This window comes from Natator depressus, chromosome 1 (assembly GCF_965152275.1).
Source record: "Natator depressus isolate rNatDep1 chromosome 1, rNatDep2.hap1, whole genome shotgun sequence".
NCBI lineage: Eukaryota > Metazoa > Chordata > Testudines > Cheloniidae > Natator > Natator depressus.
In genome coordinates this window covers 26017770-27139631 of record NC_134234.1, presented here as the reverse complement: position 1 = coordinate 27139631, position 1121862 = coordinate 26017770, and the positions used below count along the sequence as shown (strand labels likewise).

At 42.9% G+C, this 1121862-nt stretch overlaps 2 protein-coding genes and 1 long non-coding RNA gene across 8 annotated transcripts; 1 reads left to right on the top strand and 2 right to left on the bottom strand.

Moving 5' to 3' along the window:
• Positions 1–184716: 184716 nt before the first annotated feature.
• MTNR1B (melatonin receptor 1B) lies at positions 184717–240241 on the bottom strand. Its single transcript, XM_074943171.1, has 2 exons — positions 240025–240241; positions 184717–185585 (listed from the first exon to the last, which is right to left on the bottom strand). The coding sequence occupies exons 1-2, from the start codon at positions 240239–240241 to the stop codon at positions 184717–184719; spliced, it is 1086 nt and encodes a 361-aa protein (XP_074799272.1).
• Positions 240242–389760: 149519 nt separating this feature from the next.
• FAT3 (FAT atypical cadherin 3) lies at positions 389761–947961 on the bottom strand. 6 transcript variants are annotated; one of them, XM_074956538.1, is made up of 29 exons: positions 947615–947961; positions 827712–831020; positions 699328–699642; positions 589326–589387; positions 545062–545376; positions 540632–540842; positions 540149–540217; positions 530716–530855; positions 513795–514070; positions 511843–512053; positions 498481–502554; positions 489345–489541; positions 488392–488545; positions 486767–487000; positions 460634–461023; positions 458132–458346; positions 456352–456489; positions 454136–454279; positions 452695–452892; positions 449676–450474; positions 437742–437876; positions 436611–436768; positions 427504–427972; positions 411790–411943; positions 409754–410409; positions 407611–407724; positions 399155–399214; positions 395773–395808; positions 389761–395144 (listed from the first exon to the last, which is right to left on the bottom strand). In XM_074956538.1, exons 2-29 carry the CDS (start codon positions 831001–831003, stop codon positions 394525–394527), a joined length of 13836 nt encoding a protein of 4611 aa, XP_074812639.1. In that variant the 5' UTR covers positions 831004–831020; positions 947615–947961; the 3' UTR covers positions 389761–394524. The 6 variants fall into 6 exon arrangements, with proteins under 6 accessions (XP_074812639.1, XP_074812655.1, XP_074812648.1 ...); XM_074956554.1 differs by lacking the exon at positions 947615–947961 and adding an exon at positions 947306–947457; XM_074956547.1 differs by lacking the exon at positions 947615–947961 and adding an exon at positions 856628–856918.
• Positions 945015–1119356, top strand: LOC141989656 (uncharacterized). Its single transcript, XR_012640023.1, has 6 exons — positions 945015–945730; positions 1020425–1020615; positions 1062766–1062932; positions 1066869–1067065; positions 1117138–1117406; positions 1118420–1119356. It is a non-coding gene; the product is annotated as an uncharacterized LOC141989656 (long non-coding RNA).
• Positions 1119357–1121862: the final 2506 nt, after the last annotated feature.

Sequence of the window (1121862 nt, the reverse complement as noted above, 5' to 3'; positions counted from 1 at the left end):
GCTCCATTATCTTTCTGGGTACAGAAGTTAAGCTGACTGGTCTGTAAATCTCTGCGTTGTCCCTATTTCCCTTTTTATAGATGGGCACCATATTTGCCCTTTTCCAGTCTTCCCATCTTCCATGATTTTTCAAAGATAATTGCTAATGGCTTAGATATCTCCTCTGTCAGCTCCTTGAGTATTCTAGGATGCATGTCATCAGGCCCTGGTGGCTTGAAGACATCTAATTTGTCCAAGTAATTTTTAACTTGTTCTTTCCCTATTTTAACCTCTTCTGATACTACCTCATTTTCCCTGGTATTCACTATGTTTGATGCCCAATCACCACCAACCTTCTTGGTGAAAACTGAAACAAAGAAGTCATTAAGCATCTCTGCCATTTCCACATTTTCTGTTTATTTTCCCCCATCATTGAGTAATGGGCCTACCCTGTCCTTGGTCTTCCTCTTGCTTCTAATGTATTGGTAGAATGTTTTCTTCTTACCTTTTACGTCTCTAGCTAGTTTGATCTCATTTTGTGCTTTGGCCTTTCTAATTTTGTCCCTACATACTTGTGGTGTTTGTTTATATTCATCCTCTGTGATTTGACCTAGTTTCCACTTTTTGTAGGACTTTTTTTTTTTTTTTTTTAGTTTCAGATAATTGAAGATCTCCTGGTTAAGCCAGGGTGGTCTCTTGCCATACTTCCTATCTTTCCTATGCAGTGGGATAGTTTGCTCTCATGCCCTTAATAATGTCTCTTTGAAAAACTGCCAACTGTCTTCAATTGTTTTTCCCCTTAGACTTGCTTCCCATGGGATCTTACCTACAAACTCCCTGAGTTTGCTAAAGTCTGTCTTGAAATCCATTGTCTTTATTTTGTTGTTCTCTCTCCTACCATTCCTTAGAATCATGAACTCTTATCATTTCATTATCACTTTCACCCAAGCTGCATTCCACTTTCAAAATCTCAGCCAGTTCCTCCCTATTTGTCAAAATCAAATCTAGAACAGCCTCTCCATTAGTAGCTTTCTCCACCTTCTGAAATAAAAAATTGTCTCCAGTAAATTCCAAGAATTTATTGGAAAATCTGTACCTGCTGTATTGTTTCCCCAACAGATTTCTGAGTAGCTGAATCCCTCATCACCATCAAGCCCTGTGCTTTGAATGATGGTGATAGTTGTTTAAAAGAAGTCTCACCTACCTCTTCTTCCTGGTTAGGTGGTCTATAGTAGACCCCTACCAGGACATCACCCTTATTTTATGCCCCTTTTATCCTTACTCAGAGACTTTCAACAAGTCTGTCTCCTATTTCCATCTCAATCTCACTCCAAGTGTATACATCTTTCATATATAAGGCAACACCTCCTCCCTTTTTTTTTTTAATCCTAGAATATCAGAGTTCGAAGGGACCTCAGGAGGTCATCTAGTCCAACCCCCTGCTCAAAGCAGGACCAGTCCCCAACTAAATCATCCCAGCCAGGGCTTTGTCAAGCCGGGCCTTAAAAACCTCTAAGGATGGAGATTCCGCCACCTCCCTAGGTAACACATTCCAGTGCTTCACCACCCTCCTAGTGAAATAGTGTTTCCTAATATCCAACCTAGACCTCCTCCACTGCAACTTGAGACCATTGCTCCTTGTTCTGTCACCTGCCACCACTGAGAACAGCCTAGCTCCATCCTTTTTTTTTCTACTCCCCGCCCCCCAGCTTGTCCTTCCTGAGCAAGCTGTACCCTTCTGTACCAATATTCCAGTCATATGTATTATCCCACCAAGTCTCTGTGATGCCAACTATGTCATAGTTGTGTTTGTTTACTAGCATTTTGAGTTCTTCCTTCTTATTCCCCATACTTCTCGCATTAGTATACAAACATCTAAGATACTGATTTGATTCCCCACCCCCCAGTTCTGTCTTATCTCTCCTTTATCCCTGCTATAATAGCCCATGCTTCCCCCAAATTCCAAACCTTCTCCCAGTCTCCATGTTCTTGACTTACCTATGGGTTTTGGTCACCTGCCCCCTTCAAACCTAGTTTAAAGCCCTCCTCACTAGGATAGCCAGTCAGTATCCAAATATGCTCTTCCCCTTCCTCGATAGGGGGACCCCATCTCTGCGTACGTTCCAAGGAAACATTGCCAAAGATTTTAAATGATAGGAAATCTGACAAACTCCTTTTTTAAAAAAAATAAGATGGTTATTTTGTTTTAAAGTACTGTAACAAGTGTAACCAGTTAAGATGCAAGTAGACAAACTGCAGACTAAGTGAAGATCATTTGCTTTAATATGTATTTAAGATGGGCATAGAAGTACTTTATCATCAACTCATTAATTTAAATTGAAAAATGTATGCCATTGGAATTATTTTCTTCCTAATAAGGAATAGAAAAGTATGTTTATGTACTGTGTGTACACTTATATTTAACAGGATTGTATTAACTGTTTTAATGTAACTTAATCATTGGCTGCACTACAAATAACTGGACCATTTTCTTGTCTGTAAATGATCTATCCTCAGACATTGGGCAAGAAAGAGGGTGACTTTGTCTAGTTTCTGTAACTGACGTTTTCTGTATCTAAATAAAGATTACAAAACATCTTATTTACTGGTTTCAGAGTAACAGCTGTGTTAGTCTGTGTTCGCAAAAAGATAAGGAGTACTTGTGGCACCTTAGAGACAAACCAATTTATTTGAGCATAAGCTTTCGTGAGCTACAGCTCACTTCATCGGATGCATCCGATGAAGTGAGCTGTAGCTCACGAAAGCTTATGCTCAAATAAATTGGTTAGTCTCTAAGGTGCCACAAGTACTCCTTATCTTATTTACTGTCCAGCTTTCACCACATAACGTCTCAGATAAATATGCAATAATGGAGAATTCATCCATATTTATATGGTGAGGTAGCCCATAGATTGGCATGGAATTTTCACATTCTTAAGTGTCTTAAGAACATGTCTGTGACTTTCTATGGAACTTGTGTTCCTAAGTCACATAGGCACATCTGGAAAATCCCACTCTTGAGCTCAGATTTTCTATGATTGGGTGCCTAAAGTTAAATCCATATGTAGACACCTCAATTAATGACCTAATTTGCAAAAGTATAGAGTACCTAGCAGATCCCACTGAAGTCTGAGTGGTTAGGTGCTCAGCACTTCTGAAAATCAGGATATTTATATATGGAATTAGAAGCATACCTTTGTGCCCTTTTTTTGGAAAATCTTGGCTGTGGAGGCCAGTTAATGCAGAAATTAACATTAAATTTCAGACCCTCGATCTGAAACCTAAAAGCCTGTGCTAGTAACTAGTAATTTTAGGTGCTTAATTTTTTCATAAACTTCACAGATTTACCCTATGAAAATCAGGCCTCTTTAAGGTGTCTTAAGTAGGGCATCCAAAATCACAAGGGGGTAAAACCTAGGTGTTTTTCAAGGTGCCATTTTCAAAAGTGACTTAGGCCCAGATTTTTAAAGAATTTAGGTGTTGCTCCACTCAGCGTTGCAGCACCTAAGTGACTTTTGAAAATGAGACTTGGGTTCCTAAATGTAGGCATTAGTCTCATTGAAATTCAAATACCTTTAAAAATCTGGCCAAGTGCCTAAGTCACTTTTGAAAATGGCTCTGAAGTTCCTACATCACTTATATCCTTTTGAACATTTTACCCTGTCATTTTTTAACTTTTTTTTTTTTTTAAAGAATCTTGGATCCAGTAATTGAAACTCCCTTGTTCTCTTCCAATATCCAGAGAGCAAGTACTTGGATGGATGTAAATGTGCATTGTGGCCATTACTTAGACATACATATATAAATTCATCTAAAATGTTTGGATATCTGAGACAAATTAAACTGGTATTCCACAAATATAAAACATGAAGTGAAGCCAAAGGTACTGGTTCCTCTTTTCAAATGGTAGTTTTCATCCTGACAAATATGACTAATATCCATGAATTATAATATGGGGGAGGGAAGTTAAATTAACTTCAAAGATATGAAAAAACTAATTGAGAATATTGTTTGCACATGAATGAAACAGCATTTTTTTAAAAAAAACAAAACATGCTGCTGAATAACTTTTCACACATGTACAATTTCAGATCCTGCTCCTACAAGGAGTTTCACATGGGTGAACACCTGGGGGCAGGAGGAACTCCATTGACTTCAATGGGGTTTTATGTGAACGCAGGAAAACAGATGTCAGCATATAAGCCTGTTTGTCAGCCTGAGATCAAACCCAAAATTCTATCTTTTTATACGCTTATACTAATTGTGTGTGCGTGTTGCTTGTTCACACACAATGTCTTTCTGCCTGGTCAGATGGGTTTGTTAGTATACTAGGAAGAGCTAAGGGATAGAACAGTTAAAGTGTTACGGGGCATGGTGGGAGTATAATATATGAGCATACACTAGAAGGCTGCCTGGCTCTTCTCTCAAGCCACCAGTTAGGAGGGGCAAGGTGGGATGGGAGGGCAGGCATAAGAAACACTAAAAGCCCCCTCCAAAAAAAGCCTAGCCTTGGCCAGAACACAACCGTGAATCACTCCTTACCCCTCTCATGGGATACAAAAATGGTGGGATAAAGACCTCAGCACATGATCGTAAGGGGTGGGACTAGGGGCGTGCATTGCAGGTATATTTGGGCTTGTTAAGAAGGAGGTGGGAAATGGGAATGGGGACACAGGCAAGGCGCTGTGGCATCAGAGCTGGGAAGGGGGACATGGGGTAACAGCCTCTGGGACATCTGGGAACCAGACTCTGCTGGTGTGTAGAACTATGGATATGCTTGCTTGGAACTAACCCCAATAAACATCGCATTGCCTGCACTTCGGACTTCTGGTCTTCTGCTTTCTGTGTGTATGACAAGAACCAGGGGAGAGAGAGTGAAGGGAAAGCCCTCCAACAACAGCCCCATCCATTCTGTGAAGCTACAAAACATGACCCCAATCCTGAGGTCTTTGCTCCTAGAAAAGACTGATTAAGGACCTCAAGGTTTTGAACCAATGACATTTTAAAAAATATATATTTTTGCTAACTGTATTTTGCTATTCTATTTTTCGTATTTTTACCCCAGACTGTAAGGTTTCTGTGATGGGGTACATAGCTCATCCTGGCTCTGAAAGGATTAATGTGGGCCTGAGAGGCCAATGAACATACTTGGCTGTACCTGAAAGGTGGACCTGGCCCAATTATAGATAAGTCCTAACTGAAAAAGAAATTGCATTGTTAGTTTAAAGAGAGGAAGTCTGGAGCAGAAGGGGAATACAGAGAGAAACTTTGCAATCACTCTCTGGGACTAGAGCTGAGAGACCAGGAAGGTCAAGAAAGAAGAGTTGGAAGGGGAGAGTTGGCCATGGGATCCACTGGGTAGAGCAAGCTCCAGTGATGGGGAGCCCTTATAATAGGGCAGGATCTAGACTTTTGGGAGGACAGCCCAGGAGGCATTCAACTGAGGAACCGATAGGAAAGACAAATCAAGCTAGAGGCAGTCAAAAGTGGATTTACGTTTGTATGCTTAATTTGGGATTTTGTTGGGGGATTTCAGGAGAGAGCTCTGGGAGTCCTAGCATGGAGAGAAGGGTGAACGTAGAGCGGCCATGGGAGAGACCTGCTGATGGGCTATAGTAGGAAAGTCCAAGGAGGCAGAAGCAAGGAGTCTGAGATTGGCTGCTGGTTATAGGGGCCCTGGACTGGACCCAGTGTAGTGGGAGGGCCTAGGCCCTCCCATCAGCCACTGGGAGGGTGGTGTGAGGCCCCTGAAAAGGGGACAAGAATGACTGAGAGACCATGAGAGAAGGGCGTGTGGGCATTGGGGCCCAGAGGCAGGGCTGAAGATTTTTCGTAAGGACAGTGGATTGTTTTTTTGTTGGACTTTGTTACTAAAGCATGACCTGGCTGGAGGGCTGAGTTGCGAGAAGAGGCAGACCATCTCAGGACCAGAGCAACTGCCAGCAGGCAGCACTAACCTAGGAGAACCTGTGACACCTGCCCAACCACCAAGGGAGCTTGGGCGGTGAGTCAGCCTTTCTACAAATTCATTTTTTCTTTGTATTTTTTCTAGACCTAGTTCCATTTTGAAATATTCAATTTAAGAGTTTCCAAAAAGTATAAAATAATCTCACTCTAACACTTCCTTAAAATCTTCCATTCTGCCTTCAGTTAGAAGTATACCAAAACTTACATATTGTTTCTTTTTTAAATGCTGCGCAGCTTACATGATAAGTGGAAATAAAATTGGTGCTTCATGAGCATGCTGGCTGAGGTGGAATAAGATATGACTGGAAAACTACTAGCTAGAAATGAGATTACAGAGGATCTGATGGTTACAAGAACCCAGCCAGCTAATGCTGGTTAAGTTAATGGGCAGTCAGAGACAGATGATTTTATTCATTTGTACAGAGATTTAAACATCCTGAGCTATCAAGTTGTGCACATAAATAGCATTTTGTGACAATTTGTCTTTATTATTATTATTACCCTCATCCATTTTATTATTACCCCTCTATTCGGTTCCCTCCCGTTCCATTCTATATAGGTTTTTATATCCCATTCACCACCACAGAATCTGAGCACCTTCCAGCATTGCATTAAGCAATGTGACTAACATCTGTCATGTAGTGTTCTCTCATCCACTCTGCAGGAAGAGAAGTGTGTGCAATAGAGTGTCTTGTTTTGGTAGAGCTTGGGGGGTTAATACACATTGCTATATATTTATGTTAGAGAAGGCAAGGTCAAAGAAATCCTTGCAGTTGGAGCAGAAGGTGGTTTGGTTTGTGCGGATGATTAGGTCCTGGAGGAGTTCATTCCACAGTCTCTGATCAGCCCCCAAGAAAGTTCAGTCTCCCACACAGATGAGCTTTATCCTTATTGTAGAAAGTTCTACTGTGCCACGGGAGTGAAATTGTTCACCGTGGTTTTCATCACAGAGCTGTAGGTGGTCTTTTAGATATCATGGGCTCAGAAAATGAAGTGTCTTGGGATAAGCTTCTTGGGAAGCTCTCATGGGATAAGAGGGAAGGTCCTCTCATGAACTGGTAACTGGTTCAAAGATAGGAAACAAAGGGTAGGTATAAATGGTCAGTTTTCAGAATGAAGAGACGTAAATAGTGGTGTCCCCCAGGGGTCTGGTCTGGGCCCAGTGCTATTTAACATATTCATAAGTGATCTGGAAAAAGGGATAAACAGTGAGGTGGCAAAATCTGCAGATGATACAAAACTACTCAAGATAGTTAAGTCCCAGGCAGACTGCAAAGAGCTACAAAAGGATCTCTCAAAACTGGGTGACTGGACAACAAAATGGCAGATGAAATTGAATGTTGATAAATGCAAAATAATGCACATTGGCAAACATAATCCTAACTGTACATATAAAATGATGGGGTTTAAATTAGCTGTTACCACTCAAGAAAGAGATCTTGGAGTTATTGTGGATAGTTCTCTGAAAACATCCACTCAGTGTGCAGTGGCAGTCAAAGTGAACAGAATGTTGGGAATCACTAAGAAAGGGATAGAAAATATCATAATGCCTCTATATAAATCCATGGTAGGCCCATATCTTGAATACCACTTACATATGTGGTCGCCCCATCTCAAAAAAGATATATTGGAAAAGGTTCAGAAAAGGGCAACAAAAATGATTAGGGGTATGGAAAGGCTTCCGTATGAGGAGAGATTAATAAGACTGGGGCATTTCATCTTGGAAAAGAGATGACTTAAGTGGGGATATGATTGAGGTCTATAAAATCATGACTGGTGTAGAGAAAGTAGATAAGGAAGTGCTATTTACTCCTTCTCATAACACAAGAACTAGGGGTCACCAAATGAAGTTAAAAGACAGCAGGTTTAAAATAAACAAAAGGAAGTATGTCTTCACACAACGCACAGTCAACCTGTGGAACTCTTTGCCAGAGGATGTTGTGAAGGCCAAGACTATAACAGGGTTCAAAAAAGAACTAGATAAATTCATGGAGGATAGGTCCATCAATGGCTATTAGCCAGGATGGGCAGTGATGGTGTTCCTAGCCTCTGTTTGCCAGAGGCTGGGAATGAGCAACAGGTAATGGATCACTTGATGATTACCTGTTCTGTTCATTCCCTCTGGGGCACCTGGCATTAGCCACTGTCGGAAGACAGGATACTGGGCTAGACGGACCTTTGATCTGACCCAGTATGGCCACTCTTTTATGTTCTTATGTCTTGAAGATAAGGACAAAAGCCTTAACTTGATTTGAAACGCTCTGGGAAGCCAGTGTAGGGAGTGGAGAACAGGTTTTATGTGCTCACAGTAGCCTGTGTGGCTGAGGAGATGGGCTGCAGTGTGTTGTATTAGTTGCAGTTTCCTAAGCACTGAAGGCTACATGCTCAAGTTTGTCATTTTGCTATAGACCAGCTCAGAGTTGATGAAAGCATAAATAACTGAGGCCCGATCAACGTGCACCAGGATGGGACAGAGTCTCCTATCCAACCAGGGATGATAGAAAGGGTTAGTTGTGGATGCTGCTATGTGAAAGCTTTGAATCAGTGAGGGATCCAAGAGCACTGGAAATGAGAAGAAGGTTTCTAAGCCTCAGAGGGGTGAGGTTCTGAAACAGCCTTCCAATAGAAGTTGTGGGGGACAAACAATTAGTTTTGAGAGCGAGCTGGTTACATTCATGCATCTGATTGTTTGACGGGATTGCTTGTGATGGGGGGAAGGGGGGGTTCCAGCAGCCCTGGTGCTCAGTTCCGGTTTATGTCTTATGTTCCTAAAAGCCCATGCTTCAGGGTTTCAGCCAGCCACCAACAGGGGTCAGGAAGGGATTTTTCTCCCAATGTATGCAGGTATTTTCTCCCTCTAAAGCATCAAAGATGGCAATGGCTGCAGATGGGACATTGGGCAGGGAGTGTCAGGGCTCTGGGGTATCACTGAGCATTCTTACTCTCAGGAACTTGGCTGGCATGTTCTTGCTCACATGCTCAGGGTCTACCCGATTGCCATCTATTGGGGGAAGGAATTTTCCCCCAGGTCCAATTAGCAGTGACCTTGTGGGGTTTTGCCTTCCTCTGCAGCATGTGAATGTGGGTCACTTGCCAGGATTATCTGGGTATATCTCACTTAATCATTACCCTGCCACTGCTGTAGCCCGTAGGCTTGCATTTACTATATTCACTGCCTTGCCGCATTATATTCAGTTGTAACGCAAGAAACCTACAGTATCTTGTATCCTGTAAGACATTAGCTGAAGCATAAGTTAGTGTAAGTGTTGTTAAGTAGGCCATAACCCTTGGCACAGATCAACAGTTACCTTTAGATTTTAGGAACTAAGAAGAACTTGCTCTATGGTAGGAGGTTCCAGTAAATGCTATCGCAAGGAACATGGAAGTAATAACCGCAAATCTGCTTAAGAAGGGATGACAGGTGTGATCATGAACAGTACACATATCAATATACTAACCTATGGGAGAAGGACACCTCAACGTTAGTAGGATGAGGAAATACAAATAAGGAAAAGGGGGAGAAACCCCTACTGAATATGCATTAGATATAGTGGTGCCAGGGTAACATATTATAAAAATTGCATCCCAGCCTGTGTGGTTAGGAGAGAAAGATGTAGCCCTTGGAAAGGGCCAGAATGATGGCCACTGCTGATGAGGAGAAAGGTGATGATGATGGTTAACGTCTCAGGTCGTCCTGCAGGGGTTGGTGTGAGTATATGGATGTGCAGACGTACATTCTGTAATCTCTCTATCTATCTCACTGAGTTAGAGCATTTGTGACTTTGCTAAATGTATTAATAACCTATGTGGAAATATAGAAGAGTTCCTATAGTGAGAGTGTTGCCGCGGAGCAAATCGGGGTTCCCAACCACATAGTAGTTTTAATAGTACTGGGTCTGATCTTGGGACAAGAACCTGTCAACCCTCAAAGTGATAACTGGGCAGTGTCTGTGTTTTTCTGTACAGCGCCTAGAATAATGGGACCTTGGTCCTGATTGGGAGGACCTGAGAATGTAACCCAAACTGATTTGTTTATTGTGCAGTTCTACTCTTGAAAAACAGCCATGTAAAATGATACCTTCTTACCCCATTCTCCCTTGTGACCAGCTATCCATACCACAAGTTCCAGAGTGGGGGCGAGAACAGAGTCAACTAAGTCCTGCCTCCCCAAACAGATGGATGGAGAGTGGTTGGAGCCTTGGTTCTATTCCCAGTATCATGCACCAGCTAGTGTAGGTAAACACTTCAAGTCACAATCTGCTTCCTGGTCTGCATCAGCAGCAGTGCAATAACATGCTGCCCTCTCTTAAGCCGCACTTCAACCCTGTATATTTGGAGTCTTATTTTCTGAAATATATGGCAGAATGCTGGTAAAACAGAGCAGGGGACATACAATTCTCCTCCAAGGAGTTCAATCACAAATTTAATTAACACATTTTATTTTAATGAGCGTCATCAGCATGGAAGCATGTTCTGTGGAATTGTGGCCAAAGCATGAAGGGGCATATGAATTTTTAGCATATCTGGCACATAACTACCTTGCAATGCCAGCTACAAAAGTGCCATGCAAATGCCTGTTCTCACTCTCTGGTGACATTGTAAATAAGAAGAGGGCAGCATTATCTCCTATAACTATAAACAAACATGTTTGTCTTAACGATTGGCTGAACAAGAAGTAGGACTGAGTGGACTTGTAGGCGCTGAAGTTTTGAACTGTTTTGTTTTTGAGTGCAATTATGTAACAAAAAAAATCTACATTTGTAAGCTGCACATTCACAACAAAGAGATTGTATTACAATACTTGTATGAGGTGAATTGAAAAATACTGTTTCTTTTGTTTATAATTTTTACAATGCAAATATTTATAATAAAAAATGTATGCTTTGATTTCAGTTACAACACAGAATACAATATATATGAAAATGTAGAAAAACATCCAAAATATTTAATAAATTTCAATTGGTATTCTAGTGTTTAACAGTGCAATTAAAACTGTGATTAATTTTTTTAATCACGATTAATTTTTTGAGTTAATCGCGTGAGTTTACTGTGATTAATCGACAGCTCTAGTTTTTACTCTAATTAGCTGAGCAGAAACAAAACAGCTGAGAGTGAACTGGAGTTCATTCTGACTTTGCATCATCAATACAATTGTAAGCCAAGGTCCAAGTACGGGACCAGCTACTATCCTCATTTACACTTGTTTACTCGATGGAACAGGTATAAATGAGGCAGAACTTGGCTTCTGGAATATTTATTACTGGTGATGCTGTGCATGCCAGTGGGAAACCAACTTGATCCCATGTTTGCGACTAGGAAAAAAAACGTAATTTTACTTGTACTCTGAGCAAATTTGATATTGGTTTTTTGAAGAGCAATAAAAATGGAACCCCACAATGTTAATTTTAGAATCCCTTTTCAAAGCAGAACTGCAGTTGAAGGTAGATCAAATATACCCTCATTCCACTCGGTTGGAAACTTCAGCATCATGTTGCATAGGGACATTTTTTATCTATTATACCACATTCAACAACTAGTCAATTCTATCAGAACAACAGTAACCAAAAAGGGGGAGCCCTTCTCATAATATATAATCACAGAACACAGCCTCTGTACTGTCCTAGCCAGTATTTTATTTTTAGGAGAAATGTAGCAGATTAGGAACCTAAACATACAGCTGAAAAATTGGTGCAGACAGACTGAGTCTTATACAGGTGGGACAGGTGATAATTAAACAGAAGTGGCTCCAATGAACAGGCTCAGAGAACCGGAAGAGCTGTTTAAACTAGTGGAGGCGGTTACAGCAAGCAGCTGGGTCTCCATCCAAAGAGAAGCCATCAGAGAGGATGGAAGAAGCAGATCAAATAGCCTGATGGAAAAGGAGCGAGGAAATAACTTTAGCAAAATAGTCTAGAGATTAAAAAAGAAAATAGGAAAGAGAAAGAGAAGAATGAAAAAAGTAAAGGGAGAGTCATCCCAAAACATTTCTAAGATACCTGTCTACAGCTGCAAGAAATAGATAAAAACAAAAAAAAGGCACAACCAAAAGTGTATTTTTGTATGAAAACGGAATGCATCAAAGTCTCATTCGCCTAAAATTCTACCCTATTCCCTTTATATCTTTAATTTGTCAATATCATTTGCTCTTTAATGGGCATTTGTCATGGCTGTGGGGCTACCTGCACTCTGTCTCCTTTCTGGGCTCTGAGAGCAGTCACCTCAGGTCTCGGGCCTTTAGCCCTTGGCTGCATTGGGGTGGAATCTTGCCATTCTTCCACTTTTAGACCAGCGCCTGAGTGCTTATTACCATGTGTGCTTGGCTCAGTTTGGGCACCTGATTGATCCTCCTTTTGAACCATTGATCCTGTGACCCACAACCTTCTTAAAACAAAGCTCTTTTATAGAGCAGTTGGAACAAAGCATTTCAAAACAAAAGGTTTCCAAAACAGCACCCTACATACATATTTAGTCTCATCTAACCTGACACCTCAGTGCAAGCTAAATTAGATCTGCTTTCCTCTTAAGTTACAGGACAAACTCTCACTCTTAGTGCTTGTCTACACTGCAGGTTATGTCAGCATAGCTTATGTTGCTCAAGGGTGTGAATAGTCCACCACCCTAAGCACTGGAGTGGACAGCGCTATGTTGGCAGGGAGAGCTTCTCCCACTGACATAGCTACTGCCTCTCGCAGAGGTGGTTGTATGATGCTGATGGGAGAGCTCTCTCCCGTCAGCACAGTGTCTTCAGCCCCTCACCAGGCCGAGCTCCAGTCTGAACCCACAGCGTGGCAGTGCTGTCTAGACAGCTATTTTTAGAGTGCCAGCACAAGCCCAAGTCTCTCGACCCAGGCTGGGAGGCTCACTTCTGTGGGCTGTATAGAAGTACTCTCAGTCTCGGTCACCTTCTGACTCATCCAGGTAAGCCCTCACCTTCCCTGTAGGGGGTTGGGCCCTGTTACCATGTTGCTCAGTGGTATCTATGTTTCAGCATCCAGGTGCGTGGTCTGATGGTGACTGCTCCCTATGGTTGGGCAAACTATGGCCCGCAGGCCAGATCCGGCATAGGAGAATTAAACCTCTCCTAGGTATAAAGATATAAACCAAAGATGTTTATGACTGCTCTACCGTATATAAAGGCCAACATCAGGACAATTATACAGTAGCTAAAAAGTTTGTTTAATCTGACAAAATAAGACCAGAGACTGAAAACATCTTTGATGTTGAATTATGTTTTGTTTTGTTTTTTAAAGTATCTGCCTCTCTGAAAATCATGTACACATGAATGGAAAAATCCTTGGAGCATTGTGCTGGCTGGCTGCCATTCTCCAAATGGAGATCTGTGACTCCAGGGAAGTTTTGCTGGGGGAGTACAGCAAAAACCTCTTCTGGTTGAATGATCAGTGATGCTGCTTTGGCTCTGATATATCTCTGTCTTGGGGGCCTCTAAATTTCCCAGGTGGAATCTCATCTCTTCTAGCCTTCTGGATGACTTCATCATTCCCATCTGCTACTGAGACATCTCTTTTGGAGTGTAGTTATCAGTTTCTCTAAACATTGCAAGCCAGATCCTCAAACTGGAGTAAAGAGGCAGTAACTTCAGTGGAGCTATGACTATTTACACCAGCTAAAAATCTGGTCCTGTGAGTTTAGAAGTTGATTGTGCTATATGGGGATTTCCCTGCAACATTTCAAGAGGGTTTTACGAATGGACCTTCCCCCACTCCCCTAAAAAGCCCTGTGTCTTTAAAATGTGATTTCTTTTGCAGAGTGACTCTATAAAAATGCCACTGTGAGGTTCTGTGCTTATTGAGTTTTGATGATTTTCACCACAAATGTGCTCACTTAACAATAAAAAAACTGCTCTCGTTTAAACTGCCAGCCCTGCAAACAGTCTCTCTGTTCTGAGAATCAAGCCTGATTCTTGCCTTTAATTGCATCCCCATGAATGATACAGGTCCTACAATGTGAACTTAGCCTCTCAGTTTGTGCAGACACATTCTCTTCAAAATAGTCCACTGGTGATACCATTTCCCTTAGTGGTTTCACGCTGGTGTGAATGATTGGAACGATTCTATTCTGATCCACAAGAAGAAGTAGAATCCAGCTTGTTTTCTCTGAGCGGTGCTGGCTCAAGTGAGGCCAACAGAGGTAAAGGGCAGTGAAACCTATTTTTGTTGTCAATGAAGTGATTAGATACAACTCAGTTATGTACATCGAATAGATCTGAGTAAGAAGGTGTCTTTTTTTTCATATAATCGCTGTTAGTAGCCTCACTTTAAAGAACACTTGATGCCACTTTCTCCATGTTGCTTTCCTGCATAGCTGTTAGATTTAACATACCACAGCTACTACTTCATTTACAATCTCTGTAACCACGGTGAGGCACTGAAAATCTTGGTATGAGTAGTTTAGTCCTTGTCAGCGACTTGCTTTCGTATCTCAATTGATGGCACTTTATTCTCTTGAATTTCAGATGTCTTTGTCAGAGCCTGCGGTGCATAGAGTGTCACTATAGAATTATTGCATAACGTCGGCTCTCATTCCTGATTTTGAGGAGTCTACAGATATTTTTACTCTTTAGAGTCCTAATGTTTCTTCCTAACTATCAATTAGTGATTTTTTTTTTTTACTTTGCTAATTTTTAGTTTCTCTGCCATCCAGGGTTCTTTTCTGCTATTGTAATTGCGGAATGTCAGCTTTGATGACAATCTGGGTATGACTATTCCCCCCATATATTTAACTATATCAAAGAATCTATTTCCATTTTCTCCCTGTTCCAGCAACTCTTTCCTGACTCAAAATACATTCCTGGTTATTATACAGAAATTGCTGTATTCCTAGAACTGGATTTTAGGCTGTCCTGTCTTGCTTTTCATAGCATCTTAAGCTCTGATTTGTGATCTTTTCTGCACATTCAAACACCCATATGTCATCAATATACGATTAGAACCTCCAGTCTTCCAGACCCTCAAATACCTGCTTCTTTGGTTCATCTAGCTTTGCGTTGTGCACAGCTGATTTAAAAAGATGGTTGCAGTCTGAAAGGTTCTAAGGAATTAGTTGATGGTGGCGCTAACAGAGAATTTGTCAGGATTCTCAGCTGTCATCTAAAGGACCATGTGTTTTCCACCTGCCAGTTATCTAAATGTTCCAAGTCTGGTTGTTGTGGATTTAGGGAGATCCTTAGGCCCAGTTTTGGGCATGTGTCACTGTGATGTCATGTCATTTAATAATTCTCATTATTACAATTTACTAGGTCAATAGTTGGACTGTCATACCTACAGACTAGCTCATGGTACGTCACAAAAATGATTCCCACTTGACTGGCATTTGGGTCTGCATGTTAGAACCCAGTTACTTCTGTTGATATTCTAGAGCTACTGTACTCCATGAAGAATGTGTGGTACAAGGTTTCACTAATGTTTGTCTCAATCACCCTTACCCACTGTCTTTGTTGGCTGATTTATGAAGATGCACCATTATGTATTTCAGAATTTTCAGTGTGATTTATTTCTAGCTAGGCCCTCATCCCCTGCCCTGTGTGATATCAAGCCTTATCTCTCCCCATGCCAATCAAAATGTCCTCCAATTTACCCTTACTTTTTGTGGGCCCTTTCCCCTTTTTACAAACTTTTCCAAAATCTGCTTTGTCACATTATGTTTATCCAGAGAATGTCCTGGAGGTGTCTCTGACTCTAGAACTGCCATCTCACTCTTGGTCCTGAAGATACTACAAAGCTCACCGTCATATCATATGAGATGGTGGGTGGTTTAGGAATGTTTGGCAGCTGGATGAAGGGGGATTCTTATTCTAATTCGTTTGAACATGTATTTTTCTGGTCTGGATAGTTTGGCGGGGGCAATTTGCTGTGTATCTGGTGGATTCTCCATTGAGTAGGCATGCCCACTGACCCTTGTTCATGAGCATGTCCCTGCCCCGTAGTCTCTGGAGGCAGCTGGAGCCATTACTCAGGGTTGAATAGGTATTTAAGGCCTGTCCTTTCACTTTCTGGCCAGAAGAAATTTTTTCACAGCTTAAAATTACGGCTCACACTTTTTAGTATCTGCATGATCTGACCAAGAACTAAATATATGTCCAATGAGCCCAGAAAGAGGTTGAAAATTGATCAAACAGTATAATTGTTTAATGTTGCTTGGGTTATGTTTTAAATTATTTGGGTGTTAGGGCATTTAGACCAGTGGTTTTCAAACTTTTTTCTGGCGACCCAGTTGAAGAAAATTATTGATGCCTGTGACCCAACAGAGCTGGAGATAAGGGGTTTGGGGTGCTGGGGTGGAGCTCAGGGCTGGGGCAGAGGGTTGGGGTGAAGGCTGCAGGATTGGGCCAGGAATGAGGGGTTCAGGGTGTTGGAGAAGGCTCTGGGCTGGGGCAGAGGGTTGGGGTGCAGGAGAGGGTCAGGGCTCTGGGCTGGGGGTGCAGCCTCTGGGGTGGGGCTGGGGATGAGGTGTTTAGGGTGAAGGAGGAGCTCTGGGTTGGGGGGGCTCGGGGCAGGGGATTGGGGCACGGGCTTCCCTCAGGCGGCTCCCAGTCAGCAGCGCGGCGGGGGTGCTAAGGCAGGCTTTCGGTCTATCCTGGCACTGCGGACTGCGCTGCGCCTCAGAAGCAGCCAGGAGTAAGTCCAGCTCCTAGGCAGAGGCACGCAAGAGGCTCCGCATGGCTCTTGCCCGCAGGCACCACCACCCCAACCCAATTGGCTGGTTCCTGGCCAATGGACATGCAGAGCCAGTGCTCGGGGTGGGGGTAGCACGTGGAGCCCTGTGGTCCCCTTGCCTAGGAGCCGGACCTGCTGCTGTCCACTTCCGGGGCACAGCGCGGTGTCAGAATAATTAGGAACTGGCCTGCCTTAGCCGGGCAGCACCACCAACGGGACTTTTAATGGCCTAGTCAGTGGTGCTGACCAGAACCGCTTCAACCCAGTGCCTTACATTCCACGACCCATTACTGGGTCGCGACCCACAGTTTGAAAACTACTGATCTAGACCCTTGTATCTTTACTATTTAAATCTAAATAAATAAATGAATAGTTTGTTTGGCTCTTGTAAGAGACCATCCAATGACTTGTATCTCCAGAATACCTAGTGAGGATTGTCCCATTGGGCAAGCTCTTCTCTGAGAAGAAAAATTGACAGATGTTTAGATATAGGATTGTAGCGGATATGTATTTGAACTGCAACAAACTCATTCTCTTTTTTGTTTGGCATTTTGGATTTTTCACTATCCACATAACAGTGTGTTATAAAACCATGCTTTTGTTTTTCTGTTGATTTCTCGTTGCTTCCCCACTCAACACAGATTTTGTTTTCATCAGTTTTAGCAGTCTCAGCTGCTTTTGCAGATATTAATACATTTCTGCCATGTTACATATCACATTCCCTTCCTAGTACTATCACATGCAGTGCCAACTGGTATTTATGTTTCTTATGTGTTTATCCAACAAATGTTCCTGCTTTCATATTGCTGGGGGGGAATTTACCGTTTGTAAGAAGCTTGTCAAAAGTTTTATTAGGTCTCTGGATCTATATGCTGGAATGGATCTACTCATGGTGTGCAGCTCTTGGTAAGAAGTAATCTTTAAATAACTTAATTAAAATACATCAGTGTTACCCTTCTCAACTTTGCAGAATTCAAAAGCTGTATATTTCTAAGGCCATATGGAGGTGTGAAGCACAGGAGTGTCTGGGGTTAACTCCTAAAACCTCAGTTCCTGTTTTTCAAGAGACAGATATCTAGGTAGCTATAGAAATGCCATGTTTCTTCATTATGTACCACTCCGTGGTGCTCCTTTCTTTAGGTGACTGACTGACTCTTCCAGCAGCTACTCTTTTCTGCTCAGTGTTTGTATTCACCACAGAGGTGAGGCATGAAAAGGGACAGCACTTAATAGAGATGTAATAGTTTAATGGTCAAAAATAAAAAAAGCCAGCCTGATGTTCTTGGGAGTCACTGAGGAAGTAAAATAAAGCCCTAACACCTGATATAAGCACTGGAGACAAGATATTGGATTTGATGGACTATTGGTCTAATTTGGTATGCTAAATCTTGTGTTTCTGTTTGCCCCCAAGAGCATGGCAAACCAGAAATCATAAGACTGAAGGAACCCTTAAAGTAGCATCTTTTGAAATAGAAAGTCTCTGGCCCAGGCCTTGGTGAAGTACTCTGGGTCACCTATCTATTCCCATGAGGATGTAGTCCACTGTGGGTATTGAGAAGAACTGTGGGTATATGGTAATGGGGGGCCATTTAAGTACAGTAGATCATTCAATGAATACTACATTGATTTATTGAGAGCACAGTTTCTTATTTGTAAAGCTGTTTAGACTTAAAATGCCAGTACAGAGCAGGCTGTATTATACACGCAGAACATACGGTTCTGTTCTCTGCGTGGTCTGGGCTGGAGAAGGTGGATGTTTGCTGGTTTGCTTAGTGCAGCAGAACCCCTAGAACTATTTGTATAATATGTCCTCTTTTAAATCTGCTTTCGCAGTGACTAGAAATGCTTCAACTTATACTGCCCTTTAAAAACTAAATACTACCCTGGGTTTAAAGATCAAATGTGGCTGGCTCTCTGGCCAGGGTAGTGCCCTGTAATGTCCTCCGTGTCCTTTCAGTTCTCTTCTCTTTGATGTGGAAACCACATGGCAGATGCAAACTCATGCATCAGGAGAAAAAAAAGTCATCTTGACAGATTATCTTCAGGAACTGCCTCCTGGTGTTTGCTGCCTTGGGCATTCTTTCCCTCTGGCTCTATTTGTCTTATTAATCCTAGTTAAAGCGATCATAAGCTTTTTCCCCTGTGTGTGTGTGTTTTTTTTTTTTTTGCAGTGGATAGTGACTATGGGGAAAAAGGTTAAATTAGGAACTTTTGCTCAGAGACATGTATTCTACAGTAGGCTTCATTTCTCCAACAGCTGACAATTTCAAATTGTCAGTCTTATCTGTTCTTGTATTTTTGGAAGTAACTTGCTTCCTCATAGCTAACCAGGGTGTCCTGCTACACTGGTAAGTAGATTTCGTATTTAAGCCCACTTGTGCTTCAAAAGATCTTAAATCAAAAAGTTCTTCTGTGGCTTATTGGAAGACACCGTAGACATTGAAATATTGGTTGTGTGTGGAGCATTGAAAAAGCTTCCAAGAGTTTATCATGTACCATTTCTTGGCCATAGTGGAGGCTTCACCTCCGAGGGAGACAGGGCATGAAAGCCTCTAGAGCTGAATAATAACATGTAAAGGGGAAAACGGTGGGTAAAATCCACTACTAATTAGTTAAAACCATTTTGATTCTTATCCTGAATCTACTCTACGGAAGAACAAACCATGAGCTTTACCTAATACAGTCTATTTTTTTCTCCTCCCTTTCTGTAGTAACTATTTAAATTGCTGCTATTCATTTTAAGCAAGGTGCACTTATTACCTAGAGGTGAGTTTAATTTTAATTTATTTTGCAATTATGTACAGACGACAGTTTGTTTAAATCCATTCACTATGTTCTCAGAAGATGATTTTGCATGAGTTCGTCAATGAAAGTTGAATGGAATAGTTCGGCAAGAATTTTGAACTTTTTTTTTTTCTCTTTCTGTAGCCATTTAGGACCTAAGAATAAGAGCCACAAATTTAGCATTTTCAAAATGTAATCAGTGTAAAGAAAATGTAAAGCTTTATATTTTCTTCACGAAAACATTACAACCAAGTAATGTCATCATTTCTGTTGCGTTGAGGTGCTCCCGACCAAGGCCCTGCTCTGTTAAGCCCTGTCCAAACGCATAGAGAGAGCTCCTGCCCTGTAGGATTCATAAAGGTTTATGCGCTTGGCAACATTCAGGGCACACCCGGAGTGTTGTGTAGGAGTAGTGCGCACACAGCTCCTTTCAAGGGCATCAACCTTGGAATCTCGCCAAGATGATATGAACCATGGGAAGCCTCTCAGGACTGGGCTCAAGGCCCGAGAGCAAGGAATGCGGTAGACAGAAATTGGTAAATAAGAATGTTAAACAAAGCCAGTGTATTCCTTTTATCTGTTGGAGAATGTAATGCGCGGGGGGAGAGAGAGAGAATAAAGGGGAAGGTGAAAAGCTGACAGGAGAAGCCCGTTAGCAGAGACCAGCCTGCTTGCTTGCTAAAAGCTGTGTTCTGTCTCACCATTGAACCGCCACAACTGGCGCCCAAACGTGGGGCCCTCAGCACTCACCTCGCCCGGCAAGGGTTTCAGACGCGTCACTCATCCGCTTCGTGGATCCCGGTGAGTATTTTTCGTTGTGGTAAGTATGGGAAGCTCCCTCTCTGCTTTGCAAGTGCAACACCGCAATGAGCTACAGTATTTGCTGCGTAAGGCTCAGCATGACTGCCCCACTCGAGAACTCACTCTCCTGCTACAGGAGGTGAGTGCCCAATGCCCATGGTACCCTGAAGCCGGAACCCTTAAGCTAGCGGACTGGGAGCGATTGGGCCAGACATTGCACAAAGAGCCTCGGGCGTCCGTGCAGGCTTTACATGCCTGGCACCTCTGCCGCGACGCGATACAGTGTGTCGCCTCGGACAGGCCCTCCCTCGCGAGGCTGGTGATCTCGCCACGCCCGTCCGCTCCTGCAGCCACCCCCCCTCCTACCGATGCGACACAGTGTGTCACCTCAGAAAGACCCTCTCCCGCGCCAACAGAGGGGCTGCCGATCCCGCCACCCCTGTCCGCTCCTGCAACCATCCCTCCCCCTGCTTCGCCCCCAGTGCCTCTATTACCACTGCCTCCCTGGCCTTCCCCACCGGAGCCGGTGTGTGATCGCCCTCCGCCCGTGGGGCCCCATGCTCCGGGGCCCCCCGGGGGGTCGTCTGCGTCTGCTCAGAGGCTTTCGCTGGTGCAACAAATGGTTCACGCAGCGAAGACTCGCTCAGATCTTACAGCAGAGGAGCTGGCTGATCTGGTCTCAGTTTGTCCGGTGACCTGGCAGGATGATGGCCAGGGCAACCAGGTTGCAGACTGGGTCAGTTTGCCTTACTCGGTGATCAGAGAGGTAAAGAAAGCAATTCGCGAGTTCGGCCTGACTAGCACGTATGTGCGTGGTCTCATTGAAGGGCTAGGTAGTGGGTACTTCCTGATCCCTGAAGACTGGAAGGCGCTGTTGCGCATGATGCTGACACCCAGTCAGTATGTTATTTGGCTTAGTGAGTATCGGCAGATGGCGGAACGCCAAGCCCAGGTATATAGAGAGCAAGGTGTCATTTATGAGCAGTTGGCAGGGGAGGGCCAGTTTGCTACCGTGCAGCTGCAGTCTCAACTCCCTCAGGCCGTCTTCCCCATTATTTCCGCCTGCGCCCAGCATGCTTTCCGGAAGGTCCCGGATTCGGGCAGGCCTACTAAAAGCTTTGCCAGTATCCGTCAGGGTGCATCAGAGTCCTTTATGGATTTTACCAACAGATTGCAGGAGGCTATCCTCCGACAGGTGGATAACCCTGCGGCAGCTCAGGAGATCCTGTTAAAAATGGCGGTTGAAAATGCGAACGAGGATTGCCGCCGTGCTCTCCAGGCTGCACAAGCCTCTGGAATTCTAGAGCTGTCGGACATGCTGCGGGCGTGCCAAAACATCGGAACCCAAGCACATAAGGCTGGAGTTCTGGCTGCCGCCCTGCGAAAAACCGGGAAGGAGGGGAAGCGTTGTTACCGCTGTGGTAAGGAGGGTCACTTTCAGCGGGAGTGCCGCTCATCGACGGCGCCCGCCCGCCCCTCAAAGAAGTGCCCCAAGTGTCGGAAGGGCTATCACTGGGCTAATCAGTGTCGTAGCGGGTCGGGAAACCGCACAACGGGTCCCCCCCGAACCCAGGGCCAAACGGGGGTGTTTCCCACTCAGACAACTGTTCCTCTGCCTTACAATCCATAGATTCCATGAGGGCGGCGACTGCCGGAAGTGCAGGGCTTGATTTGATTATGCAGGAGGATGCTGATTTTCAGTTGCCAGGGGAGGTTTGCGCCATACCTACACAGGTGACGGGACCTCTCCCTGCCGGATTTGTGGGTCTGGTTCTCCCTCGCTCACACGCTGGGAAACAGGGTTTTTTTGTCATCCCAGGAGTCATTGACGCTGATTACACCGGCGTTATTAAGGTTCAGGTATGGACCCATCTTCCGCAGTCGCTCCCACGTGGACGGTCAATTGCACAATTGATTTTAGTCCCCTATCAGGTGCCAGCCGCAGAGGATCGAGCCCGGGGCGGAGGCGGCTTTGGATCGACGCTGTCTCAGTCGCCGTCTCACAATACGTCCTCTCCACTTGTTGCTCTGACAATGTCGGTCCGCCCCTCAAAACCTCAGTTAACACTTCTCTTAAATAATGTTCCTTTTACAGGGTTGGTGGACACTGGAGCTGACGTTACGGTGATTCGTGATCCGGAGTGGCCGGTCGGTTGGCCAACAGTTCCTTCTAAAGAGTTGTGGGGGATCGTGGGTAGCAAACCCGGGCGCCAAAGTTTGTCTTGGGTCACGGTCTCTAAACCAGGAGGCTGTGCCCTTGCTACAATCCGCCCTTTTGTACTCCCTGTCCACCTCAATATTTGGGGCCATGATTTACTTACAAAGCTGGACACCACCCTCGATATTAATATATAATGGCCCAAAATCCTCCCTCACCCACCTTGCCATCTGCATTACCATTGGTATGGCAATCCTTAGAGCCCGTATGGATTGACTAGTGGCCCCTCCCTCTAGAAAAGCTGAAAGCGCTTCATTCACTTGTACAACAATATTTGCATGCACAGCGCTTGGAGAGCTTTACTAGTCCTTGGAATTAGCTGCTGTTATTTTGGCCTTTCAATTTTTTGCTGATTGTTCCTTTAATTTGATCATGGACACGCATTATGTTTATCAGGTAATTGATCATTTACCCCTTGCCCTCATTACCCCTCAGGTCGATGCGGACCTCCTTCGCCTGTTTTTGTCTTTACAGTATCTCCTCACCACTCGTAATTTCCCTTATTTTGTTGCTCATATTCGCAGTCATACCCCTCTGCTTGGGCTACTCATTGAAGGCAATGCGCGCGCCGATCGCGCGTTACGTGGTCAGGTAAATTCCCTTTTTTCTGACCCCACTGAAAGCCATTCCTTTTTTCATCAGTCTGCCTCTGTTTTGGCGCGACAGTTTCATATTCCTGCTGATCATGCACGTTCTATTGTTCATTCCTGCCCCCACTGTGCCGCTGCTGCCCCTACCTTTTTTTATGCCGTTAACCCTAGAGGTACCGCAGCGAATCAGCTGTGGCAAATGGACGTCACTCACGTGCCACAATTCCACCCCTATTCGTTTTTACATGTTTTCATTGATACCTATTTGGGATTCCTTTGGGCGACCCCACAGCGTGGGGAAGCCACTCCCAAAGTTATTCACCATTTGCTAGCCTGTTTTGCTGTTATGGGTCACCCGAGCCAGATAAAAATGGATAATGCCCCAGCCTATTGCTCCACAGCACTTTTCATCTTTTGTGCCCAATGGGACATCCGTCTCAAACACGGGATCCCTTATAATTCCACAGGCCAAGCTATTGTTGAACGTGCAAATCGCATGCTAAAAATCTTGCTCGACAAACAATTAAAACAAGGGGAGCTGCGTCTCCGAATCTTAGGAGACATTCAGCAACAATTGCATATCCTTTTGTTTACTTTAAATAATTTAACGATGAACGCAGATCAGCAGACCCCCGCGGATCGGCATTTTCACAAATGGAAAGACCGCGTGTCTATTACCATCAGCTCCCCGATCCGCAATGGTTGGGCCCAGTGCCTTTAATCACTTGGGGTCGGGGATATGCTGCTGTGTTTCTCCCTGCAGGACCGTTGTGGGCTCCGGCCTGGTGTGTGCGACCGGCACTGAAACAGCATGGCGTGGCACCAGGGCTGTCGAACCCCATACCGGATTTTCAGCTGACCTTGGAGGAGACCGCGGTGCCTCCCGGGTCGACAACGGCGGGACGGAAACAGAAGAGGCGTAGCGTCCCAAGCCAGCCCGTGACATGGGGAGCAGTAAAAGCATTGGTCGCCGCAGCTCAACGAAGACTGGCAGCAAACCAACAGCCAGAGACTCTTGAGACTTTGTTTGTGGCAATTTTCGCCCAAATTACTGCTAATTCTGTACTGATTGTATGCCTTTTGTGCCTGCTATTTCCTGGAGGGGTTGATTCGGGAGCGCTTTCTCCGTTACAGGCCCGAATGACATATAACCTATGGGAAAGATTGGCTTCAATAGCAAATGTTACCCACTTTTGTTTATTTGATTTTGTAGCAGCTGAAGAATTGTTAGGTACATGCCTTATTTCAGTATGTCATCACCCTGAGGAAATTGGGAATGAGATGATGCTCGCCGCTTACTCGAACCTCTCTTCCCAGTACTCTAGCATGGCTAATCGGGGCCAGGCCAATCACACTTTACCTTTTTAAGCTTATTTTTTGCTGCTGCTGTGTACAATGTATTCCTTTTTGTTAAGGCTTTGTCGAGACCCGCCCTGGCAGGCTCCACGAGTTATGACCTTGTCTGTCCGGGAGTTAATTGGCTTGCAAATGCAAATTGATGGCTACCATGAGATGGCCGAGCACAAATAAACAAAAAAGGAGGGGATGTAGGATTCATAAAGGTTTATGCGCTTGGCAACATTCAGGGCACACCCGGAGTGTTGTGTAGGAGTAGTGCACACACAGCTCCTTTCAAGGGCATCAACCTTGGAATCTCGCCAAGATGATATGAACCATGGGAAGCCTCTCAGGACTGGGCTCAAGGCCCGAGAGCAAGGAATGCGGTAGACAGAAATTGGTAAATAAGAATGTTAAACAAAGCCAGTGTATTCCTTTTATCTGTTGGAGAATGTAATGCGCGGGGGGAGAGAGAGAGAATAAAGGGGAAGGTGAAAAGCTGACAGGAGAAGCCCGTTAGCAGAGACCAGCCTGCTTGCTTGCTAAAAGCTATGTTCTGTCTCATCATTGAACCGCCACACTGCCCCAAGGAGTTTTACAGTGTAAATGGATAATAAAGACACACAGTGAAAGATACAGAGAAGTACAGTGACTTGCCCTATATTGCTTAGCAGATCAGTGCTTCTGATTCTAATCTAGTGCTCTTCTGATTGACCATGCTGCTTCCCATGTATTCTTCAGAATATCAACCTATCCTATCTCTTTCTCCATATGGGTGAAATTCACCCTTGTGCAAAGTCTGTGCATCAATGAAATCCTATTTTTAGGGTTTATTAAATGGTACTTAACTGGAACCTGGGCGTTGTGCTGGCCCTCTGCACAGGATGAATTTCACTCTGGCAGAATATTACCCTGTGTTTCTCCCCAGCCACAGAAAATTCTTTCATCTGCAGCATGGCCTTTTCCCCCGAAGCTACAGATGGGATCTGGGTGTGGAATTGGGGCGGAGGGGTATTTTTTTTATAGCTAAGATCATTTTGTGGCTTCCCAAAACATTTAGAATGCTCCTAAAACTTATGCACCCCAAATATCACCAAGTTCATCCCTTCCAAGTGAAATCTCAAAAGTTCTGTTCCCAGGCTGGAGGAGCTTCTCCCTTTCCAGTTACCTCTTCTGTCCTTTCACAAATATGGTACTTACTGCACTTACCTATCAAACATTCCCAGCAAACGTCAAGATCTGTGGAACACTAGCTCGAGCAGGAACATTACGCTGTTTTTTCCAGCAGTATTTGAGTTAGTTTTTCCACTTGGATGAATTACTTGGCCTTAACATTTGTAACCCAACTACACCAAACTAGTTTGATGATCCTATTGTTGTGTAGTCAAATATAGTCAGGAAAATCAGAGATGGAAAAAACCTGAGACATTTATCTAGCTTATCCTTCTGCTAGCAATGTATTGTTGCCTGAGAATATGTTTACCCGCGCTTTGTCCAGTTTAGTTTTAAATATCATAAGTGATGAAACTCCCAATTTCCTTGGGAGACTTAGAAAGATGTATTTGACTGTGTGTATTGATCTGGATTAAGGCTGGCAGAATTACTCATTGCAAATATTTTTTTCCTGATGAATTGAACCTTCCCTGCGCTGCCTCCTTCTGAATTATCCACAGCCCCTGTGAACAATGTTTCTATCAGTAATATTCTAGGTGGCATGTTCATTTGTCTAATGCAAGCAGAATTACTATGTTAAAACTCTCCTGTAAGAATAATTTTTGTATTAAGTTGCATTACCTACAGTTTACGAATCTACAGTGAATTTTAAACTTTTCTATTAAACCAGTTTAGATTAAATTTACAATCTGTACAGGGACAAAATACATACCACCTGTAGGAAATATTATGGCTCAGCATGTCAGCATGGTGCTTCACAAAAGCTTCCAGACAATAGGGAAATAAACCTCTTTGGACTATATTTGGGGAAAATGCTATGTAAATATCTAGCAAATATTCTTCTGCTTAGCTGCTTTCAGATCATACCTTGGGGAGCTCAAAGGATATCATCAGGAAGTTGTGGAAATGTTACCCATAAAGCACGATTGAGATTCTCTTATTTATTGGTAGCTTTATGCCAACTGCTGAAGCAGAATTGTATTGGATAACTAAAACATGCCCTGTTTGTAGTAAAGCTAGGTAAAAACTTTGCATTCCTTCTAAGCTTAGCTAGAGAACGAAGCAAGTAAGGGAATGGCTTTAAAAGCTTAAAAACAGAAAGGAGTCATAGATTCACAGAGCTTAAAGTCAGAAGGGACCATTGGATCATCAAGTCTGACGTCCTGTATATCACAAGCCATGAAATTTCACCCAGTTACTCCTGCATTGAGTCCAATAAATTGTATTTGACTAAAGTATATCTTCCAGAAAGGCATCTCGTCTTGATGTGAAGACATCAAAAGCCAGAGCATCTAACACTTCCTGTTGCAGTTGTTTCCAATGGTTAATCACCCTCACCATTAAAAAATAATGCCTTATTTCTAATTTGAATTTGCCTGGCTTCAGCTTCCAGGTTCTTGTTAGATTTAAGAGCCTTTTATTGCCTGGTATTTTCTCCACCTTATGGTACACTGTAACCAGATCACCTCAATCTTCTTTTGGACAAACTAAATAGATTGAGCTCTTTAAGTCTCTCATTGTAAGGCATTTTTTCCAGTCCTTGAATCATTTTTGTGGCTCTTCTCTGTACCATCCCCAACTTTTCAACATCCCTTTAAAAATGTGGACGCTATTCCAGAATCAGTCTAACCAATGCCATAGACAGGTAAAATCACCTCCCTACCCTCATGTATGCATCCAAGGGTCACATTAGCCCTTTTTGCCACAGCATCATACTTGAAGCTCATGTTGAATTGCTTGTCCACTGTGGTCCCTAAATTTTTTTCAGAATTTCTGCTTTCCATTTTTTTTAAGGTCTGGTCTGCAGTGCTTCTTCCTTAACTTACAAGTTGAAGCGATCCAGTTTGCTCTGATTGCCTGTCACTGACTGTCCTCATCATTATTTGACATTCCACCGATCATTGTTCGTCTGCAAATTTTATCAGCACTGGTTTTATATTTGTTTCCAGATCTTTGATGTAAACGTTGAATAACATCGAGCCCCGTGCCGATCTTCAGAAGTGATGACTAGGAGAAGATGAGGTAATAGTAGCAAGGACTAAAATGTTCCAACATTCCCATCAGCAGTGCCTACTGGTTTTTGGGGAAGGGTAAAGGTAACAGGACCATGTAACAATCTCAGGAGGCCTGAGAAGACCCCCGTTGTCATCAGCAAAATCATACATGTGGAATCAAGAGGAAACATTTCAAACTTACTTGGCAGCTCTATTCAGTAGCCCTCTCCTGAGTTAGCTGAAGAAGCAGGTCCATTAGCTATTTTAACACACTCATTCAACTCCACTAGGGCCTCAGGGTTTCCATTGCTATGAAACGCAGCAATATAGAGATTAGAGGCAGGGTATCCCAGCAATAGGGCACCAGACTGGGAATCAGGAGAACAGGGTTCTATTCTCAGCTCTGCTACAGACTTTTGTAACCGTGGACAAGTCTCTTCATTTCCCCACGACCGCATTTCCACAGTGGTAGAAATGGGATGGTAAATCTGACCCACACTTGTAAAGTGCTTTGTGATCATAAGGACAGTCTACTGTGGGGATTTTTGCACCGGTATAGCAAAAGCCAGGATAAATGACACTGGTGCAAGCCCCACTTTACACCTGTGCAGCACATCTACCCTGGGGATTTGCACTGGTATACAAGGTATACAAGCCCTTAGAGGGAAGGGCTAAGTATTAGCGCACTAGTATCAGCTGCTGCTGCTGCATGTGAAGAGGCAACCTGCCTTTCTCCAGAAAGATCCTTTCATAATATGCCAAGGGCCTAGTCCTCACTTCCCTTTGTGCCCCGTGTTCAGTCCGTGCTAGATGATGCAAATGCACGGATCATGGTGGCGAAGTCCAAATTCAACACGAGAGGACGCCATGTTTGTTGTGTGATAATAGAGAATTACAGGGCAGTGGCACTGGAACACTTTTAAGACTGGGGGTGCTGAAAGCAGTTATTACTTTTTACCTCATGCCCCCCTTACCCCTCTCTGTGCCCCCCCTTCCCCCAGAGCTGGGGCCAGGAGTAGGGCCATGTCTCTGGGGGGGGGGTACCCGGACGGGGTAAGGGGGCTGGGGCCACAGCTGGGGCAGGCACAGGGCCAGGAGCAGGGTGCTGGGTGAGGAGCCCCAGGCAATGGGCCAGCGGCCAGGGAGCGGGCTGCGGGGATGGCGGCCGGGATCCGAGCGTGGGGCTGGAGAATGGAGCTCCAGGTGTGGGGCTGGTGGTTGGGGCCCCGTGTAAAACCTGGGGGTGCTGCAGCCCCTCCTCCCCTGCACCACTTATGTTACAGTCTCTTTTTTCTAATGCTGAATGAGGAGTTTTAGTAGAACAAGGACAACAGTATTGTCCCCGACCCTAGGTGCAGCCTAGAACTTTTCCCTAGCCCTTCCTGCTACCGTTTTAAAGAAACAGAAGACTTAGCCTCAGAGTCTTCAAGTGAATGCTTTTCACAGATATGGCCATTTGGGTGTGCAGAAGTAGCGAGGAAGAAGTTCAGCCTAACACCAAAACTGCAGGCTGTTTAACAATCTGAGAGCAGACACCCTCAGCAAAATGTGAGGTTAGAGAGAGAGTGAGTGCTTGGGAAGTTCTGCCTTGTCCTCACTAGCATCACCTCAGCCTTTCCACTATTCAGCTGCTGCCTTGGGAGATAATACTTTGTGTGTCTGATGTATATAAATGCAGGATCAACACTTCACAATATAGTACAAAATGGCCATGTGACATGCACCGCCACAGCATTAATAGATTTTAAGTCCAGGAAGTACCAATGTGATGATCAAATCAAACATTCTGCATAACAGAGGCCATAGAATTTCACCCAGAAATTGCTGCAGTCAGCCCATATCTGTTGAGTGAGCTAGAGCAGTGGTTCTCAAACTAGGGCCGCCGCTTGTTCAGGGTAAGCCCCTGATGGGCTGGGCTGGTTTGTTTACCGGCTGTGTCTGCAGGTTCTGCCGATTGCGGCTCCCACTGGCCGCGGTTTGCCGCTCCAGGCCAATGGGGGCTGCAGGAAGGGCGGCCAGCACGTCCCTCGGCCCGCGCTGCTTCTCGCAGCCCCCATTGGCCTGGAGCAGTGAACCATGGCCAGTGGGAGCCGCGATCGGCCGAACCTGTGAACGCGGCAGGTAAACAAAATGGCCCGGTGAGCCAGGGGCTTTCCCTGAACAAGCAGCGGCCCTAGTTTGAGAACCACTGCTCTAGACTGAAGAGCCCTTCATTTTCAGAAATTCTCTCTCCATGTAGGTGCCGATAGACCACAATCAAGTCATCCTTTAAACTTCTCTTGGCTAAGCTAAATAAATTGAACATATTTAGTCTCTCACTATAAGGCAGATTTTATATGTGATGTAATATTTTCTTGTTACTGGTGGTTTCTTCCAGAACTTTCTGATTTTTTAAAAGTGGATTTCAGCATTGCAAATTAGGGTGGGGTTCAGTTATTTTACTTTGTGCATTTGACTGCACTTTGTAAATAGTCAGTTTCACAGCTCTCTTCCCCCAGCCATGTCCCTGATGTACTGTCAGTTTTTCCTGTTATCATATGAAAGACCTACACCAATGAAAGAGACAGGAACACTTAAAAATACGAAAAGGTGTTTGTAAAGCCACAAAAATTGGCCGGGGGGCTAGGAACAAGTGGTCATGGTACCTGAAAGTACTTATACCTCCGTTTTAAAAAGAATGGACTCGATATGCTGATGATGTCCCTTCAGCCAGACCTTTTATCTTCTGATTGCAAAATCTGAAGTCAAACTTGCACAGTTTTGAGGGAGATTTTTCTGAGTTGCAGGTGTGAAGTAAATGAATAATTTTACTCCATTCAGTTTCACACAATCAGAAGAGAGAGTTTATAGGTTTCTTCTACTGATTAATATAGAATTTGGAAAACATTCCTATCAGAGCAATGATGACTGCAACACAAAGTTCTGGAGTATCTTTGAAGTGTTCCCTTAGCATTAGAGTCAAAGGTCTTGGAGCTTTTGGAAGGCTTACAGTTATTTCATTACAACGCAGACAATGTGTTAATTGATTTGTTTTCAGAGAACTACATAATTCAAATACTGTGTGGGCAGTCAGAGAGCAAATATATTCAACGCAATGACCTGCCAAGAAGTGTCATCTCATAGATTTAAACTCTGTGATGCTATTATTAAATTTTTAGAAAGAACCAGAATTTCACATGGGTTTTTATTACAGCTATCTACTTAGCAGCATAAGGCGGGGAGGAGAGGTGGGGAGAGAGTCAGCAATTCATAAATGTGTTGTTGCTTAGAAGTCTTTCATGCATAGATGACATTCTTTCCTTAATTTTCTGAAATTGGAACTGTCATTCTCAGATAGGGGTAGGAGTGCTCAGTATGGTTTGCTCCATCTGAGTACAGGTCAACTCTGCAGTTGTTTACCAAACTACTTAAGCAAACATCTCATACAAAAAACAAAAACACAGAGCTTTTCTGCTGGGATTAATATACAACAGAAGATGCATTGCATGAGATTTAATTTATTGATTTAATTTTTATTTTATTTGCAGAGGCTGAAGCTGGCTTGCATTATAATAAACACTGAAACACTCTTTGGCTGGATAAAGAGGAAAACAAAGAAATGGAGATAAGTTGGTGCCAGGGTATTCAACATTCACTCAGTTGCTCATTTTCTTTGTCCTTCTCTTCTCCAGTCAAGATGTTGGTTACACCTCTTGGTCCTGCAGTGTATTCTCCAAAGCTGCAGCTATAGTTGAATTCACCCTTTCCTAACTGTTACTCGAGCATTTACTGTAGGCAACATTCCTGCACTGGCCACATGGGGTTGGGCAACCTGTGGCTCTTCAGAAGTTAATATGTGGCTCCTTGTATAGACACTGACTGGGGCTGAAGCTACAGGCCCCTAACTTTCCAATGTGCTAGGGGGTGCTCACAGGCCCTGACCCCTCTCCACCCCTTTCCACCTCCTCCCCTGAGCCTGCCGTGCACTTGCCCCCCCCCCCCCCACAGAGCCTCCTGCACACCATGAAACAGCTGATCAGGAAATGCGGGAGGGAGGGGGAGGCACTGATCGGAAGCACTGCTGATGGGTGGGAGGCTCTGGGGGTGGGGGGCTTATGGGGGGCTGCTGACTTATTACTGTGGTTCTTTGGCAATGTACATTGGTAAATTCTGGCTCCTTTTCAGGCTCAGGTTGGCCACCCCTGGGCTAGGTAAAATAACTGATCTTTTCCATCTCAAAAATATCTGATTCTTGGACAATCCCATTTGTGTGGCAAATATGATTGCATGGAATATGGGGTAACACACATGTTAATTCCCCTTAAATAAAGAGGGTGACACTATCCCATGCTCAATACCTGTTTCAGTTACTCCTGAGTTTCATGACTCCTCCATTGAAAAAGAATAAGAAAAAAACAAACCTTGACACATGCAATAAACTGTTTCTGAACTAGCTGGTGGTATCGTTAAAGGACAAGACTGGAAAGGCAGTAAGTTCTTTCCCTCATTGTTCATAAAAAATGCTGGAGGGTTATGTCCTAGATGCTGGGAACAATTTGTTTAAAAGTGGAAGGGTAATAAAAAATTTCTGATTGTACCAAAGCAGAAAAAGTTGGGAAAAGGAAAGCTTAACAAAGCAGCAAGCACAGACGAATTATTGAACGTATTTCAAGGTCATCTCTACTTTCTCCCATGCTCCCCACTACACCTGGATTAAAGTCCCCAATCTTATTTATTATTAATCGTATTTATTAGGGTAGTGCATAAGGACCAATTGAGAATGGGGTCCCATTTTGATAGACACTTACAACTATATAATGAGAGACAGTCTTTACCCAGAAGAACTTGCCATCTAAATAAACAAGACAAAGTTTAGAGGTATAACTAGATGTTGAAGAATTAGATTTTTATTGGTAAATATCAATTTCACCAACACACATGGGAAAAAATTTCAAATAGTTCCATCAATACTGATCAAAATGTACAGTAGTCAAAGAAGAAATGCAGCTTGAGAACTTAGAGGTTGATTTAAGAAAATTTACTTTGTATATTTGACATATGATGTTGATAGTTTGTTTTAATGAATATAAAGCTTTAACTTTGACTCTTGACCTCTGTTATTACCCCCCGCACACAATAATTTCCTGCAACTGTGAAAATATAAATTGATAAAATTGAAAAAATTCTTAAAAATAAACCAATATTATCTGTCAAATGATATGCATTTGAATTCTACCATGCCTACGTATAACATACACGTAGAGTGAACAATGTGATGGTGTCATATTAGCTCAGATTGTTTTGTTATTTAGGTCCTTTCTGTGAGGTTATGTTAGAAGACAGTTAGCTAGCTGGAAAGACGAAGGAGCAGGTGGGAAGCCCTGGGAAAGGAGGTAGGAGGGGGTTACAGCAAACAGCAATCAGCATAGGGCAGAGAATGTTCAGAGTGAAATTCTGCTGACAGCCTCTCTTGTTCCTTGCTTCTCCAGCACCTGGGCTGCCTTCACTCTGGCTTGCTCCTCCCTGCAGTTTCTTCTTAAAGGCCACATGGCTGCAGAAGGGGAGATACTGCATGGCTCCTAGTGTCCCCAGAGAAGGGGCACAGTTCTGGGGTCTGGAGGTGCAAGGTGAGAGGGGTGATCCCAGCTCGACCCCATTTTACCTTCTTCATCCCCAGTACCTCCTTTAACTGCTCTCTGCAGCTGCTCTTTTGTCATGCAGCCTCTCTCCTCCTAAATCCCCTTTCAGGCAGTCTTCCAGTAGTGAAACCTTTCCTGTGTCCACCCCTGAAAAGAAAAAGAAAAACAAAAAATACAAGGTTTAGACTAACTATTTACGAAGCACAAGAGCTAACACTATGCTTATGTTACATACCCAGTAACCTCACAATCATATAGGGCCTGTGTTTAGAGCCCTTTGAAATCAATGGAAAGATTCCTATTGACTTCAGTCAGGCTGTTACCCAGGTTTGTCTGAACCCGCAACAGGGGCAACTTAACTATTGTGTAAGGAATAAACCAACAGGAACACAGCAATTCTGTCTGATAAGATTCATGCAAATAAGTGTGCTCTATCTAAAACAGCAGTTTATTAGATTTAAGCACACACAAACATCAGCAATAGGTTTAGAACATCCCAGATATTTACCTAACATCTGGACCAGCAGGTTCGCGGTGGCCAGTTGCTCACCCACCTGGGAGAAAGGGTGTCAGGAAAAACGTCTCAAAGTGGCTTCAGAGGACTGCTCCAAAGTACACTCCATTAGCTAATCTTTTATAACTAATTTCTACAAAACACAGAGGTCATAATGACTCTACTCTATCATCTCTCTTCTAACTTTCAATAAACTTTTAATATCAGAGGCGTCTAGACAAAGTTTACCAACCACCAAGGTTTTCAGTTTCAGTTGTTTACATGTCTGTCCCCTCCTCCCATTCTGATTAGCAAAAGGAGAGACAGTCTTTACCCAGAAGAACTTGCCATCTAAATAAACAAGACAAAGTTTAGACATATAACTAGATGTTGAAGAATTAGATTAGCAAAAACTGCCAGCTAGATATGACCTTGCTCCTAAAAGCCTATCTCCAAATTAACCTTCAATTACATGGTATTCTATTTCATTACTTCAGGGTGGCTGAAGACACATAATATGGTTGCAATTAACTTAATCACATTCTGGCGTACACACTCCTCAAAACCAGGCAACGAGGCCCATACTGGGTATAACTTTATCTTTCTCCTACCTCTTTTCATTGCTTGTCATCCTCTCATGCCATCTGCTTGTCCAGGGGCAGCGACCCATCTCTTGTCTGTAAAGGGCAAAGCCTACTCATGGCACTGCAGAAATAAATAGTCTCATAACCCACAATTTCCAAGGAGGTGTTAAGAATTTTGATAGCTCACACAAGATAGAAAGGAAGAGCGAGTGGGTTCTATCCATGTGCTTATATTGCCCTGTTACCAGAGTAGTTGAGCCTCGCAAACATTACAGGGTTTATCTCCAGTGATGTAAAAAAAAAATCTCCATTTCGCAGATGGGAGACAGGGGCTCAGAAAGCCTATGACCAACATTGTCAAAATTGGCCACTGATTATAGCTGCCGAAGCAGAGGCTCCTGGGGCCTGATTTTCAGATGCACTGAGTATGTGAAGCTTCAGTTGACTTCTTTGGGAATTATGGGTGCTCAGTGCTTCTGAAAATGCAGTCCAAGGTGCCTCTGTATGTGCAGCCAAAAACCAAAACAGCTAAGATGAGGAAGCAATCCAGCTGGAGAAGAGGACACAGCTCTGTCACACCAGCAGGCGAGGAGGACACAGCTCTGTCACAGGGAGGACACTGGCTGCTGGTTACTTCTGATGGCAGGCAGTGCTCCATCCCTACTCCCAACGCACCCATCATAGTGATAAAGAACCATTACGCCACGGAGGAATCACCCACAAAGGTGGAGGAAGAGACGCTCTGGAACCCCAAGGCTGGGAGGATCATAGCCACCACTCCGAAGAGGAACCATAGGGTAGTGGTGGTCTGTGACTCCCTTCTGAGGGGGACAGAGGCACCCATCTGTCAGCTTGACATGGCATCCTGGGAACTATGCTGCCTGTCAGAGGTCTGTATCCGAGATGTTATGGAGGGATTATCGAGGATCATCTGGCCCTGACTACTACCCCATGCTGCTCACCCATGTGGGCACTAATGATACTGTGAGGTATGAGCCTGAGCAAATCAGAAGTGACTACAGGGCTCTTGGAGCAAAGGGGTGAAGAAGCTGGGGCTCAGGTGGTGTTCACTTTGATCCTTCCGGGCAAGGGGAGGGGCTCAGGCAGAGAGAAAGATGCATCCTGGAGGTGAATGCCTGGCTGCGAGGGATAGTGTCGCCAGATGGACTTTGGCTTCCTTGACAGCAGGAAGCTAGTCTGTTGAAGAAGGACTGCTAAGCAGCAATGGGGTCCACCTATCGAGGAAGGGGAAGAGTATCTTCAAGTGCAGACTGTCTAACCTAGTGAGGAGGGCTTTAAAACTAGGTTCAATGGGGGCAGGAGACAAAAGCCCATGATTAAATCAAAAAACATGGAGAACTGGGAGAAGGGTTGGAATCGGGGTGGGGAGCATGGGCTTTTATAGCAGGGACAAAGGAGAGACAAGAGGGAACAGAAAAATCAAATCAGTAGCTTAAATGTCTGTATACTAATAGAAGAAATATGGGGAATAAACAGGAAGAACTAGAAATACTAGTGAATAATCAAACTATGACATAGTTGGCATCAGAGAGACTTGGTGGGATAATACATGACTGGAATATTGAGATAGAAAGGTACAACTTGTTCAGAAAGAACAGGAAGGGGGGAAAGGGAGGAGTTATTGCCTTGTATATTAAAGCTGTATACACTTGCACTGAGGTAGAGATGGAAATAGGAGACAGACTTGTTGGAAGTCTCTGGGTAAGGATAAAAGGGATAAAAAATAAGGGTGATGTCATGGTAGGGGGTCTACTATAGATCACCTAGCCAGAAAGAAGAGGTGGATGAGGCTTAAAAAAAAACACCCCTAAATCATCCAAAGCACAGGACTTGGTGGTGATGGGGAACTTCAACTACCCAGACATCTGCTGGGAAAATACAGCAGGGCACAAGTTATCAAAAAATTTTTTGGGGTGCATCAGAGGCAATTTTCTATTTCAGAAGGTGGAGAAAGCTACTAAGGGAGAGGCTGTTCTAAATTTGATTTTGACAAATAGGGAGAAACTGGTTTAGAATTTGAAAGTGGAAGGCAGCTTGGGTGAAAGTGATCAAGAAATGAGAGAGTTCATGATTCTAAGGAATGATAGCAAGGAAAACAGCACAATAAATATAATGACTTTCAAGAAGGCAGACTTTAGCAAACTCAGGGAGTTGGCAGGTAAGATCTATGGGAAGCAAGTCTAAGGGGGAAAACAGTTTGAGAGATAGTTGGCAAATTTTTCAAGCGGATATTATTTAAGGGCACAAGAGCAAACTATCCCACTGTGTAAAATATGGCAAGAGGTCACCCTGGCTTAACCATGAGATCTTCAATGATCTGAAACTCAAAAAAAGAGTCCTAGAAAAAGTGAAAAAAAAATAGGTCAAATTACAAAGGATGAAGATAAAGGAACAAGCATGTAGGGACAAGATTAGAAAGGCCAAGGCACAAAATGAGATTAAATTAGGTAGAGACATAAAAGATAACATATTCTACAAATACATTAGAAGCAAAATGAAGACCCATTACTCAATGCGGGAGGAAAGACAACAGAAAATGTGGAATTGGCAGAAGTGTTAAATGAGTGTTTTCACCAAAAATGTTTGTAGTGATTGGACATCTAACCTAGTCAATGCCAATGAAAATGAGGTAAGATCCGAGGCTAAAATAAGTAATTTTTAACTTGATCTTTCCCTTGACAAGGTAGATGTCTTCAAGTTGGCACGGGGTGATGAAATACGTCCTACAATACTCAAGGAACTGACTGAGGAGATATCTAAGCCATTAGCAGTTATCTTTGAAAAGTCATGGAAGATGGGAAACATTCCAGAGGACAGGAAGAGGGCAACTATAGTGCCAATCTATAAAAAGGGAAATAAGGACAACCCATGGAATTACAGACCAGTCAGCTTAACTTCAGTACCCCAAAAGATAGTGGAGCAAATAATTAAGTAATCATTTCGCAAACACCTAGAAGGTAAGGTGATTAGTCAGTCACCATGGATTTGTCAAGAACAAATCATGTCAAGCCAACCTAATAGCTTTCTCTGACAAAGCCTTGGGAATGAGGGGGAAGCAGTAGATGTGGTATATCTGACTTTAGTAGGGTTTTGATACTGTCTTGCATGACTTTTTCATAAACAAACTAGGGAAATATAGCCTAGATGGAGCTACTATAATGTGGGTGCAAAACTGGTCGGAAAACTGTTCCCAGAGAGTAGTCACCTTGGTTCACAGTCAAGCTGGAATGGCATATTGAGTGAGGTCCCACAGGGATTAATCTTGGGTCTGGTTTTGTTCAACATCTTCATCAATGATTTAGATGATGGTATGGAGAGTACACTTACGTTGCAGACGATACCAAGCTGGAAGGGATTTCAAGTGCCTTGGAGGATAGGATTAAAATTCAAAATGAGCTGGACAAACTGGAGAAATGGTCTGAACGAAATAGAATGAAATTCAATAAGGACAAATGCCAAGTACCCCACTTAGAAAGGAACAGGATATGACTGCAGCTGGTGTAGACATATCCTATGCTACCTTTATCTAGCTACCTTGGGTACTGGAGCTGTGAAATGGCAGCACAGTATAGCCACCCAGAGTAATTACCCAGGGTCCTGAGCAGGTTAGTACAGCCCATGCTACCATGGCTTCACTGCTCAGGTACCCAAACTAACCAAATGAGCTTTAATCTAGTTATGTCTACAAGAGCCGCACTCTCAGCTGATGACTGCAATACAGATGTAGCCCGAGTCTACAGGGTCTGACACAATAGCTCCAAAAGATGTGAAATGTCCAATTCATCCTAGTTACCTGCTGTCACTCCTAAGCAAGGCAGGGGAGCGGGGCCATGAGGTACACCATCTGGGTTGGTTCTAGAGCTTTATATTGCCTTATTTCAGCCCAGGTGGGTCCTGAGCTTGGTTGGGGCACTCAGCGTGCAAGGCACTGTACGTAAACATAGCAGCAGTCCCTGCTCTGAAGAGATTACAGGCTAAGACCCCTTTGTCTTGCAAGATGTGAAAGGGGCTCTGTGCAGGTGCAGCAGTCCATCTACATGCAACAAACTACAAGATCAGGGCCTAAATAGACAGGGCAGGAAAGGAAATATTATTCCTATCTTACAGATGGGGATCTGAGACAGAAATTATGGCCCTGGTCCTGCAAAGACCTTAAGCACATGAGTAGCCCCCTTGGCTTCAGTGCAACTACTCATATGCTTGAAGTTAAGCACATTTTTGTGCTTTCCTGGATCTGAGCCTAAGTGACTTGCTAGAGGTCACAGAGTAGTCTGAGGCTGAGCTGAGACCTGACTGAGGTCTTCAGACTCTCGTTCTTGTGCATTATTCACAAAATCACCTTTCCTCTAAAGGCTGGTCACACATGTAGATTTGGCTAAATACTAATAGGTGTTTGGATTGGCCTGTGTTCCAAACCTCATTAATAAGGGGTTATCCACATTTTGCCTGCAACTGGCTGGTTTCTATTGACTCAAATCTCATGCAACAGCCACGTTTCATAATTATAATAGAACAGGTTATGGTTCCTTCAGATACAGTGGTGGGAGATAAGTAACTGAATGGGACTGCCTGTTTCTGGAGTCAGGCTGTGACTGTGGCAGATATTAGAGGAGTTTTCTCCCCACATCTGACTACAGACAAGGCAGGAACTTCAGAATGTATAGAAGTGGATGGGGACTGTGATCACACAGTATGGAGCTGTGAAAAGGCAGCAAGGAAAGTGTTAAATAAAAAAAATTGTAAGACAAACTTTAAAAATAAAATTCTACTCTCATTGTACATGTAGAGTAACTCCATTTACTTGGATCCTGTCAGGATAACAGAAGCATAAGCAATAAACTGCATGAGACTATAAAGGCTAAATCTTGCCAGATAAATTTGACCTTTTTAAAAAGAAATACTAAATTAATCATCGAAAGCAAAGCAATAGCTGTAGTATCTTTGGAAAATAGCAAATCATTTAGTTAAGCACCAAGCATGAGATGTGTCACAAAATTTTACACTCAAAATTAATAAGCAATGATGCGATTGAAAACTGAATGAAGGACATAAAAGGTTAAGACAAAAGGTAGCATAATCAAGGAGAGGGAGGTGTAGAACCAGGATTTTTGTACCTTCTAATGTCATTTAATGTCTTCATTTGTGACCTCGAAGAGAAAGGAGCATGCACATTAAATGAGATTGACAAACGCTAGTAAATTGAGAGCAGTTGTGCATGCTGTAAAGACAAAGTAGTGCAAAGGGCCAGCAAGAGATCTCAAAATAAAATCATTCACCTTGGACGTTCATACATCTGGAGAAAAGCAAGGGGGGTGGGGAAGGATATTTAGTGGGAAGGGAAATACCTGTAAAACACTGAATCCTCACTCCCAGTTAGGGCTTTCAGATTTAGTTTGATGTAGTAGACACAAGGCCAGCGCCATTTTGGGCTGTACACAGTGACGTCACACAACAGAGCAGAGAGACAACAATTCTCTATCTAGCTCTTGTGCAACCACACCTGGAATACAGAGTTAATTTCTGGGCACCTTATTACCTGAAAGATGTTGAAAAGTTCAGAAAAGAGCAACAACAATGATTATAAGAGTCTGGAGGGGGTTAGGGTTCTGAGCCCTGATATTTGAAAAGTGCAAACCCTGAGCGAGGAGAGGAAGGATGAGTTTGTGGTTAATGCACTGGCCTGACGCTTGAGACCTAGGTTCTGGCTTTACTACAGTCTTTACTACAGTCTGCTTTACTACAGTCTGTGTGACCTTGGGCAAATCACTTCTTAACTGTGTACCTCAGCTTCCTCCTCTGAGAGCTGGAAATAATTGTACTTAACTACCACACAGTGGTGTGAGACTAAACTCATACTCTGAAACATAGTCAATAGATTGGGGCCCCATTACCCTAGCCACAATGTAAAGTTACAGAACCAGTGATGAACAGCCCCCACTCCATTGAGTTTATAATCTAAATACTTTGGTCTAATTTCAGTTGTTAGGTTTAGTGCTGCATGGTGCTGGTGGCCTGTAAGATGCAGGAGCTTGGACTGGCTGGTCTGGTCCTCCCTTCTGGCCTTACACTCTAAATACACAAGATAGGCAAAGGATGAAAGAGGAAAGAGCACAGAGACGTGAAATAACTTGCCCAAAGTTGTAAAGCAAGTCAAAGGCCAAGCTGGGAATCTCCTGATTTCTAGTCAGGTCCTATTCACTAAATCACAGTACTGCTTGAACCCTTTTGAGGCACCACCACATGGACCCCACTCTTAGAAAATCCCACTGGGAAAATGGACCTCCTTGAAAAAAAGTTCAACAGAAGGAGAGGGAACTGGTGGGTTTTTCTGAGAGCCCTGGTGAATCAAAGGGGAAGGTCTCCAAGGATTTAAAGTGTCAGCTAAGATCTGGATGGCTATTAAGATAAGAATGGCTGTTAAGTACATCACTTAGCTGTATTAGAGATCAATGCACAGTAGACATTTTGTTCTGGATTTATGGGAGTTTCCATTTGACTGTGTTTGTAATTCTTCCCTGATTGTGTTCCACGGCCCTTTGATGAGTTAAACTCTTATAGTGAATACTTGCAGAATGGAATGAGTAGTTCCCACAAACTCAGAGATTTCATAAACTCAGGACTATCCTGAGGTATGCTCTGGTGTTTTGATGATGGGGAAGCCCCAGAGGTAGTTAGAGCCGAGGGGACTAACCCAGAGAAAAATTTATGGATCACTGTGCAGAAAACCAGGTGGGAGGAGTGATCCAGTCAATATATGTTTCAGAGTGGTAGCCGTGTTAGTCTGCATCAGTAAAAACAATGAGGAGTCCTTGTGGCACCTTAGAGACTAACACATTTATTTGGGCATAAGTTTGATGGTGGGGTGGAAATTGTTGAAATCCAGGTGGAATTCCTCAACGGCCTCCTTCTCATGGGTCCAGATGATGAAGATGTCATCAATGTAGTGCAAGTAGAGTGGGGATGCTAGGGGACAAGAGCTGAGGAAGTGTTGTTCTAAGTCAGCCATAAAAATGTTGGCATACTGTGGGGCCATGCGCGTACCCATAGCAGTGCTGCTGACTTGAAGGTATAAATCGTCCCCAAATCTGAAACAGTGGGTGAGAACAAAGTCGCAAAGCTCAGCCACCAGGTTTGCTATGACATTATCGGTGGATACTGTTCCTGACACACCACACAACAGAAACACTAACCCAGGAACCAACCCCTGCAACAAACCCCCATTGCCAACTCTGTCCGCATATCTATTCAAGGGACACCATCATAGGAACTAACCACATCAGCCACACCATCAAGGGTCATTCACCTGCACATCTACCAATGTTATATATGCCATCATGTGCCAGCAATACCCCTCTGTCATGTACATTGGCCAAACCGGACAGTCTCTTTGCAAAAGAATAAATTGACACAAATCAGACATCAAGAATTGTAACATTCAAAAACCCATAGGAGAGCACTTCAGTCTCCCTGGACACTCAATAACAGACTAAAAAGTGGCCATTTTTCAACAAAAAAACTTCAGAACCAGATTTCAATGAGAAACTGCAGAACTGGAATTAATTTACAAACTTGACACCATCAAATTAGGCCTGAATAAAGACTGGGAGTGACTGGATCACTACAAAAAATAATTTTCCCTCTGTTGATACTCACACCTTCTTGTCAACTTCTGGGAATGGGCCACATTCACCTTGACTGAATTGGCTTCATTAGCACTACAAAAAGTAATTTTCCCTCTGTCGATATTCACCCCTTCTTGTCAACTGTTGGGAATGGGCACCATCCACCCTAATTGAATTGGCCTCATTAGCACTGACCCCCCCACTTGATAAGGAAACTCCCATCTTTTCATGTACTGTGTACATATACCTGCCTACTGTATTTTCCACTCCATGCATCTGATGAAGTGGGTTTTAGCCCACGAAAGCTTATGCCCAAATAAATTTGTTAGTCTATAAGGTGCTACAAGGACTCCCAGTCAATATAGTGCCCTGAAGATGAGACCAACAGTGCAGGCAGAGGGAACTAAGCCTGTTACAGGAGGATGGCAGGACATGGTGAAATGAAGCTGGCCAAATTTTCCATTAGCTTTCGGTAAGCAGCCCTCCCAAATGTGTAGTTAGTGCATCCATCACCAAATGGAACCAGGAAAGAAAAGATTTTGCACAAAAAAATATTCCCATTAGATTTTTATCCTAATATTTATGCTAAGAAGTTTGGACAAGTTTTGCTATCTAAAGCAAAGCTCCAAGCTATTAAAAATCCATCCACCACTGAACAAGAGTTGCTTTGGATATACAGAATCGTGCAACCTACATTGTCTAGCTTGCTGAATTGAGTGAATATCTTAGTATTGTGATCCAGAAAGGTGCAACCATTCATGAGACTGAGAGAAAGTTCACAAAGTTCTGTTGGAGTTAGCGACACTCCATGCAACTTAATCTATTAAAAACAATTAGTGTGTAAAACAGCTTTTTAAAATATATTTCTATTGTTTTAGAAAAGAATGGGGGAGAGGCCTAACTAAGGGAGTATTGAGAGCTCGTATTCATGTTCACTATGATGGAAGTGGCTGTCAAAGAAGCCTAGGAAAGCTAACAATCGTAACAAGCCAAACCAGAAACTTCTGAGGCTAAAGTAAAGGTTCCAGGAAAAACTGGATACTGCAAGTGAGTAGAGTCAGTTGTCTAAGAACATAAGAATGGCCATACTGGGTCAGACAAATGGCCCATCTAGCCCAGTATCCTGTCTTCTGACACTGACCCATGCCAGATGCTTCAGAGGGAATGAACAGAACAGGACAATTAGTAAGTGACCCATCCCCTGTCATCCAGTCCCAGCATCTGGCAGTCAGAGGCTTAAGGATACCCAGAGCATGGGGTTGCATCCCTGACCATCTTGGCTAATAGCCGTTGTGGACCTATTTTCCATGAATGTATCTAATTCTTTTTTGAACCCAGTTATACTTTTGACCCTGGCAACCAGTTCCAAAGGTTCACTGTGCATTGTATGAAGAAGAACTTCCTTTTGTTTGTTTTAAACCTGCTGCCTATTCATTTCATTGGGTGACCCCTGTTTCTTGTGCTGTGTGAAGGGGTAAATAACACTTCCCTGTTCACTTTTGCCACACCATTCATGGTTTTATAGACCTCTATCATTCCCTCCGCCCCTCCCAGTCAGTTCTTTTCCAAGCTGAACTGTCCCAGATTTTTGAATCTCTCTTCGTAGGGAAGCTGTTCCATAACTTTAATCATTTTTGTTGCCCTTCTCTGTACCTTTTCCTTTTCTAGTATATCTTTTTGGTGATCTGGAGCCCAGAACTGCATGCAGTATTCAAGGTGTGGGCATACGATGGACTTAGATAGAGGCACTATGATATTTGCTGTCTTATTATCCATCCTTTTCCTAACAATTCATAAAATTCATAACAATTCATAAAATTTTTGACTGCTGCTGCACACTGAGTGGATGTTTTCCTGAGAACTATCCACAATGACTCCAAGATCTCTTTCTTGAGTGGGAACAGCTAATTGAGACCCCATCATTTTGTATGTATAGTTGGGATTACATTTTCCAGTGCACTTTACTTTGCATTTTTCAGTGTTGAATTTCATCTGCCATTTTGTTGCCCAGTCACCTAGTTTTGTGAGATCCCTTTGGAACTCTTCTCAGTCTGGTTTTGGCTTAACTATCTTGAGTAATTTAATATCATCTGCAAACTTTGCCACCTCACTGTTTATCCCTTTTTTCCAGTTCATTGATGAATACGTTAAACAGCACTGATCCAACTACAGATCATTGGGGGAACCCGCTATTCGCCCTCTCCATTCTGAAAACTGACCATTTATTCCTAACCTTTGTTTTCTGTCTTTTAACCAGTTACTCATCCATGAGAGGACCTTCCCTCTTCACCCATGACTGCTTACTTTGCTTAAGGGCCTTCAGTGAGGGACCTTGTCAAAGGTTTTCTGAAAGTTCAAGTACACTATATCTGCTAAATCACCCTTATGCATGTTTGTTGACCCCTCAAAGAATTATAAGAGATTTCTGAGGCATGATCTCCCCTTACAAAAGCCGTGTTGATACTTCCCCAACAAATTGTGTTCATCTATGTGTCTGATAATTCTGTTCTTTACTATAGTTTCAACCAGTCTGCCTGGTACTGAAGTTAGGCCTGTAATTGCCAGCATCGCCTCTGGAGCCTTTTTAAAAAAATCAGCTTTACATTTGCTATCCTCTAGTCATCTGGTACAGAGGCTGACATAAGTGATAGGTCATAGGTGCAGACTCTCTGGGTGCTCCAGGGCTGGGGGGTGAGGGCTGGGGGGAAAGGGGGTGCGGAGTGGGGCCAGGGGTGGAGTTGGGGGTTGAGCCCCCCCCCGGGGTCTGGAGGAAGCCGATGCCTGTGTAATAGGTTACATACCACAGTTAGTAGTTCTGCAATTTGATATTTGAGTTCCTTCAGAACTCTGGGGTGAACATCATCTGGTGCTGATGACTATTGGCTGGTTGAGCCTTAGCATTAGCTTCTGTGGTACAGTGCTAAACAGAAGCTTTGCTGCAGTTTTGTGGTGAATGGACAGAATAAATATAGAGGTTTTAAACTTTGCCGGTAGAATAAGCACTCTCTCTAGTGGGAGTGAGATAGGAAGTAATCCTGCCAAGGTGCGGGAGGTGAGATTGAGTGACCCAAGCTGTCTTTTCTGCCCCTCTGATATGAGTCTATATTAGTCTAACACAACCCTTGTTACTGTATAATGTGCACAACCAAGTAGCCACTATAATCCAGAGATAGGCTGCTTCTTACTTCACGATGAGTTACATTTGAGTAACAAAAGACGAATATAACTGAAGTGGAAACAGTTGGTTGCTGACAATGTTTGTTTTAAAACCAGATGCAGCTGGATAATATAATCACATGACTGAAAATAATTAGAGAAAAATAAATACCCTTAATTAATTGTAATCATAATTAAAGGATAGATTGTATTTTCATTCAAAAGTCCTATTCATAATCCCCAGAGGCCACATGCAGAGGAACAGTAACCCACGTGCCTAATAGGGAGATATCTCTTAAAGAGATCTAGAGAGAAGAGGGGGAGAGGAATGAGCCGTGTTTGGGTCACTGTTGCTAGGCAGATACACAATTCACATGCCACACCCAGAAGTTTCTGGAATTGGGTGTTGTGATAGTTTTGGACATGCTCAGTAGGTTCCTTGTACCTAGACTCATAGACTCCATTGTGGGCAAGTAGTCAGGGCAATTTACGAAAGGACACATGAGCTGCATGGGTTGGATGAAGCTCAGTCACAGTGGTAGAAAGGAACTGGTTTCCCCTAACTCTGAAGCACTGTGCAGCAGGTTCGTGCTGTTGTTAACTTTCTGAGGTGGGGGTTAATTATAGAAAGAGGAAATTGAGGGGGAGGAGGGGCTAATTTCTTTCATTTTGTCTAATTTCAAATGGTCTTATCCAGTCTGGTTCACTAGCTCTCTTCTTGTTTAAATGGGATCCTGGGGAAAGAGCCATCTGTATTTTGCTATTTTTAGCCTTGTATTTTTCTTATCAGAGGGTTTTTCATGTATGTACTTAATACTGATTGGTAGGTTAATTAGTTGAACTTCCACTTGTATTATTTCCATGTGTTATTTCCAACCAAGCAGGGGTTAATGATATACTGCTGATATGGCAAATTAAAATAATTCACTCTCTGTTGATGACACAGCATATTCAAAAAGCTTCCCCCCCCCTTTCCATTTTTCCCATTCTGCCATTATAATTCACCCTCCTACATCTTTTTCACATTGTTCCATGAATAATTTCTCTTTGTCTGCCTCAACTGAATTTAATGCTTTGTAAAAGCTGGAAACTGGTTCTTTTGTACTGTAGCTACTATTCACAAACCTTGCTATGGTTGACAGTTCTCTGTTCAATGTGTCCTAATTTTCCCCTTGTGCAATGTAATGCTTAATTTGTAGAAATTGGAAAAGAGACAAATCAGTGCATTTATACTTTTCCTTAACTTGAGGTAGATCTCAGATATACCCTTGTACATGTTTTGGCAGTTGTTGGGAGGAGCAGATTCTATCCACATGTCCATTCTTGACGTGAACGTTATTTTCCCCTAGGTTGAGATTTTCAATTTCAACGACTGACCCCAGCTTCTGGGAATGAATCCCCAGATCTTGAGAGAGAAAGTTTTACCCTCTCACTTTTCTGCAGCAAAATATATTTTCTAAATTGCAGGTTGGGGAGGCTCATTTCCATGCTATGTTTATTTGACTAAATTTGTGCGCCTAACCTGAAATAGCTTGCTTAAAACACGGTTAGTAGTGTTGAATATTGGGGATGGCCAGTGTTGTCTTTTGCCTTATACACAACACTTAGGTGTTTGTGCTGCCATACCCCATGGCTTGATGTGGTTTCCATCATATACAGGGTTTACAGTTTGGTTTAGTGGCACCCCCACTATACAAATTGTTCCAGCACCCTGCAACAATATTACCATGGAGAAACCACACAGGCACCGTGGGGCCCAAATAGCAATATTCAATACATAGATGCAACATGTAAGGTGTAGCTACATATACACAGTTCTGCTCTGTCTGGCTTCCAAAAGATAGAACACAGTGAGTATTGGAGGGCTCACTAATTCATTAAAGGGATTTCACCTAATTCCTATTTCTCACCGTGAGGCAACCCCCTGCTGAAATAAACCGTGTTCCTCCTATCCACTTGTTTCTCTTTTGTCCTAGGAAAACGCTTAGGGCTCTCACAGTTTCCTCTGCATTTTTCCATCAAAGGAATATGGCTTGCTTCTTTCTCACTCCCTGGAAGAAACTGACAAACTCCTCAGTTCTTCCGAGAGCTGTGTAGATTGTGGAGAACTTCCGAGGGTGCAGAGCCTCTGTCTTGGCCACAGGCCTCCTTCCACTGTGCTCCCACACCCTGTTAGACATCTCAACTTGTTTCCACTCCAGTACGGAATGATAATACAGACTGTACTAACTTTCCTTTGGATTGTCTGCTGGTGATGGGGAATTCTGCACATTCCCCTTCCTCTGGGCCATAGCCTCATTTCACCCCATGCACTGATCCCCCCAAATCCATGAGGTCCTGGGCAAAGGGGAAATACTGCCATGGAGATGGCTGATACTTCTTACTGCAGGTGGAGGATATCTGCATAAATCACAACTGTATGATCCAAGCATTAGTTAACTTGCTCTGGGGTCTTTTAGGATGGTGGCAAATCTCCATTAATCTTATTTGTTAACCTTAAATGGTACAAACAGATTGGAAGTTCCCTATAACTTACAGTTGTAGCTGGGTACACATCCAAACATTTCAAGGGACTAGAAAACTCTACAGAAAATTAAGGGCCAAATCATGAAAATCAGTATAAAGCCTGAACAGATAGGCTGTACTTTAGTGCTCTCTGGGCAGGAGCCATCCTCCCTTCTGAGGCTATATAACCATTATGTGTCTGCAACCAGGGCCAGATTAACTCTCCTATGGGCCCAGAGCTATTAGATTTTGTGGGACCCTCTGTATACAACTTGTTTTCCTAATTTAAATCAAAATGATCACAATTATGGCATCGAGGCTATTAACGCTATACTAAACTTATCTTTTAATTAACATAAAGCCATTCTGTGGTTACATTTCAGTCTTAAAACATGTAGAAAATAGTTAAGTTAATTCAAAATAGCCTAATTCTTATTTTAGAACAGCTGTTATATTAGTTTCTTTCTGGGAGGGAGTTTGGGTGCAGGAGGGGGCCCCATGCTGGGGCACAGTGTTGGGGTACAGGAGAGGGTGAGGGGTGTTGACTCTGGGAGGGAGCTTGGTGCAGGTGGGGATTCTGACCTGGGGCAGCGGGTTGGGGTGCAGGAGGGGGTGCGGGTTCTGGGAGGGAGTTTGGATGCAGAAGGGGATTCTGACCTGGCCTTTTTGCTATAGGGGAACGTTTATTTTAAATTGGATACTCCTGAAAATATATTTTCATCATAAAATTGTTGTAAAGTAAGTTATGTCTGATAATCTTAAATCATTTATAGAGTGTGTGGTCACCAACTTGCAACACCGCCTTTAAATATTAATGTCAGATATTTGTTAATAAATGTAAAATATGCGCAAGGACCAAACTGATGTACCCTTAAAAAAAACTGCTGAACCCTCATGGAAAAACTTTGAAGACTATTGAAGATATAAGGATTGTATTTTGTTTCAGGGGATTCTGAGGATATGGCAGACTTCCTGTGTGACTGTGGGCCAGCCACTTCTTAATCTCCGTGTCTCAGTTCATTATCTGTAATATGGGGATACTAATAACTACAGCTCAGCTACATCGTATTTTCTGTATGTCTTATCCCTTTTATTTTTAATATGTGGGATATCTGTAGAAAAAAGAGGATGTTCACTTCTAAGAACTCTGTTGTAATTAGTGGGGTGATGTTGCAGATGGAGTGTTATGTCAACTGATCAAGGATCAGCAGTAGGAGAGAACAGAATCTTAAACAGAGGTCTGATGGCCTGGAGGTTCAGCAATGGAATACCTCTCATTTGCTGATTGAGTGTGGTTCCCAGATCATGACTGGTTGGTGTCCTTTGAAAATGGCTGGCAGTCAATATCTAGATACTGATGGACAAGTGTCCATAAAACGAAACTACCACTGCAATCAACTCTGATTAGCATCCTTCTACGCACTCATGAAATGAATGGACGTAAACTGAGGTGGTTCCTCCAGAATGAGGTTGAGTAACAGTATCTCTCCAATCTAACTCTTCTTCTTTGTCCTTTTGGCTACAGTGCTTAGCCAGGCCTTGGTTACCTGCAGACTCAGCTGCTGGAATCTCCTGTCTGGCCTCCCCATCCCCATTTTGCTGCCCTCTATTCCACTGCAGTTAAAACCACTTCCCTCACCCATCATATACTACATCACTTCCCTCCCCTAGTCCCTTTGTTGGCTTCCTTTCCCTTCTCCCAGCTCTCTAGGCTCTTTCAAATCCCTCCCAAAACTTCACAGATCTGCAAAGCCAGTACAATGCTAAACCACCTCCCATTAAAAAAATTCTGCCCAACACAGCCTACAAGTGAGCTGAGAGAAAGACAATGGGGAATAAATAAAGAGGAAGACAGAAGCTCTAAAAACTTTCCTCTGAGTCTCCCAGATGCTGTCTATTTAGATTATAGGACAGAGACTTTAGGCTTGAATCCAAAGCCCAGTTGTGGCCCCTTTGTGCCAGTCAGGTGCATGAGGGCCATAATCCAACCACAGCCACGTCTGAGAATTCCTGTGATGTAGGTTGCTGGCCCAAGAGTGCTACTGTTGGACACTGTGCCTCCCCTTCCCCCCGCTCCTCCCTTCCTCCTACCCCCTCGCCCAGCTTAGAGGGTATGTTGTAGAAAGAGGCATGGCAGGACTGTGCTCAGCACTGATCGGGCCTCACTGCACTTTGGGAAAGATGTGGACAAACTGGAGAGAGCCCAGAGGAGAGCAACAAAAATGATTCAATGTCTAGAAAACATGACCTATGAGGAAAAGTTGAAAAAAAATTGAGTTTCGGTTTGGAGAAGAGAAGACTGAAGAGGAACTTGATAACAAACTTCAAGTACATAAAAAGTGGTTATAAAGAGGAAAGTGATAAATTGTTCGCCTTATTCACTGAGGACAGGACAAGAAGCAATGAGCTTAAATTACAGCAAAGGCGGTTCAGGTTGGACATTAGGAAAAACTTCCTAACTGTAGGGGTAGTTAAGCGCTAGAACCTATTACCTAGGGAGGTTGTAAAGAACAGATTAGTCAAATACCTGTCGGGGATGATCTAGGTAATATTTAGCCCTGCCTCAGTGCAGGGGACTGGACTATATGACCTACTGAAGTCCCTTCCAGTCCTACATTTCTAAGATTCTGCTTCTTCTTATCTGTCTTAGATATTTTATATGGCCTTTGTTACCATAGTGTCTAAGCACCTCAAAGTCTATATCCCCACAGTACCCCTTTAAAGTAGGGAAGTGTTGTCCCCATGTTACAGATGGGGAATTAAGACACAGAACTAAATTACTTGCTCAAGATCAAGTGTTGGTGGAGCAGGGATTTGAACTTACATCTCCTGAGTCCCAGGCTAACATGCTAAATACTAGGCTGTTCTTCCTCAATTAGCCCAAGTAGTGCACACAGCTGCGGCCCAGTTCAGCTGTGTGCTAAAGGTCACGGGCTCCCTGCCACACAGCAGGCTCTGGGCTCCCGGCCGCCCCGCGGACTCCTGGCTGCCGCCCGGCCCCGCACCACGGGGCTCAGGGTCTGGGCAGCCAGCTGCCGCCTGGCCCCGCAGGGCTCGGGGTCTGAGCAGCTGGCTGCCACCCAGCCCCATGCAGCAGGGTACGGGGTTGGGGTCCTGGCTGCCCCCCAGCCCTGCACAGCAGGGGTGGGGGTCGGGGGTCCCTGTGCAGCAGGGTCTGGGGTCAGGTCCCTGCCCAGGTCTCCGCTTCTGGCCCCACTCTGTGGAGGGGTCTCTGGGCGGAGGGTGCGGGGCTTAGAGTTTTTTTGGGGGGGTGGTAAATGGGGGGGCACTGTGGTTCTCAACCTGTGGCCCAGGTAACACTTTGTGGGCCGCATATGTGGCCCACAATGATAAATAGGTTGAGAACCACTGGCACAGAGCCTAGAGTGACTGCAGAGAAGTAGTTACTGTTTCAGCACACGAGAGGGAGCGCAGGAAGCTGTTAACCATACTCAGCCGCTGTTTGAAGCTGGTGGGGAAGGCTTCATTAAGGGCAGCTATCCCTTCATGTACACACGTACTGCCAGCATGGACACACACAGCCCCTTAGTTAGAAGCTGGAAGCTCCTGGCCAAGCAGTAGTGAGTTCCATCAGGTGTACAGCACTGGCAGCCATGTTGAGCACCCCTCAGATCCAGCCCAGCCCTGCAGGGAGGAGATTGAGCTGCCAGGAGTAACTCAGACTGAATCTGTGGATTGGAGCTCAATGTAGTCTCCTGTAACTTTACAGAAATCAGTGGAATTGAGCCTGGGAAATAGTACAAAGGAGGAATTGCAGACTGGAGGCCAAATGTCTTTGTGAGGTATTACGTCATTGATCTGAAGACACTGTGTGAGCCTAATTGTCCGGTTTTTCTTACTTAAAATAGTTTATGTGCTCAATATTGTGCTTGCTGAAGCAATTGGTTGTGGTAAAACTAAATGTAGTATTTTGTTGTCAATATAATACGCAGGGTGAATATAATATGCAGGGTGAACCTTTGTGAAAGCAGAAGATCTCTGATAGTTTATCAGAAATCCCAGTCCCTTTACTTGAGTGGGTGGGTGTCTCTCTCTCTCTCTCTCTCTCTCTGTGCGTGTGTATAAAAAAAGTAAAATATAAGGTTTAGGCCCTGTGTTGTATTCTCCGTGTTAAAGGAAAATAAATCTCTAGTTACTGACATTAGTCTAGCTAGGTTGCACTGTAACTGCTGAGCTGCAACAATGTATCTTTGGAGTGTTAGTCACTAAAAGGGAATCCTATTAACTTCCACTTTTAGTATTTACAGAGCTCCTTTAAAAAAATCCAGCTGTAGTTTCTCTAAGGTATTTGCACAGATCATGAATTCATGTCCTTAAGTCAAACAGAGTTCTGTTGCACTGAACTGGTAAATCACTTGACTTACCTCCCCTGTGCATGGGTAGCATAGTGTCCATTAAGGGCTGTATTCCAATGGCATAATTTAGAGTTGCCATTAGTAGTACCACAGCTGAATGTGTCAGCAGCTCTCTCCGCTCAGCGAAGCAGAGCAGTGTGCTTACTGGGAAAGGCATTTTGACTGAATGAGACCATCTCTGGTTTTTAAAAAAACAAACTCTATTACAGAAATTGATTACAGTTCCCTTCGTGGGGCACATCAAGTGAGAAAAATGTGCTGATCTCACACAGTACAAGCCATTCAGCAGTTGCTTACACAGGCAGGCTTCCTAAGGGGAAAGCGGCAGAGTCCTGTGGCACCTTACAGATTAACAGACGTATTGGAGCATAAGCGTTCGTGGGTGAATGCCCACTTCGTCAGATGCACGTAGTGGAAATTTCCAGAGGCAGGTATAAATATGCAAGCAAGAATCAGGCTAGGGATAATGAGGTTAGTTCAATCAGGGAGGATGAGGCCTCTTCTAGCAGTTGAGGTGTGAACACCAAGGGAGGAGAAACTGCTTTTGTAGTTGGCGAGCCATTCACAGTCTTTGTTTAATCCTGAGCTGATGGTGTCAAATTTGCAAATGAACTGAAGCTCAGCAGTTTCTATTTGAAGTCTGGTCCTGACGTTTTTTTGCTGCAGGATGGCTACCTTTGAATCTGCTATTGTGTGTCCAGCGAGGTTGAAGTAGTGTTCTACAGGTTTTTGTATATTGCCATTCCTAATATCTGATTTGTGTCCATTTATCCTTTTACGTAGGGACTGTCCAGTTTGGCTGATGTACATAGCAGAGGGGCATTGCTGGCATGTGATGGCATATATTACATTGGTGGACATTCAGGTGAATGAACCGGTGATGGTGTGACTGATCTGGTGAGGTCCTGTGATGGTGTCACTGGTGTAGATATGTGGGCAGAGTTGGCATCGAGGTTTGTTGCATGGATTGGTTCCTGAGTTAGAGTTACTATGGTGCGGTGTGTAGTTGCTGGTGAGAATATGCTTCAGGTTGGCAGGTTGTCTGTGGGTGAGGACTGTCCTGCCTCCCAAGCCTGTGAAAGTGAGGGATTATTGTCCAGGATGGGTTGTAGATCACTGATGATGTGTTGGAGAGGTTTTAGCTGAGGACTGTATGTGATGGCCAGTGGAGTTCTGTTGGTTTCTTTCTTGGGCTTGTCTTGCAGCAGGAGGCTTCTGGGTACATGTCTGGCTCTGTTGATCTGTTTCCTTATTTCCTCATGTGGGTATTGTAGTTTTGAAAATGCTTCGTGAAGATCTTGTAAGTGTTGGTCTCTGTCTGAGGGGTTGGAGCAAATGAAGTTGTACCTCAGTGCTTGGCTGTAGACAATGGATCGTGTGGTGTGCCTGGGATGGAAGCTGGAGGCATGAAGGTAGGCATAGCAGTCAATAGGTTTTTGGTATAGGGTGGTTTTAACGTGACCGTCACTTATTTGCACCGTGGTGTCTAGGAAGTGGACCTCCTGTGTAGACTGGTCCAGGCTAAGGTTGATGGTGGGGTGGAAGCTGTCTTGAAATCATGGTGGAATTCTTCCAGGGTTTCCTTCTCAAGGGTCCAGATGATAAAGATGTCATCAATGTAGCATAGGTAGAGAAGGGGCATGAGTGGATGAGAGCTGAGGAAGCGTTGTTCCAGGTCAGCCATAAAAATGTTGGCATATTGTGGGCCATGCGGGTGCCCATAGTGGTGCCACTGGTCTCGAGGAATATATTGTCAACAAATTTGAAATAATTGTGCATGAGGATAAAGTTACAGAGCTCAGCAACCAGTTGTGCTGTCGCATCATCAGGGATACTGTTCCTTACAGCTTGTATTCCATCTGTGTGTGGGATGTTTGTGTAGAGAGCCTCTACATCCATGGTAGCTAGGATGGTGTTTTCTGGAAGATCAGGGGTTTTAGTGTGCATTAATGATGACACCTAAATATTAACTGAAGGCTCACTTGGAATGGTGCTGTACAGATTGTGAACTGATGATAGTTCTGAAGTAAGATGTCACATTTTGGGGGTCAGCCCAGACCAGTGAGAGGTTGTCGTCACTTGTCCTGTAACCGTGGGTGTCTTAAGTGCCCTGCTGGCGTGGCTCATGTATGCTGGCTGTTGGTGTCTGGGGTAAGCATTTCCCTGACTCTGGTTCACTACTCTGACCTCTGCAGCTGGTCTACAACACAGCAGCCCCAAACTGGTCTCCACCAACCTCAGTTACTATTTGCAGGGTGACTCCAGCACACTCCCAGTCCTGAATTTTCCCAGACCCTCTGCCCTGAAGTGTCCAGACCTCTTCTGGAGCACTCAGAAGTAAAGGAGTGAAGAACCTTATTACAGAGACAGAAGCACAGCTTATTGCTTTAACTGGAGTAAACAATCACTTCAGTTCAAACACAGCACTGGGTTGGTTTAGATTGAAAGTAGAACAAAACCTATCTGTTTTTGATTAAATAAACTTAAATGAGTTCAAGTATAAAGGATAAAGACGAAATGGTTACAAACAAATAAAAGTAAAATATGTTTTCTAGTTGCTAAGATTTACCAAGCTACACCCCTGGTTCACGGTAGATTTCTTACCAATCTTTTTCTTCCAGCCATGGCTGACTTTCTCTGTCAGGACTTTCCAGAGAAATACTAGGTGTTCATTTCCCTTATCTTCTTTTGTGAAAGGGCTTTGCCTAAGCAGGTTTTTCATTTGTATTCAGTTTTCTGGGAGACTTCAACCCCTTTGGTTGAAGGACCCATCCTTCTCAGATTGCAAGAGCTCTGTCCAGTGATAGATTCCCAGATGGCTTCTTTTCTCTCCTTATATCTTCCCAAACTCACTCTTTTGTCCCCAGACTCAGGATGACCTGATGTTGTTCTTTCCTTCCTGTGGATTTCCCATATCCATGCTGATTCATATGTAAATGGGGCTTTCACTGTTTTTGGTCACACCTTGCTTAATTTCAGTGGTGGTCAATAGCCGCCTTCCTTCCAGTTTGGGTAGAACCTATTGCTTCCTTTGTTTGGTCACAGACATTAAAGCGTCATATCAGTGAGTATTCATAATCCTTCATATAGCATTAATACATACATTTTTACTATGATATTAATCAGCAGTGTGTCATTAGCTTTCCTAAAAGACCTTACGTGATTCATTTTTATAATACAGTAATATCGTATACAATTGATTCAATTGCTTAGCCTCTTGCATGGGATCTGAACTTCAAATGATATCTCCCCCACTCCATAGGTTGATGGCTTTGTTCACCTTTTTCGTAAATGTGCCTTTATTGTCTGTGCCTGACAACAAGCAAATACACATTCCTTTGTGTCGTGCAGACGAGGCTGCTGCACTCCTTGCCAAAAACATTTTAAGAACATAATTCTAGCACATATCCATAACTCTTTGTACACAACTCATATATCATGTAAGAATGTTAATGGTCAGTGAGTTATTAGTTGTCCAATGATTTATCACATGCCCAATTTGGGTATGTATCATGACAAGGTGTAGTGAGTATATCAGACCTCACAAGAGTTGCTGACACAGAATAGTGAACCACCAGTGACACTCTAGGAGGATGTGTCGGTTCTCAGAGTGCCCAGGACTGAGTCACCTTGTTGCCTCTTCTGCCTCCAGCAAGAGAGAGACTTATTCGTGCTTAATGGTAGCTCCCTGACACCACCAACCTGTTAGCCACCCAAACAATCTCCTCAGGGCTATAGCTAGCCCTCACTTTGCTGTGCATGTTAACAATAGGTGCACCCAAGCCCCTCTGAAAACATCCCCCTGTAGTATCCAGCCCCTGTCACTGGCTACTTGCAATAATACCAGGTAAACTGTTCCCAAAGGAAGAGCATACACATTGTTTGATTCTGCTGCAGATTAGGTTCTATATAACATCACAGCTCTGAGACATTAGAGAGTGAGTAAAGATAATAGGCACAACAGGTTACATATAAAACAAAGTAACATGCATTTGAGAAATTAAAATTATCTAAACAAGCTAAACCTTTGTCTAAAGTAGCTTATCTCAGTGAAGCAATCTCTGAGTCTCCAACCGACATGGCTGGAATTTCCCTTTTATAAATGCAAAAAGCACTGTCCTTTTTTCTTCTCCCTATAGCCCCCAAACTCATTGTTTTGTCCCCAGTGTCAAGAGGACCCCAGGTGGTTCATTTCCAGGTGTGCTGGCTCCATGTTGCCTTCATATCCTCATGTTGACTCTGTATGTGAAACGGGGCTTCCATTGTGTTGTCCTACAATGCTTAATCTACATGTGAACCAAGGCGGGCAGGTGGCTATACACCCCTTTGTCTGGCAAAACCTTTTTGTCACCCCTGCCATAGACACAACTTAAATATCATCAGCACATACATCTTACAGTGATTGAGGATCAGTACACCAGAAGCTTTTATTAGAGACCTCACGTGACCCTTTTTGCATATATACTATGAAAGCAGTGTGCTAGGTGTGATGAGTTTGTCAGGCCTGATAGGAGTTGCTGTTTGAGGCACTCTGTATCTCAAAGCAGCACCTTGGAACCCCCATATTCACCCATGTCATATAATTATGATATATTTCATACAAAGCATGCCATGTAAGATATAACATGAGAAGTCACGATCTGCTGTAACCCATTGTTCTGTCAAAATATGTGTATCATTAGTGCGTATGAAGCTATGAGATTTTGCTGTAGGGTTATTACTGAAATATGTTGTAAATTTGAGAGTCTCTACTGCTAGCTCTCCATGATTAGCAGATGTGTTAAACAACCATTAATCAGCAGAAGACTTGCAACTAAGGGGTTTACAATGCTGTAAGAGAGCTGGGCAAGCATCACAGCTCTCACCTTTCTCCCATACAGGAGATCAAATGAGGCAAACCCTGTGGACTCTTGGGGTATCTTCTTATAAACCAGTAACAGGTAGTTTAACATTTCATCCCAGTCACTCGCCCACCTGGTTGCATACATTCCCAGCATAGATTTTAGAGTCCCATTGAACCTTTCAATTAAAGGGTTTGTTTGTGTGTTTTCCTTAGTTGAGTCCTTGGGATAGTGTGTCCACCCCTACACAAGGCAGAGCAGGTTAATTTAGGTCAATTAACCTGATAGACTGCGTTTAGGGGAGAGCCAGAGATTGAAAGACTGATTGATGAAGTCCATCTGGCCTGGGACAGGCTAAGCAAGCTGGGAACAGAAATAGGGAGGGGCTGGGGTGGAGATAGAGGGGTTTTTAACCGCCCAATGAAGTCACTCTTGAAGCTGAAGAAGAGTCTATCAGAGAGGGAGAATGGATACAAAGTAGGGAGAAAAGAGTAGAAGAATCAGATAATACCTGCAAAAAAACAAAGTTGAGGAAGAAAATAAAACCAAAATATTAACAGTAAGATCTCTAGTCAAAGAAATAAGATTAGGTGATATTAACCCTGTGAAAGTACCTGACTGTATTTAAAATAACATAGGAGGGCTTGTAAGAGCTAGGAGGCTGTGAGCTGGTGATCCTTCAGTACCAAGTAAAAACAAAGACCAAGCTGATAAACTGCTTATAAACTAAAATGCTAGGGAAAGTTAAAATAAATTGCCAGCTACCAAAATATTTGACTGAAATAAAGGGGGTAATATATGGAGTGCCATTAGGGCTGACCAATGATGAGAGAGACCCAAAAGGATAAGAGAAGATAAAGTGTTAGTAAGTAAGCAACTAACTAGTAAACAAGGAGGAGGAAAGCAAGTCATCAACAGCTGTACTGATTACATTTCAGGTATTCAGAACCAACCCATATATCCCCCCTCTCCCTTAAGGTGTTATAAGTGCCAATGGTATGGGCACGTAGCAGCTGTTTGTAAAGGGAAAACAAGATGCAGCAAAAAGGGTGGCTCAGTATGTAGGAGTGACTTAATGAAATTATATTTGTAATAACACAGTTAATACAGATGGGGATACCTGTAGCAGTAGCTTCGATCCCAGTACATATTGGGATAACAGGGAATGAAATGGCAGACAAAGCAGCTAAAAATGCTGAAAGAAATGGAGGATTGATATGGATATACCCTTGAGTAAACAGGAATTCAAAAGTCTACTACAGGAAAAATTTAAAATTAATGAAAAAGAGTGGAAGGAGATTATTTTGAATTATGCCCTAGAATTGAGGATTACAACATACTTAAGGCCTGGATAGGACTAATGAAGTGCTTTTGTGTGGAGTACTAACTGGCCATGGTGGCTTAAACAATAATAGTTTTTTAATAAAAGACACAAAAATGGACTATGTGTACTCTCTAAAGTGGAAAAAACAGTTGGTCACCTTTTATACATTAAAATGAGCAGGTTGATGTAAAAGATCCCTTTGAATAAACAGGACTTCAAACCTTTGGTTAAGAGAGAACTTAAGAAGGAATGGGAAGAGCTATGGACCAAAGAGGGAGAAAAAGGATAAAGATAAAAAAAAGGATAAAGGATAAATATGTCTCCAACTTGAGAATAATGATATACTTAATAGCTATGATAGAAGTGAAGTAACTATATTTAGAGGGCTAGCAAGTTACTGCGATTTAATGGTAATTCATATTTACTAAACCAGCACAAAGATGGGTTGTATGACACATGCAAAGTCCAAGAAACAGTTGAGCATCTGCTGTGGCAATGCAGGGAGAATTACACAGAAAGAAAGATCCTTTATGATGAACAGAGACTCCTCAAAGTGAAAGAATATAGTCGAAAGGATAGGTGAGACTACTGGAAAAGTGGGGTAGCATTAAAAAAGCATTACTTTGCTTTTTTTAAGGCTACGGATTGGGTGAGTGGATACAGGTTTTTGCTTATGTGAAAACTGGGAGATAGCAGTTATAGCCTCACATGCCAAGGCTGCTACATCATAAAACTATGCTAAAAGAAAAATTAAGATGGAAAGGGACTTCGGGGGAAGTAGTCATCAGTCACTCCCTGGGAAAAGGAAGTTTGAGCTGGTAAATCCAAAGGTGTGGGGTGTGGGACCGGAAGATAAAGTAAAGAATTAGGAAGAAGTCCAGGGAAATTGCAGCTGGGTCTAGGACAAAGCAGGCCACGCTTACCTGGCTTTTGCTAGCAGTGAGAGAGCAGTCTCAGGTCTGCGAGGGGTGACTCCTCCCACCCCCTTCTCCTAGAGACACATTGCTACTTTCTGCCGAACAGGGGCTAAACATGTTCTCTTCCCCATCAGCTGCTTTTCCGTCCTCACAGATCACTTGTGGGAGCTCAAAGCCATATTCCTTTTTACTATGGGTACCATATTAACACTTTGGACAGACAGTATATCATTACCAATGAACACATCATCTGGAATGCTATCCAGCATGCCAACATTTAAAGTACCTTTTTAGACCTGCCCATTCCAACTCTGTCTGAACTAAAGGGCACAGTGGTTTCCAACATTACCAAGGCACAGAGTTTTACATCTTCACCAGGGACCATATCAGCTTCCCTCGCCATGTGTTTTCTGACCACAGAAATCGAGACACCATTATCTCTCCAACCTTGGAATACCTTGCAATTCACCTTGGCAACTTTAATAAACTCTTTATCAATCTCCAATGGGTCAGACCCTACAAATTCACCAAGGTACCATCAGGCATCCCTGTGGGTTCTGAGTCCAAGGTAGTCTCATTAAACTGGACTGACCTAGGTTTGTATTTGGATTTCCGTTGTTTAGGGCAATTGCTTCTCATGGCTCAGTGGAGCCAGATGAGTAACACTTTCTTGGGTGTGTGATAGAGGCCCATAATTATGATTAACAGGAGGGGATCAGTTCTGGGATGGTGGGTGTCTGGACTCACCACTGCCTTCTCATCCCTTAACTCACAAACTTAAAGTAACTTTGGACTGAAAGGATAGGATCATATCTTTATTCTCTGTATAACGCCTATTAAATAAAAGGTTTTTAGTATATATTCATAAAAATATGTACACACACAGCCGGTGCTAGGCATAAGGAGACTAAGCAATTGCTTAGGGCGCCGAGCAGCTCAAGGGAGCCCACTATTCACTTTTTATTAGAACTTGCCTCTTTTAGTATTGTGTGTTGGAGGGACCGCCATAAATATTCCTGGTTAAGACCCCCAGTGGGCTAGCACTGGCTCTGTGTACACACATAACATATGGTAAAGGTGTAAATCCAGACCTATCCCATGTGTAAAGGTGAAACCTCTGAAGCGGATACTGAAACGTCTTTAAGGGAAACTAAATAACCAACAGTTAAGAAAGCTTGTACCAGCTTTACATGCAGCATTTTTCTTCATTTTATTGTTGTGATACATCCTGGATCAAGAACTCTGAGGACTGTGAGACACACTGTTAATCTTTTATTCTTTGGAGAACAGTCCATCTACAGTCCAGCTTCTTTGTTCATGTAAAGACCAATACAGTCAAATCATTCACTGATGCTAAAGTTTAGGAAGTAGACTATTTTAATGAAAAATTCTACTAAAATCCAGCTTCTGCTGATCTCTTTCCCATTTCTGTTTTCCTGTTACTTTGTTTGTTCCTCCTCCTTCTAACCATCTTGCAGAGAAAAATACTTGAATTTTATTGAATTTTCATTGTTTTAGAACAGTTTACCCACTAGAAAGTGCTCCAGTCTATTGATATAAATTGCTAGCTGCCGTAGTGTATCCTCATCTCTTACACACACAGATATTAACTGGCACTTCTGAAAGCTACAACTCCTTTTATCACACTTCTTATCTATGACTGGGTGACCATTTTTTGTTAACACTGTTTTTCAATGGAAAATTGTTGTTGTTTTTTTGACGATAGGAAAATGTGCTCATTAAGTGTCATGAAAAAACAGAGAAGTTTTTGGCCAAAAAGTCAAAATTTTCTAGGAAAAAAAGTTTGACTAGCTCTACTCGTAATCCTCAGATATAAATCAAGGAATATGATCAAAAAAGCCTGCAACACAACATGATTCTGGATGAGGCTTTTTTAAAGCGACTAACAAAGTCATCCAAAGCACAGGACTTTGTGGCGATGGGGGACTTCAACTACCCAGACATCTGTTGGGAAAATAACCCAGCAGAGCACAGATCATTCAACAAGTTCTTGGAGACAATTTTTTATTTCAGAAGGTGGAGAAAGCTACTAAGGGAGAGGCTGTTCTAGATTTGATTTTGACAAATAGGGAGGAACTGGCTGAGATTTTTGGAAGTGGAAGGCAGCTTGGGTGAAAGTGATAATGAAATGTTAAGAATTCATGCTTTTAAGGAATGGTAGGAGAGAGAACAACAAAATAAAGACAATGGATTTCAAGACAGACTTTAGCAAACTCAGGGAGTTTGTAGGTAAGATCCCATGGGAAGCAAGTCTAAGGGGAAAAACAATTGAAGACAGTTGGCAGTTTTTCAAAGAGACATAATTAAGGGCGCAAGAGCAAACTATCCCACTACATAGGAAAGATAGGAAGTATAGCAAGGGACCACCCTGCCTTAACCAGGAGATCTTCAATTATCTGAAACTCAAAAAAGAGTCCTACAAAAAGTGGAAACTAGGTCAAATTACAAAGGATGGATATAAACAAATAACACAAGTATGCAGGGACAAAATTAGAAAGGTCAAGGCAAAAAAACAAGATCAAACTAGCTACAGACATAAAAGGTAACAAGAAAACATTCTATAAATACATTAGAAGCAAGAGGAAGACCAAGGACAGGGTAGGCCCATTACTCAATGGGGGGGGGAGGGGAGAATAATAACAGAAAATGTGGAAGTGGCAGAGGTGCTTAATGACTTATTTGTTTTGATTTTCACCAAGAAGGTTAGTGGTGATTGGACGTCTAACATAGTGAATGTTAGTGAAAATGAGGTAGGATCAGAGGCTAAAACAGGGAAAGAACAAATTAAAAATTACTTAGACAAGTTAGATGTCTTCAAGTCACCAGGACCTGATGAAATGCATCCTAGAATACTCAAGGAGCTGACTGAGGAGATATCTGAGCCATTAGCAATTATCTTTGAAAAGTCATGGAAGATGGGAGAGATTCCAGAAGACTGGAAAAGGGCAAATATAGTGACAATCTATAAAAAGGGAAATAAGGGCAACCCAGGAAATTACAGACCAGTCAGATTAATTTCTGTACCTGGAAAGATAATGGATCAAAAAATAAAGCAATCAATTTGCAAACATCTAGAAGATAATAATGTGATAAATAACAGTTAGCATGGATTTGTCAAGAACAAATCATATCAAACCAACCTGATAGCTTTCTTTCACTGGTTAACAATCCTTGTGGATGGGGGAAAGTGGTAGATGTGGTACATCTTGACTTTAGTAAAGCTTTTGATACTGTCTTGGATGACCTTCTCATAAACAAACTAGGGAAATGCAACCTAGATTGAGCTACTGTAAGGTGGGTGCATAACTACTCTCTGGGAACGGTTATCCAACCAGTTATCAGTGGTTCACAGTCATGCTGGAAGGGCATAACAAGTGGGGTCCCGCAGGAATCAGTTCTGGGTCCAGTTCTGTTCAATATCTTCATTAATGATTTAGATAATGGCATAAAGTTTGCGGACGATACCAAACTGAAAGGGGTTACAAGTGCTTTGGAGGATCGGATTATTATAATTCAAAATGATCTAGACAAACTGTAGAAATGGTCTGAAGTAAATTAGATGAAATTCAATAAGGACAAATCCAAAGTACTCCATTTAGGAAGGAACAATCAGTTGCACACATACAAAATGGAAAATGACTGCCTATGATGGAGTACTGTGGAAAGGGATCAGGGGGTCATAGGGTACCATAAGCTAAATATGAGTCAACAGTGTAACGCTATTGCAAAAAAAGCGAACATCATTCTGGGATGTATGAGGAGTGTTGTAAACAAGACACGAGAAGTAATTCTCTGCTCTACTCCACGCTGATTAGGCCTCAACTGGAGTACTATGTCCAGTTCTGGGTTCTACATTTCAGGAAAGATGTGGACAATTTGGAGGAAGTCCAGAGAAGAGCAACAAAAATGGTTAAAGATTTAGAAAATATGATGTATGAGGGAAGATTGAAAAAATTGGATTTCTTTAGTCTGAAAAGAGAAGACTGAGAGGGGCCAGGATAGTTTTCTAGTACATAAAAGGTAGTTACACGGAGGAGGGAGAAAAATTGCTCTCCTCTGAGGATAGGACAAGAAGCAATGGGTTTCAATTGCAGCAAGGGAGGTTTAGGTTGGACATTAGGAAAAACTTCCAAACTATCAGAGTGGTTAAGCCCTGGAATAAATTGCCTAATGAGGCTGTGGAATCTCCATCATTGGAGATTTTTAAGAGCAGGTTAGACAAACACCTGTCCTGCCCTGAGTGCAGGGGACTGGACTAGATGACCTCTCGAGGTCCCTTCGAGTCCTATGATTCTGTGATTCAGTCATACTTGATTAGCAATAGATCCCATGACTAGAGACCTACAAATCCATGGATATACACAGACCATTTTTGCAGATCATGGATCGGATGCAGATGCACATTTTGTATCCGCCCAGGGTTCTACCCATGAACACTCTTCAATCTGCAGAGAGCCACTGATATCCGTCAGATAGTTCTATTGCAAAATACTATTAACCAAAGGACTGAAAAATCTTGTATTGGGCTCCCATTGAAATCAATTGAAAAATTCATGTTGATTTGAATGGGACTGAGATTTGCCCCATGAAATCATTGTACATTATAGATTCTGCAAATAAGCTCGTAGGCCAAGATTTAAAAAAATAGGAGTCTAAAATTAGCTCTGAAGTCCTCATCAGACAACAAATAATAGGTCTGATTTTTTGAAAGTCCTGAACACCCACGAGCTCCAGTGAGTTCAGGAACCTACTCTCCGGCACCTACTTTGGATACCCTTGGACCCACAATTTTCAACAAATGCCTATTTATTATTTTTTTACAATGGATTCAAATGGCCCAGCAAAGATCAGCATTGTATCCCTGCGCGGATACAAAATTTTGGGATCCCTGCCATATTAAATTGACTTCAAAACAGTTTCCTCTCCCCCAGACATTCAAACACTTGTACTAGTGAATTGCCTAGAAAGGATCCACTCCAGAGTCTGGTACTTTAATTATCATGCCATTTATCTTGCTCAGTGTGTCTCGGATACCCTGTATAGTATCTGGTGGCAATAACATTAGCTTGCTGTGTAAATCATTTTTCATTATGCAATAAGAAATATACTGATCCTGATACATTTGCATTGTAACAGGCCAGAAAAGCTGCTTGCTTCACTTTCCCACATTTATTTTATAAATGTAAGCAATCTACACAGTCCAGTACTGCATAACAGTTTAATTTAGCATCTCTTTATTTTAGTACAGGAGAGTCTGACCTCTCCAATATCCCGCATTCTGAAGGCCATCACTCATTTTAGTCCTAGAATTACCCATGTTCCACTCATCTGGTGTTCCCTCACTACTGCTGTAGAAAACTTGACATCAGGTAATGTATAGGAATGGGATAGTATCCCTTTAAACAGGAGAGTCCTCTAGCGGTGCTCACTTGGCTCTAAATTTTAGAAGCCATCAGAAACCAGTGCATATGTTGCTAGGCTTTACAGGTGGGTACATTTAGTAAACATGGTTCTTTAGGACCAACTGTGCCCATGTGGGGTTTTTTCAGATAATTTTTGTTGTGCAAAGAGCAAAAGACATGACAATCAGAAATAAAGAAACATTGCACTGAGATTACAGCTCTATTTATACTGAAGGAAAAATTAACATGGCTGTGACTTGGCTTCCCATATTTGTCATAGTAATATTATGATATGATTGTGTCATAATCATAATGTATTTTGTTCAGTATAGGTCATGTGAGGTGTTATTGGAAAGGTTATGATTTACTGGATATGATTATCCTATTTGTATACATGTATCATTTTTGTATCTGAAGCTGGGAATATTGACTATACATCTGTACTACAAAAGTGTTTGCACCTGGGGAATGCCCACCAGGCAGAATGCAGTCAGTCTGGCTGGCTAGTTGGGAACAAGTCAATGGACCATTAGGGAGAAAAATAGGTCTTTGCAGATGCTAATCTCCCACCTTCCTGAGAAGCTTTCCTGGGATGCTACAAACAGCCTCTGACTCTTGACTGCAGGGTCATGTGATCCAGTCACCTGGTACTGGACTCCATGATAGAATACCAGTATTCTTCCACTGCAGTGGGGGGAACCACACTGGAAAACAAAGGATTCCCACCGTCTGTAAAACCTATTTAATGCGGGGGGGGGGGACGGGAGGGGGGGACATAATCAGTGTTCATTCTTCACTGAATCCCCGCCCAGGATGACTTCTGAAAACATCTAAGAAACAAAGACGGGGGGAGGACTGAACTCAGCGTACACTGTATAGTTCTCTGTGCAGCACAAGATGGTACAATTTTGGCTTTACGCTCCACTTAAGTGCTAGGCAATTCCCTAGCTGAAGCCTTCCCATGCAGTGCTGATTTCAGTGTCTTTGTCTTTCTGCAGCTGGGTGTGTTCCTACCTGTGTGCGTGCTGGAGGAGGCTTGAAGGCCTGGCTCAGCAGGAGAGTGTAAGGGAGCCCAGGCTGGTGGAACAGCCAGGCTCAGTGGTACCCCAGTTTCAAGTGGCTCCCTGGGGGAACCTGTCACAATGGCATTTTAGTTTTCCTGCATAAATCATTTTTTGTGTCCATCATTTTGTGTCCTTGTCACACACTGTCCAATTTGGGCTTTGGCAGCATGAAAGATATGGATTTTGGCCACAGACACATTATATTCTTTAAAACTCTCTAGCTACCTAGATAGATATTTGGCTGTCCTCTGTTTCCACAGTATCTGAGTGACTCCCAAGTATTTAAACATAGAAATAACAATATATCACTCACTTGCTTCCTCTGTAGCCTGCAGGACATTTTATAGAAAACATTCTGTTCCTTTTAAAAAACATGGGGGATGTTGGTAGTGATGTTTGGAGGGGCAGACAAATACCACAAAACCCGAAAGCCTTCCAACTTTAGAAAACCTAAAAACTTTTTTTCTTTGGGGGGTTTTCATTTAAAGCGCGCGTACACACACACACACACACACACACACCCCCGTGAAAAACTTTTTGGGGGATTGGGGTGGGGAATACGTATATTCTGGCCAGTTCTGACAAAATATGTGGCTTAAGAGATGAAGTTTTCAGAAGTTCCTTGAAATTCAGTAGATTGAGTTTTTAATTTCATACAGCTCTAATAAGGATGCTCCTTCCATATTTTGAGTGGTAGAGAGATTCAGTATCAACTATACAGTTGCATAGTTTTATCACAGAATCATAGAATATCAGGGTTGGAAGGGACCTCAGGAGGTCATCTAGTCCAACCCCCTGCTCAAAGCAGGACCAATCCCCAACTGAATCTATGAATTTATGCTGTGTGTTCAGTTAAAAATCAGAGTTGTCTAAGATGTTTGCAGTACTTGCCACAGCAAATGCGTGCTCTGAAGATCAGAGAGTTGCAAAGCCTGCTCTGAATGAGGAATCATCAGTTTTGTAATATTAAGATGTATTTTTCATATTCTATGACATTACATAAAAGTAAAACTACTTCCCCCTTGCATATACTACAGCTGGTTAATTTTCAAAGGTAAAATAAAAGTAAGCCTGTTTGAATTGAATAAGTAACAAAGCTTATTAGAGATACCTGATTTATATATCTGTGTCAGTTAGAAACATAACTTATTCCAATATTAGTTCAAAATAGTTATGGTCTTGGACAGCACTAACTTTTCATGACATACTTTACAATCTAGTCAATACACATACAGATGAAAGTGCCCGTTCTTCGTTTGAAGGCAGCAGCTGTGATTCAGGTCAGGAAAATACTTGCTGGCCTAGGGAGACGATAAGACATTGGTCTACACAGCACTGTGCTTTGTAGCAAAACCAAAACAAGAGACAATTGAGGCAGAGAACTAAGCAGGATTCGCAAAAGACTTGGGTATTTATATAGGTGATGATAACATCCAATATTATCTTAGGACATTTATTTTAATTTGGAAGGGATATCTAGCCTCATCCTTTAGGAAGAAACTTCCCATATAGACAGATTACTTTACTTTATAATTACCCACTTCAGGTTTTTGACATCTTGCACTGAAACATCTGGTTCTGGTTATTGTCACAGACAGAATACTGGACAAGATTGACCCTTTGGTCTGATCCAGTCAGGCAGTTCCTTTGTTCAATGACTACATGTACCCAAAACTGAAGCTGGTTGGAAAATTTCTGTTAAAACAGTTTTCCATCAGGAAATTCTCTTTTGAGGAAACAGATTTTTTTGTGTGAAATCATATCAATTCTGATGAAATTTCCTGAAATAAAAAATTTCCTAAATGGGGGGAAAAATTGTTTTGGAAAATTCATGTTTCAGAAAAAATTCAAAATTTTTGTTTCAAAATATATTTTAATGTTTTTTCATTCTGTTTTATACTTCAACAAAAAAACTTCAAAAACAGACTCCAAGGAGAGACTGCTGAATTGGAATTAATTTGCAAACTGGATACAATTAACTTAGGCTTGAATAGAGACTGGGAGTGGATGGGTCATTACACAAAGTAAAACTATTTCCCCATGTTGATTCCCCCCCTCCAACCCCCACTGTTCCTCAGACGTTCTTGTCAACTGCTGGAAATGGCCCACCTTGATTATCACTACAAAAAGTCCCCCCCCCCGGCACCACTCTCCTGCTGGTAATAGCTCACCTTAAGTGATCACTCTCGTTACAGTGTGTATGGTAACACCCATTGTTTCATGTTCTCTATGTATATAAATCTCCCCACTGTATTTTCCACTGAAAGCATCCGATGAAGTGAGCTGTAGCTCATGAAAGCTTATGCTCAAATAAATTTGTTTGTCTCTAAGGTGCACAAGTACTCCTTTTTCTTTTTGTAGGGTAGTGATCTCAATTGGTAGCCTCAAACTTGAGAACCTCAGCCTTAGGTTAACAAAAACAAGTGGAAAAAAAAATTCTGGTTTCAAATGTCATCAATTGAATGCCAGCACGGAGCATCCAGCCACTGTGTCTCTCTTCATTCCCTGTCTCTGTGCTGAAAACACCCGTCTGTGTTTAGACACTGCTCTCTCTGCATCCACGGAGTTCGTTGGACGTGTCAGACAGCGCTGAGCTAGCCTTGAAAGATGGGGGATTCTGCCTCCAGCTGAGTTCCAAAACTGTAGCATAGGCAAACTACAGTCCGCTTCTTTTGCAATATTTTTGTAAGCAGGAATCTCCTGCCTACGATTCTTATCAAAGCCAGGAATTGCATTAAGTGAGGTTAAATCCACAATCAACAGATGCATTTGTGCAGGGTCAAAAATACACACTGCTTTTAGGAACCCTGCTGCAGGTTGTTGAAACTTTTGGGCCATTTTAGCTACATCACTTGACTCTTCCCCAAAGCAGTAACATTGTTTGAGCTTCTTTGCCATGCAAGAAAATATCTGCTGACCACTGGCATTTAACGCAGCATTGTCAGAGTGATTTTCGTTTGTGCTTCAGCCCAGAACGGTACATCCATTACTTTGTTGTACACTTGGTGGATTGTGACACGTTGAGATTCAAACCAAGTGATTAAGTCCATGAGTCCTATGGCATTCTTGGCAACAAACTGAACTTCCTTATTCAGCTGAGCATCGTGTAGACGGTTGACAGTTCTGTTAAAACCTGTGTTTTCGGTGTCGGTGTCAGCTCCGCTGAGACAAATTCAGAGTAGTATTTCAAGTGAGCTGCATGGTATTGTACAGCCCCAAACCAGGAATTCCAACGAGTAATTACTGGCTCTGGGGGAAGTGCAGTTTTTTGTTCCCCAATTTCAGTCATTTCAATTGTGTTTGCAATGTGTTGCCTGTATCAAAGTTTATGGCTAGAGCAGTGTTTAAAGATCTTTTTAATGTAGCTGACCAGTTTATCAACTTTACCAAACTCACATCTCCACAGCTCACTGACAAGAGAAATTATACGTGCATTACACATAAGATGGACAGCATTTGGCATTAGACCTTGGAGAACCAATTTGAAAGATTTCGTCATGTAAGTAGCATTGTCCCTTAGGGCTTGTCCACACTACCTGCCAAATCGACGGGCAGCGATCGATCTAGGGGGGGTCGATTTATCGCGTCTAGTATAGACACAATAAATTGATGGCTGAGCGCTCTCCCATCGACTCCTGTACTCCACCAGAACGAGAAGCGCAAGTGGAGTTGATGGGAAAGTGTCAGCTGTCGACTTACCACAGTGAAGACATGGCGGTAAGTAGATATAAGTACGTCAGCTTCAGCTACACTATTCACGTAGCTGAAGTTGCGTATCTTAGATCGACCCCACACAGTAGTGTAGACAAGCCCTTATGAAAGCAGATACTTTGTCAATGTTTGCACTGTTGTTAGCTTTCCTGTCTGTACATATTCAGCCTTGTCAGAAATAAAATCAAACAAATCAAGCAGTAAATAGTTATCTTGCTCATCTGTGGACTCATCCGAAATAATTGCAAAAGACTCTCATGAGTTAATTTGAGACTTCATCTCCTCACAATGTGTAGCAATAACCTTTGGAAGGTAGTCCTGCCATAGCTTATTTGCACTTGGTAAGCAACTGGCATTTTGTACATTCCACAATGAACTCACACAGCTTTGGGTGATCAAGCTTTTCCAATAGTATATTAGCACTTGCAAATGAATCCACACATTCTATTCTAGCTAAATAACGGGTCTCAGAGCTCTCTGTCTCCTTAAAAAGAGACAATTTTTTTTAAACTTTTCGTCTACTAACAATGCACTATCTGTAAGCCCCTTTCTGCTTTGATGGGTTTCCAAGTCTAAGTGGCGCTGAGTCGTTGCCCGATGTGTGTGTGATCCAGTGAAATATTGCAGCTTACACAAAATAGTTTGTCACCATTGGCATGTAGAATTTGGCTTCCAAATTCTTTCATGTGATCCACTGCAGTAATCATTTTTGAGGTTTTTGATTTATTTGGAACGCTCATTTTACAGTAATTGCATGTGTGTTTTGGTACGCAGTCAATTCAGATCACGACACTACAAAAGCTCCCCAATGTCCATATCTACCAATCAGTGAGTTGAGCCCTGAGTGAGATTTGCTGCTGTAAAGTGTCAATCAAAAAATTCGGTCACCTTTCTTTTTATTTTTATTGAAATGAGCTAATAATTGTATCTGGAAAGGGTGTGGGGGGGAGTTCTCAGTACAATGTCCCCTCCCCAGGCAGCTACAGAGGGAGGGGGACAGGAAGGAGCGAGGAGGACAGGGTCTAGAGCTATCTGAAGCCAGGAGAGATGCCCAAGAGCAGCTCTGCAGGGAAAGAGCAAGTCCTGTCCTGCCCCAGCCATGACTGGACTAGCAGCTAGGAGCCCCCTGCTGGGCACTCCCAGCAGCACAGGGAAAATTGTACCCAACTGCACAAGCCTCCTCCAGCTGCAGGAACCTCTGGGGCAGCTGCCCAGTCCCAGAGCGTCCTGCAGCAGGAGCAGGCACCTGGTGGTGGATCTGAGCTCCCCCTGAGAGTGGCTGTGCAGGGGATGGACAAGTCCTGTCCCTCCCCAGCCTAGCCAGAGCTAGGAGCCCCTTTTGCTGGGGCACCCCAGCACTGAGGGAGATCGGATTTCATGGGGAAAGGCTTATTTCACTGTCCGTGATGTCTTTTTCACAGCCGTGAAATTGGTAGGGCCCTAGCTATGAGACAGGTTTTCCATCCCTTTATTCATTCTCATGGCTCTTCTTTGAACCCTCTCGAATTTCTCAGCATCTTTTGTGAATTGTGGAGACCAGAGCTGGACACAGTATTCCAGCAGCTTTTCACACCAGTGCCAATACACAGATAAAATAACCTCTCTGCTCCTACTTGAGACTGACCTATTTATGCATCCAAGGATCACATTAGCTCTTTGAAGATGAGAGACTGCATAATAAATGGGGAGTGGAAGGTAAATCTCTGAGATGATGAATATGTGGTGATTAATGTGATAAGTATAGGTCACAGCAAACCAGCTGCCTAGCCTTTCTTAGTCCATCTTCAACATCTCTCCGGCTGACCTGTGGAATGTTGTTATTAGTATCATTCATTTGCATCTCCCAGTGACCTCAATCAAAATCAGGGCTCCATCATGCTGGGTGCAGAACCACAACAAAACAGAACTGTCAATAGTCCTCTCTGTATCTTTGGGCTGCAGCCTGTTTGTTTCCTCTCTGGGTAACTAACATTTGATTATTATCTACTTAACATGTGCAGAGACTTAACTAGTTCAGCTTAGTTTCTGATAAGCATCTTGGGCCAGATCCTCAGCTGGTTTAAGCCATGTAGTTCTATGAAGTCAATGGAACTGTGCTAACTTACACCACCTGTTTGCTAAGTTCTAACCACCACTAGTAAGAAAGAATTTTCCCTGTGGTAAGGACCTCTAGAGCATGGTGAAGTGGTGTTTCCTATCATTCCTTTCAATAACACTGTAAGTTTGGACATATTCTGTAGCACTCATAGCATTCTGTACACATTATTATATTGTTTCCTGGGTGATATTAATAACTCCATTTTGTAAATCATGGTAAATATTGTCTCTTAGAAAATGCAGCTTTTTCATTCAGATTGCCACCTTTTTCCCTTATGTGGGTGAAGTCATTATGATGACAATATGATTTTTACAGATCTTTTAACATACAATTTTGGTGATAAGGGTGCCTGCAATTAGAATCTAATGAGTTTCCTTCTGATAAATAATTCCCCTCTCTCAGCTAAATTAATTTACAATAAAATTTAATTTGTCTCCAACTAAAATTGGAAATTTTCACTTTAAATGGGAAATGAAAAAGGCAATTACCCATTTGATGGTGTTACTCTTATATTTTATCAGTTGTGATTATGAACCGCACACAGCATAATATTGCCCTGAACTGTTTTCAGATACATTTTCTGCATTGACTAGCTCAGATTTTTCTCTCCGCATGCCCCAGCTGTTACTACCTCTGCAACTGGCTTATAGCTGCTGCTGGCCATCACCTCTCTGCAATGTCACCTTCTGAGGTTCCACCACTTAACTTAGCTCTTAGTGATTTCAGCCGGTAGTGGAGAACCTCACTGCCAGTACAGTTTCTGTGTTTTTTCACTTCAACACTGTCCCCACACAAGGTCTAAGGCTTAGCCCCTAGATTGGCTCAGCAGGGGTGCCAATGCCAGGAATCATAAGTGCTGGAACTACGGGTGCGGGGCGTGCTGCCCCACCCCCTATCTTGAAGTGTTCTCCGCTATATACAGGGTTTACAGCTTTGTTCAATGGCTCTCAGCACCCCCCATTATACAAATTGTTCCAGCGCCCCTGCCAGGAATCACCAACCAGAAACAAGGACTCTTAACAGAGTCAGATCAGTTCTGTTTTTAAACACTATGGAGGAGCAGGACAAATGGTGTCTAGGATTCTTTAGGCGGAGTCCACACCACCACACAGAAACACCTGTCCCCACCCATTCTCAGCTCCACTGGGATTTGGCATCCCTACCCCCTGCATAACAAATCAGCGACTCCCTCAAACAAGGCAGGCTAAGTACTGTTCTGCTGCCTTTTACTCATACAGTCAGGATAACAGCATTTCATTACCCTTGCATTCAAATATTAGAGTGATTTGTAATCCAACATCAGCCCAAATTCATCATTTTGGCAAAGCAGCTCCGCCTGCTGCACACCTGGACAGAGTGGGCATGTCTATGCAAACAAGGTCTGCTCCTGAAGTCTTTTCCCCCAGCTCATCACTAGATATCAAGGGAGAGCTTACACAAACCCTGCTTACATCCAGAGCCAGTGGCGGCTCATGCCAAGGGGCCCAGCTAATTGGGGTGGGGGGCGGAAAAATGGGCACCTCCATGCCCCAACCCACTCTGCCAGCCAGGCACTCATGCCAGGGAGCAGAAGAACCCCACACCCTGACCCCGCTCCCCAGCAGGTTTGTGGAGGGGCCCCCACTTGCTCTGGCCCAGACCACAAAACGATAATCTGCCTCTGTCCAGAGCTTGTCCTCAGGATAGGGATCTGCTCTGAGGATAGAAAGCAGTAAAAATGAAGATGAACAGTGTATTGTCTAACTGGAGATAAACCTAACACACAAAAAGAGAGAGATAACACTGGCCTCTTTGTGCGTGAAGAAGCCAACACCAGCTTTGTGCCTCTTCTTCACTTGTAGACCCAAATTATTGTGTAATGTCATTGTGAGTTATTAAATGATTAACATTATCCACTCCAGGGGTGGCTGGATTTGAGGTCTCTATGGAGGTATCTATCCATCTGTCTTGCAGGCTACATGGTAGTTTATAGAGGTCTTTGGAATGGAAACAGTAAAATAAATTCCAAAATTTTCTATGAGCTTTAACTGTCTCTTTTCCTTTGCCTCATTTTTCCTACTCTTTCTCTAACTACCTCCCTCACTCCTGCCATTCCCCATTTTACCTCCACCTCCCAAAATACTCCAACCCAATCATAACAAAACTGTGTCAGCCCCATGTTCATTTGCTTGTACGTTATTCCCTCAACATCTCTATGCCTGTAGCATTTACTGGTGGTGTTGTGAGGCTTAAGCTCCAAAAAGCACTGTCAGATCTGTGAATAGCAGGTGCTATAAAGGTATAAAATGGGATTTTCAGAAGTGCTCCGTGTTGGTCTAAATGTTGCCACTGAAGTCAATGGGAATTTTGCCATCGGTATTAGTGGGAACCAATGCTGAAAATTTTTGAAAGTCTCTCCTATAATGTATTATTAAATCTCAACCAGAAATGTTAATTAGATCATCAGGGGTCTGGGTGCTGACACTGTGGGGTAAGAGGAGCTGCTCCAGGTCTGTTGGCAGCTTGTGGGGAGAAATGACTAACTTCCTCTTCCCAAATCCTACATTAATGCAGTAAGGGGGCAGGATTGGCATTGGCCAAGCCCCTCCCCTTTTCTCCCCGGAGATGCTTGTCTGGGAAAGAGAGGAGTTGTGCAGGAGAAAAGGGATATCCAAACTTACCATATCCGAATGGCAGGGAGGGAAATAGACGTCTGAGATGAATGGAGAAAAACAGGATGAAAAGGAGGCCCTGTGTTGTCTCATCTATTTCCTTTACTAACCGAAATGAGCAGCGAAAGGGGACTCAGCAAGCCAGTCTCAGACCTCCCATTTTCATAAGGGTAGGGATCAATAATCAAATAAAAATAACATTTGTAAAAAAATAATGTTTAAGGCACCTTGTCTCTGTGAAAAGCTAAACTTAGCTTGGTCTTCATTATCATCTATTTGTTTTGTTTTATTTTAGCCTTTGGTAAAAGCATCCTTTATTTATTAAGACGTGTAATGGTATCAATCATCAGGATAACGTGGATGCCTATTGGACCTTTTAAAATAAGTCCATTACAGAATAATAAAATATGAAGCTTTTCAGTTTAAAAGCTCAATAAGATCCAAACTTGATTAATAGTCCCCCAGCTGTGAAGAGTTTAACCCAAGGAGCGAAGCAACGAGAGCAATTCACCAGATTGTTATATGTGTGTTGGGTCACAGGGAGACAGGTGGCACTCAGGAAATGGGGTACTTGTAATGTATAGGCATGGGGTAATATCCCTGTTATAGAGGGTCCCTCATGGCCAGAGTTCCCTCTGCATCACCCTCCCCCCTGTTCTCTACCTTCAGGGTCCATATGAGATCTATACAGTCTCTCTTATGAGTAGTACCAGCCCTCCATTTGGGGCTGGTTTAATGACCACAGACTGTTCCACATAGTCCTTAATGTCTCAGAAATAACCTTCAGCATTGCAACCCAAGGCAGGGATCACACTTACCTCTGGCTCTTTGGCCACGCACACGGAGCTCTTCTGCCAGCATCAGTTCTTCGCAGAGTGGTTTCTATCTGGAGCTCAGCTGTCTGGCTCTAGCTTTCTTCTTCTGCCAGTGTATCTTCTGTTCTGTTCTTTTCTTTTTTTTATTTTTCTTTATTTTTGATGGCAAAGCAGACCTCGTTGGATAGTCTATAAAAGGGGTGGGCAAACTTTTTGGCCCGAGGGCCACATCTAGGTATAGAAATTGTATGGCAGGCCATGAATGCTCACAAAATTGAGGTTGGGGTGTGGGAAGGGGTGAGGGCTCTGGCTGGGGGTGCGGGCTACAGATTGGGACCAGAAATGAGGCGTTCAGGGAGTGGGAGGGGGCTCTGGGCTGGGACAGGGAGGTAGGGTGCAGGGAGGGTGAGGGCTCTGGCTGGGGGTGCGGGCTCTGAGATGGGGCTGGGAATTAGGAGTTTGGGGTGTAGGACGGTGCTCCAGTCTGGGACCGAGGGGTTCGGAGGGCAGGAGGGGGATCAGGGCTGGGACAGGGGATTGGGGCATGGAGGGTGAGGGATCTGGCTGGGGGTGCAGGCTCTGGGGTGGGGCTGGGGATGAGAAGTTTGGGGTGCAGGAGGGGGCTCTGGGTTGGGATCGAGGGATTTGGAGGGCGGGAGCGGGATCAGGGCTAGGGCAGGGGAATGAGGTATGAAGGGAGGCTCAGGGGTTCAGGCTCTGGGTGGCGCTCACCTCCCAGAACCGCGGCTCCCAGAACCAGCGGCATGTCCCCTCTCCGGCTCCTATGTGGAGGCACAGCCAGATGGCTCTGCTGCGCACTGCCCCGTCCGCAGGCACTGCCCCTGCAGCTCCCATTGGCTGCAGTTCCCGGCCAATGGGAGCTGTGGGGATGGTGCTTGGGGCGGGGGCAGCATTAAGAGCAGAGGCCCCTGGCTGCCCCTATGTACTGAAGCCGGAGGGGACCGATGCCTCTGCTTCTGAGAGCCATGTGGAGCAGCCCCCAACCCTGCTCCTAGGCTGGAGCAACAGAGCGGGACAAGCCCCAGACCCGAGGACTGGATTAAAATGGTTGGCGGGCCGTAGTTTGCCCACCCCTGGTCTATAGCCACCACCAGCTATAATTTCTAAATACCTAGTGGTTTGTATTCTCTCCTCCTACCCTGTGTCTTTCAGGTAATGTAACAACACCTTTCTAATACTACCCCATTTCCCTGATATTTTTACTAAATAACATAATGTAACTTTTGTTACCTTAAACCATTTAATTGCCTCAAAATCTTTTGCCTTTCTTTATCACAGCCCTTATATACCCATAACAGGTGATAAATGTTTTGTCTACCTTACAGCATGCACATAATCCATCTTTTTTGTGTGTGTGTGCAAAAATGATTTTTGTTTAAACCACTTCAGCCAGTTTGTACTCTAAACAAAAGCACGTCACTTTTCCTATCCGAGTCCTCAAGTATGTCATTATCCTCAACTGGAGGGCACAATTAAAATCTTCCTCTTTTTTTTGTTGTTGATCCAAATTTTTTGCTATTCCTCTTTTGAATTTTTCTGTGTTAGACTTTTGAATTCCTGTTTTGCACAAGGGTATTTCTCTGTCAGTCCTTCCATTACTTACAGCTCTTTTAGTGGCTTTGTCTGCTGTTTCATTCCTAGTCATCCCAATCTGCGCTCAGATCCAGTCCAATGCTTTATGTAGCCCCAGCTGTACTAACTCTGTGACTAGAAATATAATTTCACTGTTTAGATCACTTCTACATACAGACACCCTTTTTATTGGAATACCGCATGATGTTGAATAATAATAATAAAAAAAAGATTTCTGCTCAGCTTACATCCCAGATCTAGTGTAATGCTCCTATTATTGTTGCTAGTTTAGCTGTCATGCAAGTGACAACATCATTTTTGGATCCATCTGTATATATTTAACAAAAATGACTCCACTTTTCTTCTATACAATGGTACGCTTCATTTTTTATACCTCCTGCCTTCTTTTTACCCTTAAGTTGATACAGTAAATCTAAATCCATATTTGGATGTAACATTCCATCCATAAGTAATTTTCCCATGACTAAAAGTTTTGATTTGTTTATCTTTTCCGTGTCTTTCAACTTCTGCAGCCACATTCTAACTCCAACAGCGTGTGGAGTTCTAGAATTGTGCCCTATAGTTTGCCTATTGAATTGCAAATAATCTTCATGTTTGTCTGGGTCTTTTCATCATTGCAGTTTTCATTATCTTTGGTGCAGAGAGCTATAACCAGTAGTTTCATTCGTAGTGTAATTGGCAGTTCACTAGCAGTAATCTTTAGTGCACATAAGGGTGTTGTACTAAATGCACCACACGCAACTCGTAGTGCCTGTGCTTGTATTAAATCTAATATTTTAACTTTTGTGGTTTTGATGTTGACCCAGAACTTTGACAACCATAGTTGATAACGGGTCTGATTGATGCTCTGGGTACCATCAGCAGTGTTTTCTTATCTGCCCCCCAGTTAGTCCCAGCCATACTTTTAAACAGGTTGATCCTTCCTTGCATTTATCTTTAATATTGTCTATATGATCTTTCCAAAATAATTTAGTATCAAATATTTACCCTAGCAATTGAAACCTTTTTTACTATATCTGTTTGTTCTGCATACAGGTACAGTTTACATTCCCTCCCCTGTTCTGAGGGAGAAGACTGTCTATGTATCGCCCTCCTCCACAGAGCTCCTTTTGACTGGCTGGAAGAGAGGGGAGCTCTATGGGGCTCCTGGCCCGAGGCCCTAAGAGTGACAGTGTTCTGAGTTTTTTAACTCATCCAACTACTAATTCCACAGAACCACTTCCATTCTTCTACTATAAGGCCATTTCCTGAGTCTTTGTTCATTTCAGCTTTCTGGAACAGGGTCTTCTAACCCCCTCTACTCTTAAAGGGCTGCTGTACCCTATTATAATCCCTTTAAATAGTCTTCATTGTCTTCTGAATTTAAGAAGCCAGCACAACCCTGCAGCAGTGTGGTTCATATTGTGTTTGTTGCACAAAGACACAATAGTAGTAGACTATTAAAGCTTACATCTTTCACAGTTTAGCATGCCGAACTGCAGCCAGAATGCATCAGTGGCCGATGTAAAGCACAGAACACTGGTAGTATGAGCTCATGATTGCTTACTCAACCCAATAAAAGAGCCATCTTGTCTCCACTGGATGAAGCTTGCAGGTGCAAGGAAGCAAAGCCCATTGCAATAGTTGCGCCTTGAGGTTAAAATGGCATGAATCACTGTGCCAAGGTCCACTTCTGAGCCACAGCATCAAGTCCAACTGTAAACGGAAGAATGTACCACTGTGCTATAGCTGTCTGTGAGAATCCAGGAGTAACAATGGACCCCAAATCCCCCCGTGTCATGACTAGGGTGTGGGAGGCTCATGCTGGAGCCTGGGCTTTCGGACCCTCCCCCATGATGGGGTCCCAGAGCCCAGACTCCAGCCCAAACCTGAACACGTACACTGCAGTTGAACAGCCGTGTAGCCCGAGCCCCACAAACCCAAGTCAGCTGACACGGGCCAGCTGCAGGTGTTTGACTGCATGTAGACATACCCTTGAGGTCAACTTGATCTCATTGCCACCACTCCCCTTCTCCTTCCAGTGAGGATTGGGGGGATACAGAGCATCTCACCCTCAGCATAGACAGTGGAAGCCATGTTTTGGCTTTGGGATTGAACTAAGCTCAGAGACACAGTGGCATCATGGACCCTGGGGAAGTCATTGTGGATGCTACCTCAGCACACGGGGTGAATGGGCAACAAACAGTTTGAGAAGCCCCCTGCTCTAGAAATATGAGAAATATTGTACTAAAACTTGTAGTGCAATGGATACCATTTAAAAATTGGATGTTTATCCCCTTCAGCAGTTGCATTTCCCATTGTATGCATAGGGGAGTCTGCAAATACTGTGATAAGAGTAAAAACAATGGTCAATATTGTACTGTTTCCTCGTACTCTGCTGTCTGTCTGTATCCATCTCTTGTGTTCTGTCTTAAACTTACATTGTAAGCTCTCTTTGGAGTAGAGATTGTCTTTTTGTTCAGTGTTTGTACAGAGCCTAGCACAATGGGGACCTTGTCCAGGACAAGGGTTCCTTGGTGCTATAATAATAAATACAAATAATTAAATTTCAATGGTATTCTCTGTGAATGGACAGATATTTAAATATGCCAGTTTTTACAGAAACATTACTAAATAGTTGTGTAGATATGTCCTCTCATGTGAGATTTTATCCTGCCTATAGATGGGATAAATGCAATGATCGATTGTGTCTTTTTCATCTCTAACGTCTATGACCCTGCATAGTAACTAAAATCTCTTTTTACATTTCCTTGGCTTTTATTAATTGTTTGTTAATTCAGTTACCAGATGCTGCGTGCACAATAGGGCCAACAAATTGTTTTTAAGAAAGAAAACTTACAAAATCATTAGCCATGTTACAATCTTGTAACAGACTCAGTATTCACACATCCTCCATATACAGTCTGTTAGGTAGGAATAAGTCACCCAAAGCAAGGTTAAGGATGGCATTTTTCCAGCATAATTGTTTGGTGAAGTACATTAACAAGATAGGCAAATTGAGTAATCATCCTAAAACACAGGGGTCCCAAGGTAGCATCTATGTTTACAGGGACCTGAATCTTCCACAGGTAATTTGGACATGTTTCTATTGTGTATTTCTATTGAAAACAAAATGTGGCTTCTAATTTACTTTCCACAAATAAGTTGTTTAAAATATTGACAATGATTATAAATGCCATCTGCTTGGGATGTCCACTGTGTGTAGTGACAATATGGGAAAATTCTTTTTTTAAAAAAATATAAATATAAAGTTTTCAGCTTCTAAATATTAATCTCAACTCCACGGGGGTCCCTTAGCAAAAGTGATTTTTTCAAATATGTTATTGTGTCAAAACTTTTCTTAATTAAATAGTACTGGCAAGAATCCAATAATAACAAGAAAATTGGCACACAACCAAATGTGAGCAGGAGACTGGGGATTCAAGATGCCAAGCAGTCTATCACAATATTCTGTAAGTACTTAACATTAATTAAAAACCAATGAATTACATTCTAAGTTTTTGCTGCAAATCTTTCCTGTACTAAGCCTATATGCAAGAGGCCTAACATAATATTGCTGTGCTGCTGGAATTCAGCGAACACCACCAACATTAATTTCTGTTGACATGTAAGCCTGGACTTGGTACCAAGAGTAATGGGCCAGTCTTTATCTACATCGCCCTTGAGGGGGCCATTTGGGATCTGGGGCAAAAATTGGGGATTGGTCCTGCTTTGAGCAGGGGGTTGGACTAGTTGACCTCCTGAGGTCCCTTCCAACCCTGGTATTCTATGATTCTATGATTCCTGGCTGCCCCCCACGCCCACAAAAACTGTATAATTGCTAAGGCTGGAAAACTATTTGAGTACATATCCACTCTCTTCCAACCAACATGGGATCTTCAAATTCTATACCTTCCTTTGTTGGTGACGTTTTGATGTACTTCATTTGCTTCATTGTTCTACATTAATTCCGCACATTTGTAGCATTCAGTTTACATCCCTGCTTAAATTCTGTTGTAAGACATAAAACCTGAACTTAAAGATGTAAAAATGACCTGTATGAGATGACGACTACCTGGTGAATACATATAACTTATATCTACAGTGGGTTACACAGCAGGGTCAGCAGTGGAGCAGGGAATAGAAGCCACATCTTGAAACTCCTCATCCAGAGACCTAGTCATTTGTCCATGCTGCTCTATACCTACAAATGTCACAGCCATTAATATGCTGTCTCTAGTCCTGGGGGGGAGGGGTAAGATCCTGGACTTGGAAATCACGTCATTTTTATGTAAAGAATATCTGTCACTGACCCAAGACTGGATATTGCCCTTCTTGGACCTATGACCGGTGTAATTTCAGGTGGTAAATTCTACACTTAAGGGAAAGAATACAAAGGTGGTTTTGTTGCAAGTTGATTTTTAAAAAAATGATGTTGCCTATTTGAATCTGCTCAGGGGTTTGGAATTTTAAGACTAATCCCAGGTGAGAGGAATTAGTGGGCATTAGGCAGGTGAGGCAAATGAAGGGGCATACGAAATACAATTTACTATATCGTTTTGCAATGCCCTTTCAGCTTGACTGCGAACCCTGATAACTGGTTGGAAAACCATTCCCAGAGAGTAGTTATGCGTCCAGTTATAGTAGCTCCACCTAGATTGTATTTCCCTAGTTTGTTTATGAGAAGGCCATGAGAGACAGTATCAAAAGCCTTACTAAAGTCAAGACATGCCACAACTACCGCTTTCTCCCTTTGCACAAGGCTTGTTACCCTTCCAACCCTGATATTCTATGATTTAAGCATGTGTGAGGTCCCATTGACTTCAGCCTAACTGAGTGCTTAAGTGCTCTGCTGAATTGGGATTTGAGAGAGATTCCTTTGCCGTGTACTAAAGTGAGATATAGAGAGATTAAGTGACTGGCTCAAGATCACACACGGAGTCAGTAGTAGAGATGAAATAGAATTGATCTAAGAAAAGAGACTTACTCTTTCCTGGTCTTAGATGGTCATGGATAGTACATCATAAAAACCCTTCTCAAATTAATTTATTTATATAGCAGCTCAGGTCCAAAATGCTGAAGATTGTAAAATGAGAGGGGGGTATCACTGATTTTGCAGTTCCGCTGTTCTGAGAGAAGCACTCTTCATTTATTATCACATTGCTAAAGTAAAATACTGCTTTTATTGCCAAGTAGCTTCTGTTGTGAGTACTGCGGCGTGTTGTTAAGGCCACTAAGTGCTTCTGCTTCTGTAGCTCTGATGTCCACTTCAGTAGCAGAGAGTACAACTTGCCAATTCAGCAGTCCTCCATGTTGTTCTTAAAGAAAGACCACAGACTCAGTCGGGTGGCGAAGGCACTCGACCAGGTTTATTGTCAATAAAGCACGGTACTAGTGCCCCAGAGAAGCTACAAGTACACTCACACATGTATGCCTGCCACAAAGTACCAACTCAGTCAGGACACCAGGATCCCGTCCCCGCAGCCAGCAAAAAGATACCCCTCCTGTGACTTCTCCTTTAAACACTGATAGAAGCAAGTGATGTATTACTCTCCAGATGTTGTTAGTTATCAACCTTATCCTTGTACCCGCCAGTTCGAACAAAACATCCTCATCCATTATCCTGTCATCCCATCCTTACCTTAGAAGGGGTCAATGTGCTCTTTTACCACTTCTTAAGAAGGTGTTTATATAATTACTTGAGAGATCTGTGTGTCTTTGTACCGTCCTCTCCAGTCAGGAATGTGCTTACTTGGTTAGCTGATGCCTGGCGTGTTGCTATTTTGCCAAAGTCAGGCCTACTCTGGTTCACAGCCTTTTGTTCATACTGTTACGTACGCTTAGGGCTCCAGCAAGGCCTAAAGCTTCTATGGCAACTTTAATTACTTAACTGCAATTGGTAATTGCAAGAAACCACTGAAGAAAAAGAGAGGTTTTGCCATAGACAGAAGGGTATGGAGCATTTCCTTCAGCCAAGAGTTGAGATGGAACAGGGGCGTGCTTTTGTTCATCCTGTCCTATGATAGGTTATTGACTCCTTCCCTCTCCTCTTCTGCAGCTGGTGTGAAGCCTCCTTCTATGGCTGAGTTGCCTCCAGTGCTAAAGAAACCTAAAGAAAGGGCTTCAGAATAACGATAGAAATGATACCAGAAGCAAACTGGAGTCCATTATGGAAGGCTTAGAGGAGAAGAGTCAAAGTGTGGGTAGCTGGAGCCCAGTTTTCAAATCGAGTATTTTCCAGATGTACAAAGAGGCACTCAGCTCAGCACTTAGACAGATAAAATGGCAATTTGGATAGCTAAATTGCTGCTGTTTAAGGAGTGCCATAAATGACTAAGGCCCCCAACTGTAGAACTGAATGCTCTAAGGTGACGCTGAAATTGTTCAACATGCTTTAGTCTAAGAAAACGCTCATCTGCACTGAAATGTGAAATGCAGTGAAACCTTTCTTAAGTGACCCAAGGGACTAGCAGAAATTGTTTGCCTCCTAGAGGTTTGTCTTTAACTAGAGTTTGGACAAATTTGTTCTGGGAGCCCTGGGGATACTGAAGTGCTCAGGGAATGATTACATATTGGTGGAAGTCCAGTCCTTGGTTATTGCAGGTGACCCTTGGTACTGTGGTTACCAAAGGCTTGTCTGAATTAGTGCACAGCAGGCCAGGCTGTGAATCTGCAGTGCAGATCCACCATGGCACACACTACCGTTCCATGTAGGCACTACTGCAGTGCAGGGAAAGTCCTAGAGTCTGGCTAAGAGTAGATCTACATAGAAAAAAAAATACTGCAGCAGTGACTCTGAGAACCCGACCAGAACACTCTCAGAACACTGACTCAGGCTTGAGCTACGGGGCTAAAAATAACAGTTTAGACATTCGCACTCGGGCTGGAGCCTGGGCTGGGAGATCCACCCCCCAGTGCCAGGTCTCAGGGCTAGTCTCCAGACCCAGGCTGAATGTCTGCACAGCCACTTTTAGTCTTGTTAGCACGAGTCTATGTAAGTTGACCCTGGACTCTGAGACTTGCTGCCGTGGGGTATTTTTCTGCAGTATAGTCATCCCTTAGAGTACTGCACTTTCAATAATAGTATGTTAAACTGCACTCTGGGACTTTTGCATCTGAACGACTAATAAGTTTTTTTTAAAAAAAACCCTACTTCGAAAAATAACTATAGTGTATTTTACATTTTTGTCTCTTGGTTTGTTTAATTATGGAATAGGAACAACTTCCTAAGTAATATCTGATTTCTTGTTATCTTTTTCAGTACCCCAGGGAATTTATATGTGCTACTGCTAACAATGACCATCATGTGCTAAGTTGTTTTGGTGGGGCTGGTGGTTCATTTTTCAACTTGTGTTTCATTTACATGAAAACTGCAGGGTTTAGGGATGAGTGCACTATCCTCCATTCTTGCTGACTGCTCCATGCGTCCTGAATTTTCAGTGGACTGAAATTGATGGGGAACCTGCTCTGGGAGTTGATCAGCCTGAAAAGCCAAAAGGCTGAATCTTCACACTCCTGCCATTTGTATTTTCTGATCCCCCTACCCCTTGCTTCCAAGAAGCATGGGGACAGGGAGGGGTGAATAAGTATTTGAGCTCCAGATTAAGGACCGACCACCATGCCACAATTTTCCACTGAAAATATCCAAACAAAACCAGCTGTGATATGCATGCTGCTGTGTACCACATTGCCTTCTACTGATTAGAATCAGAATTGCTCTTTTGTCATCCATAGGCTCCGGTATTGTTTCTAGAACTGATTGGGAATTTTCTGTCGGAATGATTTTCTGATGGAAAATACAGATTCTGGGGGGAAAAATTAAAAAAAAGCAGGAGAACAAACAAAGCATGACTCAAAACAAAGAATTTCAGGTCACTTCAACAAACCAAAATGAATCATTTTGCTTTGGGGAATGTTGAACTGTCTTGTTCTAACTGAGACTTTTCCTTTCAAATTTCTTTTAGAATATCTTTTCCATCGAAAATTTTGAAAATTTCAACTTTGTCTTGTTTTGGGATAAAACAAAATCTTGAAATTCAGTTTTGTTCAGCTCTAATTATTACTATCCCAAATGGTGGCCACAGACACTACTGCATCAGGGGGATTGAATGATAGATCTTCCACACCAAAAACAAGGGCTCTACCTCTTGAGCTAAAGGACAACTTTTTTTAACTGTGACTAGATAGCTGTCATACTTACTGTGTACCTATAATAGAGGAAGACACAATCACATGCTCTAAGCAAGTATATTACATTAGTCATACAGGGAAGGATACTCTTTTGGTTCAAAAAGCCTTTTGAGACCTGTGCTTTTTGGAAGAGGAAGATCTGAGTTCTATTCATGCTCCTTCAGTGAAGTTCCAAGTGGCCAGGGTGTGTAGTGTAGCGACAAGTATGGCAACAGATTTTTATATTTATGGTAGGACCTTGATTTTAGGTACACCAGCCTTACTAATGACCAGTTAGATAAACTATTTCTTCCCAAGGAGGAAAAAAAAATGACATCATGGAAGAGATAACCATGAAGAACAAGTTGGCATCCCTTCACAATCTAATCTTCACAGCCTGATGTCTTCAATGCACTGGAAATCGGTTGGCATTGGTTTGAAAGACAAGAAGAAAGTGATGCAGTGCACCATAATGCAATTTATCCATCAGATCTACTGTTGTTTTATAAACTTTTTGATTTTTTATGAACTCAGTCCACAGGTAGTTCATAAAACAGTGGTTCTACTGGATGCATTTTAACAAAATCCTAGTTGGATTCTGTCAGTCTAGTATGTGGAAGGTTTTACAGGATTGGGATGTTAATAGTCATTTACTTTTGCTAAACTCCTTTCCCATATGACATAATTTTTTTTCTAACAGAATCTTTCTTTCTTTTATAACCAGCTTTCTCATTGCCGTTTGTTGTCAGTTGCTTTAATAATGCCCCAATCCACTGAATGAAATTTTAGAATTAAATACATGGAATGAGATGTCATCAATAATGGGATTGTGGTCTCACTCCAGGAGACAGGTAGTGGGAAGAGAAAAATTGATAATAAAGAAGAGAGATTGTGTTTACCAACCACTCCCAGAAGCCCAGATTGTGCAGTTCTCTTTGTGAGCACTTACTCACACTGCCGGGCACTTAGTCACAAGAGTCATGCCATTGAACTGCTCTTGTGAATAAGCGTTGTACAATCTAGCCCTTGATATGGTAATCAATAACGATGGAAAAAGAATGCAAGACAGAAGTATAAAAGTTGGATGGAGCTTGGTAAAATAGGTATGAGGGTTTTAAAATGGCTGGCAGTATGGCCAGTTCTCAAGATTTTGTCACACGTCTTATTTTATCACAGTATTTGGTGTTTTTCTTTAAGCCCCAGTTCCTAAAGGCATGTGATTACTTGAGAATCTGAGGTTTCATTTAGGAATAAAAGTAAGCTTCTAACCTGCATGGTTAAAGAGAAAAGCTGAAAAACATTAAAAACCAGGATGCAAAGAAAAACCCGCAAAGCATTTATTTAAGATCGTGATTTTTTTAAGCCAATTTCATTATTTTGGGGGGCTGGCTTATGATTTTTGAATGTGTGGGGGTTGGCAAGACTACTGAAGTGAGGAGCCCAATGTACAAAGACTAAGTGGCAATAGCTGAATGGCATTCATTTCCTGCTAGCCTAACGGTCCCCTAGTAACCTGTGTATAAAGTGGCTCTGAGAAGCCACAAATAACACTTCATGAATCAGTGGCTCATTTAAGTAAAGCACAAAAAGAGATGGGCAGAGTTGAAACCCTAGAAGAGGATAATGAATTCCCCACATGTATGTCATATAGAAAATACATCATCTCCAGGTATCTTCTGGTGAGACCTGAAATTGTTCCACAGGTTATCTTTGCTTGAAATTCGCTTTTTTGCCGCAATTATTCAACATGAGGGACGTGCCGTTGGGGTTGCCCCACCTTCTTTACTTGCCCTGCACTTTCCCTTGTTATTAACACTTGAAAACTCCCAAGGGCTTCTGAGAGCTACATACAATCAAATCAATATCAGTGCTTCCTGGGATGTTTTAGCTGATAAATCTCTCAACCACCCTTGTATTTTATGGGGATTGAGGCTCAATACCAGGCTTGTGTGCTAACAGCATCAGAACAATAATATTGCCTCCCGGTGGTAGCTTGATGTTCCTGTTTTTACTGATCTCTATGGTTTCACAAAGTCCCTTTGATCACACCATACTGGGATGATAATACCCAGGGCGGTAGCTGATGACTTCAAAATGCCACTGTTGGGTGTTGCCATATGCATGGCATATGTAAGACCACATTACTGAAGCACTATGGCCTCAAATGGCATCATGCAACATGGCATGGTATGTAACATTGTCTCACAGTAAGTGGAAACCTGTATTAACTGGAAATTACAAGTCACAGCCATGAAGCATCTGTCTTATCACATGTGGGAGATAACACATCAGCACTGTACCCCGTGGCATTTGAACTGTAATTGATTAAGAGATGACTTGACTCCACTATAATGTGATTCAGCAACATGCTGCTCTCATGCTGCTCAGGAACTAAAATATTATCTGTCTATAACTCATATGAATGATAGGATACAGAATTAATTTCATTATCAGTGACCATTTATACTGCATAACTAAACCTTGTTACATATTTTATATCCTGCAGGGTCCAGAAATCCCCAGATATAAACAACAACAATAATAATTTTGTTTTAGGTACTAGTGTATCAGGGATGTTCTTAGATGTCTCAAATAAAATGAAGTCAAAATAACACTTGGCAGTGTGGCCAAGTGGATAGAGCACTAGAAAGGCACTCAGGAGACCTGGATACAGTCCTGACTCAACATGCTTTTTGCAGGGTGACCTTGGGCAAATCACGTTCCTTCTTGGTGCCTCAGTTTCCCCATGTGTAAAATGGGGTTAATGATACGGCTCTCCTTTTTGAAAGCACTTTGAAATCTATGGATTTAAAAGTGCTATATAGGAGCTAGGTTATCATATTTGAGGGCCATGATGAAAGCCAAAATTTTTACAGATCAGTTTTAAAGATCTAAACCTGAGATGCTCTCAGTGTCAAGACAGAAGTGACTCCAACCATCCTTGATACAAACAGTACCCTTCCTGATGCTGAATGCCCTTGATGTTTAACATCTCATTTGTTCTAACATAATTGGATGGCAGTCAAAAGATCAGCAAAGTAATGAGCACAGTCCACTGAAGAGTTAAAGTGAAAAGGCATGTACCCATTTGCATGCAGCCAGTGCTGAGCGAAGCAGGATGGAGAAATCCCTTTGTGCATCGCTTTCTGCACTAACTGCAAGCAACAGATCAGCATTTTGGCTACCCAGCAATAAAAGTGGCATGCACTGCAGTAATCCATCCTTGATGTCACACAGTCATACATCACAGTCACTCTAGCGTGAGCAATTCTACTCTGAAGAGTGGCTTGGTAAAAATGGTAACAAATTTGTGTTCAATTTGTATTCAGAGTACTTTTTGGTGACCTTATTTCTGTTAGCTCGGCAGAGCCAACATAGCTAAAAAGGAGGAAGCTATGATCAAAGGCACATACTTTCTTGTACATCATACTTTCTTGTACATCATCAGCAGAATTGATTACTAATTCCAATCGCTTAGAGCTGTGCCAAACACATTGAGGAAAATGGAGTTGCAGATGTCTCTGAGGATCTAATTTGAAGATCATGGTATTCTACAATAAAGTTGAGGGTAGAAATGCTTGTGAAGGAAGAATGCAGCTTGACTGATTCATCCCACGTAGAGTTTGCAGGGCTGTCAGTCAGAAATAAACACATTTAATATGATGTCCGTGAGAGACAAAGGATATGAAAGGCCACAGTGCCATTCTTGTGGTGCCACTTTTCAGAGTGGAGTGGCACACAAGTTGCTCAAAAATTGCCTAAGGGGATGAGACCTTGCATCTGTAATGTCTGACATGATAACGGAGTGCTCCTACTGAAATACACAGCCAGAGAACTCTGACCTCAGTTTCTAGCAGATAATGGAGATAAGGGGCATCTGTATGTGGCTAATCAGTAGCGCTTTGGCCTCTGAACAGAATGCAGGCCACTGAATACACAATCTCACTGACTTTGCCTATGAAACACTATAATCTCCTCTCTGGACAAACTGTTGCACAATTGTGAAGTCATGAAATTATCCATTACATCCCTTGAGAGCAAAATGGAAATCCAGACAGGACAAATAGAGTAGGGAGAGACTGGTGGTGCTGAGCTGGAGAAGAAAAGAGATACATACTGTAAGGGAGAAGGAAGGCTTTATAGCTTGCATAGTGCAGAGCCACTGAGCATGGAGAGGATAGCTCATTGATGGGGAGCCACTTGCAAATGAAAAATGTAAAGGATAAAGGGATTCTGCCCGTAGAGAAGAGCACAGACTCCAGGGATGTCTGCCAGAGTCAACATTTGGATGAGGATGTACATTGACTCTTCCTGCATAATTCCATTGAGGAAGAGAAGCTGACAGGAGACAATGCAAAGCCTGTGATAGTGTTAGCTGGGTGCACGAATGAAAAAGTCAGGGTAAATGCTACCAGGAAAAGAGGGGCATTCTATGTAGTGGAAATAGGGTCCTGCTCTTTCTCTGACCTCTGCTGAGTACTAGGCAGAGGAAAGGAAAGGAACGAGATCAAACATATTTCCTGCGTGTAAGAGTCAATGCAGCTGCTTTATTCTCATGAAAACCAAGTGTCATCTATGAAGGAGAGAATCATCTGTTCTGGAACATTGACTCTGCAAAAGCCCCTTTACTAGGAACAGTTGGGGCAGATGAGAATAGAAGTAAGTCTGAAGGGAAGGCAGCTGAGAACTAAAGGCTGGAGATGATTAATCGTTATAATTCGGTCTATGACAAATGATTCCTTATAGTATGAGTTTGGTTTGCATTACCTCTAACATAAATTTTTCCCTTTAGAGGCTCAGTGTGATTTTCTTGTTATGTGATAAAACTAAGATTTTTATAATTATGAGCTAAAGAATAATGGGAAAAAATAGGTGGGTTGTTATAAAATAGGTTTTCTTATTGGACAAGTACAGACTATACATGGCATCTCTCCTCACACATCCCCAAATAGAGGACTAACAGTTTAAAAGATCGGTGTGCAAGTGTAACCTGGGGGGGAGGTGTGCTATAGGTCCATCTCTTCAGAGGATATGAGCTGTTACAGGCCCAAATTACAGTGATTTGGCACTCTAGCTCATGTGTTTAGCTCTCGAGGGTCCCGATTCTATCCCCAGTGTGTTCATCACGAGGGCAGTCACCACACAAGCATGTGTTGTTGAAAACGATGATATAAATATACACACATTTCTACGGTACTCATGACAATAGTATCTGTGCACCTCAGAAACATTAATGAATTTATCTTCACACTACTCTTGCGAGGAAGGGAAGGAAAAAAAAGCAGGAAATTAATGAGACAGGGTCTGTGGGAATAATATCATGTGATGATGTTATTAAATCCTGTAACACAATGCATATGCACAAGGGGATAGAGTTAAGGTTACGTAGGCACAGTGTTTAATTGCATGCTCAAAGTATTTTTTTCTTCAGAACCTCAGCCTCATTCAGATTCCAACTTAGCTAGCTTTAGACAAAGACACAGTACTAGTGGAGTCACTTGTGTTACTTTAACTATAGGCATTGTTCCGTGTGTGTGTGTGTGTGTGTGTGTAAGAGTAATAGTGCTGTATTAGAAGGGAAAGAAGCACAGATCACCATTAGTATTGTTTCTGTGTATTGCGGTAGTGACTAAGAGTCCCAGTCATATACCAGGACCCCACTGTGGTAGGCCCTGTACAGATACAGAACAAAAAAAATGGTTTCTGCCCCAGGAAGTTTACAATCTAAATTGGGTCAAAGCGAGAGGGGTACCCTTTATATTCCATCTGTCATCCTAAAGCAAGAATTTTAGTGAAACTGTCTTTGGCATTCATGAATAAGATGAAGCCTGGAAAGGCATTTCAAATTTTATGTCCCATGATGTTTCTGGTTACATTAACTATCTATCGTCACAAATAATTTCCTGTGATACTTTAATTTTCCTTATAAGATTTCCTACATCCCTCTGTTTATACATACCATATCTAAAAAGGCATTACCTGAGATCTGTAAATTGGACTAGCAGTCTCACTGGTAAAAAGCTGACGGAACACAGAAATTTATTGCATGATTCATTATAAAGATATGCCTCAGGTAAAGAGAACGTACTAAGGGATTAATTTTAGGCTTGGTATGATCACATAAACAGATATTTACTCCCTCCTGGTGCCATGAGTAACTAGGTATGAATTAAGCCATGGGAGGTTAATTTTAGGAGACCATGCAGTCAGTGTGATTTTTATTTTGATCATTGTTTCTAGTCCATCTCCAGATATAAACAGTATTGATACCCGCAGAGTTGTCTGTGCCTTAAAAAGAACTAGTTTTATTTTTTAGGTAAAATCATCAGAAAAAGTGTTTCAGAACAGACGCAATTATAATAAAGACAAACAATCTGAGCGAAGAGAAAAAAATCACATTGCTGTATTATAGTCAGGACATAGAAATGGACATTTCATACCGGAACAGCCATTCCTGCTGTTTTTTAATCTTGTTGCATTCATACAATTAGGAACAGGTATTAATCATCAGATACAGATACGAAAAACTGGTTAAAAAAAAAACCAACCAGTAATAAAAACATGTAATAATCTCCCTGATGTACCTTCAGAACTGATCTTTTGCCTGGAACAAATTGGAGCTGAAACTCCGTAAGTGACACTGTTTCTTCACCGAGTAGGTTCCCTTGCATATCAGAAGAATGGGGTGTAAGTAGATCTAACAGAGTCAAAGTTAATATAACAGGATCCAATTTACACCGTCTTATGCATCATCTCTGAATTTGGATATTTCTGGCATTTTTCCAGAGTCAAGTTTATAATCTTTATGGTACTTGAAAATAGCTATCAATCATTTTACATATTCTTCCTGAAACTTCCAGCAATCATGAGATGGTCTTAAATTCAGTCATGCAGTCACTGAAGCGTGCAGATTTTTTATTTGTATTTGCCAGGTTGCAGCATTTGTGAAATTGTGATCTATGGACCCCTGGGGATTTCATGGTGCTGATTGTGCTTCTTACAACCCATGCCCAGAGAGAGAATCAGAATAGATGGAAGAGAGCGACGAGATGAAGGGCACAAGTAGTGTGTGTGAGGCCGAAACACTTAGGGACAGATTTTTAAAGGTATTTTTGGCACCTACGGATAGGTGCCTAGTGGGACTTTCAAAAGCATGTAGACTCCCTAATTCCTACTGATTTCAGTGAGCATTAAGTATCTAGCCTCTTTTGAAAGTACCACTAGGAAACTATCTACATCTTTAGGAGTCTAAATACTTCAAAAATCTGCCCTCATTGCATTAAGGATAGTTAAAAATAATAAATGCTAATGTAAAGACCCATTTGCTGTAGTTTTTAGTAGTAGTTGTAGTTGTCACAGGTGTTAAGGGCTCATGAGTGGGAAGGAAGGATTGGGTTGACCCATATGATTGCTCATGAGAGACATTTTCCATGAGACAATCACTCTCAAAATATGTCCCAGACTATGAAAAAGTTTAGGAACTTCAGCTCTAGAAGAGTCTACAGGAACTTGTGAAAAATATTAGGCCTTGGCTAACTCTCCTCAGAGGCTGTCTGCATTAAGGGCCTGATTCAGTAAAGTGTTTGAGCACAATGCAATCTTTCATAGATTCGAAGTGACCCATTGTGATCGTCTAGTCTGATCTCCTGCATAACAAACCATAAGACTTCCTTGAATTAATCACTGCTTCAAGTCCTATAGCTGCACTTGCACTATAGCATCCACTCTTGATTTAAAAATTTCTAGTGATGGAGAATCCACCACAAGCCTTGGTAAATTGTTCTGATGGTTAATTACCTCAGTGTTAAACATTTGCACCTTATTTCTAATCAGAAATGGTCTCGCTTCAACTTTGGTATCTTTTCTCTGCTAGACGGAAGAGCCTTCTGTTATCAAATTTCTGTTCTGCATGTGGGTACTTATAGGCTGTGATCAAGTCACCCTTTAACCACCTTTCATTATAAGGCACGTGAGTAATGCCACTGACGTCTACTCATGCTTCAAGACCTTGCTGAATTGAGGCCTTCACAGCAGCAGTAACAGATTGCATAGGTAGTATTGCCCCAGTTTTAATCTCTAAAGGAGCAGCACACTCATGATTGAAGAACCTCAAAAACCCACAGGGAAAGAATAAGAACACATGTTAGTAAAGGGTAAAGGAACTCTTGCCACAGCTGACAGGCAAAGGGGCTAATTGCAGTGGTTAATGGGATGCAGGATAAGACAGCAACATGCAAACTATCCGTTCTATTCTTAGGCCAAATTAATTCAAAAACTGTTCTACAGAAACAAACAGTATACATGTTGTGAGGGCAGAGTGAGAACAGGCACCACCTCTCAGCAGACAGCTAGAGAATGACCTGCTACCTGCAAGTCATTTTATTAATTTCCCCATATGAGACATTTTGGTTCTCTCCAAGAACTCTTTGTGCTTGACTTAAGTCCACAAGTACGTATCGCATCATACAATGTACAAATTAATCAAATAAAGTTAAGGATCCATTGTAGCTGGGATATGGGCTACAAGATCAGGCTCTAAGGTACCAGGGGCCAGATTCTGATCTCAGTTACACAAGGAAAAATCCGGAGTAAATTCGTTGAAGTTAGCTGAGTTACTCTGGATTTACACAGGTTTACCTGACATCACTATCTCATCCTCTGACATAAAGTATTGAAACCCTGCTCTTAAAATGGTAATGTGGCTGTGGCAAGTTTCAGGTTACCCCATGAGTGAGGCTGACTGTTGTAGGAAAAATAGCAAATTCCCTTGAGATTGTGGAGTGCTGAAAAATCAGAAGTGGGATTGTCCTGGAACCATTCTGCACCTCATTTATCAAGAAAAGACACGGACAAGAGCTGAGTGACGTTCACAGTCATAGTGGACAAGCCACTCAGCATGAGCTCCCGGTGCAATACTGTGGCAAAAAGAGCTAATGTGATCCATGGATATATAAACAGGGGAGTAGTGACTAGGAATACAGAAATGATTTTACTTCTGTATATAGCATTGGTGAAAGTAGCTAATAGGGATAATAATTGAACGGGGTTGTTTCCAATGGGATTCTATCAGGATTGATACTAGACCTGACATTATTTCAATAGTTTCATCAGTGATCTGAAAATAAATATAAAATCGCTTCTGATAACATTTGTGGATGACACAAAGAAATAACAATGAGGACAGAGGAAGTCAGAGAGAATGACCTGGATCACTTTGTAAAACTGATCCTATCCAAATCAAATGCATTTAATACAGCCAAATGCAAAGTTCTACATCCAGGAACAAGGAATAGTGACCATACCGACAGAATGAGGCACGGTATCCTCAAAAGCAGAGACTCTGGAAAGGATTTAGGAGTTAGTGGACAAGCAACTCAGCACGTGCTCCCAGTGCAATGCTATGTTAAAAAAGGCTAGTGTGATCCTGGGAGGTATAGACAGAGAAGTAGGAGCAGAGGTGGTTTTACCTCCATCCGTGACATTGATAAGACCAGTACTACGTACAGTTCTGGGAGTCCGTATCTGTAAAAAGATGCTGCACAATTGGAGAGGGTGCAGAGAAGAGCCACATAAATTATTTGAGTTCTGGAGAAAATGCTGTACACAGAAAGATTCATAGAGCTCAATCTCTTTCGCGTATCAAAAAGAAGACTCAGAAGTGATTTGATTACCATATAAAAGTAACTTCAAAGGGAAAAATACCAGGTACTAAAAAGCTCGTTAAGCTACCAGAGAAAGGCATAACATGAACCAATGGCGGGAAGCTGAAGCAAGATAAATTCAAAGTAGAGACAGTGCACAAATTGTTTACACTGGCTCAAACTACCAAGGCAAGTGACAGAGTCTCTTGATGTCATCTGATCAAGGCTGGATGCTTTTCTGTAAAATACATTTTAGTCAAACAAGTTATGGAGCTCAATACAAGCTGGATGAAATTTAAATAGCCTGCAGTGTACAGGAGGACAAACTAGATGATCTAATGGTCCCATTCTGGCCTTAAACTGTATGAATTTATGAAATCAGAATTTCTGTCCCAAGGGAAACTTCATTATTTCAATGGTTATTCATTCCAAATCAGAATATTAGTATTCTGAAAATATTTTTTTAAATATCAATGTTCTGTCTGGATATTTTTGATTAAACTGAAACATTGTGACATTCCTAAAATAGAAACATTTGGTTTTGCATTGTTGAATTCACTTGAAAGGCTTTGTTTCAATTCACTTTGACATTAAACTATATTACCCTATTATGGCTCACTGCCTCCTGGGATTTGCAGTTTGGGAACTTGATTCCTCCCCCCCTCTTCTCCACTATAACCAGGTTCCATGGCCGGACTATGTTTCCCATGATGCACCGAAGGCCACAGTCATGATTCACCTTGCAGCTTGGTGAGGGGGAGTCCATGTTGCATCATGGGAAATGTAATACCCTAGGGAGCCCAGGCCATAGGAGAGAATGGTGGCATGAAGTATAACTCATGAGGAAATGCAACACAATAGGGAAATTAAGTTTAATATTGAACAGGCTCAGAAAGAAATGTTATGGGTCAATTCAACAAAAGGAAATACTCTGTTTTGGAATAAACCTACCCAAAATGGCATATTTTGCTTTGATTTTCTATTAGATAAAATTGAAAACCTTTGGCTATAATAAAAGTTTCCTGTGGAAAATTTTAATTTTATGGAAACTGAATTTTCTATCAAAATTATTCCAATAGAAAATTGCCATGGAAAATAATTCAGATGGATTATGACCTAACCAGTGGTCAGATGAAGACACAGATTTTTAAGGCTAGAAATAGGGCTGGTCAAAAATTTCCCATTAAAAAAAATTGACAGAAAATTTGGTTTTTGATTAGATGAAATATTTTGAAAAAATATTCAGTTTTTCATCAGAAAACTAATTTTTTCTAATGAAACCTAAAAAAAATTCAGTTTTTCTAGTTTTGTTTTTTGTTGAAAAGGCAACATATTCCATTGAAAATTTTAATAAAAATGATACTGTTTAGGTTATCAGAATTTTCTACAGAGGGAAAAAATAATTCTCACCAGCTCTAGCTAAAGGGAATTGCTCCAATCATCTGGTCTGACTTCCTGCATAATACAGGCTAGAGAATTTCAGCAGTAATTCCTAAGGGCATTTCCAAACTTCTTCCACCAATTTTTGCTTTGATGCCAAAGTGTCTAAAGAAATTTTAATGTGTTGAAATTATTAAGGGAGTAATTAGTCATGAAAAATACAGCTTCAAAAAGCAGATGAATGGCTGTTTTTTCTTAAAATTATGAAGAAAAGCACTCAAACCACAGTATATGTTCACAAAAGAAGATATATATAAAAAATCTTTAACTATAGTAGCATTGGAAGATGCTGCTATAATGTTCTTAATGTGCTCCCTACTGATCAGGGAGGAGGGACAGAAATTAATACTAGTTCCATGTTGCTAGAAACCAACAGGATTTTAAAAGGAGAAAATATTTGAAGGCTTATGTACTACTAGACTTACATTTCTCTGTACTTCGACTATATCACTGGTATGCTTAAGCTCAGAGCCTCACAGACGGTACTGTTTACTAAGAAAGCTGCAAGGGAGTTTGGTCCACATTCGGATTACACTTAAACCACTTTTAGACTAGTGTAACTCCATTAACTTTCATTTACCCTTAAGTAAGTGAGGTCAAATAGAGTCCTTAGAACTTGATATTTTACCCTAACATTGCAGCCTCTGGATTCATTTGGGCGGACAAGCTTAGTGTGTTTCCGTTGCAAGTCTTTTTTTATTTTGAATTGTCCCAGGCAGCTAAGGAGGGTGGAGAGAAGATGGAAACCATTAAGATCTATATGTTTTATACATTTCCTTTTTTGGGGTGAGGGGGTTGTTGAAGGAGATGTTATTGATAAAATAAAAATAGAGCGGGTCACACAGCAGAATGTTGTAAAGAAAGACGGCAGCTGTTGTTTTGAATCCATCCAATGTGTTTCATACACACAACCATCATAGTTAGCAGCAGGAATAGAAATCCTGCTCAGAATCTGAGGTTCACAAGAGAAAATTTTCAAATATTAAGGCTGGTGGCTTATAGACTGGGACTCAGGAGCTCTAGGTTCATTTCCCAGCTTTGTGTGGCCTTGGGCAAATTAATCAATCTCTCTAATGATACTTCCCTGTATCATAGGTACTGTGAGAATGAGTTCATTAATGTTTCTGAGGTACACTAGATTGAGTGCCATGAAAAAATACCTATAAAAATAAATCCAACATTTGGATGCTAGTCTGACAATTTTAATTTGTTGTTCCTTTAATGTATATATTATACTCATATGATTCTAATCTGTTTTTAAAAATCCTCCAGTGATGAGGATTCCACAACCTCTCTGGGTAACCTTTTCCACTACTTAACTAGCCTTATAGTTAGAAAGCTTTTCCTACTATCTAAACTAAATCTCATTTGCTGCAGATTAAGTCCATTAGTTCATGTCATACCTTCAGTGGCCATGGAAAACAATTGATCACTGTCTTCTTTGTAACAGCCCCTAACAGATCTGAAGAGAGTCATCAGCTCCCCGCTCAGTCTTCTTCTCTCAAGACTAAACAGGCCAACTGTTCCTCATTTTTTATTGCTGTCCTTTGGTCCCTATCCAATTTCTTCACATCTTTCTTAGAGTGTGGCACCCACAAATAGTACTCCAGCTGCGATCTCACCAGTGTCAAGTAAAGTGGAACAATTCCCTTCTGTGTCTTGTGTCTCAATACTAGGTGCATGTGATGGGGTGTACTAGCCCCACACTGGGCAAGAAGGGGTTAACCCCATATTGTGGGCAAAGGAAGCCAACTGGAGCTTCAGTATAAAAGGGAGCAGCCCAGCTTAGTGAGGGCTGACCACCAAGAAGAGAGGACACACGTTGCAAGCTCCCTCCCAGGAGTTGAGAGAGCCTCAGATCGCGGAGGCCAAGCACGTGAGACCTGGGTGGATACCCAACTGCCCGCAGAAGCCCAAGAGGGGACAGAGTAGCTGGGACTTTCACAAGCTGACTACCCCAGATGCCTGCGGACAGCATCGCAGGAAAGCAGGGTAGGCAGTAACCGAGGGGAACTAGACATGATCCAGTTATGAAACAGGCGGATCTCTGCTGACCTAGTGGTGAATCCATTCGCTGCTATCAGGGCCCTGGGTTGGGATCCAGTGGAACAGGGAGGACTCAGGTCCTCCTACCCTTGCCATTAGGCCACATAGCCCTGACTAGGAGGGTAGCCGTATTGACTCTGGCCATTAGGCCATGCAGCCCTGTATAGGAGGACCACCTATTTGACCCTGACCATTAGACCACACTGCCCTGAGGCTAAGGGCAGTCACTCAAGTTCAGCCATGGGGCTATACTGCCCCTCCAGCTACCCAGAGGGTGATGGGGGTACCAGCCCTATGACAGTATATTTACCATATACTGCACATCGTTGTTTTTGCCTTTTACCTTTCATGACAGGAAATTAACTTTGTCTTGTACATTAAAAAACATTTGCAACATCATACATATAAAATAGTTAAAAACCTCTCAATAACTTCTTTGCTTTGTTGGTTTTGTACTCTAGATGCTAATTCTGGCTGCAACACTTGCTCATGTAATAGATGCAGTACCTCTGCTGCTTGTTTCTTTTGAAATGCTTGGTCATGTTCCCCCAGCATCTCTGCCAGCTTGGTTTCAGAGCAACATACCAGTTTCAAACATGTCAAGCCCCCTCCAGTTTTGTGGGTGCCCCACCTTGGCAGGCACATGCATTTTAAAAGTTTACTTTTTTGTCCATAAAGTCCTTTCAATAGTGTTAAACACTTTTTGACCAAACCCCAGTGACTACAGATTGGTGAAATTCAATAACAATGGCAAATTAAACCAAACATTGTTAAACAATATTTCCTTAACAGAGTGAACCGTAAGCCATTAGTTGGATTTTTTCCAGTCGAGGGCATTTCAATCTTTTATATAATTACTTACTTGTAATATTTTTTTCCATTTACAAACCACCACCATATAGATTCTTAATTCCTAACAACATTTACTTTACAGTTAAACAGTACTTTTTTGATACGACTGTTCATGGGTGAGCTCCGTTTCTTATGATCACTGATCTTTTTTGGTACCACAAATGTCCATGAGTGATACAGCTGTCTCCATGGCAACAAACATTGCCAAATGAAACTGCTGCATTTCTTCACATACATAGTTTCCTAAAACTTTAACAAAATGTGTCTTGACCCTACCTTCCCCCTGGTTCTTCAAACGACCTGAGGGGAGCTGCCTAGAACCTCCCAATTTTGCTGCCTGCTCCATCGGCTGAGTGCTGTTGGGATTCCCTCCAAGTCCTTTTTCCATTCAGCTTCCCAAGAACTCAGTTCGACTCCAGGCTTTGTCACTCAGTTATCTGGCGAACAGCAGTGTTACGTTGAGTTGATCAGACTCAAACATGGGGGGACGGTGGGTGGATGCAGGGTACATCATAGTTCCAAAGTTACACAGAAACCCTCTGCCTTTAGATACAGCTCATTGCATTTACTATAGATGGCACCACACATTTTTGGATTGCCTTGGTTACTTGGTTACTAATCCCCGTGCTACATTCACCATCTATGCACTATCCATGGTTCAACTTTCTCTTTACCTCATCTCTGCATTCCTACCTTATTTTGTCCCTTGTTATCTAGTTCATAATAAATAGTTCCCTTGGTGTGTTCTCCCTCTTATCGTAGTTGGCTCAAACATTGTGTTCTTAGCCTACTGACCTGCTTACTTACCTTATTTAGCACAAGCATTCAGTTTTCAGCCGAATGATCTGTTCACCTTTCTGATTCTATCCTCCAAGAAATGAGGTCTCCCTCCAGGTTTTTCTACTCTTGTCAGGCCTGGCCTCAACTACAAGTGCTGCGTTAAAGGAGCATTCAGGTAGGATGTAAGATGACTAAATTCCTCCTGGATTTTGAATTCTTCGGGGCAGGGTCCATCTTTTGAATGTCTGGAAAGTGCCAAGCATATCATGGGGGCTGCCACTAACATGTCTGAATAATAAGACAAGTAAGGTCATTATTCTTGACCCTCTTAACTTGGTCCTCAAATGGCATAATGTGAATCCAAATTCCCCTGTCATAAGCACATTTTCCCCAGAGTATGTGACCCAGAGCATCACTGTTCCAACTTAAAAACCGGTGCTGTGCATTCCCAGCCTATGATTTGAATGAACTGCCGCAACCATTAGCAACAGGAAAATAATTTATATATGTATATCTTGGGAACCAACCAGTCCAATATTCAGTGCTTCTGAAACTATCCAAATCTCTTTCCCTCTTCTACCCCACCATGTAAAAGCAAATCATTGATGATGTAATCACTAAAAACTAATTACATATGTTCTAAAAATTGACTCATTATTGCAACAACACAGCCCTGGTAAGAGCTCCCACTTCATCTCAAAGCCCCAGCCTAAAGAAAAATAACCATAAGTAAAAAAAGTAAAATGTATTAAAACAAAAGGAGACCCTTTCACAAAGGGCTTGGCAATATTTACTGACCTCAGGGTCTCCAGGGATCCACACATTGTGGAAGGACAAAACAGGCATATTTGCCATGGAACCAGGCACATCAATACAGCGGGAAACAAACTTTTCCCAAAACACAATCCTTTTCCCCTTTCAAGTGAATTTCAGAACTCCCAAGGGGTTTCAATGGAAGCAGGGGAATTTGGATTCTTTCCTACAATAGTGAATATGCATTACTGAAGGATATTATAAGCCATGAGTTTGAAAAACATCACACACTTATGGATGTTAATGATAGGTATTGTATTGGAGAACTACATGACCACCTTATTCCGACAATGCCAGATGGAACATTCATTCCACCTTCCAAGTTAAATAACTTCATAGTCATGACCCTTAGCCTCTCAGCCTATGCACCCTTAGGCAGCAGAGCTGAATGTGCTATTTCCAATAGAATTCAAGCTTCCACTGCCTAGAGGGCATCTTTCAGACAGCAGTAATAATACTAATTAGTGCTGGCAAGCGATTAAAAAATTGCAAGATTAATCTCGCTGTTTAACAATAATAGAATACCATTTAAATATTTTTGGATGTTTTCTGTTTTCGAATATACTGATTTCAGTTACAACACAGAATACAAAGTGTACAGTGCTCACTTAATATTTATTTTTGATTACATTTGCACTGTAAAAAAAATAGTATTTTTCAATTCACCTAATACAAGTACTGTAGTGCAATCTCTATCATGCAAGTTGAACTTACAAATGTAGAATTATGTACAAAAAAACTTGCATAGAAAATACAACACAATGTCAAATTTTAGAGCCTGCAAGTCCACTCAGTCCTTGTTCAGCCAATCGCTCAGACAAACAAGTTTGTTTACATTTGCAGGAGACAGCGCTGCCCGCTTCTTGTTTACAATGTCTCCTGAAAGTGAGAACAGGCATTCACATACCACTGTTGTAGCTGGCGTTGCAAGATATTTACGTGCCAGATGTGCTAAAGATTCACATGTCCCTTCATGTTTCAACCACCATTCCAGAAGACATTCGTCCATGCTGAAGACGGGTTGTCATAAATATAAAAGGGAAGGGTAAACCCCTTTAAAATCCCTCCTGGCCAGAGGAAAAATCCTCTCGCCTGTAAAGGGTTAAGAAGCTAAAGGTAACCTCGCTGGCACCTGACCAAAATGACCAATGAGGAGACAAGATACTTTCAAAAGCTGGGAGGAGGGAAAGAAACAAAGGGTCTGTGTCTGTCTGTATGCTGCTTTTGCCGGGGATAGAACAGGAATGGAGTCTTAGAACTTTTAGTAAGTAATCTAGCTAGGTACGTGTTAGATTATGATTTCTTTAAATGGCTGAGAAAAGAATTGTGCTGAATAGAATGATTATTCCTGTCTGTGTACCTTTTTTGTAACTTAAGGTTTTGCCTAGAGGGATTCTCTATGTTTTGAATCTAATTACCCTGTAAGGTGTCTAACATCCTGATTTTACAGAGGTGATTCCTTTATTTCTATTAAAAGCCTTCTTGTAAGGAAACTGAATGCTTTTTCATTGTTCTCAGATCCAAGGGTTTGGGTCTGTGGTCACCTATGCAAATTGGTGAGGATTTTTACCAAACTTTCCCCAGGAAGTGGGGTGCAAGGGTTGGGAGGATTTTGGGAGGAAAGACATGTCCAAACTACGTTTCCCAGTAAACCCAGTTTTCACTAGGAGGGTGGTGAAACACTGGAATGCGTTACCTAGGGAGGTGGTAGAATCTCCTTCCTTAGAAGTTTTTAAGGTCAGGCTTGACAAAGCCCTGGCTGGGATGATTTAATTGGGGATTGGTCCTGCTTTGAGCAGGGGGTTGGACTAGATGACCTCCTGAGGTCCCTTCCAACCCTGATATTCTATGATTCTATGATTCTATACTCCTCTCTGAATCTAGCCCTGTCTCATCTTCTCCATAGCTCTAAACACAATAGTATTACCTCAATAACACCGCAATAATATGTTTAGAGAGACAGGAACAACGTGCTTGGACAACAGAGCCTGGCATAACACAGACAGGTGCTGCCTATTTTTACCCTCTGTCATAGTGCACACTCACCACAATGGCACCACCTCCTGGCCAATCCATGCATTAGCTCCTTCCAGGGGCTGCACCCTCCTTTGGCAGTCTCTCCACCCATCTTCTTCTCCCATCCTGTAGCCCCTCTTGCTCCAGGAGCTGCTACTGCCTCTTTGTGACTCAGTCCTCCAGTTAGGTCACTAAGTGATTTCCCCTCCGGGGTAGTCTTTCAAAGTCTCTTTCTACCCACACTATCAGGCAGCCCTCACCTCTGCTGCCCTGACTTAGCCCCTCCTGCAGTGACCCAGGCAGTCTTCCAGTTCACTGCCCCACCGGTGACATCTCTTCTCCCTCCCCATCCATGGTAATGTACAACAATATCTTTTGCAGCCACTGCTAGTGCCATCAAGCACCACCGCAACTGCTCTCTTCTAGGGTAAAAACATCAGAGAAAAGCTTCCTTTGCAGATACTCTAGACATGGAGACTCAGCATCTTAGCCCACACAGCTGGCTTGTGAGAGTGGGGTAAAACGATTCTGGGGTTTAAGGAAAAAATTGCCACCCAGCCTACCTCCAAAAGGTGTTAGTTGAGGAAGTGGTTTGTTAGGATTTGTGCGAAGGCAGTTGTCAAGGCTGATTCCCCACTCTGGCACTTCGAGTGCAGAAGGTGGGGGCCTGCAAGGTTTCTAAAAATTAATACTGGCCACTCCAGGCTTGTATTAAACTCCCAAGGTTACAGCTTCTCTCTGACCTTGGATGGCTAGATGCTGCCACCAGCAAAATGCAAAAAAATCCTTTGAACCCAGGAAGGCACACTTGGGAATTCCTCCCTGTGGGGTACCCTCAAGTCCTACCCCCCCCACCAGCCCCCGGGGGGAAGAGCTGAGAAAGAAAACAAAGGAAATCAGCTGTTGCCACCAGCTAATGAAACAACATGTGCACAAACCTCTTAGGACACAAAAAGCCCAATCCTGTTCTTAAAAAAGGTAAATGTTATTAAAAACAAAAAGAAAGAAAATACATCTGGAACTTAGGCTATTGCTAGATTTTTAAAAAGCAAATATAATAATTAAGCATCAAGAATGGTTTTCTTGAGGTCCAGCTTAATGGTTACCAGCAAAACAAAAGCATTTGGGGGTTAACACAGAGGAGTCCACAAGCCTTACAGAAATAAAAGAAATAACCTAATTGTGTCTTTCTAGACATTTCCTGCTCTACTTACATATCTTGGGTTTCAAACTGAGTAGTTCTAGGTATGATCTGGCCAGGCCAGTTTGTTTACCTGCCATGTCCGCAGGTTCAACCGATCGCAGCTCCCAGTGGCCATGGTTCGCCGTTCTGGGCCAATGGTGGCTGCGGGAATTGATGCAGGCCAGGAGACATGCTGGCCACCCTTCCCGCAGCCCCCATTGGCCTGGAGTGGTGAATAGCGGCCAGTGGGAGCCACGATCGCCAAACCTGCGGGCCCGGCAGGTAAACAAACAGGCCCGGCCCGCCAGGGGCTTTCCCTGAACAAGTGACACCCCAAGTCTGGGAACCACTGGGTTGGGATTAACCTAATACTTGATGTACCAACAGCAGAGGCAAGGATATTGCAGGATTAGAGCGTGTTCAGAGAAGAGAGACAAGAATGATTCAGGGGCATGGAAAAATTCTCTTATATTAGTTAGTTTAGAAATAAGATGTTCCAAAGGAGACTAGACCTGGGTGAATAACTGATTTTTCAATTTGCGGGCTAGTTCTGAAAAAAATAGAAAAAATAACTGTTTGGGTCAACCAACCATGAAAATTCAAAAAAACAAAAATAAAAATTCACAATTGTAAAAGTTGACAAAAATTTCATTTGGGTCAGCAGAACTTGGGCCTCCCTAATGTCCTAATCACTGGCCTATACAATCATTCTAATCTGTGCTGGAATAATGACTATTTAAGCATTTCAGTCAAAATGGAACAGATTCGCCAGAGGACCGTGCACACGCGCACAGACACACAACTCCTATAATCCACTGAACATCAAGCAGAAGGGGAAACTAGAACCTGGGTCTCCTACATCCCTGTTGCGTGCTCTAATTACTGGCATTTGGGGGCTTGGGCTCCTGCATAGTTTCTTCTTCTTAGGCACTCTAGGAGCAGGGTGGATAAAAACCGATAATAAAAATTGATTTTTTAAAATTTACATTGGATTTTTTTTGTTTTGTTATTTGAATTATGTTTTTCTTTTGAAAAATAAACCTCTTTACAATGAAATCTGAATTTAATACAATATATGTGAAGGCCTAAACTTATTATAATCTCTTAAAATAAAACATAGTTATAGTGTACCCTCCTAGGTAGCAAAAAGATAAACCAGATCTACTGTAAAGGGTCTATTTAGTTGTAAATCAACATTTTAATGGTTATATCAAACAATGAGAATGCACCTTCCTTTAGAAAATAACTGAAGTACAAATGGGAAAGGTGTTTAAAATTGATGATTTAAACAGAGGCTTTCCACTTGGTGATTTAAATCACTGATTTAAATTGCCTTGGTTTACATTAGTTCACCCTGTCTAGGAGAGGGTTCATGGCTGTGAATCCTAAATCAAGTCAGGTGCCTCCCTCTGGTCTTTACTCCCTCTGAAGCTCAGACAGGGGCAGCAGAAGCTTCCTAAGAGTGGGGGGGCCACCGGTGCCCAACCCATGGCCCCACCCTGCACTCCACCCCTTCCCCTGGAGCCCCCGCCTTTGCACCACCCCATCCCCTGAGACCCTGCCCCCACATCCCCCTTCTCCCTGCGGCCCTGTTCCCACGCCGCCTCTTCCCCCCAAGACCCAGCCCTCTCCCCGCCCCCATCTGTCATCCTTACAGCCGGTAAAAAGTGGGAGGGCCCTGGCCCCCCAACCCCCCTGTCCCGCCTCCCCTGAGCTCAGGCCCTGTACCTCTCCACTCTCCTCAGCATCTCCCCACTTCTTGCTCAACATGCTGGCTTTTGTGAATCCCATTCTTAGGCCTTTAACTCTGCCTATGCCTTGTATATGGAGTTTGGGCCCTTAACTGGGCCTCTGCTGTTGGTTTAGGATTCCACTGAGTAGCAGGGTGCCTAAACATTAGGCATGGTAATGCTGAGCCTAAGTCCCCTGAGTGTCACAGCTAAATACAAGGTAGAACAGATTGATTAGTATAAGTAGTTTTCATATTTCAAGGGACCATTCAAGGTGAAGTGTCCGGTTAACACCGCTTCAGTCACAGGGGATAATGGGAAAAAAAGTTGGGGAAGAAGGGGAGTTAGTGGGTTAGATATTGTTGTAATAAGTCATAAATCCAGTGTCTCTATTCAGTCCATGATTTTTAGTGTCTAATACATTTATTAATTTCAGCTCCCTGGCTCGTCTTTTGAAGGTGTTGTGCAAGTTTTCTTTGAGGATGAGCACTGAGAGGTCAGATATAGAGAGATTACTTAGTGAAAAGTGTTCACCCATGAGTGAGATGGTGTTTTTGTCTTTCGTCATTTTTCTGTGAGTTCATTCCAGAGCATAGTGATTGTCTGGTTTCACCCACATAGTTGTTATTGGGGTATTTAGTGCACTGGATGAGGTACACCACATATTGTGATAGGCAGGTATAGGACTCATAGATCTTGAAAGGTGTGTTGTGGGGGGTGCTGATAATTGTAGCAATGGAGATATGGCCACTGGTTTTGCATCTGTTGTTCTGGGAGGGTCTGGTGCCACTTCGAGTTGGTGTGTCCTAGTGTGTGGGGAGCTTGCTTCTCATGATGAGCTTGGTGAGGTTGGGGTGCTGTTTGAAGGCCAGAAGAGGGGGCTCAGGAAAGATTTATTTCAGGCTGTGGTCCCAATTTAGTGTGGGTTGTTACTGTTTAATGATGCCCTGTATGGTTTCCAGTGTGGGATGGTAGGTGGCAACTAGGGAATTGCAGTCAGAGGGGTTTTATTTCTCTATTGAGGGAGGTTCTCTTGAGTTATTCGGGTGGCCCATTCCATGATGCAATCTATTTCTCTGGTGGAGTGTCCTTGTTTGGTGAAGGTGGTTTTAAGTGTGTTAGATTGTATATTCCATATTTTCTCCTTGGGGTATATTGTGTGGTATCTGACTGTAGATAACAGATTTTTTGGTGTGTTTGGGATGGTTACTCAATATGTGAAGGCAGCTGTGGTTATTGATTTAAAACACACAAAAGGAAAAGAATTAAAACAAAGCAAAAAGGATTGAAACTGAGGGGTGATGCAAAACATACAATTAACCTCCCTCCCTTAAATCTCTTTCTGAAGAAGGTGAATATTGGATAGAGTGTTTTATTCTACCAACCAGTCCTCCTGGTGGGTGTGACATTTTGGAGATCACCAGACCAGTAAGGGGTTCTGGCACCCCCTGCACTGTATTTTTGGGGTGCCTCAATGTGGTGCTACTATGGCTCAATCTCTGACAGCAGTAGGCTGCCCTCAAACACAAGGAGTCACCCTGGCTTCCACCAGCCCAGTTACTCCTTGGAGGATGATACCAAGAGTCTTTCCAGTCAGTCTTCCCCAGTCCTTCCTCCCTGAGTTCTTCACTACCAGACACTTGGACTTTTCCCCTCTGGGTCATCAATCCCAAAGGTATACCACCCCAAATACCAGCTCACTTTGGGATGCACACTCCATATGGTTTGCATGCCAAAGACCTGCTTGGGGGTAGAAATAAAGTTTGCTTAATAGAAAAACCACAGATTCAAAGATGGAAGTAGTAACAGAGAGCAAACATACTAGCTACTCAGAAAATGAACATAAAATGCAACCTCAGCTTTGTATTTTCATATGAGATAAAATCCCTTTTCTAATACAAGTCCTCTATTTGCCTTTAAATGGTTTCCCATCTTACCCCCTAGCCTTGGGGGAATCCACTGTTTCACAGACAGCTTCCCACTTAAAGGCTGCCCCTGAGTTTCTGGTTGAAAACTTCAGTTCCAAGCCTAAAAGGCTTCCCCCTTCCCCCCCGCTACCCCTTTCGCCCACTTCTTCTCAGAGTATGGTGACTCCTGGGTAATCAGAGCAGGGCACATTTGCTCTTGACTTAGCTAGGATGTCTCCATGTGTTCCCATTAACTGTAATAGTTCATCAGATTTTTTTCCTCGACTGGACAACAGGTCATTACCTGGAACTGGTTTTTGTTGTAAACACTTAGCTTGGGAGGTGCTACTCCCTGCTTAACTGCTCATACCCGGCAGTGAGGAATAGCTGAAGGTACCAGCACAAATTGAGGCCCACATACATATCTCATGATGCCCATCAAGTGCAGAACATACAAGCTTTATGAAAGACCTTACTTGATATATTTTACAGTTTACAGTTGGTTCAGCTGCTTATTCTTTGGGTGCAAACCCTTAGTGCGGTCTGGACCGTGGCTGTCATAGTGGGGAAGAAAGATTTGAACAACTGAACTAACCCTGAGTTGAAAATGATAGTTACTTTCCTGTGTTCGACGAAACAGACATTATGGGGGGAAAGAAGGGCGAAATATGGCTTTTGTTATCTTTAGGATATAAGGTAGCTGATCAGTCATAGATGGATGCTTTAGGCTAGCAAATTGACCACAACAGCTGTTGATCTGGACCCCAGCTTGCCTCCCTGGTCAGGGATGTCATCTGGTTGGTCCAGTCAGGTCCCACTCCTTCACTGGTCCTTAGCCCACCCAGCTCTGCTGGAGATCTCACCTCATCATGCTGGTGCAGTAGAAGTCGATTTGAGGCTCAGATGAAAAGCAGAGAGAGGACAGGAGCAAGGTAGTGGGGAATGGAAAGGGGCACACAAGGGAAGAAGCAATGACAGTTAAGCATCCCCATTGGCGTGTCAAGGTTGGTGTCATGGCATCAATCCATCTGCTACAGGCTCCCTCAAGTCTCTTTTTAAGGGCCCCAAAAAGAGTGGTAGGCAGAACGATCCACTGTCTCATTGGTTTGCCCATCAGTTTGGCCTAATTTCCAAGGCACCAGTTTTGCTCAATTGATTTTCAGTCCCCTATTCCTCTTGTTTACCAGTCACAATCTTAACACAGTCCTTGAGTTGTTGTATCAGTAAACCCTTTTGTTTTAAATCTATTCAGGCTCGGTCTCCTTCTAATACATTTTCTTAAACAATTTTACATAAGTCAGTTGCAGTTCATGAACCTCTCCCCACTTTCCACAGGTCAGACTGACAATTATTACAACAGCACTCATTGCTGGAGTGTCCCTGGCAGCCCTGTGTGTAACTGCAGTTCAGTGTATCCCTATCTCAGTTTCCCCCAATGGGCTTGCGGCAGTGTTAGTAGAAAGACCCCGGGTTAATTACCTTTTGTGACCATGCTCTTAGCTTCCTCCTGAGACTGAACATGCACCATTGTTGGATTGTGTGATAAGGTACGATATCATCTTTCCAGCTTTTGTGTATATTATTTATATTACGGAAAGTCTTAACTGAGATCAGGGCCCGGATGTGCTAGATGCTCTGCAAACACATAGTTTTGCTCTGAAGAGCTCACTACTCTAAACAGACACAGACCAACTTCATTCTTCTATTTCCCTTCCCAGGGAAGGGAAATAGAAGAATGAAGTTGTGACCTAGGGCGAATCACATGACATGTCAAGTCAGCAGCAAAGTTGGGAATAGAATCAAAATCTCTTGAGTTTCCAGTCCAGTGCATTGTTCACTGGACCATGCTCCCATGCAGATCATTTTAAAATGGAATAAAAGAGAAGGTAACAAATCATATGCTGTAAGATAATACATCAGATATAATATCTTCTAGAAGAATGTGGATAATCAAGTAAAAAGAACAGGAGTACTTGTGGCACCTTAGAGACTAACAAATTTGTTAGAGCATAAGCTTTCGTGGGCTACAGCCCACTTCATCAGATGCATAGAATGGAACATATAGTAAGAAGATATTATCACTTAAGCATTAAAGTCAATGGACTAAAGCACATGCTTAAAATTAATACTTTTTTGGCTAAATTGGAACAAAAATGCAATGAAAAGCAAACAAATATCCACAATTTTATGGAAAAACTGGTTTGTTCGAAAGATTACTTTTTGACCAAAAGACTTTTTGTCTGAAATATTTTGCTCAGCTCTGGTCTCTTAGTGGTGAATGTAGACAGTGGCAGATTCGCCGCTAGGCCAGTGGGGCCCGTGCTCAGGGGCCCTGGCCAATTGAGGGGGGGGAGAAAAATGGGCGCCCCTGTGCCCTGACCTGCTCTGTCTGCCTGGCGTGTCTCTTGGGGAGCGGGGTCAGCGCATGGGGGCTTGACCCGCTCTGCTTGCCCACCTGGCAGGAGCACCAGGTGGGTGGAGTGAGGCAAGTCCCTGTGCCCTGACTCCATTTCCCTGGCAGGAGCACTGGCTGAGGGGGGTGGGGACTGCAGGTGGAAGTGGGAGGGAGGGTCCCCCACTTCCTCTGGCCCACGGCCTCACAAAATCTTAACCCGCCTCTGGGTGTGGAGAAGTAAATTTCAGGTACTTGCAGTGATATTTCATGACATGCCACATTCCAACCAGTCCCAGGATTGCTTTGACTGTAATAAGGCCTATTAACTAGCTTGCTCAGTTAATCAATTTGTTGGACACCATGTGCATTCTTCAGTACATCTGTTCTGGGCCAAATATAGCCACCTTCTGGCATAAATGACCATTTCTAGATAACCAGAGCAAGAGCAGGAGAATGACCTGCAAACCAAGATGGTGCTTTCTCTTGTCATCTGGATCCATATTAGCAATACAGATTTATGAGTGACGTGGACCTGTAAGAAGAGCATGTCTCAGAGTTGCTACAGCCAAGACACATCACTTTGTGATATCACAAATTCTAGGCATTGCAATAGTCAGACCTCGTGGTTGCCTTGGCAGGTGAACAGCTGTTTGTGCATTTCAGGCCCGACACAATGCAGCCACAGCAGTTGGGTTCTCACAGTGAAGAGTGTGCCCTTAATCTGAATGGAGTTAGTGCTAACTGTAGCATCCTGTATCGATGAAGGTTCCCAACCTGGAGCCGTGAAAAAGGCATAGAGAGGCTTGTTACAAATGAACTCCAGTGCTTATTTTCTCATGCCACAACATGAAAGATATGCAGAAGAGGTGAAAAGACATCCAGGCAGCATTAATCAAATTATTGCTAAAAGTGACAAGACAACGTTAGCTACGTATTGATGTAGCCGTTAACACATGGGAGATGAGCCAGGATAACTGGAAGGCATGGAACTATCATCAGGTAAGTTGTTTCTTTAAACAGTAGTATGTGTACAATAATGCCGATGTATGTGGCTGACCTACTCAGTAGGTCAGCAAACACGTTTCTCACAAACATCCATACCCTGTCTTACCCTGTCTTAGCCCAGAAGAAAATGTAATGACAATCTGTGACACAGGGAAACTGACTCACTTCTCACACTGGTGCAAACCCCATGGCTTTTACTGAGTTACACCACATTTATACAAGTGGAAATGAGAAGTGAACCAGGTGTCAAGATGTCTGGATTCAGAGTAGCAGCTGTGTTAGTCTGTATCCACAAAAAGAACAGGAGTACTTGTGGCACCTTAGAGACTAACAAATTTATTTGTTAGTCTCTAAGGTGCCACAAGACGTCTGGAGTGGCTCACGACACAAAGGTGCCAACTTCAGGGCAGAGGGTTACAGACAAGGGCACAAACCCCAAACTGGTTGCTACTTCAATTTCACCAACACAGTATTAAGTGTTAACTCCTCTGGCACTGCAACAGCCTTAACATGGAGTCTGACGATCCCCTAGGGCACTCTAGTCTATCTTGTCACCCAGGCAAGCCTGCCTTCGTGATAGATGGTCCCTTACGCCAAAAATCACCACAATATTCATGTTAATCCCAGTCCTAAAAGACCAGTTACTTACCCCAGGTCAATTGTACTGGAGATCTCTTACCAGAGACAACTCATGTAGCCAGTCCTATAACACACAACTAAAGATTTATTAACTAAGAAAAAGAATTGATTTATTTACAACGTTAGAGCAGGTAAACATACAGATACGAATGAGTTACAGTTTTACATTTCTAAAAGTAGTAGAAGCTGCTGAAATGTGCAAGCTCTCTAAGTCCTTTAGGGCTAAGCTAAGCAGCTTGGGGATCTCTTGCTTATGCTTAGAAATATTGCCCTCTCCAAATTCCAAGCAGCACAGTGATACAGTTCCTTCTGGTCAGGGATATTTATTCCCTTCCCCCAGAGTTCAAACTGATACACCCTCGCCCCGTTCATGTTCCCTCTTCATTGGTGTGGGGGAACAATCAATAAAGTCGTCTGTCCACTGATGTTCCACTGATGTCTGGTGCCTATAGGCCTTCTTTTGTTGGATAGGAGATGACACCTCTTGTGGTAAACTAGTATTTCACACTTGGTAATGCTTCTCTCCTGATGTGTTTTTTCCCATTTCATAGCAAACACTTAAATATTCCCTTATAACATGGGATGCAGATATGTGAGATTAATGTATGCAGCAACACGCAAGCATTTCATAGAGTCCAAACATGAAACACCTTCTTATAAACTTTACATCTATTTTAAGAAAGCGCTAACACACACTTGAGCCAGACTGGTCTCCTGTTATGCCTTGGCATGAGCTGCCACCTGCTCTGACAGCATCACACCAGGCCAAAATTGTCTAAATATTGAGTGGCAGGATAAAGGTAGGAGATTATTCATAGGAACTGCTAGAAAGCTATTTTATCAGTGACTTTACATGTCAGTGTCATTTGTGGGTAGATACACTGCCTTCTGACAGCTCAGACCTCCATTCACATTAGCTTGTGTGTGGGGCTAGACTTTGAAAGTGGAATCTGTTAAACGGATCTTTAATGGCCCATAGCTAGGCAGTTTGGTACCAGTGAAAATATGGATTCACTTTGCTCAATGCACAGCAGTTTACTTGAGAGAGAATCACACAAGCAGTAAAAGGTTCTATAATATGTCTCCCTTTTAGTGTGGTGTTGTTCAAAAGGGTCATTTTGACCCGGGTCAGCCTGTGCCGAGCTCACTGATCCCATGTTTTTGCGTTTTCTTTACTTGGTGAGCTGGCCATTGTCTGATATATTTCAAAGTTCTATGTTGAAACACATACACAGATAGTGCCTCTGGTCACGCTCAGTAAATTTCCATACCAGCTGTCTGATGCCAAAAGACCCCTGCTCCCAGAGTCCTCTAGAAAATTGAGACGTACCAGGCCATACCAAACTTCTGCTCACCGCGCTTATTCATATCAATCACAGTCATCAATAATAATTTGGCACTGTCCCAACAGAAGCCTACTACTTAAATGACTTGTACTATTTGGTCAGCAATATGTCTGTAAGTCCTGATAGTGACTGTGTGCTGACAATCAGGTGGCAAGCACTGTGCCATTTCCAGGCATCCACCTCCCTGCAAAGAAGCCAATTAACAGCCACAGGAAACCATGATGTATCCAGCAGAAACCAATCAGGGAAACATCTGCCCTCAAGGTAATTGGGGATTTCACCTCTTTTTTCAATTATCCTTGTTTATGCTGCGTGCCTGCAGGACAGCCTGGTGGGCTAGTAGTAGATGTACAGCTTGCCGAGCCACGTTCTAGACTAGATGGTGTAGATTCAATTATTGTTTTTTCTTCTGGAAGATCATACAAGAAACATAAAATCATTTGTTAATAACTGACTTTTTAAAAAAATATATTTATTTAGCTTAAACTATGGGGTCCTCTCCTTGACTAGAGGCACATCATTTCCATTGATGCTGGTAGATATAGTAGGTGTGTACAGAACACATTTCTTCTGCTTAAAAGAGAGGAGTGGATGGCTCAGGGCTCCAGAGCTTTTCACCTCTCAGGGTCAGATTTTCAAAAGTGTTCACCAGCACCCATTTTGGCACCAAATTAAATGCCCATATTTTCAAAGAGATGTGCATATTGGGTGCTGAGCTCTTTTGAAAAGCTACCTCTTAGTGTAAAAATGGGAGTTGCTAAGTTTTGCACACCTTTGAAAATCTGGTCCTTATTTATGTGCCTAAATAGGAGCTGAGTTCTCCTGCAAATCAGGTTCATGTAGAGACTTGAAAATTTGGACCTAGTTACCAGTTCAAATCTAGCCCAGATCAATAGTGATTGAAAGTTATTGCCACCTGATTGGTGGCCTATTTAAAATGAGCTGATTCTGATTGAAGTCACTCCAATTAATCCTGCGCAAGTGCTAAATTAGCACAAACATGATATAGAAAATAAGATGGAGTCAAAGAATTTGGTTAGCATTTCTTTGTATTCTTTTTTGATCCACTCAACTCAGTTCCATTGGAAGGCTTTTCTCTGAGTGAGAGAACATCTCTATCTAGTCACTTTTGACTACTATTATTTATAATCATTGTTAGATGGCATTGTGTATGTATATAATATACATTTTTATAATGGTTACCATCTATTGTTATAATTATAATAGTAACCACAAGTGAGTTGTTAGAGCTGCCATTGTGGAGATGTTACATACTGAACTAGAAGCAATGTGACTGGATATTTTGTAATGCGATAAATTAAGCCTGTTTTTGTGCATTGTCTTTTTGATTTACTTGATATTTTGCTGATTATTAGGTAGGAATAAAGTTGAATCTGCACCAGCAGATTACTGAATAATGCAGCCTCTACCTTCATGGTACACAAATAAATCTGAACTTCAGAGGTAGAAAGACAGAGTCCTTATTTAAATTAAACAATCTCCAATCCCTCTAGATACGCTTGCGCTCTCTCTCCTGCTCTCTCTGAAATGCTCAACTCTGCCACTGTAAGGCCGCAATTCAGCAAAGTACTGAAACATGTGCTTAAGTCCCAGTGACTTTTTCCATTGATGTCCACAAGTGCTTTTGCTGAACTCGGGCATAAATAATAAGGAAAATCATTTGATGGGGAATAATCCTAATTTACCTTTAATATTTTTTGCAAAACTACATCAGTGAAGCTCCCCTACCCAACTAAAACAAGCAAATTAATTAGTAGCCCTTTGACAGAGCCCTTGCCAACCATTTTTGTGACAGATGCATTGTGCCGTTTCTTCTTTAAATTATCCTGCTCCTTGGTTTTGAATATTGAGAACAGCTGAAAAAATGATGGTACAGAATGGCCCCATGTGACTTACACAAAATGATTATCTATCGGAAAGTACTTTATTTCTTAGGAATATATATTTTCAGATGTGCTTGCTTGGAGCATTGTTTTGAAGCAGTGACTTTAACTTAAAGGGCAATTCCATTTGGAAAGAGCGCGCAGCTAAAGGACAGCCAAATTGCAAGGTCCCCCAAGTCACATTTATCAGATATTTCAAAAAGATTTGTAAAGTGTCATTTTCAAACCCACTTGGACTTGAATCTGAAAAGCACTCTGAAAATAAAAAGAAGTGTTCTAGACAGAAAGTCAAGGTCACGTTTTGAATAGGTGCAACCTGCATACCAAAGGCAGGTAGGGGACATGCAGATCCTCACACTGGTCGGGAAGTGATACAGGACACTAATTCTATTCCCCTCTCCAGTCCATGCAACAATGCTGCCTCCTTTTCTTATTGGGTATGGCCAGGCAGGTAGCTGGAGAAGGTGAAGTCTATTTGCCTAGTGGCTTGTACAGTCAAATGGCAACTTGGTACTTTTAGTGGGGAGGCAGTAATGGTGGTACTCCACAGTGAAAATGGAGCAACTTTGACTAATTTAGGGGCTTAACAGAAGTGGCTCCTAGAGGCTCCCATACACAGCAGAACAGAGGCAGGGACTGGAGCTGAAACTGAGGCTACCTGCCCCTCCTCTGCTTGAGACACATAAAGAGTGTATTGAGGACAGCCCAGGAGCCGGACAGATAAGCCAAGCAATCAACTGCTGTCCCTAAAGAGCCTGCATGCGGTTGGGACCACCCATGCATATGAACTAAGCCTGGGCAGACCCCAGAGGAGAAGGAGTTACTGTGCCAGGGTCTGAATGACCTGTATCAATGACCAACTACAGGCCCAGGAGAGGCTGCATGTGGCCAGGTTACCCCATTGTGTGGTGGGAATGAGAGGTTCTGCTGCCATTGGGGGTCAGTAGTAACCCAGGAGGGGGCTACAAACACTAACAAATTTTTGTTGGAGGGGATTAATATAAGGACCAGAATGGAAAATGCAAATGAACATCTCCTGTTAACACTATTATTGCATCTTAGCTTTGTGGTGCACAGGAGTGCAGGCTAAAGAAAGGGGTGAGCACAAATTGTGGGCTGGTGAGATCAAAAACATCCCAAATGCTGATAGAGCAGACTCTTCCCAGATGCTGCTGACAATGACACCCTCTGTTCTATCTGAGATTCCAGGTATCAAACTATGTTAGATGTCAATCCTGCAAAGGAGTCCTCAAGGGCAGACACCTCACCTGTGGGGTCAGTGGGACTCCAGCAAGCATAAAAGTTAGCCTGCGTGGATCTGACTGCAGGACTGCGGCTAAAATTGTACAGTAGGAAGAGGCTTCTTCAACCTACTGTGACATCTCGATGATGGCATAGGTTGAATCACTAAAGAGGGACACTGGGTGTCATCAGCATAGGGTGAGTCCATGGTATGAGAGGCACCATATTGCCCAACACAGAAGGGAGTGAAGTGGAGACTTCCAGATCTGTAAGCATTGGTCACTCACTACAGCTTTAACTGAAGACCCAAGCTCTGTGTTGGTGGGCTGTAATGGAGTCATATACTCCGTGGGTGGGGCACAGAGAGGAACATGCAACATACACTTCCTCTACATGCTCCCTCTGGACAGAAGAAGCTTGTGCTAAGCATCTGAAATCCACAGCAGTTTGAATCCCAGAGAGACCCTGCTAAGTGAGGGCTGCCCCCTGATGCTGATGGCTGACTCAGGGTATTAAATCAGGGATCTATAGATTTGTGTCTCTACAGCTGAAGTTAAAAAATCATGCTCTCTGTATTGCCCAGGCTGAAACAGACTCTGTGGATCAGGCATACAAGGCAATTTGTAACATACTGAACAGTGGGTTACCAGGGTGCATCACTATCTTGGTGATCGCCTCTATCCATTGAATCCAAGCATAATGTTGACCCACTTGCATATCTCTGTTATGACTCTTTTAGACGGAAAGGTTTGTGTGCAGCGTATGTCACAGAGATCAGGAGAGTGGATTAGAGATTGGTTTTGTGGGTCGGAAGACAGAATTTCCCCCTAAGATTGTATGCATTGGTACTGCTATATCATCAACTAGGTAAATAAACACTGGGGTAAATATATGGCCCAAGAAAGATAATTTAAATTAATTTGTTCATGTTTCATAATGCTTTGGTAATTCTGTGAGCACCCCACACATCCTCTGGGGAAGGTTAATATTCTCTGACATCTTATTTTTCTTGAATCCTAAAATATGTATTTCTTATTCAGTGTTTACATAAGAAAATATTTTCCAGCAGCCAGTGCTGCATTATATCCCACACAATGCAGTAGCTAAACATTTTAGGCCAAAGCACAACAAAACTATTACAAGCAATAGAAGACATGCAGTGTACTGGGAACAAATTTCAGGTACAGATTGTCTGGAGGTTTCCTTCCTGGGGCCCATTATTCTTCCCTTTCATTAAATATGGTTTGCATTCTGCCTGGAAAATGCAGTGACTCTACATTAAATCCTGTTGAACCTGATCTACAAGTTGGTCTTGGTAATATTAAAGTGTTGGATTGTGGCAGTATTGTAATTTAACTGCCAAACAAAGGGAGGAAACTCATTTTAATTAGCTTGATTTCTATATTATTATTATTTATTGTATTACCATAGCATCTAGGAGCCCCAGTAATAGACAAGGATCCTATTGTGCTAGGCACTATGCAAACACTGAACAAAAACGCATTCCCTGCCCCAAAGACCTTACAATCCAACTAAGTATTGCTGATTTGTAGTCCAGTCCTGCAAATACTTCTGTACCTGAGTAGCTTCACACACAGGAGTCGTTTTATGGATTCTAATGGGATCAGTCACATGGACAAGGCTGCTGTGGTGCAACTGTGCAGGATTGGGCCCTTGGTTTGGAATTTTCCCTAAAAAGCACAACCAAGCTAGGGCTGTGCTCCAGCAACATACACTAGCATGTGCTTCGGGCCATCGCTACCCAGAACAGCACATAAGCATGTGCTTAACTTTAAACACGTGACTTCCACAGGAGTTGCAATGGAAAATGATTAAAGTTTACTTCAATTAGACTTATGCACATGTTTACTTGCTACTCTCACTAAGGAGGCTTTTCAGTTTGGGCTATAACTGGGAGACCCAAATCTTCAAAAGCATGTGTGCGCTTTGGTGGGTGTCCAATTTAGGAAGTAGCAACTACCAATGTACATGAGCAGGTTGGTGTTTGCACATGCCCATGAGGGCACAGAGCAGCATTTTATTGATATTCCAACTATTCATTGTAGATGTTTATGATCTACGGGGTGGCAGATAATGTGTTATCTAATTTACCTGGTATGTTCACCAGCAGTTCAATGAAACTTCATATAACAACTTTTCCATATAATCCCATCAGTTTGTTTTTTTATTATTTATTATTATGAATTTATTGATTTATGTTCAATTTCTTAAAATGGACCCAGCAAAAACTCTAGGTTAATGTACAAGCAATTAAAAAGCCAAAACAAGCCTCAGAGCCAATGTTGGCATTAAAATCCTCCTTCTGTGCTCTTAGGGAATCTTTTCCCCAAATAGGACTCTTGTTCTGGTTCCTGCTCTGTTCCTACAGACTTTATAAACTTTGCAGGAGCCCTAAGTGTTTATAAGCCTTCGAGGATTCATGGACTTTTTTTTCCTCTACCCCTATGGACAGAACTTGTTCTGGCAGGCTGCAAAACCTGCTTCTTCCACAGGGCGGGAGATTAACTTAATTCTGAAGCCATGGTACAAATTGTTACAGCATACAGAAGTATAGCCATGAGGCCTCACACTGTGACTATTACTGTACAGGGCATGCTCAACTCCTCACACTAAGAGGAGTGAGCAGCTGAGCCTCTGGGTGCAGCTGAAGCCTTCGGATTTGTCAAGAGGTACGTTCTGAGCAAATGGAAGTAGTGCCATGAATGCCTCTCACCTTCTGATGGTGAGACATGAGGGGAAGGAGATTTGGAATAGGAATGTGTCTTAGTGAGGATGCTTCCTTGTAGTCTTTTCCTCAGTGGTGGCCCAGCTGGAGCTAGGGTGTTCCGGGGGCCTTTCCTCCTTTGCAGGTGACAGCCCTCCCAATGGTGGGTGGGGGCCATCCTCTGTCCTTCTATGTAATACTGTAACCAGTGATGAGCTGCCAAAATCTTAACAACGGGTTCCTTCCTCACCCCACGAGGGGGTCGTTGCACACCCCTGCCCCCCGGGACTCCTGCCCCATCCAACCCCCCCGCGTTCCTTGACACCCTCTCCCAGGACACCTGCCCCATCCACCCCTGTCCCCTGACTGCCCCCAGAACCGGGAAGGAGGGTCTCGTGGGCCACTGTAGTGGGTGTCCACCCCACCCCTAAGAGCCAGAGGCACCTGCCAGGGGGCGAGGTGGGGAGTCCCGGAGGTGCTTATCTGGGGCAGCTCCCAGGAAGCTTCCAGCAGGTCCCTCTGGTTCCTAGGGGTGGGGGAGCATAGCTGGGGGGGGGAGCAGAGGGAGTGGCCACTCCCCCACTGATCACATCAAAAGTGGCACCTTAGGCGCTGACTCTCTGCATGCTCCGGGGCTGGAGCACCCACGGGGAAAATTTGGTGGGTGCAGAGCACCCACCGGCAGCTCCCCACCCCGCACCCATCCCCAGCTCACCTCCGCTCCGCCTCCTCCCCTGAACGCGCCACCCCGCTCTGCTTATCTGCCTCCTCCCCCAGCTTCCCGCAAATCAGCTGTTCGGCGGGAAGCCGGGGAGGGCTGAGAAGCAGGCCGCGGCTTCCCGCTCAGGCCGAGGGTGGCGGAGGTGAGCTGGGGCGGGGAGCGGTTCCCCTGCACGTCCCGTTCCCCCCCTCGGTTACCTGCTGCGGCGCTGGCGGCCCTACTCGCGCCCCCCCTGCCCCAGCTCACCTCCGCCTCCCTGGGCCTGAGCGGGAAGCCGCGGTCTGCTTCTCAGCCCGCCCCGGCTTCCCGCGCGAACAGCTGATTTGCAGGAAGCCTGGGGGGCAGAGAAGCAGAGCGGGGCAGTGTGTTCAGGGGAGGAGGCGGAGGCGGAGGTGGAGCGGAGGTGGCCTGGGGGTGGGGCGGGGAGCTGTCGGTGGTTGCTCTGCACCCACCAAATTTTCCCCTTGGGTGCTCCACGGCTGGAGCACCCATGGAGTCGGCGTCTAAGGCGCCACTTTTGGCCGGTTAAATTTAGAAGCCCTTTTAGAACCAGTTGTCCCTCGCAGAACAACTGGTTCTAAAAGGGCTTCTAAATTTAACAACCGGTTCGCTAGAACCGGCTCCAGCTCACCACTGACTGTAACCCAAGTCCTTCATGCAGTATTTGACTTTTCCTCTGGGAGAGCAGGGGGAGAGAAGTCGTGGGGAGCAGACATGCATTTTAGCTAAATACTCTGTGTCACTGTGCAGGGAGCAGGGCAACTCAGCTAGAAGGACCCAGAAGAAACTTCCAGAACAGGTTGTGATAATTACCAGACATGTTCAGTAGCTGTTCTGAGATGGTATAGGAAGTTTTCATGGTTGGCAACCCACCTGGCAGGTCATACCCTAGTCATGCTCTGAGAGCTGACCTGCAGGAACAAGGGGAGTGTAATAGATTTATACAGAACATTGCCTGAACATTCCCTGCCCCCAGCACAGTATCAGATGGTGATGTCCAGTGAGGAGGCTTTTTATGAGTATATGTTACAAGAGTCAGGTGCACCCACAGTGAGTTCCCAGTGTGCTTAGACTCACCCTTACACAATGCTCAGGGTTATAATCTTTATGGACCCTTAGCATAGTGCACACAATTATTTTCTGTAGTGCAGGACTTTTCTATTATCCATTTAGCATGAGTACCACATATGAGCACTTTTCCTTGCAACTTTAAACCTCTTAATTTGACCAAGCCACTATTGCATGCTACCAAAGAAACAGCAGCAGACTTGCCCAAAAATGAAATACCTGGCTCTTTCTGAAGTTGCATATCGCATACACTTTGAACAGAAAATATCTCTTTTTGTGTAATTTAAAGCTGTGACTGAACTTGGCTTTATCATGGAAAGTTTCTTAAAGGTTTAACTATGGAATTGCTACTGAAGCTTCATAAATCAGGAAACTCTTCTTTGAGAAAGTATACACTGATGCCTCTGTACTCCCACATTACTATTTATTTCTGGTTCTTCTTTTGGAGAATGTCCTATCTGGGCAACATGCCCTGTTCTGTACAAGCCATCAGCACAAACGGCCTGCTGCTTCTTGACCCCTATTATTTTAGAGCATGACCATCTATGCTCCATTTCCACAGTCTGAATTTGGCCTTGGCTCAGCCCTTTTCAGAATTAATTGTATTGCTGGAATAAAGCAATAATTTAATTACAAAAAGTGTTTTAATGCCAATCAAATATATATTTGGAAGCAGTGCTGCTTAATTCAGAGTCTTGGAAGGAATGAGTTGTGGTGTATAAAACCCTAGAGCTTCATCATACGGAGGGAACCAAGAATGATTTGTGGGGACTGTGGTAGTGGGCTTCTCTTTGGGTGGATTTAGTAGCAGGGGCTTTCCCTGCACAAGCGGCGGAACAAGTTTGGGAACCACTGCTCTAAAGTGCTTTAAGATCTTTTGGTGGAAGTTGCTATATAAGTGCAAAGTTTTGGAAACGAAAAACGTAAGAACGGCCATACTGGGACAGACCAATGGTCTGCCTAGCCCAGTATCCTGTCTTCTGACAGTGGCCAATAGCAGGTGCCCCAGAGGGAATGAACAAAACAGGAAATCATCTAGTGATTCATCCCCTATCACCCGTCCCCAGCTTCTGGCAAACAGAGACTAGGGACACTTCAGAGCATGGTTTTGCATCCCTGCCCATTCTGGCTAATAGCCATTGATGGACCTCTCCTCCATGAATTTATCCATTTCTTTTTTGAACCCAGTTATAGTCTTGGCCTTCACATCATCCTCTGGCAAAAAGTTCCATAGCTTGACTGCACTGTGTGAAGAAATACTTCCTTTTATTTGTTTTAAACTTGCTGCCTAATAATTTCATTTTGTGACTCCTAGTTCTTTTGTTATGAGGAGTAAATAACACTTCCTTATTTACTTTCTTCACACCAGAAATGATTTTATAGACCTCTATCATATCCCCCCTTCGTCATCTCTTTTCCAAGCTGAAAAGTCCCAGTCTTCTTAATCTCTCCTCATATGGAAGCTGTTTCATACTCGTAATCATTTTTGTTGCCCTTTTCTGAACCTTTTCCAATTCCAATATATCTTTTTTGAGATGGGGTGACCACATTTGCATGCAGTATTCAATACGTGGCATACCATGGATTTAGATAGAAAATATCATATTGCCTCTATATTATTATCTGTCCTTTTCCTAATGATTCCCAGCATTCTGTTAGCCTTTTTGACCGCTGCTGAACATAGAGTGGATGTTGTCAGAGAACTATCCACAATGACTCCAAGATCCCTTTCTTGAGTGGCAACAGCTAATTTAGACCCCATCATTTTATATGTATAAATGGGATTATGTTTTCCAATGTGCATTACTTTGCATTTATCAACATTGAATTTCTTTTCCATTTTGTTGCCCAGTCACACAGTTTTGTGAGGTCCCTTTGTAACTCTTCACATTCTGCTTTGGACTTAACTATCTTGAGTAAATTAAGAAATACTTATTTGTTCCACGCAGTTTCATAGCTAGGCTTGGAAGGAAGAAACGTTTATTGGCAAATGGCAATAAAAATCAATGTCACCATATATACACAAACCGACAAAAAAGTATTTCTATTAATAATCATCAAAATTTGCAGATAGGCAAAATGAAAAAAATGCTGCTTGAGAACTAATTAGAGTTTGATTTAAGGATATTTATTGTCTATATTTTGACATGTGATGTGGACAATGTGTGTTTTAACGGTTATAAAGGTTTAACTTGTTGAATCTCAATGTCAACTGTCATTAAATAATTATTGTCTAATGCTCCCCTCAAAATTTCCCAGAACTGTGAAAATTTAAACAGATGACAATTGGAAAAATGCTTACAAGCCATAATTGTTCATAACTGTGAAAATTTATCAATAAAAACCTAAAAAAATGCTTAAAATAAACATCAACATCTGTTGAAATGATTAAAAAATGAAAATTGAATTCTGTCAAGCCCATTTATAGTTTATCAGGCCTGGCACAACTACATGCTGATATGGTCTATAATACTTCTCTCATTTTAATCTGACTGTTTCAGTAGTAATCTTAGCACTAGGTAGCACTAAGAACCCCAAAGCACTTAAACGACATTAATTGATAAGCCTCACAAAACCGTTGTGATGGTTATGTAGGTATATAAAATTTGTCTCTATTAAACCTATGGAGTAACGAAGGTACAGAGAGGTATAGTGACTTGCCCAAGGTCATACATCGAAGCAGTGGCAGAGCTGGCAGTAAACTCCAACAGTCTTGATTCTCATTCTCTCACTCTTGGCACTGGTAACACTCCCTCTCATGTATTAAAAAATCCAGAGTATTCTACAGTTTATTGTTACTTACATTGATTTCAATGAGAAAGTGAAGTAATGTACTACTTAAAATGGCTATGGGTGGCCGAATCTGATCCACAGTGTTTTTGGAGCATTGCTGTAGAGAATATTGTGGTATACTTACTTCTGTCGCCCCTTATTAAGTTTATCAGGAAAGCTGTGGACAATTCACAAGCAAAATAAGCTCCATGGCACAGGACAATTCAGGAAATCCAAAAGCTAGATATCTGTGGGGCACAGGCAGCTAATTATCTGAGGGTATGTCTACACTACGGAATAAGGTCGAATTTATAGAAGTCGGTTTTTTAGAAATCGGTTTTATATATTCGAGTGTGTGTGTCCCCACAGAAGTGCATTAAGTGCATTAACTTGGCGGAGTGCTTCCACAGTACCGAGGCTAGAGTCGACTTCCGGAGCGTTGCACTGTGGGTAGCTATCCCACAGTTCCCGCAGTCTCCGCTGCCCATTGGAATTCTGGGTTGAGATCCCAATGCCTGATGGGGCTGAAACATTGTCGCGGGTGGTTCTGGGTACATATCGTCAGTCCCCCCCTTCCCTCCCTCCCTCCGTGAAAGCAAGGGCAGACAATTGTTTCGCGCCTTTTTTCCTGAGTTACCTGTGCGGACGCCATACCACCGCAAGCATGGAGCCCGCTCAGGTAACCGTCACCGTATGTCTCCTGGGTGCTGGCAGACGCGGCACGGCATTGCTACACAGTAGCAGCAACCCATTGCCTTGTGGCAGCAGACGGTACAATACGACTGGTAGCCGTCCTCGTCATGTCCGAGGTACTCCTGGTCGCCTGTGTGAGGTCGATCAGGAGCGCCTGGGCAGACATGGGCGCAGGGACTAAATTTTTAGTGACTTGACCAGGTCATTCTCTTTAGTCCGGCAGTCAGTCCTATTGAACCGTCTTATGGTGAGCAGGCAGGCAATATGTCCTTCTGCACCGTCTGCTGCCAGCCAAAGATGTAAAAGATAGATGGAGTGGATCAAAACAAGAAATAGACCAGATTTGTTTTGTACTCATTTGCCTTCTCCCCTGTCTAGGGGACTCATTCCTCTAGGTCACACTGCAGTCACTCACAGAGAAGGTGCAGCGAGGTAGATCTAGCCATGTATCAATCAGAGGCCAGGCTAACCTCCTTGTTCCAATAAGAACAATAACTTAGGTGCACCATTTCTTATTGGAACCCTCCGTGAAGTCAACCCTGTAAGCCGTGTCCTCAGTCGCCCCTCCCTGCGTCAGAGCAACGGCAAACAATCGTGCATCTGAGTTGAGAGTGCTGTCCAGAGCAGCCCAATGGAGCACTCTGATTGGGCTAAAACATTGTCGCGGGTGGTTCTGGGTACATATTGTCCAGCCCCCGTTCCCTCCCTCCCTCTGTGAAGGCAAGGGCAGACAATCGTTTCGCACCTTTTTTCCTGAGTTACCTGTGCGGACGCCATACCACCGCAAGCATGGAGCCCGCTCAGGTAACCGTCACCGTATGTCTCCTGGGTGCTGGCAGACGCGGTACGGCATTGCTACACAGTAGCAGCAACCCATTGCCTTCTGGCAGCAGACGGTGCAGTATGACTGGTAGCCGTCCTTGTCATGTCCGAGGTGCTCCTGGCCACGTCGGCTGGGAGCGCCTGGGCAGACATGGGCGCAGGGACTAAATTTTTGGTGACTTGACCAGGTCATTCTCTTTAGTCCTGCAGTCAGTCGTATTGAACCGTCTAATGGTGAGCAGGCAGGCAATACGGATTGCTAGCAGTCATATTGTACCATCTTCTGCCGGGCAGGCAAGAGATGACGATGGCTAGCAATCGTATTGTACCATCTTCTGCCGGGCAGGCAAGAGATGACGATGGCTAGCAATCGTACTGTGCCATCTTCTGCCAGGCAGGCAAGAGATGAGGATGGCTAGCAGTCGTACTGTACCATCTTCTGCCGAGCAGCCATGAGATGTGGATGGCTTCCAGTCCTTCTGCACCGTCTGCTGCCAGCCAAAGATGTAAAAGATAGATGGAGTGGATCAAAACAAGAAATAGACCAGATTTGTTTTGTACTCATTTGCCTCCTCCCCTGTCTAGGGGACTCATTCCTCTAGGTCACACTGCAGTCACTCACAGAGAAGGTGCTGCGAGGTAGATCTAGCCATGTATCAATCAGAGGCCAGGCTAACCTCCTTGTTCCAATAAGAACAATAACTTAGGTGCACCATTTCTTATTGGAACCCTCCGTGAAGTCCTGCCTGAACTACTCCTTGATGTAAAGCCACCCCCTTTGTGGATTTTAGCCTCCTGAAGCCAACCCTGTAAGCCGTGTCGTCAGTCGCCCCTCCCTCCGTCAGAGCAACGGCAGACAATCATTCCGCGCCTTTTTTCTGTGCGGACGCCATACCAAGGCAAGCATGGAGTCCGCTCAGCTCACTTTGGCAATTAGGAGCACATTAAACACCACACACATTATCCAGCAGTATATGCAGCACCAGAACCTGGTAAAGCGCTACCGGGCGAGGAGGCGACGTCAGCGCGGTCACGTGAGTGATCAGGACATGGACACAGATTTCTCTGAAAGCATGGGCCCTGCCAATGCATGCATAATGGTGCTAAGGGGGCAGGTTCATGCTGTGGAACGCCGATTCTGGGCTCGGGAAACAAGTACAGACTGGTGGGACCGCATAGTGTTGCAGGTCTGGGACGATTCCCAGTGGCTGCGAAACTTTCGCATGCGTAAGGGCACTTTCATGGAACTTTGTGACTTGCTTTCCCCTGCCCTGAAGCGCATGAATACCAAGATGAGAGCAGCCCTCACAGTTGAGAAGCGAGTGGCGATAGCCCTGTGGAAGCTTGCAACGCCAGACAGCTACCGGTCAGTTGGGAATCAATTTGGAGTGGGCAAATCTACTGTGGGGGCTGCTGTGATGCAAGTAGCCCACGCAATCAAAGATCTGCTGATATCAAGGGTAGTGACCTTGGGAGATGTGCAGGTCATAGTGGATGGCTTTGCTGCAATGGGATTCCTTAACTGTGGTGGGGCCATAGACGGAACCCATATCCCTATCTTGGCACCGGAGCACCAAGCCGGCGAGTACATAAACCGCAAGGGGTACTTTTCAGTAGTGCTGCAAGCTCTGGTGGATCACAAGGGACGTTTCACCAACATCAACGTGGGATGGCCGGGAAAGGTACATGACGCTCGCATCTTCAGGAACTCTGGTCTGTTTCAAAAGCTTCAAGAAGGGACTTTATTCCCAGACCAGAAAATAACTGTTGGTGATGTTGAAATGCCTATATGTATCCTTGGGGACCCAGCCTACCCCTTAATGCCATGGCTCATGAAGCCGTACACAGGCAGCCTGGACAGCAGTCAGGAGCTGTTCAACTACAGGCTGAGCAAGTGCAGAATGGTGGTAGAATGTGCATTTGGATGTTTAAAGGTGCGCTGGCGCAGTTTACTGACTCGCTTAGACCTCAGCGAAACCAATATTCCCACTGTTATTACTGCTTCTGTTCAGCCGCAGGCAAACAGCCCAGCAGGAATGGGCTCCTCTGAGTGTCCCCTGAAGAAAAGCACCCTATTTCAACCAGGTGACCATGGATTATATCTCACTCTCCTGAGGATAACACACGAACGGATGTTGCTTGAACGCCAGCAAACATACACTGCAATGCTTTGTTGTACAATGATTCCCGAGTACGTGTTACTGGCCTGGAGTGGTAAAGTGTCCTACCATGAAGGACGCAATAAGTCTGCCCTCCCCAGAAACCTTTTGCAAAGGCTTTGGGAGTATATCCAGGAGAGCCGCGAATGCCAGGGCAAAGTAATCCTTTCACATGCTTGCTTTTAAACCATGTATAGTATTTTAAAAGGTACACTCACCGGAGGTCCCTTCTCCGCCTGCTGGGTCCAGGAGGCAGCCTTGGGTGGGTTCAGGGGGTACTGGCTCCAGGTCCAGGGTGAGAAACAGTTCCTGGCTGTCGGGAAAACCGGTTTCTCCGCTTGCTTGCTGTGAGCTATCTACAACCTCGTCATCATCATCATCTTCTTCGTCCCCAAAACCTGCTTCCGTATTGCCTCCATCTCCATTGAAGGAGTCAAACAACACGGCTGGGGTAGTGGTGGCTGAACCCCCTAAAATGGCATGCAGCTCATCATAGAAGCGGCATGTTTGGGGCTCTGACCCGGAGCGGCCGTTCGCCTCTCTGGTTTTCTGGTAGGCTTGCCTCAGCTCCTTCAGTTTCACGCAGCACTGCTTCGGGTCCCTGTTATGGCCTCTGTCCTTCATGCCCTGGGAGATCTTGACAAAGGTTTTGGCATTTCGAAAACTGGAACGGAGTTCTGATAGCACGGATTCCTCTCCCCATACAGCGATCAGATCCCGTACCTCCCGTTCGGTCCATGCTGGAGCTCTTTTGCGATTCTGAGACTCCATCATGGTCACCTCTGCTGATGAGCTCTGCATGGTCACCTGCAGCTTGCCACGCTGGCCAAACAGGAAATGAGATTAAAAAGTTCGTGGTTCTTTTCCTGTCTACCTGGCCAGTGCATCTGAGTTGAGAGTGCTGTCCAGAGCGGTCAAAATGGAGCACTCTGGGATAGCTCCCGGAGGCTAATACCGTCGAATTCTGTCCACAGTACCCCAAATTCGACCCGGCAAGGCCGATTTAAGCGCTAATCCACTTGTCAGGGGTGGAGTAAGGAAATCGATTTTAAGAGCCCTTTAAGTCGAAATAAAGGGCTTCATCGTGTGGACGGGTGCAGGTTTACATCGATTTAATGCTGCTAAATTCGACCTAAAGTCCTAGTGTAGACCAGGGCTTAGACTCGCTAGCAACTGAGAATGAGGAATCAGTGCAAGGAGCCAGAGGAAAAAGGGACTTGGAAGCTAAAGAAGACTTTGCAACAAAAAGAGTAATGATAGGCACAGCTTGAGGCAGCTTCAAGGCAGAAGTAGAGGTGGGAGGTTTGGAGCAAAGGAAGAGGCTTCCAGACTCTTAAAAGCAAAGGAAAGAGCCGTGCCTAGCCAAATACAGTCCAGATGGCAATTCAGGTAAATCTTCAGGACAAACATTGTGCAGGTACCTTTGTGATATCTTCCTCGAATAGACATAAATGGAGCAATGTCATTTGGGAGTCAAATTTGGGGTTGACCTTATTTATATGGTGCTATATGTTAGCAAGTGTGCATGGCACTGCCCTTAGGTGCCCAAGGCCTGATTCCCTACTGTCTTGCACCATGTGTCATCATTCACATCTGTGCAAGGTTTAAAATGCTGCAAAATCAGAATGGTAAATGATACACAAGGTGAAAGATTCTAATTGATACATTCTATAGGACAGAAGTGGAGACATCACTGAGATGGTATCTGTGTTGCGGGAGGCACAAATGGCATAATACCAGAGGGGAAAGGGCCAAAAGCGCACAGGATTCTGTTTTATATTTAGATTAGGGGTTTTTTCTCAGAGTTTGTAATCCTTTGCCTTATAATTATTGTATATGTCATAGTGTGTTAGCTACTGTGTTTTGGTAGGGTCTTTTTCTGTGTGTTTGTTTTTGATATAGAGATTTCAAAAAGGCCAGTAAGAATTAGACTCAGAAAAATGATGGATAGTCTTCTTCAGCCCAGATCTGTTCCTGGGCTGAGTTCAGTGTAGCTAGGGTGCAGTAAAAATAGCTGGTGGCTTTGTGACATGTAGCAAGATGGGCCTGTAGCAGGAGCCACTAGATCCAATGGACAGGGATCCCTGACATGAGGCAAATATTTATGTATTGTCATTTTTGGTGTTTTTCTTTAAAGCTGCCGCTTCTGGAATCAGGTGACTCAGGTGGAATCAGGTATGTTGGCAACAAGAAGAAAGCCAAGGAAAGTGTGGGCCCCTTACTGAATGAGGGAGGCAACCTAGTGACAGAGGATGTGGAAAAAGCTAATGTGCTCAATGCTTTTTTTGCCTCTGTCTTCACTAACAAGGACAGCTCCCAGACTGCTGCGCTGGGCATCGCAACATGGGGGGTAGATGGCCAGCCCTCTGTGGAGAAAGAGGTGGTTAGGGACTATTTAGAAAAGCTGGACGTGCACAAGTCCATGGGGCCGGACGAGTTGCATCCGAGAGTGCTAAAGGAATGGCGGATGTGATTGCAGAGCCATTGGCCATTATCTTTGAAAACTCGTGGCGAACGGGGGAAGTCCCAGATGACTGGAAAAAGGCTAATGTAGTGCCAATCTTTAAAAAAGGGAAGAAGGAGGATCCTGGGAACTACAGGCCAGTCAGCCTCACCTCAGTCCCTGGAAAAATCATGGAGCAGGTCCTCAAGGAATCAATCCTGAAGCACTTACACGAGAGGAAAGTGATCAGGAACAGTCAGCATGGATTCACCAAGGGAAGGTCATGCCTGACTAATCTAATCGCCTTCTATGATGAGATTACTGATTCTGTGGATGAAGGGAAAGCAGTGGATGTATTGTTTCTTGACTTTAGCAAAGCTTTTGACACGGTCTCCCACAGTATTCTTGTCAGCAAGTTAAAGAAGTATGGGCTGGATGAATGTACTATAAGGTGGGTAGAAAGTTGGCTAGATTGTCGGGCTCAACGGGTAGTGATCAATGGCTCCATGTCTAGTTGGCAGCCGGTGTCAAGTGGAGTGCCCCAGGGGTCGGTCCTGGGGCCGGTTTTGTTCAATATCTTCATAAATGATCTGGAGGATGGTGTGGATTGCACTCTCAGCAAATTTGCGGATGATACTAAACTGGGAGGAGTGGTAGATACTCTGGAAGGCAGAGATAGGATACAGAGGGACCTAGACAAATTGGAGGATTGGGCCAAAAGAAACCTGATGAGGTTCAATAAGGATAAGTGCAGGGTCCTGCACTTAGGACGGAAGAACCCAATGCACAGCTACAGACTAGGGACCGAATGGCTAGGCAGCAGTTCTGCGGAAAAGGACCTAGGGGTTACAGTGGACGAGAAGCTGGATATGAGTCAGCAGTGTGCCCTTGTTGCCAAGAAGGCCAATGGCATTTTGGAATGTATAAGTAGGGGCATAGCGAGCAGATCGAGGGACGTGATCGTTCCCCTCTATTCGACATTGGTGAGGCCTCATCTGGAGTATTGTGTCCAGTTTTGGGCCCCACACTACAAGAAGGATGTGGATAAATTGGAGAGAGTCCAGCGAAGGGCAACAAAAATGATTAGGGGTCTGGAACACATGAGTTATGAGGAGAGGCTGAGGGAACTGGGATTGTTTAGTCTGCAGAAGAGAAGAATGAGGGGGGATTTGATAGCTGCTTTCAACTACCTGAGAGGTGGTTCCAGAGAGGATGGTTCTAGACTATTCTCAGTGGTAGAAGAGGACAGGACAAGGAGTAATGGTCTCAAGTTGCAGTGGGGGAGGTTTAGGTTGGATATTAGGAAAAACTTTTTCACTAGGAGGGTGGTGAAACACTGGAATGCATTACCTAGGGAGGTGGTAGAATCTCCTTCCTTGGAAGTTTTTAAGGTCAGGCTTGACAAAGCCTTGGCTGGGATGATTTGATTGGGGATTGGTCCTGCTTTGAGCAGGGGGTTGGACTAGATGACCTCCTGAGGTCCCTTCCAACCCTGATATTCTATGATTCTATGATTCTATGACTAGAGCAGAATCTTGGCTTTCTTTTTTTTTTTTAAGTAAGTTTTAGTCCTTGTGGAGGAAAGCTTGAAAATATGAACCCTGAAGACTAAAAACCAAGAGGCAAATAAAAAGAACCCTAAATATCATGATTTTTAAGCCAAACTCATGAATTTTGGGACCTGATTTATGGTTTTTAATGCTTGAAGGCTGGCAATTCGAGCGTGACCTTTTGTAGCCCCAAAGCACATCATGTGGAGTCAGTAGCCACTGATGCCAATGACTACTGGCACCCTTCCCTTTCCTGACTGCAAGGGAAAGAGGAGGGAGCATTCCCTGGTGCCATGCTGATCCTAGTTTGCCTCTCCTCTTTTTTTGTCCGTAAAGAGTGGGAGTGGGCGGAGCTGGGATCCTGCCCGTGTTCCGCATGCAGCACAGAACAGGCAGCTATGTTTAGAGCACAGAGGTATCTGCTGCAGCGTGCTCCATGACCCACAGCTTCAGAACGGCTAGGTGAAAAGAGAACGTACAATTTACAAGATTTCACAGAGTTAGGGCAGACTAGATACTTCCCTCCTCGCCAGATCTTTGCCATGTCAGTGAGTTTGAAAGACAAAACTATCCTTATTTCCTTGATGCAATCTGTAATAATGATAGTGGTGAGTTCAAAGCTAGTAGTTCCTGGGTGAGTCAATGAAGGTTTTATTTCAATGTGAGGGGTGAATTGATGTGGAAGACTATTTGATCCTCTCAATTGCAGTGGGAGGGGAGCTCAGTTTTGTTGTCTATCTTGAAGATTCATGATGTGCGAGAGGATACCCTTATGGATAGAGTCAGGCAAGATAAGAGAAACAAACATAAAGTGACATTTTTGTTTTGAGGAATCTAGGCTGAATGTCCCCAAAGCCCGACATCCCCAGGAAATGGAATAATATGATGATACTTAATATCATTTCTAGTGGCAGAATTTCAGGCTGCTGACTCTTGGAATTGAATCAAATCCACTGTACATATGAGTTAGCAGTTGAGTGCCTAAAGCCTGCTTAAGTTCTCAGTAGTACCAATCACTGTGAAGGCACACATGATTGATTATGCTGCCTTTCTGTTCTTGTCCTGTTTGGGGGCCATCCAGGGCCTTTTGGAGGAAATAGAGAGAGGTGAGCTTTGGAGTCATGTAAATACACCAGAATCCCAGCTTTTATTGTTTTAAAGTAAGTTTCTAGCCCTTATTGTGGTTGATGATAAGCTTGAAAATGCCAACCCTAAAGGTTCAAAAGCCAGATGGCAAAAAAAACAGCCAAAGGTGTGATTTTAACAATCTCCTACTTTTTAAGGCAGTCTCATAATTTTGTGGGCCTTGACTCATTATTTTTGCACATTTGGGTTTGGCCATTGGTGCAGTTCCCTCTGAAGACTTCTGCTAACCCCAGCCTAGAAACAAAGAGCCAAATTCAGAGGTGAATCTAAGGGAGTCAAAGTTGCTGTATGCCCCCACTATGCTATGGCTCAGGAGGATTTAAATGCGTATAACTCACATGCAGTTATGGGGCCAGAAGAGACGGGCAGAAATAAAAGCAACTAATGAGGGTAGAAGAGGACATAAATTAAAATAGCTTCCACCCTACTTTATCTTGTAGCTTCTTGAATATTCTTCTTCAGCTCAGCTACTGCCCTCCTTACTTCCCCGAGCCCTGACTCATGGGGCAATGGCTAGCTGGGCTGTATTAGCCAGGCATCTTTCTGCATGGATGTCCCTCCTGATTAATTGTGGTCTGGCTTTGTGTTGCTCTGTGCCAAAGGTCACTCACTCCTCTGATTCTAAGGAGCTTCCTTCTTGGCTGGCAGGAAGAGAGCTCCACCCCCACCTTACTTTGGCCTGTGGGAGAATGAAAGGGCCAGTAACATTCACCATCTGCTGCAACAGGGTTTGCCCTCTCACCTTGCCATGTGCTATAGAGCAGGGTTTATCCAGGGGAGATTGTATTTGTGTGTAATGGATGTAGGGTGACCAGACAGCAAATGTGAAAAATCGGGACTGGGGTGTGGGGTAATAGGAGCCTATATAAGAAAAAGATCCAAAAATCGGGACTGTCCCTATAAAATCTGGACATCTGGTCACCCTAGATGAATGGATGGATGGTGCTGTGCTGGCTAACTATTGTGTTTCCCTGTCAGTTTGGATCAAACTAGAATCCCATCTGCGTATCCCCATTATTATTATTTGTTGTTTGTATCATATTTCAGTCTGTCACAACTTTGGGGCTGACGTAGGCTTTGCATAGGTAACTGTATTAGGCTCTTTGGTTCAGGGAGGAGAAGGCCTTACATCTCCCAGAATGGTGGGATTCAGAGTGCTGCTGGGACAGAGACCGTCTCAGTGGCAGCTCTAACCCGCTCTCTGCGTATGGAATGTGGCTATGGAACAAGCCACATCTGCAGGCCTGAGTGGGCTGGACACTATCATGTTGTAGCAACCAGGCCAGGTACTAACAAACGTCAACAGGACTTTATTTTTAAAGTGGAAACCTCTTTACCAAGCTGCTGCTACACCCTTGGTAGCTCTCACTCAGCCTCCTCAACTTGCCCCCCCTTTCCTGCTTCCTGTTCTTTCAGACTCCCACAGCTAGTGCTCCCAGTTCTACTAATTACAAGCAGCATCTAAACACCACATATCAGTAGCTAGGTAGCCATTTTGACCTTGATATCTGCCAACCAGGACAAAGAGCGTTGCACTCATGTGCTGACGGAGCAGCTCCAGCCACCCTTTGCTGCTATGTTCACCCTCCTCCTTCATTTGTTTACAGTTCTGTTCATTTAATAAAGTTGCAGCCATAAATGCCATTAACTTTTCCTTTGCTTGTGAGAGTCCCTTTGAGGATCCCCTGGGCAGTGGTTCTTCATGTGAGACTTCCTTATGCAGCAGAAAGTGGGTGTAAGTATGCTGTGTCAGGGAGTCTAGCTTCCACCACCTCACGCATGACCCTGAATTTGGCTCAGATGCTGCTGAGGGACATTCTGATATCAGGCAATGGAAGATATTTTGCAAGCTTTTATCTCTTAGCCTTTACCAGGGAATTGAGCTGTTTTATTTTTGTCAGTACATCTAAGCACCCCATCCCTCTTTGACTTTGTGACTCTATAAATATTAAGCATTACTAATTTAACCCTACTGTGATTGCCAATTTAGTATGTGCCTTTAGTTACCCAGGGCATCTGAGATTATTTGTAGTTTTGTAGATGAAACTTTAGGCAGAATTTTGCTTTGTGTTTTAGCATGTATTTAACCATGAAACTCCAACTGAAACTTGAGATTCATGAACACACATGAATTGGAACAAAAATTGCAGACACCTCTGAACTAAAGCTGCCAAATATTGCATGTCCCTCCAAATTCTCCTGCAGGAGTTCTATCCTGTGAGGTTCGGAGCACCTCACATGATCAGACCCCAAATGAATCCATTTGGGACAGAGCCTAGATTGGTGAGTTTTTTTAAACAGTTCTTGGGGAAATAATGATAATTTACTGAGTCTTTCACTGCAGAGAAAGTGAATGAGCTTTGGAATGATTTCAATCTGTTACAGTTAAGTAATTTAGGCTAACATTCTATATCTTTGTAAATTATTTGACTTTCAAAAGTTTAACAAGGAACTGCTTTTAATGTGGAATGAGTAGATTTCCTTTGGGAGTGAGGGACGTCAGGCAGATTGTTAACAAGTATTCTAAGTAGTGCAGCACCAAACAAACATCTTTTAAAATGATCTTTCTGATGACGTCTTTCAATACTGAAATTGCTGACACTGAGAAAAGAATGGTTTCAGAGTGGAAGCCATGTTAGTCTGTATCAGCAAAAAAAATGAGGAGTACTTGTGGCACCTTAGAGACAATGTACAATAACATTGACCAAACCGGAGAATCTCTACGCAAAAGAAAAAATGGAAACAAATCAGACATCCAGAATTATAACATTCAAATACCATCGGAGAACACTTCAACCTCCCTGGTCACTCAATTTCAGACCTAAAAGTTGCAGTTCTCCCACAAAAAAATTTCAAAAACAGACTCCAACGAGAAACTGCAGAATTGGAATTAATTTGCAAGCTGGACACCATTAAATTAGGCTTGAATAAAGACTGGGAGTGGATGGGTCATTCCACAAAGTAAAAACTATTTCCCCATGCTAATTTTTCCCCCTACTGTTACTCACACCTTCTTGTCAACTGTTTGAAATGGGCCATCCTGATTATCACTACAAAAGGTTTTTTTTTCTCCTGCTGATTATAGCCCACCTTAATTAATTGGTCTTGTTACAGTTACATTTTTTCATGTTCTCTGTGTATATATCTCTTCCTACTGTATTTTCCACTGCATGCATCCGACGAAGTGGGTTTTAGCCCACGAAAGCTTATGCCCAAATAAAGTTGCTAGTCTCTAAGGTGCCACAAGTACTCCTAGGTTTTTTTGAGAAAAGCATGTACCTCTCATAGGGACATCACCTTTTAGAGAGTGCTGATGGAATAAATAGTACATTGTAGCCATTGGAGAAGACAGATTAGGGAGTGAAGGGCAGGTGGTTGAATAAGAAATGTCCATTATGTACTTTCATTTAAGTCAGGGCCCAAAATAATAGCAGTCTTTCCCCACATTTGGCCTTTTAGGTAAATATAGCCTTTGCTTAGGGTGACCAGATGTCCCGATTTTATAGGGACAGTTCCGATTTTGGGGGCTTTTTCTTACATAGGCACGTGTTACCCCCCCCCCCAACCCCTGTCCTGATGTTTCACACTTGCTATCTGGTCACCTGACCTTTGTTCTTCAGATGGATTCATTCATAAACTCAAAGGCATCCTGCATTTCATCTGCTAGGTGAAGAATGTGCGAAAATAACCCTCAGTAAAAATGTGTGTTTAATATATGTTTTGATTTAAAAAAAAATAAGTCACTGGGTTTGACCGAGGAAGTCAACACATGTTGAGTCCATTTCAGACAGTTCCCCTTGCCCCACGAATAAGGTGCTGAATCTCCTTTGTTAAACTGAAAAATAGTTCATGAGTCATTCCGTAGATTGGACACGTGCATGCCCAGAACTCAGTGTTTTATTTAGCAGGAAAACTGGGATCAACAGTGTCCTTCTGCTTACAGAGAGTGCCTGCTACATATTATTTTTTAATTTTACAGGTTATTTTATTTTACTGCCTTTTATATGGTTGTCAACATATGAATGTGGATCTCATGCTTTGAAAAGCCATTCACAGTATTGGTACCCAAACTGCTTATCTCCCCTCTCTTTTTACTTCCTTTGAAAATTTTCCTCTAATGTTCTCAAGAGCCTAGCTTGCTATCGTCTACAGCTCCAGTTCTGCAAACACTTACATATGTGCTTAACTTTATGCATGCAAGTAGTCCAGTTGAAGTCAATGTGATTATTCATATGTGTAAAGGTAAGCACATGCATAAATGTTTGCAGGAATGGGGCTTAAAATATGCTCTATTTTTTGTATTGTGGTAGAATCTTTGAGCCCCTGTCACATAGCAAGACCCCATTGTGCTAGGAGCTGTACAAACAGAGAACAAAAAGAGCTTACAAACTAAGTTCTAACTTAGCCAGAAGTTACTGACTATGCTAAAGTCCCTCTGCTTTAGGATTTCACCGAGTAATTCCTAAGGCTTGTGTTATATAGGAGGTTAGACAAGTCTACCAAGTGGTCCCTGCAGCCCTTAAAATATATATGTACGTAGAGGGGAGGTAAGTCAGTATACTTACCAATTCTGTGCTACATAAAGGGATTGGGACTTCTGACAACCAGAGATCTTCTGCTTTAATGTATGTTCACACTGGGTATTATATTGACAATTAAATAAAAACATTTAGTTGTAGCACCTAACCAGTTGTTTCAGCATCCACACTATTGAGCACATAGACAACTTCAAATAAGAAAAAAACCCTTGACAATAACTGTAGCTGTTAGGCGCACACAGTGTCTTTGGTTCAATGACGTAATCCACCTCGCAAAGATATTTCGCCTCCAGTCTGTGATTCCTCCTTTATGGTGTTTCGAGTCTCAATCCCACTGACTTCTGAAAAATTACAGGAAACTGTGCTGAGATCCAGCCCACAGATTCAGCTTGGGTTATCTCTGGCAGTTCTATCTCCTCCCTGCAGATCTGACGGGTGCTCAACATGGCTGTCAGTGCTGTACCCCATGACGGAACTCACTACTGCTTAACCAGGAGCTTCCAGCTAAGGGGCTATGTGTGTACATGTGGAAGGTATGTGCTTAACGTACAAGGGATGTCTGCCCTTAAATGAAGTCTTCCACAGTAGCTTCAAACAGCTGCTGAGCTTGGTTAACAACTTCCTGCGCTCCCTCTCGTGTACTGAAACAGCAACTACTTTGCAGTCACTCGAGGCTCTATACTGCCACCTTGTCTGGGAATGTTTCCATATCAGCTCCGAGCAAGTAGAAACAGCCGCTCTAATTACAGCAATAAGTGTTTTTAGCTAAACACCATGAACTAAGAAAAAGAAAAGGGGGTTACATGTGGATCTGTTAATGCTTGGGGGAGGGGGCGGAGTTCTCCTCAGGCTTTTTGGACTTCTCCCATCAGGAGGCCCAACCAAAGCCTTTAGAAACAGTGAACGTGGGGATATGTGGTGCTGGGACCATATTGAAATTTGGTTGAGTTTCATTTAACTGGTGTGAGGACACTTCCTTTTGCTGCATTCTGGGTGCAGTAACCTTATTATGTTTATTCCATGAAAAATATTAGTTTTGGCCACTAAAAAGAAAAAGGAAGGCGGGCGAAAAAGAAATGTAGTTATTGCTGTGAGGGGAGCTTGGAGACTGGCCTCCTTTCTACAGCCAAAGTACATATGCTTAAGTTCATCCCTAATGTATCTCTACTGAAGTTAATGGGGTTACACCAGGCATGAATGTGCTCTATAGGGTCTGATGCTCTTCTCACTTACACCAGTGCAAATCAATTGATCTCTTTTGAGTTACTTCTGAGTTACACGTCTGTAAATGAGAGGAGAATCAGATCCAACCAGCATTTGCTCCTGTAGCTCAGGCTTCCCCCCTGTCTAATCAATGTCTTGCTACCCTGACCTGGAGGTTCCACCTTTAGTGATGAGTGTTTTACTAGTGAGTTCCATTCCCATTCCATTCAGTCCTTAGCCTCTTTTCTGAGGCTGCCAATGAGCTTGTTCATTAATGTAAATTGCGTGGGATTTATTGTGAAATGAACACTTCTCCACTAGGGACTTGACAAAAGACTACCATATTTCACCCCAGATGAGCCATCAGATGAAAAATAGCTTTAAGAGGAGGTAATTAGTACTTACTTAGTACCAAAGTAATGGACTTTAATTGCGCATTATACTGAAATAACCCTGAACTTCTCAGTTTCTATAATTTCATTCTGCTTGGGTTTAATTTATTACAGTCATATCAAATTTTCTCAATACAGGAAGGGGAAAAATACTTAAGTCTTTGTAAACACTGGCCTAATTTTATTTTTCCTTCTAAAAATTGAGTCTGCCAGTAGGGCTTCAATTGCCAGGAGAGCAATTAAAATAATTTGCCAACAGGCATCTTTGCCAGAGGACAGACATACATTTTCTTACCATAACAAAAATCTGTAACTTTCAGTGTTGCATATTATAATGCATTTAGACATATCTGTCCTCTAGTAATATGGCATAAATGGTTGCTCCATCTTTCTGTTTCTATATAGCGTGCAATTAATTACAGGGATTCAGAACATCAGTTTCTTCCCATCATCACTCTAATCTACAAGTCTTTGTGGAGTAGAAAGGGGTAATTTTAAGTTGTTGGCCACCAAGGAATTTTAAAAGTGACTATAAATATTAGGCCTGAATAAAGACTTTGAGTGGCTGGGTCACTACAAAAAAGAATTTCCCCTCTGTTAATACTCACACCTTCTTGTCAACTCTTGGAAATGGGCCACATCCACCCTAATTGAAATGGCCTTGTTAGCACTGACCCCCCACTCAGTAAGGATACTCCCATCTTTTCATGTGCTGTATATTTATCCCTGCTTACTGTATTTTCCACTCCATGCATCTGATGAAGTGGGTTATAGCTCACAAAAGCTTATCCCCAAATAAATTTGTTAGTCTCTATGGTGCCACAAGGACTCCGCGTTGTTTTTGCTGATACAGACTAACATGGCTACCCCCTGAAACCTACAAATATTTAGTGTAGAGAAACAAGAAATGGTAGCCCAGCTCTTACCAGTTGTTTCTCTGACTGCCAACTCAGGGGTGTGCTCCCACTGTTTTAGTCACAGGAGTTCTTTTACTACCATAATCAAAACCAAGCAAAAAATCATTTATTAACTGTGCTTGTTTTATTATTAAAGAAGGGAAAAGAAAACATTATGCAAAATAAGTCAAATGACAGAACACAAATGATAAACTGGTTACTTCCCTTCCAATCTCTTCTGTACTTCTCTCTGTGGAGAGCTTTTAACAGAGATTATGCCTTTTGAGAGTGGACTGCCTCTGGGGGCGTTCTTCGTTTGCTTTGGATGGATGTACTAGACAGACAGCTACTTCACAGAGATGTTGTAAGACTTAACTAAATAATTTTGAAAAGACATTATTACCTTTGGATGGGAAGATGGTGGATAGACCAAAGTAGATTGTTTCCCATATTATTGTGAGCTCAATTTAGTATCTTATTAGATACTTTAAAATGGTTTATGTATGATTCACATTCACAGTTGGGTCAATTCAGTCCATAGTCCAGCAGTACTCATGGGGTACGTCTACACTGCAGGAAAAAACCCATGGCTGGCCTGGGTCAGCTGACCCAGGCTCATGAGGCTTGGACGGCTGGGCTAGCTCAAGCTGCAATGAACTCTTCATTGAGATTGCACCTTGGATCCCTTTGGAAACTGCCTCTAGTGCAGAATGCAGTGGCTTGCTTCTCTGGTGGAATTTCTTGCTGTGAATACATAATACAAGTGCCATGGTCTGCACTGGCTGCAAGGCTGGTTAGTAGGTGGGGTTTCGCAGTTGGTATTGGTTAGAACTGGCTGAAAACTGGAAAAATAATTAAGCAGAAAACCCCCCAAATGTTAAAATTGTGTTTATTTTGTTGGGTTTAAAATGGATCTCTCTTTCTCTGTGTGTGTGTATATATATGTGTGTGTGTGTGTATATGTATATAAATTTATTATATATATTTTGGATTTTTTTAATTTTTCATTTCCCCCTTCTTTTTTGGGGGGGGGCGGTTTGTTTTGGGTTTTTTTGTTTTTGACTTGGCCATTGAGTACAATAAAATGAGAAATGTCCGGAACTTTTTTTCTCATATTTTCTTTTACTTCTTTCTACTCTGTAACTTTCCAAAACTTCTACTTTGGAAAAGTTTCAGAGTGGCAAAGTCACTGTTTCATTTTTTTCTTTTTGCCATTTTGTAATTTTATCAAACATGAGAAATTTTGAAAAATTAGAGTGGGAAAAAGGGAAAAAAAGGGGGAGACCCCACTCCCACCTCCACCCTGGATGTCATTCATTTTATTGCCATCAGTGGCAAGTTGTAGGGGAAAATACAAAATTTCTCTTTAAAAAATCAGTTTTTGAAAACAAAGCAAAACTTCAGTTCTTGGTCTGAAATAGCCCAAATCTGTTGACTATTAGGGCATGCTACAAAGCCCATCTCTCTTCCTAGTCTTTTGGGGAGGGGCTGTGTATGAGGATCTGTAGCTGCCGTTTTGTTGTTTTTGTTTTTGTTTTCAGGAGGCTCCTAGAGCTAGTTTAGTTGTATTAATTTATTGTATTTTTAATAAATGATAAAGGTGCCTAGAGCACAGGATAGGCAGGTTTCTTATGTTTATATAAATCAAAATAAACTAACTAAATAAAGCAACCAAGAAGACCAGAGGCAATTTTGGATTTAGTTACTGAGAAAATAAGAGCTATGATCAATTCACTAGAGGTTTGGGCATGTTTCATTATGAGACTGCACTGCACAGTAGTGTCACACATTTCTAGATATTTCATTCTGACTCCAAAGTACAATATCACTTTTATGTCAAATAACCGGAAATTGCTTCAGGCTCTCTCACTGATCGCAGGCCTGGGCAGATATTTTCAACTCTTTTTCATTCCTATAATAAGAAGAGATTTCATATCTCCATGAAGATAGGTTGTATTCTATTTTTTTAAGGGTCTGATTCTGATTTCCTTAATCCCATGTAACTCTACAGTGTATGCTGGTGTAAATTAGGAGAGAATGTCAGCTTCATTTATAAGAAAAGAGTTTGAGAGTTCTGTGTTCCATTCCTGGCTCTGTCCCTGACTTGCTGTGTGACCTTCAGCAAGTCACTTGACTTATCTTTGCCTCTGTTTACCCATCTATAAAATAGGTATAATAACAGAGAGGTGAAGGATTGTCTAGTGCTTAGGCTGCTGGTCTGAGGCTTTGGAGACTGGGATTCCATTCCTTATTTTACCATAGACTTCCTGTGTGACCTTGGCCAAGTCACCTAGTCTCTCTGGGCCTCAGTTCCCCATCTGTAAAAAGGGCAGTGCAATTATCCTTAATCTCACTTGGGCATTGTGAGGATAAACACATTAAAGATTGTGAGTCACTCAGGTACCATGATAATGTGGCTCATGCAGGTGCTTTGGATGGATGTACTAGACAGACAGCTACTTCACAGAGATGTTGTAAGACTTAACTAAATAATTTTGAAAAGACATTATTACCTTTGGATGGGAAGATGGTGAATAAATACCCTGTATTCTATTACCTAGCATTACATTACCACTTTATTTGCAAACGAGAGTTCCAGATATATCCTCTAGCTCGCATGTACATTTGTAAACTGTCTATATATTTTTATAGCAGACACATAATTGCTTAATTCTTTTGGTTGTCTTTAAGAAAATCTACAATATTTAAGGGATATTATTCTCTGTTAAATTCTGCATGGGGACTTGAGTAGTTTCTATAAAACCCTGTCTTAGAACACTGTTAATTTTATACCTATTAAATTCCACAGGACCCTTGCAGAGTTATAATTTTTCTTTTCTTAGCAAGCATTTTTATATACTTTTATATACAGGAGGTGTTCAAATACAACCTAGTGGGAGAAACATTAATCCTTAGATAGACAAGATAAAAGCCCTGCTTCCCAACCTCAATCAAAACTCTGTCCTTTCCTTCTTTGATTCAGTTCTCACATTCACAATATCCTACAAATTAATTATTTTAAAGACCCAATAAGTCATCTGGTGCCCCCTCTATAGGGAACAATCTGCACTGGCCTATGGTGTATTCACTAATGCTTTCTGTGTTTAGGTGATGGCACTTTACTATCTCAGGTCCTGCTCCTACAAAGGGATCTTTAAGTGTAAGGGTCCCTGCAGGTGAATCCTTTTGTAGGACTGAGACCATAGAGATCTCCATAGTGGCTGTGGGGTCTTCTGCTGCTCTTTGCAACCCCCTGTCAGCATGGGTAAAAACTACTATGGATTCAGGAAGAAGCATCCTGGTGGGGGATCTTTCTCTTTTGTGGTATTCACCTTTAAAGTGCCAGGCATAGCAAAGGGGACCTTGGGCCTGATCCACCTCCCATGTGAGGCAGTCGTTGAGTTAAAGTAGGCCCTATATAAATACAAAATTTGCATTTAGAGTAAAAAGCATTATTACTCTAAATGTAAATTTTGTATTTATATAGGGCCTACTTTAACTCAACAACTGCCTTGCATGGCATGCCTCACATGCCTTATAAATAAATAAAAAGGGCTATACTTTACTTTAATCCTGAATAATCTTTGCAGCCAAGTGGAACATGGAATTTGAGATTTTATAATTACATACTTTTTGTTAATAAAATGCATTTCTATGGACTTATAGTTCCCAACTGCCAGGCCTGGATATCATTCACCACCTCTGACAGAGACTGAACTCTATATGAATCGTGTCTGCTTCCGTAGAAAGCACAAGTTTCCATTAGTTCACTAAACTAAAGCCCTGACAGACCTGGAGACTAAAATCCTTGCTGCATGCTTCCCCACATTGCCCACCCCTGATGTGACAGGATCACTGCTAGCTGTGCAATAGGGCAGTTAAAGTCTTCATATCCATTCAGTCATTTTCCTCTTTCCGAAGTGTGCAATTGTCAGTGATCTGTCAGCAAATACCCAGAGATTTGTATTGTACTCCAAATAATTTCTTATGCACAAAATAGGTGTTGTCTATAGAGCAATCTCCTGGAGAGAAAGGTCATTTAGATAATCTGCTGTGTTAAAAATGAGTTTATTTTACCTATAGATGTCGCCCAGCAGGATAAGAGATTGATGTTTCAGCCAGTGGCTTTTGTCAAGCCGCTTGATGTTAGCAAACATCTCGACAAAGGCCCCTGCCAAATTGTTGCTCTTCTGTCCCCGTGGATGACACCTGTGAGTAAAATACACTCATTCTAATGGAACAGGTGGCCTCCATGCCCTCTTCTCCAAAAGACTGAGCTGCGGTGAATATTTATGGTTGGATTCAACATATTCCTAATCTAGAAGGATACCTTTCCTCACGTAATGGAGAACGTGTTCATTTACTTTTTTATGCTGCAAAGAAAGAGAATGAAGAAGAAAAATACTCTTAAATGGGTGTGCTAGAAATCACCAGTCTTTAACACTGCCTCATGTTAAAAGAAATGTTTGTTTTATTGTGAAACTTACTACTTTTAAAGACAAAAGGAAGTGGGATGTTTTTTGGCAGGGGTGGGGGGGAACTTTCAAGAAAAGGATGTAGGAATGGCCCCAATTTGCATGCACATTTCCCTAGATAAGTTCATGTAGGAGGTAGATTTAGAAAAGCATGCCTGGTATAAATGCCCAGTGCTGGTTTTTGCTAATCAGCATAGAAGCAGAGAGGATTTCAGAAAGTCTGCTTTTTTACACACATAATATGTTCAATGAGGAATCAAAAGGACTATAGTATATGCAGCCAAACCTTTCACTTTGTATAATGTCTCTAACAATGGTTCAAAAAAGACTTTCTGAAGATTTTTTTTTCCTTTTCCAGAGCACAGATAGCCATGGCTAAATCCTATAGTCCATAGTCTTTACTCACATTCCTTGGTCCCATATATTTATTATGGTAGATTATTGGCTTTGACTCCCTCCCCGCAACCAATGTTAATCTTAACAATTATTAATTCCATTTTAAATTAACTTTTTAGTTTAAGGTTTTTAATTTTTCAAAGTAAAAACAGCATAACATTAATTGAGTTTTTCACGATTGGGTTGAAGAATGGGTTTATTTATCAATTTTTCTTATTAATTGTATTTATTTTTTGTACCAATCCATAATGGGACACCATTGTGTTAAGTGCTGTATAAATTCCCGAGATCTTACAATTAAAATTGTAACAGGCCATGTTATGGAGTGTAACAAGTGATATCTTTGAACCAGCAAAATACTTCAATACATGCATGACTTTAGCCACAGGAGCTGATCTATAGATGTCAATGGGACTGCTAATGTGCTTAAAATTAAATAGATTTGTAAGTGCGTTGCTGGTCAGTTGAAATTGTTTGTTAGGCTAATATGAGGAAATAGAGGGGAAGGGTAACAGTAAGGAGATGCTACATAGCATAATTTTGTGAAATGCTGAGGGGTCTAAGTCATTATGTCTGTATCAAACAGCTGTCCAAGACTGCCACTCATCCTGATCATCACGGGTGGCTGTGACATTACCCAGGTTACAATCTGGACTGATGAACAGCTGTGTCCACCCCCAGGTTGGAGAACTGAGGGCCTTTTACACTGCTTCACTACCGCTCCTGGTCTGCTTACACACAACCTTCAGTATGACAGGTTTCAGAGTAGCAGCCATGTTAATCTGTATTCACAAAAAGAAAAGGAGTACTTGTGGCACCTTAGAGACTAACAAATTTATTTGAGCATAAGCTTTCATGAGCTACAGCTCACTTTATCGGATGCATTCAGTGGAAAATACAGTGGGGAGATTTATATACATAGACAACATGAAACAATGGGTGTTACCATACACACTGTATATAAATCTCCCCACTAACCTTCAGTATGTAAGTTATTCCCAGTTATACTATATGAGTGTTAAAAGATGTGTGTAGAAGTGGCTAAATTTTTTTAAATTAAACTTTCATTTTTTCATTCCTTACCTGAGGATCTGACCCCTAATTTCTTGGTGGCTCAGTTGCACTTAAAAAAGTGTGTATGTGTAAAATATTTTCCTTTCTCACATACATTTGTAAAGTGCTCAGATACTATGGTAATGGAGGCCATAACAGTACCAGATTTATAAGATTTGGCTCTTGGTGCTTTCAAAACCAGGAACTAAATTCTAATTTCAGACATGTGATGTGAATCACCAGGATCCTGAGAAGAATCCATAGATACAAAAGTCAACCCAATAGAGAAGTTTGAGGTGTAAAGGGTTATAAATCTAGGAACTGAGAATGTAGGCTACAAGGAGTAAGTAAAGGATGGTGGACTCTATCCTGGGAAGCAGTGACTGAAAAAGCTTTGGGGGCATGGTGGATAATCATCTGAATGTGAGCTCCCACTGTGTGCCAAAGGACTCATGCAATCCTTGGATGTATAAATGGAGGAATCTCAGGTAGGAGTGAGAGCTTATACTACCTCTGTATTTTTCAGTGATGCAACAACTAAATACTGTGTCCCAGAGATGGCTTGTACCAACTGATACTGGTGGGGCACAATTTGAGGATGGGGGTGGGGGCACGTGACCATCCCATGTGTTGCCTTTGGGAGGAACCTTCTAGCCCCATCTCCCTAGGCTAGGGCAACCAATCTGCTGGCTCCTCGGGGGCCGGGGCCACAGGAGCAGGGACCACGTGCCTGGGGCCAGGCTGGGCAGGCCCCAGCCTGGGGAGACTCTCAGCATCACAGTGTCTCTACATACTTCTTGCACCCTGACGGATGATTCAGCAGGGGGAGGGGCATGGACAATGCCCATAAATCAGGCCAAGCAGAGGGACCCTGTTCCCAGTGCCTTCCCCAGCCTGGGCCCAGCCTGGGGACAATTACCCGGGGGCTGTCCTTATCCCGCTGTGCCTCCCCCCACCCCAGCACATTTGTGGCTCACTCAGCCCCTGTCTCTGGCAGCCAGGCCCGGGTGGGGAGCCGAGGGGGTGGGACAGAGCCACTTCTCACGCCGGGTGAGGGTGGCTGCTCAGGGTCACTGCCTCTATGCACTGCTGCAGCGGCTGCCTGTGAGGGCCTGCCTGGGGAGGTGGCGGTGGTCCAGGCCCAGCTGTCAAGAACGGGGGCCAAGCAAGCTGGAGCCCTCCTCCTCCTCAGCACATTTCCAACTCGCTCCACCCCATTCCCTAGCAGCTGGGCCTGTGCAGGGAGCAGAGTGGGAGGCCCACCACTGCCTCCCCACCTGGGCTCTCTCAGGCAGCCACCATGCCGCAAGGAGGCAACGACCCTGCACAGAGTCAGCCAGCATGAGAAGCGGCTCCATCCCACCCCCTCCACTCCCTGCTCGGGCTCACCGGTGGGGGAGGAACCGAGCAAGCTGGAAGTGCTGGTGCGGAGGCACAGCAGGCAGCTTGGCACTCACAGAAATCTGGTTGGGGCACTTGACCCCGCATTTCCCTCCCATGCATCACCTCTGCTGTGTCCAGTTCTGATGTCCACACTTCCAAGGAAAAATTTGATAAGCTGAAGAGAGAAGAGAAGAGCCATGAGAATGATTATAGGACTGGGAAAAAAATATCTTATGGTGAGAAGCTCCAGGAGAGCAATCTATTTAGTTTATCAAAGAGAAGGTGAGAGGGTGATTTGATCACAGTCAAGTACGTAAATGGGGGACACGAATTTGATGATAAATGGCTCTTCAGTCTAGCAAACAAAGATACAAGATTGAATGTCTGGAAGTTGAAACAAATTCAGAGAAGAAATAAGGCAAACATTTTAAACAGTGAGGATAATTAACCATTGAAACAATTTACCAAGAGTTGTGGTGGAGATTTTTTTTTATCAATGGACATTTTTAAATCCATATTGGGTGTTTTCCTAACAAAGATCCTCTAGTTCAACCACAGGTATTGGTCTTGAAACAGGAATGAATAGTCTCATGGCACAATGGTCCCTTGTGTCTTTAAAATCTGTGAATCTGAAAATGGTGCCTTAGAAGCCATAACTTGGCCTAACCTTATACTTCTCCTCAGACATTGAAAACTAAGGCTGAATAAAGAAAATAGTGTAAAGGGGAGGGGTACAGGAGAAAAAGGAAAGTCACTCATTCATTCAAGCCTCTTCTGTTTCTGAAATATATAAATAATCCGAAAGGAATAACTTGGGATCACTTTGTTAAATGAAAAACATATCTTAATTATTTTATTAAGCAAAGTTATAATGATGAAAGGTCAAAATAATTAAGTATTATCTTTATTCTCAGTATGAGTTACCCATCCAGACAATAAGAGCTGAACTGTATGCAGCCTTCTTCTCCCAGCCCCCATTGTTAGAAATAAGGAAATTAGGCTGTTGTTTTGAACAAAAAGGAGTAACTGACATGCTCTGCGTGATTAAAAATACTGATTTATCTGGCTGCAAACAGAATTCAGCAGCATGCCAAGATATGTCATAGAGTATGACCTTATTTAGTTCAGAAACTTGAGGGCCTCATTCAGGTCTAGTCACAGTTGCCAACTTTCACGCAGTAAATAAGCACCCCGACTTTCACAATTAGCCAAAAATCAAGCTAATCCCATTTCAAAACAAGGCCAAAACAAGCCAATCCCTAAGAACCCCAACACTCTGTGACTAGATCCCCCCGGTATGCAGTCTGGGACTGTGGTGGGCCCGCTGGGCACCCCAGACTATCTCCCCTCTTGTCTCTGTTTGGCCCTTGCACCCCTCTTACCCCCCTTGCCCCTGCTTACCAGGAGCTGATTAAAAAAAAAAGAAGCAACAAGCTACAAGCCAAACAAACAACAAGTTACAAGCCAAAAACTAGCCAACAAGCGACTCACAAGCCAATTAAGTAAAAAAGAAGCCCAAATTCCACGTTTTTTTCATGGGTTTGGCATGTCTGGGTCTAGTAGTATCTTACTTTGCTAACAGCCCCAGGATTAAGATCTGATTCTGCACTGTCAGAGTGGCAAAATCTGAATAATTAGGAATTGTGGGATTTTTTGTAGACTGGAAAATCAAGAGTGGTGGCTTTGATGCAGGGAGCAGTCCTGTAGTACGTTCCAATCACATGATGCAGCCTGAATCCTGCGGTCTATACCGTGGGAAGCACTGAAAAGGTTTCTGCATCAAGGACTCAGTAGGATTAGAGCTGGGCAAATATTTTTCAGATGAAACTTTTTTTTGCCAAAAGGTTAAAAAAAAAGCCTCAAAAACTGAATATTTTGTTTCAGGTCAGACAACACATTTAGTTTGACCTGAAATAAACAAATTTCAGCTTCCTTTGGTATCAACCTTAACATTGGTGGTACGGCTGACAGGCTGAAGTTCAGTGACCTAGTTGCCTTGAAATCTGACCAAGTGATTTCAGAAAAGAAAATCTCTTTCTATCTCTCCTTTCTTCTTCATGTTCCCTTCCTTACTTTTAAAAGGTTCGCTCCTGCTCCTATTAAGTCTGTCAAAATTCTACTTAGCTAAACAGTAATATGGCTGCAAGAACTGGAGATCTATTAAAATGTTAGGTAGAAATCTAGATGCCTTTGAAAATACATGCCCATAAAAGATTCTGAGCTTTGGATGGAGAGACGTTATCACCGAGAAATTACCAACCAGAAGCAATTCTCCACTGGAATTAGAAGAAAATCCTGGACATATTTGCACCATGTTCTTGGATGCCAGCACACAGACTCCCGCATGAAGCTGTCAAGTAGAAACCAACCGGTTTGAGGAAATGAGGATGCCCTCGAGAAACCTTAACAAGAACCATTATCTGGGAGGACAGAAGCCTCAATCTCAACACTATAGAGCAAACGAAGCAGCGGGCTAATGACTGAAAGGGATGGTAGAGACTAGTTTCTTCCCTGTGTGCCAACATTGGTGTGAGAAGAATATGATGGTAATAATAATTAATAAAATAAGGTACTTAATAATCTTGGCTGGTTATATGAGAGATGGTTATTTCTTTGCTCACACATTCAGCACTGGTGTCTAGCTAAGTTCCCTGTAAGCTGCATGGCCATGCATCAGGCTATCAAGGGCCACACAGGTGGGAGAGGTGCCCCTCCCCCAGTCCCCCTGGAGCTGACGGGTAGAGAAGCCTCTTCACCGGCCTGGCCCAGCCCAGCCCCACCAGAGCTGCTGGGGAGAGGAGCCCCTCCCCCGGCCCAGCCCAGGCCTGTTGGAACTGCCGTGGCCGGGGAGAGGAGCCTCTCACCCGGCCCTGAGCTGCTGCAGCGAGAGAGGACTGGGGGGAGTCCTCTCTCCCTGCCGCAGCTCTGGAGCAGCCTGCACCCAAAACCCTTCATCCCTGGCCCCACCCCAGAGCCTGCACTCCCCTGCACGCCAACCCTCTGCCCTAGCCCTGAGCCTCCTCCCACACTCCGAACCCTCGGCCTCACCCCCACCACACATCACCTCCATATTGGTGCACATAACAAAATTCACTCCACACATGTAAAAAATTAGAGGGAACATTAGAGGTAAGTGGAGTTTTGAAGTGACTTGCTCACAAGCAAATACTGAGTCAATACTGGAACCATGAGTTCCAGCTCCCAATTCCTTTGCACTAACCATTAGATAAGGTTCCCTTTCTTCCACAGGAATTTGTGGAGGGCTCATCATTTGATATTTTTAAAAAGATGGTCTGGACAAAATATACTTTAAAGAATAATCTTTCCCAAGAGGATCTGATACCTTTAATATAGGTATTTTCCTTCTCAAAGTGTTATGAATCTGATTAATTGGTACTGATTAATTTTCAGTTTGGGGACTCTAAAGATAGTGTCAGAAAAGGGTTTTAGTAATAACAGTAATTCCACTGGATCTGTCAGGTAATTAACATAAAATGGAGAGATTTGTCTGAGCTGTAAAATCTTAGCTTGAACCTTCTTCTCCCTCCCCATCCAAACCAAATTTGGGAATGAAATCATGACCCACTGAATTCAAATGGGAGTTTTGCCATGGGACCAGGATTTCATCTTCAAACAGTTTGGATCTGGGATTTTTGTTTGGGCCATTATAGATATTGGGCCAAGTGTGAAATCTGGATCCAAACAGCCATGTTTAGATCTCAGGTCTTGGGACAGGGTCATCTCTAATGTGAACTTCAGAAACTGGAATATTGAGTGACATCTTGGGGAAGATCCTCAACTGACTTCACTGGACCTAAACTGATTTACAATAGAGGAAGATCTGATCTGTTGTATCCATGTATACAGTACAATTCTGACAATGATTGTAACATGATTGTATCTCATTTTACATATCATGCTGCTTTCAGCTGGGATCTTTTGCCAGAAAGCCACTTGCTACTTATTTGCTATTCTAATCAAACATCTTGTCTTGTTTAAGGATAAATATGCAAGTGCTGTATGACACATTTAATTGATGTCATGCAATTATATTTTTGTGACTGCTTTGAAATAACATCTGTCTGCCCCCTCTGGGTCCCTCTAGGAAATTCTGGTAAATATGATCATCTCAGTGAGTCTTTCCTGGACGTGGTTTAAATATTGATCCAGTTTTGATTCTAAAGTTAATGTGTACTAATGATGTCCCCAATGCCATACATTTAAATTAACACTTGGAGCTAACAGCCTGGAAGTAACCTCAGTTGCTTTCAATTATTGCCTTGATTGCCTTGACAAATCTGTTGCTAATATATTTAACATGTCCTTTTTGATTCATATTGAACCCGTATGTTCTTTAACTAAAAAAAAGTATCATCCAGAGTTGGGTGATTGTATTTAAAGCATTTTCCAGGTGACTTCTATTGTGTTCAACTCATATAAAGCATAAAGCCAAGAGTTTCAAAAGTGACTAATGATTTTAGGTGGCCAACTTGAGATACCTTAAAAGGGTCTGATTTTCAGAAGGCAGGTGCTTAGCACCTTCTGAAAGTCAGGCCCCGTTAAAGAGTGTCAAGTTGGGCATCCAAAATCACTGGTCACTTTTGAAACTCTTGGCCTATGTTACTTGGAGATCTTTTAGAATATAAGAAAATTTAATCTACAGGCACAATTCAACTTAGAATTTCACAATAATAATAATACAAATTCTTGGTAGTGATACAGGGCTAGATTGTGCCACCCTTTCTCACACAGTGGCTCCTCACACCATGAATAGTCCCAGTTTCTTCAACGGTAAAAAAAAACATGTAAACATTCACAAAACTAACATTGCTAGGCCCTGATATTTAATATTTCAGTGCAATGTACCTCTGACCACAACACTGATCAATCCATTTGTTCACCTAAAGCTAGCGTCCTCTTAAAGAAGAGAGAAAGGATGGTCCTGTAATTGACACTGGCCTGGGGCACAGGAGATCTGAATTCAGTTTCCAGCTCTGTCACAGGCTATCTGTATGACATAGAGCAACTCACCTATCTCTTTCTGTCTCAGTTCCCCATCTGTAAAAGGGGGATAACAACACTTCCTTTCTCCCAGTCAATTCACTGTGTAATCTCTTTGAGGCAGAGACTGTTTTACTATGTCTATGTATGGTGCTTAGCACAAAGGCGCTCTAATCTCATGGTCACTAGGTAATTATTTGTTAATATTATCCTGTGTGTCTTCATAAAGATGTATAATTTGCAACATAACTTTAATCATGTTGAACACTTTAGGAAATTGATAAGGGGATGAATGGCTAACAGAGTAGGAAACTTTGAATCAAGACTCTCTATTCGTTCCACATTTTGCCAAGGATTTGCTATATTAGCTTAATCACTGAACCATTCTCTGCCTCAGTTTCCCCAAATGGATACAGTAATTCTTACTAGATGGAAAACAAGTTTTCTTGTGATCAAGAGTGCTGGAGTAGTAGAGCACTTCTAAAGAACACGGTTCAGGAAAACATCAAGGAGGATGGAGAAACACCTTGTTTAGAACAGCACATAAGCCTGTGTTACATTTCAGTGCCCCTTGTGACAGATGAGGTGCTTTCAGTCCTAGAAAGGGTGGCTAGTGAGCAAATCCACCCCTAAATTACTCCATAGGGATAGGGTATCTTAGATGCTGCTACAAAGGTCTGCTGCTAAACTGGGAATGAAAGAAAAGACTAACAAAACTGAACTGAGAAGTTAGAAAACCCAGACAGTCCTCCATGGTTGATACTGAGGGCATCTGCAGACACTACACCAGTTTACACCTGGTAAACCAAACCCAGACTCCCAACCACAAATAACCATCCTGGGAAGAAGTTAGTATACTTCTTACTAGAGCTGATCAAATAGTTAAATTCATTGGTTTGTGTCTTCATGAATAAAAGTACTGACTGCTGCGATGGGAGGTTTACCGTTTGCTCAGATTCAAGAATCATATTATTCATTATTCATAAACATTTGGATAAATGCTTGTTGAGTAGTACCTTACTCTGTGAAACTCATTGTCTTCAACTGGTCCACATGCAGATTAAGGTGCTGCTCAACAGGAGTAAAGGTGGCATAATGTAAGCACTACTGTCTTGCATCAAAGTGCCAAATACTAACAAGTTTCACATCATCTCTGTGAGGTAGGTATGCTATTTGAACAGGTCAGAATTCTCTTTTCCAGTAATATTTGGTATGAATTTGGCCCCTCTTTTTGGTTAACACATTGTTTTCAAACCCTTCCTGATTTCCATAAATTCATTAATCAGTTCTTAACTTTCCACCTAATAGTTTTAACTGGTAATTTTCATTGTCTGGATTGATTGCTTTGACTATTTCACATTCATTATTCAGGTTTATGATTGGTCAGTTATGTCACATTCTACTGATTCTTCACCCTGATTGGAAGACTGGAACTTCTCAAACAGGAGAATAAATGAGAAATTAATTTCTAGGCCATACTTTTGGATACTTGTGCAAACACTTACAAAACTTTCAAGCTTGTGAACATTTCATGATTGCCCAGTGGTCATCCAAATATTTGTGAGGTGGGGAGAAGGGAGAGAGGGCAAGGAATGAGCAGAAGAATAGGGAGCTTGTAGTGAGACTTGTCAGACTTTGTTTTGATCCTACTGACATTTTTATAATAATGGTATTGAATTTCTCAATACCTGGAAAGAGACCCTTGATCTTATGGTATGGGATATACAATTAGAAATCTTGCCCACTCAGCTTGTGACAGTGTCTATCAAGTCTATCTATCAGTGTCTAAAGAAGTATGGGCTGGATGAATGTACTAAAGAAGTATGGACTGGATGAATGTACTATAAGGTGGGTAGAAAGTTGGCTAGATTGTCGGGCTCAACGGGTAGTGATCAATGGCTCAATGTCTAGTTGGCAGCCGGTGTCAAGTGGAGTGCCCCAGGGGTCGGTCCTGGGGCCGGTTTTGTTCAATATCTTCATAAATGATCTGGAGGATGGTGTGGATTGCACTCTCAGCAAATTTGCGGATGATACTAAACTGGGAGGAGTGGTAGATACGCTGGAGGGCAGAGATAGGATACAGAGGGACCTAGACAAATTGGAGGATTGGGCCAAAAGAAACCTGATGAGGTTCAATAAGGATAAGTGCAGGGTCCTGCACTTAGGACGGAAGAACCCAATGCACAGCTACAGACTAGGGACCGAATGGCTAGGCAGCAGTTCTGCGGAAAAGGACCTAGGGGTTACAGTGGACAAGAAGCTGGATATGAGTCAGCAGTGTGCCCTTGTTGCCAAGAAGGCCAATGGCATTTTGGGATGTATAAGTAGGGGCATAGCGAGCAGATCGAGGGACGTGATCGTTCCCCTCTATTCGACATTGGTGAGGCCTCATCTGGAGTACTGTGTCCAGTTTTGGGCCCCACGCTACAAGAAGGATGTGGATAAATTGGAGAGAGTCCAGTGAAGGGCAACAAAAATGATTAGGGGTCTGGAACACATGACTTATGAGGAGAGGCTGAGGGAACTGGGATTGTTTAGTCTGCGGAAGAGAAGAATGAGGGGGGATTTGATAGCTGCTTTCAACTACCTGAGAGGTGGTTCCAGAGAGGATGGTTCTAGACTATTCTCAGTGGTAGAAGAGGACAGGACAAGGAGTAATGGTCTCAAGTTGCAGTGGGGGAGGTTTAGGTTGGATATTAGGAAAAACTTTTTCACTAGGAGGGTGGTGAAACACTGGAATGCGTTACCTAGGGAGGTGGTAGAATCTCCTTCCTTGGAAGTTTTTAAGGTCAGGCTTGACAAAGCCTTGGCTGGGATGATTTGATTGGGGATTGGTCCTGCTTTGAGCAGGGGGTTGGACTAGATGACCTCCTGAGGTCCCTTCCAACCCTGATATTCTATGATTCTATGATTCTAAGCCTTCTATGCCTCCTGCTGAAGTCATTGGTGCTCTGATGCTTCCCTCCCAAGACAAATCCACTCAGACTGGGTGACGAACAAGACAGTTCTCCAGAGGCCTATATGGACCAGGAGGAAATACTGACCAATCGAGGACCATCATGCCAGTTAAGAAGGCTTGCCTGCCTTTGCTCAGGGGCAGAGCTGGGTTAGACTGGGACATAGGAGTTTCTCCTCAGGGCTAACCCAGGCCTGGGCCTTGCCCGAAGAACTGCAACTAAGTGCATTTGAAGGGGTTTTCTCCCCTTTGTTTAAAGGTGCAGACAAACAAATCCCGAGTTGCTACTTTGTTACTCGATTGTTTGACACCAAGCTTACAGCACAGGCTATCCTGCCCCCAGCAGGCTGCCAAACCTTGCAGACTCAGGCAAGGAATGCCTGCAGTACCACTCGTGGCCCTGAAGGGGGTACTGAAGAGCAGCACTGCCTACCACACTAATATTTACCCTTTCACATAGAATAAGATCACAGGCTGTGGCTTCAGCTGAGAGAGCTGTACTCACGTAATTTAAAAATATATATAATTAATTGTATTTTGAGAGTTGATGTAACTGATATTTTCTGTGAACAGTATTGCAGGATAGAGCCCCAGGTGAATAAATGGAGAAGCAGAAGTGTATGGGAAAATGGGGGAAGGACATGAAAATAGCAGAGACAGGATCATTTGTATAGGGTGCAGTGGTGTTGTAATCGTGGTTGCCAGCCAAATCATTGCCAGATAATAGGGGTTGTAGTCATCACAGCAAAGATAGTCTGTAAGAAGAGAATTCAAAGGGGGAAAAGGGCTTGTCTATACAGTGCGGCAACACGCACCAGATGGGTGTGATTTTTGGCCCATGTGACCCTGCTGGAGCACATTTCTAAAGTTCCCTTGTGCACGTTAATGTAGTACTGCTTGAAACAGGACTAGACTGTTGTGCACTAGCAGTTCGCGTGTAGCATGCCTACAGGGTCCACATGGGTCACTTAGTGCATGACATATTGATGCAGGTTCAAATTCACATCCCTGTGGTGAACATTGCTACACCATAGAGACAAGCTGGGAGGTGGTGGCTTTGTCAAGGGAGATCTGCACAAACATAAGGGGCAGCACAGGAGAAAGCATGAATGTGCCTGTGGGGGGGAAACGCTGTTTACATTCTCAGTGTCCCCACCCTTTCTAATTCAGAGACCCGAGGTGTGGGTTCATGAGACCTAGACGGGGGAATTAATTTAGCCCAAAATATATTTTATTTAACTTGCCTATTTAAATAGCAAAGAATTCTTCATGTGGCTATTTTATCAATATCCTAGTTTTACATAATTCAACTTTCCTTTCTCTTTTGTATATTTTTATATGTGAAATACTTTATTTTATTTTTAATTTTTTTGCTTTTGCGAAATATAGAATCATATTGACCGAAAAAAATTAATGGATGCTCTAAGCATAAACTCACGAAGTTATGCTGACTTCTGTTGTTGCTCATGGAAAGTTACAGGTATTAAATTAACTATAGGCGTTTACTGTAATTGCTTAAATACAAGAGAAACATACTGAGAATTACACCGTGTGAAAAGAATCATGTAACTGGGTGTCCTATTTGTTGAGACATTCATAACTACACTTAGGAAAATGTTTATTTGTCCTGCTTTTACTGAAATCACATGGGATGTATGCTACTGAAGTCAACTGGAACAAGATCAGATGTCCTTCTTTTTGCCCTTTCACTGAGGAGCCAAGACACATGCAATTTTTCATAAATGTAGTTCTGGGGTCAACCAGAGAACAGGAATTTTTGAACTCTAGAGTAGAGCTGGATGCAATTGTTTGATCAGCTAATAAATTTGCCAAAAATATATTTGCAGGCCAACCAAAATTATTTGCGAGTTCAGGTAGATTTGGCTAATAGTTTCAGGCAAACTATAAAAATGAGGGAAAAAAAATCTAAAAAATAGAAACAGTTACTTTTGACATTTTGAGAGTGAAATGTTTTGACATGTTGGTTTCCAAATGATGATGTTTTGTTTAGAAATTTAGGTAGATTTGTTTTAAAAATGTATTTTAAAAGGATAAAAACACCAAAAAAGTTACTAAAGGAAAAATCAAAAAATGTCATTTGGGGTTGAGCAAAATACTTTGTTTGACCCGAAAAAGTTTTTGTTTGTTTTTTTGCTTTGTTCATAAAAGGCAAAAACAAAAAATCTATTTTAGTTTGAAACAAACCAAATCTTTTTTTTTTCTGATTTTTTTTCTGTTTGGCCACTATGATGCTGTATGATTGAATATGACCATTTATATTATTGACATTACCTTCTTTGGCTATCCCTCAATGGGAGGATGACGTCTGCCAGAGGGTTCATTGGTGGGTTTTTAAGTGGCCGAGGAGCCCAGTTCATGTTCTGTGGATTTTCCCACAGAAGTGACAGATGTGATCTTGGACGAGACATAGTTGTTGGCTGGAGTGTTGTGCCCTTTCATAGATTCATAGATACTAAGGTCAGAAGGGACCATTATAATCATCTAGTCCGACCTCCTGCACAACGCAGGCCACAGAATCTCACCCACCCACTCCTGTGAAAAACCTCTCACCTATGTCTGAGCTATTGAAGTCCTCAAGTCGCTTCACTATCTCTTGAGCACGTCTGTTATCCTCAAAGTGAGCTGTGGCTTGGTGCATGGTGTGGCGCCGCTGTGTTCTGTTCTGAACCAAGTCCTCCCAGTTTGTTGGGTTGATGCCTCCCTTTTTAAGGCGTACTTTCAGTATCTATTTGAAGCACTTCCACTGCCCTCTGTGAGCCCTTCTTCCCTGACTTAACTGAGAGAAGAGTACTTGCTTCGGGAGGTAAGTCTTTAGACATATGTACACAGTGGCCAGCCCAGCGGAATTGGTGTTCATGACCTGTGCTTCTATACTGCTGATGCTGGCTGCAGAGAGAATGCTGATGTTAGTGCATTGGTCTTCCCAGTTGATCCTGAGAATGCTCCTGAGGCAGTGCTGCTGGAACCACTCCAGCCACTTGAGATGTTGAAAGAAAAGGAGTACTTGTGGCACCTTACAAGTCCTCCTGTTCTTTTTACGGATACAGACTAACACGGCTGCTACTCTGAAACTTGAGATGTTGAGATATTCTTGACTGTTATAGTCAGAGCCTGAGATTACACTGACGTCCATATAACACGAGCCATGAGAGGTACAGATCACTGTTGGACAGACCATTGATTAGCAAGATCAATCATGCTTGCTCCACCACACTGCAAACACCCAAAGACTAAGCGGTACAACGTCAAAGCACTTCAAGACCAAGCCAACTGTGAGACTTTCAAGTAACACCTGTCTGAGAAACTCTCTAACTTGCCTGACAACATAATTGATATTCAAGGTCACTGATATTACCACTGTTATATAATTACAACAAAGTATGTCATGTAAGGATCAATGGAAAAGTTATGATTTTGCTAAGTATGATTATCCTGTTTGTATGCATGTATCACCATTGTATCTAAAGTTATGAATATTGGCCATGAACTTGTATTGTATACATGTATTGTATTGTATTGTATTCCTGGGTAAAACCCACCAGATAAGATTTACATCAAGGCTAGACAGCTATATGTTGGTAGCCCATTAAGGACACTTCACTCTAACAATGGGCCATAGAAAAAACTCATCTCACCCAGTAAGCTGTCCTGTGGATGCCTCAGCAAAAATATGGGCAATGGCTGCCCCTGGGAGTCATCAAAGCATGTAAGGACATGTTATATGCTCATGTGACCCTGGATTTGATCTTGGGCTAGTAACTTTCCACAAACAGAGACTGTAAGGTTTGTTTGGTACAGTAAAATTCCATGCATCTGGCAGAGGATATAAAAGGACCCCTGAGATATCTTCATTTTGTCTTCATTTCCTGCTTCATTTCTCTGGACTGGATATCTAAGAGAGCTCTAAACAAGGACTCATGACCTCCAACCTGTTTGGGTAATTTCCAGAGCGACTTTTGCAAGCTAGCAGTTTATTCCATCACAGCTATGTCCCTGATCTATGAACACTAAAAAGTCACTTGTAGGTATATGATCTATTAACCATTTATAACTCTTCTTTTCTCTTATTATTAAACCTTTAGTTTTTAGTTACTAAAGGATTGGCATCAGCATGATTATTGGGTAAGATCTAAGTTATATATTGACCTGGCTAAGTAGTTGATCTCTTGGGATTGGAAGGATCCTATATCTGATTAAATTCGTTTTCAGTAACTATTCATCATTAAGCCCAGTGTCTTGGTGGTGAGTCAAGGGCTGGGATGCCTAATGTGTTTTTGGCTTCTTATTTAACCAGTGTGGTGACACAGAATTTCACTTTTGATACTGGCTTGGTATAATTTAATGATAGAATAACCACCAGTTTGGGGTGAGTCTGCCCTATTTCTCAGGAGTCTGTCCTGAATTTGGTATCCTCAGCTGTGAGCCACTGAGGCACTAAACCTAAAAATCAATTATTCACTCAGCTCTACCGTAGAGTAAGTAGGTATGTGCAACAAGTCACAAAACATAAGGAAGTGTTGATCACTGGTATTGTACCAATACCCCCAACCCCTTCTCTGTGCTGGACATAGGTGCTGATAGATGCCCTAAGGAGGCAAGCCTGCACCTATTTCTCTTCGGGTTGTGCATAGACTCCCTTTGCTTCTCTGGATCTGGAAGCTTCTGATGCAAAAACTGATTTGCACATAGAGGAGATCTGCGGCCATTCATATAAAATAATACTAGGCAGGGGAATGGGTACAGCCTAAGGAACCAAACAGGGATGGGGGACAGAAGGGAATTCAACAGCAACAGTGAAACAGTAAAAAACAAAACAAAACAAAAAAAAACATACACCACCACAATAGGACAATCCCTCCCCCCACTTCCAAAATAGGACAATCCCTCCCCCCACCTTCCTCGATATGTCTAATCCCTCCAGTGATTCACATAAAGATGAGATGTGGTAGCCTGGTGAGCTACTGACCTGCTGAGTGGCTGCTCAGTCTGGCCCTCCAGCCTGGCGGGGTGTGTCACTTGGCCTGGCCCTCCAGCCTGGCAGGGCACATTCCTCCTTAGCTACTCAGCCTTCACCTGCCCTTGGAACACAAATGAGCCTTGCTCACCACCCGTCCCAGTCTAGCAGGCTCCATCATATCCCTGTTCTCTGGACTCACTCACACCTGCATTTAAAGCAACACAGTCCTTCCTTCCTTCCTTTCACTGAGGTCCGGCATACACCTCCTGCCAAGATGGCGCCTGCACCTCAGTCCTCTCAACTGTCCTGGAATCCTCTGGTTTCTTGGCACTCTAGGCCATTCTTCCTCCAGGACTTGGCTGCTTGCACCTAAGCACTGTCTGCTGGCTTGTTACACATGGTTTCACCAATAACAATAATCATAATTGATCTATCTGCAGTGTGGTTTTTCACTTATGTATTTCTACATTCTTTCATTTGTGGGTATGACAACGCCGCAGCTGGGAATGTGCCCCCCAGCCTGGGGAGACAGACAGGCACTAAAAATAACATTGTGGATGTTGCAACATGGTCAGCAGCAGAGGCTACATTTACACTGCTAGTTACGTTATGTCACCCAGGGGTATAAATAAGCCACCCACCCGAGCGATATAAGTTACACCGACCAAAGCGCCGGTGTGGACAGTGCTATGTCAGTGGGAAAGTTTTTCCTGTCAACATAAATACTTCTGCTTGTTGGGGATAGATTACTTAAGTCGATAGGAGAGCTCTTTCCTGTTGGCTTAGACCAGCTACACTAGAGAGCTTACAGTGGTGCAGATGCATTGGTGTAAGCTCTCTACTGTAGCCAGAGCCTGAGGCTAGCCACCAGATCCAGGTGGGCTTGTATTTGGGCACCTAGCCCATGCCACTTTCCCTGCCTCAACATCCACACTGGTACTTTTAGTGCACTAGCTTGAATAGAGCTAGTACTTTTCTGGCTACCAGGCTGGGAGGTTTGCTGCCATCCACTGTGTGGACATACCCTGGGTGGCCTAAATGGTGAACTTTCAAACCTACATTGTTGTACCAGAAGTCAAGAAAAAAAAATCAGGGATACGCTGACCCAGCTAACTGCATTCTCATGATTTGTAGTAACCCTGTAGTAACCCTGTCTAATCAGGCGCTGATTCACCCAAAGGAAAATACTGGGAGTCTAATGAGGCAGGTCTGCTGCTGGTTTAAATAATGTGACTACAGAGTTAAACTAATACATAGAAAAGTGAGTGTGAGTAAGTGAAGAGTGGGGAATTTAATGCATAAATGGACAATGGAGAAGAGAGGTTTTCAGATCACAGACAAGGTTTTAAAATGTAGATATCTAAAGCTAGGCTACTAAATCCATTTTTATTTTTAAGACACCTAAATAAGAGGCCGCATGAGAACTACCGACTGCTCATCACTTTTGAGTCACACTGGTATGCAAATATTATGTTTTGAGTCATCAGGCGGCACAGTTACATACAGTCTTACAAAAAGAAAAGGAGGACTTGTGGCACCTTGGAGACTAACACATTTTTGAGCATAAAGTGATGAAGTGAGCTGTAGCTCATGAAAGCTTATGCTCAAATAAATGTGTTCGTCTCCAAGGTGCCACAAGTCCTCCTTTTCTTTTTGCGGATACAGACTAACACGGCTGCTACTCTGAATACAGTCTTACAAGTTCTTTGTCTTGTGCTAGCAGTGAACAGTCTTTGAAGAAATGCTATATTGTTGTTTTGTGGTGTAATTTTTTTTTTGGAGGCGGGGCAGTTGTTGCAAGCAGTTCGAGAGTTTTTTGTTTTCCTTTCTCTGAGTCAATTCCTGGAGTAAAGTTACTTCCTGAGAACTGAGCATTGGTGTTTGAGATGAGATTTTTGAAAGAGGGGATTGCCTGCATGCTGTTTGTAACCATCTCCGTTCAAAGACTGGAATACATAGTGTAAATAAACAAGTCATACTAAGAAAATACCCAGACTCCATTATTTCTCTTTCAATAGGAAACTGACTTGTGGGGCCCTGAAAGCTACTCCTGCACAGCAGAGGCAATACTATGAATTTTGGGTGGGATTTTCAAAAGTGCTTAAGTGACTTAGAAGCACAAATCCCATTGAGAGTCAATGGGACCTGTGCTCCTAAATCACATAGGGGCTTTTGAAAATCCCACCCTTAATCTAACTTTGGACACCCAGATTTAAAAATCTTTGCTTAGCAGGGAGAGTTAATGAGCCAAGGAGAGGTAAGGACTTCAGATAAGAAGGTTTTTGCACTGAATGTTGCAAGATCATGTGAAGGTTCAGAAAAGATGTTGATGCTAGATAAGGGGAGCAGAAGGAGTAAGAGGGAAGGTGTGCATGGCAGTCTGGAATGTCCAGGGATGTTTTAAAATACAAAAAGGGCCATTTTGAATTGGATTATGGAACATATGGGGAGCTAGTGGAAGTGGGAGGATGGAGGTGATGTGGTCAATCCTCTTTTGCAATGTAATAAATCAGGCTGCAGTTTAAATTGGATTAGATTCAAAGGCATGGGAACTGAATGATGCTGATGCAGGTCAGGATTGAGGGAGTGAACAGGTACTGTGCCCGCTGACTGTTCTGTACTTGTCCCCTGCATACAGGATTTTAGTCTGCAGGGCTGTCAATTCAGCAACTTATGAGCACTGAAATTCCCATAAAAACATAAATGAACAACTCCCTAGCAGCCTCTTACTGTAGCTTTCAGAGTCTCATCTCTTCTTACCCACAGCTTTTTAAAAAGCGTCAATAGCAATGAATTAAAAACAGTTATGATATTGATTAGCTCTCAATTAATTCCCTTTGTCTCTAGCTCTAGTTTCTCATGCATTCTATATTTAAAAATATTATTGTACCTAGTAGCTGTAATAAAAGTGTCAAAGTAAATCACATTATCCTGTCATTCTGAAGTATAAGCTGGTGATCTTGGTTTATTATTTCTTCTTTAGAATAATTAAATTACAATTTAACATAAAACCTCTCTAGTAATATTATGTGTGTTTTGAATATGTTGGAACTAGCATCTTGCTGTATTAATTTTTAACAGCCCTTTGATTTCCTTCTTAGAATTGTCATGGTCATGTGTAATTGTTAAGGGTGGATGAATCATGCAATTTAACTCCTCTGATATTCTGGGTCTATGCAAATGATCATAATCTTTTGGACCTAAATTCATAATAGTGACTAAACATCCCAGAGAGTGTCTAGACTGAAATCTAGTAGCCTGAGCAGGACAGGACAAAGGAGAATCTTAAATAAATCCTTTTCAGAACATCTGGCATTATACTGGCAGCCACTGATCAATTCTATAGCAGCTTTGATTCAGGTATCTCAAAGTGCTTCACAACCATTAGTGAAATGAGCAGCAACATTAATATTTACCAAAGGGCCAAAATGCTGCTAAATACCTATCTGATCTCTACAACATTTCAGGGAGTAAGATAAGCTTCCTCTGAATAAATCCCAGATTGTATTCTACTATATCGCTTTTACGATGTCAGATCTTCAGAACTGGAGAGGTATTTATTTGGGGAGATAACTAATGTATACAACTATGGTGCTATGTAAATAACAAGTATGTGTGTCCTGCAAATCCCCATGTGTTTTGAGCACCATATTGGGTCAGTGCAGAAGACACAGCTCACAGGGAGAGGCTGAACTCTTCCACCACCAGTGATAAGTGAATGACAACCTATGATGGACTAATTAAAGACAGTCTGGAATGACTAGCATTCACTATATATATATATATATATATATATATTTAATTCTATGCCACAGTGGAATTCAGAGCATAGAGACAACAGTGTTATTTTTGGCTATAAATTTCACTTTGGTAACCTATTCCAGAATGTCATTGAACCATTGGTTTCATACATTATAAAAATGGGTATACAATACAGATACATTGATCAGTTTAGCTGATATTGCCGCCTGTAGGTGCTGTCTTACTGAAATTGTAAACTGTAAATAGGCGTTACCCAAGCAGGTGCAGCCATTTATAATATGGCCATAGGCAGATGGAAACTTACATTATAACTTGTCAAAATGGGTTGGATTCAGAGAGAAACAATGGATGGTTATTTGAGGATAGATGGTAGAACATAGAAGAAAGACACAAAATTAATCTGAAATGAAATCAAGCAAAAATAAAAACACAGACACAGGAGGAATATGTCGTAAAGAACAAAAAGGCCAAAAAGTCCTAAGACAGACAAATGAGATTTTATAGACAAAAATGCAACAGATGTGCGGACAGCTGCAGCCTAAAATGGCATAAAGGCAATGTACACTATCATTAGACAGTTGTTAGGAAGAAAAGCAAATAAAAACCAGCTGGTTCAAGACAATGACGGCAACCTAACAACAGAGATAGCAGAATATATGGAGGTAGTGCTTTAATCAGCTACTGAATGGCATGCCAATGACCAATCCCCTGGATATAGAGGAAGAAGAAGATTTGAACATTGAACTGGGACCTATCACTAGAAGCAGAGAAGGCAGTCAATCAGTTAAAAAGTGGAAAGGCATCTGGCCTGGAAAATATCTCAACCGTGGTCCTTAAGGCACACTTGAAGAAAACAGTAGGCATTTTGATAGGTCTCTTACAAAAGATATGGGAAAAAGAAAAATACCAGACAAGTGGGGAAAGGGTCATATAATGAAGCTGCCAAAGACTTGAGTCCAAGCAAAAACTTGAGGGACGTTCAATTGCTGTCTATCCCAAGTAAGTATTTATGTGCATTATTCTAAACAGAATAAGGAATAGAGTAGATCAATGGTTACAACAAGAACAGGTAGGGTACAGACAGGAGAAATTATGTATAGCTCAAATAATAATTCTGCATATCATCATAAATTGTTGAATGGTGGTCACATTATAAAATTCATGTAGATTTCCAAAAAGCCTATGATACAGTGGATAAAACAGTTCTATGGAAGTTGGTATATTACTAGGGAATCCCTCAAAAAATTGTGAACATCAGTCAGAGTTTACATGGAAATATGACATGCAAGTAATACATAATAGTGAACTGACACAGCCATTTGCAGTTATTACTGGCATCATAGATTCTAAAGCCAGAATGGACCATTGTAATCATCTAGTCTGACCTCATGTATAAGACAGGCCATAGAACATCCCCAAAATAATTCCTAGAGTGTATCTTTTAGAAAAACATCCAATCTTGATTTAAAAATTGTTGTCGAATCCACCACAGCTCTTGGTAGATTGTCCCAATACTTAATTACACTCAGAGTTAAAAATTTATGCCTTAGTTCCAGTCTGAATTTGTCTTGCTTCAACTTCCAGCCATTGGATTATGTTATACTTTTCTCTGCTAGACTGAAGAGCCCATTACTGAATATTTGTTCTCCATGTAGATACAAGCATGTTTTATGTCACCCATGATCTTTTAGTGGTAGTGAATTGGGTAATGAGAAGGACCACAGAACAACCAAGGGACTGGAACCCCCAAGTTAAGAGGTGACAAGGTAGACCAAGAATAACATGAAGATGGGAGTTGTTATAACCAGAGGTCCTGGTTAGGTGATAAGATCCCTTGTGTCTTCTCAGACTCAGGCAACTGTGATGGGTTCCCTCTGGGGTGCCACTAGAAACTGAGGTACTACTGAGCCCAGCTGTCCCACCAGCCTGGGTTCCCTTTACACTGTATTGATGAGGCAACCCTCAGGGTTCAGATTGCACTTTACCAGCAAACATACAGGTAGGGACACACCCACCTGCAGCTTTACACACAGATGCTGAGATCAACTCTGCATGGAAAAGTTCAACTAAGGAATTGCCCAGCACTCAAGTGTACACCTCCTCTGGAGTGTCAACCCAAAACTGTATCGTCTTGCGCTGCTCAGAGAACTATACAGCGTAAGCACATTGAAATTCGCCCCTTCCCTCAATGTGGAGGAAGATATGTACAGCTTTTTGCCCCTCCCCCCAAGTTATAAATTCAACAAACAGGTTTTAGAGAAAACAAAACCAAGTTTATTAACTACAGAAAATAGATTTTAAGTGATCATAAAGGATAGTAAACAGATCAAAGCAGATTACTTAGCAAATCAAACAAACACACAATCTAAGCTTAAAATACTAAAGAAATTGGTTACAATTTGCACATTCTCACCCTGAATGTTGTTTTAGGCAGATTGCAGAGATTCTTGAAGGACAGCTGCACTGGCCTGCAGCTTAAAACTTCAGATATTTCATTCAGAGCCTAGACATCCTTCCAGCCTGGGCTCAGTCCTTCTCCCACCTTATCTTTGTTTCTTAGATGTTTACAGCCATCCTCCTGGGCAGGGATTCGGTGAAGAATGAACCACAATTATATCACTCCCCTGCCTTAAATAGGTTTTACATATGGCGGGAGTCCTTTGTCTTCCAATGTGATTCTCACCCCCACTCAGTGGAAAAGTACTAATTTTATCATGGAGTCCAGTATCAGGTGACTTGATCACTGACCCTGCAGCCATAACTCAAAGTCTATTTGCAGAGTCCACAGGAAGACTTTCCAGGAAGGTGGGAGATTAGCATCTTCAAAGACCTATTGTGTTTCCTAATGGCCCTTTCCAGCCAGCAGTCTAAACTGATTGCATTCTGTCTAGTGGGCTCTTCCCAGGTTTACACACATTTGCAATAGGTGCATAGACAATATTCCTAACTTCAGATACAAAAATGATACATGCATACAAATATGATGATCATATTCAGTAAATCATAACCTTTCCAGTGATAGCTCACATGACCCATGTTGCATAAAATATATCTCAGATATGCTATAATCATATCATAACATCTCCATGGGGAATGTGGGGCATAGTATCACAGCAACCCCTTAACGTCTCTTTGCTATCCCCCTTCCCAACGCCCTCACTGCAGGCCAGCCTCAGTCAGTTCTGGCACAACAGTCTCTGCTCTGGTTGCCATGAAGCCAACCAACAGCCTCTGAGGTTCCCTGCTTGGGCAGAGCCCCAGCAGACTATCAGCAGCAGCTTCTGACTTTCTGTCACTAGCTTAGTAGCAGCTCCTGGCTTGGACAGTGCTCCTTATAGCAGTCTCCAGGGATTTCAGCTCCTCATATACAAGTTGCAGTCCACCAACTGCTCTCCCTCTATCCCCTGGAAGTGGAATCTCTCTCTCTTCCTAAGGGCATCATGAGAGTTGTAGTCTCCAAGGCTGGATAGCAGCAGTCAGGACCTTCCCAACTGGAACAGTCCCAGTTAAGTTCAGAGGTCCATCTAGTACAGGGTGCCTAATTGCCTTCAGGGCCTGATCTGGTAAGTGGGCTCAGAACCCACCTACTGGATTAGGTCACTATCGACGAGTTTACACAAAACAGCTGGAGGAGAAGGAGGCAGTGCTTCCTAACAACTCATAGCCCAGAGATCAGAGTCATTATCTGGGATGTTGGAGATCCCCAGTTCAAGCCCCTTCTGCTTGGGCAGGAAGAGGGAAGGGATTTGGCAGGAATCTGCCACCTCTCAGGTGACGGGTCTAACCACTGGGCTATGGGGTATTCGCCCTCGATCTCTCCTGTTGAAGCTGTCCCACTCTGGATAATTAGTGAAAGGAACATTGGGTGAGAGAGAGAGAACGTGAGTGACTCTGTAGCCCAGTGATTAGAGCACTCACAGGAGCAGAATCCGGTCCCGCTGCTTAAATCAGAAATCAGTGACTTAATACTTTACAAACACTATGAAATTATGATTGTTTACATAGGAATGTATACACATTCTGAGAGATGTCCATGTTTCCAAAATTAAACTGGCTCTTCATTAAGAGAACTATTTACAGAGGTTCTGCAGCAGTAGCTCTCTAGCTACAGCATTCCAGCCATGTGCATGCAAACTGACTTCCCAGTGCCTCCTCCAAACTTGCGCTCCGACAGATAGGGTTGCCACCTCTGAAGTACCAGAAACCAGGACTTCTGGGATGATCCAGAGCCCATAAAATTGGCTGGCTGGCTTTGTGTACTGAGCAGCCCTAGATTTCTCAGGACAGCTACTTCTAAAAAGGGACAATCCTGGGAAAACCCGGACATGTGGCAACCTGGCCTGCAACCTGTTCTCCTCCCTCCAAGTTCCACGCAGGTTGCTTCAATGGTTTCTTAGACCCAAAGATCTGACAGAGCTGGAAAAAAACCAATTGGGTTCACTGGTTTCATTCTCTTGCCAATGCTGGATAGCTTCCTATAGTACATTTTCTTCTGCAGTGATTCTCACCCTTTTTTTACTTTTAACAACTAATCTGGCAGGAGAACCTTTTGTATTTACCACTTTTCTCAAGACTGAGACTATCCTGTGGGGAGTTAAAAAATAAGATGATTGTTCAAAATCATTCTTAAGAAGCCTTATATGTGTCTGATCATTTTAGCTAGTAGGTTACGTATCCAATATAAATTTCCTACTTGAGAACCAGATAAGGCATAGGCTATGGAAAAAGTCCAAAAAAGGAAGACTGCCCATTTTATGCTAGCTTTTTTTCTGATAAAGTATGAAATATAAAATTGCATATAATCATTCTTCAAAAAATTGATGTAGGACTGTCTCCACTTCAGATAACGTGTATAGTCTTGAACTTTGTAGCTGGATTCTTGAATCTATGATCAGTAAGATTCCCAAAGTGTAACCAGTTATGGTATCCAAAGATCAAAATCTACTATATCCATATCCCAGCGCACACGGCAGCTGTTGTATTACCAGCAAGCCAAGGGTTAACTCCTGGGTTAGATCTCTCACCAGTGTGTAGAAGAGAGTAATGGAGCAGAGCTGAGGGCTGATGATATACTCTGGCACTTAGCTAGTAGCTCCCTGCTAATCATAGAGGGAAGACATTCCCAAGGAGCTGAACTTCATATCTGGTTCATCTAGTCCAACCCCATGCTCAAAGCAGGACCAATCCCCAACTAAATCATCCCAGCCAGGGCTTTGTCAAGCCTGACCTTAAAAACCTCTAAGGAAGGAGATTTCACCACCTCCCTTGGGAACGCATTCCAGTACTTCACCACCCTCCTAGTGAAAATGTTTTTCCTAATATCCAATCTAAACCTCCCCCACTGCAACTTGAGACCATTGCTTCTTGTTCTGTCATCTAGATGAGAACAGTCTAGATGCATCCTCTTTGGAACCCCCTTTCAGGTAGTTGAAAGCAGCTATCAAATCCCGCCTCATTCTTCTCTTCTGCAGACTAAACAATCCCAGTTCCCTCAGCCTCTCCTCATAAGTCATGTGTTCTAGTCCCCTAATCATTTTTGTTGCCCTCCACTGGACACTTTCTAATTTTTCCACATCCTTCTTGTAGTGTGGGGCCCAAAACTGGACACAGTACTCCAGATGAGGCCTCACCAATGTTGAATAGAGGGGAATGATCACGTCCCTCAATCTGCTGGCAATGCCCCTACTTATACACTTCCTCTTTCTACTTTGGAATGCTGAGGGCCTGATTGAACCATTCCAGAGTCTGAAGCAAGTATTTAACGGAGCCTGCATATTTTGAACCTGATAGTTAGAGCACCCAGCTGCTTCTACTACTGGAAGGAGGCTTTATCACTGTGGAATTCATAATGCCTATAGAGATACCAAGTGAGTCTTGTTACCCCTCTGGAAACTGCTCTCATCCTTGCACTCCCTTGCTGGTGCTCAGAAGAGGACAGGGTTATGTTCATTAGCTCTCACCCACCTGGCACCTCCTAGAGCTTGTGGCGAATAATGGCTTCTTCTTGAATGGATGTGGGGTTTTTTTGCACCTTCTCTCCATAATCTACAAGTCCAGCCAGAATTTGGCCCATGCTGTATATTAGATTGCAAAATGACATAAATAATTTGCATATTGAATTTGAATTGCAAATACAAAACAATATATTGGTACAAATACACTACATACTAATTGCTGGTAGTAGTAGCAATCTGGTAGTGCCTAAAGGCCCCATCCAAAGCGAGTGCTTCCTAGTGCTAGGAACTGTACACACACTGAATAGAAGACCGCCTCTGCTCTGAAGAGCTTACAAGAGCTTATTAAAGCATGTGCTATGTACTAGACAGAGTTATTAGGCACCTGCCATAAAGCTGGCATTCCCCACTCAATGCTGGGGTATTGGGATCACATTTACATGAGTGGTCATGATGGAATGACATGTAGGGCCAAATCCTCAGCTGCTGTACGTTGGCATAGCTCTGTTGAAGTCCATGGAGCTACATCGATTTTTCACCAGCTGGGCAGCTGGACTCTGGGGTTCACAAGTATTGAGTTTCTTTCTGGATAAACAGGATAATACAAACAAACAATTCCATGATAATAAAATTGAGTGAGTGAGGTAATATCTTTTATTTATATTGATGAAAGAGACAAGCTTTTAAGCTACACAGAGCTCTTCTTCAGGTTTGGGAAAGGTACTCAGAGTGTCACAGCTAAATAGAAGGTGGAACAGATTGTTTAGTGTAAGTAGTTAACACACATTCTAAGAGACCATTGAAGGTGAAGTGGTCCATTAACACCTCTTCAATCATAGGACAAAAAAGGTTTCAGAGTAGCAGCCGTGTTAGTCTGTATCCGCAAAAAGAAAAGGAGAACTTGTGGCACCTTAGAGACTAACAAATTTATTTAAGCATAAGCTTTCGTGAGCTACAGCTCACTTCATCGGATGCAAAAAGGGAGGTTAGTGCATTACAGATTGTTGAAATAAGCCATAAATCCAGTGTCTTTATTCAGGCTTTGTCTACACTGGCAAGTGAAAGACAAAACTTGTCGTTCAGAGGTGTTAAAATAACACCTCCTTCCCTCCCCTCCCTCCCCCCGAAAGACAAAAGTTTTGTGAATGAGAAGTGCCGGTGTGGACAGCACTTTGTCGGAGCACTCTCCTGCCGACAATGCTAACGCCGCTCATTGGGGGTGGAATTTGTTTGTTGGCAGGAGAGCTCTCTCCTGCCAACAAACAGCGGCTACACTGCATGCCTTTTAGCGGCACAGCTGTAGCAGTACAGCCGTGTCACTAAAAGCTGCGTAGTGTAGACATAGCCTAAGACCACGATTTTAGTATTTAGCAAAGATATGAATTTATGTTCCCAGGCTCGTCTTTTGAAGGTGTTGTGAGGTCAGCACTGAGAAGTCAGAGATAGAGTGACTGCTTTGTGAAAAGTGTTCACCATGGTGATATGGAGTTTTGTCTTTTATCATTTTCCTGTATGAGTTCATTCGAGAGTGCAGTGATTGTCTGGTTTCATGCACATCGTTGTTGTTGGGGCATTTAGTGCAGTGGATGAGGTACAGCACATGTTGTGATAAGCATGGATCTTGAAAGGTGTGTTGTGGGGGGTATTGATCATTGTAGCTGTGGATATATGTTTGCAGGTTTTGCCTTACTTGTTCTGGCAGGGTATGGTGCTGCTTTCGGTTGGTGTGTCCTGGTCTGTGGGGAACCTTACTTTAGATGATGAGCTTTGCTAAGTTTGGGATTGTTTGAAAGCCAGAAGAAGGGGTTTGGGAAAGATTTCTTTCAGAATGTACTCCCCATCAAGTATGGGGGTGGTGCAGCTTAATGTTTAATGAAACCCCTGTGGGTTCCACTGTAGGGTGGGAAGTGACAACTAGGAATGAGCAGTCAGAGGGTTTTTTTTTTCCTGTAGTGAAGCAGGTTCTCGCGGGGTATTTGGGTGGCCCATTCCATAATGTGATCTTCTTCTCTGGTGGATTGTCCTTGAGGAAAAAACACTGTATCTTGTTATATCTTTGTCTGGAGATTGAAGAGCCCATTATCAAATTTTTGTTCCCCATGTAGGTACTTATACACTGTGATCATCATCCTCTGGATCACCATCCATCATCTCTTAGTTATATAGAATGAGCTCCTTGAGTCTCTCATTATAATGCATGTTTTCCAGTCCTTTAATCATTCTCATAGCTGTTTTCTGAACCCTTTCCAATTCACCAACATGCTTCCTCAATTGTGGACACCAGAACTGGACACAGTATTCCAGTAGCAGGCACACCAGTGCCAAATATAGAGGTAATATAACCTCTTTACTCCTACTCGAGATGCAGCCAGGGATCACATTAGCTTTTTTGGCCACAGCGTCACACTGAGAGCTTATGTTCAGCTGATTATTGATCATGACCCCCAAGTCATGGGGGAAAGTGTGAGACTCTTACTGAACGGGGGAGGCAACATAGTGACAGATGATGTGGAAAAAGCTGAAATACTCAATGTTTTTTTTTTGCCTCGGTCTTCACAGACAAGATCAGCTCCCAGACTGCTGCACTGGGCAACACAGTATGGGGAGGAGGTGAGCAGTCCTCAGTGGTGAAAGAACAGGTTAAGGACTATTTAGAAAAGCTGGACATGCACAAGTCCATGGGTCCAGAACTAATGCATCCAAGGATACTGAGGGAGTTGACTGATATGATTGCAGAGCCATTGGCCATTATCTTTGAAAATTCGTGGCGACTGGGGGAGGTCCCAGACGATTGGAAAAAGGCAAATATAGTGCCCATATTTTAAAAACGGAAGAAAGAGAACCCAGGGAACTACAGACTGGTCAGCCTCCCTTCAGTCCCCAGCAAAATCATGGAGCAGGTCCTCAAGGAATCCATTTCGAAGCACTTGGAGGAGAGGAAGGTGATCAGGAACAGTCTACATGGATTCACCAAGGGCAAGTCAGGCCTGGCCAACCTGATTGCCTTCTATGATGAGATAATTGGCTCTGTGGATATGGGGAAAGTGGTGGATGTGATATATCTTGACTTTACCAAAGCTTTTGATATGATCTCCCACAGTATTCTTGCCAGCAAGTTAAAGAAGCATGGACTGGATGAATGGACTATAAGGTGGATAGAAAGCTGCCTAGATTGTCAGGCTCAATGGGTAGTGATCAACAGCTCAATGTCTAGTTGGCAGCCGGTATTAAGTGGAGTGCCCCGGGGTCGGTCCTGGGCCCAGTTTTGTTCAAAATCTTTATTAATGATCTGGATGATGGGATGAATTGCACCCTCAGCAAGTTCATAGATGACACTAAGCTGAGGGGAAAGGTAGATATGCTGAAGAGTAGGGATAGGGTCCAGAGTGACCTAGACAAATTGGACGATTGGGCCAAAACAAAACTGATTAGGTTCAACAAGGACAAGAGCAGAGTCCTGCACTTAGGAGGAAGAATCCCATGCTCCGCTACAGGCTGGGGACCCACTGGCTAAGCAGCAGTTCTGCAGAAAAGAACCTAGGGGTTACAGAGGCCCTAGGTTTTTTTCGCCTTCCTCTGTAGCGTGGGGCACAGGTCACTTGCTGGAGGATTCTCTGCACCTTGAAGTCTTTAAGCCATGATTTGAGAACTTCAATAGCTCAGACATAGGTCAGGGGTTTGTTACAGGAGTGGGTGGGTGAGATTCTGTGGCTTGCGTGGTGCAGGAGGTCAGACTAGATGATCCTAAGGTCCCTTCTGACCTTAAAGTCTATGATTCTATGAGAAGCTGGATATGAGTCAGCAGTGTGCGCTCGTTGCCAAGAAGGCCAACCGCATATTGGGCTGCATTAATAGGAGCATTGCCAGCAGATCGAGGGAAGTGATTATTCACCTCTGTTCGGCACTGTTGAGGCCACACCTGGAGTACTGTGTCCAGTTTTGGTTCCCCCACTACGGAAGGGAGGTGGACAAATTGGAGAGAGTCTACCGGAGGGCAACGAAAATGATTAGGGGACTGGGGCACCTGACTTAGAAGGAGAGGCTGAGGGAAGTGGGGTTATTTAGTTTGGAGAACAGTGAGGGGGGATTTGATAGCAGCCTTCAACTACCTGAAGGGGGATTCCTAAGAGGATGGAGCTAGGCTGTTCTCAGTGGTGGCAGATGAAAGAACAAGAAGCAATGGTCTCAAGTTGCAGTGGGGGAGGTCTAGGTTGGATATTAGGAAACATGATTTCACTAGGAGGGTGGTGAAGCAATGGAATGGGTTACCTATGGGGAAATGGTGGATCTCCTTCCTTAGAGGTTTTTAAGGTCAGGCTTGACAAAGCCCTGGCTGAGATGATTTAGTTGGTGTTGGTCCTGCTTTGAGCAGGGGATTGGACTAGATGGCCTCCTAAAATCTCTTCCAACCCTAATATTCTCTGATTCTAAGTCTCTTTCAAAGTTACTGTTCTTCCTTGTGCATCATTACGGGAGTTGCAAGCAGTTACAGCTCTTCCACCCCATTTAAGGCAAAGGTGGTTGCAAAGCAGTCACTAAGTAGTGACACTAAAGCCTTGTTAACACTAGATTTTGAACCACTGCATTTCCACCCCCAGTAGCAATGGCAAGAGCAATAGTAGGCCAAGGCCCTGATGGTCATTGGTGATTTAACCACCATATTTTCTAGACCTGCTCTGAGCATTTTTAGGAGACTTAGTAGTTAAGATGCTGGCACTTTGTCTACACTACAGCTTTCCCTGTTGTTACTGCACCAATGATAGGAACAGTGGGAAAGTTCAGGGGGAAAAAGTCCAGGGTGGACACAGCTTGAGTGCATAATTTGTCCTTTGAAAACCTTTAATATCAGTGATGGTGCACAAGAAGGAAAGAACCCAGCCTGATTCTCAGATTCTAGGTTGAGCTTTTAGGGCTGGCAGTTGGGGGCGGGGGAGACATCCTTTTACTTGAAAACTGATTACACTTGATATGGAAATTACTGAGCCAATAAATACAAGTCACAAGGATTTCACTTTTACACAGCAAATTGTCAGAGCCGAACTGCACTTTCACTTGGAGTGTTCAAACTTTTTGTGGATTTAAATCAGGATCAAGATCTTAAATTCAAGATCATTTCAATCTTGGACCTTTTGTGTTCAGTATAACTCAGCCTACGGCATCATGTGCCATGTATGTTTCATCCAGTGTATTAAACCTCTATTTGTCTACTCACCCTTTTTTTTTCTTGGGGGGGGGGGGGGGGGAGAGGGGCAGAGAGGTCTGGGTTTTTTTGTTCAATTTCTCTCGTAATCTTGAAACTTAAAATCACTTCAATTAAGAAGAATATGAAGGACTTATCAATCCATGTTTATGATGCAGTTTTTAATTGTATTTAATAAGGAGAACAATGCTAAAGTTTAAAGTAAAATTGTTTCCTTGGACAAAGAGAATAAGCACACAAGGATAGAAACTGGCCAACATTACAGAAACAATTGACAGATATAACAAAACATTGAATGAAAGCAACATTGTAATAAAGTCTTGGTTTCTTATTTTTTTTTAAATGAAATGATTGCACTGAACTCTTACAAATAACACCATTGATAGGCTTCAGTTAAACCGAGGACACTTTAGTTGTGCAGGATTAATACATTGGATAGAACAAGTCATTCAACAAGTAAAAGTACTTTTTGAAAAATAGTTGGAGAAGGAGGTGCAGCATTTAATGAACTAACTCACTGAGCAAACTCCAGGATTGCTATATTTCCCCCCCCCATAAGTAATTTGGCACTTTTGGCAGTGTGATTGGTTATACATAATGTGTTTGAATGATGTCTTTACACATGCAAGATTGTCATGCTGTTTAAAAAAAAAATCTGTACCCAAATAAATCTCAAAAATGTAGGCACGATGTGTTTGAATGCAGATGGCTTCAATGCCACATCAGTTTATGATATACAGCAGAGAGGGCTACTAACATGTTTTTTATATCTCAAACTAAACACTGCTGGCAGTAACCAATGGCATTAGAGTATCCAGCTCACTAGTCTCAGTAGCTTTTCAATGGTTCATAGCTGCTAATTGTGCAAAATATTCTAAAGCAATAAAAGTCTACTTGAAATTCTGCAACATAATTGGCTTTCACTGTACTGCAAGAGTGACACATTATTTTAGATTAGTTCCACTTCAGATTGAAGGGGTGGGGGGAAGAATTTGATGCACTGTCTATTTTTAATGACATTCATAGATTCATAGATACTAAGGTCAGAAGAGACCATCATGATCATCTAGTCCGACCTCTTGCACAATGCAGGCCACAGAATCTCACCCACCCACTCCTGCAAAAAACCTCTCACCTAAGTCTTTCATGGTGTGCTGTTGTGTAAAGCATTGAGGAAACCTTAAGTATAACTAACCTTTCCTGTGGCAGACTCCTGCCTTGGGGCCTGATCCTGTCTTTATTCAGACAAAATACAGATGCCACAGTGATAAAGCCTGGCATAAATACCTGGATAGAGAAGAGAGGTTAGATAGATAGGATCATGGCTCCGATTTTAAAAAGCATCTGGATTATTACACTAGATCCCATATAATCATACGTTATCAGCTAGGGCATGTAAGACTGGTGAACACACTGCATTTTGGGAAACCTAACGTTATATCTAATATAATTAACAGAATATCTGATTCATTACATTTTAATCAAGGGGAAAAGCAGAAACAGTTAGAAAATAGATTTGCAACAAAGGCTTTAAGGGAAACTTTTAGCAGTGAGGCTTTGAGCTAAACAGGACACAAGATCCCCTGCTTGCACCAGAGTAGATGAAAGGGAAATTCTTCCTGGCCCTTTTTCATGGGGACCATTTGGAGCTGGATATAAAAAGCCTGGCTGAGAGAAGGGGGCCAGGAACAATTCCAGTCCCTAGACTCAGGAGTATAGGGACTGCTTCCTTCCTGCTCCTCCGGTGTGCATGATACCCTGAAGTGGGCAGATAATGAGGCTGGGCTATGGTTCCTCTCCACCATTGTACAACAGCCAGTTGGGGGAGGGGAGTGAGTTGTGCCCCTCAGAGATGCATAGTAGTACATATGCAGTCTCTGCCTACCCGAGAGCTCTGGGAATGCTCACCCTGTGGTGGGCAGCTGCATAACAAACTTTTCTATGGGTTGTGACTAAATGATATAATCTAGCCCAATGTGATTTGTGAACTGGAGCCAAGTTTGCAAACTCATACCACCACCCTGACATCAGTGGGAGTACTTGCTACTCCCACCAGTGAAAAGAAAAGGCGTACTTGTGGCACCTTAGAGACTAACCAATTTATTGAGCATGAGCTTTCGTGAGCTACAGCTCACTTCATCGGATGCATCCGATGCATCCGATGAAGTGAGCTGTAGCTCACGAAAGCTCATGCTCAAATAAATTGCTTAGTCTCTAAGGTGCCACAAGTACGCCTTTTCTTTTTGCGAATACAGCCTAACACGGCTGTTACTCTGAATCCCACCAGTGAGTGAGTTCAGGATCAAACTCTTGATTAGTTTACTACCCAAACCTAGTCACACATGGGGAAACATTTTTAAGTGCCTAAGTGACTTAGGAGTCTGTCCTGTTTTCAGAAGTGCTTTAGACACTTAGGAGCCTAACTCTCATTGAAAGCGGATGAGACTTAGGCTCCTAAGTGATTTGGGAAATTGTACCCTTGTCTTTGGGAGTTTTTTATTTGCCATTTCAAAAATAGGTGACTAAGGTTATGTTCCCAAACAAATGGTCTGATTTTCAAAACTGAAGAGTAGCCAGCAGTTCCCGTTAAAGTCAATGGGAGCTGCTGGATACTGAGCACTTGAAAATTTTCACTTTTTGGGAGCCTAAATGTGGATATAGGAGTGTCAGTTTAGGCACCTATTTTTGAAAATTAGAATTATTATTGCAGCACCTGGGATCCCTAGTCATGGATCAGGAACCGGTTGTGCTAGGTGCTGTTCAAACACAGTGAAAAGATGGTCCCTGTAAGAAAAAGATGGTCTAAGTAATCTTAGTTTAGGTAATCCTTATGGAGAACACATAATAATACATTTTCATGTGGTAGTGATGGCCATTAAGTTTTTTTAAGGCAATCAGAATATCTGAATAGGGTGTCATCCTAATTAACATTTTAAAAATGTCAGGAAAGGCTTTTTTAGGGGAGATCTGTAAATTGTGCAAGTGGCATCTAGTACAAGAAGAAAACTGAGCACTCTCCTTGATTGCATCACTCATTGAGGGTTTTACTCTTTGACAGGTTGTGGCATTTTATCAAACGGAGTTATTAGTAGAACACCACTCAAAATCACACTGCTTGTTAAATACAGAACCAATTCTGAAAAAGAATGATCATAGCAAAATTTCTGTCTAATTTTGATTGTTAGGGGCTAGTTTACGACATTTAGGCACAGCTCAAGTAAAACATGGTGCGAAGTACCACTGCTCTAGTGGTTGCACCAAGAGCCATTCTGTTCTGAACCACTTAGGGCTCCCAGGTACAATGATGGGGTGTGGCTTACTACCCTCCACCCCTTCTTGGGGCATCATGTGTCCATATAGCATATGGAGGTAGCAGTCCCTGTGTTCTCAGACTGGAATTCAACCTGGCTCTTATGTGGGCAAACCTGCTGGGGGAATGATCCCTCACCCACACTGTGCTTGCACTAAAGTCCAGGCATAATCTGTCTCTTTAAGAGAAAATGGGGGATTTTTTTCATGTTGAGCAGTAGTGCAAGTAGGGTGACCAGACAGCAAGTGTGAAAAATCGGGACAGGGTGGGGAGGTAATTGGCGCCTATACAAGACAAAGCTCCAAATATCAGGACTGTCCCTATAAAATCGGGACATCTGGTCACCCTAAGTGCAAGACACCTATTGGGTGATGCTATACAAATGAGCAGTTGGAAAGCCTGTCTCCTGGCGCTTTGGGTAGACATTATTTCTTCCTTAGGCTGACTTAAATTTTCATCTTTGTTTCTAATCATCCAGTTTCACATTGTTCAAACCATGTTTTCTACCTCTTCTGGACCCTTTTTAGCCTCCATTTTGAGTATTAATACAGTTAAATTAAAGATATCTCAGAACGTGGGAGAAGCACAAGGCTATTAAAAAGTGATTGTTACTGTATAGAGCTGCTTTTGTCAATGGGCCTGATTCTGCACTCCTTTTGTGTTCAGAGCTCCCACTGCAGTCAAGGGGCGTTTATGTTGTGGAAGAAGTAAAGGGTACAAAGGACTGATTCCTCATGTCTGGAACTGATTGTAAGTCCACAAGTATTCTTCCATATTCTACCCTCATGTTAGTCTGTCTGAGTCTTCAGCGACAAATTGAGTCTTTTGAACACACATCTTACATACAGATGTGCTCAGGAGTCAAATGGGGCATAGACCTGGTGCTGGCCACTGCATAGCAGATTTTCCCCTCACCAACCCCACAGAGTGGATAGTGGCAGTGGGGAGGGGAGGGAATGGATGTGTAAGAGAATTTTGCTAATTATTTTGTGCCATTTTGCAAGGCCTTTCATGCTTTTTTCTTTTTCAGTGATATACCGATGAAATGACAACATGGAACACATGCAACGAGGTGAATTGTCATGTGTTTTCATTGTGAAGCCATTTTGGCTCAAAAGCAAGGCAAGCAAATTGAACATATGAAAGAACAACAGCAAACAGAGCAAATATAGGCCATTCCTGATTTTGTACCTAAAAAGCACAGGCCAGCTGGTGTAAATTGGCATAGCTCATCATTCCTGCAGGTTTAGTACTTGTGATTACATCACATGTCTGTAACCAGAAGGCCAGCTCACCTGGATTACAGAAGAGTTCATGGGTTCTTTGATATCCATTTTAGATACAGTGAATAATTGTAAAACTGCATTACCATAGTCAACTCTTCATTGCACTGCTGAAAAATGATTTCCTATATTATCATAGATTTAAGATAAATAAATATGTAAAAATTAAAGGCAGCAACTTCAAGACTTCATCCCGCAATCCTTAGATTGAGTGGGCATTTTGCTTTCACAAGAACGTCAGATCAGATCTTTATTTTGGGCCTGATCATGCAGCATGCATGGAAGTCAATAGGAGTTCTTTGTGTGGTAGCCAGCATTTTAGCTATCACCAGGTATTGGACTGGGGACTTCTGGGACTGAACACATGAGACTCTGCAGAATGAGATAAAGAACAAGGGTCTCTGGCTAGGCACGGTGATACTCTTCCTCTGTGGATCCAGCCAGTGGGTTACAGTGGGAGTTCTTGCGGGATCAAGTTCTTTGTTACTGCAACTGTATCAACATGAAACATTCTTAATATTACATTCATATTATTAATTTTTACAATGCAATTAAAAGAGCTCTTGCCCTAGAGGTTATATGAAGGGAATTATTGCAAAATATTTACAAAAAGATCTTTTAAAAAAATTATAACACCAATGTTTAGTGGTGTTTTCTGGATGTTGCTGAAGGAGCAATTAACAAAGGATGAACCAGAATCAATAATGCTTTCTACAGTTTGACATTATTAACCGCATCCATATATGCTTGATAGAGGTTGAGGCAGTCTATGGATTTATTATTTAGTCTTAGGGTGTAGAATCCAGCCTGTGAAAATGGCCATTTATTCCAATGGATTAGTGAACAGGAATGCTGGGAGGGTGGGGGTGGGTTGTTTTTAAAATTTGTGGTAGAAGCTTAATTCAAGAAATGGTTACAAGGAAAAATATATACAAGATCCACAAATACTTACAATATATACAGATAGAGATTTATTTATTTAACTGTAAAATCTCCAGCCTCATACACTTCTTTTAAAATTAGAATTGGGGCAAAAACTAATAATTCTAAATCCAAATGTGCCATTAAAAGAAGGAAGAGAGAGATGTGCTTCTGACCCTGAGACTGGGGTACTCAGAATCCATCAGCTGAATCAGCACTTTTAGTGTGAAATCCTTGCCTCATTGAAGTCAATAGCTCCAGAATTCCATCCTTAATATTTTATGAAAATGCTCTTTGAGGGTGAAAGTCATCCCTGTCATCATGCCTGTGCAGAGGGCTAGCACATGGCCAATGCACCGCATAAATCTCACTTAAGCTCATTGGAAAAAGTAAAAGATCCATCCCTCTGTACTAAAGTGGGACTTACTGGGTAGAACCTCTGCAATAGACCCTCTGCAAAAGGTTGAATTTCATCTCTAAAGAAGAGTTTTGCTGTAAGGAACATTCTGGAATAGAATAATTTTATTATAAATCCAAAACACTAATAACATTTAAAATCAAATCAAGAAGAAACTAAATAGATGAAAAGATCCCAAATAGTCTTCCAAAAGCAGAATAATCACTAGCAACCTTCTGTCCCTGAAGCATCATTCTCATTCTGCTAGTGATCCATGTAGAAGACAGGATCTCCCTTTGCTTTTTTCCGACATTTTCTTAAAGTGTCAACATTTGATATGCTGGTATTGTAAATATTTTACAGTCTTCACAACTGAGATACTCTTTTCCTCAAAGATGCATAAATCTGTATGCAGCTTATTACACTCATCCTGACTATGTTTCAAATCATGCTATAAACATATAACCTGTATTGTAGACTAATAAAAGAGTTTCTTTTTTTCCCATATCAGGAATAATTGCATATTACATTTACAGTTTTTTTTTTCAAAATGTACAGTTGGAGGAAGGGATTTTCTAACTGTAACAAAGTAATGGATACTATTAATTTAAGGCTTTTTACATTGGTACGTGGGTATATTATTACATGGAAAAATAAACTATTGCTAAATGAAGAGAGAATTTACTATGGAAGAACTGTGTTAGTCATCTAGTTTAACTGGATTTATATAATTGATTTCAGGTTTAAATTAAAATTAACAGTTGTGCAGTAACATACTATATAAAAACTTGTTCTTTGTTTCCCAAGCACCCCCCACTGTCATTGCAAAAGTACTCAAGATGGAGAGTACCTTGTGCTGCAAATACCCCCACTGATTTCATGTAGATACCACAAGGAGCAAGATAACAAGGTACTAAGTGAGAGTAAGGATGGCAGAATCTGTCTCTTAGGATAAAGCATCTCTTCCGACATCTTTTAGCTAGTTGCAATGAAGGGCCAGATTTTGGAACCCTTATATATCTTAGTAAGCAGTTACTCACATGAGTAGTCTCATTAGCTTCATTTCAGATTACTGATGTAAGTGCTCACCAATGTGAGTAACAATTCCAAAATTTGACCCCTAATTTTTAAAGCACAAATGTAATTAGAAAAATGACTTTGTAAAAATGTCAATGTCCACGTCACATCTGCTTCCTATAAACATATAGAATATCTGCTTACTTGTATGAGAAAAGTTATTACTACTTTTCATTTAGCTCTGCAGCAATAACACAGCAATAGGACTGTGAGCTGGATGCTATTCTGGCTCATGCACCATCGAATGATAAACTGAGCTCCGTCTGAGTTATATTTAACACTCGTATTCATATACAAGTTAGAAAGGATAGCTTGACTTTCAAGTCCCAAGCTGAGTTTTCAGAGCTAGAAGTCTGAATAAACAATGTTGTGAAGTGAGCAAATTTGGTGCCACCTCTTGTGTTCCCTGAGCACTCAAAATTCCGATTGACTTTGGTGGGCATTTCACACACACACAGACACACACACAGCAATTCCATATTCAGGACCTTGGACAAAATGGAGGGTGGAAGTTTTATAGAGTCATTTTCAAAGTAGAACTATGTTTTAAGGATGGTTGCTTATATTTAAATTAATTTTATAGACACCATTGGGACAAATTTGTGCTGTTAAATCCATGGAGTAATAAAAGGAATTAATTTGGCCCTGATTCTTTAGCTATTTCTCTTGGGTCATCATTAAGTGTTCCTCTCTTTCACCATCCTATAGAAAATGGTTATATCTCTCCAAGATCTTTGTCCACTTAGTTTTCATCAAAGCAGTACTATATGCCAGTTAGGCTCCTGTGCTTCAGAGCACATTAGAAATACCAGGAAAATATGGAAGAAGCTAGAAAATCATCAGATTTGTCACTTTGCCATATAGTTTTGACTTTAGATGGTTTTCATTGCCTGCCATAAAATCTATTGAAGTGAGCTCATTCTTTGAAATTTGTCTCTAAAAATAGGGTCCTATGTTTAATGTGCTTTAGTGACTCCATATGCAATTTGCTTAGTGCACAAGTTTTAAAATATTTTTCCTAAAGGTCAGCACAGTAAATCCGATTTGGAGTGTGAAAATCAAGTTGAGTTCCTTCCTTCTTACTCAGCATCACCAATGACTGAAAGATAGCTAATGTAACGCCAATATTTAAAAAGGGCTCTAGAGGTGATCCTGGCAATTACAGACCGGTAAGTCTAACGTCAGTACCGGGCAAATAAGTTGAAACAACAGTAAAGAATAAAATTGTCAGACACATAGAAGAACATAAATTGTTGGGCAAAAGTCAACATGGTTTCTGTAAAAGGAAATCATGTCTTACTAATCTATTAGAGTTCTTTGAAGGGGTCAACAAACGTGGACAAGGGGGATCCAGTGGACATAATGTACTTAGATTTCCAGAAAGCCTCACCAAAGGCTCTTACGTAAATTAAGTTGTCATGGGATAAGAGGGAAGATCCTTTCATGGATTGAGAACTGGTTAAAAGACAGGGAACAAATCAATAAATGGTAAATTTTCAGAATCGAGAGGGATAACTAGTGGTGTTCCCCAAGGGTCAGTCCTAGGACCAATTCTATTCAACTTATTCATAAATGATCTGGAGAAAGGGGTAAACAGTGAGGTGGCAAAGTTTGCAGATGATACTAAACTGCTCAAGATAGTTAAGACCAAAGCAGACTGTGAAGAACTTCAAAAAGATCTCACAAAACTAAGTGATTGGGCAACAAAATGGCAAACGAAACGTAATGTGGATAAATGTAAAGTAATGCACATTGGAAAAAATAACCCCAACTATACATACAGTATGATGGGGACTAATTTAGCTACAACTAATCAGGAGAAAGATCTTGGAGTCATCGTGGATAGTTCTCTGAAGACATCCATGCAGTGTGCAGCGGCAGTCAAAAAAGCAAATAGGATGTTAGGAATCATTTAAAAAGGGATAGAGAATAAGATGGAGAATATCTTATTGCCCTTATACAAATCCATGGTGCACCCACACCTTGAATACTGCGCATAGATGTGGTCCCCTCATCTCAAAAAATATATACTGGCATTAGAAAAGGTTCAGAAAAAGGCAACTAAAATGATTAGGGGTTTGGAACGGGTCCCATATGAGGAGAGATTAAAGAGGCTAGGACTTTTCAGCTTGGAAAAGAGGAGACTAGGGGGGGATATGATAGAGGTCTATAAAATCATGAGTGGTGTGGAGAAAGTGAATAAGGAAAAGTTATTTACTTGTTCCCATAATATAAGAACTAGAGGCCACCAAATGAAATTAATGGGTAGCAGGTTTAAAACAAATAAAAAGAAGTTCTTCTTCACAAAGCACACAGTCAGCCTGTGGAATTCCTTGCCTGAGGAGGTTGTGAAGGCCAGGACTGTAACAGGGTTTAAAAGAGAACTGGATAAATTCATGGAGGCTAAATCCATTAATGGCTATTAGCCAGGATAGGTAAGAAATGGTGTCCCTAGCCTCTGTTTGTCAGAGGGTGGAGATGGATGGCAGGAGAGAGATCACTTGATCATTACCTGTTAGGGTCACTCCCTCTGGGGCACCTGGCATTGGCCACTGTCAGTAGACAGGATACTGGGCTGGATGGACCTTTGGTCTAACTCAGTATAGCCATTCTTAAGTTCTTATGTACTGTAGTAATAAAGATGATGCGAGCTAAATTATACAGGCCATAGTGGGGTGTGCAGGTGTAACCCATGTTGTAATTTGGCCTGCATGATTGCTGTTAGTGGAGAAGGAAAGAGAAGGCTGAGTTTGCAGAGCTGACCAAAAAAACCCCTCCCTTTTATCTTGTAAACTGTGCAGAGTTGAGCTGGAGTCACACTAAGAGACCACAAACATGGAACCTCATCCTGATATTTTTAGAGCAGAACCCCACTTGAAGCAGGCAACCACACCTGCCCCATGTACAAAAAACCTTTAAATATCTCAGGGGAGATTTTCTCAAAAGTGTTCAGTATTGGCCAAATGCTGCTCGCACCGAAGTCAGTGAGAGTCAATGAAGTAAATGAGCGTTTCACCACTGACTCCAATGGGAGCAGAGCTAGGTCAATGCTGAGTACTTTTGAAAAGTGACACCGTTAGTGACTCCCCTTCATTTTACATGATTCTGTTTGGAATTCATTGTTCCATATAGTTTTTGGAGCCTACAACTTCCAAATGAACTATATATACTATGTATAAAATTAAGAAGGCAATATTTATACTATATATTTTATATCTATTATTTCTAAACAGTTATTATGTGTCTATTGCCCTTCAATATACACACCACTCCACCAAGTACTAATGGGAATTCTGAGCACATATTAGAAGAAGAATCCTCAAAGTAATATAAATGTGTAAACAACTGACCAGTTACATTGTATCATCTGAAGGAAAAAAAGAGAAAGAAAGAATATATACAGAAGACAAATAGAATAAATAAACTGAGATGGATATATATGAAAATCCCTGCCAGGAAAGGCATTAGTGATAAAATATTCTTGTAGGACAAAATTCTCCTCTTCAGTACACAAGCAAAACTTGTTTCCCTACCAGTACATACACAGAAATGCCAAGTTTGACACATAGAGGGAAAGCACAGTATCTACGTCAATCTCCATGTGCAAATATGACAGGAAAAATTTGCCCTCAGCCTTGACTACTATACCTCTAAGCAAATGCATTCATTATATTTTCTAAGAGCCAAATTCTGACCTTGGATAAATGCATGACCCCCCACTGAAGTCAATGACTGCCTCATCCACATTTTGAGAGCAGAATTAGTCTCTCAGAAATAAAGCAGCTGGCATTCATGTTCTACTTTAATTCTGAAGCTGATTTCAAATTGGTATCTTGTATAAAATATGAATTTAGAAGAGCAGTGTGTTTTATCAAGACAACAGTATTCCAGTCACTATATGACATTAAAATTGAAAGAACAGAAAAGTCAGCAAGAATGAGTGTAATCTTACAATTACATCACTGGAGTTCTCAATGACACTTCTTTGCATTCACCATAACACATTTACAAGGTATCAGTTTTGATTTGGTCATTGTTGTTTAAAGCAGGAGAAGGCTTGGTCTTTGGAGCTTCAGTCCCCCCTTTGGATGTGTCCTGAAAGAAAAGCCTTGGCATCCACAGTGACATTAGGATTCGTTTATATTCTTTCCGAAAATTCTGGTTAAGAAGTCCGTATATTATTGCATTAAGGCAACTGTTGAAGTAGGCCATGAAATAGCTTACGACGAACAACCACTCAGGAATTTTTGGTGCCATTTCCAAAGGATTGATAGCTACAGCTAGTCCAATGAAGTTCAGTGGCGCCCAACAAAAGGCAAAGATCACGAAAACCACGAACATGGTGAGAAAGTTTCTGAAGTCACTTGGCTTCAGTCTTGGTTTTATTTCTGATTTGACTCTTCTTCTTACTTGAATCACTAAGATCCAAATCCGAAAGTAGCAGAAGCTCACAATAGTGATAGGTACTATGAAATGAATTATGACAACAGCGATGGTGTAATAGGAGCTAGCAGTCTGAACAAATGTGCATGAATAGATGCGCGGATCATACTCTAAAGAGCCAACGAAAAAATTTGGCACAGTTGCAACAACTGTTAACACCCAAATTAGGCAGACATATAGCATTGTGTTCCACCAGGTATACACTTTGTCATAAGCAAAGCTATGGCATATATAGCAGTATCTGTTTATTGCAATTGCAGCAATGTTGAAGATGGAGCCTATTACGCTTAGTCCCATCACAAAGCCACTCAGTTTACAGTGCATTTCACCCAAGGACCATCCATTGTGGAAAATGGCTAAGAGCACCAGTGGATATGGATACAAGGCCACCACCAGGTCTGCCAAAGCCAGGCTAACCACAAATGCATTACCTACGGAAGAAGAAAAGAGAGGCAAATAAATATACTCATATTTATGAAACAGAAGAAAACAGTTTCAAACATTTGTAACACGAACGTGTTCAGGGTACCAGCAAGAAGCAGCTATTTCAATAGCAACCTGTCTGTACATGAGATCTAGCTCTGTCATACAGAACAAGCTATCACATAAATATTAGCTGCTGCAGAGCAGCTGCTGAGTGGCTTATAGCTATTAGTGACTGCACTTAGGCCAGAGGATCTTCCCACGGTAAATACCCTACTGCCAGGATCACTTTACTATTCTACCACTGTTTATAAACTTAAATATCAATAATCCATTATATATAAACTAAGTCACTTTAGTGTAACCAACTCCAGCAGCCTTGTGCAAAAGTGTGATTGAAAAGGCAGCTGGGTAGGCAGATACTTGTGTAGAGGATCGTTATAGGCTGCCTCTGTAATACACCTTGGGATTCAACAAACTGCAAAGGGAAAAATGACACGAAGAGCAGGGATGATGGCACCAGGATGATGCATCATATGTTTATTTCAAATAGCTACACAATAAGCTGAACTACAGATATTTTCTTTGGCTTGTTGCCTACCCTTCTGCAACTAGTCTGCAATTGAATCAATTTAGGAGGAAGAGTGAAACACTTCCACCATCTTCTATACAAAAGCACACCAAACTATGTAAAAATCAAAAATACAGGAATGCAATGGAAAGAAAAAGTATTTAAATGCACAGAAGTCTAGATTCTTTTCTAGTTTTGATATTAAAAGAAACTTCAACAATAAAAGTGAGACTTATTGTCTCTCTCTAAATAATACCCTTTTCATCTATTTGAAGTTTCTGAACTGTATCTATAAAATCCTTCCTGTATAAAACAGTAAGACATCAAAATTTATATTTGAAATGTGAAATACGTTACACTAAATAGTGGTTCCATTGATTTTGTGGGAAGAATACCAAATACCTTCCTAGCAACTTCCCAAAGTAATATAATAGGAGAGTTACTAATATTAGGTTTCTGACATTCAGGAAACATAAAAGATGTTCTTAGCTTGGCTGTTTGTTTGCTTGTTTTTATTGAAATCCATATAGTACTAGTAAAAAAAAATCCTTTAAACTGTGAATGTAATTGTGAAAAAGACCAGTGTATTTTAAAATTACGTGTGGGCATAAATCTGGTGTTCATTTACAGTGAACAATTAAGGGCTCAATCCTGGAAGATGCAGAGCATTTTGTTCCTGATCCAGTGACACACCTATGCACATGCTTAATTTTAGGCATATAAATAAACCATATGCTTAAATACATTGCTGAGTCTGGTCCATAGTGCTTAGTCCTCTGCAGGATTCAACACTCAGAAATAATGGCAAGACCAGTGCCCATACAAATTTCTCCACACACTTTAGCAAATATACCTTAACCATACAGAAGGAATATGGAGCTCTGCTACTCCCCTCTACTCAAAGAGAGATCTTCTTCCATCAACACCTTCACATGAGGGAAGGGAGACTTACGATACTACCAAGAAGGACCTTGAACAGATCACTGCAGTCTACGTGGATCTGGGAAGAAGGATAAAAGAGTTTGGTGTTCTCGTCCAACACAAGTGGTGTTCTCGTCCATCCTCTCTGTTGAAGGAAAAGGCCTGGGCAGAAACCATCAAATCGCGGAAGTAAATGTGTGGTTACACCGGTGGTGTCGGCAAATGGGCTTTGGCTTCTTCAACAACAAGCTGATGTTCCAGAAAAGAGGATTACTGTGCTGGGATGGGCTCTATCTATCTAATACTAGGAAGAGCATCCTTGGACATTGTCTGGCTAACCTGATGAGAGTTTTAAACTAGGTCCAATGGTGGATGGTGACAAAAATACAGCCAATGTGTATCTATGGTCAAGTAACAAAGACAAGGGAAAGGGGCTAATTGCTGAAGAAGGGTCTAGAAATAACAACTGCATTCAAAAGGCAAAAAGAAAAGCAACAGGGTAATCTGCAAAGTATCTTCGATGCCTGTATGCGATTGCAAGGAGTATGGGGAAGAAGCAAGATGAACTGAAAGTCATAGTATATGAAGAAAATTGTAGTAAGATGAGGCCCTGAAACATAAACCCTTATATCAGAGGCCCGGTATGAAGCTTAAGGCCTGAACTAAAGTAATGGTCAAGACTTTGCTAACATAAAGCAAAGTTAAGCTGTGAGCCAGAGGCAGGCCCTGCTCACAGAAGCTGGCAAGGAAAGGGCTGATGTTGCAAAAACATACGTACCTAAAAGGTACTGGACACTAGATACCAGAACACTCCAATACTTGCACATTCCACACACATAACAAGGAACAGGCTGACCCATCCTAAAGACAGGGGCAAAAGGGTAATGTGATGGATAGAGTTGTTTTGTTCGAACCAACATGTATAAGGTGAGAGGCGGAACCTTGCTACGTAGAGGGGTTGCACCGCAATATGTCCAGAATGATGCGTAACTTGTTTGTACCTGTATATAAGAATGCATCCCTGAGTGGATGTCTTTGTCCGGCCTAGGGGGCAGTGGAATGTCCCACCACTGACTGAGCTGTGTCCATTGTCAGGGGGCACATATTTGTAGTATGTCCTGTAGAGTCTGCTGGAAGCTATTACTGTGCTTTGTTTGACAATAAACCTGGCCGGGTGCCTTCGTACCTTATGGGAGTCTGTTGACATGGGGGTTCTCTCAGGGTCTGCTGTGCCAGCGATCTGCAGAGCCGGGGCAGCACACAGAGGGAACACATGCACACGGACAACTGTTATCAACATTGAACAGAGCAGAGCACCACACTGGTGGCGTCTGACAACAAAAATTATGACTTAATTGGCATGACAGAGACTTGGTGGAACAACTCCCATGATTGGAGTACCTGCATTGAGTAATATAGCTTGTTCCAAAAGGATACGTATAAGAAAAAAGGAGGAGATGTTGTGCTGTATGTCAAGAATGAATACACTTATTCTGAGGTCCAAGGGCAAGTGAGTCACAGACCTACTAAGTCTGTGGGTGAGGATAACAAGGGAAAAGAACAGTAGTAAGGTTATGGTGGGAGTCTATTATAGACCACCAAATCAGAAAGAGAAAGTGGATGAGTAATTCTATAAACAGTTAATAAGATTAGCTAACACATGAGCTAGTATTAATGGGGGATATTAAATTCAATGATATATATTGGAAGACTATTGCAGCAAAATATAATATATCCTGCAAATTCTTAGCATGTGTAGGGGAAAGCTTTCTGATTCAGAAAGTTGAGGAAACAACTAGGGGGTCATCCATTTTGGATCTGGTTTTGACCAACAGGGATGAATTAGCTACAAACATGAAAGTTGTCAGGAACTTGGGAGGAAGTGATCATGATCTGATAGAATTCAAGATTCTATGGAAAGAAGGACATGAGAACAGCAAAACATGGACACAGGATTTCAGAAAGGTGGATTTCAACCAACTCAGAGAAATAGTAGGCAAGGTCCCAGGGGAAGACCAATTAAGAAGAAAAGGAGTCGAAGGGAGCTGTCAGTTCTTAAAATACGTAATACTAGAGGCTCAACATCAAGTTATTCCAATGCAGGGGAAAGATAAAAAGAGCCACAGGAGGCTAATGTGGCTGCTCAAGGAGCTTTTTAGCTATCCAAAACCAAAAGGGATACATACAGGAAATGGAAGGAGGGGCATGTGACCAAGGAGGTATACATGGGAATAGTGCAAGCACATAGGGACAAAATCAGGAAAGCTAAGGCAAAGAATGAGTTACAGCTGGCAAGAAATGTTAGAAACAACAGGAAGGGGTTCTTCAAATATGTCAGACAAAAAGCAAGATCTAGGATGGTATGGGTCCACTGCTCAATGGAGAAGGTGAGCTGGTAATGGAAGATGATAGAAAGGCAGAGCCGCTCAATGCCTACTTTGCTTCAGTCTTCTCACAAAAAATAATGTGACCAGATGACTAGTGAAGTTACCATAGACAATAAAGGGGAAGGGATGCAGATCAGAGTAAGTTAAGAATATGTCAGAGATCTTCTGACCCATTTGAATAAATTCAAATCAGCAGGGCCAGATGCTATTCACTCAACGGTACTGAAGGAATTAGCTGAAGAAATCTCGGAATCTCGGCAATAATACTTACAAACTCATGGATGACAGGCGAGGTCCCATAAGACCAGAGAAGGGCTACTAATATAGTGCCCATCTTTAAAAAGCGGGGAAAGGAGGAACTGGGGAACTATAGACCAGTCAGCCTGACTTTGATACCTGGGAAGCTACTCAAGCAACGTATAAAACATTCAATTTGCGAATAGCTGGAAAGTGGAGGGGTAATCACTAGCAGCCAGCATGGATTTACCAAGAACAAATCATGCCAGACTAGCTTGATTTCCTTCGTTGACAGGCTAACTGATTTGGTGGATAGGGCGAATGTAGTGGATATAATATACTTAGACTTCATCAGTGGTTTTGACACAGTCCCACATGACATTCAGATAAGTACGCTGGAGAAATGCGGGCTTGACAGAACTGCCAGTAAGTGGCTACATATTTGGTTAAACAACTGCAAAGAGTAACTATTAATGGAATGATGTCGGATTGGAGGGAGGTCTCAAATGGGGTTCAACAGGGATCTGTTCTGGGTCCAGTCTTGTTTAAATCTTTATTAATGACCTAATGTAGGTATAGAGAGCATACTGTTTAAATTGGCAGATGACACAAAGCTAGGACAGGCTGCAAACACTTTGGAGGATAGAGCTAAAATTCAGAGGGATCTCGAGAAATTGGAGACCTGGGCTATAGACAATGAAACAAAATTCAACAAAGACAAATGTAAGGTGCTACATTTGGGGAAGAAAAACCAAATGCACTAATACAGAATGGGGGATAACTGGCTTGACAGCAGCACTGCTGAGAAGGATCTGGGAGTTGTAGCGGAACACAATCTCAACATGAGTTAGCAATGCGAAACTATTGCAAAAAAATGCAATTTTAGGTTGCATTAACAGAGGCATAGCATGCAAGTCATGGGAAATGATAGTACTGCTCTACTCGGTACTACTTAGGCCTCTGCTGGAGTAGTGTATCCAATTTTGGTCACCAGTGTATAGAAAGGATATAGAGAAACTGGAATAGATCCAGAGGTGAGCGACACAGATGATCAAAGGGATGGAATGCAAGCCATCTGAGCAAAGGCTAAAGGAACTCGGCTTGTTTAGTTTGGAAAAGAGGAGATTAATGGGGGATATGATAGCAGTCTTCAGATACTGAAAGGCTGCCGTAAAAAAGATGGAGAAACGTTGTTCTCTTTTTACCACAGAGGACAGGAAAAGAGGCAATGGGTTCAAACTGGAGCATAGCAGATTTATATTAAATCTCAAGGATAACTTCTTAACTGTAAGAACAGTAGGACAATGGAACAGACTGCCTAAGGAGGTTGTGGAAGCTTCTTTTCTGGAGATTTTCAAAAGGAGGCTGGATAGCCATCTGTCATGGATGGTTTAGACAAAACAAATCCTGCATTTTGGCAGGTGGTTAGACTAGATGAGCCTTGCAGTCCCCTCTAACCCTATGATTCTACCTTCCCACCACAGCCAGCACAGGTGGTCTGCAATGAGAGGAGACCGGCTTACCTCAAGACTAATGCAGAGGGAGCTCCTTGCTATAAATTTGGCAGCACTTTGCAGGGCCAGGTCCTGCCTGCTTTATGATTCCCAGGATGCACAAACACCTTGATGTCCATTGTTCATTCCAAAACTCAGTAGAGTGTTGGAATAATTTTCTTTGAGACTGTTGGATCCCTTTTTCTGTACTGTATCTCTAAGAGGTAGAGTCCAGAACTCAAAATGAGGATGGGGGGGGCAGGGGTTAAAATGACTTTAAGATAGCTTCCTGCCCTCCCAATCCTGAGTTGCTCTCATGGCTGGAGAGCCCCTGGCATCATTTAGATAGCCCTAGGAGTCAAATCTATGGCAGCTTCCCAGAATCTCCTCAGACCCACCCCAAAACTCTCTTCCTGCCCCCAGCTCCATTCCTGGTATGCACCTTACAACGGGATTGTGAAGAGGTCCTCAAAAGGCAGCCTTATGGTTGTCTTCTGCAGTGCCTGGGCTGGGGGAATCCTCCACAAGTCAGATGTAGGGGGTTTACGGCCCCTTTACTCAGGGCTGATTACCCAATAGGGAGACTAAGCACATGCTTAGGGCACCAGCAAAGCAGGGGGCACCAAAAAAATGAGATTTTTTTTTAAATTTGATATTTCAGAAAAAAGCATCCAAGTAGTCATCATGGGAAAAATCAGAACGTTGTTAGACTTCCTTACACTCCACTACACACTCTTCCCCCATTTTTCTGTTCTCTTTGTATTACTTATCCCCACCTAAACCAGGGGGGTGTCCTAATAACGTAGATCAAAATAATGTGAGGAAATCAGATCCTGTCATGTATTTGCAATACATTTATGTTTTATTATTGATATATTCTTCTGAGTTATATGTACTTGATTCGCTTTTTCTCATATATATATTATATATATATATAAAAATAGTGTACGTTGTGTAATTTTTTTTTTAAGTTCAGATAACTGAGATAAGGGGCAGGATGAAACGTAAACAACTGAGTGGAGCACAGAAACATAAACTGGCAGAAGAAAAGAAACAAAAAACTAGTGAAATTTTCCAAAATCTTCCAAAGCTGACATCATTTTTCAAAGCGAATCCATCAGAAGCAACATCTTCTCTCAGTAGCACAGACAGCATTCCAAAATCTGTAGGTGTTTCAGAGACTGACCCTTCTTCTATTGGTGAAACAAACACCATTCCAGAATATGTGGATGTGTCAGAGACTGTAACTGATCATCCTACTGCTGGTGGTAAAACAGACATTGTTCTAGAAGGTGTGGATGTGTCAGAGACTGAACCTGCTCATGCTGTAAATAATAGGAGAAAAGATCCTGGTATGTGGGTTGATTTCAGTACCGATGATGTAGCTTACTGGATAGAATCATAGAATATCAGAGTTGGAAGGGACCTAAGGAGATCATCTAGTCCAACCTCCTGCTCAAAGCAGGACCAATCCCCAATTTTTCCCCCGATCCCTAAATGCCCTCCTCAAGGATTGAACTCACAACCCTGGCTTTAGCAGGCCAGTGCTCAAACCACTGAGCTATCATGGACCAAAGGACTATCAATACCACACTGGGCCATATGAGAAATCACGTTGGACTTTTACCAAAGTCCATATTACAAACAAATATGATATTGTCCACAAAAAGAAGCTTTTAGAACAGAACAAACATGCCATATTCATACCATGTGCTGCACACTCTCTCAATCTTGTTGGCCACAGTGCTGTTGATTGTTGTCCAGTGGCAGTACGATTTTTCTCAACAGTCCAGTTACTTTATACATTTTTCTCTGCCTCAACACACTGATGGGAAGTTCTTAAAACATATTTGGGCAATGATCGTGTGTTGAAATCTCTTTGTAATACTCGCTGGGAGGCACATGCAGTGGCAACAAGTGCAATTCTGGAGTCCTACTCAAAGATTGTGGATGCATTAGAAAGTATAGCTGAACACCAATCACAAAAGGGAGAAACTATACGAGAGGCAGAAAACATTGCAAACAAGATGCAAGAACTAGAGTTTGTATTCATGTTGACCATATGGAATGAAATTTTACAACACTTTTACCACACAAAACAAGCTCTCCAAGAAAAAGAATTGGATTTGAAAACATGTGCAGACCTCTGTCAATCATTAGCAGACCACTTACACACTTTGAGGAATGATTTCAAAAGATCTGAAGACATATCAAAAGATATCTTGCCTGATACTAATTACAAAGAAGCCCAGTCCCGCAAGCGAATCAGGAAACAACAAGCAAATGATAGCAGTGCAACAGAAACAGGATCAGCATTGAATCCTAGAGATAAATTTTGCATATCTACTTACTATGCTATAATTGATACACTTGAAGCTCGTATGAAGAGGAGAAGTGAAGTGTACAAAGAAGCATCAAGTAGATTTTCTTTTCTAAAGAATATGGATTTATCTTACAAACAATATTCACAAGGTTCCCAAAAGCTAGTTGACTCATACCCTGTTGACTTGAACATGAATCTCTGTGAAGAAGTATGGCACCTCCACTGTTATATGCGCGCAAAGTTTAATGAAACAGGAAAAATGAAATTCAGTCACATTGATCTTCATGACACAATATTGAAAGAGGGAATACAATGTGTATTTCCAAATGTAGAGATCGCACTATGTATTTTTCTAACATTGATGATTACTAACTGCTCCGCAGAACACTCTTTTCCTTAGCTGAAAAGAATAAAAAACCCTCAGAGAACAACGTGTCAGAACAGACTTGATTCACTTTCCCTATTGTGTATGGAAGCAGACATGCTTCGTTAAGTCAGCTTTGATGAACTCATCCAGAATTTTGCAATCAGAAAGAAGCTAGAAAGAAGCTATTTTAATTTCAGCATACATGTAAGTTTTATGTCATTTCAAAAAATAAAATTTTATTTTACGGTATAGTATTGTTTTTATTTTGAATTACATATGGGGGGGCACCATAATCTTTTCAGTGCTTAGGGCCTCTAAAGGTCTTAATCCGGCCCTGCCTTTACTCCACTCCACCCTTTTTACTTGGCATAGAGGGGACAGAGCGGGGTGGGGAGGATCTCACCATGGTGTGTGTGCTTCATGGTAGTAAGTAGCTTCACCACATTTTCCCCACATTGTGATATCTTTTGGGGAGAGAAAATTTAATCCATGACAACACAGATTAAATGTCCATAAATCCCCTTAAACATCAACCAGGCACATATCTCAATTCAGCTAAAGGAATCGCCTATTACTTTCAGAAAATTCTACCTGGCTTCTAGCCATCAAGAGATCTTCCCCATATAATTAAATCATTTATCTTTCACACACACTTACAGGTGCAGCTTTTTATTAAATGCTGTTTAAAGGTAATCCAGAAAAGCAGGTGGTGGTGCTGCTGCAGCAGTGGCATCAAGCCTTCTCTCCTTGTGAGAACATCTGTGAGATCCATGAACATTCTCAGTATTTGTCTTACTGACGTCTTTCAAGGGATCAGTCTGTCTCTAGTCCTGGAGGGGGCATGGACGGAGAAACCTGAGTAATAGCTAATTAAATGCAAGTCTGATTTCAGAGTTATCAGCTAAAGCCGCACTGTGGAGAGGGTGAGGCTAGTTTGAGATGTCTGGGAAATGATTTATCCCTATGAAACATTGTGATTAAAACAATTTTTTTTTTAATTTTCATCAAAATTTTTCTTCAAATATTTTCAGGTTTTTGTCAAAAAAATGGAAATGGTTCAGTTTAAAAGAAAAATTTCACCTTTCAGTGGCTGAAAAGTGAAGTTTTTATTCAAAAAAAGAAAACCTTTCAGGAAAGTGGAAAATATTTGGTAAATATTTCTGTTTAGTCAAGAAGCTATTTTCTGCTGAGGAAATATTTAGATGGGAAATTTTCGACAAGCTCTATACTGCATAAGCAGCATCCAAGAAAAACTAGTTTTTAGTCATAGCAAGGTGCACAGCGCTTACATGTAGGAATAGAAATCAGATATAAAAAGCTCCCTGAAAAGATGCAGAAAGTCAATGGGATTTATGCTCCTAAATGCATGTGGAGCTTTTGAAAATGCCACCTAGGATGAATAAGGCCATTCCAAACTGATCAAGAAAATAATGTGACATTAGTGCATAATGTGTACTGCATTTTAGGTGAGACAAAGTGTAAAAGCCTGACAGAATGCTTTCTGTGCTTTGTCAGACTACTCATTGCAGTATAAGGGCCAGAGTCTTGTCTCTTGTGGAGGTGAGTGCAGAATATGGTCCTAAATTGTTATATTATTGCAATGAGTAGTTTGAAAAAGCAAAGAAAACCTTTTCTAATGTATAAATAATCTAAACCAGGGGTCGGCAACCTTTCAGAAGTGGTGTGCCGAGTTTTCATTTATTCACTTTAATTTAAGGTTTCACGTGCCAGTAATACATTTTAACATTTTTTAGAAGGTCTCTCTGTATAAGTCTATATATTATATAACTAAACTATTGTCGTATGTAAAGTAAACAAGGTTTTCAAAATGTTTAAGAAGCTTCATTTAAAATTAAATTAAAATGCTGATTTTACACCGCCGACCCGCTCAGCCCGCTGCCAGCCTGGGGTTCCGTTCACCTAAGCCAGCAGCAGGGTGAGCGGGGCCTGCAGCCGGGACCCCGGCTGGCAAGGGGCCAGCAGTCAGAACCCCAGACCAGCAGCAGGCTGAGCGGGTTGGCGGCCAGGACCCCAGACCGGCAGTGGGCTGAGCGGCTCAGCCCGCTGCCACTCAGCCCGCTGACGGTCTGGGTTCCATCCACCGGCTCCTGCCAGCCAGGGTCCCAGCTGCCGGCCCCGCTCAGCCCACCGCCGGACTGGGATCCTGGCCCTGACCACATAGAGTGGGTACCTACCTTCTCCCTGGTTCTAGCTCATTCTCTTCCTCTCTCTCTCTCTCTGCACTGAGCTGAGGGTGGGAGTGCACTGACACAGGGCTGGGGGTGAAGGAGCAGGCTGGGGGTTGGGGTGTAGGATCTGGCCAGGACCTTGAATGAGGAAGGGGGCTCAGGGTTGGGGCAGGAGGTTTGGGTGTGGAGTTCTTACCTGGGCAGCTCCCATTTGGTGCAAGGGGTGCAGGTGGGAATGTGGAGGAGGGGGGTGCAGGAGCTTCCATTTGGTGCTCAGGGTGGGGGTGGGAATGTGGGGGTGCAAGAGTCAGGGCATGGGCTGTGGGGGTCTGGGTATGTGTGGGGGGTGCAGGAGTCAGGGCAGGGGGCATGTGAGGGAGTGCAGGAGTCAGGGCATAGGGTGTGGGGGGGCTAGGTATGTGTGTGGGGTGCTGGAGTCAGGGCTGGGGTCGTGGGAGGGTGCAGGGGTCAGGGCAGGAGGTTGGGGTGTGTGGGGGTGCAGGGATCAGGGCAGAGGGCTGTGAATGTGTGTGTGTGGGTGTAGGGGTCAGGGCAGAGGGCTGGGGGTGTGGGCTAGGGTCGTGGGGGTGCTCCCAGCCCCCTGCCCAGACCGGCTCATGGCAGGGGGCTGGAGGGGGTATGCCCTGATTCCACCCCCTTCCCCAAGACCCCGTCCCCACCTCTTCTCTGCCTCCTCCCCGGAGCAGGGAGCGTGCTGCGGCTCCGCTTCTCCCCGTCCCTTGCAAGGGCCATCAGCTGATCGGCAGCAGGGAGGGAGAGGAGGAGGCGGGGCAGGAACCCAGGAACCCAGCGCACTGGGGGAAGAGGCTGGGGAGGGGGGAGCTTGCCTGCCCTGCAGCAGCAGCCAGCAGGACCAAGCTTCTTCACCCTGCCCCCTCGGGGGGGAGCAGGCTGAGGTGGGCAGGATTTTTAATGGCACGCTGCTGCTTGCCAGGGTTCCGGCCGCCGGTCCCGCTCAGCCTGCCTCCGGCCTGGGTTCGGCAGCGGGCTGAGCCGGGCCAGCAGCTGAGACCCGGCAGGCAGCAGCGTGCCATTAAAAATCAGCTCGTGCGCCGTCTTTGGCACGTGTGCCATGGGTTGCCAACCCCTGATCTAAACTTTTGGAAATCAAAGGACTGTGATGTCTTTGAAGTTCTCTAAGCAAGCAAATGTTCCTTAATATGCCTATGATGCAGCCTCTAGCATGGGTCTTATCTATAAGAAAATTACCAATTTAGTGCAGGAACCACACTTTGCTCTCTCCAGCAAGTCTGAAGCCACACTATGCTCAGGTAGTTGGGATGATTATTTCATCCTTACAATGTACTCATGGTAATGGGTTCCTAGATTTCAGTTCCATCAGCTACATTTGCTAAAAGATAGTGCTTACTGATCAGAAACACAGCTGCCTCGTTGAAAGCTACATGATAAAATGACTTCATACTGAATAAAGCACATATGCACCAATCAGTGGTGAGTTACGGCTATTGAGAGCCAAATGATCAGCCCTGGGTGCAGCAATGTACATGCACCTATTGTGCATTAAAATCTAACATTTGCGTGTACAGAGAGGCAAATGAACATTTATTTACCAATCCGTGTGCACAATCATCCAGTTTGTACCCCAGATTTGATAGCATGACAGGAATGTATATGTTTTTTGGTATGAATGTCTGTGCATATTGTTTTTAATCCAACTTCGTAATCACAGTAGTTGGGATATCATTTAGGGTTTGTCTACAGTTGGACATACAGGAAAGTTTATCCAAAGTAACTAAAGGTGTGAATTTGAAGTGGATTATTTAAACCACATTAAATCCCTGTGTGAATGCTGTTATTCAGAATTAAAGTGGCCTTAATGTAGTATAGTTTAATTCACTTTGGAAGTGAATTAAGGCCCCTTTACTTCTTAATGAGAGGGTTCACACAGGGTTTTAATGTGATTTAACCAATACACTTCAAATTCACCCCTTTAGTTAATTCAGATTAATTTTCCTGGATGTTCCCACATAGACAAGTCCTTAATCTCTGACAGCATTTAAATGACTATGCTGAGAAATTAAAGAACAAACTTTTTATTAAAGCCAGGATTTTTAAATGCTAAGCACCCTCTGTGGGAAAAGTAGGTCCCATGAAGGTGTTTAAAGTTGGGCACCCCAAAATGGGAGTACTTAAAATCATTTGGTTTTTTTAAAAATCTTTTTCTATTTCTTTAGTTTCAAATTGACGTTATTTTATTGTTTTATATATTTTTATTATAGACTCATAGACTTTAAGGTCAGAAGGGACCAGCGTGATCATCTAGTCTGACCTCCTGCACATTGCAGGCCACAGAACCTCACCCACCTTTTCCTGAAATAGACCCCTAACCTCTGGCTGAATTACTGAAGTCCTGAAATCATGGTTTAAAGACTTCAAGTTACAGAGAATTCACCATTCACCATTTAAACCACTAGTTTAAACCTGCAAGTGACCCATGCCACATGCTTCAGAGGAAGGCAAAAAAAATCCCCCAGGGTCTCAGCCAATCTGAACAGGAGAAAATTCCTTCCTGACCCCAACTATGGCGATCAGTTAGACCCTGAGTATGTGGGCAAGACCCACCAGGCAGATACCTGGGAAAGAATTCTCTGTAGTAACTCAGAGCCCTCCCCATCAAGTGTCCTGTCTCCAGCTATTGGGGATTTTTGCTACTGGCAGTTGCCAATGGGCCACATGCCATCACAAGCAGTCCCATCATACCATCCCCTCCATAAACTCATCAAGCTTAGTCTTGAAGCCAGTTAGATTTTCTGCCCCCACTGCTCCCCTTGGAAAGCTGTTCTAAAACTTCAGTCCTCTGATAGTTAGAAACCCCTTCACCTAATTTCAAGCCTAAACTTGTTGATAGCCAGTTTATATCCATTTGTTCTTGTGTCCGGATTGGTGCTTAACTTAAATAACTCATCTTCCTCCCTGGTATTTATCCCTCTGATGTATTTAGAGAGAGCAATCATATCTCCCCTCAATCTTCTTTGGTTAGGCTAAGCAAGCCATGCTCTTTGAGTGTCCTTTAATAAGGTAGTTTTCTATTTCTTGGATCATCCAAGTAGCCCTTCTCTGCACCTGTTCAAGTTTGAATTAGGACTGTCCAGTGATTAAAAAAATTAATTGCAATTAAGAAAACTAATCGCCATTAATTGTGCGATTAATCCCACTGTTAAACAATAATAGAATGCCATTTAAATATTTTTGGATGTTTTCTACATTTTCAAATATATTGGTTTCAATTACAACACAGGATACAAAGTGTACAGTGCTCACTTTATATTTATTTTTGATTACAAGTATTTGCACTGTAAAAAATCAAAAGATATATTATTTTTCAATTCACTTAATACAAGTACTGTAGTGCAATCTCTTTATCATGAAAGTTGAACTTACAAATGTAGAATTATGTACAGAAAAACCTGCATTCAAAAATAAAATAATGTAAAATTTTAGAGTTTGCAAGTCCACTCAGTCCTACTTCTTGTTCAGCCAATCACTCAGACAAACAAGTTTGTTTACATTTGCAAAAGATAATTCTGCCCGCTTTTTTTTACAATGTCACCTGAAAGTGAGAACAGGCATTCGCATGGCACTGTTGTAGCTGGCATTGCAAGATATTTATGTGCCAGATGCGCTAAAGGTTCATGTGTCCCTTCATGCTTCCACCACTATTCCAGAGGACATGCGTCCATGCTGATGATGGGTTCTACTCAATAACAATCCAAAGGAGTGCAGACCAATGCATGCTCATTTTCATTAACTGAGTCAGATGCCACCAGCACAAGGTTGATTTTTTTTTTGGTGGTTCAGGTTCTGTAGTTTCCACATTGGACTGTTATTCTTTTAAGACTTCTGAAAGCATGCTCCACACCTCATCCCTCTCAGATTTTGGAAGGCACTTCAGATTCCTAAACCTTGGGTCAAGTGCTGTAGCTATCTTTAGAAATCTCACATTGGTACTTTCTTTGCGTTTTGTGAAATCTGCAGTGAAAGTGTTCTTAAAATGAAACAACATGTGCTGGGTCATCATCTGAGACTGCTATAACATGAAATACATGGCAGAATGCGGGTAAAAAAGAACAGGGGACATACAGTTCTCACCCAAAGAGTTCAGTCACAAATTGAATTAACGCATTATTTTTTTAATGAGCATCATCAGCATGGAAGCATGTCCTCTGGAATGGTGGCATATGAATGTTTAGCATATCTGGCACATAAATACTTTGCAATGCCAGCTACAAAAGGGCCATGCAAATACCTATTCTCACTTTCTGGTGACATTGTAAATAAGAAGAGGACAGCATTATCTCCTGTAAATGTAAACAAACTTGTTTGTCTTAGCAATTGGCTGAACAAGAAGTAGGACTGAGTGGACTTGTAGGCTCTGAAGTTTTACATTGTTTTGTAACAACACAATAAGCTACAATGAATGGCAACTACACAAAAATGAGGAGGTCAGTTAAACAGAAATTAAAGGGTACAATGCCAAAAGTGAAATCTCTGCAAGCTGTGTGGAAACTTTTTAAAGACACCATAATAGAGGCTCAACTTAAATGTATATCCCAAATTAAAAAACATAGTAAGAGAACCAAAATAGAGCCACCGTGGCTAAAAAACAAAGTAAAAGAAGCAATGAGAAGCAAAAAGGCATCCTTTAAAAAGTGGAAGTTAAATCCTAGTGAGGAAAATAGAAAGGAGCATAAACACTGGCAAATGAAGTTTAAAAATACAATTAGGAAGGCCAAAAAAGAATTTGATGAACAGTCAGCCAAAAACTCAAGAAGTAATAGCAATTTTTTTTTAAATTACATCAGAAGCAGGGAGCCTGCTAAACAACCAGTGGGGCCACTGGACATTCGAGGTGCTAAAGGAGCACTCAAGGATGATAAGGCCATTGCGGAGAAATTAAATGAATTCTTTGCATCAGTCTTCATGGCTGAGGATGTGAAGAAGATTCCCAACCCTGAGCCATTCTTTTTAGGTGACAGATCTGAGGAACTGTCCCAGATTGAGGTATCATAAGAGGAGGTTTTGGAACAAATTGATAAATTAAACAGCAATAAGTCACCAGTTCCAGATGGTATTCACCCAAGAGTTCTGAAGGAACTCAAATGTGAAATTGCAGAACTACCAACTGTAATTTGTAACCTATCATTTAAATCAGCTTTTGTATCAGATGACTGAGGCTAACTAATGTGATGCCAATTTTTAAAAAGGGCTCCAGAGGTAATCCCAGCAATTACAGGTCTGTAAGCCTGACTTCAGTATCGGGCAAACGGGTTGAAATACAGAACAATATTGTCAGACATACAGATGAACATAATTTGTTGAGGAAGAGTCAACATGATTTTAGAAAAGAGAAATCTACTAGAATTCTTTGAGGGGGTCAACAAGCATGTGGACCAAGGGGATCTAGTGGATATAGTGTACTTAGATTTTCAGAAAGCCTTTGACAAGGTCCCTCACCAAAGGCTCTTATGCAAAGTAAGCTGCCACGGGATAAGAGGGAAGGTGCTCTCATGGATTGGTAACTGGTTAAAAGATAGGAAACAATGGGTAGGTATAAATGGTCAGTTTTCAGAATTGAGAGAAGTAAATAGTGGTGTCCCCCAGGGGTCTGTTCTGTGACCAGTCCTATTCAACATATTCATAAATGATCTGGAAAAAGGGGTAAACAGTGAGGTGGCAAATTTGCAGATGATACAAAATTACTAAAGATAGTTAAGACCCAGGCAGACTGCGAAGAGCTACAAAAGGATCTCTCAAAACTGCATGACTGGGCAACAAAATGTCAGATGACATTTAATGTTGCTAAATGCAAAGTAATGCACATTGGAAAGCATAATCACAACTATACATATAAAATGATGGGGTCTAAATTAGTTGTTGCCACTCAAGAAAGAGATATTGGAGTCATTGTGGATAGTTCTCTGAAAACATCCACTCAATGTGCAGCAGCAATCAGAAAAGCGAACAGAACTATTAGGAAACAGATAAATAATAAGACAGTAAATATCATAATGCCACTATATAAATCCCTGTTATCCCAGGTTATGGACCTGAGTGACAGGGAGATAGTATTGTCCTCCGTGACAGAGAAAGGGGGGAGAGGAATGATAAAGGGTGAAATTCTGACCCTAATAAAGTAATTGGGAGTTTTGACATTGTCTTCAGTAGAACCAGGAATTCACTGAAGGTGTTAAATTGATAGGAAAACATCTTAGAAAATATGTCAAAATGGCAGACTGAGAGTGCCAGAGATGCTTACAATATGTTCACAGTTTGGTGTATCTAAGATACACTTAAACAAGGATTAGATATTATGGATGAGGGGTTTTCACCTGTTGTGAATGCTTTGTTTATTCTTCTACAAGATTGGTTTAAATCCTTTCACCCACAGTGTATAACAAGAGAGAATTCTGGAAGGACCCTACCAGGATTCTAGCTTTGGTTGATGTATCAAAACATATTCTGAGTTGATTTTCCAGCTAGCTAGACAAATGAGGGATGTATTTTGTCCGGGATGTAAAGTTTTATAGCTCCCATAAATTACCTGTGCAGCCACTAAGCATAGGAAATGATTTCTTGTTCTTCAACAAGTGGTAAATATATAACATACATACAACATGAATTTAAACTTTTATAGCCTTCCTGTATTCCAATAAAACAGGGAAAATAAAACATATATTTTATGGTCCCAATCATCCTGCAGGCTTCCTATGAGGTAAGCTGGTAAATCTGCACAAAACTCTTCTTTTGCTGAGACATCTTCCATCTTGAACAAAGATCAACAAGATGTGGGCTTTGGACTTAATGTGGAAGACCCTCTTGACAGTATTTGTTTCTGACTATTAAAATTGTGAGTGAGGAAAAATTATTTCCTTTTATCAACTTGGTTGCACTTAGCTGATTATATCAATCTAAATTTGGCCTAGTCCAATGTCTTTGAAAGTCAGTGGAAGAATTCCCATTGACTTCAATGGGCATTGGATCAGGCCATTAAATAACAGAAGTATAAGGAAATAAAAGCCACTTATCCTAAAGTGGAAATCCTGTGAGAAACTATTCTCACAGTACTTCCAACCTGACCTAAACCAGGTCTTACAGGAAATCTTACTAGCAAAATCTGGCAAGTTTTTCACCCAGATTTCTCAACTAATGAGGTCCAGAAAAGCATCTGAACTCCAGACCAGTGGAAAATTGAGAAGTACTAATTTAAGGGAACAAGATCTTCACCAATAAAAGATACAGTAATAAATGGGGGTATAGAGTTTTGACAGGTTCTTACTTCAGTAAAGACTGTTATATGTTTGTTTAAAAGAATGTGAAACACTGAAAACATATGGTATAGCTAACATGCACTAAATTGTGAAAGTTCAAGGCATGTGCATAAAATTTGGAAACAAACAAAGAAAAACCGCAACCCATAGTTTCTATCCATCCAACAGTTTCTACAACTTTTAAAAGAACAGACCTCTTCTCAAAATAGAACTAAGAAGTAACCCACTAGCAACCTCAGGTAGGAAAAAGCCTGAGAAAAGGTCTGACATGCCAAGGGAAGTGGCCAGGGCAATCTAGCTGCAGCCAGGAAGTAAAAGGCTAGTTAGTGATACCCAAAATGGAGACATTTCTTAAAGGAAACTTTTATTTATTAGAAAGGATCAAAGTTATTCTGCTACTCTGCTGAACTTCCCCAATAGCAAATGTAGCAAGTGGAATAAAAGCAGTTCACCCATGTTTTGATGTTTTTCTGAAATACTTATTACCTCATATAAAGGTGCCCTGCATCTAAAGAAGTATATGCTAGGTCTGGCATTGGTTTGCAAACATCTGCAGTGTGAGTCAAAGCTTATGATGGGTGGATCTCAGAATACTCATCCAAAGCTTACTCTGCTATTTTATAATGGGGTGTGCAAGTCCGTTAGCATCCCAAAAGGAGATTCTTATTGTCATGACATTTACCACTAAGCAGAAACATTGCCAAACTGGCCAGCAATGCAGGTGGGCTTGAGGAAACTGGAGTTGTTTAAATCTAGCATCTGTTAGCTTGGACACTGAGAGTGCCTGCTGCTCTAGGAGAAGCTGTGGGCTAGGGAGATTGGGGTTAAATCCCAACTGTAGATTCTAATCTGAGCTCATTGAAGCTGAAGGAAAGCAGCTGGATCCCCAGCTAAGCCTCGTGTTAACTAGGGCAGCTGAGCTTTGTTCTGTAATCAAAGGTTTATAAAAGATCAGGCATGTGCTTAGGGAGAAAGAAATCAAGGGAGAATTTCTGCTTTCTAACCAGAATTCAGCATGTAGCTGGGTTGTTATGTGTTGTAGATGATATCGCGCCACATGCCCTTTATCCTGTAGAAGCAAGATAATAAATGAAAGTCCCTACCAGAAGATGAAGACATCTTGTAGTCCCCTGACTAAAAACCCATGTGATTTGCAAGTGTGGACCCTGGCATAGCAATGAACTTCCTAGGCATAGCCAGTTCACTGATAAGGTAAGAGCTCCATTTTGTGTTCCTGGTTCTATTCCTGGCCAGAACTAAGAAGCATACCGATAGGTGGGAACAGGGTTAACTCCTGTAAACATGTAAAAACTAGTTTGAGGTTTTGAGACTAGGTTTGTGCAACCCCCAGACCTAGATAGTGTAGAGGGATGGAACTGTCTGCAACCTCTATACGGGGAAAGCTACCTCTGGCCACCCTCATTACACAAATTACACTATTTCTTACCATTAGTTCTACATATTGTGGGTTTTTTTGTGGGTTTTTTTAATTGGAATATGTCTGTGTTGTTGTTGTATACATGCTAATAGATTGTTACTGTGACTGATCTTAGGAAAAGGCATAGGAGTTGTGCAAAATATGCCCTAGAGTATATTGGTCACCCTGACCTTATAGATCGTGAACTCTGGTTTGGGAATGGGATTCAAGCTCCATAAGAGATCAGAGAGCTCTGTCTGAGATACCAGGAATTTTTTCTTCCAAGGAGTAGGGGCTTCATCAAAAAGGCTCATTTTGTAGGTTTCTATTAGAGATTCTGAATCTTGAGTGGAGTGATTTGATTTGACCAGACTGGACTACACTCCACTAACAGTCATGATGCAGAACTGACTTCACAGCGAAGCCTGACTGGGCAAGTGGTGGTGGAGAGCTGACTACGTGATAGGGCCCCACCAGAACAGCAGTGGCAGAGCTGACGTCACAGAACTAGATGAGGTAGCTATAAATCAGAATGTGATTGTGTGGTATGTAATTCATGGGAGTGGACAAGGAGAGCCACCTCCTGACGATCACCAAGTTTCTTTCAAAGAATGAATGAGTGGGTTTGTTTATGACCAAGAGTTCTGGACCACAACAAGCTGGACAGTTGATACAATGGAACTGAGGGGCTGGCCATTGTTTAGGGTTTCTTTCCCGCGTCACTTCTGAAGCAAATTCTGTGATACTGCACACCTTCAGAATTCATATCCCACACAGATCTTTGTTTTTGTTTCCCTGCAGAATAATAGTCTGATGGGAAAAGCAAAGGGAAGCCCCAAGAGGGGTCAGTGTTCCCAAGTGGGTGCAGCAGTTCTGGCACTGGGAAAAGCTGGGAGAGATGTAAATCACCACCTATGGTGGGACAAGGCTAGGCATGCAAGACTCTCTCTCCCTTGCTATCGCAGTGCACCTGGTACAGAGGGACAGAGCCCTGGGGTGTTGTTGGGGCAGGTCTGGCCCTTGCACGGTGTCGGGTGCAGCCTCGCTGCCAAATCCATGCCCCTAGGGAAGGGCTGCAGGGTAATTCTCCACCTCTGCAGCCAGTGGGGAGGCAGTGCGTACCCCTTGCTTCCGTTGATGCACCCACCCTGCAGAGGCATGGGGTTGACATAAGCAGCTATGGGGAAGTCACAGGGAACCTTGGCCAAGGGTGCCATTTAGCGAGAGCAGGGGGGTACCTACCCCCCATGAGTTTTGAACCAGAGGTCTGCTCATGGCTGCACCCCAGGCGGAGCTCTTACCTGCAGCACCACACAGGCGGATCCCCTCCTCCAGGAGTCGGGGTTTTCCGACTGACTCCCATGGTCAGTTTCCTCTGCTGCGCTACGCCTCTGGGGGTGGGGCAAGCAAGGAAGGGGTCAGTCAGGGTGGGAGGAGAGTGCGTAAGGGACTCTGTGGTGGGAGTGCATGGGGAGAAGCAGAGGGTCCCCAGTGGTTGGAGGGGAGAAGCAGAGGATCCTCAGTGGTGGGGAGATCTTGGAGCCTAGGGGTGGCCAGTGAGGTGGGAAAGGGGAGTCAATCTCCAGGGGACGGGAGAGGTGAGGGCAAAGGGCTGTGCCCTGAAGGAGGGGGCAGGGAGCGTGGGAGGAGCACCTGAAGGGGGACAGTTCCTGGAGCAAGGATCTGAGAGAGGGGGAGCTGAAGAAGGGTGGGGGGCTAGAAGCAGCAAGTGGATTTTGGGATCCATTTGCCCTCTGAGAAGCAGGGAGCACCCTCACCTGTCCTTGGAAGACACTGGGGACAGACTTCACTAAGCTAATGCATTCTCTCAACTGACTAATTTGCTCTCTGCCTTCCTCCCCAACTCCTACTCCAGGGTAACCTATACCTTGATCCTGCAGTGAGGATCCATGTGGATGCAGAGGTTTCTTTAACTCTCTACTCCTGGGGGAATCTTTTTTGTTGCCTGTATTGTTAGACATACTTGCTGGCAGGTATTTTGAAATAAATGACCAAAATAATAGAAACTGATGTGATTATATTGGGTTATTCTGACAAAATGTGCAGAACTTTGCAAATTTTTTAATTTTTTGGTGCAGAATTCTCCCAGGAGTAAAGCCTTGTGTGTAAATATATATAGTTACTGTGTTTTGCTTTTGTTTGCTCTTCTTTTTTCCCCAAATTATTTATGGTTTCATGTTTCCAAGGACTCCTGAATGCTTGCAAGTAGGGAAGACCCCCCTAGGAAGATGTGATTTAATTTCCCAGAGCCAGATGTACTGATACAGCTCTGGGTGGGGACTTTTCTCTTTTCAGAAAGAATCCCTCCACAGATCTAACCCTGGCCTTGTGGCAGTCATTGGCACCTGGCAGAAGGGTCACTCTTATTTTAGCTGAACAGATTCAATTTCCCTAGCCAACACTGGGCCACCAATACCCATAATCCTGATGGCTCAGCTAGACCCTAGGCTAATCCTGGTGCTGCTACAGGGCTCAGTCATGAGACAAGCTGTGCGAGTAAAGAGCTGCCTTGCACCTGTCTGCAGGCCTGACTTTCTTGTTTGGTATTGGCTTCTTCGAATTTGAGGGGGGGAAAAAATGGTAATTTCAAGATCCATTTGATGTTGGCTCTTGGTTTAAATCTGTAATGTTTGAGTCTAACCAAGCCACAATACATGGTCTCATTCTTCTTTTTTGTCAATGCATTAAAGAGGAGAAACTCTGCCAGCCGTATTCAGACAAAACTCTGTTCATTTGAGTAGGAAAAAAGCCAGCAGGATTGGCTCTGGTCTGCAGATGGAGCATAGGATTAGATCTCTCATAGTTTGAAATTTAGATTCTCTAGTACAAAGTAGATATACCATGGATCAATACCTAGGGTATTTTTTGAACTACTCTGGACATGAGTTAATCCTTATGTTAAGTAATGTACTGTGAACAGAAGTGTTCGCATAATTCTCCTAGAAAGTGTGGGTGGGTGGGTTTGTTTGTTTTACACACTAAAATTTAAAGGTAGCAATGCCTAATGGTGTTGCTACTTTCTCATGGCCAAAAATACTTTTTGGGTGAAACTGCAGAAGATTGATCTTATATAAAGTGACAGTCTAGATATTTTCACAGAGAATGCTGCATCACCCCTGAGCTTTTGTGGATCAATACCAAAAAATAAAAAAAGGTATCTCAAAGGTAAGGCAGAGGGCTTTGTCCTTGATCCATGGCCTATAGAGGGTATTTACTGTTAGTAGACACATCTTTAGAAGAAACTTTAAATACTTGGTGAGTAAAATTGTCCCCCGGATCTCTCAATTGAAATCCCTCTGATATGGCTGGAAGTTCTGTGTGCAGAACAACAGTAGGGAAGGCGGAAATATTTTTGAGAACTGATCCTGCATGTGTTATGCATGTTAATTGCTTCAATGGGAGTTTTGCATTCAGAAGAAGACTGGACCCTTCATGTTCTGAAAGTGTAGGTATGACAGAGGGAGGACTTTGTAGCATACTTTAATATGATTGGGTGGACAGAATTCCTGCTCATCCTTCTTAATTACAGAAAAAGAGTAAGGACAGTACTATAGGTGAGAGTTGTTTGTCTGTGCTGGTTCCCAAGTCTGAATTTTTTTATAATGTATCTCGGGTATAAAAGCAACTTCTGTGCTGCTCCATGGCTAAAAAGCTAATCAGGCACAAGATTTGTGACCCCCTAAACATGTAACATTGCCCAGATGCAATGTCCCATGGTGAAATCAGTCCGTATTAATAATGAATATGACTCTGTAGTGCCACCTTGTGTTTCAGCTAAAATTGACATAATAAATTGTACCAACTAACACTGGAAGGCAACATGTAAAAAGTGTGTGGTGGTTTGTGGTTTCCAGAACAGACAAACCATCTGATCTGGTCCTTAGAGGTACTAGGCTTCCTCAGCTCCCTGTGCTGCTGAAAACTTAGGACACACCTAAGAGGTACCCTGAATAAATTTATAAGCAGAGTTCAATGCAAGAATTTTTAACAATATATTTACTGTCACTACTGTTTTGTAAACATTCAGACTCTAATAGTGTGATAATTCTGGGCCCAATTCCACAGCCTTTACTTACATAGAGCAGCTGTTACACATATGAGTTGTCCCACTGTGCTCAGTAGGACCTCTTGTTGGAATAAATGCTACTGAACAAATAAGAGTGACAAAATTTGGCCTATAAAGACAAATTTTATGTCCATTTTTCTTTTTCCCCTATAAATAAAAGAATTCCTATAGAATCTGCTTATGTTGAGCTTAGATGTTGTTGTTATTATTATTATTATTCTCTATTATATAGCACTTTTCATCAGTAGATCTCCAAGCACAGGATCCTTTTCCCCATTTTATAGATGAGAAACTGAGGCACAGAAAGGTGAACTGACTTCCCCAAAATCACCCAGCAGGCCAGTGGTAGAGCCAGGAATTGTACTCTGGTCTCCTGAGTCCCAGTTTAGTACTCTAGCCATTAGGCAACACTGTCCTCCTGTGAAACTCCATGTAGGGCTAGCTCATGCCCTTAGGCACAGCCTTGAATAAAGGGCAGTACATAGGAACAACGCCCCAGAGGGAGCACCAAGAGGCACTATGCATCATTATTACTGCTCAGAGGCATTGGCACAGATCCTCAAAGATGTTTAGGCACTTAATTCCCATTGAAATCAATGGGAGTTAGGCTTCTAAATATGCTGCTGATCTGGGCTATGTTTCCTCCTGGGATTCACCTATTGCACTGGAGTGCACATCATTTTACAGCACTCTGTTTCAGACTACTGCATACTCCCCCTGCATAGCCAGCCAGCTCTGCTGACAGAAACCTGATGGGGAGGATGTATTCATAACTCCACTTACTCCTTGAGGGGAGAGATGATATTCAGCTCCTGCATTTCCAGCCCCAGCAGCACCGAGTTATAAAATCCCATTAGCAAGGGGAGGAACCCTTACTCTCCTGCCTCCACACTGAGGGCTAGTCACAATCTAGCCCTCAGTACAGCCCATATGGTTACAATGTGCATTCTCATTTCTAGAGAACTGCCACTTGTCATGAAGTTTTCTTCATAATTTTCTTCACTTGAAATAATCCATTACTTCAACCAACAAATAATAGGAAACCTATGTGACGTATCACAAATATGAAAAACTCATCTACTGCTGACAAAAGGGAAAATATAACCAATTTATAAAACACCACAGATGTATTCTAGTCCGATCCCACCAATAACCAACTAAGCTATTTTCATTCTTATGCTCTCCTGTCATTTGTATTATGTTCCTTGTATAAAAAGAGGAATGTATAGAATTTTGTGGTATGTTATTTTGTTAGCCTTAAAAATACCCACTGAAAACAAGTTTGGACCAACTATAACAGGCCTCAGTCTGGAAGCAAACAATCAAATTAAGAAGTTTTCAGTGATCGAAAAGTCTGGTCTATTCACAAAACTTTACTGTGCTGTTTAGGCCTCATAAATATGAATTTATTTTGTGTGACTGGGCTAGTTCTCCTCTGCTACATTCCCTGGTCTACACTATGACTTTAGGTTGAATTTAGCAGCGTTAAATCGATGTAAACCTGCACCTGTCCACATGATGAAGCCCTTTATTTCGACTTAAAGGGCTCTTAAAATCGATTTCTTTACTCCACCCCTGACAAGTGGATTAGCGCTTAAATCGGCCTTGCCGGGTCGAATTTGGGGTACTGTGGACACAATTCGACGGTATTGGCCTCCGGGAGCTATCCCAGAGTGCTCCATTGTGACCGCTCTGGACAGCACTCTCAACTCAGATGCACTGGCCAGGTAGATAGGAAAAGAACCACGAACTTTTTAATCTCATTTCCTGTTTGGCCAGCGTGGCAAGCTGCAGGTGACCATGCACAGCTCATCAGCAGAGGTGACCATGATGGAGTCCCAGAATCGCAAAAGAGCTCCAGCATGGACTGAATGGGAGGTACAGGATCTGATCGCTGTATGGGGAGAGGAATCCGTGCTATCAGAACTCCGTTCCAGTTTTCGAAATGCCAAAACCTTTGTCAAAATCTCCCAGGGCATGAAGGACAGAGGCCATAACAGGGACCCGAAGCAGTGCCGCGTGAAACTTAAGGAGCTGAGGCAAGCCTACCCGAAAACCAGAGAGGCGAATGGCTGCTCCGGGTCAGAGCCCCAAACATGCCACTTCTATGATGAGCTGCATGCCATTTTAGGGGGTTCAGCCACCACTACCCCAGCCGTGTTGTTTGACTCCTTCAATGGAGATGGAGGCAACACGGAAGCAGGTTTTGGGGATGAAGAAGATAGCTCACAGCAAGCAAGCGGAGAAACCGGTTTTCCTGACAGCCAGGAACTGTTTCTCACCCTGGACCTGGAGCCAGTACCCCCCGAACCCATCCAAGGCTGCTTCCTAGACCCGGCAGGCAGAGAAGGGACCTCCGGTGAGCATACCTTTTAAAATACTATACATGGTTTAAAAGCAAGCATGTGAAAGGATTACTTTGCCCTGGCATTCGCGGCTCTCCTGGATGTACTCCCAAAGCCTTTGCAAAAGGTTTCTGGGGAGGGCAGCCTTATTGCGTCCTCCATGGTAGGACACTTGACCACTCCAGGCCAGTAACACGTACTCGGGAATCATTGTTCAACAAAGCATTGCAGTGAATGTTTGCTGGCGTTCAAACAACATCCGTTCTTTATCTCTCTGTGTTATCCTCAGGAGAGTGAGATATCATTCATGGTCACCTGGTTGAAATAGGGTGCTTTTCTTCAGGGGACACTCAGAGGAGCCCATTCCTGCTGGGCTGTTTACCTGTGGCTGAACAGAAATGTTCCCCGCTGTTAGCCACGGGGAGGGTTGAGGGGGTAGCCACGCGGTAGGGGGAGGCAAAATGCGACCTTGTAACAAAAGCACATGTGCTATGTATGTAATGTTAACAGCAAGGTTTACCCTGAAAGAGTGTAGCCACTGTTTTATAAAATGTCTTTTTAAATACCGCTGTCCCTTTTTTTTTCTCCACCAGCTGCATGTGTTCCAATGATCACAGGATCTTCTCCTTCCCAGAGGCTAGTGAAGATTAGAAAGGAAAAAAAAACGCACTCGTGATGAAATGTTCTCTGAGCTCATGCTGTCCTCCCACACTGACAGAGCACAGACGAATGCGTGGAGGCAAATAATGTCAGAGTGCAGGAAAGCACAAAATGACCGGGAGGAGAGCTGGCGGGCTGAAGAGAGTAAGTGGCAGGCTGAAGACAAGGCTCAAGCTCAAATGTGGCAGCAGCGTGATGAGAGGAGGCAGGATTCAATGCTGAGGCTGCTGGAGGACCAAACCAGTATGCTCCAGTGTATGGTTGAGCTGCAGCAAAGGCAGCTGGAGCACAGACTGCCACTACAGCCCCTGTGTAACCAACCGCCCTCCTCCCCAAGTTCCATAGCCTCCACACCCAGATGCCCAAGAACGCAGTGGGGGGGCCACCGGCCAACCAGCCACTCTGCCACAGAGGACTGCCCAAAAAAAGAAGGCTGGCATTCAATAAATTTTAAAGTTGTAAACTTTTAAAGTGCTGTGTGGCATTTTCCTTCCCTCCTCCACCACCCCTCCTGGGCTACCTTGGTAGTCATCCCCCTGTTTGTGTGATGAATGAATAAAGAATGCATGAATGTGAAGCAACAATGACTTTATTGCCTCTGCAAGCGGTGATCGAAGGGAGGAGGAGAGGGTGGTTAGCTTACAGGGAAGTAGAGTGAACCAAGGGGCAGGGGGTTTCATCAAGGAGAAACAAAGAGAACTTTCACACCGTAGCCTGGCCAGTCTTGAAACTGGTTTTCAAAGCTTCTCTGATGCGTACCGCGCCCTCCTGTGCTCTCTAACTGCCCTGGTGTCTGGCTGCGTGTAACCAGCAGCCAGGCGATTTGCCTCAACCTCCCACCCTGCCATAAACATCTCCCCCTTACTCTCACAGATATTGTGGAGCACACAGCAAGCAGTAATAACAGTGGGAATATTGGTTTCGCTGAGGTCTAAGCGAGTCAGTAAACTGCGCCAGTGCACCTTTAAATGTCCAAATGCACATTCTACCACCATTCTGCACTTGCTCAGCTTGTAGTTAAACAGCTCCTGACTACTGTCCAGGCTGCCTGTGTACGGCTTCATGAGCCATGGCTTTAAGGGGTAGGCTGGGTCCCCAAGGATACATATAGGCATTTCAACATCCCCAACAGTTATTTTCTGGTCTGGGAATAAAGTCCCTTCCTGCAGCTTTTGAAACAGACCAGAGTTCCTGAAGATGTGAGCATCATGTACCTTTCCCGGCCATCCCATGTTGATGTTGGTGAAACGTCCCTTGTGATCCACCAGAGCTTGCAGCACTATTGAAAAGTACCCCTTGCGGTTTATGTACTTGCCGGCTTGGTGCTCCGGTGCCAAGATAGGGAGATGGGTTCCGTCTATGTCCCCACCACAGTTAGGGAATCCTATTGCAGCAAAGCCATCCACTATGACCTGCACATTTCCCAGGGTCACTACCCTTGATATCAGCAGATCTTTGATTGTGTGGGCTACTTGCATCACAGCAGCTCCAACAGTAGATTTGCCCACTCCAAATTGATTCCCAACTGACTGGTAGCTGTCTGGCGTTGCAAGCTTCCACAGGGCTATCGCCACTCGCTTCTCAACTGTGAGGGCTGCTCTCATCTTGGTATTCATGCGCTTCAGGGCAGGGGAAAGCAAGTCACAAAGTTCCATGAAAGTGCCCCTACGCATGCAAAAGTTTTGCAGCCACTGGGAATCGTCCCAGACCCGCAACACTATGCGGTCCCACTAGTCTGTGCTTGTTTCCCGAGCCCAGAATCGGCGTTCCACAGCGTGAACCTGCCCCATTAGCACCATGATGCATGCATTGGCAGGGCCCGTGCTTTCAGAGAAATCTGTCCCCATGGCCTGATCACTCACGTGACCGTGCTGATGTCGCCTCCTCACCTGGTATCGCTCTGCCAGGTTCTGGTGCTGCATATACTGCTGGATAATGCATGTGGTGTTTAATGTGCTCCTAATTGCCAAAGTGAGCTGAGCGGCCTCCATGCTTGCCTTGGTATGGTGTCCACACAGAAAAAAGGCATGGAACGATTGTCTGCCGTTGCTCTGACGGAGGGAGGGGCGACTGACGACATGGCTTACAGGGTTGGCTTCAGGGAGCTAAAATCAACAAAGGGGGTAGCTTTACATCAAGGAGTATTTCAGGCAGGACTTCATGGAGGGTTCCAATAAGAAATAGTGCACCTAAGTTATTGTTCTTATTGGAACAATGAGGTTAGTCTGGCCTCTGATTGATACATGGCTAGATTTACCTTGCTGCACCTTCTCTGTGAGTGACTGTAGTGTGACCTAGAGGAATGAGTCCCCTAGACGGGGCGGGGGAGCAAATGAGTACAAAACAAATCTGGTCTATTTCTTGTTTTGATCCACTCCATCTATCTTTTACATCTTTGGCTGGCAGCAGACGGTGCAGAAGGACTGCATGCCATCCACATCTCATGGCTGCCCGGCAGAAGATGATGCAATAGGACTGCTAACAATCTGTATCGCCTGCCTGCTCACCATAAGATGGTTCAATAGGACTGACTGCGGGACTAAAGAGAATGACCTGGTCAAGTCACTCCAAATTTAGTCCCTGAGCCCATGTCTGCCCAGGCGCTCCTGGCCGACGTGGCCGGGAGCACCTCGGACATGACGAGGACGGCTACCAGTCGTACTGTACCGTCTGCTGCCACAAGGCAAGGGGGTTGATGCTGCTGTGTAGCAATGCAGTACCACGTCTGCCAGCACCCAGGAGACATAGGGTGACGGTTACCTGAGCAGGCTCCATGCTTGCCGTGGTATGGCGTCTGCACAGGTAACTCAGGAAAAAAGGCACGAAACGATTGTCTGCCCTTGCTTTCACGGAGGGGGGGAGGGAATGGGGGCCTGACGATATGTACCCAGAACCACCCGCGACAATGTTTTAGCCCCATCAGGCATTGGGATCTCAACCCAGAATTCCAATGGGCAGCGGAGACTGCGGGAACTGTGGGATAGCTACCCACAGTGCAATACTCCAGAAGTCGACGCTAGTCTCGGTACTGTGGAAGCACTCTGCCGAGTTAATGCACCTAATGCACTTAGAGCATTTTCTGTGGGGACACACACACTCAAATATATAAAACCAATTTCTAAAAAAACAACTTCTATAAATTCAACCTGATTTCGTAGTGTAGACATACCCACAGAAACCCTTGAGTCTGATAATGCACCTCAGCTTTCTCTGCTCCCTTCCTTTAGTTTCTGGTTTTTGTCAAAGGAAATTATGCTTTTTACTGTACATTGGAATGCAATATTGCCCAAGTTTAGAAGACAATCTATATTCTGCCCTCTTTCAGAAAGGACAATCTCACACTCTGGAAGCATAGCTGGTTGAAGAGTAAAACTTTCTTTGTGCGTTAAAGCACTGAGTTGGTTTGATATGATTAGTGGGTTCATGTTTGCAAGTATTCAGACAGAGGAGAGGTTGGTATTTGTGAAAATGTTCACAAATGCCAAAAGTTGCACAAGACTTAACAAGAATATTCAGAGGTGCAGCAACCAAACTGTAAACCCTGTATTGGATGGAAACCACTTCAAACCAGGGGGTCCAGCAGCAGGCTCAGCACCCCTATTCCAGCACTAGCCTATGAGAATATTCAGCCAGGAATTATTTGCCGTTCATAATTTGCAATAAATAATTTGGCCAGAGATAATGAAGGGCAAATTCCTACTAGTCATCAGAGAAGATTGGGGGAAGCAAAGGATATGAGCAACAGTCCCTTTAGAACCCATCTTTCCAGCTCAGGACCAGCGAGGGCTAAGTACAGGGCTAATGTATGGGCTCAATCCAGGGGTAAGTGGCCTATGGCCTGAGGGATACAAGAAGTCAGTGGTGATTCTCTAATGGTCCCTTCTGGCTGTAGAATCTCTGAATCTATATGATTGGGGTGGGGGAACCTTACTGCTAGTCAAAAAAGTAGCCGCATGTAATCTCTAGCACATGCTGTCCGTTACGTGGGGCCTACCCAACTAAGCCAAAAAGTTCCCACCGATTGTTTTCTATGATTGTTGGGTGCTTAGCTTGAGAACCCTTGCACCTTGATTTGCAGAAGTTCTGAGTGCTCAGCTTCCATTCAATGTTATAGGAACTTTAGGTGCTTCTTATCTCTGAACATTAAATCCTATCTGTTTCAAGTTGGGCTCCCAACATCAGTGGCCACTTTTGTACATTTGGGTCATAGGCTTTTATAAATGGAGGCTAAGCTCCTTAGGGATGTTTAGAATAACAGTAGATCTAAGCAGCATTGGTAACACTCTGGATAGCTGTATAAAAGGCCTGGGTCTATCCTCTTAATTTACAAGACACCCCAGTGCATCTGCAGTAGAGTTGGATGAAAAATGGAGGGGGGAATCACAAAGATTTTCATAAAGTGTTTAAATTTTCATTCCTTGGATTTCAAAAGAGCAAATTTTGGCCAAAATTTGCATCAATTTATTGAAAATTATCATTTATTTTTTCTTTTCATTTTGTTCAGTTTTCCTCCCCTGCTCCTTTTCCCCCCTCCATTTTGCCACTGAAAAAGGAAGAAGACAGATGAAGGGAGGGAGGAGAAAAATGAGAAATTGAAGCTCTGTTTAAATTTTGTTTTCCAGTTTTATTAAAAAATGGAAATTAAAAAAAAAAGTTTGTGAAAATTGTTTTGGGGGGGGAGACCATTTTTGACCCACCCACCCCCACAGGCCAAAAAAAGTTTGAAAAATTTCCACCAGAGATATCTAAACCCTTCAGACAAAGCTGTCCAGGGAATAGTAATGTGTAGTGCATTTTGATGGTTATGGGAGACTGCCCAGCTCTGTTTAACTAGGTGTTTTAGGTAACCAAGATTTGGAATAAGAGTTGTAACAATACGTAGACCTTACATCAGTAGACTGCAAAGTGCTTTGAGGAAGGCAGTGTGGTTTAGTGGCTACAGCACTGAACTGGGCCTCAGGAGATCTGTTTTATTCCCACCTCTGCCACAGGCCTGCTGGGTGACCTTTGGTAAGTCACTTCCCCTCTCTGTACTTCCGTTTCCCTGTATGTAAAATGGGGATAATGATATCGACCTCTTGCAGTGTTTTGAAATCTATTGATAAGTGCTCTATAAGAGAGGTATCCTTTAAAAAGGAGGCGAGATCATTACCCTGATTTTTTTTTAAGATGGGAAAATGACTTGCCCAAGCTCACCCAGAAGTAGAGATGGCACTAGAACCTAGGTCCCCTGAGTCCTCATTTGGTGTGGTATACTCTAAACTTAAGTCACACTGCTTCCTTCTAGCTCTGAATTTCATTGATATTGTCTATGGCTTGACCTGAGGGCCAGGCTCATGCTTATGGTGCTACCTGAACATTTGATAATAGCAATAAACTTTAGTTGTAGACGAGTACTGTGCCTCAAACCCACCATTGTGCATATGGGATAAGAGCTCTTTATCTTAGTCTCTAGTGTACAGCCACTAAATCACTGCACCATAAGTAAGATATGAAAAATACTGAGGACTATTGGACTCTCGGCAAACTTCCCTCAGTGGACTGGCACACTGTTTATTGCAGCTGTGTCTGCAATGGTGGTCGTCCTTTCAGGTCAAAGATGACCATGACATCACTGATTGGTTTGGTTTCTGTGAACACGTGTGGCTGATCAGGCCAATGGGAGCTTTGAACGGTCTGTGGCACACTGAACAAGAGATGCTGTTATAGGTTATTTGATTAACAGCAGACATGCTGCTGCTCTCAATTGTAACACATTGAAAAATGTCATTGTACAATGGTCCTCTCCAGTTTTTTCCTTTCCTCTGTGCTCAAATCCTCACTTCACCTGCATAGAGCAGAAACTCTCTAATTTAAATCTGCACACCCCTTAATCTAACCACAAAAGGTAGTGATCCTAGTCCTCCTCCTACTGAAGTCAATGGCAGATTTGCAAATCTCCTTTGGTATAATAGCAAACTGCTGCAGTCAGGCCTGATAGGGTGTGTCTACACAGCCTGCAGCAGCAAGCGTCCCAGCCCTGGTTGACAGACATGGGCTCGTGGGACTCATGCTAAAAATAATTGTGTAGACAGCGCTTTTAAGTTGCAGCTTAGGCTTTGAAGCCCATCACCATTCATAGGCTTCAGACATGAAGATGTAACATCTGGTCAGCTATTTTTAGCACAGTAGCCTGAGCCTGGTGAGCCAAAGTCTGTCAACCTGGGCTAGGAGGCTCTGCTGCAGGCTATGTAGATGTACCAATATATTAAGACTTCATTATTTTCACAAACTCTACTACATTTAGTATGTGACAAAGTACTGTAATAAATAATTAAAACTAAAACACTTGTTCAGATACATGAACACAATACACATGATGCATTATCCATGTTTTCCTATTGTGTTGGTTTGCTTACTTGCTAATTCATAAAGCTGACTAATGCAGAATGGGTTTCCCTTTCCCACTTATTACTGTGAATCAGCAGGGTTCAGTTGTAGTGGAGAGTGCATAAATACTACCTACCTAATTCTTAAAGATTATTTTCTGAAACCATCTTCATAGCTACTACATTTTTTTTTAAAAGATACAAAATTCTGAAAATTGTAATAAAGATCACACCTGACACTTTCCCACTTTCCAAGCATTGTAGTCATTAAGTAACTCATCCTCATAACACTGTTTTGAGGAAGGGAAGTTTCATTAGCCTTATTTTACATATGAGAGAAACTATCCAAGGTCAGGGTTAGAGCTGGTATTAAAATCCATGGTATTCCTGGTTGCCAAGGCTGTACACAGTGGTTCTCAACCTCTTCCATATCATGATCCCATATTACAACAAAAAATTTTGGGACTCCTCCCCCCTAGTTTTAGGAAATGCCTGTACATAAAGAAATGGTTGCAATCTGCAGGTTGAGAACCCAGACTCTACACAGTGCTGCCTTGCTACATCATTCATAGGGCCAAATCCTATAGGCTTTAGACCAAAGGTGGGCAAATTTTATGGCCTGAGGGCCACATCTGGGTATGGAAATTGTATGGCAGGCCATTAATGCTCATGAAATTTGGGACTGGGATGTGGGAGGGGTTGGGGGCTGTGGCTGGAGGTGCAGGCTCTGGGGTGGGGCTGAGGATGAGGGGTTGGGGGGTACAGGAGGGTCCTCAGGGCTGGGACTGTAGGGGATCAGGGCTGGGGCAGAGGGTTGGGGCACAGGAGGAGGTCAGGGTGCAGGTTCCAGGGGGCACTTAACTCAAGCAGCTCCTAGAAGCAGTGGCATATCCCCTCTCTGGCTCCTACACAGAGGCACAGCCAGGCAGCTCTGCGCACTACCCCATTCACAGGCACCACCCTGCAGCTCCCATTGGCTGGGAACCGTGACCAATGAGAGCTGCAGGGGCTGCGCTTAGGGCGGGGACAGCATGTGGAGCCCCCTGGTTTCCCCTACGCATAGGAGCCGGAGGGGGGACATGTTGCTGCTTCCGGGAGCCATGCAGAGTAGGGCAAGCCCCGACCCTGCTCCCCAGTGGGAGCTTGAGGGCCGGATGTGGCCCTCAGGCCATAGTTTGCCCACCCCCGCTTTAGACAAAGCTCCCTTTGAACACAATGATGCTTTGCCTGCATAAGGACTTCCAAGATTTGGTTTGTGGGGGTAAAGTAATCAGGATAATTTTGGCCAGAGCAGAAAATATTACAAGTTTATGTTGTGATCAGGGAAATAAAGAAGTAAGTGGACATTTCCTTGCCTGTACCAAGTTATTTTCTCTTAAAATCCCAACAAATACTCCCCTAATGTCACAGTGTTCTAAATAAACTTGCCTGTGCCAGAAGAGAGACACTAACAGATACAAACACACACAAAACACCATATGTGGGAGGCAATAAAAGGCTTTGTTTTACATATCTAGGAATAGTGAGCTCCCAGCTCAATTCCCAGTCACATTCAGGTTTCCCAAGCCACATCCTGCTATCCCACAAATGACCTCTTCACATATTCCATTGAGTATCTGTGTGCACTAACTACAGGCTCAATAAAGTTCCAGTGTTACTTAGGAGCCTCTTTTATTGAAGCACCCTAACATCTTCCTGTTCTTTTCCACTGATTCTCTCCTGGTTCCTGCTTCTCGTCTGGATGAGAACAGCTGTTTTTGGTTAAAAAGATCCATTGCTAATAAACCAACAGAAGTCTCCAGAAAAGAGAATGTAGCCCTTTCTACTCCTAGCTTGTGGGATCCTCCATCTGTTTTATATTGCACGCACTTACGGAGTTGAATGTCTGTAGAAGCTGTTGCCAGTTTTTACCATCTGCTTCCTTTGAAAGAGGGCTTTAAACTATGATGCATTTACATGTATCATAATATGATACACAGTAGGTTTGTAAACAGATGAGTAAATTAATGCTGTGTTGGAAATCAATTAATGTATTCTCTTCTGAAGCAGTAGTAGTTTTATCACTCACCTCAATCTAGAGAAGTAGTGGGATGATGATTCTTGAATCCAGGTCTTACCAGACAGCTGGAAAAACACTCACTCACACATAGAGAAACTCTCTGTTATTGTTGGCCATAAAAGTCACAATACCAGTGCGGGAAACCATTTTTCCCCAACTGACTTGTTTTCTTAAATGTAAGTGGATCACATTCAGGGAGGAGATGCAAAGATATTTAAAATACTTCTACCTTAATTTTAATTAAGGTACCTGTGTATGTGGAACAGATGGGGAAGGCTACTGGTGATTCTGCCTTAGAATGGGGTTCTGTTTGCATGGGCTGCTCCATCAGAAAGCACTCCAAACGGGTGATCTCTGTGTTCTAGAACGTGAACCATAGGTGCACAGGGAAACTGAAAAAAATATTCTGACTGGTTAAGCAATAGAACTCTTCTAAGCCCTGATTCTCCATGAAGTCTGAGCTCAGCTCACTATGGGAGTAGTCGAAAAGGGCAGCTGCAAGGAAACAGCTGTAGTTCCCTGATTCAGGGCCACTTGGCACCAGTGCAAGTTAGAGCGACAAGGGTCCTGTTTGGCTTACATCATTACCATAAAGTTTCTTATGGCTGCGGGGTATCTGGTATAGTGGAGCTCAGCTCTCCTGGTCCCTCTCCCACCCTTGGCAACACAGAATGGCCTTAGCAGAATGGAGAATTGGGGCCATAATGTACTTACAGCACACCGCAGAGAGCTCTAGACCCTGGCAAGAATAGTTTGGAAACCAACTTCATTGGAGTCAAGATTTCACCCAATGTTTCTGTAAATTAGTGTTCAATGCTAAAGTCAATTCAGCCATTTGCAGAGTCCCTTTCCCACTATGTAGGTTTGTGGCACATTGTGTGGGCATCTTGAATCTCACTCAGGCCACGCTTCAAACTGGTCCCCTCTTGGGATTCATAAATATTACAAAGATGGGGCCCAAGTGGGTAACCGTTTTAGTTTTGGCTGTAGCAAAGTCAATGGGAGAAATTTTGCCTGAGTAAGACACTGTCCAGATCAAGTCACATCTGTAAGCTGCTGCTTTACCAGGTGCGTCAAATGGGAATTTCCCATGGACCAGACTAGTAATAGCTTTCCTAAATCAGTCGCATCGGGAAACCACTCTTTGCACATCTTACAAGAAATAAGGTTGTTTTTTAAAGGCCACCTTCTATAATATTTTGTTTGGTGTTTTTTTAAGTAGACTTCAAAAGTAACATACTTTATCTTTCCTGGGCATAGATATTTCTATTTCATGTCTAAATGTGAAGCTAACTTTATAATAAAGGCAGGAGAAGATATTTAAAATCTTCAGATCCCTTGTCTACTGGGTTTTGTGTAAGCGTTATTAAAGAGGATTAGGTACCTTTTAGATTATCTACCTAAAGACGACATAACAGGATTTGAAAGTAGTTAATTTTTGCTCAACTTTAAAGCAATAAGATGTCCAAGTGCTGAAATAAGATGCTGGACAGCTTAGTGAATGTTTCAAGTCTGGGACCATGGTCATTTTGGGTGATCTCTGCTCACAGAGGTAATATCCCACAAGATAAATCACCATGGCCAAGACTGTCATACCAAGGCCTATTTCTACATATGATAACAAGCTACCATTCTTCTGACTGCAAAAGGGAAACCTGGCCAACATGGCAATCAGTTCAGAAAAGAGTGTCTGGCAAGGAAAAACAGTGTTTTTCACCCTTCGTAAATTGCTATATGGGTGTTTTTGCAAAGACTCTAGAGTACACCGTGCTTAGTAGTGTGCCTTTCCTAGAGTGCTCTATAGTTTAGAATCACTACCAATCACTTTCTGTCACATGCGCGAACTACATTTTACTACAGCCCCCTGAGTGGAATATCTAAGTACCATTTGCCTTCAGATAACCATGCTGCTGGGTGTGCTTAGTTTTAAGTGATCCCCGACTTGAGAGAGATGCACAAAAGGATGCCAGGCCCCCATTAATCAGATAAGTGTTTCTTTATTTCGGTACAATAGTAGGCCTTTATACTTAACTAAGGCTCTGTCTCAGGTGACTGTGTTGAGAAGTTTCCTGGATTTCATTCAGTATATGATAGTGTGCTTTTTCTCCTTTTTTGAACTTATTTCTTTCAGTTAAGACTTGAACCTACCCACAGATACAAAATGCTCACCAGACTTTACCTCCCAGTCCCAGCTGCTTCTAGTAACATTGTAAATTTAAAGCAGTTACACAGACACAAAACATTCTCGTTATGCATATTTAAGCAAAAGGGCTCCATGTTTTTTTATGCAAGAAATAATGCCCCATGAAATGCACTGATCCTGTTGTAAGCATGTTGCCAGTGATAAGTTTATTTCACTGCTCCCACTTTTCAAGGATGCAAAATTCATTCCTGCGAAGTGAGAGCGGTAAAGAAGTAGAAAAGTAGGGAAGGATAACGTTAGCCTTAAAATGAAAGGTCACCATTCTTACCACCTCTACTCCCCCTGCCCAAATAGTTATTTTGCAACCTTCTATTTATATAACATTTAGGTTGCATTATTTAAAAACTCAGAAGTGAGGAAATGCAAATGCTAAGCTTGTATATGCAACTTTGGGCCAGCTCCTCAGCTGGTGTGGCTCATTTGGAGTTAGACCAATTTATACAAGCTGATAGTCTGTTCCCTTAACTCTTTCCCCCAGTCAATAAATTGTTTAATTACATGATAACATACTGTCTTTTAAACAATATAGGTTAGTACACTGTGGAAAAGGTATAGTGTTATGCTGGGACATTGGCTCAGTAGTGAATCAGAGGAAAGAGTGATACCTACTAGGTCACCAATAGCATATTTTACAGCATCTTGCATTTTCTTTGGATGTCTTCTATCAAAGCACTGATCAAGCCTAACCCTGGTTAGCTTATACCTGTAGAATCGAAGGGAATAAGACATTAAACTACTACTTAAAGTTTCTTCTAATCCCACAAATGCAGGAGTTAGAATTTACGCTAGCACTCCATCTTTAACACAGACCATCATGGTATTGTGAGACTGCCCACTGTGCTGTGACCATTTCCAATAAGTAAACCAAATGGGTTAGATTGTCAGGGCTAAAATGGTCTTTCAGTTAATTTTAGGCAGCCTTAGCAGCAGCTTTAAGTTATGGCAGTCCTCCCAGTGTGGCCTGTGTTTTGTGGCACAAGACACGATGGCCATAGCTAAATAAACTATGGCTCACCCACTTTAGCCACTGGCACTTGCAGGGTACATTGCAGGCCCACCCACAGTGGTTCAACACTATCTGCACCAAGGGAATTCTCCCTCAATCCACTGCAGGCTATTTATAGCGCCTATACTCTGCCTGAGCAACATATAGGAGCAGAATCCTTCCCAGTGCAACAGCATTGATTTAAATGGTATTACATTTAGAATGAAGTTGGCCCAACTGGATAAATTAAGGGAAAACAGTCTCCTTGACTCAGTGTACTTGCTTTCCTTGGTCTGAATCAGACCCTTACCCTCATCTTAGTGTGTTGACTATCCTACTTTTTCATCCTGAATGACAGCAGCAGTAATGGGAATAATGCCAATGCTGCCAGAGTCCCTAGCTGTGCTAGTTTTTTCATCAGCAGGTCTTAATTTTTTTGTGCTATGGGAAAGCGTTCATCTCCCTGCAATGGAACTCCTTTAGGGTGAAAAGCACATCTCCTTTTTCCTGCATTCTGTGTCTCTGGATAGTGGATCTCAACAAATTTGCTAATAGTTGGGTTGAAGCTGTGGGCGATATTTCCCAACCAGGCGCTCCTATGGAGAGTAAGAGTTGCCAAGCACTTTTGAAAATGTGGCCTCTTCATTTTGGTGCCTAAATGGGAACAGCTGGATGCAGACTGCTTCTGCAAATCTCACTCTCGTTGTTTTATATTCATTAAATGAGAGCAGTGTGCTTGGCAGTGCACAGATTGTAAAGAAAGACATGGTCATGTGCCATAGAATTCACATTCTCAGTAGACTGACTGTAGGTGTGCAGCAGCACTTACTATTTACATGGCTTCACTCTGTACCATTTGCTGAGCCATTTCAGTAAAGGAAAGTTAGTTGTCTTTCATACCAAGAGTGTAGGAGGGAGTACTTAGTTACAAGGGGAGCATGAAAGAAATCACAAACCTGTTTACCTTAGCTACAATAGTGCTTTGCAGGATCAGGTCCAGAGAGGAGTTCTAGGTAAAAATGCCAGCTCTGATTAAGGCAGAGGTCCCCAAACTGTGGGGCACGCCCCACAAAGGGGGTGTGGAGGAACATTCAGGGGAGAGTGGCAGAGCATGGGGCAGCCCCCATGGGGGCAGGAACACCACACCGCACCACTCTGACGCCAGCCTCGGCCCCTGGCTCCCAGCAACGGGTCCCAGCTGTGACCCCAGTCTCAAGCCCCTTACCCCTGTCTGCACCCCTCTCCCCCACCCAAGCCACAGTCCAGCTCCTGGCCTCTGCCCCCCCCCCCGGGTGGGGAGGGTGACACAAACAGGATTGTGGGGGGGGGGCATGACATGAAAAGTTTGGGCACCACAGGATTAAGCTATTTCAGTGAAGCATATACACTGTATTTTGCAGCCTCAGAGTAAGTTGCCAGAACTCTGTCTCTTAGGGTATGTCTACACTGCAGCTGGGTGTGTTATTTGGTGTTCATGTAGACATATCTATGCTAGTTGTAATCCAACTAGCTCGCTAAAAATATCCATGAGGCTGCAGTGGTATGGGCTTCAGTGCGGGCTGCACAAGTTCACTTGACACCCCACCCTGGGGACAGACTCACTTGTACAGTCTCTGCCAAATCCCTCACCGCCATGTCCTCAATGCCATGTTTAGTGAGTTAGAATACAGCTGGTGTGGGTACATCTACACAAGCTGCAAATCAGACTCCCAGCTACAGCATGGACATACCCTTGGCCTTCCCAGATATTTGCTCACAACGGCTTTGTGCACACAGCACACTGAAAAGGTTTTGTTGTATTTCATTAACAGCTTGTTCCTGAAGGGTGCTGTAACTCTCTCAGCAAGGTACATGATCTCTCCCTGGATCGAGTCCCAGAGGAGTGTTTTGTTCTGGCTGCTAATTGTATGGTGGTTTATTTTAACATTCCACTACGATACCAGGATGTCAGATCATTCTATTTAACAGAATTGCATGAATGAATGCAATAAAGTGTGACATATTATATGGTCATTAACATTTATAACAAAAGTCCTTTGCTTGTGATGGGCTTGTAGATTTACTTTGCCATAACGGGGGAGGGGGAGAATCAACACCTAGCTTGGCATTTCCTGTAGTGTAGGTACCAGGGTGTGTAATGAGATTTAAAAAAAAAAAAAAGGGGGGGGGGGAGGGGGGAAATGGACGAAAGCATTTGTAAAAAGTGGGGGGAGAGAAATAAAAATGCACATTGCAATGTGCGTAAGCTTTCACGCAAGCATAGAGGTGCTGGCTGCTGCATAGCAGCTGGCGTGCAAATCACATGGGCACAGAGTGTGCTGCTGATGCAGCACTGGGGCTCCCTTGATGGCTGAGGCTCCTGGAAAGGGATTGGTTGTGAGTGTAGGGGTTCGTGGTGGTGGTGGGAGGAGGAAAGCAGCAGTCAGAGGCTCGTGTGTCTAGGTGACCTCGGGGGGGCTCCCCTTTCCTTGAGGATTGAGGGAGGCTCCTGGGAGGGAGTGGGTATGGGGCTTATAGGTCAGGGGCATCAGGCTGCTGGTTTGGGAGGGGTGCCTAAAAGGGCAATAGAAGGGTTAGTATGGTGGAGCCAGTGGCCAGTTTTTCTGTGCCTTGGACGTTGGAGTTGTAACCCTATTTACAACATTAATATTAATGTAGGCTCACATTATTGCCATCTTTGGAGTAGGGGAGTGGTCTGAAAATTATTTTTGTGCTTTTGATTTTCAAAAAAAACACCTCAAACCCCTGGCGTCAAATTAACAGAGATGAGCCTAAAGGGTGTTGTGGCCTGAAAAAGTTTGGGAACCACTGATTTAGCTTAATGAAGTGTTGAAATCCTGCAGGCACTGGAATGTTTTTAGAGGATTATAATAAAATCGGGGTTTGTTATCTGTCAATTGAATGAACTTTGTGCTGTTGACAGGTTCCATCCTATTGGATGACTGGGACTGGTGGATAGGTTTCAGTCCAACACAGCTCTTGATTTACATGATAATCCACAGGCAACACTGCTGGAGACACTGGCAACTTTTCCCTGTTAGCCTGATGCTGCCCTGTTACTTTCATGTCAAGGTAGTGGGGAACAATAGGACCAATATAGCAAAACAAAAAATGCTGTAGGGGAAATACTGTATGCACTGCTCCCATAGAGTTATAAAATGTAGGGCTGGAAGAGACCTCAAGAAGTCATCAAGTCCAGCCCCCTGCACTGAGGCAGGACCAAGTAAACGCATGCTGGAGTCTCGGATACATGCAATGTTAGGCCATCGCATACAGAGGACCTGACTCTGAGAAGAGCCAATTTGAAAGGAGACTTGCAAGGAGCTCAACACCTCTGAGGTTTAGAGCTGGGCAGAATTTTTCGTATCCCAGGTTAAAAAATTGGCGTCTGAACTTTTTTCCTATCCTGAATTGGGACAAAGAGTCAAGATCTTAACCATTTTTGCAAACTGATAATATGGAAGGAAAAAAATCAGTTTGGATCAATCTAAATGCTTCACTTCAATCCTTTTGAAACATTTTGTTCTCACATTGACCTTTTTTTAAAAAAAAATTTCTAATTAACTTAAATTTCTTAACAGAAAGTCACTTTGAAATGAAAACCCAGAATTTTTAGTTTTGAAAATGTCAAATGGGGCTGTTGTGACAACTTTGAAGCTTTTTTCCCTAAAATATATTTAAATGAGAGATTCATTGACATCGATCCTTTCCTGCAAACAGATTTGTTTTCAAGGAACTGCCATTACATGACGAAAAAAGGTTTCCTTGAAAAATTCCCGACCAGCTTTACTGAAGATCCAGCCCAGAACATGATGAGCAAGGTACTGGGTGCTTGGGAGCACCTGCCTGCTTAACAGGAGTGTAGCAGCTAGACACATTCAGCATGAAGGCAGCTCAGAGAGGAGATACCTCTTACAAAGCTGTTTCCTACAATGCGAGCAAATGGACAACCCAAAATAAACACCACTTAGTTTCCTTTTTAAGCACACTGAGTTAGGAAAGGGCCACATATCTATTTAAGGTCAGCACATGAGATGGAAGACTGGATATGTGCACAGAGACAGATGCTTCCCTCATCAGCCAATGACGAGATACTGCAAGGATAGCCATTTTCCTCTGACCCCGGTCAAGGTGGGGCCTGGTGGGCAGAGGATGCTTCTTTGAAACCTGTCCCAGGTAGGTTGATGTGGGCCTGGACAAGCTGGTCTGGAGGTTGTTCTGCCTCTAGCCATGCTGATCCTGGCACCAGCTGGGCTTGCCTAGTCCTAGCAGCTCTGGTCAGCTGCTGGATCTGGGACCATCATTGCCCCATGTTGTGGCTGAGCTGGTGGGCCTGGAATTTCTTGTGCCCAGTGAAGGTGGTGGTGCATAGGTCACATGAAGGCACATGTGCTGCTCCAGGGACCACTGGTCCTCTATGGGAGCAACACTGGACAAACCTGGCTTCTCGGCACAGGACCTGGTCTTCATGCCTGTCTGACAGGGCTCCCCACCCAGCTGTTTCCCCTCATTTTGCAAGGAGCCTCCTTCCAGCCCACTTCCTTCCCCTTCCTCTTCCTCCTCCTCTCTAGCAATGTACTACTACTTCATCTGCTGGACACTGTAGGGCTTCTTTGAATCCTCTTTGTCCTGAGGGGTGCCTTCTGGCTGGGTCTGTGAGGACCATGGTTTGGGAATGGATGCTTTTGTCCTTCGTAATATCTGCCCTCTGAATTTAACTAACCCTGGTCTCTTGCTGCTTTTTATCTCTGCTCTGCCCAGCATCAGTTGCTTCCAGATCCTTCCTGTCCAACCTGGCTGGGGTGGGGTCTTCCCAGGTGTTCTTTTTCAGGTACATGCTGCTGACCTGGCACCACATACTGTTCAGCTGCACATAAGGGAATGTCCTCTGGCTTGTCCAGCTGCCAGAACTGCTCCTGGAGGTTGCTTTTGCTGTCTTGCAGCTCCAGAGCTGAGTGGGGAGCAGCTGGCTCCAGGGCTGAGCTGGAGGCCAATTGCAGAGTTAGGCCCTTTTCAGTCTCCAGGGCTATCAAACATGACTTCTTTCATCTAGAACAGTGGTTCTCAAAGCCAGTCCGCTGCTTGTTCAGGGAAAACCCCTGGCGGGCTGGACCGGTTTGTTTACCTACCGTGTCCGCAGGTTTGGCTGATCGCGGCTCCCACTGGCCGCGGTTTGCCGCTCCAGGCCAATGGGGGCTGCGGGAAGGGCAGCCAGCATGTTCCTTGGCCTGCGCTGCTTCCCGCAGCCATTGGCCTGGAGCAGCGAACCATGGCCAGTGGGAGCTGCGATTGGCCAAACCTGTGGACGCGGCAGGTAAACAAACTGGTCCGACACGCCAGGGGTTTTCCCTGAACAAGCAGCAGACCGGCTTTGAGAACCACTGATCTAGAAGATGCTACTTTAGGGCAGAGGGCCCATTTGCTCTTTCTCCCTGGCTCTGACGTAAGGCTGTTCCCAGACCTATCCCCACTTCAACATCGGTATCCACAGCTGAAGAGCCCACCCAGGAAGTTTGTGTAAGCTCCATGATCTAGACACTGCTGCAACCAGGATTTGGTCTGATATGATATGAAATGAGCAGCTACTTTGCCTGTAAATGTGAGAATGTGACACTGTTAGACAGCAGCATGATCTTCTCAGAAAGCCCAACTAAAAATGAGCCTCTGTGAAGACCTGTGATTATTATGCATTTAGGGCAAGATTTTCCAAAGCACCTAAGTGATTTAGGAGCACAATGTCCTGACTACTCCTAGGTCACATAGGCTATTTGAATATGCCACCCTTAATGCTGGTAGCACCCATGATATTAAGAGATTTCTACACAGAGAAGGCATGGCACTTGCCCTGAGAAATACACACTCTAAAGACAGAGTGATAGGAAGGGATGCAATATATATGTAGAGTGGTCAAGTTGATGATTCACCGCCTCTAAGTAATGGCTATATTGAGCCCTGGCTTGGAGGATTTAATAGGACTCATTGTTCTTCTAGTGTAGAAAACATTCCTTCTCCCCCAAGTTTGAAGTGTCATGGAAACAATGATTACAGTCTTTGTAAGACAAAGATGAGTGAAGCCAGCATTTTGCTCCATAAATATTGCTTATAGCCTCAGAATGTACAGTTTCAGCAACATGGTTCACTTGCATCATTCATTACAAAAGGTCTACAGACACAAAAGGTACGATTTATCCTGTCAGTTAAGAATGCTCAATAAAAATATTTTAAAATATTAAAAATATTTATCATAATTCTTCCTGAAACCATCTAAAGTTGCCCTGTTTGTTCAGTTTTGTATGTTTTTCTGACAATTATCTGACACTAGTAACAAGGAGAAGAGATGGACGAGTCAGACATCTAAATGCGCTTCTTTGAGATGACTTTGTAGCTACTAAATATGAATGGAGGGAGCAAGTGATAGGGTGGAATATATAAAGGGCCAGATCCTGGGCTGAGTCTGAGACACACTTGGTGCAGCTCAGGTGCTATTTTATGGTCCCTGATCTTGGAACCATCTAGCCATTGTCCAAGAGCTGTCCTGTGATGGCTTTTTTTTATACTAAGTAATATTTTCTGCCAGCTGGAAGAACATGAATAGGGCTTCTAGGTACTATTAATTACCAATATGACCCACATCCTCCTTTCCAGCTCATTTTGTTTTTCAAAACTTTTTGTGCTTCTGAAGTCTATGGACAATATTTTGCTTCTCAAATGCCTTTGTACTTGCAGGTCACAGTTGTACCCAGAGTGCTAAAATACTATGCAAGAGGTTATCCTCTGGGCCCAAAAGGAGAGGAATCTTTTTGAGAAATGTTGTTAATCTTATTTGGTTGTACGTCTCTGTTCTTCAAATTCCCTCTTCACGTTCTGATTTCCAGCCTGTGTTACCTGCTAGAGTTTATACACATTTCTGTTGGCTTCACTTGGGTTGGATTTCCACTCTGTTTCTTTCTTGCTCTCCTTTCAGTTTAAGAGTATGTATGCCTTCTATGACTCTACTCTGGCTATTTTAAATAACCTCTGTGAGTCTAAGGAGTTTATTGTCCTTATTTTCAATGTTAGGGTCTTTTTGACTAGCTTCCTCTTTAAAAAATATAAATGATCAGATCCTCAGCAGATGTAAATTGGCATAACTCTATTTATTGTAATGGAGCTATGCTGATTTATGCCAGCTGAGTATTTGGCACAAAATAAAGGAAGTTTGGTCAAAGTGTTAACTTTTGATACACACCCTTCTCCAGCAACATTGAAGTGGATTCTATTGTTATCACTGGGTGAAACAGTGGACATGTTGTTCCTTGACTTTAGCAAAGCTTTTGACACTGTCTCCCACAATATTCTTGCCAGCAAGTTAAAGAAGTATGGGCTGGATGAATGGACTATAAGGTGGATAGAAAGTTGGCTAGATTGTCGGGCTCAACATGGATCAATGGCTCCATGTCTAGTTGGCAGCCGGTATCAAGTGGAGTGCCCCAAGGGTCGGTCCTTGGGCCGGTTTTGTTCAATATCTTCATAAATGATCTGGAGGATGGTGTGGATTGCACCCTCAGCAATTTTGCAGATAACACTAAACTGGGAGGAGAGGTAGGGATAGGATACTGGAGGGTAGGGATAGGATACAGAGGGACCTAGACAAATTTGAGGATTGGGCCAAAAGAAATCTGAGGTTCAACAAGGACAAGTGCAGAGTCCTGCACTTAGGATGGAAGAATCCCATGCACCGCTACAGACTAGGGACCGAATGGCTCGGCAGCAGTTCTGCAGAAAAGGACCTAGGGGTTACAGTAGACGAGAAGCTGGATATGAGTCAACAGCGTGCCCTTGTTGCCAAGAAGGCCAATGGCATTTTGGGATGTATAAGTAGGTGCAGTGCCAGCAGATCGAGGGACGTGATCGTTCCCTTCTATTCGACATTGGTGAGGCCTCATCTGGAATACTGTGTCCAGTTTTGGGCCCCACACTACAAGAAGGATGTGGAAAAATTGGAAAGAGTCCAGTGGAGGGCAACAAAAATGATTAGGGGACTGCAACACATGACTTATGAGGAGAGGCTGAGAGAACTGGGATTGTTTAGTCTGCGGAAGAGAAGAATGAGGGGGGATTTGATAGCTGCTTTCAACTACCTGAAAGGGGGTTCCAAAGAGGATGGATCTAGACTGTTCTCAGTGGTAGCAGATGACAGAACAAGGAGTAATGGTCTCAAGTTGCAGTGGGGGAGGTTTAGGTTAGATATTAGGAAAAACTTTTTCACTAGGAGGGTGGTGAAACACTGGAATGCGTTACCTAGGGAGGTGGTGGAATCTCCTTCCTTAAAAGTTTTTAAGGTCAGGCTTGACAAAGCCCTGGCTGGGATGATTTAGTTGGGGATTAGTCCTGCTCTGAGCAGGTGGTTGGACTAGATGACCTCCTGAGGTCCCTTCCTACCCTGATATTTAGAATCATAGAATCTTGACCCTTTGAAGTTAATGGCAAAACTCCCATTGACTTCAATAGGGCAAAGATTTCAGTCCTTGTCAGTTAGGCCTAGATCTTAAAGTATTTAGGCACCTAATGGTCATTAAAACTCATGACTCAAAATCAGTGACTCAACTGTAATTACTTTTTGAACCAGCTCAAATGGAAGAGAACATGTCACTGGGAATCTTCTCCCCTCTCGGATGACAACAGAGATGTACTGTGTTTAGCTTACTAAGGATGGGTAGAAAGTGGGCTGGTGGAGGGAAAGAAGAGAGAGAAACAGAATGCTGTAAGGCTTCAGAGTTTTGGGGATGGAAAGGGGTGAATGAAGGAGATACATGGGGGGAATGTAGAGGTGAGATGACAGATTGATGTTGAAAATAGGGTGACCAGATGTCCTGATAAAATTGGGACTGTCCCGATTTTTAGTTCTTTGTCCCATGTCCCAACCGATGCACAGTCGAGACGCCATTTGTCCCGATATTCCGGCTTTGGCCACTCCGGACACTTTTTTTTTTTTTGCTTCCCCCATGTGTCCCGATATTTTGTCTGTTTCATCTGGTCACCCTAGTTGAAAAGAGGGGGTGGCTAGAAAAGAGTAGCAGTACAATTGAGTGGGTAGGGAAGGAGAGGCGCAGAGAGCCTTGGATGGGGAAAAGAGAGGAGATGCAAAGAGCAGAAATTAGATGTTAGAGAAAACATGGAAAACGAGGGAGAGAACACAATGCAGGGGGGAAAAGAAGAGAGATGAGGAAAAAGGAAAGGCTACAAATGGTTAATATACACCCAGATGTAAAGAAGGAAGGAATGTGGTGTGAATGATGAGAAAAGGGAATGTGAAGAACAAAAGCACAAGACACTTACATTTTTAAAAGTTTATTAAGTAGGAAGTTGAATGCCAGCATTGTTAAAATACCATGTGCAGGAATGTTTTATTTTATACAGGTGTGTACGTTTACACATAGAAATATCTATTTCTGTAGAGATAGACGTGTGTGTATAATTACATGACTGTATACATCAGTGTTCTGATGGCGGGGGGCAGGAAGAATGGAGGAAAGTGGAATTATTATTCATGTTATAGTAGCATCATACCCCAATCAAAATCAGAGTTCCATTGTGCTAGGTGCCGCTTATGAGCGTATGTATATATATATACAGAGAGAGAGAGAGAGGGGAGGGGGTAAGAATGGAGGGAGAAAAGAATGTTGAGTGGGTAACATTGCACTAGTATAATAACTAGCTCTTATACAGTACTTTTATCACTAGATCTCAACGCACTTTACAATCTGTTTATCCTTACAACATCTCTCTGAAGTAGTGAAGTATTATAATCCCCATTTTACAGATGGGGGAACTGAGGGTCTGAGGTCTGGGTCTACAATTAAAAGTTAGCTACGTTGCTCAATGTGTGAAAAAAGTCACATGATGAGTGACTTGTCTACAGTCACACAAGAAATCTATGGTGGAAGAGTGATCAGAAGCCAGATCTCCTAATTTTAGGCAAGTGCTTTAACCACTGGACCAAATGTCAATGCTCACTAATACAGCCTTTGGCAGTGCCCCAAGGCTAGAAAAAGGTTCCCTGCCAAAAGTCAGAGGGTACCACTGTCCTAAATTATCCTATGAGCTTACATTCCAGAAAAGGTTGGGCAACTTTACGGTAGAAGAGGACCATTAAAATCCTTTGAGCTGTCACAATCAGGGCAGCTCACCTGGCTGCTGGTGCAAGCACATGCACCAGAGCAGTGAGTCATGCACCAACACCACCCTGCCAGGCCACATCACATTATATGCATATATTGAACTCCATGATCTCATGGAAGGCAGATCAGCCCCTGCACACTCTCACCACTCCTGCCCTGGTCCCTACCAGTGGGGACATGCTAACCCCAGGCGCTGTCCACAAGCATCATCCCAGAGCTGCCACCTTCCTTCCCTTACTCCAGCAGGTGTCAGAGCAGCCTTCCCTCTTCCTGTGGACTGTGGAAAGAGCCACCTCTCACCCTTTTTCACTGTCCTCTGCTCCATGCCGGCAGAGCCTTTCCCCTTCTCTCACTCCAGGTGCTGGCAGATCTGCCTAGTCTCTTCTGGTTGACGGGGCCAAATAAAAAAGATTTGACAATGACCCATGGGCTACCAGTTGCCCATCCTTCTTCCAGATAACGGGCATGATTCTGATCTCTTCCCCATTATATGCTGGCATAACTCCATTGAATTTCTCTTGATTTGATCTGCCCCCCTCCAATATGGAGCTCCTTGTAGAGTTCCCTACCATAGGTTTTACTCTCTTGCCTATTGTTTGGTATTGGAATAGTAGAGTTATCTATGTCTATATAAATATGGACTGAAAGTCTCAGAAGTGACTTGTGATTTGGGGTAACTTGGGACATCTTAATGAGCCCTGATTTTTTTAGGGTGATCAGCTGAAAATGAGGCCCCTTCAAAGATCTCTCAAGTTTGGCACACAACAATTGAGGCACCCAAAATTGTTAGTCACTTCTGAAAGTACATTATGTCAAACAGATAGGACAAGTTAACTTATTTTATCATTCCCACATACGAAGTTTTGTTTAACTTTGCAACAGGTTGGATAAAATTATTTCCCCTCCAATATTAGACACTAAAGCACCAATTTCTGTAAATTAAATCATTTCTAGAAATCAGAACTTGCTCAGGATCGTACAAAAAGGCTGGTTAGAGTTGCATAACTGGATAAGTGGTGTGGAGTCATACCAATTAGGATATGAATTAGTAGAAAAAGCCTTCACAAATTCAATCCCTTTCCCCCAAGCACAATTCAGAAACGTCAAGCCTGCAATTGTAATGTATGTACAGTCAATATGTACAGTACATATGTAAAGTCAGTATGTACGTCAAGCCTGCAGTTGTAATGCTGCCCAAACTCCCAATGTAGCAGGACAAAGATCAGGCCCTAAAAGCATCAGTCCTACCAATGCCCCACAGTCTCTTCACTCTCCTCTTCTGCTGAACATGAATACCAACCTACACTTTTCTATATAAAGGCTAATGGGACATTTTATTTCACTCAGTTCTGCGAGCCTCACATTGTACAAAAGCTGCGAAACAGATTTGCTTTTGATCATTCCTTAATTGTATGGTGGATGATTCATAATTAAACACTTTGTAATTATCAGGATCTTAGTATAAAACCTAAGACAGAAGTGTCTAAATCTGGGGGAATATAACATAATGGTGTCCTGATTCCTGAAGAGAAAGTTATTAGTGATATTAGTTAAAGTAATTGAGCTTGGGTTCTTTATTCCCCAAATCCACACTTAGTTGCAACCTTCAGCTCACACCCTAAAACTCTCCCTCTGTCTCCACAGACAAGTTTACCAGCTTTTTCAGAGAGAAGGTAGTCAAGATCTGAAGTGGTCTCTCCGATTCATAGAACCATAGAGTTAGAAGGGACCGGAAGGGTCATCTAGTCTAACTCCCTGCCAAGATGCAGTATTTATGCCTAAGCCATCCAAGACAGATGGCTATCCAGCCTCCTTTTGAATTCCTCCAGTGAAGGAGCTTTCACAACTTCCTGAGGCAGTTTGTTCCATTGTCCTACTGTTCTTACAGTTAAGAAGTTTATCCTGAGATTTAATATAAATTTGCTATGCTGTAGTTTGAACCCATTGCCTCTTGTCCTGTCTTCTGTGGCAAGAAAACAATTTTTCTCCATCTGTTTTATGGCAGCCTTTCAAGTATTTGAAGACTAATATCATGTCTTTCTCCCCTCCCCCCATCTGCTCTTTTCCAAACTAAACATACCCATGCTTCTTTGCTCATAAAGCTTGCATTCCATCCCTTTGATCATCTTTGCTCACCTCTGGATCCTTTTCAGTTTCTCTACATCTTTCTATACAGTGGTGACCAAAATTCCTCCTATTTCCTCCCTCCCAGCACCCTCTCTTCCTTTTCCCCTGTCACCTACACCAAAGTTTTGGCCTGCTCTCTTCTTCTAACCCTTCCACTGTCTGTGATCCCATCCCCTCTTGTCTCTGACATCCACTGCCATCCACTCTTGCCGCCTCCTGATCCTCCTCAGTATCTGACTCGCCTTTGCTCCTTCCCTTCACAATTACAAAGATGCTTAAAATCAAAAAGATAAAATTCAATAAAGACAAGTGCAAAGTACTATGCTTAGGAAGAAAAATCAAATGCACAACTATAAAATGTGGTGGCTAGGTAGTAGTATTACTAAAAAAAGGATCTGGGAGTTGTAGTGGATCACAAATGAACGTGTTAATGTGACGCAGTTGTGAAAAAGGCTTATCATTCTGGGTTGTATTAACAGTAGAGTTTGTAAAACACAGGGTAATTGTCCCATTCTACTGACATTGAGGCTTCAGCTGGAGTATTGTGTCCACTTCTGGGCACCAGACTTTCAGAAAGATGGGGACAATTTGGAGAGAGTCCAGAGGAGAGCAACAAAAATGATAAAAAATTTTAGAAACCCTGACCTAGGATGAAAGGTTAAACAAACTGAGCATATTTAGACTTGAGAAAAGATGGGGGAATGTGATAAGTCTTCAAATATGTGAAGGGCTGTTACAAGGAGGATGGTGATCAATTGTTCCCCATCTCCACTGAAGGTCAGGTAAGAAATAATGGGCCTAATCTGCAGCAAGGGAGATTAATATATTAGGAAAATCTTTCTAACTATAAGGATAGGTAGGCTCCAACAGAGCCTTAACACAGAGGGCTGGACTAGATGATCTCTTGAGGTCCTATCCAGCCTTACATTTCTCTGATTCTATAATTCTATGCTCCAGTCTCCTCAAAAAGTCATCTCTTGACCCACCTATCTTTCCAGCTCCTGCCTCTTCTCTCTTCTTCCCTTCACCTCCAAAGTAATTGGTTCTTAGCATTCCTCACCTTCTCCACTACTCCATTAATGGTGTTAGTCTGGAATGTTCATTTCTCTGATTCTCCCCCAGCCATGTTCACTCCTTCTTTCACTCTGTATTCTATTCATGGAAATATGACTGAATTGACCCTTAAGCCACTACCTACCCCTACCTCTACCCCTTCTCCCTCCCCACCCCATCTATCCTCGAGTCATTTCTTCCATAATGCCTAAAAATGAGTTTGTGGGACAGTCATATGTAGAAAAATATTTAATTTTAAGAGAATATGTATATTCAAAATAAATATTTTGATGGTGTCCCTCTCCCTGATCCTCAGCATGTTGCTTGGCCTCATGAATTGTAAACTGTTGCTAGCACATTATGGGCACTACTGGACCTAATAATATGCATTAATAATTCTATTATGAAATAATGGTTGTCACTAGTGACAACTTATGATACCACTATGCACTTTGATACTTAAATGTAAGATGCTTCTCACTATCACATTCACCAGTAACTTCTTTGCACTGTAAAATGAATGAAGCAAACCGTATCTGCCTACCTAGACAGAAGTCCTTCCTGATCATGCTTCCTCCTCTGATTTGATGTTTCTGTCCATCTGAGCTTCTCAAAGATGAGTGAACAAAAATCTATTCATTTTCAACAACCAATGGGTACTAGTCAAAGCAAGGTACTCCCAGGGTTATTCAGAGCAGAACTGACACTTCTCTCAGTCTTTGGGTCATGCAAAGCTACAGTGATTCATATCTATGGACACTGATAAGTGATAGACCTATTTGTCTAAGGACTGGTAGGTTGCTGTGATTTTTTTTCCCCTCCCCATTTACAGTATTTGCTCATCAGCAGAGGTGCAGGTGCCCTCAGTGTAATAAGAGGAATTTTAAAATATGGAGGAATGTCATTATCTTCCTCCTAACTAATTAGACATCTACATGGAGTAAAGCTCAATAGAAGCATATTGTTTTAATCATACTATATTATATGGCTTTCTAAGCCACATCCTGCCCTTAGATATACATATAAACATGTTATCAAGTTACTAAGCAATTGATGCCTAACAGTCATTTGCTAAAAGAAAACTGCTTTTAGATTAAAACTCAGCATCCTCTATTTTTCAGTTCAATACCTTCCTGGTTCTGTTTCTATATTTTCATTTTTCTGTCCCTTTGGCTTATTTTTCCCACTGATAAAGGCTAGATTCCTTTTTTAAAAAATATAATAGTATTTAAGTATTGACCAAATGGTAACAGAATAGTAATGATTGCTGTGTATATTGTATTATTTCCAATTTCATGTATCTCCAGGTCCTAGAGAAGCATTTCTCTTTGAAAAGCAAAAGTAACCTAGTTCTTAGCTCCTCCTACTGTTCAATTCAAATCCAATTAGTATATCTTCAGCAGTTATTACTGTCAAGTTACATAAACCAGAGTTTCACACACATCTGAAGTGATGTTTGTAAAAGTCTTATGCTTCAGCTGAACTATGAGAATACCCTTTGTACCAGGTTAATTAATAAACAAGATAAAGAGCTATTTCAGCCTTTCTTATAGCAAATAAAATCTGTCTTAATGTATTGCATCCTCAATGGGGAGGAAGTAAAGGAAGTTTCATCTCTTTACACACTACTTTATCTTTTGTATTTAACAGGGGGACTGACTTTTCCTCAATTCCCCTCAGTTCCAGAACTATCCACAATGAATATGAAACAAGAAAACACTGAAAAAACCTTTGCAAAAGAAGTGAACCTCCCTGAAATAGCCCTCTATGCTTAAAGTACTTTAATAAGGGTATATTGCTAACTATATTTTACTAACAAAAGGAGGGTTTATAGCAAGGCTCTCGATACATGTGTCTAACTTAGAGCTGTTCTTGACAAAGTTTTGTTACTTAGGACTGAGTTCTGTCACACCATAAAATAATGCTATTGAAGATCTGAAGTACCAGTGCAATCCCGGAACTGCTTGTAAGGAGAACTTTAAGGAGCTCAGGCTTCAGAGTAGCAGCCGTGTTAGTCTATATCCACAAAAAGAAAAGGAGTACTTGTGGCACCTTAGAGACTAACAAATTTATTTGAGCATAAGCTTTTGTGAACTACAGCTCACTTCAGCGGATCCATGCAGTGGAAAACAGAGGGGGGAGATTTTATATACACAGAGAACATGAAACAATGGGTGTTACTATACTCAGTGTAATGAGAGTGAGCTATTACCAGCAAGAGTGAGGGAGGGGAAAAAAAAACCTTTTGGAGTGATAATGAAAGTGGACCATTCCCAGCAGTTGACAAGAACGTGTGAGGAACGGTGGGGTGGGGAAATAAACATGGGGAAATAGGGAGATGGATGTAATGAAAGAGTAGTAAACTAACAATCTAACTTTTTAGCACTTTATAAATGAACTCTAGTTCGGCTGAATGTAGGCAGCATAGTAGATGGTATAACAAAAGTCTATACACCAGGACATAACACACCACAACAATGGGAAGCAATTCTAAAAGATGCATGGCAGAGCAGTCCCAGCGGGGTACCCCTTATTTCCTCCCCCTGTCTAGTTCTATAGGGCAAACAAATCCCTAGCCACCTGCATCTTTAGCTAACCCCAAACTGAATAAAGTGGGAGAGAAACAGAAAGTTTATCAGTAACATCACCTCAAGAAATAAACACACAGGCAATTCATAAATCTCCTTTATTTTCTGTTTCCTGGTTTAAGGATGACCAGTCAGGAGGCAGAAAATGTTGTTTAATAAATATAAAGATGACCGTGATTTTGATAAAACTGGGGACCGTGAACCGAGTCAGTCTCTCTCGAACCGCCCCCCCCCCCCCCAAAAAAAAGTACACTTAGACAAGCCTGGATCTCTACAAAGAGATTTCCCTCTTGATCAGTTTTGGGAAAAGCTTTAAATTAAATCATTAAACGCTATATTATTAGCCTATATACTGGTGCCCAAAGAATTATACACGGCGCAAAGATTACACGACGCTTTGCCAGGAGATACTTGACGCCCCTTAGGCTCCAGGGCCGGGTTTAGCATCGCGTTCGGGCGGAGCCCAGGCGTGGGGCTGCTGGCGGAGCCCCCACGTGCGGGGCAGGGAAGGGCTACGCCGGAGCTCAGGTGTTGCTTTGAAAGCGCCCCCGAGGCGGCCCCGTCCAGCCTGCTCGCCCCCTCCCCTCCGCCCCTTACCGGAGTTCCGGAGCTTGCGGTTCTTGAAGACCGAGATGACGACCAGCAGGTTGCCCACGATGTCCACCACGGTGGTGAAGATCAGCACGCTGGACAGCGCCGGCCCCACCCAGGCCGGCCGCCGGGCCGCCGCCGCCGCCGCCTCCCGCCCGGCCAAGCCGAAGCCCCCTCGCCCGCCCAGCTCGCAGCAGTTCCTCAGCGAGCCATTCTCCAGCATCGCGGACGCCCCCGCCGCCCCCGCTTCTCCGGGCGTCCCCGGCCGCCGCCGCCGCCTCCCGCCCGGCCCGGCTGCTCCTAGCACGGGCTGGGGCGCTCCGGGCTCGGCATGGCAGCGCCGGCTGCCGCCTTGCCTCACGCCCCGGCTGACCCGGCTCAGGCGACTAGCCGTGCTCGGCGGCGGGCAGGGCTTTAATGGGCTGCGCCCCCCGCGCAGCCCCGCGCGCACTCCCCCGCTGCCTCCCCGGCAGAAGGCGCTGCGGGGCGGCGGCCGGGCGGGGCGGGAAGCAGCAAAACCCTCCCTCGCGCCCCCTCCCCTCTCTCGCCCGCCCCCTGGCCGGCAGCGCCGCCAGGAGCTGGGGCAGGCGGGGGAAGGGGTCGGCGCGGGCTAAGGAGGGGCGCGGGCTCAGAGCCGCTGGCCACTGTCTGTCCCCCGCCCGCCGCCCCCCGCGCGAGCGCAGCGTGACTGCAAACTTTCCCGCGCGCCGCTCGCTGCAGCTCGGCGGCGGCCGGGGGGCTCTGAGGGGAGCCCGCGCGCCGGAGCCGTTTGCTGCGAGGAGGCGCGCGCGGGGCGGCCCCGGAGCACGGGGCCTCGCGCACGGGGCGGCGGTGGGTAAGTTCGGTGCGCTCGGGCAGGAGGAGGACGCGGGGGAAGTACGCATGGGGAGGGAGCGTGCAGGAGAGAGACGGAGGAGCGTGCGTAAGGGAAGGGGATCCCCGACCGGGGGGGATCTGGGGAAGGGATAACACGCATGGGGGGGAGGGGAGCAGCCACAGGGGAGGGGATCATTGGCAGTGGAGCATGCATAGAAGAGGGGGAATCACACAGGGGAGACGGGAGGATGCATAGAGGAAGGAAGCTCACAGGGAGATGGGAGGATGCGTGGGGGGGGGGGCATGGTCAGGGCAGTGGCAGGCAACCTTTTTTCATTTGCGGACCCCTAAAATAGTTCAAATGGAGTTGCACACAGCCCCCTTTGGAAATCTTGGCCATAGTCTGCAGATCCCCTCCCCCCAGGGGTGCGCGGCCCCTACGTTGAAAAACCGCTGAGTTAAGGGAATGGGGAGGGGGGCGTTATGAACAGGGGGCAGAGAGCCCCAAGCAGAGGGAGTGTGGGTGAGGGAGGAGTCCCAGGCGGGCAGGCACCCTGTAAGCTAGGGACTGGCACACAGTAGAGTGGTAACAGGTGTGGGGCACTGCACACGCCCGGGCTGGCACGGGGGCTGTGGCCGAGTTGAGCGTGCAGGGGACGCTGCTGCTGTACGTGGGGCAGGCAGGGGCCATCGCACGCCGCAAGGGGCACGGTCCTGCGGCCGTGGATGTCCCGCGGCTGCTTGCAGCGGCCTCGCCAGGCACTGAGCCCAGCTGGGCCACGGGGCGGTGTGAGGGGCTGCTCTTGTGCTGCAGATCCAGGGCCCTTCCTGCGAAGAGGCAGCGAGGGGCCTGAGCCGTCGTGCTCGTCCCGGGCGCTGCGTGGGGGCAGAGGAGCCTCAGTGCTCCTTTCTGCGCGGGACAAGTCACAGCCACAGGGCGGGGCGGGGGGCAGGCTGAGGAAGGCCCGTGGTGGCTCACCTCACTGCCGGCAGGAGAGGAAAGGATTTAAAGACCAGGCTCATTAGCAATAAGCCTCGGAAGGGTCCAGCACCGTGCTGGAGCTGCATGGCAACTAGCCAGGAGTCTGAGCTCGGACAGCAGGAGCTTCCACGTGACTCATGAGACGAGGCTGGGCGAATAGCTGCCGAGGGAGCAGCTCCTCCTTGGTTTCTCTGCCTTTGGCTCACTGTTTGAATGGCCTGACTAACCAGGATAAGGTAATCAAGGGCAGCAAACAACCCTTCATCTCCTTTTTTTAAACAGGGCAGGGCTTCAGATTTAGAGTTTATCTTAATTATGAAGTCCATGTAATCCAGCTCTATCTAAACCATCTCTCTCTGGCTTGGAGTTTCAGAACTGATTTGGCAGGAGGCGATTTTTTAAAGCAGGGGTGGGCAAACTTTTTGGGCTGAGGGCCACATTTGGGTATGAAAATTGTAGGGCAGGCCATGAATGCTCATGAAATTGGGGGGTGGGGGCGGGCTCTGGGGTGGGGCCAGAAATAAAGAGTTCAGGGTGTGGGAGGGGGCTCTGGGCTGCAGGAGTAGGGGAGGAATGAGGGCTCCGGGCTGGGGATGAGGGGTTGGGGGTGCAGGAGGGTGCTCCAGGCTGGGACCGAGGAGTTTGGAGGCGGAGAGATCAGGGCAGGGGGCTGGGGCACGGGAGAAGATATGGGGTGCAGGCTCTGGACAGCGCTTACCTCAAGCAGCTCCCAGAAGCAGCAGCATGTCCCCCCTCCAGCTTCTATGTGGAGGCGTGGCCAGGCAGCTCTGCGCACTAGCCTGTCTGCAGGTGCTGGCCCTGCAGCTCCCATTGGCCCTGGTTCCCGGCCAATGGGAGCTGTGGGGGCAGCGCTTGGGGTGGGGGCAGCGTGTGGAGCCCCCCTGGCTGCCCCTAGGTGTAGGAGCCGGAGCAGGGACATGCTGCTACTTCCAGGAGCCGCGTGGAGTGGGGCAAGCCCTGGATCCCACTCCCTGGCGGCAGCTCGCCGGATGGATTAAAACATCTGGAGGGCCAGATGTGTCCCCTGGGACATAGTCTGCCCACCCCTGTTCTAAAGCAAGTCTCCCTACTATAAGTCAATAACTATACATGAGGCACCCAAGGAGGAGAACTTTATTTTCCTCAGGATCAGTCTAACAGCTACAGTGAGTTAGTTGTAATGAGAAATCCCTCCTCACTTTCCCCCTCTACACCATCTGTTGTCTGGCTCTAAATGTTCCACTGCTGTCCCACCAGTTAAAGCAATTTCAGTCACTTCCTATGGATTATGCCAGGGCTGCCCAACCTACAGCCCACCAGAGCATTTCATAAGGCCCGCAGCTGCTTCAACACAATATACTAACGTCCAATTCACTAGCATTTTGTCATCATGTTTACATCATTTTAGTTTACACAAGTGTGTAAATAAACAATACTGTACATAGAAACAACCTGTTTCAATACATATGAAACAACCTGAGCTTAAAATATAAATCAATACAGGTGACTTTAAATCTTATTAAAATTTGTGGAATCTGTTTGGCCCACACAAGATTGTGCTTAGGTATATGTGGACCTCCTGTGTAATAAGATTGGGCACCACTAAATGTAATCATTTACTAAATATAATACAATATACACTATGCATTATTATTTGTGTTACATTAATGCCAAGAGGCACCACCTGAGAACAGGGCCCCATTTTGCTCAGTGCTGCACAAACACTAGGGTGGTATACAGTCCCTGCCCCCAGAGAGCTTACAATCTAAATAGGCATGACCTACAGAAGTGGAGTGACTTGCACAAGGTTACACACATAGAATATCATTGGAACAGCTGGGATTAGAGGAACCCAGATCTCTTTACTGCTAATCTGATGCCCTATCTATTAGGCCACACTGCCTCCTAATACAACAATGAGATTATATACAAGATCTCCTAGACTTGTGTGCGACTTCTCTTCCTCTCCTACTCCCCAAAATTTCACAAATAAATTGATCAATGTATGATAAGTAACATCCAGTGTACCCTGTGAATTTCACAAGTCACCCAGATTTGACTATCCTGGCAGACTCCAGTTTAGGCCTAATCAGCGCAGAGTAGAGTGGAAGAATTACTTCTCATGTCTTGCTTACAACACTCCTGCTAATACATCCCAGAAGGATGTTTGCTTTTTTTGTAACAGCATTACACTGTTGACTCATATTTGACTTGTGGTCCACTATAACTCCCAGATCCCTTTCCTCAGTACTCCTTCCTAGGTAGTCATTTCCCATTTTGTATGTGTGCAACCGATAGTTCCTTCCTAAATGGAGTACTTTGCATTTGTCCTTGTTGAATTTCATCCTATTTACTTCAGACCATTTCTCCAGTTTGTCCAGATCATTTTGAATTTTAATCCTATCCTCCAAAGCACTTGCAACCCCTCCCAGCTTGGTATCATCCTCAAACTTTAGAAGTGTACTCTGTATGCCATTATCTAAATCACTGGTGAAGATATTGAATAGAACTATACTCAGAACTGATTCCAGTGGGACTGAACTTGTTATGCCCTTCCAGCATGACTGTGAACCACTGATAACTACTCTCTGGGAACTATTTTCCAACCAGTTTTGCACCCACCTTATAGTAGCGCCATCTAGGTTGCATTTCCCTAGTTTGTTTATGAAAAGGTCATGTGAGACAGTATCAAAAGCTTTACTAAAGTCAAGATATACCACATCTATCACTTCTCCCCTATCCACAAGGCTTGTTACCCTGTCAAAGAAAGCTATCAGGTTGGTTTGACATGATTTGTTTTTGACAAATCCATGCTGACTGTTACTTATCACCTTATTATCTTCTAGGTGTTTGCAAATTGATTGCATAATTATTTGCTCCATTATCTTTCCAGATACAGAAGTTAAGCTGACTGGTCTGTAATTCTCCGGGTTGTCCTTATTTCCCTTTTTATAGATTGGCACTATATTTGCCCTTTCCCAGTCTTCTGGAATCTCTCCCATCTTCCATGACTTTTCAAAGATAATCACTAATGCCTCAGATATCTCCTCAGTCAGCTCCTTGAGTATTCTAGGATGCATTTAGTCAGGCCCTGGTGACTTGAAGACATCTAATTTGTCCAAGTTGAATATTGTGCACCGGTATGGAGAAGATGCAGCCACATGCGACTTGTGGATACCCAGCTGAATACAGTGATGCAGTGCATCACAGGAATCCTTAAGTCAACTCCAACCCCATGGCCACCTGTTCTGTCTAACATCGCTCCCCCGCTGATACGCCACACTGCTGCGACATTCCATGAAGCTCAGTGAATCCAGGAAAATGGATGCCTTCCTATCCACCAAGACCTTGACAATGACCCCCTGCAACGTCGTAAGTCCCACAAGCCTTTCTGGGAACATTCGTTTAGCCTCAAGCAATCGGGCTATGATCAGAAGCAGGCTTGGAAAGCAGATTGGGCTAAACAAGACTTAAAAAATAAGCACCTTGTGCCGCATCCCATTCAGAAAGTTCCTAGGTTTAACCTTCACAGTCATCTTGGTCAACTCTGAACCGAATTTGAACCAACCATGGTAGATGCGCACATCTAATACACAAATGGAAAATCAAGGACTCCCCAGTCTGAGAGTTTGGTTCCCCACAACAGACCGTCGAACATATCACTATTACTTCCAAATTTATAAATATGAAGCAGGCATTAGTGCAGTAAATTCTGCGACTCCTGATGTAGCCATTTGGCTCGATCAACTTCAGGTGAAATTGTAGTTGCTGCTCTGCACCAGCCAGACAAAAGAAGAAGATTTAACTGAGAAGAATTTGGTCCAGAATCTTCAGCCACACCTTAAAAAATGAGCACCTAATGTGGAGCACCTAACCCTTACTTAGGCACCTAAGTAAGAAGGTCTGATTTTCAAAATTGCTGAGCACCAGCATCTTCCATTGATCCTAATAGGAGCTGCTGAATGCTGAACACTGTTGAGAATCAGCCAACTTATTAAGGAGTCCAAGAGCTCATTTTTGAAAGTCTTGACTATCAATCATTGCTCAGAATCAGTGGGACTTTTCCCAGTAATGCTTTTCTGTGTTATATCTGTGGATGCTCTCTCTAGGAAATGCTTCTTTTAGTTTTCTGAAAAAGATCACTCTTACCCTGATTTTTTTTCTTTTATTTGAAGCAAGATGTGGTACTTCATCTATGGGTGAATCTGGAAAACTGTACTGAGAACAGTCATGGGTAATTAAAAAGTGTTTGTTCAGGATAACTTCCACTGAGTCTATGAACAGATCAATTTTTGTGGTTAAAGGTACTCATATTGAGCTCTAATATAAAGAAATATTAAAAATCTTTTATTTTCTTTTGAAAAATTCTATGCCTCTGCCACTCATTTTATGTCTAAGGGAAGTAATTTTATTCTGTGATGTAAATCCAGGCAGATTTATTTTTTAAGCAATCTAAGGCTCTGTGTGTCTGCTGCAGGACAAAACCAAGGAATTGCCTGTATAGGGAGCAATCAAATATTCCACACATCACTCAGCTGCCCAAGGCTGTTCTCTGTGGATTGTTCCTTTTTTCCTGAAAACGTGTGGCTGCTTCCTGAAGATACATTCATGCTCCTGTTTTCTGTGTTTTATTGATTTTTTTAAAGGGACTTATCTTTAACCAGTTGTCAAAAGTGTAAACTTTTTATGAACATGAATGTAATTTCGGGAGACAGAAGTTGCTACTGCTGGCATCCCTTGAATTTTCAGTTTCCCAGTAGAACAGAAGAAAAAATTACCTCTCAGCACATTCATTATGTTATCACATGTCTCTGTAAGCTAACAGTGCAATTTCAACTAGAAGCACTATCTCTTTTAAAACGCCTTCATGCTTTCAGTGGTGTTAATTTCATGGCAATTTAAACTCTGCACATCCTGGTGGAAGCCAGAATCTAGGGTGCTCTCCTGCTTTCAATTTGATCCAAGTTTAGTTCTTTCAAAAACAGTTTGACTTACCTTTGAGTCAAATCAGGCCCAAGTTACAATGTTTAAAAGAAAGCCTCTTCTGCCCGTCACTGGTTTTCTACTGTTGAGAACCTGCGCAAAAAGCAGTATCTCCTTGCAGAAAGGAGAGACTGTGCCATCCCAGAAACAAAGTTGGTTGACTAACATATTGCTTTTTTGCTCCCACACTATGAGAAGGTACTTATCTAGAAATCAAAGCCAGTTTTGTTATCTTTGTTGTATATTTTTTGCAACTTTTAAAAATGGCTTTATTTTCCCCTAGAACTCTCCTTCGGCCCATGCCACTTCCTGCAGTCCCCACTGGCCTAGAATGGCCAGTGAGAGCTGCGATCAGCCAAACTTGTAGACGCTGCAGGTAAACGAACCGTCTCGGCCCACCAGCAGATTTCCCTGATGGGCCATGTGCAAAGGTTGCCAATCCCTGATTTAGTGGGTCTAGTGAAGACCCGCCAAATTGACTGCAGATCACACTCTGGTCAACCCTGGTACACTGCCCGGAACAAGAAGAGTAAGGTAAGTCGATGGGATACACTCTCCTGTCGACCCAGGTCGGTGTAGTCACCGCAGTAAGTCGACCTAAGCTACGTCGATTCCAGCTACATTATTCATGTAGCTGGAGTTGTGTAATTTAGATCAACTTACTGCGGTAGTGTAGACATAGCCTCAAAGTGTGACCTTCATGCTTGCAGGATGATTGTGAGGAGCCCATGTTGGCACCTACAGCAGCAAAGCATTGTGAGGCACCTCAGCTTGCAGGGCAAGTGGTAACACAGCCCCTCACTAGTATAGATTGCACCTGGAATGTCATACCGTGGCAGGAGTAAAATGTGTTCTTTTTTGAGCTATTAAAGGAGGCAGGGAGAAAGGAGTGGGAGAGAGTTAGGCTCCTAAATCCCATTGACAGTCAGCATGAATGCAACACCTAACTGTCCTTAGTGCCATTGAAAAATCTTTGTTACTGCTAGTATATTGTGAATTAGGAGTGAATTGAATGCTCTAAAAAGTGAAATAATGGTGGCTCGAGCACAGTGCATTGCCAGGTGACGGTTCCATGCACATCTCTGCTGATGCAACCCATCCCTAAACTTAGACCCTCCAGGCTAGGCCACTCTTGGGCCTCTGCTGCCGTTTTGTGTGTTACTTTTATGGCATTTATAAATGCAAGGCTGGAATGAAATAAACTAATTTTCACTCATGACCTAAGCTAATATTTGAGCATGCATTTCCACAGGTGAAAGGCAAATTCCATTGCCCCACATCACCCGTTAACTAATTGCATTTAAAATAGAAAGCAGAGTCACAGAGCTCATATCATTAGACTGAGCGACCATAATGCCCTGGTCAGGTAGCATTCAGGTGCTGTTATGTCTGCACATCAGCTTGTACTAAAAGCAGCTGCTAGTTTTATCATAGCTAGAAAGGCAGGATAGGCTGGGAGGACAGACCACTGGCTGGTAAGTCAGCTGTCCCCATTGACTCACCACACAGGCTTGGGTAAGTCACTTCACCTTTCTGTCTCGATTGCTCTGACCTTAAAACGGGGATAAGGAAACTTGCCCATTTACCTTATAGGTGTGAAGTGAGGATTAATTAGTTAATATGATTTAAAAGCTAGAATTTAATTTTACCTATGCCACCAAACTAATAATGTTTAGGTTCAGTGCACACAAAACACTCATGAATAGCCTAATGTCTATAAAACATTCTGTAATTCTCTGCCAGAACCTGCAAGAATAATTGATCTTACGACGATACTTTTACAGTGTCTCTGAAAAATTCTCTGCACTGAGCTCAGTGCAGTTGCCTATCTGTAACTGAGAGCAGAACTGGGTCCACGATGTGGAACAGGGCACAGGTGTGTGCTAGCTAATTGTTAAAACAATCTTTGAAATAAGGAAGGGGCTTGAATTTTCTCTTTCTCTTCCTACCCTGCAGTGCTGCTTTGATAATCCAGAGTGATCATCATTTGTGGGAGGCTTGATTCCTGTCATAGAGGAGTGGGATTGACTAGGCTTATGCCAAGAGAGTGGCATCTAACATTGGCCTCACTGGCTATGCCTGCCAGCTCATCTTGGGTTAGCAGACAGTGATCCTGCCTCCTCATTTCATGCAGTTGAATACAGGACAGGTGGCTAACATTATAATTAGCATACAAGATATAAAATATGGATGGGGACCCTTGCTTTCCATGTATAATTGAAACCCAGGTAGCCAACGCTGCAGGCTCAGATGACCCTGACGGAGAAGTCTGTTCAACATAAGCCATGAGAGAGATGCTGAGACAGTGCTGTTTGCACCTGGCTCTGAGTGCAGCCCCAACACCACCAGATTTGAAGGTGTGACCACCTTGTATTGGAATCTTAAGAAGGGTGAAGCAGGGGCACTATGTGCCACACCGATGTACAGTTCACTACACCACAGAGTCCCTACTTGAGTTGACAACATTTCTTTCTGCAGAACCACTGATGTGGCCTGAACTAATGGGTGACTTCAGTCTCCACACAGATGACAATCCCTGGGGGGGCAACTTAAACTCTCGTGGTCAGCAGGACAGCCATGTGACTGTCCTGTGTGGTTTTTGGATTCATATAGCTAGAGATACTCTGGATCTGATTTTTGAGGTGGGATTGGAGGCAAAAGGGATGGTTTGTCTTTTTCATGGACTGACAGGTTCTCTTGGAAGTACTATGTTCTGATGAAGTACTATGTTCTGCAGTACTTCATCAGTCCTTACTCAAGTAAAAGTCACTCTGACTACAATGGATGTTTTGGCTGAGAAAGGACTGTAGGATTTGGCTCTCAAGTTTCAATATAAACTAGATAGTTCTGATTGTTTCTTATATATAGTGTGTATATATGAATCCATGAAAATGTAAATGCATGAAATCCTGACTTTTCAATAGGGCCAGGATTCCCCCCATTAAGCACTGCAATATTTCAAACAGTGGTATACAGTAGAATCTCAAAGTTACAAACACCTCAGGAATGGAGGTTGTTTGCAACTCTGAAATGTTTGTAACTTCGAACAAAACATTATGGTTGTTCTTTCAAAAGGTTACAACTGAACATTGACTTAATACAGTTTTGAAACTTTACTATGCAAAAGAATAATGCTGCTTTTAACCATCTTAATTTAAATGAAACACGCACAGAAACAGTTTCCTTACCTTGTCAAATCTTTTTTTTTTTTACAGTTTCCCTTTTTTTTTTTAAGTAGTTTACTTTTAACACAGTATATGCTTTTTTCTTTTTTTTCTTTTCTTTTTTGGCGGGGGTGGGGGGGTGTCTGCTGCTGCCTGATTGCATAGTTCTGGTTCCAAATGAGGTGTGTGGTCAGTTTGTACCTCAGGTGTTCATAACTCTGAGATTCTCCTGTATTTCAATTGATTTATAACCATTGATAGAAGCAGCCAAAATGTACACTAGACATATTCATATAAATGCATATATATTTATATAAATCTTCTCTGATAAATGTAACAACAACAAAAATTCAGGAGGATGAAGAATTTATCCAGAAGTAGAATTTTTCATAAGGTTCTGTCAATAACAGGGGAAAAAATTACCCAGCTTCTGTTCAATGCTAAGGATTTATCCTCAAGAATCTAGACAGAGCATTGGCATTCAGGATTGCATATTGATGTGAGCAATAATGATAGAAGTGCAGGGCATTTCCTGGAGATTAATGGTCATCCGGGTATTGAGGGTCTAAACTGCACCAAGGGGCACTCACCCCAACTGGTTATTCATCCCCAGGAAATGCTGTGAATGTCAGTCATTATTGCATAAGTTAACATGCAGACTTGGATGCTCAGTCTGCATTCTTAAGGATAAAATGAAAAAACAAAACCATGATGTGTGGCTATTTTTTAAATGGGTGATGCTGTTTCAGCTGGTACCATGTGTACAGGGCATCTCTAGAGAACTACTGGCGTGGAGTTTACACAGTCAAATTCCTTAAATCATCTGTCAATATCATTGTATGAAACTCTACTATAGAATGTAATATTAGTTAAGAAATGTAGAAAGAGGGGAGCTGAAGGCCCAGTGTGATGAGTAGATACGCCACAAACTGCCCCTGGTGATTAAAGTGGAGTGAAACAGGAGTGGGAGGTTGCTTTGTACCAGCCAAGGGGGAATTTAGAGTGGTGGTCCCTCAAGACAGGGAAACGGGGGGAGCTCTCCCTCTGCTTTTAGGTTCACTACCTCCAGTTCCCCCTTAATATAACTGGTCTCCCCCTTTAATATAACCCCAGCCTCACTCAGTCAGTCAATAAAAGGTATCAGGCTCTTTAAGAGGCAAATTTTAAAAAAAATCTCATCAGATAAGGAGCTAACCACATAAAACTAGGATGGTAAACACATTAAAAACATGCTAACCAGCTTTGCATCTTATGAAGCCACTGAATAGTAAACAGTAGCTTATATAAGCACAAAATTTGCAGGCCTAATCTTGCTCCCACTGAAGCAAATGAGAATCTTGCCACTGACTTCACTGGGTAGACCAAAATGAAGAGCTCTGAGCACGAGAGAAGAGAAAATGCTCCAGTGATTACAGTGCTAGAATCTGATGGTGCTAGAGCAGTGGTTGTCAAACTTTTGTACTGGTGACCCCTTTCGCATAGCAAGCCTCTGAGGGCGACCCCCACCCTTATAAATTAAAAACATTTTTTTATATATTTAACACCATTATAAATGCTGGAGGCAAAGTGGGGTTTAGGATGGAGGATGACAGCTCACAACTCCCCATGTAATAACCTCGTGACCTCCTGAGGGGTCCTGACCTCCAGTTTGAGAACCCCTGTGCTAGATCCTCCTGACCCCTGCATGCCAGGAGCATAAGAATAGGGATTGAGCCTGCCCCCTATGCGAGGCACATAGCAGGGCTATAGGGCCCTATTGCACACCTACTAAGGCCTCAAGGTCTCTAAAATTAGCAAAGTCTGGTGCTTCATCAATGACTATATGGTTTTATTGACAAGTGACCCTGCATTGATCAGATAATAGCTGTCAGTTGGGGTTGTTTCCACTGTTGCATTCAGCCATGCGGTTCTGGCATTGGTCAGTGTGAAGGAAATTAAATGACTGCTATCCAGGGTACCGGCTTGCCAGATTCTCAATGGATCTAATGGGAATGGGTCACATCTACCATAGATGCTTGGTGAAATGGAAGGAAAATAAAGAGAAAAAAGTGGAGTGCAATTATGTCAGCCAGAGAGGATGGTACAGCACTGGAAGGGTTTGAAATTCCTAGATTCTGTAAGCCCTAAGATTTGAATCCCAGCAAGCTCAGCTAAGTCTTCCTCCCTTCTAAGTTAGATGGATTGAATAGTATGTAGTTTTCCTGTATGTATGAAGTCCTGTCTGCTCTATGTGAACATGTGAAAAGTAACTAGAGTTTGTCCTGGATGTTTTTCCATGGCCGAAATGCCATTTAATCCCATCCAGTTGTGCATTATCTACCTGCTGGAAGCTGCCCCTCAGCCCAGGGGATCTTCAGTGACATGTATGTAGAGGGAAAGTCATCTCTGGGAAGAAGGCTAACACAAGACCTATTCATCACTTAATAGTGCTTAAAAGTGAGAATTAAGTGGTGCATCGGTCTTGTACTGGTCCTTGGCCCAGGGTGAATTTCACCCACAGTTTGTAAGCCTTTGAGATGAAAGGCTAAATGTTAAACAATAAAATCTTTCTACTTAACCTGAGAGAGTTTCAATAGGCATTAAAATGAAGCTTGAAAAAGGGTGAAAACTATTTTTGCATCCTAGGCTCATGTAATAGTCTTTGTGTGCTCCAGGCACTTTCCCATAGGATAGGGGGTAAAATCATGTTAAAGAGCAAAATTGTATTTATTGTAGATGTTAATTATTCAAGCATTGACTGGAATTCATTAAGTAGAGGAAAAGGCATGAAAGTATGTTTGTGGCGGTGGTACAGAATTGCTTTTTAACTCAATATGAACATCAAGCAACAAGGAAAGGAATGTTGCTAGACGTGTTATTAAGTAACAGAGAGGATATGAAAACAGAAAGGCAAAGGGAGAATGCAGGAAGCCATTTGCTTCAAAGTGCCATTAGGATTTGTTTTAAACAAAAAGGGGAAAAGTTAAAGTAGCCAACTTTATAAAGACAAGTTTGGTTTGGAAGAGATAGGAGATGAATGGAATACAATTAAATGCTATAAGACGCCACAGTGGAAGTTAGAGAGTGAAAGGAAATGTGACAAAACAGTGTTTCTTTCTACCTTTTTCATTTCAAATGCTATATTACTAAAAAGCGTATAATGGAAAAAATGGACCCATTTGAATAAGTAAAAAGGTTTATAGCATCATTAGGAGGAGGAAAGAGACAATCAGAACTATTAGATGCTTACAGTTTCAGGGAAAGAAGATAGTGAACTAGTGAATAGACTAAAATTCTAAATGTAAAAACATAAGGAACATTACACTAGCAAATATATAGAAATGGTATTTAACTAGTATATTTCAGCCAAGGATCCCAGAGGACTGAACCTTTCAAAGCAGACTAGAAACTGTGGGTAATTGAACTATGCAGGTTTATACCAGCTGAGGATCCGGCCCTAAATTGTCATGGATTTACTGGTATGCAGCCCTTAAGCAGCACACAACAATACTATGCAACTGAAAAATACCACATCCCAACTCAACCCACATGGGAATTGAATTAGAATTGTAGAAGCTTGGTGCTAACTCTCTTTCTGTCAGCAAAGGTGTCACACATTTTTAATGATCAGTGCTTGAGTTGAAAGATGGCTCCTCCCAATGCCCATCATATTAGGCTATTGCCAGTAATAAATCAGGAGGAGGAGCACCACTTACTGAATTATCTCAACAGTTCCATTTCCTCCTGCAGCACCTTAGAGGATGGGATTTCCAAAATTCATCAGTGGGAGCAAAGTTCAGGCAATGAAAAAGTGGGTGGCTAACGTACAATAGTTCTCAGATTTAAGAAATTGCAAACAAAAACCTACAATAAAACAATATTATCAAGGGTACAAAGTCAAGCACCCAAAAGTTGGGGACATGCCAGAATTAGGTTGCATTAAGGTACCTTGTGTTAATAAGAAGCATAATTAAAGTTGGAATCTTGGTCATGCCTAGATTTCCCAGCAACACCAATGGCCCCAAATGCTCCCACTTCCTTCCCCCCTTCACTTAGGGACAGATTTTACAACACCTGTCCACACTGACTAGGGGATAACCTGAAATCAGTGGGAATACTCAATCAATAATGCACAACTCAGTGCAGGTGGCAGAGTCTGGCCCCTTGTCAAGTAGTTAAAGTGTTTTCTTAGCCAAGCTTAACAATGTGTGTCACTGTCACTCCAGCTAGAATTCAAAGGTTACAGCTACACTGCGATAAAAAACCCATGGCTTTGAGGTCAGTTGACTTGGGCTCATGGGGGTCATGCTGCACGGCTAAAATTTGCTGTGTAGACATTCAGGCTTGGGCTGGAGTCGGGACTCTGAGACTCCATGAGGGGGAGGGTCTCAAAGCCTGAGCTCTGACCCGATCCTGAACATCTACACTGCAATTTTATAACCCAACAGACCGAGCCCCCCAAGCGCAAGTAAGCTGACTCAAGCCAGATGCAGCCATACTGCAAGTCTTTTATTGCAGTGTAGATCTATCCATATTGATAGTAATCCTAAATATAACTGTGACATTCTATACCTTGGGGGAGCACCCTGTTACCCCCATATTCCTAATTTACATATATTTGTGATACTGCATATCAAGCATGGCTTGTAAAGTGTCATGGGAAAGGTTATGATCTGCTGAAACCCACTGTTCCATCTAAATATGTACATTATTAATGCATATGAAGTTATGAGAATTGTGTTGTAAAGTTGTCACTAAAATATGCTGTGGGTTTGGGAAGCACCCAGATATTAGCTCCCCAGAGACAACAGCAAGAAAAGTAACCAACACCTGGGCAGGTGTCAAACAACCATCAATAGCCATTGTCCAGCAAGGGAGTTACAATTCAGTGACTCACCTGGATTCATGTTCTCCAAGCACATTGACTAAGGGTATAAAACAAACACAGTGGCCACATGCTGGGGCTTTTCTCCCTCCCTCCACCTAGGCTGCAAGCAACAAGGACATTCAGAAGACTGAAGATTCCAACAGAGTGGCCCAAGTTTCAAGGGTGAAACCTGTGTACTCTGAACTGCAATATCCATTGGGGTGAGAAAAACTGTTTAATCTAGATATTGCCCAATCTAATAGGGTTGAGACTTTAGACTAGGGGAGCCAACTAGGGGGGGCGCTTTTCTTGACCTGCTGCTCACAAACCGGGTAGAATTAGTGGGGGAAGCAAAAGTGGATGGGAATCTGGGAGGCAGTGACCATGAGTTGGTTGAGTTCAGGATCCTGACGCAGGGAAGAAAGGTAAGCAGCAGGATACGGACCCTGGACTTCAGGAAAGCAGACTTCGACTCCCTCAGGGAACGGATGGGTAGGATCCCCTGGGGGACTATCATGAAGGGGAAGGGAGTCCAGGAGAGCTGGCTGTATTTCAAGGAATCCCTGTTGAGGTTACAGGGACAAACCATCCCGATGAGTCGAAAGAATAGTAAACATGGCAAGCGACCAGCTTGGCTTAATGGTGAAATCCTAGCGGATCTTAAACATAAAAAAGAAGCTTACAAGAAGTGGAAGGTTGGACATATGACCAGGGAAGAGTATAAAAATATTGCTCGGGCATGTAGGAAAGATATAAGGAGGGCCAAATCGCACCTGGAGCTGCAGCTAGCAAGAGATGTCAAGAGTAACAAGAAGGGTTTCTTCAGGTATGTTGGCAACAAGAAGAAAGCCAAGGAAAGTGTGGGCCCCTTACTGAATGAGGGAGGCAACCTAGTGACAGAGGATGTGGAAAAAGCTAATGTACTCAATGCTTTTTTTGCCTCTGTTTTCACTAACAAGGTCAGCTCCCAGACTGCTGCGCTGGGCATCACAGAATGGGGAAGAGATGGCCAGCCCTCTGTGGAGATAGAGGTGGTTAGGGACTATTTAGAAAAGCTGGACGTGCACAAGTCCATGGGGCCGGACGAGTTACATCCGAGAGTGCTGAAGGAATTGGCGGCTGTGATTGCAGAGCCCTTGGCCATTATCTTTGAAAACTCGTGGCGAACGGGGGAAGTCCCGGATGACTGGAAAAAGGCTAATGTAGTGCCAATCTTTAAAAAAGGGAAGAAGGAGGATCCTGGGAACTACAGGCCAGTCAGCCTCACCTCAGTCCCTGGAAAAATCATGGAGCAGGTCCTCAAAGAATCAATCCTGAAGCACTTACATGAGAGGAAAGTGATCAGGAACAGTCAGCATGGATTCACCAAGGGAAGGTCATGCCTGACTAATCTAATCGCCTTTTATGATGAGATTACTGGTTCTGTGGATGAAGGGAAAGCAGTGGATGTATTGTTTCTTGACTTTAGCAAAGCTTTTGACACGGTCTCCCACAGTATTCTTGTCAGCAAGTTAAGGAAGTATGGGCTAGATGAATGCACTATAAGGTGGGTAGAAAGCTGGCTAGATTGTTGGGCTCAACGGGTAGTGATAAATGGCTCCATGTCTAGTTGGCAGCCGGTGTCAAGTGGAGTGCCCCAGGGGTCGGTCCTGGGGCCGGTTTTGTTCAATATCTTCATAAATGATCTGGAGGATGGTGTGGATTGCACTCTCAGCAAATTTGCAGATGATACTAAACTGGGAGGAGTGGTAGATACGCTGGAGGGGAGGGATAGGATACAGAAGGACCTAGACAAATTGGAGGATTGGGCCAAAAGAAATCTGATGAGGTTCAATAAGGATAAGTGCAGGGTCCTGCACTTAGGATGGAAGAATCCAATGCACCGCTACAGACTAGGGACCGAATGGCTAGGCAGCAGTTCTGCGGAAAAGGACCTAGGGGTGACAGTGGACGAGAAGCTGGATATGAGTCAACAGTGTGCCCTTGTTGCCAAGAAGGCCAATGGCATTTTGGGATGTATAAGTAGGGGCATAGCGAGCAGATCGAGGGATGTGATCGTTCCCCTCTATTCGACACTGGTGAGGCCTCATCTGGAGTACTGTGTCCAGTTTTGGGCCCCACACTACAAGAAGGATGTGGATAAATTGGAGAGAGTCCAGCGAAGGGCAACAAAAATGATTAGGGGTCTAGAGCACATGACTTATGAGGAGAGGCTGAGGGAGCTGGGATTGTTTAGTCTGCAGAAGAGAAGAATGAGGGGGGATTTGATAGCTGCTTTCAACTACCTGAAAGGGGGTTCCAAAGAGGATGGCTCTAGACTGTTCTCAATGGTAGCAGATGACAGAACGAGGAGTAATGGTCTCAAGTTGCAATGGGGGAGGTTTAGATCGGATATTAGGAAAAACTTTTTCACTAAGAGGGTGGTGAAACACTGGAATGCGTTACCTAGGGAGGTGGTAGAATCTCCTTCCTTAGAGGTTTTTAAGGTCAGGCTTGACAAAGCCCTGGCTGGGATGATTTAACTGGGAATTGGTCCTGCTTCGAGCAGGGGGTTGGACTAGATGACCTTCTGGGGTCCCTTCCAACCCTGATATTCTATGATTCTATGACTACGTGCTGATATTTTCTTTTCTTTTGGTAACTAACTCTGACTTTTTGCCTATCACTTATAATCACTTCAAATCTATCTTTGTAGTCAATAAGTTTGTTTAACTGTTTATCTTTACCAGTGAGTTTGCCTGGAGTGTTTGGTAAACCTGCTCAGGTTTACAAAGTCTGGTGTATATCCACTTTCCATTGATGCAGTAGTGAATCAATTAATAAATTTGCACTGCTCATCTTGAGCGGTGCAAGACGGTATACTCCTGAGGTACAAGGCTGGGAGCTGGGGGAATTTGGCTGGTGCCTTTCTCTGTATGATTCATGAGTGGCTCTGTGAACATGCAATCTAGCTGGGTGTGGGGCTCCACATGAGGTTGTGCTGAATGATAACAGTGCCTGGAGGGGTTTGCTGCTTTTCACTAGCAAAGCACTGTGAGAGGCAGCCCAGGTTGGAGAGTGAAGGGGGCACAGCAGTCCCACAGACCCAGGCTGCACCCTGAGGACCCTGTCACAATAACATGATTGTAAGGATTGTCCTTCTTGCAGCATCTGAACTTCTAAAATGACTTGTAGGTGTAACAATGCAAGACGATTATCTTGCTATTGAAGGATGGGATGAGTGCAAAGTAGAGTGAAAAACCTTCTGAGGCTGCCTCTGGAGCAGAATAAAGGGGTTTGGGTTCTCCACTGCCTTGCATCCATTTACACCTTTGTTAAGTGTTTTGCACCCGCCTGACACAGGTGTAAAGTGACAACACAAGGTAGAAGGTGGTGGAGAATCAGGCATAAGGAGCCTGGGAAAGAGGCTCCTACCTGAAGCAGCGGAGTGCTGAAGTTTAGGAATTTTAGGGACAGTGCTGGGCAGTAAGTAGTTTAATCCATTGATATAAACTAAGATCTGACCCTGGGGAACTGGAGAATGAACCTTCAACTAGAGAGAGTGAAAGTATAAAAAGGAGAGGGGAAAATTAGCAAAAGTTGGGTGAGAATTCCATTGGAGACTGTGAAGAGATCCAAAGGGATCTCACAAAACTGGGTGACTGGGCAACAAAATGGCAGTTGAAATTCAATCTTGATAAATGCAAAGTCATGCATATTGGATAACATAATCCCAACTATACATTCAAAATGATGGGACCTAAATTAGCTGTTCCCACTCAAGAAAGAGATCTTGGAGTCATTATGGATTGTTCTCTGACAACATCTAGGGGAACAATTTGTATAGTGCGGGTGCTGAGAGCCATTGAACCAAACTGTAAACTCTGTATATAATAACAAGCCAGTAAATATCAATGCCACAAAGGAGAAACAGAAACATATAAAAGTGAAGTGACTTACCCAAAGTCACATACCAGGTCAGTGGCAGAGCCAGGCTTAAAACTCATTCTCACCATTCCTAGACCAGGGCTCTATTTGCTAAATAACACTTGTGAAGGGTTCCCCCCGGCTGGGGTATGATCTGGAACTCGGGTACCATAGGCGCCGACTTCCCCTGTACCTGGGGGAGGGGAGGTGATCGACCCCCCACTCTGCCCAAGTCCCACCCCCACTCCAGCCCGTCTCCCAACCCCCCACCTCTTCCCCGCCTCTTTCCGCTCCCTCCCCCAAGTGTGCTCCTGTCCCTGCTCCTCCTCCTCCTCACTTCTGGAGCCGACCTGCATGCTGCAAAACAGCTGTTCATGGCGGGCAGGAGGTGCTGAAGAGGGAGGGGGAGGAGTGATCAGCAAGGCGGCCAGCAGGAGAGAGGCGCTGGATGGAGGGCAGGAGCTTGGCTGCTGGTGGGTGCTGAGCACCCACAAATTTTTCTCCGGGGCTGGAGCACCCACAGAGTCAGCACCGATGGATACCACTGAGCCCCCCTGACCCACCAGCCTGCGCTCCCTTTACACTGTACTGCTGTGACCAGTCTACCAAACCCTCTCCCAGGTTCCAGCACACATACAGATAGGGACACACCCAGCTGCAGAACATACAGATGCTGTGATCAGTTCTGCATGGGGAGGCTACAGCTAAGGAATTGCACAGCTACTCAAGTGCACCCACCTCACCCTGGAGTGTAAACCCAAAATTATACTGTCTTATGCTGTACAGAGATCTGTACAGTGTAAGCTCATGAAATTCACCTCCTCCCTCCATGGGGAGAAGGATATGCAACAGCTTTCTGCTCCCAATTATGACTCTCACATACTACTTTTAGAGAAAGCAAAAATAAATTTATTTAACAAAAGATAGATTTTAAGTGATTATAAGGGGTACCAAACAGATCAAAGCAGATTACCTAGAAAACAAACAAAACACGCAAATGAAGCTTAATATACTAAAGAGATTGGATATGAGTAGCAAATTCTCACCCTAAATGATGATTCAAGCAGGCTGCAGAGATTCTTAAGGGGCCAGCTGCACTTGCTTACAGCTTAAAAACCCCAGGTGTTCCTTTCACAGGCTAAAATCCCTTTAGCCTGGGTCCAGCAATTCCCCCCATTTCAGTCTTTGTTCCTCAGATGTTTCCAAGAGTCTCTTTGGGGCACGGAGTCAGTGAAGAGCCACTATGATGTCACTCCCCTGCCTTAAATAGCTTTTGCATATGGCAGGAACCCTTTGTCTCAAAGCTTTCTGGCCTTAAACTTTATGAATAGACAGACAGCTCATGTAATTAACTATATGGACTCCCTCAGACCAAAACCACTCCCATCTTCATGCCTGTCCAGCTTAGGCAAAATCTGAGTGAACAGATGGGTCTCACACAGCACAAGGAAGATCAAACCTCATCCCAATCACTATGAAATAAAATTCAAACAGCCATTCATGAACATCTTTTTGAAGAGAACACTGCAGAGCTCAACACACCTATGAGGCAGTAGCCTTCCTACATCTCAAAAAGAGACAGGCATGTTTTCATGATCATGCTCCACCACCAGCAACACATGCCAGGGAGAGGATTAACTGTTAAGTGTGTTCTGATTACACTGCCACATGGGAGTTAACTACATTTCTTGCCCCTACCCTGTGGCAGGGTTATTCTGCTGGCCTACCCTCTTGCATTTGAGCCAGGATGGTCAAAAAATTCTTATCAACACCATTTTATGATGGGAAATTTGGTTTTCAACAAAATGGACATTTGTGTGGAAAGTATCTGCTTTCTGCAGAAAATTTTGAGCGTGGGGGCTTTTGACGAAAAGTTGAAATTTACCTCAGAACCTCCCTCCCATTTTCTAACAGCTCTAGTTAGAACCCTGCATAAAGCTGCTGAAGTTCTGCTGCCTCATAGAAGCAGGAGCAGCCAGGGAGGTAGCAGTAGCTCTCTAGGGACAGGGAATAAGAAATCTAGGACAGGGGAAGGCCCGGAGGCAAACCAAACCCAGGGCTGGTCTACACTACAACGGTAGGTCATCTTAGGCACTTTGCTCAGGGCTGTGAAAAATTTCACGCTCTGTGATGTAATTAAACTGACCTAAGCTCCAGTGCTGACACCACTATGTCACCGAGCTACCATCTCTCAGAGAGGTGGATTTACTACAGCAACAGAAGAAGACCTTCCATCGCTGTAGTAAGTGTCTATGCTGTGCTACTTTAGCATTTCTAGTGTAGAGGTACCCCCAGTGAGGAAGCTTAGGTTTAAATTACCAGTAAAGCTAAATCCCAGGAACACTGTGAGTTTGGACACTTAACTCAGGCTCTGGGTTGATTTACTGACGATAGGTCAGAGACATAGCCCATTCATATCCTGCCACAAATTTAAATGCCTTGCATGTCAAGGACTGCTAGCGTGGACTGTGAAAAGGAGCAAAAGTATGGTTCATTCACACACCAGATAATCCTATTTTTAAAAGGAGCAACTGCCAGAGAGATGAAGTAGTATGTGTCGCGGGGCAAGGCCCGATGGCTATAGGAAAGTAGTGAGAAACAGGTATATTAGCCCCAGGCTAAACAAATCCCTGTTACCATGGTAACCAAATGGCAGTTGCTCCAGGTCAATTAAGACACCTTGGGTCAATTAAGAGCCTTTTAGAAAGCAGTGGAGACAGCGAGGTTGATTGGGACACCTGAAGCCAATCAAGGGCTGGTTGAAACTAGTTAAAAGCCTCCCAGTTAGTCAGTTGGGGGGGGGGGGGTGTCAGGAGCTGTAGGAGGAAGCTGCACTGCTGGAAAAACTGGGCAATACAAACCCTATCAGGCACAAGGAAGGAGGCCCTGAGGTAAAAGTGAAGTAGATGTTGCACAAGTGGGGGCTGCTGTTGGGAAGTGGCCCAGGGAATTGTACTCGTCCTGTTTCAAAAAGTCAGCTACCAATAGCTGCTACTATTAGGGTCCCTGGGCTGTTGCTGGCGGGGGGTTTGCCCAGTGAGAGGTTGCTAGAGTGTGGGGAGAAGGAAAAGATCATTGTCAAAAGTGAACCCTGTGCGTGCTAGCACAGTAGTAAAATTTCCATCCAGGATGTTTGAATGACAACATATGCTAGTTTTTGTTGGGGGATAGGGAGGCATAAAGAAGCAAAGAGGGAGGAAATGGCCTGTTTGCTAGAGTCAGCTGGTTTTGGTGACAAGAGAACAGCACATGTTAGGAGAGATAATTAAGGTGTCAAGTTTAAATACTTTTCTATAAGGATGAATAATCGTATCAGAAAAACACCTCTGATATTCAGCAGCGAGCAGTTTAGTGCCTGAAAAGTCTACAGAAGCGTGAAATCTGACATAAAAGAAATCCAAGGGACAAAATGCCAATTAGCTCCAACTTTGATTTACATAATGGAGACTGTCATCCACTGAGAGTCAATGATTCTGATGTCCTGTGCAGACAAGGTACATGTGCCGATTGACGAATTGCCCACAATATCTCCTCATGAAAGCCTGTCATATTATATATATATATATATATATATATATATATATATATATATATATATATATATTCAAAAGGAAATTTCCTCCAGAATTTAAGCTGAAGGTATTATAGTTAAGGTTGCTGCACCACAACTTCTGTTTACAGGTTGAATTTTCTAAGTATTCTAAAATGGGCATGCTTAGTTAGATCCCTTTGAAGTTTGATGTGCATCAAGAAAGTGCAGGGGAGGGTTAGTAAACCAAATTTGGAGTCATTTGAGCTAGCAGTTGCTGAGATATAACCCACTGAAAAATAGTCAGTTTTCAAAAGTTTCAAGGTGGGTTGGGTTTTTAGTTTTGTTTTTGTTTTTTGCTCAGAACTAGAGATCAAACTATTGATGTGATGCAGGTCAAAATGGCCTCAAATATGTCAAGTTTTACCCAAAGTAGTACATGGAACCCATTAAATCACTAAATACAGAACAGTATTTAAGAAATTTTTACAACGCACATGCATCAATACAGAAAAAGGACTAGAGGGTTTCCATTCCCTCCATTTTGTATGTTTTAAAGCTCAACTCTTGTAAGTGCTCTAAACACCTTTTTCCCCTGGTTGTTCTTCAAGAGTGTTAGATGGAATCCTGTGGGTGGGAGCAAAATGGGCTGTAAAAGGAGGTGAAGAGCTTGTACATTTCAGCAGCTCTGGGGTTGATTCAATAACGGTATATGTGTTAATGGGCATAATGGGGTTTTGCTGAAAAAGGGAAGAGTTAAGGTTGCATGTGTAATTTAACTGTGAATTTCCTGGTTTTCAGAAGCTGAGTTCTGCTCAACTCAACATTCTGTATGAGGACGACATAACTCTGTGTTAGTATAGGTTTTTGCCATTGAAATATTTATATATATTTACAGTAAGTAACAAATGACCTTTTAATATCTGAACTGCTGCTGCTGTAAACGTGACTGACCACTGCTGCATATTGTGTTGCCTAACAATGTTGAGTAAGTATGATACAGTATTATCCAGAACCCAGCATGATGACTGAAGAGAGGAGATTGGGCTAATTAGAATGTTAATTAGAATCCAAAGATTAAACATCAGTTTTGATAACTGACGGAAAAGGTTGGTGAAGTAATATGTTCTGACAACTAACAGTTCCTCCTCTCTAGTGGTAAGTAATTTGTACAGAACATCACAAGCAGTGCATGCAGTAAGTACTATACTGTAAATCCTAGCAATTAAAAACTAAAAAATACCCCCAAATCAAACATGGAATTAAGGGGAATATGCTCCACCCTAACTGCATTGAACACTTCCCTAACTGAGCATAGGCTGACCTTAAATCTTGAGGCTAGCATCTTTACTTACTTAGTCATGTACTCCATCATGTGATCTTCCTGTCCCCTCAGTTTTATCACCTGGGTCAGCCTTGGAACAGGTACACAGGGCCTTGCACATGTTACATCTTTTATGCCAATTCTTAGCTTCCAAGGAGAACATAAATTATTTTTAGAATTCTAACCTTTCAGCTTCTTGCATGCTGAGGCCTCCCAGGCCCCAGCTACATATGGCACAGCAGCATACACACTGCTCACAGGCCCATACAAGAGCTCAGTCTGAGGGCTACCACCCTATTCTTAAAAAGGGAAGCTCACATTTCTTGATATTATTTATGTAGCTATTAACACAAACTATCAATACAAATAGAACCACACTTTGGAGGAAGAGGACTTGTAGAGCAGACCCTGTGTGATGGTATTAACAGAAGGAAGAAGAAGGCAACCACTACAAAGACAATCATCAAATAGTCACACAAAATTATTACTAAAAATAAACAATATGAACCCATTTGTAAAACAATGTATTTCAGGGGTCCTCACACCTGTGCACCGAGAGCAGTGCACTATTACACTAAAGCGGCGGTTCTTAACCGGTGGGTCATGATCCCTGTGGGAGGTCATAAAAAGGCATTGGGGAGGGAGGAGAAGGAGGCATCACAAGATGTTGAAAATTTTATTTCAATCTAAAGCCAAGAAAATTCGCTCCCCCACTCCCTGCAATACCCTTTCCCTTCAAAGTCAAATATTCCTTTTCAAGGTCTCAAAATGCACAGAGATAAATCCTATAGGCCTTGCATGGTTCTCAGTGATACATATTTTAAACACACCCAAACACATTCTGCCCGGCTTTTGTGAGCTATATAAATGACATCCTAAGATGAGGGGCAGAATTGGGGCCCTAGCTTTCCATGCTGTCACAGGATGTTACTGACCCTTTAAGAGGGAACAGGGCCAGTGCCCCTTTGCCTTCTAGTCTGGCCAATTAAGAAGGCAGCCGAGCACACAGGGGTTATAAGTGGGCCAGGAGAATCAGAGCCAGGAAGTGACCTGGTGAAGGGAAGAGAGATTTGGTAAGAAAAAGAGACACTCAGCCAGGGCTGCCTGGGTCAGTCAGGAGAGACACAGTGGGGGAGAGAGAGATAGAGAGCCAGTGAATCAGAGCAGACTGAGTCAGTCAGGAGAAGGGAAGGAGGCAAGAGCTGTCTGAGGTTGTTTCTGGGAGAAGGCTGAAGGCAGGAGAGCAGCAAGAGGGGGTTGCTGGCTGGCGTCCCCGAACCAGGGTTGGGGAAGGCTGAAGGCCAGGCAGCAACAGAGGGAGTTGTCTGCTGGCTCTCTGCCAGAGAGATGTAGCCAAGGGCTGGAGGCAGCGAAGCAGGGGCAGAGCCCAACCATTGACATCTCCAGGGCTAGAGAGGGGCCAGGGGCAATGAGAGGTGTTCACCTGGTAAAGATGATTTCCCAGCAGAGAAGCTGTGTGGTTTCCTGTTAGGAAGTCTGGGGCTGCATGCCAGCTGGAAGGGCTGGTGTGGCTATTCTAGCAGAGGAATAGCAGAGGACTGACAGAGTCTTGGCATGGCCAAAAGGTGCCAGTGTGTGGTATGTAGGGCATCAAGGGACGAGGTATCTTGAGTTTTAATGACTGCTTGCACTGGGTCAGGGAAATGGATTTTTGTTGGCAATTAAGGGAATTGTGTTTTGGTAATAAACAGTCCCCAAGGAGGGGGTTATTAAGTAAGAGAGCCAGACGTGAAGTTAGTGGATTACCTCAGGAGGGAAATTGAGGCAAGCACACCTGTTCTGTCATGACCTGCTGCAGGAGTGTGCTCCAGGTGGAACCACCCAGTGATACCTGGTAATTCTTTTAGATCTGTCAGCAATTCTTTGAAACCATTAGCCATGAGGTGGTGGTGATGCAGCTGAGGGCCATGAGGTGGATTAAGAAGTTGTATTTGAGTGGCTGTTCCTTCCACTTTCAAAGATCCTGAAGGTGAAATTGGGTATTTATCCATCTGCTCCAAGGGCTCTCTAGCACAGGGTCCCTATTCTGAGGTTACTCATGGGTCTGGTTAGCCTGCACTGCCATGAGTCATGCTGATGTCATTCAGCCAATGTCTCCTTTTGTTTAGACCCAGATGGTGCAATCTCTGCTTTCCCAATGTTGAGCCAAGGCTAGTCATATTATATAATATTTGTTAAGCACTGTGTGCGTGGTGCTATTCAAGATACAAAACACACACAGTCCCTCCCTCAAGGAGTTCAAACTCTAAACTAGACAGACACAAAGTGGACATGACTCACTGAAGCCCAGAAAAGGAACTGTTTGTTGTCCCTTTTCTTGTGGACATTACAAAAGTATTTTAATGAAAATAGTGTAGTGCTTAAGGGATCTGAATTATTCCACTTATCCAGGTTTTATAAGGTCACCCATCTACATGTTATCTAAGTGCCTTCCACGAAAAGGGGCCATGACATACCAGGGTACAATCCAGACTAATGAGTATCTGTGTCACTCCTGTCCTGTAACCTGGGGTGCCCTTTACAATGCTTTGCTGCTGTGGCCTCCAACCTGGACTGCTCACAAACAGCCTCCAGCATGTAAGTCACTCCCAAAGTTATGTCTGTTTGTGCTGCAGCCAGCCAGTCACACCTTGGCTCTTATCAGCCTTGATTATGCTACAGGGTGACCCCAACACACACCCCAGTCCTGGATCATCCCCAAGAAATGTATGTCCTTTGCTGCCCAGCCCTCTCCTGGTATGGTAAGGCCCTTATTCCTTTAAAATGGAATAATATGCATGCAACTTGTTACCCCGAATGGAGTTACTCAGCCACTTCAACTTGAACACATTTGATTAGACAAAACAATGAAACAAGTTTACGAACTATAAAGAATAGATTTTAAGTGCATACAAGTAATGAGGCATAAAAATCAAAAATGGTTACAAGAAAAATAAAGATGAAATGCAACAAGTGCCTAACTCAACAAAGTATATTAAATTCAAAGCAAGGTTTTCTCACCACAAGCTTTCAGCAGTCTTATTGACCAAACTTTTTTAGGTCAGGACCCCACGCCCAGAGTCCAACGGCTGCACCCTGTGTCTCTTTAGGTGCAGTGAATGCAGTGGGCAGGGAAAGAGAGACGGATGCCTTGGGGTGTTTGTTCCTCCTTTTTATAGTTTCAGTCCCCCTCTCTTGAAAACCATTTCCAGATGAGACTAAAGAGACACAGAGTCTATGTGGAAGAATATTCCCTGTTTTTTTCCCACCTGTTTGAACTTTCTTTGCTTGCCTTCCCTGCTTGAGGACTCTGTTTACAGCTTAAATGCAAATTAAGGCAAGCATACATTCCTTTCTTTGTTCTGCCTAGGCAGGGTGTGGGGTTTGGAAGATGTGCTATGAATAAGGGTACAAATCTGTCACAGATATTACAGATTCCGTGATTTTACGAGACCTCTGGGACTTTTTGAAAATTCCAGTAATTCAGCCCCTTCAGCTTCAGTGCCGGGCAGTGGGGTAGAGGCCCACTCCTTAGTTTCTGCTGTGAGCCCCATGAGTCTAATGCTGGCTCTGGTTGTTGCTTAGCCAATAAGATTTGTTGTAATTGAGCAGTCAAGCATGAGGAGCACATGTGTGTTTTAGTTGAGTGAAAGAAAAATTGGCAACTCCAAATACACCAAGAAGCAAAGTGGCAAACACCGCTGCAATGCAGAGAAGTAGTAAATTTCATGAAAGTGGCAATTGATGATTTGTACAGTATGTAATGTTCCTGTAGATTACAAGAGAAAAGCAAGCTGTGACAAACATATAGAAAGTGCTTTGCATAAACATAAGGCACAAGGCCTTGAATCAGGTCTGGGCAAGAAAGCTAAACTACAAAAAATGGTGAGCGAACTGTTTACTCTAAAGACCGAAGAACAGATGCATTGTAGGACAGATGTTTACTGACTTACAGAGGCTTTCTTCACTGCTAACATTCCACTACATGTCCTAGACAACCCTGCTATGAAAAGCTATCTGGGAAGCTCCCTGAAAAACATCAGTGTTATACCGACCTCAGATCATCTCTGAAAAACGTATTTGTGAAGACTTTCTGAAAGACATGTAAATGACCTGAAAGAACTGCTGAATCAATGCTTTGGAATTAGTCTCATAGCAGACAAAACTACGGATGCTATATAGTGAATATCCTGGCAGCGCCCTGTTTGTCTTTTACAGACATTTCAAACTGACAAGGAGAAGGTAGTTTGGAATTGAAGTCTTTACTAATATTGTGTGTCTGTTTGGAGACTGTTAACTTTAAAACTGAGAGTCACGCAGTGGTGGAAACAGTTCAGAAATACAGAATTCCTTTTGATAAAGTCACTGCTTTTGCCACTGACAATGCTGCAGATGAAAACAAAACCTGGGAATGATGTCTCAAAGTGCTTTTTCTGAAGGCACTGAACATCTTCTCAACTTAGTGGGCAATACCTGGAGAAAAACATTTGGAAAAGTAAATGAACTTGTCGTTGACGTAAAACGTACATTCACTACCTGCCCTGCCCACAAAGCATGGTTCTGTCAATCGTTGCAGGAAAGAGAGAAAGTGCCTGCAATTCCACCTTCTTCAGTAATCATATCGTGGAACAGCTGGTTTTTTTGAGGAGTGGGAGCAAAGCTGTAGTTCATCTGTTGAAGATGTGGTCACTTTAAGTAAATCAATGGAAATAAAAGCAGATATTGCAGCAACAGAAGCATTTGCACCAAGAATGATGGCAACTCTCGTTGCTTATGAAAAAACAGAAATCAGCTTGCATAAGGTGGCAAATAATTTAGCTGATCTTGCCATTTGGGCAAGCCCTTCAGTGGGACGACTGACAATCTGTTAGCTAAGAAAACCCTTTGTGAAAACAGCTATAAAATCGAAGCCTATATGACTGGTTCTGAACAATTTTTTCAAACTGCTGCCAGTTTTTTTTAAAGCCTGCTGAATGTTTGATCCCAGTCAGGCTAAACTTCTTGACCTTGTATCACTAAATGTATTTGAGTCTATTCCCCTGTTTGAAGACAATGAGTTGGCAATAGCCAAGTTTTGTAGCTATAGCAGTGCAGTTTCTGAAATGAAGTCCCTTGACACTGTGGAATTTTGGTGCAAACTTAAAAGATCGCTTTCCAAGTCTGGCCATAATAGCTTGGAGGTGTTTATTGGTGCACGTTAACAGTACATACTGCATGAGATCATTTTTGTCTTACAAGGATATCTTGCGAGATGATAGACGCTCAACCAAAGACAACAACCTGGCGATGTACAACATGCGGTTTCAGAAATAGTTGAAAATTCTGTTTGTAAATGACTCTAACAATTAATCTTGTCAGTAGTCAAAATTATATAAGGTTTAATAGGCAATTTAAAAGCTTCAGTACTGATATAGTGAAAACTGCTTTACTGTGTACATTTCCCTGATTTATAATTTATTGCCCAGGTCCTGTCCATGACTTTTAATAAAAATACCCATGCCAAAATCTTAGCCTCGTTAATGAGATCAGACAGGGGAATCTTATAACTTCACATACAATGTTGCCACCCATATTTTACCAGGACAAGATGGAGCAGCAAATTATGAGTTTTCAAATGATACCTTACAAGGCAAACTTTGTACAAATATTATTACTATAATGTGTAGGATATGATTATAGGGGTATATTCTGTCACATGGGTCATTTACAGATGACACAGAGCAGTTGCTCAAGGTCACGAGGCAGGTCAGAGACAGGAAGAGAGCCCAGATCCCTTATACGCTGGACCATGCTGCCTTCATGCATAGAGAGGTGCAGGGAAAAAGGAACAGACACGGTTAGCGGAGCAAATGAATGGGGTGGGAGAATAACCATTGTGGTAATGGGGCGGATGTCAGTACCTAAGATAGAAAAATTATTGGTAAGTATAGGCTCAGGGAGTGACATGCAAAGAGAACGTGTCAGAGATGTAAGCCTGCAAGACTGGGACCTGGATAAGAGCTTATTGTCTAACCCTCAGTCTGGGTAAGACAGAAATGATACTGGTGGGATGGAAGAAAAGCATCAGGAGAAGATGGCGATTGTGGAGGCAGCATCTTCCTCCTTCTTTGAGGTAATATGCTCACCAATGCTTAATTTGTGCTGGGGCTTGCAAGGGCTGAGCCCCGGCACCTCTAGGCTTGGCAGTTCATAGGCCCAGCACCTCTGGGCTTGCCGCATCACTTATGAATAGAACCTACCAAATTCATGGCCATGAAAAACACGTCATGGACCACAAAATTTGATCTCACCTATGAAATCTGGTCTCCCCTGTGAAATCTGGCTATTGTAGGGAAGACCAGATTTCATAGCGCTGGACAGCTGGAGAGCAGCAGCTGCTGGCTGTGAGCCCAGCTCTGAGGGCAGTTCTGCCACCAGCAGCAGCGCAGAAATCAGGGTAGCATGGTATGAGGGAGAGGTCACCACTTTGGGGCGGGCAGGGCTGGCCTTATAGGTGGGCAACTGGACAACCGCCCAGGGCCCTATAGTTGGGGGGGCACCATGGTCACCCCCACATACACACACAGCCAGCCCAAGGCCCCTTTAACTCCTGAGCACTGGGCCTGGAGCCAGGAAGGGCAGGGCTGGGGATGCCCCACCTGGATCTCCTAATGTGCACTGGGCTCCATCTGCTTGTCCTGGCAGGCTGGGGAGGGACAGGACTTCCTCTTCCTCTGCACGGGCCACTCCCAGCCCCAGGTCCAGACCCACCTCTGGGAATCTTCCCTGGCTTCAGGAAGCTTGCAGCTGCTGGCTGGGAGCCCAGCTCTGAAGGCAGTCCTGCCACCAGCAGCAGCACAAAAGGGAGGGTGGCCTTGTATGGTATTGCGATCCCTTACTTCTGAGCTGCTGTGAGTGGTGGCATTGTCTTCAGAGCTGGCTGCCTGGCCAGCAGCTGCCCTCCAGCCACCCACCTCTGAAGGCAGCAAGGAAGACGTGAGGGTGGCGTGGTATGGTATTGCCACCCTCACTTCTGCGCTGCTGCTGATAGCAGCACTTCCTTCCGAGCTGGCCACCCAGCAGCAGCTGCCCTCCGGTTGCCCAGCTCTCAAGGCAGCAGCACAGAAGTAAGGATGGCAATACCACGAACCCACCCCAACAACAGTCTTACCACCCCCTCCCACCACAACCCCATTTTGGGTTGAGAGCCTCATGGTTACAATGCTGTGAAATTTCAGATTTAGATATCTGAAAGCACAAAATTTACAATTTTAAAAATCTGATTACCATGATGGCTTGAAAGGGTTAAACATCCTGCAAAATAAATAACCCTCAGAAGACATGTGGGGAGTTAGAGTAGGGTCGACAATGTAATCAACAGTCCCTATCTATGCTGTATTCTGATATCATTTAAATGAATTGTGAACACGGGATATCTCGATATTCATTTCACTTTAAAATGTATAGCAAATCTGTGAATGGTGAAGGAACAAGCAAATGGCCTTATGTTAATTCATATAGCTAAGTACCAGTGATGGACCTCCTTCAGTCATCCTAATTACCTTTTGTTCCCCGAGGAACTCCCAACTTGTCAAAGAGGACATGAAGTTGTATAAAAGATCCCTGGGTCTGATTCTGTCATCTCAGAACTGCCTAGGCTTCATCAGGGGAAGTTTGAGTCGCAAGACTGAGGTCCCAGTTATGCTGGTACGCCTTGAATATGATATTTGGACACTGGACTATGACCTATGAACTGAATTCTAAAGGAACTCTTTGCAACTACAAAGCTCACCATCTCTGCTATGAATCTGAACCTCAATGGATTGAACTCATGTCTATATGTATATTGATCTTTTAAGCATACTCTCTCTTTTGTTTTTTAATAAATTTTAGTTCAGTTAATAAGAATTAGCTGTAGCATATATTTGGGTAAGATCTGGAATATTCAATAACCTGGGAGGTAATGTATCCGATCCTTTTTTCTTTTATATGATGAAATAAGGTTTACAGAAATTTTCATCATATTTGACATGGGTACCTAGATGGAGGCCTGAGGCTGGATCACTTTAAGGGAACTGTGTTATTTGGACTTCTGAGTAACCAGTAAGGTAATAAAGAAGCTGTTTTATGCTGGCTTAGTAAATCTAAGTATGGGAATATCCACCAGCTTTGGGGGGTTTGGCTGCCCCATTCTTTGCAGTTCACCCTAATTGAGTGACCATAGCTGGCCCCCACTGGGACCCCAGTCACACATGAAATTGACCAAAATGGAGCGTGAATTTGGTAGGGCCCTATTATGAAAGTAAAAAGATTGCTTGAGCCCCAGAACCTAATTGCTTGATCCTGGCACCACTTTCATTACAAATTAAGCACTGATGCTTGCCCTAGCCCTTGGCTAACAGAGCTCACAATCTGGTGGTCCTGCTAGAGCCTCACATGCTCCTGGGGATGCAAAGCAGCAGCAGCAGCCAAGACATTTTTTTTTCCAATCTGTGCTTGGCAATGAGGTGGCAGCCATTTCTGTCTGTCCCAGACCTTTCTCTAGATTTCTCACTGCCAGGACAATATTCTCACAAAGTGCTGCATATGAAACCACTCAGAAACTTCAGCCAGTGCCTGCCTGTATCTTAATGGGTGGTCTTCCACAGAACATAATGATAGCTGTGTTACACAGAAAGCGTTGGCTTCCCAGTTTAGTGTTCCCCAGTTGCAACAGAAGGTGCTGGTTTTGATCTATAAAGCCCTATATAGTATGGGTCCTGGCCCAATCTTAGAGCTCCCACTCTCTCCTATCCTGACAGCTGAGATCAGCAAGGTGACTGACATTGCCCAGATGGGAGCTGGAGGCAGGGAGTTCTCAACTCTGAAATGTCCCCACTCGTCTGCCAGAAACTGAGCTACCTTCCAGGGCATATTCCCTGTCTATTCACTCAAGGCTCATTAGTGCTGGCCCCTGCCCTATTCCTGAGCGTTTTGGGTGGGGAACCTCTCTATCATGTGCACTCCTACAAAGGATACAGTGCAGCTGAGGTCCTCTAAGTGCAAGGTGGTGAGAAGCATGTGCGATCACCTGCCAACAGGTGGGTTGCCATGGTGGGGGGAAGAAAGGGTCATAGCCTTGTAAAGTGCAGAGCAGGGGTTATGGCCCTTGGAGATCCACCAACCGTTTTGCCAGCTTCAGGCACAACACCTCCTAAATCTCCCTCTTGGCAGCTGTGTCATGGCCAGCTAGTTATGTTTTAACATGGGTTTGAAACAAAACAAAACTGTAAATGCACCTAAGGCGATGATGGGCCATTTGCAAACTGGAAAATAAATAAATATAGGCTCTACATCCATTTGACCCAAATCAGTTTATTTTATTAAATCACAGTAGCTAGATTAAAACCTGATACTTAAATGACTAACCCATACCCTCTGGCTGTCCACGTGACCCTCAACAATCCCAGCTCTAATAGCATTTAGACCCCAAAATGATGTTGAGCAAAATCCCTTACAAAAAGTGCATGTGATTTCCCCTATTCACTGTTTTTGCCACAAATAAGATTGAATTAGTGTCCATCCTTCTAATTATAATTCATGATTCACAGAGGCTGAAAAGTTATTTCCTTTCATGTCTTTCTAATTAAATATGCTTACAGATACATACCAAAGTCAAGAGGTACTATGGAACTAGCAGCTTGTTCTTGGCAAACATATGTTTCTCGCTCACTTTTTTTTCTTTTCATCTCTGAGCAGAAATGGTTGTTATAGCAGAAAAACTAACTAAACAATGTATTTCTCAGTGGATACTCCAGAAAAGTTCATGTAATGTCTTCACTTTGGTCTGATGATGCATTACAGGAGCTAATGATGAGCAAGATTAACTAGGGCTCTTACCTTGTGATCATTCAGTTATTGGTTCATTTATTCTGTTATCCAGAATAATGGTGGGAGTGTAACCGCAAACCATAGTCATTGCTCCTCATTACATCTAGAATTATTTCTCATTATAACCATATAATAGGCATGAATGTAATTTCACTGTCTTTACTGGACCACTGTTACTTGAACTTTCTTTTAGTTTAAGTAGTATTGACTGTTTTAAGTCATTCCAATGTTTCCTTAAGAAAAATTTAAGAAAATACTCTAATGTAGAGTATTTTAAAACACAAGGGCCCTAGATTAAGCAGGGCACTTAAATGCATGCCTAATTTTCAGCACCCAGGTTGTACTATTGAAGACAATGAGTGCTAAAAGTTAGGCACCTGCTTAAGTGCTAAGTTGAATCTGGGAGCCTTACGTGAGTGTGAAGTGGGTGTAAACACTGGCATTCTGCTCTGGTAACATTTGACACCCTCTTTGCACTGATGTAAATGACAACACAAGGTGCCAGGCAATGGAGCATCAAAACAGAGATATAATTTTTCTCATGACTGTTTATCTGTCACATGCATCCAATTTCTGAGGTCAAAATTTGAGAATAAAATCATACCGATCACTCTGAAGCCTGCGTGTCGTTAGTTTTATATTAGTGGTTAATGTTACCTAAGCCTAGCACATGTAAGCATTCCCATGACTAATAGACCTCAAAATAAGAATAATGGCCCTGATTATCCGCTCATTAATAGAATTTATCTGTATTAAAATAGCACCAAGATTAGAGTCCCATTTTGCTAGGCACTGTGCAAACACAGAGTTAAGAGACAGTCCATACCTCCAAGCAGCTTACAACCCCAGTGCTGCAAACAGCCATGCACATGCTTAACTTTAAGCACCTGATTTAAACTCCCATTGACTTCAATGGGGACTTCTTATGTGACTTGCAGGATTGGAGCCTAAATCTCACTTAGATACCAAGTTCACGCGAGTGTAATTCTACTGACTTCAGTGCAGTTACTCCTGATTTACATCAAAGTAAGAGGTGAATCCAGCCCAGTATCTGTACTGCACATGAACAGCATTAATCACCTGGGCTGGATCTAATACTGCTGTTGCTTTCCTTGTCCTTTTGTTGAAAATGTTGGATTTTTTTATATTCATTAAAGTAATGAACAGCTCTATTGCCTTTCAAATAACAAATATTTAAAAATAAATGAGCGAACGATATATTCTTAATTCATTGCATTCACATGCTTTTAAATGTTCCAGTGCTAAATAAAATCAATGGATACTAACCAGAGTTAATCCCTGAAATTGTTTTTAATGTAATCTTAATTGTGTCAGTGCTTTGAGATCATTAGAACAAAAGGCATATTTTTATTATTATTTTGAACATAAAAAGCTCAATAACCCAGATATTTAATGTTTAAAATAAACTGCTCTGCCTCACAATAATCTCTTTAAAGCAGAGCACATCTTTTAATCTAGGTTTGTAAAGCACTGTGGATGTTTGTAGCTCTATGTAAATGAATTATGATTCATAATATTACAAATTATAATCAAAATTATTAGCACACATTCCAAAATGCAGTGGCATTGGTATTCAGCTGTCAGAGGAAAGGAGCAGACTTACTTTTCAATCTACACCACAGTGTAAATCTTCTAAAAGAGCAATTATACTCTACTGGGTAAATAATGCTCATCTGATAAATTAAATCTATGTATTTAGTGACACAATGTACTGCAGTAGCCTCTTCAGAACCATTGGGATCCACAGGGTCAAGTTAATGTGGCAAGAATCTGTATGTCTCTGAGAGCCCAGTGGAGGGGATATCTAAAATGCTATGAACCTTCATGGTTTGGGGCATGAGCCAACCTCTGTCACCCTGACTTGGGAACCCCATCAGTGCACTGGGATTTCTTTGCTTTCCACTTTCCTCTAATTGGGAAACAGCAGGGCAGAAGGGGAGTCAGTCCCTGGAGCAAGGGGCTGGGGAAATCAGGCTACAGTGGGGCAGAGGGAGGGTTGGTCCCTGGAGTGAGGGGCTGGGGTGGAGAAATCAGGGCACAGCACAGGGGCGGACAGGATCCCCCTCCCCATTTTCCCCCCAGGTGGCACCAATACCCACCTCTCCACCAGGGAGACTGCAGCTGGGTCTGAGAGCCAGCCAGTTCTTTCCGTCAGCAGCTGAGCAACATCTCCAGGCTCCAGCAGCAGCTGTTGTTGCTGCTCTTCCCACCCTTTCGTCAGGGAGGCTGATTGTGGTTACTCTGGTAACCGGACTTTTTTGTCTCTGGTCAGCAGTGCGGACACTGCTGGGTTCCTTTTTTGACTGGACTTTCTGGTTGAAAACCGGACACCTGGCAACCCTATTACAACATCCCTGTGAGGTGGGTAGTGGTGTAATAATTGTGCTTACCAATTTACCCTAATTGTGAGCTCAACTGTAAAGTGTCTGTGAAAGTTCATAAAATGTCACAATAATGTATAATAACAAATGTGACGGGAAAAGATATGAAAGGGAGACACAGAGTGAATTAATCCACACAAAAAGGCTGCTGATATGACTCCAGGATGGTGTTAAGATCATGGCTGGTAAACAAGAAAAGTGTAGAACTAGAATTTGGTGAAACCAAGCCTAACTTATGGACAAAATGAGAGGACAAGCTATTCCACCCACACTCCCTTTGTGGGTCCGTAAAGAAAGTGGATGGGGGGAAAATGGGCTACTGGGGTGAGCATCACCATCATGGCTGTCACACCCACCATCTCCTTGTACCCTGGGCCTCTCTCATGCTGATCCTGAGAGATGGCCTGACCAGACTGGCCAGCAAGAAGGACTTAGATGACATCACCACCTCTACCAGCTCCAGCTGAATCCAAAATGCCACATGGGATGAAACGGGATTGGATTTCAACAGCAGCAGCAGCTCCAGTTCATCAAATATTACCATCCTTAACACCCATCTAAGAGACTGTCACGCATGAGGGTTTCTCCATCTAAAACCTCTCTCCAGCTAAAAGCAAAGGAACGAAGGGATGTTGTTGAAATGAAAGCCTTATTTAATACTTTACATTTCAAATGCTTTAAACTGTTTTTCCTTCTTTTCTTTATCTTTAATAAAAAGTTTATCTAACAGTGCGTTTGCTATGGTAGTGAGCAGGCTGAGGGCTCATTATTTAACCCTGTTTAATGTTGGACGGTGACTGGGTCATGTTAATATCTCTGACTCTTTGGGCCCGTATACTCCAACTAAATTAATATAACAGTGGTAAGGTCTGATCACCCCTATTTTACAGATGAGGCAGCTGATACTGCAAGATGATGTGACTGGTCCAAGACCACACAACATAGTAAGTCAGGATTAAAATGTGGGACCTTCCAATGCTGAGCTTTTGCCTCCAGACCACACTGCCACTTCCACCATCCCACCTCGGGGGACTATTCTACTACATAACACATCTCACTGTTCTCACCCCCAACCAAATTTTTGGCTGAAAAATCAGTCCCTCACCATTCTATTGAACCCAAGGTATTGTACAACAGATTGCATGTAAAAGCACTGAACAGAAATGACTGAGGGTGCCATAATTTTTGACAATACAAGAGAGTAAAGGACTCATAATGCAGACATCTCTGATCAATAGGTGATTTTAGGGACAATACATCCTACAGCACAACAAAGAAGAGGAAAAGCAAGAACAGCAGCAAAGACCCCAAATCTGTACATGATATTTACATATAGTAAATTATGTAATACTGCACAACAGGATGACTCACAGCTCCAAACTTCGCAACCTCAAAATTGTTTAAACACAGCTTTTCTGTGTGAAATTCCCTTTTAAGGTGTCTATAGTAGTGCCTGCTATTTGGCTATCACAGGTTCATCAGCAGATGCTCTTTAAAAGAAGGAGTACTTGTGGCACCTTAGAGACTAACCAATTTATTTGAGCATAAGCTTTCGTGAGCTACAGCTCACTTCATCGGATGGTATATTACACTGGTAAGCTTATGCTCAAATAAATTGGTTAGTCTCCAAGGTGCCACAAGTACTCCTTTTCTTTTTGCGAATACAGACTAACACGGCTGTTACTCTGAAAGATGCTCTTTAATAACCCATTATTTTGTAGCTGTAAAATTTCAACTCTGCTTGACAGAGAAGGTCTCAACCCTGGAGCATTAAAAAAAACCAAATCACCTCAAATGTCATTTTTCTTTTGACAAGCCAGCACAGTGCATTAATAATGGATCATTTCCAAGAGCAAGAGGCACATCATCGGCAAGGGAAGAGGCTGGAGAGAGGTGAGCAGGGAAGGAGAATGAGAGAAAGTAATAAATGGGATTAAGGAGCAAAACAAATTGTTCTTTGTTACTATTTTATAAATGGTAACGTGCTCCAGAACTGTGCATAGATGTAATTTCATCGCAAAGTTCTAGTGACACGGAGAAAAAACACACATACCGCTCCCATAATTTATGGTGTCGCTCTCTGCAAAATAGCAGCCTTACCATGTATGGTTAGGTGTACAGAATTTGGTATATTACACTGGTAAGCGGCATGACAAAGGGTCTGATTCTGCTCTCGCACAGTGCAAATCAGGAATAACTCCCCTGAAGTCAATGGAGTTATATTGGTGTAAAACTTACACATACCTGAGCTCAGTATCAGGACCAAAGTACTTTGGATCTTTACTTCTATGTTAAGGGTTGTTCAGTATTTGTTATTTTAATTCACTACAATTTAGTCTGGTAGGGTCTGACTGGTCAAGAACCAGGATCTAGCTGGATTTATTCACTGATATACTTAATTGACTCAAAAGGTGGTTGCACCTCATCCGTAAGTGAAGAGGTTGATTTTATATATGTATGTGCCCCATATCTATACATCTCTATCTCTAATCTCTGTATATCTCTATCATATATATATATGCCCCAGTCCTGCAAAAACATGCAATTGGACTACTTGCATGTATAAAGTAACATACCTGCTTAAGTCTTTGCAGGATCAGCCCCATAGTTTGTAAAATAAGTCTGGCATCTGAATGAAAGTTGCTTATTTAGACATATAGAACTGTATTATCGTACTTGGCAAGATTAATGAATTACAGTCACTGCATTCTAATGGTATGGTTTATTGACCTTCAGATTAAGTTACATAATATTTTCCATACCTGTTAAGGACCAGGAAGACTCTGCTAGGAGAAGACAGAGATCTTAAATGTGTTTTTGGCTGTCTGTTTACAACGTATGTTAATTATTGATCAAAAGGGTAGAGGCTGGAATAGTTACTGGAGTGGTCTATTTGTAATATACGTCAAGAATTGCCTACAGCTAAGGATGGGTGATCTTTTTTAAAATGAGTTTACAAATCTAAATAAATAAATGAAGGAATACATTATTAATGCAACTTATTACTCTATAAAAGCAAGAGTAACACAACATAGATATGCAGAATGAGTGCAGAGGAGGTGTAAAACACTACCATTCTGACATGGTAACATATTACACTTGCATTGCACTGGAGGAAATGACTATCCAAGGTCCAGGGGCTTAGATAAATGTGCCTTTTGTACATGACCTTGGGATTTTTATTTCAAAATTGAACATCCAAACATTTAGGGCTCAACTGATGTTTGGGCACAAAAGATAGGATAGGGAAGGCACAAAGAACATCTGTGCAGGGACCAGGCACAATGCAATCCTTGTTCTCCCCAGACCTCAAGGACCACTGCACCTGGCTAGTACTGAGGTCAGTAATGGCCTTCCCAGAGAAAGAGAGGCTGTGACTGTGGCCCTCATTCTCTGGAGCACACCAGACAGATAGCGAGTCCCATGCAGTCGGGACTGCTCGTTGCATGCTGTGAAAGAGAGGCACAACAACCACACTCCCATTTGTGCTCCTGGAGGCCTGATACCAGGATGAAGACCATGCTCGAGAATTTCACTCCTCTGGCACAATGGGACTTTCTGCAATAAGGGTGAAGCTCATCTGTGTAGCAGAGATGAGGGCCTGAACTCCACCAGGAACTAAGGACCATCACTGATCAAACCCCCTTCCACTCCAAGTACAAGGTGCATTTCTTTGACCTGGCCTTCTCCAGCACAAACATAGCAACATTATATAAATAAATAAACTCCAAAACAAACCCTGCACAGAGAAGCAATAATATGGAAAGGGAAGTCACAACAATGCCCTCAGTTTTCATTCCAAACCTGGTGTCACAGACACAGTCTTAACATAAAGTCCACCAACAATCTGCATCCACACACAAATACGCTATTAATCACTCGCTCAGCTGCAGGCAAATGAGGGGAGGTGGTAGCTCTGTGACTGGGAAGCAGCCTTCACACCTCAGAGAACTCTTACACTGAGCATTGGGATGGGAAGCTACCCACGAGTAGTGAGGCTGCCAACTTTCAGTCTCCATAACTCCTCTCTTCATGAAGCACTATCAGCCAAGGCACAGCCAGACTTGCTGGAGAGCACAGATCATGTGTGTAAGAGGGAATCACAGCCATGGACAGATATAACTCCAAACAAGTAGCAACCCAGAGAAAACTGATCACTTTCCCCACAAACAGTACCCTGAATTCACATGGCAATGTCTACACATAATAAATTGTTCTGAGGATTACCTGGTTTTATTGGTGCAGAATAGGCCAAGATGCAGCTACTCTCAAACTAGGACCTATTATACCTGGCAGCAAGGTGCTTCAGCATTTTGTCAGTCACCAGTACTTCAGGGGGACACTAAGGCTCCCTTGTCACTTTACTCCCTAAGGCCATGTTTCCTAAAATGTGGGATGGACCCCTTTTGGGTATTGCAAAGGACCAGTCAAAGAGTCTTGGCCAAACATCTGTTCTTCAGTCCCAGCTTTCATTTTGAAAGGAAGTTAGTCTCAAGCTGCAAGCACTGTGAGGAAAACCTTGAAAAATGTGCCCTGAGTGTACTGATGCAGTAATGTCTGCCTGAGTTTGAAGAGAGTCTAAAACAATAGCTCTGAATTTGAACTACCCCATTCATCTCAATGGATGCTAATAACACTACTTTAGGCATCTACATAATTAGCTATTTCACTGATTGTCACATGTAAGAAAGGAGAATCATCATGTTATGAAGCTTTATACAGTCTACTTTGAGAGCTTGTTTACCGTAGAGAAGGAGTTGAAGCAAGATCATTGTTAGCTTGGGGTATGTTAACTAACTTCAGCCTAACCACAACCATTTTCTTAGGACATGGCTACACTTGCAAATGTAGCGTGCTCTCATAGAATCAGAGAATATCAGGGTTGGAAGGGACCTCAGGAGGTCATCTAGTCCAACCCCCTACTCAAAGCAGGACCAATCCCCAACTAAATCATCCCAGCCAGGGCTTTGTCAAGACTGACCTTAAAAACTTCAAAGGAAGGAGATTCCACCACCTCCCTAGGTAACGCATTCCAGTGTTTCACCACCCTCCTAGTGAAAAAGTTTTTCCTAATATCCAACCTTAATCTCCCCCACTGCAACTTGAGACCATTACTCCTCGTTCTGTCATCTGCTACCACTGAGAACAGTCTAGATCCATCCTCTTTGGAACCCCTTTCAGGTAGTTGAAAGCAGCTATCAAATCCCCCCTCATTCTTCTCCTCCACAGACTAAACAATCCCAGTTCCCTCACCCTCTCCTCATAAGTCATGTGTTCCAGTCCCCTAATCATTTTTGTTGCCCTCTGCTGGATGCTTTCTAATTTTTCCACATCCTTCTTGTAGTGTGGAGCCCAAAACTGGACACAGTACTCCAGATGAGGCCTCACCAATGTCGAATAGAGGGGAACAATCACGTCCCTCAATCTGCTGGCAATGCCTCTCCTTATACAGCCCAAAATGCCATTGGCCTTTGTCATAAATATAAAGGGAAGGGTAAACCCCTTTAAAATCCCTCCTGGCCAGAGGAAATCTCCTCTCACCTGTAAAGGGTTAAGAAGCTAAAGATAACCTCGCTGGCACCTGACCAAAATGACCAATGAGGAGACAAGATACTTTCAAAAGCTGGGAGGAGGGAGAGAAACAAAGTTTTTGTGTGTCTGTCTACATTTTGTCTTTGCCGGAGATAGACCAGGAATGAAGCCTTAGAACTTTTAGTAAGTAATCTAGCTAGGTATGTGTTAGATTATGATTTCTTTAAATGGCTGAGAAAAGAATTGTGCTGAATAGAATAACTATTTCTGTCTGTGTATCTTTTTTGTAACTTAAGGTTTTTGCCTAGAGGGGTTCTCTATGTTTTGAATCTAATTACCCTGTAAGGTATTTACCATCCTGATTTTACAGGGGGGATTTCTTATTTCTAATTACTTCTATTTTTATTAAAAGTCTTCTGGTAAGAAAACTGAATGCTTTTTCATTGTTCTCAGATCCAGGGGTTTGGGTCTGTGGTCACCTATGCAAATTGGTGAGGCTTTTTATCCAACATTTCCCTGGAAAGGGGGGGGTGCAAGTGTTGGGAGGATTGTTCATTGTTCTTAAGATCCAAGGGTCTGGGTCTGTAGTCACCTAGGCAAATTGGTGAGGCTTTTTACCAAACCTTGTCCAGGAAGTGGGGTGCAAGGTTTTGGGAAGTATTTTGGGGGGAAAGACGTGTCCAAACAGCTCTTCCCCAGTAACCAGTATTTGTTTGGTGGTGGTAGCGGCCAATCCAAGGACAAAAGGGTGGAATATTTTGTACCTTGGGGAAGTTTTGACCTAAGCTGGTAAAGATAAGCTTAGGAGGTTTTTCATGCAGGTCCCCACATCTGTACCCTAGAGTTCAGAGTGGGGGAGGAACCTTGACAGCCTTCTTGGCAACAAGGGCACACTGTTGATTCATATCCAACTTCTCGTTCACCATAACCCATAGGTCCTTTTCTGCAGAACTGCTGCCTAGCCATTCGGTCCCTAGTCTGTGGCGGTGCATGGGATTCTTCCGTCCTAAGTGCAGGACTCTGCACTTGTCCTTGTTGAACCTCATCAGATTTCTTTTGGCCCAATCCTCTAATTTGTCTAGGTCCCTCTGTATCCTATCCCTGCCATCCAGCACATCTACCTCTCCTCACAGTTTAGTGTCATCTGCAAACTTGCTGAGGGTGCAATCCACGCCATCCTCCAGATCATTAATGAAGATATTGAACAAAACCAGCCCCAGGACCGATCCTTGGGGCACTCCACTTGATACCAGCTGCCAACTAGACATGGAGCCATTGATCACTACCCGTTGAGCCCGACAATCTAGCCAGCTTTCTATCCACCTTATAGCTCTGAGTTAAACCAGTCTTCGTAGAGCGCAGCAGGTAAGCGCTGCAGTCTGTCCACACTGACAGCTGCAAGCACGCTGGCGTGTCCACATTTGCGGCACTTGCAGCGGCATTGGGAGCGGTGCATTGTGGGCAGCTATCCCATAGAGCACCTCTTCCCATTCTGGCGCTGTGGCTTGTGGGAAGGGTGCGGGGGGTGCGGGGCATTCTGGGTCCTGTCCCAACACCCTGTGATGCATCGGTTCACATCCCAGCAATCCCTCTGCTTCTGTCCACAATTGGCGCCATCTTTCAATGTTTTTTGTACGCTCTGTCTTCCCTTTCAGTCTGCGTGAATGCAGCCCGAACTGCTGAGGAGTATGCTGACGGGTTTCGCCAGCATGTCACGTTTGGCAGTCGAGTTATTCGTTATGATCCAAAGTGACAGTGAGGACTCCAACGATATCGACACGAGTAACGCATACGACACAAGATTGCTTGTGGCATTCACAGACATGCTCACCACCATGGAACACTGCTTTTAGGCTCGGGAAACAAGCACTGAGTGGTGGGATCACATCGTCATGCAAGTCTGGGATGACGAGCAGTGGCTGCAGAACTTTCAGATGTGAAAAGCCACTTTCGTGGGACTGTGTGAGGAGCTCACCCCCACCCTACGGCGCAAGGAAATGAGATTGAGAGCTGCCCTGCCAGTGGAGAAGCGGGTGGCTATTGCATTCTGGAAGCTGGCAACTCCAGACAGCTACCGATCGATCGCTAACCAGTTTGGAGTGGGGAAGTCAACCATTGGAATCCTGTTGATGCAAGTTTGCAGGGCCATTAATCGCATCCTGCTCAGAAGAACCGTGACTCCGGGTAACGTGCATGACATTATGGCTGGCTTTGCATAGATGGGTTTCCCTAACTGCGGAGGGGTGATAGATGGGATGCATATTCCAATTCTGGCACCAGCCCACCTAGCCTCAGAGTACTTTAATTGGAAGGACTATTTCTCTATGGAACTGGAATAGGGGCCAGAAACCCACCCCCTGCAATGCAAAAGGGTAAATGGCTCAGCTCAGATTGTAGGTGATGAAAGGGAGGGATGTGGGCCTCACTCACAGAATACTTGACAGTGAGAGAACGTGTGTGTGAAGGAGAGAGAGCATGGCCAGAGGACAAGAGAATGTGCAGCAGAGAGTCAGCTAAGAGACAGAAAAACAAAAAGCACAGAAAAGCAGAGGGCAAGAAATACCTCTCAGTGCAGAAGAAAAAAAAATGAAGCCATCTATCCCGACCACAACAAAAGCTGAGCAAAGGGACAACAGGTAGACAGTGAAAGAAATAAACCAGCAAGAGGGAAATGCAGCTAAAGACCCAGGCTATAGCAACTGAGGAACATCTTTAGAGCAGCTATGAAAAGCGCAAGCTTCACAGGAACTGAACTGTGATACTGCAGACATTATAAAGAGAACGGAGAGAAAGAAAAAACTAACACAACTGGCACGGCATTCCCAGCAATAGCCCTGGAAAAGTTAAATTGCACAAACACAGGTTGGGCTGGAAGATTACAATGCCTCCAGATGGTGTGAGGTTTCAATGAGACAATAGATCCTTAAAGGTGCATATGAGTACTCCACTGTCTGAGGGGAATCCAGCATAGAGTGGGCATTCCTAGTTAGCTCAGGGATGGGGCCTTGTGTGGGAGGAGGTCTGTCCAGAGGGAGACTTTTCCAAAGAAGCATAAGTTAGAGAAGTCCTATGGCTGTTCTAAATTGCACTAGCTGACCCCAAGATTGTAGGGGCAGGGAAAGCCACCTTTCCTCCTCCTTCCCTGGCAGCTGCACTAAGCAGGAGCTTCATATAACTGGAGGATAGAGCCCAAGAATTCCCAGTAAGAGTTACTCAATGAAAGATGCCTCTGATGAGATCCAGGAAATGTTTCTGTTAATTGCAGAAGCAAAAAATAATGATGAGAAGTTTGATGCTCACTGTTGGGGGTCCATAAGGAGAGATACAAAGTGCAATTTAATCACAGTTCATAGATTCCAAGGCCAGAATGGACCATTGTGATCATCTAATCTGTCCTCCTGTATAATACAGGTCATAGAACTTCCCCAAAATATTTCCTAGAGCATATCTTTTAGAAAAACATCCAATCTTGGTTTAAAAATTGTCAGGGATGGAGACTCCACCACCAGCCATAGTAAACTGCTCCACTGGTTAGTTATTCTCACTCTTAAAAATTTACTCCTTATTTCCAGTCTAAGTTTGTCTAGCTTCAACTTCCAGCCATTGGGTCATGTAATATCTTTCTCTAACAGCATATCCTCAGCAAATGTGAGGAGCATGATTTGCTTATCACAAATACTATCTTTAGGCAGAGGGACAAATATAAGACCACTTGGAAATACCCACATTCCGAACACTGGCATCTTCTTGAGTATGTCAATGTCAGAGCTAGTGATTGTACTAATGTCCATATTACTCAAGTCATGAGAGGTACAGATGACTGCTGGACAGTCCATCATTTAGTCAAATCAATCATGAACATGCAGCTTGCACCACAACACCATAAACAACCAAAAGGAATGCAGAAGAGATTTAACATCAAGGCACTTCAGAATCACACTAGTCATGAGACTCTTCAGCCATGCCTCTTTGACAGGCTCTCTCACCTGCCTGACAACATCAATGACATCCAAAACACATTGGGAGCAGTTCAAGACCATTATTCACAAGGCATGGGCTGAATTGATTGGATACTCCACTCACCGCCATCAGGATTGGTTTGATGAGAACAACGAGGACATCCTAGCACTTATTCATCAGAAGAGAAGCACATTTTGCACTTGGCAAAATGAACTCTCTAACCAGCATTGCCCTCCTCTCCATTGCTGGAAAGTCCTTGCTCCCTTCCTTTGAACTGTCTCCTCCCTCTTCCCAAAGACATCCTTCCAGAATCTCAGTGTGGTTTCAGACCATCTCAGACATGATTTTTGTTTCACGACTGATCCAAGAGAAGTGTAGAGAATAACACCAGCTCTTGTTTATGGCATTTATTGACCTAGCTAAGGCCTTTGATTAATCTGTCATGACGTATTATGGAAGGTGCTGTCTAGGTTCGTCTGTCCATTGAAGTTCATTTGTGTTCTCAGGTTATGTCATGGTGGGATGACCACCATCATCCTCTGTAATGGTTTGGAGATGGACCCTTTCACCATCCATACTGTTGTCAAGCAGGGCTGTGTTAGTGCCCCAACACTTTTTCCCCCTCTACCTTGCCGCGATCTTGATTCTTATTTATGACCACCTTTCTTCGGAAATGGATTGAGTATCGCATGGACAGCCAACTCTTCAACTTCCGGTGTCTTCATTCTAAAACTAAGGTCACCAGGACTGTTATTACCAACCTTCAGGATGCTGATGACTGTGCTATCCTCGCACACACCAAGGCTGACTTGCAATCCACCCTATATCTTTCCTCAGGCTCCTATCATAGCCTGGAACTTTCCCTCAGTATTGGGAATATTAAGGTGCCCCACCAGCCTGTCCCAGCACAAGTTGCTACCTTTCTCCCACTAATTGTCATCAGTGATGAGCCCCTGAAAAAGGTTAAGCATTTCCCTTACCTTTGTAGCCACCTCTATCTTGATGAGGAGATGGAACATAGGATCCATTGTGCCAGCGTATCCTTTGGAAGGTTGCTTTGTCATGTCTTTATTGACAGAGATCTGCAGATGGAAACAAAGATCCTGGTATACAATGCAGTAGTCATCCCCATTCTTCTTTATGGGTGTGAGACATGGGTGATATACCAAAGTCAGCTTAAGTGTCTGGAGTGGTACCAACAGTGCTGCCTTAGGAAGATTCTCTATATCAGATGGGTAGACCATCACACCAATGACAGTGTTCTCTCTGCAATTAACATCACCAGTGTTGAGGCAGGTTTCAGAGTAACAGCCGTGTTAGTCTGTATTCGTAAAAAGAAAAAAGAAAAGGAGTACTTGTGGCACCATAGAGACTAACCAGTTTATTTGAGCATGAGCTTTCGTGAGCTACAGCTCACTTCATCGGATGCATAGCATATCGTGGAAACTGCAGAAGACATTATATACACACAGAGACCATGAAACAAAACTTCCTCCCACCCCACTGTCCTGCTGCTAACAGCTTATCTAAAGTGATCATCAAGGAAGGCCATTTCCAGCACAAATCCAGGTTTTCTCACCCTTCCCCCCCCCCCACAGACACACATACAAACTCACTCTCCTGCTGGTAATAGCCCATCCCTCTTTGAAACCTCTCTTTATAATGCGCATGATAATCAAGGTGGGTCATTTCCAGCACTAATCCAGGTTTTCTCACCACCACCCCCCACACACACACACCCCCCTCCAAAAACCACACACACAAACTCACTCTCCTGCTGGCAATAGCTCATCTTACAATGTGCACAGCAATAATCCAAGTTTAACCAGAACGTCTGGGGGGGGGGGGGGGGGTTTGTAGGAAAAAAACAAGGGGAGATAGGCTACCTTGCATAATGACTTAGCCACTCCCAGTCTCTATTCAAGCCCAAATTAATAGTATCCAATTTGCAAATGAATTCCAATTCAGCAGTTTCTCGCTGGAGTCTGGATTTGAAGTTTTTTTGCTTTAAGATAGCGACCCTCATGTCTGTGATTGCGTGACCAGAGAGATTGAAGTGTTCTCCGACTGGTTTATGAATGTTATAATTCTTAACATCTGATTTGTGTCCATTTATTCTTTTACGTAGAGACTGTCCAGTTTGACCAATGTACATGGCAGAGGGGCATTGCTGGCACATGATGGCATATATCACACTGGTGGATGTGCAGGTGAACGAGCCTCTGATAGTGTGGCTGATGTTGTTAGGCCCTGTGATGGTGTTCCCTGAATAGATATGTGGGCACAGTTGGCAACGGGCTTTGTTGCAAGGATAGGTTCCTGGATTAGTGGTTCTGTTGTGTGGTATGTGGTTGTTGGTGAGTATTCGCTTCAGGTTGGGGGGCTGTCTGTAGGCAAGGACTGGCCTTTCTCCCAAGATTTGTGAGAGTGTTGGGTCATCCTTCAGGATAGGTTGTAGATCCTTAATAATGCGTTGGAGGGGTTTTAGTTGGGGGCTGAAGGTGACGGCTAGTGGCGTTCTGTTATTTTCTTTGTTAGGCCTGTCCTGTAGTAGGTGACTTCTGGGAACTCTTCTGGCTCTATCAATCTGTTTCTTCACTTCCGCAGGTGGGTATTGTAGTTGTAAGAATGCTTGATAGAGATCTTGTAGGTGTTTGTCTCTGTCTGAGGGGTTGGAGCAAATGCGGTTGTATCGCAGAGCTTGGCTGTAGACGATGGATCGTGTGGTGTGGTCAGGGTGAAAGCTGGAGGCATGTAGGTAGGAATAGCGGTCAGTAGGTTTCCGGTATAGGATGGTGTTGATGTGACCATCGTTTATTAGCACTGTAGTGTCCAGGAAGTGGATCTCATGTGTGGACTGGACCAGGATGAGGTTGATGGTGGGATGGAAATTGTTGAAATCATGGTGGAATTCCTCAAGGGCTTCTTTTCCATGGGTCCAGATGATGAAGATGTCATCAATATAGCGCAAGTAAAGTAGGGGCGTTAGGGGACGAGAGCTGAGGAAGCGTTGTTCTAAATCAGCCATAAAAATGTTGGCATACTGTGGGGCCATGCGGGTACCCATAGCAGTGCCGCTGATCTGAAGGTATACATTGTCCCCAAATGTAAAATAGTTATGGGTAAGGACAAAGTCACAAAGTTCAGCCACCAGGTTAGCCGTGACATTATCGGGGATAGTGTTCTTGATGGCTTGTAGTCCATCTTTGTGTGGAATGTTGGTGTAGAGGGCTTCTACATCCATAGTGGCCAGGATGGTGTTATCAGGAAGATCACCAATGGATTGTAGTTTCCTCAGGAAGTCAGTGGTGTCTCGAAGGTAGCTGGGAGTGCTGGTAGTGTAGGGCCTGAGGAGTGAGTCTACATAGCCGGACAATCCTGCTGTCAGGGTGCCAATGCCTGAGATGATGGGGCGTCCAGGATTTCCAGGTTTATGGATCTTGGGTAGTAGATAGAATATCCCAGGTCGGGGTTCCAGGGGTGTGTCTGTGCGGATTTGATCTTGCGCTTTTTCAGGAAGTTTCTTGAGCAAATGCTGTAGATGCTTTTGGTAACTCTCAGTGGGATCAGAAGGTAATGGCTTGTAGAAAGTGGTGTTGGAGAGCTGCCGAGCAGCCTCTTGTTCATATTCCGACCTATTCATGATGACAACAGCACCTCCTTTGTCAGCCTTTTTGATTATGATGTCAGAGTTGTTTCTGAGGCTGTGGATGGCATTGTGTTCTGCACGGCTGAGGTTATGGGGCAAGTGATGCTGCTTTTCCACAATTTCAGCCCGTGCACGTCGGCGGAAGCACTCTATGTAGAAGTCCAGTCTGCTGTTTCGACCTTCAGGAGGAGTCCACCTAGAATCCTTCTTTTTGTAATGTTGGTAGGCAGGCCTCTGTGGATCATTATGTTGTTCAGAGGTATCTTGGAAATATTCCTTGAGTCGGAGACGTCGAAAATAGGATTCTAGGTCACCACAGAACTGTATCATGTTCGAGGGGGTGGAGGGGCAGAAGGAGAGACCCCGAGATAGGACAGCTGCTTCTGCTGGGCTGAGAGTATAGTTGGATAGGTTAACAATATTGCTGGGTGGGTTGAGGGAACCATTGCTGTGGCCCCTTGTAGCCTGTAGTAGTTTAGAAAGTTTAGTGTCCTTTTTCTTTTGTAGAGAAGTAAAGTGTGCGTTGTAAATGGCTTGTCTAGTTTTAGTAAAATCCAGCCACGAGGAAGTTTGTGTGGAAGGTTGGTTTTTTATGAGAGTATCCATTTTTGAGAGCTCATTCTTAATCTTTCCCTGTTTGCTGTAGAGGATGTTGATCAGGTGATTCCGCAGTTTCTTTGAGAGCGTGTGGCACAAGCTGTCAGCATAGTCTGTGTGGTATGTAGATTGTAATGGATTTTTTACCTTCAGTCCTTTTGGTACGATGTCCATCTGTTTGCATTTGGAAAGGAAGATGATGTCTGTCTGTATCTGTACAAGTTTTTTCATGCAGTTGATAGATTTCCACTCCATGCGGCTAAATGCAGTGCCTTGCATAATGACAGGTTTCAGAGTAACAGCCGTGTTAGTCTGTATTCGTAAAAAGAAAAAAGAAAAGGAGTACTTGTGGCACCTTAGAGACTAACCAGTTTATTTGAGCATGAGCTTTCGTGAGCTACAGCTCACTTCATCGGATGCATAGCATATCGTGGAAACTGCAGAAGACATTATATACACACAGAGACCATGAAACAAAACTTCCTCCCACCCCACTGTCCTGCTGCTAACAGCTTATCTAAAGTGATCATCAAGGAAGGCCATTTCCAGCACAAATCCAGGTTTTCTCACCCTTCCCCCCCCCCCACAGACACACATACAAACTCACTCTCCTGCTAGTAATAGCCCATCCCTCTTTGAAACCTCTCTTTATAATGCGCATTATAGTGTTGAGGCAAAGATTATGAAACAGCAGCTTCACACACTGGACTGGCCATTGTATGAGGACAGCTGATACTCATCTTCTAAAGCAAGTCCTCTTTTCTCAACTTAGTCATGGTAAGAGAACTTGCAGTGGACAGAGGAAACACTACAAGGACACCCTGAAAGTATATCTTAAGAAGGGAGGCATTGACCTCACAAACTGGGAAGAGCTTGCTGGCAACAGACTGCAATGGCATCACATCAGACATCAAGCCTCAGCCTGTTTTGAAGAGAATTGTCTTGCTTCAGAGGCTGAGAAACAACAGAGGAGGAACGAACGTGTACAGCATCCTGGCCAGCAGTTGTGCTCTCTCTAAGCAACCACCTGTCACATATGTGGAAAACCTATAGAGCATGGATTGGACTCCTCAACCATATTAAATTTCATCAATGACTTTTCCCCTGGCAGACATCAATCATCCTTGTATCGAGGTATAGCTGCTGCCGATGACCACCTTTCTTTGATAGATTGAAGAGCCCATTATCAAATATGTGTTCCTATGTACTTATTTAGATTGTAATCCAGTAATCCCTTAACCTTCTCTTTGTTAAACGAAATAGACTGAGCTCCTTGAGTCTATCACCTAAAGCATGTTTTCTAATCCTTTATTCATTATCATGGTTCTTCTCTGAATCCTCTCCAATTTCTCAACATCCTTCTTGAATTGTTGACACCAGAACTGGACACAATATTCCAGCAGTGGTCACAACAGTGCCAAATATTGAGGTAAAATCTCCTATTTGAGATTGCCCTGTTTATATATCCAAAGATCACATTAGTTCTTTTGGCCACAGTGTCACACTGGGAGCTCAAGTTCACCTGATTATTGACCACAACCCCTCAAAGCTTTTTCAGAGTCACTGCTTCTCAAGATAGAGTGCTCCATCCTGTAAGTGTGGCATACATTCTTTGTTCCTAGATGTATACATTTACAATTAACCATACTAAAACATATATTGTTTGCTCACACCAAGCAATGTAGACTGCTCTGCATCAGTGGCCTGTCCTCTTCATTATTTACGACTCCTCCAACTTTTGAGTCATCTGCAAACTCTATCAGTGATGATTTTATGTTTTTTTCCAGGTTACTGATAAAAACATTAAATAGTGTAAGGACAAGAACAGATCCCTGTGGGAGCCCACTAGAAACACACCTGTTCAATGATGATTGCCCATTTACAATTACATTTTGAGACCTATCAGTTAGCCAGGTTTTAATCCATTTAATGTGTGCCATATTAATTGTATATCGTCCTAGTTTTTTAATTAAAATATTGTGCAAATACCAAGTCAAATGTCTTACAGAAGTCTAAATATATTACAATCAACCCTATTATCTTTATCAACCAAATTTGTAATCTCATCAAAAAAAGATATCCAGTTAGTCTGACAGGATCTATTTCCCATAAACCTATGTTGCTTGGTATTAATTATATTATCATCATTTTATTCTTTATTAATCAAGTCCCATATCAGTCACTCCATTATCTTGCTTTGGATTAATGTCAAACTGACAGGCGTACAATTATCTAGGTCACCCTGTTTATCTTTTAAAAATATTAGCACAATATTAGTTTTCTTCCCATCTTCTGGAATGTTCCCAGTGTTCCAAGATTTAGTGAAAATCAACATATATGATCCAGTGAGCTCCTCAGCCAGCTCTTTTAAAACTCTTAGATGAAAGTTATCTGGGCCTCCTGATTTAAAAATGTCTAACTTTATTAGCTGCTGATTAACATCCTTCTGAGACACTAGTGGAATGGAAAGAATGTTATCATATGATGAGGTTACATCATCTGTTTTTCTCCCAAATGCAGAACAGATATATTTATTGAACACTTTTGCATATTCTACATTATTATTGCTAGTTCTACCATGTCCATCTATAAATGGACCAATGCCATTACAGGATTCTTTTTGTTCCTAATATACTTAAAAACAACCTATTGTCCTCAATTCTGCTGGCCATGGATTTCTCCTAATGTCCCTTTGCTTCCCTTATCAATTTTCTACAATTCATAGCTTCTAATTTATATTCATTACCAACTTCCCTTTTCTTCCATTTGTTATATATTATTTTGTATAGTTGCCTTCACTTCCCCTCTACCCCAAAGAAGAATGTGTAGTCCTTTAAAACAGCTGTATAGAACCTTGTCAAACTTTGCCAATTTTCTCAGTTACATGTAAGAAATAAGAAGATACAATGGCTGTAAATGGGACAAAAACCTGTCAAATACTTCTTGTGAAACCCCAAAACCAACACTTGAAAAAAGCAGCAAACACAAATAATTTACAAAGTTTATGGACTGTGTAAATAGACCTCAAGCTTTAGCTGGCCTTAATGGCTGAAAATGCTTTGATAACTTCCACCCAGAATCAAAAGATTTCACCTTGGATGCCTGTGAATTACCTACAAAAGTAACACATATGCAAACAAAGATACTAAAATTAGCAATGCCCCTCATAGGTATCCACTTAAACAATCTATCAGCTGAGTAACAGGACTTTGAGAAATATAACCAAGTGTGAGTGTCTCAGTGACAAAGACTATACCAGAATCACCACCCAACTTCAACACAACAAGGCAGTTCGAAAGGCAGACAACATCAACTTGTGACTGATCAGGCCTGGTATAGGAGGCTAGGGACATAAGACAGAATTGTCTGTGGACTTGATTGACAGGAATGTGACTGTGGTGATTATGCAACAAAAAAGAGTAATACCACAGATCTGACTAGCGAAGTTACAGCTGAAAGTTCACAAGGGACTCCAGTGCATAAAAAAGTACCACACAAGGGCTCTTTAGTCACTGTGGTGGATTGGTGTTGGTCACAATTAAAAAAGAAAGAATGCAAAACCTTAACATGTGGTAATAAATACAAAATTCAACAGTGAAGATCAGGGATGTGACCAGGGATGTGGAGGGGTCACTCACCAGCCAGGAGGATATAGCTCATTCTGTGAATAACATGACACATTAGAAACATTGATGTCAGCTGTTGACCTGTGATTGTCTTCAGCAACCAATTTGGCCAAAGACTTTTATTATAAACACATGACCAACTGTCCACGCTTGCCTCAAAGACAGAGGGACAGGAAAAGATTAGTGAGAAGAGGAAATGCAAAAAATATCTGAAAGTCAGGGGAACCCTAAAAGGCCTTGGCAATCAGCCAGCTCTGCCAGTATAAGCAATTTCACTAGCATCACTCGAAATTGAGAGAAGGCTTTCTACTCTATTATCTGTGGCTTTGAAACAGTTTCAGCCCAATGGCTAAATTTAGATGTGTAGCCACTACCATGTATGCAACAACCGTTTATAGGGAAAGCACAGGTATTCTAAGACTGTAACACAAAGACCTATAGGCCTCAAGCCTGTATGACATTTAGCTCAGCATAACTAAGGCCTAGGTATAAAATGGTATGGTAGTAATGAAGTAGGCAGTTACTAGGTAAGTTGTATTTAACTGATAATTTGCATGTAAGTCATAAGATAATTATTACAGTAAAAGAAAGTGATATGTGAAAAGAAAAGGTGAAGTGAGATACCACAAACGCATACTTTTAGAATTTTAGGGAGAGTTTAAAATAATGTTGAGCTTAACCGAAACTGACATGTACAAACTGCAAGTGTACCATTGTAACTAATTGGTATAAATGCTAACGAGTGTAATGTAAATGATTAGTTAAACCATGGAAGATAGGAACCCCAATATTACTGAGATATGGAATTATGTATAAGGAAAAGAGGCTAAAACCCCCATTGAATATGCATAAGATAGGGAGCATTAGAATAACCCTCTATAAAAGTTAAGACCCAGTGTAACCCATGCCTGTGTGGTTCTGTGCCCCTCTAGTGGCACCTAGCCCAGTTAGAGTCTGCTACAGCCTTGGCTAAGAGCCATGTGGATTATAGCTCATGCAGTAGGAAGGGGTGGCCAACCTGTGACTCCAGAGCCGCAAGCGGCTCTTCAGAAGTTGATATTCGGCTCCTTGTATAGGCACCAACTCCGGGGCTGGAGCTACAGGTGCCAACTTTCCAATGTGCTGGGGGGGGGAGGGGAAGGCTGCTCACTGCTCAACCCCTGACTCTGCCACAGGCCCTACCCCTACTTCACCCCTTCCCCCAAGGCTCCCGCTCCTTCCTGCCCCCTTCCCTGAGCCTGCCACGCCCTCACTCCTCCACCTACCCCCAGAGCCTCCTCCATGCCTCAGGAGGCATGGGGAAGGAAGGGGAGGCGCTGATCAGCAGGGCTGCTGGCAGGCCAGTGGGGAACTGATGGGGGGTTGCGGAGGTATTACTGTGGCTCTTTGGCAATGTACATATGTAAATTCTGGTTTTAGAGTAGCAGCCGTGTTAGTCTGTATCCACAAAAAGAACAGGAGTACTTGTGGCACCTTAGAGACTAACAAATTTATTAGAGAATAAGCTTTCGTGGGCTACAGCCCACTTCATCAGATGCATAGAATGGAACATATAGTAAGAAGATATATATAAATACAGAGAAGGTGGAAGTTGCCATACAAACTGTAAGAGGCTAATTAATTAAGATGAGCTATTATCAGCAGGAGAAAAAAACTTTTGTAGTGCTAATCAAGATGGCCCATTTAGACAGTTGACAAGAAGGTGTGAGGATACTTAACATAGGGAAATAGATTCAATATGTGTAATGACCCAGCCACTCCCAGTTCCATTCTATGCATCCTATGAAGTGGGCTGTAGCCCATGAAAGCTTATGCTCTAATAAATTTGTTAGTCTCTAAGGTGCCATAGGTAAATTCTGGCTCCTTCTCAGGCGCCGGCTGGCCACTCCTGCAGTAGAGGCTCATACACTAAGCTCCAGAAGTCCGAGATTTGATCCCGCCCACTGACAACCGGGGTCTGTCAGTGTTACACCAGTCTGAGGGCATTGGAACGCATTGGTCTGATGACAATCTGTGGCTCAACTCACCTATTCCATAGTTTCCTGCAAAGGATGATGCAAGTGCCGGACATTTTGTATTGGCTCTGTCTCCTTTGCTATTACAGTGTTTGTGATCCTGTTTGTTTTGCTAATAAATTTTATAACATTACTAGTCAGAAAACACGTAATGGATTGTTTCTCATGCAGTCCTCAAGGTCCTCATTTTACTGACAGCTTCACTACCCTAGCCAGTTCAGAGGCAGAACTCTCACAAACTACTGCATAGTAGACTAAATTAAATACCCCCTCCTGCCTTATAAATTAGGCTACAGATGCAAGAAAAAAGAGGCAACAATAAAATAGCAACATGGATCTGATGCCAATGTAATCTCCACAGAGCTAGCCATTGCCTGAATTAAACCAAGAACAGTGTCTGGTAGCTTAATTTTCAGCCTCATGGCAAGGTTGTTAGTCATACAGCGAGGAGGTATAATAACCATGCAGCTCTACAATTCCAGAGTATACTCAAACCTGATTGAAATTGCTGGAGGTTGGCATGATGAACACCACTAACAAAATTCATTATTTTCTATCTGGAGTATTTATTTCAGCAAGATTCCCCACAGCATTTCATTGGTATCAGTACATCTTCAGAAGAGAATGTATCACGGAGCAGCAAGACTGCAAAGCATGCTGTGCAAGGTGCTAATGTGTTGGACTCTAACGAATCTCACAAAGGACATGAAGAGAGCTTACCTGCTAAGACTCTTTCAGCAACTTGCTCTCATGCTAGGAAAAAAAATAATTCAAAAAATAAAATAAATCAGTGCTCAATACTTGTGAGTCCTACAGAAATCTCCAGCTAACAATGGTTAAATTGAGGGCGTGTTGAGTATAGTTTATGTTAATGTCATATATACACATGAAAAATTGCACAGATTTCAATTATATCTTCCTCCTACAACAAAAGGCTGAATTGACAAGATGCCTTTTATCACCATGACTGCTTTCTCGTATATTATATGCTGCTCACAATCCTTTCTCTATCCTTTTTAGATTGTAAGCTGCTGAAGGCAGAGATCCCATTAAGTCACCTGCCACAGAATCTTGCTCAGAACTGGGCCTCCCAGAACTATTACAATACCAATAAAAAAGTCTAAGCAAACTCAAATTGATCATAGACTTTCCAGCAAACAGAGATACCTCAGGTGTGATAAGGAGACTTCTGGTGATGAATATACATCGAAGGAAACTCAGGTCATGTCTTTTAGAGTTATAAAGACACTAAGAGAGCTAATGTTTCCATCTATGCTGCTGCACTTTAAAGTGCCAATGAGAGAAAGCTGGTAGTGGCAGATGCTGCATCAAATGCAGTATGTACATATTGAAAAGACAATCATTTCTGGGGACATATTTACACCTTTATGAACTCTCCCCCCCATGCAGTATCAAAACAGATCTTAAGCCTTTGCTGGCCATTCTTAAATAAAACTATTTGGCTGAACCTCTGCCTTAAAAAAGAAAGAGAAGAAAAGGTTCCCTTGTCAGAGAGAGAAAGGGACTTTGAGAAACGAGTCCAAGTGCATTTTGACTGTGACATAGAAGATCCCCAAATCCACCACCCAATCACAAACAGTATGGCAGTTCAAAAGATAGATAACGTCAACCCAGATCTTGCAAAAGAGGTGAGAGACATAGGACAGAACTGCTTTGTCATTTTCATACGTGATTGGCAATAACCCTGATAGAAAGAGGTTTGTTGCTGAAGCAACATCACAGAACAACACCACAGTCTCTCTCAGCAAAGCTGCTATTGAAAATTGACAAAGGATGCTAATGCATAATGCTAATGCAGTGCGATACAATGATTTACCATCTCACCTTGAATAAAAAAATGTGAGCTCATGAAAGAGAAATCAGATCTGAAGACCACACATCCTCAGTCTTACTAATGTGATTGAATCTGATCCACGTAAGATAGAATTAGACACACCAAGGTATTTAGGCTCCTAACTTCCATTGAAATCAACAGAAATCAAAAAGTTAGGAGCCTAAATACCACTGATGATCTGGGCCTGAGTTTCCAGCACATAAAAATACTTCAGAAATGATAATACTCCAGGGAATGAGCATACATCTCAAAAACTTCATACCCAATGTTGTACAAGTTACACAACCATTTAAAGAGTAACTCCAGCTGGTCTGGCATGATATAGTGAAAAGAAGCAGGAGATGGCAGTGGAAGATGCCCCATGATATGGCCAGTTGGCATCCCTTTTGCAGCTTCAATAAGATAGAGATTTGCTTTCATTTCCTGAGTATAACAGAAGCAGAGCAATGGTGTGTGCATATTGTGAAATAAGGCACTTATGGGCATTCTAATGTGTTTAGCCTTGCTGTGTGTATGTGGAGTTCATGATCAAAACAGCACAAGCCTTGCTTGGCCCTTCTTGGATCAAAATGCTTGAATGGAAAGACATTCTCATAAGTAAACAAAGGAAAGGTGGCCTACATGAAATTACTATAAGGTGGGTGCACAACTGGTTGAAAGAGTGTATTCAAAAAGAGTAGTTATCAATGGTTTGCTGTCAAACTGGGAGGGCGTATCTAATGGGATCCTGCATAGATCAGTCCTGAGTCTGGTATTATTCAGTATTTTCATTAATGACTTGGACAACGGAGTGGATAGTATGCTTATATAATTTGCAGAGGATGCCAAGCTGGGAGGGTTGCAAGCACTTTGGAGGACAGGATTAGAATTCAAAATGACCTTGACAAATTGGTCTGAATTCAACAAGATGAAATTCAATAAAGACAAGTACAAAATCCTTGACTTAGAAAGGGAAAAATAAAATGCACAATTACAAAATGGGGAACAACTGGCTAGTCGGGGGTACTGCTAAAAAGCATCTGGTTTACAAGGCATTCCAATGCATAATGAAGTGTGATGCATGGACTCTTCATCTCACCTGCATTAAAAAAAGTGAGAGAAATCAGATGTGAGGAACAAATGCTAAAATACTATAACTGGGCTTACCTCTTATTTTAAAAAAATAAAGAGAAAAATATTCACAGCCTTTTCAGCAAACAAAGATAGTTCAGAGTCATAAGACCAAAGGATGAGCATATGTGTGAGGAAATTCATACCCAACCTTGCATGTGTTTCATAGCCAATCCAAGAATCACCTTGTTCTAGCATGAAAGGGTGCTTAGATGTAGAACATGGCAGTGGCAAATGTCTCACTGTATGATCTGGAGACTTTTCTCATATAACATCAACAAGAAAGAGAAAGGCAACCAGTTGCCTTCATTTCCTGAGGCCTAATAGAAGCAAAGGAGTGATATGTGGATAGAAACCACCCCACATTTATTGGCATGTCAATGTATTTAGCGTTACTGGATGGGTATGGAGCTTACTATCAAAACCAGAGCAGATGACTTCCTTGGCCTTTCTTGGATTAGAAGCCCTGCTTTAGACACTAGCACTTTACTTACAGTAGCACACACAAATGCCAAAAAATGCTGGCAATAGTAATTTCTAAGGCTCCACTCACACAGGCTTTGCTGGAGGAGACACAGGAGGTTGAGAATTTGTCTGTGTGTATTTTGACTCTGTTACAGAGCATATTCCAAAATCCAGCAAGAAAAATCAATACCACAAACTTTGTGAGCACAGGTGATGTCAACAATTCACCAAGGACGCAGAAGCAGAAGCAAAGGCCATGCAATGGCCCTTCGGCCGGTGTGGCAGATTGGAGTCAGCCCACAAATGCAAGAAATAATGGGAAATCGCAACATATGCCACATATTGAAGTCTTATCTTCCAGAAGTAATGATACCGATTTCATTTTTAAAGAGACCTTCCAGCATGTGGCAAGAGACCTAGTCATCTTGAACAAGAACATTGTAACAGAGTTCTTCTCTTCATCTACCGAAGTGGTCAATTTGGAGAAAACAACGTGCTGTATAATTCATCGACTAAAGTCCATAAACAGTCATCAGTTGCCTGCTACAGCCCTTGATGGTTTTCCAATAGTCTGATTTTGAACACATGCCCAGCTTTCTTCAGAGAAACAGGGGAGTGGAAAGAGTCTGTGGAATTTTAAACCACCTAAAAAATGTCAGGAAAACGAAACAAAAACAAAAAATGATACAACTATACTTGCAACTCTTTGGTGCATGAAATTTGTGCAGCTGAACTCTTAATGAGAACATGAGTTCATGCCCTAGTGCCTGTAGTTTAATGGAACTAAAAATTGACTGATTCCTGAGACCATGGGTTGTGAATGCATCCAGTTATTACACAAACCACAGGGCTCTGGAGCCCCAGTCAAAAAGGTTTCCAGGGTGTCACATAAGAAGTTTCAAATTTCAGAAAAAAATGAAGGGCTTTCCAGCTGTGTGAACTCCTTTCTTAAATGACATGGCGGAACGTCCTCATGCACTGTGGAAGAGGAGAGAGGAATGGTCAGATGGACAACTTAAACTGATGCCAGACTAATTTTTTGTTCAATATTTTGGAACGAGTAAAGAACTGGTAAATGTCAGTGGAGTGATGCTGAGAGTTCGCCATCAGTTATTCTTTATTTGCATTGTGGTAGCACCAACAGGCCAGAGCACACTGTGTTAGGCGCTGTTCAAACAAATAACAAAAATGGCTCCTGCCTCAGAGAGCTTACAATTTCGATTGTATATTAAATAATATACCATACTGAAATGGACATTAAGATACAAAATACGTTTGGAATGCTATAGTTTTATTTTTTTCATATCAGGGCCCTGTTATTTGATCATGAGAACTCTGACAAATATGGATCAAGGATGCTATGTCAAAAAAACCAACAACCAGAAGTTCAAGGTGAATGCACAAATTGAATGTTATTGGACTAAGAAGATGCACAGCTAGGACTTCATTAATATCAAGGGCTCAGATGGTGGAGCAAGCAAGGTGCCTTCTTCCATGCCCCCCTCCGCTCCCCCGGTGGGAGGGGAACTCACACAGATGCACCTCTGAACCCTGGGTCCTCGCTGACCAAGGACAGCCACTGTGAGTGGGGTGTGGTGAGAGAGCAAAGAGGGGCACAGAAAAGGAACTTTTGGTTGTAGAACTCAAGAACCTGAGGCAGAAGACTCTGCCCCACGCACTCTGGGGTGGGTGCCCTGCTCACAGTTTTATGACTATGAATCCTGCTTGCAGCATTTTCCCTAATTAATGTCAGGTGACTTCCCTCCTTTCATTAAAAGTTTCTTTGCTACACGCAGACTCTATGCTTGCAAACGGGGAAGTATTGCCTCTCAGAGGCGCCCAGGAGGTGATGTGTAATTTTCCCAGGTTACTGGGTGGGGGCTTGAGCCAGTTCTGTGTTGTATTGTTGAAAAGGAACCCCTAGATATTGAACCTGGCCCTGGTTGCTGCCAGCTCCACCTGGCAGAAGAGTTACAAAAGGGAGGGGAAAGGTCCTTCTTAAATTCACCATCTGTATATAGAAGACCTGCCTGTCTGCATGGGCACATTTAAGAGGCTATCATAGATGTAGTTTGACTTCTATATTTGGGGGTAGGGCCCATGGCCAGTAGCCACCACTCTCCGGCCACCCAGCTGTGAAGGCAGCAGCAAGGCAGAACTTTAAAGCTGGGCAGCCAGCATTCATGTTGTTTGGACAATGGACATAGATTAGTAGATGGTTTCACTTTTGGTTTAGTCAGTTTCTCTTTCTTATGTTCCTCCACCAGAATGGTGCTATCATGTGATTAAAAGTGCATGATTTGGAGTGAGACCTGGGACAGCAATGGTTGCCCAAAGTCAGAGCTGCACTGTCCCATGGGGAGGTAGGTACAGGGCTGGTTCTAGGGGCAGATGAGCAGGGTGATTGCTGTGCCACTCGGCTAGGGGGTTTTTTGTGGGGGGGGGGAGTTGCCTTTTTCCCTCCTCCACTCTGGCTGTTTTGTTGGTTTTGCTTCACTGATTGGCTTTTGATTGGTCCTTTTTGTCCCTGTTGTTATTGCTTGGCTGTCTGGAGGGCAGTGGACACCACAAAGGGGGCACCAAAAACATTTTCTGTCCTACCCTACGAAACAGTGAGGCCACTCCTGGGTAAGGGAGGAATTGTGCCTCAGGAAAGCAGTCTTCTTTAGGGCTCTGTGCAGCTGAAGAGGGGTGGATGGGATTAAGATAAACACTAAAATTAAGGCACTCAAATCAGTGTTCAGTTTTGAAAATGTCAATGTATGGGCCTGATTTGTCAGAGTTACTGAGCTCCCACTGACTTCAGCAAAAGCCATAGGTGTTCAGTTCCTCTGAAAATCAGGCTCCAGGTTACTACTATTATGTTAAAGTTTCTGTGGGCTGTACCCTTAAGTCTCTAAGATAGTGTCTGCAGAGATAAGCAGCCATATTGAGAAACGGAGCTGCCTCATGGAGGAGTCTGTATTGAGATTACTGAGCACACAGAGGTAGACACCAACTCTGCCTGACTCTCTAGCTTGCAGGCTGAGGCAAACAGCCTATGCTGAACAGTGTTACTGCATGGCATCTGCCTAAATCATCTTGCTCTCAGAGATGGAAGGTATAAAGTTGCTCTTTGTTTGGAAGACTTAACACCACTGGTATAACTGAAAGCAGGATTTGGGCCACAATATTTTATGCTCAGCTTGGCTTTGTTTCTGAACAATGACTGTTTTATTGCAGAGTGAGGGGTCCACTTATATTTAAAGTTAACTTAAATGCCTGTTCATCAGTTGTCACTGTTAGGCTCTTTGGCACATGGATTGTGGTTGTAGATGTTTGTACCACACCTAACACAAGGAGGTTCTGTTTCTGACTGGGATCTCTGGATGCTACTTTAATCTAAATAGCAACCAACAATCTATTTGAGCATCTAACACTTTGTTGTGGAGTCATTTCGGTTTGCAGTAGCAACGACATAGTATTTGATTATCCTTTGCTGATTGGAGTCCAAGTCTAGACGAGCCAGTTAATCAGAATAAAAGTAACCTCACTGTGTTCGTGAACTGTTGGCATGGCACACAGTCAGCTTAACGCTGTGTCTCAACAAAATAAACTCAGTAAACTCAGTGACTAACTTTACTTTTTCTGGCATTCGAGCTGTACCCATTGGCTAGATGGATATGATGCATTTTGCTGTTGTGTGCTTCCATTGCCGATGAAGCGGAAGTGACTCACTGATGTGTGGGCTGACCAACGCAACCGAGTCTTCTAGCACTGAACCATTTCTTAATTGACTATGACAAGACCATCTCTCTCTTTTCCTATAATATTTTTAAAGGGCACAAGGCCAAAATGTAGGTTCTTTTCCTTTACACAACCTTCTATTACTATACTATAGAATAAAATAGCTTAGACTAGAAATCACTTAAGTCCAGAGTATTATAAGTAATATTTTATTCTATGCTGAATAGCTAACACTAGGACTAACCAAACAACTAGCATTGCTCCTTAATTAATTGTAAAGCTGGTCAAATATTATTCCTCAAATGTCTTATAGGGGTTTTATTATTGGCTAGAAAAGTCATCAGGCACATGAATGTGAAACAACCAGATTTTTGTGGGTCATTTTTCTGCCATGCATGTGTGCCCTCAACTTCATGGAATAATTTATCTGTGAAGAAAGTTAACACTGAATGACACTGGAACCAAGTACCAAAAATTAAACGATAATTTAAAAATGAAGTCTTCCTTATTATTAGAATATGCCCTTTTATGGGAGTTGGACATGCTAAATAGCCAGGAGCTTTGCTTACAACCAATATCTCTGATTTATGTGATGCCATCAACAGGAAAAAGCCAGTTAAGTGAAACTTTTAACCCTTTCTCTGCTTAAACACCTTCTGTTCTGGAGTGTGGTAAGCACTAAACCTGGTACATGGAGTAGCACACAAGTTTCAATCATTAACCACTGGGCACTTCAGACATCTATCTTCTTATGTCTTATTTAAGTCTCATATGCATCTTTTTGTTCTGTGTTTGTACAGCATCTATCACAACTGGGTTGTGATCCATGACTGGGGCTCCCAAGTGCTTGGCAATCTAAATAATAAATAATATCTCCCCCTTTTTGTGGGTTAGCTATTGTGACTCACTGATGTGTGGGCTGACCAACGCAACCAAGTCTTCTAGCACTGAACCATTTCTTAATGGTTCAGTTCTGTTGGCTGAATATTAAAATAATATCTTACACTAATTGATAATGTAGTTAGCTTGTGGAAAAGGAATCAGACAAGGTAGATAGACTTCTGAAGACTTGAATGAAGCTGGTAGATATGTACTATTTACTGTACCATTAAGTATATAAAAATGTATCCATGCTGAAGAATAGAAGAGGCAGAATTTGCATCAGTTGTCGCACCCATTTACATGCAGGAAATGTTCAGCCCCTGCAACTCAAGAAATTAAACCCACATCACGTATAAACATTTCATAAGAACCTATGAGGTTATCCCTCATGGAAACGAATGTAAAAGTTCAATGGGAACACACAGAGATTTGTAAGAAGGGAGAATTTAGCAGAGCTGAAAATAAAACCTTAGAAAAATACAATGGATGTTACAGAGTACTCTCCATTCACTTCTCATTTCCATAGAATCATGGTATAGAGTTTGGATATCAAAATGACAAGCATGGGAATAAACTGACAATTGAAGACTCCTTAGCAGTGATTCTTGAAAAATCACCTTCCTCCTTTAAAAGATAAGAAGGGTCATGAGAAATACATTAATCCAGTAAAGCATAGGGAAAGAGATGCTTTCTGGTAAGTTTACTGCCGAGTAATGTCAGTGTCATTAATATACACCACTATAATCGCCAAGGGATTAAAATGCGCTGTGCCTTTAAGTATGTTGTCTCGCAGGCTGAGAGAGGGGCACATTCTATCACTCTCATTCCAAATGACCCTTCTGCAAGATATCTCTTCAGGACAAGCAGCATATAACTGGACTAAGCTTTAGACTAAGTCGATGATTCGGAAAAGGGAAGGGGTAAGGAAAAATGCCTTCAGAGAAGAGGACCAGCTTGGATCCCTAGGTTATTAGTAATTCATACAGGACCATAGAAGTGTTGGCATTACAAATAAAAACAATGGTTCTCTGGACTGGAGCATTTTCAATTTAAGGCGCTGATCCTGCCCGGAGCTCTGTGCAGATGGACCCCTATGCCTACATGGAGCTTCTCATAGATTTGGGGCCTAAATTCCACATAATACAACAATGGCTAATGATAAAGGAAGGATGGGTGAAGGTAACAACAGTGAAACATCAGGAGACACATTTATAGCTGCAGAGACATCTTGTATCTCACCAGTTCCTATTTTTAGTTAATATAGCAAAATTAGGGGATGCAGTCAGGGAAAATGAGAAGGAGCAGAGGTCAGCACTAATCAGATGAAGTGAGTTCTGACGCATAATTTGTAGGAGGAGAGTGAAGACTCAGGCCATGCAGTGTCAAGGACAATGTTCCAGATAGAGGGGAAAGAAGGGGTGGCAGGCAGCATTCCCCTTGACTCTGCGTACCATGCATCCTTCAGTGGGAATTAGCTGCCTAAATACGTTGGGGATCTAGACCTTAGAGGATCTAGACTCCCTCCCCAATGCTGCAAGTGGCACCTGAGCCCCGATGACTTCACTGGGCTCCACGTCGGCACAAGAATCTCACCTCATGGAGACAATTCCAGGATCAAAACCTTAGATACCTCAGTGGTAGGCACTATATAAAAAGAGAGAGAGGAAGAGAGAATGTGTTAACAAACATTGATTTTTTAATAACTGCTTAGTACAGTGCCAGAGAATGATGGGTCATTGTGCTGACAGAGCCACTTTGAAGTGATCTTGACTACCCCAGACTCAACTTCCTGAGCCAAATTCTGCCCTCAGTAACACTCATGTAACCCTATGAACTTCAGCAGAGCTGTAGCTGATGGCAGAGTTTAGCACCCTGTCCATCAGGAATGGAGAGCAGAGAATGCTACTCCCTGGTAAAGGACACACAAGCTTTATTTTTGCCTGTAACTTGAATATTTGTCATTTTAATATTGACTCCAAAGGAATTTAAAAGATGAAGTTGATAGAAGAATCATCCTTCCTGCCTGGAGCCCAAGAGTGAGTAAGAGAGTTCACAGTTTAGGGGGGGAATTCAGACTTAAAAAACAAGACTTACACAGCATAAGTCAAGTAAACTTGTGTGGGCTGGCAGGTTTAAAGAGTATGATAGTATACATTTAGTGGGGGGTCTATGGCTTAAAGCACTTTCATTACAGTTATAAAAATTATTCAATACCCACAGCTATTTTGAAAACTGTATGTATTTCAATCTATTCATATCCATCTGAGTGTCCTCCACTTCTAAGTACTCTGGAAACTAGCATTTTAAAACACTTTTGTTGCTAAGGTCTTGTGAACTCAGCATTTCATCAACTTGACCCTGGCTACCTATGGTCTATTCATATCCTGAAAGGTGTCTCCATACCTGTCCCTAATTAGTTTGGATATTGTTTTCAAATGGCATTTTTAGCTATATCAGCTAAACAGGCCCAGGTAGATTAGAGGTCTTTCAATTACTAGAACAACGTCATCTGCAGTTTTCCACTGGCACTAAATAAGCTACTTCAGCCACATGAACTGCTATATAACAACTTATGAGCCAGGCCTTCAGCTGGATGGCATAACACTATAGAAGCATGACTTCAATATAGCTTACCAAGCTGAGGATTTTGCCATTCTTCTGTTGTGCACCTCGTATTTTACAGTCTGAACATTTATGATAAACATCTTTTTTTATAGCAAAAGAACTTTAAAGCGATGTGGCAATTTGCAGAATTCTTTGAACTGATGAAGCCAGTTTTCCTTTAAAACAAATCCGAGAGTTCTGTGTAAGCTCAAAAGCTTGTCTCTCTCGCTAACAGAAGTTGGTCCAATAGAAGATATTACCTCACCCGCCTTGTCTCTTTAATATCCTGAGACCAACATGGCTACAACAACACTGCATATATAAAGCACACAGACCTACACACAGTGCAGTAGAACCAAACTTATGTTAACATTTTCTTTGTACCTTAATGCAGCCCACAGGGGCTTCTATCAGGCTAGCCTTGCTCAGAAATGAAGGAAATAATTGTTATGATGATTTAAATAATGAAATTTCATTCAAACATGGTAATGTAAGAGTTTGGGGCTGTGTATCGTGTGATCAGCATGGCACTTTGCTATTTTGAGTCCACGTTGATTCTAGATTGCTTAATTGTGGTATTATAAACAGAGTCACTTTAAACACACTGCAAGCATGGTGCTAACCAGAGGGCCCTGCAGAGAAGTTTTACTTAAGCAGTTCATATTGATTTATGTCTATTTTAGTCATGATGAGGTGACCATGAAATACTTTACTTCTTTACCTTGTTATCTCTTTAAAAATATTGAATAGTTTAGGCCTAGATGAGCTAGAGAGGATTTTCTGGGCAATTGGCTGGTGAAAAACACAGCATGAACTAAAATGGAGACTTGATGGTCCCTTTGCCCTCCAGGAAATTCCCTTGGTATACATGGATTTCCTGGCTGGCACAAAGTCCAAGTAAAGGTTCTAGGCCACCCTTGCAGTATACCAGGTACGTCAGGACATTGCTTGGGGTAAGAGGATAGCCCCTAGGAAACAGCACATTTGGAGCTATTGGCAGGCAAACGTAAGTTATAGCAGCTCTAATTTAGGCCCTGAATCAGCCCAAGGGCTGAACTAGCTGGGTTGTAGAGATGTCAGTGAGGGCAGAATTTGGTGTTTCATCTCTAACTTTTTCATTGCTTACCTCCTTTCAGAGGTCAAGCTCCTGACCACTCACGGTCATTAGAAATCCTCTGGCCATGTAACAGGGCACTGCTCACTGCTAGGGCACCTCCTCCTGGATGCTCTGGGGATTAGCTCTTTCCAGGTCTGACACCCCCTTCTGCCAGTCATTGAGTGCCTTCCATCTCTCTCCCCCTGCGACTCAGGGTGCTCTCTTATCATGACTTGGCTGCTCCTTCTTTGTGGGTTGGCCCTCTAGCCAGGTCACTAGGTGTTTTTCCCCCTTCCAGGATATCTGTACTCAGGCAGTCTTCCCAGTCACTGACCAGATGGTGCCACTTCCCCACTGGCCGGTAGGGGAACCCAGGCCTGCCCTCGAGTCTGGGTTTTAGCTCAGAGGTCTGCACTATCATAAACCTTGCTTCCATTTCCTACACCCTCTCCCCTAGGTTTCCTGCCTTCCCTCCCTCTCTAATGTCTAGAGAATGGCTATAGGGCCCCTCAGTACAGCCCTTTCCTGCTGCCAACTTCATGGCTTTGTACTAGCCCCACCTGTTCCTTCTCAGCTAGGCTCAATCATCATTCAGGGGGTTACTAACTAATTCCCCTCAGCTGTGGCCTATCTGGTTAACTAGCCCCTTCTCAGCATCACTAACCTCTTTTAGGCTAGTGTATGGTGAACACCCCATCACAGTCAATTAACAGTAGAGATGTTATCCTGGTATCCTAACTCAGTTCCATGTGGGCAATTAAAATCTGTGAATTGTCCCCACAGCTTCAATTAGACACCATAGCCTTCACCTTTTCTCCTAAACTATCAGCTAGTGTTTCTACTGGCTGTTAAACTTTCCCCACTTTACACCCAAGGAAGCTGCATTTCCATGATGCCTTTATAAATTTGGCTCATACTGGTGTGAATCCTGAGTAACTCCACCAAACCCTGTGCAATGACTCAGGATTTACACGAGTGTGAATGAGAGGAGAATTTGACAGATATAAATAAAGATCATGGTTAAAAAAAAGAGTCTTTCAATGAAAGCTGCTGTAGAAACACCAGAAATTATTAAAAGTTATTATTATTTTCATTACTATTAATGCCAGAAGATCTGTCAGCCATACAAAAAAAATCCTAGGGTAGATCTACTGGAACTATGCCAGTTTATACCAACTGGTGGCCTGGCCCCAAGTTTCTTTTGAGTTATCTTTATTAAGGAAGCATTGCTTTTGAAGCACTCACATCTCCAAATTTTTGTTCGACCCTTGGAGGTGCAACTGAGAACCAAATTTGGCTAGTGTCCTTGTTACAATATTCAAAGCATGTGAATTCTCTGTGTGCGTGTGCGTACATGCAAACATTTCTCTGTTGTTTTTAATGACATCTATGAAACATACCATATTTTGACAAAGATTCCTTTAAAAATGAATTTCAGAAAGGGGTATGGCAATGAATAAAGCCTTTGAGATGTTGAAGCTGTTTCCCAACTCTGTTTACTTTTTCTCAGAATTCTTTGTTTTCACTAAAGTTTCAAGATAAATGATTATTAGGTGTTCACCTGGCTCTATCCTATTTCCTCAGTGCTGTGGTAGCTTCATGACCTAAACATGAGCCTGGAAAATCACTGTCCACTAGCTTGAATGATCACCTTACCCCTTCTTCAAAAGGAAGGTTAAATTCCTACTAACATCACATTCTGGTGGACTAGCAGAAGTGAACAGTGTGAAAGATGCCTGTTACTGACCTAATGCATCTGATGAAGTGAACTGTAGCTCACAAAAACTTATGCTCAAATAAATTGGTTAGTCTCTAAGGTGTCACTAGTACTCCTTTTCTTTTTACTTCCTTAAAGGTATGGAATCAGCATGTATATTGCAGATCTGTCTTTTTAAAAATGTTCACGTATTGCATTTGAGATTAAAACAGGAGTTTGAAAATATTTAAATATTTTTCCTATTTATGTATGCCTTTTATATGCACTTTCTTATTCAGATTGAAATAATTCCTGTAGCCCATGATAACACAATACCCTATACGTAAATACCACATCATAACACAAGCCAAGTAAGTCACTTCATGCCAAGTTCTATGGTCTACAGAATTTGGCCCTCCTTTTTATTCCCCTCTCTTGGAATATTTTCTATTCAAGTATATTCATTACTATGGTATCTGACTGGTCAGTATAACCCTTGTACCAATGTTCATGGCCACCTGATCCATGAAATAAGGCACAGCCTGCTAGCGGAAAATCCTGCCTTTCAACTAGATCTCCTTTGCTTTGCTTACAAGGAGTTAAGGAGCATGATTTGACTAATTTTGAAGATTGCCATTTGAAATTATTCTAAAAAGGATTAATAAAGTGCTGGCTGTGGTCTGTTGGAAGTTGTGCACCATCTGCTGGAAATCTTGAAGTTCTCTCAACTGTCTTAGGAGCCAACTGTCATTTTAAATGGTAAAAGGTGCTCATTTAAAAGGCAATTGGTTCTTTTTAAAATGTGCCTAAACACTTTCTCTAGTCAGACCCAGAGTATATATGTACATATACAATACATTTCATCCAAAATTTGAATAAATGAATGGTCAACTTGAGAGGGCTTGAGCCGGATTTCAGAAGCGCTAAGCACCCACAACACTTGATGAAGTCAGTGAGAGCTGCAGATGATCAGCATCTCTGGAAATCAGTCCCAAGGAGTCCAAGATTGGGCATCTAGAACTAGCGACCTCTTTTGAAAATGTTGGCCTGTATATACACATATGAGGTTGGCCTGAACCTGAACACCAGATCTGAACCCCTTCAAACAACTGGGGAAGTTTGGATCCATGGCCAGATCTCTCTCTCTGCCTAGCCTGAAACAGAACCTTGGATCCAAACCCCCCTGGAGCTCTGGGGAAATTTGGATTCAGATCTAACTCGATCTGAACTTGATAACTCAGTCCCACCTCTGGAATAAATTCAGATTTTCCTCATAAACTCTACCCTGCTTCCTGGCCTGAGCACCCAATCTTTTTTTTTTTTTTTAATTTTATTTTTTAACAGATTTTAGTGAGGATGCGCAATTTGACTGAAGACAGAAGACTATAGGTCACCCTTTCAAGATGAGGGATTGTATCATGGAAAGCAGTGCCTCTAAAAAAGAATTAGAGAACATGGTGGAGAACCCCTGAGCATGAGCTCCCAATGGCTGGAAAGACTAAGTGGGATTATGTGACCCTTAGCTGTATATACAGGGGAATATCAAGAAGGAGGTGCTATTATCTCTGTATATAGCATTAGTGAGACCACTACCGGAATGCTGTGTCAAGTTCTGGTGTCCATCCTTCACAAAGAATTTGAAAACTTGGAAAAGGTTCAGAAAAGATGTACAAGAATGATTCAAGGTCTGGAACATCTGCCTCATGGTGAGAAACTAAATAAATTCAATGTACATATGGAAAAGATATCTAACAGTAGAAGGCTATTTAATCTAGTAGACAAAGACATAACAAGAAAAGCTGGGAGCTGAAGCTAAATTCATTCTGGTTAGAAATAAGGTGCACATTTTTAACAGTGAGGATAATTAATCATTGGAACCACATGGATTCTCCATTACTTGAAAATTTTAAATCAAGATTGGTAGTCTTTCTGCTTCAGCCACAAGATACAGGCTTGATGCAGGAATTACTGAGCGGATTCCTATGGCCTTTGTTGTGCAGAAGGTCAGACTCAGTCTAGCCATGAGGTCTCTTCTCTCCCAAAGCAGCAACAGTCTTTGCAGGGCACGTGGGGGATGATGGTGCCTTCACTCATATTCTGAAGAAGATGCCTGAGAAGTTCGAGGACCTGTCTTTTCCTTATGAGAGAAGGCTGGAGCTCAAAACTTTTTCTAAAATAATTTGGCACCAATTCTTGCCACACTAGCATCATCCCAAACTAACATCCTGCGACTGAGGGTGAGCTCTGGGAACATGGAATTTCTTTCCTCTGGTGGGCCCTTCTCATGATGCTTGAGGTGGGGGGAGTGTCCCAGAAGCTAGGGCCCTATGCAGGGGCCCTATTCACTTCCCATGGTGGACAGAATAATGCCCGTTGGTGTCAATAATGCCCCTGGAGCCAGTTGTATCCTGCATCAGAAGACGGCAACCATGGGCATCCCCCTTAGAAATTATCACTGGCATCAGACAATAGACTATTTCCTTGTGTGCAATGTGGGTGCTCTCTGTGCATCAGCAAGTGGGCTATGCACGCCCATTATTCCACATTATATCGTTTGCTTAAAAATAAGTCTACAAGACAATAAAATAAGCTAATCAAGGTTACAGCAAAGATACATTTTGCACAAACATCCTTTCCGGTGTTTTAGCAATTCTTTATTTCTACACTTTTCCATTAAGAACATTACTAAATATGACACCTATCCCACATAGCAAAACACCAATTGTTCAGTACAGCATAATATCCATAGGGGCATAATGAATAACACTAATTAGAATGTTTCAGTGTCATCTTAATATAAAAACTAAGAGGAGAGAGATGAAATTACAGTGAATCTGTTTCCTAAAGACAAAAATGGGACAGAAATCTGCTGAAATATTACACTGGAGAAAAGGAAACAAATTGCAGCACCTGTAAAAGTGATGAAGTGGACACAGAGTGCATAAGCTGCATATCTATTTCAGTCATGTGTCCATTAAGCCTAGGTGAAAGATTAGACACAAGTGACAATTCAAAAATATTTCTTTTAACTTCAGTCCATTGAGATATCACTTGTCCCCTTTTCATAGGTCCTCTGAATGATAAAAATCAGACATAAGTGGCAAAGATTGTGGTTTAACTGCCTTTGTTCTTACAACAAGTGTATCCTAGCAGCATTTCTCTGCAGAACACCAATCCTTTACAGTCACCATATTAAATGAAATCTCCTTCACTTGTCTTCGGATTTGGATTCAGCTCCGAGTTATCCTCTCCCATCGTTCAGGCCCTTGTGTTTACCGCTCTGATGTTATCATCCAATTCTCCAGGCCTCAAGGTCGCTTGGCCAGATCCTCAGCTGGTGTAAACTGGTGCCGTCCCAGAGACTTCAAGGGAGTGACTTCCAATTTACAGAGTTGTGAACTCTCACAATTTGATCAGAAGTCTCAAGTTCCTTGGTGTTTTTCTTAAATCCCTAGACCCTGGAGTCATGTGAAGACACCAGAATCTCTCAGCTTTCGTTGCAAAAAAGTAAGTTTCTAGCCTTCATTGTTATGGAGGAATGCTTGAAAATGAAAGTCAAAAAGATTCAAATGTCAGAAGCTAAATAATTACAACCCCAAACATAATATTATTTTTAAGCCAACAGAGGGTTTTAGGGCCCTGACTCAGGAGTTCTGAATGCTTGGGGCTGGCAAGCACCAGCTGAAGAATTCCCCCATCTCCATGTTAATGTCCATTTCAGAGCGCATTGCCTCTGGTTTCTTTCCTCTTGGATGCAGAGAGTCTAATATATTCTTCCTCATCCTCAACTGTGCTGGAGCCACTTTATGCCACTCTCTTGGTGCAAAGTGACCATAGGGCAGGTGCATCCGATTATGGGAGGATCTCCCCAGCACAAGGAGATTGTTTTGGTGGCACAGAGCTCCTGTAATGTCTCCTATGCCACTCCATTCCTTGTGGCTGAGTAAAGGTAATGCCACTTTTTTCCACAGACCCTGCAGATCCTGGGCTGCTGAGGCCACTTTCAGCCAGTATAAATTAGAGCAGGCTTGAGGTGGTTTCAGTTACACTGGGTTGCTGGCCATACTCACAATTGGCACAGGACTGGGGAATGCAGATTTACAGCACTAACATATACGTCTGCCAGCTGAGAATTGCTGGAGCACTGCAGAGCTGCAGACGTGCCCCCACTCCCCAGCATACCTCCTTCACTGCAAGATTCAGTCCTAGGCCAGTGACAGCTTTCCTAGGTCATGACTTTAGTCTCAAGTCTCACAGCCCTGCAAGACTAGAAACAGGATCTTTACTGAATTGGAACAAGTAGAGTCCCGCCTTCCCAATGGGGGCACAGCCTTTGTTTTAGCCTTAGGAGGTCCCAAGCTATTTATCCTTGAAACACTGACATTTTTAGACACAAAAATGCTATTTAAAAATTGGTTTTAGAGGTTTTTGATGGCTCCCTCTGAGCCCTAGATTGTTGGATTCATGAGGCACCTGGCTGTATGGGCAAGGGGATGCAAAAATAATCTGAATCTTTTTGGTTTTTTAATTAAACAAACTCTCCAGAACATCCTAAACCTTTTTTCTTTAATATACATAGCATATCAGGCTATGTGATTGTGTGGTTTCTCAGAAAAGTTAGTTAGCAATCCAGGATTCAGTCCAGAGATTATAAACACATTAGAAATTTAGGAGACAAAGGACAGAATTCCAGTATGAGTAGTAGTCAGACAGAACTTTCAAAAACTTCAGCTGGAATCTTGCCTGAGAAAAGATTGCTGGATTTGGCTCATAGATTTTAAATTATTCCATACCCAAAGGAAAACAAAACAAAATAAAACAAGTAGGTCTCTTCAAATGTGGCAGTCTCTGCTAAATCATCAGTTTAGGTTAGATAAAGGAGGGTAATCTCTGGTTCAGCGCTTAACATAGACAGCTTATGTAAAATAGCAGTCAAGCATGCCAAGATCACATCTTCTCCAGGTCTATTCCATCAACATCCGGACACTCTTTTGAAACAGAGGAATTTGTGCATGTTTTGGTTTTAGTCATAAATACTGTTTAAATACAAGACAGGATTAATTTCACTGGACATTTTCTAAAGGAGAGTCACTCCAGCAGGCCTTGGGAAATTGGGTAAGAACAACTCCTGTCCAACCCCACTGTCAAGAAAGCAGGTACTTGCTGGAATTATAATTGAACAAGCTTTTGTAACTGTATGAATAACAGGGTTCAGAAGACTAGATAAGTCTGATTCCTATAAAGTTTCTAAAATATTCCTGTCCATCCACACATCACACAATATTGCTGTTGACACCACTCAACAAAAGCATAGTGACTTAATGGTTTTACTATAAGATCAAGGCATCTCTATAGCAAACAAGTGTCCCCATCTGCTCAACCATCCGTAATGAGTGTAAAACAGGGAGCTCTACAGTCAGACAACATGTTGCTAGGATTTCAATATCAGAAGCTGTCTGCATCTGTGAAGCCAGACAGGCTTCTGTCAGTTTAATTCATTGAGCCTGCAAAAGCATTTAAAGAGAAAAGAATATACAGCTGGGGCTATAACTGCTGCTTTCCTAAACGCTGAATACCTCCGTAGATAACTACCATGTTTTAGATCCCAAATCATTAGCAAAAAAGATACAATAAAATTTACAAGTAGCAGGTGGTAGAAGAAGTGGGTTTTTTACCCATGAAAGCTTATGCCCAAAAAAATCTGTTAGTCTTTAAGGTGCCACCGGATTCCTTGTTGTTTTAATAAAATTTACAAGCACAGTAGGACCCTGAAGAGTCTGGGGCACAGGTGAACCCACCTGAAAAACAAGGTGGGAGAAATATTGTGAGTTTAACGCTTAGCACAGAGGTTTGGGGGACAAGAGACCTTCATTCTAGCCCCAACTCTGGCAGATATGGCTGGCCTCCCTATCTTATGCCACATGGCTGGGAACCCGGGTTCAGGGAGTCTGAGTGCAAGCTGGCCTTGGGGAAACCGAGCAATGTGGTCCTCTTCAGCTAGTTGGTTTGGAAGCTAGCCAGGGGATATTGACTTCACTCTATGTGAGCGCAGGAAAGAGTACAATAGAGTCCCGAGGGGGGAAACTGATCCTTATTTAATCAAGACCTTTGATTAGCTGGATTTTGGTAAAACAGAGTGTAGTGTGACCCAACAATTTAGAAAGCACAATACTGGAGCTGAAACCTGGTTCCTCGGTCCTTGCCATGCTCTGCATTCAAGATTCTATGTTTCTCTGCCCCAGCTAGTGGAGAGGACCTGACCCACTGACTGCATTAGGAGTTGCAGGTGCACACTTCTGTGCAGAATTTGATGCAAGTCATGAAATGCATTTCCTACTACTGGTTTAGTTGTTAATTGTGCTATCAATGCCTCCAAAAGAAACCCAGCACACTGACCAAGTCCTCACAGCAGGTCAAATGCTCTTTAGTCCACCTTTGGTTTCCCCCCCTAAGTTATTTAAACTGTGTAAACCAGAACCTCAATAATAGGCCTGATTTTTAAAAATACTGGCATGCAGTTGCATACCTAATTTGTGTACACAATTACCATGACTGGACATGCAAATCAGGTAGTCAGAAATGCAAATTGCCCTCTATTCATCAAACTCGTGATCTGCATCCGTAAATTTGCTCAACATTATTTATTAAAAATAACATGGCTGCCCACATCCTTTGCCTTCTTTATGTGGATGACCTCTATGTTCAATCCTCTTTGCCACATGCTGCCTGCAATTACAGCTATGCAATCCTCTAGACTTCAGTTGAGGTTCACAATAGTAACTGCCAGCAAAATTTGACCCATAGTGCCAGTGTTTTCCTTCCTCCAATACAGAATTAGAACTCTCATTCAGCACTTAATTTCTTGTCATTGCATTTAGTCAGCAGCTCGGATGATAATGTATGTTCCACTTTCTTATTGCCCAGTAGCCTGTGCATGGGCAAATCTTCCCTGGTTCATGCCAAATAGTCTTAGATGAGTCTGGCAAATTGCCACCTTCATTTCCAGTCTCATTAGATTAACAAAGATCTCTTTGTTGTTTTTCTGATCGATTTTTGCTTTACAAAAATGGCATCAATTAATCGAAAGTCACAATGAAAGAAAAAGTTCAAAGAAAGTGCAGTATTGTTGGGATGAATTCTTCCCTCCGACATAACCACACCCCTGATCTCTGCTTCAGCCAAAGAGGGATGGGGCAGCTCAGCTGGGGCAGAGCCTTTAAACCACCTTTGTGTCATATCTCCCTTCAGATTCTGGACTGATTGGGCACTGGTCTATCCCGTCCCCGACTCCAGCATGACTTAGGCCAGCCAGAGGGCTGGTCACTGTGAGTGGTGTGGGAGCTGCAAGAGTGGCTCTAAGGCACAAGGGGTACTTCCGTGAATGGCTACATTGACTGTAGGGTTCCTGAACAGCCTGAAGTAGCACAAAGCAACTGCAGCTCAGGCAAGGGTCTGGCTTGTTGACTGCAATAGAAGTTGCACCTGCAGACAGAATTTGGCGTAGTAATAATTCAGTCTTAAATTTGAATACAGAATCTCTGAAACACATGAACACTTCAGCCATCAAAGTGACAGTTTCTTATTGAAACTTGAGGAATTAATAAGTGTTAATCAAGCTACAAAACAGCTCTTCAGTGGTTCCCCAAACACAGCAGAAACATAGTAAGAATGACAGCTCCAAAACTGAATAAAGGGATGAGACAGCTTGAACCAAGGGTGCATACAAATTTCAGGCAAATCAGACAGTTTACTTTTGCCTTTTAACCCTTCAATCAACCAGAGGGAAGCTGAGTGCAATGGGGTTCCCACTCATCACTTCGTGCTCCCCTTTGCATCTAGACCTGGGAAAGTAGCTCTCATTATATTGTGTACCCCAGTCCTGCTCTCAGCTCACTCGGTGATCGTCTCTCTTCTGCTCACTTGGCCCTCCAGCCAGGTCCCCATTAAAGCAGGGAAGGATGTAGAGGTGAGGAAGTCCAACAGTATCACTGTCCAAACACCTTATCCAGATGGCATTCAGCCCCAGCTTGGAGCTGTGTGCCACTATACCATTGACTGGAAGGGGAACCTGAGCCTGCTACTCTGGGTTTTGGTCCAGAGACCCTATAACTAGCAATCCAGGTCTGCTCTGTCCCCGTCGCTGTTTCCCTGGGCTCCTTCCTACCCAGCCTCTTGTTTCCCTTGGCTGTGTCTGGGTTTACCACAGTACTCTACTCCCCATACTTCACTCCTTCCTAGCCTCTTGCAAGACTTCTTACTCCAGGACAGGCTCTCAAGGCTCTCTCTCTTCCTGGACTTCCTCCTTAACCCTGACCACTACCCTCATCCCAGGAGTATCTGGAGCCTCCTTCCCTGGCAGCCCTTCTGCTTTTAGCATCAGTGCAGGCTTTATAGCGCTGGCCCAGCCCTTCCCCAGCTCGGCTTCACTCAACATTAACCCTGGCCCTCCCTTTTGCAGGTGATGCCCCACTGAGTCCCAGTAACAACTCAGACATGTGGCTAAAGGGAAGAGATATTTTACTGGAACTGTCAGAATGCAGAAGGTTGCAAATGCCATAGTTACGCTACTTAAACAATTGCAATTCAAAGTAAAACAGCGGCAGTTCCTATTTGGGCCCTGGGTGCAGTTCAATAGAGAGTTAGGGTTCCTCAAGTCTAATGCCTGTGGGTCTCTGTAGAGGCAAACAGGAGCTTCCAGATTTCCAGGCCAGGATCAGGAAGCAGTGATTAGGGCCCCTCTGAACTGGCTCCCTGCCTACCCTCTTCTGCTTCCCCACAGAGTCTGCACAGGTTTGACCACAGCTGCAATGTGCTCCAGGCACACCTCTTCACATGCAGTTCCCCAGCTCCAGCTGCAGCTTGCTTTGCATGCAGTTTCCTGGCAATCTCTGCAGCATTCAGCTTCCCTAATGCTCCCAATTTGTCATGTAGCCACTGCTTCCCCCAGAATGAGGTTACCTCCTGGCTCAGCGTCCCCATAACATTTCTGCCCCACCTTGTAGTAGCCAGACAAAGGGAATGTACTCACATATCCACCTGGAGGGTGATAGGTCAGAGGAGATGGTAGTTTTCTGCTTAGCAGATCATCCCACGATTCTTTCCTGTGTATCAACTGTAATGTTTAATAAGTTCCAACCAGTCACACCTGTACAACCACATTGAAGGCAACAGCTCTCACTGAGGGTAGTATCTGGCCCGTCAAACCTTTATTATTGGCAATGGTGCACGGGAAGGTAGGAACCCAGCTTGACCTTCACCTTCAGATCTTAAGGTGAATTTGCAGGGCTGACAGTTAAGAAAAATACATATCTGAATTCATAAAGTGAGCACACTTGAGACAAACTTGGAACCCAATAACCCCCTCTCAATTACTCCAATTAGCTAGCTATTATTATTAATCATTTGGATTGCAGTAGCATCTAGAGGCACCCACTTGCTCAGGTCCTGTTCTACTAGGTGCTTTACAAACATAGTAAATGATAGTCCCTATCCCAGAGATCTTACCAACTAAAGATAAGAAATCAGGGGGCAATGAGACAAACAAGCAAGATGAGGAGGGTGGAGACCTGCAGAGTAAGAAAACGTTTAGGATATTTTTGCATCAACCAATTGTGTGCATATTGCTTAGCCCATCAGTAGCAATAATCACAACAAGCTACCTGCTAAACTTCTGTACATCTGTCTGTCTGGATTTTTTCCTTCCATTTGCCTTCTCAAGTCCTGTCAATGAGTTTTCAGTTTCTTCCATACCTTGACTGCAATTCACTGCCAATTTTGTTGTGTTTTTCATTTCTACCTCCCGCCTCCTCTCAAATCCTTTCTGTTGTGTCAGGAGGGTTTTTTCCTGACTATTTCTTTCTGATGAGTAAAATGGATTTTTCCCCCTTGGACAGCAATGCATTCCCTTATTATACCCAGTAATATCCCCAGAATGCCACTTCAAACTGTACTTGAATGATTTAGCACATAAACTGCAAATGAATGAGCAAATTTGTGAATAACTTGAAATTTTCTGCCTTTAACTGTTGAACTTTATGATCTCAGCAACTCAAATAGCCTTTCTGAGATATAAGATACAAGAATAAAACAACAAATAGGAGGGAGGGTGTTTTGTAATTGCACAAGTCAAAGCCCATTTCATTTAAGGGCAGGTGTTAGCAGCTAATATTTACCATACAGGCAGAGAGATACAGTTTAAATGTCAGCTAGATAGATATTGCTATCTATATATAAAGGGCCAGATTCTGTGGTGCCTTCAGCATCTGCTGTGCAAAGCAGAGAAGCCAGGAAGCCAGTTACGGTTCCTCGATTCTATGCCCAACCCCAGATGCAGGTTGGAGCAGCCTGGGGGCTACTCTACCATGCCCCAGCAGGCAGCTAGTGCATAAGGGACTATCCACTAGTTGGGAATTGCACTCCAGATACTCTCCCCCTTCTGACCCTGGACAAGCTTCCTGCTCCAAGAGATGTTGTGGGCAGAGAACTGTTGGAACCACTATGCTGACTGTAAACCCTTGGCGGAGTCCCCATGTCAGGGCAACCCCCAACACTGGCCTTGAAGCCAGTCTCTGTCCCCAAATGGTTCGAAGGTAAAGAAGCACAGCAGAGACTCTACCCCCAAAATGTATGTATCAAAAAAATGTGAAAGTACCTTGTATTCCTAGGTCACTTAGACTATTATGTACACTGAAACTGGGAGGTGTGATTCCCAGCCTGGGTAGACAGACTGTGTAGATGTTGCAGCACAGGAAGTGGCTTGGGCTAGCCGCCTGAGTCCACGCCTGCCCAACCCCCGAGATCGCAGCGTGGGTGGCTAGCCTGAGCCACACCCCTGATGTTGCAAAGACCACACTGCTATTTTTTGGTGAATTAGCTTGAGCAGAGCTAGCATGAGTCTGTCTACCCACACTGGAACCACATCTCCCAGCTGCAGACTAGAGACATTCCTATCGGCCTTGCTGGAGCCCGAGGCATAACTAACAGCGTGAACCAAAGGTGGTGAACCAGAGTAGGCCTGGCCTTGGCGAAATAACAGCACACTACGTATTAGCTATCACCACGTAAGCACATTCCTGACTGGAGAGGAGGGTACAAAAACACACATCTCTCAAATAACTGTGTAAACACCTTCTTAGAGGAACACATCGATACATGGATAAAGATGTTTTGTTCGAACTAGCAGCTACAAGGATAAGGGTGGTAACTAGCCCTGTCTGGAGTGTAATACTTAACTTGTCGGCATCAGTGTATAAAAGGACAAGTCATCGGAGGGGCATCTTTGGCCACCAAGGGGAGAGCATCCTGTTGTGCTGAATGAGCTGGTACCATTGTTGCAGGCATATATGTGTCAGTGTACTTGAAGCTCCCATGGGGTGCTAGCACCATGCTTTGTCAACAGTAAACTTGGCCGAGCACCTTCTCCACCGAACTTTCTTAAGAATAACATTGAGATTTGCTGTATCAGCATGCTGAGTCCTCTGCTCATGCAGCTAACACCAGAGCTCTGAGAACAGCAGCGCTGAGCAGCCGTCACAACTTGGCAGCAGTAACAACATTCCTCAGCACTTAACAATTCTCAGTGGCCCGGGTGCCCCAAAATGGTACCTGTAGGTCTTTCTGCAGACTTGGCCAATGCTTCAACCCATGGGCAAGCTAACCCATTTGCCATACCCCTTCCGCACCCACCAGGATGGCTATGCGAAGAGGAAAGCTGGATATATCCGCCTCGCTCCCCAGCCATCCCAGAGACATTATGCTTCCTGCCACTAAAATGGCACACCTTCTTCTTCAGACCTCTGAGGCAGCGTAATATGGCCCACAGTCTCTTGAGAACCTAGGCTGAAAATTTCAAAGGGTCAATCGGAGTTGGACACCCAATGCCCTTAGGCCTGTATAAAAATCCCATCCCTAGAGAATAAAGCAAGCCACAATTATATCATGCACCTAAGAGTGGCAGAGGGAGGGTTATGGAAATCAGGGGCCCAGAAAACTATAGAGGGAAATAAATACTATAGCTAGATTTGTTGCTGCTGTTGTTTACAAAAGACTAGACAGTTCTGTGACTGATCATACTTATAGTGATGCAGGATAAGATTACAGAAACCCTGCCTAGCATGGGTTAGGAAGAGAAAAAACTATAAGGTGGCAGACGTGTCTTCCTTCGACCAGGCCTAGGGTTGGATCTCTCAGTGACAAGGCAATGGCAGACTGCGAGACCCTGAAATCTGGTTCATGCTGATGAGTGTAAATACTCTTGTTAATGAACCCAGCACCAACCACGATCTGACTGATGGTGGATCTGAACCTTCCTCATATCACTAAGACCTAGCTGCATTACCTAGCTGGCTGTGTGTTAGAACACAGCTCTGTGCTGATTAGAGCTGAGCATTAGCCTAGAGAAGGCCAGGGAGAAGGAGTGGCTGGGCTTTTAATTCTTATGTATGTCACGCCATAAGCATACACGTGGCTTTACAGAGCAGGAAAAAGACTGTCCCTGCCCCTGAGGAGGAACTTGGCATGACACATAAGAAGAACAAGGGCAAAATGGTGACAGATCAAGAGATGCTGCATAATACACAATGTCTTTTCAGCTTCTGGTTTGCTTTGGTTTTGTATGTTAATTCTGTTCTGAGGGGTAGAAGTAATAGGAAGGAGCAGTTCTCAAGGAGAGATGAGAAGGAGGGAGAGTAAGGTTGTCTGGTGTTACAGGTGCTGAGAGGACTTTTTGCATCAGAGCTCAGAGGCTGGAAACTTCCAGTTCCAAAGATGGACTGGTGTGAATATTTTCACTGTGTCTTTCAAAGCCAATGTGAGACTCCTCAGGGTGCACATGGGAACATGAATGGGGTGCTAAGAAGAGCAAGTCATCACCTTAGATTTCAGGGAGAGAAGAAGCCATTCACACACTGTCTCCAGGAGGGCTGTAGATAGCACTGCTGCGTTTGCTGAGGTAAACCAGGCTTCTCACACCTATAAAGTCATCTCACTGCCATTCAGGGAATGGCGCTTGTCATATGAATGCTCCTTTGTCCCAACATAAACTTGCAGCTGTCAGCACAGCCAGCGCTAACTGCTAGGAAATGATCAGTCTGAGAAGGAAACGTTGCAAGCTACCAAGTTTCCAAAATGTGCTAAAACTGCCATAGACGCAAGCTGCCAGCAGCTTTTTATAAACTGTGGCCTTGACTGGCATGCTGCTGAGTAAGGAAATATATCAAATAATCCCAAAAAGAGAGGAGACAACACCCTGACCAGGGTAACAGTCCTGAATGATATCTTATAGGGATCATTTCCTGCCACCTGCCTCCCCCACAAAACAGGAGTGCATGAGCTCAAAAGAATCTTTAAAAGGCATGTTATTAGTGAGGGAGTGAGAAGAATTACCCTAGCAAGGAATTCTATAGCTGTTATCAGGAAAACCTGAATGAGCTACTGCTCATACAAGCAACAATAACTGCCAGTGTATATGCCTGACTTGGATGCAGCCCTAACTTCATGGAGCACGAGGTGAAAGAGTCAGGGAGCACCAGGGCTAAAACTGAATCACCAGCTTGCTGAATCCAGGCCCTGCCTTGAAAAGTCTACTCTGTAACTCCAGCCATGGAGCACTTGTGGAGTATAAACTCCACTGGCTTTGACGGTCAGTGGAGTTTGGCAGAATATGGATACATGGAAGAGGCTGTTTGAATGTAGCTAGTCTTATACTATATCAAGACAGGTAACATTTCATGACATGCTGATGAGATCATAAGAGGAGCTGATAGCACTGTAATAGTTAAGGTTGCCTGACATTTTACATTATGAGACCCTGTGTTCAGAATGATGAATGTTAACTGTTTGGGTTGAAATTTGACATGTTGTGAGTCTGCCTCAAGCTAAATTTTCTGGGAGAATTTCAGAAAAAAATGCTTCAGCAATTTTTCAGAACAAGGTTAACAAAGAATACATTGTTTGGTCCAAGTTGAAAGGTTTTTACAACTTCTTCACTGAGAAGCTCTAGCACCTTCATACTTCGGAGCCGGGACTAAAAATTTGGTAGGGGACTTGTCAGCTGCCAAGTATGTGCCTTTTGTGGTCTCTTTGAAAATCCCCCTCAAAATTTCACCAAATTATGATTGTCTGAAAATCTCAGTTTGCATGTGCTCAGTAGAGAGCTGCTAGCATTTGCCAGCTAAATTCTCTGAAGATTCCATCTGCACTGTCCATCTTCCATCCCAGCACTGCGGGGTCTGAGCAGAACTTTCTCTGCAGTTGCTCTTCCCAGCTGCCATGGCTGCTGGGTACTGGAACAGAGAGCAGGATACTGTCTCTCCTGTGATCTCAATAATCGGACTGATAGTGCCCAGACAGCAAGGAGGAAGAAGTCTGACTGGAATGCAGAGGGGTGAGGAACTGGGGCAAGGTGGGAATGGCAAATGGGGTGACAGGGACAAGGGGCTGAGGTGGGTTAGGAAGACAGAGACTTAGACATGTGGGATGGTGGGGGGTACGAGACTAAGATGTGGAGCTAGAGGGAGGATTGGGACTAGGGCTGGAACATGGTGCTGAGGAGGGCCAGGGGACAACCAAGACTGGGACGGGTTGAGAGGAGACTGGGACTAGGAAAAGGACAAGCTGGAGGGGCCAAGTCTCTGTAACGAACAGCAGGCAGTCCCCTCAGTCCCCCTGGAACAAAGCTTAAGATTCCTGCATCTCCCCATTCCTCAGCTGTGAAGCCCACTGACAAAATGTGTGCCTCATTTCCTTCTAATGGTTGACTTACGTAGAGGATAACAACCTACTACCACTGTCAGTTGCTCTGTTAGCTGAAGTAGCAGAAGGCTGTGCTGTGGACCTAAAGATACCAACCCTGCTGAGGAACCATGTGGGAGTCAGTATGGGTCCACATGATAGAATAGCTACTTTTTCAGAGTCCTGCACTTAGGACGGAAGAATCCCATGCACTGCTACAGACTAGGGACCGAGTGGCTAGGCAGCAGTTCTGCAGAAAAGGACCTAAGGGTTACAGTGGACGAAAGCTGGATATGAGTCAACAGTTTGCCCTTGTTGCCAAGAAGGCTAACAGCATTTTGGGCTGTATAAGTAGGAGCATTGCCAGCAGATGGAGGGACGTGATCATTCCCCTCTATTTGGCATTGGTGAAGCGTCATCTGGAGTACTGTGTCCAGTTTTGGGCCCCACGCTACAAGAGGGATGTGGAAAAATTGGAAAGCGTCCAGCGGAGGGCAACAAAAATGATTAGGGGGCTGGAGCACATGGCTTATGAGGAGAGGCTGAGGGAACTGGGATTATTTAGTCTGCAGAAGAGAAAAATGAGGTGGGATTTGATAGCTGCTTTCAACTACCTGAAAGGGGGTTCCAAAGAGGATGGATCTAGACTTTTCTCAGTGGTAGCAGATGACAGAACAAGGAGTAATGGTCTCAAGTTGCAGTGAGGGAGGTTTAGGTTGGATATTAGGAAAAACTTTTTCACTAGGAGGGTGGTGAAACACTGGAATGGGTTACCTAGGGAAGTGGTGGAATCTGCTTCCTTAGAGGTTTTTAAGGCTAGACAAAGCCCTGGCTGGGATGATTTAGTTGGGGATTGGTCTTGCTTTGAGAAGGGGGATGGACTAGATGACCTCCTGAGGTCCCTTCCAACCCTGATATTCTATGATTAAAAGAATATCAAGGTTGCAAAGTCAAACACTCCAGAAATAGGAAACACCAGAATTAAGGTTTCCCCAGCTACAAATGCAAGAATTTGCAACACTGCAATGGAATATCCCAGACTTTCTTAAACTCATTTAATAACCACAAATCTGACATGGTTTGATGGGGTGTTTACCTCACACTTTCTGGGAAAGGGTTAATGGAGAGTGAGAAGGGGGCTAATTAACCCACCAAGCCACACCTGAGGGGAATCAGGTGGCCAAGTAATCCCCTGACTACATGAGAAAGCCCACCTGCAGAGGAATGAGCTGGGCTGGGACCATAAAGACAAGAAATTGGAAGCAGAAAGAGGGCTGCTGGGAAAGTCTGGAGTCACTCCTTTGGAGCAGGGAGATGTCTTTGGAGGCTATAGGGACAAATCATCAACAAAAATGATTAGGGGTCTGGAACACATGACTTATGAGGAGAGGCTGAGGGAACTGGGATTGTTTAGTCTGCAGAAGAGAAGAATGAGGGGGGATTTGATAGCTGCTTTCAGCTACTTGAGAGGTGGTTCCAAAGTGGATGGTTCTAGACTATTCCCAGTGGTAGAAGATGACAGGACAAGGAGCAATGGTCTCAAGTTGCAGTGGGGGAGGTTTAGGTTGGATATTAGGAAAAACTTTTTCACTAGGAGGGTGGTGAAACACTGGAATGCATTACCTAGGGAGGTGGTAGAATCTCCTTCCTTAGAAGTTTTTAAGGTCAGGCTTGACAAAGCCCTGGCTGGGATGATTTAATTGGGGATTGGTCCTGCTTTGAGCAGGGGGTTGGACTAGATGACCTCCTGAGGTCCCTTCCAACCCTGATATTCTATGATTCTATGATCAACAGTTACTTTCTGGAAGCACCAGATGATAAGGAAAGGGCTCAGTGAAAGGCAGTAAGGTCTCAAAGGGAATAGATCTTGACAGCTGGCTAGAGGTCCCTGAGCCAGAGTGGTGGGGCTGGGTTCCCCTGCCTGCCACAGAGGGAGTGGCACTATAAGGCAGTGAATGAGCAGACTGCCTAGGCCTACAGGAGAGGAATGACTTTGATACCCCGGAAGGGGACAAAGCAGATAGTGACCTGGCTGGATGGCTGAATCACAAAAAGGCTGCAGCAGCTCCTAGAGCAAGAGAGGGGTTAGAGACAGAGGTGGAGTGACAGCTTGCAACTCCGGGAGGGAGGAGTTGACCCTGGTGAGCTATTCCCCAAATGACCAGGAGGAGGCGCCATGCCTGCAGTGAGTGCAGCACTTCGTCACACAAGGAAATTTCACTCACCCTGAGGAAAGTGTATAATTTGAGGATATAAACAGGTGGAGTTAGGAAATCCTGTTCCTAACTGAGCTTGTGGACACACACGCGCGCACACACACACACACACACACACATACTGTATCTTTCATTTCAACCTTAAATAAGAATTATATATTTCCCTCTGAATTCCCAACTGAGCTTTGCTATTCCTAGGTTCCTTCCCTGTTCCTTGTACTCCGCCTCGGGAGACGTTCAAACCTTTTATACTTCTGAGTTGGAGCTAATAAAGACCACATGGTATGTCTATAAAGGGTCCTAGCACATGACAGCCTGTGACAGAGTGTCTCACACTTTTAAGTTAAAAGATTCCTAGGTTTCATTAACTTTTTCCTAAAAGGGAATTAAGATTATCTCAGAGGGAGAGTAGCACTAACTGGCTTCCATGGGAGTCAAGTAAGAGCTAATCTCGTAGGATAGTAAATGCAAACCTTATTTTGAGGAATATTTTATCCTTGAAATTTTGGTTGGGTTTTCCATGCTTCCTAGATAGAGTTTAGAAGTACCTGAACTGAAGTGTATAACGAGAACATCTGAGAAAGAAAATCATCCTGATAGCATTAAGGAAAAACAAGCTGAGGGAAATCTTGCTAACAAATGTATTTACCTTAAAGAGTTTTCCTCAGGTTTGAGAAAGGATATGTCACCTGGGAATCTGGTGGCTGATAGAGAAAAATTGTGGCCAACTTTAGAGTCTGATCCTGAATTTAGGCCCTTAAAGATTTAAGGGGGCCTGATGGAAGTGAGAATTATCATCCTTCTCATTTGCTAGAAAAGGGTAACTCGGTATTGGCTGAAGAAATCTGGGATGTCCTCCAGTCATGACACCAGGCTCCACAAAAGGACTTAGACACCTACTCCTACTTTAGGCACCTAAGTCCAAATTTTAGGTACCATTGTGATCCTCAAAACCCCTGCTCTGCTACCTTCGAAAACCTGGCGGCACCTAAAATCCCTTGGCACCTAAATTTCTGCCATTGAAGTTCCCAAGGCACCTAAGAGTATCTCTATACAGCAGCTGAGAGGGGTAATTCCCAGATCAGGTAGATGTACACAGGCTAGCCTGGCTCAAGCTAGTATCTAAAAATAGCATGTGGCCACTGTGGCATCCAAGTGCATAGCCAAGGTCTTGGGTGGGATTGTACTCAGGGGGCTAGCCTGAGGCACGGCAGCCTTACTGTTGTTTGTAGCACACTAGCTGGAGCAGGGCTAGTTAGGAAGCACACCTCCCAGCTGCTGTGTAGACTTACCCTAAATTTCTGCCTCTGGGCATCTGCATTCCCTGAGAGGGGTGGGGCTCAGGACACACTCCCTGTCTTTGGCATCTGCTATTGGATAGTTAGGTGTGCCCTCCCCCCCCATCTTGCTGGCTATTGTGGATCCCATACTTAGGCACCTAATTCTCCCCATGCATTGTATAGGGAGCCTAGCCCACTCCAAGGTTTGTGGATTTTGCTGGGCAGCAGCTGTCTAAAAATTAGGCTCTGTGTTACTGAGTGTTGCAATGTCTAAGTCCCTTTTTGGATTTGGGTCTAGGAGACCAGAGTTATTCAGGAGTTGGAGATAGCATAGCTTTGTTTTTATCAGTGATGCGTCATTTGTTAAGTGCCGGCAGTGTGCTCAGCATAGCTCTGCACACACGTCTGTGACCCAATTCTTGTTGAAATCAAGATGTATTTCTCAGACCATGAAGAACTGATGCAGTGCATTCTCTGATTGGAAGCTGAGTAGGATTCAAGGTAAAGACATTGGCTCTGTGTGTGGGAGGAAGGTGAGGTCACTGATACAGAATCACCTCCTACACTTGGCAGGCGTGTGTCACACTTTGAAAAGGGTACTAAACATTAGGCAAGGCAACACATAACCTTTTCGTCAGACTTTTATTCTGTTCTGTTTATTCTGTTCTGACTGTAGTCCCTCTGCATATCTGCGTGCTCTCTCCTAACTGCTCCTTTGGGGCAAAATTCCACTCTCCATTCAATCTACCATTGACTTCAGAGAAGTTACTGCAGCTTTACACTGGTGTAATTGAAAGCAAGATTTGGCCCCACATGTCTCCTTCCACTCTTATCTTTTAGCCATGTTTCATGCTTGAAACAGCCTGTCACTTCTCATGCACCAAGCATCCTCTCTCTCCTCTTTCAAACCTCTCCTTAACTCCCTTATTTCCTCAAGGCTTCCTACGTATCTTCCCCAAGAATGTCCATACATCTCCTTCTGCCTGAACCATTGTCCTGTGTAACTCTCCAGGGCATAGGCCTTGTCTCTTTATATGTTCTGTAAAGCAGCGGGCATATTTATGGTGCTCCATAATAACAGTATTATTCACAGCAGGTACGTTTTACTATCCCCACTTTATAGATGAGCAAACTGAAGCACGGAGAATTTAAGTGATTTGCCCAAGATCACATGGCAAGTCAGTGGCTGGGCTAGATGTTGAGAACAGGAATCCTATCTCCCAGTCACCTGTTCTAACTACTAGATAACTGCACCCTCTAAAGGAAAGAATTCTGGTGGTACTAGAAATCTATTACGTCCCTTTTCTTCAATTCCTAGATTTTTAACATCAGAAGTGTCCCTTACGGTCATCAAAACTGGCCAGCATAACACAGGCCACAGAATTTTACACAGTAGTTCCTACATAGAGTCCAATACCTTTAGCTCTGCAATATACAAACTTGATATCAAGATTATTTGACCCACTAGTTCTCTGCTGTGTCCCAAATCCCCTGAAAATGAATAATACCCTCTAACTGCACTGGGCAGAGATGTTAATAGTGACAATTCTCTTTGATTATTGTAATTCTAAACACTTTGAAGAAGTAGAATACACCATTTAAACTGGAATGATTGGATGAGTTCCAGCTTTTCCCATCTTTGCCTGCTAATACAAAATGTCACCCTGCACAAACAGTAATCTGGGCAGCTACTATACAAGGGGTCAAATCTTCAATTGGTGTAAATCAGCACATCTGTACTGAAGGTCTTGTCTACACTAACCCTATAAGTCGATTTAAGTTACACTAGTTAAGTTACGTAACTTAAGTCGATGTAACTTACATTGACTCATAGCACTGCCTACACCATACTGTGTTGACGGGAGATGCTCTCCCGTCAACACAGCTTCCACCTCTCGTTGAAGTGGAGTACTGAAGTCGACGGGAAAGCGCTCGGCCATTATTGCATCTTCACTGGACCGCTAAATCGATGCCCACTGCATCTATCGCAGCAGTGCCGATTTAGCCCAAAGTGCAGACAAGCCCGAAGTCACTGGAGCTGTGCAGATTGAAAGCAGCTAAGGATCTGGATCTAAGCCAGTGTTTCTCAAATGGGGCCACCATGGCCACATGAAGCCAGCAGGGGCTTTTCATGCAGCCACAGCCTCACCTGGGGTTGGGCCCTGCCATCCTCTTGAGCCACAAACACTGGAAGAGCAGGCAACCGGTGTGAGTTCCCCACCTTCCCAGGGGCAGTGAGGTTCAGGCTTCCACGGTGGGCAGCGGGCTCTGTCCCCTGGCCATGGAGCTTGGGCTTGGGCTCTGGTCCCAGGCTCACCACCACCCCCATCGCCTCTGTGCCCCACTGCCTCCTATGGCTCCAGGCTCTGGCTACAGAGCCAGGTGGCAGGCTGTATCTCCCAGCTGCAGGGTTTCGGGTTCTGGCTACAGGGCCATGGGATCCAGCCCTAGCTGTGCCACAGCAGTGGGTGCTGGCTCCAGGGTCACCCCCCACCATGCCTGGCCCCCACTGCATCCTCCAATACCGTGTTTTGGCTGTGTGCTCTGTCCTCTGGCCACATGGTGACGGGCAACAGGTGCTGGGCTTTGGGCTCCGGCCCTGGGCTCACCACCCCACCTCCATTGCCCTGCTGCCTCCTCCAGCCCCCATCCATTCCCCCAGGCACCAACTGCCTCCCTAAGCCCCCCTATCCATCCCCAATTGCCCCTGACCCCTGCTGCATCTACCCACCTCCCCATCCAGGGCTTAATTTGTCCCCCAGCTTGTCAGGGCTCAGTAAGTCTGTTATGAAAAGTGATATTTGTATGTTTGTTAATATCACTTTTCACTGCCTCCCAGTTAGCTAGCTGTGAAAAGTGTTATTAAGCATACAAATATCACTTTTCACAGAAGCAGACTTACTAGCTAGCAAGGCTAAAAAAAAAAGGCAACCAAAAAAGCAAAAGAAACGACAACAAATGACAAGAACATGCAAAACACCTTATTTGTGTTTCTATTCTGGTTAGGTCCAGTAAAGAATAGAAACGACAGTAAATTCTTTTTTATTATTGAGTCTGCAAAAGAAAACCCCACATAAATAAATGACAATGATTTGGACATGTGTATGTGCATATTTATTTGTTCTTCCTAAAGTGAATTAAATATTTTAGGAAAAATTGTCAGAGCAGCCACCTGCAAGAGTTGGTGGCTGCACTCTGAGGCCACCAAAAAATGTGTTGTGAGAACCAAGCACTTTAAAAAGACTGTAGAGTGGGGATTAAAACTCTGTGGGTCATTCGTTAGAATACACCCTCAGAATACTGTAGATCAATATATTTTAGGGCAACTTCAGTTTTACAAACCACACAGTTCATTTAATGTACACATGTAATAGGAATGCCCTATTGTCAGACACAGAAGATAATTCTCCAGCAAGGGAAAATCTCACATCCCCACTTTGTCTCACACTGACAGATAATCACACATGGTAAAGGGCACGTGGTATCCCCGTGTACTGGAGTGCAGCCAGAAGCAGGGTTATGTGGATGACGAACCTGAATTGCAGGGCAGGACATAGGACACTGTCATGAATATTTCCATGTTGAGCCAAAGGTCACCTTTCACTGAAACTCGGGGAGGCCAAAAATCACATGTTCTAATGAGCAAAATGCTGATTTTTGACGTTGCCTGACACTGCAATGCTGAACAGGACCAGTCAAGTTCTGTGCTTTCCATGGGGACACTGAGCAAAAGACAGATTCAATAAATCATTAACAAATTCACTCTCTGGGCAGGGCACATGGTAATTAATCTCATCTCTGTCACTGTTGCTTTGAGAGCTAACTCTGTAACTGACAAGCTTCTCCTCTTTGGTCCCATTTCTGCAAGTGGATAGAGAGCTGACATTGGTGGGGCAGCCCAGGAGATTATGGAGGCGCTTGTATGAGGAAGTAGCAACCCCATCTCCTGCCAATCCCAAGCCCTCCTTTCCCTTCCACCCTGATACTTCCAGCAGCATTAACTCTCGTGGATTTCTGATTAGGAATTGACAGGGTCCAGGGGGGCAAACGCAATGGAGCGCAGCTGCTCCCTGAAACCCCTATCCTCAAAATCTGTGGAAAATCGAACTCACTGTCTTTCTACAGTGGGCTCTCCACCCCAGTTCCAGCTGATTTTACTCCCTGTGCAGAGTAAGTGTAGAGGGGAGTTGGCTCTTATTGCCAACACTAATAGCCCTTCTACAACAAAGATGTACTAAATAAGACTTACTCGTTTACTTCTTTTCCAAGAAGTCAGAGGACTTTTGGACACCTTTATGAAAGGACATCACAGTATCAGGCCACAGCAACAAGTATAAAAAAGAAATTTTCAGAGAACTTAGTCCTTACTTTATTGTTGCACAGGGTAATAGTTTAACTATCAAAGTATTTAAGAACCACCTAGAAAAAGCTGTGGCAGGGGGCTTTTGTGTTCACTCTGTGCTTCTGCTCTGCATAAACAAAATAGTCCATAACGTCAGCGGGAAGAAATAGGATATCATACCTGTTGTTTGTAAAGTAGACAGGACTCACTTATTGCTCTGATTCCTGGAGACTTAGAAGAATGCTTGTGGGAATGCAAAATGCAATCTTTCAGAGCAGTGACTCTACCCAGGATGCTACTGTGACTCAAATGTTGTCACCTGACTTCTTTGCTTTCTTTCATTTTGCTTCACAGCAGTTGTTTTGGATTTTAAAGTGCACTACCCAGGGAAAGCAGAGATGGGGGGATGAAGATCCAAACGTAAGTATTAAAACCTGTAGGGTGTAAGAGTAAATACATAAAGCAGCAAGAAACCCAGATCACATGCCATATGGTGCAGCACCATATCAGGAGTCTCACTATTAGAGCGTCAAAAGCAGCTAACCAAAATTAGTATTGCACTTCCATCCAGGCCATTCTAAACAACCCTTGATCTCATTCGGAGTTAGGACAATCTTTACATTAAGAACAAACCTGTCATGTACAAAGCAGCCTAATTAGCCTGGGAGGCAGGATACCTTAGTTCTGCCTTCCAACCATGCCACTGATTACCTATGTGACTATGCCAATGAGAGAATGTCTCTCGCTGACATAGCATGGTGTGGATACCGCTTTAAGTCGATGTAACTTACGTCACTCAGGGAGGGGTCGTTTTCACACCCCTGAGTGACATAAATTACATCGACTTAAGCAGTAGTGTAGACCAGCCCATAATCTCAGGCGGGGCAGAGGGTTGTGTGTAGGGTGTGTGGGTGTAGAGAGAGAGAGACTTAGAGACTTATAAAAATGTCTGTCACTTTGGTATATTGTATGATGCACCATTAAAAACAACTATTAACAAAAACGAAGTCACAAACTAAAAGAATCTAGATCAAAATCTTAAACAGCTTTTATTAGACACTCGGGCAGATTTAGCTAACCCTGGTAAATACCATAAATGCTGCCAGACATCAGCTAATATGTCCCATAACACTTTTTCTTACCGAAAATTACAAAAATATTGGAGTAATGTTTCATTAGTCTTTCCATGGTTTTGAATTCAAAGTTCCTCCCCGCTCCAAAAGCCTGTCACCTGGCATTTATGGACAAATTTAAATAGTCCAGCAAATCCCAGAAATGGCAACTAATGTGTCTCGTAGCAAAATCTGTAATACTCAGAAAATAGAACACCCCCTCCAGTTTATTTATAATGGGCGGGAGAATTGTCAAACACAGCTTTGACAGAGAAAATAACTATATTGGCAACAAAGTGAGGAAAAATACATTGAAGTGTGATGTGAAATGAAGGCTTAAATTAGCTGTGGTGTAACACAGCTTGTACACTGGGGGCTAGGTCAGCTTACCTATGTCACTCAGGGGTGTGGATTTTTCAATGCCCTGAGCGAAGTAGCTGGGTCAACCTAGCTTTTTAGTGTAAACCAGGCCTGACACGGTGACCTGATGCCCACCACGTTCAGTTTGTGTTGAACTCCAAGAGGGGGCATACGTCCTCCTGGGAGAGCACGCTGCCTCCCATCCCGGAGGGTTCAATCCCAGGAACAGGTAGCAAGAGTCTAAACTGCTATGACAGGTCTGGAGATAGAAAGGTGATCTGCCAGGTGACTTGGTCTTGATTACTTAAGCCCAAAATGTATTAATAGATTTGTTCTGGATTCAGATCATAGTTTCATAGATTCTAAGGTCAGAAAGGATCACTGTGATCACCTAGTCTGACTTCCAGGATAACACAGGCCAAAAGATTTCCCTGAATTAATTCTTGTTTGGACTAGAGCATATTTATTCATTTGCCATGTGCTGGTGTCTTTGATGATAGCTCTTTTGTATCATTACCCTGTGCAATAATTTCCCCATAAAAGAAAGACCAACTCTTGGAATAGTTCACAGTGCTATTCAGTCATCGTTTCCAAAACCACCATACGTTGCCATTCATGCAGGGTCTCTAACAGGCATAACTTCGTAGTGATGTGAAAATGACAGCATGTGAGTGGCAGAGTTCCTGACCTGGGCTTCCAAACTTTCTTCATGTTAGGTAGCTGATTAGCGAGTGGGTCTGGCAAATATAAATATGCATGACAATGCATACACTCCTTAGTTTTCTCAACAAACTTTCTCAGTCTCCTCCAAGGCATTATAACACACAAAATTGGGTTTAAAACAGTCCAATGACACTAGACCGCATCACCCTACTTTGAGATTTGACGTACGGCCCAGTTTTTAGGTAAAATACAATAATCCTGTGCTGCAGATTTGTCTCAGCACATTTCACATAATTAGGGGAGCCAGTGAAGGAGCTGTTCAGAACCACAGAGAATCAGCAGGGTTCTCCCCAGTCACTTGTATTTGCCTTCTGTTCTACTGAACAAGAATACGAATGTTCTAAGGCCACCTACTGTTTATTTTAAGGACCTACATGTTAAACTTTAGGACACTATCCAAGAGATCTGACATTTCTTAATGACTGAAAAGTAGGCCTCATCATTTATTTAAAAAGTCAAAATAAGTTGACAACAGAACAGCATGAAACCCACCTGCTTTGCTTTATGTGAATCTTTATTTTAACAACAATCCCTAGCTCATATATAAGGCTCATAGGAGATAACTATTGTGATACCCAAATCTGTTTCTTTCACTTTATCATAATGAATGCAACAAGTGCTCTGGGAGCATGTAGAATCTTTATAAGAATGCAGTGAACAAAACTCAGACTCTCCCAAATGCTCCACTTTCAAATGCTCCTACAGCCCTGCTCTGGAGAATTCTCAAGACACGGGATGAAATCTGGGGGCCCATTGAAATTATTGGTTGATTCCAATGGGGCCAGGATTTCACCCATGCTGTTTCTCCCCCATCAGTTCAACAGAGCCTGAATTTGCTGACTTCCAGGTGATACTGCAATGCCCATTTGTTCTCCCAGGCTTTTGCAATTGGGAGAGATGAGTAGAGGGTGAAGAAATGATGGTTGCAGCAACTCACACCACTTCAGAAACTGTTCTTGACTGAAAGCCTCAGGCCACTCACAAGCCAACCCAAGCTGCACACCTGTCTTTGGACTGAGGCACAAATGGAATTTAACCAGAAGCTCCAGCCCAGCACAATCTAACCCTACTGCCAGGTGGACCAAGCGAGGGTGCCATGATGGTCTGTTGGACTGGTTAAAGACTGAGCCCAGGGAGGGCTGAAGAGGAGGGCACACCAACGGAGGGCACCGCTACAGGACCTGTTGGACAGTGAGAGGACTGAGCCCAGTAAGGGCTGCAGGACACTTTTGATTGTGTATCCTGGAAGAGGCTTTGTCAGTTTCACACACAGACTGAGTATGACTTGGCCAGAGGGCTGATTCACTGAAGACTGGCCTGACAAGCACAGCGGCTGACCGGGGGCACTGTGAGTGAAGGAAACTGAGAAAAAAACTGGAGGCCCACAAAAACAACGAGGAGTCCTTGTAGCACCTTAGAGACTAACAAATTTATTTGGGCATAAGCTTTTGTGGGCTAGAGCCCACTTCATCAGATGCATGTAGTGGAAAATACAGGAGCAGGTATAAAAATACATGAAAAGATGGGAGTTGCCTTACCACGTGTGAAGTCAGTCTAACGAGACAATTCAATTAACAGTAGGATACCAAGGGAAGAAATATCAGTTTTGTAGTGGTAATGAGAGTGGCCCATTTCAAACAGTTGACAAGAAGGTGTGAGTAACAGTAGGGGGAAATTAGGTTTAGGTTTTGTAATCACCCAACCACTCCCAGTCTTTAATCAGGCCAAATTTGATAGTGTCCAGTTTGCAAACTAATTCCAGTTCTGCAGTTTCACGTTGGAGTCTGTTTTTGAATTTTTTTTGTTGAAGAATTTCCACCTTTAGGTCTGTTATTGAGTGACCATAGAGATTGGAGTGTTCTCCAACTGATTTTTGATGTTATAATTCCTGATGTCAGATTTGTGTCCATTTATTCTTTTACGTAGAGACTGTCCGGTTTGGCCAACGTACATGGCAGAGGGGCATTGCTGGTACATGATGGCATATATCACATTCGTAGATGTGCAGGTGAACGAGCCCCTGATGGTGTGGCTGATGTGATTAGGTCCTATGATGGTGTCCCTTGAATAGATATGTGGACAGAGTTGGCACCGGGATTTGTTGCAGGGTTTGGTTCCTGGGTTGGTGTTTTTTGCTGTGTAGAGTGCACCCCATTACAGTCAGCCTAACTTCAATACCTGGAAAGATACCGGAACAAATTATTGAACAGTCAGTTTGTAAGCAGCCAGAGGTTAATAGGGTTGTAAGGCATTGCCAGTATGGATTTGTCAAAAACAAAATATGCCAAGCCAATTTATTTTCCTTCTTTGACAGGGTGAGTGGCTAGTGGATAGGAAGGAAGCAGTAAATATGATATATCCTGATTTTTAGTATGGCTTTTGATAAAGTCTCACATAACACTGTCATAAGCAAACTAGGGAATTGCAGTCTAGATTAAATTACTAAAGGTAGATACACAACTGATTGAAAGACTGAACTCTAAGAGCAGTTATCAATGGTTTGCTGTGAGGTTCCACAGAGGTCAGTGCTGGTCAATATTTTCATTAATGACATGGATAATGAAGTGGAGAGTAGGCTTATAAAATTTGCAGATGACAGTGAGCTGGAAGACATTGCAAGCATTTTGGAGGACTTAGAATTCAAAACCACCTTGACAAACTGGAGAATTGGCCTGAAATCAACAAGGTGAAAATTTTTAAAAAAATTGCAAAGTACTACATTTAGGAAGGAAAACTCAAATGCACAACTACAATATCGGGAATAACTGGCTAGGTGGTAGTATTGCTGAAAAGGATCTGGGGGTTAGAGTGGATCATAAATTGAATATGAGTCAACAGTGTGAAGCAGTTGTGGAAAAGGCTAATATAATTCTGAGGTGTATTAACAGGACTGTCATATGCAGGACATAGGAAATAATTTTCCCTCTCTACTAGGCACTGGTGAGGCCTCACCTGGAGCACAGTATCTAATTCTGGATGCCACACTTTAGGAAAGATGTGGACAAATTGCAGAGAGTCCAGAGGAGAGCAACAAAAATGCTAAACGGTTTAGAAAACCTGACCTATGAGGAACGGTTTAGAAAACTGGGTATGTTTAGTCTTGAGAAAAGAAGACTGAGGAGGGACCCGATAAGTTTTCAAATACATTAAAGGCTGTTATAAAGAAGAGGGTGATCAATTGTTCTCCGTGTCCATGGAAGGTAGGACAAGAAGTAAAGAATCTGCAGCAAGGGATATTTAGGTTAGATAGTAGGAAAAACTTTCTAACTATAAGGGTAGCTAACTCTGCAATAAGCGCCAAGGGAGGTTGTGGAATCCCCATCATTGGAGGTTTTTATAACAGATTAGACAAAGACCGGTCAGGGATGGTCTGGGTTTCTTAGTCCTGCATCAGTGCAGGGGGCTGGTCTTGATGACCTTTTGCGGTCCCTTCTAGACCTACATTTCTAGGATTCTAAGTTCTGGTTCAGTGAAGACAATTCTTCCAGGCTCCAGAATGCTAGGGAAAAAACTCAGAGCAAAGCAAGACCCCAACACAGTCTCTGCTCTCTCTCTCATTGATCGTCAAACTCAGTATGTCATGAATGAATTGAACTAAAGGGACAGAGAATGTGAAGAGAAGAAAATTTACAATCGTTTATATACGAGGAGACTGGGTAACAAGCAATAGGAATGGGGAACTCTCACTGATAAGAAATTTGATATAATTGGCATTACTGAAACCTGGCGGGATGATTCACGTGATTGGAATGTTAAAATAACTAGTTATACCCTGTTTAGGAAGGACAGAGAAGGTAAAAGAGGTAGAGGGGGATGTTCTAGAGTTATTGATACCTCAGAAAGACAGAATGTTGAACACATATGGAACAATGTGCTAACTAACAGAGCCCTCTCTAGGGCTTTGTTACAGACCATCAAATCAAACTAGACAACAGGATGCCTTACTTCTTAAGCACCTAACTGTAACGTCTGGAAAGAAAAAATGTGTTATGGGGTACTTAAATTTACAAGATCTCTTGTAGCCAGTAGGAAAAATCATTAGAGTTTCTAAAAACTATAAATTTAACACAAAAGGTATTGCAGCCAACATGAGGAAACTCTATTTTGGACCTCATTGTGATCAATCACTGAAGTGGAAGATGGTGATTTCCTAGGAATCAGTGATCATGACCTGATTACATTTAATATGGGCAACCAGAGGGCAATCCCAACCAGTAAAATAAATGTGTGTGTGTGTGTGTGTGTATAGAGAGTGAGAGTTCTAAAGGGCTAATTTCCCCAAGATGAGGAAAATTATGAGCAAAATTGATTGGGAGGAAAATTTTAGATAGAAGAATATGAATGAAAACAGGGAGTTCTTTAAGAGATTATTAGCTTGTCAAAAAGCCATGACTACACAATCAAAGACAACTTTGGCTAAATATTTCTGTTCTGTATTTGGAAACAAGTAAGCTGATGTACTCGTATCACATAAGGACGATAAAGTTCTCTCCAGTCCATTAGTAACCAAGGAAGATATTAAATATCTACTAGGGGTTAAACATTTTTAAATCTACAGGCCTGGGACACTTCCACTCAACAGCTGGGAAGAGTTGGCTGAGGAGATCTCTGACCCATTGATGTTAATTTTTAATAAATCTTAGAATACCAGGATAATTCCGGAAGAATGTAATAGCACTAATATTATGCCAATATTCAAAAAGGGCAGGTGGGATGACCTGAACAATTCTGTCCTTGAATCCTTATATATTTTAAGAACTTGTATCCTGAGTGCTTCATTGCATACTTTTAATGCTGCTCTTGAGTTGGATTAGAGAGGATTATTTATAAATATATCCTATCCAGTCCTTAACTTTTTTCAGGCTCAGTTTATACTAAAGCCACTACTTTCAGATCTGGATCTTCAGTTTCCCCAAGAGTGATGGAGTGTTCTTCTGAATTTGACAACAAATCTTAGTGTCTTCAGAATGAAATGTAAAATATACTTCTTCAGCATTGCTTTCCCATTAAACTTATACACACACATTTCCTCCAACTTGGTGATTGAAAGAGAGAAATATTGTATAAATTTGCTCAGATACAAAGCTGATGTGTTCAGGATGGGTAGATAGATGGATTTTATCCATTATCTCCAAATTTGGGGGTGCTTAGATGTAGTATTTTGGTCCAGACCCTCCTCATATTTCTTTACAAGTTTATTTTATATTGGATTCAACTGTTTATCCTTCAATTGAAGCAAAGCTCTCTCTGGGGTAAGTTAGCCCATTTGTATTTCATATTGATAATCTTTAGTAATTTGTTACCATAACTAATATTTTAATAGTGGAGGCCAAAAATCTGTGCTGATTTACCTTCTGTGGAACTGATTGACTTCAGTGGATTTGCACAAACTATGAGTCAGCATAGAAATTGGCCCAACGTATTTAGCCTTCAGATACATCATTAAAACTATTTGAGTTTAGCTGGTAGAAGAAGAACCACCTGGGATCCTTATTGATATACAATAAACCACTTGAAAAAAATGTCTTTGGGTTTTCTTCCACAATTGAATGTTCCATTTTAAGTAATATTTTTACATGAAGTAGGAATGTGAGTGTTTTAAAAAGTAGTTATTAGAATAATTACATTAATTAGCTGTGGTATGGAGGAAAGTTGTTTCTCTTGAATGCCTCATGCTGTAGTTCGTTAATTTTCCCATTTGCTCTTTTTTAACTCATTAATTTTAAATGTTGTAGATTGATGCTGAGGTGAAGACAAAGTTATTCATTCACTCTGCCATCAGCTTCAAGCCATCTTACAATTATCGGTATTGAGAGAGACAAGGTGGGTGAAATCTTTTATTGGACCAACTTCTGTTGGTGGAGGGCACACGTTTTCGAGCTTCATAGAGCTTTACTTCAGGTCTGGAGAAAGTAACCTTATGGCAAGTCTACAAAAGTAAGTCAACATAAGTTATGTCAACATACAGCAACCACAGTAATTTAATCGGTTTATGTCCACACTAGCGCCTTCTGTCGGCGGTGCACATCCTCACCAGGAGTGCTTGCACCAGCTGTCAGTGTGGGGCATTGTAGTGCACTGACAACTGGAGCCCCACCACCTGGTCAATAGAAGAATTCATCTGTTGATTGAGCTACCATCTCTCTGGGAAGTGAATTAACTACAGCAACAGGAGAACCCCTCCCATCACTGTAGCGAGCGTCTACACTGAAGCACTACAGCAGCACAGGATCGCCACTGGAGTGTTTTTAAGTGTAGCTATCCCTAAGGCCTGGTCTACACTAGGAAATTAGGTCAGTTAACTGTATTGCTCAGGGGTGTGAAAAATCCACACCCCTCCCCCTTAATTGACACAGTTCATAGAAGTTTAATGTTGGAAGAGACCTCAGGAGGTCATCATCCACTGTAATTCCCAGGTCCTTTTCTGCAGAACTGCTGCTTAGCCAGTCATTCCCCAGCCTGTAGCAGTGCATGGGATTCTTCTGTCCTTGTTGAACCTCATCAGATTTCTTTTGGCCCAATCCTCCAATTTGTCTAGGTCACTCTGGACCCTCTCCCTACCTTCTAGCATATCTACCTCTCCCCCCAGCTTAGTGTCATTCGTGAACTTGCTGAGGGTGCAATCCATCCCATCATCCAGATCATTAATGATGATGTTGAACAAAACAGGCCCCAGGACTGACCCCTGGGGCACTCCACTTGATACCAGCTGCCAACTAGACATTGAGCCATTGATCACTACCTGTTGAGCCCGACGATCTAGCCAGAAATGGATCTATCCATTCATCTAATCCGTACTTTTTAAACTTGCTGCCAAGAGTACTGTGGGAGACCGTATCAAAAGCTTTGCTAAAGTCAAGATATATCACGTCCACTGCTTTCTGCATATCCACAGGGCCAGTTATCTCATCATAGAAGGCAATCAGTTTGGTCAGGAATGACTTGCCCTTGGTGAATCCATGCTGACTGTTCCTGATCACCTTCCTCTCCTCCAAGTGCTTCAAAATGGATTCCTTGAGGACCTTCTCCATGATTTTTCCAGGGACTGAGGTGAGGCTGACCATCTGTAGTTCCCTGGATTTCCTTCTTCCCTTTTTCAAACTGACCTAATCCCCCGTGTAGACAACACTAGGTTGACTGGGGCATTCTCCCATCGACCTAGTTACCAACTTTCGGGGAGGTGGAGTACCTACTCTGAGGGGAGACCCCCGCTTCCATCGGCATAGGTTGTCTTCACTGAAGTGTGACAGCAGTACAGCTGCACCACTGCATCATTTTAAGTGTAGACAAGCCCTAAAATAAATACAAGGTGGGGCAGATTGTTAATCCTAACGAGTCAACACTTGGGGCTTGTCTACACTATGGAGCTTTTAGTGACAAGGCTGTGTCGACACAGCCTTGTCGCTAAAAGTCAGCAAGTGTGAACACTCTTTTGCGGTATTTTGTTAGCACTTTTGCCAACAAAATACTTCCATCCCCACGAGCGGCATAAGCTTTGTTGGCAGGAGAGTGCTTCTACCGACAAAACCGCATTCACACTTCTACTTGCATTGGCAAAACTTTTGTCTTTTGCAGGTACTTAAAAAAGCCCCCCCCCCCCCCCGCAAAAGACAAAAGTTTTGCCGACAACCATGCAGTGTAGACATACCCTTGGTGTAGGCAACCACTTAAAATGAAGTGAGCAATTAACACCTCTGCAGTTGGAACATGGTGGAGGGTTAGTAGGCAGCAGGGTGTGTTACAGATTGTTGTAATGAGTTATAAAACCAGGGTCTCTGCTAAGTCCATGGTTCTTAGGCCTGATCTACAGTAGAAAATTAGGTCAGCATAACTACATCGGTCAAGAGAAAAAGCCACATCTCTGAGCAGCATAGTTAAGCCAACCTAAGTCCCCATGTAGACAGCGTTAGGTGAACGGAAGAATTCTCCCATCAACCTACCTACTTGGAGAAGTGGTTACCTGTGCCAATGGGAGAATCCCTCCTATCCACATACATAGTGTCTATGCTGAAGTGGTGCAGTTTTAAGTGTAGATGAGCCCTTAGTGTCCAGCAGAATTGTGAATTTAAATTCCCAGGTTCCTCTTCTGAAGGTGTTACATGAACCCCCCCTTTTGCTTAACAATCTGTCCAGCTTGTATTTAGCCTAGACAGTCTGGTTCCATTTTCCAGGCCTGAGGAAGAGCCTTGTCTGTCTCATATCCTGGGGCCAACACAACTATAATGCCACTGCACAAGCAATTATGGTATTCTGATTTATTTATATTGCAGTAGCACCAACCAGGGGTTGGGGCTCTGTTGTGTGAGGTGCTAAATAAATGCATGTGGCCTATGCCCCCAAAAACTTACTATCTCTATCCACTCATCTCTCTAAAATGAGACAAGTGGATATGACAAGGGGATGAGGAAGTACAAGGTTGCAGTGAGATAAGACTTGGTGGATGGGAGGCAATGTGTTGGGTTGTCCTGTCCCATGGAACTTCAGAGTTGTGATACTTTTCCTCTAATTTCCTTCCAGCCATAATCCCTTCCTTATTGGGAAGTCTTAGGCACATCCATTGAGGTAGCATAGGAGGGCCTAGGAACAGCTCTGCCCCCAGGTGACATATATGAGACCCTTGGAACAACTGTAACTTATAGAGCTATTGGGAGTAAAATGTTGTTTTCTGCAATTCTAAGGAGCCATGTGTGTGCATGTGCACACACTCATGGTGATGCAGGTGTCATTAGTGAGAGCTGGAAAGTAAATAAGAGAATCTGAACAGCTGGTAATTGTTTCATTTCCTACATATTTCATCTCCCAAATGCAAACAGCACATAGAGTAGAAGAGAATTTTTCTGCTGATAAGCAATTAAACCAGGTGAGGCTATGGCCTACAAAGGTCCCTATTTGGGGATTATAGGGAAAACCTGGAAGGAATCCCCTCTCTCTGGGTAAAACCTTAGAACTCAAAGTACTCTCTTCCGGCAAAATTTGCTCCTGTGGAGAGGGCTAGCACAAGACATATGCACCACTTTAATCCTACTTACATCCATTAGTATATCTTGCTAAACACTCCAGGCTTGGTAAAAACATAATGAAAACATACAAGCTCAACTGCATCACATCAATTGCAAAAGCCAACTTGAGTTGTTAATTTCTTCAGGATGTCAAAGGTACTTTGTTCCTAGCTCTGTGCTGGAAAGAACAAGCTGCTTATCAACAGAGCTGTAACAAAATAGAGAGGGCGAGGTTAAACTGTGTTTGGAATAAAGGACCTGACACCTTGCGCATTTCCTCTGACAGCTCATTATTACAGCTAGAGCTGGAGGGTGAATATTTTGGCAAAAACTTTTTGTTCAAAAATGTAGATTTGGGTTGACTGAAACATTTCACAAATTCATGCTGATTTCAGCGAACTGTTTCTATTGTGGGGGGTGGGAGTGGGAGGGAATGGAAATGTCCAAACCGTTCATTCTGACAACAAAACACTTCAATTCTTCAGGCTAGATTCACAAAGGAGCCCAGGTGTCCAACTCCAACATTCTCCCACCATTTGAGGAACCCTGGAGTAGATGGTGCTGGCAGCCCCTTATACCTGACAGCTCAATGGTCGGGGTACTCCCTTGGAGAGGAGGGCCTGTTCCAGAGCAAGAATTCAAGCCTGGATCCCGCACATCCTAGGTGAGTTAGCTAAACACAGGGCTATTACCATTCCGCTGCCTCCTTGGTTTGTGAATGGTACCTCAGTCCGTCCTGTGAATCTAGCCTTTCACTTCCAAGTTGCCTTTATATTTAATTTTTTTTAAATAATCAAAAATGCATAAAATCACAATGAAACGTTTGGTTGTGGTCAACCCAAAATGAATTCGTTTAATTTCTGGCTTTTCAGTTTGCCAAAAAACTTCAGCTTTGGATTGACCCAGAATGAATTTTTACAATTTTTCAGAACTGCCAGTGGACCAAAAAATCCCAAACCAGTTATTCACACATTTCTAATTATAGCTTCAGGGCCTGGTATACCACCACCTGGAACCTTGTGTAGTCATTTATTCCCAGACAAAGTGGGTGTAAACTGTACCAGTCAAGATTTAGTGGAGCTTTACATCCAGTTTTGAACAGGGTTAAATACATGAGGGGCAAGGCTCTGAAAAGTCACACCTCCATTATCCAATTGTTGTTCTAGATGAAAAACAAGCATCAGCAGATAAAGCCAAGCTACTGCAGCCACATGCGCTTTGCAAAAGAAGGAAGGCTAGTGTCATAAATAGAAAGGGAAGGGTAAACCCCTTTAAAATCCCTCCTGGCCAGAGGAAATCTCCTCTCACCTGTAAAGGGTTAAGAAGCTAAAGGTAACCTCGCTGGCACCTGACCAAAATGACCAATGAGGAGACAAGATACTTTCAAAAGCTGGGAGGAGGGAGAGAAACAAAGGGTTTGTGTGTCTGTCTACATTTTGTCTTTGCCGGGGATAGACCAGGAAGGAAGCCTTAGAACTTTTAGTAAGTAATCTAGCTAGGTATGTGTTAGATTATGATTTCTTTAAATGGCTGAGAAAAGAATTGTGCTGAATAAAATAACTATTTCTGTCTGTGTATCTTTTTTGTAACTTAAGGTTTTTGCCTAGAGGGGTTCTCTATGTTTTGAATCTAATTACCCTGTAAGGTATTTACCATCCTGATTTTACAGGGGGGATTTCTTATTTCTAATTCTATTTTTATTAAAAGTCTTCTTGTAAGAAAACTGAATGCTTTTTCATTGTTCTCAGATCCAGGGGTTTGGGTCTGTGGTCACCTATGCAAATTGGTGAGGCTTTTTATCCAACATTTCCCAGGAAAGGGAGGGTGCAAGTGTTGGGAGGATTGTTCATTGTTCTTAAGATCCAAGGGTCTGGGTCTGTAGTCACCTAGGCAAATTGGTGAGGCTTTTTACCAAACCTTGTCCAGGAAGTAGGGTGCAAGGTTTTTGGGAAGTATTTTGGGGGGAAAGACGTGTCCAAACAGCTCTTCCCCAGTAACCAGTATTTGTTTGGTGGTGGTAGCGGCCAATCCAAGGACAAAAGGGTGGAATATTTTGTACCTTGGGGAAGTTTTGACCTAAGCTGGTAAAGATAAGCTTAGGAGGTTTTTCATGCAGGTCCCCACATCTGTACCCTAGAGTTCAGAGTGGGGGAGGAACCTTGACAGCTAGTGCTAAGACAAGCTTTACAGGACTAGTGAGGCAGGACTAATGCAGGAACCTGAGCTAGTGCACTGAGCACAAGCTTATGCTTCAGTAACTCCTCAGCCGTAGTCCCAACTTTGCTTGGTGGCATTGGGCAAGTCACCAAGAGTCAAGCATTCAAAAATGGCCTCTCACTTTGGTCACTTCAGTTTTTGGGATCCCAAATTTAAACATTCAGAGCTACTGAAATTCATGGAACCCACTGAGTTTAGTCAGTATTGTATACACTCAGCATCACTGAAAACTAAGTGTTACAGTAAGTATTCAAAGCTAGGCCCTCAAAAATGGAAGCACCCAAAACTATAAGCCTCTCTTGAAAAGCTAGGCCTCAACTTCTGTCTCTAGTTTCACTTTTAGTAAAATGGGGGTAATACTTACTTGTCTCCTGGGGGCATTGTGAGGGTTCATCAGTTAGTGTTTGTGCAACACTTTCAAAGGGTAACTCACCTTTAAAGCGAGAAACTCACCTATTATAGTGAGAAAATACTTTGCATTACAAACCTGATTTTAAATTCCTCCTTTAATGTCCCCAAAATCCAACCAATCTGACTGAAATTTCTCCTGAATGATGTCCTGCCAATGGAGACTTTATTGGGGTGAATCAGACAGGGCTTCTAGCATTAGCTAGTGTCCTAGGAGTGAAGACTTACCATAGGATCATGATCTCAGAGCAGAGTAGAAATTGTATTACAAGAGTTGTCTGCATTCCTGGAGCTGTTTGGAACACTTGAGGCAGGCTGCTGAAGTTCTGCCATTAGAAGACTGTTGGCCCTGGCCCTGTGTATATATCATGATTAGTCCCCACAAAGAAGTAGCAGGACAATAAGGAAACATTTTCAGGAAGGTAACACTTCTCCCACACTGAAAAACAAATTACTCACCTCATGCTAATCACATGGCATTTTTACTAGCAGTAAGTGAGAGCGACTTTTTCTGTTCTTGTCAGTAATATTTTCTTTTCTCAGATGAACTGGGAATCAGTCACACTGAAAGTCAGTGGAACCTACAATGTGATCCTAATGACAAATCTCTGCAGCTTTACATTCGTTCACATGTGTTATTTTGTTTTCAAATCCCTTTTAAAAAGCATTTGTTCCAATTCCTTTAATTCCTCTTTAACAGAACTCTCAGCAGGGCTTCTCCATCACTCCTTGTTCAGAATACACAGGGGGTCCAGCTATATGAAATGCACAAAAGTGGGAGCATCCCCCTCTTCCCAGGAGGTGGGAGAATACGCAACACAAAGGGGTTTTAATATCTGGGAGTTGCAGGGGTGGGAAAAGAGCTTGCTTCTTTTCTTCACCTGACTCCCTCCTCTCTTCCAGAGCCTGCCCACTCCACAACCATCGCAAGCTGCCCATCTATTCCTAACTCTTTTACCTTAACAACCTTTGCTTCTGCTGGGTGCTGACACTACTGCAGCCAGCTGCAGAATCAGTTATCTGCTGCTTTCTGAATAGGGATGGGCCTGATCCCAAACCTTGAAACTAGATCTGTATGTCACATCGCGATCACAGGTTGCAACAAAACTTGTGCTCTGAACAGTGCCAGTTTGGGGTTCAAACTCCAGTGTGGAATCCAGGCTTTCCTGAATAATTGGGGTGTTCAAATCTAGGCATTTGAGGGCCTGTGAATTTGGCTCCAAATCAAAGTTTGTACCTGGGGTTTTGGTTCACGCCCATCGATGCTTCTAAGGCTAGCATGGCCCAGAACGCTGTGAACATTTCTTGCAGGATCAGCCACTAAGTGCTGTTTCATAGCAGGTAAGTAAGTATCAGCCCCATTTTACAGAAAGTGAAACCTGAGATGGGGAAGCTAGGGCCTAGTTTTTCATAGCAGTGCTGATGTCCAGGTTCTGGGGGAAAAAACAAAAGATTGGGGTGTTCTTATATGCCTGAGTTTCTTTCCTACAGTAATGTAAACCAGTGGTTCTCATCCAGGTGTACACATACCCTCTGGGGGTATGCAGAGGTCTTCTGGGAATACATCAACTCATCTAGACATTTGCCTAGTTTTACAACAGGCTACATAAAAAGCACTAGTGAAGTCAGTGTAAATTAAAATTTCATATAGACAAATGAGAAAGGAAGTAATTTTACACTAACAGTGTGCTGTGACACTTTTGTATTTCTGTGTCTGATATTGTAAGTACATAGTTTTTAAGTGAGGTGAAACTTGGGGTATGCAAGACAAATCAGACTCTTGAAAGGAGAACAGTAGTCTGGAAAGAACCACAGATGTAAACTGTAGTTAGTGCATTGCTATATCTCCCTCTGGTGGTCGCTGAACCATACAGAGGGAGACATAATTTGCAAACTTGACACCATCAAATTAGGCCTGAATAGAGACAGGGAGTGGATGAGTCACTACAGAAACTAAATCAATTTGTTAGTCTCTAAGGTACCACAAGTACTCCTCGTTGTTTTTACAAAAACTAATTTCCCCTTGCTAAATACTCTCACCTTCTTGTCGACTGTTTGAAATGGGCCACCTTGTTTACATTGGCCTCATTAACACTACAAAAGTGATTTCCACTCCTACTTGTCAACTGTTGTGAATAGCCTACTTCCAACTTAAATTGAGTTGGCTCATTAGCACTGACCCTCCCACCTGGTAAGGCAACTCCCACCTTTTCATATGCTGTGTATTTATACCTCCCCACTGTATGTTCCACTCCATGCATCTGATGAAGTGGGTTTTAGCCCACGAAAACTTGTGCCCAGATAAATGTGTTAGTCTCTAAAGTGCCACAAGGACTCCTCGTTGTTTTTGCTGATACAGACTAACACGGCTACCACTCTGAAACCTGCAAAAAGAAAAGGAGGACTTGTGGCACTTTAGAGACTAACACATTTATTTGACCATAAGCTTTCGTGAGCGTTTATGGTCAAATTTGTTAGTCTCTAAGGTGCCACAAGTCCTCCTTTTCTTTTTGCGGATACAGACTAATACGGCTGCTACTCTGAACTCTGAAACCTGTTACCAAGCTAATGTTCCTCCCACCAAACATATCTTTTTTCATTTAACATGTGATGGAAGTGGTGGGGAAAACAGTCACATCTGAACTGTTGGATCATCACAGTACTTGATGCTGATGGCAACTTTTGGGCAGATGTTAATAAGGACCTTTTACCTGGCCCATTCATCTTGGGCTGCACTTTAAACTTTCACTGTCACCAACTGCCCCATGAAAGCAGGTTTTAAGATACATTCTACCCCCAAATGCATCGGTGCGGGTGTTCGGTAGATTTGTTGATATTGGCAATGGGCTCCAAATGAAGGATCATCAGACAATTATATGAGTCATTTTAGCTGCTGTTGCCTCCAAAATTGTGATTCCAGATGATAACAACAAGAACGATGATGAGGAAGCACTTGCCCACAGTAGATTAGGAAACATATCCGGGGCATCATCCTTTAGGGAAAAAATTGCACAGAGTAAAACCTGACAAGATTTCTATGGTTCAGGTCACAGCGGAGCATGAGGGATCTACCAGCAGCAAAGGACACTTGATTCTTTCCTTTTTAAAATATCACAACAGTGTCATTCTTATTGTTGCTGTAAGCTTCCTCGGAATTTAGGGCCAAATCCTTCAACCCTTACAGAGACTTGCATATTAATTTCAAGGGGCATTTTACCAGAATAACAACTGACTAAGGTCTGCAGGATTTGTCCCTTAAGAAATAAAAATTGTAAATACACATGACATCCTGCCCTCTGTCCTTTATGAGCTTTGCAAACATAAAAATATTTGGTTCACTGAGTGGTTACACTGTGTGGGGACCTGACCCTATTATCCCTCATGCCCAAAGCAACTAGGTTTTCCACAGCTGGGAAAGTGAGAGCAAGACTGACTTCTCTCTCATAGTTAAACTGAAATAAAGCCTAGACACATCAATCATTTCTCTCTCAGAACTGGAATTCTTTCAGACTGTTCTTTGAGTACAGTCTTCACTTGCAGTGCAGGTGTCTTGCAGTTCTCTGTGTGACAGGAAAACCTAGGATTGAGCTTGACAGGAAAAAATGGAGGAAATGTCCAGCCCAGAAAGACTTCACTGTTTTTTGGTAGGTGCAGACTCTGCAGCATTCTGTTCTAGAGAATGTTAATTATGAAGAAGTAACAGTTACCTGGGTTGCTTTCAGTACTCTTATTCTCCCCGCCCCTCAAAATTTCTGTGCTTCCAAACATTGCAACGCCAAGTATAAACAAGCCTGAGTGTTCCAATGCAGTCAAAGCAACAGTAAATGTAAGCTTTACATAATACAAAAATTGCTAATTTTATTCTTAAAAGTTGGGTGCAGATTGATTTCGCCATCAGTTCCAAAATGCTTCCCAACTGTCAGATTACAAAAAGCATTCCTACTCTAGTGGTTAATTTCCTTTGCTCCATTTCTTTTTTAGTTGTTGATATAAACTTTCCTTAAATTGGATCCAAAATCCCCCATCCCCAGTGCAAAGCCTGAGTGTACAGAGCATTGCGTGGCAAACAGCACCTACAGAATTAACTAGCTGACAATGCAATCCGCCACTCCGTCAGTCAGGGTATAAAATCCACTGTTACTGCAGTAGCAGCTGTAACATACTATTTGCTCTCTCATGTGAGTGTTTTGGCTGGAAGAGTGTAAGAAAAGGACTGAGACCAAATATTAATTTCACATAAACAAAATGGCAACAAGTACTTTCTGCCAGTGCAAACCTGAGCATAATTCAAACCTAGGATATATTCACATTGTTCATGTCTGCAAATGTACAAGTGAGATCTAAAGAGGTTTATTTTATGGCCTGGATCCATGTATATTTGCCCCTGCTATGAAATTTAGGTTTGTACCTCAGCAAAAACTCTTGTATTCTGCATGGCACAATAGCATTTGTTCTTGCAGAAGGCTTTGCATTTTTCAAAGTTAAATTGACTAATAAGGACTCCTGGTGATTTATAGGATATCACAGGGAGAGATAATGAGTTTACCTTACATCTATGAATTGGTAAGCATGTTTCTGATAGCACTCAATAATGAATCACCATCTAAGTATTAGGGTCAGCCTTCTGACAATAAGCTACTTGTCAGGTGCTTGGAAAGCACAGCATTTTGCCATCACAAGAACAAATCAAGTGATTATCTTTCTCATGATTTTTGGCACTAAGAGAGGAGATATTGTGAAAACACACACACACACCCCGCTCTCCTGCTGGTAATAGCTCACCTTACCAGATCACTCTCGTTACAGTGTGTATGGTAACACCCATTGTTTCATGTTCTCTGTGTATATAAAATCTCCCCACTGTATTTTCCACTGCATGCATCCGATGAAGTGAGCCGTAGCTCACGAAAGCTTATGCTCAAATAAATATTTTAGTCTCTAAGGTGCCACAAGTACTCCTGTTCTTTTTGCAGATACAGACTAACATGGCTGCTACTCTGAAACCTGTCATTATGGAAGGCACGGAATTTAGCCATATGGAGTGGAAATCTATCAACTTCATGAAAAAACTTGTACAGATACAGACAGACATCATCTTCCTTTCCAAATGCAAACAGATGGACATCGTACCAAAAGGACTGAAGATAAAAAATCCATTACAATCTACATACCACACAGACTATGCTGACAGCTTGTGCCACACGCTCTCAAAGAAACTGCGGAATCACCTGATCAACATCCTCTACAGCAAACAGGGGAAGATAAAGAATGAGCTCTCAAAAATGGATACGCTCATAAAAAACCAACCTTCCACACAAACTTCCTCGTGGCTGGATTTTACTAAAACTAGACAAGCCATTTACAACACACACTTTGCTTCTCTACAAAAGAAAAAGGACTCTAAACTATCTAAACTACTACATGCCACAAGGGGCCACAACAGTGGTTCCCTTCACCCACCCAGCAATATTGTTAATCTATCCAACTATACTCTCAGCCCAGCAGAAGAATCTGTCCTATCTCGGGGCCTCTCCTTCTGCCCTTCCATCCCCATGAACATGATACAGTTCTGTGGTGACCGAGAATCCTATTTTCAAAGTCTCCAACTCAAGGAATATTTCCAACACACCTCTGAACAACATCCTAATCCACAGAGACCTTCCTACCAAGACTGCAAAAAGAAGGATTCTGGGTGGACTCCTCCTGAAGGTCGAAACAACAGACTGGACTTCTACATAAGAGTGCTTCTGCCGATGTGCATGGGCTGAAATTGTGGAAAAGCAGCATCACTTACCCCATAACCTCAGCCGTGCAGAACACAATGCCATCCACAGCCTCAGAAACAACTCTGACATCATAATCAAAAAGGCTGACAAAGGAGGTGCTGCTGTCATCATGAATAGGTCGGAATATGAACAAGAGGCTGCTCGGCAGCTCTCCAACACCACTTTCTACAAGCGATTACCCTCTGATCCCACTGAGGGTTACCAAAAGAAACTACACCATCTGCTCAAGACACTCCCTGAAAAAGCACAAGAACAAATCCACACAGACACACCCCTAGAACCCCGACCAGGGGTATTCTATCTGCTACCCAAGATCCATAAACCTGGAAATCCTGGGCGCCCCATCATCTCAGGAATTGGCACTCTGATAGCAGGATTGTCTGGCTATGTAGACTCCCTCCTCAGGCCCTACGCTACCAGCACTCCCAGCTATCTTCGAGGCACCACTGACTTCCTGAGGAAACTACAATCCATCGGTGATCTTCCTGAAAACACCAGCCTAGCCACTATGGATGTAGAAGCCCTCTACACCAACACTCCACACAAAGATGGACTACAAGCCGTCAGGAACAGTATCCCCGATAATGTCATGGCAAACCTGGTGGCTGAACTTTGTGACTTTGTCCTCACCCATAACTATTTCACATCTGGGGACAACGTATACCTTCAAATCAGCGGCACTGCTATGGGTACCCGCATGGCCCCACAGTATGCCAACATTTTTATGGCTGACTTAGAACAACGCTTCCTCAGCTCTTATCCCCTAATGCCCCTACTCTACTTACGCTACATTGATGACATCTTCATCATCTGGACCCATGGAAAAGAAGCCCTTGAGGAATTCCACCATGATTTCTACAATTTCCATCCCACCATCAACCTCAGCCTGGACCAGTCCACACAAGAGATCCACTTCCTGGACACTACCGTGCTAATAAGCGATGGTCACATAAACACCACCCTATACTGGAAACCTACTGACTGCTATGCCTACCTACATGCCTCCAGCTTTCATCCAGACCACACCACACAATCCATTGTCTACAGCCAAGCTCTACAATACAACCACATTTGCTCCAACCCCTCAGACAGAGACCAACACCTACATGATCTCTATCAAGCATTCTTACAACTACAATACCCACCTGCTGAAGTGAAGAAACAGATTGACAGAGCCAGAAGAGTACCCAGAAGTTACCTACTACAGGACAGGCCCAACAAAGAAAATAACAGAACGCCACTAGCCATCACCTTCAGCCCCCAACTCAAACCTCTCCAACGCATCATCAAGGATCTACAACCTATCCTGAAGGACGACCCATCACTCTCACAGATCTTGGGAGACAGGCCAGTCCTTGCTTACAGACAGCCCCCCAACCTGAAGCAAATACTCACCAGCAACCACACACCATACAACAAAAGCACTAACCCAGGAACCTATCCTTGCAACAAAGCCCGTTGCCAACTGCATCCACATATCTATTCAGGGGACACCATCATAGGGCCTAATCACATCAGCCACACTATCAGAGGCTCGTTCATCTGCACATCAACCAATGTGATATATGCCATCATGTGCCAACAATGCCCCTCTGCCATGTACATTGGCCAAACTGGACAGTCTCTATGTAAAAGAATAAATGGACACAAATCAGACGTCAAGAATTATAACATTCAAAAACCAGTCGGAGAACACTTCAGTCTCTTTGGTCACTCGATTACAGACCTAAAACTGGCAATTCTTCAACAAAAAAAACTTCAAAAACAGATTCCCATGAGAGACTGCTGAATTGGAATTAATTTGCAAACTGGATACAATTAACTTAGGCTTGAATAAAGACTGGGAGTGGATGTGTCATGACACAAAGTAAAACTATTTCCCCGCCCCCCCACACACACACACTGTTCCTCACACGTTCTTGTCAACTATGGAAATGGCCCACCTTGATTATCAGTACAAAAGGTTTCCACTCCTCCCCCCACCACACACTCTCCTACTGGTAATAGCTCACCTTACCTGATCACTCTCGTTACAGTGTGTATGGTAATACCCATTGTTTCATGTTCTCTGTATATAAAATCTCCCCACTGTATTTTCCACTGCATGCATCCAATGAAGTGAGCTGTAGCTCACGAAAGCTTATGCTCAAATACATTTGTTAGTCTCTAAGGTGCCACAAGTCCTCCTTTTCTTTTTGCGGATACAGACTAACACGGGTGCTACTCTGAAACCTGTGAACACATTTGACACTTAAATGGAAATAACCACTTCACACTTGAACCCCTTTGGCAGGACAGATTTTAGTGAATGCCTCTACACAGAGATACATAGATGCTGCCACGCGGTAAAGGATCTCCATCATGAGCTATGCATTTAAAAGTGAACAAAGTTTAGGTATTGGCTTTATTTTTGCATATAGCTAAACTTTAAAAGAGCCACTTACCCTTAAATCTGTGCTTCCAAACATTGCAAAGCCCAGTGTAAACCAGCCTGAGTGTTCCAATGCAGCCAAGCAGGAACCAAACCTAGACAGCCAAGAAATAGATCATGAAAATGTTGTCTATAACAATCTGTAGTATGCTCGCCACAAAAAACTCAAAATAAAGGAGATGGACAAATTTGATATGAAAATTAGAGGAGACAGGTAAATAGCTGGGTCCCAAAAAGATCTGTAGTGGGACCAGTGCTGTTGAACATATTCATAAATGATCTAGAAAAAGGGGTACACAATGAGGTGGAAAAGTTTGCAGATACAAAATTACTCAAGTTAGTTAAGTCCAAAGCAGACTGCAAAGAGTTACAAAGTGATCTCACAAAACTGGGTGATTGGGCAACAAAATGGCAGATGAAATTCACTGTTGATAAATGCAATGTAATGCACATTGGAAAACATAATCCCAACTATACATATAAAACAATGGGGTCTAAATTAGCCATTATCACTCAAGAAAAAGATTTCGGAGTGACTGTGGATAGTTCTCTGAAAACATCTGCTCAATGTGCAGTGGCAGTCAAAAAAGCGAACAGACTGTTGGGAATCATTAGGAAAGGGATAGATAATAAAACAGAAAATATCATCAAATCATAGAATATCAGGGATGGAAGGGGCCTCAGAAGGTCATCTAGTCCAACGCCCTGCTCAAAGCAGGACTAATCCCCAATTAAATCATCCCAGCCAGGGCTTTGTCAAGCCTGACCTTAAAAACCTCTAAGGAAGGAGATTCCACCACTTCCCAAGGTAACCCAGTCCAGTGCTTCACCACACTCCGAGTGAAAAAGTTTTTCCTAATATCCAACCTAAACCTCCCCCACTGCAACTTGAGACCATTACTTCTTGTTCTGTCATAACATCACTATATAAATCCATGATAGACCCACACCTTGAATCCTGCACCCAGTTATGGTCACCTCATCTCATAAAAGGTATCTTAGAACTTGAAAAAGTACAGAGAAGGGCAACAAAAATGATTAAGGGTTTGGAACAGCTTCCGAACAGCTCCTTTTGAGGAGAAATTAAAAAGACTAGGATTGCTCAGCTTAGAAAAGAGACGACTAAGGGGGGATGTGATAGAGGTCTATACAATCATGACTGGTTTGAGAAAATGAATAAGGAAGAGTTATTTACCCCTTCACATAACACAAGAATCAGGGGTCACCCAATGAAATTAATAGGCAGCAGGTTTAAAATAAACAAAGGAAGTACTTCTTCACACAATGCAGTCAACTGGTGGAGTTCATTGGCAGGGGATGTTGTGAAGGCCAAAAGTATAACTGGGTTCAAAAAAGAATTAGATAAGTTCATGGAGGATAGGTACAGCAATGATTATTAGTAGGGCCCTACCAAATTCAAAGTCCATTTTTGTAAATTTCACGGTCATAGCATTTTTTAAATCTTGAATTTCACTGTTTCAGATATTTAAATCTTAAATTTCACGCGGTTGTAACAAACATGGCTATGTATTTTAAAATGACAAAATATAAACATGTAAAGCCCTCAAGACACAGCGTTTCTCAAACTGAGGGTCCTGACCCAAAAGGGGGTCACAAGGCTATTGTAGGGGGGTCATGGTATTGCCACCCTGACTTCTGCACTGCCTTCAGAGCTGGGTGGCTGGAGAGCAGCAGCTGCTGGCCGGATGCCCAGCTCTGAAAGCAGCACTGCCACCATCAGCAGCACTGAAGTAAGGGTGGCAATACTGTGGCCCCCTCCAATAGCCTTGTGACCCCCTTTTGGGTCATGATCCCCAGTTTGAGAAAAGCTGTTTACCTTTATACACTTTTACCCTGTAGTATAGGGCACTTTTATAGTATTGGGTAAAAGTACACAAAAGATCAGATTTCATGGGGGAGACCAGATTTCACGGTCTGTGATGTGTTTTTCATGGCTGTGAATTTGGTAGGGCCCTAGCTATTAGCCAAGATGGCTAAGCCTCTGACTGCCAGATACTAGAACTGGATGACAGGGGATGGATCACTCAATAATTTCCCTGTTCTGTTCATTCTCCCTGAACCATCTGGCACTGGCTGCTGTCAGAAGACAGGATACTGGGCTAGATGGATTATCAGTCTGACCCATTCTTACGTTGCTTAGAAAATAATTGCATGACCATAGCACATAGCACTTACACAGCTTACATTTTCAATGCACAACACAAACACTGACTAATTAAACTTAAGATTCAGTCGTAAATCTCCTAACATGCCCATGCAGGGGCGTAAAGGGGCATAAAATGCCCTCTTGTTTTTCTACTTGGGCTACCTATGTTGTTACTCGATGCACTTGGGAGAGAGCAGCTGTCACCAAGTTCCTGCTGTTATTTCCATGTGGCTGGGAGGGGAGTAAAGCTGGGCAGGAAAGGACTTTTCCCATTGTGGAAAAATATGAGATTTTGAAAAGTTTTCCCTTCCCAAATAGGAATAAAAAGTCAAAATTGCAAAAATTTTCATGAACCAACAATCCAGAAAAGGATTTGGTTCAAGCCAACCAAAATGTTTCATTTTGATCATTTCAAAATATTGTGTTTTGATTTGGACGTTTTTTATCTTTTTGAAATACAATTAGTTTAAATTTGTAAATGAAACAATTTCTACATTTTTCAAACAAAAAAAATGAACTTTTCATTTCAAAGATGTCAAAACAGGATGTTTTGACAATTTTTAAACTTATTTTTCCAAAATTTGTTGAAAGTGACCCTTTCCCCCAAAAATTGGTTTTGACAAATCAGCATTTTTGGACAAAAAGTCATTGTTGAAAAATTCCCAACCAACTGAGGGTGAGACAGCAGAACCCTGGCTCCATCCTGTTTTTCCCTCCCTCAATGCACCATGCCCTACTCCTGCAGCAGTGCAGCTGTCTGCTACCCCTTACATGGGGCAGGCTGTAAGATTATAATTCATTTAGTTTGTCAAATCTTTGGGGCAGGGATTGCCTTTTATTACAAGTTTGCACAGTGCCAAGCATATTGGAGTCCTGATCTCAGTTGGGGCCACTAGACCCTACTGACATACAAATAATAAACAACTGACAAACAACAAAGGCAGAAAAATCTATGGAGTCATTGGAGGTTTTCTGTCTGTTACAGTAGTCTGATGTTACCCTGGATGGATATTTTGAAAAAATGATACTTAGAACAAGAAATCCCAACCACATAGAATAACTAACCATTGCAACAAAACTCCTTGCATTGGCTATCGATGTCTACCAAAAAGCAGCAAATTCTGCTTGAAGATATGCCCATGAGAAGTATAAAATAGATTTACTATTAGCAGACTTGGTCAACATTTTTCTATACACAAATGGCTTCTGCCACCCCCACCATCAATCTTTTTGGTTTTGTGTGTGTGTGGAAACTTTCATGTTTTAACAACATTGAACGTGACAGGGAGACGAAGTGGGGAAGGAGACAATGGGTACGTCTACACTGTATAAAAGCCCACAAGGCAGCGAGTCGCAGATCCCCAGTCAACTGAATGGACTGAACAACTGAACTGATTGTTACCAAGCTAACAATCAACATTCCTGCCTGGACTGGAGCCCGGGATCTGAAACCCAGCAAGAGGGGAGGGTCTCAGAGCCCAGACTCCAGCCTGAGTGGGAACAGCTGCAACTGCTATCTTTAGCCAGATTCCAGGCCTGCTTCAGTTGACCTGAACTCTGAGACTTTTTTTTTCTTTTTGCAGTGTAGACGTACCCAAAGTGACAGTCATGGGAGAGGTGTGTGTAGAGTCAAAGAACGAGGATGAACCGTGGAGTGATTTAAAGACAAGTGGGAGAAGCTTCAGCTGTATGTAGAAGATGGCCCTGCAGAGAGTTAAAAATGGATTGGATCATGTAAAGCACTAAGCTCCCCTCACGTCCCACAGACTTCAGGAGGATGTGCAATGTCAAGCCTTTTGTAAAAATGATGGGAAGTGAAGCTCAGAGAGCTATGTACTAGGTGGATACTGGTACTGCTTTTCATGGGCGGAGAGTCAACCTCCCTGTTCGGGGAGGCTAGCCTACTGCCCTCTCCTTCTGCCTGAGGCCCCGCCCCTACCTTACCCTTCTGCCCCCAGCTTGCCCACCAGAGCCAGAGGAGTCCCCCTCCCCCACCATGGCCAGAGGAGCCCCAGCCTGCCTGCTGGCCCAAGACCCACCCGCCCTGAGCCCTGGCCAGCCAGTCCGAGATGCCCCAAGCCCTGATCCGAGCCCCAGCCCAACCACCCTGAGCCACCCTGAGGCGCAGCCCACCCACTGGCCCAAACCCCAGCTGCCCTGAGTCCCAGCCTGCTGGCTAGCCCAAGCTGCTGGCTAGCCCGAGCCCCATGCCCCGTTGGCCGGCCCCTGCTCTGGCCAACCCAAGCCATGCCAAGCACCGAGTCCTGGCCCACCGGCCAGCCTGAGTCGAGTCCAACCCTTGGCCTGAGCCACCCCACCTGCCCTGAGTCCCAGGCTGCCGGCTGGCCCAAGCCCCAGGCCGCCAGCTGCCCTGGCCCACTAACTGGCCTGAGCCCCAACCAGCCCACCCCTGGCCCGCCAAAGCTCCTGCAGGTGGGAAGAGGAGCCTTGGGATGGAGCATGGGTGGGGCCACCACCTGGCTGTTTGGGGAGGCTTAGCCTCCCCTGGCCTATTATACATGTCATCCATGCTTCTTTTGGGTCTTAGCAAAGCTTTCCTTAAAATTCACAACAGAATAAATTTAACATGGTATCTAAGGTTACTCTGTTTTATCTAAATCTCAAACTCTCTTCTCTTTAAAGTTCATTTCACCCCATATGAACTCTCTTGGTGAAGGTGAAAAAAAGCAGCTGAGAGCATCTTAGTCACATCATTATTATTGTTCTCACTAACGGTCTAAAAGGTGATTGCATTTCCATCACAGTACATTGGGCAATTTTTCTTTCCCACATCCTCATCCTGACCAGCTCCAAACCACACAGCATCAGGAAACACACAGTACAACACTGTGCTTGGAACAAAAACAAATGCTACTACAGAAGCTGCAGCACGTAGCTGGTTGTGGCTGACCTCTATTTTCTTAGGTGTGGGCTGCGCACAGCGTTGTCCCAATGTAACTAAAGGTGTGGTTTCATGCCAGTTCTATTAAATCCGTGCAACTTTCATGTGTGGGCTCTTATATCAGTTTAAAACTGGTTATACTGGTTTAGTTTGCACTTGTACAGTTTTAAACCAATATACAAGAGAGTCCACACACAAAAGTTAAGTAAACTGATGTAAGTTAAATCTGTGTAACTTTGGTGCACAGACAACTTCTTAGGGCTCGTCTACACAAGGAGTTATTCAGGAATAGCTGTTGCACTTTAAATTCACACCCTACCTTAAGCAGAATTAACTTTCAAGCATAAACACCACCTTAGTGTGAAATTTTTGTCCCTCATGCAAAGACTGAATTCAGAGTTGAGTGACAACGAGGGGCCCGTTAAATGGGACAAATCCTCCCCCAACTCAGAGCAAGGTGCGGGGCACCTTCTATTACCATAATGTCTGGCAGGGCCTCATTCCCAAAGATGTGTTGTGGAGAGTAAAACTGTGAAATTATTGCCAGGCCCTGCTCTTCAGCTAACCCATTCACAACACCTTGTCTGGGTAAATGAGGCCCCCTGCCTGACACTCCATGTTCATAGAATCATAGAATATCAGGGTTGGAAGGGACCTCAGGAGGTCATCTAGTCCAACCCCCTGCTCGAAGCAGGACCAATCCCCAACTAAATCATCCCAGCCAGGGCTTTGTCAAGCCTGACCTTAAAAACTTCTAAGGAAGGAGATTCCACCACCTCCCTAGGTAACGCATTCCAGTGTTTCACCACCCTCCTAGTGAAAAAGTTTTTCCTAATATCCAACCTAAACCTCCCCCACTGCAACTTGAGACCATTACTCCTTGTTCTGTCATCTGCTACCACTGAGAACAGTCTAGAGCCATCCTCTTTGGAACCCCCTTTCAGGTAGTTGAAAGCAGCTATCAAATCCCCCCTCATTCTTCTCTTCCGCAGACTAAACAATCCCAGTTCCCTCAGCCTCTCCTCATAAGTCATGTTTTGCAGTCCCCTAATCATTTTTGTTGCCCTCCGCTGGACTCTTTCCAATTTTTCCACATTCTTCTTGTAGTGTGGGGCCCAAAACTGGACACAGTACTCCAGATGAGGCCTCACCAATGTCGAATAGAGGGGAACGATCATGTCCCTCGATCTGCTGGCAATGCCTCTACTTATACATCCCAAAATGCCATTGGCCTTCTTGGCAACAACGGCACACTGTTGACTCATATCCAGCTTCTCATCCACTGTAACCCCTAGGTCCTTTTCTACAGAACTGCTGCCGAGCCATTCGGTCCCTAGTCTGTAGCGGTGCATGGGATTCTTCCATCCTAAGTACAGGACTCTGCACTTGTCCTTGTTGAACCTCATCAGATTTCTTTTGGCCCAATCCTCTAATTTGTCTAGGTTCCTCTGTATCCTATCCCTACCCTCCAGCATATCTACCTCTCCTCCCAGTTGTACCATTATGGATGTTCAACTATATTTTGGGGCTTTCGTAGCTCAGGGAACAATTCCCAGCCCCTTCCCCCAGTTTATGATGTCATCTCAGAGAGATGAGGCTCAAGCCTGATTTACACTAAAAAGTTAGATCAGTGTGAAAAAGCCACACCCCTGAGCGACGTAGTTAAGCTGACCTAAACCCTGGTGTAGACAGCACTAGGTCGCTGGGAGAATCCTTCCATTGATCTAGTTACCACTTCTCAGGGAGGTGGATTACCTACATTGAAGGGAGAACCCCTCCTCTCAGTGTAGATGGTATCTACACTGAAGCGCAGCTGTGCTGTTGAAGCATTTCAAGTGTAAACAATCCCTCAGAATTACTACAGAAAAATAAAGTACTCATGACGTGTGATGTATCCAGAATCCAGTGGAGCTAATACAAGATTGGGTGTCAGGAGAGTGTGCTTCTAATCCCAGTTTTGCCACTAGGTCACGGTGTGTCCTTGGGCAAGTCACCTAGGCCAGCATTTTCAACAATATCTGCCTAAAGTTAGGCACCTAACTAAAAGTATCCTTTTCAGAAGTACTGAGAACTTCAGACACTCGGTACATCTAGAAGTCAGTCCTCTGTGTATTTACGTACCTATGTATGGATCCAGGGGCCTAACTTCAGCCACACAAGTTTGAAAATGAGCTAGGGTAAATCCGCATAGCTCACATGCCTTAAATAGAACGCAGTCAGTTTGCACCAGCCCAAGATTTGGCCCATTGGTTTTAATCTGTCTGGCCTTAGTTTCACCATTTGTAAAATGAGGATGCGGATGAAACCCATCCTTTGCCATTATGCCTTAAGCTCACCCTTGCTTCTGAGACCTAGGGATGAAAAGCACTACAAAAATACAAAGCCTTATTTATTAAAGGTTATTCTATTATTACTGAGGAAAATTATAATATTTTTAATGTTCAGACCTTTGTTGTTTAGTATATTTTCTATTTTGTCTCAAAATGGGGCATTACAACTAAATGGTGCTATAATCTTGCAAATATACCAAACGGTATGATATTTAACATGTATTACTCAGTACTTATTAAAACAATAACAGTTGCAAAAGCTAACCACAGCCTGATTAATATATATAGACCAAATTCTGACATACTTACTCACACTAAGTCATATCTTAGTCTGTGAACAGTCCCTTTAAAGCCAATGGGACTAACTGTGGAGTAATGTGCTATTCATCAGGAGTAAGAATCTGTCCTTTGAGCGGGTGATAAGAAATAAAGGCTCACATTCTCCTGTATTGCAATGAAATGTGCAGTTAGCTATTATACCTTCTGGGAGGCAAGGAACAAACTGCTCTCCGCCTTTCCAGTCTGCTGCTCGACGGGTCTTCTGGGACTAGATCATTGGCTGCCATCTCCTCTTGCATTTATCACGGAGTGATCAGGCACTAGTATATTATTCAGATGCGTGAGAGTGGCGAAAGTATGCCTGGTGCTCAGGAGCGGGAAGAGAGAGCTGTGGAATCTTTATGAGTATAGGCTGTTGGCATGTAGGCACCCCACACCAGTGCCTTGATCTGAGAATAAAAGAACTGCAACTGGTAGCATATGCTACTTTTCTTTTCCTTTCAGCTACTAAAATGTTCATTTTTCAAAAAGGGAAGGTTTCCCCCCAGTGATGGGACAAGGCCTCAAATCAGAGGGATGGCAAGGAAGTGGACACATGAGTTTTTGTGGGTTAAGCCATACTCTCCGTGAGGCAGCTTACGCTGATCTAACTATGGAGGTGTACAATGCTCCTCCCACTGCTTTAACTCGCCTCTTAAACCAACCTAATAAAGCCACCTGGATGAGAGGCTTAGACCTTTAGGAGGTGTCCCACAATGTCCTCTGTCACCGTTTTGAACACTGCTGCCCTGCAGCCAGGTACTCAGGTTACTCCTGGGGGAACTGTGCGCGCCCATAGAATTCATGTCCCCCCACAGATTTCTTTGCTTCCCTGCAGAAAAATGATTTTCTGACTGGGAAGCAAAGGGAAACCTCAAGAGTGGTCATGCACCCCTCCACAGCAGTGCGGGTGCATTGTTTTGCTAGCCCGGAGCAGCCATCAGAGAAGTAAATGACCGCAGGGTGGGCAAGGTTGAGGTTGCCCCAGCCAGTGGTTCCTACCCTGTGCGGGGCTCAGCTGCTAGTCCTGGCTGGGATGGGGGCAGAAGAACACAGGACTTCCATTTCCCCTCCAAGGAGCAGCCGGGGACAGGGCAAGGGCCAGAGCCAGATCAGACCCAACCCCAGAAACCTCCCTCGGCTACAAGAAGCTCTGCACCCCCCGACACACTTCCTTCCCACATTGGTCCTTAGCCATGGGGGGGGTCACTGTGTGAAGAGCTGCTCCGCTGTCGACCCAACTGCCGTGTATCCAGACCCCCCCCATACCGGACCCCCCCCCCACCAAGCCTCACACACCCAGAACCGCCCCACACACGGAGCCTCCCACACGTGAACCCCCACCCTGCCAAGCTTCACCCCTGCTGCATCTGGACCCCCCCCCGCATCCAGACTCCCACCCCTACACCCAGACCACCCCTTGCTGAGCTCCTCACACTTGAACACCCACCAAATTAGCCACACCGCTCCTGCACCTGGACCACCCTGACCAGCTCCCCACACCCAGCCCCCCGACCCCACTGAGTCCCAACCAGGTGCACCCAGACCCCCATCCTACCCCCCTAAACCCCACTTCCCCAGCACCCAGACACCCCCACTGAGCTCCCCGCACCCAGACCTCTCCTGCTGAGCCCCAACCACTTCCACCTGGACCCCCCCCAGCAGAGTCCCATTGCCCCGCCTCCAGAACCTCCAAATAAGTCCCTGTGCATCCAGATCCTTCTGCTCCCAGACCCCCCACTGAGCTGCCCACACAGAACCCTCTCACGCCGCACCAAGCCCCTCCACACTTGGATCCGGCCAAGCTGAGCCTGCTTGCCCCACACCTGGTTGGGAGCCAGAGATGGGCATGCGTGCAAAACTCCCTCCCTCTCACTTGCTATCTTAGTGCCCCTGACGGGAAGGGGCAGGGCTCAGGGTGTTTCTGGGGCAAGCTCGGCCCTTGTGCTGTCTCAGAGTCGGGTGCAGCCTCACCACCGAGTCCACGTCCTGAGAGGGACTGCAGGGTAATCTCCCACCTGTGCTCCCCACTGCCATGCTGGAGCCTCCACATTTATTTATTGATAAAATTTGCAGAGTTTTGCAGAATTTGAAAACAATGTGCGCATAATTTTTATTTTATTTTTTTGGTGTAGAATTCCCTCCGGAGTAAAAGATGAATGCCCATCCCCCCTTAAAGACTCAAGAAGTTTTGAAATTGCTCTTCCTGTTTGCTCAGCATGGAGAGCAACTGCCCAGTGGACCGTGCTGGCTCCATGGAGCAAAAGCGCCCCCTGCCTGGAGTTCAGGGGAGGTGGTGGATCTCCTGGGTCTGTGAGGAGAATTGGCTGTGCAGGCACAACTCCGCTCCAGCCGCAGGCACGTTGATATCGATGGCCAGGTCGCTCAGGGCATGGTGGAGAAGGGCTATGACAGGGGCATGCTGCCGCACCGCGTACAAATCACGGCGTTGAGGAAGGTGTACCAGAAGCCAAGGGAGACAAATAGTCACTCCAGTGTGGAGCCGCAGACGTGCCGCTTCTCCATGGAGCTGCATGCCATCCTCAGTGGTGACCCCGTCTCCACCGCCAAGAGCCCCGGGGATACTTCTGGGCAGGGCGGGGCCGGAGTCACTGGCCACCGTAGTGAACCCAGAGGATGATGTGCTGGACAAGGAAATGGTGGCAGAGGAGGATGGAGGCAGGCAACAGGGAGATCCAGTGGCGTGGGGAGCCAGGACCTCTTTTTGTCTCCTGAGCATTCTAGCCAGTCCCAGCAGTCAAGCTCCAGTGAGCCAGGGATCCTCTGGTAAATACTCTACTTCACTACTGCAGGGACACATCTGGGCATCGACTGCCTTTTAATCAGGCTACAAGAGGTAGTGAAATAACCAACACAGGTACAGTTGCTATCTTCTTCTCACTTCCCTGTACAGCTAGGCAGAGGGGGCCCTGCAGAAAGGTTTGTTTACACACACCAGGCTGTCCCATGAATCCTCCATAAAGATCTCTAGGAAACTTTCTGGAGATAGTCTGCAATTCTCTGCTGAAGGTTTCTTGGGAGGGCTGCTTTGTTTTTCTCCCCGTGGTAGGAAACTTTGCCATGCCACTCAGCAGTTACTTCAGTGGGCACCATAGCAACACACAGGGCAGCAGCATATGGTCCTGGTCTGCAGCCACACGCATACAGGAGCTGGACCCTTGCTGCCATGGCTAACTTCAAGACTGAGATATCGGCTGCAATCCACCCCACCTGTGAAAAACAGTGCCAGGATTCAGTACAGTAGCCCTTTGCACTGGTACTGATACCCCATGGCTATGCCCCCTTTGTCCCAACTTACCCCCTCCTCCCTGGGGCTACCACTGCGCTGTGTGAGCACCAGGGGAAAGTGAGAAAGATGTGCTTGTGACTTGTTTGGATCAAGGGTGTAAGTGCACTGACAACACCACCTCCGTCTATTGTTTCTTTAGCAGTTGCAGATGTGACCTTAACGGTCTCTCGCACACCAGTGGAACGCCTCACTCAGATAAGGAAAAGGAACTGGAGGAGTAAGGCAGACATGTTCAAGGAGGTGCTGCAGTCGTCTGGTGCTTCGGATTGTGAGCACAGAGCATGGAGGGAAGGAATCAGTGAGAAATTGCAGAGGGGTAGTCAGGATAGGAACCAGGGGCAGGAACAGATGATAATGCTGCTCGGGGAGCAAACAGACATGTTGCAGTCCCTGATTGAACTTCAGGTTGAACACATCCATGCTGCCTCCCCCTGCAGCTCATACAGAACTGCCTTCCTACACCTCCACCGACATTCCTCGTTTTCTCAGGGGCCTCAGCAGTACCCCAAGCTCTCCACCCCGCGGGAATTTCGCACGACAGCTGGACATACACCCAACTCTGAGAACCTCACTGGCGAACGTGCTTGTGAATTTCCTGTTCCTCCCCCTTTAAAGATACTTTCCCCTGTATGTATGAAATGTAGGTTACCAATACATAAATATGTTTGCATGGGTGTGGAATAAAACTGAACTTATGGAACGTGAATGACTCTTTATTATTCTCCAACATATGGTGACTATTGCTAACATTCAGAGACAGTACCAATAGGTGCATTTGCAGTATTGTAGTAGCACGCACTCAACCCATGCGAAGAAGAGGAAGTAGCCACTCCAAGGAGCACACACCAGAGAGGAGATTTAAGCTGCTCCTTGGTGGAGGGGCGACAGACACACCTTCTTTTTGCAGCCCCATCCACAGCACGTATTTCACCTCAAGAATGGAAATTAGTTTAAGAACCACCTTTATCAGCTCATTATTTCATGTAGCGAGGCGGTGTGGTGCCCCACCACCCCGCAGAGGGAAGAACCTCCCCAGACACCAAAGTAGGCGGATCCAGTGGATCCTACGCCCGCCCCCCAGAGGTCAAGGCACAGGACAGGAAGTATAAAAGCCCAACCCCAGAGCTGCCGGAGAGGCCAGACGCCTGTAGCCTAGCTCCGCCTTGGGAGACCCTGGCAATCCACGGCCAACCTGGCCAATGCCTAATGCTGACCGGTGCATGGAGGAGCTGCCAAGCCTACCCCTCGCCAGCTACCCGGAGGAACCCATGGTGCCGGAATCCTCCGAGGACACCACCCTGACCCAGGTACCCAACGCGGGGGAGTCTGGAACTATTTGCTCAGTCCCTGCTTGAGGGCCTGAGCTTCTGACTTTTTCTTTGCTGCCCGCCCTGACCCAGGGCTGGGGCTTATGTTGTACTGCTTGCAGGGCCCTGCCTGAAGGTCTGGACCATAGACTGGGTATTCCCCAATCCAGCAGAGAGGGTGTAGCGAGGCGGTGTGGTGCCCCACCACCCCGCAGAGGGACGAGCCCGGGCCGGGTCCCCTCACTTTGTGACCTTTACAACCAATTGCAAATTTTCCATTCAATTTTTTTTTTTAAATACAAAATATCTTTTTCAACAAGACAGATATTTGGGAGGAAAAGCTTTCATTCTGGACCCAAAAAAAAAGGAACTTTTTTTGATTAAAACAATTGTTTAGTTTCCCGGGGAACCACAACCACACACACACACACACTTTTATATTTTTTCTCATGGGAATAAAGATGCAGGGGAGGAAAGGGAGTAAAAAAAATGAAAGTTTTATTTTGCCCCTCATCAAGGATCTAGTCCCTTTACAGCACCCCTTTGGGGGGTGAGAGGGTCATGCACTTAGGTTCTCATCTGATTTAGGGCAGTTGGTATCATCAGCCCAAGGACAGAAAACTCATCCCTCCAGTTGAATCCCTCTAGAGTTGACCACATCTAGGGTTCAGAGGAAACAAAAATAACAGTGAAGGTAGGGAAGAAAAGAAACAATCAGTTCCAAATGAGACACCAGCCCCTCTTCCTTCTGGTGGGCCTTGGGCAAGCTGCAGTCCAGCTCAATGTCACTTGATCAATCCCCATAAAGTGTTTCAAGGTGATTGTTTACAGTCCAGCCCAGCTTTCTGTCAGGCTGCTTAGACAGTCCGTAGACATGGGAGCAGGTTGTGCCTCCCATCAGGCCTCTCACTGGGAGCTGGAGGAACTAGAGATCTGTCCCCACCCTACAGCTGCCTCCTACTGAGCTGGGCTTCTCCCTGTTGGAACTCTTCCTCCAGTCCTGACATGCTGGGCAGGTGTGGCAGAGCAGGGCTACTCAAGCCTGTAGCAACTCCTTAACCTCTTCCCGTCTAGTGTGGGATCTGTGCACCCTGTCACGTTATCGCACTGAAACAATTGTTTTTGATTAAAAAACATAAAAAATTATGGAAAATTTCAAACCAAATGAACATTTTTTATTTTTTCAAAAATGTTCATTAAAAATACTTACTTTGTTTTTACCAGCTCCCAGTGGCCTTCTCTCTCTCCCCCCATCAGTTTGCCATGGACAGATATTGCTGGAGCCATGTCAAATTCATCTGTACTTATTGTTCATTTAGTGTGCAATGTCTGCTTTGTGTCTAAGCACACTTGGGCACTGTCATTTCAGACATGAAGGTTACCGGACCTGAAGATAGGAACTTCATCAAAAGACACTCCCTCAGCTGGAAGTTGAAACTAGACAAATTCACATTGGATATAAGGCTCCACGTTTTTAACAGTGAGGTTAAATAACCACTAGAACAACTTAACAAAGGACGTGGTAGATTCTGCATCACCTGGAGTCTTGAAATCAAGACTGGCTATTTTTCTAAAAGATATGCTATAGCTCAAACAGAGGTTGATGCAGGAATTATTGGGTGAGGCTCAAATAAATTGATTAGTCTCTAAGGTGCCACAAGTCCTCCTTTTCTTTTTGCGAATACAGACTAACACGGCTGTTACTCTGAAAGCTGTATGGCTTGTGGTTAACAGAGGTCAGACTAGATTATGAGTTCTCAAACTGTGGGTTGGGACCCCAAAGTGGATCGTGACACCATTTTAATGGGGTTACCAGGGCTGGTGTTAGATTTGATGGGGACCAGGGCTGAGGCCAAAGTCTGAGGGCTTGAACCCTGAGCAGGTAGGCCAATGTTACATGCTCCCTGCCCAAGGCAGAAGCTCTTGGGCTTCAGCTTTGGCTCCTCAGCCCAGGGTGGCGGGGCTATGGGCAGGCTCAGGCTCCAGTACCCTGACCTGGGGTCGTGCAGTAATTTTTATTGTCAGAAGGGGGTCACAGTGCAATGAAGTTTGAGAATCGCTGGACTAGATAATCATAATAACCCTTCTTATCTTAAAATCTATGAATCACAAGGTGTGGGGGGAATTGGCAGATTTTACACAGTACCTATGAAGCACACACATTATTCAATTTATAGAGATATTACTATAGCACAGGTGGATCTGAGAACAGAACTCCACCTTGGGAAAACAATATACACCAGACAGGTGCAGATGTGCCTGACTGTATGGGAGAGGCAAGGAGCCAACCAGGGTCTGCATGGGGGAGTCTCTCCAACTCCCTATCACCCCTCCCCCCCCCAAAAAAACAACCCTGTTCCATTCTTCTCCCACCCACACCCAACAACCCTCTAGGTTCACTCCCAGGCTTCTCCCCAGCAATTACTTCCCTCTCCTTTGGCTCCTCCATTACCCCTGACTCCCCCATGCATTTGCACTGCTTCTGAAGCATGCAGGAAATACTTTACTGCATTGTAGTTTAAATGAATTATTACTGATAAACTGTATTAATATGCCTAGTAAGGAATCTATTCGTCAAAAAACATTTCCTGAATCTTTTTTGTTGTCTGTATTGTTACAGACATACTTGCTGACTGGTATTTTGAAAGAAATCACCAAAATAATTGAAACTGGTGTGATTATACTGTGTTATTTGGACAAAATATACAGAATTTTGAAAATTTTGGCACAGAATTGCCCCAGGAGTATATATACATCTGCAACTTGCTGTGCTGATTTCAATGCAGTGCAATAGCTTCTTATTTGGGTTTATACATTATATGCAGAATAGACAAATCCCAGTTTAGAGAAGAAAATTACCACAGAGAGATATTTTTGTTGCAGGAAACAATCATTACATCAAAAGCAAAAGACACCGCTGGTACCCCTGTGACTAACCTCTTAAAATGAACTCTCTGAGGTAGACTCATACTGAGAAGCTATCTAATACCAGCTGTGCTTCCATGGTATTTTTCCCCCTTGCAGCAAAACTTCTTCAGTGTCCTGCTTTACTTGTAAAATTAACCACAGTAAATAATGCTTTCAGGTCTCTTTATACTGAGATTTTATTTTTAACAACAGAAACATCTTAATGGTTAAGACAGAGAATACTTTGTGCCTGGGATTTAGTACTCTTGAGGTTACTTGCTCTCAACACTGTGGGGCGGCACAGGGGGAGGGGGAAATCATCTCTGTCAGATAGTAGAGAAAATAAAAAGTTAGACTGCACGCACTGAAGAAGCCTACAAACAATAAGGAGCCTCTAGATGGCAATGTGATCTTCTGCTATTGCTGGAATGCTCGCTAAACAGGCGTAGCACCTCCATCAGCATTGGCTCGGTTTCGATGGCTTTCTTGTTATGGGCATATTAGACTGGAAGACCAATGAATTCCAAAGCACGCTGACCAAGGAATGCCACTGCTTGGCTGTCGATCATGCAAGTATCAAAAGCTTCAGCGGCATAGTGAGATTGCTACTGATAAACTGAACATCCAGCCAGGCCACCATAAGCACCTTGTCAGAGATCAATCCGGATGGCGCTTGATCTGCAAGGAGGCTATGTCCCTTTGGGATATGCCATGGTGGTGATGGGGTTGGTGATGATGTGGGCACAGAAGGGTGAATTCTTGTCTGCGTTCAATGAGAAAAGTCAACCCATTCTTGGAGCAAAGCTTTCAAACCATGCGCAGGAAGACAGGAAGAGAATTCCTTCAGGAAAGACCTTAATAAAAAGAGAGACTGTTCTCCTGGGAAGAGAAACAGAGATTTTTCTCTGTGGAAACAGACTATGCTTATTTCACCCCTCTGACCCCATAGAACTAAAGCTCTTTCCAGCTGCAGAATGTGTGTACAATCACAGTTCTGAATTGGCTGAAAAATGCAGATCAGCCTCAAGCTCTGAGTGAGCCAGGGAAGAACAGAAACACTCAGCAGAAAAACTCCTGAGCCATCAGTAGTGAACCTGAGCCCCAACTGGGGGAACATCCAAATTAACTGGAATTCTCCTGAAATGGAAAAGAACTATATCTACACCATCTGGGGATGTGACCCTACCTAATGAACTAGACTGGATTCTTGGACTACTGACATTGCTGAACTCTGCACCCTTAAGAAGTAAACTGTTATGCCTTTGCTCAAAACGGCAACCCATCACTTCTCTCCAGCACTGTCCAAATGGACATGTTCTAGAACAGGCGTTCTTAACCTTTTTCTTTCTGAGGCCCCCCCCCAGCATGCTATTAAAAACTCCACGGCCCACCTATGCCACAACAACTAGTTTTCTGCATATAAAAGCCAGGGACAGTGTTAGGGGGTAGCAAGCAGGGCAGTTGCTTCAGTCCCAGGTTGAAGGGTTCAGGCCCATGAGGTGGGACTTTAGATTTCTGCCCTGGGCCCCAGAGAGTCTAACACTGGTCCTGCTTGGCAGACCCCCTGAAACCTGCTTGTGGCCCGCAAAGGGTCCCTGGACCCCTGGTTGAGAACCACTGCTCTAGAGGACAGCACAACAAACACAACCTCTTCTGATTGTGCACTGGCAGACTGCTGTTTTTATCCTCTTGAGGCTCAGCCTCTCGAGACATCCACAGTGCTGTCCAACACTAAGGGGGGAAGTTTTCAAAGGAGCAGGTGATAATTCCCATTTATTTGCTCACTGCCATTTGTGCTTCTAGAATTCTCCACCGAAGTTCCTAGATCTGAAGTCAGGGTCACCAAGATAAGCAAAAGCCAATACACCAACTGCCAAGCCCAACCCACTTGCCCACCCTCAGCAATAATGTTCAGGGCAAAACTGCCTTGCACATAGTAATCCAGCCTGGGTGTCCGTATAGCTGCACGGATCTGTTGAAGGCTTTGAGGCCTAGAATGTAGTCCACAAGCTCAGTTCTGTGCATTCAGTGAACCTATGACCCATGCTCCCATTCTTGAAGGTGCTACCTTCGAAGCAATGCAACATGGTGCCCAACAAAGCAGACCTTACAAAGTCTTCAAGTGCAAAGCTCAAGGAGAGGAAATGGTACTGTGCCATCAGAACTCATTGCCATCATACTGGACTCATGACAGCACTGCCCCAGAGAGAGTCTGGAATACAGCCATGCACAGCCAGCCTTCCCCTTGCAGTGCCTGTACAAAAGAGGAGAATGTGTTGCAGTATCAAGGTGATAGCAAAGGGTGAGCTGTTAAGCCCCTAGATTTCCAAAATATTTCAGCTGTGAGAATAGTGGTCCCAGTTCTAAGGCAGGAGCTAGGAGATCCTGCCCTATCAAAGACACTTGTACCATGGCAGCCTCTCTCAGCCAGCTCCACAGACAATATTGCAGGGCTGCAAAAAGCCCAAAGTGTGAGAAGCTGTCCAGAAGCTACGATGCTGGTGTGATGGAAGTAGGAATTCTCTGTAATATTTTTATGAACAATGTGCATGTCAGTTGAACCATTTGGCTTGGTATTGCTCTTCAGTAGCGCAGAAGGTTTAAAGTGCTTCTCCTGGAAGAGAGGGAAGGCGTTTGGGTCACATGGCTGGCTGGGATGGTCTGAATGAGCCATCTACAGATGGAATCAACACCGGACCCAGAAAAGACAACTGGAACCTCAAATGACCTAACGATTATCACTTAAGAGGGAGGCTCAGGCAGGCTGAACATGTGAATTTAGCATGGTTTTGCAGCGGGACAATGGACTGGAGGTGTCAGGGACCTGTGATAAGAACAGGGTGCACAGACACTCGGCAGCTCTTGAGGAAGAGCTCTGTGTAGCTTGAAAGATTGTCTCTCACCACCAGCAGTTGGTCCAATAAAAGATATTCCCTTATCCACTTTGTCTCTCTAATATCCTGGGACCAACATGGCTACAACAACACTGCATAGCTAAGAGCTAGATATCATTATTATTATTATTATTTCCCTGGACTTTCCTTTTCTTCTCTCCTCTTTGTTTACATAGTCTTTTGGTTTTTTCAAACAGACAGGAGGGCTAGGGCTAGTAAAAGCATATGCACATGCAGCCAAGAATTAAAGTAGGGACTGACGCAGGCTCGATCCTCCCAGGCAAAGGAGATGGGAAAATTGAAGAGGGAATCAGGTGGGTAGGTTGATGTCTTTGCACTGGACAAAGCTGACAGTTCTTCTTGCCTCATTGCTTCCTGGTAGGTGGAGACATGCTGCTACCTGTCAGGGCGGCTTGCGATCCTGGGTGGGAGGAGAGGAGGTATCTGACAAAGAAAGAGAGGCTAGCACAGCCCAAGGATTCAATTCCCTCACAGTGACTAAGAGAAGGGAACCCCTTTCAGCATTCTTTGGGAGCCAAAAATCATCCACCTGTGCCTCCCTTGTGCAGACATCCCACCTAGGGCATTGCCCAGGCAGCCATCCTCTTCCCGAATATGGTCAATAGCTATGAGAACCCCTTCGGGGAGATCATGAATCAGCATGGAGTACAATGCTGCACAGATGAAGGTCAACTCTGTTCCTTTCACATCAGGCACCATAGAGGTAGGCACCCTGCAAGAATGAGTCAGACAGACAAAGATAAAGACAGATAGAAAAACTGTTCTTGTACTTGGAGGTAAATTAAAAATTCCAAACGGTAACACCTAGTCTAGCAGAGTGTAGTGCATGGGCCAGTGTGTATGCTACCACTGCCTTCTGCTGGAGAGGGCCAGACCTGCTCAAGTTGATAAGGGCGTGTTGATCTCTAAGGACATCTAGACATTCAATTTACTTGGAATAGCAACTGTAATGCTCACAATGGTCAAGTGGTGGTAAATGGCCTGTGATTTTGGACCACAGGCCCCAAGATCTGTCCTTACTTGCACGTACAATACTTTGGGCGGCTAACATTTTCTGAGTAAGATGATGCTGAAGTGCTTTGCAGTCATAGAGCCACTGTAAAATCCACTAGTCTTCCCTTGCAGCTGCATAGGACTATTACGACTGTCTGCAGCGTGATCATGTCCCCCTCACTTCATGGACCTGGGTGAGAAACTTGAAGGGCTCCTAATCAGCAGTACTGGCACATGGGACAAGCTTCTGATTAGCTTCTGCAACATTTAGCCATGAAATTCACTTCCATGGCTAAATGTTGCAGAAGCTAATGAGGAGTGTAGGTAGATGGCAAGTGTATCACCATCCTGTCTGGTGATCAAGGTGACTTATTATTATCTGTATTCTGGTAGTGCCCATAATATGCTAGGCACTGTCTGCATGCACTGGAAGATACAGCCCCTGCCTTGAAGAACTGGCAACCTAGGAAGCCCATCATGAAGCCAGGATATGTAAGACTCCATTGTTTGCCTGTAAGGCCTCAGCCAGATCAGACCCACGGGTGTTAAATGAGCAGCTTATGTTCTCCAGATATCTACACAGCATGCCTGAGATCACAACTTTAGGTAGGGTTCTTCATGGACACCTAGCACCAATGACAGGTTTCAGAGTAGCAGCCGAGTTAGTCTGTATTCGCAAAAAGAAAAGGAGTACTTGTGGCACCTTAGAGACTAGTCTCTAAGGTGTCACAAGTACTCCTTTTCTTTTCACCTAGCACCAAGTCTCACTGAAACTCAGTGGGACTGGTCTCCCCTAACTCCCTTTGTCTCTTTGTAAATTTCAGCCTTAGCCCTTTGCTGTTAAAGCAACTTAGATTGTGAGCTATCATAGAATCATAGAACCATAGGGTTTGATATACCACTCAGGGTGCCTAGTCTAACCCCCTGACGAGATGTGGGATTGTTGCATCTAAACCATCCAAAACAGATGGTTCCTCTGCCTCTTTTTGAAAACCTCCAGTGAAGACGCTTCCACGACTTCCCAAGGCAGTTTGTAGCTATTGAAGTCTCAGTGTGTGTTTGTACAGCATCTAACACAGTGAGACCCCTATCCTGACTAGGACCTCTGGGTACCACCATAGTACAAATAATACTAGTAATAGCAGATAGCAGAGTTTTAAATACAACCCATTTCAACACACCCGTATTACAACATTCAAATACGCACTCTGATTTTACAGATAAGTCTAAAACCACTACATTGAAACTCATCCGTTAACCTGTGTACTGCCAGGAGTCTAAATTTTATTTCCTCTTTGAGTGACTTATCTATGCCTGCAAATATGGCAAAGCAGTTTTCTGGGGTCAAAGCATGACAGGTAGGAGCTTCTATTGAGTCAATTCTTTTGACGATTCCAAGTTTTTGTTCTTTCCTCAGTTATGGTGAGTGGTGAGTAATTTTCCTCCAGCTGATGAATTCCATTACCTTCCCCCCTTTAAAATTAGTATCCTCTGCAGAAACCACATCAAAACAGTGATCTAATGTCAAAAACATCTCAGGCTCCAAAAAAAGAGTAAAAAAACAAAACACCTTCCCCAACAATTTAGAAAAGTTCCTGCTGCCAAGTAAATTCCTTTGTAAATGCTAACTCCACTCAAAAGACATTTTAGAGTAATGTTTTTGAAGGCTTATGCTTTCATTATCACAGCCGGGAAGGTGAAACTTCCTCACTAGAGTACACATTTGAATGCAAAATAAATAAATGGAGAGATGAAATAACATGGAAATATCACATGTTATGAACCAGCACTCACAACCAGAAGCAAAATTAGTGTCACTAGCGAACTCCAGAGTATTAAACTATCCTTTAAAAGTGCTCGCATGCAAAGGCAAAGTCCTTGGCAATGTATTGTGGGAATGGCCACAGTGTAGTCTGTGGGCCATAAACATACCACAGGGTTTTCACATTTGTGGCAGTCCTCATCATTAATAGTAATACGTTCGCCTCCATATTATATTAATAGATTCATAAATTTTAAGGCCAGATGGGACCATTATGATCATGTAGACTCACCTCCTACATAATACAGGCCAAACAACCTCATCCAGTAATTTCTGCATCAAACCCATAATTTCTGTTTGAACTAATGTATATATTTTAGGTATAAATCCAGGCTTAATTTAAAGACTTCAAGTGATGGAGCATCAATGGTTTCAATGGGTGATTATTCTCCTTGCTAAAAATTTGCACTTTAGTTCTAGTTTGAATTTGTCTAGTTTTCGCTTCCAATCACTGGCTCTTATGTCATGTCTTTTTTTGTCAAATTAAAGAGCTGTCTACTATCAGAAATCTCATCTCTGTGTAGTTACTTGTAGACTGCAATCAAGTCAAATATTACCGCTCTTTGAATAAAGTAAACAGATTGAAATTAAGTCTCTTACTATAGGGCATGTTTTCCAAATATCAAATTAGTCTTGTAGCTTGTTTCTGAATGCTTTCCAATTTTTCAATATCCTTTTCTGAAATGTGGACACCTGAACTGGACACATTATTCCAGTAATGGTCTCGCTGATGACACACACCAGGGGAATGCCACCCTCCATACCCCTACTTGGTATTCCTCTGCTTATACATCCAAGTATGCATCTGCCTTTTCACATACAGACTCACCCTTGGAGCTTGTGCTCAGCTGGTTACCTGCTATGACCCTAAATCCTTCAGTGTTGCTGCATTCCAGGATACAGTCCTGCATCTTGTTAAGTGTGGCCTACATTCCTTCCCCCCCAGACATACTACCTTGCATTTGGCTCTGTTAAAATGCATGTTGTTCAAATGAGTCCACCATGCTAAGCGATCCAGGTTGGTTTTTATAACTGATGTGTCTGACTCTTTATTTACCCCTGTGATGGGATACATAGAGCTCACACTGGGCAACAAGGGGGCTGAGGAATTGCTCTGGACTCATGCAGCTCCACCCCCCAGCTCCCCACACACCTGCAGGGCATGCGCAGGCTGGAGGAAGAGTTTAAAAGGGGGAGCAGAGCTCACCTGTTGGCAGACCAGGGAAGAAAATAGGACAGATCTTCAGCCCTCCGCTTCTGAGGAAAGGGCTGACTGAAGGAAGGAGCTTTCCACATGACCACTGCTTTACGGCCCTGGTGATTGCAGGTCACTGCAGAGGTTGAGCAGCCATCAGCAGGAGACCCAGCAAGGAGAGAGCTACTATGCCAGGCCTGGCCACAAGGAGGCACCAGCGGTGAGTCAACATCTTCACCCTTCCCATGCCTAGAGAGAAGGGAGGACTGACTGACCCAGACGGTCAAACACTCTAGACCTAAAGGCATGGGTTGGTAGGACAGACAACACGGATCTAGAGATGGGGTGGCCAAACTGTGGCTTGCGAGCCGCATGCAATTCTTTTACAGTTAATGTGCGGCTCATGGAGCCCCCCCCCAAGCCCCCATTCTCCACCTACCTGACTTCAGGGAGTGGTGGGGAAACGGGTCAGGACCTCTGCCTTGCAGCAGGGTGGTGGGGTGGGGGCTTCTGCTTGGTAGGGAGGTGCTCAGAGCTTCAGCAGGAGCGGGACTGAAGCCCTGAGCCCCGGTAGGTGCCTCCCATGTGGCAGAAGCCCCAAGCCCCAGCAGGCACATCCCAGCTCTCAGACGTCTGAAGATCGTCATATGTGGCTCGCAGGGTCAGTAAGTTTGGCCACCCCTGCTCTAGAGCATCTTGTCACGTGGATAACTGAGAACCAGCAGCAGGAACAGGCAGCCCAGCAGCAGCAGCAACAACGCTTGCAACGCATGGCTGCCCAGCAGCAACACTGGTCCAGGACTTGGGGGTGCAACAATAGGAACAGCAGCAAAGACTGGTCCAAGAGGCACTGTCCCAGGATCTCCCGGGGTTTCCCCTCAGGGGGCTATAGGCCCCATGGCCGAGCCTGTGCCAGTGAAACTCACAAAGATGGGCTCCAAGGCAGTAGCGCAGCCAGGGGGGGAAGCGGGGGGAGCGGCCACTCCCCCTCTGAGCACAAGTGGTGCCTTTTTAATTTATAGGATTAATTTTTTAATCTGTACTCAGCCGGCGGCGCGCCGGGTCTTTGGCGGAGGGGGCCGTCACGCGCTCCGGCTCCTCAGCGGCACTTCGGTGGCACGGGCCTTCACGTGCTCCGGCTCCTCGGTGGCACTTCAGTGGCATGGGCCTTCACGCGCTCCGGCTTGGCTGGGGCCTTCACTCGCTTCGGGTCGTTGTCGGTATTTTGGCGGCGGTGGCCTTCAGTGCCGCCGAGGACCTGGAGCGCCGCCCGGTGCGTACAAGCGGGTGGCACCTTTTTTTATGTCCGCTGCCCCTGTTCGCTCCACCTAGCTATGCCACTGCTCCAAGGATGACCTGCAGGCTTTCCTGCTAGTGTCTGAACGAGAGGCAACGGCAGCCCAGTGGCCACCTAACCAGTGCGTACATCCAACTGGGGATAGAGACTGGGCGCTCAAACACTGGCCAGAGTCCCTACCTAATGCTGTCTGATGGAAAATTATCTAGCTGCAGAAAAAGCTCTGGCAACATCACACAAGCAACTGCCTGAGCCAAGGGGGCCCCTTGACTCAAGGGAAAACCCACTCGGGCGAGTCAGCAATCACACAATATGGTCTCAGCAGCACCAGCTTTTAACGGGCCCAATGGATCGCTGGGTCCTGGTCTGGCCTCCGTTGGGAAATCCCAGCATCTCAAGCCCCAGCCCACACAGAGGCCCCTGGGACTTCTGCGGACATCTCCACAGGAATACAAGGGAATAGGAGCAGACCAGCCACACAGGGAAGGGCTACCTCAAACATTCGGCCCAGAGGCAGCACCCACTCAGCCAGCAATGGGGGTTTGCTTTTTATGTGGGTGCCCAGATCATCAGTATCATGATTGCCGCTATATGGAGTGTGGTTATGGAGAGGTGTGGCCTGCAGAAAGATGCCCCATAGGTAAACCCTAGCTAAAGTAATGGGCCCAGTTCAGATAAATGGAACAGAGGTAGATTCTAGATGAGGAAAGAGCCTGGTCTGGGACAACTTGGTCCCAAAGCCTAAGACTCCCCAGGGAGACACTATTTCTACAGTGTATTCCTGGAGACATTAAACCCTATCCCAGTACACACATGCACTTGGCTGTACGGGAAAACATGAAGTCCCTTGTAAATGGGGCTGGCCTGCACACTAGCCTGCCTCATTATCTTGAGTCAGGACTGATAAGATTACTCTGAGGTACTGAGGGAGGTTAAACCAGCCCCACAAGGATTAACTGACGACACTCTGGGAGATGGGCTCTCAAAACCTGTGATGTTGGCAGGTGTAGGTGGGGAGCTGAGCCCTGGAGACAGGGGATCCAGCCAAGGAGAAGTTCCCCCAGAAGGGCCACCTCATAACAAAGTGACATTGCCCCCCCTACAGGATAGGGACATCCTAACTAGAAGGACTGCCTTCATCAAGAATCAGAAGGAAGACAAACCCTTGAGGCAGGTCAACTGCTGGTGGTTAGCAGGGATCTAACAGACTCATAACAAACAGAGCAGTACCCCTGATTTGAGCTCTAGGCAGAGTGATTGTACCGACTAGAGAGAGACTGACCGATGGGTGAAATTCAATTGCAGCTCCTCGTTCCCTGACCTCATAGGCATGAGGTTATATGACCGGCTCACACTATTCCCTCTCCAGGTCTCCTCAGTCATGAGAAGACCCTGGCTAGGTTCTGGACTGATTTTTTGGGAGGCCAGGATTCACCAAGAACTTAAAGTCTTCTGAAGCTCCTGTCCCTAATGCCGACTCATAGGACCGAAAGAAGTGACAAAAACCCATCTGGTCCCACTCCCCATAGTAGGCATGATGTTTGAAAAGATTGGGATGGACCTCTTCAGACCCTTAGAAAAAAGTCCAGTTGGGTACAAACACGTATTAGTTGTAGTTGATTATGCTACCCGCTGTCCTGAGGCAAACCCACTGTAGGTCTCGAATGCAAAGACTATTGCAGCAGAATTGCTAAAAGTCTTTGCCAAAGTTGGGGAAAGGAGATCCTCACTGATCAAGGCACCAACTTTGTCACATCTGCTGAAGGAGGTGTTGTAATCTATATGTCTGTTAACAGCCTTTTCACGGTGTGACAAAGTTAATTGCTGAGGACCCTGTCACTGGGATCAGCTGATCTCTCCCCTGTTATTTGCTATTCAAGAAGTTCCCCAATCATCTACTGGATTCTCACTTTTTCAACTCTTACATGGGAGACAAGCCTGGGGAATTCTTGACCTGGCCTGTGAGATGTGGGAGGAACAGGCTCCAAGGACAAGAGTGTTGTACAGAATGCAGTGAAGCTTTGGGAGAGGCTCAAAACCCTAGGGACCTTTGCCAAAAAAACTTCCTTCATGCTCAACAGGCCCAGCAGCAAGCCTGCAACAAAGGTGACCATATGGGCATACTTAAGCCAGGGAATTGGGTACTACTTCTACTCCTGAGTGCAGAGCCCAAGTTACTTGCTAAATGGCCAGGGCCATACAAAATATTCTACCAGATCAGGCCAGTTAACCATGAAAGCAGCCAGCCCAATAAGAGAAAGCGAACCCAGATCTACCTTAATAAACTTCTGAAGCCCTGGAAGGAGAGAGAGAGAGCTTATTTATCATTCCTTATCCCCCTAAGTCTGAGCTGGGGCCCCAACGCCCACCCCACTGGACCCAGCTGCTATACAAATGGGAAGACATCTTCACCTGGAACAGAGAGCCCAGTGAGAAGCCTAGTAAAAGCCTTCTTGACAGTGTTTGTATCCCAGCCAGGATGGACTTATCTCGTGCAACACCACATCCAGACAGAAGCTGGGCAACTCCTGGGACAGCCCACAGCGACTCCCCCCAGAAATACAAGAGGCTGTGAGGCAAGAGGTCCATGTAATGTTGGAACTAGGGGTCATTGAAGAATCCTGCAGCAACTAGTAAAGTCCAGTTGTACTGGTCCCAAAGCTGGACAGCACTATCCAGTTTTACATAGACTTTAAAAATGCCTGTGCGATCTCCAAATTTGATGCGTATCCGCTGCCCGAGGGACAAACTACTTAACTGGCTAGGTGAGGCCCAATATATTAACACGTTAGGCCTAGCCATGGAATACTGGCAGATTGCACTCACAGCAGAATCATGGGAGAAAACTGCCTTTGCCACATGGTTTGGCCTCTATTAGTTTAGGACTATGCCCTTTGGCTTCCACAGTGCCCCAGTGATATTCCAATGGCTCATGGATCAAGTTCTTCAACCACATGGGTCTTATGCTGCAGTCTATTTAGATGATGTGGTTGTCTCCAGCTGAGACTGAGATAAATATTTAGCACAAGTTGCTGCTGTACATCAATCACTATGGGGCGGGGGAAGGGGGTGGGGCTGGGCTAACTGCAAACCCAGCAAAGTGTAAAATTTGGAAAGAAGAAAGCATCTGTCTGGGACATACTTTGGGGAACGGTGCTGTCCAGCCCCTTGTAGACAAAGTCCAGGCCCTCAAAGCACGCTCTACTCCAACCGTGAAGAAATAAGTCCAAAGATTTGTGCCAAGATTTTCAGTGATACCAGCTCCCCTAATTGAGCTAATTAAGGACAGTAGCCCCAAGAAGGTTCCCTGGCCTTAGACCTGTGAAAAAGGCCTTTCAGAAGTTGAAAGACCACTTGTGCAAAGAGCTTGTCCTGTTCAGTCCTGATTTCTCAAAAGAGTCCATTTTGCAAACCGATATCTCAGAAGTGGGCCTAGTCACAGGATTGTCCCAGGAAGCAAATGGAGAGGAACACTCTGTGCTTTATCTGAGCCTCAAAGTGTTCCCTCAGGAGCAGGCATATTCTGTGATAGAAAAGGAAGAACTGGCTGTGAAATGGGTCATGGACTCTTCTTGATATTACCTCCTGGAAAATGCATTCAAGCTCATCACCGACCATGCTCCCTTAAGCTGGTTAATCGCCATGAAAGATACGAGGCCTCAGCTTATGTTCTGATATCTGTCCCTCCAGCTATGCACCTTCCAAATTCAGCATAGAGTTGGAAATGCTCACTAAAATGTTGATTTTCTTTCCAACGGGTGGAGAAATCTGCTGGCCCTGGTTTCCTAGATACAATCTTGAAGGGGAGGGTGGGTGATGAGGTATACAAATCCCCCACTGGACAACAGGGAATTATGGAGCAGCTCAGGGCTCAGGCAGCTCCTCCTCAGGGGTCCTGATGATGGAAACCAGGTATTTGGTGTTTGTTATTACTACTTCAAGCCAGGAAGTGCAGGAGCACCCCATCACCCTTAGTTCCAGCACCACTGCTTCACCCTGCCACACCCGTAAGGCAGGCACAGGCTGGAGGAGGAGTTTAAAAGGGGGGCAGAGCGGCTCCCTTATTGGCAGACCACGGAAGAGAACAAACCTGCAGCTCCTGAGGAAAGGGTTGACTGGAGGCTGGAGCTTCTCAGATGACTGCTACCCAAAGACCCCCTTCCTGAGGGAAGGGAGGGCCAGATTCTGATGCACATTGAGAGGGAATCATTCTCCTCTACTTCTTAGTAGCTCAGTGTATTTGTGTTAGTTCCCTTTGCTTTTTTGTTAATAGACTACCCTAAAAAGAGAGAGACTTTAAAGTGACCTGGTCAGAAGGCCAAGTCACAGGAAAAGGCAGAGCACCACAAAGGTGTAGCAGCTGTCAGTAGGAGACACCCAGTGGGGAGAGAGCTGCAATGCCATGCCTGGCCACAAGGAGGAGCCAGCGGTGAGTCAACGCATTTCACAAGGACTAAGGTAAATGTCTTACAGAAGTCTATTATGTAAATAGTTACCATTATCAACCACATTTGTGATCTCATCAAAAAACAATATCCATTTTGTCTGACGAGAACTATTTTCCATGAAACCAAGTTGACTGGATTATTTTACCATCCTTTAATCCTTTTCTGAGTGCAGCTCATATCGGTGACTAAATGGATCAAATGCTGGGAGATGCTGTTACCAATTTGTTACCCATGAGGGTTTTAACAAGGTTCAAATTTATTTTTTATTCATAAATTTCCAGTACACTCTGAAAATCTGTGTATCTGGCATAACATACTAAATTCTGCTACCCTAAACGTCTATTACAATTTTTAGTACTTGTACAGTTCTGTAGCCATTAGTTTACCCTCTCTTTAATGTAGGGATCCATGTAGACTGTTATAAGAACATCAGTAGAAGGTGTTATAAATGGTTATAAGCAACCTGTCGACCTGTTAGGCTCTATAACAATTTATTATTGTTTATTAAAACATCTATTCATTATGTATTAACCCTTTGTAAGCTATGTATATATATATATTTAATATAGAATGTGTCCAAACCAAGATTTTTTTTTTAATTCAGCACAAATATACAAAAGAGCCATTCAGTTTAACTGCAAGTGGAGCTTTGTGGAAATCAAACCATAAATGCACAGGAATATAAAAAGTTAACAGTTCAGAATTATGTCCATAGGTAAAAGTTTTGTCCAGAGTATTTTATTTAAACGTGGAAGCCTTCTGTTCTTATGTATCAGTGTTTAGAGATGATATTTGCTATTGTTCCCTTCAAATGTTGTAAATTGCCTTACTTTCTAAATGGCAGAAGATTCATTTCTAAAGGTTAGGCTTGTTTATCAGGAACATGACTTTTCTGTGGAAATTTAATGATTAGATACGGCAGCTCCAAACACAGAACGGAACCAAATAATTTATATCAGAGGTTCTCAAGCATTTTGCATAAGACACTAGGAAAAAATAGATAGCCCCATAACAACTAGTCCATTGTAAAATCTTAGGGTGAAATCCGGGCCTGATTGAAACCAATGGCAAAACTCCCATTGACTACAGTGGGCTAGGATTTCACCCCGAGTAGAGACTTGATAGGTTTTTGTTTTACTGCATAGTAGCTGTTAAGGTAAACTTCAGGGGGAAGTCTAGAGTTGACCTTGACCAATTACATTGAGGTAGAACTACAGCTTGCCCCGTCAACACTACTCTGTTGTGTTGGTTATAAAATCACACCTTGTTATTCCCCCAAGTATAGACATGATCAGATTGTGGACTAAATCTTAACAGGTAGATTGTCTTGTGGACAGTCCCCTTCCTGGTAGTCCAGGCTATCTCCCCTCTCATTTGTGATCACATGACACCCCAACTGCTACATGATAGTGGCAACTACAGCAAATGCTGACTTGGGAAAGTAACGTCACGAAATTATTTAATGCATTTTTAGCTTCTTTGAATGAAATTTAGCAGATGGAGACAAGGAGGAGGAGCCAGTACCATGTGACCAGCACACACTTCATGATCCACCAACAAGTGCTCCACAGTTTAAGGACATCTGTTCTATATGATATTACGTTTAACAAAATCAAACCAAACTTATGTTAAAGGACTGTTTTTTAGATTGCAAAGTCAAACACTCAAAAGTTAGGAAATGCAGAATTTTGATTGTCCATGTAACCTTAACCTCTGCCCCACAATCGTTCATTACATGATCACATACTGTTTTTAACACAGGACCCCAGACTCTTTCAGTGCACAGGATGGGTGGTGTTCAAGGAAGGAGGCAGCTGTTCAATACCTTTAGCTTCATCATTTAATTAGTGGTTTCTGCCTTATTTGCTGCACACATTCCCAGACCTGCAGTGCATACATAATCATTTCCTCGTGGCCAGGACACTTATTACTGTCGTGTCTGAGTGGCTCACAAACAATGAATTCATTTACACTGAAACATAATAGGGCATTATTATCCTCATTTAAAAGATAAGGAAACTGAGACAACACAAATTCACTGTAACCACACAGTGAATCACTGGCAGAGCCAAGATTGAAACGAAGGCTGTTCTGACTCCCAGCACTGGGTTTACGCCTCCAGACCAGACAGCTGCAATAGTGTGCGGGCACAGCTTCCCTTGGCATCAGCTGGAGTTGTAAGCGTTCAGCCTTTCTGCACCAGGCACCCAGGAAATGAGGAACACACATTTCGTTCGTGGCCACCTGCCAAGAGTTTGGTTTAAGCGAATTGCTGAGCAAAATAAGGGAAGCCTGTGCCAGAGGCAGGAGGAGCACTGAGTTCTCCTCTATGGCATTCACATGCCTTAGCCATAAGAACACCCTTTTTCCTCCTGCAGCCTCTTGCCTTGGTCTCTTCCAGCTTCTAAAGCAACTGAGGCCGAGATCCTACAAACAGCCTCAGACACTACACAGCCCTGAATGATGGCCTGGGAACAGTCCAGTCTGTTTGCTGAATCATTATTAGTTCTCTTTATGTGGTGGTAGTGCCGCTGAGTGACCTCCCAGGGCATTAAGTCCTGAGCTGAATAAACCAAACAACGGGGGAAAGGACAAGGTAACAGGACAGAACTGAAACCAAGCAAACCCCCAAGCTGAGTTCGTCCCGCCAACTTCAGTGAACTCGTAAGCCTACAAGACGACTGCCCCCAGAAGGACATGGGTCCCTCTCTCCAGGAGGGGGCAAGGGCTGGTATCTCAGACATAGTTTTCTCTGAGCTGGCTTGGTTACTGAGAAGCACCCTGCTTTGTTGCTGCTTGTCATTTATTGTCTCTGTTGAATAAATAGCTGTGAGTTCTTTGCTTGTCTGAGTCATTACACCCCTTCACGTGTGAGAAGAGCCCACGGGCCAAATAGCGAGATTGCGACCCTGGTGCTTAGACAATGAGGCTCAGTTATTAGCAACTGCCTGCCAGCCCAGACTACACTTTTCAGTAATTTTCAGACAGCAATAACTTGGTGCTCAACAGACCCCTAAATCATGCCTAAAACACCTTGTTCCTGATTATACTCCGCAGCGCTAGCTCCCCCAGTTCCCTGAATGGCATCTCAGGAAAGACTGGGCTCCTGGCTGAAAGGAACATGCCCTGCTGCACAGAGGTGCTGTTGACAAAGGGCTAGATTGTCAGCATTGTTGTTCCCCGGTGTGGCTGAACAAGCAGGAGTAAAACCACCCTCCTTCCTCAGATGGATACTTTGGCTGCGGGGGGAGACAAAGGCTGCTTGCAAGTAGGCAAGGAGGGGCTAGGAAAAGCCCTGGCTCCCATCACCCTACCAAACAACCGGCATCGGTATCCTGGTGAACAGGGAAGGGGTATGCTGATCCATGAAGAACGTGAATAGTACACATAAGGGCAGATCAGAGATAGAGTGACCTGTGCCCTGACCCTTTAAGGATTGAAGGGCTGCTGAGAGGGGTTAAAGGGGACAGCTGTGGTTGCAGCAGCAGGGTAGTGTGCGCCTGCAAGGACTGGCCTGGGCCACTGTGTGTGTGTTTGTTTGGATACTAAGTTGAATAAAACTCCAGTTTTAAAATGGTCCCTGCTCTGGTAGCGTAACGTGTCATAACTGACTTCCTCTCCAGAGCGTGGGAGGAATGGTGGCTGTTTGTGAACGACATGACAAGCAAAGCTGTTCCTAAACCTACTGTGTCATACTTTACACCTCTCTTTAGGGGGGATGAATAATGAACATTGCTAGGAGCTGGGTCTAATTTAGGTGTTAGGAGAGAATTGTAAGAAAAATAACGAGATGATGGAAACACTGAAAGATCCATTGAGATGACAGCAGCACCCGCACTTCTGGGAGGCCTTCCTATTTTCTAATCCAAAATAAAGCAGAATTAAAACTTGCCATTATCTGAAGGGGGGTTTCATATTTGTGGTCTCTAAGAGCTCTGCTCCCATTGGAACCACATCAAAACTTACATTGACTTCCGGGAGACAGGCTCAAGCCTCAAGAAGCAGTAGGCGGTGTGCACTCCCATTGAAGATAAGGGGCCAGATTTACAAGCTACTTAGGTGCCTAAAGATGCCGATGGATGTGTAGGCCCAGATCCACAAAGGTACTTTGGAGCTTTGAAATGAATGGAAGGTACCTTTTAAGGTCTGGGCTCTAGCGGGATGTTTGACTTCAAAAGAGTTAGCTTAACTCACTGAAGTGCTTTCATAAATGCCAGTTGGTGCCCATGTGTATTGTTAGGAGCCAAAATTCCTTTGTGCATCAGGCCCCTAGAATAGGGCCTGGTCCACGGGACTACTTGTGTGATTGAAATTAGACACATCTCAACAACTTGAACCCCAGAGGCAAGCCACTGCAACAGTACAGGTGGGAATCCCTCATTGCAGCATGCAGAGAGCCTCTTAGCACTGCATACCTCTAGGGGTGGGGAGGGGCACAGCAATGGTCCCATCTACTTACTAGACACCCTAGCATCCGGTACTAGGTACTGGAGCTAGCTGCATTCTTTTAACGATGCAGTAAGTGCTACCAGTGAGTAAATTCTCCCCACACTCTGCCCTATGCTTGGGAACTTCACCTTTCCAGCCCAGTCCAGCTCTGGGTCTAACAGCTATAATTTAGCTCTTTCTTTCAAGCTCCATGGACTAGTGACTGTGCCTCCTGCTCTGTTCTGTACAGCACCAAGCACAGTAACTGTTCTCAGTTAATAATCAAATGCAGTAAGTTGCAATATTGCAATGAAATTTACATGGTTAAAGTTCCCTGAAGTCCAATACAGCAGAAGTCAGTCCTTCAACAATGATAGCTCACTTGCATCACAGATTTGTGATCATTATTACATTGGTAAAGCTGCCGTGCAATAACACTAACGGTGGCCAATAAAATTACAAATGCCCACGAGGTAGGATTTATGGTATTCATTTCAGTGCACAAGTAGTAACATATTAAACTGCATATTTAACCAGGTGAACGGGGACAGAAAAAAAATATGGTTGAAACATTGGCCCCAATGAAGTCAATGGGGGTTTTGCTTCAGCGGAGCCAGGATTTCACCCTATATATGTGTAATGAGGCTGCGTTAACATACCTGTTGTTATCTTCACGCCTGGTTTTGGAGACTAACACAGTACTGCCCTGTAATTGTATGAATAATTATCTATGCATTTAAATCTCTAGGTTCTTTTAAAGAAAATTTAGTGTGAAAGGTGACCTGCAAAGTAAAAACAAATGTTGAGTGTGCCTCTTTTTTGCTTCTTTCTGACGTATACACAAGGCACCCCACAGTGTGCCCAGCTAATTGATCATCACACAGAGATTGAGGGCCAAATTCTCTACGACGCCTGTTTACAGCAGCATTTGGCCCTGGGAAGCAAGCTCATGACACTTATGAGTTCAAACAACTAGTGACCAGATGGGAAAACCTGAATTTGGTTCTACACAATTCTGCACTGCTTTGGGCTCAACACAATTCTCTGCTCTCTGAAGAACCCAGGGCCATATTCTCACCTTCCACTGGCTTTACAGTGGTTCCCTCCATTGTTTTGAATGGAGTCATTCCTATTTTACACTGGTGTAAGGGAGAGCAGAAGCAAGCCCTAAAATATTGGAAACGAAAATCTAGTATCAAATTCTCTCAGGCAAACTGAAGAAGCTGATATTGGCAGGTGTGGGGCAACAAGTGTCGTCAGGGAAATAGAAAGCCAGAGAGAGAGGCCTTGTCATGTTAAGGGAGAAAATACCTCTGGTGAGAGCTAAACTACTGTAGAAACAAGTCATAACTGAAGCTGTTTCCTCCACCTGCTGTTCAACTGCTCTGTCCTCTCTTCCTGGCCCATGGATTCCGCTCCCTGCCGTTCATACCTCTTATTTACAAGTGAGGCACTGGGGCTCGGAAGTCTCTCTTCGTTGCAGCATCTAACTGCTGGTAGAAAGCAGGCAGGGGGTTTGTCAATTACTGTTCCCACACTGCAGAGAGAGTCCTAGTTACAGTGATGATTTATTTTTAACTGGGAGGGAGAGGGGAAGAGAAACAGGAAAAGATGCTACCAGGAGTTGCAAGTCTTCAATTTGAAAATTGCAACACTCATTGAAGTTTAATGACCCTGAAGCCTCTATCTCTTCACTGCCGTTTGATCCACACAGAGGACTGTGCAGTCTCTATCAGTGGGATGCTGAGATACTACAGCCATGGGGGCCAGAAGTGCCTTCGTTAAATAGATGGCTTCTTTTGCCGAAACATTTTCATTCAATTTTGCAAGTGCACCTTTTGTTTTATACTGGACGTCCCACTGTGAATATATAAGAAAAGTTTCCAGGTGAAAACCCAGTGCCATTGAAGTCAATAGCAAACTCTCACTGACTTCCATGAAGCTGGCATTTCATCCTCTGTACCTATTCATTTTTTCAATGCTTTATTATTTTTATATTCAATGGAAACACTGCTTATCACACTTATCACCACACGCGATGCTTCTTGGCACACAACGAGGGAGAATTCCCCTTCTTTAACCTCATCTCATTACTCATACTTATAACGATAGTTTTATTGTCCCACATCCCTTAGTAGTTTTGAATAAAATTGCTACCAAGTCCTAAGGCACCCATTCTGAGTGTCATGGGAACAAAGAACCAGGGGCTGATACCAGAAAACTGGGGAGAATCATTGAACTGTTTGCCGTGGAAGGGGAATAGAGTTTTACTTAAAGAGTGATTTTTAAAAAGCACTCTCTGTATTAGCACTTCTAAACTGGGTCAAAAGTAATTTGTTTTGCCTGAAAATGATGTTTGCTAGTGTCTCCCCACAGATCTTGCACTCCCTACCTCTCCAAACAGGCAGATGGATCCTCCAATGGCTGAATTTTTGACTCCTAGTCCTGACAGTCGCTTGCCCACATGTGGTCTCAGTTCCAGAGCATCCACATCTACTTACACTACTGTTTGGGGAAGCAGTGAAAAAACAGCCTTCTACTCCCAGAACAAGGGAGATGTGAACTGAAAAGAAATTAACATGGTTCAAATGAGGGCCCTGAAGTCTAAGAAAACCTTTGTCCCCTTGGAGGGAATAGATGCTTTTGCTTGGCATCCTGCTTTGTTTTACCACTATGCGACTTTAAATTCATGTTTCCAGGAGGCCAAAGAAAAGTATCTGAACTCTGATCAGTGGTTTAGTTTCAAAGACTGTTCGAAGTCTCATATGGTTTTAATGTGATACCGTCTTATGAAAAACATCACTCCTCCAATTTAGTGGTGTGAGTGCTCTAAATCCATTCTCCAGTTTTGTATGGGAGTCATTTTTTAAAAAATTATATGGTTGTGTTATGTAAACAGGATTAAAATGTGTTTGAAGGGCTCTGAAACGGTTTCCCTTCCTACTTGGAGCTGGTGTTTCTTCTCAGCACGTTGGAGCTGGGCGGTCGGAAGATCTGAGCAAACGTGTCTAGAGTTAACTGAATGTTGTGGGTGGGGGAATCCCTCTAATTCTGATGTGGTGAACCCCTGTACACAAAACTCTGAGTGGACTGAAAGATCTTTGAGACAGGGACTTTTTTAAAATAATTGTATATATCGTGCCTAGCACAATAGGGTCTCATTTTGTTACTGCGCTATAACAAGGAGGCGGATTTGAGGAATCTGAAAAGCGCAGTGCTTTCTGGATTACAACATACAGTAGGGAGAACTATACATTGCAATGTGAATTTCCCCTAGACTGCTGGCAGAATTTATATGCCTCATCTGAATCCCTCTTTTCAAAATGTGTCCTAATGAAAATGTCAATAAATAGTAAACACAAGTAGGTTTTTTTTTTTTGTTTGTTTTTTTACTTAAACTTGTTTTAACCATCAACTTTAGCAAATTTTGGCAGTTACAAACCTGTACACTTTTTTTCTTTTTTATAGCAAAAGAACACAAGACAACACTGCCAACAGCAATTATGAAGGAACATTTAATCTTCAGATGAGGGCCGAGATCCACTCGAAGTGATTACCTTCTCCTTTGCATAAGGTTGGTTTTTTTTTGTCAATGAAAAAATGATGTATCTTAACAGCTACTTGACATGGCATAAAAATCATGTCTCTAAGTCTTTGTGCAAAACACATTGATTTAAAAAAAGTCAATAAAAAACATCTTCTTAAAAACAGAAAAAGTTAAATGAAAAGAGCTGAACCAAAAGGAAAGTTACAGTACATTTGAAATGATTAAAAAGTACCATTTTTTCAAATCTAAACTTTTTTTTTGCCATTACCTTAAAAGTTTAAACCAACTTGGATGACTCTCTTTTAATTATATCAAACAAAAATTTAAAGCGACCCAATTGGCATCAAATATCTACAAAAGCCTGGTAATTTGAAACCATTATATACATTATTTTTATAAACTTCTTTTTAAACACCAAAACATACATCTTTTACAAACCAGCCTGCTTGCAACAGGTAAAATTTACAAGACAATCTTTCTGATACAGTGCTTTAAAGAGAACTGCTTCCATTTCCTAAATGCATTTGTCACTTCCTGAAAAGCAGTAGTATGGGCTCATAAAATTATTAAATAGTAGCAATTCAGGTATTCATATGACAGATGAATAATTACAGTACTGAGAGTTCCAATCTCATTCCCATAATACAATTCAAGTGCATCCTTAACACTGGTAACGACAAGTTATGGCCTTCGCATAATACTACGTATTTGTAATTATTGCTTTTTGTTATTACATAAAGAAATGAATTTCGTTTATTCTTTCCCCGCCCACCCGCCTGTTCCTCCCCCGTAAGATGTGGCTATAGGTAAATCAATGCCCCTTCTGTTAATGGGTGACTTTGTAGGTCAAGTTTACAGACTACAGGCTAAAGGCAATGGACAATAATGCGAATACTGTTAATTTCTAGGGATTGTTGTATCACTGATGTGTACTGAGAGGACAGAGATGCAAACTTGCAAAAAAGCAGAGAACTATACCATAGAACTATACCATAGAGCAGGTACCATCATGAACCTAAAGAAGTCTCTCTCCCCTTTAGAACCTTTTAACTTCCATAATTACTCCTGTAATAATTAAAAAAAAAAGGCTAAAATGGTAATATTGATCTAACAAAGATGCATTTCCTCTATTGGTTTAAAATAGCTATTTTCCTTAATTATGAATGACACCAGCCTTTTAAAGAAAGCATTGCAGTAATGAACAGTAACGGTCCACTGAACCTTGAGTCACTCCTGGGTTGTGGGGTTAAAATATCATGGCATGATTTTCAAACAGGAGTATGACTTGCTACACAAATATGTATTTACCATTCCTGCTAGACCTGCCTTTTCCATTGGAACTTGTATTGAGGCACAACAACAATTGTCATGTAACATATCAAAGGCTTTATAACAGGCTAGAATTTTTTTTGTTGAGGACCAAATTTAAACAACTGTGGTGAAATTCTGTGCTGTGCCTCTGAGAGGTGCAGCCCAGGTGGAGCTGGGATCTCTAAACCACCTTTGTGTCTTCTTGACCATGGGCTGCTCCTGTCTTCCAAACCTTGCCTTGAGAAAGGACCCTTGGAAGGGCAGCCCTATGGCTGTCTCCTGCAGCGCTTGTGCCAGGCAAATCCTCCCCCACCTGTATATGGGACTTTTAGGGTCCCTGTACACCACTTTGGCCCTTTTACCCAGTGTAAAGGAGCCAGATCAGGAGTACTAGTTTTTTTCCCCTCAGAAGCTCATAACTGAAGGCAAAATGTTAACGATAATTAAAAAAAAAAACCCATGCTTGCCAGATTCTCCTTTACACTAAGGCCACTTTAGAGGGTCTTGGCAGTGTAAATGGCATTGACACCCACTTTAAGGCCCTTAAAGGAGCATTGGTGTTAATGAGAATCTGACCCTTTGTCAAAAATAGAAAATATGCATCAGATAAGTAAGACCCACAAGCATCTTGGAAGTCTAAGAAATTCTGATAAAGATATGAATTTATTTTCTGAGCAGTTGCTGCCTTTTTTTTTTTAAAAATAAAAAGCGAAGAGTATATTTACCATAGAGGACTGTGGTTTTGCCGTGGAATATCATCATTTGATATTGTAGTAATTCTGTGAAAACAGAATCTGAAGGGAAATATCATGTAGTGGAGCCATCTACAGGAATGTGAATTGTGACACTGTACAGACACAATGATAGTTAGTCAAGACTAGCAGGGATTCTGAGCAAAGGCTGAACTAGGCAGCTGACAAGACGGCAACAGACAAAAAACCCATCATACGACAGAGTAATATACATCAGATGGAACAGTGTAAACTAACTACTCATGCACTCATTTGGTTCATATTGTCACCTCCCAGGTGAGAGAATCAGGGTTAATCATAGCACACCATTAATTAAAAAGGTAAATAAGATGCTGAGTTGTATTAACATGGAGACAGAAAGTAATGTGAGAATGTTATTGCACGCTGTAATGCTTGGAAAGGTTTTCACCTTGAGATCTGCATTCAAGTTTGGTCATTGAAAAGAACTAGAAGAGAACCAGAAAGGCAACAAAAGTGGGGACAGGCATTGAGGGGTTTCTGTCTGAGGAAAGACTGAATACAAGAGGCCTATTTAGTTTGGAGAGGAGGCGATATTGAGGTATATAAAATCATGAATGGTACGGAGAAGGTTTATCAGGTGCTCCCATATCCCCTTCCCCATAACACATTAACAAATTGGCGCTTGATTAAATGAAATGGCAACAAAATTTAAAAGACAGAAAAGGAAGTATATACTGAAGCTACGTGTATATTACCAGTGAAACTCACTGCCCACAAGATATTACTGAGGCAACAAGCTTAGTTAGAACCATTGGTATTTTCTGGTATGGCAATTGCTATGTTACCAATTGTGTTTCCCTTTGTGACACTTTTGATATGTCCCTATACGGAAAATAACTTAGATACCAGTGTCTCAGGGATCTATTACCCAAAGATGTTTTCTACAGATGAAGATGGTGAGAATATTTAATAACTAGTTGGGGGCAAAAAGAGAGTTCATTGCATAATAGCTCAAAGTGTAGTACAGAAGAGTTGACTTGAAGCAAACCCCATGTACATCACAGCCATGTGCTAAAAGAGTATTAAATTCATATCAGCATTAAAACTATTGCACAACAGCTAAAAGTGCAGCTTTTTTATTTTGTTTAAACTCAAATATTCCTATCCTTGAAGTAATACTAATCTATTCCTTGCAACCGCTTCTCTGTAATGTGAACTTTCTGAGCAGGGCATGGTCATGCTGCAGAACTGAATCGGTGCCTTGGCCCGAGCCAAACTATTTCATGGGTTGCAGGGAAATCCCTCATTTCCCTTGCAATCATGATATACTTGAAATCTGTATTTTTTTTCCTTTAAAATGGTGGGAGAGTGGGAGGGAAAGGGGATCAAAATGTACCATGAACACATTTAGAACATACCACTCTTACAGAAGCACTTTGAGGAGACCAAGTGACAGTCATAAATTCAATGAACAGGAACTATATGCAGGCAAGTACTTCATAATACTTGTAGGTGCAGTACATTCTCTTGCCTAAATTCCACTTTATTTATTTATGTACCTCTACATACTGTAACTGGATTGTTTTTTAATGAAGAATTGTTGTATGATCCAAAGTAAAACCAAACTTCTACTGATATATGATATACCGGAGGGAAGCACTGAAATATCAGGTTTACACTGCAAATTTTAGAGACCATGTTTTATTAAAAGTGTCACAAGCTACACAACTATTTAAGTAACATTCTCAATAACCTATTTTCTTTTGGGAAAACTTGTGAATAATCACCAGCAGTATGATAAGAAATAAGACTGACTTATGACAACCGAATGGGTAAAACTCAGTTCAGTCAAGAATCTCAAAAACGATCCAGTTAACTTATTTGACCAAGAAACAGGATAAGGCAGCAGCATGAAAAACCTGTTGGAGCATCCATTCATCTATAACTTCTATCTGTTCAACAAACTTTCAGAACGACTGAGTTCTGCCAGGGAAGGATGTGGATAGTAAACATGAATGCAAAGTGAAGACTTCCTCCTATTCAATGTACAACATACAGCTACAGAGATATATAAAGCTGTAGAACTACTCGTAACTGTAGTAAACACATTTTCACAGCACTGAGTAAAGGGCACATATATATTTTTACTGCAGTTGAGTGGAAAAAAAAAGATTTCCATATTGCATTTAACCTGCTCTGGATGATTAATGTGAAATGCCAAAATTAACCTGATGTGTTGTTTTTGCATTTTACGGTATTATACAAAAGTGCTTTTAACCCTGTGAATACTATTTGAGCGTTCTGAGGGAATACAGGGCCAGGTACTCAGCTGATGTTGATGTAAACAAAAATACCTCCACTGACTACCCCAGTCTACACCAGCAGAGGATTTGTTCCACAAACTCGAGGGCAGGCCTTTTTGAAACTGTAGTTGATCTAGCAATTTAAGATTATAGCAGAATGCGTATGCAAATTAATACAAACTAATTTAACCGGACTATGACAGCATTATGACTGCTGTTAAAAAGCTGCAAAGAAGCCCCAAATAAAAGCAGCAAAATGTGGTAGTTCAGGTTCAGTTCTGTTCTCAGATACGCATTCACATTCTGTACACAAATCACTGGGAGTTACATACGTGTATCTAAGGGCAGAATTTGGCCATTAGTGAGTCATACTCGCACGGGTTAAATGTCGCAATATTTGGAAAGTCTCATCATTCAATGTATACACAAACATCTGAAAGTAAGTTTGAATAATGGCAACCAACCTAGTCTAGTTTGGTGTACAATATATAATGTATATATTTGTCTTACTTGATGCACACAAGCTAGAATTAGATGTGATATATAAACAAAACCATAAATAAATAGTTATTTATGGACAGATATCCATGTCGATAAGTCGACTTTGAAATGCTTTTTAAATAAAACCAATGGAATTGTTTTACATATGATCAAATTCTTTAGTGGACCTAAAATTTCATGCAACAGTGCCTCTTGGAATCATCCTCCCGTTTCTTAATACTGCCGGGAGAGATTGTAACACTTTTAATAATACAATACCAAATAAAATAGGAGGTGAAGAAAGGGAACTTAAAAGGTGAAATTGTTTCCCCCCTCAGAAACTCTGTGAGTGTACTCTTGGGAATAAATAGATGGTACATACTCTCCAGATTGTCTGTAACAATTTTGTGGCATACAGCTTAACACAACTGGTCTCTTTGTGTCTGCACATACAGTATCATTTTTGAACGAGTTAATAGGTTATATTGGATTTCTGCCTTGCCCAATATACATAGATATATCTTTACCAAAATGTCTTCTCAGTATTTATACTGTTAATTGGACCAAATGACCACCAAAAAAAAAAAAGTCTCCTTTACACTTGTGTCTGATGCTGGGTCTCCACAAATGGAATGTGAATGTTATCTAGGATGAGCTCCTCCACACTTTCAAAGTCACTCATGGCTACTTCGGAGTCGTCAAAGCCGCAGCTAGCTGAGATGTCAGATGAGGAGGCATCCAGAGAGTTGTGTAAGGATAAGGGCATCTTACCTGCACTAACGTTTTCCACGCTTTGGCCTGGGACAACAGCAAAAGTACTAAATTCATTCACAGTCTGAGACCCAGCAGCGTCCATCTCATTGGGAAACTGATGAGGAGGGAGGTATTGGCTAGGGTGAAACTGTGGCCGCCGTCTGCAATCTGGGCTGAGTGTGCTAGCCATTGAGACTGGCTGTGATGGTGGAAGGGTTTCATATTGGTCTGGGTAATCCTCGGGTAGAGGTGGCGGTAACTGGTCCTGACTTAAAAACTCTTCTTCGTGAGGAGGAGGATAGTCGCTGTCAATGTCATAGCCACCAAGGTAGTAATCAGTTTCCAGCTCCCTGTTACTTCCATGATGCACCGAGCCTCCATCTGCTGTTTCATAATTGGGCACTTCCTCAATATCAGACAAACGAGCGCTTGGCATCCAGTCAGAGGTGTCCCAATGATAAGCTGTAAAGGGGAACAAACTCTTTAGGATGGACAGTAACTAATAAGAACAAAACCTATTGCATGCACCTGCTACAGAGAAAATATTCACAGCAAATTTCAGCCACAGATGCAAATATAATCAGCATGCTCCATAACCTGCTAAAACTGGTCAGCCATGCTCTCCCCAAAGGGGGGAAAAACAACTTTACATCACGATGCCAACACAAAGATTAAAAGAAACAAAACATAACCATCTGAAAGCATTTCACATTGAAGGATGCAAGTAAGTGTATTAGAAATTATGAGTCTAAAAAATCAAAATGCTAGAAATCTGTGAATTAATATTTTTCACGAGGCATTACAAAAAATCCAGCATGCTCAAAATAGCACGTCTGTCACCCCCAAACAACTTTGTTTCAGGAAAGAAAATACGCAGGACACACAAAGTGAACGGCTGAGAGGTCGAAAAGTATGGACGGCCCCTGAAGTAAACACTGGATGGCAAAATTCCCATGCATGCAGAATTTGCACATAATATAATCCGGAAGAGGGAAGAGAGATGAAGCATACTGATACTGAGAAAACAAAAACCAATGCCTTCCCCACCCTGACACAGTCCAATAGGCAGAAAGCATCTCAGAAAAGTCACCTCTGTTGTAGTTCTGTCCTTGATCCATAACAGACACTGTTAGATACAAAGTGAAAAGTAAAAGCTGGTAATTCAAAGCTTGCTACCAGCATAGAGTTACAAGTGAAAATACAACTCTTAGCACGCATATGTCTAAAATACAGCTGGCTGTACGTAGTTTTATTAGCATTTTTAATTGTGCCATAGTTTAACATATCAGGTAAGCCTTGCCCAGTCAAACATGGAAACATTCTGTCACTTGTATCAGTAAGTCATATTCCTTTCCTTTCATCCTCTTAATGATCTATCTTCCCTTAACAAATATGGAATTAAATTAAAGCTGGAATTCTTAGTATGAAAGGGCCACCCACAGTCTGTAAGGTTTATAACTGTATAATACATTTCTCTCTCTCTTGCTCACTTTGAAATGGAAAAATAAGAATCTACAATTCTCAGGGCCAGTTCAAACAAATCTGGGCCCACTCAAGTTCAGATACCATGGTGATGGGCATGGTATAAAAACCTGAATAGAACAGAAAGCCATTCCATGGGGTCATCAGCTATACTACCCAACATTGCGTGCTTCCCAATCCCACACCCTTGACCTCTAAACTGTTCTGCCATGCTAGCTGATGGGGGGGGGGGATTCCAATATGGGGTAGGAAAGAGAAGAGGAATGAAGGTTTTGCGTTAACTGGGAGGAGAGTAACCTGTGATCTTTTTTTAAAAAAGAAGCTCTAATAATTCAATCACTAGTTACTGGTCTCAATGCAGGAATCACTGAGCAAAAATCTATGGACTTTGTTATTGTAGGTGGTCAGATTAAATCATCATAAGGGTACTTTATGGCCTTAAAATTTATTAATCTATGTATCCCAGCCAGGGCCGAGATAAAAGTGTGTGTGGGGGCATGGGGAACCATCCCAGTTCCCTGGTGGCTCAATTTATTAACATCACACAGAGCTCTCATTCAGCACCAAGCCATTTGTCCAGTTTACATGGTAACATAGCATGGTTAGTAAACAACATGCTAGCCTTCCAACTGGTCTCTGATAATGCTGGGGTGGCTGGGGACATGCTTGCCTGGAGGCTGCAGGTTTGGCAGCACTGTCTGAACCACCCTTAGCCATCCAAATATTGTCCAAAAAGAGCCTAAAACAAATGATCACACCAGTGGTCCCCAAACTTTTACCTCGTGCCTCCCACCCTGAGATGCAGCTCTGGGAGGGGGGACAGGGACAGAGGTACAGGGGTAAGGAGGCCAAGGCTGGTGCCACAGCAGGGGGCGGAGCCGGAAACGGAGCCTTGGCCAGGGGCGAGGGCTGGCAGCCGGGGCCAGCGCTGGGGCCAGGAGCAGAACTGGGTGGCACTCCTTCCCCACCCCCCGTGGGGGCTGGCCCGGGCCCCAGCCTCACCCCCCGAATGTTCCTCTGTGCCCCCCTTGGGGGGTGCGCCACACAATTTGGGGACTTCTGGATTACACTGACAACACTCTTTGTTGGTAACCAGTATTGTGCTCTCCTCCCAGCTGTCTTCCGTCAGTGCAATTATACTGTACCCAAGGTGCATCAGGTACCTAAGCAGCTGCATCTTTTCACTACCCAGTAGAACCTCACTAATTTGCTGACCTGCACCACCCACAATTCCCACATGAAATAGTGCCCTCTGACCCCTGCCCCTGACTTCCCAGCAGGGGTTTGACAGCAGATGTTGTTGTGAGGTTTCATGTGACTAAGGGCTTGTCTACGCCACGCAGCTTTTAGCGACAAGGCTGTGTCGACACAGCCTTATCGCTAAAAGTCAGCACGTGTAAACACTCTTTGTCGGTACTTTGTCGGCACTTTTGCTGACAAAATACTTGCAGCCCCGCGAGCGGCGCTAGCTTTGTCGCGCTCCTGCCAACAAAGCCGCGTTCACACTGCCACTTGAGTCGGCAAAACTTTTGTCTTTCACGGGGGCGCTTTTTTATGTACCCGTGAAAGACAAACGTTTCATCGACAACTTCACAGCGTAGACACATCCTAAGAATCCATTGCTTTTACCCAACTCTACCTACTTCTCACATCAGGAGTTTGCAGGTGGGCACAACATTTTCAGTGGAGGCTTCTGAAATTTATTTCTATGTTTTCTTGAGTCCACTGACCTTAAGGCATGGTGTGCAGCCAATTTGTTTTTCAAGTTTTTGTCTTGAGACACTGAGGTATTGGCGTTGTTTCTTATTTGCTTAATTTGGGGTGGAGTCTATTTTATTAGTTAACATTGATTACCTCATTGTATTAGTTTTGTAACATTGTATATGTTAGACAACTGCTAAGGGTATATCCTTAGATCTCAGGAAATAAGCAAGTACATTCAAGTACTGTACCATAAACAATTCCGGCTACATGAACCTTTGAAAACTGCCATGAAAATATACTAGCCTGGGCACAAAATCAACTAGCTCACCATTTATTGTGATTATAATGATGACATCAGTATTTTATTTGCCCATCCTTAAACATTACTCAGCCTGGGCTAGCAGCACTCTGTAAGGCTGGACTAAACTATACTTGCTAAATAAGGGTGAAATCCTGAGCAAGCCAGACTCGATGGGCTTAGCAAATAAATAATAAAACCGAGCTCTTATATTGCACTTCTCACCAGTAGATCTCAAAGTGTTTTACAAAGAAGGAGAGTATAATTATCCACACTTTACGGGTGGGGAAACTGAGGCACAGTGAGGCGAAGAGACTTGCCCAGCAAGCTAAGTGTTCCAGGTGGGAACAGACCCAGTTGTCCTGAGTCCCAGTCCAGTGCTTTATTCACTAGGCAACACTGCCTCCAATGGGGGGCTATGGAACCCTCACTCTAACTGAGAACCAGGACATGTTTCTGTAGTAGCATCCAGAGCTTTCTGCACAACCTGTGTGTTGGCATTGTGGCATTTGGGACCATCTGGCTTTGCCCACGCCTACCTTCAGCCCCCACCTCCTCTCCATGTGGTCCTGTGGCATAAAGAGCTGCAGAACTTAGCTCCCCTGTGGTCAGGGGTTAAAGAGTCCCCATGCCTGGTCCCCCAGCATCCACCTTACGACAGCCACAGCAGTTTGGCTACGTCATGAGCTTAATCCTGCTCCCAATCAAGTCAACAGAAGAACTCCCATTGACTTGAATGGCACAGGATCAAGCCCTGTGTGCCTTTCTGTACCCTGGATGGCACCCACAATTACCAAAGTAGATTTTGTGATGCATCGTCCTAGATCTTATTCTGCTGTTTGTTTGTTTGTAACCTTGCTAATTTGTAAAGCTGTCATCTGTAGTGGGTTTGCCAGTCAGTGTAGATTAGTGAGGTTCTGCTGTAGTGTTTCAACAAAGAATACAGGAGGCAATGTTTGCAGAATAATAAAGAAAAAAAATTAAATACCTTCATTTTCTATAGTGTCAACTACATTGTTGACAAGCTGTATGACAGTCACTATGGAAGCTTGTGGAAAAGGGAGAGCAGAAAATAAAGGGAGGAGAAGGACAGCTTTAGGTTAGTATTTAAAAACACACACAATATGTTCCCACATTAAAATTTCTCAAACAGAACTGGCATGAAAAAGGCTGTCAAACAATTCATGAATTATGCAGTGGTTTCCAACACATTTCATTTCAGATAATCCTGTATATTTTTCAAATGGAAAAGGACATGATGATAAATTCCAAAGCATTACTTTCAAAAAGGCACATGCAATGATGAATATCAACTCCTAAATTCAAACAGGACTGTCCAGCTGATTCAATTAACCAAAGTAGTATCTGGTTTTACCAGATACTAATCTCTAATTAAATTCTTGCTCAAAGGCCACTAGAGACAGTGCGGTGCGTTCCAAGGAATCATTATCTCTGAGGCAATCACACAGATCTGAAATGGAGCTAAGCCTTCAACTTAATCTATTTCATAATAGAGATATTTTACTTATTTACTGTGCGTACCCTGCAGTATAGTACCTCAATGACATTAAGCAGTGCTGCTATAATTAGGACACTGTCAAATGGTTTCAGCCCAAATTCCGACCCATGTTAAATAAAATGCTATGTTGAATGTCCTGTGGGTTCGAAACGTGTTTTGCCAGTAATTAATTTAGACCAATCACAGTTAAATACAGGACCAAACTGCATTGTATGGCATAGACACCTTGATAGTAGCAATGATTGGACTCCAAAAGGTCCTGGTTACTGGATGAGCTACCCCAAGTTCAGATGCTTATCTAAACCTTCCCCTGATCTCACAGATTGGCAAACCAGGACTTGACATTTTTTGCAAATAAGCTTTCATAGGAGGCTTCTGAATGTGCAACATTATTCTGATTAATATCCCATTCTTCTCCTGATGAGAGGCTATGCCCCTTGCAATTGAGGCATGGTCCCAGGCCCACTGGAGTCAGTGGAAAGACTTGCATTAAATTGGTGCTGGCCCTTCATGAATGAATAGTCTTTCCCATCTCTAATTACCATGATCCAACTTAATGCTCCTGGGAAGGGGTCCCTTTTTTGATCCAGAAATAGCCTCTCTTCTCATGATATTTAAGCCCATCCCTTATTGACAGTCATTTAGCAGAGAGAGGCCTGGTTAACCAAATAAACCATATCCTTGAGCTGTGTTGACCTTATAGATGCCATCGTGATACTGATTATAATCATATAAATAAGTGAGTCCCAGATCTGTTAATGCACCATAAGTAACAGAGAGGGATAAAAAATCCTCCATTATATGGTTAGCTGCCGCATGACTGGGGAAAGAGGGTGAAGGGAACACTAAGTGGAGGTGCCTTTCCAGAGATGCAGTGAAGTGCCCCCCACCGCCGGGCCAGCAGGATTCCACCAGCATAAGATACAGAGTCACTGCTTAGCCTAGCAGTGCTGACTAGCTCAAGATTTGGCACGCACAATTTGGAGACACAAAAAAAATCTTGCCCACCCCTCTGCTAATGCAAATGCTTGGCAAATTAAAAAAAAAAAAAAAAAAAGGCAAAACCAGAAGGGAATGTGATGCTAGTGTGAAGCATCTGTGAGACAAGAAAGAGTTGAAAACAAAACATTAAAAACCAGGGTCAGCTTCACATGGTAATGGCAGTGGAAAAAGCAAACAGAATGTTGGGAATCATTAAGAAAGTGATAGATAATAAGACAGAAAATATCATACTGCCTCTATTTAAATCCATGGTATGCCCACAACTTGACTTCTGCGTGCATATGTGGCCGCACCATCTCAAAAAACGATATATTGGAATTGGAAAAGGTTCAGAAAAGGGCAACAAAAACTATTAGGGGTATGGAATGGCTTCCATCTGAGGAGAGATTAATAAGACTGGGACTTTTCAGCTTAGAAAAGAGACAACTAAGGGGGGATGTGATAGAGGTCTATAAAATCATGACTGGTGTGGAGAAAGTACATAAAAAAGTGTTATTTACTACTTCTCATAACACGAGAACTAGGGGTCACCAAATGAAATTAATAGGCAGCAGGTTTAAAACAAACAAAAGGAAGTATTTCTTCACACAATGCACAGTCAGCCTGTGAAACTCCTTGCCAGAGGACGTTGTGAAGGCCAAGACTATAACAGGGTTCAAAAAAGAACTAGATAAATTCATGGAGGATATGTCCATCAGTGGCTATTAGCCAGGATGGGCAGGGATGGTGTCCCTAGCCTCTGTTTGCCAGAAGCTGGGAATGGGCGATAGGGGATGCATCACTTGATGATTACCTGTTCTGTTCATTCCCTCTGGGGCACCTGGCATTGGCCACTGCTGGAAGACAGGACAGTGGGCGAGATGGATCTTTGGACTGACCCAGTATGGCCGCGCTTATGTTAAGGAGTTTCCCTTCCCCACGGGATCCGAGTTTGGGTTCTCAGACCAGTTGGAAGAGACAGCAGGGACTGGAACTACTTGCAGAGGCTGTGCACTCAGTCTCCTCATGCTGTTCTGGAGGGAATCCCTCGGGCTGATTCAATATGAAAGGGGTAGCATCCATGAACAGGGTCAGCTTTTGTGGAGAAAACTAGGGGTCTCAGTGAATGGTCCCTCTGATCCCTGAACCAACTCACCCACCCTAGACCCCCAATATAACAAGTAACCTGACAGTGTCCTTTTAAATTTGCTTCAGCCCATCCATTCAAAATTCCTTCTTACAGGAAACAGTAACTTGCCTTCAAAGTGCACTCTCAAAACCTTTGTGCTGAGAGCAGGCATTCTTTTCCCATTAAGGTGAATAAGGAATTTTAAGACATCGTTTGCCTTTTTTGATTATGAAAATTAATGCTAATTATTCTGAGCACAACAAACTGAGACAAGCAATTTAAACACATTCAAAATGACTTAAAGTCACCTTAACAAAAACCAGTCACAGTAAATGTTCACAATAAAAAGCATTCAAAAGAAATATTAGAGTTATGAGCTGAACCCATCAAAGCTATGGAAATCCACAGAGAAAGCCCCAAACCAACAACACTCGGGGGAACGTATGCTGCCTACCAATGTATTGACACAAACTGAATGAACAGTCTGACGTTTCTCTTAGGAGAAAGAAGCAATGCCTTTTGCTTGTAACGGCACTTTTACAGGAACTATTCCCAGCTACAGTAAGACGAGCTCTGTTGCTTCCATATATGGAACAGGCTTCCCGAGTCAGTGGAAGATGACAACCCAACCCAGTTTTGCTAATAATTTTTGCAACATGACACAACACTTTGCCCAGTCTCAGAAGAGGACAGTCAGTGTTGCAGGCAGGGTCATGCACAACCTTGATGGGAAGAAGTGTAATAATGACTCCGCCTTCGTGTCTCCTTGAGGATGTGGCTGGTGAGCAGCTATCCAGTTTCGGGGGCAAACACTGTGACCCTTGCAAGACGGATTCATTCACTAGCTTTAGAATGGAACGCCGGTGTGGGAATGTGAGGTGGTGAGTCATCCCTGAACTAGAGCCTGATTAAACCACTTGCAGTGATGGGTCATTCCTCACTAGGCTCCAGTCAATGCACAAGCCAGGAGCTGCTCTGGTGACTCTCAGGGCACCTATATAAGCCTCACAGGAGAAACAGTAGCTCAGTCTGCCCAACGTCACAGAATGACTTGGAATACTCCCCTGCTGGATAGTGGTGACGGGACCCACAGGCCCTGCTCTTGCTCCAGCCTTGTTTCCAGTCCTGCTCCTGGAGAAACACTTAACTGCTTTAAAAGGAGAGTGCTTCCTTACCCCCTGTGTGTGTGTGTCCATGTATGTCTGCCTCCTATTTGGGGGTCCTATGCTGAAAAAAATCAGAAAAAACAGGATATGCTATTCTGCACTGACTTCTGTGGGATGACGCCAATGACCTAAAAGGCCTTCCTATCCTCTCTGAACCTTGATTACAGTAGACACTGAACTAGAATTCTTATCTTAACTGACACATTTTAAATACTGCTTCCACAAAATGTGTGTGGACACAAAGGGTCCAATCCAGCTCCCCAGAGGAGTTTTGCCTAGGGTTGCCAACTTTGGTTGGAAGTATTCCTGGACGTTTCATCAGATGCCATAATCTTTTAAGATTAATATTTAATTCTTGGAGACTCCAGGACAATCCTGGAGCGTTTGCAACCCTAGTTTTGCCACTGACTTACAGGATCAGGTACCTGAAAAGCCTGCATTCACACTAATTTGAATTTGGTTGGCGTACAAGGTAATTGCATATACGTGCAAATGCGTGTTTTGCAAATGCAACAGAAGTGCAACAAATAATGCAGGATTACACAGCCAGTTTTGAAATCTGGTCTTGAACTGCACGGAAGCTTAACTGCAAGGAAACTGAGTCTTTGCTCTTTTTGTTTTAAATAAAAATGTGCATTTTTTTTCTTTTAATTATTTTGAAAGGGGAGAAAAAATAATCAATTAGACAAGAACATTTGAATGTGTTCAGTTTATTCAGACATAAAGGAAAAGGAAAACAGTCATTTGTTTGATAGCTACCATCCAGCTATAGTCAGCATTTTTTGTAGCCTATGAATTAAAAAGATAGCCAAATTGCTACCCTGTCTGTGAAAGAAAGAGTAAAATTCTCTCCTTCATTCCATGGGGCAGGCATCAATTATACACTCTGCACTCCTTCCACACGGGGTATGGATCCAAGAGGAGAATTTCAACCGAACACTGGTACAAGGTATGATTGGGACTGTTTACTTTTTATCACCAGGAACACATATTCTAAGCTTTTTATTGTGTTTATACTTTGGGGTTTGAAAACTCTGAACATCTTACAATGGAAGGAGGAAGGGTGATTCTTGTTAAAGGGCAGCACTGAGACTCAGGAGATCGTAGATTCACAGATTTGTTCCAGGCTATGCCAGGCTTTTTGTGCGATGCTTCATCTCCCTGTCCCTCAGTTTCCTCCTCTGAAAAATGGGGAGAATACCATTTTACAAGGGAGCAGAGTGGATAGATTCATTCCTGTGTGGGAGGTGCTCAGACTCTATGGGTATGAGTGCCACAGAAAAGGTCAAAATGTCTGAAATTTCTATTTTTAAAGGTATGGATGAAAAGATTGAGTCAAGTGAATAAGAGGAATTACTCACCTGTAACTGGAGGTCCTTTGAGATGCGTGGTCCCTATCTGTATTCCTCTGTGGGTTATGCATGTGCACCATGAGCCCAGAGCAGGAACATTTGAAAACAGTGTCTGTTGGTCCACGCATGCCCCCTGCCTCACACCTCATGCCTCACCTTATAAAGGGCAGGCTGGACTGACCGCTTCTCTGGTTGCTTTACTACGACAAATCAGATAAGATCTGAAGCGGAGGAGAAGGAGGGTGGGTAGTGGAATACAGATAGGGACCACACATCTTGAAGATCCTCCAGTTACAGGTAAGTAACCTCCTCTTCTTCTTCAAGTGATGGTATCCCTATGGTATTCCATTGTGGGTGACTGACAAGCAGTACCTAAGTAGGAGGGTGTAAGGATGTAGATTGTAGGGCTGAGCAGAGTAATCCTGTCCCAAAGGAGGCATCAACAGAAGAGTCCTGCACCTGGGCATAATGTCTTGCAAATGTGTGAATGGAGTCCCATGGGGCTGCTTTACAGATGTCCCGGAAGAGTACCTCCTGAGGAGATGCCAGAGTTGTTGCTTGTGTCTGGTAGAAGGCGCTCTTACCCCACGGAGGCTGGGGATTCAAAAGCGGATAGAGTAGAATGCAGCCAGAGATCCACTGGAGATTCTCTGAGAGGAGATGGTGCGTCCATTAACTTTTTCTGCTGTAGTGATGCACAGTCGCGGGACATCCTGATTGGTTTTGTAAAAAGCCAAGGCCCGCTGAACATCGAGGGAGTGGAATCTTTGTTCCTCTGTGGAAGTGTGTGGTTTTGGGAAGAACACAGGTAAGAGAATGGATTGGTTAAGGTGAAATACCAAAACTACTTTAGGGGTGAATTTGGGGTGTAGGTATAATATCCTTATGGAATATAGTGTATGGAGGATCTGCCATCATCACTCCAAGTTCACCAACCCTTCTCGCTGAGATGATGTCTACAAGGAAAGCGACCTTCCTAGAATGGAGGGACATGGAGCAAGTAGCTAAAGGCTCAAAGGTGCGGCCTTGTGTGTACTGAGAGAACACAGTTCAGGTCCCACTGGGGGGCAGGCTTTTGAGAAGGTGGGAAGGTTCTGATTTAGCCTTTCCAGAATGTATTGGTCCACGGCTGTGTGGAGACCGAGTAGCCCTGAGAAGGTGGATTGTATGCGCTCATCACCACCAAGTGTATTTGCAAGGAGCTGATGGACAAAGACAGGATACAGTCCAAGATGAGAAGAATATCTGTAGTCTCTGGGAGAACGCCTCTTTGGTTTGCCCAAGAGGAGAACATTTGAGAGCAAAAATGTCCTGTGGAGCAGCAACAGATTCAGATCTCCCTGGTGTGAGAGGGATTCTGTTTGTCTGGGCCATCAGAGCTGGCAAGCAGGGTGGTATCTGAAGTTGGCGGTGATTAGACTTCATCGGTGCAGACGGATCCTGGGGTTTGGGAGGAGCTAGGGATGACAGCGCCAATGGACCATGGTCCACTACCAATGGAGCCCAATGTTTCGGACTTTCTTGTTGTGCCTCTGGGACTTAGGATGTACTAAATCCTCATAGGCCAAGCTAGTGGACTTGCTTACAGCTGAGTCCAACTTCTTTCAAGTGGACTTAGAGGAAGACTTAGTCTCATGCTTATAAGAGTGCTTCCTAGCTTCCTGACAAGACCTCACCATAGGGTCCGTGCAGGCAGATTCTCTCACACCAGAGTCAGACTTCACAGCAGTAGGCGCACTCTTTGCTGAATCAGGCTGATGTACGGGGTGTGTGTGGGCGTGTTCCCGGGCCTGGGTCCAACTGGGGCCTCATGGCCTCCATGAGGATTTGCAGAGATGAAGTTCCCGCCCTTCTCAGGTATGGCTGGGGAACAATCAGCAGATACTGCACCTCGCTGCAATGTGAGTTTCCCCAAGGCAGCACTGGTGGTCATCACTGACTGGGAAGGATGGCGAGCACAGAGTTTGAAGCCTGGAGTTCTGGGCATAGTCCAGTACCCAAATGGGATGGAAGTGGGGTGCTAATAGTTTTAAAAGTTTTAAAAAAGATTAAAATGATTAAAACCTATTAGAACTTTTAAACTATTTACGGACTAGATGATTCATATTTTGTAGAAGGAAGCTGAAGCTGCGGACTCTGAAGTTTCCCACCTGGACCATGTGGCAGTGATAAAAGACACTGGAGGTGGTCAGTCTGCCCCACCCTTAATCCCCTGGTCTGGAAGCGCAAGGTGAGCCAGGGCGTATGCATGGTGCGCTTATGGAATATAATATGGGACCGTCACTTGAAGAAGAATCTGCGTAATCTGATGACGAGGCAATTCCCCCCCGCCCCCCCCGCCCCCCAGGAAACGCACTTGTGAGTGCAACAAAAACAATTGCTGTGCTGCTTGTGGGTAAAAGGCCACAGCTTAACCAAAAGGAGCTGTGAGTGCACTTCACTTTAAGTACTTTTTCTAATATTTAAGAGTAATTAAGGAAGAGCTGTACACAACGACTGGGGAAGTAGATCTCCAGAGGATTCATTAATTGATTGTTGAGGATTCTAAGAACAATTTCTTTGTGATACTCTTCTTGATGCATCTGAATTAGGCACCCACTTTCATGGCAGTAGCATCTAGCTTTATTTCAGACCATTGATCAACATATGCAGTCCTTAGGAATAGAGGTTTGATCGGCTGCTTAATTTTAGGCCGCATATATTCATCCCTTGTATAACCTTCTGTCAACCACCAAGGTAACAATCTAAGACATGAGAGCAGGCAACCAACTTTCTCTGAGTTGGGATGTAATGGTATTGATCATTCATCCAGCTGTGATTACTAGCGTGACAGTCATCACTGACTGTTCACTGAAAGGTAGTGGAGTTTTTTGTTGGGAATCCTAAATGAGACTTTGCAAACCTTACAGGATTTCCCTTTGAACTGACTCTTGAGACATGAAAAAGATATTGCTCCAAGGCTGAAAGACGCTGCTGCTTTTGAGTGATAGAAATTCTATATCCAGGTCCATTATATTCCTTGCGTTCTGGACCTTTGGGCGTGTTGTAAAGCTGGGTCTCCCATATGACAGCTCAGGGCACCAAGGTTTCAATGATCTTTCCTTTAATTGAAAAAAAGAATCACAGAGAGGTTTAGAACCCAGGAGCTCTGTGCTTGCAAGCCTGTGCTCAGACTGCACTAGATTTTCTACCAGATTCCAGCCCTCTCTCTATAACGGCTGTGGATGGGTTTACAAGATGTGGCAACCTCTGCTGATAACTCATCCCCGATACAATAATGCTGTAATCACTTCTTACCGTTATCGTCACCCGAGTCTGACTGGAAAGAGCTGAGGGACTGAACTTCAGAGTTGCTGCCTTTATTACTTCCTGCAAAACAGGTCACCTCTTCAGCGTCATCAACCTCTTTACCTTCATCGATAGCAAAAAACAAAGCAAAATGGTACTGTACAGGTATGCACATGTCTAAATATACCACTGCAGAGTGAGTTAAATGTTGCAAACGAGTAGTTCCCTCTTGCTTTTGTTGGAATAAAATTATTTACTTCAATGGCAGGAAATGACCTCATCTATTGGTCAAGTGGACAGCCAATCAAGAGATGTGAATTATGTTTTTGAAACACTTGACAAGTTTTGAAATGGCTGACGACAGCCGAAGCAATGAAGCAGCAGGTGTTTTAAATTTTCTCATTTGAATGCTGTGTGGGATCAGAACTAATTAAAATTATGAATCAAAAGGGTGCTATAAATATCTTATACAATAGATCATAATTACATTGATCTTTACTGTTCACTGTCCTGGGGCAGAATCTCACTCAGAGCCTACTACAAAGTCCATTGAAGTTAATGGGAGTCTTTCCATTGACTTCAGTGGCCTTTGAATTAGGCTCTACTTGCTCTGCCATTGGTGAATAGTCGCAGTGATTATACTTTGCACTTCCAGTGCCTTTCCTCTTCAAGCACCTGACAATTTATCCTAACTCCTGAACAGTTCAGAGAGGTACTTAATTTAACTGCCGTCTATGGTATATATCCTCTCTCCTTCACGTAAAGATACAAACACACCATATAAGACACGTAATTAAACACAGACAGATATATATTTCCAATCAAACAACTATCAAAGTGACATAATTACATTCTGTAATAAGGATATTTAGGTCTGTATTCTTCTTTAGATCAACGAAAGCATGTTTATAGGTAAGAAAAACATACCTATATCTGCAAATGCTGTTGTCTGCAATATAAGTGGCAAGTCAAAAATTACAACACTGCCAGAAAGCTTAAGAATTATATCCTCAGTAAATAAAGGTTATCCTTGTACTTCACAATGCTAGAAATATATTTGGTCTAAATTCTGACCTCATTTACACCACCCAATTGAAATTAAAAGGTTACGCTAGTTCTGCACTTGTCCCTTTGTTCTCAATAATTTCCAGAACAATGGGACTTCCCATATTAAGATAAAGGTTGTAGTATGGGCTCCTTCATTTGGAAGTTTTAAGTTTAATCTACAAAACAGTGGTTTCAAGATGCAACAGAATAAAAGAGGGATGAGGTTATTAAGAAGAAAAAAAAAAAAGATGAGCAAAAAAGAAAACTTTGAGGACCCATGCCCTAATACAAGGCATTTTATCAAGCACTGTCTTGCGATAAAGGCAGGAGGACAAACAGCCTAATATATGGCCCTTGGAAACTGCTATTTCCTGATGCAATAAACTGTATCATATCCCATGTGTGGATAGACTGTACAGAAATTGAAGATGTGCTTTGCTATCAGTGAAAAGGGAAGAGAAGCACTGGGAGCACAAATGGTTTAAATATGAAAATAACAGACGGTACAAGGTTTTAATATTTAGCACAGATGACAAATAGATTGAAAATGTGGTTATAAGAGCAGCCTACACTCGTCCGATGAGCAGCATAAATAAAAAGTACTTATTAATTCATTTCCTGCGTAAATTTTAAGTGCCTTATCTAGTCTAGTTCTAACTACCCCTTGCACGACTGATTGCTCAAGCTAAGAGAGCTCAGAGTCAGGAAACTTAGGCCAAAATTTTCCTTTTCAACAGAAAGACACTTGTGCTGCATCATGCGGCAGGAGTCCTCAGAGCAGTCTTCCTCAAATGTCCTGAACGAATATAAAAAGTAGGTTGGCCGCCATATTTTGATGACCTAAATAGGGCACTTCTCTACCTAGCCTCATCCTAATTACATCCTTTCAGTACTAAACCAGCACTTTCTCTGTGTACATTAGTCTGGGCTGCTTTCAATACGGTTCATTAAGTGTTCCCTGTCAAACTCACCTAGCGTTAACCAGACAGCACATCCTGGTTCACCCTGCCACCCTTGAGCTCCTAAAACTGCTGTACTCTGACAAGAGCTGCTATAACGTGTCAGAAAGGGAAAGTAACACCCGGCATCTAATGACGCGACTCACTTTCAGTACCGCCGTCCCAGGTACTCTTCCTGATGGAGTCACAGTCGGATCGACAGGGAGACACGGCTGGCAGGTTGGGAGCCACACTGCACACCACCACACCCCGCCTTGCTGTCAGTATCCGAGGAGACTCTGGATGAAACGTTGTCATCTCCTGATGCTCAACTCCAAGTCCATCCACTATCTTGTCTAAATTGTTCCGCGAGTCACTCTGGAAGCAAGGGGTGTAGGCCATGGGCCTCACAGGGACTTGTGGTGGCCCTACCTCTTGGTAGATATTGCGACTGTCCCCAGTGTTCCTTAGGTTCTTGAACTGGATCCCGTTGCTCTTGTTGAGCAGAGCAGCAGTAGCCGGGTCCTGGACCAGGGTGATATTGTTGCGTGAGTAATTTTTCCTGAACACTTTCTTGCGGAAAACTATAAACAGGATGATCAACACAAAGATGACAAAAAGGACGACTGCTATTCCTATTAGCTCTTCTTTGCCGACGTAGGAATGTCCGGCTTGTATGTTGGGTACCACCACAGGCCTGAGGCCACAATACTGGCCCACATATCCAGGAGTGCAGTTACACAGAAACGAGCCAAATACATTGATGCAGGAGCCGCCATTTTCACATTCCTCTCTTTCACATTCGTTGACATCATCTTCGCACCTTAAGAGAACAAGACATGGATACAGATCTTGGAGGAGAAACCTTAGCAATCAACACCACTTACAATAATTTATTTAGGCTGTCCAGGCAGCAATTGTGTTATGTACTCTGCCAGTGTCTGGCAAATGAACATATTATTATCCAGCCACATTACAACATTTAAAATCTTCTAAAGAGGGAAACAAGTTCTGCTGCTTTTTAAGTCAATGACAAGAAAACATACTGGAGAAAAGAACTGATTAATCCTACTCGTCAGGAAAAGGCTCCTAGGACTGATTCACCATTGCATTACTCCCAGGATTTATGCTGGTGCAACTCCATTGATTTCAGTGGAGTGAAATCGGTATAAAACTGGACCAATACAGTGATGAATCAGGCTCAGAGACTGTAATAAAAATGCTAACTTTTCTGTAGGTGTTTTGGACCATCCCACGAGATTCAATACAAATTGATATCCCTGCTGTACAATTCCACAGAATAGTTCAAATAACCTAACAAAAGGTTAGCATTGGCTATTAAATTCTATAGGATTTTAGATGGTTTGGGAAGAGAAAGGGAATGGAAATGAAAGAGAACGAATAGGGGGAAAAAGAGATATCAAAATTGTACTAATATGGGAAAGGAATGGGTGCTGGGGAGTATAAAAAGTTATTTAGGACTGGAGGTAGAATTAACAAATGTAAGAGAAAGCAGAAGAAAGGAGAACTAGAATCTGAAATATCGAGGGGAATTGGTAAGCAATGAAGCTGAAGGAATTATAACAGGAGAGTGGATAGATGACATGGGAAGCAAGTTGCGGAGCAGGTTAGGGGATTTTTCTGTTTCTGCAACAGATATTTGCTGGAGAACAAGATTTTTAAAAAATGGATGCACTGAGTTAGGCTCCCAAGTCAAGACTTAGGTGCCTAAATAAGTGAGCTAATTTTCAAAACTGATGAGCACCCAGCAGCTTCCATTGCCTTAATGGGACTTTCAAAGGAGCCTATGGGAGTTAGGTGCCCAATTTCCACTGAACTCCCAGAGCTAAACAACAACTTCAGAAACTAATTTTAAATACCCACTTTGGAAAACTTTGGCCTCATGAATTTCTTGGATCATGTTAATATGGCCTCTTGGTAAGCCACGTGATTTGGCTATACTTTGTAGGTAACTAGAGGCTTTGGGGTACAAGACGCCCTATGCAAAAAAGACCTCCTATTAAAATGATTCAAAGATGACAATTCCCCACTGGAATGCATCCGATGAACTGAACTGTAGCTCACGAAAGCTTATACTCAAATAAATTGGTTAGTCTCTAAGGTGCCACAAGTACTCCTTTTCTTTTTGCGAATACAGACTAACACGGCTGCTACTCTGAAACCCCACTGGTAGTTCACTTACGTTACTCCTGTCAGTCCATTTTTGCAATTGCAGATGAAGGCATTGCCTATCGGGTCACATGACCCTCCGTTCCGACACGGATTTGGAAAGCACACTGTGATCTCCGATTCACAATTTCTTCCTGTGAATTGAGAGAGGCAACTACACTGATAACCTGGGAAAATAAAAACAAAAGTAACAACAGGAGCCTATAAATACAACTGTCAACACATGCTACAATTGGGTTACTTTAGTAGCTGTCCGGTAAATTGAAACAGAGTCACTTGGGGTTGGGTGTCACATAGGAATTCTGGCATGCAAGTGTGACCCACATTAATAGCAATGTGAGAGTTTGTCCCCAGCTGGTGGCCAGACCTCATAAGAAGCTTATACATCTGCAAATGCCTGTGCCCTAATAGAGTTGATCTTTTTGTTCCAGGAGTACAGCCAAATGTTTTTACATCAAGAGTCCTGGGTTCAATCCCAACAGAGGACACCACCAAAGAAGCAGTTACAGTCAGTAACTTATCCTTCACCTTCCGATATCAGCAACTGTCCTTGAGAAAGCCTTTAAAAAAAGATTTTACATCATTGCAGCACTTCTTACTCAAAGACCTTGCACATGAAGAGAAGCCGCCCACACTTATCTTAGGGCTTCCGTGCAGAATAAATAAATGTGTCTAGACCAGGGGTATGCAAACTACAGCCTGCGGGCCGGATCTGGCCTGCCAGCCTTTTTAATCTGGCCCTTGAGCTCCAGCTGGGCTTGCCCTGCTACGGCACTCCAGGTGGGGAGCAGGGTTGGTGGCTGCTCTACATGGTTCCCGAAAGCAGCGGCATGGCCCCACTCTGGTTCCTGTGCATAGGGGCAGGCAGGGGGTTCCGCCCTGCATGCTGCCCCTGCCCCAAACACCGCCCCCGCAGCTCCCATTGGCCGGGAACTGCAGCCAATGGGAGCTGCAGGGATGGCACCTGCGGACACGGCAGTGCGCAGAGCCGCCTGGCTGTGGCTCCATGTAGGAGCTGGAGGGGGAACATGGCCAGTGCTTCCGGGAGTCGCTTGAGGTAAGCGCCGCCTTTAGCCTGCACCCCAGAGCCTCTCCCAGCGCCCCAACCCTGATCCCCCTCCTTACCTTTAAACCCCTCAGTCCCAGCCCAGAGCACCCTCCTACACCCCAAACTCCTCATCCCCAGCCCCACCCCAGAGCCCTCCCCCCGCACCCTGAGCTCCTCATTTCTGGCCCAACCCCAGCGCCCGCACCTCCAGCCAGAGCTCTCATCCCCTCCTGCATCCTAACCCCAATTTTGTGAACATTCATGGCCTGCCATACAATTTCTATTCCCAGATGTGGCCTTCGGGTCAAAAAGTTTGCCCACCCCTGGTCTAGACCCTTAGAAAATATTTCCAATTCAGACATTTACAAAGATGGTACACCAGAGTTTACTGATCTCATCACTAGAAAAGAAAATCGCATGACACTAAATTAAGAATAGGCATGATAACGATACTTAACATTTCTATATAATCTGTCATCTAAGAGACTGTGTGTGCTTTACAAACAGTAACTGACTCACCCAATGACTGAGTGAGGTGGGAAAGCAGTATGACATCCATACTGCTAGCTAACCTGGGGCAGCATATGATTAAGAAACTGATTAATCACGATTCAAGATCATACTGTTGGCCCCAAGTTTCCTGCTCAGTCTCACACTGAAGGTCAGTGGCAGTTAGAAATAGAACCCAACAGTTCCTAGAACTTCCAGTTTCCTTGCACACTCATTTTCGTAACGATGAGTAACATTAATGAACATTGTTTAAAATTAATAACCTGGAACAAATTTAGTGTTGTGGATGCTGTCACTGGGCCTATTAGACAACTGTAAGTATCACAAAACCACATATTTTCTGTGTTCCGGTGTCAGTACTGCATCTGCAAGATGAGGTGGTTTGTGGGGGTTTTTTTTTTCCCCAATTCAGACACATTCTGAACATTCAAAGATCTGGACAAAACACACAGAGTGGCCTAACGAGATGCGAAACTGACAATGCCATTGGCATTATATCATGATGCCAGCCTATTAGGAAGATTTCTTGTTACCTGGAAAACCATTTGCTTACAAACAGTTTGGAAAGGAATCACTGCATGAGTGAACAAGATTGTGTCAGTGTTCCATTATATGACTCAGTAGTGACATCTATAGACCAAAACACTACAGTATATCTGTTCTTATATAAAGCATTATAATCGCTCTGTGTATTTAATTTAAGCAAAATATTTAATTCAAATACAAAAGATTTTATGCAGAAAGTTGTCATGTGACAATGTAATAGCTGAACTAATATGTCTTCAGTAGATTCCTGACCTAATTGTAATCAGACAGTAGGAAACTAAATAAAACATTTGTGTAAATCAAATGTCTTTATCTAAGTTACTAATAATTACCAAGAATTATATTAAAATATAATTTTCTTGTCACTTTTTGCATTTCTCTGAGCTTGAAAACTGAAAATAGGTTAGTCAATTTTTCTTTCACGTTCTCATGCAATAAAGCATGATACCACAAAGTTTGGATTGCAAAAAGTAAACCTATTTCCACTGGAAATAAAAAAGCATACCATTTTTATTATTTTTTATATTATCTGCATGAGAGCAGCATTTAGAAAACCTGAACTCTCAGATGTTCAGAACAGATTAAGCTCCATTGTAGGAGTGTAGGCAGTGTATAAACAAAACAAAACAAAAAAGTCTCTGTTGTATAAATTTATACTTACAAAGCTGCATTTTAGACTGAATTTTACTCAACGATATGGCCTTTAAAATGCACTCAGATGCTAGCCTAGTACACTAAGCAGCACAGTATCTAAGTATAGCGATCCATTTCTTGGGTTAGGAAAAAACACTCATAAAACAAGGTAAATAGAGTCCACATTTATCACTGATTTAATCTCAGGGCCCTAATCCGGAACCTACTTATGCTTGTATCTTGGGACCGAAAGCAGCAGGGAAACAGTTTTCCGGTTGCACAGCTAGGCCAAGCCACAGAAAACACGTTCAGGAGGATTCTTCTCACTCCAGCACATTCATGGGTGGAGAACTATTCTCCACGGGGAACAACAGAAGTGAAGCACTGAGCACTGGAGGTATTGCCAGCAGGCCAGTGCACAAAGAAGATTCCCTGGGCCGAAAGACTGGCCATTCCCTTTACTCCTTCCTATCCCCCAGAAGTGGCTGTGTTCTTGTTGCGTGGCAGCGACTGCAGGTCAGGGCGGAGGATTCCATACCTCACCCTGTGACAAGGTTTGACCCTGAAGCAAATCCCTTTGGCTACTGTTTCTGATGTTGGGTTCAGATTTAGGCCCCCAGGGAAGAGGTATGATACATATTATATTTCATGGTACATACCATGTGATAAAGTTAGCTATTATCCCACTGGCACTATGAGAAGAAAAACATAAATCTGCTTCCCTAACAAAGGCAGGCAAAGTTAAAGGAAACACTAACGACCTCTAACTTTTCTGCATGGAAAAGAGCACATTTCAAACAGTCCAGGGCTTGATCCTGCTGCTATTGAAGCCAGTTGCGGGGCTGTGGATGTTCAGCACCTCTCCAATTCAGGTCATGTATTCCGGTCCATAAATATGGATTTAAATGCCTAACTTTATGCACCCACATTTGAAAACATTGGTCTATATACTTCAGTGCAGTATAAGTCACTGATGAACTGATGATGTTTCGAAAGGGAGCGGAGGAAGATGACAGATAAAAACGTGTTAATTTATTATTATAAATAATAACACAGATGCTAACACCGTCAAGTGTACTTTGTCTTCCTGACATTTTTAAAAGTGTGCATATTGTCTGCCAGAAGGCCACCCTGCAAACTTCAGGCCTGGTCTTCAGCTGGTGTGAATAGGAGTAGTGCCCACTGACACCAGCTGAGGAGCTGGTCCTTCAGCTTTTAATAAGGCTTTTACCACAACTCTACCAACTTGCCTCTCCTCAAGCCTCATCACTTTGACTTCAGCATCTTGCTTTCATCTAAGGTATTGCTCACCTCTCCCTTTTTGGTGATATACAGTGTCAAGAGGCACGAGGACACCGTGTGGTCCCAGAAGAGGAGCCTCCAGCAAACAATGACACTTGCAGTACTACGCAGGCTTCTCATCTATTCACATATGTTTGCTTGGCTCCCGTAGAGTTAAAGAAGTTGTAAGCAAGGAGGCACTGTGCCATTGTAGCAGATGGGATGACTCAATGCAGCTGTCATGCAGAGAGTGTGTCTGTTGTTGGTAGGATCTCCAGTCTGAACCTTTGAGCTGCTGCCTATCCGTAGATTCACTTGACTTTATTAAAGAGGATGTTCCAAACAGCTGCCAATTCTTTTTCACATACATATGCTCCTGTTTCCATCTATTACTTGGCCTTCTTTTGTGACATGCTTTGCTTTTACATCAGTTTCAGGCATGTTGTTTCCATGCTGTGCAGTTTTACTTCACCAATTCAGAGCTGGACCTATAGAAACACGTTTTGCCTCAAATCCAGTTATACCAGGAGCTGATTGGTACGAAGCATTGGAGCAAAAGGGGAGCTCCCCGTTTTGCATTTTGATATGATTCTGTAGACATCTGGTTGGTTTGGGGACCAGAGTATTCTTCATCCAAGCATATTCTTGCCACCTCTAGTTTGTTTTATATTTCTCACACAGACAGTGACTTCCTTGCAATTACAATGACGACTCTGGTGACACCTTAAAGACTAACAGATTTATCTGGGAATAAGCTTTTGTGGGTAAAAAAACCACTTCTTCAGATGCATGGGGTTTTTACCCACAAAAGCTTATGCCCAAATAAATCTGTTTTTGTGGCTACAGACTAACACGGCTACCCCTCGGTTCCTTGCAATTCAAATTGCAATTACAATGAATCTCTGTGTTTCACTCAAGACCCTTGGAACCAAATTTGTTTCTGTGAATTTATAGTCAGACTCTTTTACCTAATTTGAAACCATAAAATTCAATCAAGAAATCTGGAAGAGCTGATTAGCAGTCGCTTAAAGCTATACAAATAATAAAACGGTCCAACTCTTTTTAATTTTTTTTTTAAAATCCTAAAGTCTTTTAAAAATCAACATTAAATGGAGTTGTGATGTTAAGATTGCTTTTGTAAATCATGGTGTTTCGTTTGCGTCTCTCTGAAGGAGAAAGAAAAAGAGAGCCGGTCAGTTAATGACCATATGATTAAAGCAGCCTTTTGTTCTTTGCTTAACTCTCATGAGTGTTCTGAGAAATACCTAGTTCACATGTTAATATCTCTAAAATGCATCAAAATTTAAAAGTACCATATAAATGCTACAAAGGATCCCACCCCCGCCACTTGGGATTTTAATGGTATTTATGTAAAAAGCAAGAGCTCATAGAGTGAGGAGGAGGAAAGGAGTGTTGTTCTCTACTCATACTTCGCCCATGATCCCAGAGAAGCTAGATACCGCTGTTAAAATGATACATACTGAAATAGCTAATGTTGATATTTATGATGTCATTAGGATTCAGAGTTAGTTCCTCACTGGTTAATAATGGGGCAGCTGCATCTTTCTGGGAGCTAGTGTCTATCCATACAGATGGTAAAACAGCTTCTGTCAGCTCACGTTTGAAAGATTTTCTTCAAAGCTGTAAGGGTGTAAGGGTGCAAGGTAGAAACAACAGGATGGGCTTCTACACAGAGTGCTTCTGCCGACGTGCATGGGCTGAAATTGTGGAAAAGCAGCATCACTTGCCCCATAACCTCAGCCGTGCAGAACACAATGCCATCCACAGCCTCAGAAACAACTCTGACATCATAATCAAAAAGGCTGACAAAGGAGGTGCTATCGTCATCATGAATAGGTCGGAATATGAACAAGAGGCTGCTAGGCAGCTCTCCAACACCACTTTCTACAAACCATTACCCTCTGATCCCATTGAGGGTTACCAAAAGAAACGACACCATTTGCTCAAGACACTCCCTGAAAAGCACAAGAACAAAACTGCACACACACACCCCTGGAACCCCGACCTGGGGTATTCTATCTGTTACCCAAGATCCATAAACCTGGAAATCCCGGGTGCCCCATCATCTCAGGAATTGGCACCCTGATAGCAGGATTGTCTGGCTATGTAGACTCCCTCCTCAGGCCCTACGCTATCAGCACTCCCAGCTATCTTCGAGACACCACTGACTTCCTGAGGAAACTACAATCCATCGGTGATCTTCCTGAAAACACCATTCTAGCCACTATGGATGTAGAAGCCCTCTACACCAATATTCCACTCAAAGATGGACTACAAGCCGTCAGGAACAGTATCCCCGATAATGTCATGGCAAACCTGGTGGCTGAACTTTGTGACTTTGTCCTCACCCATAACTATTTCACATTTGGGGACAATGTATACCTTCAAATCAGCGGCACTGCTATGGGTACCCGCATGGCCCCACAGTATGCCAACGTTTTTATGGCTGACTTAGAACAACGCTTCCTCAGCTCTTGTCCCCTAATGCCCCTACTCTACTTGCGCTACATTGATGACACCTTCATCATCTGGACCCATGGAAAAGAAGCCCTTGAGGAATTCCACCATGATTTCAACAATTTCCATCCCACCATCAACCTCAGCCTGGACCAGTCCACACAAGAGATCCACTTCCTGGACACTACCGTGCTAATAAGCGGTGGTCACATAAACACCACCCTATACCAGAAACCTAATGACCGCTATTCCTACCTACATGCCTCCAGCTTTCATCCAGACCATACCATACAATCCATTGTCTACAACCAAGCTCTACGATACAACCGCATTTGCTCCAACCCCTCAGACAGAGACCAACACCTACAAGATCTCTATCAAGCATTCTTACAACTACAATACCCACCTGCGGAAGTGAAGAAACAGATTGACAGAGCCAGAAGAGTACCCAGAAGTCACCTACTACAGGACAGGCCCAACAAAAAAAATAACAGAACGCCACTAGCCATCACCTTCAGCCCCCAACTAAAACCTCTCCAACGCATCATCAAGGATCTGCAACCTATCCTGAAGGACGACCCATCACTCTCACAGATCTTGGGAGACAGGCCAGTCCTTGCTTACAGACAGCCCGCCAACCTGAAGCAAATACTCACCAGCAACCACACACCACACAACAGAACCACTAACCCAGGAACTCATCCTTGCAACAAAGCCCGTTGCCAACTGTGTCCACATATCTATTCAGGGGACACTATCATAGGGCCTAATCACATCAGCCACACTATCAGAGGCTCGTTCACCTACACATCTACCAATGTGATAGATGCCATCATGTGCCAGCAATGCCCCTCTGCCATGTACATTGGCCAAACTGGACAGTCTCTATGTAAAAGAATAAATGGACACAAATCAGATGTCAAGAATTATAACATTAATAAACCAGTCGGAGAACACTTCAGTCTCTCTGGTCACTCGACTACAGACCTAAAAGTTGCAATTCTTCAACAAAAAAACTTCAAAAACAGACTTCAAGGAAAGACTGCTGAATTGGAATTAATTTGCAAACTGGATATAATTAATTTAGGCTTGAATAGAGACTGGGAGTGGATGGGTCATTACACAAAGTAAAACTATTTCCCCATGTTTATTCCCCCCCTCTACCCCCCACTGTTCCTCAGACGTTCTTGTCAACTGCTGGAAATGGCTCACCTTGATTATCACTACAAAAGGCTTTTTCCCCCCTGTTCTCCTGCTGGTAATAGCTCACCTTAAGTGATCACTCTCTTTACAGTGTGTATGGTAACACCCATTGTTTCATGTTCTCTATGTATATAAATCTCCCCACTATATTTTCCACTGAATGCATCCAATGAAGTGAGCTGTTGCTCACGAAAGCTTATGCTCAAATAAATTGGTTAGTCTCTAAGGTGCCACAAGTACTCCTTTTCTTTTTGTTCATCTTGTTACAGGAGCGGCTATATTGCCATTTATTATAGGTGGGTCTGATAGCATGGCTTATTATTAAGGTTGCCCAACACTTCCCATTTTAAGACCTTGTTTTCAGTGGCTTATATTTTTTATCAAACTCCAACCGTTTGGGCTGATGTTTTCCATGCCTCAGGCTGATTGTTTGGGGAAACATTCAGCTGACACAGTGCATCCATCTCTATCTCTCCAAAAGGCTAAGGAAAAATACATTGTTTAGCCCATGTTAAACTTTTCCAACAACTATTCTTTGAACAGCCCTAGTGCTGTCACACTTTGGAGTAGAGACTTGAAATTTGGCAGCGGTGTGGCCTTTGTGTCAGGGATGTGCATTTTGTGATCCCTGTAAAAGTCCAACCTACTTTGGCCCAGTTTGAAAAATTGGGAGTTTGCACATTCTCAGTAGAAATGTCTTAGATGTTTAGAAGCTAAAATCTCATAAGATTTCATTTTTACTAGGTGTGTGCCATCTCCTCACTGCTTAGTGCTGACCAAACTGTGCATGCCCCATTCCCACAGACCATGGTCCTTCCAGCTCAAGGCTACAGGGGCTCATAAGGCCTGTAAGGGCTGCTCTGGGCCAGGGTCAGGCCAGGCACTGGAACTCAGAGCAGGGAGCCTGTCTCTCCTGTGCTCTCATATGATGTCCCCTGATGGCACCCAGGCAGCATGGAGGAGGAAGCCGTCTGATCTGAACGCAAAGTGGGACAAGCTGGTCTGGGGGAATGGAAAGGAGTAGACTGGGACAAGGAATCTGGTGAGACTGGGACTGGGGGGCGGATGACCAGACTATCAGGCAAGGAGATTGGAACTGAGAGGTCAGGGGAAGAGGCTGGGACGGTTGGGTGGAGAGGCTGGAACTGGGAACCGGAGAAAAGGGGAATCTGGGACTGGTTGAGCAAGAAGACTAGGAATTGGGAGGGGGTTAAAATACGAGGGAGCGCGGGAACTGGCAAGGGAAAGAGGGCGATGGGAGAACTGGGAGTCAGTTGTCCAGGAAGGGGAATGCTGAGATTGAATGAGCAGCTGGGGAGTGGGGAGAGGAAACTAAGTCTGGCTGGACAAGGAGACTGGAACTAGGAACCAATGGGGGGGAATGGAGACAGATCTGACAAGGAGCTATAGTGGGAAAACTGGGACTGGCTGGGCGAAGAAACTGGGACAAGGAGGCAGGGAGGGGGGCACTGAGGTAAGGAGCTAGAGAAGGAGGTTGGAGCGGAGCTCGGAGAGAGAGACTGGAACTGAGAGATGCTGGGGGGGAGGGGAGAGACATTCTGGATTAGGAGTTGGGAGTGGGGAACTTGGACACGATGTGGAAGGAGACTGGGGAAGAATCAGGACTGGGTCAGGGACAGGTTGGAGTGGATGGGACAGAAGGGTTCAACCCTGGGGGAAATGGGCAGAAGAGTCTGTGTCAACTAGACAACACTCCCCTCCAGAGCACGGACAGGAACTGAAGAGTCCTAAGTCTCACTGCATCTCTGTTGTCAGAAAACAGCTGTGAAACCCACTGGAAAAGTCTCCCATCCTCCGCTAGTGCCAGTCCACATAGCAGTGGTAGGTTGTCATCCACTATCAGCTACTCTATTAGCTCACGTGGCAGAGGTTTGTGTGATGGATCTAAGGGTCCCAAGCCTGCTGACGAGAATCTGGCTTATTAAAAAACCAACCAACCAACAAAAAAAACCACAATCTAGGAAATCACACTCCCCCACCCCAATCCGCTCTTGAAAGAACATTAAGATTGCAAAGTCAAGCACTCAAAAGTTAGGAAATGCCAGAATGAAGCTTTCCTTTTAATTCAGCCTTTTTGTTCATTTGCTTTATGACAGAATCTTTAATTAGATGATCACATACTATTTTTCCCCCACAGGATCCCTGCTTCATTCAGTACACAGGATGCCCCTGCTCTGGGAATGAATCAGAATTGTGTGAGTAGAGAAGACTGTTGTGTGCAGGATCCCTGCCTTTTCTGTTGCAGGAGTTGGAAGTAATGTGTAGTCATGAGGCAGGGGATTGCAGGAAAAGAAAGGCAGGTTTCATGGTTAAGGCAGCTAAATGATGCCCGGGAGAACTTGATTGCCTTCGCCACAGAGTTCCTGTGTGATTCTAGGCAAAGCACTTAAACCAAACTTTCCACAGGTAGTCCTTTTAATGTGTATTCCTCATTTTCTGGGTGACTGACTTGAGACCCTAGGGTCTAAACTGTGGAAATGTGGAGCTATATGCCAGCTGTGCCTTGAACATATAAAGTGATATATAATGCTTAGTGCTTCGACAAATCAGGTCCTGGGTGCTTCAGATCGGGCACTCAGAATTAGTGGAAACTTTTGACCTTAATCTCTCTGTGCCTCACTTCCCCATTTGTAAAATTGGGACAATACCACTTCTTCACCTCTCAGGGGTTTTGTGAAAATAAATTAATGTTTGTAGAGAACACAGATACTAACGATTCATAGATAAGGCCAGAGGGGACCTCTTGGATCGTCTGGTCTGATCTCCTGTATAACACAGGCCAGAGAACTTCTTTGAATTAATTCCTGTCTGAACAAGAAAAACATACAATATTGATTTAAAAATTGCCAGTGATGGAGAATCTACCAAGATCCTTGTTAAAGTTGTTCCAATGATTAGTTACCCTCGTTGTTAAAAATTAACATTTTATTTCCAATCTGAATTTGTCTTGCTTTGACTTCCAGGCACTGGATCTTCATTTACCTTTGTCTGCTAAATGTGATGTATGCCACAGAAAACCAATGAGGAAATTAGTAATTATGTATTTAGAACAGGACTTGAATAGAGTACAATAAATAAGGCATGCAGCCAGACACAGAACAAAGAGAAAACAAAATATTGAATAGATGTTAATTAAGTGTGCACTGAATAAGGCAGGAGTCCTGTGGAAAATATAGTATGTGATCACATATTTAAAGACTTACTATAATGCACACACACAAGGGGATCAAACTGAGGTTGCACGGGCAATCTTTTTGAGGGCTTGGTTTTGCAACCTTGATAGTGTTCTTTTGATATGTTTTTTTGGAGTATAAGCCAGCAGCATCACCACAGTCTCTCTGAAACATTAACGGAATTTACCCTCACAATGCCCCTGGAAAGTGTTATTACTCCCATTTATTTAAATAGTTGGGAAACTGAGGTTTTGGGAAATTAAGATACGTCTACACTGCAGCTGGGAGCAAGCCTCCCAGCCTAGCACACCACGCTAGCTTTGCTCAAGATACTGCACTAAAAATAGCAGTGTGGACACTGCAGCATGGCAGGCAGCATAGGCTAACCATCCCAGTACAATCCTACCCATACCCCTTAGGTCTATATTCAGGTAGCTACCCTACCTGTGCCACAATGTCCATTCCGCTACTTTCCCCATGCTCGCTTGAGCAAAGCTAGCGTGTGTCTGTTTACCCGGGCTGGGAGGCACACTCCCAACTGCAGTGTAGACATTCCCTAAACGGCTTGCCAAGAGGGCAGGCACCAAGTCTGTGGCAAAGCCAGGAATTTAACCTAGGTCTCCTGAGTCCCAGTTCAGCACTTTACCCACAAGCCATCCTTCCTCCTTGCCACGATCAATTTAGCTGATCATACTTCTGTGTAAGCCACTGCTTTGGCTCCTGGTACCTTATGTCAAGGACTTCATGTTCAGATTCTAGATTCTTTTGCACATGTAGCCCTTTCCTGGTTGACATCATCCTATGGACCATATGCTTATCCTCCTCCATTCATGAGCAGAATGCCCACACAGGTCAATCAGAAGCAGTTCTCTGTGTTGGTGGAAGTTCCCTACATGAACAGCATGCGGTCTTCAGCTTCTGAGCTGCTCACATTGTACAGTTCTACCTATAGGGTCCACCACTTTAATTTTGGAGAACCCCTTGCAGAAGGCCTCTGGTCCCAGCCCCTCTATATGTCTTAGCAATAAACTTTGATCTGTTGAGACTAGTCTTTTTTCCCTTCAGATATGTCATCTCTCTCTCTCTCGGGGTGCCCAAAGAATGGACTGAGATTCATTGTAGCTAGCCCTAAAATGCCTTGAAAGCTGTAATGGCAAGAGGAAACCAAAGTTGATCAAATGTAGGTTTTATTGCTGATGAACATAAACAACCAGCCATTTCTATTCAGGAAGGAAGGTATCACCTCGGGGATAGCATTATGGATGTCTGCATTCATTTTACATACTTTATGCAAATTATATGTAAATTAGACATGGCCCCCATGCCTCCTGCTACACCGCCAATGACTTTTTGACGTCACAGTGTTTGGTCGTAGATAGAACTCTGAGCTCTCTTTGTTTTCTCTTATTTTCACTGTAAATCATAGTAGGATTATTATAGGAAAAGGGAACTTACAATTGTATGCAGACTACTCTGGAACGTTCAAATTCAAAATTTATCAAACTAAATTCTGCATTTATGCTGAACACTGCTCACTTTGGGACAGATTCTGACACCCTTGTTCATAGTTAGTAGCACCTTGCTCCAGTGACTTCAATGACCCTACATGTAAAGTAAGGTGCTATGTAAAGAACTGGGCTGTAGGTGCTGCTGTGTTATCCCTATAGTCATTGACTTAACTGGACCAGAATCAAGCCCCTTTGGTAGCAAAATATATGTGTGCGCACTTTCCCCCCAATGAAAAGCTGCCATCTCCTTTCCTAAGATAAAAATGAAGCTTTGTATATTTTATTTTAAATCTACTGCGGGTGCTACCATTGGTGCCAGCAAGCACAATGTTCTGCCATCCTTAAAAGCATGCTACAATTTGTGGTTATATAACTAGCATTTGACATGGTGTAGGGTTCTCCTTTCAACCCAATTTCATTATATGCTCTTTTTATATACTGAGAATGGCTCACACTAACAGGATTGTTTTGCCTGGTGGAAAAAAATGGCCATGACTTGTCATAGCGGGCTGGTTTATAGAGCCACTCATGTATAGTTAGGGCCCACTGCTTTGAAATTATGGTACTATAACAATCCTTTATTTACATAAATTGCTGAAACAGTAAAAAGAGCAAACAGATTTCTTAACTAGAGACAGCTGAAATATCCCCTCTGGGCACTTGCCTCCTCATTGAGGCAATAACGTATGCAAGTCTAAATAACTTCAGTGCCTGGATTCCAGAAGTAAATTATCTTGACTTGAACCGTTTATTTTATTCTAATAATAAAATGGACTCAACATTTGGAGCTGCATGCATCCCCTGCACTGCCCTCCTGTAAATTGGCAATACATATGATGTTGGGAAAAAGAATTACCATGAAGTGATTTGTTAGAAAGGTCTCAATATACTCACCATGCAATTGCTAGACAATACAATAAATAGATTCAAGTTAAATTAATAAAAGGCACAGTTCCTACTCTCCCCAGCTTGCTAAGTTGGTGAATACTTGACCTAATTTATTATATATGGAATCTGAGTTAACGTTTCATCTTTACTTCCTGGGATTTCTATAATCTTGTTTAGCAGTTTCTCAAAAGCCACTACCTCTTTTTCACTCAGAAATATTTTCTTTCCCCTTTAATTGCCTGCTGCTTATTGTCTTTCCTTACATTCGCAGGTAAAGACCTTACACATACACATAAGCTGCAACATTTGTCTTCGTGCTGCACATTGAAGTCCCATTGCCATGCTTGGTGTTAATACTGAGATGCTTTGCTAATGTACGTGCTGTGGGTTCATTTCTTTTAACTATCTTTGCACTTTCTTCCATTGACCATACTTCTACAGCTTTCCTGACTCATCCTTGATCTTACCTGTTGTGAACCAAAGCAAAGTAGGAAGCACTGAGGTAAATACTGGGACGGCAACAGGGTGCTGTGGGCCAAATTAAACCTCCCACTAGCGGAGCTGTGAAGAAGGTACCTTGCACGAGCAAGGACAGCTGGAGGCCATTCAGTGAGCCCCTGCCATATGCTCAGGGAACACAGACAGACCAGTTATGACTTCCTTCTGCACAAGAGCACTAGGGAAAGTGCTTATAACTTCCTCCTGGTGAAAGCCAAAATTCAGCTTCTGTGTTTTCTTGCAATACTGCTGAAGAATAAGCTTGCTTTTACAGAGGGAAGGACACCAGAGTGTGCAAGTTTCCTGCAGATTTTCTTCCATTTCCAAAAGTGAATTTCAGTCCAGTTGAACTATTTAATGTCTGTGCAGGGCTGGGACTGAGAAACAATAAACAGATGCTAAGTAACATTATTACTAACAGGTGCTTGGAAAAGGTACCAGACTGTTTAATAACTGGAATCGGAGCCCACAAAGAGAAGGAAAGGCTCCACCCCTTCAGGTGAGGGAGGGGCCACTGAGCCCTGAAATCAATAGATTACAGGGGACAAAAAAATGAAAAAAGCAGGGATAGAAGTGCAGGTCACAGAGTCAAAACCAGGGCTCCGGAAGGTGCCGCCAAGCAGAGAACCCCAGACAACACCCACATTTCCAAGAAGGAGTCCAAGGAATCAGTGGTTGCTGCATTGAGGAACCCTACCTAGACAGGTGAATGTATGAAGGACTGGAAAAGGGGACCACAATCTCAGAGAACCAGGTATGGCTAGTGCCACGAGGTGGCTGATGAGTAGATCCTGGGACTTTGTAGGGCCACAGAAGAGGCATGCATAGTGGTGCCGACCTGACAGATATGGAAAATGAAGCACTGAATTGTGCATGGCAGAAAAAAAGCTTCCTCACTTCTGTGCTGCAAACTAGGACTGGGAGGGCCCAGCCTTAGCATCAAGCAGGTAAATTTGTCTCCACACCCATTCAACACTCTCACTGACAGGACTGTCAATGATACCAGTGTTTTTTGTGATTTGGGCACCTGCTCATTAGGAATTAGTTTGATGCTACGAAACCCACTTCACACAAGCTGTCAAACTGCCACTAGACAGGAACGGTCACCTCTAATACAGGTGTGAGTCAAAAGAATGACCTAATGGCTTTGCCCGTTACCAAGACCCTGAAGCGTTCAGTTCCCCCTGGGACTCCACTGCACATGGGTTTTATCTGCAGTTTTATAACGCTTTAGACTCACAATTTAATATATAGATATGTAAGCAAATTATATACTCAAAAATGGATGATGGTGTTGTGGAAGTCTAAGTAACAATCTGTGCCAGCTTATATAGAGAAGCACAACCGTACTGTTCAAGCTGTGATGGATATTAGGTATCACCAGTTTTGTTTGCAACCTCTGTTGCTGTAAATGGATTTTGAAAGCCTCAGCTGAGCACTTCAGTAATTGTTATGCTATTGGTGTCTATATAAATAGGATTATAGTAACCCTAGTAAAAGACAGTCTCCTCCTTGAATACTAATACAGTGAGAATGGGTGAGTGCCATTTAGTTGTTGTTTATGAAGCTGGCAGCTTTTATAAACTTTGCCAAACCTAAAAAGCTTTTATAGAGTTTATGAGATTTTTCCAACATGTTTCCGCATTGAAAGACTTGTGACAGACTGAATGAGAGACAAGGTGGGTGAGGTAAAATCTTTTATGGGACCTATTTCTGTTGGTGAAAGAGACAAGCTTTCGAGCTCTTCTTCAGCTCTGTGTCGCATGACAGCTTGTCTCTCTCACCAACAGAAGTTGGCCCAATAAAAGATATTACCTCACCCACCTTGTATCTCTAATATCCTGGGAACACCACAGATAGCACTGCAATTGACTGAATGAGACAGACATTGCCTTCTCTCCCCCCCAGCAAAAAAAGAAAATGTAATTAAAGATATTTACCACCAGATGGCAAACTAGTACAGCTCCCTCCGTTCTGGCAAGGATTCCTCTCACATGCATCAGGGTATAGAACGCAGCCAAGCTTTAATTCAGTCAGGCCAACCACTTCTGCAAAGCTGCTGCGCTTGTTTTGGAGCGGCAGTTCATTGTTATTCAGGATAACAGAATCCAGGCAGCCCTGAAAACCACTCAGGACCTGGGTTGTCCTCTTGTCAGTCAGGCTCCGGACATTATCCACTTGCACCTGGGCTCCAAAGTAGACAGAGCTATCTGTACTCAGAGTCTGAAAGTAGAGGGGGGCTTTGCGCCGCTCCACATAACTGTCATCAAGTGACAAGCTTGTGAAATTCCGATTGAGCTCCAGGAAGACCGAGTGCCAGTTCCCATCATTAACAGTCCTGCCAGAAATTCCCAGGATTCCTGGGCCACTTCCACAGTCCAACTGGAACCACAATTTGCCGTCCACGATCTGTGAGGGTAAAAGCAAAAACCAACCCACTTAAAACATTGGTCTTACAACACTTCTTTAATGTGTGCCCTTAAAATTGGTCTGATGCTTTACACGAATACTGTGGTATATTGTAGCAACCATTCACAACAACACACAGACACACGTTACTGTACATTAGCGGTAGAAGTATAAGTAAGTTTCACACTACGGGGGGGGGGGGGCAGAGAGAGAGAGTGATGGTGTAATCCAAGGGATAAGGCACTGGGCTGGGACACCTGGCTTCTATTCCCAACTCTTGTGTGACTTTGGGCAAGTCACTTCATCTCTCTGCACCTGTTTCCTCTCCCATCATGTTCCTCTCTTGTCTATTTAGACTGGAAGCTCTTTGGGGCAAGGACTGTCTTGCACTGTACATTTCCTGTGCTTAGGACAATGGAGCTCCGATCTCAGCAGGGGACTCCAGGTGCTAATAGAAACAAATAGGTTTAATGGAGTTTACATTAGTCGGGCTGCAGGATTCTGCATCCCTATAGCTTTCACAGAGGAGCAATTATTTTTGTTGTTTTTCCTAATGTCACAAGTTCACTCATCTCTATCAACAAACTGAAATCCTGATTAACCAGGGGCCAGTTATGACCTGTGGAGTTTACTTCACTGCACTCCAGCTTCCATTCAGAAAATGCAAGAACTGCCTGAGAGCTTCTACTTTCTCTCCTTCCCTCATATTTGTACTGAGCTCATCACTGTGGTGTCCGTGTCCTTAATTTAAACATCATCACCACAATGTAAAGGTCACACCTGGGTCTAGTTTCCTCCCTCTTCCCCTGGAGGCAGCTGGGGATTTATTGATGGTGGTTGTCATTATTTATTACTGTCCCTCTTGCTCCTTGTCTGGCTGGTGGCAGAGGAATGGAGGTGCTGGTTAATAAAGAGGGTCTAGAGGGGAGAGGAGACTGAACTAGAACGCAAGAGACCTAGGTTTGATTCCTGCCTCAGACTCCTTGTGTGATATTGGGGAAGTCATTTAATCCACCCTGTTCCTCAGTTCTCCATCTGTAAATCAGAGTTAACACTTCCCTACGTCAGAGGAGCTGTGAACATAGCACTGAAGATTGTGAGGGGGCCAGTGCACATACATAAATAGTGACAAGTGGAACCCTGTGCCTGGGTTTCCCTGAACTTGAAGCTTGCCAGCATTGTGGGGAAGGTGAAGTTCTTGGTCCCCCAAATGAAGAGCACAAACACCGGCTTCCCTGATTAGCTGTTTATCCAAAGGTTGCAAGTGTCACCAGAGGACCATGAGGAACTTGAAAATGGCTGACAGAATTGAGAAACATTTTCCTTGACGTGCTGACATTCATTGGACCCACACACTGTTCAAACCTTTGTGATTGTTTTACTTTTATTTCTTACTAAATGTTGTCCTTCAAAGGCACAATCTTTTTGCTGTGAGGACATGCCACCATCTCACCTGGAGCATGGTAATACAAGTGACAACCCAGCCTCTGATTTAACTGCTGCCATTACTACGTCTTCCCTTAAAAGTCATACAAAATGGGCACCTGTAATAGAGATGTCTCAGCTTTCAGCTCTAGTGTAGCACAATGAAAGGAAAACAGCCTTTAGGCCTTGACTGATGTAGCATCAGGGATGAAACAGACAGTTGGCAGAATGAGGCTGGTGCACTTACTCTTTTAACCCTAGAGACCAGTGTTCAGATCTAGATTAGGTTACTGGTAAAAATAAGTTTGGTGGTTTCTGCTGGTCCCTACTGTATGCATTGCCGTTTTATTTTGAATAGCCTCTGCACTGCGACCCAGAATGCTTTATCGCATTCTCTAAGCAGTATTTATCCTCATCAGCCCCATTTTGGGACAGCTCTGTCCCAGTGTTTATCCCCCACACTTGAGTTCTCACAAAAGTCCCATAAAATATTAAAGCTAATACACTCCTTGACGTTTCCCCATTCCTGACATTTTTTTCCCCACTTTGCTGGCTTTGGAAATCAAGGTAAAATATTTGGGACAAGGGCACAGGCTGAATTTTCAGCTACTGCCAACTTCCATATGTCGCACCACTTACAGCTTCTGATCCTGAGATTGGCCAGATTTGGACAGGCTGTAACTTTGAATGGGCCTGCTCCAATTCATGCTAGCAGATAATGGCTCTGAAGAGGCCGTTCCACTGTCCAGCACTCAGAGTGGGGGCACAGAGCTGGCTAAGCCGGCTCTATGCCACATAGGGACTCTCTTCAACTGCTTTACATGCAGGAGTGGTGCCTAGCAGATGAAATGGGGCAGAGGACGAGGGGAAGGATTTGGCCTTATGAGTTTATCATGAACAACCCTTTATTTAAAAGCCCTTGACTAGACAAACCTGTAGGAGTCTGATGGAACTATAGAGAATTGGAAATGTTTCTAACACAACAAATGTAACTGACAGAGTTAGAAATCTAAACTGTTGTCTTCTACTCCCAAAGCTCAATAAAGGAAAAGGCTGAAAGTTTTGTGTAAGAATAAGTCTGGATTCACCTTCCATTTCAAAGTCTTATCTCAGAGGGCTTAAAAATTGGCTGTCAACAATTACTTTAAATTAAAAGCTGGCCTATTAAGCTATCAACTGAAGAGGAATCTTTTGATCATCAAGATGGCCCCTCAAACTACAGTTGTTGTTTTTAAATTAAGAAGCGGCAGTTTATCTTCCCCCATGCAACAACTAAAACACCCCAATTTTGTAGGAGCAGTTTAGACAGGCAGTTTCAAATTTTGGCTTGACATGGTCTAAATACAAAATACAAAGGGGCGGGGGGGAGAAGGACGAGGAGGAGGAGAAGAGGTGCTTTGAAAAGTAGCCATCACAGGAGCAGTAAATACAGTTCTTTCCCTAAAGGCTTTTATTATGCTTACTATGGAGTCTATTCTCCTGCATATTATATACATATAACTCCCATAAGGCTCATTATACCCTGACAGGTCCATTATCGACATGCCTTTTACCGGTATCCACGTACCATGCTTTTCCAGTGATCTATCTAAATACAGCACCGTACACACACTCTTGGGACAAACATGACACAGTTTTTATCTGGGAGACAATGTTTTAAAGGATCTAGAGTTTAAAAATACTTTACATATCTTCTGTTGTAGCTTGATCTTCTCTTTCTTTTCTTTTTTCATCTGTTTTATTCCTTCCCATTCATATGTTTATTAAATATTACAGCTCCTCTGTATGCTCTGAAATTTCATGTCCATTTCATTAAATGAAAAACACACGCAAGGCAAGTCTTGGAGACAGCAAGGATGGTCCAGGGGTTACAGCTCTAACCTAGGACTTGGGAGACCTGCACTCATGTCACCAGTAACAAACTGATAACTTAAACAGTTATAAGTCATCAGGACCAGATGGTATTCACTCAAGAGTTCTGAAGGGACTCAAATATAATATTGCAGAACTGCTAACTGTGGTATGTAACCTGTCACTTATATCAGTCTCTGTACCAGATGACTGGAGAATAGCTAATAGGATGCCAATTTTTAAACAAGACTCCTGGCAATTAGAGGCCAGTAAGCCTAACTTCAGTACCAGGGAAACTGTTTGAAAGGTCAGAATTATCAGCACGCTTTGTTGGGGAAGAATCAATACATCTTTTGTAAAGGGAAATCATGCCTCGTCAATCTATTAGAATCTTTGAGAGGATCAAAAAACTTGTGGACAAGGGGGATCCAGTGGATATAGTTAGTTGGACTTTCACAAAATCTTTGACAAGGTCCCTCACCAAAGTAAGCTGTCCTGGGATAAGAGGGGATTAGGGATAGGGAACAGCTTCTATATGAGGAGAGATTAAAAAGAATGGGACTTTTCAGCTTGGAAAAGAGACAACTAAGGGGCCATATGATAGAGGTCTATAAAATCATGAATGGTGTGAAGAAAGAGTAAGGAAGTACTATTTACCCCTGCACATAACACAAGAACCAGGGGTCACCCAAATGAAAGTAATAGGCAACAGGTTTAAAACAAGCAAAAGAAAGAACTACTTCACACAATGCACAGTCACCAGGAACTCATTGGCAGGGGATGTTGTGAAGGCCAAAAGTTCAATTGAGTTAAAAAAAGAATTAGACAAGTTGATGGAGGACAGGTCCATCAACGGCTATTAGCCTAAATGATCAGGGATGCAACCCCATGCTCTGGGCCTCCTAAGTCTCTAACTGCCAGAAGCTGGGAATGGGTGACAGGGGATGGATCACTTGATGATTAGCTGTTCTGCTCATTCTCTCTGGGGCACCTGGCATTGGCCATTGTCAGAAGACAGGATACTGGGCTAGATGGACCATTGGTCTGACCTAGTATGGTTGCTCTTATGGCCCTGCTCTGCTACAGACTTCCTGTGTGACCGTGGTGCCTCTGTTTGCCATCTGGGAAATGGGGATAATAGCCCTACATTAAATACATTAAAGATTGTGAGTTGCTCAGATACAACAGGGATGGAGGCTATAAAGTACTTTAGGAAGACAAATGCGCAGACAGTTACAGCGCTTAATGTGGCCTGCAAGGGAAGAAGGTGTCCTGCTCAAATTGTGACTTCAGCTGCAGTAGGCAAAGCAGGACCTACGTGCTATAAGTAAGAGGGTTGGGAGGGGCTGAGAGCAGGAGGAGTCCTGGCCCCAGCCACCCCCTACTTGCTGGCTACAGAAGCTGGATAGACACACAGGGAGAAATAAACTGCTTCACAAAAACAGGTGAAGCAAGTTACTCCTTCCTCCAGAGCAGGCATTGAGTAAAGGAGAAATTGTTGCTCACTGAGTCACAATTCACCTCTCATCTCCCCCTGGGGTAGTGCAGCAAGGTGCTGCCCCTTCCTTAGGACAGGCTGTCCAATCTAATTTTTGGTGCTGCATTGAGAGATATGGGGAAACACAGAGCTAAAATTTTGTCTGAAGATGGTAAATGCTAGGAAGCGTTATGCAAATCAAATTAAAAGCTGATGCTCAAGTCCAGGGTCTGCAGATTCCCATGCAAATAGCTTTTACGCCTTTGGATCTAAATGGGATGACTAACAGTTTGCTGGTCCAGACCAGACTTCCACTCAGAACTGAGCCTCTGGTGTTATTTTTGCACATACAGCGAGGTGCAAGTTGCCCCATCCTGTGGTAGTACAGTCCGCAGGACCCCAGTGGAGACCCACTCTGATCAAATAAAAGAATGATGCTATAGCTTCACTGCAGGGCAGCCAGTGTTTCTTTAAAGTGGTAATTCCTGAACAGCTGAGTGCTTCCTACCTCAGAACACAACTTACCTTAAAGTCTCTCTCCTTACAGCTGCATGGCTGTAATGTCAATATATATTTGGATACACGTACGTGCTCTAGCATACAAATATATAAAACTCATGAAATATGTGAAATAGGCAGAGATGTGCAGAGGTGCTTCGTAAGGGTGATGCAATTTGGTACATTTTGATTGTTTCATTCAATAAGCAAAATGAATATTGTAAATTACATTAAAATATTAGCCTGGCAGAGGGGCTTGGATCTGTACATCAACACAGGTAATAAAATGATCAAATGGTTCTTCTCAAATCACCTTAGGCTTGCATAGTCCATCTGCAATTACATACCATGAATACAACATGATGCCTATTGATCTATCTAGGGAAATGTTTTGTTACATTTCAGGTTTATGTGTGTAAAATGGTATATTTAATATTGAAATATTACTTGCTTCAACTCTAGCAACACCTGGGATCACACCCAAGCTTCAATCTTATCCTGCATAAGGTGATGTTGTAATAATACGTTACAATGTATAAAATTCACTTAACTAAGCTGTGCAAAGTTTCACACTGACTGCCTGGACTAAAAAACATATGATCACCTTATACTACTCAACAGTTACATTTATTGCATGACAGGAAAGTCAGTCTTTATTTTTTTAATCTCTGATTTTATAAACCAAGCGGGACTTAAATGAGGATTCTCATCCAAAATGGCCTAATCTTGGTTAACCTTATTACTTTTTACTGATAGAATTACACGAGAGAAAGGAACGCGTGATGCAATTCTCTGCATGTGTAATCATTCCTAAGGAAAATGCAACTGAATGACATCTCATTTTGCTCCAACAGCTTAAAATCAGGAGGCATACATCTGAAAGAATTTACTTTTAGAATGGCTGACCTCTCTAAATCAATGGATAAATTGCTTCATCTGAAACAACAAAATAAATGACACCCTTATTATATCAACATACTATAACTAGTAAGCTTTGAACAAGATGGTAGACAAGCAGTTTGTTCAATTAAATTGATTATTCAGTGAAGAAGGACCCTGTGTTATGATTATGAAGCATTTCCATCCCTTGAGTTATCATAAACATATGAGCTTCCAAAATTAAGCTGGTCACTTAAACATTAAAGACCTTATTGTGCTATCAATTTTTAAGTAGATATCTGTGGTGGTGGTGGTGAAGGCCTATTTCAAAATCAATGGTACAATATGCCTTAAATATCTCTTTTGGCCTCAAGAGAGTTTCACACAAAGCCCTAAAATTGGTAGCATCAATATTGTTCCATTTTCTACCCTCATTTAGGGCTTGATTCTGTGAAGTGCTGAGCCATCCAGCTCTGATCCAGCAAAGCATCTAAGCATGTGCTTAAAACTTAGTATGTGTATAGTCTCAATGACTTCATGTGTATGAAAATAAACAAATGTTTCAGTGCTTTGTTGGATTGGGTCAGAGTGCTCTGCACACTGCGGGATCAATCCATTATCCCCTTTTTTGGAATAGCTCAGCAGATTTAACTTAATTGAAAGCAATACTCAAATCTTCTGAATAACAGTCTCACATTTAGAGACCTCTGTCTAGTCTATCAATCTTAGATACGCATATGACCGGCATTACCAGAGTATTTGAGTGGCTCACAATCTTTAATACTCACAACACCCATTTTACAGATAGCATCAATTTTTCAAAGGTGCCTAAGAGATTTAGGAGCCAAATCCCATTTTCACAATTGGCTTAGGAGTCTAATTCTCAAATGGGCTAAAGATGCTTTGAAAAATTTGGCCTAAGTGAATTGCCCAAGATGGCACAAAGTCCATGACAGAACAGCGAAAGGAATCCAAATCTGCATATCATACCCTAACCACTGGAGTATGCTTTCTCTCTATTTTAGGTTTTCTTAAGTGTCTGTCACCATAGTATCCAAGCCCCTGTTGGTAATGTTAACTAAATGTGTGATCCATTGAAATGATAGGCACCATACGAATGTGGGATTATCATTTGAGTATTGCATATGCATTACAGACAGGGCTAATTGAGCCATCTATTGTCAACATTGCCTGACACTTCTCATCATAAGATCCTATTTTCAGTTTCTTACAACTTTACCAAACTTTAATTATTCAGGATGAAGTTCTATTTATGAGTGTCTGCTTCAAGTTGAATTTTTTGGGGAAACTTCATCCAAAATAGTTCAGCCATTTCCAAGAACGAGATTAGGAAAAAGACAGAATTTTTGTCCATGTTAAACTCTTATTTGGAAACCACTAGCACCCTCATATTTGAAAGTTCAAGCAATGGCCTTTTTTACATCTCCAAACAATTAGGTCTCATACAAGCCTGAGCTGTGCTGATTTCCCTGCTCTCCTTGCCCCAGGTGAAAGGCACAATACTTGTACTCATGAAACATTTTTTGTATTTAAGCACAACAGCTAAAGAGATATTTGCTGTACACTAAAAATTGCTGTCACTGTTTTAAATTTACCTGAACATTCAAACAAAAAAAAATAATCCAAAAATTGCAAACACAAATACAAAATGCTTTGTACCATTTCTTCCACTGCTGATTTACAGTACATGGAAAAGATACAATCAGTCACATTGTCTTCATTCAGTGCCTTCGGGATTCCAGCAGAAGTATTATACATGGAGGCTGTTGGAACTGTTTATCCTTCTCTTTTAACCTGCTCAACAGAAATTTGGCCTTCCACAGAACCACATTTTAGGCAGTTCAGCAAAGAGTCAAAGTCATAGAGACTTCATTCAATACAGTAGGTATCTTCACCTACCCCCAGCCTTCTGGAAGAACAATCATAACTCTCTGATTCGATAAGCCACCTCATTCAAGCAGAGAAGCTTTTCTTAAAAAATAAAAAAAAAATTGTTTTTGAAATTAACTGTGATTCAGCGGTATGAAGGCTCATTTTCCAACCACACAGATGCAGAGGAAAAACAGCCTTTTCAACAAGTGTGGCTTAGAATACACAATCATCTGAATGGCCAGGTCTTACATCTCAAGTAGATCGGCTCTTGCGCCTAGTCACATAGAATCATAGAATATCAGGGTTGGAAGGGACCTCAGGAGGTCGTCTAGTCCAACCCCCTGCTCAAAGCAGAACCAATCCATACAATGGTCATATAAGATAAAGCACCCAATGGTCCATATTCAAAGAATACTACTACTGCAGTGCATATCAAGCTGCTTTTTTGTTTCTTGTTTTTGTTGAAATTGCTGCTTTTCCCTGTTACCATGAAACAGATCAATCTTCATCTTCTCAATCCACAGGTGAAATGAGAACAACATTCCCCAAAGCAAGAACCAATGAGAAAACACATAATCAAGAAAATAAGTGCAGGAAAGATAACATTTTAATTACCTTCAGAATTATACAGGGATTTGCTCTGGTGTACATTATAATCCCATTGCTTTGCAAGGTTCGCAGACGCAGAGCCAGCTTGAATTCTTCTTTCTTGCTATTTTCAGAAACCCGGTATTTGATGTAACTATTCCCAGCAAAACTAAGGGAAGTGTGCCCTGAAACAACCATTTTGAGAAGATACATATTCTTTTAATGTTCAGAAATGAGCAGAGACACATGAAATTATCCTACAATTGCAAATGAAGTTAGTTACAGAACACAGCTGGCTAACAAAGAAGAAACTTTTAAATAAAACCCACCTTTGACTGATTAAAAACTTGTCTCCATTGCAAACCACACACCACAGATTTGGGGAGAAATCTAATAATTTATAATTATAATTTCCTAATAAGGGGGAAAATCCAGCTCACCATTCTCAGACAAGAAGCCTTATTGACTTCATTGGAACTATTGGCAGGTGTAAGGTGAGAAGGATTTAGCTCTAGCAGAGCACCAGAAATCAGAATTTGCTGGGGAATCTGCACCCTCTGTTAGCATCAGGATATTTCTGACCCCGAGTCCTACTCAAAGCCCACTGAAGTCAATGGAAATGGTCTGCTTGACTTTGCATCAGGACCCTGGTGCCTTGGTGGTTAACATAAACTGAACAAAATGTACAAAGTTCCTGAAATGTTTTTTTCAAGATACCATGGTATTTTTATCACAAAAATTACAAACTTTATGAATGTTAATAACAAGTAAAACCTTGAATTAATATCTCCTAAAGGATCCCAAAGTGCTTTGCCGCTAGCAGGGCAGTATTCAATGACAGCAGTTCTCTAGAAAGAACTGTCTTCTCAAAAGTCCCATGTTTTACTGATTTGGGGCACCGTCCTGATCAGATTCAGTCAATGGGAGTTTTGTTTGTAGAAGCAGAATCAGGTATATATGCAGCACCAGGTTTGCACAACCAGTTTCTTTTACAACACTCATAAGTAAATGAGTGAGACCAGATCCTGAGAGGTGTGCATACACAACTCCCATTGACTTCAATAGCAACTCTCCCTATTATGATACAACGGCCGCACTTCTTATATAAAAATCACACTTTTAAGTATTTCCTGGTTACTCTTTTGGGGGAATCTGCACCTGAACATTCTCCGAGCTTCCCTGGTGGGCACTGGCAGATGAATGGCCTTCGACTAGCTTCGTACCCCACACACTGCATGTCCCCTGGACATGGCTTCTCCATACAGGGATCGCTGGACCCAGGACACAGCCCTCCTGTGACCAATTGAAACATGCTGTTAAGAATACAATGTCAAACATGCACCTTGGCAACAGGAAGCAGAAAGAGACTTAAAAATTGTAACAGAATTTAAATCTAGATTGTAAACTCTTTGGATCAGGGATGTCTTTTAAATAAGTGTGCGTACTGTGCCTAGCATAATGGAGTGCTGGTCCTTGAGTGGGTGCTTAGGTGCTGCTATAAGACAAATCAATAAATAATAATAATAAACAATTATGACCAATTCACTGTTGTCATGATGGCTTTGTCAGTGTTTTCGTTCCAAACCCCCTCTCTGAAGGGGATCTAGAGCTGACCCATGAAACACATTACTAGGGGCTACAACCTTCTTTTGCCTTGCCTTAAGTCGGGAGAATTCTGTGCAGGCAGGAAGGATAGCCACGCCCAGGCTGCACAGTGTAAGGAGCGCTCCTTGTGCAGGTGGTACTGCAGTATCCTCATGCTCCACAATGGCATGCTGATCCTTCCAGAAGGGGAAAGCAATCCCATAAAGCTGGACACCGGATACACTGCTAGGCACCACGAATCCTGCTCCCTCCCTCCCAAATCGGGCTGCATAAACTACACTGCATCTGGGATCCTGGACAAAAAAGGAGGAATGGACAGGATTTTTCTGTCTTTGAAGCTACATATTATCCTACAGAGGATTTAGGGTGGAGATTTTTTTTTTTAATTTAAAAAATAATCGGATGGGTTATTTTAAATGATATATTTTTAAGACAGGAGAAGTTTAACACTCTAAATAGCTAGCTTCAATTTACAGACTTAAATTGGGCAAAATAATCCTTAAAATACTCAAACTGTATTTAGTGGCATATGTAAATGGGTTAAAATTACTTAAACTTTGAAAAGCCCTGACAGCTGATGCACTGTCAGTACTTTCATAAGGATTTTGACTAGGTTTGCCAACCCGGGACACAATTTTGGTCTGACCTATATCATGAAGATCTCCCGCTGACTTCAAAGGGTAGTCTGGAGGAAGAATTGAGTCCCCGAGGTGTAAACCTTCATTAAAATCTTTCCTTACAACACAGGCACTGCAAGCACTTCAAAAAATCCCTAAATATGTTAACACCCAACAAATTCAGATGGCTGCTAAGGGCTTGATTTAAAGCTAATGGAAGTCAATGGAAAGTTCGCATTTAATTTAATGGATTCTGGATCAGGACCTTATTTTGTCTTTTTAAAAGCCCTTAAAATACATATATATTTAAATTACCTCAGTCTGGAAAGGCATGTAAACACTGTAAACCACAATACAAATGACCACACAGCCTCTGAGGGAGTCACTGAAGCTCAACATATCAATCCTCAAATGCTTCTAGAAAGAGAGACTTTCTTTTTAGACACCACAAAGAAATGTAAAGGAAATTAACATGCACTGGGCCAAGTTCTGCCCTTGGATGAGTTTGTGGGACTTCTAGTGAAATACATGTGGTTGTGCACAGACTTGGAAAATGGCACGCCTGCCTATGCTTGGGATTTATTTGCTTCTGTTGATTTGTATTTAGGGCTTGAACAGAGAGAGGGCCAGTGGTGGGGGATGGATAGGGTTAGCACTTCCTCATCTGTCAAACTTAAATTAATACATCTTAGAGCAGATTTAAGGACAGGAGAGTCCCCCCCTATTGAATATTTGCTGTTCCTGCTTTGTGTCACAACCTTAATGTAATTTGAATGTGGGGGTTTTTTTTTAGTACATGTATTTTATTTACAGTGTATAAAGAAAGTAATGAACTTGTAATAGAGCAATCCCCTCCGACCCCTTGCAGTTATGAAAGAGACAACGTTACTAACACACTTTTGTACAAGCCAAGCAGGGCTCAGACTAAGCATAGCTCAAGTTACCTGTCACTGTAGGTATTTTCTGGAAACAGGCAACTTATTACTGTAGGTTTCAAAGTGGAGATGGTCTGCCTATAAATATGGCAGAGACTATAAATGTCTATGCTTGGTGAGCAACACAGTCAGTTTAATCTTTTTACACCTCCCCTCCTTTGTCAAACATTTGTTTGAGATGTCTGTGCAGGAAATGAGCACTGATGTAAAATGATACATGGCAATCATTATTAATCAGTGTAATAGGGTATATTAACACGCATAATAATGAAGCAGAGCTCTGTGTAAGCACAAAAGCATGCCTCTTTCACCGTCAGAAATTGGTCCAATAAAAGATCTTATTTCGCCCACTTTGCCTCTCATGCATAATACTAGTAATATACTATCACATTTCAACTCCTATCGATACTAATAGGGATGAAATCAACAGGCTTCTATGGAAATTTAATTTAATAGGGTTCTATAGAACATATTATAAAACGACAGAATTTAACTGAGAATGAGATATTTTCCATAGGTGTTTTTGGGTGTCTGTTTTCTTTTTAAGTAACAACAATCCTATAGAATTCTATAGCAGGGACATAATTCTCTAGAGAATGGCAAAAATGTTCCATAGAAAGGTTATAAATTACTGTTTAATTCTATCAGCTATATCAATACATTCTTATTAGGTGTGTGCTCTATCTGCACAGTACATCTGTTCTTTCAACACACTTAAACCTTTTGTAAGGTAGTAATTTAAGTGAGCCTCTCTGTAGCTGACAAATGGACAAGTCACTTGGGCAAAAACCCCAGAGCTTGTGAATATGCTGAACTGCTGAGATTTCAGAATGTGGCATTGCACATTTTCACAACCCTTTAACCTTTGATTAAAATCTCTGACATTAAGCAATAAATCAATACTTGGCTTCTCTATTACTCTCTGCCACTTTTTAGCTGATTCTAACTCTTGATTTGTGGTTCAGATTCATCATTCCATGGTCCAAAAGTATATGGAAAGAATCTAGTATATTTATTATCACTCTGAAGATGTAAGCTTACCCTGGCAGACCACGAATGGTTTTTTTAGATAAACTACAAGAAAATCAACTTTGTATTCATCCTGTGGATTTCACAGCTGTGACAGAAGCTTTAAAATATTCAAACCTGGGAGAAGAAATGTTTTATGCCTATCTGTAAGATTACAAGTGCATAAGCTACAAATCATGCACTACTGTATTGCATTGTTTTGGCTAATGGGCATGTTCAGGCTGATTTCATAACTGCACTGAGTAAAATTGTAAAATAATTCACGGATATGTTATCCATTGTCAAAGATTTACAGCCAGAGTTGAAATACAATAATTTAGTTGTCACATTTCCACTCTGAAGTCCAGCATTTTTACCATTCTTTGTTCTTTCCAAAAGAGATTCAATGATATGGATTAGGATTGATTTTCTTTCCCCTAGGCAAGTCCTGAAAATCCATGGCATTCCCATATAACTCACATTACTATTAATAAATTTGTTTCCAAGAAGGTATTGCATAGAAACATGGGGTTAGGGTCAACCAGTAATGGACAGGAAATTTTGGGAGGGGTCTGCCTGATTTTGATAGATGATCTCTGTTTATTGCTCTAGAAAGAGGTGGAACTACTCCAAGGTCCCTGCCAGTATGATGAAGAGGAAAATACTTTCTCATTTCTAAATGTGGCAATTACTTCATCCCTGTACATATAAGCAGGAATCACCCAGAACCACGTAATCCCATTTGCAGTGTTGCCAAGTCTTGGTGATTTGTGTTTTTCTGAAAGCCCCAGCTCCTGGATACATGTGATTATCTAAAAAAATCTCAGATTTCATTTTAAAAAGTAAACGTTTAACTTTCTTGGTTGCAGAGAAAAAATTGAAAGTGACTCCTAAAGGCTAACAATACCAAGGCAAATAAAAAGAACCCCAAACTTATTATTGTAAAAAAAAAAAACAACTTAAAATTTTTAAGACAATCTTATGATTTTTTTGGGTGGGGGGGTCTGACTCATAATTTTTGAATGCTTGGGTTGGCAATACTGCAATTGTACTCTTGGACTAGGGTGACCAGGCATCTTAGTCTGTTCTAATGTAACTGGGAATTTGTCCCGGTGTTAGTGGAACTGGCTGGGATATCTGACCACCTCTGCTGGCTCCAAATTCTCCCCAGCTCCTTCCAGTCTGTAGCAATTCCCACTCTGCCTGTCTCTACTTGCCTCACACTCCTCTGGGCCTCATTCCTCATATTTTATACCAGCTCTCTGCAACATCCCCTACCTCAATGCTCTATCAACAGCAGCTTCTCCTCATTGATTGCATTATGTGGTACCATAAGGGAATCCCATCTCCTATACAACCCAGTGACAATTCTTTTCTTCCTCTTAAAAATCACACCCCTTTCACTCCAGGGCCAAGTCTCTCTCAAACCATAGCTCTTCTAAAATCTGAGCAACATGGATTCTGCTGATACCTTGTGGGGCACAGAATTCCAAAGGTTGATTACCCTGAAAAAAGTCTGACCTTGCAAGTAATCTATACTTCAGTGGCTCAAAAGCACTGTGGTTCAAAGATCAATGGACTACAGTCAACTTTACAGTCAACTTGGGTGATGCACTGGCTTCAACGGCAGCGTACATGTTTTAGGGGAGAGACCTCAGTATTAATGCAAAAATGATATTACTTATCTCATAACAACTTATTTTTTATTAGGTCATTACAAACGTTCATGGAGGATAAGTCCATCAATGGCTATTAGCCAGGGGTGAAAGCAACTTAAAGGACTTACCGGTACTCCGGAATCCTGATGAGGGGGCGGGGCCTCAACCAGAAGAGGCGGGGCCTTTAAATCCCCAGGCTCTTTAAATCAGGATTTAAAGGGCCTGGGGCTAGGGCTGTGGGAGCAGCAGCTGGGAGCCCCGGGCCCTTTAAATCACCCCCTGAGCTCCCAGCTGCAGAGGCAACTGAGAGCCCTAGGGTTCGGGGGTGATTTAAAGGGGGCTATTTAAAGGGCCTGGGGCCACCGCTACCGCCCCAGCCCTTTAACTTGCCACTGGAGCCCCGCTGCTGCTACCCCAGGGCTCTGGCAACAAGGCTCCAGGGACAATTTAAAGGGCCTGGGCCGGATTAACTTTTTGGGGGCCTGGCGCCAAACATATCTGAGGGCCCCCCTGGGGAAAGAAGAGAACAGGGGCAAGAACCACCTGGGCATGGTGGTGGTTTGGTGGGAAGGATTGGTCCCCAGCTGGAGCGAGGCAGGGACCGGGGCAAGATGAGCACAGTGAGGCATGGGGGAGAATTAGTCCCTGCTGACTGGAGCAAGGCAGGGGCTGGGGGCAAAAACACAGTGGGGCGGGAGCTAGGGTTGGTCCTTGGAGCAAGGGAGGGGCTGGGGGTAAACTGCAAGGGCAGCAGGGCTGGGGAGGGGGTAAATAGGATCCCCCACACATACCCCTGCCCACATAGAGTGGGTACCTAACTTCTCCCTGGTTCTAGCCCATTCTCTTTGTCTCTCTCTGCACCAAGCTGAGGGTGGGGGTGCACTGAGAACAGGGCTGGGGATGCAGGGTCTGGGAGGGAGTTAGGGTGCAGGAGCAGGCTGGGGGTTGCAGGGTCTGTCCTAGAATGAGGAAGGGGACTCAGGGTTGGGGCAGGAGGTTGGGGTGTGGCGCGCTTACCTGGGGCAGCTCCCATTCGGTGCGAGGGGTGCAGGTGGGTATGTGGGGTGGGGGAGGGTGCTGGAGCTCCCGTTTGGTGCTCAGGGTAGGGGTGGAGATGTGGAAGGGTGCAGGAGTCAGGGCATGGGGTGTGGGAGGGTGCAGAAGTCAGGGCAGAGGGCTGGGGGTGTGGGCTGGGGTCGTGAGGGGTGTGAGGGGGGTGCAGGAGTCAGGGCAGAGGGCTGGGGGTGTGGGCTGGGGTCGCTCGCAGCTCCCTGATTCCACCCCCATCCCCAAGGCCCTGCCCCCGCCTCTTCTCTGCTTCCTCATGCCAGCAAACAGCTGATCGGCAGCAGGGAGAGAGAGTGAGAGGGGGAGGGGGAATGCAGCACACTGGGGGAAGAGGGAGCTGGGCTGCCAGCGGAACCTGCCCTGCAGCAGCAGGACAGAGCCCCGGGAGAAGGCAGCACCAAGCTTCTGCCCCCATAGGAGAGAACAGGGGGCGGAGAAGAGCAGCCAGGGCCCCTTCCGAGCGTGGGCCCTTTAAATAGCTGCTGGAGCCCCACTGCCGCTACCCCAGGGCTCCGGCAGCGGGGCTCTGGTGGAAATTTAAAGGGCCCGGGGCTCCAGCCGCTGCTGGGAGCCCCAGGCCCTTTAAATTGTTGCCTGGGGAAGCCGGTCCGCCCCGGTACGGCACACCGACTCTTGCCGGTACGCCGTACCGGGGCGTACCGGCTTACTTGCACCTCTGCTATTAGCCAGGATGGACAGGGATGGTGTCCCTAACCTCTGCTTGCCAGAGGCTGGGAATGGGCGACGGGGTGGATCACTTGATGATCACCTGTTCCGTTCATTCCCTCTGGGGCACCTGGCATTGGTCATTGTTGGAAGACAGGATACTAGGCTAGACGGACCTTTGGTCTGACCCAGTGTGGCCGTTCTTATGTTCTTAAACTTGTTTACATGTTTACTGAATATTAAGATATAACTACAAATATGTTATAGCCAGGATGCTTGGAAATATAACAATACACATGTTTACCTAGTTATGTTACAAAATGTTAAAGCTAATCAAAGAAATTCAGGAAGATTTCTACTCCTATTTCCCAAGGACAAGCAAACATCAAGATGACAAACCATGTAAAACATTCATGTTTTAGGAAGAAACCTGAATATGACTGGAATGTAGGGTGTGTTACCAGAGTGATACATCTAGGTACCGTGGGTTCTACCAACCTCCACCCTCTTGCAAGAAAACTTATTTGTGTTCTTAAAACCTTCAGAGAAAAACATGTTGTTGGAGATGTTTTAAATTTTTGTTTATTTCTTAAATGTTGAAATGGCAAACACCTTTGGAGATGTATGTTTGCAAAGATATCTAAATGTAGGAATAGTAAGATGTTTAATATACAAATATAGCAAGGTCATTTGATGCTATAACTGTGTACTAATATAAGAAGCCATTTAAGTATAGAATATTCATATTAATAGGATGCTAATTAATTACTGGCAGTGTGCAAGCAAACCCTCATCCAACTCCAGAAGACAAGAATCATCTCTTCTAAAACTATGACAAGAATCAACACATTTTTATATTATTTAAGTTGTAAAAAAAAACTTTCTAAAGGTTATTTAATTTTAAAAGACTGTTTGGAGCACTGAAATCTTTTATATAAAGAACACGAGTGTTTGGACTGTTTCAAAACAGAATTTCATTTTCTAGTAAAGTTGAAAGAATATCTCAGAAGATGGATCAAATAAAAAGAAACAGTTAAAACTAGCTTTGACAGTTATCTGATGCTTTCGTCCACAAGAAGAACAAAGGCGATGAAAGAAACGTTGCATATTTATTAAACAGATTGTATATTCAGGAGCTGAAGGTGTCACCTAAGCCAAACCTGAAGGCATCAAGCCAATGAAAAGGTGACAGCAACCAACTTTGAATCTTCAACAAGCCTGTGTCTTTTCCTGTAAATTTCCTAAAAATCGGAAGGCGATGCATATAAAAGAGTCAAAGTGAGCACCTCTCATACACACACTCCCAGCTATTCTGCTTAGACAGCAAACACTCCACAACTTATGTTGTGTATCTCTACAAGCTAGCTGCCACAGACAATTGAGAAAAACAGAAAAGACTCAAGAAGAAACCAACCCAAGGAAGACCTCCCCAAACTTCAACATGCACAGGTGAGAGAAGTTAACTAAAACACTGACAATGGATTAGATTTCAATTCATATAATGATTTTATTGGGATACTGAAATGCTATTGTAACATAAAATATTAACAGTTTCTCCTGATAATCACCAGCTGGTTAGGCCATGTATTGCTGGAGAGGAGACGGGATAAACATTGGTAATCAGAGAAATAGTGGGATTTAATTACACTTAGGATTCTTAATATTTGTAATTGCCCTGTTTTAAGATAGCTTCTTTTAATTAACTAATTTAAATATTTCCTTTGATTTCAGAGGATTTAGTTAAGATTGCTTACTTTGCCCAACTACAAACTGCTTAGTTATTAACAACAACCAGACATGCTTCACTTGCCCTTAAACACATTATTTTGCCTGTTTATCCACAGTTTTAAGTATCTAATAAGATACTAAAACTGAATTTACAAGAATTTGGGATAATAGTATACTTTGTCTTAACTTACCAAAAAACAAAAAGCACCCCACCATCGCCCAGGGAATCCATTCTCAAAGGTGAAATCTCTGCTACAAGACCTCCATAGAACAATATAATATAGGAGAGATTGTAATGGAAGTATCAGTATTATTATATCTGTTCTCTCATTTGTGTTATTTAATTTAATACTTTCTCTTTCTTTTTTCACTAGTAAAATGACCACAATTAATAACTGTGATTATTTTGCTTGGTCTTAATCATGGTATCTCCTAAGATACATAAAAGAACCTCTGTGACTAAGTAGGGGGAGTCACACCCATAATATGGCAATAAAAGAAACAATTAGTAAGAGATGGCCTACCCTTTCTCTAAACTAAGTATTTTTAGTAACATTTAAAATAAAATTACATGGCGCCCAACAATTAAAATGACCCCCCTATACCACACAATGTGTTTGGCACCTTGGAAAAATCAGACCACTTTTCTTTAATGCCTAAGCGCAGACTGGATGGGAAGATACTATCCCCCTCTCTCACTCAGCCTTCTTAGCTGTACTACCATGATGGCTTACAAAGGGCAGGATCTGTGTGTAGGCTTTATGGGAGTCAGTTGGTCTTTTGGAGGAATTTGAATGAGCAGAGAGTGGGAGTCTGGCACATTGGTATTGGGACTTGAGTTCAATGGTCAGGACTGGACGCATCGGACCCAGTCATGAGAGGTATCGAGGACCTGTTAGCGGGTGCGGTACACTCTCAACTCCTACAATGGGACCTGAGGGGGCACAGCTCCTCTAAAAATTGGGCCCTTTTTTTTATTTATTAGTGGCAGAAGATCACAGTGCATTATATTCAGTTATTTCTGCCTTCCTGCAGAATGTACCGGGTATAGCTCCAAAAGACCCAAAGCTTAGATTCCTTCTTTCCTCCCATGAATTTAGATTTTGGTACAAGACAGAATAATCTATTCCTGTCACACTGTAGAAGAAGCCATATGCACTCTAATATAGATGTGTGAGTTTTCACTTCCACACAACACTTTTGGGGACAGTGTTCCCAAGGCTCCTGAATGATTACATTGGAACCATATTCGATCCTCTTCCCTAACACACACATTTTTGTAACCCATGTTTTCAAAAACTGTCTAGTGTAGTGCAAATTATGCTCCTCATAGAAGTTCCTTAACAGGGGCTAGAAATGGGACTGTGAGCAAGACTCTATGGACAAATCAGTTCCAACAAAACTAACCAACTTTCCCCCCCGTGAATCTTTGTCCTAAAACTAAACCCAGACCAAATCTTTACTTAGTTTTTTTTTTTTTAAAGGATAATGTAACATGAAGTATCATTTTTGCCTCTGAAACACCAAAATACCATGGGAATGGCTGTTTATTCCAGTACTTTTCACATGACTGGATGCAAAAATGCCAGAAATCTCAGGAGTTAGCCTGTTATTGCAAGATTTTTTAGTTATTGACTCTAAAGGTTCAGGCTGAGGCGTCTGAACTTTGGGGCGTTATCCTACCTGAAGTGAGCTGCTGAATCTTTAGAGGTTCACAAGTTACCTGCTTTAATAGTCTCTCAGCATTCTGGTGTTAGATAACTCCGTTTGCTCATAAAGGTAATCTAGGTTATGCACAGCTGGCATGCATAATTTGTGCATATTTGTGACATCTGGCAGTGGGAACTACGTTCCAAGTCTGATACATATTTCAAGAATGTGTGAATTAGCTCAAACTCAGGCTTCCTGGGTTATAACTGAATCTGATCAGTGAAAACATATGCAATATTTTAATAGGTTTGTCATTCTTCAATCTATCAATATTTATTTGGCTAGATCATTAAACTACTCTAGAAACAAATACAGTAGAACATTGATTCTGCTGAATGTGTCTTGCCAAAGCTATCATGTTAAAGGAACCATGAGGAAATCTATCCTAGTATTTTGTGTACTATTTTTCCACTTGCTATATTTATATGCACATAAATATGCAGATACACATTCATTATGGTTTATCATACAGAATACACACATACACACTTCTGAGGAAAGACTGATTAAAAGAACTATCTATGATTTGCTTTAACAAAAACTAAAGAGAGTGAGGCAGGTTAATTTTCTACAAGTATCTGAAGGGAGCAAATGCCACTGACCAAGGTTAACTGCTTTGGGTGGTAAACAAAGGGTATAATTAGCAACAATGGAATGAAAATAAGAATGGGAACATGTAACTGAATATCAGGAGAAAATTGCTGTCAGTGAGATCTATCAGTCTCCCAAGATAGGTATGGATTCCCCATTGATTGGTACATTTAAAACTAGACTGGACAAAGATACAGTTTCAAGACAGTACAGAATATACTGGACGTAATAGTCCTGCCCTGGCCTAGGGGCTTGGCTAGATGATACGATAGCACTGTCTATTCTATGAAAGTCTCTATTGCACAGCTTTTGTATAGCTGCTAATAGCAGGGACTGTAACATACATCTAAAGCTGTTTGAAACACTTAACACTATCATTTAACAATTAGCCCTTAAATGTGCATAAAAGATCTCGACTCCAATATTCTAATCTTCTCACGTTCGCTGAACTATCAGGGCCCTATTATCTCCCCTCTGCAGGACTCAAGTGACTCCAGCTGAAGTTCCATGCATTGGGGCCTGACCCAATCCCCTCTGAAGTCCATGGTAAGACATTTATTGACTTCAACAGGAGCAAGAGCAAACCCTTAAGGAGGCTAGGTTGTCACACTGAAGATCTGCCATACAGTTCTGAGAGCAAAATGTGGTGCACAGTCTTTATGGGCCGAATTCTTTGCTAAACTGTCACAGCCTCATTGACTTCACAGGAGTTTTGTCCATTGACACCAGCAGAAAACGAAGTCCTGTCTCTCTGTGTATGTTTACGAGAAGGGAGGTTTACATGTATTGATTTTACAGCAGCTTCTTATTTCTCTCTTGAGCAAAGTGGAATGAGGAACAGAAAACCGCGCAAACAGAAGGAACAGGTCTATTATTATAACTGCTTGAGGTTTTTTACCTAGTACACAGAAGCAGAAGGAAGATGGGCAACCTAGTGAATATGTTGGCCGTTCCCATATGAAATCCCTTCAAAACTGCGGAACAATTTCATGAACCAGTGCCACTGCTGGGAGCCCCAGGCGCTTTAAATTGCCACCTGGGGAAGCCGGGCTGTCCCAGTACGGTGCACCAGCTCTGGCCGGTATGCCATACCGGGGCGTACCGGCTTACTTTCACCTCTGGTTAAAGGTCATTCTCACTTTCAAAACGCTGGGTGCAGTCGCTAAATACTGACTGGCCAGTTTCTGACATGACCACACTTTATGTACTATTCAGTACTGTTACAGATTGGGTGGCAAACCACAGCAGAAGGTTTGTTGATGGCTCTGATTACCATGCCTCCAGCAAAGTGGCCTTTGGTCACAGAAGGTGAAAGTTCACCATCTTCCATTTACATCAGTAAACATGAACAATTCTTAACCACCCTCAGAAATCAATTTCCACCATACATTTGCCACATGCTCTTTAAATGAATTGAACTGCCCCTTCCAATCTGCATCAGAGAAATAAAAACTATCCTAACCCATAATGTGGAAAGATTGAAGGTGAAGAGGGAGTCACACTCACCATTACATGTGCAGCGTACATTTCTGTAGAAACGGGGACACACAAAACTAATTCGCGCTGTGCTATAGGTCATCAGGGAATGGGAATCAATAGACAGGCTTTGTTCGCAGTGCTGCTCCTGACAATCCAGTCCAGAACAATTCTTCTCCAAGATAGCTGAGATGTGAATCACATTTTCTAAGTGTCTCCTTGCATTGGTAAGCTTCTGAATCAAATAAGCAGGCTTATAGAATCCACTGTTGTGCATCTGAACTGCAAACAGCATGTCAAGCTGATTGGTGCCTGCCACAGGCTGAATGCTGATAATGTGCAGGCTATCTTGTTTCTGCGAGAGCACAGCATTTCGCAAGGTGCGCCTGAACCCATGCATGTGGAGCCCCACAAAATCTTCAGGGGAAACGTTCTCAAATCGGATGGTGACCGTGTTCTGCAGCATTTCTTGTATCAGCTGTTCCATGTGGACTATAACATCGATGGGCACTTGGAACCGACCATCGCTAACTGACACGTTCAGCGTGTACTTGCCGTTATCTAGCCCTCCCAGGGCAATGATCTTGCCATCATGGCTGTTAACCTTGAACAGACTTTTCTGCTCTGACTTCAGGGTATAAGTGAGAACGTCATACATATCTTGATCTGTGGCATGAATCTTTCCAATGACACCCCCTGGAAAGTCATCTTCCATAGTGACTATAAAAATCTCCAGTGGAATGGCTGTTGGTTTGTGAATGCTTTCTTCAATAACCCGCACTTGGATGTAACTGTGGGATACCTGTTGGGGCTTCCCAGAATCTTTAGCCTAATTTAATTTGGAAAGAACAAGCACACACATAAATCACAGTAAATAGTAACAAATCCTCACTCTTCCTCCTCCTCCCTACTACTATATTTATAAAGTCTGTCATCCTGACACTCTTTTCAAAACACTTTACTAACTATATTCATAAAGGAACTTGGCCCCACATTGCAATGCTGCCACCTCTGAAGTGGAATACAAAAACACCTTAGGGAAATGAAGAAAACTGTATCTAAATGAACTGCAGGGGGAAACATATAGGCAGACTGAAATGCGACCAGAATACCACAGACAGAACTTGTACTCCGGTATTACATGGGCTCTTCAATTACCACAAATGCTCAGGTTTTTTATTTTAGTCTCAAATTCCCATTTGAATGAGGGCCCCTCCTGCGCATCTGATGGAGCTTTGGTTCAGTACTGACTCAAAGAAGAGACTGCAACCTACTTAATCATCAAGACTGCTTTCTGTAGCAGCTGGGCATGCTTCAGAAGTTTCTGATCCACCTTGACCCTGCTTAGCTTATGAGGATCTTAGAAAGTTAGGGTTGGCGTTTTTAATACTGCTTTCTGTATTGCTTTACCTAAATCACTCAAGAAACATGCTTGAAATAAAGAAAATTTATCACCCTCCAAAGATGAAATAAGATGCATGTTCTATTACTAACAATAAAATATGAGACTAGAACTGAGGTTGGACAGCTGACTCTGTGACCCAGAGCACATATGATAGCATCATTTTCACTTTTTAGAGAGAGCAATAGAGCAGGTCTGACAAAAAACTCAAGGCCTTCCTGACAGAAGGCTATGCAAACTTGGATCAATGTCCTTTTTGTGCAGTAATAAAAATGCTCCATTCAGCTCACTATTAAGATTTACTACTCACTCTGAAGGAGAATAGAACAAAAGAACATAGACCTGCCACTTGATCCGAAGATCTTTATTGGAGAATTGAATGTGGTTATAAAAATCAACAAGGAAAAAGAAAAAAATATAGAATGCTAATAAGAATTAGGAGCAGTGTGTGCTGAGCACCTCTGAAAATCACTCCTCCTCACCCTGAAAAGGGCTGGAAAGCCAAAAAGGTCATTTTGTTGACCTGTCCCTCCTCCAAATTTAATTTTAATAAAAACTACAAAGGAGGACTGGTGGTAGAGTGGAGAGAGAGAGGCTCTTCCTTCAGCTGCCCTGAACTGTCAGGTATGCTGGGGGGGTCCAAACACTCCAAATAACATTAAAAATGTTTTAATTGTAGAAGCCCTTAAATAAGAAAGGAATGCGAAGGGTCCATTAAGCCTCCAAAAGTCAACCACAATATTTTTCTATATATTTTGATACATTTTAGACTATGATGTCTATCTTTTACTCCATTTATATCACAGTCACAGGTACATAGCTAAAATTGCAACCACATTTCCATTACATATGCTATTTATAGCCTCACCAGAACTTTGCTTAGGAAAATTAGTTTGGCCTAAAAATTGGCAGTTTTATAATAAAGGCTAGGGAAAGGGTTTTTTTATTCCTATAAGGCTTGAGAATAAAATTGGTTTCAGTGCTTATGAGTTTTAGGCTTGCTGCAGAATGACACCCAACTGTCTTCCCCCTGTAAATCATGAAGAGAAGCAGACAATGTACTTTTGAGTTCGACGGCACAAAAATTACTCTGGTTATGAAGCTCCTCGGTAGTGACTTCTATTAGCAGCTCTTTTTTCATCTCCTTTCTAAACTAAACAAACCTGGAAAATTTTCATGAGTTCTTGGTCTGTTTCGGAAAATGTATTACTACATTTATGGACTTAGGAACCAGTGTGATTTCCTTCCCTATAACAAGATTTTGTTGTGTGTTTATATGTGCAGAAGGTATTTTTTTCCTGGATATTCTATTCCCCTACTTTCCTTCCTGAGCTTTATAAAAAAATAAATGAAAATCTTAAATCATACGCTTGCTACTCACAAATCCCATTCCATACAAATAAAATTGGTAAGGTGGCTGGTTACCTATTTATATTTATATGAAATTGGGTTTGTGAGCAGTGAAGGAAATGTACTGTTTTGTGCACTGTACGTTGCAATGCACTATATTGACTAACTGAATAAAATCAATTAAAAACAAAACAAACAGGCAACATAAAAACATAAAACATAAAAATAGTGACAAAAATGACATGACACTAAGAGAATTTTCTTGGTTTGTGCTGATGTGCAATAATAAGGCCATACCTGCACACAGAGCATATATTCAGTTGCTACCATGTGCTTGAAGATAACGGCAGATCTCAAAACTCCATGTGGGTCCAACATAAATTCCTCCTCTTCATTGCCAGTCAGAATGGTAAAGGTAAACGGGGGGCCATTGTGAAAAGAATCGTTGTCTGTCACTACCAGCTGCAAAATGCTTGTGCCCACTGGCTTATTCTCCTTTATGCATATACACAGTGTATAAAGAGAAATTACAATGACGTATCTCACCATATTGTTAAAATAACATTCAGAATACACAGGAAAATGGTTTTTCCACAGCAGTTCCCCATAGTTTTTACACTCCACACCATTGTGCTCCAATTACACACATGGAACACGATTCACTTGGCGGGAAGCACAGAGGTGACTGAGAGCAGAATTTGACACAGCATCTCTAGTGAGGAGTCCAGATTTTGGGCCTTTTTTTTTTTTTTTTTAAACCACACTGTATCTATTACACATGACCATTATTATTAGTACACTGAATAAAGTGAAGAAAACTTTAACCTCTTGTCGGCTCATCACCTAGCTTAGGGTTGGGCAGCCATTGGTATATTTGGCGGGACCAACATGCATTTACCAGGGTGATGCAGTGCTTTGCCAGTCAGAACATTTAACTGTCCCCAGTACTATGAAGGTAATCATATCACAAAGCTGTTTCATAAAATTTTTCATGCCTGCATCCCATTGTGATGCAATGTTCATGGTTTTCCCACAGGATACACTGAAACAGATAACATGGGGTTGCCAGAGATTTAGATTCTCTCCCAACTCCACCCCCAAAAACCTACCCCAAAGAGAGCTCTGACCCTGTAAAGGGAGAAGTGCTAGAGACTCCATGAAGTCCCTAGGGACTTTGCAATTGCTCTTGATCTTATGGGGAAGGCACTGAGATACCACAGTGATTGGGGGGCAGTATAAAACTCTAAGATAGATAGATCCATCTTCACAGTACCAGACATGGAATATACTAGTCAAGAGTGCAGAAACTCTTCAGGAGAGGATGGGAAATGGAAATTCCAGAACTTCTTTCATTTTCTTCTCTCCTCTGATCAAGGAGGGCTTGAACCCTCTGTTTACAATTTGAGCTAATTCTTTATCTAGCTGTGGGACAGGCAGGAAAGACAAGAGAGCCCGACATGGCAACTGGAATGGCTACAATTGCGGAAGAAGAATAAAAAACATTTCTTAGACAAGGGGAAAGCTTCTTGAGTAGCTGGGATAAGTGGTAAAATCTGTGGCAGATTCTGAGGAATCTCGTAAACAGAGTCCTGTCAAAGAGTTCAGTAAAACATGCCTATCCTTTGCTTGCAATGAGACAATTTGATATACCTTGGGCTGATCAAAAGTAACTTAATGGTAACCAAATGCTTTCATGTTTAAAGGTCAGATCAGTTTTTGATGTGCAGAATACACTTACTTGAATTACAGCTGTATAGTTGGCTGGTGTAAATACAGGGCTATTATCGTTCACATCAGAAATGTCTATGTTGACCGTTACAGATGATGACATAGGAGGGATGCCACTGTCTCTTGCCTGAATAACTAGTGAATATCCAGACACCTGCGAAAAGGTGAAAACATTAAATCAATGCGAAAGGGGTCCTAAATTTCAGCAATCATTCCTTCCATCCTGTGTGCCACGTACCACATTGTGTGGAAAGCTGTCTCACCTCATTACTTGTCCTGCCCTTTGTATAACATTTCCCTGTTTAGTGCTTCACTGTGTCCCAAACTCTGTTTTATAAGGCTATCAATAATCTGAATGGCGCCACCATATTAAAATAACTGCACCAGACGATGCATACTATAGATAATGGTACACTTCAAAAACAAACTGCATGGTGCCTTGCGTATAATATGCAAAATCAGCCATTACAACTTTAACTTACAAGCAAACACAGAGAATACTTTGAGTTGGGTGTCTATTGCAACATTTTGGTCAGATTCCAGTCAAACCGGGATTTTAGGAATGGGTTCCAAGACTCTTTTGTACATGATTTCTGAGAGCATGTCTCATTATCTATCTAACATGAAACATTTCTAACATGGCATTTGCAAAGTACTAAGGTAAAGTTCATAGAGAGGTAGCCTAAATGATTTGAAAAACATTTTCAATGGCTAGTAACACCTGTGCCTCTGTACCCCCTGGCTTGGATAGGTAGTTTGCAGCTGGATATCATCTACCTGCCACTAAAAAGACAGATTTTTCTCGGTACTTATTAGAAACAGCCACACAATACATGTCATTAGGGGAGCAGTTGTCTTTATGCTTTTGGGACATGTCTTTACCTTTGACGATAGCACAAACCACAGGGTGCCTGTGGCATTAGGTTTAAAACATCACAACAGCACCTGGGGAATGGCTTTTCTTACTTCCCTCTCTCCTATGACAGGCTTTGGCTGGTTCAGAGTTGGCTGTTGTCTTGGGACTTCTTCCGACAATTTTTTTTGTTTGGTTTTGTCTTTCTGTGCCCTCTATCACTCACCTTGGATTTAAGAACTTAACCTGTCTGTATGTTTATCCCTTTGAAATGAGTACTGTTTCTCCTTCCGAAAGTTTAGCTTATACATTTTTTTTTTCTACAAGAATGAGGAAGCCCGACATTGATGTCCTAGAGTATATCCTATATTCTATGTATTTCAGAATTGGGCTTGCTGTATTGTCTCCGAAGAACATCAGAGACAATGGGCCAATTTCACTACTGATGTAAGCAGGTGCAACTCTGCTCACATCATGTAACTGCCCCTGTTTATACCTGTGGTGAATTTAGTCCTACATGCATGTTTATATAAAGCACCTGTGTGCGTGTGTACTTTGCAGCTATACTAACACAAAATTTAAATTAATGCAAATTAAAAAATTAAGGCTATACACTAAAAAATATATAGCACCTATCTAGCCTATAGACCACAGCACAGCAAAGAACAAACACATACACTGACCGCATGACGTCTGTGTCCTTAGCACCCCTAGTGCTACCTGCAGAGATTTCCCTATGTGTTGTAAGATTACTGAAGTCATGTAACTTTCTCCTGTGCTCACACTAACACTAGGCAAACCATCTTTGTTTGTCAAATGCTGTTATTTGAGAGGTGGGTGAAACGGTGATAAGTTGTCTTGGGTGAATGTTGTACTGGGGTAAACAAAGCAATGGGGTCTCTCAAATATAGCACCCTATCACTACCTCTATAGCTTGGCCACTTCACAACATAACCTTGCTAATAATATTTTACACACGTTGCCAATTCAAAGTTGAGGTCTTGGCTCTGTGCCTGGTGTTACTGTCTAGAATGTGTTACAATCACCATTGTGTATGTGTATGATAGAAACAGGGTGGCAGCTCATTAACACTACAGCTTTCTGCATTGTCACGGGTTTGTCTTCTTTAATCGTATCTGATACCAGTAGAGAGGGGAGCATTTGAAGCTCAGTTTGCTTGTAGATAGGACTGGGGTGAAAGGAGTGAATTGGGCAATAATAGAAATAGAGGATAGAATATTTTGTAGTGCCAACTGCAGACTATATAAACGACAAGCCTGCAGTCATGCAGAAAGCCAGCAGCACAGCTGAAGTCAATATACATATGCAATTTCTAGTAAGTTTAGAAGAAAGTCCAGCACATGTTATCTTACCCTTTCTCTGTCCAATTTCTTTTTAACCTTTATAAGTCCCAAAACAGGATCAACTGAAAATTCATTGTCCCGATCACCATTCACTATGGAAAAATGAATCTGGCCATTGGTAGGACTATCCTGGTCTTCTGCTATCAACTTTTTGAGAGAAGAATAAAATTAGCTATACAGATTAAGAAATATTTCTATGGTACAATAAGAAATCAAAACCCCAAAGGAATAACTTTACATTCCGTCAGGTTAGTAGATATAACTTACTAGACAGTGCATGTTTGTCTAAAAGTTCTCTCATCACAAATTTGGAATGGGAAGATTATTTGCAAGGGGCAAGCCAGTGTGCGTGTTATACAAGTCATATGAAACAAGTACCAACGAGCTCTTCATATCGCTGCATACAATCATACATTTTGTTTAGGCCACATAGAATCATAGGGTTAAAACGGACTGCAAGGATCATTTCGTCTAACTCCCTGCCAACACAGAATCATAGAAAATCATAGACTCATAGAACTGGAAGAGACCTCGAGAGGTCATCTAGTCCAGTCCCCTGCACTCAAGGCAGGACTAAGTATTGTCTAGACCATCCCTGACAGGTGTTTGTCCAACCTGCTCTTAAAAATCCCCAATGATGGAGATTCCACAACCTCCTTAGGCAATTTATTCCAGTGCTTGTGATCCACTATGACCCCCAGATCCCTTTCCACAGTACTCCTTCCTAGGCAGTCATTTCTCATTTTGTACGTGTGCAACTGTTTGTTCCTTCCTAAATGGAGTACTTTGCATTTGTCCTTATTGAATTTCATCCTGTTTACTTCAGACCATTTCTCCAGTTTGTCCAGATCATTTTGAATTTTAATCCTATCCTCCAAAGCACTTGCAACCCCTCCCAGCTTGGTATCATCTGCAAACTTTATAAGTATACTCTGTATGCCATTATCCAAATCACTGATGAAGATATTGAACAGAACCAGACCCAGAACCAATCCCTGCGGGACCCCACTCGTTATGCCCTTCCAGCATGACTGTGAACCACTGATAACTATATGCAGGATTTGTTATGTCTAAACCCTCCAAGACAGATGGCTATCCACATTTTAGAGAGAAGTTATTTTAGAAAATTTATTGACGCTCTAGAGTGGGATTTTCAAAGGCGTTAGGTGACTTTTAATGGCAGCTGGATGCCTAACTCCCTTAGGAGCCTTTGAAACTCTCAGCCTTAAAATCTTTTAATGCTTCTAGTTTTCACAACCTTTCCCTACTAAAGCCAGATGTCTCAGATACAGTAGAAGGTGTTGTGATTTGAGGTATGCTATGTTGTATTCCAGCAGGGCTAGATTCAAACACTTTTTATTTCACTGGAAAGCCATAAATGTTGCCTCTCCAATGAGAAACATTATGTGTTTCTACCTCTGATGAGCCATGAGACATCAGACATCACCTGTCATGGGTCCAGGGCAAAATTATGCCTAGGGTGGAGTGCAAAATTGAGAGGAAAAAAGAAAACATTTTATCTCACGGGTTCTTTTTTTGGAGGGGGGCGGAGGGGGGAAATGGCAGTTGCTTTGAAAGTTGATTGGCGGTTTGGAACATTAAAAGTAATTCTAGAAGAGACAGAATACTGCACAGATGGCAGATGAGGTGGTCAAAAGGTACAGTTGCTATTATAGTTTATCATCTGCACAGCCACAGAATGACTGTTTATTATATGCTTATGCAAACAGTTATTTATCGCAACACCTTGTATTGACTTTCTGTCTGAAATCATATACATTATACTCACCATAATAACGGAATCACCAACTGAAGCATCCTCACTGATAACTGCACTGTAGGCCTCTTGATTAAATTTTGGTGCATTGTCATTAACATCCGTTACATTTATGTTCACTGTAGTAACAGCACTTAGGGCTGGCGTACCTCCATCTTTTGCTTCCACTCTTAGGTAAAAGTCTTTACATATTTCATAGTCCAGAGCTTCAATTACAGAAATGGATCCTTTGAAAGAAGAGAGGGAATGTTAACAGATCTAAAGAAGCAAACTCTGTGAGCAGTAATATTATCAGCGTTAGTGATAGCCAAAAAATTATAGAATAGAATACATTATTTAGCACCATTGCAAAATACCACATGATGCCACTGAAACGATAATGCCAGCAAATCCAAGGAAAACGTACAATTAGACATCCACATTTCCTCTTGTATAAATTAAAGAAAGATATAATAACTTGAGCTTATATATCACTTCTCAGGACAGGAACTTCAAGTGGTTCAGAATGATTAATGGCACCACTAGAGGTAGCTTTTATTACACCAGTGCCATAGATGGGTAAACAGAGAAAGCACAGTTTAATGACTTGCCCCGGCTCACAGAGAGTCAGTGGCAGAACGGGAAATGGAATCCAGACATCTTGATTCACAGCTCAATGTTCTGAACCCAATAAACATTCTGGCCAAAATTTTCAAACCTACATGGCTAACGACACCTATATCTATCTTCAGCAGCCTAAATACAGGAGGTCTGATTTTTCCATAGCATTAAGTACCCACAACTCCACCTGAAGTGGGAGCTGTTGGGTAATCATCAGCTTTGAAAATCAGGTTATTTTTGTTTAGGGCCTAAATATGGACTTAGAAGCCTAACTTCAGGCAACCAGGTTTAACAATGTTGACCTCTATCTCACAACACTGCAGGAGCAGAATTTCTCTTGCTCCAATGATTTGAATACAGTTTCATCTTATTAACTTCATGTACCAATGCTACCTTTAGAAGATAATCACTTTACATACAAGTCATTAGCCAGAAGTTTTTTTGCACTGAGTAAAATGCATTGAGGGAAGTACCATTGGGCACTAAGGGGAAGGGCTGAGTAGCAACCCCAGCCAGACGAGCATTACTGCCCCTTTGGCATGACTTGCTGAGAGCAGGAGCACTGAAGAGGACCTCTGGAGAAGCCTGCACTTGCTAGCAGGAAATTCCCATTGATAAATGGCATGACTGAGGGGGATTATTTTTCAAGCCCTGATCAGGCATGTTACATCAGTATATGGCTGTCTGGAATCTCAGCTCCTGCATCTAAACTGACAATAATGAAGCTGTCACACATTAATGAATAATAAATGCTATTTTCTTCTTGTGCGATTAAACTTCACCTCTGTCTTTTATTGATTTATCTCCTTGGCTTCATTGTCAAATGCAAATTTAACAATATTTAAGTATCTCTTTCCATGGTGCTTATGTATAAATTCACCTACTCCTTGCTGAAATAAACTGAAGTTAAAGCACACTTCCATTAGTTATTTTAAAAAGCCCCTTAACGTAAGTGAAGAGTTTCCATAGAGAGAAGGGGAATTTTTTTACCCAGTATAGTGTATGTGAGATAACGTGTTATGCTGGGTATTTCTAGGCTAAGAGCTACATTTATAGCTGCCCATAAACAACTGTTACTTTCAGCTTTCACATTACAGATCAATCAGGTAAGAACCTCAGGTGGCAAGTCCATATGGCTCTTCCTGAATATTGTGGGATGAGGGAATCCTGACTGAGAGAGGTACAGAAAGAGATGACAGCTCACTGCTGTTACTTAACGGGGATAATGAATAGATCCCAATCAGGAAACTGAAACAGCAGTAACCTTTTGGAATACCCCGTGTTTCTGGGTATTTCTTTAAAGAAGCCAAGCAGTCTGTTTTTTTAAAAACTCATTATACATAATAAAAGCATAAAGGGTTTAAGCCTACTTTCACAATCCTGTAGATCACAAGCAACCTCACTGAAATCAGTGCAGTTCTACAGGGTTATAAACGTAAGGCCAGAGACAAGCCCTTAGTGCTCTGTCCATTGATCAATCTTCTCCCAATCTGCTGAGCACCAGCAGCGAGTCACATTTGGGTAGCACAGCCAGTTAGTTCTTAAGGGAAGGATCAGAGAGCCTTTGCTCACACTGGTGAGCACTTGAGTTGCTCCACTGGGCGTAAGTGCTCATGAGTGTGAGTAAGGGCTGCATAGTTGGGCCCCAAGGACTAGTTTCTGCTATCCATAGTGAGAGCCTATAACATCCCAGGCCACTGATTCATGGAGTAAGGTACTATCCACTTGAGTACCTGTGACTGTGACTGCATCTGGCCCTAAATCACACCACTCCTTTTCATGTGGAACTTGTCTAAAACTAATTCCACAATGAAAGGATCTACAGAGCTGTCTTTGGAACTCATTGAGTTCTACAGGTTTCCCCAAAGCACTATTAATTAGAGAGACGCTTTTTGTGGGTGTTGTATTACAAACCCGTCTTTGAGTTGATCCTGAATTTCCCTTTCTCATTTCCAGACCTGATGAGGTAGGTAATCTCTGCATTGGTACCAATGTCTTTGCTTGTTGCGAAAACAGCCAGTACTTTGGTGCCAGGTGAAGTATCTTCAGGCACTGTAACAAGGTAGTCTCTTCTCTCAAACACAGGAGGGTTGTCATTAACATCCAGCACTGTAATGGTAACTATGGCAAATGAAGACAGGGACAACACAATGCTCTGGTCTGATGCTTTTACGCTGATGTTATAGGAAGGCTGCAGCTCTCTATCAAGTGGATGCTCCAAAATAATGATCCCTGATGACCTATCCACAGAGAAGTAACCATCTGCGGAGTCCGCTAAGGAATAGACCACCTTTCTGTTCACACCTGAAAGAGAAGCAAAAATGAATTTTAAAAAATGCTTGAAAGTAAAACAGTTGCAATTTTGGTGTTCATTTCTCTAGCACGCCATGGGATGTGGTGGTGGTGGTGGGGGGGGGAGTTGAGTGGCCTTTCTTATACCAAAAATCCCCGGTGAGCAATCTGTGCAATCCTTTACACCTGACCATAGGGTGTTGATTGAAAAAGCACGGTAACCCTTTCGCAAAACCAACCAGCAATGCAGTCCAGAAGCAAGGCCCAGAACTGAGAACCAGTGACTACCGAGATCTAACCCATTCTCTGGTGCTGACTCTGTGGCCGTGAACAAGTAAACAACATTTCCATCTCATTTTCTCCAGTTGTATTATGGCAATATTAATACTCACTGACTTCACTGGGGTTTGAGGGATTAATTAGCTACTATTTGTAGCGAACCTTGAAATGTAAAGTGATGAGGAAAAAAAAGATTTGTTACAGAGCTGTGATAAATGCTTAGGGTCCAGACCTTACTACGGTCACTCCAACGTGAGTTTTGCTTGAGTAAGGATGGGCTCTTATGCTGGGCATAGAAGAATTCCCACGAATGACAACAGCAGCAGTTGTATATCTATTTCCCCTTCTATCCCATGTTGTTATTACAATATTCCAGTAGTGACTACTTAAATCAAGACTAGGGCCTCTGCTTTTGTGCTATATAGATTGTACAGACCCTGAGAGACACAGTTGCTGCCCTGAAGAGTTCATAATTTAAATAGATAAGAAACAGACAGAATATGCGGAAAATGCATTGCCTCAGAGAACATCTTGGAGAAATAGTAATGTACATATGGAAAAACAAATACAGCAGAACCCCTTTATCTTATCTAATTGGGAACAGGGCCGATGAGATAATCAAAAATTTGGGTAATGTAGAGAATGGGGAAGAGTGAGGCTGCATCGCCATCTAGTGGCCACAGGAGAGACCGCCAGCTCCTGGACCGGTGTGTGGCGGTTGTTCGGTTAATACAAAGAGCTGGATCACGGCGGTTCAGATAAATGGGGTTCTAGGGTATACCTCAGGTGGCAAACTGCATTCTTTCACTACCAACTTTGCCTTCATTCCATTGCACACACAGTATGAAAGTTAAAAATGTGTGTTGAGGAACAAAACATTGTCTCTATAGGTTGAAATTTGTCAGATGGGATAGTTACATCACCCAGTCCCAGCAATAATATGGACATTTTAGAAAGGAAAGTCTTTTTTCGGGTTGAGAACAGTAATGGAATTGGGCAATGAAGTCTTTTATTTTTCAAATCCCCGTTATAGTACCAGAAAGCCTAGGCTTACTTACCTTATAGTAACTGGAGTTCTTTGAGATGTGTGGTCCTTATGGGTATTCACTGTGTGTGCACATGTGCTCTTTGCACCTGGGACCACAACTTCTTCAGTAGCCTGGTCCACGCCTGCACCCTGCACCTCCTTGTGCTCCCAGCTGAGGGCATAAGAGTGACGCAGACTGATTGCCTCTCCAGCTCCAACTCTACCACGAATCAGAAGATGACACAAGCAGAGGGAAAGTAGGGCAGGCCATGATTATCCATAGGGCCTATGCATCTGGAAGAAATCCAGTTATTATAAGTTAAGTAACTTCATTTCTTCTTCAGGTGTGGGTCCCTATGGGTATTCACTGTGGGTGGGTCCCAAGCAGTGTTCGTTGCGGAGGAGGCTATGCTGTGCCACAGAGTGGAAGATCACCAAGCCAAATGATGCATCCATAGCAGAAGCTTGGACCAGTGAATAATGCCTGGTAAAAGTCTGTATGGAAGCCCAAGCAGCTGCTCTGCATATCTCCGAGAGGGGGATTCCCCTATTGATGCCACTTGGACTCTTGCAGAATGGCCCCTGAGGGGCTTTCATAACATCATGGGAAAGAATGGTGGAGAAAATCTACCTAGAGAGCCTTTGAGAGGAAACAGCTTTCTCCTTCATTCTTTCAGTAATAACAACAAAGAATTTAGGGGTGCTATTCTGTGCAGGTAGAAGGATAAAGCCCTGCACACATCCAGGGAATGGAGTATTGTCTTCTCCATGCTTTGGTGAGGCTTAGGGGACAACATTGGAAGGTGAACAGTCTGGTTAAGATGGAACTCAGAAGGCACTTTAGAGGTGAACATAGGATGTAGTTGCAACAAACCCCTCTCCTTGTGGAAAACTGTTCAAGGCAGATCTACCTTAAGGGCTCCAAGATTTCCAACCCTTCTAGCAGAGTTAATCATTGTTAAGAAGGCCACTTATATAGGTGCAGGAGGGAATGGGAGGCTAAAGATTCAAACAGTGTTCTCCTGTGAGCAGAAAGATCAGGCTGGATGTCTTCAGATCAAGCTGGATGTCTTGAGTGATAGAAGATACTCCAGCATGAGGGGGATTCCTGGTGTCCCAGCAGGTAACCGGTGGTGCTGGCACTAAAGGGAGAATTGTTTCCATGTAGCGGCGTAACATATCTGCATAAAAGGTCTCAAGCTGTAACTGAGGAACTATGTTGGCTGTCCATCCAAAACTCGTGCTGCCAGATGTAGGGATGCTGGGCTGGGCTGGTTCATCCTAGCCATGTTCTGGGACAGCAGGCCCAGGAATGGTTGTAGGTAGATGGATGGTGTGAGGCTAGCTATAGTGTGGTAGTGAACGAAATTTGCCTCAGCCACTAAGGTGCTATCAGGATCTCTGTTGTTCCATCAAGTTTGATCTTCTTGAGTATGCAAGGAAGCAGAGGGATGGGAAGGAAAGTGTACATCAGTGGTTCTGACCACTTGCCCAGGAAGGCATCCCCTCTGGAACTGAGGTCTTGAGGGATCCCAAGACAGGACACCCTGCCAGACTGTTGGAAGATGGGCGGAGTTCCCACTGGTGGTCTTTGTGTAAATGCCTGCTGAAACTGTCTGCCAGGAAATTCATCACCCTGGGATGTGTTGGGTAATTCTCATAGACTATCAGAGTTGGAAGGGACCTCAGGAGATCATCTAGTCCAACCCCCAGCTCAAAGCAGGCACACTCCCCAATTTTTTTTTTTTGTCCCAGATCCCTAAATGGCCCCCTCAAGGATTGAACTCACAACCCTGGGTTTAGCAGGCCAATGCTCAAACCACTGAGCTATCCCTCCCCCTGTGGCTGATGCCCCAGTTTCAGAGCTGGACTGTCTCTCTGCAGAGTCCAAACGATCTTGCTCCTCCCTGCTTGTTTATATAGTACAAGATGGTCATGTTGTCTGCTCTGACCTGGACGTGTGTGGACCAAACAATGGGTATAAATGACTTGCTCGTCTTGTGAACTGCCCGAAGCTCTAACACATTGATATGTAGTGTGGATTCCTGTGGGGACCAGGAGTCGTGGATTTTCTGGTTGTCAAGATGCACTCCCATCCCAGTAGGGAGGCGTCCATTGTGAGCGACTTTGTAGGGAGTGTGGGAACAAATGAGACTCCCACTCATACTGTGTCTCTGCTCTGCCATCAGGTGAGCGATGTCAACATCTCCTGAGCAAGAGAGACCTTCTTGTCCAAGGAATCCCTGTTTGGGGCATAGACTGTAACCATATTTGAAGGGATCATAGGTGCAGACATAGAAATGGTGAGACATAGGTGTACTCCACCATGTGACCTAACAAAGACCAAGCAGGACTGGACTGGAGTCTGAGGTCTGAGATGAAGCTGGTTGATCAGATCCCTAGTGGCGAGGAGCTGGTCTTGAGGCAGAGTAGGGCCTTGATGTGACTGAGTTTAGGCCCATCCCAGTGAAATCTATGGTTTGTGTGAGTGTCAATGTGTCTAAATTGACTTAGAGTCTGAGGGAATGAAAGAGTTGGAGTGAGGTGGTGACTATTGCTTGTACCTCCTGGCATGATTGACCTGTGAGCAGCCAATTGTCCAGGTAGGGAAATATTGATCTTCCCTGTCTGTGAAAGTATGTGGCCACGATTGCAAGTACTTGGGGCTGTGAGGAGGCCAAAGGGGAGCATCTTGTACAGAAAGTGCTCTTGGCCCACTGTAAAGCCCAGGAACCTTCTGAGAACAGGATGAATGTCCAAATGAAAGTATGCATCTTTTAAACGTAGGGCTGTAAATCAATCACCTGATTTGAGGAAAGGCATTATAGAGGTCAGAGTCGTCATTCTGAACTTTGAGTGTCAGATGAAGACATTCAACTGTCTGAGGTCCAGAATGGATCTCCAGCTCCCCTTTTTTTGAAGGGGGGGCGGGGGGTAAAAGAAGTACCTTGAGTAAAAGCCCTTACCTACATGAGGAGATGGTTTGGGCTCTATTGCCAGCAGCTAGAGAAGAGAGTCTGCTTCTTGTTAAGAATCCTCTGGTGAGAGGGGCCCCTGAAAAAGGGATGCGGGGAAGAAGCAACTTCCAGCATGCAGCCTTTTGACAGAAATGGCCAGTACCCATTTGTCTATCGTGATAATGTGCCACACTGGGAGAAAATGACACAGGTGGCCACTGAAGGTGTAGCAGGGGGTGTGGAATCTAGTTGTTGACAGTCAGGCATTGCATCAAAATGACTTTGGCTGAGACTGCAGAGTGGAGGATGATGGTGCAGACTGTCTATCCTGCTGGGTCCTTTGCCATTTCTTGGGAGGTTCATATGTCTGCTGTTGAAAGAAGGATGGAGACAGTAGTCAATGTTGAGGTGGAGGAGGCCAGGAATATTTTCTATGGGTTGCCGGAGTATATATCGCCAGAGAGTGGAGGATAACTTGAGAATTTTTGAGGGTACGTAGTGACTCGTCCGTTTCGTCATTAGAGGTTGCTACCTTCTAGGGGAAGTCCTCCACAGTAGTTGGACCTCTTTAGGGAACTCTGAGGTCTGTAGGCACAAAGCCCTTCTCAAGACTACCGAGGTAGCCAAGGAGCGTGACACTGTGTTTGCTACATCAGGGGATTTCTGGAGAGAAGATATTGAGACTAACTTTCCTTCATCCAGGATGGCCTGTGGAAACTTGATGTAATTCTGACAGCTTGTTGTAATTCAAGAAGTTGTATTTGGACATCAAAGCTTGGTGATTCGCCTGCAGGTCTGGACGAGTGGAAGGGGAGCAGAAGGTCCATAATCTGAATGGGGCCTCATGAGAATTGCATAAGATGTCTCTGGAGCCTGAATTCACGAGTCTGCCTGGTATGACGAGGGAAAGTGTGGCAAATACTGGACTTGGAAGGGATGTGAGCTTCCCAGAGGCAATACAGGCAGGTCTTATGCAGGTCATCAGGAAAACCAGGGGCAGGCACGGCAAGGCTTCAAGCCTGGAATTTTGGGCATAAAGGTGCCTGAAATAGTGGTGGAATTGGTGGGGGAAACCCCCCCAACTTCCAGCTCACTATCACTACAAGCCAAACTAACTAACTATTGAAACTAAAAGTCCTATCTACAATATTTACAAATTTGATTAAGTAAATCACCCAAGAGCAGAAATTGCCACAGAAATGGAGGTTCCATCCCAGACCATGAGTGGTAGAAAAGGAATTTCAGGTTTCAGAGTAACAGCCGTGTTAGTCTGTATTCGCAAAAAGAAAAGGCGTACTTGTAGCACCTTAGAGACTAACCAATTTATTTGAGCATAAGCTTTTGTGAGCTACAGCTCACTTCATCGGATGCATACTGTGGAAAGTATAGAAGATCTTTTTATACACACAAAGCATGAAAAAATGGATGTTTACCACTACAAAAGGTTCTCTCTCCCCCCACCCCACTCTCCTGCTGGTAATAGCTTATCTAAAGTGATCACTCTCCTTACAATGTGTATGATAATTAAGTTGGGCCATTTCCAGCACAAATCCAGGGTTTAACAAGAACCCTGAGGAGGGGGGTGGGGAGGTAGGAAAAAACAAGGGGAAATAGGTTACCTTGCATAATGACTTAGCCACTCCCAGTCTCTATTCAAGTCTAAGTTAATTGTATCCAATTTGCAAATGAATTCCAATTCAACAGTCTCTCGCTGGAGTCTGGTTTTGAAGTTCTTTTGTTGTAATATCGCAACTTTCATGTCTGTAATCGCGTGACCAGAGAGATTGAAGTGTTCTCCGACTGGTTTATGAATGTTATAATTCTTGACATCTGATTTGTGTCCATTTATTCTTTTACGTAGAGACTGTCCAGTTTGACCAATGTACATGGCAGAGGGGAGAGGCAGTCAGTCTGCATCATCTTTTGCTCTCAGTTGGGCTTACAACGGGGGACAGGATGCAGGTGTGGACGAGCAGACACTGCTATTAAAGAATTTCTGGTCCTGGGCACACTTGTGCACACACAATGATATCCTTAGGGAATAGCACTCAAAGATTGCATAGGTGCGTACGCTAAAGTTGTCTGCAGTAATGAGGCCTGAAGGGAAGGTACCATACGGTTGCTTGCTCTTCCTACACTTCAGTGAGATAGCTATTTCAAATCTTTGTAAAAGTGAATGCTGAAACAACCCCACACAAGTTTCCTGGTTGCTGGTTTATTTTATACCCAGGTCCTGGGAACTGCAATCAGAGATTATTATTAAAACACAAAGATCCACTAAGTTGTAGATTCCCCATTCTTAGCATCTATCAGCTGAGTATTTGCTGCCCTTATTGTCTGAGAACTTTACAAGCCTGACATTAATTGAACACACAAGAGCTACCAATCCCTTCTAGGCGTATTTTTTTAATGTAAAATTTGTGACAGTATTATTCTGCTTTACAGCAGTAGAAAAGCATTGTAAAAATGACTGATCAAAAGCCATACAAATCACATTTGTTTTCTGCTTGACATAGTACAAATAAAGTATTCACACCAGGGGGAGCTGAGGGACTCTCTTTTCTCCAACCGTGCTTACATAAAAGCAACACCAAGCACCAAGAAAAGACGCTATTTAAATTACATTAGGATTAGCTGGCTCTCCAGAGAATAATGCAGTCCTTGACACACCTATCTTGAGTTTTAAACATTCAAATGTAATTAAAAATAGACATATAATTGCCAGTATTCTAATTCATTGTTATTGGCGTTACGCTAGCACCTAGATGCACTGCCTGAGATCACAGCCCTGTTATGCAAGACAGTAGAAAAACAGTCCTTGCCCCATCTAAACAGGCAAATGGTGGAAGAAAGGAAGTATCTGCATTTTACAAATGGGGAATTGAGGTCAGCACAGAAAGACAGAGAATCACCTGCTCAAGGTCACACAGGATGCCTTTGCTGAACCTGGAACTGAAACCAGATCCCCTAAGACCGAGTCCAGTGCCTTATGCACAACATACATGGCTTAGACTGTAAGCTCCCTGGGGCAGGGACGGTCTTTTCGTTCTGTGTATGTACAGCACCTACCACAACAGGGTCCTGGTCTTAGGCACTATGGTAATACAAATAAATAAATACATATACAACAACAACGATTAGATGAACACAAAAAAACAATTCCCTGTACAGTAGGGTGCTAACACCCTGTGACCACGTGGGAACCACATTTTTAAGAGGACAGAAATAAGGAGGACATTGAGAGCACAGGGAAAATGAGCTCGTACTTATGAAAAAAGCCTAGAAAGAGAGATGAGTCTTAGGGGTTTTCTAAATGTGGCCAACCGTAGGCAAACCCCTGGGAGTAGTGGATTACAGAGGCAATGGCCTCTGTAGTTCCACCTCACTAAGTGGTCCAGATAAGAACAGGTTCTGTGATGGGTGAGAGACAGAAAGGTGGCCCCTAGAGTAGCTGGGCCAGAAGGCATTTAGAGATTTGCTGATTGTAACCAATACCTTGAATGTCACCAGGCAATTTGCAGGCAGCTATCTCAGAATATGAAGCACAGGTAGAATACACCCTCATCCTTCCATCCTACTCAGGAGATGGACAGCCTGGTTCTGCAGCACTTGCTGAAATTTCTGAGTGGCCTTTGTGACTTGCTCCAGCCTAGAAGCATTGTGCAAAGGCATGGAGGAGCAAGGCAAGGTCTCCAAGGAGTATATGCTGCAATCTTTTAGCAAGCTGAAGATGGAAAAGGGCATTTGTGGCCACTGTTGCTATGTGGGAGTCTAGAAGCAGAGATGCACCTAATGGGACCACAACTTCTTTGACAAAGGGAAGAGACAACCTCAGTTTATGAGGTGATCATACCCTCTCCAAGGCCCTCAGGAGGCTTCCCTGTACTGAACAGCATTCTCGCCACCCTTTTTAGATTGATCTTAAGCCAAATGGTTTTCATACAGGTCACTATTTCTTCCAGTCACTGAGAGATAAAGCTTTGAGTCTATATAACTGTGCGACACATCATCTAGAATATTAAAAGTAAGCCAGGCCTTTGGAGGACTTCACCTTAAGCTACTCATCCAGCGCACCATCAAACAGTCAACAAATCTGATGATATACAAGGCAGCAGTAATAGCATCCCTTGTATATGGGTGTGAAACATGGACAGATTTACACACACACACACAACCTCAAACAACTTGAAAATTTTCACATGCACTGTCTCCATTCTGTTCAGAAGCTCCACTAGTGAGACCAAGTCTCAACTTTTAACATCCTTGAAAGAGCAAAAACAACCAGTATTGAGGTGACAGGTTTCAGAGTGGTAGCCGTGTTAGTCTGTATCAGCAAAAACAACAAGGAGTCCTTGTGGCACCTTAGAGACTAACAAATTTATTTGGGCATAAGCTTTTGTGGGCTAAAACCCATTTTATCAGATGCATGGAGTGGAACATAGAGTAGGGAGGTATAAATACACAGCATATGAGAAAATGGGAGTTGCCTTACCACGTGGGGGATAAGTGCTAACAAGCCAATTCAATTAAGGTGGAAGTGGACTATTCTGAACTCCCTAAAGAGGTCCAACTCTTCTCAACAGTTGACAAGAAGGGGTGCAAGTATTATTATTCCTATAAGAGGATTCCACAGTATTCTTTTAATAAAGGAATAAGCCAGGAAATTTTATACTTAGATTTTGTACTAGCATGGGATGGACTATTGCCCTTTGCTATGTGAACACAAGCCAAGTCTCTAGAGTGGAGACTTTGTGTAATATACAGCCTTTTTGTACATCAAATGCCATCCTTCCAGTGGTTATTCCTTCCTTCTGTACAGCACTGAAATAAAGTGGCACGTAGCTGAATGCTGCTTATGTTGTTTGTCGCTAATCGCTATATTAAGGACAGTCACAAGAAATGTGTCTCTGTAAAACACAAGGGTTACAAGTGTAACTCCCGTGATTGGATACACTCCCATCCCCCGATTGAAAGGCTAACAAACATTCATGCACTCAGGCAGCACCAATTAGGTGCGCCTGCAGAACATGTTTCACCTGGAAAAGGGGAACTTAGAAAGGTGACGCTCGCCACAGAAATGGGGCAAAGTTTGCCCTGGAGGAGAGGCTGCCAGGGACTGCCAGTAGCAAAAGGAGCCCAGCCCGGGGCTAGCCTCCCTGCCCCACCCCCCACCTTGTTTGGGGGCAGACAGACAGTGAAAGCCTGATACAGGCAAGAGGCCCCATGTAAGGCTGCTCCAAGCCAATTACCTGTGGTGGGACCTGGGGAGCACCGCCAAGAACTAGAGGTAATTGGACTCAAAGAAGGATCGTGGGAGTGAGCTGAACTCCTGCCGGGAAATCTGAGATTGCCCAGGCCTGGAGGAATAGAGGACCAAGGACCAGAGACTGAAAGAGACTATGGCCAAACCCAGGCTGAGGGTTGGCCATCTACAACTGTGGGGCAATGCGGGCGATGAAGCCCTATGCCTGATACAAGGCCCTGAGACAGAAACAGGTTCCGCACCAGTCCGATGAGAGGGGCCTTCTGCCAAGATGGCCCCCGAGCACTGATGTAAGTTGATGGTGGAGTGGCAACAACAGCAGGCCAACCAGCACCAGCAATCCCAGCAGCAGATGTTGCAGCAGTGGAGAGTCCAGCAGCAGGCCCGAGCAATGCAGCAGCAGCAGCTGCTGAAAGAGATTGTGTCCAGCAGCACAACTCTGGACTTTCTGCAATAGTTAAGACCATCAGCCCCTGCCCAGAGAAGGCAGGCAGGGCCCAGTACAACAGGGGGAGCTCTGCCATCTGTGTCAGTGAAGTTAACTAAGATAGGCCTGGACAACAATCCAGAAGCATTCCTCACCACCTTCGAGGGGGAGCTGCTGGCCTCTCAATGCCCCCTGGAGTATTGGGTGTTAGTTTAGCTCCTTACCTGACAGGACAGGCTCAACTGGCTTGCCGTAATCTTGATCAATCGCTGGCTTGAGACTACAATCAGGCCAGGGTAGCTATTTAAATACCTGTACATGTGAGGAGACACACTGGCAGCACTTTAGAGCAGAGATATAACCCAGGTGGTAACCCAACAATTAAAAGAGCACTGTCGGTGATGACTTCGCTCCAGGGCCGAAGTTGCAGAGTTGGGCCTAATGGAGCAGTTTGTATCCATACTTCCAGTAAGGGGCCAGGAGTGTGTATTCTGGCATCACCCCAAGTCTTCGTCGGAGACGGTGTAGCTGATGGAGAAATTTCTCACAGCCAACTGGTTGCTAGAGATGGGACACGCGTAGCCTCTGCCCTCTTGCCAACCATGGCACCAGATGCCCACCAGCAGACACCATACCCTGGGCATGACAGAAAACAAGTGCAAACCCCACCCCAATGACTGAGCTACCCGCACAGAGAAGAGAAGACCTTGGCAAGACACGGGGCCAAGCTCAGTGAGGCATCACCCGGATTACTGTCTGGTGATGCAAACAACCAGGCTGGAGCCCTTGAGCTCAGACACAGGTCTCATTCATAGTTTAACAGCTGCTCCCCGCCAGGCAGGAGCCCGCAGAGATGAGCTTGGTAATATGCTACTCCTGTGGGCAACAGGGGCATATGAAGAAAGAGTGCCCATGGATGGAAAGGGAATAGGCAGGGAGTTGGACGGCAGATGACAGGAGGACTTCCTCTAAATTGACAGTCCCACTATGGGTCCAAGGGAAGGAGGTCCTAGGGCTTGTAGGTGTAGCCAAGTGGTTATGCAAGCCACCCTAGTGGGTTAGCCAATGAACCCAGAGGGGACAATTTGCTTGCAGTATATACATGGAGATGTGAAGCCTTGTCCCAGTGTACAACTGGAACTGACAGTGGGAACCCTCACCAATTCAGTTACAATAGAGCTAGCCAAAAAATTTGAATAGCCGGTGATAAATGGCCAAGATTGGCCCTACTTTTGGCAAATTGTTAATGAACTAACCAATGCTTCAGCTGAACACCTTGACAAGACCTGGCCTGTGAACACAGCAGACTCAGTGGGCTTGGGGGACTCGGAAAACCACAAGGAGGGTATGTCCCAGGACCAGAGCCAGCCAGGGAGATGCCTAAATAACTGGTACTTCCTGTGGACCTTGAGGCCCTAATGCGAGGGGAAAGCTTCGTCCAAGGTAGATTACTAAAGGAAGATCATGCCAGACCAACCTGATCTCTTTCCTTGAGAAGATAACCAAGATTCTAGACAAAGGAAATGCAGTAGATCTAATCTACTTGAATTTCAGTAAAGCCTTTGATACAGTTCCACATGGGAAATTAATAGTTAAACTGGTGAAGATGGGGATTAATATGAGAATCAAAAGGTGTGTAAGGAACTGGTTAAAGTGGAGACTACAATATGTCATGCTGAAAGGTGAACTGTCAGGCTGGAGGGAATTTACTACTGGAGTTCCTCAGGGATCTGTCTTTGGGACCAATCTTATTTAATATTTTCATTAATGAGCATGGCACAAAAAGTGAGAGTGGGTTAACAAAATTTGCAGATGGCACAAAGTTGGGAGGTATCACCAATATGGAGGAGGACCGGAATAGCATACTGGAAGATTTGGATGACCTTGAAAATTGCAAAGCGCAAGATCATTCATGTAGGAACTAACAACAAGAATTTTTGCTATAAGCTGGGGATGTAGCAGTTGGGAAGCGAGAAAGGAAGAAAAAGACTTGGGTGTACTGGTTGATCACAGGATGACTACAAGTCGCTAATGTGATGCAGCTGTGAAAAGAGCTAATGCAATCCTAGTATGCATTAGGTAAGGTATAAGCAGTAGAGATATGGAAGTGTTATTATCATTGTACAAGGCACTGGTGAGACCTCATTTAGAATACCATACGCAATTCTGGTCTCCTGTGTTTAAGAAAGATTAATTCAAATTGGCACAGGTAAAGAGATGGGCTACTAGGAAATGGAATGGAGAACCTATCTTATGAGAGGAGACTTAAGGAACTTTGAAGGTTGAGGGGAGATAGGATTGCTCTCTATAAATACATCAGAGAGATAAACACCAGGGTGGGAAAGGAGTTATTTAAATTAAAGGCCAGTGTTGGCACAAGAATAATATAAACTGGTCATCAACAAGTTTAGGCTTCAAATTAGATGAAGATTCCTAAACCTCAGAGAAGCCCTGGAACAGCCTTCCAAGGGAAACAGTGAGAGAAAATCCCTAACTTGTTTCAAGATCGAGCCTGTTAAGTTTATGGAGGGGATGGTATGATGAGGTTCCATATAGTAGTATGCTACAAATTCCATTACCAAATATCTCCAATGGCCACATCCGGGACACAAGATGGGGAGGGCTCTGAATTGGGGGAGATGGGTAGATGTCTGGCTGGTGGGTCTTGCTCACATACTCAGGGTCTAACTGATCACTATATTTGGATCAGGAAAGAATTTCCTCCCAGGTCAGACTGGCAGAGACCTTGCAGCAAGGGGCACAGATCACATCTGGTTTGAACTAGAGTAAATGGTGGATTCTCTGTAACTTCAAGTCTTTAAATCAGGATTTGAGGACTTCAGTAATGCAGCCAGAGGTTAGGGGTCCATTACAGGAGTGTGTGGGTGAGGCTCTGTGGCCTGCGATGTGCAGGAGGTCAAACTTCATGATCATGATGGTCCCTTATTGCCTTAAAGCCTCTGAATGAGAACAATATGATGATGCGACATTTAGCTACGGCTGTGAACAAGTGGCATACATGAATGAGGATGCAATGGACCTCCAGCACCTGAGACACTACCCCCCACTTTTTGTTAGAGAAAGAGCCACTGTATAGAGTGGAGCAAAACTTGTAGTTGGGGGTAGTAGGAACTCAGTTACTCGTCCCCCATAAGTATTGCCAAGCTGCAATGCAGCTAGCTCATTATATTCTCTGTACGGTGCATCTAGGTCAGAAGAAGACTCCGGAGTGGATACTGGCCCTGTTTTTCTGCTCAGGGTGCATCAGGGAGTATTGTTCTTTCTGCCCTCAGTGTACGTATTCAGCAGCTAAGAATGTCCCAAAGGTCCCCCTGGTCCCAATGCAATTAGTGGAAACCACATTTGAGAGAATATGGATGGATATGGTCATTGAGAAACCAATATATACTTAAAAAGAAAAGGAGTACTTGAGGCACCTTAGAGACTAATAAATTTATCTGAGCATAAGCTTTCGTGAGCTATAGCTCACTTCATCGGATGCATTCAGTGGAAAATACAGTGGGGAGATTTATATGCACAGAGAACATGAAACACTGGGTGTTACCATACTCACTTTAACGAGAGTGATCACTTAAGGTGAGCTATTACCAGCAGGAGAGCAGGGGCGGGGGGAGAAAACCTTTTGTAGTGATAATCAGGGTGGGCCATTTCCAGCAGTTGACAAGAACGTCTGAGGAAGAGTGGGGTGGGGATGTGGGGGGGAATAAACATGGGGAAATAGTTTTACTTTGTGTAATGACCCATCCACTCCCAGTCTTTATTCAAGCCTAAGTTAATTGTATCCAGTTTGCAAATTAATTCCAATTCAGCAGTCTCTCCTTGGAGTGTGTGTTTGAAGTTTTTTTTGTTGAAGAATTGCTACTTTTAGGTCTGTAATCGAGTGACAAAGAGATTGAGGTGTTCTCCGACTGGTTTTTGAATGTTATAATTCTTGACGTCTGATTTGTGTCCATTTATTCTTTTACGTAGAGAAATTTGTTAGTCTCTAAGGTGCCACAAGTACTCCTTTTCTTTTTGCAAATACAGACTAACACAGCTGCTACTCTGAAACCTGTCAATATATACTTGTAGTGGTGGACTATGCCACTCATTACCTGGAAGCCATACAGTTGTGTTCAGCTAAGGTGACAGTGATCACTCCTGAGTTTATGAGATTTTTTGCCCAGATACGTTTACCGCAAGAAATTTTGACTGATCAGGCTCCAAGTTCATACCTCAGGTGATGCAGAAACTATGCTCCTGCCTTAAAATCACGGCTCTGAGAACATCAGCGTACCATCTGCAAATGGACAGCCTCGTGGAAAGATTTAACAAAACATTGAAGGAGATGTCAAAATGGTTTGTTGGGATGAAGCCTACTCACTGGCACCATCTCCTCCTGCTGCTGCTATTTACCATGTGAGAGGAACCCCAAGCCTCCACGAGGTTCTTGCCCTATGAATTGCTCTATGGAGTCTAGCTCTGGGGAATCTTGGATGTGTTATGAGAAGGTTGGGAAGAAGCAAGAAGCAAACCCACTTGACACAACCCAGTATATTATACGCCTACAGAAGCACTTTAAGACATTGAGCACGTCTAAAAAAGAGAATCTCATCTGCGCTCAACAGAGGCAAGAACAAAGGTACAACTAAAAGAAATGTTTATGAACTTTCCACCTGGAGACAGAGTTCTGTTGCTATTACCATCCTTGAAGTTGAAATTGACGGCTCACAGGCAGGGCCCATTCAAGATGTTGAGATAAATGGGCCTGGTAGATTATGAGATCCAGCTATCTGGCAGGAGGAAGGAAACTAAGGTCTCCCATGTACATTTTCTCAAGCTATGGATGACATAGGAAACTACCTGGTGAGCCCGGAACTCGGGCGCAAGGTAGCTGCTTGCCCAGAACCTGGACCTCTACTATTAAGTGAGGCCCTTTCACTGGATCAAAACATCCAATTGGTGCAAATGATCTCAAACTTTGCTACAGAGTTCTCCCCAAGTCCGGAGAGAACATACACAATACAGTATCATCTGGAAACAGCACCAGGGCAACTGGTTAGGGAGAATCCCCGATCCTTACCAAAAAGGACAGGGGACACAGTAAGAAAAGAGGTGAAGGCCATACTGAAAATGGGATATTGAGGAGTCTCAGAGCAACTGGAGGGCCCCTATAGTCCTGGTCCCTAAAGCAGATGACACAGTCCGATTTTGCATAGACTTTTAGAAGGTCAATGCCTTTGTGAAATTTGATGCCTACCCAATGCCCAGGGTGGAAGAACTATTAGAGCAGTTGTGCCCAGCACAATACCTCAGTACCCTTGACTTTACAAAGGGCAGACTCCTCTGTCTCCATCCTTCCAGGAGATGCCTGTATAATCAATCCCCTTTGGCCATTTCCATTTTAAAACTATGCTGTTTGGGTTGCAAGGGTTGGCAGCAAGTTTCCAGCGTCTTATGAATCAAAACCTTAGACCCCACCAGCAGTAGGCCGTGGCTTACCTTGACAATACTGTCACCTATAGCTACATGTGGGAAGATCACTTACAGCACAGAAGGGCAATACTGACATCCCTACTGGAGGCTGCCCTCACAGCTAACCTGGCAAAGTGTAAGTTGGTCGCAACAGAAGTAATTTATTTAGGGTACTGGATAGGCGGAGGCACTGTGAAACCTGTGTTAGACAAAGTCTCTGTGTGTTAAAATCATATCCCATGTCCTGGACTAGGAGACAAATACGCTGCTTCTTGGGCCTTGTGGGATTCTATTGCCAGTTCATCTGCAATTCTGCACTCCAATTTAGCTCCCTTGCTAAAAGGCAAAGACACCAAGAACATCCGGTGGGAGGACTGGTCTGATGAAGCTTTTAATACCTTGAATACACTTCTAAGCCAAGAGCTGGTCCTCATCAACCCACACTTCACCCAAGAGTTTATTCTCTATACGGATGCTTCCAATGTCAGCCCAGGAGCGGTGCTCTCCCAGGACCCAATCCTATATGTAAGCAGGAAGTTGTTCCCCCTGGGGGGGAGGGGGGGGAACAGTATTCAGTTATTGAGAAAGGGAGCTCTGGCTATCCAGTAGGCTGTAGACTCACTCAGGTATTACCTCCTGGATAGGTCCCTTGTCCTTAGTCACTGACCACGTGCCCTTGCGGTGACTACCCTACATGAAGGGCTCGAACCCCCACATTATAAACTGATATCTAGCCCTCCAGCTTCTGGGAGCAGCACCATGCAGGGAAAGAGCATACAAATGTGGATTTTTTTCCCCAGACTTATTATCCCTGTTTCTTTCCGGACATGACAAGTTTCTTTCCGGACATGACATCCATTTGCTTTTCTGTAGCTGATAATGCCTGCTGATGACACCACATAACCATTTTCTTTTTAAATATTAAAAGTTTACAGCATGTTTCTCTTCTTGGATTTAATCCATCTCTATCAACTAATTAACAAAAATATTTTCTCCAGGAAAGTTAATTTACTCTATTTTAATTGATTTTTTAAAAGAATTCTTAGCTTGCTTTCTTTCTTTTTAAATAAATGCGATTGCAAAAGAAAACCAAAAAAGAGGGTTGAAATATTTTCTTTACCACAGAAAACAATGACACTGTTAAAGCTTGGCAAAAAGTCACGACAACCATAAGAAAAAATATTCTATGAATATGAAAGAAAAAAAAAGGAAGCTGTGCCATAAGATCTGTGAAATTAGTGGTTACTTTTCAAGTTACAAATTATTTGTAAGCAGACTATCTAATTGCAGTGCTTCCTCCCATTCCAATTTTCATGGTGTAATTATTAGCTTTAGGATGCTCCTATGGCAGTGGTTCTCAAACTGTGGGTTTACACACACAAACAACAGAGAATTATCCACATCCCTTGGCCTTTTTTGTTAGCAGTTGTTATAAACATACAGCTAAGGATAGCATAAAATCCCTCCTTTACCTGTAAAGGGTTAAGAAGCTTAGATAACCTGGCTGGCACCTTACCAAAAGGACCAATAAGGGGAGAAGATACTTTTAAAATCTGTGGGGGAAGGTTTTTGTTTTGTGTTCTTTCCCAGTCAGCGAGGAACCAGGGTAGGGAAAATACATCTCCTAAAGCCATACCTGAACTAAGCATTTAAGAGTACAAATTGTAAGTAATAGGAAGGAAATGCGTTAGATTATTTTTTGTTTTAGCTTGTGAATTTTCCCTGTGCTAAGAGGGAGGTTTATTCCTGTTTTTTGTAACTTTAAAGTTTTGCCTAGACGGTAATTCTCTATGTTTTAAATTTTATTACCCTGTAAAATTACCTTTCATCCTGATTTTACAGAGGTGGTTATTTTACTTTATATATATATATATATATAAAGTTCTATTTTTTAAGAATTTGATTGGTTTTTAGTGTTCTAAAAACCCAAGGGTCTGGTCTGTGCTCTCCCTGTTTACCTATTTGGGTTGGTACATTATTCTTAAGCCTCCCCAGCAAAGGGGGTGAAGTGGCTTGGGGGAGTATTTTGGGGAAACAGGAACTCCAAGTGGTCCTTTTCCTGAATCTTTGTCTAATTCACTTGGTGGTGTCAGCAGTACTCATCCAAGGACAGGGAAGGATTTGTGCCTTGGGGAAGTTTTTAATCTAAGCTGGTAGAAATAAGCTTAGGAGGTCTTTCATGTGGGTCCCCACATCTGTACCCCAGAGTACAGCATGAGGAGGGAACGCTGACAGTAGTATTTCATTTTTATTGGAGTTTCAGTAGCTCCCTCGGTACTCGCAAAGATTTAAACACTTCGGAAAGGAGCAGAACGTCAGACAGAATAGATATTAATCATAGTTACTGAGATCTTTGCTGAAAATGTTGTATCCTCCCTCACCCAACAGAGGGGAAAACTCAGAGAGAGGGCATTTAGAGATAACTGCAAGTACAAATTAACCATATATAGATACAGAAAACAATAGATAATGAACTTGATTCCTTCTCTTTGTAGCAGCTGGGAGGGCAGCTATCACTTACTACACACAAAGGTCTATAGGAGCCCCAACTAGCAGAGCCTGCATGACATGGGATATGCTGAATGCAATGCATCCTCTGAGCTACCTGGACCTAAAGAGCACCACCCACTTTTTGATGAGTGCAAGCTCACAATGCCGCTTTAATCAGACTTAGGCAAAAATTCCACTGCCGGGGCCTTCCGCTGCAGGCCATGACAATATCCAGCACAAATCCTGAAGGAATCAAGCCCAGGAAATAGACTCTTAATGGAAGTAAACCAAATAGCAGAGACATACTGAGCCATAGGAGTCATACAAGACCCAGAGCAACCAAGGTCATCATACAAAATATCCCACTGTGTGGATATATTTTTGAAACTGACAGATACATCTCAGAGCACTCTGTGTTCTGCTGTGAGGTTACAGCCTTTCAAAAGAGCAGGATACATCAGCAACTAAAAGCACCGCCTTCACAAAACTAAAGGGATGCTTTGGAAATGTACCACAGAACTTATTCATCGTATGTGTTGCTTTATGATGTATCCAAAACTTTTCTTTAGGTTTGTAGAAATCCTTCCCAAAATTGCACTCTTACATTATACCTGTGAAGTTTCACCCCTCCCAGCACAGACCATTCCTAGACTTGTTTTCACCTCAGGAGAGAGAGACGTGCTCTAATGGTATAATTTGCTCTGGATAGTCCCAGACAACATTACCCCTAAATCCTTTTCAGAGTCACTGTTTCCACATATGGTCTCCGACTCTGTAGTTCTGGCCTGCATTCCTTGTTCCTAGATGTAGAACTCTGCATTCAGGAATATTAAAACACATTTTGTTTGCATGGGTCCAGCTTACCAAATGGTTCAGATTACTCATATGACTGCCCTGTCATCATCATTATTACCACGCCACCAATCTTTGAGTCATCCACAAATTTTACAAATAGTGATTTTTCATTCTGTAAGCATGAAAAGCCAGACTACAGAGTGGCTCATCGGGAACACTGGCATGAAACAGGGCTTCATTTTATCTCTGCTGTTTGGCATTGCCATAAACTGCATAGTAAAGAAGTGCATTTGGAGCACAGGTGCCAACTTTTGTTGGCGCTGGTGGGTGCTTGTGCCCCCCCCCGGCCCCTGCCCCACCCCAACTCCGCCCCTCCCTGCCCCTATTGGATCCCTCCCCAAATCCCCGCCCTGGCCCCGCCTCCTCCCCCAAGGGCGCCACGCTCCCCCTCCTCCCCACTCCCTCCCAGGCTTGCTGTGCGAAACAGCTGTTTTGTGGCACAAGCGCTGGGAGGGAGTGGGGAGAAGCAGGACCCAGCGGCGCACTCAGGGGAGGAGGAGGAGCGGAGGCGAGCTGGGGCGGGGTGGGGAGCTGCCGGTGGGTGCAGAGCACCCACCAATTTTTCCCCGTGGGTGCTCCAGCCCTGGATCACCCACGGAGTCGGTGCCTATGATTTGGAGTACAAACACTGGTATAGAATCAGTAGGTAGCATATGATTAGAGGAGCTACACTTTACTGATGATAGTGGGAAACTAAGTGATACCCCCAAAAAGTAACAAAGAGAGTCAATCTGGCAAACACAGCAGTCCACGTAAGGCTCAAAATTAGTTATGCTAAAACAAACGTACTGGAAACCCAGACATCAAACAGTAACATCACGCTAGATGGCAAAAATATCAAGGAAGGAAAACAGCTTCCCTGCCTGGGCAGCACCATATTGGCCAGAGATCTCAAGAAGGAAAGGATATCAAAGATAGGAAAGGCTTCTTCAGTATTTACTAAACTCAACAACATATGGAAATCAATGATATACAGCACCAAACCAAAACTGAGAATTTTCAATTCGAACACAATATCAATGCTAACATATGGCTGCAAGAACTGAAGATCTTTTAGACTGAAAACTAGATGACTTTAGAAATATGTGCCTATGAAAGATTCTGGGCACTGACTGGAAAGACTTCATCACCAATGAAAAGATCCAAGAAATTACGAACCAGCAACTTGTTTCCACTAGAATCAGAAGAAAGCGCTGGACATATCTACTCCAGATACCAATTCTCAGACTCCCACATGAAGCTGTCAAGTGGAAACCAGCTGGTGTGCAGAAATGAGGGTACCCCAGAGAAACCTCAAGAAGAACTCTTAGGAGGAAGGGCAGAACAATCTATCTCAACACCATAGAACAGTGGAAGGAGCAGCAAATAACAGAGAGGAAAGGAAAAGACTAGATTCCGCCCTGTGCACCAACATTGGAAGATGCAATGTAATAATGATTTTATATTTATTTCCATAACATTGATGCAAATGTTGAATAGCTTCAGTCCTAGTACCAAACGCTGTGAAACCCCACTAGAAACATCCCCATTCAATGCTGATTCCCCATTGGCACCTATTTTTTGAGATCTATCAAAGAGCCAGTTCTTAATCCATTTAACTTGTGCTTTATTGATATTGTATAGTTTGAATTTTTTATCAGAATGCTGTGCAGTCACAAGTTAAATGCCTTACAGAAGTCCATGCAGTTCCCTTATCGACCAAACTTGTAATCTCATCAAAGAATGAAATCAGGTTTGACATGACCTATTTTTCATAAATCCATGTTGATTGGCATTAATTATATTCCTATCTTTTATTTCATAATCAATTAAATCACATATAATCTTTTCCATTATTTTGCCTGGGATTGATATCAGGTTAACCAGCCTATAGCTAACTAGGTCATTCTGCGTGCCCTTTTTGAATATTGGCACAACATTAGCACTCTTCCAGTCATCTGGCCTTTCCTTGGTATTCAAGATTTATTAAAAATTAACATCAGCAGGCCAGAGATCTTCTCAGAAAGCTCCTTTAGGGACCTTAGTTGCAAGTTATCCAGGTCTGCTGAGTTTAAAGTGTTTACCCCTAGTAGATGTTGTTTAGCATCTTCCTAAGTTATGAATGGACTGGAAAGTACTTCATGGTTCTCATGTGACATGAGCACATCATCTTCCTTCTTTCCAAATACGGAAGAGAAATATTTGTTGATCACTTTTGCCTTATCTGCATCATTAACAGTTAGCTATCTAGTAAATGGCCTACAACGTTATTAGGATTTCTTTTGTTCCTAATATATTTAAAAAATTCTCTCTATCCTTAGCCCTGGCAGCTATGGATATTTTCCTGATGACTTTAGTTTCCCTTATAAATTTTTTGCTGTTCATAACTTCTAATCTATATGATTTCTATTATCCTCCTTTTCTATTTTTTATATACTTTTTTTATTGCTAATTTTTGTCTTCATTTTGCCACTGAACTGGGATGGGTTTTTAGCCAAAGTTATCTTCTTTCTTGATTGTGGAAACACAGCTTTTTTGAACATTTAATACATTCTTTTAAAGAACTTTGATTTTTCATACACATTTTTCTATCTATATATTTTTTTATCTAATTTTGCTCAATTTTTGGAAATTACCCCTTTTGAAGTATCAAGTATTTATAGTACTGATTGGAACTGTCCTCTACTTGTCCATATTCAGTGTTCTCTGGTCATGATCACCAGTCACTCAGCAATTATCACCCTTATCTTTATTCATCATAAGGAGCTACCTTGGTGTTGGGTACAATAACTTTTGTGTTAGAAAATTATCATGTACAATTTTTAGAAACCGTAATGATGGCTGAATGGTACCTCGAGCATACGTCTCCCATGACAGACCGATCAGCTAAAAGACTGACTAGAAGGATCTTGTTAGACTTCAATAAATTGCCAAAACCACCAGTACTGGATGAGGGAAATGGAGAGCTGGATCTGCCAGCTGGTCACCACAAATGTTAACGCTCCAGGGACCAGATTTCTAGAGGTGTGTAGGCACCTGAAGATGAAGATAGGTGCTGGCCTAGTTGGAAGTAGTAGAATTTTTGAAAGCGTCAAGGCACCTAACTCCCATTAGATTTGTCCATCAAGTTTCCCTCTAGGGTAGACATTGCATAACAGATTCCACATACCAGATTGCTATGGTGTCTCTGCAAACCTCAGAGCCTCTCTGCCACACCGTACAACCAGTTGCAGCTCAGGTCCCAAAGCCTCTATACTCTATCTACAACGGCAGGATGGTGGGTTATTTCACTAGCTTGTATGGTATGGGTGAGCTCCGTGAAAAATCAGGAATTTCCAGTAAACGTAGGGCAGATAGCAATGCTATATGTTTATGTTTAAAAAAATCAATAATTTTAGTGTAACAAAGCGAGTTGTGTAGCCACTCCCCTTTCTTCCAGATGCCCACTTAATTCACAGTTTGGACCATCCACCTTTGTTTGAACTATGCACTGTATTGGAATATGCTCCTTGTTATCCAAAGCAGTTCTCTTCGACTGAAAGTTGTGAAATTGGAAAGCAGAGCCCTCCCATTCATGTCCCCCTCTAGCATGTGTTCGGGCTTGGCTACACTTACATTTTATAGCGCTCTAACTTCCTGGCTCAGGGGGGTGAAAAATCACCCCCCTGAGCGCAGCAAGTCAGAGCGCTTTAAAGCGCTAGTGTAAACAGGCTCCGAGCGCTGGGAGCTAATCCCCTCATGGAGAGCTCTCTCCCAGCGCTTGCGCGCGACCACACTCACACTTCAAAGCGCTGCCACGGAAGCGCTCCCACAACAGCGCTTTGAAGTTTCCAGTGTAGCCATGCCCTTAGTCAATTTAGGTTCAAATCCTGCATAGTGCTGAGTACACTCTGTGATGCTGTCAAGCAGGTTGCCAATACCCACCAAGGCAGCAGGCTAATTCACTCACATGCTAATAGAAATCAAAGGAGTGTCAAAAGGCATTGTAATGTGATCAGGCCAATTCACTTGTGGGTTGGCATAATTAAAAAGGAAATGTGATGGTACTGTCTTCATTTATCTGTAACCTGTTGAATGTTATTACATTATATTTTACATTATAGATTACTGTACTTAATTAACCTAGATCAAAGCATGTATTAGCGTTTAGATGAGAATTTACTTAACGTGTAAAACTGCATGAAAACTAATGAAGGATTGTTTCTGGCTATCACGTTGTTCATGAAAACTAATGAAAGACTGGCTGGATGGCTTAACGAAATGCATTATGTATGTCTCTGTAAAGTTCACCAGGATTGAAGCCTTAGAACTGTAAATGAGAAGCATGCAAACTTCAAAGCATGGGCTCTTGCGTTCAACAAAGGGAAATCTACAGAACCATGCTGTGATGCGAACACCTGCCAGATTGCTTTCTGGGGAAAACAGCTAAGAGAATGTACCTTGGGAGCGATCCTGTATCTCTGAGCTGTTTGGACACTTTCAGGGGGTGTTCCAGATACAAGACAGAGATCCCCAAAGCTGCTTTGGGTAACCCTGAGAGACCTATGGAAAATCAGGAGATTACTACACCTCTGCTAATCATTTGGACTTACAAACTCTGACTCACCTATAATGTATTTTACCTACATTAACCTCTCAGTAACTTTAATTTCTTTTTCTTAGCTAATAAATCTCTAGTTAGTTTACTAGAGAAATTGGCTACAGCATTGTTTTTGGTGTGAGATCAAGAGTATCCTTTGACCTGGGGTAAGTGACTGGCCCTTTGAGGTCAGGAGTGTCCTAATGTGAGGTGATTTTTGGTTTTAATAACTTTTCATCATTTAGACCAGTTTGTCTGGGTGGCAAGATGCACTAAAGAGCCTCAGGGGACTGTCTTTGGCTCCATGGTAAGATTAATATAGTAATCCAGCAGTGCACAGTTGTTACTGGCTTGGTGAAATCTAATTATAGAATCACCAGTTTGGGGTGTCAGAAAACAGGGCAGACAGTCTGAACGGAGATTGACACTCTCAGTTGTGAGCTACTCCAGACAGCATGACACCCTCACCTCTCATAGATTTCAAAAGGTCTCTTAGGAAATGCTCAGCACATTTCATGATCAAACCCTTAAGAAGAAAGCAAAGGCACATCCCTGTTTCAAATAATACGTTGAGCAGCAGGTACTGCACAGCAAAAACCTTCAATAACTTGAGCAGTGGCACTGAATCTTCCTACTGCCTGGAAATTGCCCTAATTATCCTAAGAATATGTGACCAAACATTCATTCTATATAATGCCATTCCCCCATATGCTGTATTATGTTTAGTGGGACGAGTTCCTGGAGCCCACCACATGGCTTGTCTTTCAAGTTTTCTCTCTATGTTCTCCATGCTGGCATTCCTTTCTTCATTCTTCTGAAAAGGGTGCGTGTTCTCTAAGTCACAACTCATCCTCCTTACAGGTAGAGTACATGGCGCTTCAAGGACCGAAATAGCAGAGGAGTCGGCAGATGCTGACACTGACTGTAAAATGCACCGTGGAAAATATGTTCCTTGGCTCATTACAAGCTACACAAATGTTTTCAAGGGGAGTGGGGGCTTTCAGTACTCTACAGAGATTTAACTACTGTATGTTATGAAAAAAACATCCTATCCTAATTCACTCATTTCCACAACAATGGGAATATGATTTTTTAGTGCTGACTAATAGAACACTGATTTGTATTAAAATCAGTTTCAAACCAGATTAACCCCTGCATCTTACACATCCCTCTATGATTTACAGCTCTAAATACGAAGTCTATATAACCTTTCATATTTGTCATCACATATCCACCTCTATAAAAATATGCAGTCTCAGAAAGAGAATGAATGTAGCAATTACCTCTGTTTTTAAATAGTTCATCATCTCTTTATGTAAAGTTGATTTAGCACAAACATTTATTTACAACTTTTATTTCAAATTCTTTGCTATCTTTTTTTGTTTTAAATGTCACTTCATACACATGAGAAAAATGCTAATTAAAACAGCAGTGGAAAATAAAAACACTGGGTTTGCAACACATGTATTGGCTAACTAACAGTAATTGTTTTGCACTATTGGGAAGTAGAATAAACTGTAATTGTGATTTTTCAACCAAGGAGCATAATGTGTTCTTTATAGATAAAGTAATAAATGTTTGCAGCTTATTATTTAACTTTACTGAATGCAGCAAATTTGAACTAGCAACCTTAACAACAGAGGACACTACCAGCATCTATTATAATTCAGAAAAATATGAACAAAAAGTATTTCCATTCAGTGGAAGATCCTGGTTTGTAGGTAACACCACTCATGCCATGATTTCATAAAACATCTCCCAAAAATAAAGCAGAGAAAAGAAAAAACTGTCAGACTCTATATTTATTTACCTGAAACAAATTAGATGAAAAAGAGCAAAGGCTTTTACAAATTAATACTTGTGTTACAAGACAAAAAAATTGTGCCTAGATTTCATGGTTAAGTTCTTCACATAACAAAAGACTGAAATTAAAAAAAACAAACCAGTAAGAAAATAACCAGAGTATCTCCAGTGTAAACAATAACAGACTAAAATTATAACAAAGCTGTGATGTATCAAGACCTATATTTCTCTACCCAGCAATAGATTTCTACTGGCATATAACTATACTACATGCCTAACACAAAAACAGGCATGGAGAACTTCAGCTCCAAAAGAACTTGAGACCTTTATAGCACAAGAGTTTAAACTTAACCCTAAATTCATCATAACTGCTACCAGTGATCTCTACAATAAGAATATGGGGATGACAGACTTCCCTGGCCACTGCAATACTTATACATCTATGACACCATGCCACACTCAACAATGGGCAGCAGCAAAGGGGATAACAAAGGGGAGAGGAAGGAAAAGCAGAAGAGGTGAATAAGGAGAGAAACAGGGAAGAGGAAGGTGCCATCTCTGTCGCAATTCCACCAACCCATGCATTTTTCCGAGTTATTCTTAGTAATATTGCTCACTTACCTACATCAGGATCCGTGGCCTGGACTCTTGTTAACAAAGCTTTAGTGGCTGTATTCTCATAGACACATGCAGTGTAATGATCAGTAGAAAACATTGGTGGATTATCATTGACATCTTCCAGAAAAAGGTGGATTTCTGACTGGCAGAACCTGCCACCGCCATCTGTTGCCCTGGCAATCAAGTTGTACACAGGGATTTTCTCTCTGTCTAAAAGGGCCGAGGTTTTCAACTCACCTAAAATTAGGTACAAGCAGTGATCATCATTATAATATTACAGAATATCCATTTTTAGATATTGTAAGTACCAGAAAGATCACATATTTTTCAGGAATTAAAAGAAAAAAAGAGGGGGAAAAAAAAGAAACAACAACAGTATCCATCACTGAAAAGAATATAAAATCCTGGAAGTTTCATTTTTACTTCTGTTTATCCACCATAGTTAACTGCCAGCACAAATGCAGTAGCGTAAGCCAATCTGGATGACCTTCAAAGCCCTACAATTTCACCCATGGCTGAGAGTATAATAAACAGTATTTTTCATGTCTGCCTTTTGGTTACTCTCATAATCTCCATGGCTCTCTAGATTTCTAAACACATAAATGCACTGTAAATCTACTGATGACAGCAGAGATAATCAAATGTAAAGGGCCATAATGCTGATCTTTGCCAAAAAACAACTCAAGCGTCTCAGTGGGTGCCTGCGCCTTCCAGTTTAGATCAGATCTCTCATTCTCAGATACACACACGTTATAGACCAATGAAAGGACACAGGTCTGACCATGGGCATTAAGAGCAACCATAAGGTAGATTGTTCATATTCCACAAGTTTTAAATATTATCTGCTTCTTATAAAACAAATAAATACTCTTCAACCATTTACGTATCAGCAAAGCATCTGGTACTAGCCAGCAGGACTGATTTAGTCTTTTATATGCCAGATCCCATATTTAAATGCATTACCCTTTATTCTGATAGGGGACAATAACCCACCTTTAAAATACTAAAAACCTCCCACTGCTTCAACCTCTGTCATTTATGGTAACAAAACAGTACCACCAGATGCAGTTGCCTCCGGTTATTAAACCACGTATCAAATCAACAATACCCCCACAACACTCCAACATGCTAACAAATACTATATCCATGGCCCTTCCTCCCCAAAAGCCTGGATGAAAAGATAGTCCTTGCCACATGTCCTGAAGATTGACACATTCAGGCTATTTTAGACACGGGTGGAAGAAATGATTGCCAAAGCTGAAGGCTTTTTGTAAACATTCTGCCAGCAGCTCCCTGTCTTTTATACCAAGTGGGCTCCAGCTCAAGGCCTCTGATGCCCACAACTGGTTTGAAGGTCTTGCTGGGAAACAGGAGGGTTAAATCCTCCCCAATGGATGGAATATCCAAGGTGGCTATCAAAGGGGTTCCTTCCCCTCTACTGTCCTATAACTGTCACCTTCAAAGTGGACATAAATGCCTGCAATATTATAAACTGACAGCAGAAGTTCAGATTTCCACATGTGACACTTTAATGGAAAATGCATTAGCAGTAATTGGCGAGAACTCTGGCCCCAACTGGTGGCCGGGGTTAGCAATGTCATTCAGAGACAAAAGTTTTGTCACCTTACCGCTTTCTGGATCTAAAAAAAATTTATTGTTCCCAGGCCCGAACAGCGAATAGCGAATTTCACCATTGGATCCGATGTCTGCATCCTTGGCGCTGATCTTAAGGATGACTTTGTTTGATGGAATGTCTTCAGGAAATAATGCTGTGTATGCAAACTAGGGACAAAAGCACAAAATACAGGGGACGCAAGAGCAGCAGTTAATATTATCTTTGCACAAACATCATTTTGCATGGTTACTCTCTATGGTGCATGCACTTACAAGTATCTTCAACATTTTTATACAAAAGAAACAACTTTTCTTAAGGAACCTTAACTCATTAGTATAAGTTCTTACGTTTTTTAAGTATCACAATAACAACAAAAATTAAAAGCATTAATAGGACTGCAAAGGTGTTAGGAATAAAAAGGCAGCCGCACCTTATACACTGTCTACCCTGACTTTTCCTTGAACATTCCCCTCATTTCACTACTGCAGCAGTACAACTGCACCCTTGACGGTGAATGTGGGAGCGCAAGGACAGGACACAGGTAATTTTACCACGGTATGATCTGTGCTCAGAGTAGGTTTAGATATCATGGTGGTTAAAATGCCAGAGGCTACCTGTGCCCGGTCTATACTAATCCTCTCACCATTGTTACCACTAGAGGAGCTGCACCAACAATAATCTAACCTTACTGCACAATAAGAAAACTACCAGTGTGGAGAAGGCCTAGCTCCTCTAGCTCCACTGCTATGTTCTCTAAAACACTCTACTCCCACCTGCTTTAGCGAAATTATCTACTCCCACCAGTGCCTCCCGGAACACGTCAGGCCACTGAACTAAGAACTTACCATGAATGCAGCTAAGAAATGAAAAGAAATGAAACTGGAAAGCAATGATAAATAATAATGAACTTTATAGGAAATCTTTATGTCCAGTAAAATATTACACAACTAAAATTTGCTGACTAACCTGATCACAGACAGGACTATTATCATTAACATCCGTGACCGTCACTTCCACAGCAGCTTGCGTTACAAAGAGGCCATCGGTAGCAGTGATGTTCAGAAAATAAATGTCTTGTTCTTCCCGATCTAGTGGTCTCTTCACGTAAACCTTCCATTCATTCTGAACCAGACCCAAGGCGAACTTCCCTTTGGGATTCCCTCCTACAAGAGGCAATGGAGGCCTATCAGAACTTTGCACTCATTCAAACATAAACACAAGATGCAGCTTAAAGGTGCCACAAGTAAGTAGCTATCTTTTCTCCTCATACAATGATAAGTGCTTTCAAACTGGCAAACTTTGGAAATCTGTAATAAGATTATGCTCCCGGGCATTTGTGGTCCCTTGTATGAAAGTAGAACACTAATATCGAAAGAAAACAAAATCCGTTTAGCAGAGCTCAAGATGATCTCGTTTAGTTCCCCTTAAGGGCAATCAAATTCAAACTGTGAACAATCAATAGTCTTCTCAGGATGGTACAATTGTCTTTCCACTTAGTCTCAAGAGAGGCTGTAATACACTATAGCTCTTGTTACCAAGACAATTTCATTAGCTGTTGATTATGCAATCAAGGAATGGCAGTAGGTTCTATTAAGGAATCCTTTAATGAAAGCTTTATCATACAGCTGTGCTGTTCTTATACTCATTAGGATTCTAGTTTTAAAAAAAAAGTTTACATGACCCAGGAAGACACATTAGTATTAAATAGCCCTAACGAGGGGTCATTTAAAGAGCAGTTGAAAGATAAGCATTGCAATTAGATCACATTTATCAGAAAGTGAAAGCTAGCGAAAGCCAGCTAGGAGTGAAGGAGGTGAAGCAGAACAGCTTTGCATTATGCTGAAACACTGACACCGAGCCTGGCACTAGTACTTTTCCACATCATTAAATTGCATGGAGAGAAAAGCAGCTTGTACAGAGAAAGACTCGTCCCCATCATCCTCAGAGAGGGAAATAATGTTATTTCACATATTGAAGGATACAAGGAATTAAAAGTGATGTGAAAAGGGGCATGGTTCTTTGTCAATAACATTTCTAATGCTTATTTACACCTGCATTTGAAGTGGTATAATCCCCTAACTCTTCTATAAGAAGATCACCTTCAATTACCGTCCTTTGATGTAGCCTATTCTCCAACCTTTGTCTTTAAATTGTCAGATTAGACTGGAAATTCTTCGGGTCGGGTTATCACGACTTCCTATCTGTGTGTACAGCTCCTAGAACATGCCTGGTCTGTAAAACTAGATGTATACTATTCACCATATTCAGGCAGAATGGCATCTGTTTATAATGAACTCAGATGCTGCATGAATTGAATGGGGAGACGGAAACGCCCCACATTGTTTCAGTGAGCAAATTACAACTCAGGCTAACCCGCTATTTAAGCTTTTCCCACTGGGCAAAGTTTGCTACTGTTCTCTTAAAGGGAGACTGCAAAGGTTAAAAAAAAAGGGGGGGGGCTTGTGCCCTCCTTCTTTGTGATGTATAAAGGCAGCCCAAATGGTGTCTTTTCATTAAATTTTTTTTTCTCCTTAGCAATATCAAGAACGTAAAGTCTGGTGTTCCTTGGCTTTGCTGGAGGGCTCACTCAGTGTCTTAGATGTGTGTTGTGAGATCTCTTGGCCCCTAATGGAAAAGGCAGGTTTTTAATCTTTTCTCCCAACTATTTATGTGAGTATGTTAGAAAATAGGCATTAACAAAAACATAGAAAAAAGTTATAAACGGTCGGAATAAAAAAAATCACTCTCCCCCTGTGATCACACCACTTAATTAGGTGTGACTACCTAGCATCTCAGATATCATAACTCTGCCAGTTCTCCATAAAGTCTCTCAGGGGCCTGTTCTACGTTATGAAATTAGGTTGGTATAACTACATCGCTCAGGGGTGTGAAAAATCCACACCCCTGAGTGACACACTTAAAATGATCTAACCCCCGGCGTAGACAGCACTAAGTGGATGACAGAAATCTCTCATTGATCTAGCTACTATCTCTTGGGGAGGTGAAATACCTATGCTTTCCCATCAGCATAGGTAGTGTCTTCATTGAAGTACTACAGTGGCACAGCAAACTTAAAACCGAACAGAAAGGTTGAATGCATATGTTAAGCCTTGTGTGTATATCAAACACCAGAAAATGAGGGCACACACTCGGTCCCGCCGCTCTTTTGCTTTAAATATTCAAGCTTTTTCAAACTGGCCTATCTCCATTAAAATTAATGGAGTGATGTCTGGCCCTAAGTCTTTATTGCTAGACAACACTATTTGTACCAACCTATAATTGATTTGAGAAATAATTTTGTGATTTAAAAGATGTTTAGCTTATTGATCAGCCATATATTTTATAGAACCTTTAGACTGAGTGTGTGCTTTTGTATTCAAGCATAAAATTAGTATATCAAACATTTAACCATTTTCTGTTTATAGCAAACCACTGGACACAGGTTTCAATCCTGAAAGGCCCTGAACTCCCAGTGACTTCTGTGAAAGCACAGAATGCTCAATGACATGCCAAATCAGGCCCTTGCTGAAGCTGTGTTGTGACAAAAAATGGATTTCCCCAAAAGAGGATCCATTGTATTTCATTATGCAACATGGGCTGGATCCAAAGACCAGTCAAGTCACTGTCCACTGACTTGACTGAACTATGAAGCACATCCTAATCAGGCTATCAAGAAAGGTTTAATGATTAATATTAAAATATCTCCATTTAAGTTCAGCATCCGGGTAAAGAAGCATAATTTTTCTCCACAGCTGGTGGCGAACCAGTCATAGCAAGAATTCTTTATAATATAAAAAAACAGCCTTAAATATATGTGTTTAACTTCATGGTGGCATTCAATACTTTTCTGCACTGTACATGAGAGTTACACGTACATGCTTTGGTTAAAGCAAATGATTAACAAGCTTCAGTTAACATGAAGCAGTATACCCACCTCATGTATATCCCATTGCAAAGTAAAGAGGAGACGTAAAATCTTTAATCAGTTGGGTGGTTGGTCCTGCTAATAGTAACACCAGCCTTGAACAACTCTATAGTCATTACTGCTGTGTTGTTCATGAAATAACTTTTATATCATATGCTGTGAATTATGGGAGCATGTATAAAATGTTTGGGTCTTTAAGATCCCGCATTTCTTTCCCTTATTCTATTAGAAGATTCATCTGACTGACCAAGAAACCTTAGTGATAAACAGAAAACATGTGAATCAAAGGATTGATTCATATGTCTCTTCCTTTTTGGTTATCATTATCCTTCCTTTCTCCATTGCTCAGCACTGGTGCTACATTTTGCTGATGAAAGACTGAAGGCATATGATAAAATGTCACAGAAATAATGAGCTGTAAACAGTAAAATACTGTCAGGGAAATATTCTTAAAAGGAAAGGATAAAAATAAGCTGTGGTTCATGGAACCATTTTCTAGCACTCATATGTAAGTCCTGCTGCAGATCTCATTCTGCAATGATTAATTAACTTTTCCACTAACATAGTTAAGCAGATTCTGTGTCCTCAGGGCATTCTAATTAATTAGTTTTTCACTCTGAATAATGTAGAATTTTTAAACGGACGCCTCCTGACTATAAGTATTAATGGATTCTTTAAAATCTGCTGGCAGTTTTCTTATGTTCTGCTTTGAATGTCACAACACTGAAGTGTTAGCTAAAAATAAAGGCAACTTTTTAGAATGGCTTTGAGGTTAAGGCCTGGTCTACATGGGGGGGGGGGTATCGATTTAAGATACGCAACTTCAGCTATGAGAATAGCGTAGCTGAAGTCGACGTATCTTAGATCGACTTAGAATCACTTACTTCGCGTCCTCGCGGTGTGGGATCGATGGCGGCCGCTCCCCCGTCGACTCCACTTCCGCCTCTTGCCATGGTGGAGTTCTGGAGTCGATGGCAGAGCGATCGGGGATCGATTTATCGCTTCTACACTAGACGTGATAAATCGATCCCCGATAGATCGATCACTACCTGCCGATCCGGCGGGTAGTACAGACATGGCCTAAGAGAATCTGCATAATCTTTCATCTTTTGTTACTTGAAGTTTGACTAATGGCCTGTTCCCCCATGCCCTACTCAGCACATGGTACAAAACCAACTTGGGCACAAGTTTAATGAAAGAAAAAACAGCTGGATACAATGAAATCCAGAAACATGTTGATCCCAAATAAACAGATCTTGATACACATCATTACTAAAGCGCACATATGTAAGTTATAACAACTAAAAGGGTAGCTGAAAACTAGATGCTGACCACATGAGTTTTCACTGCGAAAACTATTCCCTATTTGTAGTGCATACTAGAGTGGTTAATTTATTTTGTTTCTTTCTTTGGATTTCATATTTATTTATTTAGAAATGTCTAGTGCCTATCTGGAACTGTAGGTGATTTATGCGTATTAAAACCAATAGAGTTTACACAAAATTTAATACAGTGCACATGCTTATTGAGCTACCCAAATGATAAAGATAACCTGCCAAATTCTACCACCACTACACCTTAGCTTTTGAGGACAATATTCTTATATCTGCCAATATACCTCCTCCTGCAAATACCTGAGCTCTCAGGGCTCTCAGAAGTGGCTACCTGAATGACTCTAAGGGTATGTCTACACTGCAAGAAAACACCCACGGCTGGCCCATGTCAGCTGGCTTGGGCGGTGGGACTACAGAATTTCAGTATAGATGTTCAAGCTTGGGCTGGAGCTCCGGCTCTGGGACTCCACAAGGTGGGAGAATCCTAGAGCCTGGACTCCAGCCCAAGCCCAAACATCTACACCAGTGGTTCTCAACCTTTCCAGACTACAGTACCCCTTTCAGGAGTCTGATTTGTCTTGAGTACCCCAAGTTTCACTTAACTTAAAAACTACTTGCTTACAAAATCAAAAATAAAAATACGAAAGTGTCCCAACACACTATTACTGACAAATTACTTCCTTTCTCATTTTTACCATACAATTATAAAATAAATGAATTGGAATATAAATATTGTACTTACATTTCTGTGTGATAATTGAGCCTGTTTTTCCACTTGTGAGTCTTGTCTGAAGCCAGAGCCTCGGCGGTGAGGCTGAAGCCTGAGCCCCACCGCCTGGAGCTGAAGCATGTAACTTAGCTTCACAGGACCCACTGTGGTGTGGGGCCTCAGGCAATTGCCCTGCTTGCCCCCCCCAACCCTGCACTTGTGACCCCCCCCAAACCCATCCTGCAACCCCCACTGAGGATTGCAACCCCTAGGTTGAGAAACATTCATCTAGATTAGTTGAATAGCCCCTGGAAGACCTCTGTGTACCCCCAGGAGTATGCGTACCCCTGGCAGAGAACCACTGATCTACACTACACTTTTATAACCCTGCAGCCCAAGCCCCGTGAGCTCAAGTCAACTGACACGGGCAGCCGCAGGTGTTTTACATACCTTAAAGGACAGATCCTCAGCTCTGCTTTACTGTCTCCATTGACTTCAGCAGAGCTATGGCCATTTACACTAGCTGAGGATCTGCCCAGAGGTGTTTGAAATGCACACAAAGCAAAAATAAAAATGTGCCACCCACCCCAAAATTACTCAATAAATACCAATTGAGCTTCCCATGCAAAACAAACACAGACAAAAAGAAAATAATACTCACCACAAACAACACAAACTCTCCCTTCCAAAAAAAATACTGAGAAAGGAGATGAATAAGGGGTCCTCCTCTCTTAATCAGAAACACGGGCAAGGGCTCCAATGACTTGCTGGATCAAAGTTATAATCTCAGCCACATATTCTGGTTGCTTTCCCCTGATCTACCAGCATTACACCTCAGTCTCATCTGAGATGGGCATCAACCAGCTCACCCGTGCCCAGGGTCAGATGTCAGTCAGACACTGGGCTAGGCATACCGCCTCACCAGGTAGGTCAGCCACACTGAGGATGTCAGACTGAGTTCCACTGGCACACTTCGAAGCTGCTATAGCCCATGCCTCCTCACTAAGGGCCTGATCCTCTCAGCTGCTGAGCACCCTCCGTTCCCACTTACTTCAGTAGGAACTGTGGGTGCTCAGCAGCTTCAAGGACAGGGATGCAATCTTAACAGCCTCAAGCAGTGGTTACGTCCAGTTACCTTAGGCCATGTCTATACAGGGACACTCAGGAAAGTGAATGTAAATCAACTAGAGGTGTGAAGTCAATGCACATTGTGTGTGGATGCCCTCATTAAGAAGTAAAGTGGCCTTAATTTACAGTAACTTAATCTGCCTTGAATCAGGCCTCCCCCCGACCTTGAAGGTGACTTCACACCTTTTAGTTGATTTGCCTTAACTTTCCTGAGTTTCCCCGAGCAGACAAGCCCTCAGATATCTAAATACTTTTACAAAACCTGCAATATTTGCACTAACAAGGGCATTCCCCCCTACAGTAATTACAGGGTCCTGTAGGTAATACTGCAAACACCAAGAAAACCTTCTCTATTTGTCTAAAACAATACTGACAAGTCTTCGGTAACCCACATGAAAAGGCCCATGGTTTATTGCACGCAACTGGCCAAAACTGCGCTCTCACAAGAAAAGCAACAGTGTCCCTTCCATCTCCAGCTATCACTGCCAGGGATTTGCTGATATTTAACAGCCAGCTTTTATATCGTGCCTTTCATTGGTACAGATCCCAAATTGTTTTACAAGGACTGTCAATAAATGGACAAATAGGCATCACTCTTCCACCCGTGAAATGCAAATGGCTCTGGGCTAGAAAATGGCAGCTGTTTACCAGCACAGAGCAAGCCTGAAAAACAGGTTTGAACTGAAGAACTGTATCTATGTTAAACTAAAAGTGGGAGGGGCATGTTAGTCAAGGACAGTGTTGTTATCCATATTAGAAGTTGGCCAGAACACTGAGATTAATGATGTATTCTTGGGGAAAGTACTACGGGATCTTTAGTCATCACAAGTGGTTAGAGCTTTGATTTTATGCCTCATCTAAAAGGCGATTTTTCCACACCTTCTGTGTGTTACATGTCCTCAGGGACATGTATGAAAGGCTATTTTGAGTGCACCAAATGCCATTCTCGTCATTTACTTTCTTTTCTCTTTAATTCAGTGATCCATACTTGCTCCAGTGAACGGCTCAGGCATGACTGTATTTACAGAACAATATTCTGGGTCTCAAAATACCTTCAAAATGACACAGTCACTGAAAAAAATCCCCAGCTAATTTGATCTCATGAAATGTTTAAGTCCACTAGCAAAACTCATTTTGAACTCGAAGTATGAACTGAATGTTTCATTAGTGAAATGCAACTGTATTTTAACATTTGTTTTTTAGCCAATAGAATTAAATTTTTCTGGGTGATTTTCATTCTACAATTTCCCATATCTAAGAGGATGTCTTAAAAAAATGAAGATAGCAAAGCCTCTTTGGTATTATGTTCTAGCAACTGCAATGGTATATCACGTGCCTTTTAAACCTTTTGCTTTTTTCAGTAGTAGTATTTTTAGAATTTTCTATGACAACTTAAAATCAGGAAGGGATAGTTTTGAAACTTTTAGGTCTTATGGGAGGAGACTGCTGTTAAACTGGTATTTTTCTCAAATGAAAGGAAGTGGATTAATACATAATGTATCTATATTGTGCTTTAGAACAGGAGATTTAAGACTGTCACAAAACCAACAGGACACCGGCATTACTATTCCAGTTTTACAAACAGGGACAATGAAGCAGGAAGTGGGTGGCAGCGTCAGGAATAGAACTCCTGCCTTCCAGTTTTGTTCTTTACTCACAAAACTATCCTTCACTTCCTGTCCTTATACACTATTAAATGATACACTATTAATATACCAGTTTAGCCTTTACAGGAGTGGAAGAATTTACTTTCCAACTGAGTAAAGACTCTTTTCAATGGTCAAAATGAATTATTAAATCACTTGAAACCTGTGGTATTTTGAACGTATATGATGACAAATCCATGTTACATAGGACTTCACGATTGTTACCATACCACATGCCACAGCCATTCTGCATTTGACAGCAAAAGCAGGGACAGAATTCAGATCCTCCAGCTCCAAATACACAAACCCCTGCACCACTTGAGCTAAATGAGACTTATTTTTGCCCATTACTTGTTAGCAGAATTGAGTCTATGACAAAACTGGGAGCAGTTCTAATTCTATCCAGTGCAGACAGTGGTGCATACACACAGTAACCAGGTCATTACAATATATCAGCAGCTCTGGCAGGATGAGAGGCAGGAGGAACCAAAACCTTAATCCCAAAAAAGTACTGGAGAATGCAGATAACAGACATAGGCATAGCCAAAATAATCACATCCCATTCCCCTCTCCATCTCCCTTTTCCAACACATACACACATCTAATGTTGCTCTGGAAAAAAAGAATGACAATAAATATAGCATGATAGGAACAAACAATATTACTATGCTTGGAAAAAAAATATTAGTGAAATAACGTTTACACCATATACCTACTGCACAGCTGTTAACCAGAACACCAGTGAGGACGGTTATTGCTTCCCTGGTTTGTGATATGATGCTTCTCGTAAGTGGGGAAAGTGTGGTATTCCTCCCTCCCTAATTTACATTGCACATCAATTTTTCCACAGATAATGATTTTTTAAATTGAATTTTTAAATGAAAGTTTAAATGAAAATTCCCCTATCTGGAAGGGGAAAGGTTTAATTAAAAAAAAGTGCTTAGAAATGTAAGGGTTTTCCTCCTGAGAATGCTGTTTATTTTCTCTGGTTGATACATTAAGTTCTGATCTTTCCCATGCTGACACATCAATCATGATGGGTTACACCTCCTTACATTGCAGCACAGCATGAAGTGCTGGGCTGTGAAATTGGGGGGGAGGGGCAGGCGGGGGGGGGAGTGACACACACACAAATCTCTTTCTCTCTATCTCTAAGCTTCACTAATTGCTATAAAATTCTGGTCAAATTAAGAACAATAAATCCAAGAGAACAATAAATCCAAGAGAAACAGAACTGACTTGCTTCCAAGCTGAAGATGTACCTGACATCCTGCTAAATCTTTCATGTCAATCTATACTAAATCTCAGTCCTTCAATAACGGCAGGTTTCAGGAAGAAAAGGGGTTTGAAAGTTTCTTACCTGTGATATGGTAGCTAACCTGCCGGTTGACTTCAGACGTGTCTTCATCCCATGTGCTGAGAACTGCCACAACTTCACCGGGAGGGTCACTCTCTTTTACGGATCCTTTGTACACCTCGTGTTCAAAGACTGGTGTGTTGTCATTTATGTCTGTCACAGTGACAGAGACCAAGGTGGTGGATGAAAAGGAGAAAGCTTCTCCCAGATCTGAAGCAACCACTGCAAAAGTAAAAGTGGGATTCTTTTCATGATCTAGGTCCTTCAGTGTGCTGATCCACCCACTGTTGCTATCGATTGTGAAGGCTTCCATGATCTTGTCCAGATCAGATTCCGCTGAAAGAGTATATGTGACTTGCCCATTTGCACCCCAGTCTGCATCAACTGCTTTAACCTGGATAAGATTAATCCCTATTGGCATCCCTTCCATTATTACAGCTTCATAGTTGGCAGCTTCAAACACAGGCTTGTTGTCATTTACATCCAACACTTTAACCTCCACATCCACAGTTAATACAATGTCCACTTTGTCTAGCTGTATGGTGGCTGCAACTTTAAAGTGAAAAGCAGGATTTGTCTCATGGTCAAGTCTCTTATCTAGCTTTATGATTCCAGTGTCTTGGTCTATGATGAAAATCCCTTCCTTGTTGTTTTCAGCTAATTCACCATTAACAGTGCTATACACAGCACCCTGGCTTGGCAAAACATGCAAAATGTCAAGGGTGCTTCCTATGAGAGTGTCTTCTGGTATTGTAAAGGAATATTGGGGTTGGGAAAAGGAAGGTAAAACAGCTTCTGGAGGTAAAACATGGATATAGACAGGAATAAGGGAATGCTTCATTGGAATGCCACCATCAACTGCTTTGACGAAGAATGACAGAACTGTGTTTTTCAGCTGGTTAAAGTTACCTTTGGTGACCATCCATCCATTGTCAGGATCAATTTCAAGCAGATCTGCCACTGAAACTGAGGCTTCACTATACAATGAATAAGTGATCCTTGAATTGGTTCCATCATCTGGATCTAATGCCTGCACTTGGGTGACCAAATGACCTTTTCCAACATCTGCTTTGACACTTGCTCTGTATTCTATTGTCAAAAACTGGGGAGTATTGTCATTCTCATCCACTACAATCACTCTCACGGTGCAGAAAGTCATTCTCCCACCTCCATCCAGGGCCCTCAAAAATATACTGATATCCCCTTCCAAAGGGTTCTCTCGGTCCAATTTCTCAGTTGTTAGGATCTGTCCATTGTTATCAATTAAGAATCGGTCCTTGGCAAAATCATTTATTATAGAGTAGTTTATTTGGCCATATATACCAGAATCTCCATCTGTCGCTTTTACATGAATTACCTTAGTTCCAGGGGCAGCATTTTCTCTAACCTCTGCCACATAAATACTCTGTGAAAACACGGGGCTATAGAGGTTAGCACCAAGGATGTGAATATGCACCTGAGCTGTGCTGGTGAACAATCCATCCGAGACAGAGACATTTAAGCTATACATTGGCTCCATCCTCTGTTTCCGATGGTTAGACAGAGTTATAATGCCACTCTTGCTGTCCATTAGAAAGCTGGTCCGATCATTTCCAGACAAGATACTGTACTCCAGTCTGTCAAAATCAGAGCTGTCAGCATCAGAAGCTTGGACACAAGTCACAAAATGACCCCGAGGGGCCAGTTCACTCACGTAAGATTCATATATTAACTGGTTAAAAACTGGAGGGTTGTCATTCATATCTGTCACATAAATACTAACAAGAACTTCACTGCTCAGTGGAGGGAATCCATTATCAGCTGCTCTGACTTTTAAGCTGCACTGCTGTAATAGTTCATGATCCAACATACGGGCTGTCAGGATTAGGCCACTTGTGCTATCTATGTGAAAATAATCAGTGCTGTTAAAGGAGTCCTGGACAATTTGATACTGTACATTTTTGTTATTTTCAGAGTCTGCATCAGTAGCAACAACCTGCAACACAGGAGTCCCAATCAAAGATGCTTCGGATAAGGTGGCATTATAGGCCGAGTGATCGAAAACGGGAGGATTATCATTTACATCATTAATGATTAAGTCCACAGTGACCTCAGCCCGAGCACCAGTGAGGGCATCACTGGCTCGTACTGTCATCTTAAAAACAGAATTTACTTCATAATCCAATGGGCTGATGACACTCAGAATGCCGGTATCAAAGTCAATGTTAAACTGGTTGTAGGGATCTCCATCAACGATGATATAAATGATACCCTGGCCCTCTGGGCTGGTTGCATTTATGCTAAGAATTGGGGTGTGCATTTCTATGTCTTCATTTACAGAAGCTGTATAGAAGGGCTTGTCAAATACAGGCATTGCTTTATTAACTATAGTAATAGGCAGTTCTACTGAAGCAGACAATGATGGATTACCACCATCTTTTGCAAGGATGATAACTAAATACTCTATATTAGATAAGTCAGAGTTGAAAGCTTCTCTTAAAGTGACACTACCAGTTTGTCTGTCAATTTCAAAATGCCCATAGTCTTCTTTCAGCAGATAGGAGACTTCACCATTTGCACCCTTATCTTTATCAATGGCTGTCACTCGATATATTAGGGTACCAGGCTCAGCATCAACTTGTACAGCAGCATAGTAAGGCAGCCCTACAAACACCGGAGCATTGTCATTGATGTCCTCAATGTTAACTCTGACAACCACCCTGGCCACACGGAGATGATCTAGTTCACGACTTGCCTCAACGACCAACTCATATAGCTCTTGTTTTTCTCTGTCAAAGGGGATGCCCGTTGTTTCAATGACTCCCGAGGTGGATTTGATCTTGAACTTGTTCCCCGGGTTTAATATACCATACTTCAAGGGCTCATTGAGACGGTTTCCAACAGCATTCACCACAGCTACCTTTGTGATATTAGTGCTGTTCTCCGAAATAGAAGTGGAATAAAAACTTTGCGTAAAATGGAGCCCACTATCCATGGCTTCTTTTACCATTATGGTCACCACAGCAGTGCTGTAAAATTTCCCATCAGACACTCTTACTATAAGCATATAATGATCTTTGGAAAGAGTATTATTTTTTATGGTGAGTACCCCAGTACCTGAATCAATCAAAAAATGGTCCACATTGCCTTCGATTAGACTGTATGTTAGTTCAGGTGGAACCTCTGAATCTGGGTCTGTAGCCTTGACTTTAAGAACCTCTACACCAACGTAAGTGGGAAGAAGCAAGACTGTCTCAAACACAGCCTGACTGAAGACTGGAGGATTGTCATTGATGTCAGTTACTTCAATAGTAACTTCGACCGGACTCTCCGCTGTGAGCTGTGGATTTCCGCTATCCCTAACATGCACGTGGAAATGGAAGTGGGCTATGGTTTCATGGTCTAAATTTGCAATTGTTCTGATCGCACCAGTGCTGGAATCTACAGTGAAGTACTTCTTAGCAGTGGATTCAACAATCTGATAAACCAGCAAAGCATTCTGATTACTGTCGGCATCCGTGGCTCGTATCACCAGTGGGTTGTTGGCTGAACTCCGGACTATACTGTTTACAGGAGCAGCTTCACTTATGCTGCCTAAGTATTGGGAGAGGATAAAAACTGGCAGGTTATCATTTTCATCAACAATTTGAATGTTGGCGGTGGCATTTGATGCCATGCCTGCCATGTTAGTTGCCTGAACAATGAGCTGGTAAGAGGAAGTGCGTTCATAATCAAGTGGCTTTTGACTGGTGATGACTCCAGAATATGGGTTTATAGTAAAGGCTCCATCCACATTCCCATCCTTGACCTCATAAACTAATGTAGACTGACTGATTGCAGAGATCAAAATGACTGAAGTTCCAATATCAACATTTTCATTAACTTCTGCTTGGTATTCCTTGTGTGTGAACTTTGGATGGGAATTATCTGACATGGTCACAGAAATGCGTACAATTGCTGTTGCAGACAGTGGTGGTGAACCTTGATCAGTTACTTTGACTGACAAAACAAACTGTCCCATTGTTGTCAAGTCCGGCTCCTTCAATACTGTGATGATGCCTAAAACTGGATCAATCTTGAACGTGTTCCCAGTGTTTCCTAAAACATAAATGTTGAAAGCTATATTAGAAGTGAAATCTTGAAAATTATGTTATAAAACTAATCTGACTATGATACCATAGTCATATGATACCATAGTCATTATGTTATAAAACTAATCTGACTATGATACCATAACCCACAAGTGTTCATCAGTAATACCAGTAATTGCATAGAATGAAAAAAGCAGGTAACTAAATCTGTGACCTGAAAATCAAATAAGTGGCCTGATTTTCATAAGTACTGAGCATCCAGCAACTTCCACTGACTTCTGAAAATCAGACCATGTATTCATGTGTGTAAATATGGTCCTAAAAGCCCCTTTTTGAAAATCTTGGTTTATACATTTGTTTCATATTGATTAAAACAAAGCCTTTTTCTCTATCTTTAAAGATTTTAAATTATTTTAATGGTTACTACAGGCGCTCAATACCTCTGAAAACCACACTACTTCTATTTAGGTGCCTACACATCAATTTAAGAGCCTACCTTTAAGATCCTAGTTTTGAAAATTTGGGCAATGTATATTATGCAAAAGTAAAATGTAGGCAAATGCACCTCCCACATTATGTAATTAGACTACCAAATAGTTGCATACCTGAGACACAAAAAGGGGATCATAGGCTAACAAGCCAATTGTCTGATAAAGGGATAACAATTCATGCCCTGAAATAAAGAGGCTATTAAGCACCTATAGAGAAGATTACTGTAGCTCAAGGCTACAAAGAACTGACTACAAAGTGTTAGAATAGAATTTAGAAAAATTATAAGGAACAATACCATATAAAATAGATAACAGTATCTTGTGTCAGAGAGGTTTATTATTTGATTTCTGAAGAAAGAGAAATCTAGATTAATAAGATTTTGTAGAAAATGTTTTGAGATCAATGTTAGAATGTACAGACAGAGAGGTCACAGACTGCATAAAGGAGAAAATAATGTGTTTGGATCACAGGTTTGTTTGCTTTTTAAACTAACGTGTGATATACACTCTGACTGTTCTTCAGGAGACAGATGCAAAACTTCAGGGTCTGTCCAAGTTTTTAACTGTTACTACATGTCACCTCTATTAGGCAACATTTTTGTGTGTGGCATCTTAAGTAATTGCTTAAAATGTGGTTGTGTGTGTGTGTGTAAGCATACACACAAGCTTTTAGCTCCTTCTTCTCATTTTGATTCCAAAGCCAAACAGCATATATAGACCTGTACCAATTCTGAATCTTTATTGTCAAACCATTCCCGATATCATGGTACATTGTCATGGAGACTATTCCTGGGATCTTTTTTGCTAGTCAAGGACCCATGACCGCTGTAAGAACATTTCTCATACATCACTGAGTGGTAACCATTAGTAAGCAGTGATCTTTTAGTGGCAACTGCTCCAGCTGTTGCGCAGAGGGCAGCATGTGTGAAAATTCCAGCTGGAGAACAAACTATGTGGCGACCCAAGAAGTAAATAAATACAGATTCTCTGAAAGCTGTAACTGACTGCTAAGACTACCCGTATTTGCTGCAGGTTCTAAGGCACAGAGGCTAGTCCAAACAGCAGAGATCAGTATGATAGTGGCTCCCACATATCAGCTATAAACACACCCGTAAGAGCGACAGAGGCCAAGGGTTATGCTAGCTAAACCAAACTTTGTGCTGTTCACTGAGAAGCCCGGGGTGCAGATTCCCACAAGGATGAGCACACTCGTAGCACTGACAAACATTGCATGTGGCCGAGCAGTTTTATTTTGTTACTGCTAGCTAACAGGAATCAGTTACAGTCACAGACTGACACATGTAAGGTGGGGGGGGAGGGGTTGTGTTTCTCCTTTAGAAATTTCTGATTAAATTATGAGACTACTGCTTTCATCATTCAAAATACTTCCTGTGAATGAAGAAGCTGTGTATGATCTGAGCCCAGCTGCTAAAATCAGCATCCTCACTGCACAGAATTTATAGGTTATAGAAACTACAGCAAATGAAGCCTCAATTTTGATACAACTAGGATTGGAACGTCTGTGGATAATGAAACCATAGGAGTTCAGTTTTATAGTAAATGGAGGCTTGAAGCCTGGAAAAGCAGACAGAGCTCATGATGAAACAGAAACAACAGGCAGTTATAGAAGACAAACCTATATGCAAACACTTTGGAGGATAGAACTAAAATTCAAAGGGATCTAGATAAATTGGAGAACTGGGCTACAGACAAGATGAAATTAAACAAGGACAAATGCAAGGTGCTACACTTAGAGAAGAATAACCAAATGCACAAATACAGAATGGGGGATAGCTGTCTTGGCAGCAGCAGAATCTGGGAGCTGTGGTGGCTCACAACCTCAAGATGAGTCAGCAATATGATGCTGTTGCAAAAGAGCAAATGCAATTTTGGGCTGTATTAACAGAGGCAAAGCATGCAAGTCACAGGAGGGGATAGTATTGCTCTACTTGGCACTGGTTAGGCCTCAGCTGGAGTACTGTGTCCAGCTCTGGTCACTGCTGTATAGAAAGGATGTAGAGAAACTGGAAAGGATCCAGAGGCGAGAGATGAAGATGACCAAAAGGATGGAATGCTAGCCTTATGAGCAAAGGCCGAAGGAACGGTGTACGTTTAGCTTGGAAAAGAGGACGGGGCGAAAGTAAGGCGGTACGGGCTGGTACGGTGTACCGGTAAAACGTGGCCGCCGGTACCGGCTCATACAGCTGACTTTAAAGCGCTGCTGCCGCTGCCCGGGGGAGGGGGAACGCAAAAGGGGCAGCGACGTTAAAGCCCTGCCACGGCAAAGGACCCTGCTTAAAGCTTAATATCGTTGCCCCTTTTGCCCCCTCTCCTGGGCCGCTGATGGGGCAAAAGGAGTAGCTGTCCTGGGCCCGGCAATTTAAAAGGGCCCAGGGCGCTGGCCGAAGCCCCGGGCCCTTTTGATCGCCACTGGAGCCCCAGGCAGCATGTGCCAGGCAGCGCGGATGGCCTGGCTGGGGGATGCTGACCCCCCAGCCCTGCCCCTTCTGCCTGAGGCCCCTTCCCTTCCCAGCCCCCCATACTGGTAAGAGTTCAATTTTACTTTCACCCCTTAAAGAGGGAATATTATGTCATAATATGTCATAAATATAAAGGGAAGGGCAAACACCTTTAAATCCCTCCTGGCCAGAGGAAAAAACCCCTTCACCTGTAAAGGGTTAAGAAGCTAAGACAACCTCATTGGCACCTGACCAAAATGACCAATGAGGAGACAAGATACTTTCAAAGCTGGAGGGGGACGGACGGACAAAGGGTTCCCTCTGTCTGTGTTGCTTATGCCGGGACCAGAGCAGGAATGCAGGTCAGAACTCCTGTAAAAAGTCAGTGAGCAATCTAGTTAGATATGCGTTAGATTCTGTTTTGTTTAAATGGCTGATAAAATGAGTTGTGCTGAATGGAATGTATATTCCTGTTTTTGTGTCTTTTTGTAACTTAAGGTTTAGCCTAGAGGGATTCTCTATGTTTTGAATCTGATTACCCTGTAAGGTATTTACCATCCTGATTTTACAGAGGTGATTCTTTTACTTTTTCTTTAATTAAAATTCTTCTTTTAAAACCTGATCGCTTTTTCATTGTTCTTAAGATCCAAGGGTTTGGGTCTGTGTTCACCTAAGCAAATTGGTGAGGATTTTTATCAAGCCTTCCCCAGGAAAGGGGGTGTAGGGCTTGGGGGGATTTTGGGGGGAAAGACATTTCCAAGTGGGCTCTTTCCCCGTTATATTTGTTGGACGCTTGGTGGTGGCAGCAATAAAGTCCAGGGACAAAAGGTAAAATAGTTTGTACCTTGGGGAAGTTTTAACCTAAGCTGGTAAAAATAAGCTTAGGGGGTTTTTCAAGCAGGTCCCCACATCTGTACCCTAGAGTTCAGAGTGGGGAAGGAACCTTGACGGGAGACTAAGGGGGAACATGATAGTGGTCTTCAAATATGTGAAAAGCTGTGTGACGGGATGTACTTGCCCCACACTGGAGAAGGAGGAGTTAACCCCACATGGTGGGTGGAGGAAGCCACATCCCCTTGCCACTGCTGAGCATGCTCCAACTGGAGCCTCAGTATAAAAGGCCAGCTCAGTCGGGGGTGAGGAGAAAGTAGGCTCATTGCAGGCTCCCTCCTCGGAGCTGCTGGAGCCCCCGATCGTGGAGGCCAAGCGCGCCGAGACCCAGGCCAAAACCTGGCTGCCCACGGAAGCCCAAGTCATTGGGAGCTCTGCAAACTGATGACCCCAGAGGCCCAGGAGACTTGTGCACAGCAACACTGGAAAACAGGGTAGGAAGTAACCCAGGGGAACTAGAGATTGGTCTGGTTGTGGAACCGGGACAAAGGCAGCTTGTTTCAGACGGATCCTCACTAATGTAGTGGTGAATCAATTCGCTGCTATCAGGGCCGTGGGCTGGGAATTGGTGGAGCAGGGATGGCCTGGATCCCTCTTCCCTGGCTGCCAGCAACCCCTGGGTGGCAGCCCACTTCCGCACTGTCAGCGCGGTCATACAGCCTTGACTAAGAGGGCAGCCATACTGACTCTGGCCACTAGGCCACATGGCCCTGCAAGGGAGGGCAGCCACATTGAGTCTGGCCACTAGGCCCTGAGGCTCAGGGTGGTCATTGGGACTCAGTTGCGGGGCTTTAATGCCCTTCCCCACGCCCCAAAGGGTGACAGGGTGTACTGGCTCCACAAGAGGTTGCCACAAAAAAGATAAAGAAGAACTGTTCTTTCTTGCCACAGAGGGCAGACCAAGAGGCAAAGGGTTCAAACTACAGCATAGCAGATTTAGATTAAATCTCAGGAAAAACTTCCTAACTGTAAGAACAGTAGGACAATGGAACAGACGGCTTAGGGAAGTCATGGAATCTCCTTCACTGGAGGTTTTCAAAAGGAAGCTGGATAGCCATCTGTTTTGGGTGGTTTAGACCCAACAAATCCTGCATATTGACAGGGGCGTAGACAAGATGACTCTTGCAGTCCCCCCTAACCCCAAGGCTCTATGATTCTGTGATCTGATATATGTAGAAAGGAGAAAAACATACAGCCTAAAAATGGCCATCTAATAACCTAAACATCATTTCATCATCATCTTATTTTCTGTCTCCATTATGTACTATATTACAATGCATTGTAGCCATATACTTACAGCACTACATTATTTATGATGTGTAGTGTGGTGGCACCTAGAGGCCAACAAGGTTGGGGTCCCCTTGTGCTAGGTGCTGTACAAAGATACAGTAAATAACAGTATCTTCTCCAAAGAGCTCACAGTCTCACAGACAAGACATAAAAGGTGGACAAGACAAACCAGGGGGCTGTGGGACAGACGGACTAATAAAAATAGTAGGACGTGTGCAATTCTTCACTGGTTTGCTGTCTACCTCTTCAAAAAAGCAATAAACCAATCACACACACACACACACACACACACACATTATAATAGGGAATATAAAACTATATCCCAATGAGGGAATCATGTAGGAGGAGCATGGAGGGAAGTAGATGGCTCAGGTTATGGAACAAGGAGTCTTTTATCACTAGGTTGCCGGCTGGAATCTGCTTCAGGTAGATACTCAGGTCTGGTGACCTTGAACAAAGTGATCTGCTGGCCTCTGCCCCAGTGCTAGTGGAACAGAGGCTCCTGCGTTCTTTTGCTACCCCTGCTACTTACACTGGGAAAGTCTCTTCTCCTCCATTTCCTCACCCATCCTTCGTCCGTTGTGACTATTTAGACTGTTCTAAAATACCATTTGTTTGGCTCCCATGTTGGAAGCCACAGCAGACTGGCCAAGGATGGAACAGGCACAGAGACAGAGAGCTGGGTGCCCTCTCTCCCTGGGCTGATCCCTTAGGAAAGGGTGGAGGCATATTGGTGTGTCAGCGTGGGTAACCTGAAATGCAGCTGCCCATGCTGTGCTCATTCTGTGATGACCAGGACTTAATTCTTCCAGGGTTATTAATCTATTCCCTTTCCCGAGGGCCACAATAAATAAAACGTATGGCATCTATTTCTTTCAAAGAAAAGGCCACCCGTAGAACGGTGATACACAGTGCAGAACTGTATTTCACCAACACACTTCATCTGAACATAATGCTGTGCCGCATTTATTTGTATGGCTGATGGGAGCCCTCCCAATTAATTGTGCATAGAGTCACTTGTTGTGGCAGGGAAGATGACATCAAATCTGGCAAAAACAGCCACAGCTGTCTGTCCATAGAGCTTGAGACCAGCTCCTCCCCCAGACAGTAAATTGTCTGATACTCTGCTGGAGCTGCTCACACTCTTGGCACTGGCTGACCATACTGGAACATGTTCACAGGAAGGACAGTGGGAGACAGAACCAGTAGTGTGTGTAGAGAGGCAGCATGAACCAATGGATAGAATACTGGATTGGGACTCAGGAAACTAGCTTCTGTTCCCAGCTTGCTACTTACCTTGGGCTAGTCACTTCACCTCTGAGTGCTTCTGCTTTCACCCTTTATCTGTCTTGTCTATTTAGATTGTTAGCTCCTAGAGTTGAAGGCCAGAAGGGACCACCAGATCATCCTGTCTGACTTTCTGCATATGACAGGAACATCAACACCACCCAGCACCTGCACACTAAACCCAACAACCAAAATTAAACCAAAGTCCATGGGAGACCAGTCTATTATGTGCCTCAAACAGAGAATGGGAAGGAATGAGATGCCCAAGACCCCTGCAATGGCAGGGAAATGATTAAGTGAGATACCCAGATAATCCTGGCAAGTGGCTTGTACCTACATGCTGCAGAGGAAGGCAAAAAATCCCCCAAGGTCACTGCCCATCTGACCGGAGAGAAAATTCCTTCCCAACCCCACAGATGGTGATCACAGAACATGTGAGCAAGAACCAGCCAGCCAAGCATCTGAGAGAGAGAGAGAGTGCTCAGTGCCACCTCAGAGCCATGGCCTTCCCTGCCCAATGTCCCATCTCCAGCTTTGGCTGTCCCTGATGAGCCAGAGGAAAGAGATTAAAAAAACAACCCAGAATACATGGGAATCCCTTTCTGATCCCCTGCAGGTGGCTGGCTGGAACCCTGAAGCATGAGTTTTTAGGAACGTAAGACAAACAGGAAATGAGACCCAGGGCTGCTGAGCCCTGCCCCCCGCCATCACATGCAACCCCATCACACAGGGCAGGACTGTTTCTGTGCACCTGAACCCTTCCTACTTCAATGTTCCTGATCTAAACTGGGGCCTCTAGAGGATACCATGATACAAATAATAAACCTGCATTCTGACCACATGCATAAATAATATATATGATTACTTAGACTGTCCAGCTTGGCTGCTTTTCAGGTCTGTATTTAACTGTTTTCTGTTTTGAACAACTTACAACATTATCTTCTTATTTGCTTAAGGAAGTGAAATTCCAATTCCTGTCATTCTTACAAAGCCTCCAGAGTAGAGATGGGTGAACAAGAATGAGGGTTCCTTAGGGTTTGTCACCATGAGAAAGCTGCATGGTTTAATTTAAGGTGTGTAGTGCATAAAGCTGTGCAGGCACTCTTATTCTGGGTTGAGCGAGGCTTATTTCAGTTTAGTTAAACCTGTTCCTAATAGACTTAAACAACACAAGACAGAGCCAAGAAAATATTTTTGCTCAGGGCTGGGTAAGTAGCCTCAGTTTTTCTGGAAAAGCTAAGACTACATAAATAGCACAAACAATAAAGATTCTGTGGCCACTGGAAAACTCTTGATCTCTCACTGAAAAATGAAGAGGATTATTTAGATACTTTGGAAACTGGCTCAGATGTTGAACTTTCTGAACTGCGTTTTAATAGGTATGCTTAGTGTTTGTTTATTAATATGTTTATGATACTAAGAATAATGGGCAAGATCCTCGGCTGGTGTAAATTTGCATGTCTCCACTGAAGTGAATGGGTCTCTAGGAGAGCATAAGTGCAACCTGCATAGATCAGTCTGCAAGATCAAGGTCTAATAAGTGAAGTCTGTGTCTTGATTAATCATTGGGACCATCATGGAGTATGGGATTCCTCTTCTCTGTGATCTACAGTTGAGAAGTGTGATATAGGTGCCAAGCATTATTATTATTAAAATGGAAAATTCACATTATTTCAAAGTGCAGAGTGCAGCAGCAACACAAAAGCAATCTAAGAGATAGGATTTTCCATTTTCTCACTTTTCCCAAGTATCTCTACTGAATGCATACTAATTTCCGGCTTTGGAAATGGTTTCTAAATTCAAATCTATAAAAGCAATAAAATGTTCACCTCTTACATATATATGCATACACCCAGAAATGCATTAGGGAAATTAAACCATGAAAAATACAGGATTGACAGCCTTGGAAATTCACATCCACTAATTTTCCACAGCAGCAGCACAGCATGGACAAAGGCAATGCAAGTTTCCAGAAAGTCTTGCTATTAGCTCTACTCTGGAGTAACCAACTCTAGGGCCAGAAAGGAAACTCAGGCCTAAGCTATACTTCACTTTTTTGTCAGTATAGCTATGCCGGCAAACCTTCCCACTGTAGACACAACTTATACGAGCGATAAAATGCTACTGCTAGTGTAGCTTATACAGGTTCAGTGAGAAAGATAAGCTGTACCAGCCAAAACACTTCTATACTCGTATAAGATGCCTCTATACTAGGGCCTTTGCATGCATACAAATCTTGGCTGGGGGGACGAGGGATATCATACCCTATGCCGGCAAAAGTGGCCTCAGTCTCCCTGCTCCTCTGATTAAAATGTCAGCAAAGATGCCAGTTAGCACCAGCTGTCATTGTGTTAGTTTATGATGAAGCCATCCTGTCCACTGCACTAGAATGCGGCTCCTACTGGCCACGGTTTGCCGCTCCTGGCCAATGGGGGCTGCGGGAAGCGGCACGGGCCAAGGGACGTGCTGTCCACCCTTCCCGCAGCCCCCATTGGCCTGGAGCAGTGAACCACGGCCAGTGGGAGCCGCGATCGGCCGAACCTGTGGACGCGGCAGGTAAAAAAACCAGTCCAGGCCACCAGGGGCTTTCCCTGAACAAGCGGTGGACTGGCTTTGAGAACCACTGACCTAGAGGTAAAAGCCTCAGTAGCCATCTAATTAAAATGAAGTCAGCTCTCTCTGATCAGTAGCTTAAATGTGGAAAACAGCAGACAAGAATTTGTACTTTTTGTACACTTTCATCAAGGGATAGCTAGGATCAAGAATCCGTAAAGATTTTTTAGTGTTACCCTATCTCTAAATTAAAGCCAATATAATCACCCTTTTCAGTTTATAGAATGCATCATATTGCAGCCTTTTCTGTCCCTGTCCTCTGACCTGCTTCTATAGTGTAGATAAGCTCTGCGTTTTCTCCTTTGTCTTTATCCAAAGCAGTGACCTGCAAAACAGCAGATCCAATAGCTGCTGACTCATACACCGAAGCCTCATACAAAGGACTGGTGAAGTAGGGACTGTGATCATTGGAATCTTCCACATTTATGACGACTCTGGCCAGGTTTCTTCTATAAGGAAACTCCTGATCTCGAACCTATAGAAAAAATGCAGGAGAAACATCTTGAAATAGCTTTATTAGCATTAGTAATAATAACTATCTGAGCCCTGGCAATGTGCTCCTTGCTGTACATTACACTAAATACAGACTTTTTCCATCCTGAAGGCCTTAAAATCTAAAAGACAGACAAACAGAAGAGATGGCACAAAGTGAAAAATCAAGAGGAGAAAAAGGACTGGAGGGTATTTTTAAATTTAATTTGTTATAAATTTATTCCTGGTGCCCCCAAACTGAAGATGTAGATTTTTAAACTGATACAAAATAATGCCGTAAAGTCTCATTTGATGTTCAGTTTTGAGTTCGTGCCAAAGGTTCTCTAATGCTGACAAATACAATATAAACTGCGATGTGCCACGTCCCTCACTGCCACCATAGCAGGGGAACAAAGCAGCAGTATGTACAGTGCACATCTACGTAGCTTTGTTCCTTCTTTCCAAAAAAATGTATGGGATTGCACACACAATGACCAATAATATAGTTATCTAATCGTTTGCATGTAAAAATCCAATTTGCGCATACAGGTACGTGTGGATTTTTGTATCAACAAATATGTGCATACATTTTTGAAGATCACGGTACCCAGGGTAAAAAGGACAGTATTGATCCTACGGGGTGCTGAGCACTCTTCACTTAGACTGCAGTCAGTGGGGACTGATCAAACCTCGCAAGAGGGACTCAATACCTTTTAGACCTGGAGCTATTATTTACACCTGTACCTTCTTTCACTCCCACATCCAAAATCTCAGCACTGGCTACAGTGAAGATCCTACCGGCAGGTGTAAGACAACCTTGAATATTTTGGTTCTTCTTAAATAAAGCAAGCAAACTTTGCACCACATGGAGGCTAAGCACACAATCCTAGCAATGATCTCCATGCCCCGGTTTCTCTATAGTCATGTCTGCACTTCTTCTTAGCTCCTGTCACTTCTCACTCACCACAAGCCTGCCTTCCCCTTGGGCTCTGCTTGCCTGAAGATGAGTAGCAGTATGCAGGATGGTGCCTAAGTTATTTCTTCCTAAAGCTAGCCTTGCATCTAACAGGCCACACGGTGGTGCTTCAAAGGGCTTATTCTACAGGGCTCTTAGATAGCTGAAGAAAATTAGTAGGTTACAGTGTTTAAACTAACTGAGTTTAAACTAATTTGTTTTGAAATTAACCTCCACTTCATAATATGTAACTTCCACATCAAAGCAGAGCACATTCACCTCTATAATTTAGGCACATTGAGCACACAAACCGATAATTAATTTTTTCTCTGCCTACTCCCATGTTCGGAAAAGTAGCGGTATATGAATATCTACCACCTTAAAATAAACCTATATAAGTAAACTATCAGGCTGCCATGCTTCCCAAGGCTACAGCTTTGTGAACTGCAAGAAGCGATTCTTCTGTGAGCGACTTCTCAAAGAACTTTTTAGCTTCTCTTCAGAAACTTTGAAAATGATCTCAGATGAAAGGGCCAAATGTCAAGAGATTATAACGTTTCTTGCTTGTTGTCCCTCAAGATGGCAAATCATTTCATATTAGATAAAATGTACTGGTAATAAGTCTTGCAGAGCTTCAATAAAAATGTAAAATCAATGCACAGTGTAGGAAAAGATTAAATTAATTATCATTTACTATACTGAAAACTCTTTGCTTATCCAAAGACTAAAGCAAATATACATCTTAAACAACGATAGTGTTCTAGGTACCAAGCTTATATTCCATTCTTACCATTACATTAAGGATGTGTTTATCTTGAGCTTCATGGTCTAATCTCTCGGCAGTGTATAGTACCCCTGTGCTGGGGTCAATTCTGAATTTTCTCATGCTGACTGAGTCAATGCTGCTGTGAACTGTGTAGCTCAACTTGTGTTTCTCATCTCTGTCTATAGCTTCGACCTGCAGTATCTCAGTATCAGGGAGAATGTCCTCCGAAATCGTGACATCGTAACTTGGGTGAGAGAATTCCGGGCCATTATCATTGTTATCCAATACTTTGATAAGAACCTACAGACAACATGAAATAAATAAATCAATAAAGCAACTATGACTAACAGTTATTGGAGTCAAGTCAGTTCACTCAATATGCATGCAAAGAAATACGATTTGCTTCACAGAACTGTCCGTTATGTTATTCATATATGTGCTGGGGCAGAGGAGTCGAGAGTCATCATTTAATGTTAAACAGTCACTTCCATAATCAAAATAAATGCAAGAATATTCAATGGGAAAGCAAATTGATCCTAATTAAAATGATCTACCCTAGAGAGGATTGTTAATGATCTAAACAAGAGATTCACAACATCAAGGTTTCCAGCAATAATTGGCATGACTTAGTATTTTGGAACTTTGAATTGCTATAGAAACATTAGTTTTGTGGGTGTTACCAGAGAGCTGTATGCATATTATGGGCATTTTTTCCTCCTCCTCATCAAGGCCACAAAACTGATCATTTTCCTGAGTTTAAACCTGTTCTCTTACCGGACGAAGCATTCATTAAATCCTGTACCTTTCTCAGCCCCACATATTGCACTGTGATGTACTATCAGTCGGTATGTTGGTATCCAGACACAACAGTGATGGGTACCGCAAGTGTTCATCACATTTTAAGCAACATTTTAAACTACTGTAGGACTGGAAATTTGGGCTAAGAATCAATTCAAGGCCACACAGATCTAAAGCCAGCTAAATTGGAACATATTTTGGTGACTGGGCAACAAAATGGCAAATGAAATTTAATGTGGATAAATGTAAAGTAATGCATATTGGAAAAAATAACCCCAACTATACGTACAATATGATGGGGGCTAATTTAGCTACAACTAATCAGGAGAAAGACCTTGGTGTCATCGTGGATAGTTCTCTGAAGACGTCCATGCAGTGTGCAGCAGCAGTCAAAAAAGCAAACGGGATGTTAGGAATCATGGAAAAAGGGACAGAGAATAAGACGGAGAATATCTTAGTGTCCTTATATAAATCCATGGTACGCCTACATCTTGAATACTGCATACAGATGTGGTCCCCTCATCTCAAAAAAGATATACTGGCATTAGAAAAGGTTCAGAAAAGGGCAACTAAAATGGTTAGGGGTTTGGAACGGGTCCCATATGAGGAGAGATAAAAGAGGCTAGGACTTTTCAGCTTGGAAAAGAGGAAACTAAGGGGGGGATATGGTAGAGTTATACAAAATCATGAGTGGTGTGGAGAAAGTGAATAAGGAAAAGTTATTTACTTATTCCCATAATATAAGAACTAGGGGCCACCAAATGAAATTAATGGGCAGCAGGTTTAACACAAATAAAAGGAAGTTCTTCTTCACTCAGCTCACAGTCAACCTGTGGAACTCCTTGCCTGAGGAGTTGTGAAGGCTAGGACTATAACAGGGTTTAAAAGAGAACTGGATAAATTCATGGTGGTTAAGTCCATTAATGGCTATTAGCCAGGATGGGTAAGGAATGGTGTCCCTAGCCTCTGTTTGTCAGAGGGTGGAGATGGATGGCAGGAGAGAGATCACTTGATCATTACCTGTTAGGTTCACTCCCTCTGGGGCACCTGGTATTGGCTCCTGTCGGTAGACAGGATACTGGGCTGGATGGACCTTTGGTCTGACCCAGTATGGCCATTCTTATTTTCAAGGATAGGCGATCTAAAGGCACTGGCTACATGGCAGATTTATTTTAAAATAATTTACAATTCCATACAATCCCCTCCTGCCTATGCTCTGTGCAGGACTCCAACCTTTATCGCCCCCTTGTTCAATTTTCCCTCAAACACTTTTGTGCTTCCTCCAATCTTTGCCTTAAGCCTGCGAGCAGCTCTCCATAACAATCTGAAAAGCCACTACATTATCCTCTTTCAAACTCCACCTTAAAACTCAAAGTGATGCCCACAAAACAATGATCAGTGGTACACTGCAACTGCAGGGTATTATACTGATTGTAACAGCTCACTGTTACCCTGGTCTATCCCCATCCGATTGTTGTATCCACCTGCTCTCTCTCCTCATAGGCTGTAGACATGGCCCTCTTTTCAAGTGTACTGCCAAGAACAACAGGGCCCCAAATCCTGATTGGGGGGCTCTAGATGCTACCCCAATTCAAATGGTTAATAATCATCATCCCCACCTTCAAGTTTTTGCTTAGTCACAATTTTGCCAATATGTAACCATAAATATACCACAAAATGTATTTATCACCAGCTGAGGAATCAGATCCCTGCTGTGGGCTTGGTTTCAAGCCTGTATATGCTACTGATTACTTCTGGGACCCTGGCAGCAGAATCATAGAAGAAGGCAAGGAAAAGTGTTTGTAACACTGAAACAGACAACAACAAATACAGCTGTATCTTTCATTGCATTGAGGAAAAGCAGTATCTCCTGCAGAGGATGTCTGGGAAACTCGATACACTTTTTACAAAGAGAGCATGTAATACTAGAGATGAAGAATAAATGTACCACAGGAGGGAATCCATCATTTAAAAAAATAGTCCTCACAGGTTGCCAGCTATAAATGGTCTGATCCTATTATTCAAAAGTTTTAGAAAGAGATAGGAAATGAACTGAGACCCTGCCTAGGAGATGTAGTTATAAACCAAGCACACGTCTGCTGGGTGATCTGACTATCCTCCAGGATACTACCTCTCGTATAAAGAAGTGCCTCAACCTGGCTCTTTTGTAGCAGAAAGAGTTTATTACAGTGCTGGATCAAACCCAGCTCACCCACACTTTTTGTTTTAGTAGAGGAAACATTCATTTAATCTGTTACTACAGTATCACATGAAAAGACATGGCCTCGGAGGGAAATGAAACTTTAGATTTCCATGTTTGGAAGCCTTTCTTGAATACTTTACCAGACAGAGCACAAGCAGTTGCAAACTCCAGTCACAATGACCTAGCCCGGGAACTGACTAAAAAGCAGTTGCAATGAAATGGTCTATATCTTAAAGCTATTATAAAGGACTTAGCATGTGACTGTGCGTTTGGGAAAGTTTAATCTTTGATAGCTTATGGGGATATGAAGAAAGGAGGAAGCTATATTAGGTTATTTTTTGGTGGGTGAGAGAGAGAAGTATAATAGAGGAGTAAACATATGTCATTAGAGCTATAATGATGACAAATCTCCCTTACTCATTGCAGTTTTATTTTTCTAAACATACAGAATACATCAGGATATGTTCCTAACCTTAACGAGATAAATGACTCCTTAAAAAAAAAAAAAAAAAAAAGATGTAGCATTTAGGGATTTTAGATGCCTTAAAACATGGGAAAAAGTTTGGAATAAAAATAAAGAACCTAATTCTGCTCTAAAAGCACACAGAGTAAGGTTACCTGACCAACAACTTGCTCTTCTGTGAGCATAGAAAAGAGACACTGAAGCAATTTGAATGTGGGGGAATATGATGGGAACATGATCTCTAGCATCTAACACTTAATACGAAAACTATTCAAATAGAACATTCCCTAAAAGCAGTGACACTTTCAATCCTTGACACACATCCTACTGTAAAGCAGCGTGATTATTATTTGCTGCATTGTTAACACAGACTATAAGGAAGAGAGATTTATTTTGATGTTGATTTAATTAGTGGCCAGGAGCTTTGTTATATGTCATTAATTTAGACATTCTAATTGAGAAGTGAACACTTTTCAAACGTTAAATAGCATTTCACTGAAATGCACAGTGTGTTCGATTGCACAGCTATTATTACAGCACAGATTACATTCATTTTGGGATCATTAAAGTTGCCATGTGAGTTTGTTTTTTTTACTAATGCTAAAGTGTGTTAGTTCAATCCACTCTCTCTCTAGGAAACAATGGTTATGCCAACGTGGGAGCTCACAGTGACAAGCCTTAACAGCACTGAATTATGTGCTACAATCGGGACCTTAACCACCAACACCATTGTTGCCGTGTTGTATACGATTATACAAATAGCATGGTCGCTTCCCACTAGGTGTTTATGTGCCGTATTTCTGATTCCATTATGGCAATCACAAGAGGTAAGCTCATGTGGTTGTGATATCGCAACCCAGAGATGTGTATATGCCTTTGTTCACCACCTTGATTGTGCAATCACAGCTCCTTGATCTATGATCTCATTCAATCTCATAAATTAAGCAGGGCTGAGCTGGGTCAACATCAAGAGACCAAAATGGAAACCAAGATGCTACAGGAAATCATAGCAGCGATTCATTAGGTGGCATTCTCTCTGATACACCAATGAACCAATGATCCAGCACATTATTAGGGAGCACTGAGGTGGCTGAGGCGCTCCTTGGATAAGACTGAGGTCCTAATTAGTTGTGGTCATTAAAAATCCCATGGAACTTTTCACTTTAAATTTTCTTGGTAGTTTCACGGATAAGGTGGTTTTCTTTTCACTTTCTGTCCTGAACTGTTATGAAATCTTGATAGTTGCTGTTTAATGGTTGCCAACTTCCTCCCTAGAGATGACTGCATTTTAGTGGTGTGTGAAGTGATCCATAGTGCAATACATATTATTTATTACATACTTTGCATTTCTATAGTACTTTCCCATCTGGAGATCTTAAAGTGCATTACGAACATTAATGACTGAAAATGACACTATCAACTTGAAATTTAGTCTATTAAAAAGGAGTTAAAAGTAATTTCAGGTACTGTCACCTGCACCTCTGTATCCCTGCCAATTTGTTATGGGTTTAAGATCAGATTTTCCTGTGTTATTTAAAATCATGTTCTCTCCCCTATTGCTGTGTCAAAGTCCTCTCCCCACCCAAATAAAAAAAGTGGAAACTGACTGTACAGGGGAAAAATGATTATATACAAAGTGTTTCAACTCCACAAACTGGACAAAATATAGAATTTTGTTTTCTCCGAGTTCTTTAAATTCTAGTAATCTTAGGAATTACTTGTAAAAACCGTAGGTAAAAAATGTGCAGACACAAGTATAATTTTTAAGCTGATGGTATCCTATTAAGCCTCACAGCACTTCTATAGGGTAGATAAGTATTATCATCCTCATTCTACAGAAGGGAAAAAACAGAAGGGAGGGGTGGGCGGGTCTGTGATGCTGTGTGATCAAAATATAACCATTTATATCATTAATATTACCACTGTTAGACAAATGCAACAAATCTTGCTCAAAGTATGTCATGTAAGGTATCAATGGAAAAGTTACAATCTATCAAATATGATTATCCTTTTGGATGCATGTATCATCTTTGTATCTAAAGTTATGCATATTGACTATGTACCAGTATTTCAAATGTGTTTGCTCCTGGGGTAACACCCAAAAGGTAGTTTAAATACAGTATAACCAGCACATTGTGAATGGATCATTCAAGTTGATGGCCCATTATGGAAAACCAGGGCCACAGAAGAAGCCTTTTCCAGGCTCAGTGAGCTTTCCTTTGGACGCTTTAGCCAGAATATGGGTAATGGCTGCTCCTATGAGTCATCAAAGCACGCAAGGTCATGTGACTTGCTCATGTGACCCCAGACTCCATCTTGTGCCTGTAATTTTCCACAAACTAAGACTGAGAGCATTCCCTCCACATGGGAAAAGTTATAAAGGACCCTGGATGCATCTCCATTTTGGCCTCTTTTCTGCTCTGTTTTCTGGACTATGGACTTACACTAAAAGGCGCATTCCAACCAATGGACTGAGGACCTTCCAATCTTTTGGAAGTTATCAGAGGCCTTACAAGCCAGCAGTCTGTAACATCACTGCTACAAACCTGATCCAAGAACTTTGCAATGACTGTATGTATTTGCTTTCCTTAACCATTTTAACTCTCTCCTTTTTCTTTTCATCTTATAAATAAACCTTTAAATATTAGATACTAAAGGATTAGCAACAGCATGATTATTGGGTAAGATTTCAGTTATATCTTGATCTGGCTATGTGGCTGATTTTGGGATTAGAAGGAACCTTTTGTTTGATTAAATTGGTTTTAAATAACTACTCTTCAAAGGCTAGTGTCTGCATGGTGAAATGAGTGCTGGAATGCTTGGGGAGACTGCAGTTTGGACTTCTTGTTAATCAGTGTGATGAAACAGAAGTTTAGTTTTGTTACTGGCTTGGTATATCTTATGGAAGAATAACCACCAGTCTGGGCTGCGTCTGCCCTATTTCTCAGCTGTTCATCCTGAATTTGGCATCCTCAGCTGTGACCCACTGAGACATGGCAACAGGTTGTTAAATGACTTATCCATTATTGCACAAGGGGTTTGGGGCAGGGCTGGGAATAGAATCCAGATCACTTGACTGTTAGAGGTATATTTTTGATCTATTTCCTCATTAGTCATGTCACCTTAAAATATTTTTTTATCTTGTAAAAGATTTCCTGCTATGCTGGATGAATTTTATAGACTAAAAATGGGTTCCAGAGAGGAAAAAAAATCCTTCTCTTCAAAAAAGGAGCAATGTTAAGGTGACATGAACACCGCACACATACAAATGGGTCTTGATTACACATATGTGGATAACATTAAATGAGCTGAACTGAATTCAATCAGAGTACTCATGTGAGTAAAGTTATTCAAATACACAAGTATTTGCAGGATTGTGCCAAAGTCCAGGGGTGAAATCCTGACCCCACTGACAAACGTCCCATTGACTTAAATGTAGCCATGATTTCACTCCTGAAGACTTAAATCCTAACCATCCTGCAGTAAGGGAAGTGTCTTGTATTTTTTACAAGAATTAAGTCTTATCAACAGAACTGGATCCAAGGCTAACAATGCATGTGTGTGTGTTTCAAACCCTTTTCTTTTGTTCCAAATTGAAAATCTGACATGAATGAATCTGCCATTCATTACTGTTACTTCATGGGTCAAGCAAGCTTTTAATCAGACAAAGATTCATTGGCACACATCAGGACTGGCTTTTAAAAATATTTATATACTAGTTGCAGTTGCCCAAAGTTGCTGTCAACTTGGAAGAAGGTAAATGTTAATATTGTAGGTGAGTGAAGCATTATGTTGTCACAATACCTATTATTTAAAATGAAAGGCTGATTTTAAAAGTTCTATGTTACATCTCCTCAATGAGATGCAATGAAAATATTTAATGCCTGCATTCTGTTAAGTAGCAATGGCCTCAGGAATTCCTCTTTACTGAGGTCGCTGATTAAAACACTTTTCATCTGCCAATGTTATCTGAAAGACTTTATCCACCCTCATAAAGCAAATTTCCAGCACAGCAATCTTTGCCCAGATATCCTTGAAAGCTCATCTCTTTTCCAATATGTAGCAGGCTCTACAAAAGCTTGCCCATTTCTGGTCACATTGTGCACTGTCTAATTTACAGTCCGAACAAGTGTCTTGCTATAAAAGATCTCCTTCTCCCTACTCACTTCCTATTTCCCACAGTTAAAGCAAATTTCAAATAAAGGACCTTTTGGAGCTCCAAGCTTATAAATTAGGCAAAGTAACTCTCAGAGCATTACCAGAGACTTTGTATTCAAAATGGCAAGTGACAGGCCTAGAGAAATACAATCAAATCAAAGCAGAACAAAGCCTAATGCAGGAAGTCTCTCCAAAGCCGTTTTTAATGTTACCCATCACAAATACTTCTGGTTGAGGCAAAACGTAGTTGAATAAAAACTGGACACTTGCCAGGAGCTGCTTTACAGATATTTGAGGCTGGAAGAATCCACTTGGGCTAATTGCTTGGTCAGGGAACTGTGTTGTAGTACAACCTATTAAGTGCCTGAATTGCTTCAACTCAGCCTATGCTTTTATATGGGTTTTGAAAACCTACTTTGATTTAATATTGCTTTCAAGAGTGTTACCACACAGGTTTATTTGTTACAACCTGAAAAGTTTTTTTTTTTCTATCCTTCTAAATTTTCCATACAAATGCAAACAATTTCTCCACCATCCTCAGTGGCCAGTCATTCATGCTTTAACATGTCTCTGAATTTATGCTGAAATGGAAATGAAACGTCACACACAGCCTCCACTTCACACACTGGCATGTGGCAAGATAGTGCTGGGGTTGTGGCATGAGGAAAAAGCAAGGCTTCCGAGAGTGGAGGTTCTAGTTCTGGAGAACTGTCCTGCTCAGAAAAGTAAAGAATTAAATGAAAACAGAATGTAGCTTCATCTCAGTTCTGTGCGCCATTCACAACTACTAACTTAACAGTTAAATCTTCTAGAACTGATTGATATGGGAACAGCTGTGGTAGTGGCTTAGACCATGTACCATCCATGCCATCAGGAGAGGGCAGAAAAAGGACTTCAGGGAAGGATCCAGTTTGTTTAACAACTGGCCACCTGGTAGAAGGCTGAAAGACATTTTAAAAATGTCTCCAATTAAAGCGCACATGTGGAGCTATAGAGGGCTATGATGCTTCACCTACATTTTGACTCATAGCCACTACTGGTTGAAGGTGAGTCTTTTTGGCAGTCTGCAGAAACAACCTCCCTCTTGTGTAAAGATCACTATGATTTATTAGGTATTCACTTCAGCAAAACTATTTCCTAAAATAAACGTGTGCCCTGTACAAAGAGAACAAGTTCTACATCCTGAATGTGCCATCTAAAGGATTCGAATGAGCAGAAAAATTTCATAGCTTTCTGCAGAGAGGAGGGAAAAGATCCATAAACAATAGCTCTGGCGAAGGCTCATTCAACTAGAAGACAATTTGGCTGGGCTGGGCAAAAGCTTTTTAACAGCAACTACAAATATTGCTCACAAAAAAAGTGTGTAGGAGTAGAGACCTAAGCATTCACAAAGCATGAACCAAGTCACCCACATCATGAGATTGGTTTATAAATAATGAGATTTATTGTTTAAAAAACAATACATCTAAGCTTTTTTTTCCTCTACTGTCTGGATTTTGAGCCTTCAGGGTTCACATTTGCTCTGAACCAGGAGGAATAAAACTTTCATTACAAAAACCAAAAGGAAGCTGAAATGCCTGCAAGCTGCATGGAAATTACTTAAAACCACCATAATAGAGGCTCAAACTAAATGTATTATCCCCTCACCCCCTGCAAAAACAAAAAAACCCAAACAGTAAGAGGACCAAAAAACGCCACCATGGCTAAACAGCGGAGTAAAAGAGGTGGTATGGTAGAAAAAGGCAACCTTTAAAAACTGGAAGTCAAATCCTACTGAGGAAAACATAAAGGAGGATAAACTCTGGCAAGTCAAGTATAGAAGTATAGTTAGACAGGCCAAAAAATAATTTGAAGAGCAACTAGCAAAAGACACAAAAACTAACAACCATTTTTTTAAAGTACATCAGAGGCAGGAAGCCTGCCAAACAACCATGGGGCCACTGGATCATCAAGGCGCTAAAGAAGCCCTCAAAGAAGACAAGGCTGTTGTGGAGAAGCTAACTGAATTCTGTGCATGAGTCTTCACTGCAGAGGATGTGGGGGAGATTCCTACACCTGAGCCATTCTTTTAGGTGACAAATCTGAGGAACGGTACCAGATTGAGATGTCAATAAAAGAGATTTTCGAACAAATCAATACAGTAAACAGTAATAAGTCCCCAGGACCAGGTGTTCTGGTCACCCAAGAGTTCTGACGGAACTCAAATATGAAATTGCAGAACTGCTAACTGTGGTATATAACCTGTAACTTAAATCAGCCTCTGTACCAGATGTCTGGAGGATAGCTAATGAAACACCAATATTCAACAAAGGCTCCAGGGGTGATCCTGGCAAGTACAGGCCAGTAAGCCTTACTTCAGTACCAGGCAAATTAGTTGAAACTATAGTAAGAAACTGAATTATCAGACACACAGGTGAATATAATTTGTTGGGGAACAGTCAACACATTTTTTGTAAAGGGAAATCATGCCTCACCAATCTCTCAGAATTCTTTGAGGGTGTTAACAAGCATGTGGACAAAGATGATGCTGCTGACATAGCATACCTGGACTTTCAGAACGCTTTTACAAGGACCCACAACAAAGGCTCTTAAGCAAAGTAAGCAGTCATGGAATAAGACAGAAGGTCCTCTCATGCATCAGTAACTGGTTAAAAGGGTAGGAATAAATGGACAGTTTTCAGACTAGAGAGAGGTAAAATAGTGGTGTCCACCAGGAATCTGTACTGGGACTTGTGCTGTGCAAAATAGTCATAAATGATCTGGTAAGAAGGCAAACAGTGAGATGACAAAGTCTGCAGATGATATTAAATTACTCAAGATTGTTAGCTCCAAATCTGACCACGAAGAGTTACAAAGGAATCTCACAAAACTGACTAGGCAACAAAATGGCAGATGAAATTCAGTGTTGATAAGTGCAAAATGCTCATTGGAAAAAATAATCCCAAGTATATATACAAAATGGGGGAGTCTAAATTAGCTGTTACCACTAAGAAAGAGATCTTGGAATCATCATGGATAGTTCTCTGAAAACATCTGCTCAAAGTGCAGTGGCAGTCAAAAAAACTAACAGAATGTTGGGAACCATTAGAAAAAGGATATATAGTAAAACAGAAAATATCATAATGCCACTATAGAAATCCATGGTATGTCCACAACTTGAATATTGTGTTCAGTTCTGGTGCCTTATTTCAAAAACAATATAGGAGAATTGGAAAAGATACAGAGAAGGGGCATGGAACAGCTTCTATATGAGGCAAGATTAAAAAGAGTGGGACTGTTCAGCTTAGAAAAGAAATGACTAAGGGGGGATATGATAGCAGTCTACAGAACCATGAATGGTGGGAAGAAAGGGAAGAAGGAAGTGTTATTTACCGCTTCACATAACACAAGAAGCAGGGGTCATCCAGTGAAATAAGCAGGTTTAAAACAAACAAAAGGAAGTAGTTCTTCACACAGTGTGCAGTCAACCCGTGGAACTCGTTGCTGGAGGATGTTGTGAAGGCCAAAACTATAACTGAGTTCAAAACAAAATTAGATAATTTCATGGAGGACAGGTCCACCAGTGGCTATTAGCCAAGATGGTCAGGGATGCAACCCCATCCTCTAGATGTCACTAAACATCTGACTACCAGAAGCTGGGACTAGGCAACAGCTTGATAATTGTCCTAGTCTGTTCTTTCCCTTTGAAATCTGGCACTGGCTACTGTCAGATGACAGGATGCTGGGCGAGAGGGACCATGGGTCTGACCCAGCATGGCCATTCTTATGTTCTAATGTTCTCATGTAATAGCATGACTCCAAGAGCTGGGGCATTAAGAAAGTCCATCAAATAAAATTGCAAGAGCTGGTAGCACTGAAGCTGACAGAAATAAATCATTCCCCACTCCTCTGTACCTTTCCAGGTGTTTTAGAAGAGTGAACAGCTGGTTAGTGAAAGGGGAAGCAAGAGGCAGAGCACCCAGTTTCTTTGCTTCTCCAGCAGCTGGGCTGAAAGGTTCTTGTGAAATTGACAAGACACTTCCAGGTGGGCAGCCGGGAAACTGAACATTTCTGTTTTAGTTCTCCTAAAATGATCTTTTTCTTGAAATCCCTTTTTGCAAAGAAATTTGACATTTTGTCCTGGTTTGTGATAATTTTTTTTTTAAATGCCAAATTTTTCATGGGAAGGGATTTCTATTTTCGGGCCAGCTCTATTCCTGACCTCATTTCATCAGGGATGGTCAATTCTGAGAAGGGAGTGGGGGAAAGGGTACCATTAAATTGATTCTGTGCCAGCAGAAGCCCCTCTTTGTTCAATTGAGGGCAATATACTCTCCATCATCAAGATTAAATCTTATGGCCTACAGCAAAAGCAGAGTCCTAGGGTCATGGCTTCATGGTTTCATTCAAGTGTGGGGACAGCAGATGTCCCCCAAGGACTAGTGAGCAGGCGATACCTGCAAGAATCACATTTCTCATGAACTCAGAGGTGGTGTACAACTTCAGACTTTTATAAATTATCACATTGCCTTCAGAAATGATGAATTAAGTGGAGAAAAAACAAAATCCGTCCCTGTCTTGTTCCTCGCTTAGCCTTCCTAGAAGTTAATCAATCTAATAGGTACCTTCATACTCACACTCCAATAATATATCAAGTAAATCAATATTCCTCCCTCACAACTACCGCTGCCACTTTGCTCGGATCATAGCAGGAGTGCATTAAAATAGATCTTTACTGGCATAAAACGTGGTGGTTGCAGCCTGGATGAAGGGGCAATGTGGTAAGTGGGAACAGTACATTAACACGAATAGTGTCTCACTCACGAATTTGCATGGATCTCTGTAACTTGACATCATCCACTCCCCCACCAAAAATCCTTTAATTTATGTGGAAACCTTTAAGGCCTTCTTGGGTTTCTTAAATTCTTTCTGTTACCTCCATCAAAACTTATCTATAACCCAAAACGTGTGAATTTTAAATCATAATGGTTTTGTTTCTCTTACTACACTATAACATACAGCGTGCAGGGTCATGGGGTGAAAGAAGTCATAATAGTTTATCAGAATTTAATAAATGTGCAGCACTACTACTGAAGAAACTGAAGCTGTTATGCGGTCTTCAGCACTGATCATATTACTGAAACAAAAATCTTTGGTATTTTTACAATGTCTTTTACCACTTCTGACTGTGTAATGCACCAAATGACAGAAAGAGATAAAGGAAGAACAAGTGCTGCTGAATAAAAGGGAATATGGTTCCATTAAGCATGATGAAGATCAGCTGTTTTGTAGTAAACCACTGCGTGTTGGGGGAGGGGGGTGAGTGGGAGGGCTTCTTTTATTATTTTTTTTAAATGAAGCAAAGGGATTTATAGATGCATTTCCCCCCGCACTTCTTCCAGAAAATATTTTTGCAAGTAACATTAAAACTAGGGCTGTTGATTAATCACAGTTAACTCGCAAAAATTAATAGTGATTAAAAAAATTAATCACAATTAATTGCAGTTTTATTCGCACTGTTAAATAATAGAATACCAATTGAAATTTGTTAAATATTTAGGATGTCTTTCTACATTTTCAAATACATGGATTTCAATTATAAGTGTACAGTACTCACTTTATATTATTCTCATTACAAATATTTGCATTGTAAAAATGATAAACAATAGAAATAATATTTTTCAATTCACCTCATACAAGTACCGTAGTGCAATCTCTTTATCGTGAAAGCACAACTTACAAATGTAGATTTTTTTTTGTTACATAAATGCACTCAGAAACAAAACAATGCAAAACTTTCGAGCCTACAAGTCCACTCAGTCCTACTTATTGTTCAACCGAACACTAAGAAAAACAAGTTTGTTTACATTTATGGGAGATAATTTACAATGTCAGCTGAAAGGGAGAACAGAAGGTTTGCATGGCACTTTTGTAGCCAGCATTGCAAGGTATTTATGTGCCAGATATGCTAAACATTTGTATGCCTCTTCATGCTTTGGCCAACATTCCAGAGGATATGCTTCCATGCTGATGACGCTGTTCAAAAAATATTGTGTTAATTAAATTTGTGACTGAACTCCTTGGGGAAGAATTGTATGTCTCCTGCACTGTGTTTTACCCACACTCCACCGTATATTTAATGTTATAGCAGTCTTGGGTGATGATCCAGCATGTTGTTCATTTTAAGAACACTTTCACTGCAGATTTGACAAAACGCAAAAAAGGTACCAATGTGAGATTTCTAAAGATAGCTACAGCATTTGACCCAAGGTTTAAGAATCTGAAGTGCCTTCCAAAATCTGATCAGGACGGGGTGTGGAGCATGCTTTCAGAAGTTTTAAAAGAGCAAGACTCCTGTGTGAAAACTACAGAACCTGAACCACCAAAAAAGAAAGTCAACCTTCTTTCTGCTGGTGGCATCTGACTCAGATGATGAAAATGAACATGCGTTGGTCTGCACTTCTTTGGATCATTATTGAGCAGAAGCCATCATCAGCATGGACACATGTCCTCTGGAATGGTGGTTGAAGCATGAAAGGACATATGAATCTTTAACGCATCTGGTACATAAATATCTTGCAACACTGGCTACAACAGTGCCATACGAACACCAGTTCTCACTTTCTGGTGACATTGTAAATAAGAAGCAGGCAGAATTATCTCCTGCAAATGTAAACAAACTTATTTGCCTGAACAATTGGCTGAACAAAAAGTAGGACTGAGTGGACTTGTAGGCGCTAAAGTTTTCCATTGTTTTATTTTTGAGTGCAGTTATTTTTTGTACATAATTCTACATATGTATGTTCAACTTTCATGATAAAGAGATTGCCATACAGTACTTGTATTAAGTTAATTGAAAAACACTTTCTTTTATTTTTACAGTGCAAGTATTTATAATAAAAATAAATATTAAGTGAGCACTGTACACTTTGTATTCTGCGTTGTAATTGAAATCAATGTATTTGAAAATGTGGGAAACATCCAAAAATATTTATATAAATAGTATTCTATTAGTGTTTAACAGCGTGATTAATTGCACAATTAATCGTGATTTTTTTTTATTTGTGAGATTAATCACGATTTTTTAATCGCTTGACAGCCCTAATTAAAACCCAGGTGGTTCTATGCCTACAGTGCAATGTCCTGGGACTCAGAATAAGACTTCTGAGAACTCTCAGAAGATTATATTAATATTATATGAGAGATATTTTTGACTTAGCACATGGGCATTATTTTGTTAAATAAATGTGAGTAACATTGTTCAGCTCTTTTTATCACTTTTAAGTTTGAAAATTCAAACTTTTGAATATGATAAAAATACCTCACATGAATTCATATAAGAGAATTATAGAATGTGAATATATGGAACACTATTCAGGATTTCCTATATTATAAATTCTCATCTCTAACATTATTTCACACTCTATAAAAGAAAACAATCTTTATAATTTTAATTCCTATTTCTACATATGAAAACATAACTTCCAGAAAAAAACTAGTTAATGAGTTGATTATATATCACACAGGAAATGATAGTTATTGCTATATCTTATATAGCCTGTTACTATAGTATATGAGTACCTCACAATGTTTAATGTACTTATCCTCACAAGACTCTGATGATTTAGGGAAGTTCTACTATCCCTAATTTACAGATGGAAAACCGAGGCACAGAAGAGATAATTGATTTGCCCAAGGTCACACAGGAAGCTTATGGCAGAGCAGGGACTTGAGCCAAGTCCACCCACAACCTACTATTTATTATTATTTTTCATTAGTAGTATTACTGTAGTACCTAGGGGTCCCAGTCCCAGACCAGGACCATGTTATACTAGGCACTGTACAAACATAAGAACAAAAAGACAGTCCTTGCCCCAAGAAGCTTACCAAGACTAGTGCTCTAACCACTGGGCCATACTTCCTCTCTATTAAACCATGGGTTTAGGTGGACACCCACTATGAAGCACAATTTTCATTGTGGGCAACTCTTTTGGTTTTGTTTCTTGGTTCTTTCTTTTGGTTATTTATCAAGCATTTTAATAACATACTATTCGATATCTAAATCAAATCACAGAGGCTGCGTAAGTGATTGCACTGGGTATGTAACATGACATGTCTGACCCACAGAGATTATGGTTATATTTAGGATTGGGATAAAGAACTAGCCAATATATATACAAAATTCATTTTGCTAGCTACAAGCTTGTATTAAATGCTTCTGTTTAACTGTCACTGAAGACTCTGGAGATAAATCAAAAAGTACAAACTGGAAGTACTATAAATGGCGAAGGTTAAACAGCTCATAATTCTTGAAGGTTTGAGACTTTGATCATCTTTTCAAATAAGGGCGGAGAGCTCCCAAACTACATATGAGTCATCCAAGCAAAACCAGATATTTCTGATAATGGTAAGATAAAAAAGCAAAAAATAAATCTGCCATGACATCTTTTTGCATTATAAAGAAGCAAATAACATTAGAAACCTAATTTTTTTCATTTCCTCTGCAGGTCACCTTTAATCTGGGAGGCCCTGTACATTCCAATGATGTATATTTCATCCAAACACTATAAAATACATGCTTCATGCACGCTTCACTCTCATGCTGAGTTAGGAGTCAAGACACTAACTAGTCCATACCTCTCAACTGTACCTCACTTTGAGGGACATCTCTCCTTTTAGTCCCAAAGTGGTCTATGCTCCAAACAAATTCATCCCCTTACTTGTATTGTTGGAAATTACTGACATCAGAAATAAAGAAATGTAGAACTGAGATTAGACAGTCATTGACAGGAAAGGAAGGAATCCCAAAGCACAAGTTTTCTGCCTGAATAATTTGTGCCTTCCCCTCATTTTGGGTCTTTGCTACACATTATGTTCCACATTTAGGCATGGGTAGGTTGAGAGGTATGAACTGCATTTAGGAAAAAAAAAGAAAAAGAAACAGAAAATAATCCGCAGTATTCTACAGTAATATCCACAAAAACTGCAGAATCACTAAGATGTAAGATGAAGTCCTCTGGACCACTGTTGTATAATACAAATCTGTGCTGTCAACATCTGCGCCTAGCTCCCATCTGATATGGAAACTCTCAGTCCTGGGACAGAATCTTGGTTCAACATGAACATGAAGACCAGAAGAAGAAATGCCACTATTCTAAGTATTAAACATTCAAATCTCTTCAAAGCAAGTGGAAACATGCTTCAAAATATTCACCAAATGCCAAATCATTTAACTTGGCTCCCATAGGATGTTCTTTTAATTTGGATGGCACAGTTATTCTATAATATTGCACAAATTCCACAAACAAATGAAAAACTTGCACACAAAGAATGCGATATTGTACCTGAGTGGTTGCAACATTTGTTCCATCGGTGACCTCCACAGTCATGTTATATATTGACCTCTGCTCTGCATCCAAGGGCTTTGCAATGACAATAGTGCCCACACCCTTCTCAGCGTCGAAAGAACTATCGAAATTCCCTCCTAATCGTCCACAAAAACACAATTCAATTAGCTATCTCTGGAAACTTTCCATAGAAAATGTATCTGGGGTAGGTGTATCTGTTTATTGACAACCATGTTTAGGGCCTTCTTTACGCATAACCCAGTGAATTTTAGTGAAACTTTTTGTTCTAAAATAATTTATATTTCAAAGCACAGTTTTGTACACTGTAAAACAGATGTTATAAAAATGCCCTGAAAACAAAAGCTTCGACAATATAGTTAAGTGAAGCATTATTAACTGAGTTTATAAAAAGATTTTAGGGGTTATAAACCCACAAGAGATGTGCCCTTGTAATTCCTGTAATGAACAAGCATAAGTTTTGGTTTAAGAAATTCATTTTAAGGGGGTTCAATTCTGCAGATTTTATGTCAATGGGTGCAAGGACTAGACTGGTCTTTTAAAATGAGTACGGCTTATTACATATTTGGAAAAAAATGCAAATAGAGAAATGTAATGCTAATTTCAAGGACATGTAAATATTTGTCAGGAGAGGTCAAATAATTTGTCTCTCTCAGAAATAATTAAACAGAGTTGACAGGGAAGACACCAAAAAAAAAAAAAAAAACCCGAAATCAAGATAAACCTCTAAAACTTCTCTCTGCATTTTACATCAGAATTGTTCCAAATACACAATTGTCCTGCCAAACCAAATTATCTACAGCAGTGCAAAAAATATTCCAGCAGCTCATAAAGTAGGGAAAAAAAATCAACAAAAGAATAAGGGAAAGCCATAAACAACCAAAGATTAAAGGGTTACCAAGAATATTCTACCACAGCTACAGTTCATAAGTTAGAACTGCTCATTGTGCAAAAAGTAGGATTGCATTAACTGCTGCTGTGCTTCCCTCCCCACCCCGGGTAATCAGATGTCCCGATTTTATAGGGTCAGTCCCAATATTTGTGGCTTTATCTTATATAGGTGCCTATTACCCCCCGCCCCCCCAGTTTGCTTCTGGTCACCCTACTCAGCTGTAAAGAGGAGTTTATTATAATTCCAAGTCTGAGATTTTCTGGAGCTTGAGGAGGAGGAATAAGACTAGATGGGGAGAGAACTCTTGCGCTATTTTAATTAAATATCAGTATCATTCCAGGAGCTATGTTTTCTAAGGGCCTGATCCTGTGAGTGCCTTTGATTCCCACTGATTTCAGGGGGTGTTTAAAATGTTTCAGGAGGTGCTTAGTTTCTCTAGGGATCAGGTCTGTAGTTGAGAGATTTCATTCCATTGATTTTGGTTTTGCCCAGTAATTTTATTGAATGGCTGCTTTGTTATGGTGAAACCTTAACCGTTTTTGGGGGGCGTTTGAGGGCTACCTTTACTCCTTGCTCTCACACCCTGATACACAAACTATACCAAAAAGAATAGGGAGGGGAGCAGGCAGGGCCTCACCCTGACCTGCAACAACTAGATGCACAGTGTGGGAGTTTGCAGCACCATCCGAAGCTATCGGGCAGTCATCGAACTCCCTCTGCACACTGGGAGATCCAGAGGAACCTGTCTCCTGCACTGCCCCACCAGTGAACTGAGCCTATCAAGCACAATGTGGCCCTCCATTAAAACACTGCAATTTGATCTGCTGTGATTTACAAAGAAGGGAAGCACTCTTATTCCCCGCCCCCTTTCTGCATAACCAAACACTTACTATTCCCAGTGGTTATATATACTTAACACTTTTTAATTGCTAGTGAAAGCATAATTGTCCTTGACATTTAATTAAAGTTATGGAGATACCAACTTATTTGAAAACTGTAAGATCATATGTTTGGAGGTATTTTTAAGTTAACCTAAAAAAGAGAGAGGTCATCTCCCAATTAATGTTTTTAATTGATTTACTTGGGAAATACTGCATGAAAAAAAAAATCAACTCCGGGAAAAAAAATCATTTGAAGAAGCGAGTTTGCAGATGGTTGCAAGGAAACCTGGGCTGAAACGAAGCTAGCCTTGGGACAGTCTGCTCTTTTCAAAGAGAATGTTTCACACTGATAACCGTGAGAAATAAAATGAAAGTCTTTAATACGAAATGCTTAATAACTATCTTAATGAGCAATCAAAAATCATATGTTATCAGCACACACTTCCAAGGAAACTCTGCCTTTAAAACTTCCAAAAAGTTAAAACTGAGAGATTAGCAAATACAAGTTTTTAAATGCCCTTTCCTTGCTTGCCAAGTATAGTGTTTAGGATGAGGACAATGCAGATTGTTCAACACTGTGCCACAAATAACACCCATCTGTCCTTGCTCTATGAGTCACAGACAACTTTGACTAACTCCATAATCTCTTCCTAAAATTAATAAACTTAATTCAATTGGATTAATAGTATAGGCTCTCATATTGCCTTCCAAAATTATATTCATGATATATTTCTCTCCCTCTCTCTCTTTCTCCTGTCCCTCCCACCAATCAGCAGGGGCTGGGCTGTGTTTATTTTTCATGGTTCAGTTTTGTATTAAATAGTGTTACTGAAAAAAAGCTAGGTCAAAGAACTGGATCTGCATTTTAGGGTGAGGTTTGCTATCAGCCCAATCTCTATTGGGATTGAGGGCCATATTTATGGGTAGTTTGTATTTCGCATCAGCTGTGGACAACAGAGAATTTGTCACTTGATTATTTCATTTAGGGGAATGACCTATCACTCAGTCTGAGATATTTGGATTGTGCCTCTCTTCTAGCATACACACCAGAGGCAAGTCAAATTCATGTCTCAGAGTTCCAGGGTTTAGCCGCACTGCAAACAATCCCTCACCAGGTGAGTGTTTCCAAAAGCGTATTGAAATGCTGACGCCTTACTAATAAATTAGCTATAAATTCTTAATTGTAACAGTGTGTACAAATGTATTCACTACATACATGGACTCCAAGAAGGCAATGACAGAAGCAACCAAAGGAATTTCCTCAAGTGGGACAGAATGGGGAACAGGTGTTTCCCAGAAACAAAATCATAACAAGGTTTTGCTTCTGGAACCTGCCTCTCCCCAGTCCGAGACTTCAGAGATGTACAAAGCAATGCAGAAACAATACTAGGAAAGGACGGATAAAGTAAGACAGAAAGAAAAATAATTCTTGCCTTCACTACAAATTAGTGGAATTAAATTATTTTGTGACCAGTGCTTGGACCTACTTTCTTCCAAAGGATGATTTCATGGGATGGCTACGGAGGTGGCAGCTTTACAGATTTCCTTTGTGGTGGCTCCTCATGTTCTTGCTATGGAACGTACTTAAAGGGCTCCAATCCCCTCTGCAAGTATTTTATTTGCAGCTGTGTAAACTTCAGTGATGCAGTTTCATACATAGCTACAGAATATTTAGAAGCTTTCAAGAAGAGGAATTTAGGATGAGAGGAGACAAGCAAGGATGATATCTGCCTCCACTGTGCAATTCTATTAAGGCAAACCACTGAGGGTGGGGGAAAAGCACTCTGCTATGATCCTGGAACAGCCGGTTTCCTGTGCCTGATCTTTCTACCTTGGCAATGGTAACAGAATGTTTTGCAACCTCTTGCGTAAACCAAGAAGGTGGAAGATCTCCATGAACTCAAGGGTCAACCTAATACCCTAGAGGAGTATCCCAGTTTATTTAGGGTTTGGCCCTGGTATAAAAGATCCTGCCTACTAAGCAGACACCTATGCAACAGGCCTATGAGATCTTAGCAGCACGGGCTTCTTTGCCAACTTGGGATGAGGAAAATGATGGCTGCTTCCTCTTTTGTCTTTTGAGTCACTCTAGTGACTTGAGTCACTTCCTAGTATAGTACGGAGCAGGAGGAGGTGTATAGAAGCTGAATTGGGACACCTGTGAGCCAGAGCTTCTGTTCCCTTGGTGAAGATGAGATTCAGCTGCATCTCTTGACTGGCTGTAAATAGAGCCAGGGGGAAGGTATGCTATTTGGTATCAACTGGAATGCTTCTTGGCTTAGGGGCTATTCCCAGTTACGTATCTGCTGATGGCTTAGCTCAGAGGTGGGCAAACTACGGCCCGCGGGACTGTCCTACCCGGCCCTTGAGCTCCCGGCTGGGGAAGCTAGCCCCCAGCCCTTCCCCTGCCGTCTCCCCTCCGCAGCCTCAGCTCGCCGTGCTGCCAGCACTCTGGGTGGCGGGGCTGCCAGCTCCTGCTGGGCAGTGCAGCAGCATGGCTGGCTCTGGCCGGGAGGTGTGGCTGCCAGTCCTGCTGCTCTGAGCGGCATGGTAAGGGGGCGAGGAGTGCTCAGGGGACTGGGAACAGGGGGGGTTGGATAGGTGTGGGAGTCCCGGGGGGCCTGTCAGGGAGCGGGGGTGTGGCTAGGGGTCAGGGAAGTCAGAGGACAGGGAGCAGGGGGGGTTAGATAAGGAGTGGGGTCCCGGGGGGGCAGTCAGGGGACAAGGAGCAGGGGGGGTTGGATGGGTCAGGAGATCTGATGGGGGGCAGTCAGGGGACAGGAAGTGGGAGGGGGCAGGAGCCAGGCTGTTTGGGGAGGCACAGCCTTCCCTACCTGGCCCTCCAACCCCAATGTGGCCCTCAGGCCAAAAAGTTTGCCCACCCCTGGCTTAGCCAGTCCGCTCTTGCATTTTATATCTTCTTCATGTGCATCAACCGGAAAGAAGCTAGAGAACCTTCTGCCCACCAAAGAACCTGCCTCATTCTGGCAGTTAGAACTCAAAGCTACTGGTGTCCTCTTGCTGATTTCTATATCATCTTATCTGACTGAATCAGGAAATGGCCCCTTTCTCAGGTGGCCCCTGAAGTGGAGGAGGGTCAGCCTGACGATTTTTATCTCTAGGAAGTTGGTGTTCTAGAGAGTTTGACTTTGTCCCTGATCACTGTGTGCTGTGGTTCCCCAAGCATGATCCTTCATGGTGAGGAGCTGGCATCCACGGTCAGGAAGTAGGGATTTCAACTCTGATGGAAGACTCCTACTATCACATAGGCTTTTCATTTCAACCACAGGCCTGCCACAGATGCAGACTGGGGAAACTGCTAAATTGGAGGTGCGATTTTTGTGTAGTCTTGCATGTGGGGTGACCAAGAAGACATAGGAGCTGCATGTAAATCTGGATGGGTGAAACTCAGACACTTCTTGGAGATTAGCACCTGCATCTTGCTGAATGAGATTTTCCTGTATCTAGAAGACTGGCCACCTTCCTTGTATCTGTTTTGAAACCTAACTATGTGATCACCTGTGAGGGAATCAGGGATTTTTTTTAGCTGATCAGAGACCCATGTTCCTGAAGCATGGAGAGGATCTTTTGGGTTGCTGGCTTCTTGTCATGGTGCTCTTAAAACAGTACCAGCTCAGAACAGGCACATGTGACTTTCTAGACAGAATTAGCCTGGCTAATATTATCATCAAAACCTTCGTGAACACCCTTGCTGCAAAGGACAGGCTGAACGGAAGGGTTTTATAATGCTAGAGGCAATTCCAAGGGTGAACCTGAGAAACTGCCAATTGCAGGGCCTGATGGATACGTATACTGTAGCGCTCGTGAGGAAATATGACATGCTTTTTATCTTTTCTTTTGCATTTTCTTCGGTTTCCACTCTGGATTTTTTACTTTATCTTTAGAGGGAGAAATATAGAAAGTAGAAGGTGTAAGAGCCATGCGTCCCTGCTTTGCTGAGAAGTAATTTAAAATTAAAACAGGCGTGTATTCCTGTAAGAGACCATATCTTCCTCTGGGAAGGAGGGGAAAGCATGTCAGACTTCTGTGAAAATGACTCTATTACCCACTGATGTGTATTGAAGGAAACTCTAGAGCTTTTCCCCTTTGAAGAGGACTGGACCAGGATAGTGGGGTTGGAGATATTCCTGAGAAATCCCTGATTGCAGAGGGTGGTGTTTGTTATCAAGTCCCAGACATGATACTCGACAATACTGAGTTTAGTGAGGTATCTACAGGCTGAAGTGGGGGTGGATTTCTCAGCCCTTTCTCCTGATGCCCTCGGGCAGCGTGTGCCTGGTTCAGTTGCTGGGCAGGTCTCCTCACAGATGGAGCAACTCTGGGTGTACATGGAGCAACTCTGGGTGAGCAGGGTCTCATACAGCCTGCTCTGTCATGATGTGGAGGGCAAGAGAAAAGGAGTCTGGTGAGTGCTTCTAATTCAGGGAGCAGAGCCCCAAAATAATATTTGTCCCAAGGCGTGGGGAGGGGGGAATCTTGCTTAGTCTTGCCCCAAAGTGAGTTAGAAAACCTAGGATGCTAATAGAAAAACATGGGACAGCTGAACCACTGTCCTGTATGCAGTACTGGAGGCACAATGATGGAAAGGGAATGGACAGATTCCAGGGTCCCAAGGAAGAGTCTAAACTGCCTCTGACATTTGCAGAAAGAAAGGTACAGCCCAAATTACTCAGACTCAGGGAGAGGTCAGGATCAGAAATTTAGCTTTCTAGTTCTGGCAGATCTAAAATAAATCTATATGCTGACAAAACAGGTACCAAGTACTCTGAATTCAACTGCAGCATTCAGTTAAAACATGGTGTATTTTAGAAATATTAGTAACACAACATGCAAAGCAAGACTTCATACGTAGCACATTATCTTAGAAAGAGAAGGACACTGCAGAGATATTTTGAATTTCAGCAAAGTAACTGTTAGTAGCAAATCCAAGGCTGTGATTCTCCTGAAAAGCTGAGTATGGGGCAGAAAATAAGGTGTAGGGGGAAAAAAACCCCAAGAAATATAGTACACAGTTCTCATAGCAGATGATTCAAAAGAGGCTGGGGAATCATGTTTTTGGCACACAATGAAAATTGGTGCAATGTGGTTTGCATAGGAAAAAGTTTACATTATTATTAGCCAGGGATCCCGAAATTACTGGAATTCATAACGGGGTAGGAAGGTCCTGCTCTAGTTTTAAAAGTTGCCTGTCCTTTTAAAGGCCTACATCAGGAGTAGGAGGAAGGGATGGAGAGAGACCTAATGGGAAAGTGTCAGAGGGGTTTTGTGCAACATGCTACTCAAGCAACAATCGGCACCGTGCAGCTCAGCTAATGCAGGGAAAGTAGCACATTAATTACCGTACCACTCCCACGACCAGTGCAAAGGGGTGAAAGAGACAGAGACAGAGGGCTCAGTTTACATGGGAACAAAAATAATTTCAACTGTTTTGGAGCTTCTATTCCATTGAAAATGAGTTTCTTATCAAACAGTGATTAAATATAACAAAAACTGAGAAAATGGGCTCTTGTGTTCAGGGCCTTCACAATGCAGTGCTGTGGGCTCTGTGTGACCTGACAGATAAATTCAATACATGCTGAAAACAGAAACTGGGTTTGACTTTTCAACCATTATTGATTAGAAGGGCCCAAATAGAAGGCAGCCTCCTATGTGAGGAGGTGAATTCCAAATTAAACAAACAGGCAAGTAGATATCAGAAAAAAATAATGAAGGGAAATGATTACACTGGGAGATTCTGGTCCTTATTTATTTTATGAAGCCAATAAATTTAAAGGTTGAACTCGAAACTCTGGGTTAAATCAGGCACTTGCATAAGCATGCAGGGCTCCGTTGACTTTACTGTGGGAAGTTCATGGAGATGCAAGTGCAAAATTCAGATCAGGGCAAGGTTGCTGCCATCTTTTTGCGTGGCTCACAAACAGCTGTCTGGAGCCATCAGTCCCTCCAAGCTTCCGTACGGTAACTGACACTGATTAGAAGCAGCTAAATTAATCTAAACATAAATACTAGACTGTAAGCTCTTTGTGGCAGGGACCATATTTTTGTTCTTTGTTTGCACAGCACCAAGCACACTGGGGTCCTGGTTCATGCCTGCTGCTACCAGGCACTACTGCAGTAGAAATACTACTTCTAATAAAGTAGATGGCCATAGGCGCAGACGAGGGAATCGACCCTGCAATGTACTGAGAGGTGCCGAGTGCCCAGAATACCTATTAAAGTCAATGGAAATTAGGCGCTCAACACCTCTTGGTACTGGCTAACATCAAACCCTAGAGCCTTTATGGACAATGTTAGTTGGTTTTTGTTTTTTGGTTTTTTTTGGGGGGGGGAGGGGAGGGAAATAAACTAAAACCGATTTTAAAAAGTATTTAAGCTATTCTAGCTGTAAGTACTGTATTAAATTACCAACTACGGGCTCTAATTACCATGCATGCTCTTCATCAGCCATCTCTTTGTGGGGGCAAACATGTTGAGCATCATTACGAGGAGGTGCTGGAACAGGAATAATTACAATGATGCGTAAGAATGTAGCTGGAAAGCAGCAGCCTTCTCTCAGACTTAAAGTTGAGAGCATTATAATGAGAGTGGTGGGATTCACTGAGCAAAAGACAAAACAGGATGAAGGGCAGAGAAGTCCAACAAGAAGTTCGAGTTCAAAAAGTGACAAAGTCAATATGGGGGGAGGGGGGCCTCCCGTGGGAGGATAGTTAGGGTCAGCAAGAGGAAGGGAATGTAAACGTGATGCTAATATAAACTGCTCAGACTGTGCTAAAACTATCGAAGAATGCAAGGGAAGACATTAGATGTGTTTTGCTCTTCTCAAAGGGCTAACGGGAACCCAAGAGCACGACAGCACTGGGTTTAGTTTTAATGATGTTTGGCATCTCAGAAACCCAGCTACAGATACAAGAGGAAACAACAGTTTTCCTTCCTGATCTGCACAAATTAAGGACAGAAAGGTTACAGAGCTGTTAAGTGAGTTGCCCAAAGCCACACAAATAAATCAATGGCAGAGCTGGGAACAGACCTCAGGAATGCTGACTCTTAGTTCCCTGTTCCAGCTGCTAAGCAATACTCCTTCTTCCCTCTTTTTCTGATATCCACAGACCTACTGCATTTGCCTTTGCATTTAAAATACCACCACTGTCATGCCCTCTCCTGCCTTTTACCAACCATGCTTGCTTTCCTTTTCCCCACCTTTATAAGCAAAGTTATGGAAGGCAAATTAGGCAATTTTGTGCTTGAAATCTCACATCTAAACTGATTTCACTTTGTCAGCTTGCATTCAAGTGGATCATTTTGGTGGCTCCACTTGCAACCCACATGCTGACGCTGCTCATGCCTAATTTTTTTCTTCCATTTCCCATTTTAAAAGGACAGCATTGAACTGTAAAACCTTTGAATTTTTTTTGGTTAAATTGTGAAAATCCGTGAATAAAGGGCTAATAATTGGATATGATAAAATCTGTCATAGAAAAGAATGTATCCAGTCCATCCTGTCACAGGCACTTATGAAAGGTGTCATATAATTTGCTTCAAAGAACTTGTAAAAAAAGAAAAGAAAAAAAAGGCAGCTTGGATAGTTGTACTTTAGCAAATGTGTTTGCACTAAGGGTACCTTCTGTTGAACAGTTCTGCCCACAAGCTGTCTGTAGAATATAGAACATCTCTCGAGCATGCTTGCCACCTTGAAGCAGGGCAGTCGGAAGCAGAAAAAAAAGAACAGAATGCAGAAAAAAAGGTGAAGAAAAGAGAGAAATGAGGGACAGCAAGTCTAAGTACCATAAATACATTTAGAAATGAGATTAGCAAAGTATGACAATAGAATTTAAATGACAGACAACATCAAGATTGCAGTAAATAACATACTATGAAAAAAAAAACAATCCAGCCATACAGCGCTTTCTTTTCAGCTTAGCTAAGGAGTCATAACAAAAGCATGAGTATTATTATTATTATATTATTAAATTAGGCATTTTCATTTCAGCATGTCACATTTTTAATTTGGGTAATAATTCACTGTTAGTTTTCTCACTCTCAAAACCACACATCCTGAGATGTTTTTCTTGATACCTATTCACAGCACTGAGTTCAAACTTACCGACTACATCAAACCACAAAGGTATGTTAGCGGGTTGCACAGAGACCACTCCCACAATTTCCGTCACTTTATCGCTTTCCATGACAGTGAAGTTGTAGAAGGGCTCATCAAAAGTCAGTGATACAGGTGAGGGTACGGGTTTCTTAATCCACTCAATATGGAGGCGTGCAGTTGAAGACTTCTGGGGTCGTCCATTGTCCACTGCTTTTATCTGTTACGCATAGAGAGAACACATACGGTGCCTTAACATGCTGCTCTGTCAATGCATCTTGAGTATATTCCTGCCACCAGAGTAAAGTTGGGTTTATTTCTGTGGAAATTTTCAACAAAAATGAAAATTCATTTTTTGTCAAAATTTTTCATGTAAAAGTTTGATCTTTCAGTGAAAATCAAAATGTTCTGATTTGGAAATGCTGCTGGCCTCATGGGAGTTGTATTCTGAGGACCTCATGCTCCCTTTTGGTCCAGGCTCCCTGGCTGGACTACAACCCCCAGCATGCACCACAGTTATTCCTCCTGGTGAGGGAGGTGGTTGCATCATGAGAGCCCCTGGTCATGGTGAATCATGGGGAACATAGCCCAGCCAGGGAGGACAATGGGGACTTGAGGAAACTGAACTACAACCCTTCATGAGGAACTGTGACAAGATATCTGGCTGAAAATATTTCAGTTTTCAGCCTAAATATGTAAGTTTTCCATAGTTTCATAGGGTTACGGTCTGAAGGGACCTCAAGGCCAATAAATTTCACCCAAAATCAAAAATTTCTACAGATACTTTTCACTTGGTAAAATCTCTTTTAGTTGAAAACTCAATTTTGCACTATTTTTTTTTAACTAAGTAACTAACTTAGTTGCATCCGACGAAGTGGGTATTCACCCACGAAAGCTCACGCTCCAATATGTCTGTTAGTCTATAAGGTGCCACAGGACTCTTTGCCGCTTTAACTAACTAAAGTGACATGCCCAATACCTGAGATACAATTTAAGTCTAAAGGGATTGTTACTGCTTCTTGGTCTTCTCTGCAGTTCTGAGACAGCGAGGAGAACTTGATAAAATAAAATTATGTCAGGGGTTTGAAGCAATCCTTGCTATGCGGAAGGGATAGAAACCACTACAGCTGGCACTGTCAAATAACACCATCAATATTGTAGAGATGCGTGAACTCACAAAACAAATATTGAATACAGAGGGCTTTCAGCATGGTAGATGCTGATGATGACTTCAATATCCTATACAGGCTCTTTTCACCCATAGCTTAACTCCATAGATTTTACAACTGCTGCAGTTTTTGTGAGATATTGGGCATTAATATTTTGTCATTCAAATGGGAAAATAGCAAGATGGCATTCACACTAGTGAGATGTAAAGGTCTATATCTGCTTGCCATGCCAGTACTAAAAAGATCTGCTAAAAGCAACAGACAAGTAAGAATCTCAGCTTTCTAACAGTACATGTCAGATGTTTCTAGTCAAATAATTCACATTTTTAACCTGGTTTCAGAGTAACAGCCGTGTTAGTCTGTATTTGCAAAAAGAAAAGGAGTACTTGTGGCACCTTAGAGACTAACCAATGTATTTGAGCATAAGCTTTCGTGAGCTACAGCTCACTTCATAACCTGTTATTGGTGCCTGTGTCTACCAGTGCTTTATTGATACTGGTCCAGAATTGGACTAGTGTTATTTTCATTATCTTCTCTAGAAGCCTTTTCTAAAATGTAATAGGCTTTCGCTGTCAGGAAGTTTGACCTGGGTTCTATTCCTGGCTTTGCCACTAAGCTACTGGGTGACCTTTGGGAAGTCACTTCACAACTGTATGCCTCATTTTCCACATTTGTAAAATGGAGATAATGATATTTACCTTTGCACGTTGAGACCTGCTGATGAGAAGCATTATATAAGAGGTAAGTATTATTATTAATAATCTTCCCAAAATTTCCCTTAATTTCACCCCATTACTCCTATTTCCAGTCTAAATAATTTCTATATCTTATGTTCACACTGTTGTTATTATTTTCATCATTATTTGTATTACTGGAGTCCTACTCGGAGATTCCAACTGAGACAGCAGACCTACTTTGGCAGGTACTGTACAAACACAAATATGGTCCATGACATGACACATATGTGGACCAATGGCCTTTTTTGCTATCGCACTTGGACAGCAAAACTATTAACTTTTCAGTATGCTATATCCTTCAGTCTCTTACAGTACTATGTTTTGGATTATTTCAACCCATTTTCCAAAATGATTACTTTCTTCCTGTGTTTCAGTTTCTCTAGATCTATTTATGTTGCTTCTCTGCCCTCAGTGTTCACAATTCCTCCTAACTTAGTATTAATTCTTCTTATTATTTATATTATACTATCAATGTGCATGGTGCGTGATAAGCGTGATCCTTGCCTGGAATAGTTTACAATCTAGGGGCTGGTCTATACCAAGATTTAGTGCGTGGCAAGCTGGGGTGTAAATCTATAGCACTCTAGCCTGCTATGTGCTAACTGGCTGCATGGACCCTCTGGCCATGTGCTAAACGTTCCATAGTTCACTTTGATCTACCGCTGTTTCAGCATGCAGTAGGTCAAAACATACTGCAGAACTTTTAGTGAGAGGCAGCAGGGTTCATATGGTGACTTACTGTGCAGCATCCTATAGGGCTAGCCCATTGATTTACAGTGCAGCTTACAGCACAGTAACTGTCCAGATAGACAAGCCCTGTGTGTACAAAAAGACGTGGGATGACAAACATCTGGGTAAGAGAAGGGAGGATGGGGGTTACAAATACCATTTCATGTGGGTGTGTTGGTCAGTTATGTAAACATCCGGAGAGTCTGGCTAGTTTTTCTTTATTTTAGTGTGTTTTCGAGTTACACACTATAGGAGATATTTATAAATATATATCACTATACCGTGAACTAATGTGATTAACACACTTTTAAAAAGGCTGGAAGTATTTGCCTGAAACACCTTATCCTGTTAGCCAGTGTTGATCTTGCTGGGAAATAGATAAAGGGGGTCTGGTGAACTGTAACAGGTGGTTTGCTGGGAAATAGATTAAGGTGGTCTGGTGAACTATAGCAGATGGTTTGTTACTCTACTTGGATTTACGAGGGATGGGCTCTTTAGAGAGAGAGGAACAAGGCTGTATCCTGAGCAGTCCTGGGGTAGATTCCAAGTTGGAACTCGGCCTGGGGAGAAGACTTGAGCTGAACTTTACATTATTTTATTAATAAAGCCAACTGCCAGGAAGTGAGAGACCTGGCTCACAGTGTGAGATCTGAAAGGCACCTGGTCAGAGTGCTGTTTACGCTGACACCTAGATCCCTGATGAAGATGTGAAATAAAACGGGATGAAACATCCATCGATGTGGCACACTACTAGACACCTGCGCCCACTCAATACTTTGCTGTTTATCATTAGCCTTTGTTTAAGTGCCTACCACCAATCGTTTTCAATCACACAAGAATGTTTCAATACATATGGATTTCTGGAGTTCATATGCCCCTAAATTTGATTCTATCAAAAAATACCACACATCTCTTGTCTCTCTCAGGCCTGGTCTGCACACAGTTTTTGTGTCCCATAACTATTTTGGTTAAGGCAGTGATTTTTTTTTTTACTGAAATAGTTATTCCAGTGCAACCCCTAGTGTGGGTGAAGTTACACCAGTGTAAAAGTGCTTTATATCAGTATAGATTATTCCACTTCACTTACAAGCATAAGCCCAGGGCCAAACAGAGAGTGGGGGCCAGGAGGGCCATTTGGCCTGGGCCTCAAGCTCAAAGGGGGCCTCAAATTTAAACACTTGATATAGATTTTTCCTCAATAATTAGTGCATTTGCGCAGAAAAAGGCTAGAAAAGAATTTGTTAAATAAAAAAAAATTCAAATTATGTCTCACTTTTTTTGGTGCCTTATTTTGTTTTCATGTGTCGTCATTTTTTATTTTTATTATGGCTAGGGGCCTCAAAAGCCGGAAGTGGCCCGGGCCTCTCTGGATCTCTGAGAGGGCCTGCATAAGTCATGCTAGTATAATTACTTTTATACCGATATAACTGTCTCCACACAAGGGGGTTGTATTGTTTTAACTGAAGTGGTAGAGTTACAGCGGTACAACTATTGTGTGCGTAGACAAGCCCTCGGTCTACATTTTTTCCCTGTGCATTGGAAAGACAACTGATGTTTTGAAGATCGACCATTTGAACAACCTGAGAAGAACCCATTATGTGCTATAGCATGAAAACATTCAGGGTAAAAAGAGCTTTTTCTTTATCTATAGTTATGTATGAAGACTGGATCTCTTAATGGGTTAAGGTTTTACATATAACTCCTAAATTAGGGAAAACTATGTGATATTATTTATACTAACTTTAAAAAAAATATTCTTGAAATCTGAAATGGTGTGTGCTTATTCTGGTTAATGAATCCTTACTGTTAAGATGTCATAATTCCCTGCTGTGAATTGCTTTCTGGAAGAAACCATCCCGGTTTTAGGGTCAATAAAAAATTTCCCATCATCATTTCCATCCACGATGCTGTAGGAAATTTCTGCATTCGGTCCTTCATCTTTGTCAAACGCAAAAGCTCTGTAGATTGGCTCCCCTCTTTTCTTGCGGTCTCTTTCAGGCAACTTGATCTGATAGACTTTCTCTGGAAACTGAGGCTTGTTATCATTTTCATCCAGAACTTGAACCACCACCCAAACAGTAGATTGCTTGGGAGAGACGCCTCCATCTGTGACCGTCACCTGGATCAAAATATATTTTTATATATATATGAAGAATTATGGAATCTAAATCTAATGAAACTTTGTAAATGGGCGGAATGAGCCACATGGAAAAATAACTCTTTGGTAGTCAGCAAGGTCTTCCCTTTAAGGAGTAATGTTTATAACAAGAAATCTAACAAGTTCATATAAGTAAAAAGAGAGAACACAGAAAAATCTCCAGCTGGGGGTTCAACTCAGAACCTAGAGCCCCAGGTGTAGAAATCTATTACTTTTTCCAAAACATATTCTCCTGCCTCTCTCTCTCAAACAGCCCCTGAGCAGTGATGCCAAAAGAGATGGAAACGGAATTGGAAATAACCAATTGCTCACCAGGGGATCATGTGGTACCTTTGCACCACTGCATTTTTAAAAAATTTTTTTTAGAAGTTTCCTGATTCATACATGGAAGAAGAGATGTGATTTCTTTATAGCACTGATGACAAATTTAACACATTTCTTCTTAAATTCTGAAAGGATGGCTGTCATTTTTTCATTCATTACCCAGAATCTGACAGCTCATTAATCCCATGATTTGTATGGCTGCAATGGAAACAGAGATACATATATCAACAGAACAGAACCAGAGACATGCTTAGTAAAAATTCCTGGTGCATTGTGTAAACTATACAGCGAGCTGACAGTAATAAATAAGCACTGCAATCTGAGGGAAAAAAGAGTTAATTAGGAAGCTGGCAGAGACTTAAAACAGAATTTACTAATAATTTTAATTATGAAATATTGTGAAAATGTGATGATCCAAAATCAGCAAGAACTTGAGAGACTCAGTAATACTCTTTAAAAAAAAAAATCAATCAATATACATTTCAAGCTTTCCCCCCATCTTTCAAGTACAATTTTAACAAGTTAAGTAATAAGGCAGAAAGAGACTTCTGCTTGCATGAAAGAAGCTTGGATTCGCTTTCAATTAAATTTGCTAACATGCCAATTCCCACAGTAGCAATTTTGGATGGCGGTCAGCCAAAAATATTACATACTTTCTAGTCTGGCTGGGCTGACCATTGACAGCGACAGCTCTGCTGGTTAACTGCTCAGTGGGTTATTTTTGTCTAAATGTCTCTTTATTTCCTCCTTACAAAACGAAGTCCCATCTCCCAATCCGCAAAGAAAGCTAAATGGTTCTGGAAATCTTATCCCCTGGCATTGTTCACTCCCTGCAATTAGAAACCGCGATTTAGAGTAAATGCTGAAGTGGTCTTGCGATCAGCAGCAGAAGTACAGCATTTTCTAGGAAGGAGTCAAGCTGTTTTTTCCCCCTGGCCTGTTTTTAACCACACTTTTTAAAACTAAAACCATGGAAAGTGCTGGACTGACAGCTGTGGAGACTCAACCCCTCTCTTTACAGACAACAACTGTTATGGCAGCAGGCACCAGCAATGTAAGATTGCCCACATCATCCAATCACTCATCTGGGATGAGGGACCTGCTCTAGGAGTGCATCAGTCTTGGGTGTCTCTCTTGAGAGACTGTCAACCTGGGTGCCAATTAGTACTGGTTGGGATTGCAGTCTCGTGATGCGCACACTTGTCTGCTGAGAACTGGACTGAGACCAGCATTGTATTTCTCACAAGCCACTAAACCACCATCTGTCAGTACTGGAGCAACCGGCAACCTAGAGATGAAAGACTCATTGCTCACTGCCGATGAGCTCAGTCAAACAGTTCCTTGTCACTGCACTTTTAAAAATATTATTTATCATTTTTAAAAGGCTGCTTGAGTGGTAGCTGATCTGCCTCTCCCATCTTGTGAAGTTAACACCTCTGGAAGTAGCAGTTGCTTCACTCAATAAACCCATGAATGCTAGATCATTTGTAAACAGAAAGCACTACCCCCAATCTATCATTAGCATAAAAAAGTAAGAAAAAATCTACCACCTTTAAGGATGATCCCACCGCACCTTTGCTTTTTGCTGCAGAGCAAGACAGGCAGTCAGCAGGAGCACAAGTTAAAGAAATCCTATTCCAGGACTTCTGCTTTTATCTCTATTATCTATCTTATAATAGAGATAAAATAATCAATAATACTGGCAGTACAGCAAGGATGTAGCATACCAAAATAAAATGAGCCATGCTGATTTCAACACCAATCAAAATACAATGCAATGCTGTTTATTATTTCTATAATGTCCCTAATACACAGAAAATGCCAGAGTGAGAGGGAAAATACTGGTGTTTGCATAATGAAATATGACACTATTACCAGGGAAAGATACATCTTCCAAACTTCCAGAGGAACACTGTGAACAATGGAGAATAGAAATAAAAATATTATAGGTGGGGCTGATAGCACAGCCACTTTAAGATCACTTGATATTTCTATTATTAGATCCTGTTTTCACTGCTTATGACTTTGCCAAACTTTAATTGTTTGGGCTGAAGTTTTCCATTTCAGGTGTCTGCCTCAATTTGGGGCGGTTGTTGTTGCTGTATTTATTTATTTATTGAAGATTTCAGCCAAAATGGCCCAGCACTTTCTGAGAATCATAGAATATCAGGGTTGGAAGGGACCTCAGGAGGTCATTGAGTCCAACCTCCTGCTCAAAGCAGGACCTAATCCCCAACTAAATCATCCCAGCCAGGGCTTTGTCAAACCTGACCTTAGAAACCGCTAAGGAAGGAGATTCCACCACCTCCCCGTTCCACTGCTTCACCACCCTCTTAGTGAAAAAGTTTTTCCTAATATCCAACCTAAACCTCCCCCACTGCAACTTTAGACCATTACTCCTTGTTCTATCATCTGGTACCACTGAGAACAGTCTAGAGCCATCCTCTTTGGAACCCCCTTTCGGGTAGTTGAAAGCAGCTATCAAATCCCCCCTCATTCTTCTCTTCTAGAGACTAAATAATCCCAGTTCCCTCAGCCTCTTCTCATAATTCCTGTGCTCCAGCCCCCTAATCATTTTTGTTGCCCTCCGCTGGACTCTTTCCAATTTTTCCACATCCTTCTTGTAGTGTGGGGCCCAAAACTGGACACCATACTCCAGATGAGGCCTCACCAATGCCGAATAGAGGGGAATGATCACGTCCCTCAATCTGCTGGAATGCTCCTATTTATACAGCCCAAAATGCTGTTAGCCTTCTTGGCAACAAGGGCACGCTGTTGACTCATATCCAGCTTCTTGTTGACTGTAACCCCTAGGTCCTTTTCCGCAGAACTGCTGCCTAGCCACTCGGTCCCTAATCTGTAGCAGTGCATGGGATTCTTCCGTCCTAAGTACAGGACTCTGCACTTTGTCCTTGTTGAACCTCATCAGATTTCTTTTGGCCCAATCCTCTAATTTGTCTTGGTCCCTCTGTATCCTATCCCTATCCTCCAGTGTTGTATGTAGAACAAGGCTAGGGGAAAATGTTGTTTTGCCCACGTGAAAAAATTCTGGGGACTTTTTCTGAGAGATGCTCTGGTGCCCCAGGCTTTGGAGCAGGGATGTGACATTTGGCAGAGGGGCAGCCTTTGCATCAGGGATGGGCCTTTGGCTGGCCCCATGAAAATCCGCCCGAATTCGGCCAAGTTTATTAGTCTCTGAAAATCAAATCTCGCACATGCTCAGTAGAGACTTCGATTTTCGCAGCTAAATACCCGGGCAGCTTGGGGCTGAACGTGACTTTTCCTGTAACTGCAGCAGGTTGTGACGGGGGTCAAGGCACCTGAACTGAGCGCAAATCTCTCCTCTGCTCTCAATACCCCCGATGCCTGGGCAACCTTATTTTGCCCACCTTGTGCATATGTATTACCATGTAGTCTTTAAATTGCATGATCATATCCTGTTTTTCCATGGGATCACTGGCACCATTCATCACATAGGATGGGCCTTCTCTGAAGATGGATCAGGGCTGTGTAATGAAGAAGGTCGTTTGTAGGACCCCGACTCATTTGTTGCAGAAGTTGGAAGGTCTGTAGTGAGTGAGGCAGGGGATTGCAGGAGGACGACAAAAAACATGGTTAAAGCAGTTGAATGCTGGCCTGGAGAACTGGATTCTATCTCTGCCTTTGCCACTGGGTTCCCACGTGATGCTCGGCAGGTCACTTAATCCAAACTTTTTATAAATGGTAATTAATTGTGTGCTCCTCATTTTCTGGGTGACTGACTAGAGACCCTGGGGACTGATCTGCAGAAGCACTGAGCCACTGAAGTCAATAGGAGCTGTGCTTTGAACATGTGAAGTGCTATATCATCAGGATCTATGCATTTCCTTTTGACTTTAATCTCTCCGTGCCTCAGTTCCTCTCTGCAAAATGGGGATGATAATACCCCCTCATCTCACAGAGGTATTGTAAAAATAAATTCATTAATATTTTTGAGGAACTCAGGTTATATAATGATAAGCCCCTCCAGAAAGACCATGAGGAAATAAGTGAGTCTGTCTTCAGAACAGGGTTTGAGTAGCCTGCAATAAACAAGGCATGGGGCCACACATTGAACAATAAGGAGAGAACAAAGTGCTGAATAGCTGCTTGTTATGCTCCAGTCTGCACTGAACTAGACAGGGGTCCTGGGGGAAAAATAATTGAATAAGATCACGTAATCTAAGGCTATCAGAAACGCATATGCAAAAGGGGGTGGAATGCTGGCATTTTCTAACTTTTCAGAGCTTGACTTTGCAACCTGCTAATGTTCTTTTAATGTTTTTTTGTGCACACAGATAGATCTAGATACAGATGAAGGTGCCCTTTTACCAGACAGCAGTGATTTTGGGGCCAATTCTGTTTTGGAGTTGATACAGGATCCAAGTTTTTCCTCTCATTCCCTTTTTGCTTTTTTTTTTTTTTTTTTTTTCATTAAGTGAATTTTCTAGTTCCTTAAATTTACAAAACTAGCTTCTCCTATTAGGAAGGCATTGGTTCAAGCTATACTGTTAAAAGCATATTGTTATTGCTTCTCAAAGGTGAATTAAAATCCTTTGTTTTACTCTTTACTGACTGAATTCAGTCTCCAAACTTGGAAAAAAACCTTTTCAAAGTAGAACTGAATTTTCTATGGATTTTTTGCTGTAAAATATTCTGTAACTCTGTAAAGAAAACCTTTTAGAATACTCCCTTTCTGAATTCTGGAATTCTTTTCCAGAGATTTTTTTTTTAAGTCCATCTAACATAAGAGCCAGATGAACCACGGGCTTCAAATTTTACTCATGTGGAGCAAGGTGTAGATCTGGGATCCATCACATTTCTAGAATACCTTGGACACTGTCTACATAGTGGGACATATAATAAATAAATTTAAAAGTTATTTCTAAAATGTGTCAAACCAAATTTATGCGGCCAATGGCAGCTGACAGATATGACAAATTACGAAGAATGCCCCCCAGCCCCGCTATTGTGTCAAGTGGATGCTCAAGAATTGAATTATTTATATAGCACCCGTGATCGAGAAGAAAACCCCCATTACACCTTATGTTTTCAGTATTTTCTTAATGATGAGTGCTAAGAGTTCCTCACGCTCATCTTTAAGAAAATGTTGATAACATAAACTGAGTGTAATCGGAGTCTTCTTCACCACCATGGGGCTATAAATATATTAATTTTTGTTAACCCAATTTCTGGAACATCAATGGAATAACAAATATATTCAATGATTCAAATATACGTCAATAACAACTGAATGGTTACATCTAGTAGTGTTAATTAAATAACAGAAATTAATACATTAATAACATTCAAAGCAACCAATATCATAAATTTTTGCTTTAATCCTGAAGTTTGTCAATTCTGCTCTAAAATTGTACACCCTGGAGGAGAAAGCTTTACATTTAAGTGTCTTCTGGGTAACACAAGCTTTTCAAATTGCCAGGCTGCAGCTTCACTTGAAAAGCTCTGAGTGTCAGACAGAGGAAGCTGAAGTGTTAGTTAAAGCTTTATCTCTCAGGCATGTAAATTAAAAAAATCCAAAACCCAACAACCAGAGATTGGATTATTTTACTGAACTGCTATTCCACTCCCTGGATAGCCCTTTTCTCCACTCCACTGGCCTATCTCCAGCCCTGGATTGTCAGATCCCACATTTAAAATAGATTAAAATAAAAGAGAAAAAACAAAATGACTTTCAAAATCCCCCCCGCAACTTTGCAAGTTTAAAGTTGCTCAGACATATTCCCATACAACACAAATTCTGAATAGCATGGAAACAAAAAGATATCTCAACTATCACCCAACACAACACCAATCTCCAAGCACTAGCTCATTTACATCAGGACATTCCAACATGTTACACTAACCTCTCTAATGTACTCACTTTCAATTCAACATTACTACAATCCTCAGTGCAAACATCAAACAGTTAAAAATCACACTGCAAGGTAGTAAGGAGATCCCCTCACAAACCCCAGAAAAATCCTCTGCAATTTTCTTGGAAATACAGAAATCTCTTGAAGTTCTCTTCAATTTTAAAATGACCTTCAATCAAGGCTGTGCTGAGATATACTAGTTCATAGGAAAATTTAATTTATCCAAGCTTATCTGAAAATTTCCTTTCTTTGAGTAACAAGGTCCATAGCTTGGTTAAAATGGGTACTTCAGCCAGCTTGCAGCTTGGGAGAGGAACCAGACCTATCAGTCACTGGCAGCAGAAGAATGCCCTGCCTCCTGGAATAGCATAATTCAAATCTACTTTCCTAAATTACAGATTGTGTTCTTCAATATACCCTGAAGGAACAAATTCTCCTACTGCAGAGTATGGTAAATCCCATGTAATGGCAACAAACTCAAAGTCATGGATGTCAATTTCCACTGCTATTCTGGATGATCGGTTTTGTCTCCAGGATGAGCCACATCTGTCCACCTTATTACTCAACTAAAGGAAATTTTCACATAAGCACGGATAAATTTTCCTATTCTTCATTACACCTATCCATTACAATGGGATTTTTATAGTAATGCACTTCCAGTGTGTGAAGCAGGTTCATCCTTTAATTACGGACATCCAAAAAAAGGTTTATTTTATATAAGTTGCTCCTCTGTCTTCCTGTGGGCACTAAGGTGTGGAGAAGACTTCTGCCAAAAGAAAGAAAATGGCATCTGCTAACACTGGATGACCAATATACAGAATTTGGTGAACTAATGGATATCTACCAGACCTCAAAACAGGAGATATGCCTACTCTGCCCTGAGAATGCTAGTGCCCCTAACAACTGGACTTGCTGCTTAACTGAAGGAGGACTATTTCCTGAATTTGCTTAGGAAATGAACTCTATGGCCATTGTAAGAATGACTGATCTGAATTAAAATTACAATAATGGTCTCATTAGAGAAAGCTCCCCAATGGAAATAAAAAACTCATCTGATTGGAGAACATAGCAAATAGGAGGCCTACATGTTTGTTTTGTCAGTTTGCTGCAATCTGAGTGTTTTCATGCTCAAAAGAGGGAGCTGAGAGGATACCTGCCTGGACCTGGCTGCCTAAAAAGGGTCCATATGATGAGGAGCCCATTCCTTCAACTAAAAATCTCCGTCTGTTAGAAATGCCGACTCCCTGACCACCAAGAAAAATAGCCACAGGTATCTTTGGTAGCAATACTAGGTTCAATTTTGATTGGTGCACACTGAGAACTGAGCAGACTGGTTCTTCCAGATATAGATTGCTGTCCCTCTCGACCCTCTATAGCCAGCTGTTGGGAAGAAAGTGGCAAGGCAGGGCATTCTGCAGCAAAATCTGGAAGCAATCACCAGGACATTAGGGCATGGAGACCCATATTGGTAGCTGGGGATGAAAGTCCAATACCTTCCCAATCTTTTAGGATTTGGCAGGAAATCCCTATCACTCTATTGCACGTTCCCAGGGTCTGTGATGAGGTATACATAGCTACAGCTGTCTAAGGCCATTACAGATCTCCTAATGGAACCTATTTGAACCTGTAACTCTCATTTGGAATTCCCTAAGGAGGAAGAGTTCCCCTTGTGAAGGTGTGTGCGTACACATGCCTAGAGGTATCCGAGCGTCTATGGACTGGTCCTTTGTGCATTGATCTGTCATGTTGACTCTATAAGGGTAATCAGGGGAATGCAGCACTGATGACTATCCCCCAGGCTGCGCTCCATGGAAGTGAGCAGAGGAACCGGGTGCTAGATTATCTGTCCTGCTGCACTCAGTGAGGGTGACCAGGGGAAACAGTGGTGATTTTATTATTAATTTATTTCCCCCTTGAGAGTTTGTCCCCATAATCCTGCTTTGGAAGGCAGAATAAAACTGGGCTCTGAGACAGCTCTGAAAATACTTCAAGTGGCTGGCGTCTCCTTGTCCTCAGAGAGGCTTGGGCGTGTCTCCTCTCCCCCACATAGAATCGTAGGACTCGAAAGGTATGGCCCGCTACTGGCTCTCTCTGAAGGAAGGTTCAGCCTGGGTCTCAAGGATGGGCTTCCCAGAAGCTCTACCCCTCTCTAGTGCATGGGATCCATATGGGTCAGACGGGTCTGTGTTTCCCATTGTGGTCTCAGCCTGGGATATCAGCACGGATCCCCCATGGGGAGAGGGGCTGCTACAGAAGTGGCAGCAAGGAGAGAAAGGGGGTCCCAACGGCCCCTCATCAAACTCTCTGGCATTGGCAGCGTCTCTGCTGCATTTAGTGCCCTCCATCTGCAATCCAGGGGAAAGTGGAGGGGAGGAAGCAGCTGAGTTCCACAGTCAGAGGCAAGGCTGCTGGCATGGGCTAGAGGGTCTCAGGTGCAATCTTCTTCAGGCAGAGATTTCAGAGTAACAGCCGTGTTAGTCTGTATTTGCAAAAAGAAAAGGAGTACTTGTGGCACCTTAGAGACTAACCAATTTATTTGAGTATGAGCTTTCGTGAGTTACAGCTCACTTCATCGGATGCATACTGTGGAAACTGCAGAAGACATTATATACACAGAGACCATGAAACAATACCTCCTCCCACCCCACTCTCCTGCTGGTAATAGCTTATCTAAAGTGATCATCAAGTTGGGCCATTTCCAGCACAAATCCAGGTTTTCTCACCCTCCGCCCCCCCCCCACACAAACTCACTCTCCTGCTGGTAATAGCCCATCCAAAATGACCACTCTCTTCACATTACCAGCAGGAGAGTGAGTTTGGGGGGGGGGGGGGCGGAGGGTGAGAAAACCTGGATTTGTGCTGGAAATGGCCCAACCTGATGATCACTTTAGATAAGCTATTACCAGCCGGAGAGTGGGGTGGGAGGAGGTATTGTTTCATGGTCTCTGTGTATATAATGTCTTCTGCAGTTTCCACAGTATGCATCCGATGAAGTGAGCTGTAGCTCACGAAAGCTCATGCTCAAATAAATTGGTTAGTCTCTAAGGTGCCACAAGTACTCCTTTTCTTTTTTCAGGCAGAGAGGGGCTGATTATCCTGGAGCCAGTTTTTTTCCAATCCTTCCTAGCTCCTTTCCTGCCAGGGATGGGGAAGCTGAGGTGACCCCACCCAGACTGGGCTGTGAAGGAAACTGCATTCTACAGGGGTGGTAGCAGGAGGCTCAATCCTTTCCTTTGGCATCTCTGGCTTTCTGGGTCCAGCTCGCTCCCTGAAGCCTGCAGGGGCACCCGTTGCTACCAACACCTCAGACAAGGAAGCAGAGCTGAGGGGATTGTCTGCCCAAAATCAAATGAAGCCACAGGATAGGGCTGGGCATTAGCTAGACAGTAGTCAACGGAACTGTTAGCCTAAAAAACTGAAGTAACGTTTGGAATTTCCCTCTGCAGCAGGGAGGTCTGGCTGAGCTGCCAGCCACTGTGGAGGCAGAAAAAAATGGAGAGGAGTTCAAGAGGCAGGGCATTCCCCACCTGCCACTGACTGCCTGGCGTGGTTCTGCCTCCAAGCTGCAAGCACACTGAAGTATCCATTGGAACGGATCTGTGGACATTAGCATGAAGAAGAAAGATAAAGATTCTGAAGGCAGAAGCATTGCAAGAAAAAGACAAAGACGGTGAAATACAACATGTAGTTATACTCCAGAGAAAGACAGCAATAGTGGCTACATTGTTCCAGAGGTTTCATTTAAAACAATACCCAGAATCCTTAGTGGCAATAGCATAAACACAGTCAAATTGCTCTTCTGAGTTAGTGTGTGTGGAAGGTATGGTTATTGTATGATCTCAGTGAAAAATAAACTGAGTGCTTTAGGGAACTCTACGATAATAATTTTTGTAAAATGTGTGATTTACTATACTAAATTTAGGATGTATTGATACAAATCAACACACAATAGATCTGAGAGATCTTGGAAGTAAAACAGACATGAGGTGGGCAGCTGTTTAGATCATTTAATCTAATGCAAATTCCTGAAAAACACAAATGACTCCAACGCTTATTGTAGAAAAGACTGCCAGTTATAGCAATGAGACTCATCCCTGCTTCTCTCCCATTGGAGAACTGTTAATCTGGTAGTCTTATGTTTTCAATCATGAAAATTAATCACTCACTTTGGCCAGATATGATAAATGAGTAATTTACAATTCAGTTTTAACAACAATCTGTTAAAGACACAAACACTCGAGGTAGCTGATTAGAAAAGCCACTGATTTCAGGCCACATTCAAGCTGGAAAATGAGCACAACAATTTAATATTCAAAACTAAAGATTAAATTGTCAGGAAGTTTCAAGGCCTTAACAACGAGTATTGCTAACAACAAGTTTCAGAACATTTACTAAGAAAAAAGCTTTTGTTATTGAAAAAAGTGAAAATAGTTATTGGCTTGGAAATAAGCATTCCCCTGCTGTATTTTCAATCCAAGCATTACAGGACTGTATTAAGAAAAGTCTTGATGTTTTTGAATCAAGACTGGATGCCTTTCTGGAATATATGCTTTAGCTGAAAACAAGTTATTGGGCTCAGCACTGGAGTAACTTGGTGAAATTCTCTGACCTATGCTATACAGGAAGTCAGAGTAGGCGACCAGGACGTAACCACTCAAAGCAGCACCAGATCCTGCCATAACAACAGATTCAAAACTGATGATCAACACCCCTAACACACCTTTCAAGATCAACAGGGCCTACACATGCCTATCACAACATGGGGTATATCTCATCCAGTGCCTCAACAACTATTTGGGTGAAACAAGACAATCGCTATACTCTTGAAATGAACTCAAAAAGAAAAATGATAGAAGATAAAAACACCACATCACTCATGGACAAACACTTTCCACAAAATGATCACTCTATATCTGACACCTCAGTCCTCATCCTCAAAGGAAACCTGCACACCTACAAAAGATGAGCCTGGGTTAGGGTTGCCAACCCTCCAGGATTCTCCTGGAGACTCCAGGGATTAAAAATGAATCTTTAATTCAAGATTATGTCATGTGATGAAAGCTCCAGGAATATGTCCAACCAAAACTGGCGACCCTAGCAGTGCTTAAGTTCATAACTTTGCTAGACAAAAATCATGACTCTGTAGAGCAGTGGTTCTCAACCTGTGGGCCTCATGCGCCCCAATTAGCATACAGCTGCAACCCAGCTCTGCGCTAAAGAAAATTTCAGAATTTGTCCCTCTGTTCTGGCAGGGGGCGGGGCTGGCAGACAGGGAGACAGGATCTGGCAGCCTGCTGGAGCGCTCCTGCCAGCAGGGAGCTGGTGGGTGCTGCAGGAGGGGCAGGGTGCGGGAGAGTGGGTCTCTGGGCAGGTTTGTGGGGAGAGCGAGTGCTCTGGGCAGTGGGGGGGGGGGGGGGGAAATGTGCGGGACACTGGGAACTAGGGGTTTGTGGGAGTGCTGCAGCACCCCAGGTTTTAGGCTGCCGGGCCCTGTGCGGCCAGACTCGGGTCCTGGCTACCAGCTGCCTGGCCCCGTGCAGAGGGTGTGGCTGCCCTGCACTGCAGGCTGTGGTTGCCTGGCCTCCTGGCCTGCTCCTGGCCCCGCTCTGTGGAGGGAGTCTCTGGGCATAGGGGACTGTGCATGTGTGTGGGGGGGAGGGCGTTGTAGTTCTCAATCTGCGGCCCACATAACACATTGTGGGCCATATATGCAGCCCACAGTGATAAACAGGTTGAGAACCATGGCTATAGAAATACTGATTTTGTGTCTCATTACAACAATCAGTGGCCCAGGAACCACCCTTTGTCCTGTGACTGCAGAAGTGTTAATTGCCCACTTGATCTTCAATGGTCTCTTGCAACATATGTAAACTCCTAACAATCCGTTCCACCTTATATTTAGCTGTGACACTCTGATTATCTTTCCCAGACCTGAAGAAGAGCTCTGTGTAGCTCAAAAAGCTTGTCTCTTTCACCAACAGAAGTTGGTCCAATAAAAGATCTTACCTCACCTGCCTTGTCTTTCTCATATCCTGGGATGATTATAGCTACAGCACAACTTCAAACAAAAGTTAAATACATTCATTTATTTTATTGACCCAGCTGTTTGAAAGTCTAAAAAGCAAACAAGGGGAATAAATAGTGAAAAGAAAATTATATTTACATTTTAGTTGTAATAATCTAAGTTATTAATAGTAAGACAGGCAAGGATTTTTTGATTATATAAAAAATTTTACAGTGTCCCTTTAAAAATAAAATACAGTCCCCCATAGACACCAGTTCAGAGGTTCAATATACTTGGAGACACTATCAATCTTTGTGTACTAAGTTATATTTATGGCACTCTGGAATGGATAAGTGTAAAGCCTCAAAGAAAGAGATATTACTCCATTAACTTCTCATGACAGCACAGCAGTCTGCTACATGTCAAAAGACAATCCCACCTATCATCTCTCATTTGCTATTAAGCTGCCAACGCTCGCCCATGATGCCAGACTCCACTGTCCATTTGTGGAGTTTTCAAAAATGCACCTCCATGCTTTCTCCCAGCCTGCCCCACATGCGTGGTCGGCACTCCATGTAAACCTCCAGAAAGCTAATATTCTCCTTCAAATCCTACCTCAAAACTCTTCTTTGCCATGCTGCCTGCATAAAATGTGACAGTGGTTAGGTTGCTATTGTGCCGGGACCACTGCCTATCATGCTGACCTAGAATGTCTTGTTGTTTCCTTGTACCCCTCCATCTGTCTATATCCATCTGTTGTCTCGTCTTGTACTTAGAGTGTAAATTCCTTGGGGCAGGGGCTGTCTTTTTGTTCTGTGTCTGTACAGTGCCTAGCACAGTGGGGTCCTGATCCATGACTAGGACTCGTAGGCTCTAATAGTAATATAAATGAAATATAAATTAGGTGCCCAGGCTCCCTAAGCAACACATGGGGACAGTTAGGTGCATAAGAATGCAATTCACAAATGCCAAGCTGGGAGCTCCCTCAACTAGCCAATAGGAAATGCTGAGGAGAAGGATGCAGCCTAAGCCCTGCCCCTCAAAGGGAGCTAGGTCAATCCAGTCTGGAGAGAGGTACTTCCCTGCACTCTGGATTCACAGCTATGAATGCTCTCCTGGAATTAGGCACCTAAGCCAACCCAGACCTTTCTCAATGGAAAACTAACAAGGAACAGGAGGAGGTGGTGCCCCTCTTATACCCTACAGCCCAGTGATTAGAGCACTAACCCAGAATGTGAGAGATCTGGGTTCAAATCATCCCTCTGCCTGCTGTGGAGCCGGAACTTGAACTCAGGTCTCCCATCTCCCAGTGGACTCTGGGTCATGGGTGTGTGCTCCCCCTCTCCTGTTGAAGCTGTTCTGTTTTGTACAAAATACTTAAATGGTCATTGGCCAGACAGAGAGTGAGACTGACTCTATGGTCCAAGGGCTAGGGTGCCCACCTGGGATACACAGCTTCCAGTCCCTGCTCCAGTGAATAATTATTTATACAAACTTCACAAGGTTTTTTTGACCTTTTCATGATCTCTTATACTATTTCAATGAAGAAATGTTCAGGGTTTACCCACCTATGTTAAGTGCAAAGGTTGCCTGCAGTCCAGTAGTTCCTTTCCTAACGTACCTAATGGACGGTTTCAGAGTAGCAGCCATGTTAGTCTGTATCCGCAAAAAAAAAAAGGAGGACTTGTGGCACCTTAGAGACTAACAAATTAGAGCATAAGCTTTCGTGAGCTACAGCCCTATCTACTTTAGCCATTTGTGATTCTTCCTTCTCTCAGGCTGAGGAAGACTTGTGATCAAATATTGATATTGACAGCTGTTCTTCCATATCCTTGCCTAGCTCCACTTTTGCAGGTTCCAGTCTCCTTCAAAACTCTTATCTCTAAACTTCAGAAAATAGAGTGGCTCCCAGCCTGACAGCTCTTAAAGTCCTCATGCCTGCCCGCAGAGAGGTATGCATCAACTACTAAGCTCTTCACATTACCTTTCTCTTAGGAGATTCATCTACCCTTCATTTTCTATTCATAAAACTTGCTTGATTCCAATCTTCACTATCAGCAGGAACTAAACACCTTTTTCAAAGTTTCCTTAAAATTATGATGATTGCTATTCAATTCTAATCTCTTCCCTGTCACATAGGCTAGCCCAATCTCTCCAATCACATGAGCTATTGAGAACAATTCTGCCATGAACAAAGACGTAAGATTTTAGTACCACTGTGATGGAGTGTTCATGGCACATTAGTCCTGGAAGGGTTAACAGAAGCAAGAAAGGCCAATTAGCCAGAGGCTGCACCTGGCGAGGAAGTAGGATGCAATGAGGCTTAATTAGGGATGAAGCTCACCGAAGCAGAAACAGGCAGGGTTTCTATAAAGCCAGGAAGCTACAGTCACAGTCCCTGATATAAGTGAGGAGAGTAGGAGCCTGTAATAGGAGTGCAGGAAGCAGTCCAGGGAAGGAGCAGTAAGGGCTGAGAGAGCAGACCTGAACTGCTCTTCTAGGGCCCCAGGACTGGAAGCCAGTGTAGAGGGTGGGCCCAGCTTCCCCTACAAGCCACTGTGGGAGTGGCGCAGGCAGTGGAGATATAGACTGCCTCAGACTGTGTGGAGAGACACTCTGGTGAGACTCCAGAAGGGGAGGATGATGGGGAGTTGGCCGGAGGACTATGCCACGAAGGAGAAGTGCTGCAGCTTCTTCCCAGCCAGAGAGGGGCCGCAGAGCGAGACAGCAGGCTGAGCAACTGCTGGATGGGGCGTGGACACTGGTGAACTAATTTTCCAGGTGTGCCACGAGGAGGTGCCAGAGCAGTGTAGAAAGCAATGCCCTGTCCCAACCGCTACCAACAAATTGCCCGAGCAGTACCCAACCTTTTGCAGTTTGTTTTATGCTTTAACTGTCTCCAGACAGGCTGTGTTCAAAATACGATTCAACTTACCAGACACTAAAAAATTAATCAACAACAGAAGTGGTACATCATGTCCTAGCTACAGTCTGCAGACCTACCATTTTTTACTATGGCTCCTCCAAGCTAAGCAGGGTTGGTGTAGGTCAGCTCTTCTACGGGAAACTTCCCAGGACTGTACTGATGATTTAATATGTAGCACTCTTCCCTCTGGATCATAATAAGCCAATGTCACTGCCTGGTGTTAGCATGTGCTGTAATGCTGAATGTGCTGTCTCTCAGATAAGACATAATACAGATGTCCCGGGCTCCACTTTCTTTAAACTGCTCCTGGCATTTATCGAAAGATGTGCGGTGTTTATTGTATTATACTGGCCATACCCCAAACTGGATAAATATATTCTGCCCACCTAAATTCCCACTTCTGTTGCACCTGGATAACAGCCATTCTACCCAAAACTATAGTGTAGTACTGCACTTAACAGTTGCCAAGTCTCATTTCAGAAGTAGCTGCATTCTAATAGTGGATGATGCAACCTTGTGTGTTGTTCTGTTATGGACTCGCAGACATTTAAATTAAGCTTTTAAAGTTTTATGTAAAAAAAAAAAAGTAAAAAAAGATCTGCAAAATAAAAAGACTTCTTACTAACAGACAAATTACAGGTAGAAAAGATCTATTAGGTCATTAGTCCATTCCCAGGAGAGGCCAGAATTATCACCTCTAACTCCAGTTACCTCTCGTTGTCTGTGTCCTAACTGATGCAGAGTTGTGCCACCACACTTGGGAGACTATTCCAAAACCTACAGCATCCAATCCTCAGGAAGTTTTCCCTGATATTAAGCTTATTCCCTTTCTCAATTGTATCCCATCACTTTTAATTAATATTAGTTGAGAGGAATGACGGAAAATCCCTAAACATAATCTACACTGTTCTGGATCTTCATACTAACTGGTGGTCAATTTTACTAGTTAATTTCAGAATCAGCCTGGGGCTGGTAGTGGACAGAACCCAAAATTCCCTTCAGATGCTGCTTTTGGAGAAGTTTTTATCTTCATGATTTATTCTTTTTTCTCCTTTAAAGTTCAGTTATCAGTCTTGAAAACCCAGCCTGGGAAATGAAAACCAAATTGTGTCTTTTTTGGCTCACCTATTGTGACCAGCACAAAGATTCTGCATTCGGAACTCCAATAACAATTCTGTTGATGCCAGGATAAAAGCCCGTTAGTTTTTTTTTTCCATAGGTGCATTGGGTCTTCAGTTCTCACCTGAAGTAGCGAAACCGTATTTTCCCATCAAAGTAAGTTGATGTGGCTCTGAATACATTTAGGGACTGATTCGTTGTTGCCCTGAACTGTGTGTAGTCATTTTATTTTAATTTTTATCTGAACAGCCCAGATATGGTAAGATGTATGGGCTGCTAGTAATATACAGCGAGAGGCAAGCAAGCATTCCCCTGCTGAACCAAGTGCATGTTGCCCAGTGAACCGCATTTATTGCAATCTGCTCAGTGGAGAAATATATCAGACGTGAAATTCTAGCCCTTTGAAGTCAGTGGAATTTTTCCCATTGACTTCAATGGGGCTAGGATTTCATCCCTAGTGCTTAATAACTTTACTTGAGCCCACGTACTGCCTTTGCCTAACCTTGGGCTCCATGCTGCACAGTATACAATATAAGAACCTGCAGGATCCAGGCCTTTGCCTAAAGGAAGGGGTACAAAAGATGCATGCAACTGTCTGGATACAGCAATAAATATTGGAGCAGGTAAGGAAAAACATAACATTTTTACCCCAAGAAAAATGTGTCCCCTTTTTGTTGAAGAAAATTAGCTATTTCTTATATACAATATCAGTGATTTGTGTTTAAAATCAGCCATTCCTGCTGGCTCATTCTTCCCTCATATAGGCACCATCTCACAAACAGTTATGCGTGTGAGTGACTTTTAGCATGTGTGCAGTCTCATACTACTTACAGACAGAAACATGTAGAATCAGGGTTGTGGGGTTTGTTTGTTTGTTTTCGGGGCTTATCTAATACAGGCAATACTGTCCTAAAGCCTTAAAATTCCAAGTGTCTTTGAAGAGATTTCATGTCCTGAAGTTCCCTGAAGGTCACTGAGTTCCCATAAAAAAGGTTCAGGAGATGATGACTATATATACTCTACAGTGCACAGAGCTCAAGAACGGCATCTTTATAAACCTGAAAAATAAAAAAGAACGACACTCCTTTCCAGCAGGAGATGTGGAATTTTAAGAGGACAGATCCGTAAATCTTTTGATTTTTCTTAATCCCATTATTCTTGCGCACCATACTTCTATAGTGGGTTTTTTTATTATTATTTTTGCAAGGATCAGTGACACTTAGGTAGTGCATAGGTACTGTACTAGCCCTCTGGAGACAGGTGAAATAAACCCATAGTGATGAAAATACCCATTAAATCCCTGCCCACTGATGCCAATGGAGCAGGATCAAGTCCTTCCTGTCTATAGTTATACTGGTTCACTTCCATGCAATCGAGGTATTTAAATTCTCAGTAGGCATCTGTCTTTGTCTGACTTCACTAAATCAGGACTTTTTAAATATGGAGCAAATAATTCCATTTTGGGACATTAGCAACTTGATAAAGTGCTCAAGCATCAAACCTATAATTTATGAAGTCACTATAACCCCTTGATGGAATTAGATAGTCTCATCATCTACCTGTTATTCTATAGTATACCAATAGGAGAAACTGGTGCCACATGAGAGACCAGAGGGAGGATAGTCAGAGAGAAAGATCAGCCAAAGTGAGTGATAATTGGATTCCAAAAGTCACAAAACATGGCTGAAGTATAAGGAGTATCATTCCATGTAAATGTCTCCCTATTGTGAAATGAAAGTTAAGAGCAGAGCCAGTCATTTACATGTAGCACTGATTTATAGAAGGAGATCTGAGGGCCCCGGTGAGCAGCATCCCCATTAACTTTTTAGTACTAGGGTTTAGTGCTATTGGTAAAATGAGTGGATCTTAGAACGATGAACAGGAATGTCCGACTGAGACAACTTCATAATGCTATTAGCCTTTTGAAAGACTGTCCTCTAGCAAATGTGATCCCGGGGACAATAAAACACTGCATGAGAGAGCGTGCCTAATTTGATAATGTGGGACTGACTCAAGGGAGAAGAATCAGAATTTACCTTGACTCATTTTATGGGCATCAATTAGTTCTTAAAAGGATGGAGAGAGAGAATGGTCAGTGGCAGAATTAATTCTTCTGAAACAATTTTGTGGATTTTTTAGCATGATAGATTACAGAAGCCAACTTTCCAGCTGAGAATCTTCCTGACACAGGGCAAGTCTCTGATAGGACAACTGTGCCCCGGCCATGCCCTGGGCAGCAATCCCCATCGCTAGGTATTCGGGTCAGAGGCAGGAGGTGCTATGGCAAAGTTCTATTATCCTCCACTGGAACATGGGCCCATGAAGCACCCTACGTGAGCGACACAACAGAGCTTCCTAGCAGCAGCTCTAAATGGTGTCAGGGCTGGGGCTGGCCTTCAGAATCAAGGAGCAGTAACTGGCTCCCTGTTCCCTCATCCCACTTGCTGTGGCAAGTAGAGCTCTGGCACAAGAGTATCATAAAACACACTGGCAAATCTCTGTGTCTGCAAAGCTATTACTTGAGTGTGTAAAATCAGAAGCCAACGTGACACCCTCTTTCAAAAAGAGGCCTTAATCCATTGATTATTGACCTGATAGAATATTTAAATCTCATTAAGAAACTATTGAATAAAAATCCAGAGTGAGTTTAAGTGATCTGCAGCAAGGGAGATCAAGGTCAGATATTAGGGGAAAAAAATTAAATTTCTAACTAGATGGATAGTTAAGCAGTGGAATAGGTTACCAAGGGAGGTTGTGGAATCCCTCTCATTGGAGGGATTTAAGAACTGGCTGGACAAACACCTGGTCTAAATATACTTGGTCCTGTGTCAGCATGGGGGAATGGGCAGACTCGGTGACATCTTGAGGTCCCTTCCAGCTCTACATTTCTATCATTTTATGAATATTCATATTTCACTGCTCATGCATGGTGAGTTCCTGTGCTAAAAATCCTTGGGAAACAGTGCTGAAATCTGCATTTTAAATCAGCCATTTAAACATCCCAAGGCAAGCCTATATTCTGGAAAGTCTAAAAGCAGAGATAAGCCCAAATGACAAAGTTTGGATGTAGACTTGTGATATTGCCAAGATTAAAGAATTAAGATACAGTGTTACAGTTGCCATCTCCACAACTACATGTGTTTAAACCACTCCCTTCGGAAACAAACACAAATCTTTTTGGTTACAGAGCTCAAAGAAACTTGTCTTTTTTAGTCCTTTCTTCTCACCCCACCCCTCAGAAACAGACCTTTCACTTGATACTTTCACACAAAGTTAGATTGTACAGGAAATGGATGCCTGGGGATAAGAAATTAAAGCAAATTTGATTTTATTATTTTTTAAATTTCAGTCCCTTGCTCAGACTTGGCATCTCAGCCTGGAGTGAATTTGTATAGTCAAGTTATATCAAGAGGCTTATAACAGAAATGTTGAAAGATCCTTAACTATCGCAAGACTGGGTAAATGCCACTGGCGTATGCAGAGAAGACACACCATGGCTTGGCTTTGGATATTGCATTTAATTCCACGAAGAAACGGTTACATTCAAAACTCACAACACTGTGGGGAGTTTGTTGCTTGTGATTTGCCCACGATCAGAGGTGCAACAATGGGGCAAAGAGTCCGGGGGGCCGGGGCCAGACTCCTCCCCCCATCCCTTGGCTGGCTCTGAACAGAAACACAGCAGCTGCCACCTCCCTTCCTGGCCATGCTGAAGAAAGCAAAAAGGGGCAGCCTCGCAGCTAGGGGATCCTGCTTCCCCACCTAAGGGCGGAGCCCTGGCTGGAGTCCTAGTGCTGTAGGCTGGCATGGGAGGCCCCAGCACTTCCCTAAGCCCCCTATCCCAGGTGGGGCTGTAGCAGGGAGAGGGTGTCTGGAGCCTGGATTCCAGGGTTTTCCATGGGGATCCAGGGTGCTGGGAGCCTATGGTGCTGAGCCCTGCCCTGGCTCTGCATTCAGCATGTCCCAGCATTTCCTTCTCTGGCAATAGCCCCACAAACCTGCCTGCATCTTGCTCTGCCCTCTGTGAGCCATGTGCCAAGCCAAGCCAAGCCCTCAGGCCAGCGAGCCCCACACTGTCTTCTCCACTAGGACAGGCACCCTACTGGAGAGGGGTCCTCTCCCTGGACACCATCCTTTGGAAAAATTCTGATCACATCTCTGCCCAAGACAACAGGGTATTTGGAGTTGATGGTGATGGAGGAGAGAGCACTAACACCAGTTAATACTTTTAACCCTCCGGTTTTATATTTTGGGCTACTCTTTCATCCTGAAGAAGAGCAAATTAATCCTGAAGCTTTGAGTATCTCCCTCAATGAACAAATTTTATCAGGGAACTCATGCCATACTCCACTTTTTAATGCACCACAGAATAAAACACAACTCCCCTCAGCTAAAGAGTACACAATCCCAAAGATGCTTATTAGTGGGAATTATTATTTGTAGGTCGTTTTTGAAATGAATAAAGCCAAGATTTTAAAAAATGGTTGCCAAGCACATACCACATTTTTAGTTACTACATGTTTGTTTGTTGTTTGTTTCTTTAAAACTTGAAAATACCTGTTTTGGCAAAACAGGCTAGAAGCTCATTTACTCATATGATGGTTTTAAAATTATCTGAAAAAGATGGAGAAGGAAATAGAATCCATGGGAAAAATACATATGTTCAAGACTATGGAAGAAAGTATTAAAATGCTTATTGGTATATTAATTAAAGATAAAATGCTGTTTCTGTAGAAAAGAACAAGTACAGAACAACTGTACTAGAACAAGGTTTTTAACGTTCACATCTTAGATTTTCCTGTATTATTTGAGGGAAATAAACTGATTAATTCTGTGATGATATTTTGCAAATAATTGACTATGATAATACACCCCGTCAAATATTTTGTGTTCCAAATAAGAGGGTTGCTTTTTTTTTTTTTGCCAAAACCTTCCATAAAACCCACTCCACAACTAATATTGTAGCATTTTCAACATCTGTAGAAAGATCATGAGAGATTTTCAAACAGCAATATTATGTTTCAAAAGGAAGAGACTTATCTACTTCTTGACAACTCAAAAGTCTTCTGGCTAGGAGAAAGAAATTATTTGTTTTTTTTGAGGGTAGATTTCATAGCACTTGATGCTTTAGGGCTTCTGTACTTTCTGTCTAAGTTATATCTCAGGAAAGGCCCCACTTTAGTCTATGATTATGATCAAGCTAAAGATTTTTTTATCCATTCTGATGATGAATAACAATGTCAATGAATTAGATACCAAAGATGAATTAACCTACAAATTTAAATTTTTTTTTAATCTCTCAAGTCTCTAGTGTACCACTGTTTTAGAGATAATCCATTATGTCGGAGACAGCAAGGCAACAGGATTCTTATACCTTAGGGTAATAAGTTTAGAGAGAAAAAATATTTGTGTCTAGTATATTTATTAAACTGTGATTCCCAACATGATTAGAGGTCTTCTTATACCCAAGATTCTAGTAAATACTTTAATTGTGTCATGTTACAAATTATGCTCACTACCAGATTCTTGTCAGTGAAAGGTGCATTTCTTTGACATGATACATTATTTTTTTTAAATTGAGAGAAAAATAAATCCTGTAGGATGCCAGGGTTTTTTGTGACATTCTACCCTTTCATGTATGTCTTGTCTATCTCTACTTATCTAATAGAAAGTGGGCTGAGAGGCTGTAATTTTGTAAGATAAAAGAGCAGATAAGTAGGGAGAGGCTTAGCTGTGAAAGGGCTCACCTAACAATTGTAATGGAGAAGAGGGAGATTAAGAAAAGGGCTGTCATGTTTATAATGATGGGTCAGGAAGAGGATCCTAATAGCGCTATGGCATAGAACTGAGGAGAGGGAGGTGGGCATCAGAATGGATAGAAAGGAGGAGATTTCGGCAGACAGTCAAGATGGGAAATGACGAGGGCTTAGATGACAGTTTTGGCAACCAAAACAGAAACAAAAGCCCAGATCTTAGGGAGGATCTTAGAAGAAGATTTGGAGGTGGCCTGTACATGTGGGTCTACTGAGAGAGCAGGGTCAAAGATGACTCCAGGTTATGGGCTTAAGTGACTAGGACGATGTTGTCAGCACTGATGGAGACAAGAGGGAAGGGAGACACTTGGGAGGAATGGCAATGATTTAGGTTTTTGCCATGGTAAGCTGAAGTATATGATGCGACATTCAGGAGGAGACAGCAGGGAGACAGTTGACATGCAGGACTGGATGGAGAGAGGAAGGTCAGTGGCAGAGAGGTACATTTGTGAGCTATTGGAGAAGAGGCACTGGATCAAAGACAGAGTCCCATGGGACACCCAGAAGATGTGGGACAGAGAAGAAGTATCCTGCATGAAAAAAAACTGTGGAAAAAAAGAGCAAAGAGTTTTGAGGGGACCCAGAAGAGGACAGAATTGCAAAAGCCAAAAGGAGATTTCAAGGGGGAGGATATGATCAGTGGAGTCAACAGCAGTCAAGGAGGCTCTGGCTGGAGGCAGAGGTTGAGACTGAACTATGCAGAGGTCACTTGAGGCTTTGGGGAGAGTTGTTTCACTAGAGTAGAAGGCAGAAAGCAGAAAGGATCAAGGATGGCACTGAAGGAGAGAAATGTGAGACAACAGTTGTCAATATCACATGCAGTGGGTTTAGAGGTGAGGTGGAGAAGGGAAGCATGTGGTACATGGAGAGGAAGGTGGTGTTTTTGTAGTGTCTGGGATGTCAATGTACCACTCTTTACAAGAACTAAATTAACTTTTTAAAACAATCAAAATTATACCTATACACTAACAGCTCACACAGGAAAAAGTGTTCCCAAGTAAGAGTGAAGCCAAACTACTCACAGGGAAGACAGTGGTCTCCCATGCTGTACAGGAGGCGAAAAGGAGATGGGGAATGTAAGCAGTGGCCATCTTTGCTAAGGGTAGCCTGTAGCCTCAGGGGATGTCTACACTTGCCATTTGAAGTGGAAAAAGTCCCTTTTTTGCCCAAAAACCATGGGAGCATCTATACTTGCCAATGACTTGCCCCGCGCCCCCCCACCCACCTCCATGAGAGGTATATAGCTCTTACTGGTGATGCTTTTGTGGTGATGTGCAGATGAAAATACGTTCTTCCTGTTTACACAGCTTTTAGCCTCCGGAGAATATCCCACAGTGCCTAGGTGACCACGCTAGCCAGCAGCTCGGCTGCTCTGTTGCCAGGTAAACAGACATCCTCCCCACTCCCTGTAAAGCCCCGGGAACTTTGAAACCCCCTTTCCTGTTTTCTTGGCAAGTGCTCACTTATCTGACCAGGTGACAATGCCTGCTCTACGGAGCAAACGATCCCCTGCTTGGAGCAATGCAGAGCTCCTGGAGCTGATCAGTGTTTGGGGGAGAAGAGGCTGTGCAGGGACCCAGGATGCCCCGCGATCACCCTCCACCCCATTCCCACAAGACCCATTGTCAAACTGGAGAGAGCTGAACTGTGGGACAGCTATCCTAGAGCGCTGCTCTCATGGGTGATGGAAGTGTTTCTAATGTAAACACTCTCTGACACCTGAGGAATTAAGTGAGTACACAAACCAGAGCTTTACTTTCACTGGTTCCCTATCACTGGTGAAACTTACAGCACAAAAACTCTGCAAGTGTAGACATACCCTCACTCTCTCTAAGAACAAAGAGCGTGACCATTCTGAAAGAAGGAAATTCTTTGTGTGGTTCTCTGAAGGGAAACATCAGTGAGAACATTATCCTTCAGTAATTGATGAGGGAGAAACCTTCAGTTCTAAAGGATATTAAGGTGGGAAATGAAAATTAAACCTAAAAAAATCTTCACAAAAGATATCCATTCTACCAGATTTATTCAAGATTCATCTCTCTGCCAATTTCTGGATAGACTGAAAAGGCTTGAGCCAAAATCAGGAAAAGAAAAGGCTTGATGCTGAGTGCTACAATTCTTAAAGGACCTCTTTTAAAATTAATTTTAACTAATCAATAATTTTACTTGTAAATTCTCAGAAAATGGATTCTGTAATCAACAAGTAAGTGTTCTAATTTTCGGGAGAATACAGTGTATTTCTCATACATAACAAGGAAGCTGTATCCCTGCTTTAAGTGCAAAACTCACCTCAACCTTAACTATGAAGCTGCAGTTGGAAACCTCCACAATGAGTGTATGTTCTGTATATGTATTACACACAGTCACAAATTAGGAATCCATGGAAGCTGTTAGTTACTGTAAATGATGCAAAAACATGACACAGGACTAAAGCAGATATCCTTCAGATAACACAAAGATTCTGTACATCCAGATAGATTCAAATTATGTGAAAGATTCCCTGCCATTTCTGTAGAAGATTAAAACACTGGTACATTTATAAAAACAAGTGTGAAGATTTAGTAAACCAAGATGTCCTCCACAATGACTTTTTGTTTAGTAAAGCATGGAGCGTGGCAAGAGGCTCTGGAGGAGACATAGTAAGGGGATAAATCAAACCAGCGTGAGCCTCGTGGGTGGGCTCCAATCAATAAAACAGAATGACACATCTTCAGAAAAGTACAACAAAGTAAAAACCTATGAACCCTGAACTAATCTCTGAGCTAATTCATCAAAAGGAAAGCTACAGCAGACAGAACTCCAGAATTATGACAGAGAATAAGATATAAATGAACTACAGAATTTGCCTACACAAACTTACTGCCAAGAAAAGGTTTAAAACAGGAAGAGGGATGGAAAATCATTATAGCATGTTCCTTTTTATTTCATCATGCATTTAACAAACTTCTAATAGCCTAATTTTCATAAGAACACAATAATGTTGGGTGTTTTAACAACAAAACATCCATCCATTCTGTTTACGCTAAGGTAATGCCCATCATCTCCTAGCTCTCCAAACACAAGGGATGACATAGGACTTGTCCATGCTAGGATAAAAGGTATATTTTTAAAAATGTGTTAGTGAACGCATTTTAACGGACCCATTTTACAACCCTATCATAGCCAGCTGGCCAAGATAAACCCAAAAGGGGAATCTAGGCTACAGCACAATCGACTAATATGTCTGTGAAATACAACTTGCTCTGTCTAGCTAAATCATGTTAACTGATATGGTTTAAAAACCGCACCTTTTCTCCTACTGTGGACAAGCCCACAGTCACTGAGGAGAAGAGTGTGTGATCTCTCAAAATATATATCAGAAATAAAAATGGGAATGCTGCAGGTTCCTAACTCACACCATGGTAAATCAGGAATAACAGAGCTCAATGGAGTTAAAACTGGCCTAAGTAGACCAGTGTTAATCAGAAAATTAGGTCGCGTGAGAATATTACCATGACATAATGATAAATGTGAGTTGTCCTTAACTACAGTGACTGCAATGCTATATTATTCAACATGTCAGTTAACCAAAAAGTCATGTTTTCACACTCTCTCATTTTCTAGTTAAAAGCTCAGTGAGATCAGAATCCAGCCCAAGATGATGAGCCCTTCCTGATATACATTTAGGAACCTCAGCACCCAAGAGCTGCTCAACCCTTTACAGTTCATTTCTCCTCAGAATCTTGTTGCCTAGTAAAATTTGATCTTGCGGAAATGTCCTGCAGCTAATATTCCACTGGGGAAGTGAGATCCAGGGATCCCTTGATGCCAGTTGGCAGAGGGCACACGGAGTGCATAAGGTTGTACAGGGATCCCCTGGGTCAGAGATATACATAATAGTTCATCAAAGGATGGTATGTGAGGGGGTCTAGGAGAGCCAGTAGCCCACTGGTCATTATAGTCAATGCAAAATGTATGTATGGATATTGCAGGAGTTATGTATCTATGCTGAAAATTATGTTCTTAAGGTCTCGGAGTTAAAACAGGTCATCTGGAGATGACATACCTTGGAGATACTTAGTTCAGGCAGGACGTAACAGACACTTATCTCCCTGTCTGCTCATTTGTGCATTGCATGCCTCACAACATACACCTATGTGCATATTGAGTTACAGGCAAAAGAAGACGTTGTGAAATCTACCAGAAAGGAAATCTACAGGATGAAAAGAACAGCAGAGGGGTGTCCTGTTTCTGAATAAAGACAAAGGATTGTTCTGGTATACTATGAGGTGCAAGAAAACACACTGAATCCTAACCTCAGAGGCAAGCTGACAGAGTACTTGTCTCATCAAAGGAGGACCAGAGCCCAGCCTGACTGTAAATTGTTGCAAGGATTTTGGGTGAGCACTATTCTACGAGACATAAGAGCATCTTGTTAATTAAGTCTAGGCTCTAGAATGCATGTGATGATTTTGTTCTATATGTAACCATTTGTTTCCAATACCACATCTTGCTGCTGCTTGAATCTCCATGTTTTGTTAAATAAACTTGTAAGGAAAAAAATCCAATGGGGACAAGGCCTAAATGAAGTAGTTGGTTAATACTTTAAAATTAAAGACTAAGATCTGCAGTAGACATGAGTGAAACAAACATTTCCTCTGGGATGCCCCAAATCCAAAGAGTTTATAGAAATATCACACACAAGCATTTCTAGGATTCACAGTCATTCTCATCTCAATAGTATTGTTTAGCTAATCTGAAATCGATTGTGGATCTCTCACTCCATCTCCTAGCAAATATACAGACAGTCTCTCCCTTGCTGTGGTAAAAATTATGCTCTCAGCGATGTGCACACACCTCTCACTGACAAAGTGCATCTTGCACAGGAGCCTAACGGGATTTAAATAAAATAAAAACGGATGTTCGTTTTCAGCAATATTCATGTTGCTTTATATTTTAGCACAAAAACTTTTTTTTTTGCCTTAAAAAAACATTGTAAAATTTAGTCTTCCTGAGACTTTGGCCTCATCTACAGCCTTACTTCTCAAATTGCTGTCTAAAATAACACAGCATCTGGAAGCCACTGAAACGTGTGGTAATCAAGGAAAGAGAGAAAGAAATATCTGTAACAATGCCATGCATTCACTATTTTGCGGCTTTAAATTCTTGTACAGACCTCATGGACGGATCCTACTTGGTTAGCAGATGAAGTAGTAATATTTCCAGTCATGCATTTGATAACTCTGTGTTCTTAGGTCACATTAGTAAGAGATGATGCTGTAGCCCATGAGTCACTTATCATGACAGACCGATGTAATCACAGCCAGACGACTTTCACATTCTGCTGTGTAACATTTTATGCCTCAATACTCCTGAGAAGCAGTGTCCAATGTCATATGTAAATCTGGCTCTTGAGCAATGATTTTAACCTCCAAAGCCAGTCCCTGTCTTTGGAAAGTTCGTTGGCAACTTCTGATAACAGGACCTTCAGAGAAATGGCATTTTTAAGTGTGTGCCACCATTTTGCTGCTATTCATTTTTAAGTGGTCTTCTGTAAAAATTCACATTTAATTCCTTGGGGTGTGCAAAGCAGGGGCAGAGGAGTAAATGCAGAACGCAGACTTCTAGGTGGCCCTCAGCTGTTGTCTTTGATACAGAGGCAGAGCCCACAAAGAATGCAGATCTCAGCATCATTATTATTATTATTATTATTTGCATTACTATACTGCCGAGGAGCCCCAGTCATGGACCAGAACCCATTGTGTTAGGTGCTGTACAAACACAGGACAAAAAGACAGTCCCTGCTCCAAAGCGCTTACAGTCTAAGCATAAGACAAGAGACCACGGATGGATACAGACGGAGCAACAGGACAGTACAAGAAAACAATGAGACAGTATTGGTCATTATAATAGGCTGTGACCTCAGCACACAAGGAATGTTGCAACTTCCTCTAAGTTGCCTGGGCAGCTTGGCCCAAGCAGTGGCACTGCATGCTGGGAACTGTAGTCTCAATGAGCTGTACTGCCACATCGTAAGTATCAGCATGTTGAAATCTGCTCCGTTATATAGAAATAAATCTCCCAGACCTGCAAAGTGATCCACAGGCAGGGAGATCCACTGGGGTCTGAGTGTGGCCCACCACCTCCCCAGGAATGAAACCATTCGTTGGGCAAAGTTTGGGACATCCTCATCAGTGTTATAGGCCCCCTCTCACAAATCAAATTTCAGACCTGTTAAAGTTTATTTCTTTCCTGTTTTTAAGCATTTTTTGCAATGCTGTCACTATAATGTTGCTTTTATTACCTTTTTAATAGGGACTCAGACTTATTTTGCCACTCCAAATGATTTTTAGATCATTCTAGCAATAATCAAAGGCGGCCTACAACTTTTCTCTCTCCTTTCCTTGTGGCAAACACAGCAAAGCTATTCCAGAGAACTGTTAACTAAACAATTTTAAGTTCAAGCTATAAGTAGTAGTTTGCCTTCCTATATTACTAGTTTCTCTTGCATCATCTAATGGACTTCAGTTTTAAAAAGGGAAAGGCAGGTGCCCTCTTGGCAACACTTAAACCTCAGAGAAAAAAAGCTGAACCAAATACGTTGCCTAGTTTATACCCCAATTGCTAGTACGTCACCAAGAAGGAATGCACAGTTTTCTTTGCCAAAAGTGGGCAAAGTTAAAGCTATATGAATAGATGTTTACACAAATTCATAATTTAGGATTTAAATAATCAATCTTCTGTATAGTACTAGCTACATCTCAGAAGCTAAGCAGGTTTTAGGTGTCAGTACATGGATGGGAGGCTTCCACAGAAAACCAAGGATACTGCAGAAAGTAGTGTTGGTGAGATGAAATTCTTCCATAGGGCTCTGTACTAAACCAATGCCCTGGCATGGTACTAAGAGGATACTGTGTTATTTTAAGTGCTACATTTCGGGTGAGATGTCAAAAAGCAAGATCCTTACCCACTTGTGGTCATTTCCAATAATACTCTTCCCCAATTTGATATTCAGGACAAATTTCAAATTGGATAACAACATATCCAAATATCAAAATTCCCCTTGCAGTTTCAATTTTTCATTATGGATGGAAACTAACTTTTCAGAAGGATGTACTTCTGACTGCATTTGCGGGCGGGGGGGGGGGCTAATTATGTTTCCCTCTGACTACTGGAAATAAATACATGCTACATAACAAAAAGAAAAGGAGTACTTTTGCGGATACAGACTAACACGGCTGCTACTCTGAATGCTACATAACACAGATTGTATAGTGCTCTTTGCTACTGTACTCACAGTAAATGGTTTCACTGGAGCCCTGATATTTTGGCACTTACATCAGATCTGCCCATTTATCTTCATTACAGTCTCTTGTACTGTTACTGACCTCCTTCTCAGAACTATACTAAAGCACCACAGCAGCAAGATTGATGAGGCCGGTATTTACTGATTTACTACAAAAGTAAGGCATTTCTGAGTACAGCTACAACATTCTGATTGAACAAAGTTGGTTAAGAATAAGCAGGGAGTCAGCGAAGGCACTCTCTTCCCCTTATTAATAATGATCCTTGAGCTGAAATTTCAAGGGCCAAGCCTGCCACAACTGCTTCTTAAAAACCATTAAGTTATAGTTAAACTTTTAAGATAGTTTACATTTCACCCACGCTTATCTACAATGACTATTAGCAGCCATTTTTTGTTCTTTATGGACACTCTACTGAACCTACCCTTTGATCAATCATTTAGTTAAAAAAGTACTACAGAATAAGGTAAGAAACTACAGAGTCCTTGTCAAGAATTTAAACATGGAAAGACTACGAGTAAATTTTCAAAAGTGCCTAAGGGTATGTCCACGCTGCAAAGAAAAACCCACAGTGCTGTGTCTCAGAGTCTGGGTCAATGACTCAGGCCTGAAGGGCTCAAGCAGTGGGGCTAAAAGCAGTAGCGTACGTATTCCTGCTCAGGCTGGATCCTGGGCTCTGAAACCTGGCAAGGGGGAAGGGTCTTGGGACTTGAGCTCTACTCCAAACAGGAAGATCTACGCTGCTATTTTTAGCCCCACCAGCTCAAGCCCTGTGAGTCCGAATCAGTTGATCCCAGCTATGAGACTTGGTGTCGTGGGTTTTTCTTTGCAATGTAGATGCCCTAAGTGTTTCGAAGCCTATGACCCATTTTCAAAATTGACAAAGGTACTTCAACACTTTTGAAAGTGTACCCTGTACTACCAGTGAGGTAAAAGGAGGAAGCAACATTTTACTCCAGCTTTTATGAACCTTCAAATCATGCAGTTCTCAGGTTTGGGAGCCTCTGTTGAGAACTGTACACTAAAACTGGAATCTTCTCTATACAAAAGGCTAATCCCCTTGTTAAATAGAGGGCTTGCAGTGCAAGAGGGTCCTAGCCAACGAAACTCATCAGAAGCATGTACATTTTACAGATGCCTGCCCAGGATGGCTTGAACCAACATTTGCAACAGCTCATTTTGAAACCCCTGAAATTGAGAATGTACACTCAGATCTATTTTACAGAATGAATGTGCAAGTCAATGAGCTGTCACTTGGATTAAACGTTTCACTCCCATCAAACTGCAGATGTACACAGCAGAGCAGGATGGGAATTATTGCTATTCCTGGTGTCTCAGAGTAAGCTGACAAAGGACAAGGTTGTAGATCCTTCATGAAGTGGTTTACTTTCAGCCTCCGTATCTCACTCCAGTTGCTGTTGGCATAAGATGAGGCAACTAATTTACTATATGCAAAAGCTGTAAAATATAACAATAGGAAGCTCCCAACAAGAAACTCCCTGCAAAAGGCAGACCTAAACTTTTGACTTTCTTCCCAGAGCTAACATTCCAATAATGCTGCCCACTGTTAGCTTTTATGTCTTTGGTGAGTAAGAACTATGCAAGAAAAAATGAGGGACAAGACTCCAAAAACCAGGAAACATTAGAAAACGAAAGAGACACAAATCTGGGACAGAGATTGGATGAAGGCAGGAAGAAGCAGCTGAGAGAGATTTAATAAAAATGCTGCAATGTCCAGTTATTACGGGGGAATAAAGGAAGATTCCCTGCAAATGGTAATCACATCTCATTTTGAAATGGGTATTTATTTTAATTCACTTGCTTAGCAAGCAGATAACTACCACAATTTCATTCCTTTTATCTGATTAACAATTAAAGCATGGATCCATTTAAGATATCCCGCAGAATAATCTGAAAAAACTGCATTGGGGTTGTTGTATGTTAGAAAATAATGTAGCAAGTTGATAATTTTCCCCCAATTTAAACCATCCCTTTAGTAAGTATACAGGAAAGCGAGAAACCATGCAGTATGTGATCCACTGAGACCAAATTACACCTGCCACAAAAAAAATGCTACTAGACAGTAATCATGTAACCATGCCCTAAACCCTAGAATTATTAAATGATTTTAGAAACGTCAAAGAAATCAAACCTTTTTTAAAAAACGGGATAATATACTTTTCAGGGAAGGTTTAAAAGGCACCTTTTTCAAAGAAATAAACAAACGTACCTCTCTCTCAAAAAAACAACCCAAATAATTTGAATCTTTCAGCCAGGAAGCAAGATAAGAATTCAGGAAGAGTAAAGTCTATCACGTAAGTAGGTTCTGAAAGTTAATGTCTTCCTTTGTATGTATTCTTTGACCTGTGCAGAATCCTTTAACTGCAGCCATAGGTGTTTGTTATAAAAAGACAGACACTGGAAAACAGATAACTACAAAAAGGCATACTCTATGTCACGAAGGCACTCAATGTGGGTTCAGGAGATCTGAGTTCAATACCCGATGCTACCACAGACTCCCTGTGTGACTTGGGACAAGTCACTTTGTCTTTGTGCTTCAGCTCCCCATCTGTAAAATGGAGATCATGATAAAGAGGAAGTTACTCACCTTGTACAGTAACAATGGTTCTTCGAGATGTGTGTCCCCCTATGGGTGCTCCACTGTAGGTATATGTGTGCTTCTGCGCCTCTAATCGGAGATTTTTGGTAGCAGTGTCCCGTTGAGCCCGTGCATGTGCCCTCTCTCCCTCGTGGTCTGCCTCGAGGCTATTTAGCACTGCACGGGCAGGAGAACCCCCCCTCACTTCCTTCTCTACCGCAGAGCCCTATAGAGAACTCCAAAGTAGAGGGGAGGAAGGTGGGTTGTGGAGCACCCATAGGGACACACATCTTGAAGAACCATCATTACTGCACAAGGTGAGTAACTTCCTCTTCTTCTTCAAGTAGTGTCCCTATGGGTGCTCCAGTGTAGGTGACTCCCAAGCAGTACCCACCACTGGAGGCTTGGACTTCGGAGCACAGTCTTTTACTACAGAGAGTACTGTGGAGTCGAAGATGGTGTGAGCGCCCAAATCTTCGACGATCGCATAATGTTCTGTGAAAGAATGGGCAGAGGCCCAAGCGTTGAGATGGGGTATCCCTACGGAATGTGATTGAGCTAAAAACTGACCTCGTGGAGTGCGTATGGACTCTGGACGGAAGCAAGTAGCATCCTTGATTAATGCAACTAGAGATCCATTTGGATAGTCTTTGAGCCGATATCACAGAGCTTTTGGATCTTTCTGTGGACAAAAGGAAGAGTTTACGGGATTTTCTGAAGTCCTTAGTCCTGACCAAGTAGAATGCTAATGTCCTTCTAATATCTAGCATATGTACAATTATCTCCCAGTTGTCCCAATGTGATTTTGGGAAAAAACAGGGAGACGGATCTGTTGATTCATATGGAAAGTGCAGAGAAAGTAGGGAGAAACTTGGGATATGGCCTTAGAGTTACTTTGTCTTTTTTTTTTTTTAAAGGCTGTGAATGATCGATGTGCCATCAGGGCCGTTATTTCTACTATGTGCCTAGCTGAGGTGATGGCAATTAGTAATGATGTCTTCATGGACAGGTGTAAGAGAGAACAAGATGCCCCGGACTCGGAGGGAGGTCTAGTCAAAGCCCTGAGAACTAGGTTAAAGTCCCAGGCTGGCGTAGGTGGTGTCACATGCGGGAAGAGATTCCCAATGCCCTTAAAGAATCTACAAATTAGTGGGTGAGCAAACACCAAGTGGGAAGCTGATTTCACCGTGAGATGAACCTTAAGGAAGCGGAGTTTAAAATATAGTGCAAAATCAGAGGGAGGAAAGATGAGGTTGAGTCTCTGTGTTTGAAATGACACAAACCTGGAGTCGTTTCCATTTTGTAGATAAGTATGTTGAGTGGTCAACTTTTGGTTGTGTTGCAACACATCTTTCAGCTTGTCAGAGTATTCTGCCTTTAAGCGTTGGAACTAAGAAGGAGCCAAGCCTGGAGGTGGAGGACCCTCAAGTTGGGGTGAAGGGTCAGCCCATTGTTCTGAGAGAGCGGGTGAGAGATGGGCTGAAGAGAAACAGGAGGGCATATTGCCATCTGTGTCAGATAAGGGAGCCAGACTGGTCATGGTCAAGAGGGGCAATTAGAATAACTCTTGCTTTGTCTCGTTGAATTTTCAACAGAATCTTGGATAGAGTAGGAAACTGGGAAGACATATACAAGTGGGCCCTGTCCCATGGGAAGATGAGGGCAACTGCCAGTGAATGTTTCCCCAGGCCAGCCCTGGAGCAGTAACAAGGACCTTTCTTGTTCTGTTAAGTAGCGAAGAGATCCATAGGCAGGGCTCCCCACAGGATGGATATATCTTGAAGCACCTCTGAATTCAGTACACACTCACTGTTGTGAGAAAATTGCAACTGTCGGCTGTGGCGTTCTATATCCCTGGTAGATAGACAGCTGAGATGAGCACATTGTAATGGAAGCATCAATTCCAAAGTTTGAGTGCTGCCTTGTAGAGGGAGGGAGATCTGGCAGCTCCTTGGTGGTTTACACAAAACACACAGGTCACATTAAGTCTGTCATAACCTTTGCGTGTTGTTTTTGATGAAAGGCAGAAAGTGTGCACAGGCACTCCCGACAGCCCTTAGCCCCAAAAGAGTGATATGGAAGGTCATTTCTGTGGAAGGCCATTTGTCTTGAACCTTGTGGTTGTGTAGGTGAGCTCCCCAGTGTATTAGGGAGACATGTGTCCCAGGGTGGTGAATGTGGGTAGCGAGAGGAATGCTCTCGGGTTGTACTGCATCAGGGTTGGTGCTGATAAAGTCCAGTCACTGTATTGGGGTTAGTATGCCACTACAATGAAGAGAACCTTGGAGAATACCCTGTGTGGAGCAGACTGTACTGAAAATGATCCTGCCCCAAAGGTAAGCAGTAGGAAATCTGCTGTACGATGGTTGTATTGAGATATGGAAGTAGGCACCCTGTAGGTTCAGGGCTAGAAATCAATCTCCTTGCTATAAAGCTGGTCCTAACTGCTGTGAAGTAGGGCAAGGTGACTTCTGAGTAGCGTGACAGGTGTGACAGGCAGCTTATGCTGTAAGGTATCGTTGTTCAGGCCCTCGACCAGCTCATCAAAAGTGCTTATAAGAGGCAGTTTGAGAGGTCACGGACTGGGGTGCAGCCTGTTTCCACTTTTGAGCCATGGTCCTCTTACACTGTGGCTCATAACAGCACTGAGATGGTGGGTATTGAGAAGATTGTGATCTTTGGTGTGGTTGAGAGGTATATCTTCTCTTCTGTCCCACAGCGTAAATTCCTAAGGAGTGTAACATGGTCCGAGAATCCTTCGGGAAGTGGAGAGAAAATCTGTCTTCTCCGCAAAGAGTTTGGCCCTTCAAACTGGAAGTCTGTGGCTCTTTGAGCAATCTAGAGAGGTGTAGCCCAAAAAACAAAAACAACACAACCTGCCTCAGTACCACTGTCATGGAGACTGAGAGGACAGCTGTAACAGTTACATCCAGCGCTGTCTCTAGGACCAGTCTGGCTATTAACTGACCATCTCTAAGAATGGTCTGAATCTGTTCTTTTTGTGTTTCCAGTAATGTTCCAGAAACACAGTGGGTTTCCCGTAACTAATAACATTGTATTTGGCCATGTCAGTTTGGTAATTAATGATTCTACACAGTAATGTTGTCGATGAATAGGCCATCTTGCCAAGCCTGATTGTATGGAGTTGACTTGGCACCATGCTGCTTGCTTTGGGCATTAACCACATCCACTATGATGGAGTTGGGTTGTGGATGTTGAAAACAAAGTCTGCCTCTTTGGGTAGAGATGTAGGGGTTTTTTTTGTTTGTTTGTTTGTTTTTAAACTCACAGTTGCTGGATCGTGTGATGGAGGCTGGAGTCTGCCAGATGACTTTGGTAGGATCTAGAATCTCCTCATTAATTGGGAGGACAATTCTAGATGAGAAGGTGGTGTGCAGAATTTCCACCAACTTGTGATGTGTATCTACCACCTCCTGTAGGGGAATCAGCAGCTTGTCTGCCACCCTCTTGGTAAGATCCAGAAAGTTCTTAAAATCTTCACCTACTGATGAGGGGTGGGCAGCACAGCCTCATCTGTGACAGATGAGGAGAAGTGTGCTGGAGGGGTAGCTTCCTCTTCAGGTTCTTTTTCCTGTTCTGAAAAAGCTTCCTTCTGCACTGACTCAGGTGCTCTAGACAGCCAGGCTGTAGCAAACCATCTGGTGGACTCTTCCTGACAGACATTGGGGATGGTTGCAACGTGTGTGTACGTTGCCCAAGAATTACAATATGACCTTGGGGGGGTGAGACAGGAAAGTGGGCATGGGCGGTGGGCTTACCTCAGGGGGCCCGTACCGCGATTGTAGGTTGGCTTGATGGAATTGGGGAGGACCCTTGTAATGTGATGGTGGGCCACGATGAGGGCCAGGGAAATTATCTCCTCCTGGTCAGTGTCAGATTCTTCAGTGGGTAAGGGTGACCTGACTGGGGTATTGGCAGTATACAGCCCGGTGCCAAGAGCGACTCTGGGTGCCGGGATGTGCTCGATACCGGGGTCCTGGTACCAAGTAATGGGGATTGCGGTTCTTCCCCAATCATCAGGTCTCCAGGGTACCAGAGCTCATGCAGTACCATGGGTTCATTTGGTACCACAGAGAAGTGTCTGTGGTATGTTGTCAGTACCGATAGTTGGGCAGAGCACTCCCTACATGAGAGTTTTGTTGTGCACAGTACAGAAAGTTTGTTGGTGTCACTATTTTAGAGATAACTGTCTCTATTTACGGTAACTGTCTCTCCCTGGGTACTGAGGCCACAGGTCTCCAGAGTACCAGAGCACGTGTGTTACCATGGGCTCACGTGTTACCACAGAGGAGTGTTTGTAGCATGTTGTCAGTACTGATGGTTGGGAAGGTGCAGAACACTTCCTAGATGGGAGTTTTGTTGCACCTGGTACCAAAGGGTTTCTCTGTGCTGCTCTTTTAGAGACGGTACGGTAATTGTCCCCTCTCCTTAGGGGGCGGTACCATTGCCTGAGAGCCTGACTGAGGAAGCCCCTGGGTACGGAGGAGATGGTGCAACAGCAGAGCTCACAGTAGGGCAGCGCTCACAGCAGGAGGCCCCTTCTCCGGTGCCTGCTTCAGAGCTGCTGGGTTCCTACCGAGGTGGCCGCTCTGGGGAGCCCCACTGGCTGGCCAGCTGCTGGGAGTGCACCTGTTGGGATCGGTGCTGAGATGGCTGCACTGGGGAACCCCTCTGGCTGGCCAGTTGCTTGGAGGAGCTCTTTTTATGAGCCTTCCCCCCACCCCTTCTCTTATTCTCTCTCTTCTTCTTCTCCTCTTCACCACTCGACCCCTTTTGAGGTCAAGGCTCCGGGGTCAGCACCCACAGGAGCCCCCTGCAGACCGAAGTGTTTTCTCCATAGGGAGGAGTTTTAACTTCAGCTCCCAGCTCCTGTGGCAGGTAAAGCACTTCTGCGAGGCTCTCCCAGGCACAGTGAGTGTCTGGTCATTACAGGGACTGACTCCTGGCAGGAGAGGCACCGCCTAGAGCAGAGAGAGCCAGGCAAGCCCCTGGGCAGGGGCTTGTCATCCTCTAGCAGGGAGGAACACAGAAGAACCTCATCTTCACTTTTTTTTTTTTTCAACTGAAAATAAAAAATGAGTCTACAGATGCCAGGGGAAGGGGGGGCACGACTGCCCCCAGGAAACTGAACTTCTTTTCCTTTCTCTCTCTCTCTCCTTCTCCTTTTTTTTTTTTAACCCAAAGGAATAAAATAAAACAAAAAAACACTAGCCTAACTACTTTTAAGGAGAACAAAGGTAACAAAACAAACACTACTTATGCTAATGACACAGATAAGGAAAGGTTTCAGAGTAGCAGCCCTGTTAGTCTGTATCCGCAAAAAGAAAAGGAGGACTTGTGGCACCTTAGAGACGAACAAATTTATTTGAGCTTAAGCTTCCTTGAGCTACAGCTCACTTCATCGGATGCATTCAGTGGAAAATACAGTGGGGAGATTTTATATACACAGAGAACATGAAACATTGGGTGTTACCATACACATTGTAAGGAGAGTGATCACCTAAGGTGAGCTATTACCAGCAGGAGAGAAAAAAAACCTTTTGTAGTGATAATCAAGGTGGGCCATTTCCAGTAATTGACAAGAACCTCTGAGGAACAGTCGGGAGTGGAGGGGGGGAATAAACATGGGGAAACAGTTTTACTTTGTGTAATGACACATCCACTCCCAGTCTTTATCCAAGCCTAAATTAATTGTATCCAGTTTGCAAATTAATTCCAATTCAGCAGTCTCTCATGGGAGTCTGTTTCTGAAGTTTTTTGTTGAAGAATTGCCACTTTTAGGTCTGGAATCGAGTGACCAAAGAGATTGAAGTGTTCGCCAACTGGTTTTTGAACATTATAATTCTTGACGTCTGATTTGTGTCCATTTATTCTTTTACGTAGAGACTGTCCAGTTTGGCCAATGTACATGGCAGAGGGGCAATGCTGGCACATAATGGCATATATCACATTGGTAGATGTGCAGGTGAACGAGCCTCTGATAGTGTGGTTGATGTGATCAGGCCCTGTGATGGTGTCCCCTGAATAGATATGTGGACACAGTTGGCAACTGTCTGGCTATGCAGACTCCCTCCTCAGGCCCTACGCTACCAGCACTCCCAGCTATCTTCAAGACACCACTGACTTCCTGAGGAAACTACAATCCATCCCTGATCTTCCTGAAAACACCATCCTGGCCACTATGGATGTAGAAGCCCTCTACACCAACATTCCACATAAAGATGGACTACAAGCCGTCAGGAACAGTATCCCCGATAATGTCACGGCAAACCTGGTGGCTGAACTTTGTGACTTTGTCCTCACCCATAACTATTTTACATTTGGGGACAATGTATACCTTCAAATCAGCGGCACTGCCATGGGTACCCGCATGGCCCCACCATATGCCAACATTTTTATGGCTGACTTAGAATAACGCTTCCTCAGCTCTCGTCCCCTAATGCCCCTACTCTACTTGCGCTACATTGATGACATCTTCATCACCTGGACCCATGGAAAAGAAGCCCCTGAGGAATTCCACCATCATTTCAACAATTTCCATCCCACCATCAACCTCAGCCTGGACCAGTCCACACAAGAGAGCCACTTCCTGGACACTACCGTGCTAATAAGCGATGGTCACATAAACATCACCCTATACCGGAAACCTACTGACCGCTATGCCTACCTACACGCCTCCAGCTTTCATCCAGACCACACCACATGATCCATTGTCTACAGCCAAGCTCTACGATACAACCGCATTTGCTCCAACCCCTCAGACAGAGACCAACACCTACAAGATCTCTATCAAGCATTCTTACAACTACAATACCCACCTGCTGAAGTGAAGAAACAGATTGACAGAGCCAGAAGAGTACCCAGAAGTCACCTACTACAGGACAGGCCCAACAAAGAAAACAACAGAACGCCACTAGCCATCATCTTCAGCCCCCAACTAAAACCTCTCCAATGCATCATCAAGGATCTACAACCTATCCTGAAGGACGACCCATCACTCTCACAGATCTTGGGAGACAGGCCAGTCCTTGCTTACAGACAGCCCCCCAACCTGAAGCAAATACTCACCAGCAACCACACACCACACAACAAAAACACTAACCCAGGAACCTATCCTTGCAACAAAGCCCGTTGCCAACTGTGTCCACATATCTATTCAGGGGACACTATCATAGGGCCTAATCACATCAGCCACACTATCAGAGGCTCGTTCACCTGCACATCTACCAATGTGATATATGCCATCATGTGCCAGCAATGCCCCTCTGCCATGTACATTGGCCAAACTGGACAGTCTCTACGTAAAAGAATAAATGGACACAAATCAGACGTCAAGAATTATAATGTTCAAAAACCAGTCGGAGAATGCTTCAATCTCTTTGGTCACTCGATTCCAGACCTAAAAGTTGCAATTCTTCAACAAAAAAACTTCAAAAACAGACTCCCATGAGAGACTGCTGAATTGGAATTAATTTGCAAACTGGATACAATTAACTTAGGCTTGAATAAAGACTGGGAGTGGATGTGTCATTACACAAAGTAAAACTGTTTCCCCGTGTTTATTCCCCCCCTCCACCCCCCACTGTTCCTCAGAGGTTCTTGTCAATTGCTGGAAATGGCCCACCTTGATTATCACTACAAAAGGTTTTTTTTCTCTCCTGCTGGTAATAGCTCACCTTACGTGATCACTCTCCTTACAATGTGTATGATAACACCCATTGTTTCATGTTCTCTGTGTATATAAAATCTCCCCACTGTATTTTCCACTGAATGCATCCGATGAAGTGAGCTGTAGCTCACAAAAGCTTATGCTCAAATAAATTTGTTAGTCTCTAAGGTGCAACAAGTATTCCTTTTCTTTTTACAGATAAGGAAGGGACAACTGCTCATTCCGCCTGAGGCCAAAGGCAGTAGAGAAGGAAGTGAGCGCGCGGGGGGGGGGGGGGGGGGGAGGGGGTTCGCCCCTGCAGTGCTAAATAGTCTCCAGGCAGACCAGGAGGGAGGGAGGGCACATGCGCGAGCTCAAAGGGACACTGCTACCAAAAATCTCCAATTAGAGGCGCAGGGGCACACAAACACATACAGTGGAGCACCCATAGGGACACTACTTGAAGAAGAACAGTCCCCTATCCTACAAGGTATTGTGAAGTAATCAATTCATTAAATATTGGTTTCAGAGTAACAGCCTTGTTAGTCTGTATTCACAAAAAGAAAAGGAGGACTTGTTAAAGGGGTACAGACTAACCAATTTATTTGAGCTTGAGCTTTCGTGAGCTACAGCTCACTTCATTGGATGCATACTGTGGAAACTGCAGAAGACATTATATTGTGAGGCACACAACTATGGTTTGAATCAGGGGACATATAAATACCTAGATTAACAGAAGGATTGTTTACATTGGGCAGCTGTGGCAGCGTGGAATAAGCATGGGTATTGGAATCAGAAGACCAGGGTCTGCCACTAATTTACTCTGTGACCTTGGGCAATTTACTTGACCACTTTGTGCCCTGTTTGCTCTGCCTGTAAAGCACCAGTGTGAAGTGCTTGGAGAGCTATGAATGAAAATGTGCTATTAACACTGCAAAGTATTATAACCATTAGCCCCCACAATCTCATCTTGCCTTGTTTTGTTAGCAGCTATTGTGAATGGGGTGGACACAGACCTTTCACCAATGGAATTTGCTCCATAGGTACTTTGTTGTCTGGGAACAATGCCTCAATCAAATTCAAGTTGAGAAAAGGGCATGACTATTTAAAAAATAATTAAAAGGCGTTCTAACCAGGAAAGGTCCATCAATGCCTCATACATGCACCATGCAAGCGGAAACAGAGGTTGCTAGGTCAAGCTCTAATAAGATCCTTTCAGAGGGAGCCAGTTTTACTCTTTTTTATGCCAGACAGACTCTATTGGCAAGAGGGTATGAAACAAAACCGGAAGGGTAATAATTGTACTATTGGGAGACCATGGTAATCTTGGCAATTAAGGACTCCCTAGGAGGTTAATTAAAGACATTGAGAGTCAAACATTTCACAAAATGTTTCAAGTATGTCATAAAAACGTGCCCACCTTAGACAGCTCAGTTCTGAACCATCAACAGCCTATTTGTTTTTGCCATGCTCAACTTGCCTCTAAGTATGCTATAAAGATGGCAAATGTTAACTTTTCATTAGCAAATGAAAAGACTGACTAGGTCATCTATTTCATCTTGCTGTCAATGCACAATTCTATTCCCTGCAGTAAGTTTTTGCCCACTTGGCCCAGTTTAGTTTTAAAAGCCTCAAGCAACAGGGCTCCTTCCACTCTCTTCAAGAGGCTATTCCAGACCTTGCTGTTCGCATTTCTAGATTGCCTACACTTTTCTGCGCTCAGTTTCATCCTATTAATCCCAATTCTAAACCTCCTGTATCAGCCTAAACACTTCATCTCATTCCTTTAAATATGCACCTTTCAAAAACTTGTAGACCAACCAATATCTTTCAAACTGTACAAAAATCTGAGGAAAGCATCTAGCGTAGTGGGCTAAAGCCTGAGTTTTATAAATAATACAAGAGAGATCCCCCCTGCTTCCACCATTAAAGATGTATAATGCTTCCCTTTTAAAGAGATGAGAATCCCTTGGAAAATTGGCATCTGGTGTGATTCATTCAGATCCCCTGAGAAAACACAGACACAGAGAAGACTTACAGTCCAGACCAAATTTGTCCAATAAATGATATTACCTCACCCACCTTGTCTAAGACCCAAGTTTCTCATTAATATATATACTTCAAAATCTATGCCAAATTCACTTCCGCTGGCTATCTTCCCTAGCAGTAAAAGCTGAAAAATCTCCAGTTATCGGAATAAAGAATTACTTACCTAACTTTCCAACAGAAGAAATCCCTTAAAGGAGAAAAAAAAATCCCTTTATTCCTCCTCATTTATTTATAGCCTGGGATGTTTGGGATTGTACAGAAACATATAGAGGGGAAAAAATTAGCAGGTTAGGTAAGAAATTAACCCTCCTCTCGTTTTGTTCTGTACTAAGCCAAATGCTCAGGATTTTCCTCAAGCAGTACTAACCATGGGAAGGAATATCTGAAACCAGAGGTTACTGCATTATTCTGCCGAATAGTGATTGGAACAAAAATTCATTCTGATCCTGTAAGGGTGCTTAATATGTCCAGATATTCTTTAGCTCACACTGCTATGTTTCCAAAAACATATTATATGGATGGCTGTGTCTACTGGATGATCTTTCACAGTGGCCCCGGTTTTCCACTTGCACCAATGTGAATCAGGAGTAATTTCAGTAAATTCAGGGGAGTTACATCACTGCAAATTAGAGTGAGATCAGAATCAAGCCTGGTATATGGAAAAGGATGGAAACATTTTATCACATGGTTTTTAGAGCCACGAGGTAGAAATCACGTACTGGACCTCGCAATACACAGGTACAGTTTTGTGAGAGTTAGGCATATTACAGATAGTTATTCACATGAGAGGACACATACTATGGAGAGAGAGTTAAAATAAACCTTCCACTGCAAAGAGTAATTTCTTACTTGGAAACTGTAGTTGATAGGTTTAAATTTGAAATTTCAAAAATGATTCATCCTGATGATCTAGCCAAAGTGAGTAAAACCAGAGTTTACTTCCACTCACATTATAGGGTTTTGCATACAGATTCAAGATGCAATCTTAGGCCTCAATCCTTGAAAAACTTAGACATGTTTAATTGTACACTGGGAACAATCCCACATACAAGTGGTTTTCAAACTTTAGCAACCTGAGGACCCCTATTTTGATTTAAAATATTTCTGAGACCCCCCCAACCTCCCGGCTCAGCCCCAGGCCCTGCCCTTACTCCACCCCTTCCCCCAAAGCCCCACCCTTGCCCCATCTCTTCTCGCTCCCTGCCCACTCCATCCCCCCTCCCTCACTCACTTTCAGCAGGCTGGGTGCAGGAGGGGGTGCGGGCTCTGGGTGGGAGTTTGGCTACAGGAGTGGGTAAGGGGTGCAAGCTTTTAGAGAGAGTTTGGGTGTGGAGTGCGGGCTCTGGGCTGAGGCAAGGGTTTGGGGTGCGGGAGGGGGTGAGGCCAATTCCTGGCCAATGGGAGCTGCGGAGTCGGCACCTGGGGCAGGAGCAGCGTGCGGAGACCTGTCCTCCCCTCACCCCACCAGGGGCTGCAGGAACGTGCCAGCCGCTTCTGGGAGCAGCTCAGGGCCAAGGCAGGCAGGGAGCCTGCCTTAGCCCTGCTGCACCACTGGAATTTTAGCGGCCTAAAATCTCCTGGTTTGGCTTCAGTAGCCTCCGGGAGATAGAGGGAGGGGGAGGAGTTGAGGGAGGGAGGGAGAAGAGTTGATCAGCAGGGCCCGCAGACCCCTGGGAGTTCCCTTCGGGACCCCCAGTGTTCCGCGGACCCCAGTTTGAGAAACGCTGCCATATACTTCAATAGCACTAATCACAGGGTGCCAAGTTATCGATGTGCAGAAGTCTTTGCAGAATCAGGTCCTTCCAAACTGCATTAGAAATTCATTAGAGGGACATAGACGACTGAAATATCACATGCTTCTCTGAAATATTTTAACTTATTGTTACAAAATAACAAAAAATTGCTATAACCGAAAGAGATTAGAGAAAAAAAGAATATCTATTTCTACAGTTTGTTCATGTGTTTGAAAGCATTTTGTGAATTGTCAATTGAATTATTTCCCTGTATAGTCAGGTTCCCCTCTTTGCACAGCTCTTTCAGACAGCAACAGGAGAGGGAATAGCATTGTCTTAGGGCGGGGGGGGGGGGGAATGGTTTACCTGAAAATTAACATGGAAAGTTAGACAACAGGTGTAACAGCAGAAACAAACTTTAAACTCATTATTTGAAATTGGTAAGATTTGAAGACGGAGGTACCCCTTTAATATATATATTCCCCATCAGAGTTTACCTCGAGAAAATGCTCTGCCTGTTGCTCTCGATCCAATTTTCTTGATGTTGTCATAATCAGACCTGCGGTAAAAAGGAGAACATTTGATTGTCAATATATGCTGGAGCAACGTAAGTCTCTCCACTGACCATAAGAAGCAAGTTCATTTGCTGAATTCTCCAAAAGTGGTGGTAATGGGAGGTGGGGGGATGATTTGGAACAGTATCATGCCTAGTTTTCTTGATGTCTGTCCAACATCACCATAGTCAGTGTTTGCCTGAAAATGAATCTGTAAGGGGAAAAAAGAATACAATATTAAAAACTGAAAATGGGTTACAATTGTGTTTATATAGTTAATACACTGTAGTTAGTATGGTAAATTCAAAAACCTCAGTAAAGAATCACTAGCAGTTTTGTAATTAGGAATTTTAATTAACATTTGCATATGAGTGAAATCTTACAGTAAGAACCTCATTAAAGATTTTAGAGGTCTTGAACAATTAATAGGATGGGATGCTGATTACTTCTGTGCCAAAGCTCTATCTTCTGTTATTTAACTTTCTGATAGGTTTTTGATCTCTCTTTTTTGTTATTATATTTGACAAGGAAGGTTATTTTTGTAATAACTCCTTGTATGCATAATGATTTCCAGCTCTTGTGCACAGAAGGTTCTGTACTACGTCATCATTTTGTTCCATGTATAAAGAGCCTTTAAACAAAGTAACTTTTTACATTAAAAAGATCAAGACATCTTTACTTTAAACAATGCTCTTCTATACACTAATAACCTCATGCAGGATATAGACTTAGCAAAGAAAATATGAGAGACACTCACAGACTTTCCAAGATTCATTACCCTTACCGTGTTGTTAAAAACAATTTTAGCTTTTATTTTTCCTCAGTAGCAATTAAAAGGTTCCACTTCTACCTCACACAGAGTGTTCTTTGAATAGCAGGATACATTGTGTGCTGTCTCGGAGGTAGATTCTGACTAGTGTTAAGACACCAGAATCCCAGAGGTATATATTCCCAGAGGTTTATATTTTATTGAAGACAATGCCCATGTACCATATACTTTGCAAGAATTCATTCTTCATGTTTGCTAGAAAAACAGGAGCAGTAATATCCCACGGCTGAACTAAAAGACTTACTTGTTTAATGAGAGGATTTACCCTTCTGATGACCATGATTTTTTTCAGAATAATAACTGTTATTAATTATAATTATTATATTTTACATTTATATTGTGCCTTTAATCTCAAAGCACTCTAAAGCACTTTACACACGGTCGCTTTCTACTTAGGAGGAATCACTTCACTCACCAGTAAAATAGGGGTTATACCTAGGAGTAATGGGATTAATTTAACAAAGAGAAGTCTTTCCTGATATTTCAGGCTAACAACGAGATCTATTAGACTGAAAAATAGACTCCCAAGGGAAAGTGACAGAAACCAGACTAGACTTGACAAAGCATCAGAAAAAATTATATACTGTTGTTATTGAGAATAATCCTGTGCTGGCAAAGGGATGGAAAAGAAAAATGCAACAGGCCTTTTCGATCTCAGATGGTTATAATTCTGTTCTCTGGGTTGTAACATGACTGCAGTTGTGTGGGTTTGGGAAGGCATCACAGTGGATGACGGGTTTGTGCCATGCATGCAACTCTGTATTCATGCATCCGATGAAGTGAGCTGTAGCCCACGAAAGCTTATGCTCAAATAAATTTGTTAGTCTCTAAGGTGCCACAAGTACTCCTGTTCTTTTTGTGTGAATGTAGCTCATCATATATGAACACAAGGAAGAAGTCACTACAAGCAAATACTTGTTTTCAGCAACACCTTGTAAGAGCAACCGCCCCTTATAAGCAACATTTCCTCTGGGAACATGTTCCCTACTGTGACTTCTCAGCACTCCCCATAACAGCAAAAGTCGCTTGGGAGCAACATAGCAAAAGGGCACTGATATATTGCTATTAATGACCATCTACTGTATTTAAGAAAATATTTCATTACCAACAAGATTTTAAAGTGGAACTCATTAAGCCCTTTTGTGGCATTAAGACACCACTATAGACACCTGTGCTCAGAAAGGGCATGTATCAACAGAGCTCTCACTGTTGCTGAAGATATGACATTTCTTTATATGCCCTCCCACTCTCTTTTTGCTAAGGCACTATTTATAAATGGTACCCATCTTCTTCTTAAGTCAGAAATGTGCATGCACAAAGAGTACGGACTGAAGGTCAGATAGTCAAATGCACCCTATACCTTCCCAAACAGTTTTGGACGCATGCTGCACGGCCATTCATTACAGTGAGTGATATGATTAGGGTTCCCTGGCTCCGGAAGGCTCCCAGAAGCTGCAGCATGTCCCCGCTCCGGCTGCTAGGTGGAGGGGCCAGGGGGCTCCCCATACTGCCTGTGCTCACAGGTGCCACTGCCACAGCTCCCATTGGCTGTGGTTCCTGTCCAATGGGAGCTGCGGAGCTGGCACACGGGGTAGGGGCAGCGTGTGGAGCCCCATGGCCACCCCCTATACCTAGAAGCCAGACATGCTGGCTGCTTCCAGGAGCCGCGTGGAGCCAAGGCAGGCAGGGAGCCTCCCTTAGCCCCGCTGCACTGTTGACTGGACTTTTAGCGGCCCGGTCAGCAGTGCTGACCGCAGCCGCCATGGTCCCTTTTCGACCGGGCGTTCCAGTCGAAAACCAGACACCTGGCAACCTTAGATATGATTTCCGCCCTAACCACCCCATAGAGAGAGCACATCTTACTCTCCTTTTGAAATGAAAAGCTCACGATGGACTCTTCAAACTGAACCTTCCAGTTGGTAGAACACCCTGGCACCTGCCACTGGACAGGCAAAAGGGACGGTCACTATGATCAATTCTCACAAGTGTCATTTTGTAAGGTTGTTGGTTGGTTTTTTGTTTTGTTTTTTTAAAGCTACAGACATGTGTATTACAGTTCTATCCAGAAGCCTCAAACACATCTGGCTCCCATTCTGCTACATGTTCTTCACGCACTGTCTGTGTGTTTATTCAGTGCCTAGGACAGGGGGGCTCCATTCTTGGCTGGCGCTTAGGCACTACCGTAATAAACATGATTAATGATAGAATAATAAATACAAACACATAGCAAATCCCTACTACAAAAACGGTTCATATAATTTCAAAGGAATGGCTACAGGAAGAGAAGAGCAGCCATCAGACTCCATATTGAACAAAACCTAGTATACGCTCTTCAATCAAATAATCATCTTACACAGAGATGGCTATAAATGTTCCCTATAAAGGCTGTTGATGTTGGGCCAATTTCATCAGCCCCCACGAATGACTTCAGCTGAATTTCATGAGTTTTTCTCGGAGGAGAATTCAGCCAATGGTGTTGTAACATTTTTTCCCTCGCCAAGTTTATTAATGTAATAAATAAGTGACAGTAATAGTACTCAGCAGGACAATTTTAATCTTCCAACCACTGTACACATGTTAACCAATCCATCTGCACAACGTCTCAGTGAGTATCATCCTCACTTTGAAAGGTGGGGAAACTGAGGCAACTTGACCAATGTCACCCAGCAGGCCAGTGGTAGATGTGACAGTAGAGCTTGCTTTATTGATAGCTAGTGGGGCTGGAGGATTTAGGGCTACCGCCAGGCCCCCCCATCCGGGGAGAAGATATTTTGCTGCTCTCTCCGAAGGGCAGCTCGATTCCTGAGCTGCCAGCTGGGAATTGTTCAGTCCAGTCTCTTCCTGGATGCCAGGCAGTAACAAGGGAGGATGTTTGCTGCTCCTGACATTCAGATGTCAAGAGGGGTCATCTCCCCCCGCACCAGACACCAAAAAGGGAGAAGGTCCCCTCTTCGGGCCTGGGGAGGGCTTTGTAATCACAGAAGTCTGTTGGGTCAGACAGCTTCAGGGGCTCGGTCCAGAGTCTTGGCTGTACACGAGCATGGGCAATATTGTGAGATTTCCTGCTTCCATTCAAACCAGACAAGAATGTCCTAGCAACCGACCTTCTGGCACATCTGCTCCCAGCCAAGCACTGAAAGTGGGGAGTCAGCTAAACTTTTGTGAATTTCAAAACAGATTAGATCCAGGTCAAGTTCTGGGTCCAGAGAGGCCTGACTAGACTAGTCTTAATTTGCACTTTTACAGAGCCTTTCCCCCTTGGATCTCAAAGCAATTTATAAGCATCCCCTGCAGGATAAACAACTATTATCATCCTCATGTTACAGAGAAGCTGAGACACAGGTAAGCGACTCATCTTAGGTGACAGAGTGAATAAGTGACCCCACCAGGAACAGAACTCTGAACTCCTGACTCCATGTCTGCTGTTCTAGCCACCGGACAACAAACCCTCTTTGAACCAGTTTACTAACCCTTTGGTGTTAACATATATATAATGTAGCGAACACGTAAGCATAAGAACAGTTATGAGCTCAACAATGAGGCTAGCACTCTGTGCAATGGTAAAATATGGGCATGAAATAACTAATAATAAAATAAGCAAGCCAGAAAGTGTCAAAAACAGTTAGCTTTTATGTTTAGCTTTTTAGTTTTGCTGATTTGTGTCATCTTGGGTATTTTTGTGATATGCAAAAAATAGGTTTCTTTTTTACTTTAAATGATTCCTTTGTGATTTAATTTTTTAAAAACAGTAGTTTTGCTTGGATGGTTAATCATGTGTTTATGCCGCTTTTTATGTGTATCTGGGGAAATTCCCAAAAGTACTTATTTGCACTATGGGCCTGATGCCATTCAGGTTTCAAAACAGAAAGCTAGATTCTCAACTGGTGTAAATCAGTGTAGCTCCACTGAAGCCAAAGGACCCACATCAATTTACATAAACTAAGGATTTGGCTGAGAGGATTTTATTGTTTTAATTTTTGGTCTGCTTATTTTTAATCATGAGTATATGAAAACCCCACTGTAAATCACTACTTTTTGTGTAACAAGAAAAAAAGTTGTATTTTTTTAGTAAATTGAATCAAAAGTCATTTTTAGGCAAAAATCTGATAATCCATGTCCAAGCTCAGCATCCATTATTTTATTTGTCTGTGCAAGTTGTACTTTCTTTGAATACATAAAATGTCATTTAACTCCTACCAAAGCTGCAAATCAAAATTAAGTTTTGCCAGTTTTGCCAACCTTTCTGATAGTTTACCATGTACAGTACTGGAAATGTAAACATATTTTATAGGATTGCGTTACTCTAACACAAAGCTCATGGTTTTTGGCAGCCTATATGATTAACTTGCCAAGGAATGTGGGTCTGATATGCAGGCTGAGAGAGTATCTTGAGTAAAAGCAGACAGGTAAAGGAGAAGCTAATACGTGACTTTTCACCAACACTGAATCTACGCTTTTAAGTCTAAGATGGAATTGATGTTGATTAAAATGGAGGATTACAAATAAATGAGGAAATAATGCTACAACTGTACTCTTCAAAGATATGATCCCAGAATCCCATATTTAATGGGCAAAGGAATTAAATAAAGGTCCTAAAAAGTATCATCCAGAGCAGACGGGCTACGCTGTGCTGGGCACATGAAGCCCTGGCTTGCACCCTCAGAAAGCCCAGCTGTCCCTAAGTTGGTAACATCCATATTGTACAGGTCAGTATTTCTATGCATTCTTAAAACAGCAAGGGAAAAGGATATGCAAGATTTGTGATGAGCAGGATACGTGGAATTGCTCCTCCTACATGTACTGTCTCATGCAGCTCAGTTGCAAACCAGATGAAACTGTATCCCAACTTCAGTACTTCCAAAGCAAAACAAAAAACAAACAAACAAACAAACAAAAAAAACAGAGGGACGTGCAGACTGGTCTAATAGGATTTGAGAAACCAAACTGCAAGGGATGAAATTACTTATTTCCATCCTCCTCCTCCATCAGCCTGGGCAAATGGGCATTTAAGAGCAGTAGTCCAACAGCAACACAAATGATCTGCATAGGTCCTGCTTATCATTATGGCAGCTGGCAGAACACACTTTCCAAAACGTGTTGGTAAGCTGCTCTACAAAACTCAAGATGATATCTCTGCTCTTGGAGCCGAGAAGTAGACATGGCCCCTGGTCCAGTGTACCCTGATTGCTAATGCTCCTTCTAAGGTCATTCTCCTAATCAAACCTGCCAGGCCCTTTTAAGGAATTTTAAAACCATACTGCCAAATAACACTCAGCAACACACAGTGATTGGATTAGCACCTAATGAGTTGTAATTTAAACTGCTGCATACCCATTGCATTACTAGCTCCAGCTTCACTCCTAATGTGCTGGCTACCTTGAGTTTAAAAGGACCAGTTAACTCAAACTAGACATTTGTGTATGCAAACAGGAGTGTGGGTTAGGGGCAACACTCGAGTTATACCTTGAGTTAACAATACAGTGAAGATAAATCCTTAGGTTAATCAACTCTTCATAATCTTATTTAATATGTATTATTCTAAATGTTTGCATTAGAAATATTTGGAATATTCTCAACTGCTATCAATTATTTACATACACAGTCTGACTGGTTAATATTACTGTAGCCATCATTAATGTTACCCTATGAGGAAGTAAACAAACCTGGACTCATCATATGACTATATTCAGCTAGGATTTTCTTCCTGTATGTAAAAATCAATACATATCATCCTTACATATGTTTGACTTCTGAGAAATATTTATTTAGTGGATCTTAGGTACCAAGGCACCTAAAGACTGAAAGTTAGTTTGCCGCAGATATTCTTTCATACAGAATATTTGAGTTTCCCTAATAGGTCTAATACTAATATTAATCCAGGGAGAGCTCAGTAGCTTTTTCCAATGAAATTCAATTATTTTGATTCTAACTGTAGGGTCAGATTCTGATAACCTTATTCGAGCTGAGCAGCAATTGACTCCAGGGATGATTTTGTTTTCAATGTGTCTCTTCTCTCAGTAAGGTACTACTTAACAGGAATAAGGGTGTCCGAATCTGGCTCAAATGAAGAGGATACATTAGCATCGTGTTACTCTCCCTGGTAGGGGAGCAGATTTTTAAATTATAGAAAGTAAAAAAGGACTAAATTGCAATCCAATTATTTTGTTAGCTTCTCATCTCCACAATCGGTTTAGCTAAGAATACACAAACAACATGTGCAAGGCAACAAGCCACCCAGGGTCAAAGAAGGCCAACAAGCAGCATGTTCCTATGTCTCTAAGCAGAAGGCAGCTCCACTGTGACTTTCAATAACTGATATGGTATCCAGATTTGTTCTCTCCAAAATAAAATATTCAGATTGGGATACAGATGTGAAGTTGGTTGAGTAGAAAACAGACAGGCTTCAATATATTTCCAGGTGTATCATCCACTTTTTAAACCCACGTTCTTCTCCCATCCCACCCATTAAAATCCCATACATCTAATTTTTTTAAAATTAATTCTTGCAACTGCACGATTGACTGGAAATATGAATAAAGGAGCTTGTAGTATATTACTCAGGTTTAACTTGTGGTTTCAGAATATGTTTACTCAGATGTACAAACAATACATTCTATCACTTGCAACATAAAAAAATCTTCATCAGAGAACAAGGCCAGACACAATTTGCCATGAATCGTAAAGCCTGTATGGCAAAGCCACATGGACAGATCCTACATGGATTATAGTTGAGATCTCAGCCCGAAGCTTTGCTATACCCTGGTTTCAGGGGAAAGCTTTCCTCTCACTAAGATACTGATCCTGGCCTCCAAATATGATGGTACCCATAGTATAACACCAGGGAGCTTTCTCCACAGAGTTATCACCCATCCATGCTCATCAAGGAGTTTTTGCACCTTCCTTGTCACAGATGATATATTCCCAGATTTTTAACTGCTGCTCTCAAGCGCCGCAATGAACAAAGATACAGGTAGAAGAAGATCCACCAAGTTATCAAAGCAACTTCCAGAGGGTAACCTTTGAAGACTATGTCCAGGTCCCAGTAGTCAGATGCCAAATGGGTCTATGCCTAAACAAAATAATGAAGCTGACCCATAGTTTGAGAGCAAGAGGAAATGGACAACATGGGCTCCAATGTTCATCTGTATCTGGGTAGGAGCCTGATTGACCAGAACAGAAATAGTTTGGGTGAACTGACACTAATGCCTAGTTGGCCTAGACAATCATATTTCTTGCTGCAGAAGTGTTCCTCAGCTAAAAGAAGACTGGCCTTTCTACATAGGAGGCTTTCCCAGATCTAAGGAAGCAGTTGGTCCTCTACTAGACACTTAAGAACTGGACATTCCTTCTCTAGAACACATCTTACCTTAAAGGGAGAGTAATCAAAGAAGCTTTAAATGCATTAACTGACCACATTCTGAGACACTTATTTTCTTTGTGCCATAAAATACCACGACAATGATTCCTTCTCTTTGAGAGAGTCTATAGCTTTTTTAACAGTTTTGATGAAGAACCCATACTCTAGCGCATTATTTGTTCTTTCCTCAACAGAAGGGTGTTCTGGAAAAGTTCAGGTACCCTTCCTAGAACCTGTATGTATATGGTCTCCTAGCAGAAAACCAAAAAGAAAAGGAGTACTTGTGGTACCTTAGAGACTAACCAGTTTATTTGAGCATGAGCTTTCGTGAGCTACAGCTCACTTCATCGGATGCATAGCATCCGATGAAGTGAGCTGTAGCTCACGAAAGCTCATGCTCAAATAAACTGGTTAGTCTCTAAGGTGCCACAAGTACTCCTTTTCTTTTTTCTTTTTACGAATACAGACTAACACGGCTGTTACTCTGAAACCTAGCAGAAAACCAGTTTCTTACTTTCCCCTATAGCCTCTGAAATACATACACTTGGTCCCCTTGTTCAATGAAGAATGGCAGGCCATCTTTTTTCAAAATTGCTTGAACTCGCTTGATTGAAAGTGAGATTTCTAAAAGTGCCTAGATTTCCAGTGGAACTTGTGCTTCTAAATCACTTAGGCACTTTTGAAAATCCTATGCTCAGTCTCAGTTCTATAAATTTCACCATCACTGGTGGAGGCCTATAGATCCTAACAAGGAAAAGAGCATCCAAAGGTCCCTCACAGGTGATTGAAACATTTCTCTTTCTCTACTTAGACCCCCAAAGTCCTGAGGAGAGCCTTGTCTTGTGGAACCTCGTCAAAAGCCTGATTCCTCTTCACAGGATATGAGGATTCTGCCTCCAGCATCTTTAAGGTAGAACCAAACATGAACACTAGACTAGGATCCAAGCTCTGAAAGGAAGAAGAGAGAATCAAAGGTAGTAGAAGGCTTCTTTACTGGAATCTGAACCATCAATGAAACTAAGTTTCAGGGAGACCACAAAGTATATTCTGTAGTCAAGGAAGCCATTTATTTTAACCTGCCCCCTAAATTTGAGATGTTCAAATCCCTTTGGTCATTTAAGGCTAAAGGAACTAGCCCAGGTATCCTAGCTTTGCATCTACAACAAAAGCTGCTGTGGATTTAGCCATTCATGGAATTGGCCAACATAATCCATCTAGTGGGAAAGATAAGAGACTGCTTCATCAGTGAAAAATTCACTTAAAAAAAAAAGTGTTCTGAGGATGTTCTTAATAATTCTAGGTAAGGTGTTTTAAATAGGCAGGAACCTGTTGGTCAGCTCCTATTGGGCACTGATTCCTAAAAGGTAGGACAAGCGACTGAAAATATCTGGCACAGGTATGGAGATTTCAGCCCAACAATGAAGTAGAAGAAGAAACTGAAGAAACTTATGCTTGTGCTCCCAGGAATAGTACTCCTGACCGAAGAAGTCAAAGGAGAGGTAATAAATATTGCCAATTAACAGGAGTTTACTAACTCAAATGATCAGAAACTTATTTCTGAAAAAAGACGATGGGCCTTCTAGAAGGCCCAAGTACACATCAATTATACTCACAAGTCAACATAGGAATTTCATTCAAGAGCAGTATGCAGGAAATGGCATAAAGAGACAGGATACCTCTGCTCAGAAGTACAGCCATCAACTGTAAAATCTTTGTTTTCCCCTGATGGTACAGAATTAAACATACAAGTCTAGTTTGATCAAAGAGGGTCACTAGAGTGCATCATCTTTTTCAGTAGTGCATGCTGGAGTATAAAATTGTCCAGTATCCATGGTAGTGGAAGTGTAGAAATGGTTAGCAATAATCAGGGCAACTCTGTTATCAACAAAAGGCATTTTAAACACTAACAGCACATTCATCTAGCATAATAAATTGGCGATTGACATAGTGAAATTGCATATCAAAGATAAATTACAGAATAGAATTTAAATTTGACTTGGAGATGTAAACAAACATATCATTTTATATAATTACACATGTAAACCTCTAATTTAGAAAGAATGTATTCTGATCCTAAATGAATGATACTATATTGAAGAAAAAAACGAGGAAGACTGTGTAATTACTTTAAAGATTACTGCATTACTGGTTTTGTTGAGATGACAATGAGAATGAAATGACCTCGCTCTCTGAAATGAGCGAAACATAAAATGCTACCACTTTTAAAACATCAATGTTTTCTTTTATATGCATAAACTGACTCCCAAGAATTTATTTCTCATTATCCTCTTCTACGTCTTGGATGGTAAACTTTATATTTAGAATATGAAAAGGGAACACAACACCAATATTCCACTAAAGAACTCCCAGATCCTCACATATTGGCAGCATTTGTCTTCTGATCTGTTTGGGAACTTATATCTATCTATGCATGGTACTTATGTTGCCCCCATTCCTGCAGTAACTGAGCATCTCACAATGTATTTATCCTTATAACACCCCTATGAGGTAGGGAACTGCTATGAGCCCCATTTTACAGATAGGGGAACTGAAACACAGGAAATCTAAGTGACTTCCCCAAGGTCACACAGGAAGTTTGTGGTACAGAAGAGAACTGAACCCTGGTATCCCAAGGCCCAGGCTACCACCTAACCACTGGATCATCCCTCTTTCCATCCTGACTACTATCAATGTAATTCCCAAGAGCCTTCCAAGTATTATGGGGGAGTGGTAGCAAGGCCCTAGTTAAGGCTGCCTCAGAGAACTGTGTATATTTTAAACACAGAAAACAACAACAATATACCTTTATTCTTCCTTCCCAGTTTGTAGGATCCTTAATTCATTGTGTGTGTAGGGTGCATGCAGAGAAAGACCAGATCCTACTGAAAACCAGTTAGTCCTGTATGGGTGAAGTTCACAGTCATTCTAATTTCTTCAAAGAGTGAGCTCAACTATCTGGGTGCAGCCAGGAATGTGTATGTTTACACACACAGTCTCTGTCACAAACAGCTTACATCCTAAGTAGATAAATGACACGTGAGGGATAGGGAAGTGGAATATTAATTAAATATATTTAATCTGGTTATATCTCACTAAATCAATTATCTGCCAGTACATTGGCGCATCTCGTTCCCTCCTGTTCTCTGCCTGTGGCCCACAGTAGTTTAATCTCCTGAGAGCTGTTATACTTTGGTCGAATTCTGGTGGTTAGGGTTGGTGTGGCAGTGTTTAGTGGCCTGTGATATACAGATCTGTGGGTCATTTCTAGCCTTCAACTCTATGACTCTACATAGAATTTGTATGTGCATTTGCAATTTTAAAATTATAAACATATAAAGTAAGTGTCAAACCCTCCTTGGCCCCTCAGCCAAGCCATCATTAACGGAGGATTTCGTATGGATGTTACAGCATTCAGTAGCCCTGAGGAGTCAATGATAGCTTCAATGTCATGGAAGGACTGAACCATTACCCTAGACAGTGGGGGGCTGTCACAGAGGACGCAAGCTCTTAGGAATCCTTCCCCACAGTGATTAGCAGGTTAAAGGTTTTACAAGTTCCTCATTTAAAGATAAATGAATAAATAAATAAAAACATTTGTCACCTTTGTATTTTCCCTTCAGGAAAAAAAAATCCATGCCTCCTACACAACTAATTGTTAATATGATGCCTCTGTGCAGATTTTAACAACTCCCTAGGTCACTCTTTCATTTTCAATAATAAATTACAGCATTCCATTCTGGTTGTAATTAGCATCTAATTAGTACTTGTAGAAGTAGCTATAAATATATCTAACTCCTGGTTAGTTTAGTATCCAAAACACATGATCATTATACAATTTCCTTTAATTTTTCTATGCACAAAGGCCTGCTAATGCCTAAACCGAGTGAGCCTAGCTAGCCTATGGTTATAATTTATGCCAGTCGGTTTCACACTTTAGAAAAAAAGAAACTTGCACAACATGAAAGAGAGGAAAGGGGAGGTGGTGCTGCTCTCAGTAGTAAGAGGGTGTGCAAATAACCCACATACCACTCTGTTGTTTAAAGCATTACCAATCATTGCTTGATCTTAGTTTCTAGCATATTATCACACTACAAGAAGGGTGGGGGATTAAGTCCTCAGTCAGTGCTTTTGTAACCCATATGCATAGGTCACAGCATGGTGAAGCCTTGGAATTTTCTTTTATCAATTGTTGGGGGGGGAGTGGACAGTTCATCGCCTAACAGAGCTATCGCTTGTGCCTCCTAATCCAGACTCTCTTGTCACCTTTTAAAGGAAAGTGATTTTACATTTTTCCACCCACATTATGAATGAACACTATACTTGACAATGAGTAAACACCTCCCTCTTCTCCCAACTGTGATAAGCAATCAATCCCTTTATTCTGATTACAAGCAATTGTCTGCAGCCTAGCAAAACCAAGGTTTATCTGGACTGCCAAAGCACCATGTTAGCAGTGCCCTTTGCTGGCCACAGATTATCAGGATCAGGTAAATCTCATCTTCATCTCTAATAAAAATGCTTCCTTGGTGGTGTGACCTTCCCTGAGCCAGATGCAGAAGGCAGAGCTGCAGAATGAAGCCTCTTATCAAGATTTATGGTCCTATTTCATGACATATTTATCTCAGGAAAAGACCTAATTAATACCTTGGAACTGTTAAGATCTGTTACCATTCACAAAGTGGCTAGCAAACTGCACTGGGAGCCCTGAGTTCCTTTCCCAGCACTGCCACTATCCTGCTCTGTGACCTTACATGAGTCACTTTGTGTTTCTGTGTCTCAGTTTCCCCTACTGTAAAAGGGGGATAACAATGCTCTTTTTTGAAAAGTGCCTTGAGACCTATAAAGCAAAAGCACTGCATGAGAGCTAGATATTACCACCTAACAGTCCTGCAAAACACCAATGAAATACACCTCAATTGTTCTCTAAGATTATTTGTTAAATAGCTGGGGGGAAAGAAAAAAAAACCTCCTTCAATTACTGAAATAAATTCCTTTCTGTACCAGGGGTTTATACTTTCATTTGTCTGTCAGGGTAACCACCCCAATGACAAAAACTTATTTAAATGTATTTCATCATAAAAATAAAAACCATCCCAGACTACAGATGCCCTGACAAATAATAATAATAATAAAAAAACCAAGAACAGCAGCAGCGGTAAACAAACAGACTTTTTCCTCAAACCCAGCATTTTCCCATCTCAGCTCCTGCAAAAATCAATTTCTGCCCCCTCCAAATGAAAATCCCCGCCTCAGCCTCCCCAGTCAGCTACCCAAATGATTGAGCCCTGCAGGGTGCCTTATACGTCGACATATTACGGGAGGAGGACGAACAATACAGAGGGAAATTAAGGAGTCCTCACAAAGAGGTGTCTCAGACTCCAAGAGAGAGGGGCAGTTAGCTGAAGCACATCCCCACCAAGCCCCTTTGCCCCCCACAGGTCTTTCCCTCAGCACCCAATGCCAGATAGGGCAGGAATGTTTCCAGGTCACTGACCTAAACAAGGCAATGGAAATGGAGGAATATAGGCAAGTGAGTGAAAGAAGGGCAGCAGGGCTTGATCCACCGTACAAGGAGCACCCTGAGGCTTCCCTAAGCCATCAGTTTGATTTATAGTTTATATAGTATGAGACGTTATTGACGGGAAGAGGAAATAAGGAACTGAATGAGGAAGGTAGAAGAGATAGAGAAACGAAAAGATGAGCGGAAGAGAGGGAACATGCACGGAAGAGAGTAGGGAGCAAGGAAAGGGTGGAGGTAAGGATCAAGAGGACTCAGATTCAAATTCATAAACTTTAAGACCAGAAGGGACCACTAAATCATTTAGGCTGATTTCCAGTATAACACAGGGTGCATAGTAATAGGGGCTGAAGGCTCTAGGACAAGGTGGTGATACCAGATTCAAAGACTCCACTGCCAGATTCAAAGACTCCACTGCCAGAAGGGACCATCATGATCATTTAGTCCAGGGATTCCCAAACTTGGTTCACGGCTTGTTCAGGGTAAGTCCCTGGCGGGCCGTGAGATGCTTTGTTTACCTGAGTGTCCGCAGCTATGGCTGCTTGCAGCTCCCAGTGGCTGCAGTTCGCCGTTCCCAGCCAATGGGAGCTGAGGGAAGCGGCGTGGGCTGGGCCACCACTTCTCGCAGCTCCCATTGGCTGGGAACAGCGAACCACGGCCACTGGGAGCTGCGAGCGGCCGTACCTGCGGACGCTCAGGTAAACAAAGCGTCTCGCAGCCCACCAGTGGCTTACCCTGAACAAGCCGCGAACCAAGTTTGGGAACCCCTGATCTAGTCTTACCTCGTGCACATTACAGGCCACAGAACCTCACCCACCCACTCCTGAAATAGGCCCATAACCTCTGGCTGAGAGACTGAACTTCTCAACCCTTGATTTAAACACTTCAAGTTACAGAGAATCCACCATTTACACTAGATCAAACCACCAAGAGACCTGTGCCTCACACTGCAGAGGAAAGCAAAACCCCACCATCCCTCAGGGTCTCTGCCAATCTGATCGGGGGGAAATTCTATCCTAAACCCAAATATGGTGCTCAGTGAGCCCCTGAGCATGTGGGACACAAGGGAAAGACTTTGCTGAAGTAACTCAGACCCCTTCCCATCTCCAGCCATTGGAGATATTTGCTAATGGGGATGGGCCAGACGCCATCGCAGGTAACCTCATCATACCATCCCCTCCATAAACTTGTCAAGCTCAGTCCTGAAACAAGTTAGTATTTTCACCCCCACCGCTCCCCTTGGAAGGCTGTTCCAGAATTTTATTCTTCTGGAGATTGGAAACCTTCATCAAGCTTGAAGCCTCAGCTTGCTGATTGCCAGTTGAAATCCATTTGTTCTTGTGCCAATAGTGTCCCTTCACTTAAATAACTCCTCTCCCTACACGGTATTTATCCCTCTGATGTATTTGTAGAGAGAAATCATATCTCATATCAGTCTTCATTCTGTTAGGGTAAACAAGCCAAGCTCCTTAGGTTTCCTCTCATAAGGCAGGTTCCCCATTCCACTGATCATCCAGGTAGCCCTTCTCCACACCTGTTCCAGTTTGAATGAATCTTTCTGAAACAGAATTGCACACAGTATTCCAGATGAGATCTCACCAGTGCCTTGTACAATGGCAATAAGACTACCCTATCCCGACTGGAAATACCTCACCTAGGATTGCATTAGCCTATTTCACAGCTGCATCACACTGATGGCTCTTAGTCTTTTTAGAGTTTTTTAAAGGACCTCGCCCCCCCCCCGCCCCCCCCGTCCCATTTGACAGTCTCTCAGATGGTATCAAAGATGGTAGTAACTATCCTTTTGGGGGGGAAAGAGAAGTTGTTAGTTGAAATGGGCTGGAGATACTGCTGCTGCTGAACTCCAATCCTGTTTCATCTCAGGTGGTGGTTGGGATTCAGTTGGAGCTGCTGGGGGTGGCAATGCCATCTGGAGCCCCCTCTCTGGTCAGGATACCTCTCAGGATCAGGATGATTAAAGCCTGGGGTCACAGGAGATGATGGGGAAGGGAGCCATGATGGTGAAGCTCACCCTAGTAGACTCTGTCTGTTCTTCTGTTATGTTCCTCTTTTTGTTCTTTCATACTTTCCCCGCAAAATATCTTTCTTGTAAGAACCCAAAAAGGAAGTGGTCAGTAGAATAGCCCATGTCCTCATTATTTTGTCCACCAATTAGGCCTAATATCTGACTTACCAATTTTGGCTCATTACCTTCCAGCTCCACATCTTCTATTTTTAACAAACATAATGTCAACACAGTCCTTGAATCATACAAACTTGACCTTTTTGTTTAAATTAATTCAGTTATTCTGCCTCCCTTTCATACCTTTCCCATCAACATTTGTTATTATAGGTTACTGTAACATCTCATGAAGTTTTCATACTTTTTACAGTTGAGCTCACAATTCAGGTAAATTCGTAGGCCCAATTATCACACCACCATCTAGGTCTCTCTCCTCTTCTGTTCTTATAAGTCTACCTCTTATAGCAAAAAATCTTGTTGTTAGTCCTTAAGTGTATGACCTTGCACTTTGCACTATTAAATTTCATCCCTTTTGTATTACTCCAGTTTCCAAGGGCATCCAAATCTTCTTGTGTGATATTCCGATCCTCCTCTGTATTCGCAATACCTCCCAACTTTGTGTCATCTGCAAATTTTATTAGCACACTCCCACTTTACGTGCCAAGGTCATGAAAGTGTTTAAATAAGATTGGTCCCAAGACCGATTCTTGAGGAATTCCACTAGTTAACTCCCTTCAGCTTAACAGTTCCCCTTTCAGCAGGACCCATTGTAATCTCCCCTTTAATCAGTTCTTTACCCACCTTTCATTTCTCATATTAAGCCCCGTGCTCTCCAATTTTAACTAACAACTTCCCACATGAAACTGTCTCAAATACTTTACTGAAATCCTTGTCTAGAAAATCAGTTATCTTTTCAAAGAAAGAGATCAGGCTGGTTTGGTACAATCTACCCACTGTAAAACTATAAGCAAGAGTCAATGAGTTGCTACTGATACAGACAGACAACATGGGGGGGCAGGTTGTGGAGTGGTGCCTGACTGAATGGAGTGCTATCTGTGAGGGCAGAAGCAGGAATGTCCAGAAGCTGGGCTGGAATGCTGGTGGGGGCTGTTGCAGCTGCAAGGACACACCCTTCCCCCTCTTCTTTATAGTCTCTCCTCCTCAAGCACAACACCATTACTTTAAGCCATCACTTTTACAGAGCCTAAATATATTTCCCTTCCCTACCCCCATTTCAGTCTTTTCCCCTTCTTTTTTGTTTGAGATCCTCCTCCCCCAGCCTTTGACTTCTTCACCCCATGATGATCACCTCCACATGGAGGAGGGATGAACACGGTTCTCTCCAGAACTCATGGATACTGCTCTTTCAGTCAGACAGCAGAGGCCTGACCCGCTCTCAGTGTGCATTGCAGTATTCCCAGCCCAAGAAGCAAATGGCATTTCTACAGGTTGTAGTTACCATTCCACCAGTATCTCTTCTCCCATTCTCGATATCTGTATAATTATTTCTCCTCCTCGATTATCTGTCTCTTTTCTCCCCCACCTCTATCCTACCCTCCTCTGTTTTTATTCTAGACGGGCGCTGCTGCTGGCTTTGTAGCAAAAATGGCCATCACCTTCAACTGTCATGGATACTGCAAGCTCAGAAGCAGCATCAACAACACATGTTGCATAACTAGCCTGGGTAAAATGTATTCAGACTCATTTTCAATACTTCTTATTGCGCTACTGGATACAATGATTCTGAGGCAAAGTGGGATGCTTGGTGAGCTCATTTGCATCTCATTACCCAGCACGCTCTTCCTCCTCAAAGCTATTTTCATAGCAGCATTGTTGTCCAAGCCCTGGGAACAAGCGGAAAGATTTGGGCATGCTTTTGGATGCACTGAGTTCTTTTCTGCTGGCGTTGCTCCTCCTTAGTAATGAAAGGCTTTGCACAGTGGTCAAAATGATCCAATTTTCCATTTTACAGTTTTGTTTTGTTTTTTCAGTAGTTTAAGTTATCAGGAGCAAATCTTGAACAAGGAACAAGATTACAGACATGTGAGCCTAATGTTCCTCTCTGTGTGGTGCTCAGGCCTGAAGGTTTTGATCGGGAAGTAAAAAATGAGTTTAAATTCCATGGGATTTAAATTCGTTTGTAAGAAGAACATATTCCAGCAAAATGGGATTGCAAGCCCGTTACTTTGAGAAGGGCAAATATCCTCGATTATAACTCACTAGTATCAGCAGCTTGCTTTGCACATTACATGCTTCAACTAAGAGCACGGAACATATCCACTCCTGTCACTATCTACATCTAAAGACTGAAATGATTTCTCTCTGTCCAATTCATTTCAAAGTGTGTAGTTTCCAATTACAAGTATAACATGTCAGCCAGTACAAGGGTCTACAGTTTGAGCCACTGCAGTAAATTTTTGCTTTCTGGCAGTTTTACAGCATCAAAGGGTTGATTTAAGGATCAGTAAAACATTTTTTTTAATCAGGTTTCAGAGTAACAGCCGTGTTAGTCTGTATTCGCAAAAAGAAAAGGAGGACTTGTGGCACCTTAGAGACTAACCAATTTATTTGAGCATGAGCTTTCGTGAGCTACACCTCACTTCATCGGATGCATACTGTGGAAATTGCAGAATACATTATTATATACACAGACACCATGAAACAATACCTCCTCCCACCCCACTCTCCTGCTGGTAATAGCTTATCTAAAGTGATCATCAAGATGGGCCATTTCCAGCACAAATCCAGGTTTTCTCACCCTCCGCCCCCCCACAGACAAACTCACTCTCTTGCTGGTAATAGCCCATCCAAAGTGACCACTCTCTTCACAATGTGTATGATAATCAAGGTGGGCCATTTCCTGCAGGAATCCAGGTTCTCTCACCCCCTCACCCCCCTCCAAAAACCACACACACAAACTCTCCTTACAACGTGCATGAAAATCAAGGGTGGGCCATTTCCAGCACAAATGCAGGTTTTCTAGTGAGTTTGTCTGTGGGGGGGGCGGAGGGTGAGAAAACCTGGATTTGTGCTGGAAATGGCCCATCTTGATGATCACTTTAGATAAGCTATTACCAGCAGGAGAGTGGGGTGGGAGGAGGTATTTTTTCATGGTGTCTGTGTATATAATAATGTATTCTGCAATTTCCACAGTATGCATCCGATGAAGTGAGCTGTAGCTCACGAAAGCTCATGCTCAAATAAATTGGTTAGTCTCTAAGGTGCCACAAGTCCTCCTTTTATTTTTTTAATCCCCATACCAAAACTCAAAACAACACTTAAATTACTTAAGTTCTTTATTGTTTTCAATATCTTCTTAGAAATTTGGACATAAAATTCCACTCATGAATGATTTTATACTTTTTCAATTGACACTTCAAACAAAGGAAAGAATAAAAAAAAAACCCAGACACATCAGTTCTGTTCACTTGAATAGCACCTCTCATCCAAAGATTACACAGCACTTCATAATTGTTAATGAGCCTCAACACCCCTTCTGTGGCACGTATTTCCCCAATTCTATAGAAGGAAAAAAAAACCTCAGGCACAGAGATAATGACACAGAATATCTCTGGCAGAACCAGCATTAAATCCCGTATCTTCAGACTCCCAGGCTTGTGCTTTAAACACAAGATCAGGACCAAGCATGTTCTTTCAAAGTGAAAATACACAGATAATGTGGGGTAAAAATTATGCACAGAGAAGTGACAAAATCTGTGGGAACAAGAGACGCTTTCTGCCATGATTCAGCTCCCCCTTAAAACCTTTGGAGTGACAATTCCTCAGGCCTTATGCACCATGTGTCTCCAAAACAGTGCCACGGGAGCATGCTCTGTAAGTTTATGCCTCTATACCCCCTGGAGAGACAATTATACCCTCCTACCCACACAGATTATTCATTTTTCTAGTAATATATCCCTTCTGATTCAGTAATATGGGTCTATTTTAGGGCCATTTCCATGACGGGCCAACAATTGGTCCTTTAGGATCCAAAAGGACTTTCATGTTCAGATTATACCTATTGTGAGTGACAGGAATGTATACGATGTGGTGAAACCACCAGAAATACTGCAAATGGCACAGGCTACAATAATTACACTGAACTGTTTAAAAGGTAGAGAAATACTGTGATACTGTCTAAGGCTGAAGTTTCACATCCCCTATCATAGCAAACTGCATTCACACTGGAGTCACTGGAGCTGGCAGTACCAGGTCCCTGGGGGAGTCATGCCGGAACACTGGATAGGGATTTCTTGGGGGCTGGCCCATGGCTGTGGAATCCTCATGCAGCAGAAATCAGGATTACAACAAATTTTACCACTTTATGAATATACACAAATTTTTTCCTCTCTCTATAATGACATAATAATAGAGTGATAGGATAGGGAATGCAGCCCTGCACACTGTAGTTTTATGTAACTTTGTTGGTGCCCAAATACCATAGTGATGGTCACAATAGCTACATCTCTCTCTATAATACACTTCACACAATGTCCAGCCCTCTAAACTTCAGAACACAAAAATGGCCATACTGGATCACACTAATGGTTCATCCAGCCCAGTATCTTATCTTTCAACAGTGACCAATGTCAGATGCTTCAGAGGGAATGAACAGAACAGGGCAATTATCGAGAGATCTGTCCCGTCATCCAATCCCAGCATCTGGCTGGGTCAGAGATTTAGGGACACCCAGAGCATAGGGTTGCATCCCTGACCATCTTGGCTAATAGCCACTGAGGGACCTATCCTCCATTAACTGATCTAATTCTTTTCTGAACCCAGTTATAGTTCTGGCCTTCACAACATCCCCTGGCAACAAGTTCCACAGGCTGACGGTACACTGTGTAAAGACATACTTCCTTTTGTGAAGGCTCATGTTGAATATGCCATGCCTGCACTGCACTTCTATTTCAAACTATCCATGGGCCAATGAACTTAGTATCAAACAAAGCTGGTCATAAAACAGAACTGTAAAGCTACAGCTAAAAGGTATGTTAATACATTATGATATTTGATATGTCAGCGTTCATCAGCCCTTTGCAGAAGGCTGTTAGAGCTCATTATTCAAGTACTTCCTCATGCAGCCAGTGATTCCAGCAACGTTGCACTGAACAGCCTTTGTTGAGTTTCACTAGTGAGGAAGCACTGAAGGGTGCTGCAGATGTGTATCTTGCAAAGAACTGCGTTCCACTAACAGGATGAAGGTACCAAGTCAAGGGTGAATGACAGACAGGCAAGGTAACAGTGGAACAGATAGCATAGAAATTAATGTTCACCAGTCCACTCTGTGTCTGAATGATTATTACTTTTTAAAACTCAAACCATTATTTTTGTCAGTCAAAGCAAGTAAGGCAAATAAAAATCAAATGGATTTATTTTTTAAAAAGGAAACATTTAGCCACCTACAAACCTTATGTAATATCAATAAATGGAGTACATTTTCCCAGAAGTCACACCAGTGCAAGCCAGTGGGTATCATGGCATCAACCGAGGGAAGAACTGAACCCTAGGAGACCTGGCTGTGACTCCTAGGAGGTACAGTACAGGTGATGAAGCCAAGGAGAAGGAAGGAGACACCAAGGTGGCTGTATGCAACCTGAGGTCCCTCTAGATCAGTGTTTCCAAAACTTGGGACGCCGCTTGTTCAGGGAAAGCCCCTGGCGGGCTGGGCCAGTTTGTTTACCTGCCACATCCACAGGTTTGGCCGACTGCGGCTCCTACTGGCTGTGGTTCGCCGCTGCAGGCCAATGGGGGCTGTGGGAAGCGGCGCAGGCCGAGGGACGTACCAGAGGCCGCTTCCCGCAGCCCCCATCGGCCGGGCACAGCGAACCGCGGCCAGTGGGAGCCGTGATCGGCCGAACCTGCGGACGTGGCAGGTAAACAAACCGGCCCGGCCCGCCAGGGGCTTTCCCTGCACAAGCGGCGTCCCAAGTCTGGGAAACACTACACTAGATTATGGGCTGTTCCAGTCAGTCTGACCTCTGGTGTAAATCAGATCAGCCCCAGGATCTGCCTATGTGCTGCAGGGCAGCCCAGATTCTCCTATCGTAGGCTACACATCCCCCCTGCATCTCCATCCCACCTTGTCCCTCCTCCGGCATCCGCCACATGCCAAGTCCTTTCAGTGGCTTCGTGCAATTCCTGGCCCCTTGCGACTTTTTTTATGCTACTGGAGCAGCATATAGGGCTCGAGTTGAGGGGGAAGAGGGCAGTAGTGGTCCCTATATCTTCAATCAAAACTGTGTAAGTTATTTACACAATTCCATTTATACATACACAAGCCTGATAAAAAGAAAAAAAGGTGAGCATTCAGTTTGAAAGTTTCCATGCTACATTTTAGGCCTGGTCTACACACAGATTTTGTACCAGTATAACTACAGTATGTCAGTTAGGTGTGTGATTTTAAAAAAAAAAAAAAGTTATACCAGGACAACCCCTAATGGACGCAGTTCTATTGGTATAAAGGTGCCTTTTACAGGTATAGATTATGGGACTAAGCTATCCGAGTATGAGCACATTTATTCTGGTATAACTGCATTCAGACTGGGGGGGGCTGTACTGCTTTAAGTATACCAGCGTCATTAAAGTGGTACCACTTGTGTGTACAGACGGGATCTTAGCCTACTGGTAATTAACACTGACATTTTCAACTACCATGAGCAGCTGAGGCTTACAGTGGAAATAGCCACTGACCCATAACAATTTGCCGTACTATCAGACGCTGCTGTTAAACAACTCTACTTTCAATTAGTTTTGCCACATCTGCAGGAAAGACGGTTTATATGCTCTTATGCCCCCTTTAGCAAGAGACCCCAAGAGCTACAAGTTGCTTGTGACCACTTTTCTATTAGAACACTGCCTTCCAACGGCAACAGAAAAAAATAATCAATTCAGCCAATGACATTTCTAATGAAAGGGCTAAGACAACACAAAGGCACTGATAAAAGTGGCAGTTAACCCTGTGGTAGCCTTATTGTTCTTGATTCACAAACACTGAACACTTGAGCAACACCAGGAGAGAGAGAGAGAGAGAGAGGGAGAGAGAGAGAGGAGGAGGTCTGCCATCTGTTGCTAGCAGTGACATCATCCCCTTTAGCTCAACCATTTCTTTTCAGGATTGTGTGTGCATCATTAATCAGTACCGTCCTGAGGCTGCCCCATTCAGCCAAGCCTAAACTGTCAGCACTTGAGCCCTGCAGTTCAAAAGGGACCTGCCAAAATGCTTGGCCTCATTTTTAAAGAGGCTTGGACCCATATCAAGATTACCTTGGACAGTGTACTCCGCAACCAGTACTGGGAGAAATACTGCATCTTACGGTATGTAATTTCAAGAATAAAGTAATCCAGGGTTAAAACAACCCCCAAACATACCAAACCAGATACTGCTTTCCTTCTGTGAGCAAGAACAGTGCTCGGTGCACAATGAAATGATTTGCACCTATTCTGCTTACCTTTATACGATGAGTCTTTCTCTGCAAGCTACAAGGAAATCTATATGGGAGCCACAACAGACTTCTTGTACAGAAAACTCCAACTCAAATAAGAAAGTAGAGAATCCACTAATTCAACGGTTCTCAAAATTTATTGCACCATGACCCCCCTTCTGACAACAAGTACTACACAACCCCAGGAGGGGGGAATGAAGCCTGAGCCCACCCCAGCCCCCTGCCCAGGGCGGGGGTGGGGGGGGTGGGGGTGGGGTGTGTGTGTGTGCAAAGCTGAAGCGGGTAGGGGGCATGCAACTTTAGTCCCCCTTCCCAGGGCTGAAGTCCTCGGGCTGAAGGCCTGGGTGGTCGGGCTTGGGCTTCAGATCTGGGTGGTGGGGCTCGGGCTTTGGCTTTGGCTCAGCTCTAGGCCTCAGCAAGTCTAATACCAGCCTTGGCGACCCCATTAAAATGGGGTCGCAACCCATAATTTGAGAACCCCTCACTAATTCATTAGGGAACTCTGTCATTTAAAAAAAGTGAATTTATCATAATTTGGTAAAAGGAGGAGAATAACCCTCACCTCTGGAATTCCCAGTGAGCCCGATCTCCCATGTGGCAATCTTTCACATTACTATTAAGTATTGTGGTAACACCTCAGAGCCACAGTCATTGACTAGGGGCCCACTGCGTGAGACAAATATTGTAAATTCTTTCTATCTAACATTGTACTTAGAGCACAGTGCCCCAATTACAAAAGTATCTGAGTCCCTCACAAACTAATGTATTTAGTCTCACAAAGTACTTTTGTCTCCACTTTACAGATGCGAGCTGAGGCCCAAGGAGGCTAAGTGACTTGCCAAAAGTCACACAAGAAGTCTGTGGCACAGCAGGGACTTGAAACTAGGACAAGGATTTTTACATCATGCACACTATCAACACTAGACAAACTAATAAACAGTAATAATAAGGTTTCAGAGTGGTAGCCGTGTTAGTCTGCACCAGCAAAAACAACGAGGAGTCCTTGTGGCACATTAGAGACTAACAAATAATTTAGCCCACGAAAGCTTATGCCCAAATAAATCTGTTAATCTCTAAGGTGCCACAAGCAATAAAAAGGATGGTCTCTATAGGACATTATGAAATGATGCTTTATGGCTCTGGTCCATTATAACTCAGTATTTGGGGCTGGGTAAAAATACATAAATAAATAACCAGTAACATTGGTTGAATTTTTTCCCCCCATATTTCTTCAAAGCAAAACAAATCCCGCCCGTCTCCCACAATCTTTGTGGTTCCAGCCGTAGCGCTATTCTTGCTGCTCAGCATTTTCTTTGGCCTCTCTTCATTTCTGTGCGGCCAATGCCTAGAGTCCCAGGGCTCACGGAAATAGGAGTAACATTGCCACAGGAGAGGTGGAAACAGTGAAGCTGCCAGAATCATGCATGCAGCAGGAAAGCAACATTCAGCACTTTTTACTGAATCAGCTAGGAAAGAGGAATTTACTGTAGGGAAGAAACAGTATCAGAGGAAAAAGAACTGATTTGACAGTGGGTCAAATTCTGCCCTGATTTCTGGACTGACTGCAAGGGAATTGAGTTTGGCCTAGTATGTCAGGAAAGGGGAGTGGGCAGAGCAATACAGGGAGGATGACATGGTTTCATTATAGACAGGATTATCACCAACCTGGGAATGGCGTTCAGAACAGGAAAACAGAAAGGGAGAAAAATTCAGGCCTTACACAGACTCTCTGAATTTGGGATGGATTTGGGACACATTTAGAGAAGAAAATGGTTTTAGATATCTGAAGGTCTTCTACAGTTCACATTAGTGCTCTATCTGAGCCTGATAATTGTTAACCTCCCAATATTCCTGTGAGGTAGAGAAGTACTATTATCCTTATTGTACAGATGGTCCTACCGGTACCATCCTTCTTCGCCTGTAAACAGAATTTGATTACATAGAATAAAAGGAAGCGAAAAGAAAGGTTTACTTATAAGAATAACAATAATTGTTTGAAAACTATGGAAAAAATTAAGAAAGAAAATAATCATATATAATGAAAAGCTGCTGACAAACACTCTGGTTCACGGCATATGCAGAATCCCCGAAGTGGATGTTTTCTGTTTGGGAGGGTGGGGGATGAAAAGCACAAGTATATTTTTGCCCTATTTAGCTATAAAAAGTTTAAGAATGTTAAGAATAGAGGTGGTAGGGTATTCACCAAACAATTCCAGACATGAAACGTTACTTCAACAACTCCTCAAATCTGCTTCAGTTCTTACACAGCTGTGCAATTCTCAGTGTCAAAAGGAGGCATAGAAAAGCAAGCTTGTTAGCTTGAGGAGATAGCTACCAAAAAAGCAAATCAACCAGTGTGCTCAGGGGACAGAAATATAACCAAGAAATGCATTAGCTCCACACATGAAACAACAGCTATATATTTAAGGAATTTCCATATTTAATTTGACTGGTGTAAGTGGCACTTTCATGACAATACCTGCTATGGAGATTGGAATTGGAGATCCCTCACTGAAAAACAGTTTAGAGTAGGGCTGTTGATTAATAGCGGTTAACTCATGAGATTAATTTTAAAAAAATTTATCATGATTAATCGCAGTTCTAATCGCACTGTTAAACAATAGAATACCAATTGAAATGTAGTAAATTTTTGGATGTTTTTCTACGTTTTCAAATATATTGATTTCACTTACAATACAGATTACAAAGTTTACAGTGCTCACTTTATATTATTATTTTTATTACAAATATTTGTACTGTAAAAATGATAAACAAAAGAAATAGTATATTTCAATTCACCTCATACCAATACTGTATTGCAATCTCTTTATCGTGAAAGTGAAACTTACAAATGTAGGATTTTTTTTTTTTTTGTTACATAACTGCACTCAAACAAAACAACGTAAAACTTTAGAGCCTACAAGTCTACTCAGTCCTACTTCTTGTTCAGGTAAGAAACAAGTTTGTTTACATTTACAGGAGATCATGCTGCCCTCTTCTTATTTACAATGTCCCCTGAAAAGGAGAACAGACGTTCACACGGCACTCTTGTAGCCAGCACTGTAAGGTATTTATATGCCAGATATAGTAAACATTCGTATGCTCCTTCATGCTTCGGCCACCATGCCAGAAGATGTGCTTCCATGCTGATGGCACTTGTTAAAAAAATAGTGCGTTAATTAAATTTGTGACTGAACTTGTTGGGGGAGAATTGTATGTCTCCTGCTCTGTTTTACCCACATATTTCATGTTATAGCAGTCTCGGATGATGACCCAGCACATATTGTTCGTTTTAAGAACACTTTCACTGCAGAGTTGACAAAACGCAAAGAAGTTACCAATGTGAGATTTCTAAAGATAGCTACAGCACTCGACCCAAGATTTAAGAATCTGAAGTGCCTTCCAAAATCTGATCAAGACAGCGTGTGGAGCATGCTTTCAGAAGTCTTAAAAGAGCAACACTCTGATGTGGAATCTACAGAACCCAAACCATCAAAAAAGAAAATCAACCTTCTGCTGGTAGCATCTGACTCAGATGATGAAAATGAACATGCTTCGGTGCGCACTGCTTTGGACTGTTATCGAGAAGAACCTGTCATCAGCATGGATGCATGTCCTCTGGAATGGTGGTTGAAGCATGAAGGGACATATGAATCTTCAGCACATCTGGCACGTAAATATCTTGCCACACCAGCTACAACAGTGCCATGTGAATGCCTGTTCTCACTTTCAGGTGACATTGTAAACAAGAAGCGGGCATTTATCTCCTGCAAATGTAAACAAACTTGTTTGCCTGAATGATTGGCTTTAGAAAAAGTAGGACTGAGTGGACTTGTAGGCTCTGAAGCTTTACATTGTTTTAATTTTGAATGCAGGTTTTTTTGCACATAATTCTACATTTGTAAGTTCAACTTTCATGATAAAGAGATTGAACTACAGTACTTGTAATAGGTGAACTGAAAAATACTATTTCTTTTGTTTTTACAGTGCAAATATTTGTAATAAAAATAAATATAAAGTGAGCACTGTACACTTTGTATTGTGTGCTGTAATTGAAATCAATATATTTGAAAATGGAGTAAACAGCCAAAAATATTAAAATAAACGGTATTCTACTATTATTTAATAGCGTGATTAATTTTTTTAATCACACGATTAATTGCGATTAATTTTTTTAATCGTTTGACAGCCCTAGTTTAGACCCAAAGTTTGATTTACCATAAGCGACTTACAATCTGGTATGGATTGTCCTCTAGAGCTAGTAGAAATGTGCTTATTCACACTTTACTACTTTGCCCTCCAAAAATGGCAGCCTATCTTCCACATCTCAGCAAAGATTTGATAGCACACAAAAAAGCTGTCGTGAGTATGGCTGGTTGAAAATTGTGCATCAATACTCTTTTTCGATAGATAAATGGGGTTTCGATTAAATGTACTTTTTGGTGAAAAACCTCTGCTTTCCGAGGGAAATGCAGTTTTTTTCCTTGAAAAACCAAACACCCAAAACCCAAAGAGTTTTCAGTTTCCATCCAAAATATTTCAGTCAAAAACTGAAATATTTAGATTTGGATATATTAGTATATAACTTCATGGGAGCTGTAGTTTGGTTTCCTCATGTCCCCATTTTCCTCTATGGGCTGCTCTACCCACATGAACTACATCTCTTATGATGCCCCACAGCCAGGGACTCCGATGGTGCAACCACCTTTCCTTACCCATGAGAGGATACTGTGGTATATCATGGGAGCGGTAGTCTGAGCAAGAGGCCCAGCCTATAGAGAGGAAAGGGAGCATAAGACACCTGAACAGCAACTCCCATGAGGCACCACACAGCAGCATTCCCAAAACGAAATATTTCAGTTTTCAATTTTTCAGTGAAAATTAAAAAAAAAAAAAAAACACCATAGGGCCAGATTCTTAGTCTTAGTGCCATCCCCTTTGTGTTGCTTGAGTGGTGCAACAAGGACACAATTTGGCTGCGGGTGGCCAGTTCAGAATTCACCTGGCAGAGGGGAATTCTCAGTTGACACAGAGCTGGCCCTTATACCCACCTCACTCGTCCACCCTGACTTAGGGAGCATGTGCTGGAGTAAGGGGATGGGGCAGACTTAGCTCTTGCTATGAAGAAATAGCCTTGAATTTTTTTCAGCTACACTTTCACTAATTCACATATCTCTCAACAAGGGGACCAGGCAGCCCAATTCTGACTGTTCTGGTGTCAGAGCCAGACTGCAACCAGCCCCTGAATGGGTGCTCGGGGTAAGTGTGGTATCCCTTCCCATCTGGTGTCCATCACCAGCTATTGGGGATATTTGCTACTAGCAGTTGCAGATCAGCTATGTGCTATTGTAGGCAGTCCCATCATACCATTCCCCCCATAAACTTAACAAACGCAGAAGCCAGTTAGGTTTTTTGCCCACCACTGCTTCCCTTGGAAGGCTGTTTGAGAACTTCTCTCCTCTGATCGTTAGAATTCATCTAATTTCAAGCCTAAACATGTTGATGGCCAGTTTATATCTATTTGTTCTTGTGTCCACATTGGTGCTTAACTTAAATACCTCCTCTCCCTCCCTGGTATTTATCCCTCTGATGTATTTACAGAGAGCACTGATATCTCCCCTCACCTTCTTTTGGTTAGGCTGAACATACCTGGCTCTTTGAGTCTCCTCTCATAAGGTAGGTTTTCCATTCCTCAGATCATCCTAGTAGCCCTTCTCTGCACCTGTTCCAGTTTGAGTTCATCTTTCTTAAACATGGCATATCAGCACGGCACACAGCATTCCAGATGAGGTCTCACCAGTGCCTTGCATAACGGTACTAACACTTCTCTGCTCTACTGGAAATACCTCACCTGATGCATCTTAAGACTGCATTAGCCTTTTTCACAGCCACATCACATTGGTGACTCAGTCATCCTGTGATCAAGCAATACACCCAGGTCTTTCTCCTCCTCTATCACTTCCAACTGATACGTTCCCAGCTTATAGCAAACATTCTTGTTATTAGTCCCTAAATGCATGACTTAGCACTTTGCACTATTAAATATATAAGGAAAATATTCTTAAAACTAACTCTAATAAGTTTTCAATCAGCATTTTTCTCACTTTGCCTATCCATAAATTTCAGTTACTATCGAGGGAATTTTTTTTTTGTTGGTTTGTGTGTGAAGAGTGAAATCAACATATACCAACTTTCACCGATAAACATCTAATCCCTCCAAGCCTAGCTCTATAGCGCATAGCTTTTTTTTGCTAGCTGGAACAAATGGCCTTGCAAGAAACTTTAGAAGAGAGCCCTTGCAAGCCACCACCCCTCCAGCACAGTAAAATATACAAAACCACACAGATCAGCACTCACTTGGGTCCTATTCTTCATCCCTCACTTCCCCCTCACTCCTCTCCCCCAAGTTAAAAAATCCATGTGTGGCAGCACATTGATATTCAAAAGTTTGTTTTCTTTTGGCAATTTGGTCTTGAAGTTTTACTGTTTATACAGTCAGACAATGATTACTACTGGTGTGAAAACACAGGCATCTGTGGTTCTGATTATGGCTAAATTCAGATTGCAACCTCAGCTGTCAACAGTTTAATGTCTCTCTCTCTCTCTCAAAAAAGCAGCCTCTAATTATAGAGGAATTGTTTTGAAACACATCTGGAAAATGTGCACTGGACCTTTCCAGTCAGCACTACTTCTCCATGACCTTCCTGCTGCCCAAAAAGCAATGAAGCAGAAATAACTGGGAAATTCCTTGCTATATCACTTCTCGCTTCTCAAGGCTGTCATCACACTTGCGCTTGCTCTCAGTAATAGCTCCTGGCATGGAGTGTTCTCATCTCATACCACAATATTCACCAGCTGTCAGATACTGGCAATTTGGAGTCTAAGTACCAACACAGATAGAAATGGGGGTAATAATGTTGTTAGTTGGGGACAAATTATTGAACTTCTAGTGCAATCCCCTCTCAATCTCCCCAAAAAGTCTAAGTTTGTATGTTTTTTTCCCAAACAAGTGCAGGAATGGGGTTATGAGATGGACACCGTCTGATTATAAGAATTTATTTGCAAATTTTTTTAACATGGACACACAGTACTTAACTTCCACTGATTTAAATGGGACCTAGATGCCTACATACCTTTAAAAATCTGGGCCTATGTCTTTAATTGCTCTTTAAATTCTAGAGCAAGGGCTCATGCCTAATCTATACCACCACAGGGATAACCCAGGATGCACTGTGACTTAGAAATACACCCGAGTCACAACTACACCCCTGCTTCTTCCTTGCTTCCGGAGACAGTAATTTATTGTTGGTTTACGCCAGTAGTAAATTACTACACATCTTCCCTCCCCCCCGCCAACCCCCCCGCCGCCCCAGTGCTAGCTTGGCTATTATGATCAGTGAGTAGAATGGGCAGAGCCAAATTTCCATTCATACTCTGCCCACTTGCTGCAAGGATGAAGTAAGTGGGTAAATAGGCCAGTTTATAGTTCTCCATGCAGTCTTGGGGCTCCAACCCACTGCTGCTACTCCTTGAATGACAGAGGAAGAAAACTGCTCCAGTCTGTCCACCCTGATGCTTGCTTTACAGGTGGGCCCTGGCTGCCTCTGCTCTTTAGGCAGCCTAGGAGGTGGGTAAAATGGGGGGGTGGGATGGGGTGTAGTGTAGTCCCGGGCTGCTGCTCCTCTTTGGGAGGGGAAAGAGGGGAATCTAGCCAAGATAAATATGAATGTAACGGGTAATTGGTACTGTAAATACTGTATCTTCCAAAGGTAGCTTAGAGGTTGTAACCTTCATTTGGCCTTGCTGGACAGGCATTGGACTTCTGCTGAACAGCAATGGGAAGAGAACACCCAGATTCCACGGGGACAGGTGCACTATCTATATCACAGGTAGATGATAAATTAGCTAGACCTTCCAGGCTCTCCCCTTGAGTGTCAGTTAAGAAGATTTTATAACATACATACCAGATAGAGATGTCAGAACGTGAAGCGTCCAGATACTCAGTGATCAGACGGACAATTGTATTGGCTTCTCTTTCGCTTGGCTAACTCCAGAGATGAATCAAAGTCTCTGTCATCCAGCAGCCATCATTAAAATTTTGTGATAACAAGCATCTTTAGTCAGTAGCTTCACAGTCATCCCTTTCAGTTCCTGCTTCTGTACCAAGGAAGCCAAATTCTTCTTTGTCACATTCTTCTCCGTCACATCCTTCTTTGACAAGTTTACCAGAGGCTTGCATTACTGCTTGCCCATCTACTCTTATGACACTTCCGAGCATTCTTCTTGTTCTCCGCATCTCTAGCACACTTCCGGCTCATTTAACAAAGCTTATGTTAAGCTGCAAGCACTGAATGAGCCAATTTGCTCGCTCTCTCCAAAATGGGATTTTAGAGCAACCTGGTTGTTCCTGTAAGGATGCTGAACTCCTCTTTCTCAAGCCAAAAAGTAAGAAAAGGCTACAAAGCAATTCCACAACATAAATATACGCTCACTAGCTGAACGGCTCCATACACATACGACCAACAGCAAATCAAACGCATGAGTCTTTGAGTGAACCCCCTACCTAGTAATGTTAGTGTACAACTTCAACAGAGTTGGGTCCCACTGATCAGTGCTCTGCTTCTAGAAAAGGTCAATCTGAGCAGAAAGTTGATCAAAGGACTGCTCCCTGTTCTTGATTAACCGCTCCCAATATTTGCTGTCCTTTAAAAATAAAGTTCTCAGTTTTCAGCTGAGATGCAATTTGCATTACTGAGCAGAACAGCCTGATGTGTATAAATCCACATTTAGAGATATTATGAATTGTATTTTGCATATAGGTACATAATTTTACTTATCAAATAAATAATAGAATAAGGAGACAATATTTTAACTGTGACAAAGTCAGGCCAGACAGCTGCAAGAGGGTCTTTTCTTTTTTTTTGTTTTTTAACAAACATTTATTGATGTTACAATGCCATGTTACAAGTTTAGAATCGCAGCTTCTGGAAGAACCACTTATTCTTACCAGTCTTGTATCTTTCCTCAAATTTCACCTTGGCTTCGCGCCTTGCCTTGCGTTTTAGTGCAGGGTCCCTGAACACATCTTTATTGACAACGGTTTTGTCCAGAGGAATATCAACAGAATACCTGGTGAGCATTAGATGGTTGTAGTTATAAACCTTCACAAAAGATTTGATCTTGGACCTCTTCGCTATCTTCTTTTTGCCCATTGCAGCAGTTACCTTCTGTGGGTACCTATCAATACCAGCCACCAGGGCATGGCCATATGGTCGGTCCGAGGTACCATCATCATGTTAAAGGCCCTTTTCCCTACAAGCTGAGAAGGGGTTACCTCAGTGTCAGTTAGCGACACCTGATCCCAATTAAGGGCTGCCTGAGGCCTTTAACCCCACTCCTCTGGGTAGAAAAGAGGGGAAGAGAGAGACAAGCTGCTGCCATGTTAGTGGCAGTAGGGAAACAAGTTGCTCCAGGGAGAGAGGCTGTTCTCCTTTCCATAGGGGAAACAGCCAAACCTCAGTACCTGTTGGGGAAGAAGGGCACCCAACAGGGTGACACCTGGCACCAGCGAGGAGGCAGCGAAAGGTACCCCTCTAGGGTTTTTTTGTTCATGAGACTGTTTACTTTTTGTTTGGTGGAGGATCACCCCTTAGGCCAACCCTCAGGCCTATCCTGAAAATATGACCCAGGGAGCACAGAAGGGGGAAGGCAAACCCTGCCCTGAGTGGAGCTGATTACCCCAGGCCCACCATCACCAGAGGGGGAAATGCTAAGTCAGGTGAGATGAAGGAGGTGCCTTGCCACATAATGTATACAGTACACATAAGGGGGACACAGAAAAGGTTCATCACACAACCTAAATTCTATATCTCTATGATATGCTGAGTGCCTCATTTCTCAACCTTAATGTTGCATGAAGATTAGTTTTTGCATGGAATACCAGCACACACACACACAACCACACAGCCGATGTTTTCAACAGTGATTCTGGATGCCTCAGTTCCTGAGTCCCATAATTGAGACACTTTAAAAGGGCCTGCCTTCACTTCTGAACCTCAGGCCCCTTTAAACTGTTTCAAATTGAGTACCCAAAACCATTGTGTGAAAATTTACACACAAGAGTGCATGCATGCATACACACATGGTGTAAATACAATTCATATTAAAAGTCTACAACTTTCTGTTCTTTCAATCACCAACTGAAAACCTCTCTTCTGTGTCAACTTCAAGATAGCTAGCTAAGTTTTACATTAAGAAAATGACTATTTTGACAGAACCAGTGAGAAGTGGGCACATCATGACTGAGTAACCATGTTTCAAAAGCACTTAAGTTCCTTTGACTTTCAGTGGGACTTAGGGTCCATAAGTGACTCTGGGACTTTTGAAAACTGGACTTAGGCTTCTAAAGTCACTAAGATGCTTTTGAAAATTTTATCTGGCATCTTATTGTTTTGTGTCTTCACCCCATTCTCCATATGGGTTAGTGATCCTGACCCACTATGTTACGCCTAAATTTAGATTATATGTAAACTACCTAGTACTTTTTGGTGCTGTGCTAATAATCAGTAAAATATTAACATTAATAATATATAACATCTGAGTTAAGGTTTGCACTTCTGTCCTCTTGAATGTGTCATTATGATAGTGGGCTGAATCCTCAGGTCTGGACACCTTTCCACTTTTCTGACTCCTAGATTGTACCAGGTATGTGGTCATACAGAGTACAAGTGCTGATAAAAGCCATGGCAGCTAGAGTGCTCACCTAGGGACTGCGCTGCTAGCTGGAGATCCCTGAGTGTAGCACACTCTGGCCACACCCCCTTCCATGTGCATGGAATGCTCCCTACTTCTGCGTAGGGGGTGGAACAGGTGGCACACACCTGGCTCTGATGGCTTTACCCTATCCTGGGGCTCCTCTACATTAGGGAAATCCTCCAGCAGTCATGTTAGGGGAGCTCAGTCAAGTTCGGGAGATAGAACTAGAAGCTAGGTTTTGACCTATGCTTTTTAGTTACATGAAGATGTACCATTTCTCAAATAATGCAGTAAATCTTTACTGATTTCGGACCAGATCATGAGATGTGACTTCAAGAGGAGTTGCAGGTGCTAGCATCTCTCAGGATTTTCCTCTAAGGGCCAGATTTTTAAAAGATATTTAGGTGTCTAGTTGGATTTTCAAAAGCACCAAGGCACCTCTCAGCCACAAACCATTAAAGATTCACTGAACAACAAAATCCATCAATCATAACAAGTGGATAAAACAAGTTAAGTTGTTTACACAGGTTACTAAGCTTGTAGGGAAAAACCCTAGTATGACATTAACTTTGTCATCATGTAACTGAAGACAATCTGCTTCATGCTCCATTCCAGATTTACACCAGTGTAACTGGGAGAAGAATCAGACCTGACATCATAATGCATACACACAAAAGGACTCGAGCTGATGTTGCACATGGTACCTTGCCAACATTTTAAAAATGGTAGTAAGTGGAAGCAAGGACACAGAACAGCCAATTGCGAATGCTTACATGCTGAGAAGGAGAAAGATCTTCTCAATTCTGTTTCAAAACAACTGAAACAGCCCTAGTCTATCACTACCACAGAAATTTACCAAATATTTCTAATTAACAAAATATGCTCAAACATATAACACTCCAAAACAAAACAGCTCTCCAAGCTACCAAAGTACTCAATGACAGAGGGAGACATACAGACAGAACTTGTCTACAATATGAATCTACAATGTGTGTCAACAACAGGGCAGCTGAACCTGAACAGGCTTTAACCAGGATTTCTGAAACCGTGTGAAGCATGTTTGTCTTTGGCTGTACTTGCAGCTAAACCACACACAGCATCAGTTCAGCAGCAGCCATTATTGAAACCTGTGGTCAGCAACAGGTAAATTTCACAGTGTGGATGCTATGGGGATAGGATATGGTACAGAAGCTAAAATAAACTGATGCCAGAGATTATACCCAACTGCAAAATGGAAGAGACACTGAAAAGCTATATGGCCAAGGACAAATGCAGTCAAGAAATCCCAGGTACTGCTGGAAAGATCCCTAAAAGTGATATAATTGGCTCTCTTGAAGCCTGAACATCACTTAAGTCTTTTCAAGCCAGAGAAGTAGAGAGAGAGAGAGAGAGAGAGATCCTTCCCAGAAACCAGCACTGAAAGCTACACTAACTATGAGAGAATTTGGAGCTTCTATCAGACAGATTTCAGGACCAGATCCTCAGCTGGTGTAAAGTGCCAAAGCTTCATTGAAGCCAATGGAGCTCCACTTATTCATACTAATTGATGAACTGGTCTTCTATGTCAAAATTGTCAGTGAGTTACCAAAAACAGCGACGTCTTGTGCTTACCCAGAAAAAAAATGCTGGCAATATAAATGAGAATTCAAAACTGAGGTATAAAACCCATATATGTTCTCTTTTTCATGACCTCCCAAGTGTGCATGCAATTTCCAAAACCTCGCAGGACTGACTAATTTAGGGAATTAGTAACATATGGAGATTTCACTTCAAGTCAGGTCTAGTTTGTTAGTGAAAGGTCAGTATCATGTGATGGATGTTGGTGGCCCCCTGTAGTAGGAACTTGATATCTCACCCCAGTGACAAATCAACACATGTCCATATCACATAAAACCCCACCAAAAGTGATACAAACTGTTAGACTTGAGGGCACCTGCATAGGTCAAGGACTATATGGGTATACAGAATGACCATCTCCCAACAGAGATGTGGTCTTTTCAGGACAGGACTGAGGCCCATTGTGGGGCAGTATTTTGGTGGGAATCATACACTACTACAGGCTTTCATGTCCCTAGTGTGTGGACAGAGGAATTTGCTCCCCAGAGCTTTCCCTCCAGCAGAAAATTCAGCTCAAAACATATTTGAAAAAACCATACAGGATATCTCAATGTCAATAGAATGAAACATCTTGGCCTTAAACATTTTAGAAGCAGATGTACCAATTTTGCCATCTGGCTTCAGAAAATGGACTTTACAGGTTATATCACCTATGTAGATAATAAATGCACGTATGCAAAGTCAGGTTTCCAACATTCCTTTATTCCCAGGCTTGTGGTGTCCTGGAAGAGATACTCACACCCAGTTCTACTGTATCAGCAGCTAATTATGATTCTGTGGTCTGTGGGCCAAAACAATAGAGATCATCTTCTAGTCCATCCCTCTGCACCTAGGTAGGATCAATTATACCTACATCATCCCTGACAGGTTTTGTCTTACGTGTTCTTAGAAACCTCCAATGATGGCGATTCCACAAGCTCCCTTGGTAACCTAATTCCACTACTAAATCTTTAGAGCTAGAAAGTTTTTCTTAATATCTAACCTAAATCTCCCTTGCTGTTACCTTTAGTCGAAATGGAGAACAATTGATTGCAGTCCTCTTTATAACAGCCATGAGCATATTTGAAAGCTGTCATCAGGTTCTTCCCTCAGTCTTCTTCGCTCAAGACTAAACATGCCCACTTTTTTTTTTTTAACCTTTCCTAAACCTTTTATCATTTTTGTTGCTCCCCTCTGGACTCTCTCCAGTCTGTGCACATCTTTCTTAAAATGTGGCGCCCAAAACTGGACACAGTTCTCCACCAGTTCAGAGTATAGCGGAAGAATTACCTCCTGTGTCTTACAACACCTGTTAATACACCCATAATCTTAGCCTTTTTTGCAACTCCATGTTGGCAAATAAAGCAGATTGAAAAATGGTATTTTCCATACAAAAATTCAAGAATACAAAATGTTCATACAAATTTTCTTCCTTTTCTCACACACACCCCCCCTAATTTTTTTCTGCTTTCAAAAGCCAAAATGGGGGTGGGGGATGGGAAGATTAAGAAAAAAAAATTCAAATGCACTGACAATTTTTGCTTTGTAAAAAGTCTATTTTGCATAGAATAAGCAAGTTTTATTGGACATATTTTTTCAGCTCTATTGGCAAGTGAAAGAAAAGTGAACGGGGGGTGGGGGGGGGAGAGTCTGAGGACACACCAGGAACAGTGTCCTCTCCCTTTGCATGTTGTAATGGGTAGAAATAATTAAAAGAAAAAACTTGGTGGGCTTCTTGCATGAAGGCTTGGGATTTAACTCCCATCTTCCACTTCTATTGCCCCAAGATTCCTGTGTTCCCTCCAGAGGACCAGTGGCTTGGGGGATGCCATGGTGATAAAAGACAAGTCCTTCGGAAAGGAGGTTGGAGAGTGGAGCAGGACTTGGGAGTATTGAGGCCCTGGACAGAAAGGAGCAGCCAAAGTGCAAGGGGGAAGGGGAGAAGAGAAAAAGACAGACTTCATCACACAGTATAAATGCTCTTCTCTAGCTTCAGCACTAGCCTGTGGCAACACGATTTACTTCAATCACCCTGGAAAACAGCAGGTCTATTTGTCTCTTTCACACACAACAGCACTTTTAAAACTAATCTCCAGCAATTTTCTACAAACAGCTATAAACCCCCCCAAAAGAGAACCAAAAAAACGATTCCACATAAGTCCCCAAAACAATTTTAGTAACAACAGTGTTATTTTCTGGCAGTCTTACATTAGGGATTAAATTCACACATTTTATTGTTGGTTCTTCTTCTATATTTTAACCTTTTGGATGCCACACTCTCCTTGCTAGGGCTGAAAGCAATTTATTTTTCAGCGTGATAAGATCACCAGATTCTCATAGGCCATACAAATGCAGCTTCACTGTATATATTGTATTGCTGTGCTTTCAGAGAGACTTTAAAGGGACAGGTTCACCAGTGATGCAAAGCTGCTGCAAACCCAATTTAACTGACCAGCTAAACAGGGTTTATAACTGTTATGCATGACCAGAACGGCACAAAGCAGCTGGAGCTTCTTAATGTAATTGGTCCCAGGGAATCAACATTCCATAGGAAAATGTTAGGAGATTTAATGATGGTCGTTCAAGGACAACATCAGCTTCAAATCTAGTCTTTTTGAAAGCATGAATTACAACAATAACACCAAACAGTTCTTTTCATCTGCAGATGCTGAAGTACTGAAGAGTAGTAGTTCAAAGTACTACACCTACGTAAATCCTCCTGCCAAATGTTGTGATTTTCCAGACACATTTTCTTATTTTTTTTAAAAAATTACTCTCCCCGCTTCACACTGCATGAAAGACCTACACAAAAAAGACCTCCGTGACAAAGATAGCATGGCTCTGTGATTGTTTCCCCCATGCTTTGTATGATGATTGTTTTTGGATAAAGACATAAAATGGAATTAACCAACTACATGCCTATCATTATCCAGGTCACTTAGCTTGTATGTTTTATCCTAGTTTCCCTCCCTATTTTTGTCTTTTTAGACTGGAAGACTAATAAAGTAGAAACCGTCTCTCAATATGCTTTTGGACAGACAGATAGCAGAGCCTCTCTTCCTGATCCATTCCACTGTTCCCTACTGCAATAAAAAACAACAATGAAACAGCACTTCCAGGTACAGAAGATGTTAAATTCCAGCCTTTAAAACTAGAGAGCAATTTGTGAAACAGAAAAGCTCTCCTTTTTCACAATCAGTGAAAACATCAGTATTAGGCACTGAAATACTGTTTTTAAAACCTACCTCTTAAGCAGCTTTACAATAAACATGAATCCCCTCTTTAATATGACAAGAATGTGAAGGATGTAAACACCAAGGAGATGTTTAAGGTAGTCAAAGTATAATGAGAAGTAATCGGATGGAGTTAAGGAAAAGGAGCAATTTGCCTAAATCAGGGGAAATTTCCTAAGGGTGAAGTTGATCAGGCCCTTGAAATGACTGAATCACGGAAAATCGGACTGAACAGAGCATTGAATAAATGGGCAGGAACAATCCTGCTCTGGTTCCAAGGGATGTGCTAAATGATCTAATATAACCTTTTCATCTCCAACTGTAGAGGGGCAAATCCTAAAGCCCTTATTTAGGGCCCTGTCCTGCAGCTACATCCACAGGTTAATCCTTGCTCCTGCATAGAGCCCCATTGACTTCTGTAGGGCTCCCAGGGATCCGAGTGCAAGGTTTTGAGATTTAGACCCTATTCAGGTTTCAGAGTAACAGCTGTGTTAGTCTGTATTCGCAAAAAGAAAAGGAGTACTTGTGGCACCTTAGAGACTAACCAATTTATTTGCGCATAAGCTTTCGTGAGCTACAGCTCACTTCATCGGATGTGAATATGCATCCGATGAAGTGAGCTGTAGCTCACGAAAGCTTAGACCCTATTCAGTCACTACTCAGGAAAACTCTCATTGAAGTCAGTGAGTCAGTAAGAATCTCCCCTATTAAGGGTCTGACTAAGGGCAAGATCTTGCCTCTAATGGAAAGGATCACAAGAAGGGAGGAAACTCCATGAGATTTCCCTTGCACAATTTTCTTCAGACCTTTGCACTGGGGATGGTAGAGTCTTTCCCCCTCCACTCCAATAAATCAGCTGGAGGCTTTGACTCCAGAACCTGCAAAAAGCTTCAAGAGACATTTGTCTCCACAATGATTCCAGGATCTCTGGCTACACACTCCTGTTTATTATCCTACTCACAATTTCTCCTGGATCTTCTCTGCCCCTAAGGGTAATTCCATTTGTGACCCAAGGACCTCCTAAAGCCAACTGGCAGAGGGGTACATAGGCATGAAGGGATCCCATGAGTTCACCACAAGGGGACACGTAAGGTCTCTACTGAAAGCCTGTGTCACACTTGTCATCATAATCACTGTGTGATGTATGTACAGAAAATATGTGAGGAGTTGTGTGTGTACGCTAAAAATTATGTACTCTAGGTCTGCAGTGAAAAGGTCACAAAGTTAGAGTGTCTTGAAACGAACTTCTCTAGACAGGGGTGGGAGACACTTCTCTCTCTAGCAGACCATTTTGTATTGTGTGTCATATAACAGAAATCTATTAGCATACTATTTCAAATGCTAATGAATTGCTGGCAGAGACTTCAGAAGAACTTTAACAGGAAGAGGTAAACAATGAGAAAGGAGGGGGAACCCTATTTTCAGGTGAGCATCAAAGGTCTGTTCTGGTATATTTGGGTGTTTTTGTCATCCTTCCACCTGTGCAGACAAGCTTCTAGCAGGCTTGATCTTATGAAAGTGGGATCTTGGCCAATCTGCTTGACAATGCTGGGCAAAGGACAGAGGGTAAGCCATCCTATAGGATACAAGGAGGTAAATGAGGTACATTTAGGCTCTAGAAAGTGTGGAATGATTGTTTTATATGTAACCATTTGTTTCCAATATTCTTACTTATTATCACTTGAATCTCTGTTCTTTGATAATAAACTTATTCTTGTTTTCACTATAAAAACTCTAAGTGGAGTGTGTGGAGCCGAGTGATGATCCTGAGGTGAAATTAGTAAGCTGGTGTGTAATTTTCCTTTGGAAGTAGAGAATCAGAGTTCTATAAGTGCTCAGTTGAACAGAGGCTGGGCACTCCATAGGGTCACCTGGAGAACTTGGAGGTTGATATGTACATATCGCTAACCTCTACAGAGAGAGCAAGGCCTCGAAGGTGGTGCTTCTGTTGCCAAAGGCTGGTGGAGCCAAGAACCGAGCCATAGCAGGCACAAACAAGACTTCCTCACACAGGCAGGTGGTAGCAAGGTGCCTCACATAACCCTGGTATCCTTGGTTAGTGCCACATTATAGTTTGGAAGAATTCTGCTGAAAAGCTTCAGCTGAAATGCTGCTTCATTAGTTTTCAGTAGATTCTCAGCGGGATTGGCAGGAGGGATGACATATGTAGCACACCTGCCACTCCCGCAGTTTATGTGTGGCTCTCTCTAGGAGCTGGGATGAGTGTCACATATGCAGGAGTAAATCCACACACAGATCAGGGAGTCGTGTTCCAGTCCTGAATATGGACCTCAGACCTAGTCCCTATGATTCTAACAAACATCTCAAAAAGTGTAAAATTGTTTTAAGGCCTGACAAACCCTGCCCCACATATTTATAAATGATTTTATTAACATTAGAGTATTGCAAAGCCCCAGCTAGAACTCAGATAACACAGACAGTTGAGTTCAGTTAAAAAATAATGACTGGTCTACAGATTAAAATACTAAAACATATTTCAGAGTAGCAGCCATGTTAGTCTGTATTCGCAAAAGAAAAGGAGTACTTGTGGCACCTTAGAGACTAACAATTTATTTGAGCATAAGCTTTCGTGAGCTACAGCTCACTTCATCGGATGCTCCGTTGAAGTGAGCTGTAGCTCACGGAAGCTTATGCTCAAATAAATTTGTTAGTCTCTAAGGTGCCACAAGTACTCCTTTTCTTTTTGGTAAAACGTATTTGTAGTTCTAACAAAATACAGACTCTTCCACAACACAGCTAGAGCTAGCCAACACCTTGAAAAATTAGGACAAAACATCCAAAAGAGCTTTTCAGCACTACAGGTTATTCCCTAACCAGGACTGGATGGATTGCACAATAAAATGTCAACATCAAAACAATATCAAAAAAATAATTACAGACAGTGTTAGTGTTGTAAGCTGATAAAGACCAGATGGTCTTTTGTATTTATGGTTTGCCTTGTGCATACAAATGCTTTTGGGATCTAATTAATCTCCTACAAAACTCAAACTGGGTAATTACTATCATTATCCCCTTTTCAAATAAATCTGAAGTCTAAACTGCAATTAAGTTTTTTATCTTACAATTCATATCAGAGATTTTAAGAATTGTTCTTTTCACAAAATTTCTTTCAGTGACTGATGTAAATAAAGTGCAAAAACTTAAAATACAATTTTAAAAAAGGATCCTTTCTCTATAAGGGAGTATTGGCAATATGACTGTAAGTGCTTTCCAAATAAGTGAGACATTAGTGGATACACTTGATTCTGCTATCATTACTCATGTTGAGTGGTACTTTATTCCTACTGGTAAAATCCAGAATCAGGTCACAATTAAGGTTCAGTTTTTAAGCTCTGTAAGGGAAAGCAGCTGAAGAATTTATATGGAGAGCCATATAACTACTCATATACACAATGCGATAATATTTTACAAGATATGAAGTGGCAGTGACTGTAATTAACTTTTGACTCTGCCCCAATAGCCAACACACAGGTTGATGATGGGCTATGAAAGAGTGCAGTGCAAATAATAAGCAAAGAATGTCACTTTTATTGGTTTCTTGCCCTCAGGACAGCTAATCACATGACAAAGGTATCATACTACAGAAAAGCTTGACATTGTAATAATGTGAACCAGTGAACTCATTTAATGGAGAATTAATCAAAATCTGTCCAAAAATAGATAGTAGATAAGATGACAATGTTACAAGTTAATCACACTCCCCTGACCCAGATAAATTATTACAGATTTCCAAGGGGTCAGAATCCTTCATTTTGCAAGGCAAAAAAGCAGCAAGTGGTAATCATCCGAAACAGTTGTTCCGGCCACTAAGGTGACCAGACATTTTCAGGGACCCAAAGCATTCTGGTTTTGCTGCTGAAATGTATATGATTTACCCCTCTGCTTCTGTAAAGACCGTTTGCAATCTGAACACTGAAATCAACCAGAACACTGAGCTAAAGTGATACCATATGATTAATTTTATTATGGCCTTTCTTGTAACATTAACCACTGTTGTAATGGTTTCCCTAGCTGTGTTCTTGTGTGTGTTCTCCTCCCACTTCTGCCCAACCACCTCCACCGCTATTTTGAGGGCCTACGCTCGGAATTTGTTTTTATTTTGTTGATGTGGGGGAGACTTCTTTTAAATATTATTTATTATCTGTTAAGTGCTGATTTAACTAACTTTTTTTAAAAAAAAGTCTTTGATCATTTGTGCTATTGCCACTTTAGATTAAAATATACACCGAACTCAATTATAAATGCGGGTTTTTTTCCCCAATGTCACTAGTAGAGTAAGATATCTTATTTGAATTTAACACAACTGTCACAGGCAAAAACAAAATACTGAAAATTAAGTCCCTCATCATGCAAACAGTCAAAGCAGGTAAATCACTTTATTGACATGAATAACCCCACTGACTTCAACTCATGCTTAAGGGTAGTTAAGCTCTGGAGCAGGCTTCCAAGGGAGGCTGCAGAATCCCCAGCACTGGAGGTTTCGCAGAACCGGTTGGAGAAACACCAGTCATGGATGGTCCTGGTTTACCTGGTCCTGCACCTGTGCATTGGTCTGGACTTAATGACTTTTTGAGGTCCTTTCCAGCCCTACAATTCTATGATTTCTATGTGCTTATGTATAATCCGTGGATACAACTGTATTTGTATTGAAGCTTTTCCTTAGTGGCATAAAATGTTTGACACTGCCAAACAAAATTGCTTTAGTGTTAACAAGGAAAAGTTAATTAGACTTTCAGTACTGTAACAAAGTTATTGGGATTTTTTTCTTTTTCTTTCCTTTTTTGTTTTAATGCATACAGTCCATACTTTTTCAAATATAAGAGTCCCTAAATCCATGTTTAAGGCATCTAAGGATGAGATTTTTGAAAGCACTTTGGTGACTTAGGGGTACAAGTACCTTTGACCTCAAACTACAGACCCTGAGGAAGGAGTACAGCCTGGTCAAAGCATTTCAGCCTTCTTGGCATGAGAGAATTCAATTTTGGATGGGGCGTTGATACAACCATAGTCCAGGCTATTTGCTTATCAATGTTGTGGTTTAGTTTGTTGTTGTTTTCACAGTAAGGATGTTAATGAGGCCCCGAACTTATCTTTGCCAGCACAGATGAGCATTTTAAGTGTGAAACGTCTTAGCAGAAAAAAAGAAACTATATCAGATATAATAAAGCAATAAAATAAGGCTAAAAATAAATAGCAATAATTACAATGACCCAAGGACTCAGAATCTCTGACCTTAGCAGGCAACGTCCCGCATTTTCAGAGCGGCAACAGAAACTCCTTATATGCATCAAGAGGTCTTTTTAGCCATTGTGAGACAAATACATCGTGCGTGTGTCATATACAGTAGCTAATTTGCTGATCCACAATTAAGAAATACAGCACATCAAAATCCAGCCCTGTCATAGCTCCTGTCTACCTGTGCATTGTGTTGCTTGTTTGCTTGATGTTTTTGGTAGGTGAGGGAATTTCATTCTACATGAAAAGGATTTCTGGTTATTGGAAGTTTATAGCTGAAACTCTTTTTTGTAACATCAAACTCAATTGTCCTGATAGTAGCATGGCTTGCAGCCGGCAGTACAGTTGTGCTATGCCCAGAACAATAATTGATTTGACAGTCCATTTTTTAACTGGGGTTGAAATATCAAATTGGTTCAGCTATTAATGCTGATGCTGCAGCATTCTGCCAGCTTGCCCGCTTTTTTGGATGACAAGCGGATTTGTGATCACACCATCATTAATGAGGGCCACAGCTGCTGCAAGAAATTGCCTTGGTCATGGATTCAGGAAGTTGTGCTTCAGAAAATAATACAGCACAAGAGGGAAAAATGGGTCAAAAAGACAAGAGTCAGAACAAGGAATGACAGGTGCTCCTGCTTCAAAGATCAGAGCATTACCAGTTTCATAGATTCAGTAATCTAAGTCCCTGCCTTAACTCTCCATTCAAACTCCCGCTGGTGCTGAACTTTGGATAAACAGATATCCAGAACTGGAGCATTAAAAGTACACACCTCTCATATGGCTTCATTTAACTTAATAATAAAGATTACATTTAAATGGTACTTTTCACCTTGAAGGGTCCAGAAGTGTGTTTAGGCCTTGAATTGGGAAAACAGCACACATGCTAAAGTCCATCCATAGTCAGCAAAGCACATGCTTAACTTCAAGTGTTTCCCAAAGCGCTTTCTGAAGTGTGGCTTAGACAGACAGATAGATGCAAATAGGAGTAGCTATTACTGATTGTGGTAGTTCTCTTATTAAGGGGTGATCACACAAAGAGCATGTTACATATGCTATGTAGGATATCAGCAGGTTCCTGGATAAAACTTAAGGAGTCATGCTTAATCTTCTAAAGCCATACATGGGTTAGATCCCAATTGCTTGAGATACCACTTCTCTCCCTGTATGGTACTTCAATTACAATCATCTGAAGCAACTGTGATCAGCTGAGATGCCCAAGCTAAAACCCTACTTGCTCCTCATTCAGACCATTGGAGGGCTTGCTGGCCATGTGTTCTTGGATAAGAGGTCTGCAACCAAGAAATTCACATCCCCTTCTTCCCCTTAGTCCAGGGGTCAGCAACCTATGGCATGCGTGCCAAAGGCAGCACACAAGCTGCTTTTCAGTGGCACTCTGCTGCCGGCTGGGATTCTGTCCGCCGGCCCCCTGCCAGCCGGGGTTCCAGCCACGGGCCCCGCTCAGCCCGCTGCCAGCCTGGGATACCAGCCGCCGGCCCCACTCAACCGGCTCCCTTTCTGGATGAACGGAATCTTTCCGTCCCCAAAGAAGATAATCTATTTACAGACAATGGAAAACTCAGCAATCAAAAGCAAGGGCAAGGATCACACTAAACTGATAAGATCTGCATTTTAATTTAATTTTAAATGAAGCTTCTGAAACATTTTAAAAACCTTATATACTTTACATACAACAATAGTTTAGTTATAGAAGATAGACTTATAGAGACCTTCTAAAAACATTAAAATATATTACTGGCACGCAAAACCTTAAATTACCGTGAATAAATAAAGACTTGGCACACCACTTCTGAAAGGTTGCCAACCCCTGTCTTAGTCTATCGGAACAGGGATATGGTGACATTCAGGACATACTATAAGTTTTGCCTGTTTCCCTAAGGCTTTTAGGGGTTTTCCCCTTTTCTTTTTTAAGAGCTTCCCCGCCTTTTTTTAACATGGCTTTGATTACTGCTTTTGTAATGCACCTAGAGAACTTATGACCGGCACAACTGGGAGAAAAAACCAGGAATCCTTCCAAATAAAAGTAGCTATGTAGTTTATCCATAATAACCCTAGATCATTATTGTAATTATTAATACATGTATGTATTATCAACAATATCACCTACCAATTTAGAAGTAATGAGGAATACTGTAACCAATTAAAAAATAAATAAATAGGAACTTTTAGAAAGGCAACATGTAATTACCCACAAGATACAAAAGACACTTCAGCAACCCTTCTCCTGCAAAACATAACACAAGATCTTTAATGATCATGTGTGAACAGGACCTTAAGTATAAGTTTAATCTAAACTAGAGAAGTGGGGACGGAATCTGATGGATCCTATTTGCTCGTTCCCTTAATTATTATTATTTATATTAGCATAGTACCTAGGAGCCCAGTGTGCAAGAAATTACCAGATGTTAATATTTTCCATCTGCTTGACAGTGCTGACTGTTATGACAAGGAGGAGAATCAATGCATGGACTAAATAAGGAAGTATGATTTACTCCTTCTCATAACACAAGAACTAGGGGGTCACCAAATTAAATTAATAGGCAGCAGGTTTAAAACAAGCAAAAGGAAATATTTCTTCACATAATGCACAGTCAACCTGTGGAACTCTATGCCAGATGATGTTGTGAAAGCCAAAACTATAATAGGGTACACAAATTCATGGAGGATAGGTCCATCAATGGCTATTAGCCAGGATGGGCAGGGATGGCGTCCCTAGCCTCTGTTTGCCAGAAACTGGGAATGGGCGACGGGGGATGGATCACTAGATGATTTCCTGTTCTGTTCATTCCCTCTGGGGCATCTGGCATTGGCCACTGTCAGAAGACAGGATACTGGGCTAGATGGATTTTTAGTCTGACCCAGTATGGCCTTCTTATAGTCTTATGACTATTGGCTATAGTAACTCTTTAGGAAAAACTTGGTCTTATGTTCCACAGTAATGATACAATTACAGGGACTGATGGAGTTTGTGATGATGAAAGGTGGCTACCCTGAGAGGACTTACATTATAGTTGCTTCTTAACAAATTGTAGGTGGCAAACTTCAGACAACTGCAACGTGTTCAGGGAGCCACAGAAACTGGCCTAAGATACAGTGCATTCTATAAACACACACAGTATCTGCTAGAAAAAACTTGGTTTCATTCACTAATACTTTCTGAGTTTGAATATATGGCAACTGACAGCATTCAGTCAGGCTCAGAGCACTAGAGCTTCAAACATGAAAAAATTAATATGATCAGATATTCACCCAAGAAATGCTGAAAGACTTCCACTTTTCTTGAAAGTCTTTAGTGTCTACGGTGTCATAAGAATGTGCCAGGGAATGCAGGTTCTTAGTGGTTTCATCATCTTATGACACTGACAACTTGAGTTCCTTTGTTCACATGTGAGAGTGTATGCTTGTGTTTAACAGTATTTTTTTAATTAGTTCTCAACAAGTGTAAGACAATGGAGCCTCACAGTTACAAGGCTTAGAAACAGATATAATTATGAAAATATGAACTGTACTCTAGAGAACAGGGAGCAGACCAGGTCCTGACCCAAGGAGCTTACAGTCTGATAGAATGAACACTGCTATCCAAGAACAGCATTAATTATAGCACTTACACTTAGTGCATTTTGTCACAAAGCTAATGCTCTTCTGAGGAGGATTTTCTTCACTAAGCATCAAGAGTTTCACCAATGTTTACGCAATACACAAATTGTACCAGAGACCTCTTTTAAATGCAGCTAAACAGCTAAGTCCCATCTGAAACAACAGTCTTAACATTTAAAGGGTTTAGTAGTTGCCAGCTGAACAAATCCCACCTAGGTATCTGAATTCAGAATGTGGGTGATGTAGAAAGGACAAGGATTGAATATGTATGGACATCTATCTAACTATGGTACTTGTATGTCACCCATTGCTGTAGTATCTGAGATCTTCACAATCTTTTTTATGTATTTATCCACAGAAGTACTACTATTCCCATATTACAGATGGAGAACTGGGCACAGAAAGGTCAAGTGACTTGCTCAGGGTCACACGGGAAGTCTGGCAAAGCAGGGAATCGAATCCAGGCCTCCCAAATCCTAGACTTGTGGCCTAAAAACTGGATCATTCTTCCTCTTCAATCTACGTGCGTCTTCTTATTCGAGGTTGTTTCTCTCCTGGACAGGGCTGAGGCCCATTGACAAGGCAATGTGGGAAAGCTCGCTCTGTTGGTGCCTGTGTTATACATTTTCTATGGATTTACAGAAGGCTTCATTACCTAGGAATGCCAATCTGGCACCTATTACAAGTGTTACATACTCACTCAAAATAAACCAAACTGAATCCAGTGTTAGAAGAACTGTCCACTGCCAAGAACAGAAGCAACAAAAATGCATGGGATATTCATGAAAACTGCCTCCTCCACTCCAGTGACAACATATTCTTTTGAAGGGATAATTCACAATTATCTTCCCCCATTACTTAAAAACATTTAGCTATAATTTGTGCAGCCAAGACCACTTATCTTTCCTTGGAACGATTCATGCCAAGTAAAAAGGCAACTGCAGCTTTTATAGCAAAGAGGGGCATAATCATCTGGTTCACTGCTGCCTCCTATAACACAAGCTAACAATCATCCACCCCACCCTAAAAAACACCTTACCCACAAAAAACAACACACACACACACACACACACACACACACACACACACACACAGAGTCTCTGCTTACAAGTGCTACTATAAAAATTAACATACTATGCTCGTTCAATGGAAAATCCCACAAAGGTTATCAGTGTTGATCTTATTGATGTTGTCATTTTTAATGCTGCATTGATTTTGTTTTTGCTGTAATTGTGATAGTCTTTGCTTGATGATAATTCTTTACGAATGCCCATAAGAGGCAGAACAACTACTGTAGAACAGCCAAAATAAAATGTGTTCAGTTTCTACATCGAATAGACCATTTTTCTTTTTTGTCTGCAGCTAATAAGGTGATGATAATCTCATAAAAATTGGTGGTAAACAAAAGCCTTTGCAATTCCGAGTTAAATTTTATTTGAGAAGGGGGTTAAGAATCACATTCATTATTACTTTTTGAACAAAGAACTGGGGAGCAACCATAAGCCCTCTTCACAATTGACTGTCACAATGTAATATTAAGTCTTTCATTTTCCCCAACGTTTCATATGGTACAGAGGGCAATGTAGCAACAGAATAATCCTCTGGAGTTTTGTTCTTAGCTGCTATTTGCTCCTGTGCATAATTTACTTACACTGAAAATAACATAGACACTTCCCCCTGAAAGATTTGTTTGGGATTGTAAAAGGGTAACATTTACAAAAGCTGTAATCATCACTTAATGCACATATTGCTATTATTAATTATGTCCAGAGACATCAAAAGTGAACAATAAGCATCAGCTTGAAATTTGCTTTAGAAAAGACAGTAGCAGCAAGCAGCACAGTAGTGGCTGAGTTAAACAGCAGCTCTGCTTCCACAAAGTTAACCATGTCACAGGTTAGACAGAAAGCTGCAGGCACTCCTGGATTTCAAGTATTGGACAAATTGCTTCAAAATGCTTCAGGGTCAAAAAAATCCTTTAAAATAAATTCAGCCTAGCTTGGAACTTAAAATTTCTTTCATGCTGCATACAGACAACCATGAAGCAATGCTGAAGTCATGCTATATACAGACATAAGGGAGTGCTAGAATCCTACAGCACTGCAGACCATTTTACAATATGGTATGTTTTGCTTTATTATGCTTTTTGGCTTTGTGCTTTGGTTGAGGCCCATTTATACATTCTCTAGTCACTATTTCACCTGTTTCCTGGTACACTTCTTACTTCCTACCTCCCATCATAACCCATCTCTCTCTCTCTCGCTCTCTTTTTTTTAAGCTAGGGAATCATTCCAGGAACGACCAATTAATTTAACCCTCACCCCCACCCGCACAGACACAAAAAGCTGGCACAATGTTGCTGCCAAACCGTGTGTGATCAGAATCTGTATCTTTACATTTCATCATCATGTTCCTAGTATGCCTCTGGCATTTAGGGCAACGACAAAGCTCCTCCACTCCTGTCTGTTTCTGGCAAGTCTTTCAATGGTTCCCCAGCTGTGCCCCAGGTTTTTCAGCTCGGCTTCTGCAGCTCTTTGCCATGTTGTTTTCGGGCAGCCTCGTTTTCGCTTGCCTTCAGTTGTCCATCTTATTGCTACTCTGGTGATGAAATCAGTTTCCATCCGAAGCACATGACTGATCCATCTCCAACGTCTCCTGGCAATGATGGCGCTCAGATCCTCTTGGCTGCACTGTGTCAGTAGATCTTGGTTTGAGATTGTTCTGGGCCAAAAGATACGGAGGATTTTTCTGAGGCAGGTTGTATGGAATGAAGACAGTTTGGACATGTCATACTTTCTCATTCCCCAGCATTCTGCACTATAAAGTAGTGTTGAAAGTACACAGCTCTGATACATCTTGAGTTTGGTGTAGATGTTGTATGTTGATGATTTCCAGACTGTATTTAAGCTCCTGAAGATGTTCCTGGCTTTACTGATTTTGTTCCGGATGTCCTGGCTTGTTCCACCGTCCTGGCTGATGGTGCTGCCCAAGTATGTGACTGTTTCTGCATTGGTGAGAACATAATCCTCTATCCTTACTGGTGATGGTGAGGCTATATTAAAGGTCATGATATTTGTCTTATTGCGGTTGATTTTCAGTCCAATTTGCTGACTGAATGCATTGAGTCGAGTTGTTTTTTCTTGTATATTGTGTTCAGTTCGTGATAGGAGAGCGACATCATCTGCGAAGTCCAGGTTTTCAAGGGATGGGAAGAGTGTCCATTTAATGCCTCTTGGCATGTCTTCTGTTGTACGCTGCATTACCCAGTCGATGGCAATGTTGAAGAGGATTTACATTTAGGACCCGCATAATAATACAGGAATTGCCCTACTGGATCAGAATCAAGGTCCATCTAGTCCACGCATATTGTCTCCAACAGTGACCAGTATCAGCTGTTTCTGTAGGAGTTGCAAGCAATCACAAAGATCATCCACAGTAGAAGTTTTTTCATAACCTCCACCCATTAGTCGTTGGCTTATGCCCTGAAGCATAAGAGTTTAAAGCTCTAGTAAATATCTTACCCCCTCTAATGCAACTGTAGTTAATCTCATTAAAAACACAACTGTCTAATCCTTTTTAATACTATTAAGTTCAATACCTTGTGGCATTGAGTTGCACAGATTTTTTATTTAGTGTTGTTTTTAATTCCCACAGTTTGTTGCTTGACAAAATAATAATAATAAATCCCTATGTGGTTTGATCTTGTGAGACTCTGAGCACCTCCAGTGATGTGCTGAACTCCTCAGCTTCGGTGGAAAGGCCCCCACGCACCTTATAGATGATACTTAGCACCTTTCATAAGATCAGAACCGATGGTGGAAAAAAGACTACACTGAGCAACTATTATCCCCTACTTGTGTTTCCATGTTCCCCAAATCTCTGTTAAATATGCATGTGAATAAAACTTCTAGCCCTACAGTTCATGGAACATATTTCAACATTTAAAGTAGCAACAACTTTAGTTCCTCTCCTTCCATGCCCCACCCCCCAACAGAGCAGCAATTTAAGACCATGCAGCAGACCCCATTGATTTGATTTGCATTGAAAATATGCTATTTCAAAACAAAAATGATGAGCTCACTTTCTGAACTCACAAACAGATTGTAACTAACTGTGATGAAATATTTAATACCCCAGGTTCTTTGCAGTTCACTTTTAAAGTCACTGACTCCTTTGAGAAAACTGTGGAAAACATTCTAACAAATTCTGCTGATACAGTATATATTCTGGGTTGGTTTTTTTCTTCTTCTGTTTTCATTACGAAGGAAGTTAGCATGAAAAATAGATTGTTGTTGCATAGAAAGTCATCTGCCTCTGTTGCTTAGCCTTCACCTGCAGCCACGAGCATGTGCTTGTGACTTCATAATCACCTCCACAACAATTTACAGTAGAAGCCCTATTTTGCAAACTAATTGGGGATTGAGGAGTTCATCAAGGTGAACATTTCAAAATTACAGTAGGAATGCTGCATAAGTTGCAGTATGGTGCACAGCATCATTTTCTTCCTGTCCTTCAAAGAACTGCAAATATATTTCCAAGACGCTGAAGGCACTGGAATGGAAAAGATGTTGAGCTGGTTCTTCATCAACATCACTTTCATTGTGGGGGGCGGCTTCCTAGGGAACAATGTTTCTTATAACTGGTTATTTGTAAGATTGATGCTCATAAAAATCAATGTTCTAGGGTATCATGATATTAGAAACAGAAGATTATCGACTTCCAGTGAGGAATAAACAGAACAGGAGCAGATGAGTTCCAAAGCAACAGTGACCATTTTTCATATACATGTTCTTACAGGAACAAAAGAACAAACAAGAGATGTAAATACACGACAATTTTATTTTGTAAGGCATCTTTCTCACACACACACACACACACACACCACAGCTGCACAGAATTAAACAGTACAGTCCTAAGTGAAAATACAAAAGTGGTATTAATGAGTTTTAGTTCAGACTAAAAATAAGAATAAATGAAGCAGAAAGATGCAGAGAGAATGTATGCAGATTGCAGGAGCTGCAGAGGAGAAGGCTCTCACTCAGGCAATAGTAAAATTATGTGAAGAGGTAAAGCAAAGGTAGGTCCTAAGATAAGCAGAAAAAGGAAGGATGGGAGATCAGGAGGCATGAGGTCCTGGAGGTAGACTGGAGTAAATGCATGGAGGGTTTTATTAAAACAAGGATTCTGAAAAGAACAGAGAGACAGTGAAGCTGCTGTTCTGAGAACACAGGTCTGATGATTGAAAATAAATACTTATACTGTACATTCAATTATTCCAACTAGGAACTTTTTCCATGACATGTCAGTGGGCCATTAGAAGTAACACAACACTCATTATGTGAATACTCAACGTATTCAAAATGTTCAATATCAAACATTTGTAAGTGCAACCTACTGTTGAAAAGCTTCACCACAAATCATTAGAAACATTTCTGTAAATTTGGGAAAGATGGAACCAAACTGCACATCAATAATGCAGCACAGTCAAACTTTAACATCCTGAATACACGAGTTGCTACTAGCAATTCTTAACGCAAGTCTAGACTAAATGCTGACAGATATGCAGATCTTCATACATATACAGTTAATGTGTACATCCTATATACACAGCTTCAGTAACCATTTCACTAGTGGGATTCTGTCAGTGCCTTCTAAATTAATCTGATTTACATTGTTGTTTCTAGTGTTCCATGCTTCCTTCCACTGAACTTCATAATTGGAGCATGCAGTATGTTCATAACAACACATTCATCAATAACTGTAATATGAGATTTATCAGAAAATGTGCTTATTGTTGCCTGCTGACCACATTTGGGTGGACAGGTATCAAGTAGGGTCCACAGGTGAGTAGCTCTCCTGAAGCCTTTTAATGTTATGACTAGTCAAAACAAAATCTAAAAATGAAGTGAAGGGAAAAGATAAAGACTAAAGCACAGCAGAGCTAGCCAAAGGAACAACTAGAGCTTCGCAGGCAGCATACCCTTCGCGAAGGGGCAGTGGTTTTAGCAAAATCTCTGTGTTTTTCTGTCTCTATCTGCTGGAAGGAATTATAAATGACCCGCTATCTCGGCTACAAGGAGGAGGAGAGAGGAATTACATTTGCAGAGATGATATGCAGTAATAATGAGAGGTCCATACAGGAATCAGTACAATGAGTTCATGAGAAGCAAAAAAGAACCAAGCGTAATAGCTGAGAAAGGCAATAGAGCAGAATAAATCTACCCTGACAGTCCTAACAATTGCAGTACCATATGTTCTGTACTTTATCTATTAACTGTTTGTTTGAACAATAGAACCCAAACTTCTTAAAAATCACACGACTCGTGCTATAGGCCATCTGTCAAACAAGCCATTGTGACAATATTCCTAACTTGCCTCAACCAAAATGCAGTACTATGAACAACTTTCCTGTAGATGGAAATAGAATGGTATGAACCTGGTGCCCAAGAGTGTTCATGCTTAGGGATCTGACAATCATTTCAGGGGGCACAAGAACTGAGAGAATCGGAAAGCCTGACATTCAAATAATTCATAAAAAGACTGGCTTCCAAGAAAATAAGAATGGGGCATTCGCTCATGGTCACTGTTGAGCTGGGTGGTTAGATGGTGCTGGCTTCCTGTTTTCAGCTATTAACTTGCATTAAGACAGCTAAAAAATACATTAAACATCTTCCTAATGTCACTTTTCTATGTAAGCAACTGCTGAAGTAGCTACAGGGATGCTGTGTCACTGTGAATGGAAGGGGGAGGTGTCCACAGGCCATCACTCTATTAAGATGTGTTGCACCTTATGAAAAAAATTGGGAATCAATGACAGATTTAAAAAAAAAAACAATCTGAAGGGGGGAGTGCAAGGCAGCACCAGGTATTCTCCAGAGGGAGATGTGATCATTGCCAATAGTTACATTAAAAGAAAAATAAGAGTGAGTTCGGTATCTAAGTGCATTTATCTGCTAAATTTGACAGTAACAGCTCTGCTCTCAGTGCTATCAGTTTGAGTCTTTTGAGGGTTCAAGTTGACATGATGGTGGCAAGTTTCAAGATACTGACTTCACTAGCCTCAGGTGTCATTTCGTGGTGATGACAGCAGCTGTCTTGGACGGTGTTGGGGAAGGTTAAGACACAACTGTCAACATCACCACAACTGTCAACATCACTGACTTACTGTGTTTCACTATCAGAGAGCAAGTGCTGGCAGACACAGCGTAGGAATAGGCCAGGATGGCTCCAGACAGCCACCTCCCCGGAAGTGCTGACAACATGATACGCCAATAACAGAGGCTGAAACTATGATGCAACACAGAGTCAGAGAAAAATCATACAGGTTTATATAATGGCCACTGATTCTATACTCTCTAAAGAAGACATACGGAGCTCCATTCCACCTTTGTTTATAACCCATGGACTTCAAAGGAGTTGTATGTTGCATATCCGAGGGCAGCATCTGTCCCCTATGTTCTTGGACTGAAATTCACCAAGGTAGAGAGATCCTTTCAAACCTACCAGCACCACTTAAGCAGTGGGTCTGCATAGGAATGGGAGGAGCAGCTATCTGCTCTGTGCACTGCAGAGGGGAACTCCATGTTGGCTCTGAAAACGGTGATAGGAAGAGGATCACTGGGGCAAGTCAAGAGATAAGGACCAAGATCTGTATTTAGGCCCAGATGGTGAGCAGCCCCTGTAAGACTGTGCAGAGGCAGATAGCTGAACATGAAGCTTCCCCTCGTCTCCTCCCCAGAGGAGCACATAGGACATTCACAGTAGCAGTCCCTGCATTCCCTGTTCTCTGGGGAGCACACAAACTGCTAACTCTTGTTCTCCCCACCCCCACCCCCAGGGAGTAGGACATTCAATAAGGGGCAGGGAGGTGGGATTATGACCTGTTCCCACAGTGGGACACGGAGCAAGCCAGTGTCCTGGGGGAAGCATTCTGTGTCAGACTAATGGCTGGGGCACAATTACTCCTGGGGGAATTCTGCATCATTGCACGTGCGCAGAATTCATGTCCCCTGCAGATTTCTTTGCTTTCCCTGCAGAAAAATGACTTCTGAGAGGGAAGCAAAGGGAAGTCATAAGAGTGGTCACGTGCCCCGCCCCGGCAGCGCAGGCAGGTCAGTATGGGTGCCTGGAGCAGACGGTAAAGACATAAATCACCCCAGAGGGAGTGGGGGGGTGGGCAGTCTTGCATGAGAGAGAGAGAGAGAGAGATTCTATCCCTCTCACTCACTACTGCAGCATGCTCGGTGTGGAGGGGCAGAGCTTCAGGGTGTTTCTGAGGAGGTAGGAGTGGGGCAGGCTCTGTCCCATCAGGGAGAGCAGAATATAGCAGCCTGCCTACTCATTGAATTGTTCCCATTGTCTTAGTGAATTCCCCTAGGAGTATAATAAAATAGGGGTAAAAGTTTTAAGGCTCCTCATAGAATCATAGAATAACAGAGTTGGAAGGGACCTCTGGAGGCCATCTAGTCCAACCCCCTGCTCAAAGCAGGACCAATCCCAACTAAATCATCCCAGCCACGGCTTTGTCAAGCCTGACCTTAAAAACTTCTAAGGAAGGGGATTCCACCATCTCCCTAGGTAACACATTCCAGTGTTTCACCACCCTCCTAGTGAAAAAGTTTTTCCTAATATCCAACCTAAACCTCCCCCACTGCAACTTGAGAGCATTACTCCTTGTCCTGTCATCTGCTATCACTGAGAATAGTCTAGATCCATCCTCTTTGGATCCACCTTTCAGGTAGTTAAAAGCAGCTATCAAATCCCCCCTCATTCTTCTCTTCCGTAGACTAAACAATCCCAGTTCCCTCAGCCTCTCCTCATAAGTCATGTGTTCCAGACCCCTAATCATTTTTGTTGCCCTTCGCTGGACTCTTTCCAATTTCTCCACATCCTTCTTGTAGTGTGGGGCCCAAAACTGGACACAGTACTCCAGATGAGGCCTCACCAATGTTGAATAGAGGGGAACGATCACGTCCCTCGATCTGCTGGCAATGCTCCTACTTATACACCCCAAAATGCCATTGGCCTTCTTGGCAACAAGGGCACACTGTTGACTCATATCCAACTTCTCATCCACTGTCACCCCTAGGTCCTTCTCTGCAGAACTGCTGCCTAGCCATTCGGTCCCTAGTCTGTAGCGGTGCATTGGATTCTTCCGTCCTAAGTGCAGGACTCTGCACTTGTCCTTGTTGAACCTCATCAGATTTCTTTTGGCCCAGTCCTCCAATTTGTCTAGGTCCCTCTGTATCCTATCCCTACCCTCCAGTGTATCTACCACTCCTCCTAGTTTAGTGTCATCCGCAAACTTGCTGAGGGTGCAATTCACACCATCCTCCAGATCATTAATGAAGATATTGAATAAAACCGGCCCCAGGACTGACCCTTGGGGCACTCCGCTAGATACCGGCTGCCAACTAGACACGGAGCCATTGATCACTACCCGTTGAGCCCGACAATCTAGCCAACTTTCTACACCTTGTAGTGCATCCATCCAGCCCATACTTCTTTAACTTGCTGACAAGAATACTATGGGAGACCGTGTCAAAAGCTTTGCTAAAGTCGAGGAATAACACGTCCACTGCTTTCCCTTCATCCACAGAACCAGTTATCTCATCATAGAAGGCAATTAGATTAGTCAGGCATGACTTGCCCTTGGGGAATCCATGCTGACTGTTCCTGATCACTTTCCTCTCGTCTAAGTGCTTCAGAATTGATTCCTTGAGGACATGTTCCATGATTTTTCCGGGGACTGAGGTGAGGCTGACCGGCCTGTAGTTCCCAGGATCCTCCTTCTTCCCTTTTTTAAAGATGGGCACTACATTAGCCTTTTTCCAATCTTCCAGGACTTCCCCCGATCGCCATGAGTTTTCAAAGATAATGGCCAATGGCTCTGCAATCACATCCGCCAATTCCTTTAGCACTCTCGGATGCAACGCATCCGGCCCTATGGACTTGTGCACGTCCAGTTTTTCTAAATAGTCCCGAACCACTTCTTCCTTCACAGAGGGCTGGCCACCTCCTCCCCATGCTGTGCTGACCAGTGCAGTAGTCTGGGAGCTGACCTTGTTCATGAAGACAGCGGCAAAAAAAGCATTGAGTACGTTAGCTTTTTCCACATCCTCTGTCACTAGGTTGCCTCCCTCATTTAGTAAGGGGCCCACACTTTCCTTGGCCACACTTTCCTCTACATTGCCAGAGTGGTGTAAAGGACAGTATGGCCTTATAAATGTTTATGGTGCTTTAGTGATTAGAATGATAGAAAATTCCTATCAAAATGTGCTCCCTGAACTGTTTGCTACTGACCTTTCTGGAGACGGTCAGTAGCTAATATAAGTTGTGAGTTTAATTCCCCAGCCCTCACTTGCTCTTCAGTTGCTTATAATGTAACACTGAACATATGGCTGCATATATTTGTTGACTAATAACTAGAAATAAAGAGTCATACCTAGCTACATTACTATTAAGGGAAGAGGGTTTAGGGATTTTCTCCAATGCTCCCCATTCCCAATGCATTGTATTGTAGTTTAAATAAATTACCAAAATAATTGAAACCAACGTGATTATATTGCGTTATTTTGACAAATAAAATAGGCAGAATTTTGCAGAATTTTAAAATAGTGTGTGCTGAATTTTTAATGTTTTGGCGCAGACTTCCTGCAGGAGTACACAATGCACACCTCCCACTTGTCTGGAAAGGGACAGTATCTTCCCTGACAAAAAGGTGTGTTTACTACACGACAGCTAATGCATGTTAGCTATCCCACTGTGAAAAAAACATAGCAGAGAGACATGGCACTCAGGTTTTACTGCGAGGCAAACCATGTGGGGAGAGAAGGGGAAATAGTTCTGAACTCACCTACCACCTCAGGATAAACACTGCAAATGCCTTGTCTCCATTTAGGATGTTACAATGAAAAAACTGTCATGTGATAGTTATCTCGCAACACACCTCCGTATCAGTGAAGTGAAAATGTGCATCTCCTTGGTGTTCTTGCTAATACAGTGTGGTTCTGTACCACTCCTACTCAGGGCTTCTGTCTAAATGCCACAGTCCTTCCCCTCCTTTTACTGTGTCCCCAATTCAGCAAAGCACTTACTCATATGTTTAAGCATTTCCCATTGAAGTCACTTCCCCGCTCTTTACATAAGCATGAACGTAATTCAAGGGCCAATTCCCAACATTAGGATTTAACTATAATCTATAAATATTCTTCATATTATTCAGGAACAGAATTTATCACAAGTTCACATTCTGCAACCTTTGAGATCTGAAAGGAAAAGCACTATGTACTGAGCACTAAAAGCTACTGCTAATGTCTAGTATTACAGGGTTATTTTTAAGATAAATATTTCTTTTAAAACACTTAAAGTTTCTTCAGAGCCACCAGGCTGAACAGCAATGTCAGCATTACCATGTGCCTGCGATTACTACTTTTTATTAAAGCTGCCGTGTCGCATGCAAATACAATGCAGCAAGCAGGTTGCCTCATGGATGTCATTACTTTGGACTCATAATTGAGAGCACAGCAAAGCTTTAAAAGTAGCTAGGAAGACTGATCAGATTTCCATGTCTACTAAAAGGTGGAATCTTGAACTTGTTTTGCCTTTCCTATTGAGAGCTGTAAAAGGCAGCTTGGCTCTGCTGATTGTGAATGGTTCAGTGATAGTTATCCAAGGTTTCACACGATTACAAGTGACACGCGTGACCTACCATTATGGGGAACAAATGATGCTGTGATCGTTACAGACTGACATGCTTGCTTTCTCCTAAAAATATAACAGTTAGCTCCTCAAAACACATACTGCCTGATACCCATTTACTTTTATTTGGCATGCTCTGGTTTTAAATTCCTTTCTCACTAAGGCCTTGCCAACAGTAGGGTCTTTAGCCACAGGTATAGCTACAGTCATGCAAACTTCTAGAGTGAAAACCTGATCCTACTGGAGTCAATGGGAGCTTTGGAATAGACTTCAATGGGACTGCTATTTCACCCCTAATGCAGAAGCATTACATCAGTGTACACCATGACTTGCACCAATGCTGCACTCCTACAATGGGTGTGTGCACTGCAGCAGCTACTCGGATATAACCACACTAGTGGCTAAAAACCCAGTGTGGACCAGCCCTTACAATGGTATAAATTCAAGGATTTCAGTGCAATTGCACCTGATTTACAACGGCATACATGAAAAGAGAATCCAGGCTTCCCTGTCAAGCTATGTTCGACAAACCTGAAACACCTGATTTAGGTATTAAAAAATGCGCTGCCACTGGCATTCATTGCTACTGTATTTATTGTGCTGAGATTTTGGTGGGTTTAGAAACAACTTCTGAAATAGCACATTTTATTTAAGCAACTACCTCCTGAGGATGCTAATTCTTTGCCAGTTCAGGTAGGCGTTCCAAAGGCAAACAATACTGCAGTGAAAACTACCTGTAATTCACAACTGAAACAAAATTATTTAGGTCCCTGAAAAGTTATAGTAGCAGAAAACAAACATTCAGAAAACGTAGCTGAAAAGGAAAGTAAAAACATTATGGCCCAGGTTTTCTGTTGCCCTGTAACTTGCATAATCATTTACACAAGTGCCAACTGGGATAAATCATCACTGTTCTGATTTACTAGTGTTTTATGCTCACTTTGCACTGGTGTGTGTACACTGGAGTCAGTGCAAATCAGAATGTACATGTTTACATATTTGGGACGTAGGGAGTTCAGGGCAGCATTCTGGTCCTGTTGGTCCCGTGTGGCTACAAAAACACAGGCTTAAAGGGACACGGTCAGGTTTAAAATAAATCACACCTTTGTCTGAACAGAGTATAGTAAATTCAAGTAACGCCTAAGATTACTATAAATTTATTTTTCTTCTGATCTCTTTCAGTGTAGTAATCTCAGGTGTTACTTGAAACAATACCAAGTAGTAACACTGCAGACATAAATGTGAATCATAAGCAGACTGTGTGTAACATTTTGAAAAGTGCCTAAGTTATTTAGGAGCCTAAATCTCAGATTTAGGCCACGTCTACACTAAAGTATTAGGTCGACCCAGCTACGTCACCCAGGGGTGTGAAAATTACATATCCCGGAGCGACGCCATTAACCTAACCTAACTCTAGTGTAGACAGCGCTAGGTGAACAGAAGAATTCACCTCTCTGGGAGGTGGATTAACCCCTCCCATTGCTGTAGTGTCTACACTGAAGCACACCAGCAGTACAGCTGCAGCAGTTTCAGTGTAGATATAGCCTCAGGCTCCTTGGTGTGTAAGTCACTTAGGGCCAAATTTCCACATTGAAATCAATGGGAGTTAGGTGCCTAAGTCGCTTAAGCACTTTTGAAAATCCCAGTAAGTGTCTACTTGCATCTTTAGGCACCTTAATGCCTTTGAAAATCTGTCCCTTAAGCACTTTTGAAAATGTTATCCTACGTCTCTTTAATAAGGTAAAATACTGGTCCCATAGTTAAATGGGAGGAGGTTCTCATTTTTAAGCTGATATCTTCACTAGTTGACGAGAACGCACAATGGTCCCTATTAAAAAGCCATCAGCTACCAATGATACCACATTATGATAAACATTCTACAAAATGGCATAGCTTCAATACCATGCTTATCATTCTGGCATCTGAGTACCTACATCTTACACAGGTACCACAGGCAGATTTAGGGAGCCTTACACTTAGGCATGCAGCAGGTTTCTACCCCCACAGCCTTTCCATCCTAAACCACTACCACCCATGCCCAAAAAAAGAGGAAAATTAATTAAATTAATTAAAAATAAAAATTAAATTAAAAAAATTAAAACCCCAACACCCTACCCCAAGCAGAATTTTGACCCCATAAAGAGAGAAGTGTCAGACACTCCATGAAGATCATTAGGCACTTCACTATTGCTACTGACTTTATGGGGAAGGTGCTCAGATACTATGGTGATGGGTGTCAGTATAAAACCTTAAAATAGATATATAGATTTGAACAGTGTTCTGTAAAGCTCATGGCCATCAGACAACATGGCCAACATAGGGGAAAAAAGCTGGGAAGAATCTTTGCACTTGAGTGTTCTCAATGTCCCTTTTGAGTCAGAAGCCATTATCCTTCATCTGTATGTTAATGAAGCAGCTGTTTCTTTGCTAATTGTTCTTCCAACAAATTGGTTTTGTTGGGTGCAATTAAGATTTTATTATGGGATTTATCATAACAACCACAAATACGTGTATTTCAGTTTTACAAAGACAACAAAAAGATGCAATTATAGCACTAGGCTTACACAAGGTGTTATCACATGAGGTCACAATCCGGAGTCCTTAAAGGGTGATCAGGACATGTGTGGCTACCTATGTACATGCTTATTCACTGAGTGTTTCCCTTCACACCTGCACTCAGCAGTGTTTTTAAACTGGCTTGCCCACAGTTCAGCATCTAAATCCAGACATAGGCCCCTAAATAAATGGTCTAATTTTCAGAAATGATGAGAGTGTCAACAGGTCCCAATGACTTCACTTTGGTGTCCTTGTAAATGTGATATCAGAATCTGAGTTCAGCTTATTTTACAGTCAAATGATTGTTTTAAACACTCTTCTTCTTGGTTAATTTGTTTTAAGATTGCCCAGCAAAACAGTAATTATCCTTTCAGATGTGCTAGAAGTATGCAAAAACTCAAATCTGCACTATTATTTTTGTTAAATGGGATCAAATCAAAAGCATCTTAAGAATAAACGTATATCGCCAAGTTCCCATGAGAGTCCACCAAAGACTATGTAAACTAAGGGGTACAGTTTTCTGCTTCATGTTTCCAGATGTAATGAGAAAAACAGGACAAAAACTGATTAAAACTGTATATGGGTGCAATCTTCTGCCATTTGTTTTCACAGGTAGTGGATTTGGCTTACGGTCTAAATTCAGAAGATCCAATCCTAGCTCTGACGCTGACTTCATGAGTGACTATGATAAGTCACTTAACTCCATGGAGCCTCAGTTTCTCCAGCTATAAAAATGTGGGTACTGATATCCTCATATGAATGATGTTAAGAATAAATGGTATTTGTGGTGTGCTATGATTCAGTAAGGTACTTTGGCATGCAGTTAATCTCACTGAACTCAATAGAACTACTTGTGCTTAAAGTCAGGCATGTGCTTATGCACCTTGCTGAACTGGGGTCAAAGTCACAGTGTTACAATTCAGGTCAATCAGGGGCAGTGATGGGAATACCTGACCAGGGGTCTGGATCCCACTAGACATTTTTCCCAAGATATATTAGGCAGAAAAAGTCACACAAATGCTGCAGCATCAAACATAAAAATAGGAAATTTTGGTACAAATAAATAAATAAATACATAAAACCCATGTCAAATATTTTGTCTAGCTTCCAGTACTAAGTGAAGGTTGTACTTTTATTAAAATTTCATCAAGTCACAGGTCTGATGAAAGATATTTTTTACCCTCTACTGTGTAGAGTGCTTGCTTCAAGCTCAGTTATTGCTATGCAACATCTCAGATATGACAACAGGTGTCACTTACATTGTGTAGGAGAAAACAGAGGAGTTACAGAAATACTGGTTATATCTTAGGGGCCCAATCTTTCAGTCTCAGGACAGGTAAACACCCAGTGATTTCACACCGAATTTTGTCTGCATTGAAACTGCTGATTTGGGTACAAAGTGTCGAACATCTTGGTGAGTGGCCAGTTTTTAAAGGTGTCGGAGGAACTATGAGGAGAGGGGGAATACGGGAATAGCTGGAATAGCAATGGGGAGAATGCCTCACGAAAGCTTATGCTCAAATAAATTTGTTAGTCTCTAAGGTGCCACAAGTACTCCTTTTCTTTTTGCGGATACAGACTAACATGGCTGTTACTCTGAAACTAATGAGATGAAGGCTCAGATTGAAAATCTTATCTGTAGCAAGTCACTACTGTCCCTGACTCCTTTAAATGGAACAACTCTTCCCTCAGGCAGCTCTGTCTATCTGTCTCAAATACTTATATGGTCCCCAATGGAGAGCTTTACAATCTTTTTAATGCATATATTCTCACAGAGAACTGACTGGCCAGGTGACATGCCCATGGTCAAACAGGAAGTCTGGACAGCACAAAGACTTGAAACCAGACCTCCAAAGCCCTAACCATGATCAATATCATAACCAACTGAACTGCTTCTTCATCTACAGTATGCCAATGTTACTCTGATAACTCTAGAAAGAGACACATTAGGAAGGATCTAATCACTGACATGATCAAGTGTAACAGGCACATTAGGACTAATATGGTTCCCTGCTCCGCTCCAAGAGGAGCTGTCACACAGGTTCATGAACCCGGGGAAGAGGCCAAGTTCATTTTAATTGTAGTTTTCTTAATTTGTTCATTTAAACAGCTAACACACTTTTAATAAGGCTGTGTAAATCGGTGGGTGACTGAGCAAAAACAAAATGCAACTACAGTACAAGAGAAAGGCCAGCTCAGCAGGAGGAAAACCTCAAACTGAACAAGGTAACATAAGGAAAATGAGTTCCTCATCTGGGCATCAACCCAGCCCTCAGTGTCAAGTAGGGATTTGTTCCCTTTTTGCCTCTTCAGCAACTCCTCCGACAACTGTCCTCTTAAACACATGAGCAAGGGGAATTGCACAGGTTGGCAGCTGGAAATAAGCCTTTGGGAGTGCTTCAGCTCTGTGTTACAAACTATTTTAAGTCACCAAATTTGTGAGTCCCCGATTCATTCTTTTTTCTGACTGGTCTTGCTTCAAATGCTTTGTCTCATATGTGTGTTCTGAAAAGATCCAGTGTTTTATAGACAACTGGCAGCATCCCCCCTAATTTATGATTTGCTAACTATCCACATTAAACACAAAGCAGGAATTAATTGTCCAGTTAACACAGACGGATCAGAGGAATGGACCAAAGTCAAGCCGCACTTTAGCAGATTAAATTCTATGAGGATGGCTCACAGAATTTGTACCTACAACTAATATTTTAAAGGAGTTAGAAATTTCACTGTTGGGGGCTAGTATGAACAAAGTCTTGATACAAATACTGAAAATAAATTTGTTCTTTACTTTGTCAGATCCTATCCAATGAACAGACATGACAATTGCTTTTTCTGCCCTTTGAAACAAACTATTAGGAACCTGTCTTGTTAAAAGTGACCTGCACAAGCTCACAGGAAAATCCAACAGCTTCAGAATCGTACGCTCAACATCCTGAGTAGCAAGGCTAAGAGGATAGTCAGCCCATGAAATGTACACACAGCTATGTTTTTCCTTTCTCATTCTGAAGGCTCAAGATGTCACACCTTCCCTGGAACCTTGCTGAAAACTAGACATCACTACGCGGTCATGGAAGGATGTAATCTTTTTGTTGCTGTTTTTAATAAAATAGTATGTAGCAAACTGTGACTTGCAGTTGGAATAAGTATGGGCCAGCAAAATTAGTGGAGGGGCAGGGAAAACAGGTAGGTAAGTTTAACATCTAATTCTGTAAAATCACTGAACTTTTAGAATATTATTTTCAGATCATCCTTAAAAATATCTAGGATACAATACTAAAATAAATAATAATAAGAAGAAGTTAAAATTATGTAGTCTTCATCCTAAGGGAATCCAAATTGCTTCAAAATTATATACAGCCCTGAAGCCTTCAAATTCCATCTGTTCTGCAGGAAGAAGTGTTTTGTTAGATTTTGTTCTTCTTCTTCTCAGGAACTCAGTGTCATTCAATGGAATTTATACAGCAGGAGAAGTACTACCCTGAAGAACAGTTAGTATTCGAAGGCTCCAGGACAGGGCTGAAGGTGGGAAACAGCAGATTTTGCGCAAGGTGCAATATTGTGAAGAGTGGCTTAGCAAATTCCAACTATTACAAAAAATGCAACAGACTCTAATGTCCACAAAGATCACACGAAGTCGTCCTTTTTTTTTTTTTAAGGTCTCATCCAAAATAGGAAAACACAATAAGTTGCAATTCATTTGCCAGCAAAGGAAAAAGGATTGAGTTGATTCTGCCAAGATCAAACCTCTAGTTCCACAGAATCAAGGTATTTCTAATCTAATGCTTAGACCACTAATTGACCTCCCCCCCTCCACCCCCCGGCTATTCATGTGTCATCTTGAAGTACTGCAAAGCAGTTGAAGTACACAAATCATGGCACCTACTCCCGAAGTGCAGCCACTACTGCTTTGGGATATGAAAGATTAACAGCACACAGCAATCCTATAAAACAGAGCAGGAACGGGCAGACACAATTGATGTTTTACGGCCAACACAGGAGGTAGCCTCATTATTTTTGTCATTCACCTTCCTTCTTCCCATTAAGTATATGCGCAATCATTCCAGTTCCTTCCATGATGACCATTTATTGTGTATGTGTTGTATAAATATTTATACTAAAATAAATTTTATATTTATTTTGCTGGAAATGGCCAGGTCTGTATTTACACCACAAATGGATAAGTGAATCCAGATCTGGCTTTTGGAGTCTAAACCATCTTAGTCTCGCTAGTGCTACAGATAAGTCAGAATGGAGACAGACAGATTATGGGAGTTGGGTGGGGGGGAAGAGAGGATAAGACATCCCTAGATAAAAGATCAGGGTGAGCTTTACCAAATCCCTGTCTACAGGTCTTACATGTTTCACTGAGTTACTACTGTAGGAAGATGACAGCTTCTCTGATAAATCTATCAGGAAAGGGATTGTGGTCACATAAAAAATATCCACGTTTCAAGGTTAGGTCTTCTCATATCCAAAGGGATTAAAAATATATAATCTCTTTTATGGAATTGCTTGTTATTTCACAAACTACGGCTTTTGTGACCTTTCTGTCTGGTGCTTTCCACAAATGTTGCTAAACCAGAGCGAAAAATAATGCAAATGGATGACAACCAGTGAACTCTAGAATAAATTATGACTCTTGCATTCCAAAGCATGTATATTTTTTATTCAGTCATTTATTTCTTCTGAGTTGCCCTTCTTAGATGGAGAACATCTCCCCTGTGTCATTGTTAAGAGGATAAGAATAGTCTTATTGAAATAAACCAATAGTCCATTTACAGTAATCCAGTATTATGTCTCCAAAAGCAGTCAGTGCTGGATGCTTCCTAAGGAGGTGTAAAACCTCTTTTATGTACCTAACTGTGCAATTCTAGGTATCATGGAGGAAAATTTCTTTTTGACCCCAGCAGGTGATCATTTCCCCCCCAAAGCATAAAGACAGATATCCCTTATAACTTTTATCCTACCAAGTGTAACAGCATCTGTGCAATTCTTATTAATTCTTATGTGTCTTTTGTTGTTGTTTTCAGGGCTTTGGAGCGGAGCCCAGAGCTGGAGCGTGGAGCAGCTCCGGAGCAGTGGGGCTGCAGGTGTTTGCCTGGAGCTGGAGCGGAGCCAGAGCAGAGCTCCAAAGCCCTGGAAGAAATAGGTATCTCTTACTCTACCAGAACTTCTGAATTTGGCTTCTTGATCCATAAGAAGCTCCGGCAACGTAGCCCCTTCCCTTCAATTGGTGAGGCTACATCTTAAAGTAGTGAAGAGTAAACAGTGCTATTGTAAACCTGAGCCAATGCTCTGCCACTCTCCAGTAAGGTCAGACAGAGAAAGGCTAGCTCTGTAATACTGCCAGCCCTATAAATTCTACCTGGGTCATGCAATAGCACCAATAATGAAGATCATATGGGCCAAGTTTTGCCCTCAAAATATGCTTGTGCAATCCTGTTCTCTTGAATGGGACCTGCAGAGCTCTAAGTGAGGGAAGAATCTGCCTCCCAAAACCAAGTTAGATTAGTGTACAAAAGAGCAGAGTTTCGTTCTGAAAATGGAAGTTAAAGCCAGATCCTGCTGCCATGGAAGTCAATGGGACTTTTATCACGAGTTCAGTGGTAGCAAGATTGGACTCTGAATTAACAATTCTGTCAATGAAGAAGAAACCACAATTGAATCTGACTAAAATGTGCAAGTAGGAAATAATAGAAACCCACTCTTTAGAAATACATTTTTCTCACCTTGCTCTTCTGGTCAGGAACCATGTCTACACCTCTGTGTTTGTACAATAGGGAACTGATACTGACTAGGGTCTCTACGCATTACTGTACTGTAAGTAACCCATAACAACTTTGAGATATTGCAGTAATGAGGCGCATACAGATCAATATATTTCTGAATCTTTCTGGAAAAGGCCTGGAAAGAGAGATAGCAGATCAAATGTTCTCCCGGCCTTTAATGCAAATAAAGGGGAAATCAGCCTCCAAATTTAAGACTATAAAAAAGCATTTGCAGTTTGTAGATAGTTTAATATTGTGATAAGTCTGTGACCACTTTAGGCTGCCTGGCTGTCACTCTGCAACACACACTGGTCCTTTGTAACTTCATGGTGGCAATGGAGATACATTTTAGATCCTCTTGTTTGCTTTTTCCAGCTCTCCATGTGCAGGGGATGGAGGCCCTTGCAAACACTTCCATGCTGAGGCCAGCTGGCTCTCCTTGCCTGAGTCCTGCGTGATCCCTGGCCAGCAACAGTCTGTGTGGGTGGACTTGGCTGCTTTTGGCAGAATAAGCAGAGGTTCCCATCCAATTACTCCACTATGGGAAGAGAAGCTTTTTTGCCTAGCTAGCACCTCCACGTGGCTCTGGGGAGAGCTCCAGTTGTGGCTGCACCTCACTAATACAGAGAAAGGAGTTATATCATAGGGACTCCAAATAGCAAAGAAGCCTGATATTACACAGGTCAGAAACAGATCTGCAGATTTAACCAATTCATAAATCCTATGATTAATTAATTTGAAGAATAGATGATCCACCACCGGAGGGCCTGCAGCTGAGCAGGCAGGACGCCACAGGAGTGGTCCTCAGTTGCTGGGTCATTCTCACTCTGCCACTAACAAGTCTAGTTCTGCTTCCTAAAATGTATGAAAGGCCCTCCCTCCATAGAAAACAGTGATATTTACCTACCTTGAGAGACTGTATGGGGGAGACTGCCCATTACATGCTATTGTAACTCTTTTGGGACAATTTCATGCTTTGAAAACACTGAGATGCTCTCTGAGTTATTCCTCCACTAAGAGCAGCGGGCAGAGATTGAAAGATTGTCTCCTCATTTTGCCTATATTTAAATTCTCTGTGACTCAGTCTAAACCTAATCCTCGACCTAAGCAGCAGCACGGCATCAGGAAACCTGCTTTGGAGTAAGAGTGGAGGAGGCTGTACACATGTTAACCACTTAAACCCACTGGGCGGGCTGCCTGTGGAAGATTAATTTCCTTTATTTATGCATCCTTGCATGACAAATTGTTCTCAGTACAGAAGCTGATAGAAATGTGAATGGCCCCCGTTAAAATATGCTAACCAATGTCTCCTCTTTATCACTGAGGTGTTAAAGAATTGTTTAAGCCAAACAAAGGGTGACTAAACTTCTTCAGACGCTCTACAGTAAAAGGTTTCAGAGTAACAGCCGTGTTAGTCTGTATTCGCAAAAAGAAAAGGAGGACTTGTGGCACCTGAGAGACTAACCAATTTATTTGAGCATAAGCTTTCGTGAGCTACAGCTCACTTCATCAGATGCATACTGTGGAAAGTGTAGAAGATCTTTTTATACACACAAAGTATGCTATATAAAAAGATCTTCTACACTTTCCACAGTATGCATCCGATGAAGTGAGCTGTAGCTCACGAAAGCTTATGCTCAAATAAATTGGTTAGTCTCTAAGGTGCCACAAGTACTCCTTTTCTTTCTACAGTAAAAGCCTACTTAAAGTGTGGATCCACTTCCTTAAATCAGGAACCCACTTGAGTAATAACAACCTCTTTTAAACTTTGCTTTTAAAAAAAAAGTTATTTTTTAACATTATTACATATACATGGCCCCCCACTTTTGGTCATAGGGACTAGATCTTATATATCTATGTCAGGTCTGTATAAGGCCCCCATTACCATTGCACCCAAGTGAGTTATAATTTTTAAATGTAGTTTTCCTACAGCACCCTTGTGCGGTAGGAAAGTGCCCCTTTATTATCCCCAGTGGGGAAGTGAGGCAAGGAGACTATGTGACTTGCTGAAGGTCACCCAGGAAGCCTCTGCCAGAACAGAGAACTGACACAGGGTCTCCAAAGCTAGCACCCTATCCACTGAGCCATCTTTTCACTATATCCTGTTTGACTAGGAAGTGGGGACTGGGCTGGCAGTTCTAACAAGAGCATTTAGCCGCAGCTCTGGAGACATGACACCTGCTACCTCTTCCACAGGAGAATCCAGACCCTCAGGTGCTGTTGGCTCTCGTGGGTCCACAGCACATCCTGTCACAAAGTTTGAGAGCCCCAATAGCACAACTTACAAATGGCTGCATATCATAGAATCATAGAATATCAGGGTTGGAAGAGACCTCAGGAGGTCATCTAGTCCAATCCCCTGCTCAAAGCAGGGCCAATCCCCCACTAAATCATCCCAACCAGAGCTTTGCCAAGCATGACCTTAAAAACCTCTAAGGAAGGAGATTCCACCACCTCCCTAGGTAACCCATTCCAGTGCGTCACCACCCCCTAGTGAAACAGTGTTTCCTAATATCCAACCTAGACCTCCCCCACTGCAACTTGAGACCATGGCTTCTTGTTCTGTCATCTGCCACCACTGAAAACAGCCTACCTCTATCCTCTTTGGAACCCCCCTTCAGGTAGTTAAAGGCTGCTATCAAATCCCCCCTCACTCTTCTCTTCCGCAGACTAAATAATCCCAGTTCCCTCAGCCTCTCCTCATAAGTCATGTGCCCCGCCCCCTAATCATTTTTGTTGCCCTCCGCTGGATTCTTTCCAATTTTTCCACATCCTTCTTGTAGTGTGGGGCCCAAAACTGGACACAGTACTCCAGATGAGGCCTCACCAATGCCGAAGAGAGGGGAATAATCACTTCCCTTGATCTGCTGGCAATGCTCCTACTAATGCAACCCAATATGCCATTAGCCTTCTTGGCAACGAGGAAACACTGCTGACTTATATCCAGCTTCTCGTCCACTGTAATCCCCAGGTCCTTTTCTGCAGAACTGCCGGTTAGCCAGTCAGTCCCCACCCTGTAGTGGTGCATGGGATTCTTCCGTCCTAAGTGCAGAACTCTGCACTTGTCCTTGTTGAACCTCAACAGATTTCTTGAAAAAAATAATTCTTTAAAACCTAGCAGCAGGTTTGTTATAGATCTAAGAGTTAAAAAAATGACTCGAAACCATTATGTCAGGGGTGGTCAAACTGTGGCTTGTGAGCCGCATGCAGCTCTTTTACAGTTAAAGTGTGGCTCGCAGAGCCCTCCACACACCCCTGACCCATTCTCCACCTATCAGACTGCAGGGGGGAGCTAGGGACCTCTGCCTTGCAGGGGGGTAGTGAGGTTGGGGCTTCTGCTCAGTGGGGAAGCGTGTCTCGGGGCTTCTGCCAGGCGGGGTGCATTTGCTGGGGCTCGAGGCTTCAGCAGAAGTGGGACTGAAGCCCCAGGTCATGACAGCTGCATGCCGTGGGGCTGAAGCCCCGAGTCCTGGCAGGTGTGCCCCGGCTCTCGAACTTCTGAAGATTGTTGTATGTGGCTCAGAGGGTCAGTAAGTTTGGTCACTCCTGCATTATATTATCTGACACCTTTTTGGTGGTCTCAGTTAAGTTCTCAGTCAACCGGTCACTACATCACAAAATTAATCACTGCCAATGGTTCTCTTCTGAGAAAAGTACCATGAATGGACATGATGATTTTACTCTTGCCCCTAGAGGTGGGCCCCTCTCCATTTCAGGAATTTGGCAACTGGATTCTGTAAAGGTAGGAAGGTTTATAGTACCACTGTCTACGCCACACCTGTTCTGTGGATAAAACAGTGTCTGGGACTATCAAAGCTGGAACTTGTCAGCAGCGCTAAATTTGTATCCAGGAGAGTGAAAAATTTTTTGATCTAAAAGTGAATTTTAGATGAGACTGTACAGTACAAACTCGACTCTTTAAAGAAAATAAAGTGAGAACACCACATCACCTATTACTCTGTTTATGTTCCCTTTTGCATTATGCATGTCCCACTTCTACTTACCAAGTGAAGTGTGTACTTTCAAAATAACCTTGAATGTCTGACTGGACAAAATCCATGCATAGCCTTACATTTTTAAAGTCAGTCAAAGATCTTACACCAGCTCTCCCAGGAGTTAAGCGATTGATACATAAGAAAATAAAAAAAATCTTTATGATCTGGTCTATATTCTGCAGCTGCATGGTGGAGATTAATTTAAGGAATATATTGTGATTTCTTCCGTCTTCTCTATGCACTGAGTAAAAGGATAATCCACTTGTGCAACTGAACTCCTTTAGCACAACTGAACAAACAACAGAATCTCAAATCATACAAAGCCAGATTCCACCGCACTTACTCACACTTAGCAGTAATCAGTGTGAAAACTGTTGGGACCACTTGCTGCTAGAGGTACTACTTTGTGTGAGTAAGGGCAACAATACGGCCCATAAGAAGTACACCAGTTGAAAAGGTGTGTAGGATGCAGAAAAGATCAATGTGTAAATTGAGCAAAGGGGCCAGAGGAAACAGCAATAGTACATGCTGTTATATACATGTACTTTGTTTAAAAGGAAGTGAATAGCTATTGGGATGAGGAAGAAAACCCACAAATCTAATTTCTGGCCTTAAACAGAAGCAGTACTATCATTCAGAAAGTGTAAACAAGGCTTCAGAACTTCAGTTGTTCACTTCCAGAAATCCTATCTGGATAGACAGAAGACCTTTGCCTTGAAAGCACTGAGACAGGATTGTGGAATTGGTTCTTTGGTGGCCAGACTGATGATACTGTGGAACTAGAATGAGTGGAAATCCATGGCCAAGTCTTAATGATACACCCTGGGTTTTATGCTCATTTCCCATCATTCCTACCGCCTTAGCGTCACAGCAAGTGATCTCTTCTCCAGCTCAGGAGCACATCAACAATGCTTGGAGAACAACTGAAAATGACTACCCAAGGTTAGAAGGCACCTTGCCACTTTCAATTCTTGGAGCAGGAGAGCCGTGTCTGTGCAGCACTCCCAGCCCCGATAGCCTGAGAATAAGGCACATTTTGGGTCTCTAATCTTTGTGTACACTTTAAGGATGGATAAACTCATGTTGCCTAACTTCAAATCTATTGAAAAATCATGGATTTGAAATTTCAGCTCCAACACAAGTCATATCCAGTTCCCATTTCTTCTAGGAGACAGCGCAAAGACATGAGCACTGCGTTCAGTTTACAATACGATTTACCATTTCTGGAATTTATGGCACTGTCACAGAAATAAAGGAATTTTGTCAATTCTCCATCACTGCTCTTTTAATTGTACAATTATACATATACACACAAACACATAATCTTTTAAGCATTTTCAGTGTGGCTGGTGCTATACAGACAGAAAAAGATCTCACCCATATTCCAAGAAGCATTCAAGGCTACCCCAAGCCTAAATCAGACAGATAAAGTTCAGGCACACCATAAGACGCCAAAAGCCAGAGACAAGTCCACTCTTGAAAACAGTGCAGATATCCTTCTATATCATCTACCTCTTCCTTCTACTTGGTAGATGACCACTGAAAAAGTTTGTGAAAGAAACACAGCGGTGCTGATATACTCAAAGTGATTCCCTTTGTATCAGCAAATCATTTGCTATGCTTCAGCGGGTCTTCAGCAAGAATAGCCTCTAAAAATAAAAATGCCTGTTGCTCCAACTTTTTCACACCCACATGTTTCCTGAAATGTATCAGCCCGAAAGTGTATCTAAAGTAAATAAATAAATAATGTCGATTTAGCAGTGTTACTTATTGAAGCACAACAGTTTAATCTGAGAATTGATAAGAGAAGTTCAACCTATTTAAACAACAAGGAGGAGTCCTTGTGGCACTTCAGAGACTAACAAATTTATTTGGGCATAAGCTTTCGTGGGCTAAAACCCACTTCATCAGATGCATGGAGTGGAACATACAGTGGGGAGGTATAAATACACAGCTTATGAGAAGATGGGAGTTGCCTTACCACGTGGGGGGTCAGTGCTAAGGAGCCAATGCAATTTAAGTTGGAAGTAGGCAATTCTCAACAGTTGACAACATACAGATTAGATGCACCCAAATACTGCCAATACATTTCAAAGGGATTGGAAATGCACATTTGGATAATGCAGGTGTTCTACTAATGAGAGGGAATGGGAAGGTGGCTAATTTTGTGGAATATTGTGCTTTCAAAGGGAGTATGTGTCAGCTGACAACCTACTTAGCATTTTATACCCCAATTCTGGGTATCCAGCAAATAAAACCAGTGAAACTTGGGTAGAGACATGATTAAGTTGACATGCAAATTTCTTCCTCTTTTTAATATATGCTACTGAACAAATGTTATCTAATTACTACTACTAAAAGAATTAGCTGCTTCTTTATGAAAAAAGCACACTCCTTTTTTTTTCTTTCACTCCTTCCCTCAATGTAGGGAATATTAAATGGATTTTCTATGTTTGTGTTAGAGTTTTAGTGGATTAGGAGTGTGGGCAAGGATTCAACATAGTTCTAAATCCATTAATAAAAAGATACAGCTTATAGCTTATCTTAAGCTATTGCAGAGAAAACGACTGACATAAGGAAAAAAAGCCACAACAATAATAATAAAGGGATTTAATGAGCTGATGTTCCAAGACAGTTAGATCCTGCTGAGAATTCAGACCTATGCCATTGTACAGTTACCCTGACAGTCAAGGCTAACCAAATTCAGTGAAGCAGACTTGTGGAGCATCTACTTGCAATATAGATTTTGTATAGCTTTCTGCTTTTTAGCCTGCTCCCATATGTCCTGAAACAGTGGCAGTCAGCAGGCACAGATAATACTCTGACTTTTAAAAACCTATCTCATAGTAAGCTCCTGCTGGAATGCAGTCCATTTCAGAAAACATAGGGTATTTTGTTGATCACAAATCACCCCAGCCCCCGTCAAAAAGGATTTTATAACAACAGTAATTCTGAATGACCCTTTCCTATTACTGCTGTCTTCTTCTTCATGTGGGACCATTTGGGTGACAAATCTCTACCTGTCCAAACTTTTGGACTCATTCCAAAATGTAAAAGTCAAGGGAAAGCAACTGTGCTGTGCTAGAAAATAAAAGTTTAACGCTATTGACAAAGTATTTCATTAGATAACATACTCAATGCAGCTTTAAATGTGATCAAATAACTTGTTCCATTCTCCATCAGAAACACCATCTGCTTTAAAAAAAGTGAAGTCACACTTCACCTGATGGATTAGTTCATACAGTTTAAAACCTGATCTCAAGGTTGCTGGTTAGGAGTGGATGATTGGGGTAAAATGATTATAACTATTTTATATTTAATTTAGAGGAATTAACTAAGGAATAAAAAAATTCCACAGATTTAGCCACCTTCCCATTCCCTATCTTTAGTAGAACACCTGCATTATCCAAACGACTGGGGATTGCATTTCCAATCCCTCTGAAATTTATTGGCAGTATTTGGGTGCATCTAATCTCAGTTCAAGATTTTATACTGATACAAACTGCTGACCTATATCAGGTAGGAAAATCCCAGAGTATGTGTTATTCCCAATATCTGTGTTACTAGCATTTTGTGTTTCCACCTTAAATTATAAACAAGTAAATTCCACATATAAAAATCAAAGTATGATCTTGTCTTTTTTCTCCCTTTCATATTCAGTCATTAACAATGTAAGAGACAAATTCTGTACTGATTTATAACACAACTGACTTAAATTGAGTCAATGAAATTATGGGTGCCAGTAAGCACGGAATTTGGCTCTCAGGCACTGCTTTGTACACAAGTCAGCATTTATTTTACACCTTCTCTCTGCAAATTTTGGTAATCAAATCTCTGTCCCAAAACATACAAGGCAAACCTAAAGATATCAGTCTGAAAGGCATGGGGGAGGGTGGTATTTGAAAAACTCTCCATACATGTCCAACAAAAATCCCGATGATCCTTGAAACAATAAAACAACCCATTTTCCACGGAAAGGACTTTTCCCTTCACTTTGGCTGGAGTTAAAACCTTCCCCAGAGAATGCCTGGAAAATTGTAGCCATTTGCTTTTTGGACTACTTCTGTGGTTAGACTGTGCATCCCAAAATGGAACTAAACCCGGGGAAGTACCAGAGTATACCATGGCATTCTGGAAGGAAGGGAGATTTGTGCATTCAATTCCAAAAGGCCTTGGAACAAATTGTCTGTTGGCATACTCAATGGAGTTATGCCAACAGAAAAGTTAGCCCCTTGAGTTATTCTGAAGTGAGGTTTAGCTGTCAGCGTGGCTTTTCAACACAGGGCTAGGACAACTTTGATAGAAGAACCTTATTTCTATTAATGTCTTTAGCATTTCAAGGATTTAAAAGAAACAAAGTACTTTTCTGAGACTGTTCCTGTACTTATTTCTAAATGCCCCAGTGATTAGAATTTCCAGAATTAGTGAGTGTAAGCAGGAGGAGGAATTATTTAAGCTCAGTACCAATGTAGACACAAGAACAAATGGATATAAACTGGCCACCAGGAAATTTAGACTTGAAATTAGACAAAGGTTTCTAACCATCAGAGAAGTGAAGTTTTGGAATAGCCTTCCAAGGGAAGCAGTGGGGGCAAAAGATCTATCTGGCTTTAAGATTAAACTCGATAAGTTTATGGAGGAGATGGTATGGTGGGATAACATGATTTTGGTAATTAAATATTCATGGTAAATAGGCCTAATGGCCCGTGATGGGATGTTAGATGGGGTGGGATCTGAGTTACCCAGGAACGAATTTTCTGTAGTATCTGGCAGGTGAATCTTGCCCATATGCTCAGGGTTTAGCTGATCGCCATATTTGGGGTCGGGAAGGAATTTTCCTCCAGGGCAGATTGGAAGAGGCCCTGGAGGTTTTTCACCTTCCTCTGCAGCATGCGGCACAGGTCACTTGCTGGAGGATTCTCTGCTCCTTGAAGTCTTTAAACCACGATTTGAGGACTTCAATAGCTCAGACATAGGTGAGAGGTTTTTCGCAGGAGTGGGTGGGTGAAATTCTGTGGCCTACGTTGTGCAGGAGGTCAGACTAGATGATCATAATGGTCCCTTCTGACCTTAGTATCTATGAATCTATGAAAAAAGGATTGGGCAAGTTAATATCTGAAGATTTTACTGGATTCCCTACTGCAAGTGCTACGGAGGTAAAAGGAGGATAGATTTCTCCTGTTCCCAAGAATCACAACGGTAAGTTGTGTCTCCAGGACATACTTTTCAGACACCCCCCACAAAAAAAATCTGATCAAGCAAAAATATTCTTAACTAACCAAGAAAGGTGATTTAAATATAAAAATATTATCTAAAAATGACTATAACCGCATCACAATAAGCGTAATCATTTTTTTAAATGACCATACATGCCATGTGAAAAGAAATGTGATGAGGTTCAACAGGGACAAGTGTAGAGTCCTGCACTTAGGACGGAAGAATCCCATGCACTGCTACAGACTAGGGACAGAGCGGCTAGCCAGCAGTTCTGCAGAAAAGGACCTAGGGGTTATAGTGGAAGAGAAGCTGGATATGAGTCAGCAATGTACCCTTGCTGCCAAGAAGGCTAACGGCATTTTGGGCTGTATAAGTAGGAGCATTGCCAGCAGATCAAGGGACGTGATTGTTCCCCTCTATTCGACATTGGTGAGGCCTCATCTGGAGTACTGTGTCCAGTTTTGGGCCCCACACTACAAGAAGGATGTGGAAAAATTGGAAAGAGTCCAGCGAAGAGCAATAAAAGTGATTAGGGGGCTGGAGCACATGACTTATGAGGAGAGGCTGAGGGAACTGGGATTGTTTAGTCCGCAGAAGAGAAGAATGAGAGGGGATTTGGTAGCTGCTTTCAACTACCTGAAAGGGGGCTCCAAAGAGGATGGCTCTAGACTATTCTCAGTGGTAGAAGATGACAAGACAAGGAGTAATGGTCTCAAGTTGCAGTGGGGGAGGTTTAGGTTGGATATTAGGAAAAACTTTTTCACCAGGAGGGTGGTGAAGCACTGGAAGGGTTACCTAGGGAGATGGTGGAATCTCCTTCCTTAGAGGTTTTTAAGGTCATGCTTGACAAAGCTCTGGCTGGGATGATTTAGTTGGGGATCAGTCCTGCTTTGAGCAGGGGGTTGGACTAGATGATCTCCTGAGATCCCTTCCAACCCTGATATTCTATGATTCCATGTGCACTAGCATTATAAATTCTTTAAAATTTGCTATGGCTCCTGGAGGAATCAAATACATATTATATTACCTCCTTCTTGTATATTTTATTGTTTAGGCTCTTAATAAACTCCTTTCCCATAAAATTCATGGCTAAACCACTATGCTATTACTAAAAGTGAACAAGTATAATACATCCAAAAGAATGCACTACCAGGGTTGCCTAAGGTATTGCAAAGGTTCCCCCTGACATACCAGGAACTTCTAAGCATCAACCAGAACTTCAGTTGAGTATTATATGTGCGCTGGTAGCACTGACTATTATTAAGGTTGCCTGACACTTCCCAGTATAAACACCCTGCTTTCAGCAGCTTCTGCCTTTGCCAAACTTTAACAATTTGGGCTGAAATTTTAGATGCCACGGGTCTGCCTTAGGCTGACTTTTTTGAGGGGTAGGAGAGGATTTCAGTCAAACTGATGCAGCTGTTTCTGAGAATGAGGCTACGCAAAAATATGTTATTTTGTTCACATTAAAAAGTCTTGATTCCTTTTATCTGAAAGGCTCTAGTAGCCCCAAGCTGTGAAGCAGGGACTTGAAATTTGGCAGGTCTTGTCAGGACTTCTTTCCATCCCTGTGAAAATCCACATAGATTTGGCCTAGTTATATGAGATTTTGAAAAACTGCAGTTTGCACATGACTTAAATTTTAGCAGCTAAAATATTGGAAGATTTCGTCCTCACCGAGCATGCCCTCTCAGCTCCTAGTGAATGAGTGTGCTCCATCCCCTCACAGAGCCATTTCACTGGTTTGCTTTGGTTTGTTTTTCCTCTACACCGTTATAATGAAATCTCAAAGTAGATACAGTCTCTCATAGTTACCCAATATTTATTTTAAAATAACAGACGCATTAACCTGTACGTGAAACTTTTGGGGAATGGCATAAGTGACTTAACATACTAAACTCGCTTTCTATCCTCTCTCTTTCTGAAGACATAACTAGAATCTGTAATGAAGCTGAATATACATCTCTCTTTTATGTGCTCATAATGTCCTAGTTTCTTGAGAGGTATTACCCCACATGAAATCTTATCTGTGCAGAATTGAGACTAGCTCCTCACATATCATCCTCCACACTCCTTTCTAAAGAACTTAAGCTGATTATAGCAATAGCATCCAGGTGCTGTGCCCGCCTATTTCAATCATATCAGGACAAAATTATCCTCTCACTCTGCTCCACCTTACCCCCAAGTACATACTTGCTCGTCTTTGACAAGACCAGAGTTAAAATAACTGTGCACATTTGTATTGTATCTATTTTCTCATCTGAAATTGTTTGGTACTTTCCATGTTCTGTTGCCTGGGGAACATTTTTTGAAAACTTCAGGCAAACCTGTCTCTTAGATTTACACGTTCCTTTTATATTAAAGAGTCGCGTGTCTCTTCTTTAGCACTTTAGCTGCAGTGTAAGTTGTCTCTTTCACTTGCTCTTTTTTAGAAGTTATCAGAAGTAAAATCCAAGAACCTTAATATAAGAATCAGGATTTAAAAAGAGAGAGAGAGAGAGAGAGAAAGCACACAGAATGCGCACGGCAATCAAATGGGAAAATAGCAGGTCTACCTTTCCCCCCGTATACATGGTTAATCTGACAAAATTCTGCGACTATGGATGCTGAACGTTGAATTTCACAAAGATGTTTCTTGAAGACGACAATTACAAAAGCCAAGAGCTCTTCCACAGTGACCTTCTAGCCCCCGATGATCAGGTTAAATTTAATTTGAAAAAATTATTCCCATTCTTTTATCATATAGTATGCCTACAAAAATCCAACAGTGAGCAATTTATTCCTTTCCGGTATGATTAAATGTTGTATCACAGTTTAATATCTGACACATCTTCTGTGGGGGACAGAGTGGATGATCAATCAAAAAGTCTCTTCCATCTCTAGTTTCTATGATCCTAGTATATTATTATTTAAACACTTTACTTCTCCCCCTATTACGAAGTGCAAATGATGGGAAATGGTTTGAACTCTACATACATGGTAGCTCCCACAACAAAGAAACACTGAAACCACCATCATTGTACTTTGCATATTTAAAACCAATTTAATGGATTATTATTTCCAGATATTCTACTAGCATGCAAGCTCAAACATGTATTTAACTTGGAACTCACAAGGCGAGAATGCTCTTCACAGTGAGTGTGTGTGTCCCCATACGATGTCATAATGATAGACTGACAAGCAGTCTCACCCTCTGCTAAACCTCCTTCAGCTTGTGTCACAGACATAAATCAGATTTTATTCTTCCTCAAGGACCTCAGGATGTTGGATCAATCTCAATGTTGCAAAAATGAGAAGTTTGCCTTTTTATTAAACTTGCCTTCAGAGACATCTTCCCCAATTATATCTAGGGACAGTCTGGGAAAAATCTTACTGTATGTGCTTTGTAATACCATACTTGATAGCATGGGCAAATGACCAAGGCCTGCAAGAGCCACCTTTGCTGTGTTTCACATGTCCTTGTTTAAAGTACTATGCAGAGCTACAACTCCTCATCACCAATCCAGCTTCTAACTGAAGAGACAGGCTACCAGGGAGGCGAGGAAAGCTGCAGGGAGCACTCAGATGCTATGCTATCCGTGCTCTATGACCACAGACTAGATTTGATTAAATAGAAGTGTGATTTCATATTTGGGATCAGGTTCACCGCACACCTTTTGGGTTTTAACACAGTGCAAGAGGGTGATGCTGGCACGCAGAGATATAGTGGAGAAAGTCATCACACATCTCTAAACAATGCCAGTATTGCCAACAGAGAGTTGAAAAATCATGAGTCAGAAGCCCCAACATCATAAGACTGGTATAAAAACCATGAGTTTTTGTTTAAAAAAACGGGGGGATGAGAGGGGAGTTGGTCCATCTTCTGGCTTTTTAACTACCTCTGACTGCAGGCCCTTATTCCCCAGCTCCTTCCCGTCCGCAGGCTCCAGCACTTGTCCCCTATCTCCAGCTAAGGCTTCCTCTGTGGTTTCACCTCTGTTAACTCCCCTTTCCCACACTATAGTGGGAGATGAGGCTCTCGCACACGGTGCCTGCTACAAGGCTCTGCCCAGCTCAGAGTGCACAAGGCCACCCCAGTACTACAGACAGATATTACTACAGTGATTATGATTACAAATAGCAGCTGGCCAGTGAGCACTGAAATATCAGAATGGGAAACAATGCACAATCCGATTAAACAGGCGCATATGGATCCTAATGTTTTCCGACATCACCCAGCAAGTGTGACAGTATTGCACAGATTGGGGTATGCAGGAAGCTCCTGCAGTCTTGCAACAAAATCAAAATCATAGATTCAGATATACATTTCATATGTGGGTGCCTTTATTTAAGTTTGTGGCAATGGAGTTTTAGGGAGGTAACCAGAATTTGCCCAATAAATATCATATACAGTGCTTTAATATTTTTTAAACCAGATGCTAGCTTGAGATAGATAAAACAGACAAAGATGAGGGGGAAGAGGTTAAAGGCAATTGAGAAGCTGCTGGGAAGCAAGAATGTGCTGGGATTTGTACCAGGGGACTTTTGGGGGGGCCCAGCTTGCGACAGAGGGGCCTTCTTCTTGCTTTCCCTAGCAGCAGCCCTGTCCCAGGGTTGATTTCAAGCCCTTCAGGGCAGGAGCGGGTGACCATCCCACTACACTTACATGTAGCAGAATCATGGAGCTGATATGATCCTTGATTGTTTCACCACTACCCAGAGTACTAGAGAGCAGAAGTGAAACTGAGCACAGTTTTAAGAGCCCTCTCACTCTGCTCCTAACTCATCGATGTTCCCAGCTGCAGCAGAAGCACCTGAACTGAACATGTGCAGAATTGGGAAGGCCACATAACTTCCATTTGCATTCAGCCTCATTTCAGAAGCTTAAAATGCCCATAAGAGCTACATTTAAAAAAAAAAAAAAAAAAAAAGCTTAAACTGATAGTTTAAGTCCCCAAGCTGGTTAAGAAGAGCTTGACATTTGTCAGTCATGAGCAGTGAATGTAACTTTCAAGCGTGGATAATATATACTTACTAGAGTTGAGAGCAAAAGTGAAAAAAACTCTTAAGTTTAAAAAATGACTGCACTTTAAATGACAATTTTATCTGCATTAATACATGGAGTTCTGGACGTTTGCACTTGATTAATAACTGCAGGTCACTTTTCAAGTCAATGGGCAATAGTTTTTCATTCTAAAACCAGAGGGCAAAACTCACTTCTCAGATATATGCAGTAACTCTTACCTCTAATATTCTGCTTCACCTACACACCTGTATCTCCTATTTCCACCACCATGTGAGCTGTGCATGTGGGGAGAACAACATATCATGAGAGCACTAACATGTGGATCTAAGTGAAGAATTTTGGACTGAGATGGCACTTTTGCTATTTTATTAGATTCATTATAAAAAGAGGGAGAAATAGTAAAGCAATGTTCTCTTCTGACTCTGCCTCCGTTCAGCTATTAAACCTAATTACTAAATAGCTTTCAGCTGGAGCAATTTTTTTTTTCTGGACACTATTCTTTGAAGGCCACAATTAAAACAATAATTGTATTTGCTGGGTAAATTAAATCTTGATAAGTCACACACAACATCTTTTGTCATGTAGCCTCTTCGGAGGGACACATTCTCCATTTTACATTTTCATTAACCTGCAACAGCACAGAGGTTGAAAGGTTAAAGCTGTTTAATTGCTAGTATATGTTAATCAGTACAAAAATGATATTCTAACATGCCCCTGCTGGCAAAGCTGTTCTATTTTCAGATACAGGCCTGTATACCCTCCTTTTCTCATTAAGCTACATTCACGTGTATCACATAGCATATATATCTAGGCTTTAAAGAATAGAATTCATTACTATTCCTATAAATAAGGCAAGAAGCAGCCCAAATCAAATGTTTTGGGGGTACAGAAGTACTTGATTCATCATCATTTATTATTATTATTATTGTTATTTCTATTCTGGGAGCACCTAGGAGCCCCTGCCATGAACTAGGGCCCCATCGTGCTAATTACAGCACAAACAAAGGAAAAAGGTGGTACCTGCCCCGAGGAGCTTACAACCCACCACATCCTCTCTTTCCCTTTACCGCGACTGTCAGGACTTCAGGTAGGGTTGGCTGCACATCCTGCTCTACCACTTTGGTGGTGGGTCTCCTCTTCAAGAGGACGCATGCAGGACCCGCTAACCAATTCCCAGCACAAAGAGAACAAGAATTTAGCCCAACGCCCACAATAAACCCTGGGATGTCACTCCAGAGAGGGCAGCAGGCCACCAAGCCTCCCCCTCAGCAAGACACAATATTGCCAACACCAAACATTGAAAATTGAGAATCAGACCCTCCCTTGTCCTGAAAATCACTAGATATGTTTTTAAACCAGTGATTCCCCCTCCCCCAACCCCACCCCCCCCAAAAATACAAGTTGAGTCTTTTTATGTGTCTCTTGGTTTTTTGAATCTTTGGGGTTCATGTTTTCCAGCTTCTCTCCACAACCACGAGGACAGAAAATAACTTCAATTCCAGGAACTGGGGTTTAAAGAAAACCACCAAATAGTGCAAGACTAGCCACAAAATGATGAGCGAATGAATGCTTGGAAGAGCACTGGAACTTAGGCAGACCTAGAGAGACCAGGTATGTGCTTCCCAAGAGATGAAGCATGGTCCAGTGGTTAGGGAGTGGCTCAGGATTTGTGAGAGAAGGATTCAATTCCCTGCTCAGCCGCAGACTTCCTGTGTGACCTTGGGGCAGTGCAGGGAAGGGCAGCGCTTCACACACTCCTCTGTCCCTTCCTACTAGGCCTGCTGCTGCAGGGCAGGCAGGGGGAAGAGCACCGGAGCTGTCCCAACTCCACTGCTCCCAGTTGGGAGGGAGAGGATGGAGCAGAGCTGCCTCTGGGTTCTTTCTGCGATCGCTTTGCGTATGTGTGCCCAGTAGTTGGGAGATATCATTACTAGCTCAGGTAGACATACACATGCTAACTCTGCTTCGGCTAGCACGCTAAAGCAGCAGTGTGGCCACGGTGGCATGCGCAGTAGTTTGGGCTAGATGCCTACAGACAATTCGCCCAACCCTTTGGACACATACTCGAGTGGCCGTCAGAGCCACACTGCTCTCTTTAGCACACTAACCTGAGTAGAGCTAGCACATGCATGTCTACCCGATGGGCACTGGAATGAAAGGTGCCGGGGGTGAGGCAGTATCCCTTACAATGAAGTAATAATAGCAACCAAATGCATGGCTTTCATCATATACTGCATTTACAGTTTTATTCAATGCCTTTATTCAATGGTTGTTAAGCTCTCTGGGCCTCAGATCCCCATCAGTACAATGGAGGACAATAGCACTGCCCTACCTCACAGAGGTGTTTGTGAGGGTAAATATATTAAAGACTGTGAGAAACTCAGATAAAGGGGGCCAGATAAGTATCAAGGAGAAGTCTGCATAGGGCTGGTGGAGTTGGATTGACCATCAAAGGTTAACCTGATGTGGCTAAACTTCCGATAATCATCCAGACTAGCGAAATGGACTCAAGATGACCTTCCGTAATGACTGAGGTTAGCCTAGTGCTGCTTCTGATGGAGGCAGAATTTGTTTTCATGAGAGCAAATGACAACTGGAAACACAGTAGGTAGGTAGGTAAGTGATAATGGGACTGTAACTGGGGAACAAGAGGAGGAGGGAGTAAGTGATTGGCGCAGAAAACGAGATTGAGACCTAGCTATGTTCTCTTGCATCCTGTGACAGTAAAAATATCAGCTGAGGCTGGGGCCCTGCAGAACAGCGCAGATCAGTGGAGGGCTATATGAAGTGACATTTTCTTCTCTCTCTAAAATCCCTGCCTAACTGGCTTTAGATTACATTTCAAACAGTCTCTTCTTTAAAAAGCTAATTAGATGGTAAGATTTTTTAGGTCAGTGACTGTGTCTCCATAGGCCCCAATCATGCTCAGATGCTGAGCAGTATATTATTATTAATTATTCATAGAAAGCAAATACCTATCTAGAGATGCTAGGCCTGCCATTTAATGCACTTCTCAAAAGCGTTCAGCTAGCACAGTGACAGGTGTGGGATAAAAACCTGAAAAGAACAGAAATGAATTTAATCTAGGCATTTCTAAAGTGCCCATCATCACAGCATCTTGAGCACAAATTTAGCAACAAATTACGCTTGTGAATAACCCTAATTGTCTCCAGAACAGACAAATGCCTCACAGTACATCCTGCAACCAGCACAACATGCAGGGGATCATTACAGCTGGGCAGAGAAAGGGAATTCCCCTGGCCCCCTTCTAGACTGGGGGTAGGGGGGCAGCTCCAGAGGACCCCTCTGCACCTTCCCAGGCCTGGTATTGCAGGGAGGGAAAGGGGAGATACAGAGGAGCTGTCCCATCCCTGTGCTCAGAAGTAGGGAAGGGGAAGAAGGAGCAGAGCAGCTGCTGGGTTCTTTCTCCTCCCCTCAACCCCAATCCAGTGAGAATGGTTTCTGTTTGCAGAGGGCAAGGGAGATCTCTGCCTACAGCAGCTCTCAACTTTTTCTGACACAGGAGATGAGCAGAGAGCCAATCAACCAGACGGAGTTTTCCTCAGGCAGGGCTCAAATTCATGTGAGGGTTGGAACTTCTCACGTCATTGCCAGGCTGGGCCCCAGCCCTTGGCAAAATGCTATCACTCAAGGAAAAAAAAAATCACAAGAGTTGGCACCACTGAAGGTGCAAGTGCTTAGAAGGTGGTTTCAGCACGAAACAGAGACAGAGAATGCCTCTTGCACTCATTGATTCTGATCCTCTTCTCATTCAGACCATTTTTAACACTGGTTGCAACATCCTTGACTGATGTGAAAGAACAACTCGGGCCAGAGTGTTTCCATGATACAGACACTATTCTACAACGGTTGCCAAGTTTACTACCTGCTGTGGCAGCACCAGCAACCCAAAACACACACGGATAGATTTTTAGGCCAGAAGGGACCATTAGGTCAGCTAGTCTGACTTTTAGTGAAATACAAACATAGAATCTCACCCAGTTATCCCTGCATCAAACCCACTAGCTTCCATTTGATCAAAGTATAACAGGTCCTGAGGAATTATCCACTGTAATTAGAAGGTAAATATAAAAACAAGTAAAAAACCATTTATGATTAATTACCTTTTGGGACTGAAATATGAGTTAAACAAATTACCCTACTGAGTAAACTGATCATGCGGACACTTTAGCAGATGATCTAAACCTGTTTGGTGCCAAGACAGACAAAGAACTACTCTAACCCATCTTCCAAGAAGAAAACTTGAAAAATAAGTTCAGGTTTTAATATTCAGCAACTTAAATGTCAACTTAAACATATGGCTCAAATTTACATTTTATAAAAGCAACCTATATAAAAGCTAAATCCAATAAAATAATCCACAAGTTATTTTTAGATTCCAGTGGGGACTGTTATTCTTTTAAACAAATAAACATTCCCTTGCAGTGTTACCACCAGATCCCAAAACTGAATCAAATTATAAAAAAAAATACCACTCACTTTACAGATTTTTGTCCACGCTGTGAGAAACACAACAAGTAAACAAAGAACATAAATAATGACTAATGCCTAAGACTTCATCTTCCCCCCCCCTTTTTTTAATAACTGACAATTGTACCCATGGGCGCTGACGAAGACAGAAGAGTAGCAACTGTCTGTCATGGAGAGGGCGATAGAAAGAAGAATTCTTGGAATTTCAATTTGCAACCAAGTCCCCAGTGAAGTGATCAGACAGCAGAGTGGAATGCAGGACATCATTGTTGAGAGCAGGCATAGTAAAATGCAATGGGCCGAGCATATAGTGAGGCTCACTGACAATCGATGGACTATTTGAGAGAAGAAGCATCAGCAGCCCCAATGGCAAAACTTTGACAGGTAAACACATGACCACAGTACCAAGGAGACAGATTAGACTAGATTGGACTATTCCTTTTTGTGGCACACAACATTACCCATCAATTGTGATTGATAAACTCACAACAGTGTTGGTTTGCAATGTGCGCAGGCCTGAAACTGATGGTAAAAAAAAAAAGAAAAAAAGAAAAATACAATCTTCTCTAAGAGCCTCTACCTTGCAGTTATAGAATAATACTAAATTTCACAAATACCAGAAGGATGGTCTTGATCCATTTTTTAATAGTCTGAGAGAGGAGTTAGGTCTGGAACCCTAAATCAGCTGGCTAGATCTTCATGCCCCCGAAGTGGTGGCTATTACTGCACATTTAGACATGGTACTAATTTTCCTTGGCTTTTGCCAGTAAAGGCAGCACTAGACGAAAAAGTAAAAAAAACATTCATCCCTAGAAATCTACTGCTGTTAAAAATAACTCAGTACTTTTTTCTTCAGGGGGAAAATCCATGCAGGATGACAAATCACTAAGCCATATGCATCCGTACTTCGAAAAGAAATTAAGTGGCTATTCAGTTCAACGTGGGACACACAGTCACCTCATCCGTACATAAGCAATAATTCACACAAGTTACAACCCTCTGTGTTTTCTCTGAATTTCAGCCATTAGTGCAGGGATTATGGAGGGCTGTGCAATGATTATAGAGTTCTTAGTCCTCCTCAGAGACCAGAGAGGGCCATGATGTGTTGTAGGTGGAGCTTAATAAAGGGAGGGACTGCCTCGCCCAAGGGTTCTCTAGTCACTACTTAAAAAGCCATGGGTCTTTGTGTTTATGGCTTCACATTAGAGACAGGTGCTTAGGCAGCTTTATGCCTCCACATGCAAGTTGGACCCTCGTCCTTCCTGCTGGCAAAGGCCAGTGGGGAACTGTATTGTCATTTGTCGCTTTGAAGAACAGAACAATCTAGCGCTTCCTATCCAGAGGTCAACTACAGACTGGCTCTAATTAACATAGGTGTGGCTTTCTCTACTCTCCGCATTACAGTGAAATATTGTACCTTATGTAATGAAGAAACTCTTCTGGCTTCATGACAGTGTCCGAGTACTTTCATGGGCAGAAACTACCTGGTACTAAAGGATTCTTTAATCTATCAGAGAAAGGTGTAACAAGAAGTGACTGGAAGTTAAAGCCTGACAAATTTAAATGGGAAATATGGTATAAATATCTAACAGTGAGGATGACTAATCACTGGAACAAGCTACCAAGGGAAGTGATGGATTCTTCATCTCTTCCTGTCTTCAAATCAAGACCTGTGTGGAAGATGTGCCTCAGTCAGATACAAGTTATGAGGATCAATGCAGGTATTTCTGGTTGAATTTTTATGGCCTGTGATACACAAGAAGTCAGACTAGATGATCTAATGGTCCCTCTTTCTGGCCATAAATCTATGGTTATGTCTATGCTAACCGTGCTTTACTGGTAGAGGTATAACAATATACAATACTGGCAAAGCACTCCTAGTCAGGATACAATTTGTCCTGGCAAAGCTGCTACTTTTGTCAGTATAGCTTATTCCACACACACCCCCATAAAGGAAACAAGCTATACCAGTAAAAAACAAACACAGTTTTGCCAGTACAACTTGTGTCCACCTTAGAGGCTTCTGCTGGGATAGCTATGTCAGTCAAAGATCACACCTCTTCACACTCCAAATGACATGGCTACAGCAGAAGTCTGTAATGTAGACATAGCCTATGCATTCCATACGTCTTAGGGCAAGTCTACACTACAGCACTACATTGGCACAGTTGCACTGATGCAGCTGTGCCCTGTAGCGCGTCTAGTGAAGACGCACTATGTCGATGGGAAAGCATAATTACTCCAGCTCGGCAAGAAGTGTAAACTATGTCGGCAGGAGAGCGCATCTTCACCAGATGTGCTGCAGCTGTGCCGATGTAGCACTGTAGTGTAGACCTGCCATAAGACAATATGGAATTCATAGGCCATGTCTACATTATCTTCAATTTGTAAAAAAGGGGAATAATCCCACAAATTACAATACACATCTCAAAATGGAAAGGCAAAAATGTTTTCTGCCCCTAAATTACATCCCCAGAAGGGAACAAGGTTTGGAAAATATCAGCTCTTTAAAATACCTGAAAGTTTTTCCATTTTTACTGTATAATTTAAATCTAATTTAATATAAAAATACGAAAGCCAGTTCAGACAGTTATCTTAGCTATGAATTTGCACCAAGCAAATTATTGTTTCTAATAGTCTCAAATGAACCAAATTAAATACATTTTCTCACTTCACACTCAGTCACTTGGGGCTCAATTCTGCTTCAATCTGTGACAATGGCAAAAATCCCACTTCAAGGGGAACAGGACAGAGCTCTTACACTGTAGATATTAGAGGATAACCAGTGTAACTTTTTTTTTTTAAAGACAACTATGAAACAACAGGAAGTGACATATGTAGTCTCGCAGAGAACAATGAAGTTGCACGTGCTTACACCAGTACTGAATTAGACCCTATCAGCCTGGTGTAGTCTACTTGTATTTATCATTCATAAAGTGCTGCATGGTTCCCAGTGGCTATATCTCAAGACCACATGGAAGTATGTGCTAGCCACTTCTCAGACAAAAAAGAAATTATGGGGTGTAAAATTTTCACACACCTAAATGACATAGAAACCTAAGTCCCACTGACCTTCAGTTAACAGTTAGGCTGCTAAATCACTTTTGAAAATGAGACTTATATGCTTTTAAAATTTTACCCATGGTCTCTTCCCCAACAATGTTGCAAATCAGTTTCACACCAGACACAATGAAAAGTACTTACAAAATTCAAGGTAGGGGAAGGATAACAGCTAGAGTAATAAGATCATACAGTTGTTTACAGTATGTTCACATCATGATAGTTCCCTGATGTTGGGGAGAGGGCTTTTTTATTTTCTGTTAATAAAATCACTTTTCAGGTGATGAAAGAAATGAATTCGTGACTTTATTTTAAAAGGCAGTTGAATATTTAAATGTACTTTTGTATTTTAAGGGTAATTTCTAATTACATGCACAATTACTCATCCATCTGTTTACTACATACTGTAGTAAACAGTACATGTCTGTAGTAAACTGTAGTAAACTGTAGATGTCTGTGGTTACACATGCTTGAATAATTATTTAAAATTAAATATTGTGAAGAGTCAAATTAATTTCTCTGAGCATAGCAAATCACAGGAAGGCTGCAAGATGATAAAATGTTGTTTGCCCCCAGAAAAAGAACAAGCCAGTCTTATCATACACCTCACCAAACGCATCTATGGCTGTTTTGTACCTGATAGGGAACTTTTTAATTCCAAATTTATAACAAGAAAAGATTCATTACATTCTGCTATCACTGAAAGAGTGATTTAAAAGCACAGTCTGCAAATGTTTGAATATCACAACAGAAAACATCATGTTCCCCCTAGGAAGCAACTTGCTAGTAAGACACTTCTGTTTTTGTTCTAGCAGAAACATCAGAGGCACCTTTCTAAAAAAGATAGTGAACGTGCTTGGTATTTTTGAACAACCTTGCCCAGTAGTAATGGTATTCTAGGCACATATTAAAGGAAATCTGTTATTTGCATGCATGAGATCTTAGGTACAATGAATTATATAAAAAAATAGAGATGCATCATTGATTCGTACATTTTTTAAGGCCAGAAAGGACCACTGATTATCTGGTTTGACCATCCATAGAACACAAGTCATAGAATTTCACCAAGTCATTCCTGCATCAATCCCACCTCTCACTGAGCTAAAGCATACCTTTCAGAAAGACACCTGGCCTAGTGAAATTGTTGCAATGGTTAATTAACATCACTGTTAAAAAAAAGGAGGATCCTTATTTCTAGCCTGAATTTGCCTACCTTCAACTTCTAGCCATTCAGTCTTGTGTCTCTTTCTGCTACATGAAAGAGCCCACTGCTACCAGAAACCTTTTTGCCATGAGGGTACTTACAAGACCATAAGGACAGCCATCCTGGGTCAGACTCATGGTCCATCTAGCCCAGTATCCTGACTCCAGCAGTGACCAGTACCAGAGCTTCAGAGGGAGTGTAAAGAACAGGGCAATTGTGGAGAGATTCACCCCTATTTTCCCCTCCCAGCTTCTGGCAGTCAGAGGTGTAGGGTCACCTCAAGCATGAGGTTGCATCCCTGACCATCTTGGCTAATAGCAGTTGACGGACCTATCCTCCATGAATGTATCTAGCTCTTTTTTGGAATGGAGTTATACGCTTGGACATCACAATATCCCATAGTGATGAGTTCCATAGGTTAACTGTGCATTGTGTGAAAAAGTACTTCCTCTTGTTTGTATTAAAACTAGTGCCTATTAATTCCATTGAGCACCCCCTGGTTTTTGTATTGTGGGAAAGGGTAAGTAACACTTCTTTACTCACTTTTTCCACACCATTAATTTTTTTATAGACTTCTATTAAATGCCCCCTCAGTCATCTCTTTTCTAAGTCTTTCCTCGTAAGGAAGCAGTTTCATGTCACTGATCGTCTTTTCTCCTCTTCTCTGAACCTTTTCCAGTCCACTATAACCTTTCTGAGACGGAATCACACAGTATTCAAGTGTGTGGGCACATCATGGATTTATATCATGGCATAATATTTTTTTCTCATTTTTCTATCCCTTTCCTAATAGTTCCTAATATTCTGTTAACCTTTTTGACTGATGCTGCTCATTGAGCTGAAGTTTTCACAGACCTAGCCACTATGACTCCAAGATCTCTTCTTGAGTGGTAACATCAAATTTAGAACCCATCATTATATACATGTAGTTGGGATTATTTTTTCAAATGTGCATTATTTTGCACTTATCAATGTTGAATTTCATCTGCCATTCTGTTGCCCAGTTACCCTTTGGAAATCTTTACAGTCTGCTTTGGACTTAACTGTCTAGAATAATTTTGTATCATCTGCAAACTTTGCCACTTCACAGTTCACTCCCTTCTCCCATCATTAATGAATACGTTGAACAGCTCAGGTTCCAGTATAGATCCTTGGGAGACCTCACTGTTTACCTTGCTCCATTTTGAAAACTGTCCATTTATTCCTACCCTTTGTTTCCTGACTTTTAACCACTTACTGATAATTTTATTTTTATAGACCATGATCTAGTCACCTCTTAAAAATCAAGCCACGTTCTCTTTGTTAAACTACATAGATGGAACTTCTTTAGTCTCTCACAGTAAGGCAAGTGGTAATCACTCCTACACTGTCAACCCTGAGTCCCACCATAGGCTTTGATGGAGTCACCCAGGATTCAGAACAATGTAACTGAGATCAGAATCTGGCTCTAAATGTTTAGCCACACCAGTTAGAGGTGAGCCTTATGGGGTACCCATCAATGCCTACAGCTAAAAGATGGTATGTCCAAGGCCTTTCAATCCCTCCTGAAGGAACTCCAGAACTATGGAGAAAGGGATTTTTCTAGTTTGGATGAGAACACTTGCCAGCCTCAGCAGCATACAAAAGAAGTTCCATTATTCAGGAACACAGAAGAGTATATCCAGGTTACAGCTTGAGAAATCCAGCTTTGCTAGGAGACTCCCTCGTGAACAAGACATGAACGCGGCTGTGTTGTTATGAAGAATTGGAACTGGGTGCCACGGTTTGAACTTTCCTGGAGGATTAAGTATTCATTCACTGTTATTTTAGTTGCCGGGCTACTGGTTTTGTTTTTTTATTTTCTGATTTTTTGACAAAATAAAACATTTCACTTCAACTGAATGTCTTTATTTTTAATTCTAATCAAATAGAACATAAACACTTTGTTGTTGATTTGTTAAATGCTTTCTCCCTCTCTTTCCTAATGACAAAAGGGGGAAAAGGAAAAAAGGGTAGGGGGAGGAGACAAACAAAATATGTCATTTACAGTCCATTTGATTTGAACTGAAACAAAAAAATTACATTGCAAATCATTTTGCTGAAACAAAATCCTTTAAAAATTCAAACAAAACAAAAAAAACCAAATCCTTTTGTTCTAAATTTTGGTGGACAATAATTCCCATTTTTTTGACCAGCCCTTAAATAAACAGGGGGCAGAAGGCATATGTCTGCTACTAGTTCAGGCAAAGGCAGCAAACTAATGAGAAGCTGACACCTGAAAGGGGGGGGGGGGGCAGGAGGCAAGAATATGCTTACAGTATACAGTGTACATGCTTTCTATATAATTATCATTAAAACACATATTATATATGCACCAATTGACAAAAAGACACTGAAGGAGAGGTGGTTCTGTGAGATAAACATGCAGCAAAGAACGAGGAGTACTTGTGACTAACAAATTTATTTGAGCATAAGCTTTCATGGGCTAAAACCCAATCCGATGAAGTGGGTTTTAGCCCATGAAAGCTCATGCTCAAATAAATTGGTTAGTCTCTAAGGTGCCACAAGTACTCCTCGTTCTTTTCGCTGATACGGACTAACACAGCTACCACTCAAACATACAGCAAAGGTGATATGAGACATCAGCCAAAGCCTAAAGCCTTCAAGCAGCCAGAGAAAACAGTATCCTCATCCCAGCTTGTGATGCCTTACTGCAAATATTTGCACTCTTTTCTAACAACCTCCTTTAGAGGCCAAAATGGTCAAATCCAGGTGCCTAAAGTTCGACTTCAATGTATACATAAAGGCCCCAGTTCCACAAGATGTTTTAGCCCATGGCTAACTTTAAGCATGTGAAATGTCCCATTGAGATAAACAGAACAACACAGAAGCTTAAAGTTAGGTACGTGCTTAAGTACTTTACAGAATCAGGGACACAGATACCTCAACAGAATTGGCCTGATTTCAAAATGTGCTGAGAGACCCCAGCTCCAAATTAAATCCTTAGCCGCTGCATGCTCAGCCGCGATGAAAATCAGGCCACTTCTAATTTAGGTGTCTACATATGAAATCAGGAGCCTAACCTACAGGAATGTAAGTGTGAAGACTTTGGCCCAAGACAAACTTTAAAAATAATCATTTCAATTTTTGGTAACGTTCTGTGGTATGCTATACCATGTCCACTCTGTCCTGTTTTCCGGCTGTAGGACACACAAGGAGTAAATGGGTCCACTAGCAATGGAAGTGCGTTTTATATTTGAGAGTTTTATATAAGCTGAGGGAAAAGAACTCAGCTTTGGCACAGGATTGCACTTACCTGTTTTTGATAATTGACATACTGTATATCTTGTCACAAAAAGGCCCATCAAATACTATTCATAATACACTTCTATTCTATTAGTACTCTAAACGCTAGACATGACTTTTGCAAATCTATAGTTAACTGTCTCCAATCATTTCCTACAAGTGAAGCTAAACATAGTATCAGAGCTAATACCTTTATTTATTCATAACTTTGGTTATACTAGGCTTTTAACACTACAAAAAAGTAGTTTGAAATCAATACAAGTACAGTGCACGCACATTTTTCTTATATTTCTCAGGACGTCTTCTCAAAATATTCTTTACTCTAGCAAGACAAGCAACATCACGCTCTGTCATCAGTGATTCAAACCTTAATCCGCATGAGGTATACTGAGTCCTATACAGTTTCGCTATCTGTGGATTTTCAAAAGAGACCTGAAAAACTGCACACGCATTAGCTCTGCATGGTCATTTACAGAGCCCATGGCATTTTGCTTCAGGGAAAAATATTTCTAGGACCTGCCTGAAACCTGCATAACCAAGCTCCTGTCTTAGCATTAGGGTATTAGTCACCTTATAAGACTTAAATGTGTGTTCTCTGTGTACTTAGATATTTATATAGGTTCAATCACCACAGAAACAGACTGAATCTGTTACTTTTGGTGAGGTGGGTGAAGGATGGTAGGGAGGCAGAGGATACAGACTTACCCCTCTGGCTAAGTCACTTAAGGTTCTATCCACTATGGGGCACTCGAAGTCCACAGTAAGAATGAAGCAAAATAAACTGTTCCCCTTCCTCCAGAAGATCTGCTAGGTCACCAGTCTTCCCCATTCCCTGACCCTAGCCAGACTTCTCTCTGACAGTGAGAGCACCACATCCTCTCTCTCCCTGCCTGCTCTCCTCTGACTGAACAAGGCTTTCCCAGCCCTTCCCAGGAAGCCTGCCTCCTGCTCCAGATGTCTCAGTTTGGGCTGATTAGGCCTTCAGCAGCCCATTAACCCCTTCTTGCTTTGCACAGAGGTCTGTCTCCCCCATTACAGATATTCTGTAGATATAAATGTCTTCATCTTCACCAACTCAAGAGCTATAAGGATGAGACAGATGAGAAACAAACTTTCCCCTCTTCAGTAATTTACCTTGAGTAGCCAGGTTTGAGTAAGGATATGCTACAGGGGTTGATGGGAGAGATCCTCTCTTCCAGAGAATGGAGGAACATAAAAACAGTCTCTGCCCGCCCTAAGTACAGCAGCCCTAAGGCCAACAGCCCCTAGGCTTCAAACCTTTGCAATGTGCTGACATAGAGTGAACAGCTGAGGGTGTGAGGAGCTCTTTCTCAAGCTCCAGAAATTCTGTCCCTTCCCATTGTTATGTGCAGAAAAACTGCATTGTTCCCACTGCTCCTTGGGATCTCCACAGCTGTGGTGGTGAAGGGCTCGTCCACAAGTGGCCAGGTGTTCAGGTGTTGCACACCTGTACATCTCCATGAACGCTACAATGCTTATCCCTTCTGAAAATCAGGTCACTTTATTTAGGTACTAAAGTTTAGGTACCCATATGTTGGCCTCGTTTTCTTCCTAAACAGATTTTCACAAAAGGGACAACTGTGATCATCTAGTCCAGGGGTGGCCAACCTGAGCCTGAGAAGGAGCCAGAATTTACCAACGTACATCACCAAAGAGCCACAGTAATACGTCAGCAGTCCCCCAGCAGCTCCCCCCACCGCCCCCAGCACCTCCCACCCACCGTCAGCCCCACCGATCAGCACCTCCTCCTCCCTCCCTGCACCTCCCGATCAGCTGTTTCATGGCATGCAGGAGGCTCTGGGGGGGAGGAGCGAGAGCTCGGCAGGCTCAGGAGAGGGGGTGGGAAGGGGTGGAGTGGGGGCAGGGCCTATGGCAAGCCAGGGGTTAAGCAGTGAGCACCCCCCCAGCACATCGGAAAGCTGGCGCCTGTAGCTCCAGACCCGGAGTCGGTGCCTATACAAGGAGCCGCATATTAACTTCCAAAGAGTCAAATGTGGCTGCTTTTAGAAAAATATCCAATCTTGATGTAATCAAGTCACCCCTTAACCTTCTCTTTGTTAAGATAAATAGATTGAGCTTGTTGAGTCTATCACTGTAATGATTAGGCACGCTTTCTAATCCTTTAATCATTCTTGTGGCTCTTCTCTGAACCCTCTCCAATTTATCAACATCCTTCTTGAATTGCAGGCATCAGAACTGGACACAGTATTTCTGCAGCAGTTGCACCGGTGCCAAATACAGAGGTAAAATAACCTCTCTACTGCTACTTGAGATTTCCCTTTTTATGCATCCCAGGATCTCAGTAGGCCCTTTGGCCACAGTGTTGTACTGGGAGCTCAAGTTCACCTAATTATCCACCATGACCCCCAAATCTTTTTCAGAATCACTGCTTCCCAGGATGGAATCCTCCATCATGTACTCATGACCTATATTTCTTGTTTCTAGATGTATACATTTGTATTTAGCCATATTAAAATGCATATTGTTTGACTGCATCAAGTTTACCAAGAGATGCAGATTGCTCTGCATCAGGGACCTGTTCTCTTCATTATTTATCACTCCCCAATTTTTGGGTGTTCTGCAAACCTTATCAGTGATGACTTTATATTTTCTCCCGGGTCATTAATAAAAATGTTACATAGCATAGGGCCAAGAACTGGTCCCTGTGGGACCTCACAGGAAACACACCTGCTCAATGGCAATTTCCCATTTACAATTACATTTTGCAAATTATCAGTTGGCCAGAACTTAATGCATTTAATGTATGCCATGTTAATTTTATATTGTTCAATTTTTTTAATCAAAATGTCATGCAGTAAATACAAACCCCTTACATAATTGCAAGTATACTATGTCAACAGTATTATCTTTATCAGCCAAACTTGTAATCTCATCAAAAAAAGATAAAGTGAGTGTGAGAGGATCTATTTTCCATAAATCCATGTAGATCTGCATTAATTACACAACCCTCTGTGAGGGGGCTTAACTCCCATCACTTGTAAGTTAAGAGATAAATAAAGGATATTCTCTCACCCACCTTGTCTCTTTATTGTGCATTTAAATAGTACGGTAAAGGGAGCCATACAATAATATGGCTAGGATCTCAGTTGATACAAACTGGTGTAAGATCCATTGATTTCAATGGAACTGTGCTGATTTACACCTGATTTACTCGGAACAGAAACATTTTTACAAACACTTTCAATGATTCCTTCCACCTGGAAGAAGAAAGCATATGACCGTGGGGGATGGATGTAAGAAAAAGGTATCAGGACTAATTTTGTCCTCAGTTACAGTTACAGATCACAATATGTCACTGTAGAAGGAAGTGCCCATTCTAAGAGGACATAAGAGAAATTTTTATGGCAAATGAGAGAAAGCACAAAATGTTATTCCTAATGTTGTTTGTCTGGGACTGTTTTTGTAATGATGTTGTACTGTTTATTGATCAGTGAAGGGACAAGCTAAGTGCAAATTAAGTGACTGACTGGAAAGTGGTAGCAATTAAAAAACCCCACTAACTCTGGCTGGTCCACCATTGGAAGACTCAGAGCTCTGTCCTTAGTCCCTTATCCCTGCGAGAACACAGCTGCTCACATGGTTTCTATATTATCTATATGCCTATAATTCTCAAAATTTATCTCCCCACCTGCTGATTTCTATTCTGAGTTGCAGTCTTGCATCACAGACAAGTGCATCATTCTTGTGAGGTGTTTTTTGGTTTTGGTTTTGTTTCCCTGCTATTATTTATAATAGTTTAGGACATGAAGTGAAAACTACCTTATTGATAGAGATCTTTCAGAAAAAAATTATACTGGTAAATGTTTAGCCTGCCTGTGCCTCAGTAATAAAATTTTGCCATTATAGTATATAGTATCTTTTATCCAATGATCTCAGTTATGCCTCTGTCTCTGATAACAATTCAATGAATATTATTCTGTAAGTTATAAGTGTATAACAGCCCTAATAACTAACCTTGAATATCAGTGGTAGGTGGATGACTGGGTGTGCAGTATATTAAAGTGGTTGCTTGACCAGTTTTGACTAATCATAGTGTCTTCAAATGTTACGAATAAAGAAATGATACTGAAAGACAAGACAGCATTTTAGAACTAAGCTGATAACCAGCATGGAGTTGAAAAGGAGAGAGATTCTAGCTTTTGCTAACCTTTTGAAGAGAACTGACGTCATCTACAATAATTTAGAATCGTAGGGAACTACTGCCAAAATTTCACATGACAAACTGCTCTAAGATCCCAGTTCTGTATGGGCAGGAAGGAAATTATTTAACTGCATGGAAGTATTCGGGAGGGAGAGGGGTCCCAGAATTTGATTCACTACTCTTTCTTCTTGAAAGGGACTGATCCAAAGCCCAGCTGAAGTAAACGGAAACACTCCCACTGACTCAAAGAGATCTGGCCCTAAAGTCTGATTCTGCCAACCTCATTCCTGCTGAACAGCAACTTCCTCTGTGAACAATATCAGCCTATTGGGCTATATCATACCAGGCTTTTTAAGCAGAGTTCCCCACTGAAGCAATATTCTCCTTAGAAGCTGATGGTACAATTAATGAACGATGGCACAATGGTCCAATGAAAGCAATCAGGATGCTCATGGAGTGTGCTACTACACAACAGGAAAGAAAGTGGCATCACTGAGGCTTAAATGAATGTAAAATGTTCTGTAAGCCAGTTAAAATGTGCTGATTACAGAAAAATGGAGCTGGCAATTACACTGAGTAACAGCAGAGCTGTTGGTAAAATTTTAAAAAGAGAGGCTCCTGCTCTCAGGAACTTCCAGCAAGCTTAACTGCCTTTGATGTTTAACAAAACAAAACTCAATCAGCATAAAACTACTCTAATCAGAGGAGACGGAAATGTTTTATTTATTATTGTATTAAAAGCAGCGTTACATTAGCACCACCTGAGACCAGGGCAGCATTGTGCTTGGTGTTACACACACAGACTAGGAGCTGAGTCAATAGATTTCAGTCCATAGACAGACAAAAGGTAAAAAGGGAGGCAGAGGAGTGAAGTATTTGACTTAGAATCATACAGTGAGTGGGAAGTGAAACTGGGAACAGACCCCCAAGGCTCATAGCTCCCGCTCCAGTGTCCTAGCCACTAGACCACACTCTCATTCACTCTAGGGAGGCTGGAGATGCATCTTGCTGCCTCAGCAAATGGCCACATATTTTTTAAATAGCTGTCATTTAGACAGAACTTTTCACCTTCAGAGCATTTCATGGGAACTAAGTCTGACCACAGCCACATGCGGTAGGTAAATACCATTCCCGTTTCTAAAAATAGGGAAACGGGGAAGTTATGCAGCTAGCTCAAAACCAAAACCTGGATTGGCATGGAGGACTTAACTGGAGACATACTATAGGGAATAACCTGCATCGGCATGGAGATGGACCTGATGCTGTATGTCTTTTCCATTTGCTATGTTTGCAGGTATCTGCCCTGAGGCAGGGCCTGTGCCTAGTGTGCTTGTACAGTGTCCCTAGCAGGTACTACAACAAATAATACTGATCTAAGGAGGTTATACTGTAGAAAAATATCTAACTGTTCTATGCAAACACGTACTTTGGACTAGACTGTGCAGCCCTTAGTCATGTTGATGAGCAGTTACACAAGTAGTCTCTGACTGGAAGAGGAAGGACCGCTGCTTTGGGCACTAGCCAGAGACCTGGGTTCAATTCCCTACTCTACTACAGACTTCTTGGGTGACCTTGGGCAAGTCACTTCATCGTTCTATGCCTCAGTTTCCCATTCTGAATGTAGCACTCAAAAAGCTACACAGACTTTTTTTTTTCCTCTTGGAGGTGATGGGGTTAGAGTTGCTACTAGTCACAACCCAAAGAAATAAGCCATAAGAATAGCAAGACCTTTATTCATGAGGCTTATAAAATACCAGTCCAGAAGAGGCTTACTTGAAACTTTAATAGAATGCAGAATGTCACCCCTACTTTCAGATGGGACTTATGAAGGCATTCGTGAATGTTTTCAAGTCACAAAGAGACAATACAAGTTGCTTATTCTTGCAGAAATGATGGGCATATGAAATAGCTTTCAAACAATCTAGAGCAACAAAAGCACCCAAGTAATTTAAAACATCTATTAGGTATTATTGATCTGGTGTCCATTAAAAAAAAGAAAGAAAAAAAAGTAGGTCTCTGTAAAAACAGCTTCATGTAAACATTTCTTACGATCTTGCATTGCTTGTAACTACTCCATAGATTGGGGATTTATAAACTGAATTGCATCAACCATGTACAGTATGTGACCACAATGCAGTCCTCTGGTCCTACCCAGGCCAACTTGGGTTTGATCCTCCAAGGTACTGAATGCTTCCTGGTTGGAGCTGAGGGCCCTCAACTCCCAATGACATTAGCAACTCCCAGAGAGCTCTCAGCACCGTACACGATTAGGCCTACTCCCCAGGGCAGTTCTGCATCACTCTCAAATGATTCCCACCAGCTGCAGACTGAAGCACTGTTGACAAGCCCTGGGAGGCTCCACACTCAATCATGGAAAAGCCACCACAGGGCTAGGTCTTTAAGGGGCAAGCAAATAAAACCACAATTTACTACAGGATCCCAAGAGAGCTTCACTGACTACATATATTGGAATGACTCACCACGGAAATGCCACTTCTTCTGGGCTGAAATGAGGCAATTGTTGAACAGCATCTAGCTATGCCCCACAGGAGTACAGGATATGGGAAGAATATTGTATCCAGCTGAAACTGGAGGGGGAATTTAGATTGACAGAATTTAGAAAAAGTGGGGGTGCAGAGGAAAGGGTGGGGCTGCGGAAATGGGGACCATCATGTGTAAGGCCTGTTTTGATATAGCACAGCATATCAGATTTTCTGCTTCTGGCTAAGCTAGGCCATACACCTACTGCTTCAGATGTTGGCAAAGAACAATTTAGTCTCATAATACGCCTTAAAAATTGCCCAAAACTCTTCAAGGTGGGTCGGAGGCATTTTATCTTGATCCCAGCAATTAGATTACGGCCTTCATTAACCCTACACTAGCTTGCATAGTCATAGAATTAACCAAGCCTCTCTCGAAATCTGTCTGTGGTATTTGAACAGCCAGGTACTGCCACACCCAAGAAGCATTACTGTAAAAAAAAGCACTGGGTTACATGTATCATTTCCAATTTTATTAATGAATCCAGTGTTACAATGTAAGCACACATTAGTTTGGGAGTGTTGTTGGTCAGGCATTGTTAAATCAAACGGAAAACAGTAAACTGTACTGGTAACATACAAGGCAACCTAGGGCCAAATTTAACTCACAAACACATTATAAATTTAGAGTGACTCCATTAAAATCAATAGTTAATTTGGATTTACACTGGTGTGAATGACAGCCAAATTTGCCTGCAATCATGTTAGTTAAAATATGTCTTAATATAATCTGCATTAGACTGAACAGAAGCCTATTGGGTTTCTCCAAAGTATCCTCTCCCCAAAAAAGTAATGGTTTGAATTAAAATTCATCATTTCCTTGAGAGCACTAAAAAGTAATAAATCAGTGCAGTAAATTACTGCTATGCTGCACTGTGAAATTAAAACCTGCATACATGAAATAAAAATAAGAATATATGGCCCTAATCAATCATTTTTTATAACTCCATCGTCTGTCTTTTTTATCTTCTTCCACCAACCTCTCCCAGATAATTGATACTAGCTTCAGTGCTAACTGTTTAGCATGGCCACAGAATTTCCAGCAGTTTTCTTCCAACACAGCACTTCTAGTAGTGGTTAGAATTCAGCTAACTTGAGAATTCATGTAACACTAGGATTCTTCTCTGTTTTCATCTCTTCCACCCTGTAATTTTTAGATCTATATATATAGGCACATTCAAATACATACACACACATCCCATCAGTTCATGCAGTTTATTTAGCTGCCCTGTGTTCAGTGTCAGAGTAAGATGGAGCCCTCCCCTCTGCATGGAAGTCAAGCCAAGAAGGGAAACCTGCATGTGGGTGTGTTGAGACTAGCCATGAAAAAGGACGACACTATGGGTAAAATTTTAAAAAGTGCTTACGTGACTTCGAACCATTTTTAAAAGTTACTTAGGCAGTTAGGAACATTAATACTTAAAGGCCAGATTTACCACTGTACTTAGTAAAATATATCAATTTAGGTTACTAATAGTCCTATCTGCATCTTTAGGGGCCTAAATACCTATGTAAGTCTGGCCCTAAATCACTCCTGAAAATAAGACTAAGGGCCAGATTTTAAAAGATATTTAGGTGCTGAAAGATGCAGATAGCCCCCAAATTAGATTTCCAAAAGTGCCTAGGTGCCTAACTGAAATTGGAATCAATGGGAGTTAAGTGCTACAGTGCTTTTGAAAATTTTACCCTACATCATCTTCATCATACATATGCAATCACCCTTGCTGAGCAGAACCAACAACTGAAACACTTAAGTTGCCATTTTAAGTACAGTAGGTGTCTACCAAACAAACAAGTGTCAACACACATTTCCTTACTATGACTATAACCATACTGCAGCCACCATTTGTCCTTTCCTATTTGAAGTGCACTTCTATCCACACAAAAATTGAATTTAATGACAATATTGAATTTAAACACCCTTTGCACAATAGATCAGGGAAAGTCAGAGATGTCCTATTGGACTTGCTAAATTAAGCGAACACTATTCATTGTTCTACAGGAAAAGGCAACCTTTAGTAGCTCCCTGAAAGAGAGCACAGATGATTTATGGTTTCATAACTACTCATGTACTACATTATCTGCTTGGTGCCTGTACTTATGCATATCAGCTCATCACAGAAAGTACCATTCTGCCCACTGGATGCCACTTAGCTATACATTATAACAAAATCTAGGACATGAAAGGAGGAACCTACATGTGAGGAAGCATTTGTCCTATGATGTCTGCTGTGCTAGAGAGCTCAGGGATGATGGTAGGATGTTCTGACAGTTTCTTCTTGTCTTTCTCTTAAACATAAAAAAGAAGCTTACAAGAAGTGGAAGGTTGGACATATGACCAGGGAAGAGTATAAAAATATTCCTCGGGCATGTAGGAATGAAATCAGGAGGGCCAAATCGCACCTGGAGCTGCAGCTAGCAAGAGATGTCAAGAGTAACAAGAAGGGTTTCTTCAGGTATGCTGGCAACAAGAAGAAAGCCAAGGAAAGTGTGGGCCCCTTACTGAATGAGGGAGGCAACCTAGTGACAGAGGATGTGGAAAAAGCTAATGTGCTCAATGCTTTTTTTGCCTCTGTCTTCACTAACAAGGACAGCTCCCAGACTGCGGCACTGGGCATCGCAACATGGGGAGTAGATGGCCAGCCCTCTGTGGAGAAAGAGGTGGTTAGGGACTATTTAGAAAAGCTGGACGTGCACAAGTCCATGGGGCCAGACGAGTTGCATCCGAGAGTGCTAAAGGAATTGGCGGATGTGATTGCAGAGCCATTGGCCATTATCTTTGAAAACTCGTGGCGAACGGGGGAAGTCCCAGATGACTGGAAAAAGGCTAACATAGTGCCAATCTTTAAAAAAGGGAAGAAGGAGGATCCTGGGAACTACAGGCCAGTCAGCCTCACCTCAGTCCCTGGAAAAATCATGGAGCAGGTCCTCAAGGAATCAATCCTGAAGCACTTACACGAGAGGAAAGTGATCAGGAACAGTCAGCATAGATTCACCAAGGGAAGGTCATGCCTGACTAATCTAATCGCCTTCTATGATGAGATTACTGGTTCTGTGGATGAAGGGAAAGCAGTGGATGTATTGTTTCTTGACTTTAGCAAAGCTTTTGACACGGTCTCCCACAGTATTCTTGTCAGCAAGTTAAAGAAGTATGGGCTGGATGAATGTACTATAAGGTGGGTAGAAAGTTGGCTAGATTGTCGGGCTCAACGGGTAGCGATCAATGGCTCCATGTCTAGTTGGCAGCCGGTGTCAAGTGGAGTGCCCCAGGGGTCGGTCCTGGGGCCGGGTTTGTTCAATATCTTCATAAATGATCTGGAGGATGGTGTGGATTGCACTCTCAGCAAATTTGCGGATGATACTAAACTGGGAGGAGTGGTAGATACGCTGGAAGGCAGAGATAGGATACAGAGGGACCTAGACAAATTGGAGGATTGGGCCAAAAGAAACCTGATGAGGTTCAATAAGGATAAATGCAGGGTCCTGCACTTAGGACGGAAGAACCCAATGCACAGCTACAGACTAGGGACCGAATGGCTTCTGCGGAAAAGGACCTAGGGGTTACAGTGGACGAGAAGCTGGATATGAGTCAGCAGTGTGCCCTTGTTGCCAAGAAGGCCAATGGCATTTTGGGATGTATAAGTAGGGGCATAGCGAGCAGATCGAGGGACGTGATCGTTCCCCTCTATTCGACATTGGTGAGGCCTCATCTGGAGTACTGTGTCCAGTTTTGGGCCCCATACTACAAGAAGGATGTGGATAAATTGGAGAGAGTCCAGCGGAGGGCAACAAAAATGATTAGGGGTCTGGAACACATGACTTATGAGGAGAGGCTGAGGGAATTGGGATTGTTTAGTCTGCAGAAGAGAAGAATGAGGGGGGATTTGATAGCTGCTTTCAACTACCTGAGAGGTGGTTCCAGAGAGGATGGTTCTAGACTATTCTCAGTGGTAGAAGAGGACAGGACAAGGAGTAATGGTCTCAAGTTGCAGTGGGGGAGGTTTATGTTGGATATTAGGAAAAACTTTTTCACAAGGAGGGTGGTGAAACACTGGAATGCGTTACCTAGGGAGGTGGTAGAATCTCCTTCCTTGGAAGTTTTTAAGGTCAGGCTTGACAAAGCCTTGGCTGGGATGATTTGATTGGGGATTGGTCCTGCTTTGAGCAGGGGGTTGGACGCGATGACCCTGTGAGGTCCCTTCCAACCCTGATATTCTATGATTCTATGATTCCTCCCAGGTGTAGAAACAAGGGGTACTGGAGCCAGCTCTGACACACACACAAAAACACATACCCTGGAACAGTAGGGTTGCCAACTTTCTAATAGCACAAAACTGAACACCCCTGCCCTGAGGCCCCGCCCCCCACTCACTCCACTACCACCCTCCTCGCTCATTCTCCCTCACCCTCACTCACTTGCTTGTTTACACCGGTCTGGGGCAGGGGGTTGGGTGCGGGAGGAGGTAAGGGCTCCGGCTGGGGGTGCAGGCTCTGGGGTGGGGCCAGAAAGGAGGGGTTCAGGGTGTGGGAGGGGACTCCGGGCTGTGGCAGGGGGTTGGGTGTGGGGTCTGGGTGGGCCAAGGATGAGGGTTTTGGGGTGCAGGAGGAGACTCCAGGCTCGGGGGGTGGAGCTGCGGAGTTCAGAGTGTGGGAGGGGGCTCCAGGCTGAGGCAGGGGGCTGGGATGTCAGAGGGGGTATTGGTTCTGAGCTAGGGCTGCGAGTTCCAGGGTAGGGCCAGAAATGAGGGATTCAGGGTGCAAGAGGAGGTTCTGGGCTGGGGCAGGGAGCTAGGAATGTGGGGGTGTATGGCAGGGAGTTTAGGTGTGGGAGTGGGTTCAGGGCTGGGACAGAGGTGCAGGAGGGGTGTGGGGGGCAGGCTCTGGGAGGGAGTAGGTGTGTGGGAAGAGGCTCCAGGCCAGGGCAGGGGGTTGGGGTGTGGGAAGAGGTGCGGGATGCAGGCTCAGGGCTGGGGCAGGGAGTGGGGATGTGGGAGGGGGTGTGGGCTCCAGGAGTGAGTTTGAGTTTAGGAGGCGGCTCTGGGCTGGGACAGGGGTATGGGAGGAGGTGTGGAGTGCAGGCTCTAGACGGCGCTTACCTCAGGGGGCTCCCGGAAGCAGATGGCATGTCCCTTGGCTCCTTGGCACAGGGGCGGCCAGGTAACTCTGAACTGTGCACGCTGACTGCAGGCGCTGCCCCCGCAGCTCCAATTGGCCATGGTTCCCAGCCAATATAAGTGGCAAAGCCAGTGCATGGGGTGGGGGCAGCGCGCACCCTCCACCTGGCTGTCCCTCCACCTAGGAACCAAGGGACATGTCGCCGCTTACGGGAGCCACACAGAGCCAGGTAGGAAGCCTGTCAGCCCCGCCAACGGGACTTTGGCAGTGGTGCTGACCGGAGCCGCCAGGGTCCCTTTTCGACTGGGCTTTTGAGTCAAAAACCGGACACCTGGCAACCCTATGGAGCAGGGACCTGGGAGAAGTGGCTTTTCATGGTCAAAATTGCCTCTTTATCCTCCCCCATCAGAGCAGAATCTAGAAGAGGAGAGAATGGGTGGAGTCTCATGGGCCACTCCCCAAAAAGACCAGAAAACCTTCCTATGTCGCTAGAACCATCTGAATGGAGTCTTCAGACTGGGCTTCTTGCTCGGATGGACATTTCCTCATTGGGGGACTGAAAGTCTCACTTGAAAGTGAATTGAATTTATATTATTTTATTTGTACTTCATCAGCCCTACAGCCAACACGAGGGCTCCATTTTGCAGGGCACTGCCTATATACTTAGGAAGAGACAGTCCTTGCCCTAATGTGCTTATATTGTACAGAGACGTGGGAGACAAAGGGATTATTATTATTTCCATTTTACAAATGGGAAGCAAAGGCACAGAAGAGCTAAGGACCAAATATTTAAAGGTATTGAGGTGCCTTAGGCTGCAGACAGACACGGCATGGGATTTTCAAAAATGCTTGGGCACCTAACTCCCATTGATTTCAATAGGAGTTAAGAGCCTAGGCACTTGGAAAATCCCTCTAGGCACCTATCTGCATATTGAGGCAGTACCAAAATACCCTTAAAAAAAATCTCGCCTTAAGTCACTTGCCAAAAGCCTGCGGCCCAGCCAGGAATCAAACCCAGATCTCCAGCAGCATGCCCTCACCAGAGGGCGATACACTATGGTGATAAGTATATGATAAACTAGGGTGTAATATAAACACATGGATAGGTACTGCAAACCCATCCAATCAACATTATAGAAATGTATACAACTGGAATGAGCACTGAAGAGGATGAAAGCAAGCTTTGGAGAAATGGAAGGTGGAAAACCTTGTCATTTATGAATTGGTGAACCGAGTGTATAGAAACAGCATTATAAAATGGACCAACCAGAAGTGATTCTTTGGAAATACCACACAAACTGCACCCAAAAGCAAAACAAAGCCAGGGATTTGTTGACTTTATGATTTGATACTCAATGGACTCCTGTCCATGCCAGCATGGGCCTAAATGGGACACTACTTTAATTTTCACCCACAAAGCCAGACTAGTCATAGATGAAAGATGACCGACTGTTGACATTACTTAAAATTTTAGGACTGAATTGATCCCCCTGGCACAGATGAATAGTTTCATTGTGAGGCAGAAACACCCAAACACCACTCACCTATACTGCCATCGCTACATGCCATCGCTACTGCCATCGCCACCTGTGACATATCTGGGTTCATATTAAATATATTAAGCTTTATTTATTGTACAGAATGCTGCAACATTTAAGTCTGCCTTGCAAAGCGCTACATAAATTACAGCTTTGCTGAATGTCAGCTAGCACATAAAGCTACACAAAAATCTGAGACAAATCTTTTCCGTACATGCTGGAAAACGATACATCTATTTCTTAATTACTAGAAAACATCATAACTGAGAACCTGTTTCTTATAAAAATCGTATCAGTAAGAAAAGACTGTGGTTTGAGAGAGGTTTAAAAGCATCTTGGGCACCTCACTGAAGGCTACTTTCTAAAGCTAACACTGTATGTTTCTCTCTCAGCTTTGAGTCTCCCACCTCCTATTGCTGTCACCGAGAACCGTGCTGCTAAAACCCACAGCACTTTGATAATTTGTGAGTCTGTGATTCCAATCCCTGGCTTTAGAGGGGGAAGGGGAGAGGCATCCCATCCAGTTTTCAGTGTTTTCCATTTTATTTCTCTTTAAGTAAGCTGCAAAAAGGGAGCGGATTTATCCCACATGTACACAATCTTTCACAAATCATACACTGGCCAGAAGATTCCCATAGCACAATAAGGTCCCTCCTGAGCGACTGAAATATAAACGTTAAAAATTAAAAATCTTACTTGCCATCGGCACTAGAACCTCTGAGAGAGTTTGCAGAGCTTAGGAGGGGAGTGGCTGAAGACTCTAAGTTCCAGCCATGTAACAGTTTTACTTCGTAAAACTAAGCAAAGCAAGCTTCAAATTAAACTCCCTATTGAAAAGAATGGAGGCACCCTTGTGAGGGGAAACCGTCCTGGTTCCCTGATCGAGGGTGCTCTTATAGCTCTTATGATTATTTGTATTACTGTAGTCTTGTTGCTGGACCTGGACTGCACCGTACTAGGTGTCGTCTGAACACAGAACGAAAAGATGGTCCCTGCTCCACTGACCTTGACATCGGAGGCCGTGCAGTTGCACTGAACAGGCTGTGCTGAAAGATTTGGGGAGCCAATGCAGGGGAAGCACAGGCATTATTACAACCCAGCTCATCTGGGGCTTCTTTCACAATGGGGATTTGGGGGTGGGGCCGGTGGATCAACCCTCCTCTTCCATCCCTTAACATGGGAAGGTGTGTGATTTGGGCTTTAGGCTGTGTATCTGCAGCAGATTCAGCGAGAGCACTTATTAAGGCCAGTCTGCAGGGTTATGCCTGAAAAGAAGTCCGCCAATTCTTTTACCACATATAATAGCTGGGCTGCCTAGCCAAATACTGCATGGTAGCCAAGTTACTTACCCCCTGTTATTACTCACAACTGATTGTATTTGTCTTTGACTTGCGTACACGTACACAGATGTAAGTCTTTTAAAAAAATGTAAATTGAGGTTTATTTAAAGCAGTGCAGAAGGCATTTGGCCATGCATCTTTCATTAGAATGAATTGGGGGAGGTGGGTGAAAGCCCACACTGCTTTGAAAAATCTCTGCCTATTGCTATGAAATATCCCACCACCTCCTTGGCTACAGAATATGCTGTGAGGTCCACATCAAGTCGAGGAGGTTTGCAAGGCAGATAACGGATGGTAGACAGCATGGAGGCCATTTTGCAGCAGCATACAGGTATGCATGCGGGATAATGTAAGTGGTCTCAGGCTCAACCACCTATTGCACTCTTTACTGTTCCCGAGTGTTAATCCTTGATCTTCCAGCTAAGGTGTGGTATTTATAGCACCCTTATTCAGCAAAACTTTAAAGCACATGCATAGTCCCACTGAAGTCAATGTATGTGTGCTCAAGTACTCTGCTGAATTGGGGCCCAGGTAAGCTAACAGGTGACTGCAGTGCAGCTCAGAAGAATAACCAGACAGACAGCATCATATCTGTAACATGTCACCCATATGCCCAGATCCCCAGCTGGTATAAATCTGTGTAGACTCAATTTAAGGCCTGAGAGACCATTAGATCATATAGTCTGATCTGCTGTACAATACCTGCCATAAAACTGCATCCAGTTAACTCTTGTATTGAGTCCAATAACTTGCGTTTGACAAATGTTGACTTCAACGGGGCTACAACCAAATTACAACAGATGGGAATTTGTCCCATAAACTACAACAGCTCTAACCCTCTGCTAAATCTTCCCTAGCAGCATTAAGTGTACTTAGTATAGCAAAGCCCTATCCCTTCGGGTAAAGTTGATGAGTAATAATACCCTTAGTATACAAAGCCTCATCCTTTCTGGTAAAGTTGATGGGTAATACTGAGAAGCTATGAAAGAGGAGTAAGAAAAAGATCACCATAATGGCAAAAAGACAATATTGTTTGGGTTGCACCATCTGCCAATGCAGATGTTTACAGGCACAAAGGTGTACACAACAGTATCACGATCCTTACACAAAGGCTATGGTTACTGCCACGCTATTGAATCAACTGTGAAATTGGAACTTGACTGTCGGGAAAAAAATAGGCAACAATTTCCCCAAAACATCCCCCCACACAAAAAAACAGCTTCAGAAGAGTCCAATGCAAGAGACAGAGAAAGAAAAGCAGCTCTGTACAAAATCCACATTGACCAAGCAACAAAAAGCAGTGGTATCTCATTACCTGTTTTTGGATTGATAGCGAAGAAGTTCTGAGGGTTTCCACTTGTAATCCTGTATGTCAGTTTTTCACTGCTGCTGGAGTCGGGATCTTGGGCCTGGATCTGAATGACAGATACATCCTTCGGGGAGTTTTCCATGACAGCCGGATAATAAATGGGTTGAGAGGTCAGAGGGGCATTGTCATTCACATCTTCCACTTCAACATAGACCTCGATGGTGGCATAGAGTGGGACGACACCACGATCAGTCGCATACACTGTTAGCCAATAGGATTTGGTTGTCTCTCGGTCAAGGACATCTGCAGTATAGATCACTCCTGCAGGAAAGACAGTAAGCACAGTACTGTGGGTTACCAAAAACAATAGAGATAATAAAAGGTGCATCTTCACCTGGTGTTTCGAAGGAGAGTATGGTGCAGATGGATAAAGCGTGTCCATTGCAACAAATTACTAAATCATTAAATATGAATACGGACACAATGACAAAAGACATCTATCCTCGGCCATCTGTTCTCAAACCCTGTTCGATACCTCCACCCTTACCCGAAGAAAAATCTGGGAAAAGAGAGGGGCTTAGCAGATTTGGAGTGGTGAGGGGCAAGTTCCAGAGCGAGTAACACGTCACCAAAAATGCCCTGGGCAACAACCCCACCTTCTCTAAACCCTGGGACTGTCACATCAGTGGTTCTCAATCTATTTACGATCGTGGGCTGCACACACAACACTCAATGATTTATTGGGCCGCATCCACACTATATATATATAGGATTGTATGGCCCTAAGAATGTCACATGGGCTGCTGCTATGAGCCGATTGGGTCGCAAGCGGCCCTCAGGCCACAGGTTGAGAACCACTGCATCAGATGATCACAACTGATGGGAAGGAGAGAGTTCCTCCTCTGAAAAGACCTCCTCAGACTTCGCTACAGATATTGAAACAAACAGGGGATGAAGATTATAATACTGACATTGCTTTCAAATTAAACCAAACAGCGATAACACATTGTCACACATTGCATATGTTCCAGATAATCAACAGCCTGATACATGCATGGTAGCAAATCAAAGGATCTTCCATAAAAACCTATCACACTCTTTATTAATCAAGGCCCATCCACTCCACCTGCTGAGGACAGAAAATGTCAACAGGTTTCCCATCCACTCTGAGCGTGTATGTAGAGCTGCCACCCTTTAGGATATATATAACTACACGCCACGCATACCCTTCCCCAAAAGCCATCCGCCCACCTTCAATTCAGTCTACAGTGACGTACAGACCCACTTTTCTCCCACTGAAATCAACAGCAAATACCACATTGACTGCAGTAAAAGCATCACAGGGCCCTTAAACTGTAAATTCCTTGTGGCATAGACAATTTCTTACATAAATCCAATCCTAATTTCAGAATTTACGTTCCTATTGACTTCAGAGCAGACTGTGTTTGCAGAGTGACAAACACAATAACAGTGCACAAATAATAATAATACCAAAATAAACGCATTCAGCTGTATTTTTCCCACCACTTTTGGGATGTATACAAAGACCGTTTAGTTATCCTAACCCAATGCTAACATTCTGGCAGAAACACCAATATAGCTGAACTCAAGGATGAAATATATTAACAGGGACAGTCTGGAGAAAAGTAAGTCATGCTGCTAATAGAGAGAAATTAGTGAAGAAGCTGTAGGGCAGGATGGTAACAAGAAACTTGGATTTAGCCACAGATGCATTTGGTACTAGATAAAGAATTTAAATGCATCAATTTTTCATTCAGGAGGCATGGGCCAGAACTAATGGGTTATTTTTGATTACGCCATTCAGCACAGGACTTTCCGTAGCAGCCTAAATTCTTACACAATCTTTAAGCTAATCAAAACAGATGAAAGTTATCCTTTATAAATTCAGGGCTGCACTTGTGCCTTGGAGGCCAAACCAGCCATTTGTGATGGGTGTTGGTTCAGCGAGGATTCCAGCATGTTGCCGTGAGATACCTATTGTTCTTTAAATGGTTTAAATCTAGCTCCCCAGTTCTAGCTCTAATGGCCTGTGTGGAAGGGGTAAGATTCATGGTCCCAGCCTCACCCCACTCTGGAGAGACTAGCATGGTGGCTAAGAAGTGACTCTGCTCACCCGCCTCGCTGGGCATTGTCCTTGATGAGAGAATGTGAGTGGGGGAGGAGAGATAAACTCCATGTGTATAAATGGCTTATGTACCAATGTGGGCCAGAGATTGTATGCACTCCACAAGGGTTATCACAGCTCCTTCAGGTAGTGAAAATAGCAGGGAATGACGAAGGAAAATCACTCATGTTATAACACCTCCAGAGAGGTACCAGCTTCTGGAAAGGCTAACATATTCTGATTCAAACTGGATTCCCCAGAGACCAGCAGAAAAAGAAATGACTTTTGGATAAATAGCCCAGGCTTAAACTAACTCAGGGCCTTCGTTTTAGTTCCTGACTGGATGAACTTGTAACCACAGGGAAAACCCAATTGTGGGGTTTGAAGGACTAACCCCTATCAGAGTCCTATGTTGGAGTTGGGGGTGACCTCAGGTAAGCTTTTTAGCATGTGTACAGGTTCTTTTATTGTTTTTATATGTTTTCTCTGTAATGCTTTTACCTTAAGAATAAATGTGTTTGCTTACATGGATCTATCTGGTAACTTGTAAGCAATACACTGGTCATTGCCCTCAGAGAAAGCAAAGCGCAGGCACTGGCCTTTTAGGCAGACTGGCTTGCTGGACATATTAGTGTAGATCAGAGAGCTGGGCAGCCTTAAAATCCCCAGTCAGGAGGGAGTGAGACATGGATCTCCACCCAGGACAGGTGGCGGCTGGGAGCCAGAAACCCCTATGTGGGTGCCCTTGAAGGACCATGGAGGGGAAAATAAAGGTGCAGTTACCGTGAATCATTGATAGAAGTCGTATCCAGCACCCTCCCCACTGATTTCTGTTCAGCACTGGAGAGAATAATAAGGCCCAAGTAGTCAATTAGTAGAGGCTTTGGAAGTAGGAACACTTGTCCACTAGGAAGTATACTGAGGCTACCAACTTACTTCTATTCTTTAAAAGTTTTCAAAAAACAAAAAAACCTTTTTTGGTGTGAACAGACTATCTGATAAGAGCTCCCATGCACTTCAGTCCAACGCACAGACGAAAAGATAGAGAGGGAGAAAATGGCATGAATTCCAGCAATATAAATACTCAAGTCTTTTTACAGAAGCATCAGGTCCATGTCCTTGTTGATCAGATATGTTAATCACCTAACACAAGGAAGTAATGCAGTGCTTTAGAACAAAGGGAGAGTATATTCTAAATATCCCTTGTCGGCAGGCCCTGCCACATAATGACTTTCTGTAGGAACATGGATGAAATATGTAGTGAATAGTGATGGAAATACCTAAAAGTCCAGAAGAGAAATGACATTCTGTGAATGAAAAGAGCCCATAACAAACAATGCACTCTGGAAATAAATAAATCCAACCAGGAAGGGATAAAGCAAAGAGATGAAGAATAAATAGCCATAGAAATGCTAATTTATCAAAAAGATGAGAGGGATTATTTTAGATACGTAAACAGAAATTGAAATGACTGATTTTTTTTTCCCAAGGAGAGCAGGGGAATGTGCTGGGAAATTAACGGCTGTTTTTGAAGCTGAGTTCCACTAGTACTGAGCTGACAATAAATATATTTTCTGAGACCTTCCTTTACTTTATGACTGCAGGCAACGGTTACTTTGCACTTCTTCATTTTACAGGGAAAGGATCACAAAACGAGTGTTGGCAATTGCCAATGGGTCTTTTCCAATGGATTTAAACACTGATTTATTAAAATGTTCCAGCTACAGATTAAGTTCCTTTGCTCAGTATTTCTGGTCATTTCACCTGCCATGAAACAGGAACTTGATAAACAGATTAAAAATTCATCTACTTTCATTTGGATGTTCTCTAACTATACCACCTCCCAATATCCTCTGCTGACACAGTCTTTTGGAACTCCCCACAAGAGTGATCCCAAGTGAAGCACAATAATTTCCTCCACATTTATTATCACTATCGAAGCATCTACAGGATCCACTAAGTTCCTAATACCTGATCCAAAGCCCAATGAAGTCATTGGGAGCCTTTCTACTGATTTCACTGGGCTTTGGATCAGAGGGCTAGTGCATAACCAACAACCCATCCGACGTTTCCTGCAGTCTCTTGGTGCCTCCTCCCACCCCAGCTTCCAACAGAAAGAGAACTTTATTTTAAAAAGCCTAACCTTTATGGTTGTGAAACCTTCTCAAATGTGAACCAATGCATCATCGTCTTCCTGCATATCTAGACAAACTAGTCTTAAGAAAGCTTTTAGACAGCCTCCAGTCATTCAGAAGGATCAAACTTCATCTCAGTGAGGTGTTAACTCTGAAATATGTTTGCTGTTCATTATATTGGCATGGAATCAATGTGCGTATCAGAGTGGTTGATACAATATCATCACAGACATTAGGAGGTGGAAAGATTCTACTAGATAATCCAAACCTTATCTTAAACTTATCCCTGTAGTAGCTGTGTATTATTGAGAATGAATAAGGAAGGAGAGTAGAGAATGTGTGTGAATGCAGGATCACCAGAGATGCAAAAAAGACTCCATTCTCTTCAAAACTGTAGCCACTATTTTACTCCTTAGCAAATAAAATATGTTCAAGGTAGTTACAACTATGAAAATGTTCACTGAAGAAAAGAACTTTATTTGCAGCTGCCACAAAAGTAGAGAGAAGTGGAGATTTGTGCTTTCAGCTGCAAGCTTTTTCATGGACATGGGATGACCTTCTTCATGTGTGAGCTGCCAACCAATTTGAAAAGAAATACAAGTGAGACAGTCATCCCCATTGTGAACAAATCAAGACGTGCCAAGGATCACCATTAGTGATTCAGAAACTTTTTTGGGGGGGGGGGGGAAGAGGAGGAAGGGGGAAGGTCTGAGTTATTTCCAGACCCTTTTACAGCTGAACTTGAAAAGTATATTGACATACAATGTTCCAATCCGCTGTCACCATCATCTTTTATGAAAGACTGGCTTACTGAATTTCTGTAAAATGACAACTGAGTTCCAGATAGAGAGTATATAAGAAGGCTGTTTGTTGCACCCTCTGTGGAAGTAGTTAGATTTGTGAACAAGCTTTTTCTTACAGTGCTTCTATAGAAATCAAAGCTTTGCAACTCCTTAAAATACTGAAACTTATATTCCCTAAGGCACGTGGTACCCTCAGAGAGAGAAACCAAGACATCAAGAAACTGAGGTCAGAAAACCACCATTGATCTGCCTTCCACTACAGCCGTCAAAGTACATTTGGCCTTTGTGATTTGCAAATCACTGTGTGCGCGAAGAACGTTATAAATGAAAAACAACAACAGTATGCATTTATCTCTGGTTAAAATCCTACGCACATTTCAATGTAAATTAAACACAGCCCTTGGGCTCTTGGCATCATGCCAGCACAGCCCTCCCTGCTGCATAGGTTGTGCAGCAACTTTCTCCTGGAGGCCTGTTTTCCCTCTTTCCCCAGCAAAAGAAAAGGATTTAGCCACTTCCTCCATTGATACTGATAGGCCTTTTACCCATGGCACACACTGAAAAGCTACATTAAAATGAGACACATAAAATACAGTGTGAGTTAGTGGTTAGTACAGGGGACAAGGAGCCAGTGGCCTACCATTCTATTCCTGGCTCTGCAAAATCACTGAAAGGGTCACAGTCACTTCAAAAATCATCTGAAAGTTTTGTATTAACTATTATTGCAAGAAACCACTCAAGGTTGTTACAGCTGAAACGGATCAGAGAAGAACATTATTTTTCTTCTCTCTTTTCTTTTCTCAATGCTGTTGGTCCGGCGGCTGCTGGGCCTTAAACTTTGCTAGCTTGTGGTAGTTATTAAAATAGGACTTGGCTAGCAGAGCCTGGTAGTTTGCAATCTGGACCTGTAGTCCCGCCAAGGAATATACCTTCTGGCCCAGCAGATCCATCCTCTTTGCCACCCTGTCCGCAGGGGTAGACTTCTGCAAGTGCTAGGGTACCCACTCTGCTGCCGCATGGACCACAAGAGAGCGGCAGGGTGGAGGAGTAAAAAGAAAATCTGCCCTTTGGGCAGGTACAAAGTATCTCCTCTCTGCTCTCTTAGGTGTGGGGCACAGGAGGCAGGGATGCGTCACATGCACCGGTGAGCATTCTAGATGCACTGGCACCATGGTTGTCGTCAGTACTATCAGATCCCATTTCTGTCAGGCCTACCCTTCACACGGAGACGGTTGGATGCTAGTCTGACCAGATCCACGTGTGACCTCTCACCCTCACCTAGCCCAGCTTGGGGAGGAACCGCTGTGCTTAGGAGTAGTCCATGGCGGGGATCTGCTCTTGTGCCTGTGAGAATGTTTTTTACTCTAATGTCGGGACTTGTCCTTGGTACCAACAGATCAAGGGCATGGGAGGTGCTCAGAGGGGCGCTCACTACAGGTGACGGTCATTGTACAGGGTGTTCCACCAATCCCAGATATGAATATGCCCTCGGTCTCATAGCTTCCTCCATCAATTCACTTATAGAGGTGGAGCTCTCGACCTTCCCAGGTTTGGGGCAGGAAGGACTTGCAGATGGAACAGCGAGCCACGAGTCACTGAGGCAGAAAAGGCGCCTCTGGTGCTTGTCGCTCACAGAGAATGAGTGTGGACAGGAAACACCATTTTTAAATCCCAAAATGCAGGGCATCGTCCTGGGGGTGAGGAGTTGGGTGGACAGGGAGGGATCTGTCCCTCAAAGGGGGAAAGAACTACTCTAACTTATTGATCTACCTACAACGATTTATAACCATATTTGCTGAATGAAGAGTAGTCACTCTCTCAACAAAAAATAAGAGGGTGAAGGAACAGGGGTTCCAACTCAGGCCACGAGGCAGAAAGAGGGAACTGGAGAGGCATAGACCCACCCTACCTATTATGCCCTCTGCTGGGAGTACGAGGGGACGAGGTATACACGTGCGGGTCAATGGACACTGCTAACAAACACTTCCGGCCTCAGGCGCATGTGCACCCACATAGGGATCATCACTCGAAGAAGAAGAAATACTGTTACACTTGAGAACTGGATTTCACTCCTCTGCCTTTGAAACAAAGGAGTCGAACACAAACAGTTTAGGAAATAGTAATCATTTGGTCTCAAAATAAAAACGATTATGGGTATATGTGTGCATTACACAGAGGTAAGCATGGATAAAAAGAACATGGTAAAACTCTGTTTTATCACTCAAAATTCACAGGGAGAAAAAAAGATTGATTTTTAAATGCTACTAATTATTCATAAGCCTCATCAAAGGCTCAGTGTTTTTAATAGTAGTGAACCTCAGATCACATTTGTCACACAACCAATACCCTAGTTCCTTGCTAATGTTTCCTTTTTAGCTAAAATAAATTTTAAAAGACAGTTGGATAAGGACATCGTTCAAAAGCTCACCGTTGAAAATAAAGAATAAAAAAAATCTTAAAAACCTAATCAGGGCTCATTGAAATTTATACATTATTCACAGCCAAAGAGAAAAAAAATGGTTTAAACTAGGGCTGTCAAGTGATTAAAAAATTAATCACGATTAATCATGCAATTAAAAAAATCAATCACAATTAATCGAATGATTAATTGCACTGTTAAAGAATAATATAATATCATTTATTTAAATATTTATGGATGTTTTCTACATTTTCAAATATATTGATTTCAATTACAACACAGAATACAAAGTGTACAGTGCTCACTTTATATTTATTTTTGATTACAAGTATTTGCACTGTAAAAAAAACAAAAGAAATAATATTTTTCAATTCACCTAATACAAATACTGTAGTGCAATCTCTCTATCATGAAAGCTGAACTTACAAATGTAGAATTTATGTACCAAAAAAACTGCATTCAAAAATAAAACAATGTACAATGTCAGAGCTTGCAAGTCCACTCAGTCCAACTTCTTGCTCAGCCAATCGCTGAGACAAACAAGTTGTTTACATTTGAGGAGATAATGCTGCCTGCTTCTTCTTTACAATGTCACCTGAAAGTGAGAACAGGCATTCTCATAGCACTGTTATAGCTGGCATCGCAAGATATTTGCCTGCCAGATGTGCTAAAGATTCATATGCCCCTTCATGCTTCAACCAACATTCCAGGGGACATGCGTGCATGCTAATGATGGGTTCTGCTGGATAACAATCCAAAGCAGTACAGACGGATGCATGTTCGTTTTCATTTTCTGAGTCAGATGCCACCAGCAGAAGGTTGATTTTCTTTTTTGCTGCTTCGTGTTCTGTAGTCTCCGCATCGATTGTTGCTCTTTTAAGACTTCTGAAAGTATGCTCCACAGCATGTCCCTCTCAGTTTTTGGAAGGCACTTCAGATTCTTAAACCTTGGGTCGAGTGCTGTAGCTATCTTTAGAAATCTAACTTTGGTACCTTCTTTGTGTTTTGTGAAATCTGCATGAAAGTGTTCTTAAAATGAACAACATGTGCTGGGTCATCATCAGAGACTGTTATAATATGAAATATATGGCAGAGCGTGGGTAAAATAGAGCAGGGTATATACAATTCTCCCCCAAGGAGTTCAGTCACAAATTTAATTAACGTATTTGTTTTTTAACGAGTGTCATCAGCATAGAAGCATGTCCTCTGGAATGGTGGCCAAAGCGTGAAGAGGCATACAAATGTTTACCATATCTGGCACATAAATACCTTGCAACGCTGGCTACAAAGTGCCATGCAAATGCCTGTTTTCACTTTCTGGTGACATTGTAAATAAGAAGAGGGCAGCATTACCTCCTGTAAATGTAAACAAACGTATCTGTCTTAGCAATTGGCTGAACAAGAAGTAGGACTGAGTGGACTTGTAGGCTCTGAAGATTTACATTGTTTTGTTTTTGAGTGCAGTTATGTAACAAAAAAAAATCTACATTTGTAAATTGCACTTTCACAATGACGAGACTACACTACAGTACTTGTATGAGGTGAACTGAAAAATACTATTTCTTTTATCATTTTTACAGTGCAAGTCTTTGTAATCAAAAATAATAATATTCACTTTGATTTAAATTGCAACACAGAATACTATATATGAAAATGTAAAAAAGTCCAAAATATGCAATAAATTTCAATTGGTATTCTATTGTTTAATAGTGAGATTAAAATTGCCATTAATCGCGATTAATTTTTTTGAGTTAATCACGTGAGTTAACTGTGATTTATCGACAGCCCTAGTTTAAACTAGTATAGGTGAATCCATATTATTATTATTATTAATTTATTTATTATTTAATTACCATAGTGTCTGGGAGCCCTAGTCATGGACTGGGATTCTGTTATGCTAGGCACTGTATACACACAGAACAAAACATGGTCCCTGCCCTAAGAGGTAAACTTGGGGGCATGGATCAGCATTCACGTTGCACACCTCATCAGTACCCAGCCCAGGCCAGGGAAGCTAACAATCCAACCAGCAGACCAAATTCGGTGATGAATCCTGGTCACATGCTACCTGAGGCACATATGCTAAGAAGCAGAAGGGACATACAATCGAAGTATAAGATAAAAAACCTCCGATGGATACAGGCAGAGAGGGGAGTACCAGTGATCAATGAGAAAACATGGTCAGCATGACTAGCAGTGGTTTCAGCACACCAGCAGCCTAACCGCTGTCGAGTTTTTTGCAGCCATCACAGCAAAAAAGTGTTTTAATGAGAGATGTGAAGGCAGATAATGAAGTCACTTTGCAGATCTTTCTCGTGAGATTTGCAAATATAATCCCAAATGTCAGGACCAGCTCCTACTCCTGGCATAAGCCAATTATATTATTTCTGAAGGACTGAAAAGTAAAGGTTATAATTATAAGGAGCCTTACTTTTAAAAAAAAGTAAAGAGTGACATGATTTGTAGATAAGATTTTTCTCTTAAAGATTAAGAAAGAAAACGTACGGTTTAAACAGCCAATATTATATCCATGTATTTTTGGATTGGGTAGCTCTCATAGCATAGGCCCTGATGTTTATAAAAATAGGGTCTATACCTCCTTTAGTAGATGTTTGATTATTTCCATTAGAGATAAACTGTAAATACAACATACAAAGATTAAATAGCTTCAGTCCAATTAATATGCCGACTGCTCTCAATAACCAGTGCAAGAGCTGATTTGCATGTCAGGGGCCTGATTCAAAGCCCTTTGAAGTCAGTGGGACTCAGGGTAAACCTTGTACCGTATCCCACCCCTCTTTAGGCCCCTTCAGGTCAGTAGCTACTCTTCTGAATGCTAGTGACGTCACGGCAAGCACAGAACCCAACCTGTGCATACAGGTGGCCTATAGTAAGTAGCACCCACTGCTCCCCTTGAAGCACCTTTGAATATCATGCTACTTATTTAGGTGCTTAAAGGTGGATTTAAGTGCCTAAGTCTAGGATCCTCACTCTGAAAATTTTGCCTTCCCATTTTTAATATACCACATCTTTTGTAAATTTTAGTGCATATTAAAATGCCAACCCAACTCCCATTGAAATGAATGGAAAAATTTCCATAGATTTAAATTGGAATTAGAGCATGCCAAGAAATGGTTCCAAAAGCAACATTAACGCCGTGCAGTCACACATATGTAGCATTTTCTAATATTATTTTTCTGTTTAAATGCATCGCTTACTACCTTACTGTTTATATTGTGAAATGTATACCATAAACATACCAAACGTGCGATGTAAGCTAGTTAACATTCCCGCTGGAAGCTTAAAACTCTTACGTTTTGCCATTTTTGACTGTGCAAATGCAATGTTGCATTAATGTGAAGCCTTTGCATTTGATACCGTACTCTAGTTGATAGCTTAATAAAAGAGAATTAGGAAGCCAATTCTCACTAATGTAATTTCTATGGATATTAAAGATTGCACGCCGATATAAAAATTCCAGCAATCACACTGTTTGATACAATTTCTTGAATGTCCCAAATTACCCAGGGTTAACAAGGGTTGAGAGTGGCCAGGGTACTCAACATACAGTTTTGGTATCCAGCATGTTGGGGTAATGTGGGGTGCAGGTAAGTAAAAAAATTCCAGTTAACTAAGAGGGAGGGAGTTTGGGTGCCGGAAGGGGCTCAGGGCAGTGCACACCTCAGGTGGCTCCCAACAAGTAGCAACATGTCCCTGCTGCTCCTAGGCAGAGGCGCGTCCCACACCTAGTACTTTTAACGGCCCGGTCAGCAGTGCTGACTGGAGCCACCAGTGTCCCTTTTTGACAGGGTGTTCCGGTCGCAAACCAGACACCTGGCAACCCTAAACCCCACACAACAGTTTAGGACAGGAAGTGAAGCATATCTTACCACACTGAAACTGCAAGTGTATGGAATCCGGGCCTGCAGCACACCCAGTGTCTGGTCAACCTATCAAGCACAGCTGGCCTGTAGTAGACTGCCTGACTGATTGGAAGAGTCAGCAGAGCTGCTCTTAAGCCCAACAGTAGCAGCAGCTGAAGAAAGCATTCACCCATGGCTGCGATAGCTCCTGTGCCTTGTTCCCAGTCTCACTCCTGCCTTGGACCCAGCCTGGCCCCCCTCCGGGTAACCCAGTTCTAACCCTTGGCTCCATTCCTGACCTCTGATTCCAGCTCTCCTGTTCTAACCACTAGACATGACTCCTGCTCTGACCATGGGGGCCTGACTCCTGCTCCAAGCACTAGGCGTAACTGCCCAGGCACCAGTCATGTGACAACAAGGGGAATTAGGCTAAATATAATCATTAAGCTGAAATTTGCCCCAGACATAATAGCCAGCACACTCTAACATTAAATAGATAAATTACAACGGGCTCTTTAATGATCAGATTAGGTGAGAATCGCAGCTTCATGTTCTAACTGAATGACAGAACCTCCAATAACTGTGCACTCTCAGGCATCATGCATTGGTTTAGCACAGATTCAACTTGCCTCCTACATGCAAATGCCTCCTACTGAATCATCAATGCCGTTTTCTGCAGGGCCTGGGTTTCCCAGAGGACCTCCCACTGAATTACTGGGTCTAATTCTGCTTAATTTGGGAGACCTGATGAGAAACACTGAGGTTGCATGGCTGCTGATATTAATATTAAGCTTCCTGAGAAAGCTGCATTTTTGTAACACCTGAAAAATGTGTGTCCTTCCTTACCCACATTAGGTATTCTACCCTTCAAGATTAAGTATTTTCCAAACTAACATCCCCAAATAACTTAATCTTGACACTGTCAGTTCCCATGCATTGGCTTTATCTTATTATATACATAAAAATAATTTCAAATCAAAATGAAACACCATTTTAAAATGACAACTGCAAACTCACACATTAATTTCAAAGCAATTTTCCAAGATCATCATCAAGAAATTGAACCGCACACTCAAGCCAAATACATTTTCCATTTTCTTCCTAGTATAGATGAAACTAGATGATTTTGCCAACATTTTCATCTTACTGGGGCTTTTCACGGTTGCTATATTTACCAACACAGTCCTATACTCAAGGAAATTTTCACTATCAACTTGCCTTAACACCAATAATAATTTCTTGAGGCTCACTGGAAAGAAACAAACCAAATTCTCAGAATGTTTCTGAAAGCACACTTGCATAGAACGACCAGAAAAGAACCAAAATAGCTTTAACAGTATCAACTTGAGTGTAGCTCTAAACCATATAAGCTCTATCTGTGAGATTTCCCACAAAACATTGTCATTGCCTGTTGACTTAAGGAGCCTATCCAATCTTAGAGTGATATCTCATATCTTGGTTCTGGGAAGGCATCATACTGTCCTGTTGTTTGCCTGTCCCTTGCAGTACAAGTTTTGCTTCTTCTGAGTACTGACTCTCCAGCAAGGACAATCCATCTTCCTTGAATGATTGGAGAACTCTTTGCGGGCAAGCCTGACTTTCTTTCAGACTGGGTTGAGCTGCCATCCACACTTGTGTCCTGCCTCTGTTCCCATGGGTATGCTGGATCTCGAGAAGTTTCTTCCAAGGCTCCATGTTGAGGACCTGGTATCTATTTAAAACTTCTAGCTTTGTAGAATTTCTCTTCGTCCTCTTCTCTGGTGGCCATCCTCATGTGTCTCCAGTTGTGTACAATACCACCATGACCTCCTGGCTCTGGTGGTTATGAACCACCAGGCCTCCTATCTGACTTCCTCTCTCCCCCATTACTTGGTGGACAGCTCCATTCTTCTTTGAACCCAGGCTACTGGTGTTTCCTGAACCTGGCTGTCTAGGAACTCCTCAGCTTCTCTGATTCTCAGTAGCATCTCAGCTTGCACCTCCACTCCAAGAATCTTCTCTTTCAGCATTACCATCAACTTGCACTTCATGCACATGAAATCCGTTTGGTCTTCAAGCGGGAAAGAGAAACCCGGAAAGTACAATCCAAAGCTAAATGTAAATATATACATAAAGGATCAAAGAATGTAGGCCACACTTACAGAATGGGGAAGCAGTGACTCTGAAAAGGATTTGGGATTGTACTGGATAATCAGCTGAACATGAACTCCCAATGTCATGCTATGGCCAAAAGGGCTAATGTGATCCTGAGGCAACAGGGCAATCTCAACTAGAAGTAGAGAGGTTATATTACGTCTATATTTGGGACTGGTATGCCCCTGCTGGAATACTTTACCCAGTTCTTGTGCCCACAGTTCAAGAAGGATATTGATAAACTGGAGGGGGTTCAGAGAAGAACCACATGAATGATTAAAGGATTAGAAAACATTCCTCAGTGATAGATTGAACTCATTGAGTCTATTTAACTTAACATAGAGAAGGTTAAGAGGCGATTTGACTATAGTCTATACACCTCTACATGAAGAACAAATATTTAATAATGGACACTTCAGTCTAGCAAAGAAAGGTATAACAAGATCCAGTGCTAGAAATTCAAGTTAGACAAACTCAGACTAGAAATGAGGCATAATATTTTTTCACAGTGAGGATAATTAACCATTGGAACAATTTACCAAGGGTTGTGGTGAACTCTCCATCTCCAACAACTTTTAAATCAAGACTGGATTTTTTTTCTAAAAATGTGCTCCGGGAATTATTTTAAGGGAAGTTCTACGGCCTATGTTACACAGGTCAGACTAGCTGATCACAACGGTCCCTTCTGTCCTTGGAATCTCTGAACCTTTTAAATTGTCTGACATACATAGATCCAGGGATGTGCTATGTATACAATGCATGCATTGTATGTCCCAGAACTACAATGTCATCCAACTGGTGGCCCATGGAATGATTCTGTCTGGCCCCCAAACCCAAATGGAGGATGCCATTTTGTTACACAGCACATAGTGTGCAAGATCACACCTCATGGAGGATGCTATTTTGTTGAACGTCATTAAAAAAAGCCTGTAAATGTAGAACTGAAAAAGTTTTAACGGGGATTTGCCATTATGTAACTAAAGAAGGCACGCAACTTCCCTTTGCATGACTCCATGATTCAGTAATTATTAATAAGACATCATGCCTTTGTACATTTCCAGCAGATGATCAGATTAAATGCACGGCAGATGTTTAACACAGCTCTTTGAGGTTTGCATTTTGATACCATGCATCTAATAAAAGGTCACACCTATAGATAAGACCTATTAGACTGCAACTATCTATATGGAAACATTGTTGAGTTCTTGAATTGAGTTAATCTAGTAGATTTCTGCATAGAGGACTAAAAAGGCATGCAAGTGTAGAATTCAATACACCAGGCATGCAAGAGTAGAACTGAACTGCCCCTGACCGAAGAAAACTAGAGGTGCAAACTCTTTGTCAGGATGGAAAGTTTTTATCTATCATCTAAAAAGTGTTGCATGGCTTATTAAAATTTCACCGCATGCGACTGCATAGACCTCAATGCTTCCTCTGACATTTTTTCTTCTCTCTATCCTCTGAAGAGATGTGTGAAGGACATCTCACCTTTAATGAATTAAAATTACCCTATCTTAGACCTCCACAGGCTATTTCTACTGCCTGGAGCTGAAGCTCTCGTGGTTGCAGAGGGAAATGACTATTAACTGGAGACCAAAGCTGGGTTCAGCTGTTTGAAGGAGATAACATCTGTCAACACGGAGAAAAGTTAGGAGACTCTATCCATCCAGTTCAGTAGGGACTACAGGTCTCTTGTACTTTTGCTAGTCAAAAGCTTAAGAAAACGGATGTGCCATACTGTCCTTCAATCACATGGTGCCTCCTCCTTGTCTATGTGTTATTTGGTGCAGGAATTGTAAGTCCCTCAGCACTCACACAGGAGCTCATCTGATGGAGTCTTCGATACACTCCCTTCTGCACTAATGCTTTACTGGAGCTGGTGGAACCACAATATTGGGACATGCTGTCTCCACTTACCTCCACCCATTGCATCTGTAACAGGAGCTCCTAAAGGGGAGATGTGGCCACAGTAACAGGACACAAGACAGGTGTTGGTGAACAACATTTGGCAAGCTACTCACTCCTGTCTGAGCTGGCAGCCAAGGAGGCTGCTGAAAAAACTGGCTTGAGTCCTTTCATTAACTGAAGGTTGGATCTGCAGAGATATAGTTATTAGGTAGAAGGCACAGGGCCAAATGCCGCTCTTGGTTTCACACGTGTGGCTCAGCTGGAGCCCTGCACATGTATCAGCAGAAGTTGGTCTTTCACTTGCAGCCAAAAGTGATATTATTGGCTGCCTGCTTCAAGCTCATCAGCCCCAAAGCCACTTTTTCCAGCAACTTCGCTGGCCTAAGAATCCTACAAAGAATAAAATTTCTAATATTTTAAGCACTTTGATCTTTTATAAATGCTGTTTTAGAAATATATAGTTTCACATGGGAGACAAGAGTCCTCTGTGAGCCTTTCTCTATCACTTCCAATACCCTCATCACCAATATGTATCCTCCCATTAAAAAGTGATTAAGATGCAATAAGAAGCATCCTATGATGTGCCTGCAAGTAAGATCCACTTCCCGCTGAGTATCACAACAAATATGCAACTCAGAATTTTCTAATGGTGATGACGGCTTACATTTATAAGCCTCCTTCTCCCAGAAAGCCCCCAAACTTATTTAAAAACTTTACACAGGAACTACTTCAGCTATCACAAAGAAGCAGTTACCTCTATGATGGTGGAAAGTTAGAGAAGTAGAATGCAATTATCCAAATTGGAAGTTGGCCAAGACATTGCTGGCTACTAGACCTATTCCTGAGGAAATATGGCATGGGACCTTTAAAGTGGGCAGAACCTTAGTTTCCAGCTCGTGTGAAACATGGCGGAAATTGAGCTCTTGCTATGATGGTGTATACAGCATGAAACCTTGGCTTGTATAAGCAGCACTTTAATTGTATTTCTGTCTCACTCCCCACAGTCTGTCTAACTCATGGCAATAAATGGCAGGGTCAGGAAGACAAGGCATAAGGAAGCTGGGTAGGAGGCAGTGTTCATTTAATCTTCTTGTTGTTTTAGTTTAGAAATTTTCTTTGATAATATTCTACAGTCAAGACAATATTCCCAGACACTCTGCAGACAAGAGTATGGAAAGAAACACAAAGCTGAGAGACAGAAGGAATAGTGGCAAATAAGAACAATGAAATAAAACCCATGACATGCACAACCAGTCTGCAGTGTGATCTTTCAAGATCTCAAATGCTAAGATGGGGAAAGCTGAGATGACAGAGTGCTAGTAAAAACCGAAGTGATACAGGTTGTATTCTACTTTCTGGCTCAGAATGGAATCAATCACCTAACGGCACTTGGTTGCACTGGACAGTTAGAGGCTCTGCCTTTCAGATGAGACATATAACCAAGTCTCTGACCTCTTATGCGCCTTAAAGATCCAATGGGAACTTCTGATAGTTCTCCCCAGAGAACTCCCATATGCTATTACGTGATACTATTGTCACTTTGGCTAGAAAAGCCACTTCCTCGCGGTGGGTGTGGCTTCACCTAAGGACTCCCAGTAGCAGAGAGGATCCCAAAGCTCAAGAGAAGCTGTGTGGTTTACTGCCCATTCACTTCGGACAATGCTAAAGGTATTCAAAAGGATTCTGGGGCAGTTAAAGTGGAGTGAGATCATGGCTGGGACTTAAAAAATAGAAAAAAAACCAGCAGGGAAGAGCAGATGGCAGCTACCCCCAGACCACTGCTGCGAGCAGGCCAAACAGGCAATGGCAGAAACGGCTGCTGAAGTCTGGAGGGAGGCTGCCCAGCAATGGGGGAGAGAGAAAGAGGCCAGTGGCAAGCGAGGCACCTACCGGCACCAGAAGCAAAGGGACACAGTAAGTGGGGAGCCAGTGGATAGGGACCTCAGCAGCCAAGCTGCATCATTTTCAGGGTGCCAGTAATACAGCTGAAAGGGAGGAAGTCCACCTCATAAGGGACAGGAAAGACAGAGAGTAGAAACAGTAGGGATAGTCGTAAGAGGAAAGTGGTATATGAGGGAAAGAGAAAGGAAGAACAGTACAGTTAATCGAGGAAAAATAATTCAAGTGTCTCTAAGTAATTAACAAATTCTTAGAAAAACACTGATAGAAAATGGTGAGAAAAATAAAGCAACAATGAAATGTGAAGGAAGTAAACTGTAATAAAGGAGAACCAGACTTAAGAAATAAGGAGGAAGTGAGCTGTAGTGAAAATAAGAAAAGAGTAAAGACTGTAAAACAAAACATTCGGACAGTATCTTTAGATATACAAGGTGAAGAGACAGGAATAGAGAAATTGTCAGAGAGCAAACAGACGAAGCCAGAAAGGAGCAGAGGGATAATCGCTCAATCTAGAAGGCAACACATCGCATCAAGGAAAACTGTGGTCTTTATTTAATTTAGAACTCGAAACAATAAACAAAGATTACATAATAGGACTGCTCAAGAGATACCATCCTAAGAACTTTTCCTCCAATCTCTGGGCTTACAGAGACTGAAAACTGAGAAACTGAAACAGGGACTGTGGCGTTATGTTCTAGTGTGTTATATTTTCTAATTCCAAATTCTGTTATTTCATAAATATAAATTGTTACCTATAAAGTGAGTTTAATTGAGATAGTAGATAATATATAGTAGACAAGAGTAATAGTTATTAGTAATTAATATATAGTAGGTAAGAGTAATAGTTTACAGTAGCTTATGGTGTAAGCCTAAGTAGCAGTTCCTGCTAAAACAACTAACTTTGATAGACTTGTGATTATTCCCCACTTAGCTGATTTGTACTTTACCCCAACTGATTGAGATAAAACATAATTTGGCCTCTAGATGGTCTCTGGCTTGTTTTAAATGCATGCACACACAAAAATTGCAGCACCTCAAATTTAGTGTTTTATGACTAGACACCGATCTTTCTGAAAGGGGAAAAAATTACATAGCAATAAAGTAAATAATGAAATGCGGGAGTACCAATACTTATGATATTATTCCTAAGGACAAACTACTGGTTGTAAGGGCTCATGAGAAATAAACCACAGAAAATAAGGGTTTTACTATGGATGCACCACAGATGCAGGCTTACTGTGTCTATGCTTTACAGTGACTTCTATCACTGTACCATGCTTATTCATAACAGTGAAACTGTATATACATAGGTGTGTACATTTTATACAGATGCAGACTCATATACAAAATGTAAGGGAAGAAAAAAGGAAAGACAAAAATAAAAGGAAAATGAACGGCCAGTGCATACACAAGCCAACACTTCTTTTCTCTGCATGGGTTCCCTTACAAAACCATATTCTTATTTAGGATGACACTTTGATAAACACCTGGCATTCGAATTTGCACTCTAGAATATTTTAGCTTTTAACACCTTCTTGTACTTTGTGCTTTAAGATCTGAAACACACAATAAATATGGTTTGTGCTTGGCCCAGGACTAACCTAAAGGCTGTGTTTAAGCCAGCAAAACAACACTGTTGGCTACTTATACAGTTTTTAGACCAGGGTTCCTTTTTATAAAAGGAAAGGCAATATGAGCAAACCATAGAATGCAGTTTAATTTTATTTTATTGTTTTATTTAAAATGCAACTTTGCCAACTACACTAGCAATAAAAAAGGCAAGAAATTATCCCAGATCCAGGAGCAAGAGAAAGCATGGTTGCCTCTAATTGAGTTTCCTTCATTCTTATCTCTTATAGATCCCTTAGATTGTTTTCCGATTTTATTTCTATTTCTTCCATTAAATGACTCTAACCTATGACCTCCATTTACCACCACACATTTATCTTCTGTTCTTAATTGAGATGTAACGTGTCCACTTGCCCAGTTCTGAGCACCAGAGACTCTGACAACATGCTTGATAAATACTAACTCATTTTAGAAAGCTCACTTTGAGAAGGTGAAATACAAAGCTATATTCTTGGGTTCCTTTAAAACAGAATTTATCATAAAAACCTACCAAGCAGAAGATGAGAAAAATGATCAGCTATGAGAAAAGGCAGTTATTATTGGGGGGGGGGGGGTATTTGCTTTATTGGTGCAGCGTGGAGGTAGTGTATTTTTATTGTTGTTGAGGGGAGGGAGGAGAAAAGGTTGGGTTACGAAAGCTTTGCACAGTCTAATCATTTGTATTTTCCATGCTGAAACATTATAAGATTTAAATTATTTTATATATTTTAGAATTTTCAATCAAACTTCTGCCTCTGAGTTTTACTTTACAGTAAGCGATATAATTGGTAACTTTATTCATAACTAACATTTTGAATGTCCGTCACACCTTCCATCCAGGGATCTTGTACCCTTTTACAAACGTTAATTAAACCTACAAGAGGTATGAATTAGTGAGCGCATTTAATAGCTGGGTAAGTCTGTGGCAGAGTCAGGAATACAGGAGCTTCACGGTTCCCTTCCCTATCTACTAAAACTCTGTCTGACAAAGATATATGGAATTTTGAAACTTGCAGAAGCAATATTTTAGGCACTTGGAGGAATACAGTTAATTTAATAGGGTACCCTACACCAGTGGTTCTCAAAGCCGGTCCGCCGCTTGTTCAGGGAAAGCCCCTGGCGCGCCAGACCGGTTTGTTTACCTGCCGCGTCCGCAGGTTTGGCCGATTGTGGCTCCCACAGGCTGCGGTTCGCCGCTCCAGGCCAATGGGGGCTGCGGGAAGCGGCGCGGCCCAAGGGACATGCTAGCCGCCCTTCCCGCAGCCCCCATTGTCCTGGAGCAGTGAACCGCGGGCAGTGGGAGCCGCAATCGGCTGACCCTGCGGACGCGGCAGGTAAACAAACCGGTCCGGCGCGCCATGGGCTTTCCTTGAACAAGCAGCAGACCGGCTCTGAGAACCACTGCCCTACACTATAGTGAAGTCCTAAGTTTGTACAAAAAGCATGGCGGCCAAGCATTGAACCCTGCAAAGTAAATAAATAAATGAATGAATGAATCACTACACACTTATTGTAAAAGGCCCTATGTTTAGGACATTGGTATTAAGTGAAAGAGAAATGTATTGGAATCATAATGGCAAGAGTCTGAGCGAAACTCTTTATTCAAATCTTGTGTACCAAGATCTTGCACGTTTCTGGTTCTTTTTCCCAAAAAGATAGTCTGAAAGGACCTGTGGTCAAACCATCTGAACTTAGTCTCACTTTGCTGGCCAGAAGAGGTTGTGAATATCAGAAAGACAATACTCTCAGCCCGCGGGCAGAGAAAGAAAGGGAAGACACAGCATCAGAGAACACTGTGTTGGTGCAGTCACCATCACTGGTTCCAGGAGACAACTTGTGTCTGGTCTTCAAAGCCACAGTGCTGGGACTGACGGTGCACATCAGTGCACATGTAAGGTGTCTCATTATGTGCCCTGTCAAAAATGTAACATGGTGGACAGATTAGGAAGAATCTGAGAACAAATGACAACCTTGCTGTGACAGTCCTGTAACTACTGACAAGCATGCTCTTTCAAAACAAGTGAGAGCAGTATTAATATGACGGACAAAATCCTTCTAAGAGGGCTCCAGTGCAGCATTGATCTTCCCCATCTAAACACAATCAAAATGTAATCCAGCGGCTAAGGGCCCAAGTATAGCATAGGTATTCCGAACAGAAATCGCAGCTCTGAGAAAACATCACCGCAGGCAGCAATGGCGCTAAAGAGAACAATGCCATTCTCAGCATGAGGGCTCTTTAACATGCGCAGTACCACACAAGCATCTGCTGCCACCTAATTAAAGCACCAGTTCCATTCAGTGACATCCAGCATCATGAATCAAATGAAACATCTGCTAATTCTTCCAAGAGGCAGCCAGAACAAGCCAAAAAAGACAACACACACACACACACACATATTGCTAACTTTGACACAGATAGCTCGCCCAGTGCAAGATTGCCACATCATTAGCCAAGTCTTCGGTGTATCTGACGGTGTAAATATGCCTCCAGCATTTGCTTTGTGCTCCAGCAAGCAAGATGGGACAATTTCTGCCAAACTAGGTAAACATGTCACACTGTACATTGTTGTGCTGCAGTGGAATTGGCCACTGGGCAAACCAATCTCAAGTTCATATAGTACAGAGAGCAAAGGCATACACTACTATCCACATAAATGGTTAAAGCACTAGGGAAGGCAGAAATCTCAATATATGCATGTACCATAATAGCAAAAGCACAGGGTGTCGTCCCCCCCCCAGGACAAACAGATGCTTTATTTTAATTCCCACTGTAAATAATTGTTTTATTTTAATAGGTAAAGATAATCAGGCATGTACATGGTTTCCTGCAGAGCGGCAATATTAAACCACCATGTTGCAGCCATTCATAAACCGATCACATGTTTGGAATTGCTTTTTGCTGTCCTCATTATCAAACCCACAACATAACAGTAAAATGATCAGGCTCACAAGCCATTTTTGAAAATCTAAGTACCACCGCGTCAGGCTCTTAATGAAATTTTAAACATTTAAAGTATTCAAGACCTTCTCTTTCTGATGGCTGCAAAGTTCTGAACATGGATATGGTTAGAATTTATGGACCTGATTCTGGTCTCAAATCACATCGGATTTCCACTGGTGAAATGTCACTCTCTTCAACAGATTTAATATCTAACATTCATATGCAGCACCTGATATGCCCAGGGCACTGCAAGTAAAAACAAGATTCCTGTCCCAGAGAGATTACAGTCTCAATTGAGTAAAAGAGCACCAGAGAACACCAGAAATCAGCATCAGGCAAAGAGGAAGGAGTATACTGATAAAGCCATGGGATGAGAAGGTGACACATCACGCATCCCGTCAGTTCAAGGCTTTTTTCTTTTTTTAAATGCATTGGTCATTGTTTGAAGGACTATTTGCAAAGGTGAGCTTTGAGTAGGGGGACATTGAAGTACAGGGACATTGCAAGGTGGTCAGACAATGAGGGCATTCCAGATGCAGGGAGTAGCACAGGAGAAAGCGTTGAGATACTTGTGCAAGGAAACAACAAACCACGAGTGGAAGGAAATGAAACTGGAATTTAACAGGCTTAATAAATAATCTTATTGCTGTTTCCTCCTCATTTCCCCTTCCCTCCTGTTTTTGATTACACACACTTGTTGCCTATTGTCTTAAATCACAGAATCATAGAATCATAGAATATCAGGGTTGGAAGGGACCTTAGGAGGTCATCTAGTCCAACCCCCTGCTCAAAGCAGGGCCAATCCCCAATTAAATCATCCCAGCCAGGGCTTTGTCAAGCCTGACCTTAAAAACTTCCAAGGAAGGAGATTCTACCACCTCCCTAGGTAACGCATTCCAGTGTTTCACCACCCTCCTAGTGAAAAAGTTTTTCCTAATATCCAACCTAAACCTCCCCCACTGCAACTTGAGACCATTACTCCTTGTCCTGTCCTCTTCTACCACTGAGAATAGTCTAGAACCATCCTCTTTGGAACCACCTCTCAGGTAGTTGAAAGCAGCTATCAAATCCCCCTTCATTCTTCTCTTCTGCAGACTAAACAATCCCAGTTCCCTCAGCCTCTCCTCATAAGTCGTGTGTTCCAGACCCCTAATCATTTTTGTTGCCCTTCGCTGGACTCTCTCCAATTTATCCACATCCTTCTTGTAGTGTGGGGCCCAAAACTGGACACAGTACTCCAGATGAGGCCTCACCAATGTCGAATAGAGGGGAACGATCACGTCCCTCGATCTGCTCGCTATGCCCCTACTTATACATCCCAAAATGCCATTGGCCTTCTTGGCAACAAGGGCACACTGCTGACTCATATCCAGCTTCTCGTCCACTGTAACCCCTAGGTCCTTTTCCGCAGAAGCCATTCGGTCCCTAATCTGTAGCTGTGCATTGGGTTCTTCCGTCCTAAGTGCAGGACCCTGCATTTATCCTTATTGAACCTCATCAGGTTTCTTTTGGCCCAATCCTCCAATTTGTCCAGGTCCCTCTGTATCCCATCTCTGCCCTCCAACGTATCTACCACTCCTCCCAGTTTAGTATCATCCGCAAATTTGCTAAGAGTGCAATCCACACCATCCTCCAGATCATTTATGAAGATATTGAACAAAACCGGCCCCAGGACCGACCCCTGGGGCACTCCACTTGACACCGGCTGCCAGCTAGACATGGAGCCATTGATCACTACCCTTTGAGCCCGACAATCTAGCCAACTTTCTACCCACCTTATAGTACATTCATCCAGCCCATACTTCTTTAACTTGCTGACAAGAATACTGTGGGAGACAGTGTCAAAAGCTTTGCTAAAGTCAAGAAACAATACATCCACTGCTTTCCCTTCATCCACAGAATCAGTAATCTCATCATAGAAGGCGATTAGATTAGTCAGGCATGACCTTCCCTTGGTGAATCCATGCTGACTGTTCCTGATCACTTTACTCTCGTGTAAGTGCTTCAGGATTGATTCCTTGAGGACCTGCTCCATGATTTTTCCGGGGACTGAGGTGAGGCTGACCGGCCTGTAGTTCCCAGGATCCTCCTTCTTCCCTTTTTTAAAGATTGGCACTACATTATAATCATACTGTAAGCTCTGAAGGGCAGAGACTATATTCAGCCCACATCTCGCCTGGGGTCTCTGGGAGTTTCTAGAGTACAAATAATAAGAAGGTGGGGAAGGTGGTTTTGCAGCAACGTTCTTAATGTGAGATAGGTGGATATCAGGCAAAAAATGGAGGTTGCTGTGATCTATCTGGGAGACATTTTGACAGAAGGATGGACACCCAAGGAATGGATTTTGGAGCTATTGCAAAAGAACAACAACATGTTTGCAAGAGGCAAGAAACAAACAGGTCATGGGGGGCTGACATTGTGGGTCTAGGTAACAAGAAAGAGAGCAGAGTTACCTACTATAATGGAGAAATAAAGGTAGGAGTTGAGGGACACAGACTGATACAGAATATTTCCATGATGCTGAGAGCGAGCTGGTGGAAGGGTATCCAGGAGCAGAGTTAAGTCTGAAGAGAGAGGGAAGGTTCAGAGCGGGAAAGAGAGATTTACGAGTAACAAGCACAAAGATGGCAGCTGAACCCATAAAAACAGATATGGTCACTCAGTACATGAGTGCAAAAAAGAGAAAAGGAAGGTGACCAAGAATGGACCCTGTGGGATACAAACAGAGTGGGAAGGAGGAGAAGATGAAGCCACCAAGGGAAGCACTGAATAGCAGGGGGAAGGATAGAACACCAGTTAAACATGGAGTTACAAAGTCCTAAGGAGACGAGAGAGCATTGAAGAGGATGGAGGGATTGACTGTACTGAAAGAATCATAGAATTTCAGGGTTGAAAGGGACCTCAGGAGATCATCTAGTCCAACCCCCTTCTCAAAGCAGGACCAATCCTCAATTTTTGCCCCAGATCCCTAAATGGCCCCCTCAAGGATTGAACTCACAACCCTGGGTTTAGCAGGCCAATGCTCAAACCACTGAGCTATCCCTCCCCCGCAAACACCAGTCAAGGATGATGAGGATGGGAAAGATGCCTTGGGATATGGCCAGGAGGAAACTGTTAGTGATTTTAGTCAACAGAATCTCAGTGGAGTAGAGGGGGCAGAAACCAGAATGTAAAGGAGAGAGCTATGGAGACAGCAGGAGTAGGGAGCAAGCACAAGGAGCTTGGATCTGAGGATAAGGATAAGATGGGGTCATAGCCAGAGACCCAGGAAGGCTTCAGGGAAGATTTGTTTTTTTCCATGATGGGGAGACAGTGGCATACTTGAAAATAAACATAACAGATGGAGAAAATAAGGGGGGGGGGGGTGAGACAACAGGAATAATGAGTGAGGTCAGAAGGCAGGTAGAGATGAGCTCAAGGGGAGCAGGCCAAGTAGCTGGAGAGTAGGAAGGACACTTTAGTATCAGGCTCATTTATAGACCGCAGAGAACACTCAGTCCATACCACACTGGGCCGGATGCAGCCAACCACCTAGTCATAAAGGGTTCAATATATCCTGTCACCAGACCCTGGAGCCACTGAGACACCATCTGATATACCACCTGTACGGGAAACCAGTATCAAAAATTGTAAAGTCACTTTCCACCCTACCTACAGTTCTGTGTTCATTTCCCTTTTATAAAACATGAACTAGTTTAATAAATCATCCAGATGAAACCAAGATGGAGTATCTATTTGTTGTGTTTTAGCACTCTGTGGTTAGAACCTGGCCTGCCAAGGAGGAACTAGGAACGTGGGCAGCTTTCAGCGACACAAGTCATAGTTACAGCACTTCTAGAACATTCACTGTGACCACCGTACAAGTCTCCCACTCTTAATTTCCATTACGGAAAAGGCAACCAGTTAGACTTTGGGTGCAATCCTGACCCCACTCAAGTCAATGCCAAAACTCCCACTGACTTCAAAGGAATCAGGATTTCACCCTTTATTTTTAAAAGTCTCCTATAAGATAAAGAAAAGACCCCGCCAGACGCACACTGCAGAAAATTCCTAAAACATTTCTGTGAAATTCATGCAGTCAGTCAGTTTTGTTTCCTGACTCTCTATATTAATAATCTCCCTTAGGACACCACTATTCACAGAATATAATATGATTTCCCAACAGTTTCTTGTCATTAACTGGAGAAAGGCACTTTATGAACATACAAAAAAGACAGTGGCTCAGCCACAATTAAAACAAAATTACACCTGCTGACCTTGACAACAAAGGAAGTGTTGGGGGGAAATGCCATGTAATATTTTATATCCTGAACTAATTAACCATCTCATTCCCCAAACAGCCAGCTAGCAAAGATGAGCAGCACCTCCGGATGAAGAATTCCTATTTTGATGTTACTGTAATGAGCACAGCCTCAAAGGAGCAAGTCAATAAAAAGAATCTCCTAGCGGGAGGATGCTGAATGAAATTTGGACTTTTCTTAATTTAACAGCAATTCCTTATTGCATCATTGCAATGGTCTCAGTTCAATTTTTCTGTAATGAATTTGGGGATGCAAAAAAAAATTCTGTGTCATCTTAGTCTGCTAAATTCTTTTCCTTCACTTATTGCTGTTGATGAATAAAAAGTCACTATTACACCTCTGCATGCATTTTTTACATTTAATTTATTAACTTGAGAGAATATCACAACCAGACACTAGAACAAAAATGCCTTTTTATTGTGTTAAATTGATGTTACAGCGAGTGCCCTAGGTACACCACATTGCTGCTCAGTTGCTTAGAGATAAATAAAAAGGATATTTTTCCTTCCTCCTCTCTCACCCCCACCCCCATCTCTGTGCTTCTGGCAAAAGAGATTACACTACTGCCTTCTGCAAAACATCATACCTGAATCCTGTTGTGTCTACTATCTCCCATATGGCTTTCCTTAATTACCTCATTCAGGAGAGAGATCACTTTTCATAAAGGCATAGACCCAGTTAGAACAACTGAGCTAGGATATTTGCTCAATTATCAGAACAAAACCAGAAATCGTTAACATTTTGGGCCAGATTTTGGCAAATTAATCCTTGACCCAGGTGCAGGGGGAAGAGAGAACAAAGGGAACTCCAAGAAGAATTCTGGCTAACTTGGGACTTACTAGCCAGTAAGTGGTAGTTACAGACGTAAGAACAAGTGGGATTAAATGTAGAAAGAAGAGAGACTGGCAACAAAGACCAAACTCTGAAAGATGCCAAAAGATGGGGTTGGGGACAGGGGAATCGTAAAGGCGCTGGAGAAGTATGGGGGTGAACCATGTACGCTGCACTACCAGGATATGGCCAGCAGTGTAAGTGCAGCCTATGGCTGTCAATCAAGGTATCTATTGTGCAAGCTTTGAGGGTCTGCTCATGTGCAGAAGGGATGCTTGGCCTAAGGTACGCAAGTCTCAGATTCTCAATTATGATTATGATTCATGTGAAAAGTACCTGTTTACCTAACAGCCGCTCTTGCTCTATGTTGATTGGTTAATCTATTTACCTAACAAGAGCAACCTCATGTAGCTCTGTATTGATAGGTCAGTTGCCAATATATCATATATATATATAGCATGTTGTTACCAGTTCGTTCGAGCTATCTGCTGGTCAGATTACCCCACTGTGACTCTGCCTGGTCAGCAGTGCTCTCGAATCTGTACCTTCGCATCTTTACTAAAGAATCTGTTAAACACTTACCTGAGTTCCAAGAGTCAGTTTCCGGATGGACCGGGAGGGTAGCAGGCGGCACCAGAGGGAATTACTACCACCCAGAGGGAAGGATAGGGAAGTAGCCCCAGCAAACCAGAAAAACACAACATCATGAAAGCCCAGAGGAGGAGTATGCATCCGATGAAGTGAGCTGTAGCTCACGAAAGCTTATGCTCAAATAAATTGGTTAGTCTCTAAGGTGCCACAAGTCCTCCTTTTCTTTTTGCGAATACAGACTAACACGGCTGTTACTCTGAAACCAGAGGAGGAGAGTGTTTAAAGCAGTAGATCGATCGAGGAGAAGATCATCTGACAGAGAGACGACCATCACTGACCTTACTAAGAGCAGCTCCAGTGACAGAAATCACATTCCAGACAATCCGGTAAGGAACTGAAGCAGAAAGGTCAAGGCATTCAAGGTGTTGTGGGCAAACAGGAGGAAGAGGTTGATATAAGTGAGACCAGGTAAAGGGGGGGGGGGTGAGATTTTAAGAATAGGATATTGCAGCCATGTTTGAAGGCTGAGGGGAAGGTTGCCAGGTGTCCAGTTTTTGACTGGAAAGCACTGTTGAAAAGGGACCCTGGCGGCTCCAGTCAGCACCGTTAAAAGTCCAGTTGGTGGGGCTGGCAGGCTCCCTATCTGGCTCCATGCAGCTCCCAGAAGCAGCAGCATGTCCCTAAGTGGAGGGACGGCCAGGGGGCCTCCGTGCATTGCCCCTGCCCCAAGCTCCGGGTCCGCAGCTCCCATTGGCTGGGAACCACAGTGAATGGGAGCTACAGGGGCAACGCCTGTGGGCATGGGCAGCATGCACCACGCAGAGCTGCCTGGCCGCCCCTCTGCCGAGAAGCCAAGGGACATGTCGCCGCTTCTAGGGAGCCCCCCATAGTAAGCGCTGCCTGGAGCCTGCTCCCCACAACCCAACCCCCCCATTCTTCAGCCCCGCCTGCACGCAAACTCTCTCCCAGAGCCCACACCCCCTCCCGCAGCCCTGAGCCCCCTCCCACACACAAACTCCCTCCCGGAGCCTGCACACCACACACACACACACAGCCCCTCACCGCAACCCCCTGCCCCAGCCCACAGCCCCCTCCCGCACCCTGAATCCCTCATTTCTGGTCCCACCCTGGAAGCCACATCCCCAGCCCAGAGCCTTTACCCCCTCCCACATCTCAACCCCCTGCCTCAGCCCAGAGCCCCCTCCCATACTCCAAACCACTCATCCCTGCCCCCCACCCCAGAGTCTGCACCCCGACTCCCTGCCCCAGCCTGGAACCCCCTCCTGTACCCTGAATCCCTCATTTCTGGCCCCACCCCAGAGCCCACACCCCCAGCCGGAGTCCTTACCCCCTCCTGCACCCCACCCTCCTGCCCCAGCCCGGTGAAAATGAGCGAGTGAGTGAGGGTGGGGGAGAGCGAGCAACGGGGGAAGAGGGAATGGCGTGAGCAGGGGGCGGGGCCTCAGAGAAGAGAAGGGGAGGGGCAGGGGCAGGGCAAGGGTGTTCCGTTTTGTGCAATTAGAAAGTTGGCAACCCTAGCTGAGGGAAAGGAGCCTGATAAAAAAGTGGCTGAAGATAAGGGAGGAGACAGAATAAGAGAAAGTGAGAGAGAAAGGATACACTCAAGAAGACAAACCGAAAGGTTGGAAGCTGAGACTGAGACACCTCTGAGTCTGGGACAGGAGTGAAGAAAGGAAAGATTATGTAGGAAGGGATGGGAGAGAAATCTTGCTGGAGTGTCTCTCTCTTTCTTAAAAAAAAAGATTTGGTGCTGAGAAAGGAGGAGGAGATTGCCCAGAAAAGCCTATGAGAGGGAGATGGAAGAGCTCATAAGTGCAGAAGACAAGACATAGGAGAAGGTCAGGGAAGATGACACAATGAAAAGGTAGGATACAGAGAGTGAAGGGGCCAAGGTGTATAAAGCAGGAACCAGAAAATAAGCAAGAGAAGCATGACAAGGAGTCAAACTGGGCAACAGATGAAGGACATTTGAGATGACAGACAATACATAGCAGAAGGTAGTTACTCCGGCAGATTAAGACAAGAAGGTTAATTTACGTGGGCTTTAAAATAATAAAATATATAGCAAGCAATTATACTACAATAAATGAAATAACAGCACATGTGTAAATGAGGTGACACCTAAGAATGCATGCTGGAGATACAAGAATTGCCAGGTGGCTGGTAAGTCACGCTCTGGGATCCAACCGTTGGTAGAGTGACTTGCAGTGGTTCCTGAGGATTGGGGATTTTAGCTCACACCCCATGAGTGGACTGTGCTGCAAACAAGTGGCTGAATTGCACAGAATGGCTGCTTGATTCATGTGGACAGGAGGGAGAGGGAAGCAAGTTCTGCTTTCTGAAGTCATCTCTTAGCTAAACATCTGTGTACTGCTACAAAAGAACAAATGCTAGTACTGAAGAAAATTAGATTTCATCACTTTAGATAAGCTATTACCAGCAGGAGAGTGGGGTGGGAGGAGGTATTGTTTCATGGTGTCTGTGTATATAATAATGTCTTCTGCAATTTCCACAGTATGCGTCCGATGAAGTGAGCTGTAGCTCACGAAAGCTCATGCTCAAATAAATTGGTTAGTCTCTAAGGTGCCACAAGTACTCCTATTATTTTTGCGAATACAGACTAACACGGCTGTTACTCTGAAACCTAAAAAAATAATGCGTTAACTAAATTTGTGACTAACGTCCTTGGACGAGAACTGTATGTCTCCTTCTCTGTTTTACCCACAACCTGCCATATATTTCATGTTATAACAGTCTCAGATGATGACTCAGCACATGTTGTTCGTTTTCAGAACACTTTCACTGCAAATTTGACAAAATGCAAAGCAGATACCAATGTGAAATTTCTAACGATAGCTACAGCACTCAATCCAAGATGTAAGAATCTGAAGTGCCTTCCAAAATCTGGGAGGGATGAGGTGTGGAGCATGCTTTCAGAAGTCGTAAAAGAGCAACACACTGATGCGGACACTACTGAACCCAAAACCACCAAAAAAGAAAATAACCTTCTGCTGGGGACATCTGATTCAGATGATGAAAATGAACATGCATCGGTCCGCACTGCTCTGGATCGTTATTGAGCAGAACCCATCATTAGCATGGACGCAGGTCCTCTGGAATGGTGGTTGAAACATCAAGGGACAAATGAATCCGTAGTGCATCTGGTATGTAAATATCTTGCGACGCCAGCTACAATGGTGCCATGCAAATGCCTGTTCTCACTTTCAGGTGACATTGTAAACAAGAAGCAGGCAGCACTGTCTTCTGAAAATGTAAACAAACTTCCTTGTCTGAGCAATTGGCTGAACAAGAAGTAGGACTGATTGGACTTCTAGGCTCTAAAGTTTTACATTGTTTTCTTTTTGAATGTAGGGTTTTTTTGTACATAATTCTACATTTCTAAGTTCAACATTCATGATAAAGAGATTGCACTACAGTACTTGTATTAGGTGAATTGAAAAACACAATTTCTTTTGTTTTTTACAGTTCAAATATTTGTAATAAAAAATAATGTGAGCACTGTACACTTTGTATTCTGTGTTGTGACTGAAATCAATATATTTGAAAATGTAGAAAACATCCACAAATATGTAAATAAATGGTATTCTATTATTGTTTAATAGCATGATTAACTGCAATTAATTTTTTAATCGCTTGACAGCCCTAGTTTATAGGTATAATGTACCCTCCTAGGTAGAAAAAGATGTACAAAGTCTAGTGTAAAGGCTCTGTTTAGTTGTAAATCAACATGTTTTAACGGTTATATCAACCAATGAAAATGCACCTTTCTTTAGGAAATAACAAGTACAAATGGAAAAGCTGATTAAAATCTATTATTTAAATAGTTTCCACCTGGTGATTTAAATGACACTGATTTAAATCAATCCACCTTGCTACCAAGCCTATTTTTATGTCACTGGATACAACCTCATTTACTGAGCACTATTTTCCCTTACTGGAAAGGGATGGAGATGTCCAGATATGACAGGGATGGAGATGTCCCAGGACTGATACTCTATTCTCCTCTCCTTACACTGAACAGCTAAATTAGTTGCATGTTAAGAGAGGGAGAAAGAAAGAAAGAAATCAGAAATGCATTTAAAACTTCTCTTGCCTGGTTGCAGCTACGAAAAGCTATGCAAGAATGACTAAGGAGTTATTTTACAAAAGTGAAAAAACTGGTAACAATAACCTTACAATAATACAAGCACTCTTTCAGTCCTTTCAAGGTGATAGCCTTGTCTTTTCTGCTATAAGAGTGTGTTTTTCTGTACAGACCACTAAAGCTAGATAGCCATCTGACTACACATCTGAAATAAGAAACAAACATATACCCTAAGTATATAAAGCTGAAATTCAACCTGATTATCATTCAATCACATGTTAGCTAGCTAAGAATTAACAGTTAACACAAAAGAACTGGCCTTTCATCAAAAGCAATTTAATTAATTCCTAAGACATGCATTTGTAGATGCCAAATCAGATGGAGGAATCGACAGGGGGGATACATATACGTCTTCCATAACGGCACTCAAAATTCTAATTAAGACCAGAAACATAAAAGTGATTATGGAAGGAAGGGTTATAGAAGAGGAGGAAAACTTGAGAGAAATCATGCCAGATTTTCTATTCCTTGTTTTGGCTCCTCACTTTTTTCCTTCATATGCAATCAAAACACACACACACACAGACACACAGTTTTTAGGACAAACAACAGAGCTGCAAAACCATATACGTGCAGTCAACCAAGAGGCCTAGGTCAGAAAGTGGCTTTGTAATCCTTGTTCTTACTGGTAGTCAAAAATCAGCTGTGTTAACAACCTTGCTCTACTGGGGGGGGGGGGGGGGGGGAATAAACAATAAATTCCATAATCATTATTCTACTGAGTGTGCAACCTTCCACCTAAACACCTGTGATGCTGAATGGTTAAAATCCATGTGATAGGATAAAGGTGCATATGCTTCTGGCGAACAAGGAGTTAACATTCATTAATCTTCCACCTTCCTTTTGCACAGATGCTCAGGAGAAGAGCTCTACATGGGCTAGCTTCCGTGAAAAAGAATGCCTATGACAACACTTCTCAAAGAGTAGGCGCATCTCCCCAGGGGAAGAGGTCTCACAACAAATTTTTTGGCAGCCACGCTAACAATTTTTCCTAAAATACTTAATTAACTTCAGGAAAAACAAATAAATGTGCACATACACATGTCCAATTCATTGTAATTTATTTATGTAGGGTTTTTTTTTTAATTTTTTACAGACTCGATAATCAAAATAATGTACAGTTGTCTCTATTCTTTACTGGACCTAAACAGACTAGAAATACTAGGACTCTGGATGGGGAGGTGGGTAGGGAGGCAAAGGGAACCTGGGGGGAGGGTGGTGAGCCTGGGGGCCAGAGCCTGAATCCTCATGGCTGGAGACTGCTGCCCACCATCCCAGGGTTGAAGTCTGACCCCACTGCCTCTGGGAAGGTGGAGAACTCACTGGCTGCCTGCTTCTCCAGTGTTTGTGTCTCCAGAGGGGACAGGGCACAACCCGGGGGGAGGAGGAATGGGGGGGGCACTACTTTGCTTCCCCTCGCCCCCCATCACCGTCCAGGAGGATGGGCCACAAGAAAAGCCCCTGGTGGCTACATGCGGCCACAGTGGCCAAATTTGAGAAATGCTGCCCCAGGGACAAGAGGACTAGATATAGGGGTTGAGGGAACAGATCTTCCCGTGGTCCTCCAGAGTCCTGACTTCCATTAATTTTATAAGTCTTCAGAAGACCTTCAAAACTTGAACTGAGCATAACTGATGTTGTGATATTTTTCCTGAGTTTGCACAGAGCCTAAAACAATAGTTCTCAGGCACAACTACCTTGTTTACGACAGTGGGTGCTAATTCAGTTAGCAATTATGCTATTTTCTATGTTAACCATCTTACCTATTTCATATTAATCAGAGCTGGCTGAAAAAAAATTAAATTCAGAAATTTTGTGACCAAAAAAAGGGGGTGTTGGGGATAGTTTTTCCAAAAAAAAAAAAAAAATCAATCTGTTTTCTCATCAACTCTAGGGGGGATGCATCAAGTCACGAAAGAAAGGAGAGGCAGTAACAAATTACAAATATCTACTTCAGCATTTTCTAAACTCTGTGTGGAGGGGAGAAGAGAAAAAGGCAGGGGAGAGGAGGGAAAATGCAAAAATTAAGGTATGTAGGCCACCTTTAACCCCACATGACAGGACTACAAAAGGATAACGATTTGTTTTATTTTCCTGAAGGGGCCTCAGCTTTCAAAAGTCTGGGATACACTGGCCTATGGGAAGGCTCTTCACGCAGGGTTCTAGGGCTGGATTGAACTCCAGGCTGCGAGAATATTCTCTTAACTCTTTTTAGTTTCCGGTTAAACACATTTTTCTTTAAGAAGGAATCCTTGCTGATTCCACCTGGTTTGTTTCTGCTGAGTCATCCCACCAGCTTCCACAATAATACAGCAATATGGAGGTTGCTGAAAACCTCCAGCTCGCTCTCAAACACTCACACCTGCCTTTTAATTTGATGTTGGGCCAACTGGACACCAATAAGATTCCATAAGGGAGATCTGAGGCTAGCAACCATGTGCTCCTTACCAATGTCTCCTTACCCGTGTCTATTTGAATGTCAACACACCTTCAGGTAACTGGCAAAAAGAAATTTTTCTAATTGGGAGAAAAAGGTTGAGTATTATTGGTTTCCTGTAGCGTGCCCAGTGTGCTGAGAGCAGTGAAAGCTCAAAACAAGATGGTCCTTGCCCCAAAGATCAGATAAACTGAAGACAGGCTCAGGAGAGAGGAATGGGTTATCCCATTCAAAGAGAAGAGACAAGGTGATGCCTGGCCCCCACTTGATAATACCGTCACGTTTTGTAAGTCACATATAGAGACTATCCTCAACGGACCCTCAGCCTTTCCTTTTTTATTCAGATAATTTCTTGGAGATCAGGGTGCTCCGCATCATAGAGAACTGAGCTTGAAATTATGACATTTCAGCAAGAACTCCGCTATTGTATCCTACCAAGGAAGCGAGGCAGTTTGGCCCCTTGGCTCACATAGAGCAGTCACAAAGCTGGATAGTGGCCCACCAACTTCCACACAGCTGTGATTCCTTCCGTACCTAGAAGGAATCATAGATTCATAGTTACTAAGGTCAGAAGGAACCATTATGATCATCTAGTCCGACCTCCTGCACAACACAGACCAGAGAATCTTACCCACCCACTCCTGCGAAAAACCTCTCACCTACGTCTGAGCTACTGAAGTCCTCAAATCGTGGTTTAAAGACTTCAAGCAGCAGAGAATCCTCCAGCAAATGACCCGTACCCCATGCTACAGAGGAAGGCGAAAAACCTCCAGGGCCTCTTCCAATCTGCCCTGGAGGAAAATTCCTTCCCAACCCCAAATATGGCGATCAGCTAAACCCTGAGCATATGGGCAAGATTCACCAGCCAGATACCCAGGTGTCAAGGTTCCTTCCCCACTCTGAACTCTATGGTACAGATGTGGGGACCTGCATGAAAAACCCCCTAAGCTTATTTTTACCAGCTTAGGTTAAAACTTCCCCAAGGTATAAACTATTTTACCTTTTGCCCTTGGACTTTATTGCTGCCACCACCAAGCGTCTAACAAATATAGAACAGGGAAAGAGCCCGCTTGGAAACGTCTTTCCCCACAAAATCCTCCCAAACCCTACACCCCCTTTCCTGGGGAACGCTTGATAAAAATCCTCACCAATTTGCTTAGGTGAACCCAGACCGAAACCCTTGGATCTTAAGAACAATGAAAAAGCAATCCGGTTCTTAAAAGAAGAATTTTAATTGAAGAAAAACTAAAAGAATCGCCTCTGTAAAATCAGGATGGTAAATACCTTATGGGGTAATCAGATCAAAACATAAAGAATCCCTCTAGGCAAAACCTTAAGTTACAAAAAGACACAAAAACAGGAATATACATTCCATTCAGCACAACTGATTTTATCAGCCATTTAAACAAAACAGAATCTAACGCACATCTAACTAGGTTGCTTATTAGCCCTTTACAGGAGTTCTGACCTGCATTCCTGCTCTGGTCCCGGCAAAAACAATACACAGACCGAGAGAAACTTTGTTTCTCCCCCCCCGTCCCTCCAGCTTTGAAAGTATCTTGTCTCCTCATAGGTCATTTTGGTCAGGTGCCAGCAAGGTTATCCTAGCTTCTTAACCCTTTACAGGTGAAAGGGTTTTTCCTCTGGCCAGGAGGTATTTAAAGGTGTTTACCTTTCCCTTTATATTTATGACAAGGAAAGAATTTTCTGTAGTAACTCAGATCCCACCCCATCTAACATCCCATCACAGGCCATTGGGCCTATTTACCATGAATATTTAAAAATCAATTAATTACCAAAATCATGTTATCCCATCATACCATCTCCTCCATAAACTTATCGAGTGTAATCTTAAAGCCAGATAGATCTTTTGACCCCACTGCTTCCCTTGGAAGGCTATTCCAAAACTTCGCTCCTCTGATGGTTAGAAACCATCTAATTTCAAATCTAAACTTCCCAATGACCAGTTTATATCCATTTGTTCTTGTGTCCACATTGGTACTGAGCTTAAATAATTCCTCTCCCTCTCCGGTATTTATCCCTCTGATATATTTATAGAGAGCAATCATATCTCCCCTCAACCTTCTTTTAGTTAGGCTAAACAAGCCAAGCTCCTTGAGTCTCCTTTCATAAGACAGATTTACCATTCCTCGGACATCCTAGTAGCCCTTCTTTGTACCTGTTCCAGTCTGAATTCATCCTTCTTAAACATGGGAGACGAGAACTGCACACAGGATTCCAGGTGAGGTCTCACCAGTGCCTTGTATAACGGTACTAACATCTCCTCATCTCTACTGGAAATACCTCGCCTGATGCATCCCACGACCGCATTAGCTTTTTTCACGGCCATATCACATTGGCAGCTCATAGTCATCCTATGATCAACCAATACTCCAAGGTCCTCCTCCTCCTCCGTTACTTCTAATTGATACGTCCCCAGCTTACAACTAAAATTCTTTTTATTAATCCCTAAATGCATGACCTTACACGTCTCACTATTAAATTTCATCCTATTACTATTACTCCAGTTTACAAGGTCATCCAGATCCTCCTGTAGGGTATCCCTGTCCTCCTCTAAATTGGCAGTACCTCCCAGCTTTGTATCATCCGCAAACTTTTAGCACACTCCCACTTTTTGTGCCAAGGTCAGTAATAAAAAGATTAAATAAGATTGGTCCCAAAACCGATCCTTGAGGAACTCCACTGGTAACCTCCCTCCAGCCTGACATTCACCTTTCAGTAGGACCCGTTGTAGTCTCCCCTTTAACCAATTCCTTATCCACCTTTCAATTTTCCTACTGATCCCCATCTTATCCAATTTAACTAATAATTCCCCATGTGGCACGGTATCAAATGCCTTACTAAAATCTAGGTAAATTAGATCCACTGCGTTTCCTTTGTCTAAAAAATCTGTTACTTTCTCAAAGAAGGAGATCAGGTTGGTTTGGTACGATCTACCTTTTGTAAAACCATGTTGTATTTTGCCCCACTTACCATTGACTTCAATGACCTTAACTACCTTCTCCTTCAAAATTTTTTCCAAGACCTTGCATACTACAGATGTCAAACTAACAGGCCTATAATTACACGGATCACTTTTTTTCCCTTTCTTAAAAATAGGAACTATGTTAGCAATTCTCCAATCATATGGTACAACCCCTGAGTTTACAGATTCATTAAAAATTCTTGCTAATGGGCTTGCAATTTCTTGTGCCAATTCCTTTAATATTCTTGGATGAAGATTATCTGGGCCCCCCGATTTAGTCCCATTAAGCTGTTTGAGTTTCGCTTCTACCTCAAATATGGTGATGTCCACCTCCATAGCCTCATTCCCATTTGTCATGCTACCATGTTACCATTATCCCTATCACATACCAGACAGCACCAGCAGGTATTTGCTGGGTAACATTTTTTCAAAGCCCCTGGAAACATTATGCCATACATGACCATAATGTCTCCAGGCACCACTCTCAGGCTATGGACCACTTCCTTTTCCCAACCATGTCTCTCTCACTATGTGGAGACATAAATGCGCCCTAAACTCACTGCATACTTCTAAATAATTTATTAAAATAATACTTGTTTAATTTGCCTCTTCCTGAAGATTCAAACGCCATTCATCTACAGATCATCTACTCTAGAGTTCTAGCAAGCTGACTGCTATTGGTTCGGGAATTTTTTTTAATGAGGGTGTTAGGCAAAGATGCTGTACAGAAGTGTACATTCAGGATTATTTTATATTTGCCACCTCCAGGGCTAATGGAAATGGTCCCATCCTTTCTTGTAGAAGATAAAATGCACTTTTTTCAGATTAAATCATTTGATATCCTCTCTCTGCATTATGTTTAATTTCAGCCCAGTGAAACTGATAAACTGTTGTCATCAGCTTCAACAAATACTAACTTTTAAATCCGTAGATTTTCATACCAAGGTTCTAATGAAAGACTCATTCCCAGGTAATTTTTCAATTTACATCTGTCCCTCTTCTACTCTGTACTCTCTCTTCTAGACATATTCCATTTTAGGGTTGAACAACATATTTCTTTCTATTGATATATTGCAAGCTGGTTCTCTAGATAACAGAGATATTCATATGTCACCTTCTGGCCTTACCATGTTTAATGTCAATCACATGGGTTAGTTTTCTTTCTAATACTGGTCTACTTTATCTAGTCCAAAATTCCCTTTTCCAGAAACTTGACCAAAAAGCAACAATATTTCCACACTTAAGGGGGAAAGCTCATATCATTGCTCTTCATCTGGAATTCTCTGCCCCAGCAAAATACTGTTAATGAAACACACCACAAATGACTTCTGAAAATTAGTCAGGTCTGAGATCACAAATATTAAGACCTTATAAGGTAAAGTGGCTATACCTGAAATCTACTAGGAGCTTGGCCAAATCCCATCATGACAGGAGTCATTCTTGCCTGTACTCCTGATGTTCTTTTAACTAACTGAAGTGCAGGAGAAACTCAAATCTTATGTACAGGTTTAAAAAATTGACATGTCCTGTGGTTGGTAGAAAAAAATCAGTTAAAATTCGGTTTTTGAATAAATAAATTTTTCACCAAAAAGTTTCTTTCTGTGGAAAATTTCTGTTTTACATAGAAAAAAATGAACACCCCAAAGCTAAAACTTTTGGCCAAACACTTACATTTTTATTTCACATATGTCATTGTGTTGCCTCACGTCCCCATTTTTCACTATGGGCCAGGATCCCGAGTCAGACTTTATCTGCCATAATTCATGCATTGCTTCTCCTCACCACGGCGGCAGACTTTGGTGCAGATTGCAGATGCAATCTGACAACCAAGCCTGATATGTAGAGGACAATGGAAGCATAAGGCACTGTGGCAACTTTTCAGAATCTAAATATTTCACTTAAATATTTTTGCTGAAAAATCAAAATTTTCCACTGGGAAAGGGAGAAAAATATTTTCCCACCAGTTCTCACCTTCAAAGGACAGCACTCGAGACAAAAAGCCTAGCATAATGTCCATTAACCTTGAGGAACTTTGGATCAGACCCTAAGTCTTTCTTGCAATTACATCACAGAAAGTTACACAAATTCTAAACAAAAATGTAAAGGCATTCAAAAGTCAGCTAGAATCAGCCAATATGCTCAATAAAGACACCTTTGCAAAAAAGGGACCCTCACAATTAAATACATTTCCTTTCACAATGGTGTGTTGTTTCTTCTTTTGTTTGACAAACTTTCACTCTAAATTTATGGCGCATGTATTTTTGCCATTAGTTTTATTGAAGATTACTCTTATCTGTATTACAGCAGAGCCTCCAGACCCCTTTTTGCTATATGTGTGTGTATAAGCACATCATAAGAGAATATCCGAGACCTGCAGAGTTCACAGTTTAATAGACAAGACAAAGGGGGAAACACAAACAGGTGAAGTGAATTGGTCAAGGTCACAAAGCAGGACAGGGGTAAAGCTGTGAATAGAATCCAGGTCTCCTGAGTGCCCTGTCCACTTCTTCAATGTGCTGAACACATTCCTCCTGGGTGCTGTGTGCCCTCTGACTTCCAAAAGACATTCAGGTCCTAATCGAACAAGTCACTTAAACACATTGTTCTCATTGACTCCAATGGGACTTAAGCATATACTTGAAGTTAAGCGTGCGTGTGAGTTCTTTGCTGAATATGGATGTACTAAACCACATCTTAAGTGTTTGGCTAAATTAGGGCCACAAGATCAGACTTTAATCATGGAAAATGCATGATACAATATTGATGCAATTCAACTTTAGTTTGCACAGAAATTTACAAACTACGTCCCAAACCAAAATAACTTATTGGAGTTAAATAACAAATGGTTGCAGAGAGGGAGAGAGAGACATGTAACGGTGTAGAGAATGTATATACTGTCAGATGTGATTTAAAAAGACATGGACTCAGACACTAAGGCAAACAGAGACACTGTATAAAGAAGCTGGTAGAGTCAGCAAAACCAACCAAGGAGATGTTCTCACTTTGGTGTTTATAGAATTTCTTTTCTTATTTTATCTTAAATCTTGTTTCACACTAGTATAATAAAATATTCACAGGCCATCTCAGCGGGAGAAGCGTTATCACAGTGCAATATTAAATACTTTCCTTTCAAATACTCTTCAGTCCATAATTCCTGTTTTATTTATATTAAACTCCTTTTTCCCCCTCATCCCCCATCCCAGCTTTGTGGTCAAAACTGGGTTTTAGTGCACATACAAGGAATACAGTAACATATGGACACAACACGGGTACCTGTGGGTAAGACGGGTATTTGGCCTTCCCCCCACAAGCTACCATTGATTTCTAACTCAGAGGATAATATCCCAACCCTCAATAAGCTGAAATGGCATTTTGAGAATAACCATTTAACTGAATGTGGCATGACAAGAAATGAGGTCATATATGATGCCAGACTTTTATTTGTGAAAGTGTTACCTCAAAATGAAATTTCAGCAAGTTGGTCATACTACCCCTGTTTTCAGTCAGACCAGCAATGGGTGAAAGTAACATGATGCAGGCTCACTGATGCCTCAGGGAATTTTACACTTTCTCATAATGCGTACAACATGTTAATAGTATTAGAACCACACATACTAGAATCCCTCACATTTACCTCCAGGTATTTAATCTCCATTCTATACATGGAGTACACAAGGGTTCACGTTAGCATGATGAGTACAGTGATTTATGTTAATTTTGCACGTTTCAGTAGTGGAGCATTAATAGGAGTATATATTTGCATAGAAATTATAGATAACAAATATATACATACTGGATGAAATCCTGGCTCTGCTGAAATTAATCCTCACTGCATTTTCCACTTTTATGCATCCGATGAAGTGAGCTGTAGCTCACGAAAGTTTATGCTCAAATAAATTGGTTAGTCTCTAAGGTGCCACAAGTACTCCTTTTCTTTTTGCAAATACAGACTAACATGGCTGCTACTCTGAAAACTGAAATCAATGGCAGCTTGCCCACACACACACACACACACACACATGACTTTGGGGAGGGAAAGGGGGCAAAGATAGACAAGCAACTACATACTGTACATTTCAACGTTTGCAGCTTCCCCTCCATGAAGAGAGAGCATTCATTGCACCCAAATTGATTTAGGCCCTGATCCTGAACCATTAAAGTCAAGGGGAGCGTTACATTTACTACAATGCAAGACATTAAAGTAACTTCACACCACCTCTCAGGAATCATTTGACAAACTGATTTAGCGTGTCAGAGAGGGGTGCATTGAAAGCACCAGTCTAGGATATGGTTTTTGTCCTTTTCTCCACCATAAATGCCCAAGTGTAGTATCCCTCATCACAAATTGTATGCAATGACACAAAAAGCCAGCTCACTAGTCAGAGTAGCTTACTATTTCTTTTCCAGCCTTGCATTAGAGAGCAAGTTAAAATAAGAGTTATTTTGATTAACCCCCTTCTGTTGCTTCCCACCAGGGAGTCACACACTCACTCCGAAAGGCTGGAAATAACTGTTTTTATTAAATCACATTCAATTACAGGAATATTTATTAAAACCAATAACTGGAAATGGTAAGAATCCCCTCATGCTTGTTTCTGGGTATTTAAATTCAGTTAAATGCACAATACATTTTGCTTTGTTTCAATTTACATGACCCCAGAGTCTTTACATATCCCATAGGCAAGATTCACATACTTATAAACTGATATTAAACATGAACATATGGTGGACTAGAACGACCTGCACCATCACCACTCTTACCGGAGTGCTGCAAACTGCCTTGCTGTCTCTAAATCCACTCAGAGAGCCTAACACAAGGACAAAATCCCCCTTCAAACCAATAAAGATGCTTTAGTTCCAGCAGCGACTCAAATGAACAAATGTAATATACCAAAGTGCCTATGGTGAGGGTTCAGACTCCCATGTGCCAGCCTGGCGTCTTGATACAAGTCTGACTCTGGTCATCTCTCGCGAATCAGTATCTTTCACAAAGCAGATTCATAAATTTCACAGCCAGATTATCACAGATTGTGATAATCTAGTCTGACCTCCTGTCTGACAAAGGTCACATAATTCCACCAAGTGGCATGGATTTCAATGGAGCACGTGTAGTATAAGGAAGATAATTCCCCTATGGGCAGCTTATTTCCTAATGAGGTCCCTTGTGCCTTCCTCTGAAGTAATGGGCGCTGGCCAGAGACAGAGTCACAGTCTGATTCAGTAGGGCAATTCCCATGCTCCATAAAGGATCCCTTCTCTCTTGTTTTATTGGTTCCCTATTAAAAAAAGGAAATTGGACCCATCAAGACAGATAAATTATTAATACTAAAATGATCTCTTATTTACTGACCTCCTCTGCCATCCCTTTCAATCCCTCTGTCAATACACACGCTATCTCTAGTCTTTGTTTAGTTCTTTACCAGCTTGCACCCTTCAATTATATCACACATCTAGCAGCACACGTTCACAACAGTATATGGATCACCATGAATTCACGTCCATCTTCCAGTGCTTGGAAAGAGAGCAGCACATTTTGGTGCATCTTTGTCCACTGGGTCCAGTGAAATAATGTTTAATTCTCAATATACTAACATTCTCTCCAGACCTTGAAGACTTGGTTTATCTTGTGTATCAAGATACACAGAGGATGTGTGTAACTTGCAGTACATGTTCCTCACAACTGATGGCCAACTCAACCACACCTCCATCTTTTTGTCCACTGACTGCTAGGATATTGCCACATTTACCTTTAAGACAAAATGGAGAGACAATTCCACTGTTACATCATGCTCATTCACTTTAGATCCATCTGCAGCTATCATCCTCATATAGCTACAGCAAAGCCAGCAACAACTTCATCTTCTCTATGAAGAAAGCACCTCCGTTTGAACTTGTCACCTTCTGTTTTCTTACCCTTGCTCCTGATATCACCAGCATCTCCACTGGATCTCTTCTTGTCTCACTAAAAGCTGCTGATAAAAATCTTACCTGATCTTTTCTGGATCACTCCAACTCCCACCTCCTTTTTCTCACTAAGTCACTGGTCTTCCCTCACTACGTCTTCAGGCACAGTCTCACTAAATGTTTTCTAGGCTGACTTCTGACCTGTTTACAGTACCAACAATATCCTTCCAGGGGTGTCCATCGATTAATTCCTCGCCCCAATCACAGAGTCTTCTCTTCCAGTCCTCCATGTGACTTTGGATTCTAACACTCCATCCTTCTTCAGCGTGTGAAACAAGAAGCTGATGCCTGCTGCATGTGGTTCTTTTTGTTTAAATTTAAGCTAAGCACTTACTTCTTAATCTGAGTGGAAGTATATCATTTCTATGAGATGTCATGGCCCCATGCATGACACTCCTCTTCCTTCCACCTTTTCCCTCTGGAAATTCAATACTAGATTCAACCTTGGACATCACTTCTGTGTGGACACCCAACTCTATATCTTCATGAATCGATAACATTGCTGCCATGGTTAGATATTTTGAACTCATCTTTAACACCAGATTTTGTTCTTTTACACATAGAAGGCTATGGAAATAGCAGACACAGTTTCCCTACTTAAGACTAAGTTGAGTTTTGCATGTCAAACAGATTCGAACTCTTTGTCTCATATGAAAAAAACAGCATCTCTTTCCCATATTTACATCACATACTCTTTGAATACAGAATGAATTTTCTGAGACTTTATAAGTAGAGCCATTAAGTTTGAGTTAAAATTAATCTAAAATGGATCCTCTAAAAATGTGTCAACCAGTGTCCGATCATAAACTGCAATTCCTCCCTGTAGGGAGAAAAAACCTGATGTCTTTAAAAATCAGTTTACTCTAATATGCAGTAATGATTATTGCATGGTGTACCCCATGGCAGAGTTCAGAATTGTCTGGATGTATTAACTGCATTTCCATACTTTAATATGTTTGGGTATCTTTTAAGGTTAATGTTAACTCTGAACATGCTGGGTTTACTATGGATGTTTCAAGGATAATTCCAATATCCTGGTAATGCGTGTTACTCTAAATTCTAGACATGTACTCTCAAACTTAACTCCACCTTAATGTAGTTTTTATCTGGCAGCCAACTAGAATCGCCTGAGCAGAGTATGATTTTTTTTGTCAAAAATAGAAGTTCAGAGAAAATTTTCAGAGGAAACCATATCCAGTTTCACTATGGTGGCAATCAACCCACAACATTCAGTTTCTGCTTATTAATTTTAATGGTTTTTCCAGCTTATCAGTGTCAAAACCATAAGCCACTTGTGTGCACACAGACATATTCTGCTTCCTGTCTGAAATGGTTAATGGCATAGATTCCATCCAGAAGGAACCATTAGATCATCTAATCTGACTTTCTGTATATTACAGGTGTGATGGTTCTTGGGCACTCAGGACTGTGAGTCACCTTGGTACCCTCTGCCTCCAGGAAGAGGGACCCTTTTTTGTGGTAGCTGGGTTTCAGCTCCTTGACACCACCAGCCTTTCAGCAACTCAAGTCCTCTCCTCTGTGCTATGCCAGCTTTCCATCACCTTGCGGGTTAACAGTAGGTGCACCCCAATCTCCAAACCCCTTTGAATAATTCACCTGTGACATCCAGCCCATAACACTGTTTACTCGCAGACATTTCAGATCCTATGCACCCTAAGGTGCAGTATGCCCCAATTTACCAGCTTTACCTAAAACCACCACTCCTGTAAGTTACACAGCACTTATAATAAAACACATGTAGATTTATTTAAGAAAGAATAAAATGATTTAACTAGAAACAAAAGAGAGTGAGGAAAACAAATGGTTACACAACAAAATAATAAAATGCGAGCCTGGGTCTGCACTTATCAATAGTTACTTTTCCTATATATTAAAGTAGATGCCTATTGCAGAGCTGGCTGGTTTCTCAATAACCAGGATCCAAAACATTCATGAAACCCAGCTCTCCTTCCCACCCCCATTCTCCAAGCTGTTTCCTCAGTGAATGGATCCAGATCGTCTTTTTCTACACTCTGTTGTACTGAAAACAGTCTCTTGTTTCTACTGATGGCCAGGGTGAAGCTCTGTCTGTGTAACGTTCCTTTCTGACCTCTAAGAGATTTCCATCGCTTAGTGGTGCCTCTGATAGCTCACCAGACTTGTTCCCTCCCAACACTATCAATGGAAGCTGAGCCTGGCATTATCTCGCCGGCTGATTAAGGAGGTGTGACAACTCCCTCTTGCTTGGATACGCCATCCCCGAGGCCCACTACGCCTTGGTGATTAATTTCTACTCCAAGGCCACAAAGCAGACTTTCAATATGCATACATTGCTCCTTAAATATTACCTGTACATACATCTCGCAAAAATTATGAGTCATGACAAGTTATGAGCTTTCTGTCGATATCTAACTCTATCCATTATGGCAGTGGTTCCCAAACTGCTTCCGCCGCTTGTGCAGGGAAAGCCCCTGGTGGGCCGCGCCGGTTTGTTTACCTGCCGCGTCCGCAAGTTTGGCCCATCGTGGCTCCCAGTGGCCACGGTTCGCTGCTCCAGTCCAATGGGAGCTGCTGGAAGCGGCTGCTGGAAGTACGTCCCTTGGCCCGCATCACTTCCAGCACCTCCCATTGGCCTGGAGCAGTGAAACACAGCCACTGGGAGCCGCGATCGGCCAAACCTGCGGACATGGCAGGTAAACAAACCGGCCCAGCCCGCCAGGGGCTTTCCCTACACAAGCAGCGGAACCAGTCTGGGAACCACTGCATTATGGCATAAATACCCTGTCAGATATATGTTTGGTGTAATGAATTTGTCAGGTCTCAGATGAGGACTATTTACAAAGAACAAAGGACCCTTTGGCAAAAGGTCTGTGTGTCATAACAGGCCACAGAATTTCACCCAGTTACTCCTGCATTTAGCCCAATAGCTTGTGTTAGAGGACAACCTATTTTCCAGAAATGCATCCAGTCTTGATATGAAGACATAGTGAGATGGAGAATCCAACACTTCCTTCGGTAGTTTGTTGTAATGATTAATCATGCTCACTGTTAAAAATGTGTGCCTTATTTCTAATTTGATTTTCCCTGGCTTTTACTTCCAGCAATTGTTTTTTGTTATGTGGTTCTTTGCTAGACTGAAGAGCCCTTTAATACCTGGTATTTTCTCCCTATGAAGATATTTATGCACTGTAATCAAGTCACCTCTCAATCTTCTCTTTGATAAACAGACTGAGCTCTAAGTCTCCCACTGAAAGGCATTTTCTGCAGCCCTTAAATCAATTTTGTGTGTATTTACCAATTTCTTCTGATCCAGGCAAAGGACTCCACATTTCCTCGGGGAGCTCCCTACTGTTCCCCAAGTCTGGATAGAGTCACTAAAGTCTCTCTTGTCATGTGTATTCTGGTTATTTAACTAAAGCAGCATCAAACCTAGGACCTGTAATATCCATCAACCTTCCAAGCAGCATTAAACTAATCAAAAGACCATTACACTGAAAAAAAATAATCAATGGACTTTTCCAGTGCTATAAAATGGATGCTGAAAATCTAGCTAAGCAGATCACCACAGCCCTGCCTATAATATATTGTGCATTTATCAGCCTATCACCCTTCATGCTTGTAAACTTTATTTTCCTGTTTGGCCCTTTATCATCAAATGTCTTGGCATACCTAGCCATTAGTACGTGCATGAAGAGGCAGAGAAAGAAGTGCTGCTAACTGCTTTTGGTGACCCTATCTACAATAAAAACAGAAAGTTGCCCAAGGAGTTTGCATCCTGTAACAACAATAGTCAGGACGAAAGTTCCATGAAAAATAAAAACACAATTTGGACCTAGGCTGAACAGACTATTTAAAAACAAAGCCTGAAACATCCTGACCTGTTCGGCTCGTTCTTTGTTTCAAAAAATCATTACGGTTCATGGAGCTTGTTCTCTTATCCTAGGATAATGAAAATTTCTCCTATCACCACCTGCTTCTTAAGGTCCATCTACAGCACACCATCACTGTGGTACTGGAATATTCTGAACTTCCAGGACCTTATGTTTAAACCAACAAAACAAAAACAAAACAAATAGCTTTTACTCTCAGGTAAGGAGAAACCATCTGCAAGCTTTAAAATAATCACAGAGAGAGAAAGATATAACAAAGTACCCCTTTCAAAGTAAAGGTTACAACCACAACAATTTGCATTAAATTCAGAAGCAACTTATGGCATGGTTGCTAGAACAAATGACTGCATCAGAAAAAGCATTTTTTGATATGTCACTGCTTTTTGATAACATACGGATACACACAGAATTTCAGAAAACAACCGTGGTTAGCAAACAGTGATTCGTGGGCAGAGACGTTACACCAAAAGATCACTATAAACAGAGAAAAGGAGTACTTGTGGCATCTTAGAGACTAACATTTATTTAAGCATAAGCTTTCGTGAGCTACAGCTCACTTTATTGGATGCATTCAGTGGAAAATACAGCGGGGAGATTTATATACACAGAGAACATGAAACAATGGGTGTTATCATACACACTGTAAGGAGAGTGATCACTTAAGATGAGCTAATACCAGCGGGATGGGGGAGGGGGGAGAGAAAACCTTTTGTAGTGATAATCAAGGTGGGCCATTTCCAGCAGCTGACAAGAATGTCTGAGGAACAGTGAGGCGGGGAGGAGTGTATAAACATGGGGAAATAGTTTTACTTTGTGTAATGACCCATCCACTCCCAGTCTCTATTCAAGCCTAAGTTAATTGTATCCAGTTTGCAAATTAATTCCAATTCAGCAGTCTCTCGTTGGAGTCTAACCACTAACCCAGGAACCTATCCTTGCAACAAAGCCCATTGTCAACTGTGTCCACAGATCTATTCAGGGGACACCATCATAGGGCCTAATCACATCAGCCACACTATCAGAGGCTCGTTCACCTGCACATCTACCAATGTGATAGATGCCATCATGTGCCAGCAATGCCCCTCTGCCATGTACATTGGTCAAACTGGACAGTCTCTACGTAAAAGAATAAATGGACACAAATCAGATGTCAAGAATTATAACATTCATAAACCAATCGGAGAACACTTCAATCTCTCTGGTCACTCAATTACAGACCTAAAAGTGGCAATATTACAACAAAAAGACTTCAAAAACAGACTCCAACGAGAGACTGCTGAATTGGAATTAATTTGCAAACTGGATACAATTAACTTAGGCTTGAATAGAAACTGGGAGTGGATGGGTCATTACACAAAGTAAAACTATTTCCCCATGTTTATCCCCCCCCCGCCCCCACTGTTCCTCAGACATTCTTGTCAACTGCTGGAAATGGCCCACCTTGATTATCACTACAAAAGGTTTTCTTCCCCCCATTCCCCCCTGCACTTTCCTGCTGGTATTAGCTCATCTTAAGTGATCACTCTCCTTACAGTGTGTATAACACCCATTGTTTCATGTTCTCTGTGTATATAAATCTCCGCACTGTATTTTCCACTGAATACATCCGATGAAGTGAGCTGTAGCTCACGAAAGCTTATGCTCAAATAAATTTGTTAGTCTCTAAGGTGCCACAAGTACTCCTTTTCTTTTTGCGAATACAGACTAACACAGCTGCTACTCTGAAACCTGGAAACAGAGACAGACTTTTCCCCACCCCGTTGTTTAGAAAAGGAAAGACTTTGGGTTGATCAAGGAAGAAGAATGTGCGCAAAGTTAAGGCCCTGGATTGGGACTCAGGAGATCTCGGTTCAATTACTGACTAATATCACAGACTTCTGCATAACCTTTTGGAATTCAATTAGGGCTAAAATTTTAAAGGTATTTAGGCACCTAACTCCCATTGATTTCAAAGGAAGTTAGGCATCTGAATACTTTTAAAACAATCCAACCTTTATTTTCTAAGTGCTTCAGCTCTCCATCTGGGTTGGTGTTTCTGATTTGTTATCGGTTAAGCTTGAACTTGAAAGGTATCACTTAAATTGTAGCAACTAGGAGCACCTCTTTAATTTCCTCACAAGATGAGAAATCAGTGTCTAGTGTCACACTCGGGGAGTGGTCTAGTGAGTATCATCTCTCGTCACACACAGATTTTCCCGACTTTTGCAAAATGTGCATTCAAGCTCAAGAAAGAAGACTCTTGTCAGGGTTCCTTCCCCACTCTGAACTCTAGGGTACAGATGTGGTGACCCGCATGAAAGATTCCCTAAGTTTATTCTTACCAGCTTAGGTTAAAAATTTTGCCTTGTCCATGAACAGTATGCTGCCACCACCAAGCGTTTTAAACAAACAACAGGGAAAGAGACCACATGGAGGCGTCTTCCCCCCAAAATATCCCCCCAAGCCCTACACACCCCCTTTCCTGGGGAGGCTTGAGAATAATATCCTAACCAATTGGTTACAAAATCATCAAAGACCTAAACCCCTGGATCTTGAAACAATGGACTATTCAGTCAGATTCTTGAAAGAAAGAAAGAAAGAAAGAAAGAAAGAAAGAAAGAAAGAAAGAAAGAAAGAAAGAAAGAAAGAAAGAAAGAAAGAAAGAAAGAAAGACATCAGGATGGAAAATACTTTACAGGGTATTCAGATTCAAAACACAGAGGATCCCGCTCTGGGCAAAACCTTAAAGTTACAGAAAACAGGAATAAACCTCCCTCTTAACACAGGGAAAATTCACATAAAACAAAAAAGATAAACTAATCCGCCTTGCCTCGCTTACCTATACTGGTTGCAATATTGGAGACTTGGATTATGATGGATTGGAGGAGATGGATTTCTGTCTGGCCTCTCAGTCCCGAGAGAACAACCACGTAAAACAAAGAGCACAAAACAAAAGCCTTCCTTCCCCCAAGATTTGAAAGTATCTTGTCCCCTTATTGGTCCTTTGGGTCAGGTGCCAGCCAGGTTAGCTGAGCTTCTTAACCCTTTACAGGTAACAGGATGTTTCCTCTGGCCAGGAGGGATTTTATAGCACTGTATACAGAAAGGTGGTTACCCTTCCCTTTATATTTATGACAACTCTTTTATATGCTGCTTCTTCCTAGGCGGGGAATCTGATTTCCTTCTCTTGTGCAGAGTAAGGCTCTCTGTGGAAAGTTGACTAGCTTTTGGATAGAGACAGAAGAACCAAGACTAGAAGGCCTACTGTCTCTCTGATGCCTCCTGTTACTGGCTAGATGAAGGTACAAAATTTAGGGCATGTCTACACTTGCCATTTAAAGTGCAAAAAGTCCCTTTTTTGCGCAAAAACCGTGGGAGCGTCTACACTTGCCAATGGCTTTTTGCAGTGAAACTCAGAAGTTTCACTGCAAACAGAAAACCACCTCCACGAGAGGCGAACAGTTCTTACCGCTGATCCTTTTGCGGTGATGTGCAAGTGGAGACACGTTCTTCCTGCGTAAACAGCTTTTAGCCTCCACAGGATATCCTACAGGGCCCACGGTGATCACTCTGGCCAGCAGCTCTGCTGCTCTGACACCAGATAAACAGACGTCCGCCCCTCCCCCTGTAAAGGCCCGAGAACTTTGAAACTCCCTTTCCTGTTTTGTTTGCAAGTGCTCATCTGTCCAAGTGACCACGGCTGCTGCATGGAGCAAACAATCCCCCGCTTGGTCCCTGCACTCACCCTCGCTTCCCACAAGACCTATTGTCAAAATGGAGAGAGCTGCACTGTGGGATAGCTGCCCTCAGTGTGCTGCTCTCATCAGCAATGGAAGTGCTGCAAATGTAAACACTATCTGACGCCTGTGGAAGTGAGTGAGTACACAACCCAGCGCTTTTCCCTATCACCGGTGAAACTCTGCAAGTGTAGACATAGCCTCAGTCCAAAGACAGGGGTCTGGCTTGCTTTGAGCTTGGGAAAGAGAACATAGGGGCCTTCTATTGTACTGGCGGGCCTTTGCTGAGTGAGAGACCTCTCATGCACACTGCCGTCCTGGATTTGAGGGGTATGTATATACCCCAGAATGTGACTAAGGTAACTACATCATATTACGTGCATTCAGCCACCCTGAATTAATGAAATAGAACACCACGTAGTTAAGGGTTAATTTGGCTTTTAGAAGCAAAGTCAAAACTAGTGCTAATCAGAATGGGAAGAGGGGACAAACATGTAAACAACTGAGTCTGAAAACCTTGGTGGTTGGAAAACCTTGTCTACATACCTCTGATATTAAAAGTTTATTGAAAGTTAGAAAAGTGATGAGATAGAGGTCATAATGACCCAGACTGTATTTTGTAGAAGTTAGTTATAAAAGATTAGCTAATAGGGTGTACTTTGGAGCAGTCCTCTGAAACCATCTTGAAAGATGTTTTTCCTGACACCCTTTCTCTCCAGCGGTTGAGCAACTGGCCACTGCGAACCTGCTGTTAATTACTCAATACCATTCCAGATGTTAGGTAAATATCTGGGACATTCTAAACCTATTGCCTATGTTTGTGTGTGCTTGAATCTAATAAACTGCATTTTTAGCCAAGAGCATGCTTACTTGCATTACTCCTCGATCAGACAGAAGTGCTGTGTTCCTGTTGATTTATTCCTTACACCGCCTAGAGTAAAATAGTTAAGTTGCCCCTGCTAGGGACCCTAAAAACCCCAGGGTAACAACACTAGTGAAGGAACCTGCAGTTGACGTGATGCAATGCAAACCAGAATGCATACATTCTTAGCTATCTCTCTCTCTCTCTTTACTCCCCTAAACCAGAGTTGCTGCTAGAAATGGTTGGCCAACATTAAGGGCAGATGAAGATCATGATCAATCTGATGAAATATGGCCCATGGCTCTGCTGGACAGGCGGATCTCAAAAGGAAAATCAATTAGGTTAGACTGGTGGAAATTTTCATCTCAGAATTGTCACACTGAATACATACACACACAAACACACTGTGTTTGCTGGCTAGAATAAAAAAAATGAGAAAGGCTTTCACTGCTGGAACAAAAGCTAAACTCCATGAGCTAGATAGATGGAGGGCAGAAATGCTGAGGAATGACTTTCTGGTAGTTGCTGGAGATTTAAATTAAACAGTTTTATTAAATAATACTTTGCAAAACTGGCTAAAAAATTACCTCAGAACATAGAACTGGCAGGGACCTCCTGGGTACTGAATCCGGTCTCCTGCTACTTCAGGCAACCCCATCATATAATCCCAATCCTAAATTTACCAAGCTCCACCTTAAAACTATTTAGGTCGTTTGCCCCATTACTCCTATTGGGAAGTCATTCCAGAATCTCACTCCTCTCATGGTTAGAAACCTTATAATTTCCAGTCTAAATTTATTCATGGTCAGTTTACACCCATTTGTTCTTGTGCCAACAATGTCCTTTAGTTTAAATAGCTCTTCACTCTCCCTAGTGTTTACCCTCCTGATGTATTTACAGACACTTTGATATTTACATCATACCAATCAGCATAATATGGAGGCACACATGCTTCTTTCTGAATATCAAGACCAAAGTATAACATTATGTCTGGTAAAGTCAGCCTGCATGAGGAGTGGTTATTCATGAATTTCATGCTGCAAACAGTGGGTGTAAGTTCCATTTGTCCCAATAAAAATACATGTTATTGATACAAAAATAAAGAAAGAAAAATTAGGTATTCCCTTTAAAAAGTAATGATTTTTTGTAAAAGGACAGACTACACTTTTTGAAATGTGTATAGAATTTTCTATTATGCCAGTAGTTGCCTAATTTAGAAATTTTTAAGCACAAAATATTTTCAGAGAGTTTGCACAGGGTTTCATACAGCCTAAAACAAAGCCCCGCGAGAAATTCTCAAACACATGGTCACTAGTAATTACAAATGCCCCACCTCATGCAAGATATACAATTAATAATATTCAACCCATATCCTACAAATCCTTTCTTTTTTTCCCTTTGTTTTGCCAGGGAAAGACAGGTGGCAAGACAGCTTACAAATAAAGCAAAAAAATTCATCAAGAAAAATAAGTGTACCGTGGTCTGCTTTATAAATGTGGGTTTTTAAGAGTTCTCATTTTTATTACAGTTACTTTAAAACAATCTTTTTCCTAGTTACCTTTATAAACACCAGATGGGAATAATTTAGAAGCTCCCCCATTTTTTTAGGTATTTTTCCCTTTCCAAAATATGTACTAAGTTTTGTCACTTTAATCAGCATGTTGATATTGATGAATTAATGTGAAAATAATAAATAATTCTTAAATATCAGAGGGGAAGCCGTGTTAGTCTAGATCTGTAAAAGCGGCAGAGAGTCCTGTGGCACCTTATAGACTAACAGACGTATTGGAGCATAAGCTTTCGTGGGTGAATACCCACTTCTTCAGATGCATGTAGTGGAAATTTCCAGAGGCAGGTATAAATATGCAAGCAAGGATCAGGCTAAGGATAATGAGGTTAGTTCAATCAGGGAGGATGAGGCCCTCTTCTAACAGTTGAGGTGTGAACACCAAGGGAGGAGAAACTGCTTTTGTAGTTGGCTAGCCGTTCACAGTCTTTGTTTAATCCTGAGCTGATGGTGTCAAATTTGCAAATGAACTGAAGCTCAGCAGTTTCTCTTTGAAGTCTGGTCCTGAAGTTTTTTTGATCCAGGATGGCTACCTTTGAATCTGCTATTGTGTGTCCAGGGAGATTGAAGTGTTCTCCTACAGGTTTTTGTATATTGGCATTCCTAATACCTGATTTGTGTCCATTTATCCTTTTACGGAGCGACTATCCAGTTTGGTCAATGTACACAGCAGAGGGGCATTGCTGGCACATGATGGCATATATTTCATTGGTGGACGTTCAGGTGAATGAACCGGTGATGGTGTGGCTGATCTGGTTAGGTCCTGTGATGGTGTCGCTGGTGTAGATATGTGGGCAGAGTTGGCATCGAGGTATGTTGCATGGATTGGTTCCTGAGTTAGTGTGTTGTTGCTGATGAGAATATGCTTCAGGTTGGCACGCTGTGTGTGGGCGAGGACTGGCCTGCCTCCCAAGGCCTGTGAAAGCGAGGGATTGTTGTCCAGGATGGGTTGAAGTTCACTGATGATGCGTTGGAGAGGTTTTAGCTGAGGACTGTATGTGATGGCCAGTGGAATTCTGTTGGTTTCTTTCTTGGGCTTGTCTCGCAGCAGGAGGCTTCTGGGTACACGTCTGGCTCTGTTGATCTGTTTCCTTATTTCCTCATGCGGGTATCGTAGTTTTGAGAATGCTTGGTGAAGATCTTGTAGGTGCTGGTCTCTGTCTAAGGGGTTGGAGCAAATGCGGTTGTACCTCAGCGCTTGACTGTACACAATGGATCGTGTGGTGTGTCCGGGATGGAAGCTGGAGGCATGAAGTTAGGCATAGTTGTCGGTGGGTTTTCGGTATAGGGTGGTGTTAATGTAACCGTCACTTATTTGCACCATGGTGTCTAGGAAGTGGACCTCCCGTGTAGATTGGTCCAGGCTGAGGTTGATGGTGGGGTGGAAGCTGTTGAAATCGTGGTGGAATTCTTCCAGGGTTTCCTTCCCATGGGTCCAGATGATGAAGAGGTCATCAATGTAGCGAAGGTAGAGAAGGGGCGTGAGTGGACGAGAGCTGAGGAAGCATTGTTCCAGGTCAGATACCATCACAGGACCTAACCAGATCAGCCACACCATCACCGGTTCATTCACCTGAACGTCCACGAATGTAATATACGCCATCATGTGCCAGCAATGCCCCTCTGCTACGTACACTGGCCAAACTGGACAGTCCCTCCGTAAAAGGATAAATGGACACAAATCAGGTATTAGGAATGGCAATATATAAAAACCTGTAGGAGAACACTTCAGTCTCCCTGGACACACAATAGCAGATTCAAAGGTAGCCATCCTGCAGCAAAAAAACTTCAGGACCAGACTTCAAAGAGAAACTGCTGAGCTTCAGTTCATTTGCAAATTTGACACCATCAGCCCAAGACTAAACAAAGACTGTGAACGGCTAGCCAACTACAAAAGCAGTTTCTCCTCCCTTGGTGTTCACACCTCAACTGCTAGAAGAGGGCCTCATCCTCCCTGATTGAACTAACCTCGTTATCCTTAGCTTGATTCTTGCTTGCATATTTATACCTGCCTCTGGAAATTTCCACGACATGCACCTGACGAAGTGGGTATTCACCCACGAAAGCTTATGCTCCAATACGTCTGTTAGTCTATAAGGTGCCACAGGACTCTTTGCCAATTCTTAAATAGTCACACAGATGTGGGTACAAACACACACAATATTATAGACTGAGCCTGTTGCGCCACCTAAAGTTAAGGTTGCCTGATACATCCATTATAAGTAGGGCCCTACCAAATTCACGGCCATGAAAAGAGCGTCACAGAGCATGAAATACGGCTGTTATTGTAGGAAGGTCGTGGTATTGCCACTCTTACTTCTGTGCTGCCTACAGAGCTGGGTGGCTAGAGAGAGGCAGCGAAGTCAGGCATGGAATATACCATATGAACACATCCCCAAAATTTGCTATTTATGTTGTGACCAACCCACAAAAAATGTGTGATTTTTCCATGATTTAAGTAGAACCCTAATTATACGACCCTGTTTTCAACTGCTTATAACTTTGCCAAACTTTAACTGTTCAGGTTGACATTTTTCATGCAGGGTGTCTGCTTCAGACTGAGGTTTTGGGTTGGGGTTTTTATTTGAAAGTTCAGCAAAAATGGTTCAGCCATTTCTCAGAACAACATTGGAGAACAATATGTTGTTTTGTTCATGTTCTTAGAAAAATCTCAGGTAGCACATGCTCAGAAGATGACTTGGCAGTGTTTGGCATCTCCATTCTCTGAAGATTATACCAACACTGAGCATGCTCTATCCCACGGCTGCAGGAACTGAGCAGGATTTTTCCTGCAAATGGCTGCTCCCAGGTGCTGGGGGCCGCTGTGGTTGCTGGACACAGGAACAGAGAGCAGGGCGTCTCTCCTCCGTTCTCAAAAGTCTCCCTACTGGTGCCCAGGCAGCATGGAGGAGGAAGTCACCTGTCTCCAATGGGGCAGCCTTAGGAGCAGACTCAGACAAGGACCCCAGGAGGTGAGAGGAAGACTGACTGTCTGAACATGGAGACTGGAGAGGTGCAGATTGGGAAGACTGGGATGAGGAGCTGGGGGGGGAGGGAACCTGAGGGAGAGGAGGAAAGAGAGACAGGACAGGGACAAGGACAGGCTGAAGGGAACAAGGGCAGAGGGTCAGTGACCACTAGAACACACTCCTCCCCATAGCCTAGAGTAGAATCCAGGATATCTTGGGTCTCACCACTCCTCTGCTATCATCAAATTTCTCTGAAACCAGCTGGCAAAGAATATGTCTCATTCCCCTCTAAATGCTTGTTCATAAGAGCATGACAACCGATCACTGCTATCTAAGGTTCTGTACAGTTAGTTCAAGTGGCTGTGGATTTAAAGGTTCCAGCGCTGCTGATGCACCCTGTGGGTGTCAATATAGCAGCGTATGGTTTTTTCAGTATGCTTTTTCACAGTCATAGGAAATTACATATAAAAAACTGTATTAAAAAACATTAAAGGTTGCAAAGTCTAGCATTCAAAAGTTAGGTAATGGCAGAATTAAGGTTGTCTGGAAATGTTAATTCAGCCCCCTTGTTTTAGGAGCATCATTTTAGTCACCTAGGTTTTAAAATGTTGATCTGTGGCTTAATCCTGCAATAAGATCCACACAAGCGAACCCCTGCATTTGTTTGAAGCCCCCTTGACACTATTACAGATGAGCAGACCCCTCCCTCCCACCTAACACACACACACACTTAATTGTCCAACACACAGCGAGGTATTTTAGAAAATATATCATAATTAACAGGTTTGACCTCACACCTATGATTTGGTAAAGTCTTCCAATCACAGCTCCTGGTACCAGAGGAGACGATGTGTGGGGCATACAAACAGATGGTAAGCAAGAAAATCCCAAGCATGAGTGGGAAGGGGTAGGAGGTACAAAAAAATAAAAAATAAAAAAAAATCATAATAAAATAATTAAAGAAGGGGATAATTAAAGAAACTGCTAACCTTGTATATTTAAACAAGTGCTCCATCCAACAGTAATTAATAACCTAAGCTTGTGACTACTTCAAATCAACTGTTTTACTATATTTGCTATATGTTTGTACAGTGCCTCATATACAATGGAACTCAGGCCTCTGGCCTTACCACAGTGCAAATAACAATGATTTAGAAAACCATAAAACCCAGTAATTTAAACATTGCCTCCTTTTGAAAATGCATCAGCATTTAACCTTGTTAAGTGTGTTGCAATATTGCCCCATGTAACAAAGAGTACTGACACGCATGCCAAGCAAGCACGACAGCGGCTTACACATAGGAATCTGCTGCATAATGAGAATTAAACAAGAAAAACCAACAAAAAAATCTTAGAGAAACAGCATCAAAGCATTATTTTTACTATAGCTTTGCAATTTCAGTCTATCTGTTTTTGTTATTTTAATTCCTCTCTTCCATCTGCATTTATTTTGGGAGCTATACTGTAAAAAGGTTTCTGTGTACTGTAGTAGAAAACTAATTTGCCCTTAAACAAAAAAATCCTGATAGTGTTACTAGTTTTACTTGGCTTTCTGGTACAAAGCAAACCGGAGTCTTTCAAGACTTGCAACACGCAAATATAATTTCATTAGTTTTCAATCAGTAGTTTGTACACGTATAAGCAAAATAAATTGATTTAGCACCTTAGTCCTGTGAAACTGAAGTCTAAATGGAGCAGGTTTTCTTCCTCTATTGTACCCTGTCCTCAAATATTAGTTACCATCATGGAATATCACGGAAATCAAATAACAGACTCTTTTTTCATAATTACACCAGCAGCTGCAGTGACATGTTTCAATGGCTATCCACTGGAACTCATTAAGAAAGCATTATGTATAGTATATTAAAATGCAGGGTCTATGATCTGCGGACAAAAGGATGACAAAGCTTATCAAATGTATGCCTTGGACAGGACTTTAAATGGCACTGTCCTCTTAGAACAGGTAACTAAGTGCACTCTAGGATATTTCTGTTTGTAATGAGCAGACCAGAGCCAGACAATCTATATCTGGCTCTATGGAAATTGTTCTAAAGAAAATGCTGCATTCCCTAATCCAGTGAAGCAAAGATTTAGATTGGGGCTGAACAGAATTTTAAAACAGCTAAACAGTGTCTTCAAGGCACATACAATTACAGAACAATCAATCACAGTGGTAATACTAATCAGTGGTAATGTAAAATTATCCATCGTAACAAACATCTGCTTTTGCAAAGCCCATGTTGGTTTTGGTAAAGTGTGTCCGAGGAAAGGAAAGCAAATTTAGAGACAATAGGCCGAAGACCCTGCTCCCACCGAAGTCAATGACAAAACTCCCACTGTCTTCCATTACTCCTCACAGTTACAGTGGTGTAAATCTAGTCAGAATCTGGCCTTTCACATCTGCATTACAAAAGGGCTGTCTCTCTCCCCTTTCTAGGCAGCTTCACACTCAGGGTTAGTCTACACTAGAAGTGCTACAGAAGCACAACCTCTCCAATACAGCTGTGCCGCTATAGCAAGTCTGATGAAGATACTCCCCGCTGACCGGAGAGGGCTCTTCCCTCAGCATAATAAAACCACCTCTGCAAGAGGCAGCAGCTATGTTGGCGGGAGAACCTCTCCCCCCAAAACAGCGCTGTCCACACCAGCACTTAGGTCGGGGTAACTTATGTTGCTGACGAGGGTGGCTTAATCAAACCTCTGCATGACATAAATTATACTGACATAACATGTCGAGTAGACAAGCCCTCAGACAGGAATTTCCAGAATGCTAAGCAGCAAAGGCCTAGTCAGTATCACAACATTCAACCACCACAGAACAAATCCTTCCTTATCATTCAAATGAATGGAGATTTTGAGCAACCCTGCAGTAATGAATGGACAGATACACAAGGCTTCCAAAGCAACTGACAAAAGTTAGTCACACCTTTCACAAAGTTAATTCTGTACACAAATCAAGCCCCATACTCGTCTTACTAACTGCCAGTTTAGTTCAACAAGTCATGAGAGTCTGCTGTTCATCATTTTGTTTTGATGTTATGGATGGTTTCTAGGTGTGTGGAGCATACACCTTTAACATGATAAAAGGCTTTTGTAAAAACAATTTGAAAGCCAAACCAAAGGACATAAATTGTCACAAGCTAACAGAGGAACACAAAGAACATTCATCAGATGCTTTCCCTCAGATGCATATTAGCTTTGCCCAAAAGCTTTGCTTTAGTGCTGCACTTGCACTGAACATGGCAATGTACGGATCACAGTTATGCTTCAGTAAAAATCTGATTTTCCAGTGACAGCTTTCTTTGAAGAATATCACTCATTTACTACAAAATAAAAATACATCAACAAACTGCCCAGAACCAGAAAAGTGCTTAGCTATCTACTGCCTATTTCACGCAACTAGAGTGTCAATGTTTACGATCCTTGTCTCACCTGTGAAAGGAAAAAAAAAACAAACCTCTCCCCATTTTACAGTTATCTAAAATTACTTTGGGCCTGAAAATCCAAATGCGGGAAAATTTAGACAGGACTTGAGGGCAGAGGGACAGAAAGGTTAACAGTTGCTTTTTTAAAAAACAGACTAGTTGAACATATCTTAGGCCCTTTTAAGCCAAGGGAAAAGCACTTCTATCTATTTTCCAGTGCACCCTAGTAACTGTCTCTTATTTAACATATACTTTACAGAGCCTATATAAGCTGGGAAAGAGGGGTAGGTAAAAATTAAGTACAGAAGCAACAGAAACTTTGGTAAAGATTTATCATGTTTTCAAGCTATGCAACGGTTTGACATTCTTTCACCAAAATAAAAACAAAGATTTAGTAGTAGAGAGCACCATCATGCCAGTGTGACTCTCCAGAAGCATGGAGTTTCACCTCTCTCATTCCTCCCAAACCCAGTCGTGGAAGTAGGCCGGTACGCTGCGGTACACCGTACCAGCAAGCTATTTATAGCTGGTACGGTGTGCAGTAACTCCTCACTTAACGTCCTCCTGGTTAATATTGTTTCAGTGTTACGTCCCTGCTCCATTAGAACACATGCTCGTTTAAAGTTGTGCAATGCTCCCTTATAACGTCGTTTGGCCGCCTGTTTTGTCCACTGCTTGCAGGATTCTCCAGAAGAGCAGCGACTTTATAAGAGAGCACTGCACAACTTGTAACCAGGGTGGGCTGGCAGCCCTTCTATCAGCTCCCCTACCCCCCCACCCCCACTCCCGAGCACCTCCCACCCGCCGTAATCAGCTGTTGTGTAGTGTTCAGGAGGCTGGGGGGGAGGAGCAAGGCCACGGCATGCTCTGGGGAGGGGAAGCTGCTGCTGCTGCTGCTGCTCAAGGTGCTTCCTAGCCTAACATGGCACCTTCAGCCTCCTTGTCTGCAGTGGGCTGTGCCTGTGTGGGGTAAGGCGGGGCACCTCCCAACTACAGTACTGTACAGTACGTATGTTTGTAAACGCACACCACGTGCATGCTTCAACCCCCCGCCTTCCCTCCCCCCAGCAATTCACCGTTGCTTTATGGCCCAGCTGCCGCCCTGCTCGGGAATAGGGCGCTACGCCAAGTGCTTGCAAGGCTACCAGCCACCTGCAAAGCAGCTGCAGGAGGTGCACAGCAGCGGCCCTGCCTTGCTGTCTTGCGGCTGAATACACAACGTTCCATCCACCCGCCCGCACACACACACACACACCCACCCACTTTGCTGGAGGGGGGTAAGAACAGAGGGAGCGGCAGCCCGCCCAAACCAAGTTACAGTAATAGCATTCCAGCGCCTGCTTCACTGTAGCAAGGGGGAGAAGTGGTATAGAGATGCACAGACCCTGGCTCTGCTCCCATAAAGGTGAAATCCACGAGACCTTTGCCATTCACTTTAATGCCAGTTGCATCTCTCTGCCCCTGCATGCACACAGCAGGGAGGGGCACAGCCCTGCAGCAAACGTTATATTTCTCCTCTTACTACATTGGCTGCAATGCTGCCTGGGTGCTGAGTGCATGGTTACTAGGGGAGACACAGCAGGACCAGCTTTTCCAGGGCACCCTAGAAGACAGGCCTTTGGTCCTCCAGCAGGTCTACTGTGAAAGAAAGAACCTCCATAACTAGTCCTAGCCTAAACCCACAGGGCTTCCCTTAGGGGAGCAGATTACCATGGAGGATGAAATGGGTTTTCCAAATTCTTTCCCTTGCAATAGCTGATTGATGCTGCATGACCCCGGCCATTCCATGCTGAAGGGAGTGAAGAGTAGCACATGCATGCGCCATCCAGAGGAGCATCACCCAGCATCATGAGTCAAAAACATCCAGCAAGTGATAATGAAGTGCCTAGCAGTAGCAGTACCACCAGCAGTAAGAAAACCAGGAAAACCATTAGTTTGGGTACTAAATTAGACACTTTAAAGCGTTTTGATACAGGCCAGCGTGTGGTAGACATTGGCATCGCTGTAGGTCTTACTCTGACCACTGTGAGAACAATTCGGAGTAATGCCAACAAGATCAGGGCTAGTGCTCGGTGTGTAACACCACTTAGTGCTGCTACAACAAGTCAATCAAGAAGTCGTTTGCTGGAAAATATGGAGCATCTTCTCTCAGTGTGGACAGAGGACCAAAAGCAGCAGAACATACCTCTAAGCTTGCTAGTGATACAAGCTATAGCAAAAAGTTTGTATGACAATTTGAAGAGAGACCAAGGTGAAGGATCACAGACAGAAACTTTCACAGCAAGTCACGAATGGTTTGATTGGTTCAAGAGGCACTTCCACCTGCATAACATCAAGATGTCTTGTGAGGCGGCTAACGCTGATATTGCAGCCACTAAAAAATTCCCCAACTATCTCAAGAAAATTGAGGAAGGTGGCTATAATTGAGGAAGGTGGCTATTCCCCTAAATAAGTCTTCAGTGTCGATGAAACAGGCCAGTACTGGAAGAGAATGCCTGAGCGGACTTACATTTCCTGAGAGGAGAAGACAGAGTCCGGATTTAAAGCTGCAAAAGACCGCCTACCCTTGCTTCTGCAATCACACGGAGAGGAGCTAACCAATGAAGATCTGATGCAACTAGAGGTGATGAGAGCAACGGAAGAAGAGGGCCAAGAAGTAAAAGAAGAAACAATCCATCAAAATTTGACTGCCAAATGTCTTTCTGAAGCTTTCCAAATGATTGAAGCTGGCTTGCAAATCCTTAGTGATGATGATCCTGACAGGGAACGCAGCTCCAAAGTGATTAGGGGAGTTGGTCATCTAAATGACTTGCTATAAAGAAATTTACAAAAAAAAAAAAAGGCAAAACAATCATCTCTAGATGTGTTTTTTTTGAGTTCAGAAAGTTCAGCAAGAACAGTAAGAGGAGAAGCTGGACGATCCACCCTCTTCCACGCTCTGACTCCACCACCTCAACCAAGCTTCATACTCAGCAATGATAACTGTAGTATTAAATTGTTTATTTAAAACATATACTGTATATGTATATAATGCCTTTTGTCTGGCAAAAAAAATTTCCCTGGAATCTAACCCCCCCATATTTACATTAATTGTTATGGAGAAACTGGATTCGCTTAACATCGTTTTGCTTAAAGTCGCATTTTTCAGGAACATAACTACAACGTTAAGTGAGGAGTTACTGTACCAGAAAGACATAGTGGCAGCCCCACCGGAGAAGAGGGCTGGGGGTTCTGCTCCTTTCCCCGCTGCCCCTCCCAGCAGGGAAAGGAGAACTCCCAGCCCCAACCCCTGCCCTTCCACGGAGCTGTGTCTCCGCCTGTGTACCACAGCAGCAGCCCCGCCGGAGGAGAGAACCGCAGCCAATGGGAGCTTCGGGGGAGGTACCCGCAGATGAGGGCAGCACGCGGAGCCCTCTGCCCCCCACCCAGGGGCCACAGGGACTTGGTGCCAGCCGCTTCCGGGAGCAGCAGGGGCCCAGGGCAGGCAGGGAGCCTGCCTTAGCGCTGCTGCCACCCCGGAGCCACTCAAGTTAAGCGATTTCGGGCCAGAGCCTGCGCCCCGATCCCCTCCTGCACCCCAACCCCATGCCCTGAGCCCCCTCCCGCACTCCACACCCCTCCTGCACCCCAACCCCTTGCCCTGAGCCCATTCCTGCACACCGCACCCCCTCCCACACCCCGTGCTCCCGCCCGCAACCCAACCCCCTGCCCCAGCCCTACATTCATGGCCCTGCATGCAATTTCCCCACCCAGATGTGGCCCTTGTGCCAAAAAGTTTGCCTACCCCTGCACCAGCTGTATACTGATGAAATGCTCCCCCAACTGAGTAGCACAAACAGAACACTCCAGTGTAGGGTCAGGTGATATCTCAGCTGTCCTCAAAATACACCTTGCCTCTGTGTAGCTACTCCGAACGCTGTAGCCTAACATTCTCTGTGTTCCAGAAACTAGAGCATCCGATGAAGTGAGCTGTAGCTCATGAAAGCTTATGCTCAAATAAATTGGTTAATCTCTAAGGTGCCACAAGTACTCCTTTTCTTTTTGCGAATACAGACTTACACGGCTGCTACTCTGAAACCAGAAACTAGAGTGCGCACAATGACAGTCTCAGTAATTCTGAATACTATCAGAGTCCTACTGAGATTCATTCTTCCGGAAAACACTGATACGTTACAACCGAATGCATTACAGCTTGTCAGTAAAAATTACCCAAGTAAGAAAAGTACTCCACAGTCAACCACACTGGCCATTTAAACCAATTAGGCTGTGTTTGATCTTCCTCAGACCCACAAAGCCCAGCTCCCCTATTCTTTCTAACAGACCTTAATGTTAGGATTTCTTTCGCTCTCTTTCCCGCCCCCCTCTGTGAGAATTAGCTGGCCTCTAAAAGTGAATAAATTTGATAGAGCTAAGCAAATAGCCTAGACTATGAAAAGCAAAATGAGGCTTTCAGCTACTGAATACTGCTAAAACAGTGAACTTTCAGACAGGCATGATAGCTTTTTATGCAATCAAACAGCTGCAGAATTGGGTTTCCATTGGGCAGCTCTGTTTTCAAATGTTCATACATTGTTATTTATTATTTGATGAGCGAAAGCAGGGCATTGTGAGACAGTTAGGACCCTGCTCTCAAGCAGTGTGCAATCTAAGGCCCTGATCCTGCAAATTGTAACCACATACAACAATTTACACAGTGCACACCTTCTGAAAAGCTTTACTTTTGGCAGAAACTTTCCATGTTGAGTCACAGCCAGAAGGTGAATATTTGGGGAAACTTTCAGTAACTTTATTTGAGCTGATTTTCAGCTCAGCAAGGGAAGTGGAAAACTGCTTTGCTAGTTTAAAAAAAAAAAAAGAACAAAACCTCCATTTGTTTAAAGACATGAAGGAAGCAAGTAGAGGAAAAAGGCTGACATCTGAAACTTTACTAGAAAATAGTTTTCATGATAAGAAAAGGAGTACTTGTGGCACCTCAGAGACTAACCAATTTATTTGAGCATAAGCTTTCGTGAGCTACAGCTCACTTCATCGGATGCATACTGTGCATCCGATGAAGTGAGCTGTAGCTCACGAAAGCTTATGCTCAAATAAATTGGTTAGTCTCTAAGGTGCCACAAGTACTCCTTTTCTTTTTGCGAATACAGACTAACATGGCTGTTACTCTGAAAGTTTTCATGATAGGAGTAGAGGTTTTGCTGTCATAGAAGTTACAGAATGAAAGGCCCTACTGAGTCATCTAGTCAACCTTTCTGTCGACAGGGTGTTGAGAGAAGCATTTTAAAGTTATAAGCACTCACTGAGCATTACATCTGCCAAGACTTATAACTATTAACGAATTATTATTATATATTTATGTTATGGTAGTGACCAAAGGCCCTAACTGCAGTGAGGGGGGAGGTCTGCTGTACGATGCACTGTGCAAACACCCAAAAGAGACAATCCCTGTTCTGAGAGCTAACAATGTAATGATGTCCTTATTCTTTGATGACATCACTGGATATCAACCCTACTGAGCTGGACAGGAGATTGTAAATATCTGGCTGAAACACACCCAGCAATACCCTTGCGGGATGGAAGGGAGAGAGCGAGAGAAAAACAATGACTTTTAAAATAGGGAAAGGAGGAAATTAAACATCTCAAGATTTTCAGATCTCTGAAGCCAATGGACTATGAAGGGGTCTGGTCCATGCAGAATCAAGTGCAAGATCAGGTCCCAAACTTTAGAAAACTAAATTTCTAGCTCTTTCAATTGTGATTATGCAAATACAGTTAGAGTACATAAGCAACCTTAACTCTGTCCTGTAATGATATCAGGCAACAACCATACAATTATGATTAATGCACTTTAGTTTTTGTGATCCCAGGTTGATGAAAGCATCTTTTTAAAGACATTAAGATTTTGTCATACTTGTTTTTCTCATGGTGTCACTACAGGGCAGATTTAAGGATATTTGAATGCCAGTGATGGAGTGCCCACCCCACACAAGGCCTGAAGAAGTTAAGGTGGCTAGGTGGGCCAATTAACCATCTAGGCTGCACCCGAAGGAGGGTAATGAGGGTTAATGAAAGAGGAAGCACAGCTGGACAGGAACAGGAGTGGCCCGTATGAAGCCCAGTGGCTAAGAGCAGAAGGGGCTGCAGAGAGTGAGGCAGCAGTCACTCTCAGAGTGAGAGAAGGCAAGGTAGGAAGTAACCCAGGGATACAGGAGTAAGATTTAGGATTGTGCAGACTTTGACCGCTTGTTGCAGGGTCCCTGGGCTAGAACCCAATGTAGAGGGTGGGCCGGGGTTCCTCTACCAACCCCTGGAGAAGTGGCACCATTAAGGGGGCAGTAAGAGGAAGGACTGCCTGGGACAGTGGGTCTGGAGAGAGACTGATACCCTGCAAAGGGACGAGTCCAGCGACCCAGCCAGAGGGCCAAACCAAGAAGTGGGAGCAGTTGAGTCCTTAAAGAGCGAGGCTTTAGTCAATAAAACTTTTGTCATTCAGGGGTGTGACAAAAAACACACACACCCCGAACAAAAAAGCTTTCCTGACAAAAAGTGCCGTGTGAACAGCACTTTGTCAGAGAGAGAGCTCTCTCCTGCCGACGAAGAGCAGCTACCCTGCGCACCTTTTAGCAGCATGGCTGTAGCGGCACATCTGTGACATTAAAAGGTGTGTAATTTAGACATAGCCTTAGAGAGTGACATAATGCAACTGCAGGAAGGAGCGTCCATATGACAGAGTTAAGCCCCAGAAGTGGCCAGGTGGTGGCGCTCCTGCGGTGAGCAAAACACCCCATGACAATGGCCTAACTATACATTCCCATATCTTAACATGTTTGCATTTCTTATAAATTAAAATTAAACTGTAAATTTCCTGGGTTTGCAATGCCAGTCCACACATGGAGTTGGTCAGGAATCATTAATCTGCTTGAAATTCAGGATTAATTTCCCTGTGTTGACAAGCCCTTACAGTGCTAGACTCTAGGAGCTCAATCTGCTGAGCTTAACCACAAGAAGCTTACGGCGGTGACTTGATCACAGTCTATAAGAATCTACCTGGGGAACAAAACTTGGATAATGGACTCCTCAACCTAGCAGAGAAAGACGTAGCAAGACCCAATAGCTAGAAGTTGAAGCTAGATAAAATCAGACTGGAAATAAGGTGCAAATTTTAACAGTCAGGGTAACTTCCCATTGGAACAGTTTATCAAGGGTTGTGATGGATTCTCCCTCCTGGAAATTCTTAAATCATGAGTGGATGATTTTCTAAAAGATCCACTCTAGTTCATCAGGCATTAACTGAGCAAAGTTCTGTGGCCCATGCTATACAGGACGTCAGACTACATAATCACGATGGTCCCTTCTGGCCTGAGAATCTATGAAACCTCCATATATGTTTTTAAACTCTTAAGTTACTGACATGTATTATGCACCTTTATATACCTTTTTGGGGAGGAATTTCCTTGGTCTTTCTAAAAACTATTAAATTTTAACACATAAATACCAAAGAACCAACCCACTGAGAATGCTACCGTGTTATATTTGAAAACATGTGATATCTACCTTAACACATTTGTTTTTGAAATTTTGACCCCGATTCGCTAGCACACTCCAGATCAAACTCGCCAAAGAGCACTAGCCAGTTAAACTTTGCATCACTGCACCAGCATGGTGAAGCTGGCCCTTCATCTGCAATTGGCTTCTTGCTTTAATTATCTAGGGTTCTGAGTAATTTTTGTAACTTATTTTTTTTAAAGGCAAATTCATTAAATAAACTGCCAGGATATAAAATAGTGGAATCCCAATCTGGCTTCCCAAAATGAAAGGAAATAGACATTCCCTTTATTTTGGTTATCTGTGTAAGCCCAGATGCAATCTAGACAGGCCCAGAGTCCAGAGATAGGTGAGATTGGAGCTGTGAGATGTACGGAATGGAGAAGGGTGATGGGACTAGGGAGACTAGGGCAAGGGGGGGGCTGGGGGGGGGAAAGAAAGAGGATTCTGGACTTTATGCTGCATTATTAAAGTCAATGGGAGGTTTGCAGAGTTTGAAGACTCTGTGCTATTTCATTAACATTATCATTTGGGACCAAAAGAAAAAGGGGGCGGGGGGTATAATATGCTGCTAAATTTCTTAAAGGACCAGTTTTTCAAAATTAATTTTAGCTCAGAGCAGTTAAGAGGTTTACCAAAATTATCAGAAAACTCACTGCGCACTCAGATAGCATGTGCTGTCATTTTGGGTAGACCCAGCCTTAAATTTGTGCTATGGTCAGCACCTCCACACTTCTCTCTCTCTCTCTCTCTCTCTCTCACACACACACACACACACACACACACACGTGCACGAACACAAAGAGCAATTCAGCATAATTGCCAGTCAAAAATGACATATTATTCAAAATAAGCAAAATCCTGCTGTGCGTATCTCCTCGGGTGCTTTATGTTTATCGAAATTTATCTGCCAGTCATGGTCTAAAAATTACTTAGATTGGGAGGGATTTTTTTTTCCAGAATGTCGTTTACTGATGAAAGCTATAGGGAAGCCACAACTGTTTGTCAAGTCTCTTGGACAGGAGAAACAGGCAATTGTTACTCAGAAATATCTTTGTCATTGTTCACACCACCACCACCAAAAAAAAAAAAATGTTTACACAGCTTGTGAAGATTATTTTTCAGAAAATTAAATCTCTGTAACACCTTCATCTCATTAGCACACTTGCCAATTATTCCCCTCCCTCTGATTCCAAAGACAAGTAGTGCTCATAAAAATGAAGCGCACGTATTTAGCCTGGAAAAGCTATGTGTGTCTACTGTAACCGATAGTCCATGATTACCTCCTCTGTGATAAGTGAAATCCACTGTGCTAAGAATAATTTCTCTTGCATGAACACTGCCTGCCGGGACGGTTGGTATTGCCAAGCTAGTTTTATTATTCTCTTTCTCAATGGTTCGGAAAGTGAAGATGCCGGAGCAAGTGTTGCGGAGATAAAATTTCTTTATCCCCCATATTCCACAGAATGGGTATAGTACAGGCCCCAGTAGTGCATGCTTCCCCATTGCCCTGCCAGTGCGTTTCAATGCTTACTGGGACAGACCTACTGTAGAAGCTGGAGAGTATCACTGGCCCCATGTTTTATTCAGTCCTCATCTCCACTGTAGAGGATGCCACTGAGGGGACCAATCAGCCGAATTGCTGAAATCCTTCCTGTGCCTACTGGTGACAGCAGAAGTAATACTATGTCCCGGTGCTACAGTGCTGAGGCCACGGGCTCAATCCTTCCAGATGCTGAACATTCTGGCCCATTCCAGAGAAGCTGAAGCACATAAGCAATCCCCTTGCAGCTTTGTTGGATAGGGTCAAGGATCGAGCACCATATAAGCACTGAGAGAGCAATAATGTTGGAAGGGACCATCCAATTAGGTTCAACACATCTCTCCAGGAACTCGGTGCACTGGAGCATTTCTCCTAATTGCTTGGTCTGGCTTCATTTGACATGGGGCCCAGAAATTCCTCTGCTGCCAGAGAGACAACACTGAAGTCCTTGGCCACTAATTGTTTCCAGGTCCACGTGGTTTGTGCTGCTGTCCATTCAAGGGGTTCTTGGCTCTCTCATTTTCTCCCCCTCATTTTGTCCATGCAATTCCTTTCTAGGGCTCTTCAGAAAAGCCTGCTAATGGCTATTAAGCACATTAATCCCCCCCAAGCCTTCAAAAATGAAACAGCCTCCTGAATATGTATGACATGTAAGTGCAGGAGCTGCCCTGGAGGGCAGCTGGGCTGCTGACAATATTCTGAAGCCGACAGGCTATAGCCACTGCAAAAAGGGCAACAGTGCAATTAAGCATATTCACCGTATAACTGTATCCATTGCACACAGGATACTGAGGGGCAGATGCATCTGCCAAGATTTTCAGAAAAGCATATCTTATGAGGAGTGAACGGCTTAGTGGATTGATAATAGGATAGAGAGCCTTTTATCTCTTGGCTCCTGGTGACAAAAACCATCATCACCACCAACAGCACTATTTGGTAGTCTAAGCAGGGGCCTAAGACTGAGGGGATACAAAGACTGAATTTCCCTCCAGGCGGGGCTTGGAACCTTGTGGGGAGACTGCACTGCCACTCCTAGGTCTGGATCTGTTCCCGGGAAAAATAGAGGACTTCAGTCGTTAGGGCTGTCAATCCAGCACTTTTCACAAGCACCAAAATTCACATTCATGTTCATTATTTTAAATGTAAGCCCCAAAAAATGGAGAACTCTCACCTTGGAGCTGCACTCAAAGCTACTCACCCACTGTGAAGTGCAAAACTGGTTGTCTTTGCCAGCTATGATTTGCCAGCAATGATTTTTTGCACTGATTTGCTGGAAAACATGATTTGTCATCACCATTTCTGGCATTTCAAGGAAACTTTCAAGGGACCTCACAGTCCTTGGAATTGCATTCCTCTACCATGTCCCTCCCTCCCTCTCCTATACCTCATTAGCGAGTCAACTGCTAGTGGTGGTCATCCCTGTGTTCTTGTGGCCAGTTTGCCATATACACTCCTAACACACACATACCCAGGCAGACACAGGAGGGATTCAAGCCACAACACAAATGAACACTTTATCCAAGGCTTTTCTTTCATTTTGAAACAATCTCAAAGGCAAACTTGGATGGTGTCTTTAAACAGATGTTATAAAAAAAAAAAAATCTAGGTTCTACAGTAAGCAAGTCTCTCAAAATTTGGATTCCACAATAACAATAATGATTATTAATAATAAATAATAATTAATGAGGTCTTATTTTTTCAGTCCATGGATGGACATAAATTGCAAAAACATGAGGCGACATGTACGAGCTGAAGCTAAAACTTTTTAATCACAAACAAGCTGTAATTAAACTTATTTTACCAACTGCTCACTTGGCGTAAGCAGATTCATAACTCTTGCTGAAAGCTGCTGAACTGACTGGATTTATTGATTTTTTTCATTTGCTTTGGAAGGCTGGTGGACACTATCACTAAATGATTATACTGGTTCAAAGCCGGGAAGGCACAGAACAGTGGTGGCATTGGTCATTAAAATATTGTAAAGTATGAGTATGTGGGGAAAAGTGCAATTTAGAAAAACAGTCATTTTGTGTCAGGGTATTATGCAACTCTAACTGTAATCAATTCATCTGCATATAGAGTGTGCAATGGCACACACTACTGGTTAATTGAAGTATGTATCTATCCCATTATTGCCACAAGTGAGAAGACTTTTTCTTTCAATGGAAAGAACACTGTCTAAAGATGCTGGCATAACAGTCTCAACCCAGAATTCCTTAGCTGCTTTACCTGGAATCAAAAAACAGAACTAAAGAGCAATTCAGTCCTATTTCAGCTGCTGTGTTCTGACCCAGGGGAAATATATCAATAGAGCATACAGTACATTTATTCTAGAGGTAATGGCCAGATTCTCATCTCAATCAAATTGATGTAGCTCCAGAAACCAATGGAGTGACTCCCAATCTACACCAGTATAACACAGGTCAGAATACTAGACACTTCTCACAGGAAAACCCTACATTTGTAGCTTTAAACAATTTCTGAACTTCATTCAAAAATACTTGCAAAATATTAAGGGGCAAAATATTTGAAAGCAGAACACTATGCTGTAAAATGCTAAAACATGCATGCATGGGTGAAAGCTGTTAATTACACATACAGTTATCTGTTTTGTACATGCAGATACTTAATTTATTTGTTCAATTCCTTGTTTGAACACTCGTGTGCATATTTTGTACATGCACTTGTGCATCTATGTTTTGAAAATAAGGTCCTAAATTTAAAAAAAAAAAATCAAAACATGAGGACTTATATCTGTTAACTCTTATGTAACCAATTGTTGTATTAAACAGAGAGTTTGTGTGTGTGTGTGTGCGCGCGCGCGTGCGCACACAGGCACATGTGCAGGCAGGCATGTTCACATATCAGCTATGCTATGTTGGATGCAGCTTGTTTTCTAATTTATTTTCCTTTGGGGAAGGATATTATACTGTTGCTATATTTGTTCTTCTATTATTTATATTTCTCCTGATTTACTATTAAAATCTGGCTTCAGATTAGCCATTCCTGGATAGGATTTGAATGTTTTAATACATTTTGCTAGAAATTCAATGACAAAAATCTGAACATGCAATTTACATGCAATTTACGTCCAATGGATATTAAAAAAAAAAAACAAAACAGTTGTAACCCCTTTAAATATTTGGCAGGATACTTACCTAGCATATTTTAATTTAATGCAGATGTGTCCTAACAAATAAAATGCATTTAGTAGTCTATATTCATCACCCATAATCAATTGCCCACTCCTTAAATTGTTGCATATTTAGCACTAACAACAAACATATTGAAGACAGACCAAGATATAACAATAGCATTAATAATAATTTTATTCATAAAGTGCCACTCCCTCTGCAATAGTCCTTGGGCAGCTACTTAAAAGACAACCAAGCACGTAACATAACATAACATAAATAAATCAGCTACATAATTTAAAAAACAAATAAAGGCAAAAGAATGCAAAATCATAACCACTAAATACCATCTTATTTTACTACCAGTTTTAATTTTGGTTGAATGTGTGATGATCAAGAAATATATGGACTAAAAGCCCTGTCTAGTAACAGATAAAGCACATTGTGTAGTATGTGAGTGAAGTTGTTGTATCAACACATCTCAAGATCTGACCAGCAGCACTTTAGCGCTTGGTCACCTCTAAGAAGCTACTGATGGCAAAGAGCTGTGTGAGATTTGTAACAGAGAAAAAGACCCTCTAATAACTTAGCTAAGGTGTCCAAACTTCTTTAAACCTTTTAATTTCATTCACATATGAAACCAGTGAAAAGCACAGTGAAACTGCTCTGCATCTGAAGACCTGAGCCAAAGCCTACTGAAGGCAATGAGAGTCATTCCATCATCTTCAGTGGGCTCTGGATCAAGACCCTTAGTAAATAGCAACATTCCTACTTTTTCTTTATGCATGCAACATCCCTGTAACACACTCCCAAGAAGAATTTCCACTGGTCCTTCAGCAGTTAGCTGACCTTTCCCCTGGTTATGCTAGCCTATCACCCATGGCCTACCAGGGCTTGTGTGGTCCAGATGATGTTGTCTCCCGGATCTGGCTATTCGTGTTTAAAATCAATTAGCTCATCCTGGATTTAAAAAATAATGCATGGTCTATTCATTTATTGTTCCAGCTTTCTGCTACTTTAAAAGTAAGATTTAAATTCTCGTGCTGGTAAGATCTAGCTGCATAAGTTGTCTGAATATAATGCCTGAGCCATAAAAATTCACTTGAACAACACAGCATGCGTTTTGCAAGGGAGCAGAGTGTGTGCTTGGGAAATTTCAGTTACTGACATCCCCTGATGAGTGTCTGCCAGAGACACTAAATCAGGAAAGGTTATTTTTAGGAATGAACAAACAATTTTGCTATTTTCTTCTTAATGTTATTAAGTCTCACAGACTTTTTTTTTTTTAAAAAGACAAATCCTGCTTGTTTACTTATCCCATTTACTTATCACTTGTTTTCAACACAAGTTTCCATAACAGAATATTTTAATTTTTTAGCCCAGCACATCTCAATGCAAACTAGTGTACATCTGCAGTGAGCTCCATTTAAGGGGATGATTTCTACATAAGAGCTATTTACCTTTCCTACAATATTTGTGGTAGTCCCTACACCTGAAATGGAAAATACGCAACCTCCACAGCGAATAAAGTATTTAACAGTGCCTACTGCATGTACAAGGCATCCCAACTTCATGAAACGTGTTGGCAACCTGCACAAGAATCATACTCATTTTTGCATCTAATGAAGCAGATTAGAGGCACACTTCATATGAAGGTGCAACCCACAGAGACAGTAGGCTATAACTCTGAAGTAATGGATTGAAATAAAGCAAAGCATGATGGGAATTTATGATGTAGTGGGGATTTTCCCTTATGTTGTATGTGAGCCTATGTGAGTCTTACTGTTTTGCATGAATGCTGTGCGTGCCTCAGTTTCCCTGTGTATTGCACAAGTGTCTAGGTGGTGGGAATAAGGGTGTGTGATTTTTGTGCGGTCTGCTCCAGCTACCTGCATGGATGCTATGGCCGCCTCTTTGTAACCTGAGACCCAAGAGTGGGATGTGACCAGGTGACTCTTGGCCCGGGAAGCGAGACAAAGGCCAGAGGAGGAGCAACAGGCAGGGCAGGGGCCAGGCAGCTGGAAGCAAGTCAGTCTCGGCTGGCTTGGGGCGCAGGGTCTGTGCTCCCCTACCCCCAAGATGGACTTGGCTGAAAGTCACTGATTTCTGTGCTAACAAGTTCTGTTCTACACTATGTTCCTGTTGACTAATAAACCTTCTGTTTTACCGGCTGGCAGAGAGTCGCATCTGACCGCGGAGTTGGGGTGCAAGGCCCTCTGGCTTCCCCAGGAGCCCCGCCCAGGCAGACTTGCTGTGGGAAGCGCACAGTGTGGAAGGGGATGCTGAATGCCCCAAGGTCAGACCCAGGAAGATCGAAGCTGTGTAAGCTTCTTGCCCTGGAGACAGTATGCTCAGAGAGAGGAGGCGTGCTCCCCCAGAGTCCTGACTGGCTTCATATGGAGTAGTTCCAGAGCATCACCACAGTGACTCCGTGACAGAACTACATGGAGCACCCTTCAGTGTTGTCTGCGGACCACATTTTAGAAACCTGTTGGGCAGGGGTCTTATTTTGGTCAATCCTGATTTAGGTTTGGGTGCAATTCACGTTTGGCATCCTATAAAGTGTTCCATTCCTCAATAAGGATTTACTGCTTTTGATTACCAATTTTTCATTACCATCAAAAGTGAGGTTAAAATGTTTCAGAGGCAACAGCTCATATTAGTCTCTCAAACACATGCTCAGAGTAAAGCTGTCAGTCAGGGAAACTGCTGTCATTCCAGCTTCCAAATAGCTATGGAAGCAAGTAAAGAATCATTAAATGTAAATACTTCCACATGAGGTAGGCTAGAGAAAGGGAGAAATACGGCCAGCCAAGAGATTTCTGAATAGAAACCAAGATATACAGATAGGGGCCAAGATTCATTGGCCACATTGCATTCATTTCATTTAAAAAGGAAAACACATAAAAGCAATAAAACAATAACAGCACTTTATACGACAACAGTAAAAACAGGGATTTTTAAAATAGTTTTTACTTAACTCTCCTGTACCTCAGAGCTTAACTCTCCTGTTGGCTAAAATGTGGTAAATTAGATAGACTAGATAGAGAATTGCTTCAGTGAGGGACGAAAGGGAGTTTAGCTTCTAAATGTGGAACTGTAAGATGTATGGAGGCACAGTGGAGTGGGGTGTGCAACTTTAGCCTCTACAAACTAGTTCCTGAATAAAGTGATCTGTTTCTGAAGGAGTTCAATTTGGGGAATTTTTCTTATCTTTCCAGGGGGAGAGGGTGAAGGAAGAGGAGAGAAAATGAACTTCAAAGTAACTTCTCTCTAGAGATCAAGCTATGTGATAATATCCTTTCATTGCAGGGGAGAACCTAAAAAGTTTGATAGTTTATTTTGAGGCATTTTGCAAATACCAACACAATCATGCTTATTAACAGATGCTGGAACTGACTGCATGATCTGCCAAATAAAGGAATGCAGCCCTAAGGGAGCCCAGCACCCTGGACAACAAAACTAAATCAAATCTATGCATATATTACTTTTGCTTAAAGAAACAGACAAGATGGTTCCTTGTCCTGTTGTAACTGGATTCAGGAATTGTTATACCTACCTCCCTATCCCCTAGGACTTCCACCACTTTTTTTTCTGGGAAACAAAAAACAAGATTTTATTGAAATAATTTACACTGGAGTCAAGAATACATTCCAAGGGCTGTGGTGGCAGCATAAAAAGGGATACAACATAACACAAGCAGATACTGTATTTCTAAATCACTCTGTACTTTTTACGTACATCAGAAACAGGAAGCTTGCCAAATAATCAGTGGGGCCACTGGATGATCAAGGCATTAAAGGAACATTCAAGGAAGATAAAGCCATTGCAAAGAACCTAAACGAATTCTTTGCATAGCTCTTCACTACAGAGGATGTGAGGGGGGTTCTCACATCTGAGCCATTCTTTGTAGGTGACAAATCTGAGGAACTGTCCTAGATTCGGATTTCGACAGAGGAGGTTTTGGAACAAACTGATAAATTGAAGAGTAACAACTCACCAGGTCCAGATGCCATTCACCCAAGAGTTGTGAAGGAACTCAGATATGAAACTGCAAAGCTACTAACTGTGTATGACAGGTTTCAGAGTAGCATGTGGTATGTAACCTATCACTTAAATCTGCTTCTATATCAGATGAGTGGAGGATAGCTAATTTTTAAACAAGGCTCCAGACACAACCCTGGCAATTAGAGGCCCGTAAGCCTAACTTCACTACCAAGCAAACTGATTGAAGCTATAGTAAAGAACAGAATTATCAGACACTTAGATGAACACAATTTGTTGGGGAAGAGTCAATATATCTTTTGTAAAGGGAAATCATGCCTCACCAATCTATTAGATTTCTTTGAGGGTGTCAACAAACATGCAGACAAGGGTAATCCAGTGGATATAGTGTACTTGGACTTTCAGAACACCTTTGACAATGTCTCTCACCAAAGGCTCTTAAGCAAACTAAGCGGTCATGGGATAAGAGGGAAAGTCCTCTCATGGATTAGTAGCTGGTTAAGAGACAGAAAACAAAGGGTAGGCATAAATGGACAGTTTTCAGAAGGGAGAGAGGTAAATAGTGGTGTCCCTCAGAGATCTGTACTAGGACCAGTACTGTTCAACATATTCATAAATGATCTGGAAAAAAGGAGCAAATAGTGAGGTGGCAAAATTTGCAGAGTTAAAAATTACTCAAGATAGTTGAGTGCAAAGCAGACTGCGAAGAGTTCCAAAGTGATCTCACAAAAATGGGTGACTGAGCAACAAAATGGCAGATGAAATTCAATGATGATAAATGCAAAGTCATGCACACTGGAAAACATAATCCCATTTCTACATATAAAATGATGGGGTCTAAATTAGCTGTTACCACTCATGAAAGAAATCTTGGAGTAACTGTGGCTAGCTCTCTGAAAACATCTGCTCAAAGTGCAGCAACAGTCAAAACAGCTAGCAGAATGTTAAGAACATGAGGAAAGGGATAGATAGTAAAATAGTAAATATCATAATGCTGCTGTATAAATCCCTGGTACGCCCCAGACCTCAAGTACTGTGTGCAGTTCTGGTCACCCCATCTCAAAAAAGATATATTAGAATTGGAAAAGATTCAGAAAAGGGCAACAAAAATGAGTCAGGGTATGGAACAACTTCCCGGTGAGGAGAGATTAAAAGGCTGGGGCTGTTCAGCTTGGAAAAAGAGACGACGAAGGGGTGATATGGCAGAGGTCTATTAAATCTTGAATGGCATGGAGAAAGTGAATAAGTAAGTTTTATTTATCCCTTCACATACCACAAGAGCCGGGGGTCCCCCAGTGAAATTATTAGTCAGCAGATTTAAAACAAACAAAAGGAAGCTCTTATTCACACAATGCACAGTTTGGCCAATGTACATGGCAGAGGGGCATTGCTGGCACATGATGGCATATATCACATTGGTAGATGTGCAGGTGAATGAGCCTCTGATAGCATGGCTGATGTGATTAGGCCCTATGATGGTGTCCCCTGAATAGATATGTGGACACAGTTGACAACGGGCTTTGTTGCAAGGATAGGTTCCTGGGTTAGTGTTTTTGTTGTGTGGTGTGTGGTTGCTGGTGAGTATTTGCTTCAGGTTGGGGGGCTGTCTGTAAGCAAGGACTAGCCTGTCTCCCAAGATCTGTGAGAGTGATGGGTTGTCGTTCAGGATAGGTTGTAGATCCTTGATGATGCGTTGAGAGGTTTTGGCTGGGGGCTGAATGTAATGGTTAGTGGCGTTCTGTTATTTTCTTTGCTGGGTCTGTCCTGTAGTAAGTAACTTCTGGGTACTCTTCTGGCTCTGTCAATCTGTTTCTTCACTTCAGCAGGTGGGTATTGTAGTTGTAAGAATGCTTGATAGAGATCTTGTAGGTGTTGGTCTCTGTCTGAGGGGGTGGAGCAAATGCGGTTGTATCGAAGAGCTTGGCTGTAGACAATGGATCATGTGGTGTGGTCTGGATGAAAGCTGGAGGCATGTAGGTAAGCATAGCAGTCAGTAGGTTTCCGGTATAGAGTGGTGTTTATGTGACCATCGCTTATTAGCACTGTAGTGTTCAGGAAGTGGCTCTCTTGTGTGGACTGGTCCAGGCTGAGGTTGATGGCGGGATGGAAATTGTTGAAATCATGGTGGAATTCCATGCTGTGAGTGTCCCTAAGCCTCTGACTACCATATGCTGGGACTGGAAGAATCACTTGATAATTTCCATGTTCTGTTCATTCCCTTTGAAGCAACTGGCATTGGCCACCTTTGGAAGACAGGTTACTGGACTAGATGGACCACTGGTGTGACCCAGTATGACCACTCTTATGATGTGCCATTCCTGCATAGACTGGCTTTCTTCCCTTTCTAACTATATGTGCAGTCTTTACACAATTCTCTCCCAGATATCCTTAATAGCAGACCCTCCTCTGAACTCACAGTAATAACAAACAGGAGATGAAAAATCCACTTGTCTACTTATCAAAGCCATCTGTAGAATGTGAACTTTCATTCAAATGTAAAAAATTAAGCTTCTAGCATTTAAAGGTTGCAAAGATAACCTTGTGCCCATTAACTGATCCAGAGCCTTCCTTCCACATTTACAGACAGATAACTCCCCTGTCCAGCTTCTGTTGACACCGCTAAACTCTTCCCACAGTCAGAGTTAAACGGACTAATCTTTAGCCAGTTTCACAGGTAATATCCAGACCCCTCTGGGCTTGAGTGAAATTGACACAAATCATGTCATTTTCCTCCCTGCCACAGTTTTGGAAGGTGATGCACAACAGCAAAGGCAGGCTTTGAGGTATTCACAGGGGAAGAGGAAGCTGGATGAAGAGGCAGAGCAGCAGGCTGGAGAAAAGAGAAGAGACCCCTCCCACACTTACGCCAGCAATGAAGTTGATGGAGAACAGCAGAGATTAACTTCTGCCAAACAATCAATAGGCTCTGGTGTGGGGGAGGAGGGAGGTGAAGAGAAAGAGTGAGGTATCTTCCCTTCCAACAGCAGAGGTGCTGATGGTGGGGAGGTCCGCAAAATATCAATTATTTACTAGGCAGTAGTCTCTAGGAAAGATGCAGCCCCTGAGAAAGCTGGCGAGAGACAGAGAATAATAGTAGGAATCCCATTGCCACCTAGTTGCTCGGGCTGGCTGGCTTCTCACCAACGATTCACCCTAGACATCACTAATAGACCCCATCTCCTCATGATATCGTATTCTGGCTAGTAGCTTTAGTCTTCTGGCTAATTAAGCATTGTGACATAGAGGCCCATTGGTGCCAAAGAGCAAAGGGTTCACTGTTCTTTACAAGCAACTCCTGTCTCAGACCTGACAGACTCACTACACCTAATACACCACTTTCAGGGTAGTGTGCGGGGTTTCTACTGAAAGCTTGTAACTTTTCAATATTCAATCATTGCAAGATGTGTGTATAGGTAATATGTAAGGCATAATGTAACTATATTGAAAATTATTCTCTTAGGATCTTGGAGTCAAAGTGATTCACAGAAGCTCAGGCTAGATCAGTGGTGAGCAACCTGCGGCCTGACAGGGTAATGTGCTTGCAGGCCGCGAGACAGTTTGTTTACATTGACTGTCTGCAGGCATGGCCGCCCGCAGCTCCCAGTGGCCATGGTTCGCCGTTCCTGGTTGACAATTTCCCCCAAAATTAATTGTTTCCACCAAGAGTGTCTGCTTTCTGTGGAAAATTTCAATTTGCCATCAAAAAGCTCCCTAGCATCGGGGCACTGGGCCCAGAGCCAGGGAGGGGCAGGACTGTAGGCACCCTGGCCAAGGGCTCCTACCATACACTGGCCTCCAGCTTCTGGTCCTGGCCAGGCTGGTGAGGGATGGGACTTTCTCTTCCCCTGTAGGGGCCTCTCCTGGGGCCAGGTCAGACCCACCTCCGGTAACCTTCCCCAGCTGCAGGAAGGTCTGTGGCTGCTGGCTAGGAGCTCAGCTCTGAAAGCAACGTCACTGCCACCAGCAGTGTAGAAATAAGAGTGTCATGATATGGTATTGCCACCTTTACTTCTGCGCTGCTCCTGGCTGTGGCACTGCCTTCAGAGCTGGCCAGGCAGCATCCACTGCTCTCCAGCCACCCAGTTTTGAAGGCAGTATGGAAGTAAAGGTGGTAATACCGCAACACCCCGACAATAGCCTTGCGACCCTCCCACAACCCCATTTTGGGTAGGGACCCCTATTTTCAGGTATGCTGGTCTCCCCCGTGAAATCTGTATAATATAGGGTAAAAGTACACAAAAGACCAGATTTCACGGGGGAGACCAGATTTCATGGTCCGTGACAAATTTTTCACAGCCATGAATTTGGTAGGGCCCTAGTCATAAGGGTAAAGCTCAACTGCACAGAAGACAGAACTTCCCCGGGGCTGAGCAGAGAATGTGGAACGAACTCCTCCAGGAGCTAAGGACAATCACAAACCCCACCGCCTTCCCCTCCATTTGCCAGGAGCACTTCTTGAACTAACCATCTCTAACATACACACCAAGCAACATGAACATTTAAAAACAAAAACAAAACACCACACTACACATGCAATTCTCCCACTCTGAGAAGAGGGTGAGGGACAGAAAGAACCACATGGGACAGATGCTAGTCACATTAATTAATGCACTACTGGAAGGTGCTCACATGCTGCGGTCAGGAGGGAGACATAAAAAGCTATATAAATAGAACAGAACCGGACCAGACCACAAAATGATAAATTTTCAGAGAATCAGCACTGAGGGTCTAATGGGATTCATGTAAACAGGAGGGAATTGATGTCAGAGTACATTTAGATTGGATAAAATGCAGCCAGATTGTTTCTTGTTCTGAACAGGTAAGGATATAGCTTGTATTATTTATTTGGAGTCATTTATTTATGTATTGTTTCTTTGTTAGTATAGGGATGGGGATATATGTATTTATGTACTGGGGATGCGGATATGTTATTGCCTTGAATCTCTTTGGTCTAATTGCTCATTTATGCTTAATTATGGTTTTAGCTCTTTTTTTTTGTGAAGGTGCCTTAGAGGCCAGAAACAATACGGTTGTATTATCATCATGCAGAAATTTGAATCTGAAATATTCTTTGGAACGTAAGAAACAGATGTCTTAGAAAGTTGTGGCTTGCAGTATGTGGAATAAGACCATTACTGAGCAAGACACTAAACAAAACTGTATCTAATGAGTAGAAGATTCACAAGAGATTTTCTCTGTGACAGGACTATGCAAAGGCAACTCGCTACACCAAAAGAAAAGGAACGTATTACTATCTCATTTGAGGCAAGAGCTACTTCATTCTTTAACATGCACCTGATTTGGCAACTAGCTCACCATTAAAGTTATCGTCCCTTCCAGGAAAGATTAAAGAGCGCTAGCTGGTTATTATAAAACACATTCTGGTTAGTAACAGTCTTGCTGTTTGTTTCCTTAGGTAATGAGCGTCAAGCTTCACATACTCTTTTTTTTTTTTTTTTTTTTGTAAAAAGCCCTAAAACCGTCAATATTAATTTTCTGCTAAGTGACCAGGGATTCATTTACCATCATCTGCTACAAGGCAAAGTAGCCTTGTGATTGGCTTGTTGAAGCTTAGTGGGTTTCCTATCAAAGCTTCCATTGATTCCCTTCCCACTTGGAAAAGCATTCACAGTTTGTCCTGGAGCAGGATAATTGGCAAGTGGTTAAGTACTTACACAGTTGTTTTCAGGAAGAGCATTGCAGTAAATGGGCACTTGCAAAGAGCCCTGATTAACATTTTCCTCAAAACTCCTGTCACTGACGTTAATAAGTCTTTTAAAATATACATGCACTGTATTCCCACCCCCGGCCCCTTACGTACAATGCAGCCTCACCCCACTGTGTGAGCATGTCAAAACTTCCTTATTTTTAGCAGCACACAGAATCTCAATCAGACAGTGTTGTCAAAGCAGTCATTCATATGTAAGAATGAAAGAAGACTGTGAGGCAGAGCCATGGTCTAAACAGCTGAAAGCTAAAAACAAAGAAACATACTTTAGCTCTGCACTGTTGTGCTTGAAATCAGCATCAAAGCGGCCAACATTTGCTGTTATTCCCCCTACTACACACACAAACACACACACACTCTCTCTCCACAGAGCCAGAGAGCAATGTGAATTATTAAAAATAATCAACCCCCACCCTTGTGACAAAAATAGATAATTAAATGTATAGCCTCTCTCACCCACTGGAGAAAAGTGATAAGCAAAGTGATATTCCCTGCTGGATCTAACATTGATTCCCCCCCATCTCCTGTATAATACTAATGAATGCCACAGTCCTGCTCTCATTGAAACAGAATCAAGGCTTAAATGCACAGCATATTCTCCTAGCTACCTTAGGTCCCCACTACCATGGTAGCTGAACACCTCGCAATCTTTAACTTATTTATCCTCACAACACCTTTGGGAAGTGGGGAAGTGCTATTATCCCCATTTTATAGGTGGAGCAATGAGGCACAGAGAGTCCTAGGCTCAGGCCCTCAAAGGTATGGAAGTCCCTAACTCCCACTGAAATCAAAGGGTTAGGAACCTAAATACCTTTGAGGATCTGGGCCTAAGTGACTTGCCCAGCGTGACACGCACAGTCTGTGGTGGAGCAGGGAGTTGAGCCCAGGTCTCCCAAGTACCAAGCCAGCAACCTAACTAGTGACCCATCCTTCCTCTCTATCCCACATCCTTTCCCTCTTCCCCATAGCCCTGTGAAGGTGCTCTGAATGGTTCAGGCTCCATGGGTAGTGAGTTACAGGTGGAAGGGAACAGCTGTTCTCCACAACATTCCCCCCCCCCCCCCCGCCCCCCAAATCTATATCAAACCCATGGCCTGCTGGCACCACACTGAGTCAGCAGCAATTTGTAGGGATTTCTTCACTTCACAGTGTGAGGCAGACCGAGACATACCGTAGCAGAGGTCTGGGGCTAGCAGCTGGTCAGAGAGACCCTGGTAGCGTGCCTTCACTGTGTGAAGGGAAGTGCCAGATGGCAAAATGGCATACAGCAATGCCTATTTATCACTCCAGACCTGGGCTAAAATCTTCACTAGGTGAGAAGTGCTAATGAGTTTGGTGGTTTCATCCATCTCCCTGTTTGCAGACTTCATAAAGCCACCACTCCCCCGACCCGACCCCCCCCCACAACTGTCCATTTCTGCTCAAAGTCTGGAAGAGTTAGGTGCAACAGAGCAAGACAGCAGAACAGAACAAAGTGTGGGCAGTTTGCTCTATTATTGCTATCTCAGTAATAACCACACACGATTCCTGGCCAGCACTATCAATCCTACACGTTCGCAAAACAGACTGACAGGTTTGTTTGTTTTTTTAAAAAGTAAACACAGAATGTTTATAAGTTCAAAAAGGTGCTGGAAACACTATCCGTGCAAAGCACTGAACGTTAACAGGCAAAATGTAACAGTCAAGCCTTTGTAGCTTGGGAGAGGAGAAAGGAGTGGGAGGGGGAGGAAACGACCTGTGGTCCACATCTTGAGCTGGTATAATTCAATTAGGCTGATCTACACCAGCTGAGGGTCTGCCCATGTACATGTAGGATATAAAGTACATACACAGTGCTGTGCCAGTTTGTCCCCCCCCTCATTTTGGTAATTTCACATAATTTACACATTAGTTATTGGAGTTCCAAAAACATATTAGATGCTTTGGGCAATTCACATGGCACAAATCCAGGACGACATCTGTACTCAGCAAACTGAAGCTAACCAAGGCTTGTCGTGAATTCTCCATCACTGGCAAATTTTAAATCCAGATTGGATATTCTTCTGAAAGATACGTTCTAGGAATTATTTTTGGGAAGTTCTACTATGGCCTGTGTTATGCAGGAGGCCAGACTAGATGATCACAATGGTCCCTTCTGACCTTGGAATCTATGAATTCCCACTATGCACAAGGGGATGATCCAAAGCCCACTGAATTCAATGGAAAGATTCCCATTGGCTTTAATGAGCTTTGGATCAGACCCTAAATATACATTTTTCTCTCACCTCTCCAACCTAACACTATCTCCCTTCCAGAAATCATCAATTTACAACTCAGCATCCACTACAAGATTATAAACTCAATCCCTAACATATTAAAGAAAAGTAACCACTAAAACCTATTCAAAACAAAGCCTATATAACTGCTGGATAGCCTGTAGAGCAGGTAGAGGAAGATATAAAACGGTTACCTACCTTTTTGTAACTTTTCTTCGAGATGTATTGCTTGTGTCCATTCCATTTTAGGCTTGTGCACGTCCACGTGAACAGTTGCTGGAGATTTTTGCCTTAGCGGTATCCGGAGGGCCGGCTGTGGTGCCCTCTGGAGTGGCGTTCCTATGAGGGGGCATATCAGGCACTGCCAGCCCTGTGCCCTCTCAGTTCCTTCTTGCCGGCAACTCTGACAGCAGGGTAGGAGGGTGAGAAATGGAATGGACATGAGCAACACCTCTCCAAGAACAACAGTTACAAAAAGGTAGGTAACCGTTTTTTCTTCTTTGAGTGCTTGCTCATGTCGATTCCATCTTAGGTGACTCACAAGCAGTACACACGGAGGTGGGCTCGTAGCTCACAGCTTACGACTTGCAGTACTGCTCTGTTAAAGCCAGCATCATCCCAGACCTGCTGGGTCAGCGCATAGTGGGATGTAAAGGTATGTACAGATGACCAGGTGGCTGCTCTGCAGATGTCCTGAATAGGCACATGGGCCAGAAAGGCTGCCGAGGAGATCTGCACCCTAGTAGAGTGGGCAGTGACAATCTCCAGAGGCGGTACCTTTGCTTGGTCATAGCAGAAGCGAATGCAAGCCATGATCCAAGAAGAAATTCTTTGCGTGGATGCAGGGCAACCTTTCGTCCTGTCGGCCACCATGATGAATAGTTGTGTCAACTTACAGAACGACCTGGTTCTGTCAATGTAGAAGGCCAGAGCCCTTTGGACACCCAAGGCATGTAGCCTATTCTCCTCCAATTTATGCAGCTTAATGAAGACGACCAGTAAGTAAATGTCCTGACTCGAATGAAACAGAGACGAACTTGGGGAGATACGCCAGGAGTGGTCTGAACTGGACTTTGTCCTTATAGAAGACCTTGTACGGCGGTTCCGAAGCAAGCGCCCAAATCATGGGGCCGACATTACCACAACTAGGAACGCAACCTTCCAAGAAAGGCGGAGGAGAGAGCACGAAGCCATAGGCTCAAAGGGGGGACCCGTGAGCTGCAACAGCACCAAGTTCAAGTTCAAGTCCCACAGCAGGACGGGGCCCCTGACTTGCAGGTAGAGATGTTCTAGGCTTCTCAAGAATCTGGCCATGTTGGGGTGCCGCAGACTGCCATGGTTCTGGGACAACAGGTCCGATCTGAGCGGTAGCCAGAACGGTGTTGCCACTGAGAGGTCCAGCAAACTGCTGAACCAGTGCTGGCGTGGCCATGCCGGCGCTATGAGAATGATCCTCGCCCTGTCCTGTTTGATCTTTGTGAGGACCCTGGGTAACAACGGCAGAGGAGGGAAGGCATACATCAGGGCCTACAACACTGGGAGCAGAAGGGCGTCCAACAGGGATCCTCTGTCCATGCCCCCAATATCAAGCAGAAAATGTGGCATTTCCTGTTCTGCCGGGATGCGAACAAGTCCACCTGTGGGAGTTCTCCATCTGTGGAAGAGGGAACTGACCACCTCCAGATGGAGGGACCACTAGTGGAGAGAGGAGAAGTGCTAATGAGTTTGGTGGTTTCATCCATCTCCCTGTTTGCAGACTTCATAAAACCGCCACGCCCCCGACCCCCCCCCCAACATGTCCTGAGCACCAGCGAAGGGGAGCAGTGCCGGGCCGAGTCCAGTGGTGCACCGAAGCCGATCCACTCAACAAAGGGTCAGCCATGGAGGACTCCAGCGCTGGACGAAGAGCTGATTCCAAGAAGAAACCGCTAGCCCTTGCTACGCAAGGAAAGGTACTCCAACTAACCACCACAGGCAGTAAGAAAGAACTGAGAGGGCGCTGGCTGGTTGCACCTAATATACCGCCGCATGGGAGCGCCATTCCAGTGGGTGCCACAGCCAGCCCTACGGATACCACTAAGGCAAAAATCTCCGGCAACTGTTCACGTGCCGTACACACACATAAAATGGAATCGACATGGGCAAGCACTCGAAGAAGAAGAGTTGTTATGCAAAAGGGAAATATTAAACAGCTCACAGAGCAAACTGAAATAAACTAGACATATAAGCTATAGATCCCTTCATATCTATCTGTATATTTACAGAGCGGTTACATATCCACAAAGAATACGAAGTGAAATAAATTCTATGAACTACCAATTAATGCATCTGGAGAAACTGTTAAAAACATTAATATTAAATAAATTTATCTGGACCATGGTAAAACAAACCCCTCAAACTTAGAATCATAGAACCATAAGGTTAGAAGGGAGTGCAAGGCTCAGCTAATCTAACCCCCTGGCAAGATGCAGGATTTGTTGTGTCTAAACCATCCAAGGCAGATGGTTTCCAGCCTCTTTTTGAAAACCTCCAGTGAAGGAGATTCCATGATTTCCCGAGTCAGCCTGTTCCACTGTCCTATTGTTCTTACAGTTAGAAAGGTTTTCCTGAGATTTAATCTAAATCTGCTATGCTGTTGTTTGAACCCATTGCCATTTGTCCTGCCCTCTATGGCAAGAGAGAACAATTTTTTATATCTTTCTTATGGCAGCCTTTCAAATATTTGAAAACCACAGTCATGTCCCCCCTCAATCTCCTCTTTTTCAAACTGAGTTTGAAACTTTTTTAAATACCCAGTTCCTTCAGCCTTTGCTCATGCGGCTTGCTTTCCCTCTCTTTGATCATCTTTGTCAATCGCCTCTGGATCCTCTCCAGTGTCTCTACATCCATTCTACACATTGGTGACTAAAATTGGACACAGTACTCCAGCTGAGGCCTATCCAGCGCCAAGTAGAGCAGTACTATCACCTCTCGGGACTTGCATGCTATGCCTCTGTTAATGCAACCCAAAACTGCATTTACTTTTTTTTTTTTTTTTTTTGGCCATAGCAAAATTAAAGGACAACAAATTAACTGAAGACCTCAGAGTTTCTCCTTCCTTATAAAGTGCCTAGTACACCATTAGCTTTCCATTAAGAAAACAAGAAAACGGACATTCCCTGTCCAGTTACGACGGAATCTGTGCTGGATTGTTTGATTTTAAATTTCTCGTATAGTGAATTTACAGTGTTGTAGCCACATTGGTTCTTTTTTTTTAGGCTCAGATACATTGCTTCCTTCCCCAGACCTGAAGAGCTCTGTGTAGCTTGAATTCTTGTACACTCCACAAAAAGAAGTTGGTCCAATAAAAGGTATTATCTCACCTACCGTGTCTCTCTAGTATACAGAAAACATTCTGTATATACAGTATGTACGTTATCGACATCCATTACATTACCCATGCAGTATGATGGTTGGATATGATACCAACATCTGTCCTAGTATTAGTTTATGTACTCCTAAAAGTATCTTTTTACGACAATTATAGGGGTTCTTCGCAATTTTTTGGTGGGGGAGGGGGCGCGGCGGGATGTCAAAAGCATATTGCCTCTTAGCTGTGTAAATAAAAAAAGATATCAAGTAACATTTTTGGTGGAATTTGTGAACAGCCACAAAAAATATATATATGGGTCCCCTCTTTTTCCCTACATGAGCTTCAGCAAGCAGGCAATTCTTTTTTTCCTGGAGAAGAGCCAAGAATTTTAAACATGCCATACCAACTACATTTCTTTATTTCCAACTCATATCTGTAGCAACCTGGCAATCCTTCTCTGATGAGCCCAGCACGGCATCCAATCTGTTCCTAATTATCTGTTTCTCATGAGCTGAGGAAGGGTAGAATACTGAGCAGAGAAAGGGATGAGACAGACAGGGTGCCAGGATGCAAAGGAGCAGAGCAAGAGATGGCACAAAGAGAATAAATGTATGGGGGTCACAGTTGCCAACTTTCACGCGGTAAATAAGCACCCCGACTTTCACAATAAGCCAAAAATCAAGTTAATCCCATTTCAAAACAAAGCCAAAACAAGCCAATCCCTAAGAACCCCAACACTCTATGTGACTAGATCCCCCTGGCGTGCAGTCTGGGACTGCTTCTTGCTGACACGATTAAGGTCCAAATGATTGTCATATGTGGGGTTGGGAAGGAATTTTCCCCACATGAGATTGAAAGTGACTTTGGGGTTTTTTTTTGCCTTCCTCCAGAATGTGGTATGAGGTCACTTGCCTGGACCATCTGGGTATATCTCAATCAGTTCCCTGACACTGAAGCCCCTGGTGTTCCTTAATCCCTCCTGTTCTCTGCCTGTGGCATATAATAGTTCTAATTTCCTTTGGGCTGTCCTACCTTCATCAATTATCAGTGGTTGGGTGTAGTGTGGAGGTGATGGGTGGGTTTGGTGGCTGTGATACATAGATGGTCAGACTAGAGAATCTGGTAGTCCCTTCTGGCCTTAAATGTTATGACTGTCTGACTATGTTATTGAGGGAGAGAGAGAGAAATAATAGAAAGGACTGGAGAGGAAGAGAACACTAAGGACATAAAGGGGAGAAAGGGCAAGAGGAAAGGCGAGAGAGGGAGTGAGATTTATAAACTCTTGGCACTCAGTTGCAAAACAGCAGCTTTTAAACAGACTCGGGTGTCTTGGAACAAAGTCTTTTTCCTTACATAAAACATAACTGCATTCAATGTAGATTTTTGTACAGTCTACCTCAACAGTAGAACAAACAAACTTTCAGTGCAGCTTAGTACATATACTCACTCTCAAAGCCACCCCCAATAGCCCTTTATTTGTACTACGGCAGGGATTCAGAGACAATCAGAGCCAAGTGAGCTTGGGAGCACCTGCCTAGTGAGTGGTTTAAAAGTATGTTTGTTATATATGAATTATGTATTTTCTTAGCACACTCTGTACATGGGTATTAGTTTATATACATGATTGAATATATAAGTATAATATGGTAAAAATAAAATACCTAAATACAAATATGAAACATTTTAATTGCATATGAAACCTATGCTAAACAATGTTATTTAGGTTGTAAAGTCCAACACATGAAAGTCAGGAAATGCCAGATTCAAAGTTTCTTATGTAACTTTTAATTTGTCCCCCTCATCCATATGCACTGTGGTACATACTCACATTCTATTTTTTGATAGGACCTGTAACAGGGTGCTGAGTCAGAAGCTGACTCACTTCCCTGGCACTCAAATCCTCAGGCAGGTTAACTGGGACCTAATTAGAAGATCAGTTACAAGTGGTGATACAGCTACAGGACTAGTGAGAGGGGGATGGAAAGACAGCAGCTGTGAGCAGATAAATGGCAAGGAAGGAAGCCCTGGAATGGGGGCGGGGAGCTGAGAGCCTGAAGGAAGGCAGAGCTGGCACTGCGCTCCCTTCCTCCATCAGCAAGTGCGGGAGCTGGCTGGGACTTATAAATACTACAGGCGGTGGCAGGCTGGAATAGTATAACAAACCACGGTAGTAGTGAAGGAGACCTGAAGTGGGTGTGGGCTCTACTTAACGCAAGAGAGGACTCACAGGAGACCATCCCGGGACAGGACCCCTGCCTCATTCAGTGCACAGGATGGATGGTCCTTAGAGAATAAGACGTCTGTTCAATATTTCTTTTCATTCTCTTCATTCAATGGGTGGCCCTGAGCCTTATTCAAAGCACCAGGCCTGTGAAAGGATATGAAAAATACTTCCATAAAATGTTTTAAACTCTCTCAATCACTTCTAAACAGACTTCCTATATCACATGTGCCATATACAGTTTACATGATGGTGTGATGTGGGATAAGGACTTTTTGGTATTTGTTTGCGTCGGTCTGCATAACTTTCAAACAATTACTGAGGAGGCTGGAGAAAGCTGAGGGTGACATATGCAAGAGACCTGGAGCAGACAGTGGGAGATGGCAATCAGAGATGCCGATGGCACATGTCTCAGAAAGGAGTGGCCACACTAACTTCTTTCAAGATATTGCTATTCTGTGACCCCACTGTGCCAGATGTTCATGAATTAAGGGAGGATTTGAGTCACTCATGCTGCAGTTCTTATGAAAACAGGCCATGAAGGGGATTGTATCAAGCCCTTACAGAGACACACACAAGCTGGGGAGGAAAAGGTTGTATTTGGAAGGAGATGTATTATAGATGAGCAAAATGTCACTGTTCTAAAATATTTGCGGTGTCATTTCAGACAATTTTCTTTTCAAAGTCTTATTTCAGAGTAACTGGATACCAAAGTTAAAAATCACAAAAAGCATGTAGGCTAGTAGATTACTTGCAATCCTGTGCTTACTATGAAAGCAAAGAGACAATGATTTTTTTTAAAAACAAAAAACAAAAAATTAACGAGGTTGTTTTCAAATTTATCGGCACAATCCAAACCCACAAGCATTTTTGTTTGTTCTTTTAGGACACGCTGTTTTTGAACCATGCAGTATCAACAGGCAGGAGGAGTTATCTGATAGGAAACATGGCTAATGTAGCCTAAGAAAGTTAATATATGGAGTCAAACAGGGTACATTATGAGCAATACTAAAAACCCAGTTCATAGGGTAAAATACCATCATGAGACTGAACATAATAAATTGATTGCCTGGCTTAAAGGCTACGTGGGATAGAAGTCATTTTAAATCAACTGAGTTACTGTTTCTTAGCAATTTGATAGAACGGAGAAACAGTGTAATTGGTAATCAAGTGCTCCTTTGGGAGCTTCAAAACAGCCAGCTGGATTTGTAAACTCATGTTAATCTGTTCAGGCCAAATTCTGAGATAACATAAATGGTGGTGTAAGGTACACGCTGAGTGTAAAATTGGTCAGAAAACAGATGTGAATGGGGAAATGCATCAGAACCTGCAGGGTGAAGGAATGCACCATTTGTCCATAATGTTAATACAATCCTGGCTCCACTCCCCCGCCAAAACAGACTACACTAGATTTAATCAAGGGCCAATCTACTCACGTGTTCTTTTCAAAGCAGAAACCAGATATAATTTGGAGAGAAATACATTCAGTCTGCATTATTAATTAGCTTTTTTCTGTTTATCTAAGTTTATATTAAGTAAAAGGATTTGTAGATAAACCAAGCTTTTCAATTTCTTCGAAGCCACTGTATATGGACTAGATTTCAGTGTAGAGCCAAGTACAATGGGAAAAATGCTATAACAGAAAAAGTACTTTATGGGGAAGATGCTGCATTTACCTCCTTGATCACGGTCACATTAAATACATTTCATTTTACTTTCTATTAACCCAAATGCTCTTTTATATGGTTGAAAACATTCACCCTTCTCTTCCCCTTTAACAACTTCTCCATTTGGTAAAGGCAACATGTGTTTGTTCTCTTTCATTGTGAATGAAGATACGTTTCATACAACCCTTTTGTTTACCAATGAAAAATTTTAATATATTTTAATTGTTAAAGTGCACCCCCCACACCGTCCAAAAGTCACAACAAATGAAAAAATTCAGCTCTGAAAAGTATATTTTTGAGGATCATATATCGTTGCAAAGGCAGTTGAGAAACTAAGCTGAAAACTTCGCTGAAAGAAGGAATTTGACATGCAATTTGGGCTGTCAAGTGATTAAAAAAATCAATCATGACTAATCGTGTGATTAATCGCACTGTTAAACAGTAATAGAACACCATTTATTTAAATATTTTTGGATGTTTCCTACATTTTCAAATATACTGATTTCAATTACAACACAGAATACAAAGTGTACAGTGCTCATTCTATATTTATTTTTGGTTACAAGTGTTTACATTGTAAAAAGACAAAAGAAATAGTATTTTTCAATTCACCTAATACAAGTACTGTAATGCAATCTCTTTAGCATGAAAGTTGAACTTACAAATATAGAATTATGTACAAAAATACTGCATTCAAAAATAAAACAATGTAAAATTTTACAGCTTACAAGTCCACACAATCCTACTTCTTGTTCAGCCAGTCGCTCAGACAAACAAGTCCATTTACGTTTGCAGGAGATAATGCTGCCCGCTTCTTCTTTACAATGTCACCTGAAATCGAGAACAGGTGTTCTCGTGGCACTGCTGTAGCCGGCGTCGCAAGATATTTACATGCCAGATACGCATGCTTCAACCACCACTCCAGGGGACATGAGTCCATGTTGATGACGGGTTCTGCTTGAAAACCATCCAAAGCAGTGCAGACTGACACATGTTCATTTTCATTATCTGAGTCAGATGCCACCAGCAGAAGGTTGATTTTCTTTTTTGCTGCTTCGGGTTCTGTAGTTTCCGCATCCAAGTTTTGCTCTTTAAGACTTCTGAAAGCATGCGCCACACCTCGTCCCTCTCAGATTTTGGAAGGCACTTCAGATTCTTAAATCTTGGGTTGAGTGCTGTAGCTATCTTTAGAAATCTCACATTGGTACCTTCTTTGCGTTTTGTCAAATCTGCAGTGAAAGTGTTCTTAAAACGAACATGTGCTGGGTCATCATCCGAGACTGCTATAACATGAAATATATGGCAGAATGTGGGTAAAACAGAGCAGGGGACATACAATTCTCCCCCAAGGAGTTCAGTCACAAATTTAATTAATGCATTTTTTTTTAAACGAGCGTCATCGACATGGAAGCATGTCCTCTGGAATGGTGGCCGAAGCATGAAGGGGCATATGAATGTTTAGCATATCTGGCACATAAATACTTTGCAATGCTGGCTACAAAAGTGCCACGCAAATGCCTGTTCTCACTTTCTGTTGACATTGTAAATAAGAAGAGGGCAGCATTATCTCCTGTAAATGTAAACAAACTTGTTTGTCTTCCCGATTGGTAGGACTGAGTGGACTTGTAGCCTCTGAAGTTTACACTGTTTTGTTTTTGAGTGCAGTTATGTAATAAACAAAAAAATCTACATTTGTAAGTTGCACTTTCATGACAAAGATTGCACTACAATACTCATACAAGGTGAACTGAAAAATACTATTTCTTCTGTTTATAATTTTTACAGTGCAAACATTTGTAATCAAAATATACACTTTGATTTCAATTACAACACAGAATATAAGCTATATATGAAAATGCAGAAAAACATCCAAAATATTTAATAAATTTCAATTGGTAGTCTCATGTTTAACAGTGCAATTAAAACTGTGATTAATCGTGGATTTTTTTTTTTAAATCATGATTAAGTTTTTTGAGTTAATCGCGTGAGTTAACTGCGATTAATCTACAGCCCTACATGGAACCTGAAGGGGTTTAGCTACAGCCACTGCACCCAACTCAATATCATTAAAAGTACTTAGCTGAAATTCTTACATATTCTTTGCCACAGTAAAACCTATTCTCTCAAAGGCTATGGACCCTTTCAGAAGCAGTGGGGAAGGGCATATAATTCCTCCTTCAAACAGAGAATCCCAGACCAAGTGACTGCTACAAGATATTGGTTCTCAGAGCCCTGGCCACTTGGTTGAAAGGTAGAGACAGAAGACAGGTCTCATACATGCACCAGAACTGAGGCCAGAATCCCTACAGGCCCAGGACTGGAGTGACTGGTTCTTGAAGTTCAGCTATTGAAGTTCAGCTGATCATCTGTGTTATTAAATGAGTCAATTTCACTGAGTTGGAATTGACACTTCGCCCTTGGAGGCAACAGCAGGATGCAGGTTCTGGCCTTTTTGCCGTGGGTTGTGAATTGACAGGGAGTAGTGAGCTGCTGGAGACAGGACAAAAGTATGGGAAATATTTTGTTTGTCTACAGACTGAGTCAAGGGGAGTCCAAGTTACGTTTAGGCTGGGAACTTAGCGTTCCTCCTGGAAGGAAGAGTTGAGTTCTAGCATCCATCGGTCCTACAGAGATGCCAAAGCGCGGACACAGATGAAGTCGTCTGTGGAAGGGTAACAGTTAGACAAGCCCTGCCCGCCCCCAAAAAAACCAGATTAACCAGAGTCATAACTAATGGGGTGGTTGGAAGAAATCCTTACCACATGCTGTTTATGAAGAGGAGGAGGAGTTGTGTTTGGTTACAACAATACAAACAGAGGAGTAAGTACAGCACTCAAACTTTGGTCCTCTCATGAACTCTTGTCTATGATTAAAAGTACACAAAAGGATCAGGGCTTTTCTACCTGGACCTGAACATCTGCAGATGGAGGTTACAGCATGAACTCTTTGAATAATCCTCTTAATAGTCACCTTGTATTAGGCTATTTGCTATCAAGGAAACACATGACATTTACCAATAGGAAGTTCTGGCAGGGCATGAAAACCAGAAGTGCATGGGAATTTTTTGACAAGATGTTTCTTTAATCAAAAAATACTGATTCATCAAAACCAAAACTTTGCAAAAAATTTCAGTCTTAATGAATTTCTTGCTTGAGAAAAATTTTGGGAAAAAAAGTTTTAAATTTTTCAAAACATCCCATTTCAACATTTTAGAAAAGTTCCATTTTTCTGTTCAAAATAACTTCTCATTTTGAATTTTAAGTTAATTTCTAGTAAAAAATAAAATGAAATGTTTTGATTGCTCTGACCCCATTATTTTTTCAGTTTTTTAGTTCTCCCAAAAATTAAGATTGCCTTTTTATCTCAATTTGGGGAAAATGTGTCATAATGCCAAAAATTCTCACTGGATGGGAAAACCATTTCCTGTCCATCTCCAGTAGAAACTTAGCTCCCTCGAGTAAACTGTGACAACCATTTCTGTTGCTTCTGACAAAATACTAAAACTAAAAGTTTATGGCAAAATAACTTTGGTTATTAATCTTGTTAGCCGCTCAGCTTTCAATTTCTGAAAACTACAGCAGAGAGAGAGAAAAAATCTCCATACCGAAGATCCAAATTGTTTACTGTGATGTAATCAAGGGGTCTCAGAACATAGTCTTGTGCAGCATTTCAATGGACTGTGAAATTACTTACATTAATGGACAGTACTAGTTTCTATTGGGAAAGATGTAGAAATTAATGGATACGCTAAATCAAAAACACTGACTTAAATTCAGTTATTTCAATACTTACAACTCTTGTACAGTATGAGAAGCCTGATTTTGCTTGACTGTGTACGCTGCCAATATTTTCATTTTTCAGTAAAGGTAAATTTTTAGGCACCATATTAGAACACCTTTTTGATGCACTGAAAAGGTACAGCCTGACCTGCAGCAGCACAATCTTCCCAAAGTGCAGTCCCACCAATGTGCTTCAACCCTGCGCTGGGCAGGACCACTTGTAGTCAAGAGCAACCAGGTTAGTTTCCATGGCCATTGAGTCATTACATTCTCCACTGAGACTTGCAGAACTTAGTGCCAAATGTAATGTGGACAAATGCCCACTAGCCTGTGAGTTCTCTGAAGCAAGCATTGTCATTTTCTATACGTTTATACAGTGCCTAGTACAACAGGGCCCTGACCTGACTGGCCTCTTCAGTGTTTCCATAATATCAATATGGGATAATGATAGGAACTGGAATAGAAACAGAGCAATGTTGATCAGGCCCAACGTGTATCTAGTCCAGTATCCTGATTCTGAAACTGGCCAGCACCAGATACTTCAGAAGAAGGTGTAAAAAGTCCACGGACAGCAAAGGTGTGGAATAATCTGCCACTTTTTGTCTCATCTTCATCTCTGATAATTATAAACTGGCTTAAGCCTTGAAGAACAACATTTACTATCCCTTCCAGAAATTGTGTGGTCATTAATCACAATAATTCTGGATAGCTACATAACTGTCCATATGATACATATAAATGATCTCCTCCCACAAGTTATCAAACTGCTATCAGATGGCAACACAACTGATCTGGGGCCAATTACCCTACAGTGAAAATGTCTATCTCCATTAACAATTATCCAGTGCTTACCCCACCCCTTGAAAAATGTCTTTAGGTAATACTCACAGAGGTAAATGTACAACACAGGACAGCAGATGAGAATTACTTCTATTCTACAAGCCATAGCCACCTTCCTTACTTAAACTCTTAGCAATGAGGAAGCAAAGGGTTGCTGTTTTGTTTTGTTTGGCTTTGGGTGGTAAGGGAGGCAGAGAAAGGAAGCTGCAAGATTACTGAAACTGCTATAAATGCCAGATGGATAAAGTACTACCAAGATACAATGATACAGCGGAGAGATGGATTATGGAGAACTCACTATAGGCCTTTTCCAATATTCTCTGATTCTATGACCGCCCTAACTCTTAAATGCCAAGGATATATGAACATCAAGGACTATCACACCCTGAGATATAATGAATAAAGAGAATGGCTGCTTTTAAATATAATGTTAAATGCCATAAATGCTAATGTCTAACTTCTGAATAAACATGTTCAAATCCAAAGAATTCAGAAAGGAAGAATTTAAGCCCCTGCTATTTATCCTCTTACAATTTATATAAACAATTTATTCTACAGATCTGAGTCATCCTACAGTCTTTGACCCTAAATCCATCTCCTTCTCACTTCAAAGGGAAGGACTGTAATTTGATTTCGAATAGAATTGGATTGGGATCTAAATGAATTTTTCTCCGGCGATCAGTTATAATATGTGACCATTTTGGTGAGGGTGGGGGGGGTGGGAGGAGAGTGGGGTTTTTTTGTTTTCCGAGGTAGTCAAACTTTAGAGAAACACTGCAAAATAGACCAAGTTTACCTGGGCAATGCAAAACCTTTATCAAACCAACTCTTTGTTGTTGTTTTTTCTTTCCATGCTTTGTTTTGCTGGAATCTCAAAAGTCAACAATTGCTGCATAGTCCACCAAGACCAGTAACAAAATGAGATAGTAAATGAGACATGGAAAATCATGATTACGGAAGACAAGAGAAAGCAAGAAGGGATGAGAGCTATTAAATTGAAATCAGAGAGTTGAAAGGAGGAGCACAGAGGGAAAGCTCACTGGATCCTAAAAAGGCATTTTTTTGGCCCAGATCTTGAGAATTAACAGCTATTGTTGAGAAATGTGCAACATTTCCGTATTTCACCAGTCAGACCACATTAGATATACTGTCTGCAGGATATCATGTTTCAAGGCCATTTTCCTGGAGACATCTTATTGTCCCCACCATGTTGCCGATAAATCATAACTTTCCGAACCATTACTCATCCTGCTTCTAGGCCTGGACCTCTCCATTTAATCAGCTGCTTTCTGCTCAGCCTAGGTGATAAGGGAAGAGTGAGAAGAGAGCAGAGATCAAACAAAAGAGAAAGTCTCACAGCACAGATCTGAAATGGACATTGGCCAAAGTTTTCTAATTTGAGAGCCTCAAGTTAAGCCCCTAAATCAGGGCCTGCTCAAAAAGCTCCTTGAAAATTAGCTTCAATGAGTTTTGGATAGACTCTAAGTGGCCTGATTTTCAGAGGTGCTGAGCATCCCAACTTTAACTGATATCAGCGGAAGCTGCAGGTGCTCTGCTCCTTTGAAAGTCAGGTCACTTATTTAGGTATCTAACATTAGGCTCCCAAGATTGACAATTGTGTGCTGTGCGCCCATGCTGCAATGTGACGGTAAGGGAAGTGACGGAGGACGCGAGAGAAGGTGAACTTTTTTTTTTTTTTACCCTCAGGAAAGGGAGCTTAGTTCAAATTCGTACTTGATGATACTAAGGGTATGTCTACACTGCCACACAATTCAGACTACAGGGGTGCAAATGGCAGTGTGCCCCAAGTGCTGTGCTGTATCTCCCCCATTTGGACACTGTGGGCGCAACAAAAAGGTTTCTACTTCTCATTAATGTCATCCTGGTTGAAGGCATTAATGCGAGGTAGGAACCTTTCAGTTTTAACCCGCAGCATGCACAAGGGAGACTTACAGCACTTTGGGGCACACAGCTACTCAGCCCCCATAGTGTGAATTATGGGGCACTGCAGATATGGTCAAAGTTGACTGTGGCAGAAGCCTGGCTCAGTAGCTGATGGGATATAAAGCTGATTCCTTCCCAGCTAACAGCTTGACTGGCAAGATGGGATGCCACTAAGTAGATATTAATGTACCTAAATAAATGTCTAGTAGAAATTCCAGGCTATGCTACAGGTAAGTCCTTCCCCGAGAAACTTGCTCAGAACCAACCAAAGATCTTTCAACTAGGCCAAGAACTGCACAGGTACTCTGTATTCAGCCTAGATTCGTACTGGATAAATACTTCCTAATAGTTTCCATAAACTTTTGAGAGAATAAAGCAAAGTGTGCCTATATTCTTACTCATATGAAGAAGAGCCCTGCTATGCATGACAACTGCTTCCTAAGACTTTGTGATAAGAGAAGAATTTAGCTGCTGATTAACATATACTGACTTTTCTCACATTACAGACTCAAAAACTGTTTTTTAAAAATCCACACTGTACAGCCTCTTCTATTTTCACTTAGCTAAGAAGTGATCAATCAATTAACAATGGTTTGATTTTACACATTGTGACAGGGTCGGGCCAGATGGCTACAGGAGAGTAATAGAAGGCAGATATATTAGCCCCAGGTTAAGTAGGTCCCTTTTCTCTGGGTAAAGTAACAGGGAAGGTTCCAGAACAATCAGGAACCTTCTGGAGACAATTAAGACAGACAGGCTGATTAGAACACCTGCAGCCAATCAAGAAGCTGCTAGAATCAATTAAGGCAGGCTAATCAGAGCACCTGGGTTTAAAAAGGAGCTCACTTCAGTTTGTGGTATGCGTGTGAGGAGCTGGGAGCAAGAGGCACTAGGAGCTGAGAGTGAGAACGCGGACTGTTGGAGGACTGAGGAGTACAAGCATTATCAGACACCAGGAGGAAGGTTCTATGGTGAGGATAAAGAAGGTGTTGGGAGGAGGCCATGGGGAAGTAGCCCAGGGAGTTGTAGCTGTCGCACAGCTGTTCCAGGAGGCAGTCTAGACAGCTGCATTCCACAGGGCCATGGGCTGGAACCCAGAGTAGAGGGCGGGCCCGAGTTCCCCCCAAATCCTCCCAACTCCTGGTCAGACACAGGAGGAGTCGACCTGGACTGTGGGTTCACGAAAACGTCCAAACTGAGGGCTTCCGTAAAGCTCCAAGGCGAGCAAATCCGCCAATAAGTGCAAGACCCACCAAGGTAGAGCAGGAACTTTGTCACAACTTCCTTTACAACCAACATTCAAATCTGTAAACTAACACTCAACATTCCCTGCACGCTCAAATGATAAATACAAATAAGTAAAATGTAAAGGGCCACAAGAAATTAATACAACTTTTGATTGAGGGGATATGTAATTTTATACACGTAATTCTTATTATAATCAGGGTTGGTAGCACACCTATTATTAAGGTTGCCCAACACTTTCCATTATAAGACACTGTTTTTAATTGGTTATAATTTTGCCAAACTTTTAACTGCTTTAACGGCTGGAATTTTCCATCCCAGTGGCCGGCCTCGGGATGAGGGGTTTTTTTGGAAAATTTCAGCCAAAACAGCTGACCCATTTCCGAGAACAAGGCCAAGGGAAATACTTTATTTTACCAATGATAAAAAAAAATGTGGTGGCCTTTCCTTTGAGAAGCTCTAGCTTTGAATTAATCATGGTCTGATTCTGGGATCTGATTTGCAGAAATGGTCAGCACTCACACCTGTGAGTGAACTCAATGGCAGCTGTGCTTTGAACATACACACTGCTACTGTAACCCTACATATTCTGTAAAATCAGGTCCTAGGTGTCTGAAATTGGGCACCCAACATTTAGTAGATACATCTGACTTTAATCTCTCTGCACCTCACTTCCCCATCTGTAAAATGGGTATAAAACCCCTGATCCCACAGGGGTGCTCTGAAGTTAATGTTTGTGAAGCACCCAGATAATATAGCGATGAGCACCAGAGAAAAACCCATAAGCAACTTAATAATTCTGACTTCAGAGCAGGATTTGAGTCATATGCTGTAAATAAGCACTAAGGTCACGCATTGCTCAACAATGGTGAAACAAAATATCCAAACAAAGCAGGAATCCTGCTGAAAAAATGGTATGTTACCATATAATTAAACACTCTAGCATAATGCACACACACAAGGAGGCCAAATTAAGTTTGCCCACGCAACCTTAATTCTGGCATTTCCTAACTTTTGAGTGCTTGATTTTGCAATCTCAATAATGTTCTGCTCATGTACTTTTTTGTGGGTAATATTTTATATACATTTATGATTATATAAAGTAGATACTAGGGGAAGGGGTTTTCAAAGACACTCCATGCTGGCTTTACTCTGCTCCCATTATAGCCGTGGTTGTTGAACCATGCTTTTGAAAAATCCCACCCCAGATTTATAATGTAATTTTATACAGCCCTATATTTTCTCCTTGAAATCATTCCTGCAGCTACAGGAATTATGTCCATAATATCATGCCCTGAATGCCTATATTAAAGAGTTTCTTTTGTCCTAATAGTTCATACACAAAAATCGCCTGAAGCTGGCAACAGTCCAACAAAATTCAAAGTCAGTTAATCCATTTTAAAAAAAGAGTGGGTACTTCTGTATGTGCACTACCCTGTAATCTAAACTAGCAACTGTGAAATACAGTCATTATCTTACAGCACTGATCTAATTTTCTACTGAATGCCCTAAAATAAGGGGTTTCTTTAAAATACAAAATACAAGGACTGGGACTTAAAAATGATAATTTGACAGCACTTAAAACAGAATTTATTTTTTTTTTTACTCCCATGACATTAAATAACACCAACTGACAACAGCTCTACATGCTGCATGAATCGAGATGCATTTGCTGACTGTAGGAAATCTCAGAGATATAATGCAGTGGGAGACTGGTATTGTGCTCATTAGATCACTAAGCAGCAGCGCTTATAAAAAGAATATTTAACTAGAATCCTCAAAGATATTCTAATGCAGCTGCCATAATGTACTTTGAAATTTTCCCCCAATGCAAAAATGCAAGAGACAAGATATCATCTCCCTTTAAAGCATGCAGGTTCAACGTGAATATTACCTGATTAACTCACTTTGTTATTAATTTAAATTAATAAAGAAAACAAATATGGTATGCCACAATTTATTAATCTTAATATTGAGGTCATGTAGGAAGAACTCCGTATACCATTTGGCTAGTAGATTTAAGTGGGATTTAATAAAATATCACAGGAAGAAATCAGGGAGTAGGATGATAGGGAAAGAGTATTTCCTTATAAGGATTATAAAGGGGCAAGAAAGAAAAACAAATATATTATATAATGTACATAATGTATAATTCATTAAGAGCCGACAAGATTATTAAAGGGGAAAAAACAAAATCCATCAGCGATGAGCTTCTGAATTCAATAAAGAAAGAGAACCATTTTCTGCTGTATTCCCTTTTCAATTCCCTATTTCAGTACCGTCATTCTTACCAACATCATAGCATAGATCATAGAATCTCAGGGTTGGAAGGGACCTCAGGAGGTCATCTAGTCCAACCCCGATCAAAAGCAGGACCAATCCCCAATTTTTGCCCCAGATCCCTAAACGGCTCCCTCTAGGATTGAACTCACTACCCTGGGTTTAGCAGACCAATGCTCAAATCACTGAGCTATCATTCACAAGCAATACTCTTTAATGAGAAATGTGAATTTGTCATGAGGCGGCCTGTATGATATTAGTCAGTGAACTCAGTCTAGTTCCTGAAGTGAGCATGGTATCCACCTTATTGGGAAATTTCAACACCACTACAACTCGACCCCTCTCTCGAAGTCTCAGCATATAGCCCAAGATCTGACTGCATATGAAGACTGGACAGTATTATCCTACTCACATCCAGAGGAGGTACTGCCCTCTAGGTCAAACCTGAAGTTTGCCACTGGCTGAGCAGCATGTGGGAACTCATACTGCAGCTGACTATGTCAGACCTTATCTAGGTCTAAGCAGATGACAGCAGTCTCCATGGCTATCAAACTGGCTCCTTTCTCCAGCACTGAAATTAACTTTAAAAAAAAAATCATTTGCAAAGTCAGGCGAATAAATGGAAAGTTAAATTGGCTGAAAAAAAATCTGCAAAAGCTGGAAAGCAAAGATACATTCACAAGGGGAATAAATTCACAGCAAGCAAGACATTCCTATCATTTCCTCTGGTGCTCATTGTTCTAGCATTAGAATGAGGATGGAACTCTCCAGATATTCTTCTGGCTGTAATAAGTAATTCAGAAGGAATCCCATCATAATTTTGCAGGAATTAATGTCCACTTAATATAAAGCATTACCAAATCTACTGCTTAACAGACAGCTTTATAGACAGCTATAACCGGAATTAACTGATGTCATCTGTACATGAGGAAGAATCCATTTGTGACCCAAATGTTGTGGAATTTAGCATAATTACACACTATCGTTTGGGTGATTTTTTTCATTAAATTAGGAGTTCACAGTGTGGTTACAGTCTAATCAGTTGACTACATTTACCTCTTGATGAGCATTTCCCCACAACTAACCCTGAAGAGAATAACCTTGGCAATCGAGACAAGCTATGAGAAATATGAAGGACATTTCAAACTTAAAAGTCAAGCTACCCAAGGCAGGTAGACAGGTGAACATCCACAGTGTATTAAGGGAACTATTAAGGACAATGAAACAGGACTAAAGGAGCCATACTGGGGAAAGCAGGAGGTACTCCGCACTAATCAGCCCTTCTTCAAGCAACGAGATCATGGTAGCACCCAAAAATAATACACACCCTTAAAAATAAAAAACTTCATGTAAAATATAAATATTCTCCCAGCTAAGCAGCTATGCCTGTTCAGTTCAACAATGAGACAAATGCATCATTTCCACGAAGCACGAAAATGATTATATTAGGTGAAGTGAGAATTGTGTTCCCTTTCAGTGCAGGTAGTTGGGGAGGCACTGTGATGTTTGTTTAGGGAAAGGCTAATTAGGTATGAAGCCAATAAGAATAAAAGCCCTCTAATGTGCTAAAAAATACAATTAGTAAAGAAACTGCATGAACTGCAGCTAAAAAACTTGTTCTTAAGGGGAACCAAGGGACACATAAGGATCCAGCTCCAGTTCTCTGAACCACTGACTCATGAAACAGTTTATTTGTCTTTGTGCCAGACAAGCTTCCTGTGAATATAATGATGAAGCTATGGACTGCACGGCCTGGTGGGTCAAAAAGGAATCCTTGATTAATTGCACTGACACGGTTATGAACGTTTCATGTCATGACGTGGAGTCATCTGAAGAGAGAGGCATGGGGGGGGGGGGGTGGAACAGGGTTTGCTTCTTTTCATGCTATAAGGTGTAAGTCTGCATCTCAAATACCAGAAGGTTAGAAACTTGTTTTAGAGAGGATAAAATTACCCAAAAATGACAGCAGGGGGGAAAAGGGAAGGCTGAGACTTAAGAGCTATACAACACTATTAGTACACAGAGACTCTCGCAAATTAGACAGGGTAACAACAGGCTAAATTCTGCTTTCCCCTCACTGAGGCGCGCTGGTAGGAGGGGGAGCAGAGATGAAACAATCGGCTGGCAGTTCTCCAATCCTTCTGCTAGTCCAAGGAGGGCTGTCTTTTAGGGCTCTGAAGGCAGGCTGGGTGCCATGGCACAAAAGCACTGAAGTGCCAGTCAGAGCCGAGCACGACCAGGGGACCTAAGCAGGAATGGAGCAGAGAGAAATGAGCTGCCTCAAGGAAAAGGGGAGCCCTAGAATTGAGCTACCAGACAAAAGGGGAGAGAAAAAGCAGGAGAAGGGTCTAAGCAGAGCTGCACTAAGTTGCCACTCAGAGGTAGTGAGAGGAAAAGAGACTGAGCAGAGCAAGGGAATGGAGACAGGGGTCAAAGGAGCAGGGGGAGGAGAATGGGCTGTGCCGAGCAATAGAACAGGGAAGCCTGTCAGAAGGGAAGGAGCAGGAGCTTAAGAGTAATAATAATCCGATTAAGTTCCTAAAAGTATCATATGAAAGTGTGGCGCAGACCTCTGGCACCTGGCATATTGCAACCATGGCTCTCTGCAAAAGGAGCACCCCACTGTGCCAGAGCCTGCAATAATATTGCAAAGAAATTCAAAGTCCCATTGTTAGAGACATTCAAAATTGGATTTAACACGACACTCTCCTCCTAGTGATCATTACAAAAGTCTAGAATTTAATTCCTTTTATATATATATATATATTAACATAAAGTATTCCACAATCACTTATTTACTCCCACCCCTGCACTTATACAGTAGTCATGTACTGTGACCAAAAGAGAGTCAGAACACTTTTTAAACCCCCCTGAAAAAAACCAAAAGTATAATTCCCCTGTAGACAACAGAAAAGAAAAATCTGCTCCTTCAGTGAACAAAGGCTACCAGCATCCCTGGAGCTATCTACTGCACTGTCTTGCCAAGCTCACAATTCACTGCTTGACATTCAGTAATAAATATGTAGCACATTTGTCCTTTTCAGAGTTCTGCAGAATCCCATTACATTAGATAAAAATATGACCCAGCCAAATCACCTTCCAAAATCCAGAAAATCATTCCATTCTGAGGTGTATATTCTAATCTTGATGTGCTGGGTATTATTTCAATAATGGGCTCTAGCAGAAGTTAGACACACAAATACTCTGTGCATTAAAATAGGAATCGTACTAGTATTAGTCATTTGTACTGCAGGAACATGTAGGAGCCGCAGTCAAGGACCCCAGTCCCATTGTGCTATGTGCTGTTTAGCCACAGAACAAGAAGATGGTAAGATCCTTAAATTTCTGCATTAAGAATGCTGAGCAATCTGGCCATGGTTCAGTAAAGCACTTTATAACATGCTTAATTTTAAGCACATGAGTACCTCATTGGCTCCCAGCACTTTGAGCATTAAACCCATAATGAACTTTTCACTTTGATAATTCATGAACTAACATCAATTCCCAAATCACCTCCTTACATCTGCTCCTAGAAGTCGATCTGCTGGTGTGACACTCATCAGTACACTTTTGGATACGTGTTCCTTAAACAGATAGGCACTAGGCACATTTTGATTTATGGGGGTGAAAGCGGTTGGGCAGGGGTGTGAGCTACTGAACTCTGATAGCATCCCACACAGATGAGCACTGAGTGCTGCATGCACTTAGTGCCTCGACCTCTCAGTCAACTGGAGGCTACTGCAGCAGTTGCTCCTAAGAGGAAATGGGAGGGGAGAAGGGAGGAGGAGGATTTTGCAAGGGATGAAAACAGATGACAATAACCTTCTCTCAAACTCTGAGTGGGAACGGGGAGGAGATGGATCATTATCAGCTCCATTGGCACCTCATGTAAACTCATGCCCACAGTGTACGCACACTCTTCAGAATGTGGAGACTTGCAGCAGGCAGCCATAAAGCCATACACAGGGGCTAGCTGAACAGTCAGATGTTGAATATCTCTCTATGGGAAAGCAAGTGAGTCAAAGGAAAATAACTGTTCACATTTTCAAAGGGGTGTGCTTCCTAGTCTGATGCATGTAAAAAAGGTGCATATGTACTGAGGCCTGTTAAAATATTTAAAAAGTCACTCTCAGCCAGGACGATCAGTCCTGCTTGAGAGGAAAAACAAATGGAAATTACCATGCTGAGTGTTTAGAGCTCACATGAATTTGGGGTGGGATTTTTCAAAAGTGCTGAAGGGATTTAGAAACACAAGAGCCATTTGATGGATCAAAGGAACTTGTGCTGCTCTGTCACTTAGAACAGTAATAGCGCAATGTGGGCCAAGATGAGAAAAAGAAAGCAGTCCCGGGAAAAGCGCAAAGACAGACCCTTTCAGATGGGCTATCACCCCATCTGCCAGCTTGGAAGAGAAGAGGCGGCAATGTCATTAGGAGAAATAAGAAGGCAGTTCAAGGGTCTCACAGCAGCATAACACCAAGAATTAGAACACATTGTAAGTAAAGAGAGAGGACGTCCCCAGTCTAGCTGCACTGGCTATACAAGAAATAAAGTCACCTACTACAGGACAGGCCTAACGAAGAAAATAACAGAACGCCACTAGCCGTCACCTTCAGCCCCCAACTAAAACCTCTCCAATGCATCATCAAGGATCTACAACCTATCCTGAAGGACGACCCATCACTCTCACAAATCTTGGGAGACAGGCCAGTCCTTGCTTACAGACAGCCCCCCAACCTGAAGCAAATACTCACCAGCAACTACATACCACACAACAGAACCACTAACCCAGGAACCTATCCTTGCAACAAATCCCGTTGCCAACTGTGCCCACAGATCTATTCAGGGGACACCCTTGTAGGCCTAATAACATCAGCAACACTATCAGAGGCTCGTTCACCTGCACATCTACCAATGTGATATATGCCATCATGTGCCAGCAATGCCCCTCTGCCATGTACACTGGTCAAACTGGACAGTCTCTACGTAAAAGAATAAAATGGACACAAATCAATTGTCAAGAATTATAACATTCATAAACCAGTCGGAGAACACTTCAATCTCTCCGGTCACACGATTACAGACATGAAAGTTGCGATGTTACAACAGAAAAACTTCAAAACCAGACTCCAGCGAGAGACTCCTGAATTGGAATTCATTTGCAAATTGGATACAATTAACTTAGGCTTGATTAGAGACTGGGAGTGGTTAAGTCATTATGCAAGGTAACCTATTTCCCCTTATTTTTCCTAACACCCCCCCCCCCCCCCCGCAACTGTTCCTCAGACGTTCTTGTTAAACCCCGGATTTCTGCTGGAAATGGCCCACCTTGATTATCATACACATTGTAAGGAAAGTGATCACTTTAGATAAGCTATTACCAGCAGGAGAGTGGGGTGGGGGAAGAGAAAACCTTTTGAAGTGATAAACACCCATTTTTTCATGGTCTGTGTGTATAAAACATCCTCACTGTATTTTCCACTGAATGCTTCTGATGAAGTGAGCTGTAGCTCACAAAAGCTTATGCTCAAATAAACTGGTTAGTCTCTAAGGTGCCACAAGTACTCCTTTCCTTTTTGCGAACACAGACTAACACGGCTGCTACTCTGGAACCTGTCAAAGATGTAATATCAACTTCAAGGTCAGCAAAAGGGAGGAGAATGCGAAATATAAAAAGCACCTGAGATAGAGAACACTTGGGAGACGGGAGTCATTCTGAAAAGAAAATTCTTCTGGTAAGGTACTGTGCATAGAAAACTGAAGCACGTGCAACAAAGGAAAGTAGACCATTTCCTACTGTCTGCATCGGTCAATCTGCATCTCCTGAAGATCAAACAAATACATTAACTAAGTGAAAAGTAGTAAATGGGGAAAAAAGAAAGAAGACAATGGATCAAACAGCACTAAAAAGGATGGTCTTGTAGTTAGATTACAGGACATCAACCCTGGAGATATACGTTTATTTGAGCATAAGCTTTCGTGAGCTACAGCTCACTTCATCGGATACATTCAGTAGAAAATACAGTGGGGAGATTTATATAGAGAGAGAACATGAAACAATGGGTGTTACCACACACTGTAACCAGAGTGATCACTTAAGGTGAGCTATTACCAGCAGGAAGTGGGGGGGAAAGTTTTGTAGTGATAATCAAGGTGGGCCATTTCCAGCAGTTGACAAGAACATCTGAGGAAGAGTGGGGGGGTCGGGGAGATAAACATGGGGAAATAGTTTTACTTTGTGTAATGACACATCCACTCCCAGTCTTTATTCAAGCCTAAGTTAATTGTATCCAGTTTGTAAATTAATTCCAATTCAGCAGTCTCTCGCTGGAGTCTGTTTATTTGTTGAAGAATTGCCACTTTTAGGTCCGTAATCGAGTGACCAAAGAGACTGAAGTGTTCTCCGACTGGTTTTTGAATGTTATAAGTCTTGACATCTGATTTGTGTCCATTTATTCTTTTACATAGAGACTGTCCAGTTTGGCCAATGTACATGGCAGAGGGGCATTGTTGGCACATGATGGCATATTCACATTGGTAGATGTGCAGGTGAACGAGCCTCTGATAGTGTGGCTGATGTGATTAGGCCTACAATCGTGTCCCCTGAACAGATATGTGGACACAGTTGACAACGGGCTTTGTTGCAAGGATAGGTTCCTGGGTTAGTGGTTCTGTTGTTGCTGGTTGCTGGTGAGTATTTGCTTCAGGTTGGGGGGCTGTCTGTAAGCAAGGACTGGTCTGTCTCCCAAGATCTGTGAGAGTGATGGGTCGTCCTTCAGGATAGGTTGTAGATCCTTGATGATGCGTTGGAGAGGTTTTAGTTGGGGGCTGAAGGTGACGGCTAGTGGCGTTCTGTTATTTTCTTTGCTGGGTCTGTCCTGTAGTAGGTGACTTCTGGGTACTCTTCTGGCTCTGTCAATCTGTTTCTTCACTTCAGCAGGTGGGTATTGTAGTTGTAAGAACGCTTGATAGAGATCTTGTAGGTGTTTGTCTCTGTCTGAGGGGTTGGAGCAAATGCGGTTGTATCATAGAGCTTGGCTGTAGACAGTGGATCGTGTGGTGTGGTGGAAAAGAAGCCCTTGAGGAATTCCACCATGATTTCAACAATTTCCATCCCACCATCAACCTCAGCTTGGACCAGTCCACACAAGAGAGCCACTTCCTGGACACTACCGTGCTAATAAGCGATGGTCACATAAACACCACCCTATACCGGCAACCTACTGACCGCTATGCTTACCTACATGCCTCCAGCTTTCATCCGGACCACACCACACAATCCATTGTCTACAGCCAACCCTATCAGAGGCTTGTTCACCTGCGTATCTACCAATGTGATATATGCCATCATGTACCAGCAATGCCCCTCTGCCATGTACATTGGCCAAACTGGACAGTCTCTACGTAAAAAAATAAATGGACACAAATCAGACATCAAGAATTATAACATTCAAAAACCAGTCAGAGAACACTTCAATCTCTCTGGTCACGCGATTACAGACCCAAAAGTGGCAATTCTTCAACAAAAAAACTTCAAAAACAGACTCCAACAAGAGACGACTGAATTGGAATTAATTTGCAAACTGGATACAATTAACTTAGGCTTGAATAAAGACTGGGAGTGGATGGGTCATTACACAAAGTAAAACTATTTCCCCATGTTTATTCCCCCCCCCGTTCCTCAGACGTTCTTGTCAACTGCTGGAAATGGCCCACCTTGATTATCACTATAAAAGGTCCTGCCCCCCCCCCGCCTCCCTTGCTGGTAATAGCTCACCTTACCTGATCGCTCCGATTACAGTATGTATGGTAACACCCATTGTTTCATGTTCTCTGTGCATATAAATCTCCCCACTGTATTTTCCACTACATGCATCCGATGAAGCGAGCTGTAGCTCATGAAAGCTTATGCTTAAATAAATTGTTTAGTCTCTAAGTTGCCACAAGTACTCCTTTCCTTTTTGCGGATACAGACTAACACGGCTGCTACTCTGAAACCTGGAGATATAGGTTCACACTTCATCTCTGCCACAGACTTTCCGTGCAACGCTAGGCAAACAACTTCTCTATATACTTCAAGTCCCTATCTAAAATAGAGATGATTACACTTCCTTATCTCATGCTACAGCTGTGAAGACAAATTCTTGAAGACCTGAATTCAGCAAAGCAGAAAGCTAACCCCATCCTTGTTCAGCAAAGCACTTAAGTATATGCTTAAATCCCATTGACTTCAGTGAGGTTTAAGTGTTTTGCTGAATCAGGCCCTAATGTTTGGGAGATACTTAGATACTAAGGCTGGGGAGGGAAGGTGCTTAAAATTGCTTACAATAGATAGGACTGAGGGCACTAAAATGCATATGAATTGACTGGAGAAGTTTTCAGGAGGGATGGGGAAAAGGAAATAGCACTAAAAATGTAAGACAGCTTTCCAGTTAATTGAAGATCAGAGGTAAGTGGAATCAGAAAATTAAATGGGACTGAAGGTATGTTAGATTCACAGCAGAAGGTAGGAGATTACTTAATTGTCTTACACATTTAAATTAATTCTCTTTAATCTTTTTATACACATTGTAAACAAGACCTCCGTATCCCTTGAAAACTACCTTTCAAAATCTGGGTAAATATATTAATGAATCCAGAAATCTCAGTTTATTTACTCTTTTTTTTTTTTTTTTTTAACAAAAACCAAGCAGGGAAGAGCTTTGTAAACAGTTTTGACCTTTAGGGAGCCCAGCACTCTATATATTTATTCCAAAAATGAAAAACACTTTGAAACTGCTAGGAACAAAATGGTCATTTACATGGAATTGGCTGCGTTATTGCTACACTTCATTTACAGTAATCAAGAGTACATACCCTAAACGTTAACAAAGCATTGCACAGAGGAAAAAAACAAAACAACTACTGCCAGTAGCTAGAGAAATTATAAAACTCTTACTCCTTGTTCCTGGAGTATGGTTCTCAATCTAATGCTAAGTCCAAACTGAAAACATGCACGGGACAAAGTAGTGGTATCCACATTTATAGGTGGTTCCTAGTTTACTTAGGGTTGCCAGCTTTCTAATGTCTGAAACCCAGACCCCCTGCCCTGCCTCTTCCCTCAAAGCTCCTCCCCGCATCGTTCACTGCTCTCCCCCCGGCCCCTTTCCTTGTCCCTGGATCCTCTCTACTTCCCTCCTTCCCTCTCTTCCAGCTGGGCTCCCTCCCCTCCTGAGCTGGGCCAGGAGCTGGAGCCCCTGACACGGAGCATGCCTGCTATGAGATGCAGGTAGGAGGTAGCCTCAGCTGACCAGGGGCGGCATGGATTGATGACCTGGTGCCTCCCCGCCCCCCGGCTCCAGTAACCAGTGCCAGGTCCTCTTTTTTACTGGACTTTCTGGTCAAAAACCAGACACTTGGCAACCCTAAGTTTACTACTATCAATAACCCGATCATTACTATCAATATTTCATCTAAAAACATAGCGAAACTAACAAAGGATCATTCTATCAGCAAGTTTATACCAAATACTAGTTCTCGAATCCATTTTTTATTTGTGTACTGTTTTAATAAGGGAGTGCTGCACATACAGGTGTACATGTAAATGGGCAACATGATGCGCTGAAGTTACCGTGTATATTGCTTACTCACAGCTGCTGGATGGAGTAAAATCTGCTTCTGGGTTTGAGAGTATGGCACCCTTCAGTCACTGTACCATAATAAGAAAAGGAGTACTTGTGGCACCTTAGAGACTAACCAATTTACTTGAGCATGAGCTTTCGTGAACTACAGCTCACTTCATCGGATGCATACTGTGGAAATTGCAGAAGACATTATTATATACACAGACACCATGAAACAATACCTCCTCCCACCCCACTCTCCTGCTGGTAATAGCTTGTCTAAAGTGATCATCAAGATGGGCCATTTCCAGCACAAATCCAGGTTTTCTCACCCTCCGCCCCCCCACAGACAAACTCACTCTCTTGCTGGTAATAGCCCATCCAAAGTGACCACTCTCTTCACAATGTGTATGATAATCAAGGTGGGCCATTTCCTGCAGAAATCCAGGTTCTCTCACCCCCTCACCCCCCTCCAAAAGCCACACACACAAACTCACTCTCCTGCTGGTAATAGCCTATCCAAAGTGACCACTCTCTCCTTACAACATGCATGAAAATCAAGGTGGGCCATTTCCAGCACAAATCCAGGTTCTCTCGCCCCCCTCCACAAAAACACACACACACACACACTCACTCTCCTGCTGGTAATAGCCTACCCAATGTGACCACTCTCCTTACAACGTGCATGATAATCAAGGTGGGCCATTTCCAGCACAAATCCAGGTTTTCTCACCCCCCCCCCACACACAAACTCACTCTCCTGCTGGCAATAGCTCATCCAAACTGACCACTCTCCCCACAATGTGCATGACAATCAAGGTGGGCCACTTCCAGCATAAATCCAAGTTTAACCAGAAGGCCGGGGGGGGGGGGGGGGTAGGAAAAAACAAGGGGAAAATTTCCCCTTGTTTTTTCCTACCCCCCCCCCCCCCCGGCCTTCTGGTTAAACTTGGATTTATGCTGGAAGTGGCCCACCTTGATTGTCATGCACATTGTGGGGAGAGTGGTCAGTTTGGATGAGCTATTGCCAGCAGGAGAGTGAGTTTGTGTGTGGGGGGGGGGTGAGAAAACCTGGATTTGTGCTGGAAATGGCCCACCTTGATTTTCATGCACGTTGTAAGGAGAATGGTCACTTTGGATAGGCTATTACCAGCAGGAGAGTGAGTTTGTGTGTGTGGCTTTTGGAGGGGGGTGAGGGGGTGAGAGAACCTGGATTTCTGCAGGAAATGGCCCACCTTGATTATCATACACATTGTGAAGAGAGTGGTCACTTTGGATGGGCTATTACCAGCAAGAGAGTGAGTTTGTCTGTGGGGGGGCGGAGGGTGAGAAAACCTGGATTTGTGCTGGAAATGGCCCATCCTAATGATCACTTTAGATAAGCTATTACCAGCAGGAGAGTGGGGTGGGAGGAGGTATTGTTTCATGGTGTCTGTGTATATAATAATGTCTTCTGCAATTTCCACAGTATGCATCCGATGAAGTGAGCTGTAGCTCACGAAAGCTCATGCTCAAATAAATTGGTTAGTCTCTAAGGTGCCACAAGTACTCCTTTTCTTTTTGCGAATACAGACTAACACGGCTGTTACTCTGAAACCTGTACCATAATGAAAATTTACTCCAAATTTTCTCCTTTTACTTAAGCGTTTTACTTAAGGTTTAAAACAAACGAAAGGAAGTATTTCTTCACACAACGCATAGTCAACCTGTGGAACTCCTTCTGAAGGCCAAGACTATAAAAGGGTTTAAAAAAGAACTAGATACATTCATGGAGGATAGGTCCATCAATGGCTATTAGCCAGGATGGGCAGGGATGGTGTCCCTAGCCTCTGCTTGCCAGAAGCTGGGAATGGCAACAGGGGATGGATCACTTGATGATTATCTGTTCTGTTCATCCCCTCTGGGGTACCTGGCATTGGCTACTGTCGGAAGTCAGGATACTGAGCTAGACAGACCTCTGGTCTGACCCAGTATGGCCGCTCTTATGTTCTTAAGTGGTAAAGGTGTAACTTTTTAGAACAGAAAATCCTGATGTGTAATATCAGTGAAAATGTTCATTACTTTATTTCTTCATAAACGTCATTAAAACACTTTGGGGGATGACTAAAACATTTCTTTGCAGTGCTGGGAACCCAAACACCATGATCACTGTGCTAGACACAGAGCATCTGAACCAGAAATTAAAAACTAACTAAAAAAAGAGAAACTAACCTGCTTAGTTTCATACTCCAGTATGAAAGGCAGTAAGTAAACCAACAGGATACAATTAAATCCTACAAGGTAAGAGAGCAGCCTTCTTTAAAAGAATCATTACAACTGTTTATATCAAATAGAGCAGAAAGTTGTGACAAGTCAATGAAACTTTGCTAGAAACATTCCTTGACCAGCTTGGAGCCAAAACATCAGACACTACTGATAGAGCCCTTCATGGATACAAAATTGATAGAGCCCTTCACGCATCCAATCAGCATCCGCCAGAATCAACATGCCTCCAACCCGCTATCTGCTAGTCGTCCTTTATGTGTATCCGCATCCACACCTGCAGCAGGAAGCTGTCTCACAAATGCTAGCGACGGGGTCTGGAGGGGGAGGAGAGGGAGCAGAGATGAGCGGGCAGGGGGGTGTGGTCTTTCAGGAAAGAGGCGGCATGAAGGCGGGGCCTGGGGGAAGGGGTTTTGCATCATGCGCTGCTCCCAGGGGCTCACAAGCAACGGCAGCAGCAGTGCGTACTGCATCACAGCAGAGTGGAGGGGTGGGACGCCGGGGTGGGCCAGGCCATGGTTGGGATCCTGTTGCTGCCCGTGGGGCCTGAGCTGCTTGACAGGAAGTGGCGCAGCAAGTGGGTGCTGGACAGCCCCAAGTCCGGCCTGCCGCCCAGCCCCTGCCACTGGCCCCAAGCACACTACACCCCACGGACTGCCTGAGCCGGACGCCGTGGGCCAGGCACCACCAGTGAGTAAGAGCCCAGTGCAGTTGTATCCGCATCCAATCCACTATCTGCTAAAATAGTCCGCAGATATCCATGTATTTGCAGGTCTCTATCTATAGACAATATAATCTACTTCTTTCTGTCTCTAATTGCTGCCCTAATAACCTGGCTTAAAGCCCAAATAGGGAAATCAGTTGCTCAGATTCATTCCGATCACCAGAAAAGTTCCTTTTATTGCATTTAAAACAAGATCATAATAGCATGACTTTTTATTGACAAGACAATTACTCTAAGAAAACAGCACTTAATGTAAACTGATGGCTGCTGAAACTATTTAATGGGGTAAGTCAAGAGATAAATATTGATCTCAAGTGCCTTAGCAAAGTTAAACAGAGGGACAGTCTTCTTATTCTGTGTTTGTACAGTACCTAGCACACTAGGGTCCCTGGTCCATGACTGAGGCTCCTGGGTGCTAATACAACACAAATAACAATACATCATAATTACACTGGAAATCTGAACAAGAAACAGAAATAGTTACAGACAGTACCCTGGGGTAGTTTACAAGCTAAAGGCCCACGCATGCAATGACGTCTGTGCAGGTTTACCCATGGCAAACTCCAGAGGATCAGGGCCTACATATCTATATGCAAGTTCCAGTTCGGTTTGTAAAATAAGGCAACCACAGAGACCTATAATAAGCAGTTTTGCCATTCCATTGACTTTAGTGGACCTGCACCCAGGAAATAAGGCATACATTTTTAACAGCGAGGGTAATTACCCATTGGAACAATTTACAAAAGGGTCATGATGGATTCTCCAACACTGGCAATTTTGAAATCAAGATTGGATGGGTTTCAGAGTAAGACTTGCTCTAAAATGATTTAGGGGAATTTCCACGGCCTGTTGTATATAGGTGGCCAGACGAAATGATCACATTGGTTCCCTTCGCGCCTTGGAATCTTTGAATCCTCATGGAGCACTGTCAAAATGTATCAAAACGCAAAATGTGGCCCAATAAAGACTGAGGCTGCTTTTCCCAAAGTGTCTAGGTGACTTAGGAGCACAACTCCCTGATTTAGGGTGGGATTTTCAAAAACATCTGAGTCTTCCCAACGACAGCACAATCTTGCCTGCCAAGTAAAGACTTTACATGAAAATTAATTTGTTGCTTTGTTTTCTCTGAACAGCACACTAAGTCAGATTTTTGGAATATCATACCTTCCCAGAAGGCTAAAAGGAATGATCTGTCACTGTGAATACAGACCCGTCAAGTAGCTCCAATTCAGGTAACGGTTAAAAAAAAAAAAGATGGTGACTATTTGGAATAAACGTACTAGTTTAAATAGTTGCTGTGATTCAGAAGCTTTCCTTGGAGATTAGGATGCGAAAAAAGTGGGTCCTGAAGGAAATTCCTCTCCTTTAACATCCTCTCACTTCAAGCAGAACGCGACGGTTTTATACAACACTGTGCATTTTAATACTGACTTCCATCATATGCACCCTCAGAGCTTTGCAACCATTCATCAAGCAAGCCTCACCACACTCCTGTGAAATGGTAATCATTAGACTCATTGTACAGATGGGGAAAGTGACGCATGAAGAGGTTAGGCTCACTGTCTGGGGGATGCTTTTCCCCTATATAATTTACTGTCAGTGACCCTACATTTTTTATTTTTATTTTAGATATCACAATAAATAAATACAATAACGCCTAACCAAAGCACTAGGGGCCCTGCCATCGCATATATATATCACATACAAAATAAGCAGTCCTCTGAGCCTAAGCCCTTAGTAAAATCCAGCCATAATCAGAAGTAAAACAGACCAATAACCCATTCAGCCACAGACCTGGCCCTAGTCCATCTCTGTTGCCCTTTCCCCCAAAAGCCTGGTAAAAACAGAGGTCCTTGCAATCTGTCATAACTTCCAGCCCCTTCTTTTATCCAGTATAGCAGTGGTTCTCAAACTGTGGGTCAGGACCCCACAGTGGGTTGCGACACCATTTTAATGGGGTCACCAGAGCTAGCTTAGACTTGCTGTGGCCCAGGGCTGAAACTGAAGCCCGAGCCCCACCACCTGGGGCCGAAGCTGAAGCCCGAGGGCTTCAGCCCTGGGTGTCGGGACTCAGGTTACAGGCCCCCTGCCTGGGGCTGGATGCATTTCATCACAAATGTCTGAGAAGAATATTGGGAATACACTCACAAATAATCTACAAAAGAAGTCCTCAGTGGCTGGGACATGTGCTGAGAATGGAAAAAGACGCTTACCAAATACCACCCTTGAATGGAAGCCAGAAAATGCAAGAAGAAAGAGAGGAAGACCGTGAATAACATGGAAACGAACAGTTCTGAATGACTTCAAGCACCTTTCAACATGAAATGGGAAGATTTGGAGAGACGGGCAGTTCACAGGGAAGGATGGCAAACGTGGGTAGCCCAATATGCAGGAAAGCACGGGAGGGACTAAGGTCTAAGGTAAGGCCTGGGCCTGAAGCCCTGGGCTTTGACTTTGGTCCCCCCATACACACACACCTGGTCTACTAACGAGATCTGGTGCTGTGTATTAGTGTCTGCTTCCTTGACAGCCTGTTGCTAGTTTTATCTTTAACTGATCAATGGGGAAAATAGCTTGGGGAAGTATTTCCTCATGGACAGGTAATTCACCATCCATCCCTCAGTGCATTCCCCATGGGACAGGAACCAAGCAGGTCTATATGTGTGTGGGTAGTGGGGATTGTTTGTGGAAGGTTTTTCTCCAGTACTCCCAGGAGCCTGTTGTATGATGGAGAGAGAGAGAGAGAGGGATAGAGCTTTCATAATTAACAGCCAAGTGAGTGTTGAAAGCCCCTCCGGCTGGGGATCATCTGAGCTTCTGTGTCCTGCTTGGATTTTCTAGTGGTCCAACAGGGCTTTAAATTCATGCTATAATAACTATGCATTAGCAGAGACAGACACAAAGGATAGTGCGTCACATTATTTTATTGGCCTTACTTTGTATTGGCCACAGGCCGTGATAGCAGGCAAATTGCCAAACTGTTATATTATTATAGTGCAGGGGAGACTCTTGTCACCTTCCTGTTGTCACTATCAATCTCAGACCGAGAAATTCATTCAGGCTGGCTCAGCTATTTTATGGGATTCTTCCCCCCACCCTCTCCCCCGGCTTCTCTAAACTAACTTTCTCCTGCTGTTGGTTTGATGTCTTGGACAGAAAGAAACTTCAGCGAGCTCTAGGGAAATTTCTTCCTCCTTTATCTCTCTTACAATCTTTAATGTGTTTATCATCTTCACAACACCCCTGTGAGCCAGGGCACTGCTATTATCCCTATTTTACAGGTGGGGAACGGAGGCACAGAGAGAAACTGGTTAGCCTAAAGTCACACAGGTTGTCTGTGCCAGAGCAGGGACTAGGACCCAGGTCTCCCAAGTGTTTGGCTCAGTGGTCCAGCCCCCAAATTAAAAGAGCTGAGGTTCCAGGAAGGGGTCCCAGTCTTCTGCGCTCTAGCTGCTAGAACTTGAACACTGCCAGAAATTTCTCCGGTGGTCAGAAGATGCTCAGATAATGCAGACTTGGATCTCACCAGTACGCAGAAATGAATATGACTAGATGGAAAGATTCAGCGCCCTCAAAGAATGGATGCCATTCAGGGACACTGGGTTCCTGAAAGAGATCACAACACAGAACCCACTGATTTGAACAGAGAGCACTCTGAATTATAGGCAGCATTAGAGAAAGATTAAAGTACTCAACTGCAGGAAACAGGAAGGGGAAAGCATCACACTTTGTGAGCATCTAGCCTCAGGGTTTGAGAGGGGAGAAGTGCAATTTCTTGCAGTGCCACTAAGCCCTGAAAAAGAGTACAGGAAGTAAGCTATTCAGCAACCAAATTGCACCATAGAAGAAACACAGATAGAAGTTGAACAATTAGAGAAAACTTAGGGGGATGGAAGGACAGTAGATGTATAAGTAGTCACTTATGAATGAAAAGAATGAAGCAACAGGATTTGGTTGCAATTTATATGTAAATGCTAAAAATTATATCATCCGTAATCATTTCAGAAAGAGACTTATTCCAAATTGCAACATACAGACATTTTTCCTAGAAAAGCCAGATTCAAAATTTTTTTTCCGTCTAGATATACAGCTGCAAAGCTACCCAGGCCTCTTTTTTTTTAATTAACCCTTGCTAATTTTCTATCAATTCAAAGAGCTATAGATTTTAATCTGTGAACTAAGATATCTGGCTCAACATCAAAATTGAAAAAGTCATTTAATTAGCAGAAAAGTATTTGCTAACAGACGGAACTTCTCCTGGCTTACCAAATGTAGTCCTACTGGAATCAAGCTGAATTCAATAGCTCTACAGCCAAAAGTGAACACTACACACAGTAGCATTTGCAGGGTCAGGCCTTCCACATTTGCGTTGGTCTTCCAATGAAATATAGAGTTGTGTAACTGCAGGACGATTGATGTGCTCAAAATAATTGAAACTGAGGTTTGAAAGTCTTGATCAGTTTTTAATTTCTGGACAGAGAGGTTAGCCCACTTATCCCTGCCCAGCACAGGATGCAAAAGCAGAACAGTATTATTTTTGTGTAATGTGTGTCTTAACATCTCCATTATTTTAATTACATGTCAAACTTTAATATCTAATGCTATTTAAATTACAGATCAACTGGGTATAAGAAGAAGACAGGAAACAAAGCTAGATAGATGGGATGTTTACATATTGACTAATTATCTTCATTTGAAGAAAGCATAACTAAAAGCTGGGCAAAAGCATGTGAAAAATGTAGGATCATCGAAAGTAAGTGTGATATTGGTTAATGAATGCTAGCAACAACCAGTGCAAAAATATGGGTGGGGTGTCTCTAATAAAGGTCATAATGCACTGAGGGCTAGATCCTGGTAGTGACTCATGTCCAGTAATACCTTACTCCATGAGTGGTCTCATTGACTTCAGTGGAACCACTCATGGAGAAATGAGGAATTAAACCGGATTAATTTTATCAGACTCTGCCCCTAAATGACTATCATAGCCTTGAAAACAAAGTAACTTCCACATGAACAGAGTGTGTGACAAACATGGGGCTGCTTTGTAGTAATGTATGAATGCCGTATGTTGACCTGGTTATTGAGAGGTTTGCTGTGGACATGTATTGGTTTAATTTAGAAGGAGGACGTATGGAAATCCAAGCAGGAAGAAAAGACAAGGGCTACAGAAACCTCAAGGGAAGAACTGGAGATGCCAGAACCTGTGGGATAAGAATGGTTGATATTCAGGGTACTGTAGCCCAGGACCTAGTCTAAGAGTGAGAAAATTACCCATGAGACAGGTAAAAGCAGGAGGCCTGACACTGCAGGGGGTGCCTCGGAGAGGTTACAAAGGGATCAGAGGTGCAGCTAACACTGTAACTAGGACAGGGTGTGCCTTATACACGCCAGGGGCAAAACCACATGGCCACACTCTTTTGACAATTTAATTTTAAAGCACTGGAAATGCCCATTAGTGTGAACTCCCAACAAAAACAAAATCCAAGGAAAACCTTCCTTCCCACCTCCAATATATTCGGTTTCTTCTTCTTTTTTTTTTTTTTTTGTGGCAACACATTAATGCTAGTAAGATACAATAAGTGGTGACAGCTGAGGAAAAGTATAGGTTGTGTATTTTCACCATATAAAATTATTTCAAATGATCTAGAATTTATGTTTTATTATCAGGAGCATCCTGGATAACAAAGGTGTTTGCAAATGGCAGTGGTGTTTGATGGCTCTCTAGTGGCATATTCCAAAGAAGAAAAAATGTGTAAAATTACACACAGCTGTAAAAGTTGCGCATTATAAACCATTTTATGTGGTATTAAGCTGTGAACGTTGAACAGCTTGACTGGAATAATTCTGTATAACCAACTCCACATAAGTGAACTTTCAAAATATGCCATAATTATATTAGGGCACCTTTAACATAAATATTTTAAAAGCTGATGTATGTTTTAAAGTTTAAATGATTAAAATAAAATTTCCCCTGTCAAATCCAGACAGACTTCATTGCCTTTAGTAATTTGCAGCCAGATGTTACAGCAAAATTTATATATATTTTTTTTAATAAAAATACACACAGAGATCACATCAAAGGGTTTTTGTTGCAATTAATTTGAACAGCAAAAGGATTATCTTAACATTTACTTTACAGAAATTGGTTGGATACCATCAATGGGGAAAGACCATATTCTAAAGTGCTGCCAGAGATAACTTACAGCTGAACAACAAAGCACACCCAGAAGCACAGAAATGTCTGTGTTTTACAGGAATGCTGTACTCACAACTGACATAGACAAAAAGAAAAGGAGTACTTGTGGCACCTTAGAGACTAACCAATTTATTTGAGCATGAGCTTTCGTGAGCTACAGCTCACTCACGAAAGCTCATGCTCAAATAAATTGGTTAGTCTCTAAGGTGCCCCAAGTACTCCTTTTCTTTTTGCGAATACAGACTAACACGGCTGTTACTCTGAAACCTGACATAGACAAAGTATGTTTGCAGTGTTGTTGCAGTCATGCTGGTCCCAGGATATATGAGAGACGTGATAGGTGAGGTATTATCTTTTTCTGGACCAACTTCTGCTGGTGGAAGGGATGAGCTTCCACAGTCTCAGATTCAGGCCAGAATTCTGCTCCCTGAACCACACAGTGGATTTCACCTCTGATATTCTGTTCCAAAGGACTTCCAATATAGGCAACAAGAGCAGAATAGCATAGCTAATATCTGATGCACAGCCCAAAGAATAGAATTTTGCCGTAACAAGCATCCTAACATTACAGAGAGAAATGAAGCATAAATGTGGACATACAGATACAAATGAACAATTGTTGAGGCATACACAATAACAAATTAGTACAAAATGGCTGATATCCATTACCATATCACTAATGAAGACCAGGTCAAGTTTTGATGTTCTCACAATTAAGAGGCGGAAAACCTAAATTGTTCCTAGAAAGATGTCAGAAACATTAGCCTCTACAAATTAACTTTATAAAAGTAAACACTTGATTTTAGTATTACTTTAGGCTAAGTTAAAAACTAATAGAAAGGTTGAATCATAGAATAGTAGGACTGGAAGGGACCTCGAGAGATCATCTAGTCCAGTACCCGAGGTAGTTATTGGAGAACGAAATGTATTGCAGGAAAAAATTAAACCATGATGGCACTGCCACCTTTTTTGTGTCAGCAGAACCCCTGATTCCTCAGTGGTAGAGCTAGTCAGAAACTGGGGTTTCTGTTATCTTGTGGACAATTTTGATTTTTCAGGGAAAAACTAAACAACAAATATTTTAAGCTGAAGACTTTTGGCTCAAATCCAAAAATTCAATTTGGAAATGTGGCAGCTGTAGTTCAGATGCCTTATGTCCCCTCTCTCCTCTGTGGTCCAGGTTCCCTGGCTGGACTACGTCTCCCATGACCCAGCTCCCACCGACTTTCAATGAGACTTTGACTCCTATATAATTAATGTCACTTTTGAAAACGGGAATCTAAGTCAATTAGGCAGGTAAATTCCTTACTTTGACAGGAAAACTAGAAGCATCCCATTATACCTAATAATGCAAATACCTGAACCAGGAATTTAATATAAATTTAACTGAATTCTACATGCAACTCTTGCATAAGAATGCCCATACTGGGTCAGACCAAAGGTCCATCTAGCCCAGTATTCTGTCTTCTGACAGTGGCCAATGCCAGGTGCCCCAGAGGGAATGAACAGAACAGGAAATCATCAGGTGACCCATCCCCTGTCACCCATTCCCAGATTCAACTCTTCATAGATTTAGTCAGCAGATACAACATATTTTCATTTAAAAAATGCAGACCATAGCCCATTTTCATTTCATTTTCTTTTCAATAAACCACTATGCTGGCATCACATAAATATTTATCAAACTCTATAACTCCTCAAACTGTGATGATAAATGACAGTATCCTTCAACTTGCACACACATTACCTACAAAACTATTTTAGAAGACAGCAGTGAGATGCAATAAATGTATTCCCTTTGCCAGATAGAGACAACATGGGCAGGCTTATTTTGTTGCCAACTCTATTTTCCTGGTGTTTCATGTTTCCATTGCAAATAAATTTAAGCCATGATTAAGATTTTCCAGAAGTGACTGGCTTCTTTTTTGGATTCTAGCAACAGTTTGGCAGAGTATTTCCATTACTCTTTTGGTAAAATTAAAGGCTTCAGAACTGTGCATCAAATTGCTGCGCTAGTGACAGTGAATTACTACATGTATCCCATCTCCATTTAATGGCATCCTTCATTTTTCATCATTTAGGAAAGAGAAATATTTCTGAAAGCTAAAGGCTTGTCTTTGTTGGTCTAAAATTTCAGGATTGAGGAAAAAAAACAAACAAACCTAGAGACCACAGTTAAAACCCTGACAGGGTCAATTCAGTCTTTCATTCTTCTGAAGCAGAAAAATTTAGAGCCAAATAGTTTACTGGGGGGGTAGAGGGAGTGACTTAGGCAACTAAGTGACCTTTGAAAACAGGATTTAGGTTCCTAAGTGAATTAGCAGCCTTAGAAAATTTTATCCCTGATTTGTATGGATATTAAAGATCCCATAGGATTTTTAATAACATTAGGGTTTTACCCGCGTTTGTGTACAGCTGTGACTTCAGTGGGACCTTAGCGCATGCTTCAGTGCTTCCCTAATCAGGGCTCATAAGCTCTGTGCTTCAGTTTCCTCATCTGTAACAACAAAGATGATCATACTTTCCACCTCATGGGGATGTTAGGAGGCTACATTAATTGATGCATATAAAGCATACTGAGATCACAGTACCACAAGGCACTAATTGTCTCCAGTCTCTCTGTTCATTAAGAAATCGTTTCATTCTATTTCTACGACAGCTAATGCCCTGGACCAGGCTGAGGTAAATATAGGAGCCTTCCTAGTGCAAGACTGCTACCAAGGGCACATTGTTGTGAGCACAGGCCAGAATGAAAGGCAGAGCTTGAGTTAAAAATGGTGTTTCACTGCACCACAGAAACATGAAAAGACTGAACATCTGAGAGTGTGAATTAGAAATACTCCCATATTTACTGTCTAAATAAAGGACAATGGAGGGTTTCTGATGCAGGGTATTTTCAAAAGGCTACTCATATCCTTCAAAAGCTCAACCAATGTAAAAACCTAAGTGCACTGTGATCTCACACAAATAGATAATAGATCTGTGTTCATGTTATTTGTGTTAGTAGATTTTGGTATTGTAAATGATTCAGGAAGCATCCTGTACAGTTATCCTCTGAAGGAGAAAGTAGTCATTATAGACTAGACGTAACCAGAAGGTAAATGGATGAAAGTAACAGATGAGGAACAAGAGACCATGTCCGGGAAACATGATGAAACTTGGCTGAAGCCCACGAACTGGGTACAATACAGCCAGCAGTGTCTGTGTCTCAGAGAGGCTACCCTTTCAAAAGAGAGGGACAAGAAAGGCAGGGAGAGCTCTTTCTTAACTAACATTGTTTTCCTGCAATCTGGAGCCTCACAACAGTGCTAAACAGTACGCATGGAGATGCCTCAGAAACTGTCTGCTAAAATACAGCCAACAGCATTCCAAGGTAAGGACATGAGTGTAACAAGAATTACACACACACACACACACACACACACACACACCTCCATAACACAGAAGCTAGTTTACAGAGAGTGTAAATTCTAGGCATGCCTAAGAAAACTAGAGAGAGAGGGACACACCAAGCCACTTAAAAAGGCAGTGCTGGTTGAGGAAAAAGAAGAAGAACATCCGACTCCATCAAAGCCAGGATCACATCAGATGTCCACTACTGAGGGCTTTTTAGTGGCAAACTACCAGCCTATAAACAAGTTGATTAGAAACAGCCAGACAAGGAAGCATAAAGAATAGGCGAAGCAATGAAGATGATTTGGAATTGTACACATAGAAGGGAGTAAACTAGCTCTCTAGTTAGCATGTACGGATGAACAAACTGTCCATAGAATCATAGGGTTAAAGGGACAGCAAGGGTCATCTAGTCTAACCCCCTGCCAAGATACAGGATTTGTTGGGTCTAAACCATCCAAGACAGATGGCTATCCAGCCTCCATTTGAAAACCTCCAGTGAAGAAGCTTCCACACCTCCCGAGGCAGTCTGATCCATTGTCCTAATGTTCTTACAGTTAGGAAGTTTTTCCTGAGATTTAATCTAAATCTGCTATGCTGTAGTTCAAATCCATTGCTTCTTGTCCTGCCCGCTGTGACAAAAGAAAACAACTTTTCTCCATCTTTTTATGGCAGCCTTTCAAGTATCTAAAGAATGCTATCATATCCCCCCTTAATCTCTTCTTTTCCAAACTAAACGTACCCAGTTCCTTCAGCCTTTGCTCATATGGCTTGCATTCCATCTCTTTAATTATCTTTGTCGTTCATCTCTGGATCCTTTCCAGTTTCTCTATATCCTTTCTATACACTAGTGACCAAAATGGACACAGTACTCCAGCTGAGGCCTAACCAGTGCTGAGTAGAGTGGCACTATCATCTCCCTAGACTAGCATGCTGTGCCTCTGTTAAAGCAACCTAAATTTGCATTTGCTTTTTTTGCAACAGCATCGCATTGCTGACTCATGTTGAGGTTTTGATCTGCTACAACAGATCCTTCTCAGCAGTGCTGCTCCCAAGCCAGTTTTCCACCGTTCTATATTTGTGTATTTGGTTTTTCTTCCCTACATGTAGCACCTTATATTTGTCTTTGATGAATTTCATTTTGTTGTTTATAGTCCAGGTCTCCCCTCTGAATTTTAGCTCTATCCTCCAAAGTATTGGCAAACCCTCCCGCCCCCGCTTTGTATCACCTGCAAACTTAATCAGTATGCTCCCTCTATCTATACCCAGATATGGAGGTATAGGTATAGAATTGCATCCATAACATGCAATTCTTCCATATGTAGTCAACAACATTAGGAGATAAAATAACTGGATGTTTTCTGCCAACACCCTTACACTACAGGAGAGAGTACATTAATCTTGAGGTTTTTATTGACTCCATCTACCAGTAGAGGAAAATAAACCCACTTGCTGGACTAGCACAGAGTGAAGTTGGAAAAAAGCTGAAGTTTGGTGGGGGAAGTGGTTCGGACATGGATGTAGGGAGGAAGGCATGAGTGGAGTTTAGTTATGTGAACTTTACCTATTTAGTAGTCGGAGGCACAGCCACAGTTTGCTGCTATAAATTTGACTCACTAGATTCTGAGGTGCTGAATTCTATAATTCATCAACGGTACCCAGAGAGATGTCCATCACACAGGCCAGAGAGAAGAGTTCTGGGATGAAATCCTGGTCCCAGTAAATTTCCACTGATTTCAGCAGGGCCAGAATTTCATCCCTGATTTTTTCTGTGTGAACTCAGATGCAGCTTTGATAGCACATGGAGTGACATAGACAAGAGAGAGTAGAGTTGGAATTACACCCACTTACACAAGGACTGAATTTGGTTCCTTTGTATTTAACAATTATTATAATGGGTATTGCAGTCTTCCTCTCATTAAGGCAGTAGCCAAAAAATACTGATTTTTTTGTACTTCTCACTTCTGCTTTCCTTCACAAGTTTCACAAGAAAGACAACGGATAAGTCAGTAGAGCAGGTCAGTTTAAAAAGTGACAAATTAAGTGCATGAAAAGTAAATAAGCAGCAATCTCCTTATAAATTCATTCAGTCTGTGATTTCAGCTCTTCATTACATCTAGAAAGCCAATTCATCATTCAACAGCATTTAAGCTTTCACCAGCCCAACAGCAAAGCTTTATGGATTTCACCAATTTGGCAAATAGATCAAATTTTGCACTCAGATTACAAGGGTGCAAAATAACGCCCAAAGCATCAAAACCTGTTGTCCACATATACTCAATGGCAACTGTAGTCACCTTTTTGGGTGGCAAAAAGCACCTGATTTCTTCAATTAATTGAAGAATTTTTTTAAAGTATCAATAGTCAATGTAATCACAAGGACAACTGAAAGAAAATTATTTTTTTAAATGCTTTGCTGCTAGGTAATCTTTCAAAACAGTCGAATGAAATACTGACAAGGGGCTTGTCTGATTACCACTTTAAAATATGTTTTCAAATGTGAAAGAAAAATATATTTATTCCTATATTTATTTTTTTAAAAGGGTCTATCCTAAAGATTAATTAATTTAAGCTTCAATTCAGGAAAGCATGTAAACACACACTTAAGTTGTAGTAGACAGTTAAGTCCCATTGAAGTCAAGCACATGGTTAATTAAGTATGCACTGTATTTTGCTGATCTGGGGCCATAATCCATCGTAGGACATCAAATCTTTCGAACTAGTTGGGACACAGGTTAAAAATCTGGATAATCTACTTAAAGAAAGTCTTCAATGAACCTCTAATTTTTCAGAATTTCACCAGGTAACTTCCATTGCCTTTAGCGGGATTTGTTTTGCTTATCCTAACGATTTGGGGACTCTGTCTATGCATAAAGTATGAATTCTGTTTGATATCAGAGGCTTTGTATAGTTATCTGTGTCAGGCTGCAAACTCCATTCTGAATGTGGGGCTTGCTGCCTTCTCTGTTGTTCTTTTAACTCCACATTAGTCTGAAATTTCAAGGAACAGTGGCACATAGATAATAGTAGAGGGTTGTTGAGCCTTGATTGTCTTCTGTTCAAACAGAAGCACCCTGAGTTAGCTGCCACCCAGAAGAAGCAGTCTGCCCAGGTGGGGATCAGTTCACCTGGTGAGGGACTCTGATCAGGTTGAACAGCAGGGTCACTTGACAAAGGAGATGAGACGTTATAAAAGAGAGGGTCTCTCAACAGTCATTTTGAGAAGAGACCACAAGTAGAGGAAGCTTGGGAAGGAGTGTGGAAAGACCCTCACAGCAGAGGTCAGAGAGATTCCTCTCTAGAGTGGTAAGGAAATTGAGATCGGGAAATGCACACAGGTGTGGTTATTTTGTCTAGATCTGTGTACTTCTTGTGCTATCCAAGTATGGAGAAATTGTGTTTACAATCCTGTGCAAAGTCGGTCTGCGTGTCTGTTAGCTTTTACTGTCCCCTGCCCCTTAAGAGGTGAACTATATACTGAGAGCACCTACACAGCTGGAGTTCTGAGAGAAAGTGGGTATAACCTAAGGGACAGTCTGAGGGTCTATCACAAGTCTCAGGGACTATGCAGTTAGACCGTGGGGTCTCAGCTATCAGGAGAGAATGCTAGACAGAGGATCTGCACCACAAGAGTGTGCAGAGAGACCACAGCCAAGGGCAGTGTCTGGACTCTGTTCAGAGTCAAGAGAGTTAAAGCACATGGGGCCCAGTGAGGTGAGGGCCTAACACAACAGCATGGCGAGTGTCTGGTCAGAGGGAGCTCTAACAGAACTCTGTGTGTGTGATACACTATGCAACTCAGTTTCAACTCAGTAAGATCGTAGACCAAAATTTTCCAACCTGAACACCTAAAATGGTGTTTCTAAATCCATAATCATTTACCTAAATCAGTGTAGCCCGAGCACCTACAGCTGCCATTATCTTCAGTTGGGGAGATCAGCACTTATAAATAAAGAGACCGCTTTTAATGGCAGCCCTGAATATTGCTTCAGACACCCAAGTTTGCATTGTTTGGTCACAGGGCTATAAATACATTGTTTGTGCCCAACCGCAGTATATAGACTGTAGCTCAAATAGGTTTAAGGGGTTTTCGATGCCTTTATTTCATATTAGGCCCACCCTCTGTTTTCCATAATGTTCAGTTTAGAATTTTGATATTTGATTAAACCGTTTGAATTAGCCAAACCATACATTTTTAATCTAATGCTTTAATACCACATTCAAAATTAAAAGCTTTAGAAAAAGAAACACATGGTCTACTTAAACCACAGCAAACCCAACATATTTAATGTAATTTCTTAAGATGCAAACTAATGTTTTCTAATTTCCACACTTAATCTAGTATCACAGCTGCACCATTACTGCCAACAGCTATTAAATACTTAAACAGCCAGCTCCTAAACTGTGTTTTACTACACAGCTTCTCCTGCTTGATTTTTATGTTTTAGAACGCTGGTGACTTTGCAGTTAAAAATCTTTAAAAAACATAAACTTCTTAATCAGCATTCAAATACTGTTTTCTAATGTGCATGTTTGAAATTTTATTGTTATGAAGAGAATCAATATTAGCACAAACTGAATTGTGTGTTATCTCAAAGCATATGATACAGCGTGACATATTGTTTCAAACTGCTGAATGCGAACGAAAAACAACAGCATGCCAGCATTATGAGTAATACCACAGAAACTGGAATTCTTTGATCCCCAAACCTATTTCACACTCCTCATTTACTTTATTGGGTTCAGCCTTTAGTCAAGGTCGAGGGTGCAGTGACAGTCTGCAGAAGTGACCTGAGTAATTTATAGTTATCAACAGATAATATGGTAGCTGTAATGGAATCCCCGCACAGCCACCATTGCTATTGAGTGGAACTCTATGGCGACTGCAAAGTAATGTGTATTATTCCACACCCACTGCGAGACGGATGCATCCAAGTAATAAACTCTTGTTAGATCTATGCCTGAAACATTTATATTTATAACTTTACCTTGCCTATTATGAAGAACTGAACTTATGTTACATTATGAAGTGAAATAATTATCCCCCTGCTTTACTATTGTAAAAACTTCTATGAAGGTTAAAGTAAATAAAATAAATTAAGTAATATTCTAAACTTACCGGTTTCTTCATCGATGCTAAATCTTCCAAGGCCACTGCCATCTCTGATGGAATACTGAATCTCCCCATCCCTTCCAGAGTCTTCATCCTGAGCTATCACTTGCAACACACTTGTTCCAGTGCGGGAGTTTTCCTTTACAGTTCCAATGACTGCAAAGTCAGGAAAATAAGGAGCGTAGAGATTTTCATTAACATCCACCACTTCAACCTCTACAAAAGAAACGGAAGAGAGGGAAACTGGACGTCCTTTGTCTTTTGCACGCACAGTCAGGTTATAGAACTGCTGTTTCTCGTAATCGAGTTCTTTGTTCAAGCGAATGGTGCCGCTAGTTTTGTCTATTTCAAATCGTCCATTGTAATCGTTCACCAAAGAGTAACGCACTTGACCTCCCAAACCAAGATCTGGGTCGTGAGTTTCTAGCCAAGCTATTACAGTGCCAACTGGCAGATCTTCAAGGACCTTCACGCTGTAGCTAGATGGTATGAAAGCTGGAGAACAATCATTCACATCATCCAAAAAAACCTTCAGAGGAACAACAGAAAATTGCTGATGGCCAATCTCAGCTTTGTCCCTGGCCTCTATCTTTAGTGTATAGTTTGCTTTCAATTCCCTGTCTAGCTGGTCAGCCACATAAACTACTCCAGTAGAACTATTGATGGCAAACTGCTGCGCGTCTGTCAATATTGAGTAAGTCACTTCACCGCTAGATCCTAGATCTTTATCTCTAGCTTCTACTTGGATCATTTCTGTACCAATACTCATGCTTTCTAAAATATTAACTGAGTAACTATCCTGTAAAAAAACAGGTCTGTTATCATTTGCATCCTCTACAGTTACAGTCAATAGTCTCCATGTAGATTTCTGGGGATCACCTAAATCATAAATTGTAATGTTAAGGAGATACAGGTCTGTTTTCTCTCGGTCCATGGGCATAAGAACTTTAAGAAGCCCTGTTTCCATGTCAATGTTAAAGCAACTATCTGTATTACCATCAGAAATTGTATAGACTACCTTCCCATTAAATCCAGAGTCCGCATCATAGGCTTTTATTTTCAGGATGCTAGCACCAACTGGAAAGTCCTCTCTAACCGCTACATCAGAGGGAAAGGATTTATCAAAGTGTGGAGCTTGTCTGTTAATTGAATAAAAATCAAGGAAGCCATCTTCCAAATTCAGCTTCACATTTGCTTTTGCCTTCTTGAGCAATTTCTCTGCCAGCTTCTGAGCAACTCTAGTCTCTCTGCAGCTAAAGGTCTTTGAAGACACTTTCCCATGTACTACTGAAATGTTAATGAACATGGCATCAGCAAAATTCTCTCCATCCGTAGCTGTGATCCTAAGGCCGAAATTGCTGTTCTTTACACCAGAATTAACAAGAGACTTTTTAAGTTGCAGCACACCGGAGTCAGGATTTAAATAAAAAATCCCAAGATCATTTCCAGAGATTATTTTGTATTTCACTAGTTCTAGCTCATCTATATCTATTGCAGATACAGCAGTGATGTGACCACCAATGGGAAAGTCAGATGAAATCACTCCCTGACAAGCCACTTTCTCAAACAACGGCTTGTTATCGTTGACATTGCCTACGTATACAGTGACATTAACCTCACTTTCATGACGGTAGGGCGAACCCCAATCAGAGGCTCTGACAATGAACCTGTAGCTCTCCGGAGAGGACTCAAAATCCAGTTCTTCAGAGGTGCTAATAACACCAGTAAACTGATTTATAGTAAAGGGCAGTGAATTCAGACTGGCAATGCTGTATGTTATATATCCATTTTCTCCCCTGTCCTTGTCAAATGCTGAAACTGACAAAACACTGGTTCCCACAGGAACACTTTCATTGACAAAGGAGCTGTACGAAGGCTGTGTGAACTCTGGAGTGTGATCATTGGCGTCTTCTAACCTGACAATAACTTGTGCTTTTAAATCACCACCTTTGTTTACTACTTCTAACTCATAGAGTTCCTTCTCAATGATTTTTAAAGGGCGAGCGGTGATAATAAGACCTGTCCTGGGATTAATCTTAAAATATTCAGCATCCTGATTAGGAGATATTATATATTCCACACCCTGTGGTTCAGGCACCAACTTAACTATAACTACCACCACTCCAGGAGGGGAAAATTCACTGATTGATACATCATAAACTTCCTTTTCAAACTTTACTGGGATACTTTCTCTCTTGGGACTAGCGATGTGGACCAGTTTGACTGCAGAAAACTTCTGAGGAGACCCTTTGTCCTTTGCTTGAAGAGTAAGATTGTAACCATAGGGGAAGTTGTCCCAGTCAATGGGTTTTCTCTCTTTGATTTTGTATTCATTAATCCATTTCCCCTCCTTAGCCAGAAAGAACTGTTCTAAGGGGTCTCCAGCTACAATGGAAACAGATTCAATCTCCCCATTAGCTCCTTCATCTAGGTCATCAATGTTAATAACAGCATATGTAGGCTCCTTGTCTAATGGAAAGGGTACGTGGGTTACCACACTTATGGCTGGGGCGTGTTCGTTTATACGTTCAATATGAACATAAAGCTTGGCAGTGCTGCTTACTCCATTGTTTCCATAAAGTTTCATCCCACGGTCCACAGCCAGAACTTCAAGGTCATATCTGTTTTTCTCATCGTAGTTTAACCGGCCACTTAAAGAGATAACGCCGCTAGTTGGGTGAACTGAAAAGAGATCAACTTTGTTTTTGAAGTAGTAATAGAATTCGCCATTGGACCCAATATCTGCATCTGTTGCTGTCACCTGCGCAATACTAGTCCTTAAAGGAGTGCTTTCTGCTATTGTTACAGAGTAAGTGGTTGGTGAAAACAAAGGTCTTAGATCATTCATATCCAAAACCTGGATATTCACTTTTGTCCATGCTTCTAAGTCCTCTCCTCTGACGGACCCTTTTACTATCAATAAATAGTTATCTTGGATTTCTCTGTTTAATATAGCAGAATTCCCACCTTTAGTTCTTATTCTGAGAAAGCAGAAGTCAGCAATTATGACTTCCTCTGCTTTGAAAAAGCCTTCTTCATCGCCAGACACTATCCTGTATTTGATATCCCATGAAAGATCTACCAATGTAATGCCCATTCTACTTGGACTGTTGACATAGGTCCTGGCTGCAGAGTTCTCATACACTGTAGCATTGTAAATGGAATGCGTAAAGTGAAAGCCGAGTGGTATTGTCCCGTGAAGCCCCTGGCAAACGCAGACCAAAAGCTTGACAAGCAGGAGGGTGAGGCAAGACAATGGGGGTCTTGTGCCTGACCAGCAGCCCATAGTCACCTCCATCACATCATTCTTTCATCCTAAGGCAAAAGAAGAGAAAAGAATAATTAATCATAATTTATAATGGGGAGGGGAGAAATCAGCACTGAAAAATGTCATGTAAAAAAAAGGTGTTCAGTAACTGCATTATTAAAATTAATACATTCATTGGTGGCAGTCACTCCCGAGTAAATGTGGAAGAACTGAAGTAGAGACTGTTAGTCTAATAGTGATTCTGTGATTATTACACTTGTGGGAGGGCATGCCATAATATCAACATACAGGACTATAATTGGATTATAAGAAATAGAAAATCACCAATCCCAAGCATACACACACACACACACAATAGTAATCAAACAAAAAGAAAAACACTCACAAAACCCCAAACAGGATAATACAAGACAGGATGAATGACACACAGTGACTACAGATCATAATCACTGCTAGTCCACCAGAGCCCAGATTTATTAACTTCCAAGGCATGCTACAAAGCCCATCTTTTTGCCCCAGTATTTGAGGCAGGAACAGATGCTATTCAAGGGGGCTATTGCTTTATGTGTAATAATATGGTGGGCAAGTACTAAGTTTTGCGCAGTCTAGAATGGTAAAATAGTACAAGGAACGAACAATGGTACACATAAACACTGACCAGTTCATTACTGTAGTTATATATTCCTATATAAAATAATTAAGAATGAATTAAGATTGCTTACGTACATACACACACCCATACAAAGAGTATGATAAAGAGGTTGCAAAGCAAAGTTTTCAAATCAGGAAATGTCAAAGTTAAGGTTCTTTGAAAGACATTAACTCTGCCCCCTCATGCACATATATTGCAGTACAATCTGCAATTACATGAGCACATACTTTGTTTTTTTCATGTGCCTTCTCTGCTTCATTCTGTGTGCATGTAATATAATGCACAGTGAATGAGACAGGTTTTAAACATTTTTATCCCCATATTCAATAGTTGCTGGTTGTCTCTGTAGTAAGAAGAGAGCTCGAGACATAAGCTCTTGTACCAGAGGCCTGGTATGAGGCCTGACCTAAAGTAATGGTCATAACTTGCTAATATAAAGCAAAGTTAAGTTGTGAGCAAGAGGCAGGCCCTGTTCTCAGAATCTGGCAAGAACAGGGCTGATATTGCAGAAACAAGTTCCTAAGTCGTGCTAGGCATAAGGATATATAAGCAAACACATTCCAGAAAGGTAGTGCCAAAACATCTCGATACCACATACATTCCCCAAAGATAACAGGAACACACTGACCCCTCCTAAAGATAAGTTCAGGATGACAGCATAATGTATAGAGATGTTTTGATCGAACCAACACGTCCAAGGTAATGGGTGGCACCAAATACGTCAGGGGATGGCACCAAGATACGTTAGGGGTAATACGTAGTTTGTTTGTATCTGTGTATAAAGATGTATGTCAGAGGGAGCGTCTTTGTCTGGCCAAGGGGAGAATGGGAAGTCCTGCCACTCACTGAGCTGGTCCATTGTCACGAGCATACATGTGTTAGTGTATCTGTAACATTGAGCCGGGGCATTAGCACTGTGCTTCATCGGCAATAAACCTGACCAAGTTCCTTCGCAGAAAACTGAGTCTGTGGATTTATTGGGCAGTTCAATCGGAGCCTGCTGTACCGGCTATCTGGCCAGAGTCAGTACAGCATGCAGAGAGAACACATACACGCAGCCGAACATCTGACCACAGTCTCATTAACTGCACACTGTCCAAACTTCATATTCCTGGGGAACATCTTTGGAATTTCTAAATGTTATAGATCACAATTTCCTAACAAAAAGTGTTGCATCCAACACAAGGGAATTCTGTATTAGACTTCAGCTTGACCGATAAAGAGGAACTGATCGCAGAACTAAAAATTAACAGTAGTTTAGGTACAAGTGATCATTACTTGATCCCATTTATAATGTGCAAACACAACAAAGTCCAGACCAGTGATTTATATACTTGGTGTTTTAAAAAGGCCAATTTCACAAAGTTGAAAACAATTATGGGTCAAATCACAGAATCATAGAGTATCAGAGTTGGAAGGGACCTCAGGAGGTCATCTAGTCCAACCCCCTGCTCAAAGCAGGACTGATCCCCAACTAAATCATCCCAGCCAGGGCTTTGTCAAGCCTGACCTTAAAAACTTCTAAGGAAGGAGATTCCACCACCTCCCTAGGTAACACATTCCAGTGTTTCACCACCCTCCTAGTGAAAAAGTTTTTCCTAATATCCAACCTAAACCTCCCCCACTTCAACTTGAGACCATTACTCCTTGTTCTGTCATCTGCTACCACTGAGAACAGTCTAGAGCCATCCTCTTTGGAACCCCCTTTCAGGTAGTTGAAAGCAGCTATCAAATCCCCCCTCATTCTTCTCTTCCGCAGACTAAACAATCCCAGTTCCCTCAGCCTCTCCTCATAACTCATGTGTTCCAGTCCCCTAATCATTTTTGTTGCCCTCCGCTGGACTCTCTCCAATTTTTCCACATCCCTCTTTTAGTGGGGGCCCAAAACTGGACACACACTCCAGATGAGGCCTCACCGATGTCAAATAGAGGGGAACAATCAAGTCCCTCGATCTGCTGGAATGCCCCTACTTATACAGCCCAAAATGCCATTGGCCTTCTTGGCAACAAGGGCACATTGTTGACTCATATCCAGCTTCTTGTCCACTGTAACCCCTAGGTCCTTTTCTGCAGAACTGCTGCCGAGCCATTCGGTCCCTAGTCTGTAGCGGTGCATGGGATTCTTCCGTCCTAAGTGCAGGACTCTGCACTTGTCCTTGTTGAACCTCATCAGATTTCTTTTGGCCCAATCCTCTAATTTGTCTAGGGCCCTCTGTATCCTATCTCTACCCTCCAGAGTATCTACCTCTCCTCCCAGTTCAGCGTCATCTGCAAACTTGCTGAGGGTGCAATCCACACCGTCCTCCAGATCATTTATGAAGATACTGAACAAAACTGGCCAGCGGACCGACCCTTGGGGCACTCCACTTGATACCAGCTGCCAACTAGACATGGAGCCATTGATCACTACCCATTGAGCCCGACAATCTAGCCAACTTTCTATCCACCTTATAGTGCATTCATCCAGCCCATACTTTAACTTGCTGGCAAGAATACTGTGGGAGACCGTGTCAAAAGCTTTGCTAAAGTCAAGGAACAACACATCCACCGCTTTCCCCTCATCCACAGAGCCAGTTATCTCATCATAGAAGGCAATTAGATTAGTCAGGCATGACTTGCCCTTGCTGAATCCATGCTGACTGTTCCTGATCACTTTCCTCTCCTCTAAGTGCTTCAGAATTGATTCCTCGAGGACCTGCTCCATGATTTTTCCAGGGACTGAGGTGAGGCTGACTGGCCTGTAGTTCCCAGGATCCTCCTTCTTCCCTTTTTTAAAGATGGGCACTACATTAGCCTTTTTCCAGTCATCTGGGACGTCCCCCGATCGCCATGAGTTTTCAAAGATAATGGCCAATGGCTCTGCAATCACATCCGCCAACTCCTTTAGCACTCTCGGATGCAACGCATCTGGTCCCATGGACTTGTGCTTGTCCAGCTTTTCTAAATAGTCCCGAACCACTTCTTTCTCCACAGAGGGCTGGTCACCTTCTCCCCATGCTGTGCTGCCCAGTGCAGTAGTCTGGGAGCTGACCTTGTTCGTGAAGACAGAGGAAAAAAAAGCATTGAGTACATTAGCTTTTTCCACATCCTCTGTCACTAGGTTGCCTCCCTCATTCAGTAAGGGGCCCACACTTTCCTTGACTTTCTTTTTGTTGCTAACATACCGGAAGAAACCCTTCTTGTTACTCTTAACATCTCTTGCTAGCTGCAACTCCAGGTGTGATTTGGCCTTCCTGATTTCACTCCTGCATGCCCGAGCAATATTTTTATACTCTTCCCCGGTCATTTCTCCAATCTTCCACTTCTTGTAAGCTTCTTTTTTGTGTTTAAGATCAGCAAGGATTTCACTGTTAAGCCAAGCTGGTCGCCTGCCATATTTACTATTCTTTCTACACATCGGGCTGGTTTGTCCCTGTAACCTCAATAAGGATTCTTTAAAATACAGCCAGCTCTCCTGGACTCCTTTCCCCCTCATGTTATTCTCCCAGGGAATCCTGCCCATCAGTTCCCGGGAGTCAAAGTCTGCTTTTCTGAAGTCCAGGGTCCGTATTTTGCTGCTTTCCTTTCTTCCTTGTGTTAGGATCCTGAACTCGACCATCTCATGGTCACTGCCTCCCAGGTTCCCATCCACTTTTGCTTCCCCTACTAATTCTTCCCAGTTTGTGAGCAGCAGGTCAAGAAGAGCTTTGCCCCTAGTTGGTTCCTCCAGCACTTGCACCAGGAAATTATCCCCTACACTTTCCAAAAACTTCCTGGATTGTCTGTGCACCGCTGTATTGCTCTCCCAGCAGATATCAGGGTGATTGAAGTCTCCCATCAGTTGTGAGGAAGAATTTAATCAGAAAAATATGAATGATAATTGGGAATTGTTTAAGAACCCTTAACTAGATGCCCAACAAGCTGCAATTGAGGAGAAAGACAGTATTGGTTAAAGAAATCACCTGGTTTAGAGCGGAGGTGAAGGCAATTATAAAAAATTAAATATATTTAAACATAACAAATGAAAGAAAATTTAAGTTGATAGTAATGAATATAAATCAAAAAGCTAAGAATTGTAGAAAATTGATCAGGAAAGCAAAAGGGACACAAGGAGAAATTTACAGCCAGCAGAGTTAAGGACAAAACCGCCTTCTTATTAAGCATATTAGGAACAAAAGAGAGTCCTAATTGTGGTATTGGTCCACTACTAGGTCAAAATGCTATAATTATCAATGAAAATGCAGAACAGGGTAGAAGTATTCAATAAATATCCCTGTTCTGTATTGTTGTGGGGAGGGCAGGGGAAAACACATGGGGGAAACAGATGATATAGTCATATAATATGATAATGCGCTTTCCATTACACTGGTATCTCAGGAGGATGGTAAACAGCAGCTGCTAAAGTTAAAGTTCGACATTTTTAATTCAGCAGGTCCAAGTAACATAAAGCACTGGAGAAATTCCAGAAGACTGGAATAAAGCTAATATTATGCCAATATTTTAAAAGGGTAAATGGGACGATCTGGGTAATTATATGCCTGTCCATCTGACATTGATCCCCAGCCAGACACTGGAAAGGCTGATACAGAACTCAATTAATAAAGAATTAAAGGATGGTGATATAACCAGTGCCAATCAATGTGGGTTTTATGAAAAATTTATCCTGTCAGAATAACTTGATATCTTTTTGTGATGAGATTAAAGTTTGGCTGATAAGAGGTAATAGTCATGATGTAACTGAAAATTTGATTAAAAACTAGAATGATATAAATTGACATGGCACACATTAAGTGGATTAAAAGATGGCTAACTGATAGATCTCAAAATGTTGCTGTAAACAGGGAATCATCACTGAGCAGGTGGCTTTCTAGTGGGGTCCCACAGGGATCATTTCTTGGCCATACACTATTTAACATTTTTATCAATGACCTGGAAGAAACCAAAATCATCACTACAAAAATTAGGGGAGAGGTAAGTAATGAAGAGGACAGGTCACTGATACAGAGAGATCTGGATCACATGGTAAGCTGAGCACAAGCAAACAATATGTGTTTTAATATAGCTAAATGTTAATATACGCATTTAGGAAAAAAGAATATGTAAGCCTCGCCTACAAGATGGGGAACTGTCCTGGGAAGCCATGACTCTGAAAAAGATTTGGGGGTCACAGTGGATAACAAGAGTGTCCAGTGGAATGCTGTGGGCAAACGGGCAACAGGAGACTCTCAAGTAGGAGCACAGAGGTTACTGTACCTCTGTATTTGGCACTGGTACAACTGCTGCTGGAACACTGTGTCCAGTTCTGATTTCCACACTTCAAGAAGGATGTTGAAAAATTGGAGAAGTTTCAGAGAAAAGCCACGAGAATGATTAAAGGATTAGAAAACCTGCCTTATAGTGATAGACTCAAGGAGATCAATCTATTTAGCTTAACAAAGAGAAGCTTAAGGGGGGGACTTAATTAGTCTATAAGTACTTACGCTGGGAGGAAATATTTAATAATGGGCTCTTTAATCTAGCAGAGAAAAGTATAATATGATCCATTGGCTGGATACTGAAGCTAGACAAATTCAAACTGGAAATAAGGTATACATTTTTAACAGTGTGGGTTATTAACTCCTGGAACAATTTACCAAGGGTTGTGGTGGATTCAACATTGCTGACAACCTGTAAAATCCAGATTGGATGTTTTTCTAAAAGATCTGCTCTAGGAACTATTCTGGGGGAGTTCTTTGGCCTTCTAGCTTTGGAATCTATGAATGAGGCAGGGGTCTTCAAGACCTCTGCCCCAGGTTTGAACATCCTATCCACCAACAGCTTAAATGCATTCTCATTCACTACATAGACCAACTAACACAAACTTTCTTAGATACACCTACTAGGGAATTACAAGACTGTGTGTGTACTGCAGTTGGTTTCCTTCTTGATTTGTCTTATTTTCTCAAAAAACAAGCATAGGTGTTGGAACTTGGGGCGCTGTCATACCCCCTGGCTTGAAGTGGTTTCCATCATGTACAGGGTTTACAGGTTGGTTCAATGCCTCTCAGTAGCTCCACTATATAAATTGTTCCAGCACCCCTGAAAACAAGCAGCAGATTTCTTTTACAAATCTGTTTTTAAACTTTATCCCAAGCTGAATACCAAGATATTTCAAGTATATTCACTTATTTACTACCATTACACTCCATATTATGAATTTCTACAAGAAGTTTACAAAAACATAAAAACAGAATAATATATATTGCTGAAACATACTGAGAGTTATTGTTCAATGACATTTTCAATATTGTTTCCACTTGATATTTTCTTCTTTTAAAAAAGATTTAGCTAATTCATTAGTAAATTTACAAAAAAGAAGAATGACTCCCTGTATATAGAGCCTGACCCAAAAGCTATTTAAATCGATGGAAATCTTTCTACTGACTTCAAATGGCTTGGAGTGTGCCCATAATGAACACAAAATGGAAAGTTAACATTAAAAAACGGATTGTTTTTCAGGCATCCTAAGAGTGTTTGTTGCCAATTACTTTCATAGCTAGGAGTGAAAATCCTAAAAGCCCCTTTTAAATGACAATTACTATAAGCCCCCCATTGCTCTTATTTTAATAGAAAAGGAAACAGTTCAAAGCTGCTTGAAACTGTAATAAAGGAAATGTCAGAACATAGGGCAGAAAGGGGGCAGGAAGAGTTGTTGGTAATGATAATCCAAACGCTATGCAGCCTTCCTAGATTGCTGGAGCCCTTCATAGGAATACAATAGTGCAAGCTCAGAGTGAAGTTTCCTTTTTTCCTCTTGGTTCCAACAATCTGGGCTGCAACTAGCACTAGTCTAGACCAGATTGGGGGGGGTTGGGAGGGGGGAGAGAGACTTGGCTAGTGTTACCATGCACCTGAATGATGCCTCTAAAGCAGCACCATCATCCACACAGTTAATGCAATGGGGAGGTATGAACTGAGTGCTCAGTGACCTCCGGGCTGATTTTGTCTGCTGTGGCAGACACTTTTGACCCAGAAGATCACCCTACCACTAAAGAATGAATTTTACTATTTGAGGGAAGTGATATACATGCTTCTTGGATCAATTCTGACTATCCTTAACAAGTGCCAGTCAAGGGGCAGTCCGTTCTTTGAGACCCTTTAAGCAAAATAAAAAGTGCCTCCATCAGATTAGCTTCTTTATCAGACAGCTGTAGTAGGCTCATATCCTCTTTGGCAGACCAGCCACTAGAGGGAGACAAAGACCACATTGTCATGGGCTGAGATGGCATTTCTACCAGCCAGCTGGCTGGGTAAGGTCATTTATGGAATTTGTCAGACTGGAGGACAGCTGCCACCACAGTTGAGAATTCCCTCAGAACTGCCATGAGACTGAAGGACAAAGCAGCATGTTGAAAGGAAAGAGAAATGATCTGTACCTCAAATTCCACATACACCTCAAGGATAGGACAAACCCCACCCACCACTTATCCTCAGAATGAGCTCCCACTACTGAGAAAAGAAGCTTATCCCCGTTCCTAGAGGACACAGGTACAATTCTGGGATAAAAATAAACAGTTTTTGTCCAGCTTTGCCAACACCAAGTTTGTTCCTTTTCCTCAGAGCCCTGGACTCTGAAGAACTAGGACTTGAACAGTGATCTGCTGAGAGAGTGGCCTATAACACTAGACAGCGGTAAAGTTTTTCTTTCCAGTGTGTGCGTTTAAGCTTCACATTAGCATTCTAATGGTGCCGTTTTATATTCTGAAACCATGCTCTCTAAATCAATAATTTAACAACTGATGAGTGCACGTGGGAATTGGGCTTTACTGCCCTACAGAGTCTAATGACAGCATGTTGGAGGCAGTAGAATTCTCATTCCTGATCCATGCTGAAGTCTAAAGAACTCATAGGCACGTGACATATCTGAAGTATGAGCAGCAACGCAAGATTTTGTTAGACAGAAGCACCCTAAATCTTACTGATAACTCATTCCTGTCACTTAGACTACTCAGGATGATGAGGTTAGATAACTGTTTGAACAATGTCACCAAGGCCCCAATCCTGCGGTTTCACTCAGGCAGATCCCTGCACTCACAGGGAGCCCTTCTGATTTCAGTGGGGCTCCACATTGGTACAGGGAGGACACCTTGCTTCTGGCAAAACTGGGAACCACATATGTGCATTTCACCAAAATAAAGGGCATAACAGGCAATAACGAAAGATTCCTGTCATGATCTGTTGTCTATATTGTAATGAACTCACTAGTGTGTATTTATACCACTGCCCTTAACTGGAAGGAAACTGCTTAACCGTATGTCTAGGCTCAAAGCTCATTTTTAGCACCAACAGGAGTAGAGTGATTTGGGAGCAGAAGGTCCAGAATTCTATTCCTGCCACCAAGCCACCACAGTAAACGATTGTGAAAGTCGAGCTGTAGGTTGCCACGGATTCTTTACAGCATTTACCTACTTACACAAGCCTAATAATCTGCATTTTGTCAAATGCAATACGATGCAATGTGAAAAATAAGAACATTAAAGGTGTCTGGCAATGAGAATTAACATATGTGTTCCTTTCATGACCCCCAACAATAGCTCAAAACAGATTAGCAGGAAGCAATGGTGATACTGGCTAGGAAAAGAAATAAAGATTGAAAACTGGAATTCACGTTGCACCACAAGGCATTAGAAAACTAATGTTTGACCCCAAAACAAGGCAGAGAGAGAAAGAGACTGATAGTAGATATGCTACTGACAAGAAAATGACTTTTCCCAGAGAGTAATTCCTTTGCAACAGTAAATTCTAACCTCCGTCATAGCAGCAAATCTTTCAGCCGCCTGACTGTAACCTTACAGGAGAAAAGCCCACTCAGCATGAAGGAAGTGTAATTCAAGACAGCCCCAAAGAAGTGAAGATTCAACCACCCAGGAATGTGTTATGAATAGCTTGCTTTATTTTATACCAGGTGCGGGCGGGGATATTTCCATATACCAGTTAATGTCAAGTATCAATTCGTCATCAAATACTTCAAACTTGTGAACGTGATTTCAGTCATTCTTTGTCTTCTTAAGATGCTGGTGCGGTGGTAGGGCCTTTCAAATCTCTCTCTCTCTCTCTCTCTCTCTCTCTCACACACACACACACACACACACACACACACACACACACACACAGAGAGAGAGAGAGAGAGAGAGAGAGCTTGGGGAAAGGAGAAAAAGAAAAAGGAATAATTTGCTGCCATGTGAGCTGTGTCAGAAAGAGAATTCCAGAGAGCGATCTTACAAAGGGATTTTAGCTTGTTCCTTGGTGGTCCATTTGGCTGGAAACAAAGAATGATCAACAGTTTTCGTGCCTTGTGGGTGCCCAATTCCCCCGCCCCAACCCTGGCACCTACTTTTTAATCCCTGTCAACTATTTTGAAATGGGGAATCTACTGAGCAGTTTCAATTCATCAAGTTATTTCATAATGCTACCAGTCAGAGGCCAGTATTTTAATTATTTGTTTTTAAAAAGCTTTAACCAGTATATCTATTTTGATTACGATACTGTTGAGTTTTGTATCGAAACTTCATCCTATACAAGGTATGGTTATAGGAAATTTTGAAAGAATGCACCCTTTAGTATTTCCACAATTAGCCCATTATTATTAAATTAACTGTACAATCCACAACAAACTAGGTGCTTTACAGATACATAGAACAGGGGTGGGCAAACTACAGCCCAGGGGCGGCCCTCCAGATCTTTCAATTCAGCCCTTGACATCCCGCTGGGGAGCAGGATCCGGGGCTTGCCCCGCTCTGCACAGCTCCCAGAAGCAGCAGCATGTCCCCACTCCTGCTCCTATTCATGGGGCAGGCAGGAGTCTCCACATGCTGCCCCCGCCTCAAGTGCCACCCCGGCAGCTCCCATTGGCTGGGAACCACGGCCAATGGGAGCTGCAGGGGTGGCACCTGCGGACAGGGCAGCACGCAGAGCCACCTGGCTGTGCCTCCAAGTAGGAGGTGGAGCAGGGACATGCCGCTGCTTCTGGGAGCTGCTTGAGGTAAGCAACCCCCAAAGCCTGCACCCCTGACCCCCTCCTGTGCCCCAGCCCCCTGCACCACCCCAATCCCCCTCCTATCCTCCAAATCCCTTGGTCCCAGCCAAGAGCACCCTCCTGCACCCCCAACCCCTCATCCTCAGCCCCACCCCAGAGCCCGTACCCCCAGCCTGAGCCCTCACCCCCTCCCAAACCCCAACTCCCAATTTTGTGAGCATTCACAGCCCACCATACAATTTCCATACCCAGATGTGGCCCTCAGGCCAAAAAGTTTGCCCACCCCTGATATAGAAGGTAGTCTCCTATTATCATCATTTTAATTGTGGTAGCACCCATGATCCCCCAGTCATGGACCAGGACCCCATTGTGCTAGGAGCTGTACAAACACAAAAGTAAAAGAAAAGTTTACAATCTAAGTTTCAAACAAGGAATAACAGGTGAATAAAGAGAGACAGGCGGTGGAGCACAAGGAAACAAGGTCTTATTCTACGGCAGTTCTGCAAAGTTCTGTTATGCTCATGCTTAACTTTACTGCTCTCAGCATTCATGGGATTTCAACTGGATTACTCTCGTACATAAATCGAAATGCAAGCCTGCAGGACTGGGCTGTAGGTAAGCCAATATAAAAAGCTAGGAAAGGGGTGGGAGTCAATATAATGCAGTGTGAATAAGAAGCATCTTGTAGTCCCACCATGTTTAATAATGATTTACACTAACCCAGATGGTGGGGTACTGGAATAACCATTACTGTTAGAGAAACGGAGGACAGGGTGGAGGCACAGTTGATATGGTCAGGGAGGCTGTACTCCAGGAGTAAGGAGTCAGGAAGAAGACCCAAAGGCAGAAGAACAAAAAGACACAGGAAAGGAAGTCCAAAGTCATGTGGCTTCGGTGAAGTGAAGTGGGTGCGAGGGGGTGCAGGATTGAGACAAGAACAGAAAAGTACTGGACATTTTACTGGAGAACTACACATGAGGTAAAAGGATGGTCTTGTGGTTCAGGCACTGGGACACAAGAGATCAGGAGTCAGTCCCTGACTGTCACAGACTTTTTGTCAGAGCTTGGACAAATCTCAATCTCTATCTCTTACTTTCCCCTCTGTAAAATAAATGGGGAAACTAATATTTATTTTATCTATAACTTATGTTTTAGTGCTTTCCAGAATAGGGATGGACTTAAGCATGCACTTAAAGCTAACTGCATGCTTAAGTGCTTCCCCAAAACTGATCTTAAGTCCTTTGGAGCAGAGATTGTTTGTACAGAGCCTAGTACACTTGGGGCCCCATCTTATTTGGGGCCTTCAAACACTTTGGGTGAAATTTCAAAAACACCTAACTGGTTTGGAAGCCTGAGGCCAATTTTCAAAAGTGACCAGGCACTTCGTACCCTAAATCTTACTGACTTTCAATGAGATTATAGGCTCCTAAATGCCTAAACCACTTTTGAAAATGAGATGTAGGCTCCTAAATCAATTAGGCACATGGGACACGAATATCTGAAAGGAGGCACAGCAAAAAAAAAGTTTGAGAACCTTTGTCTTAAGCCTAAGGTGAGCAAATCCAGTCACAGTGAATGGAATATTTTAACATATTATTTTTTTATATACAATGGAATCTTGATTGATCTTTGTCGGTCCTACCCTCACTGAGCTAACCAAGCCACAATTCACTATTTCGACACTTCCTCAGTAGTCTGACACCCAGCAACAAAGGCAAGTGCTCGATTCTGCAGCTCTTCTGAGTGCAGGAACTTCCATGCCATCCACACTAAGAGGGTATGTCTCTTTGCCCCCCCTCTGTGCCAAGACTATGTATGCATGTTTATTAATCTGCTATTGCCTTCAAGCTAATGGAGAAGGTTCCTTTCACTCAAGCTGTGGAGGCCCTTGGTTTTAGTACACGGCATGTTTTCACAAATACACACACACCCAGCACGCCCACTGCAAGTTCATCTCCTGAGTAAAAATTCAAAGGAGTGGTGCTTTGTATTTTAAAATAGGTTTATTGTTTGGCTGGGGTTTTTTTAAGCAAACAGGCATTTATTAGTTTGTTTGAAAAAAAAAATCAATATTTCCATATAAATCCTATGTTAATTAACGTTTCCAGGATAAAGAGTGAGATCAGGAACAAAACTTAAAAGCATAAAATTAGTAACAAATACATCATGATTTCAACTGGAGGTACAGACATTCTCTTTCCAGGAAAAATGGTAAAGGGGTTACCGTTTAGGAGTCAACGAACCAGTGTTACTGAGATCCTGCAGTTATTTCTCTCATGAAAGTATGCCGGACACTACAATGTAGTATCTGCTGAAAACTGCTCAGTACTTCATGATGACCATTGTCTGTGATATAAAATAAGATACCTCTTAATATATACCTTAGATAACTACCTTGGAAAAACTAAATTACTTGACATTAAAGAAAATCCCCTAAAATAGTATAATTTCGTTTATGGGCCAGTTTCATATGTTAAAATAGTACCATTTTTCTTTTATTCCTCGTTAACACAGCCATATCCTCCCTTCGGTTGAGGCTTCTAATTTCCTCAGCTATCAACAGGAGCTATGTTCCCTTTAACGTGCGCGCCTGCGTAGGGGCCACTAAGGACCATGCATTTAATTAGCAGAGCCGCACAGGCGTGCACACTGCACTCAGGGGCGTAGCCACAGGTGGGCCTGGAAGATGGCAGTGGGGGAGGTGGGGGCAGCGGTGAGAGGTGGGGGGTGGTGATGGGGGAGCTTGGGGCACGCGGGGCTGCGGCCACTCCCCCAGCCCCAGGGCTGCAGCGTGGCAAGGAGAGACGCCTCTCCCCCCATCCCCATCGCCAGCCCCACCCCAGAGCCTGCACCCCCAGCCAGAGCCCTCAACCTCCTCATCCCAACCCTCTGCCCCAGCTACACTCCAAATCCCTCAGCCCCACCCAAGCCACACATCACCTCCATATTGGTGCACATAACAAAATTCATTCCGCACATGGATGGGAAAAATTAAAGAGAACATCAAACAGGAGCACTGCATGAAGAACAAGCAGAGAACAGCATGACTGAGTTGCACTGGCTGCAGAAATTAAGCAACACACATCCTTTCTCCTTGCAAGGAGCTTTGTGTTCTAGTTAAATACACTAAACATTAGAGCAGGTATGGAAAGCTTCAAATTTAACTCTGCTGGAACACCAGGACTATTCAAAAACATCCTGTTATCTACTTCCTGAAAGTATTACAAACACTGGGCAAAGTTTTCAGAAGCACCTACATCCCATTAACTTTCTGAAACCCAGAGCCAGTGACAATTTTGAAAGTGGGATTTAGCTGCTTTTGAAGAAGTTGTCCATTAATTCACTAATCCTCAGACACCTCTGCAGGAAAGGAAAATATTGGTTTTCCCATTGTACAGATTAGGAAACCAAGACAATTGGCTTTGCCCAAGGGCACACAACAAATCAGTGGCTGAGACAAGGTTAGGAATCAAGATATCCAGATCTCCCAGCAATATGCTCAATCTGCCAGGTCACCCTGCCTCTCTACAACACATTATAATGTCAGCAAAGTTCAGTTCAGAAATGTTTCCCAATACAATAGTGCTAAAGCATACTACAGGTGTCACAATTTCAAAAGAAAGGGTCACGCCATTATTCTGCCCCCTCCCTCCCGTTTTTTACAGTGGCTGCTATTTGACACAACATTTATCCACAGCACGGTAGCTGAGAAACTGCATTATTAGTTCCCTGTACTCAGAGTAGAAGAAAGCTACAGCAGTATCTCAGACACTGCTCCATGGGAACTGTTGCCCATATAATGGCAAACAATGTAAAAAGAAAAAAGTCTGACCACATTATACCTGTGAAAAACTAGCGGCAAATTCCAATACCTCTTCTCCATTGTAAATGGGCTTATCGCCTCAATACCCTATCACTTTCCAATGGCTTTCCTAAAGTCAGTGATTATCTGTGACTAAAGGTCAAACTGGGGGGGAGGGGGGGAGAGGCGGTAGTACTCTGCAAAGCTCCGCCCACAAAGGAAGCCCCACCCACACAAGACGCTACTCGCAGTAGATTTTGCAGATGTGTACACATCGTCTCTGGGATCAGCTCCTCCTTAATGCAGTCCAAATACACTCATGATCTCTGCTGCCCTTGGATTTCCTGCAGTGAGGCCGACGTGACCCCGCTAGGCTTCTTGAATTCCAAGAGGCTCCTTGTTGACTGAGGGATGGGAGAAGCGACAGTATTCTTGGAAGCCCACTCCCCCATGGTGCCAAAATCATCTGTCATGCACAGTACAGTATGAAGATCTTTCATAATAGGATCCCCCTTCTCCTTTTTTTACATGGTTTGACAAGCAGTGAAAGTATTATCGTTGCTCAGTACAGTACACTGGACTTCTGAGTTAGAACCCACACAACCAAATGGGACAATTTACACCTCTCAGAGCTGTTGTCCCAGGTACTGTAAATGCAGGCAGCGGATACTGCACTGACTTTATGCTTTTGAGGCTCTCTCAGTAGCGATAAGGGCAAGAGACTTACTATTTTTTTTTATTATTAAATGAAAGCTTAGATTCTGGAGAACATGATGGGTAGAGTAAGAGGTGCTGATACACTATACTGCCATATACCGGCGGTGTTACAGCCCTGTCTCAGACTCTGACCAGGAGCTCTCTTCAGCAGGCTATGTATATTGAGCCAGATCCTCTAGTGCACCTGCTTGGTTTCATAGGCTGCATCATCCCAGTTCAAGAGGGATTCTCAAGTGATGTGGAAACTCCTACACCAACCCTTTCCAGCTGCTAACATTGGGGACATAGCCAGAGAAAGGAAGCCCCTATGTGGTTCCTTTTCTGGCGCCACTAGCAGCTGCTGGAAGACAGAGCAGCCCTTCATCTGCTCTGCTCTACAACAAGGGGACCGTACTAGGGCACAGGGCCCCAAGACAAAGGCAAACTGCTACTTTTACACAACCTCTGTGGCAAGCCCGGGCCACATGCTCCTCAGCCACAGCCAAGGGTTTGTCCGCCAGTTTCCTTGATAAAAGATGGGGAAAAAACTACTAACCTGTTTTCTAGTACTCAGATATCCCAGTGTAGATAACAGTGTTTTGTTCCTCCTGTCTATACTCGTAGCAGAAAACCCGGCTGAAAGTGATGTTTCACATGTTAAAACACAGTTCACCTTTATAGACAAACTGCTGTACAATGGTTGTCACTTGTACTATTTCTCCACCCAGATCTGATCCTGCAGTCCTTCCTCAGGCAAAGTGCTCCATAAAGTTAACAGGTACTTAGCCTGAGTTAAGGGTGCAATATCAGCCTCCTTGGTTCTTTTAAGGCACGAGCAAAGAACAAAAAGTAGGGTTATGAAAGTAGCAACGTTAAGCAGAGTAACACAAATTTTGCAATATTATAAATCCACACTGAAAAAATCCTGGCTCAATTGTGATGCTAACTCTTATGGATAAAAAAAAATATGTTGTAAGCATAATATATTTCTATACATCCTTTATAAAGAAAGGTTCTGAACAGCTTTTGGCATTTGAAGAGAATGTCAATAAAGCAGAATGTACCGCAAAAACACTGTCTTACACCTGTCCCAGGAATTTATGTCCAAATGCTATTGTATTATCCTCTGTATTTTGTGTGTCTCTGGGGTGATGACTATATTTTATTAAATGAACTGTGATTTACTGCTTTTAAAGAGAAAGTATTTATAGGGAACGAAAGGAGCCTTTTTAATGCTAAGAGGAGCTGGCTCCCACTTAACTAACACCTTTAGGTAAATGGCCACCTTAAAATATATATTTATATGTACAGTGCATTTCATCTGAGTCCAACTGCAGTAATACTTCAGAACTATACAGTATTTGTCACCTGAAGTAATTTAAGTAGAGCCCTGCACGGATACAAAATTTGTATCCGCATCCAATCTACATTCCGCAAAAAGGATCCGCAGATATCCACAGATTTCCAGGGCTCTAGATACAAAATGTATATCCGCATCTGAGCCGCGAACCGCAAAAATGGTCAACGGATATCTGCATCCATATCCGCAAATGCACATATCCGTGGATATAAAATCTGTGGATTTGTAGGGCTCTATATTTAAATGTCTAAATCCTTGTTGCTCTAGGATATTCATAAGGCCCTAGCGGTCTCAAAAGAACAGTTAAACATTGATTTTGTTTGACATGTAAAAATATTTCCGCCCCCGCCCTCCCAAATGAGTTCTCAATATTTATCAAGTACCGTTTCTAGTAAACATAATTGATGTGTGTAATATGTACTGCAAAGCTATAGTGCTATCAAAAATCCAGATACACATACAGACATACGGCGGATACTACACATTCTGGCCACAATGAAACAACAGTAATCATAGCATACTACAGAACTGTTAGTGCACAGTAGCAGGGTCCACTGGGCTGATGTGTGTGCAGCAGGCTAGACTGTTATTAATTTACAACCCAGCTTGCCGCACACTAACTCTCAGCATAGATACATCCTTGGGATGACTACAGATTTCATCACCTTAGCTTAGGCACCCAAGTTGGAAAATGCTGACTTACAGTGATATTCACACGGTATAGACTGAGGGAGAAAGGCTTCTCTATTACAAAAAACAGTAGTTACAAGAAACTTAACCAAAACTACCAAGGTACCATAAAATATATATGTAATACTATTTAAAAAGACACATTAAGTATAAAACTACACTTCGCATCAGTCATTTTAAAAACATGGCAGATTTTACTTGTCACCCAGGATTTAAACAGCTTTTCTTCACTGCTGTTAGAGTCTTTGCAAACAAAACAGCATGAATTTGAAGCTGAAATGAATAGCGGCACTTCAATTCCTATTTAAACCGCATTCAACAATATAACTCCACTAACAACATGCAAGGTTTGCACATATTATGAAACATAACCTGCTCTTGGCTCAAAGTGAGCCGCACAAATTAGCTGACAAAATAATTTGCCTCTTGTTTTTCCTCTCTCGTAAAGAGAATAACAATCACTCATGAACTAAGGGAGAAACCTTTATTAAAGCCATTAGAATAACCAAGCATCTTTAATGTTTGTCTTGTAATGATATGCTAAATGCTCAGTATCCAAGGAAACAGTGTTGTAATGAAGTTGGAGAGTACTGTATAAATGTACCTCTTAAATCACCACATAGAATGTAAATTCCAACACCACTGGACAGTTTATTAGTGTGAAAACTGTCAATGCCGCTGATGCACTGATAGCTTAGACATGCTACAGCTTGAAAAAAAGCTAACAAGCTACCTTTAAAGAAAGGACCATTTTATCTGCCATGTATGAACAGTCTCCTCTTAGCATCTTGCTACAGAGCCTCTGCTTGTATCGTGTGATACTTCATGCATGTTAGCCACCTTTGTGAGTTGTTTGGGAGGGGAAAAAAAACAACCTTTAATTCTGAGCATCAATTAAATCTCACAACCAGCAAAAAACAATACAAAGACATTTTCATTTGCACACAACTTCCAAGTGGCGCTGAAATGTGCATCAGTAGAAATTTTACAACCTTCCACCATAGTTCCAGGGAACTAGTTGTCTGAAATTTATTTCTTTAAGGCTGAGAAATCAGCCTATTCATGGGCTGAGTTACAGCTGCTTTACTGAAAGTAATTTAAAAACAAATACTTATTTCCCATCATTTTTATCCCACACACAGTGTTATTTTCTAGGACCATGGGCAATTTTAAGGGCAGGAAGCCAATCTGAAACTGATTTCCACTTTGGGGGGGGGGGGGGAGGTGAGCACTTGTACCGTCGCACAGTATTTCTGTTCTTGAAAAGTTTCTGAGGTTCTGTTCAGGAAAACATTTAGTTGCTCTCATCACTGCCCGAGTAGCTTACTCCATATAACCACCTTAGTTTAAAGAAATTCCACTGTGTTCATTGACCCAGCCATTCTTTCACTGAGCTTTGGCGTCCTCTACTTTTAGCAGCTGACACAGCTTTGTTGTGTATATACACCCCAGAATTCCAACATCTTCAGTAATCTCATCTTTCTCCATGACCTTTGCAGCTTGTAGAATTCAAGTTTCCTCTTGGTGCATCATTTCCACATCCGCAATGCCCTTAATATAAGAATATAGACAAAATTCCATACATTATTTCAAATATTACCTCCAAAACATATAGGTAAGTGCTAGAACAATCTGCTCAAAACTCCTATCCGAATACTTATTCTATCAGAGAACTGGCTTTTTGCTGCTATTATGTTAGAAGTCTTAGCCACCCTATCACCATATCTTTCCTCCTACTTTAGTGTTTTGTCACTTATGGCTCTTGGAGGTTATCTCTCTTTTCCACAGGTAAGGTCATAGACTCATTACCTGTACATTCAGTTCTGAAGGCAACTTATCTGCCGTGCTCTTTTGGCCTCCTTGTATTGTTTAAGAATATCATTCTTTGAATTTTGCCGTCAGTAAATTTTGTCTCCTTACTGAACATTTCTTCTTCCAGATCAGTGACATATATATGTGACAATCCAGCCCAAATGCTGATTCTTGCAGCAATCCACTAATCTCTTCCCTCCATCACAAACTGTTTTGTCTCACAAATACCCTACTTCTGAATTATCTGAACTGGCTCTGAAACTCACCTTTTTGCCACACTAGTTGATTTTGTTAGATTAAGCTTTTTAGTAGGTTACTATACCAAAGAACTTTTGTTAAAGGTCCTAGAAATAATACCCATACTTCCTTGGCAACTCCTTTTTCCACTAACTTTCTCAAAATATCTTATTTGTTACACATGTGCTATTCGTTTTTCTTGTACTACATCTTAATTGCTGAAGTCATGCTCGTAGTCCCATAATTACCTGATTTTTCCCAAAACTGATTCTTAAAAACATAACTGATATTTCTAGCTAGCTGGGGTAGCTAACCCTAGCCTCATTTGCACTGTCCATCTAGCTCATCCATTTCTACAGCATTAATTTCTTAATTTGTCTACCTAACAGTAAGATTGGTCAATACAAGACAGAGTCCGAGACAATTCCACTCAAATTAACATCTTCCTTACTATTCAGAGCACTACAACGCCAAAACCAGCAGTTGTCCATAACTTCCTATGCTCTGGATGCAATGACCTAGTTCCAGTCTCACTGTAATTCAAGAAGATATACTGCAGGTATCTTATTGCCCTTAGCTGTATCTCCTCGATATAATCATAAGAAAAAGGGAGTTTCCAGTTTAACTGATTACCCATAACTGATTAGAAAAGTAATCAATGAGGAGGTCTTACTTTCCAGTAATCTACACATGCCAATCTGTTGAGCCTATTTCAACATCCGACATTAATGGACCATTTGGGACAGCAGCTCAAAGAGTCTCTTCTACAGTGATGATCATAGGGGCTACCTTATTACAGAAAGAGAAGGCTGAGTCATACAGCCGTTGAGTCTTACACCTTTGTAAACCCTTATTTTCTTTTCTGTTACAAATAATGATCAGATATCCATGGGGAACTCCAGCCTCTACTAGATGAAAGACATGGACTTCATTCATGCATTAAAAGCTCACAGTAAGCACTCTTTCTTCTTCAGCTACTTTTGGATGCTGGAAACCACTCTACTGTTCCTTCCTAAATACCAAAGTTTGTTTTGCTGCATCTTTCCTCTTTTCATTGTTCCAACAATACCTCTGATGTGGTGGATGGATATATGCACAAGGATTTTATTCCCTGCCCATATCTGTCTTCTTCATGCTTCATACATCCATTAACCTGAGGCTTTCTTCCAAGTTATTATACAGAGTTGTTTTTCCACCGTCCCTTTCCCAAGAGATCCTCAGCTTTGAAAATGGTTTCACAGCTGTAAGAAGCAGCTAAAAGATCATAGCAGGGAAGTGCAAAGAGGAAAATCTGTAGTTATCTCCATGAACTGAATTGGGGTGGGACTAATCCTGCACTGCCTCCGTATTGGACACATGTATTTAAAAGTCCCATTTACTGGTATGAAATAGCAATGCTGCTGTTTTGATGATGACAGAAGGTACAAGCAGAGTTAACTAGAAAATCCTCAGCAAGACGACTCTATTCAGACCAGGGCAAAACAAAGAGACACCTCCCTGCCTGGGGTACCTCTCCTGCCGGTACAAGCATTCTAGTGGTTAGACCTCAGGAGTGGCAGTCAGAACTTGTAAACTTTCTTCCTAGCTCTGCAACTGACTTTGTGTGTGACCTCAGCCAAGTCATTTATGGCCTGATACTGAGCACCTTTAGCTCATGTTCACTCCAGTGGGAATGTCATCAGGCGCTCAGTTCCATGGAAAATCAGGCTACTAACCTCTCTGTGCTTCATCTTATTTATCTGTAAGTTGTGCTTACTGCTTATCTGCCTCACAGGGATGTTGTGAAGTTTAATTAGTTTATGTCTGCAAAGCACTTCGAGATCCCTTGATGAAAAGCACTATATGTGTTCACAATATTATTGCTGACAGCTAAACAATCTACTTGGTGTCTGAGGGATAACTAGCACTAGCAGCTGAAGGAGGATTCCAAAGGGACAGTATTCCTTACTCGGCAGCTCCAGTCTCTGTGCTAAGCTGCCGGGGATTCCTAGATGTTTCCGAAAGATTATATGTTTCAGAGGCAGAGTTTCAGCACAATGTGCACTAGATTAGACATGGGAGTTAGCAGCAGTTACACCTCTAACTTGACCTTGAGATGGAAAATGTACTTATCTGGTTCTTTCAGCTAAAATAACTAAGTCAGAACATGGAGAGGAACAACAAAAACAAAAAGTAACAGAAAGGTTGTTGTTTTTTTTGAACACCCCAAATGGCTTAAAGTTGTTTACACTTCTGTATGCATTAATTGCTCAGGACACAGATTGATTTATTTATGGCTCAGAAAAGAATTCCCAGTTCTTAGGATTTCCACAGGACAAGCACCCCCAGTTCTGCCTGGCCACCTCAGCCAACCCACCATGCAGTTCTCCATTATAATGCTAATGCAGTTCAAACAACCAAACCCTGCATATTCTATTTATGCAGTAAGCCATTCTTTAGGTCACTTAGTTGTGTCAGTTTAAACGTCAACATTCCCATGCAGAAAAACTGATCTTTTATTTACTTGTGAGGGAAGAGACGGCAGAGAAAAACACTTCATTATAAAAATGCTCTTTTGTTTATTGGGGGGGGTCCCCACACCCATTGAAATACATGGGAATTTTTATTAACTTCAGTGGCCGTTGGATTGGGCTCATGGTGAACAATATTTTAAAGTTTTGAATATTTGTACTTTAATAATTGCATATTATCTTAGAAGTATAAAGCTCCCAACGAATTTGTGTTTTTACACGCGTGGGCACACAGAAACACACACATTATTAGAACCTGATCCAATGTCTACTGAAGTCAAGGAAAAGGCTGCATTGACTTCAATGGACTTTGGATCAGCCCCTTTAAGTGAATTTAAGGCTCAAATCTACAACCGTTAATCTCACAAATAGACCCATTATTTCTAAAGAGCTCCCCACAAGAGCAAAGGACGATGGTCAGGCCATTAGTGCTCAAGAAATGTGCTGAATTCCCAGTAGAGACACAGACATTTTTTGCAATTAAACTGAAAACAGGGTATTTTCATGCTTAATTGAAACCCCCCCCACACACACACACACATAAAGAAAATCCCATTTTGAGCCCAAATTTGAGACATCTTGTTAAAAAAACAAGGACAATTTTCAGCACAATTAGGCCGACATTTGAGCAAAGATGAAGACACAACCATAACACGTAAAAATTCAGTGCACAGGATTCCCACGCTGCCCTTGCAATGAGCCTCAACCCTGACCTGCAGGAACCGCTGTAGGAAAGTTCTACCATTTCCCTCAGTCTTTTGCCTCTCTGTACAGAACACTGAGAAGGGACACAGTTAAAATCAATTAGTGCCAACTATGCGAAATGCACGTCCATTAAGAACTAGAATGACACCACCAACTTATATCAGCAAGCCACTAAGACACCAGTTAGTGACAATTTTGGCTAATTACCATCAAGCACTACATTCAAGACAACAATCAAGATATGAAAGCACCGGAGTCCTTTATCAACCCTGCTGCCCACAATACAGCTCCCGTACCATCTATCACTGCAGACTGGTTGAATAACAGAAACAGCCAGCCCCGTGGGGGTTTCTTATTAGCAGATGGCACAAAAACTGCTCCCCTACTCTTCCGAGTGCACACTTTTCCGTGAGAGGGCTCCATCCTAGGAATAACTAGGAGGGAGTCTGGAAGCAGATAAATGTGTGTGTAAGGTATGTGAGACATAGACAATGCCCTGAGTTGAACAACCCTAAAAGTACAAAACCGGTGTTGATGACAAACAACCTGGACAGACTGTGGGGCAGGGCAAAGGACTGCAATATACAGAAAACTTATCCCTTGTTCAGAGAAACTTGGTACTCAGCTATAATCCACACTAAAATAGTGTGGCTCTTTCCCCCCCTCTAGTGGCTGAACCACAGAAGAGGTTCATGAATCTTCTGTGGCTGCTCCAAATGGATGGACAGGGTCCTTTTGCCACAAGCAATGGACATTTGGAGTTTCAGATACAGAGGTCCCTGTTCAATCCCCACAGACTAGGGCTGTTGTTATACAGTGAGAAAGCAGAGGGGCCAAACCATGACTTCTGAGGCGGATAGGATACGCCTTACGTTTAGGGACAGATGCACACTTGCAGATTTTAGAATTAGGTGGTCCAAGGAATACTTTGCTGTGAATACCTGCAGATGAGATAAAAATGAACCCTTTTTTTCCCCCTTCAAGAAGCACAACAGAATCAAACATTCAGCGACCAAGAACATCTCAAATTCCCAAGTGTTAACCTAGTTTGAGGACGAAGTTTCGTGCTTGAAAGTTACCTGCATGTCAATGAGGTCTGAATGAATCACTGGGAATCTTTAAAAAGAAAAAGGAGTACTTGTGGAACCTTAGAAACTAACAAATTTATTTGAGCATAAGCTTTCGTGAGCTACAGCTCACTTCATTGGATGCATTCAGTGGAATGTATCCGATGAAGTGAGCTGTAGCTCACGAAAGCTTATGCTCAAATAAATTTGTTAGTCTCTGAGGTGCCACAAGTACTCCTTTTCTTTTTGCGAATACAGAATAACACAGCTACTACTCTGAAACCTGGGAATCTTTAATCAATTCTATGTCTCAATGATCTTTAATCAATTTCCCCAGAGGCACACAACCATATGGCTATATGATGCCCTTCCATTTCTGAGAGAGAACACAAACAGGAAAAAAAAACTTCACGTCTTCACCAGTCATCGTTTTAATGTGGGAACAGTCAAGTCACTTTCCCTTGGTTGCCAGTGCTAAAATATGCTAACAACAAGGGAAGACTTGCAAAGAGCTCACAATCTGTATTCAGCATAATTAGCAGATGCCAATTTTCAACTTATTACTGCTTCTTCATTTCTATACTCTAAGAAGGACATCAGTGGCAACCTGTTATCTAAATGATTGTTTTCTTTGTATGGATATAAAGCAGCAATCATGGGAAAATACAGCCACAGAGCATGTGTTAGCAAATATCCATCCCATTTTGAAATGACATTAAAAAAAAACAAAAACGGTTGTTGTAAATGAAGAAATTCATGCCTTTAGATGGGCCCACTGTCTCTTTCTTCATACCTTGGAGTTTAAAGCACTGCAAACTAAAAGCATTGGGCATTTCGCAGAATTACCAGTTATTTAAATATGCACAGGCAAGACACAAGGCAAAGTAAGATTAGTAAAGGAGCTTGCTCAGCTGAATCTGCTACTGATCATTTTAAAACAGATGAAACAAAAGCACTTAAAAGGATGCATCTTCTATGCAGAGAACCAAAAACTATAAACGAATAAATAAAATGGAGCCTTTCAAATTCAGTACCTAATAAAGCAATGCAACCTTTAAAAATGTTACTGACAAACCACCAAAATAAACAGAATGTGTGACAGTTAAAGGGATCAATCTATAGTAAGTGCATACACTTTCATTCTGCAAAGCCAGAATATGTTTCATAAAACAAAGCCCTCTTGAACGAAGAGCTTTTAAAAGGATGGACATATGCAAAAAATTTCTTTGCTCATCTAAGTTATGGCTTTAACAGGTTATTACAGTATAAAGATCACAATGACACAGTCCAAACAGCATCTTCCGCTGCTTTGTGTTTAGTGAAGGTTTCATTCCTCCCATAACATTTTGTATGTTTCAGTATATCATACACAATCATACACATACAAATCTGATTGTGATTATAAAGGATAAATGTAAAAGCCTTGTAGGCTGTCCTTGTGCACAACCACTCATTTTCTTCTGACAACCTTAGATAAAAAACAATCAACAACTTAATTTTCTGCACAATACTTAAGAAGAAAGAATATCTCACATGCTTCTCTAAGCCCATATGCATGCACAGTATAGGATAGCTTCCGTGCAAACCTATTCCCCCCCCCCCCCAGGTTAAACTGGTCTCTGTGGAAACTAATAACTTTCCACAGTATGCACTGTAATCCAAGTAATAATTTTAAAACTGGCATAAGCTGCAGCCTGCTGAACTAAGGCATTCTTACCTTGCAAAGAGTGTTTGAGTATATTTAATTACTGTAAAAGGAAACAATGAACATGCTGCCAAATAGAGAGAGAGAGAGAGAGAGAGAGAGAGAGTGTGTCTGAAACACAGAGCATATTTCTGAGTTGGGGAAGAGGAACAGAAAGGATAAGATGCAAAGTTAATATTTTGTCTTTATGCTTCAACCAACATTGAGTCAAGTGGGGGAACTACTTGTGATGAAAAGGAAAATTTTCAGGAAACAACAATTTTTCCTCAGATGTAAAGAGCTTTGACTGGATGATGTACAATAGTGTAAGTCAAAAACCCTCATATCCTTCCTCCTCATGAGCCAATTAGTTGCAAACAACAAACAAACATTGCACAAAACAATGCACGAAGACGTTTAACAGAAAAATTACAGAAGCCCTTACCTTTTAGTCAGAATAAGTGACCAATAAGCATAATAAACTCAGTGGGCATGGTTGCTGTACACATCTCTCTGTGGACTTCTCTCTAGCAGTCCCAAAAGCACTGAACATAAAAAACTCCAGCCTGCCTGCTTCATTCTTCCGCAACAGAGATACATGCTACCACGGTAACGAGGAAAAGCAACAAGAACTACAGATCTTAATTTCTTAAAAATCCTTGTGCTTATATAAGAAAAGAGAGGCAAAAATAGAGCATACTTTCACTGAGAGGAACTGGCCTTGGCTGTATACCTAACCCACAGCAGAGGATCATTAAGTTTGAATTTCCCTGCTTGCAAGCTTTCTGGATACAAATAAAGTCGGTCTTTAGGAAGGAGGGGGGAAAAAAAGCAAATGCCTGGATTGGGGGAAGGGGAGCAAAGGAGGAGGAGGAGAGAGCTCCTATGTGACATACATATGGAATGAGCATTAGAACAATGCTAACAGGATAGCCAAGCAACTGCTCTCTATGGCAGCAGTTTTCAAAGCAGAGCTCCGCAGTTTTGCAAGAAGGAGAGGAAAACAATAAAAATGTATTATTTTTTCCTCCACAAAAAAAGGAATTCCAAATTCCAAAAATGAACGGGAATGAAACAATAAGTTGCCAAATTCGGCAAAAATTGCCTTGTCCGCTTTCCAGCAATGCAGGCAGAAGCCTGGATGTCTAATGCTCTTACATTTTATGCAGCTCGCCATGGGTTCGTCCTCCCCTCCCCCCCGCCCAACGAAGCTCTCGGTCCCAGGGGGTAAGAATTCCAGTGGACCCAATTAACACTGTACTTTGCTAGCTCCTTAGTTTGATCGATATAAAATAAGCTGTTTTATAGCGGTGTTGAAGAATAAAGCAGCCATCCAATTTGTGACTGTTAAAGGTTGGGGGGTTTTCCACCTCACCCATCCATCTCAGAATGATCCAACAAGAAGGAAAAAAAATCCACCAGTGCAAGTGAGTGACAAGCTATTTGGTAGAAACTTGATAAAAGCATAAGGTTGGTTACTCATTTCAATGAAGGCTCCACCGTATATTTAAATAGAACACATCTTTCAAATCAGTGGAGAGAGAACAACTCTCAAACGGACTTTCACCAGGTCAATTTCTATTGTCTAATATACCTTTTAATGGACAGGAAGTTTGACGATGGGTTTGGGGATTGTATCAGAAGCACATTTGTTTTAAGTGGATTCCCCACATTATGATTGCATATTTCCATAAATAAAATGCATTAACAAGTTCGTTGCTTTAAGAGAATTCATCAGTAATGTGTTGACTGGCTCATTCCAATAGCACGTGCCACAATGCACTCTTCAAACGATTTTAATTTGAAGGGGAAGCGGTTAGGAAGCAGTAACCCTCTCTGGTCCTATTTTCACTGATCTATCAATCACAGATTGCCATGTAAAAACAATCTGCTACAGGCTTCCACTATGGAGGAAAAGTAATTATTAGACTTAACTGCTGCCATTGCAAATTAATACAATCCACTCTACAACTGACTGATACAGTTTGCACAAGACACATTCATATAAGAATGATCTAGTATTGTGTTTAAATCTGACCTGTTTGTTTGGGAGTCTCAAGTTAAGAACTTTTCTCCCCTGCACATATTTTTATCCATTTTTTTTAAACTCAGGGGAAATGAAAGACAGTCACTAGCTAGGCAAAGGCAGACATTTTATTTCGCACGACCTAGTGAAAATCAAAGCTAACAAAACCCAGAAGTGGACTTGCACACAAATACCAACTTCATCATCAGTATCTGCTATTTCCTTTTGTTTCTGGTGTGGCCCTAATCTACAAACCAACCACAATAAAAAACACTGAACTAGTTCATTGACTGAACAGCTGGGTTTACAGCAGCAGACTCAAATCCATCCTGTTAAATTAATGGGAGATCGCATTTCCATAAGAATAAGGTCAATTCAGAATGTTCCAGAAGATAGATATTCATGCAGAAGTGCTACTGAAGATACTGAAGAATTAAATAAGGGAATTAAAAAACCCATGATTAAATAATTTTAAGGTTCTGATACTAACTGAAGCGAGAAAAAAACAGAACAAAATACTGGGATTTAATGGCTGTCCTGCATTACCTCTGAATTCCACTCTGTTGGGCAGGTTCCCCAACATCTTGTATGTTATTTAATAGTCACAAGCCACCTTATAGTGTTATTCCATAAGATATCACATTCTGCTGAGCTAAATTACCCTGCAGTTTCAACTGAAAGTTCATTTCTTATCGTAAATGGTGGTGTAATGCTAACTTCTGTTTTGTTACTTTCCTTCCCAGAAGTGGATGCACTTTAGTGGTTCACAAAATAAGCTCTCTCTGTATACAATGTATCTCAGTTTAAGTGTATGAAAACCACTGGGATCCCTTCCAAACAATGCTTAGCCAAGTTGTCCTACTGAGGATGCCCACCAAACTTTCAGCCTCCTTCCATGAGACAGTGAGATATAAGATGGCAACCTCTCACAAAAGACATTTTATTTACATGGATCAGATGGGATCTAATGAGTATTTCTGTATTTGGGAGGGTAAAGTATTCACAACTTTAATGGGGGCCACATAAGTAATTAAGGCCCACACAAGCAATTAATCAATCTCTCTTCCCAACACTTCTGTAAAGTAGAACAGTGTTAGCACCACATTATACACACAGGGAACTTGAGGCACAGAGAAATTAGGTGATTTCCCCAAAGCCACAGAGAAAAGTCTGGGGCAGAGCACAGTAGTGAACCCAGATCTCTCAAGTCCCAGCCCGGTGTGTTAGTCACAAGACTGCTCTCCCTGGGTGTAGACTATAAAATGTGAAATATTTCTAGAGTTAAACTGTTAGTCCCCGAAAACCTTCAGGCTCATTCTAGTCTATTTTAGGTACCACTCAAAGGGCTGGTGATGCTAGTTAAATGCTGAAAAGGTGGAGAACCCAGCTTCCTTAGAAACTCCCTTCGTATTCCTAACTGCAAGAGCTAAGGGTCAATGGGGCCTAAAGGCGAGAAGTAGTTCCCATCAGTCCTAAAGGTTGAACTCTTGGGGGCCAGCAGCTCAGCATCCTCAGCAGAAGTTTCTTGGCAGTGGAACATACTCCTTCTCACGTTCCCCACAGAGCACGGGCTGAGCAAGCTTCGCAGCACAGAGCAATACACACTCAGCTATTCTCAAAGTTTTTGACAACACCCACATGGATCTCTTTGCCAATGGGCAGAGGGTGACTAATTATTGGGTTGGCTTCTTTTGTTGTCTACTATGTGAAGTACAGTATATGCTTTTTATACAGTACCCATGTATCACAATCACCAGCAGCAAACAAGAGAGAGAGAGAGAGAGCACATGTGCAAGAAGAATGAAGATACTCGGGACACTACATCAAACTGCACATTTCTGTTTTAGTAGAACATTAAAATGGTCATGTGGTGATTCCACAGGGGAGGTGTGAGAATCTCAGTCCCCCATTGGTACCATATTTCTGAGCTGGAAGGAAGCCCTACAGAAGCAGTTCTCATAGTTATGAGAGAATGCTGGAAAATGTTACATCACTATAACCAATGCAGTAGTGTCTTCCTGTGTCTGCAGCCAGCCTCACACCCAGAGAGAAGCAGCAGTTACCAGAGCCAGGGAAGAAGCCCCTGGGCCCACATCTCCCACCGTAGCAAACCATGCACCTGCTGAGTTTGAGGGGCAGGAAGGCAGCTTGCCTTTGTCTATCCAGGCTTAGAGCAAGGGGTTCCCACATATCGGTCCCCCAGAAAGGGGTGTACATTGGGCCCAACTACCTTAATCCTGCCCTGCATGCAGATTCTCCTAGCCTCTGGCTCCCCTTCAATGGCACTTGAATGCCCCACTGGGCTCTGCAAGACTGGCTACCTGTAAGCATGTGATTCACCGGCCAGCACACCCTATGGAGGCTGGGCATGCCATAGCAGACTCTCCTCCTTTAGTGCCCCTGCTGACTGCTGTTCTGGCCCTATGGTGGTCTGCTTCTTCTTGCAACTTGACACCTCCCCCCCCGGCCAGGTCACATACTCCCACCCCTTCTGGTGCAAACCAACAGTCCAACAACTAACAGTCCATCAACTTTCATGCTGGACCCTCAGTCCGACCCTGAACTCTGGTTCATATCCCTGGGACCAGGGGGGTTTCAGTCGTCCTTACCCCTAGTTGGAGAGGGGGGTTCCGCTCCGCCTTCCTCAGTGGGCTGGTGAGAGAACACAGGTTCTCCCACTCCACCAGGTTCCAGTCCAGGGACCTTTGAGGAAGCAGCCAAGGACTGACTACATAGACCCATGGCTGCCTCCTGGACCACTTCCCACCTTGCCCTGTCTTGAGCCTTGCCTCAGCCAGCTCCCCCGTCTCTAAGCCTCTTCCACAGGCTCACAGCAGGGCTTCTCAGCACTTTCTGCAACCCAGCTGGTTCTGCTGCAGGAGAGTTTGCTCCACTTCCCTGGCAGGGCAGTCCCGGACACAGCTGTCATCTTCCTGCTCCCTGCAGGCCCCTCCACAAGTGCACCAAATCCTAGGCAGATTCACTTCCTGCTGTTTCGTCCCAACTGCCTTGGGCTCCCTGCTGGAGATCTACCTTCCTTCCAGGAGGCTCTATCTGCCAGCAGTCCCACCCTGCTTCCTGACTCCAGCCATGCTTCTCTCACTGAGAGCCAGAGATCTACTTTCCTTCCTGGTCAGGCCTTAGCTGGGGAGGCTCAGCCCTTTTAGCCTTCCAGGTGTGACACTTACTGCAGATGAGTGGGGTGAGGCTGACTGCGCCCTCAGGCCCTCTTCAGGCCAAATGTGGGATTGGTACATGCCACCATACCTCCCCTCCGTGGGATTCAGATGCCCCCCTACGCCCCTAGGGTTCTGGGGGACAGATGAGGGGGAAGAGAAAATGATGACACCTTCCCAACTGCTACCCACTCGTGATGCCAAAATGAAATGCCACGGAATAGACCACACAAATCTTAGTGTTTGGTTTAATATAGTTTAGAGAACAGAGTGGTAATACAACATGAATCATCCTCTTCTCTCATCATTTGCTTAAGTTACCCGGAAGCCCACTCTACAAGAGTAGTAATGAGCACCTAAATAAAAGTCCAAGCTAGAAAGATTTATCAAAGAAGCAGAGCTGCTACTAAAAGAGAAAGGCCAATCAGTATTTACTGCTTTGAGGGCAAGAAATAATGACCAGTGCTAATGGAGTAACACGGTACACCACAGAACTGCGATACTAGCACTCTGGAGATTTTTCCCCTTTTCTCCCCTAAAAGAGAAAATTATATTAAAAAAATATCAGCACTGAACTAAACATCAGAGTTCTGCAATTTATGCAGATGTTTCCCCAACACCTTTGACCCCAGCTACCAATAAGGGAAATTAAAACAGTAGAAGATACACATTGTTTTACAGCATGTAACAGCTAATTCACTTTATTACAAGCATCGTCAACTCTGCTCATTATGTAAACCTTGCAACTTAACCGCTCCTGTACTCGAAGACTTAAAGCCTGAGGGGCAATATTTGTTTAGGTGGCTTAAATTGATTTTTAGAAGATACTGTTTTTGATGATTAAAAGGCAAATAAATTAGCAGATTTTTCTCTCCCTTTTCCTTTCAATCCTGTTTAACACAGGATTATTTTATTGCTCGGGCATGTAGGAAAGATATCAGGAGGGCCAAATCGCACCTGGAGCTGCAGCTAGCAAGAGATGTCAAGAGTAACAAGAAGGGTTTCTTCAGGTATGTTGGCAAAAAGAAGAAAGCCAAGGAAAGTGTGAGCCCCTTACTGAATGAGGGAGGCAACCTAGTGACAGAGGATGTGGAAAAAGCTAATGTACTCAATGCTTTTTTTGCCTCTGTTTTCACTAACAAGGTCAGCTCCCAGACTGCTGCGCTGGGCATCACAGAATGGGGAAGAGATGGCCAGCCCTCTGTGGAGATAGAGGTGGTTAGGGACTATTTAGAAAAGCTGGACGTGCACAAGTCCATGGGGCCGGACGAGTTGCATCCGAGAGTGCTGAAGGAATTGGCGGCTGTGATTGCAGAGCCCTTGGCCATTATCTTTGAAAACTCGTGGCGAACGGGGGAAGTCCCGGATGACTGGAAAAAGGCTAATGTAGTGCCAATCTTTAAAAAAGGGAAGAAGGAGGATCCTGGGAACTACAGGCCAGTCAGCCTCACCTCAGTCCCTGGAAAAATCATGGAGCAGGTCCTCAAAGAATCAATCCTGAAGCACTTACATGAGAGGAAAGTGATCAGGAACAGTCAGCATGGATTCACCAAGGGAAGGTCATGCCTGACTAATCTAATCGCCTTTTATGATGAGATTACTGGTTCTGTGGATGAAGGGAAAGCAGTGGATGTATTGTTTCTTGACTTTAGCAAAGCTTTTCACACGGTCTCCCACAGTATTCTTGTCAGCAAGTTAAGGAAGTATGGGCTGGATGAATGCACTATAAGGTGGGTAGAAAGCTGGCTAGATTGTCGGGCTCAACGGGTAGTGATCAATGGCTCCATGTCTAGTTGGCAGCCGGTGTCAAGTGGAGTGCCCCAGGGGTCGGTCCTGGGGCCGGTTTTGTTCAATATCTTCATAAATGATCTGGAGGATGGTGTGGATTGCACTCTCAGCAAATTTGCGGATGATACTAAACTGGGAGGAGTGGTAGATACGCTGGAGGGGAGGGATAGGATACAGAAGGACCTAGACAAATTGGAGGATTGGGCCAAAAGAAATCTGATGAGGTTCAATAAGGATAAGTGCAGGGTCCTGCACTTAGGATGGAAGAATCCAATGCACCGCTACAGACTAGGGACCGAATGGCTAGGCAGCAGTTCTGCGGAAAAGGACCTAGGGGTGACAGTGGACGAGAAGCTGGATATGAGTCAGCAGTGTGCCCTTGTTGCCAAGAAGGCCAATGGCATTTTGGGATGTATAAGTAGGGGCATAGCGAGCAGATCGAGGGACGTGATCGTTCCCCTCTATTCGACACTGGTGAGGCCTCATCTGGAGTACTGTGTCCAGTTTTGGGCCCCACACTACAAGAAGGATGTGGATAAATTGGAGAGAGTCCAGCGAAGGGCAACAAAAATGATTAGGGGTCTAGAGCACATGACTTATGAGGAGAGGCTGAGGGAGCTGGGATTGTTTAGTCTGCAGAAGAGAAGAATGAGGGGGGATTTGATAGCTGCTTTCAACTACCTGAAAGGGGGTTCCAAAGAGGATGGCTCTAGACTGTTCTCAATGGTAGCAGATGACAGAACGAGGAGTAATGGTCTCAAGTTGCAATGGGGGAGGTTTAGATTGGATATTAGGAAAAACTTTTTCACTAAGAGGGTGGTGAAACACTGGAATGCGTTACCTAGGGAGGTGGTAGAATCTCCTTCCTTAGAGGTTTTTAAGGTCAGGCTTGACAAAGCCCTGGCTGGGATGATTTAACTGGGAATTGGTCCTGCTTCGAGCAGGGGGTTGGACTAGATGACCTTCTGGGGTCCCTTCCAACCCTGATATTCTATGATTCTATGATTCTATGAACACAATACATCCAGCACATTCACAGCCACATAGCTAACAACAATAAATAAATAAATAAATCCTGACTTCAAAGCACTGGTATTCAAAATAGGAACAACTGAACATACATGCTGATTTGGTCTTTATACAAGAATGAGAGAAATGTCTGAACATTTTAAATATTTACCAAACAAGGCAGTTTGCATCATGTTTCAGAGTATTGGTTTATACATACTTTCCATAGATATGATTCATGGAGATCAGTAGGTTTGGATTTTTTTTTCCTTTCTCTTTTAAATTACATTTTAATCGAGGAATAAACAGAATGAACACGTAATGGTAGATTTAAAAAAAAAAAAAAAGAGTAAAAACAACCTTTTACAGAGCTTAGCATCGGAGAAGGTTAGCCAGATAATTACGATTTACAACTGCACTATAAACCACCGTGGAGGTTCAGCTGACTAATGCGCTATTGTGTAGCAAGTATCAAAGATAAAAGGCCAATTTCCTATTTAGAAATTGCATTTCAGTAACTTGCAACCACCAGCCCATAGGCTGGATTATTAGACTCCCACTCTCATTAATCACGGAGACCCATCAAACTATTGTTGGGAATTTCTGCACCCCATTTCCACTCTCCTCATCTTAGTCCCACTCAGGAGTTCACTATTAAACATCTGTACACAACTATACATAAAAGGATAACTCAGTTATCTATCATACAACAATGCTCACAGAGAAAGAACGGCCCTAAGGTTAAAGCTGTGAACCAGAATTCAGGAAATCTAGGTTCAAATCCTGGCTCTGCCACAGACTTCATTTGTGACCTTAGGCAAGTCACAATCTCTCCCTGCCTCGGATCCTCTTCTATAAAATAGGAACATTCCTCCTCCCTTCATCTGTTTTGTTTATTTGGATTATAAATTCTTTGAGGCAGGGACTGTGTCATACTATATTTATGCACAGTGCCTCACTCAAGGAAGCCTCAAACAAACAACGACATAGGCCCATACAATGTGGAAGAAAGCAGGGAGAAGGAAGACAAGCACAAATAAAAGCACCAATACTAGATGTAATAAATTGCTAAGTGGCATGTCAATGATCCCACAGTGGGGCTGGCAGAATCCCAAAGGCAGCATAGGTGGAAGAGGCCACATCAGCTTTACAGTGTCTCATGAAAGAGCGCAGGAATCCCTAGGTCATGTCCTCTGGCTTTAACTGACCAAGAGATGGTGAAGAGTCTTGTGAAAGGTACCAGAATACATAGCGAGAAGACAAGGACAAAGATCCACATCTCCATAATAAAGCGGTAAAAGCTCTGGAAGGAATAACTTTGTAGCAATATCAGCATCTGAGGCCTAGTTGCAGGAAAGAGGCATGAGGATCATAAATGTTCCAGGAGACGCCCTGCAAGACAGCAGACAAAAGGAGCCCAGAACTGGCAGATGAGAAAAATCCAGTGTTTTACTGGAAGAATGTACATGAGAAGGAAGGGGCAGGGATTATGGGTAGCTTGATATCACTGGAGAAGGAGGAACCATTCAGTAAAGGAGCCAGGCACTAAGGAGTCACACACCTCACAAACTGGCTTTCAGTGGAGCATGACCTACCAGTAGTCAGATATTCTAAGTTAAGCATCAGTGGGCCGAGTCAGTACTTGCATGGGGAAACCCCAAATGTTGCAAAGTGGTGCTGGTCATTCAGTGGGTGAATTCTTCTCTAAGACTCAGTACTAAGCCAATTCTCCTTTCACTCAAGATGTAAAAGCGAGGCCTGGACAGGGCCATGGTCATTAGACAATCCCATGCTAGTTCTGTGAGAATAAGGGTGTTAATCTTTGATCAACACCCAGACCTTGAAGATCTAAGTTTTGCATAACTGAGGCTATGCCTACATTACAGCTTATGTCAGCATAATTTATGTCACTCGGGAGCGTGAATAAATTGCCCTCCTGAGCGACGTAAGTGACACTGACATAAGCACTGGTGTGGACAGCGCTATGTAGGTGGGAGAGCTTCTCCTGTCGACGACATAGCTTCCACCGTTTGCAGGTGCTGGAGTAATTCAGCCAACAGAAGAGCTCTCCCCTGTCAGCTTAGTGCAGCCACCTTAGAGAGTTTACAGCAGCGCAGCTGCATCAGTGAACCAGCGCCGCTCTAAACTCTCTAATGTAGCCATGCCCTAAATTTCCCCAGAACGAACTCCCCCTCTTTAAGCTGACACTGCGGGAGATTCAATGCTGCGCTTCTAAGACATTCAGCACAGAAAAGGAAAGAGGGGCCATTCCCAAGGTGGTTTTAAGGCCACTTTGTATTCTTCTAATCCTGGGCTGCTCTGGGGGCTGGAAAAAAGCCCATCTAATTTATGGCAGCCTCCTCAGCGTGTTCTATGGGCCACACTGCTGTGTAACATGGCCCCACCTTCAACCCACCCCTCCACCTCCCGATAGCAAGGCTTGCATTGGGATCCGCAGAAGGCAGCCTCACAGTTATCTTCCACAGCCCCTCTGCAGGGGCAATCCTCCCAGGGCAGAAAAAGGGCTTTTTAGGGGCCCCTTTTACACCGCTCCAGTCCTTTCACCAAGAGTAAAGGGGCCGAAGCAGGGGTGAGATCTCACCCCCTCACATACTGGTGAAGAAAGGTTACCACAATCCATCCCAGAGGTGGCAACGTTTCGTGATGGGCAAGTACTGACATGTTACGAGTTACACAAGATATCCCAGAGAATGAATATCCATAAAACACAGAAGTAAGGGTAAAGGAAAAACCAGAGTCCCAATAATACCCATCAATACATCCTGCGAACTCGTGGTGTCATACAGAGTGGAAGCTGACGGGGAATGAGGCTCACTGTGTAGGGCAACTTCCACCTTCTCTCTCTCTCTCTCTCTCTCTCTCTCTCTCTCTGTGTGTGTGTATATACACACACACACACACACATATATACACAGAGAATGGAACATATATATTCTTACTATATGTTCCATTCTATGCATCCGATGAAGTGGGCTGTAGCCCACAAAAGCTTATGCTCTAATAAATTTGTTCGTCTCTAAGGTGCCACAAGTACTCCTGTTCTTTGTGCAAAAAGAATATGTTTTTGTTTAATTGTTAACATCAATACCATACAGTGTGAGTAATTAGGTTTATGGAGGTTTCCTGGAAGAGGCAGTGGCGAGGCCAGCCTCTCAGGGCAGATAAGTGATGGAGTTTTGTATATTTTTATACATTTGTTCAGTGCCCAGAAACTACAGGCACTTAGAACCCTTTAAATAAATAAAGCATGTTGGAGTCATTCAACATGAAAGGCACTATATAAATTCAAGTTAGCTGCTATCGATGGAAACGGTTATGGAAGATTTATACAGGATGTGGGGATAATTTGAACTGCCAAAGAAGAAACGAAATAAAAATCAAAAAAAAATTATAAGGCCAACAGCCATTCAGCAAGCAACAGATCAGGCCAAAGATCTGAGAATAATTCAAACAGCTACGGAGGGAGAAAATACGCCACCACTCCTTGCTATGATTTGCCCATGATAACAGAAGAACATACGTCCCATTATAGGGAGCCCAAAACGGGAGATTCTGTAACCATGAGCCAGAACACGCAGTCATATATAATTAATGCAGAGTATTCTGAAAATGAGCTTAAAACGTAGCCAAGAGCTTCCCTTTAAGGAATCCTCCTGCAGTGCTTCTGCAAGGCACTGCTAGAGAAGCAAAAGGTATTAAGATGAAGAGAAAGGGCCACACTTTCTGCTGGTGCAGGTGGAATTTTTCTCATTTAAGTCAATGGAGCCATAATAATTTACACCAGTAGAGACTCTGACACAAGATTTTTACCTTTCTGAAATGAGAGAAAGAAGTTTTAATCCAATATCTGTAATTCAAGAGTGCAAAACACTGGTCTAGACATTTTTACAACATCTTAAGGGTGAAATGAAGTTACAAGCAGTGATTTACTGAGATTTAGACAAGTCGGTCTTCCGCTGATTGTATGCCTGAAATTTTAGAGGTACTAAACTACGATGCAGCATTATTAAGTGACAACACAAATCAAGGGACATTAGCAATTTTGTCATCACATTCTACTAGTGTGTTTGACTCCTTAGGTATTTATAAGTTGATCTGTGCACATGTAAAGTTAGTTGATAGTTAAACTGCCTTCCATTTTGCAGGGTCACTAAAATACCTAGTGCTCTTCATTGCAGGTCTGTATTTCATGTTTGTGCATGCACAATGTGGTCAACAGAAACGAACTCAAATTCTATAAACTATGTAGGACAGAGCATCAATATGATGAAACTGATTAAAAATGGAATATGTAACAATTTATCTGGATTCTTTCCAGCACAATCAATCAATCCCAGGATCATGGAGTAGAATATAATCATTTACACATGCACAGGCCCTTCTGACAGGGTACACAGGCCCCACACTCATGAGGAAGACACCAGAGAAACCCTATGTGTGGGGCTAGCCCCGCCTCTCCAGCCCTGTCAATCACGTATGGTAGGAAGGAGACCTTTAAAAAGAAGGAACTGCAGTCATCTGGGGGAGAGAGATCACCCTAAGCAATAAAGAGCTGGAGTAACTCCTTAAGCGGCATGGGGAACTCCCATGCAGGAGATCTCCACTCTGACCCTTTGGGGACTACAGCAAACTCCCAGGGTAAGCCTGACAGAGTCAGCCCCATAGCCACCCAGCCAGAAGGACTCCTAGAAAACTGCTACGCAGACAGCCCGGTACTGCTGGCCTTTTCCCCTTTTGAGTTGACTCCATGAAGAAGTTATTCTCAAATGCACTGGAGCATTTATTGCCCTTTTGATCCCCCACTAGAAGAGACACAAGAAGGCCCACAAAGGGTAGAGTCCCCATTGCAAGGACTAAGAAACTGGGATCTGAACATAAGCTACCCAGTGCAGATAACTGAGTGTGGCCAGGGTCTCCCACGGTCTGGGTAAAAAACCAAAGAAGGCTCTTTCAGGTTCTGAAAATCCAATTTCAGACTCTGCAGTAGAATGGAAACAAAATAAACCCACAAATATGGAAATGCAAATCAGGTGCAACTGTCAGTCTGCGTGTGCAAACATAGTTTTCGCAAAGGCAAAATGCATTTCCCCGGGGCAGATTCTGAAGGTATGTTTTCAGCTACAAGGTGAAAATTTAGAGCCATTCCATAACTAGAATAAGCATTACATAGTTAAAGCTGTTAAAACAAATGCCATCAGCTGAAGGGACTTTTTCTTTCACTAGCACTTCTCTTTCTGTGACATGAAAACAATGAATTTAGAAGGCTGACCACCTTACTAGATTGGTCTGAAAGAGTTAAGTGCTTCCCTGCTTAGATCTTTTCCTTTCCTGAGTCTCATGGTAAGTACTGGAAGATTTATGTGCAATGAATTTCCAATTACTGATCTCCACCAGCTGGGCTGTCAATCAAACTGTCTATACACTGGATGTCTTCACCTCCCTGTTTCCTTGTTATGCACACATGCTCACAAAAGCATATAATTCTACACAGAGATTCCCATCAACTACAGTAGGTTAAATGTTGTCTTGGCCAGCCCAAGCTTCCACAGTCCTCAGTCTTTGGCTTGGCTTATTTTCTGCTCTGCCCTAGCTACAGAACCCAGGAGAGCAATCCCAGTGGTGGATCTGAAAGACCAAAAAGAATTTTAAAAGCAGAATTACATTTTCTGTGACCTTTCTCCCACCAGCAGCCCTCAATGAGGAACTGATGGATTGAGGGAGGAAGCCAGGCTTCTTTTCACATCAGGAGACTGGTGAGAGATTTTTAAGATGTTACAACTGCTCCTTGAACTCTAGGACATCAAAAATCCCCATATGGTGATGCAAAAAGCAAGGTTTAAAAGGACAGACAAAACCACTACTTTCTGCAGACACTTCACCTCATTTCATCCAGGCAGAAGCGCATAATGGTTTCAGACCAACTAGACAGGCCATCATTGGCAACATAGCAGGAGCGCCAAAAAAGCATTCTAGGGTTTGTCTACACTACACAGCTTTTAGCAACATGGCTCTATTGCTAAAAGTCAGGCAGTGTAAATGGTGTTTATTGGCACTTTTGCCGACAAAATACTTCCACCCCCTACGAGCGAGGTTCACGTGGTCGACAGGAAAGCACTCCTGACGACAACGAGCCGTTTACACTGCCACTTCCCAAGGCAAAAAACTTTTGTCTTTCGCAGGGGGGAGGGGAGCTTTTTTAAGCACTTGTGAATGACAAAAGTTTTGTCGTTCAATTGTCAGTGGAGACATAGTCCTAGGATTCTCCTGAATTAGGTGGCCCTTGGTGCCATGAACATCTCCCATGCTCCATCTCATATCTAGGGTTTCCCACCCCAGATACAGATGAGCACACAGTGGTAAGTCAGGACCTCCAGCTTCTTTTTACCACTTCCCTCTCCCTCCCAACCCAGACATAGGGTCCAATTCCCTTCACATGGAGAACAGCAGCAGCCACACCTGGAAAGAGCCTTCACACACCCCTTAACAGGATCACTTGCTTATTTCTGAAACACGCACTCTGGATTTCTCTTGCCACATTTGTTGTGTCACCACTTGCAGCTGGGCTCCCCACTCCCTTTATGCTGTCCCACTCTGACCACCCCTCAGATGCCCAACATTGCTTTACAGAGCCCATTGCCTCACCTATCTTCCTACTCTCCATTCTCTCTCTTCCTCTAACAATCTCCTCCTCTCCGACTGCCCCCAAGAAAGGTCCTCTAACACTAAGATTCTGTACCATAAATAAGATTCTTTTATTAAAAATGGTACAGAACATGAATGACATGTGCCCGTAAACCACCTGATCACTGTTGTTTGGTGTACCCTTTCCCCCACCCCTTTGGTTGTTATTTTGTCATTTTATCTTGCAAGCCGCTCAGGGCAGGGATCAAGTCATCCTGTACATTCATACAAAGATCCCTGATCTCTGCCGGGTTGAAACACAATGTATATACATAAATAATATGGGGAAAATGGGTAGCACCACATTGTGGTTTAAAAAGGATCTTTGGCAGAAATTCAGGAAGGCTTATGGGTCATTGTATCTCAATTTAAAACTAAATGGAGCAGCCTGCACTACAGAATCAACAGTTCACTCAACCCCTTCCTAGCAATGACAGTGGCAATGAGGAAACCAGTTTGAATAGTACAGTACAGACACTAAGCCCATGCTCTCAAAAGAAGAGTCATGGAAGCTACAAAGAACTCGGGATCTAAGCTGCTAAAGCAGTACACTAAGGGCATGGCTACACTGGAAACGTCAAAGCGCTCTCGCAGCAGCGCTTTGAAGTGCGAGTGTGGTCGCGCGCGAGCGCTGGGAGACAGCTCTCCCAGCGCTCCTGGTAATCCACCTCCACGAGGGGATTATCTCCGAGCACTGGAAGCACGCCTCCCAGTGCTCGGAGCCTGTTTACACTAGCGCTTTAAAGAGCTCTGACTTGCTGCACTCAGGGGGTGATTTTTCACACCCCTGAGCCAGCAAGTCAGAACGCTATAAAATGTAAGTGTAGCCAAGCCCTCAGTCGACCCCACCTCTCACATGAGCCAAGCATTCTGCATCCACAATCTATTCAGGTTCTACCAGCTTAAGGAATAATAGGATAGCTGGATTCCTTTTTTTTTTTAAAGTAATCGATGAAAATCTGAATTTTTGCAAGCTGTCTGACGTAAAACAATGAGAGAACACATGTGTTTTTGCCTTAGTTTACATTGTGTAGTCCCCCTTTTCTTACATTGGGTTAACTTGTTTTTCAAAATGATCTACACACAGAATTTGCATGAAGCCAAATTTCACAAATAAACTCTACAGCACTATCAGCTCCTTGAGAACGCAGACCTGCTTCAGTACTTAGACCAGAGACCACGGAAAACCTAGAGTCCTACATGGAGCGCTGGTGCTGACACAGCAGATTTTCAATCACAGATTTCTAGTGTCCAGTCAAGATTGGGACCCCAGTGTGGAAGGCATTGCTCAAAACACAGAAAGACACAATGTCCTGCTTTTGAAAACATGTCCGTAGGGCACTAGAAGGCACTGAGCTCCTAGCAATTGTGTCTTCTGACTAAGACCTGAGGAATTAACCATGTGTGGCCATAAAAAAGAAAACCTTGTGGCACTTTTACAAGAAAGGAGTGTTAACAATGGAATCCTGTCCAAATTCCAACTGAGGACAACCACGCTACGCCCATCAGTAAATATCGCTCGATCTGGCTCTAAATGTGCAATTACACCGTTATTACATAACTACCAGTGCTTAGGAAAAATAGACTCACAACCAAGTGACATTACCAGCTTTGCCATCCATTCCCTTCCCTTAGTACAGGGGTGTTCTCTCAGGCTACAGCTACACAGCCTGTGGCAGAGAGCCTCCAACCCTGGGTCAACAGACTCAGGAACACAGGGCTCGGGCTACTGTGCAACTCAGGCTGAAACACCACCCTGCCCTCCCTAGGCTTCAGAGCCCAAGCTGCAATGACTACACAGCTATTTTTAGTGCAGTAGCATAACCCCTCCCCCCCCAGCCCACCTCTGTCAACCACGGCTTGGCAGCTTGCTGCCGCCTGCTGCCACTGCCTGTTAAGGGCTACCCGAAGTCTCACAGGCAACGATTTCTACAGGGTGAACAGCAGGAGCTGGAGTGCAGCAATCCAGGTCCTGCTATGGAAATATGCATCCAACACATTCAGAAATTGCTGGGCCTAAACCCCAGTCAAACTCAAACAGCTGAATCAGCACAAAAGGTAGAAACAGATGAAGCTGGAAGATAAATGTGACTGCGGAAAAAAACAAAGGTGGGGGTATACGTAAGGCAGCACTAATGCTGAGGGCGGGTATAAACATACATAGTAGGTATTTGAAGACCAGCCAGTAAAGTTTTAATTCTCAGAACACCAGCATTTCCTGACTACCAGTCAAATAAATCCTTGAGATAACTCCCAGCATTCCCATTGGCAGCTATAAAAAGACACAAAAAAGTGGCCAGGTTAAAATCGTATTTTATAAAATAAGATCTACACCTATGTTGCAACGTCATATAATATCTGGATTATTAAAACTGAAACAGTTGTAAACATCTAATTTCCTTTTTGCTATTTATGAGTTGGTGTACTTTGTGTATTTCTCATACCTGGGTTATTGCAAACTGGCTAGCCCCTTTCACTTTTGTTTAGAGTCAGTTTCACTCAAAACGTTCTCATTCATCAGTGTAGCGCAGCAATGTTTATGTCACTCACATTGCAAGGATATGTTTATGTTCTGAAACACAATTTTCCCTGGATTAAAACAACAAAACAAAAACTAGTTCTAGTGGTGTCAGGTTTTCTAGGAGAAAGTTTTACAAAAGCTAAATTTTGAGCCACATATGATTCAACATCATCCCTTTTAGTGCTCATTATCTTCTGCCCTGAAGCAATGAACAGTGGCAGTACAAGTTTCCCCTATAATGCCCTGCTAACATGGCAGAGCTGAAGTGGGGAGCAAAGGGTTTTATTTTCCTGAAAAGAGGCTCTCACACAGCTTTCAAAAGTTTGTATATATAACTGCAAAGGGTTAAACACCATAAGGTGTTACTCTGATCTGATCTCCTCAGGTCTATGAAGTTACAATGGTGTAAAACCAGTGTGAAGCAGAATCAGACCAAAAAACTCTTAATGAAGTGTGAGCTGGATGGCTATATGGATTTCCAAAGGTGCACTGTTTTTGTATCAAGACGCGTTCTATATATTATTGTTTAACCTCTTTCAGGACCTAGATCTTTGATTTCAAACTAGCACCCACGGTCAACAAGATCAGCAACATTGATTAAATCTACAGGTACCGAAGAGACAGTGATATTACATTTTCTAGAAACACATGCTTTGCCAGACCTTAACACTCTGGAAAAATAAGTTTACCTACAGAGTTGGACCAACTTTAGTGGTAGCTTTAGTGACAGTAATATCAAATAATCCATTTACCACCTAAAATTGTTACAAGGTAAGAAACTGAATTATTAAAACTTACAGTACATCTGTCCTCTGTCTGTTCAGAGTGCCTTGATTTCAGCTGCAAATAAGAGTCTAAAATACCTCTGATAAAATCACTCTCATTTGTGGTTCACTTAGGGTTAAAGTTTGAAAATCATCCATCTGGGTTTGTAGTCTGTAGTTTATTGCCACCATGACCAGCTATGAAGCTTAGGCATTTTATCAGGAATTCAGTGGCACAGCAAAGCTTTAAAGTATACACATACAATTCTGATTCCAAGCAAGCAGAAAGCATGCAAAAAAAAAATTATGCCATGACTAACCATTCCCATCATTCCTCCCAACTTTCTTCTTCACAAAGAGCTGAATCAAGAATTTAAAATTGGTCACAAAATCACCATTTTTCCCTAGAGAAAGGGGTTTTTTAAACCAGAATGCAAAGCACCGATTTTTCTGTTTTTGTGATTTAAATCTATTAATTTGTGTTAACAGAATATTTGCAGAGTGGTTCAAAAATGCTACAAGCCTTGCAAATACTGCTCACATTTTCCTTGCCTGCATTGCTGTGAGGTCACAGAGAAGTCAGAATTTAATCACAAGTGTAAGCAGCAGCATATTTTCTCTTTGAAATAGCTGCCACCTGGGGGCATTAGGTGTGTTTGAGCAACCTAGCTCCGTTAAGCCCACACACCACTGTGCAGTGGTATTGTGGAGCTTTTCTGTACAGAACACTTGTGAGAGGTGTGACCTAAAATCAAGGGGTGAAAATTGATCAGGGGGAGGAATGCATAAAATTAATATCAGGGTATTAACAGTGCAGATTGCCACCAAAAAGCATGGATGAATGTACTCTTTTTTTTTTTAAGCTATTACTTCAGTTGCTTTAAAAAAAAATTTGAGCAGGCAAGAGGAAAAAACAACAGGGATCAGTTATTGAGTGGCACAGTGACATTTGAAGAAATAAAACTGAAAGCAAGCAGAAAAGGTGAAGTGCCTGAAAACATCTGAAAGATTTCTGCTCCACGGATGCTTATGTATCCTCCTGACCTCTGACACTGGCAGTTCCCCGATGGTGGTGTAAGACAGCCTTACAGGAAGTGACAGGGTTGCGGAAACGGGTTGATTGGACACTGTCCCACTAATGACAAAAGAAATAGGGTTTCACATGTGAAAAGTGGGTCATGGACAAATACAAATGGGAAAAACCCAGTGTAACAGAGCAGCGCTCCTAGAGTCAAGACACTACCAGTGATAATGGAGTAGTTAGTGGCACAAAGCCTGAAGCATTTATTAGTGTCATCATTATTACAGACATTTCTAAAATACCCTTCAACCTGTCACTGTTGTATTTGGGGGCTGACCTAGGTGAATTTCAGTGTATGTGCCCTCCGCTCCTTAGTCCAGTCTATGTCTGTGTTCTTTCAGTCTTATATTTCTATGTGGTGCAATAATTCATCCCTCTTCGCCTTCACTCCCCACCCTTTCTTCCTTTCATGGCATTGTGCAATTGGCCTTTCAATTACACTCTAGCTCCTCTCCCTACCCCCACCCCAAGCAGTCCGGGCCCTCCTCTCTTCCCCCTTCCTTCAGTAGTGCTCGACTCACATACACTGGCTCGCTCGCTCTCCCCCACCCGGAGTCTCTTTCTGCCCCCGCCACCCACGCTCTCTTCAGAGGCCCCTTTCTCCATCTTTTCTGACTTGCCCCCTTCAATCTCTCACCCTCTCTTCTGGGGTTCTCCCATCCACCCACCCACTTTTGCCCTGCCTCTCACAAAACCACGGGGGTGATTTGGGGTCGGAGAGCACTAGCAGAGCCAGGCTGCATGGGGGAGGTCAGGAGCCTTCGCAAGGCAAAGGGGGGTGAGCAGGCTGGAAGAAGGAAGGCTGACAAGCTAGGGCAGCTGCTACTGAAAGACAGCAGTGAGATTGGGGGCTGGGCAAGCCCGTTCTGTGAGCAGCCCAGAGCCTCGGCCTCTCACACACTCCTCTTTTCTTCTCACCCTCACAGTAGCTTTGCAGAAGTGGTGCTGCGGTATCAGCAGCCACCACTACCTGGCTCCAAGGTTTGGCCTCATTCGCATCCTCTCCCTGGGAGTTCAGCTCATCGTGTCCCCAGCCAGTGAAAGGCAGGCGTCTGAGCAGCCCTCTGTCTCCGCAAAGGGAGTGGGTACTTTCCCTGGAATTCAGCAAAGTGCCTCAAAGGCCACTTGTGGGCACTCTGTTGTAGCATCTGCCTGCCAGAGAAAGGGTAGGGCTGGATGGTATCCTTGGGAAGAGGAGGAGGGATGCAGAATCTGATCAGCAGCACTGGGAGAGGAAAGGAGCAGCTGTGTGTCAGTATGTCTCACTGTCAGGGTGAGGGAAGGGACAAAAACACTGGACTGTGAGCTAAGGGTACAATTCCACACCCTGAAATAAACTAGACTTCCCCATTCCCTCCTTAAAAATTAGAAAAAAAATCAGATTTCTTAAACACTGCTTAAATGATCCACACCCCCAAAAGAATTAAATTACCATTTATTGCCTATTCCTCCTATTAAACATTTATCAATTTATTCATCACTTCTAGAATTGAGACCTTTCATTTGTTTTATAATGAAGAAACCTTTGATCTGCAATTCTCCACGGCTACTATTTTTTATTCTTCAGTTCTTCTCATTAAAAATAAATATCTCTGTTCTCCAAAATGCAGCCATGGAGAACTCCAAACACCCACTTTTAACAATAAGAAACTTGTTTTAGCCTTATCTTGATTAGGTACACTGAAGATGTTAAAAAGGATTTTTTTTTTCCAAATGGGAACAGTACTGTTCTTCAGCAGAAAAATACCACTCTATAATATGCCTAAGAATCACTAAGGTTGAAGATTTGCAACTATCCAGTGTTTAGAGAGGGAGCTGAAAAGGCAGTTTCCTCAATAAGTGCAAATGCAAACAGTAATAATAAAGCTGCACACACAATATCCTTGTCCTGGCATAGCATATCAGGCCAACTTTAAGTCAATCTGATGCACTGAATGCTCTTAGCTACATCCCCGGTGTTTACCAAACCACCTCAAACAAGGATTGCTTTTATACCCAAAGCCACAGCTTCAGGAGATAACTCAGAGACCATATTTTAGCCAGATTTTTTCCCTTCACCTTGTTCACAATAGCTGGATGTACAAAGACACTCCCAACAAAACAAAAATGTCTTACTACTTGGGTGTAGCTGTCCACAGGCCTACATTTATTACACACACCCAGACTTGACCATAAGCAAGCATGCGGCTAAGGCACAACCCTTGCTTTGCTTGACATAAAGGGTCTGATTCTGCTCCCACTGAAGTCAATAGTAAAACTCCCAGCCAGGTCGGCCCTGTAATATCTTTGGAACAAAAAGTACACATCCTACACATCTTTCCAGAACAACACGCTTTCACCTCTCCATTAGTTTATCCAAGCTTCCATAGCTACAAGAATTTGGGGTGAGAAAACGTGCTGCACTGACCCTTTCGGAGGCACACAGAGCCCAATTCAGGTTTGTCCCAAAATCCCTTCCTGCAGTTCTATCGTAAAGGTTATGTGGAGCTGCCATATTAGTCACCGAGAAATTACCCTGGCCCAGGAGTCGTCCCGCATAGTACAGAGCTGGCTATGCTGGGGCTACACCACCTATTCCCATAACATAGGGGGCACGGCAGGAGTTGCACTCTGCCATAGTTCTCCTAGCTACTAACCAAGTTCTTTAGATAGGGCTGGTTGAAAATTTTCCACCGAAAAACTTTTTTTTCCAATGAAAAATTGGGGTTTTGACTGAACAACATTCTTCACACCCAGCGTCTGCTTTCCAGGGAAAATTTCTATCTTTTGTTGAAAAACCTGAAGACCAAAATACTTCCGTTTTTCATATTTGGATAAAAATTCCAAATTTTCCATGGAAAATGTCAACAAAAAAAGTCATTTTCCCCCACGATTTCCATGGCAATAAATCCCACTTTTCTGACCCGCTCTGCCCTTGGTGCCCTACCACCACAAGGCACAAGTTGGAGCAGGCCCCAGAACAGAGAAAGCACAATGGTGGTAAAGCCCCCTCGACCCATTCAAATCTCTGTTCTGGTGCTGAAGTCAGCTCAGGTGCAAGGATGGCTCAAGCCCATAGAAGTCACTGAAATATTTAAAACACTGATTTATCAAAACACACGCATTGTGTGAAGACCCTCCACAGTACTGAAGGAAATAAACAGCTAGCTTGGTAGAGCACCAACAATGTACTCCACTGCCAAAGTGAGAGAGTGTATCTCAGGATCAGGAATTCCAAGCCTCCAACCAGTGGAAAACAAACACATGGTGAAGGCAAGCCACAGAGTTTCTGGGGAAAGGCAGTCATACTGCTTAGACAGCAGCTCTTGCCAACAGACCTATCTATCTGTGTAGAGAGTGCTATCATTGACCCTTTGGGAGGCTGCCAAGCTGCTTACCAGTGATCTCTTCTCCACCTATTCAACAAAGCTATAGTAAGTAGCTGCTGGAGTTAAGAGAGCGCAGAAATGGGACAAGCAGGAGGCAGAGAAATCAGGCAACAGCTAAGCATAAAAAACGACTACATAAAAGACCCCATTGCTAAATAGCGTTAATTACATTTTTGGCACCAAATGCAAGATGAACTGAAAATATACTTTGCCTTCTATACACTGAACACGCAAGAGTATAACCCAGAGATAAGAGTTCTGTGCCAAAACAATTCATCTAAACATAAATGGATTAATTTCACAATTTTGTGAAAATGAATTCATCACTAACACAACCGATCTATAACTGCGCATCACCAGATGTCACACAGACTATGAAACAGCCACTTGAGTACTCTCTTCACATGCACTGCACAGTGTCAGATGAGTGCCGTGAATAGGGTATTCCACGTACTTATCAATCTGTAATACGTATTATCCCTGTTCAATAATCTAACCCTGTCATCTTGTTCCTGTGTACGTTAAAGCTTGCTCAGCATGTTCCATTTGCTATAATTCTTGCAGACTAATCATTTGGCAAAATGAAACCGCGTTAATAGATAACAGCTTGCCCTCTTTGCAAACAGGAGGCCCATACTAGTGCACTGTCAACTACAAATGCAAAAAACCCACACAGAAATAAACAACATTACAATAGCACCTACAGAGGCCACAGTTAGGTCCAGGATCCTACTGTGGTGGCACTGTACAAATGACTGCACCACACCTGAAGTGGGGGAAGACATTGTCCAGGCTTGCCAGGGGAAGGTAGCAGGGCTTTACGGGAAGGGCTGCAAAAAGGTGGGGGGGGGGTCCAGCTTGGCGATGCTGATTCATCCCCTGGGAACGTACATGTGGAAGGTTTTAAAAGGTGCAAGCCGGGGTGTTTGAAGCCCTTCCTCCAGGAAGCCAGCAACCACCCTCTCTCCCCTCAAGGTGGGAAGTATCATTCCCATTTCACAGATGGAGAATTGAGGCACAGAAGCACAGAGCTTCAAAATATTTAGGTGCCTTACTCTCCCCTTTGAAGATCTGTGCCAGAGACCAATAAGATCACACCGAACATCTGTGCAGAGCAAGCAATTCAATCCAGTCTCCCAAGTCCCAGACCAGTTAACCACCTGTGTTACACAGGAAGATAGTCAAATACTGTAGTTCCTTTTGGCCTTAAAATCTGTGATCTATGAACAACCTGTGTATTTACATGTATCTCATATTCTGAATCTCAGTATTCTGGAAAATTACTCCAAATGCTGCATTTTTTTTTTTAACACTTTAAATGCAGCATCTACCTATTCTGAGTCCTGGTTGCATTGGGCATGCATGCTGAGCACTAGAAAACAGAGAGGTTACCAATGGTGTGACTAAACCTACTCTTCTGCATTTTCTGAAGGTCTCGAATACTCCTGTATTATTGCCCTCGGTGTTCCTGTAAAGGTCCAAGTCTCTTAAAGTGACCAGTAAAAACAACACATTCACTATCAACCTCAGTTTGTGCTGCATACTGCTAGTTTGTACAGGAACCAAAAAGGCCATATTTCTGATGAAGGGTCTGACAGATTCTTCATGGCAGTTTATGGAAAGTGTTTTAAATACAGCTGGGCAGTACGTCTATATGACCTGATTTTACATTTTCCCTAACCTGCTAATATTTTCTCTCCAAGATTTGGTTATCCTGTGTAAGAGGTGGAGTATTCCTGAAAATGACTGTAGTTCAGGGGTGGGCAAACTTTTTGGGCCGAGGGCCATATCTGGGTGGGGAAATTGTATGCAGGGCTGGGGCAGGGAGTTGGGGTGCGGGAGGGAGTGCAGTGTGCAGGAACGGGCTCAGGGCAAGGGATGCCCTGGGGAAAAGCAGTTTACAATATAATCCCTCTGTTAAGATGTGCTCCACATAATGAAAAAAAGAAAGTTTGAGACCCCACGGTTTATTGCAATCAAATTACTTCTTTACTATATCTCCAAGACAGCCTCTGCCTGGAGCAACACCGGTACGTGCTATGTAAAGGCTTCAAGGCTCTTCTTCCCTCCTAGACCACCGACTCTCAGGGCATTTCTGAATCAGCTTCCTGGAATCATCCCTACCCTGTATCTTTCTACGGGTTGCAGGATCAGGCGCCAACCAATCGATAATGAACTAATAATAATACCTAGGCTCTTCTATAGCCTTTTTCATCAGTAGATCTCAAAACACTTTACAAAGCAGGTCAGTATCATTATCCTCCTTCTAGGAGTTCACTCAGCTACTTCTTATTCGAAAGATCCAGCTACTCAACTGGGTCCCTGTACTCCCCTAAAATGGCTACAGTTATAGACTCTTCCTTGGCAACATTGGGCAGGAACCTTTCTGTAACTGATCCGGGCTGGCTGAGTTGAGTGGAGTTTATTTGAACGTTTGTTTTCCATACTGTGGGGTGTATTATGCGGTTGTAAGATTGTTGTGTCAGGAGCGCTTGGAACTCCTCCATAGGCACCTTCCTTATCTAAAATCTAAATAAATAAAACTGGGGCAGTCACCTCAGTGGGGAAGACCCACACAAAGCCCTACAGACTCTTTGAAGCCCTGCGCTAAGGGCTGCAGCATAGATGAGAACTCATGCTCTGGGGGAAAAATTCACACTGATGGTACAATTCTGCAGCTGTTTCTCAGAAGTACGGTGTCAAGACACTCATGTGTTTGAGCACTGTAGTTTTGGGGACTCCATTACTTCCAAACTTGATGCTTTAACTACTAAGCTATTCCATCTGGTACTAGTGGCAGTATTTATTATTTTTAATACTCTGCCTTCAGGCCCAGGCAAACAAAGTAAAAGAGAATGACAGGTCTCCCTTCAAAGTGAGTGTCAGCTGAAACAAGAAAGCTGTGTGTGCACTTTATAGTTTTCACTTTAGAATGTGTGTGTGGCTCCTAGATAAAGCATTACAGATACACTACTTCTGACTCTTAACCGTTCCTTTGGATTTAAAGAAATACACAGAATGCCACGAGCATTCATTATTGTTTAATACCAGATTTGAACCGGCTAAAAGAACCTAGCTTAGAAAAATGAAAAGGCCCATTTTGCTACTGAAAATGGAAAGCTTCTCATTAAAAGGAAAAAAAAATAATAATTGTAGGGAGAAAATGTCTCCTTTTAACTACCTACTGTTGTTCCTCCCCAACTGTGCTTTGGGCAGTGCAGATTAAGAAAGTATTAAGAAAGAATGCTGAAGGAAACTTGAATAAAGTTTTTAAAAAGTGGAGCTCCCAAGAACTGTAACAGAAATTTAATCTGATTAAAATATTAAAGCAAGTTTCAAAAACAGAGACTTACCTTTTAATAAGGAAGTCTAAATGGCATGACAATCATTTTCACATTTTTGTGAACTGTACATTGCTGCATAATAGTCTATAAAAGGCAATGTGTTCAGTTAGCCACTGCACTTCTCAGAGGCTGATAAACAGCCCATAAATTCAGTTCCCACATCAGAAATATTCTAATATAAGCACACTAGACAATTCATTGCTCTATGTAGGGGCCTGACCCAAAGCGTACTGAAGTCTATGTAAGTCTTTCCATTGTTCTAAATGGGATTTGGATCAGTCCCCACAATATATTAAATAAGATAGAAGATAACTCACAGTAGTAATAACTGGAGGCATGATTCTCCTCTTACTTGCACCAGTGTAAATCCATGGACTTCAATGGAGTTACATCTGATTTTACACCAGCATAAGTGAGGGGGAATCTCACCCAATTTCCTAGAAAGGCAGCTTAGTAGATTTCTCCGTCAAAACCCTTCTAGGTGTGTGTGTGGTGGGGGAAAGACAGTTGGGGTGTCACAGACTCAGATTACAAATTCCAATCATGGTTTAATGGAATCTCCATGCAGTTAACATTTTCTGCTCACCCCTCAGTCCTTTATACCAGCTCTTCTAAACATCATGCAGCCACCCTCCTCTAACTTTCATTTGATTTTACTGCAAGGGTCTATAACGACTTCGCTCATACACTTCTAACTTATTTTTGATAATGTGTAGGCTACTGTACAATTATTTACAGCTAAGTCTGCAGGCTACATTACTAGATCAATATCCTTGCCTAGTGTTAAATGGTTTCACAGCAGGTCACAAATCTCCCTTTTATTATAATTCAAATCCTAAAATATCTGAGGTGGGGTTTTTTTCTAAAAAAATCTCCGCAGGTTTAGTAACTTATGAAAGGGGGGGGTTGTTTTGTTTAAAAAAAAAAGGTGCAAATATTCTGATTCTATATTGCACTGTCTGCACTTTGTCTGTGTGAATTTAGCTCAGGAGAAGGATATCAGAACCCCAACCCTAGAGCCGGAAGAGAGAGAGAATGAGCAGCAGCAATACAAATTTGTTCAAAACCATCTTGTCTGTGTCCTGGTCCTAGAGCAGCCACAATGCTAGGGGTGCGAGAGGATACTTCAGTCTCCACACCAACTAACTCCTTGGCCTATCCACTCAGACTGCCAACAAGGGAGCCAGTCGTGGTGTGATGCTTTTTGTGACACTGACACCTTTCCACTAGGAAATGGACTTGACCCCCCCCATTCCTATTACCAGGGCCAAACAACTATCCCATGGTAACAACTTTAGCCAACGCTCAAATGAACTGAGAACTAAGAACTCAACTGCTCTTGTGTAGCTGTTCTCAGTGGAAGGGGAATCACTGACAGGTCCTGGAGGATCACAGACTCTCTCCCTTTGTCAATGGCTAACTGGGAGAAGGCTGCTGAATTGATGGGAGGGGGATCTCACAGCTTCTTGCTGTGGTAACGTGGGATCAGGGGATGGAAGAGGTTGAGAACCACTGCTCTAGTGTATAATTCATTACCAGTCCCCTGAATCAACCAATATGCAACCTCTCTCCTTTATTAAAAGAAAAGTCTGCTACATAAATTAAGTTTTTCCACACGTCTGATTTTCAAGTACATTCACTGCAGCTAGTACTGACAAGCTATTTTCATCCTAATCATTTATTACACAGCAATTTATTAAAGCCTTATAGACACAAGTATAAGCTAGCCAGGAATGCCAGAAAGCAATGGTTCAAGTCTTCAGGTCATGAACCTTCCTGTCAGATGGCACCGGTCAAAGTGGACTTAGCAAATGCTTAAACTCCTTAACAGATTCCCTGACATCAAAATATGACAATTACTTCTAGAGCATTTACAACCAAAAAGGAAAGGGAAAGACTAGGCTTAGATCAAATTATTAAAGGCTGTTTGAGAAAAGCTGCAGTACTGGCTAACAGATTACCATAACCTAGTGGAAAGAATACAGACAGATCACTAAAGGAAAAAACTTTCATCCTCCCTCCTCTGCATTCAGAGCAGATCACTACCAAAAATGCTGTCCAGAGGGAATGGCTTACTGATCTACGCCTCAGGTTTGAAATACCAACTCTCTCAAACCAAAGACTCAAATCCCAGTAGGATCAACACAGGCCTGCATCCTGAGTTATATGCACTTTACTGCATGGGGAACTTTCAGATATGACCTTTAGAATTTTGTCTGCTCTCCATGGGCAACAAAGATCCCACAGTTCTTTTAGTAAGACAAGCAGAGGGACTTGCTAACATGTTTCTGACCAAAGCTTCCCATCCCTACACATCAGATGGTCCCCACCCACCAAGCCCAGTGGGGGCCACATTTCAGTGGTGGTGGATGGGTGTAAGTTACGTGCTTTAGGATCTTCAGAATGAAAGGCTCCATATAAATATAAATTATTATTAATAAATAGGAATTATTCAGACGTCTCCTTCAGAAGTTTGGAGGGAAGTGCTGTAGCAGTAGCCATGATCTGAATGCTAACATCATGAAGACACAGGTCAAGAGGAAGCACAACCAGTCAGCCTTTAGATGTATGAAATGGAGAGCCTGGGGAAGTACGGGGGATGACAAAAAAAGGGAAAAGGGGATTTGTCTCATACAGATGACATCCATCAACCCAGAAGATACTGCTGGGTCATTACCTACCCACAGCAGTGGCAGGGCAATTGGACTGAAGGTGGTCCTAGCATCATTTACAGGTTCTGTGACCTGAATGGAACCCTTTATTAACTGCCTCCTTCTCTGAATCTGCTGACAACTTCACAGCTCTCTGGCAAGCCAACAAAATCCTCACTCATCCTTCAGAGTACAACTGTCGGGAAAATTATCATTTTAAATTAATTCAATTAATTCTTCCTCCCTCTTCTGTGTCAGCCTAGGAGATCACTGGGAATTCTCTGCCTGAATTAAAAACCTCCTCAGGTGTGCCAGTGAGGCCTGGCTTTATCGGACATCAGGGGCCAGATCCTGCAAAGGCAACGAGTGCACTCATCTATTGGTTTCAAAGGGAACTGTTGGTGCTCTGCATTTTGCAGGAGACAAATAAGCAGCTCGTAGAATCAGGACCAGATCCGAAGTCCAAGAGGGTCTTCCACTCATCATTATCATTAATTCTGTCATAGTAGCACCTGGAAGCACCGTTGAGCTAGGCACTGCACAACTGCATACCAAGAAGCAATCTTTGCTAGAAGAGCTTACAATCGGGCAGGTCTTCGCTACCCGCCAGATCGGCAGGTAGTGATCAATCTATTGGGGATCGATTTATCGCGTCTCATCTAGACGCGATAAATCAATCCCCAAATGTGTTCTCCATTGACTCAGGAACTCCAGCTCGCGAGAGACAGAAGCGGAGTCAACGGGGGAGCAGCAGCGGTCGACTCGCCGCCGTCCTCACGGCCAGGTAAGTCGATCTAAGATACGCCGACTTCAGCTACGCTATTCGCATAGCTGAAGTTGCGTATTTTAGGTCGACACCCCCCTACCCACCGCAGTGTAGACCAGGGCTAAGTAGACAAGACAGACATTAAGAATGGGAGTTGAAGTAACTTGCCAAAGGCCACACAGCAGGTCATTGGCCAAGCCAGGAACACAAACCAGGTCTCCTGACTTTCAATCCAATGCCCTATCCATGAGATCAAACTGCTTCAGGGCGCTCTGGATCAGGCCCCGAGACAGTAATTTAGCAGAACACCACCAGGGTGCAGATACAGAGGTAAAATGAGTCATTTTAGGCCAATGCACCGACTGAAATCACTGAAAGCTACTCCACCTTCTACTGCCACAGGGGATCTTTACCCTCCTCTAGCTGCAATATCATGAGAGCTAGTAAATGGACTAAATGCACCGTCCCAGGCAGCTGGGTTTCTCTTTTGTTTTTAATTAAGATACACCAGTCAGACTACAATGAGATGTAAATTCCAGGTACTATATTTTCCAGCTTCTAGTTTCGGAGTATCTTTTTCTAAGTATCCTAGTCCCTGACCCATCTTTCCTGTGCACACTGTATTTTACACTGTGGAACTGAGTCAATGCTCTTTATTTTTAGTTTTTCTTCCTGTGACTCTATGCCACAAACTCTATTAACATTATGTCTTAGAACATCAAAGATACTCAAAGATCAATCAAACTGACAAAAATGCTCTCTCTGCTTAAGAAGTGAACCCAGCCAACTTTCTTGTACGAAAATCAGAAAGCAAACACACACAAAAAACAAAAACAAAAAAACCCATCCTGAAAATAAACCAAAACAGCGGATTTTGTGACTATACACTAAAAGTCCTCGGGGGGGGGGAATGGAGTAGCAATTTTTTAATCACTCGTATGCAGCAAAAGGATAGATCTGTTTGAATTGAGGGCACCTCAAGGTGATGGGGTGAGGAGACAAGACAAAATAACTATGCACTTCTGCCTCATTAGAAGCAAACATTTACTGGCCCCTTATAACTCCCTGTCTCCCCCTCTCAATATACCGACTCTAATCATAGCTGCAAGAAATTTTAACTTAACTCATGACCCTCAGTTCAGTGAAAATCTTCTAATTCACTCAGTTCAAAATGTTGAATTATTAAAGTAATATGCTCCGACCTAAGGCTATTTAAGATACAGTGATAGCTCCTCCCTGGGGGGATGGGGAATATGACTTTACATTCCATTCCAGCTCCTCACATAAAACATACTATAATCAATCAATCTCTTCATTCTTTAATTTTCTTCCCAAGCAGGATTAAAAGAGACTGAAAATAAAAATACAATTACTTCAAAACGACACCCTTCTATATTCTGTAATGGAGTCTGCTCTTAAAAATACCCCCAAAGCCTCCCTCAATTTAAAAAAAAAAAAAATTGTCTGGAATATATTGCAACTTGTATTTTAGTTGGAGCCTGGGGAAATACGTAAAGCATTAATCGGAAAAAATCTAATACTGCATACATGTCAGCTGAGAGAGGGGAGAGAAATGATTATGAAGAGCAATTGAAGATTAAAGGAGTACTTGTGATTAAAGGAATGCTGTCAGTTAGATGACCACATTTCTAACTGAAAATTTCTGACGTGCTATTGTTACAATACCTTAGATTATTACAAAAGAAGGATGTGAGCAAATTATTAAATTTCTCTGTATCTTCCAGTTTATTTACTCTTTCGTGGGTGAATATCCACTTCGTCGGATGCATCCAACGAAGTGGGTATTCACCCACGAAAGCTTATGCTCCAATACGTCTCTTAGTCTTTAAGGTGCCACAGGACTCTTTGCCGCTTTTACAGATCCAGACTAACACAGCTACCCCTCTGATATTTATTTACTCTATGTATCATGTAAATAGCCAGTTACCCTTCTTAGTCTCATGTACTTAGCATTACGACATCACAAGCACATACTGGTCTGGGGCAAGACTTGACATCTCTGCAGGAATCCTTTTATAGATTTCAGCAGCTGTTGCCTGGTCAGAGATATGCATCTAAGTATATGAGTGCTCTACATTGTCAGCCTAGCTCAGGCAACAGGCCGCCAGATCAGGAGTTGTAAGACCAGGGTTTTCTATTCCCTGTTCTTCTACTGACTTAGTTTGTGTGACCTTGGGTGAGTCACTTAGCATTTCTGGGTGAAATCCTGCCCCCACTGAAGTCAATGGAGGCAAAAGATCTCATGCCCTGTGTCTTAGTTTCCCTATAGTCAGTTAGGAGCTTGAGACACATCTGCCAACTATCTAGCATGCACGCCCCCCCACTATGAGCCTTTGGACATGCACATCCTCCCATACAGGTTGAGAGCAGGGGAGAGCAAAAGAAACCCCGAAAACCCTCTTAAATTGATCAAAATAAAAAAATTGAAGGACATGAATAAATTAAGCTTTATAAAAGACACTTATACTTTAAAATCTGTTCATCTTCCCCAAATTCAAGTGGACTCAAGTTAGCGCTAGTTGAAAAAGGCACAAACATCTTTGAAATTATTCTTGAAAAAAAGTTTTTGCAACTTTTTTTGTCAAAATTACAAAGTTCTGAAAAAAGTTGACCACTTCATAAGCTGGTCAAAGAACAGGCACAGATTTTTCTCAAAATATTTGATTTTTTTAAAATTAAAGCAGCCAAAGAAAAGTATTGAGTTTATCAATTTTTCAGCACCAAAACCTGTGCTAGCCGCTTTACCAAACAGACACAAAGATCACTGCCCCAAAACTATCACAATCCAGTCTTTGATTGTATGTTATCCTCTACCCAAAGGAGCTAACTGAAAAACCTGAAGCAATAAAATTGATGCTTATGTAGGCAATTCTTTACAAAATCCCAAACATTGTGGAGTCTATTCCTTCATTTGAATGCACTATGCTCTTAATGTTAATAGATGTCAAGCATGTACTCATCATAGATAAAAAGTAAACATTTGCCAAGAATTACCACATATCAGTGTCTTAAGTATTGCCTACTGTTATTTCCGATTTTCCACACAGGGGAAAATTACAGTAACTGTTGACAAATGTTGACTTTTTATTGAGAACCACCATATCCACAGGTGGGATAAAATGCTGTTTATTGCTGAAAGTAATCTTATGATTTAAAGGGACCTAGTAAGCAAGTTAATTCACTTAATCTGCAAAGGTATTTTACCCAATTACTAGCCAAGAATTATCGACCCTGCAATGTTATAACACACAGAGCTTTAGTCATGCTTTCAGCAGTGCTTTATTTACACATTGTGGTTGTATTTATCTGGCTGTTGCTCTGATGCTTAAGGAATGATACAGAATACTACTTAAAGCAGTATGCAACGTAAACACACAGCGAAGTAATTTCAGAAGCAATCACTATAGTTCAAGTGTGGATTTATATCCACAAATGCCATCAACATCGTGTCATGGCATCAGGAAGCAGTAATAGTTCATTACAAACATTGCATTTACACAGCAATAGATACAGAGGGCTAAAACTATGTAGCACCACTTACATGAAGTGGCCTTCAAGGTTCAGGGTAGTAACCAACTATTCCACGGCACGCTTAGCTGCTGTGGCTCTGTAGAGCTTGGTTTAGGGAGGTGCAGGTACCTGCAACTCCCACTGCAATCAGTACTTCCCCATCATCTGGCTCAAATATTCAAAAGTGCCCATTAATATTTGCCAGCTTCTGATTTATATTTGATTTCTCTATAAAACTTCCATCCTACTGTAGCTTCTATTGGTTATGTAATAATGCATCTTTTGAGGGAAAAGTTTTGTTCTTAACCTTTAATTTGCATTTTGTAGCAAGATAGCTCCTGATCACTGTTTCCAGAGTGATTTTACCAATACCCTAGTCACTGCCTACAGCTCCAGACCTCAATCTCACTTCCTGGTGCAGCCTATAGCTCCTCTCCTCTTTTCCCTGGACACCCAGTGCCCTTTTACAATGTCCCTCCACCTGGAGCATGCCCTGCTCCTACTGAGGGGCAAGGCCTCCCGAGTTCAATATTGTTCCACGTCTTGCTCTGGTTTAGTGTGGTGTCTGTAAATCCCATCACACAGAGGACAGGTACCTTTAAGTTTCTTCTTAACGAGACACACATCTAGACACTTCACCCTAGGACAGCGAGAGTACTAAAACAACTTCAGTCCTCCTTTGTACAGGCCCTTCGTACTAGGACAAATTTCACCTTAAAGGGAAAAAGACCCTAACGTTTGTTCATCTTCTAGCCCTGTCTGGTTTGCTAATGCAGACAAAGAGAACAGCTAAATACCACCTAGATGTTTGGCAAATACAAGGCAGGACTGTAATTCAATATTGTCGATTGGACAGTATTTGCACACAACAGAAACAGAACTAGCCACATTACAAGAGAAATTAACGCTATCCAAAATTCTGCCTGCATTAAGAGCAATGCCAACTTCTATATATAGACTCTTTTTAAAAAAATGATTTAGCAAAGAATTAGTAGTGGCAGGAACTGGGAACACTAAAATCATGCTATTAGGTTTTTGTTTTTTATAAAATGGGACACTGAAGGTAAAAAATTACATTAAAAATAGAACTTCAAAAATCTGTACTCATTTGTGGGGTGTTTTGCTTTTGTTTGTTTCTTTTGGGGGGAGTGTTGCTTTTACTTTAGCTTGGGCAGGGAAACCACCACAGTGGTTAGTTTCACTATCTGTTCATAGTCAGGTTTCAGACTAGCAGCTGTGTTAGTCTGTATTCGCAAAAAGAAAAGGAGTACTTGTGGCACCTTAGAGACTAACCAATTTATTTGAGCATAAGCTTCCGTGAGCTACAGCTCACTTCATCGGATGCATTTTCCACTGAATGCATCCGATGAAGTGAGCTGTAGCTCACGAAAGCTCATGCTCAAATAAATTGGTTAGTCTCTAAGGTGCCACAAGTACTCCTTTTCTTTTTGTTCATAGTCAATTTCACTTTCGGCTTCAGCCCTAGCATAGTGCTATCTTGTCTGAAGGCAGAATGCTGCAGGGACATGTTGGTATTGCACTGAACCTGCTGGTTCCTTACTCAGTTCCTTCCCCTCCACTGGCTGAGCTGGAGCAAAGGAACCCGATGAGTAGTGGCCACTTCACTACCCAATTCTACATCTAATTCGTAAAGAACTCCATAATCCCTCTGACACAGGAAAGGGAAGTGCAACTCAAAGTCACAGAACGCCAGGCTGGCCAGAGGAAGCACCCTGGGAGCTGGCACTTGAATTCTGAAAGCTGGGCAGAGATTCACAAGCAGGGGGCCAGCAGTACAGTACCTTCAGTGGGAGGAAAAAGGGCATCGGCAAAGTGTGGAGGGGTCACACGGAGATTTTTACCTTTATACCCACACAGTGGGCTGCCACTAGGGGTGGGTTGGGAACTCCTGGTTTGAGCTTTGTGTTGTAACAAAGCAACTCGGTAAAGTTTTCAAAAGCGTCTAAGTGCCTTAGGAACCTCAAAAAGGGCAGACACTTTAGAGCCTAAGTATCAATGTAAGTCAATGGGACTTAGGCTCCAAAGTGCCTATGGCACTTTTGAAAATAGAACTTCAGTACTTTTGAAAATTGTATCCACTGTGCTTAGGATATTTGCACCTTTTACTTCTCACAGGTGCCTGTTACTCAGTATTTGTGAGAACTCACTGAGGGCTACAGTCTGTGGAACCTAGTGCTTGGAGCACCTCCAGCAGTTGCATCCAAGCTCATGGCATGTAGACTGTACTACCAGATGCCAGATGGAACTAGTGTCATCCAACACTTCTTGCAATGGGGGTCTCTTACAGTATGAAATCAACCAAATTCCACCAATGCTACACAGGTGTAAACAAGATCAGAATCAGGCCTTCTGTTTTTTCCATCCAATGCAATATCAGAAATATAAGTATATATTAACAAATGCAGTGCTTTACAAGCCCAAAGGATATTTACCTTTTAACCTATAAACATAGTGGGTCTACACTGCATCCATTTTTCAAGCCAAAAAAGAGTGCTTGGAACTAATAACAGAGCCTGATCTAACTTCGGTTAGCTTCCATGGGAGTTGGATATGGCTCAATGCTTTCACAGCTTTTCCCTCATCTGCTGGCTTTGAAGAAAATACCCAGGACTTGAAATTAAACCTGACTGTCCCACACGGCAAAGCCAAGTGTTGAATTATGAGGCTTCTTTTCCTGTCCCTTCATTTTCTTTTCATCTTCAATTTTGTGTGCCGGTGCTAACTTAATATACAGTACTAACAGGAGTTAATTTCTTTCCTGACTCAAGATCTCACTAGGGGAATATTGTGTGTTATTGTGGCTGTTGGAAATCATTACTTCCTTATAAAAAATTAACCTGTGTCACTACACTAATCTTTTACTTTACTTACAGAAAAAATACCTGTCTTATTAAAATAAGAGCTAGCACAATTGCTAATGCAAATAACTGAAGCCCCAACCACATTAAATATGCAAATGTTTCCATTTTTGAGAGTCCAAGTGTTTTTCCAAATCAATATAATGAAGAATATGACCTTAGTGCCTCAGCTGAAGAATTAAATGAGAGATCTAAAGAACTGTCCTGTTCACTTGTCAGAGATAGTTTTCTATCCCACCCGACTTGATGACAAACAAGCCATTCATGTGAAATCAACTCCCCACTTAACCCAGCCATACACAGAAAGAGGACAACTACTATATATATTTCAAGAGTAAGATAGGAGACTAAATCCTAAAGGGAACAATGTTAAATGGATTGAAAAGGGAAGTGATGGACAGAAAACAACTGACGCTCTGGAACACTCTGAACGTAGTGGTTATATGAACTCTGAGGCTCAACCTGTTAATCTGAAAACTCATTAATGCTGAAATACATGCCAGGTCTGACCAGGAAAAACACTATCCACGAAGCAACTGATTTTAAGCTGAGAGAATAATTGATTTTTCAGTTCAATGTCTGAAACAAAAAATCTGAAGAAAAAAAAATCAGTTAATTTCAATCCCAAAGTGATTTTTCAGTTAGTCGTCTTTTCTCGAGACTAAACAAACCCATCTTTTTTTAACCTTTCCTCATAGATCAGGCTTTCTAAACCTTTTATCGTTTTTGTTGCTCTCCTCTGGACTCTCTCCAGTTTGTGCACATCTCTCCCAAACTGTGGCATCCAAAACTGGACACAGTACTCCAAGCTGAGGCCTCACAAGTGCCAAAAAGAGTAGAACAATTACCTCCTCTGTTTTATATACGACAATCCTGTTAACACACTCCAGAACTATATTAGCCTTTTTCAAAACTGCACCACGCTATTGGCTCATATTCAATTTTTGAGCCACTTCTTCTTCTTAGTGTATGCACAATGTGCATAAGGCAGCAGGAGACCAGGATTCATCACGAAATTTGGCCTGCTGGTTGGATCATTAGCTTCCCCGGGTTGGGCCGGGTACTGATGGGAAGGGCAATGTGAAACCCCATATCCCTTTCAGCAGTACTACTGCTAGTCAGTTGTTCCCTGTTGTGTAGTTGTGCATTTGATTTTTCCTGGCTGTGTAGTAATTTACACTTGTCTTTATCGAATTTAATCTTGTTAATTTCAGAACAATTCTGTCCTCCCAAGTGCCTGCAGCCCTTCCCAGCTTGGTGTCAACCATAAATTTTATATTTATATTCTCCACTCCACTATCCAAGCCATCAATGAAAATAGTGACTAGAACCACACCCATGACAGACTCCCACAGGATCCTACTAGATATGCCCTCCCAGTCTGATGGCAAACCACTAATAATTACAGTTTTTCAATCAGTTGTGCATCCACCTTACAATAATTTCATTTACAGATTTCCGTATTTTGCTTATGAGAATGTCATGTGGAACTGTGTCAAAAGCCTTACTAAAATCTGTGAGGGAACCCCACAAAGTCCGAGATGGGATATGTGAAAGGGCGCATATATGTTCCTCCTGGACCTTCAAGAATTACAGCCCTCTAAGTATGCCACAATGCCACAACTCCCCCCCACCCCTGCCTCCCCACAGGACATTTTAGCCATTTCAACACCCAACGCCAAAATGTCTCGTATCTTTTGGAGGTCTCACATGCAAGCCACAGTGCAGGGCTTGTGGCCTCTTGTAATGCGCGCGCCCACTTCAAGGCATCTCACAACAAATTCCTCTGCCTGCTGCAACCTCTCGAGACTCCATCTAACCTCTGGACTGTCATCACCCCAGATTTCATAGTAGAACCACTTGAGTCCAACAGGCTCATGACCATCTTGACAGTGATGGACCAACTCATCAAAATGCCACACTTCAACCTCTGCACTGGCCTGCCCTTCTTCCAGGAACCCGCCCAACTTTGGGTGGACCAAGTCGTCCACCTCCATGACCGCCCAGAGCACATCACGTCTAACCACAGTGCACAATTTATCTCCCACAAGTCCTCCAGATGTTAGGCATTCACAATTCTGTTCTATTCCTAACTTAAGATCACTGTTATTGTTTTCAAGTGAAAAATATCATGCAACAATGCCTTAATATTGATTTTCTTTTAATCTCACAAAAAAATTACATCATCACCTCTCTTATGCTTCTGTATTGCAGATCATCAAAAATATTCATACCTATGCACATCTAGGTCAGAGTTCGAACCTAAACTGGGTCTCTTCGCTTCTCTCAGATCATGTCTAACAACACTTAATAGCATGGGCAGCTGATGGACTGTCGGTTGGGGGAAGCTAGCCCTTGGTTGGCCCCGCCCCCCTGCCTGAGGACCCGCCCCTCTTCCCCCACCAGAGAACCCCCTCCCTGCGGCCGCCAGCCCCCCAATCCCTACCACAGCTCCCAAGCACAGAGCGGGTGGTGCCCCCACCCCCAAACCCTGAGCGCAAGGCAGGTGGGCAGCACGTGGCCCCCCCTCCAGCCCCCAAGTGGCACGGGCCTCCCCCCAGCACCTGAGCGCAGCGCGAGCGGGTAGTGCGCAGCCCCCTCCAGCCCCAGTGCCCCCAGTCTCCCCAAGCACAGGGCGGGCAGCCCCAGGGCCTTCAGCCCCCTCCGCCAGCGCTGGGCGGCCCCAGCCACCCCAAGTCCCAGCCGCTTTAGCCCCAGCACACTTCCCTGAAGAGGAGCAGCCTGCCTAGGCTGGGGCCAAGAGGGAAAGGCAAGCAAGAAGGGGCTTCAGGGAGGAGTGTGGGCAGGGCCACGCCGGGCTGTTTGGGGAGGCACAGCCTTCCCCAGCCTATGCGACACACCACCCATGCTGTGCTTAATATGTTCTTTTTTGTTTTAAATTTAATTCTGCATATCTTTCCACTGCAAAATATGATTCCTTACAAAATCCCTGGGGACCCCACCTTTTGATTTATAGAATTTTTGAATATGAAAAATGATACAGCTTCTGTTTCACTGACTCCCTCTTTCCTGTAATACACTACTACTCCTTCACTATCCAAGCATAATAAAACAATTTTTCTCCTACTATTCAAACTGTTAACTATCCACACAAAACCAGAACTGGATACCAATCATTTAAATTCTTTTACTGTCTGTCTGGCATCCTACACAGTGGCACAAAATCTGGACGAACTGCAAAGCATTTTAATGGGATGTGGGTTTCCTCATTTAAGCTGCCATTAACACATTTTGATGATTATGTAGGCAAATTTGTCATTTAAAAGGCCTGGGCCAGTTATTGCATTCATTATAGTCAGCTACCAAGATCGCCAAGCTGATATTACTTGGAGATAGGGAAAGAGGCTGAAAAATGTAGAGTGGGGACAAACAAAAATATATCGCAGTTTACGCTCTGATGGCTACCGGTTTATTAAAAGAAACTCTTTCAACATATGGAGATTTTTAAACAAGAAACAGCTTACAGATTCATGGCCTGATTTCCAAAGAGGTGAGAACCTGCAATTTCCCAGAGACTTCACTGGGATTTGGACTTTCTTAGCACTTCTGAAAAGCAGGCCACCAGGTTTTACATAATCCATCACACATATGCAACTAATGGAAACTGAGCCAGATGTTTTCATGCTGCTTCCGTTACATGCCTCTCTGTGGCTACAGGGCTAGAGAGAGAGTCTGTAAGGTCCCCATTTTTTCCATCTCAGATGACAGCTGTGCAATGTTCTTCAGTAGATGTTAATTTCATTTTCTCTCCAGGAACGAACAGCTCGGCTAGTGAAGCACAATCTCAGACTAAGGGAAACTTTACTGCCCTTACAAGCACCGTGCAATAGCCAAAGGGTTTTAAAAGGGTAGATAAGGGAAAAAACAGCGATATAAAATCATTATCTTGGATCATTCCAAATTTTTTCCAAAAAACACAGTGCCATTGTCATGCCGTCTGGATTGACTCACAACAGTGTGTGCCTACCTCAGGTCAGACTGTCAAAAACAGGGCAGATACCCCAAACTGATTATATGTTCTATAATTAGATTTCACCAACCCAGTAACAAATGTGATCCCCTGGATCACTAAAATAGTCTTACCACGGAGTCACAGGCAATCCCCTTAGGCTCTCCAATCTATTTTGCCAGGCAAGCTGGACTTAATGATAATTGGTCACCTACACCAAAGATCACAAAAATATCCAGGTTTCAGAGTAGCAGCCATGTTAGTCTGTATTCGCAAAAAGAAAAGGAGTACTTGTGGCACCTTAGAGACTAACAAATTTATTTGAGCATAAGCTTTCGTGAGCTACAGCTCACTTCATCGGAGCGGTAGCTCACGAAAGCTTATGCTCAAATAAATTTGTTAGTCTCTAAGGTGCCACAAGTACTCCTTTTCTTTTTGAAAAATATTCAGGTTACTTCCACTCCCAAGAGACCAACAACGTACCTCAGATCACACACCAAAGATGCGTGTAGTCTATCCTGTAATAAATTACCTAACGGTTTAGTAACTAGGAAAAAGAAATGAGGGTTATTGATAGGTGCAAGCAAGCATACCTACACCCAAGAATTTCATAATGTGATTCAAAAGTGACAGCTGTAGTATTCTGTCAATTCAAAGTATCTTTCAGAGCTAACCCATGCCAAATAGCATGGGGATCTCTTTGCTTATGTTTAGGAATCTTCGCCACTCAGAGTCCAGACAACATGAAAGCGACCCAATTTCTCCCTGTCAGTGATTTTTATCCCATTCACTCCAGGGTCCAAACTGATGGGATGAATTCATGCGTAGGTCTCTTTTTCCTAGAGGAGGTTATGAATGCAGTCAACAAAATCTCTGTCCTTTGATGCTACATGGTAGTTCATTTACCTTCTATGGGCCACAAACCAGCACTTTATCTTAATCAATGCTTCTTTTACTGTTTGGTGAGTTACACAATTACAGAGGTTTACAATGCAAACACTCAATATAACTTTATACCGTGGGCTATAAAGGTTATGGGTGAGATCAATACATGCAGAATCCTACAAGCATTTAATAAAGTCTAAACACTAAATGCATTCTTGTCAACTGAACATCTAATATCTATTTTGAACAGGCTAACACACAGGTAAGCAACACTCGTTTCCAGCTATGCATTTGTAAGTGTTCAATGAGGCTTGGGCCCTTGGCATGAGATGGCGCCTGGTCTACCAGTCTCACAGCCATCCTCTTGCTGTATAGACAGTGGGGCAGATCAGCAAATGTCAATGTCCTCTACAGAACTGTGTTGCTTTTTTATTTTCCAATCTCCATCCATCTGGAGTAGATCTTAGATTAGTGCAGATGACTAAATCCAAGTTTTATGAACAATCCTCCTGGAAGATACTGTTTTCAGCTGAAGAAAAGTGTTCAAAAATTTCTAAAAAGAAAATTTCAACAAGCCTGTTCTAAAATTTAGGGTCCAATCCCATCATCATCACCCAAGCAAAACCTCCATCAGCTTCAGTGGACCCCACAGAATATACATGAGTTCAGTGTGAACGGAAGGTGCTGAGCGCTGAAGTGCAGCTGCAGGAAACACAGAAGCTGGGGACTTTCTCTGTTCTACCTTGCATTCAAAATAGCAACCAGGGTGGCTACATGTTGCATTCCTGTCCCTAAGTCCTTTGCTAGGCATTAATCAAACTGGTAAGTGAAGAAGGGGAATCCAAAGATGGTGCCAATAGTCTTCAATCTGCCTAATCTCTTGCCCTGCCTGTCCGTCCCAGAGGACAAGGAGAAATCTTAGTTCATGCCAAAGCAGCCCCACATCTTGGAAAAATCCTACAGAATTCAATTTTAAAAATTATATATCTAAAGGATTTTCTTTTTAAAAGCTTCTTATGGAATCTGATGGAGAATTATATCCCGGCTATAAAATTTCTACAGGGTGCTCAATAAACCTATAGGAAGCATCTCATTCTGTAACAGATTCTAAAGTACTTTTCTACTACTGGGTCTGTAATAGGGGACAACATGCTATATATTTGCAATTACAAAATTTCTCAGTTCTGAGCAAAATGGGCAAGGTACAGAATCCCTTCTGAGTGGTGCTAAGCACTCTCAACTACAGCTGAAAGTTCCAGGACTGATCCCAGCATGGCTGCACCTTTGACATGCTGTTTTTATTAGCAGTCACTCTTGTTCAGCAGCCACATCTCAAAATGCTAGCCACAAGAGAAAATGGTTACATAGAATGATACAAATGTAGGTCTGGAAAGGACCTCAAGAGGTCATCTAGTCCATCCCCCGACAATGAGGCAGGACCAAGTAAACCTAGACCATCCTTAAGTGTTTGTCTAACCTGCTCTTAAAAAGCTACAAGGATGGAGATTCCTAGGTAACCTGTTTCAGTGCTTAACTATCCAGAGTTGGAAAGCTTTTGATAACATCCAAACTAATTCATGCTTGCTGCAGATTAAGCCATTCACTTCTTATCGGTTTCAGAGTAACAGCCGTGTTAGTCTGTATTCGTAAAAAGAAAAAAGAAAAGGAGTACTTGTGGCATCTTAGAGACTAACCAGTTTATTTGAGCATGAGCTTTCGTGAGCTACAGCTCACTTCATCGGATGCATAGCTATGCATCCGATGAAGTGAGCTGTAGCTCACGAAAGCTCATGCTCAAATAAACTGGTTAGTCTCTAAGGTGCCACAAGTACTCCTTTTCTTTTTTCTTTTCACTTCTTATCCTATCTTCTGTGGGCATGTAGACCAATTTACGACCGCCCTCTTTACAAGAGCCTTTTGTATATGGTGGACGGTGTTACTATTTCACAACCAGCCTCTATTAAAGCCACTCACTGTGTGCTCAGATCTGTATCTGACATACAAGAACCTGCCCCAAAAGGGTTACAATCTACTGGACAGAAATGGAGGAGATGAGACACTCTGAGAAGTCCAGAGAAAGGATTAACTTTAACAATTGTGCCATTTTTCTTCTTGTTCACGGCTTGCGATCATCAGGGAAGCTTATGAAACTCAATGGTCACCATAGCTTCTAAGTGAAAATCTCTGATGAATTTCATCTGGGTCTTATGTTCTTTTCCTTTGTAGGCTGATTTCCATGTGAAGCTTCCAACATTATTTACATGGGGAAAGGCCATTACCATTTGGTAGCTAAGCAACTGTTGCTCAGTTGTGCCAGTCTTTCAAAGCCACTATGTTTTTTTAAAAAGTTAACTTTTTAAAAAATGATGGATTGTCCTCAAACAAACTAAAGAGGGCCCTCATAAGAGAGCAGTTAAGGGGCTTTTTGTTTGTTGTTAAATGGTTTCTGCATTTGGCCAGAGGAGGCCAAGAATGCAGCTGACAGTGCATTTGCACATAGGGGAGTTACTTGTGCTTTTTGCTGGAGATATTATACATTGCACAAACTTTCCAGCCTCCAGAGGACCCAACATAATCAGAAGGCAAGTGCTGTCACTTGGAGGAGAGTTTTCCTCCATCCTGTACAACTTTGCAATCACCATCTGTGTAGATGAGATAAACTGATTCACAGTCTATCCAGTCTTTCTTGTGACCAGGTGGACTGCTTAGGGGCATGAGATCTAAAACCTTCTGCAACACGGAAAAGGCCACAGGTCACTCTAGCTGGGGAAAGGTCATCCTACTGAATTCTCACTTCAGCCACAATGGTGCATATCACGGTTAGGACTGCACATTCACAGAAATGAATATTTTACCAAATATTCCTTTATTACCTGGATAATGGTTAAATTTACAGTGTCCCTGCAAATCCAGATACGCTAAGGTATTCAGGCATGATAAAATTTCATCGGCAGTATGTTATGTGTAAAGTTGTCAGTGATGGTATGTAAATCAGACAGATGTTCCATAGTGTTTACTAGGGCTGTCGATTAATCGCAGTTAACTCACGTAATTAACTCCAAAAAATTAATTGTGATTAATCGCAGTTTTAATTGCACTGTTAAACAATAGAATCCCAACTGAAATTTATTAAATATTTTGGATGCTTTTCTACATTTTCAAATATATTGACTTCAATTACAACACAGAATACAAAGTGTACAGTGCTCACTTTATATTATTATTTTTATTACAAATATTTGCACTGTAAAAATAACAAAAGAAACAGTTTTTCAATTCACATCATACAAGTACCGTAGTGCAATCTCTTTGATCATTAAAGTGCAACTTACAAATGTAGATTTTTTTTTTGGTTACATAACTGCACTCAAAACAGTGTAAAACTTTACAGCCTATAAGTCCACTCAGTCCTACTTCTTGTTCAGCCAATCGCTCAGACAAACAAGTTTGTTTACATTTACGGGAGATAATGCTGCCCACTTCTTATTTACGTCACCTGAAAGTGACAACAGGTGTTTGCATAGCACTTTTGTAGCAGGTATTGCAAGGTATTTCGATGCTAGATATACTAAACATTCGTATGCCCCTTCACGCTTTGGCCACCATTCCGGAGGACATGCTAATGGCATGTGATGTTCTGTACCTCAGGGGAACACCCTACACCCTCATGTTCATCTTTATAAAATGATTGTGTGGTATCCAATGCAAAATTTGGAAAGTTGGGTGTCTTCGGAAGGCTCATGATGCACTGAGCATGGCTGTTATAGTGATGTTATAGTAACTGTTACAGTAATGTCATAGTAAGGTTTAGGTTATAATTTCATGTTTCTAGTTATGAGGCTGAAAATGCATTCTCGTGGCTTAAAGCAAGCCCAGGCAAAAACTCTCCAAGAACAGAGAGGCAGTTCACACCTCATCGGGGCATGTATGGGACAAACCCAGCCCAGCCTCACAGGAACAAAGGACGCTGGCCTAGGCAACAACAAAAGTATCTGTTAGACTCTCGAGTGAATCACCCCCCTTCCTCTGGTCAGTTTGGAATTGCAATGAGGTAAAGCTCACCTGACTCTGAAAGGGGGGAGGGAGGGGCAAAGCCAAGAGGGAAGAAAGGACATGATAAAAGGAAGAGACATTTGCCATGCTCTTCCTCCTCCATCTACAGACACCACACCAAACAACTGAAGCGCTGATCAAAGGGGAGAGCCTAGCTGAAGAGCAACCAGCCAGTTTGTGGTGAGACGTATCTAAGGTTGTAAGGACACTCAAAGTGTTAGGATCTTAGAATGCGTTTTGCTTTTATTTCACTTGACCGAATCCGACTTGTTATGCTTTGACTTATAACCACTCAAAATCTGTCTTTATAGTTAATACATCTATTTGTTTATTCCACCTGAAGCAGTGCGTTTGGTTTGAAGCGTGTCAGAGACTCCCCTTGGGAGAACGAGCCTGGTACATATCAATTCCTTTGTTAAACTGACAAACTTGTATAAGCTTGCAGCATTCAGAGGGCATAACTGGACACTGCAAGACGGAGGTTCTTAGGGTTGTGTCTGGGACCGAAGATATTGGCTAGTGTCATTCAGTTGCACAATCCAAGGAGCAGCTTACATGCCAGAGGCTGTGCATTAACAGCCCAGGAGTGGGAGTTCTCACAGCAGAGCAGGGTAAGGCTGGCTCCCAGAGCCAAGGACTGGAGTTACCTAGCAGATCACCAGTCCAAATAACAGCAGAGGGGAAATGTCACATGGCACTCGTTAAAAAAATAATGTGTTAATTAAATTTGTGACTGAACAACTTGGGGGAGAACTGTACGTCTCCTTCTCTGTTTTACCTGCATTCTGCCATATATTTCATGTTACAACAGTCTCGGACGATGACCCAGCACATGTTGTTCATTTTTAAGAACACTTTCATTGCAGAGCTGACAAAACACAAAGAAGGTAACAATGTGAGATTGCTAAGGACAGATACAGCACTCGACCAACCGTTTAAGAATCTGAAATACCTTCCAAAATCTGAGAGGGACAAGGTGTGGATCATGGTTTCAGATGTCTTAAAAAAGCAACACTACAATGCGGAAACTACAGAACACGAACCACCAAAAAAGAAAATCAACCTTCTGCTGGTGGCATCGGAAGAAAATGAACATGTATTGGTCTGCATCGTTATCGAGCAGAACCTGTCATCAGCATGGAAGCATGTCCTCTGGAATGGTAGTTGAAGCATGAAGGGACATATGAATCTTTTGCGCATCTGGCATGTAAATAAAGAATCATACAATATCAGAGTTGGAAAGGACCTCAGGAGGTCATATAGTCCAACCCCCTGCTCAGGGCCAAACCCCAACTAAATCATCTTTTGACGCCAGCTAAACAGTGCCATGTGAATGCCTGTTCTCACTTTCAGGTGACAATGTAAACAAGAAGTGGGCAGCATTTCTCTTCCGCAAATGTAAACAAATTTGTTTGTCTGAGCGATTGGCTGAACAAGAAGTAGGACTGAGTGGACTTGTAGGCTCTAAAGTTTTACATGGTTTTATTTTTGAATACAGGTGTTTTTGTACACAATTCTACATTTGTAAGTTCAACTTCCATGATAAAGAGATTACACTACAGTACTTTTATTGGGTGAATTCAAAAACAGATTCATAGATATTAAGGTCAGAAGGGACCATTATGACCATCTAGTCTGACCTCCTGCACAACGCAGGCCACAGAATCTCACCCACCCACTCCAGCGACAAACCTCTTACCTATATCTGAGCTACTGAAGTCCTCAAATCGTGGTATAAAGACTTCAAGGAGCAGAGAATCCTCCAGCAAGTGACCTGTGCCCCATGCTACAGAGGGAGGCGAAAAACCTCCAGGGCCTCTTCCAATCTGCCCTGGAGGAAAATTCCTTCCCGACCCCAAATATGGCGATCAGCTATACCCTGAGCATATGGGCAAGATTCACCAGCCAGATACCCAGAAAAGAATTCTCTGTAGTAACTCAGATCCCACCCCATCTAACATCCCATCACAGGCCATTGGGCCTATTTACCATGAATATTTAAAGATTAATTAATTGCCAAATAATACTATTTCTTTTGTTTATTTACAATGCAAATATCTGTAATAAAAAACAAACATAAAGTGAGCCCTGTGTACTTTGTATTCTGTGTTGTAATTAAAATCAGTATATTTGAAAATGTAGAAAACATCCAAAAATATTTAAATAAATGGTATTCTATTATTAACAGGGCGATTAATCGCACGATTAATTTTTTTAATCGCTTGACAGCCCTTGCATTTACGCATGCAGCAGCGATGTAAAGTACTATTAGTGCACATTAGTACAATTAGTATGCCTTTTTGTCCATCAAGACAGGTTTGCACTTTACAGTTAGTATTTGTTTAGCAGCAAAAATATGCATTTTAAATCATTTATAGCTATAACTGCATCTTAATAGTCCAGCTGTGGTTTACAAAAGTTATCAGAATATGTTAGAAGAAAGTACAGTCACTTTCTATGTTCTCCATAGGAGCCCAATCCTGCAAGATGCAAAGCACCCTCAGCTGCCACTGACTTCTGCTCAGCAGGCACTTGGCAACTTCAGAATCAGGTGTTCAGTCAGAGGAAAAACAGGTTTGTGGTTAAGGCACTCCACTGGAATTTAGGGAGTCTGCAATCAACTGCTGATGCTGCCATATATATAACCTTAATCTCTCTGTGCCCTGGGTGTCCTGTCTAGTTAAAATGTCAATTCTTTGGAGTAGGGACAGTCTACTGCTCCATATATATATATACACACACAACAGTTAACACAATGAGGCCCTGATCTCAGCTGGAACCTCTAAGTGAAACTGAAATACTATCATCATTAATAAAGTGAGGCAATATAAGTAGAATGTACTCACTCATCCATCATCCCTCTTTTCTATTCAACTCCTTTCCCCAATACACAGATGGAACATAGCAGAGCTTAAGACCTTTGCGGAGAGGAATGACAAAATTATTCCAAACCGGCTTTTGGATTTGCATGTTATACCTTTAGTTATTAATATCGCATTATAAATGTACACTGCGCTTTACAATGCAAATAAGACCACTCTGGAGAGCTCATGATGTACATTGATTTCTCTGCACTTTTACTTTAAATTTGGTACTGTGCCATTGTAAAACTGCCATTGCATTAGAGTTTTACAATGATGCCAAGATGGATTTACAATTGCTACAACTGCAATACAACACGAATTGTTGAGGCAACTTTTAACATTCCCCAACGCAGGCCCAAATTAATACTTCCACACCATTATTTTGCACTGGATTCCCTCACTGAGCTATCAATGCAAGGACCAGGAGTGATTCCAGCAGAGGAGGAGATGGCTATGCGAGGGTTAAGAGGGTTGGCACTTTAACACGTGAATCTTGATCACCTCTGTGTCCTGCCACCGAGTGGCACAATGAACAAAGAGCACATGCAGCGTGAACCACATGGGTTTTGACAGGGATCCAGGAAAGAGACAAGTCTTCTCCCAAGCTAAGATTTAAAACAACATCAATCCCCAACTGTACCAAACTTTGTTCCACATCATGTCTGTATAACTCATCAGTCATTAAAGGTTTGGCCAGTATTCTCCTATTATAATTGTGCAATTTCATTTGCCCTCCCTGGTGTGCATTCAGATACTAGGGGAGGAGTACAGCATAAATGTCACAATACCCTTCATTTGGCTATGCCATCTCTTTCGCACATTTCTTATGCTGGCTCCACAGAATCCAGCCTGGAAAACAAACACCACAAACATAAGTAACTATGTAAGCGGTTTAATTTCAGTAGGAACAGTTGGTGTTTCATATCGCTCTGGGACACATAACAGGTGTCCAAGTATGGGTTTAGCTGCCTAACTTTAGGCACCAGAGTTTGAAAGTGTTGGTGTAGGGCCTGTAAAAAACGATTAACAACATTTCTGTAACTGTTGTTTTTCAAGATGTGTTGAACATGTCCATTCCAACGTAGGTGTGTGCATGCCACGAGCACAGTTGATGTCATTTTTTCCCTTAGTGGTATCTGTCGGGTCGGCTCCAGCATCCTCTGGTGCCGCGCACTCATAGAGCTGGTACAAGAGGATGTACTGACCCAACACCCCTTCAGTTTCTTCTTACCGACTGACTCTGATAAGAGGGGATGGAGGGCGGGTCTTGGAATGGACATGTGCAACGCATCTCAAAGAACAAGTGTTACAGAAAGGTTAGTAACCGTTTTTTTCTTGTTCAAGTGCTTGCCTATGTCCATTCCAGTGTAGGTGACCCACAAGCAGTTGAACAGGATGTTGGCTCAGTTGAGGACAAGCTGACTGCAAGACTGCACAGCCAAAGTTGGCATCGTCTTTTGCCTGTTAGGTAATGGCATAGTGCGCTGAGAATGTGTGCTCCAAGGACCAGATTGCTGCCCTGCAGATATCTTGAATAAGAACTTGTGCTAGGAAAGCAGCCGAAGAGACCTGAGATCTTTGGGATGTGCAGCCAGGTTAGTCAGAGGTAGGACTCCCATGAGTTTATAACATGCACAGATACATGAGGTAATCCAAATGAAATCCTCTGAGCAGAGATGGGGAATCCCTTCATTCTCTCTGCTATCGCTATGTGCAGCTGAGTTGATCTGCGGAATGGTTTGGTCCTTTGAATATAAAACGCCAGGACCCGTCTAACATCCAAGGAGTGTAGGCACTGTTCCTCCCTATTTGCATGTGATTTAGGGTAGAATACAGATAGAAAAAATTGCTTGGCTGCAGTGGAATTGTGAGACCACTTTTGGGAGGAACTTTGGATGCGGGCACAGCTTTGAAAAAACAGATTACAACATTGTGCAAAAAGACCGATTTGTTGTCAACTTTAGGATGGAAGACTGAAATGGTCACCAGGTGGACCCTGACTGAAGGCCAGACCTTGCTGCTTCAAGAGCAGAAAGAACTCCAAAATAAACTGCAATGACGACTGTGCAGATGGAACTCCGTGCTGGGAAGACTAGTGGAAGAATTGTTTCCACTTTGCCAAGCAAGTCACCCGGGTGGAGTGTTTTCTATTACCTAAAAGGATTCTACAGACCTGCTCCAAGCAAGCTTGCTCTTCAGAATTCAGCCAGAGACGTTCCAGGCCATCAGATGAAGAGAACTGAGGTTCGGGTGGAGCAGCAGACCAAGGGTCTCAGGAGATCAGGTCTGAGTGTAGCGGAAGCCAGATTGGGGTCTCTGCCGAAAGTCTTGACAGGGTGGTGAACCAGTTCTGTTTGGGCCATGCCGGGGCTATGAGGATGACCCATGCTCAGTCCTGCTTGATCTTCGTCAGAACTTTTTCTATCAATGGAATAGGAGGAAAAAGCGTAATACAGGCGAGTTGTCCATGTTAACAGGAAGGTGTCCGAAAGGGACCCCAGGCGGTGGCCCCGCAGGGAGCAGAACTGATAGCATTTTCTATTGTCATGAGTAGCAAATAGGTCTATAAAAGAGGAGTCCCTCATCACTGGAAGATGTCCTTTGTGATGTCCAGTCGAAGGGACCACTCGTGGTGAGTGGAGAGGACCTGCTGAGGTGATCCGCGAGTTGGTTCTGTGTACCCAGCAGGTCAGATGCTTATAGATAGATTGAGTGTGTGATACAGAACTCCCACAGCCAAACTGCCTCCTGACTTAGGTGGAAGAGCGCGCTCCGCCTTGCCTGTTGATGTAGGACGTGGCAGTTGTATTGTCCATGAGAACCGAAACTACCTTGTCCATAATATGGAGTAGGAGCACTTGGCAGGCTAGGTGAACCGCCCCAAGTTCCCCGATACTGATATGAAGAGAGAGTTCTTCTTGGGACTATAGGTCTTGAGTCCTGAGGAACCCTAAGTGGACCCCCTCAACCCAGCACCGAGGCATCAGAGACCAGAGACATCAACAGTTGATGCCTCAAAAAAGATACCCTTGCACAGACCATGCGTTGGTTCAACCACTAAGTCAGTGAATCAAGGACTTGAAGTGGGACGGTGAATACCATGTCCAGGTGATATCGTGAAGGTGAATATACCCTGGCCATGCAGGCCAACAGAGGTCTGAGACATAGCCTCGCATGTTGTGCCACATATGTGCATGATGCCATGCAGCCCAGAAGGCTCAAGTATTTCCAGACTGGTGAATGGATGCGTCTGAAGAGAACTTATCAGGGTCGAGACTGAGAGAAAACAATCTTCCAGAAGTAGGACCTTCACCTATAGAGAGTCGGAAACTGCCCCAATGACCTCTGTCCTTTGTATAGGGATAAGGGTGGATTTATGATTATGAGTAGGCCTAATGCCTGGAAGGTCGATTGGATGAGATGATGTCAGATTCCACCTGAGCTCTGGACCATCCTTTGATTAGCCATTCATCAAGGTATGGGAATACATGAAGTCTCTTTCTCCTGAGGAAAGCCTCTACCACTGTCATACATTTGGTGAAGACCCATGGGGCAGTCAACAGGCCAAATGGGAGAACTGCAAACTGGTAATGAGTCTGTTTCACAACAAATTTTAGGAACCTTCTGTGGTCTTGGAAAAATCAATATGTGGAAGTATGCGTCTTTTAGACCAAGGGCAGCATCCAATCCCCCGGATCCAGCAAAGCAGTGATGGAAGCCAAGGAGACCTTGCAGAACTTCAAACTCTTGAGATAGTGGTTGAGATGACGCACAGGATTGGCCTGAGACCCCCCCATGACTTCTGGAATTAGAAAGTAATGGGAATAAAATCCCTTTCCTCTTAGATAATGTAGAGCCTCTTCCAAAGCTCCCACCCAAAGGAGGGACTGGACTTCTTGTTCCCATAGTTGCTTGTGAGACGGGTCCCTGAAGACGGATGGGGAGGAGAAATGGGAAGATGGGGTGGATAAAAACAGGAAGGTATAATCTAATTCTATTGTGATTAGAACCCAACAGTCCAAGGTAATGTGGGTCCAGGCATTGTGGTAGGTAGAGGGATAGTCGGTTGGAAAACAAAGGGGTAACTGGATCCAGAACTGAGTGGATTGAGATGTCGTCCTTGAGCACCTCATCAAAATGAGTGTTTCAAGCTGCCCATGTGTCTAAGGCCAGACTGCATCAGCCCTGAGGAGGAAGTCAGTGGAGGGGGCCTATGCCTGAACCCTTGTTTGGCAGGCTGCACAAAATAGCATCCAGTCTGCTGAGGCCTGTAGTGTTTTCTGGACAGTGCCGGTGTATACAGACCAGAGATTTTAGGGTCGCCATGGAGTCCTTAAGCCCATGGAGTTTGGCATCTGTTTGCTCTGAAAAGAGTGAGGACCCTTCGAATGGGAGATCCTGGAGGGTCTAATGCACCTCTTGAGGGACCCCAAGAACTGTAACCACGAGCTCCTGTGCATGGTAACAGCCATGGCCATCGATCTGGACACACAACTGGCAGCATCCAAGGCTCCCTGCAGGGAGGCCTGGGCTGCTGTCTTCCGTTCTTTGACTAGTGAAGAGAACTCCTGTCTGGCCTCTTTGGGGAGCATGTCCTTACATTTTTGCATCACCTCCCACATATTAAAATCACAGCGACACAGCAAAGCTTGCTGATTTGCTATTCAGAGTTCTAGTCTACCAGTCAAATAAGCTTTTCTGCCAAACAAGTCCAGGTTTTGGGGTCCTTTGCCTTTGCCCACTTGACCTTGACGGTCCCTCTCATTGGTCGCTGCCACCATTAGAGACCCGGGAGCAGGGGTGTGAAAACAGAAATTCGTACCCCTTGGCTGGTACGAAGTATTTGCAGTCCATCAATTTGGCCATAGGAGGGAAAGAAGCGGGGGTCTGCCAGAGTGCTCTAACTGGGTCCATGATTGCATCATTAAGGGATAGAGCCACTCTTGAGGGACCTGCTGCAGACAAAATGTCTAGTAAACTGTGTGTCGTCTCTTTGACCGCTTCGACATGGACACTCAAATTTGAGGCTACCCGCTTTAATAAGTCCTGGTAGGTCAGTGGCGGGCAACCTGCGGCCCATCAGGCTAATCCTCTGGTGGGCTGTGAGACGGTATTTACACTGACCGTCCGCCGGCACGGCTGCCTGCAGCTCCCAGTGGCTGCGGTTCGCCGTTCCCGACCAATGGGAGCTGTGGGAAGCAGCGGCCAGCACATCCCTGCAGCCCACACCGGTTCCCGCAACTCCCATTGACCGGGAACGGCGAACCACGGCCACTGGGAGCTGCGGACAGTCAATGTAAACGCTGTTTCACAGCCCACCAGCAGATTACCCTGACGGGCAGCAGATTGCCCACCACTGTGGTAGGCCTTGTGGTCATCTTCAGATAAGACACACCATAAACCACCACTGCCTCACCTAAGGAAGAGGAGACTGAGGCTAAGGCTGGTTGAGGGGCCTTCCCCCTTCCCCCTGACTGAAACCTGTGGGACCTCCTCCTCTTGTTCTTCAACACTGGGCTTGGCACCAAAATGCAGGTTGGGGATCTTGCAGCATGGTACCAGAGGTGCCCTATTTTCTGAGGCCACAGAATGCAAATGCCTTGAAACAGTGCCCTGGCCCAGGGGAAACTCCCACAGGTTCCATAAAGGCCACTGGCACCCATGCAAAGTGTTTGGGGGAATATTACAGGGTAGGACTGGTGTGGGGGGCAGTGTGGACGAACCTGACAGTGGGGAGAATAGGACTCCAATGACAAAGATAAGCTCCAGCGGGGAGCCCAGGGCGGTGCCGATCCTCTTGGTGCGGGCAAACAGTATCACAGAGACGTCCAAGCCGAGGCTACCATGGGGGTTTTCCCCTAGAGGGTGGCCTGGGTGCCACACAAAATCTGGGGGATGCTTCTCTGCCGCTCATCGGTACTGGTGGTACCAAGTCCTGAATCTCTGAAAACTCTGGGACTGGAAGAGTTAGCAGGTCTCTAGCAGCCACAAATGCCTCTGAGGTTGATGGTACCACAGCCTGATCGGTATGCTGTCTCCTGGAGGATTGCATTCCCATGCTTGAGTTAGCAGAGCTTGAGGGGGTACCAAGGCTGACAGAGGTGGCTACTACAGTGCTGGGGAGGGAAAGCGGCTCGACGCGGGTCTCGCTCTATCCCAATCCCCTCTCCTGCTTACTTTCAGCGCCTGGGAATGCCTCTTCTCTTGGTGCTTATGGTGTTTCTTCTTAGGCGAAGAGGATCAGTGCCAGAACTCAACTGGTGGGAGGAACACTCCACACCAAAGCTGAGGTGCTTGGTGCTGAGTCCAACAGCTCCAACGCTGGTGTTAGGGCTGCCTCCATGAGGAGGACCTTCAACCTCGTTTCCCGGTCTTTCTTGGTGCTGGGTTTGAAGTCCCTGCAGATCTGGCAATGGTCTTTCCTATGAGCTTCCCCTAAGCACTTGAGACAGCTCGAATGCACATTACTCAAGAGCATCGACTTGCCACAGGAAGCACAGGGCTTGAAGCCCGGTGACCAAGGCGTGCTCCGGCACCGGGGATCAGGCAAGTCTGGCCAACTAAATGTGGAGTTGTCCAAAACTAACGACTAAAACAACTACTAACTAACAAACTAAGTAAACTACAATAACTATATACACGAGAAAAGAGAAGGAAAACCACTGGGGGAAATTGCCCGAGCAATGAGGGACGTTCCAGCAACCGTCACAGGTAGTAAGAAGGAACTGAAGAGGCACTGGGTCAGAGGTGTCCCTTATAGTGATGTTATTTTCACGCGGCACCAGAGCGCACTGGAGCTGACCCGAGGGATACCACTAAGGGAAAAAATTCTGGCAACTGTGCTCAGGGCACATATACACCTACATTGGAACGGACATGTGCAAGCACTCAAAGAACAAACATGACTTTGAAAACTGAAGCATAGTGCTTCTGTTACCCCATTCATTTGGGCAGGTCTCCAGCAATAGGGACTGAACCTGGGACTTCTGGATCTAAAAGAATGAGTCTTTTCTGTCTCATTTAAGAGAACCAGGTCTCTTAGCCAAGCTTGTAGCAGGCCCATCAATATCTGTATGTGGCCCAGTCACCACTGGAGAGGGACAGAGTGCCACACTGAGTGGGTGTGGGTTACACCTGGCTATGTAAGCTGGAGCTGCGTTAATGACATGAATGCTAGGAATGCCAAGGTCTGCTCCCATAATCTAAATCTCATTGCAAACAAATATCTCCTCCACTCTCCAAGGACAATTCCAAGGTCTTTGCCTCTGGTGCTACTGCCACTTGCTGCCTAGACAAAAGGACTTATAAAACTTTCATTACATTCTAGCAGGTCCCATGCAGCTATATTTCCTCAATTTCTGCCCTGGCAGGTATCTGGCGCAGATTTCTGGGGACTCGAGCACTTTGCCTCTCCCTTTACTGTCATTATCCCCAACAGGATACCTGTGAAAACATCCACAAACTGCCCTGCCCAACCTCAGCACTTGATTTAGGAACCCTCTTGTTTGCGCACTTTGAATCTGAGCAGTCCCTTTAACCCAACCACATTGGTTGGGAAACATTTGTTTCGGGTAAATGACAATTTTTTTTTAATCAATGTAACCGTCATGCACTTGTCCCTACAGCCCTGAAGAGATGTCTCAGTCTGCACTCGTTGCAAACATCCCATGGAGTCACCATCAGGCACTCATGACAGTTTCCTTAATGAAGAACCTATATGGGAGTGGGTCTGATGTGTTAAGTACAGGCAGGGCCCATCCAGTGTCTTTATGAAGGCACTAAATAAACAGGGAACTGTAGAGGGAGTCCTTCCAGCCTGACCCATCTCTTTCAGGGCGCCCTCGTGAGAAATACCCCTAGCTTCTGGCAGACACTGATGAGAATAAAGTTGGATGCAGTATCACCCGGAAAAGAGAAAGTTTCCCTTGCACTACAAGGCAGCCTGTTTTATTTCCCAAGTAGCAGACGGTCCGCTGGCCCAAACGATGCTATATCCCCCTGTACTATCTATGTGCAGTAGGTCTGGTATTAACGTATTGGTCAGCAGTGGAACTTCTGAACCCTAACCAAACGTTAAGATAATCTTGTCAAACCTTTCAGAGCTACCAGAACGTGCATCAGCAACATCACTGAAAGCGACAGCAATAACCCCTACAACTGCCTATGCACACACGCAGCTTTCCTCACAGGAGCGGCCCCATTCATTTCAGGGGGATAGCTCAAAGGCTGATAACTAAGGGTTTTGCAAATACTTATACACATACTTAACTATTACATCATTTTTATTCTATACAGCACCTTGTAAAATTTCACTTAAGTTCAATGAGCTGGTTAACTATATTGTGCAATGAATGTTTCTCAAGGATATTCACGGTTCTTCTATTAAGTTTTATGTTGCTATTTTTGATAAGCGAGGGAAAAGATGATGAGGTGCTACATGGAAAAGCCAGAACCTAGTTTAATATTTTAGAAATAGCTTGGTGTTTTATAGATACTATGAAGTAGTGCTTTGGGGTGCTTTCCCCTTGGTCTTGTGTGTCCTTTTCAGCCACGCAGCTTAATGTGTCTACCATCTTGGTATTATCCAATCCCTTTTGTAAAAGGCATACCATTTTTAATCTAGCTGTCTGATTAATCATTTCAGCCCTACATAGAATTAAACAGAACTGATGCGAATGAATTTCCCCTGAAATAGAGTGCATCTCATGTATCCATCTATGATATTAACACAATTGATGCCACAAACAAGCCAGCTGATGACAAAGAATGAATGGAAGCAACAACACTGAGCATACTGGTGAGATGCAGTTATACAAACGCACCTGGCCCAAGAATGCAACTGAACCAAAAGTCACAGTATTCATCTCTTTACAAACAAAACCTCCTTGGAACAGCACTATTCCCACATTGTAATAACTGGAGGACTTACAGGGAGGCTCATATCCATCACTAACAGAATGTGCAGAAAATAACCACATGAAAGCAGAATGGACCTGATCCTTGTAAGGTTTTCCACACATTTTAAGAATAGAAGGGACCCTTAATCTGACCTCCTGCATAACACAGGTCAGAGAATTTCACCAAGTATTTTTGCATCAGGCCCACAATTTCTAGACAAGCTAGAGAATCTCTTTAGAAAGACATCCAATTTTTATCTAAAGTCTTTAAGTGACAATGTATCTACCAGAAGCCCTAGGTAAACTGTTCCAAAGGGGAATTACACTTGCTGTAAAAAAAAAAAAAAAAAGTAGTGTCTTGTTTCTACTCTAAATTTGTCTAGCTTCAGCTTCCAACTATTGGGTTTTCATACAGCTTTGTCTGCTAGATTAAAGAGCACTCTTATCAGAATTCTTCTCCCGATGTAGCTACTTAGAGACAAGGAGCAAGTCACCTTTATTATTGCTGCTTTCACTTCCTTTCATAACCAGGATGGTTTGGATTTTCTAAAACCAACAAAGCCTACTTTTGCAATAGCAAAATTGTGGGGTTTTGAGGCATCTGATAAGATTTTCTTAAACTTCCATTTTTGTTTTGTTTAGATGTTCTTCCCGGTCAGTTTTGCTCATAAGTGGTGCCAGATGCAAAGCTCCCACTTGTACCATTGAAACCAACACACTGCAATCTGCTGCGTAACTTGACAGACTACGAAGGTGATATTACACTCCATATTCCTTCTGAAAATATGCTTATGATATGGATATGACATAACTGAGATGAACTTTATGCAAGATGGCTCATGTAAGATATCATCGGAAAGGTTATGATTTACTGAATGTGATTATCCAATTTGTATGCCTGTATTATTTCTTTATCTAAAGTTAGGAACATGGACTATGTAACAATTACAACTAGGTGTGTACTGGGAAGACACTCACCAGACGACAGGCCATCAGATCTGATGGGCCATTAAGAAGGAACAAGATTGTGAAGATACTAATCTCTCTCCCTCCTGGGAGGCGTCTGGGTACATAACTGTGACACTACTAGGTCAGGTGGTCTTGTCACGCGATACTAAACATTACCTGGGACGACTTCTAACTTTCCACTAAAAGAAAAGGGGGGTCAGGTTTGGGAAACAAGGGATTCCCATCTTATGTAAATCTTATTTCAGGGTGGGGGGGAAGAAAAAGGGGACTCTACTTCATGGCCTGTCTGCCCAAGAAGAAAAACTGCTAAAGACACCTGAATGGCAGGCAAGGGGAGGGTCCAGTCTGAAAAGAAATATCATAGAATCATAGAATCTCAGGGTTGGAAGGGACCTGAGGAGGTCATCTAGTCCAACCCCCGGCTCAAAGCAGGACCAATCCCCAACTAAATCATCCCAGCCAGGACTTTGTCAAGCCTGACCTTAAAAACTTCTAAGGAAGGAGATTCCACCACCTCCCTAGGTAACGCATTCCAGTGTTTCACCACCCTCCTAGTGAAAAAGTTTTTCCTAATATCCAACCTAAACCTCCCCCACTGCAACTTGAGACCATTATTCCTCGTTCTGTAATCTGCTACCACTGAGAACAGTCTAGATCCATCCTCTTTGGAACCCCCTTTCAGGTAGTTGAAAGCAGCTATCAAATCCCCCCTCATTCCTCTCTTCCGCAGACTAAACAATCCCAGTTCCCTCAGCTTCTCCTCATAAGTCATGTGTTCCAGTCCCCTAATAATTTTTGTTGCCCTCCGCTGGACGTTTTCCAATTTTTCCACATCCTTCTTGTAGCGTGGGGCCCAAAACTGGACACAGCACTCCAGATGAGGCCTCACCAATGTCGAATAGATTCATAGATACTAAGGTCAGAAGGAACCATTACGATCATCTAGTCTGACCTCCTGCACAACGCAGGCCACAGAATTTCACCCACCCACTCCTGCGAAAAACCTCTCACCTACGTCTGAGCTACTGAAGTCCTCAAATCGTGGTATAAAGACTTCAAGGAGCAGAGAATCCTCCAGCAAGTGACCCGTGCCCCATGCTACAGAGGAAGGCGAAAAACCTCCAGGGCCTCTTCCAATCTGCCCTGGAGGAAAATTCCTTCCCAACCCCAAATATGGCGATCAGCTAAACCCTGAGCATATGGGCAAGATTCACCTGCCAGATACTACAGAAAATTCGTTCCTGGGTAACTCAGATCCCACCCCATCTAACATCCCATCAAAGGCCATTGGGCCTATTTACCATGAATATTTAATTACCAAAATCATGTTATCCCATCATACCATCTCCTCCATAAACTTATCAAGTTTAATCTTAAAGCCAGACAGATCTTTTGCCCCCACTGCTTCCCTTGGAAGGCTATTCCAAAACTTCACTCCACTGATGGTTAGAAACCTTTGTCTAATTTCAAGTCTAAATTTCCTGGTGTCCAGTTTATATCCATTTGTTCTTGTGTCCACATTGGTACTGAGCTTAAATAATTCCTCTCCCTCTCCAGTATTTATCCCTCTGATATATTTATAGAGAGCAATCATATCACCCCTCAACCTTCTTTTGGTTAGGCTAAACAAGCCAAGCTCCTTGAGTCTCTTTTCATAATACAAGTTTTCCATTCCTCGGATCATCCTAGCAGCCCTTCTCTGTATCTGTTCCAGTTTGAATTCATCCTTCTTAAACATGGGAGACCAGAACTGCACACAGTATTCCAGGTGAGGTCTCACCAGTGCCTTGTATAACGGTACTAAAACCTCCTTAACCCAACTGGAAATACCTCTCCTGATGCATCCCAAGACCGCATTAGCTTTTTTCACAGCCATATCACATTGGCGGCTCATAGTCATCCTATGATCAACCAATACTCCAAGGTCCTTCATCTCCTCCGTTATTTCTAATTGATGCGACCCCAGCTTATACCTAAAATTCTTGTTATTAATCCCTAAATGCATAACCCTACACTTCTCACTATTAAATTTCATCCTACTACTACTACTCCAGTTTACAAGGTCATCCAGATCCTCCTGTATGATATCCCGGTCCTTCTCTAAATTGGCAATACCTCCCAGCTTTGTATCATCCGCAAACTTTATTAGCACACTCCCACTTTTTGTGCCGAGGTCAGTAATAAAAAGATTAAATAAGATTGGTCTCAAAACTGATCCTTGAGGAACTCCACTAGTAACCTTCCTCCAGCCTGACAGTTCACCTTTCAGTAGGACCCGTTGTAGTCTCCCCTTTAACCAATTCCTTATCCACCTTTCCATCTTCATATTGATCCCCATCTTTTCCAATTTAACTAATAATTCCCCATGTGGGGAACGATCACATCCCTCAATCTGCTGGAATGCCCCTACTTATACAGCCCAAAATGCCATTGGCCTTCTTGGCAACAACGGCACACTGTTGACTCATATCCAGCTTCTCGTCCACTGTAACCCCTAGGTCCTTTTCTGCAGAACTGCTGCCTAGCCATTCGGTCCCTAGTCTGTAGCGGTGCATCGGGTTCTTCCGTCCTAAGTGCAGGACTCTGCACTTGTCCTTGTTGTATCTCATCAGATTTCTTTTGGCCCAATCCTCCAATTTGTCTAGGGCCCTCTGTATCCTATCCCTACCCTCCAGCGTATCTACCCCTCCTCCCAGTTTAGTGTCATCCGCAAACTTGCTGAGGGTGCAATCCACACCATCCACACCAAATATAACAAACTCTAAGCTACAGAAACTTTGTAACTTGCCTAAAATAAGATTTAGGGTAAGAAATTACATTTTGTAACCTGTTTCTTAAGTATATTGAGCTTAGCTTGTGTATTTTGTTTTATTAGCTCAGTAGTCTGCTTTGTTCTGTCTATTATCTCTTATACTCACTTAAAAGTCATCTTTTGTAGTTAATAAACTTATTTCTTGTTTATAATATAACTCAGTTTGTGCAATTCATAATGGGGGAGTGGGGAGAAGAGGCTGTGCATACGTTCCTCCACATTGAGGGAGGAGGTGGATTTCATAATATACTTTTGGGTCTGCACTCCAAGGGAGGTGGACACTTGAGTGCTGGGGTAGGTCCCTTAAGCTGAGTCTTCCCAGAGTTGATCTCAGTGACTGTCATTTTGCAGTTGGCTGTGGTCCTGCCTGTGTGTGTGCTGGAGGAGGCTTAATAGCCTGGCTCAGCAAGACAGGTAAAAAGGGTGCGTAGGCTGGCATAACAGGCGGGCTCAGTGGTATCTCAGCACACCAGGTGGCATCCTAAGGGGAGCAACCCATCACAAGGATCAACATGCAAAAGTTGAATGATGCACCATGCAATTAATTAACAAGAACATAACAAAAGAATGACCATATGAGTCAGATCAATGGTCCATCTAGCCCAGTATCCTATCTCTGACAGTGGCCAGTGCCAGATGTTTCCAGCAGCTGGAAATGTAGGGACACAAGAGCATAGGGTTGCACCCCTAACCATCCTGGCTAGTAGCTATTGATGGATCTATCCTACATAAAATTATCTAATTCTTGTTTGAACCCTTTTATACATATAACAACATGCTTATTTTATTATATACATGGAAGCAGGCAAAACTTACATTGATTTCCATGGACGATTTGCCTAATAGAAACACAGGATTTGGTCCTCAGCTGCTTTCCACACTGCAACCTTTTAAGAGTTGGTGTCAGCCTGTTAAAACAGTACAAGAGGTGCAGACAAAGCCTCTAAATTCACTCTGCGAACTCCATTAAGAAAACAGCAGCTAAGGATAAGGTCATCACTGAAGATTATGCAGCCAGTGTACTAACGCTTCATTTTCTCTTCTCCCTGTCTCCCCCTTCTCTTCTCGGAGAAAATGTAACTCTTGACATTGAATGTACAAGTAATTTCGCCCTAACCAATAACTAAGAGGACAGAAGTACAGTTGAAAAGTAAAGACTGCTTTGTGATTTTCAAAATAGTTTCAGAATGATGCACAATACATATAAAATTGCTATAGCATTTCACACTCCCGAGTGAAGATTCAATCTAATCCAAATGATACTTGTAACTTTAAAACAACCCTGACTCCAGACTTGTTAAAGCACTCAGAGATTAAATATTTCAGACAGGAAAGCTCCACTTGATTTTCTCTTCATCTCAACCAAGCAACAAGGAACAACATGAAGAAGTAGTCAAGTATCCTGATATGACACCATACTTCTCTCTCTCTCTCTCATACACACAAATTCTCGGCTCCAACAACCATCAAACATTGCTAATTACAAATGCTATAGTTAATTTATGGAATTATTTTAGCCGCACATGCAGGCATACTGAAGTCTTTTGAGCAAAGATTTCACCTTTCACCCACATGTGGAAATATGCTGTATTTACTATTGTGCTTGCTCAGTAACAAACACCAGGCATTAAGTTTAAGAAACAGTTGTAGCAGTGATTATCCAACAATGATCCCCTTCCCCATCTTCACATATTTCTGCACTTAATGCAAATATTCACTTTTCAGACTGGCATTCTCTAGCCCTAATCTCTGGCCAAAAGCCAATTTTGTTGTTTTTTGTTCTTGTTGTTTTAGCAAAATCTCTTTAGCCACGTTGGAATTTTGGAAGGGTGTGGTTAAACCCTCGATGACCCTGAATATATTACCTTCAACAGCCACAACCGGAGACAGAGCCTGATGCTCCTTTTTAGGTACCTGATCCTGCAATCCTACCACTATCTTCAGCCCGCACTTCAGTATTTTCAGGATCAGGGCCCAATTATATTAGTAAGGTTATGCATGTGAGTAGTCCAATTCAAATCAACCGGAGCACTGGCTTGCAGGATCAGGCCCCCAGTGAGTAATATCACAGGACTGGGAGCAAAAGGACCAATGTGTGCTACAGAGCACAATCCCTCTCCCTCAGCCCCCACAGATCTTCATATATTGGCAGCTCCATGCCACCACATGGCTCGATACAGAAAAGGTAAGATATTTGCCCCAGATCTTAAAAGGTACCTAAACACCATTGATTTTGATGAGACAAGTTGGATGAGATAGTATCTTCTATTGGACCCACTTCTGTCGGTGAGAGCTCTATGTAGCTCGAAAGCTTGTCTCCTTCACCAACAGAAGTGGGTCCAACAAAAGATATCACCTCACCCACCTTCTTCCCCGCCAATATCCTGGGACTAACACAGCTACCAATGGGAGTCAGGCAACTAAATAGTTTTGATGAGCTAGGCCTTTGTCCACATTCTTAGTATTAACATTCACTGATCTGCAAAGTCAAGCCGCTTCTGTGGGATGTGTGTCATGTCCGGGTTTAAAAGTCACTTGCGTTCCGTTATGGTGGCCTCGCGCTCCGTTACAATGCTGCACAAAGGAAGCGCTGCAACAGCACTAAGGAGAGAAGCAGGGCAGCTGAAGCTCCCCCCTGACTGTGAGTAGAGTATCAATCTTTCCAGATACCAGAAACAAAAAACAAGACAAAACAAAGTAAGAAGCCTCCCTAAATAAAGGTGATTTATGAACTGGTAGAACCCAAGAAGTCAATCACTAGGTAATGAAGCAAAAAAGCAGGTGTGACAGAACACTTGGTTGGTGGCAATTACTCTGACATGTCCGGATTGAAAAGATTCAGCTCATTTACACAGAAGTTCTCCACTTCTGATAACTACTGATTGATGTGCAAGGCTCACGTGCATTTTAGTGCAGAGGTTTGACTTGTTTTTTCTGTTTAATATACCAATTGTCGCCGCAAGTCATGGTGCCTCTGTGTATGAATAAATTCTTTTTCTTCCTTTATCAGGCTCAGGTTTCCATCAGTATATTAAATACTTATCTGTTCCTGTTTGTTTCTATTACTGAACTGCAGTCCTTGCAGGCCTACACGCTTATTGTCAGATTAGTTTAGTCAACCCGGTGCCTACAACGAGAGACAATGCACTTTACGGTCAGCTTAATATTAGAAAGAGCTCCTGTGTTCCACGAAATCATTCTAGCATACAAGTATATCTGTGATTGAGTTTGAATGAGGGAAGATCTAAAGTCTGGAACTTGACATATCCCCAGCTTCTGAATGTAATCATTCGGTCATCTTTTCCTTTTTCTTTGACAGCTGTAATATCTGCAATTAAAAGCCGAATCAGCGGGGGCTGTTTTAAGAACAAAGAAGGTATTGCAGTTCAGTGAAGCTCTGCAAGATCCAGAGGGATACGCTAGAATCAGCATTCCAGTTCATTAATTCGTTCACTCTAACAGCATTTTGCAACTGTACATACACAATATAAGGATCCCTCACCGCTGAAACACAGCCAACTCTGGGGTGGAAAGTGACAGCCCTCAAGCACTAATAATACTACACCACAGTCCTTATGAGTGGAACTGGACAACATCCGCTCTAAACTATAAGGTGAATTTTAGGGGGCGGGGGAGGGGAGTATAATTGTTCCACTGGAATTTGACAAAAAAAAAAAAAAACCTGAATATTTAATACCCTCCACACTTCCATGAAGCATCATGGCAACTCTTCTTTAATGACCACACAGGATCAGGAATTTGTTTTTTTTTCAGAAAAATTCAAAGTCTGGATCTGTAACAGAAACGTAAGAGGATCCTGATTGCAACTTCCTAAAGAATCTTAAAGTGGTTCCTGAAGAGTACTCATTTGCACACAAAAACGGGGGGGGGGGGGGGGGGGGAATAAAGGAGTTCCAAAAATTCTGGGCACTTGCAGATTGAGCTTTAGGTGTCTCTAATGGGGTACCCAAAATGAGTAAACACTAATCAGAATTACGGCCTTAATCTGTTTCTCAATATCCCATCTCTTAAATGGGGATAGTTATACTTATCCACCATGGTGGTGCTAAATTACTTTATGATGATTGGGGGCAAGGCACTACTGCAGTATTGAAAACTGCAAGGATACAAAAGTATGAGTGAGGACCCAAAAATCTTGAGACTGGCATAGAAATCTTGAGGGTTTGGTTTTGTTTTTTGTTTTTTTTTTTTTAAGTAATCTGGGGTTCTTTTTATTTGCCTTCTGATTCACATCGTTCAAGCTTTTTCCTCTACGAACACTTAATTCCTCCCATCCCCAACTTAAATCATATCACTTCAGGGTTTTAAGAAAACCCAACAAATTGTGAAACTTGAGATAAAATTGCAAGAGTTGGCAACAGTGCCATCGTAAATGAAAATAATCAGAAGTCCGATCACGCTGCTAACGTTTCATGTTTGGTGCAGTACTCCTGCACTTAGGCAGAATTAAGCCATGGGAGAAACACCACACAGGGCAAGGTGTGCGTTCTGAGAGAATTGACTACAAAAAAAAAAACCAGGCATGTTATCTGAGTGCGCGAACACATGCAATGGACGCAAGTATTTTTTTTTTTGTAGACCCACAGATTCTAAGCCCAGAAGGGCCCATTGTGATCATCTGTATTCTGACCTCCTGTAGAGCACCAGCCATACAAATTCCCCAAAATAATTCCTTGTAGCCTTTTATTTATTTAATTTAATATTAATTGTACTGCAGTGGGTTCAGCTCTGGCGGCTACAGTCTCAAGTTCAACAGAGTTAGCTCTGTTTGTTCTGGATCTAGAGCTCACAGGAACACATGAAACCATAGGCAAATAACACATACAATTACAAGAACATCCATCTTTTAGCAGTTTTATTAAGCTTACCGACAAAGCTATAAATGTCACAGCATCTACAATTCCTTAAGGTAAGTACCATGTACCAGTTATATCTACAGACATCCTCCTAGACGGTGTTAGAGTCTGTTGGCATCAATACGGAAGTGGCTGCTGCTGAAGGTTTCCATAGGAAGCTCAATTTTCCTGCTCTTGGCACCCTTTTTTATACTGTGATTCTGTCTATACCTACATTCTGTGCATGTACATGAATGTGTCAACTCTCTGTTTCTTATTGGTCTGTGTCCCCTAGAAACACAAGGGATCCCGAATTCCATAGGCTGTGTAGGTTCTCATTAACATACCACCTTTATCTTGTGGTTGAGGCATGTTGGAGACAAGATTTACGGTTACAGCCTTTTTTAATTTAAATGTAATCTTCCCGGCTATACTTTCACAATATTACCAGGTGGTACCTCTTGTCCAATAATCTTTCGGGTTACTTCTCGGTCATTGACTTACACCATCGTTTCTTGTCTCCAAGGCGCAAAATAACTAAGCTAAAATCTTGCAGGCCTCAGCATACAGGTTCTTGCGTTTCAGCTGGTCTTATGTCTACTTATGTCTACTACATGGTTTCTCTAAATACTGATATATTTAGATATATTTTATACTTTTATAATCCTACAAATTAACATACAATGAATATATATGGTATAAACACTGATTAATCATAACATCACACAATAAAGGGATAATAAACTAAAATCATTTGCTACATCGTAGAGCATAACTTTTAGAAAAAACATCCAGTCTTGATTTAAAAATTTGTCAGTGATGGAGAATCCACCATGACCCTTGGTACAGTAGTACCTCAGAGTTACGAACACCTCAGAAACGGAGGTTGTTCGGAACTCTGAAACATTCGTAACACTGAACAAAACGTTACGGTTGTTCTTTCAAAAGTTTACTACTGAACATTGACTTAATACAGCTTTGAAACTTTACTATGCAAAAGAAAAATGCTGCTTTCCCTTTTTAAAAAAAAACAGTTTACATTTAACACTACTCTATTTCCCCCCCTTTTGGGGGGGGGGGGGGGGAGGGTGTCTCTGCTGCTGCCTGATTTGGTACTTCCGGTTTCAAATGAGGTATGTGGTTGACTGGTCAGTTCGGAACTCAGGTGTTCGTAACTCTGCAATTTACAGGTTCTCCTGTAAATTGTTCCAGTGATTAATTACTCTCACTGTTAAGAATTTATGCCTGATTTCCAGTCTGAATTAGTCTATCTTAAACGTCCAGCTGTTGGATTGTTTTACACCTTTCTCTGCTAGATAAAAGTCCCCTTTCAACTCGTCCTCACTGAACACTCCACTGAGAAAGAAAATCTTCCAACTTGTTAACCAATGAGTACTAGTGTAAAATGGAACAGCTTCAAATGACTTCTCACAGAATTTGTGTCATCCGCAGATTTCTTTGCTTCCCCTCAGAAAAATTACTTCTGAGGGCAAGCAAGGGGATGCCACAAGAGCGGTCACTCGCTCCTCCCCAGCAGCCCGGAGCAGACAGCGGAGACGTAAATCAGCGCAGGGTGGGGTGGCTGGGTGTGTTTGTGTGAGGAGACGTCAATCACTGCCAGGGTGAGGGGTTGGGCAGGCGTACAAGCAAGTGAGCAAGAAAGACTTTGTCCCTCTGGCTCACTATTGCACCACGCCCAGCATGGAGGGGCAGGGCTTTGGGGTGTTCGGAGGCAGGCGTGAGGCAGGCTCTGTCCCCAGACACAGAGCAAAATGCAGCAGCCTGCCTATTTAGTTGTTCCCGTTCTTGTTGGTGAACTGTTCCCATTCTTAGTGAATTCCCCTAGGAACATAAAACAGGTGTAAAAGTTTTAAGGTTCCTTTATATTGGCAGAGGCTGTAAAGGAGTCGTATTGTAAATGACAGTATAGCCTTGTAAATGCTTATGGTACTTTAACTATTAGAATTGGTCTAAATTTTCGGACTGAAAAATTTTCTCTATAGCAGCTGCTGATATCATTGCCTTAACATCTGGACAGCCACAGCATTAGCTCTGTCTCTCAATATAACACCCTGTCCTCATGCCTCAGGGCCCCTAAGAGTTAGGAAATCAGATTCCAGCCCTCACTTCTGTGGCAACAATAGTTCACCACAGCAGCCCTCTCACTAAATGGCTTCCCTTGCAGTATAATAAAGAAGAACTTTCAAAGAGGCAAGGGGAAATCACTCCTTAACATGCAATATTAGAAATTACAGAGCAAGAGAGCTCATCTAAACACATAGGGAAGTCCACCTCAAACAGATACCTTCATAAGATAAATCTAAAAGGATATCAGGTTTCAGAAGAACATTAAGGAAACTTTGAATAACTTCCGATTGTTGCTAGAGTAGACAAGGCCAAACACACTAGGCCCCCATGTTCCATGTGCCGACCCACTGCCTCCTCAACTTCCGTTTTGCTGCTGCTCTTACAGGGAGACATAGATGTAGTGTCTGGGAAACAGCGTGCACATGAGGAAGTGATATCATTATGCTAGAGTATGAGACTGGTCTCTTGCACTTCCTAACACAGCAAGCGACAATCCACAAAGTAAGCAAGCTGAAAAAATACAAAACAATATTTTTTTCACTAACTTCTTACAGTTTTAATACTCTCATATGTTACTTTTAACTAGGAGCTGAAAAATTTTCAGACAAATATTATTATCTAGTTAACAGCATCCCTCTAAATGGATATTCCATGGACATTCTGCTTCAGAGACCCATAATGCTGTCCAGAGGCAGAGAAGGTGGGGATCATAAAATCAAAGTGAGTAGGTTTTATTTAATAAGTGATAATATGTAGCACTTGCCAACTGCTTTACACTTTAATACGGAATAAATATTCAGAAGTGTATTACAGCCCCACACAGGGTAATTACATGGTTAACTCTCTTGAATGTGTTCTGTAATGAGCATTTAAGAACAAGCTTTGCCACTGAATACAATAGATGACACTCCTGCATCTCATTTACATTTTAATGATGTGTGACAAAAGCATTGAGTCACAAAGTATAATTTTGTTTCTAATCCTTGTTTTATTTTGATTCCACACTAGGCAATATTCAATGGTAAGAAAATCTAAAGGCTTTTGTCAATGGGGGAAAAAGCTGCAGAATAGCTTACAGCAATCTATGAACTTAAAGTATTACTTCATTTTTTTTCTCTCGAGTCTAACAGTGCATGACAACAACAAAAAAATCAAGTCTCTGGAACATTTCCACAATGAGAATATGTAAATAAAATTACCCACTTACGTTGATTGATGAGAGTTATTTTGGTTGAAAACAATGCAAGTCACCCTCACTTTACAAAACAATATATATCAATAAAATGAGTCAGACATGCTAAAGAAAATATTTGTTGTAGCCTTACGCTATTTTTACTGAACCTTCAATTACAGTTTTTAGAGAAAGTGTGCCAATTTCATGCACCTATTACCGACTGTTAAAATGAGACTAAGTCTCCTCAAATAGTAACGCATCTCTTAATATACAAGCTAAAAATACACACAGGAAGGTTATGAAGAGCACATAATCATCCTTCAAGATTCCAGCAACAAGTGGGGAAAAAACTGAAGGCACTCAGAGAACTTTACAGAAATAGCTTTCTATCCAAAAAAATAAATACTTCACAGCATCCAGTGTCTCAGTTTCTCCCAGCGTCTTTTTCCAGAATCTAAACATACTTGCATAAGAGAGAAAAATATAACCCAGTTCAAACAAAGCATCACTGCAGGTAAACTCTTGTTTTTGAACCAAAGTTTAAAAATGCCTAACAGCATCTTCCAAAAAGCGTCAAGCTCTATTCCAGCCTCTATATGGCTGCTCAGGCAGCATACAGGGGATGTAAAGAGGTTGCAGGAGGCTAGAGGATAATTATCCCGCCACAGGAGCAGCACAAGCACAGCACAGAGGGCCTGCCTGGGGGTGGCAGGAGGCATACATCTCTAGGTACTCAGCACTACCAGGACTCTGAGCTGCAGAGAAACCGATAGGTAGCCCTGAGGCTGCTCTGCTTTATGTTGAGGGGTCTTTTCAGCCTCCACAGCAGCCAAGAGTCCAGACATACAACTCTAGCAAAGTCTTTTGTGCTGTGTCTTTTGCAGGAAAGTTATGAACGCAGTGAAGAGTCTGAAAACGTATCAATGTTTGGAATCATCTAGAGTCATGATACCAAGGGGACATCAAGGATCTGGATGGCACACAAATGTCACTGGACACTCGAGACACATAGGCCAACAGTTTTCAAACTTAGGTACCTACTTTTGTCATCCAAGTCCACAGACAGGCCCTCTAAATAACAGTGGCCTGAATTTTTCAGAAGTGCTGAGCCCCTGCGACACATGCACTGAAGCCAATGGGAGCTCCGGGTACTTGGCACCTCTGGACAAAAAAAAACCATCAAGACATTTTTATTTAGGTGCCTTCAGGCACACAGCTTTGAAAATATTGGCCTAAATGTTTAATGGCAAAAAAAAAAAAAATCCTCTAATCCTCTAGATATCAAAATATACACCTAATCCACACATACACACAAAAATCTGTATGGGGGTATGTTTGTTTTTTAAGACCCAGACATACCGAATTCCACGTGACAATACTCAGTGCACACTAAATACAGGATAACATATATTGCAGGGATCGAAACATTTACTAGACATCTATGAGCTGGAGGACTTGACCTACTAGTCAAAAATCAATGCGACAGCTGAGAGTTAGGGTACTCCACCAGCAAGGTCCACAGGTAATGCCCTACTAGATAGGCTAGCCTACTAACCACAGTCCCATCTACTGGGAAAGGAAGGTTCTGGGATTTCTAGCAAGGAGCTGGCCCTGGGCTCTAGCTCTATCTGATGGCTCAATCTTCTGTATCATCCTCAACACGTGAAACCTCACACCCCTCCTCCCACACAAAATTCCCATTTGCTGGAAGAAGCTCTCTCCCTCTCTCTCCATTCTCCTTCCAGAGCTTCCTTGGGAGAGTGAATGGAGCTAGAAGTCTCAACCACTCACCCTCTCCCTCAGCCTCCACTACTGGGTGCTTCTGTGTGAATATCTCTAGTATCTGCTGCTGCTGCTCAGATCTTCCCAAAAACTGCAGCTGCTTGAAACTGACATGGTGGTTGTCCCTTTAATCATCTAGAGCAGCGTTCTGAACACAAGCAGTGAAGCAAACCATATTGCAGGTATTTACAGTCTGAAGCTGCTGGGCAAAGCTCTGAGCACACAAAGTACTGGAACTCTCTGCATCAGATGACAGTATTATTATTACCATAGACGTAGAGCCTGTGAGCTCTAGTCATGGACCAACACCCCTATGTGCTAGGTGCTGCACAAACACAGAACAAAAAGATCGCCCTTGCCCCCAAAGAGAGCTTACAATTTATTACATTCATTCAGTAAACTCTCTACCAGCACAAGAGCTAGGAAATCGCTATTTTTTAAAAGCATAAGATAAATTCTGCAAAAATTGACAGTTTAGCCTGCCCCCCTCCTCTCTCTCAGAGAGAGAGAGAGAGAGAGAAGGCTCCTACTTACAGGTGGGGAGTAAATTTTCAAACCTTGATATGCTGACATTATAACTCTAAGCCATGTACCCTATTACACACGATATGGGAAGATTCTAAGATAAAAAATGTTTGTAATGAGATTATCCAGATCCAATTAATGGTGGGAGTAATAAACACTATGAGACCTGCACCACTTTATGCTAGGAGTCTAACTGAGTCTATGTGACACTACCAAAGATCATAAGAAATAACTTGAGCAAGCTTTCCTCATGACAAAGAAATTAATTTTAATAAGATGGAAATCATCATATGCACCACAAATTAGCAAACAGAGTGTGGGGCTAAATTAACTCACTGTCATGGAAAGGATACTTTATAAAATACCAGATAACTTAAACTTGCAATAATATCTGATCCACAAATTCTTTGAACTACAAATATATGAAAAGATGTAACCTAATACGTATCTTATTCTTATGAACATGTATTTTTTCTTCCTCTCACTTCCTCTTAGATACGTATATTAGATAATCCTTGTATATTTTTATTTCCAGAAAGTAATGAAAAAATTTACTTGTTTATAAGCTGTGGACAGCTTGAAATTAAATTCTAAGGAAACAGGTATCCAAGGGTTTTGTTGTTTTTTTTTCCAGCTAGGGTAGGTAGATATTAGCCTGACACAATGCACACCACTTTATGTCACAATGATGATGTTACATCAGAAGATCCAAAGTCTTTTAAAGTACCATCCTCCCATAGCCCCTAAGCAATGGAAAGGTCAAAGGGAATAGGCACACATCTCCAAAACCATCATTCTAATTAGAACTCAACTGTTTATTTTTGGCTCCAAATTTACACACTAAGCAGCTGCTGCTATTTTACTTGATCTCTCTCTATTTAAAATTAAATAAAGAAATAAGACAGATGATGAGTTTTCTGCTGGTACAGTTTGAAGTTCAGAACAAATGGACTCACTGAGTCTGTAAAAAAAAAAAAATTAAAAAATTTAAAAAATTAAAAAAAGAACAAGCCAGGATGGCAGAAAGGAAGAAAATCTGTTTCACTGCATATTGATCTGGAAGTAGAAACATCCCTAATGCAACAAAATTAGACCTACAGCTTGTGCGACATTATTCCTAGCCTACTAAATTGAGGACTCCTTCTAACGTGCCAAGTTTTTTCTGAAGACATTCTGGATAAAAGGCATTGTAGAGTTCGATGGGGGTGGTGTTGGGGGAGATTGTAGGGGGCAGTTGTGTTTCAGCAGCTTCATTATCGGACTTTAAAAATGAAAACATGTATTGTAAATAACTTGACCTGCAAACTCAGCCTGGGATCTGCAAATCAAGCCGAGATCTTTCCTTCTTACAGGTCATCATCAGTACCACAGATGATGTCAATAAATTCTTTCCTTGGTTACACCTGTGCAACCCCCAGCTGGAGCGGATGTGCTTGCACAAAAGCAATTGAGGGTATAAACTAAAGACAGAGATGCAGAGGTGGGATAGAGTCCGTAGGCCAAATTCTGCTCTATCGTCAGAGGAAACGTGAGAGAAGGACTGAACCAAACTCAACTCTAAAATCCCAGGGTTGAGCATGCAGGGCTGCCAATAGATGAAAAAAGCCATGTTCTTAGATATAAATTCATCACATCAGTTAAGGAAACCACTGAGACTAAAAAAATTGGACTCCAAAAAGATAAGTCTCTTTTCAGAGTACACCTGCACTTTAAGAAATGGCTGGACAATTACAACTGCCATATGATAGAAACAGATGGAAACAGAAACATACTCCTAGAAGGTTCAATCTGGATTGTCTTTGATTTGTTTGGCAAGGATGTTGTAGACTAGAGATAATGGGTCAATTCATTCCTGTTGTCAGTTTATTAACTTACAAGGAGGATGAATCTGTCCCAGTGCTTTTATGTGCTCAAGATATTGAGCTTATCTTGTGGTCACTGTTACTTAGTGTCTCGACTAGAGTTACTTCTTGAACCGGTTCCAGTATATTACCGTGTGTTAAATCAAGAATGGCCTGCCCTCTTGAGTGCTCTGGAACTAACTGTTCCAAAAGGTAAACTTGTAAGGCAGAGGTAGTCTATTTTTTGTCAAGGTCCAAATTTCTTGGTCAAGGTATCGTCAAGATCCAGACTACAGAGAAAATTAAAAAAAAAAAAAGATAACAAGTAAATAAAAAGCTTTCACAAGCATCTGGTGGAGGATTTCGTTTCGCCCCAAAAGATCCCCAGTGGCTAACAGATTTAATACCTTCCTCTTTACACCTACTTCTCATCCATCCATGTATTGAGACCCGTTGGTTCCCCCTTTATAGCTAGCCTTACAATGTTTCAGAGAAAGCGACCACAGAGCATAATCCCAGGTTCCAAATCTTTTTTTTCCTAGTAATCCAAATTTAGCTTCTCTCTCCTTCAGCTCCTTGCAGCACAGGTACCAATATATACCATGACCACAGCTTCCTCTCCAGCATGCATTGATGTTTGTCTAGAAGATGTCCTTTTAGACTCAAAAAGTTCTCATGGTCACCATGCCTGAATAACGATATTTCTGACTATTTCATTTCCCATCGCCACAGTCTGTTTCCATCTCACAACTGCAACCCCTTCTATCGGAGTTACCTCCTCATTGGAGTGAAGAATAATCAGCCTCTTCTATCTTGGTCCCTCACCCATCCTGAGGCTGACTCCTCAACCAGAGCGCTGGGGCATCCAAGTTCTCATGGGGTCCCACTCTGCATATCACTATACAACAATGGTCTATAAAGAACTCTCTCTCGCTCTCTCTGGTCCACCAGTTCTGGCTTCAGGACACCATACTTAGGCTCTGCGGGTCACAAGCTGCTTGCATAAGGCACATACATACAACCGGTTGGCTACAAGGCCAGTAGCGCTATATCCTGTACTCTCTTTAGCAATCTGGATAGTCCCCACCATGATTAATCTGCTGCTGGCCTCTGCAGCCACAGCTGAATCAGGGTTTTTGCTCTGCATCTGGATAAAAGCTTGAACTGGGTTTTATCTTTAGCTGTAAATTAGAATTTATGGCTTTCTCAGTGGCTGAGTTTACTTAATGGATTTTCTTTACTCTAGATCATGAACAACCAATTAAACCACCTCCACCACCTTAGTGCCAAAATTCCCATGGGCTCATTCTGTCAGTGCTGCTGCCTGCCTGGAGCCTCTCTCAGTGAGCTGAGCTACACGGCATTAGGACAGAATTAGATGGCCTAATAGCTCTTTTCCCTGTCTCATTTCTATGTTGCTTGATAACTACAGACTAGTTACCCCACTCCTAACTTGCTGCAGGTCTTAAGTCCAAAAAAACACTTTTTACAGCTGGCAAACTCAGAAACCGCATCACCAGCAGCTAAACACTCTGGCTCTTCAGTACAAAAGAAACCTAGATAGTGACATATCTGCTTTTCCCTGTCCTTAAGAGGTCATCAAAGATCACCTGCATTTCTCTCACTAACCCCCTTTCCAAAGCAGACAGCAGTTGGTACTGAATTAACTCACCTTCAGACTAAAAACCAAAAAAACAAATATCTAAATTGAGGCAGGTGGAGCAGAGTGGTGTGACTTCCTGCCGAACGCCTTCATCTAAACACCCATATAATCTTTTCACTTGAATGACAGCTGCAACATGGTGTAATGTAGATCTAGCACTTAGAGATGGCTTCTGACTGCTCTGGCGTTTATACCCAGGCCACAGATCAGAAAGCTCTTTCGTCTAAACAGCCGTAAGTTAATTACCTTTTAATTACTTTTAATTATCTTTACACTATTACTAAGGATTTCTTATGGGGGAGAAAAACCTAAGTATAATCAATACATGCCATACGTCCTAGCTGATTAGCACAATTCTTACCTCGCGGTCGTGCTGGAGACGTGCCAAACTTACCTTGTGCACAATTCAGTGTCTACTAATGCCTGCTGCTGCTCAGCAGGCCTCTGGAGTTAACAGTAAAAGAACTGGGATTTATGTTTCCTCTCTCCCATCCCCTCCGCGCTCCCCTCTCGCCTGTTTTAGCTCGCTCGTGCCTGAAGAAAACAGCCAACTGTCAAAGGATGTAGTTACAAAGAAAGAAAACTCTTGAGTGCAGAACTGACCCATTGTGGTGTTCAGAGCACAGGGCCAGATTCTTGTTTGGGTCAAACTACGCCTGGCACTAAACATGAGTGTCAGGAAGCAAAGAAGTCCTAAACCTTGGCACTCTCCTGATTCTAGATGTAACAAGGAGTCGGTGTAGCCACTGTTTTAACTTTAGACCAGATCTGAAGTTGCTCTAACTTATGCCATGCATAGATAATGTGCTAGTGTGGATTTCAAGGCTTCCATCTCTAACTTGGATCTCCTGACCCATTTGTTCACATTCCTCAGGAGGATTCCTCCAGAGCAACTAGAAACACAAAAGATGGAATAGGTTCCTTGGAGATCTTTTGATCTGGAGATTGGCTCCAGGACCCCAATAACTAGTAAATGAGGACAATGACTGATTTCTTTTTTAATTTTTTGAGAATTTGGGTACTGAAGGAATTTTATGGATGGGGATGGTCCAGCAGACATTGCCAACTATTTCTATCACCCATCGATTCAAAGATGCAGCAACCCACTGAAGAAGCTTTCCCCATCTAGCTCCTCAGAATGACAACAAAAGGAATCAGGAGTTGTTCCTGATGATGGAAGGCTGCTTGGAAAAGTTGCTTCTGATCCATGATCTGGTGCTCTACTGTCCCCTTGAAGAGTTATCAGCTGCAGAACCTAGTCAATGAACAGCCTGGAAAGTTTTGCTGAGACCTTGACAAGGACTCATACAAGAAAGCAAGTTCGTAAAAGGCATTTTAAAAACAAAAACTAGCTACTTGATTACTTTCCACAGTCAAACGTGTATTATACTTTTGTCCAGTTCCTTGCTTTAATTTTGTTTGGCTCTCATAAAATACTGTGAACTGAAACTAAGAGGCTCAGTTCTGTATCAAATCAAAGGGTAGGTCTACACTAGAGCTGGAAGATGTAATTCCCAGCTCCCAGGACATATCCATGCTAGTGCGCTAAAAAAAAGAGGGTAGCCATGGTGGCACAAATGCAGGACAGGCTAGCTGATCCAAGGAAAAGCCTAAGGTCACAGATGGGGTCATACTCAGATCAGAGAGTCCCTCCCGCTGTTACAGCTACGCTTCTGTTTTAGCATGCTAAGTCCTCAGAGCGAGTGCAGGTAGGTCTTCTTAAGCTGGAAGTTACACCACCAGCTCCAATGTGCATAAGAGTGGCCATACTGGCTCAGACCAGAGGTCCATCTAGCCCACTATCCTGTCTTCCAACAGTGGCCAATGCCAGGTGCCCCAGAGGGAATGAACAGAACAGGTAATCATCAAGTGATCCATCCCGTCGCCCATTCCCAGCTTCTGGCAACAGAGGCTAGGGACACTATCCCTGCCCATCCTGGCTAATAGCCATTGATGGACCTATCCTCCATGAATTTATCTAGTTCTTTTTTGATCCCTGTTATAGTCTTGGCCTTCACAACGTCCTCTGGCAAAGAGTTCCACAGGTTGACTGTGTGTTGTGTGAAGACATACTTCCCTTTATTTGTTTTAAAGCTGCTGCCTATTAAAGACATACGCTAAGACCTGGAGGGAGGGAGGGAGGGAAGGAAGGAAAGAGCTACAAAATAAATCTGTCCTAGCAACCGCATCCGAAACTAATTCAACATTTTCACTTTATAAAAAAATAACATGGCAATGGTCCTAACAGAAGAGACTCTTCAAATGTTTTGTTTTTTCTTTGGTTACAGGGCCTTACTTTGGTTTTAGTAAGACATACTTGATCAAATGCCATGCCACAAACCATCTTGCTTTAGAAGGATGTTTAGCTAGCTCTCCCACTGCACAGTACTATAGATAGGGCTAAATTCTATCCTCAGATGTACCCATGTATTGTAATTCCTGTTGTCTTCAGTAGGAGTTGCATAATCAAGCACAGTATTAGGCCCTAAATTAAAATTCAGGTTAATGTTTTTAAATATTTGCTATCGTTACTGCTAAATATTTTGCTGTGAAACTCAACCTGATAAGTACAAGATTAAGTCATCTAGCCTCTTCTGGCAGAGAAACTAACACATGAAAAAGTGTTAAAGATTCTAATCTCAGTTACGCTGCAGTAAATCTGAAGCATCTCCACTCATGTCAAAAGACTGACTCTAGATTTACAAACAGTCAACTGAGATGAGAATAAGTTCTAAATCGTTCTATTAACTTTCAGAAAAGTTTTAACTTTCGGCAAGAAATATATTTATGCACTCAGTACAACAAGTAAAACGCTCCCATAAAATTCACCCTGTAGATCTTGGATTGTATCATCAGTGACTTTACAAACTTTAAGATCACTTAAGCACAGCTTTACTTACTTCATAAAAGTATATTGCAATAATATTTATGAACCCAGTCCTACAAATGCTCTGCACACAGAGCGCTTTAATGGACTATGCCCTATATTGTTTCTAATAAAGATCTGATTCTGCAAGCTTTATTCATATGAATTGTTCCAATTAAGTCAAATGAGTAAGAATGTAAGCTTGCTCCCAAAGAGCGAACTCTTCCTTAGCATCTAGCAATGAGGAAACAAATTACTTTTCAATATATGTGGGATGTGTCTTCCATATTGGCATATTGCTCTTCTCCAGTAGAATTCTTATTCACAGACCAAATACACACTAGCCTGTGCAAAAATAAAAAGGGGGGGGGGGGTAGAGTATATGCACAAGAAGAGATCATTAGAGGATGTTTCTAAATCATTCTCTTGCCAGTTATCCTTTTCATGCAGATCCAAAGTACATCAGAAAGACCAACTCTGGGCAGCGTGTGCAGTTCAAGCAGACAGTGAACGATCAGCTATGCCTGCAGGAATGATGGAATGCTAGATTTGTTTTAAAAACCACTCTGGGTAAGAAACGTATTTATAGAGTGGAGAAATAATAAAACTGAAGATATCTCTGAAGTGACTGAAAGAGTTCACTTCCAAATTAATGTTTAACTTACTGAAGCACATTTACAACTCGCCTTTCAAATGTAAACAAGTACAAGTGAAAATCAGACTGGGCTTATAAGAAAAAGTATTTTCCAATAGCCTTAGTCTGCTAATCACAGTGAGCATGGGCGGCTCTTTTCTTGTGAAGATTCCAGCGTGCTTTACACAAAGAAAGCCAGGCAAGCCTTAGTATCCCCATTTTGCAGATAAAATAACTGAGGCAGAAAGAAGTTAAGTGGCTTGCCCAAGTCACCCCTGCAGCTAGGAATTTGAGGGATACTCAAAGCAGGATTCCCTACCCATTAGACCACACTGCTTCCCAGATACTATACACACACAAACAAGTTTTCTGCTTGCAAATACAATTAATGACAAAGAAAACTGAAAGTGCGTTTTAAACTAGCCCAGCTAATACTCCAAACAGTATTACTTATGCTGCTTTATCCACACTGAAAACTTTAGGTGGTTAAAGTTTTAAATTTAGAAAATTTTACACTTAACATGGGTAAGAGTCTCTTCCTATCACTGTCCCTCTTCATGTCCCCCACTCAGCTCCCTTCTATGCCCCTTTCTGTAGATATCATAGAATCATAGAATATCAGGGTTGGAAGAGACCTCAGGAGGTCATCTAGTCCAACCCCCTGCTTAAAGCAGGACCAATCCCCAATTTTTGCCCCAGATCCCTAAATGGCCCCCTCAAAGATTGAACTCACAACCCTGGGTTTAGCAGGCCAATGCTCAAACCACTGAGCTACCCGCCCCCTCCCCCCAATCCATCCATTACACCCAAAGCCTTGCCATTGCCAGCTTCCTGCCCTCTTCCAGCTGCCCTCCCCTGGTTCCAAGACCAGGTAGCACCCTATACACAATCTCTCTCTCTCTCTCCTGGACTGCTATTCCTCCACATTTCGATTCCCTCGCCTAGCCTCCCACCCTTCCAATCCATGTCTGGAATCAGTAGCAAGTCAATTGATATTTCATAGACATTTAACAATCATTTCAGACCTTTCTCTGTGTACACAGGAAGACAACGGTGTTCAGTTGTGACCCATGAGGTAGATGTGGTTCAGGTTGGGGAGGAGGAGCAAAAAAGGAACCAAATACTGCATCCTCCTGCTTTAAGGCACACCTACCATTCTGCAGCACATTTCTGTGCCCAAGCCTATAGTATAGGGAATCTAAACTGGGCACAAAGGGACACCGGCAAGGAAACTTGTTTCAGCCTGAGGGGAACCAATTAATTACAAAGCCTTTTAAATATATAGTCCTTTCCAGTTTTTCCTGACCCAATGGCATGTCTGGGCAAGGACTTCCTCTAGGTGGCACAGAGTACATACATGTAGCACTAATTATACATATCCAAGTGCTTTTCAGTAATCAGATAAAAGTACCCTGAGAGAGACTTCAACTGTGTTTTGAAATATTCTGCTGTGCAAATAACATAGGCTAAAGACCCCCCAGCAAAACAGGAGCAGCACCAAGTCGCTGGAAACTGCAAACAGAAGGTACAAGGAGGTCAAGTTTAAGAAAGGCCCTTAAAAAAATGGCAAGTAGCACAAATCTGAACCAAAGCGCACTAATAGTTTGGAGGGAACATCGTTAAAACATTGAAAATTGACGGCAAGATTTTAAAAACACTTCCCAATTTTAAAAGGCAACTAATCTAACTGCACAAATAATGAGCCAATGAAAACAAATTAAAGGAGCAGCAGAATTCTGTATCAGCTGTAAGTTTTTTTTAAAAAAAGAAACTGAAAGGCCAGCAAAACCAGCATTCCCTAACTGGGGACTAAACCTATATGTCAACCACAGATATAAAAAAGGAGAGGGAAGCCCCACTGCCCAGGTGAGATGCAGGAGCCCTGAACAGCCCAGCCGTACCTAACCCAAGGCTTCTGGGAAGTAGTGAAGGCAATGGGATTCTTACCAGAATGCACCATCTTTCATATCAGCCTCTAGCTGGTAAGGTCTCTGATAAAACTGAAGACTTCCTTTGGCCACTGGAAAAAAGCAACTGCTTTTCCTCTCTATTCCCATTCAGGTCTGTGATGAAAAACCTTCAGCTTCAAATATTTTTGCATAGTTGGTGTTGCTTCCCCACCTTATTCACTAGGGAAACTTCATACCTGCTAGCTGGGAGAGAAGTTTTTGAGTTGCGGTCAGTACAATAGAGGTAACAATGACATGCACTAAAGTTTCAGGGACAACGAGAGTACAGAAAGTGACACAGACTATCCAAAACACTGACGATACAAAGAAGCAAGTTGAGATTTTCAAGGTGCCCAAGGGAGTTAGGCTCCCCTGAAGATCTCAGCTAAATTCTAGCCTTTGGACCACAACTACAAAATACTGTAACAAAGCTATGGGAAAAAGGGCGTATACACAAAATCTCAGTTTTGGGTCCATATTTACTGCCAACCTATCCCTAGTATGCATTGCGCTGCAGAAAAAAGAAAAGAAAAAAAAAATCTATAAAGAGGTCATTCCAAAGAAATAGCAGCTGACAACCCTACTCCGCACGGAATCATGCTACATGATTCACAGCTTACATGACTCCACATAACTCAACCAATAACAGCGTGAGTTGCCGTTATTTAATCGCCACTTAAAGGAAACCTAGCAAAGAATTCCAAATCCCAGTCTTAAAAATAGCCATGTAAACATCAAAATTATTAGCTCAACATTTCAATCTGAAGAGTCAACAGAACATTTCACCCAATGGCAGAACATAAATAGCCTAGTTTAAGACTCTCTAGATGCCATAATTCGTATTAGCAATGTGAAACATCATAATGCTTAACATTTAAAAAAAAACAGTGCAACATATCTGACGGCAAAATGGACTTTTATACCGTCATTATATGCACTTGTCACTGAATTTAATCTGCATTACCCTGAGAAGTGCTCAGATGGTTATAAGACAAAACGTATGTTCAATGTTATTTAGTAGTATTAATAACCTCCTTTACTTCAAAATGTGAAACACTAATAGCTCCGCTCGAGATGGCTCACTTCTAACCTTTAACAACATTCAAGTGGCTGTAATTTTTATCAGATTGTTTGGAATTTGATTTAGTTCAAGTCCTGAAGCTACAATTAAACTCACAGCTACCTTTTCTAACTATGCTTCATTCAACAGCTAGAATAATCTTTCAAATCTGGGGGGGAAAGAGGGGGGGTGGAAGAACAGGACACATAATGCTATTTACAACTGGTTTGCACAATACAAGTATCAGCAAGTTGATTTACGTATTTTCTGAGTTGGTGGAAAACAAACCATTTCTTACCAGCACTGCAAGAAAATCATCAAAGCTACTTCCTCTCCCCACCTTTCACTCCCTCAAGTCCAGATGCTATTCAAGGCTGAAACCAAAATTGCTGTGCAGTTTTCCTGGGAACACACACAAAGGGATTTGCAAAATCCCTCAGCATTGGCCTAACTGTTCTCTCACTGCAGTCAATGGTGACATTCCCCTTGACTTCAATGGAAGAATTAGCCAACTCTGAGAACTTCTGAAAATTCCACCTGTAGAATCCAATACGTTTAAGGATCAGGTACTAAATCTGTAAATAATGGTACACACCTTTTACAGTCCAAAAAAATCCACCCAGTTAGCTGGAAGGGAATTTCAGGTCAGAAGAGCCACCTATGGTGGGATCCACAAAGGAGTTTAGGGGCCTGAACCCCAAGTTTGGCTCCACTGCAATCCACAAAACTCCTGCCGAACCTTGTAGGTACCTAACTGCACTTGGCACCTAAGTTTTTCAAGTAGAAATTCCCTTGGACCTCAGAGCATGTGCACTGCTGTCTCCCTCCCACCTAAGCCCCAGAGTGATTCATGAACCACAGAATGAGGCATCTTCAGCTGCCTAAATCGCATGTGGGGCCATATCTGGTCAGCAGCCTCCGAGCACGCCTACTGGAAAAGGTGCTCCTCAAACGTCTCCTGCAGGAGGTGCTGTGCACCCAACTACTGGTTTGGCCCAGTAATTAGAGCACACCAGATCACCCCCTCCTCAGGGAAAAACAGAGGGTGAAATGCAGGCTTCACTGAAGTCAGTCTTTTTTTTTGTTTGGTTTTTTTCCCCATTGATTTCAGTAGGGTCAAGATTTCACCCAGAGCATAATTAAACTTTGCAGCTGGCCTCGAAAATCAACAAACAGAGGACTCTGCCAGAGCCATTAGCCAGCCACTGTAAGTGACCTGCCTCTGGCTCCCAGAGCTACGAGATCTAAGACTGTTGGCTGGAGCGGAGCGTGCCAGCTGATATCAGCGATCAGGTCAGAACACAAGGAAGGGAATGGTCTTCAGGAGTCACATAACCCACACCACAAAGGACTTTCGAGATCAAAATCAACTCCCTGCATTGCACTCAGAAATGAACTAGGAGTCAGTGCAGCCCAGGGAAAAGTAGCACAATACTGGACCTCATCAGTCTCTCACTGCCGTATTGCCCTTTGTGTAGCAACAGCATGAACACAGTCAACGGGCTCAATTCTGATCTCAAACCTGTTTTGCACTGGCGCAACTCCAAAGACTTCAATGGACTTGCACCAAATTTAGGGTCTGCTTCTGCTCCCGCTCCCACTCCCACCTCAGTTAATGACAAAATACCCATTGACTTGAATAACGCAAGACTAGGACCTTCCTTCCAATGGTTTCAGTGAAAGGAGAATCAGGATCACTCTCTTTTAGTCACATTTTTTTCACAAACATGATGAAGAGAGATACTAACAGGGTATAAATTGCATTTTTTAAACAAATACCTTTATTTTTATGAAAGCCGCTTAATTTCCATAAACCTGCTCAAACTTTTTTTTAAAAGAAATTTACTTTTCCAAAATGAACGCTGACTGAATTCCAAAATGCACTCATCTTTGTTTGCTATCAATTTTACTTTTAATTCTTGTGCAAACCCCACAATGAAGCATTATCTGGGCTGAATGCACTGCACAAACACTGTTTGAACCTAAATGAAAAACTCTCTATATAGGAATTAAAAACAGAAAAACTCACGTAAATGTTTCATTTTCCACTTCTGTGAAAACGTTTCCACAAAAGGTAACATTTATATGCAATGTCCCATCACAATTTTTGTTCTGCTCTCTCAAATTCTCCTCTCTTCCGCTGAATCATAGGTGCTGGAGCACCCACAGGAAAAAAAAAAAAGAGTGGGTGCTCAGTACCCACCAGGGGCCATGCCAGTCAGCTTCTCCCCGCCCGCCCAGCACCTCCTGTCTGCCGGCGGGGCCCATCAACCAGCTCCTCCCCCTCCCTCAGAAGGAAGACAGGGGGCAGGGCCTTGGGTGAAGGGGAGGAGTGGGGCCTGGGGCAGAGCGGGAGTCGAGCACCCCCAAGCAAATGACAAAGTCAGCGTCTGTGCACCGAATACTGTAAAAACCTACTGAAACCCCACATTCCAACCGAAAAGATAACTCTAACCCAACCTGGAACTGTGCCTGCGAAAAGCACTAGCTGGACAACCCAAGAGACTTCCCCGACGAGAGGCATACAGCTTTCTGTGCCAGGGCTACAGTGCTGTGGTGCCAGTGTAGACACTGTGGTCTGTTACAGTGCTGCAACTGGCCTCCGGGAGGTGTCCCACAATGCCTGTTCTTTCCTCTCTGGTCATCGGTTTGAACTCTACTGCCCTGCCCTCAGATGACCAACCGTCATCCCTACCCCATAAATTCCTTTGCAAATGTGAAAGTCCCCTTCCTGTTTGTTCTGTGACCCGTGCAGTGGTCTCAGCGCATCCTTCCAGGTGGCCACGCCTGCTCCACGCACAAGGCGATCCCCCACTTGGAGCAATGCCAACCTGCTGGACTTCATAAGAATTTGGTGAGAGGAGGCTGTCTACTCCCAGCTGCTCTTCAGCCATAGGAATTATGATACCTACGGACAGATTTCATGATGCATGACAGAAAGGGGCCATGACCGGGACACACTGCAGTGCAGGTCAAAGTGAAGGAGCTGCGGAACGCCTACCAGAAGGTGCAGGAGGCAAACTTCTGCTCCGCAGCTGCACCCACGAGCTGCCGGTTCTACAAAGAGCTGGATGCAATACTCGGCGGTGACCCCACCTCCACTGCAAAGACCCCTGTAGATACTTCAGTGGTTCGCATGCCAGTCGAGAGTGGACTGAGCCAGAGGAGGAAATCTTGGACGAGGATGTGGAGGGGGACCCAGAAGCAGATGATGACTCGGAGGTCAGAGATGCATGCAGCCAGGAGCTCTTTTCTACCCCGGAAGAGGCTAGCCAGTCACAGCTGTCGGAGATTGGCGAAGCGCAAACAGGAGAGGAGGCCCCTGGTAAATGGATTTGATTTTGGGAATCGCTGAAGCGAGTTGTTGGGGGCAGGAGGGCTGCAGAAAGCAGGTTTGTCTCCCGCCGCATGCCGAGTCTGAGCAGCAGAACAGGCTGTTGATTGACTTCCTCACTTCACAGGAATCTGCCTCAGAGATCTCCAGCAAAACTCTCATGGAGATACTGGGCAATCCACTGCCGTGGGTTCTTTGGCAGAGCTGCTTTGTTTCTTGCCCTATTAACGATAGCTTTCCCGTGCCACTGTGCCATCATGGGTGGAGGGGAGAGAACACCATTTCTGCACACAGGCGAGCAACACAGAGGCCAGGGTGGAAGCCACAGTCTTGGAGAAGACCCTCCCATGATTTCCTGCTCACCCTCAGCAGCGAGATATGTTCCATAATGATCACATCCTTTGGAAAGTGTGGGGACAGGAATGATTATCAGGCCCCCCTACATTGCTGCCTCTCCCCAAGAGCCACATGCCCAGTGTACAGCAGGGGCTGGGAAGAGTGATTTACCTTGCCCCTGCGACTACTCACTATTTTGGGGGTCTTGTCTCTCATATGTGCTTGCCTGGGGTCAGCCAGTTAGTGACAGGTGTGTGAGTACTGGCTGTGTTTTAAAGCACTGAATCAGTGTTGTCTGTGTTGCAAACAATACTGCTGCTGTAAAATGTTGCATTTAAACTTCAGAGAGATGACTGTGGGAGCCCAGCCTCCCTCTTTGTTTCTGGCGGCTGAACGGCTTTGCAGAATTAGAAAGCGGCCAAGAAGAACTAAGGAGGATTTTCTGTGTGGTGTTATGATGCACTCTGTGGCCGAGAAATAGGAATTGAAGGAGTGGCAGGACTGCAAGAAGAGAGACCAAAAGGAGAATGTGGCACACCAGAATGAAGCCACGGAGCGACTCTTAAACATTACGGAGTGCCAAGAGGACACGCTCCAGGCGATACTCCCATACACCCCCCAGACACCACCTCCACACTCTTATCTACCTCCTGGCTCGTCTGTACCCACAGCATTCCACTCCTCCCCCATCACAGTCCACCACTGCAGACTCCCACTATCCACTGCACTCAACACCCATCCCTCTGCAGTTTGGCTCTGCTGAAGTACAGTACCCGCTGCATTGTACTCCAAAGGAGAAGGCTGGATATGATCCCTGGACATACACAAATCTTTAGGTTTCAGAGTAACAGCCGTGTTAGTCTGTATTCGCAAAAAGAAAAGGAGTACTTGTGGCACCTTAGAGACTAACCAATTTATTTGAGCATAAGCTTTCGTGAGCTACAGCTTTAGCTGTCCTGGGACCCTCCCTTCTCCCATCCCCATCACTTGAGGGTTTTTTTGGTTTGACTCTCTCCTCCAGTTGTTGTTTTTTAATAAAAGAATTGTGTTGGTTTGAAAGCAATCTTTATTCTATTAATTGAAAGCAAACAGAGCCCTGCAAAGCCACAATTATGTTAAACCTTCACATTACATTGTCTGCACCAATCACAATCACCTCCTAGCATTACAAGCTCTGCACTCCCAAGCATAGTAACAAATATTAGTGGCTTTCAGCTTCAAATTGCTGCCTCAAGGCATCCCTGATCCTTATGTTCCCACGTTGCACCCCTCTAATAGCCCTGCTCTCTGGTGGCTCAAACGCAGCCTCCAGGCGCTGAGTCTCTGCAGTCTAGCCCTGAGTAAAGCTTTCACCCTTCCCTTCACAAATATTATGGCGCATACAGCACACGGCTATAAGCATTGGAATATTGTCATCAGCCAGGTCCAGCTTCCCATAAAGGCAGCACCAGCGGGCTTTTAAACTGCCGAATGCACACTCAACAGTCATTCTGCACTTTCACAGCCTGTTTTTGAACTGCTCCTGTCAAGTTGCCCCATGTATGGCTTCATAAGCCACGGCATTAAAGGGTAGGCGGGGTCTCCCAGGATCACAATGGGCACTTTGACTTCCCCTACTGTGACCTTCTGGACCAGGAAGACAGTCTCTGCTTGCAGCTTCCTGAACAGGCCAGTGTTCCAAATGCGTGCATCATGCACCTTTCTGGACCAGCCTGCGTTCATGACTGTGAAACACCCACGGTGATCCACAAGTGCCTTGAGAACTATTGAGATATACCCCTTGCAATTAATGTACTCGGTAGCTAGGTGGTCTAGTGCCAGAATTGGAATATGTGTGCCATCTATCACGTCTCCACAGTTAGGGAAGCCCATTTGTGCAAAGCCATCCACAATGTCACGTTGCCCAGAGTCATGGCCTTTCACAGCAGGATGCGATTAACGTCCCTGAACACTTCTGTCAACACGAGTCCAACCGTCTACTTTTCCAATCCAAACTGGTTAGCGACCGATCGGTAGCAGTCTGGAGTAGCCAGCTTCCACAGTGCAATCTCCCTTCTCCAAAGGCAAGGCAGCTCTCATTCTCATGTCCTTGTGCCACAGGGCTGGGGGGAGCTCATCACACAGTCCCATGAATGTTGGTTTCCTCATCCAAAAGATCTGCAGCCATTGCTCGTCACCCCAGACGTGCATCACGATGTGATCCCACCACGCAGTGCTTATTTCCCGAGCCCAAGAGTGGCGTTCCACTGTGGTCAGCACCTCCGTGAATGCCACAAGCAATCTCGTGTCGTAGCTACTACACGTGGCGAGATCAATGTCGCACTCCTCTTGCCTTTGTAGTTTAAGGAATAGCTCCACTGCCACTCGTGACGTGCTAGTCAGAGCAAGCAGCACACTGGTCAACAGTTCAGGATCCATTCCTACAGACTGAAGAGGCAGAGCTCTCAGTACACAAACCGTTGAAAGATGGCGCCAAATGTGGACAGAAGCACAGGGATTGCTGGGATGCGAAGCAATGCATCACGGGACATTGGGACAGAACCCAGGATGCCCCACGACCCCCTCTGCCTTCCCACAACTCTTAGCGGCAGGAGAGGAAGAGATGCTCTCTGGGATAGCTACCCAGAGTGCATCGCTCCGAATAGTGCTGCAAGTGCCACAAGTGTGCACACGCTATTGCGCAGGCAGCTGACAGTGTTAACACACAACAGCGGTTTCCCTTCAGAGCGATAACTGCCGGAGCCGTAACTCTGCCAGTGTAGACATACCCAGAGTGTCCCAGCTAAATACAAGGTGGAACAGATTGTTTAGCATAGGTAGTTAACACACATTTCAAGGGACCATTCAAGGTGAAGTGGCCCATTAACCTCTGCAGTTATGGGGGAGAAAAGAAAAAAAAAGACGGGGGAGGGGTTAAGTGAGTTATATATTGCTGTCATGAGCCATAAATCCAGCGTCTCTGTTCAGTCCATGATTTTTAGTATCTACCAAAGTTATGAATTTAAAACTCCTGGGCTTGTCTTTTGAAGGTACTGGGCAGGTTTCCTTTGAGAATGAGGACTGATAAGTCAGATATAAAGCGATGGCTTTGTGAAAAGTGTTCCCACACAGGTGATGTGGTATTTTTGTCTTAATTTTCTGTGTGAGTTCATGTGAGGGCATAGTGATTGTCTGGTTTCATCCACATAGTTGTTTGGGGGCATTTAGTGCATGGGATGAGGTACACCACATGTTGTGATAGGAATGGATCTTGAAAGATGTGTTGTGGGGGTAGATGTACTGTAGCGGTGGAGATATGTCTCCAGGTTTTGCTGTTCTTCTGGCAGGGTCTGGTGCTGCTTTGAGTTGCTGTAACCTGGTCTGTGGAGAGCTTGCTGAATAGAGACACTGGATTTATGGCTTATTACAACAATCTATAACCTACTTAAGCCCCCTACCACCATTTTTTCCCAACTGTCCTGCCCCCCTATGACTGGAGAAGTGTTAATGGACCATTTCACCTTGAATGATCCCTTGAAATATGCATTAACTACTTGCTAAACAAGTGGCTCCACCTTGTACTTACCTGTTAACACTTTGAGTACATTTCCCAGACCTGAAGAAGAGCTCTGTGTAGCTCAAAAGCTTGTCTCTCTCACCAACAGAAGTTGGACCAATAGAAGATATTACCTCACCCGCCGGCTCCCTTAAATCTTCTGTTGAGCCACTGAACAGACACAGCATGGGTGGCAGCAGTGAGAGCTTCTCCACATTATACACCACTGTGCCTCCCAGCCTAGTAGAGATTACTTCTAGTGTGAAACTCTGGTCTCACCGAAGCCTGGGGCAAAGCTGCCATTGACTTCAGCTGAGGCAGGATTCCACCACTGGTCTAGTAGTTCGGTCTCCCTGCCCATTCTGTCTTTGGCCTCCTAGCCAAAACCATCAGGATGCTAAATGTGCAAGCAGCTTTGGTGATGTGAACTAGAGACAAGTCACGAAACCATTCACATAAGCCATCAAATAGCCATAAGATGGTTAAAAAAAAAAAGAAAGAAAGAAAGAAACACAAAAACAAAAAACTTTTAGTCACTACTGACCTGTGCTTGATTCAAACCTGCATCCAAGAGATGAAAGGTATTCTATATCCTGTATCGGGACTGCATGGGATAACAAATCCTCTCCTACCCCACAGACTTTTCTCATACGAGTAAAAGAAAACTATTAATCTGAGCAACATTTGTACTGTTTGCATGTGTCACAAACATTTGAGAACTCCAAACATATTTATGTCCGTAATGGAATATGAGCTACTAAATCCTATCAGCAAGTAATGGCTAGACACCCTACGCAGTTATAATTGCCCACTTCATTCTATTTGACATAATCTATCAACTAGGTTACATCAGGTCGTATTGCCGTATTGGAGAATGGCAACAATGAAAACGTAACTTGATAAAATATAATGCACTTATGTCAGAAACAAGGACTGCACGGAAAGAACCGCGTGTTTTATACGGCCGTCCATCACAGCAGTAAAATAGCATAACACACAGGTCAATGGGCACCCTCATCTTATTGCTAGTTAACAGGTCTTACTCTACAGGTAGTAAGATTCCAAAAGAGACAACTTTTAGTTAGAAAGCAAGGCTCTTGCCCTTTAAAAAAAAGCTTAACATCTGAAGGCCAGTACAGTCAAGGCAACCTACTGATTATCCGCGATAACACTAGATGCACAGGCACTGGAAAAGAAAGAAGCAGAGCTACCTCGCGGCTTTCTGGAGCGCCAGTAAATTGGTTCTAATTTGGGTTTCTCAGCCGGCCCGCAACATCTTTGGGGCAGACGGTTCTGTGAACTCTTTCACAGCAGCACCTCGGGACCACAGGCTGGCTCCAGAGGGATCGTCTGTTCTTTTCCTAGCGCCACCAACACGGTTTCTCCAAGGAAACGAGAGCAACTTTGGTTAAATTTCAAGGATAAGCTCTGTGTCACCAAAAATGGGGAGCAAGAACTGGACCCTCGCTGTTTCATGGCGCCCTGGTTTCCCAGCTCCGGTGTATACCCCCCTATGTAACTGCTTCTAAGCGACCAGTGAAAGCAAGGGCACTCCCTCAGCGGTTAGCGAACAGGGCAGGATTTCTCCTCCCTAATTCTCAGAGCTCTCTCTTTCTCAGCTGCTAATTCCTCTGCCAAGAACCTGACCATTCATAAGTAAAGCCTCAGCTACATACTATCAGTGACTATGCCGGTGGAGAACACATCTTCTCTTGGAGAGAGGCGAGTTAGATTTTTGACAAACACCGAGCAAAGGATGCTCCTGGCGGAGTCTGACAGCAATGCAAAGGGACAGAAAAGGAGGAGAGAGGGAACGCACGCATTTCCCGGAGCATTGTCTCTGGAACAAGGTAAGCTTGCTGCTCCGGAGAGCTATCCGAGTTTTCCCTTCTTTTATGTCCCGCTTACTTGCATTTATTTTAATTGGATCTGGGACTGAGGACAATCGCCAAACCTTTTAATCCTCCAAACAACAAAGCAAGGGCACGAAGCCACCGAGAACAAAATACAAGGCACACAACGATACGTCTCTTTAGCGACTGGGGGAAGGGCGCGGGGGGTTGCCCCTGTAAATAATCCGGCAGGGTTCAAGAAATAGCAAAAGAGGTACAACGGTCTCTTAATCATAGAAGTTAGGGGTGGGAAAACCACATTTACCAGTCCCCAAACCAGGGCAGGTTTTGCTCCATGCCTACATTTACCAGCAAGTGGAAACACGGTCATCTGATGATTTCTTTTAGTTCCTTTATGTTAGCAAATGGAAATTCAGTCCCATTTGCAAACCAATGCAGCGGGGATGGAAACGGTCCGAGGCCCCAGCAACCCTCCTGCGGCTGCCCTACAAAGGCTGAACTAATCATTAACCACAAAGGCAAAGCGAGATCTGTTCCCTCCGCCCGATCCCAGGCAGCAGCCAAGGGAGAGGTGAGCGATTATTGCAACGCTCAACCCCCCCGCCTTCCTGCAAAAAACCGAAACTTGTTTCAAACGTGCAGAAATCCAAATGAAAGCGACCGGCCCCCAGGGCACGATTGGGAGCGACGGGGAGAGCAGTCTCCCCTCCCCCCACCCTCCAGCACTGCCCATTGCAAGCACTTTCCCTGTGCGACCCCCACCGGGCAGAGTTCGCGCTGCCAGCCCCCAAGCCGGGAGCAGCTGAGCGATTCTCTCTGCTGGTCTCCGGCAGCAGCAGCCCCGCCGCCACCTCCCGGGGAAACCCCCCTCTGCAGCCATGCAAACCGCAGCACAGTAACCGCCCCTTCCCCCCGCACCTCCAACGAGCAAGTCATGCCGCGAGGAGACGGGATTGGGGAAGGCGAATTCCCCTTCCACGCGGGAGCCCCTTCCCTGCTCGCTGCCTCCCGCCCAGAGCAGCAGCAAGCCTCCGCCAGGCACCGCGATCGGCTGGGCTAGTAACAAACGCAGCTGAACAGCACAAGCAGAAAACTCCCCCCCACACCCCTCGCTCCAGCCTCCGACTGTGTTTAAATCTGGTGCAAAGCAGGAGAACACTCACTAGCAGCAGGATTGCACTGCAAGGGAGGGGGGCGGGGGGGGACCCACTTGCTTCCTCCCTTTGCAAAAGCACAGCTCACCCGGAGAGCCACTGAACTACAGATAAAGATCAAACACACCCGGCGGGCTGGGGTCGGCAATTTGCATCGGCCTAAGGGGAGTTTCTCCTGCTTTACGAAAACCGAACCGGTTTAAGTTTTGCAACTTGCACATGCGAACTTCCCTATCGCGCGGAGCCCCTTCGGAGCGTGCACTGGGGCTGCTGCACCTTCCTCGGCGTCCCACGCTAGCGGCAGCGCGGGCTGTGCACGCCCAGGCAAGTTTGCAAGGTGGAAAGTTTCCACGCGTATCCCCCAGCCCGCTCGGCTCTGCAAAGGGACCGGCCAACCCCAAGAACCAAGGCGCCGCACCCTTCCCTCCAGCGGCATCAGTTCCGGGGCTTCCTCCGCTGCACGGTCTCCATGAGCCCGGGAGCCAGCCCCGCTGCGCCCTCCCGGTGCAGCGCGCAGCCCGGGACTGGAGCCGGGAGGAGACGGCTGGAGGCTCGGCGCGCAGCTCCGGACTCTGCCTGGGGGCTCTGAGCGGAGGGGGAAGGGGGCGATCCCAACCCGCCGGTCTGGTCACAGCGCAGCCTACCGGGAGGAGAGCCCGCTCCCGTGTCGCCGCCTCTTCTTCCCCTTGCCAGCCTCTCCCTAGCAGAGAGACAGACCCACACTCACCCCGCTCCTGCCGCCTACTCTCTGGGGAACACAGACGCTCAGCCTCTGTGTCCGCTCATCCCGGCAGAGAGACGCTCGCTCGCTCTCCACAGCCTCCCTGGTGCCTCTTCTTCCCCTCAAAGACACACACGGCTCGCCCTGGATCCTCGCAAGCGCCTGCTCCTTCCCGTCACAGCAGGCAGACCTCACGAGTTCTTCTCTCCCATCCCCAGCTGCCGCGCTCCTGCACACCCACCCGGTAGCCGCTCACATCTGCCTCAACCCATCCCACCGGCGAAGGGAAGGCTCCAGGGGCTACACCCTCAGCTCGATGCAATAGTCCTTCAGTGGCAGGGCGAGCCACACGGTGCACTGTCAAAGCCCGAGGTCTGGACAGGGCTTCCCAGTGTGTTTCTGCTTTTATCCCACGGCCCTTGGTCCTTACTGTTGTTTACCCCGATCCCCTGGCGGGTAGTTATGTGTGATGAGTCATTATCTATGGCCCTATACTATGCTCTAATATCTGACTCGCTCACAGTATTTAATAAAAAGAAAAGGAGGACTTGTGGCACCTTAGAGACTAACCAATTTATTTGAGCATAAGCTTTCGTGAGCTACAGCTCACTTCATCCGATGCATTCAGTGGAAAATACCAGCTTTTTGCGAATACAGACTAACACGGCTGCTGCTCTGAAACAATATTTAATGTCTATCTTGCCAACACCCTTGTGAGGTAGGGAGCTGCTTGTATCCCCATTTTAGAGATGAGGAACTGAGAGACACAGGCTGAGACTTTCAAAAGTACCTAGTTTTGGGAAGTTCCTAGGCCTTAGTGAAAGTCAATGGGATAGGAGTTAGGTACCTAAGTCACTTAGGCATTTTTAAAAATTCCTCCTTAAATGATTTACCTAAGGCCACACAGGAAGCCTGGGGTGGAACAAGGAACTAAACCTATGTATCCCACAAATCGAGCTAGCAGCTTAATTTTTGAGCCAGCTGCCTTCTTTTATTGCTTGTTTTTCATCTGGCAGCTTTTCCCTTTTTTTTTTTTTTTTTTTTTGTATGAAAAATCTTTTATCTTGGTTGATAATTACAGGAAATATCTTTCTCATGCTCTCTTGTATGTCAGACACTGGAATATAAGAACAGCCATACTGGGTCAGACCAAAGGTCCATCTAACCCAGTATCCTGTCTACCAACAGTGGCCAATGCCAGGTGCCTCAGAGGGAATGAACAGAACAGGTAATCAAGTGATTCATCCCCTGTCACCCATTCCCAGCTTAGGTGTCTCAATTTCTTCTCTGTCCCATCGATTCCTACCTGAGGTTGAATGGTGCTTCAGGACTTCCAGTTTTCATGTCTAGTTTGTATTCATGGATTCTGCACTTGGTAAGAGTCCAGCTTAGCTTTGCTAGTTTCACTGTAGTGAGGGTAGTCTGCTGTGATAGCTCTGCACAAGGATTTGTAGCAGTCTACAGGGTTGATTTCTTCCCGGTGTTTCATGTATTGGTATTATGTAGGGTCTAGCATCTTGAGCATTTTCAGATTTTTCACTCCGTTGGCTTGGAGGTTAGGACTGTTGGAAGCAGGAAATACAAGAGTGGATTATGCCTCTGTAGTTATTTGGGTTGAGAGCCTCTTCATTTTTGAGTACTGGGGTAGGCTTTTATGTACTAGGGTACTTATTACTTGTTTCACAATATGCATATTCATGTTGCTGAACTGTATGTCCATTATGGCACTTTTGCTGTGCTAAGGGTGAATCTGCCCAAGGAGCCCCTCTTGTTCCACCATTGAGAACATTTTCTGTATAGTTGGCAATTTCTTCCCATTTGTGTTGATGGTGATGCTCAACGATCCCTATTTTAATGGGGTGTTATGATAAGGTACATCATCTCTAAATCTGTTTGTCTCCCTTTGTAGAGATGGAATCCAGTTCCCTGCTTGTACAGTCACTTATGGCTTATGTACTACATCTGAGAGAGACAGTTATCACTAGTGAAACTGCTTTGAAGTGTTAATTTTGTTTATTTTCTAGTCTGCTGCTCTTTCACTCTTTTCTTGCCTACCCCTTTACTGCTGGTCACAGTTGCTAAACATGACTTCCAACCAGAGGACAGGTGAAAAGTTCCCCATGAAAACCACTGTCAGCATTGCTCTCTCCACTGATCTCATAAAACACTCAGCATGCATTGGGCAATCTGCTGCTGTAAATTAGTGTGAAGGTGGAAAACACCCAGCAAAAGCCCACATTAATCACACTATCCAGGCCAATAAGCACAAAACAAGAGGGCCAGACTGTAGCCAACAAAACAAACAAACAAACAAACAAACATCAAACACTGATTATTTATTTTAAAACCCTACTAACTACAAATAAAAGTGTGAATGCCCCATGGCAGAAGTACATAGGCAATGTTACCTTTTACTAAAACAAAACTGCACTACAAGTCATTTTATACTAATGTTTGTTTTTCTCATAATGGGTCATCCAGCGAAATTTACTACTACTAAAAGTTTATTAATATTTGTGTTTTGGTAGTCTCAAGAAGCTACAACTGAGACCAGGGAAGCATTGTGCTAGGTACTGTAGAAACACAAAGTAAGGAATAGTCCTGTTCCTAAGAGCCTATACTCTGCACAGTCAAGAACAACATAGACTGGGAAGGAAAATGTAGTATATTACAGATGGTATTGGGAGAAAAACTGATTTAGCTGAGCGATTAGCCACTGGGCTAACAGGACCCATGCCCAGGGGCCCCAACCAATTGCGGGGCCCTGGAAAAATGGGTGCCCCCGTACACCTAGCCTGCTCCCCCTCCACCCAGCGCTCCTGCCAGGGAGCGGGGTCAGGGCACAGGGGCACCTGCAAGGGCGCGGGGGAAGCCCCTGCTCCCCGATCCCGCTGCCCGGCAGGAGCGCTGGGTAGACAGGCGTGGCAAGCTCCCCTCACCCCAACCCCATTTCCCCTGCAGGAACGCCGGGGGAGGGGCGGGGGGAATACCCACTTGCTCCGGCCCAGGGCCCCACAAAAGCGTAATCCACCTCTGGAGCCAGGAACCCAGATCTCCCCAGTCCCAGTATAAAAATAGTGCTCCTTAGCTTCCAAAAGACCTTGCAGATAATGTTATACAGTACTGTTTCTTAAGTCGTCTTTTTGAGATATTGGCTGTTTTTCTTTATATTTTTGAACTGCCTCTGTGGGTGAATGGTAACATTATAAAAACATAAATAAAACTAAACACAAATTCCTCTAACTATAAATTAAAATACTAGGATAGATTGTGTTCCATGCCACTGCAATTTTGTTCCCTACAAATTATTATAATGAACTGGCTAGTGTATGTGTACACCTCTGCCCTCTACTGGAAAGAATCAGAACTGTGTGTCAAAGTTCTTATACTGCTTATATTTACCTTTAACTCAAATGGGAGGAGGCTGTATTTGCGGAGCAGGAAGTATGAAGACTGCAGTGCCGTCCCTACTGTTGTCATGTACTTCTGAAAAGTGTTGCACTGAATTTGTTACAATATTGCACAGTCCTTTGTTTAGCCTTCTGATAGGGCTTCCACTGCTTCTCCTGGGAAAACTATTCCACAATTTTATGGATTTCACTGTCAGGACAGCTTCTTTCTGTATTCCACCTATCCCCCACTCAATATTTGGCCTAAATTTCTATTTTCTTAATTCTGTCCTTTGATAATACACCCTTCAGATATTTACAGACTTACATCTGTTGTAGATCCCCCTTAGTTTGTCACTTAGCCAAAGTCTATATATCAGATTGGAAGGTATTCAAATTTTTATCGGTAAATGTCAGTAAGCATTGATTTCACCATACATGCACAAACTGATGACAAAATATTTCCATTGATAATAAATGAAATTTACAGATAAGAAAAGCAAGAACACTGCCGCTTGGGAACTTATTAGAGTTTGATTTAAGGATATTTACTTTGTGTATTTTGACATGTGACAATTTGTGTTTTAACGATTTGAATTTCAATGTCTACTGTCATTCAATAATTGTCAGAGCCCCATAATTTCCTGCAACTCTGAAAATTTTAATTGCTAAAAATAGAAAAAAGTGCTTAAAAATAAACATTGATATTATCTGTCAATTATTTAAAAAATTAAAAAGTCTAGTTCTGCCAAGCCTTCCTCTGTCTATATATTTACTGAGTGTTACAGTAGATAAATGCTAATGAGTATTAGTAGTTAGTTCAGTTTTTCCTTATTAATCAATCCCTCCAGCCCTGTAATGATTTTTGCTGCTCTTCTCTGAACTATCCTCAGTAGGGAGGGAATTCTGTTGATTTGCAATAGGACTTTGTATGGATGTAGCATTTTGTTCATTTGTAGATTACTTTTCTAAAGGAGGGAAACAGTTTGCATGTGGAGTAACTAAGGCATAGAGGACCATACTGTCCTCTCATACCAGTTTTTTACATGGTGTAACTTCATCAACTTCAGTGGAGTTACCCCTGATTTACACTGCTGTGAGAGGAGAATTAGGCCCAGAATGGTTAATTGAGTTGTGTCAGTCAGCAACTGAACCTAGGTCTCCTGACTCCCAAGTCCCATCTCAGTCTACTCGATCCAGCTGATCCTAAAACATAATCATCTATAGAATTACTGTTGAAAACAAAATAATACAACTGTCATGTCTGATATATCATGTTATCATACTCTACAAACACCACTCTGGAAATTGCTTCTTGATCTCCATATGCCATCTTCTAAACCAGGGGTGGGCAAACTACGGCCTGTGTGCCAGATCCAGCCCGTCAGGGCTTTGGATCCGGCCCGCAAGATTGCCACCCCCACGGCGCCGCGGGCCCCCTGCCGCTCCTGAAGCGGCCCGTACCACGTCCCTGCGGCTTCTGGGGGTGGAGGGGGGAACGGAGGGCTCCGCGCACTGCCCTCGCCTGTGGGTACCTCCCCCGAAGCTCCTACCAGCCAGGGGCTGAAGGGAAGTGGTACCGTCTTCTTCCGGGAGCGGCGCAGGGCCAGGGCAGGCACGGGGGTGGTCAGGTAATCAGTGCCGGAGTTGGAATCCCTCCTGCACCCTGCACCCCAACTCCCTGCCCTGAGCCCCCTGCCTGCACCCCAACCCCCTGCCACAGTCCGCATCCCCTCCTGCACCCCAACTCCCTGCCTTGAGCCCCCTGCCGCACTCCGCATCCCCTCCTGCACCCCAACCCCTTGCCCTGAGCCCCTTCTTGCACAGCACACCCCCTCCTGCACTCCCTCCCACACCCCAACCCCCTGCCCCAGCCCTACATTCATGGCCCTGCAAGTAATTTCCCCACCCAGCTGTGGCCCTCGGGCCAAAAAGTTTGCCCACCCCTGTTCTAAGCAAACACCCTCCTGCAAAGATGACCAAATTAATGAAGATCTAAATAAACCACTAGTGGGATATATGATTTTACTTTTTAATCTACTCAGGAATTGACGTTGAAATTATAGTTAATGATTATTCAGCTAAGCCTAAGGTAAAGAAAAAATAAAACCAAGTCAGAGGACAAAAGGCTTCCAAGAGCTCCAAGAAGGGACAGAGAGACTGATTTTACATCTGATCTTAACTGAACCTGCAGCGCACTATTAAAAATAAATCTCAGCATATTGTCATGAATTATGAAACACTGACATTTCATCTGGAATTAATGCGAAGAGCTGCTTGTACACTATTTTAGAATCAACTTGGTTTAGGCAAATTAATACATATTTTACTTCACCAGAACAAATGTTAGCAACCCTGTTGTTTTTCAAAACATCAAACTATTTGCGTACTGAAAAATATCTTAATAGACGTTGTTCCCCAGGGCTGTTGTGAAAGTTACTTTGAAAAGAATCAAATCTGTTACGAATTGCCAATTGCTTGATTCAAAATACTGCTGATTATTTTCATATAGGTGTTAGAGATTACTCATTGCCCAGGCTGACCTTTCTGGGTATGTCTACACTGCAATTAAAAACCCATTGCTGGCCTGTGCCCACTGACTTGGATTCAGGTTAATAGGCTGTTTAATTGTGATTTTGACTTTCAGGATTGGGCTGGTGCCTGGGCTTTAGAACCTGACGAGATGGGAGGGCCCCAGAGCTCAGGGTGCAGTCTGAGCCAGAATGTCACCACCACAATTAAACAGCCCCTTAGCCTGAACCCCACAAGGCTGAGTTAGCTGGCATGGGCCAGCCACGGGTTTTCAATTGCAGTGTAGACATACCCGCAGTTTACAGGGCCTCAAGCTGCCAAAAGGGGAAGGAGGGTAATTGGGCTTCCTGCTCAAAAAAGGCATGAACATCGGAGAAAGTTGTTTTCACTTTTGGCAACTGTGGTGCCGGAAGTAGACACTGGGGACGCCCATTTGGTGAATTTGCATGAGTCCACAAGCAGCCAATAGCAATGCTGATCACAGTCTTATGTTACCTTTGCTATATCTGGCTATAACAGATACCACGGTGCCAGTCTACGGCTCCTGTACATCAACTTTGGTTTTTGTTTTTCTGAAGAACATCAAAACTGAAAATACTCCAAGTTGAGTTTTTTGTCCGAAAAGTAATCAGGATTACTTCTTACTGTTTGAGGCATCAGTTCAGCAAGGCACTTTCAGCATATGGGTGAATACTTTATGGATGGACTTAAGAACATGCATAACTGCTTTGCTGAATTGGGGTCTAAAACAGTTATCTGAAAAAGTCATCTGATAACAGGAAATTAAGGAGTCACTTGAACAACGCTCTTGTTTTCAGTTCCATCATTTGACCAAAAAAAACATTTATTTCTATATTAATTCCCCATAATTTTTTATATCTCTCAGAGACAAAATCACCCACCTCAGTAACAGATGTTTGTGAATCTGCAATCAAGAAACAGAAGCATGTCCTACAGTTTAATTTCTCATCATATATTCTGAACCTATTTGGGAAGTGATAGAGCATGGTACCCGGTAACCCAATGATGCCATAGAACTTCGTACAAACTTCCCATGCATCTTGCATATCTTCTCACATCTGCTGGTAGCAAGAGATATTTTAATGATAACACTACGTCAGCATTAGAAGTTAACCAATTGTGACATTACTCATACTCTACTTTAGAAACAAGATGTGAGGCACAGCTCAGCTAAATGGAGCCCGTACCAGAAGTTTTCCTTAGGGACATTAGTCCTCATGTCCTTGAGCACATCTTACTCAAAGGCTTGCTCTCTCTGATGAGGAACTACACCACCGGTTGGTCTTCAGTAGGGTCAGTCATCTAACAAGTTACTGGGCTCAACACAGGAGTAGCTGGATGAAATTCTGTGGCCTGTGTAATACAGGAGGTCAGACTGCACACTCACAATGGGATCTTAAAAATCAATGAAACTAACAAGGGCCACAGTATGAATGATCTGAGATGGCACTAGCCATTAAATACTAAGGATTTAGCTAAGTACTTTGGCTTTAATGGCTAATGCTTCCTCCTTAAAACACTTCCTCTGCCATGATATTTACCGATCAAAACTATCTGGCATTGGTAAGACTAGCCATCATTCAGACCACTGAAGCTACTTACTTGTGCAAACAAATCATTTCTTACGGTTACCTTGCCCCTCACCCTAGGGCTATTGCCTGTTTATCCACTTGCTTCACTTTATCATAATCCTTCTTTCTCAGGCAGGGAACGTCTTTGTGCTACTTGTTTGTGCAGTGCCTAACACAATGAGGCTCTGATACCTCACTGGGGCCTCTAGGTGTCGTCATATTAGTAACTGAGAACAGGTGCTGTAACTGGATTCTCTTGAGCTGTAATTGCCATTTAACAAGAAAGATCCTCAGTCTAATGCAGGAGTCATTGCAATTGAGTTTTATTGTGATAGTCAGAAGGGGACTGCAGTTACTATCTCCTTTTGTGAGGGCAATGATATTATGCATCCAAAAATTGATTTTGACAGTCCAAGTCAAAACACTTCACTGGTATAATGCTAGATTGTGATTTACAGCACAATACTATTAACCCCCCTGGAACCGTATTAAAGGAACATTAAAGGTTTGACTTAAACCCTCAGGAGTGAGGTCATTCTGAGTAAAAGGGAAACATTGGAGTTGACGTATGTCCTTAATTTATGCCGTTGCAAATAAGGAAACAATGGCACATGTAGAGGCAACGTCAGTTCAGATTTTTTTAGCCTTTCTTTTCTGTTTGCTCTCTTTAAATTCTTCCCACATCCAATCAAGGATCACTTTAGCATGACTGGGCACAGCACGAACTCTAAGAGGAGTGTATCTGATCAGCATCTAACCTAGGGTCAAAGAAATCAGACATGCCACGTTCAAAAAACAGATTCTGACCTGAGTCGACCTTTAGGAGATACATATTTGTGATACTGGAACACTTCCTCTCCAGAGGGAGGATATCAAACTTGATGGCTTGATCCATGAATGAATCCTGTTTACAGAGCATTGAAAGCAGGGTTTTGTGCCTATTTTTCTTTTAGGGAGTTTTGAGAAAGGAAGAAGCACTGTCTAGTGGTTAGAGCATGGAACACTGAGTGAAGTTCCAAGTGCTAGTCACAGCTCAGCCACTGACTTTTGCTTTGTAACCCTTGGCAAGTCCCTTAACCTCCCTGTGCCTTAGTTTGCCCTGCTATAAAAGCAAAGCACTCTAATACTAACCTGAAGAATGCCAATATAAGACACAGGCTGGATGGTTTTGTGGCTATGTTACTAGCCTGGGCTGTTGGAGATCTGAGTTCAATTCCTGAATTTGCACTGGATGTTTTGTGTGACTTTGGAGAAGTCATGTTAATCTCTGTCTACCGCACTGTCCCATGTGTAAAAAGGGGATATGAATACCTATTTGGATGGAAAGCCAGGGTTGGCAATTTCCCGGGAAAAACTAGCTTAAGAGAGGGCACCAGCAAATATTGGCTTAAACCTAACGTAAACCAGGAAAAATAAAATTATTAGAATATACTAATGAAAATTGCTGAAAAATATTTAACAATATTATAATAGTTTGCAGTATATGTAATATTGAAAACTGAAATATGAGTCATGACATGTATAACTTCCTTGAGAAAATACTGAACCAAAATGTATAGACATTCCAATGTTCAGTGTTATGTTACATTTTACTTTTTATTGGAACAACCCCACATTAATTTCCAAATCTACTGTCTTATGTAACCACAATTTGAATATTACTCATGTTGGAATTCTGCACCACAGTGCAATGCAGAATTTGTACAGAATTAATGTTCCCTGCAGAATTTTTTCCTGCAGAATTAGTGATTTCCACCAGAATGCTGCCTTTTTCTGGTTTTGCATATTTCAAATGTATTAGTTACATCCAGTTGAACCCCAATTATCCAGTCTAATTGGGACATGGGTCAGATTGGAGAATCAAAAATCTGGATAAGCTGGAGAATGGGTGGCAGGGCTCCCGCTGTCAGCCCGAGGTGGCTGTGGCTTCTGTGACAGCGGGAGCCCCAGCTGAACTACATTTCCTGAATATTTTTTGTTGCCACTGTTGTTGCAGATATACTGTCTAACAGGTATTTTGAAATAAATTACATAATTGAAACTGGCATGATTATATGGTGCTATTTTGACAAATAGAATATGCAGAATTTTGCAAAATATTTTTAATTTTTTGGTGCAGAATTCCTACAGGAGTAGAATGTGTAACTAAAGCTAACTGTAATGTGGCATGGATTAATGAAACACGTTTTTAAAATAGAAAATACCTTGACCTCGGGCAACCTAGTTTGTCCCAGGGTGGTAAAAACCATGATTTTACCTGGTAAAAACCACGCAGGTAAATACCATCCCATCTCTGTTGGAAGCTCTTTAAAGCAGATACCGTCTGTGTCTGTACAGTGCCTAGCACAATGGAGTCCTGATCTTGTGATGGGGCCTGTAGGCCATTTTAATAATAATAAATACATTGAGAATAATTATGAGACTTATTTAATGCTGAAAAGCTCTTTGAGATCAGATGAAAGATTTTACTGAACAGCAAAACATGTTTAACATGCAAACAAGAATAATAAGTTGCTAATCATAAAAGTTGATTATATAAACTTTGTAAGAGCTGCAGCAATGCAGACAGCGACAACTCTAGAATTCAGGCCATCATACGGGGTAGTTAAGAAGTCACTGATTTTTTTGAGAAGGATATCATATCCCCAGTAGCTCTGTGCAGTCACTTCAGTCAGTCCATTGTGCCAAGGTTCCATGCCTACAAACACTTGCACACATTTAACTTTATGCAGAGGAGTAATCCCTTTGACTTTCACTTTTAATGTAAAGTTAAGCAGATGCATGACTGTTAGCAAGATCAGGGCCACAGCTTGGGATTCATTGGCCCACAACACCATGGTGGCTTCTTTGGGTGTTTCCCATGTCTAGTGAAAACTACAGTATGGACTTGAGGCATGATCCAGCTCCCACTGAAATGGGAGCCTCTCCATTAACTTCTATGGGTGTTGGATTTGGCCCTTAATGGGCAACAAACGTGTTTTTTGATTGTCACAACTGCAAAAAATAAATAAAACCTAAATTAATGGTATAAAATGCTCATTTCCTGTTTTAGGACTCGAGATTTTATACATCAAGCTTCTGACCAGAGCAAAATTTTACCAGCTGAGCTATAAGCCACTGCAAATAAAGTGTTGTAGCTAAACTCTTAGCTTTAGCAGAGAAAAATGTGCTGCTTGGTGTAGGATAATAGTGCAATAGCAAGCTAAGAATGTAAGAATGGTCAGACCAATGGTTCATCTAGCCAAGTATGTGGTCTTTCAACAGTTGCCAGCGCCAGAGGGAATGAACAGAACAGGGCAATTTATCAAGTGAGCTATACCCTGTTGTCCTGTCCCACCTTCTGACAGTCAGAGGTTTAGAGACATCCAGAGCATGGAGTTGCATCCCTGACCATCTCGGCTAATAGCCATTGGTGGACCTATCCTCCATGAACTTATCTAATTCTTTTGTGAATCCAGGTATAGTTTGGCTTTCACAACATCCCCTGACAACAAGTTCCACAGGTTGACCTACACTGTGTGAAGAAGTACTTCCCTTCGTTAGTTTTAAACCTGCTTCCTATTAATTTGTGTTATGTAAACAACATTTCTTTCCACACCATTCACGATTTTATAGAACTCTATCATATCCTCCCTTAGTCATCTCTCTTCTAAGATGAACAGTCCCAGTCTGTTTAATCACTCCTCATACAGAAACTGTACCATACCCTTAATCATTTTTGTTGCCCTTCTCTGTACTTTTTCCATTTCTAATATATCTTTTTTGAGATGGAATGACCAGAACTGTACACATTATTCGAGGTGTGGGTGTATCATGGATTTATATAGTAGCATTATGATATTTTTGGTCTTATCTATCCCTTTCCTAATGCACAATGAGCAGATGTTTTCAGAGAACTATCCATGATGACTCCAAGATCTCTTTCTTGTGTGGTAACAGCTAATTTAGACCCCATCATTTTATATGTATAGATGGGATGTTTTCCAAAGTACATTACTTAGAATATATCTACTTTGAATGTCATCTGCCATTTTGTTGCCCAGTCACCCAGTTTTGTGAGATCCCTTTGGAACTCTTCACAGTCAGCTCTGGTCTTAACTATTTTGAGTCATTTTGTATCATCTGAAAACTTTGCCACCTCATTGTTTACCCCTTTTATGAATATGTTGACCAGCACTGGGCCCAGTACAGATCCCACGGGGGCACCACTATTTACCTCTCTCCATTCTGAAAACTAACCATTTATTCCTGCCCTTTGTTTCCTATCTTTTAACCAGTTCCTGATCCATGAGAAGACCTTCCCTCTTATCCCATGACTGCTTACTTTGGCAAGGTCCCTCACCAAAGGCTCTTAAGCAAAGGCTTTCTGAAAGCCCACTGTACCCATTGGATCACCCTTGTTCACATGTTTGTTGACCCCCTCAAAGAATTCTCAGAGACAGGTGAGACATGATTTCCTTTTAGAAAAGCCATGTTGATTTTTCCAACATATTGTGTTCATTTAAATGTCTGATAATTCTGTTGTTTATGATAGTTTCAACCAATTTGCCTGGCACTGAAGTTAGCTTACTGGCTTCTAATTGCCAGGATCACATCTGGAGCCTTTAAAAAAAATTAGGATTACATTAGCTATCATCCAGTCATCTGGTATAGAGGCTGATTTAAGCAATACAGTAGAACCTCAGAGTTACAGACACCTTGGGATTGGAGGTTGTCCGTAACTCTGAAATGTTTGTAACTCTGAGCAAAGCACAGTCCAGGCACCAGATCCAGCAGTTGATGCTCCAAGCCAGGCTTCAGCAGCCGCTGAGCTCCCTACTCAGCCCTTGCATGAGTTTGCAAGCTTGTCCCCCTCCTGACAGAGGGGTGGTGTGTGTGTGTGTGTGTGTGTGTGTGTGTAAGAAAACAGCAGACCCCCGCACTGCTCCTGCTCTGCTGCCTGACTCCAGCTGCCTTGAGCTGGCAGCCCCAGCATCTTGCTGTAAGTGACTGCCCCACGTGTGGGGATGGGATGGGGACAGACAGCCCAGATGTGCCTACCTTTAATATTCAATACAGGCACATACAGTATTTGCTCTTTTTTTTTTTTTTTTTGGTCTCTGCTGCTGCCTGATTGGTTAATTCCGGTTTCATTTGGTGTTCGGTTTACTGGTCAGTGCATAACTCTGGTGTTCATATGAGGTTATGCTGCAGGTTACATACCACAGTTAGTAGTTCTGCAATTTCATGTTTGAGTTCCTTCAGAACTCTTGGATGAATACCAGCTGGTCCTGGTGATTTACCATTTAACCTGTCAATTTGTTCCCAAACCTCCTCTATTGACACCTCAATGTGGGACAGTTCCTCACATTTGACACGGAAAAGAATGGCTCAAGTGTGGGAATCTCCTCTGCAGGAGGAGCAGTGCAAAGAATTCATTTAGCTTCTCCAAAATAGCCTTGTCTTCCCTGAGTGCTCCTTTAGCACCTCAATTGTCCAGTAGCCCAAGTGATTGTTTGGCAGAATTCCTGCTTCTGATAGACTTAAAAAACATGTTGCTGGTTTGTGTCTTTTGCTAGTTGTTCTTTAAATTCTTTGTTGGCCTCCCTAATTATACTTTTACCATTGACTTGCCAGAGTTTATGTTCCTTTCTACTTTCCTCAGTAGGATTTGATTTCCAATTTTTAAAATATGTCTTTTTGTTTCTAATGACCTCTTTTACCCAGTTATTTAGCCATGGTGGCATTTTTTTGTTGGTCCTCTTACTTCTTTTTTTTTTTAATTGGGGGGTATACATATAATCTGAGCCTCTATTATGGTGTTTTTAAAAAGTTTCCATGTAGCTTGCTGGAATTTAACCCATATGACTACTCCTTTGAATTTCCATTTAATTTCCTCGTTTTTGTTTAATTCCCCTTTTGAAGTTAAATGCTACTTTGGTGGGTTTCTTTGGTATTTCTTTCCCCTCTCCCCTCCCCAAGGATGTTAAATTTAATTACATTATGGTCGTTATTACCATACAGTTCAGCTACATTGACTTCTTGGATCAGATCCTGTGTGCCACTTATGACCAAACGAAGAATTGCCTCTCCACTTGTGGATTCCAGGACTACCTGCTCCAAGAAGCAGTCATTAATGGTGTCTAGAAACTTTCTCTCTGAGTCCCATCCTGATGTGATATATAGCCAGTCAGTATGGGGAAGGTTGACATCCTCCATTACTATTGGTTTTTCTGTTTTTGTAGCCTCTCTAATTTTCCTGAGCATTTCACAATCACCACCGCCATCCTGGTCAGGTGGTTGATCATACTGCTCTCCTCTTATTATTCAAGCATGAGATTTCTATACATAGAGATTCTGTGGTACTGTTTGATTCATTTAAGATTTTTAATATATTTGACTCTATGGTTTCTTTCACATATACCTCGGAAGGGTATTCTCAGTGCAAGGATACCATGACATCATCTGGAAGGAGAATAGGATTGTTCCCCCTGCTCCAGCTTGATGTTCTCCTTCCCCAAGACTTTACTCCTTCTCAACAGCATGGGGGCTCTCAGACTGGGAGTGGGGCCACTCTTCTGTTGCCCAGTAAACATTGTCTATGTACCTCTCTGTCTCCTTTACCTCCTCCAGTTCAGCTAGGATGATCTCAAGAGCCCACAATCTGAGGGCCATGAGCAGCTTGCACTGAATGCACACATATACCACCTGCCCACAAAGTGCAATAAGCTGTATGTCCAGCAGCAAGACTAGGGGCTTTCTGCCTGTATTATTTTTTACTGTTGCAGCAGATTTGTTTGTTTGGGGGCGTTATTGGATTAAGTTTAGAGATGGTTTATTAGATCTATCTAGCTCTCACACTCCCTCACAAAATTCCCTTGTTTGCTGCTCCTGTTCTCTAGCTCAGTGGCTCGACCTTTCCAGACTACTGTCCCCCTTTCAGGAGTCTGATTTGTCTTGTGTACCCCAAGTTTTACCTCACTTAAAAACTACTTGCAAAAAATACAACAAAAAAAGTCACAGCACACTATCACTGAAAAATTGCTTACTTTCTCATTTTTACCATATAATTACAAAATAAATAGTTTGGAATATAAATATTGTACTTACATTTCAGTGTATAGCATATAGAGCAGTATAAACCAGTCATTGTCTGTATGAAATTCTAGTTTGTACTGACTTTGCTAGTGCTTTTTATGTAGCCTGTTGTAAACCTAAGCAAATATCTAGATGAGTTGACATACGCCCAGGAAGACATCTGCGTATCCCCAGGGCTACATGTACCCCTGGTTGAGAACCACTGCTCTAGCTCCTCTGGCCATTTACAAGCTGGCTTTTTGAACCCCTGTTCTCCCTGAGTTAGCCCCGCCTCATTGTCAAAGGTTCCTAAAAGGGTTAGGGATCAAAGGGTGGTAGGCTAGAGCCTTGTTAGCAAGCGCTCAGCCTTCCCTAGCAGGCCACTAGGCTCAGCACCCAAGCCCCTAAACAGACCTCACTCCAACGGTCATGTAGTCACTCCTCCTTCACCTGGAGAACTCCCTCATAAAACTGTTTGCTGCTCCTGTTTGCTAGCTCAAAGCTAATAATTAAGGTATATTAGGGTTCACAGGTTTTTCCATTGTTGTATACATTCACAGTACCTGGTTTAAAAAAAGAGTAGATAAACAATACATATACAAGTGCCAACATTTTCATGGTCTCATTTCATAGCCATCATCTCCCAAAAGGGGAGACATCTATCAGTGGGGATCTATGCATTCCATTCTTGCTTTATGGCTACGGCTGTTCCATTTTTTTCTTTATTAAAAGTTGCTCAGAACAGAATTATTGAATTAGAAACTTGTATCAAGTTCTTTCACCAATTACTTGGCACAACTATCACTGTATATTCATATTCCTTATATTGTATTTTCATGTTTGTGGCCATTATCAGTGACAGCTTGGCAGGTACAATTAGTGCTCTAAACTGTTGATTTTATTTCCCACCCACCTCCGTCTGCCTCCAGATGTGTCATTCCCTACCAACAACTCCTTCAGTATGTGGCAGTTCCTTGCGCTGGATGACACCTTATAATAAGTAGATATGTTGGAGAGAAAGAAAAACAAGACAGAGAGAGAAAGAAAAAATGTCCCATTGCTTGGTCAAGTAATAAGGCCATATCAGAGGGCATTTCCCCAGCTACCCAGTGTGCCGCACTGCCTGGCCCATATGCGTGGTCTTTTACTCACAATATGCATGCAGTCTGTTACTGTTCACCATGTGTATCTTTAATCTTTAATCTGTAGAATCTCTACAGACCACAGTACAGGCATGGGTCCAGGGGAGCCCTCCACCCAGTTTTCTCTGCCACACCCAGCAATTATTTATCTTCCTTTACTCAGCTAATTACCTCATTAGCCCAATCATTTCTCCCACATGTCAAAATTTCCACCATAACAGGTTAATTGCCCCCAGTTAACCCTGTAATCATCTCTGTATTCAATCACTTGAGTGACTATGGTGCCTCAACTCAGTCACAGGTCAATTCTGCCAACAGTTTTTTCATTTAGTAATGATTGATAAAGATGATTCATGCCCAGGGGGATGTAAAGGGAACTTTACACACCATTGGTCCTTATTGGACAGACCAAGGACTGATGTGGAAGGATGGAAAAGAGTCAAGGTATTCATAGCTTTGAGGGACACGGACGTTCCCTCCCTACAAAGCTAACATGACAGCCGTAGAAAAGTGTGCACACTGCCAACTTCTTCTCAAATAACGGCGAGGCCAATTGCCATGGAGGTGGGGGAAAGCTAGATGGTGAGCTGAAGGGCCTCTATTACAGTGGGGTTGGCCCTTTCCTCAGGCTGGCAGAAGACTCCAAGAATTACTGCCTCCACCACTCACATTCCCAGAAGTTCAGACTGGCAGTCTACCTGTGGACCAAGGACACTACGGTGGTATCTTTATGAGTGACTAGTTTTGTGTTCCTCAACTTTTGGATGCACAGCTTGAGACACCTTAGAGGGCCCTGATTAGCACAGTACAAACTGAAAATCAAGACACTTTAAGGTGTCTCACCAAAAATCACCAGTCATGTTTGAGAAGCATCTCAACAGGCACGTAACTTTAGCTATCTAACTAACTAACTAACTACAACAAAAAATCCACGGAGGCAAGAGGAGAAACACTGCAATTTACACGAGTTGAGAATGAAGGCCTTGGTTCTAGATGTTTTGAGTACAACCTTGACAGCATTAAAGTCAGTGGTGAAACTTCTGTTGACTTCAGTAGGGCCAAGATATCACCCTTGGCTTTTACATTTTGATTTCCATCTAAAAACAACTTAACCCAAAAGGATGCCTGTCCAATCCTCTGGCTGCCCTTGCTGTACATTAAAAACTACAGTACTGGAGGAGTTGCAACATAAGGCATTGAAAGCAGCAGCTCTTCTCCTTTCTCCATAACACACCTCATTTGGACGCTGCTCAACTCTCTCTTCAAGTGAGGTCTCCAATGCAGAGATTGTCAGTCACCACCTTCTATCTTTTGCAGTTGCAATGGATCGAAAATGTCCACTCTTCTTTGGAGACCAGTCCATATGATGATGTTTCTGACATAACTGGCTCTCTTTCTTTCTCTCCTCCTCCTGGTTTGCCTATGTTCTGCTAAATGATATACATGCAGTGAGACTAGTTTGACAGCAACACCCATGATCCAAGTTGTGATGTTGCACCCCATAATGTTTTATGGAAATATGCTTTTGAATGTAAATATGACATAACTGGAATATGTTTTATGCTACTGTCAAGGTTCCTTCCCCACTCTGAACTCTAGGGTACAGATGTGGGGACCTGCATGAAAACCTCCTAAGCTTACTTTTACCAGCTTAGGTTAAAACTTCCCCAAGGTACAAAATTATTTTACCCTTGGATTTCCACTGCCACCACCAAACTTTATCTGGGTTTACTGGGAAACGTAGTTTGGACACGTCTTTCCCCCCCAAATCCTCCCAACCCTTGCACCCCACTTCCTGGGGAAGGTTTGGTAAAAATCCTCACCAATTTGCATAGGTGACCACAGACCCAAACCCTTGGATCTTAGAACAATGAAAAAGCATTCAGTTTTCTTACAAGAAGACTTTTAATAGAAGTAAAGGAATCACCTCTGTAAAATCAGGATGGTAGATACCTTACAGGGTAATTAGATTCAAAACATAGAGAATCCCTCTAGGCAAAACCTTAAGTTACAAAAAGACACACAGACAGGAATATTCATTCTATTCAGCACAGCTATTTTCTCAGCCATTTAAAGAAATCATAATCTAACACATACCTAGCTAGATTACTTACTAAGTTCTAAGATTCCATTCCTGTTCTGTCCCCGGCCAAAGCATCATACAGACAGACACAGACCCTTTGTTTTTCTCCCTCCTCCCAGCTTTTGAAAGTATCTTGTCTGCACATTGGTCATTTTGGTCAGGTGCCAGTGAGGTTACCTTTAGCTTCTTAACCCTTTACAGGTGAGAGGATTTTTCCTCTGGCCAGGAGGGATTTTAAAGGGGTTTACCCTTCCCTTTATATTTATGACAGCTACATATGCCATGTAACATATCTCTGCAAAGGTTATGATTTACTGAGTATATTCTTCTTATTTGTATGCATGTATCATTTTTGTATTCGAAGTTATGAATATTGGCTGTGTACTTGTTTGAGTTTAAATAGCCTTAGTAAAGCATTTGGTCAGCTTCTTGAGAAAGGAATATGCAAATTAAGTGCCCAATCAAGAAACACTTAACTGAAAAAGGATCTTGGAAGACTCCAATTCACATAAGAAGTCTTCCTGGAGACATTCAAGATAGCATGTGGGCAATGGCTGCTGCCTGTAAAAACGGAGTCATGCATGAACATGTGACTTGCCCATCTGACTCCAAAACTCCATGTTGGAGCTGGATTTTGCATAGGAGAGAGGAGGGGGTTTCCACCCAAAAGAGAAAGTCTATTTAAGCCCCTGGGAGACCCCTCCATTTGGTCTTCAGCTGGCTCAAGAGATAGCCTCTCCACCCCCGAAGGATACCTGAAAGAAACTGGAACAAAGGACAGTAACCATGACGGTGTGAGTGATTGCTAGACCCAGACTAGAAGGAGGCTAGTCTGTAAAAGAAACTTACTGGAACATCTTGGAGGGTGAGATTTCATCTGTAATCACTTTCTTACTGTATTAGGTTTAGACTTGTGTGTTTTATTTTATTTTGTTTGGTAATTTACTTTGTTCTGTCTGTTATTACTTGGAACCACTTAAATCCTATGTTTTGTATTTAATAAAATAACTTTTTACTTATTAATTAACCCAAAGTATGCATTAATACCTGGGGGGGGGGGCAAACAGCTGTGCATATCTCTCTATCAGTGTTATAGAGGGCAAATAACTTATGAGTTTACCCTGTATAAGCTTTATACACAGTAAAACAGATTTATTTGGGGTTTGGACCCCATTGGGAGCTCGGCATCTGGGTGTTGGAGACAGAAACACTTTTAAAGCTGTTTTCAGTTAAGCCTGCAGCTTTTGTGTGACATTGTTCAGACCTGGGTCTGGGTTAGCAGCAGGCAAGCGTGTCTGGCTCAGACAAGGCAGGGTATTGAAGTCCTAAGCTGGCAGGGAAAACAGACTCAGAAGTAGTCTTGGCACATCAGGTGGCATTTCCCAAGGGGGTTTCTGTGATCCAACCTGTCACATAAGCACTGGCACATGATTGACTATGCCATTGCCTGGGCTCTGGATCGCAAAGATGCCACTCAAACTATGACTGGAAGAGATGACTGTTTACCAGTCGCCTAATCCACTTGATCATGACCATCAGACTGGCCCCTAAACGACAGCTGCAATGGAAATAATAGAGACAGAAAATCAATATAGAGGCATTCAAGGTTTGGATAAAGCATGATCTCTTCCACCAACGGCTTAGTGAAAAACTGACAAATCCCAAAGAAAGACAACCGGACTGAGTCAGGAGTACCTGGGATGCCTTCAAATCTAGCATCCTCAATGACTGTGAAGTCATGCTAGGATTCTCTATTAGGAACCATCAGGACTGGCTTGGTGAAAATGATCGGGAGATAGGAGACCTGATTGATCACAAACACAAGGCCTTTTGTGTCTGGCAGAATGATATCAATTTGGTGCAAAAGAAGTCAGCTCACCAACAAGCAAAGGCAGAGGTTCTAAGAAGAACTCAGAACATGAAGAACAGGTGGTGGCTAGATAAGTCACATGAGCTTCAACTCCTTGTTGAAACTCATGATATGCGTGGCTTTCTTAATGCAATTAAAAGCATTTATGGCCCATGCGTCTTGGAGCCAACCACTCTGAGACTGATGGATGGAGAAGAGTTGATCAAAGAAATGGAAGCTGTCAATGGATGCTGGAAGGAACATTTTGAAGATCTCCTCAGTAGGGACTTTACTGTTGATGACAATGTCTTCACCTTCATCCCACAACACCCAACCAGAGAGGAACTCAGAATACCTTCAACCCTGGAAAAAGTATATAGAGCTATTAAGCAGATGAACAACAACTAGGCATCTGGAATTGATGGAATCCCTGCAGAAATCTGTAAGCATGGGCGATTTACAGCTATACACTTTTATTTTGAAAATCCGGAACCATGAGAAAATTCCAGATGAATTTAAAGATGATGTGATTATGATGATCTTTAAGAAAGGAGATGAATTCAACTATGGAAATTATAGAGGAATCTCTCTGCTAGCAACTTCAGGAAAGTTTTCTTCTGAACTGTCTTCTTCCTCTTGCCAAAGACATTATTCCTGAATCTCAGTGTGAGATTAGACCGTCTAGAGGCACTACTGACATGATCTTTACTGCTTGCCAGCTGCAGGAAAAATGTAGAGAACAACTCCAACCATTATATCTGGTGTTCATTGACCTGACAAAAAAGACTGAGTCCATCAACAGGGAAGCACTGTGGAAAATCCTTCTGAAGTATGGATATCCACCAAAATTTGTCACCATCTTTTGTTTCCTTCATGATGACTTGCAAGCAGTGATCCTTTGTAATGGAACTCCTATGGCTCCTTTTAAGGATAATATAGGTGTTAAGCAGAGCTGTGTCATTGCCCTGATGCTCTTTTCCACCTTCCCTGCCATGATGCTCTATTTGATCATAGACAAGATCCCAGAAGCCGTGCAGCTAATCTTTCGAATGGATGGTAAGCTGTTCAGCTTGGGTCACTTCTGATCCAGAACGAACATGCCGCTGACCCTAGTCATTGAGCTGCAGTATGTTGATGACTCTGTAATGTGTGCTCACTTGGGAACAGATCTTCATGCGATCATTCACGTCTTTGCTGAAGCATACCAGAAAGTGGGACTGACACTCAAGATCCAGAAGACAAAGGTTCTCTATCAGCACAATTCCAAGCACCAGCAATACAGATCCATGATAACGTTCTGGAGAATGTTGTGCATTTCCCATATCTTGGAAGCCACCTCTCTCAGACAGCTGACATTGACAAAGAAATCCAGTATCGGCTCAAATTTGCTAGCCGAGTTTTTGGTTATCTGAGAAAGAGGGTGTTTGAAGATTGTGACATCAGAATTAAAAACAAACGTATGGTTTACAAAGCTGTCGTGATCCCCACCCTATCCTATGGGGTTGAAATGTGGACAACAAAAGGAGACATCTTAAGGCCCTGGAGAAGTATCACCAATGCTGTTTGCATAAGATTCTTCTAATTAAATGGGCGCATAGATGCACTAATCTCCTGAGCTGGGAGACCATACCAGAGCCCTGCCAAGCTGAGGACTGGTCAGAGCTGATGGAGCTGCCCATGACCAGGGCACTGAGGAGTCGCTGGGACTGCCACTGGCCTTCTACCCCGAGGAAACGGAGGACCCCCATGGATCCAGGTACACCCCCAGAGGAGGGGAAGAAGTGGCCCTGGGACAGCCAACCACAGTCTGGCTGCATTGCTGCAAGAGACCCTGTCAGTGTGTGGAGGCTGGAATCCCCACTGACCCAGCGGTGGGACACTCTGCCACTGTGAGGACCCTAGGGTAGCAGCCTGCCCTCTCTAGGCCAAGAGGCCTGCGTTTGTCAGCCGTCCGCTGGAGATAGGATGCCCAACCCTGTGCTGCTCTGCCTGGATCACAGGCCAGAGCCCCTAACCATTTGCTGCTCTGTAGTCCAGAGCCTTAAACAGTTTGCTGCCCCAGCCTGACTGAGGGTCTGGAATCATAGACTTGTGCTGCTGTGCCCAGATTGCGGGCCAGAGCCTCTAACTGTTTACTGCTTGGCCTGGACTGCAGGCTGGAGCTGTTGGGTGCCCCACACGGCTTGATGGCCTGGGCCCAGAGGCTCATTTGCGGCTGTTCCCTGACTACAGGCCAGAGTCATAAACTGTTCAATGTCTGCTGATTCCCTGACTCTGGACAACGCTTACCGACGTAGTGAGATGGAGTGACCTCCCACTGACCCAGAGGAGGAGGGCCCACCACTAACCTACTACAGGGGGGAACTTGAAAAAACAGAAGGGAAACAGTCAGGAGTAAGCCTGAGAATGGGGGGTAGGGAAAGAACTTGAGAGAAGCATAAAGGGTAGGGGCTGCCTGAGAAATTAGGCTACCTATGGGAAGGGAGGGGGAGCTGATGTCAGAGAATAAAGCCGTGGAGATTGAGGAAAACTGAGAGGCGCTGCAGAGAAAGGGTGAGAGAAAGTGTGTCTTAGAAATGGTCAGTAGAGAGCAAAGAGAATCTGAAGACTAAGTGGAAGGAGGAAGCCTGAAGATTTACAGACAAGCTGTGCACAGCAGAGGAATCTCCCAGGGAAGGCTGACAAGTAGATAGCAGGAGGTACAAGCCGTTGTTTTAGGAATGATCAGTTTCATGGGAAATACCCTGTATACAAAACTGATCTACAAAGGATCATTTTATAAAGTGCAACAAGCTGTATTCTACATATTGCTGAAAGGGTATTCAGGTAGTACGAAAATGAGAATTGCCAGAGTGGATCTGACTAAAGTTCCTTCTAATCTAGCGTCTTGTCTCTGACAATGGTCACTAGCAGGTGTTTCACAGGAAGGTGCAAGAAGCCCTGTAATAGACAATGATGGAATAACCTGCTGATGGAGAAAGTTTTATCTTGCTGACTCCAGACAATTAGTGATTGGCTTCTGCACTGAAGCATTAAAGTTTATATCCATAATGTCTTTTTATGCCATCTAATAAAACTGTGGCTGTTGCCATTACATGGCTAATGGCCATCTAGATGTAAAAATGTACAAAATATAGATAGGGATCAGCCCACTCACTACTGATACGGAGCCACGTCTGATGTGAAATGCAGCATCTGTTCAACAGCCCACTGCTATTAATAACCCACAGCAATAGGACACTGCAGTTTAAGACAGGAGGTGACAAATGGCATATCGAGTGGAAAGTGCATAAGGAATGTGGGGACTCCGAATGTAATTATCCCATCTGGGATTTGACCAGAACACAGGGACTGGGGCCCTTAAACCCTCAACGAGTATCACAGAATCTTTTCTGATTCACAGTGGTTAGCATTTTAATTGTACATCTCCTGCTGAAAGACAGAAACCCCACCAGCACAGAGTGCATCAACACCATCCTGAGACGGCCCAGTGCTGACTTAGAAAAAGGGACACTTGTGGAATCAACACCACAACTTCCTGCAGCTTCTAGTATTCCTCAGAGGTTTTTCATCCAAGTATACCTCATCCAGGTGTGTGAGATCTGATAGGCTCCCCGCATAAGGGGAATGGCTCCAAGCATATTACTTAAATAAGACTTATTCCAGGACTAATACCTATCTGAAAAAAAAACAACGTATTTACTATTTGGCAGTTACTGTTTTGTACCATCTGGCATCTGGAATCATTGTCAATACTGTATTTTTTAAATTCTGCATCATAAGAAATTATCCCTCCAGGAAGGGCGGGAAGCCATAATTAAAACTAAAAGTGATAACTCACAGTCGTATCCTTTCACAGCAACATTGTTCAAAAGAGACTAAAATGTAACTCCAGAAGCAGCAAAACCTCTGTGTCCTATCAAGGGAAAGGAGTATCTGAAAGAGATGTAAACAGAGTAAAAAAAAAAAATCAGGCAATCTGGCAATGTTTGCAGAAAGGCTACATTACATTTCAAAACTGTAAACAATGAACAATTTCCAGTCTCTGTTTGCTTTGTGGAATGTATAAGTATTTGATGTAATAGTCTGTCACAGTTCAGGGCAACTGCACCTGTATTCCCCCTCTATGATCCAGCAAGAGCACCCACTCTAGGCTTCCAGCTCCCTAGCTGTTGCCTCTCTTGTGTGGAGACATGCATCTCTCTGCCTTCCGACAGGAATATTTCCAGGCTGAACAGTTCCCAGACTATACTGTGACCTCCCTGGAAAAAGACACACTACCTCAACAGGCCTGTTTCACTTCTCTCCTTAGAGACAGTACACAGTGTAACTGCTGCAATTAAATTACCACACAGCCCTTTCTAAGCATGCACATTTATCCTTAAGGTGAAAGCATTACAGAGAAGACATATTAAAAAACAACAAAAGAACCAAAACACATGCTGATAAGATTACCAGAGATCATCCTTTCACTCCAACAAGGGATCTGGTTGGTAATTAGTCCTTCAAACCCCGCATAGGGGTTTTTACTGTGGTCACAATTTCATCACAACCCTAAGCTCTGAACCAGCACCTACATTTTTCAGTAGGTCAAAAATCTTCCAACCCTCCCTTAAGGATTGGGCACTCCTCCTTCCCCCCAGACCAGAGGTCCTGTCCATTTGGTAGATCAGAAAGAAGGCCATGACTCAGTTTTTAACTCAGGCTATTTAACCAAATATCCTTTCTTTGTCTGTTGGTTCCCGGAGAATCCTGTTTGAACCAGTATATGCAAGCCTCTCTCCAGGTGGTGGTCACTCTCTGGAGGTGCTACAACCTGAATGAATTTGCCTACAGCCAGCCCCCAGCTCCCCTGCACCATTGGTTTGAGTTCCTGGAGGGCTGTGGTCCCCCTTCCTCATGGAAATAGATATGCTCCCTCATAGTACATAAACATTTGCATTTTTAATACAGTGAACTCCTAAAAAACTCAGTTCAATAAAGTTTAACTTAATTCAATAATGTTTGTCCAGGGTATTGTCATATCTGCCACACGATTATGAAAGGAGCTAAATAATTGTGTATGGTTGCTTTGTACAGTAAATAATTTTCAACTTACATACAGTTTTCCATCTTTACAGTGCCTTATAAACACTAACTCCCCACTGCCCACATTTTACAGATGGGGAAACTGAGGAAGCAACATTGAATGACTTGCCTAAGGCTTCATGAGGATTAAGTATTTGAACCTAGTTCAGAAAACAAGAGTCCTAGTCTCCAGTTCCTGTGCTGAAACCACTAGACTATATCGCCCTTAAATACAGATCATCATAGCATCCAAGTGAATCAGATGTACAAGAATAATTTTTTGCAGAGTAATTAGAGCTTTACCAAAGAGCACGCACGGAAATTACAAAGTAACAAAAATTAACACAGAAAAAATTTAGTCCTTCATTCTAAATGTCTTTGGTGATGGATTAAGTATTTTCCTTTCACCACTTAAGTACTTTCTTGCACACTCTATTTCTGATGTTTTTTACCTCCTTAACATGAATGTAATGTAGAGAACCTTTCCGTTGCTCTGGTGATGTTTTTGTCATTTAACTGAGGCAGATTGCACTCCAGAAAGAATGTGCTGATGTCTAGGTCAGTGCACTTTGTATTTTTCCAGATCGTGCCGATAGTATATTATATTATATAGTATAATATAATTGTATTATATTATAATATATAGTATAATATCAAGATGACTTAACATCTGTAAAACACACCCATGCAAAAAATTAGAAATAATGGCTGTAATAAGAAGGATGGCTCTCATTAATATGCCCCAATAAGTCTGGTGAGAAAATCTCACGTACATAGGGTGAGGATTAGCAAAGGAATCGAATAAAGGAAACATTTTCTTGTGGTTAGAGGTGACAGCTGTAAAGGCTGAGGCCATTTCTGCTCACAGCAAATGAGCTTCTCGTATCTCATAATGCAGTAGGTGAAAGGAAGAGTTTTTGCGAGCAGATTAACACGAGATAGTGGAGGTGAACTGCAGATTCAGCCATCAATGTGTTTCAGCCAGACAGGCAATCTGCAGGACCCTGGGTATAAGCAGGCATGCACCGCTAAACTCCATGACATAAAATTTGTAATATCCTGTGTGTGACATTTCTTGTGGCAACAGGCAAGTAGTTTAATCCTTCAGGAGGCTTTTTATTAACCCACTGCTAGGTCTCTCTATTTAACAGCCTCCCCTGTGCTAGTGATCATATTGTATGTGTAAAAGACATGTCTATTAGGAATATTAGGAGTCTACTGATGTCGGGGACTGGGGGGAGAAATGAATTGGTCAATGTGTCTGCAAGTGTCAGAATGCTAAGGGAAGCCGTGTGCAGGAAGGCAACAGCAAAGTAGGTTCAACAGGGCTGCAAATTAACAGTGATAAAAAGGCTTTCTTTGCTGTTAATAGAATGCTATTGGGCAACTGTAAAGAAGTAGATGGTTTTCAGACACTGCATTCAAGTCCCAGGTTGCTAATGGTGGAACATAGATTGTACTACTAATATTGTAAGCTCTTTGTGGCTGGGTCCATCTTTTTGTTCTATGTATGTACAGCACCTAGCACAAATGGGTCCTGCTCTTTGACTGCGGGACTGAGGCACTACCACAAGAGAAATAATGAATAACATACCTTGTGATCACTAATTTGTATGTGGAAGGAACAGAACCAAATTCAGAGGGTATGATGAAACGCTATTAAACAATGCCAGAGTGTCTCTGTTGAGGATTGTTCCCAAAAAAAAGCCCTGTTGTCTTACCTTGATCCATCATTCATCGTATCCAGACATCAGATGATTCCATTAATCTACAATTTTAAAGGTTACATACTTCCATAGATTTTAAGGCCCCAAGACACATTTATGGTCACCCAGTCTGACCTAGTGTTTAACACAGGCCACAGAATTTACCCAGTCAAGCAAAAGAGATGGTGTTGGGGATCTCCATTTACAAACAAACAACTGGTTATTTTGGCTCTCAGTATATCTGGAAACATTTAACTGAAAGTTTTAAATTCACAGGAAAGTGCCCTGTGGGAAAGTATATGCCTATGAATCTTTCAGTATCATGGCCATACTCATTGATATAAAGGCCTTAACTCAGGCATCCTTGTTCCTTTCACAGAATCATAGAAGATTAGGGTTGGAAGAGACCTCAGGAGGTCAAATAGTCCAGCCCCCATACTCAAAGCAGGACCAACACCAACTAAATCATTCCATCCAGGGTTTTGTCAAGCCAGGCCTTAAAAAACTCTAAGGATGGAGATTCCACCACCTCCCTAGGTAATCCATTCCAGTGCTTCACCACCCTCCTAGTGAAATAGTGTTTCCTAATATCCAACCTAGACCTCCCACACTGCAACTTGAGACCATTGCTCCTTGTTCTGTCATCTGCACCACTCAGAACAGCCTAGCTCCATCCTCTTTGAAACCCCCCTTCAGGTAGTTCAAGGCTGCTATCAAATCTCCCTCACTCTTCTCTTCTGCAGACTAAACATGCCCAGTCCTCTCAGCCTCTCCTTGTAAGTAACGTGCCCCAGCCCCCTGATCAATTTCATAGTCCTCCGCTGGACTCTCTCCAATTTGTCCACATCCTTTCTGTAGTGGGGGGCCCAAAACTGGACGCAATACTCCAGATGCGGCCTCACCAGTGCCGAATAAGGGGAATAATCACTTCCCTCGATCTGCTGGCAATACTCTTACTAATGCAGCCCAATATGCCATTAGCCTTCTTGGCAACAAGGACACACTGCTGACTCATATACAGCTTCTCATCCACTGTAATCCCAACGTCCTTTTCCTCAGAACTGCTGCTTAGCCAGTCGGTCCCCAGCCTGTAGCGTTGCATGGGATTCTTCCATCCTAAGTGCAGGACTCTGCACTTGTCCTTGTTGAACCTCATCAAATTTCTTTTGGCCCAATCCTCTAATTTGTCTAGGTCGCTCTGGACCCTATCCCTACCCTCCAGCGTATCTACCTTTCCCCCCAGCTTAGTGTCATCCGCGAACTTGCTGAGGGTGCAATTCATCCCATCATCCAGATCATTAATAAATTTAATCATTTCAGCCCACTACCTGCAAACTTGCTTGCAGTGGGGTGTGTCAGATGAGTGATCCCTGCTCTCCTGACTGCCCCAACTGAAGAATGTGACAAGGGCCGACATCCTTAAAGATATTTATGCACCTAATTTCCATTGAGGGTCTGGGCCTAAATGCTTTTTCTGGATCAGGGCCTTAGTTTCCACTGGGAGACCAGTGGACTCAGGAACCAATAGAGTCAAGAATCACTAGGCCAAAAGGCTTGATGCTTTGCACTAAAACCTAATTTTCAACCAGAACCAGTAAGAAGCAGCTGAAAAATTTCAACTTGAATTTCTACTTGGTTTGTGTTGGGTGCTAGAGATAAAGAAAGTGAAGTAAAAAAAGTGTTGTAATTATTTCAAAATTGGAAAGTTGTCCCAAAAAGTCCAGTTGCATGAGTTTCTTGCAGCTGGAACTGCTGCTGGGCTTTCATACAAAGGCGAAAGACTCTATATCTTTAGTAGCAGAAGAAGAAACCAGGTCACATCTCAGATGGTGACACTTCTGTACACTGAGCTAAATTAAAGAAGGATGGAACGTTCTTTCCCTTAGAAAGCTGTAAAATATCAAACAACTGATTACACACACATACACACAAAAAAAGACAAAAAAAGACACCTGGGGAAGGGGAAAAGTCATGGAGTGAGCCATTCAGAAGGCTTACTCTTTGCCCAGCATGCTGTCTGAATGCTAACAATAAGGAAAAGTCACCCCTTGTATATTAAATATAGTATAACCTTATATTTAAAGGGAGAGCTTGGCATCTGAATCTTCTATATGGAGGTATACATTTCAGCATCAGTGCAACATGGCAGGAAGGGCAGACCATATCTAACAGGGTGTTAGTACAGTTGTTGCAGGAGGAGAAGTGATGGCAGTCAGGTAGATAGGGGTAGAGAAAAGGGGTCATCACTGGCCATACATCGGATGGTGTGAAACTCTCTAGAAACAAGTGAAAGTGTCCTATTGTTAAGCTAAGTGGTAGGGGTCTCAACATGTATGAGAACCTTGGCGTGGGAATTAATTTGCATTTAATTCTCCCAGTTTTTATATATTAATTAGAAAGAGCACATTCAAATAGGCCTAGTATCAGATAAAACCTTTCTTTGAGCTGTGAGCATAGTTAGCATTCTGATAAGTGCCATTGTGACAGCCGCCATCTTGGCCAGCAGAAATGAAACTGCCTGGGATCTCCAGAGCTAAGCATGAGCTACCAGTGCTCTCTGACTTGCTCTATAACTTGGGCTGTAAACTCTGTGGATTGGGCCCAGAACAGGGCTTGTAATACATACATACCGGCAGATTACACCACCATTGCTTGGAATACTAAAAATGTGGGGTCAGATTCCCTGGTATATTCCAGCTATTTGTTTTACTCTGGTGACGCAAAGCAGCTGTGACTCTGGGGAAGTGGTCCTGAGCCAGCTGTGCCCTTTCAGAAAGATGCTGGTTTTGTCAAAGGCATTGTTACTAGCCGGCGAATGAGACACTTTTAAAATTACTAGCTGGTGAATGCTATGCTTCTTTCGTGTTTTCAAGATGTTCTGCAGAAACATAAGCACTAGAAATATAATTATTGTTTTTAACTGAAAGCTTTGAGTCAGGAGCAGCCATTAACTTGTCAAAAATATTTGTCAAACAACATTGTGATGGAGGGGGGAAAAAACAAATTATGATGAAGATTGTCTATACATCAAAATTAACACAGCAATAAAGTTAGAAAGTAGCCTTTCCTTTAGGTGCTGATGAAATCTACAAGCAAGTTGATTTTCAGTTATCATAAATCAGTAATTAATTACCCAGAAAAGTCATAAGACTGAAAGTAAAAAAAGTTATTTCAAGCAGCAATTTTTAAATTTATTATAATACCTTACCTGAAAATCTTGAAAAAAGTTCATCTTTACTCGCAGATGACGTGCTTTACATTTGAGGAAAGTATTCTATATTCTTCAGACAAAATAAAGTGGCTAAATCCCTGCTTTAAGGGAAAAAGAGAATCCTGCCTTACCAGCACCTCCAATTTTCAGATCCAGCAGGCCAGATTCTCTCTTGTGCCAAAACCTGCTTGGCTTAGGAGACAAGGTTGAGCAATCAGGTTACAGCTCACTCATTCTTTGCCCTATGAAGACATAGTCTCAGCATAGGTTAGAGCAGGCTAGGGGCTGCTGTGACCTACGCCAGCTGGCAACAGTCCCAAGGGCCTGTCCTGGAGATGAGAAATGGGAACAAAACATTGATATTGTTGTACCTGAGCCCCTAGCATGCACCCTACTTCAGATTCACATGAGTTGAGAGCTCCCCACCAAGTGGATGAATTTTCAACTGGCCAGATACAGCCACTATCCAGCCCCTTTGCATTGGTCTCATGGCACCAAGCAACCTTAGACCTGGTGGGTCTGGCTGCAGTAGAATTGCCCATTGAGAGAGTCTGTTTTGCTGGTGTGGGTAGCCATAGTGGCTTCTATGCTGCCCCCACCAGTATGGGATGGGCATGCCAGGGAGAAAGGGCTGTGATTCAGATGCTGAGGTCGTCTAGCTGAACTACGCTGTTGGAACAATTCCTAGGGGCCCTGTGCAACTGGTATAAAGTAGTGCAGACTTCATTCTGAGTCTCACTGGGGACTGGACTGGCTCATCCGGGATCAGGGAAACTTATGACTTTTGCTCCTCCCTGATCCTGCATCAAATGTGGCTCAGATGGCCCAAAGAATCTGACCCATAGCAGGGGTGCTGGAACAATTTTTATAGTGGGGGTACTGATGATGGAAACCATGTATTTGGTGTTTGTTATTACCACTTCAAGCCAGGGGGTGTGGCAGCACCCCCAGCACCTCTAGTTCCAGCACCACTGACCCACAGTTTCCAAGGTGCTTTAAGATTCTCCTCAGTGGAAGGGGGCCTATATAAATAGAAGTCATTCCCCTGGTAGTTTGTTGCAATGGTTAGTCTCATTCTTAAAAGATTGTCACTTGCTGGAGGATTCTCTGCTCCTTGAAGTCTTTAAACCACGATTTGAGGACTTCAATAGCTCAGACATAGGTGAGAGGTTTTTCCGCAGGAGTGGGTGGGTGAGATTCTGTGGCCTGCATTGTGCAGGAGGTCAGACTAGATGATCATTATGGTCCCTTCTGACCTTAATATCTATGAATCTATGAATTTCTTATTCAAATTTGTCGGGCTTCAATTTCCAACCATTGGCTCTTGTTATGCCTTTCTCCACTAGATTCAAGACCCTTTTCGTACTTGATATTTCCTTCCTGTGACGGTACTACTGTGATGAAGTCACCTCTCAATCTTCTTTTTGATAAAAGAAATCGATCTCTTTATCTGTGTCTCTCACTATAAGACATTTTCTCCAGCCCCCAAATCATTTTGTGGCTCTTTTTTCACTCTCTCCAATTTCTCAGCATCCTTTTAAAAAATGTGGAGCCCAGAATGGTATGCAATATGCCTCCAGTGCTTTACAACAGAGGTAAAAATCACCACCTCACTACTACTTGCTACTCTTGTTTATACATCCTAGGATTGCATGAGGTCTTTTTGCCATAACATTGCACTGGGAGCTCATGTTGCGTTGCTTGTCCACTATGAACCCTAAATCATTTTCAGCGTCACGGCTTTCCAGGAAACTGTCTCCCATTCTCTATTATGGCCTACATTCCTTGTTCTTAGATGAGTAGCTTTGCATTTGGCCACGTTAAAATGTGTTTTGTTTGAACTGGGCCAGTTTACCAAAGGATCCAGATCACTCTATCTGACTGCATTATCCTCATAATTATTTATCACTCCATCAATTTTTGTGCCAACCATAAGTTTTACCAGCAGTGATTTTATATTTACTTCCAGATCATTGATGAACATGTTGATTATTGTTAAGCCTCATGCCAATTCTGTGGAACCCCATAAGAAACATCCCCATTCAGTGATTACTCCCCATTGACACGTTTTTGAGATGTCGGTTAGTTGGGTTCTTAATCCTTATATATGTTCGTGATGTGTGAAATTTAACTACTGTTCTCTAATAAATGCGTACCAGAGTAAAAATCCCAATGTCTTTTTTTTTTTAAAGAGGAAGTACAAATCTAAATGGCTACAAGAAGAGCAAAATTTTAATTAAAATTGTAATTTTTGCCACTGATGGAGTGTCAGAAAGGTGTATGAGAGACCTGTGAAAAAAATGAGAGTTATAGAACATTATTTGCTTCCTCTTGCTCTCCAAATTTTTACGTTTTTAAAGTTAAATGCACCATATTTTGTAGGCTTTTTATATTTTGGTCCTGTGAAGGAACAGAGAGACGGCAGCTGGGCACAGCAGGGGCTAAAGAACACCTGTGGGTTCAGTTAGCCACACCCCGTTACACCTGCAGCCAATGCCAGGCCTGGAGGGGGGAGAAAAGAAGGGAGCCTGGCTCAGTCAGGGGCTGACTGGCGAAGAGGCAGGAGCTCTCTGTATTCCTGCCTGAAGGCACAGACCAGCAACCGGCCTGCCAACGCAGCCACTGGAAACAAGTAAATCTTCCCTGGCCAAGGGGAACATACAGATAAGCCCCAACTGTGGGGCAACTGGACTAACGGGGACACGACCTAAACTAAAAGGACTTGCATAGGGAGCAGGCCAGGAAAACAGGCCCTGAACTCCCCCTCACAGCTGGGAGAAAGATCCATCTCCCCTGTTTAGGGGTGAGCGACACAGGACCCTGGCCCAGGACCTGAGGGAGAAGCAGGGGTTGAGTCCTCCTACAGCCCCCCTAAGCAACGATCTAGACACTAGGCTCCCTGGCCACTGAGGATCCTATCACAGGTCCCATCAGGACGAGCTCAGCTCAATACTGCCTTCAGGTAATCTGTCTGTCAGTTTTAGGACTCTCGCTCTCTCTTTTTTATCTCAACTTTTCTTTAAAACTCCTCCAATATCAAGTCATCCCAAACTGTCTTCTAATGCAAAGGAAGAGAATTCAGTTTTCAGTGTTGCTTTCATTGTTTCCTTTCCTTTGAACAAGCCCATTGGTTCAATCTTTCCATTTAATAGAAAGTCCTACATCACTGACAGAGTAAGGTCCCTTGGGGATGGGGTTATTATAGCGATGCCCTCACAGGAGCAAGAGAGTAAATGAACCTATATGTTTGCAGCACCCAGAGAGTAAACCAGGTGTTTATGGACTGGAATGTGTTTATTCTCTGTCTATCCAGATTCTTATAGCAGCAACTATAACATAGTGCCATCTTGTGGACACTAGGGGTATGTAACAGGAAATAGGCCAGAGACATTGAAACACAGATTATAGATCCTCTGAGTGAGACTCTGAATCCAGTTTCACCATCAAGTTTTGATGTAATACAGCATTTTCCAAACTTTTGAAAGCTGAGCCCCATCTTTCAGGAAAATGAGACCAATTGTGCCCACTGTCAAGCCTCCATATGTTAAAGATCTACCCAAAAGGAGCAGGTACTCACATTAGACTGTGTAGATCTTTACAATATGATGCTTCTCCTTTCTCACTTTGATGCTTTCTCATGCTTTGATGAGTAATGAAATAGTTAACAATGTTGACATTTAAAGTGAGGCAGTTCATACCTCTCAGAACTATTGTTTCAGGCTCTCTGCAAACTCAGGCAGTTGTTGGTTGTCATATTTTCTTCACAACTATAGCAGCTAGACACTAAAAAAAAGGAAAAAGGCCAAGATTCCTGAGAATTGTAGGCCTCTCTGTGCTTCTGCCCCCACATCTACCCATAGCATGTCCATTGGATTAGGGGGTTTCTCCAAATCCAGGGCAAAAAGTTAGACATTTGAATAAATAGTGGGTCTTAAGGGCAGTGTAATTGTAATTTGGCTGTGCATCCCTCCAGAGGTGGGAGAAAGTTGGTTTATACGGTCAATAAAAGATGCAGGGATATCTTATCATAAATGCAGAATTGAGACCTGCACTCTGTTCTGAGGTCAATGTGACTTGGAGTAAATTGCTTAATCTCTCTGTGCCTTAGTTTCCTCATCTATAAAATGAGCATCAAACATACCAAATAGGGGTGTTAAGAGGCTTAATTAATGTCTCTAAAAACCAGTGAGATCCTTGAATGGAAGATGCTATATGTAGGGCCCTACCAAATTCATGGTCCATTTTGGTCAATTTCACAGTCATAGGATTTTTAAAAATTCCAAATTTCATGACTTCAGCTACGTAGATCTGAAATTTCATGGTATTATAATTGTAGGGGTCCTGACCCAAAAAGGAGTTGTGGGGGGTTGTGGTACTGCTACCCTTACTTCTGCGCTGGTGCTGGCAGTGGCGCTGCCTTGAGAACTGGGCAGCTAGAGAGCAGCAGCTGCCAGCCGGGAGCCCAGCTCTGAAGGCAGCAGCGCAGAAGGAAGGATGGCATGGTATGGTATTGCCACCCTCACCTCTGCTGCCTTCAGAGCTGGACCCTTGGTCAGCAGCTGCCACTGTCCGGCCACCCAGCTCTGACGGCAGCAGCGCAGAAGTAAGGGTGGCCCCCCTGCAACTCCTGTTTGGGTCAGAACCCCCAATTTGGGAAACACTGGTCTCCCCCATGAAATCTGTATAGTATAGGGTAAAAGAAAACAAAAGATCAGATTTCACAGTGGGAGACCAGATTTCATGGTCCGTGACACAGTTTTCAAGGCCAAGAATTTGGTAGGGCCCTAGCTATATGAATGCAAAGTATTAACAACATTTAAAAATTGTTAGTAAATAATTCATAGGAATAGTTGCCAAATTGCAATTGAAGCTTAATCTGTAATATTTTCAGAATGATATCAATCAGTGATATATTTGTAGTTGGGTCAGGCAGAGACATTCCTCCCTCTAAACAATCTGTTCATAGGAACATAGGACTGGAAGGGACTTCCTGAGCCACTGAGTCTGTCCCCTGCTGTCACATGCAACCTCATCATATAATCCCATTAATCTATTTATCGCGCTCCTTGATTCGAAAGCTTCACCAGCTTCCCAACCAAAGAACGTATTTTCCCCTTTCTATATGTTTCTTCTGGGAACTATAATACAACAGGCTGCAAATGCTGGTTTGTGGCTTTGAGAACTTCATATGGATTGCCCTTTTTTAGGAATGTCCCAAATAAATCACTAGATCTTGGTATTATTTTATTCCCCCAGAGTATAATTTGTATCTTACATGATCTATATAATTTTGAAAGACAAAAGAGGAACAATGATGTTAGGATCTAACAGAGGAGGAACAGCTTCTGGGGATATGTAGCTGGGTCATTGTGGCAGTTAATTATTTGTTATATATTCACTAGGCCCCATTGATCTAGGCACAGTAGAAACATAGCAAGAGACAGTCCCTGTTTCAAAGAGCTTGTAGTCTCAGTGGAGAAGTTAGACCAGGGATTGGCAACCTTTGGCACGCAGCCCACCAGGGTAAGCCCCCTGGCGGGCCAGGCCGGTTTGTTTACCTGCTGCATCCGCAGGTTCGGCCGATCGCAGCTCCCACTGGCCACGGTTCGCCGCTCCAGGCCATTGAGGGCTGTGGGAAGCAGCAGCCAGCACATCCCTTGGCCTGCCAGGGGCTTACCCTGGCAGGCCGCATGCCAAAGGTTGCCAATCCCTGAGTTAGACAAAGTGTGGGAGGAGAAACAGAGGCACAGAAAAGTGAAAGGAGTTGCACAATGTCACGCAGCTGATCAGTTGGAGTAGAACGCTGGATAGCCTGATTCTCAGGTCTCTACTTTATCCATTGCACACACTGCCCTTCATTATAGCTCAGACTTCTGTCTCATGCTCAGTTACCTTTGTGGCAGTAGGTATGTTACAAATTATTTAGCTAAAGAAAGAGAAAATCATATTAAAAGAACAATTTTCTCCCTCTAAAAACGAGTCATTGTTTGCATTAAATAATCACTGAAAACTAGGAACTCTAAATTTGATTAATATTGTCTATTATATATTGATGGGGGAATAAGTGTGAATCAGCCCTGAATTCTGATTACCTGAGAGGTTCCACTTGTACTTTAATTAAGAACTACTCCATAATGGTGCTAGGTATATAATTGAATAATACATGCATCCCCTGCTGTTGGAACTCAAGGCAAGGCATTCATTAAGAAGGATTTTTTTTTTGTTCCTGCACTTATGATGTTGAGAGCTTATTGCACTTAGAGTGCATGTTTACATTATTAATAGAGATGTGCCTGATCCGTGGCCCTGGATCCAGACACTTCATGCTTCAGAGGGTTTTGAAATCAGGATCTGAATTTTATGAGTCAGGCCCAACTCTGTTTATTAGTTTTTCAGATTTCTTGTTGTCATTCAGTTTAGATAGGGCAGTAGATCACTCCTGACAAAAGATATGCTTTGGAATAATGCTGGGGCAGGGGAGAGAGAGAGGGGGTATTAATATGCTGACACTTGGTTGCTTACTACATATGCCCACTAGATGGCTGACATTGGTGTGGTCATTCATTACTTATTAAATTATTTTACACACTTCTGTTTTTGAAGATTTGTTTACTACTACATGGTTTTCTAATCTTCCTGATCTTCATTAAGAAAACAGTTTGCATCTCTATATCATTCCATCTGCAGATTCATAGAGTTTTAAGGCCAGAAGGGGCCATTAAATCATTTAACCTGGCCTCCTGTACAACACAGATCATAGTACGTCAGCCAAATACCTTTGATCTCAAAACAGTTTACAAACACAGATGAGTTTAACTTTATGCAAGCAGTTTCACTGAAGTCAAGGAGACTATTCCTGTGCTTAAAGTTAAGCATGTGAGAAAGGGATTGCAGGATGGGGCCAGATATTATAGAAATGGGGAAACTGAAGGAAAGAGAAGCTAAGGCCCAGATCCTCAAAGATATGTAGGTTCTTAACTTCCATTTCACGTGGCCATACTCACCAAATGACTGGCACCGTGCTCTAATGAGTAGGAACACATTTTTGCTTTACTTCATATAGGTATTTAACTTTGCAATGCTACATTGGACTCATCATGATACTGTTTAGTCACTGGTGACTAACATCTAGCATATGGTTAGTGAAAATGTAGGGCTATCATTAGCATTGAAGTATTATGCCTAATCGCATCTTGTGTATGTTGCATTAAACTTCTGACTTAATGGGAGCAGAGATAGGCCATCGCACCACACTTTATATCACAGAGGGAATTTCAAATTACCAGCCACATGGCAACTTCCATCTGCATATTCAAGCATGCTAGAGAGAGACAGCATTTTATGAGCACAAGAGTTGGCATCAGGAATGTTTTGAGCTCCAATCCTGCCTCTGCCATGGTTTGCCTTTGTGATGCTAGAGCTTGTGATGCTTCATGTCTCTGCTTTGGCTTTCGATCTCTGAACTGGAGATGAGCCAGTATTAGAATCCAACCTTACCTGCTGCATAGAGGTGTTGTGAGAATTGACACTAATCAATATTTGTACAATACAAAACGTGCTTAAAAGGGATTACTATAATATTTATAACACAAAACTGCTCCCCTCCATATCTGGGACTTCAATGGCAAGAACAATTTATTTACTATAAATCCAGTGTATTTGGTTCAGTTCAGAATGAAAATGCACATAGATAAAGTGCACAATCCTGTTAGGTGCTGAGCACCATCAGTTCCCACTGCCTAGGATGGGAGAGGATGGAACTCAGTATCTCTCAGAATTGTGCCTAGATACACATCAGCAACCTTGCTTGAAATTAAATCATTTTCATACACTGTATTGCAGGGAAAGCCTTCTTTTCTGTATTTGCCCCTTTCCCTTAACGAGACACAAATCCTTCTACTCCCTGAAGGCAGAGTCATTAACTGGCTACATGAAGCTTTAGCTATAGCATGGAATGAAGTATTGTACATTCTGGAAAGTCATACAACCTGTGACCCTACAGAATTTGAATATTTGTCCAAACACAGTGTATTCGTGTCAAAAACAATGTTTTCTAATTCCCCAAGAATCTAGGGAGAACTTCTTTCTTAATGTTTCCTCAGCCATATATGCAAATGAAGTAAAACACAACTACCATGAATTTTTATAGAGTAATTATATCATGTCAGTAGTTTTCACTGACGTATTTATACTTTGTTCCCTGTGTGTGTGGGTGTGTGTGTAATATGCGTATCATGACTGCTGTGACAGAAAACACCAGCCAATGCATTTTCATCAAGCTGACTGGTTCATACGATCTAGTGGCATGTCCTGCAGCCCTTGCCTTAGCAATGAAGATCATGGTCTGCATGCAAAATTCTATAAGATTTAAGAAGGATCAACAATATGAGAGAAATTAAAACACAATAGCAACGATTTGTGTATAAGAGACAATATACTATAGAGGAATACACAAATTTGGTGAACCAGAAACTCCTGTATTCTAATTATTCTTTGTCTCACAGTAGTGCCTAAACACACCAGCCAGGATTGGGACCCCTGTTGAAACATATAAGAAAGTGTCCCTGCCCCACAGAAAGATAACAGGTGGGAGAAAAGTATTATTATCCCCATTTTACTTATGCTGAAGTGAGGCACAGAGAGATTAAGGTATTTCCAGAGAAAACTCTCCAGTCTCTGCTTTGTGTCTCTGATTTCCATTCTGATTAAACAAAAATCACCCCACTCTGAGATGGGTGCTGCGGACCCTGAGCATACTCAGTAAGATCTTAGGATTTTGTTTAAAAAAAAAAGGTGTCCTGGCAAAGAGCCAAGTGTATGTGAATGTGGCTTATCAGAATCATAGCTCTGAGGTGAAGGACATCAGTGAGCATGTGCAAGATTAGCAACTATTGCGCATGTGCAAAAACATAGAATCATAGAATCATAGAATATCAGGGTTGGAAGGGACCCCAGAAGGTCATCTAGTCCAACCCCCTGCTCGAAGCAGGACCAATTCCCAGTTAAATCATCCCAGCCAGGGCTTTGTCAAGCCTGACCTTAAAAACCTCTAAGGAAGGAGATTCTACCACCTCCCTAGGTAACGCATTCCAGTGTTTCACCACCCTCTTAGTGAAAAAGTTTTTCCTAATATCCAATCTAAACCTCCCCCATTGCAACTTGAGACCATTACTCCTCGTTCTGTCATCTGCTACCATTGAGAACAGTCTAGAGCCATCCTCTTTGGAACCCCCTTTCAGGTAGTTGAAAGCAGCTATCAAATCCCCCCTCATTCTTCTCTTCTGCAGACTAAACAATCCCAGCTCCCTCAGCCTCTCCTCATAAGTCATGTGCTCTAGACCCCTAATCATTTTTGTTGCCCTTCGCTGGACTCTCTCCAATTTATCGACATCCTTCTTGTAGTGTGGGGCCCAAAACTGGACACAGTACTCCAGATGAGGCCTCACCAGTGTCGAATAGAGGGGAACGATCACGTCCCTCGATCTGCTCGCTATGCCCCTACTTATACATCCCAAAATGCCATTGGCCTTCTTGGCAACAAGGGCACACTGCTGACTCATATCCAGCTTCTCGTCCACTGTCACCCCTAGGTCCTTTTCCGCAGAACTGCTGCCTAGCCATTTGGTCCCTAGTCTGTAGCGGTGCATTGGATTCTTCCATCCTAAGTGCAGGACCCTGCACTTATCCTTATTGAACCTCATCAGATTTCTTTTGGCCCAATCCTCCAATTTGTCTAGGTCCTTCTGTATCCTATCCCTCCCCTCCAGCGTATCTACCACTCCTCCCAGTTTAGTATGATCCGCAAATTTGCTGAGAGTGCAATCCACACCATCCTCCAGATCATTTATGAAGATATTGAACAAAACCGGCCCCAGGACCGACCCCTGGGGCACTCCACTTGACACCGGCTGCCAACTAGACATGGAGCCATTGATCACTACCCGTTGAGCCCGACAATCTAGCCAGCTTTCTACCCACCTTATAGTGCATTCATCCAGCCCATACTTCCTTAACTTGCTGACAAGAATACTGTGGGAGACCGTGTCAAAAGCTTTGCTAAAGTCAAGAAACAATACATCCACTGCTTTCCCTTCATCCACAGAACCAGTAATCTCATCATAAAAGGCAATTAGATTAGTCAGGCATGACCTTCCCTTGGTGAATCCATGCTGACTGTTCCTGATCGCTTTCCTCTCATGTAAGTGCTTCAGGATTGATTCTTTGAGGACCTGCTCCATGATTTTTCCAGGGACTGAGGTGAGGCTGACTGGCCTGTAGTTCCCAGGATCCTCCTTCTTCCCTTTTTTAAAGATTGGCACTACATTAGCCTTTTTCCAGTCATCCGGGACTTCCCCCGTTCGCCACGAGTTTTCAAAGATAATGGCCAAGGGCTCTGCAATCACAGCCGCCAATTCTTTCAGCACTCTCGGATGCAACTCGTCCGGCCCCATGGACTTGTGCACGTCCAGCTTTTCTAAATAGTCCCTAACCACCTCTATCTCCACAGAGGGCTGGCCATCTCTTCCCCATTCTGTGATGCCCAGCGCAGCAGTCTGGGAGCTGACCTTGTTAGTGAAAACAGAGGCAAAAAAAGCATTGAGTACATTAGCTTTTTCCACATCCTCTGTCACTAGGTTGCCTCCCTCATTCAGTAAGGGGCCCACACTTTCCTTGGCTTTCTTCTTGTTGCCAACATACCTGAAGAAACCCTTCTTGTTACTCTTGACATCTCTTGCTAGCTGCAGCTCCAGGTGCGATTTGGCCCTCCTGATATCTTTCCTACATGCCCGAGCAATATTTTTATACTCTTCCCTGGTCATATGTCCAACCTTCCACTTCTTGAAAGCTTCTTTTTTATGTTTAAGATCCGCTAGGATTTCACCATTAAGCCAAGCTGGTCGCCTGCCATATTTACTATTCTTTCGACTCATCGGGATGGTTTGTCCCTGTAACCTCAACAGGGATTCCTTGAAATACAGCCAGCTCTCCTGGACTCCCTTCCCCTTCATGTTAGTCCCCCAGGGGATCCTGGCCATCTGTTCCCTGAGGGAGTCGAAGTCTGCTTTCCTGAAGTCCAGGGTCCGTATCCTGCTGCTTACCTTTCTTCCCTGTGTCAGGATCCTGAACTCAACCAACTCATGGTCACTGCCTCCCAGATTCCCATCCACTTTTGCTTCCCCCACTAATTCTACATGTCCAGACAAAGACCAGACATGACCAGGTAAAGGCCTGACAGTCAATAGTATAGTACTACTGAGTCTGTGCAGTAAAGGGAGGGGTGGCAGAGAGGTCAGTCAGGTAAGCCTCTAGCTGGTCGGAAGCCACTCATACCGGCCACAACTTGTTTGAATGGTCAGAGCTGTCAATCAGAATTCTGAGGTAATCAAACTGATTACCTCAGATCAAAACTGAGCATGTGCAAGTGAAGTAACTGTAGCGAAGAATAGGAAACTATATAAAAACAGAGCTACAATGTTGCATAAAAGGCCAGCAGCCAACAGCATTTTTGGAGTCCAGAGGCTGCATCTGAGAAGAGGAGAGCTGTGCAGAAAGAGCTGAGAAGCCAGAGACAAACTGCTGGAGAGAGAGAGAGAGAGAGAGAGAGAAAAGAAAGCTAGAGCAGAGCAGAACTGGCTGACCAGGAGCCCAACAGCAGCAGCAGTGATTTGATTTTTAAAAGAAAGCAGCAATGGATTTAGAGAGTTAGGTTAACATTCTTTTAAATATAGTTTAGTATGAGTATAGTTTAGAATAGTTTATAGTATTTGTAGTAAGATGAGGCCGGGAAACATAAACCCTTGTGTCAGAGGCCTGGTATGAGGCCTAAGGCCTGAGCTAAAGTAATGGTCAAGACTTTGCTAACATAAAGCAAAGTTAAGCTGTGAGCCAGAGGCAGGCCCTGCTCACAGAAGCTGTCAAGGAAAGGGCTGATGCTGCAAAAAGATACATACCTAAAAGGTACTGGACACTAGATATCAGAACACTCCGATACTTGCACATTCCACACACATAACAAGGGACAAGTTGACCCATCCTAAAGACAGGGGCAAAAGGATAATATGATGGATAGTTGTTTTGTTCGAACCAACATGTACAAGGTGAGAGGCAATACCTTGCTACATAGAGGGGCTGTACCTTGTTACGTAGAGGGGTTGCACCTTAAAACATCAGGAGTGATGTGTAACTTGTTTGTACCTGTGTATAAGAATGCATCCCTGGGGCGGTGTCTTTGTCTGGCCTAGGGGGCAGTCGAGTGTCCCGCCACTGACTGAGCTGTGTCCATTGTCAGGGGGCACATATTCGTAGTATGCCCCGTAGAGTCTTCTAGAAACTATTACTGTGCTTTGTTTGACAATAAACCTGGCAGGTGCTTTCGTACCTTATTCGAGTCTATGGTCATTGGGGGTTCTCTCAGGGTCTGCTGTGCCAGCCATCTGCAGAGGGAACACACGCATGCAGCCAACTGTTATCATCATTGAACAGAGCAGAGCACCATACCGGTGGCCTCTGACAACAGTATTTAATATGTGTGTGCTTGAAATGTGTGTGTGTGTTTTAATTGTAACTTTAGCTAGGTGAACTTTAAAGTAATTTAAGATCCTCTGTCAGCAATTTGTTGCAAACTGGCTACTTGCAACAAATTGCTTCACTTAGTATCATTTGAACTATATGCTATTGTAGTTTAAGTGCTCTTTAACTTCAATAAGGGATTGGAGTCTCAGGGATCTTTGTGCTTTATTTCGGACTGCTGGCTACCTCCCCTAGCTGTTCTATGATATGTGTGGGAGGAAGGGTGTGTGCAGGTGTCAGAAATAGTCCAGAGCTCAGGTGGGAACCTGAATGGGATAGAGCTTCAGGTGCCCTAAAACTGCAGGCATGGATTCAATGCAGCCCAACAGCAGCTTAGTTGATCCTCCTCTCCTCCTGTGTACAACCGATAGGGGGCAGGGACCATGCAGCATGTTCTATAGTACTCCTCTAGAGGAGGAAAGTTCTTCCTGTAGCAGCTGCTATGGCCAAAGCAATAATGGGTACACATGTGGTAACCACGCAAGTGAGCAGTAGCGGACTCCATCCCAGCCTCAAAGAGAGCTGCACATTTCAGCAAGATGTTAGCATTTCTAGGTGAGCCATGTGAAATTTCCCACACCACTGTGCATAGATATGGGCCCAAGGACTAAATGGTCCTCACTCAGGGTCTGGTTGGGGAGCGTGGCTTAGTGGTCACAGCCACAATCCCTGACTGCCAAGGGGGGATGTGAGGAGGGGAGCCCGGGCCCTCCCACTCCACCGGGCTCTGACCCAGGCCCCTTTGGGTTACCAGTAGTCTGGCAACCAAGGCTGCTTAAAGCTGTCCTTTCTGGGCCTCTTTCTCTCGTCTCCCCCACTCTCTGGGTCAGCTCAGTCCAAGGCCTTCCCCTGGTGGGAAAAACCAAACTAAAAGAAGTAAGAGGGAGTTACCAATGCCCAAGGTCCATAGGATACTTCCCTCTCTGGTTGTCTCTGGGGTGGGTCCTCCCTTCCCTCAGGGAACCCCCTTTGAGCAGCTGTGTCAAAGCCTTTAGGCTTCCCTCCGCTCCGCTGGAGCTGTGGGCTGCAGGTCTGCTCACCTGCAGCTCTGCCACGTAAATGAGCTAATCCCTGCCTTTTAATTCCTCCAGCAGATTAAGCATTTACTGTAGGTGTGGTGGGAAGGCTGAGCCCCAAATAATTCCTTAACCCCTTGTTGCCCAGTGTGGGGTTTGAACACCCCATCACCCAAGGCCTAGAGAGAAGATTCTTTGGGATCCACCCCAAACACATCCAACTTATTTACATGAAGTGTGTGTTTGTATGTGTGTATACCATTCAGTTCCACCCAGCCTACTGCCGCAGGAGTGACAGCCAGTTGCTTGTTTCTTTCAACCTTCATGATCAGTTTACATTTTCCATGTCATCTTTGCAAAGAGGAGGGCTTGAAACATACTTTTTATATGAAATGACAGCTGAGATGCTCCTTGAAGGACTCCAGAGGCTGCCTTTGGTAACCAGAGGCTCACACAGGCCCCTTGCAACCCATTGTATCTAATATTGCCATTGTGTGTGTTCAGAAATCATGAGTCAGAGCTGCCCATGAAGTTGGCTTTGAAATCACATACTTTTAAAGACACCACATTTAGTGGCGCTGGTGGTGGGGTTATTTGCCTTCAGGTTTTCGAGCCTTTTGGAGTTATGATTTCAAGCTTTTTTCCACAACCAGGAAGGCTAGAAACTTACATTAAAAACAAACAAAGAGACACACACACAAACATATTCTCATATAATTTCAAGACTCCAGGATCTGGGGCTTTAAGAAAACCACCAAATATCACAGGACTGCCAGTAAAATAGCAAGAGTTTAATTTTAAAATGACCTCTCTTTGGGATCCACCCTTTGGTACTGGGTGCAGAGAGAATGATGTCATTCATTGGATCATGGGCCTTTTCATTCTTGCTGGGAGTTGAGTGGCTCCCTGTGTCTGTGGATAGAAAAACAATGACTCCAGCTCCAGGGTATTTTCTGCTCTCTCCTTACCAGCTGAATTCAAGGAGTTTATGTGCAACATACAAACGGGTATCTTTCCATTGACTTCAATGGGCTTTGGATCAGGACCTAAGGTTCAGATCCTCAAAGGTATTTAGGTTTTTAACTTCCATTAAAATCAATAGAAGTTAGGATCTGGGCCTAAATCATTGTACACAATAGTCAGTTAAAGCTTAACTCTTCCCTCCTCATTCCAAACACACCACTAGTGATGACCAGAAAAGGATGTTTTTTCAGTGAAAAAATGGCTTTTTGAATGTTTCAGAAATATTGACAGAAAAGTGGGGAGTCTGGGGTTCATCTCAATCAGCTAAATGGAGGTAAAACTACAACTTGCCCTGTCTACACCAGACTTTTACAGTGTCTTAGAAATCACATTTTAAACACACACCCCTTTTCATAGTGTTGAGAGGGCATAAGAGGGCTCTCGTCCTGAAACAAACTCAGGAGTGTGCATGCAATCCCTCCTGGGGGAAGTTTTTATAAGCTACCTGAAGAGGTCCTTATGGTACTTCTTCCTCTTTGCTACAGAGACATGTGGATTTTTAAAGACCCACAGGATGAAAGGAAACATATCGATGGTGGAAAATGTTGAGCCCCTTTGGTGTTTGAATTAGCTACCAGCAACTTCCCCCGAGCTGTATAATGTTGGAAGAACCCCAGGAATGCTGACATTCAACTTGCTTAGAAGTGGAGATGCAGATGGCTACTGAGTCTATTTCTGTGAGCATGAAAATCAAGGGCAGGGAGAGGGAGTGAGACTAGCACAGCATTGCTGTATTTCCTCTCATTGTCATGGGTGCCAAGATCTGAATGCTACTAAACAGGGAAATCTTGTGGGAGGTGGAATCGGGACCTCCCCTTTTGACCCACTGAAATACATTAGATTAAAGAAATATTTTTGGATGAAAAGAGAGGGAAGCGGGTACATTTCAGTGCTATTTAAGGACAAAACCAAAACAAAACCAACCTCCAAACAGGGCATTCTCTGCTAAATAGGGACAGCTGGAATGTACTGTACCATATGTAAAGAATCCAATCAGACTTTCTACTGGGGGAAAAAAATAACAAAAAAACAATTTACTTGAGTAACAGCCAAGTTGCAAGAGAACAGATTGAAATACCCCAAAATATCATTTCTGATTGTTTATAGCAGGGGTCGGCAACCTATGGCATACGTGCCAAAGATGGCGCGCGAACCAATTTTTAATGGCACGCTGCTGCCTGCCAAGTCCCAGCCGCCGGCTCCACTCAGCCTGCTGCTGAACCCCAGCCAGGACCCCGGCAGGCAGCAGCGTGCCATTAAAAATCCTGCCCGCCCTTCTATGCCCACCCCCCCCATGGGGGCAGGGTGAAGAAGCTTGGTCCTGCCGGCTGCTGCTGCAGGGCAGGCAAGGTCCTCCCTCCCCAGCCTCTTCTGCCGGCGTGCTGGGTTCCTGCCCCTCCTGCTCTCCCTCCCTGCCGATCCCCTGATGGCCCTTGAGAGGGAGGGGGAGAAGCGGAGCCTCAGCACACTCCCTGCTCCAGGGCGGAGGTGGAGAAGAGGTGGGGATGGGATCTTGGGGGAGGGGGTGGAATCAGGGCATGCCCTCTCCAGCCCCCTGCCATGAGCCGGTCTGGGCAGGGGGCTGGGAGCACCCCCAGGACCCTAGCTCACACCCGCAGCCCTCTGCCCTGACCCCTACACCCGCTCACACACCCCAGCCTCCTGCCCTAACCCCTGCACCCCCCCAATGACCCCAGCCCTGACTCCAGCCCCCCCCACATACCCAGTCCCCCCACATCCCATGCCCTGACTCCTGGACCCCCTCACATGCCCCTAGCCCTCTGCCCTGACTCCTGCACCCTCCTCACACACCCGCAGCCCCCTGCCCTGACTCATGCACCCCCCACACATACCCAGCCCCCTCCACACCCTATGCCCTGACTCTTGCACCCCCCCACATTCCCACCCCCATCCTGAGCACCAAACGGGAGCTCCTGCACACATCCCCGCCACACATTCCCACCTGCACCCCTCGCACCAAATGGGAGCTGCCCTGGTAAGCACTCCACACCCAAACCTCCTGCCCCAACCCTGAGCCCCCTCCCTCATTCTAGCTCCTGGCCAGACCTTACACCCCAACCCCCAGCCTGCTCCTTCACCCCTAGCCCTGCGCTCAGTGCACTCCCACCCTCAGCTCAGTGCAGAGAGAGAGGAAGAGAATGGGCTAGAACCAGGGAGAAGGTAAGTACCCACTCTATGTGGGCAGGGCTGGGATCCCAGACCGGCAGCGGGCTGAGTGGGGCCAGCAGCCAGGACCCTGGCTGGCAGGAGCTGGCAGACGGAACCTCAGACTGGCAGCAGGCTGAGCCACTTAGCCCACTGCTGGTCTGGGGGCCCGGCTGCCGGTCCCGCTCAGCCCGCTGCTGGTCTGGGGTTCTGGCTGCCGGCCCCTTGCCAGCCGGGCTCCTGGCCTGCTGCCAGCTTAGGTGAACGGAATTCCAGGCTGGCAGTGGGCTGAGCGGGCCGGCAGCATAAGATCAGCATTTTAATTTAATTTTAAATGAAGCTTCTTAAACATTTTGAAAACCTCATTTACTTTACATACAACAATAGTTTAGTTATATAATATATAGACTTAGAATCATAGAATCATAGAATATCAGGGTTGGAAGGGACCTCAGGAGGTCATCTAGTCCAACCCCCTGCTCAAAGCAGGACTGATCCCCAACTAAATCATCCCAGACAGGGCTTTGTCAAGCCTGACCTTAAAAACTTCTAAGGAAGGAGATTCCACCACCTCCCTAGGTAACACATTCCAGTGTTTCACCACCCTCCTAGTGAAAAAGTTTTTCCTAATATCCAACCTAAATCTCCCCCACTGCAACTTGAGACCATTACTCCTTGTTCTGTCATCTGTTACCACTGAGAACAGTCTCGATCCGTCCTCTTTGGAACCCCCTTTCAGGTAGTTGAAAGCAGCTATCAAATCACCCCTCATTCTTCTCTTCTGCAGACTAAATAATCCCAGTTCCCTCAGCCTCTCTTCATAACTCATGTGTTCCAGTCCCCTAACCATTTTTGTTGCCCTCCGCTGGATTCTTTCCAGCCTTTTTCCAGTCGTCTGGGACCTCCCCCGATCACCATGAGTTTTCAAAGATAATGGCCAATGGCTCTGCAATCACATCCGCCAACTCCTTTAGCACTCTCGGATGTAGCGCATCCAGCCCAATGGACTTGTGCTTTTTCAGCTTTTCTAAGTAGTCCCGAACCACTTCTTTCTCCACGGAGGGCTGGTCACCTCCTCCCCATGCTGTGCTGCCCAATGCAGGAGTCTGGGAGCTGACCTTGTTTGTGAAGACAGAGGCAAAAAAAGCATTGAGTACATTAGCTTTTTCCACATCCTCTGTCACTAGGTTGCCTCCCTGATTCAGTAAGGGGCCCACACTTTCCTTGACTTTCTTCTTGTTGCTAATATACCTGAAGAAACCCTTCTTGTTCCTCTTAACATCTCTTGCTAGCTGCAACTCCAAGTGTGATTTGGCTTTCCTGATTTCACTCCTGCATGCCTGAGCAATATTTTTATACTCCTCCCTGGTCATTTGTCCAGTCTTCCACATCTTGTAAGCTTCTTTTTTGTGTTTAAGATCAGCAAGGATTTCACTGTTAAGCCAAGCTGGTCGCCTGCCATATTTACTATTCTTTCTACACATTGGGATGGTTTGTTCCTGTAACCTCAATAAGGATTCTTTAAAATACAGCCAGCTCTCCTGGACTCCTTTCCCCCTCATGTTATTCTCCCAGGGGATCCTGCCCATCAGTTCCCTGAGGGAGTCAAAGTCTGCTTTTCTGAAGTCCAGGGTCCGTATTCTGCTGCTTTCCTTTCTTCCTTGTGTTAGGATCCTGAACTCGACCATCTCATGGTCATTGCCTCCCAGGTTCCCCTCCACTTTTGCTTCCCCTACTAATTCTTCCCAGTTTGTGAGCAGCAGGTCAAGAAGAGCTCTGCCCCTAGTTGGTTCCTCCAGCACTTGCACCAGGAAATTGTCCCTTACACTTTCCAAAAACTTCTTGGATTGTCTGTGCACCGCTGTATTGCTCTCCCAGCAGATATCAGGGTGATTGAAGTCTCCCATGAGAACCAGGGCTTGTGATCTAGTAACTTCCATTAGTTGCTAGAAGAAAGCCTCATCCACCTCATCCCCCTGGTCCGGTGGTCTATAGCAGACTCCCACCATGACATCACCCTTGTTGCTCACACTTCTAAACTTAATCCAGAGACTCTCAGGTTTTTCTGCAGTTTCATACCAGACAGAGCTCTGAGCAGTCATACTGCTCTCTTACATACAATGCAACTCCCTTACCTTTTCTGCCTTGCCTGTCCTTCCTGAACAGCTTATATCCATCCATGAAAGTACTCCAGTCATGTGACTTATCCCACCAAGTCTCTGTTATTCCAATCACATCATAATTCTGTGACTGTGCCAGGACTTCCAGTTCTCCCTGCTTGGTTCCCAGGCTTCTTGCATTTGTGGGTAGGCACTTAAGATAACTCACTGGACTCCTACTTTCTCAGTATGAAGCAGGAGCCCTCCCCTCTTGCGCTCTCCTGCTCGTGCTTCCTCCCAGTATCCCACTTCCCCACTTACGTCAGGGCTTTGGCCTCCTTTCCCCGGTGAACCTAGTTTAAAGCCCTCCTCACTAGGTTAGCCAGCCTGCTTGCGAAGATGCTCTTCCCTCTCTTCGTTAGGTGGAGCCCGTCTCTGCCTAGCACTCCTCCTTCTTGGAACACCATCCCATGGTCAAAGAATCCAAAGCCTTCTCTCTGACACCACCTGCGTAGCCATTCATTGACTTCCACAATTCGACGGTCTCTACCCGGGCCTTTTCCTTCCACGGGGAGGATGGATGAAAACACCACTTGCACCTCAAACTCCTTTATCCTTCTTCCCAGAGCCACGTAGTCTGCAGTGATCCACTCAAGGTCATTCTTGGCAGTATCATTGGTGCCCACGTGGAGAAGCAGAAAGGGGTAGAGATCCTAGGGCTTGATGAGTCTTGGCAGTCTCTCTGTCACATCGTGAATCCTAGCTCCTGGCAAGCAGCAGACTTCTCGGTTTTCCCGGTCAGTGCGGCAGATAGATGACTCAGTCCCTCTGAGGAGGGAGTCCCCGACCACCACCACCCGCATCCTTCTTTTGGGAGAGGTGGTCGTGGAACCCCCATCCCTAGGACAGTGCATCTCATGCCTTCCAATTGGCAGAGTCTTCTTCTGCTCCCTTCCCTCAGATGCATCATCTAGTCCACTCTCCGCATTAGTACCTGTGGAGAGAACATGAAAACGGTTGCTTACCTGTATCTGCATTGCTGGTACATGGGCGCTCCCCTTTCTTCTTCTGGAGGTCACATGCTGCCAAATTTCTTCACCGTCCTTCTGTCCCCGCTGCGCAGCCTGCTCTGAATCTTCAGAACGTTGCGCCCGTAGAAGCATATCCTGATGTCTGTCCAGGAAATCTTCAGTTTCTCTTATGTAATGCAGGGTTGATACTTGTTTCTCCAGACCTTGGACCTTTTCTTCCAATATGGAGACCAGCTTGCACTTTGTACAGACAAAGTTGCTTCTGTCCTGTGGAAGAAAGACAAACATGGCACATCCTGTGCAGGTAACAACAGCTGAACGCTCACCATCCATATTACCTTCCTTCTAAGAGCTTCCTCTGGTGTTGTAGTAACTACTCAGAGAAGCCTGCAAGATGGAAGCCTTGGTGGGCTCTCCCCAGGCAAACTCCCTCTGTTAGCCTCTCCACTGTTCGCCGCTCAGCTGGTTTGCAGCTGACTGGCTTTTTATAACAGTCAGGCCCACTCAAGGCTCACCTGGAACAAAGCACTCCCAATTCACACTTTTCAAACAATCAAGCAAGCACACGGTCAAACTGACAAACTGTCCCCGCTTATAGAGAGAGACCTTCTAAAAAATGTTAAAATGTATTATTGGCACGTGAAACCTTAAATTAAAGTGAATAAATGAAGACTCCGCATACCACTTCTGAAAGGTTGCTGACCCCTGGTTTATAGTGATGTCATTTTAATTTCCCTCTCTAGGATACCCAGGGGCTATTGGCAGAACAACATCCAATAGCATTTCTCATTGAAAGGTGGGATGGATGTATCTATTTTTGAGTAATATATTTTATTTCTTTTCAGTTTTCATAAACCAATGCATACCAGAGCAAACCTTCAACCTATCGCACATTTCTTCATGAGACAAAGAATTAGGGAAAAGATGAGGATGGCTTGTTCTGAACTATCTGTATTAAACTAAAATGTTGGAATGATGGATAGTGGTTTATTCATAGGTTTGGGGGAAATTACAGCAATAGAAAGTCCAGTTCATCATGGGCCAGATCCTCCTAAATACCTTTGGAGATTTGGGCCCATGTTCCTTGAATAATGCAATAACCTTCGCAGTCATAGCAATGAACAATATGATAACCTTTGCAGCCATATTAGACCTACTGTATGTGCTCTTCAGAGATAGGCATTGATTTCCATTAGATTAACATCAAGGGCCAAATTCTGCCTTTGATTACACCATTGATTTATTCTTGTCTGAGAACATGAACCGATGGGCTTGATTCTGCAAAATCCTGAGCACTCTGGCCCCAGACCTGCAAAGCACTTAAACAAGTGCTTACATTTAAGCACATGCACAATCCCATTTACTTCATTGGGCGTGGACGGCAGTCAGAACCTTGCAGGACTGAGACATAAGAGGACAGTCCTGCTCTTAGTGAGGTCAGTAGCAAAACTCCCATTGACTTCAGTGGGTACAAGAATGGGCCCTAGGGCCTGATTCTGCAAGATGTTGAATGCCGTCAGCTCCTGTTGAGGACAATGGGATTAAAGCAGGAGGTGAGGGTGCTCAGTGCTTTCTAGTACATGCTCAGTTCCTTTCAGGATCATACCAGAAGGTATTTAAGGGAACCATTTCCTTTTGAGCGGGAAGGGTGATGGTGGGTAGGGTTGACTAGATCTGTTTGTGAAATGAACGTAGAGCTCAATGAAGGTCCCAGTCAAACCTGTCCTCTTTTCAGTTGTACCAGCTATGTCCTCCCTGAATTATCTAAATCTAGGACGATACCATAGCAAATGTGATTAGAGTGTGCCCAGATATGATTTACTACACCAGCCTTTGTTTGTTCTGGCAATTCTGGCTGAGTACATTTGGACCAATGTCCAACGTGAACAAAAACAATTCTCTGGCACATTAAATGTGGTTTTAAATTCAAGGGGTAGTTTTGACTGTTTGAACAGTTAATGGCCCATATGGGTTGTGCAATAGAAATCTGGCTGTTCCTCTCTTGACTACAGAGTGTATACATGGGCAGGAAGGATGGCCATGTGGTGAAGGCACTGGACTCAGGAGACTGCCTTCTATTCTGGCTTCTGCCACAAAGTTTATGTGTGGTTTAAAGCAAGTCACTTAAAATCTCTATGCCTCAATGTTCTAAAACAGGAATTATAGTAATACTTATGTAACATTTACCGGATCCCCTCCCAAGTAAACCTTCCCCCCCATCAAATGTGGAACTAATGTAACCCATGTAGAAGGGAGATAAGTCAATTTACTTACCAATTCTGTGCTACAGAATTCCTCTATCTGACTTAAAGTATTTTCACAGACCATGAATTCCTATCCTTGCAAGAAACTACAGCAGGATTTTCTATAGGAGAGGAAATTATAATAGGATTCACTTTCTTTCCCTCCTTAGGAATCCAGTACCAGACTTTACCATAAGACAGTTACGCACATACAGTTAATAATTTCCTATTCCTTTTTATGAATAACACTAAAAAACCCACAACTTGTTAGAGAACAACAGTTACAACACCCCTTAACTAGACTAACATTGCTAACTAGAAATGTGTTTCCCTTTAAAATGAAGACTATTACACAGAGTCTAAACCCAAAGATATATGTATTTATAATACCTTACAATATAGATACAGGGATTGGGACGTCTGACAAGTGGAGATCTTCTGCTTTCATGTAGGCTCATGATGGGTATTATATTGACAATTAAATAAAATATTTAGTAGTATCACATAACTAATTGTTTCAGCATCCATGCTATTTAGCACATACATAACTTCAAATAAGAAAAAAAATTGACAATGACTGTAGCTGTTAGTAGGGTTGCCAGCTGTCTAAGCACACAAACCCACTCTTGCCCCGCCCCTTACCCGAGGCCCTGCCCCAGCCCCAAGGCCCCACCTCACTCACTCCATCACTCACTCTCCCCCACCCTCACTCATTTTGACCGGGCTGGGGCAGAAGTTTGGGGTACAGGATGGGGTGCAGGCTCTGGGCTGGGGCCGAGGGGTTCGGAGTGTGGGATGGGGCTCCAGGCTGAGCCTGGGGTAGGGGGTTGGGATGCAGGAGGGGGTGCAGGGTGCAAGCTCTGGGAGGGAGTTTGTGTGCAGGAGGGGGCTCAGGGCTGGGGTAGGGGGTTGGGATGAAGGAGGGGCTTGGGGTGCAGGCTCAGGGAAGGAGTTTGGATGTGGGAGGGAGCTCAGGGCTGAGGCAGAGGGTTGGGGTATGGGAGAGGGTGCAGGCTCTGGGAGGGAGTTTGGATGCAGAAGGGGGCTCCAGGCTGAGGTAGCGGGTTGGGGTGCAGGAGGGGGTGAGGGGTGTGGGCTCCGTCCGGGAGGCGCTTACCTTGGGTGGATGCCGATTGGCGGCACAATGGGGCTAGGGCAGGCTCCCTGCCTGCCCTGGCTCTGCACCACTCCTGGAAGGAGCCGGCATGTTCCCGCGGGGAAGAGGAGGTGGGCAGGGGGCTCTGTGTGCCTGCAAACTCTGCCCCTGCAGCTCCCATTGGACACAGTTCCTGGCCAATGGGAGCTGTGGGGTCAGCGCTCGGGGTGGGGGCAGTGTGTGGAGACCCCTTGCCCCCCCCACCCCCGGGGCCGCAGAGACGTGCGGGCCACTTCTGGGAGCGGCATGGGGCTAGGGCCAACAGGGAGCCTGCCTTCGCCCTGCTGCGCTGCTAGACTTTTAGCACCTGAAATTTCCCGTTTTGGCATTGGTAGCCTCCGGGAGATAGGGCCTGATTCTGGGAGACTCCCGGCGAAACCGGAAGGGTTGGCAACCCTAGCTATTAAGCACACACTGTGTCTTCGGTTTAGTGATGTAATACACCTTGCAAAGACATTTCGCCTTCTGTCTGTGATTCCTCCTTAATAGTGTTTCTGAGTCTCAGTCTCACTGACTTCTATAAAGATATAGGAAACTGTGCTGAGATCCAACCCTCAGATTCAGTCTGGGTTATCCCTGGCCATTCTATCTCCTCCCTTCAGGGCTGGGCTGGATCTGACGGGTGCTCAACATGGCTGCCAGTGCTGTACACCTGACAGAACTCACTCCTGCTTGGCCAGGAGCTTCCAGCTTCTAACTAAGGGGCTGTGTGTGTCCATGCTGGCAGTACGTGTGTACATGAAGGGATAGCTGCCCTTAATGAAGCCTTCCCCACCAGCTTCAAACAGCGGCTGAGTATGGTTAACAGCTTCCTGCGCTCCCTCTTGTGTGCTGAAACAGCAACTACTTCTCTGCATCTGACGAAGTGGGCATTCACCCACGAAAGCTTATGCTCCAGTACGTCTGTTAGTCTATAAAGTGCCACAGGACTCTGCCGCTTTTACAGAGCCAGACTAACACGGCTACCCCTCTGATACCTCTCTGCAGTCACTCGAGGCTCTATACTGCCACCTTGTCTGGGAATGTTTCTGTAACAGCTCCGAGCAAGTAGAAACAGCAGCTCTAATTACAGCAATAAGTGTTTTGGCTGAACACCATGAAATAAGAAAAAGAAAAGGGGATTATATTAACGTAACATTTACTGCCATCACACTGCTCACTCTGCTTGTATATCCTATACCTTGAGTCTATTTAGACTGCAAGCTCTTTGGGGCAGGGACTGTCTACTACTCTGTGGTTGTACAGTACCTAGCACAAGGAGGCTACTGAAATAAACTCGATTAAGAATGACCCTCAGACTGCAATAGCAAAAATGCTATTGCTATTACTACACTTGTTTTAATACATTGCTAGGCAGTAAATATATAGGAAGAGCTGCAGAATTGCTAGTATTGACATAAGCTCCACTTGTTTATCATTTTAAAAGTATTACATCAGTGATTTATTTGCAGTGGAGTAAGCCAAGGAAATTCCTAACTCTGTATGAGTCTGTTCCTTGGCTCTGTATATTCAAGAACTTCTGTACCAGGGAAATGAATTTCCTTCCTTTTTATAAATACATAGCATAATGATAATGGAACCCACAAAATATAAGTGGGTTCTATTATTGCATAAATTGATAACAATATGCTGTTTTCCTTGGTGTGCATTTTTTTACATGACTTATCTTTCTGTTGATCTGGATCAGGGGTCAGCAACCTATGGCATGCGTGCCAAAGACGGCGCACGAGCTGATTTTTAATGGCATGCTGCTGCCTGCTGGGTCCCAGCTGCTGGCCCCGCTCAGCCTGCTGCCGAACCCCGGCCAGCAGCAGGCTGAGCTGGGCTGGCGGCAGGGACCCCAGCAGGCAGCAGCAGGCCATTAAAAATCCTGCCCACCCCGGCCCACTCTTCTCCACCCTCCCCCCCACGGGGGCAGGGTGAAGATGCTTGGTCCTGCCGGCTGCTGCTGCAGGGCAGGCAAGGTCCCCCTTCCCTGCCTCTTCTGCCGGTGTGCTGGGTTCCTGCCCCTCCTCCTCTCCCTCCCTGTTGCCGATCCCCTGATGGCCCTTGCGAGGGAGGGGGAGAAACGGAGCCTCAGCACGCTCCCTGCTCTGGGGAGGAGGCGGAGAAGAGGTGGGGATGGAGCCTTGGGGAAGGGGGTGGAATCAGGGCATACCCCCTCCAGTCCCCTGCCTGAGCCGCTCTGGGCAGAGGGCTGGGAGCACCCCCAGGACCCTAGCCCACACCACCAGCCCTCTGCCCTGACCCCCCGAGCCCTCTGCCCTGACCCCTACACCCCCCCACACACCCACCCCTCTGCCTGACCCCTGCACCCCCCATGACCCCAGCCCTGACCCCTGCACCCCCCTCACACACCTCCAGCCCCCTGCCCTGACCCCTGCACCCCCCTCACACACCTCCAGCCCTCTGCCCTTACCCCTGCACCCCTCACACACCCCCAGCCCTCTGCCCTGACCTCTGCACCCCCCACGACCCCAGCCCTGACTCTAGCACCCCCACACACCCAGCCCCCTGCCCTGACCCCTGCATCCCTCCCACACCCCAGCCCCCTGCCCTGACCCATGCGCCCCCCTCACACACCCCCAGTCCTCTGCCCTGACGCCTGCGCCCCCCTCACACACCCAGCCCTCTACCTGACCCCTGCACCCCTCACACACCCCAGCTTCCTGCCCTGACCCCTGCACCCCCATGACCCCAGCCCTGACTCCAGCACCCCCCACACCCCATGCCCTGACTCCTGCACCCTTCTCACACACCCGCAGCACCTGCCCTGACTCCTGCACCCCCCAAACATACCCAGCCTCCCCACACCCCATGCCCTGACACTTGCACCCCCCACATTCCCACCCCCACCCTGAGCACCAAATGGGAGCTCCTGTACAGACCCCCACCACACATTCCCCCCTGCACTCCTCGCACCAAATGGGAGCTACCCTGGTAAGCACTCCACACCCAAAACTCCTGCCCCAACCCTGAGCCCCCTCCCTCATTCTAGCTCCTGGTCAGATCCTACACTCCAACCACCAGCCTGCTCCTAGATTCTGATCCTACACTCCAACCCCCAGATCTAGATTCTTATATGGTACGTACCACTTTAGTATCTGTATTATAAACCATACACAGTTTATCTCTTTCCCACTCCTCCACAGTCATTGGGTCCTGGACTTTGTTTTGTGAGGAGTTTTGTGGTTTTCTTTTTTAATTGTAATTTATTTATTTATTTTAGAAATGTGGCTTTATTGCGGTTGGCAGCAGTGGGTTCTGCAGCTTGCTCTGAAGGTGCTGTGGTTCATGTTTATTCTACTCTCTGCTGGGAGTGAGTTCCAGATTTGTCAGCTGGTTACTGAGCAAGTCCCCTCTCCTGTACACATGAGCTTTACAGCTCTGCTGTTCCAGTGGAACGCAGCTGTGGCAGGAGGGTATGGTGCTGAAGGGACAGATGGGGCCAGGACCATGGAAGGCTTTGAAGACGAGAATTGAAACCTAGAATTATTTGGGGGAAGAGGCGAGTGAAAACGAAAGACTAAGGTGATGTGCTCTTCAGTGGCCTGTGTTGTTGAACAGTTGGGCTGCTGTAGTCCTGAACCGATTGTTGTTTCATTAAGGTTGGCAGTTTCATACCTATGTACAGGGAAATGTCAGTAGCCGGACAGACCAGAGGACAACTCCTGAGGAGCATCTGAACTAGCTCACTCATTAGTGGAATAGCAGAAACTGGGCAGTGGCTGGAGAGGGTGGTTGCAGCAACTGATGGTTCATTATGGCTTGCTTTGGCCACCGTTGCAAATCTCCCTGCTCAAGGGAGGCATTTATGATCCCAGTTAGTGGGGGCTTCTATTCACGTTCTGCCTAGGAATTTCATAGATAAATCACAGATCCCACTGGCTCTCTGGTTTATTTGAGTCTATTGTGGCACATAATGTATTTTCTATCAGGTTTCTATTTTCTGTCCTTTTTTATTTCTAGAGTTTACATCCTATTGTGAGAAAGGTCAAATCCTGCTCACCTTATTCAGGTGACTAGCCCTGTTGGTCTGGATTCTAATAAAACACTCCCTATGTGTACACTACGAAATTAGGTTGATATTATAGAAGTCAATTTTTAGAAATTGATTTTATACAGTCGATTGTGTATGTCCACACTAAGCGCATTAAGTCGGCGGAGTGCGTCCTCACTACTGTGGCTAGCGTCGACTTACGGAGCGGTGCGCTGTGGGTAATTATCCCACAATTCCCGCTGTCTCCACCGCCCATTGGAATTCTGGGTTAAGCTCCCAAAGCCTGATGGGGCAAAAACATTGTCGTTGGTGGTTCTGGGTACATCTCGTCAGTTGCCCCTCCCTCCATGAAACCAATGGCAGACAATCCTTTCGCACCTTTTTTCTGCGCAGATGCCACACCACGGCAAGCATGCAGCCCGCTTAGCTCAGCTCACTGACACCACCGCTGTTGTGTCCTGGGTGCTGCGAGCAGCAGACGGTGCAATAGGACTGCTAACCGTCATCATACACTGCTTCCGCTGCAACTCTGCTCTGCTGCTATTGTCTCAATAGTGAATTTCTCCATGTTGTCTGTCATGGGCCCCCGGGTACGTATGTTGTTCCTCGGGAAATGTGGCGGTGCAAACCATCATCCTCCACCACTTCCGCTGCAACTCTGCTCTCCTGCTCTCAGGAATCCACCTCGCAGGTCCTCTCATCATTCTCTATAAATATCTATTCTTGTAACATCCGTCGTCAGCCACCGCTTCCGCTGCAACTCTGCTCTCCTGCAGACGCCATACCATGGCAAGCATGGAGCCCACTCAGATCATCACGGCAGTTATGAGCATTGTAAACACCTCACTCATTATCCTGCAGTATGTGCAGAACCAGAACCTGCAAAAGCAAGCGAGGAGGCGATGGCAGCGCGGTGACAAGAGTGATGAGGACATGGACACAAACTTCTCTCAAAGCACGGGCCCTGGCAATTTGGACATCCTGGTGGGAATGGGGCAGGCTCCTGCCATGGAACGCCAATTCTGGGCCCGAGAAACAAACATAGACTGGTGGAACTGCACAGTGTGGCAGGTCTGGGATGATTTCCAGTGGCTGCGAAACTTTCGCATGGGTAAGGGCACTTTCATGGAACTTTGTGACTTGCTTTCCCCTGCCCTGAAGCGCAAGAATACCAAGATGAGAGCAGCCCTCACAGAAGCAAGTGGCGATAGCCCTCTGGAAGCTTGCAACGCCAGACAGCTACCAGTCAGTCGGGAGTCAATTTGGAGTGGGCAAATCTACTGTGGGGGCTGCTGTGATCCAAGTAGCCAACGCAATCATTGAGCTGCTGCTATCAAGGGTAGTGACTCTGGGAAATGTGCAATAGTGGATGGCTTTGCTGCAATGGTATTCCCTAACTGTGGTGAGGCGATAGATGGAACGCATATCCCTATCTTGGGACCAGACCACCTTGGCAGCCAGTACATAAACCTCAAGGGGTACTTCTCAATGGTGCTGCAAGCACTGGTGGATCACAAGGGATGTTTCACTGACATCAACATGGGATGGCCTGGAAAGGTACATGACGCTCGCATTTTGAGGAACTCTGGTCTGTTTGAACAGCTGCAGGAAGGGACTTACTTCCCAGACCAGAAAATAACTGTTGGGGATGTTGAAATGCCTATAGTTATCCTGGGGGACCCAGCCTACCCCTTAATGCCCTGGCTTATGAAGCCATACACAGGCACCCTGGATAGTAGTAAGGAGCTGTTCAACTATAGGCTGAGCAAGTACAGAATGGTGGTAGAATGTGCATTTGGACATTTAAAAGCGTGCTGGCGCAGTTTACTGACTCGGTTAGACCTCAGCGAAACCAATATTCCCATTGTTATTGCTGCTTGCTGAGTGCTCCACAATATCTGTGAGAGTAGGATAGAGATGTTTATGGTGGGGTGGGAGGTTAAGGCAAATCGACTGGCCACTGATTACACGCAGCCAGACACCAGGGCGATTAGAAGAGCACAGCAGGGTGCGCTGCGCATCAGAGAAGCTTTGAAAACCAGTTTCATGACTGGCCAGGCTATGGTGTGACAGTTCTGTTTGTTTCTCCTTGATGAAAACCCACCCCCTTGGTTCACTCTACTTCCCTGTAAGCCGACCGCCCTCCTCCCTTTGATCACCACTTGCAGAGGCAATAAAGTCATTGTTGTTTCAAAATCATGCATTCTTTATTAATTCATCACACATATAGGGGGATAACTGCCAAGGTAGCCCGGGAGCGGTGGGGGAGGAGGGAAGCACCGGGTGGAGTGGTGGATGAGGGGAGGAGGGAAGGACAAGGCCACACTGCACTTCAAAACTTATTGAATGCCAGCCTTCTGTTGCTTTGGCAGTCTTCTGGGGTGGAGTGGTTGGGTGCCCGGAGCCCCCCCGCCCGCGTTCTTGGGCGTCTGGGTGAGGAGGATATGGAACTTGGGGAGGAGGGCAGGTGGTTGCATAGGGGCTGCAGCAGCGGTCTGTGCTCCTGCTGCCTTTCCTGCAGCTCCACCAGACGCTGGAGCATATCAGTTTGATCCCCCAGTAGCCTCTGCATTGCATCCTGCCTCCTCTCATCTCGCTCGTCCCTCCTGTCCTCGCATTCATTTTCTGCTTTCCTGGTCTCTGTCATTGTCTGCCTCCACGCATTCTGCTGAGCTCTTTTAGTGCGGGAGGACTGCATGAGCTCAGAGAACATTTCATCACGAGTGCATTTTTTTCGCCTTCTTATCTGCGCTAGCCTCTGGGACGGAGATGATAGGGGGAGTGTTGAAACATTTGCAGCTGCGGGAGGAAAAAAAGGAAGAGTAGTATTTAAAAAGACATTTTAGAGAACAATGGGTAGACTCTTTCACTGTGAACCAAGCTGTTAACATTACATAGCACATGTGCTTTCGGTACAAGGTCGCATTTTGCCTCTTATATTGAGGGCCTGCCAGTTTGGTGTGAGAGATCACACATGCAGGGCCAGGCAACAGAATTCAGCTTGCAGGCAGCCATGGTAAGCCACAGTCTTTCGGCTTCTTCAACCTTCATAACATGTGGGAATGGTTTCAAACAGCAGCGCCCTCCTTTCCCATACCAAGCACCCGTTGGATTGGCCATTTAAAAGGAGGGGCTGTACTGGCCGCGAATGCATCCCAAGTCTTCAGGGCAAATTAATTATTAAACACGCTTGCTTTTAAACCATGTATTATATGTACAAAGGTACACTCACCAGAGGTGCCTTCTCTGGCTTCATGGTCCGGGAGCCCGCCTTGGGAGGGTTGAGACGGTATTGGCTCCAGGGTGATAAACAGTTCCTGGCTGTTGGGGAGAATGGTTTCTCCACTTGCCTGCTGTGTGCTATCCTCCTCCTCCTCATCTTCCTCATCCCCCAAATCCTCATGCCTGTTGCATGAGACCCCCCCCTTGCAGGTGTCCACGGACAGGGGTGGGGTAGTGGTAGGGGCCCCTCTTAGAATTGCATGCAGCTCATCATAGAAACGGCATGTCTGGGGCTCTGACCCAGAGTGGCTGTTTGCCTCTTTCGTTTTTTGGTAGGCTTGCCTGAGCTCCTTAATTTTCATGCGGCGTTGCTGCGGGTCCCTGTTATAGCCTCTGGCCATCTTGCCCTTGGAGATTTTTGCAAATATTTTGGCATTTTGTCTTTTGGAACGGAGTTCTGATAGCACAGATTCATCTTCCCATCCAGTGATCAGATCCAGTACCTCCTGTTCGGTCCATGCTGGAGCTCTTTTGTGATTCTAGGACTGCATGGTCACCTGTGCTGATGAGCTCTGCATGGTCACCTGTGCTGATCAGCTTGCCACACTGGCCAAACAGGAAATGAAATTCAAACGTTCCCGGGGCTTTTCCTGTGTACCTGGCCAGTGCATCTGAGTTGAAAGTGCTGTCCAGAGCGGTCACAATGGAGCACTCTGGGATAGCTCCTGGAGGCCAATACCATCAAATTGCGTCCATACTACCCCAAATTCGACCCGGTGATGTCGATTTCAGCGCTAACCCCCTCATCGGGGAGGAGTACAGAAATTGATTTTAAGAGCCCTTTAAGTTGACAAAAATGGCTTTGTTGTGTGGACGCGTGCAGGGTTAAATCGATCTAACGCTGCTAAATTTGACCTAAACTTGTAGTGTAGACCAGGGCTCAGTCACATAGAGCACTTTCCATCACTAGATCTCAATGTGCTTTACAATGAAGCTGAGTGTCATTATCCCCTTTTTACATATGAAGCACAAGAGAGGTGAAATGACTTGTGCAAGGCCACCCAGTAGATTGGTGGCAGAGGAACTCAGGTTTCCTGACTTTGAGCCCAATACTTTAGCTGTTAGGCCACACTGCCTCAGTTGTTCAAGGGGGGTAATATTTTACTCCTTGAGTAGTCCTATTGATTTTATTGTTACTAGTTTGTATTATCAATCCTTACAGTGAAATCCAAGGATATTAATTAGTTACGCCTGATGACACTTCTGAGAAGTAAACATTACAGATGGGTAAATCAAGGAAGGATTTGATTTTTCAGAGGCGCTGAGCACCCAGAACTCAAGTCTATGTCGATGGGAGCTCATTGCTTTCCCCTGTATTTTCCTTTGCGAATGTCTCACCCTTTGCATACATCTCCTCCCCTGGCAGTGTGTTGTTCTATAGTTAGGCTTCTAAGGATTGGATTTTTATGGATAAATACTGGTGAACACTGATTTCACTTTACACAAATTGGCAAAAATATATTTGCATTGATAATAATGGAAATTTACAGATAGGCCAAGTAAGAAAAATGCTTCTTGAGAATTTGTGAGAGTCAAAATCCAGTGATTGAAGCTTTTGAATTAGGTTTGTTACAAATGAACTAGTGAATGAATTAAAACAGGCATGAAGTAAAAATGGGTCGGATTTGTTGATCTAAGGTATTTATTTTGCATATTTTGGCATGTGATGTTGACAATTTGTGTTTTAATGGTTTATAAAGCTTTAACTTTTTGAATCTCAGTATCTACCATCATTAAATTATTATGTGACTCCCCTATAATTTCTCACTTCTGTGAACATTCACATAAATAAAAATAAAAAAATGCTTAAACAAACATCAATGTTATAAAAAAAATCAAATTCTGCCAAGCCTGTTTATAGCACATCATTCGTTTATTGATGTTTTCCCCCAGCATTACATGTTGTCTTGGAATTACAAACTGTACCTCCAGATCCTTGTAAATTTCAACACTGGAAGCCACCACCAAATGTTGGTGTGATGAACTGTTAAAGTATGAAGTGCTTGGGATATAATGTCTCTGTGGTTGGATGAAAGATGTATGATGAGATTATATAGACTGTCTGTGGCTATGGGGAAATGCATCTTTTAACCCTTTAGGGCAGGGAATAACAGCAAATGCAATTCTGTGATCCATGCTGGAAGCAAGAGTATTGAGTGTACTTTGGAAAAACTTATCCACAATGCAAAGGAACTAGTGAAGTCAAATGCTGTGTGCTGTTCCAATTGACTTATTACACAAACTGCATGCCAGAAAGGGGAAACATACAGCAGAGGGCAACCAGAATGATAACACGGCTCAAGGACTCTGGTATTCAAACAGAATGGAAAATCTACAGTGGATTATTTGGAAAGTAGGAGGCCCTCATTAAGGTAAACACAATTCTGAGGGGGCTAGAGAAGATAAATGCTACAAGGCTATTATTAGCTCATGTCAAATACAGGAACAGCAGGAGAACAGCAGAGGCACACACTTAAGTTACAGTCCAGGCGCTAAAGGCATTTAAGGGGAATTCCTTAGAGAGAGCACAGTTAATGTATGGAATGCACAGTCACAAGCTGCAGTTGAAACAAACAGGGTAATAAGTTTATGGAACTAGTAAGAGGAAAATGTTGTGGAAGGGCAACTTAGTGCCCTGACTCATCAAGGTACTTCAGCATGTGCCTAAATCAACTGTAAGCAATGGGGCTGCTGAATTGGGGTTTAAAGCAGGAGCAGACCTATTGTGACGCCCAATGGCCAAGACAGACATGGGGGAAGTCCAGAGCAGTGGTCAAGTGTGTGCGGTGTTGGGTAGCTGTGAGGTCAATCACAGGTCAGAGGCCGTCACTGGCAATGGTCAGAGTTCTGACAGGGGTCAGTAACCAGAAGATCCCACGTAAGGGGCCCAGTTAGAGAGATGAGGAGGCAAGGCAGAGTCAGGCAAGGTAGGAACCAGCAGGCAATGGTCTATTGCTCAGTCAGTTTCCTCATCCTGTTAGAGTCTTCATACAATCCAGGTACCCAATGACACTGCTTTCTCTCCAGCCAATCAGGGGCCTGAGGTGTGACTGCTTCAGGTCAGTAGGGCTTAAGCCAGAGATTCTCACAACAAATTTTTTGGTGGCCACAGAGTGCGGCCACCAACTCTTGCTGGTGGCCGTGCAGACAATTTTCCCTAAAATAATTAATTAACTTTAGGAAAAACAAATAAATATGCACATATCCATGTCCAAATCATTGTAATGTATTTATGTAGGTTTTTTTTCAGACTCAGTAATAAAAAAAAATTATAGTTGTCTCTATTCTTTACTGGACCTAAACAGAATAGAAACACAAATAAGGTGCTTTGCATGTTTTTGTCTTTTTGTTGTTGTTTCTTTTGCTTTTTTGGTTGCGCTTTTTATTCTTCTAAGACTTGCTAGCTGGTAAGTCTTCTGCTGTGAAAAGTGATATTTGTGTGTTTGTTAATACCACTTTTCACTTACTCAGCCCCGGCAAGCCCTGGGATAAATTAAGTCCTGAATGGGGAGGTGGGCAGGGAGGCAGCAGGGCCCAGGGACAATGGCAGGGGTGGTGAGCCTGAGGCCGGAGTTCTGGAACCAGAGCCTGCCACCGCGTGGATGGAGCCCAAAGCCCCATGGCCAAAGCCTGCCTCCCCTACCCCTGGGAAAGTGGGGAATTCATCAGCTAGATAACTGGTTTAGGTAGCCTAGCTGACCTAGTAGGGTTTTTCCAGCTCTTATTTTTATAATTCTGTGATGCAGTTCCTAGCCTTCCTCTGTCCTATAATTCCCAATGTCTCCTATAACTGCTATAGCTCTTAAGTATTTAACATATTGTAGAATATCTCCACTTATAACATCTTCCTCTGAGCAATCTTTGCATCAAGACTTGGCATTTTATGATTGTGCACTGAGCTGCACGTGGCATCTACCACCCCAACTGCTTAAATTATGTACGTTAAGCCCCTATGTCTACATCTGCATTTTTCCTGCCATTTTTTGGTCTTCCTCATGTTCCTTTCTACGTGCCTAGAAAATTGACTTTCAGCATTATCCTCCAGGTCAATTAAATGTGATACAAAATAAATTAAAAAAGGGTTTGGGACTCAAACTCACTGGCTTTAGTACTTTCCTATTAAACTTTTTCCAGTTCAAAAACAAAAGTTCTATTTGTGGCTTTCTCTGTTTATTGTACTGTACAGGCAGTTTCAATACAGTGAGAGCCAGAATGTTCTACTACAAAATTCATTAGACATTAACCTCACAAGTAGAACTTTTTCAAGTGCATACTTGGAGTTGAAAGCATACAACAGCCACTGCAGCTCTTTTGTCTGTCTATAGCCTTGAACTACTGTCTGAAAAGAGTTCCTGCTTTTAACTTGAGTGGAAAACATGTTATCTCATGTTGTTTAGGGGGGTTATAGGTTCATTTGCTACTGGTATTTCTTGTAATGTTTCTGCTCTTGTTTGCAGGGGTTAGAAAATTCCCCTAATCAATTTTCACCACGGTCTTTTTCTTTCGTATGTGTTACAAGTCAATGTCTAGCTTGTTCAGCCCCTAACTGATGAATCGTTGAGGGTAGCAAGCAGAGTTGCCAACTTTCATGTGGTAAATAAGCACCCCGAACTTTCACAATAAGCCAAAAATCAAGCTACTCCCATTTCAAAACAAGGCCAAACCAACCCAATCCCTAAGACCCCCAACATGCTATGTCAGACGTTCTCAAAATGTGGTCTATGGGCCACCATTGGTCCGCGAACTCCATTCAGATGGTCCGAAGATAGTTCCCTCTAAGGTGCATGCCTGGGTGGCCACACACGAGACAATGAAGGGCCACCCACCTAATTAGTGGAACCGCGCAGGTGTGGCTCCACTAATTAGGTGCCTGAACCCTGGAGAAGATGCGCATGTAAGGTGAGGTGGTGGCCTTGGGGGGAATAGGGGGTAGGTGGGAGGGGGCAGTGGGGTGAGAAGAGGGAGTGGGGGGAATTTGGGATGTGCAGGGCTGTGGCGGCCAGAGAAAGAGGTGACTCCCCCAGCTCCAGGGCTGAGGCTGCCGGGGAGAGATGGCCCTCCTTCCCAGCCTCAGCTCTGTGGCTACTCTGGTGGGAGAGAGACCCTCCCTCCTTCCCAGCCCCAGCTCAGGGGCTGCCGCAGCGGGGGAGAGACGGCACATTCATTGCATTAGAAAGGTACTGATATTAAAATATGAATTGTGTGCTTTTATTTGTAGAACAAAAAAAGCTAACTATTAAGTTTTTTTATGTATAGCGTTTTTATCCAAAGCACTTTACAATATTTAGCTAAAAGGTACAAACAACATTTGGAAAGATCATTAAGTGGTCCGCCGAGACCCCCAGCAATTTTCAAGTGGTCCACGAAAGAAAAGGTTTGAGAACCACTACTTTGTGTGACTAGATCCCCCCGGTGTGCAGTCTGGGACTGTGGTGGGCTCACTGTGCACCCTTGACTGTCCTCACCTTGCCTCTGCTTGCCTCTTGCCCCTGCTTGCCAGGAGCTGATAAAAAAAAAAAAAAAAGCAACAAGCAACAAGCTACAAGCCAAAAACTAGCCAACAAGCAACTCATAAGCCAATTAAGCCAAAACCAAGCCCAATTTCTGCGTTTTTTTCACGGGTTTGGCATGTCTGGTAGCAAGGTGTGGAAGTCCACCCTCCAGTCTTCTAATTTTATATTCCTCCAACATGTTTGACCATCTGCATCTCTGCCCTGCAGTCACTCTGTGAAGACTGGCCTAAACCAAATTTCTTGGATGATGTGTCTATTGCTTTCTTGTGGCATCCCCTGTGAGTAGCATAAAGTGAAATGAAAGTAGACAAAATGTGGAACATAGGTTTGCACTCACCATTGTAATCTCATCCCAATCCTAATCAGGTCCAAGCACAGAAGAAGTGCTAATATACACTATTGATTAATTTGACTTCACAATCTATTTTCCTACCCTTTGCAGAGTGCAGAATTTACAGTATATACACACCTGCATTTCTTAAACGTTTTACATTTTTTGTTGGTAGGAATAATCTTATCTAGAGAAAATAAGGTTGTCTGCATGTAGTTATGACTATGGACTTCACATTCCTGAGGGGGATGAAAGTCAAGGTGCAACTAAGTGGAATTCAGGGAGTAGCAGGAGGAGAAATTATGCCCCAAATGACACAAAAGTCCCATTTCTATAGCACAGAGATAATGTATGCATTTGCATTTCATGAATCATAGAATCATAGAATATCAGAGTTGGAAGGGACCTCAGGAGGTCATCCAGTCCAACCCCCTGCTCAAAGCAGGACCAATCCCCAACTAAATCATCCCAGCCAGGGCTTTGTCAAGCCTGACCTTAAAAACCTCAAAGGAAGGAGATTCCACCACCTCCTTAGGTAACACATTCCAGTGCTTCACCACTCTCCTAGTGAAAAAGTTTTTCCTAATATCCAACCTAAACCTCCCCCACTGCAACTTGAGACCATTACTCCTTGTTCTGTCATCTGCTACCACTGAGAACGATGAATGATATAGGCCTGAACGAGAGAGCCCTAAGGACCAAAGTAATAAAATATTAGCTTTTGTTCATCCAGCACCCATCATCTCAAATCATATCCATATTAGAAACATGGATCTCTCCACCCACCACTGAGTTGCAGCCATGTCTGGGGTGAAACATGTCAGCTGTTTGACAACAACATTTTAGGAAGTAAGAGAAGGAGAATACAGTACTCAGTTCCTGTGACACTGTAGGGGTCATTTTAGGTAGACAGAATACAATTGGCTAAATAGGATTGTGATTAGAAGATCAAGATGAAACCCCTACTTTTATTAAAAAGTACCTGAAAAGAACCCCGGTATATTTAATGGCAAATCATCAGGATCATAGTTTTACATCATATCTGAAAGATGGTGTCTTTTGTATCATGGCTATCGACTGTTCCCCCTCCACCCCAAACCCAAGTTGTTCTGCAATTTTTAGAAAAAAAAGCAGCTGTGTTTTTTTAATTTACCAATGTTTCTGCACTTCTTTCATTGAGATTAACCCTGCTGTGTCCAGGGAGCTTCTGTGGTCTAAAGCATCCCTCTCACGATATATTGCAGTTCAGTTTGGAAAAGTAACATTTTATATCCTTGAAATTCCACAAGGATTTTTTCCTGTGCTCCTGCACTGAGCTAGCTGAGACAATAACCCTCTGTGTCTTGTCCTATTCCAAGCCCCTCAACCTCTGCAGGCTGCAGTACCTCCATGGCATGCCCATATTGCAGCAGAAGCCTGGGTCAATGTACCTTCATGGACCGTTCCAAGAGGAAGTGTTTCTGTGAAGAACTGATGGTTGATGTCCTAGGGAGGGCCAACAATCAGGTCCATTATTAAAGACCGAGGGACTTAACGGCAAGAGGAAAGGCTGAGGCTGGCTTCACAGCTTGAGGAAAAGGGTTTCAGCAAGGGACCAGGATGATAGAGCTCAGCAGAAAGAACGGTTTGAGCGGCTGCTATCTCTAATGGCCACAAGAGGACCGGCTCTGGGTGCATCTGCACCATAACCTGCCCGAGTCCCCTCTCTGGTTCCTTGTTCTGTAGTCCAGAAACAGCTTGGACAGCTTCATGGCTGGGTGGCCCATGCAATCAGGCCCTATACGCAGCTGCGCCGGACACCTGTGCCCTATGCAGTCCTCCCTATTACCCCCTTTCCATCAGACACCTCTACCCCTTCCCTGTATCAAGTGGATGGCAAATGTGGAAGCAAGGGAAAGGAGAATGGGGGGCAGGGTGGGGACATGCAACAATTGGGGGGTTCTGTTTAGTACATGGTTTCACGGTTTGTACTTGTTCATGAATTTTTAAAAAGATTTTATTGATACTCCATTCTCTTAAAACCAGCAATTACTTCAGGAATCTCTTTGATGTCCACCAGCATGGGCCAAACCACATGCCTGATTGCATCAGAATCCTCCACCACCCCTTTACCACAGTTTACTTTCCAACACCAAACTGCTTGGCAATGGATCTGTAGCAGTCTGGGGTAGCCAGCTTCCGCATGGTTACAGCAACCCACTTCTGGACCAACATGGCAGCCCTCGTGCAGGTGTCTCTATGCTGGAGGGTTGGGACAAGCTACTGATGAAACTCCAGAAATGTAACTTTCTTAATGTAAAAGTTCTGGAGCCACTACTGGTCATCCCAGGTCTACTAGACAATGTGGTCCCGCCAGTCTGTGCTTGTGACCCTGCTCCAGAAGCACTGGTCTACATAGGGGACATCAGCAGCTACACTGAGACAATTCATGACTGCCATGTCTGTATCCTCTTCCTCCTGCTCCATCAGGTGCCTTTGGTGGGTCAGTGTAGCAGGATCGAGACTTACCAGTGTGGCGCCTCCTGGTGGTCATCTGGGAATTAACTCTTTTCCAGCTTCAGCGCACCCTCTGCTGGCTGGTGGCTCACCTCCCTCAGGCCCCATGTCCCTCCCAGACCTCAGTGCACCTTTACCTTGAGGTTCTGCCCTAGAAATACCCCCAAACTCTGGGTCTCCCCTCCCCAGGGAGCCCCCAGCCCTCTACACTCACCTTGCCTCAGTGACTACTGCCAGTCATCATCTAGCCCCTGCTCACTGGGGCAGACTGCAGTCAATAATGGCTACTCATCACTGGCAAGAGGTTAGGACCTGCGGCCTCTGCCTATTCCCAGGCTGTATCTCTGCAGCCCCAGTACCTCTGCAGGCCTTCAACAAGGCCTGCAGCCTAGGGTTTTACGAGGCTGGAGCTCCCAGACCTATGCCCCAGCACTGCTCCAGTTCAGGAACCTTCCTCTCAGGCAGCTAGCCCTTCTCCCCTCCAGGGCTGGAGAGAGACTTCTCTATCACCTGGCCCCACAGCCCTTTTATGAGGGCCAGCTGGGCCCTGATTGGCATGGCCCCTGCTGTGGCTGCTTCCCCAATCAGCCTATCTTGGCTGCTTTTAACCCCTGTTCTCCAGGAGTGGGGTAGCCACCCCACTACAGTCAGAAAATGCTGCCAAAATGTCCACCAGCATCCCAAAGAAGCTCTGCTTGTTTCCTGACACAGGAGTGAAAGCACAAGCAAGAGAAATTCTTCAAATGGCACCTCCTCCATGTTGTTGGCTCAAATTGCTGGGAGTGCACAGACCAAAATGATTGCTCAGCAGGATGTATTCAGAGGCTGTTCAAACTTCCTATAACACGCAGGGTGGACAATCAAGTTTTCCCACACTGGACTGCAGAGTGGCTACATTTCGGGAGGATGCTAGGAAGTCTAGGATCTGGCCGGTTTGACTCCGGTGTGTGTGCTGCAGTGTGGATGCCAGAGCCACGGTTTCCATCCTAAGTTAGAAAATTCTTTACCTAGGGTTTATGATCAGTGTAGATGCTGAAGCCCTGGGTTCTCTCACCCAGGCTCCACTGGCTTGAGTCCCACTAACCCCAGGCTTATGCTGCAGCATAGGCATACTCTGCAACAAAACACCCCAGGTGGTTCAGGCTTGCAGGGCTTTAAAGTGTAGACGCTTGGGCTGAAGCCCAGGCTCTGGGACCCCATGAATGTGGATGTCTACACTGAAATTTTATAGCCCCACAGCCCAAGTCCTGTGAGCCAGAGTCAGTTGACACAGGCCAGCTGTAGGCGTTTTGTTGCAGTGTAGACATACCCTCAGTGTCTGAGGGCACCCAGGAAACCTGTGACAGAGTCAGGATGAGAACTAGGTAATCTGATTCCCAGTCCTGAGCTTTAGCTAGAAGATCAGCCTCTCTCCCAAGAAGATCTGAATACCGTGCATTCCATGGGCTGCTTTATCCATGGATCGAACAGCTGGCTATTTCAACTGCAATAATACAGCATATCATATAAATAAATAATAAAGAATGACCACACTCTCCCTGCTAGAGTGGCTGTCCTTTAAAGTCATGGCTAAAATCACCAAGTCTGTAATATAAAGGCAAAGCAGGGGGTTATTGTTGTTTCCAGAGCTGCCAGTCGCCTTTGCAAATATGTGAGTGCAGAGAGTAAAGAAGTAACCTTAAACTGCTGAGGAGTGCAAGGAGTCCCTGGCACTTAGATATTTCCCTTTTTTGGGAAGGAAAAAAGAGCATTATGCAGTGCTGGGCCGTTGCAAGCTGCAGTTAGAAATAACGGCCAGCTCATGCCTGCCTGGCTAGAAAGATGCTAGTATATCAGCGTGCACAGGAAACTGTTGCTTTCTATTTGTAACAGCTACCAAAGAGGCAGATTGGGAAGAAAAGGGGTTTTTTAGCTCTGGGATGGTTGAACCTTATTACTGGAGAGACCGAGGGTATTTTCAGTTGGAAATCAGATTGAGCCCAATCCCTTTTCCCCAGAGCGGTAGGGGCAAAGTATGGTATCTTTGTAATGAAAACCCACTGAACTTTGTGTGTGTATGTGCCTGGTGTGTGTGCACGGAAATCCAGATCTAAATCCGAGTTCTCGCAGGGCTGTTAGTGGTGGTACTCACTGCCTTAGCGCCCCCTATTGTCGGAGCTCGTGGGTGCCCTCTGTAGGCCATGTGCCTTTGTGCACGGTGTAGCCTGCTGGCAGAGAAGCTTCTAGTTTAGATCCCTTTCAGGGTAACAGAATTCACACTAAGTGTCCAAGTTCAAACTAGAGCCAAAGTGTCTCAACAAATCAGCCGTTCCTCTGGGCTTCATCTTCATTTCCCTCTCTGGGCTACTCTGGAGTCTCCTCTCCAGCTCTGGTATTGAGCAATGGCCCCTCAGGCTGAGTCTTCCTGTGGTGTCTATGCTCCTAGAGACTCTCACTCAGGCTCCTTCCCAGGAGTCCCTCCAGAGGCCGTGGAACTAGGGTGACACTGGGGTTAGCGCCCTTGCAATGGAAATACTGTGGAGGCTGATTCATGTTTCCTGCCCCACAATATTTCTGCTGTACCCAGGAAGGGTGTGAGAGATGGCAGCCTGGACCCAGCTCCTCCTCCAGCCCAGTCCCCTCAGTGCCAGGGAGAGGGGGTGCCTTGAGGTGGAAGCAGGAGCCAGGCTGGGCAGGGAAGGGGTAGCTGGGTGCAGTGGTGGCATTTTGGGGACGGGGGAGTCTGTTTCCCTTGCAGGACAGGAGCTGCAGCCAATTGCCTGAAAGCAGCCGCCAGGGTGGGGAGCAGGAACACCATGCCACACAGCTGCCCAGACCACACCACTTTCTCAGCCTGCCTTGTGTCACCCAGGCCAAGATGAGTCCCTGCCCCGCTGCCAGAGCCCTGGCACTGAGCTCTATCTGCACCCCGGGCTCCTCGGCACCTCCCTGCCCCAAACTTAGCACTCCCCGTGCTAGTGAGCATCCACCACCTCTGACTGCCTCTGCTGTTCCTCTCTCTCTCCCCTGACTGAACTCTCTCAGACTTTTATGGAGCCCAGGTGTCCAATAAGTTCTAACCTGATCCCTTTTAGTACCACCCCTCTGGTTGAGAAGCAGCTAATTAATTACAGTACAGGTATAATTGATGTAATGAACTGGCTTTTAACCGTTTCTAGCCTGTGATGGGGTGTCACCTTGTCACAAGGCCCATCTGTAGTTTTCACTTATTTGGATGCTGTTCAAACTTTGTAAAAATGTAGGTCTTGAATAGTCAAACCCTACAAGTGGTATAGGATTGGTCCTGCCTCAGTTCACAGGGCAAGCCCTCCTGAGCAAACAGGAGACACCATTTCAATCCTTGGGTCACTGTTGTTCAAGAACTAGAGGAGTTGAATGTCTGTCTATGGTCCCCTTGTGCACCAGCTAGTGAACCATGTATAGTCTGTGGGGCAGTGCACATTGCACTGTTGTAAAGTATTACTCTTCTGCCATGGCATGTGCTGCTCCATTGCTCTCCAAAGGATTCTGTCTGAGTCCCCTCCTCCCCAAACGCACATTATGAGCTTTGAGTTGTAAGGACCTAATTTGCAAAAATATGTGCCTAATTTATGCACTTGGAATATGCACAGTGGCAAACACACAAAACATGCATTTGTGCACTCAAACGCTCACGGTCTGCAAGCAAGTAGGGGTATGTGTCAGTGTATGTGCACATGTGCCCTCACAGGTATTCATATTTTGCAGGCACAACTTAGCTGCCTACTTTTGAAAATCTGACTCTTAAAAAACAATGGTCATACCTATTTTAAAACAAAGAGTAGATTTAGCAGCCTGAAGAAAAGAGAATATTTCTGTTTCTGTGCTGTAGTTTTACTTTGCTTTGCTACTGCATCAGCAAAACAGCCTTTTATTCTTATCAATAAAAAGTTAAATAGTGAATAGATTGGAAAGTGTGGGAACTGAAGGGAAATTATTTATTTTAAAAATATTTGCTGAGGAGTCCCCGGAGGTTCCAAGCCCTGTTGGCTTTCTTTCCAGGCGGCTGTACATATATAAAAAGCCTGTTGGGGCGCTGGGAGATTGTATCACAGAAGTTTGAGTTGCTGCAGTTCGAAAGACAACATTCCAGAGATACCATTAGTTCGCCAATATCAAAAGAGCCACTAGAATGGAAACTGACCCCACTCTTGTCATATAAACAGATCTGTTGTGTACGTTTGTCAAAGATGTATGAGACAATCCATTGCAACACCTGATTTTGACGTTTCTCCCTGTTTTTAGGCTTCACCTATGGCAAATCTCATCCCTAGAAAAATCAACAGAATTATAAGTTGAAGAAAATTCTTTTTTCCCTCCATCATTGCAGATGTGGTCCATTGCCCAGCCTCAGTGGGGATATTGCATTGCTGAGAAATTCATCGTTGAACATCTTCAGGGCTGCTTTTACCTGAGGAATCAGGTTCTTTCATGTGGTATCTTCATCTGTTGATTTATGGTCTCCACCACTTATCTGACATGTATCTAAAGTGTTCTTTGTTCATAACCATACAAAATGCCTAGCAAATTTCATTTGCTCAACTGCAGGTGCAGCAGAATTTTAAATAAGAGCACAATTAAATGGAAATCTGAATGCCAGCCAGCAGATGTTCACAATACTACAGTACACTGGTGTGCTCTGTAGTATTGATCCTGTCATGGTTCAATGTGAAATGACTCAAAGCACAGCTACTATATAAAGATGTAGGTTTTTCATTGAAACATCCCCTCCATTACCATGGTGAGTTGTGCCAGGATCTAGGTTGACATAATTAGCTCAGATGTAAAATCTAAGTGCAAGATAAAATTTTGCCTTGATTTTTGTTTAACTTTGTTGATGTCTCAGCTCTCTTGGCTTTGATAATTTCCACTTGTTCTTCACAGGCTTAAAAAAACTGCAACTTAAAAGCAATTACTGGCTAGTGAGGGGAAAAGTGGTAGAGAATTAAGACATGTGAAGATGTGTAAGAACAGAGGGTTTTACAAACAACATTCTTTCTATCTCAAAACTGAGCTACTGCCAAGAAATAAATTTGCTGAGCTGCGCACTGAGTTTATTTGTCTATATAAAGGCACTAAACTCGCAGACGCAGATATTACAATTTGCACATTTGCTAGATTTATTCCTAAAATTTTGGCACACCAGATATACTGCTCATTGATCAGTATAAATCAGACTTAGGGCACAAACTGCTTTCTTTTTTATTATAATAAAAACAATGCAAGACAGTGTTTCATCTTTTATTTTTCACCCTGGAGGTACAGGTCAAGAGATTAGGCTGCAGAACAAGGGAGGACCTCGGGATTACAGACACTTGGTATATCTACCACTGTGTTTACATTTTGAGGAGACAAATTTAGTGCTTCTAGGAACAGTTCCATTTTTGATTAATGGAGCCAACTTCAACCCTGTTTTAAATAGGTGCAATTCCACTGAAATCACAGATGATGTTGGCCTACTTTTTCAGAGTAGTTTATGAGGTCTCTGTGAGTCATTCTCCAAAAGAAGAATTAATTGATGGCAGACATTGGCCTTGTTGTATACCTTGCAGCTGTGGGAGGGGAAGGTCATGTGTGTTTCCACCATCCTGATGGTCCATTCAGCTTTTTAGCTTGTCAGTGGCAAAGACATTGGAAGAAAGAGCAGCCCATCCAAAGGTGCCAAAAATGGGGCAGGGTCACTAACCCTCCTCCTTCCTGCAAAGACAACACCAGAGAGAGGTAGAGGGGTATGTGTGTGTGAAAATGTCTCCTGGTGAGGTCCTCCACACATTCAGATAAGCATTCCAACTTGGAACTTTTTGGCTATTCTGAGTCCGGTAAAGAACTTTCAATGGCACCACTGTTATAGGGCTATTGGAGGAGTCCATCACTGGTGATTCAGCAGAACAGGTGCCCATATGGACTCTGTATACCCTCTGACTAATTGCATGGCTAGTTGCACAACACTAGCATCAAGCTGCACAGCAGTGAGATAAGCCTGCATCTCCTGCTGAGCAGCCAGAGCTCCCATTCATCTAGAACTCACTCAGACTCCTCCAGCGCCCAGTTGTGCTGAGCAAGAAAAACCACAGTGGTTAAAGGAGACTGCTGCCATCTGGCCTACCTCCCAGACTCATTTAGCGGAAAAATCTCAGCCCTCTGACTTGGCCAGACCACAGGATGGGGAAATCTTTGGGACACAATTCTCTCGACAGATTCCCATGCCAAGTCCAGAGGTAGAACTTGAATACATATGTCCCTGGCCTTTTGCACTTCCTCTTGATCTGGCGCATGTGTTTTTATATCAGTGTTTTGCAATGGTCTATGTAGTGCTGTATTTCACCCCAATTTCTCTCTACAAACCAAAGTGACCAAAGATGACCGCCATGCTGCATATGGGTGAGAATTCAAATGTGCCAAATCACAGAACGTTGAGTGAGATATAGATTTCACAAGTAGTGAAGCCAGATTTTGATTAAAGCTACAGGTGTGCAGCCAGGCCTATCCCAGTGGATCTGGGGTAAGCTGTAAACCCATGAAATGGTTCCCTTACAGACCTAATGGAATGACCAAAGCCAACATTAAGGCAACCACTTCCAAATCGGAGCCAGAATGGAAGGTGGGTGCATTGAAGCCCAAGCAGATGCTTGACTTTACTCATGAGGCTGCAGAGTTGGCAGGGTTCAGATCGAAAAGGACATGGGAATTGCAATACTTTCAGCCCCCATTCGGGTCTCCCAGTTATTGCTGGTCTTTCTTATCTCCCACACAGTAAAACTCTCATGCAAGCTCTCATAATCTGGCATCTCAATTACTGCAACATCCTTCTCTCTGGCCTTGGCAAACACAACCTTGCCCCACTCCTATCCCCATTCAGAATGCTACTGCAAAGATCATTTTCCTAGTTTGTTGCTTTGACCTGGCCACCCATCTCCTTGAATCCCTCCACCACCTCCCACTTCTCTATTGTATCAAACATAAGCTGCTTACCTTCACTGGCAAACCCCTTCACCGTCAGGCCCACCCTACCTAACATCACACATTCACTAGTGAGCTGTAGGTGCTCTCCTCCAATCGGCCCATGATGCCAGTCTCCCCTGCCCACTTGTTAAATTTTCTAACAAACTCCTTTGTGCTTTCTCCCATACTGTCCTACACACTTGGGAATAGCTCCCCATAAATATGCACAAAGCTACCTCATTATCTACCTTCAAATTCCTATTCACTATTCTCCTTTGCTATGATGCCTACGACAAACTTGGCTATTAATCTGCTGGTGTGCTGAGACCACTGCCTGTCTTGCTAGTCAGTATTGTCTAATTGGTTCCTTGTACTCCCTCAAATGTCCGTATTCCTGTGTTGTCTCTTGTTTTACACTTAGATTGTAAGCTCCTTGGTGCAGGGACTGTCTTTTTGTGCTCTGCTTGTACAGTGCGTAGCACAATGGAGTCCATGCCTAAGGCTCTAGGAGCTACAACACCACAAATAATAATAACTGCTATGTAGAACTGGGTGGGAACCAGATTTTCAGTTTTGCAGGAAATTCCACAATTTCAATTTTTTTTTCTCTTTCAAAGTGAACAACAACAACAACAACAAAAACCAACCTACCCGCTTTTGGTTGACCAAAATGTTTTCTTTCCATGAAATTGAAATGTTTCATTCTGATTTTGACATTTTTAAAAAAAATATGTTATATAAAATTTTAAAAATGAAATGGAAAGTGATGTAGAAACAAAAAACCTAGACATTCCATTCTGATTTTGACAAAATGGCATTTTCTGATGGAAAAACAATGTGTTGGAAAATTTCTCATCAGTTCTACTGCTTAGTTTTTGAATGACAGTACAACTGCAAGGCTGGGAAGTGGAATATCAAAGCTTGGGCCTGGATATACTCACTCTGCACATGTGACACACACCCTTTTGCGTGTCTCCTGGGTGTAGGTGGGATGTGTTAGGTAATGGCTGAATTCTGCTGGGGTGTGATCATATTCTACAATGCAGTATGGCATGTTAGCTAATCACTGCTCCACTCTTTACTAAGGTAGCTGCAGAGTTGGCAGGCTCCCTCTTCCAGATCTAACAGGACATGCGACGTAGGACATTACTCAGCTGAAATGGTGTGGGAGCACAGGAGCTAGCCTCCATATCCCAGATGAGACTGAGAGCAGGGCCATAATACCTTCCATGCGTAACCCCTTTCCGGTATGGGGTGGTTCCAGATAGGGTAAGTCTGTCAGGATATTTTTATTTCTGAGGGAGTTAAGCCCCTGCTGGCATAAGCTATGACTCTTTCCTTCCCCAACTGAACCTGCATCAGTACAACTCCTAGCCCTTCCATGGATGCCTCCGTTTGGAGCATGAATGTTAAACTTTAATTAGCATATCTGAACAGTGGTGCAGTTGTCAGCTTTGTCTTCAGCTCCATGAAGGCCTAGTCACATTACTCTGTCCAGGTGAAACTGGGTATCTTAGTGGAAACCTTCTGACTTCTCCTTCTGGTCTGGATTCACCTGCAGTTAATCTGAACAATGGGGCAGCCAGTTTGGAATATACTTTGATGTATCTCCTGTAATAGCCGGTGAATCCAAGAAACTGCAACACTTCCTTCCTGTTAGAAGGGATCTTCCAATTCCACACCTCCTGTATCTTATTTGGCTCTGTTACAATACCTTGGGCAGACACTATTGTCAAAGCTATCCTATCTTCTCTTGTAACAAGTGACACGCCTTGGGCTTCATCTTGAGACTGTGTTAGCAGAGTTCATCAAGAACCATCTCCATCATGTGCTGCAGATGTTCCTCAAAACTGCGGGAGATCACTATGACATCATCGAGGTAAATCAGTTCTGCCAAGAAGTTTAAGTCCCCCAAGATATGTGTCATCAGTCTCTGAAAGGTAGCTGGTGCATTCTGTAGACATTTCCACCTACTAGTATCCTGAGGTAAGGTGCAGGGTGGAGGGTGCAGAAGGGTGCAGGGTGGAGTAGTATCTGGAGTAGTATCTGGCTTTTCCTATGGCAGCCAGGGCAGAAGAAATGCATCTTGGGTAGTCTTAGCATTCAGCTGTCTGTAGTCAATATGCACTCACATAGAACCACCCTTCTTCCTTGCCACCACTATTGGTGGTGCATATTGGCTTTGGCTCATAGACTTTAAGATTAGAAGAGACCATCGTGAACATCTAGTCTGACTTGCTGCACACTGCAGCCACAGAACCTCACCCACCCACTCCTGTAATAGACCCCTAACCTCTGGCTTGCGTGACTGAAGTCCCCAATTCATGGTTTGAAGACTTCAGGTTACAGAGAATTCACCATTTACAAAGCAACTACTTATTCTGACACGATGCATTAAAAATTCTGTTTTTCCTTTCCTATTGTACTGTGAAGTATTTTGGTGATACAAAATACTCTCACTCTCTTCACTGAACATTCTGGCTGCCTCTTAGTGATAGTTCAGAAAGCAGGGGAAATCCATCCATATCCAATGGTATCTAAGGATGTGTGATATAGACTATTTGTTTCACATTAAATCATTTAATTGCAGAGACTTTAGAGTCTTGCAGATAATTTCGTATATAGTTCTGATTGTGCACTTATTTCCATGGGATTTAAAAGAGGGCTTTTAATCTGTTTAAGGTGCCGCAGATGAACAACAAAGAGCAACTAGTGTGCTTTGAAATTTCATCTTCTGTACCACTGCTGGTTTGGGAAAGCTGGAGGATTTGTGGTGCTGCCATTTTCTGGGTTAGAAGCTTATACAGGGCTTGATTGTGGACCTCAAGGTCTGGGTAAGGGGCACTGTGTAACTGCACTGCTTCTGGACCAAACAGTGCCTCTGGTTCCTGGTTTACTCTATAGCTCCAGCATGGGTGTAATTTTGGCCAGCCATTTACGTGGTGCACATTACTTTCCCCTCATAGCTGGCTCAGCTGCATCACTTACTGTAGTGTGTGTGTGTGTGTGGTGGGGGGCGAGGTGGGGTGGCAGAGATGAGGCTCTGCCAGTCCCTGGCCCTGTCCATTCCCTGACAACCTGCACGGAAGGGACAGTAGCTGGCTCAGAGGGACTCCTAACCTCACCATGACATAACCAGAAATCTGGGCTTCCTGCATAGAATAAGAAAGCACATAATATTTACTTAATGTCCTGCATGTGCAGAGGGGAAACCACCATCTGCCCTATAGTATATGTGTGTTGTTTGTTAATAGAGACTTCTCTATGCTGCATCTCACTGTATTTCCCACCAAGAACTCTGAAAACATGCTCTGTTATCCCATATTATGTCCCAGTTTCCCACACAGATCAGAAAGCAAACTATCAGTATGAATATTTGGCATCAGTCTAGAGAATGAAATCAGGTCAGAGCTTTTGAAGGCAGCTGAGTGGCTACCAGAATAGCTATTGCTTTGCATATTGGGTAGTCATCCTCAAAAATTGGAATTTGCCAATAGTTACCATGCACTGGTATATGGCACATCATCATATTCTACCATTTTTGGAATCTAGAGGTAAGTGAGGTATCTGAGAGGCTCTGATTGGAGAGGAAGGATGGTTCAGTGGTTGGAGTGGTGCCTTAGGGCTCAGGGGATCCATGTTTAATTCCCTACTTCAGCACATCCTCTCTTGGTGACCTTTGGCAAGTCTCTTTGTGGCTCAGTTCCCTATCTGCAGAAGGGAGATAATAGCACTTCCCTACCACATAGGGGCATTGTGGGGATAAATATAGGAAAGATTGTGAGGTGCTCAGATACTACCATAATAAGAGTCCCAGCTGAGACGGAGGGATACCTCTGTGGTATGTGTTGGTATAGACTTTTTTTAATGGCAGTCACTGCACTGAATTCTTCCTTTTGCCTTGACATCCCTCCCACAACTGATTGCTGGCTTGTTAATGCTGTCACCAGAACAGGAGGTCCTGATTCAGGTAAATGTAAATGCAATAATTTTAACTGAGTGAAATTCCCCCCTTGTGCAAGATGCCACCAGAAGGTCACTGCACCACTTGCATCTCATTTAATAATAATAAAAAATTCTTTGATATGGTTCTTATCATCCTCATGTCTCAGAGGGCTTTATGAGGAAGAGAGCACCATTTCACAGATGCAGAAGCTGAGGCAGAAAAGTGACCAGCCCATGGTCACACAACCAAATGAGCAGCAGAGTTGGGAAGAGGACCCAGATCTCTTGAATAGCAGGCCATTATCCTGTCTGCATCACCACTCTGTCTCTCTGGAGGGCTTGGATGGTACTTATACATAGACCTTTTGCTGTCCCTCTGTGCAGAGGTGAATTTTGCTCTTTGGATTTAGCACAAAACAGTCTGGGTTCAGGCATTGCCAGCCCCATGCATCATCTATTCACCTTATTTTAATTTCACTGCTAGCAGCAGTCTGGAATCAGACTTGTTTTGATAACACCAAGTGTTTGTACAGTGGCCCTCCTAATTAAACTGAAATGTCACCACATGCATATGCCTATGTGGTATCTTTATTCTTATCTGAAGTTCTTTCCCTTAGGAAGTGTCCTAATTTAAATAAAACTTATCAAGGGAACTTTTTTTGTAACTTTCAAATAAAGCTATGCTATTTCTATTAACCATACTGTGAAATATAACTGTTCGTGTGAAATTCAGCCCACTGCAGAAGGCTTAGACAAACTCCCCCAGAGTCACAGATCACAGAGCTTCCAAGGTCCCTGGCTTGTGCACAGATGGTGAGGTGAACAGCTTTGGGGCCTAGTATCCCAAGATCTGCTCTTCTGGAGCTCCATCTAAACCAAAATGGAACCAGATGGCTGGTGATTAAAATTAAAAAGGTCGTAGAGCAGTTTTTAAACGAAGGGCTGGGGGAAGGCCAACAGGTACGGAGAAGCATATGGTTCAGACATACCTTAGGGGAGGATCTATAAATGGAGATTCCCTATGTCCTAATAAGGAGGAGAGGATGGAAGATGATAAAATAGAGGTAGGATCTGATGAGAAACAGTCAAAAGAAAAAAGTCTCATTCAATTACATCATGTAACGGCAGACAGCTAAAAAGTGACAAATTTTTAAAGTGCTTATATACCAATCCTAGAAGTCTAAATAATAAGATGGGCGACCTAGAGTGCCTTGTATTAAATGAGGATATTGATATAATAGGAATCATAGAAACTTGGTGGAATGAGGATAATGAATGGGACACAGTAATACCAGGGTACAAAATATATCAGAAGGACAGAACAGGTTGTGGTGGTAGCATTATATGTGAAAGAAAGCTTAGAATCAAATGAAGTAAAAATCTTAAATGAACCAAACTGTATCATAGAATCTCTATGGATAGTAATTCCATGCTTGAATAATAAGAATATAGCAGTAGGGATATATTACAGACTACCTGAAAAGGATGGTGATAGTGACTGTGAAATGCTTGGAGATTAGAGAGGCTATTAAAATAAAAAACTCAATAATAATGCAGGATTTCAACTATCCCCATATTGACTGGGTACATGTCACCTCAGGAAGGTATGCAGAGATAAAGTTTCTTGATACCTTAAATGACTGCTTCTTGGAGCAACTAGTCCTGGAACCCACAGGAGGAGAGGCAATTCTTGATTTAGTCCTAAGTGGAGCACAGGATCTGGTCCAAGAAGTGAATATAGTTGGACCGCTTGGTATTAGTGACCATGATATAATTAAATTTAACATCCCTGTGGTGGGGAAAACACCACAGCGGCCCAACACTGTAGCATTTAATTTCAGATCATTAAAATCAGCTTCTGTACCAAATGACTGGAGGTTAGCTAATGTGATGCCAATTTTTAAAAAGGGCTCCAGAGATGACCCTGGCAATTACAGACCGGTAAGCTGATTTCAGTACCAGGCAAACTGGTTGAAACTATAGTAAAGAACAAAATTGTCAGACACATAGATGAACATAATTTGTTGGGGACTAGTCAACATGTTTTTTGTAAAGGGAAATTATGCCTCACCAATCTACTAGAATTCTTTGAGGGGGTCAACAAGCACATGGACAAGGGGGATCCAGTGGATATAGTGTATTTAGATTTTCAGAAAGCCTTTGACAAGGTCCCTCACCAAAGGCTCTTGAGCAAAGTAAGCAGTCATGGGATAAGAGGGAAGGTTCTCTTATGAATTGGTAACTAGTTAAAAGATAGGAAACAAAGGGTAGGAATAAATGGTCAGTTTTCAGAATGGAGAGAGGTAAATAGTGATGTCCCCCAGGGGTCTGTACTGGGCTCCGTCATATTCAACATATTCATTAATGATCTGGAAAAAGGGTAAACAGTGAGGTGGGAAAATTTGCAGATACAAAACTACTCAAGAGTTAAGTCCCAGGCAGACTGCAAAGAGCTACAAAAGGATCTCTCAAAACTGGGTGACTGGGCAACAAAATGGCAGATGAAATTCAGTGTGGATAAATGCAAAGTAATGCACATTGGAAAACATAATCCAAACCGTACATTTAAAATGATGGGGTTATTATGTTCTTATGTTGGGTCTAAATTAGCTTTTACCACTGAAGAAAGAGATCTCGGCCTCATTGTGGATAGTTCTCTGAAAACATCCACTCAATGTGCAGTGGCAGTCAAAAAAGTGAACAGAACGTTGGGAATCATTAAGAGAGGGATAAATAATAAGACAGAAAATATTAGATTGCCTCTATATAAATCCATGGTATGCCCACATCATGAATACTGTGTGCAAATGTGGTCACCCCCTCTCAAAAAAGATATTGGACTTGGAAAAGGTTCAGAAAAGGGCAACAAAATGATTAGGGGTATGGAAGGGCTGCCGTATGAGGAGAGATGAATAAGACAGGGACTTTTCAGCTTGGGAAATAGACGACTAAGGGGGGATATGATAGAGGTCTATAAAATCATGTCTGGTGTGGAGAAAGTAAAAACGGAAGCGTTATTTACTCCTTCTCATAACACAAGACCTAGAGGCCACCAAATGATTAATAGGCAGCTGGTTTAAAACAAACAAAAGGAAGCATTTTTTTCACACAACACACAGTCAATCTGTGGAATTCCTTGCCAGAGGGTGTTGTGAAGGCCAAGACTATAACAGGGTTCAAAAAAGAACTGGATACATTCATGGAGGATAGGTCCATCAATGGGTATTAGCCCGGATGGGCAGGAGTGGTGTCCCTAGCCTCTGCTTGCCAGAAGCTGGGAATGGGCGACAGAGGATGGATCACTTGATGATGACCTGTTCTGTTCATTCCCTCTGGGGCACCTGGCATTGGCCACTATTGGAAGACAGGACACTGAGCTAGATGGACCTTTGGTCTGACACAGTATGGTCATTCTTATGTTCTTATGGGGCAGCCCACCAGGCAGATAGCCCCAGAGTTATGGGCCCTAAGGCTTCAAAAGTCCATGGCTCAAGGACAGGTGGACTATTTTTGAGTCAGGGACCCTGGAACTTTCCCTGGTGCACTGAATTCAGAAGCTTTTGGTTTTCATTCTGAATTGGATTGAAACCATATTTCATAATATTGAAATCCTCTGCAAAATGGAATGACCTCTCTCCGTATTGCTCTAACAAGCACATGCTGAAGTGCTTTGCTGAATCAGGGCCTTAAGGAGTGTGCACGCAGGAGTATGTTAGAACTGCTTCTTGCAGAACTTTATGGGATGTATTGTTCAGTAGTTATATACCCACAGTTCTCAAGAAGAGAAAAATACCCCCTGAGATATGACATTCACTGACTTTATGGACCCGTGAAAAAATATTCATCCCTCTAAACTATGTGAAGAATGCCTTCCAGCCAAGCCAAGCTTAATAAACCTTGCAAATATAGTTTATTACTTCAGGCTGTGCTCTCACCTTATTTCACAAGTTAAACAGTGTTGGGCCTAGTCCCTGGATGCCTTCACTCAACCCAGCATGTTGCTGGAAGTGGCACTCTTCCTCCTTAGTCCCTGCAGCACAATATTGGGGGTACAGTGCTGTCTTTTGTGTCAGACATTTAAACTGGGGGCTTGACCTAGATCTTAAGATCTCATGGCACTTGTTTGCAAGAGTAGGAGGGCTAAAGTTTCTTGCTGTACTGCGTTAAAACAAACCAAGTAGGGGAACATCCTAGCCACAATGAAGTCAATGACAAACTAGCAAAACTCCCATTAACTTTAACGCAGCCAGGACTTCACCCAAGGTTCTTGCAATACATTTATGTTATATCTGAAACTTGTTTACAACGTCTTGAGTATTTATCTTCAACAACACAATCTTTACAAGGCAGCTGGGTCTGTAAGTTCCTTGATCCAGAGCCATTTGCAAGTGGATATCTAAGACTGTATTTAGAAATGAAACAACGACATTCTCAGTGGAATTATAAGCAAGAGCTATTCTACTCAGACTGATAAGAAACACATCAATCATTTCAGATACCACAGGCTTCTCCTTTCTTCACACAACTGAAAGCCTTTTGCAAGCAGCTTGGGAAACCAAAAGGAAAAACAAAATAGAATGATGTCCACAGGATGTTAATATAAGTCATAGTACACAGTCATACAGATTTCTACATTTAAAATAATACATTTGAAAAGATTACTCTGTTTTCCATAATTTCCTAACCAACACCAGTACCCCAGATTATGCATTGTATGTTTTGTAAATACACCTTGTGTGATATTTTAATACACTGTTGTGAGTAGCAAAGGATTGTTTTTCCAGCTAGAAGTTTAGATGCAGGATGTGCATTACATGGCAGCACAGGATGGTAAATGTGTTAACCTTGAGATTTCCAAAGGGGCCGAAGGCTCTGATCCAGTACCTTTGAATTCAATGGGAGATTTGCTGTTGAATGGATCAAATCCTAAATAAGTTAGATGCTCAACTCACATTAAAAGCTGAGTGCTTAACTCACTCAGACCCCCTCTTGAAAACACTAGCCTAAGGGCATGTCTAGTGGGTGACATGTTGGGGTTGAAATTAGGGTTGCCAACCCTCCAGGAATTAATCTTTAACTAAAGATTGTCATGTGATGAAACCTCCAGGAATACATCCAACCAAAATTGGCAACCCTAGTTGAAATCTGCAGTCCTTTAGCCTGCCGTGCACAAGAAGCTACTGTGAACCCTGCTACTGTGCACAAGAAGCTCGGTAATGCCCTTTGAGCTACTGCTGTAGGCTGGAGCGCTCTATATTTACACCCCAGCTTACTATGTACTAACTGTCCATATAGACAAGCCAAAATGCACTACTGTATGTAAAGTTGTACTCATACTTCAGTGGCTTATTTGCCAAATATTGATGTAAAGAAAAATCATATTTTAAGGAGGCTCGAGTTAGGCTGAATTTAACCTTAACTTCAGTTTGAACTTATTTAATCTGTTGCTTTTTGAGAGCTTGATTCTTCAACTGTTATTTGAAAACTTTTCAAATACATTTGGCCTTTCAAATAAATGTGCAAAAGCCAAACCAAACCAAACCACTCAGCACCCTAAGCCATCTCAAACCACAGGCCATCCTCACCGCTTCAGGTAGTGGCTTTTTGATTACTCGATTCAGCTCAGAAAGGGCCATAATGCTGTCACAGAATAGTCAGAGCACACTGTGAAGTAGTCACACCCTCTATGGCTGGGAGATGGAGTGAGGCCAGTGGAGAGCCATGATGCTGTTTCTGTGCTGGCTGGAGAACTCCTCTATGAGGAAGGTATTCTGAGTGGACCATTTAAACCCCATTTAAGGTCCCTTTATGCCACCAGGCCTTTTTGTTTTACTCTACAGGCAGTTTGTAATGACAAATATTTTAGTTAGCCTCGTTTTTTTCCATGGGATTTAGAGAATTAATTTCATATTGTAGAATATCGAAAACAGCCCTTTTTGTCTGGCATGTAACTTCTCTCTTCCATCAGGAAACAGCAGGTGACTTTGTGGAGAGCATTTGCTATTGGATAGTTTTCAGATTTCCATGTGCTGGCATGATGTTTTCTTGCACAAAGTGTTGAGTATCTAAAATAATCCTCACTCGATTTTTACTTTACAGTTATTAGATTTAGCTATTCCCAAAAGACAAAGCAGTGGGTCGGGATGCCAATTAATTGGTGTCATCTCTTTAATTGCTTGTAAGTTATTTTCCCCATCAGAACTGGAAGAGCTATGGGGACGTTCCCAAAATATCTGAAATGTTGCTTCTTGCTGAGGGTGACAATGCCAGCAGTTTTTCCTTGGCTGTGCTCCCAGGCAGTGTAATTTAACAGGTGAGAAATAGAAGTCTCTGGGTGAGAAAATAGCGAGATGGTCTAAATTTAGAGGCGGTCGTGTGTTTTTGTTAATTGTCGTATTTCTTTCTGTTTTCCTTTGAGAAGATACAGAAAGATCTGTTGCAGTCTCCGATTGCTATAAGGACTAAAGAGGATTCTAGAGTTTGGATAGAAAAAACCCAACTTGTTGCAAGATGTTTTAAATCAAAGAAATGAACTGTTTTGTTGTGGGGCCCTTTTGTTAAAAATAAATATTGGAATCTGTATTAAAAAAAGAGTGCCCGGAGCCAGTGCCTTGCTGAAACTGTAAATGACACTTAAAGATTGTATTTAAAGAAATTCTCATTTTGACTGGTCTGCTTCTAAAAGCATATAGTGCAGTGTAGTTATGCCGCTCAACTTCCAGCCTTAGAAGTGTTCGCTTGGAGATATTTTGGAGTGCTGTAGTTGTCCCATAAGTTCTGGGAAATGTAGCCCTCCTAAAGACTATTTTAATTTCTTCCCATATTTGGATGAAGTGCTCCACTGTGCATTGTTTTGATTGGGGTTATAAAGTTCACTGAGTCTCTGCATTGATGGGGCAGGTAGGAAGACTCGTTAATGTAGCGCGGTAAGGCTGATGTTTCAAATGAGTCTATCAAAAAGAAGGTTAAAGACTGTGGGTCAAATCCTTAGCCCTGCTAACATTGTGTCCTAAGTGGGCAGCTGAGGTTTCCCCTTTTGTGAGGGGAATTTCTGGCTGGTGCAGGGGATGTGTTGGGAGTGGGAAGGCAGTGGCCAGAGCATGCTGCACTCCTACTGTCCTGGATAACATCATGGCCCCAGGAGAACCATTACAAATTGACATAACTTAGAGCACTCCCAAGGCTCCTCCTTGTGCATGACTTCTGTCAGAAAGGCATCATTAGAGACCACAGAAAAGGGACTGGATTTGTTCTTGTGTGTTTTGGGCAAATCCACAGAGTGCAGAAATCAGACTCCTAAATCCATAAATGAGGGTGCTTAGCACTGTGAAAATTAGATCACTTATTCAGCTGTTAGGATACTCATCATTCTTGGTTTTTGTTTGTGGGACTGAAAGTCACCCATTCTGATTCTCTGCTGGAAGTTCAGTTTGTTGCTAAGTTAGTTTTATATCTGTATATTTTATTAAGGGTACCAATTGTTTTTACTATCTCAGGATGTTGGGTCAAGGTGCTCTAGGGCAGACATAAAGGCATTCCTGTTTATTTGGTATGTGCATATAGTTCGGGAACTAATCCATCTAATAGGTAAAATAGGGATTAAACTGATGTAGGGCACGAAAACTTGCCAAATCCAGAAAGAAAGACTGGGGAGGGGGGAGTGGTTATCATTGTTCTGGGGGTATTTATTTGCACACTATGAATATTGGTGAAATTTTCAAAAGCACCTACATGATTAGTGGCTTGCTCCATTAAAGTCAGTGACAAAACTCCCAGAGGCTTCAGTGGTGCAGGATCAGGCCCCAGGAGCACAGGTCATCGTACTGATTTTCAGGGTAATGTACATTCTCTTAAATCACACAGGGCAGTGGCTCTCAAACTTTTGTACTGGTGACCCCTTTCACATAGCAAGCCTCTGAGTGCGAACCCCCCCCAATACATTAAAAACACTTTTTTATATATTTAACACCATTATAAATGCTGGAGGCAAAGTGGGATTTGAGGTGGAGGTTGACAGCTCATGACCCCCCATGTAATAACCTCGCGACCCCCTGAGGGGTCCCAACCCCCAGTTTGAGAATCCCTGACATAGGACCTGTCTATACAAACACTTAGTTCACAGCAAGCTGGTGTGTAAATCAAATCAATCTAGCCCTTGCTTGCTGCACACTAATTGTCCAGGTGGACCCTGCTGCTGCACATTAAGGGTTCCATAGGTGCTTTGATCTACCCTGCTTTGAAACACGAATAAAGTGAACAGCAGCAAGGCCCAAGGATAGTGTGTGGCAGCAGAGTCTACACAGATAGTTAGTGTGGGGTAGGCTAGCTCAGGGTAGACTTACACCTCAGCTTGCTGCCAACTAGGTATAAAGAAGCCCTTAGACACTTTTGGAATTCTCATCCATTATGTATATGAAAATGAACTATTACATGTAGGCCATTCTTGCCAGCATTTTCCTTAATATCAGTAGAATTTATTCATGAAGAGCTAATGATTATCACACTGCTAGATTGGAAGGATCCTCCTGATTTTAGGAATATATGTAGAGCAATATTTGTCATTATTTTAGGGGGAAAATGAAACCCCTAACATACCATGTCAGTATCCTGGTTTTATTACAGAGTTCTTCCATGCAAGATGATAAGCTGTATCTTAGGCTGTTTCTGTGTGAAGAATATCAACTGATCACCAACGGCTTTGGGTTTGTGGGACTAGGAAATAAAAGGAGTCTCAAAAGGACTGCTTTCTAAATTTGTTTTAATATGTCTGCATCTGGTTAATTTATTTGGAAGAGAATATTGAAAGTCAAGTGTTATTACATTGTAACATGTGATACTGGGCTTCTTTGATTAAAGGTATGTTATTGCATTGAGTCTATTAAAAGAAATTAAGTATCTAAACCTTGGAGACCATCTTTCCTCATGGAGTTTGAATGGAAATCTGTAATGAACAGAACATTCTTGGCTCTGATTAGCCTGAGAATCGTTATGCATTTCAGTGTTCTAATTTTCTAATAACCTGTTTCTGACATTTTCCAATCATGGTGGCCTAGATAGATGCCTTTAAAGCTAACTGCTGTGTCACAAATCTTATTTATTGAAAAATAAAATCATATGACTCAAACCACAGGAGGAAAGAAAAGCAGCTTTCCATGTTTCCTTTCTCAAGGGTCAGATTCTGATACCCCTACTTACATTGAGTAGCTCTCTTTATTCCAGAAGTCATCTGATTGACTACAATGGGACTATTTCAAGGAATAAAAAACTATTCAGTGTGAATAAAGGTGGCAGAATCTGCTCCCAATGAAATAGTTATCTGTCAATGGTAATTATTCCCAGTGTAAAACTTTTTAAATATAGAAAAAGAAAGGGAAAGGGATTTATTCAGATAAAATAATGGAAAATAAACTTCCTTTCACACACATGCATACCAGAAAAGGGGTCCACCCTGATAACCCCTTTTAGCACTACTTATCACAAAATTTTAAAAGACATGACTATATAAATTTGAGCCTTCAAACTCTTCACTTGATAACCATTGTCCAGTCAGCTTAGAATATTTATTGCTATAGTTATATAACTGGTCACAATTAGTGGAATTAAATCTAAGTAAAATCATGGGTGGTGACTGTCAAGGTTCCTTCCCCACTCTGAACTCTAGGGTACAGATGTGGGGACCTGCATGAAAACCTCCTAAGCTTACTTTTACCAGCTTAGGTTAAAACTTCCCCAAGGTACAAACTATTTTACCCTTTGACCTTGGACTTCCACTGCCACCACCAAACTTTATCTGGGTTCCTGAGAAAACGTTGTTTGGAAACGTCTTTCCCCCCCAAATCCTCCCAACCCTTGCACCCCACTTCCTGGGGACGGTTTGGTAAAAATCCTCACCAATTTGCATAGGTGACCACAGACCCAAACCCTTGGATTTTAGAACAATGAAAAAGCATTCAGTTTTCTTACAAGAAGACTTTTAATAGATGTAAAAAAGAATCACCTCTGTAAAATCAGGATGGTAAATACCTTACAGGGTAATTAGATTCAAAACATAGAGAATCCCTCTAGGCAAAACCTTAAGTTACAAAAAAGATACACAGACAGGAATATTCATTCTATTCAGCACAGCTATTTTCTCAGCCATTTAAAGAAATCATAATCTAACACATACCTAGCTAGATTACTTACTAAGTTCTAGGACTCCATTCTTGTTCTGTCCCCGGCGAAAGCATCACACCGACAGACACAGACCCTTTGTTTTTCTCTCTCCTCCCAGCTTTTGAAAGTATCTTGTCTCCTCATTGGTCATTTTGGTCAGGTGTCAGCGAGGTTACCTTTAGCTTCTTAACCCTTTACAGGTGAGAGGATTTTTCCTCTGGCCAGGAGGGATTTTAAAGGTGATTACCCTTCCCTTTATATTTATGACAGTGACATTTCAGGATCTTTCAGGTAGGTTGAAGTTCAGTCACTGGAAGATAAAAATGGGTTATAATTCAGGCTGAGAGGAGAATGGCACCGAGCTAAGTTAATATGTGGCCATTTTTGGCAGATGATTCTCTGTTGCTTCCAGAACAAGCAGCTATGAAAGTTGTGCTGCTTTCTGAAACACATGGTAGTGAAGGAACTCAATCAACGGAACTGAAGTCAACGGAACAATGCCAGTTTACACCAGTTGTGGATCTGGCCCTGAGACTGCATGTTGTGGAAAGTCAGTCCTGTTGGAATGAACTGTGGCTGCATATATACAAATTTCGTTTGCTCAAGGTGTAATGGCCTGTGCTATAGGTCCTGAGTTTGGTCCTCACTGTGACTCTAGTATCTCTTTGCATTTGGATGTGGTTTGTTACACTGTGATCCCAGAAAAGCAGCCTTGGGTCTCACATCCCCTCTGCTTTAGCTGAAGTCCCTACAAGAATATGGCAAAAAATGCCTACAGTGGGAATGACCACCTCATAGGGAACTGCTGTGATTACTGCTTATCATGCTGATCCGTATTGTCTCATATAAACTTGCATGCTCCCCATATGGCCTGTTCTCTCTCATCTTATACTCAGGTTGCAAGGGCAGGGACCATCCCTTTGTATGTTTGTACATTGCCCAGCACAATGGGGCTGGGGTCTCTAGACTGTACAGCAACACAACTAATAATGATCAGGCCATGGATAGCAAAGCCTAACACACTGCTGCACCCAGCTTTCCATGCCCTGGCCACCAAGTAAAGGCAGCTATCGAAGAGCTGCGGGGCAATAAGGCCAATTCTTCAGCACCCAGCAAAATATCTCCAACCCAACAAGTCAGTGACTAACTTTCAGGAGTTCAGGGAAGGAGTAGTCACGGACGGATCAAGGAAGGTCATTCCTAGTTCAAACCTTGATTGTGGTAATATACAGGCCATGAACACAAGCCATTGCTGTGTAGCCCCTTTGAATTCAATGGGGCTGTAAGGATGTGAATGAGGAAGAATTTGGAGCATGGAGTCCAGCGATTAGACATGGAGAGTACCACTAATTGGTCAAACCCTCTCTAGTGTCTGACCAGTTGGAAGGCACAACAACGTCCTCTTTCCTCGGTGAAACACTGAATAAAATAAACATTATTAGTTTCCAAAGCAGTTGTCCCTTTGGCAAGGAAAAGCAGAATTAATAGAAGTGTGCAGATTTTAAAGGAGCACAAGTTTCACACTGCTACATTTGCTGTGGAGAAAGAGGACAATTTACAGGAAGCTTAATAAGAGTTGTGTTCTAAGGTTAAAGCAACAAAGTAGATTTTACTGGAGTTTTTATTCATTCTTTAAGGGTTTTTTTTTTGAAGTGTGTGTGGAGGTCTACTAGGATATGAATCTGTGGCTACAGTGAGTCTGGAGTTTAGATCACTAATACCATTGCTATAACTGTTAAAACTTTAGAGATACAGCTGCTGAAACCTCAGTGAAATTGGTATGTGATTGCCAAACATTTATGATTGTCATAAGTATTTCTTTCAGCTGTCACTTTTTCAGCTGGATAAAATAAAGAAATGCTACTAAACAATTCTATAGATGTAGCAGACTCTTTCCAACTGGTTAGGAATGACCAGTAGTTACAATTGCTATCAATTTCTTTGCAGCAGCAGGAATATTAAAACAGAGGCTTTCATCTTCTTTCAGGTACATTTGTTACACATTAATTTATCATTATTTACACAACACACAAAGTGCGGTACGTTACAGCCATATAAAAGAGACAGGGGTCTTATGGAAGATAAGGCAATTGCAGAGAAACTAAATGAATTCTTTGCATCAGTCTTTATGGCTGAGGATGTGAAGGAGATTCCCAAACCTGAATGTGAACTCAAATGTGAAATTGCAGAACTACTAACTGTCATTTCAATGAGCTTCTGTACTAGATGACTGGAGACTAGCTAATGTGACACCAATTATTAAAAAGGCTCCAGAGGCAATCCTGGCAATTACAGGCTGGTAAACCTAACTTCAGTACTGGGCAAATTGGTTGAAAGTATAGTAAAGAACAGAATTATTAGTTACATGGATGAACATGATTTGTTGGGGAAGAGTCAACATGGTTTTTGTAACGGGAAATCATGCATCACCAATCTGCTAGAATTCTTTAAGGGGGTCAACAAGCATGTGGACAAGGGTGATCCAGTGCATATAGAGTACTTAGGTTTTCAGAAGGCCTTTGACAAGGTCCCTTACCAAAGAGTCTTAAGGAAACTAAGTAGCCATGGTGTAAGAGGGAAGGTCTTCTCATGGATCAGGAATTGGTTGAAAGACTGGAAATCAAGGGTAGGAATAAATGGCCAGTTTTCAGAATGGAGAGAGGTAAATAGGGTGTCCCCCAGGGGTCTGTACTGGGACTGGTCCTGTTCAACATATTCACAAATGAGCTGGAAAAAGGGGTAAACAGTGATGTGTCAAAATTTGCAGATAATTCAAAACTACTCAAGACAGTTAAGTCCAAAGCAGACTGCAAAGAAGTTACAAAAGGATCTCACAAAACTGGGTGACTGGACAACAAAATGGCAGACAAAATTCAGTGTGGATAAATGTAAAGTAATGCACATTGGAAAACATAATCCCAACTATACATATAAAATGATGGTGTCTAAATTAGCTGTTACCACTCAAGAGAGAGATCATTGTAGGTAGTTCTCTGAATACATCCACTCAAGCTTCAGTGGCAGTCAGAAAAGCTAACAGAATGTTGGGAATAATTAGGAAAGGGATAGGTAATAAGACAGAAAATATTATATTTCCTCCATATAAATCCATGGTATGCCCCCAACTTGAATACTGCATGCACATGTGGTCGCCCCATCCCAAAAAGGATATATTGGAATTGGAAAAGGTTCAGAAAAGAGCAACAAAAACGATTAGGGTTATGGAATGGCTTCCATATGAGGAGAGATTAATAATTTCATCTTGGGAAAGAGATGACGAAGGGAGGACATGATAGAGATCTATAAAATCATGAGTGGTGTGGAGAAAGTAAACAAGGAAGTGTTATTTACTCCTTCTCGTAACACAAGAACAAGGAGTGACCAAATGAAATTAATAGGCAGCAGGTTTAAAACAAACAAAAGGAAGTATTTCTTCACACAATGCACAGTCAACCTGTGGAACTCTTTGCCAGAGGATGTTGTGAAGGCCAAGACTATAACAGGGTTCCAAAAAAAGAACTAGATAAGTTCATGGAGGATAGGTCCACCAATGACTATTAGCCAGGATGGGCAGGGATGGTGTCCCTAGCCTCTGTTTGCCAGAAGCTGGGAATGGGCGACAGAGGATGGATCACTTGATGATTACCTGTTCTGTTCATTCCCTCTGGGGCACCTGGCATTGGCCTCTGTTGGAAGACAGGATACTGGGCTAGATGGACCATTGCTCTGACCCAGTATGGCCTTTCCTATGTTCTTAACCCAAGAGCTTGCAGTCTTAGGATGACAACAAATCTCGCTTAGTGTTTTATATTGCTGTCCATCACTGTAGTATCTGAATACGAAATAGACTGGCAGTAGTGAACTCCAAAGTGGATTTTATGTAGTCTCTTGATCTTTTCTCCTTTATTGGGTTACAAGAAGCTCTACTGTTGTTTAGTGGGGGAGAGAAGGGTAGTTGATGTCAGTAAGTTTATGGTGCACTAGAGAAAAGGGTCTACAGACATTTTATAAAATCTCTTGTCCAATTATACTTAACTGTGTGTCCAGTAAACCTAATGTAGCCATACACATTATCTCTATCTATATGCTAAAGGCCATATTTTCCTGTTGAGGGGTTCATTGCTCTATTAGCAGCCCCATTCATTTTACTTGTAGAGTGACAGAATCTGTCCCTAATTTATTATTTACTCATATTACCCATATTCTCCAACCCTCACCCATTCACTCATTGCCTTGATATCTGGATTACATTTTAACTTATTTATTTTTTAAAATAATTATCTATTTTCCCTCAATCACCCAAGCTTTCTTCCCACTATCTTCCCTCTCCCTTTCTCCTCCCTCTGTTATTATCCCAGGCAATTACTCTAGGGAATGTCTCCACTTGGAGCTGCGGGGGTGTGATTCCCAGATTGTGCAGACAAATGTACACTAGCTGTCATTTAATTAGCATGCTAAAAGTAATAGTGTAGCTGTGAGATCACGGGCAGCGGTGAGTGGTGGCTAGCCGTGCCAGGTACAAACCTGCCTGAACCCCATGGGTATGTACTCAGCACAGCTAGTCCCCGGCCACCTATCACTGCTGCCCATGCTACCCTGGCAATTTTTTGCTTGCTAGCTCGATGAGAGCTCGTGTGAGTATGTCTATGTGAGCTGGGAATCACACTCCCAGCTCAAAGTGGAGACAGAGCCTTAGACTCTTTATTTTTAGCAGTTGGAGTGTGTTCTTAATGGCAAAGTGGGTGGTATGTGGTCTGGTAGTAGGGCACTGGACTGGGAATCAGCAGAGTTAGGCTCTCTTTCCAGTGCTGCAAGTAACCTGTGATGTGTTCTTGGGCAAGTCACTTCACCTCTCGGTGCGTCTAATTTCCCTCCCAACCTTTGTCTGTCTTCTCTATTCCTTTGTTGCAGGAACAGTCTATTATTATTTGTTTGTCCTGTCTCCAGTACAATGGGGTCCCAATCTTGACTGGGGCCTCCAGGCACTACTGTAATTCAAATCATAAAAAACCTTTCCCCCCAGCTAGAACAGAAGAATTAAGTTATGAACACTTTCCTTTGTGTAGTGGAGGAAGGTTGAGTTAGTGCGTGGGAAGCACCCTCCCAGCTGCAGTGTAGATTCCAGCTAAAACCAAAAGCCAGAATTTCAACCTCAGTCAGAAGACAGTATTCTCGAAGATTCTTCAATTAGACCCCAATCCCACAAAAGGCTGTCGTGTGTTTAATTGAAGAAGACCGTAGGTCCTTGTAAGACAGTTGTGGTGTTACATATGGTGTGTCGGGAACTTCTTTGGAGACATATGAAATGTCCTGGCTCTTCATTTCTGCAGTCAAAACGTTTTTGTATTTTCTTTACGGCTAAAAGCTATCTGTTCAGGATACATTGCTGCCATGAGTAGAGCTTGTTCTTTCTTTACCAGGAACAAACAGCCCGGGGAAATAAGCGTTCAGTGTGATGGGCAATATGGGGAGGGAAGAGAATAGTCCAATGAACATATGCCAGGTCAAAACTTAAAGTGAACATTAATTAACATTTAGCTTAAAGTGAACATTAATGAAACTTGTTCTGTGTTTCCAGAAGCATGTCATTCAGAACACTGTGTCCCTGGAAAAATGTCTTCCTCTTTGAGAAACAAGCCCATGCTGCTGTTGAGTCACAAGTTGGCAGTATTAACAACACCCTGTATTTTTGTCAGTAGCTTTTTATTAAGTAGCTTTATTTTTACAAGTAGCTCACGACCCTAAAGATATCACTACAAAAGTGTCCCAGTTCTTTATCTTGAAGCATGTTTGGGCCTCAGTTTATCCAATGCTAATCTGTTTCCCCTCTCTGCCAGGTAGTAGTGGGTTTTTTTTGTTTGTTCGTTTGTTTTTCCTTTTCATGAAGTTCTCCAATTGAGGCTCTTCTCCTGTTTGGTCCTCAGTTAGAACTGAGTTATGAGCTCAATTTTTTCCAGCTATTTGGATGTCGGAAGCAGGGAATTAACCCTCTCCTTGCTGGATCTTTGTTAGGGTCTCTACTCTCTCCCAAGGCTGTATGAATAGTATTATGGTATTGGGAGAATGACGCTGTAAGCTCTTTGGGGCACAGTCTTTTTGTTCTGTGCTTATACAGTGCTTAGCACAATGGGGTCCTGGTCCATGACTGGGGATTCTAGGTGCTACCACAATAGAAATAATTAGTAAATAATAATGCCCCAGTCCTGCAAACACTTGAGCATGTGCTGAAATGTTTGCAGAATCAAGGCCTCAGTAATGTGATTTAGTTCTCCAGTGGTACCGTTACTTAGAAACTACCTCCATTTTGGCTAATCCAAATAAATGAATAAATAAATAACTCTATAAACAAAAGGAAAAAAAGGATAAAATATTACCAGTGCACAGAGGGTATTACAGTGCATTCTTCTATAATTAGAGTCAGTGAAGCCAAAGCAAAGTGTGTTACTTTTATTTCTAATACCCAGGTAAGAAGGCATCTTTATAAAAGGAAGAAGAGAGAGAGAGACTGCTTGGTTTTTCATTACAATTAATATAGACTCCAGTGTAAGATATAAAATCTGCTGGGTCAGGAGTGAGTCTTGCAAATGCTACCTGGCTTCTCTCCATTTAAAATCCCACAGTGTAGACACAGAAGTAAGTTTTGAGTTTAAGGAAACATTTTTCAGCCCTGAGACTTAATTTTGACATGCCCTGAAGTTTTTCTTCCCTTCTGAGTTCTCCTAGAGATGACCCACTCTCCCAGGCCCCGCTGGGCTTTTCAATTTACCATCTCATTGTCACAGTCCATGTTAGTGTACAAATAGAGTGTCAAATTCGCTTTCTTGACAAACATGGTAATTAGGGTAGGCATGGTAAAGACACAAACACTCTCCTTGTGGTCTTTTAAAATTGTGATCTTTCTCACATGCTGGATTTTAGCTTTGTTCTGCAAAACTTGTGGCTTTCATATCAAGGAAAAGCCAATACTGCACACTCATCTTGAGGCCAAGATCCACTCTGAAATATTAACATCACTGGTCATTTTGAAAAATCTTGGTCACCAGGTTTAAACCTGTAGGGGCACTTTGAGATCCTATAATCTAAAGGTATAAAGTGCAAAATATGACTGCTAACGTAAACCTCTGAGATCTCAATTTGTGTCCAGTGTGGTTAAAAAAATAAATTACAATAAACACTTGCCAGGTCCTCTTCCTCTGACAAAACAGATCCCTGAAAAAACGAATAAGGATGAGCCTTTATATCCACACCAACAGTGCCTTTCATGATGTAAAACACATAGAAGCTTCCATGTGGAGCTTATAAACAGCCAGAAAACACAGCCTGAAAAAGGCTATTCAATAACATGCCAGGAAGGAGTGTGGCGTGTGGACATGATTTCACATTGTGCTTTGGGGTTACTAAGCCCTTCCATGTATAATTTTTTTCTCCTTATCAGGATTCTATAGTAAGGCAAGTTTGCTTAAACAGGCTGCATCAGTTTACACATTGCAAATAAAATTCTCAGAACAAAATCCTGTTGCAAGTAATTCATTATTGGACAGAGCCCTTTTGCCATTTCTATAGCACAGCCTCAGATAGGAACAGAAGTCATGCCTAACATTTTAATGATGCTTTTATGAGATGCAGAGAAAACATTACTTATTCTTATTTTAAGGAATTGCACACAGTTATGTAGCTATTGTATCTGTTGTAATTTATTAGTGCAGTTTATCTCCTGCTATGTGACATTCAACTCTTGTCACCAACACATCAGATTTTCTTTTTGTAAATGATGTTTAATCACTTAAAATACTGAATATTAAGGAACCCATTTAAACAGTTTGAATGTCTAAAGTTATCAGTGTTTGATTGTACAGCTAAAAGTAATGGTATGAAAAACTAATAGCTTACTGGGAAAACTCATAAGTGTAATACACACACATAAAATCAAGCTTACCACAATGGGAAAGGAGCTTATGTCAGCACGCTTCCTTTAATGGGGATGTAACTGTAAGTGAAATGTCTGCATTATACTTTGGCTTGTTTATGCCTGTTCTGATTTCATGCAGTCACACTGTAAATCTTTTTGTGAATATTTATTATTATTTATGCCATTAGGATGCAACCAAGATTGGGCCTCATTGTGTTAGGAGCTGTACAAACACTCAAGGAGAGGGAGGCCAGTCACAAACAGTTTACAATCTAAAGAGACAAAACAGACAAAGGGTGAGAGGCACAGAGAGGTGAAGTGACTTACCCAAGGTCACACAGAAAGTCAGTGGCAGAGATGAAGGTCTCCTGAATCCCAGTCCAGTGTGGTGTCCACTGGCTCACACTGCCTCTCCGGCCAGCCCTTTATTATAACTATAATAATATTTAACACTCACAGTGCTTTACGTTTTCAATCATTAACTAGCTATTGGCTCCTTCAGAATGAGTGTAAGCATCTCTGCTCATTATAAGTGATATCTCACTATAGCTGGCAGTACCAATTCAAATATTTCAGCCACAAAGAAGCCCCAGGAAGACACTATTTTTAAACCACAGAACTATCATATCTTCTCATTCTTTGTGTGCTATTGTTCTTGCTATATCCTACTTTATCTCCACTTTTGCCCTATCTTGCACTCAGCTACCAGTACATGTGATACCTGCAACTTCACAGTAAAGCTATGAAGCCACTGAAAAATTCAACACATTTTATCTGAATGGTACTGCTAATGACACCAACAGGATCAATGATAAGGTGACAATCCTTTCTTCGCTCCTTTTTAATCTATGTCACCACAAGTGCTAAAACATCTTCAAGAGCGAATTTAGTTTGTAGACTTGATACAGAACTTTGCAATTTGACATCCCCCACCCCATGACTTTGACTCTGTTAGTCATTACTTCAGCAACCTTCTATTCAAGGCAGTTCAAACACAGATGATACAGTTGTTTCCTAATGCTCTTCATCAATTCATTGGCAAGGCTGAAGATGCATCCAGCCAAACAATAGCCAAATGTCCTTCTGAGCTACAGTAGGAGCCGTGCAAATGCAAGGAAGGAGCACACCTACGGGATGTGAAATATATGAAGAGAAGTTAATTGCAACTATTTTCTGTCCAAAATTAAACTTGATTGTGATTTAGGTGCAGTAGGTTATATGCTAGTAAAATAGCTTTCAGCTGATCCTAGTGGTTGTACCATATACACAGATTGAGGGAAAACTAAAAGTACACTGCACTGTGATTTAGAACGGTATGTATGTGTCTGTGTGGGGGGTGAGAGGGTTGGGTTTATGGATTAGAGCCGGTTGGCAATTTTTTGACAAAATGTTTTTTCAGTTGAAAGTGGCAATTTGTGAAAACTATTAACGGGAAAGGGTCAGTGTTGAGTAATTTCTTGTTTTAAAAAAATGGAAAAAAGTTTAGAGTTCAAATGACTTTTTTTTTTTTTAGAAATTTAAGCTAATTATAAGTAAAAAATGGGGCAAAAATCAAAATGCTTCAAAAAGTAGAATGAAACGTTTTGATTCACCTCAGCTGAGTTATTATTCAGATGGTCTGTTTGTAAAAATTTTGACTTTTTGTCCCAATTTGGGATGTGAAAATTTTTTGAACTCTTACATTTTCCTGGGCTAGGAGAATAGTGTCCCATGCAATCTAGTGTGGGTCTATATAAAAACTGTCTCCTGTATATAGTTACAAACCTGTGTCCACCTGGTAAATTTAGTTGTCACTATGCTACCCACTGTGACCACTTGACTCTTCACAGCAACAATAAGGGAGAGCTCAAATCCCTGTGGTCCAAAAACACAGGCAGCTCCAGCCTAAGTTGAAGGAGACTCTCAGCTGTCAGCAGTGAGGGCTCTATAACACTGACTAGGTCTGATTTCATCCAGTAGAGGGCAGTAATACACACACAGTTTATTATTGTTATCTACATTTACCTGTGTATATATAAAATAATATAGTACAAGAGGGCTTTCTTTCTCCCCATGCCATGACAGTGATGGAAGCTTTCTTGTGACGAGAGCAATAACATTTACCTACTTCTACTCCAGGTGAGGCTGAACCCAGAATCCCAGCTCTGGCTCACTTTTCCTGACCATGTGGACGGGCCCAATTTTTCTCACTTCTCAGCCATTGTCATGAATCAGCCTTTTAATTTTACATGAAAGGTGGTTCACTGTCATCAATTTTGAAAAAAATATTCAGTCCTGAAACGTCACGAAGAAACCTACATTTCATCAGTGTGTAAGCATATGTGTTGAAGTGGAAGCAATATTACAGAATTTTCAATAAAATATATTTTCTAAAATACAGATTTTTTTCCCCACCCAGTTCTAGTCAGATGCGCCTGAATGATGGTGTCTTCCTGCCTTCCCGGTATATCATCATAACCGCATCTAGATGATGCGAGAATAACATTACCATCTATTGTGTGAAAACACAGCCACTTCCTAATCGTTTTGCTTGAAGAGAGATACTAGCTGTGAGCCATTAGTGTGTGTGGAGAGAGCTCATTAGAAGAAAAGCAGAGATTAGACAAGAAATGTAATTTATGTGTGAGAAGGCAAAAGCTTTAGAATGAATGTTTCATCCAGCCTCTTTAATCATTTAATTGTTAAACTACAGCCTGTCAGGTAGAAATGGAAGGAAATGATGGCTCACTGTTCCCTTGTGCTCCCCTGTCTGTCTGTAGCCCTGGTCTCTTGTCTTGTACTTAGACTGTAAACTCTTTGGGGGAAGGGATAGTCTATTTGCTCTGTGTTTGTGCAGCACCTAGCACAATAGGATCCTGGTCTATTCTGGGGGCTCCTACATGCTACCTCAGTACAAATAAGTAATAATAATAATAATAATTAATAATGCCTTTAGGCCACAGCCCTCTGTGAGGGGATGGTGCAGAAGCACATTGCTCAGTAGGAGCTGTGGCAGTCATTGGGAAGCAGGCCCAGTGCTACTTGGAGATGCAGGCTTTGCAGGGGGAGCACAGCTACTGAGGTCATTCAAGTAAAGGGTGCAGTGCCCAGTCCTCTTTGGAGAGGTCAGAACCAGCAGGAGCATTAGTGCAGTGTAGCCATTGTAATCCCTTAGGGCAAAGATTGACCATTATGACCAGCCTCTTCATGAAATAAGGGAAGCAAACTACTTCTGCCCCTTGTAGCATCCTGCATGGAACTGGAGGGAAGAGCACAGGAGGGAAGAGTTTGGAGGAGGCACCGGGAATTCAGTCTGTTTGCACATGGCTGGAATGCTAGCTGCAGTTGTAGTATCTCTAAATAGTTCTCTTAATAAAGAGCCAGTTTAATTTAACAAGTATGGAGTTCTTTCATGTTATTCCCTAGCACACAATTGAAGACCTGAGCAGGGGTCAGACACATCTTGTCCAAGGGGATGCTAACTTGTTAAGTTAAAATGTACTCTCCAACCCCACCCCCCAAATGGTTAAAACAAATAGGTTCCTTCTCTCTTTTGGGGCTTTTTGTGTGTGTGTCCAGTGTTTGTGGATTCCTCTCCTGGCAGGCAGGCCAGTTCCTGCCATAGCAGTACTTAGACAGTTCTACTGTCTCCTTGTGGGCAGGACAACAAACAAGATTTTCTATTTGGCAGGGGGAAGAAAGGAAAGCAGGGGCCAGGCTCTCACCTTCACATTCCTCATGGACCTAATTCTGTGTGTGTGTGTGGATGAGTGAGGGCAGACTCAAAGGGGTTGCTTCCTTGGAGGTTTCAGAGGGAGCAGAGTTCAACATTGTTTTATGGGTGGTTCTTGAGGAGCACAAGTGCTTGTCCAGCCTGCTGTCAATTTCACCAGTTCAGCTGGTCACCTGCTCATTCAGGTGGCCTGTATGAGACTGGCCATGACAACAGGGACATTTCTAGCTTACACAAACATGTGGGTTTTTTACCATGTATATCAGGGATTGACAACCTTTGGCACGTGGCCCATCAGGGAAATCTGTTGGCGGGCCGGGACGGTTTGTTTACCTGCAGCATCCTCAGGTTTGGCTGATTGTGGCTCCCAGTGACTGCGGTTTGCTGCTCCACGCCAATGGGGGCTGCAGAAAGCGGCGCGGGCCGAGGGATGTACTGGCTGCTGCTTCCCACAGCCCCCATTGGCTGGAACGGTGAACCGCAGCCAGTGGGAGCTGCCATCGGCCGAATCTGCGGACACTGCAGGTAAACAAACCGTCACGGCCTGCCAGCGGATTTCCCTGACAGGCCGCATGCCAAAGGTTGCTGATCCCTGATGTATATTTATAAAGACAGTGATGGCAGAGCTAGAGGTCAGAACTCTGGACAAAAGTTGTTTAATTTTGTCTGGAGGAGGGAGAGTCAGAAGACTGTCATTTAAAAAAATAATTGTGTAGGGTGGGAGCCGGAGCAAAAATGTTTTGCTGGCCTGGCAAAGATTACTTTGTTATCTGTCTAATCTCTGTATGCTGTCCTCATCAAGTTGGCACCAGCAGATAGGTTTGCAAGGGTTCGATTTTTATCAGTAACTGTGACTAAATGTCAATTTCACTGTACACACACAAATAGATGCAAAATATTTCCATCCATAGAAATCAACATTTACAGAGAGGCAAAGTAAGAAAAACTTGAGAACGTTTTAGAGCGTGATTTAAGTATATTTACTTTGTATATTTGACATGTGATGTGGATAATTTGTATTTTAATATGTTATAACGCTACTGGCATGAAATAATTATTGTCTGACCACCCCATAATTTCCTGCAACTGTGAAAATTTTAATTGATAACAATTTAAAAAAGCTTAAAATAAACAGCCATATTATCCATCAAAATTGTTAAAAAATTGAATTCTGCCAAGCCTATCTCTAGGTACATTTACCACATGGAGTCGGATTTCCACAATGTGGAGGTATCAGGAGGTGAAATTGCTAAATATACTTCAGCAGTAGTGGGCAAATTAAATTGCTTCCCAGGTGTTCATATGGTGTGAACAATGGAAACTAATCAAACTTATTGCTACAATATATCATGTTGTCTGTTACAATTATAGCTGGCAAAAAAAAAAATGGACAGAACATTTTTTCTGTCAGAAAATGCATTTTTGTCTAAACAAAAATGTTTTTCAGAAATCTGTGGAAAGTTTTAACAACATTTAGTTTGGGAAGGTGTCTCAGGTCCAGGGTGGAATGAACATATATACATATGTGTATGTATTAACAAATATATATACATTTTGACAAAGCTCTGTCCTTGCCTCTGTGGGTCCCACGTTTCCTGGCAGATTTCACTAGCCTCAGAGGCTCACTGTGACCCTCCTCATAACCCTTCTCTCTCTAGAGACAAGGGTCATAGTCTACTGAGCCATTTTCATCATAAGCCAGCGAGGGAGGTGAGGAGAAGTTATCCTTCCTTGCACAGTCTCTGTTGTCTCCCAGTCTCAGTGATTAATCAGGGGGCAAAGTGGGGGGGGAGGGGGAGCCCAGGCCCACCCTCTACTCTGGGCTCCAGCCCAGGGACCCTAACAGTATCAGCTATGGTAGCTGACCTTTTAGAAACATGACATGTACAATTTCCTGGGCTACTTCCCCCACAGCACCCCTCACTTTCTCAAGCTCCACTTCACCCTTAACTCAGGGCCTCCTTCCTTGTGCCTGATATGGTGTGTACTACTTAGTCTCTCCAACAGTGCAACTTCCTCCCACAGCCCCTGACATGCACACCCACCTGACTGACTGGGAGGCTTTTAACTAGTTTCAGCCAGCCCCTGATTGGCTTCAGGTGTCCCAATCAACCTAGCATTCTCCCTGCCTTCTGGAAAGTTCTTAATTGGCCCCAGGTGTCTTAATTGACCTGGAGCAGCTGCCATTTCACTTATCCTGGTACCAGTGATTTGTTTAGCCTGGAGCTAATATATCTATCTCCCACTACTTTTCTATAGCCATCTGGCCGTGCCCCGTCACAACCTATATATGTACATGCATGTGAATGTATAAGCAAAAGCATCCCAGGATGGCCAATAGTGTGGTAGCTAAGGCATTAGCCTTGCTATATAGGAGACCTAGGTTCTAGTACCTACTCCAAACCAGGCAGATGGGATAATGAAGTTTGCCTTAGCTGTATGTGAGCTCATCCTATAGCTGACAAACTGTCAAAGTCCTGCTGATACTGCTGCCAGATTACAACAGAAGCAGAGGCAGGACTTTAGGACTTTAGGACCTGATCTGGCAAGGTACTGAGGGCTTCCAAAAGGTGCTAAGACAGTGGGATTTGAGGGCACTCAGTCCCTGGCAGGTTTGGGATATGGAGCTAACGTGGTCCATAGATAGGTCCTGATTCTTCTCTCATGATAGTGCTACCCCAGTGTAACCTCATTGATCCCAGTATAGTCAGTCCTGATTTACACTAATGTAATTAAATGCTGAATCAGGTGAATAGCAAACAAGAAATATGAAGGCTTTTGTATAGCTCTGTGTATCAATATGCCAACTGTTTTTCCCTGTTACTTCCCTGAGAACATTCATTGGGAACTTCAGTAAACATAATTAAACACATAGTACTGGATTATCATTGGGGTGAATATGCAGTCTCAAAAGACCTGCTCGAAACAGAAATGTGGCAGTGCTCCTGCCTGGTCTTGTCATCTTATTAATGAAGTGCTCTTCACAGAACGAGGCACGATTTTTTACCATCAATGGAGAAATTACCTAGCAAGCAACTACTTAATTAAATGGCATACGGTGAAAATTGCAGTAGAAGATAAAGTCAGTAGAGTGCGAAGGTTGAGGTAGGCAGTTACAAGATATCACTGGTATCTGTATTCCAATGAACCTGAAGAATTATAAATCTAGGCTTTATAAGGATTCAGATAATCACCCTTATTTTTATTTGTGGCACAGCAGCGGCCCAGAGATCTCAATCAGGGCCCCATTGTACTGGTCCAAACCATATACTAAAAGACCATCCTTGCTGTGAACAGGTCACAGATCAAGGCCCTGATTCCGCAAACCCTTATGTATGTGAGTAACTTTACATGTGTGTGTAATCCTGGTGACTTCAATGGGATGATATACATGAATTACTCATGTGCATATATTTTGGTAGGATTAAGGCTTAGTTCAAGAAAGGTGCAACAGGGGGACATAGGACATCACAGAGGGGTTAAAGGAACGTGTAGTTACATGGAGTAGCAATCAGCACAGTTTGTAGGTTTAAATTAAAAAAAAATGCAAACAAAGAAGAGCTTTTAAGGTCAATACAGATTCAAGTTTCACTTACGTGGCAGACAGGAAACTTTCTAAAGCCTCCTAGAAATGCTAAGTCTTCTAATATAACTGATTGAAGCTAGCTGCCAACTCAAATGGATTAACAATCAATGCAAACTAATGCAAGAAGCACATAGATTGAAGTGCACTGATGTGAAATACATGTCAGCTGAAGTCTTTAGAAAATCTACATTTCATAGAATCAATCATAGAATATCCGGGTTGGAAGGGACGTCAGGAGGTCATCTAGTCCAGCCCCCTGCTCAAAGCAGGATCAATCCCCAATTTTTGCCCCAGATCCCTAAATGGCCCCCTCAACGATTGAACTCACAACCCTGGGTTTAGCAGGCCAATGCTCAAACCACTGAGCTATCCCACCCCCCCGAGAAATAAGCTATAAAACTCCTGATACTTTTCAACTTTTAGTTAGTTTAGAAAAGCACAAAGATCCAGCTGGCAACTGGCCTTTCAACTCATATTTGTTACTGAACTAATGGTGATCACTTGGGTTGCTGCACTGCGGGTAGAAGCAAATCTTCAACAGTTTTCTTCTTTTTCTTTGTTCATTAGATATTTAAAGACACACATGGCCAATAGCCAAGTAGTCTCCTATTATAGGGGAGTAGTGCCTTTGGAGATGGGCACACCTGCCATTCATACCCATAAGAGTGATCTGTGTACATTTAAGGGCAGAATTTGGCTCTATTCTATTTTATTCACATTCTTCTGGCTTCATCACGGCAGTATCTGAGCGCCTTAAGTGACATGACAAACATCTTCAGCTGTGTTTCATCCTGTCTTCCAGCCTTTTCCTAGGGAGAGAACTGTGCCTGCAATGGTGTGTTTTGTTTTGGTAGGCTTTTCTTTTTAAGATGTACCTGCTGCTCTAGGTTTATATCAGAGAAGGCAGACTGAAGAAGTGTGCCTTGCTCTTGGAGCACAAGATGGTGAGGTTTGGGATGGCCCTTGGTTACATGGTCTCGGGACAGCCGCCGAGAAATCTCTGTCTCCTGCACAGACAAGGGGTACTCTTGTGGTCAAACCCTAAGCTTAGAATGCATTTGTTCTCCAGTGGGATGAAAGTCTGGATAAAGAATGGAAACTGCATGGTCCAGATTGTGGCAGTTAGGTGAGGTGAAGCAGAAGTGATCTGCCCCAAGAGGAGCTCAGGGAGGGATGGTGCGGTATGCTCCCCAATCCACAGCTAGCCAGTAATGTGATCTGGTGCAGAAGAAGAGTAGACCATAGCTTTACCTCCTCCCCATCCCTTTTTTGCAGTGATTTGCATTCCCAGGAATGCATATTCCCTGCAATATATGGACTGCAATTGTCTGTAGCCTTTAAATGGGGCACACAGAAGCAAAGGAAGGCTTTTTGCATCCATCTTGACAATTAGCACTGGCAAGCTGGAGAACATGGTCAGATAGAAATAAGCCATTACTTTATGTCTTCTTTTCCTCTTTTCATCAGATATTTTAACACACACAACCAATATGCTACTAATCTCCTAATCCTTCCCAGTCCTGCAAACACTTATTACCAGGCATAGTGACTTAAAAGGCATTTTTCACAGCCATGAGCATAATGTGGAGCATTACAGTTTTGTAAGATTGTGTACTGCCGGTGTAAGAACCCAATCCTGCAACTGGATCTATGCGGGGGGGTGGGGGGTGGGGGAGACTTTAGTCCCTGTGGAGACCCTGAATGACTACAGTGGGGCTTTCCTAGTTATTAGCCGTGATGCTTATCACATGTGCTATGTGCTGAGAAAACAGTCTATCCATCAGCAAGTTTTATCTGGTGGTAAATATTGGAATACACTTTCTTCTGATCTGAAGAGAGATTAGCTGTCTGGCACACACCTTTACTTTGGATGGTCATTCTGGCTACCAGCCTTTAACATGGTCAAAGGTTAATGTCTTTCAGAGAGAGATCAACAAAATAGGAAAGGATCTAAGATAAGTCAAAGTACCTGTCAGTCATACAGAACGCAAAGAGGTGGAGGATGAAAATACTTGAAAGAAAAACATAAATTGTGCTTCTGAGCCCCTGGAAGCTTAGGTTCTATTTGACTCCGTTCATGAAAATAAATAGCTCCTCTTCAGAAATGGCATCTGGGACTGCGAGGCGGATCCTCCGCAGAAGTAAGTGTCCAGTTAATGACAATTTACACCAGCTGCGGATCTGGCCCTATATTTTTCTGAACATCAGCAAATTTAGCTCAGTGGAACCTGCCAAAAACCAAGGAGGAATAAATACAGGGAAGGCTTTCCCCCGCATTGTTGAAAAATAGACCTTTTTTTGAAAAAAGGTCTAAGTGATGAAACAATTTAATTGTCACAAAATGAAGCTACCTGCATCAGCAACCTGAATTGTGACCTTTTTCTGTTTTAAAAATCTTAAAATAATTAGGTCAAAGTTTCCATTGCTGATATTTATTTCACGGTAATTCATGGCTGATGGTTTAATTGAATTTTGGTACATATGAAGCAGAGGCTATGAGCTTCCTGCCATATCACTGTGAAAATGTTAGTCATGCAGATTTATAATAAAGCAATCACTTATTGTTCATTCCCACTTTCAGATACATTTTGTGCTACAGCTGATTTTGAAATTGTCTCATTTAATTAGGAACATTGACACAAGTCACAGGATTTATGCATCTAATCAAGAGGGCTCTAACAGGAGTTTTAAAAATGATTAAAGCTAAGAGACTAATATATGTTTACATGTATTTATAGTATATTTCTTAAGCAAGAGGTCAGAGGAAAAATAATCTCTTTGCTTTTCCATACTCACAAGAAGTCCTTTTATTTAAACAGATGATGTGAACATGGTACAGATATGAGTGTATGTATATATAAGTTGTAAATACATAAATAGAAGGAATGATAGATGGATATAAACCATAGTTATAAGCAACTTTTTGACTTGTAGGATTCTAGAAATTGGTAAACCATTTATTAAAACATCTATTAATCATCTAACAACTCTTGAGAAACTATTTATATAATTTACCTATAAATATAATTTAATATACTATTTATGTACCTTTAATATAAAGTGTGAACCGTTTCATTTTGTCCACCAAAGATTAAATGAAAGAGATTTAATAATTAATGATCCAGTGAGCTAGTGGAATGGTCAGCTAGTTCAGGAATTAGAGAAAATCCAGCTAATTGGTCAGCAAGTTTTCCTCCTTAAGGTTTTATTGCTGAGGTTTGCTTATTCATTGATTAGGGCAAGAAAAACAAATGGGAAAAACCCAGCCAAGGTTACAGTCCAGCAGCTCTGTAACAAACAGGTGTGGCTTTCTGTCTTCTTAGGAACCTTCCCTTGTTACGTCTGGCCCAACTATCAAGTGCTGGTCTTGTAGGGCTTGATTGTGCACTCACTGAAGTCAATGGGTACAGGATTAATAGATTTTAAGGCCAGAAGGGCCCATTCTGATCATCTAGTCTCAGCTCCTGCAAAACACAGCCCACAGAACCTCACCCAGTGATTTCTGCATCTAATCCATAACTTCTGCTTGAACTAGAGCATGTCTTTTAAAAAGACAGCCAATACTAACTGAAAGATGACTTGTTCCACATCCTTACATAAGCTATTCCAATGGCTCATAAAGAATCAGGATAATAAATTATATATTTTGGGGATTTTTTCATTTGTTCATGGAGTAACTACTATGGATGGAGTAATTGCTGTGAACGGATTTTCCTGTTATTTGATGAGCTCAGTGTTATTATTATTTAATAGCATACATAGTGCAATAGTGCTCAGTTAGACTTGTGCTAGGCACTGTACAAAATAATTAGAGATAGTCCCTGCTTTGAAAATCTTGCGTTCTAATTAAGATGATATACATAAGGCAGGGGGAGAGAGAGTCAAATAAATTACTTTTATATGCATTTGTTGTATTTTTATTATAAATAAAGTAATTTTTTGTGATCCCTATCAGCTCCTCAATTTAGCCATCATTAACATTAATTGCTAACTCTCACAGTTTTGTCATGAGTTTTGAAATATTTGGTGTTTTTCCTGGGTTCAAAAAAGAACTAGATAAATTCATGGAGGATAGGTCCATCAATGGCTTTTAGCCAGGATGGGCAGGGATGGTATCCCTAGCCTCTGTTTGCCAGAAGCTGGGAATGGGCAACAGGGAATGGATCACTTGATGATTACCTTTTCCGTTCATTCCCTCTGGGGCACCTGGCATTGGCCACTGTCAGAAGACAGGATACTGGGCTAGATGGACCTTTGTTCTGACAGTTCTTATGTTCTTATGATGGCAGTTCTTATGTTCTTATGTAAGCCCCAGCTTCTGGATTCATGTGATTATTTGAGAGTCTCAGCTTTCATTTAAAAAAGTAAGTTTCTAGACCTCATGGTTGTAGAGAAAAGCTGTCAAACATGAAGTGAGTAAACTTGCAGACTCAGAAACCAGCAAGCAAATAAAAGAGCCCAACATTTATTGTTTAAAGAAATCACATGATTTTTTAGCCAAATACATGATTTTGGGGGGGGCCTGCCTCATGATTTTTGTGTGATGAAAGTTAACAATCCTGCCTTAATCGGCTGAATTTTTATAGGCTTCATGTGGAGGTGGGTCTTGAGAAGGAATTAAAGGAGGATTGGGGTCATGGTTTTATGGATTAACTCCACACCTAATGGACAGTGTGAGAAAATCTGCGTAAGAAGCTGAGGAAGGGGCAGAAGAGGCTATGCCAATTGTATCCATCATTACAGTATCTAAACAATGATCTATAAACCTAATCCTGCATCACTGTAGTCCATGGGAGTTTTCCAATTGACTTCAGAGGAAGCAAAATCAGGACCATTGTTTCCTCTGTCTTAGGTTATTTTAGAGTTCACCAAGAACCAGACTGAGCCAGCCCTGCCACATTAATCTCATTAAATACTACAACACACAGTCAAACTGTGGAACTCGTTGCCCGGGGATGTTGTGGAGACCAAAACTATAACTGGGTTCCAAAAAGAATTAGATAAGTTCATGGAGGATAGGTCCTTCAATGGCTTTTAGCCAAGATGGTCAGGGATGCAGCCCTATTTTCTGTCTGTCCCTAAGCCTCTGACTGCCAGATGCTGGGACTGGACAACAGGGGAAGGATCACTTGATGATTGACCTGTTCTGTTCCCTCCCTTTGAAGCATGTGGCATTGGCTACTATCAGAAGACAGGATACTGGGCTAGATGGATCATTGGTCTGATCCGGTATAGCTGTTCTTATGTTCTTAATCTACCCGTGTGAGATATATAATAATAATTATTATTATTAGTATAACAATAGTGCTTAAAGGCCCCAACCAAGACTGAAGACCTATTTTACTACAGGATTACATACACCTGTAACCCTTCTGAAAGGTGCTGTCAGCGGCAAGGAGGGCAGGGTCAGTCATTTAGAGGCTCCTTCTGAAAACCTAACAAATAACACCAGCTCATCCTGCCTCCCAGAAACCTGGGGAAATGAAATAACTCAGTGGGCACCCTTGATAGGCAATACCTCCTCCTTGTAAACACCGAGTCCATTATACAAAAAAGAAAACTTTACTGGGAGGAAAAGGGGACACAGAATAAACTTGGGGAAGCCAGTAATAATCAATCAGCAATAGATGCACATATCTATTAAGTAAGATTCCTTCTCCCATATGCCTCCTCCCCTCCTTTCCCCCTCCCCCTGGACCTGGCAATACTTGTGGTGTGAATGTCCAATAAGGTAATCCATTCCTATGATAGCCACTTCCCTCCGCAATCCTCCATTATCTACCCTACTCACTATTCGCTGACCAGGGTCAGCAGAGCCAGTCAGTGGAATCTCGAGTTCAGACAGATCCTTCTTAGCTCCTAAGGAAGTGTTGCCTGGTCTAAATCAGGTGCTGTACCATCTATCTCAGAATCAGTGATTATAGCTTTTGTTTATTGCTGGAACAGGAGGTTCTCACCAGAGTTCTTCATCTATGCTACTGCCCTGTGCAGCATCAGCCAAAGCCACTTCCAGGCCATCATCTGCCTCAAATCTGCTGCTTCAGAAATTCTTCAAAGCGAGATCAGTAGAATATCAGACCCCGAGCAGAGTCCCTACCATCTAAGACACTGTGATGTTCTGTACCGCGGGGGAACACCCAGCACCCCCATGTTCATCCTTATAATATGATTGTGTGGTATCTAATGCAAAGTTTGTCATGTCATGTGTCTTTAGAAGGCTCATGAAGTACTGAGCATTGTTGTTATGGTAATGTTATAGTAATTGTTGTTATAGTAATGTTATGATATAGGTTGTAATTTCATGTATATAGCTTTGAGACTGAAAATGTGTCCTCACGGCTTAAAGCGAGCCCAGGCAAAAACTCTCCAGAAGCAGAGGGGCAGTTCACACCTCAAACTAAAATAGTAACTGATTTTTTGATCAAAATGCCCCAAACTGTCATATAACAGAAATGCAAATGGGGCCTGGCCAGTTCAGTCATTCCCTCTTGCTCACCAACAGAGGGCTCCCTTCCCAATGGAGCTTCCATTCAACTGGAGTTGTCAAGTAGCTCTGGGCTTCTGTTCTCCCTATACACCAGCAGATGTCAATGGAGAGCTCCCTACTCTTTAGGGTTTCAGGCTGTACACACATAGTATATTCCTGGGGGAATTCTGTGCCAAAAATTAAAATTCTGCACATAATATTTTAAAATTCTGCAAAATTCTACTGACCGCTATGGCCGGTGAGTAGGCTGCCCTCTGTTCTGGTGCCACAGCAACCCTGGGTGCTTGAAAGGCATAACTGCAGTGCCTCTTTGGCAAATGTATTTTCTGCAGCAAAAAAAAAAATTGGGGAACATGAATTCTGTGCATGTGCAGTGGTGCAGAATTCCCCCAGGAGTAATAGCAATAGTAAGAGATAGTTCCTGTCCCAATAGACATGACAAAGTATTAACATCACTTTGCAGATGGGGACCTAAGGCACAGAGAAATTAAAAGACACACTCCAGGTCACACAACAAGTCTGTCAGAGCTAGGGCTAGAACCCAAAGCTCCTGAATCCCAGTCTAAAGCCTTACTAACAAGATCAAACTCTCTCTGCAAACGCTATTAGAGGCATGATGCAGAAAAATGTAGGTCTTACTATGCCTGCAGGTATAGTATTAGCTCCCCCATAAACAAAAAAGTCCCCCTCTTTAACAGCACAAAAAGTAAACGTGTTTTATTTTAATTATTTTAAAAATTAACATATAAAATACATTTGCTAGTATAATGTTAACTATCAGATCACAGAACAGATGTATGTACTCACCAGTGTTTATGTTTGAGGAGGAACTAACTACAATATTAGCTGACAAGCTACACTGTTTTCAAGGAACTCAATACCCACAGGAGAGCAATGGAATCATTATCATAACAGATTACTATTCGACGACGAATGTATGGTATTTTTCATCTGTGTGTCTTCGGAATGAATAGAAAACAGACATAGATGTATTGTTTTCCATTCCCCGTGACTGTGTCTTGAGCTTACATTCTTATCAGCAAAATGAATTGATAATATGCTGAGCTAACTGTAACTGCTGTCTGAGAAATGTACATTGGGTGGCCATCAGTTTTACATACTCAAATGGTAATTTTTGCCCTGTTATTCCTCACTGCTCATGAAGACTGTCCTGTAAATATCCTATAGGCTTGTTCATAGTCATTGAGCAAATATTTCTGGTTGCCGTTAAATTTCATCAGTAAACAAATGGTAAACAAATCAGCTTAGCAATAAAGTTGAAAAAGTGAGGCTGTATGAGAGCCCTGCAAGGTGACTTTACAGTAAGACAGCTATCAAAATAGCAGGGATGTGACTAGAATCTGAGCAGAAGATGGCTGTGGCAATAGGGTGCCAAATGATAGTGAAGTGACTTTTGTGTGAAAACCCATTTACGTCTGCCACTTAAGCTTACACTGGTACTTGAATGCAGAACTTATTTGAAAGGTAGACTGTTGATCTCATTTATATTTCTATACCTGTGGTTCATCCTAATGTGATGAATATGTTTTTTCTTCCATCCTCAGTCCACACTTAAACAATTTGGTCCTCATGTCTGCTGGTCAGAAATGTAATGTTTTCTCACAGTAATGCTGCTACTGTAATGACCTGATGCAACAGAAAGTCTCCCACTGACTTCAACGATTTTTGAATCAGGCCCTTACAGTAATCAGTGAATGCTTTACTTAGTAGCCTCCAGGCCTTTGATACGCTGGTTCTTTGGTAACATAAAGAAAAGGAGTACTTGTGGCACCTTAGAGACTAACCAATTTATTTGAGCATAAGCTTTTGTGAGCTACAGCTCACTTCATCGGATGCAACATAACATAACATAGTTACTGCAGACAAGTAGACCTACTTGACCCCAAAATGCTTGTAAATCATGTAACTGTGCATGCAGGGACTGCTTGAACATGCACTTACCTGATCTGTTTGCAAAAAGGATGTGAAAAGTCTTTCATGCATTTTTTGCATGTGTAAATGGACCTGTGCTTTTTCAAATGTAGCCCTTAATTTACTTTGTCTGCTAAATTCAAGAGATAGTTTTTCTAAGTGAACTTCTGTGTCCTACTCTTCGAATCTTAAATGAAGTTGTCAGATTACTTGAAAGTATTGTTTCAACGTGATCTTTTTTAAAAGCAGGTATAGAGGAAGCAATTAAGTGAGGCTAGTACAGAAGGAAACATTCATTTGTCATTCTGTGAGAAATAAACCCATGTATTAAAAGGAAGATGGTGTTTAAAATTTGACTGACAGAACACTAGAAAAAATATTGGATGATCTAATAGGTCCTTTTAATCTCTTCAGTAATACTGTGATAAGTCAATGGGTTTCAATGCTCTTGCTTATATAGCTAGTGAATAATGGATGGTCATAGTACATTTCTATGCTGTGCTGAAGCGATAGTGAGATTCTGTGGCTTTGGCATATTGCCCACTTGCAGCATGATGAGTCCCTATTTCATAAAACACTATATATGAGTCCATTGGTAATAGTTACCAATTTTGTTACTTACTTCTACTTGCCTTAGAGACGGGCCAAGGAGGTGATATTAAGATCTAGAGTAAATTTGGGGTTTGATATTCAGGTTGGATGTGCCTGTGTTCTTGCAAGACTCTCACAAAGCCTTGCTCTCACAAGATTTAGGAAATCTTATGAGCTTAGTCGGTCTTGTGAGATTTCCACCATCTAGGGCTGCATCTGACCTGGATTCAGATTTTGGATATGAGCCAGGCCCCAGATTGTATAGAACCAGATTAAGACAAAGAATCAGGGCTGCCCAGAGGATTCAGGGGGTCTGGGGCAAAGCAATTTCGGGGGCCCCTTCCAGTGGCGTAGCCAGATGGAGCAAACAGGGGTACTCACCCGGCGGCGCTCCAGGTCTTCGGTGGCACTTTGGCCAAAATGCCGCCGAAGACCCGGAGTAAGTGAAGGACCCGCCGCCAAAGTGCCACCGAAGAATTAAAAAGGCACCGCTGCCCCGCTCCCCCCCAGCTACGCTACTGGCCCCTTCCCTGTCTCAGACCTCAGACTTCAGACATTCTTGTGGGGGCCCCTGTGGGGCCCAGGGCCTGGGGCAAATTGCCCCACTTGCCCCCTGCCTGGGCGGCTCTGCAAAGAATGTGAATGAATAACACTCTCCCGCATCCCCACCCCATTTCAAAAACACCCTTTTGTAAGTATCAGATCTGAGCATTCAGTTGAAATACATCACTGGTAAATTGTGAATAAAACTCTGTTCTAATACTAGCTCCTATTGTTTCATTAGAGTTTATAATGTCAATATATAATAATATTGAACTAGTTACACATCTCCCTTGTTAGCTAGTAAATCCATGAGTATAGTACTGACTCCATAAAAAAAAAACCATATTCCTTAAAGACTGCGAATGTTTCATGAGTCAGAGATGTTACCCCAAGGGGAGTAAGGTAATGCTTCAGAGAGAAAATACTCGAGAAATGGTAGGGGGAAAGATAGAAAAGGAAAGCCCCTTTTCTGAGAAGAGCAGACTCGGCTCCCTTCTGTGTCTGTCACCAGTGGATTTAGCTTACAATAAGGGTGTCCCTCCCTCCCTGTGTGATGTAATAAAAATGAAGGAAAGACAAGGTAATATGGTGCAAACGAAGGTAAGTATTTTAAGGGTAAAGGTACAGAGAACTGGAAAAACAGAGGGAAGAAACTCAGACGTAACCATACAGTGATTCAGTGACTGGCTTTAGAAGCTTGAAGCTCAGACCCACAAAACCTCCCTTGGTATTTAGAAAAACAATAAATAAAACCCCAATACGGAAACCTTTTCCTACGATTTAGGCGCAGTGGACACAGCATTCAGGGGCGAAGCCCAGGACCTTCTATTCCCTGGCTGATGTGGAGCCTTCGAGGAGGACTACCGGGGAGTCCCGACGACTGTTGGATTTCGTTGCAGGCAGGGAGACCCTCCGGGATGATGGACACCAGGAAAGCAGGACCCTCCAGAGGTAAAATGGATTCAGTTCGCTGTGGCGGGGATAGTGAGGACAGGCCTCTCCTTCCTCAACCTTGCTTTGGGATAGATGGTACTCTTCTCTCTAGCTCTGGAGCGTTAGGAAGACCCGACCGTGCACATGCTGCCTCTGGAATGGACAGCCCCTCATAAGTGCTGAGCAAGATCTTATACAGCCTTTTTGGCGGGAAAAACTGGTTCAGTCCGGTTTGAGTCAGGGAAATCCAGGGTCTTTACAGTAAACAAGTCTGCTTACAGAGATGGAGTCCGAGAGTCATAGATGATATACTCCATATTGGATTTCATTAAAGCCAGTGATTTACATAACCTTTACCTTATACATACTATTAAAACAGCTAATTAAACACATTTAAACAATACCAACACAACATTTCTTACTAACAGAGAGAAGTGCACTACGCTGCATGATTATACAGATTATGGTGCCTGGGGGAAACACTGTTCCCTAATGTTCAGCTATTGCCCATTTGGAATTTTATAGTCTCTTAAAATGGTTTCAAAGGCACACTCTTCCTGGTGAAGAAATGCCTCTAGAATCTTACAAATCCAAGAGAAACCCGCACTGCAGAATTCATAAGATTTCCACAAGCAATGCTAGAAATTTTACAGGCCAGTTACATTTACATCTCACTCCTGATGGAGCGGGTGGTAATCTTAGCAGCTCAACAAGTGTGGCTTCCTTTAACCCCTGGTTTTACAATTGTGCTTTGCTACCTCAAAAATGCCTCTCCAACAGAGATGGACTAACTCTTCATTTCCTCAACAGTTCTCTGGAAAGAGGCTTGATAGGAAAGCATGAAACTTTCCTTTTCCTTCTATCACGTACAGGGAGATTTTCAAAGCCACAAATGGGAATTTGGAAATCAATGGGAGTTGGGCCCCCAGTTGGCCTTTGACACTCTCCCCCAGAGGAAATAGTACATTTTCCCCTGGAGCTGAGTATGTACAAGACTCTTTCACATTGGAGTCTATAACTTTTTTACAAGGAAATTTGATGAATCTTCTTTTTGGCCAAGAATTTCAGTAACACATCCCACCTTCCTTTCCTTTTATGACATTCAGATGTTGTTTAATCAGTCAACAGACAGAGTGAGCATATCTAGAGAGAATGTAAGTAGCAGAGGTGGAAATGAGGGATCAAATTCTCTAGTTCTTTTCATGCTTTACTCCAAAAATCATCATCAAGAGATTATCTGATTGGTTCCAATCTCTTTTAATAGCTAACTAAAGAAATTCCTTAAAGAAGCCAGAAACATTCACTGACTGCAGGCACAAAAGAGCATTCAGGGATTTTGTTTCTCAGCCCAAAGACAGTGTTCAAAATCTCCCCGATAAGATCATTCTTTAGCTTTAATTTCCCATTAGAGAGGGTTTCAATAAATCCAGAGTCAGTTTTCCATTGAACGGCAACTTGTGAATACCACCTATTGTGCTGTTAAAGGGTCTGTTAATTTAAGAGAACATGAGGTCTGGATGTGTGTGTCCAGTCGATCCATTTAGATAAGTGTTCATTCTCTTTCAGGAGCCTTTATGGAAAGTGTCTCACCTTTATGGGAAGTGTCTCACTCATCTTCCTCAGATGGGTCAGCTAATGGTCCTCAAATGGACAAGTGCCAAATGGTTCTGTAGCTGCATGGGCATATTCCTAATGCAATAATTTCTTGTGGGAAATACATACGCATATTTTTTTGACTAGGGTAATGGGGTCCTCATTAAGGATTCAACTTTGAGCTGACTTATGTACCATTACAGAGGGGAAAGGTGCCCCTTTGCTTCCCTATGCAAACTACCCACATTTCTACTCTGTGCATGGGGAGGAGAGCAGCTACTGCAGGCTGCTACTTTCCCCTGTCTGCAGGTTGGTGGGGTGGGGTGAGGAATGGGAGGAATCTTGACTCCACCCACAGACCTCACTGACTAGCACAGCTGAGCCCCACAGAGAGGTAAGTAAGATACACCCCAGGTATAGGGCTGGGACAGCTGACTTCACCCCAAGTGGAGACAGGGACCAGTGGGGACCGACTTGTGACTCCCAGACACCTATGTGCTGTCTCTTACTCTGAGCTTGTGCTAATTCCATGGTCTAACCCCCTGCAAAGAACAGTTGTATGAATCACAGAGAATAGTTTAAACACGATTCTTGGGAAGCTATAGGAGGCTTCTGCTCCATTGGCTCTCTGTTCAAATGTACCTGAGGGCAGAAACTGGCCCTATGGCTTGTTTTGAAGGTGCAGTGAGCCAGTGTTGAAGGCTCTCAAAACTAAGCATAAGATTCTCTCTTCATTGCCAGCCTGCATGTGGCCATTAGGCATGTAATAAAGTGTGAGACTGAAAAACAGCAGGGCCCCACACCATGCTTTTCATGTTTGTGTTTATGGTGTGTGTGTGGGGGGGGGAATGCCTAATTGTTATCTGAGTGGGAAATAAAGCCAACTCCTTGTTTAACATGAATCATGAGCCCTTTAATTCATACAGCTTCTGCTTTTAGCTGCAGACTCTTTGCCACTATTATTATTATTTATTCCTGAGCAGTGGCAACGTGCTTGGCATTGTATAGCACCTAGATTGAGATAAGGTCCTTATTCTTAGAGGCTTAGAGGCTTGGACCTGTGAGGTCCTGCAAACTGACCCAAACCTGACAGGACACAACTACAAGTGTTAGGTTCAGGTCCTGTCAGGTCTGAAACCAACCCGACCTTCTTGGGCTTGGATTGGGGCAGGCTGACTCTGATTGGCTCCTGTGGAGTTGGTGCAGTGCTGGCTGCATGTCCTGCTCTTGCCGGCCGTTGCCACGTTGCTGTGCTCCCTGTGTGCGCTGCACAGTGAACATGCTGCCAGGTCGCAGAGCCTCTGAGGCTGCACACAGTGGCAGGAGGGGAGCATACAGCACCTGCTGCACCAAACCCATGGGCAGGAGATGTCTGGAGACAGGCTGCAGTCATGGTGGGCTGGGGGGAGTGGGAAGCCCCCACCATGCTGAGCCCCGTGGAGGAGGTGCTGGTGACGGCAATGACTCAGGTTGGGGGGAAAGTGTCGGGTTCAGGTCAGTTAGGGTGGGCTTGGCTTGGGTTTGGGTCCAAGTCGGGCTTTATAAAAGGCCCAAGCAGACCGCTACTCTGAGGAGCTGAGCTCCCTTGGCTCCCATGAGACTGTATGAATCCCCTAAAACCATAGGGTGGAATTTTCAAACCTGGATGCCTAAAGTTAGGCTCCTAAATGGATATTTAACCAGGTAAATAAAAGCAGCTTCACTTGGAAAGTGGCTGAGCCGCCATACACCTGACTGAGGCTGATGACAGCTGCAGTTGTCCAGCACCTCTGCACAAGGGGTCACTTTTCTTTAGGTGTCTAAATTTGGATTTAGGAGCCTAATGTTAGGCACCCCGTTGATAGTTTTGACCATGCTGCAGGTGCCCTATTTTCAGTCCTGATATTATAGACATGATCTCCCCCAGCAGCAGGTGCACCTCCCAGTGGGTAGACCCAAGCAGCTATTTGCACCCACAACACAAGTTGGAAATCCAGCTAATTAATAGGGGTATATTCGTTTTTGCCCAGGAACATGATTGTGCTGGCAGAAGTGGACAAAACTGGAATCTGGTAGAAAAATTGGCCTTGTATCTGATCCCTTGCTCTAAAAGACAACATCTAATGTTAAGATGTGGCTGCTCAGGTCCAGTCCTGTGAGGTGCTAAGAGTCTCCTAAGAGTAAAGGAAACAACGTTGAGGTAAAGTCATTGGAAATTCAAAACACTTCATGTTGTTTCAGGAAGCAGCTAGCTCCTCATCCATTTGCTCCATCACTATAGCCCAGGTGGTGTCTAAAACCTGGAAAAGAATTTATTAGACAGGACTGGATTCTAACCCTTTATTAATTTTTCTCCTTATTATCTATTTATATGTATTACAGCAGCACTGAGGAACCCTAGCTGTGGATAAGGATCCTGCTGTGCTAGGTGCTGTATGAACACAGACCAAAAAGATGATCCTTGCCCCAAAGAGGTTACAATATAAATGGAAGATAAGAGCCAACGGAGGGATACAGACAGATGGACAGGGAAGTCCATGGAAACAATGAGACAGTATTGGCCAGCATGATAAGCAATGGTATCAGCTTACCAGCCGCTTAACTACTGTTGAGTTTTTTGGAAGACACAACAGCAAAGGAGAGGTTTGAAGGGGGTATTAAGATAGCTTAGTAAATATTTACAGGGAGTTCCTCTGAAATGTGAGGGGCAGCCTGAGAGAAAGCACAAAGGTGCTTGTTTAAAAATTTAACAAGTGGGTAATGGAGACTGGTAGCATGGGCTTATCGGAGTTGTTGTTTATTTCTGAGGAAGTCATCTTTGATTTTTCTCTCTCTATAAGTATTTGTAAGTATTTGGCCCATTTTCAAAGCTGAATTTATATTTCACATACAGAGGGATTGTGTATGGAGTTGGACTGCGCCCATGTATTTGCAAAATAACCCGTCTGTGGAGCACACAACAGATGATTAATAGACAAGAAAACACATCTAAATTTTTAATCTGGTAGCCCATTTGTTTCTAATGATTTGATGTAAATGATACGGTGCTTTATTAGCATGAATGGGTTATAATGTGAGTGTCAGATAAAAACACTGCTTTACTCACCGTGTGCAGGATATTTTCTAAACTGTGACTTAGTTTAAGACTTCTCCTTTAAAATGATAAGTTACGTGTTTGTCACCTGAATATTAAATCCTACTCTCTTAATAAAACAAACCTTGCTGAATTATACTTATTAATCATCGTTGTCATAGTTAAATGGCTGGAGGCAAAACAACACATCTGTAGTGATTAAAACAAATGATGAGAGCTAGATGGAACCATTGCATGGACACTTTGATTTCAGTCCATAGCGAGGGTTCAAAAAATGCCCTTACACTGTGAACAAAATGAGTCCGGTGGTCTCGGACTATTCTTGTGTAGACTTTTACCTGCATCATAAAGTAACCCTAAAATCTGTCTCTCTTCTCAGGATGTATTATGATTGGGATAGCTGGTAGAAATTGGTGTTGCTCTATTGCTCAAAATTAAAAAAAACATAGGCTCGCTAACATTAAAACCCATGTTTTTTTCCTGTGAGGTGACTTTAGTGTTCGTGAAATGTGGTAGATGGTCAGGCGTGCAGACTGGAGTTCTCTTTATCTGCAGCACACGTAGCAACAATACAAACCTCCCTCTACATCACACAGCAACACCATTGTGTGTGGAAAAAACAATTGACTGGTGCTCTATAAATTCCCTGGGCCTGATTCTTCACTGTAGTACTCCCGTTTTAGGCTGTTGGGATTCCGTTGATTTCAGTCCATATCTTTAGGCACCTGATTTTGGAAGGTTTGGCCTGAACCCCCATTTGCCTCAATTTCACCATTTGTAACATGGGGCTAGTGATACTTACTCTCCTTTGTACAGCACTTTGAGATCTGCAGAGGTGAGAACTATAGAAATGCTGTGTGTTTATTATCTCAAATAGTGAATCAAGGATAGGAAATATAGAGCAAGCTGGAACACGAATTAAACCAGACAGGCATGAGCAAAGAAAAGTGGTGGGAGTGATTTTAAAACAAATACCAAAATGGAAACCTAATTCTCTCTGAGAGCAAGGACCAGTGTAATTGCTGAAGCAAAAAGGGTAACATGGTAATTCTGGGAAGGGCAGAAAATGATATGTGACAGAGCTTGAGTCCATTGCAAACATGTGACAGAGGAATGGAAAAGGCCAGCTAAGGAACTGATACAATGATCCAATGAAAAATAGCCAAAGTCTGAGTCAGAATCTTGGTGACAATCATAGTTCATATTTTGTGCAAGTTTAAGAAACACTAAAGGCACAACTGCTTGTGCAGTGAGGATACACTACCCGCACTACGGTTTTGATGTTGCACCCATGGAAGTCCAGAACAAGGATTCTGTGGGCTCCGGTAGTGCAGAATCAGGCTCTAGAATGCTTCTTAACTAGTAATATTGCAGGAGCTCTGCAAATATGGTGGTTTGGGGTGCACTGGAGTTTTGGTACCTCTGTTATTACTTACCTGTGTGAGCACAGATCTGTTTTCTGATGTGGTTCCACGGACTACATCTTGCTCCAGCAGATGGTCCACAAACTAGTATGCTGGGGATTATGTTTGAAGTAACACTGATTTGCTGTTGATGCATCTACTTCTTTCCCCAGCGAAGCACATCGGAGCCATTGGAGTGGGTGATGAAACTGCACCTTGAGCTTGATGTAGCTTTAATCCCTCACATCTATAGCCAACAGGATAAGTCGTTGATATGTGATTTTTATTCACATCCAGCTCCTTGTGATTGCCTTGGTACAAGGAAAAAAATCCTCTTGTTACAGAGGAAGAAAAAAAACCCAGTAGTTTCAGTGTTGATTCTGTCAATGCACACAGGATACATTAGCCACAGAATCAGCTCAACAAACAGAAAAGACCAGAAAGGATAATTTTTAAGAACAAAGTTTGCTTTGCATTGTCTCTGCAGAATAAAAGATGGTGTTATCTAGCAACATTCATTTTCTAGGTGTCCCAGAACACTTCACAATAATGAACTGCATCTAGTGACTCTGTAGGTAAATATGACCGGCATTGTGCTCTCTTATAACCTTGGACATCATGAACCACTTTTAAACTGAGAGACAGGTATGTGGGCTGGGTTCATCCCCTGCCTCCAGGTCTGAAAACTTGCCAGGATTTTCACTAACATATTGGGATTTCATACTTTTTATGGACAAAATCCCAGTCCGAGGGTGTGAAGGCCCCAAGTACAGCAGAACCAGTGCAGTTCTACTGTGGGTTTGCAAAGCCTCTGTAGGAGATGTAAAAAGAACAGGAGGACTTGTGGCACCTTAGAGACTAACAAATTTATTTGAGCATAAGCTTTCGTGGGCTACAGCCCACTTCATCGGATGCATGCAGTGGAAAATACAGTAGGATGATTTTATATACACAGAGAACATGAAACAATGGGTGTTACCATGCACACTATAACAAGAGTGATCAGTTAAGGTGGGCTATTACCAGCAGGAGAGAAAAAAACCAACCATTTTGTAGTGATAATCAAGATGGGACAAGAACATGTGAGGAACAGTAGGGGTGAAAAATAAACATGGGGAAATAGTTTTACTTTGTGTAATGACAAATCCACTCCCAGTCTTTATTGGACACAAATCAGATGTCAAGAATTATAATATTCAAAAACCAGTCGGAGAACACTTCAATCTCTCTTGTCAGATTACAGACCTAAAAGTCGCAATGTTACAACAAAACTTCAAATACAGACTCCAACAAGAGACTGCTGAATTGGAATTAATTTGCAAACTGAACACCATTAAATTAGGCTTGAATAAAGACTGGGAGTGGATGTGTCATTACACAAAGTAAAACTATTTCCCCATGTTTATTTTTCACCCCTACTGTTCCTCACATGTTCTTGTCAACTGCTGGAAATGGCCCATCTTGATTATCACTACAAAAGATTGGTTTTTTTTCTCTCCTGCTGGTAATAGCCTACCTTAACTGATCACTCTTGTTATAGTGTGCATGGTAACACCCATTATTTCATGTTCTCTTTGTGTATAAAATCGTCCTACTGTATTTTTCACTGCATGCATCCGATGAAGTGGGCTGTAGCCCACAAAAGCTTATGCTCAAATAAATTTGTTAGTCTCTAAGGTGCCACAAGTACTCCTTTTCTTTTTGCGAATACAGACTAACATGGCTGCTACTCTGAAACCTGTAGGAGATGTGAAGTTCTTTGGGTCAGAAAAGGAGTTGGGGTTAGTGGGTTTGCTGGTTCCCAGTCCACCTGTAATGCGCAGTCCTGGCTTTATGTCTATGAGAAAGTGTGATGTAGCCTCACCCAAATGCCTGACTACTGCTGCTAGCTAAGGCTTGATTGTACCCTGCTGGCAGGGGGCTTAAAGAGGAGAGAGTTGCAATTGTTGTATCCTCAGAGCACAGAGGCTGCTTGCTCTGTGTTCCCCCTGGACTGTGACATACACCAAAGGGAGCAAGGAAGAGACAGGGCCATGCATACCTCCAGAGTGAGCCGCAGATCTGTGAAGGAGGGGAGTATAGTGGGGTGGCTGCTCCACTCCCGCAGAACAGGGGTTAACAGCAGCCTGGGAGAGGGCTGTGGCTGGGATAAAAGGAGTGAGGGCAGCTGAAGGGGTAGCTGACCACAGGTAGCTGGCCCAGCTGGCCCTGATAAGAGGGCTGGGGGGCCAGGAGTGGGAAGGGCTAGCTGCCTGGGAGCAAGGTACCTGAAGCGGAGCAGTGCTGGGGAAGGGCAAAGGGAGCTGGGGATCTCCAGCCTGGTAAACCCCCAGGCTGCAGGCCTTGTTGAAGGCCTACGAAAGGTATTGGGGCTGCAGAGGGGCAGCCCCAGGTTAGGCAGAGGCAGCTGGTCCGACCCCCTTGCCAATGATGAGTGGTCTTTACAGACTGCAGTTTGCCCCAGTGAGAGGGGGCTAGATGGTGACTGGCAGTAGCCACTGAGGCAAGGTGGGTGTAGAGGGTTGGGGGGTTCCCCTGGGCGGGGAGACCCAGCATGTGGGGGTACTGCAGTGGGCAGAACCCCAAGGTAAGGGGCACCAGGGTCCAGGAGGGACACGGGGCCTGAGGCAGGTGAGACATCGGCCAGCGGAGGGCGCTCCAAAGCTGCAGTTAAACTAATTCCCTGGATGACCAGCAGGAGGTGCTGCGCTGGCGAGCCTTCGCTTTGCTACAGGGAGTCTGTTGCACTTGAAAGATATGCTTCTCCTGTGCCTCCTCCCTAAAGAACAATTCCTCCCAAAACACCTACTGGAGTGTCCTAGCTCCACACTGCCCCAAATACAGAGCACTCCTGTAAGGTGCTGTGTTACCTTTGCTCCCATTGAAGCCAGTGAGAGTTCAAGGAGTGTACAGAGCCTTCCAGACATGCTTAGGACCTCGTGTGACTGAGTCCTAAAGGGAAAGGCACAACTGAGCCCTAATGTAATACACCTTTTGCTCAAGCACTATAGGACTGTGGCCTACAGTTGAAGGACCAAGATTTTAATGCAGAATCCCTGTGTACATGTGATGTATACAGTAACTCTGTCTGTTGTCAGTGGACAAGGGAGAGGAGACATTCTTCTCCTCTTGCTACCATAGTACACAACATGCACAACACAGTTATGTGGGTTGTGTATATCGGGAAAGAGGTGCTCCTTTGGGTTAAAATACTTGGAGTCCTCATGAAATTTGATACCATCCAAATATTCAGTGCTTCTCACAAATATTTTGGTTTCATACCGGACATGGAATTTGTGTTGCAGCAGAATTTTGGTGGTGTTTTAGAGACAGTCCATTGTATCAATGTGGGCAGCCACAAACCATGACACACATTGTTGAGGACTGCAAAATGACTCAACTTCCTGGAGGGCTTCGTGCCTTGAACATTGTTGGTAAGAATGCTGTGGCTTGGCTTGACCGGATTACATACACCAAATCAATAAACAAATATTTCATGTTTGCCCATGTAAATTAAAAAAAAATGAGGTTTTAAAAAAAATATCTAGACCACCAGACATGAAGAGACAAAGGCAAGATGGCTCTCCTGAATCTCTTTATGCACGGAGGGATTACATGGCATGTAGGGTATAAAGAGCATGAAGTTCTATATTCAACAGGTTATTTTGTAACAAAGATTGCAAAGTGAAATATTGTCCCGCTTGTGGAATGACCACTGAATGCTTCTGTTTCTGTGTTCTGCTGTATTGAAAGGTTTTGGGTTATAATTGCAAGAGGAAAGGGAAACAAATGAAAAGTATATCCAGGAAAGGATGCTCATAATTTGTTGCTCTACTTAGTATATATGTATTTAGACTTTAGGCTTCTTCCCAGAAGGAGCTCAGAAATAGAAACTCCACATAAAAATAGTCAGACTGAACAAACACTGATCTGTGATTCTTTCAGAGTATAATTGTTTTCAGACAGAAACCCCATAAAGCTGTAAAACATCTTGTTATGCTGTTAAAACAAGATGATGTGACAAGAGGCAACGTGACATGTATACACTACAGCAAGGTATATATCAGTTATACATAAGTTGATTAGATGGCTAACCTACTTTTGAAAATCCCATTTGGCACCTATTTGCATCTTTAGGTTTCTAGATACTTTTAAAAATCTGGCTCTAAGTCACTTTGGAAAATGAGACGTCAGAGCCTATGTCCCATTTTCAAAAGCACCTACAGTCTAGATTCCTAAATCACTTAGACCCAGATCATAGGTATTTACATGCCTGCCTACCTGTGATCCTTTGAGGAGCTGGGCTTAGGAACTTTTGAAAATTTTACTCCCCCATCTCTTCAACCACTTTTAGCTGTAACATAACCACTATGAGAGAACAAACAACTCGTGACAGATGTGTAGTCACATGGCTTAATGCACTACTGGAAGGTGCTCAGATACTACGGTGATGAGCACGGTATAGGAACCTATATAGAATAGTATATAACATAGAATATCGTGGGCTTTCAAATGATAATACTAAACACAAGCATTGGGGAGTCTCTTGTTCTAATGGGAGTTACAGGCGCTCAACTCTTCTCAGAGTTTGGCCCTAATATCATAACTCTTTTAGCCAGCAAAGTGCATTTCACTCATATTAGATCACAGGGAAAGTTTTAAAAAATATTATATAAAACATAAAACCAATATGTGATGTTGCCTCAGAAGAGTCAGTACAGCCACACAGAAGGCACCAGGAAACTCTTTTTTCAAATGTTGACCCAAGGAGAAAATATTGAAGTGGAAAACCAGAGTTTTCCTACATATTTTACAAGCTGCCTGGTCCTACATTAGTGCTGTGAAGTTACCTCAAGCCTCAGAAGTCTCTTTCAATCCATTTTTCTCTGCATTTCTCCTGTCTCAATAAGCCTCCTCAGCACATTCTTTCTGAAAGTCTCAGGAAGAGCAGAGGACAAATAATTCCCTCCTGGGGCAAACCATTGATAAAGCAGAGAACGGTGCACAACTGCAGGAAACTGTTCCTGCAATATACAGTCTATAGACCTGCTGCAGCCCTTAGATACTCCTTCATCTAGGTAAACTAGCTCTGCTCCATGATGCACGTACATCATAATGTTTGGAAATTGCTATTGACATCAAATGAGCTGTACCAGTTTACAGCAGTTGGGAATCTGGCCCATTGTGTGCAGCTCTTACTGATGTCCAGGGGAGCTGTGTACATATAGGCTGTGTCCTCACTGCAAAAAAGGTGTGTTTTTGAATCCAGATAGCTATCTTCACGTAAAATCCTAGTGGAGACAAGGCATGGGTAGTTTTTACTTCAAGGTAACTGGCTAAGGTCAGCCTCAGATGGGGGAATAGTGTTGATCTCAGCCAGATACATGAAGGAAAAAACTACCTGTGCCTTGTCTCCACTCAGATTGTATCCCAAAATAGTGATCTCAGTATAAAACCCACAATTTTTGCAGTAAAGACAAAGCTATTACTGACACCAGAATGTGCCCCAGGCTTATACCTTGCCTACCAAAGGGGAACTATGTATGAACACCATAAGAAGAATTCAGCAATAACAGTATTTTTGCTAGAAGATTTAGTTTAGCAAGAAACTGTATTACATCTTTTACGAACATGATGAGAGAGACAGCATCAGCCTGGACAATCAGCCCTAAGCATGGCCAGGAAAGTGCTATTCTATATGAAGGATTAAATTATTCACTTATTTCTTCCTCTGAAGCTTCAGTGTACTTAGTGTTGCTTCCATTCTTTTTTTCTTGTTGGACCAATTTCTGCCCTCATTTACACCTGTTAAATGCACTGACTTGCAAAGAGCATAACTGAGGGCAGGATTTCCCTTTAAAATTATGGACATAGGATCCTTGATTCATCAAGTACAGTATCTTGTCTCTGACCGTGACTAGCACCATATGCTTCAGAGGGAGGTGTGGGGAATGCCATAGGGGAAAATAAGAGAATAACTTACTTCCTGGAGATATTTTTTACTAACCCCATCCATTACTGGTTGAATAATGTCCTAAAACATCAGATTTTATATCCTTTATACCCTTTTATTCTATTTTATGTGGCTGCAGATGATGCTATCCCTATACATTGTTAAGCTGCCCTTCACTCTGTAGTGAATGTTGTTACAGATCTGCTGCTGTATTTCCTTCATAGAGACAATCACATTTCAGGGGCTGGCAAAGCGATGTCTGTACAGAGTGTGTAAAACTCTTTGAGACCCTTCAAAATGAAAAGTAGTAGCAAAGGCTTCAGATATATGAATGTAAAAAGGAATATTTTGTCAGTTAAGGGCTTTTTATATTTGTAAACTCAAATGACTGGATTGAGATCAAGCAGCTCTTTAGTGTCTTATAGAACAGGGAAATGAGCTAGTGGTCTTGCTTCCTTCTCCAGGGGGCAGGTGTCCATATCAAGAAACCATCGACAAAATTGGTAGTCTCAGCAAATGAGCCAAGGACTGAGTGGTCACTGATGTTGAGGTAAACTCAGTGATATTCGTGTGGTGTAAGCAGGATCTAAATGAGTTCTCCCCTCTCAGCTAGCTGAGAGAGGGAGAGACTTCAGGAGCAAACTGTATTTACATGAACACACCTACTCTGCCAAGATATCCAGCAGATAGAGCTGTGTTGCTTAAAGAGATCAACTTTGGCTGGTGTTGGGTTACAAATCACTTTATTAGTGAATGCAGGGGTAGTGAAATATTGTTATCAATGTTGTTATCTTTATTGTATGAATAAAGGGGAGCAGAACTGTGCTTACCCTGTCCCAAATGAGGGGGGTCACCCTCAGCTGAAAGGACCTTGTTAAGCCAGGGGCTTGAATGCCAGACCCCTGTGAAAGTAAGAGGGGTGGGGACAGGTGTCCCAGCTGGGATGTGTGGACTCTGGTTTAACCTGTTCCTTTCTACTGCTCAAAGAGAGAGCTAAATAGGCTTCATTAGGAGCCTTTTGGTATTTCAAGTACTCAGTAAGAGCTGAAATCACTTGTGGTGGAGTCGTATTTCTATCCAGCCTGCAAAGAGCTAAAAATCATGAAGAGACTGATCTACAGAGGTCACAGCAGAGAGGCAGGTGGTGGCAGTAGTTAATTGACAGGTGGCTAGTTGGCTGATGGAGCAGCCAGGTGGCAAGGAACATTGGCTGGCAGGATGGCCAGGAACAGTGGCTGGCAGAAGGGCCAGTGGAGAGGAAGCGCGGCTGGTGGGGTGGCCAGCCGGAGGAAGTGCTCAGATAGTAGAGCAAACAAGGTGCCTTCTTCCCCAGGTGGGAGGTGAACTCACACAGATGCACCTCTGAACCCTGGGTCCTCACTGATCCAGGACAACCACTGTGAGTGGGGTGTGGTGAGGGAGCAAAGAGGGGCATGAAAAGGAACTTTTGGTTGTAGAACTCAAGAACATGAGGTAGAAGACTCTGCCCTATGCACTTTGGGGTGGGTGTCCTGCTCACAGTTTTATGCTTGTTTGTGGCATTTTCCCTAATTAATGTCAGGTGACTTCTCTCCTTTCATTAAAAGTTTCTTTTCTGCACTCACACTCTGTGCTTGTGAGTGGGGAAGTATTGCCTCTCACATGTGCCCAGGGGTGGTGTGTAATTTTCCCAGGTTACTGGGCGGTGGCTCAAGCCAGTTCTATGTTGTATTGTTGAAAAGGAACCCCTAGATATTGAACCTGGTTGCTGCCCGCTCCACCTTGCAGATGGGTTACAGTGGGAAGCTTGCCTGGCCACAGCTTGCTTTGGAGCTGTTCTCTAGATAGAGGACTTGACTCTCAAGCCCTGATAATCTGGCATAATTCCACACACTATTGTCATGAGAAAAATATTATTAATAATAATATTAATAATTATTATTAACAATAATCCCCCACAAAATAGCATTCAGTTTGGACATCCAAACTGAGGACCTTTCCATTTTGCATATTCAGGCAATCAACAATCTGCATACACTTTCCCTTCTCAAGTAAGCCTGTATTTGCTCACACAATGAGTTCCAAAGGCTGCATAGAAACATACTGTGTGTACAATTTTAATTTGCAATATCAAACTTCTAAAAATGTACATATGAAAATATACCCAAAGTTCTTTGCTTCAATTTATCATTGTCATTTAAACAATGCAAGACACAAGTGAACAGTGTACCTATTATGAAGAACAATCCTGGAAGAACCACAGCCCTTTACATAGAAACGCTCTCTCTCTCAAGTTTTAATATTAAGAATGTACTGCCAGTATTATACCCCGGCTCTTCTGAAACTCCTGTGCAGTGCAGCTTATTAATGGCTCTGAATTTCTTTTCTTTTCAAAGTGTTTTTAGTCTATTAAAATTAGATACTCATGCATCTGCCTGATCATGTGATTCCTATTCTTAACTTGTACGGAGTCTTAATGACACTTCTCCAGAACACATTCTTCATCTATGTAGGCTCTAAATGGAGCTAAAATGTTTGATATTAAACATCCTTTTGTGTGTCAAGGTTCTCTAGAATCTCCTTGAGCAATTTTTTGCTAGCAGTGACTGTATCAACAGCATTTGCAAATTAAGAGTTAGACATAAGCCCTCGAAATGAGCCCTTAGAAGCATAACATAACATAAATTTGTCAGCACAAATATACATGTTTTCTGTAAGCTTCTTTATAAACATACTTACTCTTTTGTGTTTATTCTACCACTAGATTTTATTTAGCAGATAAAAACTGCTGCCATTTTCATTTTACGATGAGTTTTTATGAGAAGCAAAGGTTCAGTCACTTCAAGGATGTTATTTCTCTGTTACACCATCTCCTAAGTTTTAGAATATGATGGGCCCAAATATTTAAGAAAAAGGCTGATTGAATAATCTTTAATTTTACCTTTATTCTCAAGAAATTAAAAGAGAGAGAGAGAGAGAGAAACCTTGTGGGCAGTCTATACTTGTGAAATGGAGTAGTGAAGAAGGAAGTCAAGAGACTAGATATGACTAGAAGCCAGTGGCTAGAACGAAGAGCTGGGAAACGTGTCTTGGTATTTTCAAAACCATTTAAATATTTCCTTTAAAAGAGATTATCAATACAAGCATTTCAGTTCCTAAAGAAATCACATGCATACTATAAATCAATCAATACTATAAATGTTATGTCTGAGACGTTTTCATATAGACATACTTGTGTTAATGAAAATGTCTTAGTATTATAGCAATAGCCTTTCTATGTATTGCGGTTGCTCATCGGAATATCAGTCTTTCTATGCCTTTCCCTCTCTTGGCCCTGTTGCATTAGGTACTGCTCATAGTTTACAAAGGCTGGAGCCTGGTTTTATATGTGTTTTTCCTTGGATCTCTTTCTGATGACCTTTCACCTCTCTCTGCCTTAGGGTTTTCTATAGCATCCTTCACTGTGGTATCTACCCATTTCCTAAGCAAATCAGTTCCACATGCTGAAGTTCCTAGTGGATTTTGTGGACATTTCTGCTCATCTCCTCTCTCTGTTTTGGGAATACATTTAAAAAAAAAAACCCCCTCATCATACTCAGAATTACTAAATGTGTCAAAGTGTAACTGGGCTTGTATGGATGAAGAGGACTGGTGGTGGTGGATGGGCAAGAAGACACTTTAAATAATGTAGTTTTGGTGTAAACACCAAGCTCCTTGTTTTGAAACAAACATATAAGAGAATAGTTCTGCTTTCCTAACTGTGGTTCTCCATCACACATTGTGCAAATTTTTCTGTTCATCAAGGCGTGCTCCACCAATGGAATGAGCAAAATGTCTGGGGGGCTGCGGGGCGCAGGAGAAAACACACCATGGGTTGCCGACCTGTAGTTTGGATCCATCACAAGATTCTGGCAAATACATTTTGACATATAGGTGTGATATATATTCAGATGATTTGGAACAAGTAGGCCAAATTCTTCTCTGTTACAACCACAGCTTCTTTGGGATTCTATGGGTATAAATGGCAGCAAAATTTGGCACAGTGTTTGTTACTTAACAAACAGCCTGATGGAGCCTAGTTGATTAACTGAGCATGGATCTGGGAACCAGAACAAATGTCAGTCATGTGGCCAGATGTCAGTCACGTCACTTAATACACTACTGGAAGGTGCTCGGGAACTATGGTGATGAGGGTAGTATAAGAGTCTGCATAGAATAGAATAGATTCATAGGTTCCAAGGCCAGAAGGGACCACCGTGATCGTCTAGTCTGGCCTACTGCATAACACAGGTTGTAGAACTTCCCCAAAATATTTCCTAGAGCAGATCTTCTAGAAAAACATCCAATCTTGATTTAAAAATTGTCAGTAATGGAAACACCACTGTAATTTACACACCTTGGTAAATTGTTCTGATAGTTAATTACCATCACCATTAAAATATATATATGCCTTATTTCCAGTCTGGATTTGTCAATTTACAGCCATTGGATTGCATTATACTTTTTTTTGCAAAGGTGAAGGGCCCATTATTAAATATTTGTTCCTCGTGTAGATACTTATAGGCTGTAATCAAGTCACCCTGTACCCTTCTCTTTGGTACGCTAAGTAGATTGAGCTTGTTGTGACTATCACTATAAGGCAGGTTTTCTAACCCTTTAATCATTCTTGTGGTTGTTTTGTGAATCCTCTCCAATTTATCAGCATCCTTCCTGAATTGCAGGCACCAGAACTGGGCACAGTATTCCAGCAGCAGTCACACCAGCACCAAATAAAGAGGTAAAATAACCTCTCTGCTCCTACCTACAATTCCTGTTTATGCATCCCAGGCTCGCATTAGCTCTTTCGGCCATAGTGTCTCCCACTGGGAGCTTGTGTTCAGGTGATTATCCACCATGACACCCAAATCTTTTTTCACTATCACTGCTTCCCAGTGTATAAGTATAGCCTCCATTCTTTGTTCCTAAATGTATATATTTACTTTTAGCCATATTAAAATGCATATTGCTTGCGTGTGAGCAATTTACCAAGTGATCCAGATCTCTCTGAATCAATGATCTATTCTCTTCATTATTTACCATTCCCTCAATTTTTGTGTCATCTGCAAACTTTAGCAGTGATGATTTTGTTTTCTTCCAGGTCATTGATAAAAATGTTAGATAGCATTGGGCCAAGAGGGACCTCACTGGAAAAACACCCTCTTGATGATGATTCCCCATTTACAGTTACGTTTTGAGACAAATCAGTCAGTCAGTGCTCATTCATTTAATATTTGCCATGTTCATTTTACATCGTTCTGGTTTTTTAATCAAAATGTCGTGTAGTACCAAGTCAAACACTCTAGAGAAGACTAAGTATAGTACGTCTCTACTATTACTTTTAGCAACCAAATTTGTAATCTCATCAAATAAAGATATCAAGTTAGTCGGAGAGGATCTATTTTCCCCAGCCCATGTTGATTATCATTAATTAAATTACCCTCCTTTAATTTTTTATTGAGTCCTATATCAGTCGCTCCATTAGCTTGCCAGGATTGATGTTGGACTGACAGGCTTATGATTAAAATAGAATAGAAAATCTGGGATCTATTCCTCATCCTACTACTGACTTGGTGTGTGATGTTGGGTAAGTCACTTAAACTCTCTGAGTCTCACTTATCCCTCATCAAAAGTCACTATCATCTGGATCATCAAGTTGTGCACATTTCTAACCCACGTATCCCTGGATTTTCACTGCTGTTACTTTGGTCATGCCTCCCCCTTCCATCTTAGCTTTCACTACACCCACATGTAGCATCTTGTCTTAAATCAGGCTCTGATCTTGTAATAGCACATTAGCGAACTGCTGCACTTGCCCAGAGTTCCGACTGAAATCAATGGGGCCCCACAGGGGCACAGCACTCCAGCTACACACCACCAGTTACTGGATTTGAGCCATTAGATGGTAAGCTTTTGGAGGCAGGGGCTGCACTGCACTATGCGTTTGTACCATATAGTTCTTAACACAATGGGGTCCAGATCCAGAATGGGACTTCCAGGCTATTCTGCAATGCAGACATTAATGATCACCCGTCTTTAAACTGAGGCTAATTATGCTTAACCACCTTTGCAAAGTGCTTTGAGAGATATGGTGTGGATGCAAAGTGCTGCACAAGAACAAAGTATGATTAATTTTCGCCAAGCCTAAAGTAGGTGTAGGGGGGGACATTACTCAGGGGAGTGGGTAGATTAGGCCATCCCTATCCAGTATGCAAGAACTACATGGTTCTAATGCTTCAGGTAACTACTTCTTATTGACAAAGCAAATCTGCTCCATTTATTCATTTCCAGTGTAATCTTTTTGTTTTCGCTGCTCAAGCTTGTTGTATGTAGCGATCCGTTCCTCCTCATGGAAGATAAGTGCTTAGAAAAAAACATCGAAGGATGTGTCAGGAAACCTCTCAGCCCTTAAAATGTGCTGTTACAGGAAGAGGCTGAGGGTCTAATCTAGTCCCCAAACTTTTTCTGTCACATCCCTCCCTTACCAGTAATGGAATCTATTCGTGCATCTCCCTCTACTCCGGGAGCTGCAGTCAGGAGCTGGGGCTGGGAGCCGGGGGCCGTGGCCTAAGCCATGGCCAGGGCCCTGGCCGGGGGCCAAGGTGTGGTCGGGACCTGGGGCTGGGAGCAGAGTCGTGGTCAGGGCAGGGAGCCAGAAACCCAGACTGGGCCTGGAGTGGAGCTGGGTGCAGAGTGTGACTGGGTGGTGCTCCCTCCCTGTCCTCCATGGGGACTGGTCCGGGCCCCACCGCGCCCCTCCTGTATGCTCCTCCAGGTGTGTTCCACAGTTTGGGGACCTCTGTTAGGAAGTTCTTTCTAATGTCTAACCTAAATCTCCCTTGCTGCAATATACGCCTATTACTTCTTATCCTGTTCTCAATCGATAAAGAGAACAATGTATCACCTTCTTCTTTATAACAACCTTTTACATACTTGAAGACTATTATGTTCCCCCTCAGTCTTCTCCAGACTAAACACACCCATTTTTTTAATCATTCCTTGTAGGTCATGTTTTCTTGACTTCCAATCATTTTTGTTGCTCTCCTCTGGACTTCCTCCAATTTGTCCACATCTTTCTCACTTGTGGTGCCCAGAATTGGACCCAGTACTTCACTTGAAGTCTTATCAGTGTTGAGTAGAATGGGAGAATTACTTCTCGTGTCTTGCTCACAACACTCCTGCTAATACATCCAGAATTATGTTCACTTTTTTTGGAAACAGTATTACATTATTGACTCTCATGTGGTTTGTGATCCACTGTAATCCACAGATCCTTTTCCGCAATACTCCTTCCTAGTCAGTCATTTCCCATTTTGTATTTGTGCAATTGATTGTTCCTTCCTAAGTGCAGTACTTTGCATTTTCCTTACAGAAATTTCATTCTATCAATTTCAGGCCATTTCTCCAGTTTGTCAAGACCATTTTGAATACTAATCCTGGCCTCCAAAACACTTGCAACCCCTTTGAGCTTGGTATCATCTGCAGACTTTATAAGTATGCTCTTTATGCTATTATCCAAATCATTTATGAATAAATGGTATTCCCTGTGCTTAATATAGGGAATATCTAATGAAACCAGTAGCATCTTAACCAGTGGAAGAAATGTTCATAAATGCAGCCTCTGTGGATCCTCAGCAGGTATAAATGGTTGTAGTTCCACAGAAGTCAATGGAAAACACCAACTCAGAGTATTCATCTGTATTTCTCAAGTGATATTCTTGGCTTAATTTAAAAGGACAACTGGAACTCAAATTAGGCCAATATTAGGATTTGCCTTTTGAAAGGATTTTGTGCTTAAATTAAAAAAAAAGCAAAAAAAACCCAACAACAACCCCAAATAACATTTTGTATCATTTTTGGTAAATTCAAATATATTATTACTGTTTGTTTATAGAGCAGGTTGAAACTCTACAGGAAATTCTGGCATTTCAAAATGTTGGTTCAAAATGTCCTGAATCTGAATGAGAACAAAAACAGCTGAAATTTCCTGTGAAATTTCAGGTAATTTTAAAGGCTTCATTTGGATAAAATCAAAACATTTCACTCTGAGTTAGACTTTAAAAATGTATATTATAATTTATAATATAATAAATTTCTAAATGAAAAATAATTTTGAAACAAAAAATTAAAACATTCTATCTGACTTATTGAAATGCATCATATTATTTTGTGTTCAAAATGAAAGTTTAGATTTTGACAAAAAGGCATTTTCTTATGGAGAAATGATTCCATCTGAAAATTTTCAACCAGTACTATGTATTATTTTTCAGGGGAGAAAAGAGTGTTAGGTTCTTTGCAGAGCAATTAGGAGTACACAGTCCTTCCTCCAAAGAATTTACAATCTAAAATCCCAATCCTGCATTTATATTTACATGGGCAGACACCTGTTCTTATGCAGAGCCCTCTTAACTTCAGGGATTCTGTTTGAGGGAAGGGTGTTCCAATACAGCTCAGCTTGTAAACCAGGGCCCACACAACAACCAGGGTAACAAACAATAGGGGAAGAGGTGAGGAAGAAAGAGAGTTGTGGCAAAAGAATCATGCAATTACTTGATGTAGGTATGTGCTCATTGTAATGGTCCATCAGAAAACCAAACAACAGTGTGCTAACACTGGACAAAGTCAACTTGAAATTGACTTGAAACAAAAGTGAAGACCAAGTTTATTAAACTGTCCAGGTTGACTGAGATGCAAAAAGTGAGCAAACAAGAATAAAGTGAAAGGCAATTAACTATGGGTTTTTATCTTGACAATGCCCCTTTAAATGCACAAATTAATTATATACAGCAGCTGTATTTTTTCCCCAGTTATTCACAGTACATTTTATTTGCAAACTGCTAGGATAGTATTTCCACAGCAAGTTTCGTCTCAATTTTTCCCCTTTCTTTTAGCAAATATTGATTATTCTACAGTGCTTCCAATGGAGCTTGAAATGAATATTTTGTTAGCGTCCTCTTTTGTGCACTGACACTATGAATGATGCCAGCAGCACCTGAGAAATAGGGGGTTTAAGTCTGATCTCCTGTACCTGGTATATCCTGGTATAACTTCATAGATTTCAGTGGACTTGTTCCTGATGTGCACGGATATGAGTGAGATTAGAATTCGTCTCAGGGTGTGAAAGTGAGCTGCTGCTGCTGCAGAGCACACAACATTTGTTTTGCCTAGGTCCTTCGTAGGGGGCCTTGCCCTGTTCTCATTGAAGTTAATGGCAAAACTCCTAATAACTAAGGCCCTGCTTAAAGTGCGGGATGATTGTCAAAAAATTGCAGCTGAGTTGGGGACGAGCCATGGAAAATTGCAAAAAAGTAATAAAGGAACTTATTATTTGTGGCAATAAACTCCATTATTACTTCTCAGTGATTTTCTGCTGTTGTCCACTCGGGGATGAGGGTGGGGCCCCAGGGCTGACAACAGCTGCCCGGGGCTGACAGCGGGCACTCCTGATCTCAGCCCCAAAGCAGCTCGGGCTCCCACTGTCAGCCCAGCACACTGAGGCACAGGGGAGATCAAGTGACTTGCCTCAGGTCACACAGGAAGCACATGGCAGAGTCAGGAGTTGAATCCACTGAGTCCCAGTGCTTTAATCATTAGACCATACAGAGTAGGTTCAGTTGGATGAGTGGGGACAGGCTGAACTCCCTAATGGTGCATAACAGTGGTTGAACTAGGGTGTTCTGGGAGGCATTCCTGGAGTCTGAATGCTTCTTGGTGCTCCCCTGGGGTACCGAGGCACTGTGCTGCCCTGTAAAGACATGATCTAATCCCCTCTGAGACCTGCCATGCTTTGTCATCACAAGTTATGTTGAATTAGGCATCCGTGCCCCTTTCTCCTCCCTTAGACACAGTCCCTTCTGCCCTCCAGTCCATATGGAGCATAACTCTGTGGTGGAGAGGAACAGTGTAAATATTCCCACCCCCTCATCTATCTATCTGTCTCAAACTCCTCATGTCACTCTCACCATCCATCTTGTGGGCTCTGGTTCCTCTCTTCCTTTTGGGTGTCCATGCAAGGATGTCCTTTGACTCCAGTAGCAGTTCCATAAGAACCACATGCAGAGGATAGCAATGGCCCAGTGGTGTGGGGCAAGCTCAGGATGTCATTCTGAGACATGTTATAATGTGCTTGGGTCACAACCTGTCCAGTTAAGTAAATAAAGTCAGAGGTTATAATATAGTTGGGTTACAAAAAGTAATTACTTTTTCATTTGAACTGGAATAAATATGACAATGATTGTCGATGCTGTATTTAGGCCAGTGACAAGAGCAATGAGGAAGATGGGCATATTGCATATAAAACAAATGAGATAATTATTTTGCGCTGCCCAGCACTTCTGAGGCTATAATTGGAATAGAACATTCTATTATGAGCATCGAACTTGGAAGATGACCTAGACAAATTAAAGGGGGAAGCAACACATCTGATAAAAGGTTTGAAAATTAGACCTAGGAACTGGGGAAGGTTAAGAGAAATAGGTCTCATCAGGTAAGAGGAAAAGAAAACTGAAGGGAGACATGCTAACGAGCCACAACCACATAAAATGATGCTATAAATAATACTTTGCCCTCCGAGAGCACGTTTTTTATTCTTGTTACTCATATTTGTTTTGTCATAGCCCCAAGCAGGCCTGTGTTGAGGTGGTGAGACTGCATGGCCACAATGATCTCTTCTGGCTTTAAAATCTCTGAATCTACGTGCTAACAACAGCTGTGCCAATACAAAGGAAGACGCGGTTGAAGCCCTGAAAAGCTTACAATCTTCCCACCACGGATCTCAGGCTTAACTAACAGATAAACTGAGAAAGAATAATAAAGAGGGTTGAACTTTGCTATTTTCTTTTCCTCTTCTTTAAGGTGGCCATACTAATCAGCTTTCAACAGCATATTGCAAAACAATGGTAAAGAATCACAGAAAAGAGTTGATTTCTTCTAATGCTGACCAATGAGCTTTATTAGAATAAGGAAAACTATATTATCCCTCAGACTTTGTCTCTGCTTCACTCTTGAGCTTCTTTTTAGAGCCTTTCCCAGTCCTCTTATTGCCTGGCCTCCTTCGCCAGCTCTAAAGAGAGCTGTATTATGTTGGGCTGTCGTTAAGCTATGCCAATTGGACACTCACATGAAAACAGCTGTATGAAACTTTAGTAAAAATTCTTAAGTAAACAGCCATATCTCTGGAGTGCATGCATAAATTATTAATTAGGATGGAAACAAGTCTGCAATTTAACTGTTTCTATTAATTTTTTTTTGGCTCAGATTCAACTTTTCTCATTGTATCCAACTTTTTTCCCTATTGAAAGTCTTTGAACAATCTGCCTGGTGCTTAATTTTATGTAGCAAGAGGAATCTGGAAATCAGTTAACAGAAGCTATAGAAAGGTGGGGGAAGATCTTCCTTATAGCAAGACCTCCCTGGTCAGACACCCCAATCATCTGTGGATCTCTGAGCACAGCCAGGACAGGGGAAATCACTTCTAATTCCCCTACTGCCCTGATCTGGCACTATGGGAGTGTACCACACCATTCACACACACAGCATTTAGCACATGGTTAGCTCCATATCTAGAGGTAGATTTAGCATATGTTGCCTTGTTCTGCCTGACAGGCATAGTACATTTCTTCTTACTTATTCTCCAATCTCAATGAACACAGAATCCAGCCTCTTTATGATTGACATCCTCTGGGGCATATTTATGTTTATACTGAAGCAGTTAGTCCAGATGATTGACCCCTATGATGAATTATTTCACACAGCAACTATTTCTCAGAAACTGATACCTATCACTTACGTATATGAGATCATGTAACTTCTCAGCTGGATTCCCTCCCCCCTCATGTCATAGTTATTGCCACTAAAAGGTTGGTCTCCAATAGAAAACAATAGGGAGTGTAGCAATTGTCTGTCAGTAATGTGAATGACATGCTGCCTGCTATATAGCTCTGTTTCAGCTCTGACATGTCCTCCGTGCACTGCCATGCCCTTCTCATAGCCCACGCTAAGAGGCATGTCACTGACAGACTGCAGGGTGTGATGATGTGCCTTTCACATCACATGCCACTAAGTGGGGCATTCCCCACTCACACTTTACTAAACCATTTCTATTCTGCTGTATTTTCTCTCCTCCGTGGGGTTTCAAATAAAAGGAAGGAAGCAAACAACGCAGTTTACTCAGTGCAGATGTACGAAATTCCAGACAGTGCTGATGAACGCTCACCTAGAGGTCTGTGTGTGTGTGTGTGCGTGTGTGCGTGCATGCGCGTGTGCTCACTGAGAGATGCTTCTTTGAAATCTCAGCAGTCTATCTATGGTACAAATAGAGCTGGTTGGAACATTTTCAACTAAAAAATATTTTGGAGCAGGGGGAAGAGTGAGACAGGCTTTCACACTTCACGGTTTGGTGATTCGGACACTGGGTTGGGATGTAGGAGACCCCAGTTCAAGTCACTGTTCTGACTGAATCAGCATGATCTAGAGTGAAAAACGCCATATGACTCAGGCAGAGTAGGGTCTTTAACCAGTGTCTGCTATAACCCAGGCCAGTGCCCTGACTTACACTTCCACATACACAAAAATGTTCTAAAGGTTTTGTTTTTGTTCCACTGCAGAACAGAAAGACATTTCAACAGCCCAAATGTGGCCACAAAACAGAACTTGTCATCCTCTGGTCGGCTTTTACTTCTGTGGTCCAATTACTGTAGTATCAGAGCACTTCACCATCTTTAATGTGTTTATCCTCACAGAATCCCTGTCAGACAGGGAACTGCTATTATTTCCATTTTATAGATAGGGAACTGAGGCATGGATGAAGTCTGTGGGAGAGCCGGGAATTGAACCTGCATCAGCAACCTGACTATCAGACCAGCTGTGACACTCTGTACCTCTGTACACTCTGGAACCCCCATATTCCTCTCTGTCATATAATTATGATCTGCTTTGTACAAAGTATGCCTTGTTGAAGAGATTACAAGTTTGTTGCATTTGACTTGGTATCACCTGACATTTTGATTAAAAAACTAGAACAATACAAAATTAACATGGTACACATTAAAAGCTGACTAACTGATAGGATTCAAAATGTAAATGTAAATGGGGCATTGTCACTGAGAGGGTGTATTTCTAGAAGTGTCCTGTAGGGATCAGTTTTTGCCCCCATGCTGTTTAACATTTTTACAAATGATCTGGAAGAAAACATAAAATTGTCACTGATAAAGTTTCCAGATGACACAAAAATTGGGCGAGTGGTAAATAATGACGAGCATAGGTCACCGATATGGAGCAATCTGTAAACTCTGGCAAGCTGGATGCAAACAAACAATACGCTCTTTAATAAGGCCAAATGCAGAGTTATACATCTAGGAACAATAAATGTAGACCATACTTACAGAATGGGGGACTCTACACTGGGAAGCAGTGACAGAAAACGTTTTGGGGGACGTGGTGGACAATCAACTAAACACGAGCTCCCAGCGCAACGTTGTGGCCAAAAGAGCTAAAGTGTTCCTTGAATGTATAAACAAGGGACTATTGAGTAGCAGTAGGGAGGTTATATTACTCCTGTATTTGGTGTTGGTGCAACCATGACTGGGATACTGTGTCTAGCTCTGGTGTGCACAGTTCAAGAAGGATGCTCATAAATTGGGGAGGGTTCAGGGAAGAGCCATGAGACTGATGAAAGCATTGGAGAACTTGCCTTATAGTGATTAAGCTCTTTAAGTCTATGGGTATGTCTACACTTACTGGAGATTGACGCTGCAGCGATTGATCCACCGGGGGTCGATTTATCAGATCTAGTGAAGACTGGCTAAATCAACCTCAGATCACTCTTCTGTCTACTCCGGTACTCCAACGGAACAAGAAGCATAAGATAAGTTGACAGGAGAGTTTCTCCCATTGTAGACACCGCAGTAAATTGACCTGAGCTACGTTGACTCCAGCTACGTTATTCAAGTAGCTGGAGTTGCGTAAGTTAGGTCAACTTAACCCCGTAGTATAGACCTGCCCTATGTATTTAGCTTAACAAAGGGAAGGTTAAGGCGTGTCTTGATCGCAGTTTATAAGTATCTACATGAAGAGCAAACATTTGATAATGGGCTGTTCAATCTAGCAGACAAAGGTATAGCAAAATCCAATGGCTGGAAGTTGAAGCTAAAGAAATTCATCCTGGTGCAAATTTTTAGCGGTGAGGGTAATTAGCCACTGGGATAATTTACCAAGGGTTGTGGTGGATTCTCCAAATAGGAGTTAATCCAGGCAAATTCCATGGCCTGTGTTATGTAGGAGGTCAAACTGGATGAGTATAAAGGTCCTTTCTGGCTTTATAATCTAGGAATCTTCTTGCTAATCTTATGGAAATTTGGGCCAGATTCTCAGTCTCTTTGAATCTCTCAGATAGTGTTGGAATGCAACTGGGTCTTGTCATCTAGGGATTACCTGCAATGGAGGAGTTGCTGAGGGATGTGGAGTTGGTGTAGCTTCCTCTCATTCCAACCCCCCTGTAACATATGTAAGCAAGTGGGTTGGGATGGGGAAGGTGTGTAACTGAAGCATACTGCACTCCGACAATCTGCGTTTGGCTGACCACACTTTGGGGACCTCAGCCATCAGACATAAACTGGAGCGGCCACCTTGCTAATTTGTGTTGAAGCCAATAGAGAACATGTCCTCAAATTAGAAGTACCATAACTGGCACAGTTAGGGCCTTCCTTCTCAGCTGCATTGGAAGTGAAATGCAGCTGAGAAGCTGTGCCTTTGACCTTCAGGAGTTTTTCTTTTTCTGTGGAAGTAATAAAGCACAAAAAGGTGTTTAGTACGGAGAAAATCTGCATGTTTTTTTTACCAGAAGTTTTGCAAAATCGTGTCAGTTCTACCCTCCATTCTACATATCTCCTTCCAAATACAGCTTGAATGAGATTTAGTTGAGTAGAACACACGATTGCTGCTGTCCTGAGTGTCCAGAGATGCGCCATTTAACTAGACAGTAGAGTAACCATTTTGAAATCTTGCAGCAGCTATTACTTTCCATGAAGTTAATTACCTATGTACTACGATCCCTTAAAGGAATGTGTCTGAGTGTTTGTGGACACAGACCACCAGTCTGTACATTGCTCAGAAAGTTACTGTATAAAAACATCATTGCTTCCTTTATATGTCAGAAAATTAAAACACTTCCTTTTCAAAGAAGATCTTTCAGTAGAGAACGAACTTAGGGCAAAATGAACTGCCTGTTTTTCTGACAAGAAGACTGTTTAAAGCCTCAAAAGAAAAGTTTCTTTATTTTTCTTCTTAATTAGATTTCCTCTGTGCCCAGCACCAGACATTTCAGTGTGGACACCTTAGAATGCCTTACGGTGATGTGAAGTATAGTGTGTTCATAGAACAGCATTAGCTATGCCCTTTCCTTGATAATATACAGTGTGCCCTTGGGCACTTGAGAGCTAAATGCTTTCCCTACAATATCTTTTATTTACTTTTGAGTTGTGAAGGAGGCTCTGGAGGAAAAATTGCTGCCCACGGATTTTAGAATGTAGCATAAGGGGAAAGGTGGTCTTGTAGTTAAAGTCTGGACTGAGACCTGTGGTGGATTTAGAGTTAGTGGGGTGCTGTGTGCAGTTTCATTTTCTGGCCCCGCCCCACTTCAGGACCCAGCCAAGAAAAAGAACATTCTTTCTTATCCCTGCCCCCCTTTTCATTTTTTTTTCTTCATCCTCCTCCTATATTATAAGTAATGGGAAGTAAATGAAAATAAATTGAGGTACCTTGATTGGGACAGGTGGTTGGGGTGCAGGAGGGGTTGCATGGGTGGGGCAGGAGTTTGAGTGCAGGCTCTGGGCTGGGGCAGGGGGTTGGTGTGTGGGAGGGGTCGGGGGGCAGCGCTTACCTTGGCCAGCGCAGCTTCCAGCACACCTCTCTGGCAATGGCTCTTAGGTGGGCATGGCCAGGGGGTCTCTGTGCGCTGCTGCCCACAGGCACCGCCCACACAGCTCCCATTGGGCGCAGTTCCCAGTCAATGGGAGCTGCGGAGTTGGCGCTCGGGGCGGGGGCAACGTACAGAGACATCCCCCCCAAGGGGCTGCAAGGACATGCCGGACATTTCTGGGAGCGGCGTGGCACCACCGGTCACGGAATGCAGGCAGCCTGCCTGCCTGAGCCCTGCTGCGCCATTGGCCGGGACTCGGGGGCAGGTTGTGAGATGAGATTTGTCCTGCATTTTGGGGGCCCCCTGTCCTTGGGGGCCCTGTGCCACCGCACTGTTTGTTTCATGGTAAATCCGCCTCTGACTGAGATTCATGTGATTTGGGTTCAGTTGCCAGATCTGTCACAGACTACCTGTGTGACTTTGGGGAACTCACTTAATTTCTTGTGTCTCAGTTCCCCATCTGTAAAAGAGGGAGAACAGCCAGCAGAACCCATATTTGGGGATTGAAGAGTGCCTAACATTGCAAATGCATAAAATTGAACATCATGATAGTAGGTTCAGAGCATACGCTTCATTTTGGTGCGTTATATCACCTTTTTCTTGTCCTTCTAACCACTGCAAAGTGATTTCTAGTGCACTGAAGGCACCAGAATGTGAAGGGATATTGACATCACTTGCATTATGTGATTTTTATTTTTTGCTTTCTGGCAGGAAAAATGGTTTGTGTTACTGGTTGTCCTCAAAATTGGTGTTCATAAAATCAAGATTTTACTGTACTTCCTTTCTTCCTTTGTCTATTTTATCTATCCATAGTCTTTGGGTCGGAAACTTTCTCTCATTTTGTCAATGTACGGTGCCTAGCACTATGGTGCTCTGATCTCAGTTGGGGCCTCTTGATGGTATTGTTATATAAATAATGATAAGCAGAATCATTTTAGTCTAGGTTCTTCTGGAATGCAATTCTGATAATATTCCTCACTGGTGCATGCATGAGAATTGTCAGGGAATATTTTATGTCTCCCATCAGTTTGATGTCACCTTGAACTTTATGATGCAAGGCCCAGCATTTCAAATGAAGTTGCCTAAAATTAGACACCCAAATCCATATTTGGACATCTAAATGAAAGCCACCTCATTTTCAAAGATACCGAGTACTTGCAGTTCTTGTTAAACTCCTTGGGATCTGCAGGCGTTGAGCATCTCTGCAATTCAGGACACTTTTATTTACATGCCATATTAAGGATTTAGGTTCTACCTTTAGGTACCCAAGTTTGAAAATTTTGACACAATGTATGATGTTACCTTGCCATCTCTTGACCACAAACACTATTTAAAATCTAGATCTTGACATTAGGCTCAGTTCTCCTGCCATTGAAGTCAATGGCAAAATTCTCAATGATTTCACTGGGCGCAGGTTCAAGGCCATAATGCCTTCCCCAGCTGACCAAAAGCAGAGTAGAATTGCTGAGCTGTCATGCTTAATTTGCCATCACTATTAAAAATCTGAGCTAGATGTCAAGAATTGCATAATTGTGCATTTTCCCCCCTAATTGCTACTTAATTTTTGTTTTTAACACTCATTTGGTAGGAGCTAAAGTGAAAATTAAATAGTAATTGGGGAGAAAATACACAACTGTGCGATTCATCACTCGTGCACAATACAGGCCAGAGGATACTGATCTGGATAAAGGTGCCAATTTAAGTATCTCCATTTCCATACTTTTGTGTTTCTTTTTAGGGCATTGGGCAATGTATTTTAAAAGAACTATACCACTAACACTCTAGTTTCTCTGTGAATGTAAGCCACAGGCCATCTTAAAAACGTGGCATGTCTGCTGGTTTTACATTTTCAGTCTGAAAGCAGAGGCCGCTGATAAATGACTAATAGTTTAATTTGCTTGCTAGCAGATAGAGAACTCCCAGTTTAATATAGTGTATTCATTTGTCTGGCCAGTGAACACTTAAAATATGAACAGTGTAAGACTTGCAAGATGTGATGCCTGATGATACAGGCTTTTGAAAATAAATATCCTATAGCCTTGAAATATATGTTTGATCCACACAAGCTTTCAACCCCACCAGTTTAAAATGTAGTGTGTAAATCATCTTATGCTTGAAAATAGCCAAGATTTTGTTGATAAAATATAATAGAATATTCACTTTGTCTACAAAAGGAAATGAGCAGGAAAACCTCCCCAATGAGCACTCCAGAGAAACTGCTCTATTTTTTTTTTCATCCACTCCCGTGTACATCCATAAAGAACAGGGGTTCAGAAGACAGACTATGTGGTAAACCCCACTAATGGAAGATTAAAATGAGTTCAAACTGTCCTTGTTTGAGGAGGAAACATGTGGAATTCCAAGTGAAAGTGGAAAGTACTTGATATTCCATAGGAGACTGCTGGAAAGGAGTGAAAATGCTTTCCATTGACTTTATGTATATCCATCCAGATGCCCCTGACCTTGGATATTTTTGTCCCTTGCTTCCAGAAGTTTACAATAATTGCTGACCAGAATGATAGCTTATCAGTCATTTTCTATGGCACAGAAATGCAGCATTTGTAGTGAAAACAAGATACATCAGTGGTTTATTAGGCTCCATGGTAATTACAAGCATTAAACCCTTTTGTAATTAAGGCTTCATAGCAATCTGTTGCTATTTCTGACATTTGTTTTATGCGTTCTTAGTACACAATTGTAATCAATGTTGTGATTGTGTGTGTGTGTGTGTGTGAGGAATAGTGATAACAAGGATTTTATTTCAACCTGCCGGTGACATTGCAGACATATTGCCATATGGTGCTATAAACATTATAATGAATCAATGCTTGTTTGCTAGATGTTGTTAGACTCAGATAGACAGCGGTTCAGGTGCACTGCCATGATTTAGCAAAAAGAATCTTGCTAAATTGGAACATTTTAGTTGTCAGGCTCCATCATGGTATTATTGGCTGGGTATTTAAAACAGGTGGGAAATCCTAGCAATTTAAAATTAAGTAACTGCATATGTGAATACAAATCCTACTGAGGGCCAAACCTGTGACATGATATTTCCTTGAGGATGTCTAGCCATCAGCTCAAGCCTAACTTGGCTAAACCAGAGCTCTTCATCTCCCGCAACCCCGCCCTGCTACCTCCTTTCTTGATCTCTGTGGACACCACCACCATACTGCCTATTTCTCAGGCCCATAACCTGGGTGCCATCTTCAACTCAGACCTCCCTCTAGCTCCTCAGATCCAGGCTATGTCTAAATCTTGCAGATTTGTTCAGCATAACACCTCTAAGATACTGCTTTTCCTATCCAACCACACAGCTAAAATTCTCATCATCTCACACCTTGATTACTGCAACATCCTTTTCTCTGGCCTTGACAAATCATGCCTTGCCCCACTTATATCCACTGGGAATGCTGCTGCAAATATCATTTCCCTAGACCACCACTTTGACCATGTCACCCTCTCTTTGCATTCCTCCAAAGGCTCCCTCTTTTCTCTTGTATCAAACCTAAGTTCCTTGTGTTCACTTTCATGGCCCTTCACAGCCTAACCCTACCTTACCTATTATCTCTCATTCACTAACAGGATTAACAGATTCATAGATTCCAAGGCCAGAAGGAAAGGAGTACTTGTGGCACCTTAGAGACTAACCAAGCCAGAAGGGACCATAGTGATCATCTGCTCTGACCTCCTGTATAACACAGGCTATAGATCTTCCCCAAATGATTCCTACAGCATGTCTTTCAGAAAAACATCCAATCCTGGTGCAAAAATTATGAGAGATGGAGAATCCACCCGATCCTTGGTAAATTGTTCTGTTGGTTAATTACCCTCACTGTTAAAAAATTATGCCTTATTTTCGGTCTGAATTTGTCTAGCTTCAACTTCCAACCATTGGATCAGGCTATACCTTTCTTTGCTAGATTGAAGAGCCTATTATTATATATTTGTTCCCCATCTAGGTACTGATAGGCTATAATCAAGTCACCCCTTAACCTTCTTTTTGTTTAAGCTGAATAGATTGAGTTATTTGCATCTATCACTATAAGGCGTGTTTTCTAATCCTCTAATCATTGTCATGGTTCTTCTTGGAATGCTCTCCAGTTTATGAACAACCTTCTTGAATTGTGGGCACCAAAACTGAACATAGTATTCCAGCAGCGGTTGCACCAGTGCCAAATACAGAGGTAAAATAACCTCTCTACTTCTACTCGAGATTCTCCTGTTTATGCATCCCAGGGCCTCTTTAACTCTTTTAGCCACACTGTCGCACTTATGTTCAACTGATTATCCACCATGACCCCCAAATCTTTTTCAGATTCACTGCTTTCCAGACTAGAGTTTCTCATCTTGTAAGTCTGGCCTACTTTCTTTGTTCCAAGATGTACACATTTACATTTGGCTGTGTTAAAAAACATATTGTTTGCTTGTGCCCAGTTTACCAAATGATGATTACTTTAAATCAGTGACCTGTTTTATTTATTATTTACCCACTCCCCCAATTTTTGTGTCTTCCGGTTATTGATAAAAATGTTAAATAACATAGGACCAAGAATTGATCCAGCAGGATCCCACAGCAAACATTCGTTCGATGATGATTACCTTTTTACAATTACATTTTGATACCCATCAATTAGCTAATTTTTAATTCATTTAATGTGTACCATGTTAATCGTTCTGGTATTTTAATAAAAAATGTCATGATTTTCAGTGTTACCAGGCAGTATATATTATCCCTTTAATTTATTGTGGGGTTGAGGTAGGGTTGGAGAACATACTATGATTATTTACTGTCAACAGTTTTTATCTTCTTTAACCATGGGTTTTTCATTCAAAGTCTAGTTTTGTTTGTGAACCATTACCAAAAAAATGTCATTCGGAATTCTCCTGTGTTGCATTTGCAGAGGTATCGCAATTTTAAGGCCTTGATATTTAGTTGCTTTTAATGGTAACCCAATACCTGGGGCCTTATCAGTCGGAAGTGTCTGAGGAGAGAGTCCTGGGTGTGTGGGTCAATCGCAGGATGACTGTGAGTCACCAATGTGTTGTGGCTGTGGAAAAGGCAAATGTGATCCTCAGATGTATTAGGTGAGGCATTTGCAGCAGAGAGGAGAAAGTATTAATGCCATTGTGCAAGGCACCAGTAAGATCTCATTTGGATTGCTGTGTCTAAGAAAGATGATTTTAAAATGGAACAGGCGCAGAGAAGAGCTAGTAGGATGACTGGGGGAATGGAGGGCTGATTTTAGGAGAAGAAACTGGAAGAACTTGGCTTGTTTAGTCTAGCAAAAAGAAGGCTGAGAGGGGATATGACAGCTCTCTGTGAACAGATTAGGGGGATAAATACTTGGGAGGGTGGAGAGCTATCTAAACTAAAGAACAACACTGGCACAAGAACAAATGGATATATACCAGCTATGAATAAATTTAGGATGGAGATTAGAAGGTGGTTTCTAACTATCAGAGGAATGAGCATCTGGTACAGTCTCCCCATAGGAGTTGAGGGGACAAATAATGTCATTTGTTTCAAGAGAGAGCTGGTGAAATTTATTAGTGCAATTGTATGGTGGGTTTGCTTGTGATGGTGGTGGGCAGGGCTCGATAGCCCTGGGGCTCACTTCTGGTTTATGTCTTATGCTCCTAAAGTTCATGCTTCAGGTTTCAGCCTGGCAGGGGTCAGGAAGGGATTGCCCCCCAATGTATTCTGGGAAGATTTCTTTTAAATCTCCTTCTTCTGAAGCATCAGGGACGGCCGTGGCTGGAGATGGGACACCAGGCGGGGAGGGCCAGAGCCCTGAGATGGCATTGAGCATTCTCTCTCTCAGGTGCTTAGCTGGCTGTTTCTTGCTCAAATGGTCAGGTGCTAACTGATCACCATATGTTGGGTCAGGAAGGAATTTTCCATCAGGTCAGACTGGCAGTGACATTGGGTTTTTTTCACCTTCCTCTGCACTGTGTAGGTGTGTGTTGCTTGCCAGGATTATCTGAGTATACCATTTAATCATTTCCCTGCCATGGCAGGGGCTTCAAGCACTGATGCACTTGATCCCTGATATTCCCTGCCTGTGGCACATAGTAGTCGAATTGTCTGTGCCCCATAATAGATTGGTCTAATTATGGTTGGTGTTTTCTGATCTGTACATTACAGGCCACCTCGGTGATCTGGTGGTCCCACCTGGCCTTTAACTCTGTGACTCTAATAAAGAATTCCCCTGTCTTGGGATGAACACTTTTTGAGTTAGGAAATTGTCATTTATTCTGTTTAAAAATTCCAAGAATGTTTTAACACTGGCAACATGAGCCCTCCAACATATGTCTCTCCCACTTCCAATGGCAACTCTCACTGCTGCTCAGCCCATGATGCCAGCCTCCATCGCCCTCTTGTTACATTTTCAAACAAGCACCTTTGTGTTTTCTCCTATGCCACACTGCAGCTTGTAACTGTAAACCTCTGCAAAACGAACTCATTTTCCTCCTTCTAATCCCTCCTCAAAACTCTCCTTTGCCATGATGCCTAAAAATATCTCGTCAAGGGTTAGGCTGCTTGTTTGCTGAGACCACTGCCTATCATGCTGGTCACTGTTGTCCCATTGTTTCTTTGTACTCCAGTGTCAGTCTCTGTATCCATCTGTTTTCTCATCTGTCTATTTTAAGCTGTCTTTAAGTTCTGCCATTGTACAGTGCCTCGCACAATTGTGTACTGGTCCAGCTAGGTGCTACAATAGTACAAATGGAGAGACAATAATACATTGTAAGGTGTGACTCAAAGCCCATGCATGTCTGTAGAAAAGCTCCCATTGATTTCAATGGGCTTTGGATTAGGCCCATATATCATTTAGGTCTAGTGGGGTGCGGGGGGCAGCTGGAGAGGGGAAGAGAAGAGGGGGGCTTTGCTTGGCTTGCTAGCTGAGGCTGAGAGCATTGCAGAAATTCATGAAGGAGTGAAATCTTTAGTTCTTCTTCAACATTTACGGAGTGAAGGGCAAGATCATGGCTTTCCCTTTGCACTGGCATGGAAGAATAATTGACCATAAGTGCTTCATGGACCACAGTTTGGGAACCTTTCATTTATACAAAGTTGGTCTTCATCACCATATGCTTCCCTATAATTAACAATGAAAAGTCAGAGGCACTTGGAAGTGAGGCACAAAAGGTAGCAAAAGGAGCAAATAAAAAGATGACCCCATACACAAACTAGTGAAGAATTGGACATTTCTGAGTAAATGTTCCAGACCTGAAGAAAAGCTCTGTGTAAGCTGAAAAGCTTGTCTCTCTCACCAACAGAAATTGGTCCAATAAAAGATATTACCTTTCTCTCTCTAATATTCTGGAATCAACGTGGCTACAACAGCACTGCATACAACTTAGGGAAAGACAGAGTAGGAAAGCTAAAGTGGTTCCTCAGATGCTTTAATTTACCTGACTGTCTCTGCTATAACAGAGACAAGGTGGGAGAGGTAATATCTTTTATTTGGCCAACTTCTACAATAAAATAAATAAATACAAGATATTACCTCACTCACGTTGTCTCTCTAATATCCTGGGGCAACATGGCTACAACAATGTGGCAAACTGATATAACAAATAATTACTCATGCTGACCTGACCTTGGTATCTTTATATTTTCAAAGTGGTAGACTGTTCCATACTAATTTGTCTTAGGTGCTTTGGGGACATGAGTTTCTAGCTTCAGAAGCAGCTGCATGAGGAATATTAGCATGCATGAATTGTGTTGTGTGTGTGTTTGTCTGTAGGACATTCTTGGCCAGTTACAGTCCACTGTGGGCTGGCTCTCTGAGCATCCTGTGAATTCTTCTTCAGCACTCTACTTAAGACCTGTGCAGTCAAAAGAAATATTTCTTGAGTGGATTTGAAGACTGCACCTACATAAGCTGCGAATGAAACCCAGTTATAGGTGCTGGAACTATGGGTGCTGTGGATGCTGCCACATCCTGTGGCTTGAAGAGCCAATCTTCACTGGCAATGCATTTTTTATTCTGTACATTTATTACCCTTTAAAAGGAAAATATTTGTCTGTATCCGATTGCCCTACTTACTCACAGTTTGACAGGTACAATTGCTGCTCTTCATCACTCAAATTATGTCTTATGTTTAATTACAGAATTTGAGAGATGATAACTTTTGCAGCCTGGTGTGAGTGACTTGTTCAAAATAGCTGAGGAGTATAGTTTTTAAGGAAAACAAAGGGAAGCTGAGCTAGCTATTACAAATGCAAATATGAAGCATTACTAAACTCTGATGAAGATGCATAGCCCCATCAACGACATATGCAATTGATTCATGAGGACTCTTGCTCTGAGTCGGAGGAGCTGGTTTGAGATGGCACACATGACCTCCTGGGAAGGGAAGTCAGCATGTACTGTACTCCCACATATCAGCTGAGAAGTGATAAGGCAGTGTTAGCTGATTAGTTGCAGCTTCCTCACTTCTTTCTAACACCAGTGAAGCAGTGCTTGTTAACAGATCTTCTCCATAGGGGGATTATAACATCATGGAAAAACTGTGCATTGAATATAATTAATATAAACACTTGGATTGCTTTCAGGGAGGGAAAGGGAGAATGGAAGAGAATGAAGAGAAAGATCAAAATAGAAACATGTTGAAACGGATTATAAATCATGGAAGGCCAAGTTTTCCCTTGAAAACTCTTATTGATAATAATGGGTGCTTCACTCATAGCTCAAAGTTGGAGCATACTAAGCACTTGACAAATAATCTCAGTGCTAGAGAAAGAACAGTTCTGAAACAAAGCTTGGATCTGAACAAGAGCTTTAGGAAAGTTCAACTCTGGATCCATACTCTATACTGGGAGCCTATCTGTACAGTAAAAAGAAAAGGAGTACTTGTGGCACCTTAGAGACTAACAAATTTATTTGAGCATAAGCTTTCGTGAGCTACAGCTCACTTCATTGGAGCTGTAGCTCACGAAAGCTTATGCTCAAATAAATTTGTTAGTCTCTAAGGTGCCACAAGTACTTCTTTTCTTTTTGCGGATACAGACTAATGCGGCTGCTACTCTGAAACCTATCTGTACAGTAGGTTGTGTAAGGCAATGGCTCTCAAACATTCCAGACTACTGTACCCATTTCAGGAGTCTGATTTGTCTTGCCTACCCCCAAGTTTTATCTCACTTAAAAACTACTTGCTTACAAAATCAGACATAAGAATACAGGGCATAGGCATTCTGGCATAGAGGTCACAGCTGGGCAGGTGTCTACAAGTCAGGGATAACCACCAGGTAGTAGTCAGTGAGCAGAGGTCAGAGTAATCGCTAGAGGCTAGAGGCTGAGTCAACTATCATCTGCAAACTTTGCCACCATACTGTTTAACCCCGTTTTCCAGATCACTTATGAATATGTGAACAGCACTGGACCCAGTACAGATCCCCAGGGTACACTTCTATTTACATCTCTCCTTTCTGAAAACTGTGCATTTATTCCTACACTTTGTTTCCTGTCTTTTAATCAGTTCATGATCCATGAGAGGACCTTCCCTCTTATCCCATGACTGCTTGCTTTGCTTAAGAGCCCTTGGTGAAGGAGATTGTCAAAGGCTTTCTGAAAATCCGATTACATTATATTCACTGGATCACACTTGTCCACACATTTGTTGATCTTCTCAAAAAATTCCAGTAGATTGGTGAAGCACGATTTCTCTTTACAAAAGCCATTTTGACTCTTCCCCATCAAATTGTGTTTATCTACATGTCTGATAATTCTGTTCTTTACTGTAGTTTCAACCAATTTGCTTGGTACTCACGTTAGGCTTTCTGGCCTGTTATTGCCAGGATTGCATCTGGAGCCTTTTTTAAAAATTGGCATTACATTAGCTAGTCTCCAGTCATTAGCTATTCTCCAGTACAGAGGATGATTTAAGCGATAGGCTACATACCATAGTTAGTAGTTCTATAATTTTATATTTGAGTTCCTTCAGAACTTTTGAATGAATACCATGTGGTCCAGGTGACTTATTACTGTTTAATTTATCAATTAAACCTCCTCCTTCCAAAACCTCCTCTACCAACATCTCAAACTGGGACAGTTCCTCAGATTTGTCACCCAGAAAGAATGGCTTAGGTGTGGGAATCTCTTACATCCTCTGCAGTGCAGACCAATGCAAAGAATTCATTTAGCTTCTCCTTGTCTTCCTTTAGTGCTCATTTGGCACCTTGATTATCCAGTGGCCCCACTGATGGTTTCCTACTTCTGATGTTAGTTTTTGTATCTTGTTAGTTGTGCTTCAAATTCTTTTTTGGCCTCCCTAATTATACTTTTATACTTGACTTGCCAGAGTTTATGCTGCTTTTTATTCTCCTCAGTAGGATTTGACTTCCAATTTTTAAAGCATGGCTTTTTCCCCCTAACCACCTCTTTTACTCTGTTGTTTTGCCATGGTGGCATTTTTTTGGTGATCTTACTATTTTTTTATTCAGGGATACATTTAATTTGAGCCTCTATTATGGTGGAGGCTGGAACCAGGAGGAAAGAGTCAGCCTGGGGTCAGAGACTGGAGATCAGAATGCAAGGTGAGGTCTGGCATCTCAACAAGCCAGAAGTCTGCATGATTGCTCAGACAATTTTCTGGACCACCCTCCAGGGTTAAATAGTGAGCATAGGCCCATCAGAAGGCCACAGGGTGCTGTCACTGTGGAAATGTTAGCAATGTTTCCTATGGTGCCTAGTCTCCATAGTGCTCATTAGATATGTGAATGGCTGCTAGCCCAGACTGCAGAGATCTGGGTCCTACAGGTTATTACAACGCATACTTGAACTTTGTGGCTTGGGTCCATTTTGAAGGTCTTGACTGAGAAAGGTATTTAAGCATGTGTCTAACTTTAAGCACATGACTAATCTGATTGACATCATGTGCTTAGAATTATGCACATCTTTATGTACCTTGCTGAGCTGGGCCTTAATCGAGAGGAACTATTGTAAATACTTCAGATTTCAAGTGTTTTTGAGAAGATCAACAAACATGTGGACAAGGGTGATCCAATAGATATAGTGTACTTGAACTTTCAGAAAACCTTTGACAAGGTCCCTCACCAAAGTTTTATTATGAAACCCAAAACAGTGTCATACTTGAGGTCCAATCCTCTTCTGTTGAAGTCCCCGGTAATCTCCCATTATCTTCACTGGCAGAAAGATCAGACTGTTGACTAACCTAATTTAAGATGGACATTTCTGAGGCTCCCAGAACTGTGAGCAAACTTGGAAATAATTTTTTTTCTTCCTCCTCTGTTTAAGCACAAACTTTTCAAGACTGAGTTTTGCAGTTTTGTTTTGTATTTGTAATGAAAGCTTTCCTGGTAGGTCTTCTGGGAGGTCTAGAAAACTTCATGAAACTGGGTAAACCCATAGGAATCAATAGCTTTTATCTTGGCTCTGGGCTTTGGACATAACTGAACTCTGACTATCTGTGAACATTAAAGAGCTGGGGATGTTCAGTTCAGCCAGGGCCGTCCTTAGGATTTAAGGGCCCTACACAGTATTATTAAACTGGTGCCCGACTTGCTCTTAGCAACACAAACATAAGCTTACAGTATTGGAAAACTTGCCACATACACTTTATTAAAAACAGTTTAAATAAAAAGTTTAAATAAATTAAGCACTCTACAATGCTGATAGACAATACTTGCACTAAAGAAGTAGCGCTATAGAAAAAATTCTGATTTATTGACAGAATGATGCAAATTATATAATTTAAAAATTTGTCAACATTTTATTGGAAATTACTATGAAGAGGTATTGAAATAGGGAGGAGGGATGAGGCAGCAAAGGACAGCGGTGGAGAGTCACAGTTCCCTGCAGAGACCCCGTACCCTCTCCCTCATGCAGAATGCGCTGCGCCGGCCCATTCGGCTCTGTGAATACAGCCCCTGCCTAAGGAGACTGCAGCACGTGCTGGGTGCGTGGGAGCCAACCTGCTCTTACCTGCTGTCCCGATGGTGCCCCAAATTTTTGGGTGCCTTACTCAGCCGTGTATGCTGCATATGCCTAAGGATGGCCCTGAGTTCAGCTTCTTGACCTGAATCCTTCTAGACAAATTGCATTCTGCTGGAGCTGAGTGAATAATCCATAGTGGCTAATTTATATGATAAATGTAAGCTTTTTCTGTTCGTGAATTGTCCACAAGCAGTTTATGATTTTTCTTGGATGTATTAATTAGTTAAAATGATGCACTAAATAATTTCTATTAATTTTTTTTGGTCTGTGGGTTGTTCATGAGCAATTCATTTCAAATAATCAGTATTCAAGATGTCAGATATGTAGATTAGATTGGACAAGACACCAAGTTTTGTGTGTATTACATCAAATATTTTTAAAAAATAAATTAGCTTTGGAAGGGATATAAACCCTCATGCTTCAGACCATAAGTCAACCTCTAACTACTGGGAGTCAGGAAGAAACTCCCTGGGGACAATTTGTCCCATAGTGGCCTGCTGCAGGGCTTCTTGCACCTTCCACTGAAGCAGCTTGTATCAGCTATTGTAGATGACAGGATATTGAGCTGGATGGACCACTAGTCTGATCCAGTATGGTCATTTCTATATCTGTTCTCTCACAGGATGAGTGTAACTCTTCGATTCTGTTGCCAGTGTGAATATTCACCTTCATGCTCTGTTAAGAGTCTGTAATATTCACTTAAAACTGGCTGTTTCTAAGAACATTCCTGCCAGCCAAACCCTTCCCTAGATTATTTGTGGGGAGGAAAAGGGTCATGAACTGTTTGATATGAATGCAGTTCATGATTTGCGGTTACATCTATTTCCTCTATCCATACTTTGCTTAACTAAGGCTAAGGTCTGCATTCTACATGCATTTGTGGCTTGGAAGGGTGTTGCTTCAGTGTGCAGTTTGCGTTGACTGTGACTTTACATAGCCCGTGACAAACCTGCAACAACAATAAACGCCCTTGTGTCCACGGGACTTGATTACTAAAATAACCTCTTTGCAGGCCTACCATTTAGTTTTCTCTGTTACTTACTGCTTGTTCAGAATGCAGTGGCAAAACTGTTCATCAGGTTGCCCTAGCATGATCACATTAGGCCTGCCCTGTATTCTTTAAATTAGCAGCCTATAAGCACTTTAAATTGGCCCAGATTCCCCAAAGGAGGAAAGAAAAAAAGCTCCGATAAGCCAGACATTTTTCAGGTCCTAACCACTTCCCAGACAGTCCCTGTGCAGTAGTAAAACCTGCCATGACACCTTCCTCTCTGGGAACTAACAATTCAGTTAAGGAAAATAATGAAAACCTAAATATGACTCAGAGTTTCTGATTTCAAAACACCCTACCCTTTCAATGCTGCACAAAAATATCAAAGGCCATGGTCTTTCCAGTTAATACTTATGGAGATCTCTGAATACTAGACAAATAGGACACCAAAGTTACAAATGCACCTTTCCAGAAGTTTAGTTGATGGAACATAAGCTTCAGAAAAAGAGATTAATTGTAGGGCAAAATTCTGCTGTTAGATGGGTTCATCTGACTTCTAGTGAATTCAGTGGAAGCCATGAATACATCCAAGGGCATATGTACATGCAAGCAGCTTAAAGAGTGTGAGAATTGAGCTTGACATATAACAGACCATTCATTCTTGGTGGAAAAGCCAAAAGGAAGAGGAGCAAGGAAGGGCATTAAACATGTCACCCTCTTTTAGATTCCGATGAGTGCATCTTGGGAGCAGTCACAGGATAAGATAATTCTGCTTTACTAGGTTCTGAACCTACTGACTTTAAGCATGAAGGTGGTTTAATATCTTTGAAAAGGCCTTTTTGTGGAAAAAGACAGTAGAGAATGTAATTTTTTGCCCATCTCAAAGTCAATGACACACATGCAGAGGGAAGTTTTGTCTTCTGGGATTGATCTGCAAGGTCTGCTGCTGGAGAAACTAAAAATACAAAAATCTTTCTGTAATTCCAAAAAAGTATGTAGCTTCCCAATAGCTGACTGTCTTTTGCTACCTTAATTTGATACTACAGATGTTTTATTAAGTGAACTATAATATCCTCTTGCCTAAAGAGTCAAACATCATGGGATGTTCCTCCTTTTATATTCTTTGTGTTCCTTTCCCCCCTCTCTTATTAATTTAAATGCTTAGACAGGAATTCTGAGTAAGTCAGGAGTACTTGCTTTTTATGTACGTCTATTCTTTTATTCTGTTTTATACAGTTTATAGCATGCAATAGACTAGGCTGTTGCATAGGTGGATAGCAGTTTAAGGCTTTCAAGACCCCAAACAGTGGATGGACGTGGAAAGAAACAATCTGGTTGATGACTCAGTCTTTGCTCTTTATTGCTGATATTTTGTAATGGTTTGACTTTTTGTAGAGATTTGGAGTTGTCAACTGGGCATCTCTTCTCATTGATTTGCTGTTTACCCTCTTCACTGTAGTTTTAATTGGCCTTTATGTACACTTTTCTTGGTAATGTTCTGGCCTTTAAAACATGAAATAGCATTTCACTGAAGTAGGGTTACAACTCTTCCTTCCCATGGCTCTTTTTTACTTCCCCATTATAATGTGGCACTCACTACTTGAGCACCTCCTAGCAGCTGAGTATGGTACAGCAGTCATTTCCTCACTCCTGGTGCCCCCTGTAGGCTGCTGGCTGACCTTGGTGGATCTTCAATAGTTAAATAGTGAGCATGGGCCCATCAGAAGGCCACAGGGTGCTGTCACTGTGGAAAGGTTAGCAGTGTTTCCTATGGTGCCTAGTCTCCATAGTGCTCATTAGATATGTGAATGGCTGCTAGCCCAGACTGCAGAGATCTGGGTCTTACAGGTTATTACAATGCATACTTGAACTTTGTGGCTTGGGTCCATTTTGAAGGTCTTGACTGAGAAAGGTACTTAAGCATGTGTCTAACTTTAAGCACATGACTAATCTTATTGACATCATGTGCTTAGAATTATGCACATCTTTATGTACCTTGCTGAGCTGGGGCTTAATCAAGAGGAACTATTGTAAGTATTTCAGATTTCAAGCCAAGTCACAAAGTCCAAACGAACCCCTTCTCGGGTAGAAAAGAGTCCAATAAATGAACAGTCCCATTGCCCTGGCTAGGATCTTCTGCCCCAGCTCTTGGCCCTTTAAATTCAGCCCATTGTTTGGGCTCTCAAATTAGTCATTTCCCCTTCTTGTGGTTTATTCCACTATGGCCGTGGGGAACCTGGGCACGCCCATTCCTCTGAGTTTCAACCAGGGGTCCTATACACCGCAACTACACACTGCTCGATTTCAGTTCATTGATGCTTCTTCCGTGGGCCTCTTCCTACGGGCCACTTTCAGCTTCACCCTTAGCTAAGGTTCTTAGGTCCTCTCTCTTTCCCTGCATACCCAGCTTGAGCAAACTGAGCCAGGAACAAACTCTGGTTATCCCTCAAGCACCTTTGGCCAGAGAGGCTCACCCTTCCTTGAGCTTCTGACACTAGTCAAGAACTGATTTGCAAATGCCCTGCGCCTACTTTTATCTGAGCCTGCTTGGCTCTGATTGGCTGCTTCCATGAGAGCTCTTTAGAAAGGCCTGGAGGATCCACCTTTGCTTCTCCTTTCCTGTCACTTCACTGCTTCCTGGGGCGGGGTGTAGTAGGACCGCGGGGCCTCCTGCAGAAAGCTGCAAAGGCCTGGTAGACCCCATCACACTTATGCTTGACAGGTCTTTCCTTCTGTGAAAACAATCTAGCTGTCTCTTGAGTTCATCTATGCTCTTTCATGGTATCAACTTTAATACACTCTCAGGCAGACTTAAACCAGTCACCTTGCCAATTACATAGTTCTCTGAGTTGTTCAGTCACTTTTTAACAAAGGTGTCCAGGCAGCATTAGGAAACACCTTTTTTATGCTCACTTTCTGGCATATAAATCTGCAGTGGAGCATTTTCTTTGTAAGCGAGCTGAAATGCTTCCATAGGTGATGGGGCCAGATAACAAAAGGCCTATTAGAGATTTCTTCAAAGAACAAATTCTGAAAGGTTTGAATACCTGTAGAGTCACATGTTCTGACCTCAGTTATGTCAAATCTGTCAGTCTGAGCCTGTTGCCACTGAAGTCGAAGCAAAATACCCCATTAACTGTAGCAGTGGTCGCAGCCGCGGAGGTGTGGCTGAGCCATGCCGAGTAAAACCCTGCCTGAAATTGGTGGGTATGTACGAGGCATAGCTCAGCCATGCTTCTGCTGCCACCCCCTGTGCTCTGGTGGTTACACTGCTACTTATACTTGCTCTACCCTTCCTTGAGCTAGCATGAGTTTGTGTGCATGAGCCGGGGAATCATCCCCCTCGTTCGTGGTGTAGACAAAGCCTAAGCCAATATAATTTAGCAGGCGTTTCAGAGCAATATGTGAGGTTATGTCCCATACATATGATTGACTTCAGTAGAGATGAGGTCAAGCCCTAAGCAAATGCAACATGCAACACTGACTCCGTTACAACGAACGCAGGAGTTGTTGTATGCTCAGCTCTTTTGAAAAATCAGGCCACTTACCTAGGCGTCTAAATATGGACTATGTGCCAGTATCCTTTACTGGCCCGTTTACTGGCCTGGTGTCAGGCTCTGGGTTCGAGGCAGTCAGACCTGTTGGTTAGAGTTACAGTCAGGAACAGGTACAAAGATTGAAACGGGATGTATAGTCAAGACCAGGCTGAGGGCAGAACTGAAACTGAGGGAAGAACTGAAACCCAAGACCAGGCTGGGTCAGAACTGAGGTCAGAGTCTGTAGACAAGCCAAAGCAGGGTCGTATTCAGAGTCCAGATGCTGATCAAAAGGTCAAAGCTGTGTTGGAGTCACTCTGAAAGCCTGGGGGCGCCAGGAGGCAGGTGCAGGGCTGAAGAGGGTTAGTAACAGGACTGGAGCATGGTTGGAGTAGGGCATGGACAAGGCTGAAGTGGGTTGGAGCAAGGCTTGGGCAAGGTTGGGGCAGGAACAGGATTAGGGGCAGGCTGGAAGCCTAGGGAGTCTGTAACACTCTGGGGCCACAAAAGGGTTCCTGGCCAAGTAGTTCTGCTGCACAGACTAACTTGCAGGTCTGGAGTGGTCAGTGAAATACCTGTTCTTGGGGGTCATCTGACCCAGGCCCTGCCCAGGGATAGGCTGCTGCAGCATGACTGAATGATGCAGGGCCAGCCTTAGGGAAAATGGCTGCCTGGGCAAACTTTCTTTGGTGCCCTTTAAGTACTGCTCCCCAAGCTGTGGGTGGCTGCTCAGCAGGCAGAGCAGAAGCAGCAGTAGGTGGAGTGGCGGTGGCACTGCAGGTTCATGCTGCTGGGAGGGCAGAGAGGGGATGCATCTGAGCACCTGGCTCCTGCCCTGCACCTCCCTTTATCTCCTCCCCCCACCTCCCAGGTAGGCACGGCCCTTCTGCAGCCTCTTGATCAAGGTGCCCCTCCTGCCCATGGCACCCTGGGTAGTTGCCCACATTGCCCACCCATAAAGCTGGCCCTGGAACAATGAATCACTGCAGGCTCTGCTGGAGGGGTGAGTCATGGCTGAGTGAGCTGCCCTGGGGTCTGGCTTCAGGTTTGCCTTACTGCCTGTTTTAAAATTCACTTTACACCAGTATTGTTGTTTAATATTTATATTTCAGTAGTGCCTAGAGAGCCTGATGCGGGATCAAGGCTCCTTCGTGCCAGGTGCTGTACACAGAGCAAAATAAACATGTAAGTTTGAAATTAGCTTCCTGTGAGGAGTCTCACTATGCGTTACTGGTGTGGCCCCATACTACATCTCAGTGTCTCACTATCTCTTATATTTTTATCCTCACAACACTGCTGTGTGGAAGGGAAGTGCTATCCCTGTTTTAGAGATGAGGAACTGAGACAAAGGGAGATTTAAAGGTAAACATCCCCAAAGCCCCTATGATTTAGGATGTAGGAGGCTAAGTTCTACTTTCAAAACTAGCGATGTCACTTAGGCATCCCAGTCCCATGGAAAGTCAATGGGACTTAGGTGCCGATCAAAACACGACTCTCCTCTGCATGTGCTTCTCTCTCTGGGAGAGGATGAGAGAGCAAACAACATGAGACAGATATATAGTCACATTGCCTAACGCACTGCTGGAAGGTGCTCAGGTACTATGGTGATGAGCAGGACATAAAACTTACATAGAACAGAAAATGGGACTTTCACAGGGTGTATAGATCCTACGTGGGCCTGTCAACCAAGGAGTAAAGACAGGAAAGTCCATCAAATGCTGATTGGCAGCCTCATAGCAGCTGGGAGAACAAATAAGCTGAGAAGCAGAGGGGTGGGACAGCTGCCAGAGGAGCAAGCAGGCTAGGGAAAGAAGGTCTTGCCAGCCAGCTGCTGAGAAGCTGCCCCAGATTGACAACAACCCAAAGAAGGGACAACCAGAGCCAGGAGTCTACAGACCTAAGTGTCAGAACCGGAGAAATGGATGGTCAGGCCTAGTGGTTGAAGCAATGATGGTCAGGCCTAGTGGCTGGGCCAGGGACTGGAGCCAGGAGTCAGAGCAAGAACAAGGCTGAAGCAGAAGCAGGCACAGGCTGGGGATAGAGCAGGAGTGGGAGCAATCTGTCAGAACCACCAAGCGGCGAGGGGATACTCCCAGCAAGGTAGCCATGTTGAGCAGATTGGAGTGGCTAATCTCATTGGAAGTCTAGGGGATCACCTAGTTAGAGTGCGCTTGTGGATGGGCTGAGCACTGGTGGATTGATGTGGAGCCCTCAGGTAATCATGCTCAGGGATGACTCATCATGCTCAGAGCCCTCTTCAGGCTCACAGATGACTCATTACACCAAGGGAGGTAGGAAGGAGTTCAGGGTACAGCAGGAGAATTGTTGAGGACCGATTCTGCCTGCCTGAGTTAAAGAGACCTGAGCTGGAACCTAGTGGAGTGGGTGGGCCTGGTTACCCTAGCTACTCACTAACAAAGACTTAAGAACCAAAGGGTGTCCTGGGCCTCTCAAGGCCAAGGAGCAGATATAAGGGGAAACCCATACACCCTAGTAGAGGGGTGGGAAAGCTACGGCCTAGGGGCCACATCTGAGCCTTCAGACGTTTTAGTCTGGTCCTCGAGCTCCTGCCAGGGAGCAGGGTCTGTGGCTTGCCCTGCTCCAGCGCTCCAGCTGGGGACCAGGGTTGGCCCTGCTCCGTGCATGCTATGGCTCTGCATGGCTCCCGGAAGCAGCGGTATGTCCTTCCTCCAGCTCCTACGTGTAGGGGCAGCCAGAGGGTTCCGCATGCTGCCCCCTGCCGCAAGTGCGGCCCCCACAGTGCCGATGGGCCGGGAACCATGGCCAATGGGAGCTGCAGGGGCGGCGCCTGCAGACGGGACAACGTGCAGAGCTGCCTGCCCATGCTTCTGCGCAGGAGCCGGAGTGGGGACATGCTGCTGCTTCCGGGAGCTGCTTGAGGTAAGTGCTGCCTGGAGAATGCACCCCTGCCCTCCTCCTGGGCCCCAACTTCCTGTCCTAGCCCTGATCCCTCTCCCACCTTCCAAACCCGTTGGTCCCTGCCCGGAGCCCCCTCCCTCACCCTGAACTCCTCATTTTTGGCCGCAACTCAGAGCCCACAACCCCAGCCAGAGCCCCCATCCCCTCCCACACCCTAACCCCCAATTTCATGAGCATTCATGGCCCGCCATATAATTTCCATATCCAGATGTGGCCATTGGGCCAAAAAGTTTGCCCACTGCTGCCCTAGTGGGACAGAAATTAATGACCTTAACCCCAAAATAGGACTACAGAGATTCTGACAAGAAGGGCAGACTGACCTCTCAGCTGATCTGCGCAGACTCTGTGCAATGCCCTACCTGACCAAAGGAGGGCATGATGCATTGGGATCCCAGTCTGTAGAGAATTAGGGTAAAACTTTTGAAAGCATCTGAGTGACTTGCCCAAGGTCACACAGAACGCCTATGGTGGCATAGGGAACGGAACCCAGGTCTTCCAAGGCCCAGGCTAGCATCTTAGCCACTAGTCCACAATTCTTCTTGTAAATAAAATTCAGTCACTCTAAGCAAATGCAAAAGGGCCACAAACAAGGACAAAGCAAATTAGCTGTTTCAGTTCTATTAATGTTCACAGACCTTTTTTTGCAGCTCTGTTTGTAACAATGACACTGGAGGGGATGATTTAACCTGAGTTAAAATTTACATCTCTAACAGGTCATTAAATAAACAAATAAATCTGAAATCCTTGCAGAGTAGAAACAGGCTGGTTTCCATGAAAATGAGGTTTCTTCTGTTATTATGGAATGGTACATAAGTTATGCTGATCAATAAAGAAGGCATTAAAAGCATGGGTGACTCAGCGGAGCCTTTCGGCCTTCTCTTTCCATTCAACAGTGATTTTCTATCAACATGTGGGTGGACAGCTCCTTCACAGCTCAGGACTTTCGGAAACATGGAAGTGTATTAGATGCGTGAGCACAGGAGTGCTGTGAAGACAGACATGCCGTTTGACTGATGTGGGTCAGCATTATGTGAGGTTGATATCTCTGTTACATAACAGAGGTGTCTCCTGACTCCATTGGTGAATTTTGTTATGTGGAATGGTACATGGTACCTGTAAATAACTTTTTATCTGCTCAGTGGATGCAAACTTTGCTCCCATTGTGAGATGAAAACTTTAAATGCATGTCGTGAGGCTGTCACTATTTTTAGACAGCAATAATTCTTTTATAAGGAGACAATACGTATACAGTGTAGATTAACTCTTCAGAAAGCCTTTACACATGGTGAAATAGATTTTGAGAACAAAAGCACTGAACACTGCAACTTGAATAAGATGACGGTCTTTATTGTTAGCTTTGAAGCATCGAACAATGTCTGTGACTTGTTCTGCAAAAGAGAAAGGGAGAAAGAAACACTTTCACCTCCATTTACATTCTAATTTTCTCTGAAAATAGAATTCCTCTCTGGCTCTAGAATAAATAACATGTGGTAGCTTGGGGATGTTGCTTTAATTTATGTGGCTAGAGACCACAGAACTGGACTAAAATAATTCCTTTTGTGAGATGTTTATTTCTGCAGTTTGGAGAGGGGCTAAAAATGAAACTGAACAGAAACAAACAGCAAGGTGAAGCGTTCCAACACAAACATGGCTGTGTTGGCCTGACAAATCACTTCCATTCTGATTATTAAAATGGTACTCCAGCAAGGCTGGTTATCACGATGGCCTTTTTGCTGGTAATAAATTCCATGCTGAATGGGCAATATTCTCCCACCAGACAGCCTTATCAATTGCAGCCAGGGTCAGGGGTGGTTGGGTAGATGGGAGAATAAGACAGATAATAGAAGGTGACTCAGGTTCACGGTATTGTTCTGGTATTTAGCTTTCTGTCAGTTCATTTGTTTGATTAGAAAACAGAAACGTAAGCACAAAAAAAAAGAGAAAAGGAACTGTTATATGAGGAAATCCACATAGTGAAAAAGCACATATCTTCTTGGTGTCATTTCAACTGATATTCACCCACCTCCAACACACACACATTTATATGCTCAACCTTCTTCAGACACCTGCCTTTCTACTGATTTCAGCTGTTTAGCCCTTAATTCATGCCTCTGAAATACAGTCACATTGGACCAGCTGACAGTTTATGCGGCTAAGCAAGAGCTGCAAAATCATCCATCCTTTCTTGCTGTGGCAATCTATGGACTGGCCAGTTCAAATTAAAGTTATCAGCATGGTGTAAGTGTCTCACTAATGGTTGACCTGGGTTATGAGCATTCTCACTGGGCATTGCTGTTGGCTAAGAAGCGTCAGAAAGGGAAAGAGGAGCACTTGTGCTGGCAGCGGTGTCTTGCTTGTAAGCCAACTTTAATTTAACGTATGTGGAAAAAGCGCTTTCCCTGTCTGGTAGCAACTGGAAATATTATGTGCACAGAAAGAGACTGAGCATTATCAGGTAATGTCACCACGTAATATAAACTGTATGCAGGCAGCATTAAGTGCTTATTTTTGTTCAGTGGTTAATATATTAATAAAAAAAGCAATTGTGTGCACTTAGAAGACTCAGCTTTGGGTTTTCTAGCACATATTGCGTGAGAAACCATTTCATCCCAGTCACTGGGCAAATCGGACTCTGTCCAGAAAATGTCTTTTCATAATCTCTGGGTGCTCTAAAAACAAATAGAGCTTTTTTGGCAAGTGAGATGCTACCAGTCAACTCATTTTGGATCTATTCAGAAAGTCATGCTAAATTAACAGCTCCCACTCGATAGGGAAGATTTGGCAGGCTGTACCGCCAGAAGCCTCAAGTCTCATATGACAGTTTGATTCATTAGGGTTTTACATGTGTGTGTGAGGGAGAGAGACAAAGACAGAGACTCTGTGTCCATAGCCAGTTTATTGTCTAGCTGCTCTGGATGTTTTTTGGCACTGCATTCTTTTTTGCTGGACCTAGTGGAAATGTTAAATTTTCCTGATGTTTAATTAAAAATAACTTTGGGGGTGCCATGGGAAGGCATCCTGATGCTTGTGGCGGGGGGGGGGGAGAGAGAAACAAATCAAAAAGCTTCAAGACTTGCTCTGCACCAGATAAAATGCTAGGGTCTGTGCTGGGGGACTTGCCAGCAACAAACTCAAGGCTGATGCAGCTGGACATGTGTTCATTTGATGTCCCCTCTGCTCTGCCTGCCCGCTCGTGATTATTGAAATTTACAACACTCCTGTCCTCTACTGCGAAGGGATTGCGCAGCTTATGCTCAGTGCCTCAGCAAATCGAAACAAAGCCTGTAGCTATGATTTTTGGACTACAAGCCCTGTCTGTGTCTCTTTAAGGAGTGGCAGCCAGCCAGGCCCCTGTGATTAATGATGGACCGAGATCAAATGGTTTGGTTCAATTTGGATAAGCATCCAGAAGTTTGGAAGTTAATCTGATGATTATGGGCTCAGTTGTGAGCCTCTCTGTGTCCTCACGAAGGGCAGGAAGGTAACATAAGGAGTCTTCTTACTCCCCTGCATGGGATACTCGCATTGCTCGACCTTGTTCTGGGAGGCCAGTACCTGCGAGTGGGTTGCTACTCCCCCTCCCTGCAGGTGGGGAAAGAGTTGGCAGGAAAATTGTGAAAGATTCTCACCAGTATTTGCCAGCTGAGGAAATTCTCATTTGACTTTTGTGTTGTTGCTGTGCCAGCTGACCCATTCCGCCAGTTTACTGATCATCTATGCACTTCCTAGACTGTGAGCTCTTGGGGGGGTCAGGGTCTGCATTTGTGGTATTGGCTTATACAGCGCGTAGTACAATGGGGCTGTGATTCCTATGTAGGGGTTCTTTAGATGCCAGTGCAGTGGAAGTACTCAGTAACATTGTACAACAACTGTTGGCTACAAAGTTGGGTCTTTCTAAAGGAAAGAAAACAATATTTCCTGTACGTCCAGCACTGTAATAACTCTAGAATCAGCAGCCTTAAACTGTAACTTAGAAGCATCACTGAAAACTTTTCTTAGTAATTGCATGTCGGTTGCACCGAAGACAGTCATGCAAAACTTAAATAATTTTAACTGCTTAGACTTTAATACCTGCCTAAATGCCTTCCTGCTTGATAGCTAAGCTTGAAAAAATGCACTGTGGAGAGTGTGGGGGGAGAAGAGGTGGAAATTTAGATAAATATTCAAAGGGGTTAAATTTTTCCAACCACGTTGAGTTGAATCCTCCTCCACTGAAACCAGTAGGACTTTTGCTATTGATTTCAACTGCAGTAAGATGGGCTAAAATGATGTGAGTAGCTGCCTTTTGTATGGACTGAACCTGGGCAGTGTTGGTGTTAGAGGGTCTTGGGAAATGATGATGATGAGAGTTTTAACTATTAGGACAGAAAGAAAAAGTTGGGCTTGAGAAATGCTGGGGAAGACAAAGTGACGATATTTGGACATGGCTTGGATGTGCGGAAGAAGATAGAATCATAGAACCATAGAATCATAGGACTGGAAGGGACCTCAAGAGGTCGTCTAGTCCAGTCCCTTGCACTCATGGCAGGACTAAGATCTAGGGAGCAGATGAAGATGAACCCCAGGTTATGCACCTGGGTGACAGAGAAGATTGTGGTGTTGTCGAGAGTGACAGAGAATGGTGGGGGAAAGGTGATAATGGAGGGTGTGTCAGTGAGAGAGAATTGTGGGACTGGGGGGCATAATTGGGAGGTGACAGTGGCAGAGAATTGTGGGAGAGGATAGGGAAGACCACTTTTGTTTTGGCCAAAGGAACAATGAGCTATCCAGGAGGAGACATCGGAGACAAGCTGAGATGTGGGACTAGAGTGAGGGAAAGGGGGCAGGAGTGGAGAGGTAGATTTGCAGGTCTTTGACATGATGGTAGGTGTAACTGTGAGAACAGGTCTGGTCACCTACAGAAAGAGGGAAAAGGCTATCTCTTAAGTTAGCAGTTGCTCGACCTCTCTATTTTGTTTACCATTAACACAGTTCCTTTTCATTCATGCCCTTTTCGTGTGAGGTGCTACCCACCCACAACTCTAACTGATTTCACACCACTCAGAAATAGGCTCTCAGAGAGCTCATTAAATTGTGATCCAGAGTCTAAGACCCAATCCTGTCAGATGCCGAGAACACTCAGTTTCCTTTTACCTCAAAGGCTTAGACCATAACTCAGTGGATGGTTGAATTTATTCCCTCACAGGACCTATGTCTGAGAGTTCCATTAATGTAATTTTGTAATTTACACGGAATTGTGCTTCCTTTTTACTAAAAGGAATAAAATGAAACTCATAATGGACTTTCATGACAGAATGTTTCAGAAATATAGTCCTTGCAGCTCCCCTATCTCCCTCAAATATTACAGGGTTTTTATTTTTAAGAAGGTAGAAGTGATACTGCATTGTCAATGACTTTTTAGAGCAAGTCCTACAGAATTTAACAGAAGATAACTTTTGGCCTATTAGAATTGTATCCCTGCTATAATATTCTGTAGGATGTTTCCAAAAACTAGTCACGCTTTATGCTAAGGTTTCATTTACAAATGGTTGACAAAGAGTTAATAAATGATTGATAAAGATTATAAACATGTTACAAATCTTAGTATGTGCACTGTAGGTGATTAGAAGCACATAACTCAAAAGTACTATAGATATGTCTAAGTGATCTGTTGTGCTGTTGAACTATATAAAATATATAGCAATTGATTAGCCATTGATTAAAACTTCTAGTAGTCATTTACTAAGCATTTATAGACTAGTTATAAATGGAACCTTAATATACATGGACCCCAAAACATGGAAAGGTTACTGTTTTCTATGAAATTCTGAAGTTTTTTGGAATATTTTCTGCAGAATCCTATTGAATTCATCCCTGTTCATCTAATGCACCAGATACTCAGCTGGTGTAAATTGGCATATCTCCATTGAAGTCAGTGGAGGTTTGCCAGTTTACATCAGTGGATGATCTGACCCTATTGGTCTTTTCCGTAAGGAGAGATGGTGCCGTTCAGAAATCCTCTGGGTTGTTCTACTCCAGCTGATGAAATCATATATGCAGGTTGTGTATTCCTTTCTTCTTGGAGAAGAGAATTTTAAATATTCCCCATATAAACATAAATAATTGAGGGCTGGAAACTTTCCCCCTTTCTTATTAAAATGTATCTCTATGGGAAAATGCTTTTGAATATTATACTGTACAAGAACTCCCTATTGGTGGGGGTAGCACATAATAACAAAACATTGAAACAAATCGAGTAAATAATTTACATTGCTAAGCAATACACCCTAGAAACAGCCCTGCACATCTGACATTCTGGAAGTATTATTATGGTGTTATGAAATTTCCATAAATAAGATCAATGTGCAGCATCAGGCACATACAGGATTGTTTCATGACACTGAAGGAAATGGTGACCTGCCTAGAGGTCACACTATTATGCTCCAATAAAACTGGAATAAGCACAAGCTATTTAAATGTTCCCTGAACTGTGATACTAGCCTCCCAAGTGGAGTAGAGATGGGCACAATCAGAGTGGGTCAGGACAGGGTCAGTCATGTTTTGGGATTGGCTTTGCAGAACCAGATAATGGGCAATTCATCAGGAATATGGAGCCAGCTCCTCAACTAGCATAAATCAGTGTAGCTGTATTGACTTCACAGTCTTACACCAGCTGAGGATCTGGCCCAGCAAACAGACAGGAATATACCTTACATCCTCAGAAAACAGAGTCTTAAAGTCGTCTTCACATTTATGTAGCTACATGCCCCCCACACCTCATCTCCCTGCTTCTTACCTTCTATCAGCCCATGCTGCTCAGCAAGCTACCTGGTAACCTTCCATCATCATTTCTTCTTCCAGGAGGACATCTCCCTGCCTGTCGCTGTTTCTGCTCCGCCATCTGGGGCAGGATCCCTTAGTTCCAAAAACAAGCTCCAAACTCCACCAGCCACACATTGTATTCCAGGAAGTGATGCAGATGCTCTCTCAAAAGATGCAGAGGTGTGTCTGAGACCCTGAAGTGCATGCTGGCAGCAAAACCAGGAGCAATCCTAAAAGAGGATGGAAAGAGGTTCTGGACAGACATCTGTACTTAGAGGCTCCTGTGTATAAGCTCCAACATTAATAAGGTAAGAAAATACAAATAAGAGAAAGGGGGAAAATCCCCTACTAAATATGCATCAAACACAGTGTAACATATCATAAAAGTGGTATCCCAGCCTAGGGGCGGTAGAAAAAAAAAAGTAGTTCTTGGAAGGTGCCAAAATAATGGCCACTGGCAATAATAAAAAAGGTTATGGCAATAAAAGAATAATGGCTAACATTTCAGGTTGTTCTACAAAAAATGGTGTAAGTATATGGGTGTGCAAATGTACATTCTGTAGTATCTCTATTTATCTTACTAAGTTGGGGTGTTTGTAACTCTGCTAAATGTATTAATAAACTACATTTGTAAATATAAAAAAGTTCTTATAGTGTATGTGTTGCAACTGTGCACATCAGGGTTCCCAACTATATAATAATTTAAATAATACTGGGCCTAATCTTGAGGCAAAAACCTGGCAACCCTCAAAGTAATAACTAAAAATTCTTAAGTAATCAATACAATTAATACATAATCTAAAAATCAGGCTACAGACCCTAAGGCAAGATAGGTGGGGAATGTCTCGTTTGAGAAACAAACTGAGGCTTAGGTGTGAATTAGGTGCTGAGCTACTGGGCAGTGTCAGGATTTAGGTGGCCATGTGCATGCCCAGCTGCCAAAATGTAAGTACCTGAGACTGTGATGGGGCATGCATACCCCACACCCGGCCAATGAGGAGTCAGCACTCGGGGTGGGAGCAGCTCATGGAGACCCACTGCCTCCCAACCCCAGGAGCCGCAGGGACATGCCCGCCGCTTCCGGGAATGGCGGGGAGCCAGGACAGGTAAGCCTGTTCCCCAGCATGCTGGAGGCGCTCCTGGGAGGAAGGGGGAGGAGTAGAAGAAGGGAGGGGATAAGAGTTTCTCAGCAGGGCCCACTAAACTCCTAGAGTCCCCTGAGGGACCCCCAGGGGTCCTCAGACCCCAGTTTGAGAAACACTGGTCTATGCTGTAACCTTCATTTCTCTGTGCTAACCAAGGTCTTCTGTGTTCCTGTCAGCTGATAAACCCTCCTGTTTGACGACGTTGGCTGAGTGTCACTGCAGATACTTGCGGAGGTGCGCTGATTCCTCAGATTGTACAAGTCTCTCAGGAGACCTTCTCAGCTGGACTCGCTGAACAGAGCTCAGGGTGTGAAGGAGTGCTGAAGGCCCAGAGCCAGCCTCAGGAGGTGGTGAAGAACTGTGGCTTACCCTAGAGGCAGAGTGGGACCCATGTGGGGGTCTTGGGCAGCGAAGGGGTCCTCCCAGAAACTGTTCCAAACTGGGGCCATAGGACTGATCATGTGGATAGGTGTTTTGTGAATGCAAATGGCACCTAATTGTTGGACTTATATGCCTAAGTTTCCCTTGAGAATCCCACCTTAAGTGCCTCAATCACTTTTGAAAATGGGACTTATGCACTTCTGAAAATGTTACCCAGAGAGATTAAGGCCCTGATCCTCAGAGGAATTGGGGCACCTAACTCCCATTGGTTTCAATGCCTAAATATCTTGGAGGATCTGGGCATAAGTGACTTGCACAAGATCACTCAAATTGAACTTCTCTCTCTTGAGTCTCAAGCTGGGGTCTTAACCACAAGACCCTCCTTATTTTTCTTCCTGCCTGTAGCGGGATGGTCACCCTGCTCCAGCCTGAATGGGATAAAGCAGCCCTGGAGAGGGCTGCAGCAAGGAAAGCTAGGCTGATTAGGAAAGCAGCCACAGCTGTGGTCAACTTAATCCGGGCCCAGCTGGCCCTTATAAGGGGGCAGTGGGTCAGAAGCTAAGACATTTTCTCTCTGGCTCTAGAGAGGGAAGGATCTGGCTGCCTGGGAAGCTGAGGTGGGTACCTAGGGTGGAGCAGTGCTGGGGAAGGGTAGAGGGAGCTGGGAGCTCCACCTTAGCAAAACCGCAGGCTGAGTTAAGGGCCCACAAAGGGTACTGGGGCTGCAGAGGGGCAGCCCAGAGATAGGCAGAGGTAGCAGGTCCAAACCCCCCTTGCCAATGATGAGTGGCCTTTACAGACTGCAGTCTGCCCCAGTGAGCGGGGGCTAGATGGTGACCGGCAGTAGCTGGTGAGGTGGGGATGGAGGGTTGGGGGCTCCCCTGAGTGGGGAGACCTAGGTTGGGGTTGCTGCAGTGGGCAGAACTCCTGGGTAATGGGCACTGGGGTCTGGGAGGGGCATTGGGGCCAGTGGCAGGCGAGACATCAGCCGGCAGAGGGAGCTCTGGGGCTGGAAAGAGCTAATTCCCTGGACAACCAGATGGAGGAGCCTTGCCGGTGAGTCGTGCCCTGCCCCATGGCCTCATATAAGATAGCTGTTACCTGAATTCTTACGTGTAAATGTCACCATGGTTTGTTGGGGTTTAAAGCTATTAAAATTATTAACAAGTTATTATGTGTGTTTGGCTTTTTCTAATGGGAATCCATCTCACACAATTTTTCTTTGGATCATATTAACAAAAGGATGAACCTACTGTGATGACTCCTGTTAATTAGGGCCACTTCACTCTTTCAGACTTAATTATAGTACTGAGTGGCTCATAGGGGAAGCATCTTGTTGGGGAAAAAAATAAATGCCTTACATAGGAGTCTGTGTCTGTGTACTTACAGGGAAGATCCTAAAGTAAATTCCTGATAAAGGAGTACTGCTGTTACAGTAAATACTTCTTACTGCAGCATACAGTGTATCTGCATTTTATAGTGAACATTATCAGCGTGACTTTGGCATGAAAAGGACATGGAAATTAAAGACTCGAGTCTGCAATCTTCATTTACATTCAGTGGCACTTATTAAAAACTAGCTCTTCCTTCCACCTCCCTCTGTCATTTCTATTGGCAAGGAAAGGTGGTCTCGTGGTGTCAGATTGGACATAAGAGACCTGGATTCAATTCCCAGCCCTGCCACAGACTTTCTGTGCCATGTAATCAACATGTGTTTGGCTGCATGGGGGCAGCAGGATGCGGGGTGTGGAAAAATGTTCCCTGGGTGAATCAGCAGGACTGGAATGTGACTGTTAGTGGGAGATGGAGCGCGGCTCCACTGCTGTGGGGCAAGGCTGAAGTTGGGCTGCAAATCCCTTAAGGAGAAGAAGCAGTGTCACTCTAATTCCAGCTGCCCTGAGGGGACCTCGGGCACCAGGGGCAGTGAGGGGAAGCGGCGAAGTATCGAGTCCAGCCACAGCCTCCTGGAGGAAATAGAATGTACTGTGCCAGCTGCAGAAAAAGAGTTAGATGAAGAGCCCAGCGATATAGAAGAAGGTGGACTAGATGTCCATGTGTCACTAAACCAGTTAGTTCCTACACTGCAGACAAAAAAGAAATGCTTCATCAGTGCCTCTGTGTCAGAGGGGAGAAGAAACTGCAGAAAATGCTGCCTGGTGTTTTAAGGAATTGTTCCATGGAGGAAATCAAAAGGCCTTGCCTGGATCAGTTAAAACTGCTATCTGAGGGGGGAAAAAAAACTGCTAAAGATTCTTGAAGGTGAGAATGGTGCTGATTCTGATACTGATGAAGATGCAGACCATGGTGGAGATAAGTCTGCAGTTGAATGAGTCAGTCAACAAAACAACAGTGTGACTCTACTTCTATGATTCTCTGTTGGATAAGTCACAGGTCAGACCTGGATGGAGACTCCCATTGACCTCAATGAAGTTACTTTGGAACAGGCTTATAATCTCTGTACATCAGTTCTATACCAGAGGGATGATGATAATACTTTGTTTTTCACCCTTTGTGTGTCTTGCCTATTTAAATCATAGTCTCTGCCCTGAAGATTTTATCTCTCTACCAGGTGTTTTGTACAGCACCTAGCACACTGGGGTCACATTACTGTAATACAGGTAATAGTAACTGGGATTGCTTGTGTGCATAGGTGTTACTCACAGGGATGAAGAATTGCAGATTCAGGCCTGAGATATCCTCTTGTCCTGGAAATTGTGGTGTAGGGTGTGACATTGCACTCCATATAATTTTATGAAAATATGCTAATAAGTGTGAATATAATGTAACTGGAAAGCTTCATGCAAAAGCTCTCTTGTAAGGTATCATTACAAATCTTAATCTACTGAGTGTTCATACATTCATACAAATAGGATCATTCTTGTATCTGAAACTAGAAATACAAAATATAACTGAGGTTCTATTGTAATTATGCAAAGTGTAGGCCATTAAAGATGGTTTGGAATCTTGATGGCTCCCATTAACTAGGACAATTGACTATAGATGGCTCTGTTTGCTTGCAGAATTCCTGTGAGTCAGGCCAGGAAGAATGAAGGCTTGGGGTCTCACAGGACATGCGACCATGTCACCTCGTACTAGAATCCATCTTAAACCTGGTGCTTTTCCATTTAGAAGGAGGGGTGGGGACCCAAAGAGACAAAAGATTCCCGCCTTGTGCCAAAGGTATATAAGGGGATGGAACAGAACAAAGGGAGCTGTAGTCATGAGAAATCCCCTAGCT

What these genes read in the sequence shown, in the direction of transcription:
- MTNR1B (XM_074943171.1), bottom strand. Translation starts at nt 240,241, where the DNA reads ATGCTGGAGAATGGCTCGCTGAGGAACTGCTGCGAGCTGGGCGGGCGA. An exon ending in CCGCAAGCTCCGGAACTCCG is followed by an intron (nt 185,586 to 240,024) that starts GTAAGGGGCGGA and finishes CTTCTTCCGTAG; the next exon opens with GTAATGCATTTGTGGTTAGC.
- FAT3 (XM_074956538.1), bottom strand. Translation starts at nt 831,003, where the DNA reads ATGGAGGTGACTATGGGCTGCTGGTCAGGCACAAGACCCCCATTGTCT. An exon ending in TTTGTGGTTTGATGTAGTCG is followed by an intron (nt 540,218 to 540,631) that starts GTAAGTTTGAAC and finishes CCCTGCTTCAAG; the next exon opens with GTGGCAAGCATGCTCGAGAG. An exon ending in AGACTCGGGTGACGATAACG is followed by an intron (nt 399,215 to 407,610) that starts GTAAGAAGTGAT and finishes CTTTTCCACAAG; the next exon opens with CTTCCATAGTGACTGTCATA.